This window comes from Camelus ferus, chromosome 1 (assembly GCF_009834535.1).
Source record: "Camelus ferus isolate YT-003-E chromosome 1, BCGSAC_Cfer_1.0, whole genome shotgun sequence".
Classification (NCBI taxonomy): Eukaryota; Metazoa; Chordata; class Mammalia; order Artiodactyla; family Camelidae; genus Camelus; species Camelus ferus.
In genome coordinates, this window is record NC_045696.1 from 64,588,469 (window position 1) to 65,709,691 (window position 1,121,223).

The window sequence follows — 1,121,223 nt, forward strand, 5'->3', positions numbered from 1 at the left end:
ATACCCAAGGGATATTATGCAGTATTATTAATGCCAATGATTCATGGGGTTAGTGTTTGAATTGTCTGAAGAAACCCCACGTCGATTTACCACCACCCACTCCAGCCATGTGAAAACACCTTTTTAGAGCTTATAAAGCTTGCATGTGTTTATCTTTTTGCTACATATAAGATGAATTCACAATTATTTTTTCATTTTCTTTTCAGAATATCCTATGGGATAGTTAGGGTAAAGACTGTTCCCTTCATTTCACAATTGACAGAACCAAGGCTTCGAGAGAATGATTTCTCCTAGTCTGCACAGCTAACGAGTGGTGGCTTGAAGGCATTGTTGGAGGAGGTCATCAAAAGGAGGTGATTGCTAGTTGACCAGTGAGCTTGACCTGGGCAATCAGAGGCCCCTCACTCCCTCCCCTACCTTTGGGATATACGTTCTGCCCACCATTCCCACAGTGGGAGTCATTTTCAAGGACACAGCCCTGAGAGAGTGGTGTGTTGTTGAGACCATCTGGACTGAATACATAACTGAACCCCATTAAGGTCTCTATATAAACTTTTAAGATTCTGGCAGGCGGGTGTGGAATCTATTCCTCTTGACAAGCCTCATAATTAAGTTCCTTTACTTATTAAAACTGCCACCCAGTCTGGAGTGGTCTGCCTCTTTCTTCTATCTCTCCTTGCGTTCTGTGTACAGGGGCCAATCTGAATCAATAGGCAGAGATGCAGTCTCCACATTCCAAAGGTTTGTGAAGAAAGTAACTTTTAATTTACATAGTTTCTACTACAGAGAGTAATGATCTGAGTGTTTGGTCCTAAATTCTGTAGTGACTAAATATCCTTTTGAATGATCGTGTAACTGGATAGTTCTTCCTCTGTGGCTGGCAATGTCTCCTGTCCCTACTTTTCCACGAGGACCTGGAAAGAGCCATTGTGTCCACCTTCCAACTCAGCACGTGGTGCCTGACAAAATTAGAGGAGCTGCTTCTTCAGGAAGACGTCTTGTTTTATCTTGCTAACCTTCCAGCTTTGTCCAGTTTTATCCCAATTTGTTATTTGTATTTTTTTCTTCCTGAGAAAGAGAGAAATGGGCTGTGTAACAATAATAATAGGAAGAGCTAATTTTATATTATGAAGATAAAATTTTCTGTCCTATTTTGTATTTTATAATGAAAGGAGAACTTTAAAATTATTTCCTATCTTTGGGTTTAGAGTCATTAAGTGATTGAGATAATATTTCCAAGAGTAAGCATGTAATTATGGGCAGATAATGAAAATAGAGGTTTTTCACACCCTTTTTTGGTGAAATGTAATACCATTCAGAAAAGTACAGAAAATGTAAGTATATAATCTAATCTTAACAAATGTTTAGAAAACTGAATACCCATTTAACTAGCATCCAAATCAAGAACTAGAACATTGCCAGCGCCCTGGAAACCTATGTATACTTCTTCCCGATTACAACCCCCCTTTTGCCCCAACAAACGTAACTTTCCCAAATTTTATAACAGTCACTACTTTGCCTTTCTTTATAGCTTTTCTTTATGCCACTGTACCTTCAGATGCTGTAGTTTAGTTTGACTTTTTTTTTTTTCGAATTTTCATTAAATGGAATCATTCTTTTGTGTTCGATTTCCTCCACTCTGTGAGATTCATGCACTGTCATTTGTTAATTTCCAATACTATCTGACATTCTTACATGAATACACCACTATTTAACTATTTATTGCTGTGATATGAAAACTGGGGGTAATCATTAGTTAAATCCTTTCCGCCTGTAACCTGCCTTCACTAATCAAAGTCGTTTTAATTGTTGCTACAAAAAAAATCTTGCAGGTCCTCGGAGGGGCATGACCCCTAAACAATACAATGTTTGCCCGAGTTGCTGTCCGGGAACTTGGAGTCGGCTGTGTCCAGTTGGAGCTGAGCTGGTTAAGACTAGATAGGACCAGCGACCCAACAACTGGGCATGCGCGAGAGCCCGCTTGGCGCCCTTTTGAGACATGTTGCTTAGTTATACATGCGCAGAAGGACTGTTATCTCACCACCCAATCTTATTTCTCCGTGCTCCCCAAGCCTCCGACCACCCTGCTTCTTTATCCCGTAAATACCCGGAGCTCCGAGCCTTCCCTGCCAGCTGAAACCGGTCTCCTCGCCTGGCTGCGTTGGGAAGCCCTCTCCTTGCTGCAAACCTCCGCGGCTCAGCGTTTTGGCTTGCTGCGCATCGAGCAAAATGGACCAGTTTCGGTAAGAAATATTTGACTTGTTCCTAGTTTTTAGCTATTATGAATAATACTGTTACAAACATTCTTCCATGGTTCCTCATACTCGTATGCACACATTTCTTTTGGACATAAACCTTGGACTAGAATTGTTAGTTGTAAATGTTTAAAATATCTTCTGCTCTGTGACTTGCCTTTTCATCTCTGTAATGATATTTTGATAAGTTAAAGTTCTTAACTGTGTATTAATAAAAAATTATCAATCTTTTCATTCTGTTTAGAAATTTCTTTGACCTGGTTGAAGCCATTCTTCTATATTATCTTCTAAAGAGTTTATAGCTTTTCTTCTCGAATTTATGTTTGCAATCCATCTGAAAACATTAGGGTTGTTTCCAAATTTTGCTAATTTTTAACAGTTTTTAATGGTTGGGAATAAAGTTCCTCTGCATATCTTGTACAAGTCTTTTTATTGGCCCTATATACTTGTTCCTCTCGGCTTTATCTAGGAGTAGAATTTCTGATTCAGGTGACAGTAGATAATTTCAAACAGTTATCTAAAGGTTTGGCCAATTTATACTTCCACTAGCAATGTGTGAGATTTCCAGTTTTTCCACGTCTTTGCCAGCACGTGGTATTGCTAAGCCTTTTTATTTGTGGTCATTCTGGTGGGTGTATATTGGTATCTCGTTGCCATTTTAATTTTAATTTTCTAATAATGATGAATAATTTTTTCTTATGCTGATTGGATATTTGTGTATCGTTTTTTTGGTAAGCTGCCTGTTTATTTTCCCATTTTTGAAATTGGGTTTTTTGGTTTTTCTTATTTGTAATTATTCTATGTATGTCAAAACCAAGTCCTTTACCATATAAATGTAAACATCTTTCTCAGTATATGTCTTTTTTCACTCTCCAAATAATGTCTTTGATAAGCAGAACCTTAATTGTCGCAAAGTCCGATTTCTCTTGTTCTTTTCTTTTATTATTATTGTTACTTGGGTCCTATTAAATCTTCACCTATTCAAAATGTCATAAAAATATTCTCTTTTGTTTATTTTAGAAGCTTCATTGTTTCATCATTTACCATTTAGCTTTATAATATATCTCAAATTAAAATTTGCATGTGAGGTAGGGGGTTAAAGTTTATTTATTTTTTTTGCATATGACTATCCAGGACTATCCAATTGACCCAGTACCATTTATTAAAGGATCATCCTGTCTCCTCTGAATTGCAAAGGTACTTTTGTTGAAAACCAAGTTACTACACACACACACACATTTCTGTATACTTTATTCTCTTTTATGTTGATTGCTCTATTCTTATGCCCAATGCTGTTACCTAACCTTTGTTCATTTTTTTCCCTACCCAGTTACTGTTTGCATCAGTCAGGTGAAATCACTTTTGTAGCAGCACCAGGAACTTTATTCGTCGGCCAAGGACTGGAGAAGGAGGAGCTCATGCTCGGAAAGCACCTTCTCCCTGATTACAAGCGGGGACGAGCTTTTTGTAGAAAATGGTGGAGATTATAGGGAGGGAGGGGGTCTTTTGTCATCCTGATTCGTGGAAATGAGTGGCAGGTTTCTGGGGTGCAGTTCACGCTTCTTTTCTGTCCTTGTGTGGGCCTTTGGTGTCTGGTTTGGAAGCGGGTACAACCACTATGATGCAGGCCTGGGAGATCTTACTGCAATGAGATGGTAGTGAGCTGGAGAACAACCTTTGTGCCAGTTACGGAGTTCAGCCAGCTTATACCAGTTCCTTGTAGTGAAGGCCTCTTGTTCCTGTCATGTAAACACAGGTGAAATATACATTCAGCTTTGGGTTTCTGCAAATTTGCCTGGAGGGAGGCTTTTATTTGAAATGAGGCGGGGAGGTTCCCTTGCCTCCTTGCCTAAGACAAGTACACTTGTGCTTTATAGAGAGTTCGTGTGTGGACGAAGGACCCTCAGGTTCCTCCCCTGAGTGACAATACTACACTGTCTGAATTACTGTGGCTTTAAAGTAAGTCATGAAACCTGGAGATGTAAGACTTTGCAATTTGTTCTTCAAAACCTATTCTAGGTTTTATGCATGTCCATATAAATTGGGGAATCTTTTATCAGTTTTCATACACACACAGAAAACTTACTGGGATTGATCGGGATGGTGTTGAATCTACAAATTAATCTGTGGAGAAGGATATTTAATCATTTAAGGAGAAGATACAGTTAAAAATACTCCATCTTTCAATCTATAAATATGGTTTAGCTCTGCATTTATGAGGTCATCTTTAATTTCTCTCAGCCATATTTGATAGTTTTAATTAGAGATCTTGCACGTATTTTTATTAGATTTATTCCTAGATATTAGACTTTTTTTTGATGCTGTTGTAAAAGGTATTGTTTTTTAAAATCTAATTGTCCAGTTACGATTTTCCTATTACGTTTTCAGTTAAATGTAATCCTTTGGGGATCTTGTAATATGTTAATTTGAGAAGATTTTGTCTTTTCTGATCTCTCCTAGCTTCGAAAATCGTCTTTGTTTCACAGTCTCCTGTTTCTTGGTTTACTTCTATTCTGGGTTTTAAAATTTCTGAATTGAAATGCTCTTTCATATCTGCAAATTCTTGTTTAATCTGAACTCATATCAAAACATTCTGATGAGTTTTCTTTGTGATTGTTGTTTTGTGGACAGTTTTCATTAGCTAAATAATTTTCATTCTTCATTTCTGTCTTCATTTCTGTTTTATTCTTACAATTGCTTTGTATTGATGTGGCCGGCCAAATTCCGTTCATTTTTAAATGTCTTGGGTTTCCCTCACCTGGCCCTGGCAAGTGCTTCTACAAAGGAGGTGTATGCGGTGTTCAGGTTCTTGCTGTGTTTCTTACGTGTGTTCTTTCACATATACTCTTCCGTCAGCTCACTGACATTTATTAATACATGAATTTCTTTGGAGGCAAGAGATGGGTTTTTATGAATTAGGATTTTGCAATATTCTCATTTTAATAGAAAAAACCCATAATCTTGGATTTGACCAATGATTTAAGAATGTTTTCCTGTACATATGTTTTCATCAGTGACTGCTACGTACACTTATTTAATTTAAATAACATCAAATTTAGGAGTAGAATAAGGGTAAATATTTGTCAGGTCTGGATCTCTAAATATTACAAATGCTATTCAACTTGTTCTTTGCAGGCTTTATTGTGAAGCTCTAGTAACACATAAATATCTCCACTCTGTACTCAATTCCTTGGTTTCTGCTCTTTCTGTGACGGTTGTTGGAACGCATTTACTGAAAGCTAGTCCCCATTACAATAACATAGAAAATATTTTGCATTTCAGTGCAGAGGTTACTTTCATTAGAGACTTGAAGAGCACTTTATAGGCACTGTATGGTGGAGAAGCTTATTAGAAAGGATACCCAGCAATTAAGATTCTTTACATGTAACTTTATGTGATTTTTTTCGGCTAACAGGAATAGAAGAACTAAGGTCTTAGGAGGGTTAAAAGACTAATCTAGTGTTTTATAATTTATGCTTCTTCTGGGATCAAACATTTTGGAGAAATTATTTGAAAATGTTGACGGTTAACCAGAAAGGAAATGTCCAGATAGTGAGGAAGCTCAGTTGACACCAATATCTCAATACTGTCCACAGAGTGCGAGATGCTTGGAGAATAGCTCCATATTATGGAAAACAGTTTCAACACTGAGGCTTGACTTAGTGTTCTATTTATTGCTTCCAATTGTTCACAGAGACAAACATCATGCTTTCTCATGGAGCCATCAGTAGCTTGGATGCTTCTCTAATGGGACCCATTACATCACCAGTAGAGCAAAGCCTGTCTGTGATGGCCAAGCACCTGTAGGGGGCAGCAGAGTAGCAGTTGCCATCTCCTTGGCAGTTTCTGGAGGAATCTGAAGGAGTCCTGGGACTGAGGGGGAAGCCCCAGGCTGAGAGGAAGACTAGAAAACAAGAGCAGAAAAGTGTCAGGATCAAGAAAATATGTACAGATATGCTCTGGAGGCAGAACTGTAACTGAGCTAGAAATGAGAGCTGGGTTTGTGGCAGTTAAAGAGAAGGTAATGTTTACATTTTCAGCCAATGATTCCTGAGCACCTGACCTGGGACAGCTCCTTGAGAGGTAGAATGAGGAGTTCTCTACTCAGTGAGGTACTAAGACACATAAACAAAAGTACTATGTGTTAAGTGCCTTGAAGAAATGCACAAAGTGCTGTAGGATTTCAGGAACAGGGACTACAGGGGTGGTGGAGTGGTGGTGAGGAGGGCTTCACATGTGGGTGACATTGTCGTCAGGTCTTGGAGAATGAGTAGTGAGAGAAGGAGCAGGGAGAGGTTGAAGTGTATACTGCACATCTGGGCGGTGGTGAGCTGTTGGGTTGAGCTGTAGCATAATGTCCACATGAGGATGTGGGGAAGACAGGACCATCACCTTTGCCATCTGTGCATCTGCCCTCGAAAGCATGACATCTCTGCTAATATACTCTGAAGATATCTTCAAAGATCCAGGAACCCCGTTCATCAATATTTCATGGATCTTTGGGGTTCTTAAGAGAATGAAGACCAACTTGATTTGTGGTAAATTGGGGGGTTTTATTTGGTTGAAGCCCAAAAGCCCCAAGGGAAATAAGCCATATGAGCCCTCCCTTGGCTACAGCACCACAAGGCTAGGACACGGGGGTGGGGAGACGGGACGTTATCAGGAAAGATAAAATAGGTCAACTCATCATGCAACCTTTATTCATTATTCCTCGTGCAGCTTCTCTTTGTGAGGTCAGGGTATCACGAAGCTCTAGGATTTAAGTATTAAAAGATGCAGGTTTTTAAGATGCCATGACACTTAGGTGCTTCCCCTCACTTAGTATTGATATGTAAGACATCCAGAAAACTACAGGTCTTAAAAATCAGCTAGTGGAGTGGTGACACACATCCTACAAAAAGTGTGGGTCCTCGCTAGGTAGCTCGTTCGTCACTTGATGTGATGTGAGATAGGGATAGAAAAATTGCCTTAGTCTGGAGTTAAGATTCTAGACTCCCTGCTGCCCAAGTGAAGGCTCCCACAACCTCTCCTCAATGCCATTTGCAACAATATTTAGACTAACAGTAGTGCCTGGACAGAATAGGCACTAGGTCAGTGGTTGTCAAATAAATGGGTGAGTGGAGTCATCAACCAGTCAGACTATAGCACAACAAAGACATTGGTGAGAGTTCCTAGTCCTAAATTTGCTGCTCTCTGGCTCTTGCCTAAAAAAGTTTGGGAACATTGAAACCTGTGAAAGAAAGTCACAGAGACATGCTAATTGGTCTCTAAATAAAGCAGAGCTTCCCAGCAAGTGTCCTGGGAATGGTTTAATGCACGTGCGGTGAGAAACCAATCAATTTACAACTGATGAGGTTCTGCAGCAATGAAGCTGGTTGCCTGAGGCTCCTAAGAGGGGTGTATGACTGGAGAAGAGTTTGAGTGTATGCCCCGTGGTACCCACAAACTTGGAGAATAAAAGTTAACCTTTTCCGCTGTAGCAAGAGACTGCCGAGTGTCCAAGGAGGCGCTCTTCCACCTGGATTTCTATCTCAGCTGCCAGCTCCAGAGTGCGGCTGACCACTTTGGAAAAGAGACATGCGATGATGCAGGACTTCCTGTTCCAGTGGACCAAAAAGCATCGCAGACGTAGCTCAAGGCGCAGCCAGTAAGGGTTGGTGGAAGGCTAACTGTGGGCTCCTGGTGATAACGCTCTTCAACTCTGTCTTTACTAGTGTGGGATACTTTTGTGGCCTGTGTACCCTCGTAGCAGAGTCTGAACTAGCTCCGGGGGACTGTTCTAACAGTGCAAGTACCATCTGCAAAGTAAAGCGTTATCACTATTTTCAAATACTTGATATGAAAAAAATTTATTGCATTCAGCTTACAAGTCACGTGGGAATTCACCATTGCATCTGTTAATAAAAGCTAAGGAAAAGTTACTAGATTCTTTAAATGTAAGTTAGCAGTTAAGTATTCAGATGGTTGTAAAAAAAAAAGTGGCTTTAAAAATTTTTATTACCTACTTTTGCAAATGGTTTCTCGTCGACAATGACAGTTGAGAATTGGAAGAACTCATCACTGAGAAGTGTTGTCAGGAACCAGCCATTTCAAGAAGAAAACCTGAGTTAGAAATTTTATCGACAAGTTTTGCCGTTGGCAAAATTTCAACTTTCTCTTCAAATTTTTGAAAATGATTTATTCATAAATTTTATCAAATTTAATATCTCCACCTACTATGTGACTTTATTTTTCTTATATATTAAAGAGAAAAATCTAACGATTTTTTTTTAACCAAACCCTCTAGAGAATCCTCAGAAGAACTCGCTTTCCTTGAGAGTGCCATACAGACACTATCACCAGCTGGGGGTACCAAGGTACGCAAAGCCACCTGCGCCTACGCACAGAAGGAAGAAAGCGTGATCGGAGTGAGATGAGTTAAGACACTTACCTTGACTTTTTTTTTTTTTTTTTTGGTTCCCTGGAGAACTGTCTTTAGGCCATGTGATTTAATTCTTTATACTTGGTTTATAAAAACCAGAAAATTGCTGCATTTTTAGTATTTTAGGTATTGCTTATTAAGTCTCCCAGGTTGCACGCGATAGGAATTGTTTTGAACGTCTTCTTCTCCTAGTGGACTGGTAGATCTGCTGTGAACTTGTTTTGTCATCCATGGAGAACTGAGCAACCTATTGGGTTTCCTTTTTGCATGGCCTCCTGCAGGTCAGTAAGTCTCAGCTGCAGCAACAATTATTGTTAAGATGTATTAGAACTATTGCAGTTTGACGTTAAAATAGAATAAAACGTGCAAACAGGCGAGAGTTTCGTTACAAAGAACCTGATGTTGTCTGAAGATGAAAAGCTTAATCACCCAAATTGATCTACATACAGTTTCCTTTTCTTTCTTCTGTTATTCTCCTAACATTTTAAATAATGTCTTTGCTGATGCCTATGCATCGTTCTTGCCTGATTCAATTCTTGATAGGAATGCCCGCCACTCCCCTGGCCTCACTGTCTATAAAAGCCAGGCAAGTTAGTTCTTACAATCTGTACAAACTAAGCTGCTAATTGTGACCTACAAGGGCTGAAATGGTCTGAAATATTGCCATCTCATTTAGCATAGTTACTTATTATAAAAAGATACAAGATCAAGCCCAAGGAAGTAAAGATATCAAAATTTGTGTCTCTTGCTGTACTTAGGAAAACATTTTAAATGATTGTCATAAATGTGGGTCAAATTACATATGTGAGACATGCTAAAGGTGTCATACTGTCACATCTTTTCTCCACAGTGTCCTTTATTATAGGACCATCACAATGTTTTCAGCATCTGTGGCCCAGCTTTGTCTTTTCTAGACCGTTAGAACTACTATTTCCTCGTGCCTTTCCTCTTTTTCTAAATTGTATCCAGTACAGCTGTCCTCTTCTGTGTGTGGTATTTATGAAAAGACTTCTCAGCTTTTGAGGAGGGATAGAAACGGGCAGGAGTGCTCATGCAGGTGTATTTCTTAGGATTACGTGCACCGGTTCTGTTATTCTGAGTAGAAATAAATTGCTTTTTGTCTTTCACACATGTCTCCCTGAGCTCTTCTGGCGGATTACATTCTCTTGAGGACAGAGTTTATATCACTTTTAAAAATCTAGCAGCCGGTGAATCTAGTATATTCTGATGAAAACAGTAGTTGCCTATCCCACTCAGCTCTATTTTGCCTAATGGAACATGACTTTAAAGAAGTCTGGAAGGTCAGGACTCACTGGTGTGGGAATCAGGAGAGCCTGGAATTCCCAAGTCTAACTCTGGTGCTACTTTGCTCTGATTTTTGGCAGATTTTTCCATTTTCCAGTATCGTTTTCTCCATCTGTAAAATTAAGGGATTTGGGTTAGTTGTTCTCTAGCCCAAAAAAAGTTATGGTAAAATTCTATGGTTTTGTAGAAATAAATTTTTATAAATCTTAAAATATATTTGAGTTGATATGGATTAAAATGAGAATTGAAGCCTGAGGCTGTATTTCTTTTTTTTAAAGCAGGAAATTTGAGAACCTGATAAGCTGTTGACACAAGTGCTTTTGAGAGGGGAGATGGAATAATTACTAGCTTATGTTTAAATAGACAAAGGAAAAGGCTGGTAAATGTTTACATATCATCATTTATCACAAAATTAAAGTAAATGCATACTTACCTGTGTCATTGAAAAAATAAGAATCTGTATCTCAATTACTTTACTAAAATGGAGATAGAAACTTTCCTATAATATTAAAAATTTTATTTTAATAGTTCCAAAGAGGGTTGACTTATACATTTGAGATGATATTTATAATTAAATGTATTTGGTAAGATACTTGTAGAAAACTATTTATTTAAAACCATAAATTGTTTATCATGGGAGCTTGTACAGTGACTGCTCAAAAACTGTGATAATTAATCTGCTATGACCTCACCAATTTTCCTTAATTAACTCAACAAGTACCAAAACTGTATTCTTAGAATGAAAACACATCTGAGATGCTGTTCCCAATAAATAGTCATTTTACAAGTAAAATAAGTATCTCTAACAGATTAACTTTAAAATGTAAGATCGAATATTAATTTGTTATAATTGTTACTAAGAAATCTAATAATCATCTCAACCTGTTGTTGGAAATGGAACAAGCTAATACTTTTTTTTAAAATAAAAAGTATCACATTTGATCACATACGATGTAGAACATCTTTTCATATCTTTATTTCTCATTGGTATATCTTCTTTGGTGTAGTCTGTTAAGGTTCTTGGCCCATTTTTCAATCAGTTTGTTACTGTTGAGTTTTAGTGTTCTTTGTATATTTTGGATAACAATCCTTTATCAGATACGACTCTTGCAAATATGCTCTCCCGGTTTGTGGCTTGTCTTTTCATTGTCTAACCAGTGTCTTTCATAGAGCAGAAAGAAATGAATTTTAATGATCTCTAGCTCATTAGTTCTTTTCTTTCATAATGTTTTTGGTGTCGTATTTAAAAAATGTCAAACTCAAGATTTTCTCTATATTACCCTCTGGGATTGTTACAGGTTTGCATTTAATATTTAAGTCTGTGATCCATTTTGAGTTACTTTTTGTGAAGGATGTATTGTCTGTGTCTAGATTCATTTTTTTGCATGTGGATGTCTAGTTTTTCCAACACCATTTGTTGAAAGGCTGTCTTGGTTGTATTGCTTTTACTCCTTTGTCAAAGATCAGTTGAGTATATTTTTGTGAGTCTACTTCTGGGATCTCTGTTCTGTGCTATTGATCTTCTTGTCTAATGCAAATTAAAACAGCCATGAGCTTCCACTATATACCTATTAGAATGACCAAGATCCAGAATACTGATAGCACCAAATGCTGGCAAAGATGTGGAGCAACAGGAATTCTCAGTCTTTACTGGTGGGAATGCAAAACAGTATAGCTATTTTGGAAGGTAGATATGTGATTCCTTACAAAACTAAATATACTCTTACCGTATGAACCAGATCTTGGTATTAACCCAGAGGAGCTGAAAGTGTACATCCATATAAAAGCTGCACATAGATGTTTGTAGTAGCTTTATTCATAATTGCCAAAATTTGGAAGCAACCATGATGCCTTTCAGTAGGTGAATAGATAAATAAACTGTAGTACATCCAGATAATGGCATATTATTTAGTGCTAAAAAGAACTGAGCCATCAAATTGTAGACAAGCATGGAGGAAACTGAAATGCATATTACTAAGTGAAAGAAGCCAATCTGATTCCAACTATAAGACATTCTGGAAAAGACAAAACGATTGAGACAATAAAAACTACAGAGACTCCCCAGTGTTCATAGCAGCTCTATTTACAATAGCCAAGACATGGAAACAACCCAAATGTCCATCAACAGAGGACTGGATAAAGATGTGGTATATGTATATGCAATGGAATACTATTCAGCCATAAAAAAGAATAAAATAATACCATTTGCAGCAACATGGAATAGGATCTGGAGATTGTCATTCTAAGTGAAGTAAGCCAGGAAGAGAAAAACAAATGCCATATGATATCACTTATATGTGGAATCCAAAAAAAAGGACACAAACTTATCTACAAAACAGAAACAGACTCACAGACATAGAGAGCAAACTTATGGTTACCAGGAGGAAAGGGGGTGGGAAGGGAATAAATCGGGAATTTGAAAATTGCACCTCCTGGGCAGTGATAGAAATGTTAGTTATCTTGATTTTGGTAGTGGTTTCATTGGTGTATACATCTATCAGAATTCATCCAATTGTACATTTGAAATATGTGTAGTTCACTGTACAGGAACCATAACCCAATAAAGGTATTTAAAAGAAAAAACTATGGAGGCAGTGTTTGCAGGGTTAATGGGGAGGGAGGAGTGAATAAGCAGAGCACAGAGGGCTTTTATGGCAGCGTGGATACTGTAATGGTGGATACATATTTTTTATACCTTTGTTCAAACCTGTAGAATGTACAATACCAAGAGTGAACCCTAATGTTAACTATGGACTTTGGGTGGAAATAGTGTCTCTTCTTAGATTCAATAATTGTAACAAATGTACCACTGTGGTGGGAAAAGTTGATAACGGGGGGAGGCTATGTGTATATGAGGTGGGACAAGGAATATATAGATATCTCTGTACCTTTTTCTCAGTTTTGCAGTGAATCTAAAACTACCCTTAAAAAAGTTTTTAGAGAAAAAAATCTCATACCCAGAATATCTTTGATGAATTTATTGCATTGCTGGAAAAGAAACAAGCCTTGTTTGGTTTATGACAGTTCAAACCAACTGTTAAATATTCATATGAACCTCCTTCCTCATCACTCAACTCCTAAGAGAGCCATGTTGATGGGACTCTTGGCACAAGGGAAGTCATGTTGGTCTCCTCGTCTCGTTTGCATCCTGTCCCAGGTGCTAGTTGGTAGCTACTCTAGCTGGACAACTCAGGCGAAGGGTGAAGCATTACTGAACAGCATGGATGCTCTGGTACCAGTACCAGCACATGCCCTCCGGTTGTCATGAGCTGATATTTTAACTCCAACTGGATAGTAGGTAAGAAGTTGAAAAAGTACGAGAAAGCTTAGGTAAACTGAGGGAGTATATGAAATACATAGCTAATAACCATATTTTTGAGAATAAAAGTACTTGCCACTTCTCTTGAACCAAAGGTGTTAAAGATGGATTACATAGGATATTCTATCTTCCCATCATTGTCAATCACTATAAATTAAAAATGTACTGACATGTAAAGCAGTGCTTTCAGTACTTAACTTTTTTTTTTAGAAAAGATTAAATTGATTGCAATCTCCATAGCATATTGGTATGTAAAATTTGAGTAGGAATGTGCTTGGAGTTGAACTTGACTTTTACCATTGCAGCATTATCTCAAGCTCCCTGTTATCTTTCAATTATTCCAGACACGTCAGAAAATAATTTTCCCCTTGATCTGAAATACCAACCTTGTACTCATGGAACCCAGAACTTGATTTTTGGAGTGGAAGCCTAGAGATGGTCTACTAAAGACTGCTTTCTGTAATCTCCCTTTTTCTCATCAGCTTGCTTATTAAGAAAATCATTATTTTAATGCCTCATGACCCTAACCATTGGCCCCAATTGTTTGGGTCAGGAGTGGGCATACATAGGGCAAGCCAGGTTAGAGTCGCTTTTCTTTGAGATTTTTGATCTTTGGGCTGAGAGTAGGATCACTGTCTCTCTGTGGGTGAAAAGGTTAGCATCACTGGTGTTGGCAGACATGTGTCCCAAAGTGTGGGGACAGGTGATCTATTGCAAGAGAATAATGAAGCTGTTTTTGGAGAGAAGCAGTGAAGAGAGGTGGAGGGTCTCCTGAAGACTCTCACAACCCTGATTACAGTTACTCCTGAAGCCAGTTATAGCTTTTCTGTTCAATTATTTTAGAAGATTCTTACCTATTCTTCCAATATATTCTCATTTTGCTTTAGTCTGCTGGGGTTTTGTCACTTATGCCAAATTGAATCTAACACAGCTTCTTTTTATTGCCTTGTGTTCTGATTATCTACAGTATCTAACAGAAGTAGACTGAAATTCTGTGTTCCTAGAAAAATATAACATACAGTATCCATGGTCTTCAGAATGGGCTTGAGCTTGAAGCTGAAAATTATGAAAGCTGGTCTACCAATAATTCTCTATTAATCAGTAGGTTCATAATTTTGAATACTGAGTTAACTTGGAATAGTGGATACAAATACTCAAGCATAGGAAGAAATATAGATATGGATGTGAATATATGTGTCATATAGTTGCATATGTCTTTATGGGTGGGAAAAATTAAGAAAAAATACCTTAGAGATGGCAGTTCTCTTAGAGATCATCTAATGCACTCTTCTCATCTTTTTCAGAGGGATAAACAGATAAAGAGGGATAAACTGAGGTAAGCATGGGGAACTGATGTATAGTAATTAGCAATGTGACTTTTTTTAACTTCTAGATCAATGTTGTCTTTGAAATTATCTGTGAATACAAGAACATAAATTTGCTGTATAACCCTTTTTCTCTTGGTCTCAGTTTTTTTTTTCTTTATAAACTGAGTGGTTTATACCAGATAATCACTAAGATTCACTCTGGTTCTAATATTCTATGATTCAGTGATTTTTATGATGCATAAAATCATTATACAATATTTATATAATGTCAGAGGACTTTGATTTTGTTTGAAAATCTGGATTGAACTTCTGCTTTTATAAAAGAGGAAGAAAAGCCTGCAAGAGAGAAGAGCTAGGCCAGAGGACAAAAAACCCAGAAGTGACACAAATTAAGGTTAAAATTTAATTGATCTATTTGTTGGCAATTTACAAGTTGAATCTTTACAAGCTTTTTAAGAGTCATCTTGCATTTTACATCTGGCTTACAAACAGATTTTACCATTTACTTTTTTGCGCTTAGTCTGAGCACGATGTTTTTCAATTAAAAATACATCAGAATCAGGTTCGGGGAATAATTCATTAGAGAACACTTACAGCTTCAGCCTTGAGGACAAAATGTGTTGTATTTTAAAAAGCTTAGCTATAATGATACTATTGAATTAGTCATATCTTAAGGCAAGTTATAGGGAGACCATTAACAATAATGTGTTGCTGGGTAATGTAGAAATTTCTATGACACTTTAAGAAAGATAAATTCAAACACACTCATTTTAGTGAGAGACTTTGGTCTGAATCTAGACTCAACCACTTAATATCTGTGCGTCCTTGGGTAAGTTACTCAACACCTGTCTAAGACTCAACTTCCTTTTGTGTAAAATGGAGATGCTATTTATACCTAATTCAAAGGACTGTTGTCCACATTAAATGAGATAATGTGTGTAAGGGGCTTAGCACGGTGCTGGTCTGTAGTGAATGTTCAGTGCTGCCCCCAGAAGTAGGCTCCATCGAAGGATGACATTTAAACTGTCGATAACTTTGATAGAAGGGAAGATCTTCAAACAAGGTGGACTCTAGGTCTCTGTTTGCATTCCCATTAATAAGTAACCTTATTAAACGAAGCACACGAGTCTTTAACAGTGAATGAGAAGGTCTCAATCCAAACATATATCTAAGATCTTTGAAAATCGTACTTAAAATTTATAGAGTTGTTTGTGGTTTACAATACTTATAAAAGTATGTGTGCCTAGTTTTGAATTTTATCTGTCCACCAAATAACCATATAAGTTATTTTCACTCTTTAGAGGAAGAAACTGATTTAGAGAGTAGATGTTTACATAGCTAGTCAGTTTTGCAATTGGCACTTGAAATCAGATCTTCTGACTATTTCTGGCTCAGTGCTCTAATTAATGAAAGTTTATTAGGCATTTATTTGGGGTGAAGCACCACGATGAGCACTCAGAGAGGTACATGGGAGTGTGCGCCCTTACCCTGCACTTCTCCCTCCTACTGTCCTTGAGGAACTTCCCACTTTTCTGAGAACTGTCACTACCCATCAGTCTCTAGCTACAGAGTGACTGAGAGAGCTTCCATTGGCAACCTCACCCCAGCTGTAGTAACCAGCCAGAGAAGCTACCTGATACAAAAATGTGAGATTCAGAAATCTTTTAATAGTCTCTGTCATAGTACATGGAAGAGCGAGAAACACACACACACACACACACACACACACACACACACACAGAGGTGGCGGTGGGGAGAATATATGTGTTAAGTGTGCTACGTCTGTTTACTTTAGGGAGTGTGGAACCTGATACCTCCCAGGCCAAATCAGATTGTCTCCCCGGGAATTTGGACTTCGAGAAGAGAAAGTTGTCTGGGTGTACAGACTGAAACATACAGCATTTGGAAATGATGGCGGTCACATTCTGCCACTGAGGAGGGGAGGAAGCCTATCTGAGGCGAGGCAGTCAAGTCAAACCAAGTAGATAGACAGGAGCTGGTCAAGATGTGAAACAGAGTTCTGACTTCCTAGTTGTTCTCGAGCCCAAAAGCATTCCTTCTTAGACTTTCATGATCTGCTCCAGTGTCCTTGCAATAAATCTCCCTTTTTGGTTAAACAAGTTAAAATTATATTTTTGTTTTATGTAGCAAAGATTGAGAATTAATCCCAACATCAGGATTAAAGACATGGGGTCTCTGCTTCTGTGTGTAAGAAACCGACATCAGTATTTCCCAAATGACCACTAATAGCCTAATTGCCTAGAAAGTACTGGAGAGCTTCTTAAAATGCAGATTCCAGAGCACACTCCTATAAGTTCTGGTTCGACTTGGCTTGGAAATCTGTATTTTAACAAGATTTTCAAGTGATTCTGATTCACAACCAGAATGGGAAACCTCTGGCAGAAATACTTCCATAAATATTTGAGGGTCATGCAGTGTAACTCAAAGATGGTGCAGGTCATGTCAATCATAATCCATTAGCTACACTGCAGTGTGAGTACTGATTAGAGGGTAAAGTTAAGCATTTCCTCTGATGAGGTTACTATCCCTTTAATGTTTTAGGATAAGGAGAAGAGAAGTCAGACCCAGGGACAGAGGATTTGGTGGAGAAGGGGGAAGAACTGAACATCAGAGTGGAAGATGTTACTTGGGAAAGGAGTACGAGGTGGTGGGTGGGCAGAGGAAGTGAGGTCACTTGCCTGCCTGACTCACAGGGCCAGCCACAGCGTTAGGCATCTCTGGCCAGGAGCAAGGGGAAAAACGAAGCAGAACGAAAACTCTTTCGGTGGACGAAGTCACTTGCATGACTTTGTGTCCCCTTCCTTGACCTGGCCTCTGCTGGGAAGGTAGTTCGTAGATGTAAAACGTGCTTCCGTGATCTTTGCCTCCCCACCTTATGGGCTTTTGCCAGATGGGCATCTTGGGAAGAATTACTTCTTAGCCCCAAGTTGACCCTGCTGTAATTTACATTTACTTCAGCATCTTTCTGAAGTGCAGATCATCGGCAATTCACGGAGCAGCTCTGACCACAGTCAGGCTCACAGGGATACTCATGAGAAGTTTTTCCATTTAAGAAACACAAACAGCTCCATCGATCTTACTAACACCCTAGAGGTAAGTGTGAGAACAATCAGAATGGTCTTGGGGTTGGAGTGAGGAGAAAGGATGGCATAATGATTCTTGAGTTGTTTCCTGACTTTGCCAAAAAGCATTGCTGGGAAGTGGAAACTGGGCGTGGTGAAATTCTCCGTATCTTAGAATGTCAGTATCAGAAGGAAACTTAGCGATTATCCAGTCCATAACTCTGTCAGTCTCGGAGGAAAGGAAGTGACCTGTCTAGGTTCACACATCTCGTTGGTGGCAGAACCAAGTCTGGAATTTAGATCTTCCAACACCTAGCTCTGTGCTTAGTAAATGCTCTATAAATAATAAGGCCTTGGACTGTGTACCCCAAACAAAATTACTATGAGTAAAACACATGATGTGTATACGGTGTAAGAAGATAGAATGAGGAGAGTTGTAACAATGACTGTGTTAGTCAGTCCAGGCTGCTGTAACAAGATATCATAGTCTGGGTGGCTTCAAACACAGAAATTTACTCCTGACAGTTCTGGAGGCTGGGAAGTCCAAGATCAAGGTGCCAGTGAATCCTGTTCCTGGTGAGGACTTTCTTCCTCCTGGCTTACAGATAGATAACCACCTTCTTGCTGTGTCCTAACATGGCCAGGGCAGGGATGTGGGCAGGTACAGGGTGGAGAGAAAGAGAGAACACGAGAGACAGTGAGCTCTGGTGTCTGCTCTAACAAGGACACTAATGCCATTGGAATATACCCCATCCCTTACAACCTCATCTAACCTACTTACCTCCTCACAGACTGTATCTCCATACAGTTACACTGGGGGTTAGGGCTTCAACATAGGAATTTTGGAGAAGCACAGTTCAGTCCATAGCAGTAATTGCTGTCAGACTAGCCCTTAGCCTTCTGTCTTTCCATCTGTCCCATGATCACACTGATAATTTAGATGACATCAGGTACTTGCTTTCACTACCAACAACAAAGACCCTGCTGTTGAAAGGAAAGAGGAGGCAAATGCATCTATCAGTAATGGCATCTTTCATCTATTTTATTTTCTGTGGTGTTTCCTTATGAAGAGAGAAAAGGTCCACAGGAAAAATCAACCCAGTGTAATAAAACCACCAGTGTAAGACAAGCCAGTGTAAGAGTAACATTGATGATTCTTAGACAAAAGGAAGCATCAGTGTTAGCTGAGTTGAACTGAGTAGTTGTACAAACTGAGAAACTGTATAGATCCCTTATCTGCAATTCCAAAATCCAAGAAGTTCTGAAATCTGTCTGTTTTTCTGTAAATGTGCAGCTGACTCACTTAGTGGCAAAACCTGACCTGTCATAATGCAAGACTGTTTAGTCTTACTTTTCCCACTTACTGAAAACATTCAAATGTCTTATTGAAGGACCAATAAAATAGTAAAGCATTTGATTGTGGGATCCCATCCTAAGTCCTGTTGGGGTAGTTATAGTGTATTAAGAAAGGTACTGAACTATCTTTCTACAATCCAAATGAGTATGAATTCTTGGAAACCCAAAGGTTCTAGATAGGAAAATAAAGTGAACCTTCTGTTCCGAGGACTGAAGTCATGTGTGTTATGGTAGAGGGAAAAAAAGGCAAGGCTAAGCAGAGGTGATTGTTATTCCAGAGTTTGCAGGAAAGGAGCTTTTGCCAAAGTCGTCAGAACAAGTCTGGGTGAGAAGGTGGCCGAGTTGTGCAGAATTGACAGTCCTACATCTGCTAGACTCCAATTACTGCAAGTGGGGTCATGGGATTCTTCAAATGAAACTTTTAGGTCAAAATATATGGATCTGTGTTGTGTACGCTTCTGAGGAGCAGAGCAGTGGTGTCTTGAAAGAGCGATAGAACGTGTCATTTCAGGGGTTTGGCGATGCTGTCTCATCTAGTACTTGACCTGCAGGGAGAGGCTGACTTTCTGCTGTTTCCTTCTTATTCATCTCTTCTTGTTGGAATTTTGCCACATCACTTGACCTATCGGCCTCCTTTTTTTTTTTTTTTCATTAAATGTAGATAATATAAATAGCCTCCCTTACCATCTTCTGGATCAACATATAAAATATTTTTTAAAAGACTTAAAGTCCCAGACAGGCCTTGTTTGGAAGGTTACTTGATAGCACAGCCCTCGGTTCTAGGGCAGTGACTTCTGGGCTGGGGGTTAGGAGTCATCCTTGATATTAATTTCCATTGTGATATTGCGCATGACTTGTTTTCTCATTGGAAAAAAAAAAGGCTTGGAACTGGTGATCCTTGAGGCCTCTTTTATGGTTAATACTGAAGCTGTAAATAACAAGATGAACAATGGTAATTATAACAAAATCCAAGTTTGTTGAGCGGTTTATGGCTTATAGACAACTTTCACATCCGTTAGGTCGTTGGATACAACAAGCCTGTCAGCATATGCTGGGCAGCTAGATATTATTACTCTCTTCTGCAGAAGTTCAGAGAGAAGGGAAGTTACTTGACCAAGGTCACAGGGAAAACTAGTGTCTAATAAGGAAAGGGCCAGACGCAGTCCTCTGACTCCCTAACTGCCTAGCCTGGGTTCTTTCCACCCTGCAGGCTTCAGAGTTGCCTTGCTCCACAGCATCATGGAAATGCATGAAAATGCATGCACGCTTGTGTGTTCACAAGAAAAGGGTGTGACTTATGGCCAGTTGTAGGCAAATTACTCATACCCTGCTTTGGACTTTAATAGTTGTCAGTGCCAGGCTCAGAGCTGGGGCTTGGGCAGTTCCAGGAGATGTGAAGCAGTGAGCATGACAGGGCCAATGACATGCTTAACCCAAGCACACTGGGAGCAGAAGGGGGCGAGGAAACTCAGTATGGACTGAGGTGCCATGGGCAGGTAGCTGGAGTGGTCCCAGAGGGAACAACACACTTGTGACCTGCCTCCTGTTGAAAACTTTTCTAAAGCCTACTGTGTGGGCCTGGGTTGAATAGTCTTTTCTACATTTTGACCGTATTGTGTTTGGAAAGAAAATAGCGAGGCAGTGTTTTAGCTTTTGTTAATGAAGACATTGGTTTCCCTTGCTAGCTGAGAAGATATTGGCAGATTTCAGAAAATCTCCAAAAATTCAGATTAGCAATTTCGGAAATGTATGAGAGAGAAGGATGGAAAAAGGAGAATCAGACCTCTCTGGCCTTGGATTCCTCATCTGTAAGTGAGCCTGGCATTCAAGGCCCTCTGCCGTCTGACTCTGACCTTCCATAACACCAGTCCTCTGGAGACAGTTGCCCCTTGGTACATGCAAGGGATCGGTCCCAGGACCCCCTGTGATACCAAAACCTGCTTATGCTTGGGTCCCTTACATAAAATGGCACCACATTTGCACATAACCTTCGAACATCCTCCCATATACTTTAAATCATCTCTGGATTATGTGTAATACTTAATACAATGTAAATACTGTGTAAATAGTTGCCAATGTGGCAAATGCATTCTTGCTTTTTGGAACTTTCTGGAATTTGTTAATATTTTCAACCTGTGATTCATTGGATATGGAACCTGTAGGTATGGTGGCTGACTCTACTCCAGAAAACCCAACTTCTCTCTTATCCATGAGGCATCCTGACTGTGTTTTTTGTCTCTAAGCTCCTTTCTCCTTGATTTGTTCTCTTCACTAATTCTCTCTGTTTTAAATGCTGAGGAGCTCTCCCTGAACTTCCTAACTGGAAGCTGGCTCTCTTCCTTCACCTGCTGGTCACCTGTTTGACTTGCAGATGCTGCTGATCAGTTTCCACCTTGCTTGTTTCATATCCCGTGCTGTTGCCCAGCTGGGATCCTTGATGACGGACACATCTGTCCCCTCCCCAGAGCTGTGCATTTACTCCACAGTGAAGTAAGAGCTCAGTAAATATCTGAAAGAGTTAAAGGATAAATGAGGTCCTAAGGTCCCTCCTATCCCCAACTCTCTATGATTTAAAAGCCACATGATAATACCTGTTCTGAAGCAAGGTTAACAAGAACCCACTTTTAGAAGTAGGATACGTTTTACAAAGTTGAGGGCTTATCCAGTCAAAAACTAAACTGTCTTGCCTGAATTACTGAATTACTCTTACTTCTTTAAAAAGAAATCCACTCAAAGGTAGGTGCCATATGGTAGAAAAAGTACTGCCTCGGGCGGATTACTGTTGAGGTCCTGTTTTGTGACCTACTAGCTGGTGTGACTTTGGACACGTCACATCCCTTTTGTGAGTCCAGTTCCTTCAACCTGGAGATAATGAGATCTGTCTCACAGGGTTGTTGGGAAGGGTTAATGTGGTAATGGATGCCTAAGTGCTTTGCAAACTGAAAAGAAGTCCATGTATGAAATGGTTATTATCATCATTAACATTGTTATTATTTTGGAAATCACTTCCGTGGAACATAAATGCAGTCTCCAGAGCTCCTTTGAGCCTCTAAGTGTGCAGATCGTATTTAGAAGTTTATATCATACCCGATATGGGGTTGAACAACAGCCAACTAGTGCTAATAGCCCTGGGTTCTTATTTACGGAGTGCCTTTCCTTGGAGCTCAAGAGCTGTTAAAAGCTGGTTCCATCATCCTCAATCAATTTCCATTTAGTCATTCATTCAACAAATATTTACTGTATTCCTACTAAGTGTCAGGCAGGATTTGTCGGGGTGGGTTGCTGATATTAAGGTCCTGTTACATTAGGGGAACTGCAGATGACACAGAAGAAAAGGGACTTCTAAGAGCCAGATGGGAAGGCAGGGTGGGGTCCGGGGTGCAGCTCAGAGCTACGGTAAAGCGGTGGCTGATGTACTAAGAATAATCGTTTCAGAAACTGAAGCTGGGCACCTTTGGTCTGAGCCACGTCTTCATCTACAGCAAACTGTGCCTTTGCCTGATTTGCCCATAATGAGAAATGATGTCAGTGACTGAAAGGCACATTGTGTGACCCGAGTTACACGGGTTAGGTTTCTAAATTGCTTTGGTCGGCTCAGTTTCAGACACTTTGGAGAGAAAAGTTTCAAACTAGCCTATTGATTGAGAGAGATGTGAGTCTGTCCCAGCGCTGACTCCAGCAGGGCCCCGCACCTGGCTGAGACACATTTCACACAGTTGTAGTTTCACTTTTATCCTCCAGAGAGAACTGGCTCTTTCTTCCAAGTGGAGGATTTTTAAGATGCTGGGATGAAAGCTCCCCTTTCATGTGTGGGTGACTCAGAGCAGGGAGTCAGCAAGGATGTGGTGACCAGCCCAAGGTGCTACAAAGGAGCATGAGGCATGTTTCCCGTTTTCAGCCTTGTAGCCTCTCAAAGACACTTCCTATCAAGGGCTCTGAGCGAGCCTCTGCAGTTCTAGCCAGAATAGGGAAATTGCATAGATCACTTGTACCACTTCCAGTGGCATGATTGTTATAGGGAATTTGACACATTTGCTGAGGGATTAGGGACCAAGAGAAAGATGTAGACATGATAGGACCTTCTCCCTCTAAGAGCCCACTACAGGGTGATTAAGAACATACAAAACTAATTGGAAGGGGCTGTTCACTCAACAAACTGTTCTTGACAGAATTTGTTTATCTGAATTATAAATCTTTAAAGAGTAAAAAGGAATTTGGTGGCATCTGGAAAGTTCTTCTGTTTTGTTTTACTTCTAGAACATGGAATTTGGGATAATTTTGTAGGTAACTAAGAAGAATTGGGATGAAATGTTCAGTTTGATATAAAGTTTCAGTTATGAAAGATGAATACGTTCTAGAGATCTGTACAACATAATACATATAGTATACACTGTACAGTATAGTAACTGTGCTGGGTTGTGCACTTAGAGATTTGTCAAGAGGGCAGATCTCATGTTAAGTGTTCTTATCACACACATACACACACAGACAAAACAGACAACCACCACTACCACCAACAAAAATAAAGGGACACAAAGAAACTTTTGGAGGTAGTGGATATGTTTATTACCTTTATTGTGGTGATGGTTTCAAGGATGTGTGCATGTGTTCAAACTCATCAAATTATATATGTTAAATATGAAGTTTTTTGCATGTCAGTTATACCTCAATAAAGCTGTTAAAAAAAAAAAAAGAGTGGAAGAGAAAGGTGCATTCCAGAGGTGAGCAGTGTCCTAGAGACAGGGAAGCAGAAGCTGCTCCCGGACACCTGGAGGGGTCCTGTTAGGACAGACTGGAGGGCAAGATAGGCGCGCGCTGTGTGAGAGGCTTCCTCTGGGTCACCTTGACAGCAAGCTTGACCTCTAATTCGATGCACAATCCTCTGAAAGTGCTATTTGGAAGCATTTAATGCTTGTTCACGTGCAACCTTAACCCTTGGTCTGTATTTACCATTTCACAACTCGCCCAGTCTCTTATATGCCATAGATGGCTCTGGGCAACTGGAAATCTGACTTCTTCTCAAAATAATGAGATTGAAATTCCTGATGAGTGAGGGCTCAGAAAAAAATCTGTCACAATGGTTTTTCCAGCCACTACTTTGGTTGGGATTTGCTGTAAATACTGCAAATCCTTGGCTTGCTTTTGACAAAATGGCCGTAGAAATTCAGTAACCATGATGGGTCATTAGTTTTATTTTGATAAATAATATTTTGCTTGGATGAGACCAAAAAAAAAAATTCCTCTATCTTAATTTTGACTGTATTTATTTGAATTACAAAATCTCCTTTCTCCTTGGTTTAATTATAGGTAAATATATAGGTGTATTTTTGGAAGTAGAGTCTCCTCTTATTCTTCACTTGATTATAAAGATTACAATAGATAGAATGCAATGTTGTCAGTGATTCAGAAATCAGTAAATGTAACTATTTTCTAGTTTTCTACAAAGCAATGTATTCCCTTTTAAGTATTTCTGTTTCAGATTCCTTAGGTTTATCAAATGAACAGCAGGCAGGAGTGTTTAAATATATAGCACCACTATTTCTGAAATACCCAGAGCCCCAAACTAGCGATAGAGCGGTGTGGAGAGTGGGCTGGCCTTGGCCCCAGGGTGCCAGTGGAATGGATTTCACAGGGACTCTGCCACTTATTTTTGTGATGTTGGGCAAGTCCCATACCCACTGTGGGCCTCAGTTTTCCTTCAGGGAAATCCTGCTTTTCCTGCCTTCACCTAATACTTAACGGGTATCTGTTAGCTGTGGTGCACTGCGTTGGACATTATACAGATGATTCTGGGGTGCTTTTCCTCACAGAGCTTCAACTCTGAAAGGGGAGCCCTAAGGGCACCCAGCAGTTTAAGTCATGGAAGAGGAACGTTTGGAGTTCTATGCGAGCCTGGGTGAGGAGCGTCGAGTTGCACTGGAGGACATGAGGTGGCGTCCTAGAGGGGCTGACACCTGTGCTGAGACTTCTGAGGGAGCCAGAAAGAAAAGCGGGCATGGAGTCTTCATAGGGAGGGAGAGCCTCAGAGATGCACACACACAGGCAGGACACAGTGTGATGCACTTGGGAGCGCAGTAGACACGTGGTTGGAGAGAAGGTCAAGCATGGGGAGAGCAGGGACATGGGCTGGAAGTGTAGTGGCGAAGGCCCTTTGAGGCTACGCTGAGAGTAATCATAATAGTAGTGGTATATTATATCATAAAATATCTGCTGCTAGTAATAACTACCTTTTTGTTGACTGAATTGAAAATAGAAATGAACCATATCTGTAGATTTTAAAGAAGGGCAAAATTAGCATTACAGAGTGCCTTGCTTTTTACCAAACAGTCATTTCAAATACATATCATCCCATTTCACAAATGTAAACAAGGATTCAGAAGATCTGCTGGCTTAACTGAGACCTATTGCTGTCAAGAGCTGAGGAAGTATTTAAATGACAGTGTCCCTCCACGACATCAGATTTTATGACTGATCATTTAAATTTTCACCAAAGTGCTTTGATAAACTTGTTTAAATTTTAGCATATTTTTGAGAATAATAAGAGTTCAACTACTTGGTAGTATTTATTCTATTTCAATTCTCCTGAGCATAGGCATTTCAGGATATTTTTCATTTCTCGGCACAGTTTTATGAGCATTCAAATTAAAGCTATTTTTCATGTTTATTGTCGCAGTAACATATTAAACACTAAATAGAAAAAAAGAAAAAAGATTAAAGTTAGAAATTGCAGTGGGAGAGAAGTGTTGAAATCCAGTTCACCAAAGATGATTGATTTCAACCACATGTGAGGTTTAACCACTTTAGTTTTATTGACTAGTAACCTTGTGAACCTTAGGAATAATCATTCACAAACTTGAAGAGTAGTAAGGATTAGAAGTAATACATACAGAGTGCATGTCTTATAGAGTAAAAGTGGCTAAGAAATTGTACTGTCACTTTCCAGGCTCAGTGCCACGTGTTCTCTTCACTCCGCCTCCAGGAAGGGCAGGTGGGCAAGGGGAGTCAGCGGGACTTCTGTGGGAGCAGAAGCCCTGGGAGATGTAGAGGTGGAAGGGCTGCTGTCCTGAAGGTGGTTGCAGAACTCACAGAGTAAGGAGGAGAGAGAGAAGCACGGCTGGAAGGGCAGAAGTTGGGTCTTGCGTCATTTTGCTTAGGGAAGTGAGGTAAATGCAAGTCAGATACAGCGCTGGTGGCCAAGGAGAGAGAGAGAATCCAGGATCAGATTGCTGAGTGGGTGAGGTCAAAGGATGGAGATCTAAATTTGCACGTGGCCCAGATGTCTTTTGTGCAATCTCAGCAGCTTGGAATGTCAAGGCAGGGACCCTCAAGGGAGCTGTGCTGGAAAGGGTAGGTCTGGAGGAAAACACAGGTGCAAGATTCAGTCTTTGCAGTCAAAGAGCTGGTTTGATAGGACAAATAAACACGAAAACCATCAAGGGAGAGCACGCCAAGGGCTTTAGGAGACGTAAATAAGTTACTACTGGAAGGCACTCCACGCAGGCAACTCCTCTGCTCCAACACGGTAACAACTGCCTGAAATGGCCAAGGCCATTGGTGCAGAAATTGAAATTGGCCCCTCAGATATGGTCATGGCCGGGCCTTAAGGGGACTCCTGGGAGTGTTAAGGCCCCTTCCTCAATTCAGCACCTTTTCCCTCTTTCTCCCTTCACCACGCCGGCAACATTTAGACTATTTGCTTCATCTCAAATCCACCCTACACTCTCTCTCCACTTAGAGTCTAGTGCTGAAACTTTCGCTAGAAACGGCTTTCCCTTCTTCACTGGAAAGGCTTTTTCGTCTTTCAGGGTTCCTTGCCCCTTCTCTGACTGGTAAAGAAACGCACCCTCTCTCCTGGGCTCCTACAGCACGAGTTTATCCAAACACTAGTGTTGGAAGGTGTCTTATCTACCAAGTATATGTCCTTGAGGCATGTGCAAAGGCCAAACGTTTAAATTCTGGAAGTGACTGGTTGGATTTCTAACTCTACAGCTCACGTGCTGTGTATTTTTAGCAAATATTATACTCGCTTGAAGTCTCAGTTTCTTGTCAGTGCTTTTATGGGGATTTCATAAGATAGTGGATATAAAGCACCCAGCTCAATGTTAGACAAAAATTAAGATGTTTGTTACATTGGTATGGAATTCACAATATAAATATAAGCTACTCGAGTACGTTACCCTGGGTTTTAGGGGCTACCTTCAGCTTGAGAAAGTTGCTTGATTTCCTACATTATCACACTGTCCTTTTGAAAAATTCTGATGCTACACAGGAACAAGTCATTCTCTTTCCTTAGCGATAAAATGGTAACATTTTAATCTTACTGGATCTATAACTCACAAAGAAGTATTCTTAAGTTCACTTCATAAACTTAGGTGTTTTCACTATTGATTTCTCTTCTGAATTCTGATTTTCAGTACATCAGTAAGATGAGTGAACTATTCCATTTCTTCTTTTTTCATTTGCTTTCTGCTTGGCTGCATTCAGACTCCCATGGCCCTCCCTTTAGAGCCTGAATGACAGCTTATTGCAATGATCACCCTTTAATGTAATTAAAAAACAGAACTCAAGTGTAACAAGGTACCATTCCATTGGTGACTCTTCCCTCTCCATCTTTGCTGCCCCAAAATGTCTGCTTTCTGTACTTATGAGACATTACTCTTTTGGCACTATGATAGTGCAAGTAATGCTGAATGTAGTAATAGCAAATGATTTGGCATGTGCATCAGTGTGGAAATAGTGTTTATAAATGCGCAGTAATGTATCCTGTAAGAATACATCATCTTTTTAAATGTGCTTCTCAAACATACTTATGTTCAGTTGAGAAAGCACCACATCCATTATTAGAAGGTACAATGGCTCTTTGTATTCTGGGGGGATTCTTGATGTATGTTGCTATATTTGGCCACAGAGGCTAACATCTCACTTAAGGGGGAAAAGAAAAACCCTCTATGCAGGGAGAAAACCAAGAATTAAGGTATTTTCAGTTCCCCGCTTAAAAGAAGAAAAATAATGGTTGAGACAGAACTAAAGGAAGTGGGTAATGGGATCAAAGAGTAATATTCCATTATATTTAGGATTCAAAACTGGAAAATCAAAATCTATGGAGTATTTTTCATTCACGCAGTACTTTGTCCGAATCATTCCTTCTTCCCTTGGCTGAGTCAGGATGCTGGTTTGGTGCATGGAGGTCTATGGGGCCAAGTTGAAAGACTGGGAATGAGGACTCTGTATGCTGTGGTAGTGGGGGTAAGGTGGGAAGTTAGGGAAATGGTATACCCAAGACCAGAAGGAGAAAAACTATAGAGTGAAGAAAGCACAAGTCTAAGAAAACAAAAGTGAAGACCTTGTTTCTGGAGATTCAGAGAGAAACAGCAAGAATAAAGCAGATCGGTGGGCAACATTGAGGGACCCAACAGTAGATCTAGTGCAGAAGAAGCTTTGCTGTATTGCTGTTCAAAGCTCGCTTTTATTTGTTCTTGGGGAATAGTGAATGAACAAGTCAACTTAACTGAGAGTTCCAGGAACAATCTGGACCACCATTCATTTAATCACTGATTCATTAATGAATTCAGGATATGGTTACTCCGTGGCTGCTGTGTGCTGGACACTGCTCTGTGATAGGAATGCCTCACCTTTAGAAAGAGACAGATATATAAAGAAGTGACGGACAGAATGAGAAATATAGGAAATAATGTGGAGTTCAGAGAAGGTTTCTCAGGGAAAGTTTTAAGTGGATTTTGGAGGATAAATTAAGTTTCCTCAGCTGAGAAAGAGTGAGTGTAAACTCTCTATCCAATCCTGTAGCTCTATGAAACTGAGTTTGTCCTCCTTTATTTATTGCAGCCTTGAGTCATCTGCCAGCTTAGGTGGCTGTCATGATGCAGAGGGTGAAAAAGAAACAAGTGAAAGGACAGAGGGGAGAAAGGGGAAGTGAGCAGGTGTAGGAGACTGTTGATAGGGTTGGTAACTGATTGTTAGTGGTTAAATGGCATTAATGGGGCCTAGTCGAATTCTCTTTCTTCACTTCAAGCTCTTTTCTGTTTTGTGCTCAAGTACTTTGTAGTTCATCCATAAGGAATCGTCAAGTGGCAAAGAGATAGGAAGTTTGTAGTTAAAGGGACTGACTCTGGATTCAAGCAATTGCAAGCTCAGATACAAGAGTCCCCCCCCTCTGCGGGACTGAGGCTTCCTGTATGTAAACTGAAGGTGTTGCGTTAGAGGTGCTCCAGTGGCCCTCTGAGCTCTGACAATGATGCCACAAGGAATATGACATCCCGTGTGGTAGCCAAGGGCCAGCACCACTCTGATGAGGAGTGGTACTGAGGTCCACAGACTGAAAATTCCAGGGTCAGGGCCGGAAGGGGCGCCCTACAGACTGTTTCGCCCAAGTCCTTTCCTTCACAGAGGAAGAAACCAGAATTAAGCCTCAACCCTTCCCAATATCCTTCTTATAACAGCTATTAATTATTGATACCTTGCAGTTCTCCACAGAGGAGCAAAAATGTTTATTGGAAGAATTTGGAAGGGCTTGGGTAAGCTGAATGAAAGTTTTGCCAGTCATATTATATGGGCATAAATTTAAAATCAGATGAAAAGCAGTAGATATTTTAAATTGAGGCAGACTTCAGATGACTGAGAGAGGGCCCCGGGGGCATTAGCAGCATCATAGTCTTACACCAGCAGGGCCTTGAAATCACACGAGGACCCTCTGTGCAGAGCAGCTGTCTTGGTTCCATCTCTAACCACAGTCCTTGTCTTTGTTTCCTTAACATCTAGTCCAATGGAGTCCTCTCAGTGGGATAAAATGATTAAATAGGAAAAGAAGACGATGTGAAAAATTCTGGAAAAGACTTTTTAAAAAGACAACAAATATAAAAATCCATTCATCGTTTTTGTATGGTAAATTGTAGAGTGTCAGTATTATCAGCAATTGGTCATAAACCTCGAAGTCCCTGTTAATAACACCCTTTGGTTAATACACCTATGGGAGCCATTACACTATTGTATTCATTTGCTCTTATTTAATTTCAGCTGGCTAAAACTATTCATTAATCTTCTTCTCCGTTTTTAATAGTGGATTTTTGGCAATAATAATGTGGCCAGTTGCTTCATTTCTGCATTTTACTTTGCCTGGTAGCCATAACCACTAGTGCTTTGGGATTTGAATATAAATATAAACCAGAAAGATTTTTACCAAGTTAAGAGGACTGGCAGTGAAAGAAATCTTTGTTATTATTCATCACACAAATGATACACTTCAGTCAAACATTATGTTAGAACACATTATGGAGGTTGTTTATTACTGGTAACACATGTAGTGTAGATACCATTTTCCAGCCCTTCAAAAAGGACTTCCAGTTGTGTTTATCAAGTGAAATGAATAGAGTTCTGAAATAAAGTTTGCAGTGTCACACAAATAGGACAAGCCCTCCAACACAGAATGCATATCATTTGGAGAAGGCTGTGATGAAATGGAGCATCAGTAGACTTCTAATCTTATTTGTAACTTGCTACTTGACTTGGGAAAAGTTTTCTCCCCATTCTGCACCTCAGCTCACTTTTTACTTTTGTGTCATAAATGTTTGAGCTACAAGATACAAGAAGTTTCTTGTAGTTGTGAAGCTACAATGTAAACACTATGAGGTCCACAGACTACTGATATACCCTAGTACCTAGAAGAGTACCTGGCATATAGAAAGCTTTTTTAATGAATTAATGACAGACTTTGGTTATATTTGTTGGTTTTGAAGGACTACTTATTCATATGCCATTTTTACCAGAAAAAAATATTGACCATCCATGTATTTGGAATGTATTTGGAATCCATGTATTTAGGGGAGGGGTGTAGGATGAGGAAATGGCTTTATTGAAAATGTCTGCATTCCTTTGAGGCAGTGTTTTTATAGTACATCTTTAGACTAAAACTTGATGTACATTTGGTCTACTCTCATCACCAGAACTTAAAGATGGTTGATCATCATCATGATCCCAGCCAGATTCAAAAGTTACTTTGCATATCATTTTGCCATGTTATTTCTGATCCCCAAAGTGAAAAGGTGCTAACAGTTGAAAAGTGTTAGTTCCCAGGAGTCTGTTTTGACTAATATCAACCTGTGTCTACTTGAGACCTAAGATTTAATGAGATTGCCACACCCCATTTTAAGTGGGCATTATGCCAGTGTAACAGATGGGACTTGAAGTTGTCAGTTGATGGCTTGTGTATAAACCTCTACTATTGTCAAGTGGACAAAGTTCTTAACAAGAAATGTCAAAAATGTTTGTCATTTGGCCTCCAGACATCATGCATCATTACTCTGCAAGTTTCTTTAAACTCTTAATTGCCCCTAGGGAAATCACTATTCAACCATGTGGGCAGGTGTTTCCTTGACAAGATACACCCAGATGACCTGCATCCTCTTCTGCCATGTCTCATCTTTCAGATTGTTCTTTACTCACCTCCACTGAGTACCTGCAACCTGAAACATTCTACTGAAACTTTATCACTTGCCATTTTCTTCTTAGGAGACTGTAATTTTATCTTTGCCTAAGGAAGAGAATAAAAATCTCACATATAGTAGGTAATCAAGTTACGTTTGCCCTTTGAGGGACAGTACCCAATCTCTACAGTGCTGTCATTCTCATATGGCTGTGTCCCATTGACTCATCACCTTTTTGTCCTCTGAAATTTTTGTCATTTACTTTATTCTTCTTTCCTCTATAACTGTTTTTTTTCCAGCCTCCTAGACTTTCTGTGAAAGTATGGCCCTACCATTAGCCTGCCAGAGAGATACCTGCATCTAGGCCGATTATTATTTATTGGTCTTTGTCCAAGAGCAAACACTGAGCATATTTGTTAGCTGTGTTGTGATCATCTTTCTACCTCTTGCAGGTCACTGTGATCCTGTTTATGCCACTAGCATTGCTGACTGATGCCTCCCACTTGCCAAGTGAACCAGCTCTGTGGCCATGGAGGAAGCTCTATTTCATCAAACTCTCTCTCTTACTTATCAGGTATTAAATAAAGCCTTCCAAGTTCCACACACTGTTCTAGATGCTAGAGATACAACCGTGAACACATGGACATGGTTTTTGTCCTTGTGGAGCTTAATTCTGGTGACAGTTTGGAATGATACCCTCAGTAGAGACTGTCAGCTGTTCCATCTTATACTGAGTACTCATTTATAGTCATGAGTTGACCTTAGTATCATCGCCAGAAAGAGTTCTAAATGGTCGTTATTTTTAAAGATAGATGATCAGTTAGAAAAGATGAATAGTAAGAAAATAATTGGGCAAAAAGAAAAGCTCACAAGTCCCTTTCAGTTTGTATTCAGCACTTCTGGAAGAACATAGTGAACATGTGGGAGAGTCTCTGTGGACTGGACTGGTAATTGATTTGACACATTAGCAAGGCTCTTTAAATTGTTCATTATAATTTAATGTACTGATGTTAACTGATCCCAATACTGCATATTGTGTCCGTACATTCTAGTAGAGAATAGGAAATCTAGAGAATCTGAATGTGCACATACAGCCAGTCAACTGCATGTTCATCAGAATTTGGCTGAAGTGCCAGGTGTTGGTGGTGCTACTCTCATTCAGTTTTGTCATTTAAGTAATATGGCCTTATCATTTCTTGTTCAAACTGGGACAGTTTTTGATGGCGAAAGGGGGCACCTGAAACACAAGGGATCTAGTCCCATCTAATTCTTGGCATTTTGAAATAGCAGATTATCAGGCTACTAGTCTATTTTTCCTTTTCCAAGGTTATCATCAAGCAGGTTCATCATAACCAGGTCAAATGATTTCTTATTAATACTTTCAAGAAGCAATTCTGTCCTTAAATCCTCTCCCATTTGGGTTGGGGGCGGGTGGGTAGACGCTTTTCTTTTTTAACAAAGGGGGAAGAACTTGAAGGCTTCCAGCCTCTAGTTCCTAAAACCTGCAGGCTGGCTAACTGCCCAGCTTCTGTGCTTCCACCCTACACGCCATGACCTCTATCTTACACCTCACCACGTATTTAAAAATCAGTTGTTTCCATCACCTTTAATAAGCTTTATGTTTCTGTAGGGCAAGGATCGTATTTTATTTATACTTTAACTTATCTGTGCCTCTCTGATGGCTCATCTTTAAAATACACGTGATAATAGTACTAAACTCAGAGAGTTTTATGAAGATAAAGTTAATGAAGACATTTGGAATCCTCATAATAGTGCCTGGCACATAGTAAGCGCTTAGTAGTGTCAGCTCAATTTTATTATCATCTCTATTTGTTATCACAGTGTCTGTGGTCTGTGTCACATACTCACAACATGCATACTAAATATTATTAATTTGTCAAACATTTATTAGTGTTTCCTATGTTCAGGGCACCCTTTACGCTACAGAGATGAATTAGGAGCCATTTTTCAAAGGAAGGATTGGGAACAGGAATGAGATATGCACATAATTGTAATACAAAATAGAAAGTAACAAATGCTGTAAGAGAGGTTACAGCAATATTGCTCTTCCTATTAGAGAGTATTTTCATATTGAAAGGATCAGGGAAGACTGTAGGAGTGAGACAGAATTTTCGAATTTTGAGTAATATGTAAGGTTTGGATATGTAGATGATTTGTTAGTGGTGTAAGGAGGTAAAGATACTCCAAAAATGACTGTGTAAGTAAAGATATGGACAAGGAGAATCTTGAGGTTTGCTTAGGATAATGGCAAGTGTTGTCTAGGAGTTAAGCTTAGAGAAGACCTGAAAGGTAGTTTGGATCCAGGTAACAGAAAGACCTTAAATGTCACACCACAAATTTTGCATTAGATCTATTTTCTATTTAATAAAGCACTTGGGTTTTAAAAATTCTGAATGAAATAATGAAAATTCACAAACTCAAGAGGTTCTGCCTGTTCCCGTTCACTGTAGACAGTAGGGAGGTAGGTGTATAAGAAACCATCTTAGAGTAGATGGATCCCTCTGCCTACAAGGCAGTACCCTTAGGTTCTGAGCCTGGTTCCGCTCCACTGTGTGACTCTTAACCAAGTCAGGTGCCCTCCTTGCCTCTCCATTTGTAAACTAAATATTGGATGTAGATAGATAGACTCTAAAGGTGTTTCCAAAGCCTATCAAAATTTAAAGAAATCCTGAGTTTTGTGATCCCCCCCCCCAAAATATTTACTTGGGCATGCAGTCAGAGAGCCTAAAGGTTAGTAGACCCTAGGGTGTGGCCTCTGGAATCCCATACTCAAGTGTTTTAATTCCCCAGTGCTGAATGGAGGCAAGCATTGCCCAGCCACAGCTGTTCATCAGCAGGAGTCCTCCACTAATAAATGTCCATGTCTTGTTGAACCATCATGATTAATATTTGTAATCATGGCCCTAAGGCACTGGAAAAATCCCAGGATGCCTTCTGACTCACCAGAAGAAAATGGTTATAGTTTGCCTCAGGTTTCTTGCTGGGAGTACATTTCATTGTATTTCAATGTTTTGAAAATTGGGACTAGAAGGCTACTGTGGAGGGATCTTTGTGTAACCTGGAGTGTGTGATTAATCTTCACATCTCTCTCCTTAGTCATTCGATGTTAGTTTTTTAGATCTATGTTTATGCCTGAGAAGAAGACTGTTATTCTCAAAGAGAAATTATTCTTTTAGGAGAACTGGGATTATTGAGAAAAAAAGTAGTAAATACACTTTTTCCCTATTAAACATGTTGCAGATAAATTAAGTATAGTGTGGGCTTTTAAAATATTCTGATATGAATAGTACTTTAAGGGATTTTTGGCTTTGCAACCTTCTCTAGAACCTTATACAAGAAAAACACTCCTCCTCTGCATCTTTATAAGAATGATGAAGTATACAGCTTTAAAGTGCTTTTTATCATTAAAGTGCCTCCCCACCTTTGGGGACTCTTGCTTCTTGGTAGATTGTTGCAAAGAAGCTAAAAGAGCACCTCAGAATGTCCTCGGTGGCTTTGTTCGGCGCCTGTTGGTGGAGCAGTTTTGAAGTGGAGGCCAAAGGGATCTCAGTGAAGCAAGGAAACTCGGTCTGAGTAGCAAAGAAGCGGGAGAATATTAATTTTTGGTGTCTCCAGGAGTATTCCCACTCCATCCCCCCCCAAAAACAAAAGGAAACAAAGATGCGAATGCGAAGAGAAACAAAGTCAGTGGGGGAAGTGGATAGAAGAGGAGGAAGCAGATACATGAAAAGTTACTGCAGCAACTAGGAAGAGAACCCCAAACTGTGACCATTAAATAAGATTCGTAAATACCCTCCTCTTTTCTCCTTTCTGCTTGTAAATAAAACCATACCCAGCTCGGAGACCCCTTCCATAATCCCGCCTAGAAAATCTTACTGGATTGATGCACAGTCCCACTCCAATCCATTTTCTAGTTTGCAAAGGAAAATCCGGTCCAGCGTTTATTTTTAGCAGCGCTCCCTGTGACCGAATGCTCCAGCTCTTCAGCGGGGATAACTGAGGACCGTATTGGGGAGAGAAGCAGAGAAGGGCGGGGGAGCGGGAGGCGGCGAAAAGGAGAGGGGGGAGGCCCTGCGCATGCGCGCCAGCGCCTATGCAAATCTGCTGTACATCCAGAGAGCAAAGTGGGATGATCTGTCACTACACCTGCAGCACCACGTTCGGAGGACAGCTCCTGCTTGCAGCTTCCGGACCCAGGTAAAAAAACCAAAAAACTGAGCGGGCACCGTGCATGCATATCAGTACCAGGGCTCAGCCTATCCCTTGTTGAGGCAATCTGCTGCTGCTGCTAAGTGTCCTTTGGTGGCTGATTGCAGCTTCAAGGTTTAAGAAATCCCATCTTTCAGGAAGCCTGAGGGGAAGAAAGGAAGTACGGGCGAAATCACCAGATTGGCTTCCCAGGTTTGGGAATCTGAAGCGGGCCCACATCTTCCGGCCAACTTCCATTGAACTTCCCAGCACTCGAAAGGGACCGAAATGGAGAGCAAAGGTATGTGGCTGTCCCCATCGGGGGACTTCCCACTGCATGTGCCTGTGGTCAGGGCAGTCTTCAGCGAGGGGACTGCAGTGCTTGGGGAGCGAGCATCATACTAGGTCGATAGGAGGAGATGCTATGTCCGTTGCAGCACTAGGGAAGTGTGGCAGGAAGGCGACTTCTTTTTAACTCCGACAGCTTGGAAGACAGTGCTTAATACTCCATCAGTTGCGTAGTGAAGTGTGATGAGTTTTTTTTTTTCCTTTTTAGGTAGGGGGGTGGAAAGAGTCTTTAGATGGTGGGGGAGGAGAGATGTGTTGATAAAGCAATTTCTGTAGAATGGATGGGTTCAAATAAATATATTTCATTTGCTTTCGGATTGCTGACAGGCACGTTTGTATCTGATATCCAATAATGCATTGCTATAGAAAAAAATGTTTGGATTTCTCCACCCCCACCCCATGAAGATGGTATTTCTGGATGTGTATGACCACATCCTACTGCATTTTGAATATATATCGGCAGAGAAATTGGGTCTATTTGAAACAGTGTGCGTTAGAACTGACCTCTAAGAAGAGCAGTGTATCGGAGTACTGCTTGGCTCCAAGCATGATGCATATACTAGTTCTGGATGTGTATGTATTAATATTTCTCCTCATAAGCAAATCTGTATAATGTACACATACTAACTGGTAAACGAACTGTAAAAATCAACTTCTGCTGTTATATTTACCTCATAAACAAAATGACTATTAGAATTGTAAGATTGAGTTTAACTCCATCTATGCAGGTCTCTTCTTCCTCCTCCTCCTCCTTAAAACGCCCACCAGCTTGCAAGAGTCTTGAGTGATGTGGTCAGACATCCAGTAGAAATATTGGATGTATTTAATTCTGCTGAAAGCAGAAGAAATGATGTCAACTTTTATGAAACTATATTCATTACCCAGAACTCGAGAAGCTATATTTGAAATGAGGTTTTATTTTTAAACCAAGAATGTCAGTCATTGTGGTAATGTGCTGAGGATCAGGGAGTGGTGGTGGGTTACCTATTTCTGGGCTGATTAACAACACTGGAGTGTCAAATGATAGCAGGTGTATGCTCAATGAAGTAGCTTATTAGAAGAGTTAAGTATTTGAACCTAGGTAAGCATTTATAATATGAAAATAACTGACTCAACATGGATTCAGACAGGCTGGCAAATTTTAATTTAGACAACTTATTCTGATTATTTGCTGGTGGGCAGTTTCTTGACTAACAATGATGTACATACAGGAGAGAGCCCATGTCTATAAATATACATGAGGCATCTGTTTATTAACTCTTATTGTAGAATCCATTTTAGAAAGAGAAGCCAAATCTTAATTCAGAGAGGTCTGTAATATTTTAGCTGATTAAGTATTTCTGGAATATAAGATTGACAACAGAGTATCGTTTTACTAAGCTTTTTTTTTTTTTACATAGAGGACACCTGCTATTTGGTTATTAAACTTGATTATTTGGCAAAAGTTCTTGGTAATATTTTTGCCCCAGTTTATAAACCAATTTCTAGACCATTATAAAAAGAGGATGTATCTCTTAGTAATAAATTTTTATTTCTTTCTTTACCCATAAAATATGCTACATGTCACTCAAAGTTCCAGGTGGTTATGTCTCTGATAACAGTAGCATTCAGGCTATTCTGCCAGTCTTGGGAGTTAAGAAGAGAGAAAGAATCTCAGAAGTATATCTGGGAAGAATCAGGCCAGAAGTTCTATAACAATCCAGATAGCAGCAATAGAGGCGTAAATCCCAGCGTTGACCTAAAAGCAACGAAGAATTTTGCCCCAAGCTCATGCTGTGGTCATTATGCAGAGGTACCATAATTTCTCCAGGCCAAAGGCATGATGAAAGTCCTTATGCGTGTTAGTTCTTGGACTTCCTTTTCATAACTGAATTAGTCAGGTAATGATCATATGAAAAATGGCTAATTATTTACACATTGGCCTCACTTGCTAAGTTGATGTAAATGGCACAGTTAAAAATGGCAACTAACTTGAAATTTTTATTATAGGAGAAAAAATTGTGTATTAAAAGGAATGTATCCATATCCCATTTGAATTGGTACATCTGAAATACTTCATGCTGCCATGTACAAACTTCTTCCCCCAACAGATTCAAATTTAATTCTAGGAAGGCATTCTCAAATGTAAGCACATGTACTTTTTTTTTTTTTACTGGAAACCTTTTAATACTCAAAAAGTATTATTACATGATTCAGTTGAGAGTTCAAGAGTTCTCCATCCCAGAAAAATATCTAATGGCCCATTTAATCTTAAATCTTGTTGCCAGCATTTGACAACCTTTGTGTTTCCTCCAGCATTTGAAAACCTTCCTTAGAGCACTTCTTCCAAGTCTCCAGCAAGTTGAGCTTCAGTTATTCACAAATAAGATCAATTTTTTTTTTGCTTCCTGACTTACTGCTTTGCATCACTTCCTGTTATCAGAGTAAAGAGAAAAATAAATCAATTGACCTAGCAGTCAATTCAGTGATGTAATTTCAGTGATCTTTCTGTACCATGGTAATTAAGATTGCCTCAAAGATTTGGGTTGGTGCACAGTCTGGACAGCTTTGACAGAATTTGTACCTTGCAGTGGTTCACAAACTTTGTTGCATGTTAAAATCATCTGGCATGCTTTTAAAAAACCCTCATGCCTGGTCAAACCCTATACCAGTTACACCAGAATGTTAGGAAAGGAAAGAGGCATATGTTCAGCCGTGTTTGAGAACCACTCATTTAGACTCTTGATAATAAAAAATGCGGTTTGAAGACTAGCCTTGTAGAATTGCAGGCTCTTGATCTTGACTCCAGGCTTACTGAATCAGAATCTGATTTTTAACAAGATCCCTAGGTTATTCGTACCCACAGTAAAGTTTGAGAAGCATTGGTTTATAGGGAGGAAAGAGGTTCTCCTCTCTCTCTCCAGAATGTCTCTATTTTTCCCCTCTCCTGTCTGTACTCCATCCTTTCTTTGTCTAGCCAGGTTCTCAGTCTCAGGCCGGCCTGTTAGAAACACCTGTGGAACTTTTAAAGCGTCAAGAAGCTTAGGCCACACCTCTATTAGATATTCTGGTTTAACTGGCTCTGGAGTGGGACCTGGGCGTAGGTATTTTTAGAAAGCTACTTAGGTGATGGAGATGGATAGCCAGTGTTAACCACTGATCTAAGGTAAGACCTTGCTACTCAAGGCGTAATCCATAGACAAGCAGCATTAGCATCATCTGGAAACTTGTTAGAAATGCAGAATCTCAGGCCTTGCTCTAGACGTACTGAACCAAATCTTCATTTCAGCAAAACCCGCTTGTCATTTGTATGCACAGTACAGTTTAAGAAGCACTGCTTTAGACGTTAGGGGACTGATTGCATCTACGAATGACACTGCTCTGGGCATGTCAGTATAGAAGATTTGATATCTTGTAACTAATCAGTATGGAAACTCCTGGATACGTGATCATGTTGTAAGTTTTTGGTTTCTTTTGGAAAGAATGGAAATTAAATTGCAAAAGAGAGTGTTTGCTTCATGGTTATATCAGAAAATGGACTCACTTTTAAATACCCTCTCTGTTCTTCCTCCAGCCATTTCATTTCAATCCTTTGATTATCTTTAAACACTTACTCTGTAGGTTCATTCTGAGCTCCTGAAAATGTCCTGGTATTAACCCATGGTAGTGTGATACTAGACTGCTGAAATCAAGGTGTAGCTTATAGTGAACATAGCGTTACCCTCGTCCCATTGTCATGTGCCTCTGTTCAATTCTTTTGAGATTCATGTGAGATGCTCCTTGTTCCGCAGCATCTCCCTTGACCTCCCTTACATCTAATTAATATTTACTGGCATGCTTCTCATGACCTAAGTCCTTATTTGCCCCTCACATGCTGCATTTCTTACAGTCAGCATTGTAATTTTTGTGTTCTTTATTTAAACAAATATTTACTGAGCATCTGCTATGTTCCCAATGTCCTTAGTTCTGAGAATAAAAGAAACTAAGGTTCAATCTCCGATCTTCAAGATCTCATTCTCATATATCCACTAATATATTAACTTTCTTGTGGGCATAACGTGAACCTCTAATGTTCCCACAGCCACCCAGGTGCCTGCATCAGATAAAACATTTCATTTACATAGTAGGGACTCAGATTGTATGTGTTGAATTGGATAGCCTTAATTAGTTTATCGTGCCATGCTCATGCATCCAGGAGACTGTAAACTGGGAGAGGTGAAAGACGTTTGGCTACCAGGAACATCAGTTTGATTCCAGATCATAGAAGGCAGTAACCTGACCTGCTTTCTTCACCGAGAACTGCACATGTGTTCCCAATGAAGATTCAACTGTGTTCTGAGTTTCACACCATCATTAGAGTGAGGCCAGGGGCATGAACTGATGTATGTAAGTTACAGAATAATCATTTCTCTGAAACTAGAATGGTTCACCCTGCAGGAGAGAAAGGAAATGTCTATGTAGTAACTACTTTATCGGAGCTGGGAAGTGATTTTAAGGAAAACTACTTTGTGGTTATAAAACAAACAACTAAAACTCTGAAACCATTGCAGAATAAGCAAAATATAATTCAGCAGAAAAACGTAACAGAATGGGCATTGAACATAGGAAATCCCTGTTCTCATCTGAGCTCTAATGGTATAACCTTGGACAAATCACTTTTCTTCTCTGAGTCTCAAGATTCTTAAATATTAAAGGGAGTTCATTTCATTTAATTCAGAGTATTTGCTGAGTTGCCACACTGTTCCAGGCTCGTGGTTAAAAGCAGGGGATGGACATATAAACAGTGTGCTGGGTTGCCCTCCGGGAGCGTACAGTCTGGGGATACATCAGCAGACTCAGGAGCTGACAGCTTCTAACATTGCTGTACGTCTCTCCTCCATTCATCTCTCAGAGTTCTGGTAGGGTAGCAGGGCACTAGAATATAATCTTAGAGTGATTAATGGCCTCTACAGAGACAGTTAACATTCCACAGCAGTAATGCCTGCTTTTTGTTACACTTTTAGTTTCTTTAAACAAAACTGTTGTGTGGGAGAACATCGGAACCCTTGCTAATCAGCATCTACTCTAGAAGCTGTTCCGACTGGCGGGCTCCCTGGCTGGTAACCGATTGTCTGTGTTAGGTGGTTATTATGAGGCTGGTTAGCCTTAGTAGTGAGTCTGGAGGTCGCCAGTTAGTTATCTCCTGTCACTCCCTTACTCCCTGTCCTTTTATGCCTTTAAGCTTCTGACCCTATTACGTGTGTTGTTTTGTGCCTACTGAGTGACTAATAATGGTATATTGGATTTGTTAATACTTGCTTTCCTGATGTGTCACATATTAATAGCCATAAATAACATTCACGAGATACTCTGTATTTTTCCAAAGGGCTTTTAATATATGTTATTTTCCTTAAAACCCTGCGATTAAGTATTTTAACTTCATTTTGCAGATAACAAAACCGAGGCTCAGAAAGACTAAGTGACTCAGGCAGCTCATCTTTATTTCTCTGTAGAATAAGAATTACTATACCTACCCCAAGCCCCATAGCATATAATACCATGATTATGAAATTAAGCTCATACCAATAAAGCATTTAGAGTGTAGAATCATAGTCTTTCATTATTATTAGCTGTGTTTGTCTTTTCATTAGACTGAGATCCTGGGGGCAGGAGGAGAAATTAATCCTTGCCATTTTTGTAGTTTCAGCAGCAAGCATACTGCACAGACACCCAGCAAATTGTCTCCATTGACTTCTGCAAAGGATTTAATTTACCAAAAGGGATTTTGTTTGTGTTTATTATGTATTTTTTGTAGTAACTCCTCAGAAACGTGAATATGTCTCTGTGTTGCTGGGACTTAGTTTCAAGGCAGTTGTATAACATCTTGTGGGTTTGGGGATGGAGATACACTGGGTCAAGTATTACACCTTGGTTGGGTTTAAAACATAGACTGTAAAATCTGACCACTAACAGGATTTTCAGTCAGTGGTGCACATCTGAATCACTGGGTATCCTGTGGTACCCGGGACTCGGATATTTAAGAAGCAGCTCATTTGATTAGGATGTGCACTCTTAATTAGGACTCAACAGATCAGCTACAGGACAATTAATAGGAAAGCTGTAACATGTACCTGTGCCCCCTGTCAGAAATAATACAGGACTCCTGCTGCCTGGACCTTGACTTTTATCATTACCCTCTTTAGTGTTAGGAGACTGTACATGTAGAAGGGAGGAACTAGTTCCTGTACTACAGGCTTGGGTTAGGAAACAGACATGTAGATGGATGGCGAGTGTCTGAGGCTAAGAAGACACATTACTTCCCACAGTGTCTTCGTCCTCATCAGTATCTTCGCACGCAGAACGTGGATTTTATTCCAGGATCTGTGTCTTTACTTCTAATTTTAGTTTGCTGTCCTCTCCAGTTATTGTTTGAAACCGTCTCTGTCGCCTTGTCTTTGGGAACGTGGGACTCCCATCCAGGGAGGCCGTGGTATTTTGCTGCTGCGATGCATCTGAGGGCACGCTGGCCGAAGTACCAAAGAATACCTGTTGCCTCTCTGTAGATTTTTTCTTTATTACTTTTTTAAGCAAATACTGTGCCTGGGTTTTTACCTGAAACAGATCCTACCACCAGATTCAGATATCCGTGATTCAGAGAGCACAGATCATTAAAAGTGGGTTTTAAATATTGTTTTTAATAAAAATAAAAAATAAAAAAAAAGGAAGGGAAGCTGCTATTCTGTGGTTAGGTTTTTCTTTCTCTCCTATTTGTGGACTGGCCATTAGCCTGAGAAGCAGCCCAAAGAGATTAGACTGCAGGAAAAAAATCTAGAAGCCTTCAGAGGCCATTCAGATGATAACTAAACACATCAAAGTTTCCCTTAACTAGCAGGCAGGAGGAAGCAGAATGCCATCAGCCAGTAACATGTCTGTCTTTCCCTTCTCCCGTTAATTCCTACAGTTATTACCCATGTGAAACAATGGGGTTTTTCTTCGATTCCTCAAATACTGATAACATTCAAACATGTTTACCAAACCCCATCACAAGACAAATTTGAAATTCCTTTTTCACTTTTTGAAAACCAAAAATCTAGATGTTTCTGAGTTGAAAAAAAAGTCAAGATGTTTTTGCCTTTGGTCTCATTCACATACTAAATTGGGGTTAGATGCTCTACAATTTAGAGAACTTCACGAGACTTATTATGTGATTATTCTAATTATTAAAAATCAGGAAAGTTTAAAATTAGATTACTTAAGCAGTTTTTGTTTCTGCAAAGGCACTTCTTTCCTTTCAAAATATTTTTAACATTTCCAGCACCATTTGAAATTGAATTTGCTTTACTTTTTTCTCCCTTCTGGGATTTGAAAAAGAAATATTTGCTGTGTGTCAAGAGATAGGTTGTCATGTAAATCTTGCTTTATTTGCAAGCCTACAAATAATTCAAAATGAGATGACATGGACTTTACATCAGCATAAAAAGCAAACTGATAATGCAAATGTAGCAAAATGCTTAATAACACTGAGGAAGACAACGAAAGCAATTTTAAAATGAGATGATTTATTTAATAAGCAGTTTTTATTGAGTTCCTATTATGTGTTAGATTCTCTAAGGCTGAGCTTTTTAAACTGGGAATCTATGTTCTGGTGGGATTATGAGATGGTATACAGAGTGATTCACTGAGGCACGGAAAACATGGTGCGTGTTCTGATGAGATAAAACTAATATTAGACTAGATACTGGAAAACCTAGTCCCTCTATTCAATGCAGGAACTTTGGGGAAAATCTCTTTCTACTCCTCTCTGGAGCTTAGTGTCTTAAACCTTTTTTTTTAAATAAAAAAACTCTGTTTCCCTATTGATTTCTACCTTATTACAAAGAAATTGCTTTTTCAGCTTGTTCAGAGTCTTCCTTTACTTGATTTTAAACTTGATGTCTGTAGAAAACAGGGTGGTCAGTAATTACCACATTAATTTTTAAGGGCCTAGTGTAGTTTTCAACTAGCTTTTTAATGCTGTGAGTTGTGTGTCTGAATTTGTTGGGTCTATAATTGGACTGAGCAATTAATTTGGTTCCATGTGAGAAAGTACTAAGACTGGGGGAGAATGGCTACTTGGCCAGAGTTTGTAGATTACCTGACGATCACACACAGGCCCAGGTATGTCTGAACTGATGGGTGGTTGCAGTGGCCTTGAAGAAAAAAAGATCGTGGCTTGGGAGTCTAGAGACTTGAACTTGAATCCTAATTCCTGCCCCAACTCATTGTGTGAGTCTGAGCTGGTCACTTCCTTTCTCCGTCCTTGTTTCTTCATCTGTGAAACAAGGGTGGATTAAAGGCAAGATTCTTTTCATCTCTGGGGTTGTAAGAACTGGCATTTGTGAGGTGTTCATGTAGGGACTACAGTGATGATGTTCTGTTTAAGGACTTATGGATGGGCCTGGGTCTCTGCTACTTCTTTGGCATTTTTGCTCATCAGATTGTGCATCATGTTTTTGTAATATTTTTCTCACCCAGCTCATGTGTCTTTACAAATAAGATTGGTTTATTTGTACATCAGTCATATGTGAAGTTGATTTGGTGATATGATTTTATCCTCTCTCCCAACCCTAACCTGAGTGTTTTACTGACAGTATACAAAGAAGATTTGATTTCCTTTTAGTTCTCAATCATTAGTAATATATTATTCAAAAATAATTGCTCTCAGTCCTTCATTGTCTTCAGACAACTTAAAAACACTTTCTCTCTTCTGATGTTTGATTGGCTACTGATCATTTTAGATAGAAGAAGCCTTTTTTACTTCCAGGTAAAAGTTACCCAAGGTCTAAGAGTTTCATCATTAATAAGCTGAATTTCTTGAATGGTGCAGAGAATAAAATTTAGTAATGGAAGGAAATATTTCCTTTAACAGCCACTAACATGTTTGTGAACATGAGTTATAATCAGAAATACTTGTGATATGACAGTAGTTATAAAAACCAGTAATGTGGATATATGGACTGATTACAATAATATGAAATTTGTTTGTCCATGGACAAAGAATAGATGGTGATATGTACAACGGCAATATTTGGGTAATGACTATTGGATGGTGAGGGTTTTTTCCTTTCTCAAATCTTTCATTGATATTTTATTACATTTTTTTCAATAAAGCATCGTCTACTAGGTATTGGGCTCAGTTATAAACTTTTAAACAGATCTACTACCTAAGCTGAACTCAAGCAAAAATCTTCATGCTTCATGGTTTCACGCTTTATTCATGTGAGATGTTGAAGGACATTGAGGAGATAACTGAGTCTTTTGATACCACGCCTGTGTAGCTTTTACTGCATATTGGGCATTTTACACATAGTGACTCATTTAATCCTCCTAACAATCCAATGAGGCAGGCACTATTGTTATCCCTATTTTAGGGGGTAGAAAACCCTGGCATAGAGACTTTAAGTAATTTTTTTTTCTCGAATTTTTTAAAACATTTTTTATTGATTTATAATCATTTTACAATGTTGTGTCAATGCCATTTGCAGCAACATGGATACTCCTAGAGAATGTCATTCTAAGTGAAGTAAGCCAGAAAGAGAAAGAGACTTTAAGTAATTTGACTAGATTACACCACTCGTATGTAGCAGACAGGCTTCAGTCTGTGAGCTTAACCACCATTGAATATCTAAGGCATACTTTGCTCTGGTCTGGTGAGTCAGTTAACCTTCCGTTGTTACTGAAGACTAGTCCAGCTGTGTACATGCACATAAAATGTGTGCAGCTTATTAGCTGTCAGGATGCTGATTCCCATTGGCTCAGGCTCACCCAGCCCTGGGCCCAGCGAGAGCCAGACTTGGGGAAGCATGAGGAGTTCCTGCCTGCCCTCAGGGGGCTATGAGAATGCACCCAGTGCTCTCCTGTGCCTTAGGTTGGCTTCCAACCCCGGGAGCTTATTAAGTAAATAAGGGGTTGCACCTTCCTTCTCTCCTCTCACCTTGAAAAGCTGCCCTGCTTATGTGCGAAGCTCAGTTGTACAGGAGAGATTACAAGACCTGAAATGAGACACAGAGCTAGCGACGTCTTAGTCCCTCTGACTTGGGCAAGATGTGTCTGTGTGTCTTTGCTTCCTCATTTGTACAATAACTCTTTCAAGATGAATGGGACAAATAATATAAATATATAATATATAATAAGTGTAAAATATAATACAATATATAATACATAATAAATACATATTTAATATTTATGTGAGAACTCACCATAAAATCAGTGGTCAGTGTTAACAGCTGCTGCTGTTGGGATGGTTCTCTGACCCTTAGGCTCACTGCTCCCTCTCTTCCTATATGGGGCTGGATTCTTGCCTCAAACTCCTCACTGTCCCGTTAGCCCTTTGCATGAAACCAGATGCAGCTTTCAGTGTCCTTCACACCACGACATGTGACCTGTCCTGATGCAGGACAGGATCCCTACCTGATGCTGGCCACCACTGCCACCTTTCTTACTCCCACAGCCATGTTCCTTCCTTCCCTTATTGTCGCCCCTCCTTCCTACTTGGACCCCAGCTGTGATTGGCCTAGAATTGATTCTGTTCCTTCACACTTTTTTTTTTTTTAGATTGCTGACCCCTGCTGCTTCATTAGTTTTTCTTTCATTCTGTCTAGTTCTAGTTCATTCATTTTTTCCCTCTGGTTGGAAACACCAGAATGCCATGCAGCTATGGTATATGGTTTAAAAGGATAGTTTTTAAGACCTACTGGTTTAAGTCATGCTATAAAAATTAAAGAGTAGTAACCAAAAAAATGAAAGAAATTCACTAATCTTTTTGATCAGTTTTACTTATTTGCTCCCATTGTCTGGCCTAAAATGAAGTCGAGTTTCTTCAGAAGAGAACTTGACTGTTGTGATAGGAACGTTGACTGACATTGTTGATTGGGTCTAGGGATCATGCTATCGTTCGGGTCAGAAGAATGAGAACAGCTTTCTGCCCAGTTGTACCTGGTCATGGGTTTTCAACCTTAAAGTATGGACCGTAATGACCTGTAGGCTTGTTGAAACAGATTTCTGGCTCTCAATTCTGTGGTTTCTGACTCAGTGGGTCTGGGGTGGGCCTGAGCGTTTACATTGTCTAACAGGTTCCCAGGGGATGCCGATGCTGCTAGTCAAGGGATCATATTTTGGGAACCCCTGGTGTGTCTCGTAGTCTAAGATTCTCTTGTATTTGGGTATTGTATCTAGAAATACGTGTACATTTTGCTGAGCATTGAGGAATATTAGAAAAAGGGGTCCTGGAATAGCATTCCCGTGAGGGAACTCTATAGCTTAAAAGAGTAAGCAAGGTCACATCTAGAAGTCACCCCAGTATCACCCATACCCGTACACACATTAGTTAATTAACACAAAGATGTTATTAGTAATGTGTACAGATAACGCCTGTTTGGAATTACCCATTTATCTGTGCCATGCCCATTGCTTATCACCAGGATTAGAAATGAAGAAAGACAAAGTTTCTGACCTTATGACGACCTCACAGACTAGCTTTTGAAGATAGACCCAGAAGCCTAGGAAGAGCTGACAGCAGGCGATGCATGTAAAAATTTAGATTAAATTTCAAGTTCACTTTTAATATCATATCTTCTGTGTGGATTGCTCTGGCTAGGTGTTACAGACTAGGACCCAGTGAGTAAGACAAGATTTATACCCTCTGCTGTTAGACCAGATACGGAAATACAATCTGTGGGAATACAGAGAAAGGAGTCGGCATTTGAGCTTGGTCTTACAGGAGAGGTGGAACTGAAACATTGGAAAAATACTCCAGGCTGATGTAATAGTATAAGCAAAGATACAGGGCTATTAATACACATGTGGCAACTAGGAAAAGATTAAGTGGTCGGTTAATTAATTCGTGTATCTAGCAACTATCTGATAAGCTGGGCAGTGTTCTAGGTGCTGAAAATAGTAGTGACACGACAAAGTCCCTGCCCTAACGAAGCAGTTAGGGTCTGGGGACAGGATGCAGTCAGCGATGAATCCTGATGGAATGAAAGCTTAGAAGAAAATTGTAGAGGCCTGTTACAAATTACATGATGTAGATGATGATAACTTACATTTCACAAATATTGGTATCAATTGTCTTTTAAAAAAATAGATTCCAGGGCTTTTATTTGAGTGCAATTCTATTTGCAAAGCTTCAGTTATTCCCTAGCTTTTCAAGAAAACATCATTACACAAAGCAAGGTATACCTATAAGCACACTGCCATGGCCAGAAGAAATGCTGTTGTGATCCAGTATTCTGCTCTATGGCTTTTGCCAGTCTCTGCTGCTGACACACTTCCCTTGCTTAATGGAACAGTGAGTTTCATGTCTATTCACTTTTGGCTCTCAATCCCCTGAAATTTTTGCATTGAAATTTTACAGAGTGGTATTTTAGGGGAAAGTTCCAAAAATATTTTTGAAAAGTGTCAGGCTCAAAAATTGCTTCCCAATGATCTATAAATTATTATCAACTCTCAGAATTATAATGATAGGACAAATGCTATACTAATATGCATGTATTTTGCAACTGTGCTGTATGAAGTTCCTCAAACGCTCCTTAAGTATATGAAGAATAATGTAAGAAATATGTTTGTCTTCGACCTTACCGTCACTCTTTCAATAGTGTAATTTGATATTTTGGCTGTCTTTCTTTAGAGAAGATAGAGACATTAGAAGGAACAGTTTCTGAACCCAATTCTGGTTTTGAATTTTGTCTGTTTCCTGGGGGAAGATACTGTGCAAGGTTCCTAATCTTCCTAACTCCAGCTTTACTCATTTGTATGATGGAGATAATAATAGTATTTATTCATAGAATTGTTTTGAGAATTAAATGAAATGATGTATGCAAGTGTTTACCACACTGCTTGGCATATAGTGTTTACCACACTGCTTGGCACTACTCAACAAAATGTAGCTATGGTTAAATATCTCAAAACTGCCTCATTAAAACCTCCAGTACAAAATCATAGCCATGGCATTTGCAGAGTTTGATGGATTTAGGTTTGCTTAAAGGTGTAACTGAATTCCAAGCATAATACTTCCAGTCTGAGCGTTTAGTTGTAACTCAGCATAGAGCTGTAAAATACGGTAGCCCCACAGAGATACTGCTTTTGGATCGAAATCTTAAAACTGTTTCAGGTAGACAGCTCCTTGCCAAACTGGACAGCCATAATCAATGGCTGAAGTCGAGAATACTGCCTTGAATCGAGGTCTCAGCCTGGCTAGTGAAAGATTTATGAACAAGATTTTGAAAATGAAGGTCAGCAGATGATTTTCATCTAATAACCATCAGGAGTGGCTAGACAGATGGCAGAGACAGCCTTGCCTTTGCTCTGAGCAACCTCTTTTGAGCTCTGCTGACCATTGACTCATGTCTCAGTAAAGAGGTGAGGGTACTGGGGAACAGCACCTCCTCTGCTACTCGTTCCATCAGAAATGTTTCTAGAGCAAGAGAGGTGTAAGGATAATCCCTCGTGATCAAATTTGAGGTGATGTCTTCCTTTTTCTTTTTTTTTCACTAGTCATTTTGTCACAGTTATGGAGAGTGTATTATCAAAGGTAGCTGTTCCTTGTCCCCTCCCTCGACTTTATTTTTCTCTCCAGAGGCAGTCACTCTCAGCTCTTCTTGGTATTTACCTCTGTATTCTGAATAGCATTCTCTTCTTACTGTCTCTCAGTTTCTCAGCACTATTTCTGATGTCTCATGGTAAGAGTGAAGTTTTCATCTCTTTCATCATCACATTCTCACCACAGCAGACATTCCTTGCGTCTTCCCTGCGCTGTTACATTGTTATTTTGGTTAGATCAGTATTTAGTAGTTACATTATTAAGACTGTGTAAGTGCTTTCCGTGACTAAGGCAGGTGAGACTGTGACTACTCTTCTCCTTTCTCTTAAGATTGTTTCCTCTATGGGTGACAGTTGTCTGCTTGTTTGTTTGTTCAGCTTTCTACATACCATCCACTATTTAACTCTAAGTCTCTGCTGTCGTTCTAAATCTCATCTCCAGACATTCGGACACACAGATACTCTATCAAGTCCATCTTCTTGAAGTAATCTCTCGGAACCTTCTGGCTTGGTTCTGTCTGCGCACTTCTTTCCTTTTGTGCCCCGTGTGCTGGTTGGACCCTGGGATCTCCCTTTCCATCACCCTGGAAAATCTCTGCGGGCGTCTTTCCTTGGATCTCCTGTTTTCCTGTATCCTCTCTATCTTTCTTTCTTAGTTCACTTCCTTATTTTGGTGAAATCAATTTTCTAGTACTTTCTAAGAAAAAGGATACGTAGTAGTTAAACTTTCTGGGCCGCTGCCTATCTGAAAATATACCCATTCTTTCCTCATATTTGGACAAAATTTGGCTATGTTTGGATCTCTAGAGTGAAGATAATTTTCCTTCAGAGCTTAAGTGACACCACCATGTCTTCTCCTTTCCCCTTTTGTTGTTCTGGTCTGATGACATTCTGATTCCTTGTTTTTTACACATGCCTTATTGTCTCATTTTTTTTCTTTGAAAAGCTCTTTTTCCCAGAGTTCTGAAAATTTACAAAGATTTGCCTTCTTGTGGTTTCATTTTCACCCATTACGCTGGATACTTTGACGGCTGCTTTAATGTGGAAACGTATTCTTTGCATCTAGAAGATTTTCCTGAATTTTTTTTTCCCTAGATGATTTCCTGTTCTGTTTCTTTGTTGTCGTCTGGTTCCAGCTTTTTGGAAATCTTGTTACTTAGATATTGATATTCCTGAATTTCTTTAATGTTTTATTTTTACTACGTTTTATTTCCTATTTTCATCCCTTTTGCATTTTCCCCCTATTTTCTAGGCGATAAGCTCATCTTTATCTTCTTTTCCTTCTGTTAGATTTTATTTTTAATTTCTATATCAGACTTTTAGTTTTCAAGATTCTTACTTGTGGTTTTTCTCTGACTGTTTGATTTTACATTATGCTGTCTTGTTTCACTGAGGCAATATCTCTAATACCTTGTTAGGACTATTAATGGCATAATTTTCAGAAGTTATTTCCCTCTATAACCTTTGTTTCCAGTTAGCTTCTTTTTATTGCTTGTTTTGATTTCTTTCATGTTAGAGACTTTGTACAGATGATTTTATATTTGGTTGTCTATTCATAATTAAGAGCAGGCTAAAGGGTGGCAGAAGCTCTGTGCACATGGGTGGGGCTTACTGATGATGGTCTTAGTTACAGGGTCATCCTGGTGGGCTTTTTACTGTGGAACTCCTGGTATCAGTATCTTTAGGTCTTGCCTCTTATTATTCATAAGTTCCTCAAAGAGGACTGTTTCTCTTGCCTGAATGGTAGAGACATGGCTCCCAGGAGTCTGGGGGTCTCAGCAGTCCATGTGTAAATGTTCACTTAATCTCTCAGTTTTCAGTGTGGTACTCACTCTGCCCACTGGACAGAGAGCCTCTCTTCTATCCTCTATAGAGAACAAATCCCCAGTCAGTCTCCTGGGATTGGGGAAGGCAGTTGTCTAGGTCAACGTTTAGGAGAGTGTTTGAGGTTATAATACCTTCTTAAGAACAGACTGTCCACCAGTTCTGCTTATTTCATCCTTTCCCCTTCATCCTACTTCTAGACAAGCTTGGTGTTACTACTGTCTAAACTTTTGAAGATTCCACAGTCCAAATTAGGCTGCTTATTGCCTTTCCCCACTGCTGACTTAGCATTTAGTTTTCTCAGGTCCGCTAAATCCTTTATATCTTCACCAGCTGGCTTCCAAGGTCTAAAATGTGATGGTTGACCCATACCCCTTTATTGTACTTTTAATGGTGTTTCTGGTAGGAATGAAAGTAAAAGCCTGTGTTCTAGTTTCCCATCTTTACTTAGAAGTCTTTACTTTCAAAAGATATGAAATAATCTTGTGGAAAGATCATCTCGGCTCAGAGGCTGTGGAGATAGCATTTTGTGGAATTCTCCACGGTGCCCTGGCTGACCTCTGTTTATCCAGCATAGTTAGGTTGCCAGACATCAGAGTCATTAAAGTAGTCTTCCCATGAGAAAATACCATGTGAATACCTCAAAAATAGGTACAAGTTTAAGAGAACTACCAAGATCATGTCTAGACTTTTTTTTTAATTGCCCTGACATACTAATTTATTCATTCTTCCACTGCACTGGCATCCACTGGACATGGCATTGTTGGGCGTAGGTAAAACGCTGAATAAGGCACAGTTCTGACCTTGTGAACCTTCCACACGAGTGTGGAAGACAGACAACACTGCTCAAGATGCAATATGATAGATGCCGTAATGGAGATGTTAACAAGAGCTAGCCGCTCTGTGGGATGGAAGTGATTAAGTCTGCCTTCAAATTCATGATTGGAATTGTGTCTTAGCTCTCACGGTTCAAGCAGTAATTTCCCAGAAAAATTGTCTTGCCAATTTGTAACTGGCCAAGTTACTAACTTCCCAGCACTGTGAGAGAGTCTTTATGGCCAGAAGGGATTTTACAAGTCATTTTTAGCTGTTTCATTTTACCTGGAAAACTGAGGCCTAGGGAGAAAAGTGGCTCAGTCCTGGTAAAGTAAGGAATAAAACTCAATTTCTTGAATCCCATACTATTTTCTGTCTTTTAAGGCATATTGAAGCCCCACCCTAAAGCCCAATTATCTATAAATATGATTAAAAATTTTAATCAGTGGCTCTGAGTCTCAGCAACCTGGAAGTACCGGTTTTGAAAACTCCTGAGGATTTCTTTACAAATTGTAGTTCAAATGACAGAGCTATGCTTTGAAAGCAGGTACAGGACTCCAGACTCTTTCATGTAACGTCACAAAGAGAGAATGGCCTGGAGTTCTCACTACTTACCTTGAAAGCAGGGCTAGTTCTTAAACTGGAAGAATAGAGCTCTTTTTATTTGCACAGGCTAATACTGATTGAATTTAAATTCACCCAGTAGATTCAGGAGACAACTTCCCAAATGAAGCTTTGGTTGCACTATTTTACGATATATTTTTGAGATTTTCCCATGTTTACATCATCTTGAAAGCACACAACAGATGTACAGATGTAGAATTTAAACATTTTGGAGAGGCAGAGAATGTGGTCTTCAGTGAACATTTAAGAATGTAATGTATTCTGTTAAATTATATGGTTTCATGACTTAATTAACTATTAGCAAATGCTATATTATGGGGAAGCTAGGAACTATAAAAAAACATTGTTTGATAGTTCTTTATCAGTAATATAATACAGTATTTACATTATTCATTAAAAGCAAAACACAACAACCAGAAAGAAATCTTAACAGTGGCTTCCCAAAGTACATTAACTTTTTATATTCACAAATAATTAGATTGTAGTTTTCTTAATAAAGTTTTTCTTGGTCCTTCTCTGCAGAGAGAAGCCTTTGCCCTCTCAACTCTCCTGCAGTGTGGGTTTCTTCCTTCACTGTAATCTGGGTACATGTCAAACTTGTTTTCTAGGCTGTGAGCATCATGAAGGCAAAGGCTACATCTTTCTTGTTTATAATCCCAGGGACTTGGCCATATTAGGGTGATTTCTATTAACAGTAGAAAGTTAATTGAACAAAATTATAAGGCCCTTGATATATAATAATATTTACTTATTTGGTGTTCATAGCAGTTTTCATTATATCCTTGGGTATGAAGTAGCTAATGACCCAGGGTTGACACACAGCCTCCACTTCCCTTTCCTTCCTTTTTGAACATTCCTCAATCTCACCATGAGCCCAAATATAGCTCTGTAAGTAATGGATCATATTCTCTGCGACTTAACTTCTTGTTGCCCGTGGAAGACAGCTATTGATCTTCTCCCTATGAAGTCTGGTTAAGCGTAAAAACTTCCTCCTCTACCTTGTTAGAAGCTGTTTCTAAAAATGAGAAACGAAACAGTCTCTTTACTGTTCTCATCCTGTCCAGTGGGGTGTGGCATGACCTTTCATCTTTGCGCACGTGCCTTGTCCCCGTCTTGTTCTCTTCCCTCCCTTCATCCTGGATGTGGCACCAGCTGGCAGCTCCCTCCCGTGAAGACTGCTTTGCATGCCTCATATTCTAATTCTTGTCTTTAGCTACCTCGGGGAACGGGGAACGGACTGTCCTGCTCCAGACCTTTTGTGAGTGCCAGCAAAGGACTTCCCCATCAGTGGAAAGCGGTGGCATTTCCAGAGTCACGACTATCGTAACTGTTGTTCTTTAAGAAACCCTGGGATTTCTACGTTTCTGGGGTTTGGGGAGAAAGGTGTTTTAGTTCCCTCAGCTCAAAAGTAGGGGCTAAAATAAGTAATGAAAGCCTTTCTTGTCCTTGATGTCTGCATCACTTCGCTGGACGTGCATTTCCGTGCTTTTTCTCACTTCATCTATTACTTTTGCATGGTTTATTCATCCGGTTAGTGTCAAAGTTCTTTCAAAATCAGCCTATTTATAAACCCTTCGCAAAGTCACTAGGACAGACCCCTTTGAATCTTGGCTTAATAGGATACAAATGAGGGTCAGAGGGGAATAATTTTTTCCTTTGATTGTATCTCTGGAACAGATTGCTGTGGATTTATGTACACAGACTTAAATTTGTAGTAAGAAAGTCCAGGTTCAGATTTGGCTCTGTGACCTGGGATATGCCGCTTTACCTTTCTAGGCCTTAGTTTATTTTCACTGCAAGTAAATGTCCTGTCCCTGGGGCTTGGAGAAGGATTCAAGGAGAGCGGGGATGTGGAAAGTGCTTTGTAAACTATATAGTACTATATAAAAGCAAGTTGTTATTAATAGAGGTCTGACTATTCCCAATTGTTTCTGCTTGGTCAGTTAGTTCTGGATGAATAAATCGGGGAGGACAGGAAGGGAGGAGGAAGCAGCACTGGGCTAGGAGTCGGGTGATCTGGAGTCTGTCCTGGTCCTGCTCAGCACTCAGTCACCGGCTTGATGTGACCTTGGCAAAGTCACTGCACCTCATGTGCTTCTATTGCGTTATTGGTAATATGAGGTGGGCTAGAGAAACGATGATATAGACTCTCTTCAACTTGGAAAAAATCTAGTTTTTTTAGCCTAGCAGATAAGAGAGTATTATTTGTTTTATGGTGTCATTTTGTTTAGATTGCTGATTCAGAAGTCTTACCCATTATGAACCAAATTCCTGTATTTTGAATACATGATTTTAAGGAATTATTTTAAAGAAGATACCAAGGCTTAATCCTTCAAGCACTGAAAAGGAGCTAATGGAATCTCCTGTCCACTGAATTTTTCTGTTGTCCCTGGGAGGAATGTGTAATAAAGAGGAGGCTACTAACAACAGATGAGATTCTGGATGAGAAATTGATTATGTCCGTGACACCTAACACATATTTTCTTGTGATATATTCTCTAGCAACTTTAATTTTTTTCCTTCAAAAATTATTGAGTATTTGTTACAAATTTCTCACTATGCTAAGCCCTATAGATACACAAGTGAGTGAGACAATCCCTGTTAGAAGGGATGGGTGACCTAATGTAGGAAAGAGCATAGGTTAGAAATTGTAAGAGAAGTGAAGCAAAATTCCAATCGTGCAGGATAAGGAGAGGTTAGTTTTGCTGAGGGAGATGGAGAGAAGGTAAAAAAATGCAGCATCTTTAAAATGCTGTATAGATTATAAATGTTTTCCCATCTACTATTCTATTTAAATGTTGCACAGACTCTGAGAGGTATAGAACAAGATATCTTTTGGAAATCAATTTGAAATCCCAAAACTCCTGAAGCTCAAGGAGTGTAGAGAAAATATCAGTAAGACATACTGTTATTTTTTAAATTAAGGTGGGTGCCTATAATCAGCCCTTAAATTTCTGAAAGTTTTGCCCAAAGTGACTTGGACTATTTTTTTTTTTTATATTTGAGCATGAATATCTTCCTATTAACCATCCCCTTTTTAAATGAGGAGACTATAAGAAATGCCCTAACTTATATAATGTAGGTATTTAAGTCTATGTATATTTTTAAGGTGAATTTATCTGATACTTAATAGCACATCGGTTTGTGATCAGAAAGCTAAAAGTAGTTCAATTACCTAACTTGATAGATAATGAATACAGTATGCCCTTAAAAAAAAAAGTTATTTTCACCAAAGAAGTGTCTTGCCCAAGTACAAAATCAGGATTATAATCATGGTCTCCTGGACCAGGTTTTTGCAGCCATACCACAACCCAGAGTCTGTTTAACGACTGCAGCAAGTAGACTTCTTTTGACATCAGAGATTCCAAAAGTGGTCTCAGTCTTTGTTTTGCTCTTCACACAGTATTTTTCCTTGAACGCCTTTTAAAATAATTAATGCTATGTCCGAAAGTTGCTAGAACTATGCAATGCTACCATTTTGAAGAACTGTGACTCTTGTGGCACTAAATGGTTTCAATAATGCATCTACTCAGGTATGTTAAGTGACTTCCACTCTTAAAATGAGGAAATAGGTGCTGAGAAGTCATTGCTTCTTTAGTGCCTTATTTTCAGTGACAAATCTTTTAAAAATTGAAATATGTCTTTTTATTATGATGCTACAGGGCTTTACTTAGGTTTGTTTTATTGCAAAGTAAAATTCTAATTTTATTGAATCTGAGCGCATTAAGTATAACAAATCTTAAATTTCAGTAACTGTGGGTAAAATTTATTTAAAGATGCATAATTTTCTGGGTTCATGAATGTGATCTATATGGCTATATTCTGTATTATGTAGATATTTTTAAGACATTCTGTCCATTTTTGGACTCAGCAGTTTAGAAGGACCTAGTAAAAATAGAGTATGCATGTAAAATGAGCCCTTAAATGACAGGTTAAGGAATTAAAGTTGCCTAACCTGAAAAAGGGAGAGATCAGGAAATGTGCTAATTACCACCTTCAGGCTTCTGAGTGATATTATGAGGAACCCAATAGTTTCCCCTTCCCCTCAGAAAGGAGAGATTTTGGTTCTGTGTTAGTGGTGATGGGATGGAGCAGGGATTCAGCAATTAAGTCTTGCTGAGTCTTCATTCAACTTTAAGACAAGAGTTGATTACCATTAGGTTTTTAAGTTACCTTACGTCCGAATACAGTGATCTCACAAGTCATCTTTAAGTTCTGTTGTTACCTTTGGGGCAGAGAGATTCAAACAAATTTCTTTTGCAATGAAAACGATCCAGTACAATGAAATAACTGATTCCGAAGACGTGGGAATTTCTCACCAACCCCTCATGCTACAGCCAAGGAGCTGGAAGCTCAGAGAGAGAGGGGTGGGGACGGAACTTGCGTGGAGCGCTGTAGACTGTTACGTCAGGGCTTTCCCGCCCCTCTGCCCTACTTCTGAGTACTTGACTTTCATGATCTAATGTGCAAGTGGAGTTGCTCGGTCACCACACAAAGTTAATGATTGGGAGGGAAGGTCAGGCTCAGGGTAACTTGGGAAATGTACCTCTTTCCAAGTAGTGAGGTGATGACTTATTCTGTTAGGTCAGTGGCTTTCTGCCAGTGTGGAAAAGGACGAATAGATTTGTTGATTAGCAGTTAGAAATTATGAAATTTTTGTTATGTCCCGAGATCATTACGCTCCTCTCTCACAAGCTAGAAATGAGTGTGTAGGAGTAGGTGTCTTGCACCCCACCACAACTGTTATTACTTAGTTATTAGTTGGAATTTTTCACACCCAGCAGTAATGTCAGCATCCCACCAGGTACGGCTTTCTGAGAGCCGTGATCACCAACCGACTTACTTCTTTTCTGTGACTTCAAATTGCATAGGAAAGGAAAGGGCAGAGAGGTCCAAACAGGCTTCCTTGTTGTGAAGAACACTAAGTACAACAAAATGCCAGAGTTGCAAATGGCATGGATGTGACTTTACCCGACCTCTCATCTGACAGATGTAGAATATGAACCCAGAAAAAAAAGATGTGACTGGTATTTGGTGGCAGGTGACCATTAGAAACCAGAAATGAAAAGAAAGAAAACTTTTGTAGGTTACAAATGTGTTACGGGTCTCCATCGGGAGATAGTGATGGCAGGTTTCTAAAGACTTAAGACGAAGTTGTCACACACATGTTCAGACAGGATGAGGGAAGACATCTCATAACACATAATTCTCTTACAGTATTAACGTAAAAGTTTTTCTGAAAGGGTTGAAAGGAATTAATATTTTAAGAGGGAAAAGAGTATGATGAGCATCCACAGAGGTTGAGGGGGTGCTGACAACAACTCAGTCTTCTCACCAGTGTTGTATGGTTTCTCGTTAAAAAATAGGAGGGATTATCACCTTTGGGGAGAACATGAAAAAAAAAAAAACAGTGAGCTCTCTGTTGCCATTTGATCATCTTTGGCAAGCATCTGGCCTCAAATCTCCTGAGAACCCCAGGTAAATGGTGGAGCTGGCAGGGATATTAGAGTTCATCATTCCTGCTCAGTGTAGGACTCTAATCCATCTTTTGGATTAATATTTAAATTTTCATTAAATCTTTGTCTTTTCTCTCCTTGCTCTTGGTAGCAAGCAAGCACTATTGGAGCCAAAGTCTGTGTTTAGTTGCCTTCATGGCCTTCAGGTCTTAAGGACAGTGTCCCCCACACAGTTAATACTCAGTTCATGTTTTTGTTACGATTGCTGTGTGTGAAACTTCACTGTTCTTTCTTTTGGTGTTAGGTCATGTTGGTGTTTGGAAGAGACTTAAGAATCTGGTGTAATTCCTACATTTTATAGTAGAGACCAAGACTAGGACGGGTCCCTATATAAATTTATGTAGCTACATAGACACAGACCATAAACAGAACTTAGACATATCACCTTTTTTATCTCTCGGTCCAGAACACCAAATCTGTAAGTAAACAATTTTAGTAGAAAAATTCATACATGCAGTTTTGATGAGCAGCCGTATTACCTGAAATTCAAGACTTTAGTAACCCCATTATTAAAGTAGTTGATTTAAGATTTACTTCATTCATTAACATTTCTTAGAACCCGTTGTGTGCTAAGCACTGGTTTACATAGGAAAGTGAAGAAAATCAATGCAGTTTCCTGATTTCATGGAGTTTGTCCTGTGTTGTGAGTGAGAAACAATCAATATTCAGATAATAAAAATAATAAAGTAAAAATAAATTAAATAAATAAATAAATAAAATTAAAATAAAAATACCATGGAAAAAAAAGTTAGAAGGGTGAGTAGGGAATTCTAGGAGGCACTGAGGGGTTCATTGAGGGTTTTAATTAGGTCATGGAAGGCCTCACTGAAGAGGTAACATTTGGGCAAGGACCTGAACTAGGTAAGGGATCAAGCAGTGAGCAAGCAAGGGCCCATCTGGGGGAACAGCATTCAGATGGAGGGAATAGCCAGTGCAAAGACTCTGAGGTGGGACTGTGCCTGCCAGGTTTGTTAAGTAGCAGGGAGGCCTTTGGAGTCAGGCAGGAGAGAACACTGGAGTTGAGGGTTGGGGAGGCCACGGTACGTCTCTGTCCTCCTGTCCTATTTCTCCTGCTGGTGGCCTCCACCGCAGTCAGCTCTCAGATATACAAGAGGACACCCCTGGGACTAGCCAGCCCACCCCCTCCCTTACGTAGGGTGCTTTCCGCCATGACCAGCTCCTTCAGACAGCAAACCCCTGAGTCTGCTGGGTTAACAGTGAGTGCTCCAGCCCTCTGAGCTGGGGCTGGGAGTTGACCTGCTTGAGAATGCCCTTGTATACCGGAAGTCTGTGACAGTACAGATAATTTCCCCTTGGAAAATGTGGACATCTTCTGGCTGATAGGAGAGACAGAAATGCAAATGAGTTTGCAAGAGGGGGAATTCTCTCCATCCCAGTTTCCAAAAGCAAGTTGAGTCCAGTGGATACCCCTGAAGAACTGCTGGAGACCCAGACCCTGTTTCGTTTTTAAAGGAGCTGTGTGTTTTTCCACAAGGTTCCTCAGAGCCCCCACAAATAGCCTTTGGGGATTCATTGCATTACTAAGTCTCTGCATTAGCCTGCTTCTTCTGGAAAAAACTAATCCCACTGCTTCTGTCAGCAGGAGAAGCCAGCCCTTGGGCTGGAACCAACCACACTGAGAACAAACTGAGAGGTGGGGGAGAGCGGGGAAGCCCTAAAAAACAGTTTCCGATCTTCAGGGGGGGTGGTGCCAGCACCCCTGGGAAATGCTCTGCTTAGGTAGACCCAGAGAAAGCACCCGTGTCTATTAGTGCCCATCATAACAGCTTTCATTAATACATTGCTCTTTACAAAGCATTTCTCTAGCCCTCATCTCATTGTCTCCTCTGCAATCCAAATGGCCTTGTTATCAAGATGATGTCTAGAAACCAGCAGCTCTGCATCCCCCAGGAGCTTTTCAGAAATGCTCCATGCAGACCTACTAAGGTAAAATTTGCATTTACTAAGACCCTTAATCCTTTAAAGTTTAAGAAATTTTGCTACGTGGTCCATAAGACAGCCACTTCTCCCCATCACAGTCAGGAAATGGAGGCGCAGCATGGTCAGGTGACTGCAGCAGGGTCGCCCACTTTGTAATGGCGAAGTGAGACCTCATACCCAGGCTTTGTGCCTCCTGGTCCAGCAATCTCGAGATTGCCATCACTTCTTCCCTCTCTGTAATCCCTCTGCAGCTTACCTGCGACATACTAGCTGCAAAAGAATGGCAACCTGTCTTCTTGGAAGCTAGGCTATTACTTTGTTCTCTCCATCGACGTCCCTGGGCCCCTCCCTCATCTGCTTGCTGCTTCTAGAAATGCAAACACCCTGAGAAGCTCTGCAGCATTGCCCACAAGGAGCCAGTAACCAGAGAATCTGGTAAGAATTGCTGGCATCAGCCACTTGCACTGGGCTTCTCTGCAAAACCTTTCCAGCTTCACTGAAAGAGAGGGGTACAAATTCAGAGCAAGACAACCGAGGGAACACAGCTGGGACATTCTGATGGGTACGAGTGGGTTTTTCCACTCTTGCTCACGGTTATAGGACGGCCAGTGACGTCTGGCTCAGTATGATGGAAAGATGAGTTGAAGCGCTTATGGCTGCAGAGCGCGCCCCAGTCTGCAGAGCGCTCCCCAAGCCCGCCATTCACCACAGCTTAGTGCAGTCTGGAAAATGCTCACATTCCCGTTTTAAGGCTGTAAAACTATGTCTAGATGTCTCTTACGTGCACGCAGAAAGTGAGTGCTTCATCCTTTTGCTGACTAACTGACCCAACAGGTAGGCAAAACCGAGTCTCTTAGTAAACAACACTTCATCTTCAGGAATCATGCTTCGGGTGAGGAAGGGTTCTAACAGAATTGTAAAGCTGTGACTCATAGATCCTGAGCTATGATTCTTAAAGTAACTAAAGCTCACTAAGCCCCCAGGGAATCTTCATGTTGTATTAGCTCAGTCAAAAATGATACGTTTACTGTGATCCTACTGTGTGCGTGCTGGTCCCCACAGCAGGTGGTAGGAAGGGCTCAGTAATGAATGAGATCCTCTGGGAGAGCCTGCCAGTTAACGAACGTACATACATGTATAGGACCCACTCTAATTGGAGACGAAGGGACACACCTCCCTCCACCCAAAGAATGGAGGCTTAATCTTTGGAGCAACATTTGAGTTCCTTCATGACAGAAGGGTAGGCTTTGGACATTCAGAGTCTCCAGAGTAGGGAACTTCATGGGGGGTGGGTCAGCGTGCACAAAGGTTTGTCTTTGGAGCAGCAAACGAACAATGCATTGAATATGTCTTGTAATCTATTAAGTCAGGGGCAAAAGAAATAAGCTTTTATTTTCTTTCAACTAAATCAATCTAAATATGAGTTTCTTTCCCTCTCCCTGTTGGGAAATTCATTTTTGGGCCTCGTTCCCCTCCTAAGGGGTGGGGTCAGGGTCCTGCCTGGGTCTTATCCTTGACCGCTGTCTGTCGAGGCACGAGAATCTTTACTGCTACCAAGAGCTCTTCTTTGCCTGGGGTTCTGCTCGCCAGGCAGCCCTCACTCCCCAGAGCATAGCTGCTCCCTCCACCTGCTTCCCCTCCACACTCTCCTCCATGTGGCTTCAGTCCTGGGGGAAATTTTTCCCTCTCATCTAGATGTTCTTACGAGACCCTTTTCATAGTCTCCTCCATGATTTTGTTCTTTTCCAAGAGCTAAGATCCTCAGATAGCTTCTGTTTTCCTTGCTGGAAAAATCCCTGAGTTGAGGAAGCACTACCTGAAATGACCTACTTCACATAGCGAAGGAGAAGAAGAAATGCAAGTTAATATTTCAGTAAACAGCCGCCCACCTTCAGAGTTCCTGGGCGTGAGGTGGGCGAAGGATGACGGTGGGTGCTCCCCAGGGATGCTTTGTTGGGGGTGGGGAAGAGGAAGCAGGGGGCCCCTTCCACTGACTCCTTGGCTTGACTGACTGAGACCACAGAGCCAATATTTTGATCAGGACCTCAACTTTCCAAACCCTTTCATCATAGATGAACTTGCCTCTGCCTGCCTGTTCAGGACAAGAACTGGCTCTCCCTTCATTTAATAAGCTGGTCAGCTTTTCCCCTGGATCCTGTCACCTCCTGTGTCCTGTGGGGGCTGCGTCAGCACCACAGCCCCTGGTCTCTGGGCTTTTCATCCCCTCTCTCTGCTGACTTGGCTTATCAGCCTGCTCAACTCTGTCCTACTGAAAAACCACACCGGCGTGAAAAGTCCGCTTTCCCGTCCATCTCTTTCTAGTTCCTTCCTTACCTCTCTCCTTTCTTCATGACGTCCCTGATTGTGCCGCTGACTTTTGCCTCCGGGATGGAGGAGTGTCTGGGAAACGGCCTGGGCAGCTCCAGTCTTGGAGAGACACGTGGGCCCTGCTGCTTCCTGTAAATTCTCAAAAAATATGTTGTCAGCCTAAGTCTCAAGTTTGTAATTTCTAAAATGATAACAGAGAGGCCAGTCTTGAAGTCCTCTTGTCAGGATTCAGGAAAAATGTAGGTAAACCGCTTAACACAGTCCTGGCATAGCACGTGCACTGAAGGCACGGCTATTATCATTCACACTCGTGGTGTCCTTGGCCCGAAAACCTGTCCTCTCCCTCGCGCATCCCTCCCGGTTACCTGGCGGACTTCGGCTTCTCCTTTACTACGCTGTCCTGTGCTGGTACCTGCTCCCACCCCTCCCCTCCCCTCCCCTCCTAGTCCAGTGTATCCTCACCAGTCTCACAGCACCTGGGGAGTTGCCTTGAGCGATGTTGGATCGTCTGCCTCCATCTCAGCAGTGCTTTGGGGGCTCCTTGAGGACAGTGACTGTGGTGTCAAGTCTCCCATCTCCACGCCCTCATTCAGGACCTGACATGTTGTGAACACTCAAATGTTTGCTGAATTTAGTTCTGTTTCACAAATATTTTAATAATGCTTGTTCTGTGCCAGGCACTTGAGAGATATTAATTTGCTAATCTTCATAACAACACTCTGAGGTGGGCACTACTGTCGTCATTCTATCGATAAGGAAACTGAGGCACAGGGAGGTTAAGTTGCCCAACACCACACAGCAGTAAGTAGGGGAGCTGAGATTTGAACCCAGGCCGTAGCCGTCAACCATTTCTGGGTTTAATACTTTCTGCCCTGGGGTAATAGGATAGGCCCTGTCTGCTTGAAGATTATCATGAAGACTATAAAAGGCATCAGTGAACTTTGTAAATTGCAAAATGTTGAATAAATAAGGGAGATGAGTTCTTTGATTCATGTTGAAAGTGCTGTAAAATGTACATCACGACGCTGACAAAAAAGAGATCGATGTGATGGTGACACTTAATGAAAATCGGATGATTATTGTCACAATACTTTCTTTACCCAGATTTTAAATTACTGAAAGAAGAAACTACTATTCATATTTTCTTTACCATCAAAGGAAAGCAAAATACGGAGAAGAGTTTAACATGTCACCTCTGGAGTGCAGTACCACAGTCTTTTTCCTGCAAGGATCAGTTCCACTTGTGAGCAGCTGTTTAGAGCAGATGAACTTCCTAAAATGGCCCTGGAGAGAAAAAAGCAAACAGGCAGCTGCTTGACCTTTTTCCAAATGAAAAAACAAACCCTGATCAGTTGGTTTTGATTGGCACGTGTGGAGGCTTTCATCAGTTTTTATACCAAATCACCCGTGATGATTACTCACTGCTCACTAACGTTATACCACCGGTCTTGTGGCTCTGATGTGTGTTTCCGTTTTAGCTCCATAAACAGTCAGCTGTGGACAGCAGGTGCTGGTGCTGTGCCAGGGCTGACCTACGGGGAGAGGCAAGAGAAAGTGTTCTTAGTGTTTCTACAGATCACCTGTGCTGGGATTATCTGGAAGGGTTGAATCAGGCAGGTTTGGGGGACCCACCCTGGACCATGGGCTCAGAATCTCTGGGAGAGGATTCCAAGGTGCTGTGTTGAGAGCAAGCACCCCCAGTGTGACTTGTAGAACAACACAATTTAAGTGTCACTGTCTTGGCTCAAGCTGCCTTCACAAAACACCACAGACTAGGTAGCTTAAAAACAACAGACATTCCCTTCTCACTGGTTCTGGAGGCTGGGAAGTCCAGGATAAAGGTGCCAGCAAGGTCTGGATCCCATGAAGGCCTGCCTTCTGGCTTGTAGACAAACACCACCTTCTTATTGTGTGCTCACGTGGCCTTTCCTCTGTACGAGCATGGAGGGAGGGAGGGACTGAATCTCTTTTTCTTCATGAAAGGACACTAATCCCATCGTGAGGACCCCACCCTCCTAACCTCTTCTAAACCCAGTCACCTCCCACAGCCCCAGCCTCCAAACACCATCACACTGGGGGTTAGGGCTTCAACAAATGAATTTCAGGAGGGACACACATTCAGCCCATTACAACCACTGAGGTGGGACCGTGGCCTTTGACAGTGTCATGGAGGGTGGGAGGCTCTAGGACTTCATCTGACATTTCCCTGAAGATTGACAGATTCTCTTCTTCCTGCTGGTTGTAATTGATTCGTTGATGTTTAGAACCGCCCAGGAGCTTAGAGACTGAGTTTGCATTGGAACAAAAAGATATTCTGTATTTGTTTTGGCTCAGTTGTGTCAGTGATTTCATTTTTGTTCCCTGTGCCTTAGTAGGAAGGATGTTCTGGATGACCAACATTTGAGTTGCTCGAGGATGATAAAAGTAAGCCTGGCAGAGCAATGGTTAAAGAGGTGATGTCTTAGGCAGGGCTGTGGTCACCTCCTGAATGAAGGCAGCTGCCCCCTGGAAACTTTTCCCCCCAGACTTTGTAACAGCTGCTTAATATAGCAGGGAAATGCTTCTTTTTAAAACCCTGTTAGGAGGTACCGGTGCAGATGAGTGTGTCCTCTCTGACATCTTGGAACAGTTTTTCCTGTCATTGATCACCCCAGCATAATAACCATGATTTTACAATGATGGCAGCAGCAGATCTCTTGAAATCACCTAACGCTTTGGCTGCTGCCAGAGCACGCCGCCAACTCTCAGTGTTTGTAGGTGTTTGGGATCCAATCCTTTGTCTAAGGACACAGACTCTATTACCCGGTAGGTACATCACATGCGATGCTGCAATTCAGCTCTGACCTTCAGCCCCTCGGTTCAGCCCCTCTCTCTTGAGGAAATCATCCACTCCTTGTCTTCCCCTGGCTGCTATATTCCTATGGCTTGTATGTCTCTAGGTCAGAACTTTCTCCTGAACTTCAGACTCAGCACCCCTCAGACTCTGCTGGCCCAGATGGAGGTCTTGATTTTCTGCCCAGTCGCTTGCCTTCCCCTATTTTCTGTCTTGCCAAATAGCACCAGCTTCCCAGATGCTCACAGCAGAAATGTAGTTATCCTCAGGCCCCTTCTTTCCTCACCCAGTCTGACCCCATGCACACCTCTGTCACCTCTAGTTTAAAGTACAATGTCCCTCTAGCTCTGTTCAGTTCAGATGCGCATCCCCTCTAAACTTGTCTCCTGAGACGGTTGCCTCTCTGGTCTCCCTTCTTCCGACGGTGCCCCTTCTCCCTGCTGCGTCTACAGTAAAACACAAATTCTGTGCTCTGTATTACACTGAGCCGGGTGGCTTGCAGTCAGGAACAGTGCTGAATGAATGTAATGTTTACAAGTCATTCCTGACCTGACCACGTTACTGAACAATGCATCAACTTGAGAGCTTGGCCAGCTGCGTCCAGCACCAGGCCCTTATCGAGTGTCTTTATGTAAATGAATTACTGAGCCTAATTTAGGGCAGCCTCCACGTCTTCCCGTTCTGGAATCCTGGCAGCTCATCAGCTGGGATCTTAATCACAGGGTCACTTTTGTTTATTATTACAAGTCTAACACCAAACTGCCAGGCTAATAGTAGGTGCCTGTGTTTTCTGTGGACTGAATCAGTGCAAGAACTTGCTTCCTTATGGGCTTGAGAGCCGAGAGACCCGCAGAGCGCACTGAAGAGAACTCCGTCGTTTATACACGTACGCGCTGCAGCTAGAGGAGAAGCCGCAAGTCGCGCTGTGAGCCCGAGCGTGTCTGTCTGGGCTGTTCCCATGCCTCTCACGTCCCTGCTGGGTTTCCTGCTGTGCCGTCGCCTGTCTTTTCTGCGGCTGAGTCTCCTTCTGTCTGCACCAGAGGGCTCACCTCACGGTCTGCCCTCTGGCTCCCGCCATGTCATGACCTGAATAAGCCCTGCAGTCACTTCCTCGTCTCAATGATTTCTTCACTTCCCTTTGCTACCACCACCTCCCAACCAAGGGCCACCCCCTCCTGCTCTACCGCCTGACTCCATGTGGCCCACAGCCCCTCGAGCACCTCGTCAGCCTGGGCCCCGGGCAGAGTCTCTTGTCCCCTTTGCACCGTCTCCTGCTGCAGCAGTCACCACCTTTCTGGCCCTGTTTTGTTCCTGGTTGTGGCCTGAGTTTCATCAATCTTGCTCCCTCTAATTCTTTGTCTGACAGACTTGAAGCAGTGATGCTTACTTCCAGATTTTGCTGAGGGTCCAACAAAATCCCTCCCCTGCTGTATCTCTACTGCTGCCTTTTAAAAACTGCTTTATTAGCACGGAGGGAATGGGGCATGTGGATGAGCTATTTTTTAATCTATTGACGGAAGAAGCCCACAATACAGGAATCTTTTGCCAACCCAGGGGCCACAGTAAAGGCTTGTTTCTGCTACTTCCGTCTTTTAAATTGCGAGGTTTTACTAGCACACGTTCACCTGGTGGCAAAGGGAATGGGAGGGAGAATTTTATGCTCCTCTAGCTCAGGAGGAGTTACTCTCTGGTCCCCCAGTATTTCATTACTGTATGGAGAGACCCCATACAGAACAGTAATGGTTTAGAAGCTTTAGAACAATAAGGTGTTTGGCCATTAGTTCTGATTCCTGGCTGTGGTGGTGGGATTGGGGTGAGAGCTGGGGTGAGCTCTTGTATGAGAAGGTGAATCCACATCTCTGTGATCTGAAGATGCAGCAGAACTGTTTATCTTATGAGGCAAGTCCAGATTTTCTGCTTGTCTTTCCCTGCCCCACCATGCGCATGCCACCCTCCAGCCTTACCCAGCTGCTCGTGTCGCCGTGCAAGTCTGACCTTCCGTGCTGCCTTTATTTCCTCTATGCCCTTACTTTACCAGGATGCTGCTTAGTTTTCTTCATATTTCTTTTGTACTTAAAATACTTGCCGCTCTCCAAAGCTGGGATCTAGATCAGTGCTTCTCAGAAGTGGTCCCCAATCCTGCAGCATTAGCTTCATGTGGAATTTACTAAGAGTGCAAATCTCTTTGCATATATTAACTACTATATATAAAATAGATGAACAACAAGTTTCTTCTGTATAGCACAGGGAACTATATTCAATATCTTGTAATAACTTACAGTGAAAAAGAATATGAAAATGAACATATGTGTATGTTCGTGTATGACTGAAGCATTATGCTGGGCACCAGAAATTGACACATTGTAAACTGACTTTACTTCAATTAAAAAAGAAAAGGAAAAAAAGAGTACAGCTCTCAGGCTCCACCCTAGACCTCCTGAATCAGAAACTGGATTCTGTGCTTCAGTAAGCCCTCCAGCCAATGCTGAGGTACACTCGAGTCTGAGGATCTCTGCTCTGGAGTGAATTCCACGCCTTCCCCATTCCCCAGTGAGCACTGCAAAAGGTCCTGTTACAGTGGATGTAAGAGGTTGGGCCTGGGCTGGCTTTCAGGAAGGCCCCAGAATTCTGTATCATGCCATGGAACTGACCCTATTTTAATTTATTTCATAAACGGTTGTGGAGAAAACCTTACTAAATGCAAGCAAATATGGTGGGCTTTGAGGAAATTCCACACATGACTCAGTCGTGAATTTTGCACATATATGAACTGCAGGGGAAGGAGGGAGGTTTAAGGTTTGCTAACAACTATGCAGAAATTGTCAAGTGATCTAAGAGGAGCTGAGACAGTTGAGTGGCGGGAAATAACGTTTCTTGGTTAGGGCATGGGGACATGGATGAGTCTGAGTCATTTAAGAATGATCATTAAGTTCAGGTAATGAGAGGACAAGGTTCGTCCCTGACCTCGGAAAGCTCACTAGGTGGGGGAGAAAGATGCAAGCACAGTTGTGGCTACCGGCATGAGAAGCATTCTAGGCTGGAGTCGGTGTGAGCTCTGCAGCCAGCTTGGCGTCACGTGCTGCACCTGCCATTTCCCAGCTGTGTGATTCTGGGCAGTGTAACCATTCTGTCTCTGCCCCGGTTCCCTCACCTGTGATGGGGAGTAATGGAAGGACGCACAAGGTAGTGAAGACTAGCACCCCCTGATCGGGGATAACAGATGACAGGCTCTGGGAACATTTAGCCTGGCACATAGGGAGAGCTCTGTAGGTGTTACTGGTGTTGTCACTCAGTATTGTGATAGCGACTCATTTAACTCACCCGGAAGTGGGTGTTCTGTGGGGTTAAGTGCTCTTATGCTGCTTTACACGTAGTGGACTTGCTCTAGGAAGCACAGAGGCAGTAGGCCCAGCTAGGCTCTGGGGATTACTTTGTATTGGTCAAGAACAGCGCCTGGACATACTGGATCAGGAAATGAGTCCGATGGCTGTTGGAGTCTCCGTCAGTCTGTTTCAAATTTACAGGCTAGTCTTGCCCAATTCAGGACTTCCAATGCCAGGCAGCCCACTCACAGGTACAACCTTTGTGTAAAATACAAAACATGCTAGAAGCTGTCTTTTGCATCACCCACAGGCCCCTGAGAGGGGCAGCTTGCACTGAAAAATACAGAGAGAGGAAGGTCACATTGCATTCCCGTTGGATGCCAAGGCATTCTGCTCAGGCACAGACCAAATGGCTTTTTTTCAATTTCCGAATTTAGAGTTTCCTATTCTTTGAAGTCATTTGCATCTTCCTGTTAGAAGAAAAGGGGAAAAAAAACCAATGTACTGAACTAGCTAGTTAAATGATTAAAAAATATTGGTCATTGAAGCAATTGGAAATACAGCTCAAAGAGAAGGGAGTTCTCTGTGTGCGTGTGTGAAATGCCCTTGGCCAGCGCTTTCCTGTGCAATCACTGCACGTCCTAGAGTTTGCCTGCTACAACTTCTCTGGCCTAGCATTCGGCAGAGGTGAGATAAGGAATGGAGAGGAGGAGGGAAGTGATCTCAGTCCTGAAGTTCACAAGGTGTTATAAACACTAGGCTCAGGGTGGCCTACAGATCAAGGCTCAGTCAACTGAGTGCGGGAGCTGAGGGAGTTGTGCGCTGATGGTCAAGAGGGTTATAGTTTGAAAGGTGAGGAAGCAATGAGACCATATTTGCAACAGTATCTTTCACGTGCGTGTTGGGGTAGTGGGCTTTCCATACTATACAAAGTCAAACAATCTCTGTGGCACGTGTTTGGGCTGGGGTCGGAGGACGGCCTGTCACTACGGACGGAGCAAATCCAGACTGTGGCCCCGGGGCTTGTTAGACACTGGAGAAACACTGTGTGTCTACTCAGACGTTGTATTAGTTTGTTAGGGATGCTCTAACTAAATACAACATGTTGAGTGTCCCAGCTCTGGAGACCAGAAGTCCGAAGGTCTGGGTGTCAGCAGAGTTGGTTCCTTCTGAGGGCTGTGAAAGAAGGCTGCTATGTGCCTCTCCCCTAAGCTTTGGGTGGCTTGTTGGTGGTCTTTGCTGTTCCTTGGTGTGTAGAAGTCTCACCCCATCTTCGCGTGGTATCCCCCGTGATACACGTCTGTCTCCAGTTTTCCTGGGTTATGTTGGATTACAGCTCATCCTCATGACCTCCTTTAGTTTGACAACCTTTGTAAACATCTCATCTACAAACCTGGTTACCTTTTAAGGTACTGGGGAAGTCAGGACTGCAGCACACAAATTATGAGGAAACACGCTGCCACCCACACACTCAGGTGTAATGAACCCACTCTAATTCAGTCCCATGTACTATTGGGTGGGGAGAGCCATGGACGATGGAACAGGAAGCCAGAGGGGATACTGGCTCTACCTCCAGCATGCAGCGTGACTCAGACACACGGAGTCTGAGGCCCCTTTCCCCGCTGTGAGGAGAGGGCTGGTGGTGTTCTCTTAGATCTTGTCTCGAGTCTTTAGGACTAGTCTGCACATCTCTCTGAAGTTGTCCTGGCCTGTCTAGGAGGTCTTAGCTGGTGCATAGCATCACACTTACCCTTTTGGCTTCTAGTGATATGAGCCAGGCCAGGGACTGCCCCGACAGAGGCTTACAAGCACTTAGGACCACAGAGGAGGAAGAACTTATGCTTTTATTAGAACTTAGATTACTTTTATAATCTTCAGATTTTGTGGATGTTTGATGGGTTTCCAGCAACGCCTTCATCATCCTCTACATTCTCCATATGAACAGGCTTTGTCAAAAATGTAACCTCTTCAGTCTGACATTACCTAGGATAATGTCATTCTGAACAAGCCTGACCACCTGAGGTAGTGTCTTGGGTTTAGGAACCCACTATGGACACTCCTGGATGTCACCAAATCTTCACAACTGATGCAAATGGTGAGCCACACTGCACGAACCTGAGTTGTTTTTATTGACCTGCTCAGCCATTCTTGAGTGCCCATGAAGCACACCTGGAGAAGGTTAAATTTTAAGCATTTTAAGTAATCTGTTCTGTATGTACATATGACCTTTACATTCTTGATTTGTTTTTTACTGTTTTGTGTATACTGTATCAGAGCATGCATTTCAAGTATTGTAAATTTAGTATCTATGTGTCTTGGGCAAGATGCTTCACCTGTCTGAGCACCAGAGTCCTTATCTATAAAATAGGCATAAAAATCTCCGTTGTGTCCCCTTCTTAGGATTGTGAACATGGATCAGCTGAAATGGTGGATAATGACCAAGGGTGGATGGAGAGACCATCTGTCCCTGTTTATGTCTGTTGTCTTGGGGTAGTGACTAATAGCATCTCTTTGTATTCCCCAGAATGTCTGTTTGCATAATGAATTATATGATCATCGTATAAAATAATGAACATGAAGATTCTTGGTTTTATCATTCATGTCACTGTATAGATGATCTTAAATTGCAGTACTTAAATAATCTCATTTAAAAATTTTTTTAAAAATACTTTTCCTTCTTCTCACTGTGCAGGACAGAATAACCAACTTAACATGAGCTCTGTACACCCAGATGCTTTCATGTAATTGATGTCAGGAGCCACGGGGTGCCCCTGGTGGACCCTGCTGCTACTTTGCCCCAGGACCATCCCAGGCCCCGCCAGCACTCAAGCTGTCCACAGACTTCAGCCCCTCAACTAATTTCCCCCTACCAATTACTCTACCCCTGGGACACAGAAAGATACTGTTTTTCCTGGTTTACCCTTTCTTTTCTGCCCCTAAAGACAAGTACTCAGGCCCTGTCCATTTTGAGGATAAAATCCCTGAATACACTGGTAGACAGATGGTGATGAAGAGAATAAAAATGTGGGAAGGCTGCAAAGCTTAAGAAAGGATAAGATGTTCTAATAAAGTCCCTGGTCTCTATTTCTCTATTCTCTTTCTATGACAGTAACTGCAAACCCCATTGGGCTTCTCCCTTCTGCATTTGTGCCTAAGGCTGGAACACACCACAGTTCTTTTTTCCTTAGACTCCATTTGCTCCTTTGGGAAAAGCATGCCTCCCTCAATGTCTTGTCTCTCAACCAATTGCTGACTAACAGGTTATAGCCTTTCCTTGAAGGAGAATTTGCATCTGTTTGAGGATTTACAGACTGGAGGAAACTCATTTAACAAGGACTTTTATTCATCTCGTCGCGTATTTCTTATTACTATTATCACTAAAACTTTTAGCAGTGGATGGAAAGCCAATTAGGGATCACAAATTCTACTGCACCTCCCCACCATGGTACCGCTGAAGAAAATGGAAGCTCAGAGATTAGTAACTATCCATTTATCACGGAGTGGGCCACATGCTAGGGCTAAAGGCTTAATATTTCATCCTAACATACTACTCACAGTCATTTATTTATCACTTTGTTTTTCTACGATGTATTAGATATAATGAGTGTTGGCCAATGAACGATGAAATTCTAGACGGATTGTATAATTTCTAAACACGTGTCGCAAATGTTTAGCCTCTTCCTTCCGTGGGCCAGACTTTGGCGTCAACACTTTTGACCTTCCTGAAGTTTTGATTATTTACAACACAACTGGCCACAGTCTACAGCATGTAATAATTTGTCATGTAATGATTATGTAACTATCATGTAATAATTATGATGTGTAATAATTTGTCATGAGGACGATAGCTACTACTTAGGTTGTTCTAGGGATTAAATGAGATAGGGCGTGAAGAAGCCTGAGCATGAATGCGAATTACTCGGGCTGCAAAGCTGGGAGGAGGAGTGATTACTTAGGGAGAGAACCTAGTCATGAGACACCCAGCACTGACATTGAATGAGCTGGACTCTAGGATTGGGTGATTTGGAAAGGTCTGTGGATATAGTCTTCATGAATATAGGAGGTCTTCTGTAGTTCTATGTAGGCAATAGCATTCTTTGCATTTTTCTTGTTAACACAATAGCCCTCTTTGTGGTTGTCCCCTTTCTGGGGTTCCTCTAGGCGACCTGCTGGTGCGACCATGTTACCTGCTGAGAGTAAATCAGTGATGAGAACGCCTCCACGTGTTCAGGAGGTGAATCGCCCGGATTTACTCATTTCATGGACCAAAACTACCCGTATAATTGTCCATTCTCTATCAAGGCCTGATTCAGACATCACCCTCCCCCAGCCAGAGCCTTCAGCTTGAGGTGATGACTCCTCTAAACTATGGCATCTGTACCTCTCACATGCATGCATGCCTCTTACTACTTTTTGTGTTATGCTCTAGTCTGTATCTTATTTTTCTCTGTGTCTCCCAGTGTGCCTTGCACAGAATCTGACACATGTTAAGAGCTCTTGAAACTGACTTGAGCAGGGGGATAGGGCGATGGAACTCCGTGGATCAGGGCCAGACCTTTTACTCTTCGTGGAACACTTCCAGCTCTTCTTCTCAGTGCCAAGGATTCTGAACTTCATTTTTGTACCTGAGCTGCTTATTTCTATGGCCTTGATGGATTCCTTGGCAGCAACTTGGTGGCAGAGAGACTCAGAAATATTTATGGAAATTTAAGCAAACTGATTAATAAAGGAGGCAAAAAGAAGCCCACACAGTCTTCTCTTGTGCTCTGTTTCTTTTAAAGAAGCCTGTTTGTGTTATCACTTCAGCAGTTTGGTAAACAACTGTGCCTTCTCACTGATCTGTCCTGTTGTGCTTGCGGTGGTAAAATGTGATGATTAGTCATGGATAAAAGCTGTATGCATCTTTCCAAGCTGCTTAACGATATGTATGCAGGACTTTGAGGTAAATAGAGATGAGTGCATGAGTATCTGCTTGGAGTGACAATTTTAATGTGTTCACCAACTTGGAATTTTCAGGTTTGCTCATACCAAATTAAAAAAAAAAAGTTCTGACACTAGTAATTTTATTTTTTTATTTTTATTTTTTTTTGGCAGCAGGAAGAACCCAATTTTTCAAAACTTCTGTAAAAAATCCAGAGCTGTCTTCAGAGTGGTTGGTCTGGGAGGTGTGTGCTGGGAATGTTGCCTCTCTACATCTTCTCCCACCCGGTCCTAGGCCCTTCTCACAGCTCTGGGGCTCTGGTGGACGCAGAACACTTCCATGTCCTTTCTGTCATTATCATACTCATGCAGTTTGTTAAAAAAGACTGTTGGACTAGAAGTCAAGAAAGATTGATTCTAGTTCTGGTTTGACCATTAACTTGCTACAACATTGAGTAAGCCAAACTCTTTCCCTGGGTCTCAATTTCTTCATGGGTGAAATAAAGGAATTTGTCCATAGGAGCTCCATGGTATGGTCACCTAAGGATTGACAGGTTTTTTTTTTAGTCTAGCTTGTAATGAAAAGTTATTTATTCCATTAAAGTTAACATAAAATCACAAGATTTTAGCACTAGGTATGGGCTTGGTCAGCTACAGTTTTCTTACATGATCTTGGAATTTTATTTCTTTTTGTTGGCCAAGATACTTCACTAAATGCCTCCACTTCACAATAGCCTTCAGCTTCTCACCTAACTGGAGGAACATTTCTAATCTGTAAGGGCTATCCGATTCAACATCTACTGTGATCTTTATAGGAAGTGTGTGGAGTATGAGGGAGTGTATTTCATGTCTGTTTTGCCAGAAAGGGTTAAAGTCACCCGACTGGCTCCAAGTCACACAGCTGGTAAGTGATGGTGGTTTTTTCCACCTGCTCATCCAATGCCTTTTTGCTAGATATTGGGTATTTTGACCTCTTAGGTAACTGATGGTTAGAGAACATAACTAATCCATGGAATTTCCATTGAAAGCCTCATGAACTTTTTGTCTTTAAAGACTGACTTCTACAAATCCTGTTTTCCTAATCCAGAAGGAAGAAAGAGTGGAGCATATCATCTCTGAAAAGTCTCTTAACCATTCACCTGGTCCCCTGACTGCCACTCCTGTCTCCTCCAATACATCTTCTACACTGCAACCAGGGACATTTTCCCCAAAGCACAAAAATAATCCTATTACTCTCCTTTAGTGTTTTCCAACTGTCTTCCTCGAAGCTCTCTCAATTCCTTCACTTGGTGTATAAACCATTCATAGTCTGGCCTGTACTTCCTCAACAGCCCCCTCCCCTTTCCCATTTCCATGCTGTCCATTCATTTGCTCAGAGCTGACTTTTACACCCACGATATTCCAGTTTTCACGCTAGGATGGAGATGAAAGGTGATAAATGAGATAGAGCTAGGTGATGCCCTGTCTGAGATAACCATCTGCCGTCAAGCTGAGCCGAATGTCATGTGTTTGACACTGCACATCTCAGATTGCCCTCCCGTTTCACCGCTCCTCCTCCGACCTGGAAAACATCTACTCATCCTCAGAATTCAATCTTTATCACCTCTATGATACCTCAAGGAGAATTGAACCAAACTATCCTTTTGGCCCCCATTGTACTTTGTACATGAAAGCACCCATGACACTTTAACCATGTTCATTGGTGTACTCGACTGCAGACACCTCGAAGGTAGGAAATTCAATAAATATTTATTTAGTGCTTTAGCAGTTGTGAGTCAAAGTACTGCACAATCAAAAAACCTCTGCCCAGGTATGCAAGACCACTTACTGTACTTATACTAATTTTAGAAAAGTTGATCTGCCTGTAGATATATCCCAGCGATATATCCTTTGTGTTAGATCATTTGCCATTTCAGCAAAGTATGTGAGACTCTTGACGGATACTGTTGGCTTCACGTAGCCTTCACAGAACAGCAGAAAGTGGCAGCTACCGGATGGGTGAACCAGGGCCTTGTGTACGCTGCAGCCATTTATTTACGTTGTACATTGACCTTCGTATGGCAGACATACAAATGAGGAACTATCTAGATATGGGCTGTGCTTTTTGCCCAAATTAGGCTATTTTAGATCATCTACTATTATGTTATTTAAGAAAAATGAACATTTACATACAATTCTAGCTTCATTAGAAATGTAAGCTTTATTTTTAGAATTTTAAAAATTGCTGATTTTTATAAAACAGCAAACCTAAATACAAGAGGAAAAGATGAAAATGCTAGTATTAAAAAAAAAAACTAAAAATTTAATTCTGACCAGGATTGCTTCTAAACTATTGTTTGTGCATATTATTCAATGAATCTGTACAAACCTACCTACCTTCCATTTTGCAAAGTACAGCAGAAAACTTGATAGCAAATGAAGATATGATCACTAGTGTTGAGACCCATGCTGTGGATTCCTGCATTTCTAATAGGTGTTCTACTCTGAACTTAATCCCTACATACACCTTGTGTACTCAGTTGAGATAACCTTTTCTGTTACCCTCCAGACACAGGCCCAAAGTCACCTCCTTTAAATGCCTTCCTAGTTAACCCCATCCATCTTTAATGCATCCACATCTCCTTAGAACCTGGGGCACTTTTTGGAATTCTCTTCATTTCTGCTGGTTTGCGTGTTTGATGTGTTTGCCTTCTGTCTTGTTTTCCTGCTTATTCAGTCAGTTTTTTCACACTCCAGCAGAGTGAGATCTGTCATGCATCCATCTGTCTGTCTGCCTTCCCTTATTCTCAGACTAAATTATGTCCTCCCCCCCAGTAATTCTTCAAACTAATCAAGATTTATACTCTTATATTTAAATATTGTATTTATTTGATTTATTCCTAACTCCTTGCTGGATTATGAGGTCCATGTGAGGAAGTTATGTGTCTTTTCTGTTCACAGCTGGTGCCAAGATAACATCTGTTAAATAATAGTTATTATTAAATGTATTATAGAAAATTTGGAAAATTCAAATGCACATAAAGAATAGGGGAAAAATCAGCTAATGGCTAATAAGTATCAAATAACCAAAGTAACATTTTTGCTATGTATTCAAATTCTATGTACATATGTATCAGTGTTTGTTAAAAAAGGAGTTATACACTATATAATATTTTACTTTTTATGCATCATATCATGATCTTTTTATTAAGTCACCATGAGTTATTTACATTATCATTAAAAATCTTGTCTTTAAAAATTATCCATATGTCCTCAGTTCTCAAACTCTTTAGACTTCAGAATTACTGAGGATTCCAGTGAGGTTTGTTTGAGTTGTTATCTATTCATATTTACCTTGTTAGAAGTTAAAACTGAGAAATTTGAAAGAAGTAATTAACTCATTAAAAATAAGTAATAAAAATAAATGACTGTATATTCATTTCAGCAACATATTTTTATTAAAAGAAGTATATTTATCAAATCAAAAATGTTGGTATGGAGAATAACGTTGTTTTATATTTTTGCAAACTCTTAATGTCTGACTTAATGGATGACAGCTGGGTTCTCATATCTGCTTCTATATTCAATCTGTGGCAGATACTCTTTTGGTCAAAGTATATTTGGAAAATTCAGCCTCACACAGATATATCATTGGAAAATGGAAAAATATTTTAATAGTTCTTTCAAATAATTGTGGATAGTCTTTCTTAACACTATATCAGAACTCAAATAGTGATGTTTTCTTAAAGGTTAATTTCAGCAGGGAATTTGAAGTCATGCCCAGGGAACTGTTTATACTCTTTTGCATTGCTCTGTCTTCCATTTTGAATGGATCTCTTACCCATGCATTATGTCTTACATACCTAATGGCTACATCAGTCATTTGGAAAATACTGGTTCACTGAGTAATGAAGATCTTCCAACTGTTGACATAGTTCATTATACCATGTCATCATATGTCACAGTGGAGCCTCTAGAAAACACATTATCATAGGGATTGATAATGAAAAGGGCAAATAATACCTTAATATTATTGCAGAAACTGTTTTGACTTTTCAGACCCCCTGGAAAGATTCCAGGGACTTCTGGGATTCTCTGGACCACATTTTAAGAGTTGTAGCAATCTATCAGATTCATGTCAGTATTTAACTCTGGAAAATTCTCAGCAGTTTTAACATTGCTTCTCTTTTATCAATTTTGGGAATACCTATTGTATATACTAGAGCATGCTTCTCTGTTTTGCATTTTCTGTTATACTAATTCTGAATTCTATTTCAGCAATGCTAAATTCTACCGTAACTTGAATACTATTCAAGCTCAACTACTGAGTTTTTATTTTATTTTAAAGATTTCATCTTTTTTTCTTTGCCTATTCTTGTTTCCTAACTGCCCATTCTTTTTTTTTTTTTTTTTTTTGAGTTATAGTCAGTTTACAATGTTGTGTCAATTTCTGGTGTACAGCACAATTTTTCAGTCATACATGAATATACATATATTTATTTTCACATTCTTTTTCCCCATGAGGTACTACAAGATCTTGAATATATTTCCCTGTGCTATACAATATAAACTTGCTCATCTATTCTATATATACCTGTCGGTATCTACAAATCTCGAACTCCCTGTCTGTCCCTATCCACCACCCTTCCCCCAACAACCACAAGTTTGCATTCTATGTCTACAAGTCTGTTTCTGTTTTATATTTAAGTTCATTTGTCTTCTTTTTTTCAGATTTCACATATGAGTGGTCTCATATGATATTTTTCTTTCTCTTTCTGGCTTACTTCACTTAGAATGACATTCTCCAGGAGCATCCATGTTGCTGCAAATGGCATTATGTTGTCGGTTTTTATGGCTGGGTAGTATCTTTATTTTTATTTTTATTCTTTTAGTGGGGGAGGTAATTAGATTTTTATTTATTTTAATGGAGGTACTGGGGATTGAACCAGGACCTTGTGCATGCTAGCATGCACCCTGCCCCCGAGCTGTACCCTACCTCCTACAACTCCCTGTTCTTATTTCATAAATGTCAGTTCTTATATCATGATTATTAATCTTTTTTAAATCTCTGATGATTTTAATACTACTTTTTAAAACTCTTAATCAGATTTATCTATTTTCTCTATTTTATGGGTATGATATCCTGTTTGTTGGGTCAGATTATTCTATATCACGTTGCTAGGCTTTTTCATGTGCTTTAAAATTCTTATTTGAGATATTTTCTCCTTTCTGGGAGTTTCTCTCCAGTTCTGTAGGGGAGTTTTGCATTTTCTTGGATCTGGGTTCTACAGAATGCACAATTCCAAATCATGTCTTAACAACAGAAACTTAGTTTCTGTTTGAGTTTGAGTTTCTCCTTTGGGGAGAGTGCAATTCCAGGTCTTGCATCTTTGAGTCACACAGACACAGATCCCCTTTTTACATGGATATTTCTGCTGCTTCCCACAGAGTGGCCCTAGGAGAGCGGGAAGACATTTTCCATCTGTTTTTTTTTTTTTTTTTTTTTTTTTTTGCAGATGGGCAATATATTCCCGGCTTCTGGATTCATTTGGGGAGTCCAGCTCTGTCCCTCCTACCATGCATTGGTCATATTTGTTCCCCACTGCATGTTCACATTAGGATTCCTGACCCAATGTCTGTATCTGTTCCCAATCCCATATGGACTAGTAGCTTTGTCCCTAATTATTACTATGGATTACCTCTTTCTGTCATGCAGAATTTTTCCGTTGTTTTTTTGAGAGGATTCTGTTTCAATTACACATGATTTATCTTTTCATTTCTTTTTTTTTTTTTAACATTTTTTATTGAGTTATGGTCATTTTACAATGTTGTATCAAATTCCAGTGTAGAGCACAATTTTTCAGTTATACATGAACATACATACATTCATTGTCACATTTCTTTTTCACTGTGAGCTACCACAGGATCTTGTATATATTTCCCTGTGCTATACAGTATAATCTTGTTTATCTGTTCTACAATTTTGAAATCCCAGTCTGTCCCTTCCCACCCTGGTCTTTTCATTTCTTTTTGTTATTTACATTTTCAGTTATTTCTGATTTCAGAGTGGAAGAGGGAATTTTGGGTATGTGCTTAATCTGCCATCTTGACCCATTTATGAGTTATAAGAATCTATCAACGTTTATTAAACTGATTCCCTACTCTTGTTCATTTAGGTTGTTTCTAGTTTCTTCTTGTAACAAACATCACAACGATAAACATTTTCATAGCTAAGTGTTTGCATGTGCCCATTATTATATTCTTAGATTACATTTTCAGAAATAAAACTACTGGTGATTTTTACCTTTTCATTATTCATGTCTGATGGTGTCCTTCTTCCAGATTTTCTTTACCTTTTTATTATCTTCAGGAATATGGCCTTAACAACATGGTGTGCTGTTAAGATGTGTCAATATCTAACTCCTAACTCCTGCTTACCTCTTCAGCCTCATAGTCCACCACTGTCCTGCATTCACCACACTTGGAATTCTGCAGATGTACTGTCCTCTGTTATTCACCCATGTCTTGACCTATGCTGTTCCTTCCATCAGGGATACTTTCTCCCTATCTCTTTGCACAGTGATCTGCTCATCCTTTAAAACACTGCTCAGGTGAGCCCTCTGCTGTGAAGTCCTCTGTGACCTTTCCAGAAAGCGTTTCCCTCTTCTATGCTATTACAGTTCTTCTGTTACAGCATTTACTAAAGTTGTTTACATGCTTGTCTCCACCACTAAGTTGAGAAATCCTTGAGAACTGTTGTTTGAACCCCAGCACTTAGCACAGTGCTTGGTACATAGAAGGTACTTGCTTGGTGAATAATTGATGAATGGATATTCTACAACTTGGTGAGTAATACCATATTGATTCATATAAATTTTTTTGTGCTTCCCTAACCACACAGTAAACTTGTTTGGGCTGAGAACTGTGTCATGATATTCTCTCTCTATCTGGTCTGTCTAGTCTGTCATAGTCTTTTCATCTCCAATCTACTAATGCAGTGTCAGTCATATTCTTAGCACACTCCAAATATCTATGCTTTGATTGACTATTAGGTACAGTAACAGCATCAGTGGGTTTAAAAAAGAGTTACTGTGGGTTCTGCTGCAGGTCATCACATGCCGGACCGTCAGCTCGTGTGTATTCAACACCCACCTTCCTGGAGTCTTTTCCCTTTCTTGGTGTTGTCAGGTTAAACAAGGGCTTTGGACTTGAGGACATCCAAGGCAGCTTCCGGCTCTATTAATTTGTCTTCTTACCCACAATTACAATTCTATGTCCAAAACAGACTATGCCCCCTCTTCTATGAAAAATGAGTGAGCACTCTGTTTCATAAAAGCTCTTGTTTGTCGTATATTTTTAGAGTGCTACAAGAGGAGTCATAACACTTGTATTTGTGTTTCAACTTGCATCCGGAGAAATGACTTACACAATTTCTGGGAAGAAAGCTTGTAAACTTGAAATATTCTGACTTCAAATGAGCACACATCTATATTTCTGGTGATTTTGGAAATGATAGCAAAAATGACAAACTCTTTGCTGCTTTCTACAGTAAGTTCAGAGGGTGAAAATAAATTTTTAAAATTAGGAAATCTGAATAAAACTGAGTAGAAAACAAATATAAAACTCAAGATAGCATCCTTGATTATGGAATAGGAAGATGTTATAAAATGATACAACATCCTTTATTTTATTACCACACTGAGAGATACTGTTTGGGGTTTATTTATTTCTAAAAATCTTTATATTTTCCACTTCACGGCTAGCTTATACTGTTTTTGTTCTAATTACATGGGAATTGAAAATTATTTCTTAGTAGCATTAAGTGATGTTATGAGCTCAGTCAACAACAAACAGCCAGGCTCTTTGGTATTCAATTCAGTTCCACCATCACTGATTATGTTTTTTCTATGAAAAGCCTTCTTCCATGATTAGTTGAATTGAACACCTTGAACCTGAAATTGCGTTCTAGGTGCTGGTCCCAGCTCTTTGAGACTTTAGACATACAATACATGTTTATTGTTTTCAGATTTGTCATCATGGTGATGGCAGAGCAACCTGTTCCCTCTTTTTTGGCTTATCTCTGGTTCAGAGTTCATTTCCTTCTCTATTCCTGTGATTGATCCAGGAACCATGACTTTGATCAATGATTATTTTTTCCTACTTAGTCACTTACAATTCCTTTTTACAGAATTTTGAATCTAATTCATTTTTTCACTCTTCTTCATCATCTTAGTTCTAATACACAGCATGCATTCAGGAATTATTTTGGAACTGCCTTGATTTCAGTGAAGAGCTCAAGTTTTCTAATACAGAAAACATATTTATGATTATCCTTAGATCAACTATGGTCCTGATTTTGCTGGATTTTCAGAATTAATGCATTAAAAATCTCACTGAACTCTGCGTGAGTTTTCTGGATAATGTGTTTTGCTTCTTTATGCTTTCCTTTGTACTCTAGTGCTTCTACACTAGGTAAGTGTTACTTGGCTGCACAAAAACTAAATGTTACTAAACATGTAGAAAGTAAACACAGCTTGTACTGGACTCTGTTCCCTGTGGAAGAAATAATAGTAGACGATCAAGTTGATCTGGGGTTGGCTTTTTGGTGGTTTTAAACATCTTTCTTGTGTAAATTAAGGAGGTAATGCTGGTGGTAGTGGTAGTGTTGTGATTTAACTTAAAATCAGAATCTGTGTGGTCCTAGGACAAGTGTGGGGAGTGGTTTTAACCACTTGGCAAGTCTGTTGCTCATTTAAAACAGGAAGTGCTCACACTGCCACTCAGTTGCTACTACTTGTCTAATTCAAATAGGGCTAATTTTACTGTGTTATAAGATCTTGTCATCTTATTATAAAGACATCTTTTTTAGTATCTCATGGTGGACTTATTTGGTTGGCACAAAATGATATGTTAAGATATGTTACACGGGGAGAAATTGGATTAACTTCAAATTCCAGCCCCTTCCTCTTCCACATGTCTTGAGAAAAGACAAGGCAGAGAGTGTGCTGGAAAGCATGTCTCCATGCCAGCGGACCCTGGATCTTCCCCGTCACTCATTAGTGGTAGGAATTAGAGCTGCTCACATGGCTTCTCTGACTCTCAGGAGCCTCCTGTATAACCTGGGGAAATTGTTACCTGCCAGTCTATCTATTAGGGTTATATAATGCAAGCGGAAATGCTAGGTTAATTGCAAAGCACAGAACAAATGGGTAGTGTTACCATTGTAGGATCTATATGCACAGGCCAAAGTGAAATCCTTGGAAACAAACTGGAAGATTGTTTTTCCTTTAGCATCTCTTCTGCCAAAAATGTTTATTGATTGCAGCTGGAAGGAAGCCATTCTGCAAGGGAAAATGATTCTGAATATAGGAGTCAGAACCTGTTTAATATTCTGACAGCTTGAACATTTTTTTTTATGTTTTGCAATAACAGTTTAGCTTCTGAGTGACTTCTCTGACATGAGAATCCACTGAATCAGGAAAGCTATAAATTACTGACAGGCTATCCTCAGGGAAGTGACCAGGACGGTGCAAATGGGATTGTACCAGCGTGTTTGGTCGAGGGAACTCGAATGCCTAAGGCTTTTCAGACCTCAAAGGAGGCCAGCTGTGTGGAGTATGAAAGACCAGAGGACCAGCCACCTACTATCCTTTGGACATCATCTACTGAGAGCCTATCATCTGCTACACTCTGTGGTAGGTGCTTTGACCGAAGTATTGCATTTGACCTTCAGAACAACTCTTTTGGAAGAGCACTAGTATACCATTCATACATTTAGGAAAATTGACATTCCCTAAAATGCGATTATGCTCAAGTCTTCCAGTTCTAAATCCAGTGCTCTGTTCATGTTAGTTTTTGTTTTGGTTTGTTGAGGAGGGGGAGGTAATTAGGTCTGTTTGTTTATTTATTTATTTGATGGAGGTACTGGGGATTGAACCCGGGACCTTGTGCATGCTAGGCACTTGCTCTACCACTGAGCTATACCCTCCCCTCTCTTTCCGTTTTATAGAGCCCACCCCGACTCCCACCGCATATGTTATTAGTAACTATGCATTTACAAAGTACTACCACACAAATTACCTCACTTGACTGATACGGCCTCTGTCCCCAGCCTTTCCAAGGCAAGCCTGTGTGTTGTTTCTTTCTTAGTTCCGGTGGTATGTTTGAAAAGAGCCCTGCATGAGAACCGGAACTCTGGCCTGGCCTTCTTCACCCATTCACTTCGTTACCTCAAGGCCTGAAAGAGAAGGGATGTGCCTCTAGTCTAGTTAGGCAGTGGAAGAATCTGGAGTAGAAGTCAGCTTTCCTGAGTTCCAGGTCTCCCCAGCATCTTTGGAGATAAAACCCACTGACTAGATTAGTACAATTTTTATGCATTTGTTGAGATCATTATTTAATTTAAAAGCTGTCATTATGATTTAATTACAGGGAGTAAATAAGACTTTGACTCTGAAATGGGATGGGGAAAACATTGGTAGGGAAAGATTTACTGTAAAGGTTTGATCCTAATCTGTAATGAAAATGATACTTGGTGAGAAAGGGGAAGCGGCTGCTTCAAGCTTGCGTTATTTGGAAAAGTCCCAGTTTTAGATACTGAATCTGTACAAAGTGGGCAGAGTCTGGGCTCTCTTTTTAAGAGCGTCTGAGCCCACCAAACGCTCCTCTTCTTGGGGGGTCCAGCTCGGCCTGCTCTGAAAAGTGAAAGCCCATAGAATGCCAGCCTGCCTCACAGGAAAGGGACGTGCTGGAGACTTACCCTCACCTGGGTTGCCCTCAGGTAGGCCTACGGGAAGGATCATGTTGGAGTGTTAATTAACGTGGTGGCTCATGTAGTTACTAAAGTTATTGGAAGCTATTAATTTGGATTTTTCTGTGACTCTGATTTATGAAAATGAACTTGTAATGAAAATGAATGACAGAAATAAGCTAACAAGAGGAATGCTTAGCCTACCCACGCAAACCTGCCTTTACAGCAAGACATGGGGAGCATCTCTGAAGGATGAAGATAACATGGCTTTGGGGATATTTTATTGAAAGTGAGTTGTGATTCTGTTTTGAGATCCGTTGCTCTTACTCCAGGGAAGATGATCTTAGGCTACTTCCTTCTTTCTTTGATTTTGCCTTTAATTCCCTTGCACCGTTCCTTCTGGACACACCCTGGTGAATAAAGGCTGTGGAATCTGCAGGGAATAATGAGGAAGCCCACTCAGACCAAGTCCGGTGCAGTCGGTCAGCGAAAGGAAATCAGTGGAAGGGAGGGGGGTGTGTTGAGGTGAGGACACTTCTTAAAGTAGCATTTTAATGGTAAGCTCGATGTTAAGTTACTTGCCCACATTTATACAGCTTGTAAGTGGTAAAGCCATGATTTGGACTGGCTCTGGCCTGAATGCAGAGAACCCAAGGAATCACCAGGGCCAGCTTTCACTGGTTTTGGATAACAGAAGGCTCCCCCTCCAAATGCCAGCCATTATTTTATTTGCCAGATGGGTTATGTTTTGTCTGGACCATGGCAATCTCAGGCCCTGGTTGGTCTTCTTCTCAGGAACTGTTTCCTTTATTTCTTGATTGTTATTTCTGTTCCATCAGGGAAGACTCATTCTTTAGGCATACAGATATTTTGCATGGATAAATCTATAGCCTTTGCTGTTTTTAGGATCCTCCCTTTCATAATTTTTCATATTTTCTGATTTTGGGGTGAATTTCTTTCGTATCAATGACTTAATTTTTTATAGTGCCAACTTTGTTCTTTTCCCTTTCCAATGTGGAATTAATCTGGCTTTTGCTACCTCGCTCTTCTTGGCCAGTTTCCTTTATAATTTCAGACTGAATATAATTGTTTTAAATCCCATCATTCATCCCTTACCCTAACAAGGTCACTATATCATGTATTTACTTGAAAGAACACAGCAGATATTTCCCAATATTTCTTTTTCAAATGTTAAATATTAAAAAAAAAAAACTATGGTTTTCTTCTGCACCTTAGAGCAGTTCTCCCTCATTCAAATATTGTAGCGTGGGTCTCACCTGCGCTGTCACCTCCCTGCACGGCCACCCCACCCCTCCATTTACTTCTCCTTGAGCATGGATGCAAGCATGGAGTTTTCCAGAAGCTAGATTTCTGTGTTCTCCCTTGTTCACCAATAATTTCCATGTGAGTATGATAAATTCTGTTTCATTGCCCTGGAGGCTTATTTGATGTGCAAAGACATTCACCAGTTTTGAGGAGATCGATTAGTGAGGCTCTGCTTAAGTAAGGAAGGATCTTCTGCTTCCAATGGCTGTGTACGAGGGTTCTCCAGAGAAACAGAACCGATAGGAGATATTTTGGCTCACATTAAGTACGGAGGCCTGTAGATCCCATGGTCTTCGTGTTTACAAGCTGGAGAACCACGAAAGCTGGTGGTTTGATTCAGTTTGAGTCCAAAGGCCCGAAAACCAGAAGTGCCCAATGCCTGAGGGCAGGAGAAGATGCATGTCTCAGCGCAAACAAAAAGTAAATTTGCTCTTCTGTCACCTTTTTGTTCCATTCAGGCCCTCAAAGCATTGGATGATGCCCGCCTGAATTGCTTAGTCTACCAATTCAAATGCTAATCTTTCAGAAACACCCTTACAGACACATCTAGAAATAATGTTTTCCCAGCTATCTGGGCATCCCTTAGCCTCTCAAGTTGACACATAAAATGAGCCATCACAGCCTCGTTTACCCCCCAAACCCCAAGTGATCTGAAACACTTTTAAGTTTTTGCGGAATGGAGTACACAACTGTCAAGACTTCCGGTCTTCTCCAGGGCCCGCCACCAACTTTCCGTTCCTTTCTTACTTGGCCTTTCTGGACCACTAGGCGTTACAGTCTTCAAATTTTCATATAAGGGGACCTACCAATGCTGACAAATGTCAGGGGGAGACAGAAAGTCATCTTGGATGGCATAGCAGACGGTTTCCTTGCAATATGTGTGGGGAGGTGGCTGTTAGATTTCTGCATCTCTGACGTGGAGGCACACAGTGGGAGGCAGTGATGGCTTCTGCTGCTTTTCTAGTCCTGCGTGGACACAGTACTTGGGGATGAGGCTACATGCTCGTCCCATGCACATGAGTATGGATTTCTCCCAGAGGCTGAGAAATTGTTGCTAGATTTTAGTTTCCATTGCCATTGTGTTATTGTCATGATTTTTGGTTTTTTGTGTGTATTTTAATGAAATATGAAGAGAAGAAAAATGAAGTGCCGTGAGATGTATCAGCACTTCATTTCTTAAGGTGTTACACTAATGTTATCACCACAGACTTACCTTCAATAGCTAATGTAAAAAAAATTAATAAATAGAAATTTCTATTAAATAGAGTTGGGAGACCAGAATGGGGAGCTCTCATGCCCTGCAAGGAAAGCAGAGCCCAACAGGAAGAAGGAAGGCTCCTCTTCCTTCCTGGTAAGGACTCAGCCAATGAAAAGGCATAGCCTGAGTTTACTATAGCCCTCCCCACTTCCTTTTCCTTTCTATAAAAGCCTTCTCCTTCATTTGCCATGGGAGGACTTGCACATGGCTCATCATGATTGCAGAGCCCTTGTTGCAGTTCTCTGCTGATCCCAAATAAACCCATCTTTGCTGGAGAAATATCTGGCAGTCTGTTTCAGATCAACACTATAATTTCTTGGAGCCCTTTTAGAAGAGAAATATCTGTTCCTTAGCTCATGTTTTTCTATTAGTGGAAACCGCAACAGCAGCTGAACCTAACAATCTTGCGGTGATTTTCAAACCTGGTTTGTCCTGTTATGTGGTCCACTCCAGGCACATGGGGAAGCTGCTCAGCATGACTAGACCACCAGTCCCTGGAAGACAGGGGCTAAGTGTGACTTACCTTTGAATCCTAAGTACTTTGCAAAGGACCCAGTGCCTGGGTTTCTAGAATGCACCCAGTTATACTATAGAGCAAGTGCAGAGCCCTGTAACAATTTCAGGGGAAAATGCAGCCAGCTTTCCAATCACTATCTTTAAAGTCCCTAATTGGATAACTATTTTGAAATGTAGCCAGTGAGTTATATATATATACTTTTAATCATCCTAAGTGTCTTGGTAGTGTTCTATAAACTCTTCCAACTGGAGGAAGACATTATTTTCATTGTGAAGCTAAGTTACATAAAACGGAGTTAAAGAGAAAAGCAGAATTTTTATTTCTTCTCGGGCTAACCCTTTATTTTCCAAACAAACCAAATGCCCTTCTTTCTAGGGTAAAGCTAATATACTCTAGCATTTCATTTACTAGTTAGCATGCTCCAAACTCGGCTTTGCTCTGCTCTCCGTGACGATCTTGGTGCAAAGGCTGCAGCTTGCTCAGCTTCACAAAGTCATGGCAGAAAGTCATAAAACTGCTGGTAGCAGCATTCAGGTACCCAAGGGAACATTCTCACAAAACGTCAGCTTATCTTGAGTTGAAAGAGGCAAGTGATGAGCGGAAAAAGTGCAGTGCTCTGACATGCCAAGTTTTGGATACCCGATCACCAGCAGTTTCAATGCCAGCTTTCAGCCTCTCCAAGCAGGAACCAATGTACTACTGATTGTTGACATAAAACTGTACAGGAAATCTACTTAATGTTTTTTCCCAAAACAATAGCCCAATGGATTATTTAGAAGATGTGTCTTTTTTTTTTTTTTTTCAATCTTCAAGAATCACTGATGTGTCTGATTGTGTTTTGGCCTAGTTAAATCTCACAGCATCTCTGTGAGTGCACCATTTTGCATCTGCAATTGTGAAGTGCTGTTAAGGGGCCTTTCCATTCTCCAAACAAGCAATGATGGAGTGAAAAGCAAAACAAAACAAAACAAATGTTCTCATGGGCCTCATTGGAGAAACACAGTTTCCTCCAGAGTAAAGTAGCCTTTGAAACTGCACATTATCTTGCCACATGTATTAGTTTTGAGAATTGTATTAGTAGTTTTATCTTTTTTTAATTTACGAGTTGGGAGTTGCATGTTTAAAAACTAAAGACATTGTTTGGATATATATAGGAAATGTGTGTCTATGGATGAATGTGGGTTTGTGTGGTAGATATGCCTAGTGTGGTATAAGCAGAGCACAACGTCCCGTTATAATACAGCCACATGTAGACTTTTCTAAATTATGATGATTAAACTGTCCATTATCGTTAACACCTCATGAGTCTAAAGCTTACAGATCCAACAAACTCAGCTGGCTGGAGCCCAGCTGCAAACCAGAAAGTAAAGCCAAAAGGAATTTGGAAGAGATAAAGTTGATACCTCGAAGCTTACATTTTCTCAGTTCCCCTTCCCTCCTCCCCAACTTCCTTCCCTGCTCCCCCCCACCAACTCACTCTGGGAGATTCTTTAAAGATCTAATTTTATATACAGTTCTAATCAACCTGGTGATCTCTTTTTTCATTCTATGTAAGACTAGAAGCACCTGAAGGCAGGCACAGTGGCTTCAGTTAAAAGAGGCAGTTAAGACTCTGCGGGAAGAGGCAGAGAAAGAAAAATGAAAATCAGACAGGAAAACCCTAAAAGCATTGGGGCCGTCCAGTGAAGAAACCAGCAGTTCTGTACATTTCAGTAGGTCCAGAGGACACTGCAGTTGAGGACAGTGTTGGTGTCCATCATACCCATCCCGACACATTAAGATTAAATTATGTCAGCGTGGTGTACCCAGTAAAAAGCAGAAATGTATAGTGCATTTCAGGAAGTGTTCTGTGCACGGAAGTTACTGTTTTATGAAATTTAAAGGGAGGGAAATCCCTCTCAGCTCACCAGAGAATGGAGGTGTGCAGAATGGCAAGCAGTTCATGATTACATATTAGGCGTCCTGTCGTCGTGCTGCTAGGATCCTTTGTTATTTATAAGTTCTGTGACCTTGGCCATGGGATTTTCTGTCTCAGAGCCTTAGAGTTCTCTTCTGTAAGATAATTATAATAGCATCTACTCCTCAGGAGTGTTCTATAGCTTCAATAGGATTTCTTTCTAAAGTATTTTTGCATGGTGCCTGCCAAATAATGTATATTTAATAATTGTGGTTATTACTACAAGGAAATATGTTGGAAGCTGAGTAGTACCAAGCGTTTTAGACCATATATCACATTGTTACGATCCTACGTGGTTAGGTATTTTCTTGTTGAATACTTTGAAAACTATTACCTGAACTAGGAGACTGTCCACTCTAGGGATATTATGCCATAATCTTTCACTAGCTGGCACTGTTACTGTATTTGGGGCAGGATAACATTCTATTGGGCAAGGACTGCCCTGCGCATTGCAGGGTGGTGGATTAGCAGCACCCCCAGCCTCTACCCACTAGATACCAGTAGTGCCTCCCCTCACCTGACTTGTAACAACCAAAAATGATTCGAGAGACATTGCCAGATGTTCCTGGGGAGCAGAATCACCTTGGTTGAGAACCACTGTACTAGAGAAACAAATTATGTAAATACCAAGTGTAGAGTTTTAAACTGTAGTGACAAGTTGATGCTGAGTGTTTTTTAATTCTCATTCCCTTTGTGCTATGAGGCTTTGATGCCATGTATCTGCTTTATTGCAATTACCTCTATGTTCATCTTTCCCTCTTGTAATTTAGATGTTCTTTAGTGAAAGGAGAGTGCAAAAGGTTTGGGGTGAAGCAGTATGTCCTGTGCAGCCTTCTGAAAATAAGGCTTCCTAGGTGAATTTCAATCATGATTTTCTAGATGGCTTTAAATTAATCGACATGTATTTATTGAACATGTACCAATTCTTAAAGTCCTGTGCCAAATATTGCAAGAGAAGGGAAATTTTTTTTCTGAACCACCTGGATAAAGGAATTTCTTTTTTGGTTCCATGTCTCTGAGGACTGGTGGTGCTGGCCCCTCCAGCTCCCAACAACTTGCCTCTCTCTCTTGCTCCATGAGTCTTCTGCTCTAAATTCCTCATGCTTTAATCCACCTCTCCACCTCACCTTCCACCCCTATCTTTATTACATGACTATGCAGGGTTCCAGACACCATCATCTTTCTGGCATGACTCAGACTCCTGATAAATTGCCATTTCTGGTGCCTCATTTTGGGAAAATCACCTGCTTCTTTTAGCCCACATCAGTAGGGAACACTGGTCCATCTATTAATCAGTTGGTCTTAATTCTAAAATTGAATCGTAATCAAATATTTCTGGCTCTTTATCCTGTCCATATTTGGAGATATTCATCAGTTATGATTAAATTGCCCAATGAGTAACAAAGATCTGAAGTTATAGTGACTTAAACTAAATAGAATTAATTTTCTGTTAGCACAGAAGTCACAAGACAGGCAGCCCAAGGTGGATGTGATAGTGTTATGGTTTCATCACTCTCTCAGTTTCCCTCTGTCCTTCTGCTCTGCTATTCCTCCTGTGTAGCTTCCATCCTCAAGGTCACCCCATAGTAAAAAGGTGTCCATCTATTGCAGTTCCAATCATCACATCCGAGTTTCAGCCAGAAAGAGGGAGAAAAAGAGAAGGACAAAGAGATGGCCTGATAATGGAATACTTTCTTTTTCCCCTAAGTCCCTCTTAAAATTATTTTGTTTAAGTTTGAAAACCTGTCTACAAGGAGGCAGTTGGGATTTGTAGCTGGGAACGTGGCTGCTCCCAACAATATAGAGATGGTGTTAATACGGAGGAAATGAGAATAGATATTAGTCAGACCTAGACATCTCTGCCACACAGAGACTTTCGAGGGGAATTTATATCATTGATGCTACATTACCATGCATGAAGTCGGACTTCAATAAGATGTTTCAAATTCCATACAGCAAACATTTCTTATTTCATTAGTACTGAGTTCTTACTCCTAATGTGGGCTCCTTGTGCTTAAGTGCAGAGTTGGAAGGACTCTGTATCCTTTCCCCAGAGAATTAGGTGGAAAACTGTAACATCCCCTGAAAAGTGAAAGATGTAGCCAGTCAGTCCGGTTGACTATTTTTTTGTCTGATTTTTCAGAAATGGCTGACTAGCTGTGTGTTTTTATACACAGCTGGAGTTTATCAGGAAGGCATCATGGGGGTACTTTTTCTCTTTTTTATGTATGAAAACAGCGTTTTTGACACGCAGGGGAGGAGCGGCCCCCAGTCCGTCAAGGGCAGTAGTGTGGTGTTGGGGCAGGGATGACCATGCTGCACGGCCTCCTGCTCTCCCACTCGACTGTTTCCTGGCTCTGCCACTTTTGCTCAGTCACTCTCAGGTTCCATTTTTCATCTGTAAAATGAGCTAACAACCTTGAATTTTCTGTTTGTTTTGTTTTCTCGCATAGATGTACTGAATGCCCCCCTATGGCAAGACACTATCATAGGACAGAGTTATTATGAGACTTCAATGAAAGTATCTATAAAAGCATATGGAAATTTGAAATGCTGTTGTGTTGCTGGTGTTGATTTTATTACTTAGACCCATATCAAATTTTAGCCATTCTTGGCAATAAAAGGCAATAAATACACTCTATTTCTCCAAAAATATTCTAGTAGCAATCAATTCTCTCAGAAAGAATTTTCCCTCCTGTGTGATATTGCAACGTCTTACCCATTAATACTAATTACAGAGGATGCGGGAAGCACAACCAGAGAACCTACAGCTTATGCCTAGCTTCTTACTTGCCTCTTAAACTTCCACAAGAAACTAGGTTCCTTCATGCCTACCTCCATGTCTAAAATTCATAAGTAACGTACTTTATTGCTTTCTGCAATGGCAGAACCCTGATGTCCTTCATATGTTTGTTATGTAACATGCAATATTCATAAATTTTGGGTGGCACTGTCTTCCATTGAAGTCCAAAATGAGGAATAGATATTGGAAAAAAAGGAGTTTTACTTATTCTGGTTTAATGAAAATTGGATCCATCATCTCCTTCTTAATTAAAAATGATTTGCATCAAGGTTTTCTTACAGGGCATACAGGAACTAATTAGAATATTTTTAATAATACTGATCTGTGCTGTGTTCCCGGAAGGCCACAGAGCTCGGTAAGAGAGAAATAATTGTTTGGTATGCATTGTCTAGGAGGAAATTCTATCTGACTGAAGGAAAAATACTGGTATTTGAGCCCAGCTTTGACAGGTTTTGATGAGCAGAGAAAGTCTGGGTGAGCATTCTAGGGAGAAACTCCTAAGGCAGGGGCCAAGAGAACTCCTGGGGGTGATGGAAAAAGTGAGCGCGTTTCCTGAGCATTCCAAAGAAGGAGACTGACTCCTTGAAAACAAGGAGGGCAACTAATACCCATCACTGCATCCTAACTAATCACGGTGATGACCAGGCTCTAGCTTGGTGATTAGTTACCAGATTGGATTGCAAACAGTTCTAAGCCGAACCAGAAGATTGCAGAGAAGTGGGTGCGCCCAGCCTCTGACAAGTAACTGTCAAACTTGAATGTAACATGAGTGTTCCATAAAGAGCATTTCACAGTTCCCATTGTGAGCCATTTGAAATATGATGTTATTGAATGGCTAACAGTAAGTCCTGCTTCACAAAAGAAACTTATTCCAGGGAAAGTAGGGCCATAGATGGCCTCTCCTCGAATCGGCAACAGGTTTAAACCCCTCCCTCGAGTAGCTCTGAAAAGTGGTGACTGCACCTCAGCATAAATTCCTGGTTCATTCTCCAATAGTCCATTTTTCCTTTAGTCAGCAGATTTATACACACACACACACACACACACACACACACACACACACACACACACACAGAATTAGTCTGCAGACTTAGGGGAGCAGTCAGGTAGTTTGGGGTTAGAATGGATGCCTTACAGTAAAAAGTGGACATCCTAATTGGCAGAAGAAATCGTTTAAGGCAGTGGTTCTCAAAGTTGAGCAAGCACCAGAATCACCTGTAGGACTTGTTAAAATGTAGAGTGCTGGGCCCCACCCCCAGAGTTTTTGATTTGGTAGATCTGTGACCAGGGTCTGAGAATTTGCATTTCTCAGAGTTGTCAGGTGATGCCAATGCTACAGTTGTGGACAACGCACATTGAGAACCATCCTTTAGGGATATTCTGAAGCCAAGAGCAAGTAAGCATCCTCTTGGGAAAAGCTTGGAGAATAAAAGCATAGGGAAAGTATTATTTTGCTTTGCAGCTACAGAGCTGGTCTGACTTTCTCTGAACAAGGCTGGTACCCACTCATCTTCGTCTTGCCATACTGGCCAAAAGAGCTACCTCCCTGGATGAGCCTTGCATTCTCGCCATGAGCTGTTACTCGTGCTGTTCTTTTCACGCTGGCACGACTTCCTTCCCTTCCTGTGTCCACCTATGGAAATACTTATTCTTCAGGGTCTAGCTAAATGCTAGAGGTGCTCTCTGATTCTCGTGAACAGAATGAATTGTTCAAACCGTGTGCTCCCATAGCTCCTTGCTTGTATCTTTCAGTGCCTTGAATAACTTCTGCATGTCTCATATAGCTTTATCAATTTCAATCTCTCCTTAAGTGTAAGGGCGGGAATTCCTGGAGGGCAGGGTCTAAGAGGGCCTTGGTTTTTCCTGGCATCTCACAGAGCATCTGGCGCAGAGTAGGTGCCTGGCAAGTATTTCTTGAATGAATAAATAAATCTTTCAATTCCTTTTTTCTCACTTAGTAGCATCTTCTTCGTGAATAGTATGATTGGAGGGAGGGGGAGCATTGATACAGAATGAAACTAAATTTGAAACCTAGATACTGACAATAGAATCTTAGCTTAGAATCTTAGAATTTAGTAGTTACCTGATCTCAGTTCCATTACCTGTCTAATGCCAAGAATCCCAACTATCAGAGATTTCTTGAGGATTAAATGAGATACTGTACCTGAATGCTTTGGCAAACTATAAATTCTGTATAAATGTAAATATCATGTTAATTGCTTCAAGTTTCTAGGTATGACAAAAGCATGTGCATTTTCCAGAATGGCCCAAAGTAACTGTGGTTTGAACACATTTTGTGCAATAATAATGCTCTAGACTCAGTGTTTTATTGATCCGTAGGAAATGTGTTGCATATAAAAAAAGATCTGGTGTTTGGGTTTTTGTTTGTCTTCAAAGGCGAGAGGAAGGATGGGAAAGTTAAACTGAGAAGCAGGTCTGTTACTTGCCATTTACCAGCAACTATCACTCAACCTCCCTCATCATTTTCTTTAATGTGAAACAGCCCCAGGACTGAGAGGATGTGAGAGCTGGAAGGCCCTCGGTGATGGCATCTGGGCCCCTTATCTTACAGAGGAGAAACTGCAGTTCAGCAAGAAGTAATCTTCCAGGGTTCACACAGTCGGTACCCAATTTGTCCCACCTGCAAATCCCACCTGATGGTTGCAATAAATGTCTATTAGTCTAAGCAGCTCAATGTTCTGATGCTTCTCAGCCAGGGGACGAGGTTTCTACCAATTCACTGATCCAAGTAATCTGAATTTTTTTTGCGTTGTAGAATTTTACCGGAATTTATGCTTTAAGCTCCCAGGAGATGTCTGTGTGTATGACTATAAAGAACAGAGATGTACAGATTTCAGTTGAAAATTATCTTTTGGTGTTTAGGTTGCCAGCATCTTCTTGGCAACTTGAGACATCAGGAATGAAATAAGTTTAACTTAATATTGTAGTCATTGTTTTGGGATAAAATGTTGACCAATGAAACCTGTTATTTATATTTTATATATAATCTTGATTTTTATATATATGATTTTCTCAAGAAAAATCAGGTTATTACCTAACCATTCTTGGTTGATAATAGGGCATAATATTTAAAAGCCAGGCTTGTCCCAATAGATATATATTAATAGGCCACATATTATTTTATGTTAGATTTTTAAAAAATCATTGCTCTTTTAACTATAACATTTCTTTCTTCAGGTCATGCATACTTTAGCTTCATTAAGGACCTTTTATGGAACGGTTTCTGTGTACTGGGGACTGTGCTAAATGCTAATGATACAAAGTTGAATATCTGGGTCTTGCTTGGATGAAACTTACACAGTGATGAGAAAACTTAAAACAAATTATTACAATGAAGTATAATAAATGCAATAATGGAATAAGTAACAGAGGGTTGGCACATGCACCAGGGAGCGGGCAGTTGTTTAGACGGCTCACGGAAGCACTGCAGATGGGAACTCTTTCAGAGGTGGCAGGAGTTCATCAGAAGTGGGAACTATAAGGGATGGCAGCTCCAGGAGCAGGAACAGCAGGTGTACAGGCGTGAAGACCTGGCGCAATGTGCCACGTTCAGATGGAGGTAAGTTGATTGGCATCTCTGAAGTGAAAATTTGGCATCTCTGGTTGAAACTCAGGATGAAAAGACAGGTAGGGGTGAGTTTCTGGAAAGCTTTGGAAAGGCCATTAAAGAGTGAACCTTATTCTGCAGGCAAAGAAGAGTTTTGGGTATGTGTAATTCGGGGGACACGTGGCTTAGGTCAGATTTTACTTAAAGAAGATGCTTGTCTCTCTTTGTTGCCTTCTACATGACTCTCTGGTTCCTTTTCCTTCTCGTCTGTAAAAGAAGGAAAAAATGGTTTCCTACGTGAGATATGCAAGAGAGGGAGGGGGCAGGTGTACATGTTGCTACCTTATCAAAGATAAAGCATCTCCTTTCAAGACTAACAATGCCCCTCCTAACAAACCGCTAGTAAGAAAAACACAAGGAGTGGGATATATCACAAATAACCTTAAGCTGCATTTAAATAAAAGGCTATCATCTTATATGAAAGGAATTGATAAGTGTAAATATTAAAGTGAGAATTTAGTCTAACAACACATAAAGCTCAGGATATTTATTACAACCCAAAATTAAAGTAAGAAGGAGAAAACTGGGTTGTTAAGGTAACCTATGAATTAAGAATTCAATCTGTTCTTACTTAAGCAGCAGAACTCTTACAGGGAAGTGAGCCGGTCTGAGATCTCCTGCACTCCCTGCCCGTCGAGTACACGTTCTCCTCTGAGTCATCCTGTTTATTACAGTTGTTACTGTTCGTGCAGAGTGGCCGAGGTCTGGTCTTTGCTCTTCATCCTCTGCTGATGGATGGGGAGTAAATGAGAACACTTGCTGGGTCATGGTAATGAATTTCCACTGCCTGGGAATTGTCAGTTAAGGCAGATGGTGGCCACTTACAGGTGTATTGATCTGTGGGTTAAGATAACTACAACCGGGGAGAGCGACTCAGCACCTCTAACCTGGACACCCTGGTTGTGCTGATTTTCAGTACGATGTGGTGACCTCTCAAGACTTTAATTCACCTTCTCCCAGACTCAACATCTGCTCTAGCCCCCAAAGATAATAACTTGAAATAACTCCAAGAGCGAGTTCATTGATCTGCTTGAGGATCCATTTGAGAGATTAATCAAGCCCACATTTGAGGAAATCCCTAACTGCCTCCTGACCCTATCCTGTAAATTTAGTTCATATTGGATTGTTGCTCAGTTGAAAGCCTTATCTCACGGGTAAATTATTCTACTTTCTGAAAGCATTATTTTTCCCCCAGTTTTTTTTTTTCCCTTTCTAGTGCTCCCTTCTGATGCCATTTCTCATTTTTCATATTCCCCCTAAATTTTGGAATAGGAAGCAGAATTACCAGTAAATGACTTAAATCCAAGCAATTACCATTTATTTAGGAGAGGCTTCTCTAGTTGGAAAGCAAGAAAAAGAAAAACCAACAAAACCCGGCAACTTGGTAGATTTTTAAAAATAACTTGTTTCTGGCCAAAATGGAAACATCCATTGATGTGAGAATTTTAAATTACAAGGGATTTTTTAAATTCTAAATATTATTTGTCCCTGTAAGAATGGATAGTTGAGATTTGACCATATAGTGGGAGGAGACACTCATCTCATGTATATAGTGATGTCCTAGTGCCTTGATTTTCTTTATAAAATGAATAAAAGCAGTGATAAAATCAACAAAGTGAAATATTTTTCAAGATGCATTGTTTTCTAGGCCACTAGGCAGTTTTTATACCATAGATCAGTTCCATTATCCCATAAAGCATTATTCACTTTCTATCTGATACTTGTGTATAGCTTTTCATCCTGTGATAATAAAAACAGTACTAAACACAGTGGTAGAATACCGGGTCATACTGGAAATACACTGGACTGGGTATCGGAAGACGTGAGTTGGCCACAACTGGATATGCCGCTTTCTAGAAATGTGAGTCTGCGCAAAGTGAATGGCCTTACCCTGCGAAGCCTTAGGGGCTCTTTCTGTGCTGCTTATTCACAAAGCAGATGTGAAGCCCAAATTTGCTGATAGGTGTGGAAATACCTTGAGCTCTGTAAACTGCTGGTTTCGTTCGTAAATATTTTCGAGTTGCTTCTTCCTGAGCAGCTCCTCTGCTTAGTTTGCTAACTTGCTTATCTATTTACTCATCCATCTATTTAGTTATTTACAGCTTATTTTCTAAGGAATTTGCTAGTTGGATGCAGTCTCTATCATATATATTCATGTGTCTGTTTTTCTGTAAATGTCTGTGTCCAGCCATGCTCCCTATGTTGATATAAATTCCAGGCAACCATTCTTTAATGATTAACTATCAAGGGAAAACTGAAAAATTGATAAGACTGCTTGTTTCTTAATAATTCCTGAGTATTTGACATTAGAGGGATTCAACATCTTGGTTAAGTCACTGCATTTCTTAAACTGGAAAGATGTTAAAATTTGAAATCTCACCTTGACTGTTTTCAAAATATTGGATGAATTTAAATCCCTCTCCATTTTTCTTGACTGACATAAACTAGTAGGTTAGTACTAGAAGAATAAATTGTGTGTGAAACACACCTTCTGGTTCATTGATAAATATGTCATGTGGGAAAGAATCCAAAGCCTCATTAAATCCACAGTGCTTTATAGCTCTGTCTCATTTTTAATCCATCATCCTTATCATTCAGCACAAGGGATGGGACTCCTTGATAATACCTTTACAGGAGAGTGAGTGGCAGTGCTTTATAAGACACATGGACTCTATCTTTTTCACTTTATTTATGTGATGGATTACTGAAAGCTTTTTCAGCATCTTTCCAGGTAAAAAAGTTAATCTTATGGAATTGAACTTCTGAAGTCATTATGAAATATAGACATAACTTATTCAGCCACAGTTCATCAAAGAAAATATCAGCTTTAAAAAATTAATTTTAGTAAAAATACCATATGATATCATTCATATGTGGAATCTGAAAAAAAGAAAAAAAAGAGGACACTAATTAACTCATCTACAAAACTGAAACAGACCTATGAACATTGTAAACAATCTTATGGTTATTAAGAGAAAGAAGGTGGGAAGGAATAAATTTGGGTGTTTGAGATTTGGAAATGTTAACCACTATTATAAAAACAGATAAAAAACAAATTTCTTCTGTATAGCACAGGGAACTATATTCAATATCTCATAATAACCTTTAATGAAAAAGAATATGAAAATACACACATATATATATATATATATAGAGAGAGAGAGAGAGAGAGAGAGAGATACATGACTGGGACATTATGCTGTACACCAGAAATTGACACATTGTAACTGACTATATGTCAGTTAAAAAAAAATAAGTATAGTAAAATTCTATATAAGCAAGCTATCTAGATCCATCTATCTTTATGTCTGTCTATCATCTTTTGAGACTAATAGAATTCAGGAAGTATGATTTTTTTAATAACAGCTTTATTGATATGTAATTTGCATAACAAAAAGTTCGCCCTTACGAAGTGTACAATTCAGTGATTTTTAGCATCCTCATAGAGTAGTACATCCATCATCACTGTCAAATTCTGGAACATTTTCATCATGGCAGAAGAAAACCCCACACCCATTAAGGAGTCACTCTATTTCCTCTGGCAACCATTAGTTTACATTTTATCTCTAAGAATTTTTTTATTACAGACATTTCATACTGATGGAATCATACAATATGTGGCCTTTTGTGCCTGGCTTATTTCACTTATAATGTCTCCAAGTTCATCTGTGTTGCAATACATACTGGTATTTCATTTCTTTTTATGTCTGAATAGTACTCCATTGTATGGATATACCAAATTTTGTTTATGCATTCTGTGAGATCCTTAGCTTAACCAAAGTCCCTCATGGGGCCCTCCTCTAACCTGGTAGAAGAGAATACTTCTGGTGGAGAAATTAATTATGAATAATGACTCCTTTATATTAATTGAGAGGGAGGGGCTCATTATTAGATATCATACTGTGTCGGAAATTATAAAAATCTGTTACTTTTGTAAGTTGTTCTAACCTCTCCCTCCCCCAATTAAATGTTGATTTTCTGTATCCCATGCTTTGACCAAATGATGGATTGATTCCATCTCAATCTATGGACCTTCCCTGGATGAACAGTCGGCTTGAACTCACCTCTTCCTGCTTTTCTATCCTGGGCTCACGCATAATGTTCTAACCACATTAGTCCTTCTTTCAGTATTTTGAATACAGCTAACTCTGGCCTCACATATTCACATATACTGTTCCCACTTGGAGTTTTTTTTCACTTACCTAACCCTTTGTCAGACTTTAGGTCTCATTTTAAATGCCTCATATCTTGACTACTTCCTTGAGCATCCCCCACCCCCAGTATGGATTCAATGTTCCCTGTTATTCTTTCTTATAGCATTCTATACTTTCCTATATGGCACTCAACACAATTTGTCATTGTGGATTTATTTGTGTACTCTAAAACATAACTTCCACTAGAATGTTGGCCCCAAGAGGGCTGGACTGTTTTTTTTTTTTTTTCCCCAACCTGTATCGTTAACTGCCATATCCCTGGCATTGAAAATACTTCCTGGCACAAAAATAGGCATTCAATAAACATTTGTTGAACAAACAATTGGCTCTAATTATCACTCATGCCCTGGTGAGTCCCTGTTTGGCGTCTCTCCCCCAAACCTGACACTCCATTCTAGTGTGGGCTGCCACCTTGACCTCTGTATCTGAACATTCCTCACATACACCAAAGTCAGCATTTCTAAAATCCAGCTCATGATCTTTCCTCTCCAGCTCTGTTTTTATCTGCCCTGTTTCCTGGTTTCGTGTTATCTAAGCTGGAAACCTGAGCATCACCTTAAATTCTTTTTTCTCTTTAGCCCTACATATCCAACTGGACATAAGGCCCAGACTCCTAAACACTCCTGTGATATGCTTTTTATTTTCACCACCACTGTCTTAGCTCAGGTTCACATTTGCGCTCAGTTGAGCAGGTATAATGTCTTCCTAACTTCACTTTCTTTCTCTCTCTCTGGTTTTATTGAATCTATATGCTCCACACCACTGTGATCTTTCTTAATCTAAAATTTGGCCCTGGTGCCCTGCTTCAAAGCCTTCAATGATTATCCATTCCCTGTGGACGAGGTCCCAACTCTACTGCTTGCCCTGTAAGGCCCCGCCTGCCCTTTCAGCAGGAACCATTTCATTTATTCGAGTTATGCCAGACTTTTTCAGTCCCCCAAACATGTTATTTAAAACACAAATGCAAACACACACACACACACGCACACCCTTTCCCAAAGGGCTTCCTCTTTCCACAAAGCCCTCTTACTCCTGTCTGCTTTAACAAACTTCTAGTCATTCTGTAAGTTTCTGCCCAGATGCCCTGTGTTCCTCAATGATTTGGCTGTCTACCCTCTGAGGAGTTAGGAGAGTTCCTTCCTCTGTGCTGTTGACACCATATCCTTAGCTGAATAACAGCTTGCACCCTATTGCTTTAATAATTGTGCTAAATCTCTCTATGATACTAGACACAAGTCCTTTAAGAACAAAAACTACTCTCTGGAAGGCTCAGGCTTTGAACAGTGACAGACTTGGTCTCAAATCCTGATCCCTGCTTGCAGTCCCAGACCCTGGGTGAGCCAGTGGACGTTTTCAGTGAGGCTGTGTGTGTGAGATGTGCCTCATACTACCTGCAATACAGTAAGCACTTGCCGTTAACAAAAATTATCGTTCACGTTATTTTTAATAGTAGTAGAGGTAACTGTACTTCCTCAGGGTAGAACAGTGACTGACATACGTGGTAACAAGATTTGTTGAATCAGTGATTAAGTAAAAATTTATTTGGGGGGAATTTTGGGATGATTAAACTGCAATAAAATAAAATAGGATTAAACATAAAGTTATGAGGGGACCCAGAAAGATAAGTGTACAAATACCGAATGGGAAAGATACGACAAGATTTTCATCTGTGGTGGTGAGAGAGAGGGCTGCGTAAATTGGGCTCTGCTTCACCCCAACTCCACTGAAGGCCAGCCCTGCAAATTTTAGGGAATTCATACAAGACTCTATGATCTCCGAGGTATGTCCTGAATAAGCTATTTAATGAAATTATGGTTTCTTGAGGAATCTTCTAAAACTGTATCTACAGGATACTAATAGCAATAAAATATCCAAACACATATTTACGTTTTGGCAGTAGGTGTCACCAACTAAAAAGGATTATTAGGGGAGGCAGTATGATCAGTGGGGAATGTATGGGCGTAAGACCTAGGTTTATGTTCTGATTAAGTCACTGTACCTCATCGGACCTCCATATTTTACGTGTAAGACTAGGAGTTTGGTCTGGCAGTTTCCTTAGGTTCTTTCAAACTTGAAAGCTCTAAGGTTACTTGAGTTAGCCCTCAAGTAGCCCGAGTGTCTGTGATATCCCCGAAAAAGAAAACTCCTGAGCAATCAAGACCTATTTTGTGAGAACTAATTGATGCTGTTTATGACAGTGTAGGATCTCCCCTTTTTTTTCCTCTTCTATTATTTCACCGAAATGAAGACACCCCCAAACCTTCTATTGGGCAATATAAAAATTTAAAGTCTAATGAGTATATATATATGTTCATGTATAACTGAAAAATTGTGCTCTACACTGGAAGTTGATACAACATTGTAAAATGATTATAAATCATTAAAAAATGTCTAAATAAATTTAAAATCTGGTCTAGCAACAATAAAAAATACAAATTATTTGTAATCCTGTCACTCATATAAGATAGTGAAAACCAGAAGTGTGGATGAATAAAAGTAAGTGCCACTGGAAATGGCCACCAATAAGTGCATTAGGAATTCAGAGGAGTAGGATCTTGAAGAGTGGACAGGATGTGAATATGAAAAGTCAGAGGAAAGAACATTCATATCATTTAGAAAGAACAAGGAGGGAAAATCATGACACATTTGTTTTAGAAGTGGGCCAAAGGATAGTGGGCCTAATGTGCATGAAGTAGAGCTGATGGGTGGTAAGATTAAAAATGGAGGGCGAGGCCAGATTGCAAGCACATTAAATGTATATATAATTTTTACTTTCAAACTCATGTTGGGCAAACTCATCTCAAGTAGCAGTTTCCTCACTGATTAAGATGATTGGACAAGATGATCTGTAATAGTCCATTCAATTGTAATGTTCATAATTTTATGATTCTCTAGCATTCCAGGATCAATAAATGATATATATTCCAGCTAGCTAGAGATTACTTCTGTCTGTCTGTCGACCTGTCTGTCTGTCTACCTATCTATCCATTCTTGAGAATTCCCAACCATTTTCAGAAGATTGGAAAAGAGTCACCCCAATAATTTCCCTCTAATTCTGAATTTAAAAAAAAAATCATGATTGCCAACTATGTGCAGAAAAGTCTTCTGTGCAACTTTTTTTTAAGAAACCCACATTGATTGTCAATATATTGCAAGGCAGTTTGCTACTAGTAAGACGATGTAATTGACAGCTGGTCTTACTGTAAGTCATAGCATTTAGTAGTAAAAAAGACTGAAAGAAAAAAGAGGAGCACTCCAGATGGATTAGTCAGGATATTCCTTCAAGCCCCTCATCAGTTGCCTGCCAGGGCTGGCACAGTGACAGAGAGCAGTGATGTCCTCCATCATGTTCTTTAAGTTACAAGTAAATGGCCCATTAAAATGGGCTTCATGGCAAGTGCTGCACTAACCTTAGATTAACATTTAAATGGGAATTCTCTTTTCTTTGGGGACAACTGGGGCCCTGTGAAATTCTTTCTCAAATGGAAAGAGGTAGTTCTTACTGTCCGGGCAGGCTGCCACTTGGTTATCTTATATTAGTTTGGAGTTATAAAAACCTTATTTTTGAATAATTAATATATGCACATGGTATAAATTTCAAACAAAAATATATATATATAAGTATCCCTTAACTCTCTCTTTATCCAAACAGACAAAAATCCTTCCAGAGTAGCCTTTCAGAGACAAACATGCATAGGAAAGAATTAGAACTTGTGTTTTTATAATACCACATTTACTATGTTTTTGAGTTTTCCGATCTCAGCAGTGACTGTGTTTGCTCCTTCAGATAGAGTGCTGCTTTCTCGGGAGTGCCAGGGTTTGGGGTAAGGGCAGGAATCTAATCTTTTTTATTTTTCCCTTTTTTAAATTGAAGTATAGTCAGTTTACAATGTTGTGTCAGTTTCTGGTGTACAGCATAATGTTTCAGTCGTACATGTACATACATGTATTCATTTTCATATTCTTTTTCATTATAGGTTACTACAAGATATTGAATATAGTTCCCTGTGCTATACAGTATAAACTTGTTGTTTATTATTTTATATATAGTAGTTAGTATCTGCAAATCTTGAACTCCCAGTTTATCCCTTCCCACCCCCTTTCCCCTGGGTAACCATAAGTTTGTTTTCTATGTCTGTGAGTCTGTTTTATAAATATGTTTATTTGTGTCTTTTTTTTTTTAGAGCCCACATATAAGTGATATCGTATGGTATTTTTCTTTCTCCTTCTGGCTTATTTCACTTAGAAAGAGGAGTCCATCCATGTTGCTGCAAATGGCATTGTTTTACCCTTTTTATGGCTGAGTAGTATTCCATTATATATATTATGGTTATTTAGGTTGTTTCCATGTCTTGGCTATTGTAAATAGTGCTTCTATGAATGTTGGAGTGCATGTATCTTTTTGAATTAGAGTTCCCTCTGGATATATGCCCAGGAGTAGGATTGCTGGATCATATGGTAAGTGTATCTTTAGTTTTTTGAGTAATCTCCATACTGTTTTCCATAATGACTGTACCAAAATGTATTCCCACCAACAGTGTAGGAGAATTCCCTTTTCTAGACATCCTCTCCAGTATTTATTGTTTGTGGACTTTTTAATGATGGCCTATTCTGACTGGTGTGAAGTGATATCTCATTGTAGTTTTGATTTGCATTTCTCTGATAATTAGCAATATTGAGCATTTTTTCATGTGCCTATTAGCCATCTGTATGTCTTCATTGGACAATTGCTTGTTTAGATCTTCTACCCATTTTTAGTTTGGGTTTTTTGTTTTTTTTTTTTTTTGTTGTTATTAACTTGTATGAGTTGTTTGTATATTCTGGAGATTAAGCCCTTGTCAGTCACCTCATTTGCAAATATTTTCTCTCATTCCATAGGTTGTCTTTCTGTTTTGTTTATGGTGTCCTTTGCTGTGCAAAAGCTAAGTTTAGTTAGGTCTTCCCATTTGTTTATCTTTGCCTTTATTTCGATTGCCTGGGTAGACTGCCCTAGGAGAACATTGCTAAGATTTATATCAGAAGATGTTTTGCCTATGTTTTCTTCTAAGGAGGTTTATAGTGTATTACCTTAAGCAATTTTATCTTTAAGTCTTTAAGCAATTTTGAATTTATTTTTGTGTATTGTGTGGGGGAGTGTTCTAACTTCATTGATTTACATGTAGTTGTCCAGTTAGGAATCTAATCTTTTGCTTAATGCACAGTGAGCTTAGGAGAGTCACTTGAATGCCCCGAGCCTCAGTTACTCCCTCCATAAGGTAAAAATAGTAGTTCTTTCCATGGGCACCTCATATGGTTTTTGTGAGAGATTAATGGAACGATGGATGTGAAAATGTTTTAAACAGGAAAGAACCGTAGTAAGTATGGTTTGAGAGGGGTTGGTTGCTAAGAAGTCAGAAAAAATTTTCAAACACTTGATGTTTTCGATGAAACAGTCTGATAAACTCATGGGTATGTAAATAAACTACAGAAAGATATAAATCAAATTTGATTATCTCTAGTTTATAAACAAAAGATAATTTATTTGAAGACACATATGTATATGACATCTCTGAAATATGTCGTGTAGAGAAGGAGTCAGCAGACTTTCTGTAAAACACTGGACTGGAGAGTGAACACCTGAGGCTAAGTGAACAAGATATGTTCTCTGTTGCTGCTGCATTATCATTATAGCAGGAAGGCTGCTGTAGACAATGAAGAAATAAAGGAGCAGAGCTATGTTTTAATGAAACTCTACTTATAAGTGCTGAAATTAGAATCTTATATGATTTTCATTTATCACCAAATACTACCCTCTTTATTATTTTTCAACTATTTAAAAATGTAAAAACTGTACAAATATAGGCTGCAGGCCAGATTTGGCCTATTGGCCAGACTTTGCCAACCACTAATGTAGAACAAACTTGTATCAAGAAAAATGAACTTTTTTAGTAATAAAAATTTTGATTTACTTGCTCAAGTGTTGAACATAGTGTAAGACTGGCCTAACTGTCTGAGGGTGGGAAGGCCACCGTTGTACTCCAAGCCTCATTTGTCTCCCTATAAAACAAGGGAGACGTATTTGCAATCTGTTAGGAGCTTTCCTTCTCTCTTATCTTCTGGGTTAATGGTTCTGGATAACCTCCCTCTATTGGGACCTGTCTTATATGATATATAAAATACACCTGTGAAAGCCCTTTTCCCAGCAAGCTTTTAGTTTCTACTATTTTAAATGCATTTATAACTAGAGGTTGATTTCTGCGTCTTGATGGGTTCAGTTTTCCTTGAATCTCAGGGTTTCTCTGTATCAAATGAGAGGTCTTAGATGTGCTTTAATTCTTCAGTGCCTCCTGGGTATCACTTGGGGCACTTCCACGTTATCATTGCATTGCCTAGTGAATCTGAAAACATTTCATTTCAGTGGGATTTTTCCTAGTACTCCCATGAACGTGGGCTGTAACTCACACTAAACGAGCGCGTCTATGGGACAGAACTAATACCTACCTTGTGGGCATGTGGTGAAATTTAAGTAGTGGATGCTTCTAAAGAACCTTCAAATCCGTGGATAAAATGTACTACTTCAGTTGCTAAGAGCTATTATTATTTATTATTTCTTCTAGGTACTTCTCAGCAGGTGCTTTGCTATTAGGATAGAATGGCAGTAATTTTGATACAGGTTGACATATGAGTTGGTTTGCAGAGCCCATGAAGCTACAGGTCACATTTTAATGCAACCTTCCCTTCTCGTTTCCTCCAGAGTCGTTAGGTGTTCAGTGCCTGCCTTCTTCTCTTAGATGTTCACACAATTTGTTAGTATTTAACAGTAATATTGGCCATGAGTGTAAGAATCAATAGAAAATTTTTTCCAATTAGATCAAGTGTTTAAGTAACATACCTGTTTATAATTTTTTCAGTGCTAGGGCTGTGTCTGAAGAGAGAAGAAAGTTATATCATTTACTATTAGTTGTAATTGACCTTTTATGTTAGTCAACATTGTAGTTTGGATAAGAGCCATTGGAGACAGACCCTATGCCACTCTTCCATAAGATATAAATCCCTGGGAAGGGATTGCAGTTTTGAGGTGTTGTGTCATTTAATGCTCACTTACAAAAGTGTGAAAGCCAATCAGCACGTTATAATAGATCACTGGGCTAGAGGTAAGCTGCCCCTTGAGAGACTCAGCTCTTCCCCTGTCAGCAAGTTTCTTCTCTTTCTGGGTCTCGGCTCCTTATCAAATTGGAATATATCGTTGGTTTCCAAACTGTGCCCCTTGGCATTTAAGACTCAGACCAGATGCTTCAGGGTTTCTCCCAACAGTTAAGTATTTTCCAACAAACACTGGAAGATTGATAAGCCCGAAGGACCCCATTTATTGCTTTTTATTTTTATGTATATTAAGATTCCTTTTAAATTTGCATCTGAAGGTTTTCATTGCTTTGGAAAAAATTTCAAAGACATTCTGTGATCCAAAGGATGCCCTCCAGCTCTGGCATCCTATGATCCTGCATCTCCAATGAAGCTGAAAAACCTGTGCGCACACACACACAGAGCCATTAAACACAGTCTTTGAAGATTTCAATCGTAGGCTCTGGGACCAAAGACAATTTTAACTCTTGAGGCTTATGCACTATAGAAGCTCTGTTAAATAAATAAAATATTCAATAAATAAATAAGCAGCATTTGAAAGGCAAACACTCTCTGAAACTGCTACTGGAATGCTTGGCAAATTACCTGCCTTAATTTTTCTCAGTGTCTCAGGGATACCCTCCCAAGTATTTAATGTAGTTAAGTTTTCATTTCTAGGATGTCTGGATTCGTTTAAAGTCACGTAGGTGTGGCTCGGGTGGGAAAGAGCTGTAATATGTCTGCTTAGGTGCCTACTGTCCTGGGGAGCGAGTTAAGGCATGGAGGAGAATGGAACTTAGTCCTTTGTGCTGTATTAGCACTTTCCGCTTCACAAGATAGAGGCTTTTAAAATGCTAGTTCCAGTGTCATTCTTTTCCTCTGTGGAAACCTCATAGGTCTGACCCACAAATAATTTCAGGAGCAGCTGTTAAAAGCTGAGCTTGCAACTTTTAATTGCTACACAGAATAAAATGGTAGGCAAATTTATACACACACACATATTTATTTATATGTACACACACACACGTATATAAAATAAGGCAGAAACACCTTCTAATTGTCAATGTAAACATATTATTTAGTCAACAAAATTTTTTAAAGTAAATTCTCAGAAATATATATTGAATTGTGTTGATGTGATAACACTCAATCTGGGGGTCCTCTAGCATGAAAAAAAATGACTCCATTCTCAATATTTCGTGTGACACTTGAAGTTACTCACCTGAAAGCCAGGCTGCCCCGGGGGTTGTGGTCACAGTCTGTCATTCAGGAAGATGAATTCGCCGACACTCTGACAGGGGCAAGACGGTATCTGCTCCTGTGTATAGGCTGTACATTTTGAATTGTTTGTACAGTAAAGAGAATCCTTCACCTGGCACGTCCCACCATACAACGCCTGGGGAATGCTCTGTACTTCCAAAGGATCTCAGAGACGCAGCAGATGAAACGGAGAATCTGTCACCGAGGCTCCCTGCTCTGCTGCTGACTGGCTCGTGAACTGGGGCGGGCAAGGGCTGTCCTCGGCGTACGTCTCGTGTGTAAGATATGGAGGTTGTGCAAGAAGATGTTTAAGACCCGTCTTAGCTCTAAAATATCTATTATCAGGCATAGGGAAAATGTAAGCAGTCGGGTTTACTCAGTCTTTAATCCCCAGCAGTGATCATTATGAATATTTACCCTGTGTCAGACACTGTCCTGAGAGCTTAAGAGCTTTACCTGCATTATCTCCTTTAAACTTTACCTTAACTTCTCAAAGATACTGTTATCCCCACTTGACAGAGGAGGAACAGAGGCTTAGAGTGGGGAGGCCTCCCTCTGAAAGAAAGGCGCAGTTAGCAAGGAGCAGAGGAGAAATTTGAACCTAGGATGATCAGACTCCAGAGCTCCCCAGGCCAGGGCAGTGCCAGGCTGGCTCCAGCTGTGTGGTATACTATGCCGACACCTGTCAGGGGCCACAGAGAGCAGTGTGACACAGTCTCTGTCCTCTTGCTGTTGTATTTGAGCTAAAAGGACATATAGTGAAAGGGTTAAGAGAAATGCCAGGCAGCCTGTACACTGGTGGCCAAAGAGGTGCAGAACCTGGCTGTTATGGGAGCCCTGAGAGGAGGGCAAGGGGAGCTTGGCACCACTGAAGTGTCATTACAACACCAGCCAAAAGCGTTGTCAGCATTTAGCAATATTTCCATTGCCTTATGTGAAGGAATAGGAGCGGAAGAGAGATGTTATAAAAAGAGGAAAGGCAGCATCTCTTTATCAGCTGCTCTCTTGGTCATCCAGGGGGTGGGGGCTGAGCTGACGAGCGATGACAATCCAGCCAAGCATTCTGTGCCACTCAGCTGGTCTTTGACTTCTGCCGCCTCCCTCCTCAGTGGCACTCTCTTACCGCCATCACCCCTCCCTTCCCTCTGCCTTTCCAAACCACCTGGCCTCCCTGAACCTCTCCTCCTTTCCCTTTGTGCTTTCAGTTAGGATGATACCCCTGCAGAATTTTAAAACAGATCTGTCTGATAACATCTTTGTCCTTCTCCTGGGTTCCTGAGTCATCAGGGAGCAGTCCCCTGAAGTCACCTCTGCTGACCGGCTTCGCCCAGTCACCTCATGGAAGAGAAGAACTCAGCAGACAGGGCGGCCAAAAGCTGTGACTCTTCACCCCTCACCACACCAACTCTCACACACTCACATGCACCCACTCTCATCTGCAGGAGATGAGCCCCGACTGTATCCCTGACTCTCAAAGAAGAGAAGAAATGTCACCTTGGAAGAGGGTTAGGAGTCCATTTGTTAAGGGCTGACCTGTGTGGATTTCAGCATCATGCAGTGATGATGTTTTATGTTGGTTGTTTAAAATCATGCAGTGCTGTCCCGTAGAGCTTTCTACAGTGGTGGGAGTGTTCCTCATCTGCACTGTCCCGTGCAGTAGTCACCAGCTGCACGTGGGGATTGAAATGTGGGACTTGAAGTGAGACCAAGGAAACTAATTTCAAATTTTGTTGAATTTTGACTAATTTAAATTTAAGTAGCCATGGGTGGCTAGTAGTTACTACATAGGATAGGACAGCTACTGTCAAAATAGCCAAATATTCAGAACTGACAATGTAGCAGTATCTCGTCTACTAGCGCTAATATTAGTGTGGTGTCTTCCTGGTCGTGTAACATATTCTATAAAGTGACTTTCTGGACAGAATCGCATTTGAGCAGGGAGGTCCTACGTTTATCATGGGTTTAGATGCTAGAAATACTTGCTGGAGTATATATGTGCCATTTACCCTCCAGATTCCAGGCTCAGTCTCAGAGTCATCTTCAGTGCCTTGCTCCAGGTAGCTAGTGTCAATTAGAAGAATCTGTGAAGAGAGAAAAAACCCGCTGGCCATCTCTGAGGTGGGGACAAAATGTATAATGTACCATGGTACAGTTATCTTCAACTCAGAGTTGATGAGCAGATGATCTTTAAGGTCTCATCATGAGATTGAGTGGTTCCATCAATTAAAAGAGAATCAGTTCTACTGTCTTGTCCACACTTCCGCATTGAAGTTCAGCAGAGAGGCCATCTCTGTAGCATTAAGGTGATGGCCCCCTGCTTCTGCTAACTCTCCTCCCCCACATAAAAAAGAACAGAAAGAAACAATGTGCAGCAGAGATGTTGAAGAATCAGTTTGTTGGCTGAAATGATATCAAATAACTGAGTGTTCTCTTTTGTTTCTGGCTTAGTGTGCACACGACCTCAGGTCAAGTCACGACCATTATAAAAATTTATTAAGGTCAAGCAGTGTTAGGTCCTGGTGTACCTAGGGGATTCAATGCCAAGTTATTAAGATTTGCAAAGTGGTGTTGCAAAATCAACAAGACTTTACTAGGTTGTATTTAAGTAAAGCAGTAATTCTCTATGATGTATATATACCATCAATTTTAATGGGGATTTTAATGATTCTGGCAATGATACTCTTAAACACAACCAGCCTTGGCCTAAAGGAAGAAGAGAGATAAGTCTGGAGGTACTTGAAAAAAAAATTCAAACATTCTAAGCACTGAAACAGAGGCTAAGCGACTTGGACAGCTCCTAAAACCATGTTATAACTCTGTTTTAAATTGTAAAAAAATTCTAATTATTTTGTGATTGTAGTAATAGGTTATAGTATTTTTAAAACAATTCTCATTCCTTATTAAGTATGAGCTTATACTCACAATCAGTTATTGTTTTTAAACTCACAGTTCTTTCATTCTTAAATAGATGAAGTCATTTATTCATTTATCAGTGATTTACTGAACACTTACCTGATACAGAGTGTACAGCTGTATTCACTCTAAGAAATAGATTGGCATCCACTTTGGAGCTAGGGGTGTGTGTGTGTGTGTACGCATACATGTACATGTGCATATGCTATATACGCAAATAGGGGAAAGAAGGAAGGAAGGAGGGGAATATCATTCAATTATATTTGGGCTAATATCTTCTTAAAGCAAAGAGACAGTACTTGGAAATTGAAGGGACAGAGATATTTATATCTGCCACAGGCTTTTAGGAACAAATTTGGAATTAAACAGATTTTGAGCATGCAGATATGGACTGAGTGGAAGGACAGTCCAGGAGAATAAATAAGGATGTAAATGCATAAAAAGGCAGAAGAGGAGAGGATGGGGGCAGTAGGAAACTCATCTTGTTTGAACCTAAAGGTCCATGAGAGATTTGATTGGGAGTGATGGTCAGGTGTGAATCTGGAGTATCATGAACGAGAAGACCTTGAACTTTCTGCTGTGGAAGGAAGCCATTGTAGGCTCTGTAGGGGACTGTTCAGATATTCAATTCTGTATTGATTATTGTCGTTTAGAACAAGTTGAACAAAGCAAAGTCTCTTTGCAAGGTGATGCAGAATGACTCCAGTGCTACAGCTGCACATCCAGATTGGGGTGGCCTGGGCAGCATAACCTAATGGAAAAGGCATGTGATTTGAATGTGGGCTGTATTGACCTTTGTATAGTTTGGATTTCAGCCCCACAACCTGTTAGCTCTATGATTTTGGGAATCATTTAAACCTCTGTCATGGATTGTATGGTATCTCCCCAAAATTCACATCTGTCCAAAAACTCAGAATGGGACCTTACTTGGAAATAGGGTCTTTGTAGAGGTAATTGAGTTATAAGATGAGGTCATCCGAGATTACAGTTGGTCTTAAATCCCATGACTGGTGTCCTTATAAGAAGAGGAGAGGACACACAGAGGAAAGCACCGTGTGAAGACAAAGGCAGAGACTGGAGTGATGCGTCTGTGAGCCAGGGAACACTGCAGATTGCCGGCCACTAGCAGAAGCTGGGAGAGAGGCACTGAGCGTGTTCACCCCCAGAGCCTCCAGAGGAACCAGCCATGGCGATGCCGAGATGCAGACTTGGGGCCTCCAGCACCGTGTTGTTTTCAGCCACCCAGTCTGTGGTGCTTTGTTATGGCAGCCCTGGGACACAAAACCACCTTCACACCTTAACTTCCTTCATTGTAAACTGGGGGTGATGATGCTTACCTGTGAGAATTTTGGTGGGGATTCAATGAACTAGAATCAAATCAAGAAGAGACTGGTCACTTATAAAGTGCTCCACAAATATTTGCAAGTTTAAATACCAATTTCCCAGGACGATGAGATATCTCTAACAGTTACTGAGCATTAAGTACACGTCAAAGAAAGCTTGAGGCCCGCTATACTTGCTGTCTCACAGTGGGATTAGCAACGTGTAGTTGCCTAATCTTGTGTCATTTTGCCTTCTTGGCATTTGACACTTAATGGCAAGAAAAATTTTCAGATCTGTACGTACTGGGGGAAGAATAATGAGTGTTTTGGCCAAAATGGAATAGTTAATGCATTTGTACTCCCTGGCAGTGTTTTTCATTTAGTTGGAATCATTCCTTTTTCCCCACAGATAAGCAAAATTGTTATGGTTTAATGAGTAAAATACATACATCAGTTAAACTAAAAATCTAAGTGGGTGTTTGAATTTCATGCTTGGCTTTTCAGTCGCTACTCACTTTTTCTTAGTAAGAGCACACCTCCTCATTCCTTTCTGCTCTTGATTAGACGGTGGTAAAGGAACTCCGTGTACCGAGCAGTGCGTGTACTCTGGAGTTCCAGGAGAAGATGTATGTGTAAAGCTATTTAGCTCAGTTCATGGTCAGATGATTTGGTAAATATTGGCTAATTTGCTTTTGTTGCTCTCCTGAGAGAACTGCGAGTTGGGTTCTTTTGTAACACGGAAGCTGAAATAGAGCAGTTCAGTGATTTACCCAACAAATAAAAGGAATAGGTGTCGCTGCTAGAGCTGGATTCCTGGAATTTTAGGGTTCTACCTGCTGGTGAGCTCCTGACCCCTGACTCCCATGGACGTGGGAAGACCCCAGGCACCACTGTCCTGTCCTGGACCAGGTTGTGAATGTTCAAAGAATTTTTCTAGGCTGATATTCCATCATGTATTGCACAATCTTTTGATCTCCCTGAGTCTCCTAGATTCTATTCCATGGCCTTATATCTAGAAATGTAATGGTAAATATAATGAACTCGGCCCCCACCTTCATTGTGGCGGATATAGGCGGTTACAGCCTAGTGTGGGAAGTGGCATGACACCTGTCAGAGCTTAAGATTAGCTAGACTAGGCCTTCCTTTCAGCAAGATGTGCAGAAATGAGTCGACTGAAATATCTTGGTGCTAGGCTTGTCAACTGATGAGGTACAAGGGTTTGGGAAAGTTATCCAGCTTTGGGTTCAAATAGGGGCTCAATCTGGCGAACAAATGATGTTAGCAAGACAGAGTGAAGCAGTTGCCATGCGAAGCCAGGAGTGATACTTTGGATGAAGTAGTGTTACATCGTACGAGTTGGGCTAAATGTAATGATGGATGCTCTGGGGTGGCCCAATCTCAAACATCTAGGCACTTGTCACTGGAATAGTAGGGCTTAGCCCCTGGCCTAAAGTTAAGGAATAAGACTTTTCTCTGTGAAAGGGGAAGGAGCTACAAAGCAAATTAGGGCCAGCAAATGGATAGGGGACGTTGGACTGTGAGGCAGGCTAGCAGAAAAAGATCCCTATCACGAGAAAGAGTGGCCATGGCTTGGGAACTGAAGAGTGAAATAAGGAATAAGCTGCTAGCAAGAAGCACTTGATATTTGTGAATTCCAGAATGGGTCTGGGGCCAGTTGAGCATATTGTGTCAAAATATTGTGAGACAAAATTTTGAAGGAAAATAAGGATTGGAAATCAGCTTGCAGTGTGAAACGTAGGCCTAGCCTCAGCTGTGGGATGGATAAAGGAGGAATTTTAGAACCAGGCTGGGCCTTACATAGTTTCCTGGGGTAAAAAAAAAAAAAAGTGGATTTTTGTTGTTGTTGTTGCAAGAGACCATGTGTCACAAAGGGTTAAGTGCACATTAGGGTAACAAGAGTTCTAGTTCATCCTTTGTTGTTGAATGTATGACCTTGACTTATCAGGGAAAAGTTCTTTCTAACTCTGATTTCTCTATCGAGAAAATGAAAATGATCTGTGTTCCCAAGTGCTAGGCTTTGGGATGACACTGGATTGCTAGTAAGAATCACCTGGAGAGCTTGTTAAAAGTACACGCTTCTAGATTCTTCTAAGACTGTGCTTCTTCAAATAGTCAGCAGTGGATCCCAGCAATCTATACCTGCAGCAGGTACCCCGTTGTGATTCTAAGGAAGGAACCTACAGAAGACTACAAAGGATTTCGCCGCTGGGGTTTCTTCAACATTCTGTTTTTATTCTTCTCCCTCTCCATCTTTTACCTTTACACCTCCTTGTGTTCATAGACTGGGATGATGCTCAAAGACTCAATAAAGAAGTTTATTGGCACATTATTTCCAACCGACACTTGAAGTCTGGGAGCCAATTGATGCAGGAGAGCTAGTTTTTATCCCCTTCTCAGCCCCAACATCAATACAAACCATCACAGGCCTAACATGGAATCTGCTATTATCTGACTCCAAGCCCATGTTTGCAGAGGCAGTGTTTGGCTCTCTTGAAATCGCTGGTGTCCCTTTTTTATGTCCTGAGGCATTTCTGAAACCTAATGGGTAACATCTAGCTAGCATTCCAAATTCTTTAGAAAAATAGAGTCTTTATGAATAAATACAGATAAAGTCCTCATGGAGATGAAGTGATTTCTACTGCCAAGTAGGACAAAGGGGAGACTTCCTTGGAGCTCACCTTAGATGAAGTAAATCAACTCGCCATATGTAGTGGGTTCTTTGGGGGAAAATAATATATCCTAGGGCTCACATATTACCTGGTTCTAAAGAAAGATAATTTCCTGTTTAAGATGTGAATTATTTTTTTCCTGTTAGAAGAGGAATAGTTTATAGGCTTTTCCTAGGTTTGAAACCTTCATAATCAGCCATGATTTTTATCCTAGATTCATAGAAAGTTAAAATTGACAGGACTATTTGGGATTTTCTAGTTTATATACAGGGAGACCATGTCCTAGAGAGGAAATGACTTGCTGAAAATCACACAGCAAGTTAGTGGCAGACAATCTCAGTCTCTGGTTCTTAGCTATGTGTTCACATGGTATGTGGTCACCAGGAGGACCAAAACAAAAAATAATGACAGTACCAAATGCTGGCAAGGATGTGGAAAAACTGAATCATTTATATATTTCTGGTGGGAATAAAAGTTGTAGAGTCACTCTGGAAGACAGTTTGGCAATTAAAAAAATTAAACTAAACATTGAACCATGCACCTCACAATTGTACTCTTAAGTTTTATTCCAGAGAAATGGAAACTATGTTCACATAAAAACATGTACACCTTTGTTCAGAGCAGCTTTATCTGTAATGGCCCAAAACTGGCAACAGCTCAGATGTCCTTTAACAGGTGAAGGACTTAACAGACTGTGGTACATCCCCTGAAGTACTACTCAGCAATAAAGAAGAAGACACTTGATACAAGCACCAGTCTGGATGGATCTCCAGGGAGTTGTGCTGAGTGAAAAAAGCCAGTCCCTGAAGGTTACATAATCTATTATTCTCTTTATATAACATTTTAGAAGTGGGCAACAGATTGGTGATTTTTGGAGGTTAAGAATGGAGTGGTGGGGTGGGCATAAGGGAGGTGGGGGCAACATGAGAGATTCTTGTAGCGATGACACTGTTGCGGATCTTGATGGCAGCGGTGGACACACGGACCTCTACATGTATAAAATTGTATAGAACTAAGTACACATATGCACAAGTACAAGTCAAGCTTAGGCGATCAGTTGTTCTATAAATATCAATATTCTGGCCATGATATTATAATAGGTCTGAAAAATGTTACCACTGGGGAAAATTGGGTAAAGCATACATGGGAGCCTTTCTGCATTGTTTCTTAGAGTTGCATGCGAATTTACAACTGTCTCACACAAATTTCAATAAGCAAGTGAAAGATACTGTTAGTATTTTTCTTTTGTCAAAATGGACAAAAGGATGTTTTTATATTACTCCAAGGTTGGTGAGGATAGAGTTAAGTAGACACTTTACAGTACTTATGGGATATAAGTTGTTATACTTTTGAAAATAACTTGCCGTATTACAATCTTTTGACCTGATAGTTTTACACCTATGAAATTATCCTGAGAAAATACTCAAAGATATGAATTACACTTACATAGAAGTATTTTCACTGTAGTATATAGTATAGTGTACTGTTATAACAGTGAAACTAAAACTAACCCACGTAATAAAAGTCTTTTTGCGTCCCTCATTAAAATTGTATTTCCCCCAAATATTTATTAATTAGGAAAATGCCTGTCACATAATGTTAAGTAGAAATTATAATATGTTATTTTTTGTATCACAAGCTCCATGTTTACCTATGTGCCTGACTCCTACACCTATTAGCTGTGTGATCTTGGGTAAATTGCTAATTATCTCTGTGGATCTCTTATCTGCACGATGGGGATATAATAGTACCAACTCATTCTTTAAAAAAATGATTGAACCTCTTCTAAGAATATCTTAACACATAAATTTTAGTTGACGTTAAATAGTAGTTTTATCTGGGTGGTAGTAATACTACCCATCTTTACCCTCTCCTGCATTTTAAAACTCTTCCACGATGATCACGTGATACTTTGCATTTTTAAATGATGTTATATATGTATATTAAAAATCTTTAACTGGAACTTACTCTTATTCCAATCATGACTAATTTCTATTAATGTTTAATTTACATCTAGAATGACTATCGCTCATCCATTTCTGAGAGAGAGGACTTTGCAAACCTCTTCCCAACTGAACCTTTCCTTAGAGAGTCTCTTGGAAAGTGAGAGAGCCTTAGAACTATTTATTTATTTTTTTTATTCTACCTATGACTAATTTTATGGATTATAGTTAGGGAATATGATTCGATCTTGAAGTACAGAAATAAAATGTTGAGAAATATTTGCTGTTCATTTTGGCAGCAGATAATTAATTAACTTCTTGGGAAATTAATCACTGATGCAAGCAAAAATTAAATAACATATGCTGCTTATTTGGAAAAGATTAATGTGATGTATTGGTGATTAGAATTGAGAACTCCCGTCATTTACTGAGTCATGTTTTGAAGAATGTAATCATTTACTTATTCTTGGAGAACTTTAACTTGCCTTAAAAATGGCAGCCTTAGAGGATTTTGTGCACCTGATTCACTACTGCCATGCTGGACAGAAGGGGGCTAGTTTCTCTGTTTGATCTGACTCATCTTATCCACCAAGCTCTCCATCCATCTCTCAGTCTGTCTTTAACCCTTTAAACTTAAGATCCTGTGAAAAACTGCAATTCATTGGAAACATATATTTAATAATTGTTTTGCCCATTATTTGCTCTCATTTTTTGTTTAATCTCCCTTTCTCAATTTTTTTTCAATATTTTTTAACTTAGATAGTTGTTGGGATAATCTAGACACCCACTCATGTTACCAAAGTTCTTGCAAAAATACAGCCTTTAAAAAAATATGTTTTCAAAGATTGGAGATTGCTTTCTTTCCATATTCAGTCAGGTTCCAAGAAAAACATAGAATCTATATTCCTTTATGAAAATCATTAGTGCTTGCCATTAATGTTTCTGATCAACTTTTAAGAAGATATTAAAAGAAGATGAATTTATTAGCTCTCCATTTTTATTTCTAATACAGAAATTTTTTTAATTGGAGTGTATAGTCAGTTATAATGTGTCAGTTTCTGGTGTACAGCACAATGTCTCAGTCATGCATATACATACATATATTCATTTTCATATTCTCAGAAAATTTAGTTATAATTGCAAAGAAAATTCAAATGGTTTTCAAACATTTAGGAATATGCTCGATCTCACAGTAAGAAAAAGGCAAGTTAAAAATTAACCACTGATATACTATTTTTAAACTGTCCAATTTGCAAAGATAACAGAGCCGTTTAGCACACTCTATTAACTGGGCTGCAGGGGAAAAAGACCTCACATAATGCTGGTGTGAGAATAAATGGATACAATCTTTATTGAGGACAGTTTGACAGTATCAGTTAAAATCACAAATGTGTATATCTTGATCTAGCAATTCTATTTCTAGGAATTTATCCCAGGTAGACTTGGATGTGTGAAAGATGAGTGTCATCACAGCATGATCTGTAAGGGCGAGGACTGGATAGCTACATAAATGACTGCGCATCCTTAAAAAGGAAGCCTGTGTATCTGAAACGCAAGAGACTATTTTATGTGCCAAATGAAATAAACTCCAAGCTATCTTGTTAAACAGACAAAGTAAAGGCATAGGACTATGAGAGGAGTCTGCAACCTATTTGCTTTTTACTTATAGATTCTTAAAGTATCTCTGGAGGCATACATTAACACATGACGAAACGGCTTCCCAGTGGGAGGGGACTCTTGGCTGGAGGATAGGGGGTGGAGACATTTAGAAAGTCTCTTGTACTTTCTGAATTTTAAGCTACGTGAGTATATCACCTAATCAGAAAATAAGTTAACTTTTTCTAGTGACAAATTTATACATACGTAATTTATAATCGATGGAATTGCTTAAAACCAACTTTCTCCTTGTTATAGAGTGAGTTTTTTCCAATATCTTCTTTGAAAAAGAAAGTGCCATATAATTGTTTTGTGATGAGAAATGGTTTTTAAAAGTTTAAAGAGAAAAATTGAGGTCAGTGGTATTGTAGTCAATTTATTGTTTCTATTCATATGTGGAAAATACAAAGTCCTAAATAAATGAAGCCCTTCCTCCTCCTTTTCTTCCTCCTTTTTAAAAAATTCCTATTCTAAAAAAGAAAATCCTACTCTATACTTGTTTAACTTTTCTGTAGTATTGATTGGAGATGGGATGATTTTCAAAATATACTCACCAAAATATGGATGTATGGATGGCCCATGTGAATTAATATTTATATATTCATTTAAATTAGGTAGTCTCCATGCTTTTACAAATAGAGATGGGGTTAAACTGTCTTTCTGCACATAGCCTCATTTTAATAGGGATTTTTTTTTAGGTCTTGATTTAGTTTAAATTGAGAACTTTTTTTTTTTGAAAATAGGGTATTCCACATTTGACAAGGGGATGTATGCCCTATATATATTTCTGTAAAGATCAGTGCATTCCACTAATTTTTGCTATCAATTCTAGGGAAGATACAGAAAAAAAGAGCTTAAACCACTTGGCCTTATAATGCCATTCTGATCCAACTCAAAATACAGTGTGTTTTCATATTTAATTAACCTATCTAATGCTATGATAACCCAGTCTTAAAATTGATCATCCATGCTTGAAAATGCTTTCAGAACTCCATAAAATAATTACATTTTCAAACACGCAGTTTTGGCAACAAGTCACGATTTTTCTCCACCTCCCATGAGTGACTGTCAAAGAGGACTTGAATCTGATGTGCTGTGAAAAACCTCAAGAGCTAATGACAGTGGGGAGGGAGACCAGGTTATCAGACTACACTTCCCTTTTCCACTTTTCTCGCAACTTCCCGTACCCGTGCTGAGTCTGTTCCAGAAGTGAGCTGCTCACGTTCCGCACCCCTAAGGAGCCAGCCTTCTACTGTGGGCACACGTGGGAAAGACTGTGGTGGAGGTCTGGCCTCCCACATTCGTAATGAGTCAGACTTTCTCTCTGAAACACCAATGCATCTGGATAAAAAACATAGAAATACAGAACAAAGTAAACACCAGTCCCTTTTCCACAGAAGGACAACAATTTTAGGGCATAATGTTTAGAGGAAGACTGAAGGGAGAAGTCATCTAGGTGGCATCCTACCCTAATCAGGATTGGTGGCACTTCACGCTGTGTTCAGCTACTAAGCAGCAGAATGCAACCTGAACAAACATTTTAATCCCCTGATCAGAAATTTGATCCAGAGCTGTTAACGACGCCACATTTGACTTGTTGGAATTGTTTCTTTTGTCTGCTCAGAAAAAAGGATAGTATCTCTCTTGGTCCTCTCCTCACCCATTCAGTTCTCACCTGGCCCTTGCCTTGTCATCGGTGCTGGTTCCATGTCTTCCCTCCCATTAGAATGTGAGCAAGCTGAAAGCAGGAACTATGTTCTCTCTCTCTTTATCCCCTACAGCTCTAACAGGGGACCTGGCACACTTGTTACACAGCTCATGTGTATTTGATTGAATTGAATTATGAGTGACATTTTGAGTCTGGGAATGGAAACAGCTAGAGGGGAAAGGTGGGAAGGGGCAAGCTAGGGATGAAATATAAATTGGTTGGATTTCTCATGTATGAAACTCCAGCTGCAAGTGTCATAATCCAGAATGACATTTGGTCGCCCCTCTGTGTCTGTGACGGGAGATGCCACTGACGTGCTCCCCTGTCAGCCTCTCAGGTTAACGAGGCAGGCTGACCCAGAAACAACGAAGCCCTGACCTCTTCAGCTCTGTGTGTGTGTGTGTGTGTGTCTTCAACTCGTAGAGAAGGGCGACAACCCTGTTTATTGCTGGATGTGGGATGTTTCACAATTTACAGAGTACCTCTATGCTGGTTCATTATCATGTTTTATTTTCAAAACAATATGAGTTTACTTTGCCTAGTTTATACTTATGTAAGTTGAGCTTCAGAGCCATTGAATGATTTGCCCAGGTTCTCCTAGTTAGTGAGGGATGGAACTAACAAGACTGGTGCCTGGCTCTGTTATTCCAAAGAATGGGGAAGAAGAGCATTTCAGAATTACCTGGAGACCTTCCAACTCCACATGGACCCTCCCTTCGTGGTGATCCCTGCCCCCTCCCTCGTCCCTCGTCATTGTTGTCATGAGACCATGTTGCATCCCCGGGTGTCTTAGGGCACGGGGAGGACTGAGAACCTCTGACTCAAGGATTGGACTCCTAGGATCGTGGTTTCTACTCAGGACATTTCCTACCAAATGACTTACCTGTTGTCTCATCCCCTAAGCAGTAATTCTAAAGAATGGCTCCAGGTGAGTTGAAAGGGGCACGCGAGTAGGTCACTCGGTTCCTGTCTGTCCCTTTGCTTCCTTTTGCACGGCTCCATAGCCTTCCCATCTCTGGGTTGCTGCATTTTGCTTGTTGCCCTTGGGCTGAAGGAGGGCGTGCTGTGCGAAATGATTGCATCTACGTGCCAGCTGGCACAAGGAAGCCATGCTGTGCATATTTATTTGTGCCCATGCCACTTGACAACAGTAAGATTTAGAATTTGGCTTGCATTTGTAAAGGAATTCAGAAGGAGGCCTTTTTCTCAACTGGCTACTCACCAACCCCTGTAAATATCTGACTTTTCGATCCTAGTTAGCTACCGGTTTCTCCACGTTAGTCTGGCAATATTTGACTTCTCTGCACAGAATAAATATTTGGGATGGAAGACATGGACCTATTTTCTTTATTGCCCCAAGGAGAATTTGCAAGCAGATCACTTCCACTTTTGGCAGTGAGGTACAGTGCCAAGCCTCTTGCCAGTCTTTCCAGATTTTTTGAGGTCCCTTCTGGTTCTGAGATCTATGATTCTTAGGACTGGAGGCAGGAGGTTTTATGTGTGTGTATGTGTTTCTTTTTTCTTTATTTATATTTGGTCTTTGCCCAAGCTCTTCTCTACTTACTCAACTTAGCCTTGCTTCTTCCCTAAACTGGAGACACAATTTTCCCACCAGTAAGAATATCTACTTCATGACAGGCACCGTGCTCCATAAATTGTCTAGATTATCTCTAATCTTTAAGACAAATATCATATGGTATCACTTATATGTGGACTCTTAAAAAATGATGCAGACAAACTTATTTACAAAACAGAAAGACTCACAGAGAAAACAAACTATGGTTGGGGGGAAGCAGGAGGGAGGGATAAATTGGGAGTTTGGGGTTGGCAGATGCAAACTACTATGTACAGAATAGATAAACAACAAGGTCCTACTACACAGCACAGAGAACTATATCCAATGGCTTGAAGTAAACTGTAATGAAGAAGACTGTATGTATATATATAAACACACACACACACACACACACACACACACACACACACACACTGAATCACTTTGGTGTACACCAAAAACTAATACAACATTGTCAGTCAAGTACAATTTTTAAAATGGGGGGAAAAAGGGAAAAAAATAGCCCTGCAGTGGGAGGGCTATTGTTCCCAAAACCCAGTGGGGAAGGTGAAGGACTCTGTACTATATTGTCTTAAGTCCACAGCTGGAGAACTTGAATTCCAAACCTGTTCTTGTCAAGTTTCAAAGCCTGTATTTATTGTATGTAATATTGCATAGGTAAGCTAAAAAGAAACTTAGTTTTAAAGAAGGTAGCAATTTCTTTATTGCCTGTCGTATTCAACCTGCTATCCATTGGGGGAGACTCTCATCATCTTGAGGGAAGATTTCAGAAAATGTGAGGGAAAAGTGCTCATTTCATTTTGGGCATGTGTGGAAACAAAAGCAATGGTTGGATTAAAGTCAGCCATGAATTCCTTAAAGAGAATGTGGGGTTAAGAGAAGGGATGTTTGAAATTCTCGAGTCATGTATAATCATATTCCCTCAGTTCACCTGATGGATGAGAGTCTGATGGTGCGAGGAGTCCACCCCCCGACTTTACAGGGGGCTCCTGAGAGGGTGATGCCCTCCAAGCCCATTTTGGTACCTGTAGACCTACAACCTGAGCCTCCGATCTTGAGCACAGTTTTCAGTTTTGTGGGCTACCATGAGATACTTTGGTCCCCCACAAAATTGTAGGGAGGCAGAATCCCAGCTTGTTTGCCTTGTCTCAGAGGTGAGCCCACTACATTGATACGGACTTCAGAGCTGGGCAGGTGGCAATTTAGACATTTTGAACCTAAGAATACAATCTGGGAAAAATGCTGGGATTGAATGAACCTCATAAATAAAATATAGGAGGGGGGCTCAAAGACTAAAATTCCCAGTGAATGATGCACCAAGGGAAACAGCCCTTTAGGTTTTGAGTGACAGTGTGGCCTGTCTCCTGTGGGCAGCTTGTCAGGTGAGGCGTTTGGGCAGCAGGTGGGAAGCATGCTGGCAGGCCTAGGCAGGATGGCATTTTTTCTACCGTATAGATTTTTATGCAGAACACACACCAAGCAAATGATTCTCAGCAGGGAAGGATGCAGATTATTTCTTGGGTATTACATCCACTGAGGGAGATGAAATATGGATCCTGGAAGCATTTTTGGCAAACTCTCCAATTGCCACAAGGAGCGGTTATAAGGAAGAAGAATGTAGGCTTTTTATCAGTCTATTGAAACCTTGAAATATTTTTCAATTTTGAGTGCATATGTGTGTGAATGTTGATTTGATCTCGTACTGAATCATGCATTTTGTTTCTAAGTTCAAAGCCAGCGTAGATTTTCATGTCTCCTTCACCTCGGGGTATGGAAATGGGATAGGCAGAAGTGGAGAGGGAACAGGGCACAGATGCCCAAGAGAGTTCATATGAGAAGAGCTTAACAGAGCTCCTTTTGTGACTGCTCACCTGTCGCCCATAAACGACACAGAATAGCCAGGCTTGAAGCAATCAATAGATTTTTCAATAGATTGTTTTGTCCTCCCAGTCCATCTCAGCTACTTTCCCCAAAAGTTACAGAGAAGCCCTCGCTTTGCTGGACTGGGGACTGATTATCCTGTGTTGCTAAACTCCGTTCCTCTGCTAACTGCTGAAAAATCACCCATCTGGAGGTGGTTTTCTGACTTCAGATGTGACAAAGGAAAGCACAGAGCTAAGAGAATTTCCCAGTTTCTTCTTCTAAATGGTAAGCTTGCAGTCAAATAAGTTTGGAGTACAGCAATTTATCTCAAATTTCTTACATTTCAGGAAAATTCAACAAGCAAACTTAAGACTTACAATAAGCAAGTGTCAGAATTGGGCTTAATACTTGGATTCCAAAATATTGTGCTTGGGTGGGAGGAAGTGTTAGTTCTCAAATTATACCAGGCTCAGGGTTGCTCATAAAACCTCTGATAAATAATAGAGAAGGCCATGAACTTGACAGCGAGTGCTCAAAGATGTCCACAGGAAGTGCTTAGAGGAAACAGGCCTCAGCCGGCACCTCCCTGCGCGTACCCTGGTCGAGTCTGCCTTTCCCCATCCCTGCACTGCGCTTTCACTCCTCTCTGCTTTCGTACGTGCTCTGTCCTTTACCTGGAAACATCTGTTCCTTTTTTGAAGCCTGGCTCAAATGTCCTCTATTCTGTAAAGTCTCTTCCAGGTCCCCACCCCTTGGGGGAGGAGGGGTGTTCAATTTCTCCCTCATCAGTGACTCAAAATTCTAGTTATAGCTCAATTTTCAATAGTTAGCATGTTATACTATTTTTTTAATCAGGTGTCTGTCTATGACCTTGATCAGGCTATAAACCAGGTCTTATCTGTGCATCCCCAGCCCCAAGCAAGTGCTTCACACCTAATAGGGACTTGGTAACTTTTATTAATTTGATGTCAATTTTTAAACTGTCCTCAGCCAAAGAGCAGATAATCTTACTTTGTGGGGACGTGTGTGTGAGACAGTCAAGCTTTGATGTATGAAGGCAGAAGCAGCATTTGTAATTGAACAGGGTTATTACTTTTCTCTTTCCCATCTGTGAATCTCATCTAAGAGCCTTCACAGCTTGGAATGAGATGGAAACTAAGATTTTGAAGGCTTTCATTTCTCGGCCTGAGGGTTAGAGAGAATATTTTTGGCTCCACTTCTGGGGAGGAGAAAATTCAAATTTATCATGAATGTGCTGCCCTTTTTATACATCACCTAACTCTTCTCATCTTATTGTATATCATACTCTGTATTTCTTTTCTTTGCTTTCTCTTTCCTTCCTCTCTCCCTTCTCTCTCTCTGTCCCCCCTTCCTCCCTTTTTCCTTTCCTTCCCTCCTCCTTAGCAATGGTAATTAATTTTGAAAATCTGTGTAATATCATCCCCTACATCTAAAGGCATTTATCGGCCAACAGTGGATGGAATCATGGGATACACAATGAGTTTAGGGACGTCTGTGGGTTCAGAATCAAATTCTACTGGCAGCACTCTGCTTACCTCAACTCATTTTTAGCATTTTTCTTTGAGTTCTTCAACATGAGCTCTTTAAAAAAAACAATAATATTAACTATAAGTGTTCTTTATAGCCTTTATGATTTCATTGTAGAATCGGAAAAGAAGAGAAATAGAAAGAATCTTGGCAATCATCTCAACAAGTCCCTTACAGTTCCTGAGATTAGAATTTACTTAGGTTCAATTTAGACACCTCCACAGAAAGCGATTCATCCTCTTCCACGTTAGCACATTCCTTTGTTAGTCAACGTTGATGCTCCTTTGCCATCATGGGTGTAACAGATGGAGCAACAGCCACATCAACAACCCGGTTTATCGCCCTTTCCCACACGCATGTTCCGAAGATGCCCAGACCAACTCCAGTGCTCACAGTTTCTCGGAGTGTCCGGCTTGTGTGCCAAGGGCAGTTCCAGAGCCTTCATAAACCACCATATTGGCCTCAGATCCTGTTTTTAGCATTTACCGGTTCCTCCTTCTCCTTGTCAGTTTCTTTTCATCACAGAATCTCTGCCAAAGTCCCGCCTAGTGGCTGCTGGAGCGGCACCATCAGCTTCACTTGTGAGCTTCTTTGAAACTTGGAATCTTGGGTCCACCTCAGACTCATTGAAGTGGATCAGCGTTTTCGTAAGATCCTCAAGTGAGTTGTATGTACATTTGAGCTGGGGAAGCATTGCTCTGCCTAAGTAGTGTCTTACGATGCGTATGGCCTTGCTCATTATGAAAACACTAATGTCAGAACTGGAAGAGGAGCCGCTGGCTGATACCCACGTCAGAATGACCGAGCCGAGGTGAGCTCTGTACACCAGGTGGGAGATGACTTCTCAAGTTTTGTGACTCACTTTGTCACCCAAGCAGAGGCCTGTGCAGCCATGTCCTGAGTCCCTCCTCCTCAGTGGAGCTTTGCACAGAAGTTGCTCCTTCAGCCTCCCCTCTCCCTTGAGTTCCCTTCTCTGGAGGCAGTCCAGAAAAGTAATCTACACTTTTGGGCAGATGCCATGGTGTCCTTTCCAGTGATTTTTTTTTTTTCCCAGCCTCTCTCTAGGCTTCTAATATAGCCCTTGCTCCTGCTCCTTTTGCCTGAAATCAAAAAGCCTACCTAGAAATTAGTTCATGCCAGTAGACATTTATGGACTCACCGTTTCCCAGCAGGACATCAGACACACACAAACAAGTCTGAATTCCTTTCGGATTTAGCTGGACCGTCCTATAGTCACTTATGCTGAACTGACATCTAATATCCAGAAACTTCTCTATTTTCTCTTTGTTGCCTTCTGGAGCCATGAAAAAATATGCTTTAAACCCCTCTTCCATGTGTCTGTCCTTTAGGTATTTGAAGAGCATTTTTATGTCCCTGACCCCAAACCTTTTCATTTGTGAATATTCCCCTTTCTCTCACCTTTTCTTCCCTGCATGTTTGATTTTCAGTTATTTACTCTGAAACTAGCTTAACACTCTAAGAATGGATGATATAGACTGAGCACAAGATAAACTGATCACCGTAAGCAGGAAATCACAGAAGGCAGAGTGCTAGCACAGAGGACATTCTCGTAATAACTAAGATTTCGTAAAAAGTAGCAGAAGACTCCTACTAGCAACCGAGCTGGAAAATAATTCTGTGGTTTTACTGCCTCTCATGTGTCAAGCAGATGAGCTACTGACATTCTCTTCTCAAAATATCAGTGTCCATATCACCTCTTTTCCAGTTTATTTATATTCTAGATTTTAGTTTCTCAGCACTCATTCTAGGAACTCTTCAGTCATAAAATTCTAAGAGTCTATTCTTCAGAGGTTCTCTGCATCCTGGGCTATTCACGTTACTGAATATTAGAAACAATAAACTTAGGGATCATAATAAATCTGATATGAGAATTGTTGTGATTGCTGAAGCTTTTGTAAGTTGATGAGACGTGTGTCTAAGTAAACACTAAACATCTTAGGATCATAGGCAAGAATCACTTGTGATATTCTTTTGCTTCTTAGTTGGTAGATGCAGTGCTTTAGAAATAAAGAAAACAAACAAGAAGATAAACAGAATAAATCATCAGTGATTTTGAAACTTCCCTGAGGCTGAGACAATGCAGCACACTTTCTTTCCTTTGCCAGTGATTCAGATAATCTCATACAACCTGAGTTTATCCTTCTAGTTAAGTTTGCTCCATTGGAAGATGTTACATATGACAACTATATATGATATACTAGTTCTCAGTAGAGGACAGTTAAGGTTATATGTGTTATATTTTAAAGCTGTGTCTAAATATAAATATTTTTATTGATGTATAGTTGATTTACAATATTGTGTAAGTTTCAGGTGTACAGCATAGTAATTCAGTATTTTTGCAGATTATATTATGTTATTACAAGATAAGGGGTCTAAATATAAAATTAATAATTACCTATTATAGAACTTTAAAATTATAGTTTATTATAATCACAAAGAAATTAAGATGATTCATAATCCTACTGCTGTTAAACATGTAATATTTGGCATACAGTTTTCTAATTTACTGATGAAATATTCATTGATAAGATTATTGATAATATACAATTTTCTATTCTGCTTTTATCACCTGTCATATATTACTATATTATTAAACAGCCTTTGTTTTTAATTATTGCATAATATTCCAGTGCATGAATATACCATAATTTATTTTACCATTCTCTTATTGCTGGACATTTAGGTTTATTTCCACTTTTTTTTCCTTCCCACTGGGATGAATATCTTTATATGTAAAGTTCAACCACTTCTGTGATGATTTCCTTTGCTAGATTCTGTGAATTGGGATTGATGAGTTAAAAATTATGGACATATGCACATCTTTTAGACATACATGGTTTTTAGTTTGCCAGTTAATTGAAATGGCATTTAACATATGACACTTGGATAGAGTATGGTGTGTGTGTGTGTGTGTGTGTGTGTGTGTGTGTGTGTGTAAGGGGAGATAGAGAATTCGAGTTACATATTTTCAAAGAAAGAAAAAAATCATTTGTTAGTAAATGATGCAAGACCCTCTCAGTTAACTAATGTGAAACACTCTAAAAATGTGATTCTTATAATGGGAAAACTTAATTCTGTAATTATAGAAAAGGGAGAATTTCCAAACTTTTGTTTCCCAGTAGAAAACACAGACACACACAAACGCACACACGCACTCACTCACACACATTTAAATGTGTAATTGTGGTTTATTTTTTGCACAACACTAGAAGTATTTGGAGATTGAATAATCTCTTTTAAAATATTTAAAAAAGGTTTAATATTTCCTTCATGTCATAAGAGCAAAACACAGAAAAACTAGACTAAATTCCATGAAGGCAGAGATGGAGGCTGTTTCAGTGAGTCTCTGCCTCAGCTTCCAGCAGGGCTCTTAGCACATGGAAGGTACACAGTAGACATTTGAGCAACATAGAGAACCTCCTGCCTGTGAGACTATTTGAGTGAAAAAATAGTCAGGATAAGTTTATTTTTATAGAAACTCTTTTAAAATTTTATTTATTTATTTTTTGTTGGGGAGGGGTAATAAGATTTATTTGTTTATTTTTAAAGGAGGTACTGGGGATTGAACCCAAGACCTTGTGCATGCTAAGCATGCACTCTGCTGCTTGAGGTATATCCTCCCCCATATAAAATTTCTTAAGTAGACAGCAATATAATAGAAGGGAAAAAAAGGATCCAAAGGATCAATCTGAAGTTGAAGGCTCTTTTTTTTTTTCATTTTTCATTTTTATTAGGTAGAATTGTTATAATTTGACTACACGTATACAACTTATTGCATGTAAATACATATACACAATATACTACACATATTTTTAAAACTTACGTATATGTACTGTTCATTGTTTCTAAGAATGTTTAGAACTTTAGCTTTTTAAACTTACATAGTTATCAAAGGAATAAAGCCAACCACAAAATAAGAATTAATTCAAAAAGATACATACATCTCGCTATTAACAGCAACGTTATTTATAATTGCCAAGATGTGGAAGCATCCTAAGTGCGCATCAATAGATGAAGAAGATGCAGCATATGTATGTAATGGAATACAACTCACCCATTAGAAAGAAGGATATTTTGCCATTTGCAGCCCTTCATTCACTTTTTTTCCCATGAAGTTGAGGTCTCTTGAAGTCCGAAAGTGGTCCTGTATCGAGAGTTTGGGGTAGATTGAAACCAGGAATGTTCTGGAACTCACGGAAGACCTTTATCTCTTTCACTTTTCAAAGGCCTATTACAGCATAGAGAATATTCAGAAATATTTTTTAAAGGGTTTCCTTTTAAAGTTTAATTTAGTAGTACCAGAAAAAAATGAACTTTAGTTTTAAAAAAATCTAAACCCCTACAGCAACAAGAGGAAAACATATTTTGCTCTGTCAACGTATTTGAGGTAATGAGCAATTTTAAGGAATAGTCCAGAATAAGACAGACTGTTTAGCTTAAGCCAAACAGTGTCTCTCTTTCCTGAACAGCTCAAATCCTTTTCCAGCCACCACTTGAAGTTTTTTATAGGTTAAAAAATGCTTGGGGGCTTTTTTCTTTTTGTCATTGATTAAAGCATAGAACTAATACCCCTGTTCTATTATGTCCATTTTAATCTAGATTTAGAAATATAAAGGCAAGTGAACAAAGGCTTTATGCAGTAGATTCATTTTAAAAAGGAGAGTTTAGAGGAAATAATTTTAGCTTTAACCACAATGAACATTAACCCTTCGAGGAAAAAAATTCTTAAAGTGCAATTAAAGGAATAAAAATAGCATGGGAGAAATGGTAATTTAGAAATTTATAAAGTGATCTATAGCAACCCACATTGAATACTCCTTTTCGTCCCCCGTACTCCTGGGAGCAAGCCTGATTGTGTGGGAGAGATGAAAGATACTGACTTTAGTGGGGAGCAAGGTGGGAAGGAGTGGATGCTAGGATACTAGGGGACCACATGTCACTGTGACTTTGATCCAATAAGCAACCCATCAATCGTTCCAAGGTTGATCATTCTTGCTACTGATAAATGAATTAATTTACAAATTAATTTACATTTCCTTCATTTAATGGCCTTATTACAATTGTAAATTTATAAGTGATGTTTTGAGATCTTATGCATAATTACTGAGAAAAGCTTGCATTTCTAAGCCTGTGCACACTGTTGGAATTTACTCATCCAAAATTCCATTTTGGGTGTTCCCAATAGTACAAGTATCGGTGGGAATGTGTCTTTGAGGTTTGTTTAGCCAGTGCACTTGGGAGCCTTCATCTTCTACTTCCCTTGGTTGGAAGGATGATTGGGGGAATGATTCCATACCTGAGCTTTCTTTGAACATGCCATAACTTTTGTCAAATATTTGTAACTCTCTGGAAAATTGTGTTGAAAATCTACATGTCAAAGAGCATTTGTTCCACAGAAGGGTCATTTATTGGACTCTTTATCCCTTGCATGTATTTGAAACCCAAACATGATCATTCAATCAGATCAGGGGAAATGAAGCGAGTCCCCTCTTGTCCAGCTCTTAGTTGTCAGTGTCACATTTGTGCAGCAAACACCTTCTCATCACACTGTTCTGGAAGAATAAAACAGGGTAGGGTATCTGTGGTGCACCTGTGAGGACATTGTCTACATTATTTCCTCTTCTGTAAGAGCCATTAATGTAAAAATGCTAATAAACAAATGAGAAAGAGCTTAGAGGCAATCAATAAGACACAATTGCATAATAAAATCACTAATCTCTTCTGAGAAATTTTTCAGCAGGGAAATTGTGCAAAGAAATTCTTCAAGTAATAATATACTTCAACAAGCTTTGTCTGGGTCAGCAAATTTTTTTTTTTTTTTTGGCTTGGAACTTAAAAAAAAAAAAGAAAGAAAGGAAGGAAGCAAAACAAAAAATTCAGCAAAAGAGCAGTAAACAGAATAACACATCCTACCAGCAAGAAAACTGAGCAGGGCAAGGTCACTATCTTGTGTTTCTAGTGTCAGTTATCTGTTTCACAGTATGTGGTTCCAAAGTATTTAATCAGCATTAATTAGTTTTTTTTTTTCCCTTCAAAAAATCTGAGAACATTCAACTCCGAATATTTATGCCAATTTCAATCTCAGTGTAAAATGTGGACATCAAGTAACATGTTTCTTGGAGGAGGGCTGTAATAAAATGAATTTCTATTTATTGGTTTCCATTAAAAATATCACAGATTATTGGCTTTAGCATGTCCTACTGTTTTCTATTTCCAAAGTAGAAGATTTTAAAATATATGTAATAAGTAAAAGAAGAAAATAAAAGCACTCAGAATCTTGCTCCACAGACATAACTTATATGTCTTATTTTGTATCATATTATACAGACCTTTGCATCTTCCACACAAATCACCTTACTATGTGGTGAATGTTTTTCCATGGTATTTCTAATTCTTCCAAGTATACCATCATATAGATCCATCATAATCCTATTTAATCATTCTTCTTGATTAATCACTTGTTTGTTTGTTTTTAATTAAGAACAGATCCTAACTTAACAGAACAGAGTAAGACCTGATTTCTCTCTCTTCCAAATGATGCAAAAGGCAGGCAAAGGAAACCTTGTACAAACTCCGTAAATCAAGAACTGCAAAAGTCTGGTTCAAAAATGTGAGGGACATGCAAAGAAGAGAGGCAGGTAGGAGTACCCAAAGGGAGGGCTCATGGAAGGCAAACCAGAGCGTACTTCATCCAGTCACTTGAAGCATCTTTTTTTTTTTTTTTTTTAATGTTACCATTAGTCTGCTTGTCTGGCTGGTTGGTTTTCATGGCAGTGAACTAGCTTTGATCGCAGCTCTCCCAGGCTGAGATGAATGGGCGTATACAGAACTGTGTGGTGAAATCAAGGCCAAGCATGGTTATAATCCCAGAGACACCGCACGGCTATTTAATAGGGACTAAGTCTAAGAAAGACTTTTCCTATAATCTTTACCTCATTACCATCAACACTTGAGCGCAGGGAGATTCCCTGGGACCCTGAATATCCCAGAAGGGAAATAGATAATAATTCCCCAAATTTATTCAAACTTGGGTTTATATTTTCCCCAAACCCAACTATTAACCTTTCACAAATGATTACTGTTCTTTGGAACACAGTTTGAAGAGCATCTCTCTGACTAAAAATGATTACTCTCTTTCTGTACTTCCCTGGCATTTATATCTGCTGCGCCATCGGTATTTTCCCCCTTTATTACAGCAGTGGTAAAGCCCAAGATGAACATAAGAAACACCAGGAAGGATTTAAAAATCCCCCGCACTCTTCACATTTTCTGGAACCGGGCCCCCGGCGTTGGGTTTGTTTTCAAGTTTCCTGAAGGAGTCTCTTTTCCAGCTGGGTTGACAACCACCACCTGATGGAACACTTTTGCGTTGTGTATTTTAGGGAATATGTTTAGCATAGCAGTCAGATCCTCCTCAAGGCTAATTCAGGGACCTTGAAGAGGTTCTTAATAAATATTTTGTTAAATGAATGAATACAATCCTAAGGCAAAACACTGCAAGAAATACTGAAGTGATATCTAAAATCAGAGAGAGGGAAACAGTGCCTGAGCGGTGCCTCTTCTCCTTACTCCTGGATGTGTAGGTTTTAAAAGACAAAAATAATTCCAATCAGTAACCATAAATGTTCTGTGAGGATAGTCTGATCTTTTAGAGTTCTGAAGGTTCTTAAATTTGTTCTACAGGCAAAGCAGAAACCAAAATCCTCCTAAAACTTTTGGGTCCAGCATTACCTGGGAGCCAGCCTGCCTTCCTCCCTCCGTGAGAGAATGGTGGTTTGGACCAGTGTTAACAATGGGACAGAAAGAGTGGTCAGGTTTTGTGAAACCTTCCTTTGATCTATGGACCAATGTAACAAGACTGGAGAGAATCCACATTTTCCCCCCCTAAATCTATGTTGTAACAGCGCTAATCTCCAGGTTTTCTTGGAGCCCTGTGTGAACTTGTAACGATTCCCTTTTTACAATGGCAGCTAATGCAGAGGGAAAGAAGAAAGATGTGATTTGTTTTTAACAAGTACTCAGCTTCCATTTCTTGAATGCTTTTCTTGCAGAGAAGCTAGAGAGAGGATTTCTGTACCCAGAGGAGAGCTGGAATAGATGAGTTTGAACATCCTTTCTAATATTGAGATTCTGTGATTCTGTGATCCTTAGAAACTTTGAAGATTATCTAGATATGCAAGGACTGCCTCAGAGAGAGTCAGTCTCATCATAGATGTGCAAGGACTGAAAACTCATATGACAGTGGTACAAATTGTCACGGTAAGTTGGAATGAAAACTAATAATCATGGGTGATAATCAAAATATTTTACAACTGGTCCAGTACAGACACTAATCAGAACAGATGCCTGCTGAAAACAGCAGGTGCAGACATGCATCTGACTGAATATTCATTCTGCTTATGCTTGAGTGCGAATCAGACCGTACTTTGTGGACATGGTTTGACCATGTCAATTTAAACCAGTTCAACTGAGCAAGGGTAGTGAACACAAATTTTGTGCCTAGAGTTGTGTCTGACACTTTGCGAGGAACATAAAAGAAGTGTAAGATACGGCTTATACTTTCTGAGTAGTTTAATCCGTTTCCTATGACTTCACTGTGCACTTGGACAAATTGACAATCACGCAACGTATGAAACAACTATTTTAGAGATTCTTAACAGGTTCTTGGCCTCCCAATACCTTGCCCCCACCTTAGAAGCTGTGTCCTTACTGAGGCTTCTAAGTAGGGGAATGAAAGAAGAAACCTAGCTGACTTGTAAGATTTTAAGGAATGTTGTTGACCTCAGGATGCTTGGTGGCCTCGTGGGAGCAGAAATGCAGTGTCTTCAGCCAGCCTTCATCTCGGGAACTGAGGCAGCAGTCACAGAGAGTAAGACGCCTTCTCTGGGCCTCCTGTTCAGGTGCCTCCCAGCACTCGAAGAACCAACAATCATAAGCCAAAGGGTATCTGGAGCTTGGGAAGAAGCAGGCCTGCAAATGCAACCTTTTTTGTTCACATGCTTCAGCCCTCATTCATGATAAGCTTTAGGAAAACCTTTGTTGTGTAAGATCAAGTATGTTCAGAGCCTGGGTGAGCATTGTCCATTTGGCACTCGAAGCAGTTATCTGGATTAAAGCTGACTCCTGTCCAGGATCAACATACCACACCTGAAAAACCAACCAGTACAGAGAATTTGCATAATTTCAGTTTATTGGACCTGTTTCTCCCCCAATCATTAAAAGGAGCTGAGGGGCAGAAGAGAGTGATAAAAGCACTATCCAGAAGGAACACAGAACTTCCACGGTAAACTAACTATAGAGTCTTCCCCTAAGCTGGATGCCCAGGATAGCTCTGCCAAATGCCTTTTTTAGTATCTTCTTTAAGCCTGCCTCACTAAGCTGGTTGAGTGTTAGAATATGTGGAACTGACCATGCCATAATGGACTTCTTCTGCAGTAAATCTTTCAGAGCTGGTAAATTTAGAGACCTGAAGAGCCATGTTGCATCTGTATTGCTTAGCAAATCAGCATAAGAGTTAGAAACTTAAGATTGGGACTTGGATTTTCCTGGAGAGCTGAATTATTCAATCATCAGCAATTTAGAGGTTCACAGTAGAGAAGAAATAATGGAATTATCTGATTCTAGATGTAAAAGCATCTTCCCAGAAAGTCAGAAGGAGTTTGCAGCCTTTGCTGTTTGCTGGGTGATCTGGTCCCTGCTCAGCATGAGCTGTTTATCTGGAAATGTGAAAAGATTCTGTCATAGGAGTGTAGGTTCTAGAGAAATCTAAAAGGCAATCTCTGCATCTTGCTGATGGCTCTTAATCAGGGGATAAAGCATCAAATTTGGGACATACTCCTCTCCTTCTGGTAGATACTCTAACACTTAGCTGTGGAGCTATGGATCATGTTCTGATCTTGCTTCTACCACCTACTAGATGTGTGACTTGGGCAAACCACTCATTTCTCAGTGTCAGTTTCCTCATCTGTAAAATGGGGATGCCAGTGGCCTCTCCCTGTCAAGGTTGTTACGAGGCTGAATTCAGTTTCTTTGGGACGGTGACCTACCGACGGTGACTGAGCGTAAGTGCTCAGGGGATGTTAACTATTCTTATTTGCTGGTATTAAAATGGAAAGGGCTGACGAGAAAATTTCCACCGACAAAATGTTTATACCTTTTTTTTTTAAGTTGTCAAAGTTCTATTGAAATAGATGGAGAGCTTAAATAAAATTGATGAAGCATGCACTGGAATAACAAGAGTAATAATCAACATATTTTTAAAACAGTGGAGTGAAAAATGAACAAAATCTTTTACTCCAACAAAGAAACGGGTATATTTGGGGAGCGTAGTGATGTGTCCGGCATAGGTAACAGCAATCACGTCACGTCGCATTTAGCCTCCCCTCACCCTGGTGCTGCTGTGTGCATTTTATACAGAAACAGAAGCTCTAGTGAGCTGGAGGATGAGGACTCAAGTCCGACATCTCTGAACCCCTCCTCTTCCACTAACTCCAAATACCACCCCCTTCCTCCTTCCTCGCCCTCCTTTTCCAAGCCTCTATCTCCTTCCTGTGTTGAGGGACCCTCTCTAGGTGGCCCCCTCTCAGGGGAACTGCACCTCTTACTCTGCCTTTAAGGGACTGGATAGGGTCTACCTGGACGCTGGTGAGTTTCATGGGAATTGCTATGAGAGGTGGCAGCTTGGGGTGTGTTTTTTCTCCAACCTTAGCCAAATAGTGGGCTTCCAATGTCAGGAGTAGATGGCTGACTAATGACTCATGATGAAAACATTTCAAAAGTTAAAAGGAAGCAATCAGAAACAAAAGATAAAATTGTGGCCAAGTGTGTGCATCATCCTTGAGGCTGTCTTTGCATTCTTATTACGTTCCAGTAGTAAACATTTGTATTCACACAGTTTGCTCAGCCTGCCACTGCGATTGCTCTTAAGATATAGCACACTGTTTCGAAGAGGACGATTTATGTTCCTGAGTCAGAGGGAAGGCTGAAGTTTGCTGAAGGGAAGTTCCTTGTTGGAAGCTGCTTGGCAGCCCAAAGTTGGGCAACCTGCATTCAAATCTGTGCTCTGGATTTTAATAACTGTGTGACTTGGATGGTTATCACATCTTAAGCCTCATTTCTCTCTGTGTAAAAGGAGAATAACCATATTTTTGTTACAGGGCTCCCTGGATGATCAATGAGGTAGTGAGAGTCAAATGTATGGCACATAGATCAGATAGTGCCAAGTGAGTGACGGTTATTGTTAACATGCACTGATTTCATTAGGAAAAGCCAGGTATTTATAAGCAGTGATATTTTGTCTGGGTCATACACAGAGGGGAATCCTAGATCCTCACCTTAGCAAAGACCTATTGAAATTCTGTCTTTTAGAAACTGAGTTGCACACATACTATGGCAGCAACCCACTCACCCCTTAGAGGGGACACTTCTCATCAGCCTGATCAACTCCACACCTCTGAGAACTTGTGCAACTTTCAGCATGTCCACAGACACAGCATGAAGCCTGAGGGAAGAGCTGAGGGATGGGTTATATAATTGGCTCCTCATCATTCAATTTTTGCACAAACACCACCTCCTCAGAGGGAACTTCCCTGACCACGGTATCTCAGGTACCCTTTCCCCCTGTCAGCTTCTCTCTATCCTCTCGACTCCTCTCTTCCTTCCCTCCTTCCTTTCTTTCTTCCTTTCTTTGTCTCTCTCTCCTTTCTTTGTTTCTCTTCTTTCTTTTCTTTCTTCTTTCTTTCTTCCTTTTTTCCTTCCTTCTTTCTTTCCTCCTCTCACTCTATGTCCCCTCCCTCCCTCCCTTCCTTCCTTTTTTTCATTTTAAATAGACTTTATTTTTTACAGCCATTTTAAGTTCACAGCAAGATTGAGCAGAAAGTACAGAGGTTCCCTTGTACCCCCTGCCCCCACACATGCATAACCTCCCCTGTTATCAGCATCCTGCACCAGAATGGTATTTTTTTATGATTGGTGAACCTCATAATCACCCAAAGCCCACAGTTTACATTAGGGTTAACTCTTGGGGTTGTACACTCTGTGGGTTTTGACAAATACGTAATGACATGCATCCACCATTACAGTCTCGTGCAAACTAGTTCCACTGCCCTAAAGTCCTCTGTGCTCCACCTGTTCATTCCTTCTCCCCTTAACCCCTGACAACCTGACAACCACCAATCTGATCTTTTTACTGTCTTTTTACTGATCTTTATACAACCTTAGTTTTGAGTTTTCCAGAGTGTCATATAGTTGTCTGCTTTACTTTTAAAAAGCATTTATCACTATGTATATTTATTTAAATATTTAATTTTTGTTTTCCCCTCCCCCTAAAATGTCACCTGTATGGAAGCAAGGCCATTGTATGACTTCTTAGATGAGGTGTCCTCAGTGCTAGATTATGCCTGAATCAGAAATCCCTCAATAAATATGTGTTAGTTTGGTAAATAAGTAAACTTTTCCCCCATAAAATTACTCTCTTCCTTCTGCTAAGGTTAGAAACTGATAATCAGAGATACTTGCACAAATGGCAATAATAATATTGGCTGTCATCATTTTTATTATCTCCCAGATTTATTATCTTCTAGGCATCTTACTATGTATTTTAAGTGTATTGTTTAACTTAATCCTCATAAAGGCCTTCTGAGGTAGTCATCATGTAACAGGCAATATGGGTGGTATATAGGTAGTCTAGCCATTTTACAGGTAGAAAAAATGAGGTTCAGAGAAGTTATCTTATCCAAGGTCTCAGAGTTAGTAAATTACAAAGGTAAGGCCCAAACTCAGGCCCATAGGATTCTAAAGCTGACATTCTTAAAAGGTATGTTGGAATTTAGGGCTGGAGGAAACCTGGCTAGTCCATTCTAATCCTTGGATTTGGAACGTGCTTGTCTAATCTAAGTGCCTTGACCTTTCCTCTGGTCCATTTAGCTTTATACAGAGTCTGCTGTTTGCTGTGCCATGTGCTCTAGGGCGTTCTGAGAAATGCAGAGTCTCGGGCTTTTCTCCAGACCTACTGACACGGAATCTGCATTTTGATACAATCCCTGGGAGGTCTGTGGGCACGAGATGTGTGTTTGAGGAACCTTGTACTGTCTTCAAGATACCAAGACCAGTTCCCATGCTCCCAACGAATGAACTGACTAGGGTCTCGGCTTTCAGAGCTGCCTGTACTTTTGAGGGGGAAAACATTTTCCATGTAAAGTGCCTGGCCCAGTCCTGAGCACTTGATAAATACTTGGCATTATTACGAATCGCATAAGGAACGAGGTGTCAGCCAGGTAGAGGGCTCCGTGTAGCTGTGTGTGAACAAGCCTGCCTCGGGGGTCCTGAACAGTATAAAATACTCTCTTTCAATAAGGCGCAGGAAGTGCAGCTTGTTCTTCTTTGCTGCGATTCAGTGGTGGTGCTGGTATCTGAGGCACAGTGGAGTGTCAGGCGTTTCTAAGCGTGTTGGTTAGAGTTCTGTAATACAGTTCAGACTGTAGCACATCTGTAATCCCGCAGTAACGGGTGTTCCAGGGAGGGCTCGTGTTTTACTACGAACGACAGAAATCCTGCTACATTTCCACCAGGGGAGTAGCAGGTAGGCAATTTCAGCACAGCTGGAGTCCGCTATGTCCTTACAATGGGGAACAAAGTGTTGTCTCTTTTCTAGTGTTTCTGTTCCAAACAAACTCTCAATCTTCATTACCCATTTTACCAATTATGAGCATATACACCAGGGAAAATGCAGGTTTGCCATCCATCCCAGCATCGTTTGCATCAAAATGCCAGACTGCCATCCAGCTGAACCTCCCTGATTCCTTGTAAGGTGTATCTGAGTCTGAGGATGAATCCAGCACTTTGATCAGTGCGTTTGTTTTCTGCTTTGTCATACTCATAACTGGCGAGTCTAGCCAGGGCGCCCTGTGGAGAGGCAATCTATCTGTGTCTGGAATGCAGAGTGGCGGGTTTCGCAGATTTCTCTCCTTTCTCCCTTGCCACAGCCAGCCTTTCCGTTTGTCCCCAGTTCCATGCAGACTACAATTATGCAGATTTCCTTTCATGCTGCTTGTAACTGTGTAACATCTCTGCAGCCAAGATGCATGCAATTTATCCAGTTTTCTCCCCTTTCCTCCTTTGTAATTCAGGCTATTGCCTTGTTCTTTCTTGTGGATCTCTTCACCACAACACTATCAAATGAATATACAATATGTTACAACAGACCTAGCCACTGAAATCACCTGTGATGGTGCTAATAGGTGCTGACAGTTTCTTAGTGTAGCTGTCAATGGGGAATTGGATCAGTGTTGCAATAATAGGCCTGTATTTGCTTTTTCTGGAATATATTGTGGTTTGATGCTTGAACAATTCAACAAAATTGAGACGATTCAGTGGAATGAGCAATGGATGTTCATTCAACATCTTTCTTAATATTTAAATCCTGCTAGTCCCAGCGCACCCTCCTGCCCTTCCAAGGGATCAGAGTCGAGGTAGGAATTAGCTCTTAACTGGGCATCCGCCATGCTCAGGTCTTGGACTGGGTACTTTATATGTTCATTCTTATTTAAACATGTATTTTTGCTTAATCTTTACAAGAAATATTAGGTTTATTTTATAGGGGAGGAAATTAATACCTACAAGTGGTTTATTTTATAGAGAAGGAAATTAAGTTTCATGGAGGTAAGGCGATTTTTCAAGGTTTCACCTCCGGTCAATGACAGAGTGGAGATTTCACTCCAATGTCCATCCTGCTTCAGCACATCCCCTTTCTGTCTTCTTTCTGCAAAATTTTAAATTCCAGAAAGGTCGGGACACTCCTTTCCTACCTGAAGCTGATTAATTGGAGTCTGTTTTTTATCTTATTCCAAGTGGTCACTGCCAAACCGTTGTATGAGGGTTTTTTTTTTTTTAAGTAAAGTAGATGTTTTCTGCTATTTGTGAGCAAAACATTTTTTTATTGGGGGCCCAACTGCATTTTAAGAATCTTTTAGTTTACCATCAGCCCTCGTGTTATTATCAACCTGGCCGTGGCTGTGTGTTAGCAAATAAGCAAGACAGAAAATCAGGCAGTAGCCCTGGTGTTGCCACACGTGTTGCTGTGCTTCTGAGGAGAAGCCACAGGACCCCTCTGAGACCCAGCGTATTTTTCTGTGACATAGTGTAATACATATGCCATATCTAACACAGGATTGTTATTAGCATTGAATGAGACCATGACCATGAAAGTCTTTGGAAACCATTAGAATACATAGAAATACACCGTAAGTCATTAGATATTTGCTGGGCTCATACTATGAGCTGATGTTAGGCCTTGCCCTGGAGAGGCTCCTAAGACTTTCTTGCCTTCAACTTAAAAAAAAAAAAAAAAAGAGTCATTGAGCTGAGCCTCGGTTTTATAATAAACTTAGAATAATTGCTCTTTTCATTCCTTCAGTCGCATATCAACAGTTGATTCTCAAGTGGCGTAAACATCATACAAAAAGCTACCCGCTACCTGATATAATTCACATTTAAAAAAATTTTAAATGAAACTTCCTTTACTGCGTCTTGCATTCAGCGTGCCAAATTGTTATCGTGGGAACATGTCTTCTCACCCACGAAGGCCAAGCTAAAGCCTCACCACTTACTACAGCAATGGTTTTCCCAGTGAGGTCCCTGCACCAGGAGCTCCAGCTGCGCCTGAGAACTTCTTAGAAATGCAGATTCTTGAGACCCACCCCTAGCCTGGTGATTCAGAGACTCTGGGGTGGAGCTCAGTCCCTCCTGGACATCCTGACCCGTGTTCAAGTGTAAGAACCCCCGCTCTGGTAAAACCTCAAGGTACAAGTCAGAAGTTATGAACAAATAGGCTAAGAGATGCCCTGAAGGACAATGAATGAGGGCAGGGGCTGGGAATAAGATTATAAAGAGTGGGAGGAGGGGACCGTGTTGAACTGGAGAGCAGCTTCTGCTTAATGGGAGCAGCTGCTGATTATTTCAGCGTTGCTTGGTGGCCATTTGGGAATGTGAAGCAGTACAAATGTAATTTTCCAAAAGAGAAAAACATGACTGTCTTCCAAACATTGTTGTGAGCACATGTCAAAGGTGAATCTAACTCATTATTAAGATTTTATCAAGATGATAAAGCTGGTTCAAAGGAGGAAATGAGAGATTGGCATATTTATACAGTCAGTAGAAGAAAGAATGCTTAAATAAGATTAATTTAGTTACAAAACCAGTTAACACCCTACAGAGTAATAAAACTGTTACTGACAGGATTATTTTTTCTGCTGGACAAAAATAATTTCAAACCAGTCTTCTACAAGTTAACACCTAACTGTAAATGGTCTTGGCCCTAATCAATTGTAAACAGTAAATCAAACAATATTACATCCCTAGCGTCTAGGTCCTAGATTGCCCAGGGCTGAGATCATTGTATAAATCTTAGAAAGGCTTTTGGACAAGGCTCTCTTAAAATGTAAGGAACATGTAGGAATCATTTTGAGTTATTTCCAACACTGGAATCATTTTTTCTTAACAAGGAAGACCAGCAGACCTTCCATTTTTAAAAGGAGACTGAGAATCAGGGCTTACATGTGAAATTTTTCCAGTAACAAATATAGACGAGATAAAACGGGCTTGAGGACGGGTGACCATGGATTGCCACCTTGCAGCCCAGGCATAAACCATTATTGCATTTGAAAATTCCAAAAATATTCTATTCATCATTCGATGCCACTCATTCTATCCATTTTCTTCACTCTTGTGTTTCATTATTAAAGCCTATTACCCAGCTTCTGAGAACAGAGCTTCCAGGACAGTCTCTGGTTCAAATGTCTGTACCAGGTATTGCAGGCCTCAGCTCTCCCTGTGTTCTTCAGAAAATTTCAGCTGCTTTGCTTCCTCGTAGCCTGCTTTCTTTTATAATTTCAACCTGAGCTACAAGCTGCTTACCTATCAATATTTAAGGACTTCAAGGTGAGACTGAGAATGAAAGAAATGTCTCGGCAGATTAAGACCAAGACCATTTAAATCCTTACTACATCCTTACATTCTTAGGTAGAGGGATGCGATTTGAGGATTTTCGTAAGAAGAGAATTTTTTCTGCCTGCTTTTTCCTTTGTTGTTCCAAGGTTTTCTACCCGTTAAGCCAGTATATTTCAAGCCTCAGAAGGAGGCCAGATACAACCCAGAACAAAGAAATCAATGCTCAGCTTTGAATTTCAAATTAGACTTTAAAAAAGGGCCCAAAGAGAGGAAATAGACTTGAAACCCAATGCAGGTTGCTTGTGGGATTTTTTTTCCCCACATTCCAGAACTCTGATTTTGCATATAAAGAGCCCAAGTTGGCTGGACTGTGAGTTCTGAATTCATTCATTCATTCATTCATTCATTCATTTATTCACTCATCCTACAATTAGTTATTGAGCATCTAAAACCTACCAGGCATGGGATATGCAGCGGTGAATAAAACAGAGAATTCTCGTAGAGTTTACATTCTGATGGGTGCAGCTGGGCAATAAGTATCTCACAAATAAACAAATAATGAGTCGGGTGGTAATAAATGCCACAGAGAGAAGAGGGAGGAGAGAAAGAGATGAGTGTCACAGAGGGTACGGTTGCCATTTTGTGCTTGGTTGAGCCGGAAGGAAGGTCTCCCCGATGTGTGATAATTGATCAGACCTGAAGGCAGCGAGGGAAAAGCCATGCGGAGATCTGGATCTGAGCAAAGGGAACAACCTGTGCAAAGGCACAAGTCAGGAGGAACTAAAGTGGTGCCAGAGAGGAGGAGCGAAGGGCAGATCACGTTGGGTTTCACAGGTCAATGTCAGGACTTTGGATTTTACTCTTGAGTGAAGGAGAAGCCAATAGAGGGTTTTGTAGAGCAGAGGAGTGATGATGCAAGTCAGGTAACTTGCACTTTTAAGGGAATCTCTGTGGCTGCTCTTCTGACTGTAGAGAACCATGGGAGGAAACAGACCAGTGCGGAGGCAATTACAGTGATAAGATGAAGGATGATTGGAAATAACTCAGACTATCATGGTAGTGGTGGAGGGGTGAGGAATTATCAGTTTCTGGATGTATTTTGAATAGTGAGTCAGAACCATAAAACACGAAAAGGGCCATGGCTAAAGGGTTCCTTCAAGCTGGAAGGAACGCCTGGAGGAGCTATGAGTTGAACTGCCATGCACTGTGTCTCCAAGAAATGCCCAACACCCTTTCCCTTTTGCCTCAGGTCAAGATCTGGAGATTAAGGGAAGATAGGACCCTTGGATAAGTTTGAGGGGATTCTGGAGCAGATGGTCTTGTTCTGCAGGGGCAGCTCTAAGCCTCATGGAGAAGTGCTGAGTTCTGAATGATACTAGGATGGTAGACGATCTCCAGCTGCTCAGGAGCCAGAGAAGATGGACAAGATGGCCACTTCTCAGACTCTTATGCACACAGTGTGGTGAGCAGCCCTAAATTTCCCGTAACCCTGAGAAGGAAACAATGGTAGGAGGAAAGAAAGCCAGCAGACCAAAAGGACCTGTGGCCAGGACCAGAACACAGGGTGTTAAGTGTTTGTTTACCAGGATCCATGGCAGGATTGGAGATGCTGGTAGCAGCAGATGAAGAAGAATTCGATTCTAACACCCAAGACCAGGTGGTTCAAACAATGCCCCAGGGGATGCCAGCAAAGACAGCTGCAATTCACAAAAACAGAATCTCCTTTTCCAATGAAGAGAACTCATCCTAACAGAGCTTTGTTAAAAGTATGCAGTGTCCCACAACACTGATTAAAAAAAAACGACCCCAGATGAAATTCCTGCTTACCCTGTCTGGGTTGAGTTAAAGGAGGAGCAGGTATAATTCTAGAGTCTTGAATCCAGGAAAGCTATTCAAGTATCCAGGGTTATTTGCCCTGTTTGAGGCTCCTCCTGCCTAATCTGTTTTATTGTTTTCATAGCCTGTGGCAAAATAGAACTGAAAGGAGTAGTCAGTTAATTGTTTTGATCCATTTTTTTCCACTTAAACTGTTGTGATTAGGCACTGTGGCAAAAAGGTGCTAACAGCTTCCAATTTTGTTTGTGGTAGGACTAGCCTCATCTCAGTTTCCTTCTACCTATGCCCATATGCCCATCCTTCTCCAAGGTCTTAAGTTCTCCACCTGCAAAATGAAGGGCTTGTGCAGAAAATCTCAATAATTTCTTTAACTCTAAAGTAATTGGACTTTCCGGCTACTGCAACTGAAACATTTTTCAGCTATTTCCTTTCCTATCATTGGCCCCATCCATCTGGCACCGTGCCTTGCTCATACTGGGTTTTAAATGACTTTTTACCTTTTGCGTGAATGATGAATGAGGTGGTTGGCCTTCGACTGAACCCCATTGGGTGATGGGAAGAAGGCAGTTTAAGCTTATTTCATAACCTCCCTTCACCTCAGTGCCACCACCTCGCTACTTTCTTGAAGAGATTCTAACCTGTCATCCAAAGGGCTGGCTAGAAAGTTCCAGCACCCAGGCTCCCTCACACAGGGGGCAGATGGTACTCTTCTTAGAGAAAAGCTGCTACATTGGTCCAGTTGTGCCCACGATGGACCCCAGTTCTTCCTTGTCTCTAGAGATGCTACTTTCCTCACTGATTTTTCTCTCCCCAGGTGAAGAAGAATACCCAGGCCCATGTTGAATGTTTTCTGATATGAGTTAGGAAGACATACGAATAGAAAATAGAGGAGATCCCACCAGACTAAGGAAGGCAAGGCATCTTGAAGAGGTGTATAGACCGGCGGTGTTTTGTTAGAAAATGATATGATGAGGAGGGAGTCTGAGATGGAGAGAACTCAAAGCAAGTGTGTGGAAGGGGAGGGAGGAGGAGCAGGGATACACAGTAAACAGCAAGTGATCAAGTCATCAGTGCGTGGAATCTGCAGTTCTTGTCAAGCCAGAACTATAAGTTGATGGTGCCACTTTTAGAAAGATTTAAAATCCGAGGCCAAGAAATCTGTATTTCACAAACTTAATAATTCAATAAAATATGGCAAGGTACATGTGATACTCCGCTATATGTGTGGTACAGGAAGTAGTGGAACATGAGTAATTGTGACCCAAACCTCCATCTCTGGCCTTCAAGCAACAGGAAGTGAATTGTTTTAAAGATGGATGTGTAAATGATTTTTGACAAATTTCATGCAGCACTTGGCTTTGGTGGGCTTTCTGATTTGGAGCAAATACATGTCTACGTTATCCAATTTTTTGTAGTGCTGGCAAAAAAATGTTTTTCTGCAAAGAAGAAAAGCCTTGAAATTTTTATAAACCTTTCTGAATTTTCTGCAGTTGCTATTGACATATTAACACAAATTTAGGTTAAAAATAAATTAATTACAATTGTAAGAATTTCATTTCCTGAAACTATATATGTTTTCGAATAAATTTACTTATCTATAAAGTACCAACAGTGTGCAAGGCAGTTTAGGCTTAAAATTTGTTTTTTATGATTTCAGACATTTCTCTTTAATATTCTTTCTATCTTTTCTGTATACGTTCTGATAGCTACTTCTTTTTTTAATTGATTTTGGGGGGGGGGTAATTGGGTTTATTTGTTTATTTTAATGGAGATACTGGGAATTGACCGCAGGACCTCATATATGCTAGGCACGCACTCTACCACTGAGCTATACCCACTGCCCCATTCTACGTGTTCTGATCCAATACACCTCCCTGGTTCTGTACACATACTAGTTCTGGGATAAATCACTAGGGTATCTAGACTTTAGCCTTCATTCCATAATTTTGCATGAATTGGATATCTGTAGCTTGCGTGTTAGATTGAACACAGTGGTAGAGGGGAGAGAGAAAACCTTGGAGATGGAAGAAGCAGGGTCAGAATCTCCATTCTACCACTGAATAGTCTAGTGGCCTTGGGCAATTTTTAAAACTCTCCCAAGATTATTTTTCTCATCGGTAAAGTAATACAAACAATGGAAACCTTCAGCTTGTAGAGAAGAGAAATGTGAGTTTTCCCCGGTGTACTTGGTACATGGCGATACTCAACACTTCCTACCTCCCCTCTCCTCCCTTCCTCACCCCTCTCCTTCCCCATAACATGTAGTGCTTTCTTGCTCAGTCCTTTTCCTAAAATCTTCCATTTTCACTGAAAACCCCCTGCTGTGTGACCTTGAGGAAGTAATTTTTGTCCTCTGGGCATCAGTCACTGATTAAAGTGAGAGGATCAGAGGTGATTGCTAAGGGACCTTACTTCTGTCACTGTCATACAGCTAATTTGAGGATCTCACTTAATTCACGGCTCAGTTTTATCTCGGCTGCCCATCCCCTCCCTCCAGCCCAGGAATCCTATTGCATTCCAATGTAACTTACATAACAGATGCTCTGTATTGGACACACCGAGCGTGCTGATAAGACTTCAGCTTAGAAATAGGCTAATAGAATTTGCTGAGAGCTACTTATGGGGCAGTGTTTCTCCTCTTGTTAGTTAACTTTCTTTTTCATGATTGGCAAGTGTCTGAGAATTTTCTATCTTCTGGCAATTTAGCACAATCTGCTTGTATAAATGATTTGTTACCCACTCCTGCAGCAATTATATTAGCTTCTAATAGTAAACTCCTAGGACCACTATAGCTGATTTGTATGTTTTAAACACAAAAATTGTATGGCTAAGCTTTGAAAATAAGCTAATAAAATATGAAATTCTTGACCCTGGCACCAGGTTCACATAGATTTCCAGGGACCTTGGTTACACCGCTGTTGCTCTCAGAACTTGGGTATAAAAAGTTCTCACATGAGATCTCAAGGAGTGATCACAAATACATACAGCTGTTAATAGGGTAAAATGATAATATGTTTTATTCTTTAAATCTCTAGAACATTATGAATTACTGATTGACTTCCTGCATAAGGGATTCCAGGATGCTTTGATGTAGTGAAAAGACCCCTGAACCTGAATCAGAAGACCTGCATATAAATGCCATCTCCCACTTTCTAGCTGCGTAGACCTTGAGTGAATTAACTTGCTGAACTTTAATATCTTCATGTATAAAGTAGGAATAAGATCCCTGTATCCTAGGATATTGCATAGATTAAAGGGGTTAATATATGTAAAATAACATGTAAAGTCTAAAGCTCCAAAGTTGACATTATTATAAAAAAAACTTTTATTTTTGTTCATAATAACACCATTATTTATATCATTTTCATTTCATAATGTAATACCACATGCTGGATTCCTTAATATGTAACTGCTTTCAAAGTGCTGTTAAATCCAAAGAAATCATAGACGCCCAAAGAAAACTGATAGCAGTTACTGATACAATAACTGAATTAAATAGCCAAAAGAGAGAGTGAAAATGAGTTTATGTATTGTCTTTTCCAGCCATCTTTGTAGATGGTACCCAAGACTTCAGGACTGAAAATTCTTTCTGAAGGGGAGAGGGTTTAGCTCAGTGGTAGAGCACATGCTTAGCATGTAGGAGGTCCTGGGTTCAATAACCAGCACCTCCATTAAAATAAATAAGTAAATAAATAAACCTAATTATCCCCCCCCAAAAAAAACCCCACTGAGATGAATATTATTATGTCCTATATGTAGATGAGGAAATTGGGATTCAAAAAATTAACTTTATAAATTTACAAGGTTAGCAGAGCCAGGACTCCAATATAGGTTAATCTGTGTGCTTCAGTAATCCAATTGATCCAGGTAATTTTCTGGATCACTTTTAGGGGCTGTTGCATACTATTTATCTGTTTGGTAACAAACTCTCATCTGAGTTATCCAACCAAAAAAATAATCAATAGTGCCTAGTAAGCAATGACTGTCTACTTCTTCATTTGATTTTTGTATGATGCCTTTTCACACACGTGTTCAGCAAATTTTATGTACAGTAATCATTATGATAATGATCATTTTGTCTTTTATGGGCTGCTCCTCACTTTCCAATATTAAACTCCAGTCTTTTGATAATTTAGTTCCAATATGATATCATATTTTCATATATTATTACAGCTACAACTATATTGCTCTCTTCCTAGCTCTTAGAGACATTGCTACATTTCAACTAAATATATATGTATATGTATACATATATGCAACTAAATATAAGTAATCATGGGGTTTCATCCATGAAGTGGAACTCTTAGATATAATATTCCATTTCTGTAAGCATAGCTAATCCCCTTCCCCACCTCCATATAAAGCAATTGACTTTTGGCTGCAGTCTCCCACCTACAGTTATTATTTCACTTGTGCATGGGTGGGGCGGTGTACAGGGAGCATGGAGGGAAGGACATGGCAGGCAACCCCTCCTCAGAAAGTGGGGAACTGAAGAGCCCCAGAATTCTAGAGGCCCAGTCTCCCTGGGTCAAGCTGATAAGACAGGTACCAGAATCCCTGCTGCCCTCTGAGAGTCCCAACCAGTCATGGGCCTAGAATCCCGAATGTCATTTAAGAGGAGCAAGAAAATTGCCACCCGGTGATGCCAAAACACATCTGAGAATGGTTATGAGTGTATACAGGAAACTGCTCCACCCCTACCCCTGCCCCCAGCTAGGAAGAGGCAAGTTTTCATTACATATTGTAGAAAATACAGAGATTTTAAATTGGACAGACCTAGGTTGTATCCTTTTGCTCCTAAGGTTATTGTGAAGTTAAAATGACGTATTACAGCCAGTGTAACAGGCGGGAAGCACAATGTCCAGCATTGCTGGGCACTTTATGAGTGTTGATTCTGACCTAGAAGGAACTGACTTGGCTTGCAATTTGTTCCTTAAATATTGAATTAACTTTTGCTGTTGCTACTCTTACATCACTGAAAGCAGAATGACCTTTTCTCACTTGGTGTTAAATCCAACAGAGTAAACCTGTTTCCAGAATGAGAATGATCTCTAAATAACTGAATCCCATTTTGTCTTTAATGGATCCACCGGCTTCACCAAGGCACCCAGTTAGTGCCTGGCATCAACTGTTGACGAATGGGTGTTGTATTCCAGAGACATCTGGAATGCCAGTCTCTGTGGAGGAGCAGAGTTTTGCTGGCAGCTTTACAGGATTCATCAGTAGCAGAAAAGCAACATTGAATAATAGCCCAAGAGAGACTTAGGGACTGAGGAGTTGCCTTAGCCAAGCAGAGGGAGCAGAGAAAGGAAAGGCTCTTAAAAGCTGAGAACAAGACAGTTGGGGAGCAGACAGTGCAGCACGACAGGCTGGCACAGCCTCGATGGGTGTCTACCAATGTTGGTGATGAGGTCAGGGATGGAGGATGAACACGTATAGGAAATGTGGCTGCAATGATGGTAGGCTACTAGGGAAAGCCAGATCCCTACGTACAGGTAACAGGAAGGCAATGATTAGATGTGAAGAGCTCCAAGCTCTGAACCCACAGGCTGGAGTGTGCTTCTGGGCCCAGAGGTGCCTGTGACTTGGGTTGAGATCTCCATTCCTTGGGGAGATCTCTGTTCCTCTCTGGGCCTCTGTTTCCCACAGGGATCTCGAATGTACCTTCCAGATAAAAATTCTTACAATTACATCTTCATGGATGGGGAAAAACATGAGTCCAATACTACCCTTTATATAGCGGCTGGGGCAATTTCACATGAGGTAGAAGGAAACTGGCACACAACAAAGAAAAAGGGCACAGCGTTTCCATCTATGGAGGTGCCCTCCGGAAATGACTGTGATTTGAAGGGTTAACAAAAGTTTCAGAGATACAGTAATTAGGAATGATGTATGTAGAATGTAAGATGGCTAATCTTCTAGTAATTTTTCATCTCTTCCTCTCCTTCTAAAAAAGAACGAAGGAAATGCCAGAGGGGATATAGGCATGGGATAAAGCTGGTCTCAGATCCCTTAAATGGGATTCAGAAACACCTTCATCATCCAACTCTGTGACTCCATGGTACCTCAGTTTGATGTTCCCATGTGTTTCTAAAGAAGATTATGAGATCAGAATTTCTTTTTTTTGTTAATCAGCAGAACCTTATTCTTCAGAGCAGCTCAGCAGGCTTTCGGAAGCTTAGTTAGCCCGAATTTTCCCCAGGATTTAAGTTGCCAGAGAAAAAGATGAAACAGTGATCCCAGAAACAGATTTTTTAAGGCCTATAAAACAAGCTTGACTTGATTTTCAGAGGTAGGAGATAACAACTTTGTAAAAGATGCCTAGAGAGACAGGAATCCTAGTATGGTGCCTTCCCTAGACACCTGTCCGAGTGTGGGCACCTTCAGAGGAACAGTTCAGGTGGTCTAGGCCGTGGCTGGGCTGGCTCTGCAGTTGTAGGATAAAGTCAGAGGGTCCATAAGTTAAGGGTTTTATTCTTCCTGATCCGCGTTAGAAAGGGCCCGATTCAGCGTTTGCAAACTCACAGCTGCTTCGCTCTGGTTTTGCTGCTACCTGTGACTTAACATCCAAGTTTTGAATTTTAAACCTGTTCTTATAACTTTTGAAGGGCTAGAAGCTACCCCTGAAACAAACCAAACTGATTCAACGGGTGTCTCAATCTCCTTGCTAAAATGATCAGTTTAGACCAGCAATATTTTTTCTCTACAAAGGAAACAGATCGTATTGTGAAGATGCTTTGAAAATCATAAATTATTTTAAGCACTAATATCATTAAACAATCAGCTTGGGTCACCCTATATGTTGTGTATGTTCCGCATTTTCCACACTAGACTAGGCCCTATGTATGGAGAACATGATAGAAGTCGAGAATAATGTTCATCAGTGACTTGGAGAGAAATTAAAGATACATGTTATTTGAGGAAGTGTATAGTCAGATGGCAAATGGAGCATCATTTAACAATGTAAAAAATAAAGATTTAGAAATGAGAGAAATGAACATGAGCCAAAGTTGATCACATCATGGGGGTGATGAGATGTGAACTAGTGCTTGAAGGAAGGGGAGTGCTAGGAAAGATGGGGGCATGGATAAGATCTCATTTAGGTCAGGCTCTATGTGATGAGAAGGGAAGGAAGGAGGAACAAAATGAGAAAATTAGAGAGTCCAGGATGAAGAATGTCAAATGCATGTGTGTGCTGGGGCTGGCGCTGGGGATGGGAAGGAGGGGTTGGTTTTGGGGAGTGCCTTTGGAGAACTCAGGCAGGATAGGGTTGAACAAAGGTTAGAGGGCAGGCAGAGGCCTTTGAACTGACTTCACTGTCTTCACCATGATGCTGGTCCATTCCCAGCCATCTCTAATCTGTGCTCACAAGGATGATAAAACAGCGGTTTTCTTGTTATATCTTGCCCCATCTTTTTATTTTTTTTTACTGTTTTTAAGTTGAAGTATAGTCAGTTAAAATGTATCAATTTCTGGTGTACAGCATAATGTCCCAGTCATACATATATATATATACATATATTCATTTTCATATTCTTTTCCATTATAGGTTATTACAAGATATTGAATATAGTTCCCTGTGCTATATAGAAGAAATTTGGGGTTTTTTAGATCTATTTTTATATATAGTGGCTAACATTTGCAAATCTCAAACTCCCAAATTTATTCCTTCCCATCCCCGTTCCCACAGTAACCATAAGATCATTCACTATGTCTGCAGGTCTGTTTCTGTTTTGTAGATGAGTTTATTAGTGTCCCTTTTTTTTTTTTCTCTTTTTAGATTCCACATGTGAGTGGTATCATATGGTATTTTTCTTTCTCAGTCTGGTTTACTTCACTTAAAATGGTGATCTCTAGGTCCATCCATGTCGCTGCAAATGGCATTATTTTATTCTTTTTTATGGTTGAGTAATATTTCATTATATAAATATACCACATCTTCTTTATCCAGTCATCTGTCTATGGACATTTAGGTTGTTTCCATGTCTTGGCTATTGGATATAGTGCTGCTGTGAACATTGGGGTGCATGCATCTTTCAAATTAGAGTTCCCTCTGGATATATGCCCAGGAATGGGATTGCTGGGTCATATGGTAAGTCTATTATTAGTTTTTTGAGGAATCTCCATACTGTTTTCCACAATGGCTGCACCAAACTACATTCCCACCAACAGTTTAGGAGGGTTCCCTTTTCTTCACAACCTCTCCAGCACTTGTCATTTGTGGACTTTTGAATGATGGCCATTCTGGGTGTGAGGTGATACCTCATTATAGTTTTGATTTGCATTTCTCTGATCATTAGTGATATTGAGCATTTTTTCATGTGCTTATTGATCATTTGTATGTCTTCGTTGGAGAATTGCTTGTTTAGGTCTCCTGCCCATTTTTGGATTAGGTTTTTTGTTTTTTTGTTATTAAGTTGTATAAACTGTTTATATATTCTGGAAATTAAGCCTTTGTCAATCGCATCATTTGCAAATATTTTCTTCCATTCAGTTTGTTGTTGTCTTGTTTTGCTTATGGTTTCCTTTGCTGTGCAAAAGCTTGTAAGTTTAATTAGGTCCAACTTGTTAATTTTCTCCTTTATTTCTATTGCCTGGGTAGACTGCCCTAGGAGAACACTGCTAATATGTCAGAGAATATTTTGCCTGTGTTTTCTTCTAGGAGGTTTACCGTGTCTATCTTATATTTAAGTCTTTAAGCCATTTTGAGTTTATTTTTGTCTATGGTGTGAGGGACTGTTCTAGCTTCATTGATTTACATGCTGCTGTCCAGTTTTCCCAACACCACTTGCTGAAGAGATTTTTTTTTCTCCATTGTATATTCTTGCCTCCTTTGTTGAAGATTAATTGACAGTAGGTCTGTGGGTTTATTTCTGCTTGCCCCATCTTCTAATTACCAAACATCAGGTCTGAGATTCCACCTTGCTCTAAAGCTGTTCGAGCCATCTTGGCAGTAAAGCTTTAGGACTGTCGTCACTTCTGACGTGGCATTTGAAGTCTTCTTTGTGTTCCTCTTTGTCCTAGACCAGTTCAAACAGGGCTTAGTAGCTAGAAGGCTTCATCCTTGTCAGGGGTCAGCTCATCCTCTTTCTAGCTTGATAAACTGTATCAAGCTGGGAAATGGTAATCCAGGAATAAGAGTAAATGACCATGATATTGATGGACACCTTAACTTTAAGTAGGTAAATCTTATTCTTTTTTCCTCTTTGATAGGCCAGTTGCTCTCATTTGTATTTACAGAATGCACTTTGGAAGGAGATGAGAAATAAAACATAAAATTGTTTTTTATATTAATAATCTAAGACAGATTTGCTAGAAGCCTAAAAATTTTATAAAGATTCTAAATACACAGCTATAATTATTTTTCAGAACTTAAAACTATTTTTAAAGTGTCATAACTTGAGTAATTCTGAAATAAAACGGCAGAGCTTAACGCAAAGGTGAATTATGTTGAACACAGTTTAGCGTCTGCACAGTTGTTATATATATATTGCTCCTAGTAGTCAAGGGTTCAAAAGGACTCTATTTTACTGGGCCTCACACTATTTCATTTCCTCATAAATCCTGAACAAGTATAAATGTAGCAGAAATATTGTCAGTGAGTAAAACATTGAGTCCAATAGAACATTTGAACACTCCAAAGGGAAAAAGGCATTCACAGTTTTAGGCATTTACCTAACTGCTCATAATCTTTTAGCTAACTCAACATGATGGTATTTTAGAGTAAATGTGTTCATCATATTGATGGATTAAAAATTCAGCGTGCCATTTGGATTCCGAAAGACATGTGGAAAATTTTGAATTATAGTTTCCTTAGATAGATTAAAGAAGACATCATGCCTTTTGGATTCTGAAGGATGGAAAATTCTGAATACTTATAAAACATTTTCATGTATATTTTAATGGTGCTCTTCAATGGCAATAACAGCATGTACAACATTTATCTTTTTTCCACTTGGAAAAGAAATAGATGTTTATTGAAGAAACTTTGTGTAATTCAGAAAAATGATATGGAGAAAATAAGACAGTTTATTCTTTTGATAGATTGGTTTGCGAATATGAATCATGTGTGTTAGACAATGTGTGTGAGTACCATAGCTACAAGCGCAGCAGACATAGTGGAGGTCTTTGAGGAGCAAACTGTCTCTTGGATAAATTAACTAACAACTGACACAGAGTGTGTAATAGTGATATGATGGGTGAAGTTCACGGTGCCAAGGTAGGATGTAACAGGAGTACCTAATAAGATGGAGCCCAGTGGAATGGTAGTGATGTAAGGGGACACCTTTAAGTGAAGGTGGTGGGAGCTGAGTGTTTCAACCAGAGAGGACGGAACTTTTGAAGACCTTGATGAGAGAGAAAGAGCATAACAAAGTTGAGGAATTTTAGGAAGGCCGGTTGATGAGTTAACATTCTTATCAGAAGCCCATTCGTATCAGTTAACATATGTTTTTGCATATATTATTCCTGTCTCTTTTGAAAGATGTGTTGAAATGTATCTTAAAATACTCTGGATCATATATTTTTCTACCTACTTTATTCACTGCGTCAAAAATTGTGTTTATTGGTCCACATCATTGAAATTCTTCTATATGTTAAATGGCAGCACAGTTATCTGTATAATTATAATCTCATAATTAACTAGTCCCCTCATTGAATATACTGTATCCCATTTTTCTCTATTATAAAAAGAGACCATTTTAATAGACTTTTTATGCATCTACTTGATTATTTCCATAGTATCAAATGTACAGTGAATTTCAAATAGACAACCCCACCTCCAGTTAGACACTCCCCAACATGAATTAGTGTTTTTTCAGGCTCTTTATTGAAAAGTGTTTATTGAAAAGCTTCACGTGTGGGACATAGACCAGTTAGTTGTCCTCAGCAGATATATATACTGACTTGGAACCTGCCCCACGGTTCAGCGGGCCGTAGCTGTATCCTAAAAAATTCCTTGAGTTGGACCTCAGGGAAAGCTTGAAGTGGTTTTAGTCTCTGACCACATTTTTTTTTAAATTGAAGTACAATTACGATGTGTCAATTTCTAGTGTACAGCACAGTGTCCCAGCCTTGCATGTACATACATATACTCGCTTTCGTTTTTTTTTCCATTAAATCTTTCCCCATTTTTTTCAACTAAGTATTTCAGTGACATTTGCAAAATGCAGAAATCTTGACTCCATGACAAATTCCAGTGGCTTGCTTGAATACACATTGGCGATCACCTGTGCAGCCAGGGACTTGGCCTGCTGTTTAGAAGTCGAAATGGCTCATTGCATAAGATCCTGTGTAAAGTGCCTTCACACACAAAAAGGAAGTTAAAAGAAGCAAATGAAGAAGTTGGCTACAACATTGCATATCTCAGATTTTGAAAAAAGAAAAAGAGGGTGCGCTGAATTCAAAGTCAGAAGACCCAGCACTAGTCTTCCTCCTTCTTCAGAATGTAAGTTCTTTGAGGTCAGGGAGCACCATCGGTCATCTCTGTGTCCCTCTATTGCCTTTCAGAGTGTCCAGCAAATGGCACTCAGTACAATCAAATTGAATGAATGAGTGAATGGATGAAAGGAGAGAAGGGAGGGAGGGAGAAAGGAAGGAAGGAAGAACAAGTTGAACTCATTGCTCTTAGAAGAATAAAATGTGGATTACAGCAATGTGGACATAGTTCTTATGTGTCTCAAGCCAGCCAACCTAAGAGAGGATATTTCCATGGGGATAGAGTGGGTGCACACCCCAACAAAACCTCCACCCCTTTTGCTCAGGGATGTGTATGGGCAATTTAGTTTTTAATCTCTTAAACATATCTTAAGGGAATGAGCTTTGAATCAATTCGAGTTGTCTACACCGTTTTTGTGTGTGTGTGTGTTTCAAGGGTTGTTTTTCATACAACCCTTGTGTTTCAAGGGTTCAAGCTTAGCTAGAAAACTTGTAGCTAACAAGCTTTCTAGCTAAGTTTTGTAACTTGAGGAGAGACAGAGCATTCTATTTTTCCTTCCTGGGTACAGGCTTAGTACCAGGCTGCAAAGAAGGCTTTTCCCAAATAATGAATATTTTCCTCAAAATGAAGTCCTCTTAGATGGAAGTAACATTGCAACCCTGCCCTTTTAAGATCGTTGTCTGTTAGAGAAACACTTAATCAGAAACGTCAGGTACTTGAAAGAGAACTAGCGAAAACTGTTAAAAGTAAAGTGAAAGAGAAAGGAATCATAGACTTACAAGAGTCTTAGAATAAAGATTTGGTGATAGACATTTTACAAACCAAGGCAGCGTGGGAGGTCTTCAATTTATATTTTTAAATGTGAGCAGATGGGCTGAGCATTCTTAAAGAAAGTGAATGTGTGTGTCTATGTGATGAAAATGTAGTTCATGAAGGCTGTTCCTTTGCAGGTGGGAATAATATGAGCTTACTCACTTTGCAGTGATAGGAGAGCTAAAACCAGATCCCCCAAATATTTCACATATGGTGACCCAGTTCTTCTTATTGTCTTATTAATTGTCTGGAGAGTTGTTCTTTCTTTGCATTCGATACTTTGAGTGAAGAGGTAGTATTTTCAAAAGAAATCTGAATATCAGGCATAGACATTCATAGCAGGTCATAGCAGAACTGTATCGTGTGGCTCAAATGGGACTGGATGTCACAGGAATTACGGGGACAAAAAGCGGAGGCAGCTTCCTGCCTACAGATCTGCTCTGAAAGGCAAAACTACCACGGAATTAAGGAAGAAGAGCAATTAATATGTACTTTCCTCATGTGTGTGTAGATTACACACTGTTCTTGTTTTCCTTAGAAAGACAGTAGAGGGTTAAGAATGCAAGCTCTGGAGTCATAAAGCTTGAGCTCAAATCCTGACTCTGCTACTTTGTAGCTGTGTGACCTTGGGCAAATCACTTCATCTTCCTGTGCTTCAGTCCCCTCACTAGGAAAAAGAAGGGATCGGGCAGAATAGTAATAGTACCTATTGACAGGGATGTTTGGGAGAATTAAATTAGCCTATATATATATATATATGGCACGTTGTAATTGCTATGTACACATGATGATTGCTTTTATTATTACTTCCTTGTTATTATTCTGACAATACAAGTGACTAGAGTCTGAATTTCTGTTTCAGACAAATGTACCAAAAGATATTTTTGTTGTCATCAACCACGATCATCCTTTATGAGGTGACTGCACAATGTTGCTGTTTTCAAATAGACCTCCTTGCCCCACCTTCAATAACCCCTCTTACCAGACCTTGCTATCTGAAGTCAGATATATTTACTCACATTTACTGCTGGTCGTGAAAAAAAAAAAAAAAAGAACACCTTTAAAAAAATTTAAACATACTTTTAGGGTTTTACCTAACACCCCCACATTAGTCTTTTAAGATTTCTTAGATACATTCATGTTTATTCAACCTAAAAATTACAATTCAATCCAGGCACTTACTGTTGGCCAATACTATGCATGTCACCGTGAGGTTAGAAAGAGGAATAAAACAGTTGTCATTAGAAAGAGTAAAATCAGGTGGGATCAGACATTCACGTATATGACAGATGATTTGATAAACTTGAGTCACTTCACTCATATTCCCTTAGTCTTGATCTATTTCCATGTATAATTCCTAATTTATAAATGAGTCCCTCTCTGCCATATGGCAACATTTCCTCTTCCTTTGTTCTCTGTCCCAGCTTTTTTGTCTGTTCCAGCTTCATCTCTTTGATGTTGCCAAAATGCACACAATCCTCCAGGTAAATCTGGCAAGATCAGATTTCCACTTTGTTACAAATACCCTTTGTGAGGATTTTGCTGCTGGAATTGAAATCAACAGGACAGTGGGCCAAATATGTAGGAAATTGTGCACAATGACTCTCAGAACTATCTGTTCATTTTTTTTTAAATCTTTCTCTTGCATACAAGGACAGCCATGTATGTCCAGAGTTCAAAAGCAGGAAAATACAAAATAGAATAAAGAAACAAAAAACCATTTATAGTCTCAACACCAGAAAGAACATAGCTACCATTCATATTTTGATGTATTTCTCTCTCCTCCTCTGTCACCTAACAGACTTGGGATTAAACTGCTGTTCTTTTCTGATTTTCAGGCTTAACATTTTTAAAATGTGAGTGCTTTCCCCATATCATTAACAGTTCTTAAAGGAGCCATCTAATATATATTTTATTATGATTTATTTATGATTTACTTAATCACTCTTTTTATAAGCAGAGGCCACAGTATTCAAATAATAGGTTGACCTGGTTTCCCCTCAGTACCTTATAAAGCATGACTCTTTTGAGTCACACAGTGCTTCCTTATCTCGAGTTCTTTTCCAGTCTTTCTTCTTAAACATTTGAACGTTACGGAAAATGTACGAGACTTAGGGTCAGCTGTTCCAACACCAGGTGGTGCGGTATTTGGCCGGTCACTTCCTGTGACTTGCTTTGGGCTCTCATCTGGGAGGTGGGGTAACATTCCCTTCCTTGCTACAGTGCAGCTGCTGTGCAGAAGAAATGAGATGGATGTGAAATTGTTTTACAAATTATGAAATCAGGGATCTTCTCTCCCTGTGCTTGACTTTTCTAACCCCAACCCAAGGCAATATTGGTTCTTCTTTTCTCTTTTCAACAGAAAAAGGCTGCATTAAGGTGCTGAGATAGAGCATTATTCAGCTCCCTGACCTCCCAAAGGGTTTCTTCAAGTTTAACCTCAGCTCACCCCTTTCTCACAGTGACCTGATTTATCTATTTAAAACTAAGGTTATCTGGATGGTGAAAATACAGTCTCAAACGTCTATTAGGAAGAGCAAGTCTACTGATGAAAGAAAACCTAATTTATTTCCAGTGACCTTCCTTATCTTTACCATAGAATATAACCTTACAGTAGTAACAATAATATTAACATGATAATTACAATGTGTTAAGTACCTGCAAAGGACAGTGAGGTGCTCCATATATCAGTTTATATCTTAATAGTCCTGCAAGTTATATATTAAGGTGGAAAGTCTATCATTAGGCAAAAATCACTTAGAAAAGAGATCCAGGGAAGATCTTAAACACGTGAGTCTTCTTTTTTTAAAGTTTAATAATATCAGAATTTTCTAGTCTCAAAAGGCTTTAAGAAGAACTAACCTGGGAGAGTTTCTGGACCTGATGCCTTTATTACATTATCTCTTCCATCATCTTTCCAAATTCCTCTTTGGTAATTGATTTACTTAAGTTTTTTTCTCTCCATCTTGGGTCAGTTTTGGAAATTTTGCTTAAATTATCTATGTCATCTGAAGTTTGCAGCTTTTTTTTTTTTTTTTTTTGCCATAGAGTTGCCCTTATTCTCCAACAATTCTTTAATGGCATTTGTAATTAAGAATCTGTATTAAGAATTAGGCTTCCTTTTTCATTGCTAATTTTGAATATTTTTGCCTCCTTTTAATTTCTTAATCAGACTTAAATGGAGTTATCCATTTTACCATTTTATGGTTTTCTTCCTAGATTTTGTTCTTTTACAAATTTTTTTTTTTGCCTGTGACAGTCTTTTTTTTTTTTAAATTGAAGTGTACTTGATTTACAGTGTTAGTTCAGGTATACAGCAAAGCGATTCAGTTATACATGTATATACATATACTAAATGTATCAGTCTTATTTAGAAAGAAAACTAGGCTTAAGAGGCACTACCAAAGGCAAATCTAACAACTGAGGGAATCAACGAAAGAGACAGTACTCCAGCATGGGCGCCCTCTAGTGGGAGAAAGGGAGCAAGAGCCTTCAGATCCCTCTCCAGGTCTCTGCACTAGCTCTTCTCCTACTGTGCTCTGGGTATTGGCTACCTGAATGTCCTCCATCCCAAACCTGAGTGCCCTAGGACGGAGCCAATGCCTTGATCACTTTTTTAATTAAAATGCCTAAGCTCCATTAAGGTATAATTGAGATATTATAAATGGTACCACAATTAAAGTGTAAAATTTGGTGTTTTGTCTGACATGAAACCATCATCACGATAAAATGAATGAATGTTAACAATCACACCCTTTTCCCCCTTTGAACTCATTAACCTCTTTGCCTCCTCCCCACCCCTAGGCAATCACTGTCTCCTTTCTGCCATTATCGTTTAGCTTGCCTTTTCTAGAATTTCATGCAAATAGAATCATAGAGTAAGTTGGGTTTTTTTTTGGTCTAACTTATTTCCCTCTGTAATTATTCTGAGATTTCAAGCATGTTGAATGTATCAGTAGTTAACCTTTTATATTGGTCACCATATTCCACTGTATGCATATACCACAGTTTATTTATCTCTTCATCTGTTGATGGATGTAGAAGTTAGCCACTGTTGCATAACAGATTATCCCCCAGATTAGTGGTTTAGTTTAAAACAAGCATTCATTTTCTCACAATTTCTAAATCAGAAATTTGGGAGTGGCTTAGGTGGGTCGTTTTGCCTTCGAGTTTCTCATGAAATTGCTGTCAAGATTTTGGCTTGGTCTGCCATATTACCTTTGTTCTTCCTTTTTCTTTTCTTAGCTCCCTTAGTCATTGGATTTGCCTTTGGTATCGCCTCTTAAGCCCAGTTTCTTTCTAAGTAATGGCGGGCTTTACCAGGGCCGGAAGATCCAGTTCTAAAATGGCTTTTTCATCTACTGTGCCAAGTACTGTGGCTTGCACTACTGTGCATTCATTCAGTGTGCGTTGCTGGAGTAAACTGAGCTCTGGTTATGGACATCCTTTAATTTCACATTAAGCAAATTGAACATTTCCTCTGCCCTTCCCCCACATTAAGCTATGGAGAATCAATGCAGGTGTTTGGACAGGAAATGCTCTGAAAACCTACATTGTAGGAGTCTGGTTTCAATGACAGGAGGTGGCACATTTTTTAGTGGAATATGCATTATCCCAAAATGGGCAGTGCTGGTCAGAAGGGTTTTATTGTCTTGGTCTTTTCCTTGAAGCAAAATTTTCAATGGAAAGGGATAGAATCATAGATTTTCATGAGGTATCCAACCACATTTTTTTTTATTCTTGAATCTTAAAGACGTGCTAAGAGTGTGGGCTTCATTATTTACTAGCTGTACAGATCTGGTAATGATTGCTGTGTGATATAGACAGGTCATATTTTCCTCTCTGAGCTTTGGTTTTCCTCTGTCCAAAATAAACAATGTTGACTAGCCACCTTCTTCACTTCTTTTGAGTTTTAGGATTATGTGTTAGGAAAAGTAAGTAGAATTATGAATCACAGAGGAATCACCAAAGTACAAGAGTCCCATATATCTGGTTCCCATATGTGACCTCTTCCCAAAACGGAATGATGGAGACACTAGCTTTATGGCTCAGGGGTAATGTTTAATCTGGATGGATCCTCACTCCTATGATCCTCCATTAGGGTGTGGCTAGGCAGGGACTCTTATGTCAGGTGCACCTTAGGCTGGAGAGGCTGGGAAGGGAAAGAAATGGGTTAAACGTGTCATTGGACTTTTGCTCCCAATTCAAATGAGGGCCAAGTGTCATTTACTGAACATGTAAGAGGAAGGACATGATTTGATGCAATTAGATGTTGCTGACACACCAACAGTGCTGATCTTTTGAAACTCAGACCCACTAAAATGTCTCCTTGCCCTGTAATTTTGTATGTCTTTGCAAATCACAATTTTGTTGAGCTTTATTTTCTCTAGTGGGTATTATAAAGTAATAGATATTGTATTAATCAGGATTCTCAAGAGAAACAGCACCAGTAGATATATAATAAGTACATAATATATAATAAATATATTAATAAATATATATAAAGTATATAAATATATAATATGTAAATGATGTATATTTATATATATATAATAAATATATGTTTATATATAAAGTCTTATTAAAAAGAATTGGCTCTTGTCATTATGGAGGCTGACAAGTCCAAAATCTGCAGAGCTAATGTCTCAGTTCAAACCCAAAGACTGGAAGCTGCTGTGGTATAAGAATGTTTCAGTGCAGAAGCTGACAGGAGAATTCTCTCTTACTGTGGGTAAGAGGAGGGGACTTTTATTCTATCCAGGCCTTCAACTGATTGGATGAGGCCCACCCACATTGTGGAGGGCAGTCTGCTTTAGTCAGTCTACCAGTGGAAATATGAATCTCATCCAAAAATATCCTTACAGAAACACCCAGAATAATGTTTGACCAAATATCTGGGCACCCTGTAACCTAGCCAAGTTGAAATAAAATTTACCATCACAGGTATACTGGCTCTGCTTTTTTTCTTTTAAACTGCCCAAGGCACCACCGTCACCACCACCCCCTTCCAAAAATCCTGTTTAAAGCCAAGCCAAGGGTATGTTGCTTAAGCATTTAAGAATAAGAACCCTTTCCTAAAAGAAGGGAGTATCTTCCCCAAATTACCTTCCTACATGTGACCACTAAACGCAGACTGGAACTCTTTGGTTAGGCCTTTGTTTATCGCTTCAGACTTCGGCTGGTGCAAGAATCAGAAGCACCTTTGTAAATGCTGTTCCTTTGTTCCTGGATCTCTACATCCTCATCCTCCCTTCCCACTATCTCTTCCTTCTTCTAATATTTATTGAGTATCTATTCCATGTAAAGTAATACAACTATAAGGATGGCCATAAAATGTTTCCTATTTTTTCTCTTTTTAAATGTTCTATTAAGTGGCATTGTGATGTCAGTGAGTCTCCCTGCATTTTTAATTTTATATAAAAAGTGGAATTATTGGTATGAATTGTTGTGATGAGCCATGGTATGCTTTTGCAGCTCTCACAAAGGTAGTCTTAGAGAGAATTTCTAAAATAATCTAAGAGGTCACTTGGTAGCATTATGTTACCATGTATTTAGGCTCATAGAGTGGTGTTCGTTGCTGTATAATTTTAGCAAACAATCCTTGAGTTTCAGTAAAGGGGTTGAAATACCCTAAGTTGGTCTAAAGCACCAGCTTCGCACTCCTTTGGGCTTGATCGGTCGCTAGGAAACTTGATGCTCTCAGATGTCTTTTCCTTTACCGTGTCCTTTTGATGAGTTTTAGGGGCCGTTCTCTCTCCTGAATCACCGGCATGCTCATCCGCATCGGTAAACAGCAAAAAGTACACAGAGCTTGCTCCTGTGTCTGATCATGATGGATCTTCCTGTTATAAGAGTTTCTCAAGTGAGCCTGCCAAAGATCACCTGGGTAGTCAGAACAGAAAATCTAACTAAGCATTGACCGAGAATCATTTAGAGAAGATTGTCAGTTTTGTGATCTGGATGGATGGAAGAAGGAACAGATCCTGTTCTGCAATTTTATAAACTCTCAAGAAAGAAGGAAACTCAAGGAAGAAGGAAAGTAGGAGTTGCGTTCATGAATAACTTCCCGTCCAGATGTGGGTTACTATATGTGAGGGTTCCGAAGAATCCCAGTTTCCTCACTCACTCTCACTGTTTTCATTCGGTTGTTCAGTAAATTGTCCGTCATATTCTAAGCAACTCAGATATGTACAAGGGAGATTATTAAGAGCAGTACATTCCAGCAGAATATAAAGAAAACACTACTAAGGACCACTGGAGCCCGAGAGAGTTTTGAGGAGGGACGATGACTCGTGGCTGGAGGCGCTCCAGGAAGACCTCCGGGAGGCGGGGGCACGAGGACCGGGTAGACGGAGCATCCAGGCTGCTCCTGGGGCTGCGGTTGAGGCGGTGGTGACCTGGCCTTGGGTGAGGGCGAAGAAGCGACTCGCCTTGCTGTGGTGTCGAGAACAAGTGCAGGACCGTGCAGGAGCCCAGCTGCTGCCCGTGGGGAGCAGCCTCGGAACCGGGAGCAGATCGGAGGCAGAATCGGAATGCGACAGATTTCCTTTAATAAGGCCCGGAGAACCCTGCCGAGTTGGCTGTGCCCTCACTCGGTGGATGCTGAAAGCTGTCGCCTTCTGGGCTGCGAAGCCGAAGCCGAAGCCGACGGCGGGAGCCGGGAACCGGCCGAGGGGACGCCGCCCCGCCGGCCGCGCCGCGTCCTCCGCCTGTTGCCGCCGCGCGGCTCCGCTCCGCTCCGCTCCGAGCTCGGCCGCTCCGCTCTGGCAGCGATCCCGGAGCTGCATGAGTCAGTTTTGCGCTGAACCTCGGCATAATGGAGGAAGGTGCTATTTTGGGATAACAGGCATATGATCAGCTCTTTTTTCGGGCGGATTTCACAGGCCCCAGTGTTTGCAGAAGGAGCGACTTTCCAGAATGCCTCCCTTTCTGCTAGGGCACAGAAAGCAGTTTAACGAAGTCATCGTTGCCGCTCCGGCGGAGAGGGTTTCGCATTTGACACTGGCAGCCCCTTAATCGTGTTAACAACAGCAGTAGCTTCGGCGCAGTTTAACGGAAGATATTCATGTGTGGTTAATAAGCTCATTCTGTTTTTATTTTCCTCCAATGGCACAAATGAAAGCGGAACCTCATCTGGAAGGCGTGGAGGGGCTCTGAAGCATCGAGGGTTGACGGGATCATGGACCCTAATTGAATAGAACCCTGGTTGTCCCCTCCCCTTTCCATTACTATGTCCTTCGCTTTCCTAGCCTTCCTAGGATGCAGGGCAGAGAGCGAGCTTCCAGTTTAGACGAGTCATTAAGAAGGGGTGTGCTAGCATGACCCGAGTTTACCTCCTTTTTCTTACACATATTCTTACTGTTACAGTAAATATATATTCTTTTGGTAACACGCCCAAACCAATAAAAACATGTCATGAAAAGATAAAACTGATACGTGTGTGTGTGTTGGTGTCTAGGATTGTGAAGTCTGGGGGCCTGCACCCTGCTCGATGTAGTCAATATGGTGCTATGAGTACAGTGTGTCTTAGTCTTATTTCCAGGTGGTGTACACTCTGGTGTGTTTTCTGTTTCGCAAATTTAGCCAGCCATACTTGGGAAAACCTTTGAGACTCTGTCTTGAATTAAGTGATGAGATCAAAGGTGACCGTAATGAAATCACTACCCTCAGAGACATTTTACACCTCTGTATTCCAGACCAGTTGCTCCATCCTTCACTGTCTTTATTTTTCTCTCTCTCTCTCTCTCCGCTGGCAGTTTCATCAACTGTAAGACTTGAACTATCACTTTTACAATTTTTTCCCCACAAGTAATTACCTATAACCAAAGCCTTTTTTGATGAATTTAAGATACATATGCCTAAGTGTCTCCTAGAGCCCTCTACTTGAAATCCCACAGGAAACTCAACTTCAACGCGTTCAAATTTGAACTCTCATGTCCCTCTCTCCACTGAAAACAAAAGCAAGCACAGCTGGCCTGATGCGTGTCTGACATGGCTGTCTCAGCAGATGGCACCTCTGCCCTCCAGCTGCCCAAGCCAGTCCCCTGCTCACCGTGTTCCGTCCCTCCTGCCTCCTTCATCAACCTTTATATCCACTTATTTATTAAAGTCTCTCTACTCTTTCTTGTTCACCTTTAGATCTGCTGCCCCCGCCCATCCTCAGAGTAGGCTCTGCTCAGTGTAGGGCCCTATCATTTCCTACTGAATATGGTCATGACAGTTCTCCTGGACTTGACCCTCAGTATTCTCCCACCCCCATCATTGTTTTCACACACATCTTTCAAAAATAGAAATATGATCTGCATTCTCCCTGAGACAACCTTTCCTGCATTTGGAGGTGATGTCCAAATCGTTTGCATGGCATATGCATTTCCCAAAAAAGAAAAGTGGGGGGGGTCTAGAGTCAGATCTGAGTTTAAATCCTGCTTCTGCCACTTGGCCAGCTGTGTGACCTTGAGTGACTTCTCAGTGTTTCTGTCTCCCCATCTGTGAAATGAGAATGATGATGGTAGCTACCCAGGGGGCGAGCTGCTTTTGTTCCCCAGTCCCCGCTTCTCCTCTAATTCTGAACATTGCATTTCTCTCTCCTCTGAAGTGAGGTTGCCCAGGTGACCTGTAGAGCCTGAGAAACGTAAGCATAAATAGGGTGTGTCACCTCTGTGTGGAGGCATTCAGATCCTGCGACCGGACTCTCCAGCCCAGTTTCCTGTGATGAATGTGAAAACACGTGTTGATATGAAGGTGCTGTAGGAATTAAGTAGGCTGAATGCTGAGCTGCCCCGGAGAATGAACCAGATTCCAGCAGACTTTGTGTGAATGAGAAATAAATATTCACTGGAGGAAGCAGTGAGATTTGGGACTTGTTTGTTACCCCAGCACAGCTAAGCCTAAAGAGACCTTCTACCTATAGCTATGAGAACTGTATCACATATGAAGGCACTTGGCCTGGTATCTGGCACGAAGCAAGTGTTCAGTGATGGTAGCAGTGCTCACAGCCATTTTTCAGACAACGTCCTTTTCCTCTTTCCCTTTGGCACAGTTTATTCCAAAGGCATCTACCTACTTGCCCTTTCATATCTTGGCATCTTTAGGCACCATGATTACTCTGTGCATTGTTTTCTAGGGTCTTGCTTAGCTGATGAAATTTACTCAACACTCAAGAACCAGCTTAAGTGTGTCCCCCAATGTGGGCTTTCCTCACCCCTGCATCCACCCACACCCCAGAGTTGGTCGCTTGGGCTTCTATGCTCACATACACAAAGGACCTCTCCTTAGTCCTTTAACCCTAGACTGCAGGTATCCCATTGTGTGTGTGTCTCTCCTCCTGGACTGTGGGGTTCCCGAGAGAAGGATTCCTCCTTGTCCATCTCTGTAGTCTGAGAACCTAGAGCAGGATCTTCCACGACATAGATATTTAGCAAGATGTAAAAATAATTGACTTCCCAAACATGATGAAGGAGGTGAGACATTCCACCATGAGGAGACAGGTGATTGGCATAAGGTTTAAATGCTCCCGTGTTCCTGAAGACCTCTCTGTTCTCCACTTCCTCACAGACTCAGTGTGCGTTTGGCTTTGTGACCATTGGCTGGTCTAGCGTTCTTATTTTACAGATGAGGAGATGGAGCCCAAGGAGAGCACGCAGGTGACATAGAAAGATAATGTCAGACATGGAGCAGAAATCAGATGCTGCTGCTCTGTAGCAACTAAGCACGGGGAAGGGTCATGGGGGTCCGTAATACGTAGGTGTGTGAGCTCCCCACGGGTGAGGGGAAGTCAAGTCATGAGAGCATTGTAGGGAGTTGAATGGCGCCCTCCCCACAAAGATGCCTACATGCCAACCCCTGGTACCTGAGAATGGGGCTTTATTTGCGGGGAAAATAAAGATCTTTGTAAATATAATTAAATTAAAGATCTCCAGATGAGATCAGCCTGGATTATCCAGATGAGTCCAAGTCCAAGTCCAATTACAAGTGTCCTTGTAGGAACACAGAGAGCAGGGCTCCTAGGGTGACGACCATGTAAAGGCGGAGGCAGAGACTGGAGGCCAGGAACCACCGGAAGCTGAAGAGACAAGAGAAGATTCTCCCCTGTGGCCCTTGCAGGGGGCGCAGCCCTGCAGGGAGCGCAGCCCTGCAGACGCTTTGATGTTGGGCTTGTTGTTGTACGCCCCCGAGTCTGTGGTGGTTTGTTACTGCAGCCCTAGGAAACTTACATGACTCTCATTTGGAGGATAAATATGTTTTTCCTCTGGGCATATTTCTTTCCAATTTTGCCTTCTATAAGTGTCTTTGAGAAAATTTTTAGCATTGTTATAAAAATAATGAAAGCCCTTTTACTTTCCTTCTGTTTTTCCTTTTTCCCTCCAATTATGATGAGGAATTCCTTACAGACCTCAGTCCCTTAAAACAGTCTCAGTTCTATCAGAAAATCTTAGTTTTTGTTTCCCTCTCTGAAGTTGAGGCTACAGCATCCCCCTTTTCTGTTCTCTTTCCCCTGGAGCACATCTTACTAGAAACAATGAGAAAATGTTGGCTTTGCCTCACCTTCGAGCCTCTGACGTGCTTCTGGCATCTGGGGTAAAACTGCTCCTTATTCTCCATGAAAGTCATGCTCCTTGACCCGTGGACTTCACGGAGTGGCTGTGAGGACCAGGTGAGAGACAGTGTTGGTGAGAGTTTTGTAAACTGTGAGGTGCCGTGTAGAAACAATGATTATATAGCTGTTATAGCTGTTGATTAATATATATGCAACACATACATACGAAATGTATGATTTCTGAGTTTTTAATACCAAGCGCCCTCTAGGACACCTGCTCAGGCTGCTTTTATGCTATACTTTGCTGCCATCTTGTGGCCTTTCTGGTAATTGTGTCATTGTTCTATAATAGTTTCAGTGATGTTTTTCTAATTATAAACTTTTCTGAGATTTTTGTTAAAAAAAAAAGGAAGATGGAGAATACAGTTCTGAAATTGTCTAGTGACCTTCTGTGCTCTTATTTGACATCTATCTAGGAGAAGTAAGTTTGGAAATATCATTTGAAAAATTATGGCAGATAAATCTGGAGATTAAAAGACTCAGGCTGGTCAGAGAGATAATGGACAGCACTGGGGACTTTAGAGAGATGTAAGAACTGGTCTCACCTGAGAGCATCCACCAGCTACTGTTGTTGGAGTTTCAACATGTAAGTGACTGTGGTAAGTCTTCCTGGGTTCCGCACAGGCAGGATTGGTGACAGAAGACAAGTCACCAAGTCTTGCTAGCTGCTTTTCTCCAGTATCTCGTTCCTGATTCCATAATCTCCAGCTTCATGACTACTGTGTACATCTGGTCCTATTACTTCTTGTCTGGACTGTTTTGATACCTGGTCTCCCTATCTCCATAATCTCTTTTTCCCTTTCATCTTGCTCACGGTTCTAGATTACTTTTCATGAATCACAAGAGAAGCAGTGCAGAATAGTGATGAAGAGTAAGATTTGGAGCCAGACTGCCTGGGTCTGAATCCTGGCTCCATCACTTTGGCTCCAACGAGACATCTGGGGCAAGTTCCTTAAGCACTCCGTATTTCAGTTTCCTTACAGGTTTAGTGACAGTACTACTGGTACCTACTTCGTATATTTGTGATAAAGATTAAGTGATCTAATCCACATCAAAGTGCCTAGTATTTAGTGTTCAATTAATAATTGCTATTATTAGTCTTACCTACTAGAATGTGAGTTCCTTTGAACGCAAGATTGTCTTTCATTTGTCTTTGTCTTCAAATTCACGTATCATTTTACATTGTAGTCATTTGATAACATTTTTTCTTATGCAAGTAACGAAGCACTAAACATTTGATGGCACATTCAGGACACATCTTGGAACTCTCATTACATCGTGAAAACTTGCTTAAAGCTATACTGTGATTTTTTTGTTAAATATAAAATGTTTACAAAGTTTTTTAAACTTGCTATATTTACAGTTAACAGTACCATTTATTGAGCTTTTCATATGTGATTAGCTCTGTTCAAAATGCTTTCTATGGAAAATCTTATTTAATACTCAAAACATTTTGAGATCGGTACTATGATCGGCATTCCCATTTTGTAAAGAAGGAACAAAGATTGGGGGAAGTCCCACAGCGGGTGAGAAAAGAAGACCAGTTTAGAATCAAGGCGGTGTGTTCCCATTCTTAAGTGACCTCTGTGCTATAAATACATTCTTCTTTAATGCCTGGGTTTCAATTCTGAGACACTGTTTCTGAACATCAAAACACAGAAAATATTTTAAAACTTCCAAACCCAGTGGAATGCAGAGTGCCAAGCTCACAGCTGTACCTCTGTTGCATGAGACCTTGACTTGCTTTAGCCTCTTCGATGAACAGTGCTCTTTGTGACAATGAACTGTGATCACTGCTTTCAGCTGCGCTTAGGTTGTCCTAAGTGTGCAGGTGGTCTGGAGGCACAAGGGACCAAGTATTATTAAGTTTGTTGCAGTAGGTAAAACAGTGATTCCATTCCAGTAGCATATGGTCTGACATACCACAAACCACCTGCTGTTCCAAACACTGGCTTGGGGATGGAAAGTCTTCCTGAGAAGACTGGGACCCTCGAGTACAAAGTGGACCTGGAAACGCATTCCCTGAGGTAAGCAGAACAGCCAGAGCTTCTAGATGTTCCAGGAAGACCATGCATGGTCCAGTTTTCAGACTCGATCCCAGGGTCCTGATTGTTTTATCCATCAGTACGTGTTTTTATGGTACACTTATTCCTCTACCCTATAAATAATTAAGAATCCTCTAAATTCAAGGAATGTTAAGGTGACAGAGATTGTGTCTTCTCCAAGCGTCCCCTCCGGGGAATCTCATCTACGTGATACACCTTACTGCACATAACAGTTCTCTCATGTATTCATTTATTCAGAGTTTATTCAAACCTACATGAGTTCACCTACTATACAGAAAATGATGCTGAGTGTCATCAGGGATACTAAGTCTGTGAAAGATATTTTAAAAGTAGATATAAATATAACCTAGGAGTCATTCTATCTTCTGAGATAAAATACAAGTGGAATTTTTATCCCTCTTTCCTCATCTTTCTGGTGATTTTCTAGGGGAGCTCTGTTTCCCTAGACTCCTCAGACTCTTACGTCCCGGCTTCTACAGAACTAGTTCCATTTATGTGTTGTTCTTTTTCATCCACTGTTGCTAGTCATTGGTCACTACCTCATTCCTTCACTCCCCCCGCGTATCACTGACCTGAGACTGATACGATCTTGGACTTTCCAAGCCTCTGAAACTCTGAGAAATACATTCGTGTTTTTTTCCATAAGCTACTTAGTTTTGTCATAATAGTCCAGGCTGACTAAGACAGACTCCATTCTTTTTTTTTTTCCCCCATGTCTCTCCTGTCCCTCAGGACCACATCATCAGTTGCCTTTGGAGATATGATCCTAATCCAAAAAGTTGTCGTCTTAAAAAAAAACTTCTCTTCCTATGAAACTAACTGATGTTTCTCTCTGCCAGATACAGAAAATCTGGACTTTGAAAAAAAGTTCATCTTTGTAAGGACAACTTTGAAAGAAGACGTAGGTGCACTAAATGCTAATCACCCATTAATAACAATAACAAAAACGTATTTAGTTATACACTGTTCTGAAACTTGAGAGCAATTAATTCTTTTAATCCTTGTAACAACTCGATAATGTAGGTGCTCTTCTGACCCCTATTGTCCCAGGTAAGAAAATCAGAGAATAGAGAGGTTAGGATTCCAAACTAGGCAGGTCTGGATTCAAAGTATCTGCTTTAACTATTAAGATATACTTCCTATCACTATTCATCCATTGATAATAGCAGAGTTATATATTGAACAATTGTGTGTTTCTCTCTTTATTTCAAGACACTAATGATACATACTTATTAATAAAGCCCCACTCATGCCCTCTACTTGGATATAATTGTGTTCACGCATTGAAACTTGCCAAGTCCTAATCAAGATACTATCCTCCAGCATTACCATTCTTCCTCTTTGGGTTTATCTTGATTTTTCCCTCTTTAAGAAGTAACAAAAATCGAAAAGTAAACGGGCTCTCCTCAGTCTCCAATACCAAACCTTTGGCAGCAGTTGGAAGCAAGCTCGGAGGAGATGGGATTGTGTATGCAAAGTCATAATTGTGTGGGCAACTGCCAGATGTGTGAGTTGTGAACTTGCGGGGAGGGAGAGCCCTTGAAACACCTAGTCCTGGCCAATCTCGAGATGGGAGGGGCCTTCACGTTTGGATTGTCTGACCACTCAGCAGATGCTTGAATTTTATCTCTTTGATAATTTTTAGTTTTTTACCACCTCTTGATATATTCCTTGGATTGACCTAACTCTGTTAGTGTGAACTGAAATCTCTTTACTTTTAACTTCAACCTCAGGTTTCAGTTCTTAATCTCCTGGGATCATATAAACAAATCCGGTCTTCTTTTACATAGCATATAAATGCCACGTATATGTCCAGTGTGGGTCTTCAGTTCTCAAGCACCTTTGAGCGTTTCTAAGAAAGGACTTTGTGTGTCTTCATTACCCTGATCGTGTAGTTTGAACTTCATCTTGGGGACAACACTGTGACTATGACTATGTCAGTCAGACAATGCTGGCTTCAGCGTGGGAGCTCTGTAATGTCTGATGGCGAGTCTTTAAAATGAGAACTGAATGAGACAGTTGTTTGCAGGAAAAGCTCAGTGGATAGAACATAGTAAGCCTCTTAGAGGTAGGACTGATATCACCCAAATTTATCTTTTTTCCCCTAATTTTTATCCTAGTTGGCATAATGAATAATAAGTACACTTATTTTCTGATGACAAAATTTTTTATTAAAAATAATATACAATCGTTTATCCCATGGTGACAAGGTGGCCTGGGTAAATTATGTTTGTTAATAAGAGCTACATCTGATATAATTCTAGTTCACTGTGAGTTTTTATTTTAGGTTGGTAGATTTTTATAAAGTAAAAATGCATGCATTCTTTGTGTTTATTATGGTTCAGTGAAGGTAAAATTTAAATTTAGTAAAATACAAACATCTTTAGTGCATAATTCATTGAGATTTGACAGTGTAACCTATGTAACCAACAAAACAATCAAGACATAGAGCATTTCCATCACTCCAGAAAATTTCCTCATGCCCACTTCCAGTCAGTTTCTGCCACCCCCCAATATACAACCAGTCTCCCAATTTTAATCATCATACGTTAGTTTGGCCTGATCTTGAATTTCATATAAATGGAATCTTACTATTTTGTGTATGACTTCCTTCACTCCACATAGTGTTTTTGAGATCCATTTACATTGTTGTGTGCTAGTGTTTTTACTTTTCTAATTGTTGAGTACCGTTCTACTGTACACATATCCCACAATGTATCCATTTTTATTTTGTTAGACTTTGGATTATTTACAGTTTTTGATTAATTTGAATAAAGCTGATAGAAACACTCGTGTATAAGTGTTTTGTGCTATGTTTTCACATCTTTTGTATAAAAACCCAGGAGTGGAAGTGTCAGGACACAGTGTAAATGTATTTTTAACTTTATAATGAACTGCCAATGCCTTTTCAAATGAACTAATGCTATTGTAAGTGATTTTTAGAATTGTTACTTTCCAATTGCTGGTAAAATAGTACACTCCCAAAATATGAGACTTCCAGTTGGCCCACCTCCTCACCAATTACAGTGTTTGCAGCCTTTTAAGAATGAAACAGTATGGCATCATTGTTTTAATTTCATGTCCCTGATGACAAATGATGTTGCAAACCTTTCCATAGTGCTTGTTGGTCATTTGCGTGTCTTCTTTTTTGAAATGACTGTTCAACTGTTTTGCTTATTTTAAAATCTGTGTTGTTTGTCTTTCTGTTGTTGACTTATAGAACATGTATGTATTTGGGAAGAGTGAGAGAGGCAATTGGTTAGACAGAGTTGACGTCATCCAGAATTTCTCTTTCATCCCTAAATTTGTATACAGGCTCGTCCTTGTACACTAGGTCATCCCCATTCTCGCCTCTCCTCCATCCCTGGCAACCACTAATCTTTCTGTTTCTATGGATTCACGTACTAAGCATGTCATATCAATGGAATCATAGTATCTGACTTTTTTTAACTGGCTTCTTTCACTTGGCATAGCATTTTCAAGGTTTGCCTATGATGTAGCAGGAATCAATACGTCATTCCTTTTTGTGGCTGAATATTCCATTGGCTGGACATACTATATTTTGTTTATTCATTCATTTTTTAAATGTGTTTCTATGTTTTATTTGGTAGAATTTTGTTAATAATTAGTGTACCTATGTCCAAGAGGTTATTGATTTTGTATTTTCTTTTCATTAATACTTTTGTCAGTTTGGAGAGAAGTTTTCTTTCCTCCTTCAATTTATTAAAGAGTTTATTTCAGAGTAATAGACTTCCTTTTTTAATGTTTGATACAATTCAGCAGTGAAACCAACTGGGTCTGTAGCTTTCCTCTGTAGGAAGAGTTTTATTTACAAATTAAAATTCCTTATCAGACAGAGTTGTACACATCTTCTTTTTCTGTCAGTTCTGAATTTATAATTTTCAAGAAATTCATGCTTTTACTTAACTTGAATGTACTGGCATGAGGATACCTGTAATATTCTCTTCTTACAATTGTTACAATCCTGTGGGATTTGTGGTAGTATACCATACTTTATTCCTAGTGTTAGTAATTAGTGTTTTATCTATTTTAGCTGTGGTAGGGTTTAACAATGTTATTCTTATCTAAACATCTGTTCTTTTTTTATTCTGCCTTCAAAATTGGTTAATTTCTATTCAGAGGTCTTCAAGTTTATTGACCCTTTTTTTTGCAGTGTCCAATCTCCTGTGCAGCCTCCCCAGTAAATTTATTCAGGTCTAGTATTTGTCAGTTCTAGAATTCCCATTTAGTTCTTTTTTATAGCTTTTATTTCTCTGCTGAGATTTCCCACCTCAGCATTGTGTGTACATTCTGTCTGTATTTTTCATTTAAATTCATGATCATAACATAATAGCTGTTTTAAAGTCCTTGTCTTCGGACGTTAACACGTTTGTCATCTTGGGCTCTATTTAGATTGACTCCCTTTACTTTTGAGTGTGAGCTACATCTTCCCTGTTTCTTGAATGTCTAGAATATTTAACTGTATATCAGATTATGATGATGGTATATTGCAGGGGACCTGTTGTTTTTCTCTGAAGAGTGTTTAGTTTTGTTCTGACAATCAGTGAAACTACTGGCCGTTTCCCTGGATTGTGTTAGAGTTGGCTTTGTGCCTTGTTTCCATTTGGTCCTCAGTCTGTGGCAGGACTCTTGCTGCAGGCGTGATCTTTACTCCTGGGTGTGATCTTTCTGGCATCTCAGTTTAATGTCTCAGTCGCTCAGCAAGGCTTTTCCACTCTGGATGGGTTAGAGTTCGACCGTCTCCGAGCATTGCTAAGTGTTTTGTACCTCCATTTAGTCGGACACAGACTTAGCACTGTGGTGGTTGCTCTCTGAGGGCTCCACAGAGTCGTTACCTGCATAGGACTGGTCCATATTTTGACCGAGGACCTCAGGGCAATCTCTATGAAGAGTTCTTGCCTTTCTTACTCCATGTAGTTACCTCTCTCCAATATTCTGTCCCACAAATTCCAGCCACTTCAGCAGCCCCAGACTCTGATGTATGCCTCTTAGCTCAGTGAAATTGACCTTCTCCGTTGGGGCTCTGGCTTCCAGGCTGCCTCTGGAAAATGGCCCCAGGTGAAAAGCTGGAATTAGTGTGGCGCTCACCTCCACCTCCTACTTTTCCTTTTCTCTCAGGGATCACAGTTCTGTCCTGTCTGTTACCCACCACCTCGAAATAGTTTCCCAATAGATTTTGTTCAGTTTTTCACTTGTCTGTGTCAGGAAAGTGGGTCTGATGCTAGTTACTTTGCATGGCTAGAAGCAGAAGTTCTGGAACATTATCCATTATGTTTTTATTTAATATGACATACGCAATCCATTCTTGGTTGCTAGGGCTCCTGACCTAGGTGACTCTCTAAATCTCACAGCTGCATGTATTCCAGGGAGAGGAAGCTACACTCAAAGGAGCAGAAATTTGCTTCTTTTTAAAAAAAGGGGGAAAAAAAAGGTGTTTTTGTACTTCAAAATATTTGAAATATTTTAATGTACATGTTCTTCTTTTCATTTTGTTAAATCAATTCACAAAACCTTCACTGACTCCTATTTTTTCTTGAATTAACTGAACTTTTTAGCTACGTATCAGAAATCCTCCTGTGGCTCCATCCTGCCTTTCTGCCCTTCCCTCCTACGCTGTCTGACCTGATGCTATAGTTGTGCTGGACTGTTTGTTCTTACAGAAACCCTGTCCCCAGATACACACTACCATATATAAAATAAAATAGATAAACAACAAAGACCTACTGTATAGCACCGAGAACTATATTCAATATCCAGTGTAATGGAATAACCTATAATGGAAAAGAGTCTGAAAAGAATATATATATTATATATATATAATATATATCTGAATCACTTTGCTGTACACCTGAACCATTTTAAATCAACTATAATTCAATCAAAAAAGAAAGAAAGAAAGAAAGAAAGAAAGAAAGAAAGAAAGAAAGAAAGAAAGAAAGAAAGAAACCCTGTCCCTTAATTTATGGCCTAGCAAACATGACACACTACATTTCTTATGATTCATTACCTTATCTCTCTTTTCAAGTGTAAATTACCCTCCTTTTCATTTATCTCCCATATATGGTACATCACACCTTCTGCTGAGAATGATAGAATAAAATCATGAATGAAAAATGTCTACAGAAGTCTCCTTCTCAATTTTGAGCTCCTTTTCTACTTAGCATAATGCCAGGAGCTTGCATATCATTGCTTCCTCCTCGCTTCCACTTCTCATGGACATTTAATTACCAGCTTCTGTCAATCACATGTCTTGAGCCTTCAAATCTGTTCTCATATCTTTATCGTCACTGCATTCGCTAGGTTAGGTCTGGCAGTTTCTTTCGGAACAGCTTGGTCCTCTTCATCTCCATGCAGGCACCAGAGTAATCCTTTTGAAACACATATTTGATTGCAGCAAACTCTGAATTAAAATCTGTCAATGGTTTTGACATGATAAAAAAAGTCCAAGTTTCTCATCCTGGCCAACTAAGTAGCTGGCATGATATAATTTAAAGAAGTGTAACCTAGTGTAGCTCAAGTGGTGGAGCACATGCTTAGCATGCACGAGGTCCTGGGTTCAATCCCCAGTACCTCCTCTAAAAATAAATGAACCTGATTACCTTCCCCTAAATAAAATAATTAAATAATATAATAAATAAATAAAATATAAAAAAGAAGTATAACCTAAAAGATCCATTCTAATGCCTATTGAGAAAAGCAGAAGTGGTTTGTAGTAGGAAAATAACATAAAGATTCAGGAATTAAAAGCTTCTTTCTTGAAAACAAACCAACTGAACTTTTTTTTTTCAAAGTTTCAAGAAAGATAGCTATATTTTAATGAGTTAATGCCATAGGAACATATTGTAAATCAGTTATAGGAATTAGTGTTCCTTTCTGATTTTTAGGTTATTAGTGCCAGGTTTTTTTTTTTTTAAATACTGTTTTTTGTTATTGATGAGTAAAAATATCAGTACATGTGTTCGGAAGAATGTAACACTACAGCCCAGTAAACTCATATCTGTCTTTCCATCTGTCTGTTTCTGGCACAGAATAGTGATGCTATTAAAGAATAGGACCATCAGAATTAGTAATAAGGGCGGGGGAGGGTATATCCCAGTGGTAGAGCACATGCTTAGCATGCACGAGGTCCTGGGTTCAATCTCCTGTACCTCTATTAAAATAAATTAAAAATAGATACATAAGTATATAAATAAATTAATGATTACCCCCTTCAAAAATAAAAAAAAATTTAAGAAATTTTTTTTTTAGGGAAAGATATAAGAAATTTTTTTTAAAAAGAACTAGTAATAAGGATCAGAACCTGGCTAATGTATACTTGGAATTAGTTGACGCTTACCCTAAGTATGGGAGCTGAGTCATGGTACCAAGGAAAACACAGGCGCTAGCCACACAGCTGGTAAACAGGAGGGAATGAAGAAATATCGTTTGGAAATGGTTTTAGAAATGAAAGGCTTAGCGTCTGTTCACGTTGGGTCACTGTGTTGCTAGTTGTTATCTTCAGTGATTCCTTTCCCTTCTCTGAGCCTCAGTCTTCTCCATTTACACAGCGAAGGCATTGGGTACGTAACATCTGCAATCGCTAACGATTCTGATAGTCTCACTGGAATTTGAAATTTTGAAATATTTCCACTTCATGCTTTATGTTGTAAACACGTATCAATGTCTTGGGAATTAGGACCTTTAAATCGCTTCATGTTATCCATTGTCACCAAGCCAGCTGACGAGAGCCCTAAGACCTCTCTCTGTGCATTGAGACCAGCCTCCCCTTCCTCTCCCCGTCCCCCTCAGCACAGCCTAACACAAAACTGGAAATGTGTGTGCATTTGGATATCAGTCAAAATCACTCACTTAGAAGTATAGCTAAGGAAGTCATGATCAAATCCGATAATAATTTGGAAGTTTCTTATTTCAGTTTATTTTTTGACTTCACTTCTGGTTCTAGTCATCTAAATTCTGCAATGGCAAAGACTTCGGGTAAGTTTTCTAGCTAATGCTTGGGAAATATTATCAAAGGAATACAGCATTATTTCCTGGCATTTCTGAAGAAAAAGCCGGTAGGGTCTATCGAGAAGAAAGTAATGATTGAAACTGCAGAGACCAAGAGATACCTCTGGCCAGTCCTATAGTCAGAATGCTGGTTCAGTGGGAAAGTGCTGGTCTTGTGAACCTACATTAAATATCTGAAAGAACTGTAAGTTGGGGAATGTTTCCTATTGGTTTTGGATTCAGTAAGCTGAAGAGAATACATACCAAGGTCTGTTCAGCTACAACATACCTTTGCAAATACTTTAGCTTATTGTGAAGTACCATCATGATTAATGAGACACAACTTTCCCCTGAATGAGCTGGCCCAGTTAAAATGATAGAAAAGAAAGAGGTTCGGGGGTTGGCTGGAGGGGCAGGGGTATTGTGAAGAAAATAGTGAACTTAGGTGAGCCGGGAACTCAGTTTAGCTTGATCAGGACTTTCTCTAGTGTGATCAGCCTTAGGAAGACTGACTCATGCTGACTAATGCACAAGAAATAACATTTAGTTAATAAATGAGATGTCGGTGGTTGCATTTGCACTGGGAGACGGACCATTGCTCCACTGCCGTTGGCAGTGGCTAGTCTGTTTTCTACATAAGGTTCCATGTATAGTTCATGGAAAACTAAAACTGTAATCACATGTTTTCTTGGAATATGTATAATTATTCTAGAGAGAGGTGAGTGTTTCTAAGGACTGTTTGCTGAGGCTGAGCTAGAATCTGGGTGGTTGCCCTTAGCGTGCTCCAGTGTCTGAAAGTCCTCATGGCTCTCAGGTAGGGAGTGGACAGCACCACTTACTTATTCATTTATTTATGAACAGATATTTACTGAGTATAGACTATGTGATGGATAGGGTTCTGGTCTCTGGAAATATATTGATGAATAAGATAAACAAAGTTCCTGCCCTTGTAAAGCTTGTATTCTAGGTGGAAGAAGATAAGACAGATAAGAATTGAACCAGATAACTACTATCAGAGCCTTACTCTCCAATTGTGGTTTTGGTATATTCTTTATCTGTCACAGTAGCCTTTTTTGTTGTTGTTGTTTAAGGTAGCAGTTTCCCATGACAATCGTGTAACAAATTCTAAAATGACAACCCACCTTAAATTTCTCCTTTATTTGTGAATGCATCTGAAACTGGTCTCTCTATAGATGATCTTAAATGGCTGAAATTGCTGTGGTATGCACTGACGATATTAACGACCGTAACTTCAATCTGTTTAGTTCCTATTCTAAGCCTAGCGTTGTGCTAGGAACTTTATGCCTAACATCTCACAGGCTCCTTACAATACTGTGTAATCGAGCATTTTTTTTAATAGGCTTTATTTTTTAGAGCAGTTTCAGGTCTACAGAAGAATTGAGCAGAAAATACAGAGTTTGCACATAGCCCTCCCCACCCACACATATATACTCCTCTACCCTCGACATCCCTCATCAGTGCAGCATATTTGGTACAATCGATGAACCAACATGGGCACATTATCATCAACCAAAGTCCGTAGTTTACATTAGGGTTCACTCTTGATGTTGAACATTCTATGGGCTTTGAGAACTGCATAATGACATGTAGCCACCACTATAGTGTCGTACAGAATAATTTCATCACCCTAAAAATCCCTTGTGCTCCATCTTTTCTTCCCTCCCTCCCTCCCTCTCCCCAAACCCCTGGAAACTACAGTCTTTTTATCGTCTCTGTAGCTGTGCCTTTTCCAGAATGTCATTTGGTTGGAATCATACAGTTTGTAGCCTTTTCAGACTGGCTTCTTTCATTTAGTAATATGTCTTTTAAGTTTCTTCCATGTCTTTTATGGCTTGATAGCTCATTTTTTTTTCACTGCACACATATTTTTTAATTTACATAAATTTACTGTTCATTGTTTCTAAGAATGTTTAGAGCTTTAGCTTTTTAAACTTTCATAGTTATCGAAAGAATAAAGCCAACCACAAAATAAAAATTAATTCAAAAATATACATACAGCTTGCTATTAACAGCAACATTATTTATCATTGCCAAGATATGGAAGCATCCTAAGTGCACATCAATAGTTGAAAAGATAAAGAAGATGCAGCATACATATATGTAATGGAATACAACTCACCCATAAGAAAGAAGGATACTTTGCTATTTACAGCCCTTCATTCACTTTTTTTTTCATTTCAAAAACCAGAATTTTATAACCAGCATAAACATTTCCATTACATCAAAAACAACAAAATACTTAGAAATAAATTTAACCAAGGAGGTTACCTACACTCTGAAGACCAGAATGATACAAAGAAATGGAAAAGTTTCTTGTGCTCTTGGATTGGAAGAAGCAACATTATCAAAATGGCCACGCTGCCCAGTGCATTCTTATCTATATTTAGATGAAGCAACTGAGACTCAAAGAAGTTATGTACGTTGTCTAAGCTCCCACAACGAAGTGACAGAACCAGGACCTGCACCCAAGTCAGCCAAGCTCAGAAGTCAGGGTTGTCTCCACTTTATTTCTGTTTATCATTTAGTAGGCAATGGCTACAGGTAGCTAATTTTAGCCAACCCTAAGTTAGAGAAATTTTAAGTTTTTCCCTAGTTTCTTTGGGTAGAATCTGTTCAGAACACAGAGATCCTTATGCCGTGAGTCATTCTGGTTGGACCACTTTTCTTGTCAAAATCCCTGAGACGTAATTTGTCTCAGGGATGTAGCCATGTGGCTCAGCTTCCTTTGCCCAAAGCCTAAATATCTTCTAATGGTGACCGGAAGCTCACTAGGAGCAGAAATAAGTAACTTCAACTGTGGGTGGATCGGAGGAAAAGAAGGATTTTCTTATATCTAGCTGAAAACTGTCTCTTTAAAATACCAGCATCTTGCCCTGAGTTTGTTGGGGCAACTGCCACACCAAGCAATTAAAATATGTTGTCCATAAGAGAGCTCTCTGGATATTTTATGGACAAGTTTATTTTCTCCCAGAATTACTTTCTCTAGTTGCTGCAATTCCAGTCTCTTTACGTGTGTTACCTGGTCACTCTCCTCTAGACAGGGGCCAGGTGGGACTTAGGATAGCAATGAGACAGAATCCACAGCTTGGCTGGAAGGTAAATATTTCACGAAAGGTGTGCATGTGATTGTGAAGGGTTTCTCGCAATGGTCACGTAGGAAGGATTTTTCTGAGATTATTGGAACACTATTCCAAACATTGCAGTTGAAGACTGTGTCCTTTATGACTCTCACTGCCCTTTTTGTTGGATGCACGTGATAAATGCCTCCTGAAATTCGGTGCCAGGGAAAATGTATTTGCTGTGATGAATTGGTATACTTGTCTCTATAATTAGAGCTTATACATAAGCAGTTGTGGGGACTAGAGTGCAGTGTTAGGTTGTTACCTGCGTGAGGGCGCATCTTGTAGTATTTGATCCTCAGATACTGATGCTACACCGCACACTGCCTCTTACCACAGGTGTTCCCGACATTTGTGGGGTCCTCTCCATTGCGCAGGGACGGAGGGTGTTATTTCCTTCAGACGTGCTTCAGTTGATCTAGTGTGAGTCTTTGTACCTGCTCACTGAGGATTCACGTTCCCTGCAAGCTACCTCATCTGACTTTCCCTCCAGCCCCCAGGAGCAGGAAAAGTCAAAGACCTGACAAGGTAGTTGTGATGATGGCCCCAGAAATAGATGCCTAGCTCTTACCTAGGTATACTGACTCATAGACTGAAACAGCCTGCAGAGGTCGGCTAGTTTCATATCCCCAAATGTCCTCCCCACCCCCAGTTTTGTGCCCAAGATCACACAACTAGTAAGTGTTTGCCAACAGGGATGTGAGTCCAAGAAGTCTGGCTCCAGAATCAGTTCCCTTAACTATACTGTATTGATTCTTTTATAATACTTTAATATAATAAAAGAAATGTGAGATCCACACTTTGCTTCCATGAAAAACAAGAAAGAAAGAAAAAGATAACAATAAACTGTGAATTCAACCTTATCAGGAGAAGATTCCCATGTGTTTTGATATGTGTTCAGTGGCTCTTTTGGAGATATTTAATACTGAGATGGTTTAAATTTAAAGTAAAATTCTCAAGGGAGGAGGGTATAGCTAAGTGGTAGAGCACATTTTAGCATGTATGAGGTCCTGGGTTCAATCCCCAGTACCTTCTCAAAAAATAAATAAGACTAATTCTCCTCCAAAATAAAATGATAAACAATACAATAATAAATAAATAAAAGATTTAAAGTAAGATTCTCAGAAAAAAAAAGGTAATTTGCATGAGTAAATTTTCCAGATATCAAAGCTTGCTCCTTTTAGTATAAATTCTCTTCTGAAAAAATTAAAAAGGCAAAAAACTCATTTCTTATTGTTTTTTAAGATGTATTTTTCAAGTCTCATTTCGTAGGAGATTCTGAATATATCTTTCAACCTTGATTTCTCAGCATCATCATTACTAATAATAATTGTATTGTACTGTAAAAATACACAGTTCCTCTCAGAGACTTGTTAAAGTATCTGACACTATCTATCCTTACACCAAATGGCCTTTATTGTAGTGACTTTTGGGGGATCTGATATTTATTAGTTTGTTTTTTCATTTACTTTTTCTCCTTAAAATTCTTATTTCTCACTTTTAAAAAATCTCTTTCAATTTTCTTTTTTTTTTTTCCCTGCTAGACCAGAAGTCAGCAAACTTTTCTGTCAACAGCCAGAGAGTAAATATTTTATTTGTGGACCATACAGTCTCTGTCATGGTCAGTCAACTCTGCAGATGTAGCATGCAACAGCCACAGACAACACACAATGAATAGATATGGCTGTGATGCAATAAAACTTTATTTAAAAAAAATAAGCAATGAGCCAGATTTGGTTTCTGGGCTGTAGTTTATAAACCCCTAAACTAGACTATTGAGTGTGGTGAAATAACTATGTAGAGTTACGGAAAAAAGTAAACAGAATTTTTGTAAAAGTAAACGGAATTTTGTAAAGTAAATAAATGTTGCAGCAGTGTACTCCTACAAATAAAATATACAACATTTTGTGTTACAGTTTAATGACAGTGTTTTTGCATACTTAGATGTCTTTCCTTCCCCTTCTGTCTCTTTTGCATCTTGTTTTCAGGTTTGTGTCTATGTTGCAGATATTGGAGGTTATGGGATAAATGAACTCCAGATGCAGTTGCTTTATGTAAATGTGTGCGTGTGTCTGTTTATGTATCTCAGATATAGAGCTAAAGTCACTGTACCAATTAAGACCTAGATAAGATTGGTTTGATCCCCATTCTATGAATTACGGAGAGTTCAGTATCTCCCATCCACACCACTGAGTTTATGCAAAATTTCAAGGTGGGGTTAAATTTTTATAGCCACCCTGGCTCCGAAATGAATTCTGCCAAATTAATTCAGTGTAGAGATTGTTTGGCCATCCCTGTTCTAAAAAATTTCTTGGCTATTTCTACCCCTGAGACTCCAGCCACCTACCATGTTTCCCAGCTTTCGACAGTCCCTTCCTGATGACCCAGGAACTCTAAGTTCCTCTTACTTTGTTATGCAGATTAACTCCACTTTCTTCACCCTCACTCCCAAACTCCTCTCTGCCCCCTCAGTACATTTCTAATTCACCAAGGTGCTCTGACCAATACAAAGGACATTTTCTCCTTTAGTTGAACCATCCCCCTAAGTACGGAATTAAAATTTTATATAGAATGTTTTCCTTTATGGATGTTTAAATGAATGATTGATAGATGGGTGGGTGGGTGGGTGAATGGCTAGACAGGTGTTATTCAGTACTATAAAATTTGGACCAATAGTCCATGTGAGTGAAACAGAGCAGGACCCTGTGGGGCTCCCCCAGCTACAAATCCTTTCCATGTACTCTTTCTTGTTTGTAGGAAATAGGCTTCATTCAGCCTACCTGAACTTCCTTTAGTTCCAAAGTGCAGATTCAAACAGTTGCTAATCAGGGAAGTGAGGGAATGCAGAAATAAAGGAGGAGCAGTCAAGAAACAATAGTGCATTCTTGGGGCAGGGTCCTGCCTCCTCCTCAAGGGATGTATTTAACGATATCTTTGAGGTCTTCTGCAGTAACTAAGGCCCTCACCCAGGTGGAGGATGGTAAGTTCAGGCTGAGCACAAGATTCCTGGAGCATCGCACTGTCACCTCACCACCAGCCAATTAGAAGAAAGTCACACTCTGCAGCCCTCACCCCAAATTTTGCCTATAAAAACTTCTCCCTGAAAACCATTGGAGGGTTCAGGTTTTTTGAGCAAGAGCTCCTCATTCTCCTTGCTTGGTCCTACCGTAAACCTTCCTCTGCTTCGAACTCCGACGTTTCGGTTTTTTTGGCCTCACAGTGCATGGGGCACGTGAACTTGCATTCAGTAACATGAGGAATAATACCAAATGTGGAAAACCCATATTTGGTTTATTAATCTTGTGATCTAGGAATTATTTAGGGTTACTCTTCAACCCTTGTAGCCAAAATACATCCAATATGCTCCTTCTCTTCTTATTAACATTATAGGAAACTTCTTATTCATTTCTTGTTTGTTTGCTTTTTAAATATCCTAATAATTATTTCGTTACACAAGGAGTCAAAATATCATGTCATATGGCCATCAGCTAAATTATAGAAATAGAATAGAAGATCATAAACAGCATAAGGTAAAAGTTAGGCTAAGACTCAAAGGAACCACATTGTGTCCCCTCAAACTTAAAATAATAGGCTGCTGTTTCTATTTGGAGATGTGTTCTCTAATCTCCAATATTAGAAAAGTAGTTCTATTTAATTTTATTTAATACAAGAATGATTTACTCTTACTCATAATCATTATTATTTAGTCATACATTAATATATTCAGCAAATCTGAAATTTTCTGCAAAGAATATAAAATAAAAGGATACATTTCTGATTCACTAAAGAGGTTAAAACCTGCTCTGGAAATAATCCAAATACAGTTAAATAATTATAAAAGAATAAAGAGTACGATATATGAGAAAGTTAATTTTTTAACTTGAACTTTCTGAGCACTGTGCTAACCTAAAATTGGTTTCTTTGAAGTCTACTCAGAGTGTTGACCTGGGGTGAAAAGTAGTACCTAAACTGCTTCTGATTTTTCTTAGCCTTGCTAGAAAGTGTTCGACTAGTTAAAATAAACAAGCAAAGAAAGAACAATCACTTTGCAAAAGTCTACATTTATAAAGAAAAATGGAGCTATGACAGTATTTTGGCTTGCTTTGTCAATATTTTTGTTTTGGGTAGGCTTGCTTCGTTCAATTTATTTATCCTTTTGAGGAAAATACACTGCAGGAATCACAGTATGCAAAGGCAAAGCAGACACAGGACTGTTCCTTAAGGAACTTCTAGCCTAGAGGAAGAAATAAACATGCAAACAAAGGAAGGATGGTGCTTCTGACTTCAGACTCCATGGAAGAGTTGACATTTGGACTGGCCCTTTATGGAATTGAATAAACTGAAAGAAATGCAGAGGACCTCTTTGGCTAAGGAAAGAAAATTAATAAAGGCTCAAAAGTTCAAAGGTCTATGAACAAGTAAAGCATATAGAGGCTCACAATCCATTACCTATAGTTTCTAAATCTAAGGAGCTCGGAAGATCATTATTTTTTTCTTCAGTTTGCAGCAAACGTATTTGGTGGCACAACCTGACCTGAATTGACATGAGGCTATTTATAGTCTTTATTACACTTCTGAGAATATTTGTAGATTTTGCTGCAGTAATATAATCAATGTTTTTGATTCTAAGTGCTGCTCCAACAAACAGAGATTTTGCTAATATTTATACATTAATTGTATTACTTTTTTAAAATACCACATTTTGCCCCCAAATCTGAATTATGATACACACCTAGCCGCAGATATTTTAGATGTGGGATTGTGGACCTGAAGTAATTATGAGTGATGGGATATTATAGAAACTATGGTCAGAAAGCTAGATGAAGATTGTGCTGGTTCTTGACTGCCAAGCTAAAGAAGTTGGAAATTCTGCTTAGGGCTGTAAAGAAATCATTAAAAGCTTTTGAAGCAGGGAGTGAAATATTCAACAGTGTTTTATCAAAAGGACTTTGTATTCCTGAGCACATACCGTTTTAAATTTCTTTCCCCAAACAACTGCAAAAGTGGGGATATTTTCCTTTGAGTAAGATAATGATGTCAGATGAAATGCCTGTTGAAGAGAGATATTTCTATCATTTGTTTCCTTATAAAGATGTGTGGGAGAAAGAGGGTTAGAGAAAGCAATTTCAGATTGTGCTTGTAGCTTGCTAAGTGTCATGCCACGTAAATATGACCAGGCTTTGATGTCCCCAAACAAATTTGCTTTGAAAATGCAAAAACTGCTTCCTGAAAGAAAAAAGAAATAAATAAGCAAACCCCACAAGAAACAGTAAATTCTTTATTTTTGCTCTTATTCTCTTCAAAATAATTTGATTCTAATTAGTTTAAGAAAATTAATTGAAAAATTAAAGGTAAATGTGTGTGTGTGTGAGTGTGTCATTCACAGTAAGTCCTTGAGGCCTGCTGTTTCACATGTGTAAGCCTTTGCTCATGCTGTTCCCCCTGCCTGAATATCCTATCTTCTTTCTTCTAGTGAACACATATCCATCCTTCAGAAATTGAGTGCAGTGTCACCTTCACCAAGAACCTTTCCCTATCATGGTTAGCTGTCCCTCTTTGGGGCTCTCTGGTGCATATTTCTTAGCATGGAACTAATTCACAGATATCTCTGATTTGTATTATTTACTGCCCTTATGTCTGATAGCATTATAAGAGAACCAAAGTACTATTGAAAATTCAGCCAAATAATCATACAACTGTAACTGTGATGGTTGCAAAAAAGGAGAGATGCACATAGTGCTATAGTGTCTAAAGTGATGGGTGGAGGTTAATCGAGTTAGAGGAATCAGGAAAAGCTAAGGCACTTATCACATCATGCCTTTTATCATAATTAGTTGGGCATATGTTTTATATACATTTCCTCACCTCAAACACACACATTCCCAATAAATAAATCCAAAATTTATTCCCTTTCATGGTAATTCTGAGGCTTATTCATCATGAAATACCACTACTGCCACTGGAAATACAGCAAAAGTTTGGGGATTAGAGAACATACTCTGGAAGTTACCCATCTCAGTTTTTTTCTTAGAATAACTGAATAGTTAGCTGGTCTCTCATTTTCCCCAAGCTTGTAATCATTGATCCTGGAACCCCAGGAATAAAATTACATGCTATTTTCATTTTTAAAAATGCCATTTGAGGGGCTGGAAGCACAGGTAGGCGTTATGTAATGAAGCTGTGAATCGGTACACTTTTCAAAACGAGAGTTTGGGAGCTGCCGTAGGGATATTACTAAAGCCACTTCCTAGAAGTGGTATTTCAATCTCTAGAAGTCTGTGCAGGGAATCAGGAAATTCCAACCAACTCATAGCTTATGCTTTTCCAGAAAATTTCTACATTTGACTTCAAAAGAACTGTGAATAATAATAGCATGTTTACAGACATTTTGTGTCTCTCACCAGAGTCTAAGGATGAATCACCGAGACCATGAAAGAACTATTTTTTGATGCTGTTAACCTCAGGAATACTTGACATTTTTATAAGTTTTTAAAATATTGCTTACAAAAAATAAAAAGATCTTTTAAAACAAGTCATATTTATTTCTGATTTTAACAGTATTCAACTTTAATTGTAGGAAATTTAAAAATACGAAAATGCAGGAGTAGCAATCGCTGGTAATGTTTTCTGTTGAGTGTCTTGGTGTTCTGCAGGCCCCGGCCCCCTGCTTTACATACATTATCTCAGTTAAACCTCGCCCTGTGATGCAGTGCTGCCCCCATTTTATGTAAATAGAAACTGATGGTAGAGACAAGTGACTTACACAAGCTCCTCAGACGGGAAGTGGTAAAGCAGGAGTAAACCTGGGAAGTTCAATTCCAGAATTCATGCTCTGAACAGCTGTACGCTACTCCTTCCACTTAGGTGCCACTAACCACCACAATAACCACTGGGAAACAGCCACTGTTATATTTTTGTGTGTATGCTTTTAAGACGTTTCCCTCAAGTGTATATATTTTTAAAACATAATTGAAATCCTAGTGCAGGCTGTTTTTTCACCATCAATGTTGGTCTTTTTGATAGTTGAACCGATTAACTAATCCTTGATCTTGGTGCTTGCTAATCATTCCAGAATGTAGCCCTAATGCTGACTGTCTAGATAATACCTTGGATTAACAATAATTAATAAAAGGATTTGAAAATGAATGTATGTATGTATGTATAGGGATGACTGGGACATTCTGCTGTACACCAGAGACTGACACATTATAACTGACTATACTTCAATTAAAAAAAAAAAAAACCTCCAAGTAAAAAACAAACAAAAAAACACTCTCGGAATAAGCGGGCATCATGCTAACACCTCCTCCGAAGCAGAAGCTACTTATATACCTCAGCTGGAGGTGTGAGTGATGGCATCAGGCATGTGGTAGAAAATGGAAGAGGGGCTGATTTTCCAAATTTTATCTTCATTTTCTTTTCTTTCCAAATATAAGGATCTAAAACATTGCTAATAACCTTAAAGTTTTAGAATCCATCTTTAAGAAACAAATTTGCATTTGCATTTACATATTATAAATTTTAAATACAAGGATGGCCAGAAAGTGATTTATACCGTGTCCTGGTTTAAAATGAGTTAATAATTAAAGACTCTCTTAAAAATGTACTAGTTCTTGTTAATCAATTGAAGATCCTGGGGAAAAAGAGACAAGAAACTCTTACTTGTGGGGAGTCTGTAAGTGCTAAACTCTGCATTAAGTATTTCCTTTTCTATTTTTTTCCCCCATACTTTGTTGCCGCAACTCTGTAAAGCGGGTCATTAGGCTTACTTTACAAATGAGAAAAATGAAGCTCAGAGAAGTTAAAAAATTTGTCCTTGAACACACACAAATTGGTAACACTGGGATTTGAATTCAGGAACATACAGCTCTGAAGGCCAAAGCGCTTCCTATGATGCCACCTTAGAGTTTGGCAACTATAATCTGTAGGACCTAGAGTGGACGTCCATCCAAATGGGAAAGGAGACTAAAGTGGAAAGAGAAAAAGGAAAAGAAGATCACCACTTAATTAATTTTTTAGCTATACACCATCTTGCTGAGGCCCAATTATTTTTCTTACAGAATTTCAAAAAATTGAGATATAATTCAGATATTATAAATTCACCCTTTTAAAGTGTACAGTTGAGTGGGTTTTGTATATTCACAAGGCTGTGCAACCGTCATCACTATCTGATTCCAGAATATTTGTCTCAGCCCCCAAAGAGATATTATATCCATTAACAATCACTTCTTATAGTTTTGATGCAGCAAAAATCCTCAAAAGCTTTCTTCTAAAACTCCAATTTTCTAAGATTCTTCCCTTAAAGAAAAAAATTTATTTAATTATTTATATACATGTAGGAGAGAAGTTATAAAAATAATCTCACATAACAGATGATTGATGTTACTATTGTTGACTATGTTTTTAAGTATGAAAAGGATTATTAACAGAAGAGTTTCCCCAAAGTTATCCATGTCAGAAGAACACCCACCACTACCTGTATTATCATTACCACCATTTATTGATCACTCACTATCTGGCAGGCTCTATATTGAAACACTGATTTCATTACATTCTGACAACAGTCCTGGTAAGTAGTTATTAATACCCACTGCATTGTGCAAATGAGAAAAATTGAAGTTTGGAGAAGCAATGTCAGCTATTAAATGTCAGGGTTGAGAAGTAAACCCAGGTCCAGTGATTTGAAAGCGCAAGTCTTACCCACTGAGCTTTCCACCAAGCATCCTAATGCCTCTCCAGACTATACCTGATGTCAGTTTCCTGTGTACCCTTTCAGAGTCTATGAATTTATAAACATAAATGTATGCATGTTCTTTCCTTCTCAGTCACACAAATTGTAGTGTACTCTAATATTCTTTTATATGATTGTTAACTATAGTAATAAATCCAAGACTTCTACTCATTTCAGTACAGAGTTACTACATTTTTTTAAATTGCAAAATACTCTTTTGTAGAGATGTGCCAAAATTGAACTAGTTCCTTATTGCTAGATCAGTCTCATTAGCATTAAATAGCATTATCAACAATACTGTATTGATACTTTGTGCAATCTTCACTAATCGTTCCCTGTGCAACTATATTTGGAAATTCATATCTAGCAAAGGTACATGGGAGAAGTTTTTTACATTTTGAAGGTAGAGACAACTTGCCATCCATCAAGGCATTCAATGTGTACCTTTACCAAGAACATGAGAGTTCCTACTTCCTTTTCATTCTCTATGTGTATAACTCTGTTTCTGTTTTATAATATTCATTCATTTGCTCCAGTGTTTTAGATTCAACATAAAATTGATAACTTACAGTTTTTGTCTTTACTTAGGTCCCATTTGTTTATTTTTGCTTTTGCTTCATTGAAGACAGATAAAAAAAAATACTGCTATGGTGTTTGTCAAAGAGTGTTCTGCCTATATTTTCTTCCAGGAGTTTTATGGTTTCTGTTCTTATATTTAGGTCTTTAATCCATTTTGAGTTCATTTTTGTATATAGTGCAAGAAAAGGTTCTAATTTCATTCTTTTACATGTAGGTGTCCAGTTTCCACAGCACCGCTTATGGAAGAGACTGTCATTTCCCCCATTGTAAAAGCTTGCCTCCTTTATCATAGATTAATTGATTTCCTCTTTGATTTCTTCCTTAACCCAAACCCATTGGTTTTTTAGTAGCATGTTGTTTATTTTCCATGTGTTTGTATTTTTTGACAATTTTCTTCATGTAATTGGTTTCTAGTTTTATACCATTATGGTCAGAAAAAAATCTTGATATAATTTCTGTCCTCTTACATTTGTTGAGACTTGTTTTGTGGAAAATATGTCATGTCATTTATCCTGGAAAACATTCCATGTGCACTTGAAAAGAATATGTATTTTCCTGCTTTTGGATGGAATGTCCCATATTTATCTATTACGTCCAACTGGTTTAATGTCATTTAAGACCACTGTTTCTTAATGATTTTCTGTCTGGATAACCCATCCATTGATGTAAGTGGGGTGTTAATGTTTCCTACTATTATTGTTTTATTGTGAATTTCTCCCTTTATGTCTGTTAATATTTACTTTATTTGTATATATATATAATACACTCCTATATTAGATGCATGTCAATGAATGTTATAGCCTCTTCTTGTATTGATCCCTTTATTATTACATAATGTCCTTCTTTACCTTCTTTTATAGACTTTGTTTTAAAGTCTGCTTTGTCTGACATGAGTATTGTTACCTTAGCTTTCTTGTCATTTCTATTTGCATGAAATATTTTTCCATCCTCTCACTTTCAATCTGTGTGTGTGTCTTTAGCTCTGGAGTCTTATAAGCAGCACATAGACTGATGAGTTTTGTGTTTTTTGTGCAATAATCCACCCTATGTCTTTTGATTGGAGTATTTAGTTTAAAGTGATTATCGAGGGGTACATGTTAATTGCCATTTTGTTACTTGTTTTCTGGTTGTTTTTGTAGTTCTTCTCGGTTCTTTTCTTCTTTTAGTTTATTCCGTGTGGTTCTTCAGTGGTATGCTTGTGTTTCTTTCTTTCTAGTTTTTGTGTATGTGTTGTAGGTTTTTGATTTGAGGTACCATGGGGTTCATATATGTTGACCTATAACTATATCTACTTGTTTTAAACTGTCACTTAAGTTCAAACACATTCTAAAAGATCTATATTTTCACTCCCTTCTCATGTTTTGTTTCTGATGTCATAATTTATATCTTCATTTTTATCCCTTACCTGTTTATTGTAGTTATAATTGATTTTATAATTTTTCCTTTTAATCTTCATACTAGCTTATTTAAGTGGTTGACTTATCAGCCTTTACTTTATATTTGCCTTTAATAGTAGGCTTCCTTTCCTGTACATTCTTACTTCTTGGTGTAGCCTTTTCTTTTCCACTTAGAGAAGACCATTTAACATTTTTGGGGGGGGAAACTTAATACTGATTGATTCTTTTTAGTTTTTGCTTGTCTGAGTTCTTTATCCCTCCTTCAATTCTGAATGATAACCTTGTTACCTTGTTGGGTAGAGTATCCTAGATGATAGGTTTTCCCATTTCAGCACTTAAAATATGTCATGCCACTCCTTTCTGTCTTGAAAAGTTTCTATCAGCTACAAAATTTCTCTGATAGCCTCATGGGGATTCCCTTGTATGTGATTCTTCATTTCCTTTTGCTGCCTTTAGAATTCTCTCTTTAACTTTTGCCATTTTAATTATGATATCTCCTGTGGTGGGTCTGTTTGGGTTCATCACAGTTTCAGACTCTATGTGCTTCCTGTACCTGGATATCTGTTTCTTTCTTCAGGTTTGAGAAGTTTTCAGTCACAAAATCATCAAATGCATTTTTGACCTTTTCTCTCTCTCTTCTCCTTCCTGGGACCCAAATGTTAGTTTGCTTGATACTATCCCAGAGGTCTCTTACACTGTCCTCATCTTTTTTGTTTGTTTTTCTTTTTGCTGTTCTGATTGGATGATTTCCATTATTCTACCTTCCAGATACTTATACATTCTTCTGTATCACCTTATCTGCTATTAATTCCTTCTAGTATGCTTTGCCATTTTGGCTATTGTATTCTTCAGCTCTGACTGTTTCTTTTTTATATTTTCTAATTTCTTGTTAAAATTCTCACTGTGTTCATCTATTCTTTTCCCAAGTTTAGTGAGCATTCTTACTATTAATGCCTTGAACTCGTTATCTGGAAATTACTCATCTCTGTTTTATTAGCTGTTTTTTCAGGAACTTTTCCTTGTTCTTCTGTTTGAAACAAACTCCTCTGTCTTATTTTGTTTAACTTACTCTGTCTCTATGAAATTAGGTGAAATAGTCACCTATCCCTGTCTTGAAGGGATGTTCTTGTGTGGGAGCATCCCTATGCAGTCTGTGTGTGCCCCATGCCTTTTGTGGGAGAACTGGCTCTGAAGTGAGCATGGATTATGCCTTCCCTGGGGTATGCTGCACCTATTACTTAGTGGGAGGTGGGGCTGGAAATGGAGGGACTAAAGCCAGAGCCACTTGTGAGCAGGAGCTGTCCCAGTCCTATCAGGGATGGATGTGGGTCCCAAGGTGCTGAAGCAGAAGCGCTGAGGGTTGGGTTTGAGCTAACTCCATTCCCTCTAAGTGTGCACTCTCTCCCTTTCTGGCATTGGCACCTTCAGCTCAGAGGGAAGTTTTGCCAGACCTAGAGGGACCAGATCAGGTGCCCGGTGTGGGTGAGGGCAGGCACTGGCATGATCCTGGCACACCAGTCAGGGTTCCAGGCAGCATCCAATCCACTGTCTCCAGGAGCATCAGCAATGGCTGAAGTGCTGAGCCTGAATGGGCTACATTGCCCAGGTGTGTTCCCTCTCCTCAGCAATGGCAGCCAGCCATTGCCCTACCAGGGAGCTGTGCCAGATCTAGACACACCAGGACACATGCTGGGGCAGTTGTGGGAAACTGGCCAGAACCCTGGGCAGTTTCAATCTGCTTCCTCTGCCTTGTTCTTGGGAGTAAACAAGCAGGTGCACACTCTTCACGAGTGAAATCTAGGTTTCTTACAGCCCTCCTGTTAGTCTCACTGGTTTTCAAACCAGCTAATGGGACTCATCTTCCCAGTGTCAGATCCTAGGGCTAGGGTGCTTAATATGTGGCTCAAACCCTACACTCCCCAAGGATAATCTCTGAGGCATGATATCCCCCTCCTTTTCTGTCTTCCCTCCTAGGGCCAGGGGGCCCATCCTGATGACTTCTCTTTCCTTCCTACCCTACTCTCTGTGTATCTTTCTTACAGCCTTGGTTGTAGAAGAGTCTTTCTGCCAGTCTCCAATGTGTCTTCAGTGAGAATTGCTCCATATATAGATGTGTTTTTGACATGTTCATGAGAAGAATGAGCTCAGTGTCCTCCTACTCCACCATCTTGATTTCCTCCCCTGTAGTTCTCTTGTTATGAATGAACCTTAGGACTTTTCACATGTTTAAAAGTAAATTATGTCTCCTGCATAGCTCATATCTTTAAATTCTTTGTAAGTTTTTAAATTTAGTGTACATTTGCAAATATTTTCCCCAAATGGAAAATCCACAATAACAGTTCCTATTTTATTTCATTTCATCAGTGTTAATAGGCATTAATATTTAATATTAAACTTTAATATTAATTTTATTTTGTAAATATTTAATAGATGATTTACTACATGTTATGAGTACTAAGATATAAACTATTAAAGATATATATGCTTAAATTTGTAGGTAAAGGGGCGCATAATCTCTTGGGGAAGATATATATTTGCAGGCAGAAGAAAACAAATTCTGTGGTAGAGGAACTATAGTATGCTATGGGAGCTCAAAGGAGGTTGTTGAGTTGGGAAAGAGGGGGGATACATCAGAGCAAATTACCCAGAGAGAGCACTGTGGCATTTTTGATAGATCTGAAAGAATATGCAGGACATTTAGAATCAAATAAGTGTTCAGGTGATAGGAGTGAGAACACCTGGAAATGCACCCCTATTTTTGTCATGAGTTTTGATTAATAAGCAAATGTTGCTTCCTTGAAATTCATAAATATTAGCTATCGTGGATTGATTGACTTCATTTCTCACAATAAACAACTCATACTTGGCTATGATAAGTTAGAAACATTTTCCTTCTATTTGACTCAGATAACTCACCTTTAAAATTTTCTTATAGATGGCAAGGTCTGCATTTATTCAAAGCAAGTTGTTAAAGTGCTACTAGAAGAGAATGGAAAATGTGCAACTGTAGCAGCAAATTCTGAAGTATTAATTATTTGAAAATTAGAGTCTAAGGGTGTAAGGTTGGAGGATATGCATAGAGGCCTCACTCATTAACTTGACCTAAGCAGTTTGATCAGAAAGTAATGTAAAAGTAACAACAGTATTCTTTGCCTGCTTTTTTTTTTTTACATTTTGTATTGAGTTATAGTCAGTTTACAATGTGTCAATTTCCAGTATAGAGCACAATTTTTCAGTTATACATGAACATACATATATTCATTGTCGCATCCTTTTTCTCTGTGAGCTACAACAAGATCTTGTATATATTTCCCTGCGCTATACTGTATAATCTTGTTTATCTATTTTGCATGCTCCTGTCAGTATCTACAAATTTTGAACTCCCAGTCTATCCCTTCCCACCCTGCTCCCCACTGGCAACCACAAGTTTGTATTCTATGTCTATGAGTCTGTTTCTGTTATTTATTTATTTATTTATTTTAGATTTCACGTATGAGCAATCTCATATGTTATTTTTCTTTCTCTTTCTGGCTTACTTCACTTAGAATGACATTCTGCAGGGACATCCATGTTGCTGCAAATGGTATTATGTTGTCGGTTTTTAAGGCTGAATAGCATTCCATGGTATAAATATACCACTTCTTTATCTAGTCATCTGTTGATGGACATTTAATGGCTATTTCCATGTCTTGGCTATTGCGAATAGTGCTGCTATGAACATTGGGCTGCAGGTGTCTTTTTGAAGTAGGGTTCCTTCTGGTTATATGTACAGCAGTGGGATTACTGGGTCATATGGTAAGTCTATTCCTAGTCTTTTGAGGGATCTCCATACTGTTTTCCACAGTGGCTGTACCAAACTGCATTCGACTAGTAGTGCAGGAGGGTTCCCTTTTCTCCACAGCCTCTCCATCATTTGTCATTTGTGGACTTGTGAATCATGGCCATTCTGGCTGGTGTGAGGTGATACCTCATTGTAATTTGATTTGCATTTCTCTGATAATTAGTGATATTGAGAATTTTTTCATGTGCCTATTGATCATTTGTATTTCTTCCTTGGAAAACTGCTTGTTTAGGTCTTCTGCCCATTTTTGGATTGGGTTGTTTGTTTTTTTCTTATTAAGTTGTGTGAGCTGCTTATATATTCTGGAGATCAAGCTTTTGTCAGTTTTATCTTTTGCAAAAATTTTCTTCCATTCTGTTGGTTGTCATTTTGTTTTGCTTATGGTTTCCTTTGCTGTGCAGAAGGTTGTAATTTTCATTAGGTCCCATTTGTTTATTCTTGCTTTTATTTCTATTGCTTGGGTAGACTGCCCTAGAAGAACATTTTTGAGATGTATGTGAGATAATGTTTAGCCTATGTTTCCTTCTAGGAGGTTTATTGTATCTTGTCTTATGTTTAAGTCTTTGATCCATTTTGAGTTTATTTTTGTGTATGGTGTAAGGAAGTGTTCTAGCTTCATTGATTTGCATGCTGCTGTCCAGTTTTCCCAACACCATTTGCTGAAGAGACTGTCTTTATTCCATTGTATATTCTTGCCTCTTTTGTCAAAGATTAGTTGACCAAAAGTTTGTGGGTTCATTTCTGGGCTCTCTATTCTGTTCCATTGGTCTATATGTCTGTTTTTGTACCAATACCAGGCTGTCTTGATTACTGTTGCTCTATAGTATTGTCTGAAGTCTGGGAGAGTTATTCCTCCAGCCTCTTTCTTTTTCCTCAGTAATGCTTTGGCAATTCTAGGTCTTTTGTGGTTCCATATAAATTTTATTATGATTTGTTCTGTGAAATATGTCCTGGGTAATTTGATAGGGATTGCATTAAATCTGTAGATTGCCTTGGGCAGTGTGACCATTTTAACAATATTGATTCTTCCAATCCAAGAGCATGGGATATCTTTCCACTTTTTTAAAGTCTTCTTTAATTTCCTTAATCAATGTTTTATAGTTCTCCATGTACAGTCTTTCACCTCCTTGGTTAGATTTATTCCTAGGTATTTTATTCCTTTTGGTGCTATTTTAAAGGGGATTGTTTCTTTACTTTCTTTTCCTGTTTATTCATCATTAGTGTAAAGAAAGGCAACTGATTTTTGTACATTAATCTTGTAACCTGCTACCTTGCTGAATTCCTTGATTAGTTCTAGTAGTTTTTGTGTGGACCTTTTAGGGTTTTCTATGTATAGTATCATGTCATCTGCATATAGTGACACTTTTACCTCTTCTTTTCCAATTTGGATCCCTTTTATTTCTTTGTCTTGCCTGATTGCTGTGGCTAGGACTTCCAAGACTATGTTGAATAGGAGTGGTGATAGTGGGCAGCCTTGTCTTGTCCCAGATTTTAGTGGGAAGCTTTTGACTTTTTCACTGTTGAGTACTATGCTGGCTGTAGGTTTGTCATATATAGCTTTTATTATGTTGAGATGTGATCCCTCTATACCCACTTTGGTGAGCGTTTTTTTTTATCATCTTTGCCTGTTTTTTGAACCTGGTAAGGCAAGATATACCTATGGTGAGATTATGGCCCTGTAGCTAATAGTGATCTGATGGAACATAGGACAGGACTAGGGGTAAATATAGTGTGAATCCTGGTTGCTGGTTCTTTTCAGAAGAAGAGTTTGTTCTTTAGTGGAGGCAGTACCAATTAAGTGTGGCTAAAAAGTAAGATGGTAACATTTATTAAGCTTTGGACACTGGATATTTAAGTAAAAGTCGTCTTCTTCAGTTCAGCTCAAGTTTCTTAGTCTATTTAAGGCTTTTACTAACAGCTTACTTCCCACTTTCAAAAGGCAGACTGAACCACTCCCTTCCTTGTACCTTCACTGAACTCTGCAGTGCTACTGATGCAGGAAAAACGGATGTGAGGTGTGAGAAGGGCCGTGTTCTAGGTCTCTGTTGAGCTCCTGGGACGTGCCACGCCAAGTGTGGGTCCTTGACTTCGTGCAAGAAAGGATTCAAGTGCGAGCCACAGTTTAGCAAAGGTAGATTTACTTAGAGGGATACACACTGCATACAGTGTAAGGCAAGAGAAAGGCAAGGAAAGAGGTGTGGGAGTGGGGTGCTCAGGTTAAAGCAAAAGTAGGTACACACTCCATAGACAGAGTGTGGGCTGTCTCCGAAGAGGAGGGAGCGAGAAAGGGTGGCCAGGCTTGGTGTCAGTTTTTATGGGCTTGGTAGCTTCACACACCTACAGGTCGGACCATTCCAACTACCCTGGGGAAGGGGCTGGGGTTCCCAGGAATCTGGCCACTGCCCACCCTTTGACATTTTGCAGTTAGCCTTGGGATTGTTATGGTGCCTGCAGGCATGTTATTGATCACACTAATATGTTACAATGAGCATATAATGAAGCTCAGGGTCTACTAGAAGTCAGACCTACCACCATGTTAATCCTCAAGGCCAACTAGGAGTTGAATCTTCCACCATTTTGGTGTTAATTGCCGTCATTCCTTGAATGGCTGTGCCCTACCCCCTTCCATCCTGTCTCACTACTAGTGCAGCAAAGCTGGTTTTACTTATGGTTTACACATCTCTTTTCCTTTACTAGCTTTTTTAGGGCAAGGCATTAGATTTAGTTCCTAAATAATTGTGGGGAGAGTACATAAATGACTGAATGGGTTAAAAGATATCTTGAACCCTTACACCTTTTCCCAATGACAATGACCTTATTTTGAAGTCCTATCTTAAGATTTTTAAAAATTTTAATTTAATATAGTTTAATTAAATTTCAGTGCCATCTCTGGTAACAAATATTGTCTTTTAAAAGTGGGTTTTTCCCAATAGAAAAATAGGAAAGTGACATGAACTGACAGTCCTCCCCCACCAAATAAAAGTTCTCAAGTGAAAAAATATTCAACCTCACTCATAATTAGAAACTTGCAAATTAAGATGATATTACAATAAAACTGATAAAAATACAAAAGAAGGACAATACATTCTATTGGTGAGGCTATGAGGAAATAGGCACTCTCACATATTGCTGGTAGGAATCCAAATTCATACAAGTCTTTTTTCCCTCTTTTTCAAAAAATTATGTTTCAGATGTTCAGCATTATAATTCAACATTGTATACATTACAAAGTGATCACTATCACAACTATCACAATGATTTGCCACCGTACATTTGACCCCCTTAACCCATTTTACCCAGCACCAACCCTGTTGCCCTCTGATAACCACTAATCCCTTCTGTGTATATAAATATGTTTTTGTTTTGTTCTTTGTTCTTTTCTTTTGTTTCTTTTTAGATTCCACATATGAGTGAAACCATACACACTTGTCTTTCTCCATCTGATTTATTTCACTTACATAATGCCCTCAGGTTTCATCCATGTTGTCGCAAATGGCAGGATTTCATTCTTTTTTATGGCTAAGTAGTATTCCATTGTATATATACATTGCTTCTTTATCCATTTTTCTATTGCTGGACTCTTGGGTTGTTTCTATATCCTGAATGTTGTAAATATGCTGCCAATGAACATAGGGATACATACATCTTTTCAAATTAGTGTTTTCATATTCTTTGGATAATGAACTAGAACCAGAATAGCTGCATCACACTGTAGTTTTACTCTTAATTTTTTGAGGAATCTCCATACTGTTTTCTACTGAGGCTGCACCAATTTACTATTCTACCAATGATGTATGATGTCTCCCTTTTCTTCACATCCTTTTCAATATCTGCTATTTCTTGTCTTTTTAATGATAGCCATTTTAACATGTGTGAGGTGTTATCTCACTGTGGTTTCGATTTACATTTCCCTAATAATTAGTGATGTTGAACATCTTTTCATATGCCTTTTGGCCATTTGTATATCTGTCAAGTAGATTGCTTATCTTCATTTTATTTAGTTCTTTTTCTGAGGTTTGTCTTGTTCTTTTAATACAATAGAAACATATTCCTTGTCTCCTCATTTTGCTTAATTCTCTGTGCTTGTTACCATATATTAGGTAAATCAGCTACCTCTTCCATTCTTGAATGTGTGGCCTTAAGTAGGCAATGTCCTATGGGTCTGAGAAGCACAATCCTGGCCACTGGAGCCAGGCTCTCAAGGGGTGTCCCCTGTGTGAGCTGCATCAGCCCTCCTGTCGTGGCAGGAGGAGGTGGCTGCTGCAGTGCGCTGGTGGGAGGAGACAGCGCCGCCATACAAACCTTTCAAAGGGAAACTGGAAATAGCTAATAAAACTACCTGTATACTTACTTTTTCATTTGGCATTCTCATGTCTAGAATCTACCCTGAAGACATACCTCCAGCAATATGAAAATAATGTGCATTTTATTTATTGCAATATTGTTTGTAATTACAAAATATTGAACGTAACCTAAATGCCACTACATAGGAGAATGTGTGCTCTTTTGTGCAAAAGAAGCCTAGGGGAGATAAACCAGAAATTAGAGAGACCACTTACCTATTAGGGGTTGGTGGGAAAGGAGTGGAAAGAAGGGGAAATGGGATCAGGGCAGGAGGGATGAGAGTATAACACTAGAGTGTACTTTTTATAGCTTTGACTTTTGGAACCATCGAAACATTCCATGTTTTACACACTTAAATAAGAAAATACTTAAATATAATTAATTTTAATTAAAGAATTAAAATCAACCAGTATGGAAGATAAGCAATACCAGATGAACCTAACTGGATTAGAAGCGAATACCTAAACCACACTGAAGCGAATGGAGAAGAAAAGAAAAAACCTATCAAAAACCAAATCAAAAATAGTATTTTGACTGTACATTGTAAGGCTAAAGACAAAAACAAATGTGTGTCAATACTGCACTCTAGTAATAAATCTTGTTTCTCACAGGAGTATTGGTTAAGAATTCTGTAACTATTTTAAGGGTTTGTGAGGATTGAATAAATAAGTGAATACACTATAAATAACAAAATATTTTTCACTGTCATAAAAAGAAGTTACAAATAAGGAAAGGAAAAAGACTAAAATGAAATTTGTGGTATTGGATTGGAATCATAGGTATTAGCCATCTATATATAGATACCTATATATATAGATACATACATATATATATGTATTAGCATAAATACATGTATTAGCATCTTTATATATGTCCATATCTATACCTATCTATAAATACCTATTATATATCTACATATAGATACATCTATACATAGATATTTCTACATATCTGCATATCTCTATCTACAGGGAGAAAGAGATATAGAAAAAAATATGATGTATGTGTATGTGTGGGTTTGCATGCACACATACATATATTTTGTAGCTCTCTCCACTGAAAGAATGTTGCATCACTGACATCCCAGTAACCATAAGCACACTTGGCACCCAGATTTTGGTTCCTAAATACTATTTTCCAATAAAATGAACTAAGACTCATTGGAGAATTAGTTGATTCCAGATCTGGGGCAGGAAAAATAAAAGATAAACCTGGAATATTTTGTGATGCCAGAAAATTAAGGAACTGCTCAAAAAGGGACGCTGGAACCAAGCAGAAGGGTCTCCCAATGGCTAAATCTGAAACAATTTGAACCCCAAAATAAAAAATGATAGCATTGCCTTATGACCCATGGAATAAATGTCCATGAGGCTATACTGATGTAAATAAATAATTGAATACATAAATGAGTGGGGGAAAGGGGCTAGCACTTACAGAAGAATCCCCATTACAACAGAAGGAATGAGGAGAATATAGTCACTATTAGGAAAACAGCACAATAGTACTTGCTGCAAGCAAGACCCTCCAGTGGATGCTAGAATCAGAGGATGCAAGTCTGAGGGGAAACAGGATATTAACATGGCCTCAAAGTTTCTTCCTCAAGAAATGTATCAACTATAGGTGAAAATAAAACGCATCTTGACAGTATAGAAACCTAGCAGACACTACCTTAACCAAGTAATTGATGTTGATTTCACTAGTTGACATCACGTAGCTCTTGATAATGATGTACTGAAAAGGATACGGCATCACTTCCGTGGCGTCCTTGCTGAAAAAGGAATACCCTTAGACTAATCATTAGAAAGCATCTGACAAACCCAGACTGACAGACAGTCCACAAAAGATGTGACTAATGTTTACTAGAAGTTTTAAAGTCCTGAAAGACAAGGAGAGACTGGGGGACTGTCATGGATTAAAGGAGATTAAGGAGACACAACTTAGTGCAAGGTAGATCCTAGTCGGATCCTGAAACACAAAAAGGATCTTAGAGGGGGAAAAAAAATGGTAAAGGTTCACTAAAGTTTGCAGTTTATTTGACAGCATGGTACCAGTGTAAATTTTCTCATTTTGATAATTGCACACTGGTTATTTGAGTTGTTAATACTGAGAGAAGTTGGGCTAAGAGTATATATGAACTCTATTATTTTGCATCTTATCTGTATGTCTAAATTTATTTCAAAATAAAAAGTTTAGAGAAGAATAAATAAAAGAAAAATGGTAAATTAAAAAAAAAACTGAGGAAGAAGATAACCAAAACAAATAAACAAACAAACATTCATCTGTTTGCTTTTTGGAAAATGGGTAAATGTTATTTTAGCATATTGGGACCATATGTCATTATAAAGTAAGCTTGCTGCTGGTGACTTTTTTGGTACATCTAATACAATGTATTTTGTTGCTGTCTTTGTGTGTTTGGGCTGCTATAACAAAAGTACCAGAGATTGAGTGGCTTAAACAATAAACATTTATTTCTCCCAGTTCTGGAGGCTGGGAAGTCCACGATCAAGTTACCTGCAGAACTGGTGTTTGGTGAGGGCTCACTTCCTGGCTTGTAGATGGCCATTTTCTCTGTCTTCACATGGTGAAAGGTGAGACGGGGCTCTCTAGGTTTTCTTTTATAAGGACACTAATCCATTCATGAGAGTGAAGCTTCCCAAAGGCCCCATTCCCAAAACCTTGGAGATTAGAATTTCAACATATGAATGTTAGGGAGATACAAAATTCAGTCTCTGATAGTTACCTATCAAAACTGAATTTGATGGTATTCCTAAGAAACAAGATACAGGCATAGTTTTTACCCTAGCAGTCAGTGGACTAGACACATAACATAGAACAAAGATACTATGTTAGCTATCCAACTGGTTTTGATTTTTCAGTTTACATGTTGGTTTGGTTTCTTTATGAAATAAAGTTGCTTTTCTTTTAATAGACATTTTGCCATTAATATACCCATTAAAAGTTTTTGGGCCTGAATATGCTATTACTGATTCAATGTAGGCTTCCAAACAGATAAATACACTGATTAATTGCACAGCTGATGCCAAGAGTCAACAGATTTCTATGTTTAACGTGAACGGAAATATGTTAAATTACCACTTAAAAATCTCCAAGCTCCCTCATACAATTATTAATTTCTACAAACTGTGAGCAAATAACTCTTCGTAAAATGAAAAATTTAGATACTAAAAATTTAAATAAGTTCACCTACCATTGTTTACTAGGTTCCCTAATCCCTCTCAGAAAGTGATAAATGATTTCATTTTGAAATCATGCTGGTGAGTCACTTGCTAGGGTTGGTCCAAGGTCAATAAGAAAACAGAAAGACTGTCTAACTTAAAAAAGAATCTTAATTAGAGACAGATAATGTAATTTAAAAATTGGTCATTATATAATAGTGCATCTTCAGTTTAAAATTTAAAAATATGGTTGCCAGTAAAAATGTGATTTTGGCTTATGTAATAATATGCAGAAAGCAGAAAATTGGAAAGTTTTGCTTAAACTAACATATGCCATTTCCCTGTTGTCCATTGTGCTCCTGGCTACTACTATCTGCTGGTTTTGTTTTGTCTTGCTTTTGGATGTTATGGTGCGTGTAAAAAATGCAGTCTCCTTAGGTACTGTCTCAGATACTTTAGGAAGACTACATCTAACGTATCTCAGGCAGTTGGATGTCACCTTAGGAGTTGCTTTAACAAGCATGTCCATCAAAGTCCTGATAACGTTAAGAATCTTTGTTTTTTAAACTAAATCTGAGTAATACAATTCCATTGATTAACTCCCTTTTATATCTACTTTAATCAAATGTCCATAATATGTAATTAAGAAAATATTTGGCATCGAAATGTTATGTGCTCTCTTTGGTTTAATCTGAACTCATCTGATAGTCCAATAACAACCAAAAAAATCTATAAATGTGATCCCCCAGTTCTTTTATCAAGTACTATGATGATCTACTTTCTTTGTGATGAATACACCTGACCATTAGAATCACTGTGACAGCCACTTAAAGACAGCAGGCCATGTGAATATTAATTGTGACAGTGTTGGCTTTTCTGCTGTTTTCTAAGGGTTTATAGTTCTCTTGAGGGGACAGAAGATTCACAGGTAAAGCCTTCCTAAAATCAAATAAAAAGGCCCCTGTGTTAGACCACTAAGGAGTGCCTAGAACCCAGTTAGGCAGTTGATAATAGCACCTTATCTTGTGAAAACAATTACAGTCTTCAAAGCTCTTCACATGTGTCAAGTCACTGAATCCTTGCAACAACCTTGCCAGGGAGGCAGAAAGTATTATAAATATGAAAATTGATGCGCCAGAGGTCATGTGTGTTTTGAATCATACATGGACCTGCTTGCTCTGCTCTAGTTCCTTGGGGAACTGGGGCCTCATCCTATTCCTTTGCTACGTTTCAAGGAATAGCATCTCTCTCAAAGTAAAAAACAGCTCCATGCATTGGGTTCCAGGGCAGAAGAGCTCTGCCGGAAAGCTCTCTGCCTCTGCTGCAGCAGGAAGGACTATTTTTGGATGTTTTCCTTTTGCTAATTATCTCTCCATCCGTGGGGAATTTCTATAGGTAAAATCCCCAGATGAACCAAGTTTCTCACTAATTCCCGCAGAGACCGGGAAGACAAAGGCCATAGCCCAGTGTGCCCTGGGGCCTCAGAACCTCTCCAGTGGTGACAGTATGGTGGCTTCAGAGAGTTCTTCAAGGACCATGGAGCCTACAAAGCTTTGGTGTTCGCATGAACAATGGGGCTAAGGGGCCACTGGAAGGAAGGCCTGGACATACCTCCTTGAGTCGTGGAACCACCCCAAATGACCTTGCCTGGAGCTCAGTTATGGAAAGAGTTAAGAGAATGTGGAACCAATGGTGGCTGAGGGCTCAAGAGGCCCCCATGGTGTTCTGACTTTCCTCCATCACCTCTAAGAGGAAAAAGGAAGAGACTTCTGAAAGAGTATTTTTCCAGGCAACTTCAACCTTAAGCTTCAAGCTCCGGGGAACCCCACAGGAACTGTGAAGGATTAGCCTAGAGAAAAGAAAGAGAAAAGGGGTGATGAGAACCATTTTTATTCCCTTGCTGGGAAGAGCTAACCAGCTAGTGCCAGGTGGCCTGGGTACGAGGGGTAGAAAGAAGGTATAGTAAGTTTTTGGCTCAGTGTCAGTGTAAATCTAACAGGTTTTGTGCAGTGAACTACCTGGGGACCTGGTGAGTTCTCTGCCACCCGAACTGTTCCAGCAGAAATGTGGACTCTGGTATGGAAATTGTCATTTATGGGAAAGTGGAAAATTCTGCAGGTGGAGGGATAAGTAATAATAACTGCTAACACTGTTACAGGACTTATTGTGTACCAAGGTTTTTGTTTTTGTTTTTTTTTTGTTTTTTTAATCACTCAACAAGGGATAAATAAGGTGGATGCTATTATTAACTGTCCTTTAGGGACAAGGAAACTGAGGCACAAAGAGGTTAAGAGATTTGTTCAAGGTCACACAGCTAGTAGGGATTTTCACTTTGGCTGCTTGTCTCTAGCATGGGTGCTTTTAACCTCTTGCTGTATTGCTGTGCCCTCTAAGTCCTTTCTTGAAATTCCAGATAGGGTGGAGTCTGGTCCCATTGCCAGCATTCTTTGTATGCTTCACTCATAAAACCTCCAAAAGGGTATTGATGGCTCCTGGAAAGGAAAGAAGGAAGGAGGGAAGGATGGAGGGAGTGAGGGAAGGAAGGAAGGAAGGAGGCAGGAAAGAAGGAAAGAAAGAAAAAGAGAAAGAAAGAAAAAGGAAGCCAAGGAGTTGCTGATGGAAAAAAAAAAAAAAGAGACCTGTGGACTAACAGGGAAGCTCATCGGTCATTCTTGGGGGCCTGTTTTCATATTTCCCGCCTCATCTTCTCCTTCTATACCTCTAGCCTTCGCTTCTGGTCTCCCTTACCCCACCATGCACCTGTCTTCCCATAGCACCTGTGCTAAGCTTTTCCAGAAGACTGGGAGGCACGGGGACAAACAAGCAGCTGCCACGTCTCTATTCTGCACCCTCTTCCCCGCCCTGATTTACAGACGAGAAAAGTGACGCTCAGAGTGGTATGTGACTTACCCAAGGTCACAGAGCCCCGATCATAAAATCCAGGTGTCCAGATTCCCACCTCAGCGCCCCGCCCACGCTTAGGCACACCTTCCCTGTCTGCGCCGTACCCAAGAGCTTTCTTAATTCCACATCCCCGCCTCCCCACCCCCCAGTTCCCGGGAGTCGCTTCTGACGCTCGGCAGCCTCCAGGGTCCAGCCCTTCCTGCGGGCGCTTCCCTTCCGCCGGATTCCCACGCCGGAGTCGCCCTCGGCCCGCGCGCAGCCCGCGGGAGCGCTGCCTGCCGGGCCCCGGGAGCCCCTCTCTGCGCCCCGTAGCCCCGCACAGCGGGGGCACTGAGGCGGGCTGGCTCCTGTGCTCACCGCCCGACGCGGAGAATAGGAGCTGAGGGGGTTGCCCCAAACCCTCAGGCCAGAAGCCCAGGGCCCGCAGGGACCCCGCCGTCGCCCCTCCGGGCACAGGCACCTGGAAAGGGGCTCCAGCCCACGATGACGTCCTCCGCGTAGCCGGTGCGCTCACCCTCCCGCCCGCAGCCGGGCCGCCACCTTCGGGAAGTCCCAAAGTATCGCGGTCGAGCCCGCAGGGGTGGGGCCGCGCCTCCGGCTCCCTCGCGGGGCTGCCCAGCCGGGCGGCACATCCACCCCATCGCCCTGCCCCGGCCCTGCGCCCCCCGCGCTCCTGCCCGGCCCTGGCCCGGGCCCGGCCGACGTGCAAACTGCTCTGCGCCCGGGACGCGCGCACCATGGATTCGGGACACGACTTCCCAAGACGGCAGGCCGCCTTTTGGTTGGACAATTAGCAGAGGTGGGCGGGGAGTTGACGGACCCCACCACGCGCTTCTCCATGAAGATTCTTGAGCTTTCTTTGAAGAAAGGAGTGCATATGCTGCAGTGTCTCTGTGGAAGGAACCTGAGGTCCAGCAACAGCCTAAGTGGTGAGAAAATGTTCTTTCCTTAGCCCTAAACGTGCAGATGCCCACCCCGCTTCCCTCCTCCTGGCCCCCTCTCTGCCTCCCCCTTTCCCCTCCTCTATTCAGCTCTGTAAGTGAAGGAAGGAAGGCTTTTCCTTTCTGGGGCGAGATAATGGCCCCGCCGCCGGTTCTGTCTTTGGATTTTTTTTTTCCTCTTAAATCCCTGAAGTCATCCGCGTTTTATAGAACGCTTTCGCTGTCACCCATCGCCTGAGCTGGAACCTGCGGGTCTCTTTCCGAGGGGTGCTTACAGTGACCTGCTTTCGCACTTCCTCGCGGCTCTCTCCTTGTGACTTGCGAGGGCGGCGTGCGACTTGGAGTTGCTCAGTCTCCTCTTGAGAAGTTGCTGGTGCGTTCGACAGGAGAGGGGACTTTTGAACAGGTGGCTGGCAAGGCAGGTATCTTTTCTTTTTCTTGCTTTGTCTGAAAAGTAGACATCTGGCCGTCGACAGAGGGTACGTTTCGCACTGGAGAGCAAGCAATTTCTGAACTGATGCTGAAACAGGAGTTCCAATTAGTCCTGGGCTTAAACCTACCAGGTCCCTCAGGAAGAGCCCAGGGAGGGAAGGAAAGAAAATCACACCGTTTTAATGACCTGCGATATTGAGAAAAACGATTTAAGTTTTAATGGGGAAAAAAGAAACCCTACAGCCAAATAAGTATGGTTCTTTTCTGCTGTTCTGTTGGAGATCTGTTTCACCACACTTTCCATTGTCCATCGCTCTCTTTTTTAAGGTGTAAGTTCCCTTTAAAGTCGTTTTGTCCATTAATCTTGTGAGTACTAATCCAGTTTTTGGTTTTCTGTTTACAAAATGGGGGTGGGGCGTGAGGAGAGAGGAAAGGTGCCTCTGTGGTGTCCGAACCAGCGTCATTTTGTAAAATATTTTTTTTGGTCCATAAGTTCCAAATAACTTTAATGTTCAGAAATTTAACAGTATTATAATAGGCTTCATGTTTAAAACTTAATATGTTATTCTGGGGGATCTGATTCATTTCGTTAAGTACCTATTTTCAGTCTGTGCTCGAGCTATGAAGATTATATTTGGAAAGATTAGAATATATATACATTTCATTCATCCTTTCTAACACTTTGATTTTTGGCTTGCCACTTGAAATGAAAAATAAAACTATTTTAAAAGAACGAATTAGATAATTTAACTCCATGTGAAATATGAGAACATACACTTTTGAAATGAAATCAGTAATGAGATCTCATGTTTTTACTTCTGTTCAATTCAGAAGATTATTTAGACAGTATCTTTTTTGCCACCATATTTATTAGTGCTGAAAGGTATCAGTCCACTATATTCTAGACTAATGTGCTTGACATTGAAGTTTTGTTTTGAAAATACTTATTTCAGGAAGCTAATAGAGATGTATGTTAATATTATTTCAGTCTTACTTGTCTCTATTAAATAAAACATGAATAGATTGTAACTTGGATGTATGTTTCTTAGATGTGAAAAATTTTAAGTTCTGTATGGTATGTAATAAAGACCTCTTGTAAAATAGATAACATGCTAATTTACATGCAGGGTCAGTCTTTCAAATAGTAGCAGATCCAAATAGTGATAACGAGTGACGGAGAAGCATACGTTGTGGTAAAATCATGGGACTTAGGGTCAGAAGACCTAGTTACAAAGCACTCGCAGTAAAATTACTGAGAATCTTTTAAACTCAGTATCTTCATCTGGACAAAGTGGAAATAATGATAGCTCCAGCCCGGTCCTTATTTCTTGTTTGATCCTAGGTTTATCATGTGATCTGTGAACACTGTTGCATTTTATATACAATTTTGAGTTTGTGGGGTAGTTGGTTATTTTAGGGTACTATCACACGAGGAGAATGCTTATAAAATGGTATAGTCACAAGCTGTGGAGATGAAGGTTCCTTTACAGACAGATGTATAGAGTTGCCAAAAGATTGTTTCTGGGAACTACATTGCTTTTGTTTGAACTGTGGTTTTTTTCTTAGTTTATAATCTTGGATAACTTACATGACCTTGCTGTTGCTCAATTTATGCATAAATATAAATTACTTTGGTAATAGTGCTTACCTTATAGGTTGTGGTAAAGATGAAATGACTTAATAACGGCCAAAGATTTATTGAGCTCTTACTCTATGCCAGGAATTGTTCTAAGGACTTTTGAGTCTACTGTATACAACATGCTGGGTACATTTTAGATATTATTATTATTGCGTTCCATTTTAAAGTGATTTCTTTCATATGGCTTGTGTCCTTAGTACGAACAACATCACAGTAAATCTGCATGAAATGTTGTTAGGCTCAGTTTGTGAATGCAAATTGAGGCAAAGACATCATATACAGTTTCATGGAGTAAATTTATAAAAAGAGGGCACAATTTAAAAATTTTAAACTTACCTAAAGAGTAATACAATATTATTTTGAACTGTATTAACAGGGAGTAAAAGTTTTATGCAAGCTACTTCTGCCCCATTATTTTACATTTGAGGAAAGTAAGGTCCACAGGAGAGAAGTGACATAATTTGTTATAAGAGGTTAAAAGGTTCTCCTCATGGATTGCTGAACTTTTGGAATTGTAAATATTTCAGTTTTTGCCATGCAAAAATATTTGCCAGTATTTTATTTAGGTTTTATTAAATAAATTGGATTAAGAAAATACGAAATGATTGTTGCTAACTCTTGAGATTCTTAGTATAATTAAAATAGTTTACTATTCTTGTCTTTCCTCCTCAGTATCAAATATTAATACATTATCTAATTTATCCATTATATTAGTTTCTAAATCCTTTATACTTCAGTAGAATGGAGATATCATAAGCAATCAAATAGAAGACAATCTTGGACAAGATTAAATGAATTGTTCAAGGTTATTTCCTGGTCTCTTACAATCCTTTTTTTTCCCCATTTCTCAAAATAAAATTTACTTTTTCTTAGTGTTTTTGTTTTCATGTGGCGCCTAGATATTAAAAAAAAAACAAGTAACAAGTTTAAAATTCTAAGCAGTTCTGCTCAGAGTATTGGCACTTTTATTAACCTGATAAAATACTATGTTTTCAGTTTGGAGACCGTAAGGCAGATTCATTTTTCTCTAGAGATGCGACCTTTACAAAGAAATGCACGCTCACACAAGAGCAGGGATTAAAGACAGTAGCTGTAATACCTGCTCGGGTCCTTCTCAAGATCTAGTTGGGAGGAAAGCGGAAATGTTCTATCAGAGAAGGGTGTTAAGGTTACAGGTTTCTCGTCACTTCAGCAGGAGAGACCATTCTAATGTTGCAGAAGAAGGAGGCTCCTGAGAAAGTTCCAGCAGGCATCACCCTGAAGGGGAGGGCAGCACTTTGGTAGCAGGTCCCGAAGGTTCTAGTGATGTAAGCGTGTGCGTGTGGACGCGCGTGCGTGCACAGCTGGGGCGGGGAGGTGCTGGGCTTGTCTAACCACCCTAAGCTGTTCCAGAAAATCAGCCGTTAGCCTCTCTTTCTGTATACAGTCATAATAACTCTTCTGTGATAGTCAGTTAGGGGCTACTCAGCCTGGTAGCATGGAAGGTTAGCAGATGTCTAGAGATTGAGCTATGCAGTCACATCAAGCCGCCTGGCTGTGGGAATGAAAACACCCTAGGCAAAAATAATTTATCCATCTTCATAAAAACACAGAACCCAAACCCTGCCTCTCCCTTCCTTTCCAGGATAGCGCTGACATCTAAATTGAAACTGCACTTACAATCACGTTGCATCAGCTAGTGTGTATCTAAGGGCTGCGGGCTTTAACTACTCAACAGGACAGTCAGGTGATCCAAGACAGAGTGTTTGACTGCAAAGTGGAGATTGCTTTAAGCTTATTTCCCAGAAAGGGATCCTCTACAAAGATAGCAGTAGACAGTTGTTTTCAGCTCCAACCTACCTTTACTTCTTTACTTTTTCTTCAGAGATGTAGGTAACAGATGCCCTCTGAAACTGGGACAGATGACAATAATGTATTTAAAAATTGAGGATATTTTAGATTCAAATTCAATCTTCAGAAATCCACCAGATCAAAAAACAGATGACAAAACCCACCGTTTGAAGCCATGTACTCAGTTGTTCACACTGTTTTAATTTTGAAAATGGGTGATTTCAGTGAGTAACTTCCTTCAGTTATCCAATCTGGGAAAACTATGTTAAAGAATAATTGCCAATTTATATGTGGCAACTTCCTTTGCTGTAGAATGTTTCTTTGAGCTGCTTTTAATGTCATAAGCTTAGAATTCTTCACTATTTTAATATTGCTCCCATGGCTAAAATGAATATGAATCATAAAGTGTACAAAATGATCATTGCTTTCTTATGGCTTTCATTTTCAAAGTGATTTCTGTTATTTTACATGACATTTTCAGTGTTAATGTCAGAAAATTCAAGAAGTTAGTGCTTTTTATTAGCTCATTTGTGTTACGGAACTTGAGAAAAGCAGTTTGCCAAGTGCCTGCTATGTGCAAAATTAGTAGGTGTCATTACTGTTCGTTCACCCAATATTTTGGGTTCTCTTGGGCATACTGCAGGATGGCATTACCCCCTTCCCTTGAACTTAGGTGTCACCATATGCCTTGCATTAACGAATGAAATGTGAACAGAAGTGTTGCTCCTCTCTTCCATGTGGATATAGCTTTAATAGCCAGAGCACAGTTCACCTCAGGCTCTGACCTTCTGATGATGTTCAAGGTAGTGATTTCTCCATCAGTCTGTGTCCCTGAGTGTCTGTAGTAATACAGCCCTGCTATGCGACCCGTGATGGACATTTAGCACAAATGAGAAGTTAAAATTTCTTTTTGTGAGTAACTTAGATTTTTAAGGTCATTTGGTATCTGGCTAATCTTGATTGACGTGGTAAGGCAGGACAGTTTAAAATAGTCAAATTTAATGAAAGATTATTGGGCTCTGTTTAAGGTTCTCTCCAGTCAAACACTTTAATTTCTCCATGATATCATCTGTAGTATATAATGAATTGATGTATTGGCTTCCTTTCATAATCTTTGAATAATTAGTTTAGCATACCAAAGTATGGGGTTTTGTCATCATCTAGTAAGTTAGTGCTTGTCCTGAGCTAGTGGGTACCTTGCTTCTTTTTTCTTAATTACAGATTTAAAAAAAAATTGTACATTTTTTAAACGTTATGCTTGATTTACAGTTATTATAAAATATTGGCTATATTCGCCATATTATACAATACATCCTTGAGCCTGTCTTTCACCCAGTAGTTTGTATCTGTCACTCCCCTAAACCTTTATTGCCCCTCCTCCCGACTAGTAACCACTAGTTTGTTCTCTATATGTGTGAGTCTGCTTCTTTTCTGTTATACTCACTAGTTTGTTGTATTTTTTAGATTCCACATATAAGTGATATCATCCACTATTTGTCTTTCTCTGTCTGACTTATGTCACCTAGTATAATACCCTCCAAGTCCGTCCATGTGCTGCAAATGCAGAGTTTTGTTCCTTTTTAGATCAGAGCAGAAATAAATGAAATAGAGACTGAAAAAACAATAGAAAAGATCAATGAAACTAAAAGCTGGTTCTTTGAAAAGATAAACGAAATTGGTAAACCTTTAGCTAAGACTCATCAAGAAAAAAAGAGAGAGGCCCCAAGTCAATAAAATCAGAAATGAAAAAGAAGCTAAACCAACCACCACAGAAACACAAAGGATCGTAAGAGACTACTACCAACAACCATATGCAATAAAATGCACAACCCAGAAGAAATGAACCAGGACGAAGTAGAAAATATGAACAGACAAATTATCAGTAATTACATTGAATCAGTAATTTAAAAACTCCCAACCAACAAAAGTTGACGACCAGATGGCTTCACAGGTGAATTCTACCTAACACTTTGAGACAAATTAACACCTATCCTTCTGAAACTATTCCAAAAATCTTGCAGAGGAAGGATCACTTCCAAACTCATTCTGTAAGGCCAGCATCACCCTGTACCAAAACCAGACAAAGGCACAGGCTTCTTAAATGATGTTTATCTTTTCCCTCAAGATGTAATGAAACTCCACTGATGTTTGAAGTTATTCTTTCAAAGTTGTACTTTAATTTCAAGACCCTTAAAGACTCAGGTCTACTTTTCTACTTATCCTGTAATGTGGATTATTACCTTTTGTTGCCTCCAAGTTCCTGGAAGAACAAGCCATGTTACCTGAAAAACAGTGCAAATGTGGCAACTCTCATCTCTGCTGCAGTTTTGCCAAAGGAAAATGCAAATAAAATTGTTTTTCTCTCAGCCTGTAAACTGAGAGCTGTGTACATGGGAAGAAAACCAGGGCAGTGCTTTATGGTGAAGGGGTGAGCTGAATCTCATCTGGGTCATGGACCAGCAATCCATTTGCCTGGCTCTGGGTTAAGTACAACAAAAGAGAGAAGGCAAGCCATACCTTTCCAGAAGTCCTGGATACGTGTGTCATGCAACTAACCCTCCATAGTTGGCACTCTTGCCTTCTTTCTGTCTTTATCCATCTTTGGATAGAAAATTAAAGAAACAGGGGGGAGGGTATAGTTCAGTGGTAGAGTGCCTGCGTAGCATGCACAATGTCCTGTGTTCAATCCTCAGTACCACTATTAACAAATAAATAAATACACCTAATTAACTGCACCCCCCCCCCCGAAAAAAGAAAATTAAAGAAACACGTCTCTAGCTTTAGAGGTTGCCATTTTTCAATTTAGCAAACACTCTTTGTGGACTGACTGATGCTACATTCTGCATTAGGCACGGGAGACTCAGCAGGGAGAGATATCTGTACAAGCAAGAGGTATCATACTAGGCAGATTATAACACATCCCAAAGGTGGGGTACCTCAGAGCCTCAGTTTATTTCAATTTAACAACCTCTTACCTGAGTTAATGTTCTGTGGTTAAGAATCATCCCAAGGAAGGAATAATTAATTCTGCCTGGGATTCATGTTAGTCTCCCTGAACTTGAAATGCATCTAGGAATTCAAAAGGTAGTGCTGGGTGGGGCAGGTGGGGGCTGTCATGGAAAGGAATAGTATCTCCATATATTTACTGGAAGAATGTGTTTGAATACAAATAAGATGCAGGTATAGAAAAGCAATTTTTTTTATGAAGAATTACCCTACAACTCAATTCAAGCCTACCCAGCATTGCTCATATTCAGATATGCTGCCTAGTTGTCTATTTTATGCCTCTCCTCTGCCCCTACTTCCACCTAAGTCCATTTGTTCACAGATATAACACATCAGCTTCAAAGAAAAGTGCAACTTGTATTCTCTGATATCAGAGTTAGAAAGAAACGTCCGAGGAGTACTTATAGATCTGTTCCCTCAATTATCATGGAATATCTTTAAACAGTGAAGCTCTTCTTTGTACACCTCAGTGGTTGAAATTGCTGTCTTTATGCCATGGTATTTTCATTGCACGATGTTATGAATGCCATGACCGAATATTATTTGTAATGCCGTTAAGTGTTGCAGGGTATTTGCATTTCCTAGGGTGGATATCAGAAATATACTGTGAATCTGCCAAGACAGTCTCTCTTGCTGAAATGATCTTTCTTGTTTATACTTAAGCTTCTAGTACTGTCCTTCCCCCTCCACTCATTACTGTTTATAGAAACGATAGCATTGCAGTTGGTGTCACTGATTGCCCACGTTGCTGCTTCAATGAAGCCAGCTGGGACTCGATTGCATGGTCTTTAAATAAAACTTAGTGGCACAAAATGACTCTCGTTTTTGAGGGGAGAGAGGTTGTTGCTAGCTGGATCATTCTCTAAGGCACTAATTATTTGCTTAACTTGGAGGAACTTGAGAATCAGTGAATCTCCACGTTGGCTCAGTGTCTGACCTTGGCGCTGAGGCGCTTGTGGGTAGATAGCATAGAGAAAGTCCTTATGAAGCCAACCTCAAAATGATAGTGATAAACCCAGCTACCCTCAGCCCATTTTAGCACTCTGCAGGTAACTCACGGACTAGAGATCGTGGATATACCTGTGGTTCCAGCTACCCAGAGGCCGAAGCTAGATTAGTTGAAACCAAGAATTCGAGGTAGTAATGTTCTGTGCTGGTCTGTTTACAGACAGCACGGGGATGACCAGGAAATGGTGAGAAGCAGAGTGAAATGTTGGTGTTGCATTTTCTTAAATTGTCACAGTATGGAAAATGAAGAGTATCAATCACTACTTCTGGCCTATGGCTTCCAAACTTCACTGTGAGTTAGGCAGGGGAGCATTCCTCTTTATAGTCATATAGTACAGATTAGGGAACCAAGCCTTATCCAGATGGAGATTTATATGTCTATATAAGTTTATTTATTTTCTCCTGAAAACCTTTAAATTTATAAGTGTATCTATATCTACCTAAAATATCTATACACTTATGTATGTCTGTGTATCTTTGGTTAAATGCATTTAGAATTGTTAATGACAGTTACCTTTAGGGAGTTTGATGACAGACTTGCTTTTTGCTTTACATATTTCTATATTATTTGAATTTTAATGAAAATGTGTTCCTTTTATAATTAAAAAAACTAGTGATATCTATTTTAGATTATGCAGTTTTCTACTCATAGCAGGAAACTTTGAAAATGTAAAATCTGTTGAATAAGAAAGATCACTTATAAAACCATGACCTCAGTATAATACTTCCCGTTCTTATTGTGTGAATTTTTACAAGTTATCACATGAAAGTTACATACTTCGTTTCTTTTCCTATGCGCTTAAACAATTATTCTAAATATGGAAAGAAATACTCATATTGAAATATTTGGAAAATACCCTTTTTTTAAAAGGAACTACAAGAAGCTGTTAATAGTGGTTAGTTGGAGAGAGATGCTTTTAGGGCAGTGGAAAAGGAGGCCTCTTTTTTTTAGCTTTGTGCATTTCTGCATTGTTTCTTATGATTTGTATACATTGATTTTATATATTTATATATATAAATCAAGATATAGATAGGTGGGAAATCGTGAGCCATTTATTTATATTTTCTTTTTTTTAACTTACAGATATTAAAAACACTAATAGATATGTGTCATTTTACAAACAAATCTCCTAAATGTGATTTTAAATTACTTTATAGAATGACATCGCATGTTTATACTATAATTATCATCTGCCTACTGTTGGATCACATCCATCTTTTTAAACCTTTGAATTTTGTTTTTAAAAAATTTTGACGAATGTCTCTGTGTAGAGATCTGTGCGTGTGGTGGGCTTAGAGGGTAGTAATCAGTCATAACTTTTCTTTTTCCTCCTTTCCTCTACCTTCATCTTGAGTTCAAAACAGTTGAGAAAATAGACAAGGTGTCCAATGGACAGCTATGAAATGTATCTGCTTTCTTACTGGATTGCTGGAATATTGCATTAGAGAATGGTCAAAATTGAACTTAACACCATTCTCTCCAAACTAAATCTTGATGTAAGCAAATACCCACTAGAGAGAAAGTTGGGTCCACAGAGCAAGCCCGCCTGCTGAGAAATCCAGCCTTCCCCCTGGTGAGCCCCAATAGTGGAGTGGAGAGATTTGGACTCCACAGTTACCTCTAAAGTCAGGTCTGAGCCCTGAGCTGTTTGTTATCTGCTCAGCAGCTCAGAATGTGTCCAGAATGTGTCAGTGGACAGATCCACAGAGACAGAGAACCCACAACAAGCCTGAGGACCCTTCACCTGCCCCATTTTTCCTCCCAGATCTCACAAATTAGGTAAGTTTTTCCTCTTCCTTGGAAAGGAGTGAGAAGGGTGGATGGAAGGGCACAGATTCTCTTCCCATTTGTTGGAAAAGACAAAAGTGCCTCTTTTGTGAACCAAAAGTAAATGTGAAAAGTAGGAGCAGGAATTTACTCTTGCAGCATGTAACTTTCAAGGGCAAAACTATTTTTAAGCCTTCAGTAACGTATACTTTAACAGCCGTATAATATTTCCCTGGTTCTGTGTGACTGTGGGCTAGTTCCTCGGTCTCCCCGTGCCTCGTATTTAATGATAGTTCTGAGTTTATAGGGTTGTTCTGAGCATTAACTGCCTTAATGTCTGTAAGGTTCTCAGCCTGTGAAATCCTGGGCACTTAGTTTTCAGTATTTCCTGCTCTTCTTTTTCTTGCCTTTTATCCCTCCTGGTGTTATAAAATACCAGATACATGCTGTTAGTGTGTGGTTTATCCCATCTTAGTCTTTCTCTTAATTTAAGGTGAAAAAAAAAAGTGCACCATACTAAATCTTAGGATGTACTTAAAATTTTAATCTGTGTGTTTAACTTTCCCTCACTGTTTTAAGATAGGCCTTAATTTTGGTAAAAAGCAAAGGAGTCTATACCTAGCCAATTTCATTTGTAAAGATTCCTGTTTGTTTTCTTATAACTGATAATTACCGTAATATGCATAACATTAAGAAAAATACTGGATTTCATTTTATTTGTAGAAAGAAATGTAAAATGTTATCAGGGAGTAATTTGTTTGTAACAGGTAATTTGGATGGTACACTTAAGTGACTTTTGATAACTAAATTTTTGGAATCAAACATGGTAGCACTAACTTTAGTCTTAATAGTTCATGTTGCTCGAGTTTTAACTGTCTGTTGTGTTGGTAGATTATTTGGAAGATCAAGACAGGAGGCAAACAAAAGTCACATTAAATTTTAATGCTGTAGAATCAGCGTAACTGAAAAAATCTTACCTCCAGAGGACTTAGTAAATTCACTTTAATTTGTTTTCAAGTCCTGGCAGGTAGACTCAGTAGACCATTGATTTTCCATTCCTTTGTTGTGTTTCCCTCACCAGGTAATTTCTAGGAAATACTGAGGAGTATTTACACATTCCACAAATATGTCCTGGTGTTCATTTGACAGCTCTGTCAATATTCTTCACTCTGAACCACTGAGATACAGGAACTTTCTTACTCTCCTCTTTCAGTCTTGAGGAAAACCAGCCTGTGGGTCTTCAGAATAATTTGCTGAATACTGAGGAAGGCAGAGGTGTATAGCAGTGTGGAGAATGAAAATCTACAGACAGACATCAGCTACCACTGCTGCTAAAGTCCATAGGCTGCGTTCTCCTCTAGGAGAGCCTCCTGATCGTCTCTTTGTAGCCCCTAGCCTCGTTTTGCATTATGGATTTCTTTATTTCCCCAGCAGTTGGAAACTACTACTCCAGATTGCGGAGAGACAGAGAAGTTATTCCCATTCCCATTCTAAGGCTCGTTGATTTTTTTTTTTTTTTAATTGCGTGATGACTGAGAGTGGAGCATTCATGTCCTATAGGAGAAACACTCACTCACTCCCAGCACAGGACATGGTCTGGCCACTCCTGGTCCAGAAAAAGCAATCATGGTAGTTATCAGCACATTTCTAAATGTTTGGGTTATCCATTTTAAATAATAGCAGATGAGGAGTACCAGAAGTCAGCCCAGGTATCACCACACCTTTCCACCATCTTTCTTTCAAAGTAGATTGCAAAGGGGATTAGTCTGGCATGCCCTTCTTGGCATGATCTTGTCTCGCCAACTCTTGGAGCAAAGAAGATAGGTCTTGTAAGAATGAACAATGATTTTCAAATAGGGCAGCCTAAATGTAGAGAAACATTCTTTAGCCCTGAATGAACTTGGTTCTGTTCAAAATGTATCCAATTTAAATTACTGAAAAATGCATAGCAGCTCAGGTGAAAGCGTTAGCTTCAGTGGTTGGAGCAGTTTTACAGCAACAGAGACTAGGAAATTGACTTACAGTTGTATGATTGGAAAGGCTAAACAAGATGGTCCCTCTGAAAACAAACGAGTTTCTCTGACAAGAAGTGCTAATTTTTTCCCCTAGGAAGCAAAAGTTACTAACACTGCCCTTACCCCAAAGTGTAATCTATCCAGTTATAAGAATTTGGAGGTTCAGCCTAATTAGCTCCTCTGTTGCTTGAAGAGTTGAATATTTTTGGATTTTCAAGGCAAAGATAGTATGGAACATCCCTTCAGTTGTATGTTTACTCATCTGGCATTTACTGAGACCCACACCACGTGCCAAGCAATGGGCCTGCATGAAGCCGGTTCTAAGATAATTCATCCTTTGATAGGGAGATAATAAGTGAGCACAGTCTATCCTAATTTAAGTATTATAGTTGGTTGTTCTTTTTTTTTTTATTGAAGTATAGTCAGTTATAATGTGTCAATTTCTGGTGTACAGCATAATGTCCCAGTCATGCATATATATACATGTATTTGTTTTCTTATTCTTTTTCATTGAAAGTTTTTATAAGATATTGAATATGGTTCCTTGTGCTATACAGAAAAATATTGTTTTTTATCTATTTTTTACATATAGTGATTAACATTTGCAAATCTCAAACTCCCAAATTTATCCCTTCCCACCCTCTTTCCCCCGATAACCGTAAGATTGTTTCCTATGTCTGTGAGTCTGTTTCTGTTTTGTAGATGAGTTCATTTGTGTCTTCTTTTTTTCTTTCATTCAAATTCCACATGAGTGATATCACATGGTATTTTTCTTTCTCTTTCTGGCTTACTTCACTTAGAGTGACCATCTCCGGGTCCATCCATGTTGCTGCAAATGGCATTTAGTGGTAGTTAGCATTGTCATTATTCTGGAAGGGACTGCTATGTTGGGTGTAGAGATAAACTGTCTCCAAGGTTTTTGTTTTTAGGTTATCTTCTCTGATAATTCTTTTTTGCTGCTGTGATTGTTTACATGTGCTCAGTTCAAGTTCTACTTGAGCAGATTAAGGGCTTAGTTTGCTTTCATCAAGCCAGGAATACTCTAGCTGTAGTGTACATGAGGCTGACTAGCCTTAGGTGGCTCACCATTATGATTTTGTTTTCCAGAATGCTCTGGGTTGTGTTATTTCAACTGAAATTGGAATTGGGAGGGCACAAGAAGGAATAGGAGATAAAATATACATAGTGTTTTTTTCAAGGTTAAAATACAGAAACAGTCAGAGATTAATGTGACAGACACTAATATGCCTGCGACTCAGAATGGGCAAATTATTAGCATTGTGCCATGTGTATTTCAGATTTGCTTAAAATAAAGAAGTCAAACACTGCTGATAAAATTAAAAGCACTTAGAACTGTTTCCAGCTCTGTTCTAGCGTGCCTTCCTCCTCAGGTTGCGTGCTATATGCTCCTCCAGTCCATGCTTTTACTTAACATGTGTCATATAGGATACTGTTGTGAGTGTTTCTAAAATTTATAGAAGTGGTCGTGAACTGTACTTATCTCTCTGCATCTTATTTTTTCACTCAATTCTGTGTTTTTGAAATTCACCCCTTTTAATACAGATGCATCAGGTTCTGAAACATGTAGCGGGGCATGAGGGAATCTGGAGCGGTGGCCGAGAGCGTGGGCCAGGCGGCCTGGGTTTGACCTGCCTCTGAGACTGACCAGTTATGTGACCTCGGACAGGTGTCTTAACCCCTCAGGGCCTCGGTTTTCTCATTTGTAAAATGGTAATAGCAGCAGCACCTACCTTGTAGGGATGTGGTGCAGAGTAAAATCAGTTAATACATATGAAACTCTTAGAACACTGCCTGACACTGAGTGTAGTAGATTTATTATCTGTATGTTCCTTTGGGAATGTGTATTGACTCATAGTAGGACGAGCAGCCTTGCTTGGCTGATATTCCCTGATTTTTTTTCACATCCAGCCCTGTGTTAAGGAGAAAAAAACTCTGTATCCAGGGTTGGATTCCTAATTGGGTATTGAGTGGGGCAGAATGGGGGTGGGGGGGGGTCACTGCAGCTGGAGAGATCAGTGAGTCACTAAGAAACAATCATCTTTTTTTAAATTGAATTTTAGTTGATTTACAATATGTTAAGTTTCTGGTGTACCACATGGTGATTCAGTTATACATTATATATAGTCTTTTTCATGTTCTTTTTCATAATAGGTTATTACAAGCTGTTGAACAGAGTTTGGCTGGACTGTTGCACAGTGGACTAGAGTCAAAGGAATTTGCAGTGTCAGCTGAATAATTGCTGTATTGTTTAGGGCTTTGGTTTTATTGTATCAGTGGGGCTACAGAAACACCTGTATGGTCTGCCTTCCACCTCTAGTCTCCTCTGGTTGTGTACTGACCTTCCCTTTCCTGCTCTTGGAAATTGTAAACAGGGTGTACTTTGTCGTCTTTGAATTGAGAGGGAGTGGTTCTTGGCTGAGCTGGAACTACAGTGAGTACTTAAGACGGAAGCAAATCCCTCTAGAGATGTAAGAGGAAAAAGAAACGAAAGACTAGGTGGAGCCGAGGCTGTCCAATGACTTCAGATCTGTGCCAGCTCTACTTTCCAAGCCACCTGGGCCTCCTTAGCAGGTTCCGTATAGCTGAATATAGCCAGCTTTCTCAAACGATGGAAGTGTATTTCCAAGGCAGACATTAAAACTGAGTGAAGGCTGTGTTCTGATTGACCTCTTCACCTCCTGAAGCTGTTTGGCATGACCAGGTGTCAGTGATCTAACGAACCTTGCTGTCATCGTCACGACACGCGTGTTAGGAAGCAAACATGATGCCTGTGCTGAAATCTTCTAATGAGGAGGGACCATTTAACATCCTACATAGGGAGTGTAAGTGCCTCAAAATTTAGAATCATAATATTTGGGTCCCAGCAACAATTTTAGGAATTGAAAACACACTTTTATTTGGCAGATGAAGAAACAGCAAACTTGAGACAGTTATTCAAAGCCCCATATCATGTAAAGTGGCTGGACTTAGAATCCAGGAGTTTTAATATATGGAATCTGGACACTAATTTGGGATCTTTCATTCCCTCATTTCATGAACTTAGGCAAGGTTCCTAACCTCTTGTAAGCCTCAAAATCCTCATCTGTAAGGTGCATAAAAGCATTCTTGCTCCATGAAAGCATTGTTTGAAGTCTAACTTGAAATAGTGCACATGCTGAAGGGCAAAATTTAAAAAAGCATAATACAAATATAACTAATTTATTATTACTGTTATTACTGTATTTGATGCATTTATGACACAGGGCTATACTGGAGGTAAAATAAAGCTTCATTTTGTATTGTCTTCACGGAGAGGGTGTGAGTTAGTGTTTTATCAACATGAAACTTACAGTTTCTTTGGAATGAGAATTGTATCTTCCAGTAGCCATCACATCTCGTTGCACACACATTTTTCTGGCCTATGCTGTTTTGATGCTGCTTGAAAAGGATGCTATTCTCATGGACAGTGTAGAACCTTTCCAGTGTGCATTGTGAAGAGGGACAGTATGACAGAGGTTAGGGCATTTTGTTGATTTTAACCTTCCTTTAAACTCTCACCAATGGTCTGCAAAGGATGTGGTCATATACTCCAGTGTGCAGACTGACTTCTGTTATTGAGGGCTTAACATCACTTAGTTTTCAGTCAGTGGTGAGCGAATCTACACTATATTCAAGTTTAATTTCTGGGATCCGTAGGCACTTTAGTCTATGAGGCGGAGAGGACAAATGAGCTACTTTCAAGTGTAGTAATCACATTAATTAATGGCCGCTTCTAATAAAAATAACTTAGCACAAACAGGAGGAAATAGTAAAAGCTCATATGGGCACTAGCAGTCAGACATATTCTAGACATAATTGGGTTCCTAGTATGTGCTTGGCATTGGACATATAGAGATAAGTCAACTCCTGCCACAAGGAATTCGTAGTGTGGCAAGGGAGCGAAGATAATAAGCAAAAAACGCATCTTCAGGGGTAGGTGCTAGACTAAAGGTAGGAACAATTTATCTTGGAAATAGAGAGATGAGAGCAGTTCCTTCTGCTTAGTGATATGTGTGTGTGCGTGCGTGTGTGTGTGTGTGTAGTCGAGGAGGTTTATCTGGAAAGGCTTCAGAGGAATATGCTGCCAGAGATGCATTTTTAAGAATAGATAGGCATCCACCTTGCATAGAAAATGATGGGAAGGACATTTTGGGTAAAGGGGAAAACATGCGCTAAGGCGTAGGGCCAAGAAAGAGCATGTGTTTCAGGCTAAATTTGCTCATTCTTTCCTTCATTCCTTCACTTGTCTACGGCCTACTCTTTGCCAGGTACTATTCTGATTGCTGGAGATTCAGTGGTGAGCGAAACAATGTCAATTTTAAGAGCTGACTTTCTGGTGCAGAAGTAAAACAATAAATAAATAAACAACTAACGTGCATATAATATAGTGTCAGGTGGTGGTAAGTGCTGTAACGAGAAATAAACACATTAAGGGGCTAGAGAGTGAAAGGAAGATCTCTTTAGATACAGCAGTCTTCTCTGGGGGCATGGCTTTTAGGTAGAGGCGCAAGGAAGTGAGGGATCAAGCCTGCGATTACTGAGGGAGAACTTGGTCTCACTGGAAGGAGCAGCGAGTGCAAGGGTCCCGAAGCAGGAATAGGCTCGACATACTCAAAGATGAGGGAGAAGGGCAGCGGGGCAGGAGCAAAAGGAGGACGCGTGGTAGGAAAGGATGTTGTTTATGGTGTGGTAGGCTGTGGCCAATGTTTGGAATTTATTTTGGGAATTATGCAAAATTGCTAAAGGGTTTTGAGCAGGGTTGTATTTTGAATGGATCACTCTGGCTGCAGTATGATAATAGACTTGTATCAGGGAGACTATTTAAGAGGCTATTACAGTATTTTTGTGACAGGCTTGGAATAGAGTCAAATGTGCTAGGTGGTGAGACATGGTCTGGTTTGGGATGTGTTTTGAGGTAGAGTTGACAGGACTTGCTAACTGATCGAGAGAAGGAGAGAGGTCAAAGGTGACTCAGGTAATTATGCCTGAGTGAGGGAAGAGGGGTATCTTTCATTGAGTTAGGAAACAAAGAAGCGTAGAGTTGCTTTGGGGAGATAAACTCAAGTGTTCTGTTTTGTTTGTTTTTTATTTATAATTTTTTTCATCTTTTTTGGGGGGAGGTAATTAGGTTATTCCTTTTTTAATGGAGGTACTGGGTATGCCCAGGACCTTGGGCATACTAGGCGGGCACTCTACCACTGAGCTATATATACCTTGGCCCCCTCAAGTGTTCTGTTTTGCATATGTTAAATTTGACATAGAATAAAACATAGACACTGACCTGAAAGATACAAGCCTGGAATTTAGTGGGGTCCAGGGCTGGAGATATGAATGTATGATTAATCAGCATATAGATAGTATTTAGAATCCCAGAACTGTACTCAGTTACATAAGGAATTAGTGTTGATACAGAAAAGGAGAGATTTGAGGACTAAGCCTGCAGTACTCCTGTACTGAGCCATTAGGAGCTAAATGCTACCAAAGAGACTCAGAAGGACTAGCTTGAAAGGTGGAGGAAACTCAGGCGAGTGTGGTAACAGGATGTAAGTGAAGAAAGTGGCAAGAAAGGATGACCAACTGGGTCACATGCTGACGAGAGATCGGTAGCATGCAGGCTGAAGATGGAACTTTAGGCTGGGAAATGTGGAGGGCTTCCCTAATCTTGGCGAGTAATTTCAGCGGAGAGGTGGGTGTGAAAGTCTGATTGGAATGGGCTTAAAGGACTAGAAGGTGTGATAGTGGAGAGAATGAATACAGAAGAATCTTTCTAAGAGTTTTACAGTAAAGTTGTGTGGAGAGATGAGGGAATGTGGGATCAAGGGGAACATTGTTTTTGTGAAATGTTATGGTATATTTATGTGCTAATGAGTGTGATTAACTAGGAAAAGGAAAGCTGCTGTTACAGGAGAGAGATTGAGAATATTGCCAGAGTAGTTGGCTTCCCATGGTTAACACATTCCATGCTTGGACCAGTTACATCATGGTTACATCAGACTTGTTAAAAAACAGATTGCCTTGTCCTACACTATACCTCCTATCAGGGACCTATCAAAAAGGTCCCATGTGCTTAAGTTTTTAAAAAGCTTTCCCAGTAATTATAGTGTAGAGCTAGACTTGGGAACTTCTGTTTTAAGCAACACAGTGTATTGCAGTAGTGGCAAGAGCATTGACTTGGGGTGGCAGAAGATGGGGTTGCAAATTTTGACTTCTTATAAATCTTTAATCTCTTAGCTTTGGCTTTTCTTATTTTTGGATTTCCCCTCCTAGGAATTCTCTTAAGCATTGAGCACTGGAGGCTGCTAATGGGTTTTGGAGCCAATGTGGTTCCTCTACGGGGATATTAATGGAAGTTTCTGGCTGTCACAGATTGTGGTTAGAAACACTTTGATTAAGATTTTAGGCACATAGTTACCGATTGAAAAAGTGGCAGTCATATACTTTCCTCTCTTGTAGGAATACACATAAGTATCCACAAGATTGCCAAATCTAGCACACACATGTTCAAGAAATTGGGACAAAGGGGACCATTAAGATTTACACCTGTATATTGAGTCCAAACTAGGTGCTCAGAAACTTGATTATTTAGGAAGAAGAATACCATGAAGTCAGGTTGGATCTGGAATCCAAAAGCCTGGGTTTTATTTTTGGCTCTGTAATTTGCAGACTATATGAATTTTGTGACATTGTGAGTGTTCATATGAAAATGAGTGTGCTGGCTTTTCCCTGCTTCCATCCTACAGTTACAAAGATCAAATGAGTGGAAAACATTTCATGACTGATAAAGACTTTTAACTGTAAATTTTATATGTGTGTATATATATAGTATCTATATGTAGTATATATATATAATTGTTGATGCAAATTGTGAAAAATAGCTTTTGTAAACACAGTTTTACACTACATTACACAAATATCTTTGAAAAGTGATCATTCACACCCCATCATCATTTGTGATGCAAAGTAGGGCTGTTTAAAATGTACGTGTTTACACATATGAAAACACACAGATCTAAATGCATATGTGGGTATCTAGCTTTGTTCAGTATTAGTTTTGTTAGTTTTCCTCAGAGATTAGGATGATTTTTGAATTATATTTCTTGAATTATATTTTTGAATTATACTTGAATTATAATTAAATATTGTATGTCAGCCTAAACCCCTAAATTCTTCTGCAGCATTTTCAAATATGGAAGGTAAGCCTGAGAGCTTCACAAGTACCTCTCTCTGCACTACAGCTGTGTTTCAACCTGCATCCCATAAATTTGGGAAAGAAATCGCAAATGAGAGAGGGAACAGGATACTGCAGCAGGCTGCATCATTGTACTCCATGCTGGTTACAAGACCCTGGAGGTGGGAAGGAGGAGACTGTCTGGTCTTGGGTAGCATGCTTCCCAAAGGGTATTATCAAACTAGGGGACATCTCAGAGATGCTGACCAGGATATTAACAGGGTTTGAAATTGTGACTTATAAGGAGCAGGTAAAGGCCTTACAGATAGTTAACCTAGAGAAGAGAAGAGAAGATGGAGGTAGACTATGACAGTCTGGTTATTTCAAGGGAGCAGAGGTAGGTTTGAGGGGTTGGATTTGAAAGAAGAGCACGAACGCAGTTGTAGAGAACACACGATGAATGCTTTGGCTGCTTATGACTCTTCAGTCACCGTTACTGTACTAGCAGATGCTGTAGGGTTGTTGAGACATTGCGGAGGGTTTTAAACATCTGATTCGAAGCAGAAGTACTATGAAGTCTTTCCTCGCTCGAACACTCTGTGTCACGTCGAAGACCTCGTGTGAGGAAGAGCCAGCACGTTTTCTGAGCTGTAACGGAGGTTGGGGGACAGTTACAGAGGTGAAATAATGGTTGGTTATGCTAAGCAGCGGAAGGATTTTGAATTTAGTTCCAAAGGTGCCTAGGAATACGAAAGTTGCCCTTTCGACTCTGAAGTCTTTAGGTAAGTCCCTGAGTACGTGTTGTTGTCATTCTGTTCTGATCCAGGAGGTCAGAACCGTGTCATTGGTGTGTAGCTTGAGCTCTACTAAATGGTGGGGAAAAAAATGTCAGCTTCTGAAGACTTTTCCTTCAGTGAGGTACAATTCACTGTAAAATAGTAAAGCTCTTTAGCACACAGCTCTGAGTAAGTGGATAAATTGAGTGGAAGAAGCAACAATTTAATTTATGGGCCACTTAGTTAACAGTAAGTCCATTTGTCATACTTAACAGCTCACTGTGCTCCTAATGCAGAGTTAATGTATTATACTTTGACTCATAGATTGATGTTGTTGGAAGGAACCTTAGAGACAGTTTAGTCCTGTTACAGACAAGCTGGCTGAAGTTCAAAAAGGGAACGTGCTAAAAGGCACCCGGTCTCAGAACTGGGTGTCTGAGGACAGCAGGGACCCTGGACTCCTGCCACCCATTGTCGAGGCACTTCCGTTTGTCTCCTCAATTTGTAATTCCCGTCATCACTTGTTGAGATGATTATTCTTCAGTCATACTGGGAGTAATTTTATCTTGCAGCATCACTTTGTAGCTGCCATCCTACATATGAATTAGAGTAGCCTTTTGGAACTGACGCAGAGGACAGCATCCTTAAAGTGACTTTCCCTACATCTGGTGGTATGTCAGGAGCGATAAACTCTAGACATTCATGCCCCTCCTGTGTAATTTCGCCGTACCTGTGTGCTCCCTGTCATTGTTTTTCTTTGAGTCAACATACTTAAAAAAAAAATCAATTTAGCTTTGTCCTGACAATTATATCTATAAAATCACAAGTTTAATATGCTGGGTTTTTTCTATTATAAAGATGGTTATTTTAATATAACCATTCTGTTTTAAAGATTTCATCAAGATGTCCCCTAAAATCATTTTGCACGTCATGCTTTGGGAAATACTAAACAAGAGAGACAATTTCAGCAAACTCCCTGCTAATGTAATGGTGATTGATAGTCATTTCTCCCCCTCCACCCTCCACATCTCACTACTAATATCCCAGTAACTTAAAAGAAAGGACACTAAATCCTACCTTTGTTCATATTCATATATATATTTTTACTTTCTCATGGAGAAGTAGTGGAGGAAAGAATTAAGAAATAACTTGTTAGAAAATGAATGGTTCAGGTTACATTCATACATTAACTAAGGATAAGGACCTCCTGGCTAGAAAAGGTGATTAACAGAGTGTGTGAAATAACTATTTCCTTCCTGCTGAAATATTGATCAGTTGTTTACAATTCTCATTAGCCATGTGAGATGTAAATAAAGGCTGCTGAGAGAGTTTTTCTTCCTGTAGTGCCACCAAGACATCCACCTAAACATAAACAAGCACAACATTGTAAATTCGGTTTTGGGGAACTGAATTGGTGGTATGGTTGCTTTTATATGATGGATGATACTCCTGTTTGGTTTCAGATGGTGCTGGGAACAAACTGTCTCATAGACCCACTTTTTGCAATTGAGCTCGATTTACCGATGGAGGCACCCTTATTGCTAGAAAGAGACAAAAAGTCTTGATCCCATTTGAACTAGAATTTTTTAATTCTAATGAGTTCATGGTTCTCTCAAATACAGCTTTCTAACCAGGGTGCATAGTTTCTGTCCTTCAGCCCTAAGGAGACTTGTCATCTTAATCCAGAATGCGACAATAATTCTGATTGTCTAGGTGTGCCATTTTCATGACGTGAAAAAAGGCTAGAAAATACTGGACAGTGGAGAACAGGACCTCCAGTTTGCATGGTGCCTGGGAGCTTAGAAAACACTTGAGTGCATCAGCGCTCTTGAGACACAGAGCATTTCTGTGAGGCAAACGTGATTTTCCCCTTATTTTAGATGAAGAAACCGTAGATGCGAGAGGTGAAGTGACTTGTGTAAAGTTCCACAGCATAAATGAGTGGCAAGTGAAGATTTGCAAGTGAAGTCATTACATTTTTAATCTAATGAACCTTCCACTCCGCTGCAGCTGCCTTCAGCATTTCAAACTTCCATATTATTAGATTATGTAAACTCAAAGACACAAACCAATGATCTTTGGGACATAAATTTCATAAGAAGGTGTTTTGAATTAAAACACCATTCAGAGGTGTTCCTGACCTAATTTGTGCATTGCAGGATGAGATGGCACAGATGTGGTCCCTGCCTTCAGGGAGATCACAGTCTTCTGGAGCTAGAGGAAGTTACATATACAAACACCTTAATACAAAGCAGCCTGGGATATGAATTATAGAGTAGGTATAGACAAAGTTCTATGGAGAAATAATAGAGAAAAGTTAAATTGAAATAAAGAAGGAACCAGGGAAAGGATTATGGGAGAAATGAAACTATGTTAATGATTATTTTTGTCATGGGTAAACTTTTTGTTTTTGATTACTTATTTAAATATTGCTTATAGAGAAGTGCATAAATTGCAAATATATAGCTTGGTATAATTTCACAAGGTGAGCACACCCATGTATCCATTATGTGGACTAGAAACCGAACATCACCAGCAGCCCCGTACCCTTCTTGTGCCTCCTTCTAGTCAGTGCCTTCCCCAAGGGCAGCAGTTATCTTGCTTTGACATTGTAGATTTGTTTGTCTGTTTTAAAACTCTAAACGAAGTAATACAGTGTATGTTTTTTATGTCTGGGTACGTTGTTCAGTGTTATGTTTGTGATACCTATCCAAATTGTTGCTTGTAGCTTTAGTTCTGGTTTATTCTATTTATTTATTTATTGATTGATTGATTGATTGATTTATTGATTGATTGATTGTTGTCAATATACCATGCATTTATTATCCATTCTGCTGTGGGTGGTCACTGAGTGGTTTCTAGTTTGTGGTCACTGTGAACAGTGCTGCTATGAATAATCTTGTACTTCTCTTTTTGTGAATGTGTATATGCATTACTGTTGGGAATAGTCGTAGGAGTGGATTTTCTGAGTCCTGGAATATGCCTATACTATAACAGCTTTTGATGAGGAAAAGTAAGGATGACAAAGGACTTCACTATAGAAGGGGAACCATTTACAAAGATCCAGACATGATGGGCCGCAGAGAGAATTCAGAGACTGATGAGCAGTTTAGGTGGCAGAAGTGCACTGTGTTTGAGAGCTATAGTGCAATGTAGATTTGGAGAGAGAGACAAGGAGAAAGGGAACATTTTTGACAACCCCTGAGCTATTTTACAGAAGGATAATTGTATCAGTTAGAAAGCACTCATCTGCAAGTCACAGAAGACTTCAGTAAGTGTCTTAATCAGATGGGTTGATTTTTCTCAACTACTAAGATGTCTGGAAGTAGGCATATTACTGACTTTCACTTAAAACTCAACAAAGCCAGTAGGATCTAGGAGCTGTCTTTGCACTGTGGCATCCTAGCATGCTGTCATTTATATTCATACTTACTGCTTTATAGTCTCAAGATAGTTGCTGTAGCTCCAGATATCAAGTCTAAATTCAAAGCAGTGGGTGACAGAGTGATGTTAGCCACATCGGTTCTCTTTCATTAAGGAGTAAAAGTTTCCTAAACATCCCCACAAAGACTTCCTCCCAAGTCTCATTAGGAAAAGTGGGTGACCCTGGCTGAAAGTGAGGCTGGGAACTTGGGCATAGTATTAAGATTGTCTTATATCAGCTACCATCCATTGCCTGAGACTAAGCATATTGTTGCCCTGAGAACACTGGCACTCTCTTAGCAAAGAGGAAATGGATACTACATAGGCAATTAAATGGGTTTTCTTTTACAGTGTTGGCCCCAGAGGGAAGACTGGGTTAAGGCAGAAGGTTGTATGTAGTACAGAATTTTATATTCACATAGGAAAATTGGAATTTTTTATAGAGAAAATTAATATATCATTCCATATGATGATTTGAAATTCACCAAAGCCTTTTGTTACTCTTATTATTATTATTATTATTATTATTATTATTATTATTATTATTATTATTATTATTATTAGTGAGACGATGGGATACAGAATAATCAGATAATATCTCAGAGTGAACTTGCTATTGCAACTTTCCAGTTACATAGAGTGATTTTTTTCTTACCAGCTTTTCTAGAATAAAGTGAAACTAAAGAGCAAGCAAGCACTGTGAGCTGCTGCAATTACAGGCAGACTGGTGTAAAGAGATTTCTATGATGCATAAATTAAAACACCCCATCATAAGGCTCACAGGTCCAAAATAGCCCCAATTTGGTTTTTCATGTGACTTTACTGCTATCTCTAACCTGCAGTTGTTGATTTCTGACAAAGTAATTTGTCATGAAATCAGTTGAATTAGTGCACTGAAGGACAAAGCGCTGATTGTGATGTAGTTTCAAAACCTCCCAAGTATTACACTAAAAGGAAAAGAAATGGTCATATGAGGTTCTTTTTGTTTTAAGCAAGTCTTAGAAATCAGATCAGTCTATAAATTCAGTTTCCTGACAATTTATTTCATACTGAAAGCAAAATAAGGTGCCTATTTTTAATTAATGTTCACAAAACATTCTTTTGTCTCTAATGGTTGTTTGTTCATTATTTTGTTTGGTGATATCGTGGTATTAATTTATCAAGGGCTAAAGTTTTCTGTATTGAGTGGGACCAAAGAGAAAGAACAGAACCATCACTGTGTCATCTCCAGGGTGATAGTGACACAAGTAGCACTAATGGACTGGGAGACTTCTGTTTCACACTAAGTGTGATGAGTGTCTGCTTTGTACAAGAAGTTTTGCTCAGAGAGACAGAGAGGGAAGGAATGTGAGTGTGGTTGGAAGGCACGATTCAGACCTGAGTTCAGCAATATCAAGGGAACTTTATTTTCATATGTGATTATTAGCAATGAGTGAAATGTTTCTATGTTAGAAATTGTTCCCCAGATTGTTTTATAATTATGGTGTCCGTTGGTCTGTTTCAGGTATAGAACCAGTAGAAGTGTTGCTTTTATTAAGAGGTAATTAAAGGACAAATTTCATTGTTCTTAGGGATGTTACAGATCCAGAATATAAATAGGCTTAGGAAAACGACATGTGAGCGAAAAGTTTTAGTTCACAGTTAAGTAGTTGGGGGTATTTGGGGAAGTGTTATAGACTACATTCTTATTATTTTTGAGATTTTTATCACAGAGTACAACCATGTTTTCTATCTTGTAGCCTCATTTGTCTGAAGCACAATACTAGGCTGAGTGTCCAATACCCTGACATTTATTCACTAATACAACAGAATATTTACAGAATATGTCCCACTGTTATAGGTACTGGAGGTAGAGCTAGGAACACATTAAAATGTCTGACCTAATGCTTCTACATTTTTATAGAAGCATATTTTTTTCATGGTATTTTTTTATGACTTAACTAAGTTGCCATACTTTCTAAGCAGATGAAATGCAAGGGATAAAATTAGAAAGACGCTTCAACTAATCTCAAACCAAGAGGTTGCACATGATATACAATAAGAATTGTATGTTTCTTACTTTTAAATTTATAATTAAATTCTAAATAAAACACTTTAAGCAATGCTACAACACTTGATTGTACATACAGTACAACACCCTTCCAAAGGCCCAGCAGTGACTTGAATGGTGGGTGTAAACAGGGCAGAGTCCAAGTGTGAATATCTTCAGAGAGAAGCATGGTCAGACAGGTGAGCTTGAGCCTAGGGTAATGGCTTGTAGAGCTGAAGCTAAGGACTAGGCTAGGGGTGAGCACAAAGACGGGGTAAGTGTCTGTTTCATGTTTTGGTGTGGTCTTGGAAGGACAAATGGACAAAGAAGCAGGGGTTGGTGAATGAACAAAGGTCAGGCCTTGGAAAAAGATCAGGTTGAGTATGATCTACACCAAAGTTTTGAGTCAGCACTAGGGACAGCTCCCAAGGGCCCTGGCTGTTAGCTGCTGCAGCATCTAAGAGGAGGTGACACAGTAAATGCGTCTAGATACATCTGACAGGTGGGGAAGTGACTGAAGCAGGCTAGTAGTTAGGCAGTGGGGAGAACTGTGACGAAACAGGGGATTACAGAACTTGCCAAATGGAGAAATGGAGCAGCTGCTAACCAGCTCCAGCCAATTGGTTCTAGGCAGGAATGCAGGCTCTGTGTTACTGAATTTTGCAGAAATTAAAAAAAAAAAAAAATCCAGAGATGTAGAAAATTTAGATATTTTAGGTGACATCTCATAATTTTAATAATTTTGGTAACTCAAAGTTAAATTAAAAAACACACTTGTAAACACTGCCATGGCTCCTGTTCCTTTTGAGACAATTTTGGTCTCAAGTGAAGGAGGCTGCATCCTTGTCCAACTATGAGACTTCAGTGTTTTGTCAGTGGCATAGCTAGTTATTTTACTCCCTTAAGCCTGAAAATTTAAAAATATGAATTAGATAATGTTTTCCACTGTCTGTACTCCTCATTGGCTTCTTTTTCTATTCAGAATAAAATCAAAACTCTTAATAAGGCTTTCAAGACTCCGAATGAAGTGGGGAGGATATAGCTGAAGTGGCAGAGAGCATACTGAGCATACACAGGGTCCTGGGTTCAATCCCCTGTACCTGCTCTAAAAATAAATAATAAGTAAACCTAATTACACCCCTCCCCCCCCAAAAAAACACTTTGAATGATGGCTCTTTGCCTACCTCTGCAACCTCATCTTATCCCATTCTTCCCCAGCTCACTACTTCTAAGACATACTCTTTTTTTACTTCCTAGGACACACCAAACTTTTCCCACAGTAGAGTTTTATACATTTTTATTTCCTCCTCTGGAGTAATTCCCCTTGCTGCCTGTGTCCACTGTGTAAATGGCTCATTCTTTCATCTAGAGATCATCTTAAACAGTATGGTCTCCAAGAGGCTTCCACTGATCAGCTAATCTCAACTGGTCCTCCAAGTTACTGTATTTATCATAGGGCCCTTGTTATTCATAGCGTACACTGAATGCAGCTTGAATCTTTAAAAATGATTTGTTCACATACTAATTATCCTTCTCACTCATTTGGTTTTAAGCGCCATAAGGATAGGAAACTTGTGTGCCTTGGTCACTGATAAAACTTAGGTATCTAACACACAGTAGGCATTCAGTAAACATGAATGGATAGATGATAGCTTAAGAGGACTTGAAAGATTTGTCTTTCAGGTGTTGATTTGGTGCTGAATTCTTTGGACCTAGATCCTCTAGAGCAGTGTTTCTCAAATTTAGGTGAGGTACCTCTCTAATGAAAACTATATTAATGACCATTTAGTGAAACTTAAATTATGTTTATTATATTAAATATATGTAATATATAAAAATAAACATATATTTATAATATATTATAATAAAGATATATTGGAAAAAATATGTATGAGCATAAATATCTCTTGTTTAAAGCTCTTATAAAATACTGAAACCAGATAATTTACAGATTAAGTTATAAACAAGTCTATTCAAAAGCATTTCAATTCAAATTAATATTCATTTAATGTTATAGGTGATGTTTTAATGACACGAAATTACCTCAGTTCAGATGCAGTTCTATATTTAATGTTTCTGTGCTCTTATTTTAATAATACTCATACAGATAAGACCTGTTCACATAAGTATATTGAACAGAATTAATAATTTCTTGGTTTTGTTTGTTAATTGAAGGTATTTGACCTTATGCTTAATCAAACCTCTGCCTGATGGAAAATCTAAAATGTTAAAATTAATTACATGTCATTCTAAAACTATTTTTTTTTTCACTTAAAGATAAAGGCAGTGTTACTGAAAACTACATTATGTTATGTGAACTAGTTGCTGGAATTGGGAAGAGAGAAATTTCTTATTGCACATTTGCTATTTGTTCTTACTGTGAATGAGTTGTTGCAATAATGGTATGCTCAGAGCTGGGATTTCTGTAATGCATCTGCCAGCAAAATAAAATGTCTTCTTATTGCTGAGACACAAGTACTTCTGAGTTTTCAAAAGTCATATGATTACTCTGTTTTTCTTTATTTGAACTAGCACAATTTTTATTTGATACATGATTTCATCTGACTTTTACTTTAAGTGAAACAGATCATAATCAAAACCAGAAACATTTATTCGAAAACTTTGTGTCAATAATCAGTTATAAAGTCATCATCCAGATGCTCCAGAATATGTCTATGTGCAAATATATAGATTCATACACATATATACACATACATTTTTGTATATAATATATATGGGTATATATATGTATGTGTGTATACATATAAAATTTTCAATTTATATTCCCATGGACACCCCCTACCGTACCCCTTACCTAATTTGAGAAACGGTATACTAGAAGATCCAACTGTTCAACTCCTGGATGCCTAGGCATTGACTATGGTAGTTGGGATACTAGACTAGTCTTGAAACATATAGGCCTAAAATAAAAATACAAATAAGATGAAACTCTATCTAGTAAATGCATTGTTGTCTTTGAAATGAACTTTGGTCTGGGAAAGGGCCACCAGTTCTAGGGACACCAGATATAAGGTTTTCCGGAATTGTGCTCCAGGAGATGTCATTCACATAAATACAATGGGAATAGCCTCCCCTGGGGCTGTTTAAGGCAGATCTGTGTGTTCAGCAGCGAGAGAGTGCTTGACCGTTTATCCACCTCTGATGGCAACTGTCCTCTCCTTCCATGCAGAGAAACCTGCAGCTTTTCCCATTCTAGCTCTCACAGGCGATCATTATCTTTGGCACTAGCTTAAAAGAGAATTCCCCCTCCCAGAGATATATCACAGTCTAAAAATTATCATCTTTATATAATGAACATTTCACATCAGAGAAGCTGCATTTTGCTTTTTGTGGGGACATGTGACAGGTGGTCAGCATAACTTGTGCTTCTGTCACATGTGAACCTGGATGGAAGGGTCTGTGTGGTGTTTCAGAATGCATAGCGGGTTCTAGAGCAAGTTCTAGATCAATCAAAACAGATGTCTCTCTCTTTTTTTTTTTTTTTTTTAAGAAGAATGAATGATTTCCTTTGGATTAAAAGAGCATCCGATGGTTGGGTATTCTTTTGCATGGAAATCAGAATCTTTGCACCTCAGTGGTGATAATAGACAGAGCTCCCTCAGGGACATGCTTGCTTTCACAGTATCATTTCTCCCCTAGATACCCTTCCTCTGATCCAGCGAGACCAAAATAGAGTTTGCCATCTCATCTGCTTAACTAGGACAGCTGTGGGTATTGGTTATTCATTTATATTAGGGATGTACTCAGTTCTTCAGTCTTCTAGTCTCAAATTCTTGGATTTACCTTTGCTACCTTATTTTTCTTTGCTACTGATATATCATCTATTATTAAAATTTTTTTCCTTACAATGTGTATTATGCTACAAGTGACTTCCCAAGAATGTAATGGGCTCCCTCCCATCTACAGTAAAAAGGCCAAAGCCTTAAGCTTTGGGTTTATTTATAGTTCAGGTCTTACAGTAGTTCTTATTTCCTACTGCTGTTTTGCATAGCCCGTGTGATTGTTACATGGGCTAGGTTCTCTGCCTTTGTCACTTAAAAATCTCGTTTCTCCTTTAGGCATATAATGTATATATCTGTCTGTCTATCTGTCTATCTTTTCAACTTCCTCTCAATTAATCCAAATACTGTTCTTCTCTCAAGCTATGCCTTAACCACACTTCTGCTTGTTGGCAATTGACGATACAGTGGTCAATCCGTGGTGTGAATTATTTTCATCATTTACATACACAGCTTATCACGCTAATTCATCCCACTATTTTAAGAGTCATTTCTCCTTCTATTAGTCGTGTATGTTAATTGAACTGACATTTACTAAATACTTATGAGTTGTTTCATTTTATCATCTTCAGGAGATAGAACCACATGAGACATAATTCTGCCCTAAGAGATTCACAGTGTGCTAAGAAAAATAAGATGTTTTCATATGCACCATTATGTAAAGTTTTTGTTTTGTTTTGTTTTGCTTTGTTTTGCTTTTCATGGCAAGCAAGTTACATTATGAAGGGCAGTAGGAGTTCAGAGAATGAGAGATGACAGTTTGTGGTGGAATGTGAATCTGCCTGAAGGAGGTGGCATTTGAACTGGGCTTTGAGACGTGGGCAGAGAGTTGATGTGGGCAGAAAGGGAGGATTCCTAGAAGAGGAGTAAGAAGAGCTTCAGCATGTAAGTGGCTGTATGTGAGGAAGGCAGAGATCCATGGGGCGCTCAGGAATGAAGGAATGCAAGTTCACTGGCAAGTAGAGCTTGTAAAGATGAGTAGTGAGTGACAGGACTGGATACATAAATTGCAGCCAGGTTGTAGAAGATTGTAAGTTCCAAAGTATTTATACTTTAGACAATGGTAAGTTGGAAGCTTTGAACATGGAAATGAATCAGTCTGTGTTTTACTGCGCACATTTTGTCTTTCCAACCAGGTTCGATGCTACTCATTTTGAGAAAATTACATCACATAAATAACAAGGAATTGTTAAAGCTCTTTCACATTATCTCTATTATCCTATTGAAAGCTTTTGAGAATTATATCATTATTCTTTTCTTTTACTGAAGAGGGGAGTATCTCAGAAAGTTTAAGTAATCTGTACAATGTCACAAGGCTACAAAGAACAGTTAGGAATTTAACCATATCTTAAGATTGACATTCCAGGCTTTTCTTCTTTGCCATGGTACCTGTCCTCTTCTCAGTTGAATTTTACTCTTCCAATAAGATCTTCATTAAATAAAAAATTAAATAGTAATTCATAGTAAATGTATGTTATTTTTCTGACATGCATTTTGCTTAGTTCCTTTCAAATACTAAAATACTAAGGATGCAATCTCTTCTGTGACTGGGGTTCAAGACCCCAGTTTGGCAGCTTATACTGACCCCTGTAATGAGGTGCAGCGTCCTTGCCGTCCTCAGGAGTGATGGGCTGGTGTGTGATGATGACACGGTATTAAACTGCTGGGCCCAGGAGATTCCATTAGTTATGCAGATTCTAAAATCACCCTGCCTTCTTCAGATGGCCTCTTTGCCTCTTCATATGTAAACAAATAAAAATATGCTCAGTAGGCTTTAAGATTTATTTTCATGGTCTCTGATTAAGAATAGACCCTGAGAAGAACTGAGCATCACACATGGTGGAGTGGTGTGGATGCTTTTGACTAGAGTTTATAGAAAATATGACTCAATATGGCTTAAGTACCAAGAAGATTATCTGCCTCGTTTTACGGAAATATCCAGAGGTAGACTGGACTTCAGGGCTGGTTGGTTGAGTGATAGAACTGTCTCATCAAGTACTTGATTTCTCTGTATTTGCAGCCATCTACCCTGTGGTTGGCTTCAGTCTTAGACTGATTCCTTTTGTGGTCATAGGTAGGATGCTGCCTGAAGCAAGCGGGGACCATATACAGTGGGACAGTCTGTGTATAACTGAACAAAAATTAAAAAAAAAAAATCTCTGTGACCAGAGAATTGTTATTCATTAATTGATATAGACTTAGTTTATCTTAAACAAGATGGGTAGGATTACCTTGACTGATACAGATTATTAGGATTTAGCCCTAAAACTGGGGGATAATGGCAAATCCATTCAGAACAAAATTGCTGCTGTCTGTGATACGTCAGGATAAATGACATTTTGTAAACCATTCAAGCCATTTATGCTTTTTCCAACTTCAAAGAGATTTAAAAAACTGATGTCAGCAGACCTCTACATAAAATTTGTTTTGGAGTCTGCTGCTGAAGTCGCCACTCTGCACTCTGCAAATCCTACAGCCCTTTGAAGTGAAATTTCTGTTACAGACAGTATTCTGAGGAAGACATGCAGTGAATGAAAATTTCATCTCTCAGCGTTATAGTTACTTCATTTTTGGGGGGAGGTTAACTTCAGCATGTTGTTTTAGAAAAATAAATCAAGCTTATGGAGCATTAAACAGTGCTTCTCTCTTCCCTGCTTCCACGGTTAGAGCTAACCAATTATAATGTCATCTCCTTTGGTTTAATTTTAAGTGGATAGTGGAGTAATTAATCTGTGTTAGCTCAACATGTAGACAAAGAAGGTACTTTGATCAGTCAATAGCAGTTGGCAAATGTCAGAAGATAATGCAGTTAAGCTGATTTGGATTCCCTTCTAAGTTTCAAAATGTGCTGACCCCCTTTTTATTTTTTATTTTTATTTTTTTCACATAGAGTGCATCGCACGTGGCGTGACTGTAGACATCTTTAGCTGTGTCCTGTATTGCTAGTGATTAGGACTTTGGGCAGAAACTTTTTAAGTTGGTTCAGTTTAGGGAGGGTTGAAAGAGATCTCGATGTTTCCCCATTGTAAGGTATCTGCTTTCTGCATTTAGTAATTACTCCACTCAGTCGGCAACATTATTTTAAAAATAGTTTATTCTTTTATTGTCTCTATACATGGCAGCACCATTTGCCTCAGAATCCTCTTGGTAGGAGGACTCAGCGTATCCTTTTTCCCACTGGTGAGCCCAGAAGTCATACTTTTTTTCCCTCCATTTTTAAAAAACTGTTAAGTTTTTTTTTTTTTTCACAAATCTTTTCTACACTGAGTGATGTCCTAGAATTAGGAAGTTATGGACTCTCGTGCTGACACTCAGTACCGTAATTGCATCTGGGGGAGAAGGAAGGAACTTAATGTTGAGATTTAAAGTGTAGGAAACCATAAGTAAAACAAAAAGACAGCCTACGGAATGGGAGAAAATTTTTGCAAATGAAACCGACAAAGGCTTGATCTCCAGAATATATAAGCAGCTCATACGACTTAATAAGAAACAACTGAACAGCCTAATCCAAAAATGGGCAAAAGACCTAAACAAGCAATTTTCCAAGGAAGACATACAAATGATCAATAAGCACATGAAAAAATGCTCAATATCACTAATTATCAGAGAAATGCAAATCAAAACTACAATGAGGTATCACCTCACACCAGTCAGAATGGCCATCATTCAAAAATCCACAAATGACAAATGCTGGAGAAAGGGGAACCCTCCTACACTGCTGGTGGGAATGCAGTTTGGTGCAGCCAGTGTGGAAAACAGTATGGAGATTCCTCAAAGACTAGGAATAGACTTACTGTATGACCCAGGAACGCTGCTCCTGGGCTTATATCCAGAAGCAACCCTACTTCAGGATGACACCTGCACCCCAATGTTCATAGCAGCACTATTTACAATAGCCAAGACATGGAAACAGCCTAAATGTCCATCAACGGATGACTGGATAAAGAAGAAGTGGTATATTTATACAATGGAATACTATTCAGCCATAAAAACAGACAACATAATGCCATTTGCAGCAACATGGATGCTCCTGGAGAATGTCATTCTAAGTGAAGTAAGCCAGAAAGAGAAAGAAAAATACCATATGAGATCGCTCATATGTGGAATAAAAAAAAAAACCCAAACAAACAAACAAAACATAAATACAAAACAGAAACAGACTCAAGGACATAGAATACAAACTTGTGGTTGCCAAGGGGGCGGGGAGTGGGAAGAAATAGACTGGGATTTCAAAATTGTAGAATAGATAAACAGAATTATACTGTATAGCACAGGGAAATATATACAAGATCTTATGGTAGCTCACAGAGAAAAAATGTGACAATGAATATATATATGTTCATGTATAACTGAAAAATTGTGCTCTACACTGGAATTTGACACAACATTGTAAAATGATTATAAATCAATAAAAAATGTTAAAAAAAATAAAGTGTATTGTGCAAAGTAGAAAATTGTGATCCCACAGTACTGGTTTCGTGGAAAAAAGAATGGATTTTATGGGCAAGGGTGAGAAGAACGGTGAGGTTCTTTTGCAAAGTCTCATTACTATTTATTTCCTCTATTCTGTTTCTGTCATTATCAGCATTTAGCACTGAGATTATTTCAGTTGGATCGTCACCAGATTCTTTGCCTCCCGCTCGTGATCCCCAGTAGTTCTCCGTGCTGGTGCCAACCGAGTGTTCCCAGAGTACTGGTGTGCTCTCTGCTGTTGCCTTTCCACATCTGCATGACAACCCAGAAAATCCTTTTCCTTTTCTTTTCCCAATCCAAATTCTGTCTTTTAAACTCAGGCTGGCTCATACCTGTGCTGCAAACCCATCCCCAATCCTCTAGGCTATAAAACATTTCTAAGTTTATATGCTCTAGTTTTAGGGTCTTCATCACCCATAATTTTTATTCCTTAGCCTAGCCCATTTTGCTCTTTTTATAAATATTATACACCTTGGTATTCTAGGGGGTGAGGAATGCCGTCTAGGTTTTGTAGTCCCCTTAACTGAATACACAGGAGGCACTCAAAATGGATTGAATGAACCAGGAAGCATTATTATGAGAATATAAAACATGATTTTGTTTAGCCAGACTAGATGAATAGATTTATTCTATTTTTCTCCTCATCTTACACATACCACCATTCAGGAGCAAGAAATATGTGTTTATTTGTTTTGGTTTATTAGTGGGAGACAGAGTTTGTAGAATTTCTTTTTCATTTATCATTTTGTTTGTGGACAAGAAGCTAAGTAATGCTCAAATGCATCTCCTAGGGTTTTGTTTGTTTGTTTGTTTGTTTTTGTTTTTTTTTTGGTTTTTTTTGGACAACTGAAATAAAGAAGTTGACTGAATCAGGATTACTGAGACCCCATGTGACTTTACTGGTCACATATTGCAATAACATCTGACCCAGATAGGGACTGGGACTTTGGGCAGGTGGGCATCTGCTCTGCTTAGGGTCCCATCCTCCTGCTCTTTCTCTTGAGATGCTGCTGCTGCCAGCTGGAAGGACGGTGGTGCTGGACTCTGAACCTAGACTGAACTGTGTAGTCTCCTGTGGCCTTGACTTGAAAGAGACTTGGAAGTAGAATAATACCTTTTATTATGAGGAGAAGAAGGGAGGCCCAGGAACATTGCTTGTTCAAAAGGGAATTCATTTCCTGTATCCAGCCAGGGAGTAGCCGGAAGGAGAGCAGACCTGAGCTGTAGATGGGCACACATACCCGTGTGATGTTCAACAGTGCTTTTCAAACAGCATGCCTCTCTTAGGTGTCCATGTTGTGATCAACATGTACAACTAGAGATTATCCTGTTTTATGATGTCTGTTCTGCAGAAAAGTGGGCTCAGCAGGTTTAGAGCAGAGAAAATGTGTAGTAAGAATTCAGACGCAGAACATAACATCAAGACGATGCACTGAAGTGTTGCATGCCTACTGGAGTATGAGAAAATGTTTCTTTTGAGTTTATGCCAGTCAACAGTTCTGAAACAGTGACTTAAGTCTGAAGAGCAACTAAATAAATACTGATATTAGTGGAAAGGGGTTCACTTTCCATTTTCTGAACTTCCTTTTTCTTTCAGCCAGGGCTTACCTTCCTTTTAATTACTTCCAAGTATCCTGACACACAATCTATTTGAAAAATTTCCCTCATTCACAGGAAGACTGAAAGCTATTAATACACATTAAAGATATTTATGTGAAGAGTGAATAGAATAATCTTGCAAACTTATACTTAAGAAGTAGTGATGGATGTTGGAATTTATTAGACAACAATCTTTATGTTTTATCATACTTTACCTTTACGCAGTACTTCAGCATTTTCTTTTGTTTGAACCCCAGAAGATTATTATGGGGTAGGGATATGGTATTATAGTCATAAGTTAGGGTCTGGGTTTGAATCCTGCCTTTCTCACTTACTAGCTGCAAGATTACAGGTAAATTGCTTAACCTAAGTTAATGAGAGTCAGTTTTCTCATTGGTATAATGGAGATAACTACCTGCTTCTTGGGTTGCTGTGATAAGGAATGGAGATAAAAATGGTACTTGGAAAATAGTAAGTGTTCAATATGTATTTTCTATGAGAGATTGGATAGGGCAAAGATACTAGCTTGAAAAGGCCAGAAAGAGACTTGCTCAGAATCAGCTGAAATGGGACTAGGTCTCAGGGTTCCTGCCTACCAAGGATATTTTAATTTTATCAGTTCTTGGCAGAGCGAAATATAGAACTTTGGTCAACATGTTTCACCAGCCAGTGTGCTTATCAGTGGCATACACGTGTAACCTACGGATACCTATGTGCAAAATCAGAATCTCAGAACTGAATCAAGTACCTAATGAAATGATGTAAAATGAAGTACAATCAGTTAGCTCCTGATAAGGAAGCACTCAAATTTCTGTTTATGGGAGCTTTCTTGTCTGTCATGAACTTGAAAGATATAATTGGTCAAACAGCATATGAAACTGTTAATATAAATGTGTGGCTTCAAGTGAAGTTAATTCTTAACTCTCCATGCTCCGTTGTCTATAATTCTTAGCTAATTTTTCACAGTAGGTCAAATTATATTGTGTATACTTTTGAAATGTGTATATGTGTGTATATATATATATATATATTTTTTTTATTGAAGTATAGTCAGTTTACAATGTTGTGTCAATTCTGGTGTACAGCATAATGTCCCAATCAGACATATACATACATATATTCATTTTCATATTCTTTTTCATTATAGGTTACTACAAGATATTGAATATAGTTCCTTGTGCTATATAGAAGGACCTTATTGTTTATCTATTTTATGTATAGTAGTGGGTATCTGCAAATCTATTGTGTTTACTTTTGAGCCAGTCTTGATCCTTCCTACCCCTACCCATACTTCTCATCTGAAAAGCTGGTATACTTACAGACTTGAAATACAATATACATGAGTCTAATGTTTAAAAATAAATAAAATTATGTGTCATAATCACTGGGAATAAAGTATCTTGTACACTGGTAATAATTTCAGCTATTCTGTCATTGTTTCTACTCACTCTTCGTCTCTGTTAATCCAGATAACTAAAAGTGGCTGGACACCATACTGCAATAGAATGTGCTTCATTATTTTGAAACCTTTGAGCCAGGTGTCTTCTTTTTGTGCTTCCAGATCCCCTCTCCACTCGCTTATCTCTGCTTTCTACCTGGGAGGGTGACCTGTGTGGATGCTCCAAGAGGTTCTGTATACTCTGGCTGTCTCCTGGGTTTGTCCAGCGAGGGGCCTTGCCAGGAGAAGGAAGGGAGAGAGAGTGAGGTCAGAGTGTTTGTTCCTGTGCAGCCACCTCTGGCTGTCCGGGACAGAAGGTCACTACTCATTTCCCAGTACCATTAGTTACACAGCTTTCTCTCCCTCTGGACTTGAGTACCTCCTCCCTCTTGTCTCTTCAGGCTGGTAGAGTCCTGCCGCACTTGCCCTGAGCCTCCACACTCTCCTTGTATCTTCCCTATACCTGCTCTCCCTTCTGTAATTAGTCCTTTTGTAAGTGCAGTCTCCTCAGATTATCCTAATTTAGGAGTGCCATATGTTTGCTTTTGGAATCCAACTTCAATCATTCAAAAGCATTCACTTGCTCATATATGGCTCCAGTTGTGTGACTCCTTCACTCAGGACCCACTCCATGTCTTGCTCATGCTTTCAGGATAAAGATCATCCACGCCCATTTATAATTTGACTAGAATCAGTGTCTCCTTCTTCATTCTCACTAACCTCCTCCAGGTACTCTCTATTCTGATGAACCTAGACAGCCCAGTTCCCCTCCAATCCTTTGTGAGTCGCTTTGGGAAAGTCACTTTACCTCTCTGTCCTCAGATCCTAAACTTGAAGCTTCTTGTCCAGGACTTGGACGTGATGGTGGTACTTGTGGTGGTAATTCCACGAAAAGTCACCCATGGGCATCAATACCACCAAAACAGGGAGCATATTGCAGATGGCTCTGAGGACTTCAGACTTAATGCTTGATTCACTGGTTGCTTATTAAATGCTTTCTGTCTCTTGTTATAAAATGATGATTGACTCATCAGGGGTCATGGAGAGTGGTGGTGAGAGTGAGTCAGGCTTTGGGGTCAAGCTCAGGTTTATATCTGGATTCCACCACTTGTTAATGAGGACCTCTGAGCTCCATTTGCTCATCTTTAAACAAAGAGAATATTTTCCTCACAGGTTGTCACAAGGAGCAGAGGAGATGGGTACTGAGCCCAGCCTTCTCCATAAATGGGTATAGAGAAAAGTATCAAAATTGTAACTACCATTATTACTTTTATATTTTCCTACCCTTTAAAGTGTGGAACCTCACACATGACCCTGGAGCCAGTATTTAGGTGATGCGTGGAAGGTCTTTGTCCAGGTGAGTGACCTTGGGTCTGTCTGAAGATTCAGTATTAGATGTCACCTCGCCGTGAGCTTTAGGTTTGCATGGGGATTAAATCATTTTATTTCTCTGCTCTTTGATGATAGTCTGGGGAGTTCATAGATTGTAACATTATTTTCTGGATTTCCTAGGCTATTTTCAGCAGGATTTTATCCGCGCTATCTGGTTATTTTACTTTGATGATTTTAGGCTGCCAGGTAGTGAACTTCTGGAAGGTTGTTTCCTGGCTGTTTCATCAGGATGGTACTTTAGATACCTAGGGGCTGTGCTCTGTCTCTCCAAACTTCTCTGGCACAAGAATAGCTTCTGCGATGATTTTTAATCCTTCCATTTCTTTGTCATTAAAAAATCATGAAATGAGAATATAGGGTCTAGAAGAACTGGGCCTGTCCTAAAGACACTGTAATCCATAATCACTTTATGGATTTTGGCTTTTTCCATTATTTTAACTTTACAATCTCCCCTCGATGGGTAACAACATCTTTGCATTTATGTTTTACCTGTGTTTTCTGCATTTATTTCAGTGTTTCTGGAAACAAAAATCTGGGAATAATCTGATATTCCCGATCCTCTGAGGTTTGCAGCCACGTTCTTTGTACTCCCTCGTACACTGTGTTGACATCTACACAAGCTGCCCGTTTCTGAGTGCATCATTTAAGTGATCAGCCTTCACAGATTAGGGGAAAGGGTCTCCTCTGCGGTGGGTGAAAGCTCTGGGAACGTGCCACCCTCACTGTGGGCTAGAACAGACCGTTGATTCAGGGTCCTCTGACAGGCTCACGGGAGCATCGTGTTTTGCAACTGAAGTTCTTGGGTTCGATCAATTTAATGTTTTGCTCTGTTTTTGTTTATAAAACCAATGGTTTAAAGCTACTTTAATTCAAGTTGTATTCAGTAGCATTTCTTTAGTTACAGAACCTCAATTTGAATTTACTTAAGAGGGAATTTTTAGAAGGATGCTAGGATGGCTCACAGAAGGAAAGGGGTGAGTTGAGTGAATGAGGTGAGATGTGGGATTTCAGGGACTGGGCAAAGGCGTTAAGAGCCTTCAGAACATTCTGTCACTCCTTCTGTTCTCTCTCTCTCTCTCTTTGTTGACTCTCTCTCTCTCTCCCCTCCTCTTTCTCTGTTCTCTCTTTCTCTTTCTCTTTCTCTTTCTCTTTCTCTTTCTCTTTCTCTCTCTCTTTCCCTCTCTCTCTCTCACTCTTGCTCTCGCTCTCTGTCCCTGCCCTTTGGGCATGGCTACAGACCACTGCAGCTGTGAACCTAGAACATAAAAGATGGGAGTTTTCTGCGACGACTTCAGTTTATGAAAATGCAAGGAGGGCTGTCATCTTGGCTCGTATTCCTGCCCAGGCACCAGTCACTGTGACAGAGCAAATGGGCTGCTATGATTGCCTCACTCTGGGTTATATGCCCGCCACTGTGGCCTGGGAGTGTTCTGTGCTAGGAAACTTTATAAAAATCACTTGCCTCTAAAAAGGGGTAGACGTTGCTACTGGAAGTAGAGGAAGAGATTCTGAACTGACAAAAACAACAGATGTCCAAGGCACAAAGGGAAACTAGTTTTTAAAGTTTTAATTTCTACAGAATTAAACAAAACCTGTTTTACCTTATTGCAGAGTTATATTCATTCAAAAATATTTATTTAGTACTTTTTGTGTGCCAGATCATAAGAAAGACATATGATATGTTCCCTACTCTTAAATTAAAAACAAATATGTATTAGCTGGGTTTTCTTCCATGTGCTGTGTAACAAATGACCACAGACCTCAGTGGCTTACAACAGGAAGTATTTAATTCATACTTGCATTCTGTGAGTGCTGTAGCTCATGAGTCCTGGAGTCAGCATGGCTCTGTTCCATGTGTCTTTTTGTTCTGGAACACATGCTGCGTGTGTAACCCCTGTTGGAGACGCAATAGTCTCATGGTGGAGGGCAAGAGCAAGAAAGTGGGGGCCAAACCATGCTTTCTGTTGAAAACTTTTGCCTAATCATAGCAAACATCTGCTCACACAGTCCTTTTGGCCAACGCATGTCACATGGCCAAGCCCAACAATCAATGAGGTAGGAGTGTGGTCTTTTTCCGTAGAGTGTGTGACAAGTCACAGGACAATGAGTAGAGACGGAACAAATTTTTGAGGACAGGACTAATGTACTTCACAAAGCAATATTGGGTTTTCACCCTTAGGCATTTGGTATGTGTTTGAAAAAATAAAGTAGTGGTAAATAATTACCATCACTTTTCTTTTGAGTAGGTGGAGATTGGACAGTGTGCAGTCAGGCTCCCCATGTCACCTCTCTGCTTAACATCCTGGATTCCCTCCTTTACGTGGCTTTGATGACCACTGTGCCTTTGGTTACCTTCTAATCATCATCTCCTTGTGATAAGGAATTTCTAGTTACATCAGCTGGTCTAAAAAACATGTTGGAAGTAGATAGGGGAGTAAATTAGTAAAAGCATGCAGAAGGCAGTCTCGGCTGTTCCCAAGGTTAAGTCAGACCTCAGAGGCTTGAAGAGAATTTCTCTCTAATGCCAAGTTTCATTTGGCCCCATAACATACCTGGGGTCCTCAGTTTCCTCTGTTCAGTCAAACGTTTATTCATTTACTGAACCCATAGTAAGAGTTGGGATTACACAGATGAGTGAACTCGTAGGTTCTGCACTCCGAGAAGTCACAGTGGGGAGTGTGAAAAGCATGTAAATTACAGAAAAATCTTCAAGTACAGAAATAGCATCAGAGGAGAATAAGTAAATCCCTGTGGGTCCTGGCCAGAGACGGCAGGCCTGGAGACAGGGAGAGACTTCCCGGAGCAAGCGGCAGTCGAACAGAACTGTGAACAACGAATAGGAAAAATGTAGGTAGAAACTGAATTTCTGCTTAGGAAGGACCAAGTGGTGGGAATAGCGAGCACAAACTGGAAGTCATAGGGTTGTTTGTCTATTTGCTCTCAATACCCTTGCGGGGAATCAAGGACAGATAGTAAAAGGAGGTGAGGAATCAGGGCTGAGGAGCCAAACAGATGAGATCAAGAGAATTAGAGAAAATGAGGTTATTTCCCTTCCTGGAGCAAAGACAGTGTTAATTACTTCCCCTCCCCTCTTCTCCCTCTTCTTGGAGCAGCTGGACAGTCTTTAGCAGTTTTAGGTTATTGGCCGTTGGGAAGTTTCTGGGAGATTATGTCTTCAAGGTTTTATTTTGGAGACTGTTGAGCTGTGGGCCTTCGGGGATCTTGGGACTCTAGGAGATGAAAGAAATCAGAGGCAGAAAAAGCCAGGGAACAATGTGGAATGGCGTCTGGGCTCCATGTGAAAGGGAAAGTGTTGTCAAAGGAGACAGGGCGTTTCATTCTAACTATCTGAGGCGACACAGTGGTACAGAGAGAGGGGGTGATGGGGAGGCCCACCCCAGTACAGGCAGCAGGGGGTGCGATGTCTATAGAAGATTTAAAAGCACAAATAAGTCCAAGTGAAAATCCACATGCATTTGATTATCAGTGTGTGCAGGCAATTCTAAATAGCACGAGTGATAACATACTCCTCCTCTAAAAAAAAAAGTCTGCTGCAGTGACTTAGTGCTGAGTTTAAGAATATATACATAGGCTTGAAGTTAGCACATTTTGAAATTACTTATCCTTTAAAATGCTGTATTCTATTTGGATATTAATCTGGAAACCTCTCAGTAATACAGTGTGTCTTCAGTACATTTTATCTCAGCTGCACATAATCATTTTGAGAGTAAGGTTCAGAGTCCAGCAGCTGGGTTGGGTGCTGTGTGTCTGTGTATTCCTGGATCTAATGAGTGGATTTGAAATAATAGTAACATGGCGTTTGATGGACAAAAACTGAAGTTACAATTCTGTCACCTCTTAGGAAATTTTTGTGTCTGAAATTTAAAATAGTGAAATAGAATACAAACTGTGGTGTATATTTTTCCCTTTTTAAAAAAGTGCATTAATGTAATTATTTTATTTCTATCGTAATTTTTATTGTCAATAAAAATATTTTTTGCCATTTGCAATTTTTTTCTGTTATTACTGCTAGAAATAATTTTGTGGCATATTGGAGGGAAATTTTAAAAAAATAATCTCTCAGTGTTGAGTATCCTAGTCACATCACTACCAGGCTCCTGTAGCTGGAAGCAGAGGCAGGGGCTCCGGGCAAGGTCTGCCCCCCAGATGGAAACTGCGCATCTGAGTGAAACCTTCCCGGTGGGAGGGTGTCTCTGCAATTTGAGCAAAGCGTTTATGAAACATCCAGTCCTTGCTAGACAGCTCCTGGACCTGACAGTGTGACAGTGAGAGAGTGTCAAGGGACATACATTCTAGCGGGGAGAGGGTGAAAACAGTCATGCCGAATAAAAGACCCTAAGTGAGAACACAAGCCAAGTAAAGCAGCATGGGCATAGGAAGTGTGGGGAGCGGTAGTTCAGAGGGGGTCAAGCAGCATCTGGGGAGAAGCACCATTGGACGCGAAGCCTGTGATGGTGAGCACTCGGAGGCTGAGTAGTCCGGGGGGAACCATCGGCTGCAGCAAACGTGCAAAGATAAGAGGCTTCGTTTGTCCAAAGGACAGAGAAAAGGCCACAGAGGCTGCAGTGAGATGAACATGGGGAAAGGAGTTTCATTTTCTCTTGTGGAAGGAAGCTGACCTCCCAGAGCCTCGAGGAACGTTAGCTGCCCTCTGATAATGATGAAAGCTCATGGCAGTTAACCAAACTCCACTGCACTCATGCTATGTTTCATAGAGCTAATGTGGGATTCTCAGAGCATCGTGATGCATCGATACATTTCTCACGTGCCATTTTGAGTTAGTGTGTCTTCAGTGCTGAATTAAAAAAAAAATCTTACCCTGTAGCTTTTACCCTGTAGCTTTTCGAGGCTTTGATTGACAATAAATTTAATACGACCAAAAATTTATTTTCAAATAAAATAATTTATTTTTTTGGCCTTTTGATGATCTCACTGACTTCTTATACATTGCTTGTTTTTATTTTTACCTCATGTGAGAAAATTAGAATTAATTACACCCTTCAGTTCATTGAACATTATCATCCTGGTTCAGTGAAAATGCATCTTTCATTCTATTTGATCCTAAAACACTTTTTTCCCTTTATATCCAGTTCCCACTCCCATTCCCCTTCCCACCATGATATGTAGGATCTGATATATGCAAAATATATACATGTATTTATTAACATGTATAATGTTTATGTAGGTGTGTATCTTTAATTTACATAAATGCTATTGTTATTTATTTCCTTCTGATTTTTCATTCAGCACTGTGATCGAGGTCTGTCCCTGTTGCTGTGGGCAGGCCTAGTTTATTGCACAGTAGCCCCCTCTTTGTACCAGTTTGATTTCCTTTTCCATCCCAGTGATGGACACCTAGGTTGTCCTCAGTTCTGGCAGCTCCAAGCAACACTGCTGTGACCATTATTACACATGTTCTTTTATAGACCCGGTTACATGGCACAGGATGGATTCTCTGAGTCATAAGGCATTCACTGACTTAATTTCACTTAGCCTAGTTTCCATCGTATGCAGTTCTACACAGTTTGTAAACACATACCTGCTCTTGGCTGAGCAGGTGGTTGGCGGAGGCCAGGCTCTGTGGTTGATTGCCCTCTGACAGCCAGGCCTCTCGTCACTGGAGAAGGGAGGCTAACATGCACCTGTGGTGTTCAGTTGGACTTAAAGGCGTCCATAGGAACTCATAGTATTTACTGTACATACTGTAGATAGAGAAGTACAGAAGTGTAAATATTCATTCCTTAGTAAACATGCACACGTTTCCTAGGCCTGCTGAGTAACTGGTTCTAGAGACAAAGGCATTTTGGCTGCAATGAGCCTGCTTAGCGCCCAGATCTTAGTTCCTCAAAAATGTTCTCCAATGAAAAGAGCCAAGACACTTTGGAGGAGTGTTTGGTTTCAGGGCTGGAGCAGGCAGAGTCTAAGATGAGCCTGGGACGTCTTGTGATACCAGAAGATACGGAAGTGCTCAAAACAGGATGAAGGCTTGTTGGAAGAGCACAGGGGCCAACCTGAAGGGGCACTACTGGTCAACACTGGGACAATTTGAGCAAGAAAATAAATAATGATAGTATTAGATTTCAATCCATAAGATAAAATAAACATCCATCAGTCCATACGGATATAAATAAATGATCAAATAAAAGCTAAGTGAAATAAGCCAGACAGAGAAAGACAAATACTGTATGACATCACTTATATGTGGAATCCAAAAAAATACCACAAACTAGTGCATATGTAACAAAAAAGAAACAGACTCACAGATAAAGAGAACAAACTAGTGGGTTACCAGTGGCTGGGGAGGGGCGCTGTCAGGGTTGGCGAGTAGGTGGTACAAACTATTGGGTGTAAAATGGGCTCAAGGATGAATCGTATAACATAGGGAACATAGCCACCATCTCTTAAAAATTGTAAATGGAAAGTAACCTTTAAAATTGTACAAAAATGAAACAAAATTTAAAAATGCATTTGGGATCCTAAACAGGATTCTGGAAGAGACAAAAGGCATTCGTGGGTAAAATTGGAATAAGGTCTGTAGCTTAGTGTGTAATATGGCATCCGTGTTAATTTGTTGGCTTTGGCAATTGTACTGTGGTTATGTAAGTCGGTAGGTAACATGAGGAGAAGCTGGGTGAAATGTGTATAGGAACTCTGCTAATTTTTAAACTTTTTTATAAACCTAAAATTAGCTCAAAATAAAAGCAATATGTATGTATATCTGTATATCTATATAGATATGTAGATATATCTAGTCCTGGAACCACAGGCAGGAGGGCGTGACCTGTGCAGCCACAGGACCCGTGTCTCCCGTACACTCATGTAAGAGGGGCTGTTTGAATCTCTGTGTCAGGATTTGCCCGCTCTCCAGAATGGGCCTCTTGTACTTGGTGTCCCCAGTGCAACCCACATCCAGAAGGCTGAAGTCACAGAAGTTCTCTGAGAAGCTCTTCGAATTTTCAGTTCGAATGCATTTTCTGAGACTTTTGCTGTGTGTTAAGTCTAGGATACTGGCCTGGGGGTCAGAAGAGCCAGTTTCTAGTTCTGGCTCTGCCATTACCCAGCAGTGAGCACTGGGCATGCGCACCATGTACCTATCTTTTAGAAAAGTACACGATCTTAAAGGCCTTTTTTGCTTCTGTTTCTGTGCATTTACAATCATCTTTCCACTGCTGACTTTACAGCCATGCAGTCCTCTTTTAAATTAAAAAAGAGACCTTCTTCTCTGTGGATGCAGCTGTGTTGCCTGACACAGCGTGTGGGAGGCAGCTGACAGGGGAAGGCTTCCCAGTGAACAAAGGTTCGTAATCGCAACAGAACCTTTCGTGTTTCCTTCTTTTCAGTACAGTGCTCTGAGCACCCTCACCCACCACGCTTTCCATCTTGCTAAAGTAGTACTCTGCTGCCACCCTGTGGCTGACTCTAGGTACTGTAGGGCCAGGAAACAAAACAGATCAAGGAATTGCACGATCACAGACTTCTAGAGGAGGAAGATCCTCAGAATTCACTTAAGTGAACCCCTTTATTAATAAGGAAATTGATGCCTGAAGAGGGTGAAGAGGGGCGGTGACTTGCCCTGTGATACTTAGTATCAGTGGTGTGAACGAAAAATACTACAAACCATATCAGTAAACAGAGAATGTTAAAAAAAAAAAAAAAAACCGAAACCCAAAACAAAGAATGCTGAAGCCATCAAGTCATCAGCCGCTGCACACCCCCCACAGTGAAGACCAGCCTACAGCCCGAGGGGACTCAGAATAAGAAAGGACAGGATACTGGCCCTAGATAGCTAAGTGCTTGTCAAAGGAATGAATTCAATGAGCCCAAATGTTTGCTTCCTCCCATACATAGAAAAGCACTAAATACTTTAACTTAAGATGCCTGGTTTTATTCAGTTAACAAGTAATCTTTTATTGTTCTGACTACCTGATCTTTGTTGTAAAACTCGTATATATCCTAGCTCCTCCCCTACCTCTTGGGAGCAGTTTCTCAGAGCCATCTGAGAGGCTGTCATACCGGCTCGAGTCCTCCCGCCAAATAAAACATAACTCTCAACTTGTAGGCTGCACATTTATTTCAGTCGACAGTGGTAATGCTGGAAGCTGAACGCGGGCCAGTGCAGTTGGAATTAACTTGTTAGGCATATATGACAGGGCAGGGGGAAAGATTCCAAGACTTTGAAATCTAAGTAACTGAAAAAATTCTAAAATATTTTTGGGTCAGGTCTATATAGAATTGCCTTCTTTTTATTTTGCTCTATGAAGACATTACAAATAGGCAAAAACTTAAAAAATGTGACTGGAAACAGCCACTGTCTGTTATTTGTACACGTTTCTAGCAACCCTGAAAAGGCAGAACATAACTAGCTGAGAATATATGGCAATTTTTTTAACGTAACATCTTTATTTTTCTCTCATTTCACTGGGGGCTAATGCAACTTTGCTGGTATAAGGGTCCACGTACAAACTGCACTTGAGGAGCTCCTGACAAAGGAGGCCAGAGCCAAGGATTTGGAGCACTGGGCCTGATTTCAGCTCCATCACATTCTATGTATTAGAACCCGAGAAACGCACTGATTTCCTTCCTCTGGTCTGCCGTCTCCTCATCTGTATATAATAGGATATACCTTCCTCAGAGGAATTTCAGTGAGGATTAACTAAGAAAATTAAGATAAAATTGATTGTGAACTATAAAGCATGGTAAACATGCCAATTATTTGATTGTACTCAGGGACTGAATGGAGGTGAGGTGGAAATTCATCCGATGACATGGAAGCACTGTGGGGCCGCCGTCCTTCCCGTGGAGGGAGGAAGCTTCGGTAACCCAAGTAATGTTTGGTCTCCTGCTGTGTGGCCATCCTTGGTGTGTGGTGCTCTGGTTCTGGGCCACCATGAACTTATTAAGGCTTCACTTTGTCTCTGGGTGGACGTGTGTGTATTCAAGTGCGGGTTTCAGGGATCCTCTGGACGACCCACATGGTCTGTGATTTGCCAGAAAAACACAGGGCTCCGCAAATCGTCCTCACTACCACTGTCTACTGCAGGGGAAGGACACACAGTGGAATCAAAGGGGGAAAAGACGGGGGTGGGGGGGGAGAGTCCGTAGAAATCCACACCCAGGCTCCAGTGTGACTTCTCCCCTCTGTGGTAGCACCAGTGTGCAAGAAGCTCCCGCAGAGACAAGTGCGGTACCACGGTGCCATGCTTCTGCCCAGAGAAGTCCATTCGTGCGCGCAGGACTGTATTGTGGGACTGGTCCCATGGGCCCCCTCTGCCCAGCAGTGACCGACATTCTAGACTGCGGGAAGGCGGGGGGTGTTCGACATAAAAAACGTTATTTGTATAAACTGTCTGTGCAGTCAACCACCTTTATCAGTTAGAAAATGGAGGGGACACTCTAAAGCCAGGTTCCCGGGTGCCAGCCGAGGGCCAGCCTTGCAAGCCAGCCTTTCCAGGGACAGTAGCCTCAGGCATGTTTTATTAAGTTTTTTCCATACGGTGCATCAAACTGAAACACCCTAGCGAAGACTGCTGTGACAGGTTCTGAGTGTGGGCAGCATCTTGGGTTTATTTTATCCATATTGTCATAGAATCTCACGTGTCCTCATGAGACAGTGAGAATAATTAATTCTCAGCTTCTGTCTGTATCGGTGGTATTATTTGTATGACATGTTTTAAAATTTGGGAAGATATTTAAGTCTTTCACTGTTGCCATGCTTGAGTACTTCTTTGAGAAGTTAAGTTTTTCAGTGGACTCACACATCAGAGAACTTTTGTAACTCCTTAACCAGGTAACTTGCATTTACTTAAACAGAAAGTTCTGCAATGTAAAAATTCTCCCATCACCTTTAGTGAATAATTGGGACTTATTAATTCTGGCTTTATTGAGATGTAAGTGACATGCTGTTGTGTAAGTTTAAGGTGTACGATGTGTTGATTTGATACACTTTGTATTGCAAAGTGATTAGCACCATAGGATTAGCTAACATCTCCGTCACGTCACATAATTGCCTTTTTTGTGTGTGGTGAGAACATATAAGATCGTCTCTTTCAGTAACTTTCAAGTGCATGATACAGTATATTTAACTCTAATCGTTGTGCTGTGTATTAGATGCCCAGAACTTTTTCATCTTATACCTGGAAGTTGATGCTCCCTAAGTGGGACTTAATCTGTTTGAATTTAGAGGCCCAAAGGGACTTTACATTAATAAACATCCACAGAGATGCTATTGTATTATGTTCAGTAGAAGCTGTAATGCACTGTGTTAAGTATAATATATGTGGTCTCTAATAAGGAAACCCGCGATTAAAAGTCACTGGAGACTCGGCCTTTTCTCGTAAACCTCAGAGCTATGAAAATGAGCTAGAAACTTTTACAATTTTCATTTTGCGCTTAAGCTGTACTCTTTTCAGCTGCAGGGCCTTCTCTTCTCCACAGCTAGACCTCTGGGGGGTGCTTTCAGCACCCGCGCTCTCCTCTTCCACACCTCTCGCTCTGCCCTTGACACGTTCAGACAGACTTACACTCCCTCTCCCCAGTCCACCAGAACGAGCTGCTAACCAGACGTGGAAAGCAGGGATTCGTTTTGCTAAAGGAAGCAGAACCAGACGCAGGAATAGCAGCTGCCCTAGCTGGGGCCTAAAGGTCTGCCCCGAGGCCCCTCTCCCTCTTCGTCATCCTTTCCCGGGATTCCTCATCCTGCCTACAGCTTTGAGAGTAAACGAGCCCCCAGCTGGGGTGGGTCACCCACCATGCTGGCTCAGGAGGATGTCTCATGTTCGTTGGAAATGAGACGCACAACTGGTGATGCTGACTTTCCTCAGTGACGAGGTAAACTTGAAGGGTTCGTTCCCCAGAGGTAAAACAGTGGCCAGCCGTCTCAGTTGATGGAAACAAGGCTTACTTTTCCACCATGGAGATCAGTGCTCATTCCAAAAGGAAGACAGCAGCAAAGACAGCAGTCTGCCATCCAGCCGGAACGCCTTACAGCACTTTGGTCTGTTCCTTTCTAGTCGTTTTGAAGTTGCAGCCCCCTGTGGACCTGGGACTTTATTAGACTTGCAGTTTGGCCCCTTTTTATTTAACACAGTAGCCTGGGCGTGATTTCAGGTCTTTGCGAACTGCCCGTATGTCTCACTTCTCATGCCCTGCAAGCTTTTCATAAGCCCTTGTAACTGTGGGTTTTGTAAAGTGCGTCTCTTGTATGGTTGGGCGTTTATATTGTTTACATTAAAAAATAGATAATTAATACATATTATCATTTGCAACTTTATATATTAAATTCTTAAAAAAATTCTTTTTTTCTTTACTTTAGGCTGTTTCCCCTGTGAACTCCTAGATCACAAGTTAGAGGCCTTTGTACTGAATGCCCTGACAGTGAACGCTCACCTTAGCGAACCTGGGTCATGCCTTCTAGACTAGGCAGATCCGTGTCACAGCCTCTGTCAAGAGCAATTTATCTTCCCATCATTTTATTAATATTGGGAATTCTTATTAATTACAGTATTTGTTAATTATATCTTTTTTAATTTGCATTCTTTTGGTTACTAGTGAATTTAAAAATATATCTCTTCTATTTTTAAAATGGAACAAAGCCATGTTTTTTATTTCATTCATTCTCTCATTGTTCAATGATCTTTAAAATTGTTTATTTTAAACATTTCACATATGCCTCTATTTAGGGTTAGATAGTTGGAAAGTGAATTCAGTTAATCTCTGTTTTATACATTGTAGGGATGAAAACATAATATTTCTTTAAATTGAGAAAAAAGATACCACTTGGTATAAAAATATTGGGTAGGGTTTGGTTGACATCAGCTTGTAATTTCCTTATAAATAAACTATAATTTAATCACTGTTAGTCCTTCACAGGAATTGCTTGTTTTTCTTTTACTTTAGGATATTTAATAGAATTTGGGTATATTCTATAATATTGATCATTTTTGGTATCACAGTGCCAGTATGTCCAATTTCGATGTAAATTTGGCAAATGTGATCCAGGAAAATTCAGTTTGTGTATTTTTATGATATCAGGTCTGTATTTTGTGAATTGGAAAGATGCATGTGGGTTATACTTTTAACATGTCTTCAACTCTTAAAAGTGTCCCTGTCAAGGGGGAGGTTATAGCTCAAGTGGTAGAGCGCATGCTTAGCACACGTGAGGTCCCAGGTTCAATCCCCAGTATCTCCTCCAAATAGAAATAAATGAATAAACCTAATTACCTCCCCCTCATCAAACAAACAAACAAACAAAGTGTCCCTGCCAATGTAATTCAAACTTCATCTGTTATTTAGAAATATATTTTACAGTGTTCATTCAAAGAAATAACCTATTGTTTACATGATTGCATTTTCCAGGTAAGCTTCAACCTGTGAAAAAATGTGTCCTTAAAGGTGTATATTTTTTCATACTGATGGCATACTGAGGCAGAGATTGTGGCTCATTGACTTTTAACTGCTCTGCCCCGGCCCATGTCACTTAGAACAAACAAACATACCAAGTGTTTAATAAATATATGTACTTTGATTGAAAGGGAATGTTAGTAGCAGCACTGTGTGGTTGGAAATGCACAAGAATTAAAAAACTCGGCTTCTTATTCAGTTCGAGTCAGATGACTCTGGGAAATTCGTCTCGTCCCTCTGAGCCTCATACACCTTGCCTTGACCGCTAAGTGTTTTTATCAGAAAGAAGTTAATCAGTGGGAAAGACATTGTCAGTTATATAACATTGTCTAGATGCAAGGTGGTTATTTTTTAGGGGTAAGAAAAAATTGTACTTTTCAAATGTTCAGGAGAGAAAGAAAGAAATTCCTTCCCAGTTCCCTCTGCCTTCTATATTAGCTTCAGAAGACAGTTTTGAGCACTGCGCTGGTCACTGACAGTGGGAGAAAGATTTCACAGACCTTGAAAGGCACAGTCCCTGAATTCAGAGAGCCCAGAATCCAGTGGGAGAGGACTGGATATTCAGAGGGATTCGTGCTATTGCTGTAAACACAGCGTCGGGGGCACATGGTAAAGTGATGACTGTGGAGATTCAGAGGGAGATACAAGAGCTTCTGACACTTGCTGGACGTGGGGCATGTGGTCCGCTTTGGGGTCTAATAACAGTAGGTTCGTGTGACATTTGTTTGATGGTGGGCCCCACAGTTCTGATCCATGCGTCTTTTATTCTTCTATTTTTTCACATTTGAGTTTTGTCATACTGGCCATGCGGCACATTTGTGTGTCATTTGTTATTATAAATATATAAGACATGTAAAATATGGACATAACAGATATGTTATATAACATTTATAACATATAAAATAGTGGAGCAGTTTTAATCCAGAAAACCTCAGTTTCTTGCATTTGATGCTCAAACCATCTGTTTAGAGACACTCCTCTCCCCCTGCCCCCAAAGCAGCTTTTACAGATGCTGTTTTGATGGGTTGGGACTTTTATATCATTGGCTACTTCTTATGGGTTTAAAAATCCCTTTTTCCCCTTCTTTTGCTGCTCGCTCCAAAGCAAAATTGTCCGCAAATGTCTCCTCTGAGGATCTGTCCTAAATTCATTGGAGGAATCTGCAGGTTCCTGCTACAGTCCCAGTCGACTTTGCTGAGAAGCTCCTGTCCCAGAGTGGGAGGGGGAAAACACTGTAAACAGGCTGCAGGGGTTGGAAGGAGAGAACCAGTTCTCTCTCCCGAGAGTGGTTCCATTCGGCAAGGGCTTTCATGGTAACCGTGCAGAACTTGCCTTTGGGGACAGGAATGTTGACAGTGATGCAAGAACAGCAGGAGGGAAGGACCTTGTCGAACCTGGGGAGAGGTAAGAGTGGTTATTGGAACAGGAAACACAGAGTTTATCACAGTCCAGCTTCCGCTTACTCCCTACACATACTTGTACTCGAACTAGTTTTCTGCCCAGCATTTTGCATTATCAGGACCACCCATCAGTGAGTTTGTACTTTTCTCAGGAAATTGAATTTATTCATTGTTAAGCCTAAGCAGTTTAAGATGGATGTAAGTCTAAGGTAAAGCTCGTGTCTGGCTTGGGTGACTGTGCTGTTGTCCCTCCGACTGCGTGGATACTTCAGAGCTGCTCAGGGCAAGCGTTCAGTTCTCCTAGGAACGTGAAGAAACCCTACTCCTTAAACGGTCTCCTGTGGTCAAGCGTGGGTTGGATCTGACCAGTAGATTGAAGTCTTAATTTGTGATGTGAAGTAGATATTACTTTGAAGATCCAAAGTAGGACTCAAGTCAGTCAATTCTTGCATTCCATAAGCCTTCTTTTCACATACGGTTTATTTCACTTCTACGTCAGGATGTAAAATCCTTCTCGGCTCTGGAGAAGGCAGGGGTTTGTAGCCAGCCAGGAGGCCAGCAGGCCCGAGTGTCTTTCAGTGGACATTCTGAGCTTTACTGTCGTTCGTCTGGCTCAGTTCTGAGCCTTTGGGTGAAGCTCAGACTGGGAATCCAGGTAGGTTTCTGAATTTAGAAAGCACTCTCTCTTCTTGCCCAATTTAAAGATGAATAGGAGGAAATTCGTGTGACCCAAGTGGCTAGTGCGGCTGGTTCTTTTGGGAAGAGAAGTTCAAACAAGGAAGTGAAGATTGGAGCATGCTTTTAAATTTTTCTTTGCCTGTATGACCAAAGATTTAATGTTTTCCTTTCTCCTCAAGACCCTAATAGTCATCAAAGTGTTCCCAGCTCTCTCTGACACCCAAGGTAGAGTTGATTCAGTCTTCCCTCTCACCTTCCCAGTTATTCCTTGTCTTTCCATTATAGCCATGTCATAAGTGCATTTCTGTCCCCTTACCCTACAGGACTTGAAGGTGGCATTTGGTCTAGTTCATCTTTGTAGCTTAAATATCTTAACACAGGCTTCCTTACATGGGAAATGCTAAATAAAGGGTTTTTTTTTGTTGTTGTTGTTTTAATGTTAAAATCTTCTATATGATATTCTTTCTTAGTAACTCTCAGAACTCAGAGCTTTCAATTTTATTTATTTATTTAAAAAAGATTTTAATATGCTTTTATTGAGTTATAGTCATTTTACAATGTTGTGTCCAATTCCAGTGTAGAGCACAATTTTTCAGTTACACATGAACATATATACATTCATTGTCACATTTTTGTTTTCACTGTGAGCTACCACAAGATTCAATTTTTAAAAAAATCCACAATCTTACTAGTGGCAAAAGAATCCTGAGACTTTTTTTTTTTTCACACGTACAGATTATCTTTAGGGTTTGTAAGAACTCTTTAAAATACATAGTACAAGTGTGAGCATCACTGTATTTTAACCAGTCAGATTAAAGCACATACATCTTCAAAATTAATTTATTTTCCCTTTTGGAAACCATGCAACCATTCTAGAACAATCCATTTTAACCTTTGAATCACTGCAAACCTCATGCAGAATGGTGCCTTTTTAAAAAAAAAAAAAAAACAAAACAAACAGGTTAAAAATGTGTCTGGTTCCCATGGGAACCAAGGCCCGGACTGTAGAAGAAACAAAGTAAGAATCATGGTTCTGTGACTGTTGCTCCTGCACAGCATTTTCCAGATCCTTTTATTTTGAACACGGCGTTCACAATCAGCAGGTGTGAAACAACTTCATTTGACCAACTCTTATCTCCCAAGTGCCAGGCAATTCATTTGAAATGAAAGAGAATCAGAAAGAGAAGATGCCAAATTTTGTGATCTTGCCATTTGCCACTTATAGCAAGACCTGAGGCTTAAATTTTAGATCTGGTGGGAAGTCCATTAACTTTACTGAGTTAGTGAAACCAAGCAGCCACAGTGTTTGAGAATTTAATTCTGAATGCCTACAGAATGCAAGGAATTATGCTACAAAAATCAGTAAGATGGAAGCCTGTGTGCATGGATTTTATATGGTATGGTCTAGAGGAGGAGTGACTGAAGTTCACGGGTACAGGGACCATACTGATATTTCTGTCACTGGAGAATGGTTTACCCGAGTCCCCAGGATACTTACTAAGCATCGATAGTGGCCAAGACTTGGAGCTAAACAACTGCAGGGTGCAGTCCTTGCCTTCAGTCCTGGCCAGCGAAGAGCGCGCAGACTGGTCCGGGAGATAGGAACATAAATGAGGTAACACAAACTGGACTCCAGCTGACAGCGTGGGTTTAGGAAGAGCACACGATGAGGTTACAAAGAGGGTCTCTTTCTGGCTGGAATGATTATACGGGTGCCTGGTGTGGAATGAGTGCTCAGTGAATATTGCTCTATGCATAAATTATTAAGAATAATTTTTAATGTTTTATTAATCAAAGAGATAGAAAACTAAAAGGGATACCAGTTTTATTATATACAACTAGCCATTTAAAAAGAAAAGAAAATGTTTAGTGCTGATGAAAATACCTTCTGCTGAGAGAAGTGGAGATGGAGAGAGACATGAAGGAGGGAGAGAGGTCGAGAGGGTAAACAATAAGGATGAACGTAAAACGTTAAATGTTAACGCTAGTTATCTACAGATGGTGGGATTTAAGTGATTTCATTTATTCTTTAAATACACCCACTGACATTTCTTATAATAAGCATGTATCACATTTATAATAAGAAAGATTTATCTTCTGAAAATATTTTTAATGCATTATTCACAGCTATCTAATTGTAATGAGACTCTTTCCACTAGCTCTGCTTGGAACCTGGCTTCTGGTTAAGATGTCCCTAAGTCACAGCCAAGCTTCTGCCTCCTAATTTCAAACGTGCACTGCGGTGTAACAAATTTGGTTTTCCAGATTATTTTATACATAGCTCTGGAAAGCAGAGATGAATTTCTGATAACTGGATTGATCTATGTAGCATGATAATAATGCATCTCTAATCTTAGAGTACAATTAAATGTCAAATATTCTGTCTTATTAGGGATAGAATTTAATTTAATTGTGAGCCAGTGACTTCACAGTTGATTGTTTGTGTGCTGGACATCTTCTGAGTGTCAGCTGACCCCTTCTTCACAGTGGCATCTTCCCCTCCTCAGATGTGCAGTAATCAATCACCAGCACCACTTCTTAACTTTGGTGAAGTCCTGGCTGATGTTTGATACCCTTGATTGCTTTCTAGGACCTTCCCTCACACTGTGAAAAGGGGTTGAACCGTGTAGTCTGGTGAATGTGCTGTTCGCGCTTTGCTGTTTCTATCCTTACTGCCTCTCAAGGAAATTTTCCCACTTTTTCGTACTGAATTTCCAAAATGCAACATCCTTTGTATCCTCCCACTCCTGTTGAGCCTTGCTTCTTTTTAAGCTTTTGAAGTAGACCTTTCAGTTGTGAACTTTTGCTTTTTCTTTTCCTTCTTTTATGCATCTCTCTCTCTCTCTCAGTGTGTAATATCCCAACATGACATTTGTACCAGGCAAGCTCCATGTTCATTTTATTCTGCTGATGAAACAGACAAACCTCTAAATTTTTGTGTGAGGACTGTGGAATTAGAACATGCAAGCTTTTCTTGTTCAGAGAAAGGTGGATTTGTACATGTTTATCTTTTTGGCAAACCTCGATTAGAAAGGAAGTCATAGACCAAGGGTATTGCACACAGAGAACAAAATCTCCTTGGTCCTGAAGATGTATTACTGACACAGATGTCATGCTGTTCTTTTAGAAAAATACTTTGAACTGATAAAGAAATGGAATCTAAGCCTACATTAGTTAAATTTAATCTAAACAAATAGGCTTGGTTAACTGACTGATCAAGGCAAAGGTAAATATGAGTGTGAGACTGGAAGACTAATGCTGGGGGCCACTGTGGTGTCAGGACTGGGGCCAAGATTCCTGCTTTATTGGTAGAGACCCTCCCCTCTTCCCAACAGGTGGAAGTGGTCACAGATACGTAGTGTCCCCTGACTCTTGGCTAAACAAAAGTTGCAAATCTTCCCTGGAGGAAAGCGGCCACAATGACCCTTTTTAAGTAATATCTTAAACAATTAGAGCAGTTTTACTTCCTCTATTGAATTCAACTCCCTAAGAGACAGAGAGATCCTATAATAAGAGATTAGATTGAGCTTTCAATGAAATGTTATCAGTGTCTAAAAAAAGCCATTCTTAATGAGCCTTACCAGGTACAACAAATAATAGACCTAGACTCTCAAGAATCAAGAACTTCATACATTAAAATCATCAGTTTCTGAATATTAAAGAGCTCTGTTTAAAATATTTCAGAAATAAGATAAAAAACCTTTACATGAAGAAGAGATTTTCAAATGTGACTAAATTTGTTTCCAAAAAGAATCAAATATAAGTTTTAAAAATGAAAAATTTAATTTGAAATTAAAAATTCAGTGGATGGTTTGCAAGCATATCAGACACAGCTAACAAGAAAATTTGTGAAATGGAGACCATTTATGAAGTGATTACCCAGATTGTAATAATAATAATAATAATGTAATATGTATAATATTATAAAGTATGTTATATATTTAGTAATAATATCAATATATAATAATAAGAGAGACAAGAAGATAGAAAATATGAAAGTTTAAATGATATGGAAGGCACAATAAATATCTAGTCATATCCAGAGTCCCAAAAGAAAATAATACAGGTGATTGAGGGAAAAAAAAACTGGAAACTGTCTGGATTTGATGCAAGACGTCATGGATACACAAAGGAACATGTGTGCTAGTGTCTTCATCCATTCGTTCAGGCTGCTGCAACAAAATACCATGGACTGAGCAGCCCATAAACAACAGAGGTTTATTTCTTACAGCTCAGGAGGTTGGGAAATTCAAGATCAACGCAGTGGCAGATTCGGTGTCTGATGGGGGCTCACGTCCTGGTTCACAGATGGCCATCTTCTTGGTGTGTCTTCATGTGATGGAAGGGGCAGGAAGGCTCCAAGGGGGCACTTTTATCAGGGCAGTAAACCCATTCTTGAGAGCTCCACCCTCATGACCTAGTCACATCCTGAAGGCCCCATCTCCAATGTGTGAATTTGGGGGACATAAATATCCAGTCCATAGCAACTAGGTAGGATAATAAAAAGGAATGCACACCTATGCATAACGATACAATAGATTACCAAAGAAATTGTAGTGGAATTAAAGTCCAAAGAAAAAGAGATCTTCAGAGCAGCCAGAGAGAAAAGACTGATCAGCTGCAAAGGAACAACAATTAGGTAAAGAGAAGGTTTCTCAAAAATAGAAGCTAGGTGTCATTGGACCAATACCGTCAAGGTTCCGAGAGAACCACAGCAAAGTTACTGTATGTAGTCACAACAGCTGTGCACTGAACAACTCCAGGGAGTGCCATTCACACAGACCTGTTTGTATAATGCTCCCTGGGGTTAGCCAGTGTGCAGTAAATAGAATTTACAATCTATTTTTCAAGAATGACCCCAAATCTTTCAGGAAATAGAAGAGGAAGCAATTTCAAACTCAGTTTATGAGGCCGACATAACTCTGTTACTAAGACCTGACAAAAATATGATAATTCGTACAGACATAACAAATAGCCACACAAAGTCCTTAACACAACATTGACAAGTCAAATCCAGTAGTTTATAAAAAGGATAATAAACCACAGCTAACTGGAATTTATCCTTGGGAAACAAGGTAGGTTTATCCTTTGAAACTCTTAAATCAATGTAATTTACCAAACTGGCAGAATATAAAGATTTAAAAGCGACATGATCATCTCAACAGATACAGAGGAAAACATTGACAAAATTGAACACCCATTCATGACGAAACAAAATAAAAGTCCTCTCATCAAACTAGAAATGTAATTAACTTTCTTAATTTAATAAAGACTGTCTACCAAAAAAACTATAGTTTACATCAAAATGAGTGGTTTATTATTGAATGCTTTCCTGCTAGAATGAACAATAAGGCAAGGATGTCCAGTTTCACTGGTTCTATTCACTATAGCGCTGGAGTGTCTTGCCAAAATAAAAAGGCAAGGAAATGGAAAAAATAATCTATAATGCTGAAAATACACACACTTCGTCATTCTTCTACTCTGAGACAAATGCTGTAGCTGAAACTCTTGCACATCACCAAGAGGCACATGCAAAGATGTTTAGACAGCATTGCATAGCAAAAGTCTGTAAATGACCCAATTTTTATCGACAATGTAGTGGATAAATGAGTTTTAGTAGATTCTCATAATAGAATATTATAGAGCCATGAAATGAATTCCTTAAAGCTATATGTTACTGTATGGATGAATCTTAGAAATAGATTGCTGAGTTTACAAAAGCAAATTGCACAAGATTAACTGCATTGTACAAAATACCTGGGATGCCAAACCAGATCATGACATGTTCTTCTGTGTGGGCGTTTTAGTAACCATATAACTTAGTGATCTCCGAAAGTCCCCAACGTTACTTATGTCTAGTCATTAGATACCCGCGGGCCCAACAACCATCACAGTTTTTTCCACGACAGCCCCCTGCTTAATAGTCACAAGGGCACCAAATGAATTCTAGGTGTTATAGGCTGGTTTCAGTTCTCAGGGTTGGGTTCCGCCAGCCTTTAACATCTTTTGTGTTGCCGAGCATGAAGCATAGTGTGCTGTCAGACTGGTAATTCTCATAGTCCTTCCATTCCTTCAGTTCTTCCCCACAAAGCCTGATGTTATCATCTTGAAATCTTGTCTCTTGATACTGTCGATGGTATAATACAAAGAGGGTTGCTAGAAAGTCGAGAGTTTTGGATTCCATTCCTGGTCATTCTCTGTCCCTACTTTGTGACCATGGGAAGTTCTCTAAATATTTACCAGTAGGCACTGTCAGTGTGGAAACAATTGTGTTTGCGTTTTGGCAATAAAACATAACAGAAAAGATTTCCTGTCCTGAGTGGTGTATAGCTCCTAGAGAAGTGAAGAGAGATACATACATGGTGACTGTAGAAGGCAGAGCACAGCACACATTTTAAGGGAAGCACAGATCATTCTATGGGGCGTCCACTGGTGGAGCAGTCACATTTCATATTGTTAGTGGAGACGAGGAAAAGCCTCGTGATTGAGGTAATATTTGAATTGGGAGTAGGAAATGTATTCCAGGCAGAGGAAAGCTCATGCACAAAGGTCCAGAGGTGTGCTGAGCATACACGACAAGCTTAACCAGAGATGAGTGCTTTGGATGAAGGTTCTGGAGACCGAAGGAAATACAGGCTCAGCGTAGACATCGGTGTTTTTGATCAATTTGAAATTAAGACCATTGGCTATAGATGCTCTATGATCTATTCACTATCAGAAACTGAGATGGGTCCATGACCAACTTGAACTCTGGATGCCTAATCCACTGAACTGTATTATATTGAATTTTCTTTAGATTCTAGTCTTAGAAGCCAATTTTTCTTTATGTGCTAAATAAACAAACCTTGACTACTCTGAAGAGTCAAGCATCTTTTTTATTCTGTTTTATTTTCATTTGGTTTATTTGGATGAGTCATAAGTATCTGATGACATTGTGTTCATTACAGTTGTGCAGTAAGTTTACCGAAAGTTAAGATGCTGATCTACCTACTGTCCTCTGTTGAGTTTTACCTGTGGTTTGTGTTGAGTTTTACCTATGTTCAGTTTTATTTGTGGTGAGTTTTGACCCTGGCTTCCAGAATTCACTTTATGCTTAAAATTGGACATAGCATCAGTCTTCACTTTTTGCTCCATATAGGGTCCTGCAAACTTATCTCTGTGTAATAGTCCCAATACAGCATATACTACGGTGGGATGCTTTTGTCTTTGAGTGTCTAAGAGAATGAGTTGGAAGGGGATTGCTTTAAAGAGACACTGAGGTTAATCATTTTATAGAATTTCTTTCTTTCTTACTTGATGTGCTTTCTATTCCTGGAAAGACTGTTTTGGTATAGTGGAAAAAGCATGAGATTTTGGAATTAGAAGATCTAGGTTTTGGTCTTGACTTTGGGCTGCAGTTGAATTTCTTCATGTTGTAAGATGGTTTATTAGTTAGGATCCAATCAAGAGATAGGAACCACACAGTAATTTGAAAAGGGAAAGTTTAGTATAAGAACTATTAACTATAATGTGAATTGAAGTAACAGGGAATTGGCTCATAAGAAGTAAAGGGAGTTCTGTAGAAGTAGAAATAGCGTATATAAGGAGCAGCTGCTATTCATGGGGCTAAGGAAGAGCCTTCCACCCCCAGCCCAGGCTCGGATCCAGACCTCTTTGGAGAAGGCATGGCCATAGCTCATGGGCTGATGGAAAAGTCAGCAAAGTACCTCAGCACTGGGGCTTGTTAGAAACCTGCCTCCTGGGATACCGGGAGAGCAATCCACAGGCAAGTGCTGAGCCTCAAGACTTGCTGTGAGTTGCTGGAGTCAGTGCTGGGGGAAGCTGCTTGTTTCTGGGCACTGCTAGCCACCAGATGCTGCAAGAATGAGGAGCTAGGGAAGCCCTCCTCTGTAGGAATATGGCATCAGGGTACCTGTACCCTTGAGAAGTTTAATGCTGGAGAAAGCATAGGTTCTGCAGGAGCTGAGCACTGGCAGGTCTGGAGCTTGTTTACCTGCAGGGTGGTGTAAGGCCTGGGGGGTGTGGTATCCATATTGGCAGATCCATGCCAAGGTGGTCCCTGGGCTGGGGCTGGTGCCACAAGCTCACTTAGGGGACCTGCACGTTCTGGGCATATGACTCTGGCAGGGCACCCTGGATTTACCTCCCATCCTCGCTGCTGGCCGCCATGCAATAAAAATATCAATCTAGTAGCACCTTGAAGCCAGACGGAAACTCTCTCCAGCGCCCTCTGTTGGCAAAGCTTAGTATTGTGCTTTCTGTAAAGAAGAGAAACTTAAGGGGTTCAAGTTCATGAAGAATGGATTTAAACCAAAATACAGTCAGTTGATAACGTGCGCAGATGAGGACCTATCCCCAAAGGTATCAAGATGATTGAATCGGTGTTGAATTTAACAGCACTTTGTGAGCGCTCTGAGTACACAAATCCACTGTTGCCACAGTTAAGATTTGCTGTAGTTAAATCTGATACTGACGTTAAGTTTGCAGTGCCAGAGCGGGACCGGATAGATTGCACTGCACCAAATCTGCCATTCTAGTTTTTAGGGCATTCATCTCAAGATTCTATTTGAGCAATATTGCACCTGAAATTAAATTTATTTCGGTCTCCTAAGCTGAAATGCATGAATGTTGGTGACCATTAGTTGGTATAAAAGTAATATTTATTGAAATCTAATTATATGGCAGGCATTAGAAATGCATTTACTCTTGGTAATATTAGTAGTACTAGCCCCATTTAAAAAATGCAAAGCTGAGATTAAGTAATTTACCAAGACCATACAGATGGGAGGAGCTGAACCAGAATTCAAATCTAGATTTTTCTTATTCCGGAACCTGTGCATCTTAGAACCAAAGCATAATCTCTCCCCAGGCTGGGCTAGTGGTCAGAGTGCTGTAACTTGGGTAAAATGTGTATTTATTTTGGACCTTTAATGTCTGTGTGCCACTTACCATTCTGGCATGGTGCTTCATCCCTCGCCCTTTTTAGGTGAATGTTTCCTTTTATTTTTGGGTGCTCCCCTGTATTTGGTAAGCAGAAATTGATTTAGAGTTGGTTGTCTGGCTCTAACACCAGAAAGTGATTTATTCACAGAATGCAGAATAACTAAATGAGGCATGTTCAGGAAAAAAAAACCAACCCATCTTCCTCAACATTGGTAGATTTCTGCAACCATTTCACTAAGGTTTGTTTTAGGCTAAAAATATACCTAGATTAAAATATAGTTAATAATAGGAATCTATTTGTAATAGTTTCCACCTGGGAAAAAATCCATGGGTCCATCAACAGCCGAATGGTTACATAAGGTGTAGTGTATTTATGTATGAAACACTTTAAATAAGTGAAAATGAATAAAGCACTGCTACGTACAATAGCATGGGTGAGTCTCAGAGACAAAAGAAGTCAGGCACAAAAGACTATGAAGTTCAAAAACAGACAAAACTAATTTATGGTGCTATAAGTCAGAATAATAGCTTTGCAGAGTATTGCGTGGGAAAGGACACATATGAGGCTTCTGGGTGCTGTTAATATTTAAGTGCTTGATTTGGGTAGTAGTTATGTGGGAGCAGATACTTGTAAATTTCATAGACCAGAACAGTGAAGGTTTATGTTCTTGACTATATAGTATTTCACTAAAAATATAGAAATGGTTAAAAACCCAAGTTTTTAAAGTAAGAGTAATACAGTAATATGATTGAATGTTGCAGAGCCATTGGACAAAGCTCACTGAAGGGTTTAAATGATAAGGGAAAAGTGCTTAGTTTATAATAATATACCATCCCCACTGTGTAAAACGAATGTCCACAAAATTACTAGGGAAAAAAACCATCAAATAGTAGTACTGGAGAAATAGGTGATTTTTCCTTACCCTACTTCACTATATTTTTCAAATTTCCTGCAATAAATGCTGCTTACAATCAGCTGTAGTAGATATGGAGAAAAATGAATATTTGGGGAGCATCTCATCTGGAAAGACCCTACTGTTTTCCCATTACCTAGACAGTAAGCAAAACTTAGTTATCTGAATGCTCAAGAACTCTGGAAAATGACTCCAACCTGACCTTTTAGCCTGAAATTTCCTTGCTACCCCAAGCTTCTCTATGCCTTGCCACATTGGACTTTATAATTTTATTTATCGATTCAACATGTGGTTTTAAAGCATCAGCTGTTTGCCAGGTACTCTAGGTGTATAGCAACAGATAAGAATGACAATGGTTTCTGCTCCCTTGGCTTTGTTCCTTCTACGGGGGGAGACAAAACATAAGTAATTGTCCTAATGTTAGGTTGGAGATGGGAGAAACCCAGGGTACTACAAATGTTTATATAACAGGAAAACCACATCTTGTCTAAAGGGACGGGGTTATTGATGGAAAAACAGTTTTGTTTAAGCAAAGGCTGCAAAGAGGAGTAGACATTTGCCAGTTGTGGAAGGACAGAGCATGTAATGGCAGTAGCGGTGAGAACAGTGTATTGCATCTCACTGCATCTCAGTAAGACTGCAGAGTTATTGGCGTGGGGAGTGGGGGAGATGGGAGGTGATGAGTCAGAGCTGGATTTTGAGGTAAAAAGTTCAGAGGTGGTACAAGTCCCCGTGTGATGGGGAAGTGGGTTGCTGGGTGGGATGGAGAAAAAGATCATTCAAGGTGAGGATGCCAGAGAGCTGGTGCTGAATGGGTCATACACGTGGATGCTGACCTCCCTGGGAAAGACAGAGGGGAGGGTATCAAGGAAGGAACATCTCTGCTGGTTGGATGCTGTTTGTGCTGTTTCCTCTGCCTTGACTCCCTAGACTGTGCATCCTTTAAAGCCCACATAAAGCATGACTTAATCTATCAGACCATCCCTGAAATACCCACTTAGATGCATGCCCGTAATCCTTTGATTCCATAGCATCTAACAGCTCGTTGCATGTGCTGGTGCAACAGTTAACATTTGCTGAATTCAATACTTCCGTGAGACATCACTATTGGAAACAGACACATTGAGCCCGATGAACTCTGTATTTAATCTGAAACTCTCATGTTCCGGTAGTTCAGGCAAATTGGTTTATCAATAGGGAAATACTGAAAGCACTGAACTTACAGAATACTGAAAGCAGTTTTGTCTAGAGAATGACAATTGGTGTTTTTCATTTTGCATACAGCAACATAGTTTAGAAAAAAATTTTCCACACATTTGTGCTAAGAAGACAGAACTATGGCTTTTTAAGTAGTCGCTTAATGCCTGCACTTCTGTTCAACGTATGGCTATAGTCTCACTTTTCTGTTGATAAGTCTGCAACATCAAATGAGATGCACGGATTCCAGACAGATGCTTCCCATGTCTGGAATCAAGACAAATCATATCACTTGCCTGTCACAAAGAATGCCTCTTCTGACGTTACGGAGCAATCTGTTTAATGACACAATTGCTAGGCTGTGGAGCAGATCACTGTCTCTTCTGTCGCTCAGAATTCCTGGGGCGCTGCAAAGGGCCAGACAGTTGCAACATGATTGGTGTGTCAAGATAACTTGGGACCTGAGTAAGGATGAGGCGAACAGCTCGGTTCCACTAGGGGGAGTTTGCTGCTTTTTGGATGGATGGGAAGCTGTTTTCTGGGGAGCTGTGCTGCAAGTCTTCTTGCTGCTGATTATTTGAAGCTGGAAAACTTCAAGTGCAATTTTAAACAGAGTTTGGGGTGAACTCTTTAAACCTTATCATGTGCACTGGGCCACTGCATGTTGTATTGTGGGGTCCCTTAAAGAGATGAGTGAGAGCGCCCACCATGTAGGATGTCTCAGCAAAGAGACAGATCTCTGATAAGCTGGAGTGGAAATACTTATAACATGTATAAGGATGTGACTAGGTTACAGGGCTCCGAGGAAGAAGCATCTGTTTGAATTTTCATGAAATAAATTGGGAAAGCTTCCCACACAAGGTCTTCCAAGAAGCTGGGTTATGAAAAACTAGTAATAATCTACTATGCAGGAACAAGGGTGGTTCTCTCCCAAATTGGTTAATTTCTGGGACCCAGTGTAGAGAGCAGTGGAATCTCTAACTGGAGTACATAGGAATATGGGAGATTCAACTGGGGCGCTAACTTCAAAAGCCCATCCCTAGGTTGCAGCCCAAGAAATTCTGATTTAATTGATGTAGGGTAGGGCCCAAGAAATTGCACTTTTAAGAAAACATTATAGTTGATTTCAGTGTAAATGGTCCATAAACCGTGCCTTTGACAGTCGCTGGTGTTATGGAAAAGCAACTGGTGTTCGTAAAGTGGGTGGTAGTTCCAAGGACGGAAGAGATATCCTCAGGGAAGATGTACGGAAGAGTAGTAATTAGTGCTCTACTGTAAAGCATGGGTGGAGTTTCCTGCTCAGATACTATGTAAATTTCAATTTGAATGTAATCTGCATAATTAGTGCTCCTTGTCCTTTGAATTTCTGACTGCTCCCAATCTTTTATTTAAAGAAGGGAAGCTAGAGTTGTCCTTCAGCTTAAATTTTACCTGAGGACAGATTCATTGTACAGATATTTCTGCTGCTAGTCAGAGAGAACCTAGGAGAGAGAATTCATAAATTCTGGCTTCGCTTCAGTGACTGGAAAGTGTTCAAGGCATTTTAAAATATAGTTCTTTTAAACGTGTTTTGAGAGCTAAGCTGAAAATCCGTCTGGTTCTGAGTGAAGCTTTTCCCACTGATCCCACCAGGTGGCGCTCTCCCACCATTTCTGGCCCCCGTGCCGAGCGAGCCGGCCTGTTGAGGGTGTGTCTAGAAGCAGGGAGAACTGGGGAGACCCTGCCAGCGTTAGGGAACAGGCTTGCTTGAATTATTCTTAGACCATTAGCAATGACAGTGTGCTCTGCTCTTTTCTCGCTTGTTCCAGTCTTGTCTAAATGCTGAAGGTCACATTATCCCGTTCCAGAAACTGTTAGGATCTATTGATGAAAACAGAAAACAAAAACAATCTCACACAAAGGCAAGGGGGGGAAAGACGCAAGAAAAAAAGAAGGCAAAAAAAAAAAAAAAAAAAAAAAAAAGAGATGAAGTGAGGTCTGAGAGAAGAAAACATACCTCTTCCAATAAACACACTCGATGGGAAATATGAGATGAGAGAAGCGTGGCAGGTGATTCCAGGTTCCAAGGAAGTGAACTCAAATCGTTCTTGCCCTTTTCCCAAGGTGAGCTTCCAAGGTCCAATTGGACGACACTGGAGGGGAGGTGGGCGTGGCAGGCTGGTCCAAGGTGGAGGGCTTGGTTAAGGAGCCGGGTGGATGGTCATTTTTCTCTTTCTTCCTCACAGTTAACTCGTTCAAGTTCGTGTAGATGTATATGATCCAGTAAAACCGTGTTACACCCCAGGGACTTCTGGGCGTCTGGGGATCTGTGGGTCCTGAACGTGAGGGTAGATGTCCGAGCCCCTGGGTGAGCCGGGTGCCTGGCGTTACCGCCCCCTCACTGCCCATCCTCTCGGCTCTTACGTGTGCCCATCTCATTGCCACCTGCTCCACCTGCTGGTCTCCGATTCCCGTGAGCTGAGAGCCTTGCCGTACATCCTGGGGCGGCGCTGGACCGTGGAGGGGAGTTTTCATCCAGACCTACCTTGTGTGAAGGAAATAAATGCCTTAAGTATGAGTAAAGCCAGGTCCACACCAAAATGTAGATTTCGCTGACCCGGAAATGGTCTTTAAAACAATTTTTGTTTGCTAATCTTATAAAGAACATGGAGACACATTTTGAACGCAGTTCCCTACACAAATGTTATTTGAAATATTCAGCCAAAATAAAATTATTAGTTGCACTTTCTAAAGCGGAAGGCAGAAGGCTGATTATGAAACACCTGCTTTTCCACATCTTCAACAACCCAAAAGGTCAAGTTAGATACTAAGTTAAGTATTCAGAGTTCTCCATCCACCTTTTCCATCCCTGTCTCTTACTACCGTCCTATGATATTTCAAGTTTTTAAATATTTTTATAAAATATATATTTTATGCAATGCCATCTGCATTTTTGAAGATTTTTACATAAGAGAAACAAAGAATATTCCATTCTGACTGTCACACTCCAGTGCTGATGCAAATCTGGATTTCAGAGCTAAGGTGAGAAATGCACAGACCGATGAAAACCTCCCTTCAGTCACTCCTGAGTGACTATAATGTTTACCCCTGTTACCAAGAGGATGAATATCGCTGCAGATGTCTGAATTTCTCTGTAATAAGTCTTAGCCTAAAATCTAGTCTTTCCAAATAAAACACATCTTTGCAGCTATTAAGCTATAATTAGATAGGCCTCTAGTAATAAAAAGCATGGGGTATCTCTATTTCAATTTGGTAATAATAATGGATTCTTTCATTAGGGCTCATGTCAGTTACCTTGCGGTATTAACTTTGGTACCATTATTTTGGCCCCATTCAGTGACACTCTAATCTTGATCTGTGTGAAATACCATTGGTCCAAATGAGGCTTCTAAAATGTAGATTAAGGTGAGTTAGCAATGAAGGTAGTTTTTTTTTGGTTTTTGGTTTTTTTTTGTTTGTTTGTTTTGTTTTTGTTTTTGTTTTTTTTTTTGATTGCCTTTGAGAAAAGTAAGCTGTATTGAGTTAATCAGACCTGGAGGATGCCATTCTAGTACAACTTGAACCTTTGAACTGCAAACAGGGAAGCGATGCAGTGGTTGGAGCTATTGACCTGGAAGCCCAGGTAGCTGAGGTAATTGAGGTCACTGGTATCCACCCGTCCCTGCCTCACGAGGTTCTGGCTTTAGAATCGGTGAGGACTCTCTGGTTAAACAGTCATGGCTCCTAGAGGAGAAATTCTCTTGCTGTCCCTTGCACAAGGAGAAGAGGGAAATGCAAACTGGACGTAAGGGGTGAATGTAAGTGCTGTCATTTCCTGTTTGAAGGGGCTTTTTGCCCTAGACATGAACAATGCTCTCTGTTTATTGTCCCTCTCTTCATTCTCAAAGGGATGTAATTGAGTAAAGAGCTTCTCCCTGTGGCTCCCTGGCTCTGGGGCTCTGACAGTAGGGTATCCAAAAAAATGTGCAGTGTCACCTGGAGGGGTTTCATAGGCACAGAGGGAAAGAAACTGACTTAGAATCAGAGAGCGAATCAGCAGCTGAACTGGCCTGAGGATCCTGGTGTCCTGACTCCCCGACGAATCCCCTCTCTACTCACTACATCCCCCCTTAGTTCCCCTCATTCAGATACACATCCATTCACACCTTTATTGATTCAACATTTAATCAAGAAAGTTAAGGAAAGCTGTTATGGCTTCTGTGATAAATGCTTGAAGGTACACGATCCCATTGAACTGAATCTTCAGAGATTAATAATTGAGACAACTGAAGCCCAGGGAAGTGAAATAACTTGCCCACTTTTGTGTAGCTCATTAAGGGACAATACTGGCATTAGAATCCAAGCCCCCAAATACAATTCTTTTTTTTAATTATGCCATATACCATTTTACCCTTTCCGATGCTCAAAACAGTGTCAGGGATTGGGAAATGTATAGTATTTATTGTGTCTGGACTGAGGTTCTTTATCCTAGAGCACTTTCTGCAGTGCCTTAGAAATATAAGGTGTGGTTTCTGTCATCAGTGAGCTTGCACTTAATTTGAAAGAGATGTTATATACATTGAAATTTAAGTAAAACTGTAAATCAAATGTCATTATCAAATTAGAATATAATATTTCATGGGATAGAGAAATGTTATCAGCCTCACGATGGATGCTCATAGTGACTGATGAGTTAGATCGTGTTCCTGGTGAGTAAGGCATCATTTGTTTCATCTTCAATTTGTTGAGTGATTAACATGTATTAGAAGAGTAAATAGAGTTGGATTTTCAAATGTGGCAGGTGTTTGAAATCCTCTTACCATCTGCAAAACAGAAGATTTAAAGAGATGCTGCCCTATATCTTTGTGCCCTCTTTTTAGTTTATAGAGTTCTGAAAAAGATGCTTAAAAACTAGGATAGAGAAGAGGGTTAATGAAGGAAAATCTTGAAGCTCAAGACATCAGAATTCAAACTTAGGATTTTATGCCTCACAGTGTGTTTGTTGGCAGTATTATCATGCTCAGTGAATGGTACTCAGACTACCCTGTTATTCCGGAAACCTAGAGATCACTCTTGACTCATTCTGTTGCTCCTACCTCGTACTCCATCTGACTCATCATGAATTGCTCCACTGCCACCAGTTTAATCTTGCTTCTTTCACATCTATTGCAAAAAAAAAAAAAAAAAAAAAAATGCTCCCAGCCAGCCCACCTGGGACTAACTGCCCCTTCCAGTTGCTGTTTTCCTAGACTGTTGTCAGAATGACTTTTCAAGATGCAATTTTTTTCGTTTCATCTTACCAACTCTTTGAAACCTTTCAACAGATTTCCTATTGCCTATGTAACAAAGAATTTTTTTCCCCCAAAGCCTATGAAGACAACTTTTGCCAGTCTTTTAAAAAATTATCTTATTGTTTTATCTCTCACACCAGAGTCCTTCTACACACCATTCCCCCTACCTGAAAACTGTATTCACTTAGTGTCCTCCATTCTCAGCCCTTGGACTTCAGCTCTGCATTCCCTTATCCAGTAAAGACTTCCCTGATTGCTCTTTGCTTGTGTTACGCTCTCACAAAACTGTGCACCTTTCCTTCTTCACAAATGCAACCTCATCTTTAACTTGTGTGCTTATTTGATTCCCATCTGTCTCTCCCACCACTAGATGCTGAGCTCATTTGAGCCAAGAATCAGATCTGGTTTTGCTCACCATTGTATTCTCATGTGCAGCATAATGCCCAACACATAGGAGGAAATGACTAAATATTTGTTGAATGAATGATCTAAGTAAAATGGGAATATTCTGATTCCAACAAGGGAAGGGGAAAGTGTGCCTTAAAAGGGATCTTCATTGGAAACTACTCTCCACTGAGAAAAGTTTGAGGTTCTTTTCAGTCCTACTGAGAATAGGTAAAAGAGCTCTGCATTGTAGGGGGACATAAAGAAGTACTGGGCTCAGTTACCAGTGGAAGCTCTGTTATCTCTATAAAGAATATTGATAGTGGCAGGATGTGTGTTAAAGGGAAGGAATAAAAGCTGGATCTGTGGACCCCTGAAGGGGCTATTGTAATAAATAAAATTATCATTTCAAAAAAGATGTTCAGACATTTTTTTTGCTCCTGCTTGAGTTCTAGACCTGTCTGAATCTGAAACTGATTATCATTTATAAATATCCGTAAGAATGTGATAAAGGCAGACAATTTCATGTTGGTTACATTGTGTCTTGGATGATTCTCAAAGACCCACTGCAAAGAACAATCACACTTGTAGCTAGACCCGCATACCCACATACAGTGTTGTAGTTCAGGACAAAGTGACCTGAAGGGTTGTCTACACTTTGTGACTCTCTGGTTTTAGATTCAGCCCCATAGATGTGCTTCTCTCAGCCATCCTCCGTTTCTCTGAAACCAGAAAGCTTTAGTAAAGCCAGAGAGGGCCGCTGGTCCCAGGAGCTCTGAAGTGTTTCAGCACCTGCAGACGGACTTCCTTAGTAACACTGCAGATGTCACTGACAAGATGTGCCGGTCAAACATAAGCTTCTCTTGCTGGAATTCTGATATGTTGTCATCTTTGACATGAATGTTTCCCTCCTTATTGGTATCTGCCTGAGTATAGCAGCCACCCTGTCTCTTCTCTGGGTACCTTGCTCTGGTTTTTACCCTTCTGAGGCTGGAGCAGAGGGAGACATTAACTAGTGATCTGATTGTACTGGCATCAGGGAATAAAAAGACTGGGAATCCCTGACTCTGCCTCTTGGCTGATTAAAAAGAGCCAAAGCTTCCATAGTCTCTCATTTTTAAAGAGAAAAGCCTGAGCCCATTGGCACAGCAGAAAGTGAGCACTCAAGGGGGTGAAGGGGTTTAGCTCAGTGGTAGAGCACGTGCTTAGCATGCACGAGGCCCTGGGTTCAATTCTCAGTGCCTCCATTAAAAAAAAAAAGTGAGTACTCAAGGAGTGGTTTTTGAATATGTTATTAAATTAATCTTCATGTCCTTCAGCATCTACCCAGTTTGTGATGGGCCTCTATCTCTGTGTTCTCCAGCACCCAATACGATGTTGGGAGACACACCTGTGTGTATTCGGCAATCACAAAATATGGGCTGCATTCTAGTCTTTCCTGAAAAATGTCATCCTAAACATAACTTTACCTAAAAGTTTGAACCCACAGGGAAAGAAACCATTAATCAGGCAAGCTGCTTAGAAGTAGACATAAGCTTCAAGTATCTTGAAAGTGCAATTCTTTGGGGAAAGTGACGTCATCTAATTGAATCCAGTGGCTCTCCTGTCCCGCTGTACGTGAGTACCCCTGGGGAGCTTTTAAGACCTATCACTGTCGGATCCCGGTCCCAGACTAATTAGCTCAGTTCATGATCAACCCTCTCGTCGGGTTCTCCAGATGTCCGCCACACGTCAGCAACAGCAGCATCGCCTGGGAACTGGTTAGAACCACAGGCTCTTGGCTCAACCCCTCACCTTCTGAGTCAGAAGCCCGAGAGCAAGGCCCAGCAGGCTGTTTTCACAAGCTCTCCAGGTGATTCAGATGTGAATGAAGGTTTGAGAACCACTGATTTTTCAGCACTAAACTCTGACTCTCTTGTACTGTATCCCAAGAGGCAAAGGTAAACAAGGTGGCAAAGAGGATGCGTATTTCTCTCTGGTACCTCACAATACATCATTTTGGGCCCAGGGGCTTGTGCTCCTTATCAGCTTACGTGGGATCGCCTTGTAGGAGACCGAGCTTCCTGAAGGTGGGGACTATGAGTGCATCATCCTGGGGCCACGTTCCTCTCCTGCTCTCAGCACCCCGGGCCCTGCGTGAAGTAGGTGTGCAGTAATCAGGGCAGGAGGAAGAGTTTGAGGATGACTTGGGCTCACTCAGGGACGTAGATGCATTCATTGTGATGGGCTTTCCTTAAGTTGTGCTGTTTAAAAATACTCTTTACAATAAATATCTTTTTAAAATGCCAGAGAATTATAAAATCCAGTTAGGTGAATGTTACTTATCATTTGTGCTCCTGAAAACGTGATTAAGAGGCTTAGCAAGGTAATACATTGAAAGTTACTCTGCACAGGGTAAACAACAGAAGCAGATCCTATCAGCAGGGACCGAACAGAACAAGGAGGAGAAATGCTTATTTTGATTAAGGTTTGGTATCACTCAGCGGTAAGGGCAATAGTTTACTTACTTCATTTTTTCAGAATAACTTGCTTTTTAGAAAGCAGAGCTTCTGGTATGGAAAGACATAAAGAAGTAACTAGGTAAGCACCCCTCCTTTAGAGATGAGGAAAGTCAGGACCAGGAGACTCATCCCCAGGCCCCTGGCGGAGCAGTGCTGTTCCAGGACCAGACCTTGGTCTCCAGCACTTCATGTGTCAGACCCAAATGGTGCAATGAGTTCCTGAAACTCGCAAGTGGAGCAGACCATGGATTATTACAGTGAGAAGCCCTAGAAGTAGGGAGCCTGGAGGTCAGCGCTCTTTCAAAACCTTTTGCTAAGATTTCCTATCTCTTGTAGTTGGTTTTCAGTTTTAGGATAGAAATTCTCACTGTTTTTTCCTTCAAAAATAATTGAAAATTCATTCCTCATTTGGTGTTCAAAGAAATCATTTTTTTTAAACTAGTATTGTTCTAACTGAGAAAGAAATCTGAGATAAATCCAGGATGTTCCTGCTCCTTCATAGCCTTGAAAATTTTCTCTTCTGAAGCTTTCAGTTTGTAGTTTAAAGATAAAACCCAGATCATAGAACATTGGAGCAGATGTTTAACCCCCTATCACACTGAGGAAACTGAGACCAAGAGAAGGATAGGAGTTATCCAGGGTACCTCAGGTGGAGTAATCGTGAGGATGAGTCAGAATCATTTCTCCTAATTCTTTCTTCAGTGCTCTTTGAACCCTGGAGTGGCTAAGATGTCACCACTGAAACTTGCTTGTAGATCTGAAAAGCAGTTGGATGAAAAAGTACTGCTGCCCCCACTAAATGAAGAGGGAAGCCATCATGAGTTAGAATATCCTTTTCGGGGGAGGGTAATAGCTCAGTGGTTGAATTTATGCTTAGCCTACATGAGGTCCTGGGTTCAATCCCCAGTACCTGAATAAAAACGTTTATCCTCTTACTTTTGATATCTTAATGATGGAGGCTTTAACTAGCATTCTGTGTTTCCAGTGGGCTTTCCAATCACTGCTGAGTCAGACTAGTTTTTGGGTAGCAGTGTGTGGTCCCTAACATCAACTCCAAAACCCATTCTCTATTCCTACAGGCGATCGTTGTAATCAAATAGAACAAGTAAAAACTCAAAAAAAGTCAACTCACATTAAGATTGACTCACATTAAGATCGACTCACAGAACACTTGTTTTCTTTCTCTTCTGCCTAACACACACATGCCCATGTGCACACATGCATGTGTACGTGTACACACACACAGGCATGCACACATGTACAGTCACAAGCTTGCTCCTGTGGCAGGATGGGTACCACACTGGTAAAGACTGTGAAAGCTGGGTTCAAGCTGCCTGGGTTCAGTTCCACCTCCACTCTTTACTGTTGTGAGACTTTGGGAAGTTATTCAATCTTTCCATGCTTTATTTTCCTTATTGCACAAAAAAACTTGATTTTTCTCACAGTTTTCAAGATAAAATTGGTGCCCTTTACCCCCACTGATCATAGACAATGCAGGCATCGACTTCATAGGTTCCTTACTTGTGTAGACCCTTCCCTGGGTGGACCCTAGTAATGTGTTCACACGTTCATATTTTTTTTTTTTTGTAAATTTGCAAAAGTGGGATATTTGACCACAGTTATTTTAAGGTTGCTAGCTTTTTCCTCCCAGCCATCTCCTTTATCATTCTTCCCTTGTTGTAGGGCAGTGGAGTTGTCACTGACATGTTTGGGATATGGCTAAGAGGAAGTTGAGTTGGGGATACATTTAATTTGGGTTCCATAGGATTATTATCATTTTTGTTTACAGTCACTTCCAAGAAATCACTGTCGGCCATCCTGATGTTGAAATGGCCAGGAATACTCCAGTGGACCACAGTTCTGACTCAGTGGGGGAGTGGCACAAGGATGCAGGGCCAGAGATCCTGTTGTGCTATGAACTTAGCTCAGGTGGAGGAGAAGTGTACAGAAAGTAGTCTGTTGAAAATTCTTCCAGATTTTGCAGCTCATATGTGATAGACATTGGGTTTATTTTAAAATCAAATTTGACAATAACCTTAAATATTTACATGTTAACGAGTGGTAGCTGAATTAAACATTTCTTAACTTTTAATAATTAAAAAGAAGTAAATCAATCATGTTAGAGGCAAGGTTGAATCTTTTTTTTTTTTTATAGAAAATATGGCAAAATTGTTATATAAAAATTATGAAAACCCCTGGGCAGAAATCAGAATGAGTAAGTATTAAAGCTGTGTCTAGATTTTGTGATGTCTCTGTTATCTGTGATTTTTTAAAAAGATGTGTAATTTGGTTGATGTCCTTTCTTATTTTAAATAAGCGTTTACTTGATGACTCATGTTGTATTTGTAGTTTTGTATTTTCTTTAAAGAAGGTTCCCCAATTGCATAAGCTTCAGGTTATACAGAACTTTGGCTGTGTCCCTGCAATTGACCACTTGTTAGAGGCTGAGGAAGATGCTTTCTGGGCCTCCTTGTTTCCAGCTTAAAATAAAGATAGGACAAGAGGACTCTGAAGTATCTGTAAGTATCCTTCTAGCTCTAGAGTTCTGTGAGTCTGTCTTGTCAACACATTGACTGGTGTGCTAGGGTCCCCGGCTTTGCCCTGGGAAATCGCTAATCTTAGAATGGTGAATCAGTACCCTTTCTAGGAATTCTCTGAGTAGAACACGTAGAGGGATTGATGACAGCTGGATTCTCCAGTATTTGGCGAGCTGAAGGGTGCCATTCCAGGGACTTGTGTAGGTGATCAGACCATTACTGAAATGATTTGACATCCTCAGTCCTCAGGAAGCTCACAAATCTTGCAGACCACTCTGGTCCATTTCATTTAGGGAAGGCACATTAATTTTCTCACGCTGCGTAGCAAATTGTCATGAATTTTGTGATCTAAAACAACCTAGGGTTACTTTGTTTCTGTGGGTCAGGAATCTTGGCAGGACTTCACTGGGTCCTCTGCTCAGGGTCTCATAAGGCTGCAGTCTAGGTGTCTGTGGTTCTCAGATGGAGCTCAGGGTTCTCTTGCAGATTCATTCAGGTTGTTGGCAGAATTTAGTGCTTTGTGGTTGTAGGACTGAGGTCCCCATTTTCTTGCTGGCTGTCAGCCATGACCACTCTCAGTTCCTACAGGCTGCCCTCAGGACCTTCCATGTGGCCATCTCCATAGTTGATTCACAGCATGGCAGTTTGCTTCTTCAAGGCCAACAGAAGACTATCTTTCTCCTGCTAAGGAGGAGTCTTACATAACATAATTGAATCCAGGGAGTGACTATCCTATCATATTCACAGTTCCACTCATGCTGGAGGGGAGTGGATTATACATCAGAGAATGGAAATCTTTGGGCCATTTTAGAATTCTGCATACCGCAGAAGGGAAGGGCAATATTTTTTGAGTACCAACCATGTACTACTTTATTTGCGTTCTTTCATTCATTTCTCAGAATAATTCTCCAAGGCAGGTATGATTATCCCAATTTTCATGATCAAGATACTAAGGCTTGAAATACAAAGTAATTTGCTGAGAATCAAAGAAGCAGAGTCTGGGTTTGAATCAGGTCCATCTGACTTGATAGCCTGAAGTATCTGCAACACACCCCAGGACTTCAGGAACAGGTAGCTGGTCTGCACGGGAGGGCACCTAACATCTTCTCTGACCACGTTGGCTAACGTGGAATATACACTCACCCTGTGATGCATCCGCTTCTCCTGGTGCAGGGCTTCGTAAATACAAGGTGTGTGTAATTAATTAATGTAGTACAAAAGGCACACTTTAAATATTAAGCATCCCCTACTTCCTCAGAGTTGCAAGTTTCCCAATTTTCAGTTTAACTTAGCAAGCATGTCTTGAGCTTTCCATTTGAAAAGCAGTGGGAGAAATAAAAATAGGGAAATGTTCGAAACAATAGGTTTTAAGAAATTCCTTGCGGTAGAGTGGACAGAGCAGATGCAGTCCCAAGACCTGGGCCCAAGTGCTGCTACCTACCCACCCTTTCAGCTTTCTAACCCTTAGTTTCTCCATCTATAAAACTTGTGCGGACATTTGTGAGGACCAAATGAAATGATTCCTGAGACAGCATATTCTGAGTTGTAAATTATTAAAACTCAAGTTTTTTTTTTTTTAATGCTGAAAGTTCTCGGTCAGATATATATGTATTGCAAATATCTCCTTCCACTCAGTGGCTTGCCTTTTTTAGTCACTTAGTAATGCCTTTTGATGAACATAAGTTACGTTGTGATATACGGAATTTTGATAAACATTTGATGAATGTTAAATCATAAAATTTAGTAAAATTCAATTAGCAGTATTTTTTCATATGATCAGTGCTTTTTGTGTCCTGTTTTAGGAATCTTTACTTACCAAAGGTCATGAGGGTATCCATCTAAGAGTTACTGTGTACTAGAGTTTTACTGTTTTACCATTCAGATTTACGTTTAAAATTCCTTTCGGATTGAGTTTTGCATGTGATGTAAGGTAGGGATTAAGACATGTTTGTTTGCGACACAGATATCCAAACGACCTAGATCCATTCATTAAAAAGCCCATTCCTTCCTCCTCTGCATTTCAGTGTCACCTTTGTCATAAACCAGGTGCCCGTGGATGTTTGGGGGTGTTTATGGACTGTTCAACTTGTCTGTTTGTCTGTACTCGCACCACTGCCTCACTCTTTTATTCACTGTACCTTTATGATAGATATTTTCATTTTGTAATGTCAAAGTGTCCCAACTTTTTCTTCAAGATTTTCTTATCTATTCCTGGTCCTTTTCACTTGTATCTCCTCTTAGTAAGTTACTATTGCTGCAAATTCCTTCTAGGATTCTGATTCTGATTTTTTTTTTGGGTCTGTAGATCAACATATTTTCAGTATTGAGATTTCCAAATCATGAACAAGATATGTCTCTCTATTTATTTAGATCTGTAATTACTCTCAGTAGTGCTTTGTAGTTTCCTATGTAGAGGTTTTTTTTTTTTTTTTTTTTTTTTTTAACGTTTTTTCCGTAAGTATGTGATGTATTTTTGGTGATACTGTAAATGGTATTGTTTCTTAAAATTTTATTTTACAATTATTTGTTGCTAGTATATTAAAATACAGTGCAATTATAATCACCTTGTAATCAGCAACCTTACTAAACTGATCTTTCAATTCTAATATTTTATCTATAGATTTAAAAAAATTCTACATATAAATCATGTTGCCTGAAACTCAGATTTTATAGGCTATCGTATATAGGCTGTCCAAAGTACTGCATAAGCACAAGGAAAGTAAGGATTGTCCTTGATTGGGGGATTTGGGAGGTTTCTGGGATGAGGTTAAATTTAAGCTGGGACTTATTTTTAGGTCTCAAGACCTTTTAAAGAAAGTGAGGGTTATGCAGGGTGGAGGGAAATGCCTGCCGTTTAATTTGACAATATTTATGGAAATCTCTCTGGATATTGAGTCATTTTCACTGTACTGTAAACTTGTTTCATATGCAGCCCTGATCCATTTAATTACGTGAAGTTTATTGGATGCCTCTCATTAATTACAGTGATGATCACTTAAGCAACTTCCAATTTGGGAGTCCCTTTTCCACAACATTTCCAAGAACAGTTTTTTTAATTTCCGAGTTCAGATTATTATTCAAAGAAGGAAAGTTTAAAATCACTTCCTTCTTCAGTGTCCTTCCTAGTACAACAGCAAACAAGACTCCTTTCCCTTTGAACAACACAGTGATGGCAGATGCAGATTAGAGGATGTCTCACATATGAGCGAAATAAAAGCAGCAAGCAAACAAACAAAAACCCAGACTTGGCTTTGTTTTGTTTTGCTTTGGCGGAGGGTAGCATTACACCACTGGATATTTTGTATTTATTTTTCCTCCTTGGAGGTGTTAGGAAAGGCTTCATGGAGGGGGTGGGTTTTGGAAGAAGTGGCCTTTGTGATCTCAATGGGCAGAAAGAAAGGAGACCCGTCCAGATGGAGGGACTAACGTAAGAGAGGGTGTACGTTGGAAGGAGGATGCTGTCTGGCGAGGAGAAAAGAATAGTGGGGCTTACCTGAACACAGTGTTGTGAGCCAAAAATGACTTAGGTGCTTTGTAGCTTAGAGCCCTTTATCCGTTCTCTCATACCAACCCCAGGAGGAAAGCAAGGAACATGCTCTTATTTCCCTTTTACAGATAATCAGGCAACGGAGGCTCGTTGATGGTGACTTTCCTCTTGGAAAAGAGTTAGATGTTCTGTAGACCTTCTGGTTCTTTGTGCTTTTCCCATCTGATCGCTCTGATGTGAAAGGCTGGATATTATCCCGGAGGAAATTATGGTTCTTTGGACATAAGAGCAATGTGACCAAAACAGAATTTTAGGAATACTGTCTGCTGGGGAAGGAAGGCCGGTAAAGAGAATGTAAATGACAGGAGAGCAGGGCTGCTCTGTCTGGTGCACAGTTGGATCTCTGGCACTTCATGCAATGCTGAGCCCTGGTCATGAAATATTTATGGAATGAATCAGTGTATAAACTCATAAACTCAAACAAGAAATGGAGTTAAGGAGGACAGTGAGGAATCTATTACATATTGAAAATGGTTTTATTTCCTGGTGGTAGCACAGATCTTCTTTGGATCCTATTGTGGACTCCTAAGGATTAAACTTCTTGTTTAATTTGCAGTTTTTACCTCTAACAACCATGCCTTCACTCCACGGTATCTGATTAACAATGGGAATCATGACCCTCTTCTCATGAACACTGTTGTCTTTCGATTAGAATGGACATTTTAAAAATTCCATGAAAAAAAATCCATGAAAGAGATGCCAGTTTCCCTACTTGAAATTTAAACAATCAATGTTCAGTAATTTACTCAATTCTTTTCAGATACTATGGACCACAGGGCACCCCCCTCCACATACCGTGCGCCTTCTTGTTTGTCCGTAAGGTTCTCTTTGCACAGAAGCCATTCTCCACTCCTACACTCTTATCTGTTCATCCCAGTGAGTCTTATTTCTTATTTAAAAATAATGTATATTGGAGAAAGACATTTCTGGTTATAATTTTATAACTTGTTCATTATAGAAAATGTAGAAAATATTAAAAACTTAAAGAAGAAAATTTAAATCTTTCATAAATTTACGAAATAGAGATAGGCACTGTAGATATTTACTGTTTGTGCATCTGTTCTTCATATATTTATATAAGATTTTATTTTCTCTGTACACATCTACATAATAACAGAGACACATATTTCCTGTATGTAAACTCACATGTAAATTCTCATACATGGGCATATGTGTGCAATACATAGGGATTCTAACTGAAATTGAGATCATATGTATTGTAAAATTTTGTATTCCGCATTTTCTCTTAATACTGTATTCTATTTCCTTATTTTATTTTATTTGATGATGTGCTTTTTAAAGATTGCTTGGTATTTCTTTGTGTATTTAACATTCTTTTTACCTCTTTCATTTTTTACTTTTTTTTTTTTTTTGGATATATAGGTTGTTAACCTTTTCACAAAATCTCTTACGTATTCCAGATTGTTTTCTAAAATGATCATACCCCTCTTACCTCTTACCTGCCATGCCTGCCTCCCTCCTCCTAGCCAGTTCTGGTCTCGCCTTTTGAAAACATGGCCTAAGAAGAGCTCACTTTAAGTTGTATTTTTTAGAACTTGTAGAAGAAGTTCTTTAAGGTCTAGCTTTGCTGACATCCCTTCCTCCGTCTGAATCATGATTCCTATGGAACTTTGAGCAAGATCAACTTTGTTTATACCACCCCATAGTACAGTTAAGTCCTGTTCCCTGCATTAGACTCTCAATTACTTGAGACAGAGACCATCGTTCATTTTTGTATCTCTTGGCACTTGAAGTAGGGCCTGGAGCATATTGTCAGTAAACATTGAAAGTTGGTTGTTGAAATAAGTCCCTTGAAGAATGGGAACTAAAGGTGAGAGACTGTGGGCAGGCAGACCTGGTCTGTGGGACTGCCCAGCTGAGCTGATGGAAGCCTGGATGAGAAAATAGCAATGGAAATGGAAAGGAGGCAACAGGGAGACCTTGTGGGGATGATCTCCAGCAAGGTGTGCCTGTGTGCAGATGTGTGTGTGCTGTGCTTGGGGTGTGTGAAGGAGAGGTTAGAGTCAAAGAGAACGCCCAACATTCCTGTTTGATGGCCAAGTGGAGGTACATGCTTTTACCTGATAGGTGACGGGACAAGGTGACAGAATGAGTTTAATGTTTCACCAACATTTCTAGGTAATAAAAAGATTAAGTAACATTTTACAGTAATACTCTGTGGAAATGCACACAAGTAAGTAATTTATAGCCTTTATGAAGTCAAAAATATTTTAAGCCATTTTTTAATGAGTGGAGCTGAAATTGACTCGAACTCAGACCTCACTTCTAATTTAGAAGTGACAGAGATGTTAAAGTAGGAAAAGTATTGAAAACCAGGGTGCATTCAGGCAGGAGAGGACCGACTGATTCTGTGAGGAACGGCTAAAGGAACTGAGGATGTTTTGTTAACAGAGACAGGAAGAAACAGAAAGGATAACGTTGCTCTCTGCAAAAATCTAAAAGGCTGCCCTGTGGTGAAGGTGCTAGGCTAATTCTGAGTGCACCCAGATGGTGGAGCCAGGGCCAGGGGAGATACGTTTTCTTCTTATGTTAGAAAGACATTTTTATAGTCATAGCTGACCCGAGATGAAGGAGAAGTCCCAGGAGGCTGCGACAGTCTGTCAGTGGAGATTTTCAAGAAAGGCTTGTCACTCAATGAGGAGTTGAATGGCTTGCCCTTCCTACCCCAGGATTCTATGATTTTTATCTGAATTGTTTTCCTGTCAGCAGTTTTGTATTTTGAACTGAAATTTGTCTCTTGTTCTTGTCATTTCTGATTATAGGAAGTAGAATAATGGTGTAAAAACGGCCTCTTGGTTTTATTCGTTTTCTAGACACCTTTGCAATAGAATTACAGGGATAAAGTAGTACACACTTTAAAAATTCTCCTTCACCCTTTTTCCTCTTAATACAGCTTTACCATCAGGGAACCAAGCCATTTTGCTTCTCCCCTTTAGCTAAGATTTAATCTGCTCCTTATTTTGACTTCCAAGAAAATCAGCCTGATACAAACTTTAAATCGAAGGGTTTCACCTACTACCTACTGCTTGCAGGTGCCACCAGTTTCACTATTCAGACCCCAGCTCCTGGATAAGGAGCAGCTTATCTCTGAAGTTACTTGTGGGTGGTAAAAAGCCGTGTTCACCTTTGTTGGAGTGATCCAAGTAATTTCTCCATTTGGATCTCGTTTGTGTCGGAGTTCCCAAGATAACTCACGTCATTGCTGTCCCTTCATTCCTTTGGCTTACAAGATTTCTTCAGGAAAAAAAATGAAATGTTTGGTGCTTGGGGGAAGTGGTTTGACTCCAATTAGCTTCGGGCTGACAGGCAACCTCAGGATTTAGAAATTATTACTGTTGATCAGAGACCCAACTACTGTTTGAAAACTCAGGCTTTCAGAAATTCAGATATTCAGATAACAAATATGCTTCAGGATACTGGCATAGAGTCAAAGCAGTTATCTTGATTCTGTACCAGAGTGAGTCCCGTCCTTCCTTCCTTGTGCTAAGACTTTCCAGGACGGCTCTCCTGATAATGTTTTATATTAAAAAATAGTAGTTAGTGAAATGCTTTCCTTCTTTTCTTCCTTTCGTCCAGAGCCAAATACATTACATTACACATAACATGAGCTAAATAAATGAAGTGAACACCTTCTAGCCAACTTTTGTATTACTCTGAGAAATATTTGTACATTGTCAGGTAACTTAGAGTAACAATTGAAAAATAAATGGCAGGTGGGTTGGTCAAAATTGATGCAGGCATTTTGTTTCAAGGAAGGTCCAATTATTATTTTTGTAAATTTTCAATTGTGATAAAAAACACATAATGTAAAATTTACCCTCTTTACCATTTTAAATTGTTGAGGTCAGTCGTGGTAAGACCTTTCACATTGTTGTGAAGTGGAACTCCAGAACTCCTTCAGCTTGCAAAACTCAGACTCTGTACCCACTTAGCAACAACTCCCTATTCCCCATTCCCCCGCAAACCACCAGGCATACTTTCTGTTTCCAAGAATTTGACAACCCCAGGTGCCTCTTATGAGAGGAACTGTGCAGTTTTTGTCTGTTTTATGACTAGCTTATTTCACTTGATGTAATGTTCTCAAGATTCATCCATGTTATTGCATGTGTCAGAATTTGCTTCCTTTTTTAAGGCTGAATAATGTTCCACTACATGTATATACCACATTTTGTTTATTCATTCATCCATGGACATTTGGGTTGCCTCCACCTTTTAGCTACAGTGAATAAAGCTGCTGTGAACATGAGTGGGCAAAGGAAGGCCTGATTCTTCAATTAATTGTAATACCTCTCCAAAGGAGCTTGTCTTAAAATTGCTAAGGCTATTTAACAAACATGGTATGGTGGCATCTGAGGTCATTGTTTTATCACCATTGAAAACCCACTGTGTGTGACTTTGAAGGAGACATCTGAAATATCTGTACCTAGGTTTCCTGGTTTGTTTACCTGTTGCAAAGAATATCTTAAATGCCTTTCACCTCATTTGTTTCCTCGGTAATTTTTTCTGCACAGCACGTCAGCACTCTTTTTTTTTTTTTTTTCAGAATGGCATTAGCAGATACCCATAACTATTCTTATCCATTTTAACTCATTTGTTAAGCTCAACAGACATCAAAGTGTAGGCCAACCCTCATCAAAAATAATAAGACATTGTGTTTTAAACCAGCAAACACCAACATGTGACCAACTTTTCTTTTTTCTTATTTCCATGATACCACTCTTGGAAGTACACCCAGCCTGTGTGGTAATGTGCCAGCAAACAGTTCTGGAGAAGCAGTAATGGATGTAGAAATTGTGGAGATTTCATAACTTTTTAAGATATAGCTATTAATACCTCATCTTTATCCAAAGGAAACAGAGGAGGAGCCCATGAAGGAAGGCGGGGAGGGGAGTAAGGAGAGGAAAAAAAGAGGGGAGTTAGGAGAAGAAAGAAAGCATTGTTTCTTTCCGTCCATTTCTCTTTCCAAGATACTGTGCTATAGAGGACCACCTCCTCCCCTGCTCCCCTGACAAGACAGCCTCCTCTTTTCGTTTTCCCTTGCAAGCCTGTCTTTAAGAAGGCGTCGCTGTGTTTTATGATTCGCAGTGAAAAGTCCGTGAGGGTTTTATTGGTAAGAATCAGGTACTGTAGGCTCCAGGAAGAGGTGAGCCTAATGCCAGCCTCTTCTCCCATCTCTTTCTGTGAACATGGATATTTCAATTCAATATCTATTTGTACTTTTTTTTTAAGGCATTTTGCTAGGAGTTTGGGGGTGGGCAAGATAAACATAGTTCCTGCCCCAAAGAATCTCATGGTCTAGCTGGGAAAACCAGCATATATCAGTGTATAAATGAAAGTATATAAAAGTGACCCCAGAGGCTTGAAGGGGGATTAATTAACTGAGAGAATCAGGGAAGATGTCATGGAGAGTGTGACATCTGAGTTGGGACAAACACAGGTGACATAATTCCAGGCAGAAGGATTACCACCTACAGAGTCCTGGAGGCTTCAGGATGCACGGAATATTTAAAGGAACAATCTCAGATTCTCCAGCTAAAGTTAAAGTGCTAGCATAACTGATTCCTGAAATCCCTTCTTATTCTTCCTGTGAGTCTGTAAAATGTACCGGTATTGGCTATGATTTTTCCTGTCCTGTTTTACTGTTTCAAAACTCTGACAACATGGCCAGGTTCTGGAAGTGTGGAATTAAGCCGAGATTTAGAATTCCTTCTACCATCTCCCCAGGCACTGCTAAATTGTGAGAACGAAAGAGAAGATTCAGTGACAGGTTTTAGATCCTTTATGTGTTGATGACATCCCAAGTGGTGTATTTTTTCTTTTTCTTTTTTTATTCCTGACATTCTGAATATTTCATCATTTTTAAAGGGAGTGCTCTCTTAATTATTTGTTGGGCAACTCAGAAGTGTAAAAATCAACGTTATTATCAGATGGTTATTTTCAGTCATAGTAATTTGTTCCTCTTATTTTTATACATGTGAACCATTTTTTCCTTCCTCCACTGCTTCTTCCTTCCAAGACGTATTTAATGAGAATGCCCGCTTGTAAGTGAAGAAGGCAGATTCCCTTGCCTTTGCTACAAGAAAGCCAGAAAGTGCCCTAGACATTCCTAAGACGGGAGCGGGGGATGTCCTGTTAGGAGTTTCCAAGAGGAGTTGCAGTTGTGAAGGATTTTGAAGGGCTTGAAAAAGGACAACATTTTCCACTTGACCCAACTTTTTACAAAATTAACATCCTTTTGTTCTCGGTTGGAGAAGCACAGTTGAGATTCTGACACCTTCTCTGTGGCTGGGAACCTGAGTGGCTTGGATTTGCATTCTGGTCAGATTATAAAGGAATTAGCAGGGATATCTGTTAAAATGGCATCAGGCATAAGTAGAGGCCATGTTTCCCATACCTGCCACCCCGCAGGTGGCCGTGGTCACCGCCGTCGGCCGGTGGGCTGTCTCTCTGCTGCTTGGCAGCAACGCGGGAGGGTTCTGCTCCTGCCGCTGAGCCTCAGTTACCGTCATGACCTGTCAAGACTGGACCAGCGAGTGCACTTTCAGGGCTGCTCATGAAAAAAAATTTTTTCTCAGTGTGGTGCTTACATCTCCTGTCACAAACACACACTGCTGAGACACTAAATGAAATGGTATGAGAACCAGTATCCCCGTATTCATGCTTGTTTCCCAAAGGAAGAAAATGTTCACATACTGATTAGAATTAACTTCAGATTGCCCTACATTTTGTTTCTTTTTCCATCCAGATAACACAAATTATAGATTTTAAAATTCTATACTGATTTAAAATGTTATTAATGTTTTTATGTTGATTGAATGCCTGGAATATCTTAGACACTACCACAGGCATCCTGCCAAAATATTTACACTCACTCTCACCCACTCTCATAGCTTTCTGCAGACGTTATTGGAGAGTCCCAGGTAAACTGCATCATTATAAGAATAGCTACCATTTATTCAGCACCTACTATGTGGCATGAACCATGCCGAGTAATTACTTTAATTAAGTATTTTCTCCCTTATTCCTCAAAATAATCGTGTTAGCAAGTACTTTTATTCCCATTTCCAAGGTGACTGCCAAGCTAAAAGACGATAAATTAGTAATTAACCTAAGGTTCTATAGCTATTTGAAGAATTAAAATTTAAAATCAGGATTCTGATGACAAGTCAAACACTCTTCTCCTGAGACATTTGGCTCTTTTGAATCCTGATACTTCTTACATAAGTGTCTCTCTTTCAAACATAGCTAAAGAGAAAAGAAAGTGTGTGCACTGTGTCTCTCCATCTCTTAATATAGTTACTGGGGTGTTAACATCTTTCTTTTGTATTATACTTTTTACTGAAATAATTTGAGAAGTTAATAAGGAATATTAATATATATACTGGATTGCTGTCCTCTGAAATGGGGTCATCTCTAGGGTATAAAATATCTGATTGAATAGCTACACAGATTTCTAAGTTTGAAGTCTAAATTGTTTTCAGTTGTCTTAGTCCATTTGGGTTCCTGTAACAAAAATACTGTAGCTTATAAGTGGGTGGCTTATAAACAGAAGCAGTTTATTTCCCACAGTGCTGGAGGCTGGGAAGTCCAAGTTCAAGGTGCCAGCACATTCTGTGTCTGGAGCCGCTTTCTAGTTGGTGCTATAGATGGTGCCTTCTAGCTACAACCTCACAAGGCAGAAGGAATAGGGTAGGAATCTCTCTGGGGTGTCTGTTATAATCACCTCCCAGTGGCCCCACCTCCAGGTACCATCACATTGGGCATCAGGTTTCAACATAGGAATTTTGGGGGTATGCAAACATTCAGACCATAGCATCTTTGAAACTTCCTGCCTCATCTTGTATGCTGTTGCTTTATTTGTTCATTTTTTGATGAACATAAAGGAGGATGTATTTTTTTTTCCTAAGAAGATACTGTTCGGTTCATCACTCAGCAGAATATATCCCAGCCTCCTGCAGTGCTAAGTGTGGAAACTGACCGAGGCAATGTCTGTGGTTCGTATCTCAGCTACTTGTTTGGAAATTTAGCCCTTTAGGGCTAAAGCAGACCATGGAGGGAACCAGTCTGCACCTTTCTTTTATTGATAAGGGAACTGGGACCCAGAAAGGGGAAGAAAGGCCCAGGGTCTTAGTGCAAGTTAATGGTAGAAATGAGTTAATGGTAGAAGCAGAACTAACTCCAGGTCGTCCACTATTAGTCTTGTGCTGTTTTTGTGTGTGTGACCTTGGGAAAGCTTTGGGATATCTATACCTGTTTTTCTACTTATAAAAACAGGGAAATGTGGCCACCTGGAATTTTTCAACAGCACTTGTAGAGAACTGTTAAGTTGGTGTAAGTGTAACCCCTTGGGACTTAGTCTTAGAGTTTTGTCTTATGCTTTTTATATCCATTGAAAAAAACTGTAGTAAAACACTCCCATCCTTATATAACTTTAATGTACTGAATTTTAATTTAATATAATAAAATTTTAATGTAATGAATTGGATCTGATTACTACTAACTTTTGTTACCCAATCACTTTTATTAAAAGATGCAATAGTACAGAACTTTATTGATTAAATTGTATCCGAGTCATTTAAGAAAACTTTCAATAGCTCTCTTGCTTTCAAGACGAGGCACAAATTCCATAGTAATACATTCTATTCCTTAGCGATGTGCTACCAAACATTTTTTTGGAAACTGATTTCTGCGATGTTTCTTCATATGTCTTATCTTCTGAACCCATTGAACTATCAGCACTCTTCAGTTACTGTTCATTTATTTACTGTTTTGTTCGATCAGTTTAGTTTTGTTGATCATGAGCTTAGCACAGGAGATATAATAATGTGCGGGACACACAGGGTCTGAGACTGGACAGTTCTCTTGTCACTTCCTGCTGAAACCTTGCAAGGTCTCTTCCAACTGAGAAGGGTATATTTATATTCTCTCCTGAACATCTCTGCACAGAGCCCACCTCTCATTAGCAAGTACCTGATTCTCACAATTACCACATAAAATACCAGGTTCATCCACTGGACAGTTAAGTTTTTTGAGGGAATAAACAATGTTTTATTTTCTTTATGTCCTCTATGTGCTAAGCAGTTTGGCATGCAATGAGTGCCCAGTGACTGAAGGATGGAGGGATGGATAAAATGTATGAAGAGATAAAAATGGAGCCACTGGGTAGATACAGAGGGAAAGGAAAATAAGTGCTTTGGTAGAAAACTGGGCAGTAGTTCCTATTTCACTTCCTGGCCAGTCTCCTTACTTTAGCAATTAAAAATTTTGTACACACACATACACACGTTAGAGGTGAGTTGTTACAGAGAAAAGGCAACTCCCCTCCCCTGGTACGTGATTCACATTACATATGTTCAAGACACAGGCAAATTCATTTCTTCAACAGATTTTCCCTAAGCTATGGATGTTTTTTAACGATGACTTGCAGGCTAATGAATACCCCAGCAATGAGTTGGAAGTTTTGCATTTAATTTAATCTTTGAAGCCAAAGAAGCACAAGGGCTGATCTAATTAAAGAAATTACTTATGTGACTATCATCTAATACATATATTAAAGGCAGTGCCTGCCGTGAAATTACCTGGTGGAGAAGATCCCCAGGCAAGGTTCGCGTTCATGTGGGTTCTTGGTCCGCTGCACCAGGTGGTTTGCAATCAGAACTACCTGGTGAAGAAAATTCTCACTAGCATCACAAAGAATTCTGTATTTTGATGGTGCTTCCGTAGTTAATAGAGAATTGTGAGTCTTTTATCCTGTGAAATAAACCAGTAAGAGAAATGCCTGTGGTTCCAAAGAATCCTATTTTGTCTGAAAATAGATGTTGGATGAAGAGGATGAAGGGAAGTTGGCAGTGAAACAAGATGGAAGAAATGCCTGCTGTATATGCTAACTAGGAGGCATTGGGGGGAAGCATGAATATTCTTAAATGAAGATTTTATAGTTCATTTGATGTTACCTGAAACAGGCCTGTTTAAAAGTTCCACGGTGAGGAAAAGGTCCAAAGAAGGAAGTAAAGGGTTTCAAATGTAGAACATCAGAGCTAGAGTGCCAGTGCCGTCATTTACCAGGAATGTTACCTTAAGCCCACTGCCTCAGCGGTCTGAGCTTCTGTTTATGCATATGTAAGTCGGGCATATAATAATATTGTTAATAATAAATAACTGGTGGTTGTGAGGATTGAATGGGAATCATGCTATTTGTGTCATTTTTATTTTTTAAAATAAAGCCTAAGTTATGATCTTTAATTGAAAAATTAAACCGGGGAAGGGTATAGCTCAGTGGCAGAGTGCATACTTAGCATGTACGGGGTTCTGGGTTCAATCCCCAGTACCGCCATTTAAAAAAAAAAAGAAAAATTAAACCTTATACCAGAGATTACTGATCTTACAGTCAGGAAGCTTGAGCTGTCTTTGAGTTTAAGTCACCAGTGACTGTGGAATTTAAGCTCTCCTGTATCTTCCTCAGTCTTCAATTTCATGATCTTTACAATGAGGGCAGTGGTCTGGATGATTCATAGGGTTCCTTCCATTCCAGTTCTTATGTTCGTGATTCTGTATCTAAATTTCTTCTTTCATTTTCTAAAGGATCCTAAAGAACAAAAAGGTTAAGTTGTTTGCCCAGGCTCTCTCAATAAGCGACCAGCCGTTGTTCATTAAAATGCAAAACCCCAGAACTTCGTGACTTAAAGCTGTGTTAAGCTGCACTTCTAGATACTTACTTATTCCAGTGATTCCCTAAGATTGAATGCTCTGAAAAGAAAATTAGAGGTTGGCATTTTATGGCTACTGCCAGTGTTATTCTTTTTAAGTCTTACCCAGATTTTACTGGCTCTGGGAGAATTGGTGAGTAAAACCATCCACACTTTAATTACACAGATTATGCAACAGGGGGCTCTCTAACAAAGAAGAAAATCAGTGAGACACACATTTAGCCCTGACTGCTTCTGAAGCAGAATAAGTCTTGCTTGCAGTTTTCAAGGAAGTAGAAGTGAGATGTGCTATTACAGGGCTCAGTTAGGATTATGAGCTCATGGGGATGTCAGTATTGGGGATTACTTGTTGATGGTTGCAGGACGGCATCGCGATGTTGGCTGGTTAGCATTCTGTCTGACAGAGCCACACCGCAGACCCTGGTAAGGCAAATCAGAGGAAGTTCAGAGCTGCGAGCATCCTCTCCTTGGTGAATTTCTGGGTTGAGCCAAAAGGAAAAATAGCGAGAGGAAGATGAATTCAGTGGATCAGAGGAAACTGGCAGACCTGGAAAGGGGCCTTAGAACTAGTGAGACAGAGTGGAGAGGACATCTCGTTAGAAGCCAACAGATTTAAGTCCTAGCTTCATCACTTATTAGCTATGATCCTGACTAACTGAATTTACTCCTCTGTCAATGTTTTGTTCCGTAATAGTGTAATAGTAATCTCTGTCATGCTTGTCCCACAGGATTTTGGTAAGGAGTAAATGCTGGAAAACTTAAATCTTAAGGTGTGATATGACTTTTTCTCAGTCCAATCTCCCAGTTCGTGCACGTCCCCAGCTATTTGGAAGGAAAAAGCTCCCAGCTGCTCTTGGTTGAGAACATTCTTCATATCAGCTTTTCCCACTCAGCCCAGCTATATCTTTTCTTTCCATAGAGGACAAAAAAGAAGAGCTACAGCAACCGTCACCAACACGCCACCCATTCCTCCTCCTCCTCCCACTGCCACCAACACCACACAGGGAGGTGACTGATCCGTTAGTAAGAGGCTGGATCCAGACTTCCTGGGTTCAAATCCTGGTCATTCCCTTTACTAGCTTATAGCCCAGCCAAGCTGTTTCACTTTTTTGTTCCCCCCTTTCCTAGTTGATAATGTTAATACCTACTTCATAGGGTTGTTGTGAGAATTAAATCAGTTGATACTGGTAACGTGCTTAGACCAATTCGTGGTAAATAATTAGCACTGAAAAATACTTGCTTTAATCATTATTGCCTTTATCCAGAGTTACAGAGAAGTGCTGTGTGGTAACGTAAACAGTCAGGTTTAGTTCTAGGGACGGAGGGCACCTAGCCATGGGCCAGGGGGCGAAGGATGACTGGTTACTCTTTACTTAATTTCACTCCCCTGAAGCTAAAAGGAGGAGAAAAGAGAATATCTTAGTTTGTTTCACATAAGTGCTATGATGTGGGTGAACACAGAGACTCGTAGGGTTTTAGGTGAGGAAGGAACCTTGGCATTCATCTGGTTAATCTCATTTTAAGTTTAAGAACATGGAGACTTAGGAGGAATAATTGGTCTAAGGTTCCATATTGAGCACATAGCATGAAAATGAGATTTCAGCTCAGGTTAGGAGTAGGCCCTGTTGGAACAGATTGCTTCTGTTGACTCTCCTGACTATAGAATTACCTTTCTTTTATCTGCATTGTTACAAAACTGCTTGTTAATGGTCATCTACGATATTGCACGCAGGAAAAGGAACCCAGCAACCTCTGAACTCCACCCATGATGAGCAGCTTTGCTTTGATTTGTGCCATCTCTGTGATTAACAGACCACTTCGTCGCTTCTCATTCCTCCTCCGCCACCACTCCCGCTCACTCAGAGATACGGGAACCCAGTCTGACCCAAATTGGGAGAATTTAGTAGCTTCAGAGAGTATTGTTGGGATTAGAGTCATTTATTCTCATGACAGTCTTTGCTACGGCTCCTAACGTCCTCTCTTTTTCGAATAATTGGTCACATAGAAAATATTCGGACACTTTACATTATGTACTCTTTGACTTGTTAGAATACCTTAAACTAAATGTCACCCCGGTTCCAGGACCCTCCCAAAAGTAACCTACCGTTAATAAAGTTAAAACAAATAGATCATCAATTATCCTTTTAAAACCTTCAAATTTTATAGATGAGTAAACTAAAACATGGAAGTTAAATGACCTTTCTGTAGTCACACAACTTTCTTCTCAAAAATGCCTCCTAGTGGGATACATGCTTACTCACCAGTTTTGAAGACAATACTGTGTATGCAGTGAAATTAAAATTATCAATAAGAATGTGGGATGGTTGCCTCTTAAAATTCCTAACTTCATAAATGTGACAATTGTCAGTCCGCCATCTAATGTCTCTCCATCTTCCTGATTGTGCTTTGGGAAGTTTAGTTCCAAATCATTTGGTAAGAATTTTTCTCAGTATAATAAGTTTTCTCGAACTGGTTTTGCGTTTTCCAGAGTTGTGATTCTCCTTTTTTCATTCTAAAAAGTGAAATCAAAGATGCTATATTAAATCTGTGACTGTATATATAGATTTAAATATGTCCTTCTTTCTACTGTAAATTGAGTCTCCAGATTTCTCTGTGATTACTCATAGTAGGAGTTGTCAATCTTGTAGCAAAGTGCATCTGCAAGACGGAGCCAGTATTTTCACACTCTCCACGAGGAGCCTAACAGTTTACCTGCAGGAGCCCTTCTGTGCAGGGAAATCGTAGAGCTGCTAACACTATTCTTTGCCCTCCTAATCCTTTTCCTTTGGTTCTCTGTTCACTTTAAGCTCATTGACTTTTGGCTACTTTAAAGTCTCCTACCTCAATATGGGATCTTTCCTACAGAGAACACCAGAAGAAGGGGCAGTGATCATCCTCTGCAGAATCTACTGTGGTTTTGCCTCACACCTTAAGGGCTTTTTACACTGGCCTTTCCTGGGGGACTTTCCCCATTTACATTTTCATAGGTTCATGTGTTTTCTTCTCCTTAATCTAGGATGCCACACCTCAGGGGAACAATACCATTTTCCCTTTCAACTATTCATTAAAAAGCAGCGCCTTGAATCAGCTATGCAGCCTTTGTGATACATGTTCATGCCCTATGAAAGAGGTGTTAACCCTGTGCTTTCTCCCCAGGGTTATCCAGGTATGCTTCCCTTGACTGCCTCCTTGAATCTTGAATCTTGCTACATTTTACTGTCACCTTTTCCCACTAACAATCCATTTCACCATTCATTCATCCTTACCTTTTTCTTTCTTAAAAAAAAAAAAAAGGTTTTGCTACGTACTGCCTTGAATGTAACCTGTAGTGATTTTCATTCGCTCTCCACCCCAGCAGTGCTGACTCTAACTATTTTATAGAATACCCATTTCAGCTCTCGGAACCCTCCTCCTGTGGTTCTGCTCCTTACCTTGACTTGAATGTCTCTGATGATGGGAAGCTCACTTTCCCATTTTGTGAAGCAGTCTCTTTGATAGTTGGTCTGCACTCTCTTGTACATAACTGCTTGATGGAATCCAAGTTTGCCTCAGGACACACAAGGTACTTTTCTTTTGTCATTAAGAACTTTTCAGATGCTTGAAGATAGACATCAACTTTCATCAATTTCTCTTTCCCTAGCTCTAGTTATTAAATTAGTACTTCGAATGAGGTCATAATCACCAGTGAATAAATAACATGGATGCCTCTGGCTTAGATTCTGAGTAGTCTTAACTCATGAGATTATCTTAACTTTTTTTTTTAACACTTGAAGAGTATAAGTAGGTCCCCTTGTAAATTCATATTGTGGCTCCATCATCTAAAAAGTCATGAAGAGAGCTTTGGATTTGGTGTCAGCTAAACTAAATTTGAATTCTTGATTGGATCCATACTTCTGACAATTAATTAACCTTTATGACCTTCAGTTTTCTCACTGTACTTGTGAATAACAATGTTGGCCTTCTGGGGTTATTGTAAGGATTAAGTAAAAGAACCTGTATAGAGCCCAGTAGTGCCTGGCACATTGTAGGTGTCTAGTAAGTCTTATTTTCCTTCTCTTTCCTACCATATCCCTCCTTTCCCTCAAATACCTCTTTTTATTGAAGTATAGTTGATTTACAGTATTATATTAGCTTCAATATAATACAGCATAGTGATTCAATATTTTTACAGTTTATACTCCATTAAAAGTTATTACATGATAATGGTTATAATTCCCTGTACTATATGATATATCCTTGTTCTTTATCTGTTTTATACATAGTAGTTTGTATCTCTTAATCCCGTATCCTTAACCTCCCCACTTCCCTCTCCTCACTGCTAACCACTAGTTTGTTTTGTATATCTGGAGTTTGTTTCTGTTTTGCTATATATATTCGTGTTTTTTTTTTTTTAGATTCCACATATAAGTGATAACAGAGTATTTGTCTTTCTCTGTCTGACTTATTTCACTAAGTATAATATAATATTCTCTAGATCCATCAAGTGTTCCTGCAAATGGCAGAATTTCATTCTTTTTTATGGCTGAGTAATATTCCAGTGTGTGTGTGTGTTAGTTTTTTTCCTAGGTAGTTTATTCTTTTTTATGTGACTTTAAATGGGATTGCTTTTTTACTTTCTCTTTCATACAGTTCATTATTAGTGTATAGAAAAGCAACAGATTTCTGTATATTAATCTTATATCCTGCAACTTTGCTGAATTCATTTATTAGTTCTAACAGTTTTGGTTGAAGACTTTAGGGTTTTCTATATAAAGTATCATGTTATCTGCAAATAATGACAGGTTTACTTTTTCTTTTCCAATTTGTATGTCTTTTATTTCTTTTTATTGCCTGATTGCTGTGGCTAGGGCTTCTGGTACTGTGTTAAGTAGTGAGAGTGGGTATCCTTGTTTTGTTCCTGAATTTAGCAGGAGGGATTTCAACTTTTCACTGTTGAATATGTTAGCTGTGGGTTTGTCATAAAGGCCTTTGTTATGTTGAGATATGTTCCTTCTATACCCACTTAGATGAGAGTTTTATTTTATTTTATTATTATTTTTAATTTTTTGTTTTAGATGAGAATTTTTATCAAATATATTTAATCTATACTTTGAACACAGAATTTTCAGTTGATGTCTTCGTGTGATTTGAACTAAAAGGCCTGAAATTACATAAAGACTCTATAAGGAAAACCCAGTGCTTCCTTGACTGAAATAAAGATTGGGGTTTTAATGTAAGACTTTACTGAGTGCCAATGTATAACAAAGGAAATTACAATTTAGAGATAATTTACAATTACTATCTGGATAACTTGATATGGTTCATTCCCTGGGGTCCACAGCTCCAGACCAGTAACCTAGGCATCTCCAGGAGATTGTTTTCTTATATAGTTTCTGGCCTGATTCTGTTTGGTAGAGAATCATCTCCCTTGGCAGTCAGAACTACTCTAAGTGTGGCTGGATTACTCAAAATCCAGGTATAAGAAAGTCATACCTGCTTCCTTGAGTTAAATATGCCTTCCTGAGCTCATGTCTCTTTTTTTATCTGGTGCCGGAAACTATGGCTTTGCACTCACTTTAGGGAATAACCCTTCCCCTTCTGAGAATGTTGTGGGTTTACACTAGGATTTTATCAGCGTAGCATCATCAGAAAGTGGTAGCTCAGCATCTTTGCTAGATGTACACGTGGGATAAGAGAAAACACATTCCCAGATTAAGACCATGTGTTTTCCACTGTTTTTATCAGACACTTCTTTTTCTTTTTCTTTTTTTTCATAGCCACTACTTAAATGATGCTATCAGAGACTAAAGGTGATATCACTATTAATAAAAGTATGCCTGAGGTTTTGCTTAAGGTAAAATTTGAGACTGTTTTTATTCATTCTGAACGTTTATTACTTTCAAGTCAAAATTAAATCAACACACATTTACAGAGTATCTACTACAGTTAAAGTAAAGTGCTAGATCCTCACCAGAACAAAAAATATATGTCATGATTCTCACTCCCAAATTCTGTTTCTAATCTGATATAGATCATATTTAGAATAATTTTATAATAAAATCCACTTATTTGTAAGATAAAGTCAACATTCTTTCCCTGGCTTTTGTCCTCAGAAAATAATAAATGCTTCTGGTTACTTATCTTTTAAAAGCCAGTTGTGGCCGTTTCCTTGTCTTTTTCCTTTTTAGGGATGAGAGGAAGAACTGTCAACATGAAGAGACAGGAATGGGCCTCTTCTCCATTGCTGTGTTCTTAGCATACTCAGCCAACCAGAGATAATGATCTAGCCTGCTTTTAAAGAAGTTTCTTTCCTTACGGTCTCTAGTGATTACAGTGTGTGCACATTATCTAGAATGGGCTGATGACCTCATGAGATCCCTTCCAGCTATTATTGCTAGTTTAAATACTAATATCCTGTCCAAAAATTACAAATATATTACTGCTCTTTCTTGCTCCAGATACTGTTTAAATAAATATTTTTATGCAATCATCTTATCCCTTTCTGGATTTCTGAGCACTGAAATGCATACTTCTATCTATCTATCTATCTATCTATCTATCTATCTATCTATCTATCTCGACTTTGATTGTATAAGCATACAACCATCTACACCAATGTCCTCTTGAGTTCATGTTGCATGTGCTAGATTAGTTGGCAGAATTAAGCACAGGGGAATATAGCTTTATATGAAAATGATTGTTAAGTGAATAACAAAGAACTTTACTAAGTGCTTTCACTTACTACTCTGGAATTCTTGAATGTTTTCTTGTTTGTCTCTTTAGCATTCCAAAAGGAAGCTTGCCACATAATTTTTTTATTTTTATTTTGATCTATTTTGCTTAGCCTCACAATGTGAATTTAGAGGTTTTTAGATGAATGATGCTACTTTTTATCCATCCATCCATCTACTCATCTACCCATCCATTTATTCATTCATTCATTCATACTGTTCCTTGTTTCAAAACCCAGTGCTATCTTTTCAATATATGATTTTAACTAATGTAGGCCATTTTACAGGCAAATAAACTTAGGCTCAGACCAAGTAAATTTATGCAAGCATGGATTATTTCCTCTAAATCACATATTTTTTCTACTTTATATTTTATTTTTAGAGAATTCTAAAAAGTCAGGAGTAGAAATGACCTTACTGGTCACCTCTCTCACCAGATTGTATATGTCAGTTATTTCCTGTAAAATCTTCCTCAGTATCAAATCCCTGCAAGCACAGAGTCAGTGAGCTCCTTCACTGATTGTTATTTTCACAGCACCCAGTTTTATGTGCACATAGAGGATAAAAATATGAATTTACAACAATTATAATAATATAATTTGAGTGTCAGTCATGTGCTGGGTGCTGTAAGAGACTGCTATTTCAACAAGATCCATTCTCTGAAAATTTGGAATCTAAAATTAGAAATGAGAGCAACCAGGAATGGTCCATGGAGAAAGCAGCTCAGTACAGATGGGTGCCAGCATGAATACTAGGATTATCAAACCATTTTAAGGTCATTTTGATCATATTCTAGACTTAAAAAAATTGACTACTCATTTCATCTGACATCTATGGTCCCTTTTTTCATTTTGTTATATTCCTTTTCTTCTGTGAATGTGAGAGTGTGTGTGTGTGTGTGTGTGAGAGAGAGAGAGAGAGACATTGAGAGAAAAAAAGAGAGGGAGAGGTCAGAACTGAGACTATAGGCCTAAATATAGGGGGTAGAGGTTAGTCAGAGCAGAAATCTAGGTACCACGGAGCCTCTCGGGGTATCCAGTTTTAATAAATATATTGAATTTAGGCAGATAATTTGAGAGGGTATTGAGGAAGCAAAATGATCAAGTTGGAAATGTGGAGGCTACCATTGAATTGGCTGAGTTTGTTACTTTTTTTTTCTTTTTTTTTAATCAAAGTATAGTCAGTTACAAAATATCAATTTCTGGTGTACAACATACTGTCCCATTCATGCGTGTATATACATATATGCATTTTCATGTTCTTTTTCATTAAAGGCTAGTATAAGATACTGATGTTTCTTGATATAAGTGTTTCAAACTATATTTGCATCCAAGACAATAAAAAGTTGCATTTTTTTTGGAAAAAAAAAAAAAAGAATAAATGTTTCACTTCCGCCTTAAAAAGATGGATGGATGGGTGAATTCATTCATTCATTCACTCAAGTATTTACTGAGCATCTGCTATATACTAAATGATATTTTAGGCACTGGAGATAGGAAAGTGAATAAAATAGACAACCTTCCTGTCCTTACGGGTTTTACATTCTCATGAGGATCTTCAAGCTACCTTTCCCATCTAGAAGGAAGGGGTATCACTGGATCAGTGACACTGGGAATTAGAGAAGGGGTAAAATGATGAAGAATCACTTAGGGTAGGTTTTTTAGCATCCTTCATCCAGCTGGGAAGGAAAATAACCAAGTGCTAAACCTGTGGTTTAAGCCAAACCAATGTATGTTTCTTTTTAGGAACAGGAATGGAAGAAGTATAACTTTATCCTCTTATAAGTTTCTCTAATTTCTATTTTGATTTAGTTTCCCTGTAGTTTTCTAATGAATCTCAACTTGAATAACTGAACTAAGGAGGAGAGTGTTTGGAGGCCACCATCTCAGAAGGAGAGGGTACCCTTTCATGCCAAGAGTGGGAAGACCACCATCTTGGCTCCCTGGCCCAGAGAGAGGTGAAAAGCTGCAGAGGGAGATCTGGGACACTTGAGTCCCCCTCCTTTTCAGCACTGAATGATCTCTTCAAGGTCATTTACAATATGTGAAAGTCTGCTAGCGGAGCATGAGAGGTCAGTGAATAGAAGGACATACAACATTTCCATGTTTTTCTTTATGTGACCTTAGGGACATGAGAGACATTGAGGTCAGAAGGCCTAGATTAAACCCCTATATCTTCACTCATCTGTTGTGTGACCTTGGGAGATTACATCACTTACTGAAGTCTCAAGTTTGTCTGTAAAATTGAGTTATTATTATCTCCCTAACTTTCCTCACAAGGTTGTTGAGAACCTCAATGAGATGATACATGGGAATATGTATTTACTAAACAATAAAAGACTATGTCAATGCAAATGATAATTACATTCTTATTTTATTAATTGTATTATATGATTATACTTATTCATGGAATCATGTTTTTATTGACATAGAATGTGACAAGATAAAAGAGAAGCTCTGGAAATAAACCAGTCACATTTGAACTCTAACAGTTCTTCACTGGGTCACCTTGACCAAGCAACTAACCCTCTCTGTGCCCCTGTTTCTTCATTTATAAAATGAGGATCATCATAGAACATACAGAGTAGGGTTGTTGCAAGGATTTAATGTGTTAATAATTGCAGTGCACTTAGAACCATGCAGGAAGCTTAGCCATGGCTCACATTAGTTAGGCCTTATATTTCTTATTAAAACAGACATTTTTTAAAACACCGATAACTTCTCCCCTTGGGCAATTAGAACACTACCCCTAATCTATGTCATAACGAAGAATTAAATCTATTGCTTTCTTATTTTGAGAGGTGATCAAAACCAAACATATATTGTAGTAATTCAGTTGCTGAACTGATGAATGAAGCACCATAAAGGAACTCACAATTTATTAGAAAGTAATTGTTTATATTGCTCTTGCCAACCTATTTTAACCGACAAGCTGGCACAGAAAAGGGAATGGAAGTGCAGCCGTTGTGTGGGTAACATTTGTGGAGAAAAGGTCCTCTTCTGCCTGTCAGGCTTGCTGTGTCAGAGGCTGGTGAGCTCATATCCACCGAGCTTTGAGTCAGGGGCCTGATCTCAGAGCAGGATGATGTATGAGCAGAGCTAGGCTCCTTTGTATTCCCAACAGACAAGGACACTGACAATACCCTACTAATGAAAATTTTGTTTGCCATTACAATGTCAAGGTTAATCATTCATTTCAAGGAGAGTTCCAGCCTTCGTTAAATGCATTATGTCCAGGAGTGAATGATGATGATGTATGAATCACAAGGTGTGTTTTCCTGTTTTGCGAAGTCTGGATTTTACAGCAAGGCCTTGAGTTAAGTGGATATTTTAATGACAGCATGCTCATTGGAATGCTTTACGTTATCATCACATCTTCTTTGAGCCTTGCAGCACCATCCAGTTAGATAGGTACTGGGAGTGCCCTTGTCACTGATATATTTTGCAGATGTGTTTTAGATATTGAATAACTTGTCCAGGTGCATACAGTTAGTGGGTGATTAAGACAAGAGCCACATCAAGATCATGATGGCATGAACTGTAAGCTAGCTGAGGGCAAGGAGAATGTAGAGGTGCATAGAGTTCCCCTTGGTAACTGAAACAGGGCCTTGGATGCAATCTGTGCCCAATTCAGGGTTTCAAGTGAATGACAGTCAGTGCTTCTAATAGTTTGATTCGGGAGTTGGAAGACTTGGCCTAAGAATAAGGGAAAGACTACTAAACATTCTGTTTTTCCCTTTTAAAATATGGAGACATTTAAGACTATCTATGTTTTATTTGTTTGAAGGGAGGTCAGAAATATATATATATATACATATATATATGTGTGTGTGTGTATATATATGTATATGTGTGTATATATATATATATAAAAATTATCTTTTCAGTGTGTATCTGGCAACTTTCTCCAAGTAATTCAAATGGCTTCCACCTGTGATGTGTTCAGAATTGTAAATGGAAATTCTCAAGTTGTTCAAAAAAAGAGCATTATAATCAAGGTACTGTTATCCCCAAGATACTCCCCTTCAAAATGACCTGACTATTTTAATTAAATCATCAGTAGGTTGATTTCATCTCATTCCTGATCCCCAAATGCAAAGATATTGGAAATGTCCTAGTAACCATGAAGGAAAACTGATGAGACTTAGTGGCTCAGGTAGGAAGTCATAAATTTCTAGATACCAAAAAATTAAGTATTGCTTCTAATCTCAAAAGCCCTGTACATAGGTACAGAACGTCTCAAATTTCCCATATTTACTTCTTCTTCTCATTGGAGAAATGGAGCAAATGATGCCGATGATGAGTGAAAGGGCTAAACAGCTAAGAAGCACCCTGACAACAGCTGCAGGAGTGCAAGGAAAGAAGTCAAGTCTTTGTTGTCTAATTGAATTGAAAACACCACATTCTTTTAGTAGAGATCTAAAGATAGGGATACGGTCACTCTCAGAAAGCTAGCGTTGTTTTCATTTTGCTCCTTAAATGCCTAACTTGATGCTGTCATGTCATGACAGAGAAAACTTCGAACAGCAGCTGTTATGTGCTTTTTCATCCCTTTTGCCATCCTCCTCTGCTATCCTGCACTGCTGCATGGTTACCTTCTGCATCAAAACATCTTCACATCTCATAAACTGACAGAAAAAAAAAAATCAACACACTCAAAGATTAGAGAACACACTCTTTCCAGGCCTTGTTTTGGTGGGGGCAGGGGCTGGGTGGGCATAGGACTGTAGTTCTAGAGAAATGTGCTAGATTTTGAGATTCTGTATTATATATATATATCAAACTTTGCCTCTTGAAGAACATGTTAAAAACTCAAATTCCTGGGCTCTACTCACAGAGATTCACATTTGAGAAAGCATTAGGAATCTGCTTTAAAAAAAGCATCCTAGAAGAATATCATGCATTTTCTTTAAAAAAAAAAAAATAAACACTGTCATCATCTCTTTTACTCATTTGGCATTTTCCACTTTTCAAACTGCTTGCACATACATATTCAGTTCTGTGAGGTAGATGGGAATGAATATTCCCATTTAGACGATAAGAAGGAGACTCGGAGCTCAGCAGTGATTTCCTCAAGGTCTCACCGTGTACCCCTCTCTTGCCCATTTCTCTGGATTTCTCACCTTAGCTGACTTTTTTCTTTCTGAGTGTTGAACTGCAAGAGGCAATGAGTCCCCAAAGGCAGCCAGTACTGTTTGTGCCTGCCTTCTTCAAGAATGAGACAAGCCCTTTGGTAGCCAAGGAAGGAAAATGTGTAATTTTATCTGTGAAATGTGAGCATTTCCCTAATTGACAGTGGTACCAATTGATTTTAAGTAATTTCCCTTACCACATCCAGATGCACTTTTGAAAATATGTTCATCTGGCTTCACTTTTGAAGAAGAGGGCATGTGTGTGTGTGTGTGTGTGTATACCTTTTTCACTTGTCTTCTTCTGCATTGTTAGAATCGCAAGTTCATTGTCCTTATTCAGCCACACTGCTGCAGGGGATGTGAGTTCCTCATTGACAGTTGGGATTCCCCCTTCTCAGGGTGCTTTGCTTATTTAATCCTCCTCCCAGCTGTCTGCTCCATAAACCCGTCTGCCTGTGTTATGCCCAGTGGCAGCAGGGAAGATCCAGGCCCCCAGACACAGTGGAGCTGTTAAACAAAGTGCTTACTCTGAACAACCTCACAGGCTTCAATCCTTCTCATTCTGTTAGGCCCACAGGTTTGTTCCCACATCTAGAGAATTTCTGGGCCCTCTCCAGATCCCATATCCATTTTCAATAGCTTCCAGGGCCTTCATGTTCCTTGCCCGCTGTTAGGGTATTTTCAACATACACCTGTTTCTGCTTGGAAAACATCCATTAAGTCTTTTGGCCCTACCCTTTGATGCTTGGTGAGGTGTCTGTGAAGGGGAGGGATTAGGGCTGTTTGAAGATTGGTTGAGGAGAGATTCTCAGTATAACTAATAGCTACTTCCAGGCCTTTGCATGAATGGAAGCTGACTACTCCTTTGTATTTATAATTTTTTTCATGCTGCATTTTAACTTGGGTGACATTATCTCCTCTGCTGAGTTTTCTGTTACATCCAGCTGTTATCACAAGCACTCCTGGAGACCTGACTGCCCTCCAGAGCTGTTTGTTGACTGCCCTTGCCCACAGTCACCCTCTCACTCAACATCCATTCTCTTCTCTGTGCAGGATGTTCACCTGGTCCCTCATTTTAGGGACTAAGCCTGTTTCGCAGTTTACAAGAAAGAACCAAGAAATCTGGGTTCCTAGGATGTGGAAGCACTTTTTTTTTAACCTGTTCAAAAATGAGCTGAAGGTGGGTTCGACATGAAGGCCCAAGAGACCATTGTTACTTTCTCCAGTGTCCACTGCTTTCCTCTCTGAACAGAGAATTCTTTGTGCGCTAGCGTATCAGAGAGAGGGCGGACTGCTTTCTCTCAGCGCCTCCACCCAACCCCTCCTTTGTGCACCCAGGGTCCTTTAACCGGCCGGTGGTTGTGTTTCCTCTTGGGGGGAGGGACGGGACAGAACCGACCCGAGCTGCAGTTCCTTCGCTCTGCCTCTAAGATTTTCTCATCCAAACCTCAATCACGTAGGATTGCGTAGAGAAGAGAAAAGGGGAGAGACAGAAGACGGAGAAGGGGGAGAGGGGTGACGGGAGGGAGGGAGAAGAGAGTCTGGGAGCGGAGGGCGCAAGGGAGGGGAGGAGGCCCCGAGCGCGCCGCGCTTCCTTGCGCTCGGGGAGCCTGGCCCCCAGCCTGGCCCCACCTGGGCGCTCCCGAGCTCTCGGCGGGTGGGCGAGCAGTAAGAGGGGCACTCCTGCGGCCCCCTGCTCTTGGTCCCACCCTTGATCTTGGTGTCGGTCGTCCCTGCCTGGAGTTTCCTGCGGAGCTACTGCTCCAGCCGAACCAGCCGGGCAGGCGGCCGCGGTGGCGGCGGCGGCGGCGCCCAGGAGCCGGTGCGGCTCGGCGTGCCCGGAGCCTCTGCCCGTGAATGGGACTCCGCCCTGAGCGCCCCCTCTGGGGCCTGGGGAAGCGGCGGCGGGGGGCGCCCCGCTAGTCCGCGGCTCTGAGCGGCCACCCGCGCAGCAAGTTGGGCGAGTTGGCGGCAGCCCGCACCTGCTTCCTGGCCCCGGCCCCAGAGTCTGCGTCCGGCCCCAAGGGCCCCGGTGGCGCGCTTGGCCCTCTCTCGCCCCAGACCCGGCGTCCTCGCGGCCCCGTCTGCGCCCCGGGCGCCAGACCATGGTAGGCAGCTCCGAACCGGAGCCGCAACCGCCTCGAGCCGACGTCGCCCGCAGCCAGCCCCCGCCCCAGCGAGCCGACTCGCGGGTGTTCGCAGCGCGGGTCACTTCCTTCCTCAGCCGGGATGGGCCGCGCGGGACTGAGTGATCGGCCTCGCGTCCGGCGGGTAACCCCCATCTGATCTGCTGCCTGTGAGCCGCTGACTGCCGTGCTGCGCGAGCCTGGGGGCCCCGGGCAGCCTGGCGATGACCTGATCCCGAGCCCGCCAGGGCGCCCCCTCCTTCCCTCCTTCCCTCGCTCCCTCTGAGCCTGTGCGGAGAGCGGCTTGGTGCGGCGGCCCCGGGCGGACCATGGCGGGGAGCTCCAGTTAAAGGCGTGTGGGCGCCGAGCTGGAGAGGACACCTTCGGCATCGCTGCCTTTTGAGGGGGCTTATTTAAACTACTGAGTCATTCCAGATTTAGGATTCCCTAAATAATCACCAACTGTGCCCGTCTTGTGCCAGAAAGAAAGCGGAAAGAGAAAGAGCGCCCGCTCTTGGGACCCCGCGTATCCGCGGCGCTCGCCTCGCCTCTCGCGGGTTTCTCCCGGAGGGGTGCTTGGCCCTCGAGGATCTCCCTCCCTCCCTCCCTCCTTACCCTTCCCTCCCTCCCCGCCCTCCCCCCGCCTCGCCTCCCGCTCTCTTTGCAGCGCTGCTGGCGGGGAGTCGCGCTCACCGCAGCTGGAAACAGCTGCCCCCGCCTGGCGCCCCTACCCCGACTCCGGCTAACCGCTCACACTTCGCGCCTCTCGGAATTCCAGAACTCGGGCGGCGGGCGCCCGGGAGAACCGCAGCCGGGGCGATGCATTCCGTAGACCTCACCCAGCCGGGACGGACCTCCTAATCTTCAGAACTGCGGGCCGCAGGGAGTTAAATTGCTGCCTTCCTCTCCTCTCTTGCGGTTGGTGGCTTGTTTTCTAAAGGAACGTTTTATTCACTTTTTAGTATTTTCTACCGGGGGCACGCTACCCGCCTCGGTCCTGACTCTGCTTTGTAAACGGGTTTTATATGTATATGTGTAGCTATACTTTGGACACCTTACAACGCTTGCGCCTCTCCAACAGGGGCACGGCTTGTTGTTTTGGACAACCTTCCTCCCCTTCCACTTGGTACTCCGATCGCAGTGTGACCAAACTCCCCACTGCCCCTTGGACACGGATCGCGTTGGCGTGCAAGTTCGGGGTGCAAGAGTCTAGTTAACAGGAAGGCCTGGGACCGCCCCGCCCCCGCCGCCAGCGGTTGGGGAAGTTTACATCTGGATTTTCACACATTTTGTCGCCACTGCCCAGACTCTGCCTAACCTTGTGGGCGCTGGGTTTTCGGTACTGCAGCCTTCTCAAATATTAGCACTGCCTCCCCGCGCCTGCCCTGTCCCTCCAGGCCGCCAAGGTCCTGCCCTCGCCCCGGCGGAGCGTGATCCCGAGGGCGCAGTGGAGCCCGGGGCCTGGGGCCCACGCTGAGCAGCTATGGCTGCAGCGATAGCCAGCTCCTTGATCCGGCAGAAGCGACAGGCGAGGGAGTCCAACAGCGACCGGGTGTCGGCCTCCAAGCGCCGTTCCAGCCCCAGCAAAGACGGGCGCTCCCTGTGCGAGAGGCACGTCCTCGGGGTATTCAGCAAAGTGCGCTTCTGCAGCGGCCGCAAGAGGCCAGTGAGGAGGAGACCAGGTCAGTAGAAGCCCAGACGGTGGGCTCCCTAGAGGCTAACACCCCCTCCCCTTCTGCAAGGCACCTGGGGACATCCATGGAAGAGAACCACAGTCCCCCTCTTCCATTCTGGTCCCCTTCCTCCCTCAATTTCCAGACATCTTTCAATCACCCTCTGTTATTAGCTTCTTGTCCCATATTCAGGAAAACATTTCATACCTGGATTAAAAAAAACACGGTTTGACTAGGATGAGAGCTACATATATAACTGCTCCTGATCCTACATAGCCTGTAGAGTCCTTAAGGATGGTGACCACCTTATTCTCCCTCTCTTTCTTTCTCATCCATCCATCCATCCATCCAGTGTTTAATCTGTCTACTAAGGACCTAAATATAAATAAACCTTCCTCCCTGTATCTCTCATACCATATAAGCACAATTCATAACACATAATAGACACTTGGTAGACACCAGATGAGCTTAAATTTATTCTTTTCCTAACTCTTTCTCTAGCAACACATGATATTGCATCTTTCTGACATTCTGGTCAATTTCTCACTCCTCATTTTCACCCATGCCCTTTTACTTCCTTTTACACCGACCTTCCTTTTCCTATTATCTTCCTCCCGCTGCTCTCATGGTTTCCAATGGCTCTGCTCATTAACTTTTCCTGTTCTATTACTCCCATCCTTTGCACACTCACACTTTTTGGACATTAAGGGAACAACAGAGTATCTGCAGTTTGGCCTCATGGAGTGTAAAGAAAACTTTAGACTTATCAGAGATATTCTAGGTATGGCCTTTCTAAAGCTGAGTCTCTTCTTTGGCACTAAACTCAAATGGTTAGTCTTTGATGTGTCTCTGTTTTTTAAAAGGGAAATGGGATGCCTTGAAATTTTGGAAAGTGATTTTTTTCCTGATTTAAGCAAGGCTACCTTAAGAGAATAAAAGCAAAATTTCCAAGGTCTGTGCTCCTTCCAGACTCTATTGATCCTCTGGGTGTGGCCCCCAGTGTCCTTTGCAATCTGTAGATGGTCTACCCTTTCTGTGGAAAACTGAAAGGAAATACTTTCTAGAAAGAAAGCTTGCTCTTGACTGGTTTAAGTTAGTGTCTTTGCAGCTCTGACTGTGATGTTGTCCTGGGTTCCAGGAATGAAGCATGTGGGCTCGGGTCATTGGGGTGAAGAAAACACTTGGAAAGTCTGGACAGCTGGGGCTCCGAATTCATTTAGAAATTTGGGATTCAGCCTTGTGAAGAGCTATCTCATCTTATTTTTCTCTTGAGGTTTCATGACATTATTCACTTCATAGTGGGCTCATTTTCGTATACTTTGATGTTGATGAAATAGTAAATTTCAGGCGTAAACAAAAATAATTATGATTCCAAGGCAGGAACTACTAAAGTCTGTTATTTTATATTCAATTAATATAGTCTGTTCATTTTATAAAGAGAAGATTTATGCAAAAACTAGAGTTATCTCTCCACAGTAAATAATTCATTTTAGGGGAAAATAAAATCCCTCGTATTGTTGTGCAGGGATCATTTCCGGGCCATCTTCCCTCAGGGTTTATGTGGTCTACAGGGAACTTCAAGGCTCTGAGTTCCATGTGACTCGTATCAGTCTCTGAAGTATGTTCTTGCACTCTAGTTGGGATAATATTGTTGTAAATAGATTCTTCTCGGCCTCCTCAATTACAAACAAGGTAATCAAAACTTTGGGTGGATTATATTTGTAAATGGATAAGATAAACTCACCTGAAATTTGTTGAAGTTGATTTGGAGATGAGTGATTTGCATGGCTTAATTTTACATAAGGAAATTGCTTCCGTGGTCCTTTCCTTAGCATCTCATTAGAAAATAGAGAATTTGAGGGAATTGCTGAGTTTATTGTTTTTTCAGCGTTCATTTAATCTTTCCCTCTTTCTCATCTACTTAGTGTACATTTTGGCAAAGAGGATCATGACTGGTGAATTCCTTTAGCTTAAGTGCCACAGAAATAATCTGGCAGAGAGATGACAGGACCTGTTAAGATATGCTCACTGCAAGGGCAACATGCATGCATCTGTCCACCACGGACTTCAGTTTGTTTTGAAGCTTAGCTTAGAAGAGTAGGAGTGTAGGGTGCAGAAGAGCTTTTGGGAAGATGATAGTATGTGATTATCGTTACTAACAAAGCCAAATAATTAATCTGTTGATTTGCTGCTAGTAAGCATGATTCACATAGCATGGGATAAGCCTATTTTTAGAGAGATAGCACCTTCCACATCTCAATGCCAGAGAGGATTCTGTAGCTGGATTGGGAGGAACTTGCTAAACACCAAAACTATTGGAGCAAATCTGTTTCATAAGCACTTTGATGTTATGTTCACTTAATATTTGGGTTATTCTTGAACTCACTAACTAGACTTTCTAAACCAGATCCTTGTGATCTATATACTGAGTCACAAATGGTAAAGTGGAAATGGTGAAATGGAACTGCTTGTCCTGATAAAGAATTTCCACTCTAGATTTCTGTCATTGAGACACAAGTTCCATTGACCAGATTTGCCAGAGGAGTGAGCCTGAGACAGTGAAGCTAAGCCAAATATTAGATGGGAAAGGCCAAGGTTATATTACTGATTTCAGGGTTGACACATTGAGTGTCTCTCAATCTCTTGTCTTAGCTCATCAAGTTCTGCTATGTATCATGTTGAAACTTCTTAAACACAGAGAGAATACTGAAATTAGAAGGTAAAGGTCTCAGATTTCAAAATCATGGTACTGCATTTGAAAACGTGGGAACTGTGAGGGCAAGACCTCCCATCACACAGTTCTAGAACCCCGAGGCACATCAGATGCTTTGTGAATACCATCCCTGGAGCACAGTGATGGCTTACCCTGGGCCTGTGCCGCAAAATCCTTCCTTAGATGAGAAATCCTTGAGCCAGAGCAAGCTGGTGGTTTATATAAGATCACACAGCTAGATTGTGGTAAGACTGGTACCAGAACCAGATCTGGTCAATTTTTCTTGCCTGTGTACTTCACAACACAGAAAAAAGTAGTATGATGAACTGGGTGTCCTCTGTCAAAGGATGGATCTAATTTTGTGGATTATTTATTTTTCCCATTAAGGGTGATTATTATTATTATTATTATTTTGTGATTAGAACAGGACTGTGGTAACATAGAGGAGGTAACGTAGAAGGAGACGCAGGCCAAGTCAGGCAATTGAGGTTCTAAAATGACCATTCGAAAGCAGCGTGCATGATAGCAATAAATCCAACAGTGAAGGTACACAGTGCAGGAATAGTTAGTCCCTTAGGCACTGTGTGGGCTGTAGCTCTTTGGAAATGAAATGTTAGAGACCTTGAACTGGTAAGTCAGCTGAGGTCACTGAATCATAAAAAAACCCTTAGAACATTTATATTTGTGCACTTTCTAATAAAGGAGCATTCTTATGGGCATTATTTGAGTAACTATGTGTGAAAGACCTGTATGAGCCAGGCCTGCTGGAGTATTTGCTTAAATGTTGATAGCACTTAATTTGCCATTATCTAGGCTACTGGTACATCCATGCGAATTACATGGCTCATTCATTTCCAACCTTTGTTTTACTTTTGAATAGAAACACCTGTACAAATGATGGACTCCGGGATTGTTTATGTTTTGACTCAGGAGTTAGCGCAGGTAAAGAACAGCGTGCACCGTCAAGACGGGAACGGTGTTTACGGAATCTCTTAATGCTGGAATGGCCAGGAGCCTTGGAGCCATCATTCAGTATCACTCTTTAATTTTTCAAATGACAGCTTCTCTGGGAAGTACAGAGTAGCTAGATAAGCCTAAATCTATGTAGTGATTTTGTGTTTTTAGTATTTTTATATATAATTTAATTCCTTCCCTCAAACAAGAGCATTAAAAAAGCAATCAGGAAAATTCCTCACCTAAAAAACATGAGATATTTTTCATAACTTAAGTTTTTGGTTTTGTATTACCTCCCTGCTTGAGAATGATGTAGTATATTTATACTGAATAGATAAAATAAATCAAAGAGGTGATTATAATTTTACTCAATTTTGTTGATTTTCATTTGTTTTGTTTTTATGAGTCCTTGTTTTTGAGTCCTTGTTTCTGTTATAAAAATTGTGGTTACTCAAAATATTTTAGTATTTTTTTTATTCGTTTTGGTGGCTGTGTAGTATTTAATAGCATAGTCATTCAAATTTTACTATCAAACATATCCTTTGATATTGATGAAGGAACATCATAGAAAATAGAAACTTTAAGAAGAAAACTGACAAAAACAGGGAAATATTGCTTAACCGTATGATTTATGGAACATAAATTAGATATTTATAAATTGAAATAATTTTGGTCAATATATAGTTTGAGAATACATTCATAGGACAGGTGATACTTTACATGTATAGCAACTAGTTTTATTTTCTTTTTTAAAAGTATGGCTCATCTCAATTACAGGATCAGCCTAATTAAATGATATTTGGCTTGATGTCTGTTAAAAAAACCAACCAACCAAACAAACATAAAACCAGGCTTTTCTCTTCAGAAACCCATCCTAGGTTTTAAACTGATATTTTGTATGTGTTTTTAAATTCTGTTTTCTCTACAGCAGTGCACTCTCATCAACAAATTATGTTTCCATTGTAAGAACATTTTAAAATAGCAGGTACTGTGATCTCTTGATTTCTTTTATCCCACAGAGATCTCATCAAGCCATAACTCAGGATTAAGTCTTTAAAGTTTTAATGAAGTTGGTATTCTTGAACAGAATTAGAAAAACAATTTGCAGGAAATAAGGCAGTCTGCATTTGAGGAAGCAGTAGGAATATTTTGGAAGATCTTTAGAAACTAACGCTTTGTCTTATAATTGTATTTTAAAGAAAGTACCAGGCTTACCAGTAAGTAATACGTCACCCTTATTTGTTTTGTTTGTTTGTTTTCTCAGTCTCTAAAGCTCACTTTTATTTTGTATTGTCGAATTTACAGTAGTGACAGTACCAATTTACCATTTTTTTATTCTTATTTTTTATTGAAGTGCAGTCGATGTACAGTGTTAGTTTCAGGTGTACAGCAAAGTGATTCAGTTATACGTATACATATATATGTATTTTCAGATTCTTTTCCATTACAGCTCATTACAAGAAATTGACTATAGTTCCCTGTGCTATATTATTCTTACTGAGAGCAAATTTATACATAGATATTATGTTGGTTTGGTTTAGAAAATCTGTTAATAGTGATTCGTTTTTTCTTGTCTCGTCCTTGAATACTTTGTCATAGTGTGTATTTGCTATGACTTTTCCTTCTAGAATTATTTTAGATTTTGTGGGGAATCTCATCAACAGCCTCATTAGACATAAGAGACCAAGTTAATACACTACATTTTGGATTCTATCTGATGGCCTAACGGCCTACCCAGCAAACTGCAGAGCTTTAGGGATTGTGTCCAAAGAAGGATGCACCCCCATCTAAAGGCCTCTGATTCGGAGGCTACTTTCTAAGCATCAGTGACAGGGAGGAGCCTTACATGTGAACTGTCTACAGATTAATCATATGTAATAATAACTTTTAATAATAACAACTAACTTGACTGTATGAGTTCAGGATTTACAGAATTTCTTCACAATGTTTGCCCCTTTTATACTTCATAGCGACTCACTAGCATAGTTAGGCCTCATCTTTGAAATAAGAAAACCAGGCTTCAAAGTGGCAGAGAGACTTGTTCAGGTTCATGGAGTCAGTAAGTGACTAAGCTGTTCCAGGACCACCAGCCCCTGCTGCAGGTCATCTGTCTTTATCTCCCACCACCTTGAGCTACAGAGGCTGAATCTGAGTCACGCAATGTGATACGAAGATGGGACGCTCCAGTTGCGGGGAATCCGATAAAAAGTTCACGGAAATGTGGAGTGTTCTGACACATTTGTTTTGTTCTGTGTGTGATCTAGAGCCCCCAGGGAGGATCTCGAGTGAGGAGGAGGAGGAATGAAGTGGGCAGGCCGATGGAGGTCTGCAGGCCAGTGCTGCAGAGGCCGTCCTGTGGCTGTGTTGTTATGTGCTGTTCCCAGGCTCCCTGGGATGTCCCTCTCTTCATGCCGGGAGCCTTGGAGATATCAATGAGTGCCACCTGGGGCACCTGAGGACTTGCTGAGAGACTTGGGTCCAGAGGGGCAGACTTTCTTGAATGCAAACATAAACAACTGCTTCAGATATTTTCAAATGTAAAGAGGTTAATAACAAGGTCAGGAGAGCCCTGTAGGATTTAGCCGCTTTTCCCCTTTTTCTTGTTCTTGTTCTTTTTTCCTTTTCCTTTTTCCTTTTCTTTTCTTTTCTTCCCTTCCCTTCCCTTCCTTCCTTCCTTCCTTTATTTATTTATTTATTTTTAAAATTGAAGTACAGTCAATTACAGTTGACTTCCTTCCAGTTAACTGTTTAAGTGACAGTGTAGCAGAGTGATTCAGTTCACGGACGTTGGTGTGGGATCTGAATTCAAATTCATATATTATTTGTAAGAACATTTGGCAAGTTTCTTAATATCTTTGAGCCTCAGTCTGTTGATTTGTACAATGAAAATATCTCTAGCATCTGGTCAGGAAACGCCTCTCTGAGAAAACATCGTTTAAGCTGAGTTCTGAAGGGTGAGGCAGGCAGAGAGGGATGGAAGAGTGTTCAGGGCAGAAGAGAACAATTTGCGTGAGACTGAGGTGAGGGGGAGTTTGGTGCCTTTGAAGAAGTTGAAGTGTAGCCGGAGTGATGTGGGAGCAAGGGTACGGGTATATCGGAAAGCTTGGCAAGGGCTGAGTTGTGCAGGGCTTTGAAAATGCACGGATAGTTTTCATATTTTAATCTAAGATCCAAAGAGAGTCAGAAGTAGGGGGTGATATAAAGTGACTTGCATACTCAAATGGACACTCTGGCTTTGAAGAGGAGAGTGGATTGCAGGGGAGCCAGAGGGGATGCTAAAGAACCATAAAGAGGCCAGCACATCAGTCTGGGCCAGTGGTTCTCAAAGTGTGGTGTGCCCTGGAAGCTCCTGGAAGACTTTTCAGTGGGTCCACAAGATTAAAACTATTTTCATAATGATATTTCCTAATAATACAAATTATTCACCTTTTTCACTCATTATGTCACAGGTGTCCAGTGGTGTTTTCTAGAGATTGTGTGACATATTCACAATCATCTGAAAAGGCTATTGAAATTTTCCTCCCTTTTAAGCCACCTATCTGTGTGAGGCCATGTTATCTTTACACATTTCAAACACAAGAGACTGAATGTAGAAGCAGATTTGAGAATCCAGCTCATTTCTACTAAGGCAGACAGTAAAGAGATTTGCAAACATACAGATCTGTTTTCATTCATTTTTTTGGTTTGTTTTGGAAAATATAGTTACGTTTTATTTGAACACCTATTTATATTATTTGATGGGCTTACTGTTATTTTTAATAAATACTTGGAAAGTTTTGTTATGATGTCTAAATACAATAAACACTGAAAAATAATGGGCCACATAAACAAAATCTCTTTGGGGTACTCAATAATTTTTAGGAGTGTAAAAGGATCCTGAGACCAAAAAGTTTAAGGAGCACTGGTCTAAGCGATAGATGATGTTGACACAAAACATTATGGCGGTGGTCACGGATATGAGTAGAGCAAGTAGAGGTAGAATGAGCTGAGTGTGATAATGGGAAGGGGTGAGTCCAGAGAGCGTAGGTGCCTGGATGATTCCTGGCTGAACATTCCATAGTGAGTGGTGCCTTTGCTGAGATGGAGAAAAGCAAGGGGAGAAGGCTTGGTGTGCGTCAGATAATATGCATCCTTCCCAGACTAAAAAGTGTTGTGGAATGCTAAGGTGAAAAACTGGGTATTATTATTATTATTATTATTATTATTATTATTATTTTAAATTGAAGTATAGTCAGTTACAATGTGTCAGTTTCTGGTGCACAGCACAATGTCCCAGTCACATATATGTATGTGTGTGTGTGTGTATTCATTTTCATATTCTTCTCCATTAAAGGCTTATTATTTAATAGTTTTAGAATATGATGAAGATCCTGAATACCCATCTGTGTAGGGCTGTCTCCTTTATTCTTGAACTCTTTGGGGAACATTTTAGGACACTCTTCCTCCTCCGTTGATCTGCAGCTACCACCTTGCAAGGGTAATCCTATAAGCAAATATGTTTTAGGCAGAGAAAAAGATTAAGGAAAGTAGGAAACCTTGATAGTTTTTCTAGTCCTTGAAAATCGAAGCAAAACATTTGATGTCTAACAAACTTTCAAAGACACATGACCTGGTTCAGTCCTGAATATGTCCTGAATGTGGCTTTTCTGTGTGTCAGACGTAGGTGGATTTCATACATGAGTTTGCGCCAGGTTCAGTGGTCTTTGCATAATCAAGTGACTGACAAGACAGACTTTGTAAAGTCCTCCTTATTGTCCACCTCTTGTCAGTCGTTTGAATGAGTTTGCGGTTTTTATATACCTCCAGGCTCCCTGCTTCTAATCATACTTCTGTTAATGCCTCTTTACTGGAGTTTAAGTGTGTACAGCCTTTGCTTAATGACTTTTCAGGGGTCATTTGAGAGGACCCTAAAGCCTAAGACCAAACTTAGTTTCCTAGTGAAGAATGACATAGGGCAAATAGAATCTGTAGTCGGATCACAAAATGTTAGAGCTTAGAGATTATATATTATCTCAGCCTAGCTGCAGAATGAAGTCACCTGGGAGTTTTTATAATGTGTTAATGCCACAGAACTGGAAAATCCGATTTAGTTTATCTGCTCTGGGGGGCAGACGTCAGTCATCGGTTTTGTTTGTTTGTTTTTGACCTCCTAAGAGATTCTGATGTGCTGCCAAGGTTGAGAGCCACCAACCTGTTCGGGTCCCATCATTTTATACCTTGTGGCCCTGAAGCAAAACATCATTTTATTCATGAATGCCTTTAGAATACATTGATGATGCCTAGAAAACTGTGCCCACTAATTTTAATTATAATGATGATCCCTTCCTTTTGCTTATTGTTGAATCTTTCTGGGGTTTAATGGCATCCAAAACCCGAGTCGCATTATATGATATGTGTGTGTGCCCCGTCTTCCTGACCAGCACATGAGTTCTTCAGGGCAGGACCTGTGCTCTGTTCATCACTAGATTCTCAGCACTAGTGTCTTGCCAGTGGCTCTTCCATCACTGTTAAATAAATGAGTAAGTGATACACTGAATCCTTGATCCTTACCTTTACAGCAAGTCTCAGAGAGGAGAGATTCTGAAGTTAGTATCTCCAGTTCTCACATAAGGATGCTGAGGGCTAGTAAACCTGGGGCTTCCCCAAGTTTACAAGACTAGTTAGAAGTAGATTCTGGGTTTGAACTCAGGCTTGTTTTTCCTTGCCTGCTTTTCTTTCCACTCTGCGAGCACTGGAAATGAGCCTCAGTGTCTTTTCTTGAAAAGCAACAGAGCTGTATTAAAGCATATCAAAGGGCCTTTTTGGCTTGAAAAGTCACCGAATAGTTCCCCTTCTTCCCAGGAGGAACACTGACGACTGCAGACACGAAATACTCGTCTGTGCCCTGCTTCCTACTTACACAGGAAAGAAAAAAAATTTTTCCTAGTTGCCATTTAATATGTTCCTGACTATACCCCATGGCTTAGTCACCTGAAATGGGCTCTTAAACATCATTTGGCCTAACATAGCAGTGTTTATTTATTAGGAATGAAGTCCAGTGTGCTGCACTGTTTCAGACATTTTTTAAACCTAAGATAAAAAAGGGGGGATTAAAACGAAGTATGAATGAGATTCAGGAGAGGAGAATCTGTGAGTTTGTATAAATCATTATAAAAAGAAAAAAAATTAATAAAAATTTTCAGAAGTGTATTTTTTTGCTGTTACTGGTGACTTGAATGTTTTATTTCAATGTTGAGAATTCAGAAGATGACCCAGATCACCTTCACAGTGCCCTAGAATCAGATTAATACTCCTCAAATAATTAAGAACCAGGACAACATTTAAATAAGTACCCAAAGTAGGAATCCATGTTAAAATTGCCTGGGTAGAATGAGTATCAGATTCTGTTTTTAGATAAATAGCTCTAACTGAGCTGTCCACATATTATCCACACCATATGCAATATTATGTTGGGGAGGTTTTAAGATAGGAGAGCCACCCAAAGTCACTTAACGAGGCTAGGACAGAAAAGGTTGGTCATTGTCTGTAATTAATTCAAAAATGTTGAAAGATAAAGAGACTCTCCAATTCCAAGGCAACCTAAGTTTCTCACGATGAAGAGATTTAAAGCTGTGTTACTGTCTTGCTGTATTTCTTCAAGGAAGACTGCAAAGGGTTTTTGCAACCAGAGTGTAGCCACGAGGTGAAGCATAATTGGCAAATGAGGTGATGGCCCGAAAGCTCAGAGTTCTAGAAAGGATGTCACGTTGATAGAAACCCAGGCTTCCTCTGCAGTCCTTCTCTTGTGGGACACCACTCTGAGACATTGGAAATTCACTTTCTCTTCAGAACAGTAGAAGGGGTTCCTGTTTGCCTACTTGCTGAACCTGTCTTCCCCTGAGAAACTCTAGGGCCTGTATCCCTGGCAGCTTTGGCTCAAGAGCGTAGTTGGTAGCACCTTGAAGCTCTGTCCTGAGAGATCTGCCCACCTCTTCCTCCACCTCCAGGTCTTGAGAAAATCAGCACTCAGAAGGAAACTTCACTTTGAAATCATGCTTTTCCTAGCGTTCCCACAAAATTCCCTTCTCTAAAGTTTCCTTGAGCTGCATTTGTGGCCTAGACATGGCTTCTTGAGTTTGCGTTCCATTCATTATGGTTCTGCTAATGGGACCACCATCTTGGTTAGCAACCTAAAGATGGAGGATCCTTGGTCCTCCTGCTACTTTCACTTAAAGCACAGTCCTGCCTGTTCCCCTTTTCATGCTAAGCAACCACATTCAGTCTGAGGTGTCTGTCTTAGGCAATTACACGTCTGCCCTTGAGGATGAGTAACTGTGACATCAGCCTTGGGAGGTCCACCGAGTGAGGTATATGACTTAAGGTGTTATTGGGTTTGAATTGGAAAAACATCGGCATGTGTTACAATCACCCACGTGATAGGGGAGGGAAGCGAGCCTCTGAAGGGGTGGGTCATAGAAGTACGAAGGCAGAGCAAGCACTGAAACTCGGGGTAAGCGCATGCTGTCCTGCTACGGCATAACTGTCTCCTGTCGGACATTGCCCAGTGCTGGCAGCAAGATCCATCCACCTGTTCTTTGTCTTCAGCCATTTAAATGTGGGTGGTTGCTTTTAAATTTCTATAATCAAGTTATATTGCAAGACACCTATTGAATAGCTGTTTTGTCATGGGCTTGGGGATGGGATACAGCAGTAATGAGGAAGTACCTGCTCTTTCCCTGCAGGGCGGTCCGTAATTAAGATTCATTAACTCTGGCCAGATCTGTATGACTGTGCTGCAAGTTGTAGTTTTGCTGTGTTCTTCTGGACAGTTTCTCCTTTAATGTCTGTATTTCAAGAAAAATAACAGTAATTCCTTAATTTTTAAAAAATTAGCTACAATCTGTCTTTAAAAATGCACGTGGGTTCGAGGCTTGGCTGAGAGCATGCTGTTTGATTATGTATATTATCAACATGGATCTGCTGCATAATGAAGATTCCTTCTCCACGCGTCCTCCCACGGTGCTCTAGCCAACCCCAGCCTTGTTGGCATACATAGAACGTTTACAGCATCTGTCCGTTGCAGTTCCTTAGTTTGTAGTTGTTGTTTTCCCCACAAGGGATGCTGTTAACTTCCTCACCTGTCTTCCCCTGACCCAGACACAGCCCTTCATTTTCCCATCCTACTGCAGCCCTGCCTGTTACTCGAAGCCCAGCCCAACTCCCGTCTCTTCTGCCAGATCTTCTCAGCTCCTTCCAGGTAGAATGAATCACTGCCTGCCCCTGGCTTCATGTGGCTTTGTACCTCTGCAGCTCAGTCTATCTTGTCTTGTAATTATTGTGTAAGTACCTGCCTCTGCCTTTGCAGCGTGAGTTCCTATAGGGAAAGGACATTATCACTTCAATGCTCTCTCCATAGTTGCTGGTCAGAAATAACTCATCCAAACGAAATGAATTCTGTTGGTTGACTGATGTGCTCGTGGTATCAGCACTAGTCGGACTCCAAGGGAATTTCCGCACAAATGTGAAAATGCTGAGCGAGAAAAGGAATTAGCATTTAGGCTAATATTAATTAATCCTTTCTTTTGATATTAAAAGACAAAAATATCATTAATCCATTTTCATTTGGTATTTAGCTGTTAGAGAAGTACTAAGAACTTATGTTTTCCTTTCCTCCCCAACCCAACTCTCAGTTGCCACGCTTTTTTCACTCAGTATATACTTTTCTCTTTCTTCTTTCTCAGCAGAGTAACTACTTATAAAGGCGGAGTTCCTAAGGAAATGCCAAAAGAAGGAGGAGCATCTTTATATTAATTTATCTCTGCCCCAGAAATTGAGGGGAAGTGGGTGGCATAGCCAGTTTGGAAAAGGGCCATTACTATTTTGACTGGTTTTGTTTGGTTTCTTAACGTTGGGTTAGTGAGAAATAACCTTTGCCATTGATCTCAAATTCAGTCAGGCCTGGTCCTGACATTTACAGCTGAGACCAAAAAAGCCATTTTAGTGTTAAATACCCTTGAGGGAACATATGCACTCCTGTTTCACTTTCCTTGGTGAAGCTCTAAGTGATGGGGGAACACAATATTGATTGGGTCTAATGAAAAAGCTTCTTCTGTCAACTCTTTATTACCTCATTGACTTTCATCTTTCCTCTTCTCTTACTCTTAAAGCTATTGATAGCAGCATTAAGTAAGTCTTCTGTGTATGCTACAGTCCTCTGTATTTATTCTCTTTCTTGACTTGAAACCCAGCCTTTTTCTTAAAATAATATGAATAACAGGTCTTTGAGTCCAGTCTAAGGTAACACAGTATCATAGAAGTAACATTGGACTGGGGGTTGAGTCTTTTTGACCTTGGAGAAGTTTTTGTTTTGTTTTTTTTCTTCTCCTCGGTGTAGTCTCTTCATTCTCAGAATAAAGGGGTTGTGTCAGATGGTTTCTGAGATCTCTTTCAGCTTTATCGTTCTTGGTGTGTATCTCTGGTGTTAATGCTTACAGAGGATAGGTGGTTGGATTCCAAGATATCTGTATGTCAGATAGAAGAAAATAGCTTAATGATACCCCGGATGTGAAATTCTAGAAGATTTGACATGTAAAAAAGAATAGCAAAAAATTCACACACATATTTTTGTTTAACTGCTCTCTTCTATACTCTTTATTTGTACTTAGATCTGCTAGTTTAATTGAACACAAACTGACTATCTTTCTAAATTTTCCTTGTATTAGGGGCATTCAAAATAGACCATTACATAAGTTTGGACTTCAACATTAAAGAAATTTAATAAGATGGTAGAACCAGATTTTGTTCTAATGTCAACTACATTTATTTACTACTGCAGCCTCAAAGGGAAGATAACAGTGAAAAATAGACAAGCAAAGAAACTGTATGGTACTGAGTGAAAGTTGAAGACTGATTTCTGAATAAACTCACGTGAAACATCGTATTTCATGACAGTTTTAAAGTAAGCAAAGGAAATGTGCCATTGGAAGTGGAATGGTTGTGGAGAGAAAAGTCATGCCTTAATTGTCGAGTGTTTAGATTTCCCAGACTTTGAGACACACCTTTTTGATATATTTCTGCCAAGACTTCATCAATTAAGGAAGAAACCAACATTTACTGAATATCAGACTTGACATACTCTTAGCAGTCATCACGTTTATATTGTGGACAGTTGGCGAAATTTAATTGTGCTCATTAGTGGAAAAAATACAAGATTTAGAAAGGAAGGGTATAATTAAAATAGTGCCTAAAATGAGATTTGAGCGTTTCTGTGCATTCCATTTGTGTATGTCACCCATCTCATCTGTCCTTACAGGTAGTATTGGTATTTTGACTTTTTTTCTTAGCTCTTTTCCAATTCTTTATCTATGCTTTTCCAATTCTTTACCTTAGCTCTTTTCCAATTCTTTATCCAATATACATAGGGGAAATTCAGTTTTATCTTTTGAACCATTGCTCATGTTATTTTTACCAAAAATAAAGCTTGGCTTGTTCCTTGAATTTGAAGTCCAATGCAAGGTCACCTTTAGGATTTATACCACCTGAAAAGGATTTATAACACCTAAAATTGCATGACATATGGTATGTGTTTTGATGATCCTGATTACCTGCCTCTGGACAAGCTCCAATTCATCAATATCATTAAGAGGGTGTTGCTTGGGATCAAACAGAATCATCCAGGTTTGGTCTGATAAACCCAGAGCAAAATACCCTTAGTCTAGATTAGACTTCTTGTGAGGGCTTTAGGAGGTCACTTCAGCCCTCTGCACAATAATATTTGGTTAACTGTTCTTGCAACCGCTGTTTATAATGTGCTTTGAGAAAAGAACTTTATAATTTCACAGTAGGGATTTTATTATTTTTTCACGTTAACCAAACTCTTAGGATTTTCATAAGCGGTTTTTGCCTGCATTCTAAATGAAGTCTCCAGTTGGTCTAGACCTCATCTGAATGGATTCAGGCACTTTCATGGGTAGATCTCACAGCGTGTAAGCTATATGCTCAAAGGCCTCATTGTGTTTAATTTTAAGAGTTCTAAGCATATCTTGTTCAGTTCCCCTGTTACAGTCTGTGCACTAATGTAATGAAGAGATACACATTTATGCAAGCCCCGTTCATCACTTGGACCTATTTCCCGGGTGAAGTTCTCTACTTTCTCCTTCATGCACTTGGGAACCCCTCTAATCTTTGACTCATCTGTATTCTCATATGCAATCATATACCTCATTGATTTGATCTCTGCAAAGTTTTGTTTTGTTTTGTTCTAAACATCATTTATTCATCAGGCACTAACGAGGACTTTCTGGGGACTCTACAGGATAGTGAGATGAATCAGGTACAGATCCGAGCATCAGGTTAAGTGATCATCTTTGTTCCTATTATCTTTTTTCCATCCCTCTCGTCACTGCCAAGATTGAGGGGCTTGTTACCCCCTAAAATGTTTTGAGGTCTCAACCCTCTTTTCTTGAATCCTTACTCAGTCTTTACACAGAATGTTTAAAAAACATACTTAATATCATGTTACTTCCCTGTAAAAACCTTTGTAAAGGTTCCCAGTTGCTCACAAAAGCACCTTACGTGGCCTGAACATTACTACGATTTCTGAGATCTTGTTCGTCCTTCCCTTTGTCTTCCTCTTAATGCATTTATCCACAGCCCCCACACTCTGAGTGTGGCATTTGCGCCGGGCCAGGGAAGATGAGAAGGATTCCAGGAGGAGTAAATGTGGGTGACAAGCACACAAACAAAAGAACAGAGACAGGAAACTGTATGACTGCACGTCCCAGCAATTACTGATCCTCAGAAACACTTGGCACAAAAGGCTTTCCCCCATCCCTCCATTTTGATATTTCCCAGGCAGTTTGCAATCTGAGCAGTCAACTTGCATGTGTTCCACGGAAGGAAAACTCCTGAACATTTGAATGTTTTTCATAAACTAAGGGAACCAAGTTAGTGATTATGAGTCAGCCTATGAGAGCTCTTTCTACACCTGGGTTACCCTAGCACCCTTCTCAGTTTAGATTAAATATCTAAAATTGAAATGAGAACCTTAGTATATGATATTAAGTATAAGAAGTTCTTTTTATTGCCCAGATATTTTGGATGATGATTTTAATCAGACATAACGTTTATTTCATCATTTGTTCCTTGGGGTGAATTTTCTGCCATCATGTAGTTAATTGTAGCTTGTACTTGACACCTCTAGTTGTTAACCTGTCATAGAAAGACTGCATTTTGAAAGGTAAGTCTTATACTTACTACACTTTTGTAAGAATAGCTACTTATTAACCTTTTGTAGCAAGTAAAGATTTACTATTGATTTTAGTTAGAATCAAAATAAAGTAGAATCGATCCAAAGTTGGGGGTTTTTTTTGCTTCTTTTCACGTTGTAAAATCAATTAAACACTAAGCACTAGGACTGCTCAGTTGTCTTTTTAAAATCTAGGATTAAAAAGGTGGAAGTGCTCAGGCTTAAGGATAGCAGTTCCCAATTTTGCCCTCGAGGAAAATGCTCAGTCCGGATGGTCCCAGATCTCAGAGGAAAACTGTGGACTAGATTTTGTTAAATTAAATCTTCTCACATTTGTTAGCCATTCAATCCTGTTTCATTATAAGATTACCTTCTTTTATTTTTTTCTGTATTGTCTTTGTTTTATTATTTTTTTACTTCTTTTTCGATAGTTAGATATCACAGATATTAATATCAGGAAATAAATGAAAACAAATTGACACTGCTTTCTATTTCCTAAGGTGTAAGTAAAAGTTTTTTACTAATTTTTTTCATCTCTTCCATATGTTTAATTTTTTTCTAATTGAATTTTTTAAAAATATTTTTTCCAGACTGGACTACTTACTTACAGTATTTCAGAGTCTGGCAACATATAGAAAGTTGTTTTCTAAAAGGTAAAAGATCTGAAAAATACGTGTAAATTTATGATGCCTTTAATTAAAGAACAAATGGTATTAATTTTGAACTTTTGTTTTTCTTCTGTACCTTATCCCTGTCATATGCCATTTATCGCTGTATTGAAATTATGTGTTTGTAAGTCATGTATCTCTCTTAAGAGACTGAATTCTTTTTAGTGCATGACTTCTAATTGTAGCCCCATACAATCTAGTGCAATATATGGCATATCAGTATATTTCACTAGACAAAAACCAACCAAACAAACAAAACACCTAATATATGTCAGTGCCTATAACATCACATATTCTAAGTAAAATGCAGTATAAATCGTGACTCCCTCCAGCATAACAATTCGTTGTTTATGTTTGAGATTCCATGACACTGATTTGGACTGTCTTTGTCTTTGCTTGTTTTCGTAAACACTTAATACTTTATGTACTTTTAATTATGTAAAGTTGTTAAGTGTAGCTGCAATCAGACTTTGAAGTCATTCCATTTCCATTTTGTTACTTACTTATTAAAAACAAGGATCCTGACTTATTGAAAGAATGAAGTAAGACATAAAATAAAATCCATTTTAAAAAATTTATCAAAGATTATTCAAGCAGAACTAGGCTTACTGAATTGGTTTTATTAATAAGTCATTTCCCTTCTCCAAATCTAAAAATAAAGAAAAAAGATATAGTTGGATGTCTAATCGTCTAATGAAATGGTTGGATATACTTACAGTTTCTTAAAATGCTAAGCTTCTGAGTAACTCTTAACTGGTCTTACACTTGTCACATCTCTTCTGTGAAATCACGGAAGGTCCAACTATGAGGTGTCATTTGAGTTCTTCCTCTGAGATAACATCATAAAATATTCACCAGCTTCTCTGTAGGGCTTTCCCACAGGCAGGCATGCGAGGACACGGTCTGATTCTCTGATATTAATGGGATCTGATACGACCCTTAAATTTGCCAAACAGTCAGCCTGCGTCTAAGACAGGAACACAATGGATGCATTCCTACCTTCTTTCTCAAACACCCTGCTAGCATTTGCCCTTTTTTCACATTCATATCATTGTTATTCATGTCATTGGTACAGAATTCCGTGATGCTGTGTAAGTAGCTACTACAACCATGTACAGTGTTTAGCGATAAGAGAGTGCCGGACAGGTTAGTGTCAACATGATGGAAAACAATAAAGTAGAGAAAGGTTCTAACCCTTTGCCTGGAACATGCTAAGTGTTCAATAGCTTTTCGTTTCCTTTTTGCCGCTCAACTTTTGACTTTAATTCCAGTGTTCTTTCAGTTACACAAGATTGTCTCTCCCGGTAGCCTCTTTATTGGGTAGATCAGAAATAGTTTTATTTCTGCACTAACCCAGTTGGTTATTTTCAACTTGTGTTCTTTACACACTTCTTTGTTCCTGTTCATGAAATGCCGTGGATGTAGAAGGGAAAATAGAAAAAGTAAAAATCACATAAAGCACTCTAACATGATTATATCAGAGCCTTCTTTTAACTTTCACCTTCATTTTTATTCTTCTGCATTTCAGTGGACGATAGGACTTTATTTCTGCAGTAAATTTAAGAAAATGAGAAAAGTAATTTTTGATAAGGTTTAAATGCTGTTTTGGAGGCTGAGATGCATAAGCATTGCATTCCTGAGTCATAAATCAGTCAGAACTTACAACAGATGAAGTTTGTGTAGGAAAAAATCAAAGAATGAAATTGGATTCAAACAGTAATTGGCACAAATCATAGTTAAGATATGTTCCCAAGGTACACTGCGGCAGCATGTAGTGTGTGTGTGTGTGTGTCTGCATACGAGGTGTATACTTGGACACTAACAAACATTAGTGTGTGAGTAAATAAACTATCAGAAAGAGTATTAAGACCCATGAGAACCCCACAAAACTGTATGTATTTAAGTCAGCTTGGAACTGGAGAATTAGCTCTGGAGAGAGGGAAACTGCTCATGTTCAGACAGTGCCACTAACTTGGTATATAGCATTTATTCTTCATTTATTCAGATCATATCGAAAGCTTACCAGGTACTAGCAATTGGGCTAAGTAACAGTTACTTCACCTTTCTGAACCCCAGTTACCTTGATGTTAAAATAATACAAGAATGCTAATGAGCCTTCTAATTCTTAGACAGAGGGCCTTTGTGCTGGACTCCACACTGACCTTCCTCCAGGAGCAAGGAGTCCAAAGGGCTAAGGGTTTATGTCCACCTGGACCCCCTGCTTCTTCATTCTTTACCATATTCTAGGGAACCCACAGAAATTTGGATACTGCCAGGGGCTGTGTGAGCCTCTTCCCTGGGTCTGCACTTGCCAGGGAAAAGTGAACTGCAATGGGTGTATGCACAGGCCTGGAGCGTCCACGAGGCTGTGAGGCTGTTTGCAGAAGGCGCAGGGGACAACGCTTGGACATAGAGTCTTCTGTGTCTATATGAACCCATGTGAGGCCCCTGGCAGTGTTGTTTGCTGGAGCTGGGAGGCGTGGACCAGGGGCATGGGGAGAGAAGCCTTCTAAGCTGTGAGATGGGTGGCAAGGTCTTCCAGTGCTGCCCTGTTTGGCAGAAGATTCTGAGGAGTCTAAGAAAGTTAAGTTTGACCCTGGGCTGCTTCTGGGTCATAATTTTCAAATAGCAAAGGCAGACGTGTCTTACTACATGGTTACCTTGATTTACAGATTTAAATGGTAAACATACGGTATGTGGGTTTACATTTGTTCTCTTGCTGTGGGCTCTACAGATATTAAGGGTGGGTTTGAATAATACCTACCTTAAAAGTGTATTTCATGGAACAAATAGGAATGTATGTATATGCATGCATATATATGTATACACACACACAATTTAAATTAGGAAAATCTACACAAATATAGAATATGTTACTCTATGTCATAATATAAAAATAAATAGTAATAGGAGGAGCCCAGTGGTGATGAGATATCTGACACTTTACTTACAACCCCAGTACATAGTACTCAGGACATTGTAGGAGCTCACTGCCGCAGCCACAGTGAAATTCATTAAACATGACAAGCCCTTTTATATCCTATGTGTTTGCACACGCTTCCTGAATTTCTTCTTCCTTCTGTCTGTCTGTCTGTCTGTCTGTCTGTCTGTCTATCTATCTCACCTATTGCTACTCTATAGAGATGAGGAAATATAAAACAGAGATGGTAAGGAACTTACCCAAAATGAGAGAGACAGAGTTAGGAACAGAGTCAAGTTCTTCTGACACTTAAGGCAGTCCCTTTCCGCTTTTCTCGCCTGCCCTTGGAATACACAGGTGACTGGTCTTCCAAGCCTGTCTGTGTAGATGGTGCTCTGAATGGTACCTCTGGAGTTTGGCGGGGGGAAACTTGTGACTCAGTGATAAAACCATTACTCAGTAGATACTCAGTGTAGTTTAAGGGAGAATATATACATTATATATAAATATTAAATATATTATATATATATACAAATATTTCCCCCCAGAATTCTCAAGTATGCACTGGAAATCTTGAGTGAGAATTACCTGCTATAAAGAGGAACCACCGTATTTGGGGCTTTTGCATCTGAATAAGCAAATTGACATCTGTTCTCTCCTTCTTTCCTTCTGTTACAATGAAGTTGTTTTTTCTTCTAGCTGAGACCAGTCTCCTGTGTTCTAGATTTCATCCCCTTCCACCTTCATAGGAAGGATACTTTATCTTTATTTCCTCTCTCTTGGGTTCTTGATGTTTTCAACTCATCAGGCTTAAATCTTTCTTAAACAATCAAACAACCTTACCACAATCCTCAATCTTTTGTCAGGTGCTTACTTTCTTCTAACTCGTCTTCAAACTTAAAATCTTCTGTATTTATTGTCATCTTTTCTTCATTCCTCCCTCATGACTCATATCTTCCTAATTCTACCCTCGACACTAAAAAAACTCCTCTCGCAGTGGTTACTAATATCTCCAGTTTATGAAATTTAGTGGATATTTTCCGGTCCTCATTTAGATGACCTCTTGGTAGCACCCAGCACTGCTCTGGTCAATCCCTCCTTTCGAGATATTGTTTACTCCCATCTTTCTGGTTTCTCAGTGTCCTTAATTAACTTACCTTTGTTTGTGCCATCTTTGGAGAGTCTCAAGGCTCAGTCCTAGATCCTCAACACTCACAATATACTCTCAGTGCTTTACTTCTCAAAAGTCAACTGCTGCCACGTCTATATCCTCAGTAAAGACCTTTCTTCTGAGCTATAAATCTGTATAGCCAACTTACAATGGTGGGTGTCTCAAACTGAAAATATCCCAAACTGAATTTGAAGATTTTCTCCCAATTTCATACTTGTTTTAATGTTCCTCTTCCCAAATAATGGCACCAATATCCATTTTGTTTAAATCAGAAACTTGGGATTCATCCTTAACATATTAAGTGACATCTGACCACAGAGATTTATCTGGGTTCAGAGGCTGGTGAGAACGACCACTTTCAGCATTGCCTTTTCATCCTTTGGTTTACTTTACAGCAGTGAATAAAGAGCGCAAAGGCATACGCACAAGAGCAAGGATACAAGTTACCGTGCACAGCTCTCCACTGCCTCCGTGATATCTCACAGAAGTACTCCAAGCTCAGTGGTCAGTGTAGCTCACAAGGAGACAGGGATCTTCATCAGCTCAGAGAATTATGGGCTCTGGGCTTTGTCCTTCATTACATGCTGGGAAGTGTATGTTATTTTGGGGGGGAATGTGTTTGTTAAAGATCTACTGTCTTTCTTATAAGAAAATTCTGGCTGGGCCATGGTTCCATACTTCCATTCTATTTTTATTGCCCACATGCAATTAATACATAAGTCAAGACAATTCTACACCCTAAACTGGTTTGTCTCCAGAACACTCTAATGTAAATCTGACATCTTTTAATTGGTCTACTGTTGTTACTTTCTAACTTACTTCCCTGCCTAGACTTCTGTCTGTTCTTTCTCTTGCAGTCTGTACTGAGCCTTTAAAATACAGGTTAGATTATATCATCTTTATCCCTCAAAATTTTCAATGTCTTTCCATGACTCCTTGCGAAAATTAAAAGGTTAAAATAACAGGCTTTCCTTCTGCAGGGTGATTTTTATAATCCAAAATTTTAAAATTATATATATTGGTATAATACAGTTGAGAAACATTCCATAGAAATTATATAATTATGAATTATAAATGTTATATAATTATAATTCATTGGGATTGATTGCTTTCTCTAGGTTAGTAACAGCAAAGGAGGGAAAAAGAATTTCACTGCTGGGCAGACCTGCTGCTTTGAGTGACTTTGTGCTTTGTTTTTTATAGCAGTACATTTTGTTATTGCTACAGGCAATAGAGAAGAAGACCACACTAATAACTGGTGAGAAAAGGAAGGCTATTATTCTTGGACAAAAGGTACAAAATCAAAGGCTAGATTTGTATAGCGATGTTTAGGTTTTTATAGCTATATATTTGAAGTTCTACACCACTGACATAGATGAGAAAGGGGTGGCCAGCCTGGGTATAGATGGACCTGTATCGCCGGTTTATTGGTGGACAAGTGCAATAAAAAGTGTACTCGAAATTGCCTTTTCTGTGTCTTCCATGTATCTTCTGCTTTTTCAGTCCAGAGTTCCCCAGGTGACTCTTGCCTTCACGCCACTTCTTCCAACATGGTCTATGACCTTCTGAATGATCTGGGCTTATCTTGGGCTGTGTTCCATACTCTTAGTTTCCAAACTCCAGCCAAAGTTTCAATTGTTTAAATTCACCAAAGTCTTTTCTGACTTTGAACCTATTCTCTCATACTGCTGCCCTTGTGTAGAATGGTATTAATTTCCACTTCCACCCACCTGCTCCATCAAGCTAATTCCTCCTTGTCCTTGAGGACTCGTTCATTGTCAATGTTATGTCCTGATAGAAGCCATTTTTGACTCCTGTCTAAGTTTGTTTAGGCTGCTATCACAGAAATACCATAAAATGCTTGGCTTAAAAACAACAAACATTTATTTCTCACAGTCCAGGAGTCCAGGAGTCCAGGATCACGGGGGCCGTCGATTCGCTTCCTCACCGATGGCCATCTTCTTGCTGTGACCTCGCGTGCTAGGAAGGGGTCAGGGATCTCTCTGGGGCCTCTTTTATAAGCACACTAATCCCATTCATGATCTGTTCGCCTCCCTAAGGCCCTGCCTCCTAATACCATTACCTTGGAGGTTAGGATTTCAATATATAAATTTTGGGAGATAAAAGCATTCAGTCCACAGCAACTCCCTTGAGACTAGGTAAAGTCCATCCTCCATAGCAGCCAGGACTCCTTCAGAGCACTTCTCAGATTTGTAATTAATTAATCATAGAATTACTTAATTAAGTTCTCTCTTTCCTGTTACAGGGTCAACTTCACAAGGGCTCTGACCAGTAACAGTCTTGTTCACACTTGTATTTCTTGGCATAGTACCGAGGCCAGAGTGTTGGTGGAAGGAAGGACCAGTGTAAGGATGGAAGGAAAGAAGGCAGGCAGGCAGGCAGGCAGGCAGGCAGGCAGCAGGCTTAGGATATAATTTTTGTCTTGCATCTTCCTTTGGTATGTATTTTCCAGAACATATGTGGTCTTAGGTTACCTCTACCTCGTTATTCTGAGGATTCACATTATGGATCACGGAGATAATTATTGCTTTATATCACAGGCACTTCATTGCCCTCTGGAGAAATATGTCTATTAAGATGAGCAACCGTCGAGGGCTGTGCTGTCCAGTGTGATGCTCACTAGCTCATGCGGCCTTTGAGCACTTGAAAGTGGTTGGTTCGAGTTGAGACATGTTGTAATTGTGAAATACACAGTAGATTTTCAAGACTTAGCATGAAGAAAAAGGATGTAAAATATCTCATTAATACTTCTTATGTTGATTATGTATTTTGGATATACTAGTTTAAATGAAAAATATTATTAGAATAATTTCAGCCATTTTTTTTCCTTTCTTGGATATGACTGGTAGAAAAGTTAAAATTACCTGTGTGACTTGCCACTATGTCATCTTTGGATAGCATTGGCTTAAGTATACAGCACAGCATTCTTTCCCTTGCTACTGGACTCTAAGGGAGAGGGAAGCCAGTCTGATGAAATAAGGTAGCTGCCTTCAACAATGTTGTGCTACGTTCTACTTAATCCTTACTTAATTAGGGGCTGATTTCCCCAGGTTATTTTTACTATCTTATTATCATAAACAGACTTTCTGGACAAGAACTCCATTTTTGAAATAATGTCATTATTACTTTCTCATAATGTTTTTGGTTTAGTTCATTTATTTTGTCTTGTGCATTTATACTCTGTTAGCCACCATCTCTTTATCCTCTGCTAGACTGTAGAATATGGTTTGGTATGTTTTCACTTAAGCACATGAAAGTTAATAAAGTTTCAGACTTTGAAACAGACTGAGAGTTTTCCCAGTGTGAAAGAGGATGTTGAAGTCAATCATAAATTATCTCGCAACCAATATTAAGTTCCAGAACTCTGAATTCCAAGAAGATGCCAGCCCATTAAGCAAACAGAAGAAATATGCTTTGCTTAAAGGTTTATCTGCAGCATGGTCCATTGTAATTCTTAATAATGAGACAAGAAAGGGAAGCTTGGGCACCCAGAACTGAAACTGCATATCACCCACTCAATTATTAGTGGATATTAATGATTATTGCTTAAAGTTGGAACTGACTTAGTGTTCTTACAGATTTCTGGCACAGCCTTTAATTTAAATCTTGTTATTAATTTATGGCCATTTTTTTCCCCGAGCACTGTGCTGTGAAAGGTCTCTGTTATACACCACTGTGGTGTCTGAATCTGTTCAAATCTGGGTATTTCATGGTACCGGAAAACTAAAATATAATAAAATCATAAGCCAAATGCCTTATCATCACCATTATTTTTTAAAACCATGAAACAAAGTATCTAAAAACGATCTGGAAAATCTAACTCCTATAATCTTACCTGAGGAACCTGAAGAATGAAGCAATTGCTCCAGTGGCAGAGCGAGGGCTAGAACTTCAACTTTCTGACTCCTAGCCCAGTGTACTTCCTACTGACTTCTGCTAAGAGTTCATTAATATTGTTAAACTGGGTGAATAAGGCAGTATCCTTAAGAATGTGAAATTTAAGAAAAATCTACAATTGTTTATTTGGGTGTGTGCACATATGTGTGTGTGTGATGGGTGTGTTAGGTGTGTAAAAAGAGCCATTCTAGGAAGTAGGCGTGTTGTAAATTTCATCGCTTTGCTGAATGTTTCCAAAAGCGCTGAAGCTTCCGAGTGTCCCTCAGGCCCTTACTGCAGGTATCAGAGTACAAAGGAACGTTTTTGACATTTTGCCTAGGTCATCCCCAGAATGCATGTTACAATTTGTATTTGTTAACATATTCAATGAATCGTCATACACACATGTGTTTATTACATAGTTGTATGAAAAAGGTAGGTATGAATTATTGAAGCTGGGTAGGAAGTGTTTCTGATTCTGTGGAGTTGGGGGAAAGATTAAAAATGCAAGAAAGAACAAATAAATATCATTGTCTTAAATTAGAATGTACACTTAATACCAGTCAGCGAATGTTCTTAGAGAACTGTTTTGCTGAAATGTAAAAAATGAAGCCATCCCTGTTGCTTTTGGAAATCTTGAATTCAGGCTTACCAAAATTATGTCTATCAATGATCTGAGGTTTACCTGTTTAGTTTCCAACTGCAAAGTAGTGATGTCCATATCTTTACATTTTTAGAAAAGCTGTTGTTATATTTAGGAAAAAGGGTTCTGGCAGAATTTTGATCCATGTGTAATATAAGAAAAGGCTCTCTTGCACTGGGGTTCTAGTCCCTCACTTGTAAAATAAAGGGGAATAAGAATGGTTTTCCCAACTGGGGGTTTGCAGTCCTCTAGGGAAAATAATATCTGTTTATATGCATTATTTTCCTTAAAACAATCATATATTATTTTAAAATTATTTTTCTTTTAAGATGTAAAGTTTGGGAATGTATAACTAGTGAGCTCCCTACTGTATTGCAGTCTCCCTGTGTAGTTCCTGGCTCTGGTGGGCTCTCAGTTACTGAATGAATGAATGGCTCCTTGACACACAGAAAGGATCAAATAGGTGTGCTTGTGATTCAGTCCTTAAAGGTATTTCTTGGTTTTCTCTTATTTGATTGCACAGTTCTAACTACAGTGATGGTTTTGAAGATTACACAGTTTTAATGTTACCCCATAATGTATCATTTGCTAAAGATAGGAGGCGTAGAAACGTTGATGTTGAAATGATGAGACTTTAGTATTATAATCTGAGCTGTTACAAAAGGACTCTGCCTTTCATTTAAAAATAGACGGATCTGCTGGAGAGAGTATAACAACAACAGCAGAATTAAAATGCGCAGTTGAGCCCAAAACCAAAGAGGGAAACTCCTCAGCCGCCAGAAAGGAGGGCATTTATATTCATGGAGACGAGGAGGAACTGGTTTCATGTGCTTCGAGGGGGATTATCAGACATGGGCATCGCTATCTGGGCACTGGGTTTAGCCCTCATGCAGGCCCAGGAGATGAGGCCTCAGGCCTGTATTAGGTGGGCAGGGACCTGTAACAGAGACACTGCTCATTCCGAAAAATGGTGAGTTAACAAAACATTCCACCCGCCGAGGAAAATTGAAAGGAGCTTAATGCTCACCTAAGGTAGCAGGTGGAAAGTGTTGTCTGAAAGGAATTAGAAACCTTGGCCTGGACCACTTCGTGGGTGAGGTCCAAAGTCAAATTGTAAAATATGAATGCTATCCCCTTGTTAAGCAGGAATTCCAGTCTGAGACATTAATGTAAAAACATCTCTGCTTTGGAGAAATCCACAAAGTATCATGAAAGGGAATGTAAACCCTTCTTGATGGTTTTACAGTCTAAGACAGCACAAAACTCCCTTTGAAGAAAGTCTTATTGTCCAGTAATAGAAACCACACAAGGATAAAACACAACAAATTGAGGAATTTATACCCCTAAATTTTCAGTTAAAAATATTTTAAATGTTTGATAGTTCGAAGAATTAGAAACCATAAGCAGGAATAGACTAGTAATCTACAAAAGTAGATTAAAATATAAAAACAGTTATACAGTAATTGTAATCTTAGGGGAAAAAATCTATGCATGTGTTCAAAAGCAAGCTATACACAATAGAAGAGAAGATGTTTGACTGGGAAATGAAATCAAAGAAATCGCTCAGAATCAGAGAGGTGGAAAACACTGAGGGTTTAAGATATATGGAGAAACTCCAACATGCATGGCATAGGAGTTCTGGAAAATAAAAAAGACAATGTCAGATCATCTATAATTAAAAAGATTAAAATAGAGAATTTGCAGAACTGAAAAATTCATGTGACCTTGTCCCATCAAGTTATTTTAAAAAGTTCCCATCAGGTATTGTAGCAAAACCATATTACAGTGAAGATAAAATATCTTAAAAGTGGCCAGAGAAAAAAGAGGTTAACTAAAAATGAAAGATAGGTAGACTTACTACTGACTTGTCATCAGCAATAATGGCTGCTAGAAGAAAATGGGATAGTATTTTCAGAATGCTGAGGGAGAACAGCTGTCATGGTACAGTATACCCATTTAACTACAGTTCAAAAGAGAGAGAAGTAAACACATGTGGCGTAACCATGACATGTTTTGACATGACAGTTTCTCATTTCACTGAAAAATTTTATCATTTACAGACTTTCCTTACTGGTTCACAAAGAGGAGATTGAATCTAGAGGGAAGAAGGGGTTGAAAATGCAATGGTGAGCAAAAAATATCGAAAATATGTTGGTATATTTAATACGTAATCATTGACAAAGATCCTATGGCAAGCCTTTCACAGGCTTTAAAAAAAAGCCAGAACTCCATACAGTGACAGGAGTGGGAGGATTTTAGAGCTTAAAGGTGCTTGCATTATTTGGTAGGAGCTTAATGATAATAAAAATTACACTTGAACTTTGCTAAATTACAAATTTATGTTGAATATTCAAGTAACCACTAAATTAATAGAAATAAACTATGATTCTCAAATCAAAATAAAGGGAAAATTGGAAGGAGAATAAAGAAAATTAAATCAATCCAATTCAAAGGACAAGGGGATAAATAAAGAAGCAAATAAGTGCAAAGTAAATAGAAAACACAAACTAAGATGCTAGAAATAAAAACAACTAAACCAGAAATTACAATGAATCCAGAATCAAATAATATGAAAATGGATATATGTATGTATATGCAAGACTGGGACATTGTGCTGCACACGAGAGATAGACACATTGTAATTGACTGTAGTTCAATAAATTAAAAAAAAAACAATGAATGCAGAGTGTTAATAGTCATCTATTAAGGAACTTTCCAATCAGATGAAAATTCAAAATCCAAACATATGATATATATACAACATGAGATAATCAGATTGCTGAATGGGATGTACAGCATGATATTTTTTGTGTAAAAATGTACAGTACACAAAATAGCACCAAGTATTTTGGGAGAACACATAAAGATGGGGTAAAGGAACAAACATGAACAAGAAAGCCAGAAATGTGGCTGGATCTGGTTAGGAAAGTAGTGGAATGGAATTAAGGAGATGACTACAATGTTTTAATTATGTAAAAAGATTTGAAGCAGTTATGAAAATATTAGTATTTGTTAAAAGTGGATGGTAAGTTCATGGATATGTGAGAGGCAGTGGAGAATGGTAGCCTGCACTGTGTGTTCTCGAGCCAGACTTCCCCAGCCCAGATCCTAAAGCCCTCCTTCTTAATGAAAGGTGGGACCCTGGGCAATTACTTCACTTCTTTGTGCCTAAATCTCATCATTGTGAAATGAAGAAAAACAAAAACCAGACAAAAACCTTGTAGGGCTGTTGTAAAGGCTGAATGAGTCAATGCTGTGCTTAGAAATCATTTCATAGTCCCTGGTTCATGGTAATGCACATATTGAGGGCTGTTGTTGTCTCTGTTTTTCACGTTTGAAATATTTATTTCATCTTAATAGGAGAATTTAAATAAATGGAAGAGTTAATGAGTATGTCAAATGATAATAAATCTTGAAATTATAATCAAGATATCTTATCTTCACCAAAATTTAAAATCACTGATCAGAATTTTTATTTGACACATCAAGAAGTTTTTAGAGTCAGTAGCAAAGTTAAAAAGAGAAAATCTCATGAACGTTTTTAGTTTTCCATTTATGACAATAAAGATGTTCCGCTAACAGAATGGGTTTGGGGTGGATACTTGCAAAGAGCTTCACAGTTATTCTCCTAACTTATCATTTAGAAACAAAACAGAGATTCTAAAATTAAGCTGTTTTTTTTTTTATAGAACCAAGTACGAAATTTGGAAACATAAAATAAAAAACGAATTTTTTTTGTAAATGAAAATGAATTTTTGGCTCTCTAACAAATAGCTAAAATTTAATGTATGGTTTAATGTTTACTTGTTTTCCCAAAGAAACATATAACAATGTAAATTTTTATTTGTTGATAAACTGTGCCTTCTGCTACTAGAATGTGTCACACACGAATGGGAAACCATGGACAATTTTTTAAACGGGGTTGGGTATTAAAGTCAAGCTGGTTTCCTCTGCAAAATTTGGGGGAGTCATTAGCTATAGATAGATCAATCCCTGTAGCACTGAACCCTGGCAGCCTTGTTTTTTTTTTTTTTTTTTTTTTTTTTGTGCATAGGTGTCTGCAATGAGAGTGGCCACCATTGAGAGTACTGTCTTGACACTCTTATCTGAAAACCATAGGTTCATATCTTTGTCTGTGGGATTTTTCATCTATGCATCTGTAGTGGCCCCTCATTATCAGTCACAGTGGCAGTTTCTTGTACTTCTGTCTCAGATGCTTTCAGGTTGCCCCCGAGAGCCTCCCAAAGTGAATTTGAGATGTAGCATTCAGTTCATATTTACATTTATAGTGTATCATCCACATTTGATAAATACTCCTCCTTCTCTTTTGTGTATTGTTATATCAGGTCATAAATTAATTGCATTATTAGAGTTGATATTACATTTTTAAATGGAATTTTAACAATTTTCATTAATATGCACTGATGAAAGATGTAATCTCCCTAAAATCTATTAAAAATACTTTCTCCATTTTCAGTTTTAATTCATTGCAAACAGCTTCTAAGTATCTGTTTCTATTTAGGAATCCCTTAGGTTTCAGGGATCTTAGATTTCAGCCACTGAATTGCTCCAAAACTGTCATTTTATAGATGAAACTTGAAGCCTAGAGAGAGGAAATGAGTACATTGAACAAGTGTGTGTTTGCTTCCTACGTTGTGTTGGTGGCACTATGCCGCATACGTACTGGGTGTCTCGTGCTGGATAAAACTAACATGGCCTCACCCTCAGGGGTGCTACATCTAGAGGAAGAAATAGATATTAAACAAGTAAAGCAAAATGGATACCTAATTACAAATTGGGATGCATGTGATGAAGAGGAAAACGTAGTGTGTTGATAGAGAAAACCTGCATTTGAAGATGAAGGCAGATTTAGGCTGGGGGTCTACACAAGACCTCTGTGGAGGGGTATTTAAACTGAAACTTGAATTTCTCTTAGGAAGAAATCAGTCCAGGCAAAGGGAAATGAAGGTGCAAAGATCCTTAGATCTGATGGGAAAGAAGGCGCGTGTGCCTGGAGCTTAGTGAGCCAGGGAGAGAGTAAATTGAGATGATGATGGAATGGTAGACAGAAGCCAGATGGTTGCAAAGCTCTCCAGGCCATGCTAAGGGTTTGACGTTTTATTGTAAATGAAATGGGAAGCTATTAAAAAGTTTAAGCAGGAGAGGGACATGATCCAATTTATCCTATAAAATATTACCTCCACCGTATTATGGTTTGGAACGGAAGTCGGGTAGGAGGAGGCTGTTGGAGGAATCTAGCTGGGAGATATGAAGGTGGTGACAGTGGGGGTAGCGATGAGCAAAGGGTTGGGAACGGACCCCAGACGTCTGAATCCCTCTGACCTGTATTTCCCACCGCGCCATGCTGCCTGGCCCGAGCTTGCCGCTGAGTCGAAGCTGACTGAGGTGCTGCTGTGGGAGCCCTAAACGCCTCTTCTGCAGGAAGTATTATTACCTCTTCAACTCACTCTGGTTGACTCTGCGGATTTTTCTTGGTGGATGCTATAAAAAAGATGATAGACAAAGATCACATTTTACAACAATGGCATTTTACCTGCAGGCAATTTAGATTTGTGGTGCAGGAGGGAATTCCCCAGGCTTGCCAATTTGGATGAAAAGATCTCCTCTGGGATATAGGACAGTTTTAGGACAGGTCCAACATCGTGCAGCTCCTCTGATGTCAGGAAACTGTCATGCCTGTGCTGTCCTGTTGATTTATTTCTGGTGCCAAAAGATGTGTCTGTGAAAAGGAGGCCTTAAGACTACCTGAGAAGATTTTTCCTATGCCGAGTGAGGATGCTTTTAATACAGAAAACTATTTGGGTGCATGGAAGTGTCTACATTTCTCCCTCTTTTTTGTCTTTAACTCCAGTTAAGTGTTCACCGTTTCTTCTTGGTCCCTTGCTTCATAGGTTTCTCCCATTTTTGTGGCTGATCATAGTAAAGGAAGAAGAGAGAAGTATCAGCATGTTAGATTTCTTTAAGAGACAAGTGATGATTCACAACAAGAAGAGTAAAAAGCAGAGGGTTCTGGCTTCGATGCCTGGTTCTGGCATTCATTACCTATGTGATTTAGAGCACGTGACTTAACCTCTGTAATCCTCAATTTCCTAATCTATTACAAAAAAGGTCCAATGATGGTGCCTGACTTAAGTTATGTCTGTGAGAGTTCAAAGAGATAATTTACATAAAGCATGTGATATGTGGTAAATGCTTGGTAATTGTCACCTGTGAATGAAACTTAGGAGAGTTTGCCCATTTCTGCTGTTCCTAACTCTGGGTCCCCCATCCGTGTTAATTCTGTCTGAAAGTCAAATCTACCACACAAGCATGGCCACTTGCTGGTCACGGAACACAACACAATGTGTGCTCTTAAGTCCTTAGAACAGCCTTCAGAAGCAGGTCGTAGTTATTTAAACAATTTGACCAGAAGCAAAGCAAGCCTATGTACAAAGAAATGAAACGCTTTCTGGTTACCACACAGCTCGTTTGGAACAGGGTCAGGACACCGCTGAGAGGTCTGAAAAATGGTTTGCATTTAAAGAGGCACAGCACGGAAGGATCGCGGTCTATTAAAGAGCCCTGACTGCAGGGACTGGAAAATAGGTTGGCGTGGGGTTTCCCCTCTCTCCAGTGTTCAGCTTCTTCCTCTGTAGAACGAGATCACCCTGAAGGGCTTTTCTGGTTCTAAAATCTTCAGATTCTAGGGTTACCTTCATGTCTGAAAGAGCTCATGGTTTGCATTCTCCAGGACTCATTCTTGAGTTGCTTGGAAGACAATGTTCACTTCAGATCTACTTCCCTGGATGATAACACAGTGTGGGCAAGATGAAGGAGCTGTGACTCAGTGAGGTTGACTAGAGTCAAAGTCCCCTTCGTGAACAGAAATCCTTAGAGAGGCAAAGAAGTGATTTGGCTTCCGTCAAATGCTCACATCAAGCTTTCTCCTTCCTCATATTGCATGATATCCAGCGCTTACACAGGGCTTCCTTAGAGGCCTAATGATAGATCTGGATCTAGGGACAGAGAGGTCACACATTTTTCTAGAACTAAGGGGAGTCTACACGTCCTGTCATCTACTAACCCCCACTGAGCACACTCAGTCCTCAGGCCGACCTCTTCTCTCCATCCTCATCGCCACTGCCCACCTGAGGCCTTATTATACATGACAGCTCCCCACGTGGCTTCCACGACCACAGCATCACCCACTCTAATTCATCCTTCTGTATTGTTCCCCAATTCAGCTTTCTAAAATACTGCCCTCATAATTTATCCCAGGCTTAAAATCCTTCAGTTTCCCCACCTGATGCGGTGGTACCTAATGCATCCCTTCTCTGAAGTGGGTTGGGGAAGACAAACTTGTCACGTGCGTATCTTGATTTTTGTGTGTATTTAGTATTGGTCTTTTTTTAAGCATTTGAACTTTCATTTATAATATACACATACTATGTGGAGTAGCACCTACATGTAACATAAATAATAAATATACATAAAGGGAAGCTGTAGATTTAATATTTTTTACAGATTGGAATATGATCAAGAGTTTTGAAAGCACCTGTTTAAAGGGTTAAAGTAAAACCTACTAACTGCGCTTAAAGAACCTCAACTGTCCTGGATGGGTGTTCCCCTTCTGCTGTCACCTCCAGCCACTGCGTGCACCCCCTTACGTCCCCACACCCTGGCTGCTCGCCACACGGTGTGCTTGCCTAGTCCCTGAGCACGCTCAGCCTGTGTGTCCCACTGGGCTGTCCCCCCTGCTGATGTGACTCAAAGCAAAACCGCCCTGCCTATTCAAGGCCAAGTCTAAATGTTGCTTCATCTCCAAAGCCTTTCTTAACTGCTTCTTGTCACAGAACCCACCATCCCAGGTAAAATTAGCATCCCTGCTCTGTGATTCCGTGGCGTTTTGTTTGCTCCTCTGTGACAGCGCTGTCTGTGTTCACTGCATATGATTAGTTGTGTGTATGTCTCAGTGGTGAGGCCGTGGGTGCTGCCTTCAAGGCAGGAACTTCATCTTACTCATCTTTGTACCCAGCACCTAGTGCATCTTGGAAGTCCGTAAACTGTGTTTGAGTTATTTTAAATTTTTGTGATCATATTATAGGGAGGAATCTGGGAGGGAGGGGGCTAATGGTATGAAGAATAAAATTGGCTCAGTACAGAAGCCCCATCCCGATGGGCATTTCACATCCTAGCTCGATTTCCCTGCCCTGCTTCTCTTGTCTTCCCAGCGCAGACTGTTTTAGTGAAGAGGATACTCTGGAAAAGAGTGTCCTTTCTTTCTACTTAGCTTTGAGGCAGCGTGAAGGTTAAGGATTGCCCATCTCAAGGTCTCTTGATTCCTGTTGGAGTGGGAGGCGGCTCAGGGCTTCAGAGACAGTGCCGTTTATGGAGCATGCTGCTGCGCTTGTCAGACTGTGTTCATTGTGGAGGGGCTGAGACGAGACTGAAAGTGGAAAGAAAGGCACTGAAGGCTGGAGGCATGATATTCCAAAGCTGTAAACAGCTTTCTTACCAATGAGGAGCTCCTCTAAAAGTCACAGATCACAGTGGAAAATCCCAGGTGTAACTTACCTCCTTTCTGTCCACAGACCAACCCCCCTCACCTCCCCTGTGCCTGGCCCTGTGCTAGGTGCTGGGACACAGTCGTGAATAATTCAGGGTCCTTGTCCTTGATCAGCTGTACCTAGTCCAGCAGCAGAGACAGGAGCATAAACAAACAGCTGTAACGGTGCAGGGAGTCCTCTCCTCGCCCTGCCCGAGGGAGCTGTGCAGAGGGAGTGATTAATTTTACCTTGGGGTGTCAGGGGAGGCCCCCGGGGAAGACAGCTGAGCCTGGAGGACTGAGTTCTGGGCACAGAAGAAGGCAGTGGTTGTGCATTTCAGGCAGAAGGAACTGCATCAGCAAGGGTCTAGAGCAAGGGCTGGCCAATGCGTTCTGGGAAGGACCTGTTAGTCAGCATTTTAGGCCGGCTGTGGGGTCTCCGTGACAACTCCTCATCTCTGTTGTAGCACGAAAGTAGCCGGGGCAAATGTATGAATGAATGGGCATGGCTGTGTTCCAATAAAACTTTATTTGCAGAACTGGCATTGGCGGGGCTGTAGTTGCCAGCTTCTGGTCTAGAGGAAGATCTTCCAAGAGAGCCTCATCGGCTGCTTCCTAATCTTTGCAAGCATTAGGATTACTTTGCGTTTGCCCCACCCATGTGCTGAAAGCTCTTTGTTTAGATTTTTCCCCATCGCTCTTCACCTTAGTCTCTGTGAAATCCACTTCTAACCATGCTATCTACAACAGCACATCCGTTCCCCGAAGCTCCATCCTTTTTCATTGCTTTCATTTACATCATGGCACTTAGATGAAAACTCTGTTATGCAGGAATTGTTGTTTTGCTTTTCGTCTTTCCTGCTGGAATGTGAACTTCATGGCTTGTTCTCTGTTTTAATTTACTCTGCGCTGTGCTGGAGTCCGGGATGTTCATCTCCTTCGCTCCAGTGTTGCATCCAGGGAGGTCAAACGGTAGTTTGAAATCAGCCATGGTGGGGAGATATACCTCTGTGGAAATCGGTCCCATGGAAATCAGGTTTTGGGCATTTTTTTTAAAGAGCTGTTTTACAAGCATATCACTGGTTGTCCCCTCCACCTAGAATAACCATCACAAAGTCTAGTGCTCAATAAATGCTTGTTTTTTGAATAAAATGTGCTATTAGTATCTGCTGATTGAGAAAAAAGGTGTGCACTTACAGATTCAGAGTCCTCTGGCGAGTGTTCTTCCCAGGGGTTTCCACGGCCCTCAGGTGGGTGACAGCTGATGACATCCCACACATTCACTTTGGTTTTGCTAGGCCTTGACGACATGTCTCCAGACTTCTGCGTTGTTCCGCCAGGTGCTCCTTTCTGGACATCCACTGCAGTCTCCTGAGTGAGGAGGGGCCTCAGGCCTGCATCTCTTTTACTAAACAACGAGTATTTTTAATGAATTCCCCCAGCTCAGTGTAGTTGTAATTTTGTGTTCAAAAGTCCAGCTGCGTTCTATCCTCTTTCAAATGTCTGACTATATGCATTTCTGATTTGTCCGGGGCTTTGATTTACGGTATGTAAATGTGTCCTCGTCGGTACCCTGTGGCTGTGATTGTCAGAAGAATATCAGTTTCTGAACAGTTTCCCGCCCTGATAATCTGATTTTGAAACCTGCAGCAGAATGCGGCCCCGGAGCACTTGACAAGAATCCCAGTTGAACAGCCTCTTCAACCTCAGTTCCTTTAAGCAGGCAGCACTAAACCTTAACACCTAGGGTCTGTTTGTAAACCCACAGAGCCTGATTAGAAACCCCCATCAAATTACTACACAATCCATGTTTTTTAATTTTTTTTTAATTGAACTATAGTCAGTTACAAGTGTCAGGTTCTGGTGTATAGCATAATGTCCCAGTCATACATATGTATACGTATATTCGTTTTCATATTCTTTTTCAGTAAAATTATTACAAGGTGTTTTTTTTTTTTAATTTAATTTGATTTATTTTATTGACATGTTTAACATTTACAAAGAACTTTCCATTTTCAGGATGCCTGCTAAACGGTCTTTTCAATTCCCTTACCCAAGCACACACTCAAAAACAGAAAAGTGAACTTGTATTTAATGGCCGTCTGGCTTCTCGCAAAGCTTTTCGGACCTCAGGGCTGGAGAGGACCCTTCGTTGCTGCACTTGCGGAGGTGTCTGTGTCCTTCACAGCTGTTCTGACCCTAGTTTTTCCGCTTCTCCCTGTTTGCTTCTGTCCAGTGATGAAAAACTCACTCTTTCCTTAGGCAGCCTGTTCTTTTTTTGAATACACTTTACAGAAAGTTGTTTTGTTTTTTTTTTTAACATGCCTCCCTGTAACATTCACCCATTGGCCCGAGTTCTCTTCCTGTGGAGCCACTGAGAACAAATTGGCCTTTTCTTGCTCGTGTCTCTTCTGTCTTCTTACTTCTGCCCTCACATCCCGAGTCCTCGCTTCCCCAGGCTGCATATCGAATGTTCATTCAGCAATTCTTCGTATGAAAGTCCTTTGTACCCTCTTTGTTTGGCTTCCTTTCCTCTGGGAATGTTCTAATTTTGCCAGTGTCTTCCTTAAAGTGACTGAACAGTACTGGAGAATGGCTGGGACCGTACACTGTTAGCTAGATCTGCCTCTTCGTTTACCAGTTCTGTAACCTGGGGTAAGTGACGTAGCTTCTCTGAATCTTTATAATCTCACCTGACAAATGAGAACAAGTACCTTACACATTCAGTTGTTGTGAATACTAAATACAGTTGCAGTAAAATCATCAGGGGAGTGCCTGGTGCAAAGTAGATGGGTTCATAATATGGTTATTCTTACTATAATAAGCACTATTGATTCTCTGGACGTGGCTTCCGTAAAAAAGTTTGGATCAGACAGAGAAAGGCAAGTATCATATATCACTTGTATGTGGAATCTAAAAAAATGATACCAAAGAACTTACTTATAGAACAGAAACAGACTCACAGACATAGAAAATAAATTTATGGTTACCAAAGGGGGAAAGCGAGTAGGGATAAATTAGGAGTTTGGGATTAGCAATACAAACTACTATATATAAAATAGATAATTTTATACAACAGGGTCCTACTGTATAGCACAGGGAACTATATTTAATATCTTGTAATAACCTATAGTGAAAAAGAATATATATGTATAATGAATCATTTTAGAAATTAAAACTACATTGTAAATCAGCTGTACTTCAATAAAAAATTTTGGATCACTCATATTTTTCATTTTAGATTGTGGTTTACATGGGGGCACTTTCTCTAAATTTAGGTGTAAGTGTTGACTGGGCTGGCCCTAGACAAACACAGTCCAATTTTAGTACCATATATATGCACATATATAAAATATGTCAGTATCAAATGTAAATATATATGTTTCTTAACACAGTTTCCTATAACCCCTTTTCTTTGTTACCCCCACACTTCAGTAATGGATGCACAACTAGGTGCTCCTCCCCCTCCTCATCTCTTTTCTACCTCCTTGCAGCTTGCACAAGATACAGATTACGTCTTGGCTGCTCTTTGGAAAGGAAAGGACGATATTCATTCAGTATATAGGAGAGGAGTTTTGTCCTAACTCATTCGTGTGTTGGCTGGGTAACCTTGGACAAGACATTTTCTGTCTGAGCCTCAGTTTTTCTTTTTTACCTTTGACTTTGATGAAGGAGGGTATTGGATTTCAAGTTCCTTTCCAATTCTGAAATTCATTCTCTTTTCTGCAATCTAGTATTCATCTTGAGAAGTGTGATCAGGGCTCCTTGGCTCCGACTGTGTTCCGGGTTTCCAGCGTGCACCTAGGTAACCACTTCATAGCGTTGCACTCTGAGCCAGCAGGGATGTCTAGATAACTCCTTCAGGTCTCAGCTTTTCTGACTGGCTTTGAAGTCAACCCTTCTGTTGAAATTGCCACGTCATCCTGAATGGAAGCATTGTTAAACATGAGTTCCTGTGCTTTACCTTTTTTCTCACCAACCTCTTTGAAGATAAAATTTCCTACTTGCTTTTGTGACCTTTATTATTATTTTTAATAAACTTTTATTTCAAAATGATTTTAAATTTATAGAAAAGCTAAGATAGTACAATGAGTTCCCATACACCCTGTACCCAGTTTCTAATATGAACATCTTACATTCATTTGGTATATTTGTGACAATTAGTGAGTTGGTATTAATACATTATGATTAACTAAAGTCCATACTTTAGTCAGATTTCCTTTGCCTTTGCCTAGCATTCTTTTAGGTTCTAGGATCCCATCCAGGATACCACATTACATTTAGTTGTCGTATCTTCTTAAACTCCTCTTGCCTGTGACGTTTTTTCAGACTCTTTTTTTTTCAATTGATAACTTGGACAGTTTTGAGGGGTACTAGTCTTCAGTTGAGATTTGTCTGATGTCTTTCTCAAAATTAGACTGGGGTTGTGGGTTTTGGAGAGGAAGATCACAGAGGTAAAGTGCCGTTCTCATCACGTCACATCAAGGGGACGTACTATCAGCATGATTTATGACTGTTGACGTTAACCTCGACCACCTGGCTGAAGCAGCATCTGTTTGTCGGGTTCCTGCGCTGGGAGGTCACCCCTCCACCCTCTTTTCGTGTTGTACTCTTAGGAAAGAAGTCACTATGCACAGTCACTGGAAGCTAGTTCTTATTCACCTAACTGTCCCAAGGTGGATGTTTCTAATGGCTGTTGTCTTTTTGCCACCAGTTATTCTGGGGCCCAGAATTCTCCTATTTTGTTGACATCTCCTAGGGCTTTTGTCATTTAAATCCAGCCAGCATTAAGGAAAAGAGAAGGTGGAGGAGAATGTTTGCTTTTAAAAGCCTTGGCCTGAAAATGGCACACATCACTTCCACTTAACATTCCATATGACACTCATTCATCTGCCAAACCTAACTGCAAGCGAGGCTAGGACATATGGTCTAGCTGGGTGCCCAGGAAAAAGAGGAAATGGATTTTGGAGAAAAATCTAGCAGTATTTGCTACACCACTTTAGAATACAAAAGGGAACAAACCAAACCCACATCCCCTCACCATCTAATAACATAGCCATTACTTCGTAAAAAAAGAAAAATTGGAAAAACATAATCTTAGAATCAAGGAGAATCATATAAATGGAAAACAAAATTAACTTCATAGCAAACATTGACCCCGTTTTTCTTATTTCACTGTTGACCTATGTGCGTGTGTTGAGAAAAGATACTTACCTGGGTGTCAGCACTTGAGAACCTCTGCTGTATATGATGCCTGAACCAGATTCTGCATCGTTCCCGGAGTCCGCCATGCTGTATTTTTCTCCTCCATCCATTGCTTGTCTGGAATGCCCTTCCTCCCGTTTCTTTGCCTATGAAAATGCTACTCACTCCTCCAGTGGCAGATAAGGTGCCTTCATCTAACCTGAAGACAGAATCAGTCCCTTGCTCTTGTGCCATTGCGTCACGCTGCTGCCACCCGTCATTTAATAGCCATCCCACACTAGTATTGCATACACATATGTTTCATGCATTAGACTGGGAGCTCCCTGAGGACAGCACAGGATTTATTAATCTGGTAGATCTCTAAGCATGGTCTGAAAAATAAAAAGCTTGTCTGTTGGATGCACCCAAGATGCTAGATACCCACAAAAGTGGCCTCATTTTTTAATCTCAATTTTTCTCTTTCTTTTTTAATTGAAGTCTAGTGGGACTTACAATGCTGTGTTAGTTTCTGGTGTACAGCATAGTGATTCAGTTATACATATATATTCTTTTTCATATTCTTTTTTATTATAAACTTTAACAAGGTTTTGAATATAGTTCCCTGTGCTATACAGGAGGACCTTGTTGTTTATCTGTTCTATATATAGTAGTTAATATCTTCAAATCCCAAACTCCCAGTTAACCCCTTTCTTTCAATACAAAACATTTTCTTTTCTTTCCCTGGTCATACAGGTGATCCTCACTTATATGATAACCACATCTTCCTGGTGGCAGTGAGTTGAGCTGAGCCTGGAAAGGCTGATGGGGTTTGATAGATGCTGATACAGGTGCAGGCCTGTCAAGCAGACTGTACAGCTTTCTGTGACACATCCTGAGTTCAGGGTATTTGTTTTTTTAGTAGCTGGTCAGCTCCTTTGAAACAGCTGTAGTGTAAGACATTTCGTCTTCATAGATCATCATATAATTAAAACGCAGACTCTGAGCTCATGTTGGCACTGCTCTTGGGCGGTGGGGGTTAGTGTAAGAGCCTGATGCTCATTATCTTGGGCAGGAGTTACCAACCCGAAGTCCCAGGGTCCCAGCAGGGGGATGGCTTCACCACAGCAAAAGAAGTGTTTAATTACAGCTACAGAAAGAGGAGCAAGAAAAAAATAATCCCTTTCAGGCATTAATGATTCAGCTGCCTTGCATCCCATTACCAACCAAAATATGACTTCTTAAAGTGACTTTGTCAAGTTTATTACAAATAAAATACGAATTATAAGAGTTATCCCTTTCCTCAGTTTTTTCCTTTCCATCCTCTACTCTTATTCTGTTGGTTACTTTAGTGACTTTAAAAGCTCAATTAATGTTTTACTAAAACGTAAATCTGGAGACAGTTTGTGCGAAGAATGTTCCCTTTATCTCGCTGACACTGTTTCCTCAATGTTCAGGGGTGAAAAATTGGACCTTAATGAGGGTTTATATTTTTAGAGGGGTTTTAAATTCATACTGTCACATGTATGTATTCACCTGAAATTCTGAGTGATTATAGTTTGCATGGGAATTATTTTTTTCCATTATACAGATAGGAAAACAGCCGCAGCTATTAAGTGACTTGCTCAGGACCCCACAGCAATTGTGGTTCAAAGCTGGGTCTCCTGACTGCACATTGGGTAAATGTGCCACGTTAGCGCCTGCCTGTCAGCCAGTTAGCCTTAATGACAGAGTCTCACATGTTCTTTTTATTTCCCCTGATTATAAAAGTGATCCTCAATTATGATAGCCAAGTCTTCCTGGAGGAGGTGATAATTTGAACTGGGTCTGGAAAGGTTGGTGAGGTTTGATAGACGGTAGGGGTATAGCTTTGTTTGTTTGTTTGTTTTTGCAGTGAGGTTAGCTAGCTGCCTGCTTCTTCGACATGTCCCTAGTAGATCCGATTGAGGAGCCCATGGAGACAGCATGTTGGCAGTGAATCCGTTCCTTGATTTCTGCCACTGAGCACAGCAGAAGATTCTCAGGTCAAAGAGTCTTTAAGTCAAGGCTGCTCAAAGTCAACAGAGAATCATGAAAGGGACCTAAAGCTCACTTATTTTAACTTTCAGGTTTTACTGATGAGGGAATTAAGGCCTATGAATTAAATACATTGAATTTATTTAAGCTGCAGAGATAATACATAGTTATCAATCAGAATGCCTAATTTCCAGTTTAGTTCTTTTTTCAATACCCTGCTTCCTCCTTACCAGTTTTCTTGGCATCTTTTCTTCTTCTTAAGACTGCTTTAAAGAAGACACGTTTATGTAGGCATTGCCTCATGTTCCCAACTATGTGTGATCTAGTCATATGTGCAAAAGGCTAACCACAGACATACGTCATTGGGAGTACGTCCATTCCCAAACAGTTTAATGCACTGAATTTTTAAATAGAATTCTTATTTAAACCTAAGCATCAATAATCATATGATTCCTATTTTTGCCTCAATTTTTATCACCAGAAGCAGCGTTTTTCTTTTCCTACTATTTTTTGTGATATAATTAGGGCTATACATGTGCTAGAATAGTCTCATTTTGCCCAACACTGAAGTAGAGACAAAGATGGTGGTGATGCTGTAGAGAATGGATTGTTGCTGGCAGCCAGTACCCCAATAAGAAAGCATTAAATATTTATATGAGCTGCTATACAAAGATCCAAATGTGCTATACAATGGTCAGTTTGATGATGTAAGTGTGTGGGGAGGTTTTAAAGAAGAGGACCACTTCTAATTCGAAATACTTACAGAAATAGGCATGGCTTGAATATTTTTGGTGGGGAGGAGCACTGGAAAAATGACTGTTGTAGTACTGGGGCTCACTCAGGTGAGGCGTTTACTGAAGGTGAAATCTGTTTCTGCATACTTTCCAGTGGCATCTCATGGCCATGGGGGTTTAGCTTTTTCCTGTGGTTCTCATCCAAGCCTGAATTTGATCAGAATTTCAAAACCCGGGAGTTTCTGATAGACAGTGGCCATTCATCAGAAATAGAAGTCTTCCAGGACATGATTCTGATTGCTGAAAGCTTAGGAATCACAGTGGCAGTTTGATCTGAACAGTGATACTAGAATGGGACCACAAACTTGGTGGCATCTTGCAGCCAGACACTAGATGTACAAGGGAGAAAAATAATTCATTTTGTAGCTCACTTCTGTATTTTCCTGATTATTATTAGCTATTTTTTAATTTACATTAGGTTTACTGTTGCAAAATATTATGAATCAGCCTCTAGAAAGAGAAAAAAGTAAAGCTATGTTACCAAAATGACCCCTTTCCAAATAGTTATTTCAGTATTTAAGCCACTGGCATTTATGAATGTACTTAGAGAATGTTTTTTGACAATTTGCAAGTGTGCATTATTATAAACAAAATTAAAACTTGAATAATAATTTCATTTTGTTTTGCAGAACCCCAGCTGAAAGGAATTGTGACAAGGTTATTCAGCCAGCAGGGATATTTTCTGCAGATGCACCCAGATGGTACCATTGACGGGACCAAGGACGAGAACTAGCGACTACAGTAAGGAACATTAGCTTCTTGCAAACCAATTACAATCAAATGTATGGCCCAGTGTATCTTAGACTTGAAGCGTGGCCAGGCTGCCTTTGAAACTGTTTAACTGCTAGGAAGTTATTATCTTTTCCTTTATTCTTTTTTGCTGTGATTACCTATAGCAAAGAGAAGGGAGAGAGAGGTTATGTACTCACTAAGAACGTAGGAGGCTCGAAGGAGTTTTAACTGGTCAGTGGACCAGAATATCCTTTCACCCATAGTTGTAGGCAGGATGATGTTAACTATTTGTAGGAACAAGGGAGACTTTCCTGCACAAAATGGTATTTTATTCCTGGAACCAAACAGTAAACATGTTATAATAATTCTTAGAACGTCATTTCTAGAAGACTAAAATTACTTCTCAAGATAAACATTGAATATATACATATATACATTGCGTGTTATTTTGATTGAGGGCAAAATTATTTAAAAAGAAAACTATATTAAAATATGATATTTTACAGTATATATAATAAGATAAATTACAATAGATCTGTAATTTTGCTTATAATTTTTTGAAAAAATGTAAATATTAAAAGATTATTGATAATATCTCAGGAAATAATGTTTGACAAATTTAAATTTAGAGTTGACAAGTTTGATAACTAAACAAAATCATCAAGATCTGACAGAGTACATCTGCATTTCAGAAGAATTTTGAATACAAGTTTCAGAGTCAAGGATGATCACTCTGAATCTTTCAGCTTCTGCATAATCATATACAGATACCTGGGGGGAAATTTGTGTTATTCTAAAATTGTGTCATATTGTTCCCTAAAGTTTGTCTGTATTCACTGATAGTGGTTGAGTGCTGATCACATAGTAAATGCTCATTAAACATATATCCAGTTGAGTTGTCTTCTGATGGATGTGATTTTGTGGTCAGACTGACATTCTACCAAACTGCATAAGATAATATAAGAAGCCTGATACTTTATGGTAAAATATCTTTTGAAATAAAAATGAAGATCTGAGGAAAGATCTGTAATTCCTAGAGTATGAGAATGCTCTTGTCCACCCCTTCTAAATTATTCTTTGTTCACTTAATGTTACACATTACAAAATATGAATTACAGTAAAGAGACCTTGTTATAGAGAATTTTATCCTAGTTTTCTGCAAAGTAGTTGATTAGCTTATTGTGGTTTGCACTGTTGGTTTGCATTTGTGGGAATGCATTCTTTAAATGATTTAAGTTTCTAACTAACTGAGTACAGAAGAATGAGGATGCTTTCCTCTCCATGTCAAATTTTCACGTATTGCATCTGTACTTGAATGTAGATTTAGCGAAGCTACAGGTATATACGGAAAGAATCAAGGATGTTGCTTAGCTGTGTCACTCGTGCTATCTTGAGATACCCTTCAGTCTGGTTTCTTTTTCTATAAAATCAGGTGACTGGAGATGATAATATGCTCTGGTCAGCACCATTCACCCAACTTAGAAAAATTGGAAATTGATGAAGATTGATTCAATCTTCAAGTAAAGCCAAATAGCCATGCTCAGCACAGGATGCAGCTGTAACCCAGAAAGCTATCCTGCAGCTGCATAACATTTATCCTGGGGCCGTGGTAGAAGGGTGAGGGTCAAAGTGTGGGGTCAGCTACACAAATCCTTCCTTCCCTGCTTTTATTTTTTTTTAACATTTTTTATTGATTTATAATCATTTTACAATGTTGTGTCAAATTCCAGTGTTTCCTTCCCTGCTTTTAGAAAAATAATTGGAAAGTGCTTTCTCTGCTGATGCTGGGTCAATGGCTAGTGTAGCTCCACACCCACATATACATACATACATTTATACACATACATATGTGTAGTAAAAAAATATATATAGGCATGATGGCATTATACATAACACACACAGACACTGAGGGTGATACATTTTGTCAAATAGTTTTAGCAACTGTCAAAATTCACATTTAAAATGTCTTATTTTTTTTTACTAGGATGAACTACTACACACACTATTGGATATATGGGTATTAAAAGGAGTTTAGATACATAAAAATAATAAGACTGAGATACATTCATCTGGATACCCAACCCCTAGCTTAAAACTTAGTTAAAAACATAAGTACGTGTGAAGCCCTTGGATGCTCTTCCTGGTGGAGAACTCTTTTCCCTTCCATACCAGACATGACAATTACCCTGAATTTGGCTTTTTAAACATTTCCGTGCAGTTTGAGAAATATATGTTTTCATATATCTATATAGTCATCATTAAATCATTCCTAGTATTATTTTGCATGTTTATTAACTTTTTACGAGAAGAGCATTATTGTATACACTTTTATGTCTTTTTCTTCCCCAATATTATGGTTGTGAGGTGTATGTATGTGATATATTTGCTTTATATCATTAATTTTCATTTTTGTTAAGTATCCTATTGCATGAATATGCCCAAATTTATTTATCCATTCTCTTTTTGGTGGATAATTATCATTTCTATTTTAAGGTGATTACAAATAGTGCTGCTAAAATACTTCTTGTAGATGTTGAAGAGGCCTTCCCTGACCATCCTATGTAAAATCATCCATTTCACCTTGGCCCTGTCTATTCTGATAGCCCAGTAGTTTTTTCTATTCATGGCTCCTGTGATGGCCTGACATACGGGTTGGGTTGTTGCTGTTTGTTTATTTTTGATCTTCCTCCCAGGAGAATCTAAGTTTCACAAGTGAGGAGATTTTGTTTTGATCTTGATATATCTTTCTTTAAATACTCTCCCCACCTACATATTTTTTTTAACATTTTCTTTTGAAATAATTTTAGACTTCAGAAAAATTACAAAATAACCCAGGAAATTTCTGTGTGCTCTTCACCCAGCTTCTCCTAATAGGTACCACTTTATGGAACAACAGCACAATTTTTGAAACCAGGAAATTAACATTGGTACAATACTATTACCTGAGCTATAGACTTTATTCAGATTTTGCCAGTTTTTCAACTGCTTTATTTTTTTTTTTTGATCCTGTCACAAAGATATTTTAATTAAGAAGTTTCCAGTGAAAACAAGTAATTTGTACTTATATCTTCTCTGAGTATGGATTGGAGTAAAAATATTAGAGAAGAGTTTAAATTCTACTCATTTTTTTTAATAGAAAATTATAAACCTCTAAGTTGTTAAAATGCCTTTTCTTTTTCTACTTTGTGTGGGCAGGAGTAAAAGCTTTTGATTGTTTGAAAAAAAAATCTTGTTACTATGAGCATCTGTCAGAAGTGTGTTGTTTGGTTCAGTAGAAATTATTAGGTCCAACCGACCTTACCATAATGTCTTGGATTGAATTGATAAGACACCTGTTCTTTTGTTCATGAAGAAAAGACTAATTACATGTAATTGAGTACAAAACCAAATGGGTTTGTCAGCAGCAACAGATAAAAATCTCTGCAAATGTAATGCTAACAAAAGATGCAAAACTGTGTTGGAACACTGGCACAGAAAAAGACAAGTGCAGTTTGGAGAGTATTAATAGGAATATTTTACATAAAATTAGAAAGGTAATTATTCTGTTCCACTATTACCATAGAAGATACATTTGAATAGGTCAAGCATACTGGGGTGAAAACAATTAAGATATTATAACCAAATGCATTGTTCACTTTTTCTCTGAACAAAAAAAAAACATTAAGAGCTGTTTAACTATGGCATGAGCTGCCTCGTAAGCGAGTACAGTGATGAAACTGGAGCTGTTCAAGCAGATGCTGTACTGGCACTTGTAAAGAAAGGGTTTGCAAGAAAACCCCTTTGATGTAGGAGTGGAGATGGTGGTGGTTGGCATAACCTCAGAAGTCAGTGACTTTTAAGATCTCCTTCAGTCTTGAGATTCTTCTAAAAATTATTTTGTTGAATAGGTAAGATGAGTACATGCTACAAAATTGTAAAGGCAGAAAAAAAGGACATACATTTGAAAAAGAGCCAAACAGTGCTTGACAGCCAGGATCTGGCTCGGCACTGCCAGCAGGCCTCGTGCGCTTCTGTTGAGTATAAACAGTTCATCAAAAGACCAGATCGGACAAGGCCACTGTGACCATGATGGATCAGGACAAAAACAGGACTACTCTGTAACCACGTATCAGCATAGACAAAAACAGGAAAGTTGTCCAAACCACAGAATGATCAGATCTTTCTCTATCCTGGCTTATATGGGTGGCTGCTGCTTCATCACCCAACACAGAGCCTTGGTCTCTTCTTCTTGTCTTATAGATAAGCATTATTAAGATATCCAGTTACAGGATTACACCTGCTTCCTTAGAGCATCCAATCTGGAGTAAATCTGCTTTCTTTGAGTCTCCTTAAAAATCACTTAACCCAAGACCAAATCCTGGAAGTCCTTTTTTACAGCTTACTAATACACCTCTGTTCTGCTATGGGTATAATTTTCCTCTTTGCTGAGAGTCCTTAAACCCAACTTTGTTCAACCACTCTGGCAGGAAGACATTTATTGTCCCTCCTCTCTCTGCCATCTGGCCACATTTTTTGATATTCTTCCAGATGCAGTGGGTGCATTAACAACACATACAATATTATATGTCTATTTCTATACTATATCTATATCATATTTATCAGTCTATCTATCTCTATCTGCCTATCTATCTATCTATCTATCTTGTTTACTACTTTTTTTAACTTAAAGTGTATCTACAAGACTTTTCCATATTAGTACATATTTAAATGGGATAATTGATTTAACTTAATTTCCCACTGAAGGACATTTCAGGTCTTTCTAGTATTTTGCTAATGCAAACTATACTATAAACAATATCCTGTACAGAAGTCATGCTCCATGTGTGCAAGTGTATTTATAGGATGGCTACTTAGAAGAGGAATTGCTGGGTCAAGGTTTTGTGCTTTTATCCTTTGGAAACATACCTATTTGCTCTCCATTGTACAAATTTCCTCTGAGAGTGGCTGTTTCTTTATCTTCTAGTCAACACAATGTGTTATTAAACTTTTGGTTCTTTGTTACCTAAAAACATAAACTTTAGTTCTTATTATAAGTTAGGTTGAGCACTTGTTCAAGTATTTTAAGAGCCATCTGCATTTCTTTTTCTATAAAATGTCTGTTTATATCTGTTTTATAACATGTCTGTTTTATCATTTGCAGGAAGTCTGTTCCTATTTTAAAACTCAGCTCATTGTTATGTGAGTTGCAAATATCTTTACTCATTTTGCTGTTTGTCTCTGAATTTTTTTGCCATGCTTTATTTTATTTTATTTTAAATATGCTTTCATGCCCTCAGCTTTTCTTTCCTATTTTGAAAAGTTTTACTCATTCCAATATTATAAAAGAACTCTCCCATATTTTAGTAAAGAATAGCTTCATTTTTATAATTTGTATTTAATTAATCCAGAATTTATTGATTGACTTTTGATTCTAAGCCTCTAATATTTTGTGTTCCTAACTACCAATTACAGATACAAATACAGTTTCTTCAGATTTTTATGAATGTATTAAATTCACCATGAGTTAAGTATAAAAAAACATATTTCAAAAGAGTTTCAGAAATCCAATTGGAAATTAAAAAATCTAGTCATCCAGCTATGTTTTCTATACAAAACCAAACATATGATGTTTTGATACCACCAGTCACAAGTAGATAGACATAGCCAAAGCCAACAGAAGCTCTGTATGTATTGCTGAATGATGAACGAAAACATGATCCAAATAGTTGGGGAAATTCATTAAGGATGTGAGGGATCCTGCAAAGGATTATGAAGGTGTCCTGTCTTCCTAACAAGGGGCCTTTCTGGACATGGAGCTAATCTCTTTCACCTACTCAGACATACACATTACAGTAGTGATGGGAGAGCAAAGGCTATGCCGTATCCAATTATAGGGATATTATTTTCTTCTACTGTCACCTATACTTCAAGAATATATCGTCGGTTTGTATGTGTGAAATCACACCTACAAGCTGGATGAAAAGAAAAAGAAATGCATGTGTTAGCCTGCTGGTTTTCTCTAAGCAAGGTTATTTACATATTCCTGAACAACACTTTGGCACATGTAATGTTGTTACTCTTATAGTGGCATGCCTTTTCAAGAGCAAAATTAATATTCAGCCTTAGCTTATGAATGTAGTTACTTCACTTGATTTTTTTTTTTTTGTAAATAAAGGAAAAATGTTGCCTTTTGATTTTCATAGCTAGAAGAAAATAATGGGCATTTGTTTGAAATTTGTTTCTGTCAACTGTGTTCTAATTTTAAAGACTATTCCTTCAAATGTTTGCAAGTCCAGTTCTTTCTTTTAATAGCTCACCAACTCACATAAAGTCATAAGGAAACAGCTCCTCAAACTTTTTTGACCTTGGCTTTGTATCTTCTTATAAGTTATATTTCTTTTTGATCCTAAGACTTCTGCCTTCGTGTGTCCATCTGATCAGTAAAGTAAAACATGAACCGTTTAGAAATTATCCTTCCTCTGAGGTGCTCCATGACTATTTATGGGCATATTTATAAGCAGGATACATAGTGGTTAAGAATCTTAGAGGAGCTACTCCACCAAGTGTATTCCTAGAAGAGGGGAGGACTGAGGTTGTGTGAGATGACATTTGCTTTAGTCTTGGGCAAATCAGGTAAACTTTCTCAGATTTAAACAACCTCTGATTTTACAGAATGAGAGTAGCAGAGAATCTGTAAGCTGTTTATAGCCTTTCCTTGAATTTTCATATAGAAGTAAATGTATGCTCAGAAAAACTGATCGACAGATTCCATTTCCATAAATACCATTTGTTCAGAAAGGTATGTTACTGGCAGGAAATCTTCAGTTTGCAAATCCCGATGTGATCTTCTCAAGGTGTATATAAATAGCTGGAGACTCATAGACATAAGAGACTGAGCCAGAATGGAATTCAGACAATCTGACTTGAGATTCAATGCCTTGGCGTTAAGTATTTAATTTCTTCCTATCTTAATTCCCTCATTTGTTAAGTAGGGATAATAATAGTACTTGGACCATAAGGTTGTTGTGTGGATTAAATGGGTGATCATAAAAAGTGCTTAAAATAATGCCTGAACATGGTTGAATGTTGTCAGTTGTTGTTGTTATTATTCTCATCAGTAGGGGTAAGAGTCCTTGCTTGCAAGGAGCTTATAGACATTGACCATTTTAACAGAAGTGGAATTCTGAGTGGTAGGAACTCTTGTTACATCAAAGAATTTAAAAATACTTAGCTGGGGGTGGGGTGGGGTGGGTCTTGAAGTGCACTCTAAGTTAGTGGTTTCTAAAGTGTGCAGACCCCGGACCACCAGTTTTCAGCGTCATCTGAAAACTTGTTGAAAAACACGTTCTTGAGCCTCGTCCTAGATGTGCTGAATCAGAAACCCTGGGCTGGGGCTCAGCGATCTGTGTTTTGGTAAGTCCTCTGGGTAATTCTGATGCACTGCAGGAGATATGAAGGGCCACTCTCCTCTGCACCCAAGATTGGGAGTCTTCACCTTTACTAATGAAGCAGTCTCTGTTTGGGGACTGTCATACTGAGTTCTATGGGAATCTGATTCCTAACGTAATAGGGAAAGCATAGGTCTGCAGGTATACTGAAAAGCATACTGAAATTCGGACTTGCTATTAGCTCAAACGTGTGGAATCTGTTCCATTTTGATTTATTTCTTGGACAGAGTCAGAGCACAATTCTAGACAGATACGTGATCAAACATAGGATTGGGGAGTTACCAAAGAAAGCATATATAATGATATGAGTAAGCCTGTACCGCATAGTTTTATGTCTTGAAACTTCTACACATGCTAAGTCCTTTGCATGAAATGACTTCACCAATCTTATCTGCCTGGTAAATCACTCTTACTTACTCTTCAGAACCCTTCAAAACTCTTACCTCCTTGGTCAGCGTGAAGGCTTCTCCAGCTGTCCCCTCAGCTGCCACCCTCACACAGTACCCTGCATTGCTTACTTCACTCTACTGCCTTTGAACCATGTGTGTACTGTTATGGTTGCAGAAGTTACATTAGACTGCAATTCCTTATCTGCATTTGTGTTTCGCCTGTTAGAGTGTAACGTCTTTATTTGTCCTTCTGCCTAGGACAGCAGTGGACATTTTCCAAGATCCAATTCTGGAGGGCTGTGCAGGTGTGTTTCATTTAGCTGGCATACTTTAGGGGGGAAAAAAAGGAGTGTATTCAAGCAATGGGTGCACCTACTTTTCCCCACATTTTCCTCCAACCTGGCTAGTCCCTAAAGACTTTTGAGTTTGGGATACCTCAATGTTTGTGAAATCAAAATAGAACAAAACAAACAAACAAACACCCCCCAAAAAATACCTTCAAAGAAAGAGTATAAACCACTTCAATATCACCAAGTGTAAGGCAGAGTAGCTTGGGCTGTGAGTCAGACAGCATGGTTTCCAGTCCAGGTCCTGTCCCTAGTCAGCTGTATGATCTTGTTTAAGTCATGGAATCTCTCTGTTCCTTGGATTTCTGTTCTGTAAAATGAGATTTTGGAAAAGATCATCTTCACTCTTGTTGATAGATCTGAAACTTAGAAAGCCTGTAAGTTGGCAGCATTTGTTTTTACCTTTGAAAAACCTGAAACTTAATTTTTTAAACATATTACAAAAAAGGGGCAAAATTGTGAAAACCGATAGTGCAATAATTTTTGCACTGAATTTGAAAACAGTAGTAAATTTACTCTACCTTTAAAATATATACAGGATATGACCACTTCTTAGTAACCCTATTGCCACTCCCTAGTCCAAGCTGCTCTCATCTTTGGACTATTGCAGTAGCTTCTTAACTAATCTTGTTCCGTAAGGCTTTCCCCCTCAATCTAGTATCCACACAGCAGCCAGTTAAAACAGGTCAGATCGCTGATTTCTCTACCCATTCTGTTCCATCACACACCATTAAGGGTAAAAGCCAGATTCGTCCTACGACCAGTTAAATTTTACATAATCCTGCTCATTAGCTCCTGATGGTTCTCTCTCCTCTTTCTTTTGACTAGTCTTCCAGCTATTCCTTTAACACATCAATTATGTTCCCTCCTCAAGGCATTGATACAGCTCTCAGCATCTTCTAAAATGTCCTTTCTCCAAGTATCTAAATAGCCCACTCCCTCATCTTCATTCCCTTACTCGAAAGTGAAGCCTTTTCTCATGGAGGTCTTTTCTGGCTAATCTGTATATGTTTCAAACCCTATCTTCCAACACTTCACTCTCTCTTGGCAACCTGATTAATTTTTCCCCTCTCGACCACTTACCATGATATAATACATTTATTTTATGATGTCCGTCCTCCCCTAAAGTGTTGCCCGTGTATGTACTACACGTTTTCCTCATCCATTCTTGCTTATGTTATTGTTTCCACTAATTATGTCATCCTCTGAAAATAAGATTGATTGCCTTTTGTCTTTGAGAACTTTTTCTGATTTTTAAAACCGGAAGTCCTGCTTTTTCCTCTGCATACACTGTACATCTCTTAAAATATTTATGCAGTTTCATTTGTGTTGATGTATTTATTTTCTTTAAGTTATAAGTTCCTTTAGGACATTGACTACGTCTGACTTATCTTGGTGTTGGCATGTAACAAGACGTTAATAATGGGTAGTGGCTTAATAATGGATAGGGGTAGGTTAATTCATAGTAGAAATAGTATAATCAGAAGACCATTTAAATTTAAAGGCTTAATTAGCGTATAAGCTGTACAGGGCCAGGGAGCATGGTTTGTGTTTTGCATTGTTGTAACCCCAGTACCTAGAATAGTGCCTGGCACATACTAGGTTTTCAGTATTTGTTGAATAAATGAATAAAAGTGAGTTCTCAGAAGCACCTCATAAAAAGTGGATATGATTTTGTCAGACAACACCTAGTTTGAAGGATTAATGCAAATTAAATCCTGTTTTTTTTTTTTGGTTTATTTTTCTTTTGAGAATGACAGCATTTTAAGAGACTTCAAAGGATGGGTAAGGAAGTCATTTTCCATTATGAAAATAAGAAGAAAATTGAGTATGCTTAGTCTGGAAAAGTGAACTCTATAGCAATAATAGTAAAAGAAGACACCACTCTTGCACAGTTTTAAGTATATCTTCAAAGCGTTATGTGAATATATATTCATAGTAATAATGACAGAGGTATCAGTTCCTGAAAGTATGTAAATGGTACATTTACCCAGAAGGGAGGGAGCCATTGCTTTTACTATTCAACTAGGACCAGCAGCTAAATTTAAACTTATGTTTTAGGAAAAAGGAAATATACACTCAGGGGCTTTAAAGGTAAGAAAAAAGAGGAGCCAGGGGGTTCTTGAAGTAGTGGAAAAGGGTACTAGAGTTGTGATGAATTAGAGATTGTTAAAATCTTCCCGAAATTACCTGATTCCGAGGCTCTGAGAAGTGAGTTGATTTGCTCAAGATAGAGTAAAAAAAAATTCAGTTCTGTTATATCCATATCTTTGTTCCTTCCTATGTATAAGATATTGCTTGAGAGATTATTCAGATTTGCCTGCATTCTCAGACCTAACAGATTTTAATTAATGGAAAGATTTTAATTAATGGAATTGGGATTTGTTAAATGTGGGTGGTTTGATGAAGCCTTGTCTGTAGCCACCTACTAAATAAGGGCTAAATTTTATTTTCATGTGGACCAGTATTTTCCAGAGCATACTACTGTGAAGTATAAAATAAGAACTATGTACTTTCAATGAGGGATTTTCAAAATAAAATGGTAACCTATGTGCCAAGCATTATTTCTTAATGTATGAGTTTGGGCAATATTAGATAATAATAGGTAATGTTAACTGAGTACTTTCTAAAGTGTCTAGTACAGATATGAAAATTTTATTTATTTAAGAGTTATAGCAGCCCTATAAAGCAGGTAGTGTAATTTGAAGAAGAGTAAATTGAGGCATAGGCAGTTTGACTAATTAGCCCAAGGTCATGCAGTTATTAAATGGTAGACCTGAGATTTGAACTCAGTGAGTTTAGTTCCAGAGTTACTGCTTTTACCATTCTATGCTGACTACCCAATTTCTCTTTCCTCGTTAATATTTCTTAGTGCATCAGAAACATTCCCTTAAACCACACCACTACATTCTTCTCACAACACTTTAATAAAAGTATTATGAAGGGAATATGACTTATAAAATATTATGGTGATTTGCAGGCTAATCATTGAATTTGAAAGGATTGTTTTCTTCAGTATGTTTGATGTATATTAACTATAAATTACTTTTTTGGAAATAGTAAGCTGTTATACAATAACTTTAAAGATTATAAATAATCTGTTTTTTTTTTCATATATCTGACTTAGGAAGTTTGAGGCGTGTAGGCTGTGTGTGTATGTATTTCCATGTATTATGCAGTAGCCTAGCTGGAGTGATACCGAGTAGGCATAGAGCCAGCATCCAGTGAGGTTGCACTGAGTACGTCTGCTTTCCCTGACACTGAGACAGAATGTAGAGCACATACCCTTGTCAAAATATGTCTGTACAGCATTACTAAGCCTACTCCATAGTATTATAATTGAATTTTTTAAAATGTCCTAAAGAAACCTTCTCCGTGCTTCCTCTTACTTAGGTATTGGCAGAGGCATCGTTTTTATTGTTGTTTTAGTCTGTACCAGGGATCAGTCCTGATCCTTGGGGAAGCAGTGTGGTGGTGGGAATAGTCCATAGGATTTTAGAGACAGACAATTAAGGATATTAACAGATACTAGTATACATTTCTCCACTTACTAGCTGCATAAACTTGGGCAGTTGGCTTTGAAACCATAGTTTCTCATCTGCAAAATGGGAATTATAGGTAAAGATTTCAAGTATATAATTTACCCTCTTGGAAGGAATTGCTTTGGAAAGTCTAAAGAGGAGAAATCTCTGCTGTCTGAAGTTTGAGCAAGAGTAACTTCAGGGAAAACTTGAGCAGAGCTCTGAGGAGCCTGTAACAGACTTTTTGGAACCTCATCTGAAGTTTCAGTGCTCATCTAGGTCCTAGACCCAACCTCCCCATCTTTGGGAGAATTTGATCGAAGTCTAATTTAGATAGGGTTAAACTCCACTGCACTTGGAATTTCCCTCTGAGGGGGTTGGAATGAATGTGGTTATGTGGTCTGTTCTCAGTCCTTGGATTACTCTGATAACCTGAGCAGGGAAAGCCCTACTAAGATGCAAAGGAAGACAGTCCACCTCCCACCTATATCCAAGTTCTCTAGAACAATGGCTCCAAAATGTTTGCACATTAGAGTCACCTGGATACCTTTCAAAAAAACTTGAGACGCAGATCAATAAAATCAGAATCTCTGAGGATGGAACCCAGCACCAGTACTCCTTTAAAATCACATAGATGATTCCAAAGTGCAGTCAAATATAAGAGCAGTGATTTCTTCTAGAACATTGCTTCTTTTACTTTACTCTGCATCAGAATCACCTGGAGGGCTTGTTAAACTAACTGCTGTGGGGGCCCTAACCCCAGAGTTTGTGATTTTGGAGGTCTGGAGGAAGGGCCGAGTGTTTGTACCTCTAACAAGTTCACAGGACTACACTTGAGAACCACTCTCTGGAACAGTACTTCTCAGACCTTAAATGCACAATGATCATCTGGGGATCTTGTTAAACTGCAAATTTTGATTCAGTTGGTCTTGAATGGGGCCTGGATTCTGCCTTTCCAATAAGCTGAAGGAGATGCCAATGCTGCCCCCACCTGTCTTTGGTCTGCTGGCTAGTAAGATTTAATATGCAATGTCGTCACCAGGGAGCTTGTTAGAACCACTTCAGACCTATTGAATTTGAAATTGCTTTTTAAAAAAATTCCTCTCCCTTTTTTTATTAAAGTACAGTCAGTTATAATGTGTCAGTTTCTGGTGTACAGCATAATGTCCCAGTCGTGCATATATATACATATATTTGTTTTATATTCTTTTTCATTAAAGATTATTATAAGATATTGAATATAGTTCCCTGTGCTATACAGAAGAAATTTATTTTTATCTATTTCTATATATAGTGGTTATCATTTGCAAATCTCAAGCTCCCAAATGTATCCCTTCTCACCTCCTTCCCCCAGTAACCATAGGATTGTTTCCTCTGTCTGCAAGTCTGTTTCTGTTTTGTAGATGAGTTCATTACTACTCTTTTTCCTTTTGTTTTTTTCTTCTTTCCAGGTTCCACATAAAAGTGATATCATATGGTATTTTTCTTTCCTCTTCTGGCTTACTTCACTTAGAATGACAGTCTCCAGGTCCACCCATGAAATTGCTTTTGAACAGTGCTGCATGTTGGAATCATCTGAGGAGTTTTAAAAAATATTGGTGCCTAGGTTCAATCCTGAAGACTTTTATTCAGTTAGTATGGATGTGGCCAGGACATCAGAATTTAAAAGAAAAATAACTCCTCAGAAGGTTGTAGTATGCAGCGGAAATCTTTGAGACAGAGTTACACAATAAGGTATTTGTTTTAAAGTACAGTGCAAATCATTGCTGTCCTTTTATGGAATATTCCACTATATTTTAAAATAAGGAGGTCCTCAAGATGAAGATGACAAATACATGGTCCCTCCTGGGTCTACGACAGGTATCAGTAAATTCTCACAACATTTACTGTGTTCAAGTTTCAAACGCCTTCTAAAGACATAGCTTCAGGCAGCTACAACAAAATGCCGGGAGTTTCCTGGATGCCTCCCAGGTGCATGCTTCATCTTTATTAACTCCAACGTGTTGAGGACCAACGGGGTTCTAGTTACTGATTACAAAGATGACTCCAATACAATTCCTGCTTTCTAGCTGTTCCCATGATAGTAGAGGAGGTTGAACATTTACATAAAACAAAATTTAATAATGCAAGGTAGCACTAGTACTGCCAAGGGATTAGAAATATCACCAGATTTCAGAGCTGGGAGAGATTCCCAAAAGCCTTAGTGCTCAGAGAGAGTGGATTTTAAACTTGAATTTTGAAAAATAGGAACAAAATATGTAAGCTAAGATTAGGAGAACTGCATTTCAGATAAGGAGGCACAAACTCACCTAGTGGAGAAAGTTCCTGCTGTGTTGGGGAAAAATGAGCTGACCAACTTGTATGAAGCAAAGAGGTTAAGTGGAGGTGTCAGACAGGACCATGTTTAAGAGCGCCTTAACTGATACATAGGAGAATTTAAAATTTATATTTTAGGACATCAGGGATCAGTGAAAGTTACTGAGCATTGCGATAGAATAATTGGTTAAATGTGATGGGACTATCATAGTGGTGGGCTGAAACAGATTTTAAGGTAAAGAACAGTAATGCCAAAATCATCATCTTATTTTTCAAATTTTTTCTCCTCCATTATTAAAAAATTTTACCACATTTATTCCTGTAGATCCATTTAATTTTTTTGGAATGAAGCAAATATATATATTATATATATACACATATTATATATATATATATATATTTTTTTTTTTTAAATCAGGATCAGTAAAATAACATTTGAGTTACAGTGTCAGCCTAAATTGAGTGAAATCATGAATGTTCCCTTTGTGGCTTCTTCACTGGCTTTCCACTATTTAAACATAATTGCTCATCAGTATTATGTGCATAGATTTTCAAAAGTGCTTTCCTGTTTTGGTGATTAATAATAGTGAAGTGCAAAGCTTTGATTGACATATCTAAACCATCTCAAGTTAACTAGCGTTGTCTGTGTGTAATTTTAACTGAGAAATAAAGGTTGTGTATTTTCTGGGTGGGGCATTTTGGCTTGGCTGAAAAAATTCTTTTAAGGCTCCCAAATTTATTTATTATAGTTCCATTTTTTTACAACTATTTAGACTGTGGTTACTAGAAGTTCTCTTATGTCTTAAGAGCACCAATATTTTATAGGCTTACAGCCAGCAGCACCTAAGTACAGATGCTAGCTCTTCTTTGGCTGACTTCGTGGCCCTGGCAAAACCACATTTCTGAGCTGAATGCAGTGCCTTCATATGTAAAGCTGGAGGCAGAATACAGGTGTGGAGTATATATATTTTTTCCATTGAAGTTTCGTCATCATGATGGCAGGTCTCATGCCTGTCTTTGACACACTGCAGTGCCTGGAAGACAGGTGGTGAATCATGAATAAACCTAATAGGCCATAGTGTCAATTTTGGCAACCGAGTGTTTGATGGGAAATTTGCAGAAGATACAAATTTGAAACCTTAAAACATGCAGAGATTTGGGGGAGGATGTGTTTGCCGATGGGTCTGGATTGACACCTGTGCTGCTCACTGAATTCTTCAAATGGACTGTGAGACAAGTCTTACCGTGTAAGACAAGTAGGCTGCAGTGGATGAGTGATGACAGGCATTTGCTTTCATTATCAATAGTGATATGCTTCATTTTTCATCTTATGGGGAAAAAAAGAATCACATTGAATTGACTTGTTAATTATGCAAGTTTTTGAACATCTTTGAAGTAACCTAGGAATATCAGGATTAAAAGCCCATGGCAGGATTTCTGCCAGAGCCAAGGCAAATATTTCTAGTGGCTCTTGCCAAAGAAAGGGGTCATCATGTTGCTCATTTTCACTATATTGAAAATTGACAATGTTTGCTATCAGCCAATGCTTGGAAGGAGAATTTTAAGGCTCTAAGCCCCAAACCACTACTCAGTCCCCTAAGTCAATAAATTCAGGGGGGAAAATAAATCGGACAGTTGAATTTTTGGACCAATTGTTTATAAAATAAGGCATTAGACTGAAAGCCCTTAATCAACATAGACTAAAGTATGTTGATTTTTACATTACTTTTACTGTTTCATTTAAAAAATATATAGTCATTTTTGCTTACTGGATCTTAACTATGTAAAATGAAATACATTTTTTTTCGCCCATAACATTTTAAGAAGTTTAAGTTAAAATAATGAGATAAGGATGACCGAGGCATCACCCCCTACCCCCATTATGAAAGCTCTAGATTTAGAGGTTTAATAACAATACCACCAGCACCAATAATACTTTGTGTTTTACTTTTATAGTTTAGCAAGTTTTTTTAAAAGATTAGTATCTTAATTGATCCACATAGTAAGTTAGTAAAACATTTAGAGCAGACACTAAGGCTCCCAGAGGTTACATTACTTAGAATCACCAAGGTCACAAAGCTGTCAAATGTTAGAATTAGGGCTCATGACCTAGAGCTTTGTCCCCTGGACTAAAGCTTAGTCCTCATTTCAGGACTTAAAGCTAAAGAAGTAGAGACAGTCACTTTTCCCTTAATTTTTGTAAGAAATGCTGTTTTAGAAAGTTAAATTCAATGACCACAATTGCTTTAGCTTCTCCTGTGCAATGCACTCTGGATAAGAACAAACAAATGAACATATTTCATACTCTTGAAGAATTCCTAGTTTGCAGGGAGGCTCAGGCAAACACATGAAATATGAAAAAGCAACATGATAAGTGCTGTGTACGGAATGCTGTGGAATTAGGATGAGGGAACAATTAATTTGCCTGACTGAGTACCCTGTCATACCATAATTTATAACTGCTTTTGTGTTGGAGGATTTAAGAGCTGAGACTATCTCCTAGTTTGCTGATTATTCAATAATAATATTTTCCTGTTGAAAATGGGGAGGGGGAAGAACTGACCTTATTAAAGGATAAATAATTGCTAGGAATAAATACTAATTTCATGACTAACAAAAAAAAAACAATTGAATGACCTACAAAAATTATCATGAACGTTGCAATTACAAATGTTATTGCGAGAAACTATAGGATTCAAGGGGAAAATAACCCAGTACCAACTTAATTTTAGGTTAAGATTTTGTTGAATGGGGTGTTATTCACATTTGAACAAAGCATCTTTATTGAGAACGTTTTGAAGTGTGGGAAATGGTTTGAATTTTTGAGACAATCTTATTGAGAGTGCACAGATTATAAACCCAAGTATCTCTGTTCTATCTTAGTATATTGCATTATAAATTTATTTGGGGTTTTAGCGGGTCATAAAATATGTTTCTTTCATTGCCTATTTTGCAAATCAACCCAGAGTTTCAAAATACAAATGTACCCTTTTATATCTGTTCATTATTACAAGCAATAAGAATCTGTCCTTAGAAGTTACTTGAGAGGATACTGGCTTTACCTGCTGTAAAGAAGAGTTTGTAATGAACTTTTGTCTCCTCTCTCCTTCCCTCCTTCCCTCCCTCCCTCTCTATCTCCCTATTTCGCTTCCTCTTCTTTGCATCTTCACTGATTGTCACATTAAATGCTTTCTGATGTGTTTTGGATTGCTTGTACTTTTTTGCCACTGGGATAACTTGTGTGGATAATAGGTCGAAATCAAGTTGAATAAGAACATAGCACTTTTATTTCACTTAGCAGACAGAGAAAGATAAAGATTGTATTTTACTTGTATGTGACATCTAAAAAATAAAACAAACTAGAGACTATAACAAAAAAGGAACAGACTGTAGTTACAGATAGAGAGAACAAACTGGTGGTTACCAGTGGGGAGAGGGGAGGGGGAGGGGCAAGATAGGAGTAGGGGATTAAGAGGCACAAACTTTTATGTATAAAATAAATAAGCTACAAGGATGTATTGTACAACATAGAGAATATAGCCAGTATTTTGTAGTAAGTATAAAAAGAATATAATTGTTAAAAATTTTGAATCACTATGTTATATGCCTATAACTTATGTAATATTTTATACCAACTATATTTCAATAGGAAATGAAAAGAACAAGACCTAGCTCACAGAGCTGTCCCCAAAATTAAAATAAAAAAGGACATAGCACTCTTACACAGTTCTTTTTTCCAGTCCAATATAATTGTACAAGATGTCTGGTATCTTGGTTGTAAAAGATTCCCCAGACTCTCTTCTTCCTCTTCATTTTCTCCAAAACCTGCATCACCCTACACACAACACACACACAGACGTGCACACACACACACACATCCACACACACACACACACCAGCCCCATGCACCCTATGCTCTACCCTCTCAAACTTTGAATCACATAGGCTTTCTGGGTTTCCTTTTAGATTCCATATTTGAATATATTCTATGTGTGGTAAATATTATCTGTGATTTTTTTTCTTACTTGATTAATTATGGAAATATGACCTAGAAAAGCTATGAATAAGCAGACTTAAAGAGGAACCACTGCTGATTCATTTATCTATTTGGCAAATATTGAATAGTGGCTTCTAAGACCAAGAGGCTGTGCTAGGCATTGAGGGTAATAATAAAATTTCCTGTGCCTTCAACTTGCCCACAGAAGAGTGAGAGCCTCAGAGAGACTCATGGATGAAGGTGTATTCCCCAGGGACCACATCTGTTGGATGTGTCACTATTTTCCTAGTCTAAGTACAGCATGGGGCCTATACTAAGTGCTCAACAAATATTTATGGAAAGAATAAATGACGTTTGAATCAAGGACATCACAGAGATATTTATGAGGAACTATGTGCGAGTTAGCTAACTAAGGTTGTGGAATCTCACCCCAAAGTTTTGGATGGCACTGTTCATTCCTTTTATTTATTTACTTTGTTCCCCTGCCCTGCCCCCAATTAGAACTCCTTATATCTTGAAATAAAGTCAGATAGTCAAGTATTTAGTTTTTTTCTTTAAGCAACATTCTGCATGTCAAAATAGCTAGCCTTTTCTCAGATGCCTGAAAATAAAGTAGACATTCAAGGAATATAATCTCTTTAGTTTTTCCTTTCTCATGAGTTACTTTTCTTTCATTCTCTACTTCCACTTAAACTTCAACCTGACACTGATTTAAGTTTTGTAGGTCTTAAAACTTATATATTTTGGGCCCCCCCTCCTTTGAAAAAATAAATAAATATAGTATAGTGAAATGAAATTTAGGTACAAAAATGAGTAAGGTGAGAAAATTAATCACAAAAGATTACATTTTAAAGAGCTGAAACCTATCACAAAAGAGATAAAGTCCGAGGAAATAATAAAATACTTTAATTAGTTATTTGATGGGTACAAGTCTGTACATTTATTTTCCATTATTTTGTATGTATAATCTTTGATCATCTTTTCATAGAACACTTTTATATTACTTGTAGAAAAATAATTCAATCTTTTCCTGTAGCATGATGAATCAAAATTGATCCTTTATTATTATTTTTAACTTACAGAAGTTTAGCTTCATAGCTTTTAATTGCTCATTTTATGTACATGTTGAGGATTGTTACCAAATTTGAGAATTTTTTGGGTGTAAGATTTCAGGGCATTTCAAATGCCACCACCCAGCTCCCCCAGTAAATAACTTTTGCTACTCATTTATATGTTACTACAATAATGCTGTGTATCCAACAATCACATAGCCTCATTTGCATGCGGGAGTAATGTTGATGTCTCTGGTGTTTGGGGTCTGATCTTGTCTGGGTTACAGATCTGGGGGTTAACTATCCACTGGTTAATCTAGAAGTGCTATTTTCCTTATATCAAGAGGAAGTAAGAATCAGTTGCTCATGTGATTAAATTTTGGACTCCAGATCCAGACTACCTGAGTTTGACATCTGAATCTTCCACTGAGGAGCTTAAACCCTCTGTACCTCATAATCCTCATCAGTGGCCCTGACAGTGCCTACTTTATTGGTTTTTATGAGAATTAAACCTTTGACTAGAACTGTACCTATGATAACTGATGTATGTCTTTTTGTTAAGTACATGATAAATTTTAAGACATGGACTCCTGAGGCAGCTCTGTTATGCTCTAGTCATCTTCCATCCTTTACCTGGGACCAGTGGGTTGGTCTGTGCATGTTCCTCTCAATGCAGTGGCAGAGGGGAAATGCACAAACTGGCCTACATGAGCCCTTTGTTGAATCTGCTTGCGTCTGCTAACAGCCTATTGGCCAATAGAAGTCACATGGCTGAGCACAGTTGTAAGGGATAGGGCAGAATGTCCTTCCAGAGCATCGCACATTTATATGGCAGAGCACATAGATACAGGGAGAAGTGGAGACTTGGATGTATCAATGCAGTTCGTCTACTAGTTCCTTTTTTAACCATTTCCTTCTCTATTTAAAAATAGCTCTATTGAAGTATAATTGATATACCAAAAGATCCCTGATTATTTAATATATACAATCTGATAAGTTTCGACATATGCATACACTTATGAAACCATCACTACAATCAAGGTTATAAACATAGCCATTAATTCCAAAACCTTTCTCATGTTCCCCTGCTTTTTTTTTTCCTTGTAAGAACACTTAACATGAGATCTACTCTCTAAACAAATTTTTTAAGTGCGTAGTATAGTATTGGTAACTCTAGGTACTGTGTTGTGTAGCAAATTTCTAGAACTTATTTGTCTTGCCTAGTTGAAACTTTATAACTATTGAGCAACAGCTACCCATTTCTCCCTCCCTTTAGTTCCCGATAGCTGCCTTTCTACTCTCCAATTTCATGAATTTGATTATTTTAGATGCTTTTTATCATTGGGATACTGCAATATTTGTTTTACCCGGAGTGGCATATTTCACTTAGTATGGTGGCCTCCAGGTTTATCTATGTTGTTGCATATGACAGGATTCCCTTCCTTTTAATGCTAACTAATATTCCATTATATGTTTATATCACATTTTCTTTATCTACTCATCCATCCATGGACACTTAAGTTGTTTCCATGTTTTGGCGATTGTGAATAATGCTGCAGTGAACATAGGAGGGCAGACATAGCCCCCAGATCCTGACTTCAGTTCTTTTGGCTATATCCCAGGAGTGAGATTACTAGATCATGTAGTGGTTCTAGATCTAATTTTTTGAAGATCTCCATACTCTTTTCATAATAGCTGCACCATTTTACATCCATACCAACAGTGCACAAAGTTTCCAATTTCTCCATATCTTCATTAACACTTGCTATATTCTATATTTTTTCTTTTTTTTTGGATAGTAGTCATTCTAACTGGTGATAATCTCGTTGTGGTTTTTTTTTTTTTTTTTTGCTATTGAGTTGTACTTAAGTATTTAGGATATTAACTCTTTATCAGATGCATGGTTTGCAGATATTTTCTCCCATTCCTTAGGTTGCCTTTTCATTCTGTTGATTGCTTCCTTTGCTGCACCAAAGCTTTTAAGTTTGATGTAGTCCTACTTGTCTATTTTTGCTTTTGTTGCCTGAGCTTCTGGTGTCATACTCAAGAAATCACTGCCAAAATCAATGTCACGAAGCTTTTCCCCTATGTTTTCTTCCAGCACTTTTACAGTTTCAGGTGTTATGTTTAGATCTATAATCCATTTTGAGTTGACTTTTGTGTGTGATATATAATAAGGGTCCAATTTCATCCTTTTAGATATGGATATCCAGTTTTCCTAACACCATTTGTTCAATAAACTACACTTTCCCTTTATTATCTTTTTTAAAATAACCATTTCCACTTCATTGTTTCATTTTTCAAAATATAAGAGTCAGATTTACATAAAGTTTAGAATGAGACACTCTATTTGGAAAGGATGAGATTGAAATGCTCAAATGTCACATTAGATGTTTGCGCTCTTATTTGTCTTTAGTCAGTGAATGTTTACTGGGATCTTTAATAGAAGCAGAATAGATATTACCCTGCTTATTTATTATCTATCTCCTTTTCTCTTTCTCTCTGTGTTTCTGTCTCTTTCTCTCTTCCTCCCCCCATTCACTCCTTTTTCCCATATTATACAAGTGTGATTTAGACGTGATCCTTACTTTGGAAAGCTTATGAACTAGTTGTGGTTGGGAAACAAAATACATTTTTAAAGAAGAAAATTAAAAATTGTGATTAAATATAGTCTGGATCTAGGGCCAGGACAGCTGAGAAGTGAGAGAGAAGCACTTGATCTTTGGTGTATCATTTCAAGCACAGCAGGGGATTCAGTATGAAGATGTGGGGAATGACATTCCCAGCAGAGACTGTGTAGAAAGCAAAAACACAAGGTTAAAAGGTAGGAAGAGGAAGATCAAATTACTAGAAGCAGTAAGTAAGTATATTAATGTGAGTAGTGCCATGTAGCAGAAATGTATGCTGTGTCTATTTTTATATATATAACCTTGAATATTTGGCTGAGATGCTTTAAGTTTTTAATTTCTTTTTTTATCTTAAAAAACACTTTTATTCCAATAAGAAAACCTAAGATTCTAGAAATAATTTTTTGGGTCATCTCTTTTCATGATGCTTATAATCAATAACATTTATTAAATACAAGATATGTACATAGAACTGGAGACGTTGCAGAGACACTCAAGAGTCTTGCATTTTAAGGATGGAGACAGGTGTGTAAACAAATAACTATTGTACTCTGTTCCAAATGCCGTTAAACAGAGATATATCCATGAAATAAACAACTATGGAAAAGGAAACAACTATCTCTGAAGGGTTAGAGTAAGACTTATGATGTGGTTAAATAGAAAAGACAGGCTTCCCAAAAAGAGAAGAAAAAAGAAAGAAAAAAAAACCCCAGCCTAGTGGAAATCAAGGGGGGAACCTAGGAAATGGCAGAAAACTCTGTGAAGCTGCTTATGATGAATGGGATGAATGACAGGTGATAAACTTGTAGCGTGGCTTCGATCTAGGTTATAAAGAGTGTTGAGGGTCAGAGTAAATACTTTGGATCCATCTTGTAGACAATGAGTATTCACTAGAGGAATTACGCAGGGGACTAAAGCAGGGAAATGGAAGGAATAGGTGCTTGGGACTTGGAAGAATGGCGTGACCCACTTACTATGAATTGGGACAGTGGCTTTGAGGATGGAGAGGAAAACTGGAGATTCAGGAGGAATCTCACTGAGTAAGAAAAGGCTCATGTGAGCTAGAGCCAGTGTGCTATGCTGAAGATAAATTATACATAAGGGTAAGTCATTTGCCAGTTTTTAAGATTGTAGGGGCAGATTCAAACCCTCCCAAAGAGAATAGCTTTTAGCTTTTACCACTAAAAACTCTCGTTCCAAACTTGTTTACTGATTTTTTTTTTTAAATAGACTTGCTAAGTCTCCCAAAGCATACCATCTAAAAGCCATTATCACCTTATGGTTCATATAAAACTTTCACACAGGTTTCTTGTTTTTGTCCCTACCTAACTTTAGTAGTTTTCTCACTCCCCTCAGATAGGAAAAGCTTTATAGTTGCTTTTTTTAGACTCCTATTTTAGCTAAATGAACCAATGTTCTTAGCATTTGTCCTGGGAAATCTTTACTATCGAAAGACGTTACGCACAATTTGGGGTTTCATTTCTCTTTCTCATAAGAACCATCATTGAACTTGATACCTTCCAGTGGTTGCATTTATTTTGCAATATCTAAGTACCTTACATGTAGTTTGTACCTTACATTTGGTTAATTCTGCTTTCATTAACAATCTCTATCAGTTAGGATTCAGGCTGGCTCTGTGTGGCAGAGGCCAAAATAACAAGAACTTATTTTTCTCACATAAAAGCTAGACCTGGGTAATTGAAAGTTGGACTCCTGCTATTGCTCTACGAAGTCCTCGGGGACCCAAGTCCTTGCCTGCCACCACTCCCTCAAGAGTGGCTCTTGTTTTCATGGCCTGAGGTGATCTGGACACCCCACCCCGATCCCCATCTAAACAGCAATAAGGCAAAGGGTAAGAGGGCAAAGGACAACTATAAGTTGTTTTTAAGGGAGGGGTCTTCACGAGTACAAAGACCTTTCTGCCTGCATCTCACTGGCCAGTACTGAGTCCATAGCCACAGTTGGTTTACAGGATATGTAGGGGAACGTAGACAAAGTGTCTATTACTTTCCAAGAAGGTGAGGATGGATATTAGGTGAAATTAAACTTAAAAGGGACAGAGGTGGAAATAGGATATTTTGGGTAGATAACCACATTAGAGAGCCAGAAAAAATCTTTGTTCAGTTGCATTTCCACCTGGGTTACCTCTCTGAACCTGTTTGTGCTCAAAATATTAGGATAATCATTCTGTCCTAAATTCTACATAATTTTTGTGGTTGAGGGTCAAATGCAATGATGAATTTATCCACATTATCTTGTGTTGCACAAAGATAAAGTATTAATTTTAAATTACAAAGCAATTTTCTAAATATAAACTCAATAGATATTAGTGGGGTGATATGTTAGTATCAGACCCTATGGTAACGTTACCTATAAAACAGAAGAATCATATATTAATGACAAACATCTCTTAGAGAGAGAGAACATACCTCTGTTTATGAAACACCTTTCAGAACATAATAATACATTTGATCCTTCTGTCAATTCTGTGCAGTTAAGAATTATCATGTTCATTTTATAGATAGGAAAAATAAAGCAGAGAGGTTACATGAATGGTGCAAAGCCACATAGCTTCTGAGTGGTGAGTTTAGAAACTACGTTGTCTGCATATCTCTCCCACTTTTTTGTAATCTGTGTTGCTGCTTGAATCTGTGTATGACACACATCTTGTTGCCCATTTGGTAAAGTCTAGATCTCTAAGATTAGAGTGACAGACTCTCAGTTATTTATCGCTACTTATCTACATGGTGTTCTTTCCCATTTCTCCCCATTATGTATCAAATCCTCCAATCTCCCAGTTCCTTCCTGTACACATACATTGCTTCCTGTCCCACTGAAGTGTTTCTGATCTTAGCTTACTTAATTTCTGTCCTCTTTTTAAGTGTCACCTTGGGTCTCATCTTCTCATATGATGCATTTCTTGAATACTTCAGGCCAGACAGATCTTCCATTTTCCTGAACTCCTGTAACATAGAGAATATATATAGAATGCATATATTATGTTTAATTATAGAAATGCATTATACACTGTATCAGATTATTCCATATGTCTTAGGTTTCTCTCCCCAACTAGACTTTAAGGTCTTGTACTACTTAAGTTATTTTGGTAGCATAAAGACAGTGGTAAGAACATAGAAGGGACAAAAACTAGTATACATTCAGATTGATCCGGCTATTAATTCTCAAGCATTTGCTAAGATCTAGTCTCAACTTTCATGACAAAAGAAGAAAAAGGATTCTAAGAGGCAAAGAGATGGGTCCAATGTCAAACATCTAGGAATTGAATCATGCTATATTAAACCTGTGGTCTAAAGCTTGATCCTTTACAACTATCAAATGACTAAAACCAAATACTGTAATAATCTTATTTATCTTCTGGTATTTGAATACCTTCTCTGAGTAGACAAATAGACTGTTGTATGTTTTCAGTCATGGACAACCCAAATACTTAAAGTGTGTTCACATTTCATCTTGGGATACTGAGTTAAATTTATGAAGTTGATTTTTAATGGTTTTGTGCATAAATATACAAATATATGTATGTATTTCCCAAGATATAAAATATGTCCATTAGAGCTTAAGCTGTCTATCAATCATTGATCCATCTATTTATCTATCTACATTTGCATGTAAAAATTGAAATATAAAGAGAACTGTTCTCTGGCCATTAGTGTGGTTAGGAATGAGTCAGTGGTTTTTGTAATCAACTTGTGTGCTCAAGACAGTGTTCAGGACCACAAGGAAAAGACTGAAAACAACAAGCCACAGTGAATGTTATAAAGATCATATTTTATTATTATTTATGACTACAAACACATTTCTATGGTTGAGAGTTTTTTTGGCTCAAATTATTTGTTTGTTTTTTAAAAAAAAGTCATCTTACACTGTGTGAATGCATGTTCGTTTTGTAGAGCAGAGGTCCTGGGCTCTCAGATCCATGTGGGGGCCGCAGAGACCTGATGATCTAGTCCCTTTATTGCAAATGTGTTGATGTGATTTACCTGAAAGTCACATGGGTAAGTAACTATGGTGCAGAGATGAGAGGCCAGTTCTCCTCACTCTTAGAGATCTTCTCTGTCTCTCTCTTTTTCTGCTACTTTCAATTCATAGATTTTAATCCTCAGAAGAGTCATCTTAAGAAGCAAGATGATTTATTCAAAAGGTTGTTGATCCTTTCCTCTCTGTCTTCTTTTTTCTTGCCTAGCCCTCTTCAATCTAATTCCTGTGGGCCTGCGTGTGGTGGCCATCCAAGGGGTGAAGGCCAGCCTCTATGTGGCCATGAACGGTGAAGGCTATCTCTACAGCTCAGTAAGTACCTGGCTGTGTTTGTGTGTGTGTGCACAGAAGCTGGTGTTGAGAGGTAATGAAGCGACCATTCTTTTAGAGAAGAAAATTACAAGTTGAAGTCATTTTGTATTTCCTGACCCAGTATGTCAGGATTATTATGAGGGTTTTATAATGTACAATGTTAAAGATCATACCTCGTTAAGAAATACCTGAGACTCTTTGTGCAGTGTAAATTCTCTTTGTCTCACCTCCACGTCTAAAGGATAAGCTGTCTTTTGTATTTTACCTGTCTGTTTAATTCAATGGGTAAGAAACTTTTCCTTTCTCCTGCTAGTTCTCCTTAAAGCACAAAGGATGGTTTAAGAAGCTAAATTCTCAAATTTGTCTGGGAGTCTTCTCTGACTTATTGTGGTGAAAAAAATTTCAGAATAGATTGTGTTTTTGTTTGTATTTAATAAAACTGTGTAGTGCATAATATGTCAGATTCCCGAGATAACTGGTCACTTCAAAGTCAATGTGAGTTGATAGAATGAACTTAGGAATCGGGGCTGGGATATTTGAGTTTTATTTGCATTTCAGCGACAATTTTCCTTTGGGAAAGTCACCTCCTCTCTTTGACTGAATGTCTGGACCTTTAAAATGAGGGTGTTGGACCCCATGTTGTCTAACATCTCTTTTAAATCTAAAACTGACAAAATTAGGCAGCTTCAGTGGCTATATTATGAGCCCTGATGTATTTTAAAGTAGTTAACAGTCTCACTCTCAAGATAATAGTTTATGCATTAAGAGAATGCAGCTGCACTGTATCTTGTATATAAAATTCCTTTTCTGCCCTAAGGGGATTACCTCTTCGTAGTTCATGAAGAAATATTCTTGAAAATCATGATTACAGATTTCCACCCTTTCTATGATCCCAGTAAACAAGACAAGGTTATTCAGGAAGTTCACTTATGCCTACTAGATTCTCAATTAATTATTGTATAGCTTTTATTAAACTTTTTCCACATTCAATTAAATGAATCTCTGGTACACTGCTTGCTTATTAGTAGTACACCAGTCATTCATATTAGAATTCTTAAAGTTGATATTTTACTCCTGAACATATTCATATCTGAATATGCATTTATATACCAGATGTGTGCATACACATTTTTTCAATGGTTCTACTCAAAATAATACTTAAATATGGATACATTTTGGGTCAAAACAATGGGCTTTCATTCTTAATGTGTCAAAATTCGAACAGTTCTTAATATTCAGTTATTGGGAGCCTGTATTTTAAATTGAGAATCAAAAAAAAGAAGAAGAAAGATAACAGGTATTGTTTTGATTAATTCTAGTTAGTTAAAATTAAAAAAAATTTTTTTTTCAATGTAATACAAGCTAACACATTTAGGTGATCTTAGGATAGTGTTGATTTAAGAATTTAATCAGTCATCAGACAGCTAAAGGTAGACTATATTTATAAGTTCATTATTCATTTTTATATTTACTTAAAAGGTCATAATTCCACAAAAACAGCACAGTTCAAATTTTTGAACAAGAACTCATTTCCAAAGGTCTGGGAAGAAGAAAAACACAGAGAGTCTGACAGTATTGTAGCAGGAGGCAGTTGTGTTGGGGTGAGCGTGTGTGTGTGTATGTGTGTGTGTGTTTGAAAGGGATGGGGACCAGGAGGGGTCACTCATATTGGGTGCAATCCCCAAGTTTCTGGCAGAGGAGCCTGGATGTTTAGCATGACATAACTGAACTTCCTATCTGTCAGCCTTTTTAGAGATGCGGTCTTTCTTTCTTACTCAGAACTAGGCTTAAGATACTGGGGGCTTTGAGCTCATAAGAGAGGTTTTAAGGACCTCTCTTGACTAGAGAATTGTACTGTAGGCGCTTTTTTGTAAAGGCGCTAACGCCTTAGTAAAGCCAACAATCACCTATTGCGTTACCTGCTTTGGGTACCTAGAGTTTCAGTCTTCCTCTCGCTTAAATTTGCATCATACCGCGAATTGCAACTGCTTTTCCCTGTATGGTACTGTGAGGCTACTGGAACAATTTTTCTTAATTATAAGCCTGGCGTCAATGACCTAGATCATTGGGGTCCCTATTCAGAATCACTCTCTTTCTGGATAGGACTAACTACTAGGAAATGCTGGGTTTTAATTTTAAACAGTAAGCATAGACCTGAAGATTTTGTTATAGGACTAAATGTGGGGGCAATACTGGGAGAGGCAGACCTGAAAGAGAATTGGGTATCAAGACTTCATTGTCCTTGTCTTATGGCTTGTCTGTGTGGCATGTCTCAGCAAGAGAGCAGGAGCGTGGCTGGTAGCCTTGCGGTGAATTCAGAACAAGCTGCTACAGGCTTTCTTGAGGTGCTTTTAGGACACATAAAGGCTTGAAGTTATTTGAAAAGCAGTTGCCTACTTCATGTTAAACAGTGTAGCTGAGCACACGAATAAAGGCCATACCTTGGAATTTATGGTGAGGATGGGAGTTCCCGTGGTATGTCTCTGAGGGCAAGCCCCAGAGATCCTAAAGAAGCAATATTAGACCCTAAGAGAAATTCACAAATGGTACCTGAATTCATATTTTAGCCAAGAATTAATTCTTTTGTTACTTCTGATCCACTTCCTGCCCTTACAAAAGAAGAGAGTAGTAAAGATGAAGTGACAGGTAGCAGAGAGCTAAAGTTTCAGGATGCATTCCGAAAATCTTTGTTTTAATATGTGAGTTTAATCTATAAGCCGCCGTTGAGATTGTTGATGCTTCTCGATTTGTTTGTACCACTGTTGTTTGTGTTTTTTATTGCTTCTATTTTCTTTTTTATTTTCTTTCATTATTGAAACATTTTGTTCTTCTATCTTTATTCTTCTGCTAGTTTATAAATATAGGTTATAATTCTAGTCCTTTAGTCATTTACAGTTTTCTTAACATACATGCGTAAGTATACAACTTGCTAAATAATAAAACATATTTTTATTTCTGTCCTTTCAAACAGCTGTTAGACCTTAGTATGTTTTCTTGCCTGGTAAACACCACCACCCTTCTCACCAGTTGGATTATTTACACTTTAAAATAAAATCATATGCACAATTAGTTATTATTCTGTACTAAAAGTTAACTTTATCAGTCTTTAAAATAATTTCTATGGATGTAGGTTTTGTTTTTGTGTGTATCAAATTTGGTCCCTCTGAGTTTACTTTTCTTCTGTACGAAATGCGCCATTGAGTTTTGGGTGTGGGTCTGTAGATGGTGACCTCCGTTCTTCCTGGTATCTGCGAAAATGCCTTCTTTCCACGTTCACTCTTGAATTAGAGTTTAGAGAGTTATACAGTTCTTAGTAGACCTAGATTTCCCCCAGCACTTTGAAAATTATATTCCATTGGCTTCTGGGGTCTGTTGTTGACTGGGAGAAGTTTGCTGACTATTTAATATTCTTTCCTTTGTAGGTAATCTATATGGAAAATTTAAAGGATTTTTTTTTTGTCTTCATACTTCATGTTCTGCAAATTCACTGTTATGTCGAGTTGTAAATCTTTATTAATTTATCTTGTTAGAATTTCAGAATGCACTTTTAATCTAAAGAATCATACTTTTTTAATTCTAGAAAATTTCAACTCTTCCCATATACATTTTATTTCTCTATTATAATTTTCAGTCTCTTGTGCTGATATTAAATGACTTTTGTTAGAAATGTTCATATTTATCTACTCTAAAAATGGTGCCATCTATTTTGTGATTTTGATCACTGTGTTTTAAATTTTTGGTTGTCTGATGGTTTCCATTCCATGTCTACCTGATCTTGATTGATTTCTTCCTGTTTTTACTATCTGGCTCTTTTTACAGAATTTCATTAACTCATTTATCTCTGAGCATTCTTATAATACTTGTCAGACTTTTCCATAAAGTTAATTTCTCTTGTAATGAATTCATGTTTCAATCATTGTTTTTGTTGGCTGTCATTTTTAGAATTATATTGAAATTATATTAGAATTTAGAATAAATTCTTCATGTGTTTGGAATTTCGGTCTGCAGGCACATTTCTCTCTTTCTTTCTTTCTCCATGATCTTCTTCCTTTGAAGCCAGCCCTCATTTTCTATCAAAACTTTGGTTGCTGCTCTCCAGCCTCCAATGGCCCTATAGAATAAGATTTTAAGGGTCATTTCAAAACTACTCTCCTAGTATAACACTGAGGTTAGGGAAGAGGGTTTGGTCTAGTTCTTCTCATTGTGAGGCTGTGTCTATCACTGTATCTTGCTTAAAATAGTAGCAGCATTTAAAAAAAACATAGTTGATGTACAGTATTATATTGGTTTCAGGTGAACTACACAGTAATTCAAAATTCACATACATTAGAAATGATCACCATGTTAAGTCTAGTTATCATCTGTCTCCATACACAGTGATTACAGTATTATTAACCATACTCCTTATGGTGGTTGTTCCATCCTTGTGTCTTATTTATTTTATAATTGGAAGTTTGTACCCCTTAATCCCCTTCGCTTATTTTACCCAACCCTATACCCGCTCCCATCTGACAATCCCTGGTTTGTTCTCTGTGTCTATGAGTCTGTCTTTGCTTTGTTTTGATTGTTTTGTTTTTTAGATTCCATATATAAGTGAGATTGTATGATATTTGTCTTTCTCTGTCTGATTTCTTTCACTTAGCATAATACTTTCTAGACCCATCCATGTAGTTCCAAATGGAAAAATTCAGTGTCTTAAATGTTCCATTGTATGTATTTATACCACATTGTTTTCATCCAGTCATCTGTTGATGGACACTTAGTAAGCTGTTTCCGTATCTTGGCTATTGTAAATAATGTTGCAGTGAACATTGGGGTGTATATCTTTTTGAATTAATGTTTTTATTTCCTGTAAGTAAATACCCAGAAGTGAAATTGCTGGATCATATAGGAGTTCTGTCTTGTGTGTGTGTGTGTGTGTGTGTGTGTGTGTGTGTGTGTAACTTTCATACTGTTTTCCACAGTAGCTGCAGCAATTTACACTCCCACCAACAGTGCATGAGAGTTCCCTTTTCTCCATAACTTCACTACACTTGTTTTTTGGTTTGTTTGTTTTTTTTTTTTTTTTTTTGATGATAGCCATTCAGACATGTGTGAGGTATCACTGTAGTGTTGAATTGCATTGCTTTAATGATAAGTAATGATGAAAAGTAGTAGCATTTTTTATTTCAGCCTTTTCAGAGTTGTAGCAGGAAAACTATTCCAGCCCCTGGTATGAGCAGATAGCCTGACTCTGGTCCTTTATTCTACCCCAAGGACTTTTATTCCCATTGACCTGGCCACAGTGGAACTCGAGGTCATATTATCTCCTTCAGGTCGTGAAGCCCAGCAGGCCTGCAGCTGCAGCCTGCTCAGTGTTTTGTGCTTCCTTTCCCTAGGGAAGATTAGCTTGATTTGATCCTGATTATGTCATTTCCATCCTATATTGCCAAAGCCAACGGCATAAAACTTTTTGCCTATGTTTTCTTCTTTTATATTTTTAGGTCTTACATTTCAGTTTTTAATTCCTTTTGAGTTAAATTTTGTGTGTGATATAAGCATATATCTGTATATGTGAGGTAGGTCAAGAAAAGGAAATTCTAATTGAGTGTTCATTTAATAATTTTTTTAATTGACGTATAGTTGATTTACAATGTTGTGCAAGTTTCAGGTACACAGCAAAGTGATTCAGTTATACAGATATAGAGATAGATAGATAGATAGATATTCTTTTTTCAGGTTCTTTTCCATTCTAAGTTATTACAAGATATTGAATATAGTTCTCTATGCTCTACACATGTTCTATATGTCTATATGTGTTGTTTATCTCTTTTAATGTTCATTTTTAAAGTTAGCATTGCTTATCATATTTGCTCTTGCAGTTAAGGATGTGTCACTCCATACTGTTACAACATTAATGTCAAAAGCATAATTCCTTGGCATGCCTTTAGAATTCCATGCCTAAATCTGGTGCTTCAGTGAGAGTAGACAATGTCCAGACTGCAATAAGATACCGACTATTTTTTTATTGAAAAACTGAGTCAAGAGTTACTGAGAAACATAGAAGGGGTCTCTGAGGAAGAAGAAAAGAGAAGGCCAATACTGAAAGTTATAAGAAGAAGACTGTTTTATGCCCACAAAATGATGATGGGAGAAGATAATTTCGATGTTACTTCTCTAACTTCTTTTCTGCCCCACTGTCATAGATGTCCAAATTTCCCACCACTGAGGATGCAGTACAGATTTTCTCATTTTCTGTACGTGAAAATAACTTATACATTTTGCACTTTAATAAGACATTTATCTGTATATTTCCTTTCTTCCTTTTGCTGGAATTATTTGTTTCCCATGCCCTACCTATTGGATTAGATGCAAGTTCTCTGAAGGTAGTACTCACATCTAATATAGATTAATATATGCCATAACACTGAAATCTGCAATTCCCGTGTAAAGATACCTGTTAAAATCTTGTTGAATCAGTTGATGGATGCATTTCATGCAGTTTAATTTTGACAATAATTCATTGGCCCTCTGGTCTTACTGGATTTTGTAATAATTTTCCTGATTGTGACTCTGTATACTTTCTAGTTCGGTTAACTGGTTCAACTTTGAATAAGCTATAACAGTTCTATTGAAACATGGGCAGTTTGCTAGAGGAATCTATTGTTTATGCTTCTCTGTGTTGAGGCTAATGTTGTATTGTAATTTTAAGAGCTGATATTGTCATATTTTTTCTTCCTATACTGAAAACTGCTTACCAAAGAAGGGAGCAAAAAATTGGCTAGGACATCTTCCTGGGATTACAATTCAGATTGGGATTAACCTTCTAGACTCAGTTTACTTACATGTAAAATGAAGATAACAATGAAAATGTCATCTTCGTTGGTCATTACAATTCATCTCTCAGTGAAAGATTTCCATTCCATAGCGAAAAGAAATAATAGCTTTTAAATATACACATATCTAGAATAGAGCTACAAAATAGTTACCCACTCTGGAATTTGAGTGTTTTCGTTAACTGACTTCCTCATGGAATGTTCTGAAATCTGAGGCATATGCAGAACTACTTCTTGGGTAATGCTATCTCTGAAAAGCCCTTAAGATTGAAGGAGAGAGAGAGAAACACCTTAGCTATTAATGCCAAATGAATCATAGAGTTTTGAAGTTAATGGTGCCTGAATAGAGACAAGCCAAAAGCCAAATCACAGAGGCTTGTGCAGCTATTAGATTATTAAGAATTCAGTTTGGATTATTTGTCTACTGTTTTTTCTTCCATATACTTGTGGTTTTCTTGAATTTTATAACATTTCTTTTTCATCTTAGGTTGATTTTTGGCTCTTGAACCTAGAAAAGAATTACTTATTTTGCCTACTTTTTTTTTTTTTAATCCTCATATATATACATTTGTTAACTGAACTGGATTGTTTTTAATCAACTAAATATATGGAATCCTGCCAGCCCAAGAATCTGGGTGTGTTGCTTGTAAACACGTGACATGAATTTTTGTTGCGGTTGTTGGAATTAGGTTCCCTTTCATTAGAAAGAATCAACAGGTCATTAATTATACTTTCAGTAAGGACTGAATGATGATAAGCATCCATTTTAACCTTATGATGTTTCTAGTAGTAAGTGGTGTTGGTTTTATTCCAAGAGTTTATAACTTCTGAAAAATGTTAATACTTTTGCTCCTGGGCTAGCCTTAATTGTACAAATTAGCATATGTGTTTCCAATAGCATTTTTCATTGAAAAATAAAAATAGGATTAAGCTTCTAAGAGCAGCACTAATGAGGACCTTGGGTTGAATCATTTGAAAATACTACATTGTATATATATTTTTTTCTACCCTGCTGTTAGGCACATTAGGCCAACATATAGTCATATATCTAGAATTCCTAATTTCTAGATTGTGTCCCGTTAGTCATTAGTGAATCAGACAGTATTAAGCAGTATTTAAGAATGAAAGCTTTAAAAATAAAACTGAGTTTGAATCATATCTCTGTAACTTACTTCCTTTGTGTCATTGGGGAAATTTCTTAACCTTCTAGACTCAGTTTACTTGTATGTAAAATGAAGATAACAATGAAAATGTCAGCATTATAGGATTATAGCAAGGATTAAGAGACAATACATGTAAAATCCTACCACTGTGCCTACTACACAGTCAACGCTCAGTATCAGCCATAAACAGTAGTAGTAGTAGAAGAAGAAGAGGATACAGTGAAGACAATGCTCATTGTATCCTAAATCAGTCCCTTACCATTAGTTCATGGAGTTCATGGCGGGTAACTTTACCCTCATTTTCAGTGGTGATTCCTGGTTTGCCTAATCCAACATCTTTAGTTACCCTGGCCATGGGAGATTGGTTGCAGAGTATTTGTCATTTAATTAGAGCCAGTTAGCTTCAGGCCCAAGACTTGACTTTATCTACTGAAGGAGAGTTGCCTTTAAAAATGAAAGCAAAAACCAAAACTGAATTTAGAACTGAGAGGATAAAGGACTATAGCCATCTTAAAAACACAAGGAGAAAGCATGTCTTAGAATGATTACAACATTCAGGGGACAGAAGGTCCCCAGGTGGAAAGATGGAGAAACCAGGTCTTGTTCACATCCTTTGAAGTTGTACATGAAGACCTCCCTGAAGCCAGCCCTACCTGTGAAGTTTTCAGTTTCATGAGCCAATAATTGACCTTCTGTATGAACCAGTTTGGGCTATATTTTTTTAACCTGATCAATTGATAAAGAAGTGAATCAATTTGCAGAGTGTTCAGACTTTCCAAGAAAGCTAAAGTTCCATGTTCTCCATGTCATTTCTGCTGAAGGATTGCCCAGTGGCCCCCTTCTGAAGAGTTACGACTTTACTATGGCTTTCTAGGCCACTCTGATTCCCAAAAGAGATTCTCTGTTCTTGTTAGTTTTGCCTTCCTTTGCTGGTTCCCCTCCAAAACTAATGTAAGAATTAGTAATTTTCATATGCAAATGTTTCTTGGGCTTATAACCCCAAAATCGTCACAAGATAGAAATCACCTTTTCTCCCCCTATGCTTCACTCTCCAGCATGAGCCAGCTTTTCAACTGTTGGGGACTTCTTCAGAATGTCTCCTTGCATAACTCACTTAGAGGGAAATATATTACATAAAGTAAGTCCATAAGCCATGGCTTTCATAGACTTCAGGGAGGGAAAAGAGAAGGAACTGAGTGCTAAATGCAAAGGGAAGACCTGTAGGTTTTCAATTGAGATTGGAATGGAATAGAGACGTGTGAAGCAGAGGAACAGAACAAGTCATTCTTGTCACAAGTCTGCGGATAAGTTGACTTTCTGAACAAATAGCATGGAGAAAAAGAACCTAAAAAAACAAAACATCAAAACATTGTGATAGGTGGCCAAACTAGAACAACTGGCAGACAAGGGCAAATCACAGGGTACTGCATTTTGAGGAGATTTCAAGCCGACAGCCTACTGTATTCAAGGCGCACCTAATATTTGTTTCTGCACTTCAAAATTTTAAAATCCAGTAGTTAAATTGGGGAAATGGTTTAGCTACATAGAAATGTATATTCAAAAGTGGCATATTTCAGCCATCTCCAAGTGGAAAGAAATTTATTTTGAAGCCACTGAAAACATCAGTCTCTCATGGGGTGCCTATATGTCATGTTCATCCATGAGTGTTCTGGTGTATGCCTGATGTCTTAGTGTAATTATTGAGAATACCTTTTTGACCCTCATAAGAGTCTTGGATTAGGATTTAGGCAGTAATTACACAGTCACGTTACTCATGATCCCACGTGACTCAGTGGGTGATCTGAGGTGTCAATATATGTACCATATCTCACTAAATAATTTGAAAATTCCCTCTTCTGATTTTACTTCCCAAGACCAACTCTTAATGGCAGATTGGCTGTGAGCAAAAAAGACACTGTAACAATGGTTTAAAGGGATCGAAGATTTAAGTTTTCTCACATAACCAGAAGTGTGGAGCTAGACAGTTACTGGTGTTAGTTCATTGATTGGCTAAACAACCCTTGGCTAAAGGGCCAAGCTCTCTTTCCCTCCTGGTGCAGGATGGCTTCTACATCCTCAGCTGACATGTATACTTTATGGGCAGTAAAAAGGGGCACAGAGAAAGTAATTGTGCCTTTATCAGGGAAACGTGCTTTCCTAGAAGTGCCAACAATGTCCATAGCGATGTCCAGTGATGACCATAGAGCTGTGTCACGTGGTCACCCCTGGGTAGAAAATGTATAGGGAAGTGTCTCAATTTATTGAAAAATTTTGAGCTACATACATTTCCATATCCATTAAACACAGGGTTCTGTTAATATGCTGGGAAATACGGATATTGGGTAGGCACCTGAAAACTGCCACGTCTCTCCAGACTGGAAGTATAAATGTAGACAATGTAAGACTTTAGGACAAGAGAGAGTCAGAGAGACAGAGAGAAAGTGAACAGATTGAAAAATAGATAAGCATGTGTAGTTTCTTCATTAGGCTACATAAGATCTTTTGAATCACTATAAATATTGGTTGAACCATTTATGAACCTCTACTAGGAAGCTAAATAAGGAACTTCTAGATACTGAGAGGAAGAGGTCTTAACCTGTGATTCAGGTCCTAATAGATTAGAACTCACTTGGGATTTGGAGACAGAAGATTTCTGCTTGTTGAGTTTTCATGATGGGTCGCTGGATATTTCCTCTGAAGTTTCTCTCTATAGTTAGAGCACAGATGAAGAAGCATCACTGCTTCACCGTCCATTCTCCTGTTTCACTGGATGGGTAAAAGTTCTCTCTGTAGGGAGCTGTGAGAAGTCGTGAGGAACTGAAAGCCACCATGCAGAGGGACATAGCATATTGACTTCGTCAGGGTGTATTTGTCTCTGGTTTCAATATGCCTATTTCTGAAACTCCAGGGATCAGCAACTTTCCCATGCTCCCATGTAACCAATAATTTATTACCTATTTACTTAGATTTGATAATCTGGCACACATTGTCTTAGGCACTGGAAATAAAATGAAAAGCCCTTCCACAGCAGTGGGAGAGCAAGACAACATGTAATCAAATAATTATGGAAATTTACTACTTAGGATTGACTTTATAAAAGAGAAATCGATTTCAGTAATAGGGAATAATAGAGGAAACTGATTTTGAGAGGACTGCCATGAAAACTTCTTTAAGGATGTGATAGTCAAGCTAAAACCTAAAGGATGACAAAAAAGGAGAATTATGCACCAGCCCTGAGGAATAGTGATGTCATCAGAGGGAAAAATAAGTGCAAAACATTCATAAGACTAAAATGTTTGTAAACCTTATTATTTCTCATCCCTTCTATCATAATTCTTGGACCTGAAGCGCTAATTCGAATACCTATTCATTTTCACGTGTTCAACTATTCAGTTTCAAATATTTTTACTTACCATGTGCTGAGTACTGTTTTGGGTGATCCAGTCATGGGAGAAGGAAAGGACATATACTATGCTTTCACACCATAATAAAAGAATGAAATTATTCAGGGTTATAAAAGAAGGAAGCAGGGTTAAACGTAATGTATTTTCTCTCTTGGCACATTATTTTTCATTTTTAAATTTATACTAAATCTCATCATGAATTTCTTTCTATGATTTATATTACCCTTGTATTTTGTCTCTTTTTACATTAAATCCAGGAATAAGTTGTATGTTTTTAAAAAAATTTCATATGCTATTTAATGAATGCTTTCTTTATTATTAATATTCCCAAAGAATTTCCAGGAATTTTCTCAGTTACTTCAATGAAAAGACTTCATTGACATTATCTTAAAACCTTGAAATCTGCTTAGTAGCATATTGCTAAAATATACATATAGTTTAAAAGCTCCACACCACATATAAAAAAGTAACTTAAAATGGATCATAGACTTAAGTGTAAGAGTTAAAACTGTGAAACTCTTAGAAGAAAGCATAGGCTAAATCTTTATGACCTTAAATTAAACAGAACTTTCATAGATGTCACCAAAGCAACAAAAGAAAAAATTTCATCAAAATTAAAACATTTGTGCTTGCAAGGACACAATCAAGAAATTGAAAAGGACAGCCCAGAGGAGGGGAGAAAAGTTAGCAAGTTATTTATCTGATAAGGAATGTGTATCTAGGATATATAAATAACTCTTACAACTGAAAATAAAAGGATAGGTTAAAAGTGTGCAAGGTTTGAATAGACATATTTCCAAAGAAGATAGACAAATAGTTAATAGCTACATGAAAAGATGTTCAACACCATTAGCCATCAAGGAAATGCAAATCAAAACCCACGAGGACTCAGCACTTCACACCCATCAGAATGGGTCTATTAGAAAAAACAAATAATAGCAAGTGTAGGTGATGATATGGAGACATTGGAACCCTTATGTGTTGCTAGTGGGAATGTGAAATGCTACAGCCACTTTGGAAGATAGTCTGGCAGTTCCTCAAAAGGTTAAGAATCTGAAATATGTATATGTATATGTATATGTATATGTATATGTATATGTATATGTATAACTGAATCGCTATGCTGTTCACATGAAACTAACATTGTAAATCAACTACACTTCAGTAAAAAATAATTTAAAATAAAGGTTAAAGATTGGGTTACCGTATGACCCAGCAATTTCACTGCTAGGTATATACAAAGAAAAATAAAAACATATGGGCACACAAGAACTTTTTGTGCATTAATATTGATAGCAGCATTATTCATAATAGCCAAGTAGAAACAAACCAAATGTCCATCAACTGATAATGGATAAAGTGTGGTATATTTATTTAATAGAATATTATTTAGCAGTGAAAAGAGTGCTGATACATGCTACAGCATGGATGAGCCGTGAAAGCAGTATGGTAAAGGAAAGAAACCAGTCACAGAAGACAATGTATTATATAACTCCATTTAAATGAAATGCCCAGACTAGACAACTCTGTAGAGACAAGGAGCTTATTAAAGATTGTGTTGTGCTGAATGGGAATAAGTCACTGCTGAAGGATGTGAGTTTGCTTTCTGGGTTATGAAAATGTTCTGTAATTGATTGTGGTGGTTGTACAACATTGTAACTATGTGAATATACTAAAAACTACCGAAATGTACACTTTGAATGGGTGAACTGTATGGTATATGAATTATATCTCAATAGTGCTGTTATTAAAAAGCTAATTCTCTTTAAAATATCAATCTAATCCTGAATTTAATAGAGATTAAAAAGTAAATAAGATCATTTTTTGCTTAATTGATTCAATGCGCGTTAATTGAATTGTAATTTTTGTTTGTTTAAAGTAACACAAAGGTGTGAACTTCCTCACAATTGGAGGGGTGTGACAAAACTTTAACACCCTGGTGTTGGAGCAAAAAGTGGAAGGCGTGAAAGCAGAGTGGAATTTATGTTTTCAGTGTGATGTGCTCTGTCCTACAACTGTAAACACCATTGATTTTTGACCACAGAATACTTGCTATGAGAGAAGAGTTTTTATAATAAGATTAATATTTGTTGGAACTGGTGGCATTTGAATTTACTTACTGAGCTTGGACTTTTAAATTATCACTGTCAGTGCTTTAAAAATTTATACATATCTATTAATGAGGTGGTACATTTGGACAGGTATGTGTGTAAATCACAGAATATATTTTTCTTTCTCTCCTTGACTCAAATTAAAAATGTTTTGTGAAGAATTCTTGAATATTTTGTACCCAGAGTTGCATCTTGGGACTATTTAAAGGAAAAAGGTATAGAAATATATGTATCTATTTGGTAATGCGCATTTTAGTGCCTTGCCGCCGAACATACTATTTCCTAATACATATTTGGAAATTTCAAAGTACAGTGCAGTTTTAACTATGAATATTTTAAACAGGCTTTAACTGAAGTTTGAAACCCGTGGGCATACTTAGATTAATATATATAAAGATAGACTTTTGTAATTAAATATTTATTTTTAATTTATGCATATTAGGATAGAATCACTTGAAGATCATCTTTAAGAAACCAGAATAGCATACAGTTGAGAGGCAACACATATCTTCTGTTCTGTTTAGCTTGTTTCACCTTCTACATCGTTAGACATAATAAGCACATCTCAAGTCATGATAGAAGCCTATTTTGTGAAGCGTGGCTATTAATCTAGCTTTTATCTCATGGCGTTGTCACAATTACTTTACCATCACTCTTTTGTGTTCATTATAGCATTCATTATGTCTGTTTTCAAGGCCAATGGCTAGGTCAATCAATATTACTTTCACTCAGTGAATTGGATGAGGTTTTATTCTCAAAAGGTTTGCTATTTTAAATATCCTATATCTAGTTAGCCTTGTATAGTTTAATTCAGGCCATCTCTTTAAAAAAAAAAAAGGAAAGGAAAAATAGAAATGCTCTAAAAAAAATACTGAGATGCACAGAGTTTTAAATGAGTTGAAAACTTTCAATATAATTTAGTCTAAAATGACATTTGGGTATTGTCTCTGATGCCATTCAGTCTCTGACGGAACATCTCATGTCTGTAGGGACTTACCACCCCAAAGACTTCTCATGCTTTGGTCCAGCAGTCTGGCTTGGTGTAAACAGTAGTTTGGAGTCAGTCATACCTGGGTTGACATTTCATTCTTGCTGCTGGTTGAGTTTAAGTGATTTACTACATATCTCTGAGTTCCTCTTTATTATTTTTAAAATCTGGTGCATTATATCTACTTTGTAAGTTTGTTAGAGAAATTTAAAAGATAAACTAATAGGTAATACACTCAGATCAATAAGGAACACCCATTAAATGTAGTGTTTTCTTTCTAACCCCTATAGATGTCAAAACACTTGGTAAGATCCAAGACATATCTTAGAAAGTATGTATATTTTGCATCTGAAAAAATTTATTTATCTGTTTTGATTATAGTGGAAATACAGTGGTGCTTTTACTTAGGTTCATTCTCCCTCTTAACTTCCTTCAGTATCTCTGTTCTCTGCTCTCCCCTTTTCCTCCAAATCTCCACTCCTGCAAACTCTGAAAGCTTTCCTTATGTTCCTTCCACTATTTTGTATTTCATCACTTTAAAGGTAAACTAGCCACTTGCTGCCTCCAAAACCTTCAATGAATTAAAGTAACTCATACTATAAAATTCAAACTTCTTTGACTGGCCTTCAAACCCTTTAGCACTTTGACCCCAACATAACTCCAATTTCATCTACATTTTCATTTCCCTTTGTGACATGTTTTCCTTTCCTTTTTCCTTCTTTATATTTTCTTCTGGAGTCATTTCATGTATCTCACCTTCCATGCGCTCAGTTCTAATGCCCTTTTCTGCCATCTTTGCTTGTCAATATCTCATTCCTTCTGATCCGTATGCTTTCAGCATGAAATCTTCCCTATTGAAAGTAAAGAAATCAAAACTACCTTGCCTTATCCTTCATAGCATTTCACTTGTGCCTTTCTCATAGCTCTTTGTTCTGCCTCTGGTTCAGTTTGTAATTTTGTCTCCAGAACTAAATTGTCAGCATCTTGAAGGCAAAGCTTGGGTCTGAATCATCCTTGAATTTCCGTCTACGAGTTTCCTGCATACCTTCCCACCACATCACCCACCCAGCCATAACTCCAACAGAGGTGATGTCTATTACCACAGTTGCTTCAGCTGCCAGTGCTCTTCAGACACATGGGAAAGCTTTGTGGCCTGACCCTAGCCACTCGTGAAACAACATCAGATTGAATGTTTGGGGTTTAATCTTAATGAGAGTGACACAAACTGTGGTCTATTTGTTTTTTCCCTTTGTGGTCTAAATCACGGAGGCAAGCTTTCTTTCCATTAGCAGCTATATTGTGGACTTTATTTTGTTTTTATTTCTTTGCCCTTTGCACATTGTTTTTTTAAACAGTCTTTTTGATGTATTTATGATTTATACCTTTGCTTTAAAACTCTATTCAGAAACAGAGTTATTTCTGTTCTATGATAAATTGAGGGTGATTGCAAAAAGCAAAGCAGTACTTTTGTAAATGGAATATAATATTGACATTGAATTTTATGGATTACAAGGTGTGTTTGCACCCAGTATTTCATTTGATATTTACCCGTGCGAAGCAGGTAAAGGCAAATAATATTGTGCTTATTTTACGGATTAGGAAGTGGCTGCTGTGGGGGCTTTGAGGGGTTTACCTACTGTCACAAGCTGACTTTGAACTAATGCTCCAAGCTCATTCTAACACACTTTCCATAACACAATGCTGGGATATTTAAGTTCATTGAATTTGATTTCTTGAAGTGATTTACCTGTAGTTTACCTGGTGCTCCATCAACCAAAATAGATTACTGAAGGTTTAGTATTTAAAAAGCCTTGTTTAGTTTGAGCCTTCCTTTCATAATTTAAGTTGTCTATTTGGCCCATTAGATCTGTCAGTGTCACTTATCCTCAAACTTGGTTTAACATCATATTACTTTTGTGTACTCGGGTGACATGTAAGGTAACAGGTGATTGAGGCAGTTGCAAATTGGTTTCTGGATATTTTTCCTCAGAGTTTAGTTGTATGCCTTTCTAATGCCTGATTTTTAGTATATATATGGTCAGGGTGTGTTTTTTATTCTTGAAAATTTTTAATAGTATCTGCTAATTTTATTATCCCAGTAGTAATCTGGCATTATTATAATGAGAAAATACAGGTGTGGAGTATGGAGTCTTAGATTATTGTAATGAGGATACCTTCCTTAAGATCTTTTAACTGTAGTTTTTGGTTCTCATTCTCAAATCTGTGTTTACAAACAGGCTATGTTTTTGGTGTTTTATTATTTACAAAATGAAGAGACAAAGGCAGAGTCCTCCTCACTAAGATGCATTGTGTGAGGATGCAGAATGGAGTTGTATAGCCCTGAAGTGGTGTTAAGTGAAAAATGCAGAGGAAAGTAATTGGCCACATTCCAAACTCTTTGGAGAGACTGATCCAGGAGTCCAAAATGGAAAATGAAGTTTCCAAAAAAACTCTCCCCAAAGAGGCATGATTCATCTCGCAGGGCAGTGAATGTAACTCTTTGAGCACTGTTACTTATTTGGCTAGTTCACTGGCATCCAAGTGTACCTAACTCTGCAAATCAGCTTCTCAAAAGCTCTTAGAGCCCGTCTCAAATGCTTCCCCTGACAATCAGCTGTTTGTTGTTGTTGTATTTTAATTTCCTTTGTAGTACTGAGAGATCTTCCAAATCTACCAGTTCTGTCTCTGCTATCTAGCACTGTGCCCACTCTGGCTTTATTTTTATGGACTCTCAGTTAATAAGAGTGATCACGGAGGTCAATTAGACTGAATAGGTGGGTCCTTTTCTAATATGCACAAAAATTAAAACCCAATTATGCTGAAACATTTCTAAGAGTGAGGGCTTTATTGCCTGAATCATACACTGGAGATGACTGTTAGGATTATATTCTCTTTATTGTGCCATTTTTGGTCCTAGTTCTGCAATCTGGAGTCACAGAGGATGTGTGTTAATTGCTTAGCAGTGCTTGGCACATGGTTAGTGTTCGGAAGCTGTTGACTGTTGTGAAGATCAAATGAATTTTTCTACCTCTGTGTCCATTTTATCTCCATCTCAGTCGTCCATAGCTCTCTCTCTGTCTCTCTATCATCTATTTATTTATTTTCCATTAGTCAGGATGATGACTGACACCCAGTAAGGACTTTAAAAGTGTTTACAAAAATTATGACTTCTTTCTCACATGGTTTTCAACTATTTGTTGAACACAAATACTGTAGGAAGTGATCATGCTTTTTCTGGAGAATATTAACCAGGTCCGGTTCTTTCCCAAGAAAGTTAATAAATAGTATTTAATAAGTTAACAAAAAATAGAATCATTAAATTTTCTAAATTGAAAGAAACCTGTAAACATTTGGTTCAGTTCCTCCTTTTCTTTTCAGATTAGAAAATAGAAATTTGGACCTGGACTTTTCTCATCCCTTTATCATCCAGAGCTCGCTTTTTATTTGTACATCTCTCCTAAAATGTGATATTACTATCTGTGCAAGTATTTTATTATTTTATTAATTTCTGCCCTGGTTTAGCCCTCGCTGAATACTAGCTGACACTCCGGGGCCAGCATGAAACCATTCATGGTAGTATGGATTGGTCAGCAGTACAGGGCTGGGGGAATTAAAATTCATTCACTTGCCTCTTAGAAATATATGTTTAAGAAATTCTTTGATACTGCTTTAGTTTAAACCAGTGATTTTTTCCCCTGAAGATAACAGTTTTATTATTATTCTGGTGGTCTTCAACCCTGGCTTACCTGATTTTCTGATACACAAAAAGCCTACAGAAATGTATTTTTTTCATTGACTTCATACTTTGGTCTTTATTATGTTTCAGTGAGTGGCTTGAATTAGACCTGTAATAAGCTGAATCCATGCTAAGTACAGCTGTAATGTCATGGACCCAAGATGGTGTTGCTGGCAGAGTTCTCATTATAAGTGCTTTTACTTCCATTTGGTAGTCGTTTCTGTAAGTCCCAAGGAAATCTCCTGCTATGGAAGGTCTTGCTGTAATGACGTTGTTCCTTTAGGCCCTTATTAGAGGTGCACTTTGCTAATTCTCTTCCCCCGTGCCGGCCCCAACCTTCTTTCAGCAGAGGTTGCTTTGCTTCCCATCCCATTCCATTCCAAACCAGTCCCTACTTTGTATTCTCACCTGCACCACTTATCACCAAAGCCTTCTGATAGCACAGTCGATGTCTAATTATTCCTCCATTTATCCATCAAAGGCCCTTTTCTAACATGTCTCATTTTCTGCTTACATGGAGGATATTTCCTTGGCCAGATTTTTGGTAGTCAACATGACGCCTCTCAGAAAAATATGCCTTTTCTCCATCATTGGAGAATCAGAATTTCCAACTCTTCTCAGCTGAGGGTTGAGGCATATTTCTATATAAACCTGCTGGAGGTTGTGGAAATCAGTAGGTTAATAAGGCTTCTATAACAGTTCAATTTGTGCAGGAGTTTTCAACTGATTTTTCTTCTACCATGTGATAGGCATCATATAAATGAAAACATTCATCCAGAAAATGTTTCTGACTGTGTATTTTTGTGTGCATTGTTTTTATTTACATTCAAGCAATGTTCATGTTCGTAGTGTGATTGGATCCACATGAAAACCCCGGAGAGATTGATCAGACTAGTATAATTATTACTATAGTAGAAATATGGAAAATTACCCAAAGGTGATAAGGGGCATTAATACCAGTGTCTGATCTAAGATTTTCCTATTTCATACCTAAGCCTCCTTTCCTTTCCTTATTTGAAAAATGAATATTCTATTGCTTACAGTAGTTAAGGATTCCTATTTAAGAATTTTTACTTATTTGTTTATTTTCCACTTGAGACCAGAATATTGGTTGTGATGTGTGTCTGGGAGGGTGAAGGCTGTATTTTGGAGATGTCTGAACAGGGAATAGAGAGTTTGACTGGGAGGTGGAGTGAGAGGCAGGCAGAGAAAGGGCAGCTCAACCTGTATTTCAGGGAAAGAAAGGAAAAAACAAACAGAAGAATCATATCTCTGTTTAAAATTTCTTTTCAGTTTAGTCTTTTAAGTTCATATGAGAATTGTCTGTTAAACATCCATTTTTCTTTGGTACCTTGTAGTGGTGCCTACCATCCTAAACATCCAGAGATGGTATATACGAGTGGCAGTAGGACACAGTGTTAGACTCTGTGTGCAGAATTAGCCAAGGGTTTTATTTAAAGTAGTTGACCGTCTTTGAGACAGCTGCCTATGTGTTTATATTCTTCTTATTCTCTTTCTTTTCTTCTTCTTATTTTTCTTCCATTTCCATCCTTCTGTCCTTCCTCCTCTGCTTCCATCCTTCCTTCCTTTTTTCTGTTTACCTCTCTTGTTTTTCCTTTGTCCTTCCAACTCTTTCTTTCTTTCTTTTGGTATAATCTTTATTTAATAGACATTCATTAAATATGTGCTATATGCAAAGTGAGCTAGAAGCTCTGCATGCCTATAATACAAAGAAGGATATCAAAATTACGCTCTCAAAAGAAGCTTATAGCCTAGCAGAGCAGGTAGGCAGTACTAAAATCAAGAAATCCGTTTAGAACCTGCCCAAGTTCTGGGTATAGAATAAACAATATCTCAGGTGTTCGAAGTGGGATCCTGGGGTTATGGCATGGAGAGGATATTTTAAAATCTTGGCTTGGAAATGGAGTTCAAATTGGTAAGTCCTAGTGATCTACCCTCAGGAAAATACTGGCCATTGTGACCTGTTCTAAACTATGTTAAAGATTCTGTTGTCATATCACATAAAGTATGGCCTCTGTGATAATATATATCACATCTTCTTAATACTAAAAGTTACTATGTACAAATGGAGTTGAGTGTGAAATGAGAAATTGACTACTCTAGGTCCCTTAATTAAAATCTCTTGTCCCCTCCCTTCTATGCAGGAGAGCAAATTAGTAGTAAGATTTTAAAAAGCTATTCTGTTTAGTAAGACCCATGAGGAACTGTGTGCTTGCCAGGGCTGTTTACTCAAACGTGCAAAGACTAGCCCATATTGATATGAGTGGAGAGAGAGAGTAGTAATTTCAGGGACTAGTAGAGAGGTGACATGGGGAGGGGACAAGTGAAGGTGAAGTTAGTGCTTAATGCCCAACAGGAAATGCAGAAAGCTTGCGGATAACCGCTTGCATGCCCAGCTGTGTCAAAAAGGTTAACCGCTATATATAAAAATAGATAAAAAACAGATTTCTTCTGTATAGCACAGGAAACTATATTCAATATCTCATAATAATCTTTAATGAAAAAGAATATGAAAATGATTATATATGTATATGCATGACTGGGACATTATGCTGTATACCAGAAATTGACACGTTATAACTGACCATACTTAAGTTAAAAAAAAAATAGCTATGGAGGGTTTATACTGTGCAAGACCCCTTGGTTATGTGTGTTTTGGTTCGACAGCCCGTTGCTTCGGGCCATTGAGTAGGAATGATAGCTCTATCCAACTTAACAACCCCTCAAGTATTAAATGTTGGAATGAAAATGGTGATAATAATTATGTTAGTTACATTTCTGAATGTTTACTACGTGTTTGAGCACTGTAAATGCATTCATTCAATCTTCACGTCGACTCCCTAAATTATGTCCTAGCGTTATATTCCTTGGATTGATGAGGAAATAAAGATGATTTACCCAAGATGACCCATATGGAAGATGAAGCTGTTAACTATATTAAATACTGAGTCTCTAATAATAAGAAAATGTCACAGTATTTATTTATGTGTGGTGCTTAGTGACTTCAAAAGGCTTTGACATCCACTGTTATTCACACAACCCGTGAGATATATTAAGTCAGGTTGTTTATCCCTTTTTAAGAGACAAAGCATTAAGACCCAGAGCATCTATCAAACCTAAGAACACGTGGATAGTAAGTGATTAGAATGACATTTCGCTTCAGGTCTGTTTATTCCAAAATGTAAGCAGAGTTCACTGGACTCTGATGTCTGTTCATAATTTAAAGCCAATAGATGCGTCTCACTTTAGGCAAATTTCCAATCAGATTGGCTACAATCTAATAGATTCTCGTGCTTGGGAATGTACATTTTAGTCTCTTAGTAATTATCTTATGCATTGTACAATCTTCACTGGAGTTGCCAGATAAATGAGATGTCACTGCACTGAACAGCAAGGATCATTGCTGCTGGCTTTCGATTGGTTTCATCTGTTGCTAGGAGGAGTTGCCATCTCTCAGCAGCTGCCAGCCAGGCAGGCATTTCTGGTGGAGCCGAGCCCAGGTTGACAGTAGCTCGAAAAGGAACGTGTCCTAACCTGGCAAGGACATCCTTCAAGTCAGTGTTTTTGTCAACGAGGCTGACAGAATCCCCGATTTTGATGCATTTCATTGCTTTTTATGAGGTTCATTTTTGTCCTTTCTTTGCTTTGCTTTGCTTAAATTTGTTTAGTTGCTGACAGACCATATTCATGCAGTTTACAAAAGAATAAATAAATTCCAATTAACATCTGAAACGCAGAAGAACTTGGTTTCCAGCTTTAGTGGGAGAGTGATATTGTGTGTGATTAAAAGAAGTAAGAGCCATTTCTTCTAAAGAAGGGTATGCATCATTTTCCTGGCAATTACAAAAGGGAGTTTAAAACGTTCCCTTTAGGAGTTTGATGAAAGGATGAGAATTGTTCAATTTGGATGGCTTCCCCTGTTTAAAATCCTGTTTATCTGGAAGGTGACTGAAATAGATGCTGGGGAAGGAGCAGCATTTTGTGTATTCTTCCCCTGCTTGCCTTTACGTACTGTGAGCTGTCTGCCTGGAAGGTTCTACGCTCTGCTTAATTAACTCTTCTTCACTCCTCACCATCAGGCTCAAATGCAAGACATGTGGCTGAACTTTCCACGTGCACCTCTATCACCACCACTTCTTTGTGTCCTCAAAATGCTTCATTTATATTCCTATTTGGGGACTTTGATACCAAACTATCTTTATGGTCACTGTTTTCTGCTTGGCCATTTTCATTACTTAGCTGTTATATGTCCAAAGGTTCAAGGACCACATTTTATGCACTTTTGAATTCTTAGCACCTAGGACTGTGCCTGCACCTAGCAGGCATCCCTCCCTAACTCCCCAACATCCGCCCCAAGGTGTTCAGTAAATTAGCAAGTGCACACTATGATGCATCATTGTCCTCAATCTTCTAACAGCTCAATTCAGGAATCTCAAAAGACAGGCTTATGAGGACTAAAATCATATTTATATCTCTGACCCCAGAAATATATTAACTGCCTCCAATCATACCCACGCATGGAGGGATTTGAGCATTCTCTCATTGCAGAGTCTGGGCAACGGAGCTCAGTCTATTTACACTGGAAGGGATGTCAGAGAGTCCGTTGGCCCGCCTGCTCTTTGACAGATGTGGAAAAGAAAGCCTGCAGGGGAGATGCCATCTGCCCAAGGCTGCCACCCAGAAGGCTGGTGGCCGAGCTGTGCTTCGTACCTCGTGAGCATTCTGTTAGGTTGTTTCTCTCTCTCATGCCGTTGCTCTGCAAAGCAAGTGTGTGCTTTCCCGACCTTTGTATTTCCTGTAGCACTTCCAGGGTTGTCCATTTTGGATTCTCAGTAAATATTGAAATGAAATAGGGCTCCTCTTACTCGCTGCACCACCTTCCCACATTGTCTTTATTACAAAGAGCATTGAAGAGAAGAGATAGTTCTGCTTTAAAGACCATATAACAGAAGAGTTTGATTAGCCTCCACTAAGAGATCAGAAGTAAACTTTTGCCTCTTTATCTTTTTTATTACATTTTTAATTTTTAATTTTTTTTTTATTTTTAAGATTTGGGGGGTTAATTAGGTATTGATTTATTTATAATGGAGGTACAGGGGATTGAACCCATGACCTCATGCATGCTAAGCATGCGCTCTACCACTGAGATGTACCCTCCCCCCACCTCTTTATCTTTGTTGCTTTCCCTGCTCACTTCCTCAGCTGTCTTGTAATTCCTTACTCTCTTTTCCTCTTCTGAAGATGGAGAATCTACCCAAATTTTCCATTAGGTTGTAAGGTATAATAATTTAAAACAGTGAGCAGAATTAACCTCCTTGTCTCCTTACCTGGAATACTCCTCCTCCACTCTGCCTGGCCAGTTCTTACTCATCTTTCAGTCATAGCTTTTCCAGTTTCACTCACTACCAGGCATCATGATGCCCTCTTTGCCTCAGTACTCTTCCTTTGCAATCCTTATCAGAGTTTTAAATTTGTAATTTTTTGTGTGCTTATTTACTTACTACCTTTCTCTCCAGTTAGAATGCAAGTTTTACAAGGTCAGGGTCACTTGATGTGTTTTATATCATTGGATATCCATCACGGAGCACACGGTACCCGATATATAATAGGTACTCAAAGGACTTGTATTTAACGAGTGCATGAATGATTCTTAGTTCTTGTCTGTCTTTACCCAGTGAATTTTTAGAGGGATCCTGTTCCTTTAAGATCCTCCCTGCATGTTAAGGAGACCACTCCCATCTCTGAGATTAATCCAGAAGATTCCACCCCACGCCCAGGGATTACTTTAACTCTGCCTAGTCTCAATCCGCCCCCTTCCTGTTATCACAAACTCCTTTCTGTTGCCCTAGGTTCTCCTCCCTCCCTCACAGTAAAATTTTAGGTCCCTGTTTCTTTGGATTTTCCACATCTCACCTTATTTTCCTTGTGGATAGTGACTTTTCTTTTTGGTCTAATGCGTTTAGTTTGGTATGGTCTCCCGTTAACTGAGTTCTGGACCACTTTTAAGGATTCTTAATCTTTTTTATGCTATCAGTCATCTTGGCAGTCTTGTGAAGCCTGTGAGTTCCCTTTTCAGAATAATCACTTTTAATGCATAAACTAGAAAACACTTAGTATTAAAAAGAAAACCGATTATGCTGAAGTACAATTCTCTGCAGCTCTCACTTCTCATGAGTGCCCCTAGGGAAGCCCTGGGGTGACCAACATTGACTGCCCTACCCCACCTTCAGGCTCTGGCCCAGACACAGTTGGAAGGTGGTAGGTTAATTTTCCAGGACTGTGGGTTCGGGCAAGCCTATTTGGGCTTCTGTGTTTTTATGCTGAACAGCTGAATATGAAGATAAACTGTAAGGTCCCTTCAAAACAACTCTGTTGTGAAACTTTGATAGCCTTTAATAATTAGCTTCAATGAGAGAGATGTTTCAGCAAATATCCAAGCTGGGTTTAAAGTGCATTTATCAACATTTAAAGTGCATTATTATCGTTCCACAAGGACCACTGGTGACAAGAGCTGGGAGGAGAGCCGCCATGTGATAGAGCACATGAGATTTTCCGGCCAGGACACTCAGTCTGCAGGTGCTAATAGCGGTGATACCGATGTCTTCTTGAGTCGGTCCTGATGTGGCAGAAAGGACTGCCTGTGCTCCCTTAGATTTTGCTGGAGTTTCCACTGCTTTTGTGAAAGATGAACACAAACTTTAGAGAAAATGGGCCTCAGTGGCATAGGGTATAATGAGTGCATGGGAAAAAAAAAAAAATGAAGAGTATTAACACCAAAGGCAGCTTTGTGATTCTGGCATTGAAATGAAGTCCTCCCAATGAGGAAATAACCAATAGGACCAGTAGAGTAACTGGGGCACGCTGGAAAGCACCTTAGTCTTGGAGGTGGAAGAGTTGAGTTCAAATGCTGATTCAGTGCTTTGTGCCTTGAGCATTGAGCAAAGGGTTCTGTTTAAAACTTTATGGGACACTGTAGTCATTCTCATTGTCTAGAGTCACTCCTGCTCTCCTCAGATTGTAACCTCATCAAGGAATGTTTAATTTAATAAGGATTTATTGAGTATACACAGTGTGTCAGCACTGTTAAGACCTTACTATGAGACTACACCATATCCTGCAAAATACCTAAAGCAAAATTAAGCATATTTGAGGAATTCTCATACACTTATTATATGTTTCTGTATAAGTAATAACGGTGCCAGACACCTATGCTTTCAGACTTATATTCAAAAGAGGAGTGAATTCCCTCATGTTGTATACAGGGAGGAAACAGTCTTAGGAATATTTAAAATACATGAAAGAATAAACTCTACCCTCAAGCACTATAGAAGCATACATTTACATACAACCAATTTGTATGATAATCACAAGCCATTCTCACCCAGATTTCTCAGAGACATGAATCGAGTTTGAATTTACAGGGTGTAGTCAAAAGTGATACCACTGTAGCTACAAATGTCCCCGTATTGATCGGGGCCTTTCCCCGGTCTGCAGTAATCTTCTCCAGTTCCTAATGTCTGTCTGAAACCCAAGCAAAAACTACCTCACTTGTGAAGCGTTGTTTTGAATCCCCACCAAGTAGAAACATTTGTTCCTTCTTTCGTGCTCCCATCCCTCTGTTGTGGTCCTTAATCATCTTCATTTTTTCATTTCTCTGCCTGGTTAATTATAAACTCCATGAGGTCAAGTGACAGGGGTTTTTGTTTTTTGTTTCTGTTGAATCATCTCATACCTTGCAAATAGCAGTGGTAAGTAATTGAGAAATGAATGAATGAATGAATGAATGAATAAATGAGCGAATAAAGTTGGAAGAATATTGGTTCTTTATTCAGTAAGGATTTCTGGAATGACTACTAAGCTGTGGTGTGCCATGCACTGTTCAGTCTTGGGTGTACACACCGCGGTGAACTTTCACCCACTGCTAGGCCCTGATGGGCCAGGTTGTAACAACGCATGTAAGTAGCCTCTCAGTGTTAAAGAGTATATATCTAGGTAGTAGGGATGCTACCATTTTGAGAATGTATGGGAAAATCTGTGGCTCTTAAAAATCCAACACTTTTTGAAGTATAGAAGTGAGCTTTTGAGAAATATAATGAGCATAAAGAAACAGTGTCACTCTGCTATCAGAGCCTAAAAAAATACTTAGATGTATAAATTATATCAAAACAGGACTGCTGATTTGGGGGGATGCTAGAGATTCTATTTTGGTCTCAAAGTGGCTCCTTTATGGACTTAATCCAAACCATTTCTTGCTTGAAATCCTCTGTTTTGTAAACTATTTGTCCTTCCCCCCACAAATGAGTATTCTAAGGATTAATTATTGTGAAGCACTTTGCAAATGAAAGGCCTATATAAATTCTAAGTGGTGGTGTTATACTGCGGGTGATGTGCCAGAGAAATATTGACAAAAGCCCCCGTTTGCTAAAGCCTGCATTGATGTATTAAGCTCCTGCTGTAGAACATTACCTCTGGGGAGCCTTATACATTCTTTTCTTTAGATGCGCAAATTGGCAGTTAAAAATAATTATATTGCTGTCCTGCTTGTGATGCCAGTCAAGAAATCTGCACTGAACGGCATGGGATGTGGTCTTTGAGTTTCAATTACCAAAGAGTACACTTTTCTCTTCCCTCTTCAGATTAAGTGTTGCATTTCAGCCAGTCGAGCAATTCAAAATACTGGGTGTTTTTGCTTTCTTTTGTTTTGTTTTTCACTTAAAATGTTTGCTTTTAGCATATTTTCAGAAAACTGAGTGAAACATTCTCATTTGCGAAACATTCTCACTTGTGAACTGTGATGCAGGTTGCATTAGAATTCTAACCAGATAGGTCTCTTGCTTTTGTATATATTTACTTTTGGAAGCAGGCACACCTCTACGTTGAGTTTAGTGCTTTACTTGTGCTTGGTAACGTTTGCTGGTAGAAGGGATAGTAAAAGATGAGCATCATCTCTGTTGTGCCAAAAGAAGCCGAGATAATTAAACTTGCACAAAGCAGTCTGGAAGAAGTGAGACTATCTCATTTTGGGGGTTTCTGCTGACTACCTGGATTTTATTTGTAAACCTGTATGTAAGCCTGCGTTCTCTGGGTTCGGGCTAGAGGTGTTCAGGAGTAATGATATCAGTGCAAATGAGATAAGAGGATTAGACTGTTCCACTCCAGTACTCCATCATGTTCTCTTCTGGAATGTAAGGTTGGGACTTTAAAGATCTTCTCTTTTGATTTCCAATTTGGAAGTGTCAAATCTGCGTAAAATTTCCTAAGGGACTGTAAGAGTTTCATATACAATTATAGATTACTTCTATGAGCTCGATTTGCAAAGAGCAATTATTACGTTCATTATGAAGGCATAATGATGTTCTGTATAAAGGACCAAATAACCTATGAAAGTGAAAAAGATAAATACGCATCTATTTTGAAATTTTATTTCCTTAGTAAATCATGACAATTTTTGAAGATTTGGTTTAAAAGTAGAATGAAATATTTGTATTGCAGTGGTTCTATCAACCAGACTGGTATTGGAATGGCTGTCAAATATGGGAATGTTCGGGATAAAAATAGTCTTTGTATAAACTCTTGATTTTGACAGATATTTCAGGGATGAAATGATTTGATTTGTTATAAGACTGACTATCATTTAAAGACAAATCTAGATTTACCTTTAAAAATATTCCATCAAAACAGCCGTTCCATTCTGGGCTGTTGTATTTTGCTGTGGTTTCCTGTTAGAATACCTTATTAGTGGCATCTGGTCAGTAGCATCCCTCTGTGATTCTGTTTAGTTCCTCTACTTGGACAGAAAATCAGGGAGAAATATAGACCTTAATCTGATCCATCCACATTTGGGTATTCTGTCTTTGGATTCTTCTCAAGTTTAACACATTTTCTTTTTCTTTTTTTTTTTTTTTTTAAGTCTTATATCTGTTCTACAAGAGAGCTGACATCTGAAGTCTGTGTAGTCATAAGGCAGTGATTACAGCTGGGTAAGGCTTGGAGATGTCTAGTATACAACTGGTACCAAAGGTTTTTTCAAAGGTCACGATAATCTAGTAGCATAAATGCTGACAAAATTTTCGCCCTGTTTTGTAGTGAATAGATAAGTGAACCAGGAGAGAGGAAATCTGATTTCTAATTCCAGCTCTGCCACTGATCTAAGCCAAGCAGTGCCGTGCACTGCCAGAAGGCTCCAGGCAGGGTTCTCTTGGATAGGTCTGCCTTTTGTAAGCCAGAGAGAGTGACTGAGAGCTGGCAAGACAGCAAGGAAGCATGGCAGGGTTTATGCCACCCTTCTCTGGATAACTCTGAGCTACAAAGCCCCATCATATATCCGCAAAGACCCCTAGTCTTTGTTGGGGTCTGCTGTATTCTACTGGTATTATTTGAAGACAGAGTCCTATGGCCAACATTTTGAGAGTCTGTGTCCCAAGAAACCAAAGCCTCTTCCTGACTTCCTTATTCTGTATATCCAAAGGAACCCTCTTCGTGGTAAATAGTGTGTATTTAAAGAGAGAGGTTGTACTTAATCTAGCAGTGGTTACCCACCCAATCTGGTTAAGGTTCCTTTGACCTTATTCATTGGGAATATTACTGTTACTTATCTTATTCTTTTATTTAATATTTGCAAACATTTACCTATCCAGTTAATACTCTCTCCAAACTGAAATATGTTGGAAAAACTAGGAAGAATACAAAAAAAAAAAAAAAAGGAGAAAGAGAGGGGGAAGGAAAGAAAAAGGAAAAGAAAAATCCAACAACAATAAAAAACACTCTAAACATTCAAAAGATAAATTACTATGTCTTTGTATGAAATCTTTTGTACTTTTAATGTAAGTGAACAGATTATTCTGTTTCATATGATCTGATGTCTATAGCTCTTCCAACCTAAATTGTTTATCTCTTTGTCTAAGGAGATAGGAAGTTACACAGAAAGGGGAAAATGGAAAGTGACAGCAGTAACATAGGGTGGGAGGCAGAAAATGCAATCCTGAATGGAGAGAAAAGGCAGGGGAATATTAAGTATATCCTAAAAAAACTTCCACAGAAGGAGGAGGAGAGTTTGAAAGGTACCAGAAAATCTCCAAATCTTTAATTAATCATAAATATCAATCTAGCATATGATGCTCCAAGAACTCCAGTTAACCGAGGTGTTTTATTCAACTGAATCTGGCACTTCTTTTGGGTACAGGGAATCTCAAGCTAGTAGCAAATCAAAATAGTAGAATAATCCCTAAATCAAATTGGCATTGAGGATGTGGTCATGCAGCAATGGAAAGATGTAAATTTTATTTTAGAAAGCTCTTTTAAATTAGGTTAGAATTTAGCAGTGGCGAGAGGACTAGAAATCCCCAGACACTTCCGCATCATTTTCTCTTCTCTTCAAAAATTGTAACAAGTAATGTTTCATATAATTTTCTTTTACTTCCCAAGAGAAAAGGTTTTTCCTCTAGCACACACTACCTTTATTTTTCCTTCAGAAAACATCACAAGGGCACAGAATTAGATTAACTGGAGAAAACTGATTGACTTAAATGAAATCCTTCTCCCCTACTTTTATCTCTCCTTTTCATCTGTTGATGGAGGAAATCTAAATGAAATATTGAGAGACTTCTGATCCAAATTACCTCCAAAGAAGTCAATTGTTCAACTAGTGTGTGTGTGTGTGTGTGTGTGTGTGTGTGTGTGTGTGTCTGTGTGTATACGCATATGTGTTTTTAGATAGATGGAGAGAGACAAAGAAAAAGATTGAAATTGTGTAGATCTTTCAAATATGTTCCCACATTTATTTCCATACCTTAGATATTTTAAGCAATTATAAAATATTTGAATAAATGAATATTTCCTTTAATACTCCTGTGTTATTAATTTCCTTTACAAAAACTGGAAAAGAAGGATGCTAACTTGGTGGGACATACTGTTTTATGTCTGTGACTGTGATGCCAGACGGGGCTGTGAACACTGGGAAAAAAATCTGCTCGCTGTTCTTGATACTATGCCCAACACAAAGCTACTACACATTTGAAAAGAAAACACACAACTTGGCAATAGGTACTTGGGTCAATATGTGAACAAAGTAAGCCCTTAGAGTCATTTCTGTCATGCTGAGCAAACTTCTGATTCTGAACAATGATAGTGGTTTTAAACTTAGTGTGGGTGTAACTAAGATTTGGCGTGAATTTTAGCCATTTTCATATTTTGATTGAGTTTGACTGCACATATTTTGAGCTTTGACTGTGAAATCGTTATCCATTGCCTTCCTATTTCCACTTAAATGGTATTTTGAATTGGGTTAAGACACATGGTTCCAATGCTAATTTGATACAAATATTGTCAACCAAAGCACACTTTGCTTTTATCAGGACTTTGGGGAAATACTTTCTTTTTTCCTTTTAATTAAGATTCACAGTCTGTTCCTCCAGGAGTTTGTTGTCAGAGGTTATGTAATTTTAGTATTTGGTCTTTAAACTTGGAAATAGTGTATTTCTATGGCTAATTTATTTCTGTATATTTATTTTCCCTTACTTATTTCCATAGATTCCTCACATTTATACCTATTAATTTACACCTTTTGATCTATAGTAGAAGCTAATACTTCCCAAAGTACTCATTTGAAGGAAAAGTCAGATTTGTGGGAAAATATCCTGGACCATGGCTCTGGCTATAGTGCTAATTAAAAAAAAATAGTAATGCTCACATGAATTCCAAAATCTTATGTCCACAGAATAATTAATAAATTAAGAGTGTTTTATATATTCAGATATTGTTAATATCCCCAAATTCTACTAGTTCATGGGTATTAAATCACCAGATGCCCATATAAAAAATAATTTATTCACACTGTACAAATAATGTACAGCCCATGAACTGGGGAGATGATAATTTAATGCTGTTTAATAAGCAAGGGCCAATGATACGGTTTATGTAGATTAGATAGATACATACATATGTATATACATACATGTATGGATATGTATAGATGTTTGTGGGTGTGTTTGTATGTGTGTACATACATATATTTATTTAAGTTAATCACAGTTTTATAGCTTACTAGAGCAGAACTGGTTCTTTGCCCCTCACATTATTAACAAGGGCATGATCTGTACATAACTAGATAAGGTCATTTATGATTTTGAACAAATAGTCACTTTACTAAAATACAGCATAAGACCCTGTCCTGTGTAACACGTGGAACTTCCCAGCTTATCACATGAAAAAATAAGTATCATGATGTCACGGTGCAGTGGAGATTTGAGAGGTCAAGTCCCAATCCTGCTACTTACTAGCAGTGCAACTTGGGCAAATCAGTTCTCCTCTGTGAGTCTCTGCTTCCGAGTCTATAAAATAGGAATTTTAATCTTCACTGTGACTCCTCACTGGGTTGTTGTGAGGATCAAATGAAGTGAAGGCTGTGAGGACTCTGGAAGCCCTAAAATGCTACCTGTAGGTAACGGTGATATGGTTAGCAATTGCTCTAATGCTCAATAAGTTATAGGATGTGTTAAAAAAAATAAAATGTCCTTACAATTTTTGCAGGCTGCTCAGAACTGAAGTCAGAACCCTCAGCCACAAAATGCCTATTCAGCCCAAGAGTCTTGCACATTGTCAAGAAAAACCCTTCTGTAAGATTAGTAACTCTTCTAAGGGACCCCACAATTAATGTACTGTGAACCCCAGGATATCACATTAACCTTGTAATGTGGATGGTGGACATCATCTGCAAAGCAATGATACATTTTACAGGTCAGTCTTCTGAATAGTTCTACAAATCTATATGGCCTTCGACTTCTTCTGTGTGTTACATAGGCTAGAAATCTTAATGCAAAATTAACTGAAAAAATCAGGACACATTATTTAACTTGGACATGTATACTTTTATCATGGGGGTAGTACTACTGTGCAAAAATGAGAAAGTGTTTGAGAAATTTGGTGACATTATGGAAAGACATCCTGTTTTGCATTTAACATTTAAGTTGCCAGTTATAGATTGGTGAAATCTTTTAGCAAATGAGAAGTGCCATTCTAATAACTGTAGCTACTAACTGTTGAATACTTGATATATGCTGCATAGTGTGTTAGGTGTTTTACATGCATTATCTTATTGAATCATTAGCACATTTTGGTGCTGTAAATACTGTTATTAACTCCAGGTGAGTATTAATAGATGAGACCTGAATTCTGAAGAGAAAAGAAATTTATCTAGGCTGCATGATTAATAAATGGTATGCTGCAGAAATGGGTTTATCTGGCTTCAGTGACTTACCCTTGATCTCACTGCTCCTAAGAGTTGTCTTCTATGGACACATGTAACTACCACAACTTCCCTTTCATTCATTCTCGATCACTTTATGAAAAGCAATTACCCCTTTATCTAAAACTATTGTGTTAATCAAGTATGTAGATATGATTAGTAGGAAGTGCAGTGCAGACAAAGGTTTTGGAATGAGGTATCTGAAGACCTGGGTCCAAGTCCAAGCTCCCATCCATGCAGAGTCATTTGCAAATGTCAGTTGATCTCTTTGAGCTTCAGTTTTCTCAACCATAAAGGGAAGATGATAAAACCTATCTGGTGGGGGTTATTGGAAGGTTGAATGAGGCATGGTCTGCTGTGTTATAAAATAGGTTTCTATAATTGGACCTGATATCTCTTTTTAATCTTCATTGGGTAAATCTACTTACCCCCCTAGTGAAGAGGGAATTGACATTTATTGAACTTCTAATATGTGCCAAGTGCTTTATTTACCCTAATTCATATTAGCTACAAACTTAAGAGATTAGCTGGCATTACCCCAGTTTTACAGGGAAGAAAGAGAGGTTTTAAGTGCCTAACTCTCTCAAATAATGCAAAAAATAAAGGATGGAGTCCGCAGTCCCACTCTGGACTCAGCTCTCTACTTCTGCAGGCTGGAGCCAGGTCCTCTGCAGTAGTCAGCAAGATCCCAGTTGGTGCTAATAAGGTTGAGTATTGGTGAATAATTTGAATCTTAGCTGAGACAGCAAGGGCACTCTGACATAAGGTCTCCTTTGGCATCACAATTGGTGGTCCTTGACTGTGATATAAAGTTAAGCATACAAGATACGGTACATGTGAAAGTTCATGAGGAATTTTTTCAGACATTCAAAATGCGTAGAGAGTGCTTATATCTCAAGTATATATAGTTTGCAGTCAGTCTTTAAAGTGCAGTTCCGAACAGAAAAGTGAATTTTAAAAAATGATCCACATGCTTTGGTAACCAGCACAAGCTAGTTTTGAGATAGATTCATTAACTGAAGATTTTGTCTGCTTTGTTGTTGAAAACTCATTACTAAAAGGGTTGGTTTGAGCTCTACTTGCTTAAGTGTGTCTATCATAGCCAGAATCCTAATTACAAAAACATTATGGTTGACGATTCAAGAAATAGGATGGCCATGGATGAGATTTCAGACTTTCTGTTGAAAATGCAGAGTCATCAATTAAGATAAATATCATTTGAGTTTTGAATATAAATTTAATATGGATACTACTATCTATAATGAAAGATCATACTATAGTGAAGATTTATTTTTAACGTAATCATAGGCATAAATCTAATTCTTAGAGGAAGAGTCACAAATCCCTTGGGAGAATAGATTCTGTTTTTGTGTTCCTCTTAAATGACACCCAGATGGTTTATGTAGTTGTGCTTTGGCTTTGATATTTCTTGACAACTAGGCATAATCTGCATTAATTGCTATAAATTGCTCTGGTTCCTTGCTGTTAATATTTTTCTTCTGTTAAGTAATTGTTTGTATTTTGTGAATGATGTATCATTGTCACAGAGTAGCATTGCAATTCACAAACTTATTTTTCATGACCTGCATTTTGCTGGAAAATTTGTCACTTCTATCTAAAGTTGTTTCTATAATAAACACCCCCCAATCCTGAGGCAGTTTTGGCAAAAATCTTTATCCTAAAGCCCTTTAATTTGGGGGATGATAGTACCTCATTAAACAATGACTGATAATAGCTACTTTTTTCTTGGTAACTGGAGTCATCAAGGAACGTTACTCCACCAGGAAACCCTGTTTGACTGAGTCTGAGTTAAGGAGGCATCTTTGCTCTGTGCTTCTTTAGGATGCCTGTATCTAGCATAGCACTCACCATTTTGTTTTGAAAACAGTATCATGTGTCTTTCTCCACCAGCAGTTAGTTTCTCAAAGGAGGGGATCCAAACATCATGTCAACCTTTGTAAACTCAGGTTCTAGCATAGTTCTTGGCACATGGTAAGTGTTAAATACAGAGGTGTTGGACTCGAAATCTAGCTGATTACGTTGCTCTTTTCAGTTACATTCTCAGGGCATTTCTGGTCTTGCGTTTATTTGCTCCTCCCCTCACTGACACAGGCCTCTTTGGCCTTAGTGGTTGTACTGCTTTGGCTAGCTTTCCCCTTGTCATCTTTTCTCACTTGTTATAGCTTTCAGAGCCTTTCTTGTAGTTGCTGCTTCCAAACTTCTTTGATGCAGCAGACCAGATAACTAAGCACATTAAAAAAATAAGCTAAATTTTGTAGACTGTTAACTTCTGAACAACACTCTACGCTTAGCATCATGTTAATAAGCATCATGGTAGTACAAAGAGAAAAAATACAAGACAGGACTCCTCCCTGATTTATTTGGGAAGGCAATATGTGAAAAGAGAAAGCAACTGGAGAATAAGATAATATACATTTAGAACTGAATTGCGCAGTGCAGATGAAGGTAGAGGAAATAAGGCCAAGAGGATTAGGGAATCAAGGAAGGTTTAAATTGTGGTGGAAAGGTATATGATTAGATCCAGACCTTGAAACTTAAGCTGAGAAAAACAAATGGTATGATTGACAGTACTGAAGTTATTTGGAGGAAAAAATCTAGTACAGTCAAATAATAGATTTTTCTTATTCTTCAACCTCTAATTTCTTCTGGGTCATTCAGTGAATTCCATTTATGTTTGAACATTAATGTTTTATTTTAGTGTCATTTTTATTTATAGATTGCCTCATCATTTAGAATTAGATAGAATGTAAATTCTAAAAATAATATTTTGCCAATTACCTCCCACCCCCAAAATTAAATAAAAAATTAAAAAAAGATGAATAAAAGGTTTAAAAACAAACAAAATATTTTGAAAGTTTAGAATAGATGATAATGTTTTACACAACAGAATTGACTCACATATCATAAGGTTTACATCTTTGCAATAAGCAGTAACACTTCTATATGTTATAGGTGTGTATTACGGCTCAGCAGCAGACGTATAATGCCTTCAAGTTCCCTGTAATTAGTCAAAACTCTCCTTTGCTCTTGTAGAACAATCATAATATTTGATCATTTGCTGATAAAATGAAGATAATTTGACAAAAAAAATCAATCTCAAGAACACACTCAAAACAAAAATAAAAATTATCCTACATTTTAAAAGCACACATTATTACAATTAACAAAATGAGTTCTTTCTTCATTTGGCTTTATGAATACATCCATCTCATCCTCTCATATGTGCCTTTTTGAAATCTTTAAAAATTCTTTGATGGAAACCTCTCTATGTATTAGTATGCCCACCTGCAACAACCAAAACTCTGGTCATGATTCCAGAAATCGGTCAGACTATAGATCACTCTGAGTAGCTGCAAAAAGTAGAACAGATTTCTGGGTGTTTCAAATTATCTGTAACTCAGTAACACCACAGCTCTCAACACTAGTAACTGTGAATAGAAACTCTTCCAACCATTCCAACCAATCTACCATTGATGCATATTTGACTTGGAGGGTTTTATGATTTGGCAAGAACCTTAAGGAGGCTAACATATTGGAGGGAAAAAAAGAATTCTAATAATTCCATCATAAAATTCACTGCTCTCTGATGGGTGCCAGCAACACATGGGAGGGAAGATACAGCCAGACATCTGATGACATACCATTTGGAGCACTGGGATTAATCCTTTTTCTCCTCAGCTTCTATAAGTTTATACTGTAACAACAGCATCTCTTATTTCAAGACTTAGTTAAATTATCACCTCCTTTTTGAAATCCTCACTGGAGTTAACGCAGAATGAATGGCTTCCCCTCTCTTAAGTCAGCCATTCTGTGTTTGTATCAAGAAATAGGATACATTTTGGCTTAATTGAATATATATCCATCTCTCCTAAGATGGTCTCTTCAGGGACAGGCGCCATGTTGTGCTCATTTTTATATCTCTATCACATACTGGATCCTCAAACATTTGTTGTCAGAGTGAATGAGCACACTTAGTTATTATTTGGTTTGATTGTCTTTGGCTTGTTCCACTGAAAACAATATAACCTTGAAATAGTCTAGAATCTTACTTATATATTCTCACAACAGGATGTATTTGCAAAGAGGTGGTATTTCATTTGCTTCATGCAAGGAGTGTTAATTACTAAGGGTATCCATAAAAATAATTATGCTGGTCTAACCTAAAAGGTGGTTGTCTGCATGAACACCAAAAATAAAAGTATAATTAGATTCTAGTACATTTCAGTTTTATTAGAAGGGGGTAGGCAGTGAAACAAGAGCTTCAGAATTTAAAAGAATTCCAGTTTATAATGAGAAAACAGTAACAAAAAAAAAAACTGTACTCATCTGGTGGATTCTTAGTGAAAAGCTTATTCATTTACAAAATAAGCCATGTAAAGAAAAAAGGAGCAAATTACATCTAATGATATTTCATTTACTCATATTGCTTATTCCCTATAATAAGTTCACGTACTTCATAACTCATTGATCTAGAAAGCAGTTTTTAACATTAAGCGATTTGTTTGGGATTGACGTGAAAAAAAGCACTAGATTTGGAGCCAAGAAGCTTGAATTTTAGTACTGGCTTGTCTCATACTGAATTATATGGTCATGACCGATCCCTCTATTTCTTTGAGGCTCAGATACCCCATCTATAAACTGGAGATAGTCCCAGAGTCACAGGGATTAATTGCTTACCTACCACTAAGGGCCATGGGGACTAAAGGAGGTGACACGTTATTTTTCATATCATAGTGGACCTGGGTATAATTCAAGGCTTAAACAGCTCCTTCATTTCCCAGGTCATATTAAATCCCGCATAGTAAGCAGTATACTGGAACAGAGTGTTATTTAAACTGTAATCTGTCTTTGACTGTAGGTTACATCCCCATTCATATATTGGTGGACCCTATAACTGGGGTAGCTCCCAGGCAGTCTATCCAACTTGTTGAGTCTTAATCCCAGTGACATATATTATCCAGTGTCACCACCCACCTGGTGGGAGCTCAGAGCTCCCTGCATAACCAGGACTAATGAGTCAAAGCTCTAGCTTCCCCACTAGTTTTCTAAATGGCTTCAGGAACTCAGTTTAAGACTTTCAGCCCAATGATTCTATGACTCTGTGAAAACCAATGTATTACAAAAGAATCTGTCTAGAGTTGAATGTTTTCTGAGTTATTGGGAACTTGAGATTTGGAGTTTTGTTCTTTTCATTCCCTAACTATATTGTTCTGCCACGAGAGTCATGATAAACATTACTCTCTCCCTGTGGGATGGTAGACAAAAGGCAGTTCTGCAGTGTGACCTGATTCTCAAAAATCCAAATAGATCAATAAATACATTTTGTTCTTCCTTTTTTTTTTAACCTTTCCTCCTGCAGCTAGCTAGAGACTCGTATCTTTGGGAAGCCAAATTGCAAAGCTAATGCTGTTTTGTTCTTTTTTTTAATTTATGGTGTAACGATTGTTTGAAGGACAGGGAGGGGACAACCTCAAGCGAAGGATATTTTAGCAAAGATCTCAAAGTGTTTGAATAGCCAGATGTCCATTTAGCAATGTTAATTGATCAGCCATGATGGGCAAGGTGCCATGTAGTCATCAAGGTATCAAAGGTAAAAGGCAAGTACTTTGTAATTCTCTCCATCAGGAGCTTTCCAGGTTAGAAAGGATGCTGGAGTTTGGGGTATTGATTACTAATGCCTCTTTTTCCAGGTTCTCACTAGTAGAAAACTGAGGGCCACAGTGCAGAGGGGGAACCAAATGATCAGTTTTATTAGCCGTGGCGAGCGCCTAGTAGTTGGAACAGCTGCAAAGCAGAATTCAGTGTTGTCCTGAGATAAAAGTGTGCGGCTGTTTCTGGGTCTCTGAGCGTAGACCTTAGAACTAGAGCCTACCTGTGAGCAGAGCCGTGCCAGTAAAGTGGTCCCAAGTGTTCTTAGCCACTCAGCTACACGGAGGTTCTCTGGCAGAGCAGGGATGACGGAAAGAATGTCAAGCCCCTACTTGTGCCTCAGGTGAGAGATCTAGACTCTGTTTCCAAGGTGTTGACCACATGCAGGTGGGTGGGGAGGGAGGAGCCTAAGTCTCCATGAAGCAAGCAGTTAAATAGAATTGTGCTTTTTCCCTCTTTGAACCTAAATTGCCCTTACCACATGGGCAGAAATTAAACTCTATATGTCTCTGTTATATGTCTCTGTACTTCCCTTCCACAGCCCTATCTCATATAGTACCTTAAGATAAATCTTCAATAGTCATTAACTTTTTTTAATTTACTTTTTTAAAGTATGTCTGTTTACAATGCTACATTAATTTCTGCTATACAGCATAATGATTCATTTATACATTTTTTAATACTCTTTTTCATTATAGGCACTTACAAGGTATTGAATATAGTCCCCTGTGCTATGTAGTCATTAACTTTTGATTAATACCTTCTGTGAGTTCGAAATCAGGAGGATTTTATCCTTACAATTTAAAAAATTTGAATAATTTAAAATTTAAATGTAATTTTACGAATTTTATTTGTTTAATATGTTATTAACTCATATAATTAGTGTAGTTATATGAAAGGTAAACATATTTCATTCTCATGCCCAGCAAAATAACTTACCACTGACAATAATTTAACATTTTAGAACTTCCATGCTGGATAGTGTACAGTTTATGATAAACTTTTCTACATAGACTAATCCTAGCCTGAGAAACATTAGTTCCTATTTCAGCACTTTTTTTCTCTAGTATCTTCATCTTACCAATAAATGTAAAATAACCCTAAGGAGACTTTGCTGGGAAAAAGCATCATGTGATTGAAAGGTCACTTGTTTTACAGTCAGGAACCTTGCTCTGTTCCCAGTTTAGCTTCTAATTCATACTGGAATTTTGGGAAATCCTTTCATTCTCATTCAGCTAATGCTTATGGAATGCTAATTCTATATACATCACTGTTCTAGACCCTGGAGATACTGTAGTGAGCAAAGTGTACAAATATTTCTGCTTTTATGGGGTATAAATTCCAGTTTCCCCTTTTGGGCTTTGGTATATTTCCCTATATAAAAAAAAAAACTCCTTTCCTGATAAAATGGGAGGATAGGATCTGAAATTGTCTCAGGATCCTTCCATGTTTAACGTGCCAGAATATGATTCCAATAGATAATTCTTGCAGTAGTTAGGGCTGGAAGTTATGGTTACAAAATGGGAAATATTGTGCTTTTCTAAGATAACAATTTAGTTGCATGTAAACCTTGGTGACTATATGGGCAAGTATCTTCCCATCACTACCAGCAAGGATGCCGGTCCCCAGGTAGGGATTTTTGTGTCCAAGCGAGGCAAACTTTGGTTCAGAGCTTTCAATCTGGCTTCTTATCGATTTGCTAATATAGAAAATGATTCCTGCCTCCTAAGGGAGGACCACTAAAAGTGGCAAGATGAGTGATGTTAACCTACATTAATGTGGCAGCAAAGTTTGGGATCATCTGCAAACTCTCTTTAACCTCATTAGGGAATTTAATGAACACTAGGCAGCAGTCATCAATCTTCAGACTCTCATGAGTATATGTTACTAATTTGCATTATTCTCTGGAACCATCTTACTAACTTTCTGTGGCCTTTACATGAGAAATAAGACTGAACCGCAGTGTTCCATTGTAAGCTCAAAAAAAATACTATTTCAATGACAACCTGACCTAGCTCATGGTGAAAGGAAATACCCAGTGAATCAAGGCCAGACCTGACTGAGAACAACCCTGGAATCAATAAACAAGTGAATTACTTATTCATGTTTAATTCTAAGTACACCATAGCTTATAATCACTGCCCCAAACATGTGCCCATATCACAGATAATATTGTAAATAATATAATATAAACATAATATAATGTGTTAAGTGAAATAATCATCCCAAGTACCTGGTGGTATGAGAACACATTGTTTAGTTGTGAATACATCTCCTTAGTAAAGATGTCAGAGTGGAAATAATACGTAAACTAATTAATGAGACATGTTGAGGCTCTTAGTGTTCTGTGAAAAGGAAGAAGGGCATTTCAGGCAGAAGGAACAGCACATATAAATGAAACAAAAATACAAAAGTGATATGGAACAGCCAGTGAAAAGTGAACTGCTGACTTCTGGTTTCTGGTTCTTTATGTAGAGAGCTTAGAAGTCATCACTCCCTTCCTCTCAACAAGGAAAAAAAGTTGAACAAATTGAAAATCAACAGCTCTTCTTAGATCTACCTGAGAATTGAGGTCACAGGGTAAACCGGCAGCTGAAAACTGGAAAGACAGAAAAACCCAGAGAGTCAGATCTTATTGGGAGCAGAAGCCACAGCTGGATCCTGGTAGGAATATTTGAAGAGTAACTGACTGATCACTGGAGACTGAGCTGGGACTAGCTTAAGAAATAAAAACTCCTGGGGACTCAGCTTTGTATGTGTGCCAGGGAGAATTTCATGAGTTTTAGCTTCAGGAACCCCGCCACGTTCTCAGGGTGAAGATTAGAGGGAAAAGTCCTCTTGCGTTTAGCAGAGGAGGGGGAAGCACTCATTTTAAAACACTCCCAGAGCACTTGTTCTTACTGAGAGAGGACTGACCTCAAGGGACACTATTTAACATGAGCCTAACCATCATGGGTTTCACCAGACCCTAACCAAGAGGGAAGGGAAATGCCTAACTCTGGTTCCCTCTAGCCTTTCCAAGTCATGTAAGACTAAAGTGGGGGAGAAGCTGAGAAGCACTTGTGAAGGTTGTAATAGCCCAGGGGCACAGGCCCGCTAAAGGACTGAGAGATAATCACAGGAGTGAAATGTTTTCCTCCCACACCCCTCACTTCTACCACTTACCGCTATATCTACAGGGCTTCTGTAGTATTACAGCTGTAGAGAAGTGAAAGCTCATGCTCTATTTAAGAAGGAGTCTCTGGGGAAAACCAAAGACAACGGGGGTGGGGGGGACAAAAACAATAGAGGCAGTTTTAGCCTCTGACATTTGCAGCCAGGGCAAACAGTAAACACTGTCTAACTCTTAGCCAAATAAATGTAAGACCTTACTTTAAAGTTCTGCTCCTTTTACCTGCCACATCATGTCTGGCTTTTGAGAAAAGTTAAAAGGCATGCTAAAAGGTAAAAAACACAGATAGACAAATCAAGCATCAGAAACAGACTCAGATATGGCAGAGATTTTGGAATTATGAGGCTAGAATTTTAACATAAATATGATTAATATGATTAGGACTCTAATAGAAAAAGTGGACATCATATAAGAACAGATGGGTAATGTAAGCAGAAAATCTAAGAAAAAAATCAAGAAGAAATGCTAGAAATCAAGAACACTGACAGAAGTGAGGACTGCCTTTGATGAGCTCAGTAGTAGACTGGACAGGGCCAAGGAAAGAATCAAAGGGCTTGACTATATGCTAATAGCAATTCCTCAAAGTGGAAAACAAAGAGAAAAAAAACGAACAAGAGTACAATGTCCAAGAACTGTGGGACAAATACAAATCATGTAACATATATGTAATGAGAATGCCACTTAGAGAAGGTAGAAAGAATGAAGCAGAAGAAATACGTGAAGCAATGATATCTGAGAATTTCCCAAAATTAATGATAGGCACCTAACCACGGACCCAGACGTTCAGAGAACACAAAGCAAGAAAATGCTAAAAAGTCTACACCAAGACATATCATATTCAAACTGCAGAAAATCAAAGAAAATGAGATTATCATGAAAGAATCCAGAGGAGGGTGGAGAAACACCTTACCCATAGAGTAACAAGTAAAATAATTCCATCAGAGTGATCTTCAGAAAACATACAAGCAAGAAGGAAGTGGAGTAAGATATTTAAAGTGTTTAAGAAAAAAAAAAGCTTCCAACTTGGAATTCTGTATCCAGCAAAACTATCTTTCAAAATTGAAGGAGAAATAGAGATTTTTCTCAGACAAACAAATTGAGAAAATTTATTGCCAATAGACCTGCCTTGCAAGAAATACTACAATAAAATTTTCAGAGAGAAGGAAAATAATAAAGGTGAGAAATTTGAATCTACATAAATAAAAGAAGGGTATTAGAGAAGGAATAAATGAAGGTAAAATAAAATCTTTTATTTTTCTTATTCTTAATGTATCTGTTCAAATTAATAATAGCAACAAAGTATTTCATGAGCTTATGGATATGTGAAATGAATGACTGAAGTGTTATAAAGGGCTGGAAGGGAGGAGTTGGTAATACTCTGTTGTAAGATACTTGCACTACCTGTGAAGCAGAATAGCATTGTTTGAGAGTGGACTTGGAGAGTTGTAACTGTATATGGCAAACTCTAGGGCAACTTCTAATTTTTTTTAAAAAAAGAAATATGATTGATAGGCTACGAAAGGAGAGAAAATGCACTGCTATGGAGCATCTGTATTTGACAAAACAGACTGACCGAGAACTACTTAGAAATCACAGTAAAAATAGGAATATACTCATTTACATGTTTATTGTTTAATTTGGGGGCATGGCAAATGTAGCTTCTTCTTTAAAGGAAATTTTCAAACAGTGTCTCATAGGGGAGTATTGAAGGATAGTACATAACAGAAAAGAATCCACAACAAAAAGTAACTATTAGTATATATTATGTTTGACTCTTTATAACAATGAATGGGGATATGTTTTATATTTGAGTCTAGTAATTTTGTACTTTTCTTTTTCCTTGAGATTTTGTTTATTCATTCATTCATTTTTTTTTAATATGTGTTTAACATCTACTACGTCCCAGATATTCATTTAGATTTTAGGGATAAATCTGAGAAAAAAATGAAGCTTACATTCTAGTGAATTAATTGAATAATTATTCATAAATATTTAGCAGTGATAGGTTCAAGAATAAGTGTTGAAAATATACTTTCATAATAATTTAAAATATGCATTTTATTAATTAACCCTTTGTGATAAGTACCACAAATCACTTTTTTTAAATCGAAGTCTAATCAGTTGCAATGTGTCAGTTTCTGGTATACAGCATAATGTCCCAGTCATGCATATGTATATACATGTATTAATTTTCATATTCTTTTTCATTAAAGGTTATTATAAGATATTGACTATAGTTCCCTGTGCTATCCGGAAGAAATTTGTTTTTTATCTGTTTTTATATATAGTGGTTAGCAACAAATCACTTATTAATGGTCTTAAGGCCAATGAAGAGGAGATAGTAAATAAGTACAGGTTTGCTCTGTGTGTCATGCCATCCAGATGAGTTGAGACTGTTTTGTTTCTAAGGTATACTGTTATTGGAGATTCATGAGGGTAGCTCTGTATGAAATCTCCAAGCAGTCATTCCCTTACCAGCATCTGCAGTGGCGTTCGGAGGCCATTACACAAAGTGTGGGGACTGGAAACACTGAAGCCTTTCCACCCCAAGATTGCGTAAGGACTGTAGGGAATAGATTTGGAAGGGCTGAAGCCACATATTTGTTGTTTCAGGTGAGCCCTGGGTGTATTTCACCCAGAGGACTACCCCGATCCCTCCACTCTAGTCTTGTGAGGCCTCTGAAGCCTGTTTTCCCCGTGTGTTGTTAATTGCCCAGGCTGAGGTCACCGTGCAAGCATGGGGACCTCTGTGAAGTCGGTACATGGATGCCGTATTTGATCGAGGGAATCTCAGAGGTGTTGCTAAATGACAGTTTATCACCCAACCATGATATCTCCACACCACACGTAGTGGGTTGAATAGTGTCCCCCAAGTTCATGTGCCCCTTGGACCTCAGAATATGACCTATTTGGAAATAGGCTCTTGGTAGAGCTAATTCTTTAAGAATCTCAAGATGCTATCATACTTAATTTAGAGTGGATCCTAAATCCAGCATCTGCTATCCTTTGAAGGAAAGGAGAGGATGCAGGGACATGTGGGGAATTAGGCCATAAGAAGACAGGCAGACAATGGAGTGAGCAGTTATGAGTCTAAGAACGCCAAGGATTGCTGGGAATACCCCAGATTAGCAAAAGGCAAGAAAGAATTCTTCCCTAAGACCTCCGGAAAGAACATGGCTTTTCTGATATATTGATTTCAGATTTCGAGCCTGCAGCCCTGTGAGAGAATGAATTTCCGTTGTTTTAAGTCACCCGGTTTGTGGTAATTTGTCACAGCGGTCCTGGGAAACTAATACACCCACACGACTGAATGTGAGAAACTATAGAAAATACAAGGAACACATGCAATCGCATTCTGAGACCTCATAATTCTATAAATCTAAAGTTGAAAAAAACGAAAACACCCTTCTCTTAAAATCAGGATCTTCCCAAATCCTCTTTGGAGTGAAACAGAATCCAAAAAATAAGTAAAACTTCACAAAAGGCATACATTTTTATACTTTTAAGACAAGCCTTGAGTGAAATTCATCTGATGTATTGAAGCATAAACAATAAGCACTTCGAAGCATGAAACAAATGTTTTGACTAAAAATTAGACGATTTCAGCCTATATTATTATTTGCATACTTTTGGGGTTGCTTTATTCTGCCACTGTCAACAGTCAGTAGGGTCAGATCCTAGCTCATCTACTCATTAACTGATTAACTTTTCTCCTTCTGTTTTTTCAGATGGGTGGATAATAGTTTCTAGTTATAGGATTGTTGTGAGGATTCAATAAATCAATAAATGAAAAGCATTCAGAGCAGCGCGTGGCATATAGTAAGTTCATAAAACATGTTCGATATCACACGTTTCTGCTCGGCTTCTTAAGATTTGTTTTGGAGAGGCAGTAGCAGCCAAAATATTGACTCTAAAATAAGGGAAGTCTTAACACGACAGAAAATGAAATTCTGTGCAAGGATATTCTCTAATCATGGATACTATCATTAAAATATCAGGAGGGAAATTAAAATACTGAGTTGCTTTTTAATCTTACAACTAGCAAGTAAAAAACCTAATACCATGTTTCAAATTTTAAACTCTGAATTCTTGTTGCATTTTTTATTTCATGCTAAACTATTTCAAGGAAATAAATGTGTTATCTGCTCCATTAAAAATTTGTTCAGAAAAAAAAAAACCTCATTACATTTGCGAAGTAGAATTCACAAAACAAGCTGCCAAAACAGCTGTGCAGTTCTAAAAATAATAATATTGAGTCTAAGTATAACCTCATCATACTCTCTTAAAAAATTACATTTAGGCTTCTTCGATCTTTGAAGTTGTTTTACATTTTGGTCTGGTTGACATATTATAAAAATATTTTTTGATTGCATGTTATGCTAAGATAGTTTTCAAAAGATCTCATAGGTAAATGTAAATTTTAGAAGTGTTTCATCAGCCCTCTCAGGCAGATGCTGAGCTAAATTATGTACATAGTTTAATATGCATTTACCCGCCCACCACACACATATTTTCCAGAGCAGGAAATCAAATCCACAACTGGAAGGGACCCTTGGAGACGTCCCAGTCCATTCCCCTAACTTAGTAGGTGTGGAAACTCAAGCCCAGAGAAGGGAAGTTATTTACTACACACCACACAGCAAAGTTGTGACAGACCTGCTGTGCTCTCTTCTTTCCTTTTTATCTTTTGCTTTATTCTTTTCCTTTTAATTGAAGTATAATCAGTTACAATGTGTCAATTTCTGGTGTACTACATAATGTCCCAGTCATGCATATATATACCTATATTCGTTTTCATATTCTTTTTCATTAAAGGTTGTTGAAAGATATTGAATATAGTTCCCTGTGCTATGCAGAAGAAATTTGTTTTTTAATCTATTTTTATATATAGTGGTTAACCTTTGCAAATGTCAGACTCCCAAATTTATCCCTTCCCACCCTCTTTCCCCCAGTAATCATGAAATTGTTTACTATGTCTGCGAGCCTGTTACTGTTTTGCTTTTATTCTTTATGATACAGTTGAGCCCTTGCTAATTGTTAAAGGGGAAAGCCCATTCAGGGTGGCTGGTTCAGATTAGACTTTGCTGCTTGCTGTCTAGGTGACGTGCCCTGTGCTCCGGACTGTGGGCTCTGGAGCCAGGCTGGTTGGGTTTGATTACCAGCATATCCCTTGCTGGCTGGGGACATCAGTCATTTTGGATATCAGTTTTTCTCATCTATAAAGTGAGGACTATAATCAGGACTATCTCATAGTGTTGACACGACAATTAAATGAAGTCATTATATAAAGTACTTAGAAGAGTGTCCAGCATGTGGTCATTCAATTAAAGTGAGCTATTAATAGTCTTACAGGATCTCCCTTAGACTCAGTTTTCTCAACTATAAAATGAGAGGCACATTTACTTCAGAGTTACTGCCAGGATTAAATTAGATTCTCCATGGGAATGTAATAGAGATATATGCAAACTCACATTCAACAAGCATGATTTATAAGATGAAATCAAAATAGAATTTGATTCTTTTTTCACTGTCCTTTAAAAATTTATACGCTGGGGAGATTTTTTTCCCATATACCTGGATCAAACTCATCACTTTTCTTTAAGTTGTATAATACTTATTGGTTTAATAAATTTAAATTTCCCAGTCCAATATAATATAAGCACTTCCTTATTCAAATATTATTTATCCCCCACTCCTGCCCTGAGTCGGGCCCTAACTGGGGCATGAGTGCAGGAGGCTACCTAACTTGCGTTCACCTCCATGGCCCACTCTCTAGCCACTGTGCGTGATCCCTTCAGGCTAGTTAGAGAATGGAGAGGGAGAAGCAGGAGGGGAGGCAGGGAGTTCTTCCTTAATTGGTGCTGCGGCAAGGAGGGGTTTGGGCGTGACTCTTACTCTTCTGTGATTTTTTAAATGGATTTTTCAAAAAGACTACCCCTCCTGGGCTCTCCAACAGCAATTCTGTCCAGTCAGTGTTGGTTTCTAATCTTCAAACCACCATTTTCCTGCCAGCTCCAACGTTTTTATGTTAGAGACCCATTACCCACCCATCCTAACCTCTTGGATTGGAATTAGAATGGTTGTAGCTGGCTTTTTCTTCCAAGTGGCCCACAGTGGTCTATGAGGACCCCGGTCTCCTCTGCCTTGACCAATGCTGGGAACGCAGGTCAGTCAAAATACACCACTCAGCCAGCATGTCTCCCTTGTTCTCTGGCTTTTCCAGGGAGGAGGGGTGGATTTTGATGTTGGTATGCTGTGGTCCCCAGTATGGCTGGAGCATCAAGGTCTCTGAAGGGTCCTACCAAAGACCTTTCTTTAGGTTTGAGATGAAGAAATTATCAAGCCTCAAAATTGAATGGATCCACACCCTCCAACTTTCTATATCTTTCTGGTGGAATTTAAAGCAGTATAACCAATTTTCACATTACTTATATTTTAACTTCCATATTTTTCAGCATCATACCTTGAAATTTATCTCGCTCCTATCCTGATGCCTTAATTAGAATTTGCAGTTTTAAAAATTCTGTCATCTAACAATGCCTATTCAATCAGTATCAATTGGGTAATTTTCAGTTTTCCAAGAACTGGTTAAGGTAGATGTCTGGAATACAGTCTGGAATAATCTGAAGTGTTTTATCACAAGATCAGACTGCTGAGGTGGAAATGCGTGTGCCTGGGGTGGGCAGGGGGAGAACTGTGACAGTCAGATCTCCATTAAAAGGCTGGGCAGCCGGCGGGTTCCACTGCTCTGAACACATGCAAGGACGGAAGAAGTTCAAAACCTCACGGAAACAGTGGCAACTGCTGCAGCGCTGTCAGCGCTTCTGTGAGCAACTCTTCCTCACTCAGTTACAGTCAGTGACAGGTTTTCCTCTCTTGAATAAAAGGAATGTAGGTTTTAAGTACCCTCATCAAACACACACACAAATAGTAACTATGTGAGGAGATGGTATGTTAATTACCTTGACTGTAGTAATCATTTCACTATGTACGTGTATATCAAATCATCATGTTGTATACATTAAATATATATAATTTTTATTTTTAAAAAATGTTCAAATGAAGACCCCATAGGGGATTGGCTGAATAGGTGCCCCCAATGCAGACCAAACATCATTCTTTGTTCACTTTTGGAGACCGTCTTTACCTTCTGTTGGTTTTGCAGTCACATTATGCCTGTGGATGGTGGTATGTACACAGAGCTTGCTCATTAAGCCAGTGGAAAATAATGGATGGTGTATGACTACACCTGAAATGTGGCTCTTCCCCTCTGGCCCAGGTTTGTCTGTTACACCTGAATAAACTTGAGGCAACACTTTCACTTAGAAACAATCTATTCTCTGAGAGGAACTGCAGTCAGTGAACCATTGTATCTGTGGATTTGTAGCATCAAAGTCAGAATCACCTTCCCATAAGGCACTTTGGTTTTCTGTGAATTTATGAGAAAAAATATAAAAGTTAAAAAAACATATAAAAATAAACCCGAACAAAACTTAAAGGGTCCACACCCTAAAACCTCAGGCTACATTCAGTAAATTGTGATTTGCTCTAGATGGCAGTTTAAACAGGCTTGTTACTCAGCACTAGATTTCTAGAATTTGTCTGCATGTTGTGTAGGCCTGGGGTCCATTTATCTTCCCCAAACATTTCCTCTGAGAGGTCGCTGTTGTCAGGGGAGGGAGCCTTTCAGTGTTTATGTGAGGACCGCCATCCCTAGACTTACAAGTGGTGATTCAGTTCTCGTGTCAGTGGGCATTTGGGTGGTTTCGAGGTGTTTGATTTGGAACCCTGCATACATGAGCCTCTTTTAAATCTTTTCTTAATGAATTGCTGACTTTTAATATTTATAATGTAGACAAGTAACTGCTGTTACTCTGAGGTCTCCCCAGCAGGTTTATTTAGAATGGTTCGTTGTTTACAAGAAGCTCTTAGTCGTAACATTTATACAGTTTCAGATTCCAGGGAAACAGGGATTCCAGCCAGCTAAACAGGTCACAGTGAGGAGACGTCTTATCTAGGAGGTTGGGATGTGGAATTACCTGGAAAACACGATCAAGCCAATTTCATGATCTGTAACGTTTGGTGATTTCCCAGAGAACAAGAAATAGCCTGACATTCATATTTCTCCACATTTTGTCCCCAAAGTTCATTTCTAGTTGTTCCCACCCTAAGCTTTACTTAATCTTGACTTAAGAGTATCTGACCTTATTTGACCATTGAACAAACTATCCATTTGTTTTCTATTGTATTTTCCTATATTGTTCCTATCAGCTTTCAAGATCCCATTCAGAAAACACCACCTTTAAAGCCTTTTCCAGTTCCTACAGGCAGATATATTCCCATTTTCTCTTATATGTCTATACAATACTGCCTGCCCTCTATGAAAGCTCTGGTGTCAGTGAACAAAGGAAGTAAGTTACTAATCGTCTTTACTCTGAAACAGTCATGCTCAGCTTCATTGCCATGTTACTCAACAGATCGATTTTCAGTTTTTAAAGATGTATCTTCCCACTAAGAACAATCAAAAGATTGCATGCTTGGGCCATTTCAGGCACCTTTTAAAACAACACCTCAGCTGTGGACTTCGTCCTGGCGGCCCTGTCAGGGAAAAAAGAATGTGACGCTTTCCGTGGTGACTAATATGAAGGGAACAGAGTTTATTTGGAAATGGTCTAAGTTCTAAGCAACTTTACTTCTTTAGAGTCACACTGTGTCCCTGAGTTATCCCTGATTGGAAAACAGTCATGCCACTTTGAGCAAATGCTTATATTTACTTAAAATACTTACGTATTATTGGTCTTGACTTCTGAAGAGTCAGACAGCTGTAAGTGGAAGCCCGCTCTTTATTTTTCCTGTTTTCCATTCTCAATCTCTCTCTGTCTCTCTCTCTCTCTCTCACTGTCTCTGTCTGTCTGTCTCTCTCTCATCAGAGCCAAGTTCTTAAGCCATGGCTCTCTTAGCTTTCCACCAATTTTTTTACTAAATAGCTTCTCTGAAGTGAGTTAATAGGTACACTTTGAGAAATCGTGTATATAAACAGTTGGCAAATATGAAGTCTTTTATGTGTTTTACCAAGTCATTTATTGTTGGTATGGTTTACTTTACACATTTTATTTACGTATATAGTTGTCTCTGAATTCCTCACTGTAGTGTTTAGGTAAGTGTGTTTACTAGAATAGTATGTTATTGTACAGAGTTTGTTGTATTGGGGAATTTTTACCCTGGTCAGTCTAGACAGGTAAAAATGTATAAGGAAGATTTATCCTGTAACTTCATTACCTCTCTGGATATAGGAAATTATCCTTATTAACTTCATTTTCTCTTCATTTTTCCTGGCTTACCTTCAAATATAGAGTACAGAAGTGTTTATATGATGTCACAAAAGGTAATTAGGATGTGTTAACCTTGAGGCGTCTATTTTAGGTTTTACATTGGTAACAATCTCCCTCATCTGGCTAATGGTGATCAATCACTGTGATGCTGATGACAGGCATTTTTCAGTGTTTCCAGTTTTACTTTTTTTAATCGCTTACTTGACATCCTGAAGTCTCAAATCCTTGAATCAAGCCGCCGAGCGGGAAGGGCGCAGGCAGCAAGCAGACAGACCAATCTTCCAGCTTGCATCTCAAGGTTGGACTCAGAGATTGAGTCCTTTTATCTATTATTTTTGCCAGCTTTTTTAAAGAAAAGGTTTTATAGAAGAGGAAGCAAGTTTTTCAAAGTCTGACACCCTTGTTGGGTGTCAGAAATACATTCCCTCATTGAACCTTTGCTGAGGGCTGGCCAAGTGCAAAGTCCTGAGAAGGAACACTCACCACCCTGAGGTTGTTTGCAGTCCAGCCAGGCATGGACCACAAGCAGCCAAGGATGGGAGGAGAGGAGATGCTGCTTGATTGGGAGCTTAAATCTGAGCACAGCAGGAGCTCTGGATGAGGTTCAGTTCTGAATAGAGCCCGGCATGCCGGCCTCTCTGAGAGCCTCCAGATTCATCTGTGTTGAGAACCTGCCTTCAGCCCAAGAGAAACTTAGTTCTTCTTCTTTTTTTTTTTTTTTTTAAATCAGTTGGTATTTTGTGAAGTTTTCCACTTTCTCCTTGCATCGTAGTGTGTTGTACATATTTGCCCTGTTCCGCTGGAGCTGGTTAACGTCAGGAATGGCCGTGTCTCTCAACCGTGTCCAAGTCTGTAAACTTAGAGTGCCTCGTGCAAATATTTACATAGACTTTCCCATTAACTCTTACATAAGAGTGTGAGTGGTCCAGTAACTTTGTTAGAAGAGGAGATGGATGTGCTTATGAAAAAAGACAGTTCCTTCAGAGAGAATTCTTCTTTGCTCTGCACAAAAGTAATAAAACTAACTTGCTCTTTAGTCTGTGGGAAGCATGGCCCTGTAAACCTGACCCACTCTTTTCCTGCCCTGAATCCAATCAGGAGAAACTGGTTCTAAAATGTATTCATCACTGCTTTTTGCTCATCTAAGAGGGTTTTGAAAAAAAGATGAGTGAGATAGATGCTGTTTGTCTCCTGAACTAAACTGGACAGGAGGAATTTGTGAAACAGGGTATGAAAGCGATGCCTTGTTAAGTTTAGCAAATCACAGTCAGAGGAGTCAGACTAGGAAAGGGCCTTCCAGTCTCATCCTTGAATGTGTTTGCAATGTTCGTGGTCACTTGGGCTATTCTTGGGCACTCGCAGTGCTGGAGAACTTTCTCTCTTTCACTGTGCAGATTCTCTGGCACACAGGAAAGAATTCAGCAACTTGGGGCTTTGTGACAAATACGCCATAAATGTCTAGCCTCATCTGTATGTAAATTCTTCTTTATTTTGCTCAGATAGGGAGAGATCACTTCAGCCAGTAGCATGTGTATCATATACACATACTGTCCCCTTTTCCATTGTTGAGGATTTATATCCAGTTAGTGGAGTGGTTTGTAACTTTCTGATAATTAAGTTCAAGTTTCTGTGTCTATAATCATGCATATTTCATAGCTTCCTTTGTGACGTGACAGTTGCACAGAATCAGATTATGGATACATATGACCTCCCCCTATCCTTTCTCTGTCTGAAAGGGTACAAAGGTAGGCTTGTGAAGAAATTGGCCCTCTGTGAAGCTTAGCTGCCACACAAAAAAAGCAGTAACAGTTACTGAAAATTCCTGGAGTCAATTATGTTTGTACGATTTTTTTTTTTTTCATTTTGGATTTGTCCCTGGGTGATTATTTCATTTTCAGATGGCTCCAAGGAACTTGGGCCATTAACTTTTTTAATGCAGTTCTCTGAATTTTCCAGGACTTGCCATCATTTTTATTAGTCATTCTTAATAACATCACTGAAAGGAAAGTCAGCATTCTTCTCTCTCCTGTCCAGCTGGAAAGCCTTAGAGCAGAAGAGAAAGGAGTAGGGCTAGGTCAGTTTCCAGACCAGAATCATTCTCAGAAGAGCAATTTTTAAAAGCCAATTGATAAACAACTAGTTCGTACTGTACAGCACAGGGAACCATATTTAATATCTTACAGTAACTTATGGTGAAAAAGAATATGAAAACGAATATATGTATGTTCCTATATAACTGAAGCATTATGCTGTACACCAGAAATTGACACAACATTGTAAACTGACTATACAACAATAAAAATATATTTTAAAAAGGATTAAAAAAAAGCCAGTTGATGGGGTCTCAGTAAACCGAGTAGTAGTTCACAGCCTGGAAAACGGACTCCTTGGGGAGTTCTTTCCACAGTCCCTCAAACTGACGTCCCTGACTTCTGTGTCTCTTCCTCTGGACACATTGAAAGGCTTTCTGACGCCTGCATTAAATTACTTTCATGTTTGTTTCTAGAGCATTCAAAACCTGATACATGAATGTGGATTGATCTAATTTAGGATGGGGGTTGGGATGACTGGCCCAGTGTGGCAAACTCGGAGTGGATACCTGAGGGAAAAGTTCAGGAGTAAACAAGGTCGATGTTGGAAGGCGCCGTTAGCAGAGAGAGGGAAGACAGAGGATGGTGATAGGGAAACCTGCGGCAGGGAGGCGGGTGGGGAGGGGCAGGTCAGGTTTTAGAGGTTGAATTTCAAATATGGGTGGGATACTCTGATGGAAATTTTAATTCAACACCTCAGGGCCAAATCAGGCTTTGCCAGCCCTGCTACTGTAACTCCAGCATATGGGCTGAGAATTAGTCACAATATATCTGGTTGATAAAGTGATTATAGCATTGAACTATGCAGGCTATTGATATAGGTTCAGGAAATGTTTCATGAGTGAATGATACAGAATTCTGTGTGAAAAACTGGAAGAGAATTTGAACCTCTAAACTCATAAAAAGCCAGCAGATCTTTTGGATGCCAGCTAATACATTGAAATGAGGAAGGCCCTGCAGTTTTGAACATGAGGCTCATTCTTCTTTGGTGTTCCAGAAAGGTGCAGAGACCTCTTACTCATAACATAGCCATCATGTTTTGTGCCCAAAGTTAATAACTTTTAGATGACACTTGGAGAGACATTTATGGCAATGTCTAATTGATTGATCGTGGTCCAGTTTTCTAAAGAACCATCTCCATAGCATGGAATGAGGTACCCTGCCAGTAATCCAGCTGAGAAACTCAGAAAAACCTATTCATCAATTCAATTCAAATTAAATTTGACGTGTGTTGAGTGGAATTCTACCATCATGTCAACACCAATTGTATCTCCCTGTTATTCTTTCTGCTGAATTCAGTAGTTTTCTTGTTTTTAAATTTTCATCCTAGCATTGTCCTCTCTATAATCTGGAAGGATACACAGGTTTTATAGAAACATATTTATCATTTTAATTTATCTTTGCTGAAAGTATGAAGGGTATGTGAAATGTAAGGTGTATTGATTCTTGTGAGCTTTTTGGATTTGACTCCTCCAGAATTTGTCCTTCGACTCCTGTAATGCATGCACTTTCTTTCTCTCCCAGTACCCTTCATGAGTCCTGCTATGCTTCAAAATAATTTAGATTGAGGGTTTTTTCATTAGCTGGCTTTGTCAAATGATAGAAAGGAAAAAGGGAATTTTATTAAATATTGGTATCATTAGATAGCTTGAGCAGAGAATTCCATGAGAAGTCCAGTTCTCTGCTCATGAATTTATTTAACAGTTGCCAACTTAGATGTAGGAAATTAAGTGCCATATTACATGCAGCCTGAGGCTCCTTGGAGGGAAGAAAAATGCTTTCCCTTTTCAATGAGCTATGGGAAATTGTTCCAAGACCATCAGGAAAAGCTTGCTTTCTGTAAGAAAGAGCTCTGTGATCATCAGAGCAGAAGGGCCTTGAATTTTACATGTGAGAGCTTTCTGCTGAACACCAGGTCTTGACTCCATTGACCTTGAGACAGTACGGAGCACAGAACTGGAATTGTAACTCCGTGAAAGTTATTCTCTTTTAGTAATGCTGCAGGGTGACCAATAGTTCATGTTCTACCTGCGTGGATCAAACAACCAGCCACTAACCTGAAAGAATGCTATTTCTCTTCACCACATAGGACTCAGTAACGACGCTCAAACCCTTTGACCCATCTATTCAACTCATAGAAATTGATTTTAATAAAATAGTTTCAGACAAGAAAAGTAAAGCTGTATACCTGAAGATATTCTTTGCCGTATATGCTATAATCGTGAAAGATGGAAACAATTTAAATATCCAGTGGTACAGAAATTATTAAATAAATTCAGATATTCAGGGGTAAAGAAATACTCTGTAGCCATTAAATGTTTTAGGTAGACCAAGTAACTGTAGAAAATTGTTTCCTGTCTAATATTACGTGGGAGAGATGAATAACTAATCATAGTAAGTATAGCTAAAATTTATCAGTCCCTTCCCAAATGCCAAGCACTGTTTAAGCATTATATATTTATTCATCTTAACAGTAAGTCTATGAGATAGATACTATTATTATCCCCAATGTACACATGGGAAAACTGAGGAAGTTTGCTAAAAGCTCATGACTGCTGGGTCTGGGATTCAAAGCCAGATAATCTGTCTCTAGAGAGCATATTTAACCACTACTTTATATAAGATCAGCAAACAGATTCATCTGTATTATTTTTTAGATTCCACAGGTAAGTGATATTATAAAATATTTGTCTTGCTCTGACTTACTTCCCTTAGCATGCATCATCTAGGTCCATCCTTGTTGCTGCAAATAGTAATATTTCATTTTTATGGCTGAGTAATATTCCATTGTATATATATACACCATGTCCCCTTTATCCAGTCATCTGTCGATGAACACTTAGGTTGCTTCCGTGTCTTGGCTATTGTAAATAGTGTTGCTATGAACATTGGAGTGCATGTATCTTTTTGAATTAGAGTTTTGGTCTTTTCAAAACAGAAGCAGACTCACTGGTGTAGAAAACAAACTTATGGTTACCAAAGGGGAAGGGATGGGGAAGGGATAAATTGTAGGTACAGAATTAAAAGATACACACTCTGTATACAGAATACATAAACAAGGATTTAACTGTATAGCACAGGGAACTATATTCAATATCTTATAATACTCTATAATGGAAAAGAATCTGAAAAAAATATATATAGAACTGAATCACTTTGCTATACACAGTACTATAAATCAGCTGTATGTCAATTTAAAAGATAAGATCAGCAAACAAATGGGTGTATCCACATTGATTACACCTAGTGACACTCTGAGTGCATGGAAAAAACTGGAAGAGAATATACAGAAATAAAATTAGTAGACACTGTTGAAATTTGGAAGAGACACATTTTTTAAAATTCCTGTAATGTTCTAACATGTGGTTTTACTATTTTAAAATGACAGTGATATTTTAGTAATATTAGTAACATGTCACATTTGAGTACCAAGTTCAAACTTTATTAAAATACATCTTTCAAGTATTAAAAAAGAGAGAAGATCTCCATCCCATATAGCCACTTATTCCATTTGAAAACCCACTCCCAGAAGTCTGATGTTAGGTTTAGTGTTGGATAAAAGCCGCCAGACAGCCGCAGATAGGGGGAGAGTAGATGCTCGAAGAATGAGGCTTTCATGGAAAATTGAAAGCAGCAGGATGTGCTAATATGTAGGTCAGAGAATGTAGACTGGGTAATCTGTTCATCATGCAAAAACAGCAAAGATGATAGATGTAACTGGCATGGGAAAATTAAGTTAAATGTTTGGAAGAACTTCTGAGCTTTAATAGTATTGTGTTGGGTTCTGTATTCATGTTTTAAAATAAAAGCTTTTATCTGAAAACCTACAGCTACCCATCCCTTGGAGGCGTAGAAATGAGAGAAGGAAGAATATTTTCAACTGGAGGCAGCTGCGGAATATATTCTATATTGTGGAAAAAGAAACGTGTGATTTATATTAAACATATTAAAGAGGCACTGGGGGAAATTGGTGATTTTTTTTTTTGCGTAAGATTATCTGTAATGGTATGTTAATGAGTTTAAGTAGTATAAACATTATATTTTACAATTAATAATAGTCTTGTAAAGCTTTTTTAACTTGGAGTCAATGAATGGGTTTAGATTGATACATAACCTCCTGAAATTTTACAGCAAGATTATATATATGCAAGTGAGCATTTCTGGGGAGGGGGGATATCTGTGGTTTTTATCAAATATTCTTAAATGTCATGAAGCTAAATTTGCTACTATACCATCTCCATTCTCCATTGATATGTTATAGGAAAAGAGAAGGATGGATGGTAATTTATAGATAGATAGGTGGGTAGGTAGATAGCTAAAGAGATGATAGATGAATAGATTATAGAGACGGAGAGAGGGAGAGAGAGAGTCTGTTGCGTATAGTTTCAGAGTTTTGTTGACTCCTCCTAATGTGAATCTTCTAAATACACTGTTGGAAACTCTCAGTGGAAATGAACATTTAAAAGCCTCTAATTTATGGTCATTGAGGAGCATAATGCATAGGAATTTTACACTCGGGCTTCAGCTCCACCTTGCACCTTGTGTTTGACATAAAACAGGCTCAGGTCTTTGTGATGATGTTTTGGGGTTCTTCCTGTGGCTACCATGCAGCAAGTTAGTCACACTTAGCTATCTGAGGTGCATTTATCAGCAGGGTAACCTGTGATGCCCTCTCAGACGAAGTCACCACTTCGAGGACCAAGGCTCAATGAAATCTGCTTTGCATTTTGGTGACATCTGTTCTTTGCATTGCTGGGAAATCTGTTGTCATTGTTTAGAAAGCTATCTTTCAGGTTTCATATAATCAAAACCTACAGGCAGGAAAAATTTAAATAAGCATGATACATAGGTCTGACTCATCAAGGCATTGGTCTCTTGAAGCAAATAATCAATGAGAAGAGATTTGGTTCTCTTTTATAATCAGGTTTTATTGCTTTTAATTTTAATGACAGCTTTATTGACATATAATTCACATTTGTCGCTTTTCCCCTGAGTTTCTTTTCCCTTTTATTAGCTGTAAAATGTGGTGTGTGTGTGTGTGTGTGCATGTGTGTCCATATGTATGTGTGCTTGTGAGTGGTATTTAAAAATAGAGCAAATTGACTTTTAAGAAGGGCAGTTAATAAAACATTTAAGTTTGTAATATAGGATAGAATAAGGTTGATTGTATGCAGCAGGGGGAAAAATGGAATGCATTCCAAGTTTATAATTGACGTATTAATTTTACTTTTTTTCCCCGTAATGCCTGCATTAACTCTGACAATTGCCTTTGTCCTGACATTTTATAATGTAGACAGTGAGACCTAGAGTTGAATTTATGTCTTCGCAAGGAACATGTAGCAAGATTACATACTTGACAGAGTCTGATACTTCATGTTGGTTGCCAATAGCCTTTCTCTAAGTTCTGAGATGCCCGGCTTGTAGGTTGTGTGTTATTGAGAAGGGCAGTAAACCTATTTGAACACCTCCACATGGTTGTCCACTTGTGCAATCGTTCAGTTTTTTACTTGTTCAGCAAATACTGATTGGCTGTCTTCTCTACATAATTACTTACCTATGCTTGATAGTATGGGGTTACAAAATTAATAAGACATCATCCCTGCTTTTAAGGAGGGATTTATAAATAACCCAAGTACAGGCAAGATTGGAGATCATGCTATAACAGACTAGTAAACAGAATGCTCTAGGAACAAAGAGGGAGCAATTTAAATTGAGAGGTCATAGAAGGTTACACGCCAAGGAAGGACAGATGGGATTTTGGTAGCTAGAGAAGGCGAAAGGGTGCTAGGACTTCCAACCTGAGAGGAACATTGATTCACTGAGTGAGTGCCTTCCAGGTGCAAGACACTGTGCTAAGTGACGTTTTTTCCTCTGAGCCAAGTTCTTTTCTTATCCCCCCCAATACAGAGAAAGAAATGGAAGCCTGTCGAGGTTCATTTTGTTTTCTGGCCAAAAGAGAGTGCAGGCAGCAGAACCACTGCAATATTTGCTAAGCTGAAAGACCACATCTCCCTTCCTCATCGTCATGCCTAGCACAGTGATTGGCAGACTTTTTCTTAAAGGGCCAGATGGTAAATATCTTAGACTGTTCGCATTTACAGTCTCTGTCACGATTCCTCACCTCTGCCACTATAACTCCAGAGCAACCACAGACCATATATAATAAATGGGCATAACTGTGTTTCAGTAATACTATTGATGGACACTGACAATGGAATTTTACATAATTTTCACATTTCAGGAAGTATTATTTTTCTTTTGATTATGTTCAACCATTTAAAAATGTAAAAACCATTCTTTGCTCATGGCTCTATAGAATCAGGTGGTGGGTTGAATTTGTCCTGCGGGACATAGTTTGCTGACCCCTGATGGCACAGAACAGGTGCTTAATAAATATTTATCATGAAAAATAAGTAATGGAAGAAGAGATATGGTACTCCTGGCCCAAGAGTACTGCATCCCACAACTCCTGGGTCCTCCACTTGACCCCTAGTCTCTATGAATGGCACTGCCGGCAATTGACTGCGCCACTCCAGTGGCCAGTGGCCCGTGGCCCTGTACTCCAGCACTGAGGCATGCAATTTTAGACACTACTACACTTTATACAGATGCATCTGTTGAAAAATAACAGGTCAGAAAATCAGCTGAGGCAAGGCTTTGATTCTGTTATTGAACGATGAAATATATCCAGGCCTGCTCTTTTTTTTTTTTAACATTGTTTTATTGAGTTATAGTCATTTTACAATGTTGTGTCAAATTCCAGTGTAGAACACAATTTTTCAGTTATACATGAACATACATATATTCATTGTCACATTTTTTCGCTGTGAGTTACCACAAGATCTTGTATATATTTCCCTGTGCTATACAGCATAATCTTGTTTATCTATTCTGCATATGCCTGTCAGTATCTACAAATTTTGAAATCCCAGTCTGTCCCTTCCCACCTGCCACCCCTTTGGCAACCACAAGTTTGTATTCTATGTCTGTGAATCTGTTTCTGTTTTGTCTTTATGTGTTTTTTTTTTTTTTTTTTAGATTCCACATATGAGTGATCTCATATGGTATTTTTCTTTCTCTTTCTAGCTTACTTCACTTAGAATGACATTCTCCAGGGATATCCATGTTGCTGCAAATGGCATTATGTTGTCATTTTTTATGGCGGAATAGTATTCCATGGTATAAATATATCACATCTTCTTTATCCAATCATCTGTTGATGGACATTTAGGCTGTTTCCATGTCTTGGCTATTGTAAATAGTGTTTCTGTGAACATTGGGGTGCAGGTGTCTTTTTGAAGTAGGGTTCCTTCTGGATATATGCCCAGGAGTGGGATTCCTGGGTCATATGGTAAGTCTATTCCTAGTCTTTTGAGGAATCTCCATACTGTTTTCCACAGTGGCTGCTCTTGAAGTGAGCAAAGATATGTTATACTTTAAGTCACTTTGTCCATTTTTAAAGAGCAAGAGCTTTTTGGTGTCATTTCCTTTAAGGACTATTGAGTTATCCTCAGTGGTCTCCTTTCGATTACAAAAATAAGAAAAAAAAAGTACTGAAGGTTGACCTATATAGAGGGAGCACATTATGTAAAGCTGATGACACTCCTAGAAAGCATTGATGAAATAACCCAGTGTACATCGATATACTTAGCAAGATCGAGTACGCTTGAGTATTTGTGAAGCCGATCAGTACTCTTATAGAGACAAAGACAAAGCTGTTGGCATCAGAAAGTGGATGCTAGGGACATTTCAAGTTTCGTTAGACATTTTGCTGTAAGATCCTCAGGTTGGTCTTCTGGAATTCCATCCTCATTGGTCTAAAAGTAGGGTCTTGATAAACACAAGTATATTGGAGCTTTTCATACAGGTTTTTCTGATTTCAAAGGCTCTAAGAGTGTAATGATTATGAAGATCCCACTTAATGCAGTGTGAAGAGTGGCCTCGGCAATTTATCTGTCCTCTCTTTGCATCATATTTTTCCTCTGGAAAGTAAAATAATAAGAGCCACTTCTTTGGGTTGTTGCATGGATTAATTGAGATACTAAGTCATTTAAATTGTTTTAATTACACTCTTTGGAATTTTTCTTTTTCTTTTTATCTATTATAGAATTAAAAATAGAATTCAAGCACCCTAGTTCCCTGCTGTGTTTATTGCAAACCCAAGTTTTTCCTTTTAGTCCCTTCTGGATTTCACACTCAATGTAAACAAATCATTTCCTCTCTCTGTTCTGCCAGCACTTGTCAAAAAATGTGATGTGCCCAGCCAGTTGTATTCTGTGGCTTTTAAGAAAAGACGTCCTTCTTGAATGACAGTTTGTTGATGGGGTGAATTAACACAAAATATGAGATCAGTTTAGTTACTGTGTGCTGGAAGAACATTTATTCTTTCTTCAGATTTCTGATTATGCTATGTAGTTATGGTGATTTATGAAAACAAACCTGAGTATCTTATGCCAAATTCTTAGCAAAAGCCTAACTCAAAGTGAAATACTAGTTTGCATGATGGAAGGACTGATTCCTTTGATTTTCCCCCAAGGGAAAACAGTGCTTTAGTCTTTAAAGAATGAAATATAACGCAGAGTTAGCTCCTCTCTAGCCTCAGTGAAGAGAGTGTGCTGTAATTGGGCAGAGCTGTGCTCTAAAGCTTGTTTGCACTGTGCATATTGATGCTTATCACTTAAGACGATTTCGTATCAAAGAAGAATAGGAATAGGATGCTCTGTTAGATGGCATCAGAGTACCAGAGGACATCTTTTGACTAATATGCTTCTCCATTTGACCCTAAAAATCAATAGACTGTTGAGTAAGATCTTATTTAAATTTTCATATAGTAGAAGTTTATTTCCTCTGATTTGAATTTTAAAACTCAGTTTCTTTTACTTCAATTCAGAGAATTCCATGAAAGAGCCAAAATATTGTTTTTTTTTAAATCAGTGCTTTTTAACTTAGCTCTACCTGAGAATCACACAGAGAGTTATAAGCAAAAAGAAAGACCATCCCTGGACTCATAGGCATATTTAATTGGTTTGAAGTGTAGTCCAGACATAGGTTTTCTTTTTTCTTTTTTCCCCTCTTTTTTTTCTTATTTTTTTTAAAAACAACACCAGATGACTTTAACCTGTAGTTTTGGTTAAAAACCAGTGGTAAAAATTAACACTTCTCAAATTTTAATGTGCATCTAAGCCACTTGGGGATTTGGTAAAAATGCAGACTCTGAGCCTTCTGCAAGTCTGGGATGGGACATTGATGGGGCTAACACTGCTGATTTAAGGATCACGTTTTCAATAAGGAAGGTCTGAATTAAGGCTTGCTTTTGTTAGGAAACTTTTATCAATGAATGCCTTAACCAAACCACTGTCTGTGAAATAATTAACTTTAGCTTCATTAGATGCTCAGAATGATCTTACTGTCATACTGCTTATTTCAGTCCTACACTGAGTGAACACCTAGTACATGCTCCCTCTTTTGCCAGGTTTGCAGGGAATGTACAGTGTAGAAAAATTAAAATCCAATGCCTAAGTAGGTCAAAGGGAGTAAAGGGCTGATGCTTATAACTAATTCATAGAGCAAAGCATTATAAAAGAAGTAAAATGTTTAACTTTTTGTTTGATTTTGAGATGTTATGCCTTTTTGTTGGAGACACTTCTCTGGTTTCAGAATTTCTTGAAGCCTAAAGGGTTCTTTTGCTCCCCCCCCCGCCCCCCCCCCCCCCGCAACCACCGCTCTTTTCTGTAAAGGATGTATGTGTGTACTTAGGAATTTTTATCTATTTTGTGGATGAGTGTGTGTAAAGTCCCTAGAACAGTGCTTGACTAAAAACCCTTGAAAAGTGTCAGTGGAATGAATGGCTGGTAACAGATATCTGCCACCTAGTATTTGGGAACAGCGACTTTTGAAGCAGTCAGTGTGACAGATACCTGTAATAGAGGCAAAGAGTCCTAATACATCGTCACACCTGGGACAGCTTCGTTGTGGGAAAGCAGGGAAGGAATGGGAGAAAGATACCGACAGAGCAACTACTGCAGAACAGGCATTTCAAACCCATGCAGAGGAATCGAGACTGCTGTGCCCGTGGTATGTGTCAGGTCCCTGCAATTCCTTGGACACTATGGTTAAAAGGATAGTTTGTTTCAGCAGTTCCAGGCTGGGGGTTTGGAACCCTTAGTCTTCTATGGGACACTTTGAACCTATAGGTGAAAAGAAGATCATGGGATTTTTGTAGAGAATTTATAAATTTCACTTAGATGAATTTATAAATTTTTCATTGGTGAGGTTCTCTAAGTACAAGATCTTTTCTTCCAGTTGATTATTTTAAAGTAGCCAGCTATTTCTCTGTTTCAGTTTTCTAAATGGTCAAAAGCAAATGGTAGTCCTCCTAACATGCTTTAGGATTTCATGAGGTTAATAAATTATAATAAACAGGATTCTGATTATTCCTGAGAAGATAAATGTCATCTATCTTATGTTATTTTGTAATATATTATATACTTTAGTTATATAAAATTATCTAAGTATCTCCAGCCAGATCTAAATATTGTGAAGACTTTTTGTAACAGTATAACTTTTAGTGCTTAAGACTTGTTCATTTGAAGTCATTGTGTTAATCACTTTTTTTTTTGTCCCCAGAAAATAGTTGTTGAATATCTTTCAAGAAATTAACAAAGTGATCAGCAGCTCACTTGCCAAGGGAATTAAGAGCAAAGTTTATGCCTCCCACTGCCAGCTTCCTTGTACAAAACAAATGTCAGAGGCAGCACGTGGGAACTTGTAATGGTTTAATTTACGTGTATGGAGTCAGCACAAAATTAATAGCAGTCTGTCACCAAGGTTTGTTAGCTAATTGCTGGGTTTTAATGTTAAGCAAATGAGTGTGAATTTTAACAACACTGTTCAAGAGCCTCTTTGGGAGCCTGCTCTTTCTGTTCCCCGTGGCACGCCTGGGGTTTCAAGCTATTTTCTGAATATGTTTTCTAATTCTTCAAGTATGAAGGTGGCGATCTCTGTTGTCTTTGGCATTCAGCCCCCTCTCCAATAAAATTAACTAGTCACCTTTTCAGAAAAACAGACCATAAGGCAAAATTTCCAGGGCCACCGCTACTGTTTTCTTCTTTACACACCCCTTTCCCTATAAAAGACAGATAATTCACATTTCCCTACAGGCTGCAGGAGAAATGACTTACTGAGTTTTCTGTCATCTGATTCTACATAAAATTACTATAGATGGAGAGAATTCATTTTATTAAAGTGTAATCTATTTGTAAGGAGTGTGTTAAAAACATGCCTTATGATGAAAACAAAAGAGAATTTTTTTCTCCCACTGCCCCCTTTCCACTTTGTTCAGTTAGGAATCGCTTTGATCTAGTCCTGGTTGTAACCTCGGGCAGGCCTGTGACATCTCTACAGCCCTACAGACACGTGAAGTCACAAAGAGTGTCAGTTCAGTAATTAGAATATAGCCCAAAGGTATTAATCCAAACCTTGAACTTGATTTATCAGCAGTTAACCCTTCCCTCGTAGAGTCTCTTTCTCACTGTCCCTTGCTACCAGCTGCTGTATTAGCTCCACCAGAGTCAGGGTGTTTTGTGGAGGGGAGGGAAGTTGTAAACAGAACATGGGTCTCATTTGTCTCAGCTTCATAAACCCTGGACCTTGGCGGGTGTTTAAAGTTGAGGTCTTTGGGTAAAACTTTCTTTTTCTTTCATGACTGCTTTCATGACATCTTTAAGGATTCCCTGCCGGATGCTCTCACCTGCAGTTCCCTTGACTGGCATCTCTGCTGCAGGTGGTTCCTTTGTAGCTCCTTCCTCAGCTCCTGGGCACCCTGTGGTGCACGTCCAGTCTCTTGGTGATGAGAAGCCTCTATCCTTGCGCCCCAGTTTAGCCTATGCAAGGTGATTCCGTCTCTGCCCTCCCCTCCCCTCCCCTTTCCCTCCCATCCTTTCCCTTCTCTTCTCTCTCTGTCTCTCTCTATGGCACAGCTTAGATTTTGGTAAAATCTAACTTTCTTAGATGTGAGTCAGGCCCCAGTCCTCTGTGACTTTCTACTGCTGAGAGGTGGCACCCTCAACCCTTCCTCCAGACTGGTGGGAAAAGAGGGCTCACAGCACAGCAACGGCTTGCTCTGCAAAAACCTGATAACTAGTTTTCTCCAAATTCTATTTCTGACCCTTGGACCTCTGTTTGTATCTTCTAGTATCTGGGGGAAGGGTGTGCAAGAATAATAGAATATGTTCCCTTTCAACACCTATGTCAGTTCTACCTGTGGAGATTTGTCCGATACACAGAATTCACCCTGATAACCACTGTGCGAACTTCTCAATTAAATCTGAGGCAAGAAGAATCCTAGTTAAGTATGTTACATCTTTAAACAAGTTGAGTATGGAGAGAATTCCATTCATTGTGGTTTCTTAGCCGTTGATTTGGCACTAATAATTAGACACAATAGGATTTTTTTTTTTGAAGTACGGTTGATTTACCATGTTGTATTAATTTCAGGTGTACGAGGTAGTGATTCAGTTATACATATATATTTCATATTCTTTTTCATTATATGTTATTACAAGTTATTGAATATAGTTTCCTATACCGTCCAGTAGGGTCTTGTTTATCGATTCTGTGTGTAGTACCTTGTAGTTACTAGAGGGAGAGGGGAGGGCTAAATTGGATGTTTAAGATTAGCACAATAAGATTTTTGTGGGCGATCAAAGATGTATAAAATATAGCAGTTGTCTTCATGGGCACACAGCTTAATTGGGAAATCCAGATATGTTCAGTATAGATGAATTTACCTCTGATATTGCAGGTCAGACTACACTGAAGTGGCATCTTGTACTCTGGCAATCCATTTGATTCGGTACTTGCCAAAGGAAAAGGTAGTTTGGTAGGCATGGAGACATTTTGACATGATGATTTGGATTTGGCAGCTGATGGAGTTATTGATCTTTATCATAGAGATGCTTCAAGAAATGGAAGGTTGGGGTGGAGAAGGAAAAAAATCAAAGAGTAAATTAACCTGGAATATGTTACTGGTTGTATAATAAACTTATGCTGAGTCTACATATTTTATTACAATTTCTGTCTTCAAAAAGTTTTCACAGTGAAGGCAATTAAGCATTAGAGACAAATCTAAGGAAGTTTCACACCCAGTCTCTCCTACAAGATGGGCTAATGATTAAGAATTCTGACCCCAGTGTTCGCAGCAGCACTATTTACAATAGCCAAGACATGGAAGCAACCTAAATGTTCATTGACATATGATTGAATAACGAAGTTGTGGTGTGTGTGTGAACACTACTCGGCCATAAAAAAAAAAAAATGCCATTTTCAGTGACATGGATGGACCTAGAGATTGTCATACTAAGTGAAGTAAGCCAGAAGGAGAAAAAAAAATACCATATAATGTCACTTATATATAGAATCTAAAAAATGAGACAAATGAATTTACTTACAGAACAGAAACAGACATAGAAAACAAACTTGTGGTTACCTGAGAAGAAAAGGGATAGATTGGGAGTTTGGGATTTGCAGATACTAACTGCTACATGTATAGAATAGATAAACAATGAGGTCCTACTGCATAGCACATGGAACTATGTTCAATACCTTGTAATAGCCTATAATGAAAAAGAATATGAAAAGGACTATCCCTATGCTGTACACCAGGGATTAACACAACATTGTAAACCATGTATAATTCAATTTAAAACAAAAATGAATTCTGGCATTAGACCCAAAGTCCTAGGTTTGAATCCCTGGCTTGATTGTGAGATCCAGCACCTGCCTAATTTTCATTGCTATATCATATGCTGAAACAAACTTTTTCTTTAACCATTACCTAAAATTAAACTGTTTTCATTATTTTGTGACAAGAAACGATTCATATAGTTCTTATATTCTGTATGGTGAAATAGAATATTTGATTGTGTTTTTCCTTTGAGGAAATATTTTTAAACTACTCTCAATTTACAGAGTTCCTTAAAGAAGAAAAGACCCCCCCCACACACACACACACACATACACTCCTATTATAAACAGTTCCTTGAAGTCTTTTTTACCTCTCATCCATAAAATGTGCATATTCATAGTGGCACATGAAGGACTTACTGCGTTTTACCCATGTGCTTAGAATTTCCTTGTTCCAATCTAATATGTTTTGGGTTTGGTTAATAGCATGAATGTGTTCACCTCACTCAATCTTTTTTTTTTTCTCTCTCTCTCTTTCTATTTTATGGATACGTTGGAAACTGCATTTTACATATAAAAAGTTGCTTTAAAGCCATTCACCCATAGCCTCAACATCTATTTTCACTGTAGTTCTATTCATCACCCAAACATAATTTAAGAAATTACAATGCAATTGTTAGCTTATTATGCAATATTTTCATTATAAAGATTTCCCCTTTTCAATTTCTTGGCAAAACTTTCTCTGATACTAGGCCAATATTTTTCTCTTCTGATTTTGTTTGGCAGTCATATTAAACAAGCTCAGGTCCATGACCTTGAAAACAGAACTCAATAGAGGAATTACCCTTGTGTATAATGAATTGACACAAGAAAAGCCACTCTGGTTGGATCTTAAATTCAACAAAGTAATTTGCTTGGAATCTTGAGAGAATGATTTTGTATCCTTTATTAGAATGTATTCAGCTGAGTAGTTGCAACTACATAAGTAACACTGATGGCGCTGCTAATCAGGGGAATAAAGATATGTGCATACACACACACACTACACATACATGTGATAAATCTGATTCATAAGTGACAGACATTTCTTGAGTTGCCAAGTGTTGATGACAGTATACAATATTCAGTTAATTTAGAGATACAAGATCTTCTTAGTTTTTCTCATTCACTACTTTCTCTCCTTATTTGGAACAAAGATTTATTTCATATATCATTGCTAGAGTAACTTCCAGCCAGCAATCTGCAAGTTTTTACTAGTCTACTCTTGAGCTATACAAATGTTTTCATACTTTCTTTGAAGGTATATAACAAATACTTCAAAATAATTTGAATCTTAATATGGATTATAACAAAATAATTAGACCAGAAGGCCAAGAATTAGAGCAAAAGACTAAGGTAGTCAATACTGGTATTTTCCAGACTTTTAAAAAAAATGAATGAACTCCAAATTACTTATGGTTTAAAAGCATTCCCTCTATAAACAACCATTAATGATTAAATCAATGATGCTAACCGCTGTTTTTACCTTTTCATTATATTTATGATCATGTATTGTATTTTCCCTCATGTAAAATTTCCTGGTTCCAAAAAATACCATTCCACACAGTTACTCTGTAATGTCTCTGTTCATTTTGCTGTTGTTTTACTATTGTTTTACAAATATAGAAGCTTTAGTGTCCTAAATCACAGGATAGCTTAAAGATTAGAATCCAGGAGTTCAATTTTTCAGTATTTATTACAGTGTCACACCCTCTCAGAAGTCAAGCCCAAGATTAAAAATAGAACACATACTATAGCTTAGAATTAGCTCACCCTATCTTGTGTAAAGTAACTTTGTATTTCTTATTATGAAATGTGGGAAATCCTGGTGTTTACTATGACTGCTGAGAAGCTGTTCTAAGGAGGACTGCTGGCAAGGTAGTGTTTTCTTCCTTAATTGTGAAAAGGTTTCCTAGTCAAGTGACTAGAACATTTGGCTAACCCAACTAACCAGCAAAATCAGCACCAGAAATGTCTTCATGATATAGATGAACTACATGTAATTGTCATTGTACCAAAGGTGGAGGCCAAAATGACTCTGATGCAAAGATATGGAGAAAGCCCTCCACTGGGAAAGAAAACTTTAAAAGTCAGAACTCTAGGATAATGTGGGATAAAGATTTAAATGAAATTACTTAAAAGTCAGGGATCTGCATCATGACAGGAAATATGTGTACGGCTAATACAGGGGATAGGACATTATCTGAGCCTCCGATATTGATGTAAAGATCATTTAGGGATGGACAGGCGATATTCTGATTGTTGCTGAATAGAAAGTTGAGTCTAAATAACAGAGTTGCACAACTGAGGCATGAATTGAAAATCCTGGTTCTACAGCCAGATACCAAGGCTGAGACTCTGATAGGGCTTTTAATACCACTAAAATTCTCCCAGAAGGAGATGGGTTGCTACTTATTTGATCAAATTAAATTCTAGAAAATTAGAAAATCATGTAGCAATAATGGTACTGATTTAATATTTTAAAGAATAACTGCATTATGTCACATTACCTTTGCATAGTGGCTTATGATTTAACAAGGACCATCCCCCTAGGAGAACCTTATATGTTAACCGATCAGAGCATAATTGCAGTTTATGAGCTTATGGACTGCAGCTATTGAAGTGTGAGATTTTCTAAGAGTCAATAGTGCTTGAAATCCACACTTTAAAAAGTTAGAATTGGTAAAAACTGGTATTAACTTCCATACAGCCACTAACCAGGTCAAAGTTAATAAAACGAAAACCGTCCAAAAGCTCAAGGTATCTCTGTTCTAATTGCCTGAGTTCAGGAATGCTCATTATTCATCTGTACTACCAACTGTCCATCTGTGCATTTATCCAAGGTAACTATATCAAATAAAACCATAAAGGAAATTATTGTCAAAGAAGAGTTTTAGAACCTACTTTACTATTTTTATGTTGTTACACAGGAATCTATTTTATTTTGGCTTAATTAAAATAGTTCAGAGATAGAGCATGTTGAAAGGAGCAAAGAAAACTTAAGAAGTTGTAAAAAGTGTTTTAAAAAATATTTTTATAGGGGGAGGGTATGGCTTAGTGGCAGAGTGTGTGCTTGGCACACACAAGGTCCTGGGTTCAACCCCTAGTACCTCCATTAAAAATAAATAAATGAGTAAACCTAATTACCCTCCCCTTTAAAAAAATTTTAGAAATGTTTTTACTTTAAAAGCATTAAATATATAGCATATGCCAAGTATTAAGTATATAGCATTTGCTAAAAGGCATGCAAATTGGCAGGCATCATTTTTAAAGTATAAAATCATGGATATGTATGCATATCCTAGTTTCTTTACAAAGTCTATATAAGTAAATTAAATATTTGTAAATAACTTATACTTACAAATATGTAAGTATCTACATATTAACAAGTCTGTCAGCGATAGGTTCGTGTGTGCACGTGCGTTTGTGTGTGTGAGTAAATGCAACACAAAATTTGAATAGACAGTACAAATCAATGAGGATAAATTATTGAAAAAATATCAAAGAATTTCTCCCCCTTACATATAACTTCTCTTTAAAAGAAAAAAGAACAATGTATATTTGGTTAGATCGTTGAAAATTTCATTGATTTAGCTATTATAAAATTATCTAAATATGTAAATCAAAAGCTAGAAACCGAAGGAAAGACTCAGTCACAGGGGAAGTAAGACTCTGCCTCCCTGTAGCTATTTGCATACAATTATGATAGAAGAAGAGGACAGGATGAGGGCCAACTAGCTGGGTTCACTGTTCTCTGGCCTGAACTTGAATGTTGATGGCAATGAATTAATTCATCATCTGGAATAGCACAACCAGACAAGCCATAACAGTGATGTGCAGTTTCTCTCCTCACCAAAACTCATGTCAGAAAGCTCTATAAATCTCATTCAATGGGCTGTTTTACCTCCTTGGAGAACACCAAACAGAGTCCTCCAGGTGGGTGCTCTCATTAGACACCACATAACTCCAGGAAGGAGAGTTTCCATAGGTTTGAGACGCACCTTTCTAGGAAAAAAAGGTATGTGCTTGGCCATGTTTAGATTTAATGTAACAAATTTCTCTCTTTATGTGAAAAACTGGGAGTTAGAAATGAGAAATATGTAAGTTTAATCATTGGCAAATATTATTTTTAATGATTGCTTTTAAATGACTAAATTAAGTTTGCCTTTGATGATTCATCAGAAGTTGCAATAAAAATGGAAATAATGGTGGGAAATCAACTTGTGCCTCTACTTGATATGTCAGACAAAATCTGACTTGAATTCAGGTATTTTTTATCACATTAAATGTGAATTTAATTCATTGTAAAAATGTATGCTCTGATACACACATCAACATTATGAGTAGTGCATTGATAAATTCAAACTTTCCTAGGTACCATAATCACTTTCCCGTATAAATCAACCTACTCAGAAAATACCTAATATAAAGCTCAATAATGTTTTCTTTCCTCTGATCCTAGTTTTAATATGTATACCTCACTTCTAGACCTGTTCATTGGCCTTTCCTGGAAAAATTGTGAGAAAAGTCCACAGTGTTTATAACATTAATAATTTAAATTTTTCTATTACTTTAATAATAACAGACACTCTTTATCGAAGTCCTACTTAAAATGTGCCCAGCAGGCTGATAAATGCTCTGTTTGTAGTATTTCTTTGAATTGTCACCACAGCCTTTTATGGAAGTTTATTAACTTCCGTTTCACAGATAAGGAAACTGAGGCATCTACAGATAAAGTATTTTTTTCCAAGGTCTTACAGTTGGTAAGTGGTGGAATCACAATTCATACCCCGCTCAGCATGCCTCCAGAGTTCACGTTCTTACACTTCACATTAATGCCTCTCATCTGTCCAAGGCTGTGGCAAGTTACACATTCCGGTGGAACCTTAGCAAAAATTTTTCACTGCTACTTCATATTCCAAATAATATGGAGGAGTTTTATATGTGTTCAGTCGAAACCAAAACATAAGTATTTACTTGTTTATTTGTTATAACTTCTTTTGACTGAATTGTTAAACGTTTCATAGTGTAAACTGTTAGAGAAGTTTAACTCCATATGTAAATGTAAACATTTAATATCTTCCAACTTGATCTTTTCATGTTTACAGATTGGCTTGAGAATCTTGCCTTTTGCCTATTTGTGGAATTAGATATTTTGAGTTCAGAGGTAAACTACAGGTTATTCTAGTCCAGTATCATATCTGTACTTGTTCCCTAAAAAGCTTCTGTGATTATCTTAAGTGATAAATTTATCAAATATCCTATATTATCTCTCACTATGCTAAAAATAGCAATAACACATACATGTGATTGAATACCTATTATTTCTTTTACAAAAATGAATCACAATACTAAGGCAATGTTAGATATAACTGTTTTAAGCGTATAAATGAATAACAAATATTATGCTAACAGTAATTCAGGATTCATTCCTGTTATAAAGCAAATAGCTTTTATAACTGAAGTCATTCTTTGAGAAAAATGTCCTGCATTTTTTATGCTGAGAGTCTCAGGAAAACTTTAAACTTTCTCTGGATTAACATGAGATGGCAGGGCTCAATATATAATTCAAGTAACACAATCTTCTCTTCCAAATTCAGGCTTTAGCCCCACACAACCATTTTTTTAATCCTTTTTATTTCTTGAATGTATTTTTTATTCTTTTGGGGGGGGAGAGATAATTTGGTTTTTATCTATTTTAATAGAGTACTGGGGATTGAACCCTGGACCTTGTGCATACTAGGCACACATTCTACCACTGAGCTATGCCCTCCCCCCTTTAATCCTTTTTATTAATTCTCGTATGGACTTTAGTTTGTATTTCTGGACACATCTTACAGAAAATCAATAGAGCATCCTAATTTCCTCAAAGTCTTGGTTTCTAACCATTGGCTAAAGCTAAATTAACCAATTCTTTTTTTCCTTCCATTTTTCCATCCTTCTTTCTTCCTTTTTTCCTCCCTCTCTCCCTTCCTGTTGCCACTAAACTTATGTAATATTTGTTACTTTTGCTAGGATTCATGATTTGTCAACATTGTCTTATTTCCTCCTTCCCTTTTCTTCAAGAGGATTAGTTCCATGTCTGGGAGCAAAGTCCAGGATCGATAAAATTGTCTATCTGCTCTCAGAAATATTAACCTCTTTTGGAGGCTAAGTAGGTAAAATATACAATTGAGAGGAAGATTTTAGGTTCCAGGAGCTCTGGGAAATAAGACCATATCTCTTTATCCAGAGTCAGGTTATATTTCCTCTTCAGTGCAAAAGTAAGGAGATCAGATGACTTTTTGGTATATTTTACACGCCATTGATTAGAAATTATCTCTGAGTTTACTGATCAATTCATAAATGCATTTTCAAGGGAGTGGATTTTATATGGCTGAAATATTTACTAAACAACTAACTTGTCAATAGGATTTAGTTCCTTTTTGTTGCTTTCCTTGACATTAGGAACAAATCAGTTCCCTGAGGGTATAGTGGGAACAATCTCAGACAATAACATGAAAATCTCACTTAATGTGATGCTTTTTATTAACATTAATCTTTCTTGGGTTCTTTATCTTTCCAATTTCATTGAGATATGTGTCTCATGTGAATTAAGTAGCGGTTTTCAGAATATTTTTCCTGATTATCCACTCGCAGTTTTTTACCATGGTTGACACTGATCAAAATAAAGATGATCATTGTATTACTTAAAGACAAGTGATTATTTCTGAAATAGTTGACAGTAAAAGGCACCTTGACAAAGCTATTGATTCTAGTTAGAGGGAACCAACCTAGGTATGCACATTTTTATTCCCTCTGTCACTCTTGAGCTGGAAATACCATAGCCTTTCTTAAGGGCTTGGGTGTTTTATTATCTTGTCGATGAAAATTTCTTCCTTTGCTCCATTTAAAATATCTCTGGTTTATTTTTGAACACAGGGAATATTTGATCATAATTCCCAGTATGAAATAATTTCATGATTTTGAAGATAGACTTCCCTTTTTAACTGCTTTGTGTGTGTATGTGTGTGTGTGTGTGTGTAGATTAAACTTGATTTTTTAAAAAACATCACTTCATAAGGACAGACCATTTATTGTTGTTAAGTCCCCTTTATTTTTTTCCATTTAGAAGACAACACAAATGTGATAGGTTTTTATTTGCAATGGTAAACAAAATCAGGTAAGTTTATTTAAGAAAAGCCACCAAGAGAAGATGAGTCTAAGACATACTTACTGACTGAAATGGTAAATAATTTCTTCTTTTTTTTTAACTCATGAAGGCATTAGTCCAAAGCATTTTGTGATTATCTAATGTGTGTCTACTATTGTGCTAGATATAGAGAATATAAAAATGAAGCACGGTGGTCTGTGACTTTACATAATTCCCAGTCTACAGTAAATATAATCAAGAGAAATAATTAAATGTGTTATTGTTATCTTGTTTGCCAGTGTATTACCAATTCTTACATGAATTCGTAGTGCAGACTACTTCCTCCATAATTATATATGTTTTATTTTTGAGATATAATTTACAAACAAAGTACTCAAATCTTAAGTGTAAAACTCCTGTGTAACCATCACACAGATATATGGGACAGTCCCATCACCCCAGAAGTTTTCCTAGTGCCCCTTCACAAACTCCCCATGAAAAATTAACTACCTTTCTGATTTTTATCACATAAATTACTCTTATTTATTCTTGAACTTCATATAAATAGGATATATGTGCTCATTTGTATTTCTTTTTTTATTTAACTTAATGTTTCTGAGACTCATGTTTTTTGTTTTTGTTTTACTTTTTAATTCGTTTCAAAACTTTTATTTTTTAGAGCAGCTTAGGGATCACAACAGAATTGAGAGGAAGGTATGGAGATTTCCCATATGAATCAATGCATTTGTTTATCTCTAGGTAGTTCATGTTTATTGCTATATAATGTTCCTTCGTATGAATATATCACAGCTTGTTCATCCATTCTTCTGATGATGGACATTTGGGTTATTTCTAGTTTAGGGATATTGTAGATAAAGCTCTTAGACACGTTCTAGTCATGGTTTCTTGGTGGACATGTATAGTCATTTGTCTTTGGAATTTGCATCGGAATAGAATTCCTGGGTCATTGACTGGTATTTGTTTAGCTTTAGTAGATAGTGTCAAATATGTCTCCAAAGTTGTTGAATCAATTGATACTCCTATGTTACAGTCAAATGTAGGGATATAATAGTACAATAGATTTAAAAGCAAGATGCAGTGTGATTATGGCTGAAAGACACAACTTACTCTCCAGCAGAATCAGGATAGACAGTACCAGATGGTACAATCAAGGACAGTATTTGCACAGAGCACTCACTGCTCTAAGAGGGAGGAAAAAGGTGGGAAAGTAGATTTCAGGTGCTCTCATCACGCAGAAAACTATGTGAGGGGATATGCTAATTAGTTTGACTGTAGTTATCATTTCACTGTGTATATTTATGTCGAATCATCATGTTTATACTTTAAATATATACAACTTGTTCAAGAGTGAGTAGCTCTTTCTTGTGCTAAGAGTGAGAATCTTGTGCTAAATTGTATGAATTGTATGTTCCTGTAATATTTATTTGGCCAGCATGTGTGGTGCGGTGAAGACAAAGGAGTTTCTAGAGAGAGGGACAAAATATGTCAATTTTATTCCAATAGCTTTACATTATTGACTCATATTCATCTTAAGACCTTTAGTTTCCTTTATCAAAAGCCCACTATCATAAGCAATGACATGTTTTCACCTAGAAGTAGCATCTTCTGCTTTTGCTCTTTCTGGACACCAGTATCTAGACACCAGTAATTAAGTATGGTCCACTTGATTCCTGCATCTAAGAGAATTCTTTCTCTCCAACAGTACCTAAGGTTTTTGGCTCTTGAGGATTTTATTTTCTTTGTTTGATTCTAAATAAACAAGTATCCAAGTAATATCCTTCTTTTGTGGCCCACCCACTATGAATTTTAAAACACTCAGAATATATTTATTTGTCCCAAAATTTATTGAATTGTTTACAACATGAAGAAACCATCCATGTCACATTGTGTTTAAATTCTCTAGAAAAAGAAGGTTGTAGATATAGTCGCCTATTATTTTTGATACTTTTTCTAACGAACAATTTTCTAAATGTAATTATCATTGAATTAATGTTAACAAAGTATGAAAATTATTGTCATTAATTAGATATACAAGGTATGATCAGAATTTTAAGGCAGAAATTTTTTTGTCATTTAATTTATAAAATATTTTAATATTATTTATTTTTCAAAAATCATTTATGCATTGTTTTCTTTGAGAATAGTCTCTGGTGACCGCATATGAAGGTGCTCTGTTTTTTTGTCCTAACTGTAACTTACATCAAACCCATCAAAATCGTGACTCTTGTTTTTTTCTGTGTGCATATTCAACAAGGTAATGTTTAATGCTATAATACAGCCCACAGTCAAAAACATGTTTCTTGGAATTTTTTTTCCTCAGCCAAATGTGGCATATTCAGGGCCACAGAACCAAATTTAAGAGGTTATCAGAATGAAAAATAGAAAGGCACATTTTGGCATCCCCTCAAAAGTTGGGTTATGTGTCACATTTAATATAACTCCAGATGTAATATAAATGTTATTTGAATTCTCAGTGTTTCAGATTATCCACATAAGTGCACACTTTGGGTAGAATGGAGAACTGAGTGTATATATGAATCAATAATAATGTTGTTTTAAAAATATATTTTAAAGTATCAGAGCAATGACACCCATGTCTAAAACGTTCTCTGTTCTGGCTAGACTCCAGCCGCTCATTGGTCGGGTCCCTTTTGTATTACACAAAGGTGATGATGCCATTTGATGGCTTTTGAGGCAAAGTGCTTGAAAAGAGCCCCAAATTGCCTTTGGTCAATGTCATGTACAAATGGATAGGGATGTGAGTTATAATGATTGCCTCATTTTTCAGACAGCATTGAGAAGTCATCTTATTTACCTCTCCCGTTTTTGTAGTCATAGTGTCATCAGAAAAAGAGAGAAGCTTGTTCTTTCCAGTTTGAAGATACTATGAATGGAAACAGTCTCAACTCATCCAAAGAATTAGTGCAAATAATGTCTTTTCAAGCACCACACAAAATAATCTATGTTCCCTAGCAAGGAAGGCTGGAGTTTTCAAGGAAGTCATTCACGAGAACCAGACTCTATGTGTTGAAAAACAAATTTCCTCTATTCCTAAGGTCTCTGTATTATGTATCTAAAGATAGTATTCCAGACTTTACCTACTGTTCATGAAGTGTACAGAAATCCTTTTAGTGCATTGCTGTATTTTAAATATTCTCAAAGGGCTGAGTCAGGAAATTATACCACAGATTTGACTCACACCAATTATTTGATCAAACTTAATCTTTTTATCCACATATGTTTGTAGAGTACCGGCAGCATACAGTGTTGTATATAAATATGATTACAGGCAAGTTTTAAAAACAGAATACTTGATTCACACCAGAGCTTTCTAGGATCGTATTTTATTAGTTCGATTGGCATTTAATGAACATCTGCTTTGCGAAGGCTCTGCCAAGGGCCATGAAGGTTATCTCACCCTCTCTCAAAGAGCTTATGATTATAATTACAAAAATACAGGGTGCTGCATTTCTTTAGGCTTTACAATAAAAAAATGCCACCACATTCATTGTTTAATAATTAGAACCGTTCCATTTTAGTCGTGGGGGGCTGATTCATCGTGACTTATGCATTTGATAACCAAGCCTCATGTTGAGTCCAGAATGGCTGCTAAAACTAAAGTACTGAAAACTCTTGGCTAAACAATGAATAATCACCAGTTGTAATGGTAGATAGAAAGTGGCTACAGTAAATATGATTCGTCAACTCGGTAGGAATTGATGATAGACCAATTTAGTTATGTTAGGCAATAATACTGTGCCTTCTAAAGCATTACTACCTGAAGATTTTATCATTACTATTAGTCTGGAATGCTATTAAACAAAGTTGAAGGGAAACTATGGATAATTTAAAAAGCTTTAATTGTCTGAAATACTTAGAATAGCTTAAAGCCATGTTCTGGAGAATGTGATAAGTACATTCAGTGTTAACACTTGTGCAACATGAACAGTGACACTTCCTATATTCAGATAACTTGAAAATGTCAGGTGAAATCAGTTGCAAGGAGAACATGAAAACTTCCATATTGGGCCACATCTATGTATCTTAAAATAGCTTCAGAAAACAGGTTTGAGAACTATCAAGATTGTTCTCTATGACAGTGTTTCAAGTTCAGTGTATATCTTAAACATGTCTAGGTTTTTAATGACTGTTTATTCATTCCCCATTTGTGATTTTTATATCAGCCTCTTTTGAGTCTGTATATGGTACCTCATGGTTGGGTAAAATTTGTTCCCTGGGAAACTGATGTTGATAATTTGGCTCCGTTGATAAGAGACAGTAGTATGCAACAGAAAAGAATTGCTGAGCCATTTATCCCTCCCTGAGAATTATCATGACTGATCATAAAATATAAAAGGAGGGAGTGTTGAAGGGTCATGTAGTTTAATTTATTAAGCAGTGGCAGTGTATGTGTCCTCATAAAGAACATGTAGGTATTTATCTATCATCTGCTTTACCCATGTGGCAGGAATTCTGTTTCAGAGGCTAAACATTTTCCATTTTCAACATCCCTCAGTAATGGTAAGGTCTTATTTAGAACCAAAATTCACTTCACTCCTTTGGTCTTAATTTCTCCACTAAGCCACATAGAAGTTGTTGACTATCTCTTACGTAAGTCCTTTCCAGATTTAGCATCTTTGATTTTTCATACATTCCTCGTTAAATATGGTAGAATCAATAAACCTATAATAGAAGCATTAATTAAATTCTCGACCCAGAATTGTCTTGCTCCTGGATCTCTAGGTGTGGATTTCAGAAAGCTGTCAGCAAAATATGTGCCACGTGCCACCGTACAGACCCACATTGCTGGTATTCTCTCCTTAAGCTGTTTTGACAGGGAGAAAGTTGGCTGACCTTTAAATAGTATTGTATGCATGCCTATGAGGTGAGCAGAGTTGATAGAGCCAAATCTGATTGCATACATGGATAACTGCAAAACATAATAACCTTTAAGCTAATAGACTCTGAATGAATGTTTCTGTAGCCAGGTAGAAAGACAAAATTACTTACCAATGTAATACTTTACAGGGAAGAAACAATTATTCAAGGCTGAAGTCTTTTGGGCATGCCAAATGCGCAAATCTGCTTGTTGAGTATCTGGGACTAGACTGGAAACGTGCCTACAGGATTGGGCACGCAGCTCTTTTCAATGTCTCAGCACTTTCTCACCTCACCAGGCTTTTATCCGCAACATTCTGTTTTGTTTCTTCAAGTTGTTTTAGGTTTTCTTACCCTTTTGAAGATTAGTAAGTTCTGGTAGATATTTTGAAACTGGGTTTATGTTCTGAAGGTATTAAATAACATGGAATTTTCTAATGAGATGAGATTTGTTAGAAAATTCTGGACTGGGAATTCTAGAGATTTGGGTATGAATTCTCCCAAAGTACCTAATGTTTTGGTTTTGATGGCTACTGACACAATCCCTACACTTTCCTAAGGCAATTTATAGAAAGTTGATGAATAAAATGGATATGAAATGGAAATCTCCAATCGTGAAATCAGAGCTTCATTCATTACAGTAATCACTTTCTTTTTTTTTCACTATTATGTTTATTAGGTTGTTTAGTAGTTAAGTACCTCAAAGCAAGGGCTTGGCTGTCACTCTGACTTTAGGAGGTCTGGCAGAGGTGGAATGTCCTCCAATTTGTGAAGCCCTTTCTACATCTCCAGGAATTGTTGTTGACTCTCTCTTCTAGCCCTCCGTTGTACTTACTGTTCATGACTGCTACTCTAACACAGATCAAACTGCATTAAATTCTGCCATTTCCTCGTCTCCCTGGATGACTACCATACGATTCCTTAAGAGTGGAGACCATGTCTTTGCATCTTTCTGTTTCAGTGCCTTGCATCCTACCTAGCATGTAATTGATAGCCAATAAATGTTCGCTGAATAAATAATTCAAATGTGCTTGATCAAATACGTAATAACTGCCTGCTTAAATATTTGGGGGGTTCACACCTAGCCGTAAGGGACATCCCATAGGATCTCAGAATTGGAATCTTCAAAAGGGGAAAATGTTGCTTTGTTTGAGAGATAGAATTCTGTCCATGTACAGAAAATAACCATTGGGTTCAGAGAAAACTCAGACTTGGGTTGCTCTGGATGAAGAAGGTAGAACTGGATTGATAGCTCTATCTGTTGGGTGTATCTAGCAACATGAATTTTAAATTAAAAAAATTACGTATCATCTAGGCTTAGATTCTGGATTTTAAAATCAGCATTTGTTTTGGCTTCATTTGATCTTATTGTGCATGTCTTCTTTCATGTTTATCAAACTAAACTTTTGTCAATACTTTAAAGTGATTTATTCCCTTTTGAAGAGGTAAGATATTTATTTAACTCAAACATATAAGATATAAAACAGTATTCAGTGAGAATCTCCATTCCACCTGTCTTCAGCCACTCTTTCCTACCGGCCACTAAGATTCTAATGTTCTTATGTGTGGGGCAGAGAGTTCTGTTTTGTTTTCATATATAATCAGGTAGGTCTGTTTACTCCACTTGGTTTCAAAAGACAGACACTCTCCACACTATTGCTGCACTTTGCTCCTTGCACTTGACTGTATTACCTGGAGATTGTTCCGTATCAGTGCACAGGAAGTTTCTGTACTTTGTGAGTCGTGTGGTATTGCGTTGTCGTCTTTGCCGTTCGTGATTTTATCAGTCCCATGTCGGTGAAGATTTGCTTCATGTTTTTGCTATTATAAACAATAGTGGCGTCACTAAGTGTACATATTTGCTTAATTAATGTCTTCCTTACTTATGTCCTTATGTTCCTAAATATTTAATGCAATGACTGACTTCTTTCAGCAATGTCTCTGCTGGGTCCCGCAGGCTCTGATACAGTTTATTTTCACTATTGGTTTTGAGATATTGTGTAATTTGGGTATTAATCTCTTTTTTGACTGAAGGTGTAAGTAAGAATATTTTAAAGTATCAGGTGTTGTTTTCTAATTTCATTGTTAATTTCCTAGTTCTGTCAATATGTGATCAGAGAATGTTGTCGTTACTCTTTTCCTGTTTTGATGTTATCTGTGTTTTGTGCATAACCATAAACAAGTCAATTTTTATGAATATTCAGTGGCCACTAGGAAAGAAGGTCTGTTCTCAGTTTTATTTTGGTCTGCTGTGTTTATTACATGCTTAAATGTATGAATGTTGTTGCTTCTCTGCTACTTGGTGCCTGTCTAATCGTAGCTCTTTAGTCTTCATAGTTTCATTAAATGTTTATTTTTGTAACTTGTAACGACAGTTCTTTGAATTTTCTAAGAACTTTCCTTGTTGCCTTGAATTCACCCTATTATTACAGTGATAACTTTTGTTCTGTTGTTTGCATTCGCTTGGTATATTTTTTCCATTTTTTAATCTCAAATTTTCTGAAGCACTTTGTTTTAGGTGCTTTTCTTCTATATAGTACAGAGTGGGTTTTGCTGCTTGCTGCAACTTGAAAATATTTTTCTTTAATTGTGAGTTTGGCCTATATGCATTTTATTCTTTAAAGAACTTTTTTTCATTCCAGTCAAGAGCCAGACACTATTCCAGATGTTGGGGACACAGCAGTGAGCAAAACAGACCACTCTGCCCTCTCGGTGCTATTATCAGGGAATATGTATTTAATATTAATTGGATGTTATTTCATGTTATGCTCTTCTGTCTTTAAAGCTTTTTGCCCTCTTTTTCCTTGCTGTAGGCTATGTGTGTGTGCAGTTATGTGTTGCTTCTGATAATTGGAACACTGATATTCTTGACATAGTATGACTTTTATATTCTAAATACTTTCAATCCTCTATTTCTTTAAACGATATTTGATTCTCCACTATAATCAATGATGGAATAAGAAGTTTTTCCTCATATATATATAATTGAAGTATAGTCAGCTTGCAATGTTGTGTTAATTTCTAATGTACAGCATAATACATACATACATGAACATACGTATATTTGTTTTCATATTCTTTTTCACCATAAGTTACCCCTATCCTCTACTCCTTCACCTGATTTCAGTTAATTACATAATCTTTCTTAGTGTTTTACTTTGAGCTATTAAATATTCTTATATCCCATTACTTATTTTGAAGAATTAAAAATACCTTTCAGCCCAGGTATTGAGGTGAGAAAACCTCCATACTAGCGCCCTCTCCCGCCCATGGTCAGGGTATGTAGCGTTTACAGTCTCTGTGGTCACTTTAATCCTTGCATATGTTTAAATCTTGCTGCCGCAAGTAAGTAGGTTGAACTTTCTGTACTTACCTTTTTGTGTAGTCTTCTAAAAAATATCTCTTTGCTGAATGAAATTCTTTCTCAAGAAGTACTCATGGGAGCAATGTCCCCTGAATTCTTGAATGTTAAAAATTGTTTTCTGTTAGTATTTGTGCTTGAACAACACTGTGGCTGGATAGGAAATACTTGCGTTATTTTCTTCCCGTGAAGATTTCTGTGGGCATGGTGCCACTGCCTTCTAGGATTGAATGTCGCTCTACGGATATCTAAGGTCAACGTTATTTTTCCCTTCTTGTAATTGACTTGTTTCTATTTCCTGACAGCCCCAAAGGATCCTTTCTTTATCCTTGAGGTTAGTTGCTTTAAAGGGATATATCTTAAAAGATAAAACCAATGTCCTTTTTGTGGCCAAAAACATAATGATGCTATCATAAAATGAGAAATTATAAGTAATATTAAAAAATAGAGATGAAGAGCTCTGAGAAATTGGAGGGTTTTTTTTTTTTTTTTTTTTTTTTTTTTTTTTTTTCTGACAAGGTATCCAGCTAAGTTTCTCATAGGATTTAAGCTGAGCCTTGAAGGATTAGGACATGGGAAACTCGGAGGGAACAGGATTCAGGTGGATGGAAATGGAAAACTGTGATATCATCATTGTGCACTAGGTCATCTATTTTACTAGATGCCACAAACCTTAAAGTCAGCAAATACTGCTGGTTTGTCATTTTATCCCTTGAAACTCCTAGCGAAATCTTTTACATATAATACGAGCTACGTTCGTATTTATTGTTGCATGTAATCATCCTTATTTGTAGCAGGTAAACATATTTAAATTGGTTTTCAGAGTAAGAAACAACTTTATCATCAGAAAATCATCTCAATTCAGTGAAAAGTTGAGGTTCCTAGGTAGATGTGTGGAATTAGGGAAAACCAGGCAAGTCATCATAGCCTTAGACTAACACTGATTTCACTTATCTTTTCTGAATGACAATTATTTTCACTACCGGGCTAGAAAAATCCAAAAAGCTCTCCAATATATGATAAAAAGATATAAGATTCATCACTCATTGTGCTTCTATTGAATAACAAACATATGGAAGAATCAAGCATGAATGCACCTGTTTTTCCCTATTTCCTCTGAGCCTTCAGCACTCTAATGGATTTCCGTAAGGGTAGGGATTTAACCTGCACAAAGTCTATGAAAAATTTATAAGACAACTTTCCTTGTTGAGTTCTGTTCTGCCGGCAAGGCTGGATCGTGAACTTCCATGAAGAGACTTCATTATTTCTGAGATCTCCATCCCTGCACACTCACTGTCAAATACAGCTCCTTTGCCTTTTATTCTACCCCGCTCCCACAAAGCCTTCAGATACTCACTGGGCTTTCCAACCTTAAACTTACTTGTGATTTGAGTTTACATGGTTGGCAGGATTAGCAATCTGTCACCCACTTGGAGAGCTCTTGGCTTGGGTAAGCTCCACACAATTAATAGTTTTGCCCCAAATTGGTATTAAAAGAGCAGACTGAGTTGCAGTAACTTCCCCCATCATCATTCTTTTCACTAAAATTCAGTGTAGGAGTTCAGAGATTTGTCTTTAGTTTCTTAGTTGGAAAAACATTGAAATGTTTTTGAAATCTATTGAAATCAGTAGTTCTGAGATACCGTAGTTCTGAGTAATACAAACAAAATAAATTCGTTTTTATCATTTTTTCCTTACCATTAATCTTCAATGGTGTTATCGCGAGTGCTATCATTTATATACAAGCCAAACAGAGAATGGAAAAGAGCTAGCATGTCATTCATCCTCTAGATATTTATTGGGCTTGACTGATATTTTGAGTCATGCACACTTCTAGATGCTCTACGTGGACATTATGTCTTTTGCAAGTAGGAAGACTGGGACAAGTTCTGCACTGAGCAGGCTCTTTGGGATTGGGACTTTGATCCGCATGACTCTGAAACCTCGGCTCTTTCCAGGACGCTGGGCTGCCTTCTCAACTGAGTACCGTTTGTAGGCAATTTACTTCCCATTAGATTTGGGAGAATTAGATTAGCTTAGGCTTGACTTGGCATGAGTCACAGCACAGCACTTTACAAAGATTGCCATTGATGGTGTTTTTCAGAAGGATTACGTGTGGGGTGACCAGAGGATCACTGAGTTAAACTTCGGAACCGTCAGGAACCGTTGGAGCTGCTGTCGGATGATGGAAAGAGCAAGATATTTACTTGTAATAGAAAGACCTTGGATTCATCCCCAGCTTCACTTCCATCTAGGAGGCTTCCTTGCCGGAGCCTCCATTTACAGAGCTGCCTAGTGGCAGGGTTTTTATGCACATCAAAGAAGATAACTGAAGTATTTCCATTTAATGAAATTTCTTTTTCTTTTAGTCCTGCCCTCTTATTTTCCAGATAACAAAACTGAGGTCTGGAGAAAAAAAAAAAAGAAATCAACGCATCCCTGCAGATACAGATCATTAGAGAAACAAGTAGAGCTTACAGATTAATAGATAAACTCGTTCCTTATCCATTACCTTCATGGTTAGTGGGAAGGAGCGGCCATGCATCTTAAAGTCTGAGTTTCAAAAATATGCCCTTGTGAATGGAAAGTCATAAGAAAAAGGAAAGATATATTTGATTCACTACTGAATTCTCGAGGTATTATGTGAGTATTTGTTTAGAGTCAGCTAGGTCTGAGGCATTCAGCGGTGGAGTGAATCTACAAGTCCATCTAAGAAATTAGCTCTGCATTTAATAAAAAGCAGTGGGCAGTCAGTACTGAGTTTGGTCTGTTTTCTGCTGGTCAGTAATTCATATCCTACGAGCTGATTAATGTAGTCTTGCTATATGATTGTTTTCTACTTTTACATCCATCACCTTTTGCTGTAACAACCCTAAATATATGAAAATACAAATTTAAAGTGTTTATTCTGAGCTCTACACAGCACATCATAACTCATAACGTCATCTTCTCTCAATGCTGCTGATGCTCTGACTCTTGATTTTTAAATATTAGCTTAGTAAAAAAGGGACCTGTCACCTGTCCAAATAGTCGTTTTCAGATATTTTATGCATTTCAAGGTTTATTCAGCACGACTGAAAGCTGCATCAATAATATATCAACAGCATTTAAAATAAAGAGAATTCAGAATTCTGTCAGAGATAATTGCCAGGGCCTGAGAGAATGGTATAGGTTTTTCCTTCACAATAAAATTAATCAAGGGTACTATTCCAGGTAAACTTTCAGTTTTTCATATTTAATCAAAATTTAGCAATGTCTAGAGACTATAAATCTAAACTATTTTATTCAGGTGCTCAAAGATTAGAAAGGTAAATGATTTTCTTAAGTAGGTCACCCTTAATTTAAAGTGTTTAGTTTTATTAAAGCTTTAATTCTCATTTTGGAAATTTTGAGACCATATCTACTAACCTTATTTTTCAATTCTATTTTCACTATCTGAGAGGTCATCTTTCCTGATATAAGGAATTAATCTAATTTGTCATTCGTTGCATTTTAGGGCTTCCTCCTGTTCTTTTAAAATTATACACTGAGGCTTTTAACCTTATGAATATAAAAAATAAAGCGATAAAAAGGAAGAAAGCTTTTTATTCTACCTGAAATTTCAGGTCAATCTGACATAAGATCTTATCACAATTAACCATAGAAGCACAAGAATATTAAATAAAAACCTTTTGATTTTTCTATTCTGAGAATCTTCAGGTGCATTGGAATTATTGTTACTGAGAGTTTCTTACTATTAGCTCTGCATCAAAGGCATATGTTCTCTTTAATTTTTGCCAGATTATATTATCATCATTATTTCTCAAGGTATATTTTACATATTTGTCTTTTAGCCAATGAACTAAGTATTCGAAGGCAATTCCTGCTCTCCAATGATATGAAGTATAAAATATGCCAGAGTGATGCAAGAAAACTTAAACAAAAGAAACCCCATAAATCAACATACTCTTGATTTGTAGGGAAATGGCCTAAGTAGAATATGAAAGAGTAACAGCAAATATGTGTCTGTGTGAATAGGTGGCCATGGAGACACCTACATTTCACATCACATGACTGAGATAGTCACACATTCCTAAAATTGGACAATGACATTGTTAAAATGTGTATCTGATTAAGTAAGTCTGGAGTAGGGGCTGGGATTCCTCAGTTCAGTTCAGTTCCTAGGGATGTTGTTATGGTTGCGCTGTTGAGGTAGCAACGTATTAGGTAATAAGCTCCACCACAAGCACAGCATTTTAAATACTGCAACATTCTTTCTCACATAATGTTTCATCTAATTTTTACAGCAGTTACATAGGACATGTGAAAGGAGATATATCTACAAATGAACTTATTTGCAAACTGGAAATAAAGTCACAGACATAGAAAAACTATGGTTACCAAAGGGGAAAAGAGTGGGGGTGGGGCAGGGGGTAAATTAGATGATTGGAATTAACATAAACACATTTCTACATATAAAACATATAAACAACAAGGACCTACTGTAGAGCACAGGGAACTATATTCAATATCTTATAATAACCTATAATGGAAAAGAACCTGAAAAAGAATATATATACACACACGTATATGTATAACTGAGTCACTTTGCTGTACATCTGAAACTAGCACAACATTGTAAATCAACTATACTTCGGTTTAAAAATTTTTTTAAAAGGAGATACATTTATTTTGCAGATGAGAAAACTAAAGTAAACTTGACTTTTTCAAACTTTTCAAGTGTGTTACTAGTCTGTAAATACGGTACAAGAACTCTATTCAGACTCTGTGAACAGATCTTTTTCATTCATATAATGTTCCAAAGCTGTATGAGAATAATATGTCTTAGTTTATATTCCTTAATTATCCAGATTGTTTATAACACCCATTTTCATATTTTTCGTAAGAATTTATATTGACTTTATTTTATGCTATTTGAATTGATTTTCTCAGTCTGCAGATCTGTTATTAATTTTCAAAATTGTTGTACTGTGTTATTTAGTAATAAGTGATATTTGGCTTCTATCCTGATAACACTATTTTGAAAACAATTTTAGAAATAAAAATTTGTAATTATCAGGACATACAGGATTATCTAATACACAGTTATGAGGTGATAGAAAAACATTGGAGCCAAAATAGCTGCATACAAATTTTAGGCTCCTCCATGTCCTGTGTGAATGAGGACAGGCAGTTTAAAAAAAAAACAAATGTGAAGGATTCCTGAAGCACAACTGAAAGAAGAAATCATTTTTTGTTTTCTCACCAATTCTTGTTCTATATAGTAAATAAACACTATGCCAATATGGCTTGGTAAGGTAGAAAGACATTTTAGGGTTTAAATCTCTGTCTTCTATCAGTTAATTCTGTGTGCTTAACCCTCCAGTGCTCAGGGGGTTTTTGTAATTTCATTAATTTAGATTCATAGAATTTATTGTGCTGTCACACTGTGCCGGATGCCAGGCTGCTTATGCTTGGGATAGGAACATCCTTGCTCTCAAAGCACTCCTAGTTGTGGTTTGGAGACTCTCACAATACAGCTGGAAAGTTTTGGATCCACTAAAATGCAGATTATGCTGCCTATGTAACTTACAAAATTACAGTGAGAATAGAGTAGATTAACCGAAGAAACAAGATTGAGCTCTGGAAACTTACCAACTCTCATAATGCCTGGTTTCCCTGCTTGCTTTTCTCTCAAGTACAGAGTTAGACACAGAATTCTTAACGTATAACTATTTAGTTGTACTAAATAGTTACTTAAATAAGGTAACCGATGCTAGAATGTAAATCGGTGGAGCAAGTGATATTCTTTAATATCAGTCTTGACGGTTCTGATGCCCTGAGCAAACATGGATTGTAGATTCCGTTGGAGTATGACTCTCCAGTTTTAGTAGAATTTTTTCCCTTGGATTCTGCTTTTATCTTTAATACTACAACATTGTATCATTTCTTATTCTGGAGGGGAAAAAATGCCCCAGGGCATTGTGATGGTGATAAAGTTCCCATTATTTTTAAGGATCTCACCTGTGTTTGCTGTGCCAAGGTGATGAGCCTTGACAGGTTGACTTGGCAGCCTTGCTGAACAGACAGAATATAGTTGTGATGAGAGTAGAGTTCGTTACATTTAACCTATTTTAGTTTCTACTCAGCATTACTGTCTGTAATGCAGTGTGTGGCATGACTAAGTGTATATAGACGCTTAGCAGAATGATGATGTCAGGACTTAGAGTTTACCTTGATGGTAACTGACATACACTTGATGTCCTCTCTAATCATTTGTTTACTTCCTATAAACAAATGACATTTTAAAGTAATATATGCTCTTGTCGAAAATATGGAAAAGTAGAAAGTAGAAACTGAAAGTTTGTTCATTAAAAAAATGTTTCCCTCTCACTCTTGCAGTTCTCTTTCAGTGCTTCTCAATTTTCATTTTTGCTAAAGTTTAATCCATATTAAGTACCAATGGAAAATAATGACTACGTATCATGGACTTCAAGGAGTAGTAGTTGACCTGTATTTGTCAATGATGGGTAGTTGGGAATGTCTCCGTTTCTAGGCTTTGTTTTGATTTTCGGTCAGTTTTTCCTCCAGCTGCATATGCTTAGTTACCTCCTGTTAAACTTCCTGTGGTGTGATAGATTTCTAAGAAAAACTGAATTTTAGCTTTACCAGGTAGAAGGTAATATTTTCTCTCTGGTTGAACAGTTTTCAATGTTCCAATACTCAGATAAAGGGGAGCAGAGGAAGCGATCAATACACATATCAGATACTGGCTCTATTTACTAGTCTGCTTCTGGAGAGGGAGAAAATGGAACCAGCATCCTCATAGGAACAGAGGGAAGGATATTGCATAAGCTAAGGGCAGAGGCACAGGATATGGGATTAAGTTTCTAAATGTGAGTAAGTACAAGAGCTGCGCTTCCTGTGTTTTACCTCTCTTTCTATAATTGCTGCTAAAATAGTTATTTTACTGATTGCAGCTTGAGAACACAGGCGAGTTGGTAAGACTGGATAAGCTCTGCTTATTCATCCCTTTATTGTAGATGCGTGTGTCTCTGCATGTGGTTTTTGTGTGCAGTGTGCTTAGGTGTGTATTTATTTATTTATGGCTGCAGTAATGGCATATTTTATGATATTTTTGCAAAGGACAGAATCCTGCTTTATTCCTATTTTAAGGACTTCCACATGCTCATGTTTCAAATAAAGATGGCTGCATGGAAAAATTAAGGCATACTGTGATTTTGAGAAAAAAAAGTTTGCTCTCTTAGCGTTCAAGTATGGAGTAAGGACATTGTGTGACACGTTATAGGAATTGCACAGAAAGCAAAGATATACGAAATATGCTTTAAACCAGGGGAAAACAAATGCTAGTACTTGGGAAGAACAATGGTCCACTTAGGCTAGGGAGTAGGACACACAAAGAGGGGCTACAGAAGAATGAGTATCATGTGCCAGGTTGGAGGTTTAGAGGCTTCATTGAGACGATGAGGAGCCATTGGAGTCTTTGTCTGAGATAAAGTCATATAACAAAAAATTCACCCTTTTCAGGTGAACAGTGTAATGAATTTTAGCATATTCACAAGTTTGTACAACATCATCATTACCTAATTCTAGAACATTTTTCTCTCCCCTCAAAAGCCCATCCCCATTAATAGTCACTCCCCTACTCCATCCTCTCCCAGCCCCTGGCCACCGCTAATTTACTTTCTGTCTCTATAGATTTGCCTACCCTGGACATTTCATAAAAATGAATCATACAACAGTAGGCCTTTTGTGTCTGGCTTCTTTCACTGAGCATAAATAATGTTTCTAAGGTTCATTCACGTTGTAGCAAGCATCAGTATTTCATTCCTTTTCACGGCTGAACAATATTCCATTGTATGAATGTACCACATTTCCTTATTTATGAATCTGTTGATGACCATTTCATCTGTCTCTACTTGTTGGCTATTATTAATAATGCTATTATGAACATTTGTGCAGAAAGTTTTGTATGAATAGATGTTTTCAGTTCTCTCAGGTACAGATTGAGGAATGGAATTGCTACTCATGTGGTTCTACATTTTTAAATGTAGAAACTGTCACACTGGTTTCCAAAAGCAGCTATACCATTTTATGTTTCCACCAGCAGTATACAAGGCTTTCAATTTTTTCACTTCCCCTTTGGAGGATGAGTACATTGAGGTTCTGAGGAGAAGGGTCAACTCAAGACTTAAGGTAAGTTCAGTTTGGGACATACTGACTTGCTGGCAGGTTAGCAAGAGGGAGACCCTAAGTAGTTCACTATTTTTTTTCTCTCTCTTTTTTATTGAAACATAGTCTGTTTACAATGTTGTGTCAATTTCTAGTATACAACATAATGCTTCAGTCATACATATACATATGTATATTCCTTTTCAAATTCTTTTTCATTATGGGTTACTGTAAGGTATTAGATATAGTTCTCTGTGCTCTACAGTAGAAGCTTGTTGTTTATCCCTTTTATACTGTGTTTTTTAATGTGGAATTTTAGCCTTGAGATTGCGCTGGGCTTCATTTCTTCACTTCCTCTAATTTGTATTTGTGCAGGTGTGCTCTGTGGTAAAGGGCGGGCAGGTGCTAATAAGAAATGAAAAGTCCCGGGGCTTCTTCCAGATGTAGAGGATCAGAATTCTGCGTGTGGGGTTAGGAATATGTATTTTAACAAGTACGTCAGCTGATTCATTTACCTGCTAGAGATGAAAAACCCCTGCTCTAACCTCCCAGCATAGGAAGGGGTCCTTGCGAGAGCCTCACTGGCAGTACTAACCCTGACTACTCTGGTGATTGTGTACAGTTGAGGACTGACATTCAGGTTCAAGTTTTACCAGCATCATGCCGGACACTATACATTTTTCATTTTCATTTCATTCTAACAATTTTTTTCATTATAAAAATGAGAAACTTAACCTTGGAGGGTCAAGCACAGGGAACTAAAAGATGGCAGAATTGAGATCTGAACCCTAAAATGTCACTTCATTTTACCAAGCCATAGATATAATTTTTATTTACTATATCTAACAAGGGTTACTAGAAAAGAAAAGAAACATACCTTCTTTCAACTGTGGGCTGGGGTCCCTTTGTGTTTGTTTTTAACTGACTAGAGTAGACATGTAAACTTAAAGGAAAGGGATTCTACATCATTATCATCATGATCACCATCATCATCCTCCAGAAGCACTTTTCAGGCTCATTTTTGCTGAGCTGTGTTGTGCACTGCACCTTGCAAATATAGAAATGCTATATCAGTTTGCCTGGTAGTAATAATCGACTTGGGTAATTGGATTTCAGAAAACACTGCAACAACTCTCAGAGTATCTTACAAAATCCCAACCCTGAGGCAGTCTCTCAGTGGTAGATTTAGGATTGGAGCCAAGGTGACCTTGATTTTGTTGCTAACCAAGCGGCTGTGGGCTTGCAGAATCATAACAACCTACTCTGTATATATTTTATCTTTTTTCATTTTATGGGCTATGGAGAAGTGTCTTCTTGAAACAATTTATTACAGTAGACAAGAAGATTTGGAAAAAATATTTTTGTCACTTTGTAATACTGAATAATGTGACAGCATTATATTATTTGAGTAGTAAATGTAAATAATATGGTGTGCTACATTTTATGTTCTTCGATTAGATTTTACATTTTTAGCTCCTCGAAGACAGTGATTTTATCTTGGTTCAATTTTATGTTCCTCAATACATTTTGCAGATAATAGATAATTAAGGCAACTATATAAATTATCATTCAAACCTGGATAATTTTCAAGTAAAGGGACACCATTAAGAATTTTGCCAGAATTTCAGGCAAAAACCAGGACTGTTCTAAGCAAACTGTATGTATGGTCACCTTAAATTAATGAATGCTTTAAAAGCGTACAAATTATTTATTACATCATCAGAGGAACCCAGGGTTAGATCTCATGAACTGCATCAGACCTGACATTAGAAACCATAAACGATTGCTCATGATCCATTAGTGTATTCTTTAGTTCTGTATTTTAAGAGCAACTTGGTGGCAGAAATAGAAGGCAGCTAAAGAATAATGTGAAAATGAAAACCCAGATAGAACAGAATCTGTGTGTGAATATTTACTTGTTAACTATTTCTTTTACCATTCCCAAAATAGAATTTTTAAAAATGCATTCTGCTTCAGAAGAGCGCTTTGTGTTGTTTTTAAGTGTAGTCACTGTAAGTTTCCTAGGTAACCTGTAATATTCAGTGTTCAGGCGCCTTTGATGGGTAAAATGTGTTGAAGGTACAAAGCTATTAGAAACTGGTTTCATCTTAGACAATTCCAAGATTCCTCTAATGTGATTTTATTTGATCTGAAAATATTGATGATCTTGATTCACTCCACTAAGCTACCTACCTCTGTTCTAAGGGAAAGTATGGCCAGAAGGCAGCGCAGAATGTACAGGGAGGAAAGAAAGATGGTCTAGCCAGCCGAAAAGAAAGGGAAAAATGTCTGGAGGAGATTCTAAGCTGCATCAAGATGCAGATATAGTCTTAATTCAACATTTATTTTTCTGAGCTCAAATACCTAGTTATTTTTGCAGGAAAGATAAATGAAAGTGTGTTGAGTTTCAGCCTGTGTTTAAAAAGAGCCAGAATGAGCAGTCATTTTGGTGACAATAGGAGCCAAGCTGGTTGACTGAATACATTTTACATTTTCCAACCTGTTGTATCAGGATGAATTGAAAGGTACCAGCCAATGTACTCATAAAAATACCTTTGAATTTTTGCCTGTGTCATATACCATAAAAGTATCATGTGTTGATACAGCCTCTTTATCTTTTAGCACAGAGAAAAGAAAAGACATTTTCACAGTTCAGTTAATATCTGCCAATTCTAGGCCCCAGGGAACACCGCACTAAAGGAATGTAAAATATGGTGTATGAGAACAAATACCAGTTATTATTTATTCCCATTGGGTTCCCAGATGCTGACGTTTTAGTACTGAAAGAAGAAATCTGGAAGTCAAGAATAATTATGTCCAAGGAGTTTATAAAATCTTCACAATAAACGCAAAGGTATCTGATACGGAAGCTGATTCTCCACTGGATGTTCTAGTGAGCTGTTCTCAGCCAGAGAACCTTATCTGAGTCTCTCCAGTAGAGGTGGTTATCATGAATATTGTGTCTCGGGGTCTTTTTTTTTTAATCTGAAGAGAACAAAAACCTGCCTTTCATTGATTTTCCTTCACCTACCCAGTTAGTACTAAGTTATTTCCACATTCTCATCCTATTCAATGTGGCCCCATCAGATTTTCCAGTCCCATCTCCCACTTCCTTTCTCAGTTTACTTAAATTCTGTCCCAGTTTATCATTAACGCCTGAATGTGCATCACACTTGGCATTTCTCTCTCTCTCTTTTTGCCTCTATGATTTCTCTTTGTACTACACCTTTTCTGATCAAAATTAAGTTTGAATTATTAGGCATTTCAAATGCCTATCTTTTTTTCTTTTACCAAAAAGAAAAGACATTTCTTTTATCTTTCCTTTTTAACCTGTATTGCTCTTGTTTTGTTTTGTTGTGTTTATGTGTTTTATTTTTGTTTTATTTCTCCAAATTCTTACACCATGTAGCTTTATGGTATTCAAATTACAATTGTTGTTTTATAATTGTTTATCCTACCTTTATACTGTTAGTCATCACTGGAAACAAGGATTGCTGTCAAGTACCTTAGTAATATATTTTCCGATATTTTATGTTTGTTGACCTGAAATTGCATTAGAATTTTAGATTTCTAAAATTTGAACTATATTTCTTTCTGTATATTATCCATGCACATTGTTTTTCCAGTTTGCTCCATCTTTTAAGTTGTCCTGAGTCACTTCATCTAAAATTTTGTTATTTGAAGGGCCATTTATGATGTTCTGAAGACCTAGGCACTTGGTTCCTGTGCTTTTGATATTTCTTTCACTCTCTCACACCTCTGGTGCTTGAGATGTGTCATAAAGATATCAAATACCTCCCTGGGCTGTCATGATGCCCACAGACACACTGGAATCTCCCATGAGTAAGGTCTATGGCTCATGAAACAAGCCCCATTAAACTTTAATTACTATTAGGAAAGCATAACATTTAAACTTAGTTACAATTTTCCCATTGGCTGATCTCTGGAACATGCAAGATGTTTAGAAGGAAAAAAAATACTAATCATGTAAAAATAGTGGAGTTAGTGTTGGGATTGGAGTTTTATCAAAGAGAAAGCCTCCCCCTACTCAAATAAGAGGGGATCCAGAAAATCGCATGTTCATGATAGCATCCAAGTAGCACCAAAGGTAGACTGAACTCTTGGCTTGACTAAGACTCTGTCTTATCCCATTACCAATAATTGTCCCTTCACTTCATCATCTCATAGAATCACGTAAATGTGTTAATTTGCTCCTTTGTCTTTCACATGCTTGGGTCAAAGATGTTTTAAGGTACATGTCCAGAGGACTTCACTGTGTCTCATTTCACCTGATAAAGAATGTGATGATAGGGGAACCACCTGGAAGATGGAAAGGAGAGGTTTCCCAAATTTTCCTTTTCATTAAACTATTGGAATATTAAATACCATGTTTCTAATTGTCTTTTAATCCTTTAAAGGAACTTTTTGAAAACATATCTGTGTCTAGATTTTTAGGATATTGCTTATTCATTGAACCAATATATTTACCAATCATCTAGAGCTTAGCATAGTTCTTAGTTCATAGAAGACAATTATTAATCTTTTGTTCACTGAGTAGATGCAGGCTAGTTCCTGACTGACTGGGAATATGTATTGTGTGTGTATCTCAGTACATCAAGTGATGGATGTATGAGGAGAGGGATGAAAACCTGAAGTAGGATAGATTAGGTAAAACCTTTCAATTTGATGATCAGGGAAGACTTCAGGGGGAATTAATGTTTGAGACGGTTACAATGTGATAAAAATTTGGAGTAGTTAACAAAAGATGAAATTTGGACAATCCAAGTGGAAGGAAAGCATAAGGTAAGACAGTGTTAAAAATAAATACGGAGTAGGAAATTTTAAGGGATGGTAAATCATTTAGAGTTTAAGGTTGGAAGAGAAGTGGGATGGTGAGAGAAAGGTGCAGGAAGGTAGGCAGGAACCAGGTCATGGAGGGCCTTTGATGCTGGCCATAGTAGATGGAACTTACTCAATGGTGAGTCATTGAGGATTTCGGAGCTGAGGGAGTTTATGACCTGGCTTGCACTGTAGGAAGATTAAACTGCCAGCAGTATATGTGATGGATTGGAGTGAGTAGGTCCTAGAGGCAGGGAAGCTAGTTAGGAAACAGTTTCAGTCGTGAAGATAGGAAGTAATAAGAGCTGAACTGGAAAGCAGCAGTGGGACTGTAAAGAAAGAATGTTTGTGAGTAATACTGAGAGGGTAGCATTAGCACCAGAAAGGAAAATGATGCCTGAAGCTTGGTTAGGTGTCCTTTTTGTCCAAATCTGAAACAGGAAATTTACATTTATCTGTTATAAATACAAACAGAAAGATTCGGTATAGGAAAATGGTAGTTAACTCAGTTAGGGGTCTTCAAATGCAAACTAATGTACAAGGTAGGTCACTTAATTAAGTGCAGACAAGCTACAAAAACCAGTAGAGATCTGTGGGATCTATGTTACAGTGCAGGAGTTGAGGGTGCACCAGAATCACCTGGAAGGCTCGGTAAAACTCCGAGTTTAAGGTTGAAAGAGAAGTGGATGGTAAGAGAAGAGGTAGGAAGATCGACAGGGAACCAGGTCCTGGAGGGTCTTTGATACTGGCTGGAGGACATTCTTCCTGCTCTCAGAGTTTCTTGTTAAAAGAACATTGTGTAGGTCTGTGTGTGGCCTGATAATTTGCATTTCTAACGTATTCCAAGGTGATGTTGATGTTGCTAGTCAACTACTTTGAGGAATTTTACTATTCCGTGCTCGAGCTAAATGTTCCGGAAGGTAAAAGTGTCCCAATACCTGGGCTCATACCACATCTATGAAACAATCCAAGACGGCTTTTTTTCCCTTAGGTTCATTTCTCAGGTGATCCCAATGGTTATGAAAACCACTTGTCACATCTTCTGATAAGTAAGAATTTAAAAATTTGAATATCATGTAAACTTTTCTAATTTTATAACATTGCATTGTCCAAATAAAGCAAATCTGTGTATAAACCAGCTTGATGACGAGGTGTGACATCTAGCTTAGGCACACAACAGACAGCTGAAATGCAGGGCCAGGACCTGGAAGGTGACTTTGGACTGTGACCATAGATTTGAGTATGTATGTGTAACTTTTTAAATGTGAGCACATCCAGCAGTCAAAGTTTAATACTGTCCAAAATAAAATTTTTATTTTAAAAAAACACTTTCTTTTTCCTACCTTTATCTATTTTTAGTCAAAGTACCTTGTATATGCAGCCATGAATTGTATCATCCAGATTAACTGGCCCCCAAAATGCCATTATTTCCTTTTCGTGTGTTCCCTGCATATCACAAATACTCCCCCACAAGACACTCACATTTAGTGTTTTCCATTTATCTGTATAAATTTCACTTTTTAGATCTATTAATGCAGTATGGTTTCCTGACATAGAATATTGGCCAGGACTCATTAATATGTCCCGAGTTGTATATTACTGGTAGAAATAATCAGACCTTGATCCTTTAAAAATAAGACTGGAAAAAGAACTAGACACATTGTGTATGTTTACAGAATTTATAGCAAAGCCATTTAGAAAAATATCTTTAAATTTGACTTTATCTCTTTTCCTTAAAAAATACTAAGGCTTAATTATATGTTATTAGTAAAGGCATTTTAAAAATGAGGGCAAAAAGACTTAATAGTCATTGAGACATGCCCACAGCTGTTGCACAGGACCCTGTGCTTTCTTTGACTTGTTTATATTGTCACAAGTGGAGAGCATTTGCTCACAATAACAAACTCCTGTGCCCACTTCTGCCCTTGTGATAGGTTCCTTTGCTTTGGCTTGATATTGATGGCTGGCTGGTATCAAGAGAAAAGAATGACAGTTAAAACTGAACTTGTGTCAAGTGTGGAAAAAGTTATGTCTTGAGTCTAGAAAAAATGACAATAACAACACAAAAGCATCGGCAGACACTCATGTAGCGCTTACTGTGTTGGGCGCCGTTTTATATGTGTTGCACGTACTAACTCATTTTACCCTCAGAATAAGCTTATAAGGGATGAGGAAACTGAGGCCAAGAGTAGTGATTTGCTCAGTGTCAGGAAGCTAGTAAGTACCTGGATGATAATTTGAACCCAAGTCTGTCTGATTTAAAGCAAATTTTCTTCACCGTTGTCCCCCTCTATTCTTAATGTGTGATGAGTACCACTCAGTAAACGTGGTTTCCTTGACACACAGATTATGAAATAAAACAAATACAATTAGAAACATCAAATTATCTGCTTCAATGAATTCATCTTGTCACACCCTTAATATTCAATTATTAAAACATTTACCACTCAATGCTGTCAAAGAAAACATTATTGTGAAGTGAAGTGAAGTGATGGCTTGGAAACCAGAGTTTACGTCCACATCTGCTATACACTTTCTGTAGCAGATTAAACAAATACTGCATTTCTCTGTGCCTCAGTTTTCTCACCTCAAAATGACAGTCTTGAAGATTGAGAGGAGATCAATTACAGATTTTATGTAGGAAAAATGAGGGTTATTCTGCCACAGGATGTAATAATACAGTGCAGTGTCTTTGTAACCATTGCCTGAAAAATTGGTTTCAGGGAGGAGAGTAAAATTTTTTAAACTTACTGTAGACTCTGAGCCCCTTGTGGACTTTATTCACAGGGTCTAGCATGCTGCTTTGTACTTTGTAGAAAGTCAAGTACTTGTGACACAAATGAATCATGACCATATTTATTCTAATACTGACAATAAGAAAGTGGGATGCATACAGAAGAGGCCAGCAGACTGGGGAGGAGTCTTAAATTAAGTCCTGTGAGGAAAGATTAAACAAATCTGAGAATGTTAGATGAAGTTTTTAGGGAACTAGAAAGCCAGTTTTGTGTAGTCAAAGAATTATATCAAAGTGTTGGGTTTGTTTTATATAACTTTAAGGAATAAAACAAAAAATTGCAGAATCTCCTCTGTAGGGGAAAAAGATTTTGAAGGAATTAAGGGAGAGCAACATAAGCTATCTGAAGATTGCCCCAAGCTATGGGGGAGGCAGTGAGAGCCTCGTAATTGGAGACCTGCTAAGAGAGAATAGATGCAAATCAACCAGTGTTGGGACGTAGGTCCCAGCAGTAAGTAGTCTTCACTTATTGGGTTTTATTTTGGCCTCAAGGCCCGTATAACTGTGAGTCAAGCACTTAAGTTTAGGGCCCAATGCCATGGCTAATGAATAGTGAGGAAACTTAACTATTCTGATGAAATATTGCCATGTGAAGTCCATCAGTTGTGGTGCTAAGGGCCGTGACCTTGGGTAAGGCAACTCTGAACCTTCAGTGGATTTGGGGGAACTGAGAACATGAGGAGTTTCTGCCAGCAGTGCTCTCAGCTGCTGAAGAATAAGTTCTTCATTCCTGTGACGGGATCTGGATTACAGGGGAAGGTATTCAAAGAAATTGTTCTCATACTACTAAATTCTAATTGGCAAATATTGTTCTTTATAGAACAAAAGATCCTAAAGTCATTTCTTTCTCACCAGTCTTACCTGGTCACAACTATCTATGCTATTTAGCTTTGTCCTCACATTGATAGTTAAGACAACTGTTTGGCCATTTGACCCCACTTCAAGCTGAATAATCTAACGATGCTTATGATTGCTTATGATTTGCTTACGATGCTTATGATTTGACAGTTTTAATAGGTTTTAACAAGTCAGTTACCAACTCCCTTTCTCTATGTTGGTTTTCAGTCTCAGGTAAGTTGCTTAATCATAACAACCACTTGGAACACAGGAAAATGGGAATGAACTGGAAGCCAGTCTGTAGTTAGAGCTCCTTTTCCTTCTGTTATTACAAGCGTGTGTGCTGCGTGATGATGCGGGCTCTGTGCAGATGCTTCCCCTCATTCCAGATCTTCCTCTAGCAAAACTATTTTGCAGCATCGTCGCCTCTCCCCAAAAAGAGCATTTGCAAATAAAGGAAGTCTAACACACCAAGATTTGTGGATGAAAGTTAGTGTGCTTGCTCAGAGATTCACTGTTACCTTTCATTATTAATCTTAGCTTTGATTCCAGCTTCTCTCACTTATTAAATCTGAAATATTGGGTAAATGTTTTGCCTTTTCTGATCCTTAACTTCCTCATCAGTAAAATGAAGATAGCATTGATCTCACATGGTTATGGTGAAGAATAAACAAAAGAGAATTAGAAAATGCTTGTGAAGCATGATGTGCAATCATGTAAATGCTTGATCGCTATTATTTCCATCGAAGAAAGTGCATCCTGCAGATTGAGAAATGACCTAATTAAGAGTTATGACAGTCTCATAACATGCATCATAATATTTGTAAGTTACATTGACACACAGGGAGAAAGGTAACTGTTTAAGGAAATACGCCACTCCCTTTCCTTGACCTGGGTTTATTCTGCCCTGCTCCCTAAGAAGTTCTTCAGTCCCAGGCTGTGTCTTGGAGACCAGGCTGAGCTCACATGGCCACAGCCTCCACAATAATCAGGGGAACTAGAAGCCTCCTTGGAATAAATAGACAGTGAACATCCAATTGATTGAGAGGTAGTCACATTAAATTGGGGATGTTTTGGTTGTATCACATGATCTCGAGGTAGCCTTGAGCAGTGTTCTATCTGTCTATTGGGACACAGAGAGACATGGCTGCTGTCATATTTAATGTCAGTTCTTTAGGACATAAAGTCCTTAATAGATATTATAAGTTCCTTAGATGAAGAGGTCAGCATGTAGTAAAATGAGAGCTAAACTGGACCTCCAACCTGGTCTTGTCCCTTCCAAGCTGAGTGATCTCGGGTAAATCGAAACTTAACTGAAAACTGTTTCAATATCGCGAAAGCGGCATCATCATACTTACCTTTGCAGATGAAATGAGGTGGATATTTATACATGAAGAAATAAAATAAATACAAGAGCTTAATAATTCTTGCCGGAGGATATTCTTATTGGAGGTAGGATTCCAAACACACAAAAGGGTTCCCTTTTCAAAGGGTGATTCCTCTTCCGATTTATGCAGAGCTCCCCACTGACTACAAATGCAGCTTCTAAAGAGAGTGGGAGGCGCACTTTCTGCTCTGGCTCCGGCTCACTGGGAAAGCTGTGCTTTGAAGGAAGATGGGAGAGTGACAGCATTTGGCATTTCCTTGCTAGAAGGGTAAGAATATTCTGTGTGGAACCTTCTTCTATGGAATTTTTGACATTGATTAAGGATGAACACATCATATCCTGGCAGGTAACACTGGAGGGAGAACGTGGAATTAAAAACTCTTAGTATCATAGAGCTTCCGGGACTCAGGCAGAGCACACAGCTCTAACGAGCAGTTGCCACGGCAGACAGAGCATTGGTTTCTCTATTCCTCTTTATATTCTACATCATTGATATGAACCATCTTATCCCCACCAAAGCTCAAGGACCAGGTTTGAAATCCTTCATAGAAATTGCTAAGTTATCCTTTTTTCTTTTTCTTTCCTTCCTTTTTTTCCCCTTAAATTCTCCATTTCTGTGCGTTTTAGTGTTGAAGAAAATCTGAAAGGAGAGATTAACAGCCTCCAGGATGCCACAAAGGAGGCACATTATTTATGACTTTTAAATGACACATCTTGAAACTGCTCTGAGTCCAGGCAGGATGAAAGGTTGGTATTAAATGTGACCTTTGATTTTAATGGTCTCGAACAGAAACCTTCGTTTTAACTGTGCAAATCGCACTGTAAATTACTGGCCCAGTCCACTGCATTTTCAAGCACTGAGGGAAAGGGGGCAGGGAGCAGACAGCAGCAAGAACTATTTCTTGTCATCTACAGTCTTAGAATAACAAGTGGTTTGAACAAAGCCATTCTCCTCCCCACACCATGTTTCCGTAACACACGTACATACATTGTTTCTTGAAAGCAACTGGCTGAGTTAAATCAGACCTAGAAATTTATGGCAAATCTCTTCCCTATTCCAAGCCTCAGTTTCCACATCTGTCAAAGGACAATCTAGCTGATTAGTGTCTTTGTTTCCAAATCTAAATCTCATGACTCTATAACCTTCCTGTTTTTATTGGCTGTGAAAGAATAACTCTTAATCATGAAAACAACCCAGCAGCTCTCAACCAAGTAAGTGATGCAGAGAGCACCCGCTTGCCTGAGATCGCAGTATTTAAAGGTAGGCCCTGCTGTGCAAGTCCACATAAACGACAGTGTTGCAACACCAAGAGGATGCTTTTACAACAGAAGTTAGGCAAAACAGAAGTTAAATTGCAAATCCATGTTGTTCAAGTCACACAATGGGCTATTTGGGGGAACACCGTAGGCTGTTTAATGTTCCTGTGTCTAACGTGGGAGACTTCGCTTTGCAGCAAGAGCCTAAACTTTTGTGTTTTCCTCTTTCTTTTGAAATATGCAGTTATGTAGGGTTTATTATGTTCTTTGGAAAGAAAAAAAAAAGATTTTGTGTTGTGAATTTCTTTTAAGCACTTAGACATTACCATGCAGCAGATCTTATATACTTTTTATAGAATTTCTTTTTGAAGTAGAGTTTGTGGCATCACTAACTCAGCTGTCACTGATTTCCCAGGTCCAGAATTAATCTTCTGTCCCAGAGACACTCAATCCACTGTCTTCTCCTTTTCAGTTAATGGCTAGCTTACACTTCCAGGTGATTAGAAAACAAACCGACTGGCCACAGTTGGAGTTTAGAAACCATCCTTGACTTCTCTCTTCTTTAATATCCCACATATAATCTGTTAGGAAACTCTCAGGGCTTTCTTTTTTCAACTATAAGCATAATCTGATGACTTCTCACTTTGTCCACAGTTCAAACCGTCAGCAGCTCTCCTGTGGAATATTGTAGTAGCCTACTAACTGGTCTTCCAGTTTCTACCATTACCTTATTGGACCCTAATCCAAACAGCAGCCTGAGTATCTTTTCAAAGTATATGGGACATCATGGGGTATCTCTGCTTTAAACTCTGCAGGGTTTCCCCTTTTCACTAAAAAGCAGACATCTTTGCATTGACCTTGGAGGATCTGATCCCTTGCTGTGTTTCTGACTTCATCTCTTTGTTGTTTTCTTTGCTTATTTCTCTCCAGCCATGTTGGGCCACATCTCTGGGCTTTGGTCTCATCTGCTGTGATGAATCTATGAACCAATTAAAATTGTATGACCGCCCCCCTCAACATAGCCGAAGACTTTACCCCCATTTATACTTTTTAATTAATAATTTAATAGCCCTTACTTCCTTCAATATAACATTTATTGCATTTATGACCTCCTTTCTACTCTCTGCCAAAATACAAAGCCCATGAGGACAGAGAGTTTTATCTCCCTTCTTTGCTGTACCCCAATATATAGAATAGTGCTTGGTTCAGAAAGAGTGACTAGTAATTATTTGGGTAATTCTTTTTGATAGATACCAAAGTTAGGCAGAAGTACTGCAGCTGTCATCTGTGTTCAGCCTTGTGAAGTCCTGGATGGCTATAGTGTCCATTCTTCCATCTGTTTTCTAAGACTGTAGTGTTGACTTTTCCAGAATGTTATTAACATGAAAATATACATAGTGATTCCCTTCTTAGAGCTCTTTCCAAAACCTGTTGCATTACCAGGTCCTTCCATTCTGATGTGTGGGAACATGAACTCCTCCTAGCTCTGTATGAGCGCCAAGAATTGTTTCTAGTGGTTCTTTCCCTAGCCTTAGGTAGTTTCCTCTCACGTACATGCAGGTCAGTATCCGTCCAGATACTTAGGGGCGGTGCAGAAATTTATAGTTTTCGTCTTCTTCTGTGGTGCTCTGCCCTGGAGTTACAGCCACTTGGTTCTCTGAACTCCAATTTCTGTTTTCTCAACTCTGTGAGTCAGTGGGCCATCCAGGTTCTTCTTTTCTGTGCTGCTGCCTAGAAACTTCTTTCTGGAGGGATGGTAATGCTCACCATATTTATTTCCCTTCTTTCAAAGGATGATAGCTGTTCCCTGTATTGCCTGAAAACCATTGTCTGGTTTTGGGTTGTTTAAGGTGGGATGGTAAGTCTACTCACTGTTTCTCCAACATGACCAAAACAGAAGACTGGTGGAAAACTCCTGAAGCCAAATCTTTTTTATTTCCTCTGAAAAAAGCTCATATAAGTAAATCAGGTAATTAATAGCATATAACAATGTGACGAATCTTCGTATTTCATATAGAACCTGCAAGTTATCAGCAGAAAAGCGATAAATTATAAGTCACAGGGTTTGATTTTCTAACTCCCTCAATTGCAGTTGTTTGACCTTGGGCAGGTCACTCTGAGTTTTAATTCCATCATCTGTTGACATGGTGAAAAGAAATCCTGCTGCTTTATCACAAATTACATCGAGGATTAAATGTGGTCATGGATGGAAAAGTTCCTATCTCTAAAGTCCTGTCCTCATGTGAGGGGATATTCTTATTCTCATCATCATTATCTGTCAAACTAGAAAATTCAGAATGATAGAACATTTCTCCTTAATTCATTTTATACTTTCTTACCCTGACAACTCATGTAGACAAGAATATGTTGTATTTTGATATGATATGTGTCAGTTAGGATTAATTTTCACTGTAATGTAACAACAGAAATTCATAACACTAGTGGTTTAAATAAGATTGAGGTTTATGTCTGTTACATAAAAATGGTCTGAAGGTATACAGTCATAGCTGGCATAGGATTCAGAGGATGCTAGGGACCCAGGTTTCTATTTTCCTGCTTTTCCACCCTCAGTGATAGCTTTCATTACCTCTTGGTTCAAGATGGCTGCTGAAATTCTAGCCATTACATCTGCATTCCATGATGGCAGAAGGAAGAAGCAGAGGATAACAAAATGTTTTCCTCCAAGCCAAATCAGCTAATTTTAATTGGCTTTTCTGAGTCTCACAACATTTTTTGTTTATATCCTTTCAGCTCTAATTTAAAGAGATGACCGCATATAACTACAAGGAAGGTTTGTCAAGGATGTCACTTGTTTTTCTATAATGTACTTATTTAAAATACGTATTTTGTTAGTAGGAAAATAAGAATAAATGATGAGAGGTAATTTTCAGTTGGCCACATATTTTTTCTTTAGCAACAAGGGATTCTCTGAACTAGTTCAAGGTAAGGTACTACATAAGCCATATTGTATACTTGTACTGTATGTGCACAGTGAGACGCTCATAGACAAATCTTAGGAAATAGCTGTTTTCTATAAAATTACATCTGAACATTTTTGTAAATCAAATACCTTTTCCCACTGATAAACGATAACTTCCAAAGTTTTTATTTTCGTTCCATGATGAACTCTGGACACTGCGTCTTTAAGATTTGCGTGACTTTCTCCACCTTTATCAGTAGTTAATGAGCTGTAAAGGGTTGCCTAAATGCACTGAAAACTTTCTATTTAAAGGAACTCTTGGATCATGAAATAAATCCTTTTGTAAAGCAAGGAATGTTTTGCAGTAGTTACCCTGTAATTTATCTGCATTTGAGTAGGATTTTCCTGTGTTTAGCTTTCTGAGTGTGGTTTGCACTGGGTGTCCCGCAGGCACCTCAACTTCAGCATGTCTAAAATGGTGGCAGGGAGCCCAGTTAGGAGACTGTTGCTTGTAGGTCTTGAAACCAGTTTCTCTCCACTCCAGTTCATCAGCTACTGGGATGCCAGAGAAATAATTCCTAAAAAACAAATCCACTCATTGCATTGCCGAGCTAAAAACCTCTGCTGGATCCCCATTGCCTGCTGGATAAATGCCAAGCCCTTTAGCAGAGCATCGATAAACCATTGTCGATGGTTTTGGCCTTGTCATTTTGGCCCCAACTGCTTTTCCAGCAGCATCTCCTGCCACTCCCCCTACATGCCATATGCTCCAGCCACACTTCACTTCTCCCCACTCTCCAAATATACCGAACACTTCGTACTTCTTTGTATTTGCTTTTGGCTATGCCTGGAGTGCTCTGTGTTCAAACCTTTCTACCTGAGCAGTGTCTCCTTCTGCAAGCCTCAGCTCAAATATCTCCATTCCAGCTCCACAAAGAAAGTCAATCATCTGTCTCTTTATTTTCATAGCAGTCTGCTCATATCTGAGAGTATTATTACAATCAAATTGCGTTGTATTATAATTATCATTATATCTCTGTCTCTATAACTAGACTTTTAAGTTTAGAAGCCATGACATAACATACTTTTCTATGTCGGGTATAAGTAACATTCGGACATGTTCTGAACCCCAGATATTATATACTTTACAAATAATATATATCATTAAATCCTTTCAATACAGTACAGTCACAAAGTATCATTTCCATTTCATTGATGAATAAATGGATGTTCACAGATGTTAAGAAGCTTTCTTCTGACCATACTACCCATGAAGTCTCTAGCCTGAATTTAAACCCATGTCTGTTGCCAAAGCCTAGGTGTTTTTTTCTTAGTATTGCCTCCTCCATCTTCAGAACTTAGCACTGTGATTGATACCCAGCACAGGGGAAATGTACAAAATTGAGTGTAGTTAGTCTCCAAAAACTGTATTTACACTCAGAGGATAAGATTTCCCACCACTGAGGTTAACTTGAAGGAAACACTAGAAGCAATTTCTAAAGGGACCTTCTAGGAGTGTTTAGAGTCAGGGCAGTGCTTTAGAGGTAGAAGGGGACTACCCTTTTAATTACACAGTAAGCTGCTATTTCCTCCGCCAAGTGCTTGTTTCAGCGGCAGTGATTTTTAAAAATCAAGAAAGAAAATTTACAGATTAGCTCATCGCCCACCCTACCTTATTGAAATTTTGGAGGGGGTGGTGAAGTACACTGTAAATAGTTAATGATATGTATATGTAATAAATATTTGCCACATCATTTGGAAACATTTCCTTACTGATGTAGATCAAGAGTGAGTGCTGTTAAAGATGGACCAAAAGACAGAGATGCATCCTATTTCTTGTAGATCTCATAAGAGTAGTCTCAACCTGATAGATACAACATGAAAGATACTTATATTTTGTCTTTGTTCTTCCTGTCATTACTTTTAACTTTGTTTTGCCAAATATCCTTTTCCTGTCACTTAATGACAAGCTGGATGGATTCTGATTCTCTGACCACTTGATCCACTTTATCATAAAACTCTAATCTCATGTCTGATTTCAGCCAACTGCTCTTCTGTTTAGGAAACTAAACCTAAGATCCTTAGTTTTGTGGAGTGGAGAAAAAGAGGGTTCTCATGGTGACTTCTCCTGTTACTTATTCTAGGCCTAAAGCCTTTGGTTTTTCCGGGGAAGGGAAGAGGAGAGGGAAGGCGGAGATCTCCTTCTGACCAGACCCATGAAGATAGTGGAGTGGTGTCCGCGGCATTGCTCTAGGTTAGCTTGGTTCTGTCTGCTGCCAGGGCTTCACTTAATACAGTGGTCTCCACGTAAGCAATGTGCTTGGTTTCCTTGGAGTGATGTTCAGTTTCCTGGGACCCTCTCAGAGGGGCAGCGGTATCTTCAGTTGACCCCATCAGGAGTACACAATCAAAACAACTTCAGAGGGTAGAGCATCCCAATTTTTGCCCACAGCCAACTGGGCTTTCAACGTGTAGAGCCGGGCGAGCCAGGGGTCTTTTTCTGTATCCTCCAAGGGATCTAGAAGCTGACGGAATGGGGGTATCTCTGTTTTCCCTTCACACACCACGCTACTGCGAGAACTGCTTCACCATCTATTCTAGCAGACAGCCTGATTTCCAAGTCTCCAGTCAGACGTGAGCACATTTTCTATTTTCTTCCAGGCCCCAAACTTCAGACAACTCAAGTCACATTTCTCTAAGGACTCCTGAATCACCCTCTACTTCAGCTACACTGTCAAGACAGAGATACTATTTGCTCAGAGAGTAAGATGCCAGCCTTTCCTTGACAGCAGTCCAAGTTCTATGAGAGGGAAGAGGAGGTGTTCTTTTCCTAACCCATAAGGAAGGAGGGGCATTGACTGTCTTCATGAATCCTGTGCTCCTCAAAAGGCCCAGCTCCAAGGAAACCCTCTCCCGTTAACTTGGGAGGAAGGGGTAGGATGGTGATTCTTCCCTCTCTTAGTGTGTGCTATATAAAAGGTGTATGGCTCTAATTCTAGGGTGCTGATGAAGAATGTGAGGTGTTTAGAGTTGTGTATTGTAACCTTGGATTTAGCTACAATTCTGGGACCACATAAAAATATACTCAACATCCTGTTACACTTAGGTTTTCTAAATTAGACTTAATTAATTATCTTTCCAATGAATGTCATAAAAAGCCCTTCTGAAAGATAAGGATACTTCTGCCACTACCCACTCTTAAACTGCATCTGTTTTAGGAGCCAGAAGCAGCCCCACCTCTGGAGAGTAGAAAGAAATGGTAACCATCTCTAACCAAGACAAACACAGGAGTTATTGAAGCAAAGTTGTATACACTTCTGAGGAGTGATGGGCAGTCCCAGGGCAAATCTGAAGAAAGATGGACACCTGATAGTATGGTGTCTGGGTAAATGGCTGAGTCTGCAGGATTTTAAAAGGCAGTATGCTTACCTGGTTGGGGCATGGAACTTTATAATTCAAGTTCCGGGAAAGTGTGAGTAATTTCTCATACATCAAAGCTGAGCTGTCCAGTAGAATAGACACCAGACATGTATAACTATTTAAATTAAAATGTTAATTAAACAATATTAAATAAAACTAAAAATTTAGTTCCTCAGTCATAATAACCATAATTAAGTACTGAGTAGTCACAAGTGGCTTGTGGATTCAGTGTTGGACAGTGTAGAAATTGACAGTTTCCATCACTGGAGAAAGTTCCACTGGAGAACATTGCGTGTTGAAATTCTTACTTGTTATATGATAAGGAAAATGGAGTCCCCCCCGCCCAAGCTGTGTGCTCACATCTGCAAGTATGGGGCTAAAAGAAGAACAAGGGTTGACCTGAACTAGATGGTATATACCTTTTCAAGATGTTTTTCCAACTCAATTTTTAGCCTTTGGCACCTCAGCTAACTGAGAAGTGAAAATTCCCATCTCTCAGCAGCTGATAATTTGGATCAAGCAATTATAAACAATAAATTTGTCAAATTTCCTTTATTTAATCTTTGATAAATTGTTCAAATCCATTGACTGACATGACTGATTCTTTTCAGCCATATAAAGTCCTGGCCTTTCTTTACTAGAAGTGCTATCAGTTATTCAAGGAGGGCTCAGAAACTCCTAAGATTGAAACCATAGTTTAGAGCATAGGCTGACCCTTTTATTAGAAATGCTTAAGCTATTTCAAATGCACTGTGTATTTATGTTCTTAGGCATATAGACATTTGATATTTACAGAAAAGTTCAACTTGGTCTTCCAAGTCTTAATTTTCTTGACCCTTTTCAATAAAGCTATGTGCAAATGAATGAAAATGAAGTTATATCTCATTAGTCAATTTCACATAATTCTAATTACTTTTCACTAGAGATGATCTCATTTCGAAAGATATTAAGCTAGGTCAAGGTGAAAACAGGTTACACAGGACAAATGCATGTGAAGGAAAATTCCCAATTAGTCCTACTAATTCCCAATTAGTCCTACTAGTCATCTAGGCTAGAGAAAAGTAAGGTTTTTTACTGAAGTATTGTTGATTCACACGTTGTGTTAGTTTCTAGTGTACATGTATGTGAACACACACACACAAATATGCATAGGTAAACTTTTTGAAAATGTTTTTTAAAAGATCCAAACAACTATCCTGACTAGCCTTTTTTCCTTAGCACATGGACCAATTTAAAAAGTAAAATAAAAATGTCTAAATCAATGAAATATTTTAGCATTGTGCTGTCACTGTCAAATACCATTAACAAGCTGTCATTCTCACTTTTCTCCATCGATCAAGGAAACACTAGAAATATGGGAGGTAAAGATAAAATAATCATAAAATATTAACAGCATTTTTTGTCTTCATTTATTTGCCTCACACAGATGACTGCGCATATACCATGGCGCTTTGTAACTTCCAAACTCACGTAGGCCGAGTAATGTACTTCTCATTACAGAATTCCAGTAATGTGCTACTCTAAATGTTTTCTTGATTTTTCCTTCTAATTGAAGAAGCAAGTTGTTAACAACAAAAATAAAATATCATCCTGCATTTTAATATTTTTCTCAAAGTTGCATGAAAACAAGACATTAAGTGCTTTAATAAAAATAGCATCTTTGCTCACATTAATTAGTGAGAACAGGCACATAGCAAATCTCTGTCTTAGACCAAACAGAATTTTTTTTCAACTTTAAAGACTTTTCTTTTTTTATAACAGTTTTAGATTCACAGGAAAATGAGGAAGGTAAAGAGATTTTCCATATATAACCTGCAACCACACTTGAATAACCTCCCCCATTATTAGTATCTTCCCCACCACAGTGGTATATTTGTTTCAGCTGATGAACCTACACTGATGCATCATGGTCGCCCAAAATATAGTGTATATTACGTTTCACTGTTGGTCTTGTACATTCTATGGGTTTGGACAAATGTATAATGATGTGTATCATCCATCACTGTGGTATCATACAGAGTATTTTCACTGCCCTCAAGACCCTCTGTGCTCTGCCTGTTCATTCTTCCCCATTCCCAGTCTTTGTCGACCCCTGATCTTTTTACTGTCTCCATATTTTTGTCTTTTCCAGAATGTCATTTACTTGAAGCCTTTTAAGATTGGCTTCTTTCACCTTGTAATACGTATTTAAGGCTCCTTCATGTATTTTTATGGTTTGATAGCTCTTTTTTTTTTCAGTGTTGGATAATATTTCATTGTCTGGATGTACCACATTTATTTATCTCATCACTTTCTGAGGGATGCCTTGGTTGCTTCCAAGTTTGGGTACTTATGAATAAAGCTGCTGTAAACATCTGTGTGTAGATTTTTTTGTGAACATGAATTCTCACCTCCTTTGAGTAACTACCAAGGAGCACGCTTACTGGGCTGTATGGTAAGAGTATGTTTAGTTTTGTAAGAAACCACCAAACTGTCTTCCAAAGTGGCTGTACCATTTTGCATTCCCACCAGCAGTGTATGAAAGTTCCTGTTGCTACACGTAATTCCTAGCATTGGTGGTGTTAGTGTTCCAGATTTTGGCAATTCTAATAGGTATGTAATGGTACCTCCTTGTTGTTTAATTTTTCATTTTCCTGATAATACGTGATGTGGAGTATTTTTATATGCTTATTTGCCATCTGTATATTTCATTTGGTGACATGTCTATTAAGGTCTTTGGCACATTTTTTAATCAGTTGTTGAGTTTTGAGAGTTCTTCGTGTGATTTGGATAACAGCCCTTTATCAGATGTATCTTTTGCAAATATTTTTTCCCATTCTGTGGCTTGTCTTTTCATTCTCTTAACATTGTTTTTTGCAGAGCAGACATTTTTAATTTTAATGAAGCCCAACTTATCTGTAATTTCTTTCATGGATTATGCCTTTGTTGTTGGACCTAAAAAAAAATTGCTGTAGCCAAAGCCATCTAGATTTTCTCCTATATTATCATCTAGAGTTTTAAAACTTTGTGTTTTATTTTTAGATCTGTGATCCATTTTGAGCTAGCTTTTGTGAGGGGTGTAAAGTCTGTGCTTTGACTCGGTTTTTTTGCATATGGATGTCTAGTTGTCCCAGCACTATTTGTTGAAAAGACTACATTTACCTTTGCTCCTTTTTCAAAGATCAGTTGACTGTGTTTATATGGATCCATTTACAGACTTTATTCTGTTCCATTGGCTTAGTTGTCTATTTCACCAATATCATAGAGCTTTGATTACTGCAGCTTTATGGTAAATCTCGAAGTTGGGTAATGTCAGTTCTCCAACTTTGTTCTTCTCCTTCAATATTGTGTTGGCTATTCTGGGTCTTTTGCTTCTTTGTATAAACTTTATAATTAGTTTTTCAATGTTCACAAAATACTTTGTTGGGATCTTGATTGGGATTGCATTGAGTCTATAGATCCAGTTGGGAAGAACTGACATTTTGACAATATTGAGTCTTCCTCTCCATAACATGGAATATCTCTCCACAACATGGAATATCTCTCCACTTATTTAGTTCATCATTGATATTATTCACCAGAGTTTGGTAGTTTTCCTTGTATAGATCTTGTTCATATTTTGTTATATTCATACTTACTTCATTTTGGGTACTAATGTAAATAACATTGTGTTAGTTTGGAATTCCATTCATTCCTAGTATATAGGAAAGCAATGGGCTTTTGCATATTAACCTTATATCCTGTAACCTTGTTATGATTACTTATTAGTTCCAAGAGGGTTTTTTTTGTCATTTCTGTTTAAATTTTCTACATAGAAGATGATCTGGTCATCTGAGAACAAAGGCAATTTTATTTCTTCCTTCCCAATCTGTGTATCTTTTATTTTCTTGTCTAGTCTTATTTCTTTAGCTAGTACTTCCAGTAGGATATTGAAAAGGTGTGGTGAGGGGGGAAATACTTGCCCCGTTCCTGATCTTACTGGGAAAGCTTCGAGTTTCTCACTATTAAGTTAGCTGTAGATTTTTTGTAGATATTCTTTATTCAAACACAGAAATGCTAATATTCAAAAGCTTTGAACAATCATATATACCTTCAAATATTTGAATATTTGCTACATGTAGACAGAGCATCCATGACTTTCCAAAGCCTGACATCAGTATTCTATTTACCTTTCCATTACTGCTTTCATTAGAGCCACAGAGCCAATCTATGTTCTTTGGAACTATGACATCTTTTCAGTCTCTGTGTGTTTTCCTTGCTGTTTCCTCCATCTTGCATCCCCTCTACGTATGAGCTGATCTTTTTGTTGTGTAACTTATTTTTCTTTCAAGAGCACAGCTCAAATGCCTCTTTTACTTGAAACATTCTTCTATATCTCCAAGTTGCAGTGGATTCATCTCTCCTAAGTTGCTGTGTATTTATCATTTTATTAATGCCTACAGTTGACTAGACATTATCTTATTTATTTGGGAATATGCAGAGCTAATTAAAACTTGGCCTATATTTTTATGGCTTATGGTACTTTTAAAATTGTATTATATATGCTTAAAGTCATGTGGATTTTTTTTTAGGATTTTTTTTTGAAGTGTAAAATAAAGGAGAATTGAGTGTTCAATCCAACTTTCATATCACTTGTTATGTAAGGTTTAAAGAGGATCATGTTATATGACTTTAAGATGTAGACATTTCAGACTTTCAAAATTCATATGAATTTGTTAAGTATAAAACCCCTAATGGGAATAGTTTTGTGAGGTTGTATATTTAAACTTCCTCTTATCCATTGTGTGTTAAAAACTCAAGTGCCAACTGCAGAGGAACCTCAGCAATAAAGCTCTTTATGTGTAGGAAGTAACTTTGGTATATCTACTTTTATCCTCTGAATGAAATAAATGCAAAATTTTCACAGCATAAAGGATTCAAAATCAGTTAGGTTATTGATGTTAGAGGAATGTCCATATGTAAGAGGTTATTAGGAACAGAAGTTGTAAAAGAATTTATTTTTAATAGCATTTCATTCTTAGTACATAGAAGAGAAGAATGTTGTTCCCTAGAGGTTCAAAGTGTATATTCCATATCTGCAAATCAATGTGTATGAGCACGAGGCTGTTATTACCAAAGTCATTAATTACAGCCCTGCTTGTTCTTCTGTTGTGAAGGATATTCACTCATTTACTCTCTCTGACTGACAGGCAGTAATGACTCCAATAAACTAATGAGATATCAAGTTAAATAAATATGATTTTAGGTTAATAAAAGTGTAAACATGATTTTAATGAGTTTCTGTGCTAATAGTTTCCCTCTTTATGGATCAGTGTTGGTGGTACACACAGAGGGTTGAATGTAAGACTAGGTTCCATGTCCAGCTCTATGGTTTACCAGATTTATGGCAGAGTTAAGCTGTATTAGCCCTCTCAGCCCGAGTCTTTGAGCTTACCCCATAGAGTTATGGTGAGGTTCAAGTGAAATAACAGACACTGACTTTTTTTAAAGGCAAGTGTTATTTAAATGCAGAAAAGTAAAATTTATAAATTTGTGAAGTAGATCTAATTTGATGACTCCCATTTTTTTAGAGCGTTGTTTTTGCCCCCTCTCCGCATATCTCCATTTCAGTTATTTTCCATTTCCATTCACTCATCCCTACAATGGATATTTATGGTCCATCTGTAATGTGTCAAGCTCTATAATAAACTCTGCTTAGCTCCTTGAATCCTGTGCACTCTTTGTTTCATTCTCTAAGAATCCAGCTGTTGACTAGCTAAATCGGAAAACAAATACATACCAACAGCCTTCTCCAGATGATCTTTCACAATTACCACACAGAATGTGGGGCTGTGGCACCTTTGGGAAAATTTTATATGCTTTTATTAGCTTTTTCACCTTGCTGTCAAAAATAAGATATTTTCACCATCCATTAAAATACTTGGGTAGCCTGCCCACTTACTTTATCTGTGCAAAAGCATTGATCTTCTGATCATTAATTTCAAACATAGAGCCTCTCTTTAACATCAAGAAACTTAAGGAACACAGGCTTATCAAGATACAACTAAATTCATCGTGCTGTAAAGAGTCTAGATATAGTCTGTTGCCCCCATTCCCGATCCCATTTCAATGGCTGAGAGAGGGGGATATGTTTTGTTCAGGATCACATAGCTTATTACTGGTAGAGTTAGAGCCACCTCACCAAGCACTTGTTGATGCTGTGATCTACATATTTAAGGTTTTGATGACTCCTGGCATGTGAATATACTACAGGGGTTAGTGTACGCATCAGGGGACAATAATCTGAGAGTTTATTTGGCGTCCTATATTGAAGTTTCATTCTTATGTCTAACATATATATATCTCTTAGATCTAGTATTTTTCCAGATTAAACTGGAGAAGAAAAAAATAGTACATAGCAAGTGTTTTCATTCCTGCTTGATTAGTATTCTCATTTTCATTGTGACTTTAATGTCTTTATGTTCTCAAACATGAGTAATTGCCATTACTTTCTTGATTGGTCTCTTTAGCACTGCTGTTTTCTAGAGTCAGGAAACAAACCTTTCACCTCTAGGAAATTGACTTGAAAATCCCTCAGTCAGTGCGTGTATACAGTTGGCCTTTGACATATGAATCCTTCTGGTCTTCAACCGAGAAAATACCGTTCATTCCATCAGGATTGTGTTGGTTTTATTCCTGAGCTTTCCTGACCTAAGAGTACATGATTCAATTACTTTCATTTTCATTGTTCTGACAGAGGCAGGGAAAGGGAGCAGTTAGATCTCACAAACAGCAAGACTGTCTTTTTTCTTCACCTTTCTAGATTGACAAGGATTGTTGTTTATCATATCTTTAAATAGCCACTTACAAGATTTAGCTTTTCTCAGATGGCCAAATGTTTTTCCCTTATTCCTAAAGTTAATGCACTGTCTCTCAGAGCAATCGCTGCTTAGGTAGGCTTTCTGTATTCCGTGGCATCTTCTGAAAATAGACAGTGTATACATTTGTCTGTCTGCTGGATTCAGCAAGCTACTTGTTATTTTTAGACTGTACCTTTTTTTTTTTGACCCCAAACCCCCTTGTTCCCCCAAACCCTTTTTTAAAAAGAGTAAGGAATGTCAAATATAGAAGACATCTAATCTGACCTGATCTATGTCTTGTATGAAATGCTAGCCTTGAGTGCAATGTCAAGGTGGATGAATAGAACATGGCTGGCTGCACTCACTACTCAGTTTTTCTTTCCAGCCTTGTTAGCATTTCATTTTAGGCTCATAATTTCCTACAGATAGAACATTATCTTCTTTCTTTTGTTCTCCCGTCCCCATTTTATAGATGACAAGTGAGGCCACGAGAGGTCGAGTAGCCTCTCCAGATTAGTTGGCATTGTTATTGACGTCAGCGTTTCCCATTTGTTTGTGTATCTTGCACAGTTTCCTTGACACTGTTCTGGGACAAGCTTAATTAGTTTACTACTTAAGTTGACTCTAAGTTATCTAAAAAGCATGTGCATAAAATTTTCCAGAATGGAAAGCTTATAGAAGTTGGAAATAGTCTGTTAATGAACTGTTGCCGAAATTACCTTAAAAGGTAATAAGATCTGCGCCTTGTGCCACTGGAAGTGTCCAAAGAGGGGCTGAGTAAAGCAAAGTGAAATGCCTCTGAGAATGGGCACTAGCATGTGGATCACGTTTACCTTTCTATTATAAACAATCAGGATTTCCCCAAAACATTGCTCAGTTGTTTACGTATGTTTGGCCAGTAGCGTGACGATGTTGATTATTATAAGCTTCAGGAATTTGGGGAACATCAGATTTCAAAAGCCATTTTGGTTTTTTTTTCGAACCTTTATTATATCACTGATATCTATTTCAATTCAGTTTTCCTTTTCAGTATCCTCAGGACTCCATTTTGAATTGATAGGCTGTTACGTCTAGAACAGCTATTAGAGATTATCCTGTCTCCTCCGTCTCTCACCCCATTTTACAGATGATGTCAGCAAAGGTACAAGAAGTAATATAGCATCTGAAAAATTTACAAATCTGGTGAACATTATTACTGATTTTAGTTTTTTCCACTCATTTCCTCAGCAGTCTCCACCCTCAATTTAATGTTGTTTCATTTTTACTCAGGTTATATAGGTTAGAGAATAAACATTAAGTAAATAAAGTAACTTAAAAAACCCTATATTATCAGTATGGAAGGCCATTAATTCCTTAATGGCCATCAGCGAACATTTCACTTCTAATTAGATGCCTGAAAACATTTTGGTCTGAAAAATTTGAACATTCTCTCCTTATCTTATTTGTGTGATTAATTTGCTTATCATATCTTTTTATCATAATGCAAAATTCTCAGCACTTTGTCTTTGGAATTGATGCATTTTTCTGAATTTTCTCTAGGTTGTTCCTTCTATTCAAACTTTGTAACAAAGCTATGGAATTAAGAAATCTGTTGACAGCAAATACATAGGTATTATGAGAGCTAAAATTAAAAAGAAAAAAAATAGCTCTGCAGGTTGGCATTCAGAAGTCCCCAAAGGAATTTGTAAAGAAGATAATCTCCCTTCCCATGCTGTCCTGTTTCGACAGTAATGAAAACTGTAGCTTTCCATCCACTGTTTTCAAATACAGAGAGTAATAAGTAAGTCCTTATGATCTCTATGGTGCTTATCTGAGAGTATTTTATAAAAACTTGGCAAGAGGAGAAATAGAACAAAGAAACAGTGCTCTCAAATGATGTCACATCCAAAATTAAATTTCCTATAATCTAGATTTCACTTCATCCCCAATATGAAAAATTACAGCATATTAAACAATTTTAAAGATCAGTAAAGGAAGACGCACGATAAATATTTAAAGTTGGTTGCCTGATCCTGAGGTTAGTAGTAAATGTCCAGAGTGTTTTATGTAGGTGCTGAGAAGGATACAGAATTAAAAAACACGAATGTCACTAAAAATACATTTTTCTTTCCTACTAAGACATTCCAGAAAGATTTAGAGAATTGCACATGGACTTTCAAAGTAGAGACTGTGGTTAGTCAATTCACAGTGACCAATAAGAATAGTACTTCATTATTATCAGTTTTTGATTAGTTCCAAAGGAAGTATTTTTAGAAAGTTACCTTTCCTTATATTTCTGGTAATTGTACATTTTATGAAACGAAAACAGAAACCCTAAGGAACCATATCTGAGCTCTAGTCTTGAGGCAGATTCCATTCAGTAGATAGTGACTTTTTGCCCTAAGGCTCAGCCCACTGTCATGTTAGGTGATTATTCTCTATAGCTAGTGTTTATTTATTGCAAAAACGGACACTTGTCTTTGCAACTATGGCCGCTGAAAAATTAATCTATCCTTTTATTCTGTATCCTAGTTTGTGTTAAAGAAAGAGTGTTTAAGTCTGTCAAATTGTCATAGAAATGTAAATGGACTCAAAAGGGGTGAAAGAATGCTGTAAAATGCTGTCAAGTCTACTTTGATGGTTCACATTTAGAGTGTTATTCTTGAAGGAAAGTTAAGAAATTTGCAGCCTAGAATATTTTAGTTATTAATTCCGTCTAGATTTAACATTCTTAACTGGGAAAGTTGCTGCTAACTACCTTCGGGTATAGATGGGATTTTTTTTGTCTCCTGGCCAATTTAAAAATTCTGCCGCATCATTGAGTAGTTTTACCTAATGAGCTTTAAATATTGGCTAAAAAAGAAAGGTGACATTTCATCTCTCAATTGTTTATAAAGATTGCCCTCTTTCAGGGGTCTGTATCTTGCTCTGTTCTAACACTCTCATTCAAAATCTGCACCTAAGACATTATAAAACGTGTTATTCATCCAGGCCTTTGAACAAAAAGAAGTCCCACATATTTTTTTTTTTAGGTACAATCTTAGAAATAGCCTTTTGCTATCTTTTAAAATTAATTTACTCTGACTTTTGTCTTGAATCATTTAAATGGTATCTACTTTAGTTGAAATGATGTCTTTATGAAAAGTTAAACTTATGACCTATCATAAATTAAATGTAAAAGAAGAATTTGTTTCTGCTTCAAAATGAGCATTCAAAATGCCTTTTGGGAATAGATAAGCAATTGGTGGACCCTGCTGGCCCTATGTAGGACAGGCAACATCCATCCTAGCTCTGTCTCCAAGGTAACCACAATGGTAGAGTACACCTCCAATGGATGCTTATCCCCGTGAAATACTTAGCTGCATGAGGACAGAGTAGATCATTATTACTTATTTATTACCCCACCCCCTGGCAGAGTATCTGACTCAAAGCAGGAATCCTATTAATCCTTGGTATGTGAATTAATTAAATAATCTTAAAAACCAAATAATATTGGTTGCACCAGGATTATATTTTTTATGAGAAATCTAAAAAAAAGTTATATAAAAATAATCAAATTCCTTACTAAAAAGCGTACATACTTTTGTTAGACTACCTTAGATTATAGTTTTATGTAAAGTGAATGGGGACTTGATAAGGTTTCAAGTATAGTAGTAATTTTTTTGAATGTTAAGAAAGGTGCATTTCTATGATTATCTTCTCAGGAAAGAAAAATGACACACTCTAGAATTATCTATATGATGTTCATGCATAGAAAGAAAAAAATATGGCCAATTATTCAATATTTTATTTTTAGGGTGCCAAACATATTAAATGTATGACATAAACCCTCATGGAAATATCCTGATGTTTACAGCTATCAAGGAAAATTTTGTCCAGAGTAATATGAAATGGTAACTAACTCTAGGAGACTATCAATATCAGCTAGACTCTAGACCATGCTTTCATTTTACAAGAGGAGAGATGAGTATCTTCAGGGTCCATAGCTCCTGCTCACCCCGAGTCACTAATTTAGGTTACCACCTGGTCCCTCCAGACATGTGAATTTACTATCCTTGCACTAGATGAGAATGTACTGACCTCCGGGCCAGTGAACTGAAAAGCTTCAGCACACTCTGAAGCAAGTGCTTTGGTATTTTGGGCAGATCCCAAGATAAGCCTAATGAGCTAAATCTCCTGTTATCCATTTTACAAGTTTCTGACCTATTTGAATATATTTCTGCTTCAGATGGATCAGCCTCATGAAGTACTAGGAAACTATACCTTTTATTGAAAGTGTGCCTCCATTTTTAAATCCTCAAGTTCATTTTCAATAGTTATGTCAGGAGAAGCATGAATCCGGCACTGCTTGGATTGTGAGGAGCAGAGATGTCATTCTAGTTAGAAAGATGCTGCTTTTCTGTTTTCCGCACACTACGCACACCTGCTGTCTCAGTGTGCACCATTTGGTAGAAGAGGAACTTGAGAGAGACCAAGACTATTGACTCACAGCCAAACTCAGGCACACGAGGGTGAGCCAACAACAGTTACTTTGTGTGTCAGGCTCATGATACTCGTGGGAGTCACAGTGAGGGATGGCACATAAATTATAATATTTGCAATAAAAATGTCTTTTAAAAGGAGTGAGGACAAAGGCCACTTCCCAACATTTGAAAGTGTTTCAGTATAGATTGGGAACTCATCCTAAGATAGGTGGAGTCATGGTATGACCCAGTTGTGTTGAAAATGACAGATCACATAGGATTAGGTCGTGAGGTATAGCTTTGAAATGTTACCCAGTCTAAACCAAGCTAATTCTTATCACCAGGTTTTAAGAGAAGAGGTGTGTTTGGTAAGAGTTATAACTCTGGGACTGTTGAGGAAGAACACTGATAATGGGAACCTACTTAAAAGGAAAAGAAACTTAAATCACTGTTGATGAAGGGGTCCTTGATTGCCTTAAAAAGAAAATGAACATTCTTCCCATGCAGTCCAGGGTCTGTGTCCAAGACAGTGGCAGAGGGACAGTGTCCATAAAAGATCAAGTTATAAAATTTGAAGTAACTCCTTTCTCACCCCAGATTAGACTGCATCTAAAATAGACATCCACTTCGTGGAGCCGTATTTTAATAGACGTGTTGGCGGTCCTGAACATACCTAGTTCAAGGCAAGCAAGGCTGACATCTTGGGCTCACTCATGAAAGCCTAAAGAAATGGACAGAAATTTTTTGTTTTTAAGAGGTCATCATTCCTCAGAATAACACGCATAAATGATAATTCTTTGCACATATATGGTGCATTTTAATTTACAAGACCTTTTCACTCATATCATCACATTTGTAGTCCAATGCTTTTTCAGGGGTCAGGGAGCTGGTATTGACCGACTAAAATTTTGGAAGAGTATTTCAAAAAGAGAGTTGGAATTAGAACTTGTAAGAATCTGATTATCAGTATAAAGTTGGGTTCCGGTGAAAAGCATGTTGTAGCTCTGTCAAAGAATTAGATTTTTCTTCTAAAATGTGATTGCTTCAGTGAATCAATAACTTGTCCTTTAAAATTTTTTTTTATGTATGGTAATTTCTGAAACATAAAACTTCATGCCAGATGCAACTTGTAGATGGTGTTTGTCTGTCTGATCGTTACCAAGAGATATATTATTTGTAGAATAATTATGAAGTTTGACCACTGTGTTTGATGCTGGAGATGTGATACTGATAAAAAAAAAAAAGTCTGTGCAACATAATCTCAGAATAACTTAAACTCTTAATCTTTCTCAAGACCCCCTTAAAAAAAAAAAACCCAAAATTTTTCTTAACTCTCATAAGCTGTGTTCCCCACCCTACATGTCCTCATGCTTTTCTTCAGCCTGCCCTTTCCCACAAAAAATGGAAAACTCCTCCTTGACCTTTTCTGCTTCACACAGTCTTGCTTTTCTCCCTCCTTGCTCCTGACCTTCAAACACAGAAGACTTTAAAAACATCCTGCTCAAAGGAATGACAGAGACCGAGTAGCCAGACCAGAATCTTCTTTGGAGGGTGTGTTCATTCACTGGGGCTGCCATAACAAAATACCACAGACTGGGTGGTTTAAACAATAGAAATTTCTTTTCTCACAGTTTTGGAGGCTGGAAGTCCGAGATCCAGGAGCCAGTAGGGTTGGTTTCCTCTGAGATCTCTTTGCTCATCTCCCAGGTGATCACCCTTCTGCTGCGTCTTCACAGGGCAGCCCCTCTGCGCATGAGCACCCCAGGTGTCTCTCTGTGTCTTCACTTTTTTTTTTTTTATAAGAATATCAGCCAGATTGGATTAGGGCTACACCCTAACAGGCTCATTTTAACCCAGTTACCTCTTTAAAGGCCATATCAGCAAATGGAGTCACTTGCTTATGTACTGAGAGTTCCCTAACTCAACCTATGAATTTTGAGGTTACACAATTCAGTTCATAAGAGCGAGCACAGGGAGGAAAAAGCTGGCTAGATTTACAGTTTTTTAAATCCAGTTCCTAGACAAGTAAATGAATCTAATGAACAGCTCATTCCTGCTTGGACAAGTCAAGTTTGTCTCATTTTGAAACTGAAAAATATGCCTTCATCACGGAAAAGAATATTATTTCTCAAGAGACTGTCTGACATTGGCTTTCTCTGTTGGACTCCTCCAAGTGTGGAAAGTAAAGCAGGAAAGAACAGAGGAATGAAGGGGAATTGAAAAGCCCCATTTGGACAGTGCTGACAGGACGGGAGTTTTCATGAAACTGAGACTGAGGCTCAGAAAGGCTACAAGCTGTTGACTCATGTGAAGAGGCTGTGTTTTGTTTGTTTGTTTTATGTTAATACACCAGAATCCCAGGCAAATCTATTCTAAACCCATGATAGCAAACCCAAGTGCTGAGAGCCCATGGTGGGGAGAGGGGCATTTAGCTAAATTAGCTCCAATAATTCTTAGATAGAAGCAGTGAAGACCCAATGTAGCCTCAGGCTTTTCATAAGAGGCTAAAAGTTGCATTTCTATATGTAATTTTATGAATTTGAAGAAACCGTTGGAATTAAAGCAAACATATCCATGGGTCATAACTGCATGGTTACCCACGCTCTTTCCAAAGTCACATTGAACCATATGGTTTTATTTATCTTATAACAAACATGTAAAATAAGTATGCTTATTCAGGTTTTACATATGAGAAAGCCAAAGCTTATAGAAATTAAGGCACTTGCTGGCTTTTACACAAGTAATAAACTCAGAGGCAGCAAAGGAATCCTGTGTATGATACCAAAGCCCTAAGCGTTCCTTTGTTTCCTTCTACCTCTCAGAAAATGTTTTAGTGCAGGTATCACATCACACAATCAATTATTTCTAAAAGCTTATTTTGAGGTGTTTCTTACCTGTCCGATACAGTTTTTGAAAGAAAAATGAAGAGAGCTAGAAATAGGAATCATGGGACCCATAACCCTCTCTTTCTCGGTCTACTGAATGCAGCCTGTTCCAGCCAAGCCACCACCACGCCACCTAGTGGCAGCATTCTTTAATTGGCGATTAAGTACCATCTCCGGAAAACAACTTAAAACTGAAAGAAAAGCCTGAGTGTAGTTTCAGTCTGTAATCCCGCAGTAAACTTTGGAAAGGCCAGCAGAGTCTTCTAAATGCAGTAGGTTGTATGGAGCATGAAAGTGCTGTGCTTAGCATTCATTTGATTTTCTTCTAGGGCAGGCTATCTCCCAAGTGACTCTTTGCACTCTAGATTTCATTTACAGCATCATACAATTATTGGAAATTAGAATATTATAAGTTGATTTATTGTTTATACAAAATATCTCCTTCCCTTCCCGTTTCCCCTCATGGTCTATCTACCAAGTTCCTATGCTTTCTTCAAGGGTCAAACACAGACCATTCCAGGAAACTCTTCTTGATCCTGATCCTTACTCAAGAGGAGATTTTTATTACCCAATCTTAGTGCCTCACAGTATTGTAAACTCTGACTACAAGGGCTGTCTCTTCATCTCTATATTATTAACTGGTTAGAACACGGACAGAATTTAAATGTTCGCTGAAAGAGTACATGAATTATATAATTATTTCAGTGACTACCCAGGCATTAAATACAAATGTGCTATTTTATCAACCTCACACTAACCTTTCTTTTCCTCTCCCTACCTTGGATGGGCCATCTATAGCTGATTTACGTATAAAATATACGTTGAACTTGAGAATACAGGCAAACGTATATTGGCGGTTTTATTGACTTGTTTATGAGAAATTATTAAAAAAGCTAAACTGTATAAGTTTTTGCTCAAAGACTATATAATAGGTCAGAAACTAAAACTTGTCAAGTGTAGCATAATATCTCCACATATTGTTCTGCTCTCCCACACAGTAGTTTTAAATACAGCTTTTCAAAAGATGAATGCTAGAATTTGCATGCTGATTCTATTAGAGAAAATGGTCAGATTCTATTCAGACTGAATACAAGCTAATTTGGTGAGATGCTGGGACACTTTGCCACTTGGCTTCGAGTTAAGAGAACAGCATCAGTGTTGAGGTTGGCTTTCAAAGCTGGGTCTTTCCCTTTTATAAAAAGGTTTAGAAAAATTCCAAGTTCCCTTTCAGCTCCATTTCTAATAATCCAGACTTCTACTAAGGAGAAAAAAATATTTTAAATGCCAAGCTGCAAAATCTCTAAAAAGAGCAAAGAGTCCGTTTGAACACTGGGTGAACTTCAGGGGAAACCAAACTCAAATACTAACTGCTTATCGACAACTGAACTCCAAACTTTGAAACTAAAGTTGTACGCAGGGAAAAGAATTTGAGATTAACGGAGACATGACTCAAATTAGACAATGGATTTTCAATTATTTTTTAATCTGTCAATCCAGTTTTTTTTCCCCATTGGGGCATGCAAATCAAAACCAAAAATGAGTCCAGATTATTTCCCTTTCAGATAACGTAGCATTCCACAAAATAAAATTTAAGAGAAGTTGAGGGGTTTTGTACTCAGTGACCTGAAAATAAAATTCTTTATTCATTGGGTATTTCCTAAAAATGGCTTTAATTAGAATGAATTAATGTAAAAAAAAAAAAAAAGAACTATAGCTTTCTTACTGTTCGGTTTAGTATGTGTAGAACCATATATAGATATATGAAAAATTATGTACAGTTCACAAAGTATTAAACAGCATTTTATGTAGATTTATGCAACGTCGTGGAAGTATGTAGAAAGGAGCTGAACAGGAACTGCAGCATTTGAGAGTCTATCAAAACAATGGATTTACTTAACATCAGAGAAGAAACATTAGGATTCCCTCATATTCCTCAAGGCCTGGAATACCATTTGTTTGCTTTGCTTAGTACATTTTAATGGCTTTTATCAAGTTCAAATATATTTGAATTTTTACATAATTGGTTCTGAATTCAGAAAAGGAATAGTATTTCTATTTATAGACACCCTTCACGAAATCTGTCTTTTGTAAGCTAACACAGACTGTGAAGAAGACGCACCTGTGCTTATTCTGTGATATTGTAGGTCCCTTGAGAATGTATACTCCTGCTTATTTTAAAAAAAATCATGTTTCACTCTTTTTCCGATATTTTGAAAGAATAAATGGTATTTCCTTTCAGGCAACTGATCTGTTGATTGTTAGCTGAAATTTTTATGTTTCAGGCATAAAACAAAGAAATAAAATTTAAAACATGTAGACAGTTGGATTTTGGATTTTGTTTGTATGCTGGTTCAAAGGAAACTTGGCCTCTGGAAGATATCTGTGCTGGTTTGTTGGACCACTACAAAGCCTGTTTCATCAGACTTTCAGATATTTGTAAAAGATTATATTCATTCATTCATTCACAAGTGTTTATAGAGAAGCTGCCAGGTACTGCTCAAGATTCAAGGAGAAATAAGAACAAGACCTTGATCACAAAGAAGTTGTACTTAGTAAGGTCATATTTGCAAATACATATAATATAAAATAAAAAGTGAATGTTATGTTGAGAGCCACAGATAATTGCTGTGGTGGGGATCAGAAGAAGAAGAGACGATTTTCAAATGGCAGGATGAGATGGTTTTGTGAAAGGAATTGAATCTGAATCAGGTCTTTAAGAATAATTGAGATTTGGATTTGCAGATATAGGTGGGAGGACTTTCTACCTGTTGAAAGCCCAGCAGAAACAACAAATGAAATATGTATGTAAATTGTGATGGAATCTGTGGGAGATGAAAGGATATATAACAAATGGCCGATTAAAATAGATGCATATGTATGAGGTGATTTAGCAATCTGATGGTAAAGACATAGACTGTGAATTATCCATATGTCTGACTCTTTCCTTTTTATGGCTTTGCAGCTGAACACATTACAGATAGGAAGGTAGGTAAATAAATGTTCATGTTTGCAGAACCATTTCATTGGTCTGTCATTTTTGTTGGGTCTGAGAAGATGCAAAAGGAAATTACTCTAAGATTAAGTCATGAGTTCTGAAACACAAATGAATCAAATTCAAAATGTGCACTAATAGGACCATTAGGTAGCAGGATGGCTATAAAGTTCTGGAGTTTGACGATCCCACCCCTGTTCTTTCACCCCGTGCTTTTGCACACAGACGCCAATTCCACTTGGAGGCATATAACCCCTTCTCCATTCACAATCCCTATTCAATCCATCAGTCATGTTACTCTGTTTTTATTCTGTTTGTGTAAAAATCATCGCTTCTTTTTGCCTTCTGCCTCCTATTTTATGAAATCATAGGAACAAAATGCTCACTGCCTACAACCAAAATGGCTAAAAACAAAGTGTGCTCACTGTAACCAGTAAACAAAGTGGTAATAACTATTCTAGTAATTGAAGCACATGGGTCAAAGTCATTTGATTCATGGAAACGATGTACAATTGTTTAAGTTTTTAAATAAGAAATAGGTTTTTCTATTTCGCCTGGTCATTCTTACCTATGAAAGGGCGTACATCATAACATGAGCGCCATGGCAAAATGAGGCAAGACCCCTGGACTGGAGATAGTGTTCTAATCCTGACTCAGTATTATCTAGCAAGCAGCATAACCCTGATTGTGTGATTTCCTTCCCACAGGATTCCTTGATTTCTTCATCTGTAAAATGGAGAATCAGACTATATATGTGCAGATCTAAATTTCAATGGTTCTGTTAATCACAAGAACTTAGGAACTTCCTTTATTTCATGAAGCCAAACAAGTATGCTTGTCATCTCTTGGTTTGAATGATAATATGTTGGAAACATGATAGAGGTAAATTACAGGCAACAACCTTTAGAGAAAAGCAAAAAGTGAACCAAACCCTGTCTCTTCATTCCTATTTAGTGGTGAATGTGTTTACTTTGAATGATCCTTCTGAGGACTCAGTATCACAGAAAGAATCATTGCAGCAAAGATTAAAAAAAATAATTCTAGCTTTTTAGTTCTATGAGAACTGTTTGTTCAGCGGATGACTCTTTCGGCTGTTGAAATGAAAGTGACTGGTGGGATGGTACATGCAGGCTTGATGGAGACTGAGCAGGACACATCTGAGATGTGTTTTTACAGCACTACAAGGGACGTAATATCAGGTCTCCATCGACTCACACCTGCTGGGTACTGCGTGATACCAGGGTAGTTTTGCTTCGCCCCTTGCCTTTTTTTCAATCTGACATGTTTTTCCAGATTAATGAAAGGATTTGTGGTGTCTGCGATATCTCACAGCAACATCACAGCGATCCTACAGCGCAAGTGCTCTGTAGTCATAGTGCATTCCAGCCTGTGTTTCTCACTCATTGACCATTACAGTTTCCTCACTGAGAAATGTTTCAGTCACTGAGCATTGTAATCACTGCCAAGAAGATGTTTAAATGAAAGTGTAATTTAAACCCAATGAGCAAGCAACACAAGCAAATTCTGGCGTTGTTTCTCCTCAGCGATGGTGGGGATAGTTATGTAGTATCCCTGCAGTGACACTTCGCCCCCAGTAACAGCCCTTTACTGCGTATTCAGAGGCAAAATGTCATCATCTTTGGAAAGCCCACAATGTTCACGCCAGCTTTCATTAGAAATGTAGGTAGTATTGGAAGAGAAATGTTAGGTCCTCTGGATGGTGGGATTAATCCAAATCATGGAAAGGCTGAAAAATAAAACAAGTAGAACCCAAATAAGGATGTAGTGGGTTGTTAGTTTGTCCGTTTGTTTGTTTGTTAAATATATATTTCTTGTATGGCGGCCCGAGGTGTTTTTGGTGGTCTAATCACCAGGACTTGAAAGATGTGGTAAGTAATCAGGTTTGTTCTCATTCCCTCCTTTACTCAACTAGTCCATTCTGAGTTGTTTATTTAATGGGGGTTTCATTGATCTTCCTTTGGTAGTTTTTCACAGGAAGTACCATTTTTTTTTTCTATGGGATCAATGATCTTATAGTTTATCCTTGCAGTCATGAGGCTTTTGCTTGTTGTGTGAGCCTGGGTAAGTAAGTAAGTTCCCGTTTCAGAGTCTAAGCTTTCTCAGATTTAAAATAGAACTATTGCAGCAGCTGTACTTTTTAAATTTAGATTTATTTTTATACAATTTTAAAGATTACTTTCCATTTATAGTTCCTACGAAATATTGACTGTGTTCCCTGCATTATACAATACATCCTTGTGCCTATCTTACACCCAATAGTTTGTACCTCCCACTCTCCAACCCCGACACTGCCCCTCCCCCACATTTGTAAAACCACTAGTTTGTTCTCTATATCTGTGAGTCTGCTTCTTTTTTGTTATACTCACTAGTTTGTTGTATTTTTTTAGATTCTACGTATAAGTGATATCATACAGTATTTGTCTCTTTCTGTCTGACTTTACTTCATAATGCCCTCCAAGTGCACCCATATTGCTGTAAATGGCAAATTTTCATTCTTTTTAATGGCTGAGTAATATTCCATTGTGTGAGAGTGTGTGTGTGTGTGTGTATACACATACATATGTGTATATATATTCATTTTCATGTTCTTTTCATTATAGCTTACTGCAAGATATTGAATATAGTTCCCTGTGCTACACAGTATAAACTTGTTGTTTATCTCTTTTATATATAATAGTATTTGCAAATCTCGAACTCCCAACTAATTCCTTCCCCTTGTACGCTTTATTAGAGATATGAGAGCCACATCTAGCTAGTACTTTAATTTCACTCGACCAACAATGCTTCCCCCCTTAATTTAACTTATTGTTTGAAGCAGTAACATATGCATAAAGAAAAGTATGTCCATTTTTTACAGTTCTGTTCTCCAACCACCCAAATCCTGTCCTAGGAGGTAGACAGTATTACCAGATTCTTGTGAATCCTTCAAGAGACTTTCTAAACATAACACAAGCAAATACCTATTTGTGCGTATGTGCATATTGAACACAAATAGTGCCTGTGCAAATACGTATGTGTCTGTATTATGGATGTGTGTATTTAATACAAATGGTGGTATGTACAAATACACACATTTGTAGATTGCTTCTTTTATTGAATAATTCATCTTGGAAATCTTTCTAAAGCAATAATTAGCTGCCTTATTGTCTTCAGTGGCTGTATAGTATTACATTGTGTGGACATGCTGGGATTTATTTAACCAATCCCCTACCGAAGGACATTTAGTTTTTTTCAGTATTTTGATGTTACTAGCATCTTTACCTTGAATATAATCTTGAACATACTCCATTTTCCACATGTGCTACTATATCTGCAGGTCATATTCCCAGAAGAGGGTCGGTGGGCCAGTATGTGCACTGTGATGTGAGAATTTATTCTCATTTCCTAATAGTTTAGCTTTGGCTACATCCCACAAATTTTGATATTTTGGGTTATGTTATTATTGAGTTAGAACTATTTTTAATATTCTTTGTGATTTCTTCCTTGGCCCATGGATTTTATATGTCTGCTTAATTCCAAACATTGAAGGATTTTTAAGATGTTGAATTTCATTAATTTCTAATCTTGTTGTCATTCGTGAACATACTCTATAAGGTGTCAGTCTTTAGACTTTTTATAAGGCCCAACATTTATCTTAGTGAGTTTTCTATGTGTACTTAAATAACATTCATTCTGCTCTTGTTTGGCATCATGTTCTACAGCATTGATGAGGCCAGGTTGTTTGATAGTGCCTGCATTTTCTGTATCTTTACTAAGTTTTCCTATGTGTTTTAACAGTTGCTGAGAGAAGAATATTAAAATCTCTAATTATGGTTGTGGACTTATTTGTTGTCCTCCTTTACTTCGGTCACTTTTTGCTTCATGTATTTTGAGGTACTATTAGTAGGCACATACATAAGTAGGATTATTATGTGTAGGTCCTAATGCCCTCCCTGACCTTGGAGCCTTCTGAGGACTCGGTATCACAACAAGAATCATTGCAGCAAAGATGTTCTTTTATACCTCTGATAATGCTCCTTGTCTTGAAGCATCCTTTGTCTGACATTAACATAGCCATATCTGCTTTCTTATGCTTACCGTTGACTTGGGTGTATCTTCTCCACACTTTTACTTTGAATCTCTATGAGCCTCATGGGGATCACTTCTAGACAGGATATTGTTGGGCTTTGCATTTTTGATCAGGTAGGCGGGCTTTGCCTTTTAGTGGGAGTGTTTGCTCTGTTTGCATTGAATGTGGGAGTTGATAACGGTTGGGTTTAAATTACCACCTTGCTATTTGTTTGGTATTTATCTCATCTGACTTTTATTTTTCTTCTTATTTCTTTTTGTTTAATTAATGCTCTTTATGTTTCATTTTATTTTCTGTGTTGTATTCTTAGATCCACCCTTTTGTATATAGTTTTTGCTCTAGAGAGTACAACAGAGATACTTACTTTGTGACAGTCTGCTTAGAGTTAAGATTAAACACCTCACGTGAAATGTAAGAGCCTTTTTAAAACAATGTATTTCAATTAAACCCCTGTTCTTTCTGCAATGTCATATGTTTTTATATTATAACGCTCTCAGCACGTTATTATTTTTGCTTTAAAAATTAAAAGAAGAAAATGTATGTTCTTTTATATTTATCAACACATTTATGATTTCCAGTGGTATTTATTCCTTCCTATATCAGTTTCCATCTGGCATAATTTCCCTTCAGTCTGAATAATATCTTTCAGCATTTATTATAATTCAAGTCTGCTAGAAATGAATTCACTCATTTTGTTTATCTGAAAAAATGTTCACTTTATCTTACCAAGTTTGAAGGATATATGCACTGGATATAGGATTATGGATTCAATTTGTTTTTTACTTTAGCACTTTAATGATGTTATCCCGTTGTCTTCTCACCTTCATTTTTCACCTGTGTTTCATTTGTCTTTGTCCTTTCTTTGCTTTATTTTAATTTTTTTTCTTTATTTTTATTTTTCAGAAGTTTAGTTATAATGTGCATGGGCATAGTTTTGGTGTATTTATCCTGATTGGAGTTAGCTGGGCTTCTTTGATATGGATCTGTAGAAATATTCATTTTTATCATATTTGATAAATTTTGATCACCATTTATTTTTATGCCTTATTCTATTTCTTTTGCTTCCACATAGGTTAGACTGTTGGACATTGTCAGTGATTACTGAGTCTGTTTTGTGGTTTGAGTGGGGGAGTCAAATACGTGTCTGTGTATTTTAGCTTGGATAATTTCTATTAATTTGTCTTCAAGTTCAATGATGCTTTCATTTGCCAGTTTCTAGTCTGTCAAGAAGTACATCCAGTATTTTTTCCCTTAAGTATTGTCCTTTTCAGTTCTAAAAATCTCATTTCTTTTTTCATGATTTCCAATTTTTTGCTGATATTTCTTGTTTGTTTACTCATTATGTCCTTTTCTTTAAGTCCTATAACATAATAACAAGAGCTGTTTTAAAGTCCTTGTCTACCAATTCTAACATCTGGATCAACTTGTGGTCTCTTCTATTGACTGCTTAGTTGGCTGGTTATGGATTACATTGCCTTGCTTATACCTATGTTTTATAATTTTTTATTGTATGTTAGACATGTGTATGATATGAGTGTGTGCCTTTCCCCCTGACTTTTAGAGTAAAAACTAGTAAATCCTCTTGATCTTGTCAGGGTGTGTGTGTGTGTGTGTGTGTGTGTGTTTGTGTGTGTTTAGGTCTTGACTATTTTGCTTCTGTGTTTAGTCTGAGGTAGGGAGAGACCTTATTAAGCATGTGATCCTGAAATGGCCATTCTGAGATCCCCACAAATGTCCAGGGTGCTCATTCAGGTGTCTGTCTTGTCTAGAAGTTCATCACATCCCAGCCCTGTCCAACCATGTATGTCCATTCGGTTCCCAATCTCACAGTAGCTGTTCTATGTAGGCTTGAGACGCCCATTCTGAGCATGTGCTATCTATCCATAAACCCAGGACCCTCAAGGAAATTCCCACACAGACTCCTCCCAGTTGTACCACCTTCCTTTTCTCTGGCACCGTTGCTCCGAAATTCAAGTCCCTTTAGCTGTCCCAGACTCCAGTTTCTGACACCACAGCTCAAAAAACAAAACAAAGCAAAACACACAATGCTATACTTCAGCTTCACCTCTCCATTTCAGGGTTGAAAAGTGCCCTTGAAGAAAGCCAAGGTTAACATGGTGCCTATGCATTTTCCTCCTCTCAGAGATCAAAACCCTGCAATTCCAGTTAACAAGTGCTTGGATATTATGTCCGGTTTTATTGGTTTACATCAGGAAATTAAATTTGATCCCGGTTATTCTGACTTCATGAAAGTTGACTGAGGAAATTTTTTAAATTGGGAAATTTCATGTAAAAAAGGCATATTTCCATCCTTAGTTGGTCATTTTTGGGGCCCTTTAGAGTATTCAAAATGACTTTCCAAAAGGCATAACAATGTTTGAATAGAAATACGGAAATTTGAAAACATTTCCACTTTCATCCTTATCCTCAAGAGGAAAGAGAGAGGCTGAGGCCCCCAAGAAACACATCCTCTTGCATGAATGTGTTGAGGGTATTCAGCAGACTTGCTCTGATGTTCAAACTCAGTCATAGAGGAGCATTTGGTTACATACTGTGTACCTGCTTACTTCATAAGAACTAATGGTATTGGTAATGAAGAATTGCACTGTTCCCCCAGTACCTCCTCTCTATCTCTAGTAGAACATTCAAACTTCTGGGAATAATTCTGGTGATAACAGTGAATTGCAGCATGATATATCCCCTCACCCACTGGCCTCCTAAATTCCAATTCCTCACCCCATCTCTATACTTGCAGGCTTCTGGCTAGAGGGTAAGTCAAATCATGCTGTGGTATTTTGCCTCCTTAGAAGGTGTTAAGAACCTGAAAAGCACTGCATCACTTATCTCAGATTGACATCAAAACCATCCTCTCCCAGAGAAAGAGAAATGGTCAGATTATCGTTGTGCTCTGTCAACAGATGACCAAACTGAGCCTTAAGCAACATAGCCATGATTAGCCTGTTACAGGGAAGAGAAACTCAGGACACATTATTTGAATCCCACAAATAAAGTGACTTTTTTCAACCTACTGTTCAGGCAACTCTATTCTCATTCTCATCTGAAAATTATAGAAAACAAGGAAAGTAAGTAATACTCTAGATACTACATTCAGCAGACCTTTGTTGTCTTGTTTAATAATCATAACCTTACGGTGAAGGTATAATCAGTGTTAACTTACAGGTGATGAAACTGAGCTGTAGAGAAATCAAGTAACTTGTCCAAGTTAAAAACTCAGGGGAGTTCAATCTTTGTTTCTATCTGCCTCCAAAAGTACATTTCCAATACACTAAAGTTTTCACTATTTTATGATGATATAAATTTACCTTGTTGCTCTGCAAGATTTTGCAAAGAAAGTGTTAACAAAAAAACCTTTAGTTTTAGAGAAGTTAGCGCAATAATTTTCCAGCAAAAAATACCTCAAAGTATATACATAAAGATTCCCATATCTGTAGAGTTTTTTTTAAGTTATAAAATTAGACTTGTTCTAGTCAAAGCAACCTAGTTTTTTTTTAATGCTTCATTTGAGATAATGTATTTTAGCATTTGCTTTGCCGCTTGTCAGGATGGAAAACAATGCTTCTCTTGCTTGATTTAATATCATTATGTCTGACAACACAGTTAACAAAGCAACTGCTAATATTCCAAGGGTTTTCAAGTTCTGTGCCTCTAAAAGCCACTAATAAAGTTAGCAAACTGGAAGCTTCACAGCTGAATATTCAGAGGTTAAGACCAAAGGAACTATGTGTCTCTCAAGTTGTTGGACACAAATTGTGTTGTAAAAAAATCAAGTTTTTTATTTCTTTCTTTTGATACACAGCCCAATAAACAAGGTTGTACAGCAAACAGAGAAGATGCTTTTGTACATTAAAAAGAATTTAGATTTTGGTTTCTAATTGGAAAGGCAAAAAATCAAAACAAGAGTGTTCTTTGTATCTAGCATATGTTTGAAATATTAGTAATTTTTATATTTCATAGGGAGAATCATTAGTCATAATTACTTATATAATAGCAAAGTTTATTTTCTCTGATTACATTTCTTTTACATTTTTGTTCTCTTAATATGTTACTACCATTTCTTTTTGGTAGGTAAGCACTGTTTTTGAAATTACAGTATTTTATACTGACTTCTTAACTTCAAGAAATTATTTAACTATTTTATATGAATGATAAAGTTATAGAAGATTTAAGTCAAAGGAACATTTCCGATTGCCTGGTTTAACAAACAATTCTGTTTTATACTTAGGGGAACTCAGGCTAAGGAGGAAAGTGATTATCCCAATTTGAACACAAATTAGAGATACACAGGAATAAAACTCCAGGTCTCATGATGTCTTTTCACCATATATATATTTAATTCCAAGAACTGTTGAGAATTTGAGGGGAATTTAGCAGTCGCAGTAACTACCTTCATAAAGCTTAAACAGGTAGTGTTAAATTGTGAAGGAGAAAACAAAGTAAAGGATTAGAACATGACTGGAGGAGGTGCTAAATTATGTAAGGTAGTCAGGTGAGGTCTCAGATAGTCACACTTGAGCAGTGACCTGGATGGAGTGACCTGGATGGAGTGAGGGATCGAGCCATGTTAATAAGCTGCTGATGAGGTTTTGAAGAACAAAGGATGTCAATTGTGTAGGACTTGAAATGGTTTATGCATGTTTTTGAGAAATCGCAAGGAGACCAGTGGCTGCACATTCATCCCATGGATTATTACAGCCAGAGCAATAAGAAGGAAATGGAGATCTGCAGAGAACTGTATGAAGACAAATCGTAATTGGTACCATTTAATTATATCAACTATACAGGATTATACAAGTTGTGTCTTCCTACTTGAGTTAGAAAGCATACATTTGGCAAATAAAGGTAGAAAGGAGCAACAGTGGTTGTGACTGAATCACATAACATTCTTTATGCCTCAGAAAATGTGTTCCAAGCAGTTGTCACTCTAAAATGTAGAAACTTTTCAAGTTGTGGTTTCAAAGTTTTCTATGTAAAAGAAATAATCTCAAATAATTGTATAGGTGTTTGTAGGTATCAAAGAGCTGGCACATACGTAATTTGATCTTTATAGCCTTATGAGTCTGTAGTAAGCGTGGCATCAGTTTTACAGTAGAGGAATTTGAAGTTCAAAGAGGTTAACTGAGGTGCCAAAGGCTGGTGTGGCATTTGGAAAGTTATCAGTGGATAATAATCCAGAAATTTAGAGAATCCAAATGGTTTTCCAGGAAATATTTATTGTGCATTTCTTCATGTGTTGTGGGCAATTCTTTTTTTCTATTCTCTTTATTTTATGTTTTGATGTTATTGTAGGAAATTACAAATAGTTAGTTTTGAATTAGGCAGTTTCACAAGCACTATTTATAAATAAAACACGTAAACATGTGTGTTACATAAGGGACTGTGATAAAAAGTGAGTAGAATGAATGAGTTGGAGAGAAGATGGAAAATATTTTTCTTGAATTAATTATGTGATCCAAAGCATTATATGTTCAACATGAACCAAATCTGTCTACAACCCATGAATGAATGTCACTGGTATAATATTTTCATTCATCATATGTTAGCTAATTGTGTGGGAAAAACTTGATTTTGAGAGGACTGATTTTGAGAAGTAGTATTTGTCATTTTACTAAATCTTTCACCACATTTTTTTGCTCTGCTAGTATGGGTTTTTTTATTGACCAATAAAACACATAAAAAAGTATACAAACTGTCATAGAACTCAGTGAATTTTCATCAAGTGAACACACCTGTGTAGCCAGCACCCAGATCCAGAAGTAGATCATTGCCAGCACCCCGGATTCCTCCCCTTGCTTCATCTCAATCATTTCCCTCCCTAAACAAAGGTATCACTATCCTAAACTCTACCCCAATAGGTTAGTTTTACCGGCCTCTGAGCTTTATACAATTGAAATCATATAGTATGTAGCTGTCTTTTTTGTTTGGTTTATTTTGCTTCATATTATGTTGGTGAGAATCATCCACATTGTTGCGTATAGTTGTAGTTTGTTAATTCCCACTGCTCTATAATATCTTATTAGCAGAATATATTACATACTCATTCTACTCTTGATGGCCCTGTGGGTTGTCTCCACTTGAGGGCTAATATGAATAGAGCTCCTATTACCATTCTTGTAATGGGGAGATTAGATAGATAAATAAGTTGATTGATAGAGAGGTTTCATTTGGGTATAAATCCAGGAGTAGAATTGTTGAATCATGGGATATACTTATTCTTATCAATACTGCCAAACAGTTTTTCAAAGTGGTTTTACCAATCTATTTACCATCATTTATGTATGAGAAGTCTGGTTGCTCCATATCCATTTCAACACTTGGCATCATCTATTATCTCATTTCAGCTATACTTGAATGTAACCCATGATGAATTTTCCCAGCTTTATTGAAGTAGATTTGGCAATTAAAAATTATACATCTTGATGATTTAATATATGTATACATTGTGAAATACTCATTATAATCAAACTAATTAACATAGCTACCATTTTCTTTCATTTTCTCTCTTGTTTCTCTCTCTCTTTTTTTTTTTTTTTTTGTTATTATACTGTCTTATGATCCAGCAGTCCCAGTTGGGGATATATCCAAAGGAAATTAAATTAAGATCTTGAAGAAATATCCACACTCTCATATTTATTTCAGCACTGTTCACAGTAGCCAAGATATGGAAACACCCTAAGTGCCTGTCAACAGATGATAAAGAAAAAAAATTTTATATATATGTATATGTGTGTGTGTATATATATACATACATACATATATATATATATATATTTCAGCCTTAAAAAGAAGAAAATCTTGCCATTTGCTACAGCATGGCAGATATTAGGTTAAGTGAAATAAACAAGATGCAGAAAGATAAATGTGTTGAATTTAGATTGGAATCTAAAATAGTCAAACTTATAGAAGCAGAGTAGAATGATGGTTACCAGGGGCCAGAGGAGGGGGAAATCAGGGGTGTTGGTCAAGGAGGACAAAGTTAGTTGTGCAAAATGAAATAGTTCTGGAGAGCTAATGTGCAACAGTGTGACTGTAGTCAACAATATTATATTATATACTTGAAATTTGCTAAAGGGCAGATCTTAAGTGTCTTCACAAAATTTTTTAATGCAAGAACTATTGTCTCCACTTTATGAATGATAAAACAAAGATTTATCAAAATTAAATAGCACATCCAAGATCATACAACTGAAGAGACAGAGTCACTACTGTCACTCACTGCTGTCTTATCACTTGTTGTTGTCTTTGTTGTTTCCTTAAAACATTTTTATCATTTACTTCAACCAGAATAAATTGAGTGCTAAACTTCCTAATAGATACTGATGAAGCAAGTGTCTAGGATGGGAGCAAGAAAAGCCATCATGATACAAGGCAAAGTGCATTAAATACTAATTTTTTAGTAAACATTAGTATTTAAATACTATGAGAAGCTAAAAGAGGGCAAGTTCACAGTTATCTGCAGTAACTGAGAAGAGCATTTGTCATGGCCTGTTAGAGAAGTAGAGAGGACAACTTGAATAAAGTACAATTTGAGGGTTAGGAAGTGTGGGCATGTCTAGGAATTAGTATGTGATGAAAACTCAGTGATAATCATGGCAAGAAATATAACATTTTATCCGTATAATTATCAAATTCCTTAAATCTCTGTCTCCTTGTTCCTCATGATACTTACATCTAAAGGAGAATGTCATTCATATGGGGGTGGGGTGAGCCAAGACTGACACAGTCAGAGGCTGGCTCAGAAAGTAGCATCTCATACTGTGTGGTGGCAGAGCCTAAGACTGATGGGAGAAGCCAAAACCTGTGTAGGATCTCAGTGGTCTAAGTGCAGAGAGAAGAGCAGGAAGAGATACGGGAGACACATCAAGGCAGAACACGAAACTATGAAGCTGGGGATCAGAGAGAAGAATTCTAGAGAGAGTAGACTAGAATCAGACGGATGGGGAGAGACTGAAGGGAGTCACGAGTGGTGGCCTTGGGCTTAAGTGATGTTCCAGCATTCATTTGTCATCTGGAATGAAATGGGCGGGTGTCCTTAACTTTCCAAGACAAGGCTAGGATGAATAGGTCTTTGGAATGTGAAGAATTGGTCATATAATGACCTGTACCATGCTAGAAGAACAACAAAAAGTTGTGCAAATGCTGCTTAAAAAGTGAGTGCTCAAAAATAATTTAAAAGCACTCTCAAAAGTCGTATTCATATTCTATTTAAATCAAGGTCAGTTTAAGTAGAATATATTAAAGATTTAGAAATATGTTAGAGTAATAAATGTGAGAAATAAACCTAGCATTTCACATGTCTACCCACATGATGTGCATATGGGGATGTTTCTATTTCATCAACAAATGTTTCTGTAAGCTTTGCTAAGTACCTACTTTGACCTGAGCGCTCAGGATTACAGCAATAAACAAATACCATTTATGAGATGCAACACAACTGCTAGTTAGTTTTACAAAAGGGAAGAAATCCCTCCTTATACTAGCTACTTACTCTTTCTTCATTATACACCCTGATTGAGATAGTCTAGGATTTTGTCACCTTGGCTCAAAGCCTGCCCATCTCTATTACACATTAGATTTATTGTCAATCTGAGCATACTTTTATAACCTCGGAACCTCTTCTGAATATAGGTGATTGCCCAGGTCTTTGCCAAAAGCTTTAGATGATTTTTTAAAATATGTGAGTATCTATTATTTGTTTTGGCTATAGTGGAAGCAGTCTAGGATAGAGCTTAACTTGTGGTATAGGGTCCTGGACCCTGGGGTAGATGTCATCGTCTGTGACCAAAACACAGAATTCAATGTCTAGTTACATGGTTGATTTTATTTTTCTTGCTATAAGGGAAAAAAATGTAAGAATAATAGTGTGTTAGAATTTTTTGTAAAGATTCTCTAAGTTTACAATGTATGTCCATAGCCATCATCTTATATTCCTTAAAATAACTTAGTTTACAATTGAAAAATAGGAAAGTCAAAAAAGCTCAACCACTTACCTAAAGTCCCACAGCCAAAATGTATGGATCCAGAAGCAAACCCCAATTTTCCTACTCCAAGTATAAGACTTGACTTCTCACTACACAAATAGAGTGATAACAGCAAATGTACTGTAAATACTTCAATGCCCAACTTTATATTGAAATTGAAATTGTGAAAATATGGTAAAGGTTGCACTTAGCATGAGTATCCACGCTGGCTCAGTGTTCTTAGGGTTTTCCTCACCATTTCTGGGAGGTTGCCTGTGCCCCGTAGAAGTGCCTACACTAAGCTCTTGCCGTTTTTCCCTCCTGAAATGTTTTTCCCTTGGTCAGGTGTTACCAGTTGCCTCATTTCTGAATTCAGATCCTGCATAACCCCTTTATTTTTATTTTTTTATTTTTAAATGCCTTTGGCTTAAAAATTTTTTTAATTTTTAAATTTAAAAGTTTTCAAAATTTATTTTGGTGGGGGAGGTAGTTAGGCTTGTTTATTTATTTGTAATGGTGGTACTGGGGACTGAACCCAGGAATTCATGGATGGTTAGCATGCACTCCACCACTGAGCTACACCCTCCCCGCTTGCATAGCCCCTTTAAAATATTAAATGGAATACTCCATGTGACTTTTTATATCTGATTATGACCTGGATGCTGCATCTGGGATCCCCATTTACCGACTGAGAAGTTCAAGGCTCCGTCCGTACCTAATGCTGTTCCTGGCGCCTGCCCCCAGGACTACAGTCCCTGCCCAATATTCTGGACCTTTGTTGTTCTAGAGCAGACTTTAAACAGTCTTGAAACTAAACAGAAACCTAGGATTTCACCAATTTATTAAATAAAAGTAATTATACCTGGTAGATGTGGTTTTTATGATGGTTTACCTCCAATCAACAGCGTGGTATCGAAAATAGGCTTGGTTCAACTGTAAGAAAGCATCGTGTGACATGGGAAAAGGTACTGAACCAGCAGCCTGGGGCCGGGGTTCTAGCCCAGGGTCCGGGTCTCCTCTAACACCCTATGACTCACAAGACAGTTATTTCACTATCATGGGCTTCAGTTACTTTTTAAAATAAAGGCAGCAAACTGAACTGTCACTAAGCAGCTTTTTATCTATCTCCAAATTTTCATATTTCTGTGAAATAATGTTTTTGAGGTTCATCTGTGTTGTCACATGAGTCAGCACGCCATCCTTTCTTATGGCTAAGTAACATTCCTCTGTATGGCTGTGTCACATTTTTGTTCATCCATTCTTCCATTGACAGATGTCAGAATAACACTGCTCTGAGTGTTTGTGCACAAGTTTATGTGTGGACATGTGTTTTCACTCTCATAGGTGTATATCTAGAAGTAGAATCGCTGGACCGTATGGTAACTGTACGTTTAACCCTTTGTGGAACTGCCAAACTATTTCCCACAGCTGCTGCATCATTTACATTTTCACCAGCAAGATATGAGGGTTTAAAGAAACTACTTACTATTATCCATCCTTTTTGGTATGGCCATCGTAGCAGATGTGAAATGTTACTGCAAAGTCATTTGTTTCTTTGATTCCTAAGGCCACTAAGTTTACTTAAACTGAGAGTACTCTGTGACATCATACTTTTATTATCAAAATTATTATTATTATTGAAATACCATCACTACTATTATTATTTTAATGTCTACAACCACCTTTCCATTTCCTTTCCTTTCCCATTTTTTAAGCCTCTTTTTTTTTTTTTTTTTTTTTGCCTATAATTTTTGAGCCATTTAAAATCAACGGAGTCCTTCCAGTAGTGCCTTGTATCCTTGAAGCCCTTCATCAGTTCCTGCAGATGCATCCCTGTAGCTCTCTGCAAGTGAAGCCAAGGGATTAGTTTGGAAGAATCACCTCCAAGGACATGGTTTCAACAGCTTTAGTTCCATGTAACTTAATCCCAGGTGTAACTGCATTAAATCGCTGGGGCCTTTCATTGAAAGGGTTACAAGGAAGAGATTCTCCCATTACGTGGTGAAGATGACTGTGACTCTCATGAATATGTTTGACGTGTAGGATTCTTACTTGTAGCTGAAGAAGATGCTGTCACATTTGCTTTTCTTCTGCTCCTCTTGGAATGGGAGGAATTTCTTCTTTCCATGAAATACATTTTGTTCATTTGACATGTTAGGATTTGATTTGATTGTGTTGATTATAAAATCTTATTGTAAGTCACTAAACAAGACTCAGGCAGAAGAGGTGAACTTGAGGCAGTGATTGTGAAACAATAAATGTGAGTTCTGGCATTGACGCTGTAATTTGGTGGTTGTTTAACTTATAATCATCTCACCATTTGGTTGTCTCACTTATCAAATGATGGAGGCGAGGTAGAGGATTTTTGAGGTTCTTTCTTGAACTAAAACTCTCATGCTGTGTTTCATTGGAGATCATACAATGTAATGGTAATATTCTTTTTTCTACTATCCTTTTACCGGGTATTTTTGCCTGAAATTTTCGTTACTAATTAAAAAAAGATTTCAGAGAAATTAACAGGGAAAGTTACTAACATTAAGCAAAATAGTATATTGGTGATTGCATAGAACAAGCTTTGGCTGCTTAATAGATTTGTGAGCATAGAGGGTAGCCCCTTCAAAAGCATCTGCTGAGCCTGTGTGTGCTGCACTGTGTTATATTTTGATTCCCAGGGGTACATTTTGTATGCTACGGCCCACTAAAATGCACAATGGCCGTTCTCTTAAATCTTATAAAGCATTATACTGAGATCAGAGTTTGGACCTGGGCACAGTCTCGAATGATATTAGCCCAAGGTGTGATTCAACCCTGAGCAGTTGGTTCTGTGGAGTAAAGTTTGTTTAGAAAGGAAATCTTGTTTCTTGACTTTGCATGCTGAATCTTGACAACCGAGCATTAACAGAGATTACATGCATTATTGCTTATTTTTTCTTAGCAGACGACCTATATTTCAGGCTTACTGGATTTAGGCAGTTGCTGGTTCATTATTCAATCCTTTCTCTCTTCCGTATTCTTTCTTCCCTGCAGGATGTTTTCACTCCAGAGTGCAAATTTAAGGAGTCTGTGTTTGAAAACTACTATGTGATCTATTCCTCCACACTGTACCGTCAGCAAGAATCAGGCCGAGCGTGGTTTCTGGGACTCAATAAAGAAGGTCAAATTATGAAGGGGAACAGAGTGAAGAAAACCAAGCCCTCATCACATTTTGTACCAAAACCTATTGAAGGTATGAGACAAACTTCCCTTCTTCAGCCTCCATCTGTGTGTTGATGCCAGTTCTGTCCCTTGTCCTGTCACTCAACAGAGATTGTAATGCAACAGATGAGAACAAAGAGTCAGAAAACACAGTAGTACTTCTTCCTCTCAAAACAAAAAACAAAAAACCAAAAACCTATATTACGGATACTTGGCACTTAGAAAACAACTGATTGAATATACAGGCTAGAGAACTTGTCAAAGCAGAAAAATAGTGATATTGACCATTTGGAATGAATTTCCTTCTTTATTGAACACAATAATTTAATTTCTCAGGCTACCCTCTTGAAAAACCAATAATACTATTACAGGGCTTTTAAAATTTTCACAAGGCTTTCAGAAATGTTTATAGTCTAATTGCTACATCTTTATGAATAAATCTGAGAACATAATGAACAAAATAATACATTAATTTTTCTTTGTAGTTTTAAGGAAAGAAAATAATATTCTATTTACTGTGATCAATAAATGTTACCATATTAAATTTTATCCTTCTCAACTGAGCCTATAACTTGCCCTCCCTTGGTCACTTAATGTAGTGGCCACTTATTTAAAATTGATCAGTGGGATAAATAATTTTATGCTGAGGAAACCCATTTTTTTGGCAACTGGTTTTCTAAGTCAGATGAGAATATATCTTTTGGATGATCACATTTACTGTATTCAGTCAAGATTTTTAAAACAGGCTAAGAAGGCAGCAGTGGTCTAAACATTAACCAACATAACGCTCTTCTCTGAAAGTCACATAAACCATTAGATCAGCTTCCTTGTGGAAAAAATGGGAAAACTGAGACAGCGCATGGCTATTCTGTGACTTAGCCAGTGGATATAAAGATGGAGAAGGACTATATGCTCCAGAAAACTTTATAATATTCTTGGAGATATGAAATATGTTTACTAATGACAATAGTGTGACGTAAAAAGTGATGTATTACGTGTTGCCAGAAATGAGACTGGGATTTAGGGAAGGAGCTATCACTTCCATCAGAAGGAAGATATTGGAAGGTTGACATTTAAACCTACCTTCAGAGCTAGTCAGGTTCAGAACATGTGAAGTGAGAGATGGGGTTTAGGTAGACGCAGACACTCTGGGTGCAGGATGAGTCAGCTACTAAAACTACTGCATCATTTTTATTTGTGCATTTAAGTGGACTTCTTGTACGTGCTCATTAACAATTTTTAGAAAATTCAGGAAAGTATACAGGAAAAGTAAGAAGTCCACGTGTTTTATTTTATTTATAAAATAAAATGTTCCTTTTATGAATAATACATTTCATACTGAATCCCACCCCGCCCCCCAAAGAAAAAGAAACACCTTTAACCTACCCTCCTAATCATGACTTCTGTCACACTTCAGCTAGCCAAACGTTTTGGGTCTGTGTGATCATGTATGCATTTCCAAGAGAAATGTATACAATTACCATGGTCCTAGTTTGAGAGCTGCCTTAATTCTACGTATTTGCTGCATTTCAGTCCAAATGTGGGAAAAGACAACTAGACATTCCAACTGTATATGGTAGAATTCAGTTTGGTTGCATACAACACAAAGCCCATGGAAGAACAGCTTAATCATACAAAGTTTTATTGTCTCACAAACCAAATCAAGAAACCCACTGTCCAGGGCTGATTCCATGGCTTCCCAGTTGTGAGGGACCTCGGCTCTGTCCAGCTTTGAGTGCCACTCTCCCCAGTGTGTTGTACCACTGTGCCCGACACTGTGCCCAGCACAGCCACAGACAGTGGCCCTGGATCTGCCCTTATCCCCATGATCCAACAGGCATCCCCATCCCAGAGAGCAGAAGAAGGGGTGAAAAAGATGGAGGCAAAAGCTTTGTGCCAGTATTCTCTTCAAGATGATCCCTGTTCTCCATATGATGTTTACATCCCACTGACCACAACTCAGGCACGTGGTCACACTTAGGTGCAGGGAAGATTAAGACTGTAGTCTTCCTCCTAGAGGGCCACACCACAGGTAAGTGTCTAGTCATTTGGGGAGAATGGCAGGTTGGGGTTGGGACAGCTAAGAGCCCCTGCTTTACCCTGCCATCATCTTTACTTTAGAAGAGCTCTGATTTCCTAATTTTCTTATAGAAAGCTTTTGGTTGATTGTTTTGTTTTCATTTTACTTATTTACTGATGCTTTAGAATGATTCTACTTTTGTTCTGGGGGGAAAAATAGTCCGTTCTAAATCAGGTTCACTAATACTTGGATTTACTTCCAAGGCTCGTTGTCTCTTTAGATTGTGGGAATGAAAGCTTAGGTGTGGAGTTTATAAAATGTGATGAGAAGCACTCCCGAAGATGAAAACAAGAACTTAATTCATTTCAGACCAAAGGCCTTTTAATTCCCTAGGAATGTCTTTGTGTCTTAGAGAGCAAAGTTAACTTTTCTGAGCAATGTTCGCTAACAGCTTTGTAAGTGCTCACTTTGTACAGGTGTTGTGCTAAGCACGTATCATTTATTGCCCCTTTTATTTTTCAGTCCATTTCTATGAAGTAGATTCTGGTATGATCCCCATTTTACAAATGGAGAAAGTAAAACACAGAGACATTAAGTAAGTTGTCTCAAATCAAGCAGCTTGTAGTGGCAGAGTGAGAATTCAAGCAGTGACCTTCGGACTTGAGGGATCAAGTGTTTAATCTCCAGGAAGACTCCTGAGGTGGTCTGAGGTCTGAGATGTAACTTCAGGGTAGCCTAATAGGACCCTAGTTGATGCTCCTGTCTTCTCTCCTTTTTTAATCCAGAATGTACTTGCGCCTTAGAAGAAAAAGTCCTTTCCGGTTCGTGGAGATCTTCAGTTCTCATACTGTAACTGATTTGACATTGATCCGTTCTCTTATATCTCATCTGTATTTTGATATCAATATCCTAATATTATAATACGAAAAATATAAGCAATTAAATAGTGATTCTCCATGCAGTTATATTGCTGTCAGTTATTTTAGTTTTTAAAGGAATTTTTGTAAACCTGTAAGCCCACCTCTGTTACTGTTACCACCAGAGCCCAGTGCTGCAGACAGTACATGTCCCCCCTCCCTGGTGGCACTGGCCCCTTATGGAGGAAAAGTCAGAGAAGGGAAGGCTTGTTTTGTTTTTGTTTTTCAAGTAGCTTTGCCTTTTCCCCAGTCCTGATGGTGGCATCATTTTGAATGTCAGGATGCCCCAAATTAAGCTGTGTCAGTGCGAGGATCTTTAAGTCCTGCACTGGTTCCATGGTAATAACCCACCAGCCCCCTTTCCGACACATTTCACCCTCCCTCCCGTGTTTAGAACATAGGTGGGGTTAATAAGGGGTTGCAAGGGCATCTATTCAGACAGATGGATGGACTTGATATTTAAACCCATTACCACGTACATCGCACATCAGCCTTTACTCACCCTCCCCTGGAATTGAAGACAACAGCAGTCTTCACTGCTCCCAATTTTACCCTTTCAGAGCATTGTTCACACCACAGATAAGCAACTCCCCCTGATTTAAATTGTCTTGATGGGGACCTCCCCCTCTGTCTCCCCAGGCAGCAGCCACATACTTTTTGACAAAGAACAGGAGTCTCCTCCTTTTCTCCTCCCTCATTGTTCAAGGAGCTCATTGCTTAGCTCCTGCAGGTGGCTGGATATTCAGAATCTAGTTCCATCCCCTCTAAAAAGAATGTGCTCATTCCCCAAAATTTAAGTTTCAATAACTTAATCCTGGAGAGAGAAATGTATTTTGTCAAGGAAAATTAGGAAATAGCAATTGAGAGCCATTGCTACCGAAATCTTAAACTTGGACTAAAGGACCATTTACCAGTTTCTACCAGTTTACTTTCTAGTAGGGAGACGAGACTAACACGCACATGCACGTGCACTCCCTCACACACCTGTAGGGCAGTTACAGATTATCCACTCGTCTGTGAGGACTGTTGCTTCAACTTAGTAGAACCTGACTGAAGTCCCAGTAGTATAATGTAGATCATTGTTTCCCGAACATCAGTATCAGAACCATCTTGAGTTGTCTTAAAAGCTACCAATTCTCAGATCAAATCTCCAAAGTATTCTGATTTTATTGTCCAAGTGATTTTTGATGACAGCCGGGTTTGAGACTCAGTGTTCTAGACTGAATTTGGTGTTTCTTGATTTATTTTGATCAAATCTGTCCATAGGCAGTTACTTAAATTTATTCAAATTATTGTGATCCATATTTTGGACTAAACCTAATCTAATATAGAGGAAATTGTCACTCTGGCACCGTGGAATTAAATATATTAAACATGTTACATTTTTTACCTTTTTCCTACTATTGTTGGGATGGTTGTACTTCAGTGCTGGGTTAAATTCCTATATGGAGTTAGTAGAGGTAATACCAACTTTGGACCTAATTGATCACTAATAAAAACAAAAAACAAACAAAAAAATTGATCACTAATAAAGAGTAACCTGACAGAAATCAATTAGTCAAAGACAATCAAATGTCTAATTCTTCTGGTAAAATTTCTTTTCAGTGAGTTGCTAAGTAATTTTGAGAAAATAGTTTATTTCTTCAATCTAAGTGATCTCTGGAAATGCAGTTGCTTATAAATTCCATCTATTTCACAGGAATAATATGAAGATTAGACATTGTAAGGAAGTTGGATTTCTCAAATCTGTCAGTCAATGCAAGGTGCCTTTTTCATTTTCCCTTGGATATTTGACATTGTGTTATTGTGTTACGTCCTGGAGAAAGGCTATGAGGTGTGGTATTGAATAAGGCATTAGAGACAATGAATATTGAATTTGGAAGGAAAATAATAATCTCTTCAAAAACTATGTAATGAGACACCAAAGAAGTGAACAAATCAGGGGTCCTGATTTTGTAAAGCTCCTGTTGGGAGGATACTATGGCAAATTATTTTGATTTTTTATTTCGATTAACCGAAATGAGAACTAGATGGTTTGTTTTCCAGCATCCTCTTTTGGACCCAACCACACTAAAAGACAAAAACAGAAAGATCGGGGGGAAAGGTACCTTTGCTGTCCCTCATTGTCTTCATTATAGAAAAGATAATAGTAACTCTCTCTCTCTCTCTCTCTCTCCATCTTTTGAGTTTGGGATCTCCACCAGCCTGTGACACCTTCTTTTCCTCAAACCAGTGTAACTCATTTAAGGTAGCTTTTTCCTGGCTTTGAATTTAGTCTTTAATAAATCCCCCCTACCTTCCCCTGACACATTGTCCTTCCATGTCTGTCTCTCTCTTGCACACAAATACTGCTTCTGATCTCTCTCTAAATGAAGATACAGATCTTTTTGCTCACAATGTCCCTTAACTCTTTTAATATTTACAGCATACTGGGTGCATTCTTTTGGCAATACATTGCTTCTGAACCAGCACTTAATGTTCTCCTGCAGTTCTAAAGAGATTCCATGTGACATTAATTAAGGTGTGAAATTGCTTCCTGTTAATTGCCCACACCCTTCTATGATCTGCTATTAAGACAATTAAATTTCTTTAACGGTACATTAACTAGCAGAGCTATCTAACCCTTCCTCTTCTTGGGAATTACAGAAGGCCAAGGAAAATTTGATTAAATTGGTAATAATAAAAAAGATTAGTCATATTTTATTCTTCTTGGGCGGAAACTGATATAGGATGGGAGTTCTTTATAACATGTCAGTTATGAACTTTATCAGAAACTGGAGTTATCTTGCCTCCATTTGGAAACTATCTGTCAGCCCTCCTCTCAAGTTTCCCAATTCTCCATTCCAGAATAATGTTGACACTCAAAGCTTTACGCTTAGGTCCTTCACAGCTATCAAGACTTCCCATTTTTTAATGATTTATAAGAATCCAGCAGTGGTATAAAAATAATAATTAGTAGCAGTTGTACTACTTGACATTTGCATGATATGTTATTATTTTCAACATTCCTCCCTAACAGGAGTATCACTTGATAGTCAGCTGACACTTTGGGAGAATACAGATTAAGGTTATCATTTCAGTTTTAAATATGAAGAAACTGAGTTTAAGAGAGGTGATGTAACTCACTCAGGTCCATACAGCTAGAAAGACGCAAAACTAAGACCAGAGTTATCTTTATCGAAAATGCTGGTAGAGCGTCCAATGAGTTGCTGAATGAGGCTCGACTATTAGGGTTGGAACGTACATTCAATAGTGACTTGACAGGAGTGATTTCAGTGGAGTAGTGGGAGTAAGACTAACTGGAGTGGATCCAAATTACAACAGGAGATAAAGAAAAGAAGAAAATAACATTAAATGACCCTTCTGAGGAGTCCCGTTACAAAAGGAAAGTAGAGAAATGGGGAGCAAGTTGGAGAGAAACATGGCAGTTGCACGGTGGGGCTGGTTTGTTTAAAGCTACTACAGCATGTTTCTAGACTGATGGGGAAAAAGTGAAGATTGGCATTATAGCAGAGAGGGTCCCTGAGTAACACTGACTACAGGGGATGGGATCAAATACACAGGTGGCAAGTGGAGGGTGAGGTTTAGATGGGGACAGGAAGAGGTCAAGTATTGTAACAAGCAGGGAGCCAGAACACGTGCGAGCAGATGTGGGCAGGTTGTAACTTTTGTGGTGGAAATGTGAAGACCTTGTCTTCTGCATCTCTTTTCTAAGTGAAATACAAAGGTGGAAGCTTATTGACAAAAAGGAAGGATGGGCAGGAAGGATAAAAGGGGAGGGAGAAAAAGAAAAGAAGGAAAGAAGGCAAGCCTGTTACCCAAGTCTGAGGAGGGTCTGAGGCCGTTTTCAAAGTGTGAGGAGGAAAGAGGTACCGAATAGTCACTTGGGAAGAATGGGAGAGGGAAGTGGCTAGAGGAATGAAGTAGGATTCCAGAAAGTGTTGAGTGCCCCCAGGAGGTTTGGGGGTCAAGATTTTGACTGAGACCAGGCAATGAAGTTTTGTTTTTCTCCAGACACATTAAACCATTAAACAGGAACCCTGGAGCTAATGACACCTGAATTTGAATGCTGATTCTACCCTGTGTCAGTGCACTACTTTGAACAAACTATCCTTTTTGTTCTTCAGTTTCCTTACTTGCCAGAGGGATCAATAAAAGTATCTACCTTTTAGGGTCATTTAAAATAATCTTAATATGTACAATAGCCAAGACATGGAAACAACCTAAATGTCTATTGACAGATGACTGGATAAGAAGATGTGGTATATATATTACAATGGAATATAACCCAGCCATAAAAAAGAATGAAATAGTGCCATTTGCAGCAACACAGATGGACCTAGAGATTATCATATTTAGTGAAGTAAATCAGAGAAAGACAAATATCATTTATATGTAGAATCTTAAAAAAAAAGATACAAATTTTATTTACAAACCAAAAATAGACTCATGAACAAACAAACTATGGTTACCAAAAGGGAAGGGCAGGGGAGGGATAAATTAGGAATTTGGGATAAACAGATACACATTACTATATATAAAATAGATAAACAATAAGGACCTACTGTGTAGCACAGGGAACTATATTCAGTTTCTTGTAATAACATGTAATGGAAAAAAATCTGAAAATAGTATGTATATATGTATAACTGAATCACTTTGCTGTACATCTGAAACTAACACTGTAAATCAACTACACTTCAATAAAAAATAAAAGAAAATATTAGTATATATAAAGTGCAGATATATAATAAGTGCTGAATTAACATTAGCTGTGGTTATGAGGACAGTGGCTACTGAGACAAACAATACTCATGCGATGGTACCTGGAACCTGGTTTATTATAGTTGTTTAATTTATAAATAACAGCAACTCCTGAGATTTCACTTTTTTAGACTTTTAAGAAAGGCATTATTTTAGTTTAAGTTTTCCAAGAGGAATTCATGACACTTAAAATAAAAGCGGTTATTGAATATTAAAAGTTGCAAACAGGGTCTCCGAGCTATTATAATAGCAAGAAATGCCTGCATATTCTGGTAACTGCATTTGCAACAGAGGTACCAGTGAAAAGAATGTAATAGAAAAATATTAAATGGAAAGCCTGCCCTGGAAAGACCCGTACCTAACCTTACAAAGAAAGGATGGATTTATTTTTAATAAGACTTCAAAGCCCAGTTATATATATTTGGTCTTTTTCTTTTCTAATGGCACAATCTTGCATTTAAAAATAAAGCAAAAAAAAGAAATAGAGCAAATACTGTATCTTATTACAAAGTTGGTAGCTTATGGTCATGTTATGAGCAAGCGGAGCATTTTATTTGTGATAAAATAATATACAGGACTGCAGGGCTTTCTACAGAAATATGAGCCGTGCATCTCAGGCAGCTGTTAAAATGACAGCCTTCACTGTGTCAAGTCACTCAGTGACTAGTGTCCATCGTATGGGTGTGTTCTGTTCACATTAACGCGTTGAACTGGGGATGCCAAGTGAATGCTACGCCTTAAAGTAACACATAATATGGGCTATGTTATTAGGAACTTGCACTTGTCCTTGTGTCTGTGAATGAAGAAGAATATGCTCTCATCAAATCTCTACCTCACTTTTACTTTGAAAGCTGGGATAAATCCCTCTGCTTCAGTGTGCTATAGATCAAGAAGTGTCAAAACATGAATAAAAGGAAACATCCAGAAGCAGAAGTGGAGGAAGAAGAGGGGAGAGGGAGGGTGAAGGGGACAAAAAGGAAGAAATTGAAACATATATCAGAATAGAGGGAAAACAGAAAACTGATTTGAAGAAAGAGTACTAACAAATCATACAGAAATACTGCTCTGTTCAGAGCATGATTTCCTTTGACCATTTATCCAAAACTATTATGGTATCGCACATGTTAGAGGAGCAATAGTATTTATTTAAAAAATATCCTGTGGGTGAAAAAAGAGCAAGTTTTTATTTTTTAATACTCTAAAGAGGAAAGAGCATAAGAATGATCAGGGCAACCCAGAAGAGCCAGATGAAAAAGTAACGTTGTTGATCATGAGGGTATGGCATCATCAAGACACTGAACATTCTTGAAATCTGGATATTGAAACTTTCTTGGAAAAAACAGTGTAAGATTAAATCGGAAAGAAAGAGAAATCAGTTCCATATCAACAGCTGGCCATTAAATCACGCCCCCTGAAAACGATGCCTGTATCACAAGCACAGCCCACAAGGTCCTGAATGAGACAGTTAGATAGTATCATCCCAAATTGCAGTCCGAGGATTTGTTTCCAGTTGTTGAATCTGAGTTTCTGTGAAACAGTTCTGGGGAGCTGGGAGGACACAAAAGATAGGACATTGGATTTTTTTGTCTGTTTTTTTCACTTTATTCTCAATCTGGAAATTACTCCTCATCGAAATAACTAGATTGTCAACTTTGCTCTTATAACTGTAATGGGCCAGAATGCATAAAACAGAGTTCTTGGGAAGGAAATACTAAACCACAAAGAGATTTTTTTTTAATTCTTAAGCCTAGAATAATAAATCTATTTTCTAATGAAATGATAGCTTATTGTAACAGAAAGTGGTGGAAAAGCCCCTCTGTAAATATCATTTTAGTTCTTTGAACTACTGCAAATCGAGAGACTGGGGTTCTTTGCAAGTGCTAATAAGGAACTGATTATTAGAAAGAAAAAAAACTTAATCTTGCATGGAATAGGAATAATTTGAGAAACACAGTTTTGGTGCTACGGAATTTATGTAACTATTGAAGATCAGAATCTGGACAGTTCCCTAGAAATGTTTCTTAAAGGTTTTTCAAAATTGCTTAATGGTATATGATTGGAAATTAATACCAGAACTCCAAATTCTAGTAGTGGCAGCTGTAAAAAATGCAATTAATTTTTACTGTACATTAAAGTATATAGGATTCTCATATGTGGGATTAGTAATTCTTGTTGTTTGTTTAGTCTTCTGAAGTTGTTAAATTAAGCTCCCCACAAAAGGATAGCCCTTCTCAACATGTTAGTTAGCTTAACCAAGGGAGCTTAACCACCTTTCAATTGCAGTCAAAATAATGATACTTGAAATATGTTAGATATTGACTACAGTTGTCCCTCAGTGTCTGCAGGGAATTTGTTCCAGGAATCCCTGCAGATACTAAAATCTGCAGATACTCAAGTCCCTTATAAAATGACATAGGAGTATTTGCAAATAATCTATGCACATCCTCCTGTATACTTTAAATCATCTCTAGGTTACTTATAATACCCAATGCAATGTGAATGCTATGTAAATAGTTGCCAGAGCAGGGCAAATTCAAGTTTTCCTTGTTGGAACTTTCTGGAATTTTTTATTGACTAATTTCCATCCACAGTTGGTTGACTCTGAGGATGCAGAACTCACAGGTACAGAAAGCCAGCTGCATATTAGGGAAGCAGCAGGTCTCATACATAATGGTGCTTCAGCCAGGTTTGTTCCGAAGGAATTAAGACGGTGTTTGCAAGGCATCAGAACAACTCATAAAAGTTTGAAACGCTGCCAACCATTTCTTATGTAATCTGTGCAGTACAACTCAGTTTGACTGATTCTTCTTGACTAACCTGACTGGCTGTATTCATGTCATGTAAACATAGTTAGACATTTTTCCAGGTAAAGAGATTGAATAATACATTTTTCCCTAGACACTCATATACTTGATGGGCATACTATTAACTATTCATTCACTGTCAGATTAAGACTGATATATATCATGATCATGATTTAAATCCTCTGGCCTGGAATTCAGGAGGTCTGACACAGGTTAGCCTGTCAGTCTCATCCCTCACCACCTCTCAGTTTTACCCCATTCTGCCAACAATCACTGTTTCTCTTATACGACCTGAACTTCATCTCTTCATTCTTATCAGCGCATCCATTTCTCTGAACCCTCTGCATCCTTCAAGACCAAATCAACATCAAAGAGCTACTTTACGTATCGTTTCTATTTAGTTCTTCTGTGGCCCCGTCTACCCTGTGATTTGTGTGCACGTGTGTGCTCTCTTTCTTAGCATTGAGCTCCGTGAGGGCAGGAATACAGAGGTCATTTCTCGCAGTTGCCAGAGAATCTAGCAGAGCACCTGACACAGAGTAAATATGTACCTGTTCAGAGAATAAATGAACAAGTTATTGTTGAAAGAAATTCATCTTTGGATATTAGTCTGCAAAAGAGTAATTGGCATTTGGGGAGAGAAAAAAATGAAAAAAAAAAAAGAATCAGAATGATACAGTATTAGTTAAGCCATATTAAAAGGATCCATAAATGTTTTGTGAACCAGTTCATCCCATCAAAGAAGTCCAGGATACTCTGCCTCTCCTAAGTCTACATATGGAGGTCAGGTCCATTCAGTTCAGGAAGTTTTCTCAACTCTCCTCCCCATCATTTAGTAATTGATAGCTTTAGCTCTAATCAAGACACTTCTCTTCCAGAGAACAACAAATCCTTCTAAAACAGCACTGTGTATGGAAAAATAATATGAACTACATATGTAATTTGAAATTTCCTGGTAATCGTATTTCAAAAATAAAAACAAGCATGAAAGAAATGTTACTAACATATTCAACTTAGTATATTCAAAAGATTGTCATTTCAGTATGTAATCAATGTAAACGTTATTACTGTGATACTTAATTTTTTGTGTGGTCTTTAAAATTCAATGTTTATTTTATACTTATAGCACACCCGAATCAGGACTAGCCACATTTTAAGTGCTCAGTGACCATGTATGGCAAAATGGATGCTGTAGGAGGTAGCTCAGTCCTAGGATGCTCTCATCAGATTTTCCTATCCTCTCACCAACGCTGTCTATACCTCTTCAATATAAGCCAATTCTCTCTTAGTACAGTCCTAAGACTAGTATTTCTGACTGTTGGGGAATTGGTGGCTCTTCCCATGCAAATAAGATATCTGGCTTTAATAGTTACTTCCTTGTTTATAGTTTACACTCAGGGTATTTGTTCCTGTAATCACACACACAGAATTATGTGTAATTGTTATGTTGTATAAAATACACACAACATAAAATGTACCATTTTAACCAATTTGAGAGTACATTTTGGTGCCATTAAGATGTTCATGATGTAGTGCAACCATCACCACCCATCCATCCCTGAAACTTTTTCATCCCCAACTGAAGCGCTGTACCCGTTAAGTTTCTACTCCCATTCTCCCTTCCCTCAGCCTCTGGCAACCACCGTTCAACTTTCTGTTTCTATGAATTTGACTACTCCTGAATGGAATCATAAAATATTTGTCCTTTTATGCCTAGCTTATTTCACTTAGCCTTAGGTCCTCAGGGTTCATCCATGCTTGTGCCAGAATTTCCTTCCCTTTAAGGGTCAAACAATATTTCATTGTATGTATATATGTACCACATTTTGCTTATCTGTTCATTGGTTGATAGAGATCTTGGTTGCTTTCACGTTTTAGCTTTGAACACGGGTATGCAAATATCTGTTTACATCCCTGCTTTCATTCCTCTTGGGTATACACCAACAGTATGATTTCTGGATCATATGGCAATTTTACGCTTGATTTTTTGAGGAAATCATCATATTACTTTTCACAGTGGCTGTCCATTTTTAAATTCCCACCAGCGATGTACAGTGATTCCAGTTTCTCCACATACTTGCCAACACTTGTTGTTTAATTATTTATTTTTATAATAGGCATCCTGAATTTGTTTTCATTACCATTTGTGGATGACCTTAGGAATATGTTGTAGAGGTGAGTCCAACTTGGATCTAGATTAATATATGGAGAGAACTTAAACATTGTCTGGAATAAGGCGATCACTGGTACCATTTATGTGATGAACTGTTCTTCTGCTTTTATTAGGAGCTTTTGACTAGGCCCTGGAGTCCTGTGCCCCATCTGTCTCCGCCGCTACTCACCCGCTGACTTTAGGGCAGTTGCTTAGTTTCTTTTATATTTAAAAAGTGGCAATAAAAATTTCTTACCTACTTTATTCACCGAGTTATTCTAATTATCAAATGAGTTTAAAATGGCTTTGAACTTCCATTTGGGCAGGTTTTGTCATTCCTCAACAGGATCCAGGAAAATCTCCACAGTCAAATGCCAGCCTGGGTTCTGTACTAAAATCTTGTCCCTCTGATCATTCAGTGCCTGAGAAGAAGTCCAAGTCCCAGTTAGGGTTAAATGTAAAATCCTGTCTGCTGGTACAAATCATTAAAAGACAATTTGCCTATAAGAATAAAAAATAAAATGACTTTGAATACTCTGAAGTAAGAGCCTTTTTGGAGGAATGAAAAGTTTGTTTAAGACATTATCGTTGTGGTTATCATACACATCACAGTGATTTGGGTTTACACTTTGGACTTACAGTGCACCGTATAGAACACTTACGCCTTCTGTTTTCTACTTGTATTTTGTGTCAGTGTTTTATATGTGCCATTCTGAACAGCATAGTTTCAGAGCGTTAATGCAACTATCAAAGGAATTTATATTACTTGAAGGGAAGTGTTTTGTCCTTCCTTTCTTTGCTTTCTAATTGGATCAGGCTTTTTAAATTACATTTTAACTCTAAAATTTGATTGAGATTCACAGCCCTTGATTGGTCAGCTTCTCAATTTAGATGGTGTTACTGACATCCCAGAGCCTGTAAGTAACAATGAAAATTAAAGCCCTAGAAATCAAATTGAATCCATTGATCTTATTACACTTAATTTTCCAGCTAAGGTAGATAAGCTAGTTTTTTTTTCCAAAACCCAGAATTTTATTACTCCATTTAATGAAATATTAGAAGATTAGTGAATGAATTGTCCCAGAAGAAGAGCAAAGGGCACACTTTGCTCTGACACTAGTGGCTTTTGTTCTTTTTCAAAGACTGAAAATTTTTTAGATGCCAATTTGGAAAACTCTCTGGGGGCTTGATATTAGGATGGCCAGTAAGGTTAAGTTATTAGAAAAGTTATCTGCAATGATAATTATAATGGCAACATTGTGTGTTATCATAACTTAAGTATTTTATGTGTAAGTGAGAAACAGCAAAAAAGAGATAAAAGTTAAAAGCAAATGTCTTGGGTAGAATCCACAACATAAGGAAACTCAAAAAGAAATTGCAACAATAAGAAATTCAGATACAAAAATAATAAAATATGTTATTTAATGGAAATTAAAAATAGTCTTCAATTACCTCTAAGTTAAAGTTTAAGAAATTTGCAGGTCAAAATCTATTGCATTTTTTTAAGGTTTTTGTTTTGTTTTGTTTTTTCATTCTTTGAGACTGATTTAGCAGTCCATAGTCTGGTCTGAGGATGTATGGGTTTTCACAGTCAATTAGGTGGTGGAGTAGGGAAAAACTGCTTTATGGCATCATATAAATAGCTTTCCAATGGAATCACTTCATTACATCTTCTGAGTTCCCCTGTGCACTAACCAGTTATAAATAAATGGCTGGCCAGACTTTGTACATATAAACTTATTCTTTAATTTGGGAGATTTTAGACTCTTTGCCCATAACAGAAATACAGGTAAGAGACATTAGACTTGAGGAACTTCAAGATTTCAATAGGGTCTTACATTAGGATCTTCTGTCTCTTGTAAAAGAAAGGCAAAAACTTGAATGACCTACTGGCATCATCTGAAAATTACAGGATCAATTTTTCTGAACTAGTTTCCTCTGTACACTTTGTTAGTTAGGCGAAAGGCAGTTAGTCCTTTCGGGATATTGGAGGGGCCACTCAGTGCAAGAATTGAACTATTTAAAAAAATCTCATTTAAAAATATGTATGTATGATTGTGCATGCAATACTTAACAAACATGCTTTTATATATATTTTGTATGAGCCGCAGTGTGGTTTGGGTTTTGCCAGCATCAGCATCTCGTTAAAAAAAAAGGCACTTATTAAAAGTGTAGAATCTCAAGCCCACTATAGACCTTCTGAATCAGAATCTGCATTTTAACAATGTCTCTAGGTGACAGAAATGCACATTAACATTTAAGAAGCTCTACTACTGAGATGTGGGAGAGACCTATTTCCTCATCACTGAACTAGTCTGAGGAGAAGCTTACTTGTATCTTAACTCTCTTAATCCAGTTTTGGATTTAGAATGTACCTTCAGCCAAAACAGTTGATCACACAGTGTTCTCTGAAATCTTTTATTCAAAATTCTCGTAAAGAGATCAGCTCCTTCATTTTTCTTATACATCTTTGGATGCTTACTGTATGCCAGACATTTACTCCTCATGAAAATGCTGTTTTTCAATTATGAAAGTGTATCCAATTTGACCAAGCTAGAAAGTGGCTGGATCAGGATGTGGACCCAGGCAGCGTGGCTCCAAATTGATGTTCTTAACCACCATACGACGTCTATTCAGTCATAGCCATGCTTGGGTCCCCAGCACCAGGGCAAAGCCCAAAAGAGGAAACAATTTGATTGGAAATAACATTTCAGATTGCCAAGGCATCGTACTGTTGGTTCAATAGATGGAGGTACGTAACTGTCCCTAAGTCAAGGGTGAAAATACATGCTGATATTTAAGTAAATATTTCGTATGCTCATATAGTCACATTTGTCTCCCAACAGGAAAATGAATCTGTTTTAATGTACTCAATATGCTAATAGATCCTATCTTACAAGAATAACTATGAATTGAAAATCATCGCTCTTTCTATGCAGTAATCTAGCAAGAGCCGCCATAATTCACAGATGACTGAGCTTTAGAGCCAGACAAAACAACAGGAAGAAAAAGAACTGTTTATATAGATGTGAACTGAAATCTCACGGTTGCATAATCACATTTCCTATTGATGAATAACTAAGAAGCCACAGAGAATGTTACTACCTTTGGTGAAGGAAATTTGGAGAAATTGAGGAGACTGCATCTTCTCTGCCCTCCTTCCCATGATCATTTCTTATGTAGGATACCCTGAAAGTTGACGGTAAATATTTGTCAACTTGATGCAACATGTCATATTCCTTATAGCAGGGTAAATATTAGAATCATGTCAATAAGGATTTTTTTCCTACCCAAACTAGACTGCGGGCTAAAGACTGAAAAACACAATATCTCTTTCTGTCCTATAAATGTTATCCTCCCAGTGTCTTCTCTAACTCTAGATGAAATCCTGTTCTGTAGGTCAGTAGACAGTAAAGACTTAAGCCTTATCTATGACGGAACAGAAGCCATCCATATGTCTATAGTTCAAGAAGACTTAAAAGGTTGTGACTGCCAGAACTGGAAGAGAATGATGTGTGTCCATTAAATATTTTAAGCTAAAAGTCATTTTTACGATGGGAAGAAAAGCTAGTGATGAGATGGAAAATACTATAAAATCAAATTTGAGATGTTTATTGAGGCCAAATTGATGTCCATTATTGTAATAAGTAATTGATGTGGTTTTCCCTTTCAGTGTGTATGTACAGAGAGCCATCACTACATGAAATTGGAGAAAAACAAGGGCGTTCGAGGAAAAGTTCTGGAACACCAACCATGAATGGAGGCAAAGTTGTGAATCAAGATTCAACATAGCTGAGAACTCTTCCCTTCGACCCTCTCTCATTCCTTCCCTTTCTCCCTCTGCCCTTTACCCATTTCCTTCCAATAAATCCACCCAAGGAGAAGAAAATAAAATGGCAACCCAGGACCTAGTGGCTAAGATTCTGCACTCAAAATCTTCCTTTGTGTAGGACCAGAAAAATTGAACCAAAGCTAGCCTGTTGCAATGTGGTAGAAAATGCACATGCACAAAGATTAGCACACATAAAAGCAGAAGAAAAAATAAATCAAGACTCCACAAGCATTAAAATAAACTGTGTTGTTATTAACAGAGGGCTAATTGTAATGAAGACTTTACTGTAATAAAGATGAAATAAAGTTATTACCTTAAAGCAAAGGGTTTTGGAGAATTGAACTTACAAATAGATGTAATACCCCAAATAGTTTAAACTCTGGATAATGCTGTGATGTGTGCTTTGTTCTGAATTTGTATTTTCTTTGGGCATCTGGAATTGAGACATAATTACATTATGTTTCCAGGATTTTTTTTTTTTACCATGATATTGAACATGTATGAATTATAGATTCTCCTAATGCCTGTAAGGTATGTAGCCAGGAATCATTTAACACCAAGAAAAGCTTAAAATTCTATTCTTGAAATTGATATTTAAGATTGTTTTAGGCAAAGGATAGTCTTATGTTGAATTTAATGCTATTAGCTGATTTCATTCCTTCCTAAAAATGTGTTCCTAGGAGAGTATCATTTTTTTTCAAAGGTATTAATTCAGGATCTCACCTTTTTTCTTTAGCCATTTAGAAAAAAAAAAAATCTTGCTCTAAGGCTGAATTAACTTTTAGGAATTCTTTATCATTGCCATGCCTTGGGCAGTGATAAGTTATGGGTTCTTACCATTTGGCCTGATTTTTTACTTTGTAGACACTTTTGAGATTATAGGCACCATGTCTAGCTGTCTTAAGAGAGTTTTATACCATCTCTTGCAGCAGGAAGGACAGAAGAGGGGTTTTACAAAAGGAAATAAGTCCCAAGAAATTGGTGAAAACAAATTGTATTTGCCTTTGTACCTTACCAGAGTTTTCTGTCTAGCATTTTCCAAACTTCACTGAGACATTGGGGGGCATGACTGTGAAATTTCTAACTCACTACCTTATGAAGCCAGTGGATTGCTTGTTACTGTATATCCTCTTTTATAAATCTAGTTGACAATAAGTCTGTCTCCTGGAACACAGAAGGGAACTTGTACTACACTGAATTTTCAAGGGACGTAGAGAAACAACATGGAATTAATAGCTATGGCTCCAACAGACGGCTGTGTGAGTGACTTAAAGTAGTTAAAAACAAAACAAAAACTCAGTGTAAGACTAGCCAAATTGCATATTTAGGGATACTAAAGTATTAGGAAAATGTTAGGGAAGAAACGAACTTTATACAATTGCCTTGGGAAAAAATAGATCTACTTAGTCCTACAAATCAGGAATGGTGTAGAGACATCCAAATCAAACAAAACAAAACAGAATGTTTAAAAACGTATGCAGATTTCTGGATATTATCAGTGAGAAGACTTAGCATGTTACTTCTCCTCTAGCTCTACCGTCCAGCATGTATTGTTCCAAATACTCCCTAAAATATATACACTTTGCAGAAGCTCTAGGCCCTCACTTCAATGACCTTGCCGGTGGTTGCTGTATTCTTTCAAAGTCAGTGTAGTTTTCCCTCACTCTACACAATCATTATTCTTCAGCAGTGGTCCATGTCCTTCACCAAGTATTCTGTTTATGTTATCAGGAGGTTAGCAGAAAATGAAATGGAGGGATTTCTCTAATTGGTGACAAAGAAGAAAAGCTATGCATCTAGGCAAGGATTTTGAACACACATTTGCAAGAGATATTTGTTTAACCAAAATATTTGGAAAGTAATGAATAAAGACATTTAAATTAAAGAGAAAAAAAGGAATGTTACTCTTCTAGGCAAAGAAAACCCTGATAAAAAGAAATACAGAAATCCAAATCTGGTGGTATTTCTCCTTGTCACTCGATTCAACTTGATTATCAATGCACCTGTCACTTCCAGGACCAAACAAATCCCAGGCACAAAGCCTTATTTCCCTTGAAAAAATAAAAAAGAGGCTTCTACAAAATGGGTCATAGGCTCATTTAGCATAAAATGACTTGAGCTTTCTGATGATACACAGATAAACAAACACACATCACAAGCTCGTGAGTGACACAACTGACAGTTTTACAAAATGTTATCCATTACACTGATGATTTCATGACAGAACATATTTAGTAGAGTTAACTATTATGAAAAATATGATAGCGATGAATCCCCAACAAAATTCTTCCCTCTATTTTCAATGGCTGTTCATCCTTTAGCATTTAGACATTTGTCCCCATCTTGGTAGAAGTGAAGAAACAATTCTAACTACCCAATTTGTCTATTGTTTTTTCTCCATATCATTTAAGCAAATGTTCACCACAGTAAGATGTTTTGGAAATTAGCTTTGTTTAAGTTAGAATTAATTTCAGAGAATAATTAGAAACCTGATGTTCTTTTACATGTGAACCTGACAGAAACTATGGTTTAAGCACAGGGTGAACATTCGCTTAACTGCTGCTTGCTTTTTAAGTACATAAAACCTTTAATAGAAAAAGTCAGTATTCACCATCTAGGTTCTGAAAACATTACCATATATACACATGTAAGTATCCTATTTCCTCAAAGAATCTGGGTCAGTTTAAATAGTTTGTTTTTCCAGCTTATTCCAAGTAAAATAATTCCTTGATTTTCATCATTCCAACTTCTGGGTCTCAATTCATTCATCACTTTTCTTCTATAAGTGAAGTGTGCTTTTTTTAATGCATTGGGATAGTCTCAGGAAAAATGTGATTTTAGTAAAGCTTTGTAATTGACTGTGTACATATAAGGTAAAGTATGTTTATTCTATGAGTCCTTATTGTAACATGTTTCAGAGTCAATGGGCTTAAGAATGAAAACAAAACTTTTGAGACTCTCACAAAATAGTTTTTTGGTCAATATACCTTACTTGATGTTTAAGCTAGAAGCTTGAGGTATAGAAACAAAATGGTGCTCAAGTTCCATCTGCTAATTTTTGTGCTTCGAGTAACTGGAGGACAGCAAGCCAACCTATTGATCATAGTAATAGTTTGGGTTTTGAATTTTACATACGAATTTCATAGCACATCTTTAGCCATTAAGGACTGACACAATAAAGAGACGTGGATTTGATGCAAATCATGATGCTTTACGGGCCTCATTCTAATCCAGATAGCTTGTTAGAATTCTTCTGTTTAAGAAAATGGCAATGCTATCGCTAGGTATTATGTGTAGGTTGGTGGTCCTGTGGTGCCACTAGCAAGAGAAAAGAGTATTAAGACAAAAGTAAAGGATGAAGAATGGCTTATTGTGTATTGAAAAGTTTGGAGGTCCTGATTTGGGACCACTAATCCCCCGGTGAAGAAGCATGACTACATTAAGAGTAATTTTTTTTAAACATGGACCCAGAAATAGCAAATCTGCTCTTCCACCTTCATGGCTTTGTCAACAAGGCCATGCTCTGAGAAGGTTTTCCATGGTGTTGCTTAATTTCATCTACACAAGGTGAAACACGTTCAAACATAAAAATCCCCCTGCTCATTTTAATATCATAAAAAGGCTGAGATTATTTCTCTGTCATGGAATTGTAAATAGCATTTTTTAAATCAGAATCACATTTAAAATAGTGGATTGTTCTACAAATATATATGTGTATATATACATATGCTTCTGAAATAAGGATATATAGAGTTTTTATTTGATTTGTGGTCTTTAGTCCTAGGTAATCAAAAATAAAGAGATTTGAATGCAAAACTTTATATATAAATGTATATTTCTAATGATAGTATAAATTGTCACTTTATAATAAAAAGAGAAACAGGTGAGAACAGTCATCAAAGCACATGCTCCTTCAGAATGTCAGTGATTCTGAATCCCCTCTTATGCAGAGGTAGTTATTTTTTATTTCTAAAGAGTTATCTGAAAAAGCTGTACTTCCACAAATTCTATTATGTCATGTCAGACTGAAGTATATAACTGAGGGCAAGGAAAAAAAAATCCTAAATGCAGATTTTTATTTTTCAGAATTTTTCCTGGAGTCCAAGTTAAAAATTCAATATTTAAAATCTAAATTAAGTGAAAATAGTTAGTGTCCAGAGATGATATATTGAGCTTCAGTAACAAATGGAAGTAAACATACATTTAACACTACGATAATAACATTAAAATAATGTCATAATAGAAATTGCATCATTAGGTCTTTTATTAGTTGGAAAGAATGAGTTGATGTTTGTCTTTGCTCCAAGCACAACCTAAAGACAGTGGCATTAATTTCACTTAAAGTTGTTCAAAAATCCAAAATATACTCCCATGACTAGAACTGGTTTTAGCTCCATTACAAGGTTAAATGTTCCAGTCTTAAGAAATTATTGAGACCGAAATGTTTAATAAACACGCTGTATGAGAAATTGAACAAATTAATGTTTCGTTTTTACATTAAAGCACAGATTATTCAAATCATTGTTTTTTGAGATCAGATTTGTAAAATGTTTATACATCACAACCTTCCTGAAGTAAAAAATCAATTAAAATCTTGAGATGCTCATGCATGCAGACAAAATACTTGCACCTTCTGTTAAACATTAAATTCCTTTGGGAAGTCTCTTTCCTTTCTAAAATGTGTTTATCACTGAAAAAGTGCCGTGTCTTATGAAAAAGATCAAAGCTGGATTTATGGATGGAGAAGAAGTCAAAGTTTTGTGGTGAAAAGTAAAAGCTACTTTCTAAATATGAAGCTACTACTTGTGGTAAACCTAATATTTTGCTTTTGAGGATTAAGAACTAGAGGGCACTCATTCATTTATTCATAATTTGCTAAGTAAAGACTTGGTTGAGTGTAGGGATCCTCAACAAAAATCCGAGAAAGTCAGACACGTACATAAATAATGTAATACCCCAAATACAAGTGCTACAGGAGATGTGTGACTAAGATTCTATACACAACCGATGAGGAAACAATGACGCCTAGAGAAGGACCGGGACTGAAAAGAAAATAGATACTGAGCAATGAAAGATAACAAGGGGCCCCCCAGAAGAGAAAATCATTCAGAGAAAAGTTATGGAGAAACACAGACTACTACTTACCTCGAGATACTTGGAATGAAGCAAGGAATGAGTGTTCAGAGGAGGAGATGGGGAAAAAGCCTGAGTTGAGATGAACAAAAATGAGAAGTCGGTCAGTTTTGTCACTGTACTCTTCCGCTGTGTTTTAGCCTCCGTATCTGTTAGGATGCTTCTGCGTTTTCATAACAGAATCCTCAGACCAGACTGGCCCTTCCTGCAGGGGGTCCCAACGTTATCACCACGGAGGCTTCACTTGTCTGTAGGTCTCTCAGCTTGCCCACTCCATGTACAATTTCCTGTTGGAGTTTGGAATTCTTTTACAAGTTGCAAGATATCACATGTTTATACCATCTATTCTCTCTTAACAACTCCCTGGAAAACATCTCCAATCTCATTGGCCCTGTTTGGGTCATGTCCCATACTTAAATGAACCACACTGTGGCTGGGAATTTGAGATGTGTTAACTAGTTTAAATTAACCAGGGACTTTTCCTAGACTTTGAGGTTGGATGTGCCTCCCCAAAGATACAGGGCTGCATAGATGAGGGGTGAATATCTGAATGAAATTCAGAGTCCATTTAACAAGAGGAAATAGAAATGAATGCTAAGGAGCAAAAAAAAAAAAAAAAAAAAAAGCAAATTTCCATTATCTAATAATGAATATATTTCCTATCACAGCTCATTGGCTATTCTTAAAACTGGCAGAGAAATGCAAGTACTGATGAATTAAAGCTACAGCCATAAACCATGGGGGACCAACAAAGGCAGTGAGGCTTCAATTCCCGAAGCACTATTAAATGCTTGCTATGCAAAAGGCACTGTGTGGGTCACTAATGAAGATGTAAAGAGCTACAGTTTTAAAAAAGAGTGGCGTCCTTGACAGTAACTCAATCTATCTTGTATGCCCAGTGCTTTCCACTGACGGTCAGAGGACTGGAACGCGCAGCTTGGCTGTTCTAAACCAGAGATCTGTATCATGTCTACTTTGTCACACCTGTAAAGACACTGCTGGGATTAGACCATCACAAAACTTGACTCAAAATACCACTCAATTGTCATTCCAGGTCTTAAATTCAGGGCTGTTTGGTGCTTCATAATCACCTGAGACGGCCATTCATGGCATTCTTGAATCCTCTTATATGCATTTATAGCGTATGTTTGAACACTTTGAATGATGGCAAATACATAAATCTCCCAAGCAGCCTCTTCCAATTGGGGGCAGTACTAATTTTGCACCGTTCTTCCTTATATGTAGTAACTTGTTCTGTACCATGGGCCACTGTTTCAAATTTCACTCCCTAGAGCTATTCCAAGTCAATTTAATTCTCCACCTATAAGAAAGCCATACAGATTTCTGAAGATCATTGTCATTCCTCATTCTTCAAGTATTCTCTACTCGTGCGAAAGAATTTCAGAGATTTTTAAATATTTTGTTTCTTTACCATTCTGTTTGTTTCACTCAGAAAAAGTTTTTATACTTTGGAGTGCATAATCCAATATGATATTCCTGATAAAGTCGACTTGGTCAGGAGGCAGTCCCTCATTCTTGATATTGTAACAACAGTGTGTTAAGACTGCATTCACTTTTTGACAACCTAATCAAAAAATTTTAACATTCCAGTTCATTTCTATCAAAACATCTAAATATTATTTCACCTTTTCATCTCCCTGACTTAAACGGAGATGGAGGTTTGTTAATACACTAAGAATAATTCTAATCTGATTAAGTCTTTGAGAAGCATAAACTTACAAAGATGCATGCTCAGAATTTTCCAGATATACTACAAAATTCCCATTCAATGGTTAGTCATGAATCCTCTACTTAACTTTGTGTGATCACACCTCGCTTCATGTGATCAGATCGGTCTGTTTTCAGTAATTAACCACAATGCACTTCATTTTATCACCTCACCTAGGGTGAAGCTTTAGAGCTGATCATCCTGATAGAAGGTCTGTATCTTGGGAAGCACCTGCTATTATAGAAGATAAGTGGTTTTGCTCTTTTAAATTCTCTCTCCTCTCTTTAGTCTTCATTAATTTAATTATCAATCCCCCCAATAATTACATTAGATTTATCAGAATCATTCCTTAGCTTCTCACTGATGTTATTATTTTATTCTGTAATTTTTAATCTTTACTTACTCATTTCAGCAATAACTTCCAGTATTCCTCAAATTCCTATCCAAAGTTTTCTTATCTGAGTCAACTTGCAGTGTTGTGATACACACTTTCAAAAGTTTCTGAGCTGGTAAACTTCTGAGGCTTTAAGGACCAGAGAATGCTTTTTGCTTGCCTTTGCCTGAGGGTGACAGTTGGGTGTGGATCAAATCCTTGTGTTGCCTTCTTTCATAAAATTCTCCTGCTCTTCCTCCTACTTCCAGCTTTGTTTTTTGCAGAGGAGATAATATACTATATTCGAAAATAATATGCATTTTTTGAGCATGGGCTCTCACAGTAATTTTTCTTGGGAATTTAAAGTATTACAATATTGTCATCATTTTTCTAACCCTTTTTGACAATCTTATTTAGAAGATAATATATCTTCATCACTGTACTATGTCTCTTGTAAATATATATATATATATTCATGTATTAGCCTTGTCTTTCCATTGCAATTTACTGTCTTCAAAAATATGTCCCTGGCCCAGGGAAGCACACACAGACATACACGAGAGCACCATTACGAGGAGGAGGTCTCTACTCTATGAATTACACACCAGTCCATCTATGCTTTGGCTTATGTCTATCAATTGCATTTTTATCCCTTATCTCATTTTCCTCCTTCTGTCCATTTCCAGAGTGTCTTGCCACTTGGATGACTACCTTAGCTCTGATCTAGTTTACATTTTTTTACTTAATTTTTGAGTTGTTAATTTCCTTCGTCGGGTGACCCTGGGATGCACTGATTCTGCTGGCTCAGTGTATCTGGCTAAATAGGAGAACGGCCATCATAATACGCCCATTTAATGGTCTTACTGAGGCACAGCCCCACTCACACTGTTATTAGAGAGCCTGCGCTGGCACATAGCACACACACAAACTAAGCATGACATTATGGACAAAGGTGACACTGACCTGCTTCACTAACCTGCTCTCCATCTTAAAGGCTGGAATTATTTCTAACCTGGCTGGAAACGAATGACTGTGGTCTGTTAGAATACAGACAATATCATTGTCTGTGCACTTGCAGGCGGCTATTTCTCTGATGCACAAGATGCAGTTATCCGGAACTCGGTTCTAAAAGTAGGAACTGGAGGGGTCAGCTCTCCCCTCTTCCTGCTTACCCCATCCATTGTCTCTACAATTAGACCTAAGTTCTGGTCAAATGCAGGTATCGGTCTTCCAGCAGATTTTACTGCAACAATTTTATCATCAATCAGAAAATATAAGGTGACTAATTTTCAGGTCTTTTCCATTTATTTAAGAAAACAAAAGGACTTGCTCAGTTCCTATTATAGGGCCTATTCCGTGGTTCTTTCATCTTGATTTCATATTAGAATCACTAGGCTCACCACTCTTAACAACCCTGATGTAACTGATTTGGAGTGAAGACAGGTGATTCTCATCTGTAGGAGCTGGGATCCACTCTACTAAATAAACTCTTTAAAAAGCATAGTTAATTAAGTGCCTATTCAAGGCCGGATGAATCTGGGTTTCTAGGTAAATTGTAAGGCATAAATCTCCAAGAGTGCTATGCACAGAATCTGTTTTTGATGAGGCTTAGACAGTTTGAAATGTGGGTGCTATCAGATGCCAAGCTATTAGATGCTATGTTCCTGCCATATTCTGGCACTGCCTAAACTCCTAGAGATGGTGTAGTGGTATATTTAGAGATTCCTTATATTAAGTGCTTGTCAATATATTTGGAGTTGACTCAAGGACCATTAGTTCTGAGTTCAGAGAGATGCTTGCTTGAACAGCCCCATTTAATGGGTGCTTACTTTCTACACGAGATACTTGGATCTGGATGAGGTCAATAAGTGTGGCTGCTGTCTTGAAATAGTAGCCCCCAAGGACATCCATGAACTATCTGGACCTTTATAAAAAACTGCTTTTACTTCTTGCCTCTCCTGTCAGAGTTCGCAATGCCATTTTGTTTAGGGTGAACATCCTAGGACAGGCTTCGCTGTAACTTGGAAAGAAATTCACTTTTCTCTGACAGAACAGTCCTAGTTACGAGATGTCTCATAGGACCACGCTCTGCCTTCACTGGCTCAGACCATCAATTCCAAGGACAGAATTGAGTTACAGTATCTTTTCCCATGCTTTCAACCAGAGCCCTCTGTCCTCTGGGGGTGGGGGAGGAAATGTCAGCCCTGATACTTTCTTCTCTCCCCAGCACTGCACTCTAGAAAAAAAGAGGCAACATCTGACCCTTTCTCTACTACATGCACACTGACTGATCCTATCACAAGCAAGAATACTCTGTGTCTGTTCCAGAAAGCGAAGTAATTCAGTGTCTGTTTCTCTATGTTACTATGTAGCCCATCCACCCTGAATTTCACCAGTTCTTGCCCTTACTTTTCAATCAGAAACACAGCTTGTCAAGGCTCATAATCCTCCTTGCTTTTGCCCCAGTGATCAGAAGGGGACAGTTAGACATTTGCTTCAGGCTGTCCTGAGTTCCAGTACTTAGAACCTCCTGCATGCAAGGAGTGTGCATCAAAAGATACACCTGGGAACCAGCTCACTTTCTTTCCGCCTCTGTCAGAGTGCCAGCCAGCTCTTTTCAGGAAGAGCCTGGGAAAACTTGGTTCTTTATTTTCCAACAGAAGGAGACTTGGAAATTGGGTCAGACCTAGTATGATCACTACAAAGCTTAATGCCAGTTCATCCATCCTGGCCTCTTTCCTAGTATGGCTATTGGTTTTTCCAGTGGATCTCCAAGTCACAACCTCCCACAGGATGTGGCACCCGCTCAGTATCCTCATCCCAGCGAACTCTGAATTTAGTCCTGACAGGATACAGCATAGTTGTCCCCATTTCTCTCTCTCTCTCTCTCAGCAGTACCCTAGAGGGCTGGAATAGAGTATTTGGTAAAGTAGTAGGTGATATACCTAGAAACTTGGAAAAACTCTCATCTAAATCTAATTGCTGTAGGATCTTGAACAAGTTCATTCCCCTCTAAATCTGTTTCCTTGTTGTAAAATGGAGATAGCTCGCAGAGCAGGGATTAACCTGATTGTCTAATATTCCTTGTCTGTCCTGAAAATCCACGTCTTTTGTAGGTATATTTTGAACATTTGAAAATAACATAATTATTGATATATTTGGATTTGGGTCAACTGTTGTATTACTTGCTCCCTGTTTTTTCCCTCTGCCAGTTCCCTCCACTTTGCATTTTTCTGATTTCACTTTTCTGACTTCTTTTGGATTATTTGGTGGTTTCTCTAGGGCTTACAATATACACATTTTAACTCTTTACAGTCTACTTAGAATATTAATTTTATCACTTTGGGTGGAATGGAGAAAACGTACCACCATATAGGTCCCTTTATATTATGATCACCTATACATATTGGAATCCCTATCAGACAATGTTAATTTCTGCTTTCAACTCACAAACATTTTTAAAAAACTCAAGAACAGAATTATTAAGTATATTTACCCAAATGTTTGCCATTTTGTTGTTTTCTTCATTTTTCATGTTTTAAGCTTCCTTGTGCTATTATTTCCCTTGAGTCTGAACTTCCTTTAACAATGCATTTAGAGCAGACCTTCATCTGAAAGTGTTTTTTATTTTGCCTGCATTCCTGAAGCATACGTCCCTTGGGAATAGCATTCTGGGTTGACAGTTCCTTTCTTTCTTCCCTTTAAAACTGCAACGCCAAGTCTTTCTGGCCTCTACGGTTGTTCTTCTAGTGATAACACATCATTTTTCTCTGGGTGCTTTCAGAATTTTTTCTTTCTCTTAAATTTTCAACAATTTGATTATGATCTGGAAGTGGATTTGTTTGTGTTTATCCTGTTTGGAATTCACTGAGCTTCTCGTATCTACAGGTACAGTTCTTTTGTCAAATTTGGGACATTTTCAGCCATTATTTCTTCAAATACTCTTCCCTGTGCTGCACTTTTTCTCTTCTCCTTCTGAGGCTCCGATGACATAAATGCTGGATTTTTTTGTTACTCTCCCACAGATCTCTAAGTCTCTTTTCACTTTCCCAATCTTTTTTTTTTTTTTTCTCTCTCTAATGTTCAGATTGAATCACTTTTGTTGATTTATCCTCAAGCTCATTGACTGCTTCCTCTGTCACCTCTCTTCTACTACCGAGCTGGTCAATGGAGGTTTTGTTTTTGGCTATTGTGTTTATAGTTCTAAAATTTCCATTTGGTTTTTGTTTTTAATCTTCTATTTATTTGGTACCTTTTCTATTTTAGCTTTTGTTTCAAGTCTCAGATAATTCCAATATTTTGTCATCTCACCATTTGTGTCTTGATTGCCTTTCCCCACACAAGTTGAGATTTTCCTGGTAGTTTATATGCCAAGTAACCTTTTAAATTATATATTGGAGATTTTGAATATTATATTATGAGATTCTGCATCTATTTTTAATCCTATGGAGAATATTGACATTTTAATTTTTTTTAAGCATTTCAGTTAAAAAAACTTTTAATTGAAGTATAGTCAGTTTACAACGTGTCAACAACATAATGTTTCAGTCATATTATACATACATATACTCATTTTCATATTCTTTTTCACTATAGGATATTGAATATAGCTCCCTGTGCTATACAGAGGAAACTTGTTGTTTACCTATTTTATATATAGTAGTTAATTAATATTTACAAATCTTGAACTTCCAATTTATCCCTTTCCACCTCATTCCCCCTAGTAACCGTAAGTTTGTTTACTATTGACATTTTAATTTTTGTAGTCAGTCAAACTGATTAGATTCAGACCTTAAGGTTCCAACCAGCCTCCTACATTCCTGGTTCCAAAACAGTGAACTTTTCAAAGCATTCACATGCTATTTGGATCTGTCCAGTGTATATGCCATCTAGTGGCCAGTCTTGGACATGGACAGTGATGTGTCTGTTTAGTTCTCAAAGTCTCTTGTTCGCTAAATAGTTATCAGATCCACGTGTGCACAGTTTGGGAATGAGTCCAATGCTTATAAACAATTATTTGGGGTTGATTTCCTGAATCCCTTCCTCTCCATTAACCTCCCCACACTTCCTGGTTCTTTGGGGGTCTTCTAGTTCACTTTTCATTTTAGAAAGCTAGGATTTTAGTCATCTTGTTCTGCAGTGCACTTCTGAAGTGTGCCCACCTCTCCAGTTAAACAATGGAAGGACACATAAGACAAAAAAACCAAACCAAAACAAAAAACACAATGGTTGGTCCCACCTTCTTGGAACTATAACTCGTCTGATGAAGGAAGAGGAAGTCTCTCCTGCTCGAGCTTTGGCTCCTGTGGGCTCCTTACACCAGGGGCCAGACCACGGGGGCACAGGAGAGAGGACTGCAGCAGGTGTTCCCACACTCTCTCGGAATAGTGTGAGTTCCTGCTCCTTGAGCGGTACTATAGGGCTTCTCCTGAACTCTGTCTACTCCTTTATGCCCACTTCAGTGTTGGTTGAGGGAAACTGGAGGAAAAATGGGTGAAGTCACCAGTGATTCATCATTAAATTGGAACCCTCTTCCCCAACTTGCCCGCTGTTTTTCAGAGTCCTTACAGAGCTGTTCTGTGAATCCTGTCCACGTTTACTCAGTGCAAAACACAAAATAACTGGTACTTACTCCATCATATCCAGACTAGACATCTGATATTCTTTAAAACTCCAAAATTTTAATGATGCTTACTTATATGTTAATTATCCTATCTCATCAGTTTACTGAATGAAAGTCTTCCCCTTTCCCCTCAAAGTCCATGCACCAAATAAAAATGTAAAACCCGGGAGAAATGAAAATCAAATATAAAATATTCCACCACTCTACCAATCTTGTATGATTTGAAGAAAAGCGAAATGTCCCCATCCATCTCAGTTGCCACCTGAATATAAAATGTGACATTGTATGACCTTCAAAAGATGATTTTTGAAATAATATTTTTAAAAGCAAGAAGATTGCTAATTTCAGCTTTTCTGTCTAGCCCACTGATTCGGGTTTGGAATTTTGGAGGGGAAATGGTCCTTATTTTGACATTTTTAAAGATTACATAGGGCCATCCTACAAGCCATAGTTATAGCTTAGTGCTTCAAAAGGAATGTAAAAGCTGATCACCTGTACAAAATGCACAGAGTCAAAACGGCTGGCCTCCTTTTCCCCAGGAGAAGCTACAACATGGCTTAGAGTAGGTGGGCACTGAAGGGTTACACCTGCAGTGTCTGCCACTCATGGTGCATTTCTTCCCTCAGTCAATAACACTCTTCATACTTGATCATTCGGATCCACAGTGACTAAGGAAGTCTGCAAAATTCATTTACAGAAGACTCAGAAAGATTGGAAAAAATATTACTTCTCTGATACCTACATAATAAATGCAAAATATAAAATGTCAGTAAAAACATACATGCACTATATCATTCTTGACAGATCCTCCAAAAAAAATATTAATTTGTCAGTTAAGGCTCAGTTTCCATATTCAGCTCATGTGAGACAGTTTTTGAAAGTACCTAAAGGTTTTCTGGACTATAAGCAGTCATCTGGCTTTTAAGAAAAAATATAGACAGTATAGGTAAATAATATGCTTTCTCTCAGGCAGACTCCTATTACACTTGTACCTTTAGATGTAATTTGATTATTCAACATTTTACACTATTTTATTCCTTTGTGGTCCAATTTCTTCTATTGGACTATGAGATCTTTGAAGGCCAGAATGAAGTTTGTTTAGCTATGTTGGCCGAAGAAGAATTTAATAAACATTCTTCCAATTGTTTCAAATGTGCAAAAGATCAATCATAGAATTTCAATGGAAGTAATGGGTTTTTCAAGCTAGTCATATCAAAGAAACAAATCCTGGCAAGACATTTTTTAAAGAACATTCATGAAAAAGTCATTTTCTGTAAAACAGTCCTTGCCATTTAACTACAGTATGTGGCAGTCACTGTACTACTGCTGGCTTTTTTTTCCACCTTTATTCAAAGTCACTTTATTGGTGGAAAAATTTAAACCAGTATTCTAAGTGGTGTGTGGGAGTCTTCTCTGAGCACATGCCTTGTTGATACATAACGGGATGTGTGCCTGTATTTCAACTCCCACATAATCTTCTAAACTGCTCTCCTGAAGTCCGTACAGCGTATAATCTATTTAGATGGTTTCTGCCTGAGATTCTGCTTAAAATCTACCTGACCTAAATACAACCTTCTGTAGGTTTTAGATTTAATACAAAGACAATCCCCTTTTCAGTCAGCAAAATTTTCACTCTAGATGAGTCTTCAGCATTCTATGGTTACCCAGGAAGCAAATGATTCACAGCAGCATTGTCCAACAGATAAATTAGACTTGTATATGTAATTTTAAATTTCCTAGTAGCTACATTAAAAAGATAAAAAGAAATAGGTGAAATTAATTTTTATAATACTATATATAACCCAATATATCTAAAACATTATCCTCTCAACATAGAGTCAACATAAAAATTAACAAGATATTTACATTTTTATACTAAGGCTTTGCAATCTGGTGTATATTTTATACTTCAGCACATCTCAGTTCAGACCAGCTACATTAAGAATGCTCAGTAGCCCCATGTGTAATTTGAACTCAAAAAGCCTCTGATTTTTTTTTTTTCTGAGTCAGCTTGACAAAGCTAGAACTACATTTTCTAGGATTCACTTCCTGTAAGCTTCCAAGTCAAAGCTGACCAAAGTCAAAGATAGTAGGTTATCTTATTAGAAGCACAGTAGAAGGAGCAGCATAAAAGGGCTAGAAGCGCTCACTGGCCTTCTCACCCTGCCTCTTACCTTACATTTGAATATTTCCATACTGTCTGTAGGAATTTGTCTCTAATCCAAAATACCTCTCAAGTCCTGCAGTTTCTTACATGATCAGACACCACCTTCCTGCTTCTCTGAGCCTCCTGCTAATGCCACTGTCTCTTTCTTTGCTCTATGACATCTCTTTCCATTACTGGATCCCAGCTGGGGGGACACTTCCCAGTGTCTCTTGCATTCATTGATTCCTCCATGCAAAAAAATTTTTTTTTTTTGCCATTCTCAACTCAGTAATTATCTTTTTCCCTGAGTTTCTGTCCCTTCTTTTTTGACTAACCCATTCATTTCAGGGTTTAATTCTCAAATTAAATAAATTAAATTTATTAAATTTAATTTCTCAAATTAATTTTATCTTTCTCAAGGGAGAATTCCCTGAATCTCCAAGAGCTCTCTGGGAGTAAGGATGGCTCAACACATTGACTGACATCTTCACAGCACTTACTCTGGAGGTTCCCTTTCTAGCGAAGAAACTACATTAGAAGATACAGTCAAAAACTAAGTACACAGTTGGTGCCCAATCACTACTGCTTGAATGAATGCATAACTGTTAAATGAAAGAAGAATGGGAAGATCAGAAAGTGACATTTAAAGAGATTACTGCTAAAATGAGATGCAGTCACTGCAGTGTCGACAGTAGAGTTACAAATACTTATTTGTTCAGAAATTTTTTGGTCAAGGTAAATTTCTCATTTCTAAAGACATTATGACATATAAACTGCTGTTGGGAGAGTAGATATTCTGGAAAATAATATGTCAATACCAAGACGTACCTATGATCTAGTCAAGCCACCTTTGGGTATGTGTCTCAAAGTCTAACACATGTTCATAAGGAGAAATGGTGTCCATCTCAGCGTTATCTGTGTTGGCAAAGAATTGTGGACATTCTAGGTATCCTTCACTGGGGGCCAGGGTGGTGGGCAAAATATAGTGGACACTCACCAGAGTATACCTCACAGAAGTTAGAAGCAGATTAGATGTACACACAGTGACAACAGTGATCTTAAAAACAACACTAATGAAAAAGCAACAAACAGAATAAGGATGTTTATGTAAGGCATCATTCATATAATTTAATAATACACATATATACACAAAAACACTTTAAAAGAAAATATAAATATAAGGATATGCATTAAATATGTCAAAATATTAAAATTATTACCTATAGATAGAGGGTATGAGGGAAATAGGACAAAAGAAAATAAAACATATGTCTTATACAGGTCATTGATAATGTGTCAGGAATTTAAAAGTGTGATTAATTTAACCCTCAGAAATTGAGATCAAAAATTAGAAGCAGAATTACAAAGTAATATAAAATATTATATAGATATTTAAAATATGAACCTTGTCTAAATTATCTAATTTGTCAAAATTGTCTAAATTGCTCATACTCATTTTGAGATGTACCTCATTTAAAATATTTCTCTCTTCTCTTCTACCTTTACTCTGCTCCTCCCCTCATCTCCTTTCATTTGCCATTCCTCTTCCCCGTCCCTTCTCTGCCTTTGTCTGTCCTCCTCTCTCCAAGCCTCCACCCACGCTCCCCTCACATTTTTTTCTGTCTGTCTATTTCGCTTTCCTCTCTTGTTTCATCTTTAGCTAATTTGAAGTGGTCATTTTAGAGAAAAACAACTGCTTGAGATGCTCAAGAGGGCTCTATATCATTCTGCCAATCATCTAGTTAATAGAACAGCATGTTAAGTGGACACCACAATCATGTTTTATACATAAATAACTTGGCCTGGCTATCCCCTAACAAAAATTGCCCATGCCTTCCCCAGCTCTTCCTCTTCCTTCACTCAACTCTCAGTACTGTGTTATCAATTTTTTTCCAGTGTTTATTTTAATCCCATTTCATTAGATGCTCTGGGCATAAGCATTCAATGAGCAAACCAAAATAGTCACTATAAACTAAGATTTATAGACTTGGTTAAATGATATGCTGATCCAGTTATTTTGACATAAACCATTTTGACTATAAAGTTAATTTTTCATATACTGGGGTTCAATTTCTAGCCAAAGGTCAAATAGCAAAGAGTTAAGAACAGAAGACCATCACCAAGGACTCTTAAAAAGAGTGTCATTTGTATACTGTGTTATCAAGATGAAGGGGGAAAACATTAAGACACTACCTCACCTTTATTGAGAAAAATATCTAGTAAAAGTTAAGAACATATCTAAAAATAATGAAAATACAAGACAAAGGCAAAAAAAAGTAACTTATCCCTGCCACTAATGATCTACTATGTTGGTCCAAAATAGATGGGCATTTTGTTTGGTTAGACAGGATTAGAAACTGTTCATTGAGAAGTGGTATTTGAATTAGAAAGGCAAGATTGGTAAAAACAAAATGAAACGAAACAAAAATAAATAAACAAAACACCAGGGCAACATGCACAGTAGCCCAGAAACCAGGATGTAAATGATGTTCATGAAAAATAGTAGAGAGAGACACAGTGACTAAGAGAAGATGTGTGAAGGACAGTATTGAGCCTGTAGAAATAAGCTAGAGACAGATCTTGCAAGGACATTAATGACAGAATGGATAACAGAGATCCACAACAGATTTAATACAGATGATGGTAGGTTTAATATGACTAACAAGAATATATGAATGTTGCTTAATTTATAACTGATTGACACACCTCAACATAGCATTGGTAAAAAGGGATACTGGAAATGGTGACTGTGTAAATCACATGTAATCATTGTGTTTTACAGCATTTTGATACTGACTAAAGCCTCCTCTAGGTTATATTATATAGTTGAGGCTTGTTGCCATACCCTTATCCCCTTTCCATGGGAAGAAAGAATGATTAGTGTTCTTTTTTGTGTGTCAGTCAAGCTGCTTGAAGTTCCCCTTTTGCAAAACCCTTCCTGTGTTCACTGTTCTTGAGTGTTCTTGCTCATTTTCCTCAATCAAACTGTCCTTTTAGTGTTTTTCTATTCAGAGCCCTGAGGACTGGCTTAAAGAGCATTTTAATTCATCCAAGTTGAGATAGTAGAGAATAAAAATGGCTCAGTACGTGGTATTAATCCAGACAAAATGACATTGCCACTCACTGCTTTTGGGTAAGTTTCATCTTGCAATTCTGGCTATTTTGAGGACAATTTGTGTCCAGTTTCCATGGTGAAAACTCAGAAATCTTCTCTCTGGTGAAAACTGATCTTTGGTTATGGGTAAATTGAACTGTAAGTTACGATTAGTCCAAATGTGACAAACTGAGAAAGTCAACATATGATGTGATTCAAACCATTGTTTTTCTATTACCATGGTGTCTTACTTAATATGGATTTTTGTTATACCAATATAAATGTGAGATCTTGGAATCAGTCTTCCTCTCTGATTACTAAATATTGTCAATTATATTCTATGTTTAGTTAAAATTTCTCCTGACTTTATTTTTTATTTAAAATTTTTTTGATAAACTAAGTGCCATTGATTGATTGATTGATTGGAGTTCCTGGGGATTGAAGCCAGGACCTCTCCTGACTTTAGAAAGTAGATTACTTCCAAAGTATTTTAGAATCAAATCTCTCTGGAACACACATTCGATTCACTTGACGACTTTGATACACTAATGCTTCAAAGGAATTTGAACTCAGAAAGCCTGTGATTTTTTTTTTTTTCTGAGTCAACTTGACAAAGCTAGAACTACATTTTCTAGGATTCATTTCCTGTAAGCTTCCAAGTCAAAGCTGACCAAAGTCAAAGTTTCACAAGATGTGGGAGGTAGGAGTGAAGCAGGAGTCACTTCACTCTGAAGGTCTTTGCTGTTGGATGGACCTTGAAGTGTTTGCTGGTGGGTGTCAGTCAGTGTGTCCTCATGACCCCATGCTTTTTGTCCAGTTCTTTCAGACTGCTGGTGCTGCTGACCAGCTGCAACCTTAGACTCACCATGAGAAACAGAAGCAAAATCATTTCAGAGTCTTTCCCATCATCTTCTTGTCGTGGTCACACACCAACAGATGGATTTGACTGGCTTCCCAGATTCCCATGCAAGCCCTAACATTTCCATCACTGTCAGTGCTTCAGGAGAGCTGATCCCTAACTTTATTCTGATCCTCTAGCATCTTCATTCTAGACCTTAATTTCTAGCTTATCCCACAGTTCGGATCCAGCTGCTATAATAAAACCTTTATACCATAGTTCTCCTAGTGTTTCTACTTTCTGGACTGAACTTTGATACATTACTCAAAAGTAATTTCATTCTAGCTTTTAGCAAAGAAAAGGCAATAGTTTTTTTTGTTTTTTTCTGAGAACTTTCCTTTCAAACTAATGGAGTCTCTCTTTGACTCATGATCTTCTTGACAGTTTTGGCTTAAGCGAAACTTATTCAATTCCATGAAAACTTACTTCATCTATGCAGCATAGAAAAAAAAGAAAGACTATTACATACATATGCTATGAAATGTCCTGTAAATTTTCTTCACTAACTAGCTTTGAAAAAAAAAAAGTAGACATTAATATATATAAGTGCTTAGAATTAGTCTTTAGTCCTCAAAATAATTTTCCAGCTCATATCCAAATCTGTTTATTAAAGGGGATATGCATACATAATGTGTGTGTAATTTAAATGCATATCTAAAGTAGATAATTTTAAAACTAACTTTGAACCAATTTTAAAAATCAGTTTCCTCTATGAATTACATAAATGTTTAGCCCAGTGGAAGCTCTGATGGGACATCTTTATGAATAAAGATGTGTAAGACTGGTCTTCATCATGATATAAAGTTTGACCTACATAGTTACGACTTGTGAGTTAAGAAGAAAATAACATAAAAAGTGAAAATCCACAAAATAAAGAAGACAGGAAGGCAGGAAGGCAGGAAGGCAGGTTGTTACTTTACTTTCATTTTCATTTGTGTCACTTCAGTGAAATAGGAGAATTGTAATAATAATCCCACTACCAATAATAGTAATAGCTATCACATGGATAAAATGATCTAGAGGCGAAGAAAGTGTAAGGAAGTGGTAAAATCCTAAACAAATGACCATCATGATTATGACGCTTTCCCTTTCCTTTTTTTCTCTCTTTTTCTTTCCCATACTCATAGGGGTTTCTTGCTGATATGAGCTAACCTGATAAGATAACACATAAAACCGCCTGTGGGATTTGCTCTGTTCCCAGGCAACAGATTGCTTACTTTAAATATGGTCTTTCAGAAGCCATGATTCATTGCTGCTGTCTAAGTCTGAAGTGACATTTAACAATGGAGACCTGAGGGAGCTGGACCTTTCAGGGTAGTCGAACCAATTCAATTCAGCAAATAGTGACTAAATGCCCACGTTGCACTTTCACATCCATTTGCTCATTGGGAAGTGCGAGCCAGGCCCTCTGCTCAGAACAGACTACCGGCAATACAGCCCATGCAAGCCTTCCTCTCGTGGAGGTCCCAGCCCTGCAGGGATGACAACTACAGCAAAAATTATTATAATATGTAATAGAGTATATCCAACGTGCTATAATAAAAATGTAAACTACATATTGGAAAAGGAGGGGATAGTTGAGTAAAGAAAAACAGCATTCTGGACAGAAGAAACGGCCTGAGGAAAGACACAGGGCTATGAAAATCCAAAATATGATCAAGGTTTCTTGAAGTGTTATCAGGTGTTGTTTGACGGTGAATATCTTAGGACTATCGATTACAATGGCCTTTTCCAAAATTCGGTGATTTAATAACATGCACATCTTTGCTCTATCCAAACATTCTGCCAAATATACCAACATACCATTATTTGCTTTTTATTTAAAACTCCACATTGATTTTTATTTTTTAGCTAAAATTGTTCTAAGCATTTGAGCTTGATATACTAGTGACATTTTTTTCCTAATGGACTTTAAATATTTTTAAAACTATTAACATTAAAAATGTCTATCGATCTAAAATAATCTTGAACATCCACAGTGGTATGTTACTGTACATTGAGAAACCTCGTGGTGGAAGATGAGGCAGGAACAGGAAGGCAGTGTATCGATGGCTTTGGATTCCATAGTATGGACTGGGCTTCACGTTTAGGTACTAAAGAGTAGACATGTTTACAATCATCAGAACTGTATCTTGAGAACTTAATTCTAGGAGCGCTGTTGTTAAGAGGTGAAAAAGACAGATTGGATAAAACAAGGTCTGAACTTCACTTCGGTTTCCCTCTTCAAGAGCTGACTCAAATGTTACCTTTTTATGAAACTTGTCCTGACTCCTCCAGGAGCTTAGTGACTTGTATGTGAGACTTCCTTATTAAGCATTCTATCTATAGTAACCTCTGCTGCATTGAATCTGTTTCTTTACATATATCTCCTGCTCCTCCATGAATATTCTGAAGATTTGTGTTTTTCATAACTGAGTCTCTAAAGGCCCAGAGTGTGTGAAAGCTACAGAGGGGTAAAATTTTGTAGAATGAAAGAAATAAAGAGATTAAATAAAAGCTGTTTAATAATTCAAAAATTACTTAATAGGGATCTAAACTATGAGGGAATCAATTCCAGAAATTCTTATAATTAATGTGATTGGAGGCCAGATTTAGTCAAAGACAGTTCTGAAATTTCAGTCTGGTTGAAGATCATGACAGGAAACGTATCTCAAATACAAATCCATCCACTGGGAAATGGTGGTCTCTGTGTAGCTTCACTCCTCCAAGATAAAACTAAAATATTTTTATACATTTGTGAGATCAATTACATACTTATGTTGACTGAAATAAAATCACACAATGTGAGCGCTGGAGTTAAGTTTTATTTGGGGTCTGTGCACAGAGCTTAATGTATATGGCAGCTGATTGGATGAATGTATGCTGGTTGCCTGCTGAAATACAGCCGTGTTGTAGTGGGGGAACCAACATACTCTTCCCTAGCTCTGGCTCTGTCCCTAGTGAGTTTGTATCCATAACTAAACGCTCTATCTCAGCAAATTTCAATAAGAGAATGAGTCCAATAGCACCTCCTTGCCTTCTTGGCGTGTTCCAACGGCACAGTGATTGTAGAAATGGTTTTGGAATTTCTTTCACTCTTGTATCCACAATAATCCATTAAGGATAAAACAAATCAGAGTGTGAGTTTTAGAAAACATAAACCAAATTATGTTACATTCCTGTTGAAAATTTTCAGTGATTTCCTCTCTTAGGTTAAAATTCGACCAGTTTATCAGGACCATAAGTGGAGTCCTTGCACGTAGTTGTTTGTTTACACTGTTATCGCTAGCTCAGTGCCCACAACATACTATATGCTCATAAGTGCCAATGAAAAATTGGCACTTGCCATCTGCCTCTACAAGGTCTGAATCACACTGGCACTTGCCATCTACCTCTGCTGAATTAAATCACAAGCCCCTGCAGCCGCTGACCTCCAACACTCCCTGAAAGGTGTTCAGGGTGGAGATCAGGAATGAAGCGCTCTGTGCTCTGGGAAAAACTGGCAGAACAGGCCTTCAGATAGATAGATATTTTTAGGAGAAGATTTTATAAGCCCAAATTCTTGCATCTCATATCTAGAAAAGCACTAACGGTGACATCTGTTCCTAGCAACTAGCAGCAAGCCTCTGTCTAAATGTGTGCTTGACTACATGTGCAGTCATATATAATATGACTGAAATCATATATAATATTGACCTTCACTGAAATCATATATAATATTGACCTTCCCCACTATCTCTTCGGAGCAGTTGCTCAGAGCTATCTGAAGTGCTGCCTCCCTGGCTACAGTCCTCAGTTGGCCCCCAAATAAAACTTAACTCACAGTTCTCACATTGTGTGATTTTATTTCAGTCAAAGTAAGTATGTAATGAGTATATGAATGCATGATAGAATAAGTAAATGAAGGAGTTAACTGTGACTTCCCAGCTAGTTAGTGGTGGAATCAGGGCTGGAAGGTAGGTGTCTTGATTCCAAAGCTCTTTATTTCCATTGTCCCCAAATTGTTCTAACTCATGAAATTCTATTCTTTGACCACCTATGGAAAAGGCATTAATTTTTTTGTATATATATATAAAATTTTAATTGAAGTATAGTCAGTTTACAATATTGTGTCAATTGAAAGGCATTAAGTTTTGAGGTGTGTGCCTAAAGTTAAATCTGTGGTCCCTGGCTAGGGATCAAGTTACAACAGAATTTACCATGCCCTAGGGCTTACAATCACAGCTTTTTGACCTTGTGTGTTTACCAGCTGATGTAGTTCACAGAAGCTGTTCCCATATTTTCATTCCATAATGTAGCAATGTGCATTCATCTGCTTCTTATTCAGACTTTTTGTGAGATACCTTCATTTCAAATTTATTTTGACAAAGTGTGATCCCATTCCATTTTACAAATGATAAAGAGAAAAATGGAAGAAGCATTGGATTCATCATGTGAAGGTTGAATAATTCTGATTTTGAGCAATGAATATCGATTGCTCTTTTAAGATGTATTTGAAGAGTTCTTGTCATTGAGGAAAACATTTATCAAGGGTTTCTTGAAATCCATTCAAGTGCAAAGAGAAGGATAAGAAGCTATGGTAAACAGATGACTACTTTGCTTATTAAGTTGTTTTGAAATGCACTTTCTTGCTGTAGGAATAATGGATATCGCTGAGAAATACTATAATCAGGTATTCTTGCAAAATTGTAGCATAGCTTTGTGTTAGCCTGTAATAAGCAGAAAATGGATTGTTGAAAAGGGGAAACAGTTGATCCTTTGTCCTAATGAATTTCTTTTTGCTAGCTCTCAAACTTGGATATGTCCCAATGCAAAATTAAAAGCATACGAAGAAATTCATAAAATTGTTAATTGGGTTAATTGTAAGCTCAAGCTATTATATTATAGCTGTTTTCCCAAAGTCCCTTTTTTTCTCCAGTTGACCCTCTAATCATGGAAAATTATTTTCCACTTTCGTAAGAGTCTTATTGCTGTCCCTACATTTATGTACAAATGAATGTCTCTCTCTGTTAGGGAAAGTGCAAGGCAATTGGAACTTATTTTAGTTATCTCTTCTTTCCATTATGTTTTGTACATATTTTTATACACCCATTAAGTTTTTTCCCCCTATCTTGAGAAGAAAAACACACCTATATTTGGGATTTTTTCTCCCTCTACTTTTAAAAAAATTTTCCTTGTAACTGTTTTCACTCACAATCCCTTAACCTATTGAAATGTTTATGTCCTTAACAGTCTTAAATAAACAAATGCACAAAAACCTTTGTCACTGTTGACTAGGTCCTTTTCCCCTCACAGAAAGAATTCAGAGACAGAAGCGGGGATTTATTAAGAGATGGCTAGTACACTCTCAAGGGGAGAGCAGGCAGGCTCAGGTGAGCACTTGCCCTGAGTTTGTTTGGCAAGTTGGTTACATAGAGTGTAAAAATGAATGGCTGGAATACTAATTGGGGAGGGAAGAGTTTGGGGTTATATTCACTGATTTTCATCCCAATTCTACCTTCCCAAAGGGAGGAGGGATTTTTTTCCTTATTTAGTCTGGATCAGAATTGTCATGGCCTTGATGGGTACTTCTAATCTGCACGGCTAATTTTATTGAAATGAGGGGACAATGAGCAAAAGAGGACATTTGGACACTACAGATTCCTGCCTTTTCCCATCTTTCTTTGTTGGCCTCTAAGCCACTCCTCACCCCAAAATGTATGATCGCTTATCCACCCAGAGGTTCCTTCTTTTCTTTCTCTGCCCAAGGACTACATGACGCATTTGGCCTATGCCCCTCGTTTTTGCCCAACCCGTGCCATTTGGTCTGTGTCCCCCTTTCTCTGCTCATATCTAGCTACCTCCCTGCTCTAACATCTTTATCCTTCATAGATGCTCACGCTATTACAGCATCTCTTTATTTTCCTTACTAAACAATTTAGAAGGACATTGAAGACTTCTTGTCTCCAAGACCTCAGCTCACACTCAAGCCTTCTCTTGCATCTTGCCTTCCTCACTTGTTACAGCAGATACCTAGAATGGATTTTAAGAGTTAGATAATATGATTTGATTCAGTTTGTCTATAGTCCTCCAAGACATTTTTGCCACGTGCTTGGCGACTATGACTGAACTTGCTCTTGCCAAGCACAGTACGTACAGTTAAATTAATCGTTTTTCAATCTTCATCTTAAAAATTCCTTGTAATGTTTACCAGTTGACTGTTATACAATTTTCAATTTTTAAATATTCCATTTCCTTTGGCTTCCATGACCCCTCCTTGTCTTTATAGGCCCCTGACTCTGTCTTTTCCCCAGAACACTTTGTTTTGGATTTACTTGAACCTGTGTCTCTCCAAGTGCAATTTTTAAGATTTCCAAAAAACTCTTTTCTTATTTGCAGCCTCCTGCATTATTTTTTGCTTGACACTCCTTGCTCCTTCAAGCTATCCTGTGTATCATCCCAAATAAACCTCACTAAACATAACCTTCCTCGACTCAGAAAATTTTAGTGGTTTCTTATTATTTAGTGAGTGAAGTTCAAACCCTTTAATTGATGTGCAAAACTAGCAATCCTTCCAATTTTATCTTTGCACCAGATAGTCGCTTTTTCTTTCATTTGCTTTCAATTATCTCTAGTCTTTGTAGGTTTCCATTTAACTGCCACATCTATCTTTCTATCGCCATTTATTAAAATAAATCTAGTATTCAAATCCTATTTTAAATGTTATTTTTGTCATAAATTTGGCCACAGATAGTCTCTCTGAAGTTTGAGTTTTGACAGCACTTAATCTTTTATAATATTTCCCACTTTTTAACTTACTTGGAGTTTTCCCACTTAGTAACACATTCTACTCAAGAGCTTCTTTAAGAGCAGGAATCATAGCTTAATTATGCTTATACCCATCCCCAAGTGGCTATCATGGCTGCCTACCATGACAAGTGCTCAAAATTATTTATTGTGTAAGTAAACATGTAAATGAATTAATGAGTAATGATACAATCATGCTTTCTAAAATGAAAAATTTCTTTTGGAAAATTTCCTTTCTATAGCAGTAATGAACCAAGTTTTAAGTTATTGCCTTATTTTTTTTCTTTTAATTTACTATGCAAATCACTGACTTTAGCAAAACAAGTATTTCATTTGCTGGTGAAAATGCTTAAGACGACAAAAAAGAGGGCATATTAAGAATCAATGGAAGCCGCTACATCTGTATCTTTTTAACACCATCTGTCTCTCAAGTTGTTAGATGAATCCAAAACCCATCCAAGTTTTGCTGGTCTGCAGCAGTAAAATGCTTCAATGGCAATTTCAGACAGATTGAACATATTTCAATTAGACAATTTAGTTGTAAGAGCATTGCTTTGGTGGATAACCCTCCAGGGATTATAATGAATAGAGCTTAATTGGTTTATTAAGTAAAATTTACAAAAGCCAGGAGCTTTAGTTTGAAAAAACTTTTAGACATCAGTGAGGCACGGCTTTGCATATAATAAATGTGATGGGCACTTGCTATTGCAGAGGGGTTGGCAAATGGTTGTACAAGTTAGATGACTACTCTAGCTAACTGAGAAGTAGCCTCTAAAACCACAAGCATATATTTAAATATTTAAAAATATTTAAATAATTGAGAAACAATAAAGATGCACCTAGCACTGAAGCTAAAAATTAAACCTCAGTGTGGTAACTTGTCAAGAGAGTCTGGCCTGAGGGTCAGAATTCTGAGATTCTAGACCTAAAATTATAAAATATAATTAAATTTCTATATTCGGAAAGTTCATCATCATAAATATCGTTGCCATTACACAACCTTGAAAAATAAGCCTTCATATTTGCATATATTAGTAGGCATACAAAACAAGATCTGGAGTTTAATCTTTACATAATTATGCCTGTATTCATATAATTTAAGGTTTAAGAATATCTGGAGTTAGTTGTAAATATATATGTTCCTAATATGTGTTAAGATCACATATGTAGTGGGAGGAAGGTATAGCTCAAGTGGCAGAGCACATGCTTAGCATGCATGAAGTCCTAGGTTCAATCCCCAGTATCTCCATTAAAAAAAAAACAAAACAAATAATAAATTAGTAAATAGACCTAATGATCTCCCCAACAAAAATAAATTTTAAAAAATATCACAGATGTAAGGTTATGTGATGGCATGGATGCATCAAAAAAGCATAAATCACTTCCAGTTGGAAAGAAAATTTTATATCATTTATTTCTAAATTTGTCATTTAACAAATGGGGAACAAGAGGGTCAGAAAGGGCAAGAAAATCCACCATGAAGATAGTTCTCCAAAGCCGGACCTCTAGACAGTTGGCCACAATTGCTTCGAAACTCATGTAATCGGCTTCCCAGCTGGCTACTTAGGTGCCTTTTTACAAGTAACTGGTGAACTCTTGCTTCCACGGCTGTGACACAGTGAAGAAAAATCAACAGAGCCTCTAAAGGTGAAACAGTGATTTGGGAAACTGAAGAAAAACGCAGAAGAATACAGTCTAGAATTTCCTGACTCCAAAAATGTACGCTCAATTTAACAGGAAATTAACCATGATTCCCAGAAAAATCCCTTTTATCCCACTAGGATAACCTATAGTCATACTAGGATCAGATCTCTTTTTTAACTTAGAGCGTTATTCTATAGCGTTAGCAAAGAAAAATATTGTAGCTTATGTAACCATGGGGATAAAATGCAATTGAATTCAAATCGAGATGTATTCTAATATCCCCCTATGTTTAAAGCATTATTCTAAGCAGGTTTGGGAAAGTAGATATGAAAATAATATCTAATATCTGTATTCATAGTATACTTTATAATAAAACAAATCTAATATACATAGTATACTTTATAAAATGTCTTGTTATGGGTTGAATTTTGTCCCCCCAAAGGAAGTGTTGAAGTCTTAACCCCTACTACTTGTGTATGTATCCTTAATTGCAAAGAAGGTCTTTGCAGATGTAAACAAGTTAAAATGAAGTCATTATGGTGGGTCCTAACTCACTATGTTGGGTGTACTTATAAGAAGAGGAAAATGCCATGTGAAGACATATGACACAGGGAGAATGCCAGGTGAACACGGGGAGACATAGGAGTATGAGCTGCAAGCCAAGAGATGCCAAGGGTCCTCGGCCACCACTAGAAGCTGCGATAGAGCAAGGGAGGAGTCTTCCCAGAGTCTCAGATGGCCTGCTGGCTCCTTGATTTTAGACATCTAGCTCCCAGAACTCCGAAAGAATAAACTTCTGTCATCTTAAGCCACCCAGATTTTGGTATTTTGTTAATGGTAGTTCTGGAATGCTGATACTTTTTTTTTCTTTCAAATTTTACATTTGTATTAATTACAATTGGACATTTAGTTGTCAAATTTTAAAACATTAAGGGCTTACCCTAATTTGAGCCTAAATTTTCAAAGACTGTGGTAGGGCATTCCAGAAAAAAGGAACTGACCTGAGGAGCTTCGCAGGGACAAGGATTAAAGGCTCACGTGGACACAGCTTGGGGTCTGGTTGGTTTTGGCATTGTTCCCAGCGGGAAACTGTGGAAAGTGAACAAGGTACTATCAGAATTAAGTATTGCTCTTTCGAAAAATGGACACTAAACCTGAAAACAAATGGGCTGCTTGTTTCCAATTATTTTATTCATCTCCACAGTCCTACAAAGAGATAGGATGTGTCCATGTTTTATTACTACTATATCTAAAGAGGACGATAAAATCATACAATTCAGGTCACTTACAGCATTGGAAATCTTATTTTTCCCGCCTCATTAGATCTTAGGAACATTGGAGAGTAGGTGAGAGAAACAGGGAAACCAGTAATTAAATTGGCAATGTGCAGCTCTACAATCACATGGCTCCCTGGATTTATAAAGAATTGTGGGCAACTCCTGACAGTAGCAAATGTAGGTCATAAAACTCTGTGTACCTGAAGCTTGCCTCCTACTCTTTCCTCTTGGTAACTCAATTGAAAGTAATTGGAGAAAAATCATTGAGTTTTCTAAGGAGAAAATCAGTCAGAGCCATGACAAAGCCAGAGGTTTGTGTATTACCAAACCTCTAATGATAAGATTCTACTTTTACAGTTGTTTTCCAGAAAGTACTTTAACGTTGTCATCTTGATCTTTTTTAAATAATAGGAACTCACACTCATGTGTGCTTTCCATGTGCTGGGAATGCAAAACTTTACATGAATTACATTTTAACAACCATCCTCTGAAGCTTCGCTACTGATGAAGCAAATTTAGGATGGAAAAGTTAACATGCCCAGATTCACAGACCCTAGAAAAGGCCAATCAAGTTTCCCTAGCAATCAGGCACTGAAGCTCATGGACTAAACCACAATTCCCTTCTGCTTCTGAGAGCTAAATGTTGTATATGCTAAGTACCAAAATCTTACGTCTGACATCGTCTGACTCCTATTTTTCTGAAGCCAAATATCCATTTTACATACAGAGAGTGTCACCTGCAAGAAGCATCGGGTAATGAGCCTATGATCCATTTCCTCTTAACTTTTATCCTTTTCTCCGTAAACTGTAGGTGAAGTCTCCCTGCCTGCTCCGTGAGTCTTCCTCCATACTCGATTCATAAAATGCACACAGGTGTGGCTCTTACCATCTTGATACAACACATCACCCTTCACCACAATGTAAACTCCTTCATATCACGTCCGGCAGGATCATGTCACGTTCACTCCCAACGCTCCCAGAGTGCCAGGTGGAATCGTTTGTTTTTAGTGTATATACTCCTACATTATGCTGTATAAGCTGAAGAAGCAAAAATAAGAATCAATCATTAGTGCATGAAGAGTTACTCAGATTACCATGTGTAGAATATTTCTGATTGGGAAAGAATCTCTCTCTCCATCTTTATGTCTTATAAAATCCATCATCAGTAAGAAGGACCTTATATTATCTGTCCTGACAATATCACACAGATGTGTGTAGATCAAACTCTAAACTGATATATAAATAAATATGAGATGACGTCACTAATGTTTTGCCATTATCTTCTGATGTTTACTTAGTCCTTGTCTATATTTTACTACATTTTTCAACTTCATTCTTTCTTCTAAGCCAAACGTTAAACAGATTTCACACAGTAACATTTTTCCCTACTTTATTTACTTTCCTATTAGGATTCAAATGTGAATATGCTAATAAATGACACTTTCTAGGTAATAGATTTTTTTATTACCCCAATGAAGTGATCACTTGAAAGTTTATGTATATCTCTAGATCTTTTTCCTCTATTTCATCCTTGGAATTAAAATATACATTCTCTTGAACTGAAGGAGGTGGTGGCATAAGGAGAATAAACTTGCCCCAGCAAAAGAAAAGGTGGCTTAGCGCAGCTGGTCTGCCTGAGTGTCAGTAATCCCCTAGGACATCATCGAGCTAATGCTTCTCCCACTATTTCTTCAAAACAGCACCTTAAAACTGAGGGCATCTATTGGTTCACTAATTAAAATAAGGGTCTCTCTACTTCATTAAAAAAATACAATTTTTCCAAAATTTTTAATACTACGTTCATGAAGGAGAGAAAATTATACATTTTTAAAAATGAGGCAATCATTTTTTTCCCACAACCCTCCTAACTCAGCCTGGAAGTTGATTCCTTTTCCATCTTTTCCTTTTCAAAGCTTTAGTGTTCTTGGCAAAAATGAGATGCCAGGAGGCCCACTAGTGATGATTCTTATGGAGACACTGACTCAAGAGACGGTGTGCCTATGGAAAGTCTCTGAGAAAACGAGATTTGTCCTAAAGTTCTTGTAAAAATGATCCAGTTTTGAGAGACGGAGAAGATGGCAGAGTAGAAGGGCGCTCGCAGGTCACCCTCTCCCACAAATACACCAAGACCCACATCTACAGACCCACTCAGCCAACCAGAGCACCTGCGGAACTCCTGACAGCACATCACCCTCTTCAAAAGACAAAGACGCCAAAAATCTGGTAGGAGAAAAGGAGAAAAGAAGGAACAAAAGGCAAAGCAGCGCGGGACGGGTCCCGCGGGGAGGGAGCGGCAAAGGAGGACTGGCGCTCGCTCGCTGGGTCTCCCCTCTCCAACTGAGAGGCCAGCGGGACGGAGGGGGAGCCTCCGAGGCTCGGATCTGTACAGAGCAGCCCTTGACTGACAGAACTAAGCTAAACCCGCACAGAGCGTCCCCCCGACACCCAGCCTGAGACGCGGGCCGGCAGCGGCGGGCAGGGCCAGGCTGCACAAGCCGGGCAGAGGACGGGGGCGGCTGCACGGAAGCAGCCCCGGGGGAATGCAAGGGGCTGCGCGCCGTGGCTGTGGGTGCACAGGGCAGAACAACCTGGGCCCTCCATAAAACAGCGAGGTTGATGTGCTCTCGGGGGAAGGGTGCACACCCCCATCTCTGAGTGTTCGGGGGAAGAGAGGCGGGGCTCAGGCACAGCCGCCATATCCTCCGCGCTTAGCACTCAGGCGGGGGCAGGGGCAAAACCTGCATCCGCACCGAAGGGCTTAGCAGCCTCAAAGGCCAGACTGAGACTGGCCTGCAACCCGGGGCAGATAGGATCCTTCCATCCTGGTCCCTCAGAGAACTTGCTCCACAAAGACAAACAAGGAGCTGGGTTTTGGCTCGGAGCAGGGACAGGGCTATCCCTCGGTCTTCCCCGAGCCCACCTGCGGAGCACCGACCAGGGCAGAGCGTCGACCAGGGCAGAGTGCACAGCCGCACAGAGAGCGGAGCTACAGATGGCGCAGGTAGAGGGAGAGCGCCCCCCCCCCCCCCCGGCCTTTCGGGCAGGAACACAGCCCCTGACCGAGGTGCTGGGAGGGGGCACGACCCGCCCTCCTACCTGGCCAGTCTGCAACATCTGACTGCGGCATCCGGAGGGGCAGCGACCCGACCGCGATCTGCTTGCGGACAGGTGCTGGGAGCAGCACAGAAGAGGGCCGCCAACGGAGGGCCTCTGAAAACAGCAAGCTGAGCTTCCAAAACAGGACGAAGACAGAAAGACTTCACATTAAAAGCACACAGACTCCAGGAGAACACCGACAACCCCCCCCCCTTTTTTTAAATCTGTTTTTACCTGTTCTATTTTCTATTACTCTCTTAATTTTTACTTCTTAATTCATTTCTATTTCTCTCGGGTTTTGATGTCCTGCTATTGATTAGACACAGGTTTCAAATACATCTATTCATCCCCCCCAATTTTTTGTAAAGGTTTTAAAAGGTCGTCTCAACCCGATTAATACTCTGCTTCAACTCACTCTTCTATTATTCATTATACACTGTTTTCAAACCCTCTTTCTCCCTTCTTTTAAAGTTCTTTCTCTCTCTCTCTTATTTTTTTTTCTTTTTTCCCTAAGTTCTATTCCTAAATAGGCATCAGATAGATAAAATCCTTAAGGACCAAAATAAACAACTGATACTCCATACACCACAGTGCCAAAGAGGTATGAGCAAGATGAAGAAGCAGAAAAACCTTTCCCAAATAAAAGAACAAGAGAAATCCCCTGAAAGAAAGATCAATGAAATAGACATCGATAGCCTACTAGATCAAGATTTCAAAAAAGGAGTGATCGAATTGCTGAAGGAATTAAAAGAGATAGTGTTTAGAGATATAAAATATGTCAAAAATGAAATTGAAGCTATAAAGAAGAGCCAAGTAGAATGGGTAAACTCACTGACAGAGATGAGGAATGATCTAATAGCTGTGCAAAGCCGACTAGATAATGCAGAGGAACGAATTAGTGATCTAGAAGACAGGGCAATAGAAAGCACCCATTCAGAAGAACTACAAGAGAAGCAAATAAAAAATAATGAAAATAGCATAAGGGACCTATGGGATAATATAAAGCATCCCAATCTTCACATAATAAGGGTCCCAGAAGGAGAAGAAAGATCAAAGGGGATTGAAAAGGTTTTTGAAGAAATCATGACTGAAAACTTCCCAAACTTAAAGAAGGAATCAGATATCCAAGTACAGGAAGCTCAGAGGGTCCCAAACAGGAAGAACCCAAATAGACCCACACCAAGACATATCATAATCAAGATGGCCAGAGTCAAGGATAAAGAAATGATTCTAAAGGCAGCAAGAGAAAAGCAAAGAGTAAGTTACAAGGGAACCCCCATAAGGCTCTCAGCTGATTTCTCTACACAAACACTACAGGCCAGAAGGGAGTGGCAAGATATATTCAAAGCCCTGAATGAAAAAAAGATGCAGCCTAGGATCCTTTATCCAGCAAGGCTATCCTTGAGGATAGAAGGAGAAATAAAGAATTTCACAGACAAAAAAAAGCAGCAGGAGTTTAGCAACACTAAACCCATGCTAAAAGAAATATTGAAAGGGCTATTCTAAATAGAAAAGCAGCAGGATGCTACAGAAATGAGAAACACACAACTGGAAAGGTGATAACTCATGAATTACAAATAAAGTAAACATGAAATTATAAAAGAAGACATACAAATCACTGAGAGTGGGAGAGGGAGGCAGGGAAATATAGAATATTTTTTTCTTTCTTTTTAAAATTTTTTTAACAGTAGGATGGGTTTGAGATCATGTTACTATCAGTTTAATAAAGACAGTTATAGTAATGGGTTGATAGATTTACAAAAAAGGGTAACCACAAGCCAAAAATTTACAAAGGAGTCACAAAAATTAAATAAAATCCATCGATAATACAAAGGAAAATTACCAAACCACAAAAGGAAGAAGAAAGGAACAAAGAGGATATACCAATTCAACTGCAAAGATAAGTTCAAAATGGCAATAAACACACATCTATCATTAATTACTGTAAATGTTAATGGACTAAATGCTCCAGTCAAAAGACACAGAGTGGCAGACTGGATAATAAAGCAAGAACCTTCAATATGCTGCATACAAGAGACCCACTTTAGGGAGAAGGACACATATAGATTTAGAGTGAAAGGATGGAAAAGGATATTCCATGCAAATGGAAAAGCCAAAAAAGCAGGTGTTGCAGTACTGATTTCAGACAAAATAAACTTTAAAACAAAGGCCATAAAGAAAGGTAAAGAAGGACATTTTATAATGATTAAAGGAGTGATATTAAAGATGAGGATATTACACTCGTTAATATATATGCACCCAATATAGGAGCACCTAAGTACATACAAGAATTACTAACAGAGATAAAGGGGGATATTGATGGGAATACAATCATAGTTGGAGATTTTAACACTGCATTAACATCACTAGACAGATCTTCCAGACAGAAAATAAACAAGGCAACAGAGAAATTAAATACTACAATAGAAAAACTAGATTTGGTGGATATTTTCAGAGCATTACACCCCCCAAAAATAGGATATACATTCTTTTCAAGTGCACATGGAACATTTTCCAGGATCGATCATGTACTTGGGCACAAAAGAAACCTCAACAATTTTAAGAAGATAGAAATTATCTCAAGCATCTTTACTGACCACAATGCCATGAAACTGGAAATCAACAACAGAGAAACAAAGGAGAAAAAAAGGAAAGCATGGAGATTAAACAATATGTTATTGAAAAAACAATGGATCAATGAGGAAATCAAAGCTGAAATTAAAAAATACCTTGAGACAAATGATAATGAAAGCACAACCACTCAAAACCTATGGGACACAGCAAAGGCAGTGCTAAGAGGGAAGTTTATAGCGATACAGGCCTTCCTCAAAAAAGAAGAACAATCTCAAATAAACAATTTAACCCACCACCTGAATGAATTAGAAAAAGAAGAACAAAAAGCCCCAAAAAGCAGCAGAAGGAAGGAAATAATAAAGATCAGAGAGGAATTAAATACAATAGAGATTAACAAGACCATAGAAAAAATCAACCAAACCAAAAGCTGGTTTTTTGAAAAAGTAAATAAAATCGACAGACCTCTGGCCAAACTCACAAAGAAGAAAAAAGAGAGAGCACAAATTAGCAAAATAAGAAAGGAAAATGGAGAAATTACAACAAACAAAATAGAAATACAGAATATCAAACGAGAATATTATGAAAAACTATATGGAACCAAACTGGATAACCTAGAGGAGATGGACAAGTTTCTGGAAACATACTGTCCACCAAAACTGAATCAAGAAGAATCTGAACACTTGAACATTCTGATCACTAGAAAGGAAATAGAAATAGCAATTAAAAACCTCCCTACAAATAAAAGTCCAGGACCGGACGGCTTCACCGGGGAATTCTACCAAACATACAAAGAAGAACTCATACCAGTCCTTCTCAAACTCTTCCAGATGATTGAAAAGGAGGGGATACTCCCAAACTCATTCTATGAAGCCACCATCACCCTGATACCAAAACCAGGCAAAGACACTACAAAAAAAGAGAATTATAGGCCAATATCACTGATGAACATAGACGCCAAAATCCTCACCAAAATTTTAGCAAATAGAATCCAACAACACATAAAAAAGATTATATACATCATGACCAAGTGGGGTTCATCCCAGGGACACAAGGCTGGTTCAACATATGCAAATCAATCAGTGTAATACATCACATCAACAAGAGAAAGGACAAAAACCACATGATCATCTCAATCGATGCAGAAAAAGCATTTGATAAAATTCAACACCCATTTATGATAAAAACTCTCACCAAAGTGGGTATAGAGGGAACATATCTCAACATAATAAAAGCTATATATGACAAACCTACAGCCAGCATAGTACTCAATGGTGAAAAACTCAAAAGCTTCCCACTAAAATCTGGGACAAGACAAGGATGCCCACTATCACCACTCCTATTCAACATAGTCCTGGAAGTCCTAGCCACAGCAGTCAGGCAAGAGAAAGAAATAAAAGGGATCCAAATTGGAAAAGAAGAGGTAAAAGTGTCATTATATGCTGATGACATGTTACTATATATAGAAAACCCTAAAAGGTCCACACAAAAGCTACTAGAGCTGATTGAAGAATTCAGCAAGGTAGCAGGTTACAAAATTAACGTTCAAAAATCAGTTGCATTTCTTTACACTAATGATAAATCAACAGAAGAAGAAAGTAAAGAAACAATCCCCTTTAAAATAGCACCCAAAGTAATAAAATATCTGGGAATAAATCTAACCAAGGAGGTGAAAGAATTATACACAGGAAACTATAAACCACTGATGAAGGAAATTAAAGAAGACTTTAAAAAATGGAAAGATATTCCCATGCTCTTGGATTGGAAGAATCAATATTGTTAAAATGGTCACACTGCCCAAGGCAATCTACAGATTTAATGCAATCCCTATCCAATTACCCAGGACATATTTCACAGAACTAGAAAAAATCATAATAAAATTCATATGGAACCATCAAAGACCTAGAATTGCCAAAGCATTACTGAAGAGAAAGAAAGAGGCTGGAGGAATAACTCTCCCAGACTTCAGACAATACTATAGAGCTACAGTCATCAAGACAGCATGGTATTGGTACCAAAACAGACATATAGACCAATGGAACAGAATAGAGAGCCCAGAAACGAACCCACAAACTTTTGGTCAACTCATCTTTGACAAAGGAGGCAAGAATATACAATGGAATAAAGACAGTCTCTTCAGCAAATGGTGTTGGGAAAACTGGACAGCAGCATGTAAAACAATGAAGCTAGAACACTCCCTTACACCATATACAAAAATCAACTCAAAATGGATTAAAGACTTAAACATAAGACAAGATACAATAAACCTCCTAGAGGAAAACATAGGCAAAACATTATCTGACATACATTTAAAAAATTTTCTCCTAGAAGAAATAAAAGCAAGAATAAACAAATGGGACCTAATGAAACTTACAAGCTTCTGCACAGCAAAGGAAACCAGAAATAAAACAAGAAGAAAACCTATGGAATGGGAGAAAATTTTGCAAGTGAAACTGACAAAGGCTTGATCTCCAGAATATATAAGCAGCTCATATGACTCAATAAGAAAAAAATAAACAACCCAATCCAAAAATGGGCAGAAGACCTAAACAAGCAATTCTCCAAGGAAGACATACAAATGATCAAAAAGCACATGAAAAAATGCTCAATATCACTAATTATCAGAGAAATGCAAATCAAAACTACAATGAGGTATCACCTCACACCAGTCAGAATGGCCGTCATTCAAAAATCCACAAATGACAAATGCTGGAGAGGCTGTGAAGAAAGGGGAACCCTCCTACACTGCTGGTGGGAATGCAGTTTGGTGCAGCCACTATGGAAAACAGTGTGGAGATTCCTCAAAAGACTAGGAATAGACTTACCATATGACCTAGGAATCCCACTCCTGGGCTTGTATCCAGAAGGAAATCTACTTCAGGATGACACCTGCACCCCAATGTTCATAGCAGCACTATTTACAATAGCCAAAACATGGAAACAGCCTAAATGTCCATCAACAGGTGACTGGATAAAGAAGAGGTGGTATATTTATACAATGGAATACTACTCAGCCATAAAAACCGACAACATAATGCCATTTGCAGCAACATGGATGCTCCTGGAGAATGTCATTCTAAGTGAAGTAAGCCAGAAAGAGAAAGAAAAATACCATATGAGATTGCTCATATGTGGAATCTAAAAAACAAAAACAGAAACAAACAAACAAACAAAAACAAAGCGTAAATAAAGGACAGAAATAGACTCACAGACAGAGAATACAGACTTGTGGTTATCAGGGGGGTGGAGGATGGGAAGGGATAGACTGGGATTTCAAAATTGTAGAATAGACTACACTGTACAGCACAGGGAAATATACACAAAATGTTATGATAACTTCATAGAGAAAAAAATGTGACAATGAGTGTGTATATGTCCATGAATAACTGAAAAATTGTGCTGAACACTGGAATTTGACACAGCATTGTAAAATGATTATAAATCAATAAAAAATGTTAAAAAAAAAGCATGTGATAAAAAATTCAAACACATGCAAAAGTAGAGATATTTTAAAATTAACTCCCACATTTTTCTTTTTAATTGAAGGCAAAAAAATTAAATAAACATGGCAAAAAAAATGATCCAGTTTTCTCTCTGTAGTTCTGTGTACATATTGTATTCTGCTAGAGATAAAGTCACCTTTCCTCCCTATTCTGAAGGAATTCACTGTGGAATTTATGTCCTCTTGAGCTCCTGGAAATCCCCACATTAGAAAGGTACCTGGATACCCTCAGTTTCTTGGCTCCTGAAGACTTTAACTGAAGTGGAGCAACTAGAAGTTCTCGCTAGAGGTGCACAGAAGAGGCAGCTTTAATCAAGGAGAGTGACTTGGAGCACAGGCAGATATAATCCACTTTCCCTGTGTCAGTCTTTCTTAGGAGTGTCGCTCAGAAGTTCGGCTCTGCTTACGTCATTTGAGGGGTTGAAGACACACACTCACTTCCTCAGCATGGATGCTGTACAAACTACCAAAATGAAGATTTTGGTTTTACTTTCCATTTTTCTGGTGTCTAAAATTCCAGAATTCAAGCCAGAGAGCAGAGATGTGACAGTTGCTTCACTTAATTACAGAAGCTGATCATGTAGCCTACTTTCTGTCTGTTTCCTAGTCCTTTTCATGAACTGGCAGATAATCTCATAATTATGCAGACAGTTCTGGTACTGCACATACAACTGGCACACCGTGCTTCAGCAGTTCCACAGTCATTTATTATCAAGATTAGAGATTGCCAGGAAAATCACATTTTAGCTAATTTTACTTTGCGGATTCAGTAGGGAGGGGAGGAGGACACAGAACAAGGCAAATTATATTTTTAAAACTCTTGTGCTTTCCATTATTGAGGTAATAGTGAGGAATGTATTGCATGAGGAAGGAATATAGCATTTAAACATTTTTTAGCAAAAACATACATAATTAAGCCTGAAGTTTACTTATGGTTGGATAAAAGGCAAGTGGCTTTTTTCCAGCTAGTCTCCATGAGACTACACAATGGTGTGCACAGTGTAATATAATGGAACATGGGTACTAATATTAATATAACAAAGTAAGTGTGATCCTATTAAAACTTGGTTTTAACATTGCTATGGTAAAAACACAATGTCTTCTACTGTCTTCTTCAGCCAAGCACCAAATGAGTTTGCTCTCAGATTTCAAATTCCTCCACCCAGGAAGGGCTGAAAGCTGAGTAAATGTAATTAAATATCTAAATATTTTGGCGGGACATAACACTGCTGAGATATTTCTTAGAGCAAAACTGGTAGTGAGATGCAGGTGGAAGAGCCCTAAACCTGGACCTAAATTCGCTGGGTTCAAGTTTTGGATCCCATAGTTAAGAACTGCAACGTTAGCCAAGAATTAATTTCTATGAATATTTGGTTCATTTTCTTGAACACAGGGATATTAATTCGGTCTTACAGTGCTACATTAATACACTAGATCAAAACCACTTTGCCAGCTGAAATGCACTGCATGATTGTGCGTTATTACAGCACATAAGTAGTATGTGTGCGTAGGTTGATCAAGAAAAATTGCACCGGATACTGGTTAAAATGGCAAGAAAGACTTTATTTGAGACTATTGAAGTAGGGGTCAAGGTTATGGCAATGGGGGAGAGAGACTGAACTCAATTTCACTGAAACAAAAGGCAAGAGGATTTTTAAATGCTGGGGTGCATTAATGGAAAAGTACCGGAGGACTTCAGAGGGGAGATTGGTCAATGTGATTAGGCTATCTGTGTTTGCTAATTGCTGCTTATTGAAGTTAGGTTTCTATCTTCCCCACAGAGACTGGCAGACCAAGGTCCTAGCTTTCTTGAAGATTATATCTAGAAGGGAAGAGAGCAGAAAATTTCCATCTTAAAGAGGCAGAGAAAGACATTACAATGGTAAGTTTTCAAAAGGCACTAACCACTGCATTAAAATAGATAAACAACAGGATCCTACTGTAGAGCACAGGGAACTACATTCAATATCTTATAATAGCTTATGATGAAAAAGGATATGAAAAGGAATATATATATATAAATCTGAATCAGTATGCTGTAAAGCAGAAATTAACCCAACATTGTAAACTGACTATACTTCAACTAAAAAAAAAAACAAACTAAATGCTCTAAGAAAAAGGAGGTTAGGGGTCTATAGTCAGGAAGAAGCTTGCCTAAAGTTTAGTCACACTGAGGGGAACTTGAAGGATGCCTTGGTCAATGGGTGCCAAAATCCGGTAATTCCATAGGCAAAACCAAACGGCCTAATCAGCAGTCACAGATCTGCCTTTCATTCCTTGTTTCTGTTCACTGCTGACTGACATTCAGCCATCATCAGTTACATCCTGAAATTTATTTCTTAGTGTTGAAGGTGTAAATGCACACTCAATGACAGGGAAAAGCTTAATAAAATAACAAAATGACAAGAACTTTTGCAGTGAGCTGTTTCTGAGATTTATTGATGTTTTTATCTGGATGAACTTATGTGGTGATAAATATATGCAAGCTTTAGCCTTTGATTCAGATAAGTAAAGTAAAAGAAGTACACAGGGTTGACCAATTCTCACAGACACTGCTGCCTGAACAGCTTAATTTTTTCCTAAGTTCTTTTTCTTTGATTCCTTGGGAAGAAGTATTTGACCTTCTTTATCCTTTACCCAATGACCTTGCATTTTGATCACATGGCTGAACTCAGAGTTGCTAAACAGCACTTGATTAACATGGAGGGGGTGGGGGGGTGCTGTGAATTTCTGGAAAAAAAAGTCCTACTGAGAAATTGATTGGATTTACATTTAATCTACAGCTGAATTTGGGGAGAATTACCATCTTAACAATATTGTGTTTGAATCTTGTATATGATACATTTCCTATTCGTTTAGGACTTTAATGTCTCTGAGTAATGTGTATAGCTTTAGCATACATGTCTTTTACCTATTTTGTTAAATTTATTTTTGAGCATTTCATGTTTTTGATACTATGGTATTGTTTTCTTAATTGAAATTTAAAAACACAATATAGAAATATAGTTGAATTTTGTTTATTGGCCTTGTATACTATGACTTTACTAAACTCACTTTTGTGTTCAAATAGATGTTTTTGGAAATTCCTTATGATATTCAACAGAGGAAAGCATATTTTTGAACAAAAGAGATGTTATTTTCAATATGTTTACTTCCTAGTTCTATTTCTTGATTTATTATTAGTACTTGAATATAAGTGGTGAGAGTCCTGACCTTAGGAAGGAGCCATTCAATTTTTTTACCACTATCATGGTACTAGTGGTATTTTTTTTTAAGAAGCTCTTTATTAGGTTGAGAGAGTTCCCTTTTATTTTTCTTGGTTTGGAATTTTTATGAAGAAAGAGTGCTGATTTTTGTCAATGTTCTTTTTGAATTTATTGATATGATTGTATGGCTTTCTATTTCAGTATGTTTTCCCTTTACTAGCTATGTGTCCTTTAATTCTCTGAAAGAGGAATGCTGAAATTGTCAAACTTAATTTGAATTTATCCATTTCTTCTTTAAATTCAATTTTTCTCCTGAATCATTTCTCTCTAGCCACTTTAAATATTTTCTCTTTGGTACTTTTTTTTTTTTTTTTTTTTTTTTTAGCAATTTGATTAAAATATTCCTTGGTTTGGACTTCTTTATTTGTATTTTTTGTGGCAAGGGTTTGCCCTTTTTGGTTTATAATTATCACTAAATTTAGAAAAATTTGGCCATTATATTTCTCAATATTTGTCTCCTCTCTCTACCTTTGAATTTTCTGACACTGAATTTACAGGTATTTAAGACTATTTGATGATTTCCCATAAGTCATTGGGTTTTTGTTCAATGTTTTTCAGCCTTCTTGTGATTCGTTCTGCATTGTTTCTATTCCTTCTTCAGGGTCTGCTCTAATCTCATTCATGATTTCCTTTTTCAGATTTTTTTTTCATTTCTCTAAGTTTTATTTAGTTTTTCTTTTATCTTACATTTCTATCATCATCATCATATTTTTCTTTACATCTTTGAGCACATGGTGTATTTTTATAATAGAACTTTGATACACCTTTCTGCTAATTCCCTCATCTCTGTCATTTTGGAGTTTATTTCTAATGACTTATTTTTCTTCTAGTGATGGGTCATATTTTCCTATGTTGTAATATGCTTACTGATTTTTTATTCGATGGTGGATATTATTAGCTTGATAGGTCTTTAAAAAGTGTTAGACCTTTCTGAGAGTCAAGTTACTTGTGTATTAGTTTGATCATTTTGAGGTTTTCTTCCAAGTGTTTTAGGTGGGGTTTAGGGTAACTTTATTATAAGGCCACTTTAGCTCACTTCTAAGGCATGACTTTTCTGGGTCACTACTGAATGCTTCTTGTATTCCACAGGTGTGCTCACTCTGGCTGGAGGGAACTTGAAGATTCACTGCTCTGCGTAAGCTCCTGGAATTGTTCATCTTACAGCTCTTCAGCCATTGCTCTTTCTTCAGAAGTTGTTTTTAATCCAACCTCATTCAGTTTTTCCCAGTGCATGTATGGACGGACATTCACTCAAAGACTCCAGAGATTCCTTATGCAAATTTCTGAATCTCTTTTTCTATGTAGGTCCTTCCTTTTAGGTAATCTGCCTTGAATATTTCAACTGTTTTGACCTCTCTGAACTCTGAACCTGATTGATTCCCCTTGCACTGCATTCTAGGAATTACCTTGAGGCACAAAACTTAGATCAATGCAGGAGTCAATTTTTTTGTTTCTTTTAAAATTAGGGGTCACAGCCAAATGCATTCTGTTTTCCAATATTTGATAACAGCTGTTCCTTATACTTCTTTCCAATTTCAAAAGTCTAATTTCCCATTAAATTAGGAGAACTTAGCAAATAAAATTCACCTTCCCTCAGGATGTCTACTATCCTAGAAATTGTATAACAAGCTTTTCTCTGACCTATCATCAATAATAATACAACTGGAATGTTTTTAGAAATTCTACTATGGCATGACCTTTTCCATAAGGTTTGCTATCATGGAGTAGAAAATGAAATAATTCAAACTAATGCAATGTTTCCTGCAACTAGAAAAAATTTTAAAAGATTGGTATAAATTATAGTGATATTTATTATAGTTTTACAGGCATTTCTTTGGATCAGAAAGATGTGTCTTTGAATCTACTTTCTAATCCCACTTGTGACCTTAGAAAAATACTTAACCTTTCAGAAGCTCAATTTCCTATTGATAAATATATTATACTATTTATTTCAAAGGGTTTTGAGAGTACTAAATGGTCTTATAAATGTTCATTTTTCTCCCATTTTATGCATGTGACATGCCTAAGTTGTTGGTATTGTTGTTATTATTAATTTACAAAATCAGTGACAGTATGCACGTCATGGCATTAACACAATAAAAATAAATAGTGTAAATTAGTACACTCACTCTGGAGCTCAATTTGACAATATTTTAAAATTTTGATGATGATGATATTCTAAGCTCTGTAATCTTATTTCTTTTTCCTAGTTAAATATTCCACAGATGCTTAAGGAAAAATGTGTAAAAATGTTCATTACAACACAGTCTTAGCAAAGAAATAAAAACAATCAAACTGTATCTCAACCTCAATATGGATTTGAAAAAAAAAGCTTGATTTATTCATGTAATGGAGGAGCTTACTTAGTTTAAATTAGATTTATATGTATTAAAAATTTCATAAGCAAAATTCTGAGTAAAATTCAAGTTGTAAAAATGATGTCTTTAGTTAAAGAACAAATATGTAAAATGTTAAACCTACAAAACTTTCATATATATATTGTTTATGACTACGTGCATATGAAGCAAAAGTCTAAAACATATATGAGAATGATAAAAGCTCGAGATAAATTTATACCTTAGGAGAAGAAGGGAAGGAGAAGAGATGAAGAGGCAATACTTTAGCTATGTCCATTTTAAATTATTTTCTTTATAAAAGGAAAGAATTCTGAAACAGATATGGCAAAATTTTACCTATGAAACCACTAATGTGGGCTCTTGTGTGCCTGTCATTGCATTTCTTTCTGGCCATTTTCTATCTTTTATTCCTGGACTTGAAGAAAATTACCAAACATTTTAATTCACTTTTGTTGCCTATATGCCTATATGCCCATGGCCAAGTGAAGGGAATAAAACAATAAGAATTATTTCATCCATATATTTACTGTTCATTATGCAGAAATTTTCATTTAATTATACGCTCACATTTTGTCTCTATAATATTCTGTAGCCCCATTTACTCTGGAAGTCAGTCTAAAAAGGCTAAAAATTGTATAATTAAAATTATACTTCATTTTGGAAAAAGCAAAAGTATAGAGATGGTAAAAAGATAGGTAATTGCTGGGGTTTGGTGGGGGAGGGGGTTGAAAAGATGAAAGGCAGAGTATTTCTTAGGGTGGTGAATCTATTCTGAATGATACTGTAATGGTTGATACGAGATCTTACGCCTTTGTCCAAAACCACAGAACGTTACACACAAACAATATACCTTAAAATATGCAAATATAAAAAATCATTTATGAGGTTAGGGAATCCTAGGATGTAATGAAGAATGTGATGAAACAATCTACATGTATTAAAAGTATATGAATCAACCTCACTGAAAGGTGTGAAAGGTGGGGAGAAAGTGTTGACCTAAGTGACTTTGGAAATGAGTGGAGTCTGTAAGACCAAAGGCAAAAGAACCCGAATATAAGCTGTATTTTGGTTGATAAAAGTTGTTTCCCATGGGGACGTGGTTTACCAGTTAGGAAATGGTTTACATTATACTGGAGATGAACAATTAAGTGAATGGATGATAGATGACAAGTGCCAGATGTTTTGCTTTTGGAGCAGAGGGTACAGAGAAGCAGCGAGAAGCTAGAATGATTCACATGGTAATCAGTCAGAGTCAGAAACATCAGTATAAACTCATGTTTGACTGACTGTATGCACACATGCTTAAGCATAGAAATATGTGCAGATATGCATATATACAAGGTTCGAGTACACACATACAGCTCCTTGCTGTGTCAGTTGATATAAGAGAAATTATCCCCTTTGTAGCAATGAGCACCCTTAGTGCCCTGACTATGATTTCTAATACCATTATCCGATGAAAGGGTCCCTTAGAGGAATGACTGATTCTAGGGTTGGGGCAGGAAATACACAATAGGGACCTGGAGCATCTTGCGGTGCCAGGTAGTAAGGACATGCTCAAAAACAAAACGAAACAAAACAAAACAATGATAGTGATAAGCCAAAAGGACACGGGAACCAACTGGAAGCACTTCCAGTGGCCAAATCTGGAACAGTTTGAGAAGCACAATAAAGTAGTAGTAGATTAGAAACCAAAGTGTACAATTAATATTTCTGAGTTAATAATGACATAGATAAATGATTCAATAAAAATAAATGGTAGAGAGAAGACAAATATGCCTTGCAGAAGAAGTCCAAATAATTTATGTAGGAACTTGGCCTTTAAGAGATGGAGCTTAGCTCCCCACATCCTAAGTCTGGCCTGCACATAGTGTCTTCCTCCTAAAGAGTACAGCGTAGGGTGGGGAGAGAGTAACATTAAAATGGAGAAAGCTGACACACACCACCTCATCCACGTAGTCCAGTGGGTTACTTGATCACTGATAAACAGGCTGATAAGATGTACTCTTGATAATATCATGTAAATGGTGCTTTTCTTCAGTGATCTTCCTTTTAAAATCCCAGAACCCCAGTCTAATCAGGAGAAATACAGCCCACAAATCCCAATTGAGAGACACTCTACAAAACCCCTGATCACAGTGCAGGTATCTTCCACTTTCTGAAAGTTTGTTTTATGCCTCTTTGCTTTTAAGAAAGACCTACATTAGTTTCTGTTTTTGCTAACAGAGAGAAATCTGAAGGTTTTCATTTTTACAATAAAAGGCAAAAAGCAAAAATTGTGTTGAGTGTTTGTTTTGCAGCCGGCAGAAAGAACGGCACCGCCAAGCTCCTTGCCCAGGAACTACACTCAGCATCTCAGCATCAGGCTGACATGGCTTTGAACTGTGTCTGTGAGCTTCTGTGCTTTATCCGCATTTGTTTTGTGCATCTGTTAGGGAGATGTAAGCGAACTACCCCAAGGTAATTGTTTATTCACTTTACACCATTTCAGCTTACAAAAGGTTTCATAGAACAGTCTGATTTCCAATAGCGGGGGAAACTGTGCACCTCAAAACTGTCAGGTCATCAAAAACAAGGAAAGACTGCCACAGCCAAGAGGACCTAAGAGGACTGGACAACCATTTGTAACCTTGTGTTTCACATGGAATTCTGGAACAGAAAAGGGATGTTAGGAGAAAAACTAAGGAAATTTGGATAAAGTATGAATTTTAGTTACTCATAAATTAGCAGTATTTGTTCAAATAATTCTAACCAATATGCCATACTATCTAAGATATTAATAGTAAGGGAAATTGGGTGTGGGTTCATAGGAAGTCATAATTTTTCTGTAAGTCTAGAACTGTTCTAAGATTAAAAGTTCAGGGGGAGGGTATAGCTCGTGGTAGAGTGTGTGCTTAGCATGCACAAGGTCCTAGGTTCAATCCCCGGTACATCCATTAAAATAAATAAATAAAACAAAGTGAATAAACCTAATTCTTCCCTCCCTCTAAAAAGGTGAAAAAAAATTTTTTTTTAAAAGTTCATTAAAAAGAAACTGATCATTCATCCAAGCATTCAACTAGAAACTGAGGAGTCACCTTCCCGATTTCCATCTTCCTTATTCAATTTCTTTCTCTTTTTTTTTTTTTCTCTTCATCTGTCATGTTTGCTCCAGCTCTCACCATCTCATCAGTTCTTCCTGGATTATTTCTTTAAAAAGCCTTCCAACTAGCACCATTTTCACCCAACTCAAATTAATAAATTAATGAATGAATAGGTTAGAAAAGAATGGAAGAGGGAAAAGATAGTAATGACTCTTAAATTAGGGCCATTGATGTAATAAGTTTGGTGGTTTGAGATTATTTGGGGAAAAAAAAAGAAGAAAAGATTCATTAAGCTGCTCGCTTCCTGCTTTGGCTTTGTTGTTACACTTAAATGGCTTATCTTCTCCATGTTTTCCTAGAAATATTATTTCTCAAAGTTCTTTGCCAAAACGTGATTTATGTGATTGTCTTACAACATCTTATGAGAACTTGCTTTGTAGTTAGGGCCTTCGGTGATGGGCTTTACCTATTTATGGCCTCGGGGTTCTAGGCACTGACAAGTGAGTAATATAGAATATTTATATTGTATATTTGACAGTCTGTTGAATGTCTAGGAGTTAATATTTAAGCTATTTAAGTTGTCCCTGTTTCCTGGAGTTAGAATGAATTCTTGATGAAGGAGCAAACCACAGAATGATTTATTTCACTATGTATCTTTTAATGAATGCCCAAAAGAAAATCTAGATTGTCTATGATTGGTTTTTGTGGGCTTTGACAAAAGAGGAATAAATATACATGATTGCAAATTATCTGAGGCAGCCTTTTTAAAATGCATGCTACGGTATTTAAATTTGGCCTCCAATCTTCTTTTACCTTTGTATTAGGCTTCCATAGTTACAGTGCAATCCTATGACAAAATATGACTCACCCCATGAATATTCATGCTCATTCATCTTTTAGGGGAGCGCAGTTAATGTATACGGTGAAGTCAAGTTTCACTGGCTATGTGAGCTACTCATATCCACAAAACCACACCTGTTCTTCAGGTAACATGTTCATTGATCCTTCTATGGTTAAAAGATTTTGTTTTACGATGTGAAGCTTGGTGTTTTTAGTCAGTCAGAGGGTTTGACAAGGGAGCCTGAGGGAATAGCAGGGAAATATTTGATTCTGAGGCTCAGACTTTTTTATCTGGAAGGGAGTTAAAATGGCCTCTACCAGGAACTGCACTAGTGGACTTCAAACCTACAGGGATTAAAAAAAAAAAAACTGCCTTTGATTTCTCTTATCTCCCTGTAAGGCATGCTTATCAGAAAAGATTAGGAGCACAGTTAATGCTTCCAGCAGGACTACTATCCCAGAAGCTTTCATTAACCACCACCTACAGTCTTCCACCAGCGTTGTGAAAACAATTGGTAACCCACTTTATATTTCTCAATCTACCTGGCATTGGTGAACATACTTTGGAGACAAGACCCAAACTTGGAGCCTTAAAGGGCAAACATATGCTTAAAGAAAAAAAAAATCTTTAAATAAATTCCAGAGAAAAAGAAGTAAATAAAAAGATGTCCATAAATCATATGATGGAAGGGGAAGATTGTGGGGAGGAAAGTGTATCTGGGAAGAGATAATAAATTATTTTGGCAAACATTAATAAAAAGAAAAGGAATGAAAAATAAGTCCAAACAAATGGGAGGGATGTAAGTAAATTAAGAAAATGTTCAGAGAAAAGTTGGTGTGAAGGAAAAAAGAGAACCATACAGATGAGTCACAATGAAAGGCGTCAAGAAAAGAACCGTTATCTAGCAGTCGTGGGCATTCTCAAAAGGAAAGGGCCCGGAAAGTAGTGACCCCCCGACACCCACAGAGCTGAAAGGCAAGGAGAACAGAATGTGATTCTCTTTACCTGCACCAGCCCCGGCCCCGCTGCCACCACTTAACTCTGGAAGCCTTTCTGCTGTCCCAAGGGCCACGTTTTTCTAGCATGGGGTGTCCATGACTGGTTGCATTGAAAGAATTTTCTAGGCCCAAACTGGCGGGTGCACATCAGCAAACCACAACCTGGAGAATTTTTCTGTCCCTGTAAATGGTCCACACGACCAGAAATGCAGTACATCCAGCCAGCCAATCCCCAAACGCCAAGCCAACTCTGGGTCTTTAACCCCAGACAGGGTGGACTGTGTGACCTCAGCCAAGGAAAGCAGACATGTTCCATTTGTATCATTCTTGTTCTGTGTTCTTGATCGTATAGAAGCTTCTTTATCTTCTGACCCATTTTGCAGTTCTACGTAAGGAGACTGTCTGCTTCAGGAAGGGTTAACCTTTTTTAGTATCACCTAAATTGTCTTCTTTAATCATTTTTTTTAAACAGTCCAGCCATTCGTACTATGCACTTGCCTCCACATCCATGCTAATCAGTATGTTGACGTAAATGGTTTTCAAAAGGTACTGGTTTTTAATCTATAGAGAAACAAATCCGTTGGGGTGGGGGTGGGGGGCTGGACGGGGGTGAGGTTTCGAGGGGGACAAGAGGGAAGAAGAGAAGGTCTGCTCACCACTGGGCAACCTCCAGTCAGAAGTGCAGACCGGGGCAGGGGCGGGATCATGTTGCTGGGCAACCAATCCTAGCATTCCTTTCCTTTGTGTCCTTAACAGGTTCAGATGGTAAGCATCACTTTTTGATATTATTATAGTAATTAACAGCAGCCAGGCAAACGTCTCTCCTCTTTCTCCTTTGCTTCTCCAGAGCAGCACAGTTGTTTTCTAAATTCAAGGATCAGATAGATGACCAGGCCTGAAGAAATTCGCTAACCTTCCAGTCTGCTACTACCTCCTAAATGTAAGAAAACAGTCACAGAGAGCCTTCTACACCTGGGCGGGCATGTAGGTCAGAGGTCAGAATGGCCTTTCCTTTTTTCCAGCTTGGACCTTTAGGAAGGGAAGATACAGCTATTGAGCCCGATTCAGCGGGGGCTGTCATTAGTGGCAGATCAAACAGCCAGGTGCCACAGTTTGCCACCAGCTTCCAGCCATCAGTTCCAGCTGCCAGGAAGCAGAGGGGGCTGGTGGTGGAGAGGGCTGACTCACTGGAGGGGAGCCAAGGGGAGTGAGAGGCTGACAGGCACCTCTCCGCTGGGAAAAGCCAGGCTGCAGCTGGGCGCATCAAACAGCCCCGTGGAGTGCCTGCAGCGAACAGGAGGATAAGGAAAGGACTGGCCAGCTTTTTTCAGAAACTTAGATGCAGTTTTCAAGGTGGCAGAGACTGGGGGGGGGCGGGGGGGCCCTGAAAGAATAACACGGCCTCTCATGGGTTCTGAGCACTTCATTTTATTACTGGCTTTTGAATACGGAACCACCAAGCATCCAAGCTGAAAATTAAAATAATAATAATCAAAGACGATGAAATCAGAGATGTTAGTCCTGCACAGCACACTGCAGAGTGATGCAAACCGTGCATTGCTCAACTGCAGAGCTTTTGCCATTAAAAAAACCATAAGGTGAATTTTCCTTTCCTCAAACTTTCCAGATTGAATTACATCATCTTATATCTCACCATGGCCCTGGGAGCTTGGCAGGGCAGGGATCAATTTCCCTGTCTTCCGTACTGATTCAATGTCTCCGTTTTGGCCTGAGCTCCCTCATTTTCCAATGTGATCACTGAATTACTGTATGATCTGAGGCTTTAGATTTCCTCTCCAGAAAATGAAAAGTTTAGGACATTATTCTTTCCAGTACTCCCTCCTCCTTCCTCATGGTTCTGAGAGGCACACCAGCAGCCTGCTGGGTAGGAGGTACTGTGGAAGGACAGGAAGGGTAGTGTTGTGGACCCCACTTCACAGCCAACAGTGCAACCCTGTATTTATCCGTTTAAATGTGAGACTTTTGGTTAAATTTTTCTTTGGGAGGCTCCCATTCCAAACATAAAAGGTTTGGAAACAATTGGACCAGATGCTTTCTAAATTCTTTCTGGCTTGTCTATCCCATGATTTCATGGTCTCCAGGTTATAGTGTACTAACTCTTTCAGGATACGAGAGTACTGTTTGGTGCTCTGATAAAATTCAATACATTAGAGAATAAAACACTCCAATTCTTGTAACAGGGAGCTCTATCCCAGCATGTGGCAGCTAAAGGAAATTCAATCTGACTCCCCATTTTCCTCCCTTAATCCCTCCCATTGGCCAAGTCTGTGGCCGATGACGTAGTGAATGAGGAGCTGAGGTCTTTACATCGGCTGCCGTGGGCACGTGCTCTCTCTCCCCTAAGACTCGTCTATGGAGTGAGACTAATAATACCCATGTATAATAATGTTACAAATGGTAAATCGAATAAAATAATTCATATGCCTGGCACAACCCCTAGCACATTTTGTAATTCAAAGATTGTTTGCTCTCTCATCCTTCATTCCTTTGATTTAATCTGTCCTAAGATCTTTACCAGGATGTTAGTTACCCTGGTCTTTTTGGTTTGCTTCTTTAGATAACACACCAGTTTCACCAGCAAGAAATACTCACTCCCGAAGATGTAACTAAGTGTTTAAAATCATTTGAGCCATAACAACTGGGCAAGTGATGTAATGAATAAAATGTTCCTAATGCAATGTAATAGGGAATGTTTTAGACTGTGGCTGACTCTTTGTTTAATTGGGCTGAGTTTTACCATTAGAACCAGTGGGTTCAGAGAGGCTGAATTTTTGCATTCACATTGGAAAATAATCCATTAAAAAATATTGGTTTATTCTCTTTAAATCAAAACTCCTTTACGGGGTGACCTTGGCAAGCCTACAAAGTATTTATTATACTGACTTGGGACTTGGGGAGGTAGGTGGAAAGATTCTGAATTTATTTTATGTTAAGTTTCTAATTTACACTTCAATACAATTGTACTTGAGGTCCTTGGGTGACTGAATCAATATAAAAGCCAAGGACTGACCGTGAACTTTTCTTCTCATCCACTCTTGTCCTTCATTCTTTGAACGACAGCTAATTTCAATGGAGATGTTTCAAAGACTGGATTTAAGGGTCAAGTAGATAGGAACAGAACAGAGTCATGGTGCTGACTTTGGGCAGTTTTCTAATAACTTTGCCAGTCCAAAAGTGAAGCAAGTTGTCCAGAGATGTCCACCTCCAGGAATGGTTGAAAGAATTGCTTGTTGTGTATATGTTAGGTTTGGGCTAAAATTTGCAAATCTCATACTCCCAAATTTATCCCTTCCCACTCCCTTTCCCCCGGTAATTATAAGATTATTTACGTGACTCTGTTTCTGTTTTGTAGATCAGTTCATTAGTGTCCTCTTTTTTCCTTTCTTTTCTTTTTTTTTTTTTTAAATTCCACATGTAAGTGATATCATGTGGTATTTTCCTTTCTCTTTCTGGCTTACTTCACTTACAACAACGATCTCTCTAGATCCATCCATGTTGCTGCAAATGGCATTATCTTATTCTTTCTTATGGTCGAGAAGTATTCCATTATAAAAATATACCACAACTTCTTTATCCAGTCATCTGTCGATGGACATTTAGGTTGTTTCCACGTCTTGGCTATTGTATAGAGTGCTGCTGTGAACACTAGGGTGCATGTATCTTTTCAAATTAGAGTTCCCTATGGATATATGTCCAGGAGAGGATGGATCATATGGTAAGTCTATTTTTAGTTTTTTGAAGAGTCTCCATACTGTTTTCCATAATGGTTAAGTTTGGGGTCTTGGTATTTCCAAACAGAGGTTAGGATTATTTTACTTCTTTGATTCAAGTCTCCATATTTAGTAGTGTACCCCTGCCATCCGGATGACCTGTGAAGGAACTGGAGCTGCACCGGGGCGGACGTCCTCACACTTAAAGTGCGTAAGCATCAGTTAGAAGGCACATTTTTCTTTGTGTCTTTTAAATGTATTTCTCCTGATTATAAAATTAGCAGTTGTAAATCTGCTTTTGAGGGAGGCAAAAAAACATACAAGAACAGAGAAACACTTTGTCTACATGCATTTACTCAGACATATGTATTATTTTGTCACATTCTCTCTCAATAGTATCATCAGTAATCCTGCTGAAACCAACAAAAATGGATTTATATAAATAACATTTTATATTTGTGAAATTTCTGGCAAATACAAGTCAATTGCTATTTGTTCTTTGTATTAATTTTTGACCCTTTATATCATCATTTTCACTTTCCCTTTATTCTTTTACCCTTGTAGATCAGTGTTGTTAACCCTGACTGATATTATAATCAACAGGGGAGTTTTACTGAAAATACTGATGCCCAGGCCTAAGACCCAGGTCAGATGCAATTCGATCTGGGAAAACAATTGGTACTTAAAAAGAAAAAAGTCTTATTTTGAAATAATTTTAGCTCTGTAGAAGAGTTACAAGGAGTTCCTATTACCCTTCACCGAGTTTTGTCTAATGTTTGCATCTTATGTAGTCACGGTACCATTATCAAAACTCAGAAATCAACATTGGTTCAATTCTATTTAAATTATAGACTCTGAACTTCACCACTTATTTCCACTAATGTGTCTTTTTTCTGTTCCAAAATCTAATCCAGGATCCCATATTGTGTTTACTAATGCCTCATATTAGTCTTCTCCTATCTGTGACACTTCCTCAGTCTTTCCTTATCTTTCGTGACTTAAACTCATTTGAAGAGTTCTGGTCAGGTATTATGGAAAATGTTCCTCAATTTGAGGGTATCTGATATTTTCTCAAGATTAGACGGTGTGGGCAAAAATACCACAGAGGTAATATACTACTCACAGTGTATCAGTATATTGTATCACTGGCTATATGAGCATTGATAACTTGGTTAAGGTGACGTCTGCCAGATTTGGGCACTGTTTCTTCTCTATTGCTATTTCTTATCTATTTGAATACTTTGCAACATGCCTCCATCATTCATTCGTTCATCCATTTATTCCTTCATTTGCTCACGGATCTATTTATTGTTTCCTCTCTATACTTTAAATATTTAGGGTAAAATACGTTGAAACTGTACAAATACCACCATGTTTCTCTTTAACATTTAAACCTCTTTTTTTTTTTAAAGATTAACTTTTTTAGAATCAAGCTTTTAATTTTTATTTTATTTTTTCCTCCTTAACAGAGGCACTGGGGATTGAACTCAGGACCTCGTACACACCAAGTGTGCCCTCTACCAACTCTACCACTGTGCTGTACCCCCCACCCTAAACTTCTAATTTTAGTATTCCATGGGTCTTGCCTCCAGCAACTGTTACTGTGATATTCCAATGGTGATTCTTCTATTTCTCTCTTTTGTAAAGAAGAGATTCAATACTCCTTCTCCCTCTTGTATTTATTTAATCATTTGTTTATATCAGCATGGAATCATGAATATTTATTTTATTCTTTGTGTTATATTCCAATAAAATAGTTATTTATGGTGGTGCTCAAATTGCTCCAGATTCGACCATTGTCAACTATTTCCAGTTGTCTTCAGCATACTTTTCAACATGCTTCCACCATTCATTCATTCATCCATCCATTTATTCCTTCATTTATTCATGTATTTATTTATTTATTCTGGCATTACAAGATGCTTCGAGCTTATACACCACCCCTGAAATGAATCACTTCTCCAAGGAACTCTGGTTCCTTTTATTGGAAAATGATAATCAGAAACCAAGATACGTGTGCTAGGTGTTATTGCTAATGGATGTCACTGCTTCTAGGCTCCATCAGAGGACAGGGCTAGAAAAAAATACATATGTATTATATATATATCTTAACACATGTGTACAGTAGGTATATTTATTTCTATATGTATCAATGTGCATATATATTTAAAGAACCAAAAAGCAAAGCATGAGTTCATACAGATATCTCCAATTCTAGCCAGCACCATTTTAGCATTCTCCTTCTATTCCTCTTTCATTTCCCCTTTACTTTACCTTCTTTGTCTGAGGGTGAGAAGACTGGCTCTCATTATCTATGATATATTTCTCTGTTCAACTTTAGAATAAATAAAAAGCAGTTTCAGAATTGATAATTGGTACTCGTGCTGGAAATAAATGTATCATCTATGGTACAGTGTTTGTGTACAGTTATTTTTGTTCAGATCTTTTGCCCATTTTGTCTTCTTAGAGATCTTTATATACTCTGGATAAAGATTCTTTATCAGAGATAAAGAAAAATTAATCCATAAAATTCTCTTTAATATTGGCTATCTTTTCATTATCTTAACCATCTTTGCCTATACAATTGTTTTTAATTTTGATAGTCCCATTTATTATAAGAATAATAATAATTATTACTATTGTTTTTGTTGTTATTTATGGATTATGTTTTGGCACTGTTTCTAAAAAGAAAAAAATGTGCCAAACCAAAGTCATGCAGGTTTTCCTCCTATGTTTTATTCTAGAATTTAAAAGTTTTATAGCCTTATATTTTACATTTGTATTTATGGTCCATTTTATATTAATTTTTATAAAGGTGTGGAATGTCTATAAAGGTTGACTTTTAAGAATATGGACATCTGCTTTTAAGTTCTATCAATTTTTACTTTATGCATTTTGAACCTCTGCTGTTACTTTCATTTTTGTTACCATTATATCTCCTTAGAGAATTGACCCTTTGTTATCAAACTATGTCCCTATTTAACCCTAAGAATGTGCTTTAGTCAAAAAATTTACTTCGTCTCTTATTAATACAGCCACCCTAGCTTTCTTTTGATTAATACTAGCATGGGAGATCTTTCTCTGTCCTTTGACTTTGAAGGTATGTCTTTATATTAAATTGACTTTCTTGTTTGCAATACAGAGTTTGGTGTTACTTTTTTTTATTCAATCTGAGAATCACTGCCTTTTTGTGGGGGTGGTAATTAGGTTTGTTTGTTTATTAACACCTTTATTGTGGTATGGTTCCTGTACAGGAAACTACACATATTTCAAATTTACAGTTTGATGAATTTTGATACCTGAAAATACCAATGAAACTTATTTACTCTAATGAAGATACTGGGGATTGAACCTAGGACCGCGTGCATGCTAGGCAAGCACTCTACCACTGAGCTACACTCTCCCTGCTTGAGAATCATTGTCTTTTAACTGAACTGTTTAGATGATTCCTACTTAATGTGATTATTAATATGATTGAATTAAAATCTACTCTCTTGTTAGGTAATTTGTTTCATCTGTTCTTTATTCCTCTTTTCCTCTTTTTACACCTTCTCTTGGAAGCTCTTAGTTGAGCATATTTTTAATTCTGTTTCATCTTCTCTGTTGGCTTATTGTCTGTACCTATAAAGCTTCATTAGTAGCTGTCTTCAGGGTTGCTATATATTTGTAATTAATTAGAGTCTACCTTCAAATAATATTATACAGCTTCTCATATTTTATAACTGTATATTCTCATTATCTCTCTCCCATTTTTTTATGCTATTGTGTTTATGCCTTTTAGTTTTACATATGCTACAAACACAAAATAGATTCCTATAATTTTTGCTTTCAACACTCATGTACATTTTGAAAAAATTTTTAAAAAAGAAAAAATAGAATTGTATTATACCTTCATTTATTTAAGTTTTAGTTCTCTTTGTCTCTGTATAGATCCAAGTTTCTGTCTGGTATCCTATTTTTTCCGCCTGAATAAATTCCTTTTTCATATCTTCTAGACTTTGTCTATTAGTCATACATTCTCAGAATGTTGGTTTTTCTAATGAAAGTATTTCTTCTTTATTCCTGTAAAATCATTTTATTAGGAATGGAATTTTAGTTTGTCAGTTTATTTATTATTTTTTTTAAATTTTCCTTCAGCACTTTAAAGACGTCACTCCATGGTCTCCTGCATGATTTCTGAAAAAGGATGACTGCTCTCATTCTCATCTTAGTTCCTCTTTGTGTGATGTATCTTTTTCTCTGGCTACCTTCCCAACTTCTCTGTTTTTTGTTTTCAGCCATTCACACCGAATATGCTAGGGGTGAATGTGTGTATGTATGTGTGTGCGTGTGTGTGTGTATGTGTGTTTGATGTTCTGGTTCCCTGTTCGCTGCACCTCACGGAGGATTCATCCCTAGCAAGTTATTTGTTACTTGATCGGAGCAAACCTGGAGGTGGATGGAGGGCGTCCTCTGTCATGATTAAGCCTCATCCTTAGCAGGCACTGTGTCCCTGGAACTTGGACTCATGACCTTCTCAGTACTCCTGCCCCCTTTCCCTGTGTATTTCTAAGCCCAGAGTGCATTTAATCCTCATTACAGCCCTCCATGTTAATCATAATAGTTGTTAATAATTTCTTCTTGACAGAAATCCTAAATCTATGTAGCATTGATGAGATACAGGGCTCTGAAATTATGCCTGTAAAGTGCCAGACACACTGTAGGTATTCAGCAAATGAAGGTATTTTCCTCTTGTCACAACTGAAGGTGTTGGGAACTGAGGGGATATTTTTAAGAGTGAATGGGTATGTGGGCAAAGAACAGATTTTCCTCTATGCTACTATTGTTTCCAGCCTAGGCAGGCCATGGAGTTCTTTGCTTTGTAATTCATTAATTACTTACTTACAAACTCAGCAATTGACAAGGTCACTCTGACCTTTCTTGAGACAAACTGTCCTGTTAGAAAGCCCGCTGAGCTCTAGCTGTTTGGCTAATGTGGTTTCTGGGGTTTGTGGGAATCCTGCCACATTTGTAAGATTATTCACGTCCCCTTTGCATTCGGGTACACAGCTAGCATAATTCACAGGCATAGTCCGTAAACATTTACTCCAAAAGAGTGAGGCAGGGTTTGCTTTTCCAAATAAATGGCTTTCTTTCTTTCGTTCTTTTAAAAATGGGTGGTTACAGGCAGATTTTTTTTAACATTAACTTTTCAAATAATGGCATCTTCAATATCCATTTTTATATTCTATAGGATTCTGTTAAAGTATAAACATAAATAAAATGGTTTTAGTATAAATTTGAGAAGTTTCCACTCTCTTTTGCCTTTTAATCAAGTTGATTCCCCTAGTCTGATGAACATTGAAGATTAATAGAAATGAATGTAATACCTAACTAGAAAACAAAGAATTCCCATGTAGGCAGTTAATTCTTATCTGACTTTTTCACAATAATTTTATTGTATTTATTATTAGAAGAGTAGACAGTTGAGGCCAGATTTAGAGTTGAAGGATATTTTTTAAAAAATCGAAGAGACAGATGGATGATACACATTTTTGTGTTAATTTTTGAGGATGCATTGCATGAGAAGCTCTTCTCTTGAAAACGATAATGCCTGCTTCACAATATTGAAGCACGATGTACGGTGATGTGAGCTCAGTGATTTGAGAATTCAGACAACATGAATACCTTCATCACCCATAACAAGCCCCTTGACCCTTTGGTGTGGCTGCTTCAAAGTCTGCCTAGAATAAGAAGATTCATTTCTTTATGTCAGGTTTCTATTTGACTTCCCTGCTCTTTTTTTTAACTTTGTTCTTAGGAGATTTTTGCCTCTTCTCTTTCATAGAAATAAGCTTTTTGTATGTGTATTTTGATTCTCTTAGTACATTGATCATTACCTGTCTCTTCTCCTGGATAGTCATTTTCTTCTTCTGTGTTGGTTGTTATCCAGTCTACCAATAATCTCACATCTTCTCTGTATTTCACACACAGTACCCCACGTGACCTTCCTTGCTACACCCTCACATCAGTATATTGCTTTTTGTATGTTTTTCCTGTTTACATCAAATTAAATGTAACTGACTACATCTACTTCCTTACTACCTATTCATGTTTTTAAGAGTAAACTTTTTAAGTTAAGCATATATTCGAAGAGTCAGTAATTCTTCCAGACTTGTTAAGACCTATAGTGATTCCTAGACCCTTATTCCACATTTTCTCTTTTCTAGACATTTTCATTTAACATTTTATATGTGATTATATTATCTGAATAGCCTAAAATCTTGAAGTACATGGCTGTATCACTACTTGATACTTTTTTTCTCCATATTTGAGCACTGACTATTGACTCTCACTATGATAGATGAGAACTTAGCTTTCTTCCCATTCCTCATCCCCAAAGATATATGTAAACTTTCATCCATCATTCTCCCAGTAGAGACTTATTATAATTTTGGTTAGAGCAATACTCAGTCTTGGAAATTTTTCTGGAATAATATCCATGTTGTTTTGCTCTACTATCGCCATCATTTGAACTGCCTTTTTGAGAGAGCTTCAACCTTATCTTACAAAGATTCTATTGACTTTTATATTTTTCTTCTAATATTTAATTTTTGTTTTAATTTTGTTTAATTTTTGTTTTCGAAGTAGTTTCTTCACAGTATTCCAGAGTTTGATGAATGTGATATATGATGTCTTATTTCTTTAAAATTATCAATGATACTTAAAATTTTTTTCTCTTCTCTGCAAGTTGTTTTCTTCAGTCTATTGTTCTAGGCTCCTTCTTCTGTGTTAGATATTTTCTTAGATATCAGCTATTCTGGTTGTCTCTTCATATCTAAGAATGTTTGAACTAAAATCCTGTCTAGCAACTCTAAGCATGTGGATGGGTCTTAACTGACTGGTGGTTTCCCTGTGACATGATTGGGCTAAGTCATCTGTTAGGGAGTACCTAATGTCTAAATGCTTAGGCTTTTCTTTTTTGGGGAATCAGACCCCATGATAGGACCCTTCCCATTTTCTTGAGTGTTTTGTTGTTGTTGTTAATGGAGGTACTGGGGCTTGAACCCAGGACCTTGTGCATGCTAAGCACACTCTGCCACTGAGCTATCCCCTCCCCTTCCTGAGTGTTCATCATGCTAACCACAGTGGGCCCAGCCCCTTCCAGAGCCTTTGAAGATTCACAGGGGCTCTAGCTACCTAGAAGCAATAGCTTCCCAGAGAGCCTGCCATGAGCTTCCTCTTTGCTGTTGCACTCCATTCTTGGACATGTTTGGCTTATTGCATTGACTGGGTGGTGAGCTCTCTGATCTTCCAGTTCCTCCCACAGTTATGTAGAGTCCAATTACTGTAACACATACCTAAAGCCCATAGTCACTAATTATCATAGTCACTCTGCTTCCTTGTCTGAACCTGGACTGACAGACCCTCAGCCTCATCCTCTCCAGTGGGGAGACCTGCCCTCTTCTGTCAGAGGTGTGCTAAAATAGCAGGGACCGCTGTAAACTGCTTTAGATACAGTTGGATTCCTAGACGGAACTCATGTGACTTGAGAGGAGACCACCAAACACACACATTATACTTTACCTCACCCCCCCACCCAGGGTTCTCTAGTGCTATTGATTCCCCCAGATGATTGTTCCCACGGCAGACTTGGGATTTGGCTTTCTTAGTGCTGCTAAGTCAGCTGTCTTCATTCCATCTGCTTTCTAGCACCGACAGTTTTGTTACTGATGTCTCTACTCCTATTTTCCCCATCTGTGTAGGCTTATGCCTTAAATATTACTTGATATTTGGTGCATTTCCATTCAGTGGAAAACAGTATGAGGATTTCCCAAAAACTAAAAATAGAACTATCATACACACCCAGCAATATACTCCTGGGTATAGATCTGAAAAAACCAAAAACACTAAGTAGAAAAGATATATGCACCTCGATGTTCATAGTAGCATGACTTACAATAATGGAAGCAACCTAAGTGTCCATCAACAGATGAATGGATGAAGATGTGGTGTATATATACAATGGAATATTACTCAGCCAAAAAAAGAATGAAATTGTGCCATTTGCCACAACATGGATGGACTTGGAGGGTATTATGCTAAGTGAAATAAGTCAGACAGAGGACAGATACTGTATGATTCACTTATAGGTGGAATCTAAAAAATACAACAAACTAGTAAATATAACAAAAAAAAGCAGACTCACAGATGTAGAGGACAAAATGTCATCACCAGTGGGGAGAGAGGAAGAAGAGGGGCAAGATAGGGGCAGGAGAGTAGGAGGTATAAAATAAGCTACAAGGATATATTGTACAGCACAGGGAATATAATACAGAATATAATAACTATAAATGGAGTATAACCTTTAAAAATTGTTCACTCTATTGTTTACCTGTAACATAATATTGTACATAAACTGTAACTTGATAAAAATAAAAATAAAAAAGATTGATATTTCAATAGGAGTTTGGTTCTATGGGGGGATTTCAGGAAGGAGTGAATTAGATACATGTGCTCCATGCACCATGTTTACTGAAACACCCCCATTCATTTTTTAAGCTGTGTAATCTGGCTACTGGCTCTCAACTCTACCATGGCTCCTTCCCTATGAATAACCTAGATGTCAAATCAAAAGTCCTCTTTTTTGGTCCTTGTTGTCCTTATTTTTTCAACAGTACTGGACACTATTGACCCTCCTGCTCATGTAGTTCCTTTTCTCCCCGCTCCTCTGGCTGTCTGGTCTTGCTCTCCCTTCCTGTCTTCGCTACCACCATTTATGAAGCATCAATTTTAAGCCAGATTTTTAGTTGGGCATTACCCTTCCCCTTCAGAGGATGCAGGCAACTGAAACTGAAAAGTTGGAGAGCAGAACACTTTAAATCATACCGTGCCTTCATTGATAATGTGAAGCCTTCCTCCCACTCGGTGAGGAGATGACAGGTTGTAAATTACCTCATGCTACTTGGGTCTAAAGCAGACAGCCCATCAGTCTGCATGAATGCTCCCTTCTAAGGGGGCCTGGCTGTCCATTATTTCAGGGTTTCTAATTCTCTGCAGAGCATCTGGTTAATAGCATGTGGGCTTTGGTTCTGCTAGGCTAAACACTGAGCAGGAAAATCCAGTGAGGACGTGGAGAGAGGTTCTTTTCCATTACACTGGAGACAAGTGTTCAGTCTGAGGGAGGAGATGGCCTTCTGTTTTTGTCACGAATCCTGAACTGAAGGACAAAAAGAGCAACAGTCATCGAGTGAGTAATCACCACTATTGTTACTGGGTGGCCCTCATAAAGAGATTTTTTTTTTGCAAATAAAATTCTTAGTATTTTTTTGAACATTATGTTACCTTTTTATAGGGGAAATAGACAGTATTTCTTTAAATTAACACAACATTGTAAATCGACTATACTCCAGTTGAAAAAAAGGATAAAGTGAAAGAGTATTTCTTTAGGTTCACGGTAATTAAAAGAAAAAACTTTGCTATGAAAGCAAAGGGTATTTCTCAAAGGAGATTAGAGTAAATAAAAGAAGAATTCTTGCTGCATTAAAAGAAAAGGAAGACTTTTTCTAGGAGACAATGTTAAGTCGCAGCAGCGGCAGCCGTTTTAATTGCAAGTGTCAGTGCAGTGGACCTGGCTCATCTTCACGAGTTTTTATTTCTTTCTTGATCCTCCCTGCCCTGATCTGGATAACCTCCACATAAGTCACTTGACTTTTCCAGAAAAAGCAAACAAACAAATCGGTGAAATAATGTATTTTATAGCCTGGAAAAACACCGCTTGCTAAGAGAAGACAGGACAAGTATCCGTTTCTCTCCCAAATATTCTGCCACTAGACTTGCATAGAGTCAGTCCTCATTATTAACCTCTTCTGTCTCTGCAGATTTGCCGGCTTACTAAAATTTCTTCGCAACTGCAAATCAATCGTCATGCTCTGACACCGTCATTCTCGGCCACAAGCAGAGCAGCCAAAAATTTGGATCCCCCACCCTGCGTGTTCATGGCTGTGGTTGAACAAGGCTCTGCTCTACCTCCCTGTTTCATCTGTTGTGCAGGAAACAAGTGTCCTTTCCTTGGTCTATTTAGTGCCACATCTTCCCCAGAGTGTGCTTTTTGTTGATGATTTCACTGTTTAAAACAGCCCCCCAGGTGCAGTGCTGAAGGGCTGTCTAGTATTCCTAAGTGCAAGAAGGCTGTGGGGTGTCTTCAGGAGAACACGTGTGTTAGGTAAGCCTCACTGAAGATCTTCATTCAGGCACAAGCTCCAGTTCCAGTGACTTCAACATTACTAAAGCAACAATTTATATTAAACAAGGTGTCTTTTAAAAGTATATATGTATGTATATATATAAAAGTATATATATATATGTGTGTGTGTGTGTCATACATATGTATGACACATTTATACATTAATTGGTTGACAAAAATGTGACTAGTACTTGCAAGAATTTAAACTCTGTATTTCCCCTCAAAGCAATGGTTCAGTATTTGCTAATTCAGGGTTTGCTCTGACTTTACAGAGCACAAAGCACTGTGAATAATGAGAACTGACATAAGGAGAGAGGTCGGCAGAGAATTTTGAAGCCCATAATGTCTGTAATATACCAGATACTTTTTCCTGTAATGTATGTGTTTACATTTTGTTTTAAAATTTATGAACTCCCTCTATGGGTAAACTTAATACACATTTCCCGTGTCCTTAACCAGTCTTGCAATAAATGAGAGTGACTTTACCTACAACTGGAGGGTTTTCTCTTTTCTTTATTGTTCTATTCTCCAAATTTGAGAGTATTGCTCCTCATTGGACTATGAAACACATTATCAAATTTTTCAGGGAGCTAAAGTATTATGCAAGACATTTTACAACTCTGTGTGGCAAAGGAAAAATCATCAGAGAATGCTCCTTAAAATGGGTGATGGTTTAATTTAAGGATGATTAGGTGATAGTTTAAATTAAGTCAGTGAAAAATGAAAGGAGGGCGATTCCTAGCAAGGGAGCCATATTGCAGTAGGAAAGACACGTTTGGGAGGCAGGCAGCTGGCCTGACTCCAGCCCAGGTGCACGAGAGGTCGTGACAGCAGATTGTGAGGGAGGCAGGCAAAGCTCATCATATTAAATGGTGTGGCGTTGGGCAAGGAATTTTGTCTTCATGGAAAACTTAGAAAGCAGAAACAACATGATATCTTCTTATTTATGTCTTTGCTCCCTTGCTGATTTATTTTAGGATGAATGATCTTTTTCTTTAGGTTTTGAAGAATGAATGAAGTAAATGACTAGGCAACTATTTTAATATTTTTAGTGTGAAATGATGGGGACCTTTACCCAAGCACTAAGAATGTAAAGGAAGAGGAGAATACAAACTGCAAGGACATGTAGGCCCAGAACTAAAAATGCCAGCAATGAACTGGGTAATGAAAGTAACTTGAAAGGAGGAATCTAGAATGGCTCCTGATTGATTTCTATTTGTGTATTTTAGCCCTTTCTCTTCCCCACCAGCTTTTCTAAGTTTCATAAAGAAATACTTTTTAAGCAACTATTAGATTCAAAGTACTGAACAGAATTTGAGAACATGACAATGATTTAGACATGACCCTGACCTCTCAGAAGACAGCAGAGAGAGAGGAATCATCTAAGCAAATAAGAGACGTATCAGACAGATGAGCTCAAATTCTTCATCGGTCGATTATAAAATCGAGATTGTTGCCATGCTATGTTGGAGAATTAGAATTAGAATTCTGCAGAGCTTTGCAAACTGATGAAAAATAATGCAGCTATTTCCAGACCTTAATTTGTTGGTGAGTTATGGCCTTGAAAATATGTTAAGCCATAGAATAGTGTGAGGTCCTTAAGGGAAAACATTACTACATTGCCACCTATAAAGCTCACCCATTTTCAGGACCACCTAATGTGCAAGAGAAATACTGCTTTCCACAGTGAGGTAGTCAGACCAGGAAAAACAAGCATATGAGAGTGACAGAAGCAGTATTAACTGGTCAAAGGGAGAATTTAAGCTGTGATGTGATTAAAATGGTGGTCCTAGCACACTCCTGGGATGGAGTGGTGGTCTCTTGAGTTGTGATGGCTCTAAGTGTGTCCCAAATTTAGGCAAAGAGTCAGGCTTTTGTACTCTGGCATCCACTAGTTATTCAAAGTGGGCTGCCCTTGGGGAGAGCGTATACATTTAATTTCAGCAGGGTGAGGACAGTTTGGACAAGGACACAGCTGCGAGCCACTAACAACGGACACTGCTCACAGCAGCTGTAGTATTGTGTACCTGGACTCTGAAAGGGAGATCTGGATTGGGTAACATAGCCTCTACGGAAAAAATGCAAAGCTAATTAGGTCTAAACGAAATCTCCACTAACACTCCCATTTCAAATCGCCCCTCCTGAGACATATAGTAACCCCGTGTCTATTACACTTTTGTACAGCCATAATAATTATCCGTTCTCAAATTTACCTCCTTTTCCTAGGTATTGAGATGTTTTTCCACTTGTCATTTTACCCTCAAGCAAATGCCTCTGCTTCTCTAACCTCTCGTGCCTCTTTTCTAGCCATCTTTTGTTTCTCTCCATCTTTTGCCCAAGACTGACTTCTCCCTTTATTCCCAGGAAAGTGTCTTTTATCCATCTCTCTTTTTTTAAGGTTAGCAATGATTTTACACGTGAGCTAACATTTCATACAATTTTGAATAGAATCTGGAGGTGGGTCCCCTGAAATCCATTCATTCTGTAATACTAGGAATTATATCTTGCTCAGTTTTTCTGTGTTAAGACCTTCAGTGTCCAGTAGAGTAACTGGCACAGAGGTGATGGTGATAAAGATAATAACTGTTACCTTTATCTCTTATTAATGGAACACTCCAGTTTTAGGTGAGTATGTGAATACCCTACTGCTACTGATCCATTGTTGTTGTTATTGTGGTTGTTTCAATTGGGTGTGCCCATGTGATTGAGTTTGTACCCGTGCCACACGAGTGGAATTAATGTCTACAGCTTTCTGAATATCTCCTTTAAGACGCTTATCCTGAACTCTGATTTCTCCTCTGTGGTAACGGGATAACGGTAATGACTTAGAGCTGAGTAATGGTAATGACTTAGAGCATATTTGGAAACTTCCCTATCTGTCTTGGATTGCTCACTTCTAAACCATTATACTGGAGATAAAAACATTTTTTTTAAAAAGCCAATGCATTTTGGGATATCTTTCTAGATCTCTAATTGTTCAAAAATCCCTCCCCCAAAACAGAGAGCCCTGGAAGTGGGATGCTATTATGAAAGCTATGACTACATGTGACATGCACACAGTGGCAGATGGAAAATTCACAAATATTGTGAGTTGGAAACTGGAGAATGTCATTATGTTGTGGCAAAATGTTCCATAAAACTGTTGTTGCCCTAACTTGGAAGGCAGACCATGTGCTCCTGAGACTATAGCTCCGAGGAAATTAACTGGCAAAATACAGAATGAATCTGTGTATTGGCTGCCACTTACAGTATTTTTTTTTTTAAAAAAACTGAAATCAGAATGAGCATTGTCTGTGTTGTTACATAACCTTCAGAATTACAGTTTTAATGTCTTACATCCCATAGAGTTGTTGTACTTTACTTTGCTACTGAATGATTTCCAAATATTTGTATATAATGCTGCAATGAACATCTTTGCGTATGTACTTTTCCCCGATCTTTTGGTTTAAGTAACATTTTCAGTAGTGTAATTAACATATCAAAGAGGAGAACACTTTTATAGTTCTTGAATCCTGTTTCTATATTCCATTTGAAAATCATACCAGGTTGCACTGTCATCAATGATGCCCTCATATTACAATTTTCATTTTAGTCTAAACCAGTGATGAGTACTAAAACTAAATAAAATTTTGCTAATTTAATTGCTATGATAATGTTTGTGTTGAGTTACTTTGTGTTTCTTCCAGGTTTATTAAGCTATAATTAGCATACTGCACTTTATAAGTGTGCAGAATAGTGATTTAATTTACATACATCATGACGTGATTATCACAGTAAGTTAATGAACATCCATCATCTCATAAAGGTATAAAATTAAAGAAATAGAAACAAATTTTCTTCCTTGTGATAAGAACTCAGGATTTACTCTCTCAACAACTTTCATACATAACACAGAGCAGTGTTAATTATATGCATCATGTTGTACATTATATTCCTAGGACTTATTTATCTTATAACTGGAAGTTTGTACCTGTTGACAGCCTTTAACCAATTCCTCCTCCCTCCACCTTCAGTAACCACAAATCTGTTCTCTTTTTCTATGAGTTTGTATGTTTGTTCCTTTGTATGTTTTTGAAGTATAATTGACCTACAACACTATGTTAGTTCCTGTTACACTAGATAGTGATTAGATAGTGATTCAATATTTCTATATATTTCAAAATGATCATCACTGTAAGTCTAGTTACAAACTGTCAATACCTGAGAAGACATCGTTTCTTCAAGAATCCCTGGGTCCTTTATGTGGAGAATGGCATTTAGAAACCAAGACCTGCCTCTAAGTATGCTCCTTGCTACTCATGTCTTTGTGTCTAGGTTTTTAACCCCAGTAGATAAAACTAAACATATGTTTTAAAAATAATGAGTTTTAAATTAACGTTTCCAATTCTAACTCAGTATTTCAGGGCTTCTCTTAACTGTCGCCGAGTTTTTGTAAAGCTGCTTACAACCTACAATGTTCTCAACAAGAGAGACTTTCACCAAGCGATGTATACCCCAATATAGAGCTATTTTACCTCTCCCACGATGAATTTGTCCTTGCTGTCTTATTTTGGAGAAAGTTGATGGAGGGAGAGGGAGAAGAGTCTGACACAGACTGAACTATATGGAGGCACTGCTGGTTCAATGGCATTTTTTCCCGAGTGAATTTCTACAAGGAAAATGAGATGGAAGCAGAGAATGAAATAGGAGCAGTAATTCTTTATTCTTTGGCTGCTGTAATTTTGGAGATTAGCATATTACACTTGTATAAATAAATGTTCATTATACCAATAGATGAACATTCTTTCGAAACTTTTCAAGATTCTGTATTTATTAATCACGATCTGATTTCCTTTCTTTTCACTTCTACCAAAAATTGCACTAGAGACCTTCACATTTCTGTATCTAACAGACCCTCTGTATCTAATCCTGATCTTACTGGATGGCTTTGTCCAGGCATTTGACGAGGCCCATCTTCATGAGAAGTTACGCTGTTATGTTCCTTTGTCAATTGTGAGACAACTCCCTTCTCCCCTTCTCTGGGCTTTTTTTTCTTCTTTCAGATGCTTTTTTTTTTTTTTTTGAATTTCCTATATGTGCTCTTATTTTCCTGCCATCCCTTTAAAACCATAATGTGCCCAAATTCAGCTGTTGGCTCTCTGTCTTTTTCAGTATAAGAGCTCTCCTCATTTTATCAATACAGTTTAATTTGTTACTACTCATTAGACCTGCTATAAGACAGTTATAATTTATTACTTGCTTACCTAATAAAAATAAATAAGCAAACAAAAGCAAATGGGCTGAGCATTTTAAAAATTTTCTTTTTGGCCAATGGACCAATTTTGCCCTAGAGCAAATTACTGTGGTGATGACAGAGGCAAGGGAGAAAAACTGGGGCCTTTAATAAAGAAGAAAATTCATCTTGTAACTCAACAGAACCAAGTTTTACAAATATTTCAGTTAAGGCTTAGACATATTAAATGTGGGGCAATCATCTTTGTTGGACTTATTTTGTGAACAAAAGAATTTGGATTCTAATTTGATTTTCCAAATGAAAATGGAACTTGAAAGCTGATTTTGAAGTTATCCTTTAAGAACAATTGCCCTTTAAATGCATTTGGAATAAATGCAGAGGAGACAGACGTGGCACTTAGAAGGAATCCTTGTACATTGCATGAATAATGATAATTGTGGCGCCAGACTTTCACAGATGAGATAAATTTAATCGACAAATGGGCTGCCAAGGAAATGACTTTCAAACTCACCTCTCATTTATTCAAGGTTATAACTAGAATTTGTTTGCAATCATAATTTCTTATTTCACCTTTAACATCATTGCATTTCTTCTTTATGATTTCATACTAAAAAATTACATAGTTATACAAAATTATTACTGAAATATGGTGGGGACTTTTTTTAGGAGAGGGGAGCATTTATAGCTTAGCTAATTAAGTAAAAACCAGAATTTACTAAGAAGCAAGAATAACTTAGGCTGATTATAATAAGCTTTTAAGTAGTTAGAAACTGTACCTTTTAAAATATTCCAATTGGTGGAGGTTTCAAAGTTTGGAATTCTAAGGTATTTGTTAAAATTCGCAACTATTAATATTTCTACTATTCAGTTAACAGATTTATTTCATTGATTTGCGTTAGTGTCCCACTTATTTTCTTGCTGTATATGCAACAGAGAGTTTATTAAAATCCATGCAAAGTGTTTGCCAAGATGAACAAAACCATTCTTCATCTTTTCAGATACATTATTCTAATCCAATGGAGGTATGTTTAGCTTGGGAAAGGGGAAAATAATGCCATATCCAGAGAAGCAAGATAAAAGATAAGATTGAAAAGCCACGCGTCATAAGAAAATTTCAAAGAACACTAGAGTTCAAAATTGATCCTGACAAGAATGTCAGAGAAAACACAGTTTACTTTGATGGTTTGCATATATGTGAAAAATACTCATGTTCGCCTTACACTAACACATATTTAAATATTACACGTGAGCTTAGTTGTTCAACAACATTAGTTAAGTATATGCAGTATCTAATTTTGAGTGTGGACCTGAGTTTATAGAATTTCCAGATATGCACAAATGTCTAACTTGTGGCGCTACTGTGGAAATGTCTGCATCAGCTCTATTCAATAGAAAATAATGACAGTCACAAAGGTGATTTAAATATTCCTGTAGCCACATTAAAAAAAAAACAAAAAGAAACTGGTGAAACCCATGTTATCAATAGATTTTATTTAACTCAATCTATTCAAATATGATTTTAACATATAGTCAGTATAAAATTATTAATGAGATACTTTACATTATGTTTTCATGGTAAGTTTTATAATCCATTGGTTTTTTTCTCCTATTTTTAGCCCATCTCAATCAGGACTAGTCACATTTCAAGTGCTCAACAGCTATACCCCTGGTGATTAATATATTGGACAGCACAGCTTGATACTGCTGAATCTCTGAAATCGTGGAGTTGCATGTCTTTATTATTCATGTAAAAAATCTTTGCAATTCCTTTACCCTTATCCTTCCATTCGGTTTGTGTAGGTAGCTATATTAGTTTCCAATGGCTGTTGGAACAAATTTCCACAAATTTAGTGCCTTCAAACCACACAGATTTATTTTCTTATAGTTCCTGAGGTCAGAAGTCTAAAATGCATCAGCAGAGCTGTGTTCTTTCTGGAGCCTCCAGGGGAGAATCAGTCCTTGCCTTTTTCAGCTCCTAGAGTCTGTCTGCATTTTTGGTTTCTGACAGCATCACTCCAACCTCTACTTCCTTGGTCGCATCTTCTCTGACATTGATCCTTCTGCCTCCCTCTTGCAAAGACCTTTTGTAATTACATTGGACTCACCTAGATAATCTACAGTAATCTCCCCATCTCAAGATACTTAACTCAATCACATCTGTAAAGTCTCATTTACCTTATAAAGTAGCGTTCACAAGTGTGGGAGATTAAGAAATGGACATATTTAGGGGAGGCATTCCACCTACCACAGTACCCAGTCTGTTCAAGGCATGATTAAGTCTAGAAAATTCTCCAGTTACTATATACAGTATCAGTCCTAACTCAAAGATCTACTGTTTGAATTCAAATAATGATGCTGATGCGAATGTAGTCCTTTGCCACGGACGTTTCTAAAGTAATAGTGAGACAGTCTTTCCCTTTGCAAAGTGCAGTACCCCATTAATTTTTAGTAATTAGCATTTGGCAAACATGTCAGTTCTCAAATTTTGCTCAATTTGTGCAACTCTGATTACTTGTAGCTGTTTGTATGCATGGTCTCACACTCTGTCTGCCTTTAGTTTCTCCAATTCTAGTCTCTCTCCTGCGCCCTCATCTCCCTCACCTCTGGACTTCATTTAATTTCCCCAATTGCCCTGCTTCCTCCTACCACAGAGCCTTTGCATATGATTTCTCTCTGCCCGAGATGCTCTTTACTTGCCTCTTTTAATTAATACTGGTTTTAAGACATTTAAAAAAAAGAGCAGATCTCACTAAATTCCTCACCTTCTGTCTTTCCCTTTCTGTTATTGAAGCAGTCCTTGGCCTGACTTTATATCATTTGTGTACATCAGTGAGTGTGCGTGTGTGTAATAAACATGAGGCACAGGTCTCTGGTTACAACATGTTAAGAAAGATTTTCCTCATTTCAATCCCTGTTAAAGACAGGCAACTTTTCCTAGATTACGATTCTCCAAAATGGCCAGACAGGTATGAATTCAGACGTCATGCAGGAATCTCAATTCCAGTTCTGCATTCTGTGTGGGGCCCCAGGACTCCTCTGCTGCCCGCACGTGGTCATCAGAGAACAAGCCCCGGCGCTAACAGACCACAGCCTCCTCGGGCAGTGCCCCTTCAGCTCATTAGTTCACTGCTTTGGTATGAGGTGTCCCTGCGTTTCCCATTGTGTGGGATTTTTTTTTTTCCTTTCTTGCAAATTCAGCTATGCAAGTAAAAGTATGTTGGCTATATTTTATAGCACTTATCTAGATTGTTTGTGGAACACTTCTGGCTTTTTCTTCCACATTCCTAGAACCAGAAGTCCTCTGTACTCGTGTATTTTCATTTTTGTTATGAGGCTTAATTCTGAAAACCACATTGTCATCTACATTCTAGAGGGGAAAAAATGAGTCATCTACATTCAGGAGAATAACAATGAGTCTATGAATCAACAACAGCCAAATGACAAAAATAGAAGAAAAGTAACAAAACAGTGTCCATGAGAAGGTTTTATATTTTGTTCTTCTAGGTATTATCTGAGACAGAGTCTATGTCACTGAATTACTGTGTATTTTGTGCTTTAGCTATTGAGTCATTCAACAGGCAGCTGCCACCCTTCAGATGGTTGCCTCCCAGGCCAGAAAGTGAGAAGAAAAGGGGTCCTATTTTAACTGAGGGAGGATGAAGTCCTGCCAGTTTCCAGGGTTAGCACATACAGTGGAACCCAAGGAGGGCAGACTAGGAGACTGGCGTGCTTGGGGCACCTGTCTCCCTATATGAAAATAGTTTGTAGTGTGTTGTATGCATGTTACACAGTCAGGTTGCCCAGGAATGTTCACTCCTGGTTATTTGCAGCAGCTACATGTACTGTTATATAGCACTGAGCCCCTAACATACTTTTGCAGCAACTGTATACGCCTTTTATTCTGGGCATTTGCTGGAGTGCTGGAAAGAGTAATATAATATTCAGAAATCATTTAAAAATGCAGAGCGTATGACACATCAGTGAAACAAATTCAATCTTAGAAGGACATCAGGAAAAGAGGTATATAATTTAGCTGCATATCGGCACATTTATTTAAATTTAAAAATTAGATTAAATGTTCTGGCTTTTATTGCTTTAATTCCCCTTGTTTCTTCCCCACTTCCCCCCTCCCTCTCTCTGTCTCCCTTTCCCTCTCTCATTTCTCACTCTGTCTTGTCTTATCCTCTTTCTATTTATCATCCTTTCTCTCATCCCAGGGTTAGGAGGTGATGGTATCACACCTGAAAATGGTGGAGAGGCAGATAATGACTGTCTCACCTGGTGAGAGAGAGGATACAGGATTTGAGAGAAGGTGGGACACCAAGGACAACCTCAAGTGTTTTTGGCCTAAGAAACATGACAGGCGGAGGATGCCTTGACTGAGAATGGGGAGCACTTTTTGGAGATGCAGGTTTGTGAGGGGAGGAGAAAACATTTACAGTAGAGCATTGGGTCATCATAACTGTGTGTGTGTTTACCCGTTTAGGACATACTAAGTTTGTGACACCAACTAACCAAGTGAAGATGGAGAGCAGAGCACGGAAACGTGGAGGCAGGAGTGAGGCCCAGCCTGGGATGTAAACTGGAGCGCCTCACCCTGAAGATGGTAGTGAAAACCCTGGGACTGGCTGAGATCACCAAGGAAGTGAGGGTAGGAAGGAAAGGGAAAGGAAGTCTGATGGCTGAGCCTGGGGTATATGGTCTGAATATTTTCAGCTCAGAAAATGTCAGCCTCTCCCTCCCTCTCCTTTTCCCTCCTCCCTCCCTCCAGCTCTATATCCTCCAGTACCTTATTCTCTTAGGAGTTAAGGGAGTTATGTTGACCAGAGGTAAAACTCCAAAGAAGATGAGGCATAACTGATTCAGATATTAGGATGCTACTTAACCATGTTCGTCCACATCTGACTCCTGAAGTGTGATTTAGATGCTAAAGAGAATTCAAAATCTAGCATTATTCATTTTAAGAACTGTATCTATTTCATCTATTTCTTATGTTATAAATATTTTAAATGATTAAAAAAAATTGCCTTAAACTCTCCAGTAGCTACTCCTCTATGACTCTTTCTTCATCTCAAAATTTCTGCTCATGTGTAGCTTGATCAACATATTGTGAAGATCAGCATTTAAAACAGCGTGTGCTACATGATTGCAAATGGCCCAGCAGGATGCTAACTCTGTGGCTTGTTAGTCGGAGTGTCACCCTCTCCTGATGGGGTGCAGTCTTAACGGAGGTCAGGGTTCTGGACTTAGCCAGTTTACCTCTGACTCAGCAAGGTCAAACTTCCAGTTGCCCACGATTGAAAAACAGAGCTCATGTCCGCACTCCCCAGGCTCTCCTGCCCTGGAAAGGGCCTTCCGCCGTTGGTCCCTGGCAACCTGTTTTCTCCCCCATAGTGTGTGTATTTAGTGAGCTCATCTGTCACCAGATGAACAAACTGGCTCCAAAGTGACTGGTAATAGAAGACAAGTCATCAAGATGAGCAGATCTAGAAAAAGAGAGGTTCTAGTATAAAAAGAAATTTAATTTTAAAGTGGGCAGATGACAGGTACAGATGACAGCTTGCCCCAGTCATTTTATAAACCGAGAAAGCAAACAAAACAAGCCAACCACACATGTGTATGTGTATTTTTGGGAGGCAAAAATGAGGGTCAGGCATCAGATGTTTCTTTCTGGTATGAAATATGTGTAAAAAATTATTCAATGTTCACTACTGTTTTCATGTGAGTCTTGTTTTCCTTCCACATTTGAATTGGAAGCAAAGATATCTGAGCGTGCATTTTCGCTCCGCAGTTAAGCAGCTGCGTGACCTTGCCCTTATCATGTCATACTTTGAGTCCTTAGTTTCCTAATCAATTAAAAAGAAGGACTGGATAAGATTTTTCAAAGACACTCCCCCTTCAGCTCTGAAATCATCTCACGTTGTGGCCTGATACCTCGGTCTAGGGTCCTAGCAAAATAAAATCTTTATTTTAAAGTAGGTGTTGAAACCAGTTAAAAAGAGACAGTTTATATTATGGCCTGAATCAGTGCTTTTAAAAGATGAATGGCCATTTGACTTACCTGGGGATTTTCCTGAAGTGAAGATTCTGATTTCACAAGCCTGGGGCAGGGCCTGAGATTCTGCATCACTAACTGGCTCCCAGGAGATGTTCATGTTCCAGGTCCAAGCACCATACCTTGATCAGCAACAATCTCGATAACTGTAGGGGTTCCCATTTTAGAGTCACACTCACCACCTAGTCCCTCTCAAACATACACACACAGTTCCCATAACCCAATGTTTTATTTTAAAGATTAAGCTTAAATAGTTTTTCCCCGAAACTAACATCAAACTAAGTCAATTTAGAAACCAAATAAATTTAGAAATAATTTCAATTATTATCTGAATATTTTAGTGCATTCAGAATTAAATAGATTTAATAGTAATTACTTTTTATATAATTCAGTGATTTTTAAAAAAACTGATTGACTGGTTTCTTGTCAATAGAATAAAAGTATGATATGTCATCTCAACTTGCCTCTTCTCCCTTCTGCAAAAAATCCCCACGGTGCCTAATTCACTCTAGTCATCATAACAATGCCATTGGGAATAGTCACTGTATGAAAAAGCCCAGTACAGGTGCTTCGGGATTTACTTTCAGTTTCCATTAAACTTTCTTCTTTCTCTCAGTCTGATTTATGTCAGGTCCTGGACCTATGAAACTCATATTAATTTGGACAGCTGGCCCCTGCCTTTAAGCTGAGAGAGAGCTGGAAGATATTTTATTAATCACTGCCTCCCTCTTACCAAATATACACACACACACACACACACACACATCCCAACTTCCCCTGTAAATAATCAGCCAAAATGCAAAGGCAACATACTGCCAAGTCATTTAATGTATTGCTTCTGGGAGGAGTTTGTACATTTTTAACTTGATAATTTGCTCTATTCTCAAAGATAAAATCTTTTCTGAACACTAACAACTAACATCACCAAACTTTTCTTGTAATTACCCCAGTGACTTCATCTATAGGAGTATTTCCTAGACTCAGACACTTATTAGTAGGGATCTGCCAAGTCACTGAGTCCCCACGTTAGATTTTAATGAAGAACTAAGAGTTTACGTCAATTCAGATTGTAGAATTATTTTATTGTTATTGTTACTATTGTTGTCGTCGTTGTTGTCTTTATGGTGGGGCAGATCCCAGAGATTCTGATGGAGCGTGAGAGGAGGACTGGACACTTTTAGTAGACGGAAGGTGTGAAGATAAAGATGACCTAGGGAACTTATCTAAAATGCAGTTTGGTTCTATTCTTCCATCTCAAGCCTTTCATCTCTGGCATTCTGATTCATTAGATCTGAGTGCAATCTCCAAAACTGAAATTTTAACAAGCATCCTATGTGATTCTGATGCAAATGAGATCATACTTTGATAGTGATTTCATTACTCCAAAATACCTTTGCTCTTGAATCATTTAATATGAAAGTCAACATCTGAAAACATGTCTGTTTAGAGTTAGCAGAGGCTCCTTGTTTTGTAGACTGCGGCTATCCACATCAAACTCTTCACTCAGGAGTGTCCCTTCTGTTCTGAACATAAAAGGTATTTTGAATCATACATCTTGATCACTCAAGCTTGTTAAATGCCTCCTTCACACTTTCTAGAACTGATGTAACTTTCATGTTAGCATTTGCCACAGCTTAAATTCCTCTGGAGGCTTTGTTATTATTTTTTAACTGAAAAAGGACAAAAAAGCAAATGCACTTCAACAAGGGCATATACATTCTGCCTACTTAAAATTCCTGGGGTGAGTGAAATGGTTTCTGAACATGGTATACATTTTTTTAGACTAAAGAACACTTAAAGATCAACATGCTATATTAATGCAAGTTCAAACCACTCGGATGAAATGTAATGCTGTAGAAAGAAAAACACACAATGATCAAACTGAATTCCTCGAACTAATTATAAAACTGTGTAACTAAACATACCTTCATATAGCTCTTTACAGGGCAATTAAAAATAATTATAAATAAAATGTTATTAAAAATTGTCCTCTAGAGATTCCGATGTGAGTGAAAGGTTTGAGTAGAGAGAACAAAAGTTGAATTTTGGAGCTTAATGGAGCCTCTGAGAGCAGGAATGAGGAGACCTGGATCCTAGCACCAGCTAAGCCTGTGACTCAGTAACTAAAGGCAAGTAATACCTCCTTTCTAGAGTTACTTTCTTCGCCAATTTGACTTCTTATGAATGAGATTGTTCAATTTGGTGGTTTCCAGCATGAAAACCACTTTCTGGAACCAGAGGTAGCTTCAATATTTGAAAAATACTTATCAAAAAAACCCAAAACAAAGTAATATATCACACACCTACACATGCACACACACAGAGTGTGTACTCAAAATAAGAATGAACGGGAATATAAAATGACATATTTTTCATCTTGATCAGAATTAAAGTTACTTAGTGGGACAATATTGAGCATGTTCTACAACAGAAAATTTGTTGATGACTTCTTGAAAATTTATGAATTAAGAAAGTAGGCTAGGTATTTTTACTAAGCGTCACAGGTCACAGAAGTCAAAATGAAAAACAAACACAAAAACATTTCTTTCTGGTGAAAACCTGGGAACCACTAATTTAGTTACAAGCCCTGTGTTTAAGTAATTTATGTATGTATCTATGTATTTATTTGTTTGTTTATACTTCTGTAAAAATAAACATAGTTTAATATCTCAGTTATAATAACAGTATTATCATAAATGTGTATAAATTTTAACTTCAGTCATGAAGTTGATGGTGATAAATGTGTAGATTTTTGGAAAATGCCATAGGTAATTCTTAAATAGATTTTTTAAAAGACATGATGTTCTGTGAATCTAAAATTTGTATGCATATTGATCTGTACAGTTCATGGGGTAAGACTTCTGATTACTCCTGGTTATACCTGCCCTCCCTCTCCAATATATATATATATATGTATAAAACAAAGGAAAGGCAATTGCATATTGTGTGAAAGATGTTATGTTTCTCCAATGACAAAAATAAATGCAACAATGTTTTCCTATAAACTTCTCTCTTATATTTTCATTGGAAATTGAAATTTATTGGAAATATTATTCTCATCAACCAAATGTAAATTTCTCTACCTTTCAAAAGAGTCACTTATTCCAGAATAATAGAGGTTAAATTTCTTCCTTCTTAAAGAGGAGACAGATGAGAGAAAAACAAGTTTTAAGCACAATGGTGAGATTATACACTAATGTATTAAATAGAAGTATTGCTATTAAATTTTTTTTAAAAAGTAGGTAAATGAATGTAGTTAGTATTCTAAATCCAAGTGATGATAAAAAACAAACTATTCCTTCTATTCTTATTTTGAAGAAAAAAAAAATCATCTAGCACCCAAAAGCCTGTGGCAAGTTTATTTTACTTTATTGGGGAAGAAAAATGTTGCATCAAATCAAGGGAGGTTATCTATCTTCTTGGGCATCAGGCATAATACTACCAAATGAAATGTACCAGAATTATTTTCTGGCTATTTTAAAAATTTTAAGTAAATCTTTTTCATTGAAAATGAGTCCGTCAATTATTCTAAATACATTAGAAACACTATGAAAAAGCTTCTCACTATTTATAGACTCCCAAGTCTTAAACGAATTTAGAAGGTTATTAAATAACACTCATTCCAGTTCTCTGATAGTCATCTGTTTCTTGCTTGAATCCATCAGGGGATGAGAAACCCACTATGTTCTGAGGTAGCTTATTCTGTTGTTGGGCAGCAATGCTGTTTCTTATGCGCTGAAACACCCCTCCTTGTTATTTGCTCCTGGTAGTGTAATTCTGAATCTTAAGAACATACAAAAACAATGGATCCTCCTTCTCCTGAAGACTATCCTTTTGACAGATAAACAAAAAATTATTAGCTCCTTCTCATATGCATGTTTGTTTAGTTTTGACTGAAGTCGTCTGCCTTCCTCTTGAAGATGCTTAAGGCTCTATCTATGCTTGTAAAGTAGCATTTAAAAATGAGAATTAAACTTATCCCCAGACATATGCGTTTTAAAAGGGTTTTGCCTTACTTGGAAACAAACTAAAAAGTCAAGTCAATAAACCAACACAGGAAAGAAGACCCTATCTTTCCTGCTTCCCCTTGCTTCTGTTTGGCCTCTACCTGGACAGGAACTTTAGATTTTCTTACTCTTTACGCCTCTAACCAGACAATATGTGAGTCTGCTGTCCACATATAACCCTCAATCAGATCTGGTGAGTGATTTCTGGCTTAACGGCACTCAAGTTCATACAAGCAAATGCCACACCAACAACAAGAACACCTTCAAGATGCTTCGAAACTATGATTTTGTTAAACCTTCTGTTTGAGTATTTTCTAGGGTGTAAAAATACCACAGAAAGTTTTTTTAAACTTTTTATTTTGAGATAATTTTAGTTGCACATGCAGTTGTAAGAAATAATACAGAATGATCCTACATATTCTTCACCCAATTTCCCCCAATGGTAATGCTTTGAATTACTAGGTTACGGTATCACAACCAGAAAATCGGCATTGATGCAATCCATTCATCTTATTCATATATCACCAATTTTCCATGCACTCATTTCTGTGTTTATATTTGTTACCACAGTCAAGATAGAAAACAGTTCCATCACAGGGATCTTCCGCACTACTTTTTTATAGCTATACCAACTCCCTTCTTTCTTCATCCCTGGATATAGCTACTACTAATCTGTTCTATTTTCTCATTACAAGAATGCTATATGAATGGAACCATATAACCAAAAAAAATCTCAAAAGTATGTAATCTTTTGAGATTAGTGTTTCCATTCAGCATAAAGATCCACCCAAGTTATTTACATAACAATAATTTATTCCTTTTTAATTGCTGAGTGGTATTCCATAGTATGGCTGTACCATGTTTTGTTTAAACATTTATCCGCTGAAGGATATGTGGGTTTTTTATTTTTTTACTATTATGAATAAATTATGAATAAAGCTGTTATGTGTATTTTTGTACAGGTTTTTATGTGAACATGAATTTTCATTCCTTTAGGATTGACCAAGACTTCAGTTGCTGGGTTATATAAGTACAAGTTTAGTTTTCTTAAGAAACCACTAAACTATTTTCCAGGGTTTCTTATCAGCAATGTATACGTGACCCTCTATGCAAAACTGTTTCCATTTCCAAGGAACCCAATACACGGGCATTTAACTGTTAGCTTTTATTATTATTGCCTGTTGTTCCAACAGTCTCACAACTGGAATTACACTACACTTTTAGGATTTTTTCCTCATTTCCTCCCTGTAGTGGACAGTTTGTTGTGCTGCCCAAATTCCTGCTTCAGAACTAAGGCTTTCATTCCTCTAGCTGCTGAAAATGTTGCCTGCTAAAAGGTCACAGGTATAAGCCTCTTTAAGAATTACTCTGGATGGAGTAGAGTAGACTCACCCAAGATTATACCCCAGCCTTCAAGGGAGATCATGTCCAAAACTGGTTGATATGGAGGGACAAAGATCTAGCCCTTCAGTCTCAGTTTGCGCATTTCTGAAGGGCCAATCCAGCCTCAGACCTCCTGATGTGAGTTGTTGAGGCCCCTGTTGTGACTGCATCACAGTTCAACTCCTCCCTCTGGCCAGTCTTGCTTTCTTACTTCTGGAAGTCGATCTTTAGTGTATACCCCTACAGATATACACATGTATAAATGTCTCTTTTTCTAAGGAACACAACGCAAGGCAGTTAGCACCCAGTGCGGTACAAGGAGGTAGACACTCAAGTGGAATTTGGGAGTTGCTTCACCCACCTAGTGGTAGGCATAGCCTTGGCATGCTGCAGCAGTGCAGTTGTAGGAAGTTTACTGATGGAGAACTGGGGAAGTGTGCCAGTGGATGAGAATGCTGTCCTGGTGATGCCTTTGGGCTTGATAAACTTTTTCTGCAAAGGGTCAGATAGTAAACATGTTAAATGTTGCAGGTAAGCTTTTATCACAACTACTCAACTTGGCCATTGTAGCATGGAACTAGCCATAGATTATCCATAAATGATTGAGCATGGCTGTGTAAAAATGAAACTTTGCTTACAAAAAACAGGCAGCAGGCTGGATTTGGCTTATGGTCTGTTGTTTGTCCATGCCTTTTGTTGAGGGAAAAATGGAACATCCCATAAAAATCAAAGGGGAAATTAATGTATTGTGCAACTGCTATCATGAGGAAGGAGGTACCATCTTTTATAGCTCTCTTTGGGTTCTAGAGATAGTATATTTCATTCTTGGGACCACTGCTCTGCTTATTGACCTGATGACATGGAAGGTGGTCAGTTCTGAGTGGGTCTGGATTAAGAAAGGGTCCTTCAGCAGGTCCAGGCTACAGTTTAAGCTCCCTCAGGAAGCAGCACAAGAAACACTATAGTGAAAATAAAAAGATGCAGTATGGGATTCAGAACAAGCTCCAATAAAAGAATCAAAACTAATGCAGCCAGTTAGCGGTAGAGCTCTTTGAATCTAAGTTTGCCAGACACTTAATTTTTCTTATAGCCCTTAAAACACCTAGAATGGTATTGCATAGCACAGGAACCAAATAAAAAGATGTTCAAGTGTGCCAGTAGTTACGTGGCCTGATTAGTCAGGAAGTATTTGTTCAGAATTCAAACTGCTCTATGCCTGAACACGCATTGCCAATAAATAACTTCTTGTTTCATACATTTAAAGAACTATAGTCAGATCATTTTTTATGCACACCAAATTTTGAAATACTCAACTTTAGGTTTAAGAAGCTTCCAGATTATGGGAAGAAGTTCCATCAGGAGTCATGGTTGATTGGACATTTGACAACGGTACTAAGTAAGTAAACTCAGAGTCTGTCTGCAGTTGTATGGACATGTAACATTATACTCCTTTCCACAAGGGAAGAACTGATTCGTTTTTTTCCCTTCCCAACTAACAGAAGTGCTTTTCCATGTTTTAGTCTGATTTGCAAAAGAGCAGTCTTAAGGCTTTGATACCAAGTCAAATCAAGTTTGTGAAAAAATGCTGATTCACATCTGTGGAATGTTAAACGCTCCAGGATGAGAAGCAAGGCTGGGCAGCCAAGAGACTTATCAAGTTATCTGTGCTAGCCTCAAGCCAGGAATCTAGAGAGACACAGAGTCCAGTGGTGGGGCAGATTGCTGCTCCTGTTCCTGCTAGGATAGCAGAAGGATCTTAGCAGCTATTGAGCTGGAATTTGTGGCAGAAGGAAGTCACAGGGTAGGGGAAGTCAGCTGAAGGAGGGAAAGATGCAGACTAACAGTGCACACAGAACAACACGGCTACCTCTTACTAAGCCAGATATGCCTGTGGGCAGCAGATGACAGTCTAGTTTGCACCTAGAGTTTGTATAACACGTGAGCTCTAACCTTTAGCCTTGGATTCCTGAGTGGAAACGGATGAGATAGTGGACATCTGTTGAGAGGTTATTGTGTGCTAGGCACGGAGCTATTTTACTTACTTCTCACAAGACCTCTGTATCAGTAATCTTATTACTTGCATTTAATAGATGAGAAAATTGAGGTTTAAAAATGGTAAGAAACTTCAGATTCCAAGCTGTGTTATTCCAAAGCCCATAAACATAACCATCAGGCTTTATGGGCTGATTAAGGAAATGTAATATAGCGGGAACAGTTTTCTCCTTTGCAGGCCAGTGGAAGGGTTCAGTTTATTCAACCCATATCTTGGCTACTAACAAGGAGGTAAATTACAGGTCATAAGTATATGACAATAGATCCCAGATTTCCTTTCATAGCCCAGATTTTCATTACTGTTCCCTTTGATTATAACAATATTTGCCAATGTCCTGAATAGTTGATATTGGACTAAAAACTTTACTGTCTAGATTTTCTCTTGCTGTGGGAAATGACACAAAATTAGAAATTTTCTCATGTACCTACAGGGCCAACGCATTCTCTGAAGATGCTGGAAACTTTATGGGACTGATTGATTAGTCCTGATTTCCTGTGGGCTGTGTAATTGTTAATCCAATGTGGACCAATGTGGTCACTAGTTATTGGGTCACAAAGTTTCTGCACATTTGAGGACAAATGATTTGCTGGATGATACAGAACTAAGATCTGATTTCTAATATGAAGGAGAGTAGACTTAATATAAAAGAAGTATGTATGAATTAATCATGTATTTGTGATATCTTCTATTATATATATATGGATTGCATCTGAGGATGATTTGGGCAAGGAGGGTTGAAATGAGGTCAGAGAAGCCTCACAAGGGAGAAAACATGTCTTGAGGAACAATATTAGTTTTCCAGATTGAGAAATGAAAGGTGGTAACTGCAAGTACCATCAGTACAACTGGTATTGGCTGGTTAAACATTCTGTAATTAAAGAAGTAGGGTAGTTGGAAGTAAGCCTGGAAAGATAGGGAACAAATAATAAAGAGCTTTATAATCTATAGGGATAAAATTATATCACACCAAAGCGTCATCAGATGTTTACAATAAGAGTTGAGGAAAAAATCGTGGATATGGTTTCATACATTTCTTTGGGTTAGTTTTCTTTATGGGATTTATTTTTTCTTCATGGGATTTATTTTTTCTTCAAATCCCAGTGGACTGTTGCCTTATTTAATTTTTAAGTTCGTATTTTTAAACTATGGTATAAGTTAACAGTAAGAAAAAAATGTCTGTGCTTTGAGACGTTTTTGAGCAGAAGGAACTACAAAAAGGTTACGAACTGTCTTTCCCTTGAGAAATTTGAAACTAAAAGAATCTTCTCCTCTGTCAGAAATGCTTTAGAGAAAGCCGACTAGAGATAGGTTAATGAACACTGTTAGTGAATGACCTTACCGGGTCCTCCAACCAAACATTTCAGTGATTCTGTGATTTTTAGAGAGTTGCAAACAAGCTTTGCGACTTCATAATAAAATTGGCAAAGCAGCTTACAGTTAGCAAGGATTAGTGGGGCTCTGTGAGCTCACGGATTAGCCTTCATTTTTTTTAATCCCCATTTTTTTTTTAATTGAAGTATAGTGGATTTATAATGTTGTGTTAATTTCTTCGGTACAGCATAGTGATTCATTTATACATATACATATTTCATTTGATATTCTTTTTCATTATAGGTCATTACAAGGTATTGAATATAGCTCCCTGTGCTATATAGTAGGACCTTGTTGTTTATCTATTTTATATATAGTAGTATCTGCAAATCCCAAACTCCCAACCTATCCCTTTCCACCCACTTTCCCCTATGGTAACCCTAAGTTTGTTTTCTGTGTCTGTGAGTCTCCCTGTTTTATGAATAACTTCATTTGTGGCCTTTTTTTTTAGATTCCACATATAAGTGATAGGCATCAGAGACTTTATGTTTTAACGTGCCTGCCCTCACAGACAGAAATGACTCTGCTCCTTAATCTTTAATAGGCTCTGCGCTGTCAATTATTTTTCCAGTCCTGGAAATACTGAAAGCTTTATTCCTCAACCAGGCCTGTTGTGGTCAAGGTCATAGGTAGTGTTACTAGCTGGCAAATATAGAATAAAGTGCAGTTAATTGACCTTGTGAGACATGATTAGGAGTACGTTCATAAAGGCACAGAATCTCTGAATGGGAAATCACCTTAGGGTCACTTAATTAAATCTCCAGCTGGATTCAGGAATCCGCTCAGGGTCTCATCTGACCATATCTTAGGGAACATGAGATAAAATGGAAGATCTTCATAGAGAATTCCTTAGGACAATCTTTGTGTTTGCTCAAATACACAGCAATGTTATGTCAGGTCACCCATCAGAACCCAGAGCTTAGATACTCCCCCAAAAGGAAAATAACAGACAAAAGGGAGAAATTCTAAGAAGAAGAAAGATAGCTATTAAGAAAAAGAGGATGCATATTCAGTTACTAACCCTCAAGGACACTAATATCAAAGAGTGCCCTACATTTAGCAGAGGTGCAGGTATTCAAGAGATTAAAGATTCCAGAATCACTCAGATTTGTCCACGAATGCCCTTGTGGAAGTTCAATATAGGAGGAGCACTAATCCCTAGTTTGGGTCTCCCACTCCCTTCCAAGACCCAGGAGGGAAGAGGAGCCCTGCCATCTACACCTTTGAGAGGTTAGCATGTCTGTAAAGCAAGAGTTTTCATTCATGTGTACCCTGGAGCCACAAACCCCTTCTTCACATCTTATTACTAAAATGTATCATGAAACTGGGGGTCAGAATAGCAACCACTTGTAGAATACTCTTGAGTGAGTGTGAGAGGCTGTTAATTCCCAAGAAAGTGTTGTTTTGTAATTAACCATAATAGAAATGTACTTGGTGATAGCGATCTCGTCCCATCCTTGTTAAAAATGGCTCGAGATCTTCCCACGAAAGTCTACGAATATGTATGAAATTTGCTGATAATGATTCCTTATAGATTCAGTTCTTTCCTTGTTCATTTTCTTCTTCCTTCCAAAGAAGCTATGGGAGCCTAGATGCCAAGAACCATTTATTTGTACTTCCTTTGATATCAGCCAATGAAAATTATATAAATTCTGATTGGATGCTACTGTGATATAGACTTTTATTTCCCACTATTGAATGATAACAAATCACATTACTAGGTTTATATAGCACTAAAATTTAAACACATAAAAATTTTTGAAGGCTTACAGCACCCCCATCCTCCAGCCTTTATCATCCAGACTGGAATTCATGTTTAGCCCATTCATAAACAGATGCCTGCACATATTTCACATTCAGGATTTTGGAAGGATCTTGGTTTTCTTACAGGTCTGAGAGAATGGTGGCTCATACAACTAAAATATGTCTTCAGACTTGCAGCAATCCATATATTTTTAAAAATTGTCTATTTTTCTTTTATTTTCTCAGATCGGGACAATATTCATCTATTACACTTCCATTTTGCTTTTACTTGTGTTGTTTGGATGGTTGAAATGCCTCCCTTGTCCCATATTCTGCCACTAAATGACCAGAATATCATCACCTAATTTTCATATTAAAATGTTTAAATAATCTGCCCATTGTGGAATAAACTGCAATGGTGGCATGATGATGGTATTCATGAGACTTTCTGTGCTGTGTATAAGATTCTTCTAGCGCTGATAAGGGGAGTTGCAAAGTCTTCCTATACTGCTCATAATGAATAAATGCCAGCTGAGGTAAAAAGAAGAAAATTGGGTTAATCTGACAGAAAGGGCATAGATCCTTGAGGAGAAAGACCAGAAATGTGGCTGGAATTCAAGGATGTCTCTAGATTCCTTGCTTTCTTCCCAGCTGACTCAGATGGAAAGTCTGTGAGCCCTAGAAGTTTTTCTAAATCTTACATTGCTAGGGCTTGAATTTAAGAAATTCTAAAAACAATGATAAAAATGAGAATTGGGAAACTATGGAATTTAACTTTGAAACTCTTCGGTGAGATGGTCATAAGCTTCTTTATCAAACGATTCATCTCCACCTTTGAAGTAAAAAATTTGCACCAGTAGTCTGAGACAGTTTTATGGTAGAATTTTCCTGATAAAGTTACATTTTTCCCCAAATAACCTTTTCTATGACATTATTTGGATATAAATTATTTTGACCTCTACAGAAACACTGCAGGCTGCAGAGTAGTGTTTGGGGGATCTGTATGGAAGAACGTGTCAAGGTAATTGTAGAGGGAAGAAGCACCACTGCCAAGCTGATTCATTAATTTCCAGACAGATTCATGGTTTGTGAATCAATAGCTGAGAACTCAGGACCTCTTGGCTAGGAATGGGAGTGGTTGCAATAGGTCCAGTGACAAGCATCTGTTATGTCTGTCAGGGAGCAGTATGGTTCAGTGTTCAGTGTTTTCATCCTTCATATATTCCTAGATTTGAAGGAAGATGCTATTTAAATTTGAGCTAGCGGAGTTTTTAACAGTTATCATGACCTTATCACTTCCTATCAATATGCTGCTATCATTGTACCAGACTGGTATAAATGTTCTAATAGTTAATTTATGTTGTACTCATATAACTACTTTCTTAACTAAATCAGTTATATATTCATTATAATTAGTGATATATCAGCTGGATTGTTTGATTGTAAGAAACAGAAACCTAACAGATAACTTATCAGTAATATGGTGGGCAGCCATTAAGGAGTCAAAGGAAAAACTGAACAATCAATACTCAAAAAGAAAAATAAAACAGAGTAGAGTCTTAGAATAACTAAGTGATTCAGCTTCATCAGGTGACCCTCTCCCCCTTACGAAGGGGTACATTTGTTGACCTTGCCTCCAAGATCACGTGCAGTGTGGTAGAGGTAACTCCCTAAGTGAAAATCAAGGTGCCTTTATCAAAAGAAAGAGGAAAAGACGCTGGCAGTCAAAAACAAATGCCTGCCACCTAAACCTATAACCGAAATTCTTAATTACCTTCAGTGAGGAGGGTTGGCATTAATCACAGTAGAACATTCACTCATTCATTCATTCAAGAACATGTGAATGACAATTTTTGCCAGATTTTGTGCTAGGCTTTGAAGTGTGAAAAAGAGAGATGTAGTCCCAGTTCTCACAGGATACACATATTTCCTTCAGAGATATAGTTTCTCTTTACTAGATACTGTGACTGGCTAGCATCCAATAAGATTTTATTAGCTGGAATCATCAAAAATGTTTCAGATAGCACTTTTATTGTCAATTAATTATAATTGGTAGGTAGCAGGATACCTCTAGAGGTTCTGGGAATAGGATTAATTTAAATAAAAATATCTTGCAGGAAAACTAATCTGACAGTAGTCTGAAGAACAAATTTGGGTAAAGTAGAGAGTGACAGAGAGAAGGCTGGGAGGCCAATTAATTACCAGAGACTTATCAACTGCTTTCCTTCTAATAGAATCCAGAAAAAATATCAAAATAAAAATAATAAAATATTAACATTTCTTTATTGAGAGCTTAAGTGATTTATGTGCATAAATTTACTCTTTCCCCAATTTTTTCTTTACAACTCTGCTAGACACATACAGATAAGGTAATTGAGATACAGAAACTGTTGTCTTAAGTTGCTTATCTAATAAGTGGAGGAGGTAGGATCAATACAGGTTAACCTACCAGCACTTTGATCCTTTACCTTTCTTTAACTATATAATTATTGATAAGTGGATAGGATTAAAAGAATATATGATGCAGAAAGACCTTAGTCAATAAACTTCACATTTTTGACTGGGACTAACTATGGAAGATCATAGATTGCTTGTCTCAATTAAAGCTGGATCTCAATAGGAAATAAACTTCTTCTAGAACCTTTGTAATACAAATATTAACAAGCATTTCATCAACCAGTTTTTTAAATAAATTTATGTGAATTAACTTTATTTTTAACAGTGGGTAACAATTACCTATGATTGGGAATCACATAAAAAAGCTCAGATCTTCTATTACATCTCCTGACTTATTCTCTAGAGAAATATGTGCCTGTGAAGTTTGAGTTTTATTTCTTACCATATCTTGTTTTGTTTGTTTTCATGTATAAGAGACAGGATTCTCCGTGCTGGTTATTTTTGCATTTAAATGCTTCATTTGAAAAAGTTTGATCTGTTTTCCTTATTTGTAAGGTTATTGTAAAGTCTATTTATCACCTTTCCTATTTCCATTTCCCATTTCCGTGCAAGTCACACTCACTTTTAAATGTGGCAGACAAGCATCTATTAAGCCACATCTCCACCTTTGTAAAAACCAAACACTTGTGGTTCCCTGAATGAAACAGAGCTTTATTTGAGACTGATTGCCTACTGTGGCATATAAGAATGAAAAATAGAATGAATGCATGGAATGTATTTATAAAATAGTGTTTTTATACATCCATAAATGAATATTATAAATAAAATGACTCCTTATCAACTCACAATGCAATAACGTGAAGGGAATATTCTAGTGATCCTGTCTTCCTAGTTTCCCCTCAACACCAGTGATAGAATAAGGAATTATGGACTCCGCACAAGACACAAAACAAATGAACAACTCCACAACCTTGACTGATACCATCAATCTTTCTCAAAAATACAAACACTATTTGACTACTTCCATAATTTGTTTTCTCTACAGAAATATAATAAAGAGAGCCAATTAATTTTCCCTAACCCATTTCAAAGTGAGGAAAGTCCTCCAACAGTGTTGAGTTTTTCTTTTTCAGTTTTTGTCAATTTATGAGTGTTAGAATTTATCTTACAGAGAGGCCATACGCAAAAGGAAAATCCATTATCTTTCAGTAGAGATGAGAAAAGACTTTATGGAGAAGGGACGTTTAATAGACTAAAAGGATGACTCATTATAAAGTAGGTGGAGCTATGGATGGGATAAGAAAATAAAATGATCTTATCTGTTGCTAATTTGATTTATGATATTAAGTTCAGTGGTTGCACCTTTACAGTTCTATCAGACTTAGCTTGGAATGTATTTGTAAGTAACCATAGTAAGAATTACACATGCCACTGTTTCACCGAAGTCTCACATTGAAATCCCACAGAATGATTCTGACCCACAGAAACCAAATATTAGCAAGGAATAGACATGTTTCTGTAAATTAATGGAGTCTAAACCAAGAACCTCAAGCCACTATATTGACAGAAACTCAGTCATTCTAACTACTTTTCTTATCTAAATAGAAGGAAATTCATGGAACTAATATTTAAGGATTTAGACTATGTAAAACAAGTCAAAAGTGGAAGATAAATGGCCTATGTCAAAGCCAGGAAAGAGACCTGAGTCCTCCAATGCACATTTTTTTTTCCTGCAATTGAAACTTCTTTCATTTTCCATTTTCAGGCTACTCTCCCAGCTAAAAACACACATATATATTTTTTTCAATGAAAGATTCTGGATTTTATTTTATTTTTTATTTTTTTGTACGAGAACAGATTTTTTAAAACATTTTTTATTGAGTTATAGTCATTTTACAATGTCGCATCAAATTCCAGTGCAGAGCACAATTTTCAAGTTATACATGAACGTACATATATTCATTGTCACATTCTTTTTCACTGTGAGCTACCACAAGATCTTGTATATATTTCCCTGTGCCATACAGTATAATTTTGTTTATCTATTCTGCATTTGCCTGTCAGTATCTACAAATTTTGAACTCCCAGTCTGTCCCTTCCCACCTCCCTCCCCCTTGGCAACCACAAGTTTGTATTCTATGTCTATGAGTCTGTTTCTGTTTTGTATTTATGTTCTTTTTTTTTTTTTTTTAAATATTTTTAAGTTTGCAAATAAACCATTCTTTTTGTATGGACGAAAATAGCTTAATTCTCTCCTCTATTTCTATTTTATTCCTTGATAAGTCAGGATGTTGGCAAACTAAAGTGTGTCCAGAGAAGCATAATTAATATGGTGAACGGCCAGAAAATTATCATGTATAGAGAACAGATACAGGGACAGAAGATACTTTGTAGAAGAAAGTGTGTTGTAAGATATCTGTGACCCCTAGGTAGGCCTTGGAAAGATGGAGAGTGCTTATGCTGGTTAGTATCAGAAGATAAAGCTAGTCTAGTTATGTGCAAGCTAAAGGGTAATTTTACTTCAATATGAAGGACATATCTAAACAAATTATTTTGTTATTCTGCCTCCCATTCACTTATTAAATAATATTTGTTCAGTGCTGGGTGTGAAGATTAATAAAACAGGGACTCTGCTCTCATGAAATTTAAATTCCATTCAGAGGAAAGGGACAGAATCCCATGTGTTATGGAGGACGGTTCGTGCTATACTAGAGGTGAGAACTGAGTCATCCTGTGGCACTGTGTGGGCAGTTAGCACCTTGACTCATCTCATCTGTCCCTCTTCACAGCTTTATATTAAAGGATGCTCAGTACTTGAATAAAGGAAACAGAATAGACTTCATCAAAGAGAATAGACTTCCTTGATGTACATGTGCACTCCCTCCCTGAGAGCGGTCAAGCAATATTCAAGACATGGCCCAGTCTGAGACGCAGTTGAAGGCATTCAGTATTGGAAAAAAGTTTGAAAGAAATCATTACTAAGAGCTCTTACAGCTGTATGTTTTGTGGGCCTGTGCCTAAAATAGGAAAATGGAGATGCATTCTTCACTTTTTTTCTGTCTCAGCCTCAACAAATATAGTTCTCTATGGAGAGCTCAGGAGGTCATCTACTCATAAGAGCTTTTCATACCATTAAAATCATGGTAACTGTTTGAATGCCGAGAAGGTAATATAAAGATCATTAATTATTGATTAAGTCTAATTATCATGTCTTCTTATTAATATTGAGAACATTTTCTCCCTGTAATGTAATGCCTTTATGAAAATCAGATTGGCAACAAAAGCAGCCAAGTAGTCCCCTAACATTGATTATATCTGTGAAAGCTGCTCTGTGAAATATGTTCTTCTTAAAATTCAGAATCCCAGACAGGGGAAGGTTAGAATAATGAGGCCATTAAACTGACTTATGCTGACAATGATCAATTAAGATATATTATAGCAATATAGACCTTCCGGAAACCTGCTTCATTGGGAAGTCTGCTTGTAGGACACAGTTCTTCATCTTAAATAAACGTCTTGTCTGTGTTTATGGATGTCATCTTGTAGGTTTAGATGATACACCAAAGTTATATCCAAATTCCATCGCAAGGAAAAGAAGGGGCGGGGGAGGAGAGAGAAAGAGAGAACCTCCAAAATGTACTATTCCTTGCAGGGAAATTCCATTTATTTGTGATTTATTTGTACACAAAATGCAGTATTATGATGGATGTTTACAAAAAAGGAGCATTTGGACCAAAATTTAGAGGTTTGGGGAGTGATACAGTTTTAAGAGTTTTGAATAAAGTAGTCCTAGCAGGCAAATAATTTGAAGTAAAAACTACTTTTTTTTATGTGACTATTCCAGTTTATATAGCATTTTAACAGCAAGTTTAATCTCTCTCATTAATCTTCAAAACAATCCTATGAAGTCTTGAAAAAGATATCTTTATAAAGGAGGAAATAAGGCTCGGAAACGTGACATAATCTGCCTAAAGGTATGTCATTAGAAAATGTCAGATCTAGAATTAAAGTCCAAGCCTTCTGGCTCCAATTTTTATGTTCTTCATTACCCTATATTGATGAGGATATCATCTTGGAAATTATATGTAAAGTCGGCAAATTATGGTTAGAAAAATGACTCCATCCGACAACATTTGTTTGCTACTATTACTGCATTCAGAGGGCTACAAAAGATAATCTGAATACATTTTTGAGTATTATAGACAAAAAATTCCTTTTCTAAGGACGATGTGAGCTTAAAGAAGGTGGGAAAATGATAAATGCCTATGAGGGAAATTATAAGAGAATCGCATGTATTATGCTCAATTTCCTTTTCTATTTAATAAATTTCTGTTCCTTTTTCTTTTTCTGAATATAAAAGTAGCTAGAAGTATGAAAGAAATTGTGCATAATCCAACTATCTACAGGAAACCACTATTGACATTTTGGCTTTTTTCCTCCTATTCTTCTCCTGTGCATCTTTACATAGTTGATGTCATGTCAGAGTTACATGTTATATCTTTATTTGCTCACGTACTATGGTCATAATCATTTTCCATGTCACTAGAAATCTTTGTAAATAATATTTTACTTACATGCATAATATTCCACTTAATAGGATAAACAATTTCACTTCAGCACTTTCCTAATTTTTGATGGTTTTCAACTTGTCACTCTTTTAGGTAACACTATAATGAAAATTTCAAAAGAAGAATACCATTCCCTATATTGTATTGTTATGTTATATAAACAGATCATGGTTTATATGACATATATGATTTGCATTATATATTTATATCAATATATAATATAGTATTTATATGACTTCTAGAAATAGAAATGGTTAACATGAGTAGAGATTATGGAGATACTAGTGATAACTCTAATTAGGTGATAAATCATGATAGACAGATGGAGAAAGGAAGAAAGAAGGAAAGAAATAAAGAGAGAAAAAAGAAAAAGAAGGGAAGAAGGAAGGAAGGAAAAAGACTGATAGCTCATGGTGGTTTAAGCAAGGAAGCATGAAGAGGGCATTCTAAAACGATATATAGAAACGGGAGGGAACATATTTTCGTGGAGGTTGAGGGGCATTTTTTTTGTAAAGCAAGAGAACTGTTAGGAATGGACAACATTTTGGGCACATATTTAATATTTAGAGATATTAGCAAGAGGCAGTTGAAGTCCTCTTTAGATATTTGATTGGTAGGGGAGTTTTAGGAAACCTGATGTGTTAGGGCCCAAACCGGAGATAGAAACCACACCAGTAATTCGACAGAGAAGATTTAATGTAAATAATTTTAATTAGGAATAAGATTGCCAACTAATGAAAGAGTAAAAGAAGAATTCAAAGGTGGGAGAGAAGTGGCAACAGCCAGAAGCTGCTGCTATGTCACCTCTGCAGCCGGGGAACAGAGGAACGAGGGAGGAGGGGTCCCGTAGATCTGAAAATGAGACTTTCGGGGAGAGGGCTCTGCTCCCCGCGCTGCTGGTGCATCTGAGCTCAGGGGAGGTGCCTCAGCCCTCCAAGAAGGGGATGCTGCTGCTGTGGGAACAAATCCCACCATCATGGGGACAGAGCTTTGCAGAGATGCTACTCACAGGAACCACAGGCCCACAGAGATCCCTCAAGAAAACAGACAAACATGAGCAAGTCCTGTCTTTGGCTTCAACCTTCGGCTTCCCTCTAGCGCCCTCTATTGACAGCGTCTGTCAGGGAAAAGCTGCCCAAGCCGAAGTCTACAGTGTCAGGTGCAGCATCCCAGAGTACAGAAGGGTGGGCTTGGAGCTGAAAAATAGCCAAATAATTGGCATAGCTCCTATGTTCTGACATGGACTGAATAAACGGATCACTGCAGGAAATACTTCTATTTAGGATGAGCCACTTAGAGCCGAGATCCTCTCCCTCCTTCTTGGATTGTGGAAATGGAAAAATCTCAATTCTGACGAAATTCCATGCTTATAAAGAAAATTACACTGAGAACCAGTGTGCATGGGTCAGAATGTCTCCTCTGCCTCTGGATTATCTGTGGTGACCCTGAGCAAATTATTTACATTGCTTAGGCTCAGTTTACTCTCTAATAACATGAAACTATGTTTTCTAAAACTTCATTTTATGAAGGTTTTGTGAGGGCCAAAATAAGATAATCTTCTGAAAGCATTTTGTCTGTCACCAGATCATTGGTTTCCTTTCAAAATCCAGATAGTTTCTAAGTAGGACAGGGTGAATTTCTACATCTCTTAAATCTACTTTGTGTCTATTCTTATGATAACTACCTAGGTTTATGTATATATTAAATACACCTTTTCCAGTGAACTTTAATCCCTGACTTTAATTTCTTTTCTCTTCAGTGTGTATTTCAAACATTGATGGACTTTATGGACTAATCCTGTACAGTATTGCTTGAAACGTATCACTTTCTTGCCTGCCCATTGTTCAGTGACATTAGTCTACACTGTCCACATTGTGGTCACATGCTATTTAAGCAACATCTCATTACATCTTTACCCCCACCCGCATTTTCTAAAGTCTATCTCCATAACATATGTTTGTAAAATTGAAAATAAGCATAACTTCCTTTGAACTTCTAAAACAGAACAGTTTATTCTGTGTAAACACACTGCACACGCGTGCTCGTTAGAGAATCTTTTTATACAGTAGCACATTATTTATTTATTTAAAATATTCTTCTTGTGAGATTGTATGCTTTTTGATATTAGAGGTCATTTTTGTATCCATACTTCTTACAGTGTCTTGCAGGTCAGACTCACATAATAAATACTTGTTGCATAAAATATTTGCAGAAGATTTGGCAGAACTTTATGTTCAATTTGATATAAGGTGCAAAGGGGACAAAGCAACCAAAGATGACTCATGTTTGTGAGCCTGGGAGTGATGGGGACTTTTATGTAATACAGAAACTTGGAATGAATGATGTTTTAGAGGAAGGTTATGAATTCCATTTGTCAACATGTTTAGGTTTGGCTGTTAGGAGAAAGCTTAGTGGAAGTGTTTTATTCAATTAAGAGACTGTTTTGAGAGATGTGGCAAAAAGAAAATAAGCAGTGTTAGAGTTATACCTGAGAGGTTGAAATTGAAACAAGTGGCTGTGGTTCCTGAGGGAGGAAGAGCAGGAAGGCCTAGGAGAGAGTCGTTCACCTAATAAAACATATTGAGCACATACCATGTGCAAGGAGCCATTGGTGACTTCAGTAGATAAGGTTCCTAACTGTTGTATAGCTTAAAGATTCACTGCTGTAAATTGGTAGAAGCAAAACATAAAACAGGAATGGTCAGGTGGGGAAAAAATGTTCATAGCCACTCACTCAACAAATGTTTCTGGAGCGCCATTCATAAACTAGTTGTTGGGTTCTTTTCTTCAGGATATAGCAACAAACAAATCAGAGAGCCTCGGAGACACTGCAGCTTGGATCTAAAACCCTAGGGGACCAGCAGATAAGGGTGTTGAGATGGTTAGTGGCAGAGTCAGTTTCAGCCAGAGGTCTCCTTCAATTGTGTCTGAGCCTGGGAAGTTTCTTTTATCTGTCCTGGCTTTTTTATGAACAATAATTTAGGTTCTCTAGCTTCAAATATAGCTGACCTACCCCTCAGCTCTTGAGAGAGAGTGTGGACACTATCTAGAAGAGTGCTTCTAGCCTAACAAGGAGGGTGCCCTAGATCCAGGCGGGGACTCCTATCTTGATGAAGCCCAAGGGTCTTACATTCTCTTCTCAGTAGATCTTTTTCACATCTCAGGGCATCAGACCACAGGACTCATCTTGAGCAGTTGTTCGGGCATGGTTTGGTTATATTTGCCCCCATTATTAAGTTTTCTGTTGCTAGAGCCTAGTTAAAAAGAAAGACATTTGGGTAAACCAACGTTCTGTTCAAAAGCTACTTCCTTAGAAATATCTTTGTATCAAAAGAGCAGCTATCTATCACTCTCTATCCCTCAATCCTTCTTTATTTTTCTCTAGAGCTCATGTTACTACCTGACATTGTCTTCTATACCTGTTCTTTATATGTATTTATGGTTTGTCCAGCTATTTGAATGTAAGTGTTATGAAGATGAAGACTTAAGTTATTTTATTATTACTGTATTTCCTGTCCCCAAAACGCCTGACACATAATAGGTATTTAATAAATACTTGCTTAATTACTATATTGAATGAAAGACTGGACATTTGTTGTTGAAGCTCTCTACTAGAACATCATTTTCATTATTTCCTTATACAAATTTGATGCTGAGGATTTTCCTTCACAGGTTTGTCTAAGCCTTTTATATAGGAAGAAGTCCCAGAACTTGGCATGTCTCTACAGCTGGACATGGGGACCAAACACCTAAGGTGGTGTTTGGGAGAAGAGATAGTTTATCTCAGGGATCCAGACACAGGGAAACAAAGTAAGAGTGTAGTTGTCTAAGTCAGCGGTCTTGAACTAAGAAGGGGCTCTTTCACTAGGGGTGGGACATGTGAACCTGCAGACAGGTTGGCTCGAGTGTGAGTCTCTTTAGCACTGGTCCAAAGCTCTTTACAATGCTTTCTACTAAAGGCTGGATTGTTACCTAAGTTTGGACAGAACTAATCCTGTCGTGGAAGGTAAAGTGGCACCCCATGGGGAGAGAGGCCATCGAACTATGCAGAAGCGAAGAAGGACACTTTAAGTTTCTCCGTAGCTGCGGCTGCAGAAAAGCCAAATAACCAGTCAGCTCACCAAGGGATTCAAATTAGTGGTTACCTGAGGGGTTACAAGGACTTATTTGCTTGACCAAAGTGACCATAAACCTCAGTCAAAATTATCAGTTGGTGAAAGCTTTTAAAACATTGTATAATGAACGGTCATATGTATGACCAAGGACGATGAAAGTATTTGTTTTTTGAAGTTCCAGTGATCATTTCTTCTCGGTGTTTAGCATTTACCATCCAGTGAGCAACAAATACTTTTTAAGCAGAAATAGAGTTGAAATCTAAAGCTCATTAAATCCGTTTGTGAGTATCTGATGTCTCCCTAATTAAAGTCTAACTCTACTTCTCAGTAAATACTTCATGGAGAAACGATGAGGTGAAGCCCCAAATTACTAATGTTTGAATAGGAATACTAAATATACTCTGGCATGTATCCAAAGTATCATTCAGTGCCGGTACTAAAACTGAATTAGTCTGGAGCACGTGGTCAGAAATGTCTTTAATGCTAGAGAGGGTCCCAGAATAGGGTGCTACCCTCACTGGTGACGGTGAGCTTCTATGTCCTTGGCTGTCTTCTTTTCCTCTAATTCAAGAAGAATAGGTTTTTGTTTTGTCTTGTTTAAGTCTGGCCAAGATTGCCTCCAAGGTGTTTTTCAGTCTCAAATTTCTTGCACCTTCAACCTGTGCTCTTTGGACTTCCCGGTTCCTCTGAGCCACCAGCATGGGGACTGTGGGGAGGGTTCTGGTCAGACAGGCATTTCAGCCAGAGCAATTCGATTTTTGCCTCTTTTATACACTAGGATTTTCAGTATATTTTCATTTGAAGAAAGTGTTTTGTGTATAAAAGCAATGCATTTTGGGGATAAAAGGGACACAGTGGGACTGGGTACATGCCAATGAACTGCCAGGAAAAGGAATGGTTTTTGTTAATTATTAGTCTTTGAACTTGATTTTTGTGATTCTGATGGTCTCTGACTACATTAACATGTGTTTAGCTCTATTTACCTCTATTACATGATTCATATTCAAATATGGTTTGTTGTATTAATCAATTACCAATGTATGAAATCAGGACAGGAATTCATGTTTGGAGGAAAAGCATACTGATAAATACCTTCCATGAAAACAGCAATGTTCTGAAGAAAGGAATATTGATGTGTCTGAGGCTGCTCCTTAAGTGGGATAATTAACATAACTCTGGAATTAGCTATGCATGGTAGACCTTGATATCTGACAGCAAAACAACCAAAGTCACTCCTAGGAATACATTAACTATGTTTAAAAAACATATTATGGAGACTAATTAATTTAGTGGTAAAGTTTGCTTCTTCATTCTGACACAGTACATTTAATTATTAAATGAGAATGCAAGGAGAATGGTATTTAAAGAGGGGAGTTAATGGGGTGAGGGAAATTGAGAGTCCAGAATAATCACAACCTGAGCCAAATAAGGTAAATCTTTTGAGTAACTTACATTTTAGCAACTATATGATGTAACACCTTTTAAACACAGAAATATTTAACTTGGCATTAATTCTTAATCTCAAGTTCTGTGCCTTTGAGAGAATATAATTATAATATGAGATACATATTTGGGGAATTACCAAGCAATGGCAGCAGTGATTGGGACCTCTGACTTAAGAGGGACATTGAAAAGTCATTGAGTTACATGCCAGGAGATTGGGGTTTTCAGCTAAGCTTTACCATACATTACAGACCATGGACAATTAATATCTACTCTCTGGTGTTTCCATAGTTTGAGCAAATTGAATCAGTGATTTCTAAAACTCTTCCTAGCTATATAATTACATGACTTAAAATAAAATAGAAAGCTCAGACTCACAACACACGTTATTCCAAAGAATATATTTATGATAAAACCTAGTTAAGAAAAAGAAATTTGATTTTATAGCAATCTCTGTGTGGAGGAAAAACAATTTGAAAGCTAGAAGATAGAAGCAGTGATTGTCAGAGGTATTAATAAATTTTTAAAAATCTCTGAAAAGGTCATATCTGGCAATCAAGAGGAAAATGGACACTGCTTCTCTCAAATGATTTTTGTTCGAGAAGACAGTGGTCTTTTGCTCCTCATCCCTCTGTCTATTGACTCCAATAGAGAGGAGTTTGGTGGAGTTTAAGTTCCACCAAATTTGAATTTGATTTTAAAAGTTATAAGAAAACTCCACTATTGATAAACACTCCCTTCCCTAAATTACTATCATGTGTAATAGTTCACCGCTTGACACACGAATCATTCACATACCTTAACTGCAAATAACAGACCTCGTTCTACTCATTTTAGCAGGAAGAGATTTATTGGGAACCCATTAAGTAGGACAAGGAGACTTGTGTGGGTCAAGGACCAGCTGAAATGCTAATTATCTAGGAGCAAATGCCCAGGAAACACATACACAAAGGGAACACCAAAGGAATGTGGTGACAACATACCACTTCTACCATTGACGTTTATAGCTGATCGTGCTCAGAGCTCTTGGAAACCCACCAAGAGGAAACAAATCCGCTGCCTCCACACTTCTCAGCAGATCTGTTGTGCCCACATGTGACTGTCTGTGAAGGCTGAATGATTTAACTGTGAGGTGTACAATCTTCCAGTGTCATTTGCTTTTTACCCATCTGTCAGATGAGGATAGTGAAAACTTTAAAGTTACTAAGTGAGGGAGCAGAAAGAAGCAGCATAGATTTCTTGAGTCTCTGGTTAAAGGAAAGCCACCAAATAAGAGAGCTGCCTGACAAAGAACGTAAGTATCTGATGAAACAAGTAAAGAACAGATCCTTGAAGCTAACACAACATTGTAAATCAACTATGCTTCAATTAAAAAACCGTGTCAATTCATGGAGTTAATTTATAAATTAATTTATAGATTATCTGTTAAAAAAGCTAATGCAAATTCCTGTAATTAATACATGGGGGGGGGGGAGAAATAACATTATTCATGAATATACATGTAACTCAGAAAAATAGTTTGATTAATTTCTAGTCATCTATTCTGTCACTGGTCACAATACAGTCCTTAATGTTCACAGGTAGCTTCCTTCCTATGGTTCTCTTCCTTGTCCCTTTGTTCTCAGTTAGCACTATGTTTACCTAGAAGGGTATTTTACCTAGGGAGACTTCCTAAACCTTTATTTTGAGGTTTGAACTCATGGTCCCCAATTATTTGGAGCTGCTATCATCTTTATCTCTGAACATAGACGAAATAAGGAGGTCCTCCAGGGGGTCCTTTGTGTTTCAAATTCCTTCCTGCCTGCATCGTGTAGCACCAACATTTCCCCCTTTTGATGACCAGGATTAATTGTATTAGCAGCAGTTTTTCTTTTTCTTTCTTTCTGTCTTTCTTCCCTCCCTTCCTTCCTTTTTTTGCCTGTGCATTCAATGATGAGTGAGGCCTGAAATAATCATTGTCTACTTGTCTATGTCACCTTGGAATTAATTGAAATCATTATTGTTGACCCTAATGAAAAAAATCTTCTTTGTGTGTTAAGATCTCTAAACTAGCCCACAATCAAGGAGAAAAAAAATTAATGAACACCACCTCCATTTCAACACTCCAGTTTCTGTACCTATATTTTCTGGCCATGGGAGGCACAGCCAGAAAACATGGTGGTCACTAGTTCAATGAGTGAACCACATTCTGAAAGGAAGCACCTTAACTTTGCTTGGTGATGTCTTCCAGCTGGTGCTCTAATTGTGTCGTCAGTGGCCAGTTCCACATTCTCTAACGCCAGATGCTTCTGTATGATTGGATACATGGTAAGATAGCCATTCTCATGAGCATAAGCTTATTGTATTACTTCCCATAAGTGTGTTCAGAAGCAATGCTATGGGTGTTCTCGTAATAGTGAGCTCATAAAGTCCACAGTGTTGCCATTGGAAACACGGAGGGTAGGAAGGGAAAAAGCAAATACCAGTATCTATTTCAGTGAGGACAAATCACTGCCCCTCTCATGATGGAAGTAGTCCAACACGTCCAACTTCACACCAGCAGCTTGCTAGCCCTCCTAGCTGCTGTTAAATCCCCGTTGTGGATTTAAAGGTTTTCTCTGATTCCGGCAGACTGGACAGTCAGTATTGTCCTCACCTTTGTGAGGTGAAGTCCGTGTTGTTGAGCTCGTGTTTAACTTCTTTCCCTGACTCCATATCCACTTTGTTCAGGAGGTCTTCTAACAAACACTGGCATAAACAGAGAAAGGGACTAAGTGTAACCACAACACTATCATCACATCTTTGTAATCCTATTCACATGAGACACAAATATTCTGACCTTTGTCTTATAACTCTTCTCCAATCTTCTCTGCCAATAATCTTCCGATTTTATTTCTTCCATGTGTCTGGCTATTGGTTCAAAATATTAACCATGGCCAGTGAATCAGTAGATCTGAGCCTCTAACCATGTAATTGAATTTACTGGAGTTTATTTAACCATTTATCTACTGAAGGGCATCTGTGTTGTTTCCATGTTTTGGCTATTTCAAATAAAGCTGCTGTGAACCTCTGTGTACAAGTTTTTGTGTGAATCTGTTTTCATTTATCTGGGTAAACGTCCAAGAATTCAATTATTGGGGTTGTTTTGATAATTGTAAGTTGTATATTTATATATTTTTGAAAGAAACTGCCAAACTGTTTTCTAGAGTGACTGTAACATTTTCTATTCCCACCAGCAGGGTATGAATAATCCAGTTTTTCCACATTCTCAGCAGCATTTGGTGTTGTCACTGTTTTTCATTTCAGCCTTTCTGATAGACGTGTGGTGATATGTCGAACATTTTTCATAAGCTCATTTGACATCCTTCCATTTGCTTACACAGCTTCTTTGGTGATATGTCTTTTCACGTCTTTCGCCCAGTTTCTAACAGGGCTTATTACTATTATAAAATGTTGAGTTATGAGAATATCTTACATGTTTTATATACTATTCCTTGTCAGATATATATTTGGCAAATATTTTTTTTCCACTCCATAGGGTGTCTTTTTATCCTCTTCACACAGTCTTTTCACAGAGCAAGAGTATTTTTTTTAATTTTAATGAGGTCTAATTTATTAACTTTTCCTTTTATGGTTTGTGATTTTGGTGTCAAGTCTAAGAACTCTCTTTCTAAACCTGCATCTTGAAATTTTTCTCATTTATTGGTTTTTGATGACTTGGCTAAATTCAATTTTTTGGTCAAATTTCCAAAGAATCTACAGTTGATACTCATTTGATAAATGGAGGAAGGACATGAGAACAGTGGGAAAGTATGGATGATTTAGTGTAGTAGGAAGATCACAGCCTTAGATGACAGATAGACTCCAGTTTAAATTACAGTTTTGTCATATATTGGCTATGTGATATTGGTGTTTTTACTTATCTCTATCAATTTTTTGATTTCCAAAATAGAGATAGTAATAACTATATTATTGTCATATAATGCAATATATGTAATATAAATGCAAAACCATGTAAATGTCATGGATTTGCATTGTAGATAAAATGATAGTCTTTAGCAGAAAACCTGCCATTTGGCATATACTAAATAAATAGAAAAAAAGATATTGATGTTTATATTAGTCATAATCATACATTGAATTATGTGCCAGCATTTATTGATGTAGAGGAATTTAGTTATGACCCCTTCCATTCTTAAACTGACATTCAAGGCAATGAAGAAGCCAAAACTTGAGACTTTATCTTGTAATAAGAGAACATTATTTTGGCAAGTGATAGGAAACTTGGTGTGCAAAAAAATCAATGTTGTTAATGTTCATACTGCCTTTTGATAATTTGGCAGTTACTTAGACAGCTAAGTTTTAATAGTGTTAATTGATTTATAATCTACACTATTTCCAGTCTGATCAAACCCAAATTTTAATTTAGTAGGTAATGTTTCAGCAACTTTCCTCATTTAAAAAAAAGCATAATCTTTGTGCCTGCTTGAGATTATACTGAGACTTTTACTTATAGATTTTTGTTACAGGAATGAGAGGGGGACACAAATATAGGAAGCCTGGAATAGAACAGAGTGAACTGTATGTGAACAGCCGTCCTGAAACCAGTCTGATTTCCTGGGCCTGTTGCAAAGAAGGAGCAGCAGCTCAAGCCTTGGAAAGTGACCCTGAGGCTTAACCACACACGAGTTTGGGGGTGGCTAAGAGAACCACCGCATCTGAGGGCCTTCGTGATCTGACACCAACTTATCATTTTGTTTGTTACTCGTCATTTTGTCTGCCACTATGTTATATTTGACTTTACTTTCTTTCTGCATGGGACTACTTACCATTTATCAAATCAAACTATATTTACTAACTATGAACACCCTGACTTAAACCATCAGCCTGAATTTCCATTACTTCCCTCTCCAGGTGCTCAAGTTTAATTCTTCATGGCTTTGGGTCTCAGACTAACAGATAGATGTTCCACACATTGAAATGGCCCTTTACAATAGTGAAGAGCCTTTCACACCTATTCTCTTATTTGGTTTTTACAAGAACCTTATCAGTATTTTAGGTTACAATTAAATTAGTTTAAAATACAATTTTTCAGATGAGGAAAATAGAAAACATAGATGTGCTTTAAACAACTATGAAGATCACATAAATATTGGAGAAGGAATTTGAAATTAAGTGATTTGTCTTAAAGTTTTTTTCCTCAATACCTTATATAATTCCATAATAGCTTTCATTTCACAAAATAACATAACTTAAGAACTGGGACAGCTCCTATAAATTTAATTTGGTTATCACTGACTCTTTCTTGCTTTCACTTTATTATTTTTTTCTGATAGGCTTCCTTGAAAGGTGAAATGGGCATAAACTGTCATCAGTGAATTTGAGTTCAAAAAAGTATTCCTGGTTAAATATATATCAAGTCTGCACTCTATGCTTTTGAGAACTGGGGCTTTGTGATTAAGTCTGTCACATGAAAAAAATGAAAATTAAAAAAATATCTCTATGAAGGTCCAATACGATTGCCAAACACTAATTTTTGAAATGGCAATTTGCTGTTTCCATGTTATAGAATAATATTTAATTTATCCAGAAATGTTAAAACCAACTACGGTTCCAAATGGTCAGAAATTATAATGCAGGGTTTGAACTGACTTGTCGAAAGTGCTAAGCTCCAGATTTAAAAAGTTTCATGAGTAACTTTGATTTTCCCAAAGAGATACGTGAGCCTTTGGCACATACAGGCTTTGCGGTAAGTATTTTGATTTCCAAAGGAATGTTTGGGAAATGCCAAACCAGCATAAATCATAAAGCTTAAAAGTGCCTGCCTCTCCTCCTCCTCCTCCTACTGCATGTCTTGCTGAAGTTTCTACACCTTTATGTACCACAAAGAGGCTGAAATGTATCGGAAAACTGTAGTTGGAGGTGAGGGAAAATAGGAGGAAAGATTACATTTTGTCAGTCCTTTTATTCTTTATCATTAGTTTCTAGGTTTTGGACAGTAGAGTGAGATGAAAGAAGGTCCCTGCTGTCTTACTGAAAGACAAAGTCATGATTCCTGGTGTTCAGGGACAAGCCCTGGGTTGAATACATCACAGTTACATCTTGGGCATGTCTTAGTTCTATGCTGGCAGAGAAAAATGCTGCTGGACATTTTTGGGGTGTGCGAGTGAGACAAGAGAAGAGAAGTTAAAATGATTTGAGGGTTATTGTGGCCACAGAGAGGTTTGAGAAGGAGACCAAAAGTCTTACAGCTTGTGTTTGATTATTTCCACTCTTGTTGCCATATGTATTTTGAGGCTTTTTCAGCTGTTCCTCACTGTGTCGTTGAAAGAAGAACGTTGAACTGAGATTTTACAGAACTGGGTTTCAGTTATGACTTCAACACTCCCTGTTTCTGTAATGTTTGGCCAAATCACTTAGTTTCTCTAGTTATCTCTTTTCCTTATTAATAGCACAAAATAGACACTAGCATTCTTTTATAACTTATAGAACTATTGTGAGGCACAAGTAAACTAATAGATAATGAAAACCCATGCATCGCATAAAGCACTAAAGAAATCTATGGAATTATTGGGATTGTATCATAAAAAATGAGTCTAGAATCTTTTGTATTTTTAATATTCATGTAATCACATTGTCCTACCATATTTTTATTTAATGAGATTGCAGCTTTCGATAGGCACACTGAAAAAAAAAAGAATCTGAGACTAAGACAGTAATCTGGCCTAAGATTTCTCCTGGTGGCAAGGGACTTCACGAAGAGAGCATTCAGATTTCAGGTGTTCTACCTTGTCTACATTTTAGGTTGGGTACCGTGTGCCAAAGGGATGTGCCATCCCCTTACAAACTCCCGCCATCTGCTGGAAGGCCCCTCCTCAGGAGCCAGAATAGCATGGCAATACTTTTCTCCCCTTCCTTCTTTCCTTCATTACTGCCACAAGCAGCCACGTACTAACAATTTACCTACACGAATAAAGAAAATATTTATTCTAGTGCCCAAACTTGTTTATAGAAGTCAGAATTTTTTATTATGAGTTTCCTTTAAGCCCTCAGACAATGGTACATCTGATATCATTTAAATTTCCAATTTATACATTTCACTGAAGAAGACTCACTATACTGAAATAGCAGCATCACTGAAATGTGAATGAGACTTGGTGCACTAATTTTTAATTTGGCCATTTGCCTACTCACTGAAGCAGGAGAAGAGATGAAGATAACCTGCTTAGGATGGACTAGGAAAATCCTTTTATTCTGGCATTGGGAGTCAGAGGGGACGGGTTCCACCTTGTGTGCATAACACATCTATAAAGTGAAGTATGTCATTCCATTTACTCCACCAACACCTATAGTTCTGGTAGTTAAGACTCTCACTGAGGGTCGATTATAAACAAAGAAGAGGAATTTCTTTGCCATCTACTTAAGCAATTCAACCAATCTTTTATTTAAAATATGTAAATGAACAAAGGAGGAAAATTGGATAGGCATTTAAGAAAAGCCAGCAGCACAAATAAAAATTGCTAAAATAAAAAAAAAAAAGCATGCTCTTGAGAAGTGAATAAAATTCATGGAAGAAAAAAATAACTAAAAGTCCATTTTGCTAAAATTTTTGGGAGTGTTTAAAAAGTATATTTCATCCATAAAATAAAAAATACAAGAAATATGCTCCCTCTAGAAAGATGCACTAAGAAAAAAGAAAGAGTTTGTTTTGGCTACATTTTAAAAAATCAATAGCAGAACTAGAGGAAAATTCAAGTAATTCTCTCAGAATATTATTCAAAGATGAAAATTTTGATAGAAAAGATGAGAGACAGAGAGACCCAAAATCCATCTAATGAAAATGGGAAGAGGGGATTCTACAGAAACCATAGAAGAAATATACCCACTGTTGATTAAGATTACAAAAACGGTTCCATATAGTGAAATTTCATAACCTTAATTAAAAAGAGAAGACCTAACATTTTTTATAGAGAAAAACAAAGAAACAACATCCAAATAGTACATCTATAAATTAGCAAAGCAAATGGCATCAGATTTCTCATCTGCACATAAGTTCCTAGTTGACAATAGAACTAAAAGTTCAGAGAAAAGATAAGATTTTTTAAAATTGAGGTACAGTCAGTTACAGTGTGTCAATTACTGGTGTACGCCACAATGTCCCAGTCATGTATATACATACATATAAAACAATAAGATTTAAACCTAAACATTTCTTTATAGATATTACTAGTCAAGTGTGTATGCCAAATTAAGACTTTTTTAGACATTGAATGATTCAAAAAGTACATGTAAAATAATATGAGGAAATGCAAAGGCAAAATTTAAATAAAATCCCCAGAAGTACAACTATCTGGGAAATGGTCTTCAGCATTTACTTCATAAGCTACACACACTCACCCTCCCCACCAACACACACAAATAAAAGGTTAGCATCTGCCATGGAACCTGCTTAAGATGGCTAAATAAGTATTTGTTAAATAAAGGCTTTGAATTCATATCATAGTCCATGGTTGAAGTTCTAGATAAACATTACCTTCCCTTCAGATATTTTGGGCTATATATTTTTCTTTTTGGAGTTTGGCCAAAGATAAAGCAAGAGACCAAGCTTTCATCATTTAAGCTGGAGAACAGAGACAGAGACAGAGACAGAGACACAGAGAAGTTCCCCCAATTTTATTTTGTCACATAGCACAAAGAAAATTATAAAAGATGCGATAATTGATGTGATACATAAAAAGAGCATATGGGACTTGAAAAATTCTAGCTGCCTAATAGTAGAATGACCATCTATTAGCCAAATAGAGATATTTGATATCAAGTATTAAATACAAGTGAACTTATTTACAAAACAGAAATGGACTCACAGACATACAAAACAAATACATGGTTACTAAAGGGAGGGGTAATAAATTAGGAGTTTGGGATTAGCAGACACAAACTACTATATAGAAAATAGATAAACAACAAGGTCCTATTGTATGGAACAGGGAATTATATTCAATATCCTCTAATAAACCACAATGGCAAAGAATATATATGTGTATAACTGAATCACTTTGCTGTACACCAGAAATTAACACAACATTGTAAATCAACTATACTTCAAAAATAAAATAAGATAAAATAAAAAACAAAGAGAGATATTTGAGAGTGAAAAAGGGTGCTAAAATAATAAAAATACATACCTCAAAAGTTACATAATCATTGCCCAGATTTGGTCAAACTCAATTTTCTGGGCACAGCCCTCCAGAATATCAAATCTGCTCGAGACTTTTGATATCAACTGCAATAATAATAATAATAATTACTATTATTATTCTCTGGGAATGAGGCTTTTTTCAACTTTTTTATTTAGTTATAGTCATTTTACAATGCTGTGTCAAATTCCAGTGTAGAGCACAATTTTTCAGTTATACATGAACATACATATATTCATTGTCACATTTTTTTTTTGCTGTGAGCTACCACAAGATCTTGTATATATTTTCATGTGCTATACAGTATAATCCTGTTTATCTATTCTGCACATGCCTGTCAGTATCTACAAATTTTGAACTCCCACTCTGTCCCTTCCCACCCCCTGCCCCCTTGGCAACCACAAGTTTGTATTCTATCTCTATGAATCTGTTTCTGTTTTGTCTTTATGTTCTTTTCTTTTTTTTTTAAGATTCCACATATGAACGATTTTTCTTTCTCTTTCTGGCTTACTTCACGTAGAATGACATTCTCCAGGAATATCCATGTTGCTGCAAATGGTGTTATGTTGTCTTTTTTATGGCTGAACAGTATTCCATTGTATAAATATACCACATCTTCTTTGTCCAGTCATCTGTTGATGGACATTTAGGCTGTTTCCATGTCTTGGCTGTTGTAAATAGTACTGCTATGAACATTGGGGTGCAGGTGTCATCGTGAAGTAGGGTTCCTTCTGGATATATGCCCAGGAGCAGGATTCCTGGGTCATGTGGTAAGTCTATTCCTAGTCTTTTGAATAATCTCCATACTGTTTTCCACACTGGCTGCACCAAACTGCATTCCCACCAGCAGTGTAGGAGGGTTCCCTTTTCTCCACAGCCTCTCCAGCATTTATTGTTTGTGGACTTTTGAATGATGGCCATTCTGACTGGTGTGAGGTGCTACTTCATTGTAGGTTTGATTTGCATTTCTCTGATAATTAGTGATATTGAGCATTTTTTCATGTGCCTATTGATCATTTGTGTTTCTTCCTTGGAGAATTGCTTGTTTAGGTCTTCTGCCCATTTTTGGATTGGGTTGTTTGTTTTTTTGGATTGGGTTGTTTGTTTTTTTTCTTATTTGGCTACTAAAGGATTTTGTTTGCCATTGAGTGCTGTTTTATTAGCAAATACCAATTAAATTTAAGGCTTCCCACTCAAAATACATGAAAAGCACTGATCAGTGTTTTGGTTTCTGTTAGTTTGTAAGGAGACAATACATTTTTAAAATTCTCCCAAGGCTTCATGTTGAAGTTTATCTTTACTCTCTTGGTTTCTTGTTTGTTTTGTTTTTTCATAGAAAAGACTATATACATTAGTAAATCCTAATTCAAAGACTTCTTTTGTGTGAGAGTTTTACATTTGATTTGTTTTCTCTTTCAGATTAGGTTGCGTGGCTTTTGGGGAGATGTGTATGTGTGAGGGGCAGGGCTGTGAGTTTTTTACTTTCTTAAATATGTTTTTTGGTGCCGTAAAAAAAAAAAGTATATGCTTCAGTGCCATTAAGCATATTCACAGAGTTGTGCAAACTCACCAGCCACTTCTTGTCATCCCAAACTGAAACTCTGTGTCATATCCACTAAACACTAACTCATCTTTCTCCATGCTTCCTCCCCTCAGCCCCTGGTTAACTGGTCTACATTCCAACTCTACAAATATGAATACTCTCTGACTTCATGTAAGTTGTCTTATACAATATCTTTTTATGTCTGGTTGATTTTATCAGAGTTCATTTAAATTGTAGCATGTGTCAGAATTTCATTCCTGTTTTAAGCTGAACAGTATTCCATTGTGTGTGTGTGTGTGTGTGTGTGTATAAATATTTTGTTTATTCATTTATCCATGAATGATGGACACTCAGGTTGTTTCCACCTTTTGGCTACTGTGAATACTACTACTACTATGAACATGGGTGTACAAATATCTGTTAGAGTCTCTGCCTTCAATTATTGTAGGTATTTAACTAGAAGTGAAATTGCTGGGTTATATGGTAATTCTATTTTTAATTTTTTGAAGAAGTATCACCCTGCTCTCCAAAATAGCTGCACCATCTTACATTCCCACCAGTAATGCACAAGGATTCCAATTTCTCCACAACCTTGCCCAAACTTGTTATTTTCTGAGGTTTTATTTTTTGTTTATTTGTTTGCTTTTTTTGTAACAGCCATCCTCATGGGTGTGAAGTGGTGTCTCATTATGGCTTTGATTTGCATTTTCCTAGTGATTAGTGAGGCTATCTTTCCATGAGTTTATTGATCATTTTTACATACCTCCATTGGAGAAATGTCTGTTCAAGTCCTTTGCCCATTTTTTGATGTCTAGTGTTAGTAATATGTGGAACATTTACAGTGTTTTGTATCATATAAGACAACGATGATGGAACTACTAACAGTCAATTCACCTTGCAAACAATGTAAACTAATGGTATTGACAAATACAGTACAGTACTGTAAATGATTTTGCCTTTCTTATGATTTTCTTAAATTTTCTTTTCACTAGTTTACTTTATTTTAAGAATAAAGTATATAATACATATGACAAACAAAATACCTTTTAATAGACTGTTTATGTTACCGATGAGGCTTCCAGTCGACAGTAGGCTATCAGTAGCTAAGTTTTGGGAAGTCAAAAGTTATACATGGATTTTCGACTGCGTGAGGATCAGTGCCCCTATTCCCCTTTGTGTTGTTCAAGGGCCAACTGTATACTCCCACCAGCAGTGTATGAGGGTTCTAGTTGCTCTTATATCCTCATTAACACTTAGTATTGTTAAGCTTTTTTTAAATTAGCTATTCTTTTGAGCATGTATTGATATCTAATTTTGATTTAAATTTGTATTTCCTGTGAATAACAATTAAGCATTTTTAATATCTTAATTGGAAGAAACTGTATATAATTGGAATCCATACTTTTCAGATATTCATATTGCAGAAGTTTTTTTCCAGTGTGTGATCTGTCTTTTTACTCTCCTCATTACAGCTTCTAATAATTAGTGTTTGTGTATATAAAAATGTGTGGCGTGTGTGTGTGTGCATTGTGTTTAATTTCCCCTTCTATACTGTTCATCTTCATATTCTTTAGAGAAACTAATCAGACGCCTTTCTTGTTTGGAACAACACCCTTTAAATACTTCATACCTTTATATCCATTAATGATCAGACAATTTGACTTTTGTTTTTATGTTTGATCATTTTTAAGGTCATATTTTGAGGAAACTGAAGTTCTTATAGAGGAAGTGACTTCTTCAATACCTCTTAACGGTTGTTACTGGAGCAGATTTCAAATCACAATCCTTTAATTCTGCTGATATCCCTACATGCTTCCCATTGACAAGAGCCTCTAAATAATACATTCAGTATACCCACTAAAAGGTTTTTTTAAAATCAAACTTTCCACAATTTACTTACTCAAGATTCAGGTTATTTAAATTTTTTGGACAGTTCTAATTATTTTTTCCATAATAGTTCCAAAAAGCTTCTGCAAATCACAGCCTCTCTGTCCTGACCTGATAGAACTGTAGAGCAGACTCCTTAGGGTAACTTTGCTTTTATGAGAACTGACAATTCATGTCTCCCCAAAAGCACTCTCATTTTTCCTTTGCTCTCAAGTCTGCTATTTTAATCTAGTCAGTTGCAAAGGAAAAGAAGATTAAAGCAGGGTAAGGCGTTACACACACACACAAAAGCACTGTACTGAAGAGGAAAACAGAATCTTGTGATTTTGGTATCCAATAAACGCTTGATTTTAGAAAAAAAAAAAAAACTTAGAAACATGGTATTTCAAATAACCTGACAGATGTTGTTTTAAGTGATGCTATACAATTGTTATATTTCTTCCTAAAAAGACATAGAAGCAATAATGATGAGTATAAATAATCTCAAAATAATTTTGCACAACTAAAACTGCACTATTTAAGTAGTGTATCCCAGAGCTTCCTAGCTACAATTAATACATGTGCTTCAAATGTCCTTTTACATTTTATGCCCTAAGTTAATAATCACTAGAGGCTCATGGACTTAAACAAAGTTGTATTGCAATGAATGCATATAGATGCTTTGGAAAGAATTAATACGGTATTACCACAGGATACTGTTTACTTTGCTGCTCCTTAGAAATCATATCTTCCCTATTAGCCACAAGGCTTTAAGGAGGGTAGCTATCAACTGCAATACTTACCATTTGCAGTCACCTATCCTTGAACTATTGATGTAGTCTTTGACTTCACCATCTCCCTAGGGTCTGATACCTAATCAGTTGCCAAATCCTGTTGATTTGGCCATAGTTGTAGAAATGGAGAGAAAGGGAGATTTATCTCCATTCCCCAGCTATTACTTTAAAGAGGTACCACTATTGCTTCTTCGAGCAATTGCAAGAGCACCATCCAGTTTGCCATTTCTCCTGGCTCTTCTTAATCTAATCCATTTATTCCACCTGGATAATTTTTCAACAATACTAACAGGATGCTGCTTTGGTTTTATTCAAAATCTCCCAGTGATTTCTATTTTATTTTGGCAATGTAATTCCAGGGTTTTAGCGTAATGCTCAAGTTTCCACATGACCTGGCCCTAAGCTCTTTTTTTTTCAAACCTTCCCCCCATCATTCCTCTACTATACTTTATATCCCACTCTCCTAAGTCTCTAAGATTTTCACATGGTGTGTGCCATTGCTTACTGAAGTCTTCTATCACAAGGCTTTCAACCTACCCACCTTGAAAACAGCACTTAAAACATATTTAAGTACTAAATATCTTACAAAAATGATTTCAGCTATTTCTTATAAACACAACCTACTGACTGTCAAGCACTAGTAGAGACTGTTTCAGTTCTGACAAGTATCCATCAATGTTAGAATAAAACAAACTCCATGCTGATGTGTTAATTTCTCTCTAGTGGGATGAACAAACTTCTAGCTTCTTTCTAAATAAGTCTTCTATAAACTACGGTACTTCCTCTGGCCACAGGAATAACTGCCATTATTCAATTAAATGTATCCGATGAAAGAGAAAAAGCACACATTAACTGAAGTGAGAAATAGGCAGAATGGTCTCATTTCTCCATTGTCATCTACTTTTTCACTCACTTAGACCTTTATATCTGTTCAGTGAACTCCCTTTTATGTGGCACAGGGAAACAATTTCTCTCTAAAAAGGAAGACAGTGTCAATGAGCATAGATTTCATAAATGATTCTGATTTTAATGAGATTGAAACTGTCTTCCTGTGTGGAGTTTTAAAAGGTGACTCATTACCAGGAACTAGATTTAATGAGGCCTCATTTATTCAAAAGCTTTTAGAATGTGGTATTCCACATAACTGAAATTTTCAGAAAGTTTAAATGATATTCTAAAATTTTCTTTTAAAAAAACCCTTTGAAAATAGGTATCTTCCTTTGTTGTTTTCTACAATACAGGACATTGGTCTATTTTTGTTGAGCTTGGGGGTTTATCATTATGGATATTCCTTAAGTTATTATTGAGCCATATGGTCTATAGTGGCTTTAATAACTTCTCAAATTTTGGGTGGTCAGCTGACATCTCTTTCATAATAAATTTACTTTCAGTTAAGAATATTTCTCTTGCTCTTGTTTCCTCCTTTTATCTTTTGTGAACCAAAAAACAGGTGGCCAAAGAAATCAAGAATCATATACTATATAAAAGGGCAAAATACTTCTATGTGACAGTTCACAATTTATAAAACACTGGAGTAGACATTACTCTGTTTAATCATCAAAGCAATTCTGAGGGGCAGATATTATCTACATTTACAAATAAGAAAGTGGGAGCTGAGATAAGTAGATCATATTTTGTTAAGTCCATATAGCCAGTAAGTGTATCTATAGAACTTGAACCCAAACCTGTTGCCTCCATCTATGGTATATTTTGCATTGCTGTATAGTTTCCAGCAATTTGATAAGGTCTGAGTAAGATCTCATGAGGTAGTAGGCAAGACTATGTGAAACCAATTTCCTGTCCTCAATGGTTTCATTTTTTAAACTTTGGTCCAAAGCTGTTTTGAAGAGGGATAAATGCTCCAGAAGTAGGATCACTGACTAGCTGGATAGTTGGTGTGCTGCAAAAGTTACAACTGATCTCTAATAGCTGTAAAATATAATTCTGAACATACTGACTCCCAGACATAGTAAATTCCTAGAAGATGTGGAATAAGGATGCCTAATGGACTTAGAGATCATTAGTATCATGCTCACGGGGACTCAAAGGTACTCTTTGTTGATAAAAAATTATTGCAAACAATGAAAACTTCCAGGAGCAGAGGTTCCTGGGTGAGCCCAAACTGAGCTGACATCTAGCAGAGCTTTCGGTTTTGAGGCCTAATAACTCAGAAGAGAGAGGCTCCCTCTTTCCCAACCTTCATCTGTACTTGTCTCAAAGCAAATCAAAGGGGAGATGAGGAAAATGGGACAATTGATATAGATTTTGTCTCCCCACTCAAGAAGGGTTTATTGCTCATGAAAGAAAGAGATTAGTTTTTAAGTTGACGAATATACCTTTATAAAATATTTTATGTCTTTGAGCATAAGGAGTATTACTTCCTAGTTCAGATGAAAAAATCTGACTGCTTGTTTGAAAGAGGGTGTTTCCACTACTTTTTACACAGGCCAAACATACTAGAGTCCTGGGAGACTTACTTTCACGGTGGTTCCTTGGAGAGCAGAGGCTGATATGCAAATGGGTTATATGAAGCAAGAGAGTTAAAATATGGAGACCATCTCATGATGATTATAGTTGACTTGCATTGTGACACACTCACTTAGGACTCCCTGAAAGACAAAGGAAGGAGATGTATGTAAGGGATTAAAGGTCACACATGAGTACACTGTATGTGCAAAATGAGGGAAGGAGGAGTCAAGACAGGAGGTGTGTATGCGCAAAGAACTGGAATTTTGGTTTATTGATGAGTATGGAACTTCACTAATGTCTACAATTTGAAGATGCTTGTTCGACACGTATAATTAAGATTTCTATCAGGCACTGATGGGTCAGTGGCATATTGTGGAGCTTTTCTACTATATTAGAATGAAGAGAATGTTTGAACTGTTAGATATTAAAAAAATGAACTAGGTATTTTAGATCTCCTATTTGAGGAATATTCCAAACAAAATGAGAAGAGACCACACTACCCATGCACTAAATACCCATTTGCTTATTTCCCTAGGTGGAAGATTGATCGCTAGGCTGATCAAGTAGAATAGACAATTTCAAAGAGGAATTTTCCCCAAGATACGTAAAACAATAATAGCTAGCTGTTTTAAAATAAATTTAGGGTGCCGGTTGTATACAATTATCAAATAATTTATTGAAAATGTATAGGAATGAGGTGGATGTTTGAAACCCAGGTTTAGCTGGAGTAGTTTATGGCTACATGCACTAAGGAAGAGCCATCTCCTAGAAATCATAGAGAACTCAAGCAGAGAAAGGTCCTAAATATCAGGGCTGAGCTCCGTTTAGACATGGGGAAACTAAACCAAGGAGAGGGATGTTAATCTGGCACATGTGAATCCTGAACAGAAGTATCAAGCTTTTTTGATTCCATTTAATTCTCTTTTTTTCTCCCTTTGTCGTATTCTTATTCTTAGGAAATAATCTCAAGGATGTTATTAAAAGATAAAATGCACATATTTCTAAAATCAAAGCGAATCATACTGATGCTACCATGGGGCAACTGATCTTTATGGAGAGAATTAAATTTGGTAGAGCTATAATTACCATCTCGTTGATGCTTCTAATTTTGACCTAAACAAGTAACCTATATTTGTCTCTAAAAAGTGCATCATCTATATAATTACTAAACTCAATAGTAAGGATAACTTATCACCACATTAAATAAAGAAAACTGGAGACAGAAATATCAGGTATGTTTATGAACTTTATAATACCAAAATCAGAAATAGAAAATTAGGGTTGTAGATTTTTTAAAGTTAAATCCTATGAAGGGACAAAATAGAGGAAGAAATCAGTTTCCTAGAGAAGAGCTATTAATTGGTTAAAAGGCATTCGACACAAGGAGCAAAAAGATTGTAGTTAGTATAGGATTTTCCTTTACTCAAGTGATACATTTCCTTGCTGTTTTAATAATAACGTTGAAGTAATTGTATTTCCTCAGGAACATTTTATGCAAAAGATGTTGCTCAATATGAATGCCTGTTAATAGGCTATAGCTCATAAAGCAATAACTTATCTCAGTACATCAACAAAGGGAGTATAAAATTGTATAGGAAAACCTTCTGGTCAGACTGGCTATCAAAGAACATAGTTTATGGCTTTGGAAATGGAAAATGAATTTATAGTTTGAAGTGCCAAAAAGATAAGCTTGTACCTGAATATTTTGTCCTCAATTAACTGATAGTGTGTTTTCTATTTTGAGTACAAGACTAGAATAAAGCTTACTATATATTATAAAAGACTGTCTAACATGCACATAAAAATCAAATTATTATGGAGGCCTGATTTGTGCTTTGATAAATTTATTAAAAAGAGTCTTCATTTTAAATTCTGTTGACCAAATCTATACATTGTGTGTCCTGCGTGGTCATAGGGACTATTGAGAATCCAATGATGGGACAACCCATGAAGGGTTTATAATCTATGGGAAAAACACATGCGAACTGTGACAGGTTGACAGCGATCTATTGAAACAGATGCACAATTGGTACTACTGAAGGACAAAGAAGGATTAATCTCAACTTGGGTAGTTTGGAAAGGCTTTAAAGAGTGCTATGGTTTGAAAAGTCAACTCTGAGTCAGGAAGGGAACAGAGCATTCCTGACAGAATAAAAGGTGTCCAGAAACAGGAAAGTTAAGAGTAAACTTGGAGACAGAGAAAGTAATTGGATGAGGCTGCAGAACTGGGAGGAACAGAGAGATGGGGAAGGGAGGGAGGCTTGTGTGTGATGTTTCATATGCGGTCACTGTCAACCCAGTGAGTTTATCGCATGGCAGTTATAGGAGATCACAGGTGTGAAAGCTCCAGAGACAGCTTAGGAAAGAGCCTGAGCCTGCAGACCAGAGGTGGAAGCACTGAGCCATCCTGGCCTTGAGTCTTGTGGCTAATGAGTAGCAGAGATTTCTCTGCATCACTGGTGCCCTCTTTTTCACTTCTTTACCATTCACTGGGCAGCAGTCATCTACACTCAATCTATCCTAGTTCCTGGTAATGTCCAACTTATTTCCATTCCTTATATTTACCCAATGAGTTGTCCTTGAGATCTTACGTTTTGCTGCTCCCAAGTCATCTTTCAGCCAAACATCCTTCATCCCATGCTTTATCCTTTGTCTCATCCCTTAGGCAGCTACTATTCGTGCTTCAAGATTCATTTCAAATGACATTCTTTTGTGAAGGATTTTCTGACAGCACGTAGGTAGAATATGTTTCTCAGTCCACCCAAAACTCTTGGATACTCTGTATCATGTACCTGTATACCATATGTATTTGTGCCAGCTCAAAGAAGAAGGTTATTGTTATTTGTTATTGAAGTATAATTGATTTACAATGTGTTAGTTTCAGGTGTACAGAAAAGTGATTCAATTATACATACACATATGTATGTATATTCTTTTTGCAGATTCTTTTCCATTATAGGTTATTACAAGATATCACATATAGTTTCCTGTGCTATACAGTATGTCCTTGTTTTTTTTTTTAATCTATGTTATATATAGTAGTGTGCATACGTTCATCCCAAACTCCTAATTTATCCCTCCCCCAACCCTTTTCCCCTTTAGTAACCATACTTTGTTTTCTACATCTGTGAATCTATTTCTGATTTGTAAATAAGTTCATTCGTATCATTTCTTTTAGATTTCACATATAAGTGATATCATATGATGCTTGTCTTTCTCTGACTTACTTCACTTAATATGATAATCTCCAGGTTCATCTATGTTGCAGCAAAAGGCATTATTTCATTATTTTTTATGGCTAAGTAATATATAATAAAAAGAAGGTATATCTAAGGGGGATCCTTTAAGTCAAATGCCTCATAAAACATGTTGTCATCAAATTGATTTAAATAAATCATGGAACTTATCTACTTTGTCAACACCTGTTGAGTCCCAGAAGAGCAAGACCTTCCATAGATCTCTGTTGCTAGGATATCGCCTGGTTTAGCCTGTCTACATAGGAGCTAAATAAATGGTTGAAAAGAGGAGTCTGGGGATGCAATCTTATTTGCTTTCATATTATAGCTTAGGAATATTTTCTCCTCACTAAGTGTCCATTAAAGCACAAAGTGTTATTTAAAAATCTTCTGGGCATATAATACCCCCAAATCATTCTGTTACAAGAAAAAGCACAGAGAACATTTCTTTAACCTCTTGCACTGCTGTACAAGCAACTGCAAACAATAATACACATGTGAAAGCATCCCATTTTAATTAATAATCTCAGCAAAGGCTGTTGTTCATTTCCACTGCAGCATTAGTCGCTTCTTATCACAAAGACTGTACCCCTCACGCACATATATACAGACACACACACTTAAAGAAGAGTGATATTCTACCTACCAGCTTGGGAGGAAAAGCAGAGAAGAAGACATCTTTTGTTAGTAAAGAGTAGCAAGTCTGTGATGGTTGATTATATGACTCTATGGGGTAAGAAGCAAGTTACTATCATATGTTTAAAGTATTTACTTTCCCACAACAAGTTGCTTAGTCCTTCAGAAATTGCTTAGGAAACAAGCAATGTGTTTAAGTTTTATGTGTTGTGTTGACCCTATTTTTTATCTCATACATGGAACACTCCTTTAATGCCCAACTAATTTTGCATGGGAAAGAGGACAGAATATAAGATTTAAAAATGAAAAGTTGCAGGGGAAAGCAGCTCACAATCTATTATAATCCTAAGGCCTTTAGCACACAATTAGAAGGTCCCCAGGATATAGGACTATGAATAGGACCGGTTGATGAGTTAATGGAATGTGGCTGAAGCTCTAGATAACAGACCAATAGACTATTGTACACATTAATTCTTTGCCCCCTTTTCCAGTCACTTTCTTTTCCAGCCAGTGTATGTTTTTGATGCCAGAGTCATCTTTTCCCTCTGTGTCCTACTTTGTGAAAGGCAATCATGGGGGAGAGAGATTTTCCTTCACCCACAATTCCTTTGCTTTTTTTTATGATTATTTTAAAAAAAATTCCTAGACTCTTTAAATAAAGAATAGGAAGTAGAATCAAAGTGCTCCTAGAATGCATATTTTATATTTTCTTCTGCTTAATAAAGAATGTGGTTGGGTTTTGTCTCTATTTCCCAGGACAGAACCTCTAGACCCTTGGAAATTCCCAGAATGTCTTTATTATTCATGGTGAACCCTTTGGGCCACATCTGATGGTTTATACTAACAAGGTGACTCACGGTGGGCCCCGAGATAGTTTAAACTAAGGAGATGACTCAGCATGGGAGCTGGTCGTGCCAGGAAGACCAACCACATGATTTAGAGGGTTGGGGCTCTGAGTCATGTGATTTGATGGGAGGAAAACTGGAGATTGAGTTCAACTGTGTGACCAATAATTAAATCAAGAATACGTATATAATAAAATCCCAATAAAAACTTTGGACACCAAAGCTCAGGGGGGCATCCCTGGATAGTAATACTCCCAAGTATTTGTACACATCGGTGTGCTGAGAAGGTAAATGCAACCCTGGGAACAATGGAAGTCTTGAATTTAAAACCCACACAGGCTTACCCTCCACATGTCTCCCTTTGATTATTTCTGATTTATATCCTTTTTGCTATAATAAAACTGTAATCTTAGGTGCAATGCTTTCCTGAGTTCTGTAAACCATTCTAGCATAATATTGAAACTGAGAAGATGATAGAAGCCCCTAAATTTGTAGCCAGCTGGTTAGAAGGAGGGTGACCCAAACTTTTGGCTGCTGTTTGAAGTGAGGGCAGTCTTATGAGGCACTTAACATGTGATGTTTGGCTCAACACCAGGTAGTTGGTGTCAGAAGTCATTGTACCCACCTTATTTTTCTGTGAGCATACATGTGAACTCAGGCAGGGTTAGTAATGTTCTCAGTGGCATACTCTGTTAGCAGAAAAACTGTGATGGGAGTCAGGTCTCATTTTTCTCATCCCTGTGTTCTTTGTTATAGCATGCTAGTTATCCACTCAGATTCCACCTTCATCTCCACAATAGACTTGTGATAGGGAAGAAAACAAAGAAAGCAAATGAATGGGTTGCCAGCATAGGCAAATCCAATATTATGACGCCATCTGATAGCAAGTGGTATTTACTTTTTACGAAAGGCTGAGAAGGTGCTGGGCACTTTGCTAAGTACTTTCCAGCCATGGTCTTATGTAATCCTTACAACCCTTTGACTATCTCCATTTAACAGATGAAGATACTGAGGCTCATAGACTCTAATACCCTGCCTCAAAAAGCAAAGATAGGCAGATAGTCATAGGGCTAGGATGTTGGGGAGGCAATGGAGAGTCTAAATGAAACAGACTCTGGAGGCAGACGACTTTGGTTTCCATATCAATTTGATCTGAATTGTGAGATATTTTAGGATTTATTTCTGATCGTTTTCTACAGAAAAATATCAAATTTGAAATAAATAGTTCTTTAAAACTAGCTAGTACATAAATGCAGTGCAATCTCTGCCTCCCATGCCTTTCCCACTTAATTTTTTAACATTTGTATTTAAGAAATAAAGTGTAAGAAATACAATTTATATGAGACTTTGTCAAGTGTGGAAAAAAGTTTTTTCTGGAATCCAAGAAATAATAATAACAACTCATTCAAAATAAAAATTTAAACTAAGAGTTATGTGGCCTTGAGCAAATATGTTAACCATTTGATGAGTCAGCTTTTTCTTCTGTTAAATGGAGATAATGGTACGAGCTTCACGCAGTTGCTGTGAAATATAAACTCCTTAGCACAGCGCCTGGCACACAGCAAGCACTGACAATAATTATTATCTGAGTTTGCATTATCAGCAATCATTATTATTAATAACACTCAGATGACTCCACTGTTACTGTTTAGTAACATACATACTCCTGTTTTGTATGCTTGTTTGGTAGAAGAAAGAATATTAAGAGAGGAATCAAATGATAGAGGACTTAGCATGATACTAAACTAGCTGACTCCAGATGAGCCACGTGTCTAAAAGGAGACAATTCCCTGAGTCAGCGTGAGTGTCAACTCCAATAACAAGCTGTGTCTCCACGAAATCCTTAAAGTCAAATGCCTCTCAGAACAGGTGAACAGCATCGAATTGATTTAAACGAACTGGAGATGTAGAGCACTTCCTATTAACTGCACCAGCGTATGTAACACATTTCTGAGATTTGGCTAATAAGAAGAATAATTTGAGATTGCAGCAAAATGCTAATGGATAACCTGAGGCAGTCAGCAAGGGTGGAGGAATCATTAAGGGAACTGAAGGGGTGCAGGCAATGGAAGTTACAAGGGAAAACAAGGAGCCAGGATTCCTCCTCACTAAGGCCAGATCCTTGCTGCACCGCTGCTTTACTCAATTCCTTCTGGCATCTACATTGTCATGATTAAGTAGGATGAATGTTTCATGCTGAGCTTTGGAGTGTGCAATAGAAAAACAAGGCTGAATTACCGGGAATAGCAGAGAGCCACTCTAAATTACTTTGTGTTTCAAGGACACCAGTCTGTGTGCAGAGGTGAAAAGCAGATAAAAGCAAAACAGGACTACTCACGCAGCAAACACAAGTTGTGAAATTTAACTTTTCTCAGTTGATAGAAAGAGCTAAGAAGAAGACCTGTTCAGGCTTCTAAACAGCCTGATGTCTTTCTTCTTTGAAGGATATGTGTGAGTGCTAGCTCCTCATTTCTTTATAAAAGCCACAGAGCTATTCACAGCATCATATGGGAAATAAATATTTTTTTAATTAGAAGGCATGCCATTAATTAGAAGGTTTATTAGACAGCCAGGTGGTTCAGTGAATCAGCCTATAGTTAATTCAAGAAAGATAACACTGTCACCTAAAATAAGGATACATTTGAGGATAAATTTTAAAAAACAAACAAATAAAATTATCTGGATAATGGGATTCATTAATCACTGGAACTGTGTGTGTGTTTGTAGGTGTGTGTGTGTGGAAAGAGAGTCAAAGTTGTCAGCCAGGGAAACACATGATTAACATTGAAATTAGTGTGTCAGAACGTGCATCATAATAAAATACATAATAAAATACAGTAAAGAGTAGCATGGTTACTCCTGGTATAAGATGCCAACACTGAGCACCCTCTCCCGACTTTTCACTAAAATAACCATGAAAATTTTAAAAAAGGGAAAATTAGTTTTAAAAAATTGCATAATTATGAGGCAGATGCAAATGAATAATAATAATAATAAATGATCTAAATTTTAGCTTATGGTATATTTTTCTTTTCCTCTTAAAATATATTGTTCCCCCAAATATTAGTTGATTCTTATTTATCTAGGTAGAAGCTAAATAGCCCAGAATTTAACTGGGCAGTTAGTGTGAAAATAAATGAAGACCATTCAAATGAGAGCAAGCAAAGAGTTATTTACTCAGAGTTTGCTATAGCAAGGGATCAGCCATCATCATTTGTGTTTGGCAGAGACTCAAAGGCAGGCAGAGGAGTGGGAAAGCTTCACAGTAGAAAAAACAGGAAAGCTTCAAGTATGCCCTGAATGGGATGCTGTTGGCATAGGGAAACTGGAGGTGGGCTAACTAGAAGCAGGGCATCCTATGTGATTGGTTGGGTCACACATTTGGCTTTCTCTGGGTGATCCTAAATTAGAAGTGGGAGCAAATATTAAGGAAGCTAACAGTTATTAATCAGGTCCTGGCCATTTTGGCTGATTGCTGCAGGAGTTATTGTTTGCCTCCCTGGATTGGTTGCTACAGTTGGTAGTCAGCCCTTCTTGACTGTTCACTGTAGATAAGAGGTTGGCTTCTTGGGATGGTTGCATCACATTGTGGGTCAGAGTTCTATTTTTATATACAGACTGGCTATGATGTATGTGTACATTCAGCTTCTCATACGTACTGGAATCCAGCAGGGGCATGTGACAGTTCGGAGGGATGATCCTCACTAGAAAATTACCATAGAAGTCAAAAGAAACAGGCAGGCCATTGTAGCAATGACTGCTAGAGATTGTGCTTTTCATATGTTACATCAGGTTAGGTGAATGAAGAACCAGCCAGAAGGTGGTAGAAAAAGATGCTACCTTAGCAGTGCAGCAATGCCTCGGGTGAAAGCCAGCTTGAGATGCAGAAGCTGTATGCATCAGTCCTTCCCACCTAAGGATTCAAAGAAGGCTGCATCACCTTCTGAGTGGACTGAGAGCAATACCAAGGATTGTCCAGCGATATCTTTTCTGATGAAGATGAGTCAGGAAAAAAAAAAAACCCCAAAAACCTCTAAAAATCATCATGTTCTTCAATAGAAAATTCTAAAGAATAAGAAAGCAAACACAGCATCTAGGAGACCCAAAAGAATAACATAAATTCTGAAAATGTGCTAGTGCTGGAGCCAAAAGGAAACTTCAGGAATCTGTTTTAAGGTCTTCATTAGAATCAAAGAAGACATGCTTCTGTGAAAATGGGCCTGAAAGTCATAAGGGGAAATGAGACTGCTGGAAACTGAGATAGAAGAAAAAAGTCAGCTTTCTATGAAAAATAGGATTATTATGGCCAGCAAATAAGCCAACAGCCTATAGGTAATTGATTGTCTTGGGGAAGAGACAGAAATTAGGAAAGAAGAAAGCTATCAAATAATGATAATAATATGAAATAATTGCAGTTAACATTTATTAACCATGCCTCAAACTACGTGCTCTGTATTTTATTTGGATTATTAAATTTAATACACACAATGGACTCATAAGCAGTTTTATATTAACCCCATTTCACAAATGAGAAAACTGGGCTTAAAAGGGTATACGAATATTCCCCCAGTTATTAAATAAAGCTTTCCTCATAGAATTTTATTTTTTAAAAAGTCAATACAAACATGGAGATATATATATATATCTATATACTCAAAATAAACATGAATATCCTGTCAAAATTTTTGTACTCTTGATTAAAGAAAAATAAGATATGAGTATTCTAGCTTCTTTTATTTCCTCTCTCTCTCTCTCTCCTACCTTCATCAAACAATTCTGACTTGAATTTTCTTATCATCACAACGAAACAGTCATTAGGAAACACCTCTATGTATCTTGAACCAACAGCTATTTTCAGTTGTAGTTTGCTTGGCCTGTTGGCTGCATTTGACACTATTGAACAATCCTTCTTCTCAAAACTCTGCTTCCTTGGATTCTATGATACCACATGGTTCTACTTTTCACATGCTATCCTCTTTTATGAGCCTCTTTTTATTTGGAGGTAGGGACTGTGCTGTTTCTTAGTTTAGGCATTATTTCTGCAAGGCATTCCATTTTCAGTCCCCATCTCTCCCTGAGGGAACTTACTTGGCCTTTGCAGTTTATATGCCAATGACTCCCAAAGTGGTTATATCTCTCCTCTGAGCTCCAGACTCTGTATCTGTATTCCTGGATGTCAGTATGCATCTCACACAGAACAGACTTCTAGATCCTTGTCATATTTTCCCACCAAATGCCTGCATCTCTTTCAGGATTTCCTGACCCAGGAAATGACTTTTCACCATTAAGTGCAATTGTTTCGGCCAAACAGCTTAGAGAAGTCATTGTCAATTCAATTTCTCTGACACCAACCTCAAAACTCTCTGACACTATCACAAAATTCTTTCATTGCTATTCAACTAACCTAATTACAACCATGTCTCTCCTCCTCTACTGCTACCACTTCCTGTTGAGCCACCTGGATTTTACTGTATTAGTCTCTTAACTGTTCTGTCCATTTCACACTTGCAGGATTCTCTCCCATCCTCTGATGACCCTCCACTCACCACCCAAAGGAATCATTTTAAAAGATAAATCAGAGCCTGTCCTGATCTCGATCTCAAAATTTCAATGGGTTTTCATCACACTTAGATAAAATCCCAAATCCTTGTTCTTTTCTCTCAATAGCTCTCTACCGATCTCCTAGATGCTTCCCCTCCTCCAGTCCACTCTTGTCTTCCTCACCTTGCTGATCCACAAACATTCTCACCACAAGGTCCTCTGCTCCTTCCTCAGATATTTGCACTGTTCATCCCCACTGCAGTTAGGTCTCCGTTCAAACATCAGTTCAACCAACTATATTTCCTCCCCTAGTGTATAAGCTGTTTGAAGTCAGAAATGTTTTCTTTTGTTCACTGGAATACTGGCTAGAACTTAGTGTATGTTATATAAAACTTTTTTTGAATGACTGCATGATTGGACCTCAAACTTAACATTCTGATACAGAAAAACAGACGTGGGGCATGAGGAGGGCTGTGTCCCAGGTCTCGGTTGAGCCCCTGGGACGTGCCCCGCCAAGTGTGGGTCCTTGGCTTCGCACAGAAAAGATTCAAGTGTGAGTCACCGTTGAGTAAAGGTAGATTTATTTAGCGATACATTGAAAAGCATGAGAAAGGCCATGAGGTGTGGGGGTTGGGTGCTCAGATTAAAAGTAGGCACACCATAGACAGAGTATGGGCCGTCTCCAATGGAGAGAGAGAGGCTGCTGTGAGGCCATGTTGCTAGTTTTTATGGGCTTGCTGGCTTCATATGCTAGTAAGTGGAAGGACTAGTCTAAGTAGCCTGGGGAAGGGGCTGGGGTTCCCAGGAAGCTGGCTATTTCCCACTCTTTGACCTTTTGTGGCTAGCCTTGGGACTGCCATGGTGCCTGTGGGCATGCTATTCACCATGTTAATGTATTACAATGAGCGTATAATGAAGCTCAAGATCTACTAGAAGTTAAATCTCTCATCATCCTGAGCCTCAGGGCCTACTGGGGGTTGAATCTTTCACCATTTTGATGTTAATTGCTGTAGCATTCCTTGAATGGCTGTGCCCTGCCCCCTTCCATCCTGTCTCAATTCCTCCCTGAGGCCACCATCACCTTTTGTCCAGATTTAAAAAATCTCAGTCTTTACCCTATCACACTCTGGTATGTAGGCATTTCACTAAATCTTAGCACCCTTCACTAAGCCTATTGAAATGTATATATTATTTGTATCATCTCTTCAGGATTCTTCTTCCTTCCTTCCTTAGTTGATTTATTCAGTGTATTTATTCTGTACCCAGCACTCAAGAATCTCCTGTTAAAATGTAAACACTCCAGGGGAATAACAAAGGAGGCCAAGGTGAGTCCTTCCTTTCTGGGGATGCTTTACATGTGAGAGTTCACCTCGGACCTCAGGAAAGTAGGAGCTAGCTATCAGGGCCCGAATACAACACCTTTGGGAAGTAGCTCTCAATTTTTAGTCCATCAGAATCACCAGAGAGAGTTTTGTACAACACAGATTACTGGGCTGGGATCTCTAGCTCCTCAAATACTATAAATCTGGGGTGGGCCCAGAAATTTGCATTTCTAACAAATTTCTAGTATTATTGATGATGCTCATTCAGGGACCACATTTGGAGGATAACTGCCTAGGAAGGCAATATTGGGAAACAAAACTTGCAGCTATTGGAAGACAAAAGAAAGAAGGAAAGTCAGGCATCTACCAGAGACCAAGTTCCATTAGACATATCCACTTACTTCTGTCTGACACCAAGCTGTATTTGAAAAGAAAGAGAGAGAGAAAGAGAGAGAGGGGGAAACATGACCTATTAGAAGACAGGCACTTTGATCCAAGCTTCACTCTAACTTGGCTGTGTGACCTTAAACAAGTCTTTACAACTCTTTGAGTCTCAGATTGTTGATGTGTAAAGGGACATAAAAGTTATATTTCAGTAACATGAGTTGTTATAAGACTTAATGTTTCTCTGTGAAAAACTCTGGCCCAAATAAACTCTCAAAAATATGTGCCCTATTTTCATTTTATAAATTCCTGAGAGCGTGTGCTTTCCCATATACACACTCATTATTATTATTCATACTCTGATCTTATACCTTTAGCCAGAACTAAAAAGTGAGTATTCAGGTTTGTTTACATCCAAGTATCTAGGCCATTGTATCTCATCTAAACTTGTCACTGCTGTGATCATTATCTTTGTCTTTATTTACAACTTCTTTGGCACGATGATGTATTTCCCAATATTTTACTAAACAAAATTTAAAAAATGGCATTGCAGTGCACCCATAAAGTGTTCTGACCTGGGACCTTTATTTTTGGCTTTAGAACTCACTCTGCCAAGTAGCTAGCTGCGTGAGCTTGGACAAACCACTTCACTTCTGTGTTGGGTTTCCCACCTGAAAATTTGGATAATACCTAGTGTTCCAGCATCTCAGAATGTTTGTAGATGTATTAGTTAAGAACACTTTCAGCTGCGAATGATAAACTCTGCTGGCCCAGTTTGAATGAGTAGGGATTAAGATTTCTCTTGTTTAAAAAAAGAACTGAAAGAAAGGTATCTCATAGTAGTATAGGTGATCGAAAACGTCATCAAAGATCTAAGTTCCCTGTATGTTCCTGCTCTGGTATCTTTAGTACAGGGAGGGGTTGACAAACTTTTTACTGTAAAGGGCCAGACAATCAATACTTTTGGCTTTGTGGGCCATAGGGTCTGTGTTGCCACTTCCTAACTTTGCCCTTGTAGTGTGAAAGTAGCAGTTGACAGTATGTGAATGAATGACTGAGACTGTTCCAGTAAAGCTTTATTTACGAAAACAAGTGATGGGCCAGATTTGACTGACATGCCCTAGTTTACAGGCCTGTCTGACCTCTATAAGGCTATTGCACCCCCAGAAATCACATCTATATACCAGTTAAAAAGAAAGTGCACCTTGAAGAGGGGGAAGTGCAGAAGGAGCATGTCTGCCAAGTCTACTCTTCTCCTGGAAGGCCCCACATGGTATTGGTCAGGAGTGCATCTGTGGTGGCCTTTGTACCTGTTCACTAGTACTCAGGTTCACCTCTCTGCAAGCATCTTCCCCTCCACTTCCCCCCGCCCCTGATCAGAAATGAAGTGTAGTAAGTTACTTGTATCAGTCAACGAAATTTAAGCAAAAATGATATGTATTATAACTGAGCTGTACCTTTAAGACTCCAGTGTACAAGTTGTTACATCTTTTTCCCTCTGTCACTATCTATAGGAACATTCCAAATTACAGCTGTATATGCCTGGGTCCCAGAGTGAGGACCCATGGAGAAGAGTTCACAATGACTTTACTTGTGTATGAAACTTTTGCTGAGAGACATACCTTTGTTATTTTTGTTCTTTTCAGCTGCTTACATTTGGCAGTTATTTTTGTCATTGCAGAATAACCCAGCACCTCTTGAGAGACAGAAGGCCATATAGATATTAAGGAAGGTAAATGTGGCATCTTAGCCTCTGTTGTCAAGCAGTAGTTCCCAATTTGTGGTCCCTGAACCAGCATCATTGTCACTTAAGATAACGTCGAACGTATAAATTTCTGTCTCTGTTCTAGACCCACTGACTCAATAATCTGTGGCTTAATAAGCTTTCTGGGTGATTCTAATTTATACTTTACTATCTCTGTAGTAAAGGCAGGAAAGGGAGAAAGGGCTTATAAATGACTTTGGCATCAATATACAGTGTGTGCAAGAATAATGAAGAACAGGAAGGAAACCAAAAATGCTACATTACTATATCATTTGTCATATTACATGATTATACTCAAGGGAAAGGATTTAGATGCAAGAAGCGGATAGAAATGCTGTATAATCTTGCTCAAATATTGTCATTGTAAACTTTTCTCCAATGAATATTTCATTTGCAATCATGTGGTATATATTTCAGAAAAAATACATTATCCTGTTTATATGAATACAAAATATGCACAAGACATGGGATATATACTCCAAAATAATTAAGGTTAATTTTAACAGTTGATGTGCAGAATGCTAGCTCTGCACTGCTGGTGTTCATGTCACTGAATAACTTAAGAAAGCCTTCGGCTGACTGTGATCTTTAGTTCAAAGAAAATATTTGTTGAAGTCTCAAGATGAGAGCCTAAAGTAAACTGATATGAAAGACTGAATCCACTTTCATTCCATTTTACTTTTTTAATGCTATGAAAATGACAAAAAATCATGCTTTGGAAAGTTAAACATATATGATAACATTATGTTTAAAATTTACCTAAATAAAAGTTGGAAGAAATGGGAAATAGCTATGAATTGAGAGTGACTAGCACTGCTTGAATATTCTTTCCCTTCCTGACAAGTTATTTTGGTGATGTGGAAAGAATAGTGGAGCATGAAGAGAGTAAGAAGACTGTCTCCTCCTCACGTCAGCCTCACTTTGCCCGTCTGAATAATGGAGCCGTTCTACATATCCCACAAGGCACTGCGTATAGAACAAAAAAGCAAGAAAGTGTTTCCATATTAAATTATTTCATTTATTTATCCTTTTACCTAATGGATATGAACAGTGATTACTATGTGCAAACCCTTTGAAAAGTACCATAAATAAGGGTACTGTGTTCAGAGAGTTTATGTTCTGATGGGGAAGACAGACAAGAAAACAAATGACCCTCAGAAGAATAACTGCTATAAAAGAGACATGAATAAGGTGTCTCGAAGTGTCTCAGTCTCTTCCCTTAACTTTTCCAGATGTCCTATCAATAGCTCAGGTCTGATCCTTACCATTAAATGAATAAGCATAGTTGCCTCCTTATTTCTCTCTCAGGTTCTGGTGTATCTCGCCTCCAATATATCCTCCACTTGACTGATGGGCAGTTGTAGTGAATAGCAAATCTGAACATTTATTCCCTTGTCTACAGATTGTTTCATAGCTTCCCAATGTGAGTAAGTAAATGCCAAGCTCCTGAGCTCAGAGTACACTCTCGCTTTCTCTGGCTTCTCTCTGGCTCACCAGTAGCATCCTCTCTTCACTCCTCTGGAAACTTGCTTAACTCCAGCTTTACTGAACTGGTTGAGGACTTGAAAACCTGGCAGATTATTTGCCACACCTGGGTTTTCATTCACCCTCTTTCCTGCTATGTGTTTAACACATCACAGCACATCATTTTGGCTTAAACATTCCCTCTTCAGAAAGGTCTTCTTGACAACTCTACCTGCTCCGGTTTATGCCCTAGTTCCTCTAGCTCACATCACCCTGTCATTGCCTTTCTGTTTGATTCCTTATATAGGGTTATTCTCCCCCAGCAGAATATTGCTCCTTGAGGCAAGGCAACTGTTCATCTTGTTCACTCCTTTATCTCCAGAATATAGTGGAGGTTCTGTTACATAATAGCTATTCCACAAATATAAATTGAATGAATGAATGAAGTGGGCCCATACAGCAGAGTCAAGGGCTCATTCTACTTCTGTATGACTCACCTGCATTAAAGAGAGGAAAAACTGGGGACATTTGACCTTGGTCCCAAACATAATTTTCCAGTAAAACAATCATGTCCTAGCAGGATGTGATAATTGTTTAATTTGGGACAAGGAATCCCCCACATGTCAAAGCACACTCCCCGATTTTATGATGTTTGACCGACACTCGTGCACACATTTGCTGTTTCTTGGCGTAAGGCTCTTAATTTCTCGAATCCCTACTCCCCTCATGTTAACCTTTAAAATCCGATCCCTGCCTGTTTTGTTTCTCTACAACAAGCTGTTCTATATCTTCAAACTAATGTGATTTCACAGTGATAAATATGATAAGGACATTAAAAAATCTGGCTTGATGAATATTCATAATAATTTATGTTGGCATTGTTTATTTGACATGTGATTCATATACTTATTTATTCATTCAGTATTTACTTGAAAGGTGCTCTGTTCAAAGCACTAGGAGCACTAGGAGGAAATATAGTTTCTTTCTTCTCTGAAAATGCTCAGAAATGCTCAGTATAAAGTAGGGGATTTAAACATGATTAAACGCAAATATAATAACAGCATTATGACATGGAAAGAACCCCAGTTGAAATTGGAAGAGAGACACCAGAGTTCTCCTTTATGGATTGGGTATTAAATGACTGTGTGAGATCTGGCAAGTAATTCCATCTTTCTGGGCCTTACTTTCTTATTTGCAATAAGGGATTCAAATTATATAAACACTAAGGTGGCTTTCCAATATATATAAACTGTTGAATTTAGGAAATTAAAATTGAAGCAATAAAATATTTGTCTTTCAATTTGGAAAACATTAAATAAACAATAATTCTCAGTTGGCAAATTTTTTTTGAAATGCACATTTTTATAAAGCACTAGCAGATATGTGAATTGATATAATCTACTTACGAGATTTAAAATGTGATTTGAACATGATATTCTAATCTATAAAAATTTTTATTATGACAGATTTGTTAAAATAGTTTAAAAGTGCATAAATATAAAAAATTAGGACAGTAGATTAATATTTCATCATCCATTCCAACCATTAATTATATTTTTGGAAACTGTTCAAATCACTTACAAATTGTTAGATTCTGTTCTATGTGATGTGCATGTATAACCTAATTTAATTCCTACCACAAATGTATGAGGAGACATAGTTGTATAACCACACTGCAGACGAGATTATAATTAAATGACTAAATTAATGTCTGACTAAACCATAGTAGAGTCAGGATCTGAATAGAGACAGTTTAACTCCACAGACCAAGCTCTTAAGGACTGTGCTAAGTGTGTTCCACCACGGCATGGAGTAATACGGCATGAAGCAAAATACAGAGCATGAATCCAAGGTAAAATATAGTTGGAAATTTCAAAAATAATAGATGAAAAGTAACAAGGGTGTGATGACAGTAGAAATGGAAAAGAAAGACAGATAATCTAAGGTATATGTGGCAGGCAATGTGGAGAATCAATGAACTGAATGTGGAGAGAAACAGAATAAATTAAGGGGGTTAATAAAAACACTAATAATTATTATAAGAATGCAGCTACTGCCTATTAGGAACCTACTATCTTTCAAACACTCTACTAGTCAGTTAACACTCCATCTTAGAAATTAACAGGACTTGATTAGTAGAGATAATTAAGATGAATTCAATTTTAAACTCATGGGAATTGAAGTGCCCAAGGGACATCATAACTGTTGAGATGTCCGTAGGGAGTACACATGGACGTGAATGACACAGAATAAATCAGACAGGAACCTAGGAGGCGAGTCCTCCTCCTCAAGAGAAACATGAGTCCCAGAAAGCATAGAGTTTCAATGATCTCTCTCTCTCTCCAGTTTTATATGAATTAATTTTTAAAGTTACAAAAGAACTCACACTACACCAAAAAGAAATCACCTCTTAATTTTTTGTATAACTGATCTGCTTTTTCTCATGAGCCTTCACTCACCAGGTGGTGACAAAACAAACAAATAACCCAAACACAAACAGGCAAACTATTTTAAACCATTCCTATTAGCTGAACAGCCTTTGTAGGATTTTTAGTCTTAAGAAGTTTTTCAAAATTATAGAAAAAAGTAAAAGAAAACAATATAAATTCCTTTTACCAATCATATACACTTAATAGTCATTTGCATTTTGCCAAATTGGCTTTTCATTTTTTTCTTGCTATAGTATTTTTTTATATTTATTTTTTATTGAAGTGTAGTTGATTTACAATGTTAGTTTCAGGTGTAGAGCAAAGCGATTCAGTTACATATGTAAATACATGCATACATATATATTTTATTTTCAGATTCTTTTCCATTACAGCTCATTACAAGAAATTGAATATAGTGTGCTACACAGTAGGTCCTTGTTGATTATCTGTTTTATATACAGTAATGTATATCTGTTAATCCCAAACTCATTAGTATTTTAAAGTTAATCACAAACATCATTACATTTCACCTCTAAATATTTTGTATGCTTCACCTAAAAATCAGGACTTTAAAAAATATCTTCTCTATAAGCTATTGTACCTTAAAATTAGTGATATTTAATACAATCTAATATTCAGTCTATTTTAAAATTCCCTAAATGTCCCCAATGTGTATTTATCTTTGGTCAACGCAAGATCAAATCAAAGACGATCAACCGCATTGCATTATGTCCCTAAGATATTTTTAAACCTAGAAGGGTCTCACTTTCTTTTCATACTACTGACTTGAAGACACCAGGACACTTGTCTTGGAGAATGACACCACATTTAGCTTGGACCCTTTCAAAGAGAATACTTTGTAGATGATTGTGTGTCCCATATTGCATTATGTCCGAAGGTGTGTGACTTCTGACTGTCTATTAAATCAGCTGTAATCTGTGCACCAGACCTCCATGGGAACACAGAAATCTTGCGTCCTATCTACACAGAGAAAATGAGTGTGGCCTGGGAAATAAGATGATCAATTGTTTTGGTTTACCTGGATCTGAGTGATTTCCCAGCACGTGGGAATTTCATTGCTAAAACTGGGATAATTCTATGAAAGCCAGGACAATTGATCACCCTGTTGGGAAAGCCAAAAAGAAACCCTCTCTCTGTCTAGCAGTGCCATGCTGCAGGGCACCCTTGGCTGGGGTTGCTCCAGGCTGGCCTCTGACTGACATGCACAGTGGTCTCCTTTCAGAGTCCCCTGTACCTTCAGTATCTCCAACGCACCTTTCTCCTCTGGCACTTCGACCTGGAGATGAAAGACGTGCAGACCTGCCTTACCCTCTGCTTTGCTGGCAAAATGAAATCCTTTCTTTTCCCACAAACTCTTAGGAAGAAGATATATTTTTCTTTTTTCTTTTCTCTTTTTGTATACTCAAGATTTTTCCTAGACCACTGACAAGACAGGCTAGTATTTTCTTCCTTCAGGTCACATATTTCCTGACTCCAGGCTAACAGCTAAGCCTTAGTAGAGATGAGAATACAAGAGATAAAGGGGAACCTTCATGATAAGGGAACCTCATTTTATTTTAAATAGCCATTCTTCCTCATAGGAACTAGTGCACCCCTTACATGCTTTAAAATATAATGTTAAATGTATTGTGGCTTTGAAAATCACATTGTATTAAAGGAGAAAAAGCTCCTGAAAAGACAGTACTAGAAAATTCTTTTCTTGCCACTTTCATTATGTGAGTTGGCTTGATGATGGATTGAATGGGATTTGAAAGCATCAAGAGATTATTCTGATATTTGTACTTATAAAATCTTTGTGAAAATTTTTATTTCTCAGTCAGGCTTATATCAGCATCTTGCCTGACACCCATTTATATGGTAGATGCTATGTGGCCAATAAAATTCTCTTAAATTCTTTAAGCCATTTGGCATCTATCTCTTATAAATTACCTCAAATGCTGTGAATACTGGGGGTAGAGGTACCATAGGAAAACAGCATGAGAAGTAGAATGATTTATTCTATATAGCTGGTAGAAATGGTACATAAGCTGAGATTTTCTGAGTTTCTGTTCAACACTGTGTTCCATATTTTCTGTAGTAACAAATTGTTGATTATATCCCTGTTAGACCTGAAAGCTTCTGGAAGACAATATATCTCCTGGAAGAGAAAGCACATGGAATGAAAGTTCTTTTTCATCTCTTTCTCTAAGGAATGTGGCAGATGAAGAAAGCTAGAAGTACAGTTGCAAAATGTAAGGGGGGTGGTGACAAAAATTTTTGGTAACCAAGATAAATATTTTAATGCAATATTTAAAAAATAAACTTTGATGCAAAAATGCATGATGTACATGTTTAATAAGGCTCTGCATCTCTGCATGACACTATACAGAGAGCCCTTCAAGGAAGGGCTGCTACCCAGCTGCATGGGGGTTGGGGGAGTTAGCTGTCAGCTCCTGCAGTGTCTGCCTCAATCGCAGATCCCACCTTATCTAACATCTCACCTTTCCTGGGCCACCAGTGGACATAACTGAGCAAGGCATGGGTAGAAATGCCCAGGAATTTTTACCCAATCAGAGAACATTTTAAGGCATGCTCCCTTCAGAAATCCCTGCTGCACTGGCTAGGCTTTGTCTCATGTGCATCTTAGTTTGCTTCCTCTGCACAGTCCTGTTTCCTCCACCTTCCTTCACAGGTTTTGATCCTTAAAACATCCTGCATCTCAGTCTCCGATTTTAGCATCTGCTTCCAGAACCCAATCTGTGACTGAGATACAGATTTTTTTTTTTTTTTTTGGAAAGAAAAACTTTCATTGCTGTTGCAAAATCATCTGTATGAAGTAAAAATTGGTTTTGATAATACTGGTAGAGAAAATGTGCTGGAAAGTGGAGGTAACCAGATGTAAAATCCTGGCAACAATTTAATAGAACAGTCCCAGACGGCTAGGCTGAGGCCAACACCTAATAAAGGTGAAAACCTTGTCTGTGAGGAATCTGGGGTGATACCTGGAGAAAAATTACACTGTGCATAAACCAAATTGTATTGTTTTCACAAGTCTGCCTCATCCATGTACTATGATTTTTATTAAAATCTTAATAAATAAACAAGTCCTGGTCATGCATTGTATAGGACGTTAACTCTAGTCAACAATACTATATTGTACATTTGAAAGATGCTAAGAGAGTCGACCTTAAAAGTTGTCATCACAAGAAAACAATCTGTTAATATGTGGTGATTGATCTCAACTAACCTTATTTTGCTAATCATTTTTATATAGAGACATATATATATATAAAATCATTATATTGTACACAAAAACGAATATAATGTTATGTCAATTATATCTCCATTAAAAGAATGAAAATAAAATAAACTTCTAAAATGCTGAATTTCCTTGTTTCAGTTTCTCTTCCTAAAAATCTAAAGAGACTGTTATCTACACAGCTGTCAGGCAAATAGGAATGGAGTGTAGATGAGTTTTAAACAAATGACCACACACACATGCAATTATAACAGATCAAATTAAAAATAATGCTCATCCGTTACCACAGTGCGGTTTCATTACTGATTATCATCCAATCTCAGGGTAGAATAAAAACCCTGTGCTTGGATTTCTTAGAGTACTGATTCCTGATGGTATGGTTCACATTCTTCTTTTTTGTTTATATTTCTTTTTTTTTTATTTTTTGCTCTATCACAGGAACATGTATCAGACTAGTTATATCCTTATGATTCACTAGTTGTGGACGGTTCCTAAAGCTTTGGTCAAAATTGACTCAAAAATGTTTAACAAAAAAAAGTCTTTATGTCACAAATGCAAGACTTTATCAACTGTATTTCTATTAACCCCATCATTTCTTCTTCTTAGTAACTACTGCACAGATCTGTACCCATGCTGCAAATTGAGGAGTTATATTCCCCTTAAATGTAAATATGCTTAGCTATCCAAGAAGCTTCAGCATCACTCTTTTTTAATGAATCACCCGCAAAGGGGTTAAATAAGCTTCCAACAAAATGAAAAAAATATTTTTTTCTGGGTTTGAGGCAGGAAACAATATGGTTTGGGTTGAGTGTTACCAGAAAGGTTATCTTTCACTAGCTAAAATCTTTTTCATATATAGTATCTTTTTCCTCCCTCCTTTCCTGCCTCCTTCTTTCCTTTCTTCCTTTCTTCTTTACTTCCTTTCTTCTGTTCTGTCTCAACTGCAGAGCCCTACCTTATCCAAGATTCTGTCCTTCCTAAATTGCTCACATGTAGGAAATGCTTCATTCTACCTTGCACCTTCCAGCTCAATGGAGTTTCACCAATACTTGCTTTGTGCTCACTACATAACACGTTATACTTGTATCTAGGTAGAAATATGTTTTTTTCTATTAGAAAACCATACAAATTATTGTCCTGCATTTCAGAATACTTTGGTTCTGGTATTAGCCTTACTACAAATTTAATACTTGACACTGAATAATCATTTTACTTTTTTGGATTTCAACTTGTCCCTCTGATATAAGGAGATACTTGCTGAAATACTGTTGAAACTTTCATTATAGAAGTTACAAAGTTGAATAGGTATATTCTAGGAACAGTTTTGGAGAATTCCATGTGTAATTTTACAGATTTAGCAGGAGTATGAAAGTGTGTGGGCAATATGGAATAAGCCATAGACATGAATTCTAGGGTTATTGTTTAGTACCTAGAAGGCCTTGAACATTTTTTACAACCTCTTAGATTTTTAGTTCATTCATTTGTGATTGGAGATAATGGGGATAATAATAACTAACTTGCATGGGTATTGAGAGGATCTGAGGGCCCCTTCCACCCAGAAGGTAATTCATGGCTTATAGCAGTTGCTTTATAATTGTCAGCTATCATTATCACTGAAAAATGTACAATATTTTTGTCAGACCTGTTTTCTTCTTTAAATTAAAATTTTTGCTTGATTGTATTTAGTTCTGGGTTTATACATACTGTTAATTTGCACAATTTTGTAATATGCAAAGTCCTTTGCGCTCTCAGAGAAAATGTATTATGCAAATAGAGAACATTATTATTCCCTTTACTGATGTGTGAATGCTCAAGGCTCCAGACACATTCATCTTAAAGGAAGTATTAACTTCCAAATCTCCATGAACCCTATAAATGCACACTTAATAAACACTGACAATTTAAAATGTTTCACTTTCCTATGAAAAGTGAAAACAAAGAAAAAAGTTAATGTAAGACAAAATGTATGATTATAAAATGCTAGAATTCAATCTTTTAGTATTAACTTCTTGCAAATTAAGTGTAGGCAATAGTAATAAGGGGTCTTGCCAATCATTGCCAATTACAGAGACCTATCTATACATACTTGAGCTATGTACATTTCCTTGTTACTGTATTATCATCTTACAGTTGCATTAACTTGGCACAGCATTCATATATATTTTTAAATTCTCATAATTAGCCTGTGGGAAAGAAAGCAAGGGATAATCAGTTCTTTATTTTAAATGAAAAAACAGAGGCAGGGAGAGCCTAAGTCACTGGTCTATGGTCACAGGAGAGTCTAAGTTCACACTGTATTCACTCCACCCGTGGGCATGGAGAGAGCATGTAAGGGGAATCATGATTATTCCAATTTGATTGGAGTGTAGATTTGAGAAGAAAGTTGGAACAGGTTGAAAGATACTTCAAATTAAAGCTAAGACATTTGAGTATTTTTATGGACAGACTTAGAGGAAAAATTGAAGGCTCTTAAAAGACTCTCCTCATCAGAACTGTGCTCTGAGAAGATTAATATGGTGGCACATGAAGATAGACTGGAAATGAAAGGAATAGAAGCAGAGATTAACTGGGTGATTGGAATAGCTCAGAAAATAAAACAATGATGAACGAAACCATTAAGGAGGCAGTGTGAATATAAAGAAGGGTAAGTTGAAAGAGTTGGGGAAATAGGGGTGGTAAAGAGTAGAGAGGATACAATGATAAAACTTTTTCACTTAGTTTTGAGCCAATTATGAAAATGGGACAGAAGAATTTAAAAGATATAGATTAACAAGTCTGCTTAATGGCTGAAGTTTGTGGGTTTAGCCAGACTATAGCCAATCAGCTTGCTGTATGTGGATTCAACAACCTTTCACACTGAGTCAATGCCATTAATGGATAACTTTACCCCTCCCTGTGTGGGCTATGTTGGTAACCAGGCAAGGAGAAGCAGAAAATGCCTAGAATATATCTAAAAGGAGAAGCAGAAAATGCCTAGAATATATCTATCTGTCATCTATCTATTTATCTATCTATCTATCTATCTATCTATCTATCTATCTATCTATCCATCCACACACACACATACATCTGTGGGCACTCTGTTTCTGAAAAGGAGGGATGGTAGAGCTGAAATAAGTATGTTCAGTTCCTTCTTCCAAACTTGTGAATCAGAAAATCACCTCTCTTCTGTGGGGAATGGAAAATAAAGAGTAATGAAAGAGACCAAGATTTGACCAAAAGATGATTCTAGGAAAGTTCCTCTAAAGGGAGCCGTAAGGACTTGAAAGTAAGTAAAATAAAACAAAATCATCTTAAATGGCTTCTATTAACTTTAGCCTGAAGAAAACCGTCAGTAATAAACTTAGCCTAAAGCAGGGTTTCTCAGCTTCAGCACTAATGACATATTTGAACAGAAAGTTATTTGTTGTAGGAAATTATATGGTGCATTGCAGGAAGTTGAACAACATCCTTGGCCTCTGCCATTATCACATCCCCAGTATTGACACCCAGGAATATCTCCACATATTGTCAGATTGCCTCTGGGGGACAAAACCTTCTCATCCTTTCCATTGAGAATCACTGGCCTAAATAGAGAGACCTATGAACCATGGTCATCTCAAGAACTTAAGTTTTATCTTCCTAAATTAATTATGCATGAGTCTTTGCAGATGTATTCCTTAGCTTTTTTTGTAGGTTCAAAAGACCATGTCTATCATTATGAGAGGAATATAATTTACACTAAACCTGACATTTTAGAAAAGACATTGCTAGCTAGATAGCTGGGAGAGAGCTAGTGGGAATTCATTACATAAAGTCCCTTCCCTAGTTTGGAAGGATATTCTTTGGTCTATAAAATATTTTTAAAATTCTCTTTCTCAGCGATAGAAGACTTTATTTATTGTACAAGGAAGTAGGTAGGAAAAAAGCATCCAGGTGCCATTAAGATTAATAACACTCTTGTCATTACTGCCATTCTTTCACAGACATCCACTTATGCGGTCTCTGAAGATATTATTTCAGCATTGAGCTATACTGTATCCATCTGGAACAGGAAATGCCATTGTAGGAGATATGAAATAAAAAGTAAAACCCATAAAATACTCTATAATCTTCCACAATTTGGTTTATGCAGACAACATTAAAATTAAAATAGCAAGACTTGGGTTCAAGAACCACCTCAGCTCCTGACTTGCTTCTTTACCTTGAAGTCATACCATTTTTCCGGGACTGAGGTGATGCGTGGGTACCAAAGCAACCCTCCACAATGCTGTGTACTTGAGTTAGATGGGTTGGATTTTTTTTTTTCTGATTCATGTTTGTTCATAATTTTGTCACTTAGGGGACTGCCTATCAGAAATCCCAATTTCGGTAAATCTTGGCTTTGACCTCTGTCCTTCTTGCTGCAAAAGTCAGTTTCTTGCCAGGTTATATAAGTGCCCTCAAAGTAAAAGCATCTTCCAGCCTCAGCCTACCACTTTAGTTTTTCCTTTTCTCTTAGGTTCCAGCATGGTCACTTTTTTCCCTGTATTTTCAGCTCTTTGTGGCTTTTTTATTGTTTTCAATGATAGACTAGTTGCCATGATCAGAAACTGGAAATCTGATACATTCAATACAAATAATTGGGAAAATAAACTCGGTTATGGAACAATAAAAAGCACTATAATGTAACTATCAAGAGGAATCCCATGAAGCTATTTCTTTTTTTTAATGGAGCATAAAAATACTCATATTTTTATCATACTCAATGTATTCCTTTATATTGTATTTTTGCCTTTAAACTCTTTTTATAAAACACTTAATAAATACAAATTAATGTTTATAGCATAGGTGAGAAATGTAAATAATAGTAGTAAGGTGAAGAACCCGATGTTTAACTTAGATAGAATTTATAAATTCCTTCTTTAATCCAAGATAATAATTATTCTGTTTGTGTTTTTTATGTTTTCCTTTGCTTCCAACATTTTTGTTTTTCATTTTGTCATATTTATCACAAACACTTTCTGTAATACTGAAATTTTGTATGAATACACATTGGTAATTAGATAATATTTCATAAATTATATATCATAATCTACCTAACAATTCTAATAACAGACATTTGTTTTTACTTTTTAGTAAATAATGTTGTGTTAGTCATCTCTAAGCTTAAGCCTTTGTTCATAGTTTTGAATGCTTGGGTAATAAATCTAGAAATTAAATTAAGAGGTCAAAGAATATGTATTTTTTAAGATCTTTGATACAATGGGCTGAAAAACACTTTTCAGAAAAATTTGTATGGATTATCAGCATAGTATTGTAATTACCTAGGTGGAATCATTAATCAGACCACAAGAATTATAGCCCTGATTTACCTCTAGCTAACTGTGTGCTTGGACAAGTTCTTAATTGCTATGTGCCTCTATATTTATTTATTTATTGTAAAGTGATGCTAATAAGTACCTACATTCTAAAATTGTTGTGAATATTTAATAGGTTAATATAACTTATACAAATATGCTATATGCAAAAGACTTAATGCAACAAAATGCTTGATAAGTATCAGTAACAATGTATGAGTGTGTTGTACTAATAGCATACACTTGTGAATATTAATTTATATATTTTCTAAAATATTTGCTAATATCATAAGTAAATATATTCTTTTTTCATTTTTAATTATTTCAATGATTATTTATTTTCACATATGTATTAACAGCTCTTTCTTTTATAAACCAGAAATCCATGCCTTTCCCATTGATATAGAGGAATACTTTCATTCCTATGAATTTTTTTTAATTCCCTAAGTACCAAGAAAGTTAGCCCTCTTACACAGTAAGTGTTTCAATCATTTCATTTTCTAATTTGTTTTCTTTTTTGTTTTATGATATGTATTTTTTAAATGTCTCAATATAAAAAAATGCTTGAATCCTATCCTTAATGACGTTTCCTATTTACCTTATGTTTAGAATGTGTTTCCTCAGTTTTAGGAAAAGTTAGTCTATATTTTCTTTTAGTTAAGCAGTTTAATTTTCAAACCTCAATGCACCAGAGATTTATTTTTATCTAAGTCTGTATATTATTTATGTCCCGTATTAATTCCAAGGGCTTCCCATAAGAAATTCTAGGGTTTTGAAGTAAAAGAAATTATTTTTGGAGAGCAATGATAGTGTCTCTCTTTCCAACAGCTAGAGATCTTGTCTTACTACTGTTTATTTCAGACTTAAGGGTGTGTCACCAGTGTTTCTCTGTTAAGTATAATATTGGCACTGGAATTCAGAATGAGAGACATCCCTTATTACATGAATAAAACATCCTTCTAGTTCCAATTCACTCAGCATTTAAATGAGAAATAGTTAAATCATATTACATTTCTTTATAGCATTGTTAGCTGTATCTTCTTAGAGGAGACATCTGAAACTGCACTATTACAACAGGTTTCTGAGGAAGATATACAAAACAAATAGTCCAGGTAATTGCACATTTACATTATTAACTAGGACTTTGAATCTAATGTCCTATGTTTTAGGTTTCATCATATTCCTTCTCTTACTAAGCTAAATTTTTGCTATTAATTTTTTCTATACAACAATACAAAGGGACTGATACGATGGAAATCATGATAGAATAATAAAGGGAATGATGATGATAGTGATGATAATGATCATGATGATGGTGACAATGACCTTAATTAACAGTTCCTGAATGCTTACTATCCTGTGCTGAACTTTTCAAACTCTTATTAAATGAAGAAAGCGACATAGAGAAGACAAAGAAATACAAACTGTGGCTTGTAAATGGAATCGGGTATAAAAACAGACACTTGGAACTTGGACTCAAGACCCTCAACTATATTTCTTGGTAAGCCTTGCATCTATAATTCCTTCTGTCAATGACCCAGTTTACAAGATTTTTTTTTTTTTTGAGTTCTGTGTTCCAAGATTCAATGTACCACCTTCCATGTATTTCTATGTTCAGCATTTTTTTTTTTTTTGACAGTTGAAGTCTCTACTGGGATTTTGAAAGAGAAGATGATGAATGTAAGGGAAGTAGGTGGGAAATGAGCTCATTAGAGAGCTCCTGTGCTCATTAGAGAGTTCCTATGCAATTAGAGAACTGCAGTTTATTTCTTGGGTTAGTTAAGCCTTCCCATCCCAGAATTATGGGAACAATAGAATCTAATGAATGTCTTTTTCTAACTTCTTTGATGCTGTTCATACAATTTTCTATCAGAAGACAGAGCATATGGTTACTAGTTTATGATAGCAGTTTCTAAACTTTTCCTCATAATTAATGTAATTAGGGTAAAATCCCTCTGGATTTTGGCATATGTTTTCTTCCAGTATTTAGCTTATAGTTCTGTTGCTCTCTTTCTTTGTTTCTCTTAATATGTGTGTTTTGATAGGATCAAGGGCAGAGCTCTACCAAATTCCCTGGCCATATAACCTAGAAATCCCTATAAATCTAGTTTACTATTTAACTACAAAGTAATGCTGGATGTGTGGGGTCTTACATCTTGGATTATTCGGACAAATATGATAATCTTGTGAATATATTAAAAATCAGTTAAGGCAAATAACTTTCTATTACAATGTCCAAAAAAATAATGATTAAAAATTAATTTTTCCCCCTGGAATAACTTTAGTGATGTGGTATTAAGTGAGTCCATAAGATACCTCAATAGTATTTTAAATTAAAATAAAAAGTTAACTAATTGATTTATGGTCATGGAAATGTTAATGATTGAACTTAGGTTGACCTGAAAACAGCACTCATTTGAAATATTTACAGATATGAAAAATGGACATCGTTGATCTTTCCCCTAAGGCATAAAAAAAGGTATAAATTAAAGAGTCAGATTTTCTTTTTTTAATAGAGAAGAATGATAGTAGGAATTTAAAGACTGAGTCAAAGCATCGTCTACTTCCAGCCAAGATGAAGTGTCAGGAAGCTGACTTACCTTCCTACCAGAAACAATCTGAAAAACAGACAAATATATAAAAAAACAGTTCTTAAGACACTGGACATCAGGTAACTGAGGACAGTAATTCCTGAGAGAACCTGCGACAACCCCCAGCTGGCACATGGAGGAAGTTTCTAGGATTTGGCTCAGGGAAGGGGAACCAGGGCAGAGTGTGCAGAATATCTGAGTAGAGGAAATGGAGCTGCGAGTATGGGGCATGAGAGTGCTCAGGGCAGAGTAATGGAGGAGAGCAGTTTGTATAGAGACAGAGCTTTGAGCTCTGTAGGGCGTTCCCTTTGAGTTAAGTAGACTAATGATCACTGCATGTAGGTGAGAAAACTGCTGGAGGCTGGTGAACTGATATAACCAAAAAAAACTAGAGACAACAAAACCCTAGGTCAAACAGACTAGTAACTGTTTTCACCAGCCAGATTAGAAAAACTCGTAATGAAGTGGGGCACTGGGTAAAGTACTCAGAAAAGTACTGCCTCAGTAATGGGAATAATTAGCCTAGACTGAATATTGCTCAGGATCCAACTAGCAAATCATAAAAGCAAGATTCTAAAGGATTAAAATGTTCCTGAATATCTTAACTGCACCTCAGAACAAAGCTCAAGAATATTTATAAGAATACAAAAATGCCTAGCAAAGTAAAGTTCACAATGACTGACATGCATTATAAGTTACCAGGCATACAAAGAAGCAGGAAAACATAATCCATAGTAAAGAGAAGATCAATCAATAAAAACTGACTCAGATCTGTCACAGATATTAGAATTAGCAGTAAAGGAGATTAACAGACTCTCTACCAAAGAATATATACAGATGGTAGGTAAGCACATGGAAAGGTGCTCAACATCATTAGTCATTAGGGAAATGTAAATGAAAACCATGGCGAGACTATACTGCACACCAGTTAGGGTGACTACAATTAAAATTACTGTCCCTACGAGATGTTAGTGAGGACGTGTTAAAGTTGGTAGTCTCATATACTGCTGGTGGGAGTGTAAAATGGTACAATTACACTGGAAAACAGTTTGGCAGTTTCTTAAACCCTATCGTATGATCTGGCCATTCTACTTATTCTTTGTAAACAATAATGACCAATAAAGCTGTTATGACCATTTGTACGAAAGTCTTTGTATGGACATGTGCCTTATTTCTCTCGGGTAAAACTATAAATTCCACAAGGGCAGGCGGCTTGTGTGTCTTGTTCACTGCCCCAACTTAGTGACTAGCCTTGTGTCTGGCCATAGTAGGAGTTCAATTAGTGATTGATTAAAAAAATATCTACTGTGGACTTTGTCTTCTTAGCAAGTAGATAGATGAACAAATTGTGGTATATTAATACCATGGAATATTACTTCACATTAAAAATGAATGAGCTATTGATCCTTTCAACAACTGGGATAAATCTCAAAATAATTACGCTGAACAAAAAAGAAGTCAGACTGTACAGAGTACATACTATGTGATTCTACTTATGAAAACCTCTAGACAATGCCAACCAATCCATAATGACAGAAGGCAGATCAATAATTAGCTGGGGCCTCAAGTTGAGGAGAGGCGGGGGGAGAAGTTAGATGGGGGAATGAGGAAACCTTTGAGATGATAAATGGTTTACTATCCTCATGGTGGTGATGGTTTCATAGGTATGACATACATCAAAGCATACCAAATGATACAATTTAAATATGTGCAGTTTAATATATGTTAATTATACTTCATTAAATCTGTTTTTAACCACCTCCTCTCCCCTAGAACAAAGCGATAGCTGTCAGATCTTATCTTATTTCTAGGACCAAGAATGTATTGGAGATACACTGCTTCCTCTTCCCATGCGTTCCTTTTTTTTTTTTTTTTTTTTGCTGCCTCATCTTCTTCTGCCTTTCCTTTAAATAATGGCCCCTCCTAGGGCTCTTCTCTTTTTGGACCTCTTAACCTCCTTGCTCTATATGCTCTCCCTGCATGATTTTGTTATATCCTTGTATCTTCAATCTACCACATATTTTTCTAATTCACATAAAGTCCCACAGACCCTGATCTAAATATCTAACTCTGTATTGGACACGCTCACCCAAATGCCCACAATTAAACTCAACATGTCAAAAGATAAATGTCAAAAAACATTAAACACCACACAACAAAACAATTTCTTCTCAGGTGGGTTCTTGGGTGATACCATATGAATTATACACCATCACCAATGATGTGTTCTCCCCCACATTTTTTACTTGAATATGCTTAGAACTTTTGAACTATTGTTTCATTGGAAATCTAGGTGATAGAGGAACAAGTTAAGTGGCTAAGCAATCAAATATTCTGCAGACAACTGGCTCACTTTCTTCAACAAGTCTGTATTACAAAAAAAAAAGTGAGAAGCTTGGGCAATGGTTTTATATTTCAATGTACTAATAAGACAGAAAAACAAGATGCAATATGTGATTACTGGATCTTGGTTTGAACAAACCAACCATAAAAAAATCTTTGAGAATAACTAGGTAATTTTCATTCTGGCTATTAGAGTGTATTTGGAAATTTTGTTAATCTTTCTGATGTGAATATGGCATTGAAATTACAAAATAAATATTTATTTATTTTTGTTTTCAAAAGAGATATATTTAAAGGATATATTTTAAGGATTTCTCCTATTTTTTTTTTTTTTTTTTTGCCTAGCTCTGCCCAGGTGTGCCATTTACTATTCTGGGAACTGTTTTCCACAGAAGAGACTTCAGTCAATTGCTCTTTGCCATGATTATGAGAGAATGAAACAGATTGAAAGAAAAAAATTCTTGCACCCTCTGTCTTAGCAACCAAATATTAAATTTGCAATTCTGACAATCTGATTCCAATGTTTCTTCTTAATTAACTGAAGCAAAATCTTCATCCAGGAAAAGATGTATCTTTGGATTTTGAAGTGGAATCATCTGGGAAGCCATTACACGCTATTACAGAGATTTATCTCTGTGATGAGGAATTCAGTTTAAATTATGATGGTCATTAGAAACAGGTGAAATATTTTTTTTAACTGGTTAAATATTAAAAGTCACTCTTTTTTCTTCTTCCTTCCTCCCTTCCTTCCTCGCTTCGCATCCTCCCTCTTCTTTCTCTTTTCCTCTTCTTCCTCATTCCCTGGCAGCCTTGATATCTGAAGGTGCTAGTGTTTTTTTAATCACTCATATTTTAGAGAATTGATATTTAGAAATCCGTGCATCTACCAACTCCTAGAGCCAAGGTTGGATTCTAAATATTTGGATTCTGAATTCGTTATACTTCCAAAATTCTTATAAATATTTGTTATATTTTTCAATTTCATATTGAAAGATATTAAAATAATTCTAAATGTTTCCATGTCTTAGCAGAAATACATATTTTTGCATGTTTCTTAAGTGATTTCAATTCATATTAAATATCATATTGCTTTTTAAGACCTTCTGCCATGGTTAGTAATAATCTGAAAATAAAGTGGTGTTATTTCTGTAATTATAAAAGACAAGTTACACTTTATCAGAAGAAAAAGACTGTAAGACATATTTGTCTCGAATAAAAAAATTGTGTCAATTTGTGTAACTAAATAAACTACTACTTCTATTGTTTCCAAAATGAGATAGACTCCATTGGAAGGCTTAAGATGTTATTATAAGGAAATAACTCTCTTCATCTTCATGTTCCCCCAATACTTAAGGCTGTGTTAGAACGTTTAAATGAATGAATGCAAGGTCACATGTTTACAGAGCACAGATAATATGTATAGTGAAATGATAGTGGAAGGTCTCAATGTCTCGACTGATTAAAAGGCAGAAAAGTAAATATTTAATATGATATTTTTAATTAATTAAAAACAAATCAGAGAAACTTCTGGTTTCAGCTCTAGCATGTAAGGAGCTTAGAAGTAGTCACTTTAATTTTCACAAAAAGAAAGCTGAACAAATTGAAAATCAACAACTTTTCTTAGATCCAGCTGAGGACTGAAGTCCCTGAGAAAATCACTAGGGGGTTGTAAATAAAAATAAGAATAAAATACCACTAAACACCAATTAGAATGACAGAAATAAAAAAAATAATAAAAATCTAATAATACCAAATGCTGACGAGGATGTGGAGCAACAAATATTATTCATTACTGGTAGGAATGCAAAACAGTACAGTTACTTTGGAAGAAAGTTTGGCAGCTTATCACAAAGGTACACATAGTGTAACCATATGATCCAGCAATAGCACCCACAGGTGTTTATCCAACTGAGTTGAAAACTTTTGTGTACACAAAAATCTGCACACACATGTTTACAGCTACTTTATTTATAATCACCCATATTTGGAAGCAACAACCAAAATGTCCTTCAAAGTTTAGAGGATAAATAATCAATGGCACGCCCAATGGGATATTATTCAGTGATAAAAGTAAATGAGCTATCAAGCCACTAAAAGATCTGAAAGAACCTTAAATGAATGTCACTTTGTGCAATAAACCAGTCAACAGGCTACATACTGTATAATTCCAACTATGTGGTATTCTAAAATATAGCAAAATGATACAGACAATAAAAAGATCAGCGTTTGCCAAAGATCTGAAGAGGTGAGGGAAGAACAGATGAAGCACAGGAGATGTTTAGGGTGGTGAAACCATTATGTATGATACTGCAATGGTAGATCTATGATGATATGTATTTGTCAAAACCCAATAACTGTACAACGCAAAGAGTGAACATTAATGTGACTGATTTGATTAATACTGTCTTTGTTCGTTGGTTGTATTGGTTCATCACTTATAACAATACTAAAGGAGGATGTTAATAATAGAGGAAACTGTATATCTGTGTGGTGAGGGGGAATGATGTGGGAACGTTGTACTATCGGCTCAATCTAAAACCATTAAAAATCTATTAATTAGAAGTCTAATTAATAAATTAATAAATCTATTAATTAAATAATATACCAACTAAGAAAAATGAGTCAGAAATTTTCTTCTAATAGAATCACTATGAAGATCATTCTACTTCTATATAAGAAAAATAGTTATAAAATACATTTAAAATTAAAATATACTATTTAAAATAGCAGAAAAATATAAATTACCTGAGATGATTCTAAAAAGAGATGTATAAGATTTCATGCAGAAAATTATGAAATTTTGTTGAAATATATTTACTAAGATATAAATAAATTGATAGATCTTGTTCATGTATTGAAGTATTCAACATAAAGATACCTACTCCAGAATAATCTATATATTCAGTGCAATCTAACAAAAGTTTTTAAATTTATAGGGAATGTAAATAACTAAAAAAGCCATAAGTAACAAATTTCCCCACATTTTTTCACTACTTGCTCTAAAGCCATGTAATTTAGAGTGTGTTATTAGCCTAGGTACAGAGCCTTAGAACAAAGGATCAGAATTACATAAATGTGGGCACTTGATATAATAAAGGTGGTTTTACAGGTCACTGGGGAAAGGTTGAATCTGACAATTTATGTGAGAATGTAGCAGAGAAGAACAAACCTGACTCCATATTGGATCCTTGAGCTCTAACCTTTGTGCTCTGTTGCCTGTGCTTAGTCATGCTGGCTCTGCACCTTTGTAAAAGAATCTTGCCTACAGTCTGAAATATACATGATAGCCTATTCTCAAGGCTCCCCCTCCCAGGCTTGACCTTTAAAGGTATAACACATTTCCATTCATAGACAAAAAGTTGCAGAACAGAGAAAAACATTTGTCTTGTTGGAGGTTTACAGGAGCATTATGACCAGACTTACATGGACAGTTGGAAGAAAAAAGGATTCCTGCACCAAGAAGTTTGCAAAATCCAGCCACCCCTCTTCCCTTTTTAGTATAAAAGAAGGCTGAATTCTAACTCAGGTAAGATGGTTCTTTGAGAGACCAGTCCATCATCTTCTTGGTCTGCTGACTTTCCAAATAAAGTCGCTAATCCTTGCCCCAACAACTCACCTCTCAATTTATTGACCTGTCATGCAGTAAGCAGTACAAGCTTAGACTTGGTAACGAGAACATTTGTTATTCACGTTAAAAAATAAAATTGAACCCCTATCACTCGCTTTATATAAAAATCAATGTTATTTACATTGAATACATAAATGTAAAATATTAAACTACAAATATTTAGAAAACTATATGGAGATTATTTTATTGCATTGGTGCAGAAAGCATTTTCCACACCATTTTCTACAAAGCACACACACTCATAACACAAAAAAATTATAAAGGAAAATACTGGTAACTTAAATTTGGTAATTAAAATTATGAACTTTTGAAATCCAAAAATGCCTCAAAATATGGAATATTGTCTGAGTCACAAACTGGGAGAACATATTTTCAACATAAAAACCTAGAAAAGAATTAAAGTTTTGAATATATGAAGTAAACTTATCAATCAATAAGAATAAAAAATAAAACTGAAAAAGTGGACAGGGAATAGAAGAACTCATATCCAATTAATGAAATAATATGTAGAATTTTTTTTTTAGCTCTTCTCAGAAGGGGCCTTTTTTCTGTTATGTTATTGTTGTTTTGCATCTTTTAGATCATGAATGCTTACTTTAACTATTCTGCATTCTAGTATAATTATTCTAGTCTATTATTTAACTACTTTTATTTTGTAATGATTTTCTGATTTATCTTTAGTTTAAAAATTCATTAATGCCATGCTTGTTCATTTATGATTATTTCTCATTACCAGCTTTCTCACCAATTTCTCTCACTACCACCTTTCCTAAATGTAACAGTGTTCAATATTCCCAACTTTCAGATAAGAAGTCTTTTCTTCTTATAAGGCCTGTGATCAGTTTTTAAAATGTGACTGTTTGTATTTGTCTTGTGCTGTCATTAGTAACAGCAAAGTTAGTTGAACACACTGCTTTCCCTCTTCTCTGCCACAACTAAATCGAATATCCTGAGAGACTGCTTGTCTGAGCAGTTTAGCTTGTAGCTCCTTGCCTCTGCCAATCAGCAATGCAGAATGTGCCCTTGGGATTTTCACAGCCGGGTGTGCCTCTGAGACTCCCCTGTTTCAATAAAGACATCATTAGCTGGGGCTACAGAACTATAGCATACACTTCTGAAAGGACTCCATGCAGTCTGCAGAGTATGCCTTCTTTCTCTTCCATTTAATGAGTCCCACATTCACTATATTTGGAAATTATCCATCACAAGTTTGTAGTTATAAGGAGTAAATATTTGGTAATAGCATTAAATCTGCTTTTACTCTGTATTGTATTTTTTGTCTACTCAGTTGTTTCAGAGAAGAAAGGATGAAAATGTTTTTTAGAAGTTTTTTTGTTTCAGGTATTTGTGAAGATATTTTTATAAACTTGGAGCTGAGAAAACCTTAAACAAGGTCTGAAACTCAGAAACTGTAAGGCTAAATTTTGACAGGTTTCTCTGGGGAAAAAGGAAAAACAAAATTCATAGAATAAAACATAGAATAATCAAATTTGAAGGACAAAAGGAAACCAGGATGAAAATATAACAATAACTGTAATAGACAAGGCTTAATACTAAAATTAACGGGGACAAAACAGAGCCAATGCAGGACAGAAGCAGTAGTTTGAAAGGAGCCTGTGGCAGACCTACTTGCTGACATTTGAGAGTCTCCCAGAGAGGCAAGAGGCGACTGGAGTTCACTCTAGGGATATAGGCAATGGTGGCATCATTTTGAGGAGCTCCTGCCACCACAAGGACACTGATGCTGGCAAGCACCACTTTGGAATCCTCCCCGTGGGTTTTTAGAGCTGGGACCTGGCCCTGCCAACCAGTCTGTCAGCACCAGTACTGGGATACCTCAGGCCGAGCAATTAGTCCATGAGGATACAGCCCCATTCACCAGCAGGCTGGCTACCTGCTACCTGAAAACCTCCTGAGCCCACAGCCACCAGTCAACTATATTTTAATAAAATGGGGAAAAAACCACATCATACTATATACTTCAAAAGTGTGCAATTTATCATATGTTAACTATACCTAAATAAAGCTTTTTTTAAGAAATAAAGATCCCTCAAAATGTGTTAATAAATGCCAAGAAAATGTTCAACCTCACAATTAAGTGGGAAAAATAAAATTATTTACCGTTTTCATCTTTTGTATTTTCATATATTTAAAGATTGCTATCTCAAATGTATGGAAATAGGCACTTTTGTGAGACTGTAAATAACATGCATATACTATTTTTGGAGGGGATCTTAGTTTGGACTGCGATAACAAATGATCAAAGATTGTGTGACAAACAGCAGACATTTGTTTCTCACAGTTCTGGAGGCTTGGAAGTCTAAGATCAAGGTGCGAGCATAACCTATGTCTGATGAGAACTCCTTTTCTGGTTTGCAGATTGCCCTCATCTCCTTGTACCCTCACAAGACAGAGAGCAGATGGAGAGAGAAAGCTCTCATGTCTGTTCCTGTAAGTAAACTAATTCACCCATGTGCCCCACCCTAGTGACCTAATTACCTCCCAAAGGCCCTACCTTCTAATACCATCATCCTGGGGACTAAGATGTCAAAATATTAATTTGGGGAACCATAAATATTCAGCCCATAAGAGAGGGCATTTTGGCATTATCTGTTAAATCCAATAACTTTAACTCAACAGACTTTGATCCCCAAATTCTATAGAGATTCCTACTATAATAATACTGATACAAGTGTAAAGATGGATGGATATATACAAACTTATAAACTAACAGTGCAGCAATTAAGTAACAGTGACAATTTAGAAATATCCTAAAGTATCTACAGGTAAGAAATGATTAAATAAATTATTATATCATATGATATAAAATAACACAAAATTCCTTGGAAGGATGAGGTAGTTTTTTGTTATTGTTGTTGTTCTTGGTTAATACAGATGGACCTCTATGAAATTTTAACAACTGACAAAACATTTATATGTTCTTAATCACTTTTAACAAACTAACCAAAAGGGGAGGAAAACCTTCTTACATGTAGACCATATATATATGTACTTAGAAAAGTTCTGGTATTAAACATTAAATTGATAGTAGTAATTACTTTCAAGGAGTGTGTGTATGTGAGCTAGAAGCTCAATTTTCATTTCATATGTTTTTGTGTTTGAATTTTTGATTGTGTATTTTTTGTATTTGTGATTAAAATAATAATGAAAAATATGTATAAAAATTTAAAATATCCCTCAACCAAACAGACATACATGAAGCACACGCCTCTTCCTTACACACTCTGGCGGCCCTACTGTGTGAGCCTCCGCCTATTGTTCTTAGCTCTAAAACACTATTCTACATGTCCAGAATTTGTTGCAGTCCTCTAAATGGCTTTATTTTCTTTTCACATTAACCTGTTAAAGTTTTTATTGGTGCTTCAATGCTGGGGCCTGACCCTAGCTTCTACTCATGTCTGGAACATAGTCCTACTGCCTTGTAAACTGCTATTATCTTATACAGCTTAGATGTAACTCAGTGTAAAGTTTTTTCTGATCCAGATCAGAACTGTAGAAATTTCGTTTCTCTGATTCCAAAACCAAACTGGACAGAAGCCTATTATGGTAATTGACACTTATTTTCTTTATTCTTTGGTTTTGCTTCCACTAACAAGCTGTATGCAATTGAAGGAGGTTGAAAAAAGAAAGAATGAAAAAGATAACTTACATTTAATGGGCAAATCATAGGTACCAGAAGTTTTAAATTGAATATTTCAACAGATCCTGACAATATGAGATGGTCATTTTTGTCAAATCCCATAACAGGACTCAAAGTGAGGCGCCCAATACAAACAGATAGCCTATAGCAGAATTTTGTTTTGTTTTATTGAAGTATGCTCAGTTGCAATGTGTCAATTTCTGGTGTACAGCATAATGTTCCAGTCATGCATAGACATACATATATTCATTTTCATATTCTTTTTCATTAAAGGTTATTACAAGGTATTGAATATAGTCTCCTGTGTTACACGGAAGGATTTGAGACCATGATTGTCTGATTTCAGAGCCTCTGAATTTCCTGTCATATAGGCTACACGCCCTTATTCCGTCTTGTAAATCTTTATAGTACCGTGGCCTACTACCACAGTAACTGACTCAAGAGGCTCTAACACATCTTTAACAGATGAAGAAATAAATGAACACTGTGCTTCATGGTATTGTCTTTTATACAAAGACAAGACAGATTTTTGTCCTTCAGAGTTTTGGAGTCTACAGCACAGACAACCATAACATGAGACCTTCCACATAGCAAGTGAGAAGTAAAAATAAAGCTTATACAAAGCAAGATGAAAAATACATGCAACATAGTTCGGGAGGAATGGAGAAGCACCTAAAAAGGTGTCATAAACGTGGTACTTGAATAATCACTTGATGATTAGGTAGGATTTCACCACATAAAAATGGAGCAATTGAGAGATAAGATAGATAAACAGCAAGTAAGCAATTCTAATTTAATTAAGGAAAGACCCAGAAACACTAAAGTAAAGGAGATGTTTACAAAATTGTGAATAGTCTAGTCTGTTTGCAATAAAGTGGTAACTTTAAAATCAGGTCAGGGAAATAGACCCTTGCTCTATTGGCAAATGGGAGAGTTTAGAGTCATTTGTACCTGGGGGAATAGGAGCAAAGGCTATTATTTTAAGACGATTATCCCAGCAGGAGTACTTTGTGTGGTCTGAAGGGGAGGAGAATACCGAGACTGGGAATCTACTGAAGAGGTAGTCTCAGTCATTGGTGTGAGAAGCAATTGTAGCTTAAACCACAATATGGGTAGTAAAAGTAGTGGGAGGGAGACCAGAATAATTAGAAATGGATTATGAAAGTTTTTACTTTAGTATCTTCATTTCAAACTTTTTATTAAATCTTAGAATGGTGTTCGGTACCAGTTATTATATAAACAGTGGTTTCTGACCAAGAATACAAGAATCTGGGGGTACTGGGCTGAAAGAGGCAACATATCTCATCTAATCATACCAAAATACAAGCTTATTTTCTGAAATAGTTCATCTCAAGTACAGGTTTTCTAATATCTCACTAAAAATTCTAAAAAAAAATCCAAGACGAACTAAGATATTGCTTGTATTCATAAAGGAGACATTAAGTCATTTTTAATTAATTATAAAGACAATTGAAGTCATTGATTTCTATATTATGTAATATTTACATCAAATGTGCTCTTTTCAGGTAGACAGTCAGACTTGTGATAAATTTGATAAAAAAAATTATGTTTGATAACAGCTGAGTGAAAACAGATGGGCTGGAAGTTTTCCAAAGGCCTGGTACAAAATATTCGTTATAAAAGCATGAAGAGAATTTGTCCAGAACACTAATTTAAAATTTACTGCTTTGTTGATGCTTAAAAATGGCAGATTTTAGAGTGGAAATTTCTTTGCATTTTCTCCTATTTTCCACATATTTGCCAGATTTAAATGAAAAACATTCTAATTGGCGATCAGCCTGCAGTACTCAAGTATTGATTTTACCACACACAGTTTATTATCAAGCTGGAGTAAGGCAGAAGAGGAGCACATGAGACTATTCTTTCCGTGCTAAAGCATCAGAAGACACATGCATTAATCCTGTTGGGTCCATCAAAGGCACAAACTAACAAGTGATTACAGACATGGGAAAGAAGGAGTAATACACATGGTACTCTTACTGGGAAATTTTGACTAGTTTTGACAACACTGCCCTATACCCAGCACTTAGTTTAGGTGATGTGATGGGAATTTATTGAAATCCTGCATGGACTGTTTTGTATGAACTGGCTGGAAAGTTGACTCTTTTCTTGCATTTTAGTGTGGATAAGAGCAGTACCATATGGCAGCCCAGGAATTCTGATTTTGGGGAAATTTTGCTTCTGTGAATCCTAGTTGTGTCTGGGAGAAATTTACAGTGAATCTTATCGAATAAAAAGTTAATTAAATCACTTTGGTTATTAAAGACCAGCTGGCTGCTCCATCACCTGGAGTTAAAATATGCTCTTGTAGTTACTGATCTCAATGGGGTCAATCCATGGGATAAACAAAGAAAAGTGCAGAAGCCCAGAAAAGCACTAAATGAGAAGAAAAAATAAAAGGAATGAGGGTTCGAAAAGGTAAAAAGGGAAAATTAAACTGAAGATGAAGCACAGAGGGAACAGAGGTGAACCCTCTACTTCCTGCCTGTCTTATCCTATAAACGTCTCAATTGTAATTGAAGATTTTCTCTTATACATCCTGCTGGAAACACACTGAGACTGATTACCTATCTATTTATTTATGAATGTATGTACTTACGTATTTATGTGTATATTTATTTAACAGATGTTTAAATGGAGCTTTTTATGTACCTGGCACTGTTCTAACCCTGCACAATTTCTAATGTATATAATTCCCATAACAACCATAGAGGTAGATAATATTATTATTCCCATTTTATAGTTGAGGAAACTGAAGCACAGTAATTTATGAAACTTGCCCACATCACAACACACAAGTCAAGTGTTCTTTAAACAAGGCTTTCAAATTTAAGTAGAAGACTCCCTTGAAATAACTACAACATAATTATTCACTCTAGCAGCTGAAAATTTTCAAAGCACTCTGTACCAGCTATCTTCGTTGACCCTTACAATACCCTCTGGGATAGGCCAGAAATTATTTCTATTTGAAAGATGAGGAAACTGAAGCCCAGAGGATTCACAGGGTATGCTCAAGGTCACAGCTGATGATAGATCTATCATTCAAACATAAGCTGAGAGTTGTCATTCAAATCTTTATTTTCTTTTTCTCATTCCAAGTCCAAAGATCCTTCCACTATACTCGCAATAACAGCCTGAGGTTGTTGCTGACAATTACCTACCCATGAGTACTCCACTATCTCCTTGTGCTTTGTAACACAGACCCACCCCACCTAGTGTTACCCTTTCACACGGAGGAAATAATAGACACTGATTCCTCAGGTTGTCTCCGGTTGTCTGTTGGAAACAAAAAGCAGACCAGCTTTGATATTATCATGCCCCACTGGATGGGATTTGCCTGCACAATCTGCGCTGCGCAAGTCAGTTTCACATCTCCCCTTCTTTGATGTCAAGCCCTAACTTTATCCCTACATCAGACTTTCATGGGCTCTACTTCCCAACCTTGAAGTGGAGCTCCACAATACCAGTTATTTATAGCTAATGTTTTCATTGATACTAAAATAATTGGCCCTACTTTCACTGTAGAAAGTCTTTAAACTTAGACACGAAAAATACTGAATTGTATTCTTTATCAAGGCTATCCTCAGGGGCAAAAAGGAAAAACCTCTTATGATTGCCTTATTAACTTTTAATGAGCCAGAGTCTACAGGCTTGCTTTCTTTTGTTTTTCTGTTTTTTTCTTAATTGAGATATAATTAACATATAACTTTATATTAGTTTCAGGTTTACAACATAATGATTTCATATCTGTATATATTGTTAAATGATCACCATTATAGGGTCTAGTTAACATCCATCACTATATATAGTTACACTTTTTTTTTTCTTGTGATGAGGACTTTAAGATCCACTCTTTTAGAAACTTTAAAATGAACAATACAGTATTATAAACTATAGTCACCATGCAGTGTATTACATCCCCATGACTTGACTCTATAACCGGAAGCTGGCACCTCTGACTCACCTTACACACTCTGCCCGCCCCTATGTGCCCCACTTCCAACTCTGCCAACCACCACAGACGTCACTACTTTAAACATTGAAAACAAAAAACTTTAGGTACAGAAGAGAAATAACATTCATCAACTTATCAGCGTAACAGAGAAATTTTTCTTTCTGGTCTAATTTTCCTAAGTACCACTCTCCACACAACACACAGAGACATGTGTTACCTTTACAAATTGCTTTTTTTTTTTTTACTTCTGTAGGTCTTTCATGCTACTCAGTATACCTATAAAGCACTTTCTAGTCTATCTTTCCCCTTTTAAATGTTTGAAACCACATTTAAGGCCCTCCTAAAAGCAAACCATTATCTCTGAACTCTCAAAACATTCGCACAACCATTTTGTGGTTGCCATCATTTTCAGATTTGTGCCTTTGTCATCATACACATGCCTTCTTTCTCTTGTAGACTTGGAGTACCTTAAGAAGGGTAGTTGTCTCGGTGTCCCTCCCAGGGTTTGTACAAGTCCACGATCAAATTATTGAATCCACGTGGGGAGAAGTCAGACCTTTAACTGACCCAGATTCTTGATCATTGGACTACTCTGGATTAAAAATTAAAAAGGAAACAAAACAAAACAAAAAAAAACAAAAAAAAAAAAAAGAAAAGGGAAAAAAGGAAGAGAGAAAAGAAAACCAACACACACAAACCCCCCTAGATTCTATACATTTTTATTTAGAATGTTTTCATGCATTATGTCATCATTAAGCCATTATCTGAAGATCAGCTGGCTATTGTGGCTATCAGATTTTAAGGCATATTTTATTATTGCTTTTTGGGGGCCTAGAAAATAAAACATTCAACTAAAAAGTGGCAGAGCACATAAATTAATTTAAATTGAATCAAAGTTTAAGTGGGTTTAATTGAATTTTTTTTCACAAATAAAGTCTAAATTTACTAGCAACTTTCAGTTGTCAAGATGTAAGACAAGGTGATTCATCCTCTGACTGCTATGAAGCATTAAGGATCACTAGAGCTCATGGTGGATTAAAAAAGCAAGGCAAAAGAAGATTTGAAGCCTACCCTGAGAATTCAGATTAGTGCAGTTATTGAGGGGCTGGACATTATTGTGTCTTCTCATATTTAAAAATAGATTGTCATTGGGGAGAAAAGAAACTGCAGTGAAGTTTGATATAGATTTCTACTTAATTCCATGGAGATCCCTTTAAACGTCCCAATAGGATGTTCTTTCTTCAAAGGTCAGTCTTTTCTCCCAACTTCTGAAAGTCAGTACAATTCAAGCTAGTAATTTCCACAGATGTTCTGTACTATAAGGCTCTTCTTCTCAAGTGGGCCATGTATCTGGTGGAAATTTTTATCATACTTTATTTGACTAGGAGGCAAAAAATCACAATTTGGCAAAAATTTTAGGGCATATCATTTAATATATATTAAGTATTCTCTTCAGATGATTTGTATATTTCAGCACTTATGTAATACTTTGCAAACATAAATTACTATCTAATTTTTATTCATTATTCCTAAAACACCCCAAGGTATTTCAGTTCCCTGCTTATTGAGGTAAATTAGTCATTTACCTTGGGGGACAGAAAAAACTGGAATTAAAACTTTAAGTCTCTAAACTCCAGTCTGCTTACCTATGTTTTCTCTCATTCACATTTTCACATTCAGGAAATTTTTAATTTTTTTTCTGAAATAACAAATTTGATCCAGATATGTTTCTTTTCTTGATTTTAAGCAAAACAATCTTTTCATGGTTCTATGTGTCTCTGGTTTGGGTTATATTGTAGCATGTTAGGCAGATATACAGAGGAGGGACAAATAAATATACAAGTATAGACTGTACCCACAAGATGGAAATTTAGAATTATTTGGGCGAGTTCTTACCAAGTGCTAGAGAAAAATACAGAACCAACTTTAAAAGAGTATCATTTTCTCTGATTAAAGTAAATGTCAAATTGCCTTTGCATTTTTGCTAATTAAAGCAAGCTTCTTGAAAGCTAACTGTGACATATTCAGGCCTTTTGAATCTGATGTTTTCACCTTCTCAGGGAATGTAAATATATCTTTGGAAAACTCAGACCACCAAATTTAAATAAATCAAAATAGGTACATGTCAGTCATCATGCACTATACCAGTGAAAATGGAGATAAAAGAGAAAACCTCTCTATCTTTGAGGCACTTAATGGCATTTGTGGAAAATTAAAATGTGCATGCCTGAAAAATTAAATAAATGTATAAATGTAAAAAGCATCATTCTACTAAAAGAACTGTAAAGACCTTTCCGATTCTTAGAGTCCAAGTTTCCATACTTTTGAAAGGCAGAAGATCACAGTAGAATTCATGGTTACTTACAGAATGATGGATTTTTCAAATGGGAATTTGCTCTAAGTTCTTATAGGAATTATTCAGGGCAAATGTAAGGGAAGATGTACAAGTCGGCCACCAACCTGAATTGCAACTCAAATTGACATGACCTGGATGGTCAAGAAAAAGAAAAAAAAAAAAAAAAAAGCCAATCTGTTTAAGGTATTAGTATTTCTGGGCCACTTGAAGAAGAAAACCTAGCTCATCTCTGAAACTTACTATATTTTCAAGTAATCCTATAAATATATTCAGGCAAAATAAGCAGCTCAGTGTAAAATATAACTAAGCACACAGAGAAAACCCATACCAGAAATAAAATCAGCAGAAATAGTCCCAAAGTGCTTCACATAGTTTGGCCCAGATAATGACACAGTTGTTTTTACTAAGTTTACAAATTTAGAAGCAATGATAAGTTTATAGAAAAGTATTAAAAATCAACAAACCACTGGAATTTCCAGAAATAAAAATCTTCAAGAACCCCAAATAAAACATCACTAATCATTAGGGAAATGTAAATCAAGACCACAATGGCGTATCACCTCGCACCTGTCAAAATGCCTATCATCAAAGAGACAAGAAATAACAAGTGTTGCAAGGATATGGAGGAAAGAGAACCCTCCTGCATTTTTGCTGGGAGTGTAAATTGGTATAATCACTATGGAAAATCGTATGAAGTCTCCTCAAACAAATGAAAAATAGAACTACCATAACAATTCCACTTCTGGGTATTTTTCCAAAGAAAACAAAAACACTGATTCAAAAAGATATATGCACCCCTGTGTTCACTGCAGCATTATTTACAATAGTCAAGGTATGGAAACAACTTAAATACCCATGGATAGATGGATAAAAAAGATGTGGCATTTATATATACAATGGAATATTACTCAGCTATAAAAAAGAATGGAATCTTGCCATTTGCAACAGCAGGGAAGACCTAGAGGGTATTATGCTAAGTGGAATATGTCAGACAGAAAAAGACAAATACCATATGATTTCATTTCTATGTGGAATCTAAAAACAAAACAAATAAGCAAACAAAATAAAACAGATACAGTGAACAAACAGGTGGCTGTCAGAGGGAAGGCAGGGTGGGGGAAATGTGAAATGGGGAAGGGAATTAAGAGGCATAAACTTCCAGTTAGAAAATTAATAAGCAATGAGAATGTATTGTACAGCACAGGGAATATAGTCAATAATATTGTAATAATTTTGTATGGTGACAGATGGTAACTAGATTATTGTGGTGAACATTTTGTGGTGACCATAAATACAAATATTGAATCACTATATTGTACACCTTAAATAATATAATATTATAAGTCAATTATACTTCAATAAAAAAGAAAAAATCAATAAAAGGAATTAAATAGGAGATTAGATACAGCTAAAGACATTATTAGTGAGTTGGTTTAGCATAGAAAGCAATAAAATAAAAGATGTGATAGGTTAAGAGTGAGATGTTCTAAAATATTTTTTTTGGAGTTTTGGAGGGAAATAAGATAGAGACTGGAACAGATTCAAGACAGAATAGCTAAGAATTTTCATCAAGTGATGAAATAATCTAATCCATAGATTCCAGAACTCTAGCCAACTCTGTGCATCATATATAAAACAATATCCATATTTAGACATACGATCTGAGATGTAAGAAGAAATGAAGCTCAAACAAATGGCAAATGTGTGGATAAAACTTTAGTTTCAAAGTTGCACTGACTACATAAACATTGTTACTTCAGGTGTTAAATACTACAGAATGAAAATACACAACTGGAAGTCAGGAGTGAGGGTAAACGGAATGAAAGTGGCCTACATTCTCATATTGTTGGCAAAATTAATTTTATACACTGGTAAGTGAATTATGTATGTTTATACACTGGTAATTAATTATGTATGTTATAATTTCTACAATATCACTAAATGATTAGTAAATGCATAAGTTCTAGGCCAGCTTAGGAAACAATGGGATGGTAATGGCAAAATGATCAATACAGAAAACGTAAGAAAAAAATCTAAGAAAGGAAATGAAAATCAGCATAAAAAAGAAACACAGACTGAGAAAACAGACATAAACCCAAATATGTATCATTACAATAATTGGAAGTAAAAGTATTTTATTTATAATTAAGATAGTGGACTGAAAATAAATTCAAACTGTAAGCAAATGTTATTTTTAAAAAGATGATGCATAATACAAAGTCACTGAAAGACTGAAACAAAACATGAAGAAAATATTCCCACATAAATAATAACTCTAAGAAAGCTGATAGACTTTGTTAAAATTGAATGAAATGGATTTCAAAGGAAAAAGTATTATTTAAATATGAAGTGAGTCATTTCATAAAAATAAAGACTTCTTTCATCAGGAGGATATAACAAATTTAAATTTGTAAGCTGTTAATAACATAGCTTCAAAATAAATAAGCTAAAACTGACAAGATTAGAGGAAACAGACAAAACATAGTAGAAAGTTTTAACACAACTTTTTCAATAACTGATAAAATAATCATACAAAACTTTAAGTAAGGGTACTGAAATTGTTAACAGCATGATCAATAGAATGATCTTGAAGGATATATTGGACATTAAACACAATAAGTTTAGAATACAGGCATCACCACATACAGTTGTGTAGACAAATCATCACACCACCCTAAAAATGGCTACATTCATCAAATAAATATGAATGGTATTCCTGTCATTACACAATATACAAAAAGCATGACAGTACTCAATGGCACCACACTCTTTTTAAGCACGCACTGAAAATATACAAAACTAGACCATGTTCTTCACTATTTACTTGTGATCTAATGATTCTAAAGAACTGTTGAGTCTAAGCTCCTGGGCTAGAAGATTCCTGCCTTAAGTTACTGCAGAATGAGCATCGTGTCTAATCCATAAGGCATTATCATTGCATGAAGGAGGATATTAGTTTTATTTACATGTAAATAGTAAGTGAAGAGCACTGGTATCTGCAGTCCACACTCTTGAGTTAAATATGCCCACATGAATAATAATAACCATGTTTTAAATTTGCCATTTCGGTCTTTGAGGAATTTAGATAAGAACGGGACAGTATACAAGAGACAATACACACTGTAGGGAGCATGCAAAGACAAGCTTATAATTTGGGGATTGATTTTATACAATGAGCAGCATGAGAAGTTCTTGTGGCAGAGTATTAACATGTGCCAAGTAATATTTTAGAAAATCTAGGATGTATTATATAGAGAAGAAACTGGAAGGAAAGCAAATCAGAAGGAGGCCATTACAATATATGCATGTGTTTAGCTAGTTTGTACTTTCCAGTGGTAAAAGGACATAGTCTAGCTCGAGTAAATTAAATGTATCCCCTTGCAACCTTGAGGAAAATATTTAATGTTACCATTCAATTGTAGAGAAAAGAGAAAACTCATAGTAATTGGCAATAAAGAGAAACATTTGGCTTATAGGAAGACAGAAGCCATCAAATAAGGTGCCCCTCAATCAGCTGAGAATACATGGGGTAAACTTGAATTGAACGAAGACAGTGCATCATCCTGATGGACAAGTCCACTTTGTCTTGAGCAGAGAACAGGCTCCATAATGGTTTAACTCTTTGGAACAATCCAAATAAGGACAGGTCCAAAGGTGAACAAATCTCTCTTTTGGGCTTTTGACAAATTTATATTAAAAACTGACACTCATATATTCATGCTATCTTAGCAAGTAAAAACATATGCTCTCAAGATGATTTTCGAGAGGAAGGGTGTCATTGGATCAAAAGGTTCCTATCACACAACCCAAGAAGGATAAAAGGAAAGGGGGAGCCTAGCTTTCAAGGTACAAACATCAAGTGAAGGTAGTGAAATTAAAGAATCAGCAGCTCAAATTTGTTCTGAAGTTCAGAGTAGTTATTCTAATTTTTCCCAGGATAGTACTAATACTTGTTTTGAGCCAAAGCCTGTATAGTGCCTCAAATAAGTACTACTCACTCAAAGAGTTAATTAAAGCGACCCACTCCTCTCAACGGAATGACCATCAGAAATATAATGAAAGCAATGATGCTTCTTTGTATATATACTGAGCTTAAGATGGTGGGGTATTTAAGATCAAGGACAAGTTTTAAGTACACTGTAAATAAAAGGTTATACACTTTATTTGGAAGATAGTTTTGGTGACATCTCTATAATGCTCTTATTAAATTGCATCTCCTTTTTTTGTTTTAAAGTATTTCTTACAGCTTTAAATTATAACCAAAAATTGTAAGTCTTAAATAGTTTATGAGAAATGAAAACCCTTAGTTTATAAGAAATATGGTGTTTATATTTCATTTGTGTCTATATTTAAAAAAACATTAGTTAGAAATGATCTTTAACTCTAGTCACTGCAACTGCAATATGTGTTCTGTGCTTTAAGGGGTAACAACAAACATCTAGAGGAAAAGCACTGGATTTAAAATTAAGGAAACTAGCTTCTAATCTTGGTTAATACGGAGGATTTCAACAAATCACCTTTAACCCCCTTTTCTCATCCACAGAAGGGACTCATAATATAAAATCAGTGTATATACTGTATACTAGTCTATACATTTATCTTACCCTTTTACTAATCATACTTATTTCAGTAGGGAGGCAGTTCCACATACTGAGAACTATGTCCTATTTGCTGCTGGATCTCCTGTTCTTCCATAGTTGAAAAGATCTAACCCTTTTGGATTAAACTGGTTGGCCTCCTTTGAAAAGGAAGCCCTTAATTTTTCAGTAAGCAACTAGCAGAAAAATTGGGGTACTGGTTAGCTGTGTTTTGCAGAGCTCAAAATGAATGTCTGAAAATGGGCCGGATGAAGTTTATTTTTTATTTTCCCAAAAGGCAAAATTGGTCATGGCATTGGCAGGTGTCTCTAACCAGCCACATTTCCCTGGAGTATCTATGTGTGACCCTTCCTCTTCAGTAGTTTCCCAGCACTGCACACTGGTATCTGTCTTGAGGATGGACATTTTATACTTTTTTAACCTGAGTTTTCTGTTGTTAGTTAATTTTCTGTTTTAGAAAGAATCATTTCCTCCTTTGGGAAAGTGAGGTACAATTTTTAATATGTCATATTTTAAATCATTCTATTATACCCCTTCCTGCATTTAGTCAATGTATACATAGAGAGTGCCTACTATGTACAAGGCAATGTGCTTTGTGTATGAAGATGAATAAGACACAGTTTTTGTCCTGAAGGAGCTTATAGCCTAATGAAAACGCACTAATAGCTAAACAACAGTGCCACGCCCCCCAAACAACAGTGTGTTCTGGAAACAATGATGAAGGAGTGATTAACTCTGCCTGGGGGTATAGAGCAGACATCACACAAGTGGTGACATTTGTGCTCACTTTCGAAAACTGGGTGAGAGTTTGATAAGAGAAGAAGAAAGAATAGGGAAAGAGTATTCAGGCAGGCGACACATTGTGTTTAGAGATACCAGGTCTTTTCACGAGAGCAGTGAAAGAGACATTTTTTTTTTATTAGGAAAGAGTGAGATAATGCTGACAGCATCAGTGCACAGATTATATTGAAGAAGAAAGAGGCTATAGGCCAAGAGAACAGATCAGAGATAAACGCAGGTGAGACACAGCAAGAACTTGGAATGGAGTAGTGTCACTAAATTAACAGGAGGACAGAAAATTAAAAAGAAATTCCTTAGGTATAATTAACAAGATTTTATAATGGCCTTAAAATGATTCTGGTATAGACGGTGGCTGCTTTAGGGCTGAAATTCTATTTCATTTATGCTTCAAGCTGGCTCTAATGCCGGCATTGAGCCTGGTACGGGAGAAGCAAATTCTCCCTTCGATCACATTCTGCAAAAGTGATATTTTTCAAGCATTTTAAAGATATTATGTTGATCTACAAGGGTGAAGTCTGATGAAAACGTAGTAGAGGAAGAGATATGAAAGCGAGTCTTTCTGTTTATTCTGTGATTGAAACATGTGTGGCTGGACCATGAAATATACAGAACACATAAAAATAGTTAGTGTCATACTAAGGGCTTTCTTCATCACCCCCTCATTAGCGGGACCAGTTTCTGAGATGGGCTCTGCCCCTGACTTCCTCTCCCTGATGTCAGAACCTCAAAAAAATTCTTACTGATTAGTGAGTAATAAGTGCCTATTAAATGAATGGGTCTAAAAATTAATGCATGATGGCAAAAGGCCAACTAACTACATAGAATGCTATGTAGAGCCCTAAAAGAAGTAGTTAAATTACAAGGTGATCAATCTCTACAGGTACAATAGAATCTCAACAGAAGAACAAAACAAAAGTACTTCATCCATTTGTGCAAAACAGTGCTGGTCATACAATAAATTGAGGGCTGACTGCATAGTCTACACAGGAAAGCAAAAAGAACTCTATGAATTATCCTTCCTGGAAAAGAGAAATATATATATATATATCCTCTGTGCAGTGTGGCTGGCAGAGGGGCAACAGTTACAGGATGAGGCTAAAAATGTAGGCAAGGACCAGACCGTACAGCACCCTTCAGACCACATTAAGGTGTGTCCTTTATCCTGAATACAGTAGAAAGATGTTAAATTCTTTCCAGAATATGTGTAAGATAATATGATTTATGGTTCAAAATTAACACTGTCTGTAGTAAGGAGAATCTGATAGATGAGGACCAGTGTGGATGACAGAGAAACCTGTCTAAAGTTTTTTTTTGTAGACATTTGGGTAGTTTTCTTAGGCTAGAATGATGGCCTTAAAGATAAAAAAAAAAAAAGATAGATTTCAGAGACTTATAAAGTAGAATAGACAGGAGTTAAAAATGAATTGGAAACAGTGTGTAAGGGTTGAGTAAAAGGAGATAAGATACCCAGCTTTCATGACTTGAAAGGATGGTGGGCTCTTACACTGAGGTAGCAGAGAATAGGATATGACCATGTAGGTGATTAGAATGGAGGCAAGAGTATATTTTTGGTTTTGGAGATAGTGGAGATGACAAGTATATGAAAAGGTCTAGGATGGAGACATCCACTTGAAAGTAATCTGCACGTATGTTAACAGCCAAATAAAATTCTCTAGGCAAAATGTTTAGTGTGAGAAGAAAACATAATCTATAAATAAGTCTTGGAGAACTCCAAGGATTTAATGGACAGCTTGAGTAAATAACCTAAAGGGCAGGGACAAACTCAGGAGTGTGCTGGATCATGGAAGCCAAGGGGAACAAGAGTTCCTAGAATGAGAGAGTGGTAAACTATATCAAATGCCACCCAAATTCACAGTACACATGGACTGAATAGTGTTCATTTTGTTCAGTGACTTGGAGCTCCTTGGTGACCTTGGGGAGTGCTGTTTCAGGAGAGTAATGAAAGTCAGACTAGAATGTTTTGAATATTAACAGTAGGAAGTGAGGAAATGACTAGTGTAGGATAAACTAAGGTTTTTTTAAAAAATGGCTTTGAGTAGGTAGAGAAGGAAGAGGACACAGAGAGAAGATATGGGCTCAAGATTATTTTGTTGTTTTTGCTGGGACCTAAAATTTCTTTTAATGGGAGAGCCTTGACCATATTTCAATACTGGTAAGAAGGATCACATTGAGAGGGTGAAGAGGTAATAGAGGCGGTTTCTCAGGAAAGCACAAGGAAGTGATATTCTGAATCAAAGGAGGCAAAGAGAAAATACGACAGTTAGCACTCACATGGGAGGCACATTTCCATGAGCATCCCCACAGCTTCATGAAACAAACACAGGATTTTAAAGGAAAATAAAGTACATGAACTGCAGTCGCTCACTACTGGCTACAGCATACGTTGCACGATGTACTCAGTTCCACCAATTCCATAGGCTGTGTGAAGTGGTTAGTACATCACCTCTTTGTCCCTCACTCAAGTAAAGCATATTGGAATGCAATAAAATTATTACTGAGATACTCTGAGTCTTTTAAAAGTTATTTTTAAAATACATACATTATCCTTATTAACACATGATTTTCAATGCACTTCAAAACCAATGAAGACAAGAATGATATCAAAACATTGAAGTTAAGAATTGCTTCTCTACATGACAGTTACTCCCATACACTAGTGCATTTTATACCAAATAGTCTCAAAGAAGGAATAATTTTTATTATAGAATAGGAAGATGGTAAGTCTAGAGCAAAAAGATATCCAACACACTCATTCTAAAAAAAATCCTATTTAACAGCTTATTAAAAAATGCATCATTTAGCCTTATCCTTCTAATCAGTTTAAGTCCTTCATTGTTCCTGGGTAGAAATATCTGGTTTGGGAGACTTTTCATATTTCTTTGAGCAGACATTAACTCCTCAATCTATTGGTATTATAGAATTACGTGCACTCATCTGTAAGAGATTTAGAAGACTCTCAAAAGTACGAAGGATGAGTGGAATTCTGTTCAGGGAAGCATGGTTTGATTTGGTCCAGAAATTCACTGTCTCAACTGGAACATAAATAGTCTGTTCTTGATCTGAAAAGAATCTCTGTAATAACAAGGTCTCCCAGTCTGAATAAATAAGACTGTGAGAGGCTAAGTGTAATCAAAATAAATTGAGGGCTGAGATTACCTTTCTCTTTTTGTTTTCATAATATCAAAACAAACTTTTTTAGCTCAGAAACCCAAAGAAGGTGATTTTATGGATTGAGTTCTGAGTAGCACTTGGTAATTATTGGTCATCAAAGAAGCAGGATTAGATATAAGATTATGGATCTAAGTATTTCATGTTTGAAAGAGATATGGAGATTACTTTTATTCTTTTGTATTACAAATATTTTTAGACAATGTAAAGAGAAATAGTTGGTTGTATCCTAAAAAGTCACAGTAGTAAAACATTGTGGTGGCTTTCATTGGAAAGGAGTTGACATTTGTAGTGAGCCTTGAATATTAAAGTTGGAAGGGATCTTAAAGGTGTTTCAAGATCAAATTACATTTGGAGGCCTACTAGAAGTGAGGTGGATTAACATAACTAATTAGACTTGCAAACATTCCCCCAGGACAAGGGGAGAACACTATGTCATTATTTTGAAGAATTTAAGGACACTAAACAGATGGTAGATTTTAGACTGGGTTATCTTCTAAGTCTATCCTATAGAAGCAAATATGAAAAGCTATACAAATTCTATGTATACAATGGCAGCATAATAAAAGTGAATCATTTTTTCCAGACACACAATTAGGCAATTATAATGCCCCACTTGGTTAAGTGATTGTATGTGAGGAAACCCAGAGGAAGTGGACCAAGGATGATAGATGAAAATGTGAAATGGAATTGTCAGTCTGTAGCTGAAACATTGATCAAATGACCTAATAGCTAACAGAGTGTGCTCAAGGGGACCTTGAAAAAAAGATAACCTAACCTTAAGTTTTTCCAGATAATATTCTAATCTATAAATTAAAACTTTAAAATTATCAAACGTATCATCATCCAACTTAGATGAGTCTGGCCATTTTAGCAAGAAGACAGTTACTTTCACTGTTTTCCAGTGGCACCAATGGGGTTTACACAGACACTCTGAACTCTCTTGCCAGATATTCTTTGAGAGAATTGTCAAAACTTCACTTCATAGCTGAAGAAGGTCACGAGAATATCTAGAGGTTGAAAATGTGTATATTTGCATATGTAGGACATTCCAAGCCTGTGCTTTTCAAACAAATAGATCTCAGCATTATTGATCTGTATTTTCAGAGTCTGGATGTGTTTTCATCATAAGTAAATGTTCATATATTTCTGATTTATGTCAGAGAAAATGTACAAAATTTGCCAGTCTTCACACAGATATTTATAGGAGCTTTACTGATAATTGCCAGAACTTTGAAACAATCAAGATGGCCATCAGTAGGGAAATGGTTAAATAAATATCCCCTAGGCAAGGGGATATTTTTCAGCACTAAAAAGAAACTTGCTATCAAGCCATGAAAAGATATGGAGGAAACTTAAATTCATATTACTAAGTAAAAGAAGAAAATCTAAAAAGATAACATACTGCATGATTCCAACAATATAATGTTATGAAAAAGGCAAAATGAAGACAGTAAAAAATCAGTGGTTGCCAAGAGTTGAGGAGTGGGTGGAGGGATGAATAGGTGAAGCATAGGTTATTTTTAAGGTGGTGAAATACTCCATATGATACTATAATGATGGATACATATCACTATATATTTATCCAAACCAAGAGAATGTATCACATCAAGTGTGAACCATAATGTAAACTGTACACTTTGGGTGATTGCAATGTGTCAATGTTCGTCCATTGATTGTAACAAATGTACCAGTCTTGGAGGAATGTTGATAGTAAGGAAGGCTGTGCTTGTGTAGGGGTGGAGGGGTATGGGTACTCTCTGTACATTTTGTTCAATTTTGCTCTCAACTTAAAACTGTTCTAAAAATAAAGTCCATTTGAAACTGCAAGACTTTATGACTCATGTGAGTCTTCCTCTGACAGACTGTAGATAAAGGAGAGAAAGAAAGATGGGGGGTAAGTAGAGTACTGTTTCCCACTGAGAAGCATTGGAAAACTATAAGCATTTTTTGTTTTTCTTCTTTTTTTATAGCAATACTATCTGAATTAATCCTAACATTGTTTGTATTAGTAATTTCAGGAAATTTCAACCACAGGATAAGTAGAAAGTGGGAAAGCTGTAGATAAAAAGAGCAGGAACTAGAGAGGTGTCTTCAGTTCATCAAAAATTTAGCACTTGTTCTGACTCATGATGGTGAACTGAGGACACATATTATTCTTCTTGCTTTAAATCAAAGAAAAATAAGAAGATAAATGACAATAGTGAGAGAAATGGTAAACAAAAGATTTCAGCATACATATTAGTAGATAGAATAAATATGGGAACATGTTGATTAATACATAGCAGAGACAGATGAAAAGTGGTTTGTGCTCAGAGTGAACTGAAGGCTGAGAGAATTGGTCTGGTCCACTGAACATCAGTGATGCTCTGGACTCAGAGAAGCACAATGGTGGTAATCAAAACAGGTAGTTTAACTGAAAGTCTTCAAAAAGTAAGCTATTCTACTTTTTCCGTCTTTCTTCATCACTTAGAATACCTAAAGCTAGCGTAGGGAAGCATAAATGAATTCAAGGCACCTAGCGCAGTATAAATCAGAAGAATCTTATGAATCTTTGTTGGTAAGAACTGGGAAGTACAGAATTATGACTTTGGATCCAAAGAGAAGAAAGATAATTCTAGCACAAATCTTCACTTTTTAATGAAGAATATTTACATTACCATAAATGTAGATGATATGATTTGGTTGACAATTTTTAGAATCAATCCATAGTCAAATATTGAAAGGTGGCTGCTGTTTCCATATGGGATATAAATGTTAATCAGTCTAAAAGTGTAAATGTATAAGAGACAGGCAAATATGTTGTATGATTTAATGATAGAAAGCAGCAAAACCCAGAAGAAGATTAGGTGCTGCCACTACATCTCTGTATGCCTTTAGCTAAATCACCCCAAGTCTCTACACTCCTGTTCCCTCATCGGCAGCATGATGCTCTCAATGTTCCTTTCCAGTTCAACCTGCTATATAATTCCAGAAAAGTCACTTTGAAATAAAATGAGCAGCTGAATAGCAAAAACAGGAGACCGGAGACAACGAACCACACAGAGGAAAAGTTGCATTCTTATCCAACGTAGTATGTTTTCTAAAATTCCAGGCTGACTTGCTGCTTTTCATAATTATACTAAAACTTGTCAATTAGATAAGAAAGGATATTGGTAGTCATTACAAAAATAAAGATGATTTTTGAGCTGACGTAAAGATTTCCCACTTTCATTATGATTTCCATTTGAAATGACCTTATAGAAAATGGCTTGCACTCCTTCACCCTGAATTACAGTACATCTTTCCACTTGCTGAAAGGATAGATTTTTAAAGTTGAAACTCCCTTTGGGTGACTGAACTACAATGCGTCTGTAAGACTCAGAGACTGCCAGAAGGAATGCTGTCACTGGGAGAGGAAGATTAATAGCGGTAATAGCAGTCCGGATTTGACCCTCTGACAATCTGAGATCTCAGTGGAATAGCTATCCCCAAATTACTGTTCCTGAGATGTATTTACAGAGAGGAACCAGGGCAGTGAGTAGAAGTGTCAGACTCTAACAAAGTCTGTAATTTAAATTTATTTAAAATTGAAGGATGCAGGTATACATTACACCATGTACCTTTTCGTTTGAGTCACGTGTCTGGAAGAAGTAGACAGATTATAGTATAGGAACTTCTAAATAGTGTAGTATTTTATCAGATTTTTATTTTGAGATTCTATAAAACCAGTCTTATCACAGCAGCCTCTAGTAACATGAATAGTGAGAAAAAGCCAAGGAACATCTCTGTTAAAAAAAAAAAAAGATCTTTTTAGGCCTTTTGGATGTAACATATGTCACCGCTGAATCTGTAGCTTTCAAAATGTTCATGGGCAAAGTATAAATAAATACAGCTTATTCATTCCAGCAGCAGGAAGTTTTATTTGTAGTAAAACATTTTGTGTAGATCCTTAAGCTCCAGATTTGATCCTTAGTTATAGGCATTTGTTATTGACGGGAAAGCCTTTCTCCCCAAATCAAACAAGTTCCTGTAAAATTTTAGTCAATACATTTTGGGGAAGCGAATGAATGTTCCGCAGCCTGCTGCTACTTTTGGGACTGCCTTGCCTTTCAAAGCATTGTCACTGTAGGATTGAAACATATGTGAAAATTCTAAGGATGGCACATAACTCTCCTCCCTGTTTATTTGGGACTCCTGTTTCTCAGACTGCCTCAGGACAGCGCACAGCTGAGAAAAGAGGCATACAGAACTGTTAGCAGCTTGACTTCACAGTAACAGACAAAACACGTTCACAATCTCCTCTGACGTCTGATAGGAGACGGAAGTAAGAGAAGGGTGTGGAAAAGAGGGAAGTTTAGTCTATCAAATGTTTTTGGGTCACGTTAGGAAAAGACAAAGGAATGGTGACTCTTTTTAAGACATTTTCACAATAAAATTTAGGCTAATGGAGCTATTTATTACTTTTGATAGTGTTCATGAGCATCTGGTGATTAGAATACATGCATAAATTAAGATACCTGTAAATTATATAAATTAGATGGCTTAGAATATGCTTTGAATACCTTATGAAATTGGTGAAAAAAATCTGTAGTAGCTAATACTGCCATTTCCTATGTGTTGGTAACTATAGCTATTTTAAAAATCTGTTTGGGGGAATAAATAAAAGAAGTTAAACAAATAAACAAAAGCATACTAAATTATTTGTATGGAGAGAACCATTTGGGAAGATAGATGGTGGCAAGATTTATATACTACATAAAGAACTGACTTTTTTTTTTTGAGCTGGACCTGAAATTGAGTGACATTCAGCCTTTGTCTTTTGGGGTCTCACATTATCTGTTTTGACTATTAAATGCTTGGAAAGAGACCCTAAAGTCTCTTCCACCATAACATCCTAGGGCTCTATAAAAAGTATAAATTTAAATAAATGTCTATACTAACTGGTTTCTCTATTATGGGAATCATTTTCTTTTCTGGCTTCTTTATCTGTAAGTAAGGTGTATTTATTTACATTATTATATACATATAAACACTGTTATCTGAAATATATTTACAAGTAGTTATAACAATATCACACATACATATATTTTATGTTCACTTGGAATCTGGCACTATGTTGACATCTATGAATTGTTAGCAGCTTATTAGCTATAATATTTATATTTTATATGTAATCAAAGGAAAACTAATAAGAAATTTGCAAATTTCTCCATAAAATTTTAACCAATTATTTGCAATGCTTGCAAAAAAAGGATAATATTATAGGTAATTTCATTACTAATGTCTATTTCCAAAATTAATCTTAAAATGTAAATCTTAAAAAGTAAGATACAATTTTTATTTAAGGGATACTCTATATAGTATCTTTTTATATGACCTTCAGAATGATATGAGGAAATAGTAAGTGTCTGAGTCTTTTCCCTCAAGCTCCTCATTAAATTAAAACTTTTACGGAGCAGCTGCTTTGTGTGAATAGCACTCATCTCTAAGAAGCACTTTGACACACTCAAAGCAGTTAACCAACAATCCCTAATCATCAAGATACCCCATGGAGAAGAAGAGAGGTAAAACTGATTACTCTAAATGTACCAGAGCTTCGTCCCAACTTGGATAAATGCAGATCCTTGAAAAGGAGGATAACAACCTGTGAATAAAATGGCTATTTCAGAGACTGACTTAGAGAAGAAATGCTTCTAAAGGTAACAGCAAAGCAAAGGGAATAACTAAACAGCAGAACTAAACATTTTCAAACAACACAAAGAAACTCTTTCTTTTCTCTCCCCAGCCCCTCATTTCATTTCTTGTGTTTTAAAGCATTTACAGGGAGGAACTTGGCGAGACAGGAGTTTCTGCTTCCTTCTTTAAGTCTGTCTTGTATAAGCTTTTGGAATTCTCAATTGTGGTTTCCTCTTGGGGAGTATATGGAGATTCTGTGTGAATCATTCTTTAACAACTTGAGTATAGTACTGATATTCTTCTTATTTTGGGTTGTTTCCAAAGAGTAAAAAATGATTTCTTTATTGGGTGGATGATTAGACTAGATGAACAGCAAGATGTATTGATCATTCTCCCTATATCTGATAAATAAAATTATCTGATTATAAAATTATCCAGTACCCATACTACACCTTGGTGTGGCCTGGGAGATTCCTGTAAGTAGATTGCAGGACATAGTAAGAATTTAGTAGACATATATTGAGTGGAATATTATAAGAAATGAGTTACTCTTTTCAGTTCTATTATCAAATGTCTGCACTGTTCCCATTTTTCTGAACCTTTTGGTTTCACCTAACATTTACTTCAAAGATTAGTATTATGTCCAGTCTTCTTCAACAACGCATTCTGTTATTTCTCGAATAGTTGATGGATTGAAATTGATTCATTTATTCAACATGGAATGATGAACATCTTCTATATATAAAATATTCTTTTAAAGTGAACAGAATAAATTCCATGCCCCTGAGTTTACAGATCACTTCAGGAAAACCAACATACAGCAATTCCTTTAACAACTATCATTAAAATACATAAACAGAGAGGAGAAATAATCTGATTTTTTATTTGGGAATCAGAGATATTTTCAAAAGGACTCTGATTAATATTCTACAGGATAACATGGGGAATGGGCATTTCTTCCATAAAAAACAAGCATGTAAAAGAGCACAAAGGCATGAAACAACAAGAATATTTAGAGAACTGCAAATATTTCTGTGTGGCTGGAATATAAGATGATGATTGGAGAATAAGATGATAGAAGAATTGATTGAGCATACATTGCAAGACTAATAAAAGTTGAAGTGAGAACTATGATATTTAGAGACAATTACCTAAGGGATCTCTCTTTCTACACATTCTAAGTTTCCATTTTGATTCAAATTATATGATACACGTTTACATATTTGGAACATGTTGGTTTCTTCCTCTCAGCTCATATTTCTTGTAGAAGCCTCCACTGAAGTATTTTAACTATATTCTTTAGTCTCTTAGAAATCATTAAAAATTTTATGCAAGTCAGATTTCATATCTGTTATAAATTTGTGGTTTAGAATTTCTACTCTCAAAAGTCAATTATATAATATACTGAATAAAATATATTTTAGAATTTAGTTTTAGTAAATTCTTTATCTTTCTTGAAGCCATGATAATTTACCTCTTTTGTGATAAATGCCTGTCTAGTTTGCCATGTTCTTATTTTTTGCACAGGACGCCAGGACATGCAGGTGACGCTTCATAAACTGGGATGTCAGTTTCTTTCTGTTGGCATTGGCTTTTATTTTCTATATCCTTTTTCATATTTTATTGCTTACGTCCTTGAATAAATCTTTCTCCAAATTATTTATGCCAATATGTATGGTATAAAAAAAATTAGCATCTTACCCTATAGTGCTATGTCTTTACTATTATTATAACTCTGATTTCTCAATTTTGAAAATGCTTATTTTCCATAATTCTTTAAATTAAAATGCTCTACTATATGTATAATCTATAATATTATCATGTTATTTGAATATTTGTAGAATATAGTGCAAACATTCAAATATATTTTGAATGTTTAATATCTGTGCCTGTTTGAGAAAACTTTTGTTTCAATAAGGTATAGCCAGCATGTTCTGAATCTGTTTTTAGAATTATTTTCTGCTCTTTTTAATCTTTATGGAATATAAAATTTTTAATTATGCTAATATACATTTAATATAAGAAATGGGTAGCAATAACTAGGCTTTCCTTTAACAACTGTGGGAAAGTGGGTGTTCTGTCTATGATCCAATGGTTCAAATAATGAACATTTCTTTTATTTGTCTCTATTTCCCTTAGAAGCCTTTGAGAGGCAAGAGAAAATTCTAATAGGGTTATAATTTAGTATGGAGAGCACAAAGTATTTATATATAAATTAAGAACATAAATTAATTACATAGAAATAATTATATGTAAATAAAACACAGGATCTGCTGCAGAGAAACACAGAGTCTAGCAGCAGGGATAAAACTACAGATCACAGTAATACTTGCTGTAAGGATGTTAGCAGAACAATGTTATCAGTTTGGTCTCTAGAGACAGATGGTCCAGGCTTGGATCCCACCTCTGCCAATTGTAATTTGGGTGCCACTGGGCAAGTTATTTGACCTCTCTAATCCTCAGTTTTCTCATTGTAAATAAACATAATATTAGTACCTTCTTTTAAGGGTCAGCTCAAGTATTAAATGAGAAAATCCTTTTAACGCACTTAGCCCTTTCCTATTATTATTATTATGAGCAACAAAATAAGGGTGATTTAAAGTGACACAGGCAGAGAACCAAGATTATTATTAAATGAGGAATTCAAGAGCAGTAATTGAACTGGGCCACAGAATTTTTCATTTTTAACAGGTGCTGATGGTGATTCTGGGCTGTATGTTCAAAGGCTTGGAGGCAGGAGACTGGCAGTCAAGATAGCAGGTTACTTGGACTATGGGGTTTATCTAAGGAAATACTGAGAAATGGGGCTGAAAACATAAAGATCAGAGTGTGGAAGATCTTCTCTGTTAATCTGTCTCAAAGACTACTTCATAGTGGCTATCTCTTAGATATTGGATTATTTTCTCTACAGGTGGCTATTTGATTTCCAGTCATACAAACATTACAATATTAAGTAGTCTTAAAGCCCTCCTAAATATTATGGGTCTTATACACAAACACTCAGAAATTATCACATTAATACCTTCCAGGCACACACACACACACATATTTCAAAGCAAACAGTAGCACTGTTTAGCAAATACTGCTAACAAAAATGATATGAAGGCAATAGGCTGCAGAACCACATTTTGTGAAGGGCCGGATGAGTCGGACACTCAGAGTAATGATGGAGTGAGTAGGTCATGACAAGCTTAGGCCTTATTTTGTCTAAAAGACCTTAGTACGGACTTGCCATTTTCTTTCTTCACAGACTATAAAGAGCAGTAAAGACAGATAATAGTAGAATGTAGACAATGTTCCTCTGTGCTATTCAAGTGCACAAAGTAAGAGAGATGGCAGAATAAAGAGCTGTCATCTAACAATTGATTCTGTCAGCTATCGTCTCTGTAGGGGACAAGAACATCCTAATTTGTATGCATCTGCCTAGAATATCAAGCTTCCAATGGTTTAAGCCTGAACAACTCACTTCAATAATCCTCTATGGAGTGTCTATACTACAGCAGTTGCTATGCAAGGCTCTGGTGGAGAGAACATGGACGACATGATGGCAGAAGCTATGGTCTTGGCCCTCTGTGAATTCATCCATTTCCTGCAAGGCAGACTATGCTAGGTGTTAAGAACAAGTCCTGTTACCACCAGTACCAGTGGACCCAGGAGGGAGGTTTGTTCTCAGGGATGAGTTGGGTCGTGGGGTCACAGGAGTGAAATATAAATTGGAATTTGAAGGATGGTTAGGATTTTGATAGCATAAAATGTTTGCCATATAGAAAACATTTTGAGAAATGACTTCATTTGAAATATCTTTCAGGCAGAAAACCAGAGAGTGTGAAAAGACCTAAAACTGGAGAGGTCCAGGTGTGTTCAGGAAGCAGAGCTAATGTGTTCCTTTTGAAGAAAATTCCTTTTTGTGTATGTTATCTCATTTAGGCTTCACGACAACACGCAAAATGAGATTATTTATCTCCATCACTCTGAAAAAGGTGAAATGACACGCCCAGGGTGAGACAGCAAAGAACTTGGACCCAAGTGTATGTGTCTTCTTAGGCTATGCTCTTACCAGTACTGTAGGCTGCCTGGAAGGGATAAAGAGAGCAGTGTGGGGAATGGCCGAAACTCAGAACACAATATCCAGTGTGAATGTGAGTGTCGTCCCTGGAGCACAATAATGGGCAGGACTGGCCGTGGGGGAAATGGGGATTCTGGAAGCTGCCTGTTGGGGTGCATTCTTGCCACACCTTTTGCTCTTGTGTAATTTTTGTTAAGTAATTTAACTTCCCTAACCCTCATTTTATCTTTTATCAAGTTGAGGTGATAATATTAATAGCTATCTCAAAGGGCCACTGTGAGAATTAAATAAGAAATATAAAATGCTTAGCACAGTGCCTATAACTTTCTTAGAGATGAATAAATATTAGCCATTATTAATCTTATTAAAATTGTATTATAATTATGATTACAACTTATTTATGTATGGTGCACTAAATAACAAAGCTTATAGTAGGTCTGGTGCTGCCTTAGAAAACTCAAATGTGGAATGGCTTTAGATGAGGAATCTCAGGACCATCTCTAATTCCAGTGGCCTGATGCTTAGCCATTTAAGTGCCAAGTTAGCTTACATGCTATTTGTAGCTCAAGGAATCAGGAGAGTTTTCTCATTAATAGCAGAGCATGATTCCTAGAATAAATTACACCATGTATTTAATTTTTCCTTATTGTATGGTTCTTATAACAGTATGGTTGTACTGAATTATGTAAATATATTTTGCTTCACCCTACCCCTACTAACTGAAAACTCCCTAGTTATATGGACCAGGCTGAATTCACCTTTATATGCATCTTTACGGTTGGTTTATAATAGATCCTTAATAGACGTCTACATAATGAGTGTCCACTTAGATGAATAGAGAAATTACAAAATTTTAGAAAATTTCCCAAGAATCTCATCATATTTTTACTAATACATATTTCTCAATTCTCTATAAATAATTATAATGATCTTTTAAAATCGGTAATATAAATTCCCTGAGATCTGGTTGGGGAAGTTTTTACTCTTAAGGATGGAGCACTCTTAAAGACCTTCTCACTTCAGCCTATAAAAATAATAAAGTTGAGGTCTTAGTTCAAAAACAATAGGCTTCAGTTAGGTGACCATTCACTGATGGAGACATAAGTGTGTCCCTTGCATTTCAGCTGAATTACAGAGATTCTCCAGCTTCAATGACCCTACTATCTAATATAGGAAAAATGTCAGAATAGGTGGTTTTATGACAGAAAACTAAGAGCACAAGAAAATATGTGAGAAGAGCATTGTGAATGAAAGGAAACAGATTTCAGAATATGGATTTATTATTCTTGCTATTTGTGACAGAGCAGATGAAATTTTTTATTAAGGATAATTTTTAGAGCAGCTGTAAGTTTATAGCAAAATTAAGGGGAAGGTATAGAGATTTCCCATGTGTCTCCCACCCCACACATGCATAGGCTCCCTCATTATCAACATATCCCCATCAGAATGGTATATTTGCTACAATCAGTGAATCTACATGCACACATCATAATTACCCAAAGTCCATAGTATAAATTTTTAGTTCACTCTTGGTGTTGTATAATCTATTGGTTTAGACAAATGGATCATGATACATATCCATCATTGTGTTATCATACAGAGTATTTTCACTGGTCCCCAAATCCTCTGTGTTCTGCCTATTCACCCTTCCACCCACCCCCAATCTTTGGCAACCACTGATCTTTTTATTGTCTCCATACTTCTGCCTTTTCTAGAATGTCATATAATTAAAATTACATAGTATGTAGCCTTCTTAATGGCTTCTTAACTTGGTAATATGCATTTAAGCTTCCTCCATGTCTTTTCACAACTTAATAGCTCTTTTTTTATAGCACTGATTAATATTCCCCTGTCTGGATGCACCACAGTTTATTTACCCATCTACCTACTAAAGGACAGCTCGATTGCTTTCAAGTTTTAGCAGTTATGGACAAAGCTGATATAAACATTCATGTGCAGGTTTTTGTGTTGACAAAAGTTTTCAACTCCTTTGGGTAAATATTAAGGAGCACAATTGCTGAATTATGACAAAAGTGTGTTTTGTTTTGTAAGAACCTGCCAAACTGTCTTCCAAAATGGCCACACCACTTCACATTCTCAGTAGTAATGAATGAGAGTTCCTGTTAGCACATATCCTTGCCAGCCTTTGGTGCTATCAGTGTTCCAAATTTGGGCCATTCTAATAGGTGTGTAATGGTATTTCATTGCTGTTTTAATTTGCATTTCCCAGATGACATATGATGTGGAATGTTTTTTACATATGCTTATTTTCCATCTGCATATCTTTTTTTGTGAGATGTCTGTTAAAGCTTTAGCTCATTAAAAATCTAGTTGTTTGTTTTCTTATTGCTGGGTTTTAAGAATTCTTTTTGTATTTTGAATAACAGTCCTTTATCAGAAGTGTCTTGCAAATATTCTCTCCTAGTCTGTGGCTTGTCTTCCCATTCTCTTGACTTATGTCTTTTGCAGAACAGAAGTTTTTAAATTGAATAAAGTTCAGCTTAAAAATTCTTTCTTTCATGCATTTTGCCTTTGGTATTGTATCTAAAAATGTATCACCATACCAAAATCATACAGATTTTCTCCTGTGTTATCTTCTAGGAGTTTTATATTTCTATGGTTTATATTTAGGCCTGTGATCCATTTGAGTTAATTTTTGTAAAGGGTATAAGGTCTGTGTCTAAATTCAGTTTTTTGCATGTGAATGTCCAGTTATTCCAACAGCATTTATTGAAGAGGCTGTCTTTGCTCCAGTGTATTGCCTTTGATCCTTCATCAAAGATCAGTTGACATATTTATGTGAGTCTATTTCTAGATTCTCTATTCTGTTCCACTGATACATTTGCCAGCTCTTCCACAAATACCACACGGTCTTGATTACTGCAGCTTTGTAGTAAGTCTTGAAGTCAGATAGCCTCAGTCCTCCAACTTTGTTTTTCTCCTTCAGTACTGTGTTAGCTATTCTGGGTTTTTTGCCTCTCAGTATAATCTTTAAAATTGTTTTTTTTTTTTGATATCCACAAAATACCTTGCTGGAATTTTAATTAGGATTACACTGAATCTACAGATCAAGTGGGGAAGAACTGACATCGTGACACTATAGTGTCTTCCTATTTATGAACATGGAATATCTCTTCATTTATTTAGTTCTTCTTTGATTTTGTTCATCAGATTTTTGTAGTTTTCCTCACATAGATCTTGTCCCTTCTGAAGGGGATGCTACATACTGGTCTCCAAAATCTAAAGTTGACTTCACTTAGATAAATCTTGGGTAACTAAAAAAGCCAGACCCAACTCGAGGCCATACTGGAAGAGGGGTATAATAATTGTGCCTAAATGACTATTTCATCCACCATTTCTTTCTTAATCCTTGGACATGAATGGAGAAAAAAAACAGCATAGAGAGAAATATACTTTAGGGTCACTGATCAAGTACTACCTGTTGATGTTTGGTACTCAACATACTGGTGCTGTAGTGGCAGAGGACTTCACTGTGTCTGAAGTTTAAAGCTGCAGCTTTTGGGTGTGCCTGAGAATCACAATAAAAACATTCAGTTTGTCTCAGTCATCAGCGTCTTAAAGTTTGTATATGTCATGCCTGTTTTAAAATAAATCTTACGGAAAAATAATTTCAGTCAACTTAAGCCAAGCTGGCTGAGGTAAAAGCTAGTCTTGTCTGGACCAAGCAAGATGAGGAGGCTCACACACAAGTCTGCAGTAAACTTCTGTTGTACTGTAACGTGATATTCAACAGCTAAAAGGCAACCACTAAACTGTAAAGAGCATCAGCAAGTTGAAGGCACTACCAATCACATAATTTGTCAAGCATAAGTACGTGGGTCACTTTACTAAGGTTTATGGGTCAGCACAGGTACTGTGGTCATACTAGCATTCTTAAGCACTGCTGGTTTGTTCACAAGGGCTGGTCCCATTCCCCACATTCTTAATGTTTGCACAGATTTTTTGGTTTAGTTAGGGTTTTAAGAAGCTATTAAATGATATCCCTCTTTCCTTTCTGAGTTCAGAATCAATTGAGCAAGAAGGCATAGCAATTAAGCAGATGTAAATGAAATGACTAGATTTACTACTGATAAAAATTAGACTGGAAAATGTGACATTAAATCTGTGAAAGACACTTCCCAGAATTAAACCTATTCCTAACCCTCTAATCCTTTCCATTAGAGAACTTGCATTTCTCTAAGTCTAATATTGCTAAACTTAGAATATGCAGGAGCAGAGACTGCATTTGTTCAGTTAACACTCTGGCTCCTCAGGAGTAGCCAGAACAAAGTCCAACATGCTCAGTTAGTTCTCTTGAATATAAATTGTGTGGAACAAACAGGAACAAAAGGAGAGAGGAGTTGATGATTTTGCTGTAGTCTTCCAGTGAGATCATCTGAGAGTTCCTGACTGAGATAGTTGCTATTTCCCCCGACAGTTGGGCAATATCTGATAAACATTTTTATGTTATCCAGATTTGATTGAATGACTTACAACAAAATAGGTTTATCTGTATATTTTGTTTATTTGTTTATGTTTTGTTTGTGTTTATCTCCTTAATCCACTGGGAATATCTTTAGTGAAGGCTGTGAACTGAGGCACTAGTTCTTTTTTTTAAGTAGCCAAATATTTTTCTCAGCATGACATATTAAATATTTCTTCTTTATGCCACAGTATTTCTTCTTACGCTATAAAATATTTTAGAGGAATAGACTACTTCTAAGTACCCTTAGAATCTGGTGTTATGATGTTGTACTCCTGCAGATTTGAAGATGTAGAAATAAGTTTGGTCTCTGAGAACCAAACAGAAACTATACTATCTCATGAATTTGACTATAGATCCATGAAAATGTCAAGCCATCTGGATGAGACAAGAGTTTTCTCAGATCAGCTAAACGTATATTATCTTCTTTAACTTATTAAGTATATCTAAAAATTGTGATTCGGAAGGAGACTTTCTTAGTCACAGAATCTAAGAAAATCAGTCTTTGAACCAAACATAAGCAATTTTTATCCAAATACTGTTCATAGACTACAAAACTTTGGTCACTGGACTAAACATGCTCTTGAGGGTAAGGCTGTCTTTTTGCTGAGGAATTACATAATTGGGTATGGCTAACAGAACAGAGGCAAAACCTGTCAAATATTTCTGATCCCTTGCAAGAACAAACCAGTGATGAGATATTCCAAAATCAAGTTACGAAGCTGACACTGTTCTGATTCCCTGCTCATCAACATAAACCTCTGAATAGACTGTGTCCCTTGTATGTCTATACTGAGAGAAATTTCATTGATTAGAAGGATTTTGACTACTCTCGTTTTCTGACATAGTGATTTCTCCTTATAAATAAAATGATTTATCCTTCCATAGAACTTTACTGTATATAGCTTGAAAATAGCATTTTTTCTGCCAAAGAATGCCAAACAGCCAACAGATCAACCAACCAACAAAAAACCTACTGGGAATAAAAATCAAAGTGGTAACTCAATAATTTTAAACAAATAGGATATCATGGAAGCTCTGCATAATATTGCAAACTAATGATTCAAAAACTGCAGAGCTGATAAATGGGTAAAGATGTTATATCCAGGGATCATTTTTGGATGTTATTATTTTTAAATAATAACATTGTTTTATTCACAAAACACTATTGTATGTAAAATATGCCAGAATATCTATTTTCTCTATCAAATACTAGATTATTGAGACTAAAGTTATGCTAAAGTAAAAATAAACTAAAAAAATATGAGTCAGACATTTCAAGAAAAATAATTTAGGTCAATATCACACAGGAATGTAGATATTAAAATCCTCAATAAAATCTGGGAAATTTGAATCCAGTAAATAATTTAAAATATAACACAAATATGAGCATATGTATTTTATCCCAGGAATGAAAAATTGATATAACACTGGATAATCAAACACTGTAATTCAACATAGTAACTGAGCAGAGAAGAATAATTACATAATAACCTCAATAAATGAAGACAAAAGTAAGGAAGAGAAGCAGAGTAGTCAAGTCTCAGAAAATAGTGGGCCTCACTTTATTTTGTTATTTTTCATGATTAGACTAAGAACTCTAGAACCACAAAGTGAGAAAAAACTATTCTTACTCTTCCTTCCCTATGAAAGTTCAAGAAATTTACTTAATTTAAATACAGGCAGCAAATAACAGTTATCAGTTAGGGGAAGTATCCAGGAGCCAAACTGGAGGAGTTGCTAGCATGAGAATGTTTTTCCCTGATACAGTCATTTACTGATCGCTTTGAGCATATACTATGAAATTCTAGATCTATTATTGTAATGAGGAATTAAATGGTTGTACAGGTCAATGCTAACATTCTCTATTTCTGTCTTTAGTATATACATATTTTTTCATCTTAAAAGATCCCAGTGTACACATTTAGATATGCCAACGTACTTGAATTAAAAAGAAGAATACCTATTAATAATACTTAAAGTCAGACTTTATTTTTACTCTTGGAAACATAGTCAACTGTATAATACATTTTGACAATAACGATGGAGTTCAATGTGCCCCCTAAAGACCTTTCTTACAGGTCGTTCATTTAATTTATATTCTACTAGAACATCTAAATTCACTATTTAAAGACCGTTTCCAAGTGAATGAAAATTAGAGCTGAGAGGTATTTTGAAAACCATTATCTTGTCTACCCACCACCCAATTTCTCTAATTGGGCTCACTGGATAGCCTTTTCTAAATAATAATCATGAAATCCCAGTAGGATATAGCACTCAGACCTCTGGGTTGGTTGAAGCTTGGCTGACCCAGTTCTGATTCAACTGTGGCAGGTATCCTGTTTCCACTTATCCATCATCAGTAGGTGAGCAGGGTAACTCAGCTTCCTGCATCTAATTCGACCAGCAAGCTAACTGGACGTGTTCTCACAACAAGGGCAGACACATGAAAGACCAAGCAAAACCAAACATGTCTCTTAAGGTCTGTGCGCATAAATAGCATGCTTTTGCATCTATCCATATTATCTTCAGCAAAGCAAGTCATGTGGCCAGGGCAACAGTCAAGGGACAGAGCAGTACTCTCTGTCCAGAGTGAGGCCATGGCATGGGTGTGGATGCAGGCAGGTATAAGAAATGGGGCCAGTAATTTATTCTGGGAAAATGAAAAAGTAGCTTTCCCAATAGCACAGAGAGTATAGTGACTAGAGTAACAATTTTTTCCCAGATGATCTTTTTAAAATGCATGTCTCCTTGAACGTCTCAAGGAGAGGTAGCACTTAAAGACTATAAGCTACACTGTAACCCTACATAGTATATTTTTTGCTCCATTTACTTAAATTTCCTGGCTTTGGCTATCTAGGTTCAAGTCCTAACTCTCTCACTGTTATCTCTATGTTTAAGATATGGGTTCTCAAACTTTAATGTACATCAGAATCATCTGATGGGCTTAAGACACAGATTGGTGGGTCTTCCTCCCAGCGTCTGATTCAGTAAGTTTGGGGTAGGGCTTATGCTGATGGACCAGGTATCACACTTTGAGAAATCCTGATTTAAAAAATCCAAAAAGTGGGTCACTAATAACTATGCTAGTTGGTTTCTGGTTTAGGAGGCCCCAGGATTCCTTTCTCTTCATTTCCATGGCTTTCAGTTTTGAAGGTAAACAGTTTTCCTAACGCTATTCCATATGTTCCATCTTCTATGCACAGACATCAGTAAATATGAAGCGTTTTTGTACTTCAGCTGACTTTGGTTGATTTACAATTGGCAGATTTCAGGCCTTTGTGAATAGCAAATAAACTTGTCTGCCTCATCAGCTAACTGAGCAAATTTAAGAGAAAGTTTCTGCCTCCATATTAATTAAAAGCCTCCAGTAGTTAGCCATCAATCTAAATGTGATTCAATTCAGCAAATAAGTATTGAGTTCTCATTCTAAGATCCTCAGATAAATGTTCTTGGAAAAACAAGGAAGGTTAAGAAAAGGACTCTACTAATATTTACATTTATTAGTGAATTCCCTAAAGTAGCAGACATTGACTACCATAAATTATTGAAGGTGCAATGCCAAGAGAAAATTGTTCATTTCTTAAAGTACACTTGGGGAATGGCAGAGCACAGTCACTTTCGAAAGGTAGTGTAGAAATTCAGATTGAACAGCATGGAAATGGCAGTGACAGGAATCGATCACATCTTGCTATCAACGTTGCTCAGAAAAAACAACAACAGAATCCAAGTTTACATAGGGCCCAATTCCCTTTTGAATTAACAGTGTCTTTAAAAAATATTTTCCATCATGATGCTTTTATTTATTTATTTTTTTGGCATAAAATAGCTAAATCTAGTATTTAGGGACTGTAAGAGAAACAAATAGTATCCATTATACAAGTGGATAAATCAGGTCATTGAAAAAATGTTCTCAAGGTCACAGACCAACAGCATGAGAGACTAAATTAATTGATTTTTGACTTTTTATCATCCCTAGACTCAGAAGCTGAGCAAAATTTGTCACCTTTGTTCTTAAGTGAAAAATGAAGATTATTTAAAATATTAATGCCAAAAGATTTACTAATTAATCATGCTAATAGAAACTATTTTAGAAAGAGTCCACTTTTTTTTTTTTGCTGTAGCATTATTGCTTATTCATAAAGGTAATCTGATATTGCTTGTTTTAGTTTTGCCTCAATGTACTGATTTATTCCTAGTGTACAAAGTTTCATAGCACTCATAAATGAATGTTAAAAGTAGTAATTTCCATTTATAAGGCAAAACCATTCATAAAAAAAACAATGATTCTTTCAGATAGTATGGAGATGGTAAACCTACACTTACATTCCAATCTTGGAATAAAAAAGGAAAGATGTACAATGATTTTATTGAAAGAAAATATGTAAAATGTAAAAGATCAGAGGCTGAAAAGGCATTAAAGATATTTTAATTCAATAATATTAATTTACAAATGAGAATAATAAAAGCCTACAAAGGAAAAAAAATGACTCACCCCAGATCACATAGTCAATTTGTATTTTATTTGGGACTCATTATCACAGGACTCTGCATAAATTAACAAAAAGTACTTAAACTTTCTATGTTCCCAGAACACTAATGGATAAAAATATGAAGAAAACATTCTTTACTCTGGAACATACTCTCCAGTAGGCAAGTTAAGACACTGTACACAAATGACATTTGTGTTATAAAAAGTTAGTGTTATTCTTTGGATGAAGTATAAGTGATATTCATTTACTGGGTATGGAGAACAAGGAAATCATGGGGGTAAGACTTCTGACATGCCTTAAATGTGCAACAGATTTGGGGAAAACATGTTAAGAGAAAGCATGAGCAAAACCACAGAAGCAAAACTTTAGGCATGTATTGAGAAATAAATATGTTCATATGGATTGTGCATAACAGAGTAATGGAAGATAGGCTTTAAGATGAAACAGAGGGGAGATCTTAACAAGCAGATGGAAGAGTCTGCATTTTATGAAGTCCATGTCTTACATCTTTCCATATTTCCAATTGCTTTGGAAATTGGGCTCAATATGTCTCACTTAAACATTCAATCAGCTTATCTGCTCTTTCTTTAAATTTTAATTTCATACTTATAACTACTTACTATCCAGTCATTTGATAAGCATTATATGAAATGCATTAGGATTAGATGATGAAAATTTAGAAATGTATAGAAGATGGTTCTTTTCTTTAAAGAATCTGCAGTTAAGTGAGATGGACAAAGTTGTAAGTGAATAGCTAAAATACAATTTAACAAAAGCTATAATGTAGCTCTTTATAGGCTGCTGAGAAACTTTTTTTTCTGGGAGAATTCCTAAAGAAAGGTACATGTAATTTAATGCTTGAAGAAGAAAGAGAAGTTTCCAGTTAAATAAAGAGAAGGAAGAACATTCCAACACAGCATTTATAAAGTCCATGTATTAGAGCTTGAGTGAAGTCAGGATATATTATTATAATGATCAAAGTATTTAAATTCTATTAGAAGAGAGTTCTAGGAACGCTGGGTCTGCCCTTGTCCAGAAAGACTCTTTTTTTAAAAATTAAGGTCCTGGAAGAAAAGAAATGCGCAAAGGAAACAAAGGCCAGGAGATACACACTTCCTTATTAGCGAGACATTTGACCTCACACTCAAGTACTCTATTAAACTCTCCTTTATCACATAGAATCGTTACTTTATCTGACCTACAGGCTAAAACAGTTTTCTTCCCCGTAAGTTCAAACCAGAATTTTAGAATTTATCACTGCAATGAGACAAAAAACCATCCCTGCTTTCACCAGTGGAACAGAAGCAGAGAACTGTAGAGGGCTAAATGGGAGTCCCTGTGCCCACAGCTTAGCACTGAACTGGCCAACACAGCCTGCTCCTGGGCTTTTTGGGCAGAGGAGTTAGCTTCAAGCCTGTCTGGGTACAAACAAGGAAGAGAAACCCATCAGAAGAGAGGGAGTCTGGTGTGCTGGGAGTCTGGTTTAGTTAGGGAACCAGGGCTCCTAGTGCAGCTACACAAGAGGTAGGAACTGAAAAAGAATATAGCTTGCAGTCATCTCTGGATTTGATCTGTTCTGCATTCATTCTGTAATGATCAGATTTGTACTCCAGAAAGAAAACTGAGGTGCCATTGAGGAGGCTGAATAGTTTTAAAACGATAGCTATGTAATAGCTGTTTCGGTAAGGAATATTTCAAGTTTTCCACAAAGTGAGTCTGGACACTTTTGTCAAGGGGGTTGCCTACATCTTGCACCCGGCCAGAGTGCTACAGGCAGGTGTCTCTGGGTATCATGAGCCTCTTATAACCCCATAAGTGAATGGAAGAATCCTGCATAAATTGGTATCGGGCCATCACACCACAGCTAACTTAGTGCATGACAAAAATCAAAATTGCTGCAAAATTCATCAACATTTACTATAGATATGACTTTGTAGAAAGCCCTTAAATTTTTTCTTCCCTCTCAGCTTTATTGAATTTTAATTGACAAGTAAAATTGTAAGATATTTAAAGTGTAAAATGTGATGACAATATACATATGTGTTGTGAAAGGATTTTCTCCATGAAGTTAATTAACATGTCTATCATCTCCCATATTTATCATTTGTGTGCGTGTATGAGAACATTTAGGTTCTACTCTCTTAGCAAATTTCAATCACATACTACACTGTTATCAACTGTGGTCACCATGATATATATTAGATAATTAGACCTTATTTACCTTATGACTGAAAGTGTATATCCTCTGACCATCGCCAACTGCGAATGTCACTCACCATGCAGTTCTACCAGAACTGAGTCATGAGTCACTGCAGTCACTGACCAACAGTACACCCTGGAGAGAATTCAGGGCAGAGATCAGGAATAAGGTGCTCTGTGCTCTGAGAAAACTATCAGATATTTTCAGGAGAAATCTTTAACCCAGATTCTTGCATCTTCCCATATTTAGAAAAGCACTAAAACCATGAACAACTGGCTCTGTTCTTCATGACTAGCAGCAAACTTCCACAAAAGTTGTGTGCTTGAGTGCATGTACCCAATCCATAAGCATGGAATATCTTTTCACATATTTGTGTCTTCTTCATTTTCTTTCATCAGTGTTTTATAGTATTCAATGTAGAGATTTTTCATCTCCTTGATTAAATTTATTCCTAAGTATTTTATTGTTTTTGATGCCATTGTAAACAGTAAGTGGGTTTGTTTGATTAATTTCTCCTTCCGATAGTTCATTATTAATATATAGAAATGCAACTGATTTTTGTATACAGATTTTGTATCCTGCAATTTAACTGAATTTGTTTATTAGTTCTAACAGTTATCTGGTACAGTTTTTATGATTTTCTATGTACTAATATTATGTCACCTGCAAACAGACAATTTTTACTTCTTTCTGATTTAGATGTATTTTATTTCTTTTTTCTTGCTTAATTGCTCTGGCTAAGATGCCCAGTACTATGTGAAATGAAAGTAGCAAAAGTGGGCATCATTGTCTTGTTTCTGATCTTAGAGGAAAAGCTTTTAGGCTTTTCACCATTGAGTATTATGTTAGGTATTGGCTTGTCACATATGGACTTTATTATGGGAGGTACGTTTTCTCTAAACTTATTTTTTTTTTTTTTGTAATCATGAGTGGATGCTGAATTTTGTCAAATACCTTTTTCTGCATCTATTGAGCTGATCATACGATCTTATGCTAATATTTTCTTAAGGGTTTCTGTACCTATGTTCATCAGAAATAATGATCTGTAATTTTCTTTTCTTGTAGTGACCTTCTCTGGCTTTGGTATCAAGGTAACACTGACTTCACAAAATGAGTTTGAAAGTATTCCCTTTTCCTCTATTTTTAATATTAATTCTTCCATGAATGTCTGGTAGAATTCACTAAGGAAGCCATCTGGTCCTGGATTTGTGTTTGTTAGGAGGCTTCTGATTATTGACTCAATTTCCTTACTAGTAACTTGTTTTTTTCAGATTTTCTATTTCCTCTTGATTCAATCTTGCCTACCTGTTTTGATGTGGTTATTTTCTCATTCTTGATTTGTGTAGAATTTTCTCAGCTAGTTTCTTGATTTCTTTCATAGGGAATTGCTCCATGTGTAGTTATACAATCAGCAAGTCCTTGAGAGGAGAGAAATTCAGGCAACTTCTATGTTGTCATCTTGGTTGACTCCATCTGAGGGGCTTTTAAATTTAATTGACTATAATCTGATCTGTTTTTACTACTTAGCTGAATGTTTTCAGTTTGAGTGAGTTTGAAAATTAGAATAAACATTTACTTCTTTGTTAGCTTCAGTGAAAAACTAAATGCACTTTTTTTTTTGCCAAAAATACAAAGTATAATAAACATTTAATATAAGAGATCAGTAGAGACTATTCTTAGGGTCAATTTTGTTTTACTTAATTGGGAATTTCTGCCAAGCTAAAGGAGAATAACAGACTTACTTCCCATTACAAAGAAACATGTATTCTGAATTACAAGTTTTTCTCACCATTTCTGCTTTAGCAGCAGCAATTCCTAAGTTAGATTCACTGTTTACATGGGAATTTTACTAATATATTCTCATATTTTTTAGATCATATAAACTGGTTCAGCTCTAATTTTGAGTATTCGAGATGTCTGTCATTTCACCTTATCATCTGCTTTTAATTATTTATTTTTTGTTGAGATTTAATTCTTATATGTAACATTCACTCCTTTTTTTAAAAAAGGGCAGAAAGGAAGAAACATGTAAGAATAGTTTGGTTGTGTGAGACTTGTTTTGGAATGTTTCTGTAGTTTGTAATCAGTGTTATATAATGCAAGCTCTTGTTTCATAATGTTGGAACTACTTCAGTAGAAAAATGTGCAGTTTTCAACTAACTGGTCTTCCTTAATGTGGAAGAATAGCAGAAATATTCCTATTGAAGTATTCCATTGTAATATGCAATAAAATATTCAAATACTTATTAATCTTTGATCTGCTGATTATCTTAAATCCCATCAAATCTCATTCTTCACAAAACACATCACTTTGATCCTGAATAATTAAAATTTCAAGATTCTTTTTTTTTTTTTTTCCTAATTAAGACTACATCTTTGAATCTACATAAGTAAAAGGCGGGCTGTTACAGAGTGAATATTCTCTGTTAGCACACAGATGTATACGTATTTTGTAAAAGCCATTTAAGAGGAGAATATAGTCTTGGAAGATATTTTTGCAATTATGCCATTGAATTAGAATAGAAATGAGACATGGATATTTAGATACTACAATTTATTTCAATATATTTAATATCCATAATTTCTCTCCACATTTCCTTCTTCTCTTTGTCCCCCTCTACCACATGATTTTAACTGAATATATATCTGTGTGTGAATATATATCTCTGTGTGTGTAAACAGATATATATGTATTGCCTCAGTAGAAGCAAAAGCTACAGTTCAAGTCCTGAGTCTGGGATTACAGTAAACATTCACACTGTTACATATCTTAAAAAATCAGGGTTCTCATTTTTTGGAAACAAATCTCAGTGCTCTCAGTTTGATAAGTTAAATGAAGACGTTTCAAATTTTGTGACCTTGCAGAGGTCAGTCGGTCTCTCTGGTACTTTTGTTACTTCATCTATAAAACTAGGAAGTATAAAGAAATCCAAACAAGATGAAGATCTATCTCCTTCCTTATCTAAAACCTATCAACAAATTATCCTGTTTACTTTTACTGTTGCTAAGTAGGAAAGTCTGTCACTTAATAAGCATTTTTAGGCTGGCATGATGCCAAGGCAATTTTGAAAATCACCAGGGTAGGGTCACAGCAAATTGGAATTTCATTGAAATTCAAGTAATTTGCTTTGAATGATGGATTATAAAGTACACAAAAGGACCCAATATAGCAAGCTTATCTGCTGATGAATCCTAAGTTTTGAATTACGTTAGAAGAAAAAACCTTAAATCTCATGGCAATAATTAATTTAGGTTACATCTGTGATACAAAAATTGTCTGCTTATTTAAATCAAGTCTAACAAAAATGTATATAATGTAAAAGTTTGTTTCCATTACTGCAAAAATCTGACTGAATGAGTTGTATGGATAGATCTCCCTTACCTTCTTTAAATAGATTAACACCTATAGGAAAACTAAATTTTGCCATTTTAGTCTATTGAAAACATAGTCAATGAGGATCCTCATTTCAATGCTGATAAAACTAAAGTACATTGGAAAAAATACTCTTAAACTCTTTCAGTAATAAGAATTAGAAAAATTATCAATAAAATAACAGTTTAGTAATTTAAGTTATTAAAATGATCTCTATAGGAATAAATAAGAACACTTACTTGCTGGACTGCTAAGATACTGATAATAGAGTATAAGAATATGTCTTACTGCTATAATATCATAAATGTATGCATTTTGTTCACTTGAGTTTTTCTTTTGTTTTTTACACACCTAGAAACCTACCAAATGAGAAGTTACATTACACATTGCATTCTTTAAACTTCTGTATGTATTAGTCAAAGTCAACTTAAGTAATCATGGTAGATAATTATAGCAAATTAAAAATAAAGGGTAATTACCTTGATCTGATAAAGGGAATCTTAAAAATTTCAGATAGCAAGGCATCATACCAATGATGAATTATTGAAAGCATCCCATAAGGCAGTAATACCTGCTATAAGCACTACTTTTCAACTCTTTACTGGAGAGCCTAGTGTCTACAATTAGGAAAGGAAATAAAAGGCATACACATGGAAAAGGAGAAGAAAAGCTATTGTCATTTATAAATTATATACAGAAAACATTATTTTGTATATAAGAAATCTAAACATTATACAAACTAAAGATTGATAAACGAATGTAGTAAGAAAGATTGCTGAACACAATGTCAATAAAGTAATTGTGTTGAAATACAGTGGCAACATTAAAAATTTTTTTAAATGAATACTGTTTAAAATACCATAAAAATACTCAGGAATTACATTTAACAAAGGATATGCAAGACTGTTACCAGAAAACTACAAAATATTATAGGCAAAAATAAAAGAAAATTTAAAGAAATGTAATGAAATACCATGTTCATGGATTGAAGGACAACATATAAAAATGTCAATTTACCACAAATTAATGTATAGATTAAAAATGCAATGTCGATAAGAAACCAAAACTCCCAAAAGTTAGTTTTTGTAGGGGATTATTAAAAACTAATTCTGAATTTATTTGGAAACACAAATAGCAAAGAAACAGAAGGCAATTTTAAAGACAAACGAATATGGAAGATTTACATGAGTGGATATCAGTAATTATTGCAAGGCTATACTAATAGTATTGTAGTGGTACAAGGATAGATAAACAGGCAAAAAGTAGAGAGTTCAGAACATACATATATGGTCACCTAAGTTATGACAAAGGCCATATCCTTCATGCCATATGCAAGTACTAACTTATTATATAGGTAAGTAACAGATATAAAAATAATATAAAATAAAGATTTTAGAAGACAATACAGGAGAATTTATTGATGAACTGATGAACTGAGGCTACACAAAAATTGGTAGACAAAAAAAATGAATCAGACAAATTAAAATCAAGGGCAAATGTTTATTAAAAGACAACTTTAAGAAAATGAGACAGAGTAAGAGAAATATTTGCAATACATTATCTGTGACAAAGGTCTTATATCTAAAACATATAAAACAAAACAATGGTAAAATGGCAGACAAGCCAATAGAAAAATGGTGAGCAAAGATTTGAAAGGCATTTTACAAAGAAGACAGACAAATGGAATGATACTCAATAATTAGTCATAAAAGAAATGCAAATTAAAGCCAAAATGCAATACAGCTACATAATTGCCAAAATGGATTAATTTTAAAAAGGGAACAATATTAAATTTTTGTCAGGTTATGAATAACTGGAAATCTATTTGTGCTGGCGGTCAAGACAGTTTTTATTCTTGTGCAATGAAGGGAGCTTCCTAGGTGCTTGTAATGTTGTGTGTCTTACTATGGGTCCTGATCATATATGTGTTCAGTTTATGAAAAATCAGTTGCATTTTCTACTCATCTTTCCATTTTTCTCAATTACATGTCAGTAAAAGTATAAAATAAAAAATGATCTGGCTGTATTAAGAAAATATAGCCGAAATGTCTCCACAATGAGAACTTTAACCCATTCATTTTTTCTTAAATTTTGAATTATTTATTTAGGATAAATTACTGACAGTAAATTTCTAGATAAAAAGATGTAAAATACTCTGCAGTTTTGAATGCAATTATTGCCAGAATATTCCCCACAAAGAAAGCCAAATTTCTAATCAATTTTACACAGTAAAAATATATGTATGGTGGTATTCCTATAGTCTGAACCATTTTGATTTTATCACATATTTTTTTCTGTTATTAAAAGGCATCTGTTATATTTTTAAATTTTTATTTCATTTTACTTTAAATATTGACTTAAACTATTTGCTTTCCCTTTGAAAGAATTATCTATTCATATCCTTTGATTATAAATAGACTAGGAATTCAGCTCCATGTTTAAATTTCAATCTGCAGAAATATTCCTGTCTTCATCTTCAAACAGAAGGTGTACACTGCATCACGCCATTACCAGGCAGTCATAAACTGAGAAAGCAATCTAATACAGACTCTGTGCTGTGTAATTATTAGTCCCTACCTGCGGAGTTTGAGTTCATTAGAGAAAACATTAGGGGGCTGCATGTGTCTTAGTGAATGTATATGCAACATCTATGAACTTTAATGGGATTTACATGCACACAGTCAGGAGAGTTTCAATAGGCAAATTTTAAAATAACCATTTTCTAACTGCAGTGATACACCTCAGGTTTTCCAGTTACATGGAACTCTTGGGGACTAGATTCATTTAGCCTTTGACTTCACTTAGCACAGTGCACCCACAGGAAACCTTAATGGCATTTTAAGTGTGTTTGCTGTCGTGTATTACTGCTTACACAAACAGAGCTATGCTTGCATGCTCAATTTTTCAGTCCATAATATTTTTCAGTTTTCATCATCAGACTCTGGCTTTGTGTAGTTGCGTGGATAATGGAAAAAAATTGTTTTATAATTAAAAGTTAAGTCTCAGGGTAATGGAGATTTTTTTTTAAATCAGAATGGTTTTCTAAACATTTTTAATTAGAAATTTCACATTAAAAAAAGCATAACCCTCTTTTCTTAGCCATGTCCTTCTCTGCACAGATAAGTGCTAGATCTCTGGAACTGGCTATGGACTCCACCCATAAAATCTGGATCTCTACTACCATTAGGAATATTAATGGCAAGTCTTCTCTCTTGTGTTCAGTGTGTTAGTTGTACAAGAAAATCATGATTGCTATGTCCCTCCTCTTACTCTCCAGTGGCTCACTTTAGCAAGAATAGTGAACTTCAATTAGTTACACAAAAAGAGGATGGTATCTACATGGGTTTATCCAGAGTTTTTTGTTTTTTGTTTTTTAGGGATTAACATATCCGTTTAATTTGTTTTAAATATTTTCAAGGTTTAAAATTTGTTTAAAGCTTTTAATTCCTAGTGGGAAACATCTAAATGAATACCCTAATGGTAAACCACTGTAAAATCTTTCTGCTGCATTTGGGGCAGAGAGGTAGGGGTTCTCTTCAAAGCACCTCAGCTTTCTTCACGAGAAGGTCAGAGATACCCTGGTTTGCATTACTGTGACGTCCATTAGGTGATCTGTCGCTTTTCCTTCAGCAAGGGCTTTAGCCAAAGTTTTAAGAAGCGTAAGTCAATGTTTCAGAGAAATAAAACTAATAGTGTTGTATGTTTAAATTTGGGGTATGAATTCAGACACAAGGTTTGTAGGCATGTCAATATGAAAAGTACATCTACACTAGACAATCCTACAAACAGCGGTTCTCAAACATTTTAGTGTGCATCTCGATCACCAGGAGGGTTCATTAGAACATAGATTGTTGATCCCCATTCCTAAGGTTTCTGATTCATAACATCTGCCTGAGACTCAGCATTTTTAACAAGTTCCCAGGTGATGGTGAGACAGGCTGGGACCTGGGACCCTATACTGCAGTGATTGTACTTGGACAAACATCTCCTCAAAAACAGAATACAAAGAAACTTTAAGGGACTAAAAATAACGGCAGGCAGTTGCGGCAAAGTATGAACAACAAGATACGAAAAGGCCCAAACCCAACTGCCACTTCTGAGGCGCCAGGAGCAAAAGCAGGATACTGCACATGATCCTTGCACACAGCACCCCATAGATGGGCAGACCACCTAAGCAACTGTAATAGGGAAGAACAAATCCAACTCCATAAAAGATCTGTTCCTTTGGCTCTAACCTTGTGCTCTGCTTCCTGTTCTTAACCATGCTGGTTCTGCACCTTTTGTAAAAGAATGTTGCCTGTAGCCTGAAATATACAAGATAGCTTATTCTCAAGGCTCTGACCTTAAAAAGTATAATGCTTTACCATTCATATAAAAATAAGAAGTTGCAGAAGAGAAAACAGCATTTGTCTTGTTGGAGGTTTGCAGGGACACTGTGACATGAGCTACGTGGATAGCTGCAAGAACAAAGGATTCTGACTTCAAGACGTTTGCAACAACCAACCCCGCCCCCCTCTTTCTAGCATAAAATGAGCCTGAATTCTGACTTGAGTAAGATGGTTATCCAGACATTAATCTGCCATCTTCTCGGTCTGCCAGCTTTCCGAATAAAGTTGTTATTCCTTGCCTTAACAACTTGTCTCTTGATTTATTGGCCTGTCATGCAGCCAGCAGAAAGAGTTTGGATTCGGTACCACCACCGCTCCGGCCCAACCCACCGATCTGCCCCCTACCCTCACCCTATTTAAGGGACCAGCCTGTCCCTGACCCTTGGGGAATGAGCAAGGACAACTTACTTGTTCTTGCTCCCTCGTGCTGCAGCACAAGTCCCAATAAAGCCTTGCCTGAATTCTTCGTCCAGCCTCTTATCAATTTCTACTGACTAAGGAGTCCAAGGACCCTGGTCAGTAACAATGCTGATCCTCCTGGTCTGGTTCCCTCACCCTAAGAACCACTGACATGGATAAAAGCAGTATTCCAGATATAGCTCTGCTGCCTTTCCTCCATTCTAGAAATCCTACTAGAAGGCAGATCTTTGAGTGTGATTTGTTTTAAGACTAAGCTTATATCTATTTTATTTTTCAAAATTAATAATTCATGCTTGATGTTTAATTTGTAACAAATTTTGGCACACCCTAAGTGTACTTGAGCACAGCAGTTGAGACCTGCTTCTGGAACAGCTGCCCCGTAGAGAAGTTTCTAGTTGCCCTCTTCCACTTGCCCTTGCTGCTGCTTTCAGTCACTCTGTTTTCAGTCACTCTCTGACTCCTGCTCTTCTACCTCACATATTCTCCATATGCAGGATGTTTTAACGTTCCATTGTGCCTTTTTGTATGTCCTGGGACCTTCTCTGCAGTTTCTCTACTACTAGGTCACTGCCAAACAGAATGTCAATCATGTTTTGATACATCCATGTGTCAGTAACCTACATCCTCTGATGCTTCCTGGCCATGGCAAGAACTTACACATCTCCAGGAAACCAGAAAGGTAGGTGTTCATCATCCCATTCTGAAGGATTTCAGTTTAGTTTAAATAGTAAAGAAAGGAAGGGCTTTAATCATGCCCTTCACAGAGGTGCCCACCCTATACAGGGTTTAAAACATTAAGTCAATCAGGCATTATAATTCCCACTGCAGATACTCAATTTAAGCTAAAATCATGACTCAGAATTATGGTATATTTAATGACATAAATTCATGTTAAAAGGTAATTGCATGCCCAGCTACTCGCTGTTTTAAATGAGAAAGCCTCAAGCACGCCACCCCAACGCTATTCTGTTTTCTTTGACAACTTATTTGAATTTTTGTACATTAAGTTAATTTCAAACTACACTAAACACATTTGGGCTCTCAGAGGGTAGTCTCTAGTTTTAATCTACTTAATCCTTTATGCATTGTTTCTTTAAAAGTCATGCAGTTTTATTTACACTTAATAGAGTTTACCTTTAATTCACTTTAGGAAAGCTTTCTATGGTAACCTGCTGTTTGCTTAGCCTGGAATGGCCTTGAATCTGCCACCATTCTCCTTACTCCTTCTCTGTCTATGGAAATTGTTATATTTTGAGCACAACTCAGGTTCCTGTCCTAATTATTGTTTCTATCCTCATATTCCTTGTCTGCCTAATGAAAGCTTTTACAGAATTTGGCCTTGAGTCATTTTAAATTTTGTATTAGTACCTCTTAAGGTGCTTTGTGTCCAGAGGTGATAAATAATTTCTATTAAAATACATAATTTATTAAGTAGTTACTGAGTATTAACTATGCGTTAGGCCCAGTGGAAAAGCCTGGCATTATAGGCAGAAAGAATACATGGTTCCTCTCTCACAGGAACTCGTAGTCTGAGGGAAGACACAGACATCCATGTAAACCAAAAAGTAGAAAACAATGTTAAGAGTTTTATAATAGATGTACCTCCAGGGTGCTCTGACAGCACTAAAAATAGTATAACTCTTTAATTCCTGGAAATTAGGGAGGACTTTGCACAGGGGGTAACATATGAGTGAGTCTTAAAATGGAAAAAATCACTGGATAGGAGAGGAAGAAAACCTTTCATCCAAAAGTTAATGGCATGTACAAATCACAGAGTTGCAATGTGACATGGTAGGTGGCAGAAACAGTAAGTAGTATGTTTCCTGGAGGGTGCCATATACTGGGGAGAGTTGCAGAATATGAATTTGTACCTCCAGTCCTGGTCAAATACTTTTGCCTCTTATTCCTGTGCTTCTAAATGTTCTCTATCAAGAATGTGCACATGATAAGAATCAAGCGGAAAACAACACCTCTACCTCAAGAAAGCACTCATCAATCCCTCATAAACCTCATTGCTTAAAACAGAGAAATCAACCAGGGTAGTTGAGATTCAAGTCATAGTCATATATTCTAGAAGTGTGACATCATTTCTCACATTCACTCACACAAGAGCCACTTCATGAGGATCAGCAATTTGCATGATATTGGGCTGGTTAACATAGAAGGTACAAACATAATGCAATCAACGTAATAGAGGAAAAGGCAGGCACAAGTAGTAATACACATACTGTCTTGCACAGAGAATATGCATAGCGTGGGAGTGTGGAGCAGAGAATGATGACTCACAGCAGGGGCAATAGGGGAGTGCCACAAGAGGAAGGCAGCAATGCCAGTGAATTTTACCTGCAGGGTAGCATTTGTAAAGGGGGGAGGGCATCTCAGCCAGAGAAATTGGAACAGAAGTAACCAGTAGGTTGTAAATACATAGTATAAGGTCAACGTCTGGAAAAACCCATCTTGATTCTGGAGTCTCTTTCCTTGCCTTTCAGGGCCAAACACATTGATAAAAACAGAGTAATAATTGCCACTGACTAATTTTGCCTCATCTGGGGAGTGATAAAATGAAGAGCCCTTGAAAAGAAGGATCACATTCAATACGGATTCATCCATAATGTTATCCAATCCCAAATTAAAGAGATTAAATAAACAGCATATCTTAAAAAAAAGAAGAAGAAACAGTCACTGTGAACTTTTTTAGAGCAGCATGTAATCTGTTCACCATTGGTGTCAAGGAGACATAAATTATGTAGACTTACCTTAATAATAATAAACGAGGGACACTATTTCAGTGGAGCAGGAGCTGCTTCCGGAACTGGCTGCATCAGCATCATTAGGGCTCCAGAGAAGGCATCCTTGGATAAGCCTTGTTTGGGATGTTACTTATTTACGTCAGGCTTCCTCAGATTTGGAAGCACTCAGGCAATACACTGACAGGTCGGCTCAACAGAGTACATTGAGTAGCTGACCTTTGCTCTTCCTCGGAGTGAGCAATATTTATGAGGCTAAATTTTCTCTTAGAGTGCAAAGCCTAGCGGAGAACTGTTACTAAGGCCCTGTCACTCAATGGAAAGAACAAGGGCATGGAATCTGGAGTCAGAAGGTCTGAAGTCAAGTTGTAGTTCTATCCCTTATGAGCTGTTTGTCTTTGATTGAGGTACTCAATCTCTCTGAGGCTGCTTTTCCCTTTGAACCTAGGGATAACCAATACCTGCTTATCTGCAGGTTTGCTGTGAGGATGATGTGAATAAAAAAAAAGTGTTTTATATGATGTATATAATTGTCAATTCACATTATTATTACCCTTATAGCTGAAATAGCAGTAAAGTGAAGTGTGCTTTAACTATGTTGGAATAAACCAAGGGTCTTCTCATCTTTCTTTTTTCACTGCATGATACGATTTTCTGCCCAGAGACCTCATCAGATTTTGCTTCTATTCATGTTTCCTCTTTTTTTTTTTTTTCTCGCTCTTAAGATTTCTTTTAAACAAAGGCCACTTAATGTGACAATTTCTAATTCTGAAGACTTGATATTTCCTCAAACTGCGAGGCTTCTCAGGTTACCCCATCTGGTATTTGATGTAAAATACACACCCTCATGTTGCACTAATTTTCTCCAGAATGTGGCTTCACAATTGTAATTAGTTCTTTTTACACAGTTTCTTCCTGCCATGGATAGTTTTTTTCTGAATAAATTATACTATGGGATTGTCTGTGTCAGAGTAACAGGCCATTGTTTCCAAGAATATACATCTTAGAAGCCTGGAGGTTTGTCTCCAGTAGAGGGTGGCAGCTCTGTTGTTATTCTATTGTTACACCCTTTGTGGAAGCAGTGTCAAAAATGGTAGCTCACAGAGAAAAAAATGTGACAATGAATATATATATGTTCATGTATAACTGAAAAATTGTGCTCTACACTGAAATTTGACACAACATTGTAAAGTGATTATAAATCAATAAAAAATGTTAAAAAAAATGTACCCTGAGACATGATCAGGGAGACCTGTTTCTTAAGGAGAAAGCAATTAAGATTCCAAACCATTTGTTAATTATACCTAAAAATAGAACAACTGAAACTGAATATAAGTAAATTTTCCAAATATTTATGCAGTGGCAACTAGAATTGTGGATTTAGTAGTCTGAAAATAAGATTTTAAAAACCTAGTAATCACATACATATATTTATATGCTATAGGTCATTGTGTAACACATAACTTTACACGTATTTTAAATTATGATTTGCTATTTATATCATACAAAGAAGATTCTGACAATAAACATAAAACCTTAGCAATATTTGGGATGATACAGAAGACCTGGTAGGCAATTTTCCAGGGACTTAAGAAACTCATCTTAATAATAATTCAATAGGGCCAACGTAAAACAATAAAGGCATTTAAACACAAAATTGCAATATGTTAAAACAAGCAGCATTGGAGAGACAGACACACTTCTAGAGTAATAAGAAATTGTGAGCTAAGGCTGTGGCAGTGAAAATGGTGAGAATTAAATATATTAAAGAGAAGTTGGGGAAAGAAAATTAACAAGAGTGAGTAAACATTTTAATATGGAGGCAAGGGCTTAAAAGAGTAAATAGTAAATAATAATTTCCAGGCTTTGAGTTTGGGGTACTAGGTGGTACTGATAATTCGTATGGAAGTTATAGTGAAAAATGAGTTTTAAATAAGGACACTGAGTATATTGCTAATTTGAACATTCTGAAATGGGTAAGTATTTGGAATATTGAGAGAGGAATATTCAGTAGGCAGTTAAAGTGGATGTGTATAGAGCTTGGAGGAATGTCAGGACTACATTTACAGATTTAAAAGTCATTTATGCATAGATGCTAATTAAAACTAAGAAGTGGAAGAGAAGTGAAGTGAGAAAAGCATAGAAAAATGGAAATAACTGTGAACGATACCAGTGGTAGGCAGAGGAAGAAAATTCAATGGCAGAGGATTAGAGGGAATAGTTAAGGAAAAAAAAAAACTGGGAAAGAAAGGATATTATTGAACTCACAGGAAGAATAAATTTTAGGAGAGAAAAAATGGTCAGTAGTGTTCAGTACTGCCAGTGTAGACAAGTATTATAGAATATTCTTTGAATTTAGCACCTGGGATGTCTTCGTTGACATAATGAAAGCTATTTGTTTCAGCGGAGCACCAGTGGACTGTGGAATGTTGAAGGGGAAATCATTTAGAAATTTTAAATGTAGGCATGGCTAGCAAGAGAAAGAGGGAAAAGATGATGAAAACATGGGAAGGAGGATGCAGGTTCAGAAAAGTTTATTTTTACTTTTATTTTGTGGGTGAGGAAGGGAAAAGTTGAGATTGGTGCTGTCAGAAGAAAACAGCCAAAGGAAAGGGCTTAGAGGTAAAGGAGAGGAAGGAGATAATATGGGAACAAGAACCCTGCAATATCAAGAGAGGCTGGCATTTGGGAAATCAATGTTTAAAATTTATCTTTAATATAAAAAGAGCACTGCTTCCTTGGAGAATGGAGTAAAAGAGACAAAGTTGAATCCCAGTGTAGATAAGTTTAGGGAAGTTGGATGGGAAACCAAGGCAATACAAATATGTCTGTTCACGTTCAGACATATTTACATGTGAGTGAAGCTTTTGTTTATGCTGGCCTGTACACATGTACAAAATTGGATTCGGGGGGAAAATATGTGCAAACTATGGCTGACCTCATTAAAAAAAAAAGAGTGCTCTTACCCATCATATTTATTAATATAATCTGTAAACTGTATGTAAAGTACTTTCCTGCCACTGCATACATACATGATTTTGGACCAGAATTAAGCAATCCACAATATTGTAACTTATCTTCTACTTTTTCCCCCTAAGTTTTTATGGAATTGCTTTCCTTAACAAATTAAATCCATGGAATGAAAAATCCAATAGTTTCTGATTTAAAAGCCCTCTCTAGCACATTAAAATAATATTGGCAGATAACTTTCTTGAGATATTTTCAAGAAGAGTAGAAATGCATTTGTTTTCATATCAAGAAGAATGGTCCTTCAGAGAAGTCTATTGATCTCATAGAGATTTCAAAAAGAATAATGGCTAACTGAAAATAGCAGTGGGGGTGAGAAATGATACTGCTGTTAACTCCTTAGTCAACATAAGAAATTAGAGTAGGCAATTAAGGCCAAATAAGCTGATTCTTGCATTCCTGCAGGAGAAACACCCTCTGCAGTACATTCAGAGCTCAGATTGCACCATGGCTATTTCTAAAGCTCAGAACCTGGCACAGTGTTTGGCATAGGAACAGAAGAAGGAAAGCATGGGAAAACAGATAGAAGGAAAGAAATTATTTGTACTGAAGAAGTTAGAATATATAAAATAAGCAATAGTAAAAGAAAAAAAGCATAAGGGGTTGAGTAAACAGAAAAAATTAAGAACAATTGCCTCAACAGACGTAAAATGGCAAGGTGAGATTACCACTGGCCAAGCCACATTTGGAAATTATATACAGTCTGGATGCCAAAGCACAAATGAGAAGTTGAAAAATTGTGTGAGGAAAGGAAAGATTTTCCAAAAGATTGAAGAGTCTAGAAACTATGCCATGGAAGTAACAAAGGGAGTTGAGGCAATCATAGTTGTGTGACTAGAAGAGAAGAACAAAAACTGTTAGGATGATCATGTGGAAGAATTTGAATTTTTCTTGTGACTTAAGAAGGCTACAACAGACTAGTTCCTTTCCCTTCCTTTCCCTTCCCTTCTCTTCCCTTTCCTTTCCTTTCCTTTTCAGGAGACTGCAACTATAGGGGGTTGAGTCAGTTTCACCATTCAGGTTATAGTAACTTTTCATCATTGGTCTTTACAATTATTTATCCATTTACTCTTTTTATCTCTGTAACATGACTCACTCTTACTCTATTCTATAGGCAATCATGTTTAATATAAAATATTTCTCTTTGTTAATGTTAAGTGGTATTATGTACAATCCTGTTATTAAACTTTTTTCAAGCTTTGATTTCTAATAATTATTTGCTATGCTGTGTATATATCTAAACTTTTGTTCTTCACTGTTGTGTAATACCCCATGGAGGATATCCACCATGCTTTAACTCTGGTCCCTGAATGATAAACACAAAAGTTGCCTCAAATCTCCATCCCCTGTACCACCATCATGGATAAAGCCATGAAAAACATTTTTGTACATGTCCCTCTACAGACATGTGTGAGAACTGATTTGGGCTATACACCAAAGATCAGAATTGCAGTGTCAAAGAGTATGCCTAATTTGCCTAAGTAGTACAGGATTCCTCACCAGAATGGCTACCTAGTCTCTAATCCCGAAGTAGTGGATGAAGGACATTATACTCCCAACAATACTGATATTATCCAGTGCTCTAATTTTTATCAGTCTAATAGGGAAAAATGTGAAAAGGAGGACACACTCCTAAAAACATCTCAGATAAAGATAATACAAGAAAAGAAAAGCTCAGGCCAATATCTCTGATGAGTACAGAAGCAAAATTTCCCCCCCAAAATTCTAGAAAACTGAATTCAACAAGATATGAAAAGGATCATACACCATCATGAAGTGAGATTTATTTCAGGGATGCAAAGCAACTGCAACTGCATTTCAGCAACTGCAAATCAATCAATATGATACACCACATTAACAAAATAAGGGATAAAAATCATATGGTCATCTCAATGAATGTAGAAAAAGCATTTGACAAAATTCAACATACTTTCATGTTAAAAACTCTAAACAAGGATATTGGAAAAACATACCTCAACATAATTAAAGTTGGATATAATAAAGCAAAGGCCAACATCATACTCAATAGTGAAAGAGTAAAAGCTTTCCCTCTAAGATCAGGAACAAGACAAGAGTCACCATTTTCACCACTCCTAAGCAACACAGTACTAGAAGTCCTAGCCATAGCAATTAGGCAAGAAAAAGAAATTAAAGATATCCATGTCAGATAGGAAAAAAAGTAAAATTGTTTCTGACTTGCTGATGACATGGTCTTTTACATACACAATCCTAAGACTCCACCAAAAACTTTTAGAAATAAAAACAGTTTCAGGATACAAAATCAACACACAAAAATTAGCTGCATATCTATACACTAACAATGAACTATTTTAAAAAGAAATTTTAAAAAATCCCATTTACAATATCATAAAAACAATAAAATACTTTGGAATAAATTTACCAAGGAAGTGAAAGATTATAAGTTAAGAAGTGTAAGGCTTTGATGAAAGAATATGAACAACACACAAATAAATGGAAAGATACCTGTGGTCATGGATCAGAAGAGTTAATATTGTTAAAATTTCCATATTACCCAAAGCTATCTATAGATTCAATGCAATCCCTTTTAAAATTCCAATGCCATTTTTCACAGAAATAGAAAAAAAAACTATCCTAAATTTTGTTTGAAACCACAAAATACTCTGAATGTCTAAAGAAAATTTTAGTAAGAACAAAGTTGGAGGCATCACACTTTCTGATTTCAAAGTATATTACAAGGCTATAATAAAAACAGACACAGAAGCCAATGGAACAGAATAGAGAGCCCAGAAATAAGCCCATGTATACATATATTCCACTAATATTTGACAAGGCAGCCAAGAACGCTCAGTGGGGAAAGGGTAGTCTCTTCAATAAACGGTGTTGGGAAAACTGGATATTCACTCCTAGAAGAAAACATAGGGAAATCCTCCTTGTTATCAGTCTTGGCAATGATTTTCTTGGATATGTAAGGCACCAAAAGCATAAGCAACAAAAGCAAAAATCAACAAATGAGACTACATCAAACTAAAAAGATTATGCACAGCAAAAGAAACACTCAACAAATGAAAATGCAACCAACAGAATGGAAGAAAATATTTGCAAAACCATATATCAGACAAGGGGTTAATTTTCAAACTACATAAGGAACTTATACAAGTCAATAGTAAAAACACACAAGAAAAACAATTAAAAATGTGTAGAGGACTTGAATAGACATTCCTCCAAAGAAGACATACAAATAGCCAACAGGTATTAGAAAATGTGTTCAACATCACTAATTATCAGAGCAATCAAATCCTCAATGAGATATCACCTCAGACAAGTTAGAATGGCTATTATCAAAATGCCAAGAGATAACAAGTGTTGGTGAGGATGTAGAGAAGAGGCAACACTGGTACACTGTTGGTGGGAATATACAGTGGTGTAGACACTATGCAAAACAGTAAGATTCCTCAAAAAATTAAAAATATAACTATCACATTATCCAACAATCCCAGTTCATGTATTTAGCCAAAGGAAATGAAGTCATTGTCTCAAGGAAATATCTGTACTTCTATGTTCACTGCAGCAGTATTCACAATAGCCAAGATAGGAAAACAATCTAAGGATCCATCAATGGACAAATGGATAAAGAAAATGTTGTATCTAAACACTGTGGAATATTATTTAGCCATTAAAAAGAAAGAAATCCTGCCGCTTGTGATATCAGAGATAGACCTTGAGAGCATTACACTAAGTGAAATAAGTCAAACAGAGGAAAACAAATACTGTACGATTTCACTTACATGTGGAATCTAAAAATACCAAACTCAGAAATGGAGAGTAGAATGGTGGTTGCCAGGGGTCAAGGGTTAGGGCAATGGGAGATGTTGCTCAAAGAGTACAAGCATTCAGTTTTAAGATGAATAAGTTCCAGGGATCTAAAGTACAACATGGTGACTATAGTTAATAATACTGTACTGTATACTTGAAAATTGCAAGGAGAATAGTTTTAATGTTCTCATCATTACAAAAACAGCAAAAAGGTAGTTATGTGAGGTGAAGGATGTGTACTAAACCTATTGTGCCAAACATTTTGCAAAACATACGTGTAGCAAATCATGACAATATATACCTTAAAATTACACAGTGTTCTATGTCAGTTGTGTATCAATAAATCCAGGCAAAAAGAAAAGGGAATATTTAGCTATATGTGTAATACCTTATTAAAAACGACATTTGAAGTAAATAAGGCAAAATGTTAATAATTGTCAAGTCTAGGGAGGAACTAATACACGTCTCTTGCATGTTACTTTCTATATGTGTAAAATGTTTCCACTTTTAAAAATATTTTTTATAAAGAAAAGAGATTGTAAACCATCTGGAATTTGTTGAAATGTTATGTTTTAGAAATCGAGAGTTATTAAAATGCAATTGCAAGTGTTTAATATGCCCAGCAGTCTTACTGAATTTGTCTGTTGGACTTACTTTTAAATGTTTCTGTGTTCAGACATCATGAAAGTTACAGCAGAGCCCATGTACATGTGAAGGATTTCAGCTTCCCTAAAATATTCTTTGGGGCATTTAAGAAGGTTAGGTGCATTAACTAGATCATTAAAAACCCTTAATTAATAGAAACTTTTCCTCAAAAATACGAAGAAAGAGCAATAAGATCCCTCAAGAGGCATCCTGAGTTTCAGATTAGGAAACAATTAGACATACAATTGAGCACTGCGGAACCAGATGAGCCCTCCACAGTGATGGGAAAAAACCCCTAAATTTTTGCCAGTTCTAGAAACCTACATACTAGGATCCCTAGAAAGATAGTTTTACCTCCCATCATCCACAGATCTCTAGTCACTGTCAAACATCCAAGTCCTTCATTACCTAAATACTTTAATGCATCTATGCTTCAAAGTTAATCACCGTGGCACTACTCTCAGGATTACTTCTCTGACCCAGTTATCCACAGATTTCTTTCCCTTCCTGAACATTTCCACTATATATTTTGAATTAATGATCTATAATCATCGATCGCCCTAATTTCTTTAAACATTCCCCTAATGTCACTATTTTCCATGCAGTTCTTTAAATTTAGGGAAGATTATTTCTTTTTAAACTCCTTGTGCCTCAGGATCTAGACAGGAATCAATGCTCTCTTTTCTTTTTTTCTCCTACTTCAAAATTGTTTCCAAACACTTTTCTCCTTAGCATCTTTAAAGCAAATGCCGTGAGACTTAACCACCTGCTTTTCCCCATGGTCACTCTCCCTTTCTGACCCTCAGGTTACTCCTCTTCACTGACTGATGGCTTTAGTTTCTGACTGATCATCTTCTTTTCTACCACTACACATAATTTCCAATTTTCAATACTTCTCTCTGTTCCTAAACTTTCTCATCACCAATAGTTCTTTACAGGCACCTCTGCCACCTAGTCCTGCGGTAACACTTAAAACCTTGGAATCACCAATACATTCACTACTAGAAAAATCTCAAATTTATACCTTCACCACTGTGATGCATACCTCCCATAGGCTTCATGCATATCAGTATATCATTTTTCAACTTTTTAAAAACTCTGTTTAAATGTAACTACTAGTTCCAGGAAAACTGGACATTGATGATGAAAAACATAAAACCAAGTTGACTTGTTTCGTCATAAATTCTTGATGACAAATCTCAGATGAGTCTTCAACACTGCCTGGTAATTCTAGTACATTTCCCTAAACTTTTTTTCTTTCTTCCCCAAATAACTGTCTTATATCTTCTCTTTCTTCAGATTTCTATTTTGAAAGAATTGTCTGACTAACACTCAGTTGTTGACTTTGTCATATAGTTTAGCAAAGTACAAGCAATTGGTAAGAGAAATCCCCCATGTTGGTGCAACCAATGTATACTACGTTCTCTCTGTTAAGAAGATGAACTGTTCCTGCCCTTATCAAGGGTCCACCCTTTCCCATGGGCTCTAGATCCACTGCCACCACCTCGGTATAAGCCATGATGATCTCTTGCCTGGACTACTGCAATAGCTTACTAATTGCGTGCCTCCTGCTTCTCCATGTTTTCCTTCCTCTTTCCCCCAAATAACACATTCACTATCCAGCTGCCAGTATTCTTCTAACATATATAACATATTCTTTAAATACGCATCATCTTCATCACACCTGCTTAAAACTATCCAATGCTTTTCCATCACAATTAGTATAGCATACAAAATCCTTATTCTGATTTTAAGACGGAGAGAGAATGAGAGAAGTGGCCTTTGATTACCTGCTGTACTTCATCTTCTCTCACTCTCCTCATTCCACTCCTCTCCAGTAATGCTTTCCACGCTGGTTCCTGTCTTAGAATGCTTATATTTGTTATTATCTTTGCCTGGAGTGCTTTTTAATCCATATTTGTAAAGATGGCTCCTTCTTATTCCTCAGATATTGACTTTAAAAGTCACCTATTCAGAAAGGCCTTTACTGACTATCCCCATTCTAAAGTAACCCAAGTCTAATTTCCCGTTACTGGATGTATTTTCAATCTCTTCGTGGAAAAACCACTCCCTGAAATCTACAGGAAGAAGACAAGGGCAGTAGGTCTATAACAGACTGTTGCCTGGTGTGGAATTGCAGACATTGCACAGCCCTCACAAAATACAAGCAAGAAATAAATCTCTCTTTTTTTTAAATAAGAATGAGGTATTGGGTGGTTTGTTGCCATGGCAAAGCTGACTAATAACAGATGGTATTAGTACAACTATCATGCAAACCACCGGAGTTACTCTTCTTCAGAACTCCTCAAGGACTTAACTACAGAGGAGATAATATTTGTATGCACTTTCAAGGAAAGGTTGTTTGCTGCATGGAGAAGTGGAATATAATATTCTAAGCAGAGAGATATTATATGCAAAGGTCTGGGGACTGGAAGGTCTGTGAAATGCGAATAGTGAACTGTGAATGGTTCATTGGGACTGGAATGTGCAAGATTGAGGGAACATAATGAAAAATGAAGAAAAGGTAAGTTGGACCAGACTGTGAAGGGTCTTAAAAATAATCTGAGATTTATATGTAGGCCAATAAAACAAGCTTTAAATTAGGTCTGGTTTGTGTGCACCTGGGTACTATAAAGCTTACTTAGGAGGCAGCGTGGAGGGTTCAGTAAACAGTGAAAATATGGGAAGCAGGAGTAAATTTACTGTTGGAATACTGGTGAGACATTTAGAGGATCTGGAATAAGATAATCAGGTATTAGTCCATCATAAAGAAGGCATGTATAAAAATAGATAGCTTTTTAAATTGAAGTATAGTTGACTTACAATGTTGTGTTAATTTCTGGTGTGCAGCATAGTGGTTCATTTACGTGTGTGTGTGTATATATATTCTTTTTCATACAGTTTTTAATTATAGGCCATTACAAGGTATTGAATATAATTCTGTGTGCTATACAACAGGACCTTATTTCTTTTTGTTTTAATCTCAGTGGCTCAAAGACTCTTGAACTTTCCTATGTCTTAGGTAGTTAAGGGCATCAAAAACAGGAGAAAAAGCATATACCAACAAAGTGGTAAAAGGAAAGACAAATGTCACTATATTTATTTTACATAAGGTCTGATTTCTTGCCCAGTCCTCTCTACCTTTTATCTGACCATCTCTTTTTGAGATGTGGCCTTATTTCAGAATGGTAATAGGTATCATAGAAAGTAAAAATTAATTCCAGTGAATTTCTCTGTTTATTCTGTTTCTCTCTCATCTATTCACTGTTAGCCTCCAGGAATCTTATGGAACAAGCTGTTTATTAGCTTGTCTATCAGTCCCTCACCCACTCATTCACCCTTTGATCATCTCACTTAATATTTCTCATAACGTGAGCTTTTCATTCAATCTCTCAAATCTCTTTCTCCAGCTCACATGTCTCTTTTGTCCTTTAGATCCACACACACCACACACGCTCACACACATGCACACACACTTAACTGTCCTTGTATATTTCCAAATACATTTGAACTTTCAAGGAAAATCTATTAGAGAATGTACAGTGATTATTTGTTAATTTTCATTAGACTGGGATCTAGAAGAAAGTGTGGAAAATAATCTAACACTCACAGGTGAGGAAATACACTGCTATTGGATTATTTAGGTAAACCGAAGAGTAAACTTTGGCCTCTCTATATTAGTTTTGTTCTTCATAATTTACAAAATATTTCAACATCTAATTTGAGCCTCATAAGAATTTCACAGTTCAGGTTAGCTATCTAAAGTCATGGCGACTTTATAAATAAAGACCATATGTTTTTAGCAGGGTCAGCCTCCCTGGGTACACAATCTGTGCAGTTGCACAAGGCACTGTGCTTGGAAGGGTCCTGAGTTTGGCTTAATATTGTTGTTGCTATCTTTAAATTGTTAATAATTTTTGAAAGTGGAGTCCTATGTTTTCATTTTGCACCGGGCCTGTAAATTATGTAGACAGTCTTGGATTCAAAAATGAGATATATGCAAGGATACAAAAAAAACCCAATTGGCAAATTCAAGAAAAGAACATCAAAGTACTTTACTCACATTCCAAGTCCCTTCTCATAACTCACCGCTGACTAGAATCACATAGTGGATCGGTCTCTTCTAAGCTAGCTTTTCCAAGTTTTGTAGCTCATGAAGGCTCGTCAACTGGAAGCCTTTCAACATTCATCAAACATTATATAAAAAACAATAACAGACTCAACCTTTATTTTCTTATTCATTGAAAACAATATCCTCTCTAACTTTTGCCAAGTGTTTTTGCCTTGGAACAAACCACTAGCCAGAAAAACCAATCCTAAGGCATACTCATTCATATGGAAAATGGCTTTGTGCTACTGAAACAGATGGAATTTTTGAGCCTGACTGCTTTGCTCTGAAATAACAGGGCCACTACCAAAAAGCAGGGTGCGCAGAGATGTGGAGAACAGTGACCAGGTTACTTTTCTGTAGAAAAAAAGGTAAAGGCATTAAAAGCCCATATCCTTGTATGTTTGCTCTTCTAAACTCTATCAGAGATTAACTGAAAACTTATATACTGGGTAGATAGGAAGTAAATAATGTTAGTTTGCCTCTAGCTCTTTAAAATATTTATTTTAGCAGATGATATGTCAATCCTCCCAAGATGCTTCATTTCACTACAGTAAGAAAAACACTCTTCAGCAATGGATAAGAAAATATATTTGAGAAGATCTGTTACTTTTCAACAATATTTGAGATGTACAAGGTTTGGACAATGCACATTTTAGCTAAATATACATGCTTTTAGAATATAGGTACAAATTAATCAAAATAGATAAAAATTAAAGTCCCAAATTATTTTATAATTTTTCACTTAACTCTAGAGCTTAGTTTCTTTTTAATATGTGTAAGTAACTTCAGTACCTTTTAAGATCTTCTCACGTTGAAAAAATATCTCAAGGGAAAAAAGGCTAATTTAATTATGTAGCATATGTGGAAGTGTATTTTAATGATTAAACTCACATGTTAAATACTATTAAAGGTAGGACCTAGGTCTTTTTTTGTTTATTATGTATCTTTGTCATGTAAACCAGTGCTTTGCATAGAGTTTATTCAACGAATATGCACCAGATGAGTGAATAGGATTGAACTGAAAATATGAGGGTCTTAAGAAGTTAAATCAGTTACAATATGACAAAAATTTGTGACACAAATACTCATTCAGATTTGTAATATTTTTGGTCTTTGGAAAGCAAAATTCTGACTAATTATTAATATAAACATAGTAGAACAAATTTTCAATTGTACCAGATCTGATTGAATAAAATTTAATACAGATAACTGTTTTAAGCCAGAAAAATACAGCTGTTAACCCATGAGTTGTATGTGTGTGTGTGTGTGTGTGTGTGTTAAGCTCATTTCTTAAAAATAATCAAGAGATATTACACAAATATATGACTTCTCTAGAAAAAACCTGAAGATCTTTAATCCTGGATCTGCATTTCTAGACAGATACAATTTACTGAAACTTTAATGATGCTGCCCCCAATAAGAGATATGCAACTGTTTTCCATGATCCCCAGCAATCACTGCTGCCTCTCTGACATTTTATCTGAACTTGTGTTTAATTAAGTTTCTCTGTTTAGCCTCTATATGAACTTCAGTTGGTGATCTTGCTTCAAATGATCTGAAATTTAACTGGCATGCATGTTAACCAAATTTTATTACTAAGTTCCAATTCTACCCACCAAAACCCTTGGTAGGCAAAGACAAAATTGTATCCCTTGATAATGTGGCAGAATCCAAATGTATTCAACTTCAATATTTTTTCTGTCACTCCAATGACTTCAAATGCTAAAAAATAGGCATTGTCAAGTACTGACTACTTGTCATTTAAAGGAATCTCTAATGTAGAGAATTATCCCTTTTATAGAATAATTCAAATAAAAACACTGAATAGTCAATAGAAACTCTTATCTAAACCAGATAGTATCATACAAAACAGTAGAGCAGATAGACTTCATAAAGCCCAATAACTTGACTCCAACAGCTTTAATAAACTTTACCTTGAGATAAGAAGAGTCATATAAATATACAAGTGGAGAAAGCAACTAAATCATAGAAATAATTTTGATAAGACCTGAAATAAATCAAATAAATAAAAAGACTGTCAAAAATTTCAGTGCAGCAAAGCAGCTGATGAATGGTCTCTGAATTAGAAAAGATATTAATAAAAATATCAAAATGTTAGATATACATTGTCCAAGAACAGACAATATGCAATCTATATAAACAATGTGCCAGATGCGGCCTGAAAATGTGCTAGAAGAGGAGTCCCACTGATAGCCTCATAATAACATAAAAATACCTTCATAGGCATCTGCAGTGTAACCTATTTGAGGATAGGACCTGCTTTCAGGAGCTACCAGGGTCACCTAATTCAGCATGCCATTCATTAGGGATCTGTTGCCTAAGTATCATGTAAAGCTTATTTTAAAACATTGCTTCCAAAGGCTTTAGATTTCTAAGTAGGCAAAGGTCAGCACAAAAGAAGGGCACACCTATCGAGAGTACATGGCAGAGAGACCGTCTCTTCTGCCTAGGATATCGTAGGTCATGAAAGACCAACACTCTCACTGTGAAGCCAGAAACTGGTGAATAATCAATCAATCACAAGGATATAGTTTTGGAGGATTGGAAAGTTCTAGGAGCAAGGGCGAGATGTGCTAAAGTTTCACACACAAAAAAAGATCCCTTCTGAGATAAGCAAACCCCAGGTGTTTTCTTCTCTGATCTTATTTTCCGATTCCAGTTAGGGAAGTGCTTTGGATGTGGAAAACATCATTTGTGCTTATCAGCACTTCAAAATAATGACAGTGATTAAACCCACCACTAGATCCTATTAAATCCTAAATACATGTATATGTGTGTGAATATATCACTTTATCACAAATGTGCTTTTTAGAATATTTGATAACTGTTTTTCCATATAGTTGGTTTCCTTTTAACATCTTTTTATTTTATGTTACATATTTAAAATACTATAAAAAGGTATCTAAAACTTCCCCACACTACTAAAATGGCCTGTATTAGTTTTCTATAGATGCTATAATAAATCATCATAAACTTAGTGGCTAAAAACAACACAAATATATTATCTTAAAGTTGTATAGGTCAGTTTAACAAGGGTCTCACTGGGCTAAAACCAAAGTATTGGCAGGTCTGCATTCCTTTCTGGTGATTGATTCTGAGGGAGACTCCCTTTCCTTGCATCCTCTAGCTTCTAGAAGACACCCATGTTCCTTGGCTCACAGTCCCCTTCATCCATCTTCAATGGATGTTGCAATGCTTTCTCTTTCCAAATTCACAGCTCCCTCTAATTCTGGTCTCAGCCAGAAGATTCTTTGTTTACAAGGTTACCTTTAAAATTAAACAGTAAAAATATATAACTTTCTTATTCATTTCCTGAAATAAACTTTTAAGCTCATCCATACTATTACATTAATATTTTGTGTCTGGCTTCTTTCACTCAAGATTATGTCTAGGAGATTTATTCATACTATTTCATATGAGTAGTTCATTATTTTCCATTGCTCTGGAGACTTTCATTGTATGAATATACCGCAGTGTATTTACCTGTTCGACCAGTGATGCATGTTTGTGTTTATCTAATTTGGAGCTACTGTGAATCATGTTGCTATGCGTGAATAATGTTGGTTGAACATAAGCACTTACTCCTCTTCAGTTTTGACGTATTTTAAGGTATACATATTTTTTGTTTGTCTGTTTTTACATTTTTTTTTATTGAGTAATAGTCATTTTACAATGTTGTATCAAATTCTAGTGTAGAGCACAAATTTTCAGTTATACATGAACATATATATATTCATTGTCACATTTTTTTTTCACTGTGAGCTACCACAAGATCTTGTATATATTTCCCTGTGCTATACAGTATAATCTTGTTTATCTATTCTGCATTTTAAAATCCCAGTCTGTCCCTTCCCACCCCCATCCCCCGCCCCCTTGGCAACCACAAATTTGTATTCTATGTCTATGAGTCTGCTTCTGTTTTGTATTTATGTTTTTGTTTTTTTTGATTCCTCATAAGGGTATACATATTTTTAATTTTAGTAAATACTGCCAAACAGCTTTTTTTGAGGAGTTTTACAAATTTACACTTAAACCAGCAATCGAACACAGTCCTGTTTGTGCTAGCACTTTTTATATTTTCTGACTTTTTCATCAGAGCCATTTTAATGGTACCTTCCTGTGGTTTTAATTTTCATTTCCCTGAAGACTTCAGAGTTGACCTATTTAGCTATCCTGTTTTGTAAAGTGCCTATTCCAAAAATTGGCCTCATTTATTTCTGCTTTGTTTTGTTTTTGCCTATTTTTACTGGGTTATTTATCCTTTCTTTACTGATTAGTTCGAATTCTTTGTACATTCTGACTATGGGTTTTTTTTGTTGAATATATGTATTAAAAATATATTCTTCTAGTCTCTGTGTAGCCCTTTACTCTCAGAGCAAATTTAATAAAATTCAATTTATTGATCTTTTCTTGAAGGTTTATTTCTTTTTGTGTTTTATTTAGAAAAAATCTGTTCATCCCAAGAGCATTAAAGATACTCTTCTTAATTTCTTTAAGAGTTACTTTAAGGTCCAGAATATGGTTTGTTTTAACAAATGGCTTACATGTATTTGAAAACAATTGTATTCTGTGGTTGGTGGATGAATTTTACCACACACATCAAATAAGTCAAATTAGTTAATTGTATTTGTCAAGTATTTCTATATCCTCGTTCAGTTTTGTCACTTGATCTGTAAATTATGCAGTTTCATTAAAATCTCCAACTATTCTGAGAAGCATGTGAAAAATCTCTGTGATTGTTGAGTAGTCCATCTCTCCTTTTAGTTCTGTCAAAATTTGCTTTTAGTTCTGTTCAAAACATTTTGAAGCTGTTGTTCAGTACACAAAAATTTAGAATTATATCTTCCTTTTGAACTGACCTTTTATCTCCATGAAATATCCCTCTTTATATTTTATAATATTTATTTCCTTAAATTTTCTCTGCTTTTAATGTAGCTGTACTGGCTTTACTTCAGCTGGCATACTTTTTCCATTTTTTACTGACAACTTTTCTGTTCTTACATTTGAAGTATGTCTCTTAAAGACAGCATATAGTTTTCTTTTAAACATCTGTAGCATTTGATATTCTTTATTTTTTATTTCAAGTGTATAAATGATTTCAAATTAATGTAATTACCAGCATAGCTGGATTTAAGATCATCATCTAGCTATCTGTTCTTTATTCCATCATTCCTCCTTTTTCATATTTTGAATTAATAAACCATTTTTACTAATCCATTCTGAATTTGCTTTTAAATTATACTAACTTTTATTATTCCCTTAGGGGCTACCTTAGAAATTGCTATATACATCCTTCATTATTACTGTCAGCTTTAAATTTGTACTTGTTCATTTCCTCATCATAAGAAGATTACTATATTTTCACTCTTTTTATCACCTTTGTGAACTTTGTGTTCTTGTTTTCATATATTTTGCTTGTATGTTTGTTCAAAATCCTACATATCACTATTATTATTACACTATTATTGTAAATAAGTAATATTTATTTTTATATTCCCATGTGTTTAACCTTCAGTCTTTTCCTCAGCTCCATGGTTCAATCTGAAATTATTTTTTTTCAGGACCCTTTTAATATGTCTTGTAGTGTAAATCTGTTGGTGACCAAGTTTTGTGTGTGTGGGTGTGGGTGTGGGTGTGTGTTGGGGGGGTGTATACGTGTGCAAAAGTATTTTTATTTTGCTTTCAATTTTGAAAATATTTTGATAGTATAAAATTCTAGGTTAGCATATTTTTGGTACTTTTAAGAAGTCAATTTTCTTCTGGTTTCTGTTAAATAGTCAGTCATAAGAGTTAGTATTTTTTCTCTCTTTTTTTTTCTCCTGGAATATTAACATTTTATTTTTGTTTCTAATTTTCTGATGTATCTAGGTGTGGTTTTTCATTTGAATTTATGCTGCCTGGGGTTTCTGGTCTTCTTGAATCTGTGGGCTAATGCATTTCATCAGATTTTGAAAATTGTTGACTATTACTTTTTCAAATATTCCTGTCCTATTCTCTCTCTCTTTCATCTCCTCCTGGGATTCCAATTATATATATAGTATATATATATATATATATAGGCATGCTTTTAAGTGTCACATATATATATGCATGCTTTAATAAAAGCATAAATAATTGATATATATATGCATGCTTTGAAGTGTCACATATAAGTTTTGCACTCTGTTTTCATTTCTCCTTTGAGCTTTCATTTACCTGTCTTCAAGTTTATTAGTCCTACCATGTTGTTTCCACCCACGTGAATTCTTTCAGTCTACTTTTTTCAAATATCAAGCAATTTTAAAAGTTAATCTAGACAGTGCATAATATGTTTTAGAAGCTCTAAGTTATGTGACCTACCTTTTAAATATGTGAGGTTTTGTTGTAGAAAACAGATCATTCATATATTCATCGAGTTACCAATTTTTAGATTTTGTATTTTTCTATTCTAAAATGCACATTGGTTGCATTTTATATATTCCAACTCTCTTTTAATTTTTTTTTACCATTTAATCCATCTTTCCTCTTTTTTATGAAACAGCAATCATTTAAAAGTCCTTTTGTTTTCCTGAAAAGATTATGTAAAATTAGTATTATTTCTTCATTAATTATTTGATATTATTTTGCCAGTGAAACTGTCTTGGCTTGGTGTTTTCTTTTGTAGATTATTTCAAACTATATATTCAATTTTAATAGGATAATCCAGATTTCTTTTTGCATGAATATCATTATTTGTGACTTTGAAGGAATTGGTTAATTCCATATAAGATTTAGAATTTATGAGTAAAAGTTGTTTATATCATTTCCTTATTTTCCTTTTAATATCAGTAGTGTTACCTCCTCATTCATTGTGATACTGATTATTTTCATCTATTTTTTCTTGGTCAACCTAGCTACAGTTTTATTACTTTTATTAATCATTTCAAAGATCTAGTTTTTGCTTTTTCATTTTAATTTCATTGATTTCTGCTGTAATACTTGTATTTTTCTCCCTTATGCTTCTGTCAGGTTTAATTTGCTCCTCTTTTGCTGGTTTCTTAAGACTGACTCTTAGATTACTGATTTTAGATATTTCTCCTTTTATATGTAAGTATTGAAAATTATATTTTTTCCTTCAAGCACTGCTTTAGCTATATTCAAGGAATTTTGATTTGTTGTGTTGTTATTTTTATTTACTACAAACTATATTTTCTCTTAAGCTTCTTCTTTGATTAATGAGTTATTTATAAGTGTGCTGTTTAATCCAAATATTTGAGGATTTCCCAGTATCTTTATGTTATTGACTTCTAGTTTAGTTCCTTTATGGCCCAACAACACACTTTACATGATTTCCATTCTTTTACATTTGCTAAGGTTTGTTTATATGGGCCGTCTTTGCGAACAGTCCACGTGCGTTTAAAGAGAATTCATATTTTACAAGTACTGTTGGAGTGTTCTGTATATGCCAATAAGATTCTGCTGATTGACCATATCATTCAGATCATCTATGTCCTTACTGAATTCTGTCTACTTGCTTTATCAATTATTCAGAGGATTTTTGAAGTATTCAACCAAAACTGTGGATTTGTATGTTTCTCCTTCCAGCTCACTTACTGTTTCATGCACATTGTAGCTCTGCTTTTTGGTGCATACACATTTACTTACCATTATTAACTTCTCTTGGACAATCAACCCCTTTATTATTTTATAATGTCCTCTCTTTTCCCTGATAATGTTTTTTGTTCTTCAGTCTACTTGTCTGAAACTGATGTAGCTACTTGGATTTCTTTTGATTAGTGTTTATAGGTCGTATCTTTCTTTATCCTTTTATTTTTAAGCTATTTGTCTTTATATTTAAATTGTGCTTTCTGTAGACAGCATATAGTCAAATTTACTTTTAAATCTTTGCCTTGTTTATTTTGAGGCAATTTCCATTTAAAGTGATGTTGATATGTTTGGATTAAAAGCTTCCATCTTATAGTTGTTTTCCATTTGTGTCTCTGTTCCTTGTCTTCTTATTTTCTACCTGCTCTGGGTTTAATTGAACATTATTATGATTACAGATCTCCCTCAGCTTAAGATGGAGCTACATCCTGATAAACCCATTGTAAGTTGAAAATATCTTTCAGAATTCATTTAATATACTTAACCTATGAACATCCAGCTTAGCCTAGCCTGCCTTAAACATGCTCAGAACACTTACACTAGGCTACAGTTGGGCAAAACCATCTAACATAAAGCTTCTTTTATAATAAAGTGCTGATATCTCATGTAATTTATTGAATACTGTACTGTAAGTCAAAAACAGAATGGTTGTATGGGCATGGAATAGTTGGAAAAGTATTGTTTGTTTACCCTTGTGATTGCATAGCTTGCTGCCATTGTGAGAGAGTAAGGTATTACACATCACTAGCCCAGGAAAAAATCAAAATTCAAAATTCTAAGTATGGTTTTTACAAAATGCTGTCACTTTCGCACCATCATAATGTTGAAAACACATGAGTTGGGCCATTGTAAGTCAGGGACTGTCTGTAAATGTAAGCTTATCTATAGATATATTCATACATCATTTTAGAAGCTTCTTAGTGCTTGTCCTAGAATTTACAACAAATATTTTTACAAATTTGAGCCTACCCTTAAATAGTATTACAGCATCACATACAGTGTAAGAGCCTTATAATATTATCATTTCAGTCCATCCCCCATCCCTTGTGCCTTTTTCATTATACATCTCATTTTTACATATGCATAACACATAATACATTGTTACAATTTTTGTTTGAAACAATTATACTTGAGAGCACTTATAAATCAGCAATTTTTTTCTTCCATTGGTTCCATTTTAGATGGTCATAATTTCTTTGCAACAGGAAAAGAAATTCAAGATTTTTAGCTGCTAAGTCAAAGTCTACAAATAAAATTTCTTCCTTAGTCAGAACTGTCTCAGAAAGAGGCTCTTACAAGATGGTAGTTAAGGCAGTGGCTATTTTGAGAAACCACTATTGAAACTGTGAGTGTATGGGTTATGAAAGAACCAGTGTAAAATAAAATTGAAGAGATTATTTGGAGTCAGAATATAGAGAGTCATTAATATTTCAGACTGGAATTTTTTTCCAGTGTACAATTGATAGATTTCCTGAACAATTATGTTTGGGGAAAATTTGTTTGATGATATTTTTAAGATGAATTAGAGGGTTGAGAATGACTTTTTGGAGAATAAAGTTATAGTGTCTACTCTAGGATGGTGGCAATAAAAATGGAAAAAAAACAGAGGAGTAATAAGAAAAAAAATTAATATACATTGTTAGCTAAAATTAAGGGGAGATATAGGAGATAGAGATAATTCAAAGTTTCATAATCAGAATGACAGAATAGAGTTTGAATTGGGAGTTCATTTAGGGGGAAAGACAATTAAATTGGTTTTAGATTTGACTAAAATGAATTTGAGATAACTAAAACTATTCAAAGAGGTAATGAAGGGAGAATGGGTAAGGGTTGAGAGGCTGCAAAGTCAGAATATTTCAGAAAGTACAAAACAAAACTAAATTAAATTTAAAACTTCCATAAGATGGGTATTTCATAGATAAGCCTAAAAATTAAATCCTTTGTTAACTGATGTTGGTACTGGGGTGAATGAAATTGATTTTTAAAATATCCCTGGGCCAGCTTGTGTCACAGAAGCAGACAAGGTAGATCTGGACAAAATTAATATATATGGGAGCCATATTTGTCAAAAGACTGTTCTGGCTCCACTACTACTTACGGAAACTTCATGTAAATACCTGATGCGAAAAAAATCCAACCCATTCTTCAGGAGGAAAAACCTGGCACGGTATCAATACAAAGACACCATAAGAAAATAAGAAGGAAAGAGCATACAACCAGAAAAAAGTGAAATTAAAAAGGAAGACTGTTAAATTGAAATCACTATAAATTGAAGTAAAAAGAAGTAAATAAATAGATAAATATTAACAAAGCAATTACTGTACTATAACTGAAACAAGCAAAGTTAGAAAATCTGGCTAGTCATCTAATTTATTATATATTTCAAATCTCTCCCCAAAAGAAAATGTCAACCTCATATGGATTCATTGATGAGTTCTTCTGAATATTTAAGGAAGTAATAATATAAATAATTTAAAAATCACTTCTAAAGAATAGAAAAAGACTGAACACACTTCCTATTTCATTTTATGAGGTCAGTATAACCTTGATACTAAACCCTGACAAGGGCTTTGCAAGGGGAAAAAAAAAAATAAACTTAGGCTAATTTCTCTTGAACATAAATACAAAAACAAATTAGTTGCAAAATAATATAAAATAGTATTCAGCAGTGTATACAAAAGTAATACATCACTACAAAATAATATTTAGTGCAAAGAATGCTAAATTATAAATATGAATCATTACATTTCCTTTCAAAACACAGAAAATCATATGGCCATCTTAACAGATGATAAAAAGCTTGTGATAATAATAAAAAATGAGTTTTAGACAACTAGACATACAACTAGAGATACAGAGACTCTGTGGAGGCAGAAATCAGAAGTCAGTTGCTGTCTGAGGATGTAACTGGGAGGGAGCATAAGGTGGCTACTGGGATGCAAGCAATACTGTTTCCTGGTCTAGCTGGTGGTCACATGGGTCTGTTACTCTCATGAAAACTCATCAAATGATTTATGTATTTTTCTGCATTTGTGTTATATTCCAATAAAATATATCCTTTACATATGATTTTTTAATGAAATTCATCTTTTCATCTCTCACAGCAATTCATAAAAAGTACTCTGAACATGTATTAAATAGATAAGTTCAGGAATATTTTAGTTTATATGAAAAACAAATGACACTTTCTATTCAATTTTTTTAAAAGTACTTTCAAATTAATATTATTTGTATATATATTCACAGATTATTTCTACCTGCTATTGAGAAGTATATAAATAGAATCATACAATTCATGCTCTGATACATCTGCCTTCCTTTATGCAATACAATGCCTATGACGTTAATCTGTGTTGTTGCTTTAGCAGAAGTTCATTTCTTTTATTCTTAAATGGTATTCTAATATTGAAGAACATTTAACTTTTTTTCCATTTCAGACTATTACTAATAGTGCTATTATAAACAAAATTTAGCAATTTTAGTTTATAGTAAGAATTTTGCTACTTGTTATAAAAGTTTTAATTATACAGGTTATTTTAAAGTGGACAAACTAATAAGCCCATTTGCAGTTGAAAGACGGTAATTTTAGAATATCTGATTTTTAAAGATACTAACATCTTCCTGGGGATAATTCTATGATTGAAACTCAAACTGAAATGGAATTTTCTAATTTTTTTTACTTATCTGATTAGCTTATGTCTTAATATGAGAGTGATTTACAAAGGTTAGTGAATTCTTAGATGTGACTCACAATTGTCTCCACTTCCACTTACCACTCACTAATTGGCATCCATGTCTGCCACATGTTACTTAAATCAGTGAAATTAGTGCCATTCTGTCCTTAAGATATTCTTCTCTTAATAAAAAGGGGGGAAAAAAACCCCCTCAGATTAGAATAACTCCCTGAAGCTCAAGGGAATATTTTTTCTCCAACAGTGTCTATCACTTCATCTCCTTTTATAAGAAACAATAATCTTGTGAATTTGAAATTAATGTGCTCAAATTATTCTACGTATGGGTAACATCTCTATTATAATACAAATTCAAATAATAAATGAAGATTGCATCAGTGTCATTAATCAGTTAATTTTTAATTATGTTTACTCCAATGCTAAAGAAAATTCCCTTAAGAGACCACTCCACTTTCCTTTATTCAAAAAGCTGTATTGCAGACTCATACAGCACTTATTAACTGGCATGTACAATTTGCTTTTAATTATATAAACAATGAAATCCCATACATTCCAGAATTATGTGTCCATAATCTGCAATCATCCAGGATGACTGCATTCTCAGGATTTACTGAAGGAGACATCTGTCCAGAGGTCTACTTGGAAAGTTTGAAATTGGAATTTGTCACATCAACAGAAAGTAGTACTTTGATTCACTAAACAGAAAAGTGAGTGAAACTCATTGATTAACCATTACCCAATCATACAATACATGTTTATGACTGCATTTTATGAATCAGACTCTGCGTGGAAATTAAAAATGGAGTAAAGTCAGTGTCCAGTAGCTAAGCAAAATATAGGGGACAAACAGAAACAAACACATACACAAGTGCATTAAACAAAGATCACCAATGGTACGTGCAACAGAATTCCCTGGAGACACAAAGGACTAAGTGAGATATTGTGTCTGAAAGATATAGGAAAGCTGAACAAAAGAGGGTGAGTATGAGTTTTCCACAGGGTAGGAGAAAATATCTTAGGAGTAGTAAAAAACAATTGCGAAGAGTGGATGCTTAAATAATCATGACATAATGAGTCACCTGCTAGCAATTCAGTATTCCAAGGCAGTAGTCTCTGAGGATCAGCTTTGACAGAGGAATAGATAAGACTGCTATGCCATCAAAGACTTTATATACCTCACACTGGGAAGCCTGGATTGTATCCCCTAAGAAACAATGAACCATTGAAGGCTTTGAGGAAGGCAGAAATCATAATTACATTTTCAAAGATCCTCTTCTAGCTTGGTTGTCCACCAAAGCAGAGACTGAGAGAACTTGTGATGGATTATTTATTTTCAAAATTGTCCCAGAGAACCAGAGTGGGATTCCTAGGGAAGTAGGGCAGGAAATGAAAAAAAAAAAAAAAAAAAGGAAATAAAGATTTAGTGTTAAGATCACTATTCTGGGCAACGGGGGTTTGTGTCTCCATAGACCTTTTGAAGGAAGTACAAATGTATCCCAGAATTGTCTGCCTGAATGCCAAATGATACGAGGTAGGAGTACTTATTCCTTGACTCCTATCCACAATGGGCCAAGGGATGCCCTGGGCAGTTTTAAGTCTCCCCACTTCAGTGCTCCACTTTCACTCCCAGGATGAGCTCCAAGAGATGGCTGAAGGGCAGAAAGTAAAGATGCACTTGTGGAATACTGCCAGGACAGAATTGCTTTCCAGAGGATGAGAATAGGACCACCGAAAGCTTCTAATACAGGTCTCGGAGGACAGATTATTTGATGGCTAAACAGCAAAGCATAGTATTTGGGATAGAAATGTCAGAGAACATCAGAACTTAAAAAAAAAAAAAACAAAGAAAAACACAAACAAAAAACACAAACAAAAACTTGTTAAAGAAATGAACAATGAGTCAAGTGTGTTAAGTTTTAGTTCCCTCTTTCTTATTCCTTCACTATTCTTTTTTTAATTTAGCTTCTGTGCATCTTATATATGGAAGAATTTGGAAAAACAAGACAAATTGTGCTGTGTCGGAATAGAACACTCGTTCTCATAAGCTTCCTCTTTAGACAATGGAGGCTGTTGAATAATATCATATCCTACACTGAATCAAAAATCAGAACTGGCTCTCTAATACCTACAATTTAAAGATTTCTCTAGTAGAATGTGAAAATTCTCCATGACTCAGCTTTTAACTATTTTCCACTATTTAAAAAAATTCTTTATGACATGTACTGCCTACTTTATAGACAGTTGTGTTAGAAATTAGATTGTTGAGTGTATTATTTGGGCTTAATGTGAGAAGCACAGTCTATGACAGTCCCTGCAAGAGCTCACATGCAGTTCTGAACAATAGTAGTGATTACTGTGGATTCCATCAGTTCTATATCAAGTTGGTCTTGATTGGGCCATCATATGTCCTTCTTCACATATTCTGAATCCTCATAGATCACATGCATTATCACTACTTTCATGCCTAGCATGCACCATCACCACAAACTTAATTGTCCTTTTCTAGGATTTCAACGTCACTGATCCTTAAGAGAGTAAGACAGAGTTCAATCTACCATTCTCTGTCCCTCTCAGCATAAAACATTATATCCAGAATCTGTAAATTGAGTCTCTTTTTTCTAGTGTCTTTCATCCTTTCTGACATTTGTAGTATCTTCTGACAGATACATGTCTGCTGACATCTCTTATTTCTGACATACACATATCATCTTTATGTTAAGAAAAATATGCAAATCGATTTATCAGTTCTAGGCTGTGTCTTATTATTTCTACTCTCCCAAATTGCAGGATTGGCTATATCACCTATTAATATGCTTGAACAAATGGATAAATGGAGGAGGGTACTATAACCTCCCCACATATATTTCAACTTTGAAAAAAAAAATCACTATTGCAGTTGCAGTTGCAATTGCAAATGCAACTATTAGGCCCAATGCAACATTTTTCTATCCCTGTTCATCATCATGACCAAAAATCCCTACATTTTTTGAACTTATACTATATGCCTATATAAACAGGAGAAAATTAAAAGAAATAAATCAAACAAGGTCCTGTCCTCAATTTGCTCAGAGCGCAGCAAAATAAACAGAATATGTGAAGGGACATATGACAGCCAATTCAAGACCAACTTGATGTAGAATTAATGGAATAGACAATAATCACTACTATTGTTCAGAACTGGATGTGAGCTCCAGCAAGGACTTTCATAGACAATGCTTCTCAAATTAAACCCAAATAATACACTCAACAATCAAACTTCTAATGCAACTACACATAATAATGATTTAATGTCATTTTTGATTACTAAGGGTTAAGCCAGGCAGTTATTACTAAACACTTAAAATTAGGAAATGAAAGCTTAAAATGTTTTCTTGATTTGCCAAAGCCCACTATGACATGAGGTGTTAGAGACAGATTTTAGGTCTGTTGACTCCTGCCATAGGACTTTTTGATATACTTTCAGTGGCTTGTTTCTTCTTTTCTGGATGTTTTAACTTCTTTATTTAAAAGCTATCACTCATTGTTCTTACAATGTAAGTAATAAATGATTGGTTAATATTGTTTGAGGTGAACATAATCACTTGGTGGATTTAATCATTTAATGTCTAAAATGCAGAAACATTTAGAAAAAGACATATTCACTGCACACACAGGTATGCAGCTGATCTGGGATTCCAAGTGTCCAGTGTTCTTCCCACTACACCACAACTGCAGAGAGTTTCATCAGCCTGTACATCTGTGAATAACATAACTCTACCTCAAACTGTTGTTGAAATGGTGTCTGATTAATTAGGCAGTTGTAAACACTTGGGAAAAAATGAAGTGAGTGGCACAGTCACAATTACTAATCCTAACAAAGATATTCTCCCATAATGCCTTTCTGGTTCTTCGCTATTAATGTTAATAAATTCTGAATTTTTCATGTTCTACAAACATCATTTCTTTATTTGCATTGTCACAGAGATGGTAACTCCAGGGCATATGTTGTTAACAATGGTTTTGGTTTTCTGGGTCTAATTCTGAGTTGAAGTTTCATCTTCTAAAAAGATCAAAAGTAGATTGAAGGATCTTTAATATATATTTTTAGCCCTAATTTTCTCAATTTACATTCTTTCTTAATCTCTTCTCCCTACCCGCTCTCATTCCATTACCATTTTCCCCTTGACAATTCCCTATTCCCTTTTACTGATATTTAGAATGTTAAAGCAAGAAATAGTCAATAGCACTTTTTAAAGATGGTAAGACAGAATTCTTCATTCAGGACCATCATGATAGGTACAGGAACCACTGCAATGGAACTTTACTCAGGGGGAGAGATTGGACTCAACTCCAAATACAACATGGGCAAGGGGCAATTTGTTACCAAGGAGCAGGTTAGGGGTCAGTGGTTGGAAAATTACTAAGAGGACACATCAGGGGAAGCAAGATTCTATCGAAACTGACCTAACAGAATTCTTCACAAAAGACAGGTCAGGGTGATTAGACATCACTAGGAGATGGTAGAGGATGAGAAATCCCATCAGATACTATAAGTGATCAGATATTGAAAACGGAGGGTTTTGATTAAATTTACCTAGCAGGGTTCTTGCTAAAACTGTATTTTATGAGTAATTGCACAGATGGGTCTAGGTGAAGGTTAAGGAGATTAACTAAAGTTCTGTCAAGGAAAGAATCTTTGTCAAGAGGAAATGGAGTATCTTTTTGTTGTCAAACATGAATTATTGTTTTTATTCTAAATTCCATTTCCTCTTGCTTCTTAAATATTCAGGTTCCGCCACTTCCTCTTCTTTTGAGTCTTCAACTATTTCCAACTTTCTAGTTATTTTTCTAAACTCGTATTCAATATGTAACTTTATAATGGTGACATTTGGAAATAATTTTTTAATTTTTTTAATTTTTATACAATTTTAAAGGTTACTTTCCATTTATAATTATTACAAAATATTGGCTATATTGTCTGTGTTGTGCAATACATCCTTGAGCCTATCTCACACCCAATGGTTTGTACCCCTCACTCTCCCGTCCCTATGTTGCTCTTCCCCCACCTCCCCACTGGTAACCACTAGTTTGTTCTCTATATCTGTGAGTCTGCTTCTTTTATGTTATATTCACTAGTTTGTTGTATTTTTTAGATTCCACATATAAGTGATATCATGTAGTATTTTTTTCTGTCTGACTTATTTCACTTAGCATAATGCCCATGTTGTTGCAAGTGCCAGATTTCATTCATTTTTATGGCTGAGTAGAATTCCATTGTGTGTGTGTGTGTGTGTGTGTGTGTGTGTGTGTGTGTGTGTATACCATAAATTCCTTATCCATTCATCTGCTGATGGACGCATAGGTTGTTTCCTTGTCTTGGAAATTGTAAATAATGTTGCTATGAACATTGTGGTGCATCTAGTCCTTTTTAATTTGCAAATATGGTCACAATTCTACCACTCTAAAAAAACTCCTCCAGGAAAACTCTTTCCTGTTATTTACCAGTGCTGGATGGATCTAGATTTTGTGAGTTTTGAAACTTATTACAGTATGTGCCTCTTTAACGGAAAAAAACCCCAGGAAATTATAAATATTATTATTATGAAAAACATAAATTTCCACAAATGAACAAGGACAAGACTATTCAGGTCTTTTCTTCAGAGATCTTGGAAATTTATCAGAAGTGTTTATATGGAAATGCTTCCATTTTGCAGCTGGCACAGAGTATTCCATACCTCTCAGAAATGCCCTGCAGTCACAGGACCCAAGCAAGTGACAGTCCCTGAGCTTAAGCTCATTACCTTCATGGAAAGTCAGCATTTGTTATTGCCTTGTTTTTTCTGTCTCTGCTCACAGCCAGGCCGCTAAAAGGAAAACCGTATGCTGTGTTTTCATTTCCTCCTATCCTATTCATTTTTCCACTCATGCAAAATGAACTCCGCTTCTGTAATTTTGCCTGAAAGTCATCTGTAATTTCCTTCTTGCCAAATCAAGTTGACACTTTTCAATGTTGGTTTCTAGCATTTACATTTATACTTGACCATCAGTTCTTTCTCCTTGATTTCCAACACTTTCTCCTAATTAGCTTTCAGGTTTTTCTTAGTTTTCTCAACTAACTCCTCTTGATTTTATTTTTGGAATCCTTAAGCATAACTTTAGTATACACCTATTTTAATTCTATACAGTATATACTTACTTCTCTACATAACATCTTATTTATTCGGTATTTTCCCTTTTTGCCAAATCTCTATTACCAGCCCATACTTCTTTCCTAACTTCTACGTGTTTATGGCCAAATGTTTGTGGAAGGTCCCTGAGATGAGAGCATGCTTGAACAAATCAGCATGTTAGTTAGTATGGAGGTTAGTATGTCAGAGCTAGTAAGTTAATAGAAAGGAGTAGGAGATGAATTAGGAGAATTAGTTAGAAAGCATTTCTTGACAGCAGAGTAGTTAACACATTGCTTTCAATTATTTATTGTTTATATAATTTCATCCCTAAACTGAACTCCTTGAAAAAAGAGACTACACTCTCCCTACCTCTGCTTTCCCAGTTCCTCTTCGCTTGTATACATTTTATGGAATGAATGCATGACTGAGTAGATAAATGAACAGAAGGATTTCCATGAAACTTATTCTAAGTGACATGATTCAAAAATAAATGGTTCCCGGTAGAAATATCTATAACATTCATCTTATAAGAATACAGAGAGTTCTTAACAAAATTTCAAATGGACCTGTATATCTTTTTTTGATTTAAAAAGTCAGTGACAGAGCTAGGTGAAATATTGACATTTGGAAAGTAATGTCTTTCTATTCACTCCTGAATTTCATTTAATATGCCATCGTTTTATAAAATGATATTAGATATATGTAAATTTTCTCAAAGTGCCTAAATCAGTAAACTGAAAATTTCAGCAATAAATTTCCCTCTTGTCTAAAGTACTAACTGAAGAATTTTCTTTTGATAGGTACTTATATTTGATCACTTCAGTAGTTAGGAATAAATACTAGGTATATACGTTATACATTTTCAATAGAGAAATAGAGACACTCAAGCTCCATAACAATTCATAGAAGTTATAAACATTTCTAAAACTATCTAGCCTTATAAAACCATCACTTATACAATTGCCTTCAATGTAACTATAAACCAAATGAGCACCAATCATTTCCTTCTCTTTTTTTTATGGATTCTGCAAAATAAAAAGAAAATAACAATGTGATTACACTATCAGTGTAGTTTTTAAATTTGCTAAATTTCTCCTGAGAGTCAAGAAGTACAAATAGTATAGTAAAATAAAAAAAAAAAAAAATCCATGACACCATCATTAACAATCTAGATGTCAGAATATCCCACAGAAACCTAGAATGAAAATAGGTGTGAGCAAACCATAAATAGCAGCAGGACTCGCACAGAGTCAGTAGCTATGTGGTAGGAGCAGCTGAAAGAGGAGGAGGTTCCAGACAGCTTAACTCAGTACCTGAGTGCAAGTTAAAAATGGATGGTGGCTCCAAAAGGGCAGGGGCGAAAGTGGTAAATCTTCTACTTTGGGTAGAAGGAAAAGCATCTTGAAGTGAGACTACATATATAGGGTTATGGACAGTGGTCAATGGCCTGGTCATCTGTTAAAGAGTTGGAAGGAAAAAGACTGGATAATTGGTGACAAGGAAGTCAGGGGTAGAGGCATGTGGATAGATTCAAGAGAATCTCCCTGCTTAAAATTAAAAACCCATCCTTCCGTCTAGACTGCCTTCCCTTCAGTCTCAGCAGAGATGCAGACATTATAGCCTCATGTAGAGTACATATAGACGGATTAACCATTTCCTGTAATTGGGTAAGGTCAAATCCTTGTAATAAGTATATTATTTGATGTCACTCTTAACAGTTGTTTCTCAGATTGAACCATTACTGATAGACCTGTCTTTGTAAACATTTGGTGTTAATCTTTCTCCATAGCCCACCCCACCTGATTTTTTTTCCCCCTATGCTGTGACTTGTGTAAAATGCTATTATTGGTGTTTCAATTTTATTTTTTGTGGATATTAGTGGAAGAGAAACACCACTTTAACAGTTTACCTATTTTTATGAAATTCTTGTTTTCTTCTTTATTTGAAGAAGTACTTTGAGTACTCTAGACTCTTATTTCATAATGCCCTACAGATGGAAATCTCTCTTCCCAGATTATTAAGTTGTTCCTGGTGTCCTATAATGAGAAAACACTCTTAATTTTGAGATAGTATTCCTTCTTTTTTTGCCTTACGGTTTATACTTTGGGGATTTTAAGATGCTTTTCCCTCTCATATTAAGTTGATGAGGATATTTGTCTATATTTTCTTTTTTATTAGTTTTACGCTTTTGTCTCTAATTTTACTTTTAGAATATTCTCCTTCCTCCCATCATTTAATGGTGAGAGAGACAGAGAATGAGAGAGAGAGATTGATATTGGCATACTAGAGAAAGAGAAATACACACACAGCCTAGGAGAACCTTAATTAAAACATTTATCAATATCTATTTCCACCTCTTTATTTTCTCCAAAAAAAAAGTAGCCTAGCTTGCTTTAACTTTTCTTTGATCCCTCTTGCCTAACACCTTTTTAATCACCTCAGTCTTTCTGCTAACCACACCTCCAGCACTGACTGAGAACTAACTTTCTTTCAATTCAAGGGTATCTCTACCAATTAAAAAATTAGTTTATTAGATTAATTTATACTCAACTGCTTTTAAATCTTTAGTATTTCCTGAGCTGGGACTTGAGATAGGAGTCTGTAGATTTCATTAGGTCACCATTTTGTCAAAAATCCTTATTTCTTATCTAATGCAGACATCCTTTGTGATGTTTAAAATGTAATAACATCCAAATTTTAAAACTATTCTGTATCACTTCTTTCAGTTAAATATCAGAATAATCTAACTGCTTATCAATTTGAAATTCAATAAGATTAGGGTGAAAAAATGGTAAAATAATTCTATACAAATGCAAAGTACAGATCAGCTTCTATTAAAATAATATAAACTTGCCAAATTTGTTGTTAAGTTCTTGCAGTTTGGGAAAAAGTATGTAGATAATATTAAATACAAAAGTAAAACAAAATGTGAAAGTGTAATTTTTTAAAGCTTTAAAATGTTACATACATACAAATTTACAGTAATGCATATTGCAGATTGTTTAATTCATGAATAGAGGAATTAATACCATGATTCAAAGAACACTTGAAGAACAGACATTTATATAGTCTGTTGGGCAATTCAATTGGAATAATTTTGCTAAGTTAGAGTCCTATGGAGCAATAAAATATATGGAGTTATCTTTTCTAAAGGATGAAATTCATTTGCATCTCTACCTGATTAAAAAATAAATATAAACTGTATAAAGTTCTCAGAATCTGGGCCCTAATCAAAGAGACAGGCACCTAGATAATTTAAATCTTAGGAAGGCCTGATAGACAATGCTCTTGTATTACAATGAAAAGATATGCAATCGTCTTTTCTTATTTCCAAATTTTGGCTATTTTTTAACAATATAAAATTCTTTCATAGTCTTATAAATCAACCATTTTCCACCTCTTTATTTGTTCCCAGTCCCTAACATTTTAAAGTATTTAATTCAACCTTAGACAGTAAGAATCTCTAAACAGTAAAGGCTACTAATCTTTTTCCTCACAAATCTTGACAGCTAGAGATAGGACTTTTTCCAGACCTTATTCCCTCATCTCATCAAGAGATATTTGTGTAGGAAAAATTATCTCTCTACTCTCTCTCTAGTTCTCTGTCTTATGTTTCCTGCAACTCAGGGCCTTGATTCTTGTACACTTTTTGCACTCTTAAGGTAAGTTTTCATTTTTCCCACATTGAGCTAATTTATTTTTTCAAGATGCTAATCTTACTCATGATTCTTTTTCTTACTTTTTCTAAATATTGCCTCTTTAAAATAAAATGCATGAAAAATTTAGTTGAATATTTAACACCTACTTACATAAATATGTGATGATTTTTAACTTCCATCTTTATTTCATGAGAAATTACAGTCTCTTATGTAGTTTCAAAGAAATGATGATGATGATGATGATGATGTTTAACCTCAGAAGGGTACTCAGAGTGTGCCACTGCTTTACTTTCCATGTCTTATTTAATCCCAGTCAATTATCACTATTAGGCTGAGCAGTGGACGAGACAGACAGATGCATGATCCTCTTTATAAAGGCAATAACACCAAAGCTTACAGAGTAAGGAATTTTACTACTTCACTAGTAAACTCCAGATCCTCTAATCAAATACAGATTTCTCTGAATTCAAATTCTACCCATTTTCCAGTAAGCCACACTCTGTGAAAGTACTCTGTAAACTGCAAATTGCTATACAAATGTGCAGGTTTCTTACTATTTATTATTTATTCCCTTTTGTCTATCTCTATACTACAATGTATCTTCATTTACCTAGCAGAAAGAAGTTAGGTAAGATATGTTTGTATGATTGGAACCTATATGAGGCTAAAAGTGAAGCTTCCCACTTAATTTGCTAATCAAGTGAATTTGACTTTCTAAATGATGAAGCCATTACTAAAATGCAAGCTCTGATGCTGCCGGTACCTATCCCAAGTTTGCGTAAGGAGTATAACGGGCCTCCTGGATGACTCAGCAGAGCACTCCCTGGAGAGACCCTTAGATGAAAGAGTTTGTTTTCACCAGACAGCATGCCCTCTTTATAAGACTCGTGGTAGATTATATAATTTCTGAGTGATTTAATAGATTGCATAAAGGAGAAATCTAAATGGTGTCTGACTTTAAGGAAAACAAAGCAAGCAGATAAAAAGCAGAGCCATTCTAAATTGCAATTAGCATAGTAATCACTGCCATCTTCAACTGCAGGAACACTTTTGACTCTTAAAATGAGGCTCTAACTTATTCTCCAAGCATGGTGTTCTATAGCTCATCTTTAGTTTGGCATTTACTGCTGGGATTACCATAGGCAACCAGCTGTTCTCTAATACAGGAAAGGAAGCCAGGACTCAGCTGGAAACAATCAAAGATGAAAATCCTACTGCTTAAGAATAAGTGAGAATCAGAGAATCAAGAAAACTTCAAAGAGTTGCTGTGAATCAATAAATGGACGGTTTTGAATGAATGACTGGGTTTTTATCCTGCTTCCCTCTGGACTGAACTTAGCCTGTATTTAATAACAGATCAGGCATTGGCATTTATAAAAGCTAGTTTGTACTGAGTTTGGAAGCATAAGAAAATTCTATTGCTTAATTTTCAGAAGAAAAATTAAACTCTAGAATTTTTAGAATTTAAAGTATGGAATAGTGAGCAAAATCTGGTTATAATATACACATTTTTACTCCCTAATTATGCTCTGATTGTCCTACTTTTTGTTTCTGCTCATCTTCTTTTCTCAGCTGCAGTCGGTCTTTTTATTGTGACACTGACATCTTTGAGAGTATGAAGAAAAGTAAGGTCTCGACCTTGGAAACAAATGCATAAACACATAAAATTATATAATTAGTTTACGAGTCCCTGGAATCCTATCCTTTAAGCCCAGCTGCAGAACCTAGACTGCGACAGTAATGTCCTTTTATCCTTTGCCTATTTCCAAGACTCAATTCAAATAGGCCACCCCTGAGAAATCTTCCCTATTTCTAGCCCCTATACAAGTTGACGTTTATTATTCCCTCAATCATGCTTATACCTTTATTAAAATTATTTATTCATTTTCTTACATTTTTATTCCTTCTTTTAACATGTATTTATTAAATAGGCATCATAAAGTTAAAATGAGTAAAACAATTTCTGCCCTCAAGGAACGCTTGCTTCACTGATGAGAATTATACAAATGTGTAATCATATAAGTGTTCATACATAGTGCAGGAAACGCAACGAGAGTGCCATGAAAAGGATACCTAGTGTTTCTTGTAAATATACTGAATCTTATTTATGAGTTTTGCAATTTAGTAAAATTTCTCCAACAACTCATCTTCATTTAATATTTTCAACTTTGCCAGCTGCAATATTATTAAAATTAAATTGTACAGTTGATATAATACATTCGGAGAAGTAAAAAAATATTACTCAGAAGAATGATCCAACAGGTAATTAATGAAACTGGGATTCAAAGTAATGTCTTCTGATTCCAAAGCCAATACTTTCTCCCATACTCTGCTATATTTTTAGGCTGGTTGAAGTCAGTGTAAATTATGTGTCCTTTACCTTACTGCTTTATAAGGTCCTTGGATTAAGATACCATATCTTTTTCATTTTATATTCTTTCTCTCTCTCTGTTTCTCTCTCTTCTCATCAAAAAAAAAAAAAAAAAAAAAAAAAACCCACACCATATATATAGTTGGTATTTAGCAATAAATAGTTGTACTAGGTTTCCAGGTTGTATTTGTCCCAAGGTACTTGCCTTAATCCCTAGTTGGGAAAATAGAGGTGTGAACTAATTTTATGAAGTTCCTATAATGTGGCAGGCCCTGAGCTGTGCCCTTTATATATATTATCTCATTTCATTCTAATACTGAACCTTAAAGGAGGGCTTCTGATTTTGAGAAATCAAATGGGGAAGTTAAAACTCAAAAAGCTAAGTAATATGTCTAAAGGCACAACATTTATAAATGTCTATGCTAAGCAATATATTTCTTCTTAAAGTCACCTGATGAACCTTTTCTATGCTTTCAATGATTATTTAGGTTGATTTCTGTGCCTGAGTATTAAATTTATCCAACAAGTCATTATATATATACACACACGCTGAGTGCTACTAAGTTTCAGGTGCTTTTCAGGATAATGTGAATACAGAAATAATGAAGATGACATATTCTCTTTCCTCAAGAGAATGTCCATTCTAATAAACAGTGACAAATAATATCAAATCTATAAGTAAATGTGTATGTAATGTGGTGATAATCAATGCAATGGAGATAAAGAAAGCAGAATCTGGGATTTAGGAAGTGTAGGGAGAAGTTACCATTTTTTACAGGTGAAGTCTGGGTAGAAACCAGAAGGGAAGAAAATAACCCATATGAACATCCATAGAAAAGTGTTACAGTTAGAGTATTTTACAGTTTCTACCATTTTAGCTTAAACACTTTTTTCTGATATTTTTGGAATTCAAGATTGAGATCTTATTGATCACTGACATAGATATCTATGCATCTTTTTTTTAAGAAAGAAATTTGCTGTCAAAATAAATTTTTTCAGTCCTTCTAAATCATCCAAATCATTTTTAAAAATCAGTTTAGGCTTATTATTATTTTTTTTCTTCTTGAAATTTTAAAATAATTCTAACATGCAATTTGAAAATTTCTCCAGGAACACATTCTGACACATTCACAATTGTCTAGGCATACACTTGCTTCATTATCCATGTATTGAGTACATTTATATACAACTCCTTTGGGCCATATAAGAAGAATGAAATGTGATTCCTGCTCCTTTGTAGGTTACCATCCAGTAAGAATGATAACCCAGCACATGAAACACTACTGTTAGTCCTGCTACAAGAGCTATACAACAAAGGAATCGAGGGCAAAAAGAATTATTTCTAACGGGTGGAAGAAATAAGAATTGAAAAAGAGAAGACATTTCTACTGGCACTGGAAAATCAACAGAATTGTATAAAGCAGTATGGGCGAAGGCATTATAAGTAGACATCAGTAGATGCCAAGGCATGGAGGTGAAAGGAGATAGCCCAAAGAGAGGAGTGAGCAGTTTGATGTGGTTTGGGTATGAGTATTCAAGTGGTGGAAAGAGATGCATGATGGGGATGTGGCCAAGTGTAGAGTGATGTAATACTGGAGATCTTTGAGGACCTTAATTTTAGTATCAATCCATCAAAGTCAAGACAATTGCCTGAATAGGTCAAACACATTTCCAGGATGTGAGACAGCTGGAGTGATTCTTGAGCTTGCTGGATCACGTGAGGTATTACTAATGGGGTAGATGAGATACAGCGGCTGGCTGAACTGGTTGCCAGCTGAAATTAACTGTTTCATTCCTAGGAGAGAGTGTGGCAGACTGTAAATCTATCCAAGTGACATTGAAGTTAGTTGAAATAATTTTTTACAAAGTAATTACAATGTTCTAGCACTCTACTGGTCCTCTCAGTAACATATATGTGCTTACATACGTAAAACCTACACAAACATACATATATGTAATTGCCAAAATTCATCATATTGATTATATTCAGACAGGGTCTACTCCAGATGACTACAAATATAGTGCAAAAAGAATTTATTCAACAAAGAGACAGAAAATATAAATATTTTTTTTATTCTTAATAAAAATCACCCAGGAAAAGATATCCAACAGTTCAGTTCGTTCTTATCAACTATGCTGTGGTAACTTACTATACAGCAAACTCGAGAATTCTCAAGTGTTCTGTAAAATTTTGATCAATTTGCAAAATTTATTTTTGCAACCTAATATAACTAACAACATCTGTCATACACTGGATAAAGAAGATGTGGTATATTTATACAATGGAATACTACTCAACCATAAAAACCGACAACATAACGCCATTTGCAGCAACATGGATGCTCCTGGAGAGTGTCATTCTAAGTGAAGTAAGCCAGAAAGAGAAAGAAAAATACCATATGAGATCCCTCATATGTGGAATCTAAAAAACAAAACAAACAAACAAAAAAACACAAACAAAGTATAAATACAAAACAGAAATAGACTCATAGACATAGAATACAAACTTGTGGTTGCCAAGGGGGTGGAGGAATGAAAGGGATAGACTGGGATTTCAGAATTGTAGAATAGATAAACAAGATTATACTGTAAAGCACAGGGAAATATACACAAGATCTTATGGTAGCTCACAGAGAAAAAAATGTGACAATGAATATATATATGTTCACGTATAACTGAAAAATTGTGCTTTACACTGGAATTTGACACAGCATTGTACAATGATTATAAATCAATAAAAATGTTAAAAAAAAACAATATCTGTCATACAGAACATTGATCTTAGCAGGCTCTATCACACACGGTGTCTTATATCCAACGAGTAAGAAGCAACAACACAAGTGATGCTGGGACTCTGGCAGTAAAGAAAGATCAGATTACTGAAAGATGTGAAGACTTTTAAGGGGAGCTTGAGAATAATAAGGAGTGTTTTTCAAACAGAGGCACAATATGGGAAGGCAGATACATAAATTGTGTGGTGCTGGGAACAGCTTTTATAGACACTGAGAGACAATGTTATTTTTCATAGTGATTGTATCATGATAACTGCTGACTTGTTTGGTGCTGACTTGGGTCTTTAACACCTTCAAGTGGGTGCTGCCACAAATTCTAGTATTAGAAAGTGTGTCATGACACCCAAAATGTTGATGATACTGCTCTTTTAACATTTGGGATTAAGGCGTAATTTATTTACTCTTATCTCTTGAGAGATTCAACAAGTAGAGGTGAAGAAATAAAGCTCGTCAAGTAATGCATCACTTGGAGCACTGTCATGATTATTTCCTAGTTGATATATCAACCTGTGGGCTCTGTACTGAAACTGCCTGAGCCCAGATTTCATAAGCATACCCCTCAGTGGCTTAAAACAATAAAAGTGTACTTCTCACTCTCTTCATAGTCTAATGAGGGTAGGTAGGAAGTTAGGGATTCTCTTCTGCATAACTTTATTCAGGGATTTAGATTCATTCCATTTTATATCTTTGCCATCCCATTGGGCCTCTGAGTGCCCTGATGCTCTCCCTTAAAGCAAGAGACAAGGGATGGAAGAGAAACAGAGAAAGAGCATGGAGAATCCCATGAGAATAGTTTTAGTAGTTGTAGGCCAAATCTAGAAGGAAATATATGACCTGTATATATATTCCATTGGCCAGATCTGTCATGTGTGTCTGCCCAACTGCAGAGGAGTCTGAGAAATGTAGCTTAGCTATGTGGCAAGAAGTGAACAGTAACAGGATTTGTTTGAATCCATTTATTGTCTCTGTTTCAAGTGGAATGTGACCACTTCCACAGAACTCTGAAATCTAGAATACCGGGACTAAAACATACTCTACTCTGAACTGGTCAGAGAGTTTTGTTAAACTGTGGCTAGCCTTCAGGTGGATGCTAGCAAGCCAGAAATCCACCAGGGTGATGAGAGGCAAACAAAAGTACAACGTCCATGATGATAAGCTGAACAGACTGAGGATTCCTAGCACTGAGAAAAGAAAACTAGAAAGGCTACTGTAGGAGAGGTATTGGATTTAATACATGGGGGGTTTAATTCTGAAGTTATAAACAATGGATAAAAGTTCAAGAAAGATATATTTGATTAAAGCTGCATAAAAATAAAAGATTTATAAAGTCTGAACTGTGGCTTTGGGGCTTATAAAACATTATTGCAGGTTGAAATTTGTCATCAGGTTTGTGTGGTGAAGGTGGCACTAGATGGAACATTGGACCAACCAATCTCTTAAGTCTTCTCTAAACCTGAAGTTCTAGATTCTGTGGCTGATTTTTAAACTGTGGTTTCTTGCTGTAAATCTTGACCGAAGAAGATTGCTGCACACATCTTCCCATCCCTTTAAATCTGAAAATTATTTAAAAGCATTATCTCCTACATCATACCATTTATTTGACATTACCATAAAGATGTCCAATTTTATTTGAAAAGCTTTGAAGTTATTTTAAAATGTCAGCCAAATTATTGTCCTTTCTTTAATTTTATATTTGGAATCGCAGAAAGAGGAATTTGGCTTTATAATAAGGAATAGCCCAATGTTTCATTTCAAGAGGCAATTCATTTGTGGGCTGGCTGTCAGCATTTTGCAGCTGGATATTTAGTGCCTCCAGCATTATGGGAGAGACTAGAGAACCCAAAATGACCTGGCAACATTCCGGGTGATCAGCTGTCTCAGTTAAGTTGTCTTTAATCCAGCAGCTGTCTCTAAAAATCTTTCTAGCTGCTTTGATTTTCAAGGTTTGATTCAGTATCGCAAAATCTTTTACTTTGGAAAGTTTCTGATAAACATGTTTTTTTTTTTTTTTTCCCCAAGGTATTGCATTATCTTTGTGAAATTGAATATTGATCCTTTTCACTCAGACAGTTCTGGAGTCAAGGACAATTCTGAGACTTGGGTCCTGGTTTAAAGACACAGTATATAATTGTACATGTTTTCTTCGTGGGCACTCACCAGTGGATTCAGTTTTTGTAATAAGTGCACCTAGTTTGCATAAAGTATGGAGATTGGTTTGTCATATGTGTCATTTGTAAATATAAATTCTCAGGTACCAAATAGCTTCTTAGAAGGCAAAACAGAATGAGCGGGATTTTTAACTTTTATTTAGGCATGAGAAATTCTTAGATCATGACCAGCCTTCCAATTAATATCAAGTATCTTTAGTCCTCTTTGAGGTCCTTAAATCTTCAAAATCGAAACAAAACTGGGTTGTATTGGTGAAAGCTTAATATTAAAGGACCCAGTGCTACTTATTGCATTAACATGCTGTGTTATAAACTGGTAAGACATGGAGGGAAAAGTGCTAAATTTTACATTATCATTGTGGTTGATTTGGGGTATTTTCCCTACTGTTACACAGCCATGAAATTATTGATAAGAGCTTAGAGGAAAGGTACTTCTTGTACCTACTGTACAAAGCCTACAGCATATTCTACGAAGTAATTTTTCAGTCTATATAAATAACTCTAATGGCACCCATCTCACAGCTTCAAGGTAGCACATTAATGTGTCAGGCAACTAAAGTCTTAGAAAGCTATTCACAGATTAAACCAAATTCTGCTGCAGCTAGTTCTGTCCCCTAAGGCCACATAAGACAATCTATACTTTTCTGTCCAATTAATAGATTTGCAGGAACTAGAAGACTGTAATTAATGTAGATTAGTACAATTTATTTAAAATAGTTACTACATTATGAATTAATTATGGAAATTCCATTAAAATTTTTTAAAAGCCAGGGCAGTAAAGTAGCTTGACAACATCTTTGTAGCTTGTAGCATGGTGGGGCTGCATCTTCTGTAAGCTCTAAAGGCAGTTCATAAATTAAATTAACAGATGATGTGATTGCTAGATTTCTGTTGAGGAATTAAATAACAAAATCTGGGTATAACCACCTATGTAAGACAAGGGTAATTGTTCTTTTACTTTCAGTACTTTCTTTACTACACTAAAGATTTACATTTTTAAAATCTTTCTTTCTTTCTCCCATCCTCCCCCTCATTTTTTTTTCTTCTTTCCTTTCTGATTTATAGCCCTGGCCTTTTCCTTCTATGTTTGACCCAAATGTAATCAGAACCAGAAATTTCACCTCCTCCTTAAATTTAGTTTACATTCTGCATTGATAAATGGATGAACGAATCAATACGTAACCGAGTCCCATGAAGGTCCAGAACACTGGCTTCATAGCAAGAGTTCCTTCACTCTTCTTTTCTTCATTTTTGTCCCAGGATAGTTTGTCTTTTTACCTAAATATGGTAGGTTGGCAACTCAGGTACATATCTTTCCTTTTAAGAGCATCAACTTATTCTGAATCTCCAGTAATAACATATTCCCAGTTGCCACAGAGTCCTCCTAATGGAAAGCCGCTTGCTGGCAAGCCTTTGAGCTAAACATTCTCAGAATTTTGACTAAGACTTATATTCTTTGGACACTAGGCACGCCCTGACTTCAGCCCCAGAATCAGCTTCTATAGGTGGGGTAAGTCATTTCTTGACCATCTGCTCCCGGTAGGTACAGATTCTTTGAGGTGTTAAATGTTGTGTTTGATCTTTATGATGCAAATCATCAACTTACAATGTATAAAAACCATTAGAATTATGTGGTGACTCAGCCTCAAGTAATCTGAATAATTTTAATTCTCATAAAATTTCAAAAATTAACATCGTAACAGACCATCACCTGCCTGCCACAATATAGTTTGGTTATTATGCCTTTTTGTGTGAAAAGGAAGAAGATAATCCTGTGAGATTTCTCACATAAAATGAAATCTTTTATTATAAACTTTAGACTGTTAAAAATGTTTTATTTCTGAATAAAACTTCAGGCAAAAGAGTTGATATTAAGACCAATTTGATAATGTTTAATCTATGTCTCTTTGTGGTGGTCAGTATTTCAGTGATATGGTTCTATAAAATACCTGGCTATAACCTTGTCTAGTACCTTACATGATAATCAAATTGAGATTTCCTCCTGGGGACACTGTCTCCCAAGACATTTTATGTACCCTGTCAAGATTATTAAGTGCTGACATTTCATATTTATCCTGAAGAGTGATACTTCCAATTCTGCTTATTCTTTTATTTGAGAATTTATTGCAGCTCATGTAGAGCAGTTGATTGTCATCAAACATCTTGCAGAAGAATTGATGTGAAAGTTAGAGGGAAGGACATAGAAAAAGATGGATCAATGTGACTCCGGAAGAGAGACTATGAAAATAACCCCTGTCAAAATTCCCAGCATATTCTTTAATAAAGAGATTTCAGCCAGTTAAATATATGTTTTTAGAACTCTTTTTACCACTCATGCAAAAAGAAATGTAGTCTTAAAATAAAGATAAGAAGCTATTAAATTCTAAGCCCAGAAACCAATCCCAAGGCATCTTGATCATTAGTAGCTTAAATTATATGATACTTTTGAGCATCAAAGGCTCCAAATAGCATGTAATAATCCTCATGAAAGTGGGCTTTAGAACAGGAAAATTATACTCACATCCAGATACCAGGATAAAAGTCGGTCACAGACCAAGGTGATTTCTGAGCTGAAATATCTAGATGGAGGACTTGTTGCCAATCTTTTAAGTTTTTAATTGTATAGAGATCTTTATCATTTATTAAATCTATCAAAAATTAAATGGTTCTTCCATCTGAATGCAATTTAAAGCCGCTAAAAGTATTTCTATGTTGATAAACAGGCACAGGCATCCTTAAGATCAAGTGTTTAGACCCCCTAATAATATCAATGTATTTTTATGGATACTTTTAATTTTTATAAAATGGATTTCTTCAACACCCATTATGAAAATTTCAAACGTACAAAACTAGACAGAAAATCCAGCTTCATCAGTTATCCACTACTGAGCAATCTTGTTCCCCCTCTAGCCCACTTTCCATTTGTCCTAGTCTCAAGGCCTCTCACTTGGCCAACTGGATTGTTTTAAACAAATCCTTTCAAGTAGTTTTTGCTTGTCTGTTTGTTTGTAAACAATAAGCTATCTTTTAAGAAAGAATATATAAATAAGTCTGATCATTATAGATTTTTTAAAATGTGTGTTTCTTAAAATAGTTCTACAGTTGTCCTGCTCTAATTTAACAGCTGTCTCAGATTAAGGCGATAGATGTCAAAAATGTCTTCTTCCCATGGGTGAATAAGTAAATAAAGATGTGACAGATGCTAGAAATTTTCCTCAGAGCAAACACAGAGGTGAAATTCATCAACAGATTAGTCAAGAGATTTGAATGCTGGCTATGATGCGAGTTAAAACAAGAAGATGTGATGAAGGCGAGTGCATTTTAAACATTAAGATATTCTTGGGAAAGGGAGAAAAAGGCTCTCCACTTGTTTCTGAGAAAATGTGAAGAAATTACAACAATATGTTCATTGGGTTCTACTGGCAGTAATTTTGTAGAGAAACAGTCTGGCTCCAGCAACAGCAGGGAATGAATGAGTCTAATGGGGATCGTGGCCTGTTGAATTCTCACCTTCAGTCTTTGGTTAACCTGCTGCTTGGAGCCTACCTGCTCGTCAGTCTTCTCTGGAAAAAGGGCTGCTGCTGCTGCTTATGCATTTATGTACACTTAAAACTGATTGGGTTATTACTCTTGGTAGTCCTTTATATTGCTCTTTATAACTCACAAAGCACATTCATTTCATTTTCAAAATAACCCCAAACAAGTCAGGCATGTATTTTTCCCTCTGTGACTAAGGCAACTGAGGCTGAGAAAGCATGTAACTTACCAAAGGTCAATAAGGAGGAGGGTTGCAAAGCCAGTACCTGAATTCACATCTTCGGATTCCAGCTCAAGGTTGAGGAGAGCACACTGCTGCTGTCTTTACCATGGAAAGGTAGTAGACAGGCTCTCTTTACCATAGAAAGACAGCAAAGCCATGGTTTTTACTCATCAGCCCCTCTACTGCTTTTGTCAGTCCCCAAAGACTGACTGGTTACATTTTGAAAGGTTTACAGTGTCAGCCACACATAGGAGCAGAATTATTCCATCAAAATGAGAAATTCTCCTCTAGAATGTACAAGTAGGATCTCAGCAGGACAGCAACTAAAAAGGAAAAGAGAAAAAGGGTTCAGGCTTCAAGGCAGGTTGGCAAATTAAGATGGCACCTAAGACACACACTGGGGTTTGCTGCGACTTGAGCATGACTGCTCGATGAAGCATTTGCTAGAAGAAAATACCAGATTGCTCAGCCCTGATTACAGATAAATCAAGACTTCAAAAGGCCATTACATGAGCCTATATCTTTTTCTTTTACTGAAAGAAAAATGATAGTTTTCCTAAAATGCAATAAAAATCCATGTCTATAAATTATGCCCACTTCTCGGAGAGGGGGTGAGGGTTGGGGATAACATATTCATGTTTCTATTTCTCCTTCTCTGTCAAAGGAAACTTCATGGTGCTGTGCTTAGCATTTATATACGCAGACAAAACATTCTGTTTATGCAGACAAGTTTGAAATAAAGGAGCAAGGCACGCTGAAGTTTGAGAGACAGTTTATTACTGAAGAGGAAAAATCAAAGAGATTCAAAGTATGAAAGAAGCAGCCCACAACTGCTAGGGGGAGCAACATGAAAATCATGAATGTGGGTGGTTTCTGGGAGCAAAAATAAGCACCTGGCTGACAGGCAGCAAGGAGCTGGAGACCACAGTCCTACAACCTCATGAAAATAAATTTTACCAACAACCTGAATGAAGTTGGGAGTGAATTATTTGCCAGAGACTCCAGTGATGACACAGACCTGCCAACACATTGATTTTGACCTTGTGAAACCTGGAGCAGAGGACCCAGTTGAGCTATCCAAAACTTTCGACCTACAGAACTGTGAGATTAAAATTTTGCATTGCTTTAAGCCTCTAAATTTGTGACAGCTTGTTATGGTATCACAGAAAGCTAATACAGGCTTCATGGATATGAACTTTGATATATGGTTAAGATCACAAAAAGAAGAGACTAAGAGGAGGGCATCCCAGCAGAGGGTAAAGTACAGGTAACAGCACAAAGGCAGAATAATTCAAGTGTGATAAAAATCAATTCAGTTTGCCTCATAAAACTGAATCGCACAGCTCCAGTTAGCTCATCTGAAAGTGTGTAATGAACAATATTCTTTGGAGGTCTAGAGGGTCAACGAAAGGGCTTTAGGGGAAACTGGGAAGGATTATTAAAGGAAAGAACATTGACTCATTGGAGACCACTACACTCTTCACCTTTATAATGTCTCAACCACTAATGTTTCACCTTTATTCATTCTTTATATAGGACACAACATGTTGCCATCTGAAGAAAGGATTCTGCAGCTTAAACCATTACAAAACAGCTAAATTTGATGATCCCTTCCAGATCAACTAGCTACAGTTATTTCTCAAGCATGTTTGGAGGATCAAATCAGATAATCATGAAATGTCATTGTTTCACATTACTGGTAGTTTTCCTATGGTGATGTGCATTGAAATAAGCATGACCCAGAAGAACTGCCACTGAGGGCTGGCATTGTTGTTAGAAGTAAACATGCTCTAGTAGAAGTATAGTGATGTCAACACAACTGACCTCACTCCTCCTTCTTTTGCAGTAGCTCACAGTGGCTGTTTAGGGTCAGGGAGAAGAAAAAACTCTGTTCTACATAGTCATTCAAGATCCAAATTGACTGAAGCTTTGCTGTCTTCAATACGTGACTCCTTTGTCCTCTCGAGTCATTATTATTGTCATTCTAGCCAAATGGAGATGAAAATAGCAGGGAGAAACACTCCAGAGAGCTTTTATGATCAAGGACAGGAAGTGGTACATATAATGTCTACTCTCATTTCATGAGAGAGCATTGCATTAGTTACAAGAGAACAACCTAACTATACGGCAGACTGGGACATGTGGTGCTACCAATAGCCAAATGACCAGACATTATGGAAGAAGGGGGGTTGAAGACTTTGACCAATGGCTGTCTCTGCCTCAGAGTCATGTTCAAACAAAAGCCTCCAGGACAGCCTAGAAGTACTTCTTTTCTCAATAGTGAAAATCCATGGGGTTGTTGGGTAGAGGGTGTATACAGGTGGAGGAACAGGTTGTTGAGAGTGGGTCCAATGTTCGTATCAGGGAGAAGAAAAGATAGCAGTAAAGAGAAAAGTACTATGATTTTCTCTCATACTTTATAAAACCTACATTTATTCTGCTTGTGATAAGATATTGTGATATTTCACAAAAACAGAGGAATATACAAGTATCCTGAATAATCTCCAGGGCTGCCAGTGAGCACAGACCTCAAAAGAGCTGGAAGCAGTACACCTAAATGAGGTTTTATGAAACTGGAGACGGTATCGGTATGGGAGCTATGCAATGTACATATACTGCAAAGGCAATCAGATCTAAAAAGGAAGATCACAAATTTTCAACATTACTAAGGAAGTGAAGGACAATGAGAGTTTGGAATGTGATGGCAAGGAACAAAGAATTTCATTAAGGTCATATTTAGGTAAGTGAACTACTATTTAATGTATTCTTTACTATGCAATAAACTTGTGAGTATGACTCTGTGCCAAGAGTGCTTTCAAGATATGTTCCACACCAAAATAAATGATACAAACCATCTATTACAGTTGTATCTTATACCAAACTGCAAGAGATTTACGGAAAACATCACACGGCCTTTGGTGAAAGAGAGAGTTACCAGAGCTAAGAAACTATACCAGGTGTACAGTGAGTTACTGGTGAGTGAAATGGAAGGGAACATGCAAATTGTGTTTTTAAAGACTTGGAAGCCCCTGTATAGGAGAGGAATTATATTTATTCTTTTGAATGCAAGGGATAGGCCCACTGAGAAACAGTGGAAACTTAGTGGAGTCAAATATGTTGTTTTACAAGCAACCTTCTCATTGTGCTTCAAAGATAGGGGGGGAACATTGGGAGAAAACTTGCACTCCTCTTAACCAGACGACTACAAACAATCTAGTTGACCAACTGGCAGGAATGCAGCAGGGAGAGGTGATGGAGGCTAAGGGATAATTCTAGATGCTTTTAGGTTCCTTCCAAACTTGAAATGGTCACTTCATGACAGAAATACAAAAAAAGACAAACTTCGTGCAAGCCTTAAAAATAATGCAGATGTGCTGGGTCATGTTCCTTTTTTGTAGGACAAGTATTTTGTTTGAGTTTTCTTTTCACTTTTTGAGAAGTTTGTGCAAAGGTGATCTAAGATAAATCAATCTACTTTAATGACATTAGACATTGTACATCTACTGCTTACTCCTTACTAAGAAGGAAAAAAAAAAGATATTTCTTGTAGAGAAGTAGAGATATTCCTGCAGGTGTTAGTCCCAAAAACTACCAAGAAATTGAGATGAGGGTATAGCTATTAATATACCTACTTTACGCACAGGACATAAGGCACAAAACTGTTTGCTTAAGGCAAGACATCAAGTCAGTGAAGGAAACAGAAAATACCTCACCTTTGACTGTACTTTGGTATTCTGCGCCCTCATAGCAGCTGTCTCCTAAAAATGTGACTTTTATGTTGCTTAGTGTTATTTTAAACATTCCACTAGGAGTTCAAAATTATTGGCCTGAGGTGTCAAACTAAAGAAAAACAAACAAGCAAAAAGACAACTTTCACTGCCTAGAGAAAGAAAATTGTCAAAGAAAACAGACATTTAAACTTCTTAACAACAACAAAAGTTTTTGTCTTATATAGCATATTGATTAAAGATACCACCTCTGCTTCTGTTACTCCATGATATTAAAAAGCTTTTTCAAAAAGTTTTAAACTCACATTTAGTTCAAAAGTTCAATGAGCTTGTTTAGTATTGCTATTTTTATGCTACTAGTTCTGTTTATTCTGTGTTTTCAAGTTCTGCTGCTTCTAACCTAGTTTAAGCCATCATCTATCCTGTGGACTACTGTAACACTCTTTTAAAGAAACTAGTCCAATTCCTGAATATTCAATCCATGAATTTTGCCTGGAGAATCATTCTAAATTATAGACTGGGATATATGACTCTGTCCAAGAAGCATGGATGCCCTTCCACTAAACACAAAATAAGTCCATTCAAAAAGACACCTGCACCCCAAAGTTCATAGCAGCACTATTTACAGTAGCTAAGACATGGAAATAACCTAAATGTTCATTGACAGATGACTGGATAAAGAAGTTGTGGTATATTTATATGATGGAATATTACTCCACCATAAAAAATGATAAAATAATGCCATTTACAGCAACATGGATGGCCCTGGAGAATGTCATTCTAAGTGAAGTAAGCCAGAAAGAGAAAGAAAAATACCATATGATATCACTCATATATGGAATCTAAAAAAAAAATACAAATGAACTTATATATAAAACAGAAATAGACTCACAGACATAGAATACAGACTTGTGGTTGCCAGGGGAGAGAGGTGTGGGAAGGGATAAACTGGGAATAAGAGATTTGCAGATACTGACTGGTATGTGTAAAATAAATAAACAAGTTTATACTGTATAGCACAGGGAAATATATTCAATAACTTGTAGAAGCTTATGGTGAAAAAGAATAGGAAAATGAATATATGTATATTCATGTATGACTGAAGAACTGGGCTATACACCAGAAATTGACACAACATTGTAAATTGACTATAACTCAATTTTTAAAAAAAGTTAAGTCCAAATTCCTTAGCCTAAGATTAAGATCAACAAGCTGGTCTCAAAATATTCTAAAAAATCTTTTCATCTAGTAATTCCTCACACTTTCTTATACCTTCATAGTCAAGTCAAAGGGGGGCATTTAATATCAGTTCTAAATAGTTGTTTTAAGTAAATCCAGTTTTAAAGAATCATATTATTTTCTTCTGAAAGCCCTCTACTGCATGCTACAAGCTTTGTAAGTGCTTAACCAATGTCTTATCTATGCGTCAAGCCCCATTCAAATCTAAAGTCTTTTTGTAAGCCTTCCAGGGACCATTAAGTAGCCATGAAATTATCTTCCTACCTTGTATTTCCATTATATGTTATAATCTGCATTCTGTAACACCCACTATTGATTAATTTATATTAGAATCATTTATATGAATATTTCTGACTTTCTATCAGTCAAGGTCCAGTCAAGAAAATGTATAATGTGCCAACTGTTTTAACAGAGAAAATTATATAGTTGGTTACACAATTAGAAGATTATTTTTCACTTTTTTTCACTGAAGTAGAGTTGATTTATAATGTGTTAGTTTCTGGTGTACAACGAAGAGATTAAACAGGCAAAGCAAGAAACACTGAGATAGAGCTATTTCCTTCAGGAAGAAGCTACCATTCCTGGAGACGAGGTTAAAGAAAGGGAAGAGGTTAGTGTTTTTAAAACTCTAAAGCTTGGAGGAGGCTCTTTTAGAGGTGGGACTCAGAACTCTTTCGAGAACTCACTGCCCAGTTGGGCTGGTACCTCAGCATCTTAGATGAGAAAACTGGGAAGCTGGCACTCAGACCTTTGAAGAGCGGCACAGTCTGACCAATGCTGCTGTTTCTCAGGGAGCGCAATGAGGTTAGTCCTGGAGTGAAGAGAGAAAACTGGAAATCGGCATCAACTGCCACTGCTAGAATAAAGAGACACTGCTGGCATGTGGGGACGGGAACAGAAAACAGCACACTATGGAATGGATTCTCATTTTTCTCTAGCACTCCCCATTAGCAGAACTATCAGGGGGGCATCAGGCAAAGCAGAAACGTAGCTTGCATAGCCCAGTGCAGAACGTGCAGAGAAAGCATGATATGCATGACAGAACCACCATGCTGCACACCAGAAGCTAACACAGCACTGTAAATTAAGAGAGACAAAGTATTATAAGCCAACACAGTTTTGTGAGGTTCTGAATTCCCAGAGGGCCAGGACCAGGTCTGAATAGCCATATGTCTTCCACACGAGCATATCATAATATGCTCCATGTAGTAAGAAATCAGAAATATTTTATTTGAAATCTGCAAATATCCTTGATTAGCTCCGAGCCACAGATATCTCAAATGTAAAATAAAAATTACATCACCTTCTAGTAATAAAAGGTAGAGTGATATAAGATAACATGTCAAGGACTGAGAATTTTAAATGAAATTTTACACTTTTATTTTCTGTTATATTATAGTCAGGAGACCACTGAAGAAAAGTGCAACAGACCTTTCCTAGTGTTAAGGATACCCTGGTTTTCAAGGGGGAAACGATTAGAAGGCCAGCCCAGTGTGTCACCAGGAGTTTTTCTCAGCAGTGTCTTTGGCTAATACGAAAAAAATTCCAGCTGTTCCTGGTATGGAAAAATAAAAGAGATATTTCTGAAATGAAATGAAAGTAAGCAAGTAAGAATAAGAAACTTAAGAGGGAGGGCATGAAGTAGACAAAATACTTTAAGCATAAACTTCCAGCTGATGACATTAACCCTCTATCTCAGGGGCTAATAATCTGGGATAGTAGGACATTGTGGATAACATGGAATTGAGATGAGGGTATCATCTAAAGAACAAGAGGTCTAAGTAAATAAAACCTCCATATTTTTATCTTCTGGTAAAATACTTCATATTTGAGCAGAGTATGAGAGATATTTCCCATAAAAGTACCATTTATTATTACAAAATATATGATATATTTACCATCCTAGGCATTTAGAAAAAAAAAAAAAAGAGGGGGAGGCAGAGTGAGAAAAAAAATACATGCATGTATCTGTGCACATATGTGTGGTAAACATTTGGTACAGAAGTGTTGTGATTTGATATATTAACATTCCTACATTTTTCAAGAAAAACAACACAGAAAACACATTTGCTTCTCTTTACTGAATGTCCATGTACTTTAACAAATAAATCATCAACAAATCCCTACATATAAAACTGGCTAGCAATGAAATAACTGTGACTATTTATTAAGCCTTTAATGCCAGTCATTGAGGCAGGTCATATATATAATTATTTATCTTATTTCTCACATCCCTGTGCTGAAGTACTATTACGTTACAAGCAAAATAACTCATGCATAAAGTTACTCTGTTAATACTAGTTGAATGAATAAATACATGATACACTAAATTCCTATTTTACAGATGAGATTCTAAGCTGTGAAGGAAAAATTGCCAAATGTTGTTTTACTTTAACGAGTTCTGAAGATTTAAGTTCCATTTAAACAGAAACAAAAAGGAATTATTTTCAGGTTTTGAGATGAGGACTTGGTATGATTAAAATAATGTTTAAATTCACGTGTACATTGTTGAAAGAAAGGAAAAATTTCACTCTGTGAGATAATGCCTCACAGAATAGTAGCAATAGTTTTTAAATTAAGAATGGCAATATATAAAATATTTGACCTAGAAGGTGAACAACCACTATATCTTATTTCTCACATAAGGCAAGGTACCTCTGTTTCCAAGGATGATTTCAGCTTAGCTACAGAAAAAATGAGAATGACAATAAAAAGCTTGTTTCTCTATGTGCTTGAATACATTGGATCAACCTCACAAGTGCTTTCCCAAGTCACTTTTCTGACCCTTATATCTTCTCCCTTTGCTTAGTCTATTGCTCTAAGCTATATATGTCAAACTCCTAACTATTCATACAGATCCTGTTCAAATCTCACTCCTTTCATTGGGAAGTCCTGGATTCTTCTGCCCCAAATAGGTATTTCCTGTGAATACTTATGGCCTTTCAACTCTGACTTTTGAGGGGCACATTTTACCATCTTTTTCTATAATGAATGATTGCAACTGAAGCCCAGTGATAAGTCAGTTCAATGCCTGAATGACTTAAACTGTCTTCTAGAAAGAAAAGTAAATGACATATGAAAGAAGATAACATTCAGTGCCTCATTAATTTTTAAATTTTTTCCCACAGTTTCTGACATTCTATCAAAAATAATCAGTCACACAGAAAAGAACTGACTGAAAATCAAGGGAAAATAACGGACAATGAAAAAACATGCACAAAAAATTTAGATTTTTTTAAAAATCAGAACTATATGTTAATCACTATACTCATCTGCAATTAATGTTTAATAAATTAAACAAGAGTGCATCATGAGAGTTGAGTGGAAAGTATAAAAAGGAATTATTCAGAAATTCTGATTTATGCATTACTTTAAATATGATGATTAAATGCTCCATGCATGAACATACTAGTGTATTAGGCCCAACTGACAAAAGAATTTGGGAATTGGAAAATAGAGGAGTAGAACTATCTGGTTGAAGCATGGAGAGACAAAGAAATGATGTAAAATACAAAACAGATCAGAAGATAAATGGGATATGGGGAAGAGTACATATAAATGAAGTATAAGAGAGTAAAAAGAAAGACTAGGCCAGAAGCCATGAATTTTTCAAAATCGATAAAAGATATATCAAGCTAAAGATGCAACTAGTAGAATCTTAACAGGACAAATACAAAGAAAATCACACTTAGTTAAATTATAGTTAAAACTTCTGAAAACTAAACACAAACTAAAATCTTAAAACAGCTGGAAACAAGAATATTGAAAGCAGAATAGCAGAGCTTTACAAATGATTTTAAACAATAAAAATGAAAACCAGAAGACAGTGGAATGCATGATATATTTCACAGCTAAAAGAAAATACCTGCCAAACTATAATAATTAACCTGGTGAAAGTATCCTTTAAAAAACGAAGGTGATATCAAAGATATTTTTCAGACCAGCAAGAATTCATCACTAAAAGGCTACACTAAAGGAAATGGCAACAAGATTCATAAATCATTATGAAAAGAATGGATTAGTCAATAAATAGTGTAATTTGTATTCATATAAAAATAATGGGAATCTATACTTCATATCCTGTACAGAAATAAATTTCAGATGATTAAAGATCTAATGTGAAATTTTTAAAAAAACTTTAATTTTTTAGGAGAAATATATGGTAGACTATCTCTGCAACTGCCTGACAGAGAAAGATGTCTCAAGCACAAATCCTAAAAACAATAAATCTGTTTATAATAATTTCTCTGAATAAAAATTCACCATAAATAAGTGAGACTACAATAAATCACATACTGGAAGAAAATAGGTATATTGTACACAACTGATTAAAAATTATTATCCAAAACATATTAATAATTTCTATAAACAACAGAAGAAAGACAAATTCTCAATAGAAAAATCAAAATAGTAAATTAAGAAGCAATTTCCCAAATATGAAGTCTGAGTTAGCCAAAACAAATAAGCAAAAGAAAAAGAACTAAAATATGTCCAACTTTATCAGAAATCAAGAAAATTGAATTTAAAACAGTGAAGTAGCAAGGACTTCTGCTTCTAGCCAAGATGGACTAAGACTGAATTTACTTTCTCATGCAACAAGTGAAAAAAAAAAACCAGACAAAATGTAAAAGGTTGTAAATGTAAGCCAATGAAGGATACTAAATCTTTAGAGATGGGAGACAGAGTTACTTCCACTAACTGTCCAATTTATTGACGTGATAAAGTTTCTAGGTCTTGATGTGGTGAGGAGGAACCTAGGTGTAGTAGAATAATGGTCCTTCAAAGATGTCCTGAAACTGTGAATATGTTACTTTACATAGCAAAGGGACTTTGTAAATGTTGATTAAGTCAAGCACTTTGATATGGGGAGATAACCCTGGATTATCTGGACAAGCCCAATCTAATCACATGAGTCTTTAAAATCAGAGAAACTTTCCCAGTTCAGTTCCAAGTCAGAGGAAGATGTAACTATGGAAAAATAGAGAGATGTAATATCGTTGGCTTTAAAGATGGAAGAATGGGACATAATCCAAGGAATTTGGGCATCCTCCAGAATCCAGAAGTCAAGGAGACGGATTCCCCTCTGGAGCATCCTGAAGGGGACCCAGCCTTGCCGAGCCTTGGTTTTAGAATAGTAACACTCATGTTGGATTTTTAACCTACAGCACTGTAAGATCATAAATTTGTGTTGGTTAAGCCACCAAGTTTGTGATGATTTGCTACAGTAGCAATAGGAAACTAATACACCCAGAGGGCCCTCGCAGACTCTCAGAGATTCTAGGAAGACAAGTGTGGCTAAACTCCCTAAATAGGAGAAAGAGAAAGCTGCACACACAGAGATTCCCAGATTATCTGTAGAGAGTCCTCTTATCCATTCAGCTGAGAACTGTCATACGCATGCATACAAGGAAGACATCTGAGGCTGAGGAAAGGAATAGCCACGGGATCAGAGGTAATAATACCCAACGTTCAACACAGTGGTCTCTCTCACCAGCTAGAATGGAATCTATGATACATGGGACATTATGTAAGCAGATGGGTTTTCCCTCAATAACAGGGACTTAATATTACTAAAATGAGCGCTGCTCAGAAGTGGTACAATAGCACTCAGAGTTAGAGGGTGATACATTAAAGATGTGAACTATAAGCCCCCAAACAGTCACTAATACAAAAGACACAGAATATGTAAGAAAACAGAGGACAAAATGGAATTACAAAGAAGAAATTAATTGAAAAGAAGGCAGAATATGAGAAAATGGGAAAAAGTTACAGATGGCACAAAGAGAAAACAAGTATCATTGATTTAAATGTAATTATACAAATAAACACCTTCAGTGAAAATGCACTAAATACCCCAACTAAAAGGCAAAAATTATCAGGTTGGAAGAAAAAGCAGAACCCAACTATAAGCTGCCCACAAGAAATACACTTCACGTGTAAAGACATAAAGAAGTGAAAGGTGAGAAAATGATATGCCAACACTAATCAAGAGTAAGCTGGGATGGCCATATCAATATCAAATTAGATTACATATTAAATTACATCACTAAGGATACAGAAGATTATTCAACATTAACAAACAGGCAATTTATTAAGATAAGTAATAAGTCTGAACATCTATAACAGAGCTTCCAAATAAATGAAGCAAATGATAGAACCACAAGGAGAAATAGACAAATCCACAATTACAGCTGAGGATTTCAATACTCCTCTCAATAACTCGTGGAACAAATAGACAGAAAATAAATAAACATATAAAAGACTGGAAAAAATTCTTCAAACAACTTGACAAAAACTTCTAAACAAAATTTTAGTAAATCAAATCCAAGAACATACATAAGCTAAAATACGTAACAACAAAGTGGTTTTAAGCCGAGAATGCAAAGTTTGTTTAATACCTGAAAATCAACCTATGTATTTAATCATATCTGTAGCCTAAATAAGAAAAAACGATTATCTCAAAAAGATGCAGAAAAAGTGTTTAACAAAAATCCATTATCATTCCTGAGGAAAACCTGCAAACTTGGAACCAAAGTATGTAGGAAAGCGTTAAGTCAGCAGGCCTGAGTTGTTCAAGCCCTGCATTTCCCAATTTTCATGAATGGCCTTGGACCAAGTCCTGAACACTAAGCTCTTGGAATGTTCTAACTGATGAGTGTTTTGAATGCTTATGGCCTTGAAACATACTTCACTAGCTAGTCCAGATCGTTTGTGCAAGCAATGTGATTTATGTGAACATCTGCTTTCCTTCTGGGTGTCTGGAGTTTCGGTAACTGCAATCAGTCATGAGGACATTGTGCACCTGTACGGCAGATCCCCAATAAGAACTCTGGACACCTCAGCTCAGGCAAGGTTCTCTATTAAACAGCACTTTGTATGTGTTGTCAAAACTCATTGCTGGAGGAATGAAATGTGTCCTGTGCAAGCCTACTGGTAGAGGGCTCTCAGAAGCTTGTGTCTGGTTTCCTTCAGACTTTTCCCTACGTGACTTCTCCCTTTGAAGATTTTGCGATGTATCCTTGTACTGTGATAACCTGTAACAGTGAGCATAATGACTAGCCAATCACCAATCCTGGGAATAGTCTTGAGGACCTCTGACCAAAGGTAAGTAACACAACCTGACAAAAGAGAATCTATAAAAATCCTACAGCTAACATCAGACCAAATGGTGAAAAACTGAACACTTTGTCTCTAAGATCAGATACAAGACAAGGATGTACACTCTTCTAGTCAACAGTGTAAGGGAAATTCCGCCTAGTGTAATAAGGCAGAGAAAACTAAGTTGTAAAAGAAGTAAAATCTTTCTTTATTTACAGACATGATTGTCTATATAGGATATCAATATAATCTACCCAAAAAAGCTATTAAAGCCAATAAGTGAGTTCTGCAGGTTTTGTATATATGAGCCAATTGTTTTTCCTAAGACAACTGAAAATTGAAATTTTAAAAATTCTATTTACAACAGCATAAAAATTATGAAACACTAAAAAATGAATCTGGTAAAACATGCAAAAGATCTGTACATGGAAAACTACCAAATAGTGCTGATAGAAATTAAGGACCTAAGTAGATGAAGAAATGAGTCACAGTCATGAGCTGAAAGTGACAGTTCACTTACAGTGTCCACCTTAATTTTAAAGAGGAAGGGAAGGTAAGAAATTACTTATTTATGATCTCTATGTGTATGAGATCATAGAAAGATGTTAATTTTTGTCACTATAAGGCATTCAAGTGCCTACTTAGCAAAAAATGTGTAAAAGAGATAAAAGAGCATTCATAACCATACTCTGGTGCCTGGGTATGTAAGAATAGTGAAATAGCTAAACCTATGGAAATCTGAATTGCCAGAAGCTTGTGGGAGCAGAAAGGAGGAATACAGGGCACATAGGTGATAATAAAGATGTTTGATTAAAAAATAAAAAAATGAGAAAAGACATTCTTATGCAAAGGAGGCTTCCATGTCATTATGTGGAGTTTTTTAAAAATGAATATGTAACAGAAAAGTTCATGTTAAAAACATTGTCTTTGTGCTGATGTGAAAAAATTAAGTAATTTCTGAAGTCTGTATCTCAAAAGTTTGGTACATATTAGTTTGTGTCTGCTAATTCCAAACTCTTAATTTATCCCTCCCCTCCCTTTCTTCTTTGGTAACCATAAGTTTGTTTTCTATGTCTATTATAAACACAATAGATAAATAAGGTTCTACTGTATAGCACAGGGAACTATACTCAATAGCTTGTAATAACCTATAATGAAAGAGAATACAAAAAATAACATACATGTATAACTAAATCACTATGTTGTACACCAGAAACCACCACAGCATTGTAAATCAAATATACTTCAATTAAAAAAAAAGAAGTTTTGGTGGTATTTGCTAAAATGGACTTATATTTGGCTGTTACAAACTAAACATCAAGACAGTAATAGAGATACACTTTTTCATCTATGCATATACATAGGTATTTGTATGTGCATAATGTTAGCATAAAGTACAGAGCTATAACATATGACATATATATAGCTAAACATTATCTTAGATTGAGCAAATTTAGATTTTTACACAAATGTTATCCAAAAGAGATCATTTTTAAATAAAGTTTCTTTTTAAACTTTAGCTAAATCTTGATCACCAAATATATTCAGCTTAGATAATGAAGATCAGAATCAGAGGAACATGCACTGTAATGCTGACCTCAGCCATCACTAGTCCATGTGTTCCTTCCCTATGGATACATTATTTGGAATCATTTATTCAAGATGCATTCATTACCAGTAAACATATACTAGCATAAGTAGGCACCAGGTACTACCAAAGCATTGGTGATACAGAGATGCCCCTGCCCTTAATGACAAATATTAAGTGAATTGTCAAAATATACCCTTAAGAAGGCTATGATAGGAGCACTTTTAACCTGCTTCTGAGGAAGGAGAGAAACAGTGGCCAGAAAAGTCAGCTAAAGTTTCATAGATGTCATTATGAATAAATAGAATAATATCTAGAAAAGTATTTTCCAAACATTAAAGATTTATACTGTTTAAGAAATTATTACCACAAATTCCTCCATCTCAATTCTCAATAAAGAGGACATTTCACAGCATGATAGAACTCTGTACATATAAGCATTCAAATATTTCATGGACTGCCAAGGCTCATTAGCTTTTCAACCATTTCTTTTTCCAGAAAAAAAAAAATCTACTTATAAGTAAACACCTCACCCATAAGTGAAAATAAGAACAGCTGAATAATTTACCAAGGGTAGTTTTTGCCCAGTCTGTTGCGAGACCGGCATCTCATTTTTCTTTTCTAAATATCATTGGTAGGTAGAATAACAGCCTCCTAAAGATAGCCACATTCTAGTCCCTACAGCTTATGAATATGTTAGGTCACATGGCAAAGAATAATTAAATTAGCATATGGAATTGTTTGTTAATTAGCTGATTTGAGATGGAAACTTCATTCTGTATTATCTACATGAGCCCAGTGTGATCACATGGGCTTTTAAAAATGGGAGAGGGAGGCAGAAATGTCAGGGTCAGAATGATACAATGTGAGAAAGACTTGAGAGGCCACAGCTGGCTCTGGAGATAGAGGAAGATCCACAGAGCAAAGAATGTAGCGGCCTCTAGACTGAAAAAGGTAAAGAAGTGAAAGATAAAGAAGTGAATTCTCTCCTAGAGCTTTCAGAAAGGAAATGGCTCTGTCTGGTTTTAGCTCGGTGAGACCCATTTTTGACTTCTGACCTCAGAACTGTTAAGATAATGAATTTGTATTGTTTTAAGCTATTACATTTGTGGTCCTTCGTTACAGGAGGAATAGGGAACTATTACAATGAACATTTGGTTCATTCTCAGAAAAAACATGTTCTATGAAGCATTTATTGAAAACTCTAGCCACTGCTATCATAGTTCTCTATTCCTGAAACTTACTGCAAATATGATAGCTTAAAACAACACGCATTTATTAGGTCACAGTTTTAGAGGACAGAAGTATGGGCAGGCTCCACTGGATTCTACGGTGAGGATCTCACATGGCCAGAATCAAGGTGCTGACCAGCCAGGAACCTTACCTGGAAACTCTGAGAGATCATCTGTTTCCAGGCTCATTTCAGTTTCTCAGCAGATTTACTTCTTTCAGCTATAGGCTGAGATCTGCATTTCCGTGCTGGCTATCAACTTGGGGCCTCTCTCAGCAACTGAGACTGCCTGCGTTTCTTCTCATGTGGCCCTCTTCAAGCCCGCAGTGGTACATCAAATCCTTCTCATGCCTCCAACCTCTCATACTTTCCCTTATGTCATCAGCTGGAGAAAGTTCTCTACTTTTAATACCTCATGTGATTAAATCAGCCAGCTGGCTAATCCCCCTATCTTATGGTCACATAACATAACATAATCACGGGAGTGATATCTCACCATATTCACAGGTTTTGGGGATTATAGTGGGACATACTCAGGGGTTCATTTTAGGAATTTTGCCTACTGCAACTATTCAATTGCCTTTTTAATTTTAATATATTTGAATTATTAATTAATTTACTTGTATAGCTTTCTTGTACATTGCCCTATATTCTGATGTATTATTTTATGGAGACATGCCTCCAATAAAACATAGGAAACTTCTAAGCGTAAGAATAATATGCTGTATTCTTTCACTAATTGGCACCATGTTAGAGCTAAGATACAGAGATAAATAGGATTGTCAGGAAAAAGTCTAATGGCATAGTATTTGGAAGAACTGTAGACAATTTTGAAAAGTATAAAATATTAATATAAGAATATAATGCTTGTATGATTTAAAGGCTGTGTGACCATGGGTAAGAATCTTTAATTTCTAACCGTGTTATTTCTGAATGCATTAAAGTTTATTCAGTGAGTACCAACTATGCTAAAATGGAGATGAAAAACTGTTTGCTTACCTACCAAGAGCTTTTTGAGATTCAAATTAAGTGACCTAGGCCAAAATGTTTATAAAAGTATGAAGTACTATTCAAATATGAACTATTAAAATTATTAGTGCAGGTTCTTATTTGGCATCTTTTGTGTCTACATCATCCAGCAGAGAGCAAATTATATAACAGATACTCCAAACGCTGACCACCACTGTCATCAGTAGGTAAATACATGCATTATATTTCATTTCTCTTTTTAACTATCAAACTTGTCTCTAGCAAATGAAAGTAATTCCCTATTTCTGACTTCTTTCTTCATCCATCTTCTTCCTTGTTTGCCCTTGGGCTGCACAAGACTTTGGTTTTACATTTGCTTAAAGATTTCCTGCTGCAGAAAACTTTCCTGATAGGTGAGATGACTGAAGGCCAGACAAGGGTGGCAGATGCTACAACACTGATGAGAGGTGGCTGAACTTGGAACAATCAGCTGGGGCAGTTCCCTGTAATAGCTACTTAATTGATTTTAGCATGGAGATGGGGACAAAAAATGCTGCTCCAAAATTTGGCTGCCATACTCAAAAGAACCAGCATAACACCTCAGAATCTACCCCAAATCTACTGTTCAACAAGTTTATTAGTGAAGTGTTGGAGAATTAGCTGGAATCATCATAGTGAGGCTCTCAAATTTACCGTGCGTAAGAACTATCTAGGGTTGCTTGTTAAAAACGCATATTGTAGACATACACCCTGAGAAACTCTGGTTTAGGTAGTCGAGAGGAGGATAAGTATGAGACCTAGAAATCTGTACCTTTTAACAATAAACTCTAGGGTATTCTGAAATATAATGGCAAATCAAAAATACTTTTTATTATTCTTCTTTATTCATATGACCAATAATACTGTGTCAAAAAAAAAGGACCTGAGATCATGGATTTTTTTAAGTCAGTCCGGATGTGCATTCCAACAATTCCAGCATCTTATTTACTGTGTGATCTTGAATAAGCTATTCAAACTTTGTCTTAGAAATCTCATTTGTAAAATGAAGAGCATCATTGTAGCTAATATGAATGTGGTGAGGATTAACATGTTAGCTATTTCAGTTATTACTATTATTATTATTACTATTATTATTATTCTCCTAAAGTGCTGACAATGGCATCTTAAATTACCAGGCAGCAGGGCCACAACTTATTTTTGAAAATCTCTAAACCAAATGATTAAAAGATTCTTGCTGGATTCCTATGATACACTCATAATAACAAAGCCCCTTTTTATCTTGTAATAATATGCAGCATAGAAATATAAAGAACAATGCAATTGTACAAGAATAAATTAAACCAAAGCTATATGATGGGACAATAACATCTGCTGAACAATATCAATCATTACCAACAGTACAATGATGATCCTGGGGCCATGCTGTGGGGGTGGCTTCATGGACTAAAAAATTCAAAAGTGGCATAATAGGATTCTATGTCATTGTTTCTCACGTCCCTGATTCAGAAGTAGGGACAGGAAGACAAAGGGAACATGTAAAATTTTCATGTCCACAACATTTGCCAGTCTTTGTTTTCCCCCAAGTATACTTCTCAGTAAGATGCATTGTTTTCCATGTGTATCAGATTCTTTGCATACACTAGGCCATTTTGGGGAAGGAAATGAAAGTCCACATATAAATAAATCCTTAAAATATGACATATTCAATCAGAAGAGATGATAAAGAGTTTGAATTAATGACTCTCAGAGTGACCGTACCCCTTTCTGGGCAGGAGGGCATCTCCAGTGGTACAGGTAGCTTGCCCCTTCCCCAGAAATAGAAGGTTATTTTCCTGATCTCTTCCTATAGCTACATTGGGTCTTCTGAGACCGAAGAGGACCAAGATTTGCTGCTTTTCCCAATGGCTTAAGGCTTTTGTTACATTGGGAAGAAAGAACAGAGAATTCTGGCAGTTTCCTGCCTTGTGCATAGCACTTTGGCTTCTCTGCCTCAAGCCTGGACCACAGGGAGGCTTTCTGTGGTCTCATGCCCTGTCCTCAGTCTTTCTCATGAGCACTTCTTGAGATCTGTCGAGAAAAGCCTGAAAAAGAGCAATAATTCCCATTGTATCTGTTGTTCCCAGTGGTTCTATAGTCTCATTCTAAACACACTCTACTCAGCTTTCATCAACTTACAGAAAACTTATCTGAATTCTTCCTAGCTTTTCCAACACTCTATGTCTGCCCCAGGTAAACAACTGCTTGCATCCGATCTGACTGGTGTGACTAAACTTTAGATAGGCTTCCTGCTGACTCTAGATCCCTGATCTCCCATTTCTTAAAGCATTTACTTTAGAGAACTTGTTAACTATAAACAGTTTCTGCCCCTTTGGGATGTAAATCTTTTAAAAAGACTTTTGCCAGTTTTACAACTTAGGAATATCTTTCTCAAGGAAACTGGAGTGGATCTTTTTAAATGTATTAATCGAGAAAGATGGTGCCCCTACCCGCTAGTCTCTGCGGGATCAAGCATATCTTCAGTGGACGTTTTACTCCAAGTTACAAAACTTCTTCTTGTCATAAAGTAGGTGAAGTTTATTCTTCCTTTAGATACATTCACCTCAGCACTTAAAAACTCTCCTGCCCTTTGTTTCTATGGAGTTAAGTTCTGGCCTCTCTCTCCTATTGCATTAGCCTTGGTTAAAGTCTTTCTTGATTGTTTAACTTTGCCCAGTTCAATGTTATCTTTGACACATCTCTCCTTTGAGGATCCATTTCTTTCCTTAGATTTTAGGTTAGTTGATTACTCTGCAATCTCAACTTTCTGATAAGTACAAGGAAAGTTGTTATTTGGTTGATTTCCCTGATTTTTTATTCTTTCAATGCTGAAAGTTATCCTTTTCCCAGCTCTCTACAACTTAAGCAGAAACCAGAAGGACTTTATATTTTTATCACATTTTTTTATGTTTTCAGTTGAGTGTATACTCTACAATGAAGGCAGTGCATTAGAATGTTAGAACACATAGCATTTATAAATAATAAATATACTGAGGATGAATCCTCAATTAGCAAAAACAAGAAGCAAAATCAAAAGTACTAAAGTCATTGGAAATAAATTAGAGAAGATTTAATAAGCCACATTTCGGGAAATTATCAACAAGTCTATTTTTATTGTCTTGTAAAAACATTTTCATTGCACTTCTACCAAAAACAACTTAAAAACTAGACAAAAAAAAAAAAATCCTTCACATGTTGCAGAAGAGGAAGCACAGAACTATGCAACCATAAGAGAAGAAAAGTAAATAATTTAGTCTCATAATTGCTCTGGGTTTCTGCCTGAAAGCATTTACCAGAACATAGTGCAGCAAAGAGGGTTTCAATGCTGGCACATGGGTCTAAGACAAAGAAAGAGATTAAACCTCAGGAAAAATGAAAATAAGCTCAGATGAAAATATAATTTAAAAGAAGAAAATAAAAATAATATAAAGAAAAAATTTAAGTAATCAGAAAAATAATGAAAATGGAAGACAGGGAAAAGGAATAATTTTCATCTGATTGAAATCTATGGTGAATAAAAATGAAACAATGGACCAGAGCTAATCTTTAAAACGCTGATCCCAACCCAGAAATAGAAAAAGACCTGAATCTGCACAATGAAAAGGCTCACAAAGTACCTGGCAAAATTAACCCAGAATAATTATCTCTGAAACACATCCTAATAAAAAGACAAAGGTAAAATCTACAAGCTTCCAGAAGAATAATTTAAAAAGGCAAAAGAAGATTAGCATCAGAATTTTCAAGACTAGTATATAGAGCAAGGCAACAATGGAGCAGAATTTTAAAAAATTAACAGCTTTATTGAGGTCTAACTGTTTCCCATGCCTTTCTATCACCAGCAAGCAACCGCTAACCTGTTCTCTGTCACTGTATTTGTATTCTATATAAATAGAAACCTATAGTATGTATGCTTTTCTGCCTGGCTTCATTTATTAATTGTAATTATTTTGAAATTTACCCACTGATTCCTGTATCAAATATCCAGTGTATAGATATACCACAATTTGTTCATCAGTCATCTTTTGATGGCTTCTTTAGTTGTTTCCCTTTATTGACCATTTCAAATGAAGCTACCCTGAACATTCCTGTACAACTCTTTGCACGGACATATGCTTTACTTCTCTTTGGTAAATAACTAGAAGGGAAATGGCTAGAATATATGATAGATGTATGCTTAACTTTTCAAGAAACTGCCCAACTGTTTTCCAAAATAGTTGCACCACATTCTCTCTTGGGATGGTCAATATTTAGCTTTTTTGCACTTTTTTATTAAAGTATCATCCTAAAAATTAAATTTTGGAGGGGATACCATTCAATTTCTTTTTTTAATGAGAAGTTTTATTTTTGTAAATTTTCTTGCAGTTGTAAGCATTAATAGAGAAAGATCCTAAGTGGTTTTTTTTTTTTTTTAAATAGCATTTGGTTCTTCTCTATGTTTCCTATTTCACTGTTGAGGCTTTGTATTTCTTTATTGCGACTTTCCATTTTTTTATTTGTTTCATACATTTTAAAATTTCTCATTGAAGCATTTTTATGATGACTATTTCTAAATTTCTGTCCAGTAATTCTCATTTCTGACATCCTAGTGTTGGCATCTATTGATTGTCTTTTTTTCATTCAGGGTGAGATCTATTAGTTTTCCAGTATAATGAGTGATTTTCAGTTGAAATCTGAATAGTTTGGGTGTTACATTATGAGATCCTGGCCTTTATTTAAATTTTCTATTTTAGCAGGTCTCTTCTGACACTGCTATCCAGAGGGAAAGGAAGGCACCACTGCCTTGCCACTGCCAGGTGGTAGCAGAAATCCAGGTTCCCTACTCAGCCTCTTTTGACAACCACCAGGGAGCAGGGCTCCTCATTACTGCTAGGTGCAGGTGCAACTTTAGACTACTCACTGGTCTGGCTGGGAAATGTAGGAGTGTCTCACCACTGTTCCCTCTGTGGCCTCCACCAATGCTTCAGAATAGACAGTGGCCCTCTGTTTGTCCACCAAACCTCCACCTACATCTCTGCAGTGGAGGGATGGTGAGGAGCTTCACTATTGGAAAGCTAAGTGGAATTTCCAGTTCTCCTCGTGGTCTATACTGCCACCAGGGGTGGGTGGCCTCTTCACATAGGCAGGATAAAAGTCCTGGGTTCCAGCTAGTCTCCTCTGTCACTATCCCATCAGCCCTGTGAGGGCAGAAGTCTAGGCTCCTCACTTGGCATTTGCAGGTTGAGTTGGGATGAGGCCACTTTTTTCCCTATGATGTTTAGCTAGAGGACAGTGGTTATTGTCTAGAAGTATTCTGTCTTGATAGGTTGCCCCTTTATTGGTACCTTGCTAGAGAGAGCAGTCTTGGGGTGGGTGGGTGGGGTTCTTCTGTCAGAAAGCCTTGGCAGTTTTGAGCTGCTGATTCCTAGGATATATGAGGCAAAACAAACAAACAAAACAAAACAAAACAAACACCAAGGAATTCAACATCAAGTCACTCCTAGGACTGCAAGATCCCTAGCCACTCCACCTTCTTTTCATCCTTCAGAGTCTTCATATGTTTATTTTACATATAATGTTCAAGGTTTTCATTTGTACTTAGCAGGATGATTAAGGAAAACTATGTCTGCTCCATTTTCCCAGAAGCAGAAGTTCTGGAGCAGCATTTAAAAAATATATCGATGGAAAAATATGTAAGCCAAGGTTTTTATATCCAACCAAGCTATTTCAACCCTTTACAGCACATACCATTAACTCTCTCAGTGTATTTTCAATCTTGGACATTGCAGTTATCTCTAGAAGTTCAACTTAGATTTATTTTTTATATCTTCCCTTGTCTCTACTGAACATATCAGTCTTTTCTCCTGCTTCTTGAACATGTGAAATACAATTATAATTTCTCTTTAAAGTCTTTGAATCCTAATTCTATTACTTACATCAGTTTGAGGTTGGTTTTGATTGGTTTTTCTCCTTATTATAGGTAGCATTTTCCTGCTTCTTTTCACGCCTGGTAATTTTATTAATTGAATTCCAAATACTGTAAACTGTGCATTATTTAACACTAGATAGCTTCATAGTCCTATAAATATTCATGAGTTTTGTTCTGAGCCATTCTTAAGATTTTTGGAAGATGTTTGATCTTTTAAGGTCTTGCTTTTATGTTGTTAGATTGCATCACTTAGTTTAGATTTAATTATTCCTTTTCTGAGGCAGCATTCTTCTGGTTTCTTTATTTTATCCCCATGAATAATAAGCATTTATGCTCTGACTAGTAAGAAAAGTCACTATTCCTAGTCCTTAACCATCCTCAGTGATTGTTCTTTTTAATGTTTTGAGGTAGTTCTTTTCTCATCCTCGAATAATTTCTTCAAGCACATGTGCTGATTGGGAATTCACTCAGTATTCATGGGGGGTACTATGCAGATCTTCAGAGTTCTTTCTCTGTGAAGTTGTCTCCTTGCCAGTATACTACCCTTAAGAGGAAATACTGAAGGAAGCTGTCTGAGGGGTGTAAGTAAATTATTTAGTACTATCTTGCAATTATTTTGGGGGAGGAGATAATTAGGGTTTACTTATTTATTTTTTTAATGGAGATACTGGGGATTGAACCCAGGACCTTGCACATGCAAGGCACACACTCTATCCCTGGGCTATACCCTTCCCTATCTTGCAATTTTTATGAGTCTAAAATTATTTTTAAGTAAAAAGCTTAGAAATTAAAAATATATACTTATATTTAGCAAAGTATGTGCAAGACCTATACATTGAATGTCCATATTACCCAAAGAAATCTACAGATTCAATGAAATGCCTATCAAAATCCCAAAACCATTTTTTATAGAAGTAGAAAATAAACAATTCTAGAAGTCATGTGGAACCAAAAAGACCACAAATAGCTAAATCAATCTTAAGATGAACAAAGATGGATGTAGTACTCTTCCTCATCTCAAAATATACTCAAAGCTATAGCAATATACATACGGTCCTGCCACAAAAACAGACATATCAATCAACAGAACAGACTCGAGAACCCAGAAAAGATCCCCATGTATACAGCTACCCGATCGCTGGCAAAGGTGCCAAGAATACACAACGGGGAAAGATAGTATCTTCAACACAGTGTTGGGAAAGTTTGATACTCACATGCAAAAGAATGAAACTGGAACTTTATCTTACATTATAAACAAAAATAAACTCAAAACTAATTACAGTCTTAAATGGGAGATCTGAAATCATAAAATTCCTAGAAGGACAGATAAAGAAAATCTCCATGATGTTGGTCCTGGCAATGATTTCATGGATATGACACCAAAATATAGGCAATAAAAACAAAAATAAACAGATGGGACTACATCAAACTAAACAGTTTCTGCATAGCGAAAGAAATAATAAATAGAGTGAAAAGGCAGCTTATAGAATGGGACTAAAATGTTTAAAACCATACATCTGATAAGAAGTTAATGCACAAATTATATAAGGAACTTCCACAATTCAACAGCAAAAAAACCTAGTAACTCAGTTTTAAAATGGGCTAAAGGACTTGAATAAGTATCTCCAAACAACCACACAAATGGTCAACAGATATATGAAAAACTGCTCAATGTCATGAATCAGAAGGGAAATGCAAATCAAAACCACAATGAAATATCACCTTACACCTATTTAGGATGCCTACTATAAAATGTATGTGTGTGTGTGTTGACAAGGATGTAGAGATGTTAGAACCCTTGCATACTTGTTGGTATAAATGCAGAATGATGTAGATGTTATGGAAAATAGTATGAGCTTTCTCAAAAAAATAAAAACAGAACTATTATACAATCCAAAAATCCCACTTCTGGGTATTTATCCAAAATAATTAAAATCAAGATCTTGAAATGTCAGCACCCCCATGCTCATTACAGCACCATTCACAATAGCCAAGATATGGGAACAACCTAAATGTTGGTTTGTTGAATAGATTAAAAAATATATACATATACATATATATATGTATATATATATATATTATTCACCCTTAAAAAAGAAAAAAATTGCAATATGTAACAAGAAGAATGAACCTTGAGGACATTAGGCTAAATAAAATCAGCCAGTCACAGAAAGACACATACTTCATGATTCCACTTATCTGAGGCCCCTAAACTAGTCAAATTCATAGAATCAAACAATGGAATCATGCTTTCAGGGCCTACTAGGAGGGAGGAAATAGCACAATACTAAAACATGGGTATAAAATTTCAGTTATGCAAGATGAATAATCTTGAATTACTGCAAGATGAATAATCTGCTCTACAACATTGTATCTCTAGTTAACAATACTGTATTGCACACTTAAAAAATTTAAGAGTAGATCTCATGTTAAGTAGTCTTCTCACAATAAAATAAATGTTTTGAAGTAATGATGAAAGTTTGGTGTCCTAATTGGGATATTTTCTAAGTGTAAAATACATCCTGGATTTTGAAAAGTTCATACTTAAAAATAATGCACAATATCCATTAATATTAATATTTTAATATGGGCTGTGTATTGAAATGATAGGTATAATGGGTTAAATAAAATACTTTATTAAAATTTTAAAAATCTTAAAATTAAGTAATGACAGTATAATATGAGTAAAATACTTGAGCACACATTTCTCAGCAGGAGATATATAAATGGGTAATAAGTGCATGACAATATATTTTAAAACATCTTTATTCATCAGAGACATGCAAAGTAAATCCATAATTTGATAATACTATACATACATAAGAATGGTAAGAATGGTCAAAATTAAAGACTGAAAACACCAGCTGCTGAAAAAAAGATGGGCCAAATAAAACTCATTCATTCCTGATGGAAATGTGAAATGATAGCCCTGCTTTGGACAATAATTTATCAGCTTCTTATAAACTTACACTTGCATCTACTACATGACCCAGCAATTCTGTAACTAGATATTTACTCCAAAGAAATAAAAACCTATAACTTACACAAAATCTTGAACATCTATTAAAGAAAAATAAAATGAAAATCACCCAAATGTCTATCAACACATGAACATATCCTAAGATAGTTGTACCATAGGATAATTCTCAGAAACAGTGGATACATGTAACAATAGGATAAAATCACAAAACTTTTACTGGGTCAAAGCAGTCAGACCAAAAAGAATACTGTTTGATTCCACTTATCTGAGACTTCTGACCAAGCAAAACTATCGCCTAGTGGCAGAAAGAAGGCTAATAACCGCCTGAAGGAGGGATTACCTACAAAGGGCCCAAAGAAATATTCTGGGTGATATAAAAACATGTTGATTGGGGTGGTGGTTACATGAGGGAGTATATTTATCAAAACTTATCTAACTCTGCACTTAAAATGGGGGCATTTATGATTCATAAATTAGACTAAAATAAAGTTGACTGAAAAATCATAACACACTCTTCTTAGTTGTTCTGTAGGTCATTAGGAAGGACTTAGGTCCACTGAATTCTCCCTCCAGGGTTGTAGCAGTGATATCCATGTCAGCCTGCTGTACAGAACTGACCCCATTAAAATGAAAATCTCACAAGGGTCATTTATGAGAGTGGAGCCACATGTTTGCATGATACTGATACTGATATAGAAGACTCTAAAAAAAAAATAGATCATTGTACTTATATGAGTCCATGCCATAGGAAACACTTAGAAGAACCTCAAAAACACTTTGCGAGCTCCTAATCTCTTATAACAAATATTTTCAAGGGTCATTCCATTGCTATTTATGTTTTAGTGCAATATATTAATGGAAGGTGGGATACAAGAAAGCATTGTTGAATACCTATTACATCCTAGACATTGTTGAGCTACAAAGATGAAAGCTGTACCATAGGAACCTTAAGTATAAAGAGGAAAACAGACATGCACAAAAGTAACTCTAAGGCAAGGGCTTTCCTACAAAGATGCAGTAACAAAGAAATATTCCAGGAAGTAGCACATTTATGATGCAGACAAAACTTTAACAGCCACCCTAAAAACCACACTTGGCAGACAAAATAACGTGTTGAAAAGACACCATCAATCTAAACTTTTTTAAAACCATAAAATGAAGAGCATTCTCTGTGTTCACATTTGCAAATGCATCCTTCCAGCAAAGCTCAAATAGCACATCGAATTAGCTGAAGCATTCAGTTCAAAATTAGTACTGAAATAGAGTCCTGGAAGCTCAAATAACCACCCTCATCCGTGCCATAAGAGAGTAATTTAGCTCTGCCTAAGGGGCAATATGTTTCATAAAACCCCTATCTTTTTTTTTCTATGATATAATGCAACTAGTCTTAAAGGGTTTTGCCTTTAAAAAGTCTCCAGCAAAATAACCCAGAATTACCATATCTTCAATTAAACATACTGCACTGCTCAAGGGTGACTGAACTTGAATACAGTGTTAAGACTACAAAATCTAAGAGCTGCAACTGCTCTGTTAACTGGCTAATCTAGCCTCAGTGAGAATATTAAAAAGGGGAATATAGATCTTTTTCATTAATGGAAATAATTTTCTATCTGGTAAGTTTTCCCCTGGATTGCAGGCTCTACACATCCTAACTGACCCTCCATTTCTCATATCCCAAATGTAGCTGATTTTTTTTTAAGGTGCAGTTCAATCATCAACTTCTGAATGCATCCTTGATTTTCTTAGAATAAGGGGAAATCTTCCTTTGAACTTCTTTAACACATTCTATTCTACAATTTTTAAATATATCACTATTTTCCACACGTTATAGTTACGTGTTCACCTCATTCAACTGGATTTCAAGTCCTTTGATCCCAAAATATGTTTTATATACATTAGTAAACTGGTATCTTCAAGGAATCTGATACTCTGCTGAAGGCAGAGTAAATTAAGAAATTCCTAATTAAAGTAATATAGAAACAACAAAAAGTCTGTTCATGAGAAGAGAGTTCTATTTAAAATTTCTATTAGTATACTTTCATCTAAATCAAATCTTGGTCCTACTATGGGTTAAAAGTATCTCTTGGAATTCCTAAAGATTTCTGTTCTAATTTCATGATTTTGCTTGAAGATTTTACTTCACACACAAAAACAGGTTTGAAGAAAAATATGAAGGAAGAAAGCAGTAGGAAAAAAACAAGGTAAGAACTTGTCTGATGTAGTAGAAACCAAAGAAAACACTGCAGGAAGGAGGTAACAGAACCTGTTTTGATAGATGTAAACTAACTCAAATGACTGACAATTATATCATAAACTCATCAATATGAATGTGTGTCAATTCTTTTATGCAAATACTCTAATCTTACTGAGTTGTACAGTCATCCAAGATCTGAACTGATAAAGTCATCTCCCTATTTGGAATATTTGGGTGATTTTCACGTGAACAGAATGTTCATTTCATTCTTTTACTAGAAAGAAGAGGCATGTTTCTCAGATTGTAGGCAAAGGAAAAAGATCCTAATTCAGGTAAATTGGGCTGTGCACATCTAAACGGGGGGGGGGTGACAGAATTTAAAATGTAGCCATTAAGGTGTGTCTCTGAGGTACTCCTTTTTTAACCCAAAGGGTATTTGCTGAGTAATGAAACTTTAAAACTCCACAGGTAGGTTTGACTCCCATGAGGTTTGACTCAGGTACTCAAGTGTTTTCTCCAGGACCTGAATTTTTCCCTCCATCCCTTGTCCTATTTTCTCTGCATCAGACCTATATTCAAAAGCACTCTGTCTTTGCAGTGACATTACTCTTTTAAGATTAACTGCTCTGAGGATCAGAGGTGACTGAATCCCACTGCTATTCCACTGGATCTCCTTAGACAAGAACATGGAAGCCATATTTCCTTAGGCTGGTCGCTCCCAGAGAATAACTGTGCCTGTTGACTGTAGTAGTGGACCCTTCCTGTCTGAAAAAGCAATTTTGCTTGAGGATTCCCATTGACTGATACATTTTTAATACCAGGCTGAGGTCTGAGAGGGTAGGATGAGCCCAGCTTTCCTTTCCTTTTTGTTTCTCTAAGTGTCTAACTCCCTCACTATCTGAAACCTCTAACTGCCAACTTCTGCTCCCTTCTCTTTTCACGATTTGCAAGTATTTCCCTCAATAAATTACCAGTCGTGTCTTGGCTTCCACTTCTCAAGAGACCTAAACTGAATGAAAAGGATATTCCTTTAGATTTATTCGCCTCACAGGTAAAGACTCAGATTTAAGCCATTCACCTAAATATACCTGGAATTTTTCCTAAGCCTCATACTCCAACCTGTGATTCACTAAAAGATACTTTCTTCTGTGTAGTGCCTAGAGCACTGATTCTCAAAATTCTGAGAATTATTCTCAAGCATGCTTTATTTAAAAAGAAAATTTTAAAGCATGGTTCTACCTCAAGATTGTGATAAAGTTTAAAAATAAACAATAAAAAATACACAAGAATATATATTTTTAACAATCTCCTCTAGGTAAATTTGGTAAATAACCATGTGTATGAATTTTCTGTTACTGCATTACAAATTAACATAAATTTAGTCTCATAAAAACACATAATTACCTCACAGTTTATATAGGTCAGAAGTTTAGCCATGGCTTAGCTGGTTTCTCAGCTCAGGGTCTCACAAGGCTGTACTCAAGTTGTTGGCTGTGCTTTATTCTCATCTGGGGATTCAAGCAGGAAAGCATCTGCTTCCAAGTATATGCAGATGTTAGTGGAATCCATATTCATGCAGCTGTATACTGAGATCCGCAACATTTTGCTGGGTTGAGGCCCCTTGCAGTTCCGTAAAGGCTGCTCACAAGCTCCCCAACCTGTGGCTCTCTTCACAGGTAGCTCATAACATTGTTATCTACTTCCTTGAGGCCAATAGAAGAATTTCTTTCTCCAGTCTGTTAAGATGCATCCTGATACAACAAAACATAATCACAGGGGTGGCATCCCATCACCTTGCCATTATTATATAAAACAAATTAGGAGGAAGTCATGGATCCTACCTAGAGTCAAGGGGAAAGATTACATACCGGCTTCGATCATGGGGATCACCTTAGGGTGTTTCCCTACTCTGGGTTTGGGAAACTTCAGCCTAGATGAGAATATGCTTTATCTCAAAAAGTGGAACTAACATGACCTAGTTACATAGTAAGTTTTAAGAACTGTGCCTCTACCTTCTTTTCAACTTTAAAGGTAAGATTGCTGTTCCGTCAGACATAAAGAGGACTAGGAAGCATCTAAGTGGCATTCAGATCGCCTTACTGTTCCCTATTTTCAGATCTGATAGGAGATTTTTATAGCCAAATGTCCAAACAGAAGAAAAATACATTTTAGACCTCTAAAAGTTTCTGTAGCAGAGAAGGACAGACATCAAAGGAAAAATCTTCCTCTGAACTGAATTCACTACAACATACATAATAACATTTTAGAAGAGCCCCGTTGTGAAGAACTTAGTACAATTAATCAGAATTTGAACACCTGATACAACTTATTGTGTGACTTTGAATGAATGAACAAATGAGTTCCTCTTACTCTGTTTCCTCCTTTGTAATGGGAGTAGGAGAACCCATGTTAAGGAATGCTTCTGACAGTTCTATTTGATAATATATATAAAGACAAATTTGTGTGATAAAAGGCTTTATGGAAAACAAAATGGAGTGGTTTGATATAAATTCATATGGCAGGCAGGAAATAAATGATGTCACAGCAGAGAAAAAAATAAATAGATGGTAATCTTGAAAATAATACAAAATTCAAAGGTAAAGGGTACACATTTTTAACTTAAATGATATAAAATAGAAGTATTAAAATAGATGAATACAGAGAATAGCTTATTAACTTTTTAAAAAACAACTCTTAGATTTCTTGACCACAATCTAAATTTTAGAGGCTACTAGTGTAATATCCGAAATGTATTAAGGGAAAGAGGCCAAAATATAGAATTTTCTACTAAACCAAATTGTTGCTGAAAGAGAGTTAAAGGGAATAACTTTTTATGTATTCAGGATTGATAAAAACATATTACTAATGTCTATTACTACTGAGAAAATTATTTAAACACACAAGCCATAACCAAGATATGACTCCAAATAAATAAACCAAAAAGTGTGATAAATAGGATAGGAACGAACTAGCATTTATGGCCAATGAAAGAGTTGTGTGTAGAGATTTGTCTAAATAACTACTGACATTGTGATCACAATAGGTAAAACAATAAGATTATACATGTTTTAAAATATATGTATATTTTTAACTCTAGGTATCACAATCTTAGATTTTCAACCAAGAAATTTGATTAGTAAAACAAATATTCTCTGTCATCTTTGATAAATGAGTATCACACTTGTTTTTCTAGTTTGAAAATTAGGTAAGCATTAGTTAAATCATATGCTGAAAGAAATCTTTATATATACATATAAAAATAAGCATAGCAGTCTAGAATATGTATGACATTTATTATATTTTACTATGAAGAGACATTTTTTAGTTTGTATGTTTCAAAAAAAAAATCTGTAATTTGCTTATGTGGTTTAAAATAACATGAAATTGTAAGGTTAAATAAAAGCAAAATAAATATGTCAAGGAAACATAAACAAGCAACAGATTATTATTAATAAAAATATATATAATTTAAAGAGGAAACCAACAAAAATATATACAGCTTCATTTTATAGTAAAGAAACAGACACATTAAAAATAACCATACTAACATTAATAAAAACAATAAAATAGCACTAAATACAGATAAATATACCAAAGGAAACTTTTAAAAAAGGGTCAGATTTAGCTCCACAAAAACTAAAAAATAGTAAAAGAGAATTTATTCACAGTATATTTTCTAATTAAAATTGAATAGAACTTGACATTAAATAAATTTAAATAATTCAAAATTTTTCAGCGGCTTGAATATTCAAAAATATTGTTTTATATAATTCTGGATCAAGGTGAAATTTTAATATACTATGAGTCAATACTTAAAAATAAATATAAACAGACAAAAATTAATTAAATTTGAACAAAGGTAAGTTCATAAACCTAAATACTTTCATTATTTGAAAACAGAGAGGAAATAAATTAGCTGAGCTGAATAAATCAAATGGCAAAGAAAAAAGTAAACTAAATAAATTAACATGCTGAAAAATAGTAGTATTTTAAAAATATACAGGTTGTATTTTTTAAAAGTAGTAATATTAGAAAGTACCTGGAAAACTCAGTCAAGAAAAATGTAGAAATGATCTTTTGCAAGAAAAAGAAGGGAGTTGTAGTGATATATTGGACTTGAGCAGATTTTATACACTACAGAAATAATTTAATTTTGATAATTAAAAAAAAGTTTTCAAAAATGTAAACTTTTAAAGAAAAAATGTGAATTCGCTTTAAAATACTTTAAAATGAGAAAACTTTACCAATGACTATGAATAATATAACACCTATTAAGTAATAAAATATTTAAGCTAAGATTTAGTGAAAACAGTGTGACCCTGTTGTGATATTAAGTTACTAATGAAAAATAATCTTCAGTCCTTTAAAATGCTAATGAACACTAACTATATCATGATATGAAAAATACTTACAGAATAAAGTCAAGTAAAAATTTGAAGAAAAGATTTCCATATACTCTTAATGTAAAATTCAAAATTTAATCATAAGTTCTATAAAATCTGTAATTCTAAAGACTGAAAATAATACTCAAATGTTAACAGTAATTATGACTGCATTTTTCCTTCTATTTTTAAGTTTCTTCTGGTTCTTTGGTACAGACATTATTCTAGGTCCAATATATACAGCATTAAAGAGAAAGAAAGAAAGAAAAAAGCCTCATCTTCGTGAAGCCTCTATCCTAGTGAGGGAGACAAAGGGATGTGTGAGTGTGAATGTGTGTTTGTGTGTACGTATCTTGAAATACTGACAGATGCCATGAATACTGAAGAAAAAAAAAAAAGACGTTGAGATAAAGAGTGATGTAAAGATGCCAGCACAGATAAATTTTCTCTGAGGATTTGTTATCTAAGAGGACATGTAAATAAAGAAAGGGATTGAGCCATATGACAATTTGGGCAAGTTCATTAATTTCAAGAGAACATCACATACAAGGCCCTGAGGTAGGAATACGCATGAAGGTTCCAGGAAAGGTAAGAAGGTCAATGGGGGTTGAGTGGATTGAGTGAGAAAAAGAGTTATAGGAGATGTTTGACAGCATACAGGGCTTTGGGAATTATGTAAAGAACTTCGGATTTTCTTCTGTATGACATGGGAAGTCACTGGATAGTTCTGAGTAGGAAATGATGTGATGTGATTTACTTTTTAAAATTATTACTTTGGCTGCTAAATTTATGTTTGAAAATTATTACCTTGGCTACTCAGTTGACCTACACCAAGTGAGACAGGAAGTGAGTAAAGAAATAAGACCTATTAAAAGGGAGTATCACAAGCAAAAGGTTAAACTAGTTAGGGATGTTTATTAAGTGAGTATGTGTCACTCCAATAACTTAAACATATGATTCAGCAGTAAAAACCTGAGAAAATTATTTGCTTTTATAAATGACTAAGGTTATCATGTTAATCTTATAAAACCTCACACAAATTAATGAGAATAAGACCAAAATACTTGTTAATTAACACAAGATTATATTAACTAAACACACCTGAAAATGTGCATAACCTACTAGTGACCACTGAAGTGCAAATAGAAATAATGTAACAACCCTGATTACTTATCACATTAACACTTTTTCCCCAAAACAACAATGTACAGATTTAACAGGATATAGTGAAAGAGGACTTGCAAACATTGCTGTTTCAATGTGTTCTTATTAGTCCTAAATATGTTCATAACCCTTGACCTAGAAAGTATACCACTCAAGAAATATCTTATGGAAATAATATTTAATTTAAAATGTGTTTATAAACAAAACTGTCTCAGCAGAATTTATAAAAATATAAAACTTAGAGGGATTTTAAAAAGTTAATTTAAACAATACGGAATGGCCAAATAAACCTGATGAAATATTATGAAACCATTAAAAAACTTACTGCTTCATGTGGAAAACTACCCATAGTATTTCTAAGTGTGAGAGGCATGTTACAATATTTCACATAAAATGTAATTATAATCCTGTATTTGAAAGTGCTATAGAAACACACTAGAAGAAAATACTAAAAAAATCAACATTGGTGATATTTAACTCAGGTGAATATATAAGTTTTCCTTTGCTTTCCTTAATTTTCACGTTATCTTAATAAGGATATATTACTTGGTATAGGTTTTTTTGATTATGTTAAATTCATTGATCACATTATTTAGTAGCAATCACTAAAGTGTGCTTAATGGAACACAAAGAGCACTATTAAAAAGGTGGCTATAACACTTGGTGTTGTACATAGGGGATGATCTCAAGGAGAAAGTGTCTGCTTATTGGGCTGAGCTCAAGGCTGCCAGAGGGGCTATAAAATTTAGGGGCAAAATTCAGAAAAGGAAGTCTCTACAAAGTATGAGCATCAAAATATGCATAATATATCGTTTAGGTTAACTCCTAAAATACCGTGTATGAGTCAAGTTCCCAAGGAGAGCAACACCTAGCAGCCTGAAATAGCCAAGAATAGATATTAACAACAGTAGAGGTCTGTAAAAGTAGAGTTGTAGAATTCATATCTTGCCAAGTTAGAGGGGCTTGGTAAGCCTTTCAAACTTTTCAATAAAACCAGAGAATAGATATATTTTAATAATAAGGACCATATCCCAGGATTAAAAACAGTAAGACAAGTGAACAAGCAACATAAACAAAAAGAGACCCACCACAATAAAGTCTAAAGCCAATCTTCCACAGGAACAATATGATGTCAGTAATTAACTGCCTGTTGGAGCAAAACTTATAAAACTCAATACCTTTAATAGGCAGATTTCAAGTCCTACACTGTATCGCTCACCATACCCACCATACAATAAAAAATTACTATTCATGTGAAGAAGAAAAAAAATCTCGAGGAATGTGATCAAATAACTTTCAAAACTACTATGCTACACTTCTTTATTGAGGAAACATAATGGGAAAAAAATCCTGAAAACTCTCTGAAGTCTACAGGAAAGAAATCTGTCCAACTTCATTAACCCAATATTTCCCAAGCTTATTTCATAATAGAAAAAGTCAGGGAAACATGACACACTTAAGAACACTTTGAGGACAAAGTTCTCACCAATTACAATATATAATAATCATTCTAGTTGGGTAATTTGTTCTAATAAAAGATGTAAGCTTTCAGTGTCTCTCCAAATACACTGGAAAATATATCACATTAGCAGCCTACCATCTCCCAGTAACATCCCCTTGTCTTTAGAGTCTCTCATCACAGACACCCCTCTACTGGATTTTCTACATATTGTCTGTTTCAGTTACCAACTTCTGACCTAATGTTTTTGTGTTTATATCATTGAAATGTATTTTAGCCTTCCAAAATGTTAAAACCATACAGTGCTACATTAATACATGTGGTAATCACATCTAAAATAAAATGAAAATGAAAGTTTAAACAAGGACTCCTTGGAGAGCTCCTGAGTGCTCTGTTTTGCATCGTCACGCCTAATTTCATTATTACTTTCCTCTACCCTGGGGAACATTATGTTCTTCTGAAACTTTATTATTTTGCTGCTGTTTATAAAGCTTTGGGGACCATGCATATGGAATTATGATGATTAATTCTTCTGGGTGCCCCTCTAACTCAAACTACTAAAATATAAACAAGGACAAGCCAGTAATCAGAATTAGAAATGACTATGGAAGGAAAAATTTGGCACTTAGTTTTTACAGATAGGAAATACATTTTAACTAATTCTCAATTTTCACATGAGGAGTTAGGAGGGTTATTATGAACTCAGAAAACTCCAGAGGAAATCAAGCAACTTCCCATTTAATTTCAGAGGAGATCAAATAAATTCCTTTCTATTCGATTTCTGGTTATACGCATTGAGGTAATTTATCTAGATTTTTCAGATCAGAATCATTTCTTCCTTCTTCCTTATATAGAAGAAAAAAAATAACTTGGAGGAAATATTTTAAAATGCTTCCCTCCCAGCCTCATTTTGATATTAGCATTTCTCCAGCTTGGAAGTCTGTGTATCACCATGACCCACACACTTACATGGAATTCTAATAAGTCTTTTTATTTGAGGAGGAAGTCCTTTGATACAGATCTATCATTCTGTAGAAGTAGCCACTCATAAATTATGTGGATGGACGGCCATGACTTGTGAAAAACAAATAGTTCAAAAGAGAATGACTCAAAGAAAGAGATGAACATTAACATGCTCTCATCCTTGGAAAGATCTGAGAGTCAATTTCATTCATGGAAAAAAAAAATAGACTGCTACAGAAAGATACCGATTCTAAAACTGATCATCTCTAAATGTGGTCCAACCAGGCACTGTGTTCCCCTTGATATGATACAATACAAAGTACACAGTGCCAGCTATGATGTATACTTGCCAAAAATATTAGACATGAGTTTTTATCTCTAATTTCTAATTCATAGGAAACATAGTGGACAGAAAAATAAATTATACCATAAGGAGGCAATCAGATAAATCTTGAATTTGGGCCTTCTGACAAATTATGTGGTTTCCTCAAAAGTCAATGACACACACACACACACACACACACAAGAAGGGCAGACTAAAAGAGACTTTATTTGAAATTTGATTCAAATAAACCAGATAAAAAAAGTTATTTTAACGGGCAACTGGGAACAATTGAAAATGGATTTGTTATTAGAATAAGTTAATGTATATTTTTAAGTTTTGATGGTGTGATAATAGTGTTGTATGTAAGAAAGTGTTCTCAGATTTTTAAAGATGAAGCTATAGTATTTAAGGTTAACATGCAGTGAAATTACTAAAATAATTATTAAAATGAGATACACTGCACAGTAATAAGAAAGATTAAAAAGATAAAGATATACAATGAGATGATGCTTGTTAAATACAGGGGATCATTAATGAATGTTAATTAGTCTGTTCTCTCCATGTTTATGCAATGTGTATTATCAAATCTTAGATGCTAGCCAATGTACCACTAAAGAAGAAAAGAGGCAAGAATTAAATTATGGCACACCATCGATTGTGAGATACATTCTAACCTTAGAGATATTGAGCTGAAAAATTATGAGTGCCTAAAAATCAGTGAAATTCTGTGTGTTTGGAATTTTTCATAAAAAGAAAAAAAAAAGAAGAAGTGAAGTTTTGGAAGTTACAAACGTGTGTAAGAAGTGAAGTTGAGGTGGGAGTCAGGGAGGCAAATGATCCCAATTGTTTTAGACAGAAGTCCTGCCTGGTAAGAGATAACTGTGCCCCTTCCTGATAGAGAAGGCAGGTTCATCCTTAAGTGGTCTGGTTTGTGTGTTTGTCTGGGAAACTGGGAAAAGTGTGTCACCCACATGGCTCACAGGCTTGCATGGAGGTACTAAGAAATGACTATCCCAGTTGAAGCACAGTCCGAGAGTCTCCTGGCTCCTATACTCGGGGAGGAAAAGTCCCTAGATAAAATGTAACTTTCTCTGGAAAGATGGAAAATTTAGAAGGGGAGAATCTGTAACAAGGTTAAAACTCAAAATATAAATCTAGTTTTTCTCTGTACATTCCTTTCTTTTATTTTTTATTCCCTGGAGAGCATTTTTTGTTCGTTAAAGTTACTGGAAAGAAAAAACAAAACTTTAAGGGACCAACCCCTTATCTCAGTTATAAATGTCTAAGTAACAGTGAAGAATCTTGCCTGTAGGTTATATATATCTTTTTTCTCCTAAAAGGAACTGGGTAAGCCTGGAACCAGAGGAAAGGAGAGAGAAGTGGAGTGTGGCTCTTATTGACAGGTGGAAATTAGCAGATGGCCTGGGTGAAAAGGACCAAGGGTAGAAGGAACTCAGAACTGTCCTGGGTGTGGGCTTTCTCCACACCAGACTGTCCTGGTACCTGACGCCAATCTGCCATCTGACAGTCCTGGACCTGTGTCAGAAGGAAGGGCGTTTGAGTCTCCAAACTCTATAACAGAGTTTGATTATTTGTGCCTAAGTCAGAGAAGGCCAAAACAGAACATGGAGTGGGCTGTAACATATTTTGGGGAAATCCTGAGGGCATCGGAAAGGCTAACTGCATGCTTTGGTGGCAGAGCAGGAGAGTGTGACCGCGTAGGGATAGATCTTCACACCCAGAGGCTGCTGGGTGAAGCATGCAGATTTGGAGGCTACTTAGAGTCCTGTCCAATGTGTTGGCCGGGGAGTCTAGGAAATCTAAGAAGAAAGTGACTGAAATTATCCCCCCAGATGTACCTAGTTTCAGAAGGAACCACTGCAAATTACTGCTGTGAAGAAAGAAGCACCTGGAATGAAGGCAAGAGAGCTCAGCAGGAAACCTGTGGAAAGCCATTAAAAGGCTCCAGGAGAGAAAGAATCATCCTGAAACATCTGGCACACCCAGAGAACTCAAAGCTGGCATACAGAAGGACAAGTTCAAGTAAAAACCCTCTGCTTTACCTTTTTCCCCACTTTAACCTCGATGGGAATAGCAGGGAGTGAGTAGGGAAGGAGGTGAGCACAGCGGGAAAAGGAGAAGCCAACTGTGCTCTGATTTCCCAGCCTGCAGTGCCTTCAACTGGCAAAGGGAGAAGATTTAACACAAGTGAGGATGTCTGTGGCTCAAGGTGACAGTAGGATTGTCTATTGTCAAACATTTGGCAGAAAATTCATGACTTCGCTGGAGTTTTTAATCCAGGGACAGGACAAAAATTAAACTGTTTCATTTTATTGAGAATCATGGGGGTTTTTTTTGTTCGTTTTGGTACATTGTCAAGTATGATCACTGCCCTTCCTTAATCTGGAGGAAGTTCCAAATCTTCTCCAGGGGTGAGGCAAGTAATAGTAGCAGCCTATCCCAAATCCCCAAAACACTGGTGTGGCTAGGTGAGTTTCTCCTGGGTGAGTTTATGTCCTTTGGTTCCATTTGCTGGACGGCTGAAGTCCACTGGCATCCATGGAGCTAAAAACAAAATTTCTTCATCTACTCTCCTTCCTCAGGCGGTGGGTTCAGGAAAGGAAATTTTGCCTAATAAACCAGCTGTGGATGGAAGATGACCTTATTCTCTGAATGGAGCAGTTATTGAGTTAATGCCCTGATAGTACTGGGTGTCCCATTAACTCTCAGGACTTCTGAAACATTAGGCATATCAGAGACTAAGCACTGAATCAGCACAACCGCACAACCTTTGAGACCCTGAAGCTAGTGAGAGGCATGCTGAATGTAGCTGCCAATAGAAAAATCACTTTTTTTTGGGAAAAAGCATCAAGAACACCTAGATGTAGATGTAAATGAGACTGAACTGGATAAAGTGTTCAAGAGCACTGAAATCTCTTTGGACGTTTAATTCGGTAAGGTAAAATAATTTTATTTTAGGACTTTAATTATTTTAAATTTTGATGCCCTTATCTTTCACTTTCAGAGATTTTTTAATCTTCAAGCTTTTATTTCCCCTAGGAGCTTGATATGATATTACAATTTGGGGCATCTCTGCATTGTTGGCTTTTATTGTTGGAATGTCTTCATAGATTAAAAATATAATTGACAATTTAGAAATCAATAATATTTATTTCTAAATATAGAGGGTGGAAGAAGGAAATAGTCTGGATGTTTAAGCTTGAATTCTCTTTATTGGGTTGTTAAAAGACTAGGACCAAAGGTGATTTGTTAATATTTATCTCATCACAATTGGTTTTGCAGTTTTTAAAGGTCACCTAGCAGGTGAAGAACGCATTGGAAACAGCAAAAACAGAAATAGGGAAAGTAGTTGGGATGCTGTTGCATAATCTTTGTGGGATATGATGAAAACAGGAACTGGATTAAACAGCATTGGTAGAGAGAGAGTGAGGGAGAGAGGATTCAGAGCTAGTGACTGACTGGGTTTTGATGGTGAGAGGTAAGAGAGAGGGAAGACTAAGATGACGCCTGTATTCCCAGACTGCAAAATTGGGTGAACGGTGACAGCATCACTGAAACATAGACTGTTAGAGAGATATGGATTTGGGTGGAGAAAGGGATAATTAGGTCAATTTGTGACTTGCTGAATTTGAGTTGTCTAAAGTGTGAAACTTTGGTGTGAAACTCTTATTGGTGTTTGGATATAGAGGCCAAGTAGTCAAGAGAGAAATTTATCTTGAAGGTACTAATTTGGAATTTAAATCACTTGAAACCATAGCAATAGATGATTATAAACCAGTATAAAAGCACAAAGTGGTAAGAAAGAGGTAGGAGCCTCAGATAAAATTATAAGGAGACAAATGTTTAAGGGAGGAAAACGGTTAAAGGAAATAGGAGGAATGACCAGGAAAGAATATATTTCCCTGTGGCTTGATAAAGTTTCACCTCAGATTTCTCTCCCAGTGGACTACTGCAAAGTCCACTCTTAAGAGTTATTCCCTAAGCTCAAGAAAGGATTTCTTCAGCTCTTCCATAAAGAATATGAACCAACCTAAAACTCCAGTGCTGTGTGTTTTACTTGACTTGTTCTCTGATTAATTTATCTTACACCTCCTCCCACCCACCAAGTGTGTCATCTTGAGAGCAAGAAGTAGGTCTTCATCATGATCACTAGACCTTCCTTGATCTTGTATTTTAGAACTTGTATAGTGCTTTTACATTCACAGTCTAACCTGCCACTCATGCAAGGCAGTCAGAACAGGATTCAAATTATGTCCAGGATTTTTTGTTCGTTTGTTTTGGGAGTATGTTATAGCTACTGTGGATAAAGAGATGGCCTCCAAGTTTGCATTAGGGATATTCAGTCTGACTGGGAACTGAGAATGCACAGACTTGTGACTGAAAGCCAAAATTAGAACAGCGCTATACTGAAAAAGGTTCTGCCCCATTTTGTATATGAAGAGAGGGATTTGGATTCAACACCACCTTATGCTCCAGGCACTATTAAGGCTTTCCACCTGCTATTTAAAATAATACTCACAACAATCTGGGAGGAAAGATTATTATTTTCAGTTCATACAGATGAGAGAACTTAAATTGAGAAGAGAGGAACGTGAACTCATCCAAGATCACATCACACAGCTAGTTAAGAAGAGAAGCTCTGCCATGAGCCATTTTTCTGGGTCACAAATACACCATGTCCTTTCCACTTACACTAAAGTGCAAAGGGCCTACTTCCTCATATTCTCATGAAGCTGCTTCTGAGCATTTAACAAGTGTTTAATAATTTAAAATTATGCAGTTTTCTGAAATTGAAACAAGAACCTACTTGAAGATATTTTGTGAACCTTGAACTTTTTCCATTTTTATTCTCTCTGAATTAACTGTACATAATTAGTGAGTGGGGAAATTACTACAAACAGACTCTCCAGCCTCCCTTTACTTAGACAATTATGCATCTAGATTGTTTTTAAAGTACTTAAATTCACCTGTATTTTGGTGAGTGGATGGGGACTGAACTAGAAAAGAGGTACTAGGACTTGGATCTTACAAGGAGAAAAACTTATAAAAGCAGATCCGAGGGAGCCTCAGATTAATATTCTCCACCTCAGAATTTATATAAACTATTAGGCAAATTTATTTAATTGGTGAGGCAGGCTATTTCCATGACTCAGGACATTATCCCTAGGAAGACCCTGAGGTAAATGTTGCTTGGATTGTAAGCCCAAGTCCACTAGAATTTCAGAATTGAAACAGAAGTTTCTGTAATTTTATCCAACATTTCCTTTAACACATAGAATTATTAAAAGCTACAATAAACCAAAGCTCGCAAAGCAATAACCTAGGACATAGGATCAAACTCTTGGTCTCCAACTACTTAATCCAAATTTCTTTTCACTGCAGTGTATTTTTCCCATCATGTTTTATACACACTCATACCACCCTCATCCCCACCATACACACACAATTAAAAATTAAGGAGTTCAAAAAACATGAATACAGAATATGTTAGTATTCTTAAATGGACTTTGCATGAATAGAAGAAAAAATATAATAAACCATTTCCTATCTTATGTATTGAAAATATAAGCTTAAAAGCCTAAAATGCAACACAATGGAATAATCATAAACCTGTACATTCACTGAACTTTGGTGAAGTGGATATTTCCCAAGTTAATTTGACCAGGTAGTACAGTATTTCATTTGCTTTGTTTTTGTTGTTGTTTTTTGTTTCTTAGTTTGCTTGATTTTTATAGTATTGAGGACAATGCTGTAAACAATGTACCATTTTCTATCGCTTTATATTTTCCTAAATGTCAATCAAGTATACGTAGAAAAGTATGAAAAGATTTCTCAATAGTTTTTCCTCAAAAAACTTACACCTGCAAGACTCAGAGATTCAGATTCTACTTCAGCTTAGGATAAAGAAATCTGCAAGAGAGAGTCCCTTCCACACTAACAATGAGAAAAACCCACATACAGATGACCCTTGAACAACACAGGTTTGAACTGCACAGGTCCACTTAGATGTGAATTTTTTAAAATAAACACCTACAACAGTACTACACAATCCACAGTTCATTGACTCCATGAATGAGGAACAGCCCAGTCAAGAGGGCTGTTTATAAAGCTGTATGGGAATTTTCAACTCTATGTGGTGGGGAGGGATGTTGGTACCTCTAAATTCTGCACTATTGTTAAAGAGTCAACTGAAATGTGAAAATATATAATTTTTCTTGAACCTGTCACGGACCTTAGGTCACAACTTGACCAAGTGGACACAAAGGAACTGAATTCTAAAGAGAATAAGCCCCTCTGAGTAGAGATGGCACCACAGGAACGTTCACCTTTGGCAGTAACGGTAGCACAGGAGTAGGAAAAAACAAATCCATTAAATTTTAAAGACTTCATAAGGCTAGGTGTGGGAGTCTCAGAAACAAATAAGCCTCCATGGGTATCCGGATGAAATGGAGGGGCAGAACAAGAGACTGAAGAAAGCCCTGTCCTGTCACAGACATACAGGGGTGATTGGCTGCTGCTGCAGAATAAGCACAAAGTACTACTTACATACACAGCAAAAACAAAAATAAACACAATAATAACAACAACAACAACTTAAAACATGGAGGAGGACAGGCATTAAATAATATTCTTTCCTCAAATACAATGCAAAGATTGGGATGTGTAGAAGCAAATACTGTCTAACTCTGGAGAGGGACAGAAAACTGTTGGTACCAGGATAATGCACTGGCACAAATCAGAGGTGTGCCACTACCGAGGGAAGGAAAGGAAGCTCTCCAAGCTCAGTCTCGTCACAGGCACAAAGCAGAGTTTGGCTGTCATTTGTAAGAGGAATAGGAACACCAAGAGGTCCTATTCCCAACACCCAAGTACACAGGCCCCACCCAAGAGTGAGGCTGGACCTAGAGAACTGAGAACAGCCCCTGTTCCCAGCATAGGCCTAACACTGAGTAGCAGTCAACAACAGTCCACCACCAGGGCGGGAGCAAATGCATGGAAAGTGACCCCTTCTTGATGAGCAGAAACTTCTGAAAGCTGAAAGTAGCACAGGAATATAACGAAAAATGTGCCAGCACCGAGCTCCTACAAGGTAATGGCACAGCACAAGATAACCACAAGATAACAGCAGGCCTCCACTAGAGGAAATCAAAGCCTGTAGAAACAAGGAAACAGTGAAACTCAAACCTTACTCAGCTATTGACTAGACTGACTCAACCCTCCACACCAGCAGCCTGAAAGCAGAGGTGTGCCCATTTCTGACATAAATATTACTCAATTGCAATGAATCTTCTTTACACACTGTATGGCATTCAGTCACTAATCATATGACACCACAAAAAGCAAGAAAATAAAAAAGTCTACTGTTAAGAGGTAGCATAATCAATAAATTATGCCTTAGATGAACCAGATGTTTGAACTACCAGATAGGAAATTTAAATTTACTATGATTAACATGTCAAAGATTCTAGCTGGACAACATGCATAAACAGAGAATTTCAGCAAAGAAATGGAAACTATAAAATATATTGAAGTGGAAATGCTAGATATTAAAACCATAATAGCAGAAATAAGTTCCCTTGAGGACAGAATTAGTGAACTCTAATAAAGGTCAATGGAAATTATCCATATGAAAAACAGAGAAAAAAAGAGTAGGAGAAAACGGATCATCTAGGAGCTGTAGGACAGTATTAGCCTAACACATATGTGAGTGGAATTCCAGAATAAAAAAGAAAAGAAAAGGACTGAAGAAATATTTGGACAGATGACAGTAGGAAATTTTCTAAAATTAACAAAAGGCAATAAAACACAGATTTAAGAAGCTCAGAGAACTACAAGCAGAACACATTAAAAAAAGAAGAAAAAAGAAGATGCATCATAGTCAAAGTACTGAAAACCAAAATTGAAAAGGAAAATTTAAAGGCACTATAGAAAAAAGAAATTATGTATATATACACACAAATATATATATACAAAATACAAATACATATAATATACATATATATACACAAAAAAAGGTCAAGAATTACAAGACATCTTATAATAGCTATGAAACTCAAAAGACAGTGGTTCAACATCTTTAAATTACTGAAAGAAAAAAACTCTACATCTTGAAATTATTGAAGGAAAAAATAATAACCCAATCCTATACACAAGAGAAATATTTTTCAGGAATGACAAAATTAAGAAATTTCAGATAAATGAAAGCTGAATTATCCATTACTAGCAGTCCTTAACAATAGAAAATGTTAAAGAAATTTCTTCAGTCTGAAGTATAATAGCAACAGAAATTTTGATCCACATAAAGGTAGAGGACCAGAAATAGTAAAAATTGTGCTAATTGTTTTAAGAGATAACAGCCTGTAAGATAAAAGACCTTACAATTCATCATGAACTTCATATATAGAAATAAAGATATAACAGTAATCACACAAAGAATGGGAGAAATGAAGCAGTGCTTCTTGTAAAGTACTTAAACGCTATTCAAAAAATATATTATTTTACTTTAGATTGTGGTAAATTAAATAAATATATCACAAACCTGAGAGCAACCACTAAAAGAGTATTTTTTAAAAAATATAACTGAATAGGTCAATAGCGTAGTTAAAACTGAATTATAAGTAATACTCAATTTAGCAGAAGGTAGAAAAAGATTATTAAAAAGTATGAAGAAAAAAATGGGACAAATAGAAAACAACTACCAAGATGGTAAATTTAAATCTAACATGTTAAATAATTCTCAGTGTAAATGGTGCAAACACTTCAATTAGACAGAAGTTGTCAGAGTGCATAAAAAAGCAATATTCAAATCTATACTGCTTACAATAAATCTATGTTACTTTAAATAAAAAGATATAAATAGGTTGCAAGGAAAAGGATTGGAAAATATACACAATATATAAACAAACACTAATAAAAAAGGCTGAAGTGACTATATGAATGCCAAAGTAGGAATATCAGAAATATTATTATGATAAAAAGGCAGTTCATTAAGATGACATTATAATTGTTTTTGCATTTATCAAACTGCATAATTTCAAGAACAAGTGAGAAAGATAACTTCACAATTATAATTGGAGGCTTCAAAACTACTCTCTTAGTATTTGATAGAAAAAACAGAAAAATCTATTAAGACTATCAATGATCTGAAAGACAGTACCAAGAAATTTGACCGAATTGACATTTGTTGAGCACTCTACCATGAGCAAGTGCACATGGAACACTCACAAGGAGAAAGGATAGATATCCTGTGTCATGAAAACAAACCACAAAAAATTTAAAATAATTGAAATACAAACTGCTTTATTTCACCAAAATGTAATTAAACTGAACATCAATAACAGAAATACATCTGGAAAATACCCAAAGATTAGGAAACATTTACAAAAGATATGACACCAACTCTACACAAAATTTTCCTTAATATAGAAGAGGATGAAACATTTCCCAATTACTTTTATGAGGCCAATATTACCCCGATTCCAAAACCAGCCTAGCATATTAAAGAAAAGGAAACTATAGGCAGAAATTCCTAACAAACCTGTAAACAGTAGCTATAATAAGATACTAGTAATCAAATAAAAGGATATCTAGAAAGGATGATCATCATGAACAATTAGTGTTATCTAAGAAATCAAAGTTTAGGACAGCATTCAAAAAATCAAATTCACCATATTAACACACTAAAAGAGAAACCCGTATGATCATCTCAATAGATACAGGAAAAGCATTTGTTAACATGCACTGTTCATTACTGATAAAACCTTTCAGCAAGCCAGGGATAGAAGGAAACTGCCTCCAGGATAAAGAGTATTTATTAAAAACCTGCAACTAACACCATCCTTAGTGGTTAAGGACTGAACGCTTTCTCCCTAAAACTGGGAAAAATGCAAGAATGTATCTTCTCATCACTCTCGCTTGGCATCACACTTAAGGTCCTAGTCAGTGCAAGAGGCAAAAAAAAAAAAGGGGGGGGTAGTATATAGATTGGTAAGACAAAAACAAAACTATATTTATCCATAAATTATATTTTTTAAAACTTGAAGGAATTTCCAAAATAAGCTATTAGATCCAGCTCCAGTAGTTAATAGAATAAAAGTAAATATACTAAATTCTGTTGTCTTTCTAATAACTAGCATCAAAAATTAAATTTTAAATACTATTTACAATAGCATAAAAACCATAAATACTTAAGGACAAATAAGTGTAAAATGTGTAAGATTTGTATACTGAAAGCTACAAAGCACTTGTTAAAACTCCAATTCTCTCCAAATTGATTTATACATCCAAAATACAGTTGACCTTTGAATAATGCAGGAGTTAGGGGCGCCAACCCTCCACGCAGGCAAAAATCTGCATATAACGTTACAGTCTGTATCCATAGTTCTTCATCCATGGATTAAACCAACTCTGGATCACAGAACTATGTGTACTACTGTAGTAACATTTTTGGTGAAAAATACCTGTGTAAAGTGGACCCATGTAGTTCAAATCATGTTGTTTAAGTATCAACTGTAATCCACATCATAATCCCACTGGTTTTCTTTTGGTGGCAATTGATGAGATTGTTCTAAAATTTATGTGTAAATGCTAATGATCTTGAATAGGCAAAATAATATTGAAGAACAGAGTTGGAAAACTCACATTGCTTGATGCAAAGATCTACTGTAGTCAAAACTACAGTCATCCAAATGCTGGAGAGGCTGTGGAGAAAAGGGAACCCTCCCACACTGCTGGTGGGAATGTAGCTTGGTGCAGCCACTGTGGAGAACAGTATGGAGATGCCTGAAAAGACTAGGAATAGACTTACCATATGAGCCAGGAATCCCGCTCCTGGGCATATATCCAGAAGGAACCCTACTTCAAAATAACACCTGCACCCAGTGTTCATAGCAGCAGTATTTACAATAGCCAAGACATGGAAACAGCCTAAATGTCCATCTACAGATGACTGGATAAAGAAGAAGTGTATATTTATACAATGGAATACTATTCAGCCATAAAAACTGACAACATAATGCCATTTGTAGCAACATGGATGCTCCTGGAGAATGTCATCCTAAGTGAAGTAAGCCAGAAAGAGAAAGAAAAATACCATATGAGATCACTCATATGTGGAATCTAAAACAAAACAAAACAAAACAAAGCATAAATACAAAACAGAAATAGACCCATAGACATAGAATACAAACTTGTGGGTTGCCAAGGGGGTGGGGCGTGAGAAGGGATAGACTGGGACTTCAAAATTGTAGGACTAGATAAACAAGATTATATGGTATATAGCACAGGGAAATGCATACAAGATCTTATGGTAGCTCACTGAGAAAAAAATGTGACAATGAATATATATATGTTCATGCATAACTGAAAAATTGTGCTCTACACTGGACACTTGACACAACACTGTAAAATGATTATAAATCAATAAAAAATGTTAAAAAAAAAAAAAAAAAAAAAGGAAATCAGGAAACCAGAAGGGGAATCTCTCACCATGCAAGGATAGCTAAATTCAACAGGAAGAAGAAAGACCTCTTCTTTCCTGGCAACAACTCAGCCAATGAAAAGCCATGGACTCTTTTCCACTGTAGCCCTCTCAACTTATTTTTCCCCTCTATAGTGGAGTTCTCCTTCCCTTCCTGTGCGGGGAAGGGTACTTTCATGTGGCTCACCTTGGTTGCAAACCCTAAGCTGCAGTTCTTTGCTGACCTCAAATAAACCCCCATTTGCTAGAGAAATAACTGGCAGTTTATTTATTTTAGGTCAACCCTCAATACACATGACTTAAAAAAAAAAATGGTTTCAAGTTGTTATTTTCTTTCATCTGGTTGTCTGACCCTGGGAAATCTATTACTTAAAAAATGTCTCTGAACCTTACATTCCTTAAAAATAAATGATGGTTTTAAATTTTGCTAAATAATCCATAATGTTCTTTCTGACTCATTGATTATGACAATTAAATTAACTGTTACTCAGAGAATAAGTCAGATTAATTCATTACATCTTACTTATTTTTAACTCATTGATTCAAGATTTTCATCCAAAGTTTCTACAATCCCTTTGTATTTTAAAGACATCTGTAAAATAAATATCTTGAGGGTACATCCCTGATTGCTCAATTACTGGGAACAACTAGAATATGAAAAACTGATATTTTGAGTACTGGACTCAAAAACAAACAGACTTTTCTGTAACGATGTATTTTTTTCAGAGTTTCAATTGCATCAGTAGCATGAACAGAAACTGTCCAGAGCCTAAGTCTGTATCTTTATAGCTTTTAATTATTCCACAAAGGTATTTTGAGTGAGAAACTGTAGGTAAAGAAAACACACAAACTAGTCTTACTCTGCTCACTGGTAGCAGTGAACTCTTATTAACATATGGAGTTACATTTCAGGTCTCATAAATGATTCAAAAGTTGACCATTGTCTACAAATACAAGTAAATAGCACTTTCAATACAATTTAGACTGATAACTGAGCACTAGCATATTCCTCCTGAAGGTAATTTGCATTTTATGATTACTGATGGATTGAGATACAGCATTTTCTGTAAGCACAGCATCCCATCAAAGGTATTTTTAATGTTACAAAATCTATTTCAAAATCTATCTTTCAGCTAAAACAACTCTTTGTAATCAGGGATTGTGTGTTTCTCCCGTAACTTTTTGGCACATAGCACAGTGTCTGACACATAGTATACACTCAATTATATTGATGTTTAAATAATAAAAATCCTGCAAAGTATAAGCTTTTAATAATTATTAACCATTTATTAACTTTACTTTACAGATCTCAAGCGTAAGGCAACAACTGTATTTAGGATTACAGAATAGCAATAACCTACATTTGTAGGTAACATAAAATATGCCTTTTCTGTATACTAGAGCTTCAGACAGGACTTTGATGTTTATTTGGATGAAGATAAAAATTTCTGAACTTTTAAGTAATTAAGCTTAATTACTTGTAAGATCTGAAACTTTGCCCTGATTTTCAATTGCTCTTGTGATAACTGTCTTGATTTCGGCGAGTAGCAAGCCTCTTTTCACCTGGCGGTACCAATTTCTAATCCTTGAATTAAACTTGGAGTAAAGTAGATACTTTAGCATAATCATTCATCCAGTTTCCAAAGATACCAATCTGAAACTCACCTTTGCCCCCTCCCTCTCCAAATAATCATGCACTTCTTATTTTACTAGCAAAATATTTCTCAGATCTGTTTCCTCCTCTCAGTTCCTGTCACCACTCTCATTACCCTTCACACGCTTACTGCAAATGTTCTGAGAGCTTCCAAGCTTGTTCATTGCAAACCATTTTCCATACTCCTCCAGAATTTTCTATCTGTAATCAAAAATTTACCACCTGATTCTCCCACTGATTACGGCTCAGTGGCTTCAAATTACTTACAAGTTCAATTTTCTCTTTAATTTGCCTTGTAGGCTCTTCTCGGTCTGGCCCTGCCTACTGCTAGCTTTATTATTAGTTTCTCTCTGCTTTGACTAATACCCTCAGCACATGTGTTACATACAGCTCTTTCTGCAATTGTATCGCTTCCAGCTTCTCGGTCATTGCTCGTATTAGTCTTCTTCCCAGAACATCTTTCTCCTTTAAACCATAATCTAAGTTTCACTTATCGTTTAAGACTCTTCAAGAATTATTTTCTCCTAAATACTCTTCCTATCCATGATCACCAAATCTGAATGCGTTATTTGATTTCTATATTTCCGTAATACTCTATGCATATACCTGTCATTACACTTTCCACATTATAGTACAATAATTTTTTTTTCTCACCCTCTATACTGGTGGCACCTGAAAGTTAGAGACATTATTTTGCTTTATATTCCCAGTACCTAGAAGAGTATTTGGCACAGTAACAGGTACTCAGTAAATGCTTATTGAATGAATGAATGAATGAATGAATGTTTTTAAAGCATCAGTCATCTGCTTGGGAAATCAGTTTGATTTATACCTTATTTTATGAATTCCTCTTAACTAGAACACATCAAAAGTGACATTTAGATATCTGGGACAATGCAAAGAATGCACTGACTTATAATTCTAATAGCCTTCTGTCACAACACAAGGCAGCAATTACATCTAAGTACATATGATAAAGCAGAAAAAGAACAATAAGCTATGTTTGGATAAGAAATCTTAAATGTTTATTTTTCAATATACTAGAGCATCAGTGAGAATTTAAATGCTTACTTTTAATAATTATTATTATTAAAAATAATTGACTTAAAATTAATTATCTGCTTAATTATCTAGAAGATCTTAAACTTTGGTTATAAATTGCTTTTATGATAAAATGTCTTAATTTTTGAAAGTAAATTTTTTTGTACAGCAAAAAAAAAAAAATGTGTAGAGAAATCCAGTATTAAATCTGACCCTAGTTCAAAGGTTTTATATTACCCCCTTCCAAAATTGTGTTATTCAAGGTCAAATTGTTTCTAAAAAGAAAACTGCTGTACGCAATTTTTAAAGGTACAAATTAGTCATAACACGTGCTGTGTTAATTACATCTAAAAATATTCCAAACGTTTTTTCTCTTAGCACTTAAACATCTGTTTCGGATCTGTAAATATTCTTTTAAATTCCACAATAAATTAAATGATGTTTTCCTTGCAAAGGGACTAGAATATGACAATAGGTTACTACGAAGATAACTAGTCATAAAAATACTAATGTCAAAGCAGTCAACTGCTTTGGTATTGACCAGTGTTTTGGAATTCCTGTGTCCTTTTCTCCTCTTGCTATCAATGTATTTTCTTAAGCGGTCTATAAATGAAAAATAAAGACTATCAATATAAAACAGTTATTTGAGATCTAATCCTAATATCAACAACCCAGAGACTGACCAAAATTCTTTCGTAGCACTAATGCCAGTGAGCAGGGCCTTTCAAAAAGTTATGTGGTATTAATGTAGCTATAGATATACCATTGTCTATATCCTTAATTTCTATTTATTGCAAAGTAATTTACTAAGATACCATCTATAATATCAAAGCAATGAGTCATGTCACAGCCAATCATCACAACATATAATTTATTTATTCTTCAAACAGCTCCTCAGTATCTGCTATTGTTAGGCACTAAGCTAAGCAATGAAGAAACAGATGATTCACACGTGACCCCTGCCCTAGGAAACTCAGTCTTTGTAGACCAATAGGCAGCAGAAAGAATTTTGGAAGAGAACATTAATTTTAACTCATCCAATACAATGTAAGTATCCAGAGCAACTGAAATAATAAAAGTAACCATATAATAATACAAAACAATCATAAAAATCTATACCACAACTTATTTCTAAAAAGTAAAAATATATCCAACACTAGTCATTAACCAAATATATAACCAGAATAATCAATGTTATAGTGTATCAGTTTGTTGGGTGTAAGCTTCCTGTTTCTGAGACTGGCATACGTCAAAGTCAGTGGAATAGGCACACTGGGTGGTTATTTGAGAAACTTCTGAAAAGGCCTCTGCTCTTTTTGAGATACTCAAGACCCTGAATTTCAGGCTTAAAGATATATTCCTCAGGGACAAACATTGTTTCCTTCAGGCAAACTCTTATGAACTATATACACTTAATTTTTTCCTCAGTGTAGAATACAGAAGCAGGCCATAATCCCTAACAAAATAGTTTACCAGTAGGGAAGGGAGAAATAGACTCCTAGTTTCTTGTGTTATTATTACTGGATTTATTCTATCTTCTGAGGAAAGAACAGAATTTTCATACTATTTTCAGTTTCAGTCTGAAGAAACTGTTGACTTAGACCATTTATTAAAGCTCTGGTAGGAATTTTCAAGCTCTGGCTACTTCATATTTTGTGTTAATTTTGTCAGGAAGCTGGCATTGTGCATCTGATTTGTGTAAACTATATCAATTTCTTCTTTTCTTGTATCCATATGGACATTTTCAGGAAAACTTTGGAAAAGCTCAAGTGGAGTTTAGTTGACAGAAATTATTTTGAACTGGAAATAACTGATTTGATGCAATTTTAAAAGGGATTATTTTTTCACTTTCATATTTCATTGTTAGTGTAAAGAAATGCAGCTGATTTCTGCATGTTAATCTTGTATCCTGCTACTTTGCCAGATTCTTTTATCAGCTCAAGTAGTTTTTGTGGGGGGGCCTTTAGGGTTTCTATATACAGCATCATGTCTTTGATTCTAAAATTTCTTTCACCAGTTTTGGAAAACTCTCAGTCATTATCTATTCAAGTATTGTTTCTGCACCATTTTTTACTCTCTCATTTACCAGTCTAGAATTTCCAATTACATGCATTTTGACACTTATTTCATGTCCCATATGTATCTTATAGATAAAATCTTTTAGGAAAAATCATTTAGATTTTTCTATTTTTTTCTCTCTACCTGCATCAGTCTAGTTATTTTCTGTAACTCTATCCTTTAAATAAGTATTGTCCAAAAGAAATATAATTCCAGTCACATATGTAATTTTAAATTCTCTATTAGCTACATTTTAAAAAGCAAAAAAAGAAAGTTAAAATTAATTTTATTAATGTATTGTATTTAACCCCAAATAGTTTCATTTTAATAATAAATATAACAATATTAATGAGATTTTTTCATTATTTTTGTGCAAAATCTTTGCAATCCAATGTGTACTTCCTGCTCATCTCAAATTGAAATAGCCATCTCAAATTGAAATAGCCACTTTCTAATGCTCAATAGTCAAATGTCTTTAGTGTCAACCATTTTGGGCAGCACTGTCTAGAATAGTTATCTACCCATTAAGATGTTCCAACTATTGTTCCAACAGTTGTATTTTTAAGTCTGTAATTTCCAATCAGTTCTTTTAAGAGCTTCCAGTTTTCTGGTAAAAGTTCTAAACATCTTTTCCTTGAACATATTAATCACAGTTGTTCTAAAATAGTTACCTGATAACTTCTACAGATCACCTGTAGATCTATTTCTTTTGTCCATTTTTATTACTTTAGTCCATTTCCTGAGTATGCCTGAGGAGTTTTTACTGAATTCCAGACAATATGTATGGAAATTGTGCAGGGTTACTCCACAGGCAAGTTCCGTTGCCCTCTGGCAGGTTGCTAGGACCACAACATCTTTCCTCAATTCCATCACTTACTGGGCTGAAGTATTATTTCCAGTTTTTAAGATTCTGAACATCTTTGGTTTATCCTTCACTTTTAATGTGTAGTTTCCCAGAAATGTATGGGTGGGATTTTTATCATGATCCTCAACTTTGGGAGGGACAGAACTCCAGTTTTTGTCTCCTTGGCACTATAAGGCTCCCAAAAGTTCTTCTGAGTTCTCTATTTTCCTATGAATTTACTTCTTAATGGCCAGTACAGTTTATTCAAAAGCTTCAAATAAAAATATAGCTCAGAACTTTAGGCTTACTTCTACATACCTCTTTCTTTCCAAAGTCGTCACTCCTCAAGTTCTAGTTGCCAACATTAATTTCTGTCTCCAGTTTAAGAAAATCACTGACGTCTCTCCCATTTCCTCAGTCCCTTAACAGGCCCCTTCTCTACAGCATTATAGTTTGTCACTACCTACAGTTTAAGGTGTAACCTGTGACAAGGAGACACTGGGCTCGCATTAGCGAAATTCCCTTCTTCTAGGACATGGCCCTTGGAGCCCCGGATGCCTCCGAAATGCTCCAGTCTGTTCACACAACTATTGCTGATGTTGTTTTTCTACTTGTTCTCAGTGTGAGTGTTGGTCTGCTACAACTTACTCTCTTACAGCTAGAAGGATATATTCCCAAATTATATATTTCACTTATTATTGATTCACATATTGAGAAGCACTAAAATTCCCAACATTACTGGGGATCTTTTCAATCCCAAGAGGATAAACTTTTTGCTGTTTTGGTAAATGTCTTATTATAATTTCTAATATTATTTTATTATGTTAAGGGAATAGGACTGTTAAAAGTTCTACCTCAGGGAATTATCAAAGCATGAAGAAAGGAAGTATTTTCATCTTCATAGAAAGAAAAGAAACAAAGTTTTATTATGGTGGAAAAGTACATTTCAGATGTGGTCAGAGATCATGTGAGTTTCCACCAGATAGCTTTATTTTACAGGGAAAACAGGAAGTGAGAAAATTGTCTGAGAGTCACTGAGTTTTGGCAGTGCTTTAGTCATCTATTTCTCTGCAGCAAATCACCCAAAATTTAACAGCTTAAAACAATATTTAATACTTGGAAGTTTCTCTGGGTTAGGAATCTGAGCATGACTTAGCCGAACCCTCCACTCAAGATTTGACAAGGTTGGCATCAAGATGTTAGCCTGGTTGTGTTCTCATTTTGAGGATTTCCTGGGGGAGAGTCTTATTCTAAACTCATTCAAATGGTTAGCCAAATTCATTTTACTGCATCTGTAGAACTCCTGGATACTTACTTCTTTAAGGCAATCAGGAAAATCTCATCTCTAGACTCTCTTTTAATGGCTCACCTGATTAGGTCAGGCTCCCTCAGTATTATTCTTTGATTAACTTAAAGTTGACTGAGTATAGACTTTAGTTACATCTGGAAAAGTCCTTCATCTTGGCTATATCTTATTGGTTAGGTTACAGGTCTCACTCATACACAAAGGGATCGATTATATAAGATCAATGTGGGATCTTCTTTGTATTCTGACTACTGAAGGCAGTATAGGAGTTTTAAGACAAGAGCAAAGATTTTAAATCAGCCACTGTTAAGAGTGTTAGGGATGGTAAATTATTTAGCATGTTTTGGGGCATTGTTATAGGTTCATCTAAGAAAGGAGACCATACATTACAATGGCATTGAAATTTAGGGTTTTTTTTTAATGGTGCAAATTCTTCCATCAAAAGATGGGTCCTATGCCCCTTTACTGGAATCTGGACAAAGTTATGACTCACTTGTAACCAACAGAATTTGTCAGATGATACTGCGTGACTTCCACATCTAGGCCAGAGCAAATGGTGCAGATTTTGTTTTTTGGGTAGGGCACTCACTTTTGGAGTCGTGATCTACTATGGAAGAAGTCCAACTTTTTTGCTTCCATGCTGTGAAGAATCTCAGGCTACGTGGAAGACCATAAACAGGTGCTCTGGCTGCGAATCCCAGCCGAGGTCCCGGTCAACAGCCAGAGTCAACCACCAGGCATGTAAGTCAAAGTGCCTCCATATGATTCCTTTGCCCAACAGTCAAATCCCTCAGCTGTCAAGTCTTTCCTGCAGAAGCCTTAGGTATTAAGGAACAGAGATGTGCTGTTCTCACTGTGCCCTGTCTGAAGGGCTGAGTCATAGAATTTATGAGTATAATAACACAGTGGTATTAGGATTCTGAACTGTCATAATTTATTATGCAGCAATAGTAACTGTAATAAGCACTAATTTGAAGATGATGTGATTTCTTCATATTATGCAGGAGTCTTTATCTAATCAGTACTTAATTACTCAACGTGGATACTTGGCACATGTTTCGAGAAAAATCATGAAAATAGTTTTGATGAAAAAAAATCAGAATTTTTCTGGATGCTTTATGTTTATTTTATGAGTTAAAATTGTGGGTTTTTTGCATTGCATATGGTGAAGTGTGAGGGGAAGCATAAGTATTTTAACTTTAGTGCCTGCAAAGGTCTTAATCCAATTTAGAATATAGCAGGTAAGAAGACGACATATGGATGGATCTGGAGTAAATGTGTCACGGGTAAAAGTGATGTATGAACAGTGAAGTTGAGGATTTGGGCAAACAAATGGTTGATATGATTATCACTGGAATTCAGGCTGAACAATGAGCCACTGACTTGGTCAAATGTGGCAGGGACTAGGTGGTGGTAAGAAGGACAGGCAAAAGACAAGACTTGAAGGTCAAATGCCTTAAAGGAACAGGGGTTTTAAATGAGTTAAATAGCAATGGCCTAGAAATACCACTGTGCTTGTAGGAAAATGAAGATACCACTTCCTCACCCTGGTTGCTATGGGGTGTGAGAGAAATGAGCACCATCTGTTTAAGACAGATGCAGTGGAAATAGTGTTCATAGAAGAGAGCATATTTTCAGTAAAGGGCAAGAAGTAGCAGAGTTGGTTACCAAAAACATAGGGCCCAGAGGATACAGCTGTAATGTTTGGAAGATTAAGAGAGTAGTGAGTGTTTGAGTCAAAGGAAAAGAAGCTTGTATATTATAATGATAATACAGCACAGAAGGAAAACCTGGTGCAGTATGATGGGCTTAACTGATTAGACAGTTGCCAAAATAGTTAACATCAGAAAATTTCTGGTTACTGGATAAGGTTGAGGATTCTCAGGAAGCCATTCAGGGTCTGGAATTACTTGTAGTTTCGAGAATTCCTGAAATAACTGTGGAGAAATCACAAGGCAAATGTGGTGTCCAGGCTTTGATTACTTGTGGAAAGAGCATCTGCCTTAGTTGAATGGTGAGATGTTAGGCTTGGATAAATCTTCATTGCTACTTATATCTTTTATTGATACAAGATGACTGTCTTCATCTTGAGAGCTGTTCTTCGAATCCTTCTTTCTACTATTAGTATCATTATCCCTTGCATGCATTGCTTGCTTTGAAGTAACAATGTCCAGTTTTTAGATTTCATATTCACAAAACTTTCATTTTTGGCATGACTCATATAAACCACAAACAATTTTATTCCAATTGGAGAGTCTTTGCTTTTATTTTAGGATTAATTTCATTTTCATTTACCTTTTGAAATAAAATGTTTAGCTCTCCTTTATGCCATCATGTTCTTTTCCACCTATTTGTTACACATTTTCACTATCTCCTTTGTATTTTTCTTTGTCCTTATCTCCTCTAGAGCTTTGAAAGGGATGTGACCTATTTATACCTACTAAAAGCTCGATTAAATTTCTCTAAAAAATATTACCTAAATAATCTTTCTTATAAAACGAGTTTATATATGATAAAGCACAATGATTAACAAATAATTAGCATTGCATATGCATTTGCTAGATGACAGTAAATCTTACAGGAATGAAGTATAACAGAGCCTGATTTTAGCTCTCCTTTATTTCAGCAATTAGTTGACTACAATGTTCACATCTCCTTTTCCCTCAGTCAGTTTTAAATATCTGTTACAATACTGTGGGTTTTTTTTTATTGTATTATAAATATTGCTCCTGTAGTTATTCCAAACTTTGCATATATACTCACCATTATAGTGAGAATTTATGCCACAAGTTTCCCTATCCTGGACACTTAAATTTGCTTAATCAGTTATTTGGAGTAAATTTTCAAGTTTTTTTTTAAAGAATAAAAAGAAGGATATGCAGATAACATCTTTTCTGAGCCAACAAACGTTTGAGTCTTCTGTTTTCTTCATACTACTTGGCAGCTTGTATGTCTTGGATGATAATAAAATGCATTGATATTTTCTCCCAGTTATTTAATATTGCTAAAAATCAGAGTATATATTTATAAGTTTCATGTTTCACCTTTTTAAAATTATCAATGTAGCTAAAAATGTTTGCCTAAGGATGTCTTGGTGCTAATATCTTTCAAATTGATTAGCTTTGAAGATATGTTCTTTTGATATGCACTGTCAGGTCTTAATGTCAAACAAATGATCTTCTGCTAATCTGTGTGCTAGCATTCCAGTGTAAATTTTTTGCATTATCATCTTTGTTCTCATAATTTTAATATTCTTTTTCTAGAGTATTTTAGAAGAGATTTCCAAATCTGTACTTCATGTTACTAGTACACATATCCTCATATAAGTTCTGATTTTTACCATATCTGATGCTGATTTATTTCTGCTATGGTATTTTAGTTTCTTTGCAATACTTCCCTATCCCATCCATTTCTTTTTTTGTATAACATTTAGTTGCCCTTTTATCTCAAGCCATTCTTTCTTTATGACACTGTTCCCAATCGACAGAATTTTATATCCTCATTCATTATCATGAGAAAGTCAAATAATTTTCTAGAAATTTTTTCTGTTACAAATTAAACTATTTTCAGAGGACCTGTACCTCCGAATATGCCTTTCTCTTGTTCTGTAAAACTTTTCAGTCGGCCCCTCCAAAACAATCTGTGCCTATCCTCAGGCAATACAGAATCTGTATAAACTTGGTATTTGTTAACAGAGAGGATAGTATGTTGCTTTCTTCTCACTCTGTCTATTGATGTGGCTTTAAATGCCATTTAGAGACCTCAAGTGGAGAACAGATTAAAATGTATGCTTCCAAGTTTCCATTAGTCTTCCACTCAGGACATGCTTGCTTTTTGGTAGTACCACCTTCCTCTTCACAGCATGACTATCTTGCCCTCTTGCACTGCTATAATTCCTAGTGGTCAGTGCTGCCAGGGTTTTTCATGTTTCTGCCTCTGCCTACGGGGCTTGTCCAATACCCAATAAATAGTCCACAAATATTTAATTGTCTACTATGAACCAAGTGTTTTGCTTGGTGCCAATATACAGTGGTAATCAATACCGACACAGACCACATGTTCCTAGTCCCATGGAGCTTATTGACTGAGAGAGGAAGCAGACAACTGAATAACCATACACACAAAAACAATAACAGACTCTAATGACTTCCATTTAATCATTAATTCATTTAGTCAACAAATATTCATTGAGTGCCTTCTTAGTGCCAACCACTATTCCAGATTCTGCGGATAGCTCATTGGAGAAAGACTAATGTCCTTTTCCTGTTAAGTACATTTTACTCTAGTGGGCTAGTCCATTGTCAAGAGAAAATATAAAAGGGGGATCTGATCTAGTCTCCAGCAAAGGCTTCTCTAAGCATGTGACATTTTTATAGAGGTATGAAGAATCAGTAGGAGTCAACCCATTAAGTCATTAAAAGTGAATGGGTGAGAGGAAGAATATTCCAAGAAGAAAAAGCAAATGCAAAGGTCCTGAGGCAGGTTGGAGCAGAAATCTATGTAGTAATTTCTTTAAAAAAAATCCCAGTGGAAGCATCGCTTTCTTAATTTTTCCCTGATCAGTTCTCTATCAATCTTTGTTTTCAATATTGTGCAAGGCATTTCTTTATGAATTTTTCAGAAAAAGAGTTGAAGAAAATCTATTAGTTTCTTCTAGCCAGATGACATTTTATCAGGGATACTAAGCCCCTTTCTAACAGCAATTTCAGTTTCTTCACACTGTTTCTTATCTCACGTGTTTCTTTCTTTATTTCTGCCTCTCAGCCAGCTGCCTTTTCATCTCAGTTTGTTGTCTCATATTGTTGTTTTATCTCATCTTTGAACTTGCTTCATAGATTCTGTGTTTTACTGAATTATATTGAGAGCAAAAACCAGAAGCTACATTAAATGTAATTGTTTCCTAATATAAATCTACAAATAAATGTCATTGTTCTATCTCTCTTTCATATTATATGCATCTCAATCTTTCAGACTGTAAAGCTTTTTCATAGATCCCATATCAGGTGCACCAGCTCAATCCCTAACCATTTAGAAAAACAATTAATTCAACTTAGCACTGAATTATCTAGGAAAAGGGAACCAGATTCTCCTAGAAGCTAAGTTTCAGTCTAGCCGCTGATCACATACCATGAGCTAGAGTCAAATAAGCAAGCAAGGTAAACAGCATGTCTCCCCTGATTAACTGGAGTAGAGTATTTCACAGTGGTTTTGACAAATACCTGTGTGTATATGTATTTCCACATAAATTTGCGTATATACACATGCATATTGGAAAAAGATTTTATTTGTTTATAATCCTCAAATGGTTACAGTAACTCTAGGCACTAGAACAAGGAACTTAAAATTTTACCTCATTTTCATCACATGTAAGAAGCCATGCGAAGAAGCAGACTCACACATCTAGAGAACAAACTAGTGGTTACCAGCGGGGAGAGGGGAGGGCAGAGGGGTAATATAGGGTTGGGGGAAAAAGGCGGGGGTTGTCATGAGATTATATGAAATCATGTGTGTGAAATTTTTGAAAACTGTAAAGCACCATAGAATTTAAAGAATATTTCATCCAATAAAAAATAAGTATTAAAAATTAAAATTAAAAAAGTAGTCATGTCACAGCGGAAAAAAATGTGACAATGAATATATGTATGTTCATGTATAACTGACAAATTGTGCTCTACACCGGAATTTGACACAACATTGTAAAATGACTATAACTCAATAAAAATATGTTAAAAAAAAGAGTAATCATGTCAAATCATTGTTAACAAAAACAAAACAAGAAATAACATATAGAAATGCACATAATAAAATGTGTACACATAAGGAAAGTATCCATATTGGAACAAGTTCGATTTTTCTCAATCTATTGAAACTAGAAGAACTATCTTCAAGTCATCCCTATACAAGTACTCTAACAGACATGCAAAAAGCTAATATTATAATAAGTATTCTTATTTCTCATGTACCTTGAATACCAAAAAGGAATCTTCCAGTTACTGGAAAGTTAATTTCACTACATATATTTGATTTCTCTCAATTTCAAATAATTTTTATTAATGTGAATCAATCTCCACAAGTTGATAACCTTTGAGGGAGCCTATAAACCAACTGTCTGCATTTGTAAAATTAAAGATAAAACTCTGGGCCATGATGGTCCCGCAGAAGAATCACCCTTGAGAGGACAAGGCAGCCTTTCTCTGTGTATCATCCCTTTAGTTATAACACTCCTAACCACAGACAACAGACATCAGGTGGAATTGGCAGCTCCCAATATAATAACAACTATAACCCACAAATATTTCTCCCTTTAAAACCACTACGGAACTGAAAATGTCACTTTGTAAAATTAATTGATTATATCCCCAAGAACTTATCTATTAAAAAAAGAGTAGGTCTGAAATCTGTGTATACTTTAAATCAATCTCAGTTAGTAACTAGAACACAGTCACTCAGTAATTCCAATGAGTAAAGAGATGCTTAATTCAAAATAATAAAGTCCCTCATTATATAGAATTTTAGGAATGGTGAAGTGATATAAACGTCTAAAAATGTTTCTTGAATGAATTTTGGAAGTGTCTAAAAATGTTTTTTGAGTGAATTTTGGAAGAAGCAAATATTTTGGTCTCAGGTCATGTACCAGTCATCCCTCCAATAACATTCAGGGAGAGGGGACAGACTGATAATTCTTACCCATAAGCAGCTTCTAAACGAGTAAGGAAGATCCATAAATTTCTGAATAATCATATTAAACATCATCATCATTTCTTTCAGTAACTTACAGCCTGGGGATTACTACCTTTACGTATAGAATATTAAGTTACAGGGGATAAAACAAGCCCGGCTTTCAGTCACAGAAAGAAGAATATTAGGAGTGCCCGACTGAAAGGAGGACTGGACTTTCTCATCATGATAAATCCTCCATGTATCGAATCATGCTCCCACGAAGTCAGAAGTATACTCTACAGATCACTGCAAATTCTCTTTTTACATTGTTTTAACTGCCATATCCATTCAGTATATCTCTTATGTCAAGGACATTCTATTCCACAATCCAACAAAACTGCTATAGAAACCTTATTTAGTCACTAATTATATTTATCTATCTTACTACTAACAAAATATTTTAAAATAAAAATTCATAAAAATGTCTCCTTTTTAGATCGTTAAGAATATGAAAATTCTGTTGATGTAAGTATGATAAATTTGATTAGGGTGATTATAAGAATCTTCTTACACACAAATAAGAAACTATGTATTTACATGCAGTATGTTCTTCCCCTTGAAAAGTTACAAAAATATACTAGTTTCACAAATCTTCTCATTAATAGAAGTCTAAATTTAAAATATTATTTCCTTTTTGATGACCAAAGCACTAAGAGAAAAAAAAAAGAATAGGTATCTCTATATATTTCACATACTTTGCAGATAAAAGGGAAATATAAATTAATACTATTTTGTTTTAACTAGTACATAGTATATTAAGTGAGCTACACTGATATTCTAAATCACAAACATGGGAGTGGAGGGCTAAGAGGAGGATGAGGAGATTTTATCAGAGGAAAGGATCTCTCTTCCATAGCTGTCAACCTAGGTAATCTTTTGAATTCTATTTAGCAATTCCCTTCTGAAACACCATCACTCCAAGTCACTTCAGGAATATTTCTCACCAAGCTGATTTCCCTTGATGAGATTCTCCTGCAGTGTGAAGGCATCTTGCTGCTGCACCACCTGGGGCAGCTATTTCTTTGTCATACTTCAAAGCTGCAGCAAGGAGGGCTTGCTTGGATGGCTGCCCAGGAAACCAAATGGGAATTATGCTTCTTTCTCTCTGAACTACATCCTGCTTGGCCCCTACAGTTGGGGCATGATGGGGTCAGGGGAACATAAAGTGTAAATTTCTAATTATTTGTACAGAAAGATAGAAAATTTTCTTCTTTGGTACATCAACAATAAGATGTGAAAAATAGCTTTCATATTAGATTTCATAGACAATGTCTACTGGATTAGTGTTCAGTTTTTAGAACTTAATGATCAATATGGCCAACACTTTGACCATTGCGTATCTGCCATTAAAGACTACAGGACGTGAATATTGATTTCTCCTCAATTTAACGGTTTGCTCTTTTTACTTGGTACTATTGTCTTGAATGTGCTTTCTTAGCACAAACAGCATTCAAAAGCCAAAACAATTAGCCTTAAACCAATACAATAAATATAGTATGCCTTACCAGAGCATACAGATGCATACAATTAGGACAGAATGTATATGTTAAAAAACAAAACAAGGAATTGCACCCTGAAATCTTAACAACATATTATTGATACATATTGCCTTTTCTTCTAACAAATGTACACCCACTGGTTGCTGATAGTGTGTGTTCAATGTATCTGTGTGTATGCATGTAGATATTTATATACCTCTTTAAAAACCTAGATTTGTGCTTGTTCAGTCTTGGATGATCCAGTATTCCAGTTTATTACCTTTTCAGGCAGAGGAAAATAGGGACATGTGTACAAAGACATCATCAAATAAGCTTTTTTCAATGATGGCAACATAACTAGAAGAAGCAAATCAGGACCAGTCAATTTGTCACTCACAATGTGTACGGAAGGGAGAGGAAATCTTTGTATGGGTCATCAGTGCACAAGGTACACCAATGGTGAACCTTGCATGGAACAAAGAAATACTGTATTCCCTCTCTTGTAAACACTTCAGATAGAAAATCCTTCTGGATATTGTGAAAGAAAAACCAAAATGGAGCTGGTGTTGCCAAGAGAGTGCTCTAAAATGGAGCCTGGAGGCCATAAAGGAAGTGTGGCTTATGCACATCTCAGCTGGATGGAATCTGACCTTTTGACCACTTATTGTCCTATGAAGTCATCCAGAACATCTGCCAGAAATTCAAGATACTTATTTGACTTTTACCCCAAAAGAGCTTAAGACAGCCTATCTACTTATAAGACTCCTATTATAAAAAACTGGTGATTCCTTAAGGACAACTATTCCTTAAGGACAATCACTATTCTCATCAGGCAACATTTAACTACCTTGTGCCTTTTTGTCTTTATAAGCCCCTAAGTCTTTCTCTTCCTCAGAACACTCTCTCAATTTTACCTGCAACTGTGTCTCTCAAATTGCAATTCCAAAGACCCCCAAATAAACTATTTTCTTATTTCTGGCTCCCTGCATTGTTTTTGGTCGACACTACAATGGTCCACTCAGCTCTGCTGGTTCCAGCCCCCATGGCAAAATCTTCACGCTCTCTCATGAGGCCTAGAACATTCCCTTCGGAAGAGGGAAAAGCATCCACCACCTTCATTGGGGATTCGGTTAAGCTTCCTTATTGTGCTCTACTTCGTTAAGAACGTTGTCTTCTGTCAACAATTAAAATGTGTGAGAAGTGATCTGGCTCTCTTAGTGACAGTTGCCAGAAATCTTCTGATGGACGTCACTCATTTAAAGGATAAGTGACCCCCAGCTAGAATTTGATGATTTCCCCAGTTAATCTTGAACTAAAACGAGGGTCTCCTCACCTAAAACTATTTCATTTAAACTTTGCTGTTTGGTCTAGGAAAGTCCTCTGACATGGAAACAGAAATCTAACACATTGGGATTCTGACAGTCTTGTGTTTAAAACCTTAAATCCTGGGGGACTCCAAGAGAGACGGGTGAAATGATAATGATGAAATACACAGGGGAAGAAGGTCCAACCAAAAGTTACAGCTTTGCTATTCACCTATGCCAAATTACATCATCTTTCTCTGTATGAGTTACCTCACCTATATAATAGAAATAATAAATCTCAGCTTTATCTACCTCACAGAATTGTTAAAAGAATCAAATAAAGTGATTACATAAAGGAATCTTGTAACAAATTTGGAGGAATAGCCCTCCCAGCCTCCAGACAATACTACAGAGCTACAGTAATCAAAACAATGGGATATTGGCACAAACACAGATATATGTATCAGTGGAGCCCAGAAATAAACCCACACATTTACAGTCAATTAATCTTCAACAAAGGAGGAAAATATACATAATGAAGAAAAGACAGTCTGTTTAGCAAACAGTGTTGGGAAAACTGGACAGGTATATTTAAATCAATGAAGTTAGAACACTCCCTCAAACCCATATACAAAAAATAAATTCAAAATGGATTAAAGATAAGACATCTATAAGACAAGACACTATAAATCTCTAGAAGAAAACATGGCCAAACATTTTCTGACAAATATTAGCAATTTTCTCCTAGGGCAGGCAATAGAAATAAAAGCAAAAATAAACAAATGGGACTTCATTAAACTTATAAGCTTTTGCACAGCAAAGGAAACCATAAGCAAAACTAAATGACAATCTATGGAATGGGAGAAAATATTTGCAAATGATGCAACTGACAAGGGCTTAATTTCTAGAATATATAAACAGCTCCTACAACTTAATAAAAAACAACCAACCCAGTCCAAAAATGGGCAGAAGACTTAAACAAGCAATTCTCCAATGCAGACATACAAATGGCCAAAAGGCACATGAAAAAATGCTCAATATTGCTAATTATCAGAGAAATGCAAATCAAAACTACAATGAGGTACCACCTCACACCAGTCAGAATGGCCATCATTCATAAGTTCACAAACAATAAATGCTGGAGAGGTGTGGAGAAAAGGGAACCCTGCTACATTGTTAGTGGGAATGTAGTTTGGTGTAGTCATTAAGGAAAAAAGTATGGAGACTCCTCAAAAAACTAAAAACAGACTTACTACATGATCCAGCAGTCCCATTCCTGGGCATATATCCACAGGGAACTCTAATTTGAAAAAATATATGCAACCCAATGTTCATAGCAGCACCATAAACAATAGCCAAGACATAGAAACAACCCAAATGTCCATCAACAGATGACTAGATAAAGAAGCTGTGGTATATTCATACAATGGAATACTATTCATACAATGGAATATTCATACAATGGAATACTATTCAGCCATAAAAAACAACATAACGCCATTTGCAGCAACATGGATGGAACTGAAGATCATCATTCTAAGTGAAGTAAGCCAGAAAGACAAAGAAAAATAACATATGATATCACTCATATGTGGAATCTAAAAAAAGAAAAAAGAAGACACTAATGAACTTATCTACAAAACAGAAACAGACTCACAGACATAGTAAACAATCATGGTTACAGGGAGAAAGAAGGTGGGAAAGGATAAATCGAGAGATTTGCAAATATTAATTACTACATATAAAATAGATAAACAAGTTCATACTGTATAGCACAGAGAACTATATTCAATATCCTGTAGTAACCTATACTGGAAAAGAATATAAAAATGAATATATATATATATATATATATATATATATATATATATATATATATATATATATATATATATATATATATATATATGTATGACTGAAACATTATACTGTACACCAGAAATTGATACAACGTATACTGACTATACTTCAACAAAAAAAGAAAATGTCTTGCTTTATTGAAATACAACTATGATATTCTGAGATCAGATTGCTGAAGAAAATGCAGACTTTCTAAGGAAATAAGGAGAAATCAGAGAAAATAAGCCCATGAACAACACCAGAGCTGTTCTGTTTTTCACCTGACACACCACCAGCTTGCTACATGTACATGACCTTGAGAAAACTCTCTTATTTCTGAATGTTAGGTATCTCATTTATAAAACAAGCAGCTTGAAATTAATAATTTTAAGTGAGTTCTAAAGTTAGTTAAAGTTCTAAGTTTCACTTCTTACCTTCTATGATTCTAAAATATTTGGAGAAAAGTATGCAAAATACTTAAAATTATTCTGCACAAATTGTTATGAAAGTACAGAAGAAAGAGGTTTTTTTCCCCTTCCTTTCTATACAACTATCTTTGTGGTTTCAGTTGTTCATTTTTTTCAGCTGTCAGTACTTAAGCATGAAGATTAATAGCTGCATTATTTTTTTCTGCAAAGGCTAATAGCCTCTTAATTGTTTTTAATGGGACATTTTGCAGGAGCCCCGTTTTTCCCACACTACAGCACATTTTTTAGTGTAGAGCCTCTGATTTAACACAGAGCTCAGCATCAGCTGGTAAGAGATTCTTTTTAAAATACTGAATGGTATTAGTCAGGCATATGTGTAATAATTTCACCACATAATTTTGGCTTAACTGTGGATAACATTCAGATTGTAGTTGAAAGACTTGTGTCCTTTCCTAGGGGACAGTTTCATACCAGAGAAATGGGATATATTTTTCATATGAGTGTAAGCCAAGACTTACTTGCCTTATTTTTAGCAAATATTCTGTAATGTGGAAAGAAAGGAAATGATACCATAGAGAAATCTACTGAAAATCAAAGATGGGCAGAACGTGTTGGCAAGCTGCTCATTTATTTTCTGCAATTCTAAACATAAGTGTGCTTCCCATCAATGAGCCCCATAGTCTCCTTTGAGTGAGAAATGAGGGCCAGAAAGCACAATGGATAGATCTGAGAAAACTATGGTCTTATCTAAGATGCTCATAACTAGGATTGTTGCATGGTCAGGCCACCCAAGATGGCTGTTCTCTTGCTCTCTGTACACCCTCTGCTTGACCAGTCCCTGCTTCACCTACACTCTTCTCGCCTAACTGACCTTCCCTCTTAATCATAGAACCTAGTCAGTAAATGCCTATATACTTGTCCTGGCCTCACCTATGGACTACTCTGTTCTGTCAGATCAGAACTATCTTAACTATGATAGTTTATCAAAGGGGCAGTGAGGAGTGTGCCCCTCTGCTGGTTTCCCTGGCGACCAATGAGACAAACTGACTTCAATTCCCCCTGTAACTGGTAATCCCCCTTTTCTCCTGAGAGCAAAGACTGCCACCATGTCCTGCCTGCCCTCTGCCACACACAGTGGGCTGTCATTCTAGGACCTTGCTTCAGACACGTAAGATCCCCCATCCATTTAACCAATGATGTCTCTGTTGCTGACTCCTGGGTCTTTCTCAAATGGCCCCATTTCCAGCCCTGTTTCATTTACATAAAGAACATTATGGGAAATCCCCTTTCTTAAAGCTCTCTTCCCTCATCTATGAGAGAAATATTGATTCCTCATTACTCGCCCCAGAGACACCACCAGAATCTACCATCTAGCAAGCAGTTCTCATCTCAGCAAATAACACGACCATGTCCAAATATCAGACGCTACAAGACGCTGTGTCATCTGGCCTGCTCTCAGCTCCTTGTCACCCACCCTACTTGCACTCTGCACTATTCACTTCACTCCAGGCACAGTGCCCTCATTTGTGTTTCTTGAACATCCCAAGCTCACTCTTATCTTAGAGCTTTTGCATTTATTGTTCCCTTTGCTTGGAACATTCTTCCCTAGTTGGAAACATGGCTGCCACCTTCTTCTTATTTGTGTTTTAATTTAAATGTCTCCTATTAGAGAGTTTTTTTTTTTTTTACCCTATTTAAACCACTTCTTCATGTTCTAAAGTTTATGTGTGATTATTTAAAAATCTTTTAAAAAATATTTCCACTCAAAAAGTATAAGTTTCATCCACAAGTGGGTTAAGGGAGTAAACAGATACAAATCTCCAGTTAAGAATAAATAAACCATTGCGGTGTAATGTACACATGGTGAATATAGTTAATAATACTGTATCATATATTTGAAAGTTGCTAAGAGAGTAGATCTTAAAAGTTCTCATCCCAAGTAACAAAAATTTGCACCTATATATATGGTGATGGATGTTAAGACTTATTGTGGTGATCTTTCACAATATATACAAATACTGAAGCATTACATTGTACACCTGAGACTAATATAATGTTATATGTTAATTAAACCCTGATTTTTTTTTAATTTAAGTGTAAGCTCCCTGAGGGCTAGAATTCTCTCAGTCTTGTTTACTATTATATCTCAGTGCCAAAGAAAACTGCCCAACATATGGCAGGAAATCAATATGTATTTTTGATTCGCTAAGGAAGCTGAGAAACTTCTAAGGTTTTTTTTTTTTTTTGGCTTTTTTTTTTTACTTTGACATTTTATAAGTGCTTAGTATCTATATAAGAAGGAGAAATCATGTAAATAGTAATGCTTTCTCTATACCCCTTCACTCTCTTAAGTGAACCATTTAAGGTGGCATTCAGCTCTGAAATTCTATAATTGTGAAAATACTTACTGTTGTTTTTGTTTTCTTTTTATTGGCATCATGCTTATTCCATTTTATTACTGTTTTCATAATAAATCCAACTGATGTTGAGTGTAAAGTATAGGGAAACCAAGAGGAAGCAAGATCACAAAATAAATTGGGGATGAGATGCATTTCTGACCAAGGGCAGAGGTTGAGGGAAGAAAACAGAATTAAAGATTATGTCAAGATGGCAACCACTGGTGAAAGAACTTAAATTTTCTTTCATGTTATGTTTCAAGAGAGGTGAGACCACTCTATTGAGTCTATCACTTATAGGCTTTGGAGGAACAGAGGTAACTAGGTATTTACTGATGACTTGTGGTTTTCACAAGGTGGAAACTGAATCAAAAACAGTATAGGGACGCAAAGAGGCAGGTATAGAATTACCTATTTGACTAAAATAGAGCTGAGAGTCACGTTGTACATCTTTTCTAGTCACATCACAAAGTGTAGACTCCTGAAGAATGCACAAAGCCTAAACTCTAGAGCTAATGCATCCGAAACTTTATGTGCCATACAGGACAAAGAAATAAAATGATATTACTATGGTTTAGGTGAATAGATTCACAGCCACGTTTACCTTAAATCATCACTATCATATACAAACTGCATAATCAAAGTTGGTTGTTTGTGTTGTGGGGGAACAAAATTTGTCACCTCAAAACGTCTAGTTGACATGTGCATTATTTTGAGCTGAAAACAATAAAGAACCAAAAGATTCAGGAAGAAACTTTGACCTTCCCCCTAGCTGCCTAAAGAATGTGGATAATGGACCTATTCCAGGAAGAGAGCCATCACCATAGATAACAAAGTATGATACAGGTGTGCAGACAGGGATGAACCAGGAAAGTCTGTTTGTTAAAATTCTTCTGTGTCCCACTGTCTCTGTATGGCCCAGGAAACATTTGTTTACAAACTTTGCTTTCCCATCTCCATGTCAATTGCCTTCCTCCCCTTTGACGTCCAAACCACTATCCTCAACATCCTCTCTGGTCTTTGGCTGAAGATGGTATTTAAGGTGAGGGTTTCAGACAATTTGACAAGTTACTCAGTTTTGATGGGTCTCTCCTATATATAAAAGTCATTGAACTTTTGTTTGACTTTTCCCTGCTAATCTATCTCATGTCAGTTTAATTCTTAGACCAGCCAGAAGAATCTAGATCAGCAGGGGATAATTTCTTCCTCTTGGATAGTGTCTTTTTGTTCATTAAAATTATTATGTCATTGAATTAAGTGAACTTTTTCAGAAATTCTGGAAAAGGGGACTGTACCACCTGACAGTATCCCAGGGAACAGCTTCCTGGAGGGAACTGTCAAGTATGAAAAGAATTACTAACCTAGCTTGTTAAAAGGAATCTTAAAGAGAGTGCAAGTCACAAGGCTGCAGGCAGATCTGCAGACAGATTATCAAACATTAATCATAGAGGGCTTTCCTGAGAAAAGAACAAAAATAACAGTTTGCTGAGGAGTGAAAAGAAATATGGGTCACATTTTATCCTTTAAGCTTAAGATTCTATTTTAAGCTTGGGAGCTTTCATGTTCCCACTGTCAGAATGTTCCACGCTTTGTATAGAAATATCTCTGTTATCCAGAAGCTTACATCTTTATAACTCATTGGCGGTCCCAAAACAATTATAATACTGAATGTTTGTATGTTTCTCTAATAAGGTCTAGAAGTTACTGAGAGCCTAGTATGCATGAGAATTCTTTTAAATTTCATATATGTACTAACACGTTTATTTCCAAAAACAACCCTTATATGTAAGAATATTATTTTCTCCACAATGTGGATGAGGACACTTAGGCTCAAAAAAGGTGAATTAGCTATCCAAGTTTACACAGCTCTTCAAGGCCTGCCTCTCAACTCGTAACTACTGTGCCAGATTTTCTAACTTTTATATATACAAACATATGATAGTGTTTTCCCGTAATCCTTACAACATCCCTATAAGGGAATCAAAGCAGGTTTCTTCCCATTTTACAGCTAGGAAAACAAATATGTATTTTGGAAAATAACACTGCCTCTCCTCCCCCAGGTAGTTTACGAGCAGAGCCAGAAATAAAAAGTCCTAACTAAACAGTTTAAATCTTTCTTTTTCTACAATATTAACCTATAATATCCAGAAATCTGCTTTTCCTATTAAGAAAGTCAGCTAGGTCAATGTCATGGGATTTAGTGAGGGAAAACTAATAAAACGTGATTGTAAAATCCTAGAGAATTGCTGAACGATGCAGTCTACAGTGCTTTCCCTTGCTGGCATACATTCTAGAAATAAATAAATCAGAGAGGCATCCTGTGTTTGTTTGTGGAAGGGAAGGAGGCATAAGTGGTGATCCATTATGCATTGTTTTCCAGAGTAGGACACAGATCAGCCAGCAGTACCAGAGCCAGATGTTAAATATTCATGAGGTTGTGGGTGGCTGCCCAGAAAAGGCTGCACTCCAGGGAACGGCATCCCACGCTTTCTTGTCACAAGGTACACTAACTGCACAGAGTCGCAGAGGCTACAACACCCTCCAAAGGGGGAAACCCAGGGCCCCCTTCACACAGTCTGGGGTAGTTTCTGCTCAGAAATAGCAGCAAAGCCTGGGAGGGAGAGTCTGATGGAAGCTGCAAAGGAATTTCCTTTGCAGGGTGCTGGGGAGACGATGGAATTAGTGTCTTACACTGGGCTTTTCACCTAGGAGTCTCATCATTTGCTTTGCCTGTAAGTCTGATGAAGCTTTTTCAAAACAGCTTCCGTAATAAGGCCAATGTTCATCACAGTTTCTCAAACATTGCTGTAGCTATTATTTTTTTTGTAATTATTGTGGTTACTTTGTTATTTTTTCCTAAAGGAAACTGTATTTCTAAAAGAATGCATTTGGATCCAAATAACAACTACTCCAAGAAAAAAATCCTTATGGGTATTTTATAAGAACTCAGAGAATTCCAGTTTGCTCAAGTAAGGTGGATTATTCTTAAAGAAACATTTATTTTCTAAGACTATGCAAACAAGCTAGATCAGAAAAGGATCCTGTAATATGCTAACTACCAGAAGTCAGATCAGATCACCTTAAATATGTTTTCAAATTTATTGACTGGAATATACAGTAGTGAAAAAGTACATTTAAATTTGAACAACAAAGAGAAGGGTGAGTCCAGGGAGAGGCAAGAAGAGGAAAAGTTAGAGAGGACAAAGAAACTTTTTTTTTCCCACAAAACAATACTATCATTATTATGCATAATGCACCTAATATTTTCTACTCTATTTCATTCCACTTTATATTCTTTGATTCTATTTTTCCCAAGTATTGATCATAATCCCTTAAATTCGCTGCATTGTCCACCATCTAGTTTCTTTCTGCAATTTCAAAGAGATGTAAAGAATTCTCTCAACTAAAAAGCTGAATCACATGTTAAAGATAGGTATATATTGCTGTATATGATACATATTCCTGGAAAAGAAGCAATTATCAAAGTTTGCTTACATCCAGAGCATATCTGTATAACCCTAAAGGACTGAGGTTCTATTTATAAAACTTTTCAGAGTATATGCATCAGGGGATAAAGCCAAGTGCCAGGAATGAGTGGCAATAGAAATTAAAAAAAAAAAAAAAAGAACTTCAGATATTGCCTTTTCTTTTAGACACAGAATACAACATAAATATAAAACATGTGACTAAAGACATAAAAGAAAAGTTAAAACATGAGCAGGCAAAAGAAGATTTGAAAATAATCATTTAGAATTTCTAGACGTTAAATATATATATATAATAAGTGTAATTTAAAAATTAACTGGGTAGATTAACTAGAATATTAGATACAACTGAAGACAGTGAACTAAAGGATAGATCAAAAAAAAAAAAAAAAAGGATCCAGAATGCAGCTAGAGAGTAAAAAATAAGATAGAAAACATGAAAGATTAAGAGACATGGATGTTAGAGTGTAGAGGTCTAATACATAGAACCAGAGTTTAGTTTCAGAAGATGGATGAGGGAAGGGAAAGCAGGCAATGTTTGAAGAAATAAAGGCTAATAATTTCCTACTGATGTAAAAAATTTATTATCCATCAATTATTCAAATGTTAAGCCCACATATTTAAAAGCCCCAAGAAAGATATATAAAATAAAATCCAGCCCTACACACAGCAAAGTAAAATCTATAAAAAAAAAAAAGACAAAAAAGACAAAAAAGTGGTTATATCTAAAAGAAAATATATATATCAAACAAAAGTTATACTATTTAATTTTGAGCAAAAGCAGGCTAGAACCAAAATTCTGAATAATAGTAGAGTTGGAAGAGGGCAATTAGACTTAAAGTGCCCTTAGATAAATAATATGTTTAGGGGCATTGGTGTTAGATTTTGTTAGGTTTTGTAGACACATGCAAAGATAATGAGGTAATCTCTAAAATAATAGGTAGTGAGTTTATAACTTCTGAAAATAGGCAAGAATTCAAATATGTCAAGGAAGACAAGAAAGAAGGTAGGAAAAGAATTTAAAACAAGACATATGACATTAATACATGGAAATTGGTATAAATGAATGCAGATATATGAGAATCATATGTGAATAGGCTTGTGATGGATTGAATATTGCTATCAATTCCTTATTTCTCTCCCTTTGAAAGATGGTGTTCCTTTCCCTTCCCACTGAACCTGGGCTAGCTTTGAGATTGTTGTTGAAACGTGGCCTTCATACCCCACTTAATGAATTGAGAATCAAAGACAGAGTTTTGGATAAAGGAGAAAAGGCAACTTTACTTCTTTGCCAGGTAAAGGAGGTCACAGTGGGCTAATGATTCTAAAACTGTGAGCCTGCTGGGGAGAGAAGGCAGGGGGTTTTATAGTAAAAGCTCAAGAGTTCAAGGGGTGGAATTAGTTTACAAAGAGATTGTAAACAGGGTAACAAATTGTTGCAAAGTTGTTCTTATTTTTGCAGATGCTGTGGTCCCCTTTCCTCTACTGGGTATGAAGTTCACTTCCAGCTTTGGGACTCTCTTGTACCTAGAACAAAGGATATGTAGGAAGGTGCTCTATGGAAAAGAGCTCTAAAGAAAAACTCGCACAGTTTAAAGTCAGGTTGACAAATGCTTTTAGCCTTTTAAGCAGGCTAAAGCCTGGGGTCTCCTGCTGCAGGATGAGGCCTGCTACTCAAACAATAGGATACAAGGAAACCACAAGGGATCGGGAGCAGGGAACTGGGGTCCAGAGGAGAGCACTGGGGTCAGGAGCAAGGCACTTGGGTCAGGAGCAAGGCGCTGGGGTCAGGAGCAGGGCACTGGGGACACAGGCAGTGCACTGAGCGTGATCTCTGCAAGCAGCACCAGCACTACGAGGGGGTTGAGCAGACCACTCAAGCCTAACCCTGGTCAGCAAGAGCATGAGAAAACCCCTTTCAGCCTTTATACAGTTAAGCAGTTACAAAGACCATTACATTTGTCAGATGGTCACCAATGACAATAGGGCCCTTCTTGGTTACAAGACAGCTTAAACAATAGAATTCAGCAGAAGTGGCATAAGCTTGCAAGCTTAGCCTTTAAAAGAACTACCAGCATTTACTTCCTGATCCTTGGAACACTCATAATTGGAATGCTCCTGTGTAGAGCCCAGTTGCTGTGTAGAGCCCAAGCAGCATGGAGAGGCCCAGTGCAGACTCTTGTTCCAGGTAAGTCTCAAATTTAAGTCCTACCTGACAATCATGTGAGTGAGCTTCTTGGATGTTCCAGCCCAGTGGAACCTCCCTCCCCTCAGGTAATTTTGTATAATCAATGTGGAGCAGAAGAGCTGCCCAGGTGAGCCCAGTAAACCCACAGACATAAAAGATGATAAAATGTGGCAGAGTAAGATTTCAGACCTAGGGCATGATTCTATTTCAGATCCAGGACATGTGATTCTAGACCCCAAGCTCTTAACCTCTTAAAGTGCTGCATCTCATCATATAGTGAGCACTTAATATGTGCCAGGCTCTGTTCTTTACACTCTTAAACACAACACCTTGCTACTTTCTCTAGGAGAAAATGAGATAAAAACTTTAAACAGAGAAATATATGCTACATCAATGTCAATCAAAAACAAGCTCGATTAACCCAAAATTGTTCAACAAAGAACCAGGAAAATGTGATCCATTCTCAAGATAATAGACAATCAACAAATGCCAACTGAAAAATGACCTAGAGGTTGGAATTATCAAAGGCTTTAGAAAAACATTTATAACTGTGTTCCAAGAGGTAAAGAAAAGCATATATACTTGAAATAAATGACAAGAAAGTATTAGCAGAGAAATTGAAAATAAATAAAAGCATCAAATGGAAAATACAGTATCTGTTACAAAGAAATGGATTATCTCACTAGCAGAATGTATATAAGAGAGAAAAGTCATTGAACTTGAAAATAAATAAATAAAAAATACCAATAATTTTCCTTCTACCAGAGGACCTTAATATTTTGTATAGTGTAGGCCTGCTGGTGATGAGTTCTTCCAATGTTTAAGTGTCTGAAAATTCCTTTATTTTGCATTCCTTTAAACATATTTTTCTAGTTATGGAAGTTTAGGTTGATGGCTTCTTTCTTTCAGTAGTTGAAAAGACAATGGTCCACAGTCTTCTCATTTCTTTCCCATATAAAATTTGCTATCATCCTTATCATTGCTTCTTTGTAAGTAAAGTAACATATGTTTTCTTCTCTGGCTGCTTTTTAGGTTTTTCTCTTCATTGATGGTTTTGAACTGTTAGATTATGATGTACTACTTTCCCCCCCAAAGAGTTTACTGAGCCTCTTGTATCTGCAGACTTAGAATTTTTGTCAAATTTTGATAATGTTTGGCCATTATTTCTTCAAGTATTTTTTCCTGTCCCCATCTCTCACTTCTCATTTAAATATTCAAATTAAGTGTATGTTGGGTTGACTGCAGTTGTCCAACAGCTCACTGATGTTCTGTCCTTTCTTCATTATTATTCTCTGTGTATGTGTGTTTCATTTTGATAATTTCTATTGCTATTCACTATGTCTTCAAATTCAGTGATACTTACTTTTCTAATTCACTTCTAGTGTCTACAATAAACATATATTGCTTATAAAATTAGAACAAAAACAAGTGTCATTAAAAATGTAAAAAACAATTGACCATAAATGTATAACTTTATTTCTGGACTTTCAATTTTATTTCATTGATCTGTATGTCTGTACTTATATCAGTACCATATAGTCCTGATTATTGTAACTCTGTAGTAAGCTCTAAATCAGGAAGTGTGACTCTCTGGCATTCTTTTTCTTTTCCAATATTGTTTTTCACTATTCTGGGTCCCTTGTATTTCCATATGAGGTAAGGGGTTAGTACTTTCTCAGGCCTTTCCTGAGCAGATAAACAGCCCTGCTCATAAAAGTGGACTTCAAGATTTCCAAGATTATGCCAAATATTGTCAAAGCATATTATGGACATCTCATTCCTCAATTTTTTCTCTTTTCAGTCAAAACTTTTGTTAACCACAACTGGTAGTGCCAGCTCTGGCAGCTGCATTGGCAAAAAAAAAAAAAAAAAAAAAAAAGTTGCTCCTGAATGTTTCTAGAAAATGCCCTGGGAAGAGAGCTGTTTACAGAGTGAGTTCTGACCAAGATCAAATAAGGAAAAGCCCTAGGAATGATGCTTTTCAGCTTCCACTTCTAGACAAGTCAAACAGTGACACTTCTCTGGGGATGGGGCTTTGGGGGATTTTTAAACCTGTTCTGTCTCCTCCAGTGCCTGCTAGGCTGCTGGTAATGCTGTTGATTTTCAAGGCTGTCACAGAGTTAGAGAAAGGGGGTGGAATTAGGGCAATTTAAAAACACAACAAAGTTCAGTGTTATTACTGAGAAAATAGCTGTTTTTCTTAAACAACACTCTTTGAAATATTTCAAGAATTTAGTAAATTTCTAGAGTTCTGAAAAAGTAATTTTGACACATTTTGACAATGTTCTCATCACTTTTACAGAGAGCGAGATTTTTCTGAGGTCCTTAATCTGCCATTCCAGAGCTTTTATCCCTGATTGGAGTTTAAGTCCCCTACAGGGCTATAGCTAATCTGGATTCCTCACAAGATTTTTCCCTTTAGGTTTCATTTGCTAATCTCCTGCTTCTTCTTCACTCTGGGGTCTTATTTTGTTGTTTTCAAGGCAGAGAATTTTTTTAATGTATCTTTTAACCTACAAATCCATATATTTCAGATGGGAAGGGTACTTTTCTGAATGAATTCTACATACAATACTGAACAAAAGTTTAAAAACACTTCTAAAAATAATGCAAGAAATTTGGTAAGGTGAGATGTTTTGATCAAGAATTTTGACAAACTCTTCAGTGGTGGTTAAGAGATGAGATCCATAGCAAAGGTGGAAAGCATAACTCTTGGTCAGGAAAAGAGCCAACTCTTTTAATACAATGGAAAAAAGAACAGGAATAGTAATAACAGAATACCAAGAAGTCTAGGATTGAGGGGAAAGGCAGTTAAGGAAGATCCTGTCTTATGATATATTTTTTCTGTGATTGGAATGTAGAAAAAGGTTGGAAATGGTAGAATATGTTCTTGAAAATCATGAAGCCATGTTGAAAAGATAAATGTGAAGGATGGAGGGAGAAACCCAGGGTTTTAGAGAATAATATTTCTCGGCTTTGACAACATAGTAAAAGTGGAAATCATAAATCTGAAATGTCAATAATGTACACCATTGCATGATTTAATATAATACTGAATGCCACTGAGGCTCAAGTCATGTGAAATTCCTTCCTTTTCCACAAATACATTATGTTCTTTTAGACTTTCATGACTTGTTCAATGCCCTTCTCCAGTTATCTATAATACAGAGTATCTAGTCTTCCTTCATCTCTCATTTGCTTCTCTCCAAGGGGGACTTAAGCTGTACCTGATTAATGAGTTAAATAAAGAGCCATAACATTTATGCTAACTGTATCTCAGATCACCCTTCATGTACATAACCCTACTCTGGTGGAGTACACTCACAGGAATAGGTCTTTCCAGTTTTGTATAGAAATAAGCAGTTTTTAACTTCTTTCTAGAAGAGTTCTTAACTGTGATGTGTTTGGATAAATCAATTCCTTTAGAAGATGGGTAATTAAGAAGCACATTTTCATATCTGATCCAAGCTCCATTCTCTAATAAATCTTTACCAGTAGGAAAAGATAGATTGATCCCTGTTTTAATCAGTTCAGGCTGTTATAAAATATTACCATAGAGTGGGTAGCTTATCAAGAACAGAAATTTATTTCTCACAGTCTGGAGGCTGGAAAGTTCAAGATCAAGTTGCCCACTGAGTCAGTGTGTAGTACAAGCCTACGTCCTGGTGCACACACAGTCTTCTAGCTCTATCTTTACACGGAGGAAAGGGGAAAGGAGCTCTGTGGGTCTCTTTTACTAAGAGCATTAATCCTATTTTTAAGGGTTCCACCCTCATGACCTAATTACTTTCCAAATGCTCCACCTCCAAATATTATCACAATTGGCATTAATGAATTTGGGGGTCACACAGTCAGCCCATAACAATCCCCTTTTTATCATTTCAGGTTGTATGTTGTTAACATCCTCAAATGCCAGCAGACTTCTTTAATAGAAATTTTAACCCATTATTGGTCTCCCTTGTGGACATATCTGTTGCTCTATACTAGGCTTTTAGCACCTTGAGTACAGCAAACATGCCGGTCACTATTGAATAGTCAGTACCAAATCAAGTGACCAAAACAGAGTAGGCACACTGTAATTGTTGATTGAAGTAGAAAGCAATTTCCTTATTTTAAAAAAGGGAAGAATGTACAGATTTCAAAGACAGACCCCCACATCCTATTTTTTATGCGTTTTCCGTAAGAAACTGCTAAACAAAGCAATATATTATAAAAAGAGGCTTATAGGGAAAAGATAGATATAGCACAAACAACAGATAGATATACTTTCTTTCCATGACTCTAAATAAAAGGTCAGTTTGAAATATCATGCATTCCAGCTTCAAAGAAGTGAAGAACATGAAAAGATGCTCAACACCACCAATTGTTAGAGAAATGCAAATCAAAACTACAATGAGATATCACCTTACACCAGTCAGAATGGCCATTGTTAAAACATCTACAAACGATAAATGCTGGAGAGGGAGTGGCGAAAAAGGAACCCTCCTACACTTTTGGTAGGAAAGTAAATTAGTGCAGCTACTGTGGAGGACAGTATGGAGGCTCCTTAAAACACTAAAGATAGACTTACCTTATGATCCAGTAATCCCACTCCTGGGCATATATCTGGGAAAAAACATAATTCAAAAAGACACATGCACCCCAATGTTCACAGCAGCACTATTTACAATAGCCAAGACATGGGAACAACCCAAATGTCCATCGATAGATGACTGGATAAAGAGGATGTGGTATACGCGCACACACACGCACACATACATTACAGACTACTACTCAGACATAAAATAGGATAAAATAATGCCATTTGCAGCAACAAGGATGGACCTAGAGATTGTCATTTTGAGTGAAGTCAGGCAGAAAGAGAAAGAAGAATACTATATAATATCACTTATATGTGGAATCTAAAAAAAAAAAGGACACAAATGATCTTATCCACAAAACAGAAACAGACTCACAGACGTAGAAAACAAACTTATGGTTACCAGGGGGTAAAGGTAGTGGGAAGGGATAAATTGGGAATTTGAAAATTGCATCTCTTGGGGAGTGATGTAAATGTTAGCTATCTTGATTGTGGTGGTGGTTTCGGTGGTGTATGCATCCATCAAAATTCATCACATTGTACATCTGAAGTATGTGTAGTTGACTGTACAAGAACCATACCACAATAAAGGTGTTTTAAAAAAAGAAGAATATCTTTACATACTTCTATGTAAATGATCTCTAGGGTATATTAAAATGAATAGATAAAGGTGGAGAAAATTTACATAAAATGCTACTTTTTAGATAAGAACTGGGAAATATGAGTGCATGTAAGCATGCATTTATATTAACAAGATATGTAATAAAAACTTGGCAAGTAAACATGTAATAATTAGCCTCCAGTTAACTTATAGAGGTTAAATTTTCCTTACCTACAACTTTCAGTTGTTTCATTTTACCCACGCAAGTGTATGCGTCCCTTAAAAAGACACTTCTAAAGTCGTCTTTTTCTGATCATATTATTATCTGCAACAAACGTGTGATCTTCTCCTTGAAGAGTGCAGGTGTTTGTATGTGATATCTGACACTTGGGTTGCTAGGGTAACAGTCTGCTCCTCGGGAATGAAAAAGAAACAAGTACTAGAGTAAAAAGATATGCGAATAGACCAGCTACAAAGCCTATTTGAAAAAAAAATTATGTCTTGTTCCAATACTGAGTGAAACACAGGTAAATCAGGAAATGGGAACTCTTAGACTCATATTTTTCAGCTTCTCCCTGCATTTGAGGGAGTTTCTCCCATGTTACTTACCCTAATACTTTCTCCTTCACCTCTCAGATAAAACTTGCACCTTTATTTGCTTAAGGTGTGAATAATTGTTTACAGCTTGTAAAGTGTAACTTTTCTCCAAAAGTTGTTTTCTTTTAAACTGAAAAGGTAAAAGAGAACTCACCCCCACGTTCTCTGCCTCTCCCCCTGCCAACCCAGGACTTTCCAAGAGACACTGAAATGATACTACTTAGGTGCTCTTTGCTCAAGCCAGATATTTAGCTCTTTGTTCCCCTGATATTATTGCCTGAATATTACTATTCCAAAATCATCCTTTCTGAGTTGGTAATATTGATTCTGAAATTTAAGATTAATTTCAAGAGATGCACAAAATTATGTAGAGAAAAAAAATCAACCGAGTCCTAATAGCCTCCATTTACTATTAGTGACTTATCTATCTAATCAAGGACAAGCCAATACTTTTAAAAGTTAGTTTCATCTCTGAAATGAGGTAGAAGGTGGAGAAGCTGGATTAAATGTGGTGATTATATCTATTTTCTTGAACTATTTATTTTAATTTCTCTCATTCAAATTTTTGTTCAGATACTATAGACATATTTTCCAACTTATTTTCTGCTCTAGTATTTTGTAAATTACTTTTTACAATAACTTCTTTTTTATTGAAGTATAGTTGATTTACATTGTTGTGTTAGTTTCTGGCGTACAGCATAGTAATTAAGTTTTACATATTCATATTCTTGTTCATATTCTTTTTCATTATAGGTTATTACAAAATATTGAATGTAGTTCCCTGTGCTATACAGTAGGAACTTATTGTTTATCTACTTCACATATAATAGTTTATATTTGCCAATTCCAAACTCCTAATTTATCCCTCCCTACCCTTTTCCCTTTGGTAACCATAAGTTTATTTTCTATGTCTGTGAGTCTCTTTCTGTTTGTAAATAAGTTCATTTGGATCACTTTTTTTCTTTTTAGATTCCACATATAAGTGATATCATATGATATTTGTCTTTCTATGTCTGACTTAATTCAAATAGTATGATAATCTCACAATAATTTTTAATGAAAAAATTAACATGTGATTTCCCCTATATGATATTAAAATACATTTGAAAGTCAAGAAATTTAGGTGTGATATTAGTTTAAGAAAGTTCTCATGGCTTAATGCAGCAAAATTACAAAATAGAACTTGACTTCAGTTACCTTAGAATTCGGAAACTCACTAGTAAGACAGCAACAAAATACAAAAGAAAATAAATTCATAAGTGTGCTGAGATTAGGAGAGGAAGATATGAGAAATCCAAAAAAAAGTTTAGAAGACATTAGGTGCAAAGAATTGTTTTGACAGGAACTGGAATTAATCAGTGAGCAAGAACACCCTCAGTTTCATGCATTGTGCAGTTTCACATCTAGGTCATCTTTGTCATCTCTGGGACTTTGCATAAATAATTCTTTTTGTCTGAAACAACTCCAGCGTTTTTTAAACCTGTCCTCATTGCTTTTGGAGTGAAACAGAATATAATCCAAATTCTCCACCTCATCTAAAGGCCCCATAAGAGCCAGCCTCTTCCCAACTCTCCAGTCTCATCTCAACCATCTCTCTTGCTCCCTAGTTCCAGCAACACCCAGCCCTCTTCACACTCCAGTAGACACCAAGTTCTTTAATGTTTCCACCTTTCTGTACATGCTATTCTTCCCACTTAGAAGTTTGATTCTTTCTTTCATTCTTCACCTAGTCACCTTCTATACATCCATCACACCTCATTTCACATATCATTACCTCAGGGAAAGTCTTTTCAAATTCATCCCTACATTGGACCAAGGACTCTATTATATGTTTGCACAGCACCCTGTAATTTTTCTTTATAGCTTTTATTATATTTTTCAAATCATATGCATTTATATGGTTTTTTAAAAATCCATATCCATCATCCATTGTGAGATTTGAAAATCCATGGAGGCATGGTTACTTTCCTTGACAAGAGATCGAATCTTCTAGAAACTCCAGCATATAGCAGAACAACTGACATACCAGTCTTTTGATAAACACATTTAATAAGTTGTATTAATAATTTGCAGTTAAAGAAATATTATCTGATGAGAAAAGCATTGCCATTCTTTCTATCTTCTCATCCCAAAAATATACAGTAGGCTGATATGTCTCCAAAACTTCTACATACGCTTTTAAAAAGCTTATGGCAGATTAAATGAGCTAATATCCATAAACACCTAGATTGGCTCAGTATTCAACACATAATTGGAATTCATTTCTCATTACATGTCTTAAATCATTTCTCACACGACGTAACATAATAAAAGTTCAAATAAAAGCCTCTCTTTTCATTGTAATTGCATATAAAGTGTTGTTGGTAAAGGATTTTAAAATGTGTAATTTAAAGCATTCACCTCTCTTCTAATATTTTTTTCTCCCAAAAAGCTGAAGTCATATTCAGAAAGTGATGAAAATCAGGAGTTTGGTCTCCAGAACCACTATGCAATTTTAGCAATCTTTGTGTGAATATCAATTTCTGTATATTTAGAGGTGATCAAATCTATAGGATTTTCCCTGTTTACATTTAATTGTTCTCTCCTGAAGGCATGAGCTAATGAATGCACAGGGCCTCAGAATTTCATTTGTGCAACTACATGCTTTCCTCTGTGATTTTCTTGTGGAAACTGTATATTTGAAACTCTGTGCAACAAACACATTCTCTATGTTAAATGCAAACAACTACCTCATTTTTAAAGACAGAATAATTCTCCCTAGTATTGGTGCTGTTTAAGAGTATATCTTTTCAATTTCATACAATAAAGTCTGCATATTATATGTCTCATAAGATATTTTGACACTTCTTAACTTTTTGGATCTTCAAAAAATCCTCCAGGATTGCTGGACAGGGTCTATATTTCTGTCCTACAGATGAAGAATCTGAAGTCCAGACAGACTGATTTGCCAAAGGTTGTTCTTGCAGTACTGAATATAAGGTTGCAAAGTATAGTTCTATTTTCTGCTCCAACATAGGTTCTAACATGGTATGTGTCCTGGATTGCATTACGAATTATAAATATATGCATATATATTTCAAATAGCACAAACTTCATTCCCTGAAGATGGTGGGTCTCAAAAATATCTTGCTTTCTATTGAAATGTAAGGGGAAAATGGTGGTTTTGTTGTGGGAGTGTTTTCTCTTTTTTCTAACCTTTACAAAATCAAACAATTATTTCTCAATCCACTATGCTGCTATTTGAACTGGTTGAGACAATTTGGCTGCTAGAAAATTATTCTTTTATCCCAGGGAAAAACCTTTGAGAGTGGTATTCTGATTATTTAAATATTTTGAGGACATGCCCCCCACCTAGAGACCAGAGAGGATTTTATGTTTAAAAACAGCAGTCATTCTTTATGCACATTTATACCTAAATGGCCCACTTGATCAAAAGCAATTTAAAACGTTTATAGCCATGATGGAGAACTTCTGAAATCCCTCAACTTACTTTTCTCAAAATGAAACTGGACAACCACTACTCTCAAAAATTTCCAAAACTGAATGGAACACCTATTTTGATTGGTATTTTGAAACTTCCAGTGTTATCAGGAGCCTAAAACTGCCTCTCTGCAAAGTGAGATTTTAATATTAACTGAGGCAAACAAACAATTAAAGGAAGATAAAACGTCTTCTGAAGCCTCATGCCCTTGTTTCCTGGATTCTTTGTCTCAGGCTCCACTACTAGCACCATTTTGTCTCAGCTCCTCATGCTCAGGCCCTTCCTCCAGCACCATTTTTCTCCTTTCACTCCATGCCACCTGTACCTCCTCTATAACCTCTGTTCCCCCATATTAATTCTTTTACCAAACCTCCCTTTTTTCCTGAACCTCTCCCCATCCCCATTTCCTGTGAACTTATCAGAACCTGTTCCTTTAAAATTAAGCCTTCTGAGCATCTAACAGCTAAGCCCTTAATTTCTTATACTCTCTGGCTAAAGCTGAACTGTGAGCCACAGTCAAAGAATTCCCCGAACTAACTTGAAGACCCTCACAGATTTGCTGAAGGATTTAACATAGTCATTCAAACTTATGAATCTGGTTTCTCTGACTTGTATCAGCTAGTTCAAATGCTTGTCAGTGAAGTCCAGGCCCAGCTCTGGATAAAAATTGCTAATTGGGAAAATCTTGAAAGGTCTCAAGAATTACAACTGGAAGTCCAGCCTGCTAACTTATTATATGACCAAGCTCAGGCAATTGCTAAGTGGCTTCATTAGACAATTCCTAGAGTACTTTCAAAGCCCTTTGATTAGAACAAAATTCAGGCTTGCACACAAAAATCTGATGAACCTGTTCATGACTATTAATACAGACTTCAGATTATTTTTAAGGAAAATTCTGATCTTCTTTCAGATGTTGATTCCACCTGGGTATGTTTTAACCCAAGGTATATCAATGGGCTGAAACAGGAACTTTCCCTTTAGTAAAAAGGATCACAATGGGATGGGAAACTGTCCAATCCAGACTTAGTTAATCTGGCAAGCCATCTCTCTCTCACTCTAAATGAGTCATCTAAAAGGAAGACAACTAAAATTCTTAATCTTCAACTCCAGCAAATGAAGGTCCATAAAGGAAACCAAAACCCACGAAGTTTCTACTATTATTTCAAAGGGCCATGACACTGAAACAGAGATTATTACAAATGTCAGTATTTTCCTCTCCTTCTCAAGCCTCCTTCCTGGAAGAAAGCATCTACTAGCTAAAGCTTTTAGCTTTAAAGGGACAAAAGGTCACCAAAGAAAAATTGTAGTTTTCTAAAACCCAGGTTTGATATTTAGTGCATCCAGTATCAGAAAAGGGCTACACCTAGACCCAGAAAGGCTTCATGGTCCTAAATTTCCCAAATCCTAAATTAAGTGCCAACTGTGATTTTTTCTAGGGCAAGTTAGTTATTGCTGGAATTAAATTCCAAATTTTTCTCTTAGGGCCAAACCTCTGTGTGTTATACTAAAGAGCAACAACCCTGACCCAAATATACTGGCTTACATAGACTTCAAGGCCTTAAAGGAGAGTTTAACAAACTCTTAGGGATCCCAATGATCAGATTCCCTCTTTCCTTTTTGTATATGAAAAGGCAGGGAGTGTCCTTGGGGTACTCACCCAAAAAACACAGGGACTATCATTAACCCATAAGGTGTTATAGCCAGCAACTGGACCTTGTGGTGCAGGAATAACCCCATTGCCTTAGAGTCATAATGATCTCTGCCCTTTTGGTTAAGACCACTGAGAAAATGCCCTTTAACCATTTTAAACTTCATGTAGTAGAGGCCTTTCCGAATTCTATTCACACTCAAAATTTCTCAGTCAGCTACCTCCACTCCTATGAAATCCTTTTGTTAACTGCTCTTTACATAATTATTTGATGTTGTAATGAACTTAACCCTGCTACTCTTCTCCCCTCTGGCTGACTTCTTATGGTTAACTGATGGTTCTGATTTAAAAGGTGACAACGGCAAATGTTAGGCTGGGTATGCTATCACAGCTCCTCCTGATGTTGTTTAGGCTCACTTTAACCTATGCCTACTTTGGCCCAACAGGCTGAACTACATACTCTCACATGGACTTGTATGTTAGCAAAAGGCAAAACTGCCAATATTTATTAATAGCAGATAAGCTTTTAGCGTAGCTCATGACTTTGGAATGTTGCGGAGGCAACATGGTTTCCTTACTTCTGGTAGAAATAAAATTTTAAATGGCTTTATTTCAGGAATCACTGTTTGCGATACTTTTACTCGTTGCTTTAGCTATTATTAAAATTCCAGGGCATTCCAAACTTGACTCTGGAAGCTAAGAGAAATCACTTTGCTCACATTTCCACAAGGAATGCTATTCTTAAAGAAACCAACAGTAGCCAAAACTCTGACATGGTCAAAAGGGTATTTCCCCAAATCATAACTTAGAAAAACTAGCTAGAGAAGCCGCATTATTGGCCTCGGAAAAGGAAAATCAAGATTGTGAATTCAACAACTGTTGGTTTGATAAAAAGTGAAAGCTCTGATTTGGATAAAGTAACAACCTAGTTTTACTGAAGACTCAATTTCCCACTCCTCATCACTGTACATACTTTAAACCATTGGTCTTATGACAAAATGATCACCTTCACGGATCAATATTGGTGCTAAACATTTACAGGCTGCAAAAAGCGTGTACCACACTTGTCTCATTCGTCCAAAGTACAACCTAGGAAGCCTGTTCATTCTGCTCCTGGACATTTTAAGCTGTTTAATGGACCATTTGAGGTCTGGCAAGTGGATTTCATGCATCTTCCTCTGTCTCATGGATAAAAGTATATTTTAACTACAGTCTGCATGTTTTCACACTAGGCGGAAGCCTTCCCTCGCAGACAGGCTATTGCCTCCTCTGTGGCTAAAATCCTTTTGGAAAATATTATCTGTACCTGAGGAACTCTTCTTGAATATCATAGTGATCATGGAACCCATTTTACTGGTTAGGAGCATCAACAAGTCCGTGTCATTCATCCATTTTTACAACACTTTCACTGTTTGTGTGAGATAACCACCCTCAATTCTCCGGTTTAGTTGAACGCACAAATGACATTAATATGACTGCTGGGAAATTCTGTAGAGGCCTACTTAGCCAAAAGCTTTGCTGCCAGTCTTTCTAAATCTTAGATCCACCCCTTTTGGAACTCATAAACTCTCACCCCTTGAGATAGTCATGGGATTACCAATACCCTTGGCTCTTGCCTCTTCTGACCCACAACTGACAAAAGGAGAGATACTTCAATATTGGAAAAGCCTAATCAGCTCTATAAAAAAAAAAAAAAACTCTTTTGGTAGAGCAATCTTTCAGTGTAATCTCAAGAGATGCAGATCTTAAGGATCACACCTTGCAACCTGAAGACTTTGTCTATCAGAAAAGACACCTCCAGAAGGACTGTCTTCAACCTGGCTAAACATGCTCTTATCAGGTATTGATAACCAACCATTGTGCTGACAGATTTAGGGAACAGACTCTTGGATTCACGTGACACTTGCAAAGAACACACTGAACCCTGATTGGATCTGCACATCATGTGGGGATCTAAAAGTAAAGATTCCTCAGAATTAAAGCTGGTGACATCTGATGAGACAGCTTTCCTAATATATCTGGATCAGGCCTATTGGCAGTTTGCCTGTCTTTGATGATGACACAGTGCTTCAGATGATTCCAATGACTATCTTGATAACTTATAGACTTTAGATGAAAGATTCCTAAGCATTCTTCCTCCTATTCCTCTTTACTCAAATGTGACCTCAGAAGGTTTCTAATCTGTGTGCTTTCCCTCCAAGAAGACACTACACTTAGGAAAGGTCCTTTCTGACACTGAGGGACAAAAAGCCCCTGAAACAAGAAATCCTAACTCTTGATCAGTAATACTTTCAGAAAAAATATTGATCAAAAGGGGAAACTATAAAAATTAATAAACCAAAACCTCAAATCTATAGAGTCAGGAGACCAGAATGAGGAGCTCTCACGCCCTTCAACAGTAGAACCCAACAGAAAGGAGACAGACTTCCTCTTGCCTGACAAGAGCTCAGCCAATAACAGACAAGGGCAACTTAGGCAATGAAAAGCCATAGACTCTTGATTTACTCTAGCCCTCCCAACTTCCTTTCCCCTCCCCCTTTAAAAGTGTTCTCCATCTATTTTTGTGTGGGACTGGCATATGGCTCACCATGGTTGCCAACCCCAAATTGTAATCATTTGTTAATCCAAAATGAACCCATTTATGCTGAAAAAATAACTTGCAGTTTATTTGTTTTAGGTCAACAGACCACACAGCAAAAGGGAAAGCAAGAACTTAGGATGCCTCTAAAAGCTTCTGATTATCTGTAGTTGCATCATGTTTGCTCATAATCTATTGGCCAAAGCATGCTACAAGGTAAACCACGTATCAACACAATGGTGATGTGAACTCCTCCCATAGGAGGCACTGGCAATGAACAATTGATGAGCAAGCATAATCCTCTTACAGAAAAGGAAAAGTTAATGATTGTGAAAATAATGTAATCTCTCAAAGACTTCTCTCTTGATTGCAAATATTCACTTCTCTCATTTCTGCATGAAAAATATTCTATCTATTTTCACAAGGAAGGTACCCTAAAATTTCATCCAATCATGCTCTCAGCCTTGAAGACGAGGAATTACATCAGATTCACATATAGCTCCTCTTGGTCCAGAGACCTGTGACTAAAATGACAAGTTTTTGGCTCCCCCTCCACAACACTAATGCACACCTCATTTTAAAAATTAAAGAAAGAAAAGTACCCATAGGTCACTGGGCTACAGAAATTCTTTAATTCTATAAGGCAAATATTAAATTTCTTACCTTGAAGGTTGATAATGTGTCTTGATTGAGCCCAGGTTCTACTTTCTATAACTGACTTCACAGTTTATTATTCTCCATGAATCTTTATTCTTCCCTCTACCAATTCCTTGTTCATTTTCCCGCTCTTCCAAATCTGAAGAAAGCAATGAAGAACATGACCTCCTTGGAAACTGAGGAGTTTTCTCGGCCTACTTTATGCCTGCAGATATTTTGAAAACCAATGTTTTTTCACATCAGGAACAGTCAAAATCTCTCTTAACACAAGTTTGACGTCAGTCAATTGCATACACTATTATCCACATCCACAATAGTTTTCAAATACTGTATCTCTACATCAAAAGCTTCTTTGTAAGAAAACTTTTAACCCCTTCTTCCTGAGCCATTTTGTCTAACTAAAAAGATGTACTGGTGTTGTTTTAACCTACAGAGATAACTTAAGTAAGGAAATCATGATTATATTTTTGATTTGGCTTATGCCTTGAGATTGAGTCTGATTCTTTAAATAATTTCTCCTTTGTTCTTTTACCTATTGGGCATGAGTAGGAGTTGTAAATCTTAGCCTTACAAGATTGAGACTTTCTGGATTCTTTTTCCCTTGCATCCCTGCTTACAAATGGGCCAATTCTTTTCTAAGCACATATAGTAATACTTGTATTACTCACCTAATGCAGCTACTAAACCAAAACCACAGTAAAACTTTGTATCACAAAACCCATTTCTTTAAATCCACAAATTTACTAAGTACATTTTTTGCCTTCCAAGTTCTCAGTACTTGAAGTATACCAAATCTTTACCTCCACTGATATTGACATTTTTTCCACTCTCGAAAAACTTCCCATCTCTGACCTGTTACACATTTCTAAACCTATAGCTTGGGGGTATTTTGTTAGGGCAGCACTTATTTCTGGTACCAGATTGTTTATAACAATCAGCTTTGCTATGTAACAAACAGCACTAAAACTTCAGTGGTTTATAGTAATAAACTTTCCTATACATAGACTCTGACTGCTCTGGCTATTCTTGTCTTTGCTCCATATGAGTTTTCAGTCTACAACATAGGATGTGGGAGCAGCCTTTGTCTAGGAAGAATATTACCTTCTTGGCAATTGAGAAGTTTTCTCAGCCTACTTTATGTCTGTAGATATTTTGAAAACCAACGATTGTTTTACATCACAAATAGTTGCAACACACCCCTGTTTATGGCACAGAAAAAGAGTAAGAGGTATCATGGAATTTTTAAGCAGAAATAAATGTCTTAATATACAGGTTGGAGTGCCAAATTTTTGTACACAGTTTTCTTTTGTGATATTATTCCGAGTACCTCACTGTAGACAGGCTCTGCAGTAGTGACTGTGAACCTTGTTTTACTGTCATTCATCAAATCTTGGATCTGTTAAAGCTAGCAGATCCTCAGAGGTTATGAAGGCAACATTATTATACGAATAGGAACACCAAAGGGTAAAGAGGTAAGTGTCTTTCAAGTGGTAATACGACAAGGTAGTGTCTAAATAGGGAACAGTATTGGGTTCATCTCACTCTTAGTGATAGAGTTTTGCCTACTATTCCATGCTTCTTCCTTCTGAAGAAACACAAAATTATTTAGTAAAACCAGTGTTTTTTGTTATTATTGCTGTCTGCATTATTAATATATATAATGAAAAACTATCTTCAGTCTCATATTCATATACACTGTCTTATATGCATATACACTGTTAGCTTAGGCTAAATTACACGGCATATCTGTGTCAGTTAACTTAGGCCAAGTTATGTTATAGTAACAAATGACCACAAAATCTTAGGCTTAAGGTGACAAAGATTCCTTTCTCACTCATGTTCATGTTCACTTCAGGGTGGGATATAATTGATAATTGTTTCACTGCAGTAAGAAAGATGGTAGGGCAATGTAACAGTTCTAATTTTTTCCCCCCTGCTGGAAAGTCATCCAAGTAACTTCTGCCCATGTATCACTGGCTAAAGACTTATACTGATAGGATCAATAAACTAATTTTTCCATAGGTAAAGTTTCAGAGCAGAAGAGGGGGAGAGCAGGAAATATTTTGACTATGGTACAATTTGCATGCACATACAACAACTCAGAGAAATATAATTTGTCCATCTTTATTACTTTACTTATTGGAATAAAAGATATTAAAGGATTTTTGAATGAAAAATGGCTAAAAATATGTAGAAAATGGACCTCTTGGTGGTGTTATCATGAAATGTATACCAAAATTCTGTTTCCAGCATCCAGGAGTAAGCACCTAATAAACTGATCTTCCCACAAATGAGAGCTATTGACTCTCAAAACACAACTACCTGAGGGTACTGGCGATGGAAGCTAAGTAAGCATCCTTTGAAGGGGAACTGAAACTTGGAGCATGTGCCAGGAGGGAGTGAGCACATTCTTTTTTAGCTGCTCTGCACAGAAAGCAATCACAGCAGAAGTACTGGGTATGGGGTGGTTATAACTTTGCTAGGAAAAAAATCACCGTCCATTTGGCAGCAGAATCAGAGAAGAGAATCCAATGAAACGAGGGCTTCTGCAAAGGAAAAATCCAGAGAAAAGAAATCCCTAAAACCTGAATCTCTGATACTTGGGCAAACTGAAAGCAATTAGGAGGTAAGATACTGAAGAACTCAAGTATAATCTGAGACACTGCCACTACAGTTTATTTTGAGTTTAATTTGAGACTAAGTTAATTTTCTGCTAAACCAAAGTACCAACATTATTTATAGTAGTGTAACAAAATTTAGAACCTACACAACATAACATTCACAATGCCCCAAATCCAATCCAAAACCTCATGTACAAAGAGCCAGACACAATGACCCATTCTGAAGGAAAAAGAAAACCAAAGATGTCAACCCTAAGATGACCAGATGTTGGAATTATCACACAAGAACTTTAAATACAGTTATTATAGCTATGCTCAGTGAGATAAAGAAAAATAGACTTTAAAAAATTGGACGTCTCACCACATAATTAGAAAATATCAAAAGGAATAAAACAGAAATAGTAGAATTGAAAAATAAAGATCTAAAATACAAATTTCTTGGTTAAGATTAAGTAGCAAAATGGAGAAGACAAAGGAATCTAAGTGAACTTGAATACAGATCAATAGAAATAATCCAACTTGAAGGAGAGAGAAAAAAGATTGTGAAAAAATATAAACTGGGCCTAAGCAGCCTGCAGGTAATTTCAAAACACACAGGCAGAGTTCCAGAAAGAAAAGGAGCAAGTTTGGGGCAGAAAATTTTTGAAGAAATAGTGATCTAAAACTTGCCAGATCTGATGAAAGATACACAGTTATTGATCCCAAAAGATCAGCAAACCCCAAACAAGATAAATTTGAAAAAAATCTTACCTCAACATATCATCATAGTCAAACTGCTGAAAGCCAAAGGTATGGAGACAGTGTTGAAAGCACCCAGAGAATAAGAAAACTTTACAGCCAGTGGAACGATGATTCAAGTGATGGTGGATATGACATCAGAAACCATTAAAGACAGACAACAGTGAAACAAGATATTTAAAGTCTAGAAAGGAAAAAACTAACTTAACCCAAAATTCTATATCAGGTAAAAATATAATTGAGTCAAAAAAAGACATTTTGAAATAAAGCAAAACTATGGAAATTGTAATTAAAATTCTTCAGGCTCAAAGAGAATTGGTATCAGGGGAAACTCAAATGTTTAAGAATGAATAAAATTTAAATGAATAAAGATTTAAAGTAGTCAATATATGGTTAAATATAAAAATAATTTATGATAATTTCTTTAATATACAAGGTTAATACAGAAAATCAACTGCAGCAAACATATGTAAAATGAAATTTTAAAAAATTTGCATTTACACTCAAATCATAAAATGCTTAAATAAAAACTTAATAAAATAATTTAATAAAATATGTACAAGATCTTTACATTGTAAACTATAGAGAATTAGAGAAATTAACAAAAATCTAAAATTAATAGAGAAATGCTACACATTCACAGATTGGAAGAATCGATATTAATAAGATGCAAAATCTCTCCAAAGTGATATACAAATTCAATGAAATCTCAATATAAAGTCTAGAAAACTTGTTTATAGAAATTGAAAGGTTGATTTTAAAATGTATATAGAAATGCAGACAACCTAGAATAGTGAAAGCATGTTAAACAAAAGCAAACCTGGATGACCTACACCACCAGACTCTGAAAATTACAATAACACTATAATAATCAAAACAGTGGAGTACTGGCCCAGGATAGATACATAGATCGATGGAACAAATTAGAGTATCCAGAAAATAGACATGAAGATATATGATAGACTGATTTTCAAAAAGGTTGCCAAGCCAATTCAATAGGGAAAAAAAAAATGTATTTTCAAAAGGTGGCACTGAAACAACTCAAAATAAGTTTGAAAATTAAAAAAAAAAAACTCAACCTTAACTCACACAAAATTAATTTAAATTGATTAAAGGCCTAAATATAAACACCAAAACAATAAAATATCTAATTTAAGACAAAAATAATCTTGGAGACTTAAGGGTAAGCAAGTACAACTTAAATAAAATATATAAGGTGTAATCATAGGACATATACATAAATGTACATATATAAGACATATATATCAAATAACATTTACCTAGAAAATATAAACAAATCTTACAACTCAGCAAAACATACTCTCATTTTTTAATGTTCAAAAGATCTGAACCGGCAATTTACAAAACAAGATATATGAAAAGCCAATAAATACATAAAAAGTAGTCAACATCATTGATCATTAAAAAAAAGCAAACTAAAACACAATGAACTACTACAGCCACCCATAAAAGCAATGAAAATTAAAAAGATTAATAATATCAAATGTTGGCTAGGATGTGGAGCAACAGACAGTCTCAGAAACCACTGGTGGGAATGCAAAATGATATAACTTATAAAAACAGTCAGTTTCTTATAAAGTTCATAATACTGTGTCCATATGACTTAGCCATTTCACTCTCAGATATTTACAAAAGGCAATAAAACCAGATGTCCATGCAAAGATGTATATATATAATTGCTGATAATACAATCATTTGCAATACTCCAAAATGAAAATAAGGCAACATTCATTATCGGGTGAACCAATAAAGTAAAAAGTAAATGTTACCCACTCAACGGAATTCTGTTCAACAGTAGGAAAGCGTACTGACACCCACAACGACATAGATAAATCTCAAAATATTTTTGTTGAGAGAAAGCTGCTAAACACAAAAGATGATAGTATGAGATGATTTCCTTTATAAAAATGCAAACTAATCTATAATCATGTATGTGGTTGCTTGCATCTGAGAGTGGAGGGAAGGACTGACTGTAAAGGCGCAAGAAGGATATTTCAGGGATGATTAAAATGTTGTATATCATGTAATGGTGAGTTTGTATACAAATGTATACAGCTGTCAAATTACACATTTTAAATAAACACAGTTTCTTAGGTGGACATTTTGCTCAAGAAAGTCGGTATGAAAAAAATATTTACATATACCTCTAATTTTGGCTTGGTTTTGCTACTTTCATATATAAGAATAATAATTTCTGTTCCTGATAATGGTAGCCTAGATTACTGTAGATCAACTATTCTTCTGAGAACAGATAGAAAGCATGCAAATCATATTTAAAAGGACCTACTTGATGGTATCACCAATATTTTCTAAAACCATCAGACTTGAGAGGCCAACACAGAGAGGAGAGGAGCCCAGAAAGGTGGGTGCAACATTCAGTACACTTATCTTTTTTTTCCTTAAGACATTTGTTGATTTGCAAGCTGCATCTGACAGTCTAATGGGATTCTTTTGGGGGAAAAAGGAACACAGGAAGCATCAAGTATGTCTCTGGTAGTGTAGGTACCTGGAAATTCTAGGACAATTTCCATGTACACAGACCACTGAAATGAAGCAATAATTCTACTTGGAGGGGAACCATACGTAATAGATGATATTGGATGCTAAGCTTGAACTGAGCTGTATTTTCCCACTATAATAGTGGAGATGGTATTTCTTAGCAGAAGGCATAATCAATAACTAGTCCTTCATAAGGTTTCTCGGAGAGCTTCCTTCTGTCAGTACACAGCAGGAGGACAAGGGAGGTTCCAGCTTTTTCGCAGAAGAGGTAATGTATTTTCTTGTTCAGTTTCTTTCCCAATGAATCTACACTGTTCTGGAAGCAGAGTAAGTCCTACAGACAGCCATCTTCAGTACATAATAGCTATTCAGGATGTAATACTCAATACCAAGAGAATGAGCCCCCTCTTTTAGTGATTCTTTATCAATATAATTCTTCAGAATGACCTAAGTTTCAGGTAAATCTTGAGCAGGAAAAACATCATTAATTGGCTTTTACCAACTTCAGTGCTGACCTTGAGGTTAGATAATGAAGTTTTGTTCTTGTTCTGCTAATATATGACTTTGATCAATTAATTCACCTCTCTGAGCCTCAGATTCTGACAAGGCAGCCAGGCTAGAATATCATGCCATGAATGGCATGCTTAAAAGAGCAGAAGAAATATTAAAATGCCAGTCAGTCCATTTGCTATATATCATGCTGACTGCCATAAAAATCAGTGACATGCATTCTGCCTACTATGTGGAAAGTTCCACGCTAAGTCTGGTATCATTGGGTTACCTAGAAACTTTGCCTACATCATGATAATTTCTGCCACTCTTAAAAGACCACTGAAGGTTTCCTGTATTAAATATTAGGAACATGTCCAAAGGGAACTGCTTCTCATTACTTTTCTTTGAAAATTCCCCTCCTTTAAACTCCTCGTTAACTTAGCCATTTCCTCCCCCGGAGATAAAAGCAGGCTGAGGCAAAATGTACAGTATGGAGGTGAGTTTTACAGAATCAACCTCTAATTTTTAAAATGCCTTTTGGAAGGCAAGAGAAATATGCAATTACAACAAATTACAACTAATAATGATTATACCTAGGGAAAAAATCTCCTGGTATTTCCAGTATCTTACATCTCTTACATGACTAATTCCAAGGATATTCATATTTATTTGTTATCTATAGATTTCTCTACTATTAATAGGCTCCTGTAAAAGGGAAGTTGAATCTCTTGGCAAAGATCAGTTGTGTGATATGAATCTTGAGATATGGGTATGGCTTACTCTAATTTCAAGTTTCCTGAATTTTGAGACATTTCATTAAAAATAATTTCTAAGTGATCTTCACAAACACATTTAAACACACATATCTAAACACACATATCTATACACACATATCCACTAACCACAAATATACTTGGTAGGGTATGGTAAGAGATTGTGATTGTCATTTTTTTTTATTGTTTTCAGCTGTGTTTTAACCCAATACATATTTCCCTCCCATAAGACATCAACTGCAAATCCCTGATTAAAAGCAGTAAAAAGAGGTAATTTCTTTCATTAATTCCTTTGGGGGAAAAAAAAAAAGCAGTCCAATAAGAAATAAGGATCCATCAGTCTGATCAGTGCCCCCTAAGGGAAGATTTTCCTCTCTGATAAAGAAAAGCCCCTGCTTAATTGGCTTGGTCCATTCATCCTGCCTTGAATGCAAATGTAAAAGCTCTTGCTTATTGAAGCTGATGCAGCCATCAGGCAATAAGCTTAAAGAGAAAAAGGGAACATGTTCAGATGGCAGAATAGAAAATTAGTATAAGTCTGGATACTCCGTATCATCAAAGGTAATCCAACCTGGAACCAACTCCGAAGATATGTTGTCATATGAGGTTATTAGATAGCTTCTTTGCTTAAGCTGTAATTTCTCAGGTATTCTGACACCCTGCAGTCAGACATCCTATACAAAGCATTACGAATCCATTAAATGAGTTGATGCACGCAAAGCATTTAAACATATGCCTGGCAGATAGCAAGGGCTATATGAGTTTTTCTTTATTGTTGTTTTTATTATCTGAGCTCAAAATACTTACAACCATATGACTGTTCACTTGGATGTCTAAGCACCTCTAACTTAATATATAAGCTTTTATAGCTCAAAGGGTTTATACCTCCAAACTCACTTCTCCCTAAGCGTCCCCCACCATTAGCACTGTTGCTCATGCCAAAAAACTGAGACATCATTTGTTACTCCTTCTCTCAATCTTTATTCTCAACAAATCCATATAATTGTTGGCATTACTCAAAAAATCAACCAAATCTGATTATTCTTCATTATCACAACTGCTGTTCCCCTAGTCCAAGTTCTAGCCTACTCTTACCCGTGCAACATTGCTCCTGCTTTCACTTCTATGTGGCTGAATTGTATGCTCCACACAAGAGCTAGAATGCTTTGTTTTTAATATAAAACAGATCATGTTGCTTCCTTATTTAGACTTCAAATGGCATTTCACCACTCTTAGAATATAATTCAAATTCTTACCATGGTCTGAGGGAATTCATAGTCAGACAACTGCCCATATCTTTGACTTTCTCTCTATCCACTTTTTCTCTTTCATTCGACTTCAGTAATACTAGACTTACTGATATTACATGCTGGTTTCTCATCTTGGAGTGCCCTTTGCCCACACCTTGGTATGGCTTGCTGCCTCACTTCATTCAGGGATCTACCCAAACTCCATCCCAATAGATAGTGTCCCTCAATCACCCTATTTAAAAAAGCATAGAAGAAACAGAAAATAGTAGATTTGGATTAAAGTACCACAGAATCTGAAGACTTGGTTAGCATTACTGAGAAAAGTCTCTGAAGACACTTGTATCTCACTTTTCTTATCAGTAAAACTGGTAAAACTAGTGCATGCTTATAAGGCATGGCAGAGTTCTGAGTATGCGTCTGTATGAAAATGTCTCATTACTCGCACAACCCAGTAAAGATGTAAGACTCTATTTTATAAGTGATTGCAAGTAATTGGGAGTAATAATTAGCTGACAATGGTAATATTAAATGGTAAATGGTAAAATTTAGCTGACAATATACACATCTATATTAATATGACACTTTGGGTTTTATAACTTGACTAATGGATATACAGTGATCCTCAAAATGATACTATGACAACAAAGAAGATATAGTACTATTAAAGTCACTTATGTATGAGACAACTGAGGCCCCAGACAGTGAAATAACTAGCACTCACAGCCTACAAATAATAGATTTCATACTTTTTCCAACATTTTAACAACTAAAATTTTAATACCTTTTGTGTAACACCATATAACAGGTCTAAATGCCAAAGAGAAAGATATAAACTTAAATTTTCTATTAAGATCCATGTTAATGAATTATTCAGTCATTTCTAACCTGTTGTGCATATACTAAACCATTCCTGCTTACACAAGGAAAGAGACTTTTTTTTCATTGTTGCAGTTATCAAAGCAAAGAAATTGGATATGGTTTAAAGAGAGTTAACAGCACTCTTTTGAGTTCCTGAGTTTGTCACCACAAATGAGAGGTTTTCACTAGATCATAAAATTAACTTCCTCCATTGCCACTTGCCCAGCTGCATGGCAAAACAACCGACACATCTTTGTTAATTGGATGAAGCAAGCATGCTATGTTTTCCTTTCTTCCTCACTAGTGACACAAGCTGTGTGAAGTTCTCCAAAGGGAAATCCCTCCTTGACAAGATTTATTCCTGACAAGCTGTCCAAGAAGTGTAGGGCCAAGGTTCCAAGGAGTGAATAGAAGTGAATATTGCCAACCACAGCACAATATGCAATCAGGAGACTTCTCCAGGCAGTGGATACCTTGAGGTATATCTTTCAGAGATTTTTTTGTACATTAGTATTCTAAACATGAGAAATATTGTTGGGCTACTCAAATCTTAGTCTACAATTGTTCTGGCAGCATAATGCGCTAAGTACAATGATTCTAGAATATGCTCTTCATGACCATAGACGCAAACTTTAGCACATTATTACCAGAGAAATCAGTACACCCCGCCAAGTTGCCAGTTTGGAAACGTATGTCTTTGTTTCTTATTTAAATTTGTACTGATTCCTACTATGTGCAAGTTTCTGTACTAGATACCAAGGAAGACACAGAGATAGTTGTCGCTTTTCTGACCTACTGTGATTATGGTCTAATAGGAGTGATGAGACATTTATGTAGAATGAAAACAAAAGTAATAATTTCTATAAAATCAGAAGAAAACATCAAGTTTGGGTAGTTTAGAATGATGATGATTCATCATAGACTCTGAGTTTTAGACCTGGAAGGTAGTTAAAGATGATGTAGTCTAGTCTACCATTTTTGATATAAGGAAATCAGAACCCTGCGTGGAAAAGTAATTTTTCCTAGTTCATAAAGCTAATTAGTAACAGGTCTCAAAGGAAAATAAATTCTGCAAGTTGTCTGTCTTTTGCTGCTTATAGGAATGGATGTTCACACAGTGGTTAAGAATAATAACCTCGGGGCTCAGGAGAACTGAACACCTGGCTGTTTTTAATATCAGGCAATCATACTAGTTGCCACATTCACCATGTAGACTCTTGTCCAGCCTCTCATGCTGCCTCCAACTCTTAACTGTTCCAGTGGGAGATCTTCAAGGAAACAGACCAGAGCTTTAAGAAAAGAAACAAAACCCAATTCTAGCCTTCAACAAATCACAAAAACATCTAACTCATAAACTGTATTGTAGCTCAGGATTCTGCCTCTCCTTAACTCCATGACCTTTAATACTAATGCTCTGAACCCCCGCCACTGTGACACATAAATCTCAACATCCTGACCGGTCTTCTTTCCACTACCCAGGTTCATACAGCCTATGGGACAGTTACATGTGGGTATCTCATTTATCCCTCAACCACAAAATCTTTAAAGCTGGTTGCATTATTTCTCTTGCCTTGTAATCAGAAATGCAAAATTCTAAAATAACTTGTAAAATGTGTTTCTTTATCAATAATTCAATTTCTAGCCTCCTCAGGAAAGCGTCCTTGGCTCTTCTTTCTTCAAAGCTCTACCACTTTCTAGATATGATAAGTTTCCTAAAATCCCTGGGGGTTGGCATCTTCAATTGTAAAACGGGGCTTGTAATTTCATGTACCCTAATACGATTGTTACGGTGTGATCATGGGGGTTATTGGATGACATCTTCTGCTTACTTATTTTTACCTTACTTTCTACATTTTCCATAAATGGCATGCATTTAACTTAAAAAACATCAAAACACTCACAAAATTAAAGCAAAAATTACACTGAGTATTTTTCATGTCATTTTGTGATGATTTTTATGCAAAAATAAAATATTCCTATTGTTTTAAATTCAAAGAGTAATCACTGATTTTATAATAAAAAGTCTCTCCATCCATGGCAGAAAAATTGTGTTCAACAAAATTCATTTCATCTTTTCCTGGGCACACAGCCAAATCATATTTTCAGTCTCACTGGCAGTTAGCTATGGCCTCATGATAATTTCCTAGCCAATAAGTAAAAGTGTAATGTGTCACCTCCAGGCTTTTCCATAAAAAATTTCCACATGCCATTCTCTGTGATCTTTGCCCTTCTTCCAGCTGAATTTTAATATCCAAGAAAACTTTGGAAGCCACAGGGAAAAGAGACTACAAACTTGATCACCTTGAGTTCCTGAATGACTCTCTGAAGTAAGAGATGGTCACTTCTGTCATTAAAATTAGTACAGAATCTCCATGGATTGATAAATGAACAACAAAAAAAATAGACTTCTATTGCATTTGAGCCATTAGACAATTTGGAGTTTATATATTACAAAGGTAAGCCAATTTTAAATACATTTAGTTCCCCAAATTAACAGCCTGTAGTAGTTAGACTAGACTAGATTTATTCTGTGGTAAACAAAACCTGAAATCCATAATGGTTTAACACAGTAAGAGCTTATTTCTGGTTCCTACAAACTTTCTGCCAGTCTTGTTGACCCTCAGGCAGCTGTCTTATATGTAAGTCAGCCACCCAAACTGTATTTATCTTGTGGCTCCACCTTTTCAACAGAAGATCTTCTGCATGAGTACAGAAAGAGAGAAACAGGAGAGTTTTAAAAAGTCTTTCCATTTTTGTCAGCTCAAAAATCACTCCTAGTCACATTTTATTTGCCAGGACTAGTTTCATGATTCTGAGTAAATACAAAAAGTTTGGAAAGTATAATCTTCTGTATGCCCAAGAAGCAAAGGGAACTGGATATAACTAAATATCAGTCATGTCTACCACACAACTGTAATCTATTATGTATCTTACCGGAAAAATTCTATACACGTGCAAACATATTCATAGCATATTAGATAAGTGAGAGTCTACGACAGCGTTTGATGTCTTACTTTTTTATAGAATATATTTTGCAGATTGAGAGATAGATCACTCCTTTCTAAGTGCTGCATTTTTAAAATATGTCCCTTATCAGTGGATATTTAACTTATTTGCACATATTTTCTATTGCAGACAAAATTGCAGTGAACACTGTTTGAGTATATACAAGGCTATCTAAGGATAAATCCCTAGACATAAATTTGCTAGGCTATATTTGCATTTTTTATTCTGATATATACTTTCATGATTATATAATTTATAATTTCCTCTCAATAAGTTTGCATCAATTTACATTCTTATCAACAGTTTATTAGGGCGGTTGTTTCCCTTCAACCTTGCAAACATGATATATTAGCAAAATTGTGTGAGAAGGATACCATGTAATCCATACACTGGCCCATCATATATTTATAATTTAACTAAATCAATTTTGCTCAACATTTATCTTATTTCAGAATTATTCACAATGTTGCATATAAACATGTATCCATTATTAGAATTCACTTTCAGAAATGGAATTACCAAATCCAAGAGTGTGAAATTTTTTAAGGTTCTAAAACATCAAGTTGCTTTACATAAAAAGTTTTACCAATTTACACTACCAATAGAGTTCCATGAAGGCCCATCTTACAGCATCTTCATCATATTAAGTTTTACAGTATTCAGTCTTTGAAAATTTTTATACATTAGGTCAGTACTAGGATTTGATAACGCCATCTCTAATAAATAATCCATGAGAGATTATGTTGGCAGATACCATCAAAAATACTCCAGGGCATCTATATCTATATCTATATCTATATCTATATCTATATATCTATCTTCTTTTAACTCTAACCTCCTTTTAAAATTTAGCATCCTTTCTTTCCAGAAATCACACTTCCCCAGTTGCATGTAGTTCTTACAAAAATGTCAATCGTATCATCCTGCTGCAGGATTCCCCTACCTCCCATTGTGGCCAAGTGCCCCAAGCTGTACCAATTCAAGATCTTCTTTAATAATAATAGAACCTAGAATAAAGATTTCCCATTTCTTTTATGGGTTGCTTAACTGAGAGGAAATAATACAGGAGTTGCCAGGGATTATGTCTGATTTAAAATATGAAGAATGAAGCCTTTTGCAGAATGAAGTTAAGGATAAATAAGGAGAGAGGGAGAGAGAGTGAAAGAGAGAGATTAGTAGTGCTGAGTGCATAATTCCTGTCCTAGATGCTTTGTTTTTCTATAGCTCTTTCTTTTAACTTCTAAACTACCCTATTCTTCCCAGCCAGTCAGCTTTTCTGGTATAAGCTAATTTGAGTTAAGTTCCTGCTGTTTGTAGCTGAAATAATCCTAACTAATGCACACACCAAAGCAATACACTTACATCCTTCTCTGCTACTTTGTGTTCTAATAACCAGAATGTCATCCAGCATACACAATACAAATCTGACTAAATATCATAAAGAAAGCAGTGTTAAATCTGCAAGTACCTTCCAAATAACCAACGAAAGATTTTTGCAGAGCTAGATATGAATTTAATATTATTTATTTAATGGCAATGTATTATTAAAAGTTGACAATCATTTTTGCATATAAACGATATTTTAATTTGATAAGCCAAAACCTGCTAACCTCTAATACTACTGAGTACCTATTTCAGAAATTTGTCACTTGGTGCCCTTTAAGATAAAAATAAGAGTCAGCAGGCTATACTCTGGAGTAAGCTGTAGACTAAGAAGCAGAGGCTTCTATCTGGGCGTCTAACCAACCCCATTTGAATGACTTCCGGAGTCCCGTCCTTGTTCCCACATTGTAATTAATGTTAATTTGGTAGTAAATTTAATTTCAAAGTAGCGAGGCTATTGCTAATCCAATCCAGTTTATGTTGTAAGAATAAGAATAATATTGTCTTGATTTATTCCCCAATTCATATAAAAATGAATTAAAGATTTTAGAAATCTGCTTTTACCTACTTCATTTAAGTCATAGTGCTGTGTTTATGAATAGCCTAGGTCAATTAAAACATTACATATAATTTGGTACTTTAAAATCATTAGTAGAAAAGTTATATGACTGGTGGACCATACCACATCTCTGCAGAAAAGCCCCATATTAAAAAATATATAATTATATTTTATAAGAACTCTAGTTTTAAGTATCTTTTATTTACATAATCACACCATTTGCTAAATTTCAGTTGAATACGTAGATACGGACAATTTTAAGAAAGAAATTAAATTGTTTCCCTTGGGAATACAAGTGCTTTGCCTTGATATGAATTTTCTTAAGTTAGCATACTAAAATTGTGTTCCTTTTCTTTATTTTTCATCTATCAAGTGCTCAGAGAATGAAATGATGTTATAACAGAAACAACATTTTGAAAACAGAATGAGAGAAATGGTTCCAATTATCTACTGGTTTTCAGCCACATTAATACAATTCTATTAGTAAAAAATCTACTGAGTATTTCTGCTGTGCAAGACCATGTGTGAGATATCATAGACGATAAAAAGATGAAACGGAGGCAACTGTATCCTCAAGTTAATGCACTGTCCAACAAAATGGAGAAATTCTTACAGACAAAAGGATTAATTCAGTCATTACATATTTATTGAGTATCTGTTGTCTCCAGTCACCATTCTGAAGTGCTGTGACTACAGTAATGAATGATGTAGGCAAGGTGTTAGCAGACAGGTAGTGTACATTTTAATGAGGGAGACGTACAGTAAATAGTGCTAGGAAGTAAAGCATGATGACAGAATAGCCAGTGACTGGGAGGTTCCTTTACCTTGAATGGTCAGACAAGATTTCTTTGCCATAGCAGAATTTAAGACTTGGTTGACTTTCAAGAAAGAGTCAACAGGAAAGTACTGGAGAAAATATTCCAGGATGAGTGAACAACTAGCGCAAGACCTTAAGGCCTTTATTATATAATATGTATTATATAGTGTAGAATAAAAGGAAGAGTGCGCTAAGTTGCCCTAGGACAGGAGGCTGTGAGAATTCCGAGGTGCAAGAAGAACACACGTGAAAGTGGAAATAGGGTATTCATGAAAAAATTGAAATGAACCTCAAGTTTCAGTAGGTTTTCATCAAATGGACATATGAGTCAAGGTCAAGGAATACAACCAAGTTCTAGAGATCTGCTGTATAACATAATGCCTATAATTAACATCATAGTGCTGTACACTTAAAAATTTGTTAAAAGAATAGATCTCATGGTAAGCTCTCTTACCACAAAAATAAAGAGAGTCAAAAACCAAATCTTTTGGATGTGATAGGTATGCTATTACCTTGATTGTGGTGATGCTATCATGGGTACATGCAGGATGTTCAAACTCATCAAAATGTATACATCAAATATGAGCAATTTTTGTTTATTAAGTATACCACAATAAAGCTGGAAACAAGAAAATCAAAAGCATAAACCAAGAATTTCTAATTAACAGTCGTAATCTTACATCACTTTAGTGAGATTCAATACTCACCGATGCAAAATACAAAAGTTACCCGAGGAAGTCTTTGGTGGACTTTTTCCAAAATATCATGGAAGAACACATGGTCACTTATTTCAGAATCTCAGATCAAGTAGTTTTCTCTAATATCCAGGATATTAATAATTTCAAGAAAGAAATTTAATTTTAATTTTTAAAACTCAGAATTGCATCCTCTTTTCCTCCACCCAGAGAGATTGATTTTTTCATACTCGTTTCACAGTCTTTCTAAGAAACAAAGATACATTTTCATGACCTGAAACTTTGAAATATTTGAGTGAACCCAGGCAACTACAACACAATATGATGTCTATTTGATGTAGTTTGTTAAAATGAATATTTAAAGTATCAAAATATGTAAATTACTTTCATATTTTGTAATTAGAGATGATTCAAGATCATTTCTTTAGATAATATCAGACTCATTCACTTGCATTCATATATGCTTTCTAAAAGGGTCAAAAAGAGTAAGGTTTGCAAGATTTGGTGCCATATAATCTAACCAAAATATCATACTCACCTATAGTTCACTGAATGTTTTTGAAATTTAGCTTAATTTTGCATAAAAACACAATGTAAAAGTGTGCAGATACAACCTCTGAATATTGCATGAAAAAAGTCTATATACTGATAGGAGTTGAAGGAGGAGACATAAGACCCTTTGTATATCTCTTTACTTTGATTAGATTAAGGATGATTGAGAAAACACTTTTTTAATTTTAACTTCTCTTCATACTTATCTATCAATCTAACCACCAGCAAAATCAAGTACCTACAGTGAAGGTGAACCATGAGTGGTCTGCTAATCTGGGCTCTGTGTCAACAAGGCCCTCTCCAGCATGGAAGCCTCAGAAGATATTTAACATAATTTCAAGAAAATATAGCATATTAAATGCTTCCTCAGTCCCCCTAAACTCTCTTGTTGATCAGATCTAATTACAAATTCCCCCATATGGTTTACAAATATCTGATTATTTTGAATTATCAATTTTAATTATTTGTGCTTTAAGAAGTAAGTACTAACCAGGAAGAAGAAACAAAAAGAAAGAAATTGCAAAATAAGTCTATGTTTCATTTCTCAAGGAAGTAACGCTGGAGGTTACCATTAATGTTCCTTTTAAATATAGCAATCTTTATTGAAAGGGAAAATACCATGTTAAGTAATTAATACATACTGTTCCAAAATAAAACTTTCAAAAATTGAAATATTTACTACGATTTCCCATTTGTTTGTTTTTAGAGACGGAACAGTTTGCCTGGCTCTCTCTGCACAGAAGGTGATGTCTCACACAATGTCCTTGATGAGTTCAATAAATCTGACACTTGTCCTGCTGAGCTGATGTAATCCACATCACACCTCACTTCAATTTGTCTGAATTCTTTTGATCACGATTGCCACATATCCTGATGCTTTTATTCATAACTAAGAAAAACATTTTGGATGCTGCCTTCACCTTTCTTCCAAAATGTCAAAAGCTGACACATTTTAATTCAGTAGCCAACCCCTCATAGCTTAACTATTTCACGTACATTCTGATATTTCTTTTATATATTTTTAAGTTGTTAATAGTTTTCTACATTTTCAAAAGGGATGTTTTTATTCCTGTAATCAAATTGCCTGTCTTTCACTATGCTGGAAGTTGTTATTCATCCTCTGATAAAGCAAGGAGGTTCAAAGCTAAGGAAAGCCAGCCTAGCACTTTGATTACATCATACTGACATTTGAGATGCATTACCGCAAAATAGGGATATAAAAGATCCAGATATGTCAGATAAAATCATAGGAAAAAGTCAGTCTACAACTATTCTGTTCAGGCCACAGTGTTTTTTCCCCTAACTTAATCTTTAATCTTTTAGATAGATATAGGACCTTGACATTCAGTAAGTTTCCCAGCTCTTGCTATTGGGAGAAAGATGTCTTCATAAATCTCTTCCAGAAGAATGCAGCAGTTTAAACCATTAGGGCTAGAAACTGTGTGATGTAACTGTAGGAATACTTCTTCAGCTAGTGATTCCTTGCATGACCTTTGGTAAATCACTTCACCTTTCTCATCCTCATCCATTTTTACTTGTGGAGTGAATGAAGACTAAACTTACCTTGTCTGTTCTTACATGAGATGGACTAGCGGAATAATGTGAGAGGAACAGCAGGCTACAGTGCTGTAAGTGGTTACTAAAAAGGAGAATGCAATAAAAACCCTAGTGAGAACAAGGAGAACTTAAACAGTCTCCAAAAAAAGGTGATAAAATTTGGCTAATTGTGTTATGTTTCAACTGAGTATAATGTATATGACTATCTTATTGAGACAGAACTGAGTCTCCTTTGATATGACTATATCATGGTGGGCATCTTCAATCTTAGCTTATAGAAGTTTTCATCAAGCATATATAATTATTGTTTCTACTTCAGAAATCATGTTCCAAGAAAACAAATAAGTTAGATCTAGATACATTCTAAGAAATTTCAAGAAGAGTTAACTAACTTCCTTAATTATAATTTACTTCCTTAATTCTAATTTACACATGGTCTTATGCCATGTGTAATGAGCAAATAAAGTTATACATGGTGATTTTCTGTCCTAGCTTTTACAGAATTGCTTTTTAAAATTATCAGTATAAGATCCTAGGCCAGGACAATTTCCAAAATGTTTTTATTCACTTCAAAAATAAAATTGGGTGGGGGGGTGGGTATAGCTCAGTGGTCCTGAGTTCAATCCCCAATACCTTCATTAAAAAAATAATAAAATAAAATAAAATTGAATAGAGCACATAATGGACACTTACATACATTTAAGTATTTAATTAATTAATTTTTTATGGTGTAAAATTTTGTATGGTGTAAAATAAGACTTTAGCTCTGCATGTGGATATCTAGTTTTCCCAACACCATTTATTGAACAGATTGTCTTTTCTCCATTGTGTATTCTTGGTGCCCTTTTCAAAGATTAGTTGACAGTATATGGGTAGGTTTATTTTAGGGCTCTCTATTCTGTTCCTTTGGTCTGTATATCTATTGGTATGCTAGTGCCATACTGCTTTGATTACTATAGCTTTGTAATACAATTTGAAATTAGGAAATATGATGCCTCAAGCTTTGTTCTTCTTTCACAAGATTGCTAAATAAAAGAGGCAGGAACACTTTCAAATTCATTTTATGAGGCCAACATTATGCAGATACCAAAGTCAGATAAGGACACTACAAGAAACAACAAAAGAGAAAAAAAAATTACAGTTCAATATCCCTAATGAATATAGATGCAAAAATCCTCAATAAAATACTAGCAAACCAAATTAAATAGCACATTAAAAGAAAATCATACACCATGATTCAGTGAGATTTATCCCTGGGATGCAAGGATGGCTCAACATATGCAAATCAATAAATGGGAACAACGCATTAACATAATGAAAGATAAAAATCATATTATCATCTCAATAGATGCAGAAAAAGCACTGACAAAATCAACCTCATTTCATGATAAAAGCTCTCAACAAATTAGGTATGGAATATACATAACATAATAAAGGTTATATATTACAAGACACAGATAATATCATACTTGATAGTGAAAATCTGAAAATAGAAATAGGAATAGAAAATGATATGAGTATGAAGATGTAAGGAGGGACTGTTGTGTCCTGAAGACAGTGATAAGTAATCTGCAATTAAATTTAAGTTTAATGGGTTGCTGCTGAAGGCTAGTAAGCATGATACTATTAATGTTTTTTAAAAGATCCCTCTTTTGCTTTTCTGTGGAGGTGCAAAAGTAGAAGCAAGAAGACCATTTAGTAAGTGATTCTACTTGATTAGATGTGAGAGAACCCTGGCTGTGGGCTAAGGTTAATAAATGTAAGAAATAAATAGAACTTGCCAGAAAGAGAAAGAAAAATACCATATGATAACACTCATATGTGGAATTTGAAAAAAAAGAAGAAGGAGGAGGAGGAGGAGGAGGGGAAGGGGAAGAGGAAGAGGAAGAAGAAGAAGAAGAAAAGAAGAAGAGGAAGAGGAAGAGGGAGAAGGGGAAGGGGAAGGAGAAGGAGAAGAAGAAGAAGAAGAAGAAGGAGGAGGAGGAGGAGGAGGAGAAAGAGAAGGAGAAGAAGAAAGGAAGGAAAGAAAAAAGGACACTATGAACTCATCTACAAAACAGAAAGAGACTCACAGACATTGTAAACAATCTTACGGTTACTGGGGAAAGGGGGTGGGAAGGGATAAATTTGGGAGTTTGAGATTAACAAATGTTAGCCACAATATATAAAAACAGATTTTTTAAAAAGTTTTTTCTGTATAGCACAGGGAACTATATTTAATATCTTGTAATAACCTTTAATGAAAAAGAATATGAAAACAAATATATGTATGTATATGCATGACTGGGACATTATGCTGTACACAAGAAATTGACCCATTGTAACTGACAGTACTCCAATTAAAAAAAAAAACTGAACCGGAAAAATTCAGGTTGGCAGAGATACCCAGAAAATTTTCTGGATTTATACGGAAGATAAGACAAAGGAGAAATCAAGAAGATGCCTACATTTTTGTCTGTAGCTAAAATGTGATGGTGATAGTAATTTCATGTACAAAGGGAGACAGCCTGATGCATCTGCATTTGTGTCTGTGTGTGTGTGCATGCGCGCGCGCGTGTGTGTGTAGCTAGTAGTCAGCTGAAGAGTCTGGAGCTCAGAAAAGGAGATGAAAATTTGGAAGATATCAGCACAAAGTCATAGAAGTAAAGGTGCTTATTTAAGATAGAAAAAAATTGATTATAAAGAAAAGGACACAGGTGCTGTAACATTTAAAATATTCAAAAAATGTAAAAAAATAAAATATTCATAGAAAGGGAAGATCTCATACGGGTTTAAAAAAAATAGAACCTAGTGAGATAGACAAAAAGTGGAAACATGTAAGACTATGGAAGCTTATAAAAAAAATTTCAAAAATGAGCAAACTGCAGCCTAAAAACACGAACTACACATGGAAAACAGGCTACCATGATGGAGATTCAATTAAAAATAAAGAAAATTAGACCTGAAAAGGATCTTGGATAGTGGAATTTTAAGACCAAAAACAAATAACTATAGTTAAGATGGTTAGTAAGAGAAATTAAACTTGAAACGAAATTAGAAATCACTAACAATAAAATATCTTTTGAACACCAAGTATCTGAAAACTAAATCATGCACTTATGAATAAATCATGGGTCAAAACAGAAATCACAAGGAACATTAGAAAACACAACCTATCAAAAAATTGAAATGATAAAAGGAGAAATAAGCCATCTTGAACATCAGAAAGGGAAGAAACAATGGAAAGGGTAAAATACATTTAGATAAAAGGTTTTTATTTTAGTCTTGAGTTTCTAAACTGTGTTTATTGATGAATCAAAATTTATAACATTGTTTATGTGGTTCAATATACATGGGGAAAATATCTAAGATAATTATAAATAATGAGGTTTGTAAAGAGGAAATACAGGTTTTGCATTTCACTTGAACTTGTGAAATGTCAACACCAGTAGATTGTGATAAGTTATGTATATAACATAATATAATACCTAAAAAATGAAACACTAAGAGAGCTATGCAAAGAGATATGCTTCTTAGAGTAGCCAAATTCATAGAAAATAGAATCATCATTTCCAGGGGCTGGGGGAAAGGGGAGAAGGGGGCTTACTATTCAATGGGTACTAAATTAAATGTTGGAAAGAGGAAAATTTTCTGTAGATGTATGATGTTGATAATTGCACTTTTAACAAAGTAAATATTATTACTACCACTGAACTGTATAATTAAAAATGGTTGAAACAGTAAATTTCATTGTATAATTTTTATAACAATTAACAAATATAAATATATGTATACTACAGAGATATGCTGAAAATCGCTATAGATAAATCAAAACAATTCAAAAAGTTGTTCAAGTAATCCACAGGAAGGCAGAAAAAGAAAAGAGAAACATGAAAAAACAGAGAGCAAATAGAAAACAAAAAATACAATGGTAGATTTAAGCCCTCATGTACCAATAATAAACAAAAACCATGATCCATGAAAGAAAAAAATAATTTAAAAAATTATAATTAAAAAAATAAAAGATTGGACTTATTAAAATTAAAAACCTCTGCTCTGTTAAAGACACTGTTAAGAGACTGAAAATACAAGCCACAGACTGGAAGAAAATATATGCAAAATACACATTTGATTAAGGACTTTTGTCCAAAATATACAAAGAACCCTTAAAATTCAACAATTAAAAAAAGAAACAACCCAACTGAAAAATGGGCAAAACATGCAGATGGAAATTAAGTCTATGAAAAGATGTTCAACATCACTTGTCGTTAAGGAAATATGTATTAAAATGGCGATGCAAAATCACACAGACACTTTGGAAAAAAATGACAGTTTGGAAGTGATAGGGCTCCCAAAGTGACACAGTGATTGTTTCGAATTAAAGTTACTTGAGAAATAGCTGGTGCAAGAAGAACACTCTGACTCCCCTCTGAAAGCAGGAAATAAATCTCCCATGTGAAAGGCACCCTCCCTGCATTAAGAAGCAGAGACATCCTTAAGACCGGAGGTAGGGAATTCCAAGTCAAGAACGCTGTATAAACAAATTCTGCTTAGATTTTCCACTAATTAGTACTCAAGCCCAAGTTTCTTTGTTTCATCAGTTCTGACAAACTGTATTATTTCTTTGCCTAAAAAGTATAAAAGCAGCCTGCTTTGGTCACTTCTTAGCACTCATTATCTATGAGACTTACATAATTCTGAAATTAAAATTTGTTTTCTTCTTCTGTTTGTCTGTCTTGTATCAGTTTAATTATTAGATCAGCCAGAAGAACCTAGAAGGGAAGGGGGAAATCCCCGTCCCTGACAGAAGTTTCTTACAAAGCTAAACATAGTCTAGGTATTTACCCAACAGATTGGAAAAGGACATGTCCGCACAAAATATTTGTAGCAGCTTTATTCATAATTGCCAAAAGCTGGAGGCAATCAAGATTCTCTTGAAAAAGTAAATAAACAAGCTGTAGTGTATCTACAGATGGAATATTATTCAGTGATCAAAAGGAATGATCTATTAAGCCATGCAAGAATATAGCTCACTCTTAAATGCATATTGCTTAGTAAAGGAAATCAATCTGGAAAGGCAATGTAACATATGGTCTCAACTATAGGACATTCTGGCAAAAGCAAAACTAAGATAGCTAAAGAAATGAGTGGTTGCTAGGGATTCAAGGGGCAATGAAGAGCTGAAAAGCGAAGCACAGGGAATTTTTTTAAGGTGATGAAACTATTCTGTATGATTCTATAATGATGTTTACATAACAGTATACATTTGTCAAAATCCATAGAACTTAATAATACAACACATGAACCTTAATATATGCAATCTTAAGAGTCATTTAAAAGTTTGGGGAACCCAGGATAAAGTGAAGACTATGATTAAAAAATATACCTGCATTTAAATTCATGAAATAGCCTCACTGAAGAGAATGGGGAAAGATTCTGCTTTGAAAACAAGTGGAATCTACAAGCACTATACTTTAGTTTATAAAGTTTTCTCCCATAATGGTACTGAGTTAACAATTCTAAACCTATCTGCATGTACAATGAAATTGAACAGTTAATTTTAATGTGGATGGTGGGAGCCAGATATCTCACTGTTGGAACATGTGGGAGGTTACAGATAAACAAGAGTATGAAGCCTTCTAGTAATCGGTTAGAGATGAGGCATCAATATGAACACATACTTAGCTAAATATAGAAACAGATGGCTACAGATAGTAACTTTTATACCTAAATGGATATACATAGGCTAGTATACATCTTGCTCTGCTAGTTGAGAGGACCTAGAATCATGACATCCCAGTAGCAATGTGAACACCTAGCACCTAGATCATGGTTTCTGGTATCATTTCTAATGCATTTTCCAATGAAAGAAACTAGGCCTCCTTGCTGCTTCTAGGACTGGGGAAGAAAATACATAAGCTGAGTTTGGAGCTCTTGCAGTTCAGAAAATAAGCCCTTAAAAAAAAAAACACTGTGGCACTATGACAAACAGATACAGGGGCCAACTGAAAGATCTTCTAATAACCAATACTGAAACAACTTGAACGACAAAATAAAGTAGTACTGGTTTATAACCAAAATTATGAAATAAGTATCCATGAGTCCATACTGACATACATATACATATGCATGCATACAAATGGCAGAAAACAGATCAATCATCTGTGCAGAAGAATTCTAAACAATTTATGTAAAAACTCCATTCTGTAGTAGATGAACTATAACCCCCACTCTCTTTATGTGTGTGTTTGTTGCACATGGTGAATTCATTCCAAAGGACTATATAAAAAGGAGGAAAAAAACGAATGACTTTAAAATGCATTAACCAGATATTCACTGGTTTAGACAATGATCAAGGTCAACATCAAAAGTGACAAATCAGGTTGTCAGTATACCTATGATATTCTGTGGTGAGCATGATAGTCTATGCCACTTTTTTTTAAGTCTGTGGTCTTCCTCTCAAAAACCCATAACTCCAGTCTAATCATGACAAACATATCAGACAAATACCATTGACAGGCATTCTTCAAAATATCTGACAGGTACTCCTCAAAGCTATCAAGGTCATCAAAAACAAGGAAAGTTCAAGAAACTGTCACAGCCAAGAGGAATCAGAGGAGACATGATGACTAGTTGTAAGACAAGATAAGAACGGGATCCCTGGGACAGGAAAAGGTCATTAGGTATAAACTAAGAAAATCTGAGTAATCTATGGACTTTAGTGTATGCATCAATATTGGTTCATTAAAACCAATGGATTTTAAAAATCTATGGAATTTTTCTCAGGAGAAAGAAAAAAGAAAGCAAGGGAAGAGGGAGAAAGGGAGAAAGAAAGAAGTAAAATGACCTAATGATACATGCAACAACTTAGATGTATCTCCAGAGAATTATGCTGAGTAAAAAGCCAATTCCCAAATGTTATATACTGTATGATTACATTTATACAACACTTTTGAAATGACAAAATTATATAATAGGGAATATATTAGTATTTGTCAGAGTTTAAGGAAGGGGTGGGAAAGGCTGAGGCAGGAGGGAAGTGGGTGTGATTATTAAAGGGCAACATAAGAGTCACTGAGGTAGTGGAAATTTCTGTATTTTGAGGGTATCAGAGGGTATCAGTGTTTATATCATTGTTGTAATACTTTACCTAACTATAGCTTTTATAAGATGTTACCACTGAGGAAACCTGGGTGAAGGTACATAGAATATCTTCATATTAATTCTTTTTTGGTTTTTTTTTTTTTAGCTTTATTGAGGTATAATTAATAAATAAAATTGCACTTATTTAAAGTGTATAGTGTCATGATTTGATATACGCACACATTATGGGATATCTGCATAATCAACATATCCATCACCTCACATAGTTACCTTTTGTGTTTGTATGGTGAGAACATTTAAGATCTGCTCTTAGTAAGTTTTAAGTATACAATACAGTATTGTTAACTCTAGTCACCATGCTGTACATTAAATCCTCAAAGCTTCTTTACATTGTAACTCAAAATTTGTACCCTTTGACCAACAACTCCCCATTTCCCCCACCAATAACCCCTGAAAACCACCATTCTACTCTCTTTCTATGAGTTAACTTTATTTTGAATCCATATATAAGTGACATCGACAGTATTTGTCTTTCTCTGTCTGCTTTCTTTCACTTAGCATTATGCTCTCCAAGTTCATCCATGTCTTTGTATTATTTCTGGCAACTACACATGAATCTATAATTATAACCAAATGCATTGAATTTAGTTTTCAAAAAAATGAATAGAATGAAGCTGAAGATAAAATGCTTATATTAGAAAGGAAGAAAGGTCATGTATGAAACGAATGAAAAAGCAATGACTCAAGGTTCAATTTTAGGAAGCTGGAATAAAAACACCAAAATAAAACTAAAGTAAGTAGAAGGGTAGAAATAATAAAAGATAAGAATAGAAATAAAATAAAACTAGAAAACACAAATAAGACATTAACAAAACCCAAACCTGACTCTTTGAAAGGATAAACAAAATTAACAATCCCCTAGACTAATCAAGAAAAAAAAAGCAAAACTCATCAATGTTTGCTACTGTTCCTATAGATATTAAAAGGAAATAGGAAAATAACATGAATATCATTGTGCAAACAATTCAGGAAGATTATATGAACACTGTTACAGCAACAAATTCAGCAATTTAGATGAAATGAAAAATGTCTGTGTGAATATTTTTATATGTACATTTTAAAATCACATTATCGAGAACCTTCACACAAATAAAACTCCACGCTCAAATAATTTCAAGTATAAATTATATTAAAGATTCAGGAAAGAAATAATGCCAGTATTATATATGGAGCTGGCTGGCACTCTCTGGAATCATAAAACCCCCACTCCTGGGCTCTCTGTGTGCCTAGAGCCACTGACACCTTAACCCCCATTCCCCACTGCAGGACCACTTTGCACACCTGCATTTCTGCAGGATTTAAAAAACATCTCTTGATGTGTGTTTACCTTAACATAACTCAACCCCGGAAGATAGCCCGGCTCACAATACCCTAGGCCGACAGGTCTCACATCTTGCCCTTATTAAAGTCGTAAAACCTGTTGTTCAGAGAAGTCCCTGACACATCTCACAACCATTTAGGGACCTGTGCATGAATTGATCATGCAGCCCCCTACTCCTTGTGTTCACAGCCCCCTCCCTCCAATAAAAGACCCTGCACGTTCCCCTGTGTGGCCCGCTGTTGCCTATAGCAGCATGCCTATTAAACTTTCCTAAACTTTTCTCGGTCTCTGGTAAATCTTCTACCAACCGGCTGTCACCTGCTTGCTGCATTGTGCCCACAACATTTACAAACCTTTTCAGAAAACAGAAGTCACTGTCCAAATCATTTTATGAATTTAACATAAACTTAAGAGTAAAATATCACAAAGACATTACAAACAAAAAGTAATTATGACTCAATATGCCTCATGAACATAGACACAAAAATCTTTTTAAAAATGTTATAAAATTAAACTCAACAATATACAAAATTATAATACAATATAAACAATTAAATTTCCTCCCGGAAATGTAAGATTGATGTAACAATTAAAAATCAATCCACATCATTCACCGTATTACCAGAATAAAGAAAAAAGTGACCATTTTAATATGTGCATTTGACAAAATTCAATACTCATTCACGATAAAAACTTTTATCAAAACAGGAAAAGTAGGAACTTCATCCCAAAACGTATCACTAGCATTACTCTTTATAGTGATAGACTGAACTTGTTGGTTCAGATCAAGAACAAAGCCAAGAAGCTCACTTTCTCCATTTCTATTCAATACTGTATTGGAGATCCTATCAATTGAACTATGTAAAGAAAAGCAATAAAATGTAAAAGGTTCAGAAATAAAGTAAAACTGTCCCTTTTGGGAGATGTCATTTTTACTTATATAAAAAAATACCCCAACATCTACAAAACAACAATTAGAACCAATGAGTGAGTTTTAAAAGGTTACAGATAGACAGTTAGTATAAAAAATATTTTCCATGTGCATATACTAACAGCAAGTAAATAGAAATAAAATACGTTAAAAATCTGTTTACAATAGAAAAATTTAACAAGAAAAACCAAGAACTCCACAATAAAATTTATACAATATTGTTGAGAGAAATTAAAAGAGGTCTAAATAAATAGAACAATATATTTTGTAAACAGATTGAAAGGTTCAATTATTGTTAAAATGTAAATTCTCCATAAAATGATTTACACTTCTGTTTTTTTTAATTGAAGTACAGTCAATTACAATGTGTCCATTTCTGGTGTACAGCACAATGTCCCAGTTACGCATATACATACATATATTCGTTTTCTTATTTTTTCCATCAAAGATATTGGACACAGTTCCCTGTGCTATACAGAATAAACCAGATCTACACTTTCAATGGAATTCCTATCTAAAACTTGTGGGCTTTTTTTTTGTTGTTGTTACTAAATACCACAAGCTGATAAAAATTTGTATAAAAATGCAAAGGACCTGGCATTATCTTGCTAAGCACTTTCTTAAAAAGAAAAACAGAATACTTACATACTTGATTTCAAGGTTTAAACAGAAACGAAGACACTTGGGAGTGGCAAAAATTTAAGTGTATGGAACAATGGAACAATGGAACAAAAATCTAGCATTCAAAAATAGACCTGTACAAATTCAGTTGATTTTTGAGAAAGGTGCTGAGAAAATTCAATAGCTAAAAGAAATTTTTTTAAATAAATATCGCTGGAACAATTAGATTTCCTTATGAATTTTTAAAATAAGAGATCTTTATTTCATACCATACAGTGGAAATTGTGTATAGACCTAAATCTACAACCTAAAGTATTAGCATTTCTAGAGAGGTTAAGAAAAGTTTTCATAGAACATGAGCATAAACCATTACAAAAAACATTGATAAACTGAACTTAATCAAAACTAAACATTTGCTCCTTGAAATCACTGTTAATAAGAGCAAAGAGCATCCCACAGACTGAGAAACAATACTTCCAACACATATATCTGACAAAGGACACATATCCAGAAGATATGAAGAACCCTTATAACTAAAAAATTAAAATTAAAATAACCTGGTAAAAATGGGTAAAAGAATTGGAAAAACAAACAAACAAACAGCCAAGAAGATACACAAATGGCCAATAAGTATTTGAAAAGATTTCAACATCATTAGTTCATCAGCAGAAAGCAAATTAAAACCAAACAATCACACTACACAACAAATGACTGTGATTAAATAAAGACTGAAAAAATCAAGTGTTGGTACGTAGAGCAACTGGACCTCTCATACACTGCCAGCAAGAATTACAGCCAGTACTAGAAGGTGGGGTCATTATAGGAGAAAAAGTTTGAAGTCTCTACATTCTTTTCACAGAGAAAACAGGTTAAAAAAGAAATACCTTCATATCCAAGTTTGAATATAACCTCCTTTGTTACTTTTCATTCATTTTTCACCCATCTCTTACACAAAGCTACACAAAATATTCCCTCATTCTACTTTTGAAACACCTTCTGTGTATCATCCTCACCTTGCTAAACAATGGAGTAAAAAGCAGTGGTCAAGACACACACTCCTGGCTGTCTTGCACTGTGTATATTTTCAAAATACTTTGTTGGAAAAAAAAAACTTTGTTGATTTCTATTACAGCATGGTTACAATATTCTTTATTTAGCATATGCATGTCTGTATTCTCCACTAGGTTGCTAGGTGACTATCAAAAAGTACCTAGGTTAACTTGCCTTTTTGTCTTTTTTTATTCCACAGCATAGTGTATGGCACACAGTAGGTACTAAAAGGGAAAGAAGGGAAGGAGGGAAGGAAGGACAGAATGTACCCTGTGAGGTCCTCCCGGGTACAAAAAGCCTTTCTTGATTTCTATGTTTCCTTTCCTCTCCTTTCCTTTCCACTTGGGCCTCTGAGAGTCAGTATGACCTGATTTAAGCTAACAAATTTTGCAGGACCTGCCCAAGTCTGCTCAGCCTTAAAAGAGGCAAAGATAAAAAGCCTGCAACTAAAGGTTTTCATCTATGGGCAGGAGGGGCAGCTCCTTGTCCAAATTCTGGAAAGCACCCCTCATTCACCTTAGACCACAGTGGCTGTCTTTGAAATTAACTAACCTAATCTTAGACATTTTTAAGAAACATTCCACAGAGGCTGATGCATGTGAGAACTCAAGGCTGCTAACAACATCTCCTGCATCACGTAGGCAGCAACGGGACTTTCACAAGACAGCAGAGCTGAAGATCAACCACCAACATCCCTTCCCTCTTTTGCTCCTTTGTTGTGCCTTTCTCTTTAAAAGCTCTTTGCCTGCTTTTATGTTATTTTTTTTTTAAGATACTAGTCCCACATTTTCTGGGTTAAACAGCTTTCTCAAATAAAGTTTCCTTCCTTGCCTTCAAACCCTGTCACTCGACTTATACCTGCTGTAGGCGAGGAGCTGAACCTGAGTTCAAGGACAGGAGAAACAGCCCATTTAGTTTAGTATCTTACTTTATTTATTTGAATATTTTTCAGAATCTGAGATTGACATCATTTCTATAAGATTATGAAGCCAGCACAGATTAAAAAAATAAACCTGCCTTCCCAAAAGCTCACACTGGGCACTGGGTTCATTCTCAAGTAATTATCCCATTAATTTGACATTTATCCAGAAGACAGGCTACCAAGTGAGAGCCAGTTAAGACAATATTAGCAGCTCTTTCACAGAATTTTCAAGAGTGCTCCTTTGTGCTTGTGTGTGTGAAATTCCTGCTGAGAATCTGGTTTGGAGACCAGCCATGTGCAACATCCCAGCTGGGCCACTGTCTTCCCAAGCCAGTCTTCCAGCCAAACGCTTAAGTGAAGGTGGCTGATTGCTCTAGGTTGAACAACTGCTTTATTCTCCTCTAAGCCTCCCAAACCATAGCTAGTACGTTTGTTCACAACCTCAGGAGTTTCCCAGTAAAACTCGAAATTGGCCCTTGTACTAGGATGGCAAGGAGAAATGGAAGAAAGGGGCAGACCAATCCAAACTGGCAGGTGGCAGGTTTGTAAGCAAGGGAACTTACATATGAGGCTCATCTTGAGTGGCCACAAGACCAGTAGATCTCCGTATCTGCCAGAATCTTAAAAGTTTACATAGAGGCCGTGTACAGTTCAGATGGTCTCAATAACACATTACTCTCTCAAGGTGAAGTAGCTCCTAGTGCTGAACAGTGGGCAGAATGTACATCCCAAGGACACAGGAGGGAGTAACGAGCCTCCAATCGCCTGGGTCAACGGGCAGTCACATCCTCTTGGTGGGCCCCTCCAACACAGCAACATGGTCTGCCTGTGGATCCCTTCCTGTGATTGTACAGCAAGCAAAAGTCTGAGTCCACCTTATGAACCCCTCTTAATGTTCCCCAAAGGATCCTCTTTTCTTGATGTGCTGGAGTTAGTAAGGAAGAAAGAATCTAACTCTGCAACATATTCATGACTGCTGTTATTTGAGAGTTTTATAGTATTGCTTCAAAATTAAGAGTGATAACTGAAGCAGGAAGGGCCAGGCAGTCACTGCTTCAGGTATCAAGAAAAAGACCGCTCTCCCTTCTAAGCGAGACAGCCCACACTCTGCCCACGGAGTGTGTGTCTACTTTTACTTTAAACTGAGTACCCAACCCTCACACCTGGTGGCCTTTCTCTTGCCTTCTGAAACAGCCTGCACTCTGTCTATAGAGTAGATGTCTGTCTGAATAAATCTACCCTTACTCAAAAAAGAAAGGAAGAAATCAAGAGAAATACTACTACTACTAATAATAATAACAATAATAACAACAGTTTCACTTTCTAGTGTCCTAACCATATATATATAAATTTTAAAAAATTCATGAGATAAAAGTATTACACCCATTATCCAGATGAAAAAAAAAATGAAGCTAAGAGAACAAAGAAGCATTTAAATCACAGAAATAGCTTAAATGTTCCCCTAGTTGAACCCCACTTGAAAAATGAAGACTCTTGAGAGAAATAATATTATTGTGTTAAAGAAATAATTAAAACACTTTGTCTTTGCTGAAGAAACACTAACAATGATTTCACTTCTAAGGACAGGCTAAACTAGTTCCTAGGAAAGACTAGCTCGAGTTATTCTTTTTTTTTTTTTCCTTCTGAAACCTCTGCAGTTGCTGTTTCCTCTGCCTAGAAATATTCTAGGCATGGCTCAACTTACCTGGCTCAACACCTCACCTCACTCATGTCCCTGCTCAACAAATGTCACTTCTTAAGTGGGCCTTCCCTAACCACCCATTTTTAAATAACAACGTGTCAGTTTCTACCCCTTTATTTTATCTTACTTTCTTTATAATGCTTATCTAATCCTAACACCATAATTTGCATTTACTTGTCTACCTGTTTATTTTCTATCTCCCCCCCACTAGAATGTAAGCATCATGATGTCAGAGGCTGTGTCTTGCTCCTAACTGTATCCCTGGTGGCTTACCACAGTGCCTGGCACAGATTAAGCACTCAGCAGTTATATGTTGATTTAATGGATAGATGAGTTTTTGGAGGAACTAATAAAGATCACTATTTGTAACAGTGCACTCCAACACTACCTCCGTATCCCCTTACGCATTCAAGTGCATACACACACACACATACACACACACAGCACCCACACTAATACACATGCATACTAGCACTCATATACAAGAATTTTATCTTTAACAAATTCAATGTACACTAAGTAGCAAGATTTCCACAAGGTTCTGTTAATGGGTGTACAGTATGCTGTGGAAGGGAAATAGGCTCAAGACCTGGGCTTTGCCTTGAGGGAACCCATCGCCTGGGTATACTGAAGGAGGAAAAAGCTTCCTCTGATGCAGGCTTGAGCATCACTGGTTGTCTAATCAGTCAGTATGGTACTTCTATCTATGGTCTATACAATCTGCTGTATGTAGTCAATCAGTATGGTCAGACAATCTATGGTATTTGATGACATAGAAATATAGACTATTACATAGATAACAACATACTGCCTTCTACCATCTTGAAAGGAGATCTGGAAAGCTTTCCACACAAAGTTCTGAAAGAGATAAATGAGCAACATTTCAATCAGTAGAGAAGGATGGAGAAAGACATTTCAGATACAGGAAACTATGCAAGAAATGACATAAAGGATGGGAATGTAAGGCGCGTGCAGAAACCACGTACAGGTTCTGAAAGGACTGAATATGCAGAGACAAGTGCACTGAACAATATGTTGGTGCCAGCTTTTGGCAGTATTTGAATGCCGTTCACAGACTTTTGGAATTTGTTTTCTTAATAATGGGAAGTCACTGATGCTTTTACCTAGGGGAGAAACGTTAAACAGCAATTGTGTAGTGTTTATTTAGTATCAGGATCATTCTTAGAAATTAGGTATACATTATCTTATTTAATTCTGTCAGTGGGTCTGAGAAAAAGATTGGAGAGTTGAGGACACAAATCTTCAGAAAAGAGATAACCTGAAAGGGTAAAGCAGCTTGTAAGTGCGAGGAGTACTATGAAAGCAGGTCTCCTGATTTGGGGTCCAGGGTTTGTTCCATTCCACCTACCCTGATTAAGTCTTTGGTTTAACATATTACTTTAGAGATGTTATTTATGAGAGACCATAGTGAGAAAAAATATCTAGGTATGTAGTTCATTTAGGACTCTTCTGCAAAACAAGAAAAAACATAACGTGAGCTTGAACTAGAACAGGGCGATGGAAATGAAAGGACAGATGGGATAGGTAGAGTGAGATTATTACACAGACCACTGGACAACTGAGCATTTTCCCTCTAGGGGAGTTCAATTTTGAAGAAGGAAATAAAAATAAATTGCATTTCTTTATTATTTATTTATTCAGTCAACTAGCTTATGGGAAGAAAAATGAAAATAGCAGTAGACTGTAAAAGCAGGTGCCAAGAAAAACTTTTAAAAAAAATGGGCACTGTAATTTCTCTCCACTATCCTCCTTAGAAAAGAGACATAAAAGCTTTCAGTGTTTGCAGGTTTCCAAATCTACCTACTTACACCTGTTAAGAAACATCTGTTTTCTTGTATGATAGAAACTGCAACAAATAAAAAGGCCAGCTAATAATAACATGGTGACAAGAAAAACTTTTTGTTAGTTTATTTAGTTTTATTTTGTTTTTTTTCCAGGCTAAAAAGGTAATCATTTAGATTAAGAAGTCTTTGCAACTAAACTGTACATTATTGGTTAGATCTAGGCGTGAATTTGGATTCCTAGTATTTCCTTATTTGTTAATGTAATTAGTGCATTCATTAATTTCATATGACTCAATAAATATGTGAGTATTTTGGGTAATTATTAAGATTTGGATTTTACATCTATGTAGAAAGAACAAATTTCATTATCTCAGAATATAGTCAAATTAGTCAAATATAGTCAAAAATGCTATTATCTTTTATTTGGGGTCTGCAGAAGCTGTAGCAGCTCTAAATAAATTGTAATCTAGCACAACAATGAATCTTAGCAAGGAAATATTTGGCTAAGAAGACGATATATTGGACTAAGAAATAAGTGAAGGAGGCAGCCCTACCAAAACCAGGAGGGAGGCCATGATTCTGGAAACAGAATAAGCCTGGAATTTTCAATGGATAGAAAAAAGTCCAGCGTGAATGAGGTGAAAGGGGCAGTGAGAGGGGACATCAGAAAGGTCAAAGGAGTAAGACTGTGCTCCCCTTGGAGCCATGGAGGCCATGGAGGAAATAGTTTTTCCATTTACAGAGGAAATTCACTGAAGTGTTTTATTCAAGTGAGTAGCCAGTCCAATTTATGTTTTTAAAAGTTTGCTCTGATAACTCTGTGGATAATGAATGTAAGAAGGCAGGAGTAGAAGCAAGGAGACTAGTTAAAAGAATTTTATAATCGTCTAGGTAGGAAACGACTGAAGCTTTGGAGCACTGGAGATGATGTTCAATTTTCGTATCTGGGATAAACAGTGGAAGAATAAGAATATCTGGTAAGAAATTAGCATGGAGTTTACGTCTCTAATTCATATTCAATTGGTCTATGTTGCACAGAACTTCCTTTATTTTAAAGAAGCAAGAAATATTGTAATGTTTTAAATAATGATGTTTGAAAATACAGTTTAAAAACTAGAATTCAATGCAAATAGTGTAGAGTACCACAGTTTCCCTTAGATATTAATAAAATCACTTTACTCATAAAAGAACATTGACAATATAACACAGACTAAACACAATTGCTCATTTATGTGATTTATTCCTTATAAAATCTTCTCACTGTCTTATAATGTCATATATCTGCTTTTAAGCTTTTTGGCTTTCAGTGTTGTTTTAGCAGTGGCTTTATTTAAGGAATGCATCATATATATGAATTTCACCAAAATTGGGTCATTATAAACACAGAAGCAGTTAGGAGTTAATTTATTTCCTATATACATGAGACTTAGGTTATGGGTTTCTCCATGCAGGAGTAAAATATAACTGAGCCATTTGATAGTAAACACGGTGGATGCCTTTAAATGAAAGCCTTTCCTCTATCTAGAGAAATGCCTATTTGGTTGGAATTATGTGAACAGCTTATATTTTCTGCTAAAGTACGTTCAAATTCAAGTAGTGCTTGCATAATGAGATAGTCTACATTAAGCTGTAATAATGGTTTGCTGCATGATCATCAGAGTGATAATGTGTGTAATTTATCACACCTGCCATTGAAGGAGCTCTAAGAATTTCACAAACAGCCCCTCATTAATCTCTTCATTTAGCTTCTTTCTTCTTGAAAGTTTCTAAAGCTATTTAAGGAATTATGCAGCAACTGTGGGAAAGAAACAGGTTTTAAAGCATTCAGTAAAAAGAGAAATAGAGTGAGGTACAGGGTCACCAAGACGACACAATCCAAGAGAAACTATCTGGAGGACTGTCACGATCACATATGTGACAGACGCCTGTTTTGTTACATCAAGAAATATCCTGAAACATTCAGCTCCAATTCCCCATTTTAGAAGCTGGGCATCCCTTTGATTTACTTACTTATCTGCTCTCCCTGGAGGTTTGAAGCTTACTGAAGACCTGGAGGTCTGTCATTCTAAAACAAATACTTGTGTTTCTCCAGTGCTGTATAATTATATACTCAAAGACTGCTTCCCATGTAACTAAAATTGATGCTAAGTTTATGCATAATACACTTGGTATTCTAAAATATTCTGAAATATTATTGATATTTTTAGTAATAAAGAACAAAGTGTATTCTGAATATGTTAGTTAAGTCATGTTATTGGTCGGCATAAAATGTTAGGCTGGCTAGAATGTTAACAGACAAGTAATTTTTCTGTAATTTTATGATCTCTTCATATATATATATATATATATATTTAGATGATTGATTTTAAGCACTTACAGAACACTCTGATTTGACAGATGTTATATAATTTTACCAAAACTCTAACCCTTATCAAAGATAATAAATACCTTGAAAAAAATATTTCCAGGGTTTGGGTCAGGGAGGGATGAACAGGCATAGCACAGAGGATTTACAGGGCAGTGAGAATACTCTGCATGATACCATAATGATGGGTACATACATGTCATTATACATTTGCCCGATCCACAGAATGTGTTAACACCGATAGTGAACCATAATATAAACTACAGATTTGGGGTGATTATGATGTGTCAAGGTAGGTTCATCAATTGTTATGTATGTACCACTTTAGTGGGGGATATTGATAATGGAGGAGATTATGCATGTGTTGGGGCAGAGTGCATACAGGAAATCTCTTATTTTTATTTTACTGGAGGTACTAGGGATTGAACCCAGGACTTTGCACATGCCAGGCATGCACTCTACCACTGATCTATACCCTCCTTCACCCTGTTTATGTTTTTTAATCATATGTATGTTTCTCTGTACATTTTTTTCATGTCTTTGACTTTACTAGAACTTGCCAAATTTGTCTAAATGTATTTATCAGTGTATGCTCCATCAACGGAATTATCATGTGTTTGGTTTCATTCTTAACTGAACATATTACTGTCAGGTTTTAAATGTATGCATGGTACGGGTGAAATGTTATCTTGTTAAGTGTAAGCTATTCTAGGAAGCATAAGCATCTTTCCATGTCACTTGACCAGTTAGTTATCCTCTGATATGAACCTTAACCGTATTTTCTTAGACTGTTTTCTTCTTATAGATTCTAATATGCAAATGTATTCTGGATAAAACATAAAGTGGCAAAAAAAACCCCAACAGATTTGTGGGAATAATATACAGAAGTTTGCAACTCTTCAGAGATGAATGTGGTAAAACATTAAAAAAACACAATTAATAAAACCAAAATATGTGGAAGGATTTTTTACAGGAACCATATAAAAGACAACACACCATAAAGTGACAATTTTCCTCAGAGAAATCTATCAATTTATTATAATTCCAATCAAAATCAAAACCGTACTCTTTGATAATCTTATTCTGACATTCATATTGAACATAACGAATCAAAAATAGCCAGGAACATTTTGCAGAAGAAAAATAAGATGGAATGTGTATCAGCCACACCTGTGCATCACTCTAGATTCCCTTTGCCTCCTGGGCTTTTGTTTCATCCAAATCTGAGGCATCTGCATCTCACCATATATCTGCCTCAACCTGATCATGCCTCAGCTCACACATTTACTATATTCTTTTTGCCTCTTGACTCAGGGTTTCCCTGTTTATGCCAAGTCATCAGACTCTGCTCAGCCTCAACACGCAGACAACACAAAATTGCATGAGAATAAATGCCTCATGAATAAATCAAGTCTCGTTTTCCCCCCTGCATGGACTGTCTGAGACTCAATGTATATTGCTTATTTGAAAACAGTCCGGCTGCCAGTTACCCTTAAGGGTTCACCCTCCTATCCCTGCCTCACTTAACTTCTCCCTCACTTCTCCCTAGGAATGAATTCTCCAATAAAGTTGTAGTATATAAGCTTTCTAACTCAGGCTCTGCTTCTTGGAAATGCAGAATAAAACAGAACTTTACCTATAATATAGCCAGGGTTACCATAAAGCTGTGGTTATTAAGACAATTTGACATTGGTACAGGGGATGACAAGTAGACCAAAGGGACAGACTAGTGTGACTCAAAACAAATTCACACAAAGAAACTTAATAAATTAACATTAGAATATTTTAAATTACTAGGGAAAGATATACCATTCAACAAATTATGACGAAGCAACTGTTTACTATTGTTGACTTAAAACAGAAAGACTGCTAGTTATTTCTCTTGCAAAAATAGGTTTATTCAGGATCAGCAAATTGCAATTTAAGGTCTGCAACTATGATAGCCACGTACAAAATGAAGAGGAGAACTCTTACTGAGGGGAAAAGGAAGCCGGTAGGGCTACAGTAAACAAAGGCCCCTCCGTGGCTTTTAATTGACCAAGTTGTGACTGTCTCTCACTGGCTGAGCTCCTGCCTGGCAAGAAGAGGGAGTATTTTTCTTCTTGTTGGGCTGTGCCATCATGGTAGGGCAAGACAGCTTTCCCTTCTGGCCTCCTGGCTCTGTTTTATTTGAGGGTACTGTCTATTAGTTTTTTATACAATATGGAAAAAATGTTTTCTTACATCATAGACAAAAGTCATTTCTTGAGATGATAAAAGATCTGAATGGGGAAAGCAAATCTTTAAACTTTTAGAAGAAAATATGGAAAAATATGAAGAGTATGACCTTGAAATATAGAATAATCCATTTCATATATAAAAAGCACAAACCCTAAAAAGGAATTTTGATAATCCTGCCTAAATTAAAATAAGCATCGTCCGTCAAACAACACTAAACACAATGAAAAGCCAGAGACTGAGAGAAGAGCACATATAAAGTAAACAAAGTCTCAGTATCCAGAATCCATTTATCTTGTAGCTATTGTGTAGATATTTAAGAAAAGTATATGTAAAGAAAGAAAAACAAATTAAGAAAAAAGCAGTTAAGGATATGAATAGTCATTTAACAGAAGAGAATAACTAAACAATCGAGGAACATATTAAAATGTGCTAATTAAAGAATGATCCAGGATATAAAAACTATAAGCTTGGTATTGGTATTAGAGTGACTATGTGGTTTTAGCCCTGAATACATATATTATTGTTAGATGTTTAGTTTTTACATAGCCTAAGTGGAATTACTCCCTTTTTAGTAAACAGGAGCATCATTTAATCCTCATAAAGTCCTATAAAGTAAGCATAATTAGTGTGTCATTTCATTGATATGGAGAAATGCCCAGAAAAACCAAGCAACCGCCTACATTTACATAGCAGGAAAGGACCCATGTGGAGCTACAAAACCAAGGAATCTGGCTCTAGGTTCCATTTTTTGTTTGTCTGTTCTATTTTTTTTTTTTTAACTATTATGCTCTTCTTTCTCTTTAAATGAACAGTGGCAAAATTGTTTCTTCATTACTAATCCTAGTAGCTCTTATTTATTTTTTCCCACCAGGCTTGTCAAACAGCTGATAACAATGTTAACAGAAGCTCTAATAGCAGGCATCCTTTCTCTATTCTCAACTTTAAAGGAAATACAACAAACATGTCAGTCTCAGGAACCACATTTGTTTTAAAATTCTATCAGAGCTACTGTAGAGCATTGTGATTAAGGACAGTGGGTCTAGATCCATGCTACCTGAAATTCAGACCCAGTTTCCTCTATTTCCTGATATCTAAATTCTCCATTCATCTGTCCTCCCCCAAAAGTGGAACACAACTGTACCTACCTACAAAAGTCATTACAGGAGTTAAATAAGTTAGGACACACAAAGTGCTTAGAATAGTGCCTGGCATGTACTATTTACTCGATAATATTGGCTACACACCAGACTGTGATGACAAATATGAAGTTATTTTAAATTTATCATAATTACTTATGTAGTTGGATTTACTTATAGATTTATGTTTGCTATTTACTCAGCTTTTCTAAGCATTTTCTTACTCCTTTCTTGCATTTGACTAGAATGATCAAGTTTATTTTCTTTTTGTCTATCTATACAGATTTTGGGGAGTTACATATTCTATATATTTATATATAAATAATATAATGATATAGTATATATTTCAGAATTTTTACTTAAAATTTAGTAAGCATATTTGATTTGACGAGTTCTAAAATTATCAATATATCTAACTTTATCCTATAACGAAAGACCTCAGTAAACTTTAAATCTGGTCATCTCTACCACCTTATATATTTTTTGTTGTCTTATATTCAATTTCAACTTGTTTTTATATTTTCAAAATTAATCTACACATACAGTCACACACACACACATTTGTTTAGATTTATCTAAATGTTTACCAATAGCCTTTCACCCTTGTCTTCTGAGATCAATTTCCCTGTTGCCAGAGAACTGGTTTTTCCTTTTTGATGTGAGGATTAGCTGATAGGGTTAAGGACTGGGAGGGGTCACTTCTCTCTGCACAGCAGTGACTTTATTTGTCAAATATCATTCTGTTTGCTTCTGAACTTCTGTCTCTTAAGCAATTTACTTACTCTTGAACAATGTCACGCAATTTTAGTTATAGCTTTAGTATGTTTTGATGTTTGGTAGGAATTTTGCCTATGTATATGACATGTGTACATACAAATTTATATGTAATATTTATTATTCCTATCTTCTCAGTGTATTTTGAGGTTAATTGGTTAATCTTGTTTGCACTTAATAGATTACGTTGGTGAGAGTTAATACTTTCAATGTTTAATCTGACTTTATGTTCATTAAAAAAATACCTGTAGTTAAATTCATATAGATTCCACATAATTTTTCTTGAGTTTATTCACATATTTTAGATATTTGATTCTTAGGGGAATTCATATTGTTTACCTTGTCCATTTATTCTCTTTTTGCTTTTGGCTAAGACAGAAAATTTTAAATTTCTGAATGCTTGTTTTATAATTGGAAGCATCTTGAAGTTTCTCCTTAGTTCTAATTGTTTTACCAGTTGATTCCACAGACTTTTTACATAAACAATCACCATTTGGAAATGTGATGATTTTGCTTTCTTTTTTCCAATACGTACACTTCTCCTCTTTCTTTGGTTAAATTCTTGCATTTTTAAAAATAACTGACAGAACAGTTTTGAATAACCACAGTGATTATGATTATATTTGATTCATTTCTGATTGTAAAGGAGATGCTGCTATAGACTCATCATTAAGAATAATGTTGACCATACGTTTAACATACAAATTCAGCTGCATTGTATTTTGGTTATTTTTAATTCGCTTTTTTGAAAAATATACATTTTATAGGGTGTAGAGTAAGACTCTAAACTATTTTTAAGCCTAATAATTGACTAAATATGTAAAGACAACTTACTAAATTCATGTCTCCACCATTGATTTATGATGTATCCTTTATCATGCATTAGATTATTAAAGATACTATTGTCTAATTCTTGAGTATATAGTTCTTTAGTTCTTGTACAATTCTATTCATGTGCTACAGAGACTCAATTACATCTCTGAAAATTTTGGCATTCAAACAACAACAGCAATAAAAGAATAATAGCAGCATAATGACAGCTATCACTGAATAAGCATTATTTTGTCCCAGATTCTGAACTAAGTGTTTTATATGCATTATATCAAGTAAAACTCAAAACAATCTTATTTATGTTGTAATGCAGATGAGCAAATTGTGATTCAGTAATTTTGCAATAGTCATGATGCTAATAAGTTCAAAAACTATAATTTGAACATGTCTGTTGTATTCTAGGCCAAATACAATAGGTAGTCAACCATTGCTATCATCACGTGGTAGTTTATTTGAAACATAAGAGAAAATATAGAGCATCACAAGATTGCCTGACCTATACCTATAAACCTATAAAGTGGTGGCCAATGCTTAAGTTTTCTTTTAACTTAATTTAAGTATATTTACAGCATCTTTCAGGTCTTACATATCCATTTTATCAAACCTTTTTAGAAAAACAGGTATTATTTTTGAGTACAAACTACACACAGCAAGTATGGTAACAAGAAGCAGACTGTTATCCAGGCATTTACCTATACTCTGTGCATTGACAAGAATAACTTTTTCCGTTTCTACCCTATATGCTCTGGTTTGGAACATGTTAATTTACCCTATGAAATAAGGGGGCTAGACTAGATAATCTATGTATCTCTCTAAATCTACATTCAGAGAGCAACTTATAAAGGAAAGAAGCAGTATAATAAATCAGACAAAAAGAACTGACAATCAAAAACCAATTCTGAATCAACTGGCTTCACATAGGTAAAAAATACTTCCTATATTTCACTGTACACAACATAAGTAAAACAGAGTAAAGCACTGAAAAGTGAGCCTTAAAATTTTAGAAGACAATATTTTATATTACCTCAGTATAGAAAGGAATTTTATAAAACAGGAATTGTAAAGTATAGTATGACATAATGAAAAACCCAGGTGGATTTGACTACATGGAAGTTAAATACGTAAATATATGAATATACTAAAATATCAGTTAGAATATTAAAGTATATTAAAATGTGTAGGGATTAACACATAAATTTAGTAATAGATATTCATAGCATAACATATATGTTTTGGCTATCTATTGATAATAGATACTAATATTATATACAAACACACAAATCAAAAAAAAAAAAAATCAGAGGTTGGGAGACTTTACTACTATCAGTAATAAAAGAAAAATAACCAATGCAGAAGGGGAGATATTTTTCATAGACTTTAAAAAACAAGTAGAAATTTCCACACAAGATTTTTTTCTTAATAAAAGATAATAAACAATTACTCTGCTTAATAGGTATGAGGTTTACTTTTGGAGTCATAAAAATGCTTTGGGATTAGATAGAAATAGTTGTGGCACAACATTGTGCTAAATGCCCTTGAATTGTCCACTTAAATATGGTTAATTTTATGATACATAAATTTTTTAATAAAAAATCCAAAGATATCAGATGAAGAAAATCTTGTTACCTTGATCACTGAAACTATTATTCTCTTAAATTAAGTTCTACCATAAGAACAGAGAATAATTTGATTATATGTTTAAATATAGGATATAATCATTTTAATGTCCTAAATATGAACCGAAAATTGATGATTCTAAAATCGTGACAAGATCAAGGACAAAAAAAGTTAGAACATAGCGTCTTTTGCCAGATGTCTGGCACACCAAGCCAGACTGTTGTTTGATAAAATATTATGTATGCTGTAGGAAATGTTTGATTTCCACTGAGACAAGGTTAGGTGACTACAGGAGTGGCTTATTCATTCCCCGGAGGCGGCATGTTCAAGGTCTAAAAGTTGTTACAATTTTCTCCTCTCTTACTTCTTTTGCTTTCCTTTTATCACCAATTCACCCTAATCCCTAAACCACAGTTACCTACACAGATAATCCCACTATCTCATTTCCCCCTTCTCCAGCCCACTAACTGACACAGAAGGAAATCAGATCAGACTGTTCAGAATGAGCTTCGTTTAGAGGATCAGACTAGACATCCCACAACACAATGGTTAGAGGAGGTGCTTGGGTGCTCAACTGCTGGACCTCCAATTGTAGCTGGTGAGAGACCCATGTGGGCTCCCCACTTCAATTTTATAACATTGGAGATGTGACTTAACTTCCATATACCTCAGCTGCCTGATTTGTATAATGAGAATGAAGACAGTAATAGGACCTACTTCCAAAATTATTGATACATTGTTAAAAAAAGAGTTAATATAGAGCACTTAGAACATTTTTGTCAAATGATAAGGACACAGTACATTTTAGCTACTGTGATATTAGTACAGTTTCAAAGCAAAGCAGCTTGTCTATTAGGGAACCAAACTCTGCTCCTATTAAAGTCTAATACTTTTCGAATTATGAATCAGTACATTCTCAAGAGAAGAAACTGCACCACCAGGCATCACATGAGCACACACACACTATTGACTGTAACTTTCTGAGTATTTCACAGTATACAATCGTGGGAGCTGGTTAAAGGTGTGTGGAAAGCTGCTGTCTTTGTGTCTGGCGCTGGAGACCTAGGTGAAGGGAAGTGAAGCAACAATCATACATTTGTTACACTGGGAAGGCTGGTGCAGGGGCACCAGGCACTGTGGCAACTTACTCACAATGCTGCTTAGGGCTGACTCACCTTGTTAGTGTGGGACGACAGCAGGGCAAGTGTTACTGCAGTTCCCACCAGATCCCCTTTCAGTTTCTCTGATAGTGGTCTAGGTGTTGTTTACCAGCCCGACAAAGGACAACCATATCATTCACGACGGAGGCTTGATGGTGGTGAGAGACCAGTATGGGTCTTAGTCCATCACAGATCCAGTTACTGCTCATGGGTTTATCCTCACTCTCATCACCATACATCCATCTTCCATCTCTAACTGCCTGTTGATTCACTAGGCCTTCCAAATTTATGCAAAATTATCTTCTGCAGCCTCCACTAACCTAGGACTCTTCAGTAAGAGGAATCTTGGAAATGAAATACCAGTTTAGCTAAATTGGGAGAATACAAACCCATCACAGTCCATCCTTGTAAAGTTGGCATCCATCTACACTTCATGTAGCCATACTGAACTTAATTTCCAAATAAAGACAACAGCAAAACCATGCTTCCACCTAACACAATCCAACTATCCTACATAAAGCCAAAAACATGAGAATCCTCTCCCTGAAAGAGGCTACAAATTCCTTCATCTATTTTGAGGTGATGTTTATTCATCTTCTAGCTGAGTCACATTCCCCCCTTTCATATTCTGAAATGTAAGTACTGAGGTATAAAGGTAACTACTATAAATACATTTATCATAGATAGCAGGGAAATGAGAGAGGTGAAGAGAAGAAAGTTAATATATACACAAATCTATTCATATCAAGGAAAAGAAGAAATATGCATGACTAATTCAGTTCACATCTCTGCAACTGGTCACATAGTCATAACTGGTATTTATAGCTACCTTTCTTCCACTACCTGTTCTACGTTCCCTTTATCCTCAGCAAGAATCTCAGCTGGTCATGGCTACTTTCTGGATACAATGTCCCACATTCTTGAAGGGTCTGGACCATTAGCAAACCTGCCTGCATTGGGCTATTAAAGTTTTTCCATTTACTTTAATCACAGGATATGCAAGTATGGAAAGGCATCACAGGCGATCTGCATTATTACAGATACACTCCTCTTTATCTTGTGTAGTAGCAACATACACAATTGTACAGTCAAATATATAATTCTGTATTATATGTGCTATAAAGATATATGTATGCATGTAGGTACTCATAAAATGAAAGGATTGGTGTAGGAATTTGACCTAATGCCATTGTGGGAGTTGGCTAAACAGTCAGTGTGAGATTGCTTTACACAGCCTGGATTCCACGGGGCAAGCAGCATGGAGGGGAAGATGGGTATGAAGTTGACGAGAACATGGACAAGTGGAACCCATGAGGAGAAAGGCAACCTCACATCAGTCTCTCACCACGTTTAAGCTCCAGCTTTGGTGCCTCAGTTATTCTGCAGGACATGATGATGCCCTTCAACCTGGAGCTACAGATGCATCTGGCCTGGAAGTCCAAGAAGCCAAAGGATGACCCAGGTGAACTACACTAACTAGGACCTAGGCATTGGAAGGAATCTAGAAAACATACTTACAGCTCACGTCAGTTGGTACAATACAAATCCATCATACATTCCAAGGCAGCCAAAAAAAAAAAATTCACTCTGGATTAGAATGTAAGAGATTTCTAATCTTTTAAAATTCATCCCTAGTGTTTTTTTTCCCTTCCAAAATTAGAGATGTACTTCCTATTTTAAAGGTGAAGAATGCTTTCCTAGAAGTCAAAGTTCTGCATTCCCAAATTAGTTTTATAACTTGGTAAGTTTATGATATTTAGTAATTTACTTATCAGATGTAAGGCTCTGCTCTCCCCACCCCCGTAATCGGGACAAGTAAATCCAGCCTTTCTTCATTTACTGATTTGTTGATATAAGTAAATAAGATAATAGATGTCGATATATTCTCTAACTTACAAAGAGTAATGTACACACAAGTAATAAAATTATTAAATCTGTTTTTATTTTTGTGAACAACAAAGACTGATGATGGCATCAAAACTATAGAGAATATAATTGATCTTCTGTGGCCTCAGCCCAGGTCCTTATGACATTTTTCCAGCATCTCAATGAGCTGCCTGATTTACTTGTGAGGCATTTTCTTTCCATGTGGCCAGCAGCAGGAAATGAAATCCATTATAGCCCCATGTAGGTGCTTAATTTGTTTGAACTGTCATTTAGCTAGGCCTTCAGTATCTTCCTAATGATCTCCCTGGTGCAACGAAGCGCAGCTCTTGCATAGTACCTGTCACCAAAACAGCTGTTTTCAAAGATGCTATTAACTTTTATTTTATGGATTAGTATCCTTCCACACTTTAATGAAAAATAACACAATATAGAAGAAAATCCTAAGAAAAAAATGTAAGCTGGTAAGCTCCTTCACATCGGTCTTGGCAATGATTTTTTGGATTTGACACCAAAATCAAAGGCACAAAAGCAAAAATGAACAAGAGGGACTACATCAAATTAAAAGGCTTCTGCAAAGCAAAGAAACTTCTCAGCAAAATGAAAAGGCAACCTATGAAGTGAGAGAAAATATTTGCAAATACCTGATAAGAGCACAGGGAACTGTATTCAATATCTTTAGTAACCTATAATGAAAAGGAATATGAAAACAAATGTATGTATGTATATGTACGACTGAAACATTATGCTGTATACCAGAAATTGACACATTGTAAACTGACTATGCTTCAATTAAAAAAGCATAGAAATCATAAAATGTTAAAATATATATATAAGGAGTTAATATCCAAAAATGTATAAAAATACACTCAACTAGATAGCAAAAAAAAAAAAAAGATTAAAAAAGTGGGCAGAGGAACCAAATAAACATTTTTCCAGAGAAGACATACAAATGGCCAACGAGCACATGAAAAGGTGACCAGCATCACTAATGATCAGGGAAATGCAAATCAAAACCACAGTGAGATATCACCTCACACCTGTTATCATCAGAAAAATAAATAAGCAAGTGTTGACCATGTTGTGGAGCAAAGGGGTCCCTTGTACATTGTTGGTGGGTATGAAAATTGGTGCAGCCACTATGGAAAATAATATGAAAGTTCTTCAAGAAATTAAAAATAGAACTACCATATGATCCAGCAATCCCACTTCTGCACATACATCCAAAGGAAATTAAAACACGGTGTCACAGAGATATCTGCATTCCCATGTTCACTGCAGCATTATTTGCAAAAGTCAAAATATAGTAACAACTCCAAGTCTGTCAACACATGAATGGATAAAGATGTACATATATAAAATATTTAATATATAATATAACATATTTAAAATATAATACATAGATATTACGTATACATAATGGAATATCATTCATTCACGAGAAAGAAGGGAATACTGACATTTGAGGAAACTGGATAGACCTTTAGGGTATTATACTAAATGAAATTAAGTCATATAGAAAAATACAAATACTGCACTGTGTCAATGGTAAGTGGAATCTGAAAAAAAAGTCAAACTCAGAAGCAGAGAACAGAAAAGTGAGTCCCCAGGGGCTGACAAGTGGGGGAAATCGGGATAGGTTGGTTAAAAAGTACACAATTGCAGCTATAAGATGAATAAGGCCTGAGGAGCTAATGTATAACATAGTACTATAATTGATAACACTGTGTTGTATAATTGAAGTTTGCTAAGAGGATAGAACTTAAATGTTCTCACCTATATATATATATATATATATATATATATATATATATATATGTATATATATATTTATACACACATACATATATATGTGACTGACGTGTTAATTGACTAGATGAGGGGAATTCTTTCACAAACTGAAAAAAAAAGCATGCACGCACACAGACACATACACACAAGCACACACAACGTATATGGCACTAGGCCACACACTGGGTGAGGTTTAGGATGGGTGTGATTGTTGAAATGAGAATAAACAAAGAGGGAAAAATCATTTTTCTGCCTATAAAAAACTAAGACTAGTAAGGAAAAAAAGGCACAATGCCACATGTGAGATAAGAGAATTAAATTGCTATTGGAGTCAAATAATGGGGGTTTTGGTTCAAAGGCAGTTAGGACAAATGACATCATGAAGACAGACACGTTTGAACTGAATCTAGAAGAATGTTCAGAATTTCATTCTGTAGAGATGGGACGTGTGTGTGTTGGAGATAAAATATAGGGCGAAGGCAAGAGAAAAGATTGTGTATGGAAGAAAAACCTGTCATTAGTGTAGTAAGTATGGACTAGGATAACGTTTTTAAGTACATGGTTTCTGTATGTCCCAGATAGCAGAGGACTGCAAATGCCCACCTACTCAGAATGAGCAAAAGTGAGTCATGTGAACAGGGCCAGTGATACAATCAGAGTAGTGCTTAGAGGATTATGCCGTTAGCCATGGGATGAGAAACTAAAGTATGAGGAAGTACTTGGCTTGTATCAGTGCCTATACAGGTGGAAAGGCTTCACTGAGGGTGGAGATTGTGTCCCAAAAATGGAGTAAGTGTGAGACGCAGGCAACAGAGAATAAAATTAAAAACATTGTGTTACATCAGATCTCTGTCCTTTATAAATCATTACTTGTTCCTGGCTGAAATGAGTTATATTTCCTTAGAAAAAAAAATTAAGGTGCCATAATTATTCACGGCAGCAGCATCCTTTTGAAATACTACTGCTGAAAAATATTTAAAGCAACTATGAAAGGATTAGGATTCTGTAAATCCCCCTGGTCCTTATTCTCATCATTTTAGCTCTAAAGGAGTTGCATTTGGAAGATCACTTCATGATACAGGGTAATAAGTGAATGCAGCTCTGCTCTGGGAATGGCTTCAGGTTATCCACAGGTGATCTGGACCAGCAGCTCACCTCACTGGCTAACAGTAAACATTATAGGATATTTGCAAGTTGAATGATTCACAGTATCTCCTCCCCAAAAAACAGAATTAAACCACCATCCGGAACTGTGTTCACTGACATGCACCATCACCCATGTTTCTCTCCGTGACAGTAAATTAATACAGCACAAGAACTGGCCAGAGGCCAGCCTCCCATCTTACCATCATCACTTGCTTCTCCCATTTCATCTTTATCCTTATAATTTCCCAAATGTCTCATGCTGTTTTAATTACGCATGTTTCCATATTACACATGCCGCATATTTTTCCCTTTGCCTAGAGTCCTGTAACCCCCCACTCAATCTGTCCGAACAATTATTATTCTTCCTCAGGAACTCAGGGTAAATACCACTTATTCTAGGACAACTTTTCTGACTCAATCAAAATCGTGTGAGAAATATTTAGTTATTTGTTCCCTTATCTGTTAAAAATGTACCATATGCATACTTCCAGTGTTACATTTAATGTCCCATTGAACTGTCATTATCAATTCACAGATATTCCTCAGAAGTATATACTATTTAACATTCTGCATTTTATGCAATAACCTATCTCTAGCTGTATTTTATTGTTTACCCTTGTTTATCCTTTACCTTATCTTTCTTACCTGCTTATAGCTCATACTGCTTTATAGTGTGTAAAGTTTTATAGGTCATGTTAAATCATTTTTGGTGCAAGAAGATATATATATATACACATATATGAATAAATGTGTGAATAAATAAGGAAATAATCTTTCCTACTGTTTTGTGCAATCTTTTAGGCAATCACTGTCTTTTGACTGGCCTTTGATGTCCCAGAGGTAGCAGAATAGATAGCGTATGGCAAGTGCTTGATCAAGTTTGGTTCAAAAATCAAACTACAACTTTTCTTTCAGAGCTACTTTTAGATACTTTGAAATAAATAAATTAACATTTACATCTTAAATTATAGATTTGTTGAATGAAAATATACATGCTTTTAAATGTGAATAAAATGTTACATAGACAAGTTTTTTCAAGTGTTCTCAGTGACATCAAACAGACCAACTTAAGGTATTCTGAGTAACAAGTATATTGGAGATCCTAACATAGAGAAAAGTGTGAAAAATATGAGAGGTATTTTATGCTAATGTAAACTGATCACCTCCTGACTTAAAATCACTTTCCTGTGTCCTGTTGATCTTATGACTCCATTCCTTTACCATTAAGAGGGGAAAAAAAAAAACCTCATTAAAAAAAATACATACGTATTTGAAATAAATAGAACACTAAAGTCAGGTAAACGGTGTTATTTGTTTGATATTTTGTTTTGTTTTTAATTGACTGCTTGGCTTAAGTACGTTATATTAATTTTTTTATAACTGCTTACTTGTGCAAATATATCTGATGGACTAGAGTGTATACCAATACAAATGTGCACTGGAACTTTAAGAAAGGTGGTAGATTGGATTCATTATGATGGTATAATTACATCATGTATAGCATTAAATAAAATAATTATTCTTAAGGCACTCATATTTTATTAATTAACTCAACAAATAATTATTGAGAACCTGCTTTGGGCCAGGCCCCTGTCTTAGGCTCTGGGGATAGAGTCATGAACAAAAATAGGTGAAATTCCTGCCCTCATTAAACTCATATTCTAGTGAAGTAGATAATCTACAAATAAATGAAAAATGCATTATAATAATGATATGGTGAAAAACAAAGCACTACAAGGAAATTACCAAGCTGCTTTAGATCAGTCAGCAAAAAAAAAAAAAAAAAAGAAAAAAGAAAAATCTCTCTAAAGAGGTAACAAAAGAACAGAGCAGAGGACCACCTAGGGGAAGAGCTCTCCTGGCAAAGGGAACAGCACATGCAAAGGTTTTTATGTTCTTTTACTAAAGGTTCTCTACAAACTATCTCAACTCACGTAAGTGATAAAAACTGTCAAGAGTTGATGCACACAGACAGCATCCTCAGTTCTAGTCAGAATCTTAAAGATCTGAACATGGAAAAAGCCCTTGCTTTTTACTAGTTTTTGTTTGTTTTTTGTTTTTTTGCTATGTTTTTATTTTGTTTTATTGTTGTTCTGAAAGTTCCCAATAAGATAACTGCTAAGACCAATAACTTTGTATTGTTAATAAGAGCTTTAAAAACAATAACTGCTTCCCTTTTGGCATCTTGCTCACTTATGGTTAATTGCCATCATCTTGAACAATACAACAATCTAAAGTAAAAGCATAGATAAGATAAAATAACAAAATATAAAAGAATCAAATGCAATATGATGAGATAGTCAGTGTTCACCCTGAATGCTAGTTATTTGAAAGTCCTGACTGAACAAGTGTTTTCTGAAAAGAGAGGTGAAATAAGTTAGTGGAAGTCAGGCCACTAGCTGTATATCAGAATAAGCCTCTTGTCTGCCTCCAAACTCCAGTAAGCCTCATTTATAATTACTGATTTTAAAGGAGTCAGTGCTGAATAGGGTTTCATTATTTATGATGCTGATTATAAAGTTACAATAATAGAGATATTGAAAGTTTCTTCTTTGATGGAAAATATGCAGAATTGAAACAACAAAAATGGTCACAGTATTAGGACAAACTGGAAACACAATCATTTCAGAGATTGATGACGTGTCATGACAGGCTTGAAATATCTGTCTTATTCCTTTAAATTTATATTTTAATCAACCACTTAGGCAAGTGACATATTAAAGTCTATTAACCTCAGTTATTTTGTCCTCTAAGTAACTTTGGATAGTGCAAGAACAACTTTAAAATTGAATGGATTTCTTTTCTGCATTATGAGATATGCTATTTGACCTTTTATGTTTTTCACAGAAATGCTTAGTTATTCTAAAAGTGGTTTGATATGCCATTATATTGGTCATAAAATATTTCTTCCTGTAATGTCCCTTTTGCCCTTTCTTTCATCATTAGCATATATTTTATACTTTCAGCAATGTCCTGGGATCATTTCCATGAGAAGCACTCCTAGATCATTTGTGAAACTGAAATACTATACCCAGGACAAAATCATTGATACAGAAAACATTTAAACACTTGAAACATCTTTTTCTTGATCTTCCCTAGGTTTGAGATACAGATATAAATGATGGGGGAGATAAGGAGGGAAAGGTATGAGAGGCAGAGGGAAACCCTTGCTGAAGACCTATTGACTACAGAGGATGGTGAGAAGAGAGACATGGTTCTGGCAGGCACAGCTCAGCTGTAGGACAGTAAGCAAGTCAGGGGCCAAAGAGGGCAAAGGACAGCACAGTCAGCTGTGAACCTTCTGTGTCTCACCAACTTAATAATGGTTATGGCTTTACATTACCTTGAAAAATTATTTTAAATGTTTACGAGAGAGTGAGCAACTATTTCCTACCTCCTCTGTAGCTACACTTGAAAATACTTCTGGAAGCAGGAGATCAAGTCACAGGCCTTGAAAGCTAACTATCAAATGTTTTGAGAGACAAGAAAATTAGCTGTATATCTAGTAGGAGGAACAAATGCTGAAGGTTTGAATTAAGGCAAAGACAAAGGAGAAGGAAAAAAGCAAGATCGAAAAATCCTGTGTACGTACAGACAAAAGCTTTAGAACAAGGATCAGAAACTCGAGGTTCAACTGGGTATAGTAAAGTCTTATCATTAGTTGATTGGCCAGCTGAACTGAAAAGTACATTCCTCATCAAAAGCTTCAGGTGATTGTTCAGTTCAGAGACACGGAAGAAGTAAAACTGTCACTACCTGCAGATGACATGATACTATATGTACATAGCCTTAACGTCTTCTTCCCCCCACAATATTAGAACTAATAGATGAATTCAGTGAAGTTGCAGGATATAAGATTAATATACAGAAATCTGTTGCTTTTCTGTACACTAATAATGAACTATCATAAAGAAAAATTAAGGAAATAATTTCATTTACAATCACATCAAAAAATAAAATGCCTAAGAATAACTTAAACTAAGGATGTAAAAGGCTGATACTTGGAAAACTATATAGAATACTGATGAAGGAATTTGAAAATAATACATAGAAATGGAAAGATAACCCATGTTCTTGGATTGGGAGAATTAACATTGTTAAAATGTCCTTACTACCCAAAGCAATCTACAAATTTAATAAAATCTCTATTAAAATACCCATAACATTTTCCACAAAACTAGAACAAATAATTCTAAGATTTATGTGGGACCACAAAAGACCTTAAATTGCCCAAGTAACCTTGAGAAAAAGAACAAAGCAGGAGGTATCATGCCTTCTGACCCCCGACTATACTACAAAGCTACAGTAATCAAAACAACATGGCACCACCACAAATACAGACACATAGATTAATGGAATAGAATAGAAAGCCCAGAAATAAACCCATGTACTTATGTTTAGTTTATGACAAAGGAGGCAAGAATATACAATGAAGAAAAGACAGTCTCTTCAATAAATGGTGCTGAGAAAATTGGACAGTCTCGTGCAAATGAATGAGATGAGAATATTTCCTCACACCATATACAAAAATAAACTCAAAATTGATTAAAGACCTAAATATAAGACCTGAAACCATAAAACTCCTAGAAGAGATCACAGGCAGAAAACTCTTTGATATAAATTGCAGCAATATATTTTTGGATCTATCTCTTAAAGCAAAAGATGTAAAAGCAAAAATAAACAAATGGAACCTAATTAAACTTAAAAGCTTTTGCACAGCAAAGGAAATCATTAACAAAATGAAAAGACAAGCTACTAAATGGGAGAAAAAAATTGCAAATAATATGACTGATAAGTAGTTAATGACCAAAATATATAAACAGCTTATACAACACAATAACAAAAAAAGACCATTAAAAAATGGGTAGATAAAAAAATGGAAAGACATCCCATGCTCCTGGATTGGAAGAATCAATATTGTTAAAATGGTCACACTGCCCAAGGCAATCTACAGATTTAATGCAATTCCTATCAAATTACCCAGGACATATTTCACAGAACTAGAACAAATCATAATAAAATTTCTATGGAACCACAAAAGACCTAGAATTCCCAAAGCATTACTGAAGAAAAAGAAAGAGGCTGGAGGAATAACTCTCCCAGACTTCAGACAATTCTATACAGCTACAGTCACCAAGAAAGCAAAGTATTGGTACAAAAACAGACATATAGACCAATGGAACAGAATAGAGAGCCCAGAAATGAACCCACAAACTTTTGGTCAACTAATCTTTGACAAAGGAGGCAAGAATATACAATGGAATAAAGACAGTCTCTTCAGCAAACGGTGTTGGGAAAACTGGACAGCAGCATGTAAAGCAATGAACCTTGAACACTCCCTTGCACCATGCACAAAAATAAACTCAAAATGGATCAAAGACTTAAACATATGACAAGATAGAATAAACCTCCTAGAAGAAAATATAGGCAAAACATTATCTAACATACATCTCAAAAATGTTCTCCTAGGGCAGTCTACCTAAGCAATGGAAATAAAAGCAAGAGTAAACAAATGGGACCTAATTAAACTTACAAGCTTCTGCACAGCAAAGGAAACCACAAGTAAAACAAAATGACAACCTATGGAATGGGAGAAAGTTTTTCCAAAAGATGAAACCGACAAAGGCTTGATCTCCAGAATATATAATTAGCACATACGACATAATAAGAAAGAAAAAACAACCCAATCCAAAAATAGGCAGAAGACCTAAACAAGCAATTCTCTAAGGAAGAAATACAAATGATCAATAGGCACATGAAAAAATGATCTATATCACTAATTATCAGAGAAATGCAAATCAAAATTACAATGAGGTATCACCTCACACCAGTCAGAATGGCCATCATTCAAAAGTCCACAAATGACAAATGCTGGAGAGGCTGTGGAGAAAAGGGAACCCTCCTATACTGCTGGTGGGAATGCAGCCACTGTAAGAAACAGTATGGAGATTCCTCAAAAGACTAGGAATAGACTTACCATATGACCCAGGAATCCCACTCCTGGGCATATATCCAGAAGGAACCCTACTTCAAAATGACACCTGCACACCAATGTTCATAGCAGCATTATTTACAATAGCCAAGACATGGAAACAACCTAAATGTCATCAACAGATGACTGGATAAAGAAGATGTAGTATATTTATACAGTGGAATACTATTCAGCCATAAAAAATGACAACACAATGCCATTTGCAGCAACATGTCCCTGGAGAATGTCATTCTAAGTGAAGTAAGCCAGAAAGAGAAAGAAACATACCATATGAGATCACTCATATGTGGAATCAAAAAAAAAAAAAAGAGAACATAAATACAGAACAGAAACTGACTCATAACACAAACTCGTGGTTGCCAAGGGGGTGGGGAGTGAGAAGGGACAGACTGGGATTTCAAAATTTGTAGATACTGACAGGCATATGCAGAATAGATAAACAAGATTATACTGTGTAGCACAGGGAAATATATGCAAGATCTTGCGGTAGCTCACAGAGAAAAAAAATGTGACAATGAATATATGTATGTTCATGTATAACTGAAAAATTGTGCTCTGCACTGGAATTTGACACAACATTGTAAAATGACTATAACTCAATAAAAAAATGTTAAAAAAAAAAAAGGGCAGAAGACCTAAGTAGACTTTTTTTTCAAAGAAGATATAAGATGGCAAACAGGCACATGAAAATATGCTCAACATCACTCATCAACAGAGAAATGCAAATCAAAACCATAATGAGATATCACCTCACACCTGTCAAAATTGTTATTATCAAAAAGTCTACAGATAACAAATGTTGGTGAAGATATGGAGAATAGAGAACCCAAGTATACTGTTGGTGAGATTTTTAACTGATGCAGCCACTATCGAAAACAGTATGGAGGTTCCCCAAAAAACTAAAAACAGAATTATCAACATGATCCAGCAGCTCCACTACTGGGTATACAGCAAAGAAAACAAAAACATTAATTTGAAAAGATACAAGCACCCCAATGTTCATAGTAGCATTATTTACGAGATCCAAGATATGGAAGCAACCTAAGTGCCCATTAACAGATGAATGGATAAAGATATGGGGTGTATGTGTGTGTGTGTGTGTGTGTGTGTGTGTGTGTGTGCGCGTGCATACGCATGCATGTAGTGGAATATTACTCAGTCACAACAAAGAATGAAATTCTGCCATTTACAACAATGCAGATGGACATAGAGAACATTGTGTTTAGTGAAATAAGTTCAACAAAGAAAGACAAATACTCTGTTATCACTTATATACAGACTCTAAAAAATAAAACAAATATATGTAACCAAACAAAAATAGACTCACAGATACAAAGAACGAACTAGTGATGGGGAGAGAGAAGGGGGAGGGGGAGATGAGGGTATGGGATTAAGAGACACAAATTACTATGTATAACATAAATAAAAAACAAGACTATATTGTATAGTACGGGGAAATATACCCATTATTTTGTAATAATTTTAAATGGAGCATAATCTATAAAAATATTTTGAATCACTATGTTGTACATCTGAAACTAATATAATATTGTAAATCAACTATACTTCAATTTTTAAAATCGTACCTTTTTAATGTATAACTTTTTGTTTTTTACTGAAGTATCATTGCTGTACAATATCATATAAATTATAGGTGTACAATATAGTGATTCACAATTTTTTAAGGTTATACTCCATGTATAGTTATCATAAAATATTGGCTATATTTCCTATGTTGTACAATATATCCTTGTAGTTTATTTAATGTATACATTTTTGATGAGTTTGGACATATGCATGCATCTGTAATATCATCACCACAATCAGGGTAATAAACATATCCATCGTCTCCAAAAGATTTATGTCCCTTCCTACTGCTGCTGCTGCTTCTTCGCTGGTAAGGACACTTAACATAAGAGCTACCCTCTTAACAAGTTTCTAAGTGCACCACACTGTCTTGTTAGTTATAGCCACTATATTCTACAGCAAATAGCTTAAACTTTCATCTTGTATAACTGTAGCTTTATGCTCTTTGAACAACTCCCCATTTCTCTCTTCCTCTCTTCCATTGGCAACCACCATTCTACTCTCTGCTTCCATGAGTTTAACTATTTTAGATACCTCATATAGGTGGAATCATGCAGTGCATGTCCTTCTGTGACTGACATCCCCCTTAGCATAATTTCTTCCATATCTATTCATACTGCTGCAGATGTTGGGTTCCCTTCCCTTTTAAGGCTAAACAATATTCCACTGTATGTATATACCTCATTTTACCTATCCATCTGTTGAAAGACTTTTGTTTCCATATATAGACCTTAGCTGTTGTGAATAATGCCGCAATGAATATAGGATAGCAAGTGTTGGCAAAGACATAGAGAAATTGGAACACTTGTAATTGCTGGAGGAATGTAAAATGGAGCAGCTACTATGGAAAAACACTATGGAGGTTCCTCAAAAAATTAAAAATAGAACTACTGTATGTTCCAGCAATCCCACTCCTGCATATATAGCCAAAAGAACTGAAATCAGGATCTTGAAGGGATATCCGCACATCCATGTTCAAGAATTCCCAATTTTTTTTTAATGTTGGCATTTAATTCAAATCAGTTTAATGTATTAGATAGCCAAAATAAAATGCACTTGATGATCACATATGATGATGTTTTTGACTTCTGAATTAGAGCCATAGTTTGAAAATATCAAACACTTCCTTGATTTGTGTAACTTTTCCATATGAGAGAATTGACAGCTTGTTAAAAATGGTACACAGCTACTCTAAATTAAAATGTACATAGCTATATTTATTGTCCTGCACCTTTGAAAAATATTTAATAAATTAGGTTTAAAATTCTACCCGCATGTACGGTTAAGATTGCCTATCACAATTATTTATTGAATACACTTTACTTTTTTAAAATGGTCTGATGGTAAGAGGTATGTGAGAAATCCTGTCCCAACCATGTGCGTAGGAAGAAAAAGTAGTTTACCTGTATATGCACACACAGGCATGCACACACACACACACACATGTGCAAGATAACTACAAAGGGCTAAACTGTATGAAACTAGTGATCTATGCAGTAAGAAGTTAGAACTGAGAACTATAGGTGAAAGATAACCATTAGGGAACTCTCACTTGAAATAGGTGGGACTCGAACTAAAGCATGAAAGATAGCTAGGATTTGGATAGGCAGGGAAGAGAGTGGAAGGACATTCTCAGGAAATCGAAGGAGAATAAGCTTAGACTATTTGGAGCCCAGACTGAGCAATTTGTTGGGAAGAAGAGGAACTGTCAAGACGATTGTTTCTACCTTTGATCAGAGAGTGTAACAAATACACTGAAAAATAAGGAGGTATCAAAGGACTATTCATAATGGGTAAAGGGCTTCATCCAATAAATGATATGGAGTTGGGAGTATAGAAATAATCCATTACAGATAAAATATAGCAGTGTCACAAAGGATGGACTAACTCTGAACAAAAGCTGGAGGCTAGGAGCAGTTAGGAGGCTCTTACAGCAATTTCAGTACAAAGTAAAGATAGTCCAAAATGAGACTAGAAAAAAATTGATGAAGCATAGCATTTTCAAAGAAACACTTCTGGCATTTAATTGCAGAAGTGCTGCAAAGGGTAAAGTAGAGAACACCATCAAAAGTTTATTCCAAGGGAAAAGAATAAAGAGGAGCCAAATTGGGATAGGTGTTGGGACAGGGCAAATGAAAGGGTTAGGGGTGTTGGGTTTGAATCTTAATGTGGCAGATACAAAAATAGAATATAGAAGAGAATTTTAATGTGATAAATACATTTGGGAACTATGAACTTGAAACCATGAAAAGAGACATATTCCATGTGAAAATAAGTATGGTGTGGTTTATAGTATTTTTAAGGTTACAGATATTTGGAGAATGTAATGAACAGCATAAATTCATCTTCCCAAGTAAAAGAAATGCACATAATACTAAAATATACATAATTTTGCACATAATTTCAGGAGGGACTCAGACTCCAAATATAGCAGATAGTTGAGGATTTACAGCCAATGAGCAGAATGAAGGGGTCATGGATAAAAAATTACTAAGAATAATTTCATTAGATATCAAGGGCAAAAGGATTATTGACAAAGGTAGGCCAAAGTGATGAGATACCAAGGATGGGGTATTTCTGATACACTGACTTATAGCAGATTCTTTGCTAAAACTGAGCTTAGGAGACCAAGTGCAGGGTTCAAGATCAAAAGGAGAGGGCTCAGAGGATCCTGACTAAAGTTCGATCAAGGAGAGAGTTTCCGTCAGCCTCTTCACTTTGCATTCATCTTTTCATTCAAAAATATTTATTGAATTCTAATTATATGACAGGCACTATGTTAAGGACACTTAGATCAATTAGACACGTTTCTCCCTGCCTTTAGAGAGCTTGGGTAATTGCTACTCCTTCTTTATGTCAAGCTCAGAGATTTACTTCTCTATGAAGATTTTTCTGACCCCACTTCAGCTGGCTCTACAGCCCTCATCACAGATTCACCTGTCAGGATACAACCTCCTGTTGAATTGTGTATGTATCCTATTAGACTGTTAGCTGTAGGGTATATGGGCTACACTAGCTTCTTTCACTCATCACCAGTAACAAGCACTAAACCTGGCCAAGTGATAACTCAGTAAATAGTTTTAAAAGTTTGCAAAATACAGACAATAAAAGCCAGGAACAGACAAGTGATGCCAAATGCTAACGAAGAGAGATGCTGAGGATACGTTGTTTCCCAGATACAAGGACTATAGAAAAAGTCGCATGAATGAGGAATTGAAAAGATGCTGTATCAAAATAGGAGCCCCAAGATCTTTAGGGTTACTAAAGTCTGAAGTTCTCAGAGGACCAAACAGCAAAAAGGCTGGGATTTCAGACACAATTTGTTAGAATACCGAACAAGGACTTGACCTCAAAGCAAATGACTCTTGACTCTTGATCCTTGGAGCAGCTATAATACTTTTAGCTAACAGAAGCTCCCTGAGATCAGATTAATTTGTGGTTTAATGAACTTCTTTCTCTGGACCTCACTTTACTTATTAGTAAACTGTGGGTTCAGGACCAGGGAAGGGCTAGCAGTGAAATATATGAATACATACGTATGAGCAATAATTTTAAGAGCCAATGATTCCCTGGCCTACCTGTGTGTTTTGAGGCAGCAGAGGGCTATCAAAGGAGTTTAATTTTTTTTTTTAAACTGGTAACAAAGGGGTTGTGGTAGACAATGTGGTCTATTTATTAGGATATCATATTTTCCTTTGTATAGCCAATTTCCAGCACAACTATCATCTCCTGTTTTCTAACTGAAAATCAAATTATAAAAGAGTTTTGAATCAGGTAAGAGGGATAGTTTCTTTAGTGAAAACCACATGGTTTTCAGAAGACCAACTGCCTGGGGTGGAGTCCAGCTTTGTTACCTATGTCAGCTATGTGACCAATTAAATACTTAAATTCTGCACGTTAATTTCCTCATGAGGTAAGTGGGAATGATTCTAACTTCCACATAAGGTTTTCATGAATATCACATAAACCAATACCTGTTAAGGACAAGTATTACCTGGCACACAATAAAAGCTCCAAAAACGCTTCAATTATTACCATAGGGGAAGAATGCTAAAATCAGTTGCATAACAAGTGACAAGCACAATGCTAGGCATTTTTATATAAATTATATAATTTGATTCCAGTTATAAGATGGTTGTAGATGAGAAGTCTAGCATTCAAGTCTTTTCTCATATCACTCTATCTGGGCATCTCAGTGATTCCAGTCATCTAAGCATGTGTGGGGCTGTACCGTGTGTGTCTCCAATTCCAAATATTACTTGAATCTTATATTAGGACTAAGGAAAACTATTGGATTTTAAAAAGATATTAAGAAAACTCTCATGTTTTATTTTGTTTCTCTGTAGATTCAATATCATGACTGACTTTTCTGTATCTGACTAACCTAGTTGCAATGACAACTCAGTACGTATCATATTGTATGGATAGTCCAAGTACATACCTTTATTTCCCTTAGCTCTGAGAATCTAGGATATTTCAAGGTTAAATGTTTAATATGCAGACCTGTAAGAGACCACTGAACTAAGCCCACTGTCTCTTAACAACAGGCTCAACAGGCTCTCTTAACAACAGGCTCTTAATAACAGGCTCAACCCTTCATTATTCTATTTATCCCGCAACAATTCTCATTTCAAAAAATGTTCAGTTTTGTTTCTTTATCCCCCAACCAAAAGCCCTAGACAACTAGTCTTATTTGCATTAAAGAGCCACACGCAGGCTGTTCGTTTGGTAGATCTAACAATGGAACATCATGTTCACCTTGTTCTATAAACAGCTATAGAGGTCCAGGTGCCCTGCCAGGGACAGAAGAGAGAAATTCCTAAATCCCTCCAGGTCAGTCATTCTAACCTTGCTGCACATTAGAATCACTTGGGGAGCTTTTGAAAAATCCTCATGTCCAGACTCCTCATCCAGAGAGTCAAATTTAATTGGTCTGGCCTGCTGCCTGAGCACTGGGATTGTTTAAAACCTCCCTGAGTGATTCTAATGTCAGCAAGGGTTGAGAAACACTAACTTAAGACATAACCTAGAGTAGTGTTCCTTAATATTGGCCACCAATTAGGATGCCCTGGGAGACTTTTAAAAATCCTCTTGCCAAGGCCCTAGCCAAGATCCAATTAAGTCAGAAGCTCTGTGAGTAGGATCCAGGCACTGGTAGTTTTTAAAGCACCATAGGTGATTTTGTCGCGTTATTGCATTTGGGGCTTATTGTTCTAAAATCCTTATAATTCAGTATGTGGTCTATTTGTTACCAAAAAAAAAAAAAGGCAAAAAAGCAAAAAAAAAAAAAAAAAAAACCCAAATAAACAAACAAACCCTAGTGCCTGAAAGCTTGCTAGAACTGAAGAATTTCAGGCTTCACAGACATACCAAAACAAAATTTGTATTTTAACAAGATCCCATGTGATTAGTATGCACGTTAAAGTGTTAAAGTGTGAGCGGCTCTGCTCTGGATTGCTTTTCTAAAGACCTGAGGGCAGTGTTAGCTTTGCCCTGTTCTCCTAATTCTTGTTTGACCTCTTCTCAAGTTCCATGTGAAAATGTACTACTGACTAGGGTCATTGAGGTAAACTGCTTGTCATGTATGCCTAATTGCCATACAGCACAAAGTGGATTAATTATACCTTATTATCATCAAATAGTTTTCTACTAAACTAACTCCTGAACTTGAAATTCAGGAACCTTCATAATCTAAACTGATTTACTCAACTTTCTCACAAACCTTCCACCATCTATTCCCACACTACCCTCTACCCAAATACAGACTGCTGTGTTCTCCAAGCATGATCCACACCTTCTAGCCTCCCACCTGTGTGTCCATCTCAACCTTATATGCTATCCTTCCATGTTCAAGTATATCCTTTACAGCTCACTTAATTCCATTGCTCCATGAAGATTTCTGATTCTGCCCCATGCCCAGGCGGTAATAATCTCTCCTAGCACAGAATATTTAGAGCATCCTACCTGTACCTCTCTTGTGGCCCATTTTATACTCTTCATGTCAAGTTACCCAGACTTTTTTATATCCTCTATTAGATGATAAGTTATGTTAGGAAAGGATCCATGCATAACGCATTTCTATAAAGTTCATATTACCTTTCTCAGAGCCATATGTACAGCAGGTAATTTTTGTCTTTTGTAATTTGTAATTACAACTTTTTAACTGCTTAACCAGTTCAAGCCAGTCTTCTGCCTTTCCTTTTGAAGTTAAAAAGTGTACAGTTCTCTGTTCATCAACTGTGCCCTGCATAGACAAACCATGGTCTTTGCAGAATGATGAATCTCTAAGGAAGATACTATACTGGACAGTTTAGAAACTTTATTCAAGAAAACATCTTTTTTTAAGGAACTTTTCACAGGCATTGTTTGCATGACACACTATGGGAAACTTTAATAACAGTGGGTGATAAATCATCTAAGATAAATGTAGGACTATTTAGGCTCTCAAGGCTTACCTAGATATTTTGTAAACATTTCTTCTTTTCCAATGAAAACAAGAGAGTCTTGACCAAAAGAGACAGAAAACAGCAATAGCATGATTCTCAGGCAGAATAGGTAAAAATTTGGGACAAGACGTCATAATAGGAAAAAAACAAAACAAAACAAAAACAACAAAAATACTGTGTTATTGCTAGAGAAACTCCTGTATTACAAGCAGATTAACTACGAACCCTCAATATAAAGTCAGTTATGTCTGACAAATAAGAAAGTACATATTGAGTTCAAACTATCTCAGGGAAAATTTGTACTAGTGACGGTCTTGGATAGAATGTATTCTACTCTGCTCTTTGAAAAGTATGATATAAAAAAGAGGGAGCAAGTAGAAAAATATTTTTATCACCTCCAAAAATTTTAGAAGCTTCTATGATTTTGAGAAACAAAAGCAAAGCCACAGAACCAGCTGTAACAGATGGCACTAATTATTATCTTAGAATTCATTAGAAACTATGTCAAAGTTGACTGGCTATTTGCAAAGATATTTCTGATCAGTTGTTCTAAAGTACTTTCATAAATATATTGGGATATTCTACATCATTTTGTCAAAGTTGAAAACTTCAGAAGAGTAAGACAGTGATGTGGACACTATTTAATTATTATTTCCCAGTAATGACAGTTCCTTGTCAAAGCTAATGATAAAGCTTCTTTCCATTTCTTATTAGATGACTTTAGAATGGAGGGATAAATGAGTTGGAGGGGATAATAGCTTAGTTCCTATAGCTAAAGGCTAAGAAAAAGAGGTCAGATATATTTATTTTATGTCTTCCTGGTATCTATATTTATCTCTGTTGACTCTGATTCCGGACAATTCCAATGACTACATCCTTTGTTCCTGCTTCCTACAAAAAGATAAAAAGACATTTCTGGAGTCCTTTTATTGATGATTCCAGAAATATATGGACTAAAATGATAAGATTATTGGTATAGAAATGTTTCATACTGATCTATTTTGTGTCTTTTCAAATGGTTTTAAAATAAAGCCCCACTACCTCTGTATCATGGTTATAGTGACATTGAAAAATTTCACCTCCACACAGCTTTCCTCAGCCATAAGCTTTTATGTTTAAATTGTTTTAATCACTCATAAATATTTCTGCCAATTGAATTGCCAGAGGATTTAATGTCACTTTTGCTGTCGTTTAGGCCAGTGGCTCCTAAACTTAGATACGCACTGAAGTTACCTGGATGCTTATAAAAATATTGATGCCTGGCTCCCATCGTCAGAGACGCATATATAATTAGTCTTGTATGTAGCCTGGGAAATCAGTATTTTTTTTTAAATCTTCCCATGTCATTCTAAGATGCAGATGAGGTTGAAAAATAACAGTTTAGACCAAACTTTTCAACCATGGATTTCAATATCCCTTTTAACCTTTGGTGTACTGATGGCATGAATCCTAATCTCTACTTCACCATTTTATTTCAGATTTTTTATAGAATACTCTCAAAGTTGAGGAAATTCCTTCTGAACATCTGACTCCAAATCTGCACACAGATGACCTACTTAACAGGGCACTGATAAATAATAGTAAATGTCCTGTAAAAACTCTCTCCAGGAAGAGAAGGAAATAGAAATAAACAGTTACCAACATTTAGAGGTGCTACTTCCACTGCCTCTTTAGCCATTTGTTACCAGTCACTGTGACTATAATCCCAAGAGTCATTTTCCCCCTCTATTAATTTCAGACCTACTACTTGTCCTACAGCATCTGAAGACTGAATTCACATTTCCTTCTTTCTTTGCCTTTTTGCATTTCCATGGAGGTCATAATAATAAATGACTTTAAATAACTAACTTAAGACCAATATTGGTATGAACTTGTGAATCAAACTGTAAAACCTGTTTAGAAGTCTTATAAATAACAACTAATATATAGAAATGTAAATTAATGCCAAAATTGATTTGTTCACTATGACATTCATGTAGCCTCTCCCTCTGGACTCCATGTTCTCTCCAGTGAAACACTGTGAAACCATATTATATGCCAAATGGAAAATATCCAAGGTGGATGGCCTTATAAGAAATAGTTATATCTGCCAGGAAATAACTCTCAATTGTTGAAAAACAGCCCCAAAAGTGAGAAAATCCATTAATCATATATAGGCTCAATACCAAAATGGAAACATAATTATGAACTATAGTATTCACAGGTACCAGTTTATACTCTCCACTCCCATGCTTACTTATCCTTGCTATTAAACTGCAGAAAATGATTTTTGTGAACTGCCCTAATCCTATCTGTCATGCCCAAGTCCAGGGTCCTTTTACAGGTAACAGCAGTTACAGAAGAATTTTGAGTTTGGTAAACTCTCCCCCAGAGGCTTGCTACTAAGTTATCAAGATAGCATGTCTCAGGAAAAAAATTGCATAAATAGAAACATTTATTAACTAAACATCTGTTATCATCTTAGTGCAAGATAAATTGTGCAATATGTTCTGGACCTTAAGAAAGGCCAGTCTTCTTGTTCTTTCAGAGATCACAGTACCACCTTGCAAGAAAAATTCACTGGAGATAGTCAGCATTCCAGATGCAGAATTCTGTCTTCCTTATAGTTGTTACCTTTATAAATTTTGCTGAGCAAACAGAAGTCAAGTTTACAGCTAAATATAGGTCTTTGAGGATTTCGCTGATGGGCAGAGGCCTTGTGGATACTTCGATGCTGTTCACGCAAGTATATGAAGCATCTCAAATATTTTTGACAATCTACCTCTTTTAGAAAGCTTTAATTTTACCAGTAAAGTACCATTTCTAGGATTCATCTATTCATTGTACTAACAGGATACCAAGTTCACCACTAAATAGCCATTTCTGGCACTCAGGATGAAAACTAGCAAAGCTTTGATTATAGCTGCAGAAACACAGATGTCACAGCTGTCTCTGTAGGCTTACTGAGTAGAAGTTTACTGAGGTCCAGAATGTGTGTGTCCCCAAGTAGAATTGCACATGCACCTGGGATTTGCTTAACAACAATTATATTTGTTTATATATATAATTCATATGTATATACGTACATATATACATAATATATGTTGCTTATATATGTATAGATACATTATATATATGCTGTTCATATATATATATATATAAAATCATATTGTCTACACTGAAGATAAAAATAACTTAGTCATTATATCAATGCTATTTCTGTTCTGCAAGTTGTTTCCTTCTTGCTTTATCAGAATTTTTTTACCTACTCTGCCTCCCTGACTGAATTAAAAGCTTCTTGAGGACAGAAATACATTATTTTTGACCTCTCAACATTTAGCATGATACTTCACTAATATACCTAATACTTATTTTGAACAATAAACTATTTTCTAGAAATTCTTATTCTATCTATGTTTAACATTTTGGCTTTCAACTTCTTTGAAATTCATCTTTGAAACTGTCTCAATACTTTTATCTTAAAAAAAAGGGAGAATCTAGGCAGAATTGGTCATTAAGTGCTTAGTGGTCATTATACTTCTGAAATTAAATGATCACTTTCTGTCATCTTTTTAAGAAAAAAGACTGCAAGTGACCTTGCATGGCTCAACAACCCGGTACAGAACACACTTTCCAAACCAAAACCATCCACTTGCCATCACTAAGAAACAGCCCCATGGTAATCTCACATTCCAGACACTTATTTTGTGAGAGAGAAGATAAATTGGAAAGATGCAATCTTCATTACTCATCTACCTTGCCGGGGTTTCCATCTTATTTGCTCCCATTTCTTCCTCATGGGCATCTTGGAAGATAGATGTGAGATGGTTTGCTAGATTCATTTTGAGAAATCACTGATTGGGAGATTAAAACTGACATTAATTTTTTTCTTCTATAAAGGGGGAATCCTGAGATACCTAATTTTAAAAGCAAATAACACTTAAAAGTCCTTGAAAATTTGTGAAGCTAATTATATTCCCTACAGTTTTACTCATAATCTGAACTGGGTAGATTTGTCTCTCAGTAGATAGCCTGTTCCTCAGAAACAATATAGATGGACACAGAGTGCAGATCATCTAATTCCTCTGCATGATTATCAGAGTTTCTCCCTGGGCGGGGTTGTTAGGCAACAGAAAGGACTGGTTTTCTGATGTCGCAGCTTCTGCAGTATCGATACACTGACTATTAGAGCAATTTTTTCAGAGTCGAATTTCAAAGTCACCTTCTCAGGGGATGTACAATGTTCAGTCGTACCTGAAGAGGAGTGCACCCAAAACAGTAAAAGACATCATTTTCTGGTTCAGTTCTTCTATTGGTCTATGTCTCCAACCCCTGGGGATTAAGGTTACCAGATCTGTGCTTGAAAGAAGAAAGAGCAAGAGTCTCCATTGTGATTGAGTAAACTTAAGGGCTAGAGAAGTCAAAAAAAATGATGAAACCTGTCCAATTTGTGAACTTCTCAATTTTTCTGGAGTTTTGAAACATTCCTCTGAACTAGATAGAAAGACTTCACCTCAGTTATGTATAAGGAAAACAACATATGACTGGATATGAGTCTCTGGTGAATTATCTCACTGTCTGAATTACCTTCCTGGACAATCTTCCATATATTGACTTTTGAGTACTATAAAATAAAGAGTATTGTGTAAGAGACTATATGAGAAAAATTGATAAAATAGGTCCTTCTGATAGGGAGAATGAACATAAAGAAGAATGGACTGATTTAAGCAAATTGTAATGACATATGGAAAACACAAGATTTTAAATATGTATTTTTTTAAAGTTCAGAATTAACCCAAGTGTGTTAACTATATAGAAGACATTCTCAACTATGATTATAAGAATTGGAAGGAAAGAGATGTCATTGGATAATCAAAGTAATTATTAGAAAGCTCTAAAAGAATAATAGAAGTGAGGAACTGAGAATCATCACTTGAGTTAAATAAACAAAAAGCTGACCTCTGAAAAACCAACCATTAAAGCTGCTTTCAACTAGTGAGTCATGGCACATGTTCTTGATTTTTGATCAGTTGTGAAGTATATTATAGATAATTTACTAGCGCAATAACAGTTAAAGAATGAGTCTTGTTTAATGGTGTGCCTATTTTTATATAAATTGGAACAGAAATAAAGCTTTCCTTTTAATAACTACAGTAATACTATCTTGCTTTTCTGTTTGCTATCCAGTGTAGGAGACAAAGTTAGAGTTACTTCCTCGGAGTTCTACAGCCTCATCTATCAGATGTACCAGAGAAAACCCAGGAAGCAACCAAGCCAATGAACCAACAGCAAAGATCAAGAACTCCTCCATGATCAGTACTCACTGAGACAGAGAGATTAGGCATAGGAGTAGACGGTAATTAACAAGGACTCTATATAACATGTGCTTATAGTTCTCACAGTTCAGGAATGTTCTCCTACAGAAACCATATTAGTGTTGTCTCTTTACTTCTCTGACAGTATGGTGCAGAAAAAAAATAGAGTTACTCCCAAGAAGCTGAAATTTAAAGAGATGAGGAAAGTATTTTTAGCTACAGTTTATTGAGCATTTACTCTTTTTCAGGACTATGCTAAGCATAATATGTATACTGTCTCATGTAATCTTCATGAAAACATATGAGTTGAATATGATATCTTTATTTTATTCATGAGAAATATTCAGATTTGAGGAATTTAAGAAAGCTTACTTGATTTCACACAAATACGGATCAGAGAACTGGAAATCTATAATCTATAACCAAAATTGATGCTTTCCATATCACCTCATACAACAATAATGGAAGCTAGAACATAGTAGGTGCCATAAGGAAATGGTAAATTAAGAACTGTTGGATTGAGAGAAGAGACACCTCTCTGAAATGGAGTTATAGAAGTCTTTTTAAAAAAGTTAGTATATAAGGATATGAACCAAACTAGCATAACAGCATCATAGAGTCCCTGTGTCTTAGAGGGTTTTGTTCAATCCCCTCAGCCTCTCTCATCCCAGCCAAATTACCAAATGAATTATGAGTTTGGCACTGTCTTCCAGACTTACACACATTTATTGAGAAGATAAGAATTTAATGTGGGAATTACCATTCTCTCATTTTCTCCAAGAACTGCAAAAATCTGCAGATTCTATCTAAAACTTGGGAAATAATTTATAATGCATTATTTTCCTACTCTTGGGCTTGAGGGAACACTGTATTTGCATTATTGATTGAAATGTAATTTAAACTGCCTTTGTGCTAAAGTGGCTTGTGAGGTGAGAATCATTTTTTAAGACTGTCTTGAAAAAACATAACTTCCAAGTCTCATTAGCATCACCAAATAACAAGACAGTTCATGTGTTCTCTGCCCATCCTCAGGCCATGCTCTAGTTTTCTGTGGGTTTTCTGTGGGATGGGGCAGATAGAGCTCCCAAATCCATATGCTTCATTGAAGCACATCAGGCTAGCTTCAGACCCACCCCATGAATCTCAGAGATTCTTGAGTCTGGGGCAATTCTAAAACTCGTATGTTTTTAATAGCTTTCTTTTACACAGAGATTACCACCTATTTATTAATCAAAGTAAAATCTAATCCTGTTTTCCTTATATTCTCAGTTGCCAGAAGGGCAAATCTAAATATATGTATCACATAAACTAATAGTTATATAAATAAAGAAAAAACAATCACAATTTTATTCCCTCAATTAAAAAATTCCTCATTTCCTTTTTCCTTGGTGTTCTATATCTTATCCTAACAAAGACAATTTTAACTTAGCTATCTTTAGAATAGAAATACTATTTTATAATGTTCTTTGTCAATCATAGCAGAAGCATTTTCCATGTTGCTCCAGTCTTCATAATTAGCAAATTAATGACTAAGAAATCATTATTTATTAATATTATTTATTATTACATGCAAAGATCATTTTAAAATCTTAGTCAAAGTAAAATATAATATTTAATTTTAAAACCATCATATCCTAGGTTTGGGGTGTATTTATTATTCACTTTATTTCCCTGCATGACTTCTAAAACTTATACTGATATCTACACCTACTTCCTAGTAGTATGTGTTATTTTAAGTATTCTCAAATTATTCCATAAAGTAGTAGAGATGTAGATAATTAAATGAGATAAACAAGCAAATGAACATATCCTAAAGATCACATGCTTGGATATTGTTCTAGATGAAGGACCAGGAAGGGCACAGGCAGAGATGGAGAGAGATGGAGAACGGATCTCTTGTTTTTTTCATTCTGTGGCCTTTATCTCACTGGGGGTGCACCTCACGTTCTCCCTTACTCTCATTTGATTCTGGTGAGTGTGCTTTGCTGGCAAAATGTAATACAAAGGATAATAGCTTTTGAAAGAGTTACTTTTCTAACTTCCAATACCGTATTTTGTGGGGAAACACTTTTAAGAGGACTCTCTTCAACCACTGAAATTTGGCTGAAACTTTGTCCTTATTACCTGGCAGGCAAACTGGAGTGGATCAGAAAGGTTTTTATAGTCAGCAGGTCTTCTGGGCATTTCTCAAGCCATAATTCTCAGGTCTACTCTGCTCCGGTCCCACCATATTTTGGGTCTACCTCCACCACAAGAAGTGCATATTGATTCTATTTAGTTCTAGAATTTCCACCAGTTCTTTTTTATAGCTTTTATTACTCCACTGAGATATCCTATCTTTTCACTCATTATAAGTATATTTCCCATATCTCATTAAGAATAGTTTATTAATCACCTGAAGTGATTATCCACTTGTTCTAACATTTGGGCCATCTCAGATTTGGCCTCCATTGACTGCTTTTTTTGGTGTGTGTTTTTTTTTTTCTGTTGCTGTTTTTCAGAATAGGCCACATTTATTCCTCCCAAGAACGATGATATTTTGTTGAATAGGCAATTATTTGGTTGTACATAAACTGTAACCTTTGTCTCCTAGGCAATAGGTCAAATCTCAGCCCAATTTTTTTGGTTGTTGTTTTTGCTTTGTTATATCCTGCCTTTTAAAGGGTTACTTAGAGTCTGCCCACACATGCCTGGTTCAGGGGTCAGCCAGAGATTTGAGCAAAGTTTATATACAGATTTGGGGTCCTCCTCTCTGGTTCTCTGTGTTCTAGGGTTCTATACACTTACTATTCAGAAGCAGTAATTACTCTGAACTCTGTCCTCTGATTCTGCACATCAGAAAGTCTGCAGATTATTGGTCTTTTATTCCCTATGCATGATACTAAGTGTTCCCTGCCCTCTGACTGAAATAGCAGGAAACAAACTATGTACACACCTCTTCTTCCAAGTTTGGATTCTCATCATGTCTTCTCCAGATCCTTTAGGTAGTTACTTTTTTGTATTTTTTCCAGTTTATAATTGTTATCTATGGGAAAGTAAGTCTGTTATGAGCTTACTCGACCATCACAGAAGCACAGTCTTGACTAATAAATCTTTAAAACCAACAGCAGGAGCAAATTAGAATACCCAGAAAGTGTCATAACTAAACCAATCAAATGAAGATTCCTGGACTTATGCCCAACTTGGGCTTGTAGAGGCTCATTATAAACAAAGAGCAAATTCCTGAAGAGCAGCTTTAGGATCTTTCAGGAGTCAGCCACCCACAGCCTGATCATGCCAATGGTTCTTCCAGAACAAGGCTATTTACTCATATAAATCTGGACTTCGGCAATGGCTTTCTAGATCACTTCTTCTCTTACAGCTTCTCTCTTCTTCTAATTTTGTCTGAATATTAGTTTTGAGCATCTTGCTCCTCAAAAATTTTAACAGCCCATTGTCTAATTAATTCCAAATTTCTAACTTTTCCGCAACTTTCCCTTTATAAGCGGTAAATAGAAAGCACTGAATATAGACTGTGAAAATCACTTTATGCTTAGTAGTTGTGTAACTTTGGACAAGTTTCTTAACCTCTTTGTATCTCAGTTCCCAAGGAGTAAAATGGGGTTATTACAGTACTTCTTCATAGCATTGTTTTACAGATTAAATGAGGGAACACAAAGGCATCTTAGAACTGTGGGGCACATCATGGCCCAGTGAGTGTTAGCTACTATTATCATTAATTGCATTTTGGTTCCATTCTCTGTGAAATGGGGTATATAGTTCTATTTGAAAGATGAATGGTTCACATGCAACAAATATTTTTCAAAAAACATAAATTTCTGTTCAAATTTGAAGGCAAAAGAACTCGGCTTAAGCTAGATAGAACTATTTGCCTTTTCTTGCTCTGTATGTTATGTAATTTGTAACTTCTCATGTCCAAATGACTTATATGGGTGAAATGATCCTCTCTTCCATTTCATGTGTTAAAATTCTTCCCATCCCGTAAGGATCAGCAAACAAAATACCAACCCACCCTAAAACCATGCCTGATCTCACCCAATTAATCATGTCTCCTTCCTCTAACCTTCCAACAAAGCACTTCTTGTATTTCTTATGCAGTTTTTCCATTCACGTCATTATTTCTCCCATAGACTGTGGGCTGCCTAACAATGGTAACTGCAATTTATTTATCATTTTATCCTTAGCAGTACTTCAAGCAATACCTATACATAGTAGGATGTCTATAAACATCTAGCAAGCTGAATTAAAATATAGTACTCAATAATTACATTAGCAAGTAAGAAAACCTTTACAAATGTCCATATTTATACCAGGAAAATTAAAATGTTATGTAAATTGTGATTTTTTCTTAAGTGATAACCCAAATTGGTGCTACCATCATTAAAAAGAGAAAAATCTCTCCCTGGAGCATATTTTAGGACTTTGGTTAACATGCAATTGAATTTCATGGTATAAGTAATGACGTTATTTCCCATTCCAAAGTCCAGACACATGGCCCCTTTGGCTCAACACAATTCACAGCTAGCAAAAACTGCTTAGTTCTGGATTTCACACCTGGTCTCCTGGGACTGGATAGAGGGGCGGTAAATAGTTCTGAGACAAATCATATAGATGCCTGAGAACCATCTGTGCACAGTGGTGTAAATGACACACTAAAGCATTTCATCTGTCATCCCCAGAGTTAACCTCCTACCTAGGGGACAAAGACAAAACAGAGGCAGTTTTGTTCTGCTGGGCTGGCAGAAGCTTTGCCTTCCCATCTGACTGAAAGCAAATGCGGGCAAATAAAGCCTGTCCCATTATCAAGTGCTTGTTGCCGCTGCAGCGGTGTGATTCCTTAAGGCTGCCCTTTTAAGCTGTTACCCGGAGATCCATCTGGGATTGTTTACACAGCACAAATCTTATTTGTTTACTTCTGGGAATCATTTCTTGTCCTCTACCTAGTCTAAATGCTGCTTTGTAGATCTAAATAGTAAAAGGAGATTGCTTCAGTGGGTTAGAGGAAAGTCAAATACAGTTTGTATCCTTTCAAACTCCTCAAATGTTAAATTAGAGATGCTCTGAGGGACTGCATATCTCTATCTCCTTGCTTTGCAATTGTAGAAATAAAGCTTCTGTGCTACAATAATGGCAAAAGTTCAAAACAATGTGGAATGCGTAGTCTGGCTCTCCCATTCACCAGCTGGTGATTGGTGGCTTTACGTCTACAGATCCCGGTTTTGCTAACTGTTAAACAAGCAGATTGTTGTAAGATTCAAAGCCCCTTCTAGCTCTAATTCCATAAGTGGAATCATCTATGATGGTTTCAAGATTATACAAGTTATTGGCAGAATTCATTTCCTTGAGATTTCAGAGCTAGTTGCTAGCTGCTGGCTAGGGACAGCCTGCAGCTCCTATAGGCTGCCCCTCTCTGTCGACAGTTCACAACATGTGTATTTGCATCCTTTCAGGCCAGCCAGATTGAGATCCTTCAACTTCTTCTCTACTACAGGCTAGAGAAAACTTTGCGGGGCTCATGTGATTAGGTCAGGCCCACTGAGATAAGATCCACTGTGCCCTCTAATCTAATCTAATCTAATCACGGGAGTAAATTCATGATTTTCATGTTCTGGGCATGTATACTGGAGTAGGAGAATTCTGGGGGACCTCTTACAATCCAGACTACCACGTGCAGGAGTCAAGCGTTTGGTTATTACTTGCTTTTAAATCCAGAACGCAACCTTCATCATAGCTCATCTACTGCTAACCACTTTGCATACCTGTCTCTGATGCACTGAGATAGTTATGTAGTTTTTATTACTCTGGCTATGTTTTATTTGCTTTCTTCTCTCTGTCTTTATTATATTTTCTCATCTGTATCTATCTATCTATCTTTCCATCTATCTGTCCGTCTATGTATCTATCTATCTATCTGGTATAAACAATGTTATTGCTAAAGTTTGGAACTAAGGAGGTTTTAATTATAAATTACTATACTCTTTGATCCAAAGACTCAATTTCTTACAATCCAGAAATTATTTCAAAGATATTTTTATGATTTTCTTTATTAAGTTTTGGTTACTTTGTTACCAAAGTTATTGATAAAGATTTTCTTTGTTTTACTCCATTTAGTTTTTATTTTGACAATTACATTTGTCACTCCTAGAATTTCTACTGGGTTTGTTCACAAATTTATTTAAGCCTATTCTCTCTTCGAAATTTTGTTCTTGATTAATGGATTATCTTCCTTCTTTTTTAATATTTCAACATTTAAACATACTTAATTAAAGTTCCTGTCCGATCAGTCCATATTCTCTGATCCATTTGGTATCAGTTTACCTGTTATATTCACTGGCTGTTTCTCACGGCTGTGTGTGGTCTCCTGTGTGCTGAAATGCCTGCCTGTAATATTATTTTTAGTGGTCATTCTCTTCTGCCTGTGGGGTGGTTTTACAGTTGTGTTCACCTATCCTCACTGGGTTCACTGGTTCCATTTTTTAAGTTTTCAGTTTTTGCTCTTCTCTGCTGTTCTTAGCATTGAAAGGCTAGTGGAATCCCTGTCCTATATTTTCATTCAGTACAAGCTTGAGGTTCCAAATGTCCTTCATTTAATTAATACCCCTCAAAATAATCATTCGTGTATGCAAAGACAGGGCAGGTATTTGTATCCTTAGCCTGTTTGGCTAAGTTTTACTAGTACTGGTAAAAAAAAAATAATAAAATAAAATAAAATAATAATAATAATAAAATAATTAAAAAATAATAATAGGCATATTTTATAGATTCCTCATTTACGAAGGGAGCCCAGTTTGAGACTCCCTAGTCAGCATGATTCTGGCTTGTGTGGACTTTAAAATGCTCAAAGCCCTGACAGCTGTGATCTTATCTGCTATGTAAAATGAGGTTACTACTCCCATTCACTTTAGAGCTATGTATACAATCTTCATTTTGACACTTGAAAATTCCCCTTTCTTGCTTGGCTCACAATGTCATTTTGAACAGAAGCACAGTATTTTCTTTTTTATTGCTTCTAAGTATATGGAGATGGGAAAGAGGTGAATAAGGAAAAGATAACCTAATAGTACCATTTAAAGTTGTCTAATAGTGAAACAGCTCTAGAAAAGTGGTGAGTTCCACTATACTGTATGTGATAAATCATAGGAGAGACGGCTATCTACCGAACATGCCTTAATCAATTTTTCTGTGAGAACTCAGGCGAGGTTACTTGAATTCTTAAGTCTAATGATCTAGAAGTATAGATGTTCCATTAAGACATTTTAAAAAGCTATAGCAGGTGTCCTCAGAGCCTCAGCTCTCCCACATAAAATCTTAATGACGTTGGACAAGTCAGTTTCCTTCTAAGAGTCGTAGTTTCATCATCTGTAAAATAAGATATGGATAAAATGATCTGTAAGCTTTGAAATTCCCATGATCCTATGACTATCACTTGCCTTCAGATTGCTTTACGTAAGGAAAATTTTTGACAGAAGTTTGACTCAAACTGCTGACTGAAACCCTTTTATGACTCTTCACGCCCATAAAGTACATTAAAATGCTGGGAGAAATGGCTTTCTCTGACCATAGGATTATATGTGACACTCATTTAGTGCTAATATAAATTCAGAAACTCCACATAGCTCCTCAGTTTGAAAGTTTAGACTGCCATTAAACTGTTGGGCAGAAAAGCAGACACTTCCCTGATCCTAATGATCAGCTTAGATTGGCAAGCATATAAGCTGGTAGCTTAAAGGAGGATGCTGTTATCAGCAAACCACTAAAGCACACCCCTTATCACAGTGAATTCTAGTGATCTGTTTTCTTCTCCATCCTCTCACCTAAACTGCAAGATGCTTGAGGACAGTTGTTATTTACACACCAATAAATCCTTAGTGCTTGATAGAATAAAAATAATAGCTATGCGGCATGATGCTGATCTGCTTAGATGAATTATATTTTTTAGGTGTGATCTTCAATATTACCAGGATTATCTGATAATCACCTTTTGAGAGAGGGACAAATGTTATCCCAATTTGACAGATGAGAATATTCTAAAAAAGAGAGACTGGATCATTTATTCAAGCAATTTAGGTGGCAGAGGCAAGGTTCTTCTTTTATTTTGCTTGACTCCAAAGCCCGAGCACTTAGTAACCATATAGCACTGTCTTTAATGGTCACTAGCATATATCTATTTATACTTCTTAACCTGTTAAATGACCATCATTAAGCTGAAAATGGGGATAGGTTTAATTAGAATTGCATTCAATGTAATGGAAAAAATATTTTGAGCATCTTCCAGGAGCCAGGAACTCTGCTAGACAATTAGGAAAGTATAGAGAAAAGTAGAAGACAGTTTCTGCGTATAAAGTTCAAGGTCAAGAAGAATGGCTAAAGCTGAACATAAATGACTTCAATACATGTCAGAAAGATTAAGGGTACAGAAAGCACCAAGTGCTTTAGAGGTTCAAATGAAAGTGGATTGGATCCCAATCAGAAAAGACTTTAAAAGGAGATGACAATTGAGAAAAGTCTTGAAGTTTTGATAAGAGGATGATATTTTAGTAAGAATAAATATTATGGGGGTGAAGAATGAAAATGGCATAAATCATAGTCAGGAGAAGTGGATGAGTAATAGTTTGGCTCAAACACATGACGTCTGTACAAAAGTAAGTGGACAGTAATCCTTTAGAAAGGTATCTAATGACCCCAGTTTTCATTTTTCTCCTCTTTACCCAACTCAAAGCTTTACTGGTGACATTGCTATTTATGCAGGACTGTGTCAGCTGAAGAAGTTGTATTCTAGTTGTAGCATCTCCAGGATTGTGATGTGGTTTTGCTGACCAAGAATGTATTATATGTTGTAATCATTGACAAAGAATGTTGTCAAGAAATTATATTGTTTTTTGAAAGACTCCCTTTCCTGCAGATTTAGCAAGGGAAAAAAATTTAATTCTACTACTACTAATTGTAGTAGTCTATTAGCTCTAAGACTTACAGAATTATAGCATAGAGTCCATAAGAAATCACAGGCATTCAAGATTGAAAAGTGCTTTGATGTCCTCTAGTCAGTTTATTTCCCCATCTTCCAGGACTTTTTCTGTATCTAAACTAAATTCTGCCCCATCTTTTCTTATAGTTTCCTGGAGGAAAAAAGTCTCTAAGGCATTTCTAGGTCATATGTTCATTCATTTGCAAGTATGGAAATGGTCCTATTGCCCTGATTTAGTGTCATGTATTAATATTTCTCTTTACCAAGAATTGTCAAATAACACCAAGGGTGTCAAAAAGGATGGACTGGAACCTGTGATTCTGTGACAAATAGAGCATGTTACTTAGAATGGCAGAAGATGTGAAAGGTAAATAAGAACTTGAGACCTGTATCTCAAGAACTTTTCTTCTCTTTGTTAGTGATAGGGCCAAATTACTCAATTTATCAGTGCCTGAATTTCCCAGTCCCCAAAATAGAAAGACTACTTCCATATTATAAAATTCTGTAAGATACTTCCATAACTTAAGGCAATAATAATAATGAAAATTATATGGCAATAAAATATAACTTCTACACATAAAATTCCACTATTTATGTCAATCACATTTATAAGTTTAGTCTTCACTCTTATTAGCTTCTTTTCATTATCCAAGTAGGATATAAGTTCCATGAGGGGGAATCCATACCTCACAGAAGTTTGTTTCTTCCCAGCTTCCAACATAAGCTCTGGGCCCCTCCAAAAACATTTCAATAAATGGAATTTTTGCATTTTTGTCTTGCCAGAATTGCCATTTAGAAATCTTTTATTAAATTTGTGGTTCCTTTATTTGATTTTCCTTTTTTATTATGTAACTCACTATGATTGTAACTCACTTGGCTATAAGAATTATAATTTAATTAGAGAATAAATGTCAGTCTTTTTGTCTACTTGCAAATAATTTTTTTAAAAGATTTTATCCCCAAGATTATTTAGAAATTCACTGGAAGCTAAAGTGAAAAGAATTGCATTAGGACTCTACACACACACACACACACACACACACACACACACATACACACAAAAGCAATTTATTTCTTAGAATTAAATAATATCTCCCTGAAAACAGATTGTATAATAAACCAGTGAAAGGTAATGTGTGAAATATCACAAACACAGCAAAGAAAATTGATTTGTAATGTTTAAGCCACATGCATTTTCTAGGACGCCGAAGGATTCTGGCACTTCCTTCCCCCATTTCACTTACTTAAGAGATTTTGCACATTCCCATTAAATTATTTTCTAAAATACAAAAAGAAAATTAAAGAACACAATAAATTCTCTTTGTTTGTTTGCCCTAAAACTTTCTCCTTAGTGACACAATGTCACTGAATGCAAATAATGAGCCCTTGCTTTGCACTCAGACACTCAAGTCAGATCCCAGAAATGCCCACTCACTGCATAGCTAGGCACTGATGCTATCCCGAGCTTCTTTGACTCTTATTAACAGTTCCCTTTTTGAGCTAAGTCAGAAGAGTGAGCCCTAGGTGTTCAAAGCTGCTTGTTGTGTTACCAGAAAAGGTGGTCTATTTTTTAAAGGCCTCCTTTTGGATTTACCCTCACTACTGTCATGTTATTGGTAATGATGGAATCACTGCTTACATAATGGAAAGCTACATTCATCAGGAAGTCTGAGGAAACTTTATGACTGTAAATACAAGACACATGAATTCAGGGAGTGTCACCAGCTCTGATGTATCAACTTCCACCTGCCTCTGAGTAATGGCTGGAGGTAAGCCAGATGCATAGGAAGCTTCCATCTGCCTATAGGTAAGCACTTCATTTAAGAAAGCCCATTTCAGTCTATATATTGTCAGCAGGCCAAAGGGGCAAGATGCACCTTAGTGTTATTTTCATGTAACAGGAAGTAAGTCTTCAAATGGCAGCCCTTTATTTTACAGGGCCCAAAATATTCTCAGGCAACCCCACCCCTGGACGTATAGTAACATTCAAAGAAAGAGACTTTAGACACTGAATTACAGAGCAGCTGAAATGCATAGCAGGACATTTTCAAGCAATTTGATTTGCTGTTGAACAACCACAATGCAGCTCACTATTATTAACAGTGATTATCTCTGGGTGATAGGACTGAGGATAAACTTTATTTTGTGCTTTGTATTTTTTTTTTATTTTTTTAAAGTTTCTCCAGGGAAAAAAGACAAAGATGAAACAGCTTTTTTGAGAGACAGCAGGGTGTAGTCGGGAGGAGCACAGGCAGTGGAGCCAGACCACATGGCTCCAATCCTAGTTTAAGCTCTTACCAACTGTGTGACCTTAACCAAGGGCCTTATCCTCTGTGGCACGAGTTTCCTCATTTGCAAAGTAGGAATGACAATAATAATAGTAACTACTGGTAGATTGTAGTGAGGATTCAATAAACTGAAATAGAAAAAGCAATGAAAATAATGCTGGCATAAAGTAAGTACTTTATAATAGATTATGATTATTTTTAAAAGACACATCGTCCACACTGACCCTACTTATCCACTGCATGGCTTGGTAATGTCTTTCATCTATATGGTGATCTTTAGCCCCTGTATCCAAAACAAATCTCTCCAATTTTGGTAACAGATCAGATCACATCTTTAATCCTCATTATTGACTTTCCTATGTCTAAGAAAAGGGCAATGTGGGCCCAAGAGACACAGCATAGTAAGTAGAGGCTTGAAAGTACTTCAGGGGTATAAGGTAGCACAGATCAAAGAACATTAAAACAGGGATACGGACACCTCATTGTTAGTGCCAGTTATATTACTGAGTGTGTGGATGACCTCAGGCAAGTCACTGGATGTCTCTGGTCCTTTTTAGCTTCTTTATCTGCAGTATTGTCTATTCCACTTCTTTCCCAGTCATCATCTCTGCTCCTCTATCCATAAAATAAGGAGGAAAATACTGACCTGCTGAGTAAACACTAATAAAATATTTAAAATGACAGGATTTCCATGCAAGATATTTTAGAGCCCAGCACTATAATAGCTGATCCTCAAAACATTTCTATGATGGGAGTGATACCTCCTCCCTACCTTAGAAGTTAAATAACTGACTCATTGGAAGTTTAAATTTAGACATCATGTAACTCTCATCAAAGTCAAGCACAAAGGAGAGCAACTGAACATCTGCTAAGTGCATATGAAAGTGTGCTGCCTTTCCTTGATGAGGGAATTTAAATGACTCATTGTCTTTGCCTAGTAGTCTACTACTATATATTCCTGTTCTTCATCATTCCTACTCTTTTCTAGGTAAGGGAAATGTCTAATAAATCAACAAGAAGAGATTCCTGTACCAAGTTAGTTATCTTTAATGATTAAATATACACTAGCAAAAGAGGGACATTCAGATATGATCTTGCCCTTGAGGAACTCGGGAGTCCAGTAAGAGGGGTAGGTGAGTATTCCAAAGACCAAACTACAAAAGTCAAACATGACAAGTGTCATATGACATTCCAGGCTCCTGGAAGCCTGAAAGACTCTAATAAGATGAAGTGACTTTTGCTTCAATTTATATGAAATCAAAATGACTCTGGTTCATTGTTATCACTGTTCACTTTTGGAAGAGTACTTCTTAGTAGGTCTGTAGTGAAGCCACCATTTTTTTAAGTTTCTCATGAATCAAAAGACTGACACTTGTGTAAATAATACAAATGAATCCCCATAAAATAAAAGGAAAGAAAACAAAAAATATCAAAAAGAGATCATACAATGATCTGTGTTTCCAGACTTGGTGGCCATGCTGTAGAATGCCAGAGATTTAAGGAATCTTGAAATCTTCCTTTCCAACCAACTCACTTCATACATAAGGACTCTAAGAATCAGAAATGTAAAGGGACTTTACCCAAGGTCACATAACCCAACTTGAAGAGAATAGGAACAAAAACTCAGGTGTCACACTTCTACATGAGGGATTTGAGGATTTCTATTATATCCCTTATGTATCTGCTTCTGTTCTGTATGCTGTCACTCTTCCCTTTAGAGAGCTTGATGCTATCTGAGTTTCCTATTATAAAAATTTTCTACTTTAGATAAAGTCAAATTCCTAACTTATTGACAAAACGCTCTTTTTTCCTGCAAGTTGCCTATCTTAACCTTCATTGTTGTCACCTAACTACTGTTGATTCATCTTCCTTTCTACTTAAAAATGACTTCTAAAGTGGAATAAAGGAGGGAAAAAAGGGGGAAAAAGATTATTTTAACACTGCAAATTACAGCCATCTCTTATCTATTACTCCTTAAATTATTCACGTAAGTCAATACCTACATCCACAGTAATTCTATGTATAGGAAAATAAAATTGCAAAGACATGACTGTATCCCCAGAAGAGAAGCCTAATCTTTGAACTATATTACTATTCTATCCTGATTCTTCGTTTGGTTTTCCTTTTGATATTCAAGTCTTAACATTAATTTAGAAAATAGATGAGCAGCAATCCTTCCATGCCATCAGACCAAGGCCATCTCATCACTGAAACTAATATGGTCATCATCACCTGACAATTCCATTTGATCTAAAATGCAGAATGCTTATAATACTTATAATACTAAGGCAAATAGACTGGGGGATCTATTTTAATCTCAGAGATTCAACTGACTCTTGATGACTCTCTAGCCCCCTCATGAATGTAATATTCTTAAAATAATAACTCCAAATGAAATTATATCCCTTTAATATAAAAATTACATTGCTTTTTTCCTGTTACTTCAACTCATGTTTTAAAACTTACTAAATAATATATTCAACATGGAAGGACAATAGTAAAAAAATCCTTTGTTATTCTTCAATTCTTTAGATCAAGAATTCTCAAAATTTTTGAAGAAATACATCTATTTCTATAAATTATGGGCATGTCTATGAGGAAAGCAGGGAATATCCCCTGCTATCAGTTTTGCTCCCCACTCCTCTGGGAATCTTGGAAGACCAGGAAAGAAGAAAGGAGAATCATAGCAGTAATAACATAGGAACTACGTCCCAGGTAAGTCTTATAGATCAAGCAATAGGGAACATTCCAAAAATTGTTTCTTTATTTTTAAAAAATTCTTGTATGGGTTAGAGAAATCAATACTTGACTGTAAGGCAGACACTGGGTCCCTAGTATGGAATTAGAACCCTAGTTAAGTTCCCAACACTTTTTATTTATGGTCACTAACTGCCATATCCAAGACAAAACCTCTCACTTAAATTTCAAGCTTTAGAAATCAACTGAGTAAATGTGTTGATTGTTCTTTCCTTTTCTAAACATTGGCCATCATATTTTTTTTCAGTTGTAGCATATTTTTTAGCTACGGTTCAGCTCTTTATATTGCATCTTCAATTAACTTCAATTTAACCTACATTAACAATCTTTGAACTAACCAGGCAGAAATACACTGAACTATAGCCCCAGAAATAGGTGAAATGAAATCAATGTTACTAAATTTGCATGTAGTGATTATAGATGGAAAAATTCCTTCGTTGCCATGACAATGCCACGTGTGCCTTTGATTTTTTTCCACAGAATAACAAAACGTGCATTTAATAGAGATGTTTAATTGTCTTTTGCTCTGGGTTTTGCAAACCAACATAGCAACATGCTTTTTGCTCAACATCACAGTATTGAAATTGCTCTGCCTCCTGCTGCCATTAACATATTTTGTATTCATGCTTTGTATAAATTCTGGAAAATGTTTTCAGTTTAGTTTCCCAACTATGCATTTAATTTATGTGTAATGAGACAGGAGGATCTTAAGTAAGTGTGAACTAACTAACTTAAAATAGATGTATTGGTGTTTATTAACCTAACAGTGGGTAACTTCAGTGACTGTCTCCTGCAGTTGTTGAAGCCTAATACCTAAAAAAATTCTCCAGTTGAAGTTTAAAGGCAAATTTAAGCACAGACAGCTTAAGATGCTACAGGGACTGGCACTTTTCTATTATTAAAGTCTTGTGACAAACCCAGTTTATTCAAGCAATTCATGAAAAGGTCCTTAGAAGTCTATTAGTCCTTCTTCTACTAAATATAAAACTTCCTTTTACAGCCAAACCAGAAATGGTTATTATGCTTAGCCACTTTGATAAAATGTGAGTCTTCACTCAATCAAGCCATAATTTGTTAGATGTAAATCTTACTATTAGTCTTAAATTGTGATACTCATGTGATAAAGCTCTAAGTATTATACAAAGCTCTCAGGTCTCTCATAAAACTATTTTTTATTAACACATCAGTCCCAGGGACTTGGATAATACTCATATAAAAAAGCATCTATCTAACCCAGTTGTCTCTACACATCAGTTTCTTCCTTAAGTTATGAACCTGGTGTCCATATATGGCAGGAGCAGACTATAATTCACTGATAACTTTGTACATTCCAGACCTTCCAACCCACATACTCTCTCCAAACTCTGACAGGGACTATGATGAAGAGTTTTGGCATTTTGGTAAACGTCCTACGAAACCATCAGCCTGAGTTTCATTAACTCTGATTTCTTTCAGGTTCCTGGATTAGGCATTGCTTTCTAACACGGCTGACTTCTGGTGGAACAATCAGCTCTATGGCTGCTCTAAGGAAGACAGTCTTATGGCAAGATCCCCTTGGCATTTCAGAACATATCTTCTTGAGATAAAATTCAGGAAAACACAATCCACATGCATACAAACCTGGCTAAAAGAAAGTATTCTACTGAAAGTATATGGTATTTCAATTGAGGATTGCCAAGTATCTTGAGGAATAAATGGGAAAACACTTCATATTTAGTGAACTCCTCTCAAAAGCCTGAGCTTATACATACATTTCCTTTCATTTTCTCACGGTCACACCATAACTGAGCAGCAGATCCAAGATTCAAACTCAGGTCCGTGACCTTAAAGCCTATGGACTTTTTATCATACCCAGTGTCAGCTGAAAAAGCAGCACAACCTAAAAGTTGAGAATTATGTTTTATTCGGCAGATTTGCTGAGGACTTAAGCCTGGGAGGCAGCCTCCTAGAGGTGCTGCTCCAAAGAGGCAGAGAAGGAGGCAGGCTATGTAGGAATTTTTACCAAAAAAAAAAAAAAAAAAAAAAGAAAGAAAGAAAGAAAAAATAGGTAATTGGACCATTGAAAGACAGTGTTACTCTCTTTAACCATAATAAAAGATAAACAGACATCTCAAGTTAATGAATTTAGTGCTTTTCTATGTACAGGAAGAAGCAAGAGTCTGGGCTCATTGAAAACATTCCTTTGATATTTCCTTAACTATCTAGGGCCAGTAGCCTGTTTTTCTCCATCCTGAATTCCCTCAGGGTGTGCAGTCAGGGGTGGCCACAACATCCTGAGGGCCACAACATCCTTTGTTACTGATATGGCAGGCAACATTTTTCATCCACACCAGCTTTATTAGTACTGAGACGTGCCTAAAGGGCACAACAGACAGTGATCTCCACCACAAGCCAAGAAATTTTCTCACTATTTTTACCATTTGAGTTACAGTATGAACTAATTCTGCAGCCTGGGGCATAAGAGCATATCGTAAAAACTAGTCAAGGTCTATTTAAATTACTTACTCAGCAGAGAGGGTCTCAAAACAGGATGGGACACCAGCAAGTAACCAGTGGTCTTTGTGTTTTGTGGACCTACCTCCTTACCCTTTCTGTGGATGAGATCAATCCTCCCTTCCTAACTACCATAAACTGAGCAGCCTGGGTACGTGGCCTCCCCGGGACGATGAGTCCACCTGACCCACTCCCGTTCTCGTGCCTACTCCAGCGCTCCAGTACCACGCAAGAAAACACCTCATGTGGTTTCACTGTCTCTGTTCTGGCTGTCCCGTTTCTAGGGTATGATTTAGTAAATTAATCTATTTAGACTTACCTCCAAACCTGTCAACTACCTACTTGAAAGCTCTTGGATTTCCGATTAGCCAAAAGATAGTCATTTCCTTGTCATTTAAAGAGTTCCACAATATATCTCATTTCTATCTCTCCAATCTCATTTCCAGTATCCTGAACTGACACCATACTTTCCAGCCAAACTGCCCTGTTTCATTTTCTGAACATGCATCATGGTTTCTCACCTTCAGGTCATTACCTTAAAGCTAAAATGACTTCCCTAACCCAGTGTTATCCTATTTAACTTCAGCTGATCATTCAGGAATCTGCTGCCCTGAGGCTGATTTTTGTTTTGTAACCACTACCATATTGAGATCTTAACCTCCTTTAAATTCCCTATAGGAGGCTACTTAAAACTCTGTTATTATTTTATGTAATACACACACACATACACATGCACACAAATACACACACACTTGCCCTGCATCCTCCTTCTAGATTCAATTACTTACTCATCTCTACATCCCACATAGCATGGGGTCTTGATAATAAGTACCAATAAGTGTTATTTGAAATAAATAAAAGTAACATAAAGCACATTCTGTAAAAAAGTTGAAAAGATGCCCTAGTATATTCATATCAAAATGCTTAGGAGTGAACACTACAGTGCTTTTCTACAGTAATAAAACTGCCTGACTTCATTAATGCTAGGTCACAAATACGGGCTAGCTTGGTGCAATAAGTACTTTCACATCATCCTCACTCCCAACCCACCATACACCTAGGGACAGTTTTTTTTTTTTAACCAAGGCACAGATGGCATGAGAGAGAAAATGGAGGAACAGCTGGCAGTTCCACAAAGGTACCTTGGGCTTTCTCAGAAGCTCAGTTCAATCTGTCCCCACAGCCAGAACAAAGCAGTGAAAGAAGCAAAACTGCCTGGCAATAAAGCACTTTATTTCACTTGAATTGCTGGAATAATAGCTTCTATCCTCTGTTTAGCTTTCACTTAGGTGACCTGGCAGGTACAATTGCAGTATGTGGACTTCTTCAATAACAGCAACAAAGGCATCCTCCCAAACAGCTGCCAGCAGTGACAGCCTCTAGGTGTCACTGGCCAGCCTGAGCGCAGGTAGGGAGGAAAAAATAGAGAAATGAAAGGCAGAAGGGGAGTCAGGAAGGTGGGAGAATGGCAATGTCAGTGGCAGAATAAAGCATTGCACTCTCACTCCTCTGCAAAGCAGTCTTATCTGTGGAATCAGCAATAAACTCCTTCAAAGATTTAGTCGATGTCCTATTTGGATAGACTGCATAGTTTACACCTCAAGCAGAAGAAAGAAAAACAATGAGGAATCTAAATTAAAATGTATTTTATATTTATGAAGCATATTTATCAGAAAAAGGAACTTTGTCCCAGATTTGCGGATTTGATGAATATTTCCTGAGTATATGTAATTCTAGATTCAATACACAAACAAGGCTTTTCTCTTCTTGGAAGCCCCTCTGGCTGGAGCTTCATTCTTCAAAATGTCACCTCCTAATTGAAATTTTCACCCAACCCTCCTAGGAAAATGTATGTATTTATAAAATAAACATCAAGTGCTTACCATGTGCCAGGCAATACTTTAAACACTGGGGATACCACTGTCAATATGAGATGCGCTGTCCTCAGACCTCATGGCGCTTATATTTTAATAGAAGGAGGAGGAACCAGTGGGTATAGTGCAGGGGAGAGACGGATGAATAAACATCAATAAACCAGATAACTTTAGAGAATGTTAAGTGGTGTCGAGAAGATAAAATAAAGTGGTGTGATTCAGGACTGTCAGTTTTGGAGGGCATTGTAATTAAGGTCACTGGGGAAGAGTTCCCTGAAAAGGGGTATTTGAGTTGTGACCTGAATGACAAAAATAAACAGATGAGAGAGCGAGTGAGAGAGAGCGAGCACAATTGGGCAAAAATATGAGCCAAGAGCATTCCAAGTAAATGGTCCAGAATATTTCTGGCACAGAGGCCCTAAGATGGAAATTAGTTGGAATAAGCTTGTTATATTTGACATGTGCAAAGAAGGGCAATGTGGCTGGAGCACAGTGAATAGTGTAGAAAATGCTAACACCGAAAGCTTGAATAATAGACAGAGGTCAGATATTATAGGGTACTGTAGGTCTTAGAAAGGGGAGTGAATTTGATTCTAGGTTCAGTAATGGGAAGGCTTTTGAGGATTTTAAATAGAAGACCATGACCAGACCAACACAATCTAATTTGCATTTTGAAGGATGATTCCAGCTTCTGTGAGAAGAATGGATAGAAAGACCTAGAGTAAGAGGGGAGAGAAGAATGAGAGGTAGGTTGACAGCTCAGGGGAAAGCTGCGGCTGGCCTCCATTTTGCTCCTGCAGTACTCTAAATGAACCTCCACCACTGAATCACGACACTGAATACATTTAAACGTCTGTTACCTACACTAGACAATAAACCATTTGAAGAATGAGACTGCATCTTATTCATCTTCCTAGTATCCACCATACAATGCATGGTTGACTCTCAGTAAATGTTTATGTTGCCCAAAAACCAGCCTCTGTCTGAAAATGAATTTAGACCTGGAGGCAGAGTTTTCGGGGTATCAGACAAGGGCAGCTTTATTGCTTTGTCAGGCAAAGGGGATTTCCAGCAGGCTAATGCCTTAGAGACTGTGAATCCACCTTGGGTTGGTGTCCTGAGGTTTATAGGAAAGCTGGGCAGAACAGAAAGGCAACAATAAACAGGACATTTTTCTGGGGTGCTGTAATCTTCTTAGTCTTGATGAATCCACCTGATGTCACAGAGAAACTCTGTAGGGTCTGTTCATTCTTCTAAGGCTATCAGCCCATGACTACCTTCCTGGAGCACAGATTCTGGGTTAAAGGATAAGCTATTCTGGATAAAGAAATCATAGGGAGTGGAGAATGTAATGTAATGGTTTGTCAGAGAAAAACAAGTTGCAAGAATTTTAAGTCAGAAGGAATCAGCAAATAGCATTAGCATCAGAGAAGCCATTTTGTTAGTGTCCTACTCTTTCATTTATGGCATGAATTACAGTATCATGGTCTCCTGTGATGCTGGAGGTAGCAATGATACAAAAGAAGTCAAAAGCCAAAGAGTCCATCCTTGGTCCACCACATAGCTCTTCACCTTGGGTAGATTATTTGACCACCTAGTCCCCAAGCCTTGGTTTCTTCACCTGTCAAAGTGTATTCTACAGTTTAATTAAGCTCACGGTGTTGTTAACGGTAAAAGAGATAATGCATGAGATAGGGCTTCATAAAATTACATTTCAAAGTCCCATTGAAATGTAAGTCATTTTTGACAGTTCCTCTCTTCTTTCTTTAAACATTTGCCATTTTTATGAGAGGTTTTTTTTTTTTTCCTCCAAATTATAATTCACTAGAATTCTCTTTGGAAATCTTAGAAGATCTACTGATATCTGGGAATTCAGAATAATCATTTGATCCTCTCAATCCTCTACTGTGGCAGGTAGTTTTAAAACTATAGATAATTCCTACCCCTTGTAAATTTCCCAGTCATCCTAACATCTAACTCTTATCCCCCACAGAAGGCTGAGCTCTACTGGTAAGTCAAAAGCAAATACATAAACAAATATGTAGTAGAAGGAAGTGTGGTGTAGAGAAAAGACTAGTGCACTGATAGTCAGGGGATTAGGAGGCCTGAAGTCTCCTGCTGGCTTTGCTACCTTCCAGTGTAAATTGCAGCATGATTTTAGATATATTATTTACCATGCCTTCGTTTTAAACTTTCCATCATTTTTGAGGAGACTAGAAAAAGGGTGTTTGGTTTTCCAACAGTAAACAATTCTCTAATACCAACTGGATGGCCTACAATTCAATTCAATTCAATTCAATTCAATGTTGATGATAACTACCTGGAGTTAGTGTTGACCCCACAGGTTAAGGGTTGACCCCACAGGTTAAGGCAGTCCCACAAGAGTGCCTCTACTTCGATACCCATCAAAAAAGGGGTCTCCTGGCTACCTTAACTTCAGCTTGGCCAACTATAAGTTCAAAGGGGTTCCCATAATGCACCCATCAGTTTCAAAAATTTGCTATACTGACTCACCAAACTTAGGAAAGTACTGTACTTACACTTAGAGTTTTATTATAAAGGCCACATTTCATGAATAGCCAATGGAAGAGATACATAAGGCAAGGCATTGGGGGAGTGGGAGTGTGCAGAGCTCCCAAGCCCTCTCTGGGCACACCACCCTCCCCAGTACATCTGTGTGCCTACCTAGAAGTTCCCTTAACCTTGTTTCAGAGTTTCTACCAAAGTTTCATTACACAGACATGACTGATTAAACCATCAGCCGCTGGTGATTAAACTAGATCAGCCCCTCTCTCCCTGGAGAGGTTGGAGGGTGGGGCTAAAAGTTTTTATCCTCTAATCAGGTGGCTCATTTTCCTTCTGGCAATTAGTCCCATTCTGAAGCTACCTGGGTGCCCCCTAAGAGTCACCTCATTAGCAAAACCTCAGGTATGATCAAAGGGGCTCCTTATGAAAAACAAAACACTCCTACCACTCAGGAAATTCCTGGGGTCTTAGGAGCTGTGTGCCAGAATCAGGGACAAAGTCCAAATACGTATTGTTTTTTATTATATCACAAAAGGCAATCAACTAGATTATTTCTAAGTCTTCTTTCAGTTTTAAACATTCAATTTTTATTGTTTTACTTATATTCCAGTTTCTGAAGTCAAGTTCTATACGAAGAAGGGCAAGACCACATGGGGATAGATGTGTGAGGACTATATGGATCTTCGCACAAGTGGAATGAAAATGGTTAGCTCTGCAGTCCTCATACCATCACAAAAAGAAAAGATTCTCAGTGCTAATGAATTTCCCCAAGATTAGGCAGAAAGAAAGAGAAATAGAAACAAAAATAACAATTTAGGGAGTGGGGACAAATACATGTAATATAATAAACCCCATGAACTCTGACTTCTGTGTAGATTTTATTTTATTTTAAACTGCAAATAATGGCAAATGTCTTCCCCATGGACAATTCAAATAAATAGAATAAACATATTTTCCGCAAGGGCTACTTGAAATGTATTTGAGATAATTAAATTAAGCAATCAAATACATACACATATTCATGAACAAAAAATAATAACGATATACTATTCACCGTAATTTAACTAGTCACCAAAAGACAAATTCCCAAAGCACCACATTAATCTAGATTTTTACAAATCTAACACAATATTAGCCTAATTCTTAATTATAAAAAGAAAAAAAAAAAGGAGAAATAAACTGGCCTTAGTCTTGGTGAATTAAACCCAGTGAGAATTTTCTGTCCTCATGATTTTGCCATACGATTGTGTCTGTGGAAATTCTAACTAGAGATTTGTCACTTTGGGAAACACAGGATAACTATAGTTAGGATCTCACTCCCTGCCTTGAGAGCAAAGCAGATGTCAGTATTTGTCTTCAGCTCATTTCCTGTACATTCTTTCATGGCCAATAACAAGTGATCATAAAGTCACTGACAAACATGTCGCTGTTAACTGGCAAGTAATCATAAAACAGAGGGTTTGATGGCTAAACATACAATTATTCCAAACTGTACTAAACGTGTCTTATATTTCAATCAGTAAAGTCACATTTATAGCACCACCTTGTGAAAGAATAAGGAACTGACTTGCCAAAGTAGCAAGCAAAAAGCAAGCCTTTCCAAGCTCCTAAAAGGAATTTGTTAAAAAAATATATATACTTTTAGTTGTCTATTTGTTATTTCACAATATATATATGCGTATTTATAGACAACTCAATTTGAACAATTTTTCTGCTCATTTTTAGTATTTTTCTCTAAGCACAATTAAATCATTTTGATATTAATCATTAGGACCACATGCAATAAAATTCTATGTGTTGTGCTTAAGCAAATATGAGTTTATATTTAGGCAAAATATTTGTCATCTTCCTTTTCTGTCTCAGTATTCTTTTAACCTCATCTCTTGCCCCTCCATAGGTACAAGGACACCTAATTTTAAAGTGAACGGAAAAAAATAGAGGTCAGGGAATTCATTTCTAATAGATTCTCACAGCAGGGCATGAATCAGAGAAGCATAAATTGTGTTTACATTATCTAGCATTTCAATCAATACTTGTTTTACAAATTAAAAGTAGAAAATCTATGGGTGTTAGTTGCTTATTACGAAGTTGGTTTTGCAAATATTAGGAATAAGACTCATCAATGCTTTACTCATTAAATTTTGTAAAATGTCATTTCTTTTTCTAACTATTTGTGTACAATTACCTAGTCCAGTGGTTTTCAGACATTAGTGTGCATAAGAAACATCTAGAGTATTTGTCATTTTTTACCAACCAGATATTTATCCCTATTCCCAGGCACTGATTCCAGAGAACTGACCTGCATTTCAACCAGCCCACAGTACTCCTAAGGTGATGGATCTATGGGCCACTCTCTGAGAAACACTTGCCTGACTCTATGCTACCTCATTTTACCACCTGCATCTGCTGACTCTCCTCACCCACATTTAATCGGTTTATTTTCCTCTTCTATCATGCAATATCTTGGCCCTGGATTTACTGGCCTTCTATTCTTATATTGCTCAATCTTCTGAATTCCTCAGTATAATATAGATTTATTATCCAGTGTCTGACTTTGGATGAGAGGACATTCTGTTAACGTCCAGAACAAAGGGAACATTTTTAAAGGCTCAACAATTAAGAATATCCAGACAAGATCTTGAGCTCCTGAGGAATTTTATGTCCTATTCACCACCAGGTGTTCCCCTGACCTAGCGTAATATCTACCACATAATTGACAATCAATAAATAGTTACTAAATAATGCCTGAATGAATAAACACACACTGAGAACATTTTAGCTTGAAATAACTACTACAGAAGTAGTCAATTACTGACATTGGCCCTTAAACTTACCTATACCAACTTCCTTATTTTACAGATAGGTACACAGAGGCCCTCCTGATGCGTGTGCCTTGAGCAAGCCAGTTCCAAGAACACAAGTCTTCCGACTCCCCGTGACATGTCCCCTCCCCGTGACATGCCCCCTCCCCCACTGGGCCCCATTACTGTAGCAGATTACCCATTGTTTTCTCACTAAATAACCTATGGCAATTTACCTATTGTTTTCAAGTAATGTTCAATTCTAACCAAACTGCTTTTCCTAAAACACTTAGAATTTCTGAGCACTCATCTCTCTCCAATCCTGTTCTCTGATCTTCAACCTCCAAAATCTAATTACATCCAACTTCAAAATCTGAGTAAAATCCTTAACCAGAAGGAACAGTCAAGCTGTACTCTGAGCACAGCTCTACTCTGAGCACAGCTCTGTTTACTACAGTCATTTTAACTATTCTAATTAAAGTTCCTATAGTCGGGTATTTACAGAGTATGTGCAGTAATTCTAGTTTTATCACATTCAAGGTAGGTCATTAGCCCCCATAGTTTGGGGAACAATTGGGGGGGTGGGGAGTAAATGTGTGGACACACATACATATATGTGTGATGTATGTATACACTGTTTACACATTATAAATGTATGTGAACACATATAAATAACGAAAAGGAAGCCATTTAAGGTGGTAGAGAGAACTCTACAGTGGTCATTGGGTAGCAGGAATCTGAACGTGGGTTCTGTCACTAGCTTTTACATTTCTTTCCTTCTCTGGGCTATGTGCCCATCTTCCAAATCAGGGATTTGAATTTGGTGGTCTAGAAAGTTCTAAGATTCCTTCCAGATGCAGTTTTTTTAAGGAATCTTAAGAATGGGCAAATTGTTCATATTCTAAACTATCTCTTTGGCACAGTCTTTAAGTTAGAACTTCATTTGTACATAAAGAAAGATTAGAGCATAACTCTACTGTCAGCCCACTTCTAGTCTGCATTGATAGTTTCATTCCTGGTAAAGGAAAGCTGGAACTAAGGCAGTTGCTTCTGTCATTGCCCCTGTTAGCTAAGTCTCTCTCTCACTCCCCACACTCCTCATTCTCAGCCTGAGCTGGACATCACTGAGGGTTGTTCATGTGTTTTCAAAGCTGATCTAGTTCACAGACATCAGGGTCCTCTTTTGGCTTCATCGTAGTCACCCCACTCTATTCCTAACAGAAAGATCCATTCTTCCACCTCAATAACTCAGCTAGGAACCTTTTACAAAAGCTTATTCTTTAATCCTGGAACTGAACTTTCAAAGGTTCATGAGATGGTTAAAAAAAAAAAAGAAAAAAAATGGAGCTGGATGAAGAATCCTATCTCTCCTATTTACAATCCCTAAGACCTTGAGCAAGCTCTGTAACTCTGCTGAGCCTCTATAAATGAGGATTCTAACACCCACCTCACAAACTAATGTTGGCTTCAAAGATGATGATGTGCAAAGAATCCATCCCAGAGCCTAGCCCACTACAAGTGGCTAAAAAACTGATAAAATGCCCAAAAGGCCCTTTCCATTCCTCACATTTCAAAGAGATGTGAGAGGGATAAATTCCATTTTACATGATTTGAAGTCTGTACAAATATAATGTTACTGTCATTCTTTGAGAAGTTCAGTGCTGTGCAAAGAACACACAGAGAGCTGCCCACGCACATCCTGCCACTGTCATTTAGGAAGCAGTTTTAATTCTACAAAACGAAGCAAAGAGATGAAGCTATGCAGCTGTACCTGATTTCCACCTGATTCCTGACTTGATAATGTGGCTAAAATCGCTTGACCTCTCTGGATGTCGGAAACCCTATCCGTGCAGGGTGGGGATGGAGCTGAGCGACCTCTAATTGTCCTTCCTGTGCAGAGACTGCAGCGGTGCAGCCGGCGGGAGGCCCTGCGCGCTGGCCCGGGGCCAGAACGACTCCCTCCTCCAGCGGGAAGGGCTTCCCTCAGCAACCCAGGAAGCCGCAGGCAGGAGCGGGGGCGGCTCTCCCGCGCAGCTCCGGAGAGACTAGGCGAGCGCTGTCTTCCCACCATCAATAACGCAGTCTTTTGTCAGCAATAAATTCCCTCCAAAATTAATGAAAACAGCCCTTTTAAATTCTCATGTCACTGCCTCATACAGCAGGAGCTGGGCTAGGCTGCCTGCTCTCTAAATAAATATAAAAGCCATATAAATTGTCTGGAGGCGATATCTAGCTTGCTGGGCACAAGCTAATCTCCTCGACCGTCTACAGAAACAAGGAGAAAGATGGAAACCCAGGATCAGGATCTATGTTTGCTCTCCAGTGCAGGAGGCACCCACCTTCCGCCCACACTGGTGCTCTGCTGGCATCCATTGCCCAGGTCACTGCCACTCTGCAGTCATCCACAGTGTGACCTAGAGGATACTGTTAAGAAATATTAAGGAGGAGAGATCACCTCTTCCTTTTACAAGTGAAGAAACCAAAGGCCAGAGGAAGAAACAAAGGACCACAATCTACCCTCAAGTGCCTCGGTGGTCTAAATCCCAGCTTCTCAAATTTAAATATGCAGAAGATGCAGTAGGTCCGGATAGGTGGGGTGGGGCTGAGAGTGTGCATGTCTGTAAAACAACCTAGTGCTGTTGCTGTTGCTACGGTGGTAGTACACACATTTCTAGCAGCTCAGGTGGAGAAGACCTTGAGCTCCTTTGGGGAAGAGCCAGACATTATTTTTTTTTACTGTGTTCCCAGTATCTGACACATCAACACAGTAGATAGGCTTTTAATAGAGGTTTGTCAAGTAATTAATTGGTACATGAAAGAGGCAGCATTGTATAAGGATTAGAAATCTGGACTCTGGAGCCATCCTACCAAGGTTCACATTCCAGGAATGCCACTAACAAGTTGTGTGCCTTGGGCAAGTTATTTAACCTCTCAGTACCTCAGATTTCAAACTGTAAAATCGTATTACTAACAATATATGTCTTATAGAGTTGTCGAAATGAGCTAATATATATAAAGTGCTTAGAACAGTGGAAAGTGGTGTGATACAAAAATGTGACTTGCTTCAGGTCACACAGCTACTTACATGATATGGGCTACCACTCGTAACTGACATTTTAATTCAGTGCTAGCAGCAGTATCTAGCAAAAGAAAAACATTCTATTTACTTAGTTACAAAAAATGACATTTCCACCCAAAAATCCCTTAGAGTTATGAAATGTGAATGCAAATCACATGAAAAGATCTTTTGGTTGAAGGTGGCAAATAATTGAACACACACACATTTAAACCAACCAGAAACTCAAACGCACGTGACTTAGGAATGAGAAGGAGCCCCAGCCTTGTAGTGACACAGATCTGAATTTAAATCCAGATCACCCACATCCAAATAGTGGAAAGGTGAACCAGTTATTCTCTTGAAATGACAACTGGCACATGAATAAAATGGAGAGATATTTATCTAGCTTAGAGGGCTGATACGCAGAATAAATGAGATAATGTGCTTATGGTATATAATGCTACTGTACCCATAGCAAGATCTCAAGAAGTCATAGCTTGTAATGATGGTAGTAGTAACGCCATAAAACATTTACAGCAGGCACAGACTGAAAAAAGCAACTGACTGTTTTCTAACTGGTGTCCTTAAAGGAGAGGCCCCTTAAGTCTCCCAAAGCAATGTAGACTAGAAGAATGTTCAGGCTTCCTCCAGCTGTGACAGACTATAATGCATAGTTTGACTCCAACACATTAGAAAGTTGTATCTTGGAGCATGGACTGGAGGTTGTTTCAGGCCATCTAGTAAGGGACCAGAATAGGGCCTATATAGACCTGAAAGGTCTGCATGCAACCAGACACTAGAGAGAAATGGTGGACTGTCATAGGACTTTGAGTTCTAAAAGGAGAGTACTAAACCTCAAGATTTAATACTTAAGCCATAGTGTTACCGAAATACAGCCTCCCACTTACTGAACTGAGACTCAAGGACAGAGTTTTGGATGAAGTAGAAAAGGCAGCTTTATTTCTTTGCCAAGCAAAGGAGGTCACAGTGGGCTAATGCCTCTAAGATTGTGAGCTTTGAAGCCAGGGGATTTTATAGTACAAGTTTAAGAGTTCAAGGGACAGGGCTAGTTTCCAGACACATTGTATACAGGGTAACAAACTGTTGCAAAGTTGTTCTTGTTTTTGCAGATGCAATCATCCCCTTCCCTCTGCTGGGTATGAAGTTCACCTCCAGCTTTGGGACTCTCTTAATATTCTTGTTCCTAGAACAAAGGATGCATAGGAAGGGGGCTCTGTGGAAAAGAGCTCTAGAGAAAAAGTCTTAAGTCAGGTTGACTTATAAGCCTTCAAGCCTTTTAAGCAGGTTGAGGCCTGGGACCTCCTGCTGCAGGCTATGGCCTACAGCTTGAACAACAGGATACAAGGAAACCAAAAGGGGGCAAACACGAATGCAGACATGCACAATTGGAGCAATTTATGAACAACATGATGCACACAACTGCCCAATCTGAGGTGTAGGGTCAAGAGGAGGGCATGGGGGTCAAGAGGAAGGCACTTGGGGCAAAAGCAGGGCACTGTGCATGATCCCTGTGGTGGGTTAGGTGGACCACCCAAACCTCCCTCTTCAGCCTAACCCTGGTCAGCAAGAGCATGAGAAAACAAGAGCATGAGAAAACCCTTTTAAACCATTTCACAGTGGCAGTTACAAACACCACTGCAGATATCAGATGGTCACCAATGACAATAGGTTCCTGCTTGGTTACAATAGAGCCCTTGAAGATAGTATACTGCAACTCATTTTCATTTGGGGAAACTGCTTTAAGGAAATAATTTGAAACTCTGAAACCAGGAAAGGGAGTAGGGTCAGGGAAGGAAAAAAAAAATGTGATTAGAAAAAAAAAACCACTTAAGTCCCAGCCAGGTACACAGGCCTACGGTAAAACTGAATATAAATTGGATTTTTGTCTACTACTTCCCCACCCCATCCCACCCCATACCTTACCACCACACCAACAGGGCTCTAGTATAATAACCCTGGGTTAGAGCAGACAGGCCTATGAACACAGATTCCCTCTGAGGAGGAGTATGTGGGGAACCACAAAGTGAGGGGGGGAAGACAAATACAAGGATACACATGGCACTTTAAGCCATTTAACCTATAGCAAAAATGAACATTAAACACAGCTCAACTCATATCCAGTTTAAAATAAATTCTCACACTGATTTGTGAGGTAATCCTCATAGATTGAGTCCTTCCTATTGCCAAATACAACATATCTGACTTGAGCTAGAAAAATTACAAGACATTCCAAAAGGAAAAAAAAAAAACCACAAAACTCCCAACTTGATCTATAGATTCAATGCAATCACAACCAAAACCCCAGTAAGTTGTTTCATGAATATTGACAAACTGATTCTAAAGTTTATATGAAGAGGCAAAGACCCAGAATAGTCAACATAATATTGAAGAACAAAGTTGGAGGGCTGACACTAACTAACTTCAAGAGTTACTATAAAGCTGCAGTAATAAAGACTGCATTGGTAAAAGAATAGACAAATAGATCAATGGAACAGAGGAGAGAGCTCAGAAACAGACCCACATAAATACAGTCAACAAATCTTTGACGAAGGAGCAAAGGCAATACAAGGAGCAAAGATAGTTTCTTCAGCAAATGGTGCTGAATCAACTGGACATCCACAGCAAAAAGTAAATCTAGACACAGACCTTACACCCTTCACAAAAACTAACTGAAACGGGGTCACAGACTAAATGTAAAGCAAAAAAGGGTCAAATTCCTTAAGATAACATAGGAGAACACTTAGATGACCTTGGGTATGACAATGATTTTGTAGATATAACACCATTTCTATGAAAGAAAGAATTGATAAGCTAAACTTTATTAAAATTAAAACTTCTGCTCTGTGAAAGACAAAGTCAAGGGAGTGAGAAGACAAGTCACAGACTGAAAAATACTTGTAAAAGACAATTCTGATAACAGGACTACTGTCCAGAATACACAAAGAACTCTAAAAACTGAACAATAAGATAACAACAACAAAAAAATTCTAGCGAGCAATCTCTTGAGTACATCCCTCACCAAAGAAGATATACACATGGCAAATAAGGATATGAAGAGTTGCACAAATAATTATTCTCAGGGAAATGCAAAGTGAAAAAAGATAAAGCACTGCAATCCTGTTAAAATAGCTAATACTTTAAAGAATGGCAATACCAATTGCTGGCACAGATGCAAAGCAACAAAAACTCTTATTTATTGCTAATAGGAATGCAAAATGGTACAACCCTTTTGTAAGACAGTCTGACAGTTTCTTACAAAGCTAAATATAGTCTTAACATATTATTCAGCAATTACACACTCAAGCATTAATCCAGCTGATTTAAAAACTTATGCCAACATAAACAAATGTTTATAGCAGCTTTATTTATAATCACCAAGATGTCTTTCAAAAGGTGAATAAGTAACCAAGTTGTGGTACATCCATACAATGGACTACTATTTAGTGATAAAAAGAAATGACCAATCAAGCCATTCAAAAACATAAGGTGAATTTTAAATCCATATTTCTAAATGGAAGAAGCTAGTCTGAAAAGGCTATATTCTGTACAATTGCTCATTATATAACATTTTGGAAGATGCAAAATTATGGAGATGGTGGAAAGATCACAGGTTAACAATGGTTCGGTAATTGGTGAGCGGAAGAATACTGAATAGGTAAAGTAGAGGGATTTTTTTAAGTGGTGAAAATATTTTGTATGATATGATAATGGTGATTACATAGCATTGTGCATTTGTCAAACACACAAAAAATTTACAATACAAAGAGAGGACCTTGGCAAGTGAAACTTAAGAAAAAATATTTACAAGGTTGGGAAATCCCAGGACAGACTGCAGACTCTGGCTAAATTCTAACTGTACTACAAGTTTATGAAATAATCTCACCGAAGGAGATGGGGGGAGGGAATGTGCTGACCTAAGTAACTGTGGAAATGAGTAGCATCTGCAAGACTAAAGTCAAAAGGAACTTTATACATAAGCACTGCACTCTACTTCCAAGGTCATTTCCCACATGGATTGGGTTAGCAATTCTGAAACCACTATGCATATATACTGCAATTTAACCATTAAGTAAATAAATGACAGATGGTGGGAGCAAGGGGTCTTGTCATAGTGGGAAGTTAGAGATAACCAAGATTAAGAGGCTAGAACGATCCATGTGATAATAGTATAGACTTGGACACAAGAGTATGAGTTCATATTTAGCTTAATATAGACAGAGATGATAACATATAGTAATACGTGTATTTATCAATAAGTGTATATACACAGTTAGTATACACACGTATTTTCCCTTGCTCTGTCAGGTGACATCTCAGTAACAATGAGAGCAGCAAGCACCCAGATCTTGGTTTTAAATACCAAGTTTTAAATGTTTTAAATACTATTTAAATGGTATTTTATTTTAAATAGCACTCAAAAATACCATTTTCCAGTAAAAGATACCAGGGGCTCCTTCAAGAAACAGTTGATTCTAGGACTGTGGACAGAAATATACAAGATGAGCTTGGAGCATATGGTATTGCCAGAAAATAACAAAGTGCTCAAAGCACACAATATGGGAATATGTCAAATGGACACAGGAGCCAAATGAAGAATTCCCAATGGCCAATGCTGGAACAATTTGAGCAATAAAATGAAGTTGAATTATATCCCATAAGTCCATACTGATATAAATAAAAGACGGAAAAAAATAAATTAAGTGGCAGAGAACAAACAAATCTAGTGCTTGAGAGAATTTCAAATAATTTATGTAGATACTCTGCCTTAAAGGAAATGAAGCATAACCCCCACTCCTTCCACTGTGGACTGCACAGAGTGATTTCCTTACAAAGAGTGCTGCATGGAAATAAAAGTAACTGCACAATGGAGAAACCTGACAAACAAGTGATCAAGTTTAACAACAGTTATTCTTTATAGTATAGAAATTTGGCTCCCACCATTTGGCTACATTTTAAGCCAGATTTATAGTATATATTCTTGATATGATGTGATGAGAATGGCACTTTACCTCAGTGGTCTTCCTCCCAAAAACCCATAATTCCAGTCTATTCATGAGAAAGACATCATGACAAATAACAAAGATGTTGAGAAACACATTTAAAAGTATCTGATCACTAATCTTCAAAACTATCAAAGCCATCAAAAATAAAGTCTGAGAAAGTATCTTAGCCAAAGGGAACATAAGACATGACAAATAAATGTAATATGTTATCCTGGATGCAGTATTGGAACAGAAAAGGCGAATTAGGTAAAACCTGAGTAAATGTGAATAAAGTATAGACTTCAGTTGATGATAAAATATCAGTATTTGTTAATGAATTGTGATTAATGCACTGTGCCAATGTAAGATGTTAACAACAAGGAGAAGTGGGTGTGGAGTACCTGTGAACTCCTACTATCTTCACAATGTTTCTGTAAATCTAAAACTTTTCTAAAACAAAACTAGACAAAAAACGAGGGTCTCTTAAATATCTGTGAAAACACAAACACTTCCTAGGAGTTATTCTTTTATCTGTTATTAATCACTTACATCTTAGTTAGTAGGTAGGTGTGAGATCAAATTTGGTATGAAGTTGCAGAAAACAGATCTGTGGCTCTTGAATGTAAATAGGTAAAAAGATGCAGGGTGTGCGGGGGTGGTGGTATGCAAAGTGGATGAGAATACGTTCTAATTTTATACCCTTGTAATAGAAAAGTCAGTCAGATAACGTGAATGCCAGGATGTTCTGGGATAGAGTAGAAAGAGCAGTCTGGTACCCTTCCTGTGTTATTTTGGTCAAGTCATTTTCTAGCTTTGGGCCTCAGTTTTTCCATGCACTTAATCAAAGAACTGAATTATAACATCTAAAGGGTCATTCAGCTCTGACTTTCTATGATGCCATATGTATTATTCTATCATGGGCTAAATGTTAGGGGAAATTAACAAGACAGAAAGTCAGAAAGTTTTAGTTAATTCACTATAATTTTTGCCAATTTCATAATCAAGGGAAAAGGTCTATTGCATACTCTCATATGACATATGATTTCCCACTTTAAGAAAAAGGAACCAAATGAAATTCAATTTCACATTTGTCTTTTGGTAATGAAAAATTTTAAACAGAAAATTTGCATTTGACCAGAAAGAAGGAACACATAGTTGGCTTATTCTTTTGGTTTGGTTACACTTCACAGAAACAGACTCATAAGGTAGTATCTGTATGCCACAGATGCCAGAAAATTATTTATGGCGTAACAGAATAGAAGCATATGTCTATTTAAATAAAGCAGCATTAAAAAGTACATTCTCCATTTCCTATACTGATTGCCACTTCATGAAATCTCTCAGATGTAACACTATCAAACTCATGTTGTATTGCCAAAATTCCATAAAAAGAGATCAAATCAAGAAAAAAATCTGCCATTTTTAGAAACAGATTAATGATATAAAAGTTAATGCTTACAGGCTTCTTTTATTTACTGGAGAAAGCATAATTAATGGAAGAACAAACTAGCAAAAAAAAAAAGAATTGTTTCAATCCAATTTATAGTTGTTTTAGATAGTCCTACTCAGAATTTAATCTATACTAGACAAAACCAATAGAAAAAAAGAACTCATTTATAGCAATTTAATCTTAAATTTTTATTACACTTTCCTGACAGTACTGATAACTGACGTCTGCACACTGAGAGTCATTGTGATTGATGACGGGAGTGCTTTGCAACTTTGACTGTTACAGCCATAATAGATCTTGGAGATCAATTCAACCATCATATTTTGCAACTGAGAAGGCTGAAACTTGAGACATAAAATAACTAACCTAGAGTCATACGGTAAATTTATGCCAGGGCCAAAACAAAACCTCAAATCATGAAAGTCCCACTTCAGCGCTGCTTTACCCACAAAAAAAGACAGAACTAGGCAGGACTATTTAGGAATTTTGTGAGTCAAAGGTTAAACAACTGGCAACTTGAAAATGACAATGAGTGTATTTACACCATGTATATGAGCAAATACTAAAACTATAGCTTTTTCATTTTTTTTTAAGGGAGTTGGTTTACCAACACACCACTGGCCCTGGTCCTCAATTTGCAATCATATTAGCTGTTTCACAAAAAATAAGTTTGATACTAAAGACTAGGAAAACTGATATCTTCAAGTTCATACTTAGCATTTCTAGGTTATGGCGTATTCTACTTATGCAGGAAAAGCTTAGAAATAGCATTGTGTATTTTTAAAGACTTACCTTTGAACGTAGGTGAAATTTGTATACCCGTGTTTGACAGAGAATGTCAATTCACAGAACAGAGAATTGAGGATTTCAATTTTAGTTCTGCTTCTTTTGCCTTAATTTCTTTCCAAATTAGGAATAGGCATAGCTATTTTACAAAAGCAGGGTTATTTTTACGGTGATCTTACAAGGATTTGGTTAGTTAACTTAGTCAAAAAGACAGTGGGCAGAGCCTGGAGAAGAGCACAAATAGGAGGAGGCACTGAGGAGCCAAGGGGAGAACAAAACAAAGGGAGTAGATGCCCAAGGAAACATGAACCTGATCGAGGAAGTGGAAGACCAGCTGCTTTAAGTCCTTCTTCCTCAATCTGCTGCTGTGACTTGGTGAAAAAATGTTGACTCAATTCTCACTTGGATGATCTAACTTTATTATAGGAACTATCACAGTTAATAAATAAATATTATCAAGGCTTAACTAACTGAACTGTCAGGCATTCTTTGAAGTCTGAGAAATGGAAAAGTGATGTATCCCATTTTTATTAAGTAGAATTTGAGGTATTTATGAGACATTCAAATGAAGGAAGCCAACTGGCAGTTTAACATGCGGTTCTATAGCAGGGTTCCTCACTCTGGACACTAATGACTGCTTGGAATGGATCACTCCTTTGTTGGGAGATGGGGGGAAGGGGAGTAGCTTGTGCCCTAAGGGATGCTTAGCAGCATTCCTGGCCTAAACCCATTAGATGCCAATAGCACACTCCTCCCCTTGCCATCAGAAATGTCTCTAGACATTGCCAGTTGTCCCCTGGAACATGAGAACTGCTTCCAGTTGAGAACCATAGGTCTATAGTGCAGAAAGTGAGTATGGAGTTAAGAAACAGATTTAGAAATCACCTTTTAGGTAATTGTTAAATCTTAAACAATGGTGGAAATTTTGCAGAAACATGTTTAAAGTAAAAAAAAAATAAATAAGAAGCCAAAGTCAGTGGGTAAGTTAGAGCCCTGTTACAAATGACAGGTACCTAATTCAAACTAAAGAAATAAGAGAATTTATTGGACTTCTAGAAATGAGATCCTGTTAACACCAACATTTAAGGAGCCAGAAAAATGTGCTCATGAAGGAAATGAAAGAACAGGCAACGATGTAAAAAGAAACCCAGAAAAAAATATATGGTATAATAAAAGCCAGGAGATTCACTATCTTCCCTACTCAGCTCGTACTCTGAGCCTCCTTGTCCTTTGAGGCTGAGTTCAACTTTCATATTTTCTTTGAAGTTATTACTATCTCTTCAGTCATTACTATCATTCCTATCTCTGATTCCTTTTCTTAGCAACTAAGCCAAATACTCTTGCAGTTAAGTGGGTCCTTTTCAGCAGTATTTGTTGCTGTTTTGTAAATTCTATTCTTCTCCTTCCAACTAGATTTCAATTTCCTGAAGTATAAAAACCCGTCATCCTGTATAGCTCTCCAGAGCCTCTGGGCTCAGTGTAGTTAGAAAGTCAATAGGTATTTCAGTATTAACTGTTGATCGGTTCTATCTATTGTCATTTTAGAAGAGCATCATTTCAGTAAACATTAGTGAGTAACCCTCATGAGTCATGCTTTGCTCTAGGCACAAGAAAAAATAAAGATGCCATGCATTGTCAGAGTAACATTAGCCTAACATCACTCTCCAATAGCGCCCCCTATTTTCACCTCCTAGCAACATGTTAATTACTACTCATCTCAAAGGGAGGTAAACCTGGTTTCATTTTTCTCCCCCAAATCAAACTTAGTTTCACATTAAAACATTTTAAGATGTGCTTATAATTGTTTTCCTTAAACCCAATCTGTGTTTCCAACCAGAATGCGGTATGTTATTTAGAAATAGTATTAAATGAGGAATAGGAAGATTTATTTCCATTCTTATGTTACCACTAACTTTTACTATAAATTTCATGAAAGTATTGCCCTTTCTGGTCCTCAGTTCCCCACTCTATAAAGTAAGGTAGCTTGATATACGATTCCTAAGTGCCCTTCTAATTTTGACACATTGGATTTAGCGATTTAGTAAAGTAAACCATGCTACTTGATGTCTGACTACAGCATCCGTGAAGTCTTATGCATTGTAGAAGACAGCAATACACACGCATATATTTTGATGATTGGAAAAAGTAATTTAGTAAAAGGATCAAATGAATATGCAACTTTATAATAAGTCATGCCAACTGACAACATGTCCTTTTTTGTTGCAAACAGATCTAGTTCATCTTGGCAATAAGATAGAGGTGGATAGACGTATGAATACTACTGCAACTAATTCTGCTTCCAGCTACCTTGAAAGAATGCTGAGGTTAGCAAGACAGTGAGGTGGGCAATAAATTGCTTTTTGAATAGATGGATATATTTTACTTTCCATCACAAGACTGCCTAATAAGTGAGTCCCTTGAGCACAAGTTGGCTTCTATGAAATGTTTTTTAATCTTTGCATTTCATCACTTTAATTTAAATAACACCCCATATTTTACTTTATCTACAGATAGCCAAGCTTTGTCATCACAATGTCCTGCTGAAAAATCACCCTTCCTATCAGATGGGTACCTATTTGATGAGTCTTTTGCTGTAAGCAGGGACACCTTGCACATATACTTTATGCCTCCTGTCAAATGCTAATAATTAAGAGAAAGAAAAAGAGATTTATGACTATTTTCGTTTTGCAGGGTTCCTAGAAGTTAGAGTGTGCGCAATGGCCACCAGGTTTATGGGGCAAGTTATTTGTATTTGTAAGCTATGTATATGTACTGCAAATCCTCAAATTTGCAAAATATAACCATCCACAAACTACTTCCATGCATTTCTACATACTGCACACATAATGATAATCAAAAGAGAAAAAGAATTAATTGGAATGCTTCCACCCTAATATCGCCTATTTATAAATTTTGTTGTGGTTGGTATTTCCTTCCAGCCTTTGCTCATGTGCAGACATAATTTACATTCGGCTTTTTTACATTGCATAAAAGGAAACATTTCTCATTCTGCCTCACAGTTATTATAATGTAAAATGGCTATTAACATTCAATTTCTCATGCTCAAATGAAGCCAAATGGTACTTACTGACCATTTCTTATACCCAGGCCATGATTCTTGGCCTCAGAACCTTTGCATGTGCTTAAAATGTAGGTCCATCTTTACATGTTCAAATGCTACACTTTGAGTTCTAAGCATATGATTTCAGTACAAGTGTTCCTGATCACCTTTTCTCCTACCCTCCCCAGATAGGGTCCACCCCCCTCTTTCTCTGAATTTCCAATTAGGTTTCACTTGCTAACTTGGATTTTTTCCTCCTTGGTCACAGTTGTGCACAAAGTGCACTCTTTCGCTTAACTACCAGATCACTGGGGAGAAAAATCCATGTCTGACCCTTCATTGTGTCTTCTACAGCAACCAGTACATATTGGAGACAAATAAATGCTAACCAAGTGATATGTGATATGCAACCAAGCAATAAGTGATATGCATGCTGTATTCATTTTCTATAGCTGTCTTATCAAATTACTAAAAATTTGGTAGCACAAAACAATTTTTAAAATCTTACTAGTTGGGATTGATCAGAAATATAACCCAGTTCTCACTGGGCTAAAGTCAAGTTGTCAGCAGAGTTATCCTCCTTTCTACAGAATGTTCTAAGTAAGGATATGTTTCTTTGCCTGTGTCTTTCTTCTGTGATTACATCTTATTCTCACCCTGACTTAGCTGGGAAAGTTGCTCCGATTTTAAGGACTCATGGGATTAGACTTGGTCCATCTAGATAATCCCAGATAATAACCCTATCTCAAAGTCTTTAATCATATCCGTAAATTTACTTGTGCTGTGTAAGGTACATATTCATAGGCTCCAGGGATTAAGACCTCAGTATCTCCGGGGCACCATTATTCTGCCTACCATAGATGCTCACATTAGGGTTAAAATAGAATGGAGCTGAGAAGTATTTTAAAATGATTGGGAATATCACCTTCTTATACAGACAAGAAAAGATATTCAGAAAGGACAAATTTCTTGCCCCGAACGCCAAATATAGTAAATGGAAATTTAAGATCTTGACTCACTGCGCACATTTTCCCATTTAATTTTTCCATTTAATTACATATATCCCCCATATCACAACTACTTATTAGAAACAGAAAATAATTTATTTTAGAAGATGTATAAGGCTCAAAGAGGTATTTGCTCAAAGGCCTGAGTTTCTCATCTTTATGAATTCTATTCTAGTTATTTCCCTCGTACACCACTCTGGTCACCAACCCCACATAAATCCAATAAACAAATGCTGAAAACATCCAAATAACGACTTACAATAACAAAAATGAATTTATTTTTAATAGTCTCTTTTTTTTTTAGAGATTCCCTTCCACTTGAGCCTAGCTGAATGACTGCTTCTATACCTGCTCCTTTCTGGGATCCGAATGGGTGTGGAAGCTGTCCTTCATCTACCTTGTTGGAAACACAGTTTCTGTGTTTGGGACACAAGCCTACCTAGAGATACTGGGAGGCCTTCGCCCAGACTTGGTTTTACAAGGCAAACTGCCTTTACCTTAAAACCGGCTCTAGGAAACAGGTTGAGAAATGGGGGTAAGTGTGTCTAGAGATAGTCTCAACAATAACAAAAAGTGTTCTTAAGCTAAGTTGTCTAGATTCCCTTAGGGGTTGAAATGGTGGTGGGGGTGCTGCACTGCCACCTCAGAAGAAAATTCTGCCCAAGAGTCTGGACAATAAGGTAATACATATTTTTTGTAAGGACCATAAAGTATATCCTCTTTGAGTGCCCATGGGAAAAATTAAAATACTGGAGATAATATTAGGCTCAAGGCAGGCCAAGCCATGCCAACTGTATTGGTGAGGAGAGTGAGGATTCTAACGATCATCACTGCTCCACTGAGCAAGGGATAAGAAGCCCCAAGTTTTTGGCAAGAGTGAAGTAACCAAAGGAAAGAATTTCTCAAATTTTTATACATAAGGAAAGCTAACAGCCCTATAACCTATTAGAATTTACATATGACTTTCACAACTCTCCAGTTAATTCTCACAATACCTTGTGAGGAAGGGGTTCTTTCTCATCCCCAATTTACAGTTAGGAAAATTAGTCTCTTATCATCTTAGAGGGACTTTGCCAAGATTTTCTCATAGTTACTCTGACCGAATTTTTCTTATGATGTCATTTTGCTAGTCTTCATATAACTACAAATTAAAATGGTCACAACATTAATCAAGGGCCTAGATAGAAAAAAAAATGAATATAACTGATTTTTGAGCAGTCTTTTTCCTTACCCCCTCATTGCTAATTATGTGCTCAGGGAGCTCTCTTGGACAAGCTTTTCATCTTCCATATAAAATCTACTATTTGTTTCCAGCTTCTAAACTAATTTTCCTCTTCTGGGGACTGTTGTATCTGTTGGGGACAACCATCTCCAATGGGTGCTGCCATTTCTCCCAGACACTGAACTGCTTTCAGTAGATGCTTACAAGCTCTTTCTGGGTACCACCACCTTTCCTTGGTCCGTATCTGCTTCTTCTTGATATCCTCATGTCCACTCCTTACAGAACTTGTTTACCCTAGATTCTGTCATGTTCCAGTTACCTTTACGTGCTGTTATGTCTACCAAACCTCACAATTCCCAATAGGCCCTACTGCCAACATCACTAAGTATCACTGAGGTCCTAGAGATTTCACTCTGGAGTAGAGTTCTATAAATATTCATTTGATTATTTTTGTATTTATTCAGTTATCAGAATAACAAATTATCAAAACACTGATTCCCTGGACCCTAAATGCCTTACAGAAATTTTAATAAAAATAATCATCTTAGATTAAACTTATACATAGTCTATGGGAGCCTTCTCTACTCTGACAATTAAAACCTTTTTGTTCAAACAGTCCTGACCTATTCTCTCTTCTCTTAGATGCTCTCTTAAAAGGTTCCTCAGCCTCCCAGGAAGATTTCTAAAAGGCTCATTTCCTTATGATTCAGGCATGAATTGATCTATAATGTAGCATTACTTTGAACAATTAATGAACTGCAAGAAAAGAGAATTCATTTGGCCTTGACTTGCAGAAAATTCTCTTTAGTGACTCATAATATTTTAAGATTACATTTCCTTTTCTCTACAGATCCAATTATACAACTTGGTTCTGCAGTGAATAAGATTTACATAATCCTAATACTGTAAACACTGTTGGGTTCTGTTTTTCACAGTTCCGTAAACAAAGTGTAGAATTCTCAAGCCTATAAACCATGGAAATGTTAAAATAATGCTAAAATTCTTAGAAACTAAGAGATGGAAGAAGGGAAAAAGAGAGACAAGGAGTTTATATCTGAGAAAATTGCATCTTTTGCTTTTGGAATAAACTGCTACTGCTAAAAGCTAATGAACCAAGAAATGCAACTGCTGTGTTTCTTTCTTAAACTTATGGGTGGTGAAATAGGGAATACCAGATATCCACCAGAAAAATGTAAATCAAAGAAAAGTAAAAGAGATTCACTCTTGCAGTAAACCTTCAGTGAGCAGGTGGTGTGGGAGACTTTCTATTTCATGCTCTGCCATAGAAAGAGAATATTTTGGGGATCAAGCTGTTGCATTTACTTGAGTTCACATGGACTTCACCTACCCTCGGCAATATACATGAAGTGCTGGTTGGAGAGTATCAGCCTATTGTAACACAGAATAGGGATCCCTGGTTTTCTCACTCTTACTCTATTCCAAGCAACAAAGACAAGTCACTCACCACCATGAGAGTCCTAAAGATCAGGGACACAAATCCTTATCTGACCTGACTTCTCTGCCACTACAGTCTTTTGCCTCCTTAAGCCATGCTGTAGTCCAAAGCCCAAAACCAGGTCCATGAAGAAAGCTGTTGTAATTTATAAACACTAAGGTTTCTCAATTATTTATAAATATGCTATCATGAAACGGAGGATAAATCCCATGCTATCCACAAAAGAAAACGTTGTATTTCAGGTAAGTAGAAATACATCACACACGTGATGAGGAAACATGGAAACAGCACATATGAAGAAAGGATACTGCCTTGAGCCATTTTCTGGTAACCGCCTTTCAGTCCTGCATTGTCTGATCCCTTCTTATAAACTGCTTGTCACTTAGAAGAACGAGATGCACCAGATAAGCCTTTTAGAAGAGTCCTGAACATGCTAATGAAAACTGTTAAAAAAAAAAATCTTGTTCTCTTCTAAAATCATAAGGTCAATGTTTGTTAACCAACTGGGAGCTGTAAAAGCTTATATCGTAACATCTAGGAAGTCCTTTAAAAACATTTATTGAAAGCAGAAATTATAAATACAATATTAAAAATGGTAAACTGTGTTGCCATAAAGGTTTTTTTTTCCCTAAGATCACACAAAATGAGAGCGTAAAAAGAAGCTATGAATTCAATTGCCCATCAAACTCCTCTACCATCCTCTTTGGAAAGTAGGAATAGAGAGATATTGTTTCTATATCCAAATTACAATCCACATGTGATACTTACTAGGAAATAGGGCATTTTGTATACCATAGTCATAAATCTTTTTTTTTAAGTCTGTAACTGAATGTTATTTTTCCCTGTTGGAATAATTTTCAAAATTATCTGGACTTTCTAAAGTTTATAAAGCAGTGAACTGTTCTTTTCCTGTTTTTTTCATCCTGTGGAATAATTCTCCCAGCAGTTAGAAAGCATTTGGGTACACTGTTGATTTACAGTCTGCAAGGATTTTATATATATAGCCATAAACACTAAACTTTGGATGGCCCATCTAGTGCATGATACTGATTCTAAGATAGCAACGAATTAAGTGAATTTCAAAACTGCAACTCACCAGAAGAGGCCCAGAGATTATATCGATCCATATGTGTTTAAACTGCAGAGTCATTCAAGAAAATATTGCTATTATAGCTCCAAGCCTGGAAGTGATTCCTGATCATCTTTGACTTTTTCAAAAATAGAAAATTATTTGGATTTATTTTAAATGTCACTCCTCTGCAGGTGAAGAATCTATTCATTTCGGAGAGTGCAGGATGAAACAAACTGTGCTGGTGCCTACTGGCTACAGAAAGTTTGGTAGAATTGACTACATTCTTGTGAAACAGACTGAGTATCTGCTGAATCACATGAAGGCAATGATCAAAAGAGAAGATTATACTTACTTAATCTTCAGGAGCAGTAAGGTGTGGTGGGAAGTTTCCTGGTCTAAGAGTCAGAATGCAGGATTTGAGTCCCAACTTCATCAATTACTAGCTCCGAGTCTTTCCGCGAGTTAGCCTCAGTCTCTGTGTCCACACTTGCACCAGCAAAGGTAGTACTACTAGCTCTCTGGTCTCTTCAGAAGTCTTTGCTTCCTCAGAAAGTCACTTTATTTCTCATCCTCAGTCTCCTCATCTGAAAAACAGCGCTAAAACTCCAGGCCCTGATAATGTCAGAAACTCCAAGAATACAATTGAGAACATGGATGTGAAAATCATTAAAAAACCAGAAGTATTTATTAATTTATATAGTTGCAAAATAATATATTAAAAAAAAACTATTGCCTCTATTTGCCTAAAATTTGTTTTTATTCTAACCAAGTATTAAGAATTTTGAGAGTTATGTTTATAAACTTAATTTGTTTGAATTGATTGGCTATTTCTAATTTCTTAATTCACATGGACATGTTATCTCTTAGGAACAGATACGGAATTTTCCTTCTGGATGAGAACACGAATAGTTGAGCATTTGGACCAGTTATCCTCTCAGTCTGTATCAAAAGCCTGCAGCCTGGCTATTGAAATAAAGGGAAAGTAGCAAGATGCAATCATAGTCATCAGAGTCAGCACCTTTTCTTTTTCTTTTGGAGCACTGTCACACCAGTGTCATTGGAGAAATGCAGTGGTATTTTTTTTTCTCGATAGGAAAGAAAGCTCATAGCCATTCTGAAGCAGCTTCATGCTTTCTTACGTGAGTCTCTTCATTGTTCTGCCCTTCTGCCATTCTGTGTGGTTATAAATTTGGCATCACCTGAAAGAATTTCTATGATGAATATTCTTTGTAAAACATCTCTCCCGACATTTTTTTTCTGCCATTCAAAAGCATTCCCTACAGTCTCTACTGCTACCCCAATCAAACTCAATTTCTCACTAGTCACTGTATATTACCCCTTACTTTCCTATTTCTGCTCATGCTCTTCCTTCACTTGGGATCCTATCACTCAGTGGTTGCACGGTCAAAGCTCTCCATCTTTCAAATTCCATATGAAATTCCAACCACTGGATGAAGACTTCTCTGATGGCCTTGAAGGCTTGAATGTCTCCATCCTCTGGAATTCCATAGCCTTTTAGCCACATTTCAGAAGGTACTTACCACTTTTGCTTTTGTTGTTTATCTACCTCTCATGTCTCCCACCCCCTCTTTTTTTTTTAAAGGGAACAACACACTTTGTTCGGCACCAGTAATGCAGTACGTGCAGCACTCGGGTCACCAATTCATTCCAACACTGAAATGCTCACCCCGGTAGGGATGGTGCTTTCTGAACTGGAATCCACGATAGCAGCACATTCCAGTCTTTTGTTTCTTTGTCAAGTTTATGTAAAATTCGGGCGGCCAAGTACCACCCCCCACCCCCCCACCGCCGTTACATACTGTCACTCGACTTTTGACTTAGCTCACAGGCTGCTCTGCTATCAGATTCACGGCGAAGTCTTCATTCACCTTTTTCTGACGACCTACAAATCGAACTTTCCTGTAGTCTTTATCGTCCTAAACCTGGCTGGTGGGCGTGACTTTCCCCTGGGCGGCCTAGTTCCGCAAGCCGAGACATTTCGCGCCAGACAGCAGGCTCCGCGCAGCCGCCGCGCCGCTCGGCCGCCGAAGGGTCACCGCTGCTGCCGCCACCTTGCGGGCTGACCCTTGACCTGGCGCGCCAACGCGCCAGCCCTGACGCATGCGCACGGCTCTCTCGTCGGCCTCTGCATCCAAGTGCCTCCAGGGCAATACGTGGTCGTTACAGTGTTTCCAGGAGCCCTTGGCACATGATAGTAAGTGTTAAATGAATGGTATAGATTGTTAAATTTAAATGGTACTAATTATCTCCGTTTTCAGCAGGCTACTAGTAAAACTAAGGTCTCATTACATGAGTAACTGAATCTTATTAATTCTGAGTCTCCAGTACCTACTGGAAATTCAATTCCCTGCAGAAAGAGGCCTTTTCACCCCAGTATTTCTGAGAATCACCCAAGGAGTCTGCTCGTGTTTAGCTTAGGAACGTTTGTGATGTTCTGTAATGGTTATTCAGCGGATGGTACCTCGTGTTGCCATACTTAGTCTTTGAGGTCAAAGGCCAGGTGTGGTTCATCTCTGCAGTTCTTACATTACCTGGTACATTACCAAGTACATAATTGTGGATCAGTAAACATTGGTAAGTCTAAAGTATATGAACTGCAGAGGACAAATTCAATGGAATTTCAGCATTTGCCTTCCAAATGCTGTATCACAGTTGTGCAAACAGTCCAGTAGCATTAAACAGAAGTAGAGTACAAAGGCTAAGAGCTCCAGAATCCTAGCCCAGGGCCTCACTAGATGTATGGCTGTATCTACACCTCAATAATCTTGCTTCTCAAGGAGACACAGCTCTGGGTATGTCTACAGTCACCCTGAGACAACAGTGGTTTTGGTAAGACTCTCTTACTCTCTCCCTGACTGTCCCCAGTTGTTCATTTCCACCGATTGCCCACTGATTGCTCTGCTACTTTCAACAATGCCCTGGTACTTTATTTTTACTCTACCTACTAATCCATTCAAATTGTAGATCCTTTAAAGGAATAGTTTCTGAGGTCAGTGCTTGGTATTTGTTCTGATCCCAAAAGGACTCCTCTCAGCTGCCTCATTCATGGTTCTCTTCTGCAAACCAGTCAATCTACTAGTCAATAGATTGTATCTTCATTAAATCCACATATCTCCCCCCAGGAGCTGTAGGCAGGCACAATGGCAAGCTTCTCTTTGAGTGAAAACCCCACAATAGGAGCTGAGCCCCTGGTAGGGGAAGTGAGGGTTCAGCCAGTAGTCTGAAATCATCTCTTCTTGTGACTCCTCTGGCATCTAACCTCTGCCTCACAAGCCAGGGCAAGGACAGTTATGGCCCCCATATTCTCAGCAAATCGCATCCAAGGCAGAGTCCCCTTTTCACAAGTAGGGACTGAATAGGAAATTAAAACCCTCACCTCTCAGCCAGACATGCCCAGGACTTAGCTTCAGCAGTATCAAGGCAGAAGTCCTGAAGTCCTTCTCCTTCTAGTAAGAAAGGTCTCTTATTGGGAGCTGAGGGGAGAGAGAGTCCTGTGTTCTTGGCTATAGCATTCTGAAGTGAATTCTCCACCTCACTGAGCTGGGAGGATTTAGAGAGGGAGTTCAAACACTACAGATTCTGGCCTTTCCCAATTCTTAAAGATTTCCTTGAATCGATATTTTTTTCATTGGCTTCTTGCTCTTGGGATCATTTACAGAAGCTATAAATGGTTGCTTTTTATAATTTTCACTGTTTCTCTGGGAAGCAGGTCAAAAGAGTTCCTCACACTGACATGCCAGGAGTCAGTGGGCTAAACATTTATTCGTAATAAGAAAATTATGGAAAACTGTGCCAAGATACTATTATTAATCAAGCAGATTAGCAAAATGTAAGTGTGTTTCAACACACTCTGTTGGTGACACTGTGAAGAAACAGGCCCTCCTATACCATTCAGGTTGGGTATAAATTTGTATGCTCCCTAGAGAGGGTAGTCCTGAAAAACAAGTTACAAAAGCACTTACCCTTTGACCTGGCAGTTCTACTTTTGGTCTTTATTCTACAGGTATATCTGCATGCATAGCATTACTGCTAAGAACAAAATATTGGAAATAATTGAATATGAGGGGGCTAAATAAAGAATGAATATGTGATTTATGTCATATGAAAAGAGCTCCATGATATATTCAATGGGGAACAAAGGTGTATATTAACCTCTATGTGAGAAATTGATGGGAAAGACAAATATATATTTATTTGAATTTTTATAAAGAACTTCTGGAAAAGGGTATGAGATTAAGAGATAAAAACTACTATGTATAAAATAAAAAAAGCAACAAAGATATATTGTACAGCACAAGGAAATATAGCCATTATTTTCTAATAATATTATATGAAGTATATATAATCAGTCAAAATATTGAATCACTATGTTGTACACCTGAAACTAATATAATATTGTAAATGCACTGTAATTCAATTAAAAATTTTTAAAAAGAAACTCAGAAGATATCAAAGAAATCAATAAAACTGGAGATTAGTACAAAACATGGTAGATATGGCAGGAGTGGGAATGAGGTTTCCACAGTGTTCTTTCGATATTGTTTTGCACTTTGAACCATGCAAATGTATTGCCTGTATATAAAAAAAATTAAATTTACAAAAGAATGAAAACAGAATTTCTAGTAGGATAAAGTTACTAGGCAGGAAGTGGCCTTTGTTATCATCATATTCAAGTCCTAGAATTTACAGATAAAGAAATAAAGGTTAAGATAGGAAAAGGGACTGCACCAGGATCCATGCCAAGTTATTGGTAGAATTGGGACTTAAATGTTCCAATTCTAAATCAGGCCTCTGCCCACTTCTGCATATTTGCTTTTGATATTAGAGAATCGTGTGTTTAACTTCTACTGTGTATAATGGAAAGGAAGTATCATACTGAAAAATAATATACTCTGAGCCCTTTCTGCCCTGCAGTGCCCTGTGTCCATCTGGAGTGTGGGGCCTGCTTCATAGCAGCTTCCACATCGCCCCTAATGAAGGCATGACAGCTCTATATGCCGGGAGCCCTTTATTAAAAATTCACAAAAGCAGGCTCCACATTCTGCAGCATTTTCTTCTTGCAAACCACTTTATTGTTTTTCTCTTTTTGACCATCTTAGGAATACTCTTTAGGCATCTTTCCACCTTGATGATAGCATGAGCACCCTAACATCACTCATATCCTCGGTAATGCTGCTAAACCACCTGTTCTGGAGATGGCAGAGAGAGTGTCTAAGTTACTGGTTACTAAATCAGAGATGAAAGCTGTAGAGAACAAGGCTTCACTGAGGTAAATTTAAGCACTTTCTTACAGATTTTTTTTAATACATTGGCCCTGGCTGCTTCTCAAACTGTACAAAGTGGGCATAATTTTTCTCTGTATAGTCTCTCCTTATTAATCTTCTCCCCCACCCATTCTCAGTCCCTGAGGTTCCAAGACTGTCGACTGCACCAGCTTCAGGATTAGGCATGTGGTCCAAAAGTAGCCAGAGCACCCCATCCTCCTGACCAGGGTGATTAAATCAGGGCAGGCACATAACTCAGCCTGAGCCAGTGAGAACACAAGGAATTTTGTTGGCTATATCCAAAAAGACCTCACCTTTCTCTTGAGGTTGCTAAACTGGAATAACTTAAGTCTGTAGATTCCAGTAGTCAACTTTACTCTCACACCAAAAAGTCCAAGTGCAAACCAACACAGAGAAATCAGAATCTGAAAGACTCTGGATGGCAGTGTTTAACCCTGAACCCATTTGTGTCCGAAAATGTGTCCCTTGAATTTCCCAGTTCTATGAAAAGGGAAAAATAAAATTCCTTTTTTTTGGTGGTTATTTAGGCTAGATTTAAAAAAAAATTTTTTTATCGACTTATAGTTGATTTACAATGTTGTGTTAGTTTCTGGTGTACAGCAAAGTGATTCAGTTATATATATTTATATATGTGTCTGTGTGTATATATATATTCTTTTTCATATTCTGTTCCATTATGGTTCATTACAGGATATTGAATATAGTTCTCTATGTTTTACAGTAGTACTTTGTTATTTATTTTATATATAGTAATTTGTATCTGCTAGCCCTAAACTCCTAATTTGTCCCTTCCCCACTCCTCTTTCCCCTTTGGTAACCATAAGTTTGTTTTTAGACTAGATCTGAGTATCTATCTCATGCAGATCCAAAATCCAAACAGAAAATTTTTCTTATTTAATTATAAGATATAGATACATTTTAGAAGTTTTAATGTTCTCCAAAGTGTAAGTGTATTATTTATTCTTTCCAATAAAACCTCGATTGAAATGGAAAGATTATAATTTAGGAAGCAGATATTCAACATATGTTCCTTACTTTAATCTCAAATTCTCTGGAGCACTTAGAAATTTTTCAGTAGAAGAACAATATCCTGGAGAAAAAAAAACATAAACACTAGGAATAATAATTTTTATAATCCCTATTACAAGTTATAAAGCATCATCATATGCTAACAATTTCATTCCCCTACCCCTGTAACAAGGCTTTTAGGTGCACAGCGTGTTAAAAATCTCATTTTGAAAGTGAGCAAAGCCGAATTTCAAAAACCATAACTTATCCAAAATCACACAGCTAAGGAAGGGAGCAGGAGTTGAACACAAGTATACCAATTTATTCTTCATGTGTCCATTACTCCACACTGACTCACATAAGGATAAACAAAATCTGACTGGTCAGTTGAAGGATTTAATCTCAATTGCAACTGTTCCTTTTCACTTGGGTTCTAGAAATCATATGGATATCCTCTTTTGCATTTGCAAATCAGTAAATCTTCTGGTCTGTTTTTCCTATACCAGCGCTGCTCAAAAAAATCCGTGTTCACATTATACAGAGGTATTGATTTTGCTCACCCAAGAAATATTTTTAAAGTGTTATTTATGAAGAATATAGGGGAAAACTTCTTTTGTTCGTAAGAGGAAAGTAAACATTTCTTACAGAGCTGCCTGGCGCTGCTTTAAGATAATTTAATTTGACTCAAAAACCATTTACAGAGTTGATGCATTTGTAAACCCTGTGAAATGGTGTTATTTTTTATGACAGATAAAGATGAGGAAAATGATCAAGAGAAATAAGACACAGTCCCTGTGCTAGGGAGACGGTGGGTGGGGAGGAGGATACGGTGTGTTTTTTGGGGTTTGGAATTGCAAACCACAAAATTCCTTCCATTTTACGTAAAAAAAGAATCTGCTTTGCACGTTAGGTGACTCAAAATACATCCAAGGTAGAGACAGAGTCAGAATTGGATGTGTGCAACCAGGAGCAAAGTCCAGGGACTGCTTCTGCAGGCGACTCTGTTACCACTGATGAGGGTGTGTACTGCAGCTCTCCTGGACGCTGGATGCCAGAGCCTCGAACACTGCTGTCCTCAAAGGCCAGACAACTTGGCCACCGGGCTTGCCTGAAAATGGCTCCCATGGGGCAAATGCTTCCTTAGGTTGCTCTTTTGTGAGAATGTTTCTGCTTGGGAGGGTCTCGGTCACATGCTCTGCTGCTGGGAAGACCAGAAGGACAAATTTCTGGATTCTAAATTGAGAATAGGGACACCCATTTAATTGAGGAAAATTCCTCAAACATAGAAAGGATATATAAAGGCTCCTGACATTTTCTAAGCATATGTATGTCTACAAGATGGATTAGAGGAAACACAAAGGTCAGTTTTTAGCAGGAAATCTTACATCCTGTGATGGAAGATGTGGCAGAGAGACTTGGAGGTTTTGCTGAGAAAGATTGTTCTTGAAACACGTTAGGCAGCGAAGGTGTACTCTGAGCACCCTAATTATTCTAGTCCCTTTCCAAAAGGCTTCCACATCCCTTTGCTTTCTACTCCTTGTATACCTCAGATAAAGTAACTGTGCACTAAAGATGATTTGAGAAGCTTTCAAGGTGTTTTTATAGAGATAATAATACTAAAATGTAAATTGTCCCCCTCATGGTCTCAAACATCAAAGTCATAGATGTCAAACTCTAAACTGAATCCAACTATACTGAAATAGTTTGGCAAATGGATAAAACAAAACTCCAAAATGTTAAGGTTAACATCTAAAAATCTAATGATGAGTCAAGCAAAGCGGTTCACATCACCTTTTAGAAGTGATCCCCAAAGTGCTGAATTATGATAGCCCTGAGCTAGTAAAGCTGTTCTAAAGAAATCTTTCATCCCTGCTTTAAACAGATGACAAGCAGAGCATTAGAGGAAGAGGCCAGACTCTGCTAAAGGAGAGGCAGGTTTCATGATTATAACATCCTCCAGGGCATTGTGTACGACACCGGGTCACAGGACCCCATCCCCACGCAGGCCTCGCTCACACTCCAGCCTGTGCCTTCCCGACGAAATGAGTGACTTCCAGGTGGACTGTTCACCCAGCCGGACACTAGTGCATTTAAACTTTTTATTTGGGGTTTAAAAGAGCAGTAGGAAAATGGACCATACTCTCGCTTTCTCAATGTCAAGCATACATCATTTACATGGTAATTTTATTATTTCTGGAATTCATTCAGTTAAAAAGAACATCTGTTATTTAAAATGGAATACCATGCAATGATTATAGTTATGTCTGGGGAGAAATGTAGAATGCTAAATATCTTTGATATATTTTTGAATGCACAGAAAAAAATCTGCAAGGATATATACTAAGTTTGGATTTTGTGGGGTGTTTTTTACTTGGCTTTTACTCCTTCTTTATACCTTCCTGGATGTTCCAAATCATCTATAAAACATATATATTACATTAATAATTAGAAAAGTAATAGTGAAGGTTTCATTTAGGATGTCAAAGTCATGATTACTTGAGTGCAATATGAAATATATGATAATTTATTGGTGTTTTGAATATACGTTATCCCCAGAAAATTATTTTCTAAATAACAAATTTTAATAAACTCTTAGGGAAGTTGAGCTTTCTAAACTGGCCTGCTTCCTTACTGAGACGGAAATAGCAAGCTTAAGGAGCACTAGGTAACATTTTCTCGAGCATCCTGGACACTCACAAGTACTAAGAAGGGGCTGACATTTTTTTACTGCAACACTTAGTGTCTCCAGACGCCTCCATTTCTGAGCGCTTTCATTGACATACTGTCCTCTGGTCTGCACTTCTGTGAGGCTGGGTAGCTATGACCATCGCCCCCTCTGAAGCCAGCACCACTTTCTCCTGCCCTCACTCTCTCCTCACTTCTCCTCATAGAAGAGCGAGTGGAAAGAGCATGCATTATGGTACCACACAGCTTGCATTTGAATTCAAATTCTAGCATTTACTCATGCTCATGATCTGACCATTTAATCATCTGTAAAGTGGACATGCGGATGAATAATAGTAACACAGCCACCCAAATAGTATCCAGTAGTAACCAACAGTAGTAATACCCAGCAAACATTTTAACTTGTTGGAAAATTGAATTGGTCGGGACACATGAAAGCAGCTTTCAAATTATAAAGCAATGTGCAAAAGATTTTATTCTTTTCAATTCTAAATTTGTTCCTTTTAATAATAAGCCATGGCTTGAAAAATCAGATAAACGTATTAAATATAATTAAGAGAAAACTAAAATCTAGCAAATAAGTTTTAAGTGTTCCCAGGGGTCTGAATGGAACTAAAGATACCAAGTTTCTTCCAGTCTAAAACATACATATTGACACACAGTTTCAATATTTCTAAAATTGGGGGTGGGCCTTAAACTGATAGTGTCTTATAATTGGCATTTGGGACGTGGATCATCACCTGCCTAGGGGCAGGCATCAAAAGCACTACCCTCAACCCTTGCAAAATGGGTGTCTGCAGCCTGGAAGAAAGTCCCAAAGTGAAAAAAAAAAAAAAAAAAGAAACATAAATACAAAATGGAAACAGACTCATAGACATAGAATACAAACTTGTGGTTGCCAAGGGGAAGGGGAGTGGGAAGGGACAGACTGGGATTTCAAAATGTAGAATAGATAAGCAAGATTATACTGTATAGCACAGGGAAATATATACGAGATCTTGTGGTAGCTCACAGAGAAAAAAATGTGACAATGAACATATATATGTTCATGTATAACTAAAAAATTATGCTCTACACTGGAATTTGACACAACATTGTAAAATGAATATAAATCAATAAAAAATGTTAAAAAAAAAAAAAAAGACACGAACTTGTTTACAAAACAGACACAGATACACAGACATAGAAAACAAACTTGTGGTTACCAGGATGTGAAGTGGTTGGGAAGGGATAAATTGGGAGTTCAAGATTTGCAGATACTAACTACTATATATGAAATAGATAAACAGCAAGTCTATACTATATAGCACAGGGAACTATATTCAGTATCTTGTAGTGACCTGTAATGAAAAAGAATATGAAAACAAATATATGTATGAATATGTGACTGAACTATTATGCTGTACACCAGAAATTGACACAACGTTGTAAACTGACTATACTTCAATAAAGAAAAAAAAGAATGAAGAAAAAAAGAAAGTCCCAAAGTGAAAGGTGAAGCACTCTTTGAAGAAATGTTGCAACATCAACTTTCCTAGTGGCACAGGGGATGATATTGGAAGAAATGACATGGATGTGGCAGTGAGTCCAAACACATCCAAAAGAGTCAGACTCTGTATGTGGAGAAGCTTCAGGAAAATTTAACCCATTTTTTTATGTTTTCAATTTTTAGGTATGTATGAAGACAGATATAATTACATAAACTGTCACAAATGACTTAAAAAGCTCTCTCAATAAAAAAATAAGTGCAAAGTGGCATAAAAACATGTAGTATTATTTTTATTGACAACGTTTTCTCTGTTACTAAACAATAATGGTGCATCTTACAATCAGTGGTGTCTTGGATACAGTGAAATAGGGTAAATGTCCAGTTGTTCTTTTTTTTTTTTTTTTAATCCCGTTACCCCAAATACTTCATTCCGCAGGCTCTCTTAGGAATAAGAACATTGTCTTATAAAATTGTGGTACTGTTATTACATCACAGAAAATGGACAATACTTCCATAATGTCATCTAATATCCAACCTATATTCAACCTCCTGCAAATTGTCCAAAAATGTCTTTTATGGTTTTTCTTAAACCAGCAGCCAGTCAAGTTTTATGCATTACATTTGACTAAAATTTTTATTATTGTTAGCCCTGTGTACCAACTACTCAGTAGAGACAAATTTACTTTGTTTTAAACCTGCCCCCCTTTATCTTTTAGGGCATAAGTGTTCATTTTGTTTCATCCTGCTTTTATCTTATGGAGCTTTTTTAAGGTAGGAAGTATTTAGCAACCTTACCAAGAGATTTGCCCACTGGAATCCATATTAATTGTTTTACTGAGTTTCTTAATCTTTCAGAGGTAGGAATAAATAGAAGGTTATTTCTGAACTTCACTGTTGCATTGCAGCAGGACTAAGTTGCTGTAATGAATTTATCAAATTGCTCTCTGGGGCAATACATATGTACACCAGAAATTCCAAATATCTGGAGAAGCATTGCCTTTTGAAAGTTCAATGTCATGTTCCCTGAGTGTTTTGGGTTTAGCTGAATATGAATAACTTCCTTATTTTGACAAAATATTCCAATCTTCTGGTTGCCAAATTAAAAATAGTTCCTTTCATATTTCCTTTAGAAGGGAGTTAGTGCTTTGAATATGATGTTCACATCTTGGAAAGAATAGCATTTCTTGATGAATGAAAATATGTCTTTTCAACAAAGGACTTGCTGTTCCATTCTTTTATAAAACGGTTTAGTGCTGGTGTGGAAAAAAATGTACAGACTTGAAGAAAGTGTATGGACTAAAGAACAAAACAAATTGGATGTTCAAGATAGCAGGATGGGAACACTGCATATTTCTTATTATGCTTTTCATTTATGTTGAAGCAAAAAAAAGGGATTTGGGGGAAAAACTGGTTACTAAAAGTCACATAATACCCAATATAGTGTACAATGGAGGTTATCAAAGTTACCAAGTTATTTCTTTTTGATTAAAGAGTTTTCTATCAAGTATGCCAGAATATTTAATTGAAACTGGCAACCCTACTGCTGAAAGTGTGTTGTATAGTCCTGTTTTAAGTTGTTCAGAATGGATATTTTGTCCACTTCTAGCTCTTAGTAGGGTTTTCCATAAGTAAAACATCTAGACAGTGGAATTCTGTACAGGTAGAGTTTTTCTGCTTATAAAAATTTCTTATTTGTTATTCAGTTGTTAGTAAATAATAAGCTAACCGAGAAGTGTGCAATGTCTAATGTGTGTCTAGTCACTGGTTTAGCATAATGCCTCTATTCAGTTATTATATAGATTTACTATGTTAACCAGTTTCACAATGGATTAGTCTTAATTTCCAGTCAACTGATAACGTTAGTGAATAAGTGGACAGACTCTATCAACAAACATTCCCTCTTCTTCTGTTTCTACTATACTCCCAAAGTAATCATTTTTAAAAATGAAGCTATATAATATTGGAATGGAAGTTTCCTTGATTATACTTCTATGCGCCATCATTACTGCCTCGGCACTAGGGCCTCAGTGGGCAAGTAAAGTCCCAAGGCCATTTCTATTTTTTGAGGTTCCCAGTTGCAGAATAAAGAAATGCCAAAATATGGCTACAAAACTGATGTATGTTAAAAGTTCACATTTAACATTTTCATTATGTTTATGCTCTAGAGAATTCAGTCACTGTGTCTGTGACATTGTAGAGGTAATCTCAAAATTGTATTTTTGAGGCTCAACATTATGAGAGACCCTGGACTCTCCAGTCACTCTGCAACTTATGGTCTCATGTTAGGTCCCGCTGATCACGCATTCACTTTGTTAATTACATAGAGTTTTGATTCTCCTATCATCCCCAACTCCTATAAACTATTTTCAACTGGTTACTGTAGCTTTTTTTTTTTGTCATATTTGTATGTAAACATGTGTCATAGTACAGTACCAAATATTGATACCCACAGCAATAAAAAAAGATTGAAAAAAATTGATCAATATCTTGTTCCACATAACTTTCGTGAGGACAAATCCTTTTATATTTTTAGTATACCATTTCAGTTTCATGGAGGCTGTCCAAATTCACAGGAAAATATGTTTGCAAATCCCCAGAAATATTGTCATTTCTTTTTTTTTAATTACAGAGGCGATTTCTCTTACTTCCCAAGGTATAGGTCATCATTCAATTTCCTCCTTTCACCCCGTCGCTGTTCATCAATAAATAACTGTATCTCCACTCGCTCTTATCATTTCTCTCCAGCCTCACAAGAAAGTTGATCTTATATATCCAGTCTAAACATAATCCTTCAAACTGTGCCCTAAATCGTATTTTTCTTCCTTAAAAATCTCACAATATCTTCTTTCTTTTCTGTTTCCTCAACAGCTGTCTCCACTGCTTCCCTTCTCTTCACACACACATACATATACATCTCTCTCCCATTATTAAAATTTAAATGTTTGGTTTAATTTCCACGGTCTTCTAGGCATCCTCTCATCTTCCTGATTGCCTCTGTAACCAGCTTCTTTAAAAGTAGTCTACATTTCCTCCTTTCCATTCTGCCCCCCCCCCCACGGCTATGTTATTTCTTTCCCTATCTCTCCAGGAAAATTCTTCTCACAAGAGTGATCAGTTACTCCTTTTTTCCTAATACAATGAACACATTTCAGCCCTGATCTTACTTTATTTCTCTGAAATATATGGAAGACTGAACCAAACTTTTCTTGAAATTGTCTCCCGGAAGACTTCCATGACACAATTCACTCCTATTTTTCCATCTACATCTGCAGCCACCTCTTAACCTCCTGCACAAATTCATTTTCTTTCAGCTACCCTTTAAAAGAGGCACCTAAAGAGACGTGACAATTAAATGTAATGCGGGACCCCTGGATGAGATCTCGGGACAGAAATAGGACATTAGGTAAATACTAAAGAAGCATGAATATATTACACATGTATCATTTGATCTCTACAGTCATGTAAGTATTTTTATTTTTTTACTTTACAGAGTTGTAGTAGGCTAAGAGATACTATATTAATTTGGAAGATCATATACATACTAACTAGTAGATCCTAAAATTGATCCCACATCTTTAGATACAGAGTCCAGTATTCTTTCCGATACTTAATTCTACAGTGTGTTCTTAAAGACATAATATTAAAAAGAGTGTAATACACTTTTTCTTCAACAAAGTTATTCAGAGTAAGTATATCAGGTTATAAATATGTAGGGTTTCAGTTGTATTTGCTTTGTTGAGATATGCTTTCATTTTAAGAAAAAAAGTACCCAAAGTTTTGATTCTCTAAGAAGTAGAAACCACTATTAAAAGATAACTATCATGAAAAGAAAGAGAGAGAGAGAGATAGAAAGAAGAGAGAGAGGGAGGAAAAGGAAAGGGAAGGAAAAGAAACATCAGATATTTCATTTTCAAGAAAAAAATGGTGCATTAGATGTGTAAAACCATCCATCTTTTAAATCTCCAACTCTTATTAGCAAACCCTTTATAAAATTTTTTTCATATAAATATGTGTGATTTTCTGGAGAAAAGCGTGTAAGGTTTTCATCATAAGTGTTGTAGTATCATCAGGGAAGTCTGTCTCCTAAAATAAGAAACTGTAAGAGACAGAAAATAATGAAGCAAAATGTTCTAAGAGTAAAGAAGAAGCAACTGAATAAAGCAGAGGGAATCTTGGAGGGGCTTAAGAAACTCAAGGAATTTGTGACGGGTTGACTTTCAACAGGAAAGGAAAAAGAGGAGAGGCTTTGTACACTAAGAGAAAAGTAGGAGCAACAACACGGAAGGAAAATGTACATTTGAGAAAACGCGGAAGTTGCAACGTAACTAGAACTTAGACTGGGTTTCGGGGTTCAGGTGGGTTGGAGCGCTTCATGAAGGGAAGTAAGTTTATTTTCTTGTTTTGAAAGCAGTTTATGTTAGCTTTGGTGAGAATAGTAACACCAGAGTCTCTGACCTACAAAAGATTGTGTGTTTTCCCTTCTTTCTTTCACAGAGGAGAAACGTGAGCCCTAAACCTAGCCTCCAGCCCTGCTCTTTCTCCCTAGATCTTATATATAAAGGACAGGTCTACGTTGGATTCCGTTACGGAAAGCCTCTGTAACTGCTTGTTACGTTGACTGTGCGTGCTTCCTGCCTCACGCTCATGAACGATGTGGTAATTTCTCCCACCAAAGAAATCAAATATTTTCCCCTAAGTATATAGACAGAGAAGACCTCAGAGCATATTTGCCTTTTGGATAGTGTGGATTCTATTATAACTCTTTGAAACAAGCTGAGTTAACATCCCAACCTAGTCCATGCTTATTTCTTTTTGAGTGCTTTTTTCTCATTCATCCACCTAAAACATTTCCAAGTCATACAATTCAAGAAAACTGGGTTACTTGAAGTCACGTGTGTCGAGAGTAAATTTATGTCATCTTTTTCATTACTATCTCAGTCCAGCACTGAAATCTTTAAGGAAAGAATTGTCTGTGGTATGGAAATTACTTTAGAAACTTAAGGTTCATTGGTTAGATGAGCTCTAAAGTGCTTTTCTAAATATGCTATTATTTTATGTTCTCAAATTCTTTTTCTCTAGAGGAAAGTAAGTTTTTATATACTTTGGTGATTTTTAAATTGCTTTAATATGTTTGAAATTGTCCTAGATTATTATGGTGTCATGGCACCTTACATAGCGATTAATTAAATGCTAAAATCAGCCCAGAAGGTGAAAATGCCGTATTCCAAATTACCCTATATGTGTGTATATGTATGTGTAAATATTCATATGTAAAATATACTATGGTAATTTAAAATAGAGCTTATCAAAGATGCAGAGACAGGCAAATCCATGAGTTACAGAATGAAAAACATATGGAGTTGAAAATTAGTAATCTAAAATGCCATTTGATGAAACCTCGTTATATATTTAATTACAGGACCCTGCAGTGATGGTAGTGTATTAGTAAGGGGAAGTGTGCTAAGAAATTACTCTCTTGGTATTAAAAATTACTGTGATTATGTTGGTTAGTTATCAGTTTGCTCACCCTTCTGTATTCATTTCATACTCTGAGATACTGGGGCTCAGACTGCACCAACTCTATTTACCAGATTCCCATGCTGGTTGGCTGACTGTGATCTCCACCAGGAGGCAGCACTCCGAGAGCAATCCTGGAAGGTATGAGAAGGGGACAAAGAATTTCCTTTCAGCCTAGGTCCCTACCCCTGTAGCTCCTATAGCAATGATACTTGGCCAAGCCTGCAGCTTTTTTTTTTTTTTTTTGGTTCCCCAGACCAGCCACACTGTGTCCCTTATCATCACTTTTTCCTCTTTATCCCGGCTTCTTCCTGTACCTATTATCCTAGGTCACCAGTGTTTCCTCTTTGCTCTTTTAGCTCAACTACTGTGTAATGACATCCCAAATCAAATCTAGTTCATTTTCAATGACTAATGGGGTTTCATTTTCCCATTAAGGTTCCAGTTGATGCTCTTAATTTTCAGTTGAATGCCAGTCTGTAAATGCTTGACCATCTCCTACAATGACCATAGATGGGTATGATGAGAAGCCAGGGGTGAGGGTTGGGGGTAGGAAAAGCTGGCGACAGTGTCCTGCCCTTTGGAGCCAGAAAATAGTATAGTAACAAACATGTGCCAAATCCATTGAGCAAAAGATATATTCTCTGAAGTTACTCAGAGCAAACCAAAATTCTCTACACATCAATCACTCAGGAAAGAGAAGTAAAAGGAGAGCAATTTTGTAAGAGAGCTTTCTAGTAGAAAGTGGGCCAAAAAGTGGGGGTAGGGGTTGAGGGACAATTTTTCTTCACTTCAAGAGTTTCAACATTATTTCATGCTTTTCAGCTTCAAAGTGGCTTTGTTCATAAAAGCTTTATGAGTAATTTAGGTATTTTCTGCAAAGAGGTACAGAATATACAATGAGTTTCTGAGTTCAGGGTTTTTCTCCATTAACAACTAATGTCTGATTCCTCTGGAAAGGCACCCGGGACATGTTGTCTTTCAATTATCACATTCTCATTCAGGGAAGAATTAAATGAAAACTGAATACCATCATTTTAACGTAACCTTGGGGATAAAGGTAATGGTATTTTATTTTATTTTTTTATGTTCTTTTTTTTTATTATTCAAGTATAGTCAGTTTGCAATGTGCCAATTTCTGGCATACAGCATACTGTTTCAGTCATACATACACATACATATATTTGTTTTCCTATTATTTTTCATCTCCAGGTCCATCCATGTTGCTGCAGATGACATTATTTTATTCTTTCTTATGGCTGAGTAGTATTACATTGTATAAATATACCACCTTTTCTTTATCCAGTCATCTGTTGATGGACATTTAGGTTGCTTTGATGTCTTGGCTATCGTAAATAGTGCTGCTATGAACATTGGGGTGTATGTATCTTTTGGAAATAGAGTTCCCTCCAGATATATGCCCAAGAGTGGGACTGCTGGGTCATATAGTAAGTCTATTTTTAGTTTTTGAGGAATCTCCATACTGTTTTCCATAATGGTTGCACCAAACTACATTCTCACCAGCAGTGTAGGAGGGTTCCCTTTTATCCACACCCTCTCCAGCATTTATCATTTGTGGACTTTTGAATGATGGCCATTCTGACTGGTGTCAGGTGATACTTCATGTGGTTTTGATTTGCATTTCTCTGATAATTAGCAATACTGAGCATTTTCCCATGTGCCTGTTGGCCATTTGTATGTCTTCATTGGAGAACTGCTTGTTTAGGTCTTCTGCCCATTTTTGGATTGGATTGTTTGTGTTTTTGTTAATAAGTTGTATGAGTTGTTTATATATTCTGGAAATTAAGCCCTTGTCAGTCACATCATTTGCAAATATTTTCTCCCGTTCCGTAGGTTGTTGTTTTGTTTTGCTTATGGTTTCCTTTGCTGTGCAAAAGCTTGTAAGTTTAATTAAGGTCCCATTTGTTTCCTTTTGCTTTTACTTCTATTGCTTGGGTAGACTGCCCTAGGAGAATATTGCTAAGATTTATATCAGATAATGTTTTACCCATGTTTTCTTCTAGGAGGTTTATAGTGTCTTGTCTTATATTCATGTCTTTAAGCCATTTTGAGTTTATTTTTGTGTATGGTGTGAGGGGGTGCTCTAACTCCATTGATTTACATGCAGCTCACATCTTGAGCTAGAGATCACAGGGACCCTTGGTTCTGGTTTCTCTCAGTTCTGTCTGCCAAGTGACTGCTGCTTCCCCCTCTGAGCCTCTGAAGCTCCCATTCTGTCCCTGCTGACCTCCCCACTGGAGAAGGGGCACCCCAGAGTGAGGGCACTTTTCCTCCTTTGCTGCTCCCTCCCCGGGGGACAGATCCTGCACCGATTTCCTTTTTCTTTTTCTTTTTTCTCTCCTATCTATTTTTGTGAGGAATCTTCTTGTATTTCCATAGTAAGAGATATTCTGCCGAAGTTCAGTGGGTATTCTGTGTGAATTGTTCAGTCTGTAGGTGTGATTTTTGGTGCATTCATGGGAAAGGATGCGCTATGCGTCCTTCTGCTCTGCCACCTTGGCAATCCCCTCAAGGTAATGGTATTTTAAATGTTAAATGTTTGAGTTCCAGAAATCAGCATGACACTTAAATGTCTATTAGAATGAAGGCAATAAATGGCACTGATAGGTCACCTGCTAATGTATTTTTGAGCCATAATTTTATGGCTACAGCCAACTTAAGCCTTTGATATGTAAATCATGACAGAATTGTTCTAAGGATTTCAGTAAGCACAACTATATTGAAACCCCACTGAGCGGTGCCTGTAGAAGTAACATGGAACCTAATAAAAGTAACCAAGGACCTTCAAGAGCCCTGAAATAGAGAGGCATGTGTAGCCCACAGGTGTTAAGAGCAAGCTAGGTTCCTCCTTCACCTGTGAATATTCGGACAGAACAATTAGTTCATTATATTGATGTTCCTGGAGACAGACTATTGCAGCACGGTAGTTTTGCCCCTGCTCATTTCAGTCTTTTAAAAATATAATCATGCCATTTCATATTTTAGAAGAATGTATAAACTCTTTCATATCTCTTAACTAACATGATCCACATAGAAGCGTCACTCTAACTTGACAAATGAAAGACATGAACACTCCTGAAAGTGGGGCCTTGGGCCTCATCACACAGGTACTGAGTAGGGAGCCCAGGCTGAGTCAGAATCATGAGAAAGCTGGAGAACGTGGCCCTCAGTATTCTCAAACAGAGAGGACATACTCGGGGTTTGAATTTCATTTTTTTTTCCAAAGGAAAAAAATAAAGGTTTTATTTCAGAACTGTTCCAGGGATATCAGGGGATAAATTATTTCAGCCAGACCCAAGCAAGATTTATGCTGTATTCAGAGGGAAATGAAAACAAATTATTGAGTGAAATAACATTCCTTTGGAGCCAAAGTCTTTCTTTCAAAAAGGAAAGTCCAAAGAACAAAACGTTTGGTCTAACACAACCTAGAACTGTCCTTGAATGACTCACGTGTGTATAACAACATAAAAGATGTTGAAGGTGCTCTGTAAGCTAAAAAGCACAGAAACTTCTAATGAATAATTGTAGCAAAGGAGAGTTCCCAAAACCTTAGCATAGTCAGGAGCAGTGATTCTCTGTGATCCCTGGATCAGCAGCCCCAAATCACTGGGGAATTAGTTAGAAGAGCAAAATCCTTGGGCTCCACTGAACCATAAACTCTGGGGGTGGCACCCAGAAATCTGCCTTTTACAAGTGCCTCCAGGGAATTCTGGTGCATACAAAAGTTTCAGAACCTTAGAGCTCATGAAATAATTAAATTTAAGGTCAAATTTGAATTTGTAGAAGTGTCTACTGTGTAATCTAGAGTAAATGATTCAATTTTTCATAGCCTAGATTTATTTTCTGTCAAAATGGAAAAAAAATCTCCTTGCTGTATTAGAATTTGAAATAATCAGGACAGCCAGTGTTCTCATGCTGAAAACTCAGCCCAGAAAGACCATAGTGAAGAAGAGAAAGAGAATCAAATAACTATTCCACAAGGAAGCTACTACTGAAATAAAATCCTGTAGACACCTGCTTCACTTTGAGCAATGCTTAGGCCATAAAAGTTTAAAAACCACAGAGGTTGCCGAAAGACTCCACACAGAGAAGACCATTCTGAAAGAATGCTGAGAAGGGTTTATGCATTGATGCAGAACTCAGGCCTCATCCATATTGCATCACTCTTTTGAAGAGTGGATGTACAAGATTTCTGACCATAAATAATTTACCTAAATACCCATGGATCTTCTAAGTATTAGGGCTGTCTTTTTAAATAGGCCAAAACCTGTGAAAATTTGCCATAGAGAGACAGCTATGCCTAGAGCAAAAGATGTTCTTTAGTGGGAGCCAGGGGGAGTAATGGAACGACAGACATTCTAGGACAAATCTCACCCCTGGAGTCGGGGGATTTTCTCATTCTCTTCCCACTGGGTCTGCAGGGCCTCAGAACCTCACCGGGGTCTTCCCAATTGCTTCCAGAACAGATCTAATCTAGCCAGTGTCGAGCTTTAGAAATCTAACTTTCTGAAACCTTATGCACACAATGCCAGCTGGTCTCCCTGATCACACAAAGTTGAGCTGACTATGTCCTGGGAACCCCCAGGAATCTTTTTCCTGATGCTGTCATGAGGCAAACCCCACTCCCCCACCCAAGGAGAACGTGGCCCTAAAGGCCACTGGGAGTATTAGAATCCAAGATGAAGATCTCAAAGACTCCTTCACATCTTCTAGAGCAAGCCAGAGTTGTCACTTGACCTCTCGGCTTAGATCAAAAGCCAGCAGTCATTAGTCAGCATTCCTATCGAAGTTCTAGATGAAGCCTGTTGAAATTCCATCAGTGCTGACCATGCAGGTCTCATAGTCACACAAGGAGCCACAGATCAACCGTGGTGAGGTTGATGCCCTCAGGAACTGGGCTGAAATCTACCATTAGAGATTGCATTATGACTGCATCCAGAGAACCTCAATTCTGAGACCCCTGGAAACTCCCAGTCGGCCTGGACAGTTAATATCTCTGGACTAGAGGAGCCTCCTAGATGAACTTGACCAGATTCTTGGGGAGTATTGACTTTATGTGAAGAGACACTATATGACTGAATATCTCAGGTGCAGGAGCCAAATTTTAGCGGTTTTTACTACCAAAAACAAAACAAAACAGCAACAACATCAACAAAAACCAGGCTAATCCAAATGTTTAGGGGCCCAGCTGCCAAGGAAGTCCAATAATTAATAAAAACCCTCCTTCTCCCTGAAGTGGGACACCCATAGAAGAAACACCTCTGCAAGGCACAGAAACTCCCTGATAGTAGCGACCTCTAAGAACCAGGGACTCTGGTGAGCCATTCTGGAGTCCATTTCACAGGTGGTTACTCTGGGGTCAAGTTTAGCATTAGCTGACACTGTTACTTCCTTAACAAAGGTCCCGGAAGCCAACTACTTTTAATAAAACTCGTAAGTAATACATGTTTGCTATAGTAATTTAAAAGAAAATACAGTTATTTATAGAATAAAATTGTTTCTTCCTTTCTTCCACTTCTTCTGCAACGACTTGGCATGTATTTGTTCATACTCTTTCCTGTGTGTGTGTGTGTGTATATATATATATATATATACACACACATAGATATGTAAAATATATACAGGCACATCTATATTTGACTGTTGGTTAAATCCTTATTGTGACACTAACAAATAGAATTATGCATGTAGCACATTCAAGATAAATGTCAAACAGCCTAAGGTCTAGGTACTGGGCCAAGCACCTGCACTTTATCATTCAGGTGCTTTTTCAAGAAAGAAGTAAATGATACCTGTGAGCTGCTGCTATACCAGACAGTGGTACAATGAACAAGGTATTCAGACCTGGGCTGATGGCTTCCAGGAGCTCAGCTTTGTCCCTGTGACCACATGTCCCGAGTGTGTAGTGATTCAAGGATATTACAAGCTGTGTCTAGTAGTCAGAAGACCCCACTCTGCTTGTGTCATGCGTGATCTGTTGTTGCCTTTCATGAATCCTGTCATTAAGTGAAGTAAACTTGGTGCTGAGTAAAGCATATTCTTTTTCTCATGAGTTTATCAACTCAGACCTAAGATGAACACCCCTGGTCAGGCAGAGCAGGCCTTTCAGTCTTAATTTGCATCTCTCTGATTACTGTTAGGTTCCCATCTGCATTTCTTCTCCAGACCATCTGCTTATATTTTTTAAAATCTTTTTTGCAGGTTGTTTGTGTTTTTCTAATTAATTTGTTGGGATTTTTTTATCCTAGGTATAGTAACCCTTTATCAATAAGTGTTAATTTGTTCTCCCAAATTATTGTTTGTTTTGTGACTTTGTTTTGTGTGCCTTTGGCTGTGCAGAAGTTTTTATTTGTATGTGGTTAATTTTGTCCTTTTGTTGTTATTTGGGGCTTCTGGATTCCTAAGATTTATACAAAGAGTACCCTTTATTTTCTTCTCACAGTTGTATTTTAAATTTGTTACATAATTTATTTGATCTTTTTTTGCATTTAGACTGCAGTGTACCACCTACCACTGTAAACTGCATACCAATCTTCATTACATTCAAAGGAAGGTCAGCTGTCCCATTGCTATTTATTAAATGATCTGTCCTTTTATTCTTTTCTCCTGAATGGAAATGCAGACTATTCAGATACTAAGAAAATATATATTTACCTTTATATTTAATTCTGTTTTCATCGTCTGTGCTGATCTACTGGTATACTTTCCTGATATCTATTCCTGTTGTTTTTGGTTGTTAAATCACAGTAGCATTAGAGTAAGCTTTAAATCTGGTATGCAGGTCTTCCTCCATTATTATTTGTCAAACTCTTCTTGAGTTTGTATTGGATGTAAGATAAGCTGCAGGGTATGTCTTGTACAGCACGGGGAACATAGCCAGTATTTTGGAATAACTGTAAATAGAGTGTAACCTTAAAAATTATATAAAACATTTTTTAAAATTAAAAAATAACACTAAAAACTCTTCTTCAGTTTCTGTTGGATAATGATGAAGTGCTTACACTGGCTTTGCACAAATGTAATTTTGGGCAGGTCACGTTCCGTACCTGGAACTCATTTAGAAAATTAGCCGAGCAGTTCTCAGTGTGTCCCCCTGGCGGCTCAGGTACTTACCTTCGAGTTTCCAGTTCTCTCCTTAGTGCTCCTGGAGGTGTCTAACTTCAACCTCAGTTGTGTGCTTTCAGCAGAACGTCAGTTCCCTTTCGTCCAGTCTCCCAGGTAGCTGTGTGTGTCTCTGTGTTGTAGGGGGAAGTTTCTGCTCATCTAGTCGGCCATGCAGGTAAACATAATAGAAGCCCTGCCATCTCTAAGTCTCAAGGAATTTGTCTCTGAAATGAGGGTGTTGAACCAGGTCTTTGCTCCTTTGTGTGGTCCCTGGGGCAGCAGCATGGGCATCCCTCGGGAGATTATTAGAAAGGCAGACCCTAAGCCCCCACCTCAGACCTGCACTTTTAACCAGACCCTCAGGTCTGGTTTGCGTATTTGAGTTTGAGGAGCACGGAACTAAATGTTCCAGCGTTACAGAAGTCAGTAATTCAGTTATAATTCTGGTTTACCTGATTATTTCCTACATGTCAGACTAAATTAAATCTGGGAACATGCTCCAAATTTTAAGAACTTCTCAAAAGAGTTAGTAAGAGGGAGAGTGAAAAGCAGTTATGAGGTTTTCTTGTAATTTTCCCTGTTCATGACAAATAACAGCCCTCTTGTCTGTCTCTCTCTCTTCCATTCTTTCTGTAAATTTCCACTCCCCTGCTCGAACAGTCTGTAGCTGACTCTTGTGCTCCTGACCCCACAGCTCTGCTCCAACCTGCGCAGGGTTGAGAATGGGCTCCCTGGTTAAGAAAGAAAAAAGAGAGAAAAAGAAAAAGAGAAAAAGAGCTCATTCATTTCTGGCATTCCCATATTTTTGTATTTTACTATTAGTTAGAAAAGGAAAGATAATTTACACAATACATATATATAGCCAATAAGCATAGGGAAAAAAAGGTTACACTCTCTAGTAATCGAGGAAATATAATTTAGACTGCATAGTACTTTTTACTCTCAAATTTACAAGGATTAAAAATAATGTCCAGGGTTATGCACGATAAAGGTGTTTCTCAAAGTGGGAGTACACAACATTGCCCACTCTGAAGGAAGAAATGGGTGTCAAATTCTTTTAAAAATGCATAGTAATTATATTTCCAGGAGTTAGTCCTAAGAAATTATTTAAAAAGGTACACAGAGATTTAGCTACAGAGCTAGTCACCAAAATGTTGTCCCCTTTAGGAAAGAGAGAGGAAAAAAAAAAACTTGAAATGATGTAAAGTATCAAATACATGTGAGCTAGTTTCAATTGCTTATGATACTATACAATGGAACATTTACATGGAAGGATAGTCACAGTATACTAACTGTAAAGGATGTGTTACAAAATAATATGATCCCATGTTAGTGAAATAGATGTGTGTTTGCATGTGTATTTGGCTTGAGGAGAAATGTGGATGGCCTCATCTTTTGCTCTGGAATTGCAAGATGTTTTCCCCTCCTGCTTTCTTTCGTGCATGTTCTAATTTATCTGCAGTATTTATGGCTTTTAACTAGAAAAAATAAGAAAAGAAATATTGTTAACTTTTAAAAAGTAGAGTCTTTCTCCCAAGGCTGACGATGGATGAGAAGGAGGTAAAACCTAAGGAAAAATTCACCTTGCCTTTTTCAAGTCCCTGTCTTTCATTGTTTTCAGATGAAAGTTCCAGATTGCCAGCAATGTCTGTCCCTCGGTGGCCAAACTCAATTATCTGGGGATTGACTATTCATGAAATAAAAATGTAACTCCTGTTATCCCTTCAGTAGAGACAGTGTCCAGGTAACTTGTTTATTCAGGTTTTCTCTGTGCATGACTTGGCACTTTTTAACACCTTCGCCAAATGGGTTGAAGACAACTGTATGTATATTTACCCAAAAGCCTCAGTTTGTCCATTTTTATTGGCTTCAGTTAAAATTCAAGTGTTAAAATAGTTGAGAACTGTTAGTTAAAGTTTGAGAAAGAACAAGAGGTTTTTTTCAATTTTTTTTCATTTCAACAAGTAGGAAAAAACAAATACAAAGGAAACCACTGAATTGCTGATTTCAACAAGGTTAAAATAGGGACCAACCTTTTGCAAATTAAGATGCAAAATAAAGCTACTTGTAATTTTAATTTCTAAACAATATGGAATAAAATCTAATGAAGAATTTGCAAGTATAATAATTCTGTTGTTTTCTCATTTGAACAAATAATACAGTCATTTGAATAAATTAAGAAAAAAATAGACAAGCAAAAGGAAAAATATATTAAAATTACCCATAAATCCCACTGCTAAGTAATGACTCTTCTTAACATTTAAAAGCTTTTTATATATTGTTTCAGTCTATTTTCTGTTCTAAAATATACATGCACACATAGCTTATGTAACTTGAATCATAGTTTGTCTGTTGTTTTATAAGCCTTAATTTCATTCAAATATAGATCACAAAGATATTTTATGGATTAAGATTTTATCATGTAAATGTAACGGCAGCAGGATGAGCTACATGACCAGCTGTCCAATTTTTTTTTTTTCATTTTTTTATTGAAATTTTAGACTCACAGAATAGTTGCAGTAATAGTACTGTACAAAGTAATCCTGAAATTCTTTCACCCAAATTCCCTAAATATTATTTTACTGCATGTGTTTGTCTCTGTGTTTCTCACTCTATGTATGGGTGTGTGTGTGTGTGTGTGTGTGTGTGTGTTACACATTTTTTTTCCTGAACCATTTAAGAATAAGCTGCAGACAGGATGATGCCCTTTCACCTCCAAACACTAGAGTGTAACTTTCTATAACAAAGGACATTATCTTACATAAACACAGTACAATTGTTAAAAGCAGGAAATTGACATTGACATGATACTTCTGATATATAGACTTGATTCAAATTTCTCCAATTGTCACATTTATGTCTTTCACAGTGTAGAAATTTTCTTTTTCTTATCTGGGACCCAATCAAGGATCACACATTGCATTAGTGAATTGGGTAGGAGCCAAATCATGGTGGACAGTAAAATATAGGTCTATTAAGAAGTTGTTACTTCAAATTTCTTCTATATAGCACAGGGCACTATATTCAATATCTTATAGTAACCTTTAATGAAAAATAATATAAAAATGAATATATATATATGTATATGTGTGACTGAAACATTATGCTGTACAGCAGAAATTGACACATTGTAACTGACTATACCTCAATAAACAGAAAAAAGTTGTTACTTAATTTTATAAAAGTAGAAGACATTGGAGGTTTTAAGCAGGAGGAAAGAGTCCCAGACTGCTTTGTTGTTTTTTCAAAAAGGCATTTCTCTTGATATTACAGAAAATGGATTTGCAGAAGAATGCATTCTAATAAACTCCTGGAATGGTGAGAGGAGAGAGGACAAGGTGGAGACTGGATGGGTGGAGAGGAGGGAAAATAAGAGTTGGACCAAAATCCAGTGTGCAAAGGTAACCCCGGCTCCTATACTCCACAATAAGAATAAGACAGTTAAAGTTTGTGATGCCAGACCTTCTCTTATCACTGGGATGAAAATTCACATCCACACAAGAAAGAGGGCAAGAATAGGTCCATGCATTTAACTTATGCAGGCAAAGGAATGCTCTAAGGTTGAGTCCATATGGGTTGCTTATTTCTTAGTGGAAAGGCTAGCTCAGTATCACACCTTCCCATTTGATTTCTAAAACCCTTTTTATACCATCACAGTCCCCTGTATAGCAAATTAAGGCAGGGCCCAAAAGGCTTTACTTTATCCAATAATCAGCATAGTTTAGAGATCAGCTCTAGATTTGTACTTGATTTCAAGTAATCATCTCTTGAGTTATCTATAATGCTAAAAACTTTTGCCATGTAACAAGCTAAATTAAGGAATAATCAACAGACTTATGAGTTGAAATGAAAACATATGCACAATGTATTGTTTTCCAATCCTGTAAAGCCTGAAAGTCTATCCTGAAAATATACCCATCAATTAAATGTCAAAGTCCAGCCTGAGACTTAGTGCATCACAGATTTCAATTTGCATTTGACTCTTCTGGGAATTGAGTTAAAATGCAGATAGATTCTATGGGTTTGGGATGAGGTCTAAGAACCTGCATTTGAACATTCTGCTGGGGGTATCTATGAGGCTGGTTCCCAGATCACATTTTGAATAAGAAAAATATAGAAATCATCAATTGCTTATTGCTGGGTAATAGATTTTTACTTAAAAATGGAGGTGGGACAACAGGTTGAAAAGAGCACAAGCGTGGGGTCAGGATAAGAAATCCAAGACGTGGGTGCCATCAGCAAGCCGGGTAACATGGGGCAGATCCTGGAATTGTTTGGGGCCTCAGTTTCCACAGTGTAGAAATCTGCAGCAGAAGAGTGAATTGTTTTCTAGGACATAACGCATGTTTTCAATAAAAATTGAACACAATCTAAGGCTTCAGAATGAATTAGCTACAGTGGGTTTAATGGCAGTAAACATATTTATCTCAAAATGGTGAATGTTTTCCTGCTGAGAATGCAATTCCAAATAGTTACCATGTGATTATAAAGAAAATGAAAAACTGTGTTACCTCGATGAGAAAGTCACCCTTTCTCTTTATGAGGCCACAGTCTGAAACAGTAAACAAAGATGTGGCCAAAAAACTGTGAACTGGGAGATTAAAATATCCCTTCTCATATGGAAATGGACACACTGCTTTTCTGCCTTGAGCATGGCTTTTAGTGAAATCTACCCTTTGAATCTGGAAAAAAGCAGATTTTCATTTCATTTCAACATCTGGCTCTGAACTGATGGGAGGCAAAGAAAAAGCAAGTGTTCAGATGAGTCTTCACAGAGCACTCCGAGAAATAAAACTGGAACGCTGAAAATCCAGAATTGTAGACACTGTACAAAATATGTCTTAATAAACTGCACCTGGCAAAACAGAAAGGATGGAGTCTTTAAATGCAGGGAGGGACAGACAGAGAGATCACTTAACTTGACCGAGCCTTATTCGTTCACTTTCTCACCATCTTCGGGATCAGCTGTATTTTTGAGGCAGGCGGGTATCCTGGGGTCACCTTTTGCCAGCTGCCTGAATCCTGCGGTTTTTGCTCACTTTCTCTGGCAGATGTGATGTGATTCTTTTTGCCAGCTCACTCCTCTGCATCTGCTAACTTGGTGCCCATCTCACTAGCCGGGCTGCCTCTGGCTGAAAGCACTGCCTCCTGCCACAGGCCCCTGTCATCTCCTGACAGCCCAGACTCCCAGCAGCTCTCCCTCTGGTCCTGGTGTCAGATTCAAAGTCCTGACCTGCTTCCACCAGCAGAAGCTGCCTCTTCGTTGCTAGAGATCAGAAGGTACTGAATGTTTCTATTAAAACAGAGTGGAAGAGGGGAGAGAGCAAAGTAGGAAAGATCTGGCAGTTACCAAGATAACCCATTTCTTGCTGGGCTGTGGCTTTCTTTATGCCTCGTGGTCCTGCAAGATTAATGGGCAGGTCATTTCCCATCAACACCATGAACACAACGCCCGGTTTCAGCACCTATCTCCTTTGCCCTACTCTCACAGACTTTTATCTTTCCTATAATTTGTTCTCTTCTTTAGCAAAAGGGTTTGTCCCTGGAACTGCCTACACATTTCTATGAGAGAACCTTCCAAAGCACACATACAGATATCACGAAAGGAGAAGCCCCATTTCTTTTCATTCACCCATTTGTCCTTTGTTCTTTCCTATTACATTCCACTGACGTGACTAAAAATTTGAATTTTAGAGCCACAAGGGGACTTCACTACATAGAGTCTGACAGATGAGTGAATGGAGGCCCGGAATGTTGAACTGACTTGCACGGGGCTCCACAGACACCGTATTTCCCACCTCACTTTCTAGATGATGCACTTTCATTGCACAGTGATGTTCCCAGGCTCGCTGAATTTCAAGAACCTGATCTAAGACCTCGAGAGGCCACCACATGTGGGGTTGAAAACCAAGCATGCTGTGCCACATTGGTCCTGCCCCTTACTGGCTCCCTCCTCCGCACAGTGGGAAGATGGTCAGTGCTGGCAGAGCTCTCTGGCCCTAATGTACGGTGAGTCCTACTTTACAGACTCTTTCTTACATGGAAATTAGAAGTCAGAGGAGGTTGATGGGTTCAGGACAAACCCCGAAATATGGCACCTGGGCATATTGAATATCTTAAGCTAAAGGAGGTGGGGAAAATGCCAGAATTAGAATGTTCACCCTGACCTCCCGCCTTGCCCTTCTTCCCTGAAACAGGTCATCAGACTCTCATGTGAAGGTGCCCTCCTTGTTTCAGGAGGAAAGGAGATGTTCTTATCCCTAGAGATGGGGAGTTTGGAGCTGGGAAATCTGTACAAACAAACCTTGTTAAACTCACCCTTATCGTCCTGGTTACTTTCTCCACCATTTAGCGCCTCGAGCCCAAACACCTTCATCCTGTCAATTGTTCACAGATTTATCGTTTCTTTGTCCAAAAGGTGTAAAAGCCTCCTGCTCTGGTCATTTCTTCAGCTCTTCTTTCTCTTGTGTCAGCTCCCATGGACATGTGGAAATTCAGTCAAATGTGTATGCTTTTCTCCTCTTAAATCTACCTTTGTCAGTTTAATTTTCAGACCCTGCCAGGGACCCTAAGAGGGTCGAGGAAAAATTTTCCTTCCCTACAAAGTAAAGCCTTTATTTCTCACTCAATTTATTTACTGTATCTCAATAAGTTAGAGATCAGTGCTCTCTCATTTGGTAGATCGACAGATTGCCAAATTCTATTTTTCCAATTAAGCAAAAAAATTCACTTACTAGCACATCTATCTTATAAACTAAAGGACACCTAAATTTAAAATAGCAGAAAGGGTACAGTATGAAGAGTAAAAACAATCCTTCTCAAAAAGAAACAAGACTTTTGCTTCTGAAGAGAAAAATGCTGTCCTGGGCCAGTGTCAGCACAAACCCTGGGGCTCACATACCCCATCTCCAGCTCATCTTCTCCTAGGAAGGAAGCAGCATGCTGCCAGAGGCTGTCTGTAGCCCCTTTCCCTCCTGCCTTCCCACCGCAAGGCTCAGGGGCTCTGACTGTGAAGACAATTTCCAGGCTTCTAAATAAAGCAGCTGCCAATCACCCAAGCCTCCACCAGTGTTCTTCAAATCTGCACATAAATCCAACTTGCCAGAATCAGGAGCCCCCAAAATCTTCAAAGGTAGATGATAGGCAAATCTACAAAATGAATCGTAACCTGGAAAAAGAGCAAGCCCTGCCCTTTGTTGCAGAATCCACCTGCACCTCTGGGGAAGCCCATAAGAATGGTGCAAGAAAGACAGACAGGCAGCCTAATAAAAGATCAGCGTGGGCTTTAGCTGCATGAACTGTATCCATCCTTGGGATGGTGACAGCCCTACTCGGTTTTGTGGACTTCAGACTGTGCCTGGAAGTGAGGTGCCAACGGTGACAGAGACAAAGACAAGCAAAGAGGTGATCGTAAGTGCCAAGGCCCTGGGCTGTGTCATTAAAAGGACCCTAACGACCCAGGGTCGACTTGTGTCAGAGAAGCAGAACGTCAGGGAGACACAGTAACTATCTTCAGATATCTGAAGAGCTGTCATGAGATGAGAAAATAAAACTGCCAGAGGGCATAGAAAAGTCAAATGATTGGAAATAAAGAAAACCAGATTTATGCTGCATAAAGAAAAAACTCAACTCTTATAGCTGTCAAGAGGAAAGGAAGGTAGGGCGGGGTGACGAGAGGACACTAGGTTCCAGCAAGCAGCGGGGCACCTGAGAATCCTGCAGTTTGATCTTGGCTTCTTTCTCTGTCTTCCTTTCCCCACAGTTGAACCTGTTACTGAGGATGAACTCAGAGCATCCTTCTGGTTTGGATATGTTCTGGCTTCTGTCAATAAACATGTCTGGGGTGGGTTTTCCCCCTTAGTTTTGATTAAGACAACTATCATTTATTGAATATTTTCTATGAAAAGACTACTGTAAATTTTGGAAGTAGATTATACTATTATCCCCATTATATAGATAGGGAAACTAAGCTTCAGAGTTGATAGAATATAATTTGTCCAAACCACACAGCTAGCAAGAGGGTCAAAAACTTATTTCTAACCCAGATCTGTCTGATGTTCTTAGATCCCAGGGTGCATGGCCTGAAAACAGTTCAAATGTATTATCTTGAAAGTATTCTCATTTAACTCTAGCAGCCTTTGCCTCATTACCATATTCTATGCCTTGAAATGAGACAAATTCTGGTTACTCAAAGATTACCTTGGAGATTAACATCATGAAACTTTTGCCCTTCCCAGATCTGTTTTCTTTGTTACTAACGCAAACCTCCGTGACAACACCTTCTCCCATGTTCTGGGACTCCGTGCCCACGTACATGACACTTTGGACCACCAAGGGTTCAGTGCCCTTAACCCCAAATTACAGTCATCTTTCTTGGCACTGCACTGCAACTCCTTGGGCTTAAGTCCTTTTCCGTATCTAAAATATCCTCCTCCTGACCAGAACATTTCATTCTTTTCTCTTACTCCCTTATTGCCTGACCCTTGCACCCTGATCACCGTGCTCTCTTGGAGAACTGTTCCTTCTTACTCAGACACATTACTCCCCTGCCCCTGAGCCTCGTCCCAAGATCTCATGGGGCCTCACCTCAGCCTCTTTCTTCCTGGCCCTTGGACTCTGCTACACATGCCCATCTAAACCCCAGCGATGGATCACTTCCAACCATTCAGATCTTCTGCTTCTAAGTATGGGTTGCTGATGCAGCTGCTATGAACCAAGCTTTCATGAAGATGGATGCCCCTGTGAATGCAGACAATCCAGTCGCAGCTGCCCTCAGTCTCCAGTGCTCAGCAGTCCCGGTCAGTCCCCTTCCTTTCCCTTGACCATTTTCCCAGACTGTCACCATTCTCCACTGGCTTCTAAATCACACTTCTTTTGGCTGTAGAATAGAACCTTGCTTCTTATTTCCCACTCCCCTGACTCCCAACCTTACCCCCTCATTCTCACCACAGGAAATTCTCTTCTGCTACACAGAAAGGGAAAAAAAGGAAGGATGGAAAGAAATGAAAAACAGAACTTCATCCACTTCTACTGCCAAATCTATGCCACCTACACAGTTTTCTCCTGTCCTCATATTATACATGATCTATCTATAATGTGATCTATAAGGCAAATTCATATCATGTCTTTGTCTGTTATACACATATAATGTGTATGACTATGTGTCTCTGCTCCTCTGTCAGAAATTTTATTCTATCAATAGTGAAAATTTTCTATTAATAGTGCAAGTTCTTCAAACTCTTTTCACCCTGGTTGATCAATCTTACCAGTTTTTAAACACACTCATATCTCTCTGAAGCCGTCATTTCCCCTAATGTGACTACAATTACATGGAGTTAAATCCTATGTATAGAAGAGAGCCTGGAACAGAATGTAGTAAATCATGTTTGTGGTTATGTTTTGGAGGGACTATGGGTGACACATTAACTGATTTAAATTCTACTTAACACAATTCAAAAAAATTTCTATAATCAATATATAATTTTATAAAGTATTGCTTTTGTAAAAGTTTGATTTTTTGTAACGGAGCTAGTGTATTGGTTTTTATAGCCAGCCAATCCAGTAGAGTGCCAAGTCTTGAGTTCAAGGTTTAAGCTTTTTTGCCAGTTCCGAGCGCCCTCTGCTGGTAAGTTGTGGGTACAACAATCAAAAACGGAATTGACAGTTTGGTGAAGGTTAAAGAACACCACTTCGTACTATCAGTCACTTTGCAATTTATAAAATGCTTTCACATCCATTATTGTTTAAGAGCTAGTTAACATGTTAAAATAGGATTCTCCCTGTCTCCGTTTGAGCTGATGTATGTAACATATCTGTGCTGTCCTAGACAGGAGCCACTACGTGTGACTCCTAAGCCCTTGAAATATACCTAGTTTGAATCAACAGGCCTGTGTGTGTAAAATACACACCATACTTAAAAAGTTATTATGGGGAAAAAATAAACATACACTTAATAATGATTGGGCTGATTGTTTGTTGAAATGATATCTTGGATGCATTGGGTTAAATAAAATATCTTATGAAAATTAATTTCAACATTATACTTCTACCTCTGTATACATTACAGCATGCTCAACACAAAAATAGTTTCCACCCATCACTGTAGAGTTGGTCCCCTTTACCCAATTTTGCCCTCTGCCCCTCTTTGCCTAAGTAACCATTACTCTATTCTCTGTGTCTACATGTTTGTTTTTGATTTGGTTTATTTATTTATTTTGGGTTTTGTTTTATTTTTATACTTCACATATGAGTGAAATTATTCAGTATTTGTCTTTCTCTGACTGACTTACTTCACTTAGCATGATACCCTCCTGGTCCTTCCATGTTGTTGCAAATGGCAGGATTTAATTATTTTTTATGGCTGAGTAGTATTTCATTGTGTGTGTGTATATATATACCACATCTTCCTTATCCATTCCACTATTGATGGGCATTTAGGTTGTTTCCATATCTTGGTTATTGTAATACACATTGCAGCAAATATGTTTTCAAATTAATGTTTTCATATTCTTTAGATGAATACCCAGAAATGGAATAGCTGGATCATATGGTAGTTCAAATTTAACTTTTGAACAACTTCGATACTGTTTTCCATAGTGGATGTACCAATTTACATCAGCAGTGTATGAAGGTTCCCTTTACCAAAAATCCTCATCAACATTTGCTATTTCTTGCCTTTTTGATAATAGCCATCCTGACAGATGTGAGGTGATATCTCATTATGGTTTTGATTTGCATTTCCCTAATAATTAGTTGATATTGAGCACCTTTTCATGTGCCTGTTGGCCATCTTGTATGTCTTCTTCAGAAAAATGTCTATTCAGCTCCTCTGCCCAATTTTTAATCAGGTGGTTTTTGTTGTTGTTTTGGAGTTGTATGGATTCTTTATAAATTTTGGATATTAACTCCTCTCAGATATATCATTTGCAAATATCTTCTCCCATTCAGTAGGCTGTCTTTTTGTTTTGTTGATGGTTTCTTTTGCTGTGCAAAAGCTTTTTAGTTTGGTTAGGTCCCATTTGTTTATTTTTGTTTTTGTCTTCCTTGTCTGAGGAGACATGTCCAAAAAGATACTGCTAAGACTGATGTCAAAGAGTGTACTGCCTGTATTCCTTCTAGGAGTTTTCTGGTATCAGGTCTTAATATCAAGTCTTTAATTCGCTTTGAGTTGATTTTTGTGTATGGTGTGAGATGTTGTTCTAGTTTCCTTCCTTCCCTCCTCCCTCCCTCCCTCCTTTCCTTTTGTCCTTCCTTCCTCTATCCAGTCTTCCCAACACCACTGACTGGAAGAGACCATTCTTCATTGTATGTTCTTTGCTCCTTTACAATAAATTGTCCACATATGGGTGGATTTATTTCTGGGGTCTCAGTTCTGTTCCATTGATCAATGTATGTTTTGTGTCAGTACCACACTGTTTTCATTACTGTAACCTTATGGTGTAGTTTGAAGTGAGGGAGTGTGATGCTTCCAGCTTTGTTCTTTTCCCTCAGGATTGCTTTGGCTATCACAGGTCTTTCGTTGTTCAACATCAATTTTAGAGTCTTTTGTTCTATTTCTGTGCAAAATGCGCTTGGGATTTTGATAGAGATTGCATTGAATCTGTAGACTGCTTAGGGTAATATGGACAATTTAACAATGTTTATTCTTCTAATCCATGAGCACAGAATATCATCCCATTTATTTGTCTTCTTCAATTTCCTTCAACAATGTCTTATATATTTTAATGAAAGGTCTTTTACCTCATTAGTTAAATTTATTTGTATGTATTTTATTCCCTGCTTTCATTGTATTCCACAGACTTTTTGGTATGTTATGTTTTCGTTTGTCTTCAGGTATTTTTTGATTTCTCCTTTAATTTCTTCACTGACCAAATAATTGTTCAGTAGTATGTTCAGTCTCCACATACTGATTTTTCCACGTTCCTTATAGTTGATTTCTAGTTTCATACCATTGTAATAAAAAAAAAAAAGATGCTTGATATGATTTCAATCACCTTAAATTTATTGAGACTTATTTTGTATCTTACCTTCCTTTTTTCCCCTGGCTGCCTTTAAAATGCTTTCTTTGTGATTGACTGTGGACAATTTTAATATAATGTGTCTTGGAGAAGATATTTTTGCATTGAGATAATTAGGTGTTATGTTCACTTTATGGACTAGATCGTTCCCCAGATTTGGGAAGTTCTCAGATACTATTTCTTTAAATAAACTTTCCACTCCCTTCTCCTTCTCTTCTCATTCTGGGATACCCATTACCCTAGTGTTGCCCTTCCAAAAAGAATCAGATAGTTATTAAATAACTTACTCACATTTTTAGATCGTAATTCTCTTTTCCGGAACTTCCACCTGTATCATTTCTAGATTTGTTTCAAGCTCACTGTTCCTCTCTTCCATATGGTCTGCTCTGCTTCCAGTGTTTTCTAATGCATTCTTATCTCACTTATTGAATTCTTTAGCTCCAGATTTGGTCTTTTTCAGTTTCAGTTTCCTTGATAAAGTATTACTCTCTTCATTATTTATTCCTGAGCTCATTAAACTGCCTTTCTGAGTTTTCTTGTGGCTTATTGAGTTTCTTCTTGACAGCTATTTTGAATTCTCTAACAGATTATCAGTATTTTGTGACTTTAAATTTGGTTTCTGAAGAACTGTCATTTTCTTTTTGTAGGTACAGTTACTGTGGTTCTTCATGGTACTTAACGAGTTGTTCCTTTGTTAATGCATTTATAGTAGTGAACACCTTCCTTCTTTAAAGTTTCTTTTCCCTTTAATTTGATTCTAAAGATTCAACAGGTTACAAATTAGAATTCTTTTATTTCCCAGTAAGTGGCATTATAGCACAATGTTTTGGTTTCTCTAATCTGAGCTGCCTCTGGTTATATTTGAGATCCTGCACTTTCCACCCTCCACCACCTGTCGGACGTTTCACATCAGCTCTTACTGCTGCTTGTGTCACTGGGGTTGTCGGTGCCTCGCCACTGCTGCTGTCCTGGCATTGCTGTCTGGGGCACTGGGGTGGTGGCACTTCTGCAGCATGCAAGACCTCCTGAGCTGCAGGCTCTGCTGCTACAAGGGGAGGGAGCAAAGGAGAGGGGAGCCAAGGTCACGGGTGCCCCCCACTGCAGGCAACCCTCTCGGGGGCTGGAGTCGTGAGCACCACCTTCCCTGCTGATGCCAGGTTCTATGGTGCCGCAGGCTCAGCTGCCATGGCCAGGGGACCAGGGTTGCAGGCACCGCCTCCACTGTTGCCCTGGTTTGAGATCTTCTATCTGTTCCACTCACCGTTAGATGTACAGATGTGTGGAATTCTCTGGCATCCTGGTGTGCTGGGCCGAGGCATCTTTGCTGAGTTGTGGATGTTTTACTGGCTGTAGATTGAAACGGAGGGACAAAGGAAATATCTCACTCTACCATGAGGTCGGTATCACTTGCCCCATGTTATTTTACTCTGTATCCTATAAAAGCCTTCCACCCCATTTTCCAGCTTGCCAGAAGACTCCACTTCATACTTTGTCCACTTAAATAATTTGTTTGCATCACCTAAATTGTCTTGTTTTTTAACACTCTGCACAGTAAATGGGGATCCCAAGAATGTCAAGGTCGGAGAGCCCTTCTTTCCATTCATCAGTTTATTCAACACTGAAACTCCTGCACTGAGCTCCTACTATGTGTGAGATACTGTGCTCAGCAAGAATAAAATGTAATCCTAACCAAGGTTGTGTTTAGTGAGAAGTTAGTTTCCCAGCGTAGCCCACTTCGCCTTGAGAAATTTTTCATATTAGGTTCTGTTTGCATCTAAAATGAAATTACTAGTCTGCATGTTTGGAGAAGGCGCGTTTAGTGGCTGGAAGCACAGTTTGATGGATAGTTTGCTACCTCCTGAGGCAGCCCCCACTAGGCAGCTTTGGACTGTTAGAATTCTGAGTTCATTTGTGCACTTTGTCAAAACCATCCTGGTTAGGTGGAGTCTGCATATTTACAAAATGTTCCTTTTTACTTTAGGGGTATTTTTACTAATGTTTGCCTTTTCTGGTATTTATCACAGCTTTCTTTTGGTAAGTGTTTTCGTGGAACTTTTTTTACTTTTAATCTTTCTGTATCATATATTTTAAATATTTCTTATAAGCAGCATATAATTTGGTTTTCTCCATCGGATAATCTATGCCTTTCAATTGGATCACTTAGTTCATAGTTAATATGACTAAGGTATTCAGGTTTGAATTTGCCATCTAACTGCTTTGTACTTGCTTCATTTTTTTCTGTTTCTTTCAGATTGATTATATGTTGTTATTCCATTTCCCTCACTATTATCTTAGTCATTTTACTGTTCTTTTACCACTCTTTTTGATGTTATAATGAAGATTACAGCAAGCACACTTGACATATCAAAGCCTAACAGAAGTATTTTTACCTCTTCCACAACATTGCAGCAACTTTAGCTTGCTGCTCAGTGTGTTCTTAGACCGGAAGCATAAAAATCACCTGGGAGCTTGTTAAAATGCAAAATCTCCTGTCCCAGTCCAGACGTTTTGATCAAAATCTACAATTTAACAAGATCCCTAGATAATTCGTATATTAAAAGTTTGAGAAATACTGCTTTTCGGTATTTTAACTCCATTTACTCTCATGATTCATATACCATTTTGTGTATTTTATTTATACTTTAAACCCACAAGGTTACCTTATCATTGTTTTAGACAGTCAATACTCATTTATATTTACCAACAAATATGTACTTTTCACTTATATCTCTTTCCTTCTGTATTTTCTTTCATCTCAGATCTTTTTTCTTTTGCCTGAAGAACACATACATACTTCACTGTGGCTTTTTGTAGTTCTTGCTTGAAAATTTAGTTCCGTGTTACTTTTAAAACTTCACTGTGGACATTTTCAAACATATATAAAAGTAGAGAGAATAGTATAGTAAATCTGACTTACCCATCCCCAGCTATTGATACATAGCCAATCTTTTCTTTTTTATACCTCATGCATGCCCTATCCCCTGACACTGTATCATTTCATTGATAAATATTTCAGTGTGGATTTCTGAAATATGAGAATCCTTTTTGTTTACAACACAACCCCAGTTATCATTATCATACCAAAGAAATTAACACTAAGTTCTTAATATCATCAAATATTGTCAGTATTCACATTTCCCCAATCACCTTATAGATTTCAGTCTATTTTCAACTAAAGTTTCGCTTGTATCTTTTATCTTTCCTTTTCTTCACTTTCTTTACAAATAAATTTATTTTGGAGAATTTTTGTTATTTGTTTTATAAAGTTTCTCACGTTTATTATTAACATCTATTTTCAAAATCCACAGAGTGTCGTGTGGTATAGACTCAGTTGCTGCCCTCATGGAGTCTTTAATCATTCAGATGATTGTGGGAATATCCAGTTGCCCGATTTTCCCTCAAATACATCAACCAAGCCACCAACCACCACGCACAAAACAATGCCATTTTTCTAACCAATTTAGACTTGGGAGTATTTGTTGAGAATTTTAATGTACTAGGCATTAAGTTACAGTAAGTAGACGGAACTGGAGTAACAGAAAATGCTACTGTTGTTAAGTAAAGATATATTAGGGCTAACTCTGTAAAGAAGAAAAAACAAATTAATATTCCCAGAACGTCCCATCCTTGAATGCAGTAAAGAAAACAAGAGGCAGAGTCCCCTGACTTAACAAATGGATGACTTTATTAAGAGAAGGACAAGACTGGTGTTTGCCTCAAAGCACTCAGGAAAACAAGCACACAGACTTATACAGTACTTTGGTTTAAAAATTATTTGTAGTATCAATGTTGAACCTGATGTTAAAAGAATCAAATGGGACACAAGGTGTAAAAAACGAACAGCTGAAACACAAGTCTGCATAGATGAATTAATGGAGAGGTGTAACTGGCACTGGAGGGAGGCTTGAGCACTGGAGTCCAAACGACGTTACCATCTCAGCCTCCCGAGACACGTGACAAAGCCTCCAGCACCATTTTCTCATTTTCCCCAGTGAGGGCCCGAGCAGGACCTGCGCCGTGTGAAGGTGACCAGCCTAGCCCAAAAGGGTGCATACACACCCACCGGTACTCAACACCAGTCACCTTTAAGGCATCCACAGTGTCCCTCACAGTTTCACTTAATCTCTTCACAGGCATGTGGCTTGAGGTGGCCTCTGTTTTCTGTCCTCAGCCGGGCAACTCTGTTCCATTAAGGTTCTGCTCAGGTCCATGAAGTAACTGGATCAAAGCTGCCTTTCCCTTGGGGCTCGGCTACAAGCTGATGAGCAGCTGGGATAACATCTCACTTGTATTTATTTAAACATCTACATTCCAAATGTCAAAGGAGTTCTGACCAAAGGGTCCAAAACCACCTGGGCACCATGTAGGATCTCTCCAAAGGCGGTACTTTTCCTAATTGTAAGACGAATGTCAGCACCACCTCAAATTTCCTGAGCAACTCGATTTCCATGAGCAAACTCTTGTACTTTGTAATTCAGCACGTTTTCAAAATACAATAGCGTGCTGGGATGGGTTCTTCTTAAGGAAAACCGCATTACAGAGAATTCTCGCTCTGGAATGTCATTTTTCTATCCTACCTTCCCATAGTACTTTATGGACTAAATACCAGGCAGTTGCCTTTAAGAGGCAGGCGAACAATACAGCCGTATCTGAGAAAGGGCATTCAGCTTTCAGTTCATTGGAAAAGCTGAAGTTACAGCCTACGAGAATCTCAGAGGCTGATTCAGTAAGAAATTTAAAAAATTCTGACATGAAGAACGCTGTCACTAATTAACAGCTAGAAACCATTTTAGCAATTAGAGTCTGAAACTCAGTGCGACAGAGACATATCCTCAGTATATGCTGGGCAACAGTATATTCTCTCAACCATCTGCTCTTTGCTGTTCTTTAATCCTTGCTCTTTTGTGAAGGAAATGTCGCTCAAACCCTGCCTTTCAGTTCCTCCATTCTTTCTATCGGAACCTCAGCAATGAATCATGGGGCACTAAGCTACACAATTAATTCTGTCCTTATCTGAAATGCTGAAACCAGCACAGTGCTGGCTCCCTATACTATGAAAATTTACTCAAAAAGAGAAGAACATTTTCTAGTTTGCTAAGAATACACACAAACATTTAAGTCTATTAGGAACATATTTCTAGGCAGTGTTCACAAAGATTTAAGGGCAAAGAGAATGGTTTTTGGGACCAGGTATTTCCAGAAATCAACATGATTTCTTAGCTGATTGTGTTAGTTTGTGGCATCAAATACAACCTTAAAAAACACTCTGGTGTCTTCCTTCCCGTAGCAAAAGTTTTCCTGGTGGATGTTCTCTTAAAAGTAATAAAATAGAAACACTCTTCACATCAACAAATCTCCCATTGGAGCAAACGTCTCTGTTTTGTTTGGTTTTCTCCTTTTTCTTTTTTGTTAATGTATGCATTTCAATACACAAGAGTGTTGGTGAAATTCTTACAAAACAGTAATGAGTGACTTCACTGCGTGACAGAACCTTTGGAAATATCTTCTACACAGTCCTGCAGAAAAGGAGGACAGCCAGCTCTCCACCAGTCAGGAAGTGATCACCTGGAGGGCCTGGGCGGGAAGGTCTCTCTCCTACCACCAGCCTTTATGATCACTGCTCATTCATTAGAGAGGCCACTTGAAATGAAATGATGTACCTAGCAGTGTGCATGTCGCCCCCAGCTCAGGGGGAGGACGTCCACAGCTACTGAGGACAGGATGTTTGGGGCTCACCTGTGAATCTGGCACCTCAATGGAGAGCTGGCAGTCATTCATTCACACACAGAAATACAGTACCCTGACCTTGGTCAGAATCAAACTAATTTAAGGCAACACTGCTCCTCACAGACATTGCTGGCAAGAAGTGCAGGTCTCATGAGAAAAGTGACTCTGTAGAAGTGGCTGTTTCCTACTTTACCCCTTCCTTGACTTCTCCAGAAGTTCAGCATTTCTAGCCAGAGTCCAACAGCAGGAGCAACAACAGCCTCAACTCCTCGCGTTGACAATCACGTCTATCATCAGGTGGAAAAGAGATTCTTCCAGGAGAATGTGGGCGACACTGTGCCCCATGCAGAATGACTAGGACCATCTCCAGTCTGCGCCCCCTGCCCGGATGACCTATGATGGACTAGGGAGGAAAAAGGATTCTATCAACAGGAAGAGAAGCAGTTATGGCTTTAAGACTCCCAGGCACCACCAGATAGAAGGAAAAAATGGGACCATTTTATCTGATCGCTTCTCTGACTCTGAGCAGCAAGCAACGGGCAAGCACTTTAAGCCTGGTTTTCTCTTTTTGCTGAAAGAGCAGGTTTTGATTTTTTTTCAACGCTTGTTTCTAAAAAGCCGATGTTACCAGAACGTGGCGCACTGTGGAACAGTGACGTTCACCCGAAGTCCTGCCTTTCTGTATTAACGCTGCCCAAACAGCGCTTTCCCCACGGGGAAAAAAAGCCGTTGAGTGCAAGTTTCTTTGTTCTCAGTCCTTCAGAAAACTGCTTACACAGGCATCTCCCCTTTATTAGGCTGAGACGTTACAGCCAGTCACTCCGGTTATCCTTCAAGAAAACTGTCATTGAAGAAATGAATAGTCTTGGTACTCCCCAAAGTGAACTTCACACAAAGACAAACACTCATTAAAAATCAAGGCCCTAAAATGTAAACCACTTACGTGGTAAACTGAATGCACCCTATGGTTCCAGGTGTTTCCAAAGAGCAACCTGGCACAAGACAGAATTCAGAGAATATTTGACAGGATTAAAGAAAAATAACTATCAGTTAAAAGTCAGCTATGTTTATACTGAAAAGTCCTGCCACGGTGGCAAAGGTATGGACAAACTCAGCAGCGGATCTGGCATCACGCAGTCCAGCTGCAGGCCACAGCAGAGAAGGAAAAGGGGCAGACAGGTCCGGTTCACAATTTTCTCAAGTGAATTCAGTGGAACACAGGGCCCAAGGTCACACATTTTAGAATATGCTGATCTAGATCCCAATGGCCACTGCCCTTCTAAAAAGGTTTTCCTCTCGGGAGCATCTACCTGTATCTTTTCTAGTCGAGACGTTCCTCTGTGAACGTCAAAAACCATGTGGTCTTTTCTGCAGTTCACTGGCCTGTTGCTGGTTGCTGTAAAGTCATTTGAGAAACAGTAATTCAGTGGTACGCAAAGTCACCTTCTAAAAATCTCAAATGTTATTTTAACAAAACTGTCGAGTGTCCCAATAAAATTATACATAACAGTGGTTTGACACTAGAGACAAATTTGTTTTAACTCAGAACATTTAACTTAACCTGACCCTTATCTAACCTTGCTTCCAGGCGATGACTTACAGAAAGTTCAGTTGTGGGGCGGGGGTACCATGTCCAGTAGCCTGAGGATGAGGCGCCGTAACACACTGTGCTCATTCAGCAACACTGATGTTAACAGGGCCTGGCCTCCAGACAACAGAGGTACAGGAACAGAAAGATCTTCCAAGGCCACAAGTGTTAGTTTACATCACGACATTGAAGCGTAATACATCGTGGACCTAAACGTTAGATCGTGTGTGTTCCAGCAGTAGGAATGGGAACCAAATGAATGCTTCTGTATTTATATAAAACCGACAAAGTGAAAAGCAGAGAACACAGTGAAGAATGTTTGGCAGTTCCTTAAATACAGTTGGTAGTTGCTTCCACAGTCTCAAAGGTAACAGGTTATCTGTACGAGGATAAGAGGATTCAACTGGTTGAGTTCACTTAGTCTCCTTATTCACAGGGAAAGAATTACTCTGATGCTCCTTAAAAAGTGTTTGCTTCACAAAAACATTAAATTAAATTAAAATATTTTAAAACTCTAATCTTTTAAAAACCTTAAAAAAAATAACAAATTTTCAATACAGATGCTGAATTGCGTATCACGAGGGAAACACCACCTCTGGTCACTCACTAAGACAGCTGAAACACGAACATCTAGTTAAGTGCTAAGTGACCTCACATTTTTTGAGTGAAATATATCCAGTTAGCATTTTCAATAATAAATACGACTGGATGAAGTAGTACATGAGAGGCAAGAGAAATATAGAATTTTAAAAGCAGAACTGATCATTGTATGAGATAGAAAAATAAACATTTATAAAATAAAAATACGGCAAATGATGTTGCCCATTTGCCTGATTTTCAAATAAAAATACAGTTTTTTTTTTCTTTAAAGCTACCATAAAAAAACTTTTTAAAAATATGAAGCAAAATCACAGGGCAGACAAAGAAAAATATAGCATTTCTATAAATCAACAATGTCTAACCTTTGGATATTGAAGCCACCCTCTGGAATTTGATTTAAGGCTACGACCTCCATTTGGTCTGCCCTTGAGGATTTGTCCTCATTCACTTCATCACGGCCATTCAAAATCCTGTTATTTCCCTTTTCCTTATTTCTCCAAAATGACTACATCCCTAAAGTTTGTTTCTTTGCAGATGATCATTTTCCCGAAACTTAATTCTTAGGGTTTTTTTATACAAGTTCATACAGTCCAAAACCTTTATGAAACTAAAGATCTTTCTTGAAATGAAAAACCCAAATCCACTCTGAGAAACTATTCTAAAAAGCTTCCTGAATACTCTCCTACGTTGAAGACTATCTGGAAAGATAAGGCAAACAGAAGGCAGCTCCCAGTGGGGGAAAAATGGATTCTCAATCTTTTCCTCAAGTCACCTATAGATTTCTTTCCTAAACAAACACCACGCTGAAGTGCCAAAAATGTCAGAATCACACAATGAAAAATAATAGGCTGTTCAGCTGAAAGGATATTTATATCTGCAGCACGGCTGACACTTATGCTAACTAACTAGTTTGGGGAAATACGTGTCTCCATGAGGTTAGAAGCTGGACAAAAATTCCAGACTTCTTGAAGAGGGGCTTAAAGGCCCGGCACAAAGGAATCCAGTGCCCACGTCCCACCACTAACAAATGAGTAGAAACAAATACTTGGATGAAGAAGCACTTTATCAGCTTCAACTTCATGTCCAATGAAATCTACTTATTGACAGATACACAAAATATGTTGAGAGGTTGCCGAGCAATACTGTTCCTCAAGCGAGAGAAAAATTCTGATCTAGAGCCAGAGGAAACGATGGCACCATCGCTTACATAAACGTCTCCCCGGTTCACTCCGTTTCCCCTGGCTTTGTAAGTGAGTGTAAAATGAGAGAAGGGATACCAGGTTTTTCAATTTCAGCTGCTTTTACATAGACTTGGGACTTCATAGAAGTAAATTTTTGCCAGTAAATACTAATAAATGGTCCAATGCCCAGAGGCTTCAGAAAGCCTTGCTCCGAGGAAGCAAGAGCAGAGACGGTGCTGGAGAATGACCAATTTTCCCAGGAGAGTGTGTAAGGATATGTAAAACCTCTGCAGTCCTGGTGGTCAGAATTACATAATCCAACTCTCCTAGGTTTTTTGTGTTTTAAATACTTTATGGCTGTGATTTTTTTTTTCTTTTCCTGAAGGGTTAAAAAAGGAAAAGTCTCTGTCTTTCAATATATCATACACTAATGCAACAAAAAAAGGCTATTTCTTACATTCTTTTATTCTGTGTTGCGCCCAAACAGTATGTTTTACTTTACTCTCTCCACAAAATTCTAGTTGCTAAAGTCTATTCCCTAGATATCAACACTCCATACCTAATGAAAACGACATTTTATACAGCTCTCAGATACTATCCCAGGAAGCATATGCAGCATAGAGGTGGCCAATATTCAGAAGCTAGATTTCCTTGTACTGCCCAAGTGATCAGGAATAACCAAAACATTTTAAATGAATGAAAATTATTTATGGTCAAAAAAACACTTGAGGATAAATCCCAGGAATACAAAATACAGGAGGAAAAAAATAAGCGTGGAATGCGTTCTGTATCATCCAGTAATTTTGCTACAGTGAGTCCGTTTTCAAGGCAGATTCCTAGGTTTTTACGGCTTATAATGGAAACCTGGGGAGAGGAGGAAAAAGAAGAAAAATGATTAAGGAAAAAATATCTTTCAAACTGTTTTTCTCCCTGCTCAGACAAAATACTGTATCTTTATTTCTATGCCATTTCATGTGGTTCATCTTTTGTTTGTTCTTAGTTCTAAGAATATAGTCAGCTCTCTATATCCGCAGGTTCCACACCCACAGATTCAACCAAACATGGATCAAAAATATTCAGAAAAAAAAAAGAAAAAACTTCCAGGAAGTTCTAAGAAGCAAAACTTGAATTGTCCATGTGTTGGCAACTATTTACACAGCAATTTTACATTGTATTAGGCACTATAATAAGTCTAGAGATGATTTAAAGTATAGGGGAGGATGTGAGCAGGTCATATGCAAATACCATGCTATTTTATGTAAGGGGCTTGAGTATCCAGGATTTGAGACCCTCAGGGGTCCTGGATCCAATCCCCTGCAGATACCTATGGACAACTGTATTTATACTCAGAATCAATGTATTATTTTAACATTATGTATCCAACGTGTCAAGGACAGGAAGGCACCACTTAAAAAGTAATGCGTGTTTGTAATTTGAGACAAAAAATCAGGAGCTACCTCCAGTTAAACAAGGGATGGTGAAAAGGCCACCAGATGATAAAAATCGTAGCATATAGGTTGTTTTGATAATGTCCAACTAATCTCATCTTTTAAATGATGTCTTTTTGTCTTATTTTCAACATTGGGTGAATATCAGAACGACAGGGGAGCAGGAGGAGAGCTTTTAAAAAAATACAAATGCCTGGCAAACCTTGCTCCCAGAAATTCTAATTTAATTATGACCTCATTTTATGAATGTCATAAAAATACACATAAGTGAATACATATGCTTGGTAGAGGGACTAGACCCGATTACTCCTTTCACTTTAAAGACGTGGTCCAGATTAGATCTCATTTTTTTTTCTCATTTTCTTCATCTTATTTTTCTTGTGCAGAAGAGTTCTGTGTGATGTGTGTATGTATGTGTGTATTTTAATCTAATTAATAACAGTCATGGGCAGATGGGAAACGAGCCAGAATAGAAAGAGCCAAGTAGATCTAAATGGGGAACACAGTCACCCTTTACGAATGTGATAAAAACGTATGAACTCTCCCAGGAGAAAACGCAAGTACAGCTGACCTTTGAACAATGCGGGGGTTAGGGAGCTGCACAGTTGAAAGTCCACGTACAATTTCCAGTTGGCCATCTGTATACACATCTGCAGCTTCGACCAACGTGGGATGGTGCGGTACTGTGGTACTTACTACTGAAAAAAATCTGAGTATACATGGACCCCGGTGCAGTTCAAACCTGTGTTGCTCAAGGGTCAACTAACCACACACAGAAAATCCTGCATTCAATTTAAGATGTCTGCTTTCTGTTTTTTATTCTTTTTTGTTTGTTTTTAATAAATGAAGAATACTATAATGATCTGCTGAGAAGGATAACTTATTTTTCCATTCTAGTGATTTGTAAGACAGCATCTGATTTCTCCACCGTAGTGTGAGGATTATGAAAAAAGATCTTAAGCCTGACCATAGATTTTTCTTACCTTTATGAGAAGACTCTGACTTTGAGAAATGACGTGTAGAATTATGCTGGTTTGTAAAATGAGTGTAAGCCAAATCCTCAGCATCTGTCACAGGAGGTGGTGGTGGCCTGAGGGAGGTCAGAATTTAAAGAGATATTCTAAGCAGTGATGACTACAGTTCCACCTCTCACTGGGTCACTTGGTAAAAATATTTTTGGTAGAAACACAAAGCCAGAATATTGTATAATACTCCTGTTGATTCCTGACCAGTTGCATGACTGTGGATAAATTATTTAATCTTACTTTTTCTTTGTTTTGATACACAGAATTCAATAAAAAGAAATACTTGCTGAACACCTAACGTGTGTGGCATTTGTGCTAAGGGCTACAGAGCAAAGATGGATGAGATGTGATCACTGCCGTTAATGAGAAATTTATTTTGTTTTGGTGGTTTTTATGAAGAAAAAGAGAAAGAAAGGAAAGGATAGAAAGGAAGAAAGTAATTAGGGGAGAGAGGGCGGCAGGTAAGAGAGGATGGAGGGGAAATAGGTCAACATAGAAAATTTAGAGCAAAGTTCCTTACACCACTAGGTGGCAGAGTAGAGCTTAGAGAAGGAAAGGTCAGAAAGACATCTGCAACTTTTCATGTCAAAACAAGAACTGTAAAAAAAAATTAGGAAATTTTTAATACTCCAAACTTTTTATTATTTTAATTATTAACACAGATTTTTGCAAATATTTGGCATTTATAAAGATGTAGAACAAAATCTCTCCTGTTTGCGCTTGTTGTTTCCCAAAAATGTGCTCAGACAGCATTAAAGCGTGGGACAAGATGAAGTTAAGTTCGTCAGATATACAATCATGCTGTGGAATGTGTTGTATAGTTCTATATACCATCTGGAAGGCATAAGTATTCTGAAATTTGGAAAGTTATGGTCAGTTTGGTACAGTGGGTTCTGTCATATAAGAATAAAGACAAATGTTTTCAAATTTCTCACCCTACCCAAGCAGGAGGTCTCTCCCTGGGTTCTCAGTGTCTGGAAGAGGTAAGCATGGGATGCAAACTTGTGCACATACTGTGGACCATGCTGTGGGCGCTACACAGAGGACCTCAATCAACTTTCAGGACAAGTCTGCATGGGAGCCATTGCACACACATCTTAGAGTCAATCAGTGAAGTGAGTGACCTGTCCAAGTTTACACAGTCAAGTGGTAGAGAGGGCGCAAACTCAACTGGGCTTCAAAGCCAGTGCTCTTACCTACTATCTGTGCTCTGCTCGTCAGGTGTGCATTTTTGTCAGCAGCATTATTTGCATTCAAGATTACACACACACACACACACACACACACACACAACACACACACACCCCTTACACTTTCAAATGGTACATGGCATATATTTTTATACTTTCATACATTTTTATACACATATAATTAATATGACCCTAACAAATAATGTGGCATTTTTCTTGTTTTTCTTTTCAAACCATTTGTTTACAAATATTAGAAATTAAGTAAGTGTTTTCCTTTCATTATCCACTGGCATTTAGAACATTTACCTTTAAAAAGCAACATAAGACTTGGCAGGAGGAGTGAAGACAAAGCAATCTGACTCCAGGATTAAGAAAGTTTAACTTAAAGAAGTCACTTAGGCCCAAGAAAACAGAATTGGGTAATCAAGATGGCAGGGTTTATTTTTCACTCTTTTATTATCCTCATTAGGTGACCGGACACCAAAGACACAAGGCAAGTGGTACTGTCAAAAACAACTCACCATCAGCTCACCTTCAGGGGAAGATGCTGAAGTGAAACAGAGCACAGGACACCAACAAACTGTGTCGGACCCCCACAGATAAGCAAATCAATCTAGAAGGCCCTGTGCTCTCTTGGTGCGCTCTGTTCCCTTTTTGGTTACGTGGGGAACAAACGCTGGCTTACTGGGTGGGTGCAGGGCTCCTACCACATTACTTGTTGCGCTAGAGAGAGTTGTTTCAAAATTAAGAGTATTCACATCCAAAGTCAGAAAAATCTTGTTAACCAGTATTTGTTTTATAGTTTTTGATGTATTAGGATTACCTGTTTTCAACCGTTCTTATGAAATAACTTATATTTGTGATAAAGCCAAAGATGCTTCAGAATTCACTCAAAATCACTTCTTCAGGAAACCCTCCCAGATACCCAGAAGAGATTAAGTGTCTCCTTATACTCTTACAACAGCCTCTACTTTTCACCCACAGCATTTAACACAATCATAATGGTTATTTGCATAATTATCTGTTTAGATTATACATTTCATAAGAGCAGTAAACAGTTCTTGTTGACTGCTGCTTACTTCAGTTCTGAGCAGTTATTAGGGTGCTCACTAAATATTTCACAAATGGATAAGTGGAGACTAATGTATTTCATATTCATAAGAATACTGTAGGAGCAAAGTGAGATTTATAAAATCTTTAAGTTTTTCTAAGGGAAAAAAACAAATAAAATACCAAGTAGTATTATTAATATACTATCCTATAGTTAAAACAATTTGGAACTTGGGTTGAAACTTCTTCCAGTTACAAAGAATTGGAATTAATTTAGTTTGCCAACTAGCACTGTTTCCTTAGAGAGAGTAGAAATCTTATACTTTTAACCATGATGACTACAAGCTCCACACGAGCGTCTGTTCCCCTCTACTTCAGTTATCACTGCACTGAAGTCATCATCTTAATCCTCCTAGGAGGCTCCATGTTTGTCAGTCCTTGAAACCACCTCTTTCTGAACAAATGGCTAAGGAAATGTCCCCCATGATTAAGTGTGAAAGAGGATACCATGGACCCTAATCCAGAAGCACACATTCTAGTATTAGCTGTATAGGATATTTATAATAAGGTGATGGGCTTTAAGTTTTAACTATGAAAATATACATTTCATAAAATTCTTATTCGTTTATACTTTGCCATACAGATAATCTTACTGTAAATGACACGTAAATACAAATATTCCTCTCAAGTCAAAAAAGACTTCAAGTCATAGGCCATTTTTCACTCATTTACAAGAGCCATTTTTAACACAGGATCATTTGATTATTCATTCTTTCAATATATCAAATAATTTTTAGAGTACTTATTACATTACAAAAACTTGTTTTCAACTTTAATAAATCTTTTAAATAGACATTTCAGACTGTTCTACTGTATCTGCTGTCAAAGTTATTAGTGTTCTAAAAAGCCCAAGGACTTCGAAAACTGCAAAATAACTCTAAAGATGATTTTAAATCCCTTGATTAAAAAAAGCATAATAAGCCACACCTACTTACCTACTGAAAACAGACGAGTTACTTATTTACTTGGATACTGTAGGGATATAAACAAAGCTAAACTACGTACTTCTAAAATCTGCTTTAGAAGACATTTGGTACATGCTTAACTAAAAGCCATAACAACCAATTTTACGCAATTAGACAGATTACACTCCTGTTGCCCTAAAAGCTTTTCAACCTGATATAATTTTCTGAAAGGTATTTATCTTCTGAAAGCACGTGGGTTTAAAAATCGAGTATGGTTTTTAAGGACACTAAATATATTCACTTTTAAGGAAACAAGTCCAGCAGTTTAAGTGTGAGCAGTGAGTGGCAAGGACAAGTGTACAGTTTTCAGTGTGATAAAAGTTATGTTTTAACAATTAATTAATATATTATTAATAATCATGTCCAAAATACAAGGTTTTAATAATTTAGAGTTTTCAAAATGTTAGATTTAGTGTCATTTTTGTCTTTTTCTATTTAATGTTTTATCTTCCTATTCCAATCATATTTTCCTTCGAAAAGCAACAGAAAGCAAAAAAGAAAAAATAAAGGTTGTTTCCCCAGGGACTTAAACGTTGACTATTTGAGGTGGAAAAATAGCAGTTGCTCCATAACCGTGACCCAAGATTGCCTGAGGGACGTCAGAAAGCACACGCAGCACAGCCACAGCTGTTAGATCTAGTGGGGCGCTGAATGGTCTGCAAGACTCAAATGGCAATTTGCCTAGGACACTGAGACTCACACAGAAGTGAATTTAGGCATGTGTAATGTCATGCACACACCAATATGACCATGGAACTCAGTAACTATTTAAAACCTGAGATTCTACATAGGAAAATGGTTAATCCCGTCCCTTCTTAGCTGAGGGCAGTCAACTGAGTGAATCCAGAGACAAGAACTGGTCCTAACAAAAAGGACATCTTTCCTTTTACAGCCCAGCTTCTGTAAAATTCCCCATCTTCCTGATTTGACCTGTTCAACCCAATCTAAAGCTGGAAACCAAGTTTAAAAATAAGCCTGCAAGACTTGATACCACCTCACGATGCAGATTTCTTGATCTCCTCTCCAAAGCACACACACGCTTCTCGGAACCAACAGCTCCTTACCCCAAAAGCAAGTTCCTCACTCTCCTTTTCGGGTGTCATCTTACCGTGCTGGCCTGTCATTCTTAGAACGGTGAGGTTCATCGCTCTCTTTTGACTTCGAGTGTGCTGATTTAGCTGTTTTGGGCTATGGAAAGAAGGAAGAAAAAAAGAAAAGAAAAACACACACACATACAGAAAATAGCAAAGAAAAAGATTAGATTTAGAAATTATCTTAATGATGCCAAATTCTCCTTTAGTAATTTCAAGTTACTGACATCCAGTTGAGCACCATATAATATTTTTAAATACAGTCACTCAGAGACAAAAAAAAAAAAAAAAAAAAAAATGACAGCCACGAAGGTGTGTTGCAGGCTGTCGGTGCAGCCAGACGAGTGGGCTAAACACACAGGAACATGCTCCCCACAGAGATGCGCGTGGCCGTTATTAACGCAGCAGCTCCGCAGCCGCTGCCAGGGACTGGTGGCCTCCCAGAGTCTACGGAGTCTAGCGTCATGCTCTTAAACTTGTTTCTGAGCACTTGACTTAGGGATGATGATTTTCAAGCCCAGAAACTAAGACATATTCAGGCCAACTTTTCCAGGAGAGAAACTATTCCAGAACCAGCTAGAGAATCTAAAAATTACAGAAATCCTGATACTTGCTAGAAATGTGGCCTTCCCCCTTTCCTTTCCAGGTTCGTAATCCTTAAAAACACCTACTCCATCACAGCTGAGTTAACAAAGAACTAGGTAGCCCCTGGGCAGTAACTTGTGGCTTAATTTACGTAACAGAAGCATTTGGGACCCTTCTACTAAGATGAAGTATGTTTGTTAGGAAAAATCCTGAATAACTAGAGGGTGAAAGAGAGAAAAATAACTGATAAATAATAATTAACATGGAAATAATACTTTAATTTGCTTTTAGACTGACAACTGGGTAAGTGAGAAACCGTAAACAGTGGAGCAGTACTATTCCCAGGCTTTCAGTGTCTTCATTTGCCTCACAACATATGCTGAGCTTGTGACAGGACCAGAGACCCAAAGGACAGAGGGAGGGGGAGAGGGAGGGCAGGCGGGGAGGAGAACAGAGCTAAACATCCATAATACCGTGGACCCACACCCTGGTTGCATCCTCCCAGGCCTAACATAAGCTCCCTCCCTAAGAGCCTTTACTGTGTGAATTCCCACTCCTCCTCTGTTGTTCTTCCATTGGGCATTTTTCAGCCGGCCTGACCTTAGCTGCCAACAGCCTGTCTTCCTCTCTACATTATACATTATTATGGGGAAAATCTATCTTTGTCTTTCCCTAAGTCCAGAGTGCTGCTCTGCAAACAGTAACTGATACGTAGGATCTGTTACACTCAACTTGCATATGACCACATACAACAGCTAGTTACAGCAGAACGAACTGCAGTCACTATTTTGTCCACTATTTCTAATCGACAAGGGGAAGGTGACGTTTCAAGCTCATGCCAGACGGCTTCGTAAGCAACGGTTGCTGGTGGCAAGAACAGCTGTCAGTCTGCCATGGATCAAGAGATGTCAGAGGAGAGACAAGCTGGTCCTGACCCAGGAGGAAGGGCCACCAGCAAACAGGGAGAATGGAGAGAAGGCCACCGCGGAGACCTACGAGCACGCGCAAGCACGCTGTTCTCCTGCAGGGAGAGCACGGTACAGTCCAAGAAGGCTCATGGCCAGAGGCGCTTGCCTCTCGGTTGGCCTTAAAATGGAGGGAAGGAAGTTTTCACCTTAGCAGTAACTTTTCACATAGTTACTTTCAAGAATTCGGTATCATTTTTCACAATGAAACAACTTTTACAAGTTAGATTCACCTTGGCAACACAGATCATTTGTGAGCTTGCCCTAAAAGAGGACTCCCCATTTCAGGTCTAATTTTATTTCTAGTTAAACAAACAAACAAACAGACCCTACCTTCCACTCGGGGTCATGCTTCCTTTTGTCCAGCGATGATTTCTCCCGCTCTCTGGCTTTCTTGTAAGCTTTCTTTTCTTCAGCCATTAGAAGTCTAGCGATTTCCTAAACAAAACCCAGTCAGTGTCACCGACTGCAGGCTTACAGGTGGAAAATTACTGGGATGCTTTGAAAGAATACCAGCTGAACAAATGAACAAACATGAACTCACCTCATCCTGAGCCACCTGAGCTGCTCTCATGTCCACCTGGGTAGCCTATGGTACAGAAAATACAAAAAAAAAAAAGTATAATTTAGTTGGACTCTACATTGTCCATTAAAAAAAAATCTTACATAAAAATAAACTGGTATTTGAAACTAGTTGTGATTAACATCCCTGAAGTTGATAATCGGTGGGTATACTTTCATTAGCCAGAGCGGGGTCTCTTTTTATCAAATCCAGCAGCAGACTCTCAGAGAATTATCAGAACTCAATAATGGAGAACCAGGGATATGGAGTTCTGTGGTTAACGTTGACTCAGTAACTAAAACTGGACCCTCGATTCCTGGTATCTTGATTTTTTCACCATTAAAAAAAGGTATCAGTTTCTCAACAAGACAGAGGACTGTAAAGCTCAGTAAATAATGCAAGATTGATTCAATTCACAAAAAACCTATGGATTCACCTAAAATTTTGCATTAAAGTTTGCTCACCAAAATTTCTTCTTCTTGCAGTTTTCTGGCAATTTCAGCATCATACCATTCCTGATCCCTGTGGGTCGCCCGTGACGGAGTAGAGACAGCGTCTTTCATCACTCTGGGCTTCATCCCTAGGAAAAACTCAGTGTAATAAGGCAACGGAGTGTGTTTTCTGAAAAGCTGCAAAATTTAAGATAAGGAAGTATTTAACAGTGAAAAACTGCAGTCCAAAATTCAGTGTTGGGTGGGCTGGAAATAATTCTCCCCTAGCCATGTAAGTAGTGATGCAGATAATCCAGACATTTAGACAAAGTCTGCCTGGTAATAACTTCCCCTCACACAGCTTCTCCAACAGGAGAAAATCATATAAGGAACTGTAAGAAAGGCTTTTGCAAAAGAAGTGAAAAAGATTAAGTCCCTGAAATAAAAAGAATTTAGAGAAAAGAAAGTTAGATGGAGTCTTAAAGAGACTGTCAAGGCTGGAGGAGATGAGAGGCTTTCCTCTCGCTGACTCAGCCCCGCACACCTTGCTTCAGAGGGACACACAGCACCACTGGGGAGCTCTTGACGGTACTTATTAACCACCCAGGGGCCCCGGTTTCGTAGTTTGTTTTAAATCTTATTAGTTGACTCTCAATTGCGGTAACGATTGGTACTACTAGTTTCATGTATTATGTCCATCAAAATAACTGTATGTGAAAACATTTTTCATCAGAATGTTTCACGACACGATTCACTTGCTTTAAACAGAAGAGGAAAAAGGAGAGAAAAGAAAATACATCTAAATTCTGGGCAAATGAAGAGTTTAGGTTATCTGGTGAAGCCTCCCTTTGTAGAGCTTTAAACCCAGTTGTGTGGTTAAATCCAAAAGCCACAGACTCATCTGCTTTACCCACAAATGCAGACTATTAAACCTGACTTTCTTAGCTGCAGGCCTATTGGCACCTGATCACCCAGAATACGGAATCCACTTCATACCATCTCTAGAGCCACTGAATCTTAACACTGAGCAGGGCTGGTTTTAACCCAGCTCTCTGAGTGGTCTGGGACAGTCAGGAAACAGTGGCATACTCCCAAGAGTGGATAAACTGCCTTGGGTTATGATCAGCTTGGTCACAATTAGAAAGGAAGATTTCAGGGAAAAACACATGAAATCAGGTAGGAAAGCTGGCACTGGGCAAAGTCAGTGGACAAGACAGGTTGCTATACCACATGCCTATCTACAGAAAAATGACAATTCCATGAGCAGCCAAAGTGTAACTGAGGACTATAGGAGAGATCACAATTTTGCCTTGCTCCTCCAATTATGCCATCTGGTAAAAGAAAGAGTGGAATGTGCCCAGATTTCAAGAACTAAACTTTTCCCACTATTATGCCTCCTCTCCACACCACAGAATTAACTGAGAAAATGCTTTGTTTTAGTATCTATCAAAGATGCTTGGAAGGCATTCAAATGAAACGGTCAAATGAAGAGACTTAATTGGTTTGACAGGGTGATAAGATTATGAACTCTTGGCAGCTAAAAAGAGAATGATACGTGGATCAATGGAACAAAACAGCGAGCCCAGAAATAAGCCCGTGTATATATGGTCAATTAATTTCTGGCAAAGAAGACAAGAATATACAATGGAGAAATCCATCTCTTCAATAAATGCTACTGGGACAACTGGACAGCCACATACAAAAGAATGAAATTTGACCACTAATTTATGTCATATGCAACAATGAACTCAAAGTGGATTAAAGACTTGAAACAATAAAACAGCTAAAAGAAAATATAGGCACTAAGCTCCTTGATACTGGTCCTGGAGATAATTTTTTTTGGACTTGACATCTAAAGCAAAGGCAACAAAAACAAAAAGAAGCAAGTGGGACAACATCAAACTAAAAAGCTTATGCACAGCAAAGGAAACCATCAACAAAATAAAAAGGCAACTTACAGAATGGGAGAAAATATTTGCTCATTATTTATCTGATAAGGGGTTAACATCGGAAATATGTAAAGAACTCATACAATTCACCAGCAAAAAAAGCAAACAAAAAAAACAACCCAAATAATCTGATTGAAAAATGGGCAGAGAATTTCAACAGACATTTTTCCAAAGAGGACATACAGCTCGCCAACAGGGATATGAAATGGTGCTCAACATCACTAATCATCAGGGAAATGCAAATTAAAACCACAATGTGGTATCATGGTTCACACCTATTACAATAACTATTTTTAAAAAGACAAAAAATAATAAGTGTAGGCAAGGATGTGAAGAAAAGGAAACTCCTCTACACTGTTGGTGGGAATGTAAATTGATGCAGCCACTATGAAAAACACTATGAAAGTTCCTCAAAAAATTTAAAAAATATAATTACCATAAGATCCAGTCATTTCACTTCTGGGTATTTATCTGAAGAAAATGAAAACACTAACTCAAAATGATACATGCACCCTGTGTTCACTGCATCATTATTTATAATAGCCAAAACATGGAAACAACCTAAGTGTCCACTGATGGATGAATAAAGAAAATGTAGCATAAAATATATATATAATATATGTATACACACACACACACACACATATACATACAATGGAATGTTATTCAGCCATAAAAAAATTAAAACTTGCCGTGTGTGACAACAGGGTTGGACTTGGAAGGAATCATGCTAAGTGAAATAAGTCAGACAAAGGCAAATACCATTTGATTTCACTTATATGTAGAATCTAAAACAAAACAAAATGAAAAAACCAAAAACACCCTGAGCTCAGAGATATAGAGAACAGATTTATGGTGGTTAGAGGAGGGGGTGGGGGCAGGCAAAATGGGTAAAGGGAGTCATAACGTACAAACTTCCAGTTAAAAAATAAGTAAGTCATGAGGATGCATTGTATTATAAGACCAAGTATCACACTGTGTATCTGAAAGTTGCTAAGAGAATAGATCGTAAAAGTTCTCATCACAAGGAAAAAAATGTGTAATTATGTGTGGTGATGGATGTTAACTAGACTTACTGTAGTGATCATTTTGCAATATACACCAATATCAAATTAATATGTTACATATTTGAAACTAATATGTTATAGTCAACTGTAACCCAATATAAATTAACAGTTAAAATTAGAGTAATATCTGCCTACGTCCCAAATATTTAGAAGGAAAAAGAAGAGTTTATCTGAAATCTGGACATAGCTTTGAAACTTGCATGTCTCGTAAGCAGAGAATCTCTATAGCCTGGAATATCAGATTTCTGGACTGACAGGGCTGCCCACTAAACGCACTATCCTTCGTACCATAGGTGAAAAGAGCTTTCAGAAGTGTCTAAGAAGGAACTTCAGTTAGTGCAGTGTAGGGCTGTCATTACAGAAAAGAGATGCTTTAAAATGGTACTAAATATAGTTAACTGAAAGAAATTAATGAAAGTGGCTGTCTTCATTTTGGTGACCTAAACATAATCTGGAAACTAGCTTTCAGAGAACCAGGTGAGCCATATTTTCAACAGTTCCACGTTCATTTCTTAATAGAATTCTTACTTGTATTTTTCTGTTCATCATTCTTCAGTTTGAGGACACAAGAATCCAACCCCCACCAATAAACACAAAGGAAAGCTTACCTTTAAAGAAATTCTGATAAAGTAAGATAAAAGTGTTGAAAGTACTGATATTCAAGATAAGCTTATTCCAAGCTTGGAACAGGGTAAAATGACACATGGATCCTTTAATAATCATAAAAGAGTATTTCGTAAAAAGCCAGCCTGACACGAGCGGAATGTCATAGCAGAATAGTGTTTTATGGTTCTGAGAGGCTGGAAGTTAACCTACAGAAAGTTAATAAGCTTGTTACAATTTAATAGCTCAATAGAGATGTTACCCTCAAAGGTGGCATGGTATTACTGCCCTTTAGAAAATTAATCAATCTTACATTTAATTTAGCAATTTCATTTTGTATCCCTTTTTCAACTGATTATAAAACCCTGTCCTGAAAAATCAATGCTCTTACAACTAGCTCTTTCCTTATTAATAAGTTAAATAAAACTTTGGCTTATGCTAACAACTTTAAGAATTGTGCATTTACAACAGCAAGGACAGGCACTGAGTAACTATATTTTAATGTAATCCCCTTACCTATGGGGGTGGAGGTAACAAAATCAAATGCCTACAGGCCTACGTGGGTAAAATTTGCAAAGTAAGTTGGATATAAAATTACAGACACCAGCAGCTCTGTTGTAACCATTTTAGTACCTACCTAGTCACACTGGTTTTTAAACCTTATGCTATTAAAATAAAAGAAGCAAAACATTTGCCTACAACTCCAGTAGTAGGGTCTGTGAGTCAGTGTTTGTTTCATAAGCTTTTCTAAGCCTGTTTAAGATACTCTCAAGCATAACTAAAAGCCATAAAGGTTACCCAGCCCTCAGAGCACACGTATGAGGTCAGATTCACAGAATCCGAAATGCAGTGGTAGATGTAATCACCACTCCTCCCCCATGCCTTTTAGACTTCAACAAGTCTTTCTAAATCTGGATAGAGTGTAATTTACACATAAGGTCAATTCCAGGTAGATTGTATCACTTCCTCCTCTGTTGCTCCACAGTTCTTTGTTCAAAGTGTATCTAATTTGCAATTGCTTGTTTACATATTCATCTTTTTGGCTTGACTTACAAAGCTTCTGAGGCTCAGATCCAAGCAAAAATCCCCAAACATAAAGCCTGTGAGGCAAGTGTATTTGTGGCAGAAACCTGATACAGCCTGCTGAACTGAACTTTCATGTTCTTTGTCACCAAGTCATTTATAAGCCTTTAAGGACTAACAGGATAGGGAGAGACAGCTTGACAGGAAGAACCGACTGAATCAACCTGAACCTGCAACCCAGAACCCACTTTCCAGACCAGAAGTCGAGGCTGGCCGGGCAAAAGCATGGGGGAAGTAAAAACAGGCGCCTCCTTGGTACTTCCCTTCCCAATGACCCCTGCACCTCTGTAAACCTCCAGTAAGAGCGAGACAGAACCAGGGAGACGAGCATGGTCTAACTAGAGTACCGGACGTGCAGCGCTCTGACCTGAGTGGTGCAGCCACATGGAGACCGTCACAGCTGGCGGTTCCCAGACAAGGACAGCGAGAACCATCACTGGGTCGGTTCTGGACTTCAGAGTCCAGAAACTTGACGCTTACATCTAACATTTACCTCATTCCTGAACAAGTATCAAGAACTCACCTGATACCGGCACTTCAGAACACCAACTGTCGATGAAGAGTTGAAGAAGATTAAAGCCCAGGAAGTCACTCAGGGCAACCATTCTCAAACTTTAAGTCCCTAAGAACCACCTCCAGGTCTAAAACGAGCCCGAACGCCAGGCACTCCAGAGGCGGCAATGTATGTAGGCTCAGAAATCTGCATTTTTAGGAAGCAGCCCGGCTAATTCTGATGAAGACAAGCTGAGGCTCACAAATGGAAGACACACTGTCTGAAGAGGTGCCTAGCCAACCTCTCACGTTACAGATGGGAAAGATGAGGTCAAGAACACGCAGTCCTTCCGGACCTACTGGTCTTTTAGTTAGGTAAATACTACAAAGGCCATGTCACCAGGCTTCTGGGTTCACAGAATTAAAACCAGAAATTCAAGAGCATTGATTGGGTATCAGAATCGCCGAGGTATGGTCTTGGCACATTAAGAACTGTATCTGGGACGGGCACCTCCACTGCAATCCAGGGCTGGAGGAACCTTGTCAGGAGTCAAGAGTACTCTCTCAGAAGGCAGAAGGGAAAAGGTACGAATATTTTCCTCCTTGAGATCTGAAATTAAGTAAATACCTTTTGTAGTATTTGGCTCTAGGATTTATTTCAAAGCCATGAGCATAAACCAGAGAGAAAGAACAGGCTGCTTAAGATGCTTAGTAAATACACTTGTTTGTATGTATATACAGGATACCGGGACTTGCAACGAGACTGTCCTTCATTACCTGTGTCGTGGAGCGGGAGCCGCTCCTCACTCTGTGAGAAGGGAGGAGTCCTGGGCCTGCGCTTCCTTCCTCTGTGCTCACCTCGCCCACGGCCCCTCCCACATACGGCTTCCTTGCAGTGAAGCCCTGCTTTCTGTGAGGACTCGGGAGAAAGGTGGTCCTGGTGGCGGGACTTCTTTTCCCAATTCCGAGTCTGACGGCTGTGGTTAGCCTCCCAGTCGTCCTGCTCGGTGCTCAGAAACACCTCACCACTGACTCTGGGAAGAGGGGGTCTCCGCTGCCTCTCGTGGCCGGGCTGGCTCTTGTCGCGCTGCTCAGGGTTCATTTGGGGATTGTCCCTCGCTCTACCCGAGCTAGAGGACGACAGAGATCTCTCTGATGAACAAGGCTCTTCTGGTTCTTCCAAGTTCTCCTGGGGGTGTCTGGACTCCTCCTTCCGCTGCTTCGCAGTCTTTCCATCACTTTGGAGTCTACAAGGCCTTGAGGCTCCAGAACCCAACTCCCTTGCCCTCCTTGACCGTGGCTGGTCTGAGTGGAGGTGGAGGAATGTGAAAAATAGAAATGCAGGTTAACTTATTGAGAGTGCGAACTGTCTACGTGAGAGAGACAGGGCCCAAGACTACCATGTAACAATGGAGAAGACTACTTTTCCCAGTTAACAAACTGAAAAGAAGGGGCGAGCATTTACTGGAGTGGTCCAGGCACACACGAAGGATTCTGAGCACATAGCCAGACAGGGAAAAAACTAAAACGAAATTGAGTGAAGTAAATCTGAAAGAAAAGCTTGATCATGATTAGGGAAAAGCCAACATGGTACTTTGATATTTGCCAATAACAAAAGTTCCAGTCATTAAAATGTTAAATTCTATTTATAAAACTATTTTGTAACTAGTGTATTAGTATTTGGAGGGGAAGTGAGAGCTAAGGGAGTCTTAGAAAACAGAAAAAGAAGTAAGCTTTGTGACTTCAAAGGCTTTAGAATATCCTTATCGGAAATAATTGATCTGTATCAGAACGTTGCTAGTGTCTACTTAGTTCCAGAGATGATCTGCCGATTTTAGTTTTCCTCCATCCTCTCCCTTTAAGTGGCCAAAGCAAACACTCCCAGGCATACGTCAGTTCAACGTGGAAGAGGATGGAGTAAAGGAGAATTTTAGTGAGTAAATGACCCTATTGTCTTTGGATAACTCTGCTCCTAATCTTAATTGAAGTTTGGCGGAGGGAAAAATTAAGAAGAGATGCCCAAATGGAATACATAAAAAGGAGTCACTTCCTAATTAGACATATTTCAAAAAAAACTTTATGATATTGTATTCTATGTATAAAAATACAATATATTCTAAATATAGAAGTCCTTATGTTTAACATAAACTTCAGGAACAGCACGTAGATGGGTGCTTTTCTGTCAGGTCCCATTTAGGAACATGCAAACTGTGAAAACAAAGTAAGTAAATCAACAATGCACACTGCAAGGGCATATTCCTTTTAACATTTGCTAAGACTTTGACTACCATTGGGAAATAACAAAAAGAAATCCAAATTCCATGGAAAATTGCTAACACAGCCAAGATTCCCTGCTAGAATTAGCCTTTTGCTGAACTGCATTTGAAACAGCTACCCTAATTTGATAGGATGTAGAAAAAATAAATGACTGTAGATTTTCTTAGTTATTAGGGTTTGTTTGGTGTTTTTTGGAGGGGGCTGTTTTGGTTTGGGTTTTCTGTTTTTGTTAAAGACTGTTATTGTGAATCTGACAGAGGAACAGAGGAAGGGGAGATATGTGCTAAACGCATCACTGATGCCATAAGCTTCCACTCAAAACTGCAAGTTGCTTCTTCTTGAGCTTTCCGAAGAAAATTTGCCTCAAAGGTGACATCAAAATTAAAAGCTGTCCTCTAAAAAGTCTGTAAAGGCATTTATTTTCATAATTTATAGTAAAAATTATTTTTACTTCAAGCAAAAATGAAACAGAATAATTACTCTCTGGAATAAAAAAGTATCTACTCTTTTAACCAAACTATTATTTTAAGTGTATACTGACAACTGAGAAAGAATCAATTCACTACTGCCGTGAATTAACAGAATACCGACCAGCTACTTAAATGACGACCACAACCAGGAAACAGTGGTTCAGTGTTAACACCAATGTTCCCACAGTGAGCTGTATCCGTGATGAAGTCTGCCTTTAGGCCCAAAGAGAAACAAGAAAGAAACAACATTATCAGTTGATAATATGTTTTCGACATGGATTTATGAAGTTATGATTGTTTTGTTGTTGTTATTTTTAATTCTTTCTAAAAAGTTAACAGATATTAGTAGTTTTATTTTAGCAAAGTGTGTTGCAAGAATTAGAACAGAACTGTCACTACATTTTCACATAGTTTACAGGAAAAAAATATTTATTGTCTACATCACTTGTTATATCTTTAAACCTGGGAAAGAAAAAAAAAAAAAAAAAAGACAGGGGTGGAGGAATCTGTTTGAATCCTTTAAAACCCTGTCCAGTTAAGGGCTGAGACTTTCATGTTTTTTGAGACCAAGTTATTTGGCAAATATACTTAATTTCCTTATAACCAATACATATATATACATGCACACATACACATATATATATGTAAACGTTTTATTTGTGTTCGTCCATGTTTATCTTCCAAAATAAACTGATTTTTGTTTAGATAGACAAAATACTATGTTATACACATATTACATTGATATACGTATAAATAATAGCACTTTAGAGTTTATCGAATCTTCAGAAAAATTATACTGTTCAATCTTCTCATCATTCACCTGAAGGATGTATTTGTAGGATCTCCATTTTACAGATGAGAAAGAGACTTTGACTGTTTGTAGTAGATAACTTCCTTACCATTACAAGTTTTCTAAGGAAGGGACAGAACTTGAATCAAGATCTTATGACTCCAAGGACCATGACTTAAAAAAAACCCACTAATATGCTTGTGATACAGGTAAGAGGCTTTGAAAGAAAAACATGGATTCATAAATGAATAAGATTCACCATTTCAGTTGATATAAATCTGATAGATCCTTTGGATAATTTCAAATTTGTAGAAAATCTATAAATGATCATTTTAGAGATTAATTTATTAAAGTTTAAGTAAAATAAAAGCTAAAACAATCACATCTGTAATTATTTGCTGGGATTATTATGTAAGACAGACAAAAATCATATTACACATTAAGATAGAGAAGTACAATGAAAGAATGTCTGCTAATAGCGTGTTGGGAAAGGACCACTGCAAAGAAGACAGGACGCTTTGTGAGTACGAGCTGGACTGCAGTGTGACTTCGCGGGAACTCAACTTGGTCGAACTCAGAGGCATATAAATGAAGATCACATGCTCAGCAATATATAATCTCCCAACAAACCGCAACTGAAGAGAAATTCCAATAGTACTTTACACGCACAAGCTCAGGAAGGCACCGTTTTCTATTCCCAGTCCCTTCCAACTCCACAAAAGTAGCACGTATGCCATTCTCTACAAAAGTTTACAAAAGCAATTAAACATAGATTTAAAAAATTTTTACGTTTCCCTGAAAATCCACTGAATTCTTAATGTGGTTTAGAGAGATGAATCAGGATGACAGCACTCTGGTCAAAACAACCAGGTTTGAGTCCCAATTCAAGTTAGTATAAAGTCTTAACAGAGGAATGCTAAAATCAGTGCTTTACTGTACTGAATTTACTTACTACCCTAATGGTTTTAGACTCAAAAGTTTAAAATGGTTATTTTTATTTGTAACGAACATGTCTTTAAGGCAGAATTACAAATAAAAACAAACAAAAAACCCCACCAGACCACATTTCCAATTTTAATTAAAAGCTAAAGAGAAACTCTTTACCTTCTGACCTCTATGGCAATATTTTTCTTTTTAAACGATGTAACACATGATTTGATTAGAAAAACCAGCATAAGGAAAATGGCTACCAAAAAAGAGCTGAGCATTTTAAATACGGGACAACACACCAAGCAATAAATAGACAATCAACCTGCTTACTAATTGTGTCACAGGGCTGAGCTCTGCTGATAACAATAGCTTTAGAACAATGTGACTGCATGATTGTACTCGAACTCTAATTATTCTATCGTCTACATATAGAGATCTTTCATTCTACTCATCTAAGACAAACACCTACTTACCTTTTATAATGAAATTATAGAAAAGCCATTGATAATGAATTTTCAGGGAGCTTTGGGATTACTGACCTTAAAATCTTTACTCTCCAGAAGCTGCTTTTAGATTTTATTTAGCTGGTATCCTAAGCATGTATGGTCTATAAGTTGAATTACAATAAATACTGACACTAAAAACTATAGGAAATGTGTTTCCTTTGACAGATCTTTAAAAAGGACTGAACAATATTTGCAAATACTCATTTCCCAACACACTGTTAAGATAAAGAATCGCCACCATGAGTGCCACCACCACACCATCACCACCACCATCACACGGCAAAAGCAGGCACTAGAGAAGGGACTTTTCTCTCTCAGAAATTTTTCAATATGATAATCACACAGCAAAAGAAAGCACCAAGAGCAAAAAATGAACAGAGAATCTTAAAATTTAACTTTGTCATCAGCAGGCTAACCCATCGGCTGAGGTTTAAAAGGCAAGAAGTGTGAAAAAAAAAGCTGTGTTATCCAGTAACTGATAAATGGTGTACCTCCTTTATTATCTGTGCCACTTTGCTGCTTTAAACAGTACTGCCCAGATTTCCTTGAGAAAGATCAAGCCCAGACTCATGTGACATTTTTCACACCCCTTTTTATGTGCTTAGAATGTAATCCAGCATTCCAAGTAGCAATAGTGCAAAAGAATGCGCACCAAACCTTGCTAAACCATACTTAAGTTTTAACAGCCATAAAAATGGCCCTGGTCAACCAACTACAGAACAGATGAATTCATTGGATAAGATAAAATTCCACCACAAATCTAAACATCTCTAGTTTAGAGACAAACTTAAAGGGGTGTCTTGCAACTGACTCTAAGGACAGAGTAAGTCATGAGTCATGATGCAGGAATCAGTTACCTCCGTCTTCATAATAGTAACTGTCACCATAAGCTTTGCCTCCAGAGGACTCTGGAAAGTGCTTCTTTCGCTTTTTCTCCTCCTGTAACTCCTTTTCTTGCAAGAGGCGTGCTATGTCCTGCAAATACAGAGAGAACGGAAATAAGTATTACCGGAGAAGGAACACAGTCCATACAGTGGCCCTACAGGTCAATGGTTTGACGTTCCACTGCCAGACTTTTGTGGGCTCTGCCTATGGCTCTCCAGACTTTCTGGCATTAAGCTCATACTATCCAAATGCCAACGATGACTGCTCAACAGGAGTGGCATACGATCCAGATGACGGGTAAAGTTGTTGGGTTTTTTTTAATTGAAATTTCAATCTAACTCAACCTGAAGATGTTCAAATGTAGTATTCCTAAAGCTGGTTATAGAACAGAATTTTAAAAATATGTATTTGTGGGTCCTTTTTCCAAGATGATGATTCACTAAGTCTGAATGAAGAAGAGTGCTGTAATCTATGGAACTTTATAAACTGTATTTACAACTTACTTTAAAAACTTTTCTAAAGCGTTTTTCAATTGATCCTGTTTTAGCTGCACATTAGAGTTCCACTGTCTTAACTGAAAACGAGAATACCGTCTTCCTCCTGCCTCCCCTCTGCTTCATCTCCAGGCAAGTTTTTAGGAGTCACTAAGTGATGACTAGCATTCTGACCCTGTCCCCAGAGAGATTACCATCCCCTCTATGAAAACAAAGGTATACACAAATAACTACAACACAATTCAACTAGAAATGCCTCAAAAAAGAGGCTAAAAATGTCTATGAGAGCACAAAAGAGGGAATATTATTTCTGCTTAAATGAATTAGTTCAAGGCTTTGCATTTATGTTAGGTTCTGAGCAGTCCAATAGGCAAAAGGAGAGAGAGAACATGAGCAAAGTTATAAACACTTCAATGGGCATCAATCTAGAGAACAACCCATAGCCCCATGAGAACAGAGGACGTGGGGGGTTACAGAGAAAGCTGAAGCTAGAAAAAGTCAGAGGCTGCATCGCAGGCACCCCTTACGGACAATTTTAAGAAGTCTGAAGTCTATAAATAAGGAATAAAGGACTACTAACGGTTTTGAGCTGGAATGTGACAGCATTTTGAATCTTAAGAGTATTTCTATGAAAGGCCCAATGAAACAGTACATAAACTTTGTGCAGGTATACTTTTTTAGAACGAAGATCCCTAGCTGTCACCAGACTCTTAAAGATCATACAAACACGGCAGCAACACTCTCTGGTGCAAGTAAATGGTAATAATAGTCACAGGTGTCTGAGATGCTTACTTCTTCATATTGACAATGAGGAATACAGAAGTGCTGAGATGTTAATGATGCCTATTTTGAAGCAAGAGTTAATCACCACTCTTCTTTTTGCAATTTTCTGAGTAAGTCAAAATGAAGACTATACTAAGGCTGCAAGACAGATTAAAAAAATTCATTTAAATAAGTCAATTCTTCTCATGTCAGGATAGAAATAAACAGGGTGCTGAGGCTAGGTAAATTAGCAACAACTACCCACATACTCGGCTTTTAATGTTCACAAAACAGTCTTACAAATCTGCCTTTGTGTTAAGTAAATGCCTAAATTCAAACTTATAAATATACTATTACCATATAATCCTTTAACTGATTTCTATGCTGCAAATTTCTCATAAAACTATGTAAAAAACTATATATATATATATATATATATATATATATATATATATAAATAAAATAAGTAATCTTTGTAAAAGCACTTACACTATGTTGCAGTTCAGAATGAAAGGCAAAGAACACAATCCTACTTAAAACACAAGTATCATTTTCATGCAAAGAAATCTGAATTTCTAATACTTTGATGGGGGAAAAAAAAAAAACCCAAATCTGAATGGTTAAGATGATCTTCTTTTCCCTTCCAGTTCAAGTCAGATGCTTCAGAGACACTGGAGGAGAAATACTAACTAATATAATGGATTTCTTTGGGCTTGAATTCTTTATCTGTAAAATGAAGGGTTTGAACCACTCAATCTTAAAGTCGAAAGTCTTGACTCCTAATGCACCATTTTAATAAATCTGAGTGTGACCAGCTGCCAGCCCCTTTGCCAGGTACTGCACTTGACGTCTTACAAAGCAACACGGCCGTGAGGAAGAGAGGGGTGTGACAAGGTAAGCTGTCCTCCCCAAACTAGTACCTGTTAACAGAATTTCCCAAACCCTTATACTTTTTACTGTGGAAGTAGGAAGAAAATATAAATACTTCCCTGAATGGTCACAGTTTACTAAGCACCCAACACTACATTTTCCTAAGTGGTTTCTTTTACTGAAAACAAAAAATTTCCCTTGATGTAACAGTAAAAATATAACAGAAAATTATCGGGTCCAACTGCCAGTGGAAATTATTAAACTGTACTGCAGGGACTTTATAATTGCTTTCCTGCTATTGAATTTAGTCCTAATGAATGCAGAGTGAATATATATATAAATGAATAAGCCACTTGCTCACTGTGAAGAACCAAAGATGAACCAAAGAGAAACAAAGATGATGCCCCTTTTTTGTACAAGGCGGCAGCTAGTCAAAAGGAGTGCTTTTATCCAAGTAGAAAAATAACAATCATAATGCGTCATGTACCTTAGCATCCAAACCTCTTGCTTTTTTAACTCAGCTCTTTTCTGAGTAAGCTTCTACAGTGTGAGAACGGCTAGCTGGACTTGAGGAGGGAAAGGATAAAGGATTCAATGGAAAACTGCTGCTGTATTGCAACTGTGGTTTAGCCCAAGTCAGTTCTCCTCCCTGCTTTCTGACATTACTGCCCAATGGGCTTAGTTAGGCGATTTCAATACAAAGAATTTCCCCTGCAACAAGCTAAAGATGGGAATTGTTAGTCACAACGCTTGGATGCAGCTTAGTCAACCATGACACAAACAACCTCCTTGGTCCTCAGCTTCCTTCCTGTTAAAGGTTAGTCTAGAACAGCATTTCCCAAAGCTCTGTTTTTGAGAACACTGGTATTAAAAGGTTCTCCAAGAAAAAACAAAAAAACAAACAAAAAAAGCCCCAGAAAGCATTCAATAGAAAACATGTATTACGTCTAACTCTTCCAACACATTTCAAAATGTGCTAATATATTTTTAAACTTTGATAAAAGAAATCTGTTATCTTCCTGTAACCCAGGAATTTCCAAATTCATTTTGTGACAGAAGGCTTTTTGTTACATAAAAAATACAAACCTTATGAAATTAGTGTTTGATAAAATGTAACCTGGGGAAAAAAATGTAAAAGAACTCATAAGCTTTTTTGAAGTTATGTTCATTATTTTTTCATTAATCATATTAATCAGGTAGACTTACTTTCAGCTAATATGTAAAAATAACTCTGTGGCATAGAAGACTTTCTAGTAAGCACATTTATTGAAATAAGAGTTTATCATTACATCCCATCTCTCCCTTTTCTGTTATCCAAGCTCACTCAACTCTGGAAAATTTGAAGCTGTGAGCTTAAGGGCACTGGTAAGGATGGATAGACTCCTAGGGGAAAGTCATTTTAAGAAAAACACAGATTCACTGATTCCCTTCAATGGCTCAAACATTCTGCTAGACACCTCCTGTAGCAAAGAAGATGTGTGGTCAATCTCATTAAAGCTCTTATCTATGAAGTGTTAGAAGCAAAATGACCAAGACATAAAGATGAGTCCTGTAAGAGAGGCATTAATACAAACCAGGTGGGAAGGAGGCAGAGGAGCCCCACTGAAGCAGGTGACAAATTGCTGAACCACTGTGTTGGGTTCCTTCGGGTATTTTTATGATTTACATGATTTTATACCAGGGTTACTTCTCCCTTAAAGTTTCCATCTCTATAGTACAACAGTAGTGGGATTCAAAATGAGGAACCCTTGGCTATAAAGACAATCTAAAGGAGATCTGAAAATGTGATTGTCAAATCACTATCAGAAGAATTTAAAAAAGGAAAGCCATTCCATTAGATTACTAAACTTATTTTATTAACTAGCAATTAGTATATTAGCATCTAACTCAGTAGGGGACTCAAAGCAGGTATAATCCCCAAAGGGTTACTCTACAAGACCAGAAAAACAGGGTAATACCAATTACATGGATATAAAAACCTCACTATAACTAGGGTAAGACGAGAGAAGAATTTTCTCAGCCAGAGGCCTCCCACTCACTTCCCTTGTCTGGCTATATTTGTATAAACTTATTTTCTAAGTGCCAAAACATAGGAAAAAATTTTAGCAGCAAAAATTATTACTATCTGAACTATCCTCCAGATTTTACCAACTTATATAATATTCTTTTAGAACATGAAATTCTGATCACCATAAGAGTGCTATGAAAAAGCACCATGGCTCACACCAGATTAATTTTTAATGTAAATTGGTTACTAAGTTTATCCCAGAATAGCTCACATTACAAAATGGCTTCAAACTGTTGGACTAATGCCACAGACGTCTCATGACATGGTTGGCCACGCTACTGCTGTTTACTTTAGGGGAAAAAAAAAGGTTTTCCCTAAAATAGTTTCATGTTCACATATATTTGGACCTAGGTTCCAAGACACACACGTGTATGTCTACATTCACTCACACAGTTACGAGTTTTAGTTAAGAATAACTAAGTTAAATGAACTAAACGCACATTTCTTGGCTTTGTTAAGTAACACTGGCAAAGGCTTACACTGTGACCAAAGAGAAAGATCCCAATAAAATTAGTCCACCTGTATTAGCCACATACTCATACAGTCCAATGTTCCAAAAGACTGCAAGCCCCTGCCTTGAACAGGGCACCCAGAGAGAAATGCAACTATTACTGCATTCAAGACGCTGGTGTAAAAGAGTTAAAAAGAAAAAAAAGCCAGGAAGAAAGGAAGGGAGGATGAGGGAGGGAAAAGAGGAAGGGAAGGGGAAGGCCACAATGCTAGTAAGAGTACAAGAGATCTTTTTCTTTTTTTTTAACTTTTCTACATCTGTCTCCCCAATGGAAATGCTACTTTCCTTACATCTGGGCTCTGTTAAAAAACACAAAAAAGACAAAAGCTAGACAAGCTAATTCACCCAAAGTTGTATAATTCTACTTCTCATGAACAATGTTGTTCAGAAAAAAAAAACCTGTCCCAAGAGAAAAGGGGCCTCGAATTCCACATCTGGTTGTTGTGGGTGATTATAAACTACCCAAGAGAGTTGATTCCAAAAATCTCTAAAAAGATATTTGGATGAAAATCCAGAGAGGAATTTGCCACAGCCCTGCTGCTGAGTAAGAACTTAGTAGCTAAGCGGCCTCTACAAGGAAGCGGAAGAGCAGAGGGAGGAACAAAGCAGAACCAGGACAGCTGACAAGGAACAGGCCACGCTCTCCCAGGAGCTGGCCAGGAAGATGAGCGCTGCCTTCGCAGTCTCAGTCTTCCCAGTGAAGCATCCGGGACTGAAACAAACTAATATGCATTGTCATGCATCCTTCAACGTCAAACTTATGCAAATCTTGTTTATTCAATATTACAACATACTAGTCAGCGGGGAGTCACATTTTTCTACGATAAAAGAACACTTTGGCAGGACAGCCATCTTCTAATCTCAGGCATCAGTGAAAAATCCAAAATGTCTGCAAGGAGTTTTTTAAAGGCTAGTCTCACTAAACCTCCACGACTGGACTTCTCATTTAATCTCCCCACGGCACCGGGGGCGGGGGGCCGTTTCAGTAAGTCAGAAGTGGAAGTGGGCGAGGAGGTGGGGGGCCTGTGAAGGGAAGGAGGCTCCTGAAGATGCCTCAAATTACACCATACTGGAATACACTTAGGCCCGTTTAACTTTCCCCCTCTCTAACTTAGCACTTCTCTCTGTGAGAGAAATCTGAGCTGTTACAGAAGGCAGAATGGTGGGGAAAACACCTGGCAAGAAAGCCAAAAGGGAAAAGCAACCATTAACTTAGTGTGCAGCAGAGACCTTATCCACATGATCTTACTTAAACCTCACAATAGCCCTTTAGGGTGGTGTACAGTTATCCTGACTTCCTGGGTTTGGAACCTGAGGTTCCACGTGGTTAAGCGAGATGCTGAAAGTCGCAGCTAAGAATTAAACAGTTTAGATTCAAACCCAGGACAGCCTAACTCCAAAGTCTATGTGTTCCATTTTGTATCACAGTTTAAGTCAGAAGCAGTCAGTCAGGAGACTGAATTGTACAGACATTCCTCTGGCATCTTACTATAGCTTGGGACCAGTCATTCACTTCTTCAACACTTAATTTCTTCATCTGAAAAATGCAGTCATTCACTACACTGCCTACTTTATATAGTACTACAGTGAGATGTATTGTGATTGCTGTTTAGTTTTTACATGCATAAAATAAAGTGTTTTGGTTTCTCTAATACTGTTTTTCCCTGAATGGGGGGAAGAGGGGATCACAGGACACCAGAAGCATTTAGAAGAAGCCAACTTCATTACTCTGTTATTTTTAAAATAGAAGCTTTCCTAGTCTACAAAACATAATCACTTCTTTCAGTTCCTAGTTTCATCCCCAAAGCAGTCTCGACTACAGAGAGGCAACACATCCAGCAGTAAGAAAGGGCTCCTGTGTTGGTAACAGGAAGGATGACAAGGAATCCCTAATTCCTACTTGCAATTCTGATTATCACATAGTCATGGCTTGTTTCTTAAAGAAACAGCTAAATACACTCACACCAGGTGTCTCACACTCACCTGGCACTGAACAAGGAGTTCTAGAAGAACCAGGATGGCTCAGCGGGAGGAGCAGAAGATGCGGGCTGGTTCACTGATGACCCTGACCGTACCTACTTAATAAGGGTGACTGAAAGTGCCAGTTTGCCCAGGAGAGTCCCAGTTTATGTAAGTATTAACAGTGTCCCTTTAACCTTGAAAAGTATCATATAGTCATCCTACTATTAAAAGTGATAAATCATTTTTCCTTATTATAAATCAAGACAAAGGCCAAGAATAGCATAATACATGTGAAAGAAACAGACACAGAATCAATGCATATTTAAAAAGAACTGTTAGTGAGAAATGCTGAAGACACAAAAGTAAGTGATCATTAAGTACAAATCAAGTCTTCTTACAAACCATATCCTACTGCTAATTTTAGTCATTTTCGGCTTTAAACACAATATAATTTAAAAATACACACAGACTCAAACAGACCACTGCTTTGACGCAGCTTATCATAAGAGAGTGAAACCATTCACAAAAGAGAGTGAGAGCCATGGCCAGTCCCTGACTCCTGTTCAGGCTAAACTCAAGGTCTGCTCTTCCTAAAGTTGTGGGAATAGCCCACAGACAGACAGCCTGTATTGGGTTGAAGTGCCCCTTAAAATTCATTTATACCAAGAACCTCAGAACATGATCTTATTTGGAAATAGGGTCTTTGCAGATGTAATTAGCTAAGAGGAGATCTTAACAGTGGGTTACAGTGGGTCCTCGATCCAATGACTGGTGTCCTTGTAAGAAAACAAGAGAACAGGGAAGAAAGCCACGTGACAATAAAGGTTGAGACCTTGTGATGATTACAAGCCAAGGCATGCAAAGACTGCCGGGAGCCACCAGAAGCTAGGAAGAAGCGAAGAAGGGTCTCTCCTAATAGGTGGCACGATGCTGCCAACACCTTCATTTCAATTTGCAGCCTGCAGAACTGTGAGAGGATACATTTCTGCTGTTTTAAGCCACCAAGTTTGCGGTAATTTGTTACAGCAGCCCTAAGGAACCTAATCCACACTTTATGTCAAATTATCCTTTATCATCATCTTTTAAGATTTCACCACTTACACAACTGATCAAAGTAATCGACAGTGGTCCATGGAGAGTGGTACTTGAACTATGCACCCCAAAAGGGAAGCGTTCTGCTGCACATCCAGCAACCCTAATCTGAGCCTATGAACACAGAGTCTCTGCTCCGGAGCTGAGCAGCCCTTCCTCCTGGGGGGGCGGGGCATTAACTAGGTGGTACCTCATCCTTCTTCTCCTGAATGCGTCGCTTCTCTGCTTCGATAGCCAGCTTCTCCTGAATCTCCTGAGCAATTTCACAGTCTTGTTGTTCACTAAAAAACAAAGGTGAAAACAACATGGATAAAGAAAACAAAGAATGATTTTTCCTAAACAGAACACAATTTCCTGAACACTATGAGCCAGTGTATATTTTTATCTCACTTAATCCTCACAATAATGATGCAAAGAGGCTGATGCTGTCACATCTTACAGATGAAAAACTTGAGGCCCAGAATAGTGAAATCATTTCCCTAAGAACACACAGCAAGTAAGTGGTAGAACCAGAATATGATACCCAGAGACTTCAATGGAAAGCTCCGCGCTTTCTCTGTACCACCATATCACCTTGTCCTGCTGGAGCCGTTCTACAGAGACACAGGCACATTTCCTCAAGACTCTGCAAAGGAGCTCAACACTATGGGAATGACGTCCACAAATATCCAAACAAGCATAGAGTACACAGACAAAAACTGGGAGCAAGCTCACTAAAATGTCAGTAATACTGTGGCCACCTAGAGGTGGTTTTATAAATTTTTTAATCAGATGAATTTTTTTTTTTCAGTTTCAATAAAACTTTAAACAAAAGAAAAAAAATGTATACTTCTCCAGCTTCAGTTCCAAGTAGAAACCTCTCTCGTTGATGCCAGTGTTCTTAATACTCTGGCCACTAAGAAAACCAAATGTAGTAAAATACTGCTGCTGCCACAGTTTTGTTTCGTTTTCGCATTCACGCACTTAAAAAAAGATTTAAACAGCATCTGCTATCGTCCAGGCACCATGCTCAACACTGAGGATACAAAAATAAATAAAGGATGAAGATCCTGAACTCAGGAGTTCACAGTACATCCTGGTGGGAGAAAGGAGACAAATCATTGTGTTGGGAGAAAAAGATCCTTTAAAACATCGGTTCCAACAGAAAATGGGGTTTGGACCTCTCAGAGATGGCTGTAAGGACACAAGTCTTCTGTCTCAGGTTTCAAGAAGTCAGTGGGCAGCTTAAAACTCCAGAGTGTGGTAGTGCCAGGGAGCCCACCTTTACACAGAACTGTTAGCTAGGAAACAGATATAAACATGCTTAGAGTTTACTATCTAAAAAGATGCTGGGATAAAATTACCATTGTGGTTTATATATGTAGTTCATTTGCTAAACAAATATTGCCTCTTATTCACCTGCTGCCAGTTGAACTTAAACTACTCAGTGACTCCAGGCTTGCATATGCCAAGTTTAATGGCAGTCTTTTGTAACCGAAAAGTGTTGGAGGGTGAGGGGGGGATATCCCAACTTCTCTGGAGAAACCAGAATCCCCATAGTCTATTCTGACAAAAGTGAGCGGATGAACACTGTTCTCATTTGTATAAGGAAATGGTCACTTTCAACATGTCTGGAAATAGATACAGATGTTGGTAAACTTGTACACACGGGTGTGTATGTATGTGTGTGCGCACACAGGACAGAAAGGGAGGAAGAGAACACAAGACGGAGAGCACAGGCCGGAACTGGAAATGACAAGCTATTTTAGAATCGGTAAGAAAATCACCGGAAAAGTTGCCTGCAGACCTAACTTCTGGTCCTGCTGCCGTTAACCGGTGAATCATGTCCTTTCATGTCATCTTATCAGTGATAAAAGTTTCTAGACTTAATGACTTCATACTAAGGTCTAACACTCTAGGATTCTTAACCATTCAAACCACAGAACTAAAAATAAATATCTACTCAGAATAATTTTCATTTCTATATCCTCTTTCCATTCACTCACTTTAAATAGTTAAGAATCATACACAGAATCACGGTCTTAGTTTTTGAAGATTTGTCTACCTGGATCTCCCAAACTAACGTAAACCCGCACAGGAGTAAGCAGCTACTAACTACACGCAAGGTGCTAACAGCTGGGAAGAAAGCAGAGGAGCACAAATCCAAATGAAATGCTGAGAGTCACAAGTGACAGAAGATGCATCTCCTAGTATGGAAAATAAAGAAGTAAAGTTTAGGCTGAGCCTAATTATTTCAAACCATATTTCCAAGAAGGACCAGTTCTAGTTCCCTCAGCTATTGGTACAGAATCCTTAGGAAGCAAAATCAAGTGAGAAACGAGTCGTCAGCCGTCGGTCAGCTTGACTTTGGACCAGGGCCCCAGGATCCAGACAGACCAGCTGAAAGGTTCCAGTTTGTTAGTATCTATAGCATTTCATCCTTCCCTTGATGTTCAGATGGCAAGACTGCCAGGCTGTAAAAACTGAAAAACTTCCTTATTTCAGCCAGGAATACCTCCAAAACCTTGAAGTCCCAGGCAGAAATATAATGCCTAGTTCTCTCATTTAGGACCTATAATCCGTCACTCTCTAAATTCTGACATATAATCACAGTGCTTCGTCTCGATAATCTCTGAACTTAAACTCATTATCACTGCCTACTTCTTAAACTTCTGCATCACCCAGAGAACTGGCCTTGATAAAAGAGCACTGAGAAAAATGTAAAAGGCAGCAGTTTAGAACTCTGGACTATTCTGGCTCTAGCTCTCATCTTCACTACGTTTGACACTGAGCCTCCCATACAAATCAAATCTGCCTCTTCTAAGTCCACTAACACTCCCCTGAACTCGGGCCCCATCCCCTCCCTCCTCTCTCTCTGTCTACCAACCCCTGTCCCCAGTTCAAGCCTCCTCATCTCTTAATTTGACCACTGTTCCCTTCAATCTTGCCCCCTCTGATCCTTTACCCCAGAGGTCCCAAAATGAAAATCTAAAACTCCTTTGATGGCCCTCTATCACTTACAAAATCTACAAAACCTAAATTCTTTAACATAACCATGTGACCTTCTGGTCCAACTTTTGACTGCTTTTCTGGCCTCATCTCCTGTCTATGCCTCTAATTATATTCTCCACTCTAGCAATACTGTACACCTTTCAGCTACTGTGAGATTCCAGGTCCTTTTACCTCTTACCTTGATGACTGCTATGCTCTTTGGCTAGAACAGTTTTTCCCAGTTACCACTATAAACTCCCAGTTGACCATCAGGGTTTGGATTAAATACATAACCTGCATTGGGATAGCTTTCCCAGTCTCTACTAATCTTCATAGGCATGGAACCTACCATTTAATCTCCTGTGCCTTGTGCACCTATCTCTAGATATAGAATGCTCAGAGTTTTTTCCAGAGGCCTTTAAGGGCAATGGCTAAGTTTTATTCATGTCTATGCTCTCTGGTGCCTTTCGTGGTGTCATGGTTAACACGTGTCAATAAGGATGTTCATGTACAAAATAAGGAAGCTCAATAAAATCATGAATAGAGTCCTCTCTGCAAATAATAAAACAGAAAGATAAATCTTTCCTCCAAGTCAGCAAAAGTGATGGGCTTTCCTGTTTATCTAAACACGACAACGAAAGTTAAATCGAGGGGTCCCTTCACGTCTTCCTTTACCCCTCCCTCTTCAAAACAGTATCTTGTGGTTATGTTCACCATTAGAGACTTTAGGTACAAAAGCCTCTCTCAAAGAAGAAATATACCCTGTAAGCTTTTAAAACACTGAAAAAGAATAAAAAGTCATTGTGCTGGAAGAGACCTTAGATAGGATCTTTCCATTTAGGAGGAGACTGAGAAATAACTTTAGTCAGAGACTGAAGTTATGAAGAGAACTGAGGGGACAATTCAGAGCTTTCTAAAAGACTCTGCCTCTGTTTAAAAAGAAAGGGGTTCAAAGGAAAAAAAAAAAAAAAAAGCAAACTGCTAGGAAATAGCAAAGGAACTCAATACAACTCATAGACTTCTTTGATATCCAGTATTCCGCTGGATTCCCCGAAACCACCCGTGAGGCAGAGGGCCTAGCGAACATTTCCTCATGTGCAGGGAAGGAAAACTGACTCAGAGAGGCCGACCAAATGGCTCTGAGTCATCCAGCAAGAAGTGTGAATGGTTCACATCAGAATCCGCATTTCCCAAAACCTAGATTCCAACAACAAAGAAAAATTTTCAAATGGAAGAAAACTATGGGACAGCCACTCTAGGACTTGTAATCTAATAGTGAAAGGAGTCAGAGGGACAGATGGAGAGCCCTCTTCCCTGCCCTGGCTGCTGCCTCCAGAGAAAGCCCATCCTGGCGTGACTCTCCCACCACCCCCTCCCCGTCCCCGGTCCTCACAGGTCCTTGTAGCGCTTCTGCAGCTGGGCCTGCGCCTTCAGATCTTCCTCTTGAAGCTGCTTGGCCACCTGGAGGTCATGCTGGACCAGACGGTTCCGCTGAACATTTGATGCCAAATGGTGCTCAACTGGAAATAAAGATGGGAGAGAGGAATTACAATGCTTTTGCTTGTTGAAAATAAACCTAAGAATAAACCCGAGACGACCCTTTCCATTAAAAAGAGCTTCACATCCATCATTTCATCTTATGCTCTCAACAACACTGTATAATAGGCAGCATGGGAGTTTTTATTCTCATCTTTCCATTAAGTAAAAAGAGGATCAGAGAGGTTAAGTAATCTGTTTTTGGTCACGTGGCAAAACAGTGGCACTGCCAGGACTTATACTCATGTAATCTGAAGCCAGGGCTGGCACTCTTTCTGTTCCACAAGTTGACACTTTACTTATAAACGGCATTGTTCAATGCTGAATTTTTATATTGACACACGAATTTAATGATTCACAGACTAGGTATTCACAAAGACATACCTTTGTATAACCACGTATAACTTCGATTCACTTTCCATAATCACATATATAAATATTCAGAAAAAATCTATCTAAATACTTCATTGTCTGGGAAAAGATGTCCAGGCCCCTAGCAGGGGAAGGAATATGTCTCTCTGCCAGCCTTCTCCACACCCCAGATACATGTATAACCAGTGTCTCCCTCCTACTACACTAAAGCAAAAGAAATGGTTCAAGTCCCTCTTTTCCTCTGATAAGCCCAACAGTCCTCTCATTGGTGGCAGCTGTACAACTTCAAAACACCCAGAACTTCATTCTTCACTGAGGTGTCATTTACCTAGACAGATCCCTCAGGGAGGATGGGTGGTGCAGCCCGATGACTGTTTTCTCCAGGCCTCACCCTAAGAAATCTGCCTCGAGCTACCACTAAAAAAGGCGCATATTCATGAGGCTATGATTACTCACTCTCTTGTTCCTGCAGGCTGTGGGCCAGGGTGTGGTCCTCCAGGACAGCAAAATCTCGGCACACTGCAGAGGATGAGGGAAAAGGGCAGACAGGAAGGCTCGTTAATAGTGCTTTAACATAAAAAGAAAAGGATTCTGTTCAGGACTTCAAAAAACCAATTCTGATATTTCAGGATGATCACCTTTATAACAGGCAAGACACCAAATACTGACTAGTCAGTATAAAGTCTTCATTCACAAAAACCCACATAGTACCTGCTCAGTGCCAAGCATAAGGTATTACAAACTAATGGCTGGCTCTGGTCCCTGGCCTAAGGCTATGAGCCACAGAATCAGAACCCAGAAGTCCAGAAGTTTTAACCCACTTCTACAAAGGGAGGGCAAGCACTATTGTAATAATAAAAGACACAAGAATGTTTTGCAGATTGCAGCTGAGAAAAACCTGAGCTTTTGCATGGTCAGAGGAGTTAAAAGAAATCTAGCCTCTGCCTCAGCCATCTGGGGTTCCTCCCAGAGACTTAATGTCTGTCTATCCTGGTGCTCTTAAGGAAAAACACATCTTTCTTATTAGTCCCTTAGGCGGGAACAGGATAATCACATTCTTCCATGGGTCCACACCCTCAGACAGGAGTTAGAACTGGTTCTCTAGGTCTCTCTAAATGCAGAGCTGCCTAAAAAGAATCCACAAACCAAAAAGACAGTGGGAACCTTGGAGGATACCAGGCATCTGCCTCAACTCTGCCCCAACTCTGCCTCTACCTGGAGATGCAGGCAAGCGCATTTTCTGGTCTATTCTCTGACACAAATAGGAAGATGGCCTCAAAGGTCCATTCTACTACCCGAAACTGCAATTTAAACTCCTCCTTAAAACAAACAAAGGCATGAAGGACTCCTATCACGAAAGATGCTGTTTTGTTTGTTTTAAGGACATGTAGTTTAGGTGATGTGTTCTTATTCTATTCCAAACATGCAACTCACATTAAAGAGGAAAGTTCCCAAAGCCTCAGACTACTGCCATGTGCAGGACTCGTGAAACTATTTTCTGGTCCTTACTGGAGTTTCTGGATTTCTTTCTGCAGCTCTGGCTTTGTCTGTGAGGACATTTAAGTAAAGCGGACTAAAGAAACATCCCTTTGCCATTCTTAGCTCTTAGATCTGTTCACATACACACAGTCACACAGCCCCATCCCTGAGAGAGAGTACAACAAAAAGGCAGACAGAGCTTGGTGTCATCAAGATTACTCTGGAAAGGTCTTATGATGGAAAAATCATTTATGCCTAAGAACTATATTCAACCAAATATGACCTGCTTACCCCTTGCTCAAATGCAACTACAAAACCAGTGATTCCATTACAAAGTCCCGTTCTTTTACATCAGATATATATATTCTCAGCAGATTCTAACAACTTGAGGCTGGGGTCAAAGTTCCCCGACATCTCACAAAATGAACGTGCTTTCAAGAGGAGCTAGTTAAACCGCTTATTTAATAGGGGAGGAAAATGAGGGCCAAAAGGCAGAAAGGACTTATCAAGCCTACAAACATAGTTTATTGGTGGCAGGACTGGGAATCAGCTTCTGAGCAAGCAAGTTTTTTCTTTTTTTTTTTTTTGACACCATGACAGCCCTCCTCGACTCCTGGTAAACCACAGACAGAACAGACTGAAGGGAGACATTTTACACTGACCAGCATGCATTCTCTAAAACACTCGGCTAATTAATTAAATGGCTAAGACATAGAAGGATTTAATTCATAGAAAACAAATATTCAGAATGAATTAGCCAAAATGAATGTAATGAAACTTTATACAAAAGAATGCTAATACCCTACCTTATTATTTGAAGCATTTTTATTTTACTACAAAAGCTTATATTTGTATACTAAAGTCAGTATTAATTTTAGACCAAGATTCAGTTTTTTAGATTAACCTATTATTAGATCATAAAATCAATTTACTGAGTCTGGGACAAGCATTTCAGAATGAATAGGCTAGAAAATATAGAGTATATCACACACAGGGTATATGTACTATATCACACAGTGTAAACTATGGTTTGGAGAAATTTTTTTCAGTTTTACATATACATACATGTGCATATGATACATACAAATATATGTGTATATGATACATATAATATATGTGTATATGACACATACACATACGTGTGTATATGATACATATTAGGTCACAATGTAAAACATTATCACTTGGCAGATTACATTCAAAAAAGTTTAAAAGTCACTTCAATTTATGTTATTAGGGCAGAAAATTATGCCAAAATAATGGATTTTATACACCTTTAATATCATGCTGAATAAAACAAAAATAATAAAATGTCTTTATGTGGGTAACCATGTGAAAAACTGCAGTAATGTTATTTTATTTTAGCATGACATTAAAAATATCATGTTTATGGATACATACACCTGTAGTAAAAACATGTTTTTAATATTTGGCACTGACACAAACCTAACTGAGAACAGTGGTTACCTGAGAGAGAGGAGCAAAGGGCAGAAGATCCTTCACCACATATGCTGCTCCCACTGCTTTACAAACAAAGCAGAGAAGACTGATGCAAATGAGGCAAAATATTAACATTGATTAAACTGGGTGGTAGGTTCCTCGGTTTCTGTATTTTCTGTGTTTTCTGTAATGCTCTCTACATATTACATTTAAATTCTATAATTAAATACAAAAATTTTTAATTCACATCTTTTATTTCATCAACAGCATATATTTCTAAACCCTAAACATGAAGACACATTTGACATACCACTACAAGCCAAGGAATTTATGAATTACTGATAGACATAATAATGACTCATCTCAATGCTTTCTTAATGTTTAAAAAGCAAGACTAAAGTGTATTCAGTTATTGTGATTTGACTCTGGATTACAACAGCTTACAAGAGCAAAAGTTTCTTTACAATCCTTGAGCCACAAGTGAAATGATCAGGCAGGAGGAAAACTTTGGATGGAAGTCTTGTCATCAAAAATAAATAGTTTCATGAAGCTGCTTGAGATCTGAACCAAACTAAAAACAAGAAGGTGGGGGGCTTGAAACATTTGAAGAACTCCCTGCCCACAATTCTGCAGCACTGTGGGCCGAGGGAGGGAGGGCAGGAGACCTTGGCCACACCATCTCGGAGCAGGAAGTCATGGCTGGATAGGAAAAGATCTAGTTCTGATGATGCAGAACCGCACTTGTGACACCAGAGCTGGGTCCGAGGAGCAGGGCAGGAGGATGGTGGTGGCAGAGCACAACCTTACTTAAGGCAGAGGCTGAATTGGTACCCACAAAATATGGGCAGGGCCTGAGCTACAAAAGATCCTAGAAGATCTTCCAGGACTACAAGGAGGCACACACACTCATACACACACGGAGCTATACTGTTAATAGACTGAGCACTTCAAAGTTTACTAAGAACTTCCATATATATTACCTCATTTACACCAAAATATATTTGCCTATTAATCCATAATTCCTTATGTATCCACTCTAGTTCCTTCCAAAATCTGCCTCTGTAGTCCCTGCCTTGCTACTCTAACTCACGCTGGAAAAGTCACACATGCAGCCACCTCTGTAAATCAGTAACCAGGCTGGGAATGACAGAAAACATTTCTCAGCCAGGACAAGTTCAGAGCGTGGATTTTGCTCCTCCTCTAATCTACTCCACTCTGAAGTAAGCAGCTGTAAACAGCACTGAGGATAAATGGGCATACTCATCTCACTACGTTTGCCTGCAGGCACATTTAAGAGGAACCATCGGACACTGGGCTTTTATGATCACACTTCTCAAACTTTTTGCCTCCTATGTTGACTTTCATTGACCCCAATCTCAGGCTGATCTTTTTCCCATTAAGCCAACCCCATCAGTCTCCTTCATTCCCATCCAGACCTCAAGGGCCCTATAATCTCTGTACCTTCCACACAATTAGCACTGAATATAGTATATAATAAGACGTCAAGAGATGCTCCTTAATAGAAAAAAATGAAGAAAAACTGGTTAATAAAGACAAAAAACAGTAAGAGTTCCACAAAGGAGGAAAACAATGTTAAGAACAGAATTAAGCTCTGCTGTTCATGACAGCATCACAGAGACTTGTAAAAACTTTTAGACAATTTAATAAAAACTAGAAGCCTCTCCCATTCCCATTAAAAGAAAGCTATATTCGACATCTTACAGTAACCTATAGTGAAAAAGAATATGGAAAGGAATGTATGTATGCCTGAAACATTATGCTGTACACCAGAAATTGATACAGCATATTAACTGACTATACTTCAATAAAAAATAAAGAAATAGACCTTTAGTGATTTTTTAAAATCCAGATATGTACATGTATATGGTGAATTAGTTTACATTAAGCCAAGCAGGTCTCAGAAATGGGAAGTAAGATTCACTTAGACAAACACACACACACCCCCATCAATTTTCCTTGAAAAGAAAGATCATTTTCATTCCTCTGTGGATCCCCCTAAATAAACAAACGGCATAGTCTGCACGTAGTAAACACATTTATCCAACAAACATTTGCTGAATTCTATTATTAGGATGAATAAGTCATTTACAAGCCATCAAGGAGGTAGAAATGACAGAAAGGTAAATAAGCATAATATAAAACTTGATAAAGGTTATAAAGATGTGTAGAAAATTCTTTGAAGTCATAAACATGGAGCAGTTATACCTGTTATAAGCTGGGGTAGCTGTAAGCAGTGGAGGTGACTTGGCAGGGTGGTATCAGGAAACCTTAAAGTAGTTAACATACAAAACCAATCTCAAAGAAACATGGTGCCCATGGGCACCAGTGGTAAGCATTCTTAGAAGGACCAGCTAACTTTCTACAAGCTAGAAGAGGAGAGAAATCATTCTCTTTTTGTCATTTTTTTACCTACATCTCAAAACTTGCTGAAAATACAGTTTTTGTGACTCAATCTTAACAAGCTTCCACTCGCGTAAGAATGCCTGGATTAGTAATACATTCACTAGAAACTACTTTTTTCAACTGTGTATTTGCCTTTTATGTTCTGGTATAATTTGGTGAGTTATTCTGTTTTTGTGTAAATGCTATGAGTAGCAGATAGAACACATACTCATTGCTTTGAGGGCTGCGTTTACATTTGCTTTCCTTTCTTCTGTTCACATGGAAACACCCTCTATGAATGAGGAAGATGTTCCAGACACACACTTTGTCTTGAAAAGTTTGGGAATGATGGGCAACCACACCTGACACTGATACACTACTCTGTAGATTACAATGCACTTTCACACTTACCCTTCCTAACCATGTGAAGATACAGGTTTTATCAATATCCTTGTTTTATTTCTGAGGAAATTTAAGGCTCAGAGAAATAAAGTGACTTGACCAAGATAACCCAACAAATGAATTGGAACTAACTGAGCTCTTCTAGCCCCAAATACTTCAACTCAAAAAACTAGACAAAATGGGTCTATGTTAAAGCTTGTCAGAAAAGAGTGGTAATATTAAATACTAATTAGGCCAAATATGCATTAGATTCTTTGAAACTGAGAATGAAACAAAATTTAGGTAAGGGTGGTACATGTGTTCAGAAGGTGGGTTCCAGGTCCTAAAATAGAGCGATAAATATGGGACACAGTTTACTTGGTCTATCTTCCAAGAATAAACCTCTAGCAATAACTGTTGGCCTGTGTTCCCTTCTGAAAGACAAGGGCAATAAAAAGTTCCTGTCATTTGCACTGTGTTTCATAGGTGACCCACAAAAAAAACCCTAGGCAGTGACTGCAGTGGGAAATTCCAAGGAAAATCTCCCTGTGGGATCTAACCACTTCCCCCATCTGCCCCACTGTCCATCCAAAGTCAACGACTTTCCTTCCCTTTGGTAAGAGAGTATTGATGAATTTCAGACTAGTATGTCTAAGAGTTGTTAAAGACAATTTTAGCTAAGAAATGATAACATCTGTAAACCCTGAAGCCTTTTGCTCCCTGCCCTACAAAAGAAATGTCTCTAATACATTAAAGAAAAGTCTCTTCCCTTTATTTAGAGTTTTAATAAAACTGTCTTAGTAGAAGAGAAATGGGATGCAGGGAAATTGTGAACAGATCTCATCCTAACGTGAAATCTTCCACATTCTCAGCCCCACTAAAGCTATTGTACACAGGGGCTGAGATGACATCAACTTCGCCATCCATAATACCAGCACCCAAACCAATCCCTGACCCCATCACCCGATCAGTGTCTACACCAGCAGCTCAGGAGCTTCTTGGAGATGCTCAGCTATAGAGCAGAGACACTCTCCTAACCATTGGCCCCAATTATGAGCCCTGAAATAACAAACACAGCTTTGAGTCACTGGTTACTCTGACAACTGAAATTTCCCACTTTCAGGCAGAAAACTGAAGACAATGAGAATAACATGTAAGTAATGTTTGAGCAATTAGTTTATTAGGGCTAAAAGGTAAAGGAAACCCTCAATTCTTCTCTGACTTTTTGGTATCTATAATTTCCATCTTGTTGAAATTAACAAAATCCAAGTACAGTATGACAGAGGGAGCAGGGTGGCACCTAATTTGGACTGATGCCAAGGTTGTAAACAAAACAGGAGTTCCATCCTCATTTACTCTGTCCTAGTCAAATTAGCCAATAGCAGGGCTACTTATCTGATTAAGTGTCCAGATCTTTTCCAGTAAACTATGGTTACTCCCTCTGTCTGGGAGACAGAAGATCCTTCTGAGCAGAGACCTATAACATAATTAAATCAGACCCACTCTTTGTACTTTTTATCCTTAGAATAATTATCCCCCCTTACTACACTACCCACAGAGTACATAATTGATTTTTGCAGTTCCTTTATGAAAAACTGATGACTTTCATTCCACAGATTGTACAAATGATTGGGGCATCGAGTATCATTAACGAATGTTTCAATTGTTTGGGGATTTTTATGTCTATTGGTTTTGGTTTATGTTTTTGTTTTTTTTTTTTGGTTGGCTGGTGTGGGTGTGAAACAGAATGGGAGAGCCTTGCAAGGCTGAAGGAAGCAGTCACCATGACAAAGATCGTAGCGGGAAGAACTCTATCAGTTCTGTCTGTGGCACCACTCCACTGTCTAAAAAATTCTTAACCTTCAAAAACCTCATTCAAATGTCACCTATTAATCCAATCCTATAGCACATAACAACCAAAATCATCACAACTAGTGAATTTACTTATTTTTTTCCTCCAGTGATTTCATAACATGTAGTAACATAGCACTGGAGGATTAATCATACTATAAATACTTTTACTCATTTGCTTTCCCAGCTTATATTCAAGATCCTGAAAGGCAGGAAAAAAATCTTATGGATCATTTTCTCTCTAATACTTATCCTAGGCCCTGGGATAATGATTTTCAAGTAAATCCTTGTGGAAAGGAGGGCTCCTGAGAAGAATGATGACCAGTATAAATGATGTTCAGTGGAATCTTGCATTTTTTGCAGGTGTGATTCATCCACATTCTCCAGCTCACATAAACAAAGCTAAGGAGCTGCACAGTCTATCCACACTGCCTTGGGCTTCTGCTCCCATCGCTGCAAATATCAGGTGTATTATAATGGGAAAGCTAACTACCTGATAGACTCCTAGAATACCTAGAAAGGTTGTACTTCCAGGTAGGTGGTCAACTGTTGGTCCCTTCAGATGACAATTAAACACACCATTCAAAATGGCTCTGAGAGTTGGAATAACATGCCAAAGGTCACAGGTAAACAAGTGGCACTTCCAAAATGAGACACAGGTCTATGAAACACTGTGTGTGTGCATGAGGACATGGTTGTTAAGCTAAACAACCTGACAGGGTACATAAGATGTATGTGGCATTTTGAAGCAGAATGCATTGTGTGCTGAGGTGCTGGCATGAATCTTCAGAATCTGGAGTTAGTCCTCTGAGTTACTTGTTTAAAAAAAACTGTCCCATGTCCTCAGAAGTCCTCTATAGCTGCAGGCTGCCACACAGTCCTGAAAAGTATGTAATGTTAATAAATTAATTGTAAGGTGTAAAAAAAGTCAAGGTTGACAGAATCAAAAAAAAAAGTGGGTGGAAAGAAAAAATTTGAGAAATATAGTAAACAGAAAGATGCTTTCAGGGTTAATTATCCCTCCAAAAACATTACAGAAAGATAGAAAGCTATCTTCTTCATCAAAAGCTCCACAAAGAACAGAATAGTATAACTGAAGATTTTCTGCAAAGTTCTACCGAATCTGGTTCTGCTAAAGTCACTACTTTGGTTAGAACTCCGAAGTGTCTTAAGAGTATCAAGAGGTTTTAATCCCCTCAAAATCTCTCTGAAAATAATAAAGGCCTTGGATGGCAGGTTGAGTTCCCAAGTTTCCTCAAGTATTTCTAAATTTCAATCACTGTTCATGAAAAGGTGCTAAATGATTCATCACTTTCTTAAAATTAAAGAAACTGATTATCAGAAGGAGCTCGAACAGATGTCAAGCCCAGCCTTATCCTGTCCAAATAACCATCCAGATTCCTCTCAAATACTTCAGCCACAGGCAGCCCACTTCCTTTCAGCACAGCCCCCCAGATAACTATAAAATGGTCTGCAGGTGGACAAGACCTGTCACTCTGCAGGCAGGACCCACTGGTCCTAGTTTCAGCCTCGGAGCACTCACGTTCCCTAGATTGTATGTGGGTCTTTTCTATAAACCACTGGCACTCCAAGTCTGGTGTTTTACACACACTACAGATGGCCAGCCACGTGGTACTTCATATGAGCCATACACAGATGAAATCCTAAAGGTACTCTCCATGATGTGGGCAGGGCCCAGGGCTGGTTTGTGAGCCTCTCTATAGTATCCTCTGAAAAACCTGACTTTTCAAGTTAGATTTTATTTAGAAAATACTAGAAAGGATAAACATCAAAATCCTAACATTGACTATGTACTATGAATTACCATGTAGCTTATTTTTCTTTAAAAACACTTCTATATTTTCCAATTTATCTACCGTGAAAAGAAATCTTATTATTTTAGTGGACCCATCAATAATAGTTTAAGTATGAGTTTTAAACATGTGCCTACACACACACACACACACACACACACACACACACATACACACACCTTGAACAAAAGCACAAGACTGTGCTCAGTGAAGAGACACTTCTAAGAACCGAAACAAGTGATTTAATCCCACCATTTAATTTCGATGCAATTTATCAAAATAAGTCCCTGAGCATTTTTTTCTCCTAATTCACCCAATTTAAAGTTAAATGAAAACCCCAGTAACCCAAACCACTTGTTTGGCAAGGAGATGTATTACAGCTAACCACAGACAGACTAGTAATTGCAGGCAAGTGGGTTTTGAAAACGCTGAATTAATGTAAGTCCTCAAATCAGAAGTACTACTTTAATATCATAGACCACTACATCATTATCAGGAGACCACAGAGTAACTGGGTCACTTATTGGAAAAGTGAAAATGGCTGAGTCAGAAATTTCCATCTGACAGGGTAGAAGATTGGGGGGTAAAGAAACAGTGAAAAAAGGAAGGAGGGTAGCAGGGTGGAAACAGCTATTTTCTCACTCAGTCTGGTAGAACTGTTGAATAGAGGTAAGATTCTGCATCAGGACATATCTGACTCAAGTTATCATAAGTGATAAAAAAACACCCACCAACATAAACGCCCTACAAACTTCCCTGTGCTTCAGGCATAAACTTTATGGTACGGTGCTTTGATGCCAAACCTTTTTTGCTGGCAGTAATAAAACAAAAAAGCTACCCAAGAAAAGTTATAACTCTCCAAAACCCCAAGTGAGGTGCATTCACATGGTCCAATGTTAGATGGAACAGGTATCAGAAAAGACTTCCTTAAGCTGAGCCAAATCTGCATGTTCTATACATCCATCATTATTCTATCCACTAGGGTCACAAAAATTTTCTTCTCACAGTATATGGTAGTCACTAGTCACACATAACTATTTCTTTATAATTAACCAAAATTAAATTATAAAAATCCAGTTCCCTAGTCTCACCAGCCACACTTCCAGCGCTAAATAGCTGTAATGGGGCTGGTGGGGAACACAGAACATCTTCCACCGTCACAGAAGTTCTGTTGGACAACAGTGCTCTAAATAATAATCACAGTATGACAGAAAGGACAGTGCCAACTGGATCACTTAGTAGCATTTAAAACCATTTTAACCATTCATGTGTGTGTGTGTGAAAGAGAGACAGAGAGAGAGTGGGGGAGGGGGGAAGTCATGCTTATGTTTTAACCAACAGATAAAACTCACTTTGCCAGGATGCACAACCAAGGGTCTTGAATCTACTTTTACTTTTGGTCTTGTGGTAGCTACCGATTTATCTTTAAAGTGCTTGTATATCATTCCCCCATTTTTTTTTCCCTCAGACATTCAGGTGATGGTAGTTTTGCTAACCTCAGCAGGGTGAAAAGAACAAGAGTTGATCTACATTTATCAAGCAACCACTGTACAGATAGAGTCACAGAAACAAAGTGAACAAATACCCTCTTGGAAAGGAAAGTGAACTGTTAATTCAGCATAGTTAAGGGAATTCAATTCTGTGAACTACAACTGCTACCAGGTAAACCCACCAGATCTTTAATACCTTGCCAATCACTTCCTGAAGAACTGGATCCTGATTAGCTGATGTATGCATTTGTGAATTTCAAGTGGCCTGGAAAATTAAACTGATCATAATCAGAGAAACATTCTAAAACTTACTGGTTTGGTGCCTTCCTTAAAGAGCAATTGCAGGAATATACAAATTTATACAGCAGCTAAGTAAGTAATTACTATCATAAAAATGACTTTAAAAGAAGCACTCTTGCTTTATAATGATTCAGTTGATTTTTAAATAGATTTATAAGATTCCACAACTAAACATAAAAAGATGACTATCAAAATTACACTTAGAAAAAAAGAAGACTCTTAAACAGTGTTTCCTATGGTACACTGTACAGAGCACTGGTAACACGAGATATTCTGGGAGTACTTACTGCACACAGATGCAGTATGGTGTAATCAACAGTATTCTTACTTGATTCCAATCCTGGCTCTAACACTCACTAAATGAATAATCTTTAACAAGTTAATAACTTATGTTTGCTCACCTGTAATATCAGAGTATTATTAACTCTGTTTGTATTTTTTAAAGTATTTGTATTTTTGTATTTGTAACTTGTATTTTTTAAAGTACCCACAAATTATCCTGATGGGGATAAACCTTTCGTGTAGAAAACAACAGGCCATTGATTAAAAACACGGGTCCTCAAAAAGGTAAATACCCTGAGATAAGCAGTAGTAGATAGAATTTTTTTCAAAGCAATTTTCCACTAAGAATATCCAGACAGTAAGAGTTTATTTCTTTCATTGTGATTCCATGTATCCCTAAAGAAACTCCGACCTTCTGTTCCTTTATTTGAATGGCACTTTTCCTGGCACTTAAGCCCTCAAATGGTTTGGCAGCCCTCGAATGGTTTGGTTTCTCTGTTTGCCTTAGCCTAGAAAGAAAAGCCACCCATTCCCTTAAACCTCTGTAGGATAAACCCAGCCATGCCCATTAAAACCCAAATGATCACATCCAACCCAACTTAAGTACAAGTTTACACCAAGGGAAGAAAAACCATTTTGGTTTATTGGCTTCATATGACAAGAGAGTTTCCCTAAGTACCAGCTACTGCAAGTTCTATTTATCGTTGAGTCAGATTATTTCCACTTTCAACCTTTCTTCTGCAAGTAGATACTTTAGCTAGCACTTTCTCTCCTATTAAGATTAGTAAGTTCATTTCAACTTCAAAAAACTGAGAGTAATACTCAAAACTAAAAACCAAACAAACTTTTAAAGTGGTCATGGGATAAGCAGACATGGGAAAATTATTCTCTTAGAATATTATTCCTATAAAGCAAATTCCAACACTCACAGTTCTGCTCTGGTAACCGTTTGTCAGAACTCTACACACATTTCTAGTAATCTTGGATTAAGTAAATCTGAAAGTCCAGACATTAAACGAATGGGTAAATCTTGAGATTTCTGGACTTCTACTCTGATATGCTGCCACATGCTCAATAATTGGTCATGTTTACTGACTAGAAATGTGTTTTTCTAAAAGGTTTCTTGAGATCATGGGTACATTCTGAAGCTCAACTCTGTTTTCACACTTACAAGGGGAACGAATGCCTCCCCAGAAGATCAGGAGATTTATCTTCCTAAATATAGTACAAATAGGCTTACATTAAAATCAGCTTTCCTGTCCTAGAAAAACAGACTCTATAGAAGAAAGTGAAGGTAACGTCCCAACAGTAAACTGGAAGCAGCTAGCCTGTGTTTCAAAGTATACCCAGAAAATTCCCACACAGATAGCAGGCAGTTGTGCGTAGACTCTGTCCATCACCGTCGCTCTCTGTGTAAGTTCATCAGAGGGGATATTTTACTTTCTTTTTGAGAAAGAAATTTGTATTCACCTTAGTGGTATTTGAGTTAGATACGAACTTTTGATGGTTCCCCACTCCCAAAGAAAGCTGGAAACTCAGCTAGTGCGATGGAAAGAGAGAAGCAAAAACTGAAACTAGTAATAAACTCTAATAAGGAGGAAGCTGAGATTCCTTCAGTGCAAAAGTAAACGGAGTACATAAAATGGCATCATGGTTCTGATTTTAATTTTACCTAATGTCTGAAGACTATTTCAGAGAAGGAAAGACAAAACAAAACAAAAAACCTTTGGAGCTATGCAGAGCAGGATTCAAATACCTTTTTCTTACTGGCTAAAAGACCTTAGGCAAGCTATTTGATCTCTTCGAGCCTCAGGTTCCTGATCTGTAAAACGAGGATAAACGTTGTGAGGACTAAATTAGGTAAGTGAAGGGCCACAGAAAACATCTGTCACTTAATAAGAGGAAGTTCAATAAATGGACCAACTATTATTGGCATCATCAGAGATGAATGAATTCTTGATGAAAGAATTAATGAATTCTTATGATTATTTTCTATTAAGTATTTCTGCTAGCCAGGTCCCACTAAGTCACTGATTCACACAGACCTATCACTTCTCTGGTATGGCCTCTATAATGGAATAGGCAATCACTGCTTCCTCTTATGAATATATGGAGATGTTTCCCGGCAAAGAATTACAATGTAATCAACAGTCTACCACATCTCAATAGCTCCTTCTAACCTCATATGGCCAATTGAGGGAGAACATGTTTCCTATACAAACATACTGTGGGCTTGAATTAAAAGGAAATCAATACACCTAGAATGTTTAATAAGTTCCACCACTCCACACTTTTTTCAGATGAACATCCAGGATTAGAAAGCAAAGTGGAATTCCATCTGAAAGTCATGTAATTACAGTTTACTAAAATAGAAGAACTATCAAAGTATCACCATTGAGAATAACAGGAGGGTAGACTGTTGAGTAGAAGCATAGCCAGTCAAAATATAAACAATACACTTACATGCAGATTTAAAATACTGCATGCTTAAAACTAGCTGGATTTTCCTAATTCCAGTTCCTTGAATTGCTCTAGTAAAAGCTTCCTGTCAAATCCACAAGGCATTTTGGTATCTTTACTGTAAGAAATGTAAGTATCCCCAATCTATAGAAATATAATGGCTTTACTGTAGCATGTAAGGAACGAAGTGCAAAGTACAAACAGCCTAGTTCTTCATTCCAGATACCTGTCAGAATTTTAGTCCTGGCTCTGTCACCAGATCATCAAGTGACCTCTGACAAGTTACTTTCCAAATCAGAACCTCAGTGTCTGACCTATTAGGAAACAGTCCAAACTATCTTTAAGAACTCATCCAACTTAGATACAGGGTAGTGTGAAATGTAGATGGTTCAGTGTAAGTGATGTACACTTGTATCCTGGATGCAAGGACATCATCTAAAACATCACAATCTTAGCCTATGTGAAGGACTATCCACACAGGATGACTGCTATGCTTTCTTCTGCAACAAAGACTGCTTTCTTCATTGCTGCTGTTGGTTTTACTATTTCTACCATAGAAAACTGCAAACATCTGCTTTTATCCTTCAGTATAGTAGTTCTCACCACCAATAAGTTTTAAAATAACCTTTCACTCAATCTAGTGTCCTGTAAAAAGGTAGACTTATCCTGTCTCACTAGCAGTTCTCACACAGCCTTCGGTATCAGGGTAAAGTGAGACCATACGATCATTCATTTACTGTCCAGTAAATACAATTGTGGACTATGCCGTTCCCTAAAAGGTTAACTTGGGGCCAGATGATCAAATTACAGCCTAGGAAAGCTGTTCACCTTCCATATTCAGAAGTCTTCTTGAAGATCACCAAATTTAAGTTCAACTAGACTGTGTTCTAAATGCCCTGGATTTCTCTACATATTGTTACTGAAACTGGCTTCAGTACATCCTACGGTATATTTGGTTATCGTGTAATTCCCCTGCAGAGGAAGTGAAAGAAAATCAGAGGCAGCCTGCATCTGTGAACAGGAAGACAAGCTGTCCAAATACCTTTCTGCTCTAAGGGAGTCATCTGTCTCACTTTTTTTTTTTTTTAAGAATTCAGTCATTTTGATGATTTTTTAAAAACTGCTAAAAAGTCTACCTAGAAACATAAATTTGTTTTTTGTGGCACTGCATGTTTTTAAAAGTGTTAACTTCTAATACACCCTATGAAGCTGAGACTAAACAGTATGCTGTAATTTAGAAAACCATCCTAAAATAAGTATGCATTAAACATATCCATCCCCAAAGCAAAAACTCTCGAGTGCTTTCGCTCATGCTTTCGCACCCTCTCTTGAACATAAACCATCCCAAGTTTGCAATCTGTACACTCACCTTTTTAGTTTCCAACCCCAAACTTTCAGATTCTTCACAATTATCTTTCTTCTCAATCAAGAACTTAGAAAACACATGTTATGTGATCTATTTCATTAAGACTTTATAAGAACTTTGACCCCTTTATCTAAAAATATATCTAAAGGAGAAAATAGTAAATACAAAAATTCTGAATAGAACCCAGTATCATCTAAGAAACTAACTGGACCCTCTAGTAACAGCAACAAAATGACACCATTATCACATTCCTGGAAGACGTACACACATTACCAGGGTCTTGCATAACTAAAGTCAATCCATAAACGGGTAAGATTATTGCCTCCAAAGGAGCCTACTATGTGTTTAGACCTTGAGTTAACCTTAATACCAATCAGTCTCCTACAGAAAGGCGATAGATGGGGAAAATTCATGCAACAAATGTTAAAGTGGTATGCTCCAAGGCCTCTATTCCTACCCCAGTGAATTCACGCAAATGACCAGGGCTCTTATTCTAGTGCCATTCATCCAGTTATCTCAGGTCAGTTTGCCCACAGAACACAGGTCATCAGATAGTCCAAAAAGTTTTCTGGAGTATCTCCTATGTGTAAGGATACCCAAGAAATGCTGAGATCAGTCGGCGACCATTCTTGTCCCGACAGAGAGCTAGCAGACCAATACAGGAATGAGACATGTTCCTTAAGGAAGAAAGTACCTCAAAAGTAGGTTAAAGAGACATACAGGAAAGAAGCAGAGTAGACTTAACAGAGAATCAGCATTTGAGCTAGGTCTGGGGAGGTCAGGGAAGGATAGGGGGGTAGAAAAAGGGTATATTTGGATAGCATAGAAAGAGATACCATGTAGAGGGTTGGGGTTCAAAGAAACAATGGTCTGGGGAAAGGAAAGTAGGAAAGCAACTTGAACAATAGTATCACTGACACTGTATGTGGAACACTACATTTTACAAAATATTTTCAAATCCATTTCTTCAATTAACTCTCATCACAAGTCCATATATTACGCATAGTAAATATTATCTCCAAAAGATAAGAAAACTGAATCTGAGAGATTCTGAGTGTTTTCTCTGAGTCCTTACACCAAATGAGTGGTAAAGATGAGATGTGGAAGCCAAGTTTTGTAAATCTAGGTTCAAAGTACTTCCCTTTACAAAGACTATGTCTGCTTAAGTTTTATACAAGCTTGACTTCAATCTGGACAAAGTAATTTGTAAGCTAGAGCAAATACCACAATATAATTCTAAGAGGAGCTCAATTACTAAAAAGATACACAGGAGAAATATAAAGAGTAAAAAGGTAGCCTCCTACTCTATTTAAAATGAAGAACAATGGTAGTTATATTGCATATCGCGAGGTAAGTAGGAATCAGAAATGTGTGCATTTCTTACCTCCCTTCAACAGCACAAATCTTTTTAACATCCATTCGCCACATCTGGGGGGAATATATGCAGAGAATTCATAAATAGGAAATGGAAAGAAAATTGGCTAGATGAAAGAATTTTGAGAAACCTAAATATGAATAGCTACATGAAACCCTAATATTTTTACTACATCCTGCAGAACTTGTTTCATTTAGTAATCCATTATGAAATAGAAAACACATTAAGAACCTCAAGACAGTCTCTGGGAGACAGGCAGGTGGCCTTCAGGTTTTAAATGGCAATGAAAACTTTATATATTCAGAAAGGGTTTTTTAACAAGGACCTCACTGTCACCATATCCAACTGCCTGTGATATTTCAGCAATGTCTCTTTCAGTTGTGTGGTCACGAGTACACACCTCTTTCGGTAAAATTATCAGAATCCCCCTTTATACTCACAATGTGTCCAGGTTTGGCCTAAAAACTATTTGGCGGCCCTGGCCCTGCCTTTAAGCCTCAGTAGTTATCCTAGTTTGGAGAGCCTGAGAGACACTGCATTCTGGAATTCAGGGATGTTAAAGCAGGGTAAAGGAGTCCATCAATAGCTCCCTAACCATTTTCTAAACCTCCAGCTTTTCTCCTCCAACATACACACATGGCCAAAATGATCTTTCAAAGATTCGCTCTGTGGAGATTTAATGGGGTAACTATAAAGAGAAAAGAAAAGAAATGCTTCATGGGTACGCCAAAGCCCCATTTAAAATAATGAGGTCTGACTGGAAAACAACAGAAGCAGACATGGCAAGTTAGAGTCCAGCCATCACTGACACAATGAGGAACTGTTGGAAAGCAAAACCAGAAAGTGATCTGGAAATGCAGACACTGAGAAGGCACAGTCCTTTCTAAAACAGCTGTTGGCAGATGTTAGGCCAAACTCAAGATGTGCAGGTGGGGGGGATATGAATCTTAATCGAACCCCTTGTTTCTCTTTCTCTACTTCTGGTTTCCCATCTAGACACTAAAACCATTTTGACAGTATTTGCCAACCCTAACATTTTATATTTTACAGAATTTTATGATATGAAAGAAAAAGCTAATACTTAGACGCATTTGATGGGAAGGTACTACTCAAAAATTAGTGAATGTAATAAAGTAAATCATGGACTCCTCTATACAGCCAATAAAGGAAAAAAAATTGTTATTGAAGGGGAGACAGTGAAGAGGGAAAGATATCCTTATAAGTCATTCGTGCCTTACTATACGCAGTTAAAAGTCCTGGAGTCAAGTCAATGGAAAGTGACTCAGCCTTCATGACTCATTACAAAAATAAAAGCCAAAAAAGTCCAGGGGAGACTCCCCTGATATTTGGTCATTGAGAAGCTATATCAGGACTGGAAATGCTTATCACACACTAAGCCTTCCAAGTTTAGTGGCAAATCAACCTAGGTACCTCTGATACAAGTTTCCAAGAAGACAAAGTGACACTTCATTCATGCAAATGTTGGTAACACATTTTGAAGAAAGCCAGTGAAAAGTAACAAGTGAAGGTCTAAGAATCATAAGCAAACTTTTTAAAAAGCTGAATTCGTTTACTCCTGCCCTTCACTCATCAAAGTCCCACAGACCCTTACTCGGAGCTGGTATACAGAATATTCCTACTTCACAAAAGATTTCTACCTTGATAATCAGTTGTGAAACCCCTAGAAATTTATGTGGAGAGCAAATTTTCCTCTTAAAAAAAAAAGAAAGAAAGAAAAAATCAGGATGTAAGTCTTTATTTTTAAAAGTCGCTACAGAAATAAAACATGCTATCATGAGTTCAACCGACAACAGTCTCCAACAGCACACCAGTGTATTAAAGAAAAGTTTTGGTAACTGATGTTCATAGTAATAACAGAAATATCCAAAGATATTAAATAGGGAAGTTTTTTTTAAAAGGTTTCATTGAAATGGCCTCAATTATTTTTTTTCCATAAAGTACCATAGAGTCAAGAATTTAATCTCTGCTGATCAGTCTCTTCTTCCACAATTACTCAGCTTTAGCAGCATGAAGACGGCCACAGACAATCCGTAAACAAATGAGCAAAGTTATGTTCGAATAAAACTTTAGACACTGAAATGTGAATTTCACATCATTTTTATCTGTCACAAAACATTCTTCTTCCTCTTTTTTTTTTCAATCATTAAAAAATGTAAGAACTACCTTCAGCTCACTTGTATAAAAACAAGCAGTGGGTGTGCTGGACTGGCCCAAGGGCTGTTAGTTTGCAAACCCCTACCTTAGAGGAACTAATTTCAATTACTGAAAGGAAAGAAAACACTGCTGCTCATTTTTAACACTGATAGGAAAATGAGCTGGCGCTGGAAAACATGTAAGAAATTAGAGTAGGGCAGAATTGACCCCTGCATTAGAGTGGCCACAATGTTCTTAGTATATTCCAAATGCCCATGGTGTTAAGTCCAAGTGCATAATCTAGTATAAAAAGTACAAATTCCTGGGACCACCTCCAAGAGATTCAGTGGATATCAAGCGGGGCTATGAATGTGTTCATAGTAAAGCTTGCCACATCATTCTAATGTTGTACCAAGGTTTAAAAACCACTCACATTCGCAAAATACATACCTGATTAAAGACTTGAATTCAGAACATGTAAAGAACTCTCAAAATACAATGAAGTTGGTTTTTTTTTTTTTTTACAAAAGGCAAGTTTGGAACATACACTTCAACAAATGATATAAGAATAGGAAATAGGCACAAAGAAAAGAGGCTCAAATCATTAGTCACTGGAGAAATGCAAATTAAAGCAACACGAGATGATATTACATACCTACTAAAATATTTAAAATTAAAATATGTATTTTGACAACATAAAGTAGAGAAAAGGATGCAGAGCAACTGGAGCTCACATACATCACTTGTGGGAATGTAAAATGGTATAGCCACTTGGAAAAACACCTTGGCAGTTTCTTATAAAGCTAAATATACATTCACTATGTGACCCAGTAACCCCACCCCAGATGCTTACCTAAGAAAAATGAAAACATGTTCACTACCCCTTACCCCCCCAAAAAAACTGTATGCAAATATTTACAGACCATTTATAGCCACCAAAAGTGAAAACAACCCAATGTTCGTCAGCCAGTAAGCGGATAAGCAAATGGTGGTACAGTCATACACTGGGACTTAGCAAGAAAATGGAACAAAACTACGGATACACAGAAGATGGTATCAGATGGATTATGCTAAGTGAAAGAAGCCAGACTCAAAAAGCAACCTATTGTATGATCCCATTTATAGGACATTTTTATAGAGGCAAAACCATAGAAAACAAATCAGTGGTTGATGGAGGTGGGGGAAAAACGGTGCAGCAGTGTGGGGGAGTTATGTAACTGGTCTTTGTCTTGTTGTGGTGGTTACAAGACTACACATTTGCCAAAACCCAGAACTGCATACTAAGAAGGATGAATTTTTACTGCATGTGAATTATATACCTCAATGAATTTGACTAAAAAAGAAAAATATAAAAAAACACTGATATAAAGCAAGACTGGTTACAGACTGCTTCTGGTTTATTAGAAAGTTTTCACTGTTTTTATGTCAGTCTATGGTTACCAACTATTCATATGAATACCTATGTATCTTAGCACATGTGTGTGTTTTAATGAAATAATGGCAAAAAAAAAACCCAAGTTCTTTTGTGTGTGCATGTTTGTCACGTCCCTTTAAAAGTAGTATCTGGGAACTTTTTTGTACCAGTTTCTAAATTCAAACATCTGGACATAAATGGTCTAAATAATTCCCAAGGTATATAAAACCAATTCTCCTTTGTAGGTCTTACCCAAGATCTGGGGTATCCTAATTTTACAGTTTTGAAGCACAGAATGTCTTTAAATAGGTCATCAATTAAAAGCAATCCAACAGCCATTCCAGTGGCTACCTCTGAAATTGCAAAAATAGCAGTGATAAGGTTTATTTTCTCCCCGATAGGTCAGGGTAGTTAATTTTAAAATACGCTCCTGTCCTTAGAAAACTGGGATTTCAAACAGAGTTTACTTACGTTTTGTGATATCATACTGCTTTTTGGTACTGAAGCAAAATTTTTATCAGTCAAAACTCCTATGTCCCCGGAAAGAACTAAGGAAAAACCACGGCCTGTGGCTTTCTTTATGCCCCTAATACTTTTAATCTTAAACTGTCCAAGCCTCTAAACACTAGCCCCTTAAGGCTGAGTGTACCAGAGAGGAAATGTATTTTTTAGACAGAAAAAACATGGAGGCAGGAGTGTGACCTCCTGTAGTTCACCCAGTAATTCATTTGCTGAATCAAAATAAAACCTAAAAAAAGAAGCTTTTAATTAAAAAATAAAATGAAATCTATGTTAACTCTTTAACATTCACATCAAACATTATCCCTAAAATAACTTCAGAAAAATCTCTGAAATTGCTTTTCATTATTTTTATTCCACTGCTTTAAACATGACAGTATTAATGAAACACATCAGGAGTTACTCATGTATCTACAGAATAATTTAAAAGAAAGAGAAGAAGAGGGAGAGGGGCAGAGGATGGGAGGAAGTGGGAAGGGAGAAAGAAGAGAAGACTGAGCTGTGTGGATATGCAGTTTTAAACTTTTCTAATTCTAAGCCCCAATGTGCTGCTAATTTTTAGCCTCACCGGTTTGGTACAACTCACTTCCTCAACCTGGCTCTCAGATTTTCATCTGGAAAATCTGCTTGGCCTAGATCTGTGGTTTTTAATGCTTTCTACTCTGAGATCCTTTTTAAAAATAGCAATTAACTTCACAGTTTCCCACAAGGGAGAAGTTGTCCTTTAACTACTTGTTTAAAAAAAAAAAAAAAAAGAAAAACACTTTTCAAATAATTAAAAGAATCTTTATTTGAAAAATAATAGCTATTTCATTTATTAAAAAGCATTGATTCATTTAAGAAGGCACTGCATACCTGCATATAGCAATAAACTGAAAGATGTTTCTTCCCTTTTGTGAGAGGCATCTTGGGTACACAGATGGAATTTCAAGGGTTCTCCACAACTCCTTGAACTCTTCAGGACCGCCTCTCCACCACAGTGAAGATCAGGTCCCTGCACACAGGGCACTCTTAATTGGGAAACTACCTTCATGCCCTAGGTAGCACACAGCACATGAACTTTTTAAAGATATGTTTCTAAATTTCTTTCCAGCTTCCACATTATGCTATGTTGCTTTGCACTTCAAGAAAAAATTAAATCTATTACTGAAAAAAAATCAAAACCACAACACAGAATTTTTAAAAATGTTTTTACTAAAATTTTATTCTTAACAATGACTACCTCCAAACCAGAAGAAAGGCGTGCATTACCTTTTTTTACTTTCTATATATCTATGTTGGATGGATTCTATTTATAAGATGCATCTATGAGAAAACAATAGAAAAAAATAGATTAGAAGTTTTTATAAATTTACTACTGGCATGATGAAATGTAATACCCATGGTTAAAAGGCATTATCTCTGCCCTTTGAGAGCTTATACTCTGAGAAGGAATATGAAGTAATTATGCCAGAGACAGGACTCCTAAACCAACAGGGAATGTCTAGTATTCAGGATTTACTCATTCATTCATTCACTTTCAAATATGTGCTGAATTATTTGCTGGCTATGTAAAAGACCTGAAGCCAGACGACGATAAAGAAAAAAGTCACAAACCTCCTAACTCAGGATCTAGCCATGGTCTCATTAAAAAACAGGCTCCTCCCCCCACCCCCCCCTGCTCAAAAGACTGCTGTGGAATTTTGAAGAAAAGAGAAAGTGAGTTTGCCCTGGAGCCAGATAATGTATCTCTCACAAACCACCATCACATTAAATGTCCTGGGGTTGTGATATGCTTTAGATCTCTGGGACTACTTGATCAACTTATTGCCCAGACAATTTTGTATCTTTCCCCTTAAACTTCTGGATTTATGCCATAATTTAATTTACCCCATTATGCCACTGGAGTATCCTGGACCTAAAATGAATCGATGCTTTCTAGGCATATTTCTGAAAATGTGTTAACTTTTATCTTTCTAGAAAGAAGGCCTGCTCTCAGAATAGCTAGCTATCTTTATTTCAAGAAATATCTCTACCAAGTGCACCAATTTCAAATGCTAATTCTGATTGTGTGTGGGCGCGCATGAAGTGTAAACCAAATGTGGAGACGATGGAACCTTCCATCTGAAGGACAGTAAGAATACGTAATACATAATAAAATTCCTTACTGCTATAAGGAAAGAAAAAAGAAGGCTGGCCTTGGGAGAAGATGGGACGGTTGGTACATAAATGCTAAATGGTTAAAAGTGGGAAAACTCTAATGACTACAAAACTGCAAAGGGGCTAATAAAGTTTCAAAGGGTCTAGGAATGACTTTGATGGACAGGTCAAGTCTCTCAGAGCAAAACTTTAAAGATAATGTGAAACCTTTGTTAGATGGGGTAAAGGGCGAGATTATAGCAACTGGTGAGCAACTCAAACCAAATAGAGAATGGAATCAGCCTCGAGAGAGCACAAAGAAAAGTAGGGGGTCTGGATTGTCGTTTCAGAAAAAAAATTCAGCAAAGAAGCTAAAATTGACCAAAAATCTAAATTTGTTAACTAATGAAAAGTGCTCCCTTTTTAGGGAAAAAAGAGCTCTGATCTAAGCTAAAAAACTTTCAGAACATTGGAATGTTTGTCTATTTGCAAATACCTTGTCTAACATTCACAAACTGCATGATGCATTTGAGTTATACACCTACTGATTTAAAAAATGGCTAAGAATTATTTCAAATCTTGTTGCAGAGAACCTCAGAAGAAACAATGAAACAGAAATAAAAAGAAATAAACAATTCTTAAACAATGACAATGGTTACTTCCACTACAAAAAGTATGCAGATGTTCCAAATATGCTTTTAAGCCAAAAATAATGGTGTGTGTTGACATTTAGTTAGACCTCATTCTTTTCACTACATATGAACTCAAACATGTGCCTCCGTCTCCTATGTTAAGAGAGATTTCCTAAGGTAATAATATTGCTGGAGTTATTTTTTTCAAAGGTGTGTGCAAATGATGAACATCTCTGACCAGTTTAAAACTAAATAAGCAAGCAACCTAGGAAAAAAAAAAAAAAAGCTTTCAAATATTCCCTTTCCCTGCTGTCAGCTGCTACCATGACCTCCAATGATGTTCACAACAAAGGTCCCAGGGCTCTCCACCCCCTCCTAAAGAAAAGGTCAGTGGTAACGGGCAGACATCCATTGCACTATTCTTCTCAATCTCTACTGGAATCTACCCCATGATCTCAAATTTTAATTGTCTATTAAGGTTTAGATTGTTAAGAGAAGTAGGAGAGAAAGATATGTGCCAGAATACTAAGCAAATTATTACTAAATTTCCTTTTCAAACTGAGTTGGAGGTTCAATATTAAGAACAGTCTCAATGTTTGTGTGTGTTTTACTCAATCATGGGCACCAACTTTATTTTCTTTAATTAGGGTCCATAAATATTGTTAGGGAGTAACTGGGCCATAATTAAGAGTTATATTACCTAAAGATACACTTTATTAGATGTGACTACTTCCCAGATCAAAAAACAATCTACCATTAGGACGTTTCTAGTACAGTACATTACTTCCTTTGATGATCTTTGAATCAGAAAAATCAGATGCTTACAGAGACAGTGATGTTCTCAACAATTTCGGACCACCTTCAAAGCAAATCAATATTTAATTCTAACTTAATGAAACAGCCACATAAATTTCTTTACCACTTTACCAATACTATGGAAACTGGATTGCCTGACACCATATTGCACAAAATGAAAGCCAATTCAAATGTGTTAAACTTGAGTTTAGCAATGGAAAAATCCTGCAGTTATAGGTGAAATCCTTCAAAAAGAATATACTAGAATAAACCATTCATGTCTTGGTTAGAAACCAGAAGACCTAAGAGTCATACAAATGCATACACAGAAAGTGAGTTTCAAGTTTGTTTCGGGTAACTGACATGTATAGGGAGCTAGATAAAATCATAACACTACATGACTAATACTTTACATATTAAGGTTGTGTTTGAACTCCAGTTCTCATCCTACTCATCACTCACCCCCAAGGAAGCGCTACACACTTTTTTCTCTAGAGACATCCCCTCCACCACACACATACAAACGCACACCTCTCCTACCAGTAAGGTTAAGGAGAGTCTCAAAGACTGCGACTTTGCCTTTCCTATAACTCAGGCTCCAGTCCTGACAGTGCTAAGAAGAGTACATTTACATGCGAATGCCAGAATCTTCACCAAAGCCAGGCTGGCTGGGAACTAAAAGGTTGAAAAACACCACTTGCTAAAATCTCAGGCCTAAACTCTATTATCCTTCAGGAACAATAGGACAAGCCCATAGCCCCATTAAAAATTCTACATAAAACCAGAGATTCTGTCTCCTAGTGCTTGGAACTCTGGGAAATAAAACAGAGAAACTTTCTTCATATTCTAGGGTCAGCCTGAGCACCCACAAGCCTATTTGAGTCAAATCAGGTTGGCAGTAAGACACACAGTTCCAAGAAAGCAAAAGATTCTTACTTTCAATTCCACATTCCCAAGACAACTAAGACCACAGGAGTCAGCTGAAACAAATGACATCCACAACAGAGACAACCTTTGCAAGCCCGGATAGCACCCTGAGACTTCCATGCTCCCTAGGGCTAAATAATAGCCAAAGAAAACTAAATATTAAGGCGGTCCAGTACCCAAGGCCTCATGAAAACAAAAACAAAACAAAACAAAACAAAAAACTAGGTCTTGAGGATGGAAGGGAAGTCAACGGGCTCTTGCTAGTAGCCAAGCAAGACCTGTAGTAATTAATCTTGATTTTCCTGCTCATCAGTGTAGCGAGGCAGTGAAAATGAAGGTCACAGTCAGTCCCCTGTCCCCCCTCGCTCACTGCTTTTTGTGAAGAGAATGTTTAGAACAGCTTTCCGTCCGCCTGCCCGTGCTGGGCAGTGCCCAGACTAAACTTTTAAACCTGGAGGAAGGTGGGAAAGTCAGCCAGCCAGACGCAGGGCTAGGAAAAGTAGACAGAAGGAGGGAAAGAGTCAAGTTTCAAAACAAAGGCTCCACACGGAACTGAACGTCAACCCCTCCCCACTTTCCAGCCTTCAAGCCAGCTAGGCTGGGCCTTAATTTTTCAGAACACAAGTAAGTCAAATGTACCCAGTTGTGGTGCGTTCACTACGGGCACTGCTAGTCCCTAGGACATTTGCACAACCACTTGATGCGAGTGGTGCTTGCCTCTCTCCCCCCCATCTCCTTACATAGGAAAAACCCGAGGCTCAGAACGTAAGTGACTGGCCCAAGGTCCCACAGCAGACCCTGAATTCGATTCCCTTCCCGGCCAGGGCAGCCCGGACCAGGTGGGCGCCAGCGAGGGCGGCGGGGCACGCCGAGACGAGGCCCCCGCCCGGAGCAACGCCGGGCTGGGAACCGGAGGGGCCCCGCGCCCGCGCTCCACCGCCCGACTCCTACCTTCTTTGACTCCTGGCAGCTTGGACTGGTCGATGCCGACTTCAGCCATGTTGGCCCGGGGTCCAGGTTGCCGTTGGCCTCCCGCTTCCCGGCCGCCGCCGGCACCAAGCGCGGCCCCGCGCCCAAGAGCAGCAGCAGCGCCCGACGCGGCGCAAAGTCGGGCCGGCAGCTCGCGCGGGTCCGGGGAACTGAGCGGCCCGCCGGGCAAGGACTGGCGACAAAGGCGGCGCGAGACGGGCCCGGCGCACCAGGCTGGCAGCCCAGCTGCCCGGCCGCAGCCACCTGCTCCCGCGCCCCCGGCCTTGATCGATACCAAATACCCGGAGCCCGGAAATGGACCCGGGCCGGCCAGTACGGAGGCGGAGAGGAGACAGAAAGGCTGGCGGGCGGGCCTGGGTGGGGAGGGGGAGGGAAGCTGCAGGTCTGTAACCGCAATCGCGAGTGGCTGGCGAGAGAGGATCGGCTCCCGCGGCCGCCTCCCTGCTGTCTCCTTTGTGCCGAGTGACGCGCCCGAGGCTGGGGCCCCGCTGTGCCCCCGCCCCCGCGCCCGGCCTCCCTCCCAACCGGGGGTCGCGTCTTTCCGTGGGGGCTTTGTGTCCTGAAGGCCTCCGCAGAAAGGCCGCAGGGGTCACCCTGAACCCAGTCGTTACTGTCGCCTCTGTAGTCACCATTCTGTCGGCTTCCACAGGATGCTTCCTGTGTGCCTGGCTCTCTCAGGCACACTTTGCTTCCCGGGATTAGAAGAAAGATAGTATACGGGCATAAAACAAAAACAAAAACAAAAACAAAAACCCTCTACTACAACGTCCAGAGCTAAAGAGTAGCTGGTAAAAACCTGGGCCAGTTTAGAGAAGAGTGTTCACGACCAGCTGGGGGAACTGAGTCATTCATTCATCAGAAATGCGTGAATGTCTAGCAAGTGTGATGTTCGGTACTGAGGGTGGTAACAATATTTCTCAGACATCTCTGTCTTCTGGCATGTCACACATTGGACTAGAATTGTGACATGTTTATCTCCCCGAAATAGACAGCATCTCCTGGCAACAGAATTCTCCCACCCTTTGGGAAGCCCTCCTCGGGCTCTTCTCCCAAGCTCCTGCAATCAAAATCTCACCACTACCAGCACCCTTCCTCCCTCACCCACATACATTCATCTAAGGATGAGTGTGTGACCAAAAAGGTCAGGCAGACTACTCTGGGATTACTACATGAAGAAGGACAGAAAAGCATTCTATTTCTTGTGGAGAAGGTTTGCTCTTTCTAGTAGGCAATGAAGCCATGCTGAAGACAGAAGCCAAGATAAGAAGAGAAAGAGAGGAAGAAGGTGTGTTCTGATGTTACCACAATAGTGAACCCGCAGGTCCCTGCAGCAGCTGGGATTCCTGCTCTGTGTTCTGGGGTCTACCCCCCACCGTCCTCTCAATTCAAGCTAGTAAAATTACTATATTAAACTTGTAAAAGTTGATTTTGTCACTCAGAGCTCACAGTCACAGTATGAGAGGCCACATGGAGGAGGCTTTATTTGGACTTGACACTGAAAAAATGGGCAGACTTTAAGCTAGCAAAAAATTAAGAGCAGGCCAGAGGGTGGCAAACCCTGGCCCACAGGCCCAATCCAGCCCACTGGATTTGAATGACTGCTTTTTAATGTGTTTAAATGATTACATTTTAAGTGGTTCTGTAAATACAACATAATATTTTCAATTTTGCCTCTTAGGTCTCAAAATACAAAATGTTTACTATTGGACCCTTTTCAGAAAAAAGTTTGCCAACCCCTGTGGTAGGCAGACAGAACACCCAGTAAATTAAATGTGTAAATAGGAAGGCAATAATATTAGAAAAACAGTTTTTCATGGGGATTTTGAAGTTCCCTGCCTTCTGTGATTTTTTTTTCAAACTTCCTGTGGTCACAGAGAATATTTAGAATAGCATTTTTGTCTGTTTCCCTCCCCAAATCTATTGTCTTCACTTCTCTGTCATGCTCTGCCCTGGGAGGTTGACATTTATGAACAGATCACCAGGGCCTTCTTGCCCTGTGGCTTCCTTTTGAGTTCAACCAATGCGTAGCACTGGCAGAAGATCAAAAGAAAGGAGGCGAAAAATATCAGGGTGTGTATTTTTTTTCATATTTCAAATAGTTTAATTTTTAATATATTCTATTCAGTGCTAAAAAATGTCTTCCCTCCCTGTTGCCCATTTCCATTTTCTGAAACATTTTTGAAACAAAAAATAAAATCACGAAGTTCAATGGAACATGCAGATTTAAAAAAAAGAGAGAACTTTCTAGAAAATCTGAGCTGAAGGATTACTTTGGGGATGGATACTGTTGTCAGAACCTCTGATTCTTGCTGGGGCAAAATTTGTGGCAGGAGTGCTGGGGACTGTGGTGAGGGGCAGGGAATACTGGAATGAAATGTTCAGGTGGAAATAGGAAAGCTGTGTGTGTGCATGCGTGTGTGTGTGTTGGGGGAAGGACATGGTTATAGTGGGAGACAACCGTAACCTTTATGCTAGGCTAAAATTTTGGTCCCGTACTGCATCCCTTTGACTACAATGCCTGTCTAGAGCCTCATTCCCACAGTGCCAGCTCTAGTGGGTCGCTAATTATACCATTTCCTTCAGGCCTATGATGGTTATGGCTTCATGTTGCTAGTTCCCTTCACTGTACCCACACCTTTGGAAGTAGTCCCTTCATTTTAGCTTTTCCAGTTAAACCATTTTGAGTGTGCCTTCTGTTTCCTGCCTAGACTCTGACCGATATAGTAAGATATGCCAAAGATTCATTGCTTTGTGTTTCTTAAAAATACCTACATTTCTTATGATCAGTCTCTTAAAATCATAAGACATATTAATCTATTCATATGATCGCCATGTTCTATTCTCCCATCCCTTCTTGAACCTGTTCCAACCATACTTTTTAGTTCCACCACTCCAAAAAAAAAAAAAAAAGCTGTTTTCATTAGAATTAACAATGACCTCCACATTGCCAAATCCAGAGGTCAGCTCTCAGCCATCCTCTTATTGGGTAACTATTACCATGTAATAGATTTGATCCTACCCGTCTTCTTGAAATATCTTTTTGTTTCAGTTTTGTTTTGTTTTGTTTTTTCTTTTTGCTGATCTCATTTATCTCCCAAGATATTTCTACACCAGTAGCCACATTGTTGAAAATGACCTAAACTGATGAAAACTCCATTTGGGGGTTCTTCTGGATAGTGGTATCTGCCAATTATTGGAGATAATTATAGGCTAACAGTTCTGCCCAAATTGTTTCTACCAGGTTACAAAAAGTATGTCTAAAACCAAATTCTTAGATGTATATACACACACGTTTATTAACAAGTAGGTACAAAAAGTCTGAAAATATGCTCTGAAAACTTGATAAAGTCCCAATTTCTTATCCTTTTATGAGCTCTAACTACACAGTTCATAAAAGATTTGTACAAACACAGACATTATTTTGGAATCATGCTTGGGCACTGCTGCAAAGAGTACAGGCTGAAAGGCTTCCTTGGTTCTTATACCCTATTCAAACAAGAAAGGAGAATTTCTTTTGAATATTCTTTTGAATATGCATGTCTCTACATATTTCAAATACCCACAATTTTAAACTCATTTCTAATATTCATTGAATTATGCTATAAAAGCTCTGCTGTTAATCTAATATTTTAAAAAAATTACCTTAAGCTCTTATAATTTCCTTTAGAGTAGCCTTCTGATAATATCCCAGGTTACAACATCTGCAGTTTACACTCCTAGATAGAAAAATCACCCACCCCTAGAATGTACACTGAAACTAAACACACACACACACACACACACTCACACTCCTGTATCACATTCTTTAGGGGATCCTCCCAATTTCCTGGACCTTTAATGTTCGAGTGTTTCAGACAGCCTTTTAGTTCTCAAACTATCCTTTCCCAACTGTTTTTTTACTTTGGGTGAGTCGTTGTCTCTTTGCTTTAATTGCTTACTCTCACGGTAAATGAAATTTCCAATATGGCACCATTTTGACTGAAAAAATTAACAACGTGGTTCAACCTAATATTCTGACAACTCCTAAATTTATATTTTCAACCCAAACTCTCCCATGAGTTCCATATTCATATATCCAACTGCCTAGTTTTCATATTCATTTGAATGTTTAATTAATTGTTAGGGGCTGAATATCTATGTCCTCCTAAAAGGGTCTTTGGCCCAATTCCAATGCGTGTGTGGAGGCTATCCCACACCAACAAACAGTTCCTGAACACCAGCAGGGTGTCTGAGAATTTTACTCAGTTCTGACACTATCTACCTGGAGATAAAATCAGATTCTACAGGTAAAGGACTCAGTCACACAAAACCACCCTCCACTTTAGACTTTAATCACAAGCCCAGGTTGTTATCTGTGCTTCTGACCAAATTAGAGATTCCAATGACCCCCACCTTGCATTCGATTAATTTCCTAGAAGTTCTCACAGAATTCAAGAAAACCATTTATGTCCTAGAATGCCAATTTAAAGATACAAAGCAACAGCCAAATAAAAATATACTTAGGGTTAGGTCCTTCAAACAAAGGAGCTTCTGTTCTCATAGAGCTCGTGGCCCCACAGCATGACACGCAGACAGTGCTTGGTTTCCCAGTGTGGACGCTCTCAAAACCTCGTCCTTTTCGGCTTTTATGGAAACTTCACTACAGTGTCATGATTGATTAAATCATTGGTCATTGGCAATTTATTTAACCTTCGGTCCTTCTCCCCTCTCTGGAGGTCAGAGTGGAATTTAAAGTTCCAGCCCATGAATCACAGGACTGGCAATGAGCCTCCATCATTAGATGAGGTCCAAAAGTCACCTCAGTAACATAATGCAACACCTTTGTTGATCTCATCAATCAGGAAATTTCAAAGGTTTTGGGAGTTGTGAGCCAGGAAACTGTCATCCGAATGACCAAATATATATATTCTTATAAATCATCATATCACAACCCCCAAGATTCATATGTTGAGATCCTAATCTCCTGTGTGATGGTATTTGGAGGTGGGGTCTTTGGGAGGTGATTAGGTTTAAGTGATGTCAGGAGAGTGCCCTGATAGAATTAGTGTTTTTATAAAAGAAGAAAGACCAGAGCTCACTCTCTCTGTCATGTTAAGTCACAGACTGAAGGCGGTCATCTGCAATCCAGGAAGAGAGCTTGCACCAGGAACTGAATCTCCTGGCACCTTGATCTTGATCTCAGATTCCAAAACTATAAGAAATATCTGTTGCTTAAGCCACCCAATTCATGTTATTTCATTATAGCACCCAAGCCGACTGATATATTGGCATTTAAACATGAATGACTAACAGTGATCCCTTCATTTCTTTAATACCTCCTGCTCCTGCTATGTACTTCATCCCTTTAGAGAACAACAGAGAATGCAGTTGCTGGGGTCTGAGATGTTGGTCATCTATTGGCTCCTTTCATTCTTTTGTACCGCACATCTATCCATTAGCAGATGCAACCAGCTCAATCTTGCAAATGTAACTACAGTTTGACTACATCTCATTACCTGACTGCTACCACCATAGTCTGAATTCTCATTATGTCTCACTTGGATATTTGTTAGTCTCCTTTCCAGACTTCTTGTTTCTGCCCTTTCTCCTCTAGAGTTTATAATCTATGTAGCAGCCAGAGTCACTCACGTATTTTTTATTGAAATACAGTTGGTGTACAATAGAGTGATTCACAATTTTTAAAGTTATACCCCATTTTTAGTTATTGTATGATATCGTTTATTTTCCCCATGTTGTAGCTCATTTTATATATGTGTATATCCTTATAGCTTATCTTACACCTAATAGTTTGTACCTCTTGCTCCTCTGCCCCTATATTGCTCTTCCCCCTTCTCTCCCCCCACTGGTAACCACTAGTTTGTTCTCTATATCTGTAGAATCACTTACACTTTAAAATATAAGTTAGAGAATGTCACTCCTTTGCACTTAAACCTCCAGTGTCATCTCTTCTTTAGAAAACAATACAAAGTGCTTACCATAATTTACTAGAATCACCCCTACTGCTCTGATTTCATTTCCTTCTTCTTGTCCCTTCACTCGCTGCCCTTCTCTTACCCTGACATCCTGATGTTCCTCCTAGGCCGTACATAGTCTTACATCAGGGCCTTTTCACTTAATTGGTTCCTCTTCCTAGAAAGCCTTCAGCCAACCCCATCCCTTGCCCAATAACCACGTGATATGCTCCCTCAATTTCATTAAATCTACCCACGTGCCACCTTCTCAAAGAGACTTTCCTTGACCTTCTCTAAAATAGTAATACAATCTCTGTCATTCCATATATTGTCCACTCTTTTTTTCTCTTCAAGTCACTTACCCCTGCACATATTATATGGTCATATGTTTATTTGTTATGTCCTTCCAATCTAGTAAGAGGATTGGAACTTGTCTGTGTGGATTATTACTGTATCCTCAGTACATAGAATAGTGTTGGCACATAATAGCTGCTCATTAAACATGTATTGAATAAATTCTTGGCTAAAGTACTTGGTAAAGAAGTATTAAAGCATATCATGACCAAGCTGATCAAACAGTATTTTTTAAAAGTAAAGTTTTCAGGAAAACATGTTTTGCAAAAAGGAATTTTAGGGAAAAAAAATCTAGACCTTACTAGATAGTAGTCATAATTAAAAAGATTTAGAAAAACACCTAGATTAAAATACAGAGAAATTTTGATTTTCCAAGAGGAAATTTTAGCTTACACCGCTACGTCCCGAAGCCTGACTCTTGTTTAAGGAGCATTTATTTATTACATATAAATCATTTCCAGTGTGAAAAATAAGAAACAAAATTATGGACACCACTGTCATTTGGGAGATTTCTTCATGTCTGCCATGAGAATACAGGCAAGAGACAATGATGAAGAAAGTGAGTCCATATGGAGCGAGGGTAACGGACTCTTATCCAAGAGACTTGGCAGGGACTACGGTAGGATGTCAATAGGTTTCATATCCAGAGATATTAAACATACTGGCACAGGTTCTGATTAGCGCAAGGAGGACCATGATCTAACACAGAGCTAAAGCAAAATTCAGCAGTGTGAGCTATGGTAAAATGTTCTTAATCTCTGGGGTGCAAATATCTTGTATGCTGGAATTATCACAACGAATTTCACCAATTTATATACATATCAAGAATTATCTGTAGACTGCATGAGTTGTAACTCTCATAAAGCATATTTCTATTTTTGAATGAACTCAAGTACTTTTGTGATTAATATATAAACATTTATTTACAAGTATTACTAAGAGCAGTGTAGCTTTTTGTGATATGTATTTTTTTTCAACCAACGGTTACTTAAAAAAAAGGTATGGAGGAAGGTCTTAATTAAAAGGAAATCTTTAACCTACAAGACATTGTAATCCACTCTGAAAGGTGAACTGCGTGGTCAGGTTTTCTGCAAGAGACCCATTATTTAGGAATCTTCTTTCTACATGTTATTTTCCTCATCATAGCAGTAACTAGAAGGGTAGGACTATAAATTCATATTGAGAGTTGGAAAGAGGGTGAATCTGTGTAACTCAAGCTGTCAGCAGTGTAATGGTAGATTAGTTGATTCTTAGGTAAACACATCTAGGGAATCCCTGTCTTATAACACATTTGTGAAGCTCCTTCAATATTTTGCTTGGCTCTATATGGAGAATGCTGGAAGTATGAAAGGCATTCAGTGCTAGAGAGAGCTGTACTAATGGTATAAAACTATGAATGAGAAGTTTACACATTGATGACAGTGGCTAACTCTGAGCAGGGGGAGGGGGAGGAATAGAGGATGTGGAAAACTGTGAGTCTTAGATTACATTTGAAAAACTGACCACAATATTGGTTCTATCACACATGCCCTCTTGCAGTATGACAATGTAGACCTCCATCAAAACGTGGAGTCTAATTCCCCTCCCACTGAATCTAGGCTGAATCTTTGACTACACTGGCCAAGAAAATGCAGCAGAAGTAGCATTCTGCGACCCCAAAGCCCTGGCGTTAAGAGGGCTTGGTGACTTCTGTTTCGATGCTTTGAAAGAAGTCAGTTGCCTTGTAAGAAATCTGACTATCCTCTTATCTCTATGCAGTGAGAGACTCAACTAGCCATGTGGAGAGGCTGTCGGGAGAGGAACAAAGCTCCCCAGCCAGAAGCCCTCATGGAGCTTCCAACTGACAGCTAATACCTAGAGGTCTGCCAAGCATTCTGGTGATGGATCTTCAAAACCCAGCTGAGACATTCCAAATAAAGCCATGTGGGACAAAGATGAGCTGTCCTCACTGACCTGGTCCAATTTCTTGAATATTAAACAAATACATGAATGTTATTGTTTGAAGCTAAGGAGGTGTAGAGTTGTCTATTACATAGCAATAGATAGCTAGAAGAGTATATTTCTATTATATCTGTAGTTTCCATTCTTTGAGAAAAGGCCACGTATTTGAGACAAACACGGAAAAATGTTGACCTTGGTCTGGGTGTGATGAGTTGGAGACTATTATATTTTCCATTTTTTTCTTTACGTACAAAATACTACATACCTTATCATTCAAAATTTATAAACATATTTAGACTTGCACTTCTTGCTAGGATAGAGTGAATAGTTCCAAACATGTCCTTCCCCCATAAGCAACTATAAAACTGGAGAAAATGGATGTGGTCCACAGTTTAAAAATCCTGGGCTTTAGGTAGTATGACCCCTGAGAGTAGAGAAATACATGAAGTGAGCCTCCCGTGCTCTTGCCAACTCTGCAGCTTAGCACAATTTTCCAGCTTTCATAAAGGGTGAGGGAGTCCAAGCAGTGTCTCTCTGGAAAGGCATAAAACAGAGCGTAGGGCTGCTGACACAATCAGACCTTGTGGGTTAGGGGACTGGAGAAGCAGGAGCTGCACACAGAAGTTCCCAGGTGCTTGGTCAAAGCCCGCGTTGCATATCTGCAAGGTGAAACTCTATGAAGCCTAACAGAAAGCAGCATCCACAGAACAGAGGATAGAACAGCAATCCTAGAGGGTTCTAGGTGCTGGGAAGGTTTGATTAAAGATCCACTACACATTAATATATATAAAATAGAAAAACAACTATTTTTAAAATGACCTACTATATAGCACAGGGAACCATATTCAATACCTTGTAATAACCTATAATGGAAAATAATCTGAAAAAAAGTAAGTTTTCATACATGTATAACTGAATCACTTTGCTGCACACCTGAAACTAACAATGTTGTAGATTAACCATATTTCAATTTTTAAAAATGGTTTAAAATTTTTAAAAAAAGACCCACTCAGAGTGGAGAGACCTCATTAACACATCTGGTATTCAGGTAAGCTACCAAAAAGGCCATAAGTTAGAGGGATAGTCTACTTGCAAAGGATGCTCTGTAGGTAAACTAATAGAGCCTAAACTAAGCTTTCACAGAAGGAAGGAGAGTTTCTAGCAAACAACTGCCTGCAGAGACAAAATTCAACAATCATTTAAAAAGGGGGGGGGGGGGCGGATTTAATCTAGACTCCTTACAATGTATCATGCAAAATCTCCAGCAAAAAAACACAAAAAACAAAACAAACACACACACACAAACACCCACCCCCAAATCCCAGTTTGCCCTAACAAAAATTACTAGACATGTAAAGGAGTACGAAAATGTGGCAAATAATCAAGAAAAAGCCATCAGAGGGGACAAACACCAAGGACCGAGATATTGGAATTAGCAGCCAAGGACATAAAGAGGATATTATTAGCAATTATTATAAATATTTTTAAGGACTTAAAGCAAAATATATGGTCATAATGAATAAAAAGCTAGAACTCTCAGTAGAGAAATAGAAGCTACACAAAAATCAGTGAACAGACATAGAATTTTAGCAGATAAAAACCAACAATGTAAGTGGAAATTGTAGAAAAACAAAAAAGTACAATATTTGAAGTGAAAAAAAAATCACTGGATGGGCTTAATGATAGCTTGGAGGTGGCAGAATCAGACTCAGTGAACTTGAGAACAGATGAATAGAAACTATTCAATCTGAAAAAAAAAAAAAAAAAAAACAACCCAAAACAGATGAGTTTTTTTTTAAAAAAGACCTTCAAGTTCCAGTGGAATAATATCATACTGTTTATAACACATGTGCTTAAGAACACAGGAGACGAGAGAAGGAGAATGAGGTGCAAAAAAATCCAAAAACAAGAACAACAAAAAAATGAAAACCAAACTTGAGAAAATAACGGTTGAAAGTTTCCCAGGTTTTATTTCAAAGCACCAATCTACAGATCGAATAAGCTCAGAAAACCCCAAGAAGGAGAAATATAAAGGAAAAGCATTGAGGCCACTCTAGTCAGACTCTTATGACAACCACAGATGAACAGAAAACCTTCAAAGCATCCAGAGAAAAATGGCATACAGGGGAACATTATATAAATTATGACTGGCTTCTAATCAGAAACAATACAGGCCAGAAAATAGTAAAATTACAATTTTAAAGTGATTACAACAGCAAATACCTGTCAAATTAGTGTTCAATATATAACAAAATTGTCCTTAAAAAATCAAAATAAATATATTTTCTGATAAACGAAAGCCCAGAAAATTTGTAATCACCTTATCTACACTACAAGAAATACTAAAAGAAGTTCAAGAGGCTGAAGGAAAGGATAACAAATGAATTTCAGATTAAAAGGAAAGAAAGAAGATCTGAATGTGTAAATTTTTGAAAGGCTAGCTTCTTTTCTTTTTTCTCTTTATTTCCCTAAAAGATAGTTTATTGTTTAAAGCAAAAAAAAAAAAAAAAAATCATTATAAGCTAGAGTTTATAAAGTGTGTAAAAGTAAAATTCATGACAACAAAAGCACAAAGTAACGTGTGGATAAATGAAATTAAATTGCTATGAGGTTGAAGTGAAAAAGACTTGCATAAGTCAGGAGGAGGAAACATGAACCAATTTATTTATGTGTCTAGTATAACTCTGAATACAAAACCTGACAGAGATATTATATGAAAAGAGCAATACAGACCAACATCCCTTATGAAGATAGATACAAAATTTCTTAACAAAATATTAATAAATCAATAGGAATACACAAAAGGAATAGCATATCAACACCAGTTGAAATTGCTCCCAGGGATGCAAAATTGATTTAATATTAAAAAATCAGTCACTGTAATTCAACATCTTGATCATTTTAATAGAAATTATCAAAAAACAATTCTGACAAAATGGAACACCAATTCATAATTTTAAGAAAAGCAACTCTCAGCAGAGTAGGAATAGAAGGAAGCCTCCTCAGTATTGTAAAAGGTATCTAAGAAAATTAAAAAGCTTGGTGAATTATTGTAGTATTTCCTCCTAGGTTGGAAACAATGGAAGGATATCAATTCTAATTTTATTCAACGTTTTTCTGTGCTTTTCACAGTACAATAAGAAGGATAAAAAATAAAGTCCACTCAGATTGGAAAAGAAGTAAACTTTACTTATATATGATATGATTATTTACATAGAAACTATTTAAAAGTAAATCAACTATTAGAAGAAATAAGTTTAACAAAGGCACAGAGCACAAGGTCAATATACAAAAATCAGTTGTATTTCTGTAATCTAGCAACAATTAGATAATAAACATTTAAAAAGTCAGTTTCCTATAGCATCAAAACACATAAAATTCTTAGGAATAAATTTCACAAACACATGCAAGATTTCTAGTCTGAACACTATAAAATATTGCTCATAGAATTTGAGGATCTAAGCAAAGACTCATTCAGTGTTCATATATTGGAAGGATTAATATTTTTCAGGGGCCAATTCTCTTAAGATTGATCTATAGATGTAGTGCAATTCTTTTTAAAATGACAGCATGCTTTTTTGGATAGAAATTGACAAGCTGATTCTAAATATAAAGAGATTAGGAGTTCCGGATTAGCAGACACAAACTACTATATATAAAACATGTAGACAACAAGGTCTTACTGTATAGCACAAGGAACTATATTCAACATCTTGTAATAACCTATAATGAAAAATAATATGAAAAAGAATATATATATGTATAACTGAATCACTATGCTGTAGATCAGAAACTAATGTAACATTGTAAATCAAGTATACTTCAATAAAAATAAATAAATAAATACAACAGAGGGATGCAAATGATTAAGATGGTGAAAATAATTTTGCAAAAGTATAAAGTTGGTGGATTCACAACACTTGTTCTCAAGGCTTATTATAGAACTGTAATAATCAAGACAGTGTACTATTGGCATAGGGAAATAATTTAGTGGAATAGAATAGAGAATCTAGAAAGAAACTTACATATATACTTTAACTGACTTTTTCTTAAGAATGTAAGATAATTCAATGGGGAAAAGAAGTCTTTTCAATAACTGAAGGAACTGGAACTCATACATGACCTCTGTGAGTGTGAACTTTGGAGAACTGTTTGACATCATTAATGTTAAATACACACTTACCCTTTGACCCTTCACTTCCTGTAAAAAATATGTTCACCTTGTATTTATTTTCCCTTCTTTTGCCTCATTCTCCTTTCCTCTGTGTTCCTGTTGCCTCATACCTCCCAGCAAAGTGTTAGCATATAGTAGGTTTTGCCACGAGTTCTGCTTTCAAATGGCCCCAGGGAAAGATAATTAATAGAAAAAGTAGCCCTCTTTGTATCAATTATCTTTGATCTTCTAAGTTCTAGAACATAGGCTTCACTCATGTTCTGGAAGCCGAAGCAATTCACTCCATTGCTATTGCAAAGTGGAGTCACAAAAATTCCTAGCCTGTAATGGAATCACAATTAATAAAGCCTTTGGTTAAGTGGAATGAAGTGTAGGTGGAAGAAAGCATTAGGGCTTCAAGTGGCTGTTAACCCTGGTGGGTGTAGAGGCACTTATAATTACAAAGTTGCAAGAGCTGCAAAAAAGAAATAAGTGCAGATTTGATGGGTTTCCTAAGACAAAGGAAAGAAAGAAGTCCCTGAGGCCTGGGATGAAGATATTTGGGACTTTGAACCTCCTAAATTTCCCGATCTCACATGGCCAGGAGAATCAGCTCTTTCTACTTGCCAGAGGGAAACAGCCTAACCTGAAGACCATGTGGTAACCTCACTAAAAGCACATGACTTGTAATATGACCACTGATGTCCTCAAGATCTGTGACTATCGTTCCTCATGCCTTCCAGAGCTGGTACCCAGAATCAGGGAGACAACTGTAACCTTAACCAGATTATAACTCCAATGACTGCTGCTCTACCAGGCATCGAGGACTAGGAGGGGTCTGAGATTTTACTCCATTTGCAAGCTGATAAGTTAGCCCGTCACAGTTTCCTGGACACTGGCACCAAAGACAAGATTCCTGGGTTAGAGACAAAAGTCATTAATTACTCACAGAAAAAGCAGTAGACAAAACATCGACATTTGCCTCTGTTCCTCAAGCCCCAGTGCACACACGATGATGCAAAGAGAAGCAGGTGACTCTTTCCAGCTCAATGGGGTGTATTATGGGAGAGGAACCTCAAGCTTAAGGATCCTGACCCTTTTACAACAGGAAGTAAGCCTGCTAGACCTTTGTCTTGATGGGAGATACTATCTTTCTTATCCTGGGCTGTGAATGAACCTACCATTTGCTCTAAAAGCAGATCCTTTCACTATCTTCCTTGGCTGTTCACTACATAAACATCCTCTGAAAGAGCCTAGAGCAGAGAAAGTCAGTGCCTTTGCTCACAAGATATACAGATGTGTCTGATACCCTTTGGGAAATGACTCCTGATAGCAGGTATATTATTTTTATTGAGGCGTATTAACAGTCTCTGGCATTTGGTATGCTATTACCAAATTAGTATGGAAAATTGAATACAGTTTGCTTCACACGGCTATGTTAATTGTACCACTCTCTTTTGGAATATAGTCCTCAGGTGTCTTGACCATGATGATCACTCTCAGATTCTGCAGAATATCCCAGTGGTCTACTCTATAGATGATCATCATTCTGATTGGCCCGGTAAGTAAGAGGTAACAAGTATCCTCAATACTTTAGTAAGATACGTATATGCCAGACAGTGGGAATAAAGCCTACAAAGACCCAGAAGTAATGTTTTTAGTGTCTGGTGACTTGGGACACACTGAGTCATTTACTCTAAAGCAATGATCATCAGCCAGGGATAATTTTTGTCCCCATGAGACATTTGGTGATGTCTGGGGACATTTTTTGGTTTTCAGAAATCAGGGTGAGTAGGTGGCATCCAGTGGGCATCGGAGGTAGAGGTCAGGGAAATAACTAAAGTGGGTGGAAGCCACGGAAGCAACTAACCATGATGCAGTGCACAAGAAAGCCCCCTCACAACGAAGAATTATTCAACCCTAATTCTCAGTGATGCCGAGACTGAGACTGCTTTAAAGTGACGAATATGATGTTGCCCCTTGCAACTTCTACAGGACAAAAACAGATAGAGTGCATGTAAGCACCTTTAAATTTTGCGGGTAAATTTACAGCAGTTGGTAATATACTACTGTGACCTTGAATTGAGTGACTTAGAGGCTGTACTTACGCATGTGACCCTGTACAAGAGAGTGTTCTGTTGCAATGCAAGCTGCCCTGTCACTTGGAACCTAGTTATGTGACTCCTGTCTACATTTACCCCTGGCCCCAGCATTTGCCTTTCTTCCAGGCTACAGAGGTTTTAGCAATAGCTCTTGCCATTCCTGTGATGATAAATTTACAACTCTTTCTATTTCTCCCACCAACACTAAAAAAGACCCCCTGCATAAGGCGCTGACTGACAAGGAGAAATCACTGCCGTGGCTTACTGGCGAAATGAAGTTGAAGAGGTTCTGACTTCCTTAACAGAAACCTTGGGGGCAAAGAGGGAAAATAATACAGCCTGAAAGTTCAGGGGAGATAGCACTGCATGGAGTAGACCAGTAAGGCACAAGAGATGAGATGGAGGTAACAGAGAATCCCTTGCATTTCCAGTTCACCATGGACTCTTGAAGTCAGTCCAGATTTATCCCGCAGGACTCAGGTGACTCAGGGAGACTGTGGCCAGCACAGCAACACATCACTCTGTATTCAGTTTCCCTCCTTCCATGCCTGACTTTTCCATTTTGTCTCATGCCCCATGGTACCATATGAGAGTCAGAATTGTACCTCTAATCCTCTTCCAGGTTTTGGTTGGGACAGAGAATTAAATTGGCATAGACAGATTAAAAGGAGAAAAGCATAAACATGAATTTAATCTAAGTTTTATATGACAGAGAGCCCTCCTAAGTAAATGAAGACCCAATGAAGCAGTTAGATTTGAATGCATATATATTCTGAATTGGACCAAGAGTAGTAAATTGTGAAAATGTAACAAGGTAGAGGGGCCAGGGCCAGGGTGGGTAATTGGTAGAGCGGTGACTAGAAAGATAAGTGTTAGTTTAACAAGATTTATTTTTGTAGATTTCTCAGTGATAAGAATGTGACTTTCCTCTTGGTGTAAGAAGGGCATGTTCCAAATGGGGATTTTATCTCCTGCTTTCAGGAGGAAACAGGGGAGGTCACAGTGCCCTTCTTTCACCTGCTTTATTTCAAGAGTCTTCATCTCAAAATAATCCTTATGTCAAAGTGGCCTATTTCAAGGTGGCATATTCTGTCACCCTTTAGTACCCTCCAATAAAACATCAGCATGTAACTTTGCCTCAGGTTTTCTTTTCCAAAGGATTGAGGCTGAAGCACAGTGTACTAGAATACGGAGGGCGTGTGGAAATGTGGTCAGCATGGAGACTGCAGGGACAGGTCGAGGCCAGATCACGGAGAGCCTTCAATGTCAAGCTTAGGATTCAAAGTCAGCTCGGGTTCCAAGAATCTGTGATACTGTATTCACACAGAGCAGTTGGAACAGAATTCTGCATCAATAAAGTGAGTCAGTGCCTGTCCAGGCATTCATTAGCTAATTAAACTGGGGAGCAAAGATTGCTGATTCTTTCCCTTCGCATAATTCCTATGAATCTCTCTTTCACTTAATTATGTGGGTTGCACTCCCGTTCCTGTCGGCAGCCCATCTCTCATGTGCTGGGGAGGAAAGGTCTGCCAGAGGTGAATCAAAGCTTCTTCAGGGAATTAGTCAATGAGAAATCTGCTGCCACCTCAAGCATGAAATTTCCCCTCCTTACTGGAGGGGACTATTTAGTGCCCAAGCAGCTAAAGGACCCCAAAGCAGGTCATTTGTACAAATATCAATATCTCTATGGTACTTTAGGTGATTTCTGAAACTGATGTGGAGTCTGGTGACTTAAATTTTGGGGGGAGGGGGTAAAACAAGAATGTAAACTAACAAAAATATATGATAAATGGATCCTTGCAGGACATTTGGTCCTGTCCAAAGCATCCATAATACATTTGGTCCATGCAAAAGAGTCCTTGGCATTTGGTCCTGTCCAAAATGTCCATAAGACATTTGGTCCGTAAGACATTTGGTTCATGACAAAATGTTCTTATATTCACAGAACCATTTGGTCTTGCCCAAAACTATTTGGCATGGACCAAATATGCTCATGGGCATTTTGAATAGGACCAAATGTCTACTAACCCCAGTAGATTATTTGAAAATTGTAAAATGTGCTAGAGTTAAATCATCATTATACTTGATTCATAGAAGACAAAAATCAGTGAGCAGGTTGAATGTATCTCTGAAGTGAATTTGTGCTCTTTATGTTTTTACAGCAATGTAGCCTTTATCTTACAGGGTAAATGAGGGAAGAGATAAGCAACACACACATATCTTGTGTTTGTTGAGTTTCTGTACAATGGAGTTTTGATGTTAAAAGCAAGATGTGAATATCATATTCACATTGTATTAAATGTGTTTTCATACGCATTCTCTGTGGAAGAACACCTTGAGACAAGGATTACAGTACAAATAGTTTATTTGGCAGGAAATAGCAGAAGAGTTTGATGGGGAGGTGGAGGTGAGCCTCGGAAAGGAAGAAAGCCAACTGAGTGTTTATCAAGCAAGCTACCACAGTGGGTACCTGGAGCATAATCCATAAGGGAACTTGGGGTGACAGTGAAGAACATACTTCATGAGTTGTCCCAGTCAAGGTCAAGGAAATCAACATAATTATTTTTCAAATCTCTTTCACTGGTCAAAGGCTACTTCAGGAGTTCTCCTAGATATGTTTTAAAGCCATCTGCCAAATCTGTCATCGGCAATGTAAGCCTTCACCAAGTTGGACCTAAACAAGCATGCTCCATCTTATTCTGTGTCTGGCTACACAGAACACTGTACCCCAGATGGCTTGGGTATGGATCAATATCATGTATATAATACTCCACAGACAATAAGCAGTTGTTCATTGTCATCAGCCTGAAATACTGGGAAAAACAATGGATGAGGGAGAAAATAAAGGAATCAGGACTCACCCATTGTCATGACATTCACGAGGAGTGCATCACAGATTGAATTTAGGCATTCTGAATCTTAGTGATGGGTTCTTATCATTATAGAACCCAGCCTCTTTAATGATTTTATCCCTCACTACTTGACTCACTGGTGGTTACATGGTTGGTGATAAATAGGTACTTGTGAATTAACTGTGAGTTTTTTTTTTTTTTCCAAAAGAGGATGTGTTCCTAGATACCACTGTCAAATTCTTGTCTTAAATTCTCCCTTCCCGGAGGAAATATCTGTTCAAGGGATGTAAGGGGTGCCTGATGGAGATGTCTCACACCAAAGCTATGTAAGGAGCTGAATCTCAGCAGTCAACAAAATTGATTGTTTCTACATCCTTCATTTTCCAGGGAGTCTTCTCCTCTCAACTGACACTTCTTAGCAAAGCTCCCAGGAGTGGCAATAAATCTGAGCTCATCCTGTAATAGTACTTAATGGACTTATGAGCAGCTGAGCCGAAAAGTCATACCCAGGCAGGAGTTACAAATTATACAAGTCAGGATAAAAGCATCATAAATATTGACTGCACCTAATGGTTTGTGTCAGAGGAAGAAATCTCATTATGATAATGGCATCTCCTCCCTAAAGCACTGCTCTTTGCTGAGCTTCTCTAGGTGTGTTAATATCGTCAAGAATTTAGTTAATAAAACAGATTTGTTCAATATCTAACTTCATCCATTACTTAATGCATTGATAACCTAGACGATTTCTCACAGTAAAATCATGAAAAAGATTGTGGTGAGAAATGAAAGGAAATTTGTGGATGGCAAAGTAGCATCGCGAGTCAACCAGGACCAAGCACCATGGGGTATGTGAAGCCAAGGATATTTGAATGACTTTGCTTTCCAGTCAAATCTTCAGTCCACCAGCTAGAATGAGACACATTCTTTTGCTGGTTTGACTAAAGCTTATATACATTCTTAAATCTGTTTAGCCACTCAAAAAAAAACTTCCTGGAATCCACTAAAATGAGAGGCGATGGCTCAGTCAAGGAGAGGAAGGTGACATATTGTGGGTGAGCAGTAAACAGAGTATACTATAAATGAAAGAAAAGGAAGTGATAACTAGAATGTACACACAAAAATAGATTTTTCCTCAGAAAAGGGTAGCCATTTTTAAGTGAAACAAAGCAGTGATGTGCTCATAATTTAAATCAATGAACTTTTGGGAAGCTACTGTGGATCTATTATTGTGTTAGGTACTACGCTGGGTGTGAAAACGTATGACAAGAACCTTGAATTACCTTTTTTAGATGATTTTGCATGCTGCAAAAAGCCTATGAGAAAGCATTCAGCAGAATATTGCCACAGAATGTTTAAGGGGAAAGGATTTCAGATATAATTCAGCATCTTACGTGAGGAGAGTGGAGCCCAGAGCTTAGAAGTCCCAATGCAACATGGTAGAGCAAAAGTTATTAATTTTTTTCCCTAAGATAAGTGACCAAAGAACATTTAACCTGGCTGGACAACAATGTGAATATTTCTTTACTACATTTTATGATGCATATTGTTTTCTTAAAATTAGTTTTCTTTGTAAATAGAGATCATTTGAATGAAGATAATGAATGGTAGAATAATTACTCATTTTAACCAACATTTATATTACAAACTATGTGGCATGCACTATGCTTAATTTCTTGTCCCTCATATTTTCTCATTTAATTCCCACCACACACTGAAAGATATATATTACAACGAGAAATAAGGAATTACTATCCTTGTCTTGAAGCAACTCAGATTTAGAGGGAGACTCAGACACTGACTTAACCAGTAACAAACACAATGCAACAAGTACAGGAACATATAGAGTTATTTTATACTATAAGTATATAAAGGAAGAAGCAATTTATTTTGCCCTAAGGAGACCTTGGAAATCTTGATTGGAAAATATTACCTTGGACCTCTGAATTTTAAAAAAATGGGTTCCCCAGTAGGTTAAATGGAGGATAAAGATCTTCTAGACAATGGGAACTTTATGAACAAAAGCATGAGCTCTTGAAAGTATTCTCCAGTCTCCACTGTACAGTGAGGCAACCTGGAAACCAACTGTCAGAGTAAGAGAAAGGAAAAAGCTGAAATCAGAGTCAGAGAAGTACAAATAGGACTCCCAAGATTAGTTCCTAACCAGAGTCATGTCAGGAAAATGGCCAGACACAGATGTATGACTCCATGAGTCAAACACACAAAGGACAAAACTTTTAGATTAATCCATGGTCCAAATCCAAAAGTAGAGATTGAAGAGATTCTCAGACAAAAGTGCTTTTTGCTCTTGACCTCCTGGAGAAAGAGGCTTGATTCCAGCCCTGTGTGACCTGCAGGATGCCTGCCAGTTTCCTTTTCTGACATCACTTGGCTCCCAATACTGTTCTTCTTCACAGATAATGACATTCTTTCTCAAGCATAGCAAGCATCATTATAGTTTATTACCTGGTCTATATCCACATTAAGGTGTTAATATATTATTAGCTAATTTGCCTATTAATTCAAAGACATGTTTGGTTCCCCTTCAGCAGCTAATTCTTCACTTAGAAGGAAGAAATGAACATATGCCAGCCTCTGCCTTTTCTTCTCCTCCTTTTCTCTGGGCACCGAGATTCTGAATCCGGGAACCTCAGCCCTGCCGAGTTTTGGAGACCCCTGTCCTCCCACTCTCCTTGAGACAGCCCTATTCCACGTCCGGAACAGCCAGGAAACTTCTTCTCTCTAGCAGATGGGGTTTCAATTAGTCACACTAGTGGAAAGCACCCAAGCACACAGAGAATTACAAATGGACTCTTATTCTACTTACTTATTAAATTTTTAATTATTAGATATTCTGTGGGAGACCATCATGGGCAGGACTTCTTCTAGTGGCTGGGGATATAGTTAGAAACAAGGCAAACATAAACCTTATAAGCATATTGGATCTTACAGTGCAATGGAGACAGACAATGCACAAAAATGTATGTAAGTAATTGATTTAGAGTTAAGATATAAGCTATTCAGAAAGATACAGCACAGTGAGAGGTTATGACAGAAGGGCCCACCCAGTCTGGAAAAATCAAAGATTTTGTTGAGGAAGGGACAATTTTAACTGAGGCTTAAAAGGGAACATGCATGTGTGTGTGTATGCCTGCACACAAGTGGGGAGAGGAGAGTGTGCTTCTCTGCAGGTACAAAGTCCTTGTGGCAGAAAGTAATGACATATTTGAAGAACTGAAAGAAGGTCATTGTGGCTGAACTGTGGTGAGGGAGGGATGGGTCTGGACAAGACTGAAGATGGAGGTAGAGGCAGATAATGCAGGGCCTTATAGACCATATTATGACTTTTGATCTTTACCCTAAGTGTAATGGAAAAGAATCGAAAGATTTTAAGTAAGAGTATTACAGACTGGTATTTGCAGTTTCAAAATATTACTCTCAAAGCTTTTTGGAAAATTGCCTGAAGGGGACGAAGGTGGGTGTGAGGAGAGTTGGCGATAAAGGTACTTCAGTGACATAGGTTTGAGATGATAGCTTCTTAGTCTAGGTTGGTGGCAAGAAAGAAGTGGAAAGATTTGAAAGATACTTAGGAAATTTAGACAGAAATTTGCAGTTGGCTGGAAAAGATGGACAGTAAGGGAGAAGAAGGGATTTCTTGAATGAATAACTTGGTAAATGACCCTACTTCCTTAGGTAGGAAACATTGGGAGAGAAGTGAAACATTAGAGTAAAAATGAATGTTCACTGTTGGATGCGGTTGAGAAGCTTGTAAGAAGTCCAGGTATGGTAGTCAAGAGAGGTGAAGTGAGAGGTAGAAACTTTGGAGTCACTGGTATGTAGATAGTGATTAAAGTCATGCATTTCCCAGAAGAGACTGAAGCATGATAAGAAAAGAGAATCTAAAATCAAACCCAGAGAAAGTTCATCTTTTAAAGGTCAGAGGAGGAGGAAATGGTAAAAGAAACTGATGAAGAATGACTAGCAAAGTAGTAGAACACCAGGGAGTTTTTTAAGAAAAAGGGTGTGGTCAACCAAGGAGGTTCTGAAAAGATATCCAGGAAAAGGAGGAACTAAGTGTTCATTACATTTTGCAGCAATGAGATTATTGGAAAGGACCATTTCAGTGTCGTTGGAAAGGAGACGGTGAAAGCCAGGTTTAAGTAGACTGAAGCAACTATATGGGAAAGAACTGGAGGCAGGAACTTATTTCAGGAAGTTTGGCCTTGGCGGGATGGAGAAACTAGGGACAGAAGGCAAAAGACTATGTGAGTAATCTCATGAAGTTTATTTATTGTCTTAAGATGGGAAAGAAGAAAGGTTTGATTAAATGATAGTGACATATGGAGGCCCTGATACTTGGTAGAAGGATAGACCGTCTTTACAACTTCATTTCCATGATAGCTGAAGGAAGAAGGTGAGTTTAGAGACATTTTTCATAACTCAGGACCCCTGTTGGCTGAGGAGTCTATGCTTTAAAATAAAGCCCACACCATTTTCTTGACGGTTTCTTCCTCTGATCTCAATTCTAAGAGTCTGGTTTCCTGCTGCTTAGAACATTTTTAGGATTAGAGAATCTTTTTTTCTTATACAGACACTGTTCATTTAATTTTGTATCCTCTAATAGATCCTGGATTTTGAACCCAGTTTTTCTTCTCTTTCTGTTCCCATAGACTTGTGTTTCATATGACTTCTTGCTCAGAGATTTCATCTCTGTTACAATTCTGAACGATGTTCCATTTTGCATCACGTACAACAAGTGGAGAACCATATATTTGATCCTTGATGTTAAGCCTCTAGTCTGACCAGAATCTAAGCCCCTACTTAATTTCTACTCAGGTACTTACTATGCTCTCAATCATTATCAAAAATGTTACTTGAAAGCAGACTAAATTCTCACATTACATTGTGTCCATGCCTAAAAATTCCTGCTGCCATGCCCATCCATTGGAGTAAAGCCCCTTCTGGATGTTAATTCTTGTTGGTGTTCAACAGTAAGTGTATATGTTATCATTACCATTACTCTGCCCTGGGTTCTGCCAGAGAGGTCTCTGTATCTCTTGGCTCTTCTTTATAAATAAGTGACAAATATCTTAGTGTTTCATTTCTAGATTTAAAACATACATAATCAAATTCCAAATTACTGCTAATCTTACAGAAATCAAAAGGCACATAAAGGAACACTATGAAAAATAAAAAGGCACATAAAGGAACACTATGAAACACTAAAATGGTTGGTTTTCTAGGTTACCAACCATTAGATAACCTAGATGAAATAGACAGGTTCCAAGAAAAACACAAACTGCTAAAACCAAATCAAGACATATCATAGACCTATAATAAACAATGAGATTGAATTAATATTTCAAAAAAATTCCCATGAAGGAAAGTCCAGGATGAGATGACTTCACTGTTGAATTCTACCAATTATTTAAAGAAGAAAGAACACCAATCCTTAGAAACTCTTTAAAAATGAAAAGAGGAGAGAACGCTTCTCGGTTAATTCCATGATGCTAGTGTTGTCTGATACCCAGACTACACAATGACATAACAAGAAAAGACAACTACATAACAATATCTCTTATAAATATAGGTGTAAAGAATCTCAGTAAAATACTAGCAAACTGAATCTAGCAGCATATTCATAAGAAAAATACACTATGACCAAATGGAATTTATTCCAAGAATACAAAGTTTATTTAACATACAAAAAACTGATCAGTGGAATACACCACATTAGCAGAATAAAGAATAAAACCACATGACTGTCTTAATAAATGAGAAACAACATCTGACAAAATCCAACACTTGTATAATAAAAACACTCAACAAACTAGGAGTTGAAGGGAATTTCCTCAGTCTGGTAAAGGGCATCTACAAAAAATCCAAAACTAATACTGTCCTTAAAGGTGAAATTTTGAAAACTTTTCCACACGAGATCGAGGAACAAGGTAACTAGATCTACTCTTAACCATTTCTGTTCAATATTGTAATGAAGGTTATAGCCAGACAACCAGTAGGAAAAAGAAACAAAAGTCACCTAGATTTTAAGGAAGGAGTAAAAGTATATTTGTGGATGGCATGATATTTGAAATGGAAACTCTGAAGAAATCAGCAAAACAAAGAAAAATGTTAGAGCTCATAAATGAGGTCAGCAAGTTTGGAAGAAACAAGATCATTATACAGAATTAACTGTATTTTGTACTGCAGCAATGAACAATGCAAATATTAAGAAAATAATTCCATTTTTAAAACGTCAGAAAGATAAACTATTCAGAAGAAAATTGGGCAAAATTAGTGTAAGACTTGTTCGTTGAAAACTACAAAACAGCTTTGAAAGTAACTGAAGACCTAAATAGTTAAAAAGATACCCTGTGTGAATGGATTGAAAGATGTAATATTTTTTAAGATGGTGATATTTCCTAAACTGACCTATAAATGCAAGGCAATTCCTATTAAAATCCCAGTTGTCCTTTTTTCATAGAATTTGACAAGTTAATCCTAAAATTTATATGGAAATACAAGAGATCCGGAAAAAGAAGGACAAAACTGGAAGTCTCAGACTTCCTAATTTAAACACTTACTACAAATCTACATTCATTGAGACAATGTGGTACTGGCATAAGGATAAACAAATTGATCAATGAAATAGGACTGAGAATCCAGAAATAAAACGATACATCTATTGTCAATTGATTTAGACAAGATGCTGAGACCATTCAACGGAGAAAAGAATGATCTTTTCAATGGATGCTGCTGGGCCAACTAGATGTCTGCCTGCAAAAGAAGAAAGCTGGACCCTTTCCTCACATTATATGCAAATATTAATGCAAAATGGGACAGACGCGTACATTTAAGAGCTAAAACTATAAAACTCCAAAAAACCCCCCAAAAACCAAAAACCCATAGGCATAAAATCTGCATGATTTTGGATTAGGCAATAGTTTCTTAGATATAATACTAAAAACACAAAAGGACAAAAGAAAAAATAGATAAGTTGGGGACTTTATCCAAACAAAATGCTTCAAAGGACACTACTGAGAAAGTGAAAAGACAATCAACAGAATATAAAATACGTTTGCAAATTATACATCTGGTAAGGGACTAGTATCCAGAATACGAAGAACTCTTATAACTTAATAATAAAATAACAACCCAATCTAAAAAATTGCCCAAGTATTTGAATAGACATTTCTACTTTTTTGGACAAATAAAGGCCATTCAGAGCTCTTAAGAGAAATCCAGGTTCTGGTTTGCCAGAACGCCCGAGCCTCTGCCTTTCCTTCTTCCCTCTGCCGGCTGTTTTCACTCTCTTATTTAACTTTTTGTTAGGAATTTTACCAAGAACTAACAGGGTCAGGGAGAGGTCCAAACGAAATGGTTCCATTTTCCTACTTACTGGAAAAAAAAAGCCCAAGAGCTTTATAGAGTCAGAAAGTAACTATTCAAATGTGTTTGAGTCACCACACGGGCTCTATCTGCTCTTTTGGTGTCACTCATCATGAGAAATAGTTCGGATGTATATGAATCTTAGAGCTTTCTGTAAATTATAACTCGACAACGTCTTTATTGACAACATAGAAATGCTATTGACATGCTATAATGAAATACAGACTAAGTGATCAAAAAAATTGCTCTTGAAAACGCAAAGTGTAAGTTTCTTAAAATCAGGATCTCTGTTACTGGAACAATTGATCATTTTTCATTCCTGTTTTTCCCGTTAAGGGTGTGGCTCTGCAGTTGGATAGAGCTAGTTTTCACTTTTGTCCCCACAACTTTCTTCCTTTGCTGGAAAAGGTGAAATATTACAACAATTTTATAATTATTGAGGGACTGTGGTAGGAATTAAGGAGATACTAAATGTGGAGTGTTTAGAACATGGTCTGGTATGGGATGATTGCTCCCTGAATGACAACAATAACCTTGCTCCGTATTACTACTGTGTATACTAATGGCTACAGAAGCAAATATTCTAATTTCATTTATCTGTTCAATACAATCAGTAGTGAAAATTTGTTTTTATTTCAACAATTAATTTGGTTATACACTCATGAGAGAAATTTTGTAAAAGTTATCAAGGAGAGAGGGATGAAAGATTTAATGAAAGGTCTTTGTAAGCTTTTTTCCAAAGTGGATGGGTGGATATGAATAAGGAATCTATTTTTCATCACTTTGCTGACATCAAATAAAATACCACAGAAGAGAAGATTCAGAAGATTGGATCAGATTTCCTGAAACAAGCATTTGTGAAACCATACACATATATATGTAATTTTGTTTAAAAATGAGTCACCTTATCAGAGATGGCAAATCAATTATTTCGCCTCTTTTAAGAAAGCAACCCCTCACACTCAGTTCACATTTAGAATAAGGCAAGGTATTATTTTAGTGAAAAATAATAATGCCACCTGATTCTGTTAATGCATTAATAGTTACTAGAAATCAACAGAAATTGAAAAAAAAGGAAACCTAAAAAAAAGACTAAAGCAAACAAACTAAAATATTTAATAAATGTGTTGAGATTGGTATTAACAACATTTACCAAACAGTGAATGCTGAATATTTTGCATAAACTCAACGTTTAGTCCTAACTATAGGAAACATAATTTTCAGTACATGAGCCTAATATGTTTGATAAATTTAATGTTAATTTCTATCATGTTTTTATAGTACTGTAAATGTTAATTTTAATTCCAATTTCCAATTGTTCATCGCTATATTACAGAAATATGTTTTTCAAAGTACTGATTTGTGTTGTGTAATACTCTAAACATTTACTTGTTCTATCTGCTTTTTATGAATTCTTTATGTTTTTCATATTCATGATCAAGTCATAATAAAAGCAAAAAAAAAAAAAAAGAAAGCAACCCCCATGAGAATTGGGGTTCCTTGCTCTTATAACAAAATTTTTAAAAATCTGAACAACCTTATTTACATCTATAATCATTTTTTTTTTTAAATTAAGGAACCATGAGCTGAACATAATACTGGCTCATATTTAACTTTCTCATTTCATCTGGTAATTTATTCTTGGGTCTTCATTTTGGATTAGTAGATTTATTGTCAGTATATTTTATATATGATTGATCAGATTTTTTATCTGTATATTACATATATGATCTTTACTTTTTTCTTTAATGTTTAACTTGTAATTATACTATTTTTAATCATATTTGTATATTCTTTGTCCATCAAATGATCTTGATACCAATTTTCCATATTGATATAGTTGTTAAAAAATAGAGTTTAAAAAGCTAATCTAAATAATTCATTGAATAAATTATGATAGGTAGCAACAAGGTGTATTTGAATGACAGAAGCATGATAAACTTTCAAAATCAAGTTTCAAAGACAGTGTTTATTCTTGAATTTTTAGGCTCATGATAAAACAGACACTTAAAGGGTTGCAATTATTCTTTTCACTTATTTTGCCTTGTAACTAGATATAATGCTGGAGAGCATTACCCCATTTGCTTTTAAATTACCAAACAGTTCACTCACACAACATTGTAAATCAATTATTCTTCAATAAAAATGTTACCAGACATTTCAGTTATTCTTTATTCACACATCAACTACGTTTTCACTTATTTTTCCTTTAAATCATTCTGATACTTGCAGATAGGATAGAAATGACTTTAGCAATAACTGCTTTCAAAGTATCTACTATTTAATAGTGGAGGCAGACACACTGTAATGAAAAGAAGAGTGGGTTTTGAGCTATGATAGATTTATAAACAAAGTGTTGTGGCAGTGCAAAGGAGGCAAAAAATCAAAGTTATAATTATAAGGAAAAAAGAGAGAGAGATTCAAAAGAGTAAGCAGAGGCTGCGGACTGAGTAGGTGAAATGGTGGTGGAACTGATAGCAGGAAGAGCGGATGTGGGGCCTGAGGAGGGCCCGTGTCCCAGGCTTCCGCTGAGTCCCTGGGACGTGCCCCGCAAATGTGGGTCCTTGGCTTCGTGCAGGGAAGAATTCAAGAGCGAGCCACAGTTGAGTAAAGGTAGATTTATTTAGAGATACATCAAAAGGCAAGAGAAGGGCCATGAGCTGTGGGGGTTGGGTGCTCAGATTAGAGTAAAAGTAGGTACACACTCCATAGAGTGTGGGCTGTCTCAGAAGACAGAGAGAGAGGGGTTGGCCACAAGGCTCTGTGTTGCCAGTTTTTATGGGCTCAGTGGCTTCATATGCTAATAAGTGGAAGGACAAGTCTAACTAGCCTGGGGAAGGGGCTGGGATTCCCAGGAAGATGGCCATTTCCCACTCTTTGACCTTTTGTGGCTAGCCTTGGGATTGTCATGGTGCCTGTGGGCATGTTATTCACAATGTTAATATATTACTTTATAAGGAAGCTCTAGGAAGTTAAATCTCCCACCATCTTGAGCCTCAAGGCAAACTGGGGGTTGAATCTTTCGCCATTCTGGTGTTAATTGCTGTGTTGTTCCTTGAATGGCTGTGCCCTGCCCTCTTCCTGTCTCAGAATGAAGAGTCCAGGCAGATAGAAGTGTGTCAGCAAAGCTCTGGAGTGAAGGAAGTGCAGGGTATGTTCAGGAATTGGAAGTCTGCGGTGGCTTTTACATGTAGTGGAAAATGACTCTGTGACGAAAAAACAAGCCTGAATATCAAACTAAGCAGTTTAGACTTTATTCAGAAAATTTATTAAAGCAGTAGGTTAGTGAAAAGTTTGATCATTCCCCGTCCTTAACATTGTCATGTGCTGCAGTTTATGCCTGTGGAACTGAGTCAGTTTTAGAGCTAATGCCTCTTAAGTCTCTTGGGAGAAGGAGTAGTGGCCAAGGCCAAAGGTCATTCTTGTATCATCAGAGCCATAAAATTGGAATTGTAGATATACTGAAAGACTTTGACTTAAAAATAAAACCACCACAATTAAAGCAAGTATTAAAGAGAGTAATTGGTGGGACATTTGCCAACTTTGAATTAATTAGATTCAGTCTTAATTTTTAAGAGTGCTGAGTGCAGCAAAATGAAACCATCCTTCTCCAATAGAGTGAGAATTTAATGTTCCCGTTATGATTCATTTTCATTTGAGGTCTTCCCAGCTCAAATCTATTTGGTAGGTTAAAAATGAAGTGATGGTTGCAAATAACATAACTATCAAGAAGACCACATCTGGCTGTAAATTAGCCAAATGAAAAGTATTGTTCCCCTTTCATTGTTATGAAAATCTAACCCACAGGGTTCTACAGTCCCAGCTTTTGCTTTATGCTGTGCATGTGTCTCAGTGCACAGGCATGTCTGCTTTTAGTGAAATGGGCAGGTATGAGATGTATTGATTGGGTTCTTCTGTCATTAACTGAGTAGCAAATCTGTCACTTCTCCAAGTAGTGAATCATGTTGACAGGGTGCATTACATTTTATAAGTTGCATTTTTTTCCCCTTCGTCCAGATCATTTGTAGTTGAAGCACACTTACCACCTTTTAAAAGTGATTTCTGCAGCATTCCAGAGCCATTGAAATATTCGTCTCGACCTGGATAGTCAGTTTCTCCGCTAGTGCGGAAGAAGATTTTTAACATGAACAAGATCCTCTCAACCATTATTTGTTTTGGACTCCTGACTTTGTTATCTGTAACGATCTTTTTAGAATCCGTGCATGGACTGCCATATTTTATCCAAGGTATGTATATACGACTCTAAAATCCTACATGTGGGGTAAATAACCTTTATCTTCCTGTCTGCATTGCTTTGACTTTTCTACCATTGTGGCAGTAATGTTTTAAACATCAATGTAATTAATCAGCAAAGAACCCTACAGTAGTTACTGTTTTAAATTAAACATGATCGGTGATGTTGTTCTCAAGTAAACTAATTTTAACCAAAATTATACTAAATTTGTTTCAACAACACTTTTTTTTTTTTCTAATCATGGGGCACAGCTTTCTTATTTCTAGTCCATGACCAAAGATGGGAATGTATAAACAGTAATACAGTGCTGTGCATATTTCAAAAGTATATCTTAGGGAAAGAAAAATGAGATTTTCAGTAAGTTAGTTTTTAAAGGAGAGGGGCTCAGAGAAGAACACAGCAAGATAGAAACTTGTGCTTGCAGAGATTTGGGGGGAATAATGCATGGGGAAATTTATATAGTAATTTTAGGAGGATGATGCTAATGCCAACATTATGCATTGACTGTATTTATCAAATTCCTAACATATTATGTTAAGTGAAATAATTTAGCTTATGACATCTACAAATATGATAAAGGTAGAGAAAATAATTTTTTGCTCTTACAATATTGTAACTTGTATTGATCTTTAACATGTTCAATACATTCTGTCATGGAAACAGCTGTTAATCTGGGAATCAGTAGAGCTAGATTTATTAGGCAAACAACCTCACCTCATTGAAACTTTTATATATTTCTTTACATTTTAAAAACAGTAACTTAAAAATAACACTCTTTAATATCCCTTCCAGTTTGAAATTCTGAGGTTATGTACCATTTAACTGACCTCTTTGTCAGGAAGAGGGAGATAGCCTTTTATTTTTGTCTTAGGGGAACCAAGACAGAATGTAATAGATTTTGTTTACATGATACTGGGTTGAGAAAAGGGATCAAGTTTCTCCTTTCGGATCTAATTCAACTTTACTAGACCATGTTGCCTCAAATGTGGTTTTAAAAGTCAGTGAAAACTAGAGCAGTTCTTTTGGCAGTGGAAATAAAATTCCATAAACCCTTACTATTTATTTATGGGGATTTTCCCTATGAAAAACAAATTGTTTCAGAGACCTAAATACAAGCCTGGGAATGAGATTCTGGATTTTACCCATGGCACTCACATTTTGTCCTTGGCCAGCCAAAATCATTGTATTTGGGAGGCCTTCATTGTTTTTCCTGTAAAATAATGGGATTTTCAGTGTTCTTAACACTGTAAATGTGTGAGGAAACCTCTGGGCATTCATTGAGGACTTTGCAAAAATAGGATATTAGTGATGACTGTAACTTCTGATGTGATGTGTGTTGACTGAAATAAATGCATAACCTAAAAGCTGAAAGTTATGTTTTATTCGGTGGACAATTCTGAGGACTCTGCCCAAGATGACAGCCTCTCAGATGGCTCTGAGGGACTGCTACGAAGAGATAGGGGAGGAGCTAGGATATATAGGAGCTTTACAACAAAGACCAGGTAGTTGGAACATTAAAAGATTGCTTGTTGACTAAAGAAAACCAGACATCTCAAGTTAAACAATTTAGTGTTTTTCTATGTATGGGAGGAAGCAAACATGTGGGCTCATTGAATTCATTCCTTTGGCAAGCACCTAGCTCTCTAGGGCCAGTATCCCATCCTTTCTTATTCCGAGTCCCCTCAGGGTGCACCATTGTGAGTGGCTGCAGAGGCTGGTCTGCAGGCTTGTCTTCACTGGGGGGTGGCAGCAGCCGCTGATGACTTGATGGCTTTAGCATTCTTTGCTTACTGATAAGGCTTGCAGTATTTTTCGTTCACATGTGTATATGAAAAACAGAAAAATCCAGCTCAAACATTTTGCTAGATTACAGCTGAGTAACACTTCTGACCCCAGAACATCACCCAGTGAAATGCATGTGTAATGTTTTCTCTCTGGGCCCCTCTTTGATCTCAGTTCATTAGCTGTAAATGGAGAAGAGGAGTTACTGGTAAGATTATTTTCTAATCTAAATTGTCCGTGATTAGACTCAGCCTCTCTCCATGCACATTTTTCAAAGCAACTAAGTGTTTGATTTATTTCAGTCTTTTAACACATTGTTTACAAATAAAGCATTTGTCTATTGACAGACTGATAAGATGAGGTCACCATTCTTCTTTCTGTGTGAGACACTATCCAAGACTAGAGGCACAATCTGCCAGATTTCATTCGGTTTGGGTCGCAGAAAATCATGCCTCAGTGGATGCACCATGAAACTGGGCAAACTGCCTACTGCGAAAGGTGGAGAAGTAAATAGCGTGACCAGAAAGACCATAGAAATTTAATTTTTTGGATATACTATCATTTTGGGGGAGTGGTTTCCAGATTTTTTTTTCTGGCAAAATTTTCTCTATCTCCAATAAAAAAACTTCACATTTGAATGACAAGCAAGGAGACGACTTACGTCTTTTAATGGTCACCATCCCAAGTATTAATGAATTAGTTTTTTTCAGTCTGCAAAAGCAGTCACTCCCTTATGTCTGAGTAACTTTGCCATCCCTATGATAAAGGTTTGATCTTTTTTAGGCCATCCCACAAAGTTCATTTTGTTTGTAACACACGAGTTATTATTTTAATTGCTTTATTTGTTAATAGATATCTTGTTGCATCTTCGTGTTTTATAGCTTGAATAAAGTCTTTTTTCCTGATTCTACTCTGGAATGAAAATATCTAAGAAAATTTGGGTGATTTTTCTGTTTTTAGAGTGCTAAGAGAGTTGCGCACCTGAACAATGAATGGTCTGGTAGGTAAATGAACAAAGATGGAAAGATATCAATATGGAAAAAGAAGGCACCAACCTGCCTCTTCCACAAGATTTTCTTGAATGTTTCAAAGGCAATTCCCAGAACACAAAATGGCTCATATTTAAATGGGTCTATCAAATAAATCTTAACATCAAGTGTTATTTTTCTTTTAAAAGCTGATTTTAATTGATATTTCTTATGTTAAACACAGTAGAAGAAAAAAAAATACACAGATTGGAAAAAAAAAAACCAAAAAAAACCCCCCAAAAGTAAAATTTACCTGCAATTCTACTGCCCAGAAATGATTATAGGTAAAATTTAAGCTATAACCTTCCAGGCATATTCTCTGTCTCTGCCTCCCTCTCTCTCTCACAATTTCTTTTGGAGTGTTCAGAGACACATTCAGTGATTTTTTAAAACAGCCCATCTTCTTGGATTACACGTCTCTCTCCACACCCCTTTTAATGATGAGTATACATATTGACAGTTACCTACAGAACCTATTTAATTAAAAACACTTTCAGTGACACAGATTGAAAATTGAGGTTTCATTACATGAGGGTGATTATTTACAGGAAATAAATTGTTTCCAGATAAAGAAGATACAAATCATGAAGATCTCTTGCTGGCTCTACTAACTAACAATTTTGATTTCCAAAGAGCTTCCAACATTGGTGAGTTAAGAATAAAGTCAAACTTTATTTATTCTATCTTCTGACCTGTTCTTTCTACACTTTACCTTAGCCAAAAGGCCGAGAAGCAATGCCCTGTCCTTTGTTAAATTATATTAAATAAAATAATGACTACTAATTTTAATGCTGCATTGAAGGCATCACTGTTTTTCTTATTTTATATTCACGCTAAAATCAATGGCGTTATTAAAAAATATTAAAAGGCTATTTTGTTCAATTAGAGGGCCCTAAAGAGATAGCTAACCATCTAGTTATAAAATTGTTATCTTTACTTATATTTTCCTCTCATCTATCCAACTCCCCACTGGGACAGTTTATGTTTTCTTTTACTAAATGCTTCAAGAGTATTACTAAAAGCTTCAAATCTGTTCACAGGTTTCCACTAAAAACTTCTCAAATTTACTGTGGTTTTGTGGCAGTTAAGTTAGCACTTTTTGCAATCAAGTCCTCTAAATTTGGGAAACGGTTGGAGTAGAAACCATTGGGAAATGTAGGCTACACTGACTGAGCTTTTTTTTTACTTCTTTGAAGAACAGGAAAAACTGATTTACAGTTATGCATCAGACTGGTCTCTAAGAAGTGACAAATATTGTCAGAAAGTTAGCAACTCTAACTTAACAGAAAATATGACAATGTGGTACCCTCTCAGAAGACATCTGTTCTTCTAAAAAAATTGTCTATTCACAGGACAGTGTACCAGTTAAAACAATGCTTTACTAAATACTGTAAAATACAGGATTTTAAAGTTAGAAATAAGATATTTTCATTGAAAAAATAAATAAAAGTATAAAAAGAAAAATTTATACTCAAATTGTAAAACCTAGAGGGAGTTATTATTAATATTTTGGGGAATTTCCTTCTTGACTGAATTATTTAGGTAAAATTTATGTCCTGCTTTTTTTCACTTAATATTGTTTCATGAGAATTTCCACATGTCAGTAAAATAGTTTATTTCTGAATAGTAGTCTTTGTCAGAACTATGGTCTCTTTTAGAAAACTTTGTGCTTATGGACAGAAATGAATTATTTTGTCATTATATTACTGATTACATTTCAATATTAGAGGCATTGAACAAATGTTTGGGGCTTTATGTTAGAGACAGGTGGGTGATCTCAAATTATATTAAAAAGACCTTTATCTTTCTGAATGTGTGACTTGAAGTGAATTAAATATTACTTGCAATATACCTTTTTTATATGACAAATGTATCTTGCAGATGCAGAACTGGCTAACAAATTGGAAGAACTTAACCAGGTGAGAATGTGAAATACTTAAAATTTCAATTTTAATAATAACTATGTGGCAATTTCTTTTAATGCAATAGTTTAAAAAATTACTAGTACTGTATTGTACAGCTTTATTCCTGCTAGAGAAAAAGTGAAATAATTCACTAGGAAAAAAGTAATCAAATTCCATTAAAAAAAGAAAAGAAAAAGAAAAAGAAAAAGAAAAAAAACTATAGCTGACGTGATCATAGGATAAAATGTCTAGAAATTTGGATTCCAGGCTCAGCTCTCCAAGTGCTTAACTATGAGACCATGGTTAGAATTAAAATTAGAATGAAAATTCTCTAGACCTAAACCTCTTTTGTCTGTAAAATGGAAGACTGTAGCTAGATTGGTGATTTTCAAAAGTTATTATTATTTTTTAAAAGTGGAAGTACTTTTTTCCAAACAAAATTCTATGGGGTCCCAGTAAATAAAACCCAAAAGTGGAGCTGTTCTACTTGAAGCAGCTAGTTTGGGGAGGCCAGGAGTGTCGCCTTCTTGACCTGCAGTTGGCTTCTGTGCAGGGAGTCCCCTCGCAACCTTATCCCCCAACACCCTGCTATGAAGAAAATTGGAAAATCATTGGATTAGATTTCTTAACTCTTTCAAACACAATTGCATGCACATCCATTATTACACAAACTTTGTGGCTGTTTGTCAAAGGGAATTATGCCCCGTCACTCCCAGCAGCTAGGACACAGACACCTGCCGTAGCTCAGGATGGATTCTATTTTGGTAGAGTTCAACTTTCAGGGTTTTGGCACTCAGAGAGCTGGTTAAAAATTAACATGGCTTAAACTCTGAGTAGAAACCCTAAGGCTTCAAAATACTTCTCCTTTCCTGCTAGTAAGGACAAATATTTCAGGAAATCCAAACATTCACGTAACTCCTTGGAGCTCCTTGGAAAATACTGCTCACCATAGCTTGGCTACACAGGCTGTGTTTAGGCTTCCCATTCAGGAACACCCAGACCTGACCAGACTTGACATACACCTGTTTGTTTCTGATCTCCTGTTGAGTCATTGACCTTTTCCAGCCAGTCCCTAAATGCAAATTTCCCTTTATTTTTAAAATTTAATTCTTTTTGTTTATTTTTTTATTACTCTTTGTTTTCTGTTCATTTTCTCTCTTTCCTCTTTTCTTCTCTTTTCCTTTATTTGATCCATCTTTCTTCTCCTTCGATAGAAAACAACATTGCTACCATTAAAGACTAATTTTAATATTTGATTTTTAACAGCTGGAAAAGCTAAAACAGCAGCTCATGGAAGTAAAAGATAACGAGCTATCCTATGCTATAGATGATCTGTCTTCTTCCCATCCTAATAAACGAGGTAAACTTTCACTTCAAAGATTTAAAATTGACTTCTAAAATATTACTTTTGCAATTATTTCTGAAAAGGAAGAGATTAAGTTGACATTTCTTAATCCTATGGTGATGATCAAGATCAAGGCTCATATTTTTTAAGAAGATTCCAATGAAAATGTTCTCACTTGAATGTATCTGAGTTCCGTGAATTTGACAACACTGGGTAGCAAGGTCATACCTTCCAGAGTTAAGTAAGGTAGGCCCTTATTATTTTAAAACTATGTCTTACTCTTGCTATTTTGTTTAAACGCTGGGGCTGAGAGGATCACAAATAGAAATAACCAAGGTTTAAGTCAATTCAGAATTTCAGAGCATCTTCATTGAAGTAAGGAGTACCCTCATTACAATAACACTTAATCCAAATTTTGATTTATAATATTTAATTTTAGAAAGATTCGTCTTTTGGATTCCTCTAACTTTTTATAACATTTCCTGGAAAATTCTTGTTTCTTGCTGAATTAGTTCTTACAGTTGAAAAAAAAAGGTATGTATGTTTCTCCATTCCTGTGGTGATATGAGATTCCCTAAGGTACTTCTAATTCACTCTTACTTGCTTGTCCCCTTCCTCCCAGATTTGTCTTTCACTTCTGTAAAAACCAATCTTTATAATGGAAGAGAATGAACTGGCATTATTTAGACACTTAGCATATACCTGACTTTTTATATTTTAGTATCTTGAAATGTCACGGTCACACACGTAGACGCTATGGCTGGACTGCCTGGGTTTAAATCCTAACACTGACCCGTCCTACCTGTGGGAACTCGGACAATTATCTGACTTCCTGTGCCTCATTTTCTTTGCCCCCCAATGCAAATAATAATAATTATCTTTGTGAGATTGCTGGGGGGTATTTTATGTTAAAGGCATTCAGAATCATGTCTGGCATATAGCAAGTATTATGTAAACCTAACTTTTTTTTTTGTAATTGTTTTGGTTATTATTCCAATAATTATTATTTTACTCTCATCAGAAACACCATAAGATAGCTATTACTATGCCTCTTTTATAGATGAGAAAATTACTTCTCAGAGGGGTTAAATTGTATGCTGAAAATAACCCAGCTGCTAAGGGACTTCAGTAGTGAGCCCAAAGGAGAGATTGGTAGACAATGAATTGGAAGGTGGAAGGGAGAGAACCTGCAGCCTTTTTAAGGACTTTCACTCTTACTAGCTATCTTATGGGAAATCATCAGAAAGCTTTGAGCAAATAAGAAATATAAAATGAATTTTAACAGAACCACGCTTTGTGGCAAATATACTTTAAGAGAGGGGCAACGATGAAAGCAGAGAGACTGTTAATGAGGCTAATTTAATGGTCCAGATAATAAATGGTGGTAGCTTGAATTAGAGCGGCAGTAGTGAATTGTTAAAAAAGGGATCTGATTCTGGATATATTTTGAACAAAAGACAACAAAATTTGTTGTAGGGTTATACGTGGGCTGTTAAAAAAAATAAAAGGGAAAAAGAGAAAGGTGTCAAAAATAACCCCAAGTTTTTTTCCACAGCAGCCAGGCAAAAAAGGGCAGTATCTGTTTATTGAGCCACAGAAAGATGGAGAAGAAAGGTCATAGTGGAAGAGTTTGGTGGTGGGAAAGAGCTGAAGCAGAGACTTGTTCAACCTTTCCATAGTTAGTATTGTGTAGGCTGTGATGTGTTACCAATTTTAATTCAAATCTCAGAGGCCTAGTATAATAAAACCCAAACATAAAGTGCAGTGCATCTAGTACAACCCTCTTCTATTTTGTGGCTCTATTATCTAGATCGTTGCTATAGCTTGACTGCCTCCAAGGTGACCAAGACCCAGGAGAGGGGTAGAGATGCATCCTAGCTTGCAATTGCCTCAGTTCAGGACTCCATATGGTGACACGCATCACTTATACTGAAGTCTGTTGCCTGCAATTAATATCTTGGGCTGCCACCAATATATTAGCCAGACAGGCTAATAAACGTTGGAAAGTACTTACAGTACTTGAGGAGTACTGCTTCAACCACAGCCAATCCTTTGATCGTTTCTTAACCGCATAGGCTGTACTCAACCGATGATTCCCATTAGAGACAACCCCAGACTCCCTTCATTGCTGCACCCAGAACAAAGAACAGGCTCTCCATGAGACACTTACTAATCTTTACCAAGCACAATGTGGCTCCTCTTCATTCACAGACTTGTTAACTAGAAGGACAAATTCAATAATTGGCCAAGGAATAAGGGCAGGCTAACCACAATCATTAATTTGTTTCTCCAAAATCTCATTCATAAAGGACAATAACAAGAGCCATGAATGCTGACCTCCAGCCATTCTGAAATCCCACTGGGGAAATACCATAAATGTCTCCTACCCAGGAGATGGAGAAAGGTTTCTTGATTAGAACCTACTAGTGTGTAAGAGGAGTCCTCTGCCCATTGTACTGTTTCCCCTGGCTCCACCCTGTCTGAGGTTTTTGCTTTTTTGGCCTTTTCATTTTCATCCCTGGATACATCTTATGTGATTCTTGAGGAATATTCCCTTCTGGAGGATTGTGCAGTTTTCTCAGATCTCCTCTTCACTCCCTCAAAGTTGGAGGCCCAACGTTTATTTTGTCTTAAATTGTCAGACATCTTTTATTCCAGGGTTTATGGTTTCTTTGGCAATGATGCTCTTGTAAAAATTTAGTAAGCTTCTCAAGTATTTGCTAAACATGCTTTTTTTAAAAAAAAAACAAACAAACCAAGTTTAACTATTTTGCATTCTCACTCCCATCTTAGTTGCCTTGAAGATGTCTGGAATGCATCTTGAAAACTACGCACAATCTGATTTTGCCCTGAGTTCCTTATTCTTGGTATTTACCTGGCCTCTGTCACTGAGAGTCATTTTAAATCCCATTTTATAGTTTTGGGATCTAGAAACAGCTCTCTCAATATTTCAAGATTTTGTATTTCTGAAGTATATTCCCTTTTTATTTGTTTGCAAAGACACTACTTTCTTCCTAAGTTCATTGATTTATTGCAATGCATTGCTGAAAGTATTTAAGAGCAACCTAAAAATATGTCCAATATTCTATTCTCTCACTTCTCCTTCTAGAAGTTCAAGAGGAACACAGTCTGAATCTGAACTGTTGCAGATGTCAGTTTACCACCTACTTTGCTGCTTCATAAAATGGCTCTTGTTTTTCCAGCCTGTGATACCAATTTCCTTGTCTGCCATTAACCAGTTGCTGAGACTGGGTCATAACTTAGGTTCTTCTTAGAGTAACACCCTGCTTCAAGTTACCAATGTGAATTTTGGGATTAATTAGGTAAACTACATTAACAAAACAACCTTCCAATCTCAGTGATGTAGGTTGCTTTGCGATTTATTTTGTGTTTACATGAAGCCTATGTACTTGATTATTTTCCTTCACTGTGTGTCTGCACCCTGTGTCCTTGTAGCAGGATAGGAGAGGCATGGAGGTAAATATACACAACTGCCAAAATTAGGCACATAATCTCAATGTGACTTTTGGGGAAGCACCTGGGAAACGTTGAGGAACACAAGGAACCACTGGAGAGTCCTACCTCAACCACAGATATTTTGAACTTGTTATGTCAGGTACAGCAAAACCTTCCCAGTTGTGATTTGAGTAAACCATTGAATATATAGATTTGGAGTTTAGGGAAGTAGTCCAGACTGGAGGCCTAAATTTGACAGTTATCTCCATATCAGTGTTCCTTGGTATCGTGATGACAGTATCTAGGGAATCACTCTAGATATAAAACAGAAGACATCCAAGGCCAAGTTCCAGGTCACTCCAAGGGTAGAGATTGGGCAGATGAGACAGAATCAGCAAAGGAGTTTGAGTGGACCAGCTACCAAGGAAAAAGATGACAAAGAAAAAAGTGCTTCAGAAATCATATTAAAAATCGGTTTCCAGGAAGACAGTTCAGCTGTTCCTGAAGCTGTGATAGGTCCAATAAGATCAGAACAGAGACTTTTCATCTGAACAGCAATAGAAAGGGTTTTGATGGCCTTGATACAAATTATTTGATAGACTTTTGGTTAAAGGGAACATGATAAAACAACAGGAATGACTAACAACAGACAACTCTTTTGAGGAATTTTGTGTTAAAGGGTAGTAACAATTGGGATATTAGCTAGAGTAGCTTGAGGGAGTCAAGGAAGATTTGTGTTTGTTTTTAAGCAAGGATATATTAAAACATATATGTATGTAGTAGGAACAAAGTATTTATGGTGATAAACATGAATTAGATGCCTAGATTAGGCCATGAAAACTAGCCACATCATATCTGAAGTGGGGTTTTTATTGATATAACTAGAAGCAATCTACCATGAATAACAATGTATGAAGGTGCAAAGGACCCAGAGACTCAGCATAAGGCAATAGTGTCTTACACGTGCTGTGAAATATTATAACTTGCTTAATCATTTAATGTATAGTTGATAGGCACCTGATAAATTCTTCCATCCTTTAAAAATTTAGCTGTCTGATACCTAGCATCATGCTAAAAACAGGGATTACAAGAGTGAATCAGATAGACATCCTGGGACAACAGAATGCTGGTTAGGGTTTTCCCTCACATAAATGAAAAACGGTAGATAAGCCTTGAGGAGTTGGCCCTATTGGTGATACCGTTCATGACAGTTCCACTCAGCCGGTCCAGAAAATTTTCTGAACTATATTTTCGTGCATACTTAATCGAGCTGCTTTTGTGGTGTAAACCTTGGATTTGTGTAGATTTATATTTTCCTTCAGATTGAGATACTCAAAGATATCCAAATGGATAGAAAGGGACTTTCCAAAATATACTAAAAAAAAAGAAGACTGGATTAGAGGGCCAAGCTCTTAATGTTTGAAAATAAACTTCTGCTTTCATAGGATTTGAATGTGGTTTTGTTTAAAGAAACCTCTGTCTCTTTTAGAAATGAAAAGTAGACTCTGAGTGCTGTCCTAACACTGTGTGTATATGTGGTGATAAGCACTAGGGTCACAGTTTGCAGACTGAGTAGAGTTAGAAGCTTGGGCAGGAAGTCATATATCTATCTATCTATCTATAAAGTCTATCATTTATCATTTATCATTTATATCAAAGAAGGTCTTAACTGTACTATGAGTTTTTCACTTCATTTTTATTGTGCATCTCATTGATCAGCAGTGAATTGAAGACCCATATCCCCAAGGTCTTAATTTTATAAACCATTTAGATTGGAGAAAATTAGAGAATTTTGTAATTAATTGGATGAAGCTACTGAAATTCAGACAATTGATTGGGAACAAGCTACAGAAGATTTAAAATGACTCATTCATGCATTTGAAGATTAAAATCTATTAGAATTGGTTTGATTTTTCTGAAGCATCACTTTATGATCAGAATTTGAAGACTCAATGTGACAATCAGATTACATTACTATCACTTGGTGGTTTGCAAGTGAACTTTAAATTCCTTCCTTCTTTTTTTCTCCAATACATAAAAACGTATTTATCACTGATTTTGCTTATGTGACACCCTCTTTGGGACTTTGGTTACCCCAACTATAAAGTAGAGCGGCACACCTAATAAGGTGCTGTATTCTCTGAGCTGTAATGCAGAATAGTGCTGTCCAACAGAACTTTCTCTAATGATGTGACCATTCTCTAAACTGCACTGTCCGTTATGGTAGTCATTGGCTACTAGTCAGTACTGAGCCCTCGAAAGCTGGCTAGTATGATGGAAAGGCTGGATTTTCAATTTTTATTTAATTTTAATGAATTTAAAAATCCACATGAAGTGGATAACTCTCATATTGAACGTGTTTTAGAAAACTCTCTCTCTTGTACTTAGGCATACATAAACTATTTTATTCAAATGTAATGTTTTATCAAATATATTTCTAATAAAGAATTTGTTTTATTTCTTTTTTAGCTTGCTTTTGGAAATACTGTGTCTAAAATTTTTTCTCTGGATGCAAAAAAGACAGGAACATTAGAGAAAGATGTATATCTATTCACTCTACTACTTAAAGATTATAGCTATTTCAAGCATGAAGAAACTGTGGCAGAATTTCTCCTGCATAGTATATGCTTAAAGTTTATGCTGTGAATAATAATGACAAATCAGTTGCACTTTTGAATGGCTTGGGACTATCAGAATGGCTTTGTAGAGTTAATGTTGAGAGCTCTGTATCTATTGTATGCTTTTCATTAATTTATTGTCTACATATAGTTTTGTCTGGTGATGACAAGGCTGTTGGGTTACCAATTAAAATATTTTAAAAAGCATTTTGGAAAATTAAATTCTGTCGTCTCAATTTACGTGGCAAATATGCATCATTATCCTTTCTTTTTTATGATTATGCTGGCTACTATCTCTTTTCTGTTAATTAGGACAACTGTCACTGAGATGACAACAACCAAATGAATACATTACTAGGGAGCAGAAAATATATTGTTTATTGGACTCTAGGAGAAAGTAGTATTAGATGTCTCAGAATAGAAAAACTTTCTTACAGAACAATTTGCCTTTGGGTTCCTTAATTCTCATCTCTGCCTCTTCCACGACATCAAAAATTGTTTGAGACTCTCAGCAGGTCTTTGATAGACTAGATTCAGTGTGCTAAAACACATCAAACAAAACAAAACAAAAACTTATTGGATTTTCCTTGATTCTTTATTTTTTTTCCACATCTATGCATCAAACCACCCTTGCTTACATCTGAACAAGCTTTATTCAGTCAATTCAAGGCTGGGAATCCAAATTCACTTTTGTTTGCTACCTGTGCTGCCACAGAAAC

At 37.5% G+C, this 1,121,223-nt stretch overlaps 3 protein-coding genes and 1 long non-coding RNA gene across 9 annotated transcripts; 2 read left to right on the plus strand and 2 right to left on the minus strand.

The window, feature by feature from the left end:
- The first annotated feature begins 35,567 nt into the window (after nt 1-35,567).
- Nucleotides 35,568-541,783, plus strand: FGF12 (fibroblast growth factor 12). 5 transcript variants are annotated; one of them, XM_032482063.1, is made up of 6 exons: nt 35,568-35,722; nt 35,872-36,014; nt 353,855-353,966; nt 379,838-379,941; nt 520,658-520,856; nt 537,156-539,200. In XM_032482063.1, the coding sequence occupies exons 3-6, from the start codon at nt 353,924-353,926 to the stop codon at nt 537,272-537,274; spliced, it is 465 nt and encodes a 154-aa protein (XP_032337954.1). In that variant the 5' UTR covers nt 35,568-35,722; nt 35,872-36,014; nt 353,855-353,923; the 3' UTR covers nt 537,275-539,200. The 5 variants fall into 5 exon arrangements, with proteins under 5 accessions (XP_032337954.1, XP_014423404.2, XP_032337973.1 ...); XM_032482082.1 differs by lacking the exons at nt 35,568-35,722; nt 35,872-36,014 and adding exons at nt 309,955-311,506; nt 357,657-357,664 and having other exon boundaries at nt 353,855-353,957; nt 537,156-541,783; XM_014567918.2 differs by lacking the exons at nt 35,568-35,722; nt 35,872-36,014 and adding an exon at nt 207,388-207,492 and having other exon boundaries at nt 537,156-541,783.
- Nucleotides 541,784-616,805: 75,022 nt separating this feature from the next.
- Nucleotides 616,806-649,905, minus strand: LOC116664282. The gene is made up of 3 exons (XR_004320717.1): nt 649,891-649,905; nt 643,199-643,296; nt 616,806-616,836 (listed from the first exon to the last, which is right to left on the minus strand). It is a non-coding gene; the product is annotated as an uncharacterized LOC116664282 (long non-coding RNA).
- Nucleotides 649,906-1,014,696: 364,791 nt separating this feature from the next.
- CCDC50 (coiled-coil domain containing 50) lies at nt 1,014,697-1,079,637 on the minus strand. 2 transcript variants are annotated; one of them, XM_032482093.1, is made up of 12 exons: nt 1,079,342-1,079,529; nt 1,053,647-1,053,709; nt 1,052,676-1,052,802; nt 1,048,503-1,048,593; nt 1,040,526-1,040,643; nt 1,035,473-1,036,000; nt 1,029,535-1,029,650; nt 1,029,053-1,029,097; nt 1,028,842-1,028,946; nt 1,026,976-1,027,055; nt 1,022,561-1,022,667; nt 1,014,697-1,020,993 (listed from the first exon to the last, which is right to left on the minus strand). In XM_032482093.1, exons 1-12 carry the CDS (start codon nt 1,079,388-1,079,390, stop codon nt 1,020,974-1,020,976), a joined length of 1,449 nt encoding a protein of 482 aa, XP_032337984.1. In that variant the 5' UTR covers nt 1,079,391-1,079,529; the 3' UTR covers nt 1,014,697-1,020,973. The 2 variants fall into 2 exon arrangements, with proteins under 2 accessions (XP_032337984.1, XP_032337987.1); XM_032482096.1 differs by lacking the exon at nt 1,035,473-1,036,000 and having other exon boundaries at nt 1,079,342-1,079,637.
- A 28,593-nt stretch (nt 1,079,638-1,108,230) lies between these two features.
- Nucleotides 1,108,231-1,120,381, plus strand: UTS2B (urotensin 2B). The gene is made up of 5 exons (XM_006188869.2): nt 1,108,231-1,108,363; nt 1,111,730-1,111,828; nt 1,113,063-1,113,100; nt 1,114,352-1,114,445; nt 1,120,356-1,120,381. Exons 1-5 carry the CDS (start codon nt 1,108,261-1,108,263, stop codon nt 1,120,379-1,120,381), a joined length of 360 nt encoding a protein of 119 aa, XP_006188931.1. The 5' UTR covers nt 1,108,231-1,108,260.
- The last annotated feature ends 842 nt before the right edge of the window (nt 1,120,382-1,121,223 follow it).

Coding starts and splice junctions, on each gene's coding strand:
- FGF12 (XM_032482082.1), top strand. CDS start 311,308: ATGGCTGCAGCGATAGCCAGCTCCTTGATCCGGCAGAAGCGACAGGCG. Junction 311,507..353,854: donor GCCAGTGAGGAGGAGACCAG/GTCAGTAGAAGC, acceptor TTTGTTTTGCAG/AACCCCAGCTGAAAGGAATT. Junction 520,857..537,155: donor TGTACCAAAACCTATTGAAG/GTATGAGACAAA, acceptor TTTCCCTTTCAG/TGTGTATGTACAGAGAGCCA.
- CCDC50 (XM_032482093.1), bottom strand. CDS start 1,079,390: ATGGCTGAAGTCGGCATCGACCAGTCCAAGCTGCCAGGAGTCAAAGAA. Junction 1,048,594..1,052,675: donor CAGAAGCGCTACAAGGACCT/GTGAGGACCGGG, acceptor TTTGTTTTTTAG/TGAACAACAAGACTGTGAAA. Junction 1,029,098..1,029,534: donor TGCAAGAAGAAGAAATTTTG/GTGAGCAAACTT, acceptor TCTGTACCATAG/GCTACCCAGGTGGACATGAG.
- UTS2B (XM_006188869.2), top strand. CDS start 1,108,261: ATGAACAAGATCCTCTCAACCATTATTTGTTTTGGACTCCTGACTTTG. Junction 1,108,364..1,111,729: donor ACTGCCATATTTTATCCAAG/GTATGTATATAC, acceptor GATTATTTACAG/GAAATAAATTGTTTCCAGAT. Junction 1,111,829..1,113,062: donor CCAAAGAGCTTCCAACATTG/GTGAGTTAAGAA, acceptor TGTATCTTGCAG/ATGCAGAACTGGCTAACAAA.